Source organism: Bufo bufo, chromosome 4, assembly GCF_905171765.1.
Source record: "Bufo bufo chromosome 4, aBufBuf1.1, whole genome shotgun sequence".
In the NCBI taxonomy this organism is placed as follows: domain Eukaryota; kingdom Metazoa; phylum Chordata; class Amphibia; order Anura; family Bufonidae; genus Bufo; species Bufo bufo.
In genome coordinates, this window is record NC_053392.1 from 283,255,612 (window position 1) to 284,248,019 (window position 992,408).

General features: G+C 42.6%; 1 protein-coding gene across 2 annotated transcripts; it reads left to right on the top strand.

The window, feature by feature from the left end:
* Nucleotides 1-222,077: 222,077 nt before the first annotated feature.
* KCNQ5 (potassium voltage-gated channel subfamily Q member 5) lies at nucleotides 222,078-921,386 on the top strand. Of its 2 annotated transcripts, XM_040428645.1 has the most exons (15): nucleotides 222,078-222,781; nucleotides 668,468-668,558; nucleotides 758,736-758,862; nucleotides 760,137-760,312; nucleotides 773,279-773,404; nucleotides 788,857-788,967; nucleotides 793,989-794,084; nucleotides 808,155-808,249; nucleotides 817,341-817,367; nucleotides 829,789-829,845; nucleotides 863,839-864,059; nucleotides 892,168-892,276; nucleotides 902,567-902,698; nucleotides 906,560-906,686; nucleotides 918,741-921,386. In XM_040428645.1, exons 1-15 carry the CDS (start codon nucleotides 222,384-222,386, stop codon nucleotides 919,680-919,682), a joined length of 2,835 nt encoding a protein of 944 aa, XP_040284579.1. In that variant the 5' UTR covers nucleotides 222,078-222,383; the 3' UTR covers nucleotides 919,683-921,386. The 2 variants fall into 2 exon arrangements, with proteins under 2 accessions (XP_040284579.1, XP_040284580.1); XM_040428646.1 differs by lacking the exon at nucleotides 829,789-829,845.
* Nucleotides 921,387-992,408: the final 71,022 nt, after the last annotated feature.

Here is a 992,408-nt window from a genome sequence, read left to right on the forward strand (position 1 = left end):
CATCTGTGGCAAGGTCCACCTAACCACAGATACGTGGACCAGTAAGCACGGCCAGGGACGCTATATCTCCCTAACTGCACACTGGGTAAATGTAGTGGCGGCTGGGCCCCAGGCGGAGAGCTGTTTGGCGCACGTCCTTCCGCCGCCAAGGATCGCAGGGCAACATTCTTTGCCTCCTGTCTCCTCCTCCTCCTACTCAGCTTCCTCCTCCTCTTCTTCCACCTGCTCATCCAGTCAGCCACACACCTTCACCACCAACTTCAGCACAGCCCGGGGTAAACGTCAGCAGGCCATTCTGAAACTCATATGTTTGGGGGACAGGCCCCACACCGCACAGGAGTTGTGGCGGGGTATAGAACAACAGACCGACAAGTGGTTGCTGCCGGTGAGCCTCAAGCCCGGCCTGGTGGTGTGCGATAATGGGCGAAATCTCGTTGCAGCTCTGGGACTAGCCGGTTTGACGCACATCCCTTGCCTGGCGCATGTGCTGAATTTGGTGGTGCAGAAGTTCATTCGCAACTACCCCGACATGTCAGAGCTGCTGCATAAAGTGCGGGCCGTCTGTTCGCGCTTCCGGCGTTCACACCCTGCCGCTGCTCGCCTGTCTGCGCTACAGCGTAACTTCGGCCTTCCCGCTCACCGCCTCATATGCGACGTGCCCACCAGGTGGAACTCCACCTTGCATATGCTGGACAGACTGTGCGAGCAGCAGCAGGCCATAGTGGAGTTTCAGCTGCAGCACGCACGGGTCAGTCGCACTGTGGATCAGACACACTTCACCACCAATGACTGGGCCTCCATGCGAGACCTGTGTGCCCTGTTGCGTTGTTTCGAGTACTCCACCAACATGGCCAGGGGCGATGACGCCGTTATCAGCGTTACACTACCACTTCTATGTCTCCTTGAGAAAACACTTAGGGCGATGATGGAAGAGGAGGTGGCCCAGGAGGAAGAGGAGGAAGAGGGGTCATTTTTAGCACTTTCAGGCCAGTCTCTTCGAAGTGACTCAGAGGGAGGTTTTTTGCAACACCAGAGGCCAGGTACAAATGTGGCCAGACAGGGCCCACTACTGGAGGACGAGGAGGACGAGGATGAGGAGGAGGTGGAGGAGGATGAGGATGAAGCATGTTCACAGCGGGGTGGCACCCAAAGCAGCTCGGGCCCATCACTGGTGCGTGGCTGGGGGGAAACACAGGACGATGACGATACGCCTCCCACAGAGGACAGCTTGTCCTTACCTCTGGGCAGCCTGGCACACATGAGCGACTACATGCTGCAGTGCCTGCGCAACGACAGCAGAGTTGCCCACATTTTAACGTGTGCGGACTACTGGGTTTCCATCCTGCTGGATCCCCGGTACAAAGACAATGTGCCCACCTTACTTCCTACACTGGAGCGTGATAGGAAGATGCGCGAGTACAAGCGCACGTTGGTAGACGCGCTACTGAGAGCATTCCCAAATGTCACAGGGGAACCAGTGGAAGCCCAAGGCGAAGGCAGAGGAGGAGCAAGAGGTCGCCAACGCAGCTGTGTCACGCCCAGCTCCTCTGAGGGCAGGGTTAGCATGGCAGAGATGTGGAAAAGTTTTGTCAACACGCCACAGCTAACTGCACCACCACCTGATACGGAACGTGTTAGCAGGAGGCAACATTTCACTAACATGGTGGAACAGTACCTGTGCACACCCCTCCACGTACTGACTGATGGTTCGGCCCCATTCAACTTCTGGGTCTCCAAATTGTCCACGTGGCCAGAGCTAGCCTTTTATGCCTTGGAGGTGCTGGCCTGCCCGGCGGCCAGCGTTTTGTCTGAACGTGTATTCAGCACGCAGGGGGCGTCATTACAGACAAACGCAGCCGCCTGTCTACAGCCAATGTGGACAAGCTGACGTTCATAAAAATGAACCAGGCATGGATCCCACAGGACCTGTCCATCCCTTGTGCAGATTAGATATTAACTACCTCCCCTTAACAATATATTATTCTACTCCAGGGCACTTCCTCATTCAATACTATTTTTAATTTCATTTTACCATTATATTGCGGGGCAACCCAAAGTTGAATGAACCTCTCCTCTGTCTGGGTGCCTGGGCCTAAATGTGTGACAGTGGCCTGTTCCAGCGGTGGGTCACGTGAAGCCTGATTCTCTGCTATGACATGAAGACTTATTCTGTGCTGACATGAAGCCAGATTCTCTGTTACGCGACCTCTCTCCTCTGCCTGGGTGCCTGGGCCTAAATATGTGACAGTGGCCTGTTCCAGTGGTGGGTGACGTGAAGCCTGATTCTCTGCTATGACATGAAGACAGATTCTGTGCTGACATCAGGCCAGATTCTCTGTTACGGGACCTCTCTCCTCTGCCTGGGTGCTGGGGCCTAAATGTCTGACAGTGGCCTGTTCCAGTGGTGGGTGACGTGAAGCCTGATTCTCTGCTATGACATGAAGACAGATTCTGTGCTGACATAAGGCCAGATTCTCTGTTACGGGACCTCTCTCCTCTGCCTGGGTGCCTGGGCCTAAATGTGTGACAGTGGCCTGTTCCAGTGGTGGGTGACGTGAAGCCTGATTCTCTGCTATGACATGAAGACAGATTCTGTGCTGACATAAGGCCAGATTCTCTGTTACGGGACCTCTCTCCTCTGCCTGGGTGCCTGGGCCTAAATGTGTGACAGTGGCCTGTTCCAGTGGTGGCTGACGTGAAGCTTGATTCTCTGCTATGACATGAAGACAGATTCTGCGCTGACATAAGGCCAGATTCTCTGTTACGGGACCGCTCTCCTCTGTCTGGGTGCCGGGGCCTAAATGTGTGACAGTGGCCTGTTCCAGTGGTGGGTGACGTGAAGCCTGATTCTCTGCTATGACATGAAGACTGATTCTGCGCTGACATAAGGCCAGATTCTCTGTTACGGGACCTCTCTCTTCTGCCTGGGTGCCTGGGCCTAAATGTGTGACAGTGGCCTGTTCCAGTGGTGGGTGACGTGAAGCCTGATTCTCTGCTATGACATGAAGACTGATTCTGTGCTGACATGAAGCCAGATTCTCTGCTATGGCATGAAGAGACTGATTCTGTGCTGACATGAAGCCAGATTCTTTGCTATGGCATGAAGAGACTGATTCTCTGCTGACGTGAAGCCAGATTCTCTGCTATAGGACCTCTGTCCAATTGATATTGGGTCATTTTTATTTTTTTTATTTTTATTTTAATTCATTTCCCTATCCACATTTGTTTGCAGGGGATTTACCTACATGTTGCTGCCTTTTGCAGCCCTCTAGCTCTTTCCTGGGCTGTTTTACAGCCTTTTTAGTGCCCAAAAGTTCGGGTCCCCATTGACTTCAATGGGGTTCGGGTTCGGGACGAAGTTCGGTTCGGGTTCGGATCCCGAACCCGAACATTTCCGGGAAGTTCGGCCGAACTTCTCGAACCCGAACATCCAGGTGTTCGCTCAACTCTAATTATAACCGATTGCTTTTTGTATACAAGGCCTACTGTGTAAAGATATTAGCAAAAACACATGAAAAGGATAAGCCAGAAAGCCAAAGCTGGAGCCATTTAGCAATTTTCTCTATTAACGAACTTCATATTTTGGTATGAAGCAACAATAATTAAGTCTGGAAATAAAGTATTTATTATACTAAAATATGCCTATATTAGGCGTATTTCAGGCACAGATGGAGGCGCTATGGTTAGTTGCGCCACTATCTGCAACTTCGCTCAGCTCACGCCAGATCTAAAATTGTGTAGAAAAGAAAATTGGTCGGCACTCCTCGTTGATGAAGTGGTGCTCGGTGGTAACTGATTCAATAGGTCAAGTATGTCAAAACAACGGCACTGGTATATACCCTATCTATATGCCTTATCTACATTATTTACTGCATACAAACTAAGTCTAGCGACCATGTCTACGGTATACCCCATACCAGGATATACCCAAATACACTCAAATATATGGATTGAGGCCTCCATTTAACTCTGGATTTATTTAGGAACTTTGTTAAGTTTGTTTTTTCTACTATGGACCCCTGGGATGAACACCCATTTGGCTTTATTATATCTCCATGACATCATGTTTTTTATTATGTTTTGTATCATGAATTCTGTGTTACTTATTTCTGTGCACTATATGTCTTGAACAATAGGCCGTGAGCAAGGTCTAGGATAGACCAAAACATTGGCCAGTGCCTTTGTATGAAATTGGATGGAATACATTACTATTAATTGCATCAAAAAAAATTCAAATGCCGTGGTTTTGACATACTAGGTCTAAAATTGTGGGCGGGGAAGGGCCAGCATGCTCGTCTCATTTACCATTTTCTGCACCTGTTTCTTCATAACTTCGGAGTATCCACCGCCAGCTTAGGACTTTATTAAGACCAGCTTCTAAAACACCGGTCTTAATAAATGTGCCCCAAAGTGTTGATCAGTGCCCCTTTGCATCAGCATGTTACACAGGGGGAGGAATTATGCTACTGCTACGTCACTCTTCCCCCAATAACTTCTATTGATTAGCAGCAGATCATCCCTGATGATACGGGGAGGTGTACTGCCAATAATCGGGTATCTTTCATTCTAATAATAAATGCAAATCAACCGAGTGATTGCTCGTTTATAGTGATGAGCGGCAGGGGTCATATCCGAATTCGCGATATTTCGCGAATATTTTGTAGATATTCTATGATTTTTTTTGCTTGAAAAATCGGCAAGGTAATGATCGTGTAATATGCAAATTTTCGTCATGCGAATTTTAGTAATGCGATTTTTTTCAACTTACAACCATTAGACAAAGAAGATTATATCACTATATTAGCTAAATTGCTCTATATTAGATTTTTTCCGAATATTTGCTATATTGCTATAACTCTGTTTTTTCGAATATTCGTAATATTCTAAAACAAGAATATATAGCAGTATAGTGAATATTCGAAAAAAAAACGAATTTAGAGCAATTTAGCTAATATAGTGCTATAATCTTTTTTTTTTATAGTTGTCATTTTTTTCCAATCTGAACTTCAGATGAGAAAAAAATTACAACTATTAGAAGATTATAGCACTATATTAGCTAAATTGCTCTAAATTTGTTTTTTTTTTCGAATATTCACTATACTGCTATATATTCTTGTTTTAGAATATTACGAATATTCGAAAAAACTAAGTTATAGCAATATAGCAAATATTCAGAAAAAATCTAATATAGAGAAATTTAGCTAATATAGTGCTATAATCTAATGGTCTAATGGTTGTAAGATGAAAAAAATCGAATATTCAAAATTACGAATATATATCACTATATTCGAAATATTCACGAATTTTCGAAGTACCTATATTCGCGCTAAAAATTCGAAATTCGAATATTCGGGATCAACACTACTCATTTATTGCCAGTACGATTATACGCAGCAATTATCAGAAATAAGCATTCCTATAAACCGTAGTTTCCAGTAAGTGGCCCCAAAATCATGCAGTAAAAGCTTAAGTGGTGACATTTCCATGCATCCTACCACCTATTCATAAATGATTGCTTTTCTTCTGTGCAGAGAAAGGTGCTCACTGGTTGTGACAAACTCCTGTCCCACAGTTACAGGAGTTTAACAGGTCTTTTTAATGTTTTTAGCATTTTTAGGTTTATTTAGGGAAAACAGTGCAAAAAATTAAAAAGTAATTTTTTTTCTAACTATAGCTCATTCTTAAAATATGCAAATTTAGACCAAAATAAATTATTGAAACAGTTCCTTATATTGTGTCAGCCACTTTGATATAAATATATAGTTTCACATAAACAAGGCAATAATGGTGACTGCTGTGGCAGGAGGGAGCATTTTTATTGTATATTTACATTTTATTATATTTTTTGCACACAATGTGTCCCCCAAGAGGTCATTAAAAGACCTCTGGGGGACATTGGCATTTTTATTTTGCACTTTTTCCACTGTAACTGGGTCATACAAAGGAGCCCTGTTACAGATGGGGGAACATTGTACAAGGCAGAGCTGATCAGGGTCTGCTAAGACATTACAGCTCTGCTCTGCCCTCCAAATACCTAGCAATTACACGGATCATCAGATCAAATAGAAGAAGTGGCATAGCTGCTTCTTCTATTCACTGTATAGTGCTCATTGAGTGCTGTGCATTGAGCACAGTTGAAAAAAGAAACAGTAATAGGCCTCATGCACACGACCGTTGTGTGCATCCGTGGCCGTTGTTCAGTTTTCTGTGATTTTCTGTGGACCCATTGACTTTCAATGGGTCCGTTAAAAACTCAGAAAATGCACCGTTGTTCATCTGCGGCCGTGATCCGTGTTTCCTGTCCGTCAAAAAAATAAGACCTGTCCTATTTTTTTGATGGACAACGGTTCACGGACCCATTCAAGTCAATGGGTCCATGAAAAAACACGGATGCACACAAGATTGGCATCCACGTCGTGATCCGTGGCCGTTGGCAACTTTCACACAGACGGATCGCAGATCCGTCTGCATAAAAGCATTTTCAGATATGAGTTTTCACTTTGTGAAAACTCATATCCGACAGTATATTCTAACACAGAGGCGTTCCCATAGTGATGGGGACGCTTCAAGTTAGAATATACTGAGAACTGTGTACATGACTGCCCCCTGCTGCCTGGCAGCACCCGATCTTTTGCAGGGGGCTGTGATCCGCACAATTAACCCCTCAGGTGCAGCACCTAAAGGGTTAATTGTGCGTATCATAGACACCCCTGTAAGAGATCAGGTGCTGCCAGGCAGGAGGGGGGCAGACCCCCTCCTTCCCCAATATTATATTCATTGGTGGCCAGTGCGGCCTCCCCTCTCTCCCCCCCAGTTAAAATCACGTTCCGAATCCCCCATCATTGGTGGTCAGGGCGGCCTCACATCTCCCCCCCCTTGTTAAAATCACGTTCCGAATCCCCCATCATTGGTGGCCAGTGCGGCCTCACCTCTCCCCCCCTAGTTAAAATCATGTTCCGAATCCCCCATCATTGGTGGCCAGTGCGGCCTCACCTCTCCCCCCCCTAGTTAAAATCACGTTCCGAATCCCCCATCATTGGTGGCCAGTGTGGCCTCACATCTCCCCCCCATCATTGGTGGCAGTTGAGAGTTCCGATCGGAGTCCCAGTTTAATTGCTGGGGCTTCGATCGGTAACCATGGCAACCAGGACGCTACTGCAGTCCTGGTTGCCATGGTTACTTAGCAATTTTTAGAAGCATTATACTTACCTGCGAGCTGCGATGTCTGTGACCGGCCGGCGCTCCTCCTACTGGTAAGTGACAGGTCTGTGCTATAAGCAATGCGCCGCACAGACCTTTCACTTACCAGTAGGAGGAGCGCCCGGCCGGTCACAGACATCGCAGCTCACAGGTAAGTATAATGCTTCTAAAAATTGCTAAGTAACCATGGCAACCAGGACTGCAGTAGCGTCCTGGTTGCCATGGTTACCGATCGGAGCCCCAGCGATTAAACTGGGACTCCGATCGGAACTCTCCACTGCCACCAATGATGGGGGAACGTGATTTTAACTAGGGTGGGGAGGGAGATGTGAGGCCGCACTGGCCACCAATGATGGGGGATTCGGAACGTGATTTTAACTAGGGGGGGGAGAGGTGAGGCCGCACTGGCCACCAATGATGGGGGATTCGGAACGTGATTTTAACTAGGGGGGGGAGAGGTGAGGCCGCACTGGCCACCAATGATGGGGGATTCGGAACGTGATTTTAACTGGGGGGGGGGGAGAGGTGAGGCTGCACTGGCCACCAATGATGGGGGATTCGGAACGTGATTTTAACTAGGGGGGGGAGAGGTGAGGCCGCACTGGCCACCAATGATGGGGGATTCGGAACGTGATTTTAATTAGGGGGGGGAGAGGGGAGGCCGCACTGGCCACCAATGAATGTAATACAGGGGAGGGAGGGGTGCGGCACCTGAGGGGTTAATTGTGCGGATCACAGCCCCCTGTAAGAGATCAGGTGCTGCCAGGCAGCAGGGGGCAGTCATGTACACAGTTCGTAGGATATTCTAACTTGAAGCGTCCCCATCACTATGGGAACGCCTCTGTGTTAGAATATACTGTCGGATCTGAGTTTCACGATCTAACTCAAATCCGATGGTATATTCTAACATAGAGGCGTTCCCATGGTGATGGGGACGCTTCAAGTTAAAATATACCATCGGATTGGAGAAAACTCAGATCCGATGGTATATTAACTCCTGACTTTACATTGAAAGTCAATGGGGGACGGATCCGTTTGCAATTGCACCATATTGTGTCAACGTCAAACGGATCCGTCCACATTGACTTGCATTGTAAGTCAGGACGGATCCGTTTGGCTCCGCACGGCCAGGCGGACACCAAAACGACTTTTTTTTCATGTCTGTGGATCCTCCAAAAATCAAGGAAGACCCATGGACGAAAAAACGGTCACGGATCACGGACCAACGGAACCCTGTTTTGCGGACTAGTTGCACAGGCAGACGATCAGCTGTGTTTCTGTCCAGCAGGACAGAGGCCACGGGTTGTAACTTCCTGGTCTATACTTTCAAAGGTATCAAGGAAGTTTATTCCATCATATAACTGTGACCATTAGCAATAACTTCTTGAATCCAATAATTGAATGATACATTTACTATATGTAAATCCAGTCTAGAAGGTAAGTGGCTAGGCTTAGAAATCTGCTGTGGTTGAAGTTTTGTTTAAATTGTTTTTCTTTCAATGGTGTATGACAGTAAGGAAACCATTAGGTAAGGTCTTTGACATTTAAACCTTGGGTAGTGAAAGCATCTCCAAGTTACTGTTAAGGTTCATGTTTGCTACTATATTATGGTTTAACACGACCTAATAGAGCCAAAATATAGTGTGGCAATGTGAACATTGAGGTGTTGTTTCCCCAGGTTCCAGTCCAGGACTTAGGGCATGCTCATGTCCAGGGATCCTATTTAATCCTGCTACTGGATCTTGGGTGTGTTGTGAAGCAGAGTCCTGGTGAGGCTCTGTGTGAGTGGTCTCAGCCGGGTGGGCTGAGGGGCCACGAGGCTAGGCGATAGCCTGAACTTTGGGGGACGCGTTGACGCCTGTGAAACAAGGATCACAAGGCCAGAGTCGGGAGGACTACTGGGCCGCAATCCCCCAAAAGGTATTGAAGTGTCACAGCCTGGAGGTTGCTGGACTGAATGGCTGAGGAAAGCCGCATTTGTGTTCCATGTGTGAACAGGGCTCTCTAGGTGAGTCAGGGATACGCTTATGTGTTTAGTTAGAGCCTAGCCGGGCAAGGGTTTGTTATTTTGTGTGAATGTCACATGTGATAAGTTGAAGCTGCGACTTCTTAACCTGTGCTTTGCTAAAGTGTCTGAAATAAAGCAAGAGTTTGGACATTATAATCGTGTCTGCGAAGATATCTGTGAGTGTGACCCCCTGAAAAGAGACGATCCCTTACAATAGTAATAGAAGTCAATGGGGCCACGCTATACCTGTGAAGTTCCATCAATCGTACCATAGTCCATTTAATGATGTGTTTGAAAAATATGTCTGTAATACGATGCAGTATGGCACATTACTCATTGTCCACATGTATATTCTCCTTTTAATTTTCATTATACTTTTACAACAATATTTGCAATTCCAATGTGCAATTTGCAATTCCTTTTAGTTCCATTAAATCAAACTGTTCTTCATTTTCATACATTTTTTACCAGCACCATTGCATATTCATTGGAGCAGGTTTAGGTAGAGTGCTCAGAGACGCCTACACACCCAGTAGATAAGAAAGAACAGTTTTCAACTCTTCTGTCTTCTCTGACCTCACATATTGAACACTAAGTGAGCATTGTGAACTGAATACAGGGAGTAGCAGTGCTGAGTTTATATAGATCTAGCACAGTCCTTCAATTATCACCATAAAAAATGGAATTCCTTAGTAACTTGGGTTGTCATGCAGCACCAGTTGCAGTACCCCAGTAGGATTACTGCAAAAGGTTAAATAATACTAAATAAATATTTAATGAAATGTTCTTAAGAGTTTTTTATTTTTATTTTTTAGAGAGACAGCAAGGGAGTACTACATCTACCATCATTGTTGCCTTTTACAGCTATTTGTAATGCTGCAGATTCCTTGTTATTGTCTCCACCATTTGTATCTGCACTATTGACTTGTACCCATCCAAACATACTCGAACAAAGGTACCCCAGCTCCCACCAGACAGGAGCCCCAATACCAGGGTGCAGTGATGTGCCCAGGGGGAGGGGGGGCGTCCTCCCCGGGTGCCAGCTCTCAGGGGGTTGAACAGAAGCAATGAGCGCTTCCATCAATACAGATGGAAGCGCTCATTGCTTTTCCCTTTATAATATGCAGTAATGGAAGCGCTTACTAGTCTGCAGGAGGAGGGGGAAAGAAGTACTGTGAGCGTTGTACAGTACTTACCCCTCCTCCTGCTCGCTCTTCTCAGGGCCTGCGCTGCCATGTCCTGGCTGCCTGCAGCATCAGGACGTATAGAGCGCACTCTGACCTGACGCTGCAGGAGGTCAGGTGACTGCAGCGCGGGCCCTGAGAAGAGAAGACAGCCAGGACAGGAAGAGTGGCGACATGAGAGGTAAGTTACTTTATTATTTTAAAGTCTGATATGGAGGTCTAATAGGGGGTCTAATGGGGGTCTGGAGTGGTCTATGGGGGTGTTAGGAAGTCTGACTGGGGGGTTCAGGAGGTCTAATGGGGGTCAGATATGGGGGTCTGGAGGTCTAGTGGGAGTCTGGAGGTCTAATGAGGGTCTGGAGGGCTGATATGGGGGTCTGGTCTGAGGTCTGATATGTGGGTCTGGAGGTCTAATGGGGTCTTATCTGAGGTCTGATATTGGGTCGGGGTCTTACATTGAGGTTTAATTGGGGGCTGATCTGAGGTTTAAAACTGGGGTCTTATATGGGGTCTGACAGAGGTCTAAAGGGGGTTTGGTCTGAGATTGGGAGAACTCATTTAGGGTTTTATATGGGGGTCTGATCTGAAAGGAAGGTTTTTTTTATTTATTACTAGCGCACAATATAAAGGGGTGTTTCTGTATGTATGTATTTTTGTGTGGTACCAGTATTTTCAGGGGGACTGTTTCTGCAGGAAAGTATTGGGGAGCACAGTGGGCACAGTTTTGGGGGTGGCAGGCTGGGGTGTTGAGAAGGTGGGAGGAGGATGGAAAAGTAGGAAAGTAAGATGTCTGTTTGTTCGGGTAACGTGCGCTCCTCCCTCTCAACTGCTAACCGCCAGCCCGTACCTCGGCGGCTGTGATGTAACTGCAGCCGCAGTCGCGACCCACTGTTCCCGTCTCTGCCGCTCAATGATGCCCTGATGCCCTGTTCTCTGAGCCTGTGTCCCTGCTACTGTTTGCCGGCAGTTTCCTGGTTTGGCTGAGAAGGAGCAACGGTCTGGTTTGCCTCGGACGTGGGGAGGTGCTGGGAACCGGATCGCTGGAAATCTGAACGATGCCTGTGGGATGTCTGTGGGTTCCGGAGTTGCCCACCCCTCGTTCAGCATGTCTGTCTTCCCCTGCAGTGTGAGAGGATCGATGACGAGGTGAGAAGGGCGGGAGCCGCCATAAGGGATCCCAGTGAAAAACTCGGCCGCTGCTGTGTGAAACTCTACTCTGGGAGAATACTGTGACTGTGACTGTGCATTTAATACAGTCGATATACAGAGACACGGGAGTCAAGGGGGATAAGAAGGAAGGGGATGTTGGGTTGTAAGACAAACGACACAGTTTTATTAGCGCTCTCTCTGTCCCTAACTAAGTTAAATAGTTAAAACACACTCAGGACTGAGGTTTGTTGGCTGGGAACAGAGTACTCTGAAAAAGAACCTCTCCCCTGAATCCTTTTTTTTTATCCCTCCCCTACTTGGCGGTGGTCCCCGTGAAGGGTTGTGCCGTTACAGACGACATTGGGTAGCCCGAAACCCCATTACTGGGCTCCCTGAGGAGATGACCGAGAAATACAGCCCAAGCGTGGGGCATACAATCATAGCGGACTTTGGCTCTAATTCAACAAAGGCGCCCCTGTAAATATATGGTCTATTCAGGTTGGCAAGGGCGATAATTTATTAACTGCTGTTTGTTAATACCTGCAACGGTACTATTTGGTGACTAACCGAAAGACTCTAACTAACTGTACAGCGCTAATTCATTAACTGCTGCATGATCTGCAAATGCGTCCTTGTAAGGCATGTTCTACTCTGACTGGCAAGGGCGACAATTTATCAATTGGTATCACCTGTAATGGTACTACTTGGTGACTAACCGAAAGATTTTATTACATTAATTGCAAACTAACCGTACAGCGCTAATTTATTAACTGCTGTGTGCTATTAACAGCTAACCTGCTATATGCTGATTAATTGAAAGACTTTAACTAGACTAATGGTAAACCAACCGGGACTACAGCGAGTGGCCCAACCTGATACTAACAGACCTTTTATTAACAGGACGATATATGGTGGTGATTTATACTTAGTGGTTTATGATCGGGATGTTGAGGGATAACGTGTATGTTGCGGGCGTGAAGGGGATAGCTGTTGATCCCCTTTTGTGATGGACTGCCCACATACTGAAGAACTTAGCCACCAAGTAATTTAGTATTTATATAAATTGGTGGATGATGGGCAGCTTATCACATATGGGGTTAATTGAGGGGCTGAACAACCTGTATTGGGTATCTAAATAACCACTACTATAAGTCTTGTTGCTATTTGATTGTATTAGTTAATTTTGCATATAGTCCCAGGAAGTCCTATATAGGAAACGGTGTTGAAAATGGCTAGACAGGGAGTAGGAAAAAAGGGGAGGGGTCAGCCGGAGTTGAATAGGACAGACTAGTCCCCTCAAGAAAAAAAATGAGGATACATCACAGGACCAAGAGGGTGAATCCCTTGGCTCAGTGGAAAATATTACTCCGAATATGGCCGCGGAGGAAGTCCGGTCTGGAGAGAGGGGCAATAAACAAAAGAAAGTGGTAGATGGAAATATTCCCCAACAAGGGGAACAAGCACCCAGCTTGCAGGATATATTTCTTGAGATTAAAAACTGCAGCTTGGCAATAAAGGACCTTTCTCTCCAGACCGAAAATATTAAAGAAGTAGTCCGGCTTCTTAGAGTAGACCTACAAAAGTATAAAGATAGACTGTCAGAAGCAGAGAAAAGACTATCAGATTCGAAAGATCTCCTACAGAATACGGTTAAAGAGAAGAATATACTAAAATATGAAAATAGAGAACTAAAAAATAAGCTACTAGAATTAGATAATAAGAAGGGCCAATTTGAGATGTTTGGGGATTCTGGAGGGGGTGGAGGGACGGGACCCTTGTGGGTTTACACAAAAATGGTTGATTGATCAGCTGGGTCAGGATATCTCAGATTATAAAAACTTTGTTGAAAGGGCCTACAGGGTGCCGGCGAAACCACCCTCCCCCGGGGAACAAGACTATGCAAGAGAAACAGTGAAAGAACGAAGTCAATTTATTGAGGTAAAAAAAATATTCAATGATGTTTCCAGCTAAACTACGGATAGAATGGGACAACAGAACTTGTTTTTTTGACTCGGTGGAGTCGGTAAACGAGTGGATTAGAGAAAAATTAAAGATCTGAAGTGTAGCGGGCTGGGGTTGGGTTGGGAGGGGGATATGCCAAGTTAGAGAGCCAGGGCTGAGGTTTACCTGGGTCATGTGTGTGGGGGGTTTTCGGCAATGCTTGGCCGCTGGCGGGGAAAGAGAGAAGGGAAGAAGGCAGTGAAGGGGGAAATTTTATTTTTATTTTTTTCCTCTCTCTCACTGCTCCCTTGGGTCCCCATTCCGTCCTTCCTCTCCCCTCCCTAGGATCAATAGAGAGACAATTGTATAGGCCTATATGAGAATAATTTCTTGGAATATTAGGGGTTTTAGTCGGGGTATAAAAAGAGTTGCCGTGTTTAATGCAATGGATGACTAGATCTTGGATGCAGTATTCCTTTCACTCGGTTTTTTCATCTTATGCAAGGGGAGTGAGCATATTAATACACCGGGATATATATATTAAAATGGTAAAAACTGTTGTAGATAGGGAAGGTCGATACATCCTTATGGATTGTTTGCTAGAAGACAAAGCATGGATTATAGCAAATGTATATATACCGCCTCCCTTTAAAATAGATACTTTACTAAAAATTCATGAATTTGAGCTTAATGCAGGGGATAAATCACTGTTGGTGTTAGGGGACTTCAATAATATAATGGATGGGAAAATAGACAAATGTAGAATAGGGAGCACTGAGGGAATTCACATGGGTTCAAAATTAAAAACTACAATACAAGAATTGGGTTGGATTGATATATGGAGGGTAATGCACCCAAAATTAAGGAAATACTCATGTTTTTCTAAAACGCACAAAACTTTATCACAGATTGATTTAGTTTTTACTAATAAAGGTGCAGTAGATATTGAACGAGTAAATTATGAACAACGGGGGATTTCAGACCACAACCCTATTATAATAAACACGAAAATGGGTGTTGGGAAAAAAATAAGACATATGAATATAAACACAGGCTGGATAAATATGATGGGAGCACACGATAAAATCTTGGAAGAGATTAAGGAATACTTTTCTATAAATGAGGGCTCTGCGGAAATCAACATAGTCTGGGAGGCTGCAAAGGCCTTCATTAGAGGGATGGTCATAAAATATACGGCAATATATACAAAAAAATCTACACGGAAAATATTAGAATTAGAGCATGAAGCAGTAATATACGAAAAAATATATATTGGAAATCCCATAGAGCAAAATTATAAAGAATGGACAGAGAAAGTCACCAAATTGGAAAATGAATTATCCTTGATGGCATAATTTTTTTGAGAGATAACTACATACACGCGCATATACCCAGTAAAAATCTAGCCGCACTGGTGGCAGCGCAATTGAATAAAAGCAGGTATATACACTGCTTGGTAGACAAATCCGGACATAATATTACTGAACAAAAGGCCAAAATGGAATTGCTCAAAGAATATTTTAAGAGTATATACTGCAGTAAAATAATGAAAAATACAACAATTTTTGGAGACAATCACCATTACTACGTTAACGACAGAGCAGAGTGAAATGTTGGAAGTTCCTTTAGAGTCAGCAGAAGCGGATAACACATTACTAAAAATAACTAAAAACAAATCCCCTGGTATAGACGGTATTCCATTTGAGGTGTATCTTCAATATAAAGAAATATTACAGTAAATATGCCGGACTTCGAGTAAACTGGCCCAAATCGGCATGTATCCCGATTGATCCTCTAAATAGCTTAATACCGGGTCAATTGGAAATTAAGAAAATAGATGAACCAGTAAAATATTTAGGTATTCAAATTACCCCCAACCCCAAGTACTACATACATCTAAATGTGGTCCCTAAAATTCAGAAAATAAAGAAGAAAGTAGAAATATTGAAAAAAATTGCATCTATCAATGGCAGGGCGCATCTCACTGGTAAAAATGTGTATCTTACCCACTTTGAATTATATTATGTGGAACGCACCGGTAACAATTCCCAAGACAATTCTTAAAAGGATAGTCTCCCTTTTGACTGATCTGATATGGCGAGGTAAAAAACCTAGAATAAGAGCTCAAATGTATATCCAAGAGAGGGAGGGCGGTTTATCCGCTCCGGACTTGGAGCTCTATTTTTTTTCCGGCCATATTAGAAACATGATAAATTGGAGCAATTCACAAAGTTACAAGGCGATGTTGGAAGGGATTCGTAAAAAACTATAAAACTGCATTATTTTTCAACTGTTGGAAGCTGATATATTGACAACAGCAAACTAATAAAATACCATTATTTTTGCTATGGACTAAAATCTGGAAAGAGGTAAGAGATATGTGGTCTCATATGGGAGTGCATAATGACACTCTATTGTGGGATAATTGTTATCTCAGAGAATTAAAGCCAATCCAACAAGAAGTATTGTGGAAAAATTGAATTTTCAAACTAGAACAGATATGGAAGGAAGGAGATATAATTGGATATTCAGACCTTATAGAAATCTGTGGAGCTGAAAATAGGGATATGACCTTCTTTTACCTTCAAATGAAACAAGCCCTGCGTGCATTTTTAGGAAAGGGAACACATATACATACCCTTCCACAACCTTTAGTCAATATATCTAAACGAACTATACGTAAGAAGCTGATATCAAGGATATATCAACTTCTATTAAATCAGAGGTCTGAAAAGAAAGCACTTAATCTGATGCCGGCTCATTACTGAGTTCCTTATTGGATTACTTTTGATTACCTTTAGTTACAGATCGCTCGATTCGTTTATTTTCCATTGGATCCTCCTTTTAGTATGACGTGCCTATTCTCGCGATCTAATTCTAGGTCCCGTGCATGTCACTGCACTTAGAAGTTTTGACATGTTGTTGTGAATTCTTCAATTTGAAACTATCAGCTATTCTTTCATATCAGTATTATCTAAGATGCTTTCAAGCTGCTTCTAAAGTTATTTTTTATTATTCAAATGGATTTTCCTTTACCTCTCTAAATGTGCGGCATCTAGTTCTCGCGATGTGTCTCCTATACCCGCGCATGTCTTTGTGCTTTAGTTGAGAGGTTGCCGATCCGTTGTTCTGCGCATGTTCAAATACTTATACGAATTCTTAGCTGATGTCAGTTTCTACTTGTATATTTTTCTCCTTCTCTTCTCTTGCACATGTTCAGACACTTTAATTTTTATATCGTGTATGTTTTACTAGCTACTGTTTTGCTATGCACTTTTATCTTTACTTATTTTTTGGAATTAGTACCATTCACAAAATAATACTTTGATTATATAAAAATAATAATAATAATTACAGGTTTCTTTTATTTTATCTGATATCTAGTCATTATCTATTTCTTATTGTTATTCATTTTTTATTTTTTATTATAAATAATCTTTTATCTAGATATCTTTATTTATATTTCCAATTAAGCATTAATACAATTTTTTTATTTATATATGTATTGGTATTATATTTCAAGTAATAATTTCATTTTTTTTCTTTATTTGTGTTTTAGGTTGGACTGGATCCATTGGAAGGTGAGATACTTTTTTTAAATTTTTTTTAAAAGCAGCAACTGGAGCAAGCATGCCGCTACCAGAATCATAGCCACATATAGAAAGTAAGAAAATACAGCACACAAGGAGTCTCAGTAGATAGTTTTAAACTTGTAGGTTAGATAGGAATAAGTAATTACCGATTATAAAAGCAGTCAATAATAAAAGTTAAATTTTAATATTAAAATAAAATATGCACATGTCAAGAGTAGGCAACTAGTAGTCTAGTACTAAATGTAAAAAGTATTTAAGTGCCTCTACATGTGTAGGGTATATATATGTAACATAGATCTAAATAATAGGGGAAAACCCTCAATAAGTACCCAAAAGAGCCACAGGGAATTAAAACGGATGCCATAAATCAAGCTAAGAATGGCCGGCTTTTTAGCAAGCCATCCATCCACACAAATATCGCTAGCAGAAGCAAATCAAGTATTTTCCACAGAAAATCTACCAATAACCATTTTAGACATAAATCAAGTGTTCAGAGAACTTAATAAAACCTATAAAAGCTATGTGCGGTCAATCTGGGAAGTAAGATCGTCTACAGAGGTATACGTATAAATATTACACCCAACTCACATCAAGGAGATCCAGAATTTACTAAAGGGTGGGAGACTCTACTGACAGAGAATTCGCTGCGCATGCAAGCGTACCTGTTGGAATATGAAAAGAAACAAATGATAAAAATTTCCCAACAGTTAGAAAAAGAAGTAGCTGATATAAAAATATTTCAAACTCACTCTGAGTATACACTATTGGAAAGTAAATTACAGAAGAACATTGAAAACTTACAAAGCGAGATTAAAGAGAGAAAATATCGTAAATATAATCGAGATAGAAAAGACTTTGAATCTGGCAATATTTATATGAAAAGAAATACAGGATACAGAAGTGGAAACTTCAACTATCGCAAACCAATTCAATATACAGACATTTCAGAGTCAGAAATCTCTGAATCAGATTCAGGGTCCAATACCTCCAAACTAGGCACCAAGAGAAAAGCTAGGAATAAAGTAGGACAGTATCAAAAGAAATATAATTATAACAGAGCATCAGCATGTGTAGGAAATCAACAAAGCAGATCTGGAGGACAGCCTGCACAGAGTGCAGAGGGAGGAAGAGCACACAGTGCAGAAAGAGGAACCAAAATAGTTCCATCATTATTTTCTTCAGCCTTGTCCTTTCCATTTATATCCACACAAGCCCCAATAGGGATGCCAAATGTAGTCCCACAAGTACCTTCTCCTTCCCCAGCCTCATCGTCTTTTTTAGTGACGGGAGCACAGCTAAGGGACCGGGACAAATGGGGATATCAGCCAAAGACGTAGTACTTCCCCCTAAAACCACTGGGATGCAAATAATCAATTTATCAAACACAATTCTGGATTCGGAACATGAAAAACATATACAAAAAGGGCTCTCCTATACACCAGCACCATATTTCGATTGTTTCACATGGGTGAAAGATATAAACCTATTTGCCAGAAAAATTAGCCTTACATAAGGAATTTAAAAACAAAGAAAGACACCCAAGAAATAATGAGACGTGAACAGGAAGCAATAAGAATATTAGAAGAACTGCAGCAGGAACATCTAGGTCAAGTTCCAGTACCGACACCACCCTTCTCCACTATGACCCCCCAGTCAAAATTTACACCACCTTTTACAAAATATAACAATATAAAAACATTTGTTGATCTAGTAACTATAGAATTACAAAAAATAAAAGGAAAAAAGTCACAGATAAATAGTAATCTCACCAAAAAAGAAAAAATAGCTTTACAGGAACTAATAAAGAACAAAAATCTAGAAATAAAATCGTCAGACAAAGGGGGAAACATAGTAATAATAGAGAAAAAAGAGTACAAACAGATGGTCATGGACCTTCTACAAGACAGAAATACATATAAAAAATTACAGACCAACCCTACTACAAAATATGTGCAGGAACTCAAAACTATTCTACAACAAGCAAAAGAAAAAAATCTTATTACCAAAGATGAGTTTAAAGTCCTGTACAAATCAAATCCAGTACTAGCAACGTTTTATGCTATCCCTAAGATATTCCAGGGAGACCTATTGTATCCGGAAATGAAAGCTTATGTGAGGGGATTAGTGGCTATGTCGACGAGGTGATATCCCCATTTGTCCCTAGTCTGACATCACATCTAAAAGACACCAAAGATGTGCTGTCTAAACTACAAGATATACATGTCGAAAAAGGAACGCTTTTAGCAAGCTTAGACGTAGAAGCACTATACACTAGCATACAACATCTAAAAGGTATAGAGGCAACTAAATACTATCTAGACACAAGAGGGACCCAATACAAGGATCATAACGAATTTGTTTTGTCACTATTACACTTTTTACTCACACACAATTATTTTATTTTTGACGGTGAATATTATTTGCAGATCACTGGTACCGCAATGGGTACGAAATGTGCACCAAATTTTGCAAATTTTTTTAGGGTGGTGGGAGGATAGAATAGTTTTTACGGAAGCACACAGCCAATTCACCAAATATATTACTTATTGGGGTCGTTATATTGTCGACGTTATAATACTGTGGGAAGGCACTATGAAAGAATTCTATGAATTCGTCAAAATCCTCAATATAAACACTATTGGATTAAAATTCACAGGTGAAATTGACAAAAACAAACTAAACTTCCTTGATGTAGCCCTTAGTCTATCAGAAGACGGGACTATAACGACAGAAATATATAGAAAGCCCACGTCAAGCAACAGCCTCCTCCACTGGTCTAGTTACCATCCAACACCCCTGAAAAGAGGAATACCAGTAGGCCTGTATCTTAGAGCAAGGAGAAATTGCTCAACTGAGGAGGCTTTTGAACGTGAGAGCCTAATACTATACAAAAAATTTCTAGAACGTGGGTACCCCAAAAAAGTGTTACACAAAGCATATCAGAAGGCGAAAGCTAGAAATAGGAACGACTTACTGCAGGATCGAGAAAAACCAAACATAGAAAAGACAGTGAGATGCATTAGCACATATGACATTAAACATAATGAAGTAAGTAAAATTCTAAAAAAAATACTGGAATGTTTTAAGATTAGATGAAGACATCAAAAATGTCATTACTGAATACCCCACTATAACATACAGAAGAGGGCAAAATCTAAGAGAACAGCTTCTACATAGCCATTTTCAGTGGAATTACCAACAAGAGAAAAAAACAACATGGCTAACCACAAAAGGATCCTACCCATGTGGAAATTGCCAATTCTGCAGTAAAATGCTAGTGTGCAAGGAATTCGAAAACCCAGTTGATAACAAAAAATATAAAATCCCCCACTATATAAAAACTGCAAAACAACAGGGTTAGTATATGCCATTCAATGCGGGTGCCCCAAACTATATGTGGGAAAAACCATACAAGAACTCCGAAGGAGAGTATCTAAACATTTTAGTGATATTAATCTTAAAACTGACACAACATTATCTAGACATATACAAGCTGAACATAGTGGAAAAAGTGATAGCTTGACAATAATGGGTATAACAAAAATAAAATCTGGCCCAAGACAGGGAGACCTAGACAAAAAATTACAGCAGGAAGAAACCTGCTGGATATACAGGCAAAAAAGTCTCTCACCCCTGGGATTAAACGAAGGTTTCACCTATGCATCCTTCCTATAGAAGTGGCAATAATTATAGAAAAATGTACTTCATCAATAAAAAGACAATAAATCTAAATCTGACCTTCATGAACAAAAATAGTAGATTAATGGCGAGCTAATAACGAAAAATATTTTTAATAAAAAAAAAAAAAAGTATCTCACCTTCCAATGGTTCCAGTCCAACCTAAAACACAAATAAAGCAAAAATATGAAATTATTACTTGAAATATAATACCAATACATATATAAATAAAAAAATAGTATTAATGCTTAATTGGAAATATAAATAAAGATATCTAGATAAAAGATTATTTATACTAAAAAATTAAAAATGAATAACAATAAGAAATAGATAATGACTAGATATCAGATAAAATAAAAGAAACCTGTCATTATTATTATTATTATTTTTATATAATCAAAGTATTATTTTGTGAACGGTACTAATTCCAAAAAATAAGTAAAGATAAAAGTGCATAGCAAAACAGTAGCTAGTAAAACACGATATAAAAATTAAAGTGTCTGAACATGCGCAAGAGAAGAGAAGGAGAAAAATATACAAGTAGAAACTGACATCAGCTAAGAATTCGTATAAGTATTTGAACATGCGCAGAACAACGGATCGGCAACCTCTCAACTAAAGCACAAAGACATGCGCGGGTATAGGAGACACATCGCGAGAACTAGATGCCGCACATTTAGAGAGGTAAAGGAAAATCAATTTGAATAATAAAAAATAACTTTAGAAGCAGCTTGAAAGCATCTTAGATAATACTGATATGAAAGAATAGCTGATAGTTTCAAATTGAAGAATTCACAACAAAATGTCAAAACTTCTAAGTGCAGTGACATGCGCGGGACCTAGAATTAGATCGCGAGAATAGGCACGTCATACTAAAAGGAGGATCCAATGGAAAATAAACGAATCGAGCGATCTGTAACTAAAGGTAATCAAAAGTAATCCAATAAGGAACTCAGTAATGAGCCGGCATCAGATTGCGTCACAAAATAGGAGGTATTAAATACACCTCGCCATTTCAATCTCATTGTAGACTGCCCGATCCCCTGAAGACGCCATGTAAATGGCGAAACATGTCGGGGGGCAGTGTATAGGGTTTTAGGCTACAGAAGACTCATAATAAGTGTGATAGCAGGCAGACAGCAGAAAGCTATAAGCAGAAACTGGAGCAAGCGCGCCGCTACCAGAATCATAGCCACATATAGAAAGTAAGAAAATACAGCACACAAGGAGTCTCAGTAGATAGTTTTAAACTTGCAGGTTAGATAGGAATAAGTAATTACCGATTATCAAAGCAGTCAATAATAAAAGTTAAATTTTAATATTAAAATAAAATATGCACATGTCAAGAGTAGGCAACTAGTAGTCTAGTACTAAATGTAAAAAGTACTTCGTACACTCGGTACTATGGGTATGAAAAGGACAATATAGTGTTCAGGCAGGACAACGACCCGAAGCATACGTTGAAATTGGTGAAGAAGTTGTTCAATGACACTGAAGTAGAGATGCTGGATTGGCCCCAAGTTCCCAACCCAGTTGAACACTTGAGGGTAGAGTAGATGAGAAAACTGTATTTGTACCCAAGTGAGTCGACCAGTATGTACCAACATTGGGAACGTGTAGAAGAGACCAGGGAACAGATTTCGGTCGAGACATGCTTGAATCTGATGAAGAGCATGCTCAGAAGGATTCAGGCAGTGTTGAAAGCCAAAAGGTGGATTTACAAAATACTAACATAATAATAAAAATTTAAATTCTGAATTTTAGGAACAAAACAGTAACAATGCAGTTACATGACAAGAATCTGCATAACTAATATGCTAAATAGTTGCAAGTCCCATTTATGTATGAGATAGCCAAGATGATTGGCTATAAAATGATGATAGTCTCACGTTCGAAGCTTTAGTGGATGGTCACATGTGGAGCCTGAATTCAAAAGTTCAAAACAATGTTACCCTTTTGCTTGTCAGTGTATAAGACTGCACATAGCTAGTTAGGCACTTCCTTCCCTACCCCTTAACTATATGTTCCCTGTGTTCCTTTTTTTTTATATGCATAGTTAACCTTTTATTTATAATATCCTGTACCACTAAAGGTGTTTTTCGAGACTTTAAGATTGATGGCCTTTCCTCTGGATAGGTCACCAGTATCTGATTGGCGGTGCTCTAACACCTAGGACCCCCGCTATTAGCTGTTTAAGAAGGAACCAGCGCTCCTGTGAGCGCTGCAGCCTTTTCCTTGCTTACCAAGCACAGTGCCATACACCATACATTGTATAGTGGCTGCGCTTGGTATTGCGCTCAGCCCGATTCACTTCTATAGGGCTGAGTTGCAGCTGGGCTACGTTATCCATGAACGTGTCGTCACTGTCCTAGGTAAAGCTGTGAGCTCCTGCGAACGCTGCCGTCTTCTCAATCAACTGATTGGTGGGGGCCCTGGATGTTGAATCTCCAGTGATCAGATATTGTTTACCTATCCTGAGGATAGGTCATCAGTATTAAAGTCTTGGAAAAACCCTTTAATAAATCCAGTTTTTAAGCTGCAGTAGCTGTTAAACTGAGCAGATTCTACAGCCATTAAGGGATAAAGGCATCAAATAGTTTGTTTTTCATTTTTTTCTCAGATCTGATCCCTAACATTAATATTGTATTTTTAATCTACATTTAACAGTAGGTTATGAACAGATGTATGAACTATACTCTCAAAATAGACTTTTACAGTTTCTAATATTGAGAAACTATTCATTTTAGAATAAACTGCTCAAGTTATTTCCAGTCGTTGAATATGCTTATTTCCTTTGATACAGCCAGAGATTCATGGTTTATTAAAGGGAAAATTCACTATAAGGGTCCATTCACACATGCATATGTGTTTTGCGGATCTGCAAAACATGGACACTGGCAATGTGCGTTCCGCATTTTGCAGACCGCACATCGCCAACACTCGCCGACACTCTCTTGTCCGCAATTGCAATTTTTTGGCGGAAAGGAAGTGCGGATCCGCAAATGTGGATGCGGACAGCACATTCCGGCCCCATTGAAAATGAATGGGTCCGCATCTGTTCCGCAAAATTGCGGAAAGGATGCGGACCCATTTTGCAGACGTGTGAATGGACCCTAAAACCAGGCAAAATTCCTTGTAGGACTAGCTCCACCAAATGTAGTAATTCCTTTGACTTAGTGATCCATTCTTTAATTCTGGAAGAAAAGTAGTTGAACTCCCTATGCGTATGAGCAGTTAAGTGCACCAAGGGCAGGCTCAAGCCACAAGTCACTGTGTGCACCCTTGCTCTTCCTGCTTCCTCTGTCAGCCCATCACTCTCCTCCTTGATGGCAGGGCCAGGTTCCTACATAGCTCTCTCACCTGTCCCTGTCAATTATAAAGGAGAGGGAGAAGCTGGCAAAGGAAGCAGGAAGAGCAAGGGTACACAGGGTGGCTTGAACCGGTGACAGGCTCCTTCTTTTATATACAACAACTCTGCCCTTTTACTTTTTAATTAAAATGCAGAAAACAATTAGGCTGGGTTTCTACACCGATATTGTGGCATCGTGTGGCACATTTTCCCCCAAAAACTGGCATTGAGTCGAAAAGATGATGAGTAAATTGAAGAATATCAGTTAAGAGCATGGCAATGAAATGTCCCCAGATTTGACTACGTTTACTAGAAACACCTTCCGTTTGCAAGAGAAAAGCACCATGTTTAATTGTGGAATCAACAATATACACAGAGGTAATGCTTTATTCACACCAGTACTGGACTACGCTTCCTAAGGCGGCAAAAAAGAAGTACGAACTGATCCTTCCTCATATCATGAGGAAGGATCAGCAATAATCGATCCAAAACGCGTAGATGTGAATTCACTGTCGGTTTTTACTGCATTGTAAAGAATAAAGGCTGTCACTGTATGAAAGCTGGAGGTTCGTACTTCTTTTTTGCCATATTTGGATTTCGGCGCTTGGTTCCCAGTGCAATCCGTGCTTCCCATGTGTATAAATATATATGGTATATGTCTGGTGAGCGCCACTACTATTTTTCTTTTTTTTAAACGAGCCTACTATGAGCCGGTTTCCTCCTTCCATATATACAGAATGTCATATCCACTTTTAAATGTGTCCTTCTAGTACCTGACATTTACATCTCAATATTTTTGTTATACATTACTGAAAAAAGTAGGTGGGTACTCTTTTCAGAACTGCAAAAAAAAATATTAAAATACACTTTTTTTTAAATAGAAGTGAATGCCAAGAGGGCTGATGTTTCTCATAGTAATTCCACTAAAGTCAACTACTTACCTAATTTACATAAAAATAATGATATTTAGGCCTCATGCACATGAACATTTGCTGGCCGTTACATGCATTGGGGACCGCAATTTGTGGTCCCCAATGCATGGGCACCACTCATGCCGTTGCCACAGATGGATGCATATCTAGCAAACTTGAATGGGTCTGTGATCCATCCGCACTGCAAAAAAAATACATGTTCTATTTTTTGGGCGGCACGGAACCCCATGGAAGTACTACGGAATGGGTCCACATCCATGATACGGTGTACAGTCGTGGCCAAATGTTTTGAGAATTACATAAATATTGGAAATTGGAAAAGTTGCTACTTAAGTTTTTATAATAGCAATTTGCATATACTCCAGAATGTTATGAAGAGTGATCAGATGAATTGCATAGTCCTTCTTTGCCATGAAAATTAACTTAATCCCCAAAAAAACTTTCCACTGCATTTCATTGCTGTCATTAAAGGACCTGCTGAGATCATTTCAGTAATCGTCTTGTTAACTCAGGTGAGAATGTTGACGAGCACAAGGCTGGAGATCATTATGTCAGGCTGATTGGGTTAAAATGGCAGACTTGACATGTTAAAAGGAGGGTGATGCTTGAAATCATTGTTCTTCCATTGTTAACCATGGTGACCTGCAAAGAAACGCGTGCAGCCATCATTGCGTTATGGCAAGGATATTGTGGCTACTAAGATTGCACCTCAATCAACAATTTATAGGATCATCAAGAACTTCAAGGAAAGAGGTTCAATTATTGTTAAGAAGACTTCAGGGCATCCAAGAAAGTCCAGCAAGCGCCAGGATCGTCTCCTAAAGAGGATTCAGCTGCGGGATCTGAGTGCCACCAGTGCAGAGCTTGCTCAGGAATGGCAGCAGGCAGGTGTGAGCGCATCTGCACGCACAGTGAGGCGAAGACTTTTGGAAGATGGCCTGGTGTCAAGAAGGGCAGCAAAGAAGCCACTTCTCTCCAAAAAAAACCCATCAGGGACAGACTGATTTTCTGCAGAAATTATGGTGAATGGACTGCTGAGGACTGGGGCAAAGTCATATTCTCCGATGAAGCCTCTTTCCGATTGTTTTGGGCATCTGGAAAAAGGCTTGTCCGGAGAAGAAAAGGTGAGCGCTACCATCAGTCCGGTGTCATGCCAACAGTAAAGCATCCTGAGACCATTCATGTGTGGGGTTGCTTCTCATCCAAGGGAGTGGGCTCACTCACAATTTTGCCCAAAAACACAGCCATGAATAAAGAATGGTACCAAAACACCCTCCAACAGCAACTTCTTCCAACAATCCAACAACAGTTTGATGAAGAACAATGCATTTTCCAGCACGATGGAGCACCGTGCCATAAGGCAAAGGTGATAACTAAGTGGTTCGGGGACCAAAACGTTGATATTTAGGGTCCATGGCCTGGAAACTCCGCAGATCTTAATCCCATTGAGAACTTGTGGTCAATCCTCAAGAGGCGGGTGGACAAACAAAAACCCACTAATTCAGACAAACTCCAAGAAGTGATTATGAAAGAATGGGTTGCTATCAGTCAGGAATTGGCCCAGAAGTTGATTGAGAGCATGCCCAGTCGAATTGCAGAGGTCCTGAAAAAGAAGGGCCAACACTGCAAATACTGACTCTTTGCATAAATGTCATGTAATTGTCGATAAAAGCCTTTGAAACGTATGAAGTGCGTGTAATTATATTTCACTACATCACAGAAACAACTGAAACAAAGATCTAAAAGCAGTTTAGCAGCAAACTTTGTGAAAACTAATATTTGTGTCATTATCAAAACTTTTGGCTACGACTGTACATGAGGCCTAAGACTAAGGACCATATTTATCAAGACCTCAACAATTTTTTTTACATTTATGAATTTTCCCCAGGTTTTATAACACATACACATTGCTTTTAATTTACAGATGTATTAAAGATATAAACCACTTTTCCAGAAGTGGCAATGAACTACATCAGGTAGAACCTGACATAGCTCTGTAGCTATACCATATTCGACATTTACACACATACATCTGCTCAGTGTTCAGGTACATAATGCATGGTATAAATCAAAATAATATAATAATATAATAATATAATAAAAATCAAAACTGATTTTCTGCTCAATAAACAAAGCGCTCATACAGACGACCATATGTGTTTTGTGGTCCACAAACTGTGGATCTGCAAAAGACTGATTCTGGCCATGTGCGTTTCGCATTTTGTGGAACGCACACGGCCAGCCTTATGATAGAAATGCCTATTCTTGTCTGCAATTGTGGACAAGATAGGACATGCTCTATCTTTTTTGCGGGTCCGTTCTGCAAAAAACAGATAGGGATACATAAATACGGTCATATGAATGAGCCCTTACTGTTAAATTTGGGTTGACAAGATTGAGTCTGACGAATCGCTATTCTATTAACAACAAGGAACTTGCAAGATCCTATGATTCATAAATTAGTTTTGGTAACGTAGCTGCAATTTGAGCATACTATAGCAGTACCGAAAACTGAAATTTTATCAGTAACATTGCTTCTAACTGCACTATTATATTTCTGGTAGGGGTGTATATATGAGTCGTAAACAACAAAAGGGAACATGAATACAAATATGTATGTCAAATACACTGCCCGTCCAAAAAAAAGATGCCACCAAAAATATTTCGTTGGACCTCCTTTAGCTTTGATTATGGCATGCATTTGCTGTGGCATTGTTTCGATAAGCTTCTGCAATGTCACAAGATTTATTTTTATCCAGTGTTGCATTCATTTTTCACCAAGATCTTGCATTGATGATGCTAGAGTCTGACTGCTGCGCAAAGCCTTCTCCAGCACATCCCAAATATTCTCAATGGGGTTAAGGTCTGGACTCTGTGGTGGCCAATCCATGTGTGAAAATGATGTCTCATGCTCCCTGAACCACTCTTTCACAATTTGAGCCTGATGAATCCTGGCATTGTCATCTTGGAATATGCCTGTGCCATCAGGGAAGAAAAAATCCATTGATGGAATAACCTGGTCATTCAGTATGTTCAGGTAGTCAGCTGACCTCATTCTTGGAGCACAAACCTAGACCTGACCAACTGCAGCAACCCCAGATCATAGCACTGCCCCCACATGCTTGTACAGTAGGCATTAGGCATGATGGGTGTATCACTTCATCTGCCTCTCTTCTTACCCTGATGCGCCCATCACTCTGGAACAGGGTAAATCTGTACTCATCAGACCACATGACCTTCTTCCATTGCTCCAGAGTCCAATCTTTATGCTCCCTAGCAAATTGAAGCCTTTTTTTCTGGTTGGCTCACTGATTAGTGGTTTTCTTACGGCTACAAAGCTGTTCAACCCAATCCCTTGAGTTACCTTTGCATTGTGCATGTGGAAATGCTCTTACTTTCACTATTTAAACATAGCCCTGAGTTCTATTGTTTTTCTTCGATTTGATTTCCCGTTCAAGTGATCGTCGATCACTATCATTCAGGATTTTTTTCCCGCCACATTTCTTCCTCGACTACGATGGGTCCCCACTATCCTTCCAGTTTTTAATAATGCGTTGGACAGTTCTTAACCCAATTTAGTAGTTTCTGCCTTGTTAATGGTTCCCAGGGCTGTCATAGCAAACTGCCACTATGGTATGTCAGAAGTGCAACTTGGCAGTCAGTCCATCAGGAACCCATAGATTACAACAGTTTTCTATTACAGACCAAAATGTCCAAACCATTAAAATATCAAGCAGCTTTTCCTGTATAGTGTATGCCCTAATGAAAAAGTGATAAAAAATGGCATACATACCCCAAAATGGTACTAATAAAAACTAAAAAAAATTTAAAGTAGTGTGGTGATGTGTACAGTATAAGTGCTGGGAGGTGTGTATATCCCACCCAGATACCTCGGCTGGGTGAGATAACTGAAATCCAGAAAGCTGCAGTGGTTTCAGCAAAGTTTAGCGACGCCTACAGAAAGAGGGTTACACGGTCAGTGTCGGGAGGACTTCTGGACCATCTCCCCCAAGGGTGCCTGGAGACCACTGGCATACATACAGGGGTCGCAGTTGCGACCGGGCCTGACCCCGCCCGCCCTGCAGTAGTGCTGTATGGTAGTACCCGGGGCCCACCCTTTTAATATACTTACCCTCCACGGCCGGCGCTTTACTGTCCTGAGCGCGTACAGCATCAGGACGTAGTGCACGCACTATGACCTGATGCTGCACGCTGTCAGGTGACAGTGCAGCGTCGGCCGGGAAGACAGAGGAGCGGGACTTCTGCTGGAGACCCGGAGAGAAAGAGTAGCCGTGGTGCAGAACAGGTAAGTATGTTGGGACCTCGGGATCACTCTGTGGGCTGCTGCCGAAGATTGATCAGAGCCGATGGGGGCTTAGTGGGGGTCTGATGGTGATGGGGGTCTTTGGGATGATCCAAGGTCTGATGGGGGCTTAGCGGGCTGATTGGGGGGCTGAGTGGGCTGATCTGAGGTCTGATGGGGGCTGAGTTGGCTGATATGAGGTCTCTCTGCAGTGGCAGAGAGACTCACTGAGGCCAGCAGCAGCCATTTTAGTCAGATTACAGCCACTCTGCAGCTTTAGCTCTAATCTGACTGAAATGGCTGCTGCTGTCCTCAGTCTCTCTGCCACTGCTGCTCTTAGGGTGACCAGACGTTCGGTTTTTAGACTCCTAGTCCCACGCAAGGCCAGGGTGGACGGCCAGAAGTCCCCCTTTTTTGTTGTTATGCATGGTGGGATGGCGGGTCCGGCTCAGGCATGGTCACTTTAAGTACCAATGGCAGGGGGCAGGGCCTGGCAGCATGTCCGGATCACACTGCATACTTACGTGACATCACAAAGTTATCAGCGCTGCAGGTCCAGCAGGAAGTTTGGAACAGAGGAGCACGGGAGCCACTGCTAGTCTGCCATTGCCAACTTGCCCAGTAGTCTGACTCTATACTACAGTCACTCACCCCACCTTGCCTCGTTCTCTCTCTCTCTACCAGACATTTCTGCCAGCCTCAGCCAGGCCCAGGAGCAGCACTCATTCAGCCAGTCAGAGCCCACACTGAGCCCAGCCAGCCTCCAGCATTCAGCCTTGGCAGTTGCCACTGACTTTCAGCGGGTCGATTGAGCAGCTTTCAGCCTGAGCCAGCCCAGCAGGTAATAGTTACTATCTGGCCTTGGTATGTTCTGTATATTATTATATGTGAGCTGGCCTGGTATAAGTTATACATCTTCTGGTATATTAAGATGTATAACTTATACCAGCTGTACATATATAATAATATAAGGAGATACCAGGTTATACCAGCATGCTCCATATCACTATATACAAGATGTATAACTTATACCAGGTGTACATATTGTAGGAAGGCGCAAGGGTCCGTCATTGACGGAAGGTACGTGTCACCGAGGTTCCTGGCCTCGGTGAGATAAGAACCGGTTATTTTATGTGTCAGCCGCAGCTAGTGCTTGCTGACACTGTTTATTCTTAGTGTGGCTGAAAAGCCGATCCGGGCTGGTTCTTATTGGGAGCAGCCAAAGAGCAGGGTGGGTGGCTGTTCCCCACGTCCAGGCCAGGTTTTGGGCTGGGGTTTAAAAACCCAGCCAGCAGCTCAGCTGGGGTGGATTATCCTCCATGGCAGAGGAGCTGAGGAGTCTGTGGTTTGAGACACTGAGGCGTTTATTTGTGAGAGCCATAGGCTGGGGAAACAGGCCTCTAAAGCCTGCTGCGGACTGTGGGTGAAAATCATCTGCTGATCAGGTGAAGTCTTTTTGCACTGTGAACTTTGTGTGGTGTGAACAGGCACCAAAAAATGAACACTTACTTTTGGCTTGTTTTCTTTCTGTGTGAGAATAAACACTGAACTTTGATTTACAACCTTGTTTTTGCCTCTGTACTGCGTCCGCTTACCCTGCCTACCAGAGCGAATCCCCACAATATATAATATTATACAGGAGATACCCAGGTTATATCATCAGCGTGGTCCACTATATCACTATATATAAGAAGATGTTATACCATATATCATCCTCTTATATATAGTGATATATACAGTTGCAAGAAAAAGTATGTGAACCCTTTGGAATGATATGGATTTCTGCACAAATTGGTCATAAAATGTGATCTGATCTTCATCTAAGTCACAACAATAGACAATCACAGTCTGCTTAAACTAATAACACACAAAGAATTAAATGTTACCATGTTGTTTTTATTGAACACACCATGTAAACATTCACAGTGCAGGTGGAAAAAGTATGTGAACCCCTAGCCTAGACTAATGACCTCTCCAAGAGCTAATTGGAGTGAGGTGTCAGCCAACTGGAGTCCAATCAATGAGATGAGATTGGAGGTGTTGGTTACAGCTGCCCTGCCCTATGAAAAACACACACCAGTTCTGGGTTTGCTTTTCACAAGAAGCATTGCCTGATGAGAATGATGCCTCGCACAAAAGAGCTCTCAGAAGACCTATGATTAAGAATTGTTGACTTGCATAAAGCTGGAAAGGGTTATAAAAGTATCTCCAAAAGCCTTGCTTTTAATCAGTCCATGGTAAGACAAATTGTCTATAAATGGAGAATGTTCAGCAGTGCTGCTACTCTCCCTAGGAGTGGCCGTCCTGTAAAGATGACTGCAAGAGCACAGCACAGACTGCTCAATGAGGTGAAGAAGAATTCTAGAGTGTCAGCTAAAGACTTACAAAAGTCTCTGGCATATGCTAACATCCCTGTTAGCGAATCTACAATACGTAAAACACTAAACAAGAATGGATTTCACGGGAGGATACCACAGAGGAAGCCACTGCTGTCCAAAAAAAACATTGCTGCACGTTTACAGTTTGCACAAGAGCACCTGGATGTTCCTCTCCAGTACTGGCAAAATATTCTGTGGACAGATGAAACCAAAGTTGAGTTGTTTGGAAGAAACACACAACACAATGTGTGGAGAAAAAGAGGCACAGCACACCAACATCAAAACCTCATCCCAACTGTGAAGTATGGTGGTGGGGGCATCATGGTTTGGGGCTGCTGTGCTGCGTCAGGGCCTGGACGGATTGCTATCATCGAAGGAAAAATGAATTCCCAAGTTTATCAAGACATTTTGCAGGAGAACTTAAGGCCACCTGTCCACGAGCTGAAACTCAACAGAAGATGTGTGTTGCAACAGGACAACGACCCAAAGCATAAAAGTAAATCAACAACAGGATGGCTTAAACAGAAAAAAATACACCTTCTGGAGTGGCCCAGTCAGAGTCCTGACCTCAACCTGATTGAGATGCTGTGGCATGACCTCAAGAAAGAGATTTACACCAGACATCCCAAGAATATTGCTGAACTGAAACAGTTCTGTAAAGAGGAATGGTCAAGAATTACTCCTGAACGTTGTGCACGTCTGATCTGCAACTACAGGAAACGTTTGGTTGAAGTTATTGCTGCCAAAGGAGGTTCAACCAGTTATTAAATCCAAGGGTTCACATATTTTTTTCCACCTGCACTGTGAATGTTTACATGTTGTGTTCAATAAAAACATGGTAACATTTAATTCTTTGTTATTAGTTTAAGCAGACTGTGATTGTCTATTGTTGTATTGTAGATGAAGATCAGATCACATTTTATGACCAATTTGTGCAGAAATCCATATCATTCCAAAGGGTTCACATACTTTTTCTTGCAAATATATACAGTACAGACCAAAAGTTTGGACACACCTTCTCATTCAAAGAGTTTTCTTTATTTTCATGACTATGAAGGCATCAAAACTATGAATTAACACATGTGGAATTATATACATAACAAACAAGTGTGAAACAACTGAAAATATGTGATATTCTAGGTTCTTCAAAGTAGCCACCTTTTGCTTTGATTACTGCTTTGCACACTCTTGGCATTCTCTTGATGAGCTTCAAGAGGTAGTTGAAGTTAATTCATAGTTTTGATGCTTTCAGTGTGAATCTACAATTTTCATAGTCATGAAAATAAAGAAAACTCTTTGAATGAGAAGGTGTGTCCAAACTTTTGGTCTGTACTTTGTGTGTGTATATATATATATATATATATATATATACACACGTGCGCAGCGGAGGGTGAAGGCAGGTTGGGGGGGGTGGCGGCGGGGAGGGGGCCCCATGGATCAGTTTCGCACCGGGGCGCCATGGATTGTGTACGCCGCTGCTGGACCGTATATGGCTTAGGAATCCGGATCTAATCCTGTGTGTGAACGGCGCTCTATAGGTGTATTAGGTAGAGCCCAGATGGGCAGGTGTTTATTTTTGATGTTTATGTGTGTGATGGTGCTAAAGTGCCAAAATAAAGCACTTTTTGGACTTGAACCCCGTTGTCAGAGAAGTCTGTGATTGCGACCCGCTGAGAGAGAGTGATCCCTTACAGTAGTAAAAAACATAATAAAAGCTATACAAATTTGGTATTGTCGTAAGTGTACTGGCCTGCAGAATAAGATTGTCATGTCTAGTGCATTGTGAATGCCATATTTACAAAACCCAATAAAAACACATTGTGGAATTGTACCACAAAGAATTTATTCTCCCCATTTCCCATTCTAAGATTAGTAAATTAAATGGTTCAATTAGAAAATAAAACTGTCACCGCCGGCCCTGGGAGAGATCTTAGAAGTTCAAATAGATGGAAGACTCAGTCTATTTGACAGATCTCCTGTTTTCATTGTTGCTGACTGGTTTCCACCCCTTCGCAGATGCTGCTCATTATCAGTCAGGTGGCTATTTATATGTTCCGCCTCTCACTTGTTTCCTTGCGGCTGATAGCTCTTCTGTGGAGTGCTCTGCTTGTGTGGTGGTTCTCCTGTTCCAGTTACATCTCAAGCTAAGTCCTTTCCCTTTTCTTGGTGTGTCTGTCCTGACTAGGCCTCAGGGAGACACTAGCTCCTTCAGTTTGGAAGGAGCCGATTGCCTCTTTCCCTGTTCCCTAAGCTGAGGGTTTGGTGCAGTGTTTCAGCAGTCTCAGGTTCCTGTGCATTTCTACCATTGAGATTTGCACATGTTGTTAGCAGCTTAGGGAGAGAATCAGTGATTGCTAGGAGGTGACCTCTTTATTTCCTAGGTTTGGGGCCTAGTCTGTCATTGTTTAGTTGTGGTTCCCTTTGGTTGTCTTTCCTTCCCTGTACTTCCCGTGACAAAAACATGTCCCACAAAAAAAAAAAAGCATTCATATGTAAACAATAAAAATTAAAAATGTTGTGGCTTTTGGAAGGTAGAAAAGAAAAACTAAAAATGCAAAAACTAAAATTTTCCCAGTCCTTAAAAGGTTAAAAAAAAAAAAAAAAAAAACTCTGTTGTGCACTGCCCCAGGTTAGGCCCACATTTATACAGACCTAAAAGCAGACATGCAGTTCTGGAATATATTGGATAACACTGACATAATGCTGTCAGTGTTATACAATACATTCCATAACTGTAAGGGTTATATAGCATCATAAATCAATATAGTGCTATGTAACCCCATCAGTGCTGGGAGGACAGGATGGGAGCTGCTGCATACTAACGCTGCGCGTCCCATGCCTGGAACTCGCTTGTCTGAAAGGGGCCTTAAAATGAGTGCAGGAATGGGAGGGGGGGTAGTACAATGTGCAGATGTGGTAACAAAGAGATTTTCCTGCTCTTCTGGGAAGTCGGAATGTCTTTTTCCTGGAGTCTCACAGACATTTCATTAGAGTAGTGCAAGTATAGATAAAAGTTATTGCACAAACCAAGGCATCATCTACATTGTGTGGAATGGTATAGTCTCTTCCTTTTTGAATTTTAGCTTCCTTTGATATATGTTTAAACTTTGATCTGCATGGTTGTCATCTGTGCAAATCTGCAGTGATACAACTTTGAATGCTTGCCTATGTAATGGTCAAGTAAGGTCCATGTTAGCAGCATATTGCAACAGATAAATCATACATTAACCCCTTAACGACCCAGGACGAGAATGCTCGTCCTAAATCGCCGGCACTTAGCGCTAAAGGACGAGCGTTCTCGTCCTGCATTCGTTCCTCCCCCCCCGCATGCGGTCCCCCGATCAGCAGCGATAACGCTGATGCCGGTTGATTAACACCTCATATGCCGCGGTCAACGCTGACCGCGGCATATGGGAGGTTTGCGCTCCCTCACCTCACACATCGGGTCCCCGCGCTGCTGTGGCGGGGACTCGATAGTTGCCATGGCAGCCCCAAACCATTCCAAGGCTTGGGGCCTGGCATGTACGGAGGCTTAGGAGGCCCAGCCCCCCGGCTGGGTCTCCTAGGCAACTGTTAGCATCTTACAGTGTAAGACACTAACAGTTCAATACAGCACAATACAGATGTATCGTGCTGCATTGAAACAGGGATCAGACCCTGTAATGTTGAAGTCCCAGAGTGGGACAAATAATAAAGTGAAAAAAAAAGTTAATAAAATTTAAGTTGAAAAAAAAATTATTTAAGTTTCAAGTAAAAAAAATATATAAAAAGCGTCCTTTTACAAAAATAAAGTAAAAAAAATTGTCCAAGAAAAATAGGGAAAAGACATATAGACATATTAGGTATCGTCACGTCCGTTGCAACCAGCTCTATAAACATATCACATGACCTAACCCCTAAGATGAACACCGTAAAAAATAAAAAATAAAAACTGTGCTAAATAAACAATTTTTTTGTCACCTTACATCACAAAAAGTACAACAGCAAGCGATCAAAAAGGCGTACGCCCACCAAAATAGTACCAATATAACAGTCACTTCATTCCACAAAAAATGAGCCCCTACCTGAGACAATCGCCCAAAAAATAAAAAAAAACTATGGCTCAGAATATGGAGACACTAAAACATCATTTTTTTTGTTTTAAAAAAGCTGTTATTGTGTAAAACTTACATAAACAAAAAAAAGTATACATATTAGGTATCGCCGCATCCGTATCGACCGGCTCTATAAAAATATCACATGACCTAACCCCTCAGGTGAACACCGTAAAAAATAAAAAATAAAACTGTGCTAAATAAACCATTTTTTGTCACCTTACATCACAAAAAGTGTAATAGCAAGCGATCAAAAAGTCATATGTACCCCAAAATAGTGCCAAACAAACCGTCATCTCATCCCGCAAAAAATGAGACCTTACCTAAAATAATCGCCCAAAAACTGAAAAAACTATGGCTCTCAGAATATGGAGACACTAAAACATGATTTTTTTGGTTTCAAAAATGAAATCATTGTGTAAAACTTACATAAATAAAAAAAAAGTATACATATTGGGTATCGCCGCGTCCGTGACAACCTGCTCTATAAAAATACCACATGCTCTTGTTACCTTGCCTCACAAAAAGTGTAATATACAGGGTGGGCCATTTATATGGATACACCTTAATAAAATGGGAATGGTTGGTGATATTAACTTCCTGTTTGTGGCACATTAGTATATGTGAGGGGGGAAACTTTTCAAGATGGGTGGTGACCATGGCGGCCATTTTGAAGTTGGCCATTTTGAATCCAACTTTTGTTTTTTCAATAGGAAGAGGGTCATGTGACACATCAAACTTATTGGGAATTTCACACGAAAAACAAAGGTGTGCTTGGTTTTAACGTAACTTTATTCTTTCATGAGTTATTTACAAGTTTCTCTTTGTTTACAGCCATTGACATGTCGCCGAGGTTAACACGTGAGGAGCGGATAGAAATTGTGTTGATGTCTGGTGAACGCAGTAACCGGGTCATTGCAGCAGATTTCAATGCAAGAAACCCTACGAGACCACCCATCTCCCATGCTACAGTTAGCAAACCGCTTGCTAAGTTTCGTGAAACTAGTTCAGTGTTGGATTTGCCAAAATGTGGACGCATGAAATCTGTCTCTAATGAAGAAACATCAGTGGCTGTCCTAGCTTCATTCAGCAAGAGCCCACAGCGTAGCACTCGCCGCATGTCACTGGAGAGTGGCATTAGTCGAACATCCCTTCGGTGGATATTAGCTACTCACAAATGGCACCCTTACAAACTCCAGCTACTGCAGCATCTCAACGAGGATGACCCAGATTGGCGCACTGAATTTGCAGAATGGGCAAAACAAAAATTGGAACAGGACCCTCAGTTTACGCAGAAGATTTTGTTCAGTGATGAGGCAAACTTTTATGTGAATGGTGAAGTTAACAAACAAAACCACCTCTATTGGTCTGACACTAACCCACATTGGATAGATCCCTCCAAGACTGTTGGAACAAAAAAATTGATGGTATGGTGTGGTATATGGGGTACAAAGATAGTGGGGCCATTCTTCATCAATGGAAACCTCAAGGCCACTGGATATGCGAAATTGCTACATGATGATGTGTTTCCCTCTTTATGCACTGAAGCTGGCACGTTCCCTGAGTTTTTCCAGCAAGATGGTGCACCACCACATTATGGGTGTCAGGTCCGAGCATTCCTAGATGAACAGTTTCCTGGAAAGTGGATTGGTCATCGTGGGCCAGTTGAATGGCCCCCAAGGTCTCCCGATCTGACCCCCTTAGACTTTTATCTTTGGGGTCATCTGAAGGCAATTGTCTATGCTGTGAAGATACGAGATGTTCAGCACCTGAAACTACGGATACTGGAAGCCTGTGCTAGCATTTCTCCTGCGGTGTTGCTATCAGTGTGTGAAGAGTGGGAGAAGAGGGTTGCATTGACAATCCAACACAATGGGCAGCACATTGAACACATTTTATAAGTGGTCAGAAACTTGTAAATAACTCATGAAAGAATAAAGTTACGTTAAAACCAAGCACACCATTGTTTTTCTTGTGAAATTCCCAATAGGTTTGATGTGTCACATGACCCTCTTCCTATTGAAAAAACAAAAGTTAGATTCAAAATGGCCAACTTCAAAATGGCCGCCATGGTCACCACCCATCTTGAAAAGTTTCCCCCCTCACATATACTAATGTGCCACAAACAGGAAGTTAATATCACCAACCATTCCTATTTTATTAAGTTGTATCCATATAAATGGCCCACCCTGTAGAGCAACCAAAAATCATATGTACCCTCAACTAGTACCAACAAAACTTCCACCATATCCCATAGTTTCTAAAATGGGGTTACTTTTTTGGAGTTTCTACTCTAGGGGTGCATCAGGGGGGCAAATGGGACATGGTGTCAAAAAAAACAGTCCAGCAAAATCTGCCTTCCAAAAACCGTATGGCATTCCTTTCCTTCTGCGCCCTACCGTGTGCCCGTACAGCAGTTTATGACCACATATGGGGTGTTTCTGTAAACTACAGAATCAGGGCCATAAATATTGAGTTTTGTTTGGCTGTTAACCCTTGCTTTGTAACTGGAAAAAAAATATTAAAATGGAAAATCTGCCAAAAAATTGAAATTTTGAAATTGTATCTCTATTTTCCATTAAATCTTGTGGAACACCTAAAGGGTTAACTACGTTTGTAAAATCAGTTTTGAATACCTTGAGAGGTGTAGTTTCTAGAATGGGGTCATTTTTGGGTGGTTTCTGTTATGTAAGCTTCACAAAGTGACTTCAGACCTGAACTGGTCCTTAAAAAGTTGGTTTTTGAAAATTTCTGAGAAATTTCAAGATTTACTTCTAAACTTCTAAGCATTGTAACGTCCCCCAAAAATAAAATGTCATTCCCAAAATGATCCGAACATGAAGTAGACATATGGGAAATGTAATGTTATAACTACTTTTGTAGGTATAAATATGTATTATAGAAGTAGAGAAAGTGAAATTTTTGGCAAATTTGGTATTTTTTATAAATAAAAATGAATTATTTTTTTTACTCCATTTTACCAGTGTCATGAAGTACAATATGTGACAAAAAAAACTATCTCAGAATGGCCTGGATAAGTCAAAGCGTTTTAAAGTTGTCACCACCTAAAGTGACACTGGTCAGATTTGCAAAAAATGGCCTGGTCCTGAAGGTGAAAATGAGCCCAGTCCTTAAGGGGTTAAAGAGAACCTGTCGCCGGGATTTTGGGTATAGAGCTGAGGACATGGGTTGCTAGATGGCCGCTAGCACATCCGCAATACCCAGTCCCCATAGCTCTGTGTGCTTTTATTGTGTCAAAAAAAGATTTGATACATATGCAAATTAGCCTGAGATGATTCAGAGCTTGAAAATATGACTCTTCTCTGGTCACACAAGTAAGATATGACTCTTTTATGTTAATTTGCATAAATGGCGGGAAGTACAAAAACACATAATACTTTTTGAATTCGTCTGCAAATGAAATTAATAGTGTAACTTATATGTTTAGGGTAACACAATGAACATTTAGAAACGCTCAGTGAGGGTAGCATAGTAGAGGTGACAGGTTCCCTTTAAGCACTTGCTGTCAAATACTGTAATTTGAGAGATCAGATGAAGTTTAGTCTCAGTCTGTCCCTGCAGTCTCCAGGATGACATACTGCACCTGTCAAAAGTTTAGACACACCTAACTGTTAGCTTCTCTTGATTTGAAGACATTTTAAACTAAAGGCTTATGGTTTAAATGCTTGAAATTATTGCATTACATAAATATAAATATTGTATTGTCTGTCTATGAATATATTTTATACTCTTTTTCTTTCATAAGCAGTCATTTTATTTTGAACGTCAGTGACATTTAAAATTGGATGGAAAATTTTAGGCCCTAACTTTTCAGTCATTATTTTTTAATCTTTCCCTCCCTAAAATATATATATATATATATATATATATATATATATACACTCACCTAAAGAATTATTAGGAACACCATACTAATACAGTGTTGGACCCCCTTTTGCCTTCAGAACTGCCTTAATTCTACGTGGCATTGATTCAGCAAGGTGCTGATAGCATTCTTTAGAAATGTTGGCCCATATTGATAGGATAGCATCTTGCAGTTGATGGAGATTTGAGGGATGCACATCCAGGGCACGAAGCTCCCGTTCCACCACATCCCAAAGATGCTCTATTGGGTTGAGATCTGGTGACTGTGGGGGCCATTTTAGTACAGTGAACTCATTGTCATGTTCAAGAAACCAATTTGAAATGATTCAATCTTTGTGACATGGTGCATTATCCTGCTGGAAGTAGCCATCAAAGGATGGATACATGTTCTCATTCTGTTTACGCCAAATTCGGACTCTACCATTTGAATGTCTCAATAGAAATCGAGACTCATCAGACCAGGCAACATTTTTCCAGTCTTCAACAGTCCAATTTTGGTGAGCTCGTGCAAATTGTAGCCTCTTTTTCCTATTTGTAGTGGAGATGAGTGGTACCCGGTGGGGTCTTCTGCTGTTGTAGCCCATCCGCCTCAAGGATGTGCGTGTTGTGGCTTCACAAATGCTTTGCTGCATACCTCGGTTGTAACGAGTGGTTATTTCAGTCAACGTTGCTCTTCTATCAGCTTGAATCAGTCTGCCCATTCTCCTCTGACCTCTAGCATCCACAAGGCATTTTTTCCTTTTCACACCATTCTTTGTAAACCCTAGAAATGGTTGTGCGTAAAAATCCCAGTAACTGAGCAGATTGTGAAATACTCAGACCGGCCCGTCTGGCACCAACAACCATGCCAGGCTCAAAATTGCTTAAATCACCTTTCTTTCCCATTCTGACATTCAGTTTGGAGTTCAGGAGATTGTCTTGACCAGGACCACACCCCTAAGTGCATTGAAGCAACTGCCATGTGATTGGTTGACTAGATAATTGCATTAATGAGAAATAGAACAGGTGTTCCTAATAATTCTTTAGGTGAGTGTGTATATATATATATACATATATATATATATATATATATATATAAAAATATGGAAAATGAGGATGCAGCACACTAGCATTAGGGTGCAAAATCAGGCCAACACGAACCGGCACCAAGGTCCAATTCAATGGAGAAAAGTAAAAAAAAAGCCAGCAGCACTCTGATGTAATCAAAAAGTGAACATGGTTTATTCACCCAGTGTCAAATAGCAGCAACGTTTCAATCGCTTATTGCGGTCTTTCTCAAGCTATACAGACATGTGTTACAACAGTGATATATAAAGGTGTAGCAATTCATTACACTAAATCATCCAATGTTTACATTTTGCGATCTGGATCATGTGACTGCGATCACATGACCCTGGTTTGGGTGGTAACTAATGCTCAGACATGCACACATGTATCAGCCTTCAGTATCGGCCATCTTTGATGAGGTTCCTATAGAGTCTTTTTGCGCTTGAGATATTGTGAGATCAATCTGATCTCGCGCATGCGCATAAGCAGAGTGTGGATGCTCTCGGGACCTTAGTGCTCCATCGACACTGAGTTAATGTAACACTGGTTTTGTACGTTTTTAATCAACACATTACACATTGGTAACACATGTGAATATTTAATTATCAATTATACCTGGTAATGCACTTTTATTATGTAAAATGTATTTTGAACTAGGCACTGACACAATTTGACACAATTTTTTTCGCATATAATTGCACATTGTTGTTGGATGGTTTTGATTACTGTACATCGGAGTGCTGCTGGCTTTTTATACTTTTCTTATATATATATACACACACACACACCGGTATATTAACATATATAAACCAGAGATTTTTTTTTTCCGGCTCAAGCCACTTTTCTAAAGTGGCAAGAAAAGGGGGCATGGCATGGTGTGGAAGAGGGCGGGCCAGCAGGCATAGCTCATTTATAATTTTTGAGTGGAAGATGGCTTAAATGTACAACAGTAAGGATGCTGCTGGTATAGATTTTAATCTGTTGCACAACCTTCTGGAAGAAGCGCCAAATTTAAGTTGAGGCCCGTGCCTCTACATAACTTAGGCGCTTCCTCCAGCAGCACAGAGGGACTTAAGACCAGAGTGGAAGATGCCGGTCTTAATAAATGTAGCCCGATATATAAAGGGTTCTTAAAGTTAATTTGTGAAATTTCTTTCCACTTTAATGGCCAATGCTAGTCAGCAGCTTCAACAATGAAGAGCTCTATTTGGGTCTCTCTTTTTAAAGTAGTCCACAATATTACTAGAACAGCTCAACTACAGAAAAAAGAAAAAGACAATCTATTATTCTTCTAATAAGTGCAGGTCAGTCAATGTGAAAAAGTGAAGAGTGATAAAACAGATCCTAACAAGGACCGTCACAGGGAAGACAGGTCAATGTTTACCTCTATTGCATAGGACAAGTACATTTGAGTCACCAGATTAGAGACCAATTGAATGCTGAGAAGTGGCGGACAAATCTCAACTGTTCTACTGAGACTTTGTAAATCAGGCCTACACAGTAGAATCACTACTGAGGGTGACCAAAAAAAAAAGAAAAACACATGACACTTACTTGGGCCAAGGAAATCCAACCAGTAGAAATCTGTCCTTTGGTCTCATGAGTTCAAATTTGATATTTTTCAGTCTAACAATAGGTTAATAGATGAACTGATGATGTCAGGATGTGTGGTGTGAGGTTGTGATAGGTGTACTTTGTTGGTGATACAGTTGGCAATTAATGCAGAGCTCAAGCCACACTTTATCATCATAACTATCAGAGCATTCTAAAGTCATTCCATCATTGATTTTTAGCCGAATAATGACCCAAAGTACACCTCCAGGCTGTGTAGGTTATACCTGACAAAAAGGAGAATGATAGAGTTCTGTGTCAAATGATTTAACTTACAGTCATGTGAAAAAATTAGGACACCCTTTGAAAGCATGTGGTTTTTTGTAACATTTTTAATAAATGGTTATTTCATCTCCGTTTCAACAATACAGAGAGATTAAAGTAATCCGACTAAACAAAGAAAACTGAAGAAAAGTCTTTTCAAGATCTTCTGTAAATGTCATTCTACAAAAATGCCTATTCTAACTGAGGAAAAAGATAGGACACCCTTGCCCCTAATAGCGAGTGTTACCTCCTTTGGCTGAAATAACTGCAGTGAGACGGTTCTTGTAGCCATCTAACAGTCTTCGACATCGGTCTGAGGAAATTTTACCCCACTCCTCAATGCAGAACTTTTTCAGCTGTGAGATGTTTGAGGGGTTTCTTGCACGTACAGCCCTTTTCAAGTCACCCCACAGCATCTCAATGGGATTCAAATCTGGACTTTGACTTGGCCATTCCAGGACTCTCCATTTCTTCTTTTTCAGCCAATCTTTGGTTGATTTACTAGTATGTTTTGGGTCATTGTCATGTTGCATGGTCCAGTTCCGCTTCAGCTTTAATTTTCTAACTGATGGTCTCACATGTTCTTCAAGCACCTTCTGATACACAGTAGAATTCATCGTGGATTCTATGATGGTGAGCTGACCAGGTCCTGCTGCAGCAAAGCAGCCCCAAACCATGACACTTCCACCTCCATGCTTCACAGTTGGTATGAGGTTCTTTTCTTGGAATGCTGTGTTTGGTTTACGCCAAACATGTCCTCTGCTGTTGTGTCCAAATAATTCAATTTTGGACTCATCTGTCCAAAGAACATTATTCCAGAAGTCCTGGTCTTTGTCAACTTTATCTCTGGCAAATGTCAGTCTGGCCTCGATGTTTCTCTTGGAAAGCAAAGGTTTCCTCCTTGCACACCTCCCATGCAAGTTAAACTTGTACAGTCTCTTTCTGATTGTAGAGGCATGTACTTCTACATCAACAGTAGCCAGAGCCTGCTGTAGTTCTCGAGATGACACTTTAGGGTTTTTGGAGACCTCTTTTAGCATCTTGCGGTCTGCTCTTGGGGTGAACTTGCTGGGGCGACCAGTCCTGGGCATGTTGGCAGTTGTTTTGAAAGCCCTCCACTTGTAGACTATCTTCCGGACAGTGGAATGGCTGATTTCAAAATCTTTTGAGATCTTTTTAAATCCCTTCCCAGACTCATAGGCTGCTACAATCTTTTTTCTGAAGTCCTCTGACAGCTCTTTTGCTCTCACCATGGTGCTCACTCTCACTTCAACAGTCAGGAGCACACCAAACTAAATGTCTGAGGTTTAAATAGGGCAAGCCTCATTCAACATGCAGAGTAACGATCTACTAATTATGTGCACCTGGTGTGAGATCTGAGCCAATTTAAGAGGGAATACATGTGAGGGTGTCCTATCTTTTTCCTCAGTTAGAATAGGCATTTTTGTAGAATGACATTTACAGAAGATCTTGAAAAGACTTTTCTTCAGTTTTCTTTGTTTAGTTGGATTACTTTAATCTCTCTGTATTGTTGAAACGGAGATGAAATAACCATTTATTAAAAATGTTACAAAAAACCACATGCTTTCAAAGGGTGTCCTAATTTTTTCACATGACTGTACATAGTCCCCTGACCTAAGCCCAATAGAGATGATTTGGGAGGAGCTGCATCAGGAAGTCAAGGAAAAGCAGCTGACATGCTCAGCTTATGTTGGAACTTCTTTAAGGCTTTTGGAAAAGTATGGTTGCTAACTCCGTAAATTCGAGAGAATACCAAGCATACCAAGCTGTCAAAGCAAAGAGTGACTATTATGAAAAATCTAAAATATAAGATCATGTTGAATTGCATTTCCTTTTCTTGCTCACTGTATAGTTCCACATTTGTTATAAAATGTGCATTTCTAGTAATGCACTTGGTAGACAATGGCAATTATAATAGTAAACGAATAGGATTATAAATACTTGATTATGCTAAGAGTTAATATTCTGAATAGCAAGGTTACTTAAACTATTGTACCCACCACATTAAATTATATACACTCAGTGAGGAGCATTTATCAGGCTATTACACCCCTATTAAGGTTTTGGAAAAAAAAGTCACAAATTACGATGCATGGCATATTTGTGCCATGATTTGTAATTGAGGTTTTCATAACTATTCTGTTGAACTGCTCTGAGGACATTTTAAAATCTGAATGGGGCTATTAAATATTGAAAGCTCTTGGAGAAACTTAGAACTGACACAAAATAGTGATGAGTTTTCTCATGAGAGCAGTGAAGGAAAAATATGTTTACGCTGGTAAATATTATGCTATGTGAGTATTTCATGTTTAAACTATAGGGGTTAAAAGGTGCTCCTAGACAAACTTTTCTATCCCTTCCCACTAGTTAAATGTCATGTATTCAAGTTATCACATTATTACTCAGTAAAGGAAAAAGGCAAAGCATGACCAGTATTCATTGCTATAACTGACTTGGACCAGTTACAATCTTAATTAAATCCATGTTGGAATACCATTAAACATGCCTTTAATATACCACATTGTGCTGCTGTTAGAAGTTTTTAACCCCTGGGCGCCACTCTGCCCAATGATATAGTTAGTTTTTAGTTTGTACACTAGTGAAAGGTCCTCTTTAAGGACTTGGCCATTTTTTGCAAATATGACCAGTGTCACTTTAAGTGCTGATAACTTTAAAACGCTTTTACTTACCCAGGCCGTTCTGAGATTGTTTTTTCGTCACATATTGTACTTTATGACACTGCTAAAATTGGGTCAAAAAAGTTAATTTTTTTGCATTAAAAAATACCAAATTTACCCAAAATTTGGAAAAATTAGCAAATTTCAAAGTTTCAGTTTCTCTACTTCTGTAATACATAGTAATACCCCCCAAAAATGTGATGACTTTACATTCCCCATATGTCTACTTCATGTTTGTATCATTTTGGGAATGATATTTTTTTTTTTGGGGATGTTACATAGCTTTGAAGTTTAGAAGCAAATTTTGAAATTTTTCAGAAATTTTCCAAATCCCACTTTTTTTGGACCAGTTCAGGTTTGAAGTCACTTTGTGAGGCTTACATAATAGAAACCAACCAAAAATTACCCCATTCTAGAAACTACACCCCTCAAGGTATTCAAAAATGTTTCTACAAACTTTATTAACCCTTTAGGTCTTCCACAAGACTTCATGGCAAATAGACAAAAAATTTAAGAATTTAGATTTTTGGGAAAATTTTCCAATATAATAAATTTTTTCCAGGAACAAAACAAGGGTTAACTGCGAAACAAAACTCAATATGGGTTGCCCTGATTCTGTAGTTTGCAAAAAACACCCTATATGTGGTCCTAAACTACTGTTTGGCCAAACGGGAGTACATAGAAGGAGGGGAACGCCATATGGGTTTTGGAAAGCAGATTTTGCAGGACTGGTTTTGTTTATCCCATGTCCCATTTCAAGCCCCCCGTTGCACCCCTAGAATAGAAATTTCAAAAAAGTGACTCCATCTAAGAAAGTACACCCCTCAAGGTATTCACAACTGGGTTTACAAACTTTTTTAACCCTTTAGGTGTTCCACAAGAGTCAATGGCAGATGGAGAAACAATTTAGAAATTTCAATTTTTGGGAGAATTTTCCATTTTAACCCATTTTTTCCAGTAATAAAGTAAGGGTTAACTGCCAAACAAAACTCAATATGGGTTGCCCTGATTCTGTGGTTTGCAAAAACACCCCATATGTGGTCCTAAACTACTATTTGGCCAAACGGGAGGACATAGAAAGAGGGGAACGCCATATGGGTTTTGGAAGGCAGATTTTGCAGGACTGGTTTTGTTTATACCATGTCCCATTTCAAGCCCCCCCTTGAAATATCTTATCTGTCCTTGAACCAATACCGATATTCTCAGATATTTTTGGTGATCCTGATGTATGGGTATATAAAAATATGAGTCTTTTAGGTCTGGTTACCGTGGATTCCATTTTGAACTTTTTGTATCATATTGATTTGTTATATTTTGTTAGATTTATGATCATAAGAGTTTTTCCGTTTTGTTTGGCTACCATGGAAATGGTGAAGTAATAGCCTAGACCCAATTGATTTATCGGTACTGGCACAATGACTTCCATCTGTACTAAGTCCTGAATTCCCTGCTCCAAACAGAGCTGAAGGGGTTAGGAACTCTGAACCTGAGTGACCACAAAATTCGTGGGAGAAACATTGAGAAAGGGAATCCTGTAACCTTGAGAAAGAATATTTATCAACCAAGGGCTTGGAGAATTTTTTTTTGAGGATTCTACAAACCTTCTCATTCTTCCCCCACTGAACCGCTGGTGTCATTTTTTGGAAGAATCGGCATTCTGAGGATTGAATAGAAATACTTTCCCTTTACTCTGCTTGTTGGACCTCCATCCTTCCGTTTTCCCACATACACAGGAAAATATCCACTCCAATGGTTTACCCTGACACTGAGAGACATGATGACAATACACAATATATTAAAAACACATCTTAATAAAATTTCCACAACAAATCATAAGTCAATTCTGATGGGACCATACAGGCCTTACAGCTGAGGCAGGTAGCCAGAAGAAACCGGTCTCTTTTGTCAAAGTGTTGGTGTGGCACCATGGATGATCTAATCTGATGCATCAGGAATTGGTGGGTGGAAATCCTGGCGGATCCACTCCTGAATCATCTTGACAAAGGTCACCCTCTTCACATTTTGGGGTGGACAGATGAGTTCTTCTTGGGGTAACTCCAGGGCAAACTCACCAGTTGCGGCCACAAATCCAGTTTGGCTGCTCAGTAGTCCAGTGGACCTGCTGGTTCAGGTTCTGCTCTATGTCTAGCTGCTGGTGAGTAGTTTCTTCACTATGCGGGTGAAGAAAGCTGCTCATCAGCATCTGTAGACAAAGGCTGCTGCTGATGGAGCTGGTACTGCTCCTGCCACCCCACCCCTCCCCAGCAGCCATGGCAGTGGAACGTAAGCGCAGAGGGCCCCCCAGTCAAACCTGCGAGAGAATGGACGATGGCGCACATAGGCAGCGGCCAACTGACTACATAGGATGTCTCCTATAGCAGTTCAGTTTGTCCTCCCTCCCTATTGTTCATCACACTTTTTTAGTTTTTAGTTTTTTGCACACGTGTTTCACTTTCACTGGGCACTTCACACATGCACTTCTTTTGTACTTTTGTCTCATGTCACCTTATGTGTGTTTTCTTTGATAATCTTGATAACAATTCATTATTAAACATTATTTTTATGAATTTTTTATACATACATTTAGTCTTATGTAATACACATGCAATTATTTGCATCATTATATATTATATTAGGTTTGATGGTTACCATCATCTTATTAACACAATGTTTATGACCGTTGCCACCACAATTATTTGTCTGGGTTTTTAACATGGATTCTACTATAATTGGTTATTATATATATATATATATATATATATATATACACACACACACACAGTATAGCACTGTGTGTATATTTTTTTATCTTTATTAATTAAAGGACTCCTTATTGCTATTAGACTTCCTCTATACCCAGGGAATTACAGAGCGTTATCCATTCCCCTGGGATGAGGGGACACAAGGGTTAATGGGCGATAACATGCGTTGCCCTGAACATGTGCTCATCTGCATTCCTAAGAATGATGTGGGTGGGTTCTCCTTCTGATCATGTGGGTTGGTCACATGACCAGAATTACGGTCATGTGAGCATCCACTTGACCATGATTACACTGAAGGTCCTGCTGTTTATTTATATGTCGGTGCAGATATTTTATTTGCAGCGTGACCCAATTGGACCTAATATAGGAGTTCTCGCCCCCTAGATACCAATTGGTCCCATCTTTTGAACAATTGTTCATTTGCACCCCTGAAAATGATGTGTATGTGTCCTTCTTTCGATCATGTGCTTTGGTCACATGTGTGGAATCTCGGTCATGTGAGCATCCACGTGATTATGATGATACTTAAGGTCAGACTGTTTGTGTGCCTGGGCAGATACTTTACTTGCAGTGTGATCCAATTGGATCTAATATAAGATACCCCGCCCCCTGGACTAACCCCCCGCTTCCCCCCGGGTTAGTATGGCACATCAATTTATATCTATTTTTGTACTTTTGCATTGATTATGGCTGCACCAGTAGACTGTATTGATCACTACTTGAATTATGATACCCGTATGGGCCAACTATTGTGGGTTCAACCTTTTACTCAGTTGGTAGTCTGAGTTGTTTTCCCTACAGTAATTCCTAGTTCTTGCCATTTTGCACTGGTCACTTTATCTAATATTGGATGCACTTTACTGGCCAAGTGGGGTCTCTATCACAGTAATCATCTGCATGATTTTATATATGTGTGTATTGTCATTGTTAAATTGTGTTTCAATAAAATTATGTTTTGTTATATTACATGTGTGGTCTATGTGATTTGGTAGAGAGGCTTTTATGTGTCCACACATGAGTGATAGGGTTATGCTCCTGTTGGCGATTATGTTGGTTTTTTTACTTTCTGGGCAGGTAGGCTCCTGCGAATCAGGTGGTCTACCCCAGGCACGTTTGGCTCCCGCCCTCCCACTGCAGCCACCCTGCTGATTCCCGGCCACACTAGCCACTTGCTGGCTCCGCCGCTGCCACCCTCTTCTCCTGATCATTATGAAGCCCCTAATTCACCCGGCTCCCAAGTGCGATCAACTACATCATCATCATCATCTAGTACTGTCTGCACGTCACTGAGGTCCTCCTCAACGGTTTCTGGGAAAGGGAGCTTGCAACACCAGCTCCCACGCCACTCTCCTCATCACAACTTGAACTCCTACCGGAGCAAGCGGTGGATGTCTCCTCCACATCTTGGCTGGCCAGTAGCTGCTGACTGTCCTCTAGTAGCTCGCCCTCAGTGTATAGTGGAGCTGAGCCCACAACATATAATACTTCTTTGGCTGAGGGAACAAAAAAGGACAGAGGCAGGATGAGCACAGAAGAGGGCACAGGGCCTGCTCCTGGGCCATGCCAACTAAGGGTTGTGTCTGACAAACCCACCAACTCTTGGCTGGGGGTGTCTGATGTCACTTAGGACGAAGTGGATGACCGAGTCAACCATTCAAGAACCGCTGGGTTGCTGGTCAAGACTCGACCGCTAGATCATTCAACCAACAAACATGAAGGTCCCTCAGGAGGTTGCGACGCTATATCTAATATATTGTAAGGTTCAAAGGTCTCTAGTACCTAAGCGTAGCATTTTCATACCTCTCTGACTAGTGATATACAGTATAAAACATTATTCTTTATTGTATACTCTTAAAACCACATATAACTCTTGGGAACTGATTTAAAATTCCTCAGGAAGGATAGGAGGGAATTTATATCTTTATGTATTATTATTGTATCATGTGTTCAGATACACTGTATCTAGGTGGAACACCTGATCCTTTTTCAGGTCTCTCACCCCTGCTGTTTTATTCTATCAATCGCTATCTAGATAACTTTCCCACTAAGGGGTCCCTACCTATCTATCCTGAACTAAAATCTTTGCCTGCATCCCTACATGTTTCGCCGTATAATTCGGCGTCTTCAGGGGATGCAGGCAAAGATTTTAGTTCAGGATAGATAGGTAGGGACCCCTTAGTGGGAAAGTTATCTAGATAGCGATTGATAGAATAAAACAGCAGGGGTGTATATCACTAGTCAGAGAGGTATGCAAATGCTACGCTTAGGTCCTAGAGACCTACGACCGCTAGATGACACAGGGAGATCAGGCCTCTCGCTGCGACTCCTGCTGGAGGAGGATATTCGAGCACAAGCAATGTGTAAGGAAATTAGTGGTTTTTTCTACACAGGTGACAGGAGAGGAGGAGAAGGAGCAGCCAGAGGAGCTACAGGGCGATGGCAGTATGCAGTGGAGATGGAGGCTGGGAGTCCTTCTGAGTTAATTGCTCAAATGGTCCGATGCATGCTCACTTGCTTGCGTAGTGACAGCCGAATTGTCACAATTCACCAGAGCGATGACTACTGACTCTCCACCATGTTAGACCCTCGCTACCAGTCCAAATTGGGGGGCTCTTTTACACCCGCTGAGAGGGAGGACAAAGTGAACTACTATCGAGACATCCTATGTAGTCAGTTGGCTGCTGCCTATCTGCACCATTGCCCATCCTCACGCAGGTCTGCCTGGGGGGGCCCTCTGCACTCACGTAAGACTGCCATGGCTGCTGGGGGATATAGAACAGAGAAAAAAAGGGGAAGTTAATTCAGACCCGTAGGGATCACGACGTATCCCAAAGGAATAAAAAATTCGGGCGCCGACAGGTGTGGTAGGGATAAGGAAAAAGAGAGGGAAGGGAGGGGGAGGCAGCTCCAGAAAGTGTTTGTGGTTACAGACACTTAACAAGATAGTATATGCGTGTGCAGGGTGATATATCTACAGTGTTGGCTGCTGGGGGGCGGGTTGGGCAGCAGCAACTTAAGTCTAGAGTCGCTGATGAGCAGTTTTCTTCACCCGCCTACTGAAGAAACCAGCAGCAGCAGGTAGATATGGAGCAGAACCTGAACCAGCAGGTTGTGGCATACTTTGAGTGCACCCTGCCACCCTCCATTGAAGATCCCCTGGACTACTGAGCAGCCAAACTCGATTTGTGGCTGCAACTGTCCGAGTTTGCCCTGGACAAGCTTTCCTGCCCGGCCAGCAGTGTGGCATCAGAGGGGGTGTTTAGTACGGCAGGGGCCATAGTTACCCCAAGGAGAACTCGCCCGTCCACCCAAAATGTGGGGAAATTGACATTTGTGAAGATTAATCAGCGTGGATCAGCCAAGATTTTCAAACACCAGTGCCTGATGCATCAGACTAGATCATAGGTGCTCCTACTGCCAACCATCTTCAGCTGGTACTGGCATTGCCCCCCACCTCACCAATCTGTCACTGTGCCACTGTGTTCTCCTCGTAGCTGCTGCTACCTCAATTAACTAAAGAGGAGATATAGAGGTTTGCTTCTATCAATGTGTAAGAACTTCTTAACTTTATTATGAGAGAGCTCAAAAATAATAAAAAGAAAACAAAAAAAAATGTAATCAGTTAAAATCCAGTATGTAAATGGCTGACTGCCTATGTTAGATACAACAATGGGGAGGCTACATATATATCTAATTTCCTAACCGAGTCATAAGCAACGCATTTCCTTGCTGTACCACGCCAATAATTCATCAGGAGTAGGCACTTGTAAAGGAACAAAATAACAAATCCAATAGATGCTGCACGCCTCAGATGAGGTGCGTGCAGCTAGTGTAGCCACCGGCACTATGATGGCTGTAGCACGGCCGCCCTGTGCCGCTCCTTAGAAGCAAAAGGCAACTCCCCCCAGGCGGAGCCATCCAGCAGAGCATCCAACTGGACTAGGAGGTGTGTAACAATACTCCTCCCCCTGCTGTCTTTGTAAACGCTAGGTGCCGGAGGGTAAGAATAGATATGAAAATTCCATAGTGAAAAAGACTGCGGCTGTATAATGTCACCTTGAGGACATTTTAAAATAACACACCGGGTATTAGATCAATTTAAGTATTCATCACCTGAAAGCCTGCCGCCCGATGAACGATCAATAATACATTGTGATGACTGCATAGCTACATATGTTACCTCCCAAAGTAGTAACATTGTGTATACATATAACATAATTTGTACATGTGGTGTATACACATCTGGCATGGTCAAAACATGGCCTGCTACATAAAAGGAGTAAACATCAATGTGGGGAAAATAAATAAATCAAGAACATCATTGAGAATGACACTGTGCATGCACAAATAGCATAGTGAATGCACATTCTATGTACACATAGATCTAATAAAGATGTGGCCAAATATCGAAGCATAATAGGCACCAATATAGAAAAAATTAATAACTCAATATCGCAAATTATCACTGTATAGGCAAATAGCGTGGCCAGATAAACAATAAGCCCACATCTATAAATAGAAGCAGGAATTTGCAGGCATCAAGTAGAGAATAGAATAGAGAATAGAGGTACACAATGTAAGGAAAAGGGGGAGGAACCTCTCACAAACCCTGGATCCTACAAATTAATCAGTTTTAACCTAGGAAGGTGCATTAAGAATGGATACACCCCTTTCCTATAACCGATATCATCATAATGGTTCTCATATGAAGCAGGTGTATGATATAAACTCATTTAGTCCATTCAGTTTTACAGTATGGAGTCTAAACGTCCACTCTGTGTCACAACCAGACAGTTGAGAAGCTCTGACAGGAGCTTTCCAGATCCTCCTCCTTGAGTTTCTTTGTTTTGGTTAAGTTCCTTATCTCGTTAGTCTATCTCAGCTGTCATGCAGTTGGACTGATTGCTTCCCTTTAAGTTCCTCCCCATGATGCATTAGGTTGCGGCTTATACAACTTCCTGGAGTGTGTGTGCTTGCTGTTTCTATTTCCCAGTCCTCTGCAAGATAAGTGCTGTTCCTTTATTTGTGATTATCTGTCTGCTGGATTTTCAGGTGACCCTGACTCCCTCCGTGTCTAGTGTAGGGAGCCGGTGGTCGTGTCCCCTCACTATTGTAGGGTCTTCAGGTAATAGATAGCCGAGGTACGTGGATATGCGCCCATCCACCTTTGGGGTGTTCGCATAGGCTGAGCAATTAGGGAGAGTGGCAGGTCTCATGTAGGGGTCTCCCTTTTGTTCCTTAGTTGTGGATCCAGTGAGTCATTATTGTATTGCATTGTCTTGTTTCCTGTACACCATCCGTGACATTATAAGCCGCCAAAACCGTCTCAAGCATGGATCCGGTTTTACTTTTGGCTGAGCGCTTCCAGGGTCTTTCATTGGAGGTAGCTGATCTCCGTAAGACTTTTTCTCAGTTTCAAGTGACCGGTTCAGCTTGCGTTCATGGAGTTTGTTCTGAGCCTAAGATCTCGCTCCCGGATACGTTCTCCGGGGGTAGTGAGTATTTTGTGCGTTTTAGAGAGGCTTGCAAACTCCATTTTCGCCTTCTTCCCCATTCCTCTGGTGATGAAGAACGGAGGGTGGGGATCATTATATCGCTGCTCAGGGGTAACGCTCAATCCTGGGCCTTCTCGCTGCCGGAGGGGGCACGGCCCCTCCGTTCAGTGGATGAATTCTTTTTAGCCCTGGGTCAGATATATGATGATCCGGATCGTATTGCTCTGGCTGAGTCTAGACTACGTCTGTTATGCCAGGGTAAACAATCCGCAGAGATATACTGCTCAGAATTTCGGAGATGGGCAGCTGATACTGGTTGGAATGATGCTGCACTCCGAAGTCAATTTTGCCATGGTCTTTCAGAGGGATTGAAAGATGCATTTGCCTTTCATGAGAGACCTACCTCCTTGGATTCTGCTATGTCTCAGGCCATTCGTATTGACAGGCGTCTTAGAGAGAGAGGAGAGATCTCTCCTTCCTGTCATACTCAGTCCCGGGACAGTGCAGCGGTCTCTTTCTGTGCGCAGGGGTCTCAGTCGCTGTCAGCCCCTTCTGAGCAGGAGCCCATGCAGCTGGGGTTGATTGCCTCTGACAATAGAAGATTCAGCCCGCATGGGAGGGTTTGTTTTTGTTGTGGAGGTATAAATCATTTGGCAAATGTTTGTCCCTCTAGGAGATTCAGGCAGTCTTCTGGGAGTAATAAAGAAACAAAAAGGAAAAAATCTTTTAAAAATGTTCCGTCTGTTACTATTGGCAGGGTTGAGGCGGAAATTGAAGGTTTTCCGTTTGCTTGTAGTTCCCGTTTTGTCCTGCCTGCTAGGGTGGCGCTAGAGAGCAAGAGCATTTTTTGTGAGATTTTTGTGGATAGTGGAGCAGCTGTCAATCTCATTGATAATCAATTTGCAATAACTCATGGTTTCCAGGTATGCACTTTGGGAAAGGATATTCCTGTTTTTGCTATTGATTCCGCTCCACTTTCTCAGAAATCATTAAAGGGCATAGTTCACAATATCCGTTTAATTGTGAGTGATGCTCATGTTGAGGATGTGTCATGTTTCGTCCTTAGCGGTTTGCCTACTCCTCTAGTGTTGGGGCTACCCTGGCTCACTAAACATAACCCCACCATTGATTGGCAAGCGAGGCAAATAAATGGTTGGAGTGATTTTTGCAGAGAGAATTGCCTCATGACATCTGTTTCTGAGGTTTCTACTAAGACTGTACCACCTTTCCTCTCTGAATTTTCGGATGTCTTCTCTGAGAGTGGAGTTCATTATTTGCCCCCGCACAGGGAGTACGATTGCCCTATTAATCTCATCCCAGGCGCCAAACTGCCTAAATCTCATTTATACAATCTTTCCCAACCTGAGAGGGTCGCTATGCGTGCTTATATCTCTGAGAGTCTGAGAAAAGGACACATACGACCCTCGAAGTCACCTGTTGCCGCTGGTTTTTTCTTTGTTAAGAAAAAAGATGGTTCTTTAAGACCTTGTCTGGATTTCAGGGAGCTGAACAGTATCACTATTCGTGACCCTTATCCGCTTCCTCTGATCCCGGACCTGTTTAACCAGGTTGTTGGGGCTAAAGTCTTTTCCAAATTAGACCTAAGAGGGGCATACAACCTGGTCAGGGTCAGAGAAGGAGACGAATGGAAGACGGCTTTCAATACCCCTGAGGGCCATTTTGAGAATTTGGTTATGCCTTTTGGTTTGATGAATGCCCCAGCCGTTTTTCAGCATTTCGTGAACAGCATTTTTTATCATTTAATGGGAAAATTTGTATTAGTGTATTTGGATGACATTTTGATTTTTTCTCCTGATTTCAAGACTCATAAGGAACATTTACGTCAGGTCTTGCTCATCCTGCGGGAGAATAAATTATACGCGAAACTGGAAAAATGTGTGTTTGCGGTTCCAGAAATTCAATTTCTGGGGTTTCTTCTCTCCGCTTCTGGTTTTCGCATGGACCCCGAGAAGGTCCGTGCTGTGCTTGAGTGGGAGCTTCCTGAGAATCAGAAGGCGCTGATGCGTTTTTTGGGCTTTGCCAATTATTACAGGAAATGTATTTTGAATTATTCCTCTGTTGTTAAACCACTCACTGATATGACCAGAAAGGGGGTAGATTTTTCTTCCTGGTCGGTAGAGGCGCGTAAGGCCTTTTCTAATATCAAGGAGAGTTTTGCTTCCGCTCCCATCCTGGTACAACCTGATATTTCGTTACCCTTCATAGTTGAGGTTGATGCTTCTGAGGTAGGGGTGGGTGCGGTCTTGTCTCAGGGTTCCTCTCTTGCCAAATGGCAACCATGTGCCTTTTTCTCGAAGAAACTCTCCTCCGCAGAGAGAAATTATGATGTGGGAGATAGGGAATTGTTGGCCATCAAGTTGGCTTTTGAGGAATGGCGCCATTGGCTAGAGGGAGCCAGACACCCTATTTCCGTGTTTACTGACCATAAAAATCTGGCCTACTTGGAGTCAGCCAAGCGTCTGAACCCGAGACAGGCCAGATGGTCTTTGTTCTTTTCAAGGTTTAATTTTGTTGTCACGTTCCGCCCTGGGGTTAAGAATGTGAAGGCAGATGCCCTGTCACGTTGTTTTCCGGGAGGTGGGAATTTTGAAGACCCGGGTCCCATTTTGGCTGAAGGTGTGGTGGTCTCTGCTCTTTTTCCTGAATTGGAGGCAGAGGTGCAGGCAGCCCAGTCAGAGGCTCCTGATCTTTGTCCTCCTGGGAGGTTGTTTGCGCCTCTCGCTTTGAGACACAAGATTTTTAAGGAACACCACGATACAGTCCTTGCTGGGCACCCGGGGGCAAGAGCCACACTGGATCTCATCGCTCGGAGATTCTGGTGGCCTGTGCTTCGTAAGTCAGTTGAGGGTTTTGTGGCAGCTTGCGAGACTTGCGCTCGTGCCAAAGTCCCTCATTCACGGCCATCAGGTCCTCTCCTTCCGTTACCCATTCCTTCCCGTCCTTGGACACATCTGTCCATGGACTTCATAACGGACTTGCCTCGTTCCTCGGGGAAGACTGTGATTCTGGTGGTGGTGGACCGTTTTAGCAAAATGGTGCATTTCATCCCTTTTCCTGGTTTGCCCAATGCTAAGACGCTGGCGCAGGCATTTATTGACCACATTGTCAAATTGCATGGTATTCCTTCAGACATAGTCTCTGATAGGGGCATGCAGTTTGTTTCCAGATTCTGGAAGGCTTTCTGTTCTCGCTTGGGGGTTCGGATTTCATTCTCTTCTGCTTTCCACCCACAGTCGAATGGCCAGACAGAGCGCGTCAATCAGAATCTGGAGACATATCTGCGCTGTTTTGTGGCGGAGAATCAGGAGGATTGGTGTTCTTTTTTGTCCCTTGCTGAGTTTGCTTTAAATAACCGTCGTCAGGAGTCCTCTGATAAGTCACCATTTTTTGGTGCATATGGGTTTCATCCGCAGTTTGGGACTTTCTCGGGAGAGGGGTCTTCTGGTTTACCTGATGAGGACAGATTCTCCTCGTCTTTGTCATCTATTTGGCAAAAGATTCAGGATAATCTAAAGACCATGAGTGAGAGATATAAGCGTGTGGCAGATAAGAGACGTGTGCCTGGTCCGGACCTGAATGTTGGTGATCTGGTGTGGTTGTCTACCAAGAATATCAAATTGAAGGTTCCCTCCTGGAAGTTGGGTCCTAGGTTTATTGGGCCTTACAAGATCCTGTCTGTCATCAATCCTGTTGCCTACCGTCTTGATCTTCCTCAGACTTGGAAGATCCATAATGTTTTTCATAAGTCCTTATTGAAACCTTATGTTCAACCTATTGTACCCTCTCCTTTGCCTCCTCCTCCGATTATGGTTGATGGAAATCTTGAATTTCAGGTCTCTAGGATTGTGGATTCTCGTCTTGTCCGCGGTTCCCTCCAGTACCTCGTTCATTGGGAGGGTTATGGTCCTGAGGAGAGGATGTGGGTCCCAGTGACGGACATTAAGGCCACTCGTCTCATCAGGGCTTTCCATAGGTCCCATCCTGAGAAGGTGGGCCCTGAGTGTCCGGAGTCCACTCGTAGAGGGAGGGGTACTGTCACAACCAGACAGTTGAGAAGCTCTGACAGGAGCTTTCCAGATCCTCCTCCTTGAGTTTCTTTGTTTTGGTTAAGTTCCTTATCTCGTTAGTCTATCTCAGATGTCATGCAGTTGGACTGATTGCTTCCCTTTAAGTTCCTCCCCATGATGCATTAGGTTGCGGCTTATACAACTTCCTGGAGTGTGTGTGCTTGCTGTTTCTATTTCCCAGTCCTCTGCAAGAAAAGTGCTGTTCCTTTATTTGTGATTATCTGTCTGCTGGATTTTCAGGTGACCCTGACTCCCTCCGTGTCTAGTGTAGGGAGCCGGTGGTCGTGTCCCCTCACCATTGTAAGGTCTTCAGGTATTAGATAGCCGAGGTACGTGGATATGCGCCCATCCACCTTTGGGGTGTTCGCATAGGCTGAGCAATTAGGGAGAGTGGCAGGTCTCATGTAGGGGTCTCCCTTTTGTTCCTTAGTTGTGGATCCAGTGAGTCATTATTGTATTGCATTGTCTTGTTTCCTGTACACCATCCATGACACTCTGCTTCTTTACGTAGCAGGTGGTTGTCAATGTCCACTCCTCTTTGTGACAACTTGACATGTTCAATCCCTTGAAAACTTATGCAATCAGACCTTCCTGCATGATATTTTAGTATATGTTGTGCCACCGGGATATAATCCTGTTTGGTGATGTTTGATAGGTGTTCCCCTATGCGTCTTCTAAATTCACTCTTAGTTTTACCTACACATTGTATTTGACCAATGCAGGTGGCCACGTACACTACACCTACTGTTTTGCAGTTGATAAATGATCTAGTGCTGTAGTTATGTCCCGTCACAAAGCTGGTAACTGTATAGCCTTTTTTGATAACCTTACATGCAATACAGTTGCCACATCTAAAGGTGCCACATGTTTTTTTTAGGGAGCCAGGTGTTATTGATGGGGGTCCTGAATGTACTCTGGACTAATCTGTCCCTCAAATTGCCCCCTCTCCGGTAGGTCATATTTCAAGATACCCCATGAGTCCTGCAGTATCTCGCGTACCTCTTTATGTGCCAAATTGAATGTTCCAATAATTCTCATTTGCTAATGTCCCATTTTTTCGGATATAACAGACTCTCCCTCTTACAACCAGCCACGGGCTGGTAAGCCCTCTTAAGAGAGGACAAAGGGTAGCCTCTTTACATAAACCTTGCTGCCGTCTTAAAATCTGCCTATTCAGAGCAATTCCATCGGGCCCTTAAATATTGGCCCATGGGAATTCCCTGTTTGAGCGGGGTCTGATGTCCACTATTACAGGGAATTGTTAGCTGTGGATTTACGAAACATCTTAGTGACTATTTTCCTGGACTGATTTATACTGATTGAGAGGTCTAAAAATGTGAGGTGGGTATTAGAGATGAGTGAATCGAATCCCACGAAGTGGAATTTGATCCGAATTTCAGGAATTATTCGATTCGACTAGAAGACAAATTTCCTCGTGCTTCGTGTCAGCGAATTGATTAATCCTGAAATTAAAACTTACCGCCTCCATTTGCGTATGAAGGGCCGCCAGCCACGGCTGGCGTAATGACATAATCTCGCGCCGCACATAATTTCGGACAAGATCTTCAAGCAAGATGGCGGCGGCCGGCCCGTCGCACGCAAATGGACACGGTAAGATGTAATGTTTATTTACTGTTAATTTCACACTGTTTGTACACTCAGATGCCATAATGTATGAACGCGGCATCTGAGGGGTACAATGATGGGGCGGCGCTATCGCAGCTCCCTGTCATTGCACCAGCTACTTACAACAACAAAAAATGCGCTTTGTTGCGAAGTGATTCGCCACAAAGCGAATTTTGTGAAATTCGGCGAATCAGCTGAATCGAATTTTCAAGAAATTCGCTCATTTTACACTGATTTTGTATGTGAAATATAATCCCAACTCATTAACATTTAGCGAGGAAACAAATCCCTCAAACTCCACTTTAGCACCTCTCCACAAGATGAAAACATCATCAATGAACCTCTTCCATAATACAATGGACGAGGTCCATTGATCCATCACTTCACCAAACACAATCTCCTTCTACCACCAGCCCAGGTACAGGTTGACATAGTAGATAAGTATGAAAGGCACACTCTCATTAGTTGCTGCACGGAATAAATTTGGAGACGGTGATAGTAATAAAATGGTATATTTTTATTTTTATACAGTATATTAAAAAATTTGGTCATGAAATTTGGTAAAAACTAAAATAATTATTTTTTGGTCAAAAATTATGATAGGGGTGGGGAGTCTTCTCTTCGTGTTGGATATCTGTGTTTGGATTTATGACGTATATTCGGCTAGGATGTATGGAATTGTAATGTGTTTAGTTACAATTATATGTCATATCCACCTTTGCTGAATACATCAAATACATAAAGTGCCAAGTGCTCAATATAGTGCTGAGTACATAGATATATAAAAAAGATAAACTTATGCTGAATACATAGAGTGCCAGATTTTGGCTGGATACAAAAATGTGTATACGCTGAATAAAGTGCCAAGTGCTTAATATAGTGCTGAGTACATAGATATGCCAGGTACATGGATATATAGACTTATGCTGGATACATGAAGTGTCAAATCTTGGCTGAATATATAAATGTTGAGTATCAATTCAATGCTGAATATAAATTAAACTTTAGTAAAAATATATATAGGCTTTGGCTTTTTGGGACAGTACACTTCAAATATTTCCCGAAGGTGTTTGGCCTGTTTGAGTAGTAGTAGAAATCGTACAAAAGTCATATAAAAGTCAAATAAATCCTATAGGTAAAAAGTTATAGAGCAAAAAATAGTTCCACTTTGAATCGATTAAAATGTTGAATTTTTGGTACTTTACCACTCTGCTGTATGCCTCTCTCTTTCGTTCGATCTCTTTTTGCCCTGCAAGGACCTACGCGGCGTCCCACGTGGTCCATTGTGCGTATGTCGTGGCCTCCCACGTGACAAGACGGGGCATCACGTCTGTCACGGCCTATGGTGTGTGCTGTAACACTGTTGCTACACTTGCGGTTGCCTGCGCAACGTGTTGGTGTGTGTGCATGCGGTGGCAGTGTCTTGGCCTTCTGGGCGATTGCCGTGACATGGTTGCCTGCAGCAGCGTGTAGCTTTCTATGCTTGTGTATGCACTTCCCCTTTTAGTGGCTTCCTTCCCTTGTCTGGTGCTGGAAGGGTTAATTCCTTCCTAGTGTTTTGTTAACACTGGGTTTATGTGTGTGTGGGTGTGGCTGCTTGGGCTATTTAGCCTCTGCTCGATGCCTGAAGCTGGGGGGTACTCCAGCCATGGTGTATGCTGGAGCTATCCTCCTGGTCTTCATACTCCATCTGTCCAGTGAGGGCCACACTTGTGGTCATAGATGTTTTTATGGTGTCTCACGTTTATTGCAGCTATGGATGTCCTAGGTTCCTGTGTGATTTTTGGTGTGTGCTGTGTCCTTTACTGTTGGTGGGGAAACCAGCACTTGTGCACGGGTTCCAGTCAGTGTGTCTGTGGCAGGTAAGTGTGTTACTGGTTTCACTTACCTGCCATCTCCTTATAGCTGTATGTGTTTCCCTCTCCTTGCAGCCTGGCCTCATATAGAGACTCCTGTTCCTCCATGACTGGGATGAACAGGTTGTCTCTCCCCTGCTCCTAAGTGAGGGATTACCAGGGCGACTTAGGGTCTATAGGAATCCTGAGTATGAGTCGTTCTATCATCGGGGTCCGCTCATACGGTGAGGAGTCAGGGAGAGGATTAGGGATGTTGTAGGAGGTGACCTGCTCCCTTATTAATCCTTTTGGCCAGGCTGATCCCCTTTACCCTTTGACACCGCACGGTGGGGGGTTTTCCCCACTCCCCGTCGTGACAACATCACTCCTGGAGGTGGTTGTGATTCGTCTTTAGTTTCAGGGCGGAAGTTCACTTTTGGAGTGTCGAATTGCGATTGGCTTTTAGCTCTTTAGTCTTGAGGAAAAGAGGCAAAAACAATATTTTGAATAATTTCTAATAATTTCTGCGGTAATCTTAACTTGTATAACCCTCAAGTTCCTTTCACCAAACGCGTTTCGGAGCCTATTACTGCTCCTTCCTCAGTAGCTTATAGGGTAGGTCCTGGCAGGGCAAAAAGAGATCAAACGAACAGAGCGGCATACAGGGGAGTGGTAAAGTACCAAAAATTCTACATTTTTTGCTACTATAAATTTTTACCTATAGGATTTATTTGTGACTTTTATATGACTTTAATACGATTTCTACTACTACTCAAACAGGCCAAACACCTTCGGGAAATATTTGAAGTGTACTGTCCCAAAAAGCAAAAGCCTATATATATTTTTACTAAAGTTTATTTAGCATTGAATTGATACTCAGTATTTATATATTCAGCCAAGATTTGACACTTTATGTATCCAGCATAAGTCTATATATCCATGTACCTGGCGTATCTATGTACTCAGCACTATATTAAGCACTTGGCACTTTATTCAGCGTATACACATTTTTGTATCCAGCCAAAATCTGGCACTCTATGTATTCAGCATAAGTTTATCTTTTTTATATATCTATGTACTCAGCATATCTATGTACCCAGCACTATATTGAGCACTTGGCACTTTATGTATTTGATCTGTATTCAGCAAAGGTGGATATAACATATAATTGTAACTAAACACATTACAATTCCATACATCCTAGCCGAATATCCGTCATAATTCCAAACACAGATATCCAACACGAAGAGAAGACTCCCCACCCCTATCACAATTTTTTTAACAAAAGCTAATTTTATTTTATTTTTTTACCAAATATCATTACCAAATTTTTAATTATATAAAAATATACAATTTTATTACTATCACAGTCTCCAAATTTATTTCGTGCAGCAACTAATGAGAGTGTGCCTTTCATACTTATCTACAATTTTTTCTCCTACATCTAACGGTTTTTGGGTGTGCCGATGATAGAGCACCTCACCCCTAGAGATCACGATTGAAGGAGAAGATGTTGTGTCTCAAAATAAAATCCAGCAACTCCGCCTCAAACTCGTTGTGCATCAATAAATGTGTGCCTCTTTCTGCCAAAAAAGCGTAACTCCACTCGCTCACAACCCTGACAAGCTGAGAGAGCCTTTTCACTGCTCCAGTGAAACAGAGCTTCATCAGCCTGGTAGACTGCCACCAGTTCCTCATTCGATATAAGCTAGGTCCGCTAACGGGAATATATAGGGTGAGACCCCACCCCGCAGTAGCGTACAACAATGCCGAAACACAGATGTGGGGATTTGTGATAGAGATACAAGGACAGCACAAGATTAAATTATATATTTAATTGCCTTAAGGGCGCACTAGACAATACACAATATATGCAGAGACTATATACAGTGGTCGGATGTGCAAATACAGGTGGTATGATGCAACAGAATTAAACAGAGCAAGGGTCAGTTACCAGATGGATGAGTAGTCCTATGGGTTACGATGAGTTCTGGGGTACTGTATTGCTTGGCTGTAGTCACATGGGGGCAGTGATGTCAGCAGTTTGTCCACGATCCCTCCAAACATAGTACTAGAGGTGACCCCCTTTAGAGAAAGACGCTAGTCTCTGCCCTGCATACGCATTTTCACCTGTAGTTGGCCACTCCCCTCCCTGCCTCTGGCAGGAGTCGACTCGTCCTTCCTGGTAGGCAAATACCTACAAAACTCATTAGGGCCCATAGCTCCAGATCAGAAGGTCACAGGGAGATGATTCTGGGACCAACGGGTCCGCCTGGGTTCCGGCTACAGTTAGAGACCAAACATTGCGCCATTATTAGGCACCTGACCCCAAACTACGACCAGGGGCATGTCCGTCTTGGCCCTAGGGTCGCAGATATACAGTTGCAAGAAAAAGTATGTGAACCCTTTTGAATGATATGGATTTCTGCACAAATTGGTCATAAAATATGATCTGATCTTCATCTAAGTCACAACAATAGACAATCACAGTCTGCTTAAACTAATAACACACATAAAATTAAATGTTACCATGTTTTTATTGAACACACCATGTAAACATTCACAGTGCAGGTGGAAAAAGTATGTGAACCCCTAGACTAATGACATCTCCAAGAGCTAATTGGAGTGAGGTGTCAGCCAACTGGAGTCCAATCAATGAGATGAGATTGGAGGTGTTGGTTACAGCTGCCCTGCCCTATAAAAAAAACACACACCAGTCCTGGGTTTGCTTTTCACAAGAAGCATTGCCTGATGTGAATGATGCCTTGCACAAAAGAGCTCTCAAAAGACCTAAGATTAAGAATTGTTGACTTGCTTAAAGCTGGAAAGGGTTATAAAGTATCTCCAAAAGCCTTGCTGGTCATCAGTCCACGGTAAGACAAATTGTCTATAAATGGAGAAAGTTCAGCACTGCTGCTACTCTCCCTAGGAGTGGCCGTCCTGTAAAGATGACTGCAAGAGCACAGCGCAGACTGCTCAATGAGGTGAATAAGAATCCCACAGTGTCAGCTACAGACTTACAAAAGTCTCTGGCATATGCTAACATCCCTGTTAGCAAATCTACAATATGTAAAACACTAAACAAGAATGGATTTCATGGGAAGATACCACAGACGAAGCCACTGCTGTCTAAAAAAAACATTGCTACACGTTTACAGTTTGCACAAGAGCACCTGGATGTTCCACAGCAGTACTGGCTAAATATTCTGTGGACAGATGAAACCAAAGTTGAGTTGTTTGGAAGAAACACACAACACTATATGTGGAGAAAAAGAGGCACAGCACGCCAACATCAAAACCTCATCCCAACTGTGAAGTATGGTGGTGGGGGCATCATGGTTTGGGGCTGCTTTGCTGCGTCAGGGCCTGGACGGATTGCTATCATCAAAGGAAAAATGAATTCCCAAGTTTATCAAGACATTTTGCAGGAGAACTTAAGGCCATCTGTCCACCAGCTGAAGCTCAACAGAAGATGGGTTTTGCAACAGGACAACGACCCAAAGCATAGAAGTAAATCAACAACAGAATGGCTTAAACAGAAGAAAATACACCTTCTGGATTGGCCCAGTCAGAGTCCTGACCTCAACCTGATTGAGATGCTGTAGCATGACCTCAAGAAAGGGATTCACACCAGACATCCCAACAATATTGCTGAACTGAAACAGTTCTGTAAAGAGGAATGGTCAAGAATTACTCCTGACCGTTGTGCACGTCTGATCTGCAACTACAGGAAACGTTTGGTTGAAGTTATTTCTGCCAAAGGAGGATCAACCAGTTATTAAATCCAAGGGTTCACATACTTTTTCCACCTGCACTGTGAATGTTTACATGGTGTGTTCAATAAAAACATGGTAACATTTAATTCTTTGTGTGTTATTAGTTTAAGCAGACTGTGATTGTCTATTGTTGTGACTTAGATGAAGATCAGATCACATTTTATGACCAATTTGTGCAGAAATCCATATCATTCCAAAGGGTTCACATACTTTTTCTTGCAACTGTATAACTGGTTCATGCCTGTGATGGACGGGCAATTCATTATTCCTTCTGAATCCCCAGTTCCAGGATGGATTTGATTGATTCTGGGTAATGGCTGAGACCCCCTACAGGGGGGTTTTCCTGTAGGAGGAGTTGGCCTCCGTGCTGACTGAGTGAGGCGTGAATTTGTACACATGTGGCCTGCTTGAAGCCAAGACCCCTGCGGAGTTCACTCCCTCTGCTTCTGCCTCTTGAACTTGCACCAGGGCCTACATTAGTCTCAGGGACAGTTTTGTATTCAGAGAAAGACTGTTCTGTTTCACTTTTGTAGAGTGGTTTTCCCTCTTGTTCTGATGAAATAAAAAATCTTGCCCTCTCTAAAATCTTTAGTGTCTCTGACAAATTGAAAATGTTTTCTTTCCTTCAGGAAACTAGTAAATCTTTCTACCGTTTGTTGTAGTGCCACCCCCTTTCTATCAAAATCCGAGGCAGTGGAGAATTTTTTTGCTGCCTCCAAGCACTCATACAATTCTGTGGAGTTTCTTGCTAGTATCTCCCTTTCCTCCTCCAACAGAATTTTCATTAATCTTAGGGAGGACTTTATCAATTTTTTTCCCACTTCTTCATAAACTCATCAGATTTCACTCTCGCTGTTGGCAATATTGGACTTCTGAGCCCTCGCGGTACTATCCTATTATTTAGATAAACCTCTAGTGTCTGCACCTCCCACCATGATCGAACTTGATTTTTATACCCCCTGGTGAGATTCTTGAACACAGATGTTATACTTAGGAGGTTAGAATGCACAGGTAGATCTTTTTCTGTGAAAATAGTTCCTTTGGATTATCCAGCCATTTATCTGAACTAATGTCCCCTGACAAAAAGCCTGCCATCACTTATACGCTATCAGATACAAAACAATTAACTAAAGAGTTGATACAGAGGTTTGCTTCTATCAATGTGTAAGAACTTCTTAACTTTATTATAAGATAGAGCCCAAACATAATAAAAAGAAAACAAAAACTTTAATCAAATCTTTGATAAAAAACAGTGTGCAAATGGCTGACTGCCTATGTTAGATACATCAATGGGGAGGCTACATGTATAACTAATTTCCTAATTTCCTTGCTGTACCACGCCAATAATTCATCAGGAGTAGGCACGTGTAAAGGAACAAAATAACAAATCCAATAGCTGCTGCACTCGTCAGATGTGGTGTGTGCAGCTAGTGTAGCCACCGGCACTATGATGGCCATAGCACGGCCGCCGTGTGCTGCTCCTTAGAAGCAAACAGCCACTCCCTCCAGGTGGAGCCAACCAGCAGAGCATCCAACTGGACGAGGAGGTGTGTAACAATACTCCTCCCCCTGCTGTCTTTGTAAAAGCTAGGTGCCGGAGGGTAAGAATAGATATGAAAATTATATAGTGAAAAAGACTGCGGCTGTATAATGTCAGATTGAGAATGACACTGTGCATGCACAAATAACATAGTGAATGCACATTCTATGTACACGTAGATCTAATAAAGATGTGGCCAAATATCGAAGCATAATAGGTGCCAATATAGGAAAAATGAATAACTCAATATTGCAAATTATTACTGTATAGGCAAATAGCGTGGCCAGATAAACAATAAGTCCACATCTGTAAATAGAAGCAGGAATTTGCAGGCATCAAGTAGAGAACAGAATAGAGAATAGAGGTACACGATGTAAGGAAAAGGGGGAGGAACCTCTCACATACCCCAGAGCCTACAAATTAATCAGTTTTAACCTAGGAAGGTGCATTAAGAATGGATACACCCCTTTCCTATAACCAATATCATCATAATGGTTCTCATATGAAGCAGGTGTATGATATAAACTCATTTAGTCCATTCAGTTTTACAGTATGGAGTCTAAACGTCCACTCTGCTTCTTTACGTAGCAGAAGGTTGTCAATGTCCACTCCTCTTTGTGACGACTTGACATGTTCAATCCCTTGAAAACTTATGCAATCAGACCTTCCTGCATGATATTTTAGTACATGTTGTGCCACCGGGATATCATCCTGTTTGGTGATGTTTGATAGGTGTTCCCCTATCCGTCTTCTAAATTCCCTCTTAGTTTTACCTACATATTTTCTTTGACAGATGCAGGTGGCCACGTACACTACGCCTACTGTTTTGCAGTTGATAAATGATCTAGTGCTGTAGTTACATCCCGTCATAGAGCTTGTAACTGTATTGCCTTTTTTGATAACCTTACATGCAATACAGTTGCCATATCTAAAAGGTGCCACATGGTTTTTCAGGGAGCCAGGTGCCACTGCTGCTACATCAACACTATGTCTCTGGGCCACTCTGTGGTCTCCTCCTGCTGCCACATCACTACTCTGGTCTCCTCATGCTGTTCCCACCCTCCCCACTTCCTGACTGAGCTACTATTTAGCATTTTCTGATCTGTCAGAAGGAAGGAAAAATGAGACGCACAACGGATCCTGTCTGTATAGCAGATGTAAGTCCTGTATGACATGGTTCCATCAGAATTGGCTTATGATTTGGTAGCCAAAAGCAGGAGTGGGTACAAAACACAGAAGCCATGCAAATATTCCATTCACGTGTCATCTCTGTTTTGGATCCACTCCGGTTTTATTTTTTTTGGCTTTAGCAATACTAATGGATTACTGACTAAATGCTGACCGAGTGAAGGCGGATGCTCCACAGACATGATACGTTTTTTTGGGGGTTATTGTTCAGAAATCTATGTGGAATCTGCTGACGGTGTAAAAGGAGTGCACTTCTTCTTGACACTAACATGGACCTGTAAAGCTGAGTTCACACTTGAGTTAGTCAGTTTTGGCCCCGTGACTGCCCAGATAAGTGAAGTGTGCAGTGATTCTAAGAGCGACGCCTGTCATGTGCGTGTTATACTGACTCACAGTATTGTTTCACTACCACAGCAGACTCCCTATGCGTGTTACTACAAGGCACAGTGTTCTCCTCCACTATAAAGGCTCTCTGCAGCGAGGGAATAGGCGTTCTTTAATGCGACTCGCCACAAATACATTCGGATGGAATTGAATCTTTTCGGAAAATTCGGCGAACCGACCGAATATTTTTTTTTTTAAGTTCGCTCATCTCTAGTAGTGACTTATGACGTCACCACGCCAGCGTAATGACATAATGTCGCGCCAGATCTTCAAGCAAGATGGTGGCAGCCAGCCCGTCGCAAGCAAATGGAGCCAGCAAGTTTGACTTCATATTTCTTTTATGTAAATTTTACACCATTTTTACACTCAGATGCCGCCATGTATGAACGCGGCATCTGAGGGGTACAATGATGGGGGAAGGGGGGCGGCTCTATCGCAGCTCCCTGTGATTGCACCTGCTACAAAAAAAAAGCCTTTTTTTGTGAAATTCGGCGAAGCAGCCGAATGGAACTTTTCAATAATTTGCTCATCTCTAATCTTTATCTACTTTTCTAAAAATCTGATGTCGTTTCAGGTCAGATTTATGCGGAAAGGGTTCAAACATTTATGGCCTCTGGTTAATGTACACAATAGGGGGTATATTTACTACTGAAAATGCAGCAGAATTTTGGTGCAATTTGCTCCAAAAAAAATTGCAAATGTGCTTTGCACCACATGCTCTTAACCCCCGCCAATCTGATATTGATGACCTATCCTGAGGATAAGTCATTTATAGTAATAAGCGGACAACCCCTTTTAAGATTGTTTAAGTTTACACTTTTTACTTTTAGAAAGCATCAGTAAACCTATATGCACACACAGAATATGTTGTTCAGTAAAAAATATTCTGCATTTTTAAAAGCAACACTTGGATCTTAATACTTTTGTATTTGCATATCATTTAATATAGACTGTAAAATCTATCTGTATAGCACCACCTGCTGTATGCTCTTTTCCTTATTTCCCAATTTATTTGATCCGTACCATTCTTGAACTGCCACCAGCTGTATCTACTGTTAGAAGCTGTGACCATTACAAGGAGAAAGCTGCAGCAGAAAGGAGACACTCCCTAAGGCCTCTTTCACACGAATGTGTGTGCTCCGTGGCCGTATTGCGTATCGCTGTTCCATGGGCATCACTTGAATGGGTCCGCAAATCCGGAGATGCGGAATGGTGCAGAACAAAAGCACGGAACTGAACCCCTATGGAGCGCTTCTGTGGGTTACGTTCCGTGCCTCTGCACCGGCAAAAGATATAACTTGCTCTATTTTTGCGGAACAGACCCCATTCAAGTCAATGGGGTCACAATCAGCATGCGGCAGTCCCATGGCAATTTGCGGTCCACAGCACGGGCACGGAGGGGCAACGGTCGGGTGAACAAGCCCTAAGAAAGTAAATGTCCCCTGAGGTGGGACATGAAGAAAGCTGCAGTAGAAAGGACTCTCTCCCTGAGCTGTGATAAGGAGGGAGTTGTAAAAGATAGGACATGCCCCATGATCTGCCAGTTTGAAAGAAATCTAGTAAGTAGAGCAATTGGAGCAATGAATGGGGAGATCTTTGGATCCATCTGAGGTTCAAGGCTGGTTTTACCTTTGTTAAAAGAAAAAAAAATTCATGTACTATATGATATTTTTTACATTATTATGGTATATCCCCTTTAAACAGATAACTGATGAATACAATTCAGTGGTATCCATGACCCATGAACACACTGTAGTCCCATGAAAAATATTTAATTTTAAAAACACCTAGATCTGAATACTTAACACTGTAATTGCACGTAATTAAGAATTTAGTATAGCCAGAGTTATTCAATCATATCTATCTGCATAGGGCCACCTGCTGTTTATTATTTTCCTTACTAGACATTATGCCCGTTACAATAACGGGCGCTAGAACAGTAGTGCATAAACATTAGTAGGAACAGTCTATTAAATGGCAAGGGAACTTGACCACACTGACTGCTGGCACTGACTGAGACTGCTGGCACTGACTGGTGACTGTGACTGGTGGCCCAGATTAGTGGCTGTGGCTGAGATTGCTGGCTGTGGCTTGTGGCTGAGACTGCTGGCACTGAGTGGTGGCTGTGGCTGAGACTGCTGGCTGCGGCTTGAGGCTAAGACTGCTGGCACTGAGTGCAGGCTGTAATTGAGAATTCTGGCACTGACTGGTGGCTGAGACTGGTGACTGGTGGCTGACACTGCTGGCACTGTGACTGGTGGCTGTACGACTGGCACTGACTACTGGTGCTGAGACTGCTGGTAGCGATTGGTGGGTCAGACTGCTTGACAGGGGCTCCTCTCTATATGGCTGATAGTGCTGTGACTGACCAACAGAAATGGCGGCTGAGACTGACTAACAGAAATGGTGGCGCTCCGACCTGCGCACAGGTGTGGGCGGTGCAGGCGGCATGTGGAGTGCCGTGTCCTGATTGGTCGGTGCGGTGGTGTGAGCGGTGCGGAGGGCGTGTTATTATTAGGGTTATTCCTGCAGTATAGAAATCTTTTGCTAGAGGTAGTTGTGCATTGTGTGTGTATATAACTCATTTTATGAGGCAAGGTAACCAAAAAATGGCTGTTCTGGCACAGTTTTTATTATTAGTTTTTTTACAATGTGACAGAGTAGATAATGTGATATTTTTATAGAGCAAGTCCTAACGATGCAGCGATACCTAATAAGTCTATTTTTTTTTTTTTTTTGGATTTACACAATAAAAATGTTTCTGAAAAAAATCATGTTTGTGTTTCCATTTTCTGAAAGCCATATTTGAAAAAAATTTTGGGGTGATCGTCTTAGGTAGGGTCTCATTTTTTGCTGGAAGAGATGATGGTTTGATTGGCACCATTTTGGGGCACACATGAATTTTTGATCGCTTGGTATTACACTCTTTGTGTTGTAAGGTGATAAAAACAAAAAGGATTTTTTTGGCACATCTTAATTTTTTTATGGTGTTCACCAGATGGGTTGGATCACATGCTATTTTTATAGAGCACGTCATTAAGGACATCGCAATACCTAATATGTGCATTTTTTGTAACTATTTCACTCAATAAAATCATGTTTTTCTTTTAAAATCATGTTTTTGTGCCATATTTATTTTTTATTTTTTGGATAATTGGCTTATGTAGGGGTTCATTTTTTTGTGGGCTGAGGCATCGGTTTAATTGGTGCAAATTTTGGATACATATGACTTTTTGATTACTTTTTATACTATTTTTTGGGGAGTGCGGTGGGCAAAATTGCAATTCCATCATAGTTTTTCATTTTTTTTATAGTGTTCACTGTGCAATAAAAAGTAACATTAAACACATGTTTAGTGTTTTTCAATTTTTTCCATTTTTAACTAATTATGTGTGGATATAGAAAGTTGTTTTTTTTCCCCAATTTTTATTTTTACATTTTTTGGACCCAGACCCACTTGGTTCTTGAAGATCCAGTTAGTCTGATGGCTTACAATACACTATATAGTGTACTGCAGTGTATTGAACTCACACAAAGGAGCCAAGTGGCCGTTCTGCGGGCCGCAATGCACGAACACCGACCGTGAGGCAGCCGCAAGGGAAGTACGGGACGAAACCCCTCCGTAGTGCTTCCGTGGGTTTCCGTTTTGCAACATTTCGCATCTCCAGATTTGCGGACCCATTGAAGTGAATGGGTCCGCATCTGTGATGCGGAATGCCCACGGAACGGCGCCCGTGTATTGCGGATCCGCAAATGCGGACCGCAATATGGAAACGAGCAGCACATGTTCATGTGCAATAGGCCTAAGCCTAATCAGGCTTAGCTATACCACGGCAAGCTGGATGCCTGTGAAGGTGTCCGGTTACCATGGTAACCATCGGGATGCTGCCACAGCGCAGCGGCCCGATGGGGGAGGGAGCTCCCTCCCTCGGTTTAACCTTCAAGCATCGGCCACTGCCACAGCAGAGCAGCGGCCCGATGGTTAGCCCATCCATACAGCGGTCCCTAAGGACCACGGCATGGAAGGGGTCAAGCAGAGTGTTACCTGGACATTACAGCTAGCACTCTACCCCCACTGCCGCTCTGCCATCCTGAAAAGGGGGGGTGCTGCATGCTCTGCATCTCCTTCACGGCCGCTGTGGCAGGAGCAGGGAAACTTGTGTGTAGCGCTGTGTCCTGATTGGATGCCGCGCATGCCCAGTGCAAAACTGGTGACACACACACACTGACACAGAGCACTCACACAGGGATTTTATTATTATAGATTACTCTTTTTTTTTATCAGTTCCATTATTTAACTGCCACCAGCTGTTCCATTATTTAACTGCCACCAGCTGTACCCACTGTTACAAGTTGTGACAGTTACAGCAAGAGAGCTGCAGTAGAAAAGACACTGTCCCTCAGCTATGTTGGGGAGAGAGTTGCAGCAGAAAGGACATACATAACCCTGACAAGGACACACCCAATGATCTGCCAGCTTCAAAGAAATTTAGCAGAGCAAATGGAGCAATCAATAAGTATCTATGGAGCCATGTGAGGTTCAAAGCTGGTTCTAGCTTTGTTAGAAAGAGTCTGTCATGTACTTTAGGTCTATTTTTTACATTAATCATGGGATAACCCCTTTAAACAGATGAATGATGAATGCCATGCAGTGGCATCATGTCCCATAAGGATCCAAATGGACATCACAAACACGATGTGATTGTAACCTTCAGGGCTCATTCACATGACCATAGGCCGTCCGTGCCTGTACTACGAACCGCAAACAGCGGGTAAGCAATATATGGGCACCGTTTGTCTGAATCCCATATCATGGATGCAGACTGAATGGGTCGCAATGCGCAAGACACAACACCGCGTGGAATGGAGGTACTACGAAGCGCTTCCGTAAGTTTTCAGGTTCGTGCCTCCACAACAGCAAAAGATAGGACATGTCCTATCTTTTTCCGTTTATTACGGATCATGGACCCATTCTAGTCAATGGGTCCGCGCCGCAATACAGGATTACTAGTTTCAAATGACCCACTAACCCAGGAGATCAATTAGAATATTTCAATAGTCAGCTGACTATAATTCCTGTTTGGACCTATTAGGACATCAATCAACAGGGGGAAGCAGAATGATAGGTGAATTACAAAGTGAGACCTACCTCTCTAGAATAAAGCTTTTGAAACAGGAAGCACTCGTGTTGACAGTAGCTCCATTCCCCTGAAGACGCCGCGTAGCGGTGAAACATGTTGGGGGAGCTGTGTTTCTAACGTCTTTTAAAAATTATGGCAGGGCTGAAAAAGGTCTAGGGATAGGCGACCTGCAGGCGCCGAACCCACTGAGTGTTAGTTCGGATAGGAGAGTACTGGTAGTACAAAGACTGAGAGATTACCATTTAAGGATACATGTATACGATTTAGGGAAGTCCTTTAGGAGAATGATTAGCCAATAAAGGTGCGGCTTAGATGAATAATGCCTAGTGTCGGCTGACACTAGGGATCAAAAGTGTATAACACAGGGTAGACACAAGTGTATCAATATAGATGGATACAAATAGCCTGCACTTGGCTTTTAGTGATACATGGTTCGCTTTATCCGAAATCAGATGAACTGCCTCTAAAAGACCAGCCCTCCATATGTATTTTTAATAATACACTTTATGTTTTTGTGGTATATTGTTTATTAAAAATAGAAATAAAAGTTATATTTTAATCGCAATACAGGATTCACACAGCCGGTGCCCGGGCATTGCAGGCCGCAATTTGCAGTCTGCATGGGGCACACACGGTCGTGTGAATGAGTCCTAAAATGGAGGATGATGATTCAAAAGATTTGAGAAATAGACATATAGGAATACATTTTAGATGGTAAACTGAAGGAAACTAGAAAGCCTTGTCTAAACTAAACCATAAAAGTCTTGCTTTCTTGTAATCTGATCAGGATGTTTTACGTTTTCCCTTGAAGCAAAGGAATCTATAAATCATGCAGTGCTTGCGCACAGAAAATTGATGTTGTCTCTAAAGATTTTAAATAGTATTGCTTAACAGCACACAAAACTCCTTAGGGCTGCAACAGGGTATGAGATAAAATAGTGCTGCGATTATCATCGACACAGCATTAATAAATCAGTGTAGACATGCTTCTAATGACTTGTGATGAAAGGGAGGCAAATTGGCGGTGATTATTCTATTTACACTTCACCGATATTTGTAACAGAACCTAACGCTGGGCCTCTTAATGAAGCAAATACTTCCCATGAATCTGCCAATAGTATTGGATATAAGGATAACAATTACTTGCTCAACAAGAATAGCCAATAAAATAGTATCATAAAAAAAACAGCAGTATTATGTCACAAGTCATACACTCTGGGAAGTTGTCAAAAAAAAATTGGATTTGTAAGAAAGAGAGAAAGTGAATGGGCAAACCAACACAACATTCCCCTGGGGAAGAGATTTGCAAATCAATTTTTCTTACAAATGGAATGGAAAATGGATTGCTTCACACCATAAAGTATAATATAGCTATTGTGTGGGGGGGGGGGGGGGGGGGGTGAGGAAAACATTTGTGGGATTAAATTGAAGGGAAAAAAAGAATTTCTGCCATGGGAAGGGGGGGGGGGGGAATTGTGTTAAAATGAAATGGCACCCTAAGGCTAGGTCTACACGACGACATTTGTCGCGCGACAATTTTCGTAATGGTAGTCTAAAAACCCATTCAAGATGCAGTGCAACACCATAGACTACCATTATAAAATTTGTCGCGCGACACATGTTGCAGAGTAGTTGTGTCATGTAGACCTAGTCTTATTCCGCAGGTCAGTACGATTATGGTGATGGAAAATGTGTATAGTTTGTATTAGGTTTCAGTAGTTTAAAAAATAAAAACATTTGTCTTGTCATTTTTTGACACCCATAACTTTTTTTTTCTTTCCATGTACAGTCGTGGCCAAAAGTTTTGAGAATGACACAAATATTAGTTTTCACAAAGTTTGCTGCTAAACTGCTTTTAGATCTTTGTTTCAGTTGTTTCTGTGATGTAGTGAAATATAATTACACGCACTTCATACGTTTCAAAGGCTTTTATCGACAATTACATGACATTTATGCAAAGAGTCAGTATTTGCAGTGTTGGCCCTTCTTTTTCAGGACCTTTGCAATTCGACTGGGCATGCTCTCAATCAACTTCTGGGCCAATTCCTGACTGATAGCAACCCATTCTTTCATAATCACTTCTTGGAGTTTGTCAGAATTAGTGAATTTTTGTTTGTCCACCTGCATCTTGAGGATTGACCACAAGTTCTCAATGGGATTAAGATCTGGGGAGTTTCCAGGCCATGGACCCAAAATGTCAACGTTTTGGTCCCCGAGCCACTTAGTTATCACTTTTGCCTTATGGCACGGTGCTCCATCGTGCTGGAAAATGATTTGTTCTTCACCAAACTGTTGTTGCATTGTTGGAAGAAATTGCTGTTGGAGGGTGTTTTGGTACCATTCTTTATTCATGGCTGTGTTTTTGGGCAAAATTGTGAGTGAGCCCACTCCCTTGGATGAGAAGCAACCCCACACATGAATGGTCTCAGGATGCTTTACTGTTGGCATGACACAGGACTGATGGTAGCGCTCACCTTTTCTTCTCCGGACAAGCCTTTTTCCACATGCCCCAAACAATCGGAAAGAGGCTTCATCGGAGAATATGACTTTGCCCCAGTCCTCAGCAGTCCATTCACCAAACTTTCTGCAGAAGATCAATCTGTCCCTGATGTTTTTTTTGGAGAGAAGTGGCTTCTTTGCTGCTCTTCTTGACACCAGGCCATCTTCCAAAAGTCTTCCCCTCACTGTAACTGCAGATGCGCTCACACCTGCCTGCTGCCATTCCTGAGCAAGCTCTGCACTGGTGGCACTCCGATCCTGCAGCTGAATCCTCATTAGGAGACGATCCTGGCGCTTGCTGGACTTTCTTGGACACCGTGAAGCCTTCTTAACAAGAATTGAACCTCTTTCCTTGAAGTTCTTGATGATCCTATAAATTGTTGATTGAGGTGCAATCTTAGTAGCCACAATATCCTTGCCTGTGAAGCCATTTTTATGCAACGCAATGATCGCTGCACGCGTTTCTTTGCAGGTCACCATGGTTAACAATGGAAGAACAATGATTTCAAGCATCACCCTCCTTTTAACATGTCAAGTCTGCCATTTTAACCCAATCAGCCTAACATAATGATCTCCAGCCTTGTGCTCGTCAACATTCTCACCTGAGTTAACAAGACGATTACTGAAATGATCTCAGCAGGTCCTTTAATGACAGCAATGAAATGCAGTGGAAAGGTTTTTTTGGGATTAAGTTAATTTTCATGGCGAAGAAGGACTATGCAATTCATCTGATCACTCTTCATAACATTCTGGAGTATATGCAAATTGCTATTATAAAAACTTAAGCAGCAACTTTTCCAATTTCCAATATTTATGTAATTCTCAAAACTTTTGGCCACGACTGTACAGAGCTGGCCGAAGGCCCATTTTTTGCACTGTAGTTTTTGATGGTACTATCTTGGAGTACATTGGTACCACTGTTTAATAAAAAAAATTCTTATATTTTAATAACTTGAACATTTTCGGATGCGTAGATACCTGTGATGTTGAATTTTTCGAAAATTATTTTCACATGCAAAACTGATGCCATTGCTCCTGATGAAGGGACGTGCCTGTCCTGAAACGCGTTGATCCGTATATACAGTATACCCTAATAAAGACAAGTGAACAGAAGCACCCGTGTGATTGGCTGCCTTTATCTTGTAAGATTTTAGAAGCGATCCAGGCTGGGGGGGTGTTTGGTTTACAGGTGTATTATGCTTATCCTGGTAAACCACCCCCCTCGTGAAGTGAGTAAAGAAGTATACGATACTTTAGTATTTTTATGATACTTGTATCCTTTTAAAACAAATTTTACTTATTTGTTTTAACTTGTTCGCTGTACTAATCCACTACACATTGGCGTGTATGACATTACAGTTAACAGTCTCCCAGGCACTTGAGAACCAGTGTAGTTTGTTTATGTTCATTTTTTTCTGTATTTCTAACAAACCTACACCACACTAAAACACCTTCTCACCGACCAACCACTATTGGCGCTCACAACGGGTTTCCAGAAATAGGCGGAATTGAGGTGTTACCAACACCCACCGGTCCTCCTATTTCCCTCTACTCTATTTATCTTACACAAGCGGACACTTTAGTCTGCTTGGCAAACCCTTGAGCAGCCTATCCACCACTCTGTCTTCTCCACATTACTCCCACAAACCCCTGGCGCCTCAAGTTTTTCAGATCCGGTGGAGTCCATTCCATCAGATTTGACTAACCCTCAAACTTTCTCTCTCGTATTATACAGAAGGCACCCACCATATTTGGAGAAAGCTCAACATGTGATCTCACACCATACATCCCCTTAACACTAATGACAGGTACAGCATGTTTATAGGGGATATTTTAAATCAGTTTTATTCAGTAAGGCCTCATGCACACGACCGTTGTGCATCCATGGCCGTTGTGCCGTTTTCATTTTTTTTTCGCGGACCCATTGACTTTCAATGGGTCCGTGGAAAAATCTGAAAATTCACAGTTTTGCAGCCGAGACCGTGATCCGTGTATCCTGTCCGTCAAAAAAATATGACCTGTCCTATTTTTTTGACGGACAACGGTTCGCGGACACATTCAAGTCAATGGGTCCGTGAAAGAACACGGATGCACACAAGATTGGCATCCGTGGCCGTGATCCGTGGCCGTAGGTTAGTTTTTATACAGACGGATCCGAAGATCCGTCTGCATAAAAGCTTTTTCATAGCTGAGTTTTCACTTCGCGAAAACTCAGAACCGACAGTATATTCAAACACAGAGGCGTTCCCATGGTGATGGGGACGCTTCAGATTAGAATATACTAAAAGAACTGTGTACATGACTGCCCCCTGCTGCCTGGCAGGTGCTGCCAGGCAGCAGGGGGCAGTCCCCCCCCTGTAGTTAACACATTGGTGGCCAGTGCGGCCGCCCCCCCCCCTCCCTCCCCTGTAGTTAACTCATTGGTGGCCAGTGGGCCCCCCTCCCTCCCCTGTAGTTAACTCATTGGTGGCCAGTGGGCCCCCCTCCCTCCCCTGTAGTTAACTCGTTGGTGGCCAGTGGGCCCCCCTCCCTCCCCTGCAGTTAACTCGTTGGTGGCCAGTGCGCCCGGCCCCCTCCCGCCCCTGTAGTTAACTTGTTGGTGGCCAGTGGGCCCCCCCTCCCTCCCCTGTAGTTAACTCGTTGGTGGCCAGTGGGCCCCCCCTTCCTCCCCTGTAGTTAACTCGTTGGTGGCCAGTGGGCCTTCTCCCCTTCCTCCCCCTCCTAATTAAAATCTCCCCCCTATCATTGGTGGCAGCGGAGTGTACCGATCGGAGTCCCAGTTTAATCGCTGGGGCTCCGATCGGTAACCATGGCAACCAGGACGCTACTGCAGTCCCGGTTGCCATGGTTACTTAGCAATTTGTAGAACCATTATACTTACCTGCGAGCTGCAATGTCTGCGATGTCTGCGTCCGGCCTGGAGCTCCTCCTACTGGTAAGTGACATGACCTGTCACTTACCAGTAGGAGGAGCTCCCGGCCGGACGCAGACATCGCAGACATCGCAGCTCGCAGGTAAGTATAATGGTTCTACAAATTGCTAAGTAACCATGGCAACCGGGACTGCAGTAGCGTCCTGGTTGCCATGGTTACCGATCGGAGCCCCAGCGATTAAACTGGGACTCCGATCGGTACACTCCGCTGCCACCAATGATAGGGGGGGGATTTTAATTAGGAGGGGGAGGGAGGGGAGAAGGCCCACTGGCCACCAACGAGTTAACTACAGGGGAGGGAGGGGGCCGGCCGCACTGGCCACCGATGAGTTAACTACAGGGGAGGGGGGGGCCACTGGCCACCAATGAGTTAACTACAGGGGAGGGGGGGGCCGGCCGCACTGGCCACCAATGAGTTAACTACAGGGGAGGGAGGGGGGGGCCGGCCACACTGGCCACCAATGTGTTAACTACAGGGGGGGGCTGCCCCCTGCTGCCTGGCAGCATCTGCCAGGCAGCAGGGGGCTGTCATGTACACAGTTCTTTTAGTATATTCTAACCTGAAGCGTCCCCATCACCATGGGAACGCCTCTGTGTTAGAATATACTGTCGGATTTGAGTTTCACGATGTAACTCAAATCCGACGGTATATTCTAACATAGAGGCGTTCCCATGGTGATGGGGACGCTTCAAGTTAAAATATACCATCGGATTGGAGAAAACTCTGATCCGATGGTATATTAACTCCTGACTTTACATTGAAAGTCAATGGGGGACGGATCCGTTTGAAATTGCACCATATTGTGTCAACGTCAAACGGATCCGTCCCCATTGACTTGCATTGTAATTCAGGACGGATCCGTTTGGCTCCGCACGGCCAGGCGGACACCAAAACGACTTTTTTTTCATGTCCGTGGATCCTCCAAAAATCAAGGAAGACCCACGGACAAAAAAACGGTCACGGATCACGGAAAAACGGAACCCCGTTTTGCGGACCGCAAAAAAATACAGTCGTGTGCATGAGGCCTAAAAGGGATAGCCTGCACTTACATCAGACCATGCAGAAAGCAAATCAGATGTCTAAATTTAAACATACAATGTGAGCACAAAGGGTATAGTAATCTACTACATATTATTCTTCTATACATTGTTCAAGAACTCAAAAGATGAAAATACTAAAAAAAAAAAAAAAGAGAATAAACGTCTAACACTACAAACTGCATTCTGTTCTGCGTGTGCTCAGAGCTCCAGAGAAACGTCTTCTCAGCTTGTGATAAGCTATGCAATAAATAACTCTTTTCTTCAGAAACATTCTCTTTGGATATCAAGATTAAATGTACCGTTAATGGATAAATGTTTTGGTACAGATACAATTTACTACTATCCTGTATTGATAGAATCTTTAAATCAAAGTTCATTCAATCTGGAAGACTATCAAGATTGCTGAGAACTCAGACTCTGTATCAAACATCTCAGCAGCTACAGCAGTGAGGATGTATGATTTAGCAGACTTTAAAGTTAAAGAGGACCTGTAACCTGACATGTCCATTTTAGCAATTATTTGCATTCCCCATTTTATAATTCTGGAGAATGTACTCTTATGATTATTTGTATTTCTTTTGGAAATTATGAATGAATTATTAGTAGTTTGCAATGAAGGTCAAGATGGGTGTTACCAGTTGAGGGTGTGTCTGCCACAATCCAATCAGTGCTGTCAGTGTGATAACACCTATCTGGGCTTTAAATGGAAACTGCTAGCAAATCATTCATAAGTTCTTGAAGGAATGGTAGATCATAGAGTCATAAGAATAGATGCCCCAGAATTATTACATGTGGAATGCAAGTAGTTACTAAGCCAGATATCTCAGGAGAGGTGACAGGTTCTCTTTTAGGATGATGTCCCACATAACAGCGATTGAACAGCCATGATGTGGACAAAGATCTGTGTAGACTGCTAATGAAAAGTGTTAAGTCCTTGTTTGTTAATGAACATGTGGTTTTTAGCAGAACGGGACTTGAATGGAATTAAGCTGCAACAGCGGGAACAGTTGCTACACAATGTATTCTTCTGTGCCTTGTATACTATGAAGAATCAGGTTCCAGAAGTCAGATGCCCACCTGATATTAAAGCAAATCTCCAGTTAAAAAAAAAAAAATCACATAACCTGGGGAACAAAGAGAACACTTACTTGCTGACCTCTAGAGATGAGAAGTTCTTAAAAGTTTGATTCAGCTTTTTTGCCGAATTAAAAAATTAATAAAAAATTTGCTTTGTGTCGCTCATATGGGGTTGCTCATAAAAAAACAAAAAACGATTTAATTATACTAATCTCATCCATTTGAACAAGAGGCTGGCACGTCCATATTGCTTGAAGATCCAGCGCAAAGTTTCATTTAGGATATTCAAGCAAGATGGCCATGGCGACCTCTTCTTGTTCAAATGGAGTTAAGTATGATTTTTTATTTAATTTTTCCGCCATTTCTGGGGGAAGAAAATAAAAAATAAAAATCGATTAATTACCATGAAGCACGAGGAAATTTGGCTTTGAAGCAAATAAAATTTTTCCTGAAATTCGGATAGAAGTCCACTTCATTAACTTCGATTCGCTCAACACTAGTGACCTCCTTTTCAGCTACAGCTCTACAGATTCCTTGGTTCCTCCTCTGTCACCCAAGATGGTTGCACTGTTTCTCAGACTACGTAATGTACACTGTGCATTTGGTAATCCAAGACACTTTTTGCTTGTCCAACCCATGTTATGAGAAATCCAAGACACTTTTTGCTTGTCCAACCCTCTTATGAGAAGTGCTGGCCAATCCAAGGGCAGCAGGAAGTGTCTTGGACTACCAAACGCACAGGAAGCACCAGATAGTCTGAGAAGCAGTGCCGTCATCATCGGTTGTGGAAAAGGGACCGGAGGAATCACCAGACACGCAGCTGAAAAGATGAAAAGGAGGTCACCGTGTAAATGTTCAGTTCCTTTCCCCAGTTGATATAAATTATTTTTCTTGAGCTGCAGCCTCACTTTAAGGACCTAACTTGAAGATAGGTCAGTGTTGAACTCCCATAGTAAAACCCCTTTATACATTCAGTATTCCCTTACTCTATAGCTGATATTTTTAGAATTGTATTCATGGGTCTCATTTGTAATGTATGAGAGGCACCTGGGAACAATGTTTTATTTCTGTGCAGGACATGCATTATTATAAAGTGCTTCTAATTTGGTGTGTAATTTGCTTGTCAGCAAGTCACTATGAAAGGATAAATGAAACATGCGGCTTGTACTGTATTTATGATTACAGTATTTATAGGCATTGATTGAAGCAAAATTATTTTTGACTACATTTTCTTGAGTTACTTCATGTGAGAAATAGGCACCTAATTTTTGCCTTATGTTCCAAACTTATTTAATAATGATACAGAAGGTTTATTACTTAAGCCTTCTTCAGATGGCCATATGAATGAGTCTGCATCAGTTTCGCAATTTTGCATTCATTCATTTCAATTGGGCCACAAAAGATGTGGACAGCACATTGTGTGTTGTCCGCATCAATGGTTCAGTTTCACTGCCCCCCAAAAAAAGATAGAGAATATCCTATTCTTGTCTGCAATCGCGGACAAGAATAGGCATTTTCTATTATAGTTGCTGCCAAGTGCGGTCCACAAATTGTGGAACTTACATGAGCCAGTATCCGTGCTTTGCGGATTTGCAATTTGCAGATCCGCAAAATGCTACGGTCGTGTGAACGCGCCCTAAAGGCAGGTTTACACAGGCCAAGCTAAAGCCAATCGTCGGGAAGGAAGCATTCCTTGCCAACAGTTGGTTGCTTGTTCAGTGGGGGTGAAGCACTGCGTTTACATGCAGCAATCTCCTTCACAGTACAGATGTAAATGCATTAAGCAAACACCTTCAATTGCTTTTCAATGGCTTTTGTTTCTAGATAACGTGACGAGTTAAGAAATTTTAGTTAAGAGCTTGTGTTAACCCTGCTACATCTTTTTGGGAACTAGGGATCGCTATTGCTATCGCTCGTCCCCATACAGCTGCACTGTTTCACTTGAATGGGTCCACAATCCGAACTCCATGGTGCTTCCGTGGGGTTTCTGTCCGTGCCTCCGCACCACAAAAAAGTAGTCATGCACTATTTTTTTTGCAGTGTCGACCGTCGGATGCGGATCGCGGACCCCATTCAAGTGAATGGGTCCGTGTCTGCATGTGGCGGCCCTATGGTTGGTGCCTGTGCATTGCGGGCCGCATGCACAGGCCCTGTTGGCACACATTTGTGCACATGAGTCCTAATACAAATGATGACTAATACAAGTCTTTAGCCAATATATTGATGTGAACTAATAGCATTCGGTGGAGGACCTCAAGACCTTTATGGGATGTTTGAATAATAACATAGTAACATACCGTGTTTCCCCGAAAATAAGACATCCCCCGAAAATAAGACCTACCTCTAGTTTTGCCTATCGCTGTAATGTAAGGCATCCCCCCAAAAATAAGGCCTACCCGATAATAAAGCATCCCCCGAAAATAAGGCCTCCCCGATTATAAAGCATCCGCCGAACATAATGACTACCCGATTATAAAGCATCGGCCGGACATAATGCCTCCCCGATTATAAAGCAAGCCACCCCAGAATGTAAGGAGCTCACTGATTGGCCGCAGCCGCCGCCAGGACAAGCTGCCCCCTTCTTCCGCCCGCTGCTCGCTATGCCCTGATGGAGTCTCACAACTTGGCTGGCACGGACACACAGGGGACGGGGTGACAGGTAGGGGGGGGATATCTGATGGAAGGAGGGGGATGTCTGGTGAAGATGGGGGGGAGACTAAAAACGTTAATTAAAATGACACAGGGTGATCAGAGGGGGGAATCAAAATGACACAGGGTGATCAGGGTGGGGAGGGGGATCATTTAAAATGACACAGGTGGATCAGAGGAGGGAATCAAAATGACACAGGAGGATCAGAAGGGGGTACTAAAATGCTATAGTAATCCCCCCCCCCCTGAGTCTCCTGTACCATTTTAATTCCCCTTTCTGATCCCCCTGTGTCATTTTAAGTGATCCCCCTCCCCACCCTGATACCCCTGTGTCATTTTGATTCCCTTCTCTGATCACCCTGTGCCATTTTAAGTGATCCCCCTCCCCACACTGATTTCCTTTTTTTTTGTTCAACAATAAATGTGTACCGTATTTTTGTTCATGGAAAAATAAGACATCCCCTGAAAATAAGACCTAGCGCATCTTTTGGAGCAAAAATTTATATAAGACACTGTCTTATTTTCGGGGAAACAGGGTAGTAACATAGTACATAAGGCCGAAAAAAGACATTTGTCCATCCAGTTCGGCCTGTCATCCTGCAAGTTGATCCAGAGAAGGCAAAAAAAAAACTGTGAGGTAGAAGCCAATTTTCCCCACTTTAGGGGAATAAAAAAATTCCTTCCCGACTCCAATCAGAATAACTCCCTGGATCAACGACCCCTCTAGTAGCAATAGCCTGTAATATTATTACGCTCCAGAAATACATCCAGGCCCTTCTTGAATTCCTTTATTGTACTCACCATCACCACCACCTCAGGCAGAGAGTTCCATAGTCTCACTGCTCTTACCGTAAAGAATCCTCTTCTATGTTTGTGTACAAACCTTCTTTCCTCCAGACGCAGAGGATGTCTGTCACCGCCAGACATCTGAGAAGCTCTGACAGACGTTCTTTAGAACCTCCTGCTTGAGGTTCTTTTGTTTTGCTTTCGTTTGGTCATCTCGTTTCCCTCTCTCAGCTGTCATCTAGTTGCCCTGATTGCATCTCTTTAAATCCCCTCCCATACTGCATCACTTTGCGGTTTATACAACTTCCTGGAGTGTGCTGATGCTAGAAGCTGTTACTGCTGCATCCACAAGATAAGTCTGTTTCTTTATTTCTGTTTTCCTGTGGGCGTGATCCTAGGTGACCCTGACTCCCTCTGTGTTAAGTGTAGGGAGCCGGTGGTGGGGTCCCCTCACTATTATAGTGTGTTCAGGTGTCATACAGTCGAGGCACGAGGGTATGCAATTTTCTACCATTGAGATTTTTGCATAGGCTGAGCAGTAAGGGAGAGAGCTAGGGTTGTTACAGGGCTTACCCTTTTGTTCCTTAGTTTTGGATCAAGTCAGATGGATCTTCATTTGTGTCTTCTAGTTTTCTGTAACACCATCCGTGACAATGTCCCCTCGTCACAGTCACAGTCCTGGGGATAAATAGATGATGGGATAGATCTCTGTACTGACCCCTGATATATTTATACATAGTAATCAGATATCCCCTCAGTTGTCTTTTTTCTAAAGTGAATAAGCCTAATTTTGATAATCTTTCAGGGTACTGTAGTTGCCCCATTCCAGATATTACTTTAATTGCCCTCCTCTGGACCGTCTCCAGCTCTGCTATGTCTGCCTTGTTTACAGGAGCCCATAACTGTACACAGTACTCCATCTGTGTCTTCTAGCCTTCTGTAACACCATCCGCGACATTATAAACCGCCAAAACCATCTTAAGCATGAATCCGGTTTCAACCTTGATTGACCGCATGCAGGGTCTTTCACTGGAGGTAGCAGATCTCCGGAAAACTGTCTCTCAGTTTGAGGTGACCGTTTCTGCTTGCGTTCATGGAATTTGTTCTGAGCCTAAAATCTCGCTTCCGGATACGTTCTCCGGGGGTAGTGAGAATTTCGTTTGTTTTAGAGAGGCTTGCAAACTCCATTTTCGCCTACTTCCCCATTCCTTTGGTGATGAAGAGCGGAGGGTGGGGACCATCATGTCGCTACTATAACGCTCACGGGATAACGCTCAGTCCTGGGCCTTTTCGCTGCCGGTAGGGGCACGGCCCCTCCGTTCAGTGGATGAATTTTTTTTAGCCCTGGGTCAGATATATGATGATCCGGATCGTATTGCTCTGGCTGAGTCTAGACTATATCTCTTATATGCCAGGGTAAACAGTCCGCAGAGATATACTGTTCAGAATGGAATGATGCTGCACTCCGAAGTCAATTTTGCCATGGTCTTTCAGAGGGATTGAAAGATGCATTTGCCTTTCATGAGACCTACCTCCTTGGACTCTGCCATGTCTCGGGCCGTTCATATTGACAGGCGTCTTAGAGAGAGAGGAGAGATCACTCCTTCCTGTCATACTCACTCCAAGGACAGTGCGGCGGTCTCTTTCAGTGCGCAGGGGTCTCAGTCTCTCTCAATCCCCTCTGAGCAGGAGCCCATGCAGCTGGGTTTGCTTGCCTCTGACAATAGAAGCTTCAGCTCTCAGAGGAGGGTTTGTTTCTGTTGTGGAGGTATAAATCATTTGGCAAATGTTTGTCCCTCTAGGAGATTCAGACAGTTTTTTGAGAGTAATAAAGAAACAAAAAGAAAAAAATCCTCTAAAAACGTTCCATCTGTTACTATTGGCAAGGTTAATGTGGAAATTAAAGGTTTTCCATTTGCTTGTAGTTCCCGTTTTGTCCTACCTGCCAGGGTGGCGCTAGAGAGCAAGAACATTTTTTGTGAGATTTTTGTAGATAGTGGAGCAGCTGTCAATCTCATTGATAATCAATTTGCTATAACACATGGTTTCCAGGTATGCACTTTGGGAAAGGATATACCTGTTTTTGCTATTGATTCTGCTCCACTTTCTCAGAAATCGTTAAAGGGCATAGTTCACAATATCCGTTTGATTGTGAGTGATACTCATGTTGAGGATGTGTCATGTTTCGTCCTAAGCGGGTTGCCTACGCCTCTAGTGTTGGGGCTACCCTGGCTCACTAAACATAACCCCACCATTGATTGGCAAGCGAGGCAAATAAATGGTTGGAGTGACTTTTGCAGAGAGAATTGCATCACGACATCTGTTTCAGAGGTTTCTACTAAGACTGTACCATCTTTTCTCTCTGAATTTTCTGATGTGTTTTTTGAGAGTGGTGTTCAGGAGCTGCCCCCTCACAGGGAGTACAATTGCCCTATTAATCTCATCCCAGGCGCCAAGCTGCCTAAATCTTGTTTATACAATCCCTCCCAACCTGAAACGGTCGCTATGCGTGCTTATATCTCTGAGAGTCTGAGAAAGTCACCTGTTGCCGCTGGTTTTTTCTTTGTTAAGAAAAAAGATGGTTCTTTAAGACCATGTCTGGATTTCAGTGAGCTGAACAGTATCACAAGTCGTGACCCTTATCAGCTTCCTCTGATCCCGGACCTGTTTAACCAGATTGTTGGGGCTAAAGTTTTTTCCAAGTTGGATCTAAGAGGGGCATACAACCTGGTCAGGGTCAGAGAAGGAGACGAATGGAAGACGGCCTTCAATACCCCTGAGGGCCATTTTGAGAATTTGGTTATGCCTTTTGGTTTGATGAATGCTCTAGCCGTCTTTCAGCATTTTGTGAACAGCATTTTTTATCATTTAATGGGGAAATTTGTACTAGTGTATCTAGATGACATTTTAATTTTTTCTCCTGATTTCAAAACTCATAAGGACCATCTACGTCAGGTCTTGCTCATCCTGCGGGAGAATAAATTGCACGCTAAACTGGAAAAATGTGTGTTTGCGGTTCCAGAAATTCAATTTCTGGGGTTTCTTCGCTCCGCTTCTGGTTTTCGCATGGACCCCGAGAAGGTCCGCGCTGTGCTTGAGTGGGAGCTTCCTGAGAATCAGAAGGCGCTGATGCGTTTTTTGGGTTTTGCCAATTATTACAGGAAGTTTATTTTGAATTATTCCTCTGTTGTTAAACCACTCACTGATATGACTAGAAAGGGGGTAGATTTTTCCTCCTGGTCGGTAGAGGCACGTAAGGCCTTTTCTAGTATCAAGGAGAGTTTTGCGTCCGCTCCCATCTTGGTACAACCTGATATCTCGCTGCCCTTCATAGTTGAGGTGGACGCTTCTGAGGTGGGTGTGGGTGCGGTCTTGTCTCAGGGTCCCTCTCCTGCCAAATGGCGACCGTGTGCCTTTTTCTCGAAGAAACTTTCCTCCGTAGAGAGAAATTACGATGTGGGAGATAGGGAGTTGTTGGCCATCAAGTTAGCTTTTGAGGAATGGTGCCATTGGCTAGAGGGAGCCAGACACCCTATTACTGTGTTTACCGACCATAAGAATCTGGCCTACTTGGAGTCAGCCAAGCGTCTGAACCCGAGACAGGCCAGATGGTCTTTGTTCTTTTCAAGGTTTAATTTTGTTGTCACATTCCGCCCTGGGGTTAAGAATGTGAAGGCGGATGCCCTGTCACGTTGTTTTCTGGGAGGTGGGAATTTTGAAGACCCGGGTCCCATTTTGGCTGAAGGTGTGGTGGTCTCTGCTCTTTATCCTGAATTGGAGGCAGAGGTTCAGGCAGCCCAGGCAGAGGCTCCTGATCTTTGTCCTCCTGGGAGGTTGTTTGCGCCTCTCGCTTTAAGACACAAGGTTTTTAAGGAGCACCACGATACTGTCCTTGCTGGGCACCCGGGGGGTAGAGCCACAGTGGATCTCATCGCTCGGAGATTCTGGTCGCCGGCGCTTCGTAAGTCGGTTGAGGGTTTTGTGGCAGCCTGCGAGACCTGCGCTCATGCCAAAGTCCCTCATTCACGGCCATCAGGTCCTCTCCTCCCGTTACCCATTCCTTCCCGTCCTTGGACACATCTGTCCATGGACTTCATTACGGACCTGCCTCGTTCCTCGGGGAAGACTGTGATTTTAGCAAAATGGCGCATTTCATTCCTTTTCCTGGGTTGCCCAATGCTAAGACGCTGGTGCAGGCATTTATTGATCACATTGTCAAATTGCATGGTATTCCTTCAGTTATAGTCTCTGATAGGGGCACGCAGTTTATTTCCAGATTCTGGAAGGCTTTCTGTTCTCGCTTGGGGGTTCGGTTGTCATTCTCTTCTGCTTTCCACCCACAGTCGAATGGCCAGACGGAGCGCGTCAATCAGAATCTGTAGACATATCTGCGCTGTTTTGTGGCGGAGAATCAGGAGGATTGGTGTTCTTTTCTCTCCCTTGCTGAGTTTGCTTTAAATAACCGTCGTCAGGAGTCCTCTGATAAGTCACCATTTTTTGGTGCATATGGGTTTCATCCGGAGTTTGGGACATTCTCTGGAGAGGGGTCTTCTGGTTTACCTGATGAGGAAAGATTCTCCTCGTCTTTGTCATCTATTTGGCAAAAGATTCAGGATAATCTAAAGAGCATGAGTGAGAGATATAAGCGTGTGGCGGATAAGAGACGTGTGCCTGGTCCGGACCTGAATGTTGGTGATCTGGTGTGGTTGTCTACTAAGAAGATCAAATTGAAGGTTCCCTCCTGGAAGTTGGGTCCTAAGTTTATTGGGCCTTACAAAATCTTGTCCGTCATCAATCCTGTTGCCTACCGTCTTGATCTTCCTCAGACTTGGAAGATCCATAATGTTTTTCATAAGTCCCTATTAAAACCTTATGTCCAACCCATTGTACCCTCCTCTTTGCCTCCTCTTCCGATTGTGGTTGATGGTAATCTTGAATTTCAGGTCTCTAGGATTGTGGATTCTCGTGTTGTTCACGGTTCTCTCCAGTACCTCGTTCATTGGGAGGGTTATGGTCCTGAGGAGAGGATGTGGGTCCCAGTGACGGACATTAAGGCCACTCGTCTCATCAGGGCTTTCCATAGGTCCCATCCTGAGAAGGTGGGCTCTGAGTGTCCGGAGTCCACTCGTAGAAGGAGGGTTACTGTCACCGCCAGACATCTGAGAAGCTCTGACAGACGTTCTTCAGAACCTCCTGCTTGAGGTTCTTTTGTTTTGTCATCTCGTTTCCCTTTCTCAGCTGTCATCTAGTTGCACTGATTGCATCTCTTTAAATCCCCTCCCATACTGCATCATTTTGCAGTTTATACAACTTCCTGGAGTGTGCTGATGCTAGAAGCTGTTACTGCTGCATCCACAAGATAAGTCTGTTTCTTTATTTCTGTTTTCCTGTGGGCGTGATCCTAGGTGACCCTGACTCCCTCCGTGTTAAGTGTAGGGAGCCGGTGGTCGTGTCCCCTCACTATTATAGGGTGTTCAGGTGTCATACAGTCGAGGAACGAGGGTATGCAATTTTCTACCATTGAGATTTTTGCATAGGCTGAGCAGTAAGGGAGAGAGCTAGGGTTGTTACAGGGCTTACCCTTTTGTTCCTTAGTTTTGGATCAAGTCAGTCGGATCTTCATTTGTGTCTTCTAGTTTTCTGTAACACCATCCGTGACAATGTCCCCTCGTCACAGTCACAGTCCTGGGGATAAATAGATGATGGGATAGATCTCTGTACTGACCCCTGATATATTTATACATAGTAATCAGATATCCCCTCAGTTGTCTTTTTTCTAAAGTGAATAAGCCTAATTTTGATAATCTTTCAGGGTACTGTAGTTGCCCCATTCCAGTTATTACTTTAGTTGCCCTCCTCTGGACCGTCTCCAGCTCTGCTATGTCTGCCTTGTTTACAGGAGCCCAGAACTGTACACAGTACTCCATGTGTGGTCTGACTAGCGATTTGTAAAGTGGTAGGACTATGTTCTTATCACGGGCATCTATGCCCCTTTTGATGCAACCCATTATCTTATTGGCCTTGGCAGCAGCTGCCTGGCTCTGGTTTTTGCAGCTTAGTTTGCTGTTTATTAAAATTCCTAGATCCTTTTCTATGTCAGTGTTACCCAGTGTTTTACCATTTAGTATGTACGGGTGACTTGCATTATTTCTTCCCATATGCATAACCTTACACTTGTCAGTGTTAAACCTCATCTGCCACTTCTCTGCCCAAGCCTCCAATCTATCCAGATCCATCTGTAGTAGTATACTGTCCTCTTCAGTGTTAATTACCTTACACAGTTTAGTGTCATCTGCGAAAATTGATACTTTACTATGCAAGCCTTCTACAAGATCATTAATAAATATATTGAAGAGAATAGGGCCCAATACTGAACCCTGAGGTACCCCACTAGTGACAGTGACCCAATCTGAGTGTGTACCGTTAATAACCACCCTCTGTTTTCTATCATTGAGCCAGTTACTTACCCACATACAGACGTTTTCTCCCAGTCCAAGCATTCTCATTTTATATACTAACCTTTTATGTGGTACAGTGTCAAATGCTTTGGAGAAGTCCAGATATACAACATCCATTGATTCGCCGCTGTCAAGTCTAGAACTTACTTCCTCATATAAACTGATTAAATTAGTTTGGCATGACCGATCCCTCATGAAGCAATGCTGATATGGCGTTATTTGCTTATTTCCATTGAGATCCTCTAAGATGGCATCTCTTAGAAAACCTTCAAACAGTTTACCCACAACAGATGTTAAACTTACCGGCCTATAGTTTCCAGGCTCTGTTTTTGGACCCTTTTTGAATATTGGCACCACATTTGCCATGCGCCAATCCTGTGAGAAATTCCCTGTCAGTATAGAGTCCGCAAATAGCAGAAATAAGGGTCTGGCTATGACATTATTTAATTCCCTTAGGATACGGGGGTGTATGCCATCCGGTCCAGGTGATTTGTCCATTTTAATCTTTTTAAGTCTCTGTTGTACTTCTTCCTGGGTCAGACAGGACACTTTTGATGGGGAATTTATTTTTACATTCTGTTTGTCATCTGAAAGTTTATTTTCCTCAGTGAATACATTGGAGAGAAAAATATTTAACAGCTTTGCTTTCTCCTTGTCGCTCTCTGCGACTCCCCCCTCATTACTCTTTAAAGGGCCGACACCTTCAGATTTATACTTTTTAACATTTAGATAATTTAAGAACATTTTAGGGTTAGTTTTACTCTCTTTGGCAATTAATCTCTCGGTCTTTAGTTTGGCCGCTTTTATTTGTTTTTTACATGTTCTATTTTTTTCCTCATAGTTTTTCAGCGCTTCCGTGCTACCCTCATGGTTTCTTTTTGTTCCTTAACCTTTTATTCCCATACGGTATGTACCTTTCACAATGAGATTTTAAGATGCTTTTAAAGATATCCCATTTTTTGGCAGTATTTTTCTTTTTGAGGACTTTGTCGCAGTTAGTTAGGCCTATGGCCTCTCTTAGTTGACTAAATTTAGCTTTTTTGAAGTTTGGTATTTTTGTTCCTCCCTGTAGAAACGCTCTTTTGAATGGTAATTGGAAGGTTATTACTTTATGGTCACTATTTCCCAGGTGTCCCCCAACCTGCACGTCTGTTGTTCTGTCAGGCCTATTGGTTAATACTAAGTTCTGTATGGCCGTCCCTCTAGTCGGGTTCTGAACGAGTTGGGAGAGGTAATTGTCTTTGGTTATTGCCAAGAACCTGTTTCCTTTATGAGATATACAAGTTTCAGTTTCCCAGTCTATATCTGGGTAGTTGAAGTCCTCCATAATAACCACCTCATTATGATTTGCCGCCTCATCCATCTCGTTATGTAGTAGATTTTCTGTGGACTCTGGTATATTAGGTGGTTTATAGTAAACTCTTATTAGTAATTTATTATTGTTTTTAGCTCCATGTATCTTTACTCACAGTGACTCCACATGTTCATGTCCCTCACTTATATCTTCACAGAGTGTGGGCTTTAGACAAGACTTTACATAAAGGCAAACCCCTCCCCCTCTCCGGTTTTGACGATCCTTTCTAAACAGACTGTAACCTTGTACATTAACTGCCCAGTCATAGCTATCATCCAGCCATGTCTCAGTTATTCCCACCATGTCATAGTTTTCCTCACACATCACTAATTTCAGCTCCCCAGTTTTATTAGTCAGGCTTTTGGCATTAGTATACATACATTTGAGAGGTTTATGTATATTTTTTTTTTACCCTACACCTTTCCTTCTGAACTGTTCTAGTCCCATAACCAACTCATCAAACTTACCTACAAGAATAGTAACTAGAAAATCCATTTAAAAGGTGTCCATTCAGATGACGAGCAAGATTATGTTAACTACTGATGTATTTAAAAAATAAACCTTAATTCATTGTTGCACACTAGAGCCTTACATCCTAAGCATCTCTTTGACAACATACCCATAGGATAGCTCATGAGAATGAGGAGGATTTGTTCAACTAATGAGACTTAAGAGATCATCTGCTGATCTGTCCAACAGATCCTGACAACGTGGATCAACTATAGAAGCATAATAGCTGGATAGGAGAGCCAAATATAGTACTGATTTGAGTACTTTTAGTAGGACACCAAACCAACTGAAAAATGGTAAAGAAGTGAGATTTATCAGTACGTTTATAAACACAAGCCACCAATATGTAAGAGCTGCCATTCAAAAATATTTAGCAGCCCTATTGACCAATTACTCTGGTATGACCACTTAGAGGGCCTTTGACGATCAAGTACAAAAATTGGATTATGCTCCTTGTAGGAGTAGTGGCTTGCCCAAATACTTTGACAACTGAAATCTTTTAAAATTCTCAGGGAAAAAAAAGTGATAACAGGATTGCTCATCACCTCAAATGTAATACAGCTTGGGGAGGGGGGGGGGAAGTGGTCAGATGCTGAGTAGAGAGGACGCTTAAGTGAGGAGCTCCACACCAAGCTGTCAAGCAGCACATATATTATATATCATTGCAGACAGTACTTTCCACGGCCAAGTGTGATGCAAACCAACCTTGGCAACACCCGGGCACTCTAGCACCATGACAAGAAGGGAGGAAAAAAGGTGCAAGTCCATCTCAACTCCCCGCCTTCTTCCAGCCTGCACAGGCAAACACACAAGATGGCATTGACTCCTGCCAAACAGAATGCACCTCGTCATCTGTGGTCACCCAGAGCGTCTCTCCCTCAAAGGTGCCTCCGAAAGCGTCTGAACTCTCCACAACAGCGCTTCTTAAGCATACATGAATCGGCTCCTCAAACTGAGTAACCCTATATCCCTTCCTCACACTGTACAATGGGCTAATCAGGAATCCTCACCAAACTCACAAGTCCCCTTACAGGAAGTGAAATCCATGTTTCAAGAGTTGAAAAACTCCATACATCAAGATACAAAAGACGCCATATCTGCTACACATGTAGACCTGGTAGCAATTGGGGAGCACACTGCGCATTTGGAAGACAAAATGGAGGAGTTTGTCGTAGCCCATAACAACTTAGTTGTTACCAATAATACCATGGAAGACGACATTGCAGCTATTAAATGAAAACTAGCTGATCTGGAGGACCGCTCAAGGTGGAATAACATCCGCTTCAGAAATATTCCTGAGTCAATTCTGGACTCACAGTTAAGTGGCCTACCTACCTAAATCCTCAGACAAAGATCTCATTATAGATAGAGCACACAGGGTCCCCAAACCTACGACTTTACCATCTCATATTCCTCGCGATGTCCATTATTACCATGTAATAGAAGCACTTTTGAAGACAGTGAGTAAAAAAAAAATATATATATCAGACCGCTTTCAACCATCTCTTTATTTTCAGACCTGTCTCCTGCTACATTGTTGAGACGCAGAGAATTTGCAAGCCACACTGGAATCCTAAGACATCACAACATATACTACAATTGTGGTTTCCCTGTGAAGCTGATTGTATGCAGAAATGGATCCACATATACATTCCTTTCTCTGAAAGAAGCAGAAACAGCCATCAAATATTGGGCACTTGATAGTCCAGAAGAGGGCGATATTTCTCTATTCAAATCTCCCCCTAAGAAGAGACCTGCACCTCTTTCCCAAGAGTGGATGAAAATTGGATCATCGCCCAAAACCTGATCACATTTTCTCTTTTTATTATGCTCTTTATATTTTTCCTCTTCATCTGCTGCTAACTTGTCTGCTGATATGTATAATCTGCTCAAATGGCAACAGCTTGGTGTGAAATACTACCTCAAAATACTGCACCCAAGTGCTGAGGCTCTCTTTGTTCACATCAGAGCTCTTTATCCACTTTCTCCCGCTTCCCTTATATGAAGCTGATTCATATAAGTTACTTTTTTTGTTGTTTGGACTTTGTTGTTTCATTTGTACCTTTTTTTCTTTCTAGCATCCATGACAACAGTTGATATCCACACCTGGATTCAGATGCCTGACCTCAGGGACCCATTATGTTGAGACAACCTGGTTCCTGTTTTCTCAAGCCATAACTGGAGGACATCACTGCAGACTAATGGACTTGAGCACCATAATGTTTTTCTAATTTTAGGTTACCCTTCACACTATTTGATAAATGGTGATGGGTCTGTCACACAGCCTCCCCTCTTTTAAACAATATGGGAATCAAGATACTCTCCTTTAATGTAAAAGGGCTTAATAGCCCCTTTAAAAGATCTCTAACCTGGTTTGAGATTAAAAAAAAAAAGAAAAAGCAAAAATGTGAAATGTTTTGCCTACAGGAAACTCACCTCAATAGCACTGATACTTAACGCCTACAAAACCCAGCGTTTCCCCATGTCTACTAAGAAGAAAGGGGTGGCTATGGGACAGTGGCGTACTAAGGGGGGGGGCCCGTCCTGGGTGCCGGCTCTCAGTGAGGGGTGCCAGAAGCAATGAGCGCTTCCATCAATACAGGTGGAAGCGCTCATTGCTGGAGTGCTGGGAGCTGCGGTCCTGTCACTCACCGCTCAGCTCCCAGACCCCTCCCTCCTTTAGGCCAGCGGCGCACAAAATGGGGAAGCAGGAAGACTTCTCTCTGCTCCACTATTCAGCCTGCAGGCACAGATCGGGCTGCCGGCCTGTGTGGGCAGAGCCTGCAGCCTGGAAATCTGCATAAGCTCCGCCCACACAGTGCTGCACAGCGATCTGTGCCTGCAGGGAAGAGAGGTATGTGAGCTTCAGGAGCGGGACAAGGTGAGTACCGTAGTTACTGTGTTTTTTTGTTTTTTAATACAGAGGGGGCACAGAGAGCATTTCTACTATGGACGGGGCACAGAGCCAAAAGGCATTACTACAATGAATGGGGCAAAGAGGGCATTATTACAGTGAAAGGGCACAGTGGTCATTATTACTGTGAAGGGGCACTATGGGGATTTCTACTATGGAGGGGGCACAGAGGGCTTTACTAGCACAGTGGGCATTACTACTATTAAGGGGGCACAATGGACATTACTACTATGAAGGCAGAACAATGGGGATTTTTACTGTGAAGGGGTACAAAGAGGGCATTTCAACTGTGAGAGGGCATAACTACTGTGAGGGGGAACACATCTGTACAAAACTCACCGGATAGCCCCATCTGATCAATCTCTCTTTTAGCTCGCCTGCTTGCTTCACAAATCCCTCGTCCGTATTGTTGATACTTCTGAGCCTAATGAACTGCCCATAAGGCACTGACTCCTTTATGCTGCGTGGGTGAAAACTGTCGTGGTGTAGAATGGAATTGGTCGCAGTAGGTTTACGAAAACTTTTTGTGATAAGATCACCATTGCTAATACTGACAAGAACATCAAGAAACTCCAGGAACTCACCCCCAAAATTTAGGGTGACTCTCATGTTCATGTCGTTAGTGCAATTAAGGAAGGAGACAAACTCCTCACAGTGCGCCTGAGTTCCAGACCACACCACAAAAATGTCGTCCACGTAGCGTATAAATAACTGTATGCTCTTGAGGTAAACAAACTTATCCTCAAAGACTCGGTCACTGACCCAATCCCCGCCACAATAGGCCATCCGGGGGTTGGGTCAGTGACTTCTGGATCTTTGGCACAAAGTACCACGTGGGCTTACTCGAACATGTGGGAACCAATTTGTCAATCATATTCTGAGCCAGAAAAATCGGCCTCAATGTACTTCTGTAATAAATCATGAAGTTGCAACAATATGGTAGGGGTGGGGTCACTAGTCAGTTTTTCATAGACAGCTGTGTCACCTAGCTGTCTGTTAGCCTCCCATTGGTAATACTCACTTGTCATGAGAACCACATTGCCCCCCTTGTCCGCTGGTTTAACAATAATATCATTACGTTTACGTAACCATTGGAGTGCCACCATCTCGTTGGCACTAATATTACGGGGTGCTCGGGGATAAATCAAAGCTTTGACATCCCTCAACACCCTTTTATGGAATATATCAATACTGCTGCCAGTGGGCATAGGGGGTCAAAATGTGGATCTAATACCTCGACTGAACCTACCATAATCCTGATCCAATACTGTATCACCCAGTTAAAAACTCAAGGCATGAAATTTCCATATCACTAAACTTGTTATTAACACTGAAGCCCAAGTAATCAACATTAATGGGGATCTCGCCCTGCCTAATCAATGAGGGATGCTGGGGGGTCTCATGAAAAGCCTTACAGAGATATAGCTTGTGAATAGATTTATAAAAAGGTCTATTTCAAAGGCGGCTCTATCGAATTGCTCAACGAGACTGTAACTCAGTCCTCGATTGAGGACCGAGATACAGTCGGGAGGCAAATTGTAGCCGGTCAGGTTGATAACCAAGTTCTCTTCAGGTGGATAACCCACTAATGTCTCCATTAGACTTGCTTCTTCGTTCTCCTTCCACCTCTCCGGGTCTTTCCCTTAAAGGGACTTTACTCTGCTTTTGCAGAGTTTAAGTAATCGGGTCATCAGAAACACTTGAATCTGAGTCGGTTGTCCAAAAGTCACTTTTCATTTTCCGCTGGGGACGTCTTTTAATTTGTCTTTTTTTATTATTCCATTCAAAAACTCTTCCTGTGTCATAATTATATTTGTCCCTTAAGAATTTGTCTTTTTTCTTTTCCTTGATCTCGGTTTGTGTAAGCCTATTGCGACCAATTCCATTCTACACCACGACAGTTTTCACCCACGGAGCGTGAAGGAGTCAGTGCCTTATGGGCAGTTCATTAGGCTCAGAAGAATCAATAATATGGACGAGGGGATTTGTGAAGCAAGCAGGCGAGCTAAAATAGAGATTGATCAGAAGGGGCTATCCGGTGAGGGACTTGGATCAAGCAATGCATAGAGCGCAGTCATATATGCAGGAGGAACTTCTTCAGAGAGGTAGAAGGAAAGGATCTAGTACTAGCAGTGAAGGTAGGTTCGCGTTTACATTTAAGTTTAGTCCAGTATCTGACCTGATTAGTCAGGTCATTTGCAATAATTGGGACATACTCAGGAATGAACCTAGCTTGAAAGACTATGCAGCAAAAAGACCGTTGGTAGCCTTTAAGAGATGTCACACACTGAAAGATATACTAGTTAGTAGCCGTTTGATTGAGAACAAGGCAACTAATTGGTTAACCAGTAGAAAACCGGTAGGAAACTACAGCTATGGTGACTGATCGTTCTGTAGTCAGAATCAACAGAAAAAGTTTCTCACTCTTGGAGGGGTTAATCACAGGGTAACTCAATTCATTACCTGCAAGACCAACTATGCTGTGTATGTAGTCATGTGCCGATGTGGAGCTTTTTACATAGGCAAAACTATAAGACCTATGTTTGAGATGTTTAGCGAACATTTGAACTCGGTGAGGACGGGAAAAGAATGCCCCCGCCTAATCGATCATATACTGTATGTAAAGTACATGGGGGAAATGTTAGATATTTGAGTTTTGCAGGCATTGAGGTCGTTCCTCCAATGGTACAGGGAGGTGATAGACACCGCCTGTTGCTCCAAAAGGAAGCGAGATGGATAATTCGCTGTGATGCTGTAGGCGCATTAGGACTTAATGAGAGGAACGATCTCGGTGCATTTATTTTATAGCTTAGTAGTGCTGCGTGTAGCGTGAAATTCCTTTTGTGTTTTGGTTTTAATATGAATTGTAGAGTCATATGTTGCTATGTTAATTGCAAGTGATGACGCTTAAAAAGGGCGCAGATTCAGGGCCATGAGAGTGAGTCCTCCCCAGCCCTGTTTTTATCTCCATCTACAATGATGAATAAAGAAGGATTGATGATTTCAGTGGTGAGTGCCGCCTGTTTATTCTATGTCTACAATTAATTGCTGTACCTTCTTTGGGGTAGTGCACCACGTACACTGTGTTCGGGGCCGTTTCTTGGACCGGGCGGGCCGGGTGGCCGCCTGGGGCGCTGTCAGAAGGGGGGCGCCGGCAGGGCACAGCAGGCGATGAGCGCTGCGCTTCCATTGTGGAAGCGCTCACTCCTCTCCACAGTCATCTGTATCGCCTCAGGACTGCTATACAAATGTCTGTGCTGCGGCAGGGGAGGGAGAGGTGTGTCCCCTCCCTGTTCCTCTGATGGGCTGCCAGCACTAGGCCGGCAGCCTATCAGAGGCCGGTGCAGGCAGCGCGATGATGTCATCACGCTGCCTGAGCCAGCGAGGGACACAGGCTGGAAGAGGCCTGCATCGCATCGCTGGAGGTGGTAAGTATAAGTTGTTGTTTTTTTTTTTATATATGTTCAAATTACAATACTGGCACATAAGGGGGGCTTCTGGCACATAAGGGGGGCTACTGACACAGACATAAGGGGGACTACTGGCACATGATAGGAGGCTACTGGCACATAAGGGGGGCTATTGGCACTTGATAGGGGGACTACTTGCACTTGATAGGGGGGCACTCTGGCTACTGGCACATGATGGTGGGGGGGCTCTTATTACTGGCACATGATTGGGGGGCATCTATGGGGGCTCTTATTACTTACATGATTAGGGGGCATCTATGGGGGCGCATCTTACTGGTACATGATTGGGGGGCATCTATTTGGGGCACTTATTACTGGCACATTATTGTGTGGCACTATAGGGGCATCTACTGAGGCTAAAAAGAAGGGGTATTTTATATGGGGGGCTCTGTATAGGGGCATTTTATACTGGGACACATTATAGTGGGTACTATGGGGAAGGGGGGAGAGGAGCACTATGAGGTCATCTACGGGGGCACTGAGATGGGGTATTTTATATTGCTACATTATGGGAACATTAGCTCAACTGGGGGCATTACAAGTGGGTATGTTTTGCACATTATAAGGAGAATTATTTCTATTGGGGGGGGCATTAGGGTGGGCTTTATTACTCCCCCATGGCATGACCCCCTAGTAGAAGCACCAGCCTCTCTCTGCTCTGCTATCCCTCTGCCCTTTCTCCAAATCCTTATTATGAAATCTTTCTCAATAGGATAAAGCACAACATCAGCTCCACCGAGCCCGCGGCCAAAGTGGTGTTCGAGATCCCCAAGGGCCAAGCCAAGTAATTGTAAGTTTTCATGTGGAGTATGTTTATGTTATACACATATAGCCTACACCAGTGATGGCGAACCTATGGCATGGGTGCCAGAGGTGGCACTCAGAGCCCTCTCTGTGGGCACCCACACCCTGGAAAAAGTCTATGGTGTACCAATATGCCTTAGACTTTTCCTGCCATTCAGCAGCGCAGGGCGCACTATGAACAGCAGCGCACTGAATGTAGGCAGGATATTGTAAATAAATGATAAAGTACATGGAAGATATTCTATATTGGCCTGTAGTATTCAAGGTAAATTGCTGTGTTGGCACTTTGCGATAAATAAGTGGGTTTATGTTGCAGTTTGGGCACTCAGTCTGTAAAAGGTTCGCCATCACTGACCTACACTACCACACAATATACAGTATACCTCTACACTGTGTAGGGGTTATACTGTTTATTGTACAGCATGGCACAGAGGTTATATTGTCCGGCATGGTGTAACCTCCATACATTTTATGTACAGTATACAGTAATCCGCCTTGCCATCTATGCTTTGAATCTGGCTTTATATGTTACTTGGTTTTTGTACATTTACTTGCGTGTGCTAGTTGAGACCTGCTGTGATTGGGTTTTAATTAGTTATTAAATGCTAACATGACAGTTTTTTGGTTTTGCACATTATTGATGATTGTATTTAATGACTACTCTTCTAAGGGTATTGCCGTCCTTTATACTGCAGTTCTCCTGTGCCACTCTGCCTGCGACTTTTAGCAGTTTAAGCAGTAATTCATGATTTTCTTTTGCTCTCAATATATCTTGTGTTAAGCCTAAAAAAATAAAAAATATATATGGTGAGACGGTTGCAAGTACTCTTCTGATATGATTTCATCAAGCAGTTTTGATGGGGAAGGGGGGGGGAGTTTTTTTTGACACTTGCCCTGAGAGACATTTTACCTAGAAACTGCACGGACTGTGTTACACAAGGTATTGGAAGTCACAGTCTCAGTGTTGAAAGTACCAAGAGGTGCCGCCTGCGGCTTTTCTGTTTCTACATGTTGTAGATTTATAATTATAGTTTGCTCCCTGAATAATGTACTTTTCACTATAGTAAATATATATGCTCCCAACTCAAATCAGATACGTTTCATTAGGAAGGTTTTGAATCTAATCACAGAGATTAAACAAGGCTCCTTCTTAATTTGTGGGGATTTTAATATTCCCCTGATCCTATATTAGACAAAAACCCTTCTCACACCATTAAAGGCATTTCAAATTACAATCTCTCTTCCGTACTGAAGGCCTGTTTGACATCTGGAGGGTCTTATATGTCAACGAAAGGAACTTTACTTTCTTCTCCAACCCTCATAAATCTAGAATAGACCTATTTATATATGACAAATGGCTGTTACAAAAAGTATCTGAAGTCTCTATTTTCTCTATAACTTGGTCAGATCATGCCCCTATCACACTAAACTTACATGAACAATTTAGTTCCCCATACACCTCCCCTTGGCATTTAAGCAACTCTCCTGACCAATACCTCCTTCCAAGAATTAAATACTTCAACTTTATCGGAATACTTCCAAATGAACGATAACAGCATGGTCTCTGATACTACTCTTTGGTGTGCTCAAAAAGGCCACTTTTATAGCCTCTATTCAAAAAAGGAAGAGATTGGAGATCACTGACTCCCTAATAGCAAACATCAATGTGTTAGATAAGGAATTCCAAAACACCTTTCAGAATGATATCCTATTAAAACTTAAAAAGGAATGCTACCAACTATACCTATGGCAGAATAACAGAAGAAAATGGAGCCAAAAATGCCAGATGATAAATAGTATAAATGTAGACTTTTATTACAATGTAACAAGACACAAATAAAAATGCAATTACATGCATATGATGCCAGAGGACAGGGAACAAAAAGGAACAGGGAAGGAAAAAACGGCGCCACCCTGGGAGGGACACACTGGTCAAGAATACATAAATACAGAGGATCAATAGGGATGTGTATGGTATGATAACCTACCCTAGGATCACAAACATATACATGATAAATGGTGAGTCACTAATCAACTGCAAGGAACCAAAGAATAATGAAAATAAAGTAAGTAAAACAAGCAGCTATAGTGGATAGCCGCACTGAATGCAGACCTGGATATCGGTGAACATCCAGGAAAGAAAATTCAAGAGGGTAAACATGCAGGAGGGACTCACCAAAAATGGACCAGAAGTGCAACAACCAGGATGGCGCTACCCCAACGCGTGTTTCAGCGTGCCTTCGTCAGGGGGTAACGCCATCACTGTGAATCAAATGTTTTAAAGTCTCTCTGAGCCAATCAGGAGCCAGTACTTACTTGTCCCCAGGTGTGTATGCTGATCGGCGCGCGCGCACTCCAGCACAAACATGTCCGGCTACCCCGCAGCCGGCGTCCCGTCGGGCCACGCCCACCCCACGTGACGAGTCACATTATTGGGCGGAAATGACGCAACTTGAGGACGCACAGGCACGGGGCGCTGGAGGCGGCACCAGATGACGCGCGCACGCATCACAACGGGGGAGGAGCAGTAAACATCCACCTATCTGATTCTAAAATCGGGACATCTCCATCTGATATAGAAGTGAAATAACAAAGAAGGAGGGGACAAAGAAAACAAAACAAAAAACGGGTGTGACCGCACATATAAATATATAGCTTAATACCCATTATCTCATGCAGTGTATCAGAAAAGGAACGAACCATGAGATACATATGTGTAATATATACAATAAAGTGCAATTTAATAAATATAACAATATATCCAATACTTGATAGGCACGTATATATAATAATACAGAGTACAAGAAGTAATAAAAATAATACAATTATACAGAGGAAAGAGTGCAAAAATACAATTACACAAAAATACAAAGATACATGATTATTCATAAATACACGAATACATACACAGAAATAACAACATGATTAATGATTCTCATATACATCATAGTTGTGATATTCAATGAATACATGATTGAATAAATACATAAATACATACGGTAGCACCGGAAAAAGTAATGATGAAAAATAATGATAATAATAATTAATGATGGGAAAAGTAATACTGATATAATGAAAAGAAATGATATGAATGAACATGATGGGAATGAAGAAGCGTAGAAATAAGGAAGCGTAAAAATGAAAAAAGTGAGGGTGCATGTGTAAAGATATGCATATATGTACATGAACATATAGATCACATAAATACATGCATATTAGATAAAGTGAATATATATATACATGTGTTGAGATGACATAAAATACCATGTATGGTAAGAGGTCTATAACATTTAGAGATTTGTATAGAAGAAAGCAACACAACAGGAATTACAAAAGATATTGCTAGTTGCAAATAAAGTGCAAAGTGCAAAACCCAATACAAAGTGCTGGTGAAGAAACAAGACCGGTGCAACTATACCTACACCTTCAAAATAACTATGATTTTCACCTTCGCAGAACCAAAGCCATAATAGTCAAGGAAATAGAGCAAACAAGCAAGTCAAATCCAAGTAGGTTAAGTCTAGAATCAGCTTTATATATGACCAGATATACCTATACAAAAAAGATGAGTCTAAGAAGGCCTCAAATAAATAATGATCTTTATTAAATATATGTATAAAACATGATCAGAGTAGAGACAAAAATACATCAAGACAAAAAGTGCAGTATACTCCTGAGGGAAATTGTTCACTGGTAGAACTCTCATATATAGGGGAGGGGATATAAAAGGTAGTAAACACCCATAAGCTACAAATGCATAAATAGTCAAAGCATAGAAGATAAATGCTAGTGCATCACAGTAAATATAATTATACATAAAAAACACCCCTCATATGAAATGTAACATTAATATATCACATACCCATCAATAGGGAAGTCACCTCAGGAGAACTGCATGCTTACTTTTTATATGACCAGCACAACAATAAAGTTCTCAACCCCAAACTAATTTCTGAGGAATTTGCTAAATATTACCATGATCTATAAAATCTTAAAACATCAACCGCTGATCCACATCCAGATATCACTAACATAAATAGGTTTCTGGACTCCATTTCTCTTCCCAATGTAACTATTCAACAATTAGATTCACTCAATAGAGAAATATCCCCTAGTGAAATAATGCAGTCCATCTCATCCTTAAAACCCCCGATCCCGGTGGCCTCACCAATGAGTATTCTCAAAACTATGCCCATATACTTAACCCTTATCTACACCGAACCTTTAACCAAATAACACAACTAGGACACATTCCCCCTGATATGCTTCAAGCTCTAATTATAACACTTCCTAAACCATGCAAATCTCCTGATAAACCCCTCAAACTTCAGGCCAATTTCATTACTTAATACGGATTTAAAGATCTACTCCAAAATATTAGCCTCCCGATTGATTGACATTCTCCTAAATATTAGTAATAAAGATGAGCGAATCGAACTTGATGAAAAATTTGATTCGCACCGAATCCGAATATCCTTACACTTCATGGTAACGAATCACATTTTTTCCTAAAATGGCTGCTGCACATGTTAGGACATGGAGCAAAGAACTCTGGGAACAAGGGATCACCCACAATGCAATGCATGCAGCCAATCAGCAGCCAGCTAGCCCTGGGATGTCACAGCCCTATAAATAGCCTCAGCCATCTTGGATTCAGCCATTTCCTGTCTACCAGAATGAATCCCCACACTGAATAGAAGTACAGGAAAAGATCATTAGAAGTGTAGGGAAAGAATAGGGAGGAATTAATCCACATTATAAAAGGAGAAGAGGGTCCAATAGGGGAGTGTACAGCCTGGGTAATAGAGCAATACTATTACACCTTGCTGCACTGACTGGGGATCCAAATTGCCATTATACTGCTGCTTTCAGGTTTGCAATAGATGATATTTCTGTAATTCCAGCAAACCGTTCTTTTTATTGGGGAGCAAGTGCTGTGTGATACAGACATTTACAGGGTGCATTACTAGGAAATATTTCTATGTCTTATTAGCCCTTGTGCGGTACAGTTATGTTCTAAAGCCTATTTTGGCTTGTATAAGTGGGGGGAAAAAAAGGGTCTATTTGCCGTTCAGTTATATGTTCTAAAGCCTTTTGTGGCGTGTATTAGTGCCAAAAAAAAAAAAAGTATTATTTGCCATTGTGTAATCTAACAGTATGTCAGAGAGAAGTGACAGGCCCTGCACAGGTTTGGGGCAGAGGCCTAAATGTTTCTGGTGCAGGCACAGGTCACAGCAGAGTAAGGGGGCGAGTCAGCAGGGGTTACTTCCAGAGGCCTGAGCTCGCAGTGTCAGCTAGCGATCGTGTCTTGACCAGCAACCCAGCGGTTCTTGAATGGTTGACTCGGGCATTCATTTTGTCCCAAGTGACATCAGACACCCCCAGCCAAGAGTCGGTGGGTTAGTCAGACACAACCCTTAGTTGGCATGGCCCGGGAGCAGGCCCTGTGCCCTCACTTGTCCTTTTCTGTTCCCTCAGCCAGAGAAATATTATATGCTGTAGACTCAGCTCCACTATACAGCAAGGATAAGCTACTAGAGGACAGTCAGCAGCTACTGCCTAGCCAAGATCTGGAGGAGACAACCACCGCTTCCTCCGGTAGGGGGGCAAGTAGTAATGAGGAGAGTGGTGTGGGAGCTGGTGTTGCGAGGGGTCAGGCTCCTGGCTCAGAGACCTTTGAGGACGACATCAGTGAAGTACTGGATGATGATGTAGCTGATCACAATTGGGAGTTGGGTGACGAAGGGGCTTCATCATCATCATCAGGAGAATAGGGTGGCAGCTTGCGCGTGAGGCAGTGGCGGAGCCAGCAAGTTGGTAGCGTGGCCGGGAGTCAGCAGGGTGGCAGCAGGGGGAGGTCGGGAGCCAAACGTGCCCGCAGTAGACCACCTGCTTTGCAGGAGCCTACCTGCCCGGAAAGTAATGGTGCAGGGGTTTACAGAGGCAGCTGCGGTAGCAGTCAGTGCAAAGTGTTGGGGGTAAAATTACCTACTCGGCAGTGTGGCAGTTTTTTATTAAGCCGCCAAAGGAGGTGAACATGGCCATTTGTAGAATAGAGATGGCCTCGTGGTTTGCCCGGCGGTTGTTTCGCAATGCCATATTCTTTTGCATTGTGCCAAACATTGACCCATGACACATCCTTAAGGTGGGACAGGACAGTCAATTGAGACGTTTCAGCACATGGACACACCCCCTACCCTATAAATAAACCCAATCTGGCAGCCATTTTACATTGTTTTTTGCCAGTGTAGGGAGAGGTTGCTGTGTGGAGCAGGAACAGACTATTAAAGACACCAAACGCTAGCTAATAGGGCCACAAAAGTCCTTTTAAGGGCAGGTGTTGGTGTGCTAGCAATAGGTGTGATATACTGTGGGGTGTGATATACTTATAATATACCTTCTAACATAGAAAGTATATTATAGTGCATTTGTATTGTGCAGCAGTTGAGTGTGGTTCTGCTGAGATACCGCAGCTAGATAGAGGGACAAGCGCTATTGGAATAACTAATTTCAACTTGTGTGATATACCTGTTGCCCCACAAAAAACTGATTAACCCCTTAAGGACTCAGCCCTATTTCACCTTAAGGACTTGGCCATTTTTTGCAAATCTGACCAGTGTCACTTTAAATGCTCATAACTTTAAAACACTTTGACTTATCCAGGCCATTCTGAGATTGTTTTTTCGTCACATATTGTACTTCATGACACTGGTAAAATGAAGTTAAAAAAAAAAAAAAAAATCTTGGCACACAACATGTCGGTGCCAAGATATATCTGACCACAGACACATGGTCTAGCAAACACGGGCAGGGAAAGTACATAACTTTTACTGCCCACTGGGTGAACCTTCTGACGGCTGTCAAGCATGCAACCCGTGGCACCCGTGGGGACTTGGTGTTACTGCCACAGATTGCATGTAGGCCTGCCTCTTCTTCTCCTCCTCCTCCTCCATTCTCTGTCTCTTCCTCAGCTTACACCTCCTTTTCCACTGCACCCCCCCAGCTCCCCAGAACCTATTCGACGTGCCAGGTGAGACGTTGCCATGCTGTGCTGTGGCTGTTGTGCCTGGAAGCTAAGAGCCACACTCTTCATCAGTCATTCCATCAGCAATCAATCACCGAAGCTATTGCCAAGAGAGAACAGTATGCGTGCACTCATCCAATGGCACAGAAGCTGAATGTGCTCCTGGCCAAGTTGCTGGTGCTGCACTCCCTCCCTTTCCAAGTGCTGGACTCTGCACCTTTCAGAGAACTGATGGCTTGTGCCGAGCCGAGGTGGAGAGTCTCAAGCAGTCATTTCTTTGCCAAAAAAAAATAAAAAATCAGTACCAGTCCTCCACACGTATGTAGACCAGAAGGTGGGCCAGTCCTTGAGCCTGTCGGTGTCTGCCAAAGTGCACGGCAGCGCCGACATGTGGAGCTATAACTACGGTCAGGCACAATACATGTCCTTTATGGCCCACTGGGTGAATGTGGTTCCTGCACAGCCACACCAGCAACTTGGCCAGGTGACGCCTCTTCCGCCTCCACGTTCTCACGCCTTTGGTCCTGCGCCTTTGGTCCGCCTACTCATCCTCTACCGTGTCGTCAGCCTCCACTGCCGGGATAATTCACAGTGCCCCTCCAGCATAATACATGTGCAGGGCTCGGCAGGGGCACGCTGTTCTGCACCTCGTTTGCCTGGGCGAACGGAGTCACACAGGGGAGGAACTGCTCCGAGCGACGTCATTCCACTGCTTCATGTCCTGGAACAGATGCTGGTAAATCTGGCTGGTCAGGGGACTGGAGACGTGGCACCTAGATCTCATGGCCATATGAGCCTTGTGGGGGCTGAACTGGAGGAGGAGGACATTGGAGCACAAGCAATGTTTAGCAAAATGGGTGGTTTTTCTACACAGGTGACAGGAGAGAAGGAGCAGGAGCAGCCAGAGGAGCTACAGGGTGATGAGGAAGACTAGGCAGAGGACCCAGACACACTGGATATGTGGCCGCAACTGGCAGAGTTTGCCCTGGAAAAACTGTCCTGCCCCGCCAGTAGTGTGGCTTTAGAGCGGGTGTTTAGTGCGACGGGGGCCATAGTTACCTCAAAAAGAACTCGCCTGTCCACCCAAAATGTGGAGAGACTGATCTTTGTCACGATGAATCAGGCGTGGGTCAGCCAGGATTTCCACCCACCAATGCCTGATGCATCAGACTAGATCATCCATGGTGCCACGCCAACACTTTGACCAAAAAAAAAAAAAACGGTTTCTTTTGGCTACCTGCCTAAGCTACTATTCTGATGCTGCCACCCGTCTGATGCCACACATCTGATGCCAAGTGCTCCTTCTTTCATCCACCATCTTCAGCTGGTACTGGTGTTGCCACCCACCTCCCCACTCTGTCACCGGGTCACTCTGTGGTCTCCTGATGCTGCTGCCTCCTCCAAACTATGTAACCTTGCCACTCTGTGGCCTCCTGATGCTGCTGCCATCTCCACACTATGCCACCTTGCCACTCTGTGGTCTCCTGATGCTGCTGCCACCTCTACACCATGTCACCTTTCCACTCTATGGCCTCCTGATGCTGCTGCCACCTCCACACTGTCATTGTTCCACTCTGGCCTCCTGATGCTGCTGCCATCTCCACACTATGTCATTGTGCAATCGGTGACCTCCTCCTGATGCTGCTGCCACCTCCAGATTCTGTCATTGGGCCACTCTGTGGTCTCCTCATGCTGTTACTACCCTCCCCACTTCATGACTGGGCCACTATTTTGCCTTTCTGCCTGGCTGACATCATCATTTATTTGACCCTTCTTCTGATCTGTCAGAAAGAAGGAAAAATGAGACGCACAACAGATCCGGTCTATGTAACAGCCGTAAGGCCTGCATGACATGGTCCCTATTTTGCATCAGAATTGGCTTATGATTTTGTAGCTAAAAGCAGTAGTGAGTACAAAACACAGAAGACATGCAAATATTCCATTCACGTGTCATCTCTGTTTTGGGTCCACTCCTGTTTTTTTGGCTTTAGCAATACTGATGGATTACTGACCAAATTAAGGCGGATGCTCCACAGACAGGATCTGTTTTTTGGGGGTTATTGTTCTGATGGATCAGAGGAAGGGCAAAATAATCTGTGACGTCAACACAAACTTACTGCTGACACCCTCTCCTGTTGGGGGGGGGCTCTACTTGTATAAGCATTTAATAGAACAGATTCTGTAGACATCTATGTGGAATCAGCTGCCGATGGTGTAAAAGGAGTGCACTTCTTCTTGACGCTAACATTGACCTGTAAGGCTGAATTCATACTTGAGTTATTTGGTCAGTTTTGGCCCCGTAACTGCCCAAATAATTGAAGCATGCAGTGATTCTAAGAGTGACGCCTGTCATCTGCATGTCATACTGACTTCACTACCACAGCAGACTCCCTTTGTGTGTTACTGCAAGGCACAATGTTCTCCTCCACTATAAAGGCTCTCTGCAGCGAGGGAATAGGCGTTTTTTAACTCTATTCGCCTCAAATAAATTCAGATTGAACCAAATTTTTTCGAGAAATTCGCTCATCTGTAGTTTTAAAGTAAGAATGCTTTCAACGATAGTAGTACTAATAGTTGAAATTTATCTGCAGCAGGACAACAACACCAAACAATGACAAGTCATTAAGAGCCATCTCTAGCATAAATAAAAAGAAGAAGAAGGAGTCCTAGAAGTGTTGATATGGCCCCACAGAGCGCTGATCAACATCATTGAGTCTGTCTGGGATTTCCTGAAGAGATAGAAGGATTTCAGCAAGCCTACACTAAGATCTGTGGTCAGTTTTTCAAGATTCCCTTCAAAAACTGTGTGCAGGTGTACCTAGTAAATTACTGATTGAATTCAGATTTCTCTCTTGTTCATTAACTTATGCATTTTGTTAATGGATAAAAAATACTATTTACACTTTTATTTTTGAAAGCATTGTTACTGTGCAACATTTTCCCCACATCTGCCTAAAACCTTTGCACAGAATTGTATATTGGTTTAACATCTAGAGAACTGAGGAGATGAACAAGACTACATTTGTTGAGGATTATGGATACAAAAGAGTGTGAGGAAATTGATAAATTGAGGATTATTTCCCATAATTTCAAGAAATATCACAACTGTGACTCATCTGGCCTCAAGGTAACAGGAATTGACAGAATCTACCAAGGCATAAGGAGTGGTGATATGAAAAAGATTTTGACCTACTGCCTCTAATTACCTACACCATATTGAGCCTGTGCCCTGTGTTCGTTTTCACTCCTCCAGTGCTAGACTGAAGATGTTATTACATGGCTTTGCAGCACATTCTTACCACTTAAAGGGGTTGTCTCCCTTCAGCAAATAGCATCAATTATGTCGAGAAAGTTAATGCAAGGCACTTAGGGCTGTTTCACACAAGCGAGTCCATTGCGGGAATCACGCTCTGTGTGTGAGTGTGACCCTCCGCTTTGGACTTGCAGGAGCGCACGACATTATCATGATTTATAATGCTATGTGTTTCTGCATGGCCTTTTTTCCACAGAATCATAGTGACATAAAGGTCAAGCAGAGGCACATAGCCTTATAAATCATGATAATGCCGTGCGCTCCTGCAAGTCCACAGCGGAGGATCACACTCACACACAGAGCGTGATTCCCGCAATGGACTCGCTGGTATGAAACAGCCCTTACTAATGTATTGTGATTGTCCATATTGCTTCCTTCGCTGGCTGGATTCATTTTTGCAAAAGGACCCCCTAGAGGGGGAGGAGTATCACTGTCTAAAATATAACTTTTAATTCAATATGCAACTAAAACACAGCACATTGATGCAATATCTAAAAAACATATGGGGTCCAAGCCTGGTACCCCAGTACTGGTAGAGAAATAATAAACCTGCTCCACCTGGTGAAGGTGCGAGCAGTCTTACCAGACCAATGAAAATAGTGGGATCAGCGAGGGTGTCCAGGTAGATGATTCGAGGATGTTAGGTATATACTGGATACAGGGTCACACTGTGGGCTGGGGTCTGTAAAGTTGATGCAGAACTGTGCCCTAAAAGACCCTATGAGAGGGGAAGGGGGCTGGTTTCATTCTGCCTGTCTATACAGAGCACCCGCCCCGATAGGGGCGACCCCGTCCGGATACCTGTCCCTACTTCGGACCTGATCCCTAAATCTAAAGAGTGAGTAGCCAGTTAGTAAATTCCTAGTGATCTCCCGACATGGCACGTTTCTGTCCGTGTCGACTCTTCAGGGTAAAATTGCAACAAGGAAAAAAGGAAAACTAAAAGCCGCAGGTATTCACCCTGCGGTAGTAACTGGATCAAAAGATAAATAAATAAACTTGCATTTTCCACCCCTGCGTGCTGGGACGCAAATCTGCAAAGGAGATGGTATTCCGATGCTGGTCGGTTAAGAGGGTATGATAATCCTCTATATGGCAGATCCCCTATGGTTGGGGGGAATAAACAACTCAATGATCTACCAGCCGCCTTGGATTGATTTTTCCCATCCCATTATACACTGCTCATTTCCATGGTTACGACCGCCCTGCAATCCAGCAGCGGTGGACGTGTTTGCACACTATAGGAAAAAGCAACAGCTTATGTGCACTTCCACTGTCCCGGCCACCAGAAAGGCTGGAACATTTTCCTATAGTGTGCAAGCACGGCCACCGTGTAATTCTAATGAAATGATAAAGTCAAACTGACTGCCAGCAAATGCGGCGTACCAGACACACTTTGCGCAAGCCGTCACACTCTGAACACCCTTGAAGGCTGGGGTTCTCTTCTACCGTGACACTATGCAATGGTCAATAGGGAAACACAAGAATGGTCAGTAAACATAAGCCAGGGCACAAAAACCAGAAGATACCAAAAACCAAAGCCAGAGTCAATAACCAGAGAAACCACTCTCCAGATAGCTTCAGATCTAGAGCCAGGGAAGCAACTGAATAATCAGCAGTGAGTGAGGGAAAAGACCAGGTTTAAATATCCCTCCACATATCACCTGACACTACTGAAGTCACACCCAATATCCACCCTCAGACCAGGGAAGTACAGGTGAAGGCTGAGAGTTTGCAGAGGAAGGAACCTCCCACCACATGTCCAAGTCAGGAGACATGACAACAGAGGTTCCATGGCAACAGCTGACGCTAGGGGTTCCAGCGTTCCAGGACCCCTGACCAGCGTCAGCGCTAGGAATGACGGCGTCTCCCAGGAGCACAAAGATCCAGAGTGGATCCCACAGAGTGACGTGTGTGTTCATAAATCGTGAACCTTTACTTGCTCCGCCCTGTGGAGGCGACACACCGCTCCTCGTGGCCAGCAAAGTATGAGGGACGTCCCGCCGGAGGGCCAGAGACCCTCTGGGAAAGTGAGAGACACGTCTTCGTGTGGTGACATGCTTCCGGTGAGACTGCGTCTGTCTCCCTGGCTGCCTGACACACCGCTGATGGACTTCAGGGTAGTCTGAGGCAATATGGATAATAACAATACATTAGTAAGAGCTTTTTAAGCCTGGCTCTGTTCACATTTGCATTCCATCAGGCTTTGAGTCAGAATTTTTGAAGTTTTTGACCTCACGTACAGCATCCTTTCTTTTAGTCAAAAACATTAAACCTCTGGCCTAAATTCTGATGAATGAGCTGCGACCAATGGCCTGGGGGCACAACTCACCCACATTTTGGAATCTTCGTGAGGGCAATATAAATGCCAGTTGCGAATAGAAAATTCTAAATGGCATTGAAAAGTCATAAATGCAGTGGATTTGTGACTTTTTAATGCCCAAAACTGGCATATGGGGAATGATACATTTCCCCCTATGGCTTTACAAGAGATCCACTCACAATAATATATGTGCAATGTGTAGAAGAAATAAACTTGCGGCACTCACAAGTTTTCTTTGCAACTTGTTTATTCAAGTTTAAAACATGGTCACTGGTGCGGGCACGCTATCCGCGCTTCGTCTGGCCTCCCACGTGATGGCATCAGTGCGCACATCTCTTTTTGCTGCGTCTGACGTCATCACTATGGCAACGATACACAAACATGTATTTAAAAACAAGGCACCGTTCCATACATTATTAAATGAAAACTGCTAAGTCGTTCTTGTCATTAAAGCCTAGAGGCCCCATTGCGTTTGTCTTAATTATCCAAGAGGCTTCTTTTGAAGAAGTGCACGATGTCTATCGCCTCCATTTATTAGTACTCCCACTGTTTCTATTCCTGCACACGTGAGGACGTCACCTTACTCCCATGTGCTTCTCTGATATGTTCTATCAATCTAGGTGAGCCAATTCCTGTCTCAATGCTCTCTGAATCTTATATATAGACATCTTATGGTTTTTCCTATATAAAATCTCCCACATGGACAAAATATAACATAAACCAAAAACTGTGTTTTACATGAGATAAACTGTCTCACTGTATGTTCTACTCCTCCTATATTTAAATACCTAGATTTAATCATAAATCTGCAAGCTGTACATTGATCACATTTAAAGTTTCCCTGTGGTATACCCTTTTCCAACCAATTCTTTTATTCTCTCAAACCTACTCCTTACTATCTTGTCTTTAATGGTCTGACTTCTTCTGAAACTGATCAAGAGTGGATTCTTAGTTTTTTCTTTTAAATCTTCATCATAGGCAAGTATTTTCCAATTATTTAGGATTACTATTTTTATGGTCATAGCTATAGGTGCATATTTAAAGGTACACACTGCTCTCTTTTTTTCTTTTTTACTGAGATAGACATCGTGCACTACTTCAAAATTAAGACGAACGCAATTGGGTCTCTAGACTTTAAGGCCCCTTTCACACGGGCGAGTATTCCGCGTGGATGCGATGCGTGAGTTGAACGCATTGCACCCGCACTGAATCCTGACCCATTCATTTCTATGGGGCTGTGTACACGAGCGGTGATTTTCACGCATCACTTGTGCGTTGCGTGAAAATCACAGCATGCTCCTCTTTGTGCGTTTTTCACGTAACGCAGGCCCCATAGAATTGAATGGGGTTGCTTGAAAATCGCAAGCATCTGCAAGCAAGTGCGGATGCGGTGCATTTTTCACGCACGGTTGCTAGGTGACGATCGGGATAGGGACCCGATCATCATTATTTCCCCTTATAACATGGTTATAAGGGAAAATAATAGCATTCTGAATACAGAATGCATAGTACAATAGCACTGGAGGGGTTAAAAAAAAAAAAAAAAATTTAACTCACCTTAATCCACTTGTTCGCGCAGCCAGCATCTCTTCTGTCTTTATCTGTGCTGTGAGCAATAGGACCTTTGATGACGTCACTACGCTCATCACATGATCCATCACCATGGTGATGGATCATGTGATGGACCATGTGATGAACGCAGTGACACCATCAAAGGTCCTATTGCTCACAGATAAAGACAGAAGAGATGCCGGCTGTGCGAACAAGTGGATTAAGGTGAGTTAAATTATAATAATAATTTTTTTAACCCCTCCAGCCCTATTGTACTATGCATTCTGTATTAAGAATGCTATTATTTTCCCTTATAACCATGATATAAGGGAAAATAATACAATCTACAGAACACCGATCCCAAGCCCGAACTTCTGTGAAGAAGTTCGGGTTTGGGTACCAAACATGCGTGATTTTTCTCACGCGAGTGCAAAACGCATTACAATGTTTTGCACTCGCGCGGAAAAATCGTGCATGTTCCCGCAACGCACCCGCACCTTTTCCCGCAATGCCTGTGTGAAAGAGGCCTAACCCTTCAGAACCAAGCCATTTTCCATCTTTCTGACCAGGCCATTTTTAGCAAATCTGACATGTCACTTTATGTGGTAATACCTTAAAAACGCTTTTACTTATCCAAGCCATTCTGAGATTGTTTTCTTGTCACATATTGTACTTCATGACAGTGGTAAAATTGAGTCCAAAAATTTCATTTTTATTTATCAAAAAAATAAAATGACCCAAATTTTTTGAAAAATTTCACATTTCAATTTCTCTACTTTTATAATAGATAGTAATAACTCCAAAAATAGTTAGTACTTTACATTCCCCATATGTCTACTTCATGTTTGGATAATTTTGTGAATGCCATTTTATTTTTGGGGGATGTTAGAAGGCTTAGAAGTTTAGAAGCAAATCTTGAACTTTTTCAGAAAATTTCCAAAACCCACTTTTTACGGACCAGTTCAGGTCTGAAGTCACTTTGTGAGGCTTACATAATAGAAACCACCCAAAAAAAAAACATTTTAGAAACTACACCCTCAAGGTATTCTAAACTGATTTTACAAACTTTGTTGACCCTTTAGGTGTTCCACAAGAATTAATGGAAAATGGAGATGAAATTTCACTTTTTTGGCAGATTTTCCATTTTAATAATTTTTTTTTTCACTAGCAAAGCAAGGGTTAACAGCCAAACAAAACTCAATATTTATTGTCCTGATTATGTAGTTTACAGAAACACCCGTAAACTGCTGTACAGGCACACAGCATTGCGCAGAAGGAAAGGAACGCCATATGGTTTTTGGAAAGCAGATTTCACTGGGATAATTTTAACCCCTTCACATCTGGGCTATTTGCCCCCTTCCTGACCAGGCCTAATTTAGCAAATCTGACATATCTCACTTTATGTGGTAATAACTTTGGAATGCTTTTACTTATCCAAGCCATTCAGAGAAAATTGCCAAAACTCACTTTTAAAAGACCAGTTCTGAAGTCACTTTGTGGGGCTTACATAGTGGATACCCCCATAAATGACCCCATTGTAGAAACTAGACCCCTCAAGTTACTTAAAACTGATTTTACAAACTTTGTTAACCCTTTAGGCGCTCCACAAGAGTTAAAGGAAAATGGAGATCAAATTTAAAAATTTCACTTTTTTGGCAGATTTTCCATTTTAATCCAATTTTTTCTTTAACACATCGAGGGTTAACAGCCAAACAAAACTCAATATTTATTACTCAGATTCTGCGGTTTACAGAAACACCCCACATGTGGTCATAAACTGCTGTATGGGCACACAGCAGAGCGCAGAAGAAAAGGAGCGCCACATGGTTGTTTGATGCCATGTCCCATTTGAAGCCCCCCGATGCACCCTTACAGTAGAAACTCCCAAAAAGTTACCTAATTTTGGAAACTAGGGGATAAGGTGCCAGTTTTATTGGTACTATTTTTGGGTACATATGATTTTTTGATCATTCATTATAACACTTTATGGGGCAAGGTGACCAAAAAATTTGTTGTTTTAGCACAGTATTTATTTATTTTTAGAGCATTTACCTGAGGGGTTAGGTCATGTGACATTTTTATAGAGCAGATCATTACGGACGTGGCAATACCTAATATGTATACTTTGTCTTATTTAAGTTTTACACAATAATAGCATTTATGAAACAAAAAAATGATGTTTTAATGTGTCCATGTTCTGAAAGCTATCGTTTTCTTTTCATTTTTTAAATGATTTTCTTATGTAGGAGCTCATTTTTTGTGGGATGAGGTGACAATTTTATTTGTACCATTTTATGGGACATACGCCTTTTTGATCACTTGGTGTTTCACTTTTTGTGATGTAAGGTGCCAAAAAGGTGGCTTTTTTTTTTTACACAGTTTTAATTTCATTTTTTTACAGTGTTCACCCGAGGGGTTAGGTCATGTGATATTTTTATAGAGCTGGTTGTTACGGATGCGGCGATGCCTAATATGTATACTTTTTATTTTTATTTCACTTTAACACAATAATAGCATTTTGTAAACCAAAAAAATTATGTTTTAGTGTCTCCATGTTCTGAGAGCTATAGTTTTTTTTATTTTTTGAACGATTTTCTTATGTAGGGACTCATTTTTTTAGGAATGAGGTGACGGTTTTATTAGTACCATTTTGTGGGACATATGCCTTTTTGATCACTTGGTGTTGCACTTTTTGTGATGTAAGGTGACAAAAATTGCTTTTTTCATGGTGTTTATTGGACTGGGTGGATCATGTGATATATTTATAGAGTTGACCGTTACGGACGCGCCAATACCAAATATGTCTATTTAATTTTTTCTATTTTTAAATTTTTTTTTTATTCCTGTTTTATTTTAACACTTAATTTTTTATTTTTTTATTTTATACTTTTCATCCCCCATAAGTTCATATGTCTTGTATGACCTTATGAGGGACATTTATCTTCACTTTTTTTTTTTTTTTTCACTATTGATTTCTCCTGTAACTGGGGCTGACATAGTGGCCCCAGTAACAGTGGAAATATACCCCCAGAGAAGCTGTACAGCACTATACTGTGCTGTGCAGCCTCAGTGCAGGGCTGATCGAGGTCTGTGAAAGACCCGACAGCTCCTGCACTCTCCCGGCCCCGGCGGTCACATGACCCCCGGCCGGCCCCGGCGGTGAGCACTGTGTATACAGTGATCTAGAAGGCAGGGACACCTGGGCACTGTCCCTGCCTTCTCTAAGGGTTGTCCTGCTGTCACTGACAGCGGGCAACCTGATCTGCAGCTGCACAATTAGCGTGCAGCTGCCATCTTTGAATGGACGTTCCAGAACGTCCATTCAGAGATGGAGAACCACCTCCCGGATATTTAAAGTCAACGTGCGGACAGGAGGTGGTTAAGCTGCCATGTCACATTTGAAGACTACCTGATGCACCACTAGGGTAGAAACTCAAAAAAAATTACCCCATTTTAGAAACTACGGGATTTGGTGGCAGTTTTGTTGGTACTATTTTAGGGTACATATAATTTTTAGTTGCTCTATATTACACTTTTTGTGAGGCAAGATAAAAAATAGCTGTTTTGGCACCGTTTTTATTTTTTGTTATTTACAATGTTCATCTGACAGGTTAGATCATGTGGTATTTTATAGAGCAGGTTGTTACAGATACGAAAATACCAAATATGTTTTTGGTTGTTTGTTTCAGTTTTACATAATAAAGCATTTTTGAAAAAAATCATGTTTTAGTGTCTGCATATTCTGAGAGCCATTTTTTTTTTTGGGCGATTGTCTTAGGTAGGCTCTCATTTTTTGCAGTATAAGATGAAGTTTGATTGGTACTATTTTAGGGTACATATGACTTTTTGATCGCTTGGTATTACACTTTTTGTGATGTAAGGTGACAAAAAATTCCTTTTTTGGCACACTTTTTTTTATTTTTACGGTGTTCACATGAGGGGTTAGGTCATGTGATACTTTTATACGGCAGGTTCTTATGGACGTGGTGATACCAAATATGTATATTTTTTTTATGTAAGTTTTACACAATGATATCATTTTTTAAACCAAAAACAATCATGTTTTAGTTTCTCCATAGTCTGAGAGCCATAGTTTTTTCAGTCTTAGGTAGGGTATCATTTTTTCGGGATGAGATGACGGTTTGATTGGCACTATTTTGGGATGCATATGACTTTTTGATCGCTTGCTATTACACTTTTTGTGATGTAAGATGACAAAAAATTGCTTTTTTTACACCGTTTTAATAAAAAAATTTACACTGTTTTTATTTTTTATTGTGTTCACGTCACGGTTAGGTCATGTGTCATTTTTATAGAGCAGGTTGTTACGGACGCGGTAATACCTAATATTTCTACTTTTTTAATTTTTTCTACATTTAACACAATAAAAGCATTTATGAAACAAAAAAATCATGTTTTAGTGTCTCCATAGTCTGAGAGCCATAGTTTTTTTTTCATTTTTTGGACAATTGTCTTAGGTAGAGGCAAATTTTTTGTGGGATGAGGTGACGGTTAGATTGATACTATTTTGGGGAGCATATGCCTGTTTGATCGCTTGGTGTTGCAGTTTTAGTGATGTAAGGTGACCAAAAAAATGTTTTTTTTAGCACAGTTTTTATTTAATTTTTTTGACGGTGTTCACTTGAGGGGTTAGGTCATGTGATATTTTTATAGAACTGGTCGATACCTAATATGTCTACTTTTCTTTTATTCCCTATATTAAAAAAAAAAAATTTTACACTTAATTTTTTTTCCCACTCTGGGACTTTAACTTTTGGGGGTCTGATCCCCTTTACAATGCATCACAATACTCCTGTATTGTGATGCATTGGCTCTAAGTGTATTACCAGTGTAATACACTTACAGCCTGCTTGCCTAAGGAAGGCATCAGGCTGCCTTCCCTGCGATCGGGTCCCCGTCACGGCAGCACGGGGACCCGATGGCCACCCCGCACATGTCTGAAGTCCGCACGTGCCGCGGTCAGTGCTGACCGTGGCTGTGCAGGGGTTAATGCGCTGGCATCGGTGATTTCACCAATGCCGGTGCATGCAGCAGTGGTCCGGCTATCAGTGACTGCCGGACCCCTGCCGCGGATCGGGTGGGCGCAGCTCCTGTACCCGCCCGATCAGCGCACCGTACATGTACGGAGCTGGGCGTTAAGTCACGTCCGATTGTGGCGTACATGTACGGCGCTGGGTGTTAAGGGGTTAAAATCAAGAACGACTAATGTGTGTAATGGTGCTTTGTTTTTAAATACATGTTTGTGTATCATTGCCATAGTGATGTAGATGTAGATAGCTGATCACTAATAGGAAGACTAGTTTAAATACTCAGGTGGTGGAGACATACTGGAAATTTTAATAATAGGTATTATAGTAGTTATTATAAGCATTACCAATTAAAGGTTAAGTTTTACGAATAGGAAGTGTAGGACAATAGGTGTAAGGCAGTCCTAGGGACATTAATAGATAGGTTTATTCGATAAAAAAACACATCCTAACACTATAAGGGTAAATTTAAGCAATTGAAGTGATGACGTCAGACGCAGCATAAAGAGATGTGCACGCTGACGCCATCTCGTGGGAGGCCAGACGAAGTGTGGATAGCGCGAAACGGACGTTGCCTGTAGCTGAGTGAGTGCCCGCAGCCGCGACCATGTTTTAAACTTCAATAAACAAGATGCAAAGAAAACTGGTGAGTGACGGAAGTTTATTTCTTCTACACATTGCATGTCAATTTAGTCGATATTGCTGAGAGTGAGCACCACCCATGAATCACACGTGAAGTGCATGAACTCCAAGTGTATCCCAAAAAGAGGCAGCAGAGCCGACACCAAAACTATCCCTAATATACTATAACTTCGCAATAATATACAGTTGCAAGAAAAAGTATGTGAACCCTTTGGAATTATATGGATTTCTGCACAAATTGGTCATAAAATGTGATCTGATCTTCATCTAAGTCACAACAATAGACAATCACAGTCTGCTTAAACTAATAACACACAAAGAATTAAATGTTACCATGTTTTTATTGAACACACTATGTAAACATTCACAGTGCAGGTGGAAAAAGTATGTGAACCCTTGGACTTAATAACTGGTTGAACCTCCTTTGGCAGCAATAACTTCAACCAAACGTTTCCTGTAGTTGCAGATCAGACGTGCACAACGGTCAGGAGTAATTCTTGACCATTCCTCTTTACAGAACTGTTTCAGTTCAGCAATATTCTTGGGATGTCTGGTGTGAATCGCTTTCTTGAGGTTATGCCACAGCATCTCAATCGGGTTGAGGTCAGGACTCTGACTGGGCCACTCCAGAAGGCGTATTTTCTTCTGTTTAAGCCATTCTGTTGTTGATTTACTTCTATTGAGCTTCAGCTGGTGGACAGATAGCCTTAAGTTCTCCTGCAAAATGTCTTGATAAACTTGGGAATTCATTTTACCTTCGATGATAGCAATCCGTCCAGGCCCTGATGCAGCAAAGCAGCCCCAAACCATGATGCCCCCACCACCATACTTCACAGTTGGGATGAGGTTTTGATGTTGGTGTGATGTACCTCTTTTTCTCCACACATAGTGTTGTGTGTTTCTTCCAAACAACTCAACTTTGGTTTCATCTGTCCACAGAATATTTTGCCAATACTGCCGTGGAACACCCAGGTGCTCTTGTGCAAACTGTAAACGTGCAGCAATGTTTTTTTTGGACAGCAGTGGCTTCCTCTGTGGTGCGCTGTGCTCTTGCAGTCATCTTTATAGGACAGCCACTCCTAGGGAGAGTAGCAGCAGTGCTGAGCTTTCTACTTTTATAGACAATTTGTCTTACCGTGGACTGATGAACAGCAAGGCTTTTGGAGATACTTTATAACCCTTTCCAGCTTTATGCAAGTCAACAATTCTTAATCGTAGGTCTTCTGAGAGCTCTTTTGTGCGAGGCATTATTCACATCAGGTAATGCTTCTTGTGAAAAGCAGGGCAGGGCAGCTGTAACCAACACCTCCAATCTCATCTCATTGATTGGACTCCAGTTGGCTGACACCTCACTCCAATTAGCTCTTGGAGATGTCATTAGTCTAGTGGTTCACATACTTTTTCCACCTGCACTGTGAATGTTTACATGGTGTGTTCAATAAAAACATGGTAACATTTAATTATTTGTGTGTTATTAGTTTAAGCAGACTGTGATTGTTTATTGTGGTGACTTAAATGAAGATCAGATCACATTTTAAGACCAATTTGTGCAGAAATCCATATAATTCCAAAGGGTTCACATACTTTTTCTTGCAACTGTATGTTGTATATCTTGGAATTAAAGGGGTTGTCTCATCATAGACATACTGCTAGGATATGCCATCAATGTCAGATATATGTGATATGCCACCAATGTCTACATAATACTGAGCATATATTGTACTTGATGCAGTTTAGGCAATATTTATGTAATATTATTTCTCTTTATTAACTATATTAAAAGATGTACAGTAAATGGGAAAAAAGCTTCAGTCATTAGTGTCACGCAGCCTTTATACATAGCTCTAAAACATCTGTGGACCCTACAAAATGAGGAGTTGGGCAAAAATTAAGGGAATATACGCCTTTAACAGAAAATGTGCTAATAATCCTTCTATACTGAATTATACAATAAGAACAGTAAGGTCATTAGGTGATACTTTACCGTGTGCTCTACTGGCTCAGCTCACCTTCAGCTACTTTAGAGTGTGTTCTACTAACATTCAGTAGCATGTATACCAGCTCAGTATACTTCAACTGTAACAAAGGGGTTGTCCTTTGAAAAATACTTTTCATTTTTCAAAGTAGCACCTGGATCTAAACATTGGTCATTACATGTAATTAAAGAGTTAGTACAACCACTTAGTGAATAAAATTTATCTGTATAGCGCCACCTGCTGTTCTTTTCCTTATTTCTCTTTCCATCTCACTGGGGGTAAATGCACATGCGCAGTTCCATCTTGCAATTGCCACTAGCCGGATCTACTGCTACAAGCTGTGACAGTTAGGGCTCATGTACACGACCGTATGTATTTTGCAGTCCACAAAAACACGGATCTGCAAAAAATACAGATGATGTCCATGTGCATTCTGTATTTTGCGGAACGGAACAGCTGGCCCCTAACAGAACAGTCCTATCCTTGTACGTAATACTGACACTAATAGGACATGTGCTATCTTTTTGAGAAACGGACATACGGAAACGGAATGCACACAAAATAACTTCCCAAAAAAACTAAAAGAAAATATGTTTGTGTGCATGAGCCCTTAGAGAGAGCGGTGCAGCAGAAAGCGCACCCCCACCCCCTCTCCTGATTTTCCAGCTTGAAATAAATTTAGCAGAGGAAATAGAGCAATGAATGGGGAGATCTCTGGATCTATATGAGGTGCAAGACAACTCATGGATCCAGAAAAATTGCCATGTATTATAGTATGATTGCTTTTTTTTTTTTAATTAATCATGGGCTAACTCCTTTAAAGAAGTTGTGCAGTGTCAGCATATTGATGAGAGGTCCTCAGGTTATACAACAGATCGGCAGGGGTCATCTTCAATGTTCACCTGCATGCAGTCTACAGGGTGGGCCATTTATATGGATACACCTTAATAAAATGGGAATGGTTGGTGATATTAACTTCCTGTTTGTGGCACATTAGTATATGTGAGGGGGGAAACTTTTCAAGATGGGTGGTGACCATGGTGGCCATTTTGAAGTCGGCCATTTTGAATCCAACTTTTGTTTTTTCAATAGGAAGAGGGTCATGTGACACATCAAACTTATTGGGAATTTCACAAGAAAAACAATGGTGTGCTTGGTTTTAATGTAACTTTATTCTTTCATCCTTGTCAACACAATGTACATGCAGTCTATCTGAACATCTAGATCTCCTCACTGCAATTTAAAAAATACGATTAGTTAATTAGAAAGTAGACGACCCGATAAGTGACAAAACAAGACGAGGAAACAGCTCTCATTTTGTGAACACTGTATTTGTGTAAATGAATTTAAATGATGTGAACTGACATTCTGCTGTTTGGCCCAAAGAGGCCGCTGTTTCCTAAGCACAGCTAACAGACGGCATACTTCTATATTCATGAGAGGTAAAACTCTCAGAGCTTGAGTTACAAAGCCTGGAGAGGAAGTGATACAGCAGCCATCTTAGAGTGAGCCTGGGAGAAGCACACAGGAGCTGTGTGAGGAGAGAATCCCTCAACATCCAAGTGTGAGAGCATCCTTCACGGACCAGAACTGCAGCCAAGTGGAGCTGATCATGTCTATGACCCTGATCTTGTCCAGAGGAAGGGGAATTGCTGACAGAGATGCAGATAAGAGTTGAAGACTAAAGCCACATACAATGCTGTACCGCACACTTGTTGGAGAAACCCTTGTTCCGTCCACAGTCACCAGCTTATACAAAGAAGACCCAAGTTAGTAAGACTAATCGTGCATGTAGTTCATTACAGTTTTGGCGCCTAGGATCCTAGAGACTGAGACCAGGCCTGTAGTCAGTTACTCATAACAAGGACTGGGTGTATGTAAATTTATTCATGTGTAACCAGCATCTGTGGTCACGTTCATTACCACGTTTAAGTAAAAATACAGTTTTGGGAAAACTGGTGTTTGATTTGCTTTCCTCGTTCATAACTTCTCTGTATCCTGGGGAGCCCACCCCGGTACACGGCATACAGAAGTATAATATATCATATCTTTTGCTCGTAGGAGAACATACACACTGCAAAAGTGCTAGATAGCTACACCTTTTTATCCCCTCACAAAAGAGCATTTTTGTACCTGAGTGGGCTTCCTCGGCTTCTGATCCCCATAGCTGCTCCTGGGGTCCATGCTCCTGTTCTCTCCATATCTTCATCCACTGAAGCCTAGTTTATTATACAGCCAAGTGATTGTAATGGATCCTGCACTAAGAGGACTCTTATGACATCATACAGTATGATATATTGGTTAGCATTGCCAATTGAAGAGCAGGGGACAAAAGGAGAACTACGCTCACAGTGGTGCTGCAGCCTGCTCAACTTTTCCTGGGCCAGTGACGACACATTCATCTGTCACGTGGCCTAGGATCAGCTCAGCCCCATAGAAGTGAATGGAACTGAGCGCGATACCAAGCACAGTCGATGTACGGCGCTGTGCTTGGTGAGCTAAGAGAAGGTCGCGGTGCTCACAGGAGCACTGGTGCCTTTTCCAACAGCTGATTGTCAGGGGTCCTGGGTCTCAGATCCCCACTGATCAGATACTGATGACCCATCTTCAGGATAGGTCATCAGATATAAAGTCTTAAAAAACAGATTTGTGTCACAATAAAAAAGGTACATTTTTGGGCGCCCCATTTTTGAGCTAAATTTACATCTTTTCTTGCCTCCTGCCACATTCAAAAGTGGTGAGTAAAGTAGCAGGATTCACTGGGAGGAGGCAGGGCCAGTTAGTGTCAGACAGATTTATTGTTAGTAAAGAATGAAAAGGTGTATATTATGGTACAAATCTGCTCCCACTCATAGCATACCTGGATTATTATTTTTTTTTTTTAGGACAGCCCAAGATTTTAGAGACATGCACATTTAATTTCTGACAAATACCAGTTTAAGTTTGTTTGTGATACAAGTTTTAATAAAACAACCTCTTAGGGTATGTTCAGACAAAGCCTTGGATTTCAGCCGGGAATTTTCATTTTTACATGTTGCAGATCCTCATGTGCATTTAGCCCCAATTAACTCAATAGGACACATTTTGAGCTGCTTTTCATGCACATTTTAGAATGAAAAAATGTTCACAAATCCTCATAAAAACCCACCTTGTGAACATTGCCTCGGGGTATAATCACACAACGTCGTCAAGATGTGGTCAGGGAACCACATGCAGTTACTGCTGCTTAATCATGTGTTTAAGGCCTCATGCACACGACCGTATTTTTTTGCGGTCCGCAAAACGGGGTTCCGTTTTCCCGTGATCCGTGACCGTTTTTTCGTCCGTGGGTCTTCCTTGATTTTTGGAGGATCCACGGACATGAAAAAAAAGTCGTTTTGGTGTCCGCCTGGCCGTGCGGAGCCAAACGGATCCGTCCTGAATTACAATGCAAGTCAATGGGGACGGATCCGTTTGACGTTGACACAATATGGTGCCATTTCAAACGGATCCGTCCCCATTGACTTTCAATGTAAAGTCAGGAGTCCCTTTTATACCATCGGATCGGAGTTTTCTCCAATCCGATGGTATATTTTAACTTGAAGCGTCCCCATCACCATGGGAACGCCTCTATGTTAGAATATACTGTCGGATATGAGTTAGATCGTGAAACCTCATTTACGACAGTATATTCTAACACAGAAGCGTTCCCATGGTGATGGGGACGCTTCTAGTTAGAATACACTACAAACTGTGTACAAGACTGCCCCCTGCTGCCTGGCAGCACCCGAACTCTTACAGGGGGCCGTGATCAGCACAATTAACCCCTCAAGTGCCGCACCTGAAGGGGTTAATTGTACTATCATATCCCCCTGTAAGAGATCAAGGCTGCCAGGCAGCAGGGGGCAGACCCCCCCCTTCCCAGTTTGAATATCATTGGTGGCCAGTGCGGCCCCCCCGCCTTCCTCCCTCTATTGTAATAATTCGTTGGTGGCACAGTGTGCGCCCCCCGCCCCCCCCTTCCTCCCTCTATTGTAATAAATCGTTGGTGGCACAGTGTGCGCCCCCCCCCCCTTCCTCCATCTATTGTAATAAATCGTTGGTGGCACAGTGTGCGCCCCTCCCTCCCTCTATTGTAATAAATCGTTGGTGGCACAGTGTGCGCCCCCCCCCCCTCCCTCCCTCTATTGTAATAAATTGTTGGTGGCACAGTGTGCGCCCCCCATCGGCCCCCCCTCCCTCTATAGCATTAACAACATTGGTGGCCAGTGTGCGGCCTCCCATCCCCCCCCCCCCCCATCATTGGTGGCAGCGGGTTACTAGCAATAGTACAATAGTAAAAGATTCATACTTACCTGGGAGCTGCGATGTTCGTGTCCGGCCGGGAGCTCCTCCTACTGGTAAGTGACAGTTCATTTAGCAATGCGCCGCACAGACCTGAGGCTGTCACTTACCAGTAGGTGGAGCTCCCGGCCGGACACGAACATCGCAGCAGCAGGTAAGTATGAATCTTCTACTATTGTACTATTGCTAAGTAACCATGGCAACCAGGACTGTAGTAGCGTCCTGGTTGCCATGGTTACCGATCGGAGCCCCAGCGATTAAACTGGGACTCCGATCGGAACTCCGCTGCCACCAATGATGGGGGGGGGGGAGATGGGAGGCCGCACACTGGCCACCAATGTTGTTAATGCTATAGAGGGAGGGGGGGCCGATGGGGGGCGCACACTGTGCCACCAACGAATTATTACAATAGAGGGAGGGAGGGGGGGCGCACACTGTGCCACCAACGAATTATTACAATAGAGGGAGGAAGGGGGGGGGCGGGGGGGCACACTGTGCCACCAACGAATTATTACAATAGAGGGAGGGGGGGTCTGCCCCCTGCTGCCTGGCAGCCCTGATCTCTTACAGGCGGATATGATAGTACAATTAACCCTTTCAGGTGCCGCACCTGAAGGGGTTAATTGTGCTGATCACGGCCCCCTGTAAGAGATCGGGTGCTGCCAGGCAGCAGGGGGCAGTCTTGTACACAGTTTGTAGTGTATTCTAACTAGAAGCGTCCCCATCACCATGGGAACGCTTCTGTGTTAGAATATACTGTCGGTTCTGAGTTTTCACGAAGTGAAAACTCAGCTTTGAAAAAGCTTTATGCAGACGGATCTTCGGATCCGTCTGTATAAAAACTAACCTACGGCCACGGATCACGGACACGGATGCCAATCTTGTGTGCATCCGTGTTCTTTCATGGACCCATTGACTTGAATGGGTCCGTGAACCGTTGGCCGTGAAAAAAATAAGACAGGTCATATTTTTTTCACGGCCAGGAAACACGGATCACGGATGCGGCTGCAAAACGGTGCATTTTCCGATTTTTCCACGGACCCATTGAAAGTCAATGGGTCCGCGAAAAAAAACGGAAAATGGCACAACGGCCACGGGTGCACACAACGGTCGTGTGCATGAGGCCTTAGGTGCGTTTTTTTTTTTTTTTTTGTCTGTCACTGTTAGAATTGTGAATTTTCCAGTTTTTTTAGCTTTCTGATTAACTTCAAATAATAACACATTTGGTAAAACTTACACCACAAACGGCTACTCAACTGTATATCGCATGCAATCAGCAGCCGGACAAGTCTACTGTGCGGTCAATCAGGTGCAGTCATCACAACTTGGAAAGTGCCAGATCTATCTAAGAAACCTACTTTCCCATTGACTTCTTTTGGGAAATGAGATGCCTCGGTTCCTAACAGCATCATGACCACGCCGTGTGGTCGAACCAGATTTGATTAGATTATTTCAGTTTTGGTGCATTTTTGTGTGGTTTCTTAGCTTTTTTTTTTGCACATTTTGGTGCAGATTTTCTGTTAATGTTAAGCCCAATTCCATGGGGAAAATCACTCTACATAAGGTGTGTACTTGCACAAACAATTGACATGCTTCAGATTTTAAAATCTGCATGACAGGTCAATTTCTGCACGTAGGGAAAAAAAACTAAGTGCACATGAGATTTGTCTAATCTCATTCACTTTGCTGGTACTGTATTACGCTACACAAAAATCTGCACAGAAAAATCTCAAGTAGTCTGTAACGTGGGCAGTTTTTTATTTATTTTTGCTGTTCTTTTAATCCCTTCCTGACACATGATGTAATAGTACGTTATAGCGGGAGGTGACTTCCCGCAATTTGATGTACTATTGTGTCATGCTGATCGGGCTGGCACCGCTCCTTGTATCCGCTGGCATCACTGTAAAAGAAGCTGCCGGCAGATTAACCCCTTCTATGCCACTGTCAGCGCTGATAGGACCCAATGGGTTAGAAGACCTGCCTTCTATGAAAGCCTAGGAGATCCAGCCCCAGAGTGGGACAGAAATAAAGTAAAAAAATAAAATAAAATAAAAGTATTTGTAATAATAAAAAATAATGTTTCAAGTAAAAAAATAAAATGCTCCTTTACCCTGATTTTATAATAAAAAATAGAAAAAACACACATAATAGGTATCGCCGCGTCCGTAACGACCGGCTCTTACAAAAAGTAATAGTGCCAAACAACACTAAAGTACAACATAAATGTTTAGATGTGATAGTATAAATAACATGTGCAGATATTACATGTTCAGGTATAAAAATATAAACCACATATGCAGAAGAAACCAAGAACCGATTATAATATACAATGAAGCCTATTGCACACGACCGTAGGTGTCCCGTTGCCGTATTGCCGACCGCATATGCGGATCTGCAATACACGGGCACCGTTCCGTGTGCATTCCGCATTACGAATGCGGACCCATTGACTTGAATGGGTCTGCAAACCCGGAGATGCGGAATGGTGCGGAACGGAAGCACATAACGGAACACTATGGAAACACTACAGAGTGCTTCATTGGGGTTTCGTCCCGTACTTCCGTTCCGCAAAAAGATAAAACATGTCCTATATTTTTGCGAAACGGGCGGATCGCTGCGGCTGCCCCACGGTCAGTGCTACTGCATTGTTCCTTTTTAGCTTTTCCTGTTCCAGCTTGGCCACGGGGCGCACACGTTCGTGTGCAGGAGGCCTTAGACTGAGTTCACACTTCAGTTATTTGGTCAGTTATTTCCATTAGTTAGGTCTCATTCACACATCAGTGTTTGGTCAGTGATTTTCATCAGTGATTGTGCGCCAAAACCAGGATTGGAGCCTCCACAGACATAAGGTATAAGGGAAAGATCTGCACCTGTTTTCTGTGTTTAGAGCCGCACCTGGTTTTGGCTAAAAAAATCACTGCTGGATATCACTGATGCGTGTAAGGCATTACTGTGAGTCTAAGACCTCTTTCACACGGGCGTCACGTGTGAGAGCCGGACAAGATGCGGGTACGTTGCGGGAAAATGCAGTGCAGAGTGCAAAGCGTTTAAATGCGTTTAAATGCGTGTGAGAAAAATCGGCATGTTTGGTACCCAGACCAGAACCCGGACTTCTTCACAGAAGTTCGGGTTTAGGTTAGGTGTTCTGTAGATTTTATTATTTTCCCTTATAACATGGTTATAAGGGAAAATAATAGCATTCTTAATACAGAATGCTAAGTATAATGTCCATTGAGGGGTTAAAAATAATAAGCAAATTTAACTCATCCCATCCACTTGGTTGCGTAGATCTCCTCTTCTTTCTACTTTCTTCAGGACCTGGCTAAAGGACCTTTGATGACGTCACTGTGCTCATCACATGGTCCATCACCATGGTAATGGGCCATGTGATGGACCATGTGATGAGCGCAGTGATGTCATCAAAGGTCCTTTAGCCAGGTCCTGAAGAAATTAGAAAGAAGAGAAGATCTGCTAAGCGACCAAGTGGATGGGGTGAGTTAAATTTGTTTATTATTTTAAACCCCTCAATGGACATTTTACTAAGCATTCTGTATTAAGAATACTATTATTTTCCCTTATAACCATGTTATAAGGGAAAATAATAAAGATCGGTTCCCTATCCCGATAGTCTCCTAGCAACCAAGCGTAAAAATCGCACCGCATCCGCACTTGCTTGAGATTTTCACGCAGCCCCATTCACTTCTATTGGGCCTGCGTTGAATGAAAAACGCACAATATAGAGCTTGCTGTGATTTTGAAAATCACCGCTCATGTGCACAGCCCCATTGAAGTGAATGGGCATGGATTCAGTGCAGGTGCAATGCGTTCACCTCACGCATTGCACCCGCGCAGAATTCTCGCCCATGTGAAAGGGGCCTAAGGCCCCTTTCATACGAGCCAGTTCCAAGCATTAGACTCGCAGCATGTTTCAGCAAGAACACTCGTTCTGACAGGTCAATTAGCATTATATTGATTTATGACGCTATGTAACCCTTACAGTTCTGGAATGTACAGTATAACACTAACAGCATTACTTTAGTGTTATCCAATACATTCCAGGTAAGGCTTACATAGGATCATAAATCAATATAATGCTATGTGACCCTGGCAGTGATGGAAGTTCGGGACGGGAGCAGCGTTGCTAGTCCGGAGTGTGACACTCGCTCGTGTGAAACCAGCCTATCTCTGTGTAGGCTTTATTACTAGTTTTGGATCACAATAAGGGCTCATTCACACAACTATATGGTCGCTGTGGGTCCACAATCTACAAAATACGGCAAAAGATAGACACATCCTAACTTTTGCGGTGTGGAAGTACGGACCCGAAAGCCCACAGAAGTGCTTCTGAGTGTTTCCATGGGCGTCCGATCTGTGACTCCACTCCCCAAAAGATAGGACATGTTCACATCTGCAGCACTGAGTGCACACGGCCAGAGCCCTTATGTTTGTGTGAATAGGCCCTAACTGACCAAATAACTGAAGTGTGAACTCATCCTATGGCTACATTCACATGACCGTATGTGTTTTGCAGTCCGCAAAACACTGATCCGCAAAAAATACGGAAGATGTCCTTTTGGCATCCGTATTGCACCCTTTTTTTTGCTAAGCCATTGTAACAATGCCTATCCTTGTCTGCAAAATGGACAAGAATAGGACATGCTCTATATTTTTTGCGGGGCTACAGAACAGACATATGGATGCGGACAGAACACGGCGTGCTGTCCGCATTTTTGGTGGAACCATTAAAATGAATGGGTCCTTATCCAATCCGCAAAAAAACCAGAACGGACACGGAAACAAAATACGTTTGTATGAATGTAGCCTAAGGGCTCATGCACACAAATGTATTTTCTTTCCGTGTCCGTTCCTCACAGTAATTTGCCCAGGATTGTGCCTCCTTGCAGAAATATGCCCAGCTGTGCCCCCTCAGAAATATTCCCACTGTGCCCCATCAGAAATATGCTCAGCTGTGCCCCCTCATAGAAATATGCCTAGCTGTGCCCCCTCACAGAAGATAATAAATAAAAAAACTCCACATACTCACCTCCTTTAGCAGCAGGAAGATGCACATCGGCTTCACTGGTCTATGTAGGAGGAGGAGCAGAGGCTGACTGCTGGCTCCGCCCCCTGCACAGACTAGCAGTGTGGAGCGCCGTCAGAGGGGAGGAATGATGGAGCAGGGAGCCTATGTGTGGGGCACCGCAGCAAATTTTATCTGCACTAGGCCACACTTCTAACTCCGCCCAAAACATAGCTAAACACCTAATCCCACCCAGTCCCCTAAATTCCTCCACATAGTAATTACTCCCCCTTTATACCACCACACAGTATTTATGTTAGCATTGTGCTCCCTTCACAGATTATTTCCAGATATGTGCCCCTTCACTGTAGTTATGACAGATATGTGCCCCCTCAGAAATATGCGCAGCTGTGTCCCCTCAAAAATATGCCCAGCTGTGCCCCCTCACAGTAATATGGCCAGGATTGTGCCCCCTCACATAAATATGCCCAGCTGTGCCCCCTTACAAAAATATGCCTAGCTGTGCCCCGTTAGAAATATGACCAGCTGTGCCCTATCAGAAATATGCCCAGCTGTGCCCCCTCACAGAAATATGCCCAGCTGTGCTCCCTCACAGAAATATGTCCAGCTGTGCCCCCTCACAGAAATATGCCCAGCTGTGCCCCCTCAGAAATATGCACCGCTGTGCCCCCTCACAGTAATATGGCCAAGGATTGTGCCCCCTCACAGAAATATGCCCAGCTGTGCTGCCCCTCAGAAATATGCCCAGCTATGCCCCTCACAGAAATATGTCCAGCTGTGCCCCCTCACAAAAAATTATGCCCAGCTGTGCCCCCTCATAAATATGCCCAGCTTTGCCCCCTCATAAATATGCCCAGCTGTGCCCCTTCACAGAAATATGCCCAGTTGTGCCCCTTCAGAAATATGCCCAGCTGTGCCCCTTCAGAAATATGCTCTCTGCTTCATTATTACAGGCTGCCGTCTCTGCTGAAGCAGGGACAGCTGCCAGTGAGCAGGACATACCTCCCTGTACTGGGGCCGTGGGACAGCCACTAAAATCCGGGACGGTTGGGGGGTATGTATTCGGGGCTTGGACCCTCGATGTTTTGCCCTCTTAGGCCACTAGACCTCAAACCTATGAAGCAACAAAGCGCCGCAAGCAATTGTGAAGTTATGACCTTAAAGTAATAGTAAGGGCTTCAGGCAGTGCAATGATGTCATTGCAGCCACATGCATCAGGATGCAGGCAACACAGGCCGCTGGCTGGAAGAGGCTTGTGGCCTGCATCGCAGGTGTTGAAGCATGGATTCCCTAGTGTTTTTTTTTATATAGTTTTCTTTTGAACAGCTGAGCGCAGGTCTCCTGCTGCCCATGCTTAATTTTGCTGCTGCCTGAGTGGTTTTCTGGCTTTTTGAGTGGCGCTAGAGCAGGGATGCTCAACCTGCTGCCCTCCAGATGTTGCAAAACTACAACTTCCAGCATGCCTGGACAGTCCTCAGTCTAAAGCAGGGCATTGTGGGAGTTGTAGTTTTACAACAGCTGGAGGGCCACAGGTTGGGCATCCCTGTGCTAGAGTATTTCTGGAGGTGTTTAGTTTTTAAAGAAATTGTGTGGTCAAGCTATCATATGCAGGTGGATAGGGATGTCAACATCCAGCAGCTTGACACCTTAACTGCTCTATCAGCTATTCATTAACAACCAGTAATACAGTATGCAGAGCATAAGCAAGTGTGTCAGATGAAACTGGAAGCTTACCGCCTTTAGGCCCCCTGCACAAGTCCGTGGGGCAGCTGCAGCGGATCGCGGACCCATTCACTTGAATGGGTCCGCGATCTGGCCGTTCCGCAAAAAGATAGGACATGTTCTATCTTTTTGCGGAACGGAAGTACGGGACGAAACTTCCGTAGGGTTCCGTTCCGTTCCACACCATTCCGCATCTCCGGATTTGCGGACCCATTCAAGTAAATGGGTCCGCATCCATGATGCGGAATGCCCACGGAACGGCACACGTGTATTGCGGATCCGCAAATGCGGTCCGCAATACGGCAACGGGAAGCACACGTTCGTGTGCAGGGGGCCTTAAAAGGAGATTGCAGTCTAACGATGAATATGCACCGATTGTTCAGAACTGAATGTAACTGCTTTATGTTTCAGCTATTCGCCTTTGACTATTCGCGTCTCTCTTGGCTACCTCTGTTCAGGTTTGAATGATCTCACACTTTTGTTATTGCATTATACAATGCCAGCAGGTCTCAGGAAAATATTGCATTGTCTGCAAATGGTAAAGAATAAAGTGGCATTTTTGCTGACTAAGCATCTTGCTGAACTCATTGTAGAAAATGGTTCCATATTGGCTTGTTGACATGAGATTAAATATAAAGCTATAACCAAGGTCTGGTTTCTTAAAAGAACATGTTCTGAATTTTAGTAGAAACATATGTACAGTAGAAAATGCGTTTATGATCACTGATCTTGTCACATCTGGACGGGCAACATATTGCACTGTAATGGAATGGCCCTGACGAAGTGAGTTTTCTACATTTCCCATCTCCTAGTGACTACTGATATAACTGATCTTAATAGCCCATTAGTGGCAAATTGTTCCTTAAAAACTGTAGTCTGTAATCTTTTAAGCTACAGAGGCATTCATGTCTATCCTTGAACATTATTATTATATTTTTATTCTAAAGAGTTCCAAAATTCATTGCTGATTAATTTGTTAATATAGCTTACTTGAGGCTGGAACTGCTATCAAGCTCAAAATTCCCCACAGATATATAGATATAGCATGATGTAATAAAATGCTGTACCTTACCGCACACTGCTCACATTGGACTTAGGCCTCATGCACACAGCCGTTGGGCGGGTCAGCAATCCACGGCCACCGGCTGTGTGCACCCCGCATCACGGATGCGGACCCATTCACTTGAATGCATTCGCAATTCCAGAGATGCAGAAGAGTCATGGAACGGAACACCGAAATCACTAGGAAGTGCTTCTCTGGTCTTTCTTTCCGTGATTCCGCACTGCAAAAAAAAAATTACGTAATATTTTTTGGCGGTGCAGTGACCAGGAAACGGGTACGCTGATGCCACTTTAATGCAGTGGCTGGGACAAGTGGATAATAGTCTGTATTTTGTTTGTGACGCCAATTGCAACGTGTGTAGGGTATTATCACAGTGCCCTCCCAAGGTGTTATAACGCACGTCCCAGGTTAGGAATGCCAGAGTGGTATAATGGCCTATAATGTCTCCATAGGTGGTGGTAATTGTGTCAACGGTGTCTCCTACCTGGGTATGGCTGGACTCCTGGCTCCTGGCTCACTTGCAATAAATTTGAGTGTAGTGATAGGAGGAGTAATAGAGGAATTCTGCAGCAGAAATTATGTCCAGACCTTTAGATGAAGTTCAAACTTTTCTTTACTGAAGATAACTTGCAATCAAACAGTATGCAGCTTTGGTCTTTGGTCCCAGCAGGTTTTGCAATCATTGGCAGGAATAAATGCTTCCGCTTTGAACTGTACCTTCTGCTTTGTGGGGACAGACTAGCTGAGGAGGAATAGCTTCTCCTAGGTCTCTGGACTTGACTCACAGTTATATTCTCAGGGGATGCTTTCTTCCTGGAACTGGAGGTTGTCTGCTTTCTTTTCATCCAGTTGAGCTGCAGGGCTCTGACTGGGAATCTTATCAAGTCTCAGACCGAGACTTGGTCCTTGTTGTCTTCCCTATGCAGGGGAAACTAAAACTGGATCTAACTGTTTATTTCCTCCCTTGCTGCAGGAAGATGGAATCCTCCACTTCTCCTCAGCAGGGGGGCAGAATAGAACAGTATCGTTCCACTCTGAACAGCCATAACATTAAAACTATCTCTACCAATGATGCTGCCACCTGCTGGTGGACCTGTAAAATTACAAGGAAAAAATTACATTTAACATGGTTTAGATGCACATTTGTGGAGACATAATACAAATTATATCTGATGACAATATAAAAGCTCTTAAAGGGCAGTAGCGGGGTACAGGTGTGTAGTAACACAACTCTGGGATGTTACACATACCACGGACCCATTCAAGTTGAATGGGTCCGGCCTGCTGCACGGATGTTGCCCAACGGCCGTGTGCATGAGGCCTGAAAGGGATTCTGTCACCAGATTTAACCCTATTAAGCTAGCTGACATTAGCGATGTGCTAATGTCAGCTAAACCTAACTAGCCTATTCCTACTTTTATCTATGCCCCCGTTACGCCAGAAATCTAACTTTTATAATATGCTATTTAGCCTCTAGGAGCGGGGGAAGGGGGGGGGTAAAAAAACACCCATTTTGTGGCAAGATAATGCATTTGCGGCCTTTGCTGCATTTCTGACAGTCCAATACAAGCGTCAGATACTGCTGTTATATTCTGGTATTAAAAAAACACCCATTTCATTTTGGGCAAGATAATACATTTGTGGCCTTTGCTGCATTTCTGACAGTCAAATACAAGCTATAAATACTGCAGTTATATTCTGGGTTTAAAAAAATACCCATTTTGTGCAAGATAATACATTTTGGGCCTTTGGTGCAGATGTGACAGTCAAATACAAGCGTTAGAGACTGCTGTTATATTCTGGTATTAAAAAAACACCAATTTTGTCGCAAGATAATAAATTGCGGCCTTTGCTGCATTTCTGACAGTCCAATACAAGCTTTAAATACTGCAGTTATATTCTGGGTTTAAAAAAACACCCATTTTGTGCAAGATAATACATTTTGGGCCTTTGCTGCATTTCTGACAGTCAAATACAAGCGTTAGATACTGCTGTTATATTCTGGTATTAAAAAAACACCCATTTTGTGGCAAGATAGTACATTTGCGGCCTTTGCTGTATTGTGACAGTCAAATACAAGCTTTAAATACTGCAGTTATATTCTGGGTTTAAAAAAAACACCCATTTTGTGCAAGATAATAAATTTTGGGCCTTTGCTGCATCTCTGACAGTCAAATACAAGCGTTAGATACTGCTGTTATATTCTGGTATTAAAAAAACACCCATTTTGTGGCAAGATAGTACATTTGCGGCCTTTGCTGTATTGTGACAGTCAAATACAAGCTTTAAATACTGCAGTTATATTCTGGGTTTAAAAAAAACACCCATTTTGTGCAAGATAATAAATTTTGGGCCTTTGCTGCATCTCTGACATTCAAATACAAGCGTTAGATACTGCTGTTATTCAGGTTTAAAAAAAACACCCATTTTGTGCAAGACCCTACATTTGTGGCCTTTGCTGCATTTGTGACAGTCAAATACAAGCGTTAAATACCGCTGTTATATTCTGGTTTTAAAAACTACCCGTTTTGTGCAAAACCCCACATTTGGGGCTTTTGCTGCATTTCTGACAATCAAATACAAGCTTTAAATACTGCAGTTATATTTTGGGTTTAAATAAACACCCATTTTGTGCAAGACCCTACATTTTGTGCCTTTGCTGCATTTCTGACAGTCCAATACAAGCGTTAGATACCGCTGATATATTCTGGTATTAAAAAAACACCCATTTTGTGGCAAGATAATACATTTACTGCCTTTACTACATTTCTGACAGTCAAATACAAGCTTGAAATACTGCAGTTATATTCTGGGGAAAAAAAAAACACCCATTTTGTGCAAGACCCTACATTTTGTACCTTTGCTGCATTTCTGACAGTCCAATACAAGCGTTAGATACTGCTGTTATATTCGGGTTTAAAAAAACACCTATTTTGTGGCAAGATAATACATTTGCAGCCTTTGCTGCATTTCTGACAGTCCAATACAAGCGTTAGATACTGCTGTTATATTCTGGTATTAAAAAAAACACCCATTTTGGGCAAGATAATACATTTGCGGCCTTTGCTGCATTTCTGACAGTCAAATACAAGCTTTAAATACTGCTGTTATATTCTGGGTTTAGAAAAACACCTATTTTGTGCAAAACCCTACATTTTGGGCCTTTGCTGCATTTCTGACAGTCAAATACAAGCGTTAGATACTGCTGTTATAGTCTGGTATTAAAAAATCACCCATTTTGGGCAAGATAATACATTTGCGGCCTTTGCTGCATTTCTGACAGTCCAATACAACCAGTCAATACTGCTGTTACATTGTTGGTTGACAAATTAAAACATTTTTGTGACCGTGAAGTAATTGGATAAACGTCGCCTGTCACACTATTGTGTGACCTCAAGATATTTTTCCTCTTTTTGACACCTTCACTGCCTTACTGTCAGTGAACTTAATTGTTGACTATTGGCGGTTACATTGTCGCCTGACAGAAACAATCTGTTAGTTTGGTGGGTGAACGCAAAGAATGAGGAGAACGTCAAATAAGGGACGTGGCCCCGATCGTGGTGCTGCTGGTGGAGCTCTTGTTGCAGGTAGAGGACGTGGTCGATCTGTGCCAGCTACACGCACAAGTGAAACACCTTCCTCAGGTGCGAGTAGGCGACAGAACCTTCGGCGGTATTTGGTAGGGCCGAATGCGGCTCTATGAATGGTGAGGCCAGAACAAGTACAGGCGATAGTAGATTGGGTGGCTGACAGTGCCTACAGTTCCTTCACATTGTCTCCCACCCAGTCTCCTGCTGAAAGATCAGAGTTGGCACCTGCAGCCGATGTCCATCAGTCTTTCACCTCCCCCCCTTGCAAATCAGCCAAGCAGTCTGAGCCCCAAGTCATGCAGCAGTCTCTTCTGCTTTTTGATGACTCTGTTAGCAGGGTTTCCCAGGGCCAACCACCTAGCCCTGCCCCAGAAGTGGAAGAAATTGAGTGCACCAATGCCCAACCACTTATGTTTCAAGATGAGTACATGGGAGGACCATCGCAGCACGTCTCGGATGATGACGAAACACAGGTGCCAACTGCTGGGGCTTTCGAAAGTGTGCAGACCGACAAGGAGGTCAGGGGTGAAGGCTGGGTGGAAGATGATGTGGAGGACGATGAGGTCCTCAACCCCACATGGAATAAAAGGTAATGCGAGTGACCTGTGTAGTTCGGAGGAAGAGGCGGTGGTCGCACAGTGCCACCAGCACAGCAGAAGAGGAAGCAGGGTGCAAAAGCGGAGAGGCCGTCCACTAGACAGTATGCCTGCTACTGCCCACCGCACCAAGGGACCGAGCACACCAAAGCCAGCTCCAAGGGGTTCCCTGGCGTGGCAGCTCTTCAGACAATGTGCTGACGACAAGACATGAGTGGTTTGCATGCTGTGCAATCAGAGCCTGAAGCGAAGCATAAACGTTCTCAACCTGAGCACAACCTGCATGACCAGGCATCTAAGTGCAAAGCACGAGCTGCAGTGGAGTAGACACCTCAAAAACAAAGAAAGGTATCTGGCTCCTCCTGCTTCCTCTTCTGCTGCAGTCTCGGCCTCTTCATCCCCCTCTGGAGTGACAGTGGCACCTGCCACCCCACAAACAGAGGATCTGCCTGCAACGCCACCACCTGGGTCACCAAAAATCTCCACAATGTCCCACGGAAGCGTTCAGCTGTCTATCTCCCAAACACTGGAGCGAAACAGGAAGTACCCCCCTACCCACCCGCGATCCCTGGCCCTGAATGCCAGCATTTCAAAATTACTGGTCTTTGGAATGCTGTCATTCCGTCTGGTTGAGACAGAGATTTTTAAAAGCCTTATGGTGGTGGCTGTGCCACAGTACATTGTGCCCAGCCGCCACTACTTTTACAGGCGAGCCATCCCTTCCCTGCACAACCAAGTGGGGGACAAAATCAGGTGTGCACTGCGCAACACCCTCTGTGGCAAGGTCCACCTAACTACGGATACGTGGACCAGTAAGCACAGTCAGGGACGTTATATCTCCCTAACAGCACACTGGCTAAATGCAGTGGCGGCTGGGCCTGAGGCGGATAGCAGTTTGGCGCATGTCCTTCCACCGAGGATTGCAGGGTGCTTCTCTTTGCCTTCTGTTGCTTCCTCCTCCTACTCCGCTTCCTCATCCTCTACCGCCTCCTCATCTGGTCAGTGTAACACCTTCACCACCAACTTCAGCACAGCCAGGGGTAAACGACAGCAGGCAGTTTTAAAACGTATCTGTTTGGGGAACAAACCCCACACTGTGCAGGAGCTGTGGACGGGCATGTAACAACAGACCAATGAGTGGTTGGTGCCAGTGAGCCTCAAGCCCGGCCTGGTGGTGTGTGATAATGGGCGAAATCATGTAGCATCTCTGGGCCTAGATGTTTGACGCACATCCCTTGCCTGGCGCATGTGCTGAATTTGGTGGTGCAGAAATTCCTTAAAAATTACCCCTATATGTCAGAGCTGCTGCAGAAAGTGCGTGCCGGCTGTGCGCGCTTTTGGCATTCTCACCCTGCTGCTGCTCATCTGTCAGCGCTGCAGAGTAACTTCGGCCATCCCGCTCACCGCCTCATATGCGACGTGCCCACAAGGTGAAACTCCACCTTGCACATGCTGGCCAGACTGTGCAAGCAGCATCAGGCGATAGTGGAGGTTCAGCTGCAGCACGCACGGGTGAGTCGCTCTGTGGAACAGCACCACTTCACCACCAATGAGTGGGCCTCCATGCGAGACCTGTGTGCCTTGTTGCGCTGTTTCGAGTATTCCACCAACATGGCCAGTGCCAATGACGCCGTTCTTAGCGTTACTATCCCACTTCTATGCCTCCTTGAATAAACGCTGCTGGCGATGATGGAAGAGGATGTGGCACAGGAGGAGGAAGAGGGATCATTTCCAAGGGTTTCAGGCCAGTCATTCACAAGTGGCTCTGAGGATGGGTTCCTGCACCCACATACACCAGGTACAATATTGTCCAGCCAGGGCACAGATCTGGAGGATGACGAGGTGGAGGATGAGGAGGAGTAGATGGAGGAGGAGGAGGAGGAGGAACCATGTCCACAGCAGGGTGGCACCCAAACCATCTCATGGCCATCACTGGTGCGTGGCTGGGGGAATACAGAGGACACAGACGATACACCTCCCACAGAGGACAGCTTGTCGTTGCCTCTGGGAAGCCTGGCACACATGAGCGATTACATGCTGCAGTGTCTCTGCAACGACCGACGAGTTGGCCACATTCTAACTTGTGCTGATTACTGGGTGGCCACACTGCTGGATCCCTGTTACAAGGACAACGTACCGTCCTTAATTCCGTCACTGGAGTGTGATCGTAAGTTGCGCGAGTACAAGCGCATGCTGGTAGACGCGCTGCTGGTGGCATTCCCACCTGACAGCAGGGGCACAGTGGAAGCACAAGGCGAAGGCAGAGGAGGAGGAAGAGGTCTCCAACGCAGCTGGGGCACTGCCAGCACGTCAGAAGGCAGGGTTAGCATGGCCGAAATGTGGAAAAGCTTTGTCAGCACGCAACAACAACCAGCACCACCAGCTGATATGGAATGTCTTAGCAGGAGGCAGCATTTCAGCAACATGGTGGAGCAGTATGAGTGCACACTCCTTCACGTACTGAATGATGGGTCTGCCCCCTTCAACTTCTGGGTCTCCAAATTGGGCACATGGCCTGAGCTTGCCCTTTACGCCTTGGAGGTGATGGACTGCCCTGCAGCCAGTGTATTGTCTGAACGTGTGTTTAGCACTGCAGGGGGGCGTTATCACAGACAAGCGCAGCCACCTGTCCACAGCCAATGTGGACAAGCTCACGTTCATTAAAATGAACCAGGCATGGATCCCACAGGACTTGTCCATACCTGGTGCAGAATAGACATGTATACTGGCCTTACCCAATCATTGTTATACTTGCTCATTGTTGAATTTCTGATATTTCCCACTCTTTTGGGGTGTACCCTAATTTAAACAAAAAGAATAAAAATAATTAAAACCAAAAACCAGTGTTGGCTACCTCCTCCTCCTCCACCGCTGCTTCCACCTACACTGCTACGTCCACTGTCTCCTCAACCTCCTACTCCATATAAAACTCCACCTCATAGATCAAGATTATTATTTTTTATTTTTACGTATTTTATTTTATTATAAGAAATTTCACAAATTTGTCTGATACATTGTCGGTGAAATTCCCAAATTTTTGGCTGTGATATACCCCTGCTCTACATTGTGGACAGGGAAATACATTTCACTAATTTGTCTGGTACATTGTCGGGTGAAATTCACCAATTTGTGGCTGTGATATTCCACTGCTCTACTTAGTGGACAGGGAAATACATTTCACTAAGTTGTCTGTTACATTGTCGGTGAAATTCCCAAATTTTTGGCTGTGATATACCTCTGCTCTACATAGTGGAAAGAGAAATACATTTCACTAATTTGTCTGTTACATTATTGGGTGACATTCACCAATTTTTAAGCTGTTATATACCCCTGCTCTACCTAGTGGACAGGGAAATACATTTCACTAATTTGTCTGTTACATTGTTGGGTGACAAATGCTCATCTTTTGCGCTAGAAAGTACATTTGCGGCCTACACTGCATTTAGGACAGTACGAATGGTGAGGCCAGAACAAGTACAGACTATAGTAGATTAGGGGGCTGACAGTGCCTACAGTTCCTTTGCATTGTCTCCCACCCAGTCCCCTGCAGAAAGATCAGAGTTGGCACCTACAGCCCATGGCCATCTGTCTTTCAACTCACCCCCTTGCAAATCAGACAAGCAGTCTGAGCCCCAAGTCATGCAGCAGTCTCTTCTGCTTTTTGATGACTCTGTTAGCAGGGTTTCCGTGGGCCATCCACATAGCCCTGCACCAGAAGTGGAAGAGATTGAATGTGTAACATCCCAGAGTATGTCACTAAAACTCTTTCACCCTGCTACAATAATGTCAAGTGTTAATGTATTGTCAACTAGTGTGATATAACTGTGCATTGCCATTTCTATGACTGTTTAATATGTATTTGCTGTAATTTCCATGTACACCAGCAGGTGGCAGCAATATGTAGGCAGAACAATATGTAGGCAGCTAGTTAATAGATCTAGACTGGAATAGACCATTCCAGGCTAGCTCCCCCCTATCTGAGGAGGAGTGGAATGTTCACACATCCTACTTCAGGGGGAGGACAGAAAGTTCTAGGCAGTGTACCAGCCACCCCCTGTTGGGGTAGGCTGTGTGAATAGGAGCTCCCAGAAATAGGGACCCCAACCAAGGATCCAAGCCTCCCTGAGGCCCAAGATCAACCTTCCCAGCCTGAGTCCCTTACCTCAGCTGGATGACCAAGGAAGCAGCCAACTTCAGAACTATCAGATCTCCAGGAAGAAACATCATTCCCTGCGAGCAGTCCTGTAAGTACAGATTCAAATACAAGGAGAAGATAAGTACCTCCACAGTTAGTCAGGCCCGAATCAAGCAGACCTCAGACAGAGCAGAAGACAGATACCTGCCAGATTCTTAAAGGCGTATGTACTAGATGCAGAATATATATAGATAATTCCTGCCACATATTGCCAACACCTGCTGGGATCCTAGACTAAAGCTGTAACATTGTATGGATCAAGAGCTGCATATATAATAACATCAAGTAAAGACAAGTTGGACCCTCTTTTCTGTGTGGAATTCCATCATTCCTCAGTTACTCCTATTTACAGCACTCAATTTTGTTGCATGTGAGCCAGGATACAGGAGTCCAGCCGTACTACAGGTAGGATACACCGTTGACACAATACAGAGACAATCTCCCCCTCTGGCATTCCTTACCTAGTACGTGTGCTCATACCATCTTAAAGGGCCCTTCTACAGTACCCGCGCAAGCTGCAACTGGCGTCACAAACTTATACACACCTAAATCTGACCCACTGCATAGCAACCCCACTGACCCAGTGTCCTGCTCATTGCAAATGCACTGATGCCCAACCACTTATATGTCAGGATGAGGACATGTGAAGACCTACACAGCACGTCTCTGATGCTGACAAAACACCGGTGCCAACTGCTGGGGCTTTCTGCAGTCTGCAGACCGACAAGGAGGGCAGGGGTAAAGATTGGGTGGAAGATGATGTGGAGGATGATGAGGTACTGACCCCACATGGAATCAAGGTCATGCGAGTGACCTGTCTAGTTCTGAGGAAGAGGTGGTAGTCACACAGATGCACCAGCACAGCAAAAAAGGGAGCAGGGTGCAAAAGCATCTGTTACATTCTTGGGTGACATTTTACCATTTTTGCCATGAATAAACCCCTGCTCCGCATAGGTGACAGGGACCTAAATTTAAAAAAATCATCTGTTACATTCTCAGGTGACATTTTACCATTTTTGCCGTATACAAACCCCTGCTCTGCATAGGTGACAGGGACCTAATTTTTGTAAAATCGTCTGTTCAATTGGTGGGTGACATGAACACAGTTTTGCCATGAACAAACCCCTGCTCTGCATAGTTGACAGGGACCGAAATTTTTAAAAATCGTCTGTTCCATTGGTGGGTTACATTAACCCATTTTTGCAGATGAAAAACCACTGCTCTGCATAGGTGACAGGGACTTAAATTTCTAAAATTCGTCTTTAATTGATGTGCGCCACCTCCTTTCATTCGATTTTTCCGCTTTAATAACTTGTCCCACATTTCCGCTCAATCCCATTTCAGCCATTGACCTCCCTTGGATGTGGTATCCCTTTTTCAGGCTCCCTCTCCAGCGTGGAACCCTGATTACCCGCTACCAGTGATCTCCATGGTAGGCGCAGAAAAGAACAACAAAAGTTGATAGAGAAGATATCCAATTGTATTGTGAATGTCACGGGGACGTGCGACATGGTTGAGGAGTATGTGTGCACACGCCTACACGTACTGACTGATGGGTCTGCCCCCTTCAACTTCTGGGTCTCCAAATTGGGCACATGGCCTGAGCTTGCCCTTTACGCCTTGGAGGTGCTGGCCTGCCCTGCAGCCAGTGTAATGTCTGAACGTTTGTTTAGCACGGCTGGAGGGGGTTATCACAGTGTTATCCAATGTTTTGGGGTCTACCCAAATTTGAACAAAAAAATAAAAATAATAAAATAAAATAAAAAACAAAAACCAGTGTTGGCTACCTCCCCCACCGCCGCTTCCACCTACACCGCCACATCCATCGCCTCCTCAACCTCCTACTCCATATGGACCTCCTCCTCCTAGATCAAGATTATTATTTTTTATTTTTACGTATTTTATGTTATTTTAAGTCATTTCCCTATCCACATTTGTTTGCAGAGCACTTGCCATGTTCTTAACCACATTTTGCTGCCATTTGCAGCCCTCTAGCCCTTTCCATGACTTTTTTAGAGCCATTTTAGTGCTCCAAAGTTCGGGTCCCTATTGACTTCAATGGGGTTCGGGGTCAAGTTCGGGTCAAGTTCAGGTCCCAAAATCGAACTTTTTTGTGAAGTTCGGCTGAACCCGTCGAACCTGTACATCCAGGTGTCCGCTCAACCTTAATTCTGAGCAAAACTGATCCACTGCATTTAGTGATAAGCAGAGCTGTACAGTGATCTGAACTCTGCTTCAGTTCTGAGGTACCACTCAGAACCAAAGCGGAGTTCAGATTCAAGTTTTAAAAATCAAATATCAATGCTATTCAACAAAGTCTTGCAAATAACTAACTTCGCCTCATCGGAGACCGTACATTTTGATGCTGTGCGGAGACGGATCCCTGTACAGTATTAATCCGAAGTTTTGAACGAAGTGACTTTGACCGTATGATTCACTAATTGTATTATGCCTACTGCAAAGCTTGTGACTGGGCAGCGCCTGGCACAGAGAGTCTCTCTTTGTGTTCTGTATCTGTTCATGTCCTACAGTAGGCATAACACTATTTATTTTCCTTTAAAATCTCAATTAATAAATTAAATGCATTTAAAATGTCTTCAATTGGGGGGGGGCGTGGCTAACTGCCGACATGGCCGGACGTGTCTGAGAGCTGCTCCGGCTTCATAACTCCATCCTGAGCAATCCTGAGCTGGTAACAAAGCTATTTTCACTCTAACCTGAGCCAAAGAACCCCTAGAGACCGCACACCCTGGTCATGGGTCCTAGCAAGGCACAACAGGTGGCGGATCGCCTGAAGGAATTTGCCCGCCAAGAGTCGCAACATGGCGCCGCCGCTGCCTCCTCTCCTCGTGCACTGCTAACCAGGGGACAAGCTGGACAAGCCCCAGCGACGGAGACAGAGGAGGAACCCGAACTTACCCTGCAGACATCCCACAGTCAGCTGATGGCAGCTATCATGGGATGCCAGTCGTCACTTACAGGCAAGATAGAGGAGGTTAGAGTGGACCTGGGCCTCTTGCGCCATGACGTTCAGCAATTGAGGGAGCGGGTTCGGCTCACAGAGGAAAGGGTGTCAGAGCTGGAGGACTCGACCAGACCCTTGACAGCTAGGGTGTCTGCTGTAGAGGGAGCGGTTGAAATGTGGCGTCAGAAATGTGACGACTTAGAAAACCGCTCAAGAAGAAATAACATATGCATATTGGGAATGCCTGAGAGGTCTGAGGGATCCGATCCTGCTTAATTTTTAGAGGGATGGTTCAGATCAACGTTCCCGGACGCATCATTCTCGGCGGCCTATGCAGTGGAGAGGGCTCACCGGGTCCCGGCTCGGATGCCCCCACCTGGGGCTCCTTCAAGACCGCTCCTTGCCCGCATGCTTAATTGGCGGGATCGCGATCTCATCCTTTCCAAGGCAAGAATCAAGCAAACCATCACCCTCGGATCTGCTAATATCTCCTTATACCCGGATTTCTCAGCAAAGCTACAGAAGAAGAGGGCTACGTTTATATCTATAAAGAAACGTTTGCATGACCTTGATTTGCAATATTCAATGGCCTATCCGGCCCGTTTGAGAGTCCTAGATGGCGGGAAATCGCATTTCTTTAACAACCCTAGGGAGGCCGAGGACTGGCTCCTAGTGAGGCCCCGGAATGCGCCCCAGAGATGAGGTGACACCTCAGTAGAAGCAATAATATATGTTCTGGATCCGGGTCGGGACTTGATCATCATATGTTTCTTCTCATTATGAGCGTTGGGGGTTCTATTGGACTACCATAAGAACATTACATCTGTCAGCAAACAGGTGCGAGAGTCCCGTGGGTATGTCTGACATATGTCTCAGGTTATGTTTAAGATGCATTAAAGGGTTTCTGTCACCCCATTAAACCGTTTTTTTTTCTTTAATAATAATCCCTATAGTGCGATCTCATGATACATAATCAAATTAATAATTTTGGTTCAGTAGATTTTGCTAAAAAACGATTTTTTAAATATGCTAATTACCTTGCTACCAGCAAGTAGGGCGGCTACTTGCTGGTAGCAGCCGCCTCCTCCGATGGTAATGACGCCCCCTCGGCATGCTGATTGACAGGGCCAGGGAAGGGAATCCTTCTCTGCTGGCGCTGTTAGAATTTGAAATCTCGCGCGTGCGCCGTACCTGGCTTCAATCGGCGCAGGCGCACTGAGAGGCGGCCGCTCTGCTCGACCGCTCCATCCTCAATGCGCCTGCAGAGCGGCCGCCTCTCAGTGCGCCTGCGCCGATTGAAGCCAGGTACGGCGCACGCGCGAGATTTCAAATTCTAACAGCGCCAGCAGAGAAGGATTCCCTTCCCTGGCCCTGTCAATCAGCATGCCGAGGGGGCGTCATTACCATCGGAGGATGCGGCTGCTACCAGCAAGTAGCCGCCCTACTTGCTGGTAGCAAGGTAATTAGCATATTTAAAAAATCGTTTTTTAGCAAAATCTACTGAACCAAAATTATTAATTTGATTATGTATCATGAGATCGCACTATAGGGATTATTATTAAAGAAAAAAAAAAAACGGTTTAATGGGGTGACAGAAACCCTTTAAGCTACTGACCATGCTTATAATTAATATTGGGAGCTTGCTCTTTCACCTGCACTTGTTTATATCATCTCTACACTGTGCAGGTCCCCCACTATCATGGTCACAAATGTTCCATTCTTCAAATATGTTTACTGCCCGGTTCGCTGGGATTTAATGTTTAGTTTTCAGTTTAACTGTTTATATGTCAATTGGTGCATCATCTATTGCTATAGTATACACTGCTGTGGTAGGCTTACTGCATGTGAATATGGGTTTCCTGGCCTATTTTATTCAATGATATCTATACAGAACAAATGGCATCTGTAATATGTATGTCCTGGAATGTGCGTGGTTTGGGATGTCCCAGGAAGCGTATGGCGGTATTCGCACAAGTCCGTATATATAATCCACACATACTATGCCTCCAGGAAACCCATATCACAGCCGAAACAGAGGGCAGATTGCATAAACCATGGGTACAATGGGCAAGAAGTGCATATGGTACGTCATATTCTAGGGGCGTGTCCTTGCTGGTTCACCGATTAGTCAGGTGGGAGGTACAACAGGAGGTGATAGATCCTAAAGGCCAGTATGTCTTTGTATTTGCACATTTGAAGGGCGTGCCCTATGTTATACTAGGTGTGTATATACCTCTTCCTGCTAGCCTCTCTGTTTTACAGGCTGCAGCGGGCTTTGCAGCTCAGTTCCCATTTGCCGGGGTATTGTGCATGGGGGACCTTAATTTGGTAGGAGACGAGACATTAGATAGATTTCAGGCCAACCCCCGTGTAGACAGCATACAAACGGGTGATTCGCGACTTAAACGTTTCATATCGAAGTTGGGGTGGCTAGATGTGTGGAGGGAAAGAAACCCGTCTAATAGAGAGTTCTCTTGCTTCACGCCCTCTAAGGGGGCGCTATCCCGCATAGATTATCTGTTATGTGATGTACAAGCTTATCTCACAATCTCTGATGTGAAGTATGTGCCTCAGAGACCGTCTGACCATGCGCCCATTGTGGGGACGCTGCTCTCATCTGATGGGGGGTCACGTGGCCACAGTCTTCGCATTCACCCATTCTGGCTGTCCCTGATGAACATAAATGACTGCATACCTGACCAGTTGAGAGTGTTCTTAGATCTTAACACAGAGGGAGATAGCGATGTTCTTATACTATGGGATACCCTGAAAGCTTTTATGAGAGGCTGCGACAAATCGTCCATATCCTACATCAAGAAAACCGCGAGACTTAAGGAAGAGGAGCTGTGTGCAATGTGTAAAACAGCAGAAAATGCATATGTTTCTGACCCCTCTGAAGAGAATAGACTAGATTGGATGCAGAAAGGCAGGCAATATATGTTATGCTTGCAAGAAAAGAGCGACCACAGGATCTTCTTCCTTAGACAACAAGCTTTTGAGCAGGGTAGTAAAACAGGGAAGGTCCTAGCACAGGTTGTCAGACGCAACACTATGGCTCCTCCGATTATTCGCATTCAGAATGAGGATGGAACCGTAGTGGAGGGCCCTGGTGGAATATTAAACAGATTTAGAGAATTTTATAATGAACTATACTCCTCAAGAACTCAGTATACATTGTCTGATTTACGAACGTACTTGGAGGAGGTGGCTCATCCTCAATTATCCCCCTTGGATAGGGGGCTTCTTGACGAAGAGATTACGCTAGAGGAGGTAACTGCTGCGATTAAAGGTTTAAACTTGGGAAAGTCCCCAGGCCCAGACGTCATCCCCCTGGAGGTATAGTCTAAATATGAGGATATCTTGGGACCTCAGCTGCGAAAGATGTATGCTGCTTCTCTGGACAGGGACCAGTTACCAAATACACTACATGACGCCTCTATTGTGGTTCTCCTAAAGCCAGATAAAAATCCCTTAGAATGTGGGTCTTATCGCCCAATATCACTATTGAATCTAGATTACAAAATCTTGACTAAGCTTTTTGCAAATAGATTGAATGGAGTGATAGCCTCAATTGTTCATGAGGATCAATCTGGGTTCATACCAGGTCGTTCCACCTCTAGCAATATCAGGAGAGCCCAGGTGGTGGCGCAGGTGGGATGTATAGACGACAGAGTGGGCCTTGGCATCCCTAGATACAGCCAAGGCATTTGATTCAATTGAGTGGGCGTTTCTATTGCATGTCATGGAATGTTTCGGCTTTGGTCCCACTTTTATTAAATGGATAAGGGTACTCTATCACCGGCCTACGGCCAATATTATGGTCAATGGTTCCTTGTCCTCTACTTTTCCTCTGAACAGGGGAACCCGGCAGGGATGCCCACTATCTCCACTGCTATTTGCAGTGGCAATTGAACATTTAGCCATTAGAATACGCCAAGACAACATCTTTAAAGGGGTGTCAATGGGAGGCAGGGAGGATAGACTGGGGTTGTATGCAGACGATCTTATTCTGTTCATGGACTCATTGATTTATCCCTGCCAAGGGCAATTGATCTGATCGATAGATTTGGTAATTTTTCTGGCCTACGCATTAATTGGTCCAAATCGGCCCTCATGCCCTTATGGTCCCCGAGCTGGCCCCCTGTATATCACAATCTTATGGGGGTGGAACATTTCAAATATCTGGGCGTCATTATCACCAAGGACCCAGCAATGTCACACCAACTTAACATTGTCCCTATTGAATCTTATGCTGTAGACAAATTCAAGTCCTGGACTACATTGCCTCTATCCATAATGGGCAGATTGAACATTATCAAGATGATTCTATTACCCAAAGCATTATATTTATTAGGACATGCATGCACCCCAGTTCCGAGGAGTTTCTTTATACGGCTACACTCTGCTATAGCGAGATTTGTGTGGGGAAAGGAGAGAAGGAAGCTGGCCTTTGACAACTTGCAGAGGGGGTGGCAGCAGGGAGGAGCAGCCATGGCAGATTTCTTTATTTTCTGGCAGGACAGCTTAGATTTCTGACCACTTGGGTTTCGCAGACTCCCTTGCCAAATTCTGAATTTTAGCTGAAATGTCATTTGGGTCTGTCAACATTGTGGCCGGGTCTGGAAAACTTACAAACAATAGACGGCCGAATACTACCCATACACAGGTTAGCTCATCAGGTTTGGGGGGCTGCTAAGCTTCAGCAATACCAGGACCTTCCTGAAGATGTAGTATTATGGAACAATCCTATGTTTCCACACTTGCAGCACTGCGAAGGGAAAACTATATGGGTAAACTATGGCGTGCTCACATTGAGGAATCTGTATGAGAAGGGCGTTCTATATTCTTGCTCTCAGTTGCAGGAGAAGTTTATAGTTCTGAGGCCTCACTTCTACAGATTTCTGCAGTTACGACATGCTCTTCAGTCTCAATTCCATGGGATAACAAGATGTATCTCCAAATACCCATTAATAGGCATACTCAAGACACAGGGTCCAGGTGGGATGATCTCGAATCTTTACACACACCTTCTTGATCTCAAAGTACGATCCAAACCTTTGTTAGTGGAGGCTAGGTGGAAGGAGAAGGTGACACAAATCACTGATGAGGAATGGGATGAAGCTTTGAGTGTGCCATCAACTGTGTCGCCTTCACTCAACAACAGGCTTATCCAACTATTCATTCTTCACAGGAGCTACTTGACACCCACCAGGCTACACAAGATGGGTAGACTAGACCACACGAGATGCCACAGATGCGCTCAAAACAATGCAGATTTTTGGCATCTTATCTGGGACTGTCGATACGTACAACCCTTTTGGAAAAAGGTAGTGGATACTTTATCCACTTTAATCACAGAGGTGATCCCATGTTGTCCTAAAATCTGCCTTCTGGGGGTAGTGGATAGTGATAACGTTCCCTGTATGTTTGCATCTTTTTAAGAGAGACCCTATTCCTAGCCAGGAAAGCTATAGCTCTACGTTGGATGGCGGATAGACCACCGACCATAGGTCAATGGAAAGCACTAATAAACCAGATATTGCCCTATGAAAAAATAATGTATGGCAATAGAAAATGTCCTCAGAAATTTGAAAAGATTTGGGGTTCTTGGTGTTCTTCATCAGCTACTGCAATGCCATCCCATATGCTCTTGGTGCAAAATGCATAATAGAATCTACCTCAGTACTTCATTGTTTGTGTGGGGGAGAGGGGGAGAGGGGGAGAGAGGGGATTGTACTTCATCTATAGATACCACTTGTTGTGTTCCTTCTTTTCTCTATGTCGCTTTCAAATGTCCTAATAGAGGAAATGTACCTCATCTAGATTGTACCAGGTGACTCCATTGAGGAGTTTGTTTATTCACGTGTATGTAAAATGATATTGTCACATATGTAATTGTACCAATTTTCATCTCTTATTCTCAATAAAATGAGTTTAAAATGTCTTCAATTATGAAAAAGAGCATTTTCAGTTATTAATACATTACCAAATGGAACCCTCCCCCAGCTTCATACAGGGGCTGCAATCAGTATCATCCATTTTGTTCCATATGCTAAAGAGCCTGTGTGGCCATTATTACATCTCTTGCCAGCTTATTTTGCAAAGAAACATCGGAAGCAGGTCTGTTGTGTAGGCGTTCTTGAAAGGCACCACTTTGTCTTTTTTCAGTGAAGTAAAATAGGCGAGGATGACGGCACAAACAGAAGGCAGCCTTATACTGACCGAAACTGAGGACATACTGTACACATGAAGTGTTTGGTATAAATTAGCTGTCTCCTTTGTATTCAGCCACAATCCACTATTTGCACAAAAGGGAATCAAGAAAACCCTCCTCATTTTTACTAATTTTAATGTGCGGTATGTGTTACACTTGCTATTTTCAATCTGTTTCTGCTGACCAACAGTTCTGTCAACCTGCATAGGATGGATGTATTCTCATCATATGTTCTGTATTTATACTAAATACTGAAGAATTACTCTTATGAAATACTTTGCTCAACAAAAATTTCTTTCCTGGGATTCTGGGAACCTTGTTCTATTTATAAAAATGTTGTCCAATCGTCACCTTTAACCCCTTCCAGACACAGCCATTTTTTATCTTCCTGACACAGCTAAATTTTTTAAAATATGCTTTGTTTTACTTTATGTGGTAAAAACTTCAGAATGATTTTACTTATCCTTATGTTAGCTGTACATTTGGGTAGACATGTTTAACTTTTTTATTTATAAAAAAAATACCAAATATACAGAAAATGTGGAAAAATTAGCATTTCTCTGCTTTTAAGACAGACAGTGATATCTCAAGAATAGTTATTTAATATATAAAGCTGAGTGTATGTATGTGTGTGTGTATGTATGTATGTCCGCTAAAGGAATTCGCACCGTCGCATTTACAATCACGAAATTTGGCACACAGGTACATCAGGTGTCCTGAAAGGTTTTAGACCGGGTCTCAGCTCTCTAGCACGTACCATTCCTGAGATATTCACAAAAAAATTAAAATATGGCACATCACATGACCTACATTAGCCAATAGAAGCTCGCAGGCCCTTAGTCTCCACATACACACAGTTTTACACCAGGTTTCCATAAAAACCCAACCATTTTTCTTCACTGCTGCAGGTCAGCTTAAAAGGGGCAGGGCGCTGTGGATGACATTGTTAAGAGGGCAGAGTGCTGTGGAGGTCACAGATCAGGGACAGGTAGGGTGGCCATTTAGGCCACCCTCAAAAGACGGACTTAAAACCCCGACCCCAGGTCCTGCTAAGCCACACACCCTCCCACTCCGCAGCCAACGGGGATTGAAAAAATTAAGGCAAAAATCAACTTCTGTCAGCTGCAGGGGTGGGAGGTAGGGTGACTTTCTTCCTGCAGTTCACGCTCAGACAGCACAGTGCTGCTGTCTGAGAGTGAAATGTTCAAAAGGATATCCCTGTGTCCGTCCAGACCCTGCACCGGACCGAGGACAGGGAGTCTGAAAGCCAGATTGTCCGGCCTAAAACCGGACCTCTGGCCACCCTATAGTCAGGCTGCTGTGGAGGTCATAGTTAAGGGTACAGTCCACTATGGAGGTCAGTGTTTAGGGGCGGGGTGCTGTAAAGGTCACTGTTAAGGGGGTGGGGTGTTGTGGATGTCACATTTTAAGGAAACAGAGCTCTGTAGATGTCACTGTTAAGGGAGCGGGTTATTGTGGAAATCACTGTTAATGAGACGGGGTACTGTGGAGGTCATTAATAAAGGGGCGGCCGCTGTGGAGGTCACTGTTAAAGGGGAGGGCACTGTGGATGTTACTGTTAAGGGGCAGGCCACTGTGTAGGTCACTGGTGGTTACTGTCGATATGTTAACGACACACACAAACATTAAATGAAATAGATTAAATATACCCGTGCAAAGCCTAGTCCTTCTGATAGTTAATTAATATTCACCAAATATCTACTTTATGTTGGCATCATTTTGTAAATGTTATTTATTTATTTTTTGGGATGTTACAAGGCTTATAACTTAAGAAGCAATTTTTCAAATTTTTAAGAATTTCCACAACCCACATTCTTCAGGATCAAATTAGTTCTGAAGTGATTTTGAAGGGCTTACATAATAGAAACCATCCATCATGCACTGTAACATACTCGTACGTCACAGTGGCTCTATACAGGCTCTCAGCCCCTGTGACGTACGAGTATGCCAAACAGGGACAATAGTGCCTCCTGAGTGGGGAGGGTGGGAAACGCATGAGGAGTCAACACAGTGGCCTTGTCACAGAGTGGTAAGGGTGGCAAACGCATGAGGAGTCAACATAGTAGTCAGTCACAGAGTGGTAAAGGTGGCAAATGCATGAGGAGTCAACACAGTGGCCCAGTCACATAGTGGTGAGGGTGGCAAATGCATGAGGAGTCAACACAGTGGCCCAGTCACAGGGTGGGGGCGCACCGAAAGTGGCAGTAACAGCACAAGATGGTGGGTAGCAGTAGGAGAACATGGCAGCAGAGGCAGTAGGTGTGTGGCAGCAGGCAGGTGGCAGCATCAGAATAGTGGCTGAAGCAGGTGGCCAGAAGAAACGTGTCTCTTTTCACAAAGCTTGGGTGTGGCACCCAGAATGATCTAGTCTGATGCATCAGGCACTGATGTGTGGAAGTCCGGGCTGATCCACCCCTGATTCATCTTCACAAAGGTCAGTCGCGCCACATTTTCGGTGGAAAGCTGAGTTCTCCTTTGGGTAACTATGGCCCCCAGCCACACTAAACACCCATTCTGATGCCACACTACTGGCCAGGCAGAAAAGCTTGTCCAGGGAAAACTCGGCCAGTTGCGGCCACAAATCAAGTTTGGCTGCCCAGTAGTCAAGGGGATCTTGGATGTCGGGTAGCAGGGTGCAGTCTAAGTATGCCACCGCCTGCTAGTTCAGGTTCTGCCCCATGTCTTGCTGCTGCAGGTGGGTGGTTTCTTCAGTAGGCGGGTGAAGGAAAGTGCTCATTAGAGACTCCAGACTTAAGTTGCTGCTGATGAGCTGGTGCTGCCCCTAACCCCTCACCCCCCTCCAGCAGCAGTGGAATACGAGCACAGAGGGCATCACCGCTCAGACCTTCATGAAGATGGAGCACATAGGCAGTGGCCAACTTACTACATAGGATGTCTTGGTAGTAGTTCAGTTTATCCCTCCCTCTCAGTGGAAAAAAGGCCCCTATTTTGGAGCAGTAGCGAGGGTCTAGCATGGTGGAGAGCCAGTAGTCATCCCTCTGCTGAATGGTGATAATACGGCTGTCACTACGCAAGCAAATCAGCGTGCATCTGGCCATTTGCACAAGGAACTCGGAGGTACTCTCTGCCTCCATCTCCACTGCATACTGCCACGGTGTGTCGGGGTCATCTGCCTGGTCTTCCTCATCACCGTCTACCTTCTCCTGCTCTTCTGCTGTCACTTGTGCAGAAAAAACACCCATTTCTGTATACATTGCTTGTGTGTGAATGTCCTCCTCCTCCAGTTCAGCCCCCACAGGGCTGAGGTGGCCGTGAGATGTAGGCGCCACATCTCCTGTCCCCTGGCCAGCGATATTTAGCATCATCTGCTCCAGGACGTGAAGGAGTGGAATGACGTCATTCATCCCATAGTCCTGGCGACTGGCAAATAAAGGGTTTCACGCATGAGCTGCCACTGGCTAACGTCAAAGTTAAACAGGGGAGTGCTCCTGTCCACCTGCATCATCAAGAAATCGTTGATGGCCTTCCTTTACTCATATACTAGGTCCAACATGTGGAGGGTGGAGATCCAACGGGTGGAAACGTTGCATATCAAGCGATGTTGGGGAACACTATTCTGCCTTTGCAGCTCAAGAAGGCTTTGCAATGTAAGAGTGGCTGAAGTGCATGCATTTTTCCTAGCCATTTTCAGGATGTCTTACAGTTGGGTGGAAATCTTCAGGAAATGCTTTACAACCAAAATGCTTTACAGACGTGCGCCATGCAGGGCGCATGGGTCAGCCCTCCTTGATACAGCGCTGACACAATGTTCTTCCCGTTGTCGGTAACCATGGTTCTGATCTTAAGATGGCGAGGAGACAGCCAGGATTCGATTTCCTCTTGAAGGATGTGGAGCAGTTCCTCCCCGGTGTGACTCTGTTCACCTAGGCAAACCAAGTGCATAACATTGTGACACCGCCATACTCTGCACATGTGGTATGCTGGAGTAGCACTCGGAATTGTGCCTGCAGTGGAGGCTGAGGACAAGGTGGAGGATGAGGAAGCAGAGGAAGACACTGATGAAGGACCCACAGCTTGACAACGCGGTGGTGGCAGTGCAGTCACCTGGCCAAGTTGCTGGTGTGGCTGGGCAGGAACCACGTTTACCCAGTTGGCCGTAAAGAACATATATTGTCCTTGACAGTAGTAACAGCTCCACACATCGGTGCTGCCATGCACTTTGGCAGACACCGACAGGCTTAAGGACTGGCCCACCTTCTATTCTACATATGTGTGCAGTGCTGGTACTGCCTTTTTCGCAAAGAAAGGACGGCTTCGGACTCTCCACCTCAGCTCGGCACACGCCATCAGTTCTCTGAAAGGTGCAGAGTCCACCACATGGAAAGGGAGGGACTTTAATACCAGCAACTTGGCGGGTGACACGATGACGTAGGAGAAGCACGTCACGCTCTCTCCTCCTCCTCTCGGGGCTCGGCTTCCTCCGCTCTCCCTGAGTGTCTCTGCGGCCTGCGGTCTTTCTCCTCCTAGACCAGGGGAACTCGATATGTAGTGATCCCCGTTGCTATTCTACCCCTGCCTCCCAGCCTGTACCCTCCTCTCCCGCTTCACCTACTCCATGCAAGACCTCCAGCCTCCTCTTGAACTTTGCACCCTGTCTGGACGTTTCACCTGGGTGCCGGCTCTGCCTCGCTCTGTGCGTCCCTCTCCTGCCCGTGCGGCGCTCCTTCCGCTGGATCCATGTCCGCCCTGCGTCTGGACTGTCTGTGTGCCCTGCTGCTGCTTGGGCCGGCTCTCCCTCCTTGCGGGCTGCTCCGGCTGAGTCCAGTGTCTACGGCCCTACTCCCCTATTCTCCTGCGGTCTGCGGCTGTATACTGGGTCTCCGGCTCCGCCTTCCTGTGGTGGGATCCTTGGCTGGCGTCCCCGGAGTGGTTGGCTGGTCTGGTCTTCCTGGTGGCTTCTCTCGGCCTCTGGCTCCTCTCCTGGCATCCGTGATTTCCTGGCCCGACGTGGAAACGGGTGAGACGATTCCTTTCTCCCTATGTGTTATTTCCCAATCCACACTCTATATATGGAGTAGTATTAAGGGAGGATAAGGATCCAGAGATAAAAAAGAAAAGGAAGAAAAAAAGAAAAAAAAAAGAAAAAAAAAAAGGAGAGCAAAAGGAAAGGAGAAGAAAGGAAAAGAAAGGTTTTTTTAAAAAAAAAGGGGAGAGGAGGAAGGAAAAAAAAAGGATAAGAAAAAAAAGGAAAAAAAAAAAAGGGGGGGGAAGCAGGCAAGGAAAAGAGACACACGGAATGGCTCCAAAAACTAGCAGGCGGTCGGCAGACCTCTCTGCTCAGAAACCTGCCACTAAACCCTTTGAGGGGATAAAAATAGATCAATTTCTAAAGTCCCCAAGGGTTAATACCAGAGGCGGTCAAAAGGACACTAGTTCCAAAAGGACTGATAATATTGAGGTGATGGAAACAGAACTACAAAAATCCTCTGGGTACCCCCAAGGGGAAGGGGAAACAGAGGGAGGAGAAGATACAATTAAGGTCAACTCCACCTCGCTAAAAAAAATATTAATGGCAGTGAAACAGAACGGCGATTTAATACAAGGCATTACAACACAACTTGGGTCAATCCAAGCTGAGTTGGGACTGATTAGAGACAATCTCTCAAAAATCCGGGATAGAGTTAATAATGAGAGCTCTATGGTAATAATGCAGAATGAATCCCAAAAAATAAATACCGAGGTCTCTACCCTGAGAATAGATCTCAACCTTCTTAAAAAAACGGTAGTGGACCTTGAAGATCGGTCACGAAGATACAATGTGAGAATATTGGGGGTCTCAGAAGGGGCGGAAGACAACAACCCTACCCAATTTATACAGTCCCTGATCCTGGAGAATTTTGGAAGGGATTTTTTCTCAGCAATGTTTATGGTGGAAAGAGCCCATCGTGTCCCGGTGTCACGAGGGTATCAAGAGCCACGTCTGACTCCGTTATACCCGGGGTCAGGAAGTCGCAGCGGGTGGCTGCGCGCTCTATAGCTAAAGATCATGGTGTTTCTTAGTTATTGTTTTCTGTGTTTGCCTTGCTATCCTTTTTGTCTCTCTCAGGGATCCGTAGCTTCTCCTCCTCAGCTGTTTCGTGTCTGCCACTCCCTACCTCCTTATATTCTCCCCTCACACTTCTCTAGTTGCCAGTTATAGAGCTTCCTGCCTGGACATCTATACTGACCCACTGGAGTGGTTAATCCTGGTTGTTGTTCCTGTGTGCTACCCTCCGGATCCCTGTTGGGCTTATTGTTGTCTCCTGTTGTCACCCACCTGGGATTATATGTTGAGTCTGTGTTGTCTGTCCTTCCCTTGGTGTTTTCCCTTAGAGCTAGTGGTGCGGACTAGTGTTCCCATCGCCCTGTTCACTACCTAGGGCTCTGCTCAGGGAAAGCCAGGGCTTTAGGCACGAGATCGGCGTACGGGTGAGGAACCCGTCTAGGGACGTCAGGGCAGCCAGGTGCCAGCCGCCAGGTGAGTCAGGGGTCACCATCTTCCCTCTCACTTGGGCAGGGCCTTCCTTGTTCCCTCCCTCTGTGTCACGTATGTGATAGCCACGCCGACCGTGATATTATAACTGGCCCTTACTTTTTGAGAAAAAAAAAAATAAATTATATAATTTTTTATTTGTTGTTTTTTTTTTCTCTACTTAGAATCCAATATGGATCCTATTGATGCCTTGGCAGAACAGCTTCAAAGCCTGTCTTTGGAGGTGGCAGGATTGAAGGCGTCTGTTCTCCAACAACAGCAGCAAATGCAGCAGACCGCACCCCCAGCGGTTGCTATGGGTAACCAGGTTGTCACTGAACCCAAGGTTGCTCTTCCCGACAGATTTTCTGGGGGAAGGGACAAATTTGCAACGTTCCGTGAGGCCTGCAAATTATATTTTAAGTTGCGCCCTTACTCCTCAGGTCATGAAGAACAGCGGGTTGGGATTGTCATTTCCCTGCTTCAGGGGGATCCGCAATCCTGGGCGTTCTCGTTACCCCCTGGTTCTCAGGCTCTTCGGTCAGTGGAGGGATTTTTTGGGGCTTTGGGTCTCATATATGATGACCCTGACCGAGTCGCCCTGTCTGAGTCAAAGTTACGGAGACTCCTACAGGGAGATCGGTCAGCAGAGGAATATTGCTCAGAGTTCCGTAGGTGGGCTACGGATACTCAGTGGAACGACCCGGCTCTCAGGAGTCAGTTCTGCTCTGGGTTATCTGAAAGGGTTAAGGATGCACTGGCGCTGTATGAGACCCCCCTTTCCCTTGATGCTGTTATGTCCCTCTCTATCAGAATAGATAGACGTCTTAGGGAGAGATCGAAAATTCCGGAGCAATTGGTTACCTCTCCCAAGCAACAGTCAGTCTGTACTGACTTAGATGAGCCTATGCAGCTAGGCGGAACTTCTCGTCAGGTCCGTCCTCCCGAGGTTCGCCGTAGGGGGGGGGCTTGTTTTTTCTGTGGGGGGAGGGGTCATTTCATTAATGTCTGTCCCTCCTTTCTCAAAAACAAAAGACCGTCGGAAAACTACTAACCCCGGGCTGTGCGGAGGATGTCAGCCGGGGGGTATACGTTTCCTCCATACGAACATCTCAATTTGTGTTACCAGCGGTCATTGTTTTTGGTGTTAAGACGGAGTCTATTTCTGTTTTTCTAGACAGTGGAGCAGGGGTAAACTTGATTGATGCCCATTTTGCCCGCACTATGGGTTTGTCTCTCTGTACGCTGCAGAGACCTATTCCCGTATTCGCTATAGATTCTGCTCCTCTGTCTCAGAGAAACCTCACCCACATTGTTCGTAATTTACACCTTCGGGTAGGGGACCACCATAATGAGTGTCTTTCATGTTACGTTCTGGAGGGCCTTCCCTCTCCGGTGGTATTGGGTCTTCCCTGGTTGGTAGCGCACAATCCAGTGGTGGATTGGCAGGCCAGGGAGATATTGGAGTGGAGTGAGCATTGCAGAGAGAATTGCTTAAATAACAATTGCTTAATCGCCTCCATAGCTTCCCTACCTACATTTATTTCGGACTTTGAGGACGTTTTTTCTGAAAAGGGTTGTCAGAAACTACCACCTCATCGTCCTTATGATTGCCCGGTTAACCTGATTCCCGGGGCAAAATTACCCAAGTCCAGGTTGTATAATCTTTCGGGTCCCGAGAGACAAGCCATGAAAGATTATATCTCCGAGAGTCTGGCTAAGGGACACATCAGACCCTCTTCTTCACCCGTGGCTGCAGGGTTTTTCTTTGTTAAAAAGAAAGATGGGGGCCTGCGTCCTTGCTTAGATTTCCGTGAGTTAAACCAGATAACCATCCGTGACCCATACCCTCTTCCTCTCATTCCTGACCTTTTTAATCAGATTGCGGGTGCTAAGTGGTTCTCCAAACTTGATCTTAGGGGGGCCTACAATCTGATTCGTATCAGGGAAGGGGATGAGTGGAAGACAGCTTTTAACACCCCTGAGGGGCATTATGAAAATCTTGTTATGCCTTTCGGTCTGACCAATGCCCCTGCTGTCTTCCAACATTTCGTTAATGATATTTTTAGTCATCTCATCGGCAGGTTTGTAGTCATATACCTAGATGATATCTTAATTTATTCGGCTGATCTGAAAACACATGAGGTGCATGTCAGGCAAGTACTGCAGGTCCTACGGACGAATAAATTATATGCGAAAATTGAAAAATGTGTCTTCGCTGTTCAGGAATTACAGTTCCTGGGATATCTATTATCTGCTTCAGGTTTCCGCATGGATCCTGGGAAGGTCCAAGCAATTTTAGATTGGGATCTTCCTGAGAACCTTAAAGCCCTACAACGGTTTTTGGGTTTCGCTAATTTCTATAGAAAGTTCATTAAAAATTATTCAGTGATCGTTAAACCCCTTACCGACATGACTAGGAAGGGGACGGATTTTTCCAAATGGTCTGACGCCGCTAAAGATGCATTTTCCTCTCTAAAGGAGAGGTTTACCTCGGCACCTGTTCTAATTCAACCTGATGTCTCCCAGCCTTTTATTGTCGAGGTAGATGCGTCAGAGGTGGGAGTGGGAGCTGTATTGTCTCAGGGTCCGTCTCCTGGCAAATGGCGTCCTTGCGCTTTCTTTTCCAAAAAATTATCTTCTGCAGAGAAGAATTATGATATTGGAAATAGGGAACTGTTGGCGATTAAACTGGCGCTTGAAGAGTGGCGTCACTTCTTAGAGGGAGCAGTCCACCCCGTCACGGTGATTACGGATCACAAGAACCTTCTGTACCTAGAATCGGCTAAACGTCTCACCCCTAGACAAGCTAGGTGGTCGCTATTCTTTACCAGATTTAACTTTGTAATCACCTATCGTCCTGGGGCAAAAAATACCAAGGCAGACGCATTATCTCGTAGTTTCCCTGGAGGGGGTAATGTTTGTGATCCGGTACCTATTTTACAAAGAGGAGTGGTTGTCTCTGCTGTACACTCTGTTCTAGAGGGAAAGGTGTTAGAGGCTCAGGGGGACGCCCCGGCCTCTTGCCCCTCAGAGAAATTGTTTGTACCGTTAAACCTGCGTCTTGAATTATTAAAAGAACATCATAATTCGGCACTTGCTGGACACCCGGGTAGTAAAGCAACCTTGGAGCTTTTATCTCGTCGTTTTTGGTGGCCAAGGTTGCGTCAGGATGTAATGGATTTCGTGTCTACTTGTTCTACTTGTGCACGCGCGAAAGTCTCTCATACACGTCCAGCAGGGTCTTTATTGCCACTTTTCATTCCCAATAGGCCATGGACACATCTGTCTATGGATTTCATCACTGACTTACCGTTGTCGGTGGTAGTAGTAGACAGGTTTAGCAAAATGGTACACTTTATTGCGTTACCCGCACTTCCTAATGCTAAAACTCTTGCTCAGGTGTTTATCAGTGAAATCGTGAAGCTTCACGGGGTCCCTTCTGATGTGGTTTCGGATCGGGGAACCCAGTTTATTTCTAAGTTTTGGAAAGCTTTTTGTTCCCGTTTGGGGGTTCACTTGTCCTTTTCCTCAGCTTTCCATCCTCAGTCGAATGGACAGACTGAGCATACCAACCAAAACCTAGAAACATATTTAAGGTGTTTTGTGTCTGAAAACCAAGAGTTGTGGTCATCATACTTACCGTTAGCTGAGTTTGCCATAAATAATCATTATCAGGAGTCCACCGGCAAGTCACCATTCCTTGGTGCATACGGTTTTCATCCCCAATTTTGTACTTTCAAAGAGGGGGGGTCTTCTGGGGTTCCCGAAGAGGAAAGGTTTTCTTCATCTCTTTCATCGGTATGGCAGAAGGTGCAAGTTAACTTGAAAAAGATGAGTGGTAAATATAAATGCATGGCCGATAAGAAACGGTCGCCAGGTCCAGACCTAGGAGTGAATGACTATGTGTGGTTGTCTACTAGGAATATTAAGTTGAAGGTTCCTTCTTGGAAACTGGGTCCTAGGTTCATTGGTCCCTATAAAATAGTAACCGTCATTAACCCTGTGGCTTTTCGCCTGGAGCTACCTCAGACTTTTAAGATCCATAACGTCTTCCATAAATCGTTACTCAAGAAGTATGTTCCACCTCTAGAACCATCGCCGCTGCCACCTCCTCCTGTTATTGTGGATGGTAAACTGGAGTTTCAAATAGCCAGAATTGTTGATTCTCGTCGGGTCCGCCGCTCTCTTCAGTATCTTGTGCATTGGAGGGGTTACGGTCCCGAGGAAAGAATGTGGGTTCCAGCGTCAGAGGTAAACGCCAACAGGTTAATTCAGACTTTCCATGCCTCTCATCCGGAGAGACCTGGTCCTGAGTGTCCGGAGGCCCCTCGTGAAAGGGGGGGGTACTGTCACGAGGGTATCAAGAGCCACGTCTGACTCCGTTATACCCGGGGTCAGGAAGTCGCAGCGGGTGGCTGCGCGCTCTATAGCTAAAGATCATGGTGTTTCTTAGTTATTGTTTTCTGTGTTTGCCTTGCTATCCTTTTTGTCTCTCTCAGGGATCCGTAGCTTCTCCTCCTCAGCTGTTTCGTGTCTGCCACTCCCTACCTCCTTATATTCTCCCCTCACACTTCTCTAGTTGCCAGTTATAGAGCTTCCTGCCTGGACATCTATACTGACCCACTGGAGTGGTTAATCCTGGTTGTTGTTCCTGTGTGCTACCCTCCGGATCCCTGTTGGGCTTATTGTTGTCTCCTGTTGTCACCCACCTGGGATTATATGTTGAGTCTGTGTTGTCTGTCCTTCCCTTGGTGTTTTCCCTTAGAGCTAGTGGTGCGGACTAGTGTTCCCATCGCCCTGTTCACTACCTAGGGCTCTGCTCAGGGAAAGCCAGGGCTTTAGGCACGAGATCGGCGTACGGGTGAGGAACCCGTCTAGGGACGTCAGGGCAGCCAGGTGCCAGCCGCCAGGTGAGTCAGGGGTCACCATCTTCCCTCTCACTTGGGCAGGGCCTTCCTTGTTCCCTCCCTCTGTGTCACGTATGTGATAGCCACGCCGACCGTGATACCCGGGGGGGAGACCAATCCCAGGGTGACAACCACGAACACTCCTTGTTAAGATGCTCGTCTCAAAGGACAGAGATATGGTATTAAGAAGGGCGAGGGAATGCTCCCCTGTTTTATACGACGGGAACAGACTGGCCTTCTTCCTGGATTTTTCAAAGGATATCCAAGAAAAGAGACGCTCATTTTTGGCTGTTAAAAAGAGGCTAAGAGAAAGGGACATTAAATATTCACTCATTTTTCCAGCAAAACTTCGAATTATTTTATTTATTTTTTTTAAATAACATTTTATTAGTGTTTCATAAAAGCATGTCATTTCAATAAAATCTTTGACATCATTTTGGTATAAATGCGCTTATAAAAATACAAATCAACATACAATCTCAGTGATATTTCAAATTATTTTTAAAGATTCCACTTTGTTTTTTGACACCTCGGATAAAGCCGCGGACTGGCTTGACAACAACAATATGTGATTTAACTACAGATGGATTGGCTGGGATGCATAATAATATTAGAGCGAGCTTATAGTTTCCCTTTCCGGGCTTTCCTAGTAGGGAGGTTCCGAGCACGGGGGGGAGGATGGGAGGGATGGTCACAGGTGAGAAATCTGCTGCAATTTGTGGTGGATTACTTGTATGGGGGGGTGGGTTGGGTTGGGCTGCGATGCGTGTTTTTTTTTTTTTCTCAACCATAGGTGATAATGTCTATCAGAATCTTAACCTGGAATGTTAGGGGTCTGGGAGACAAAAGAAAAAGACATGCGGTTTTTGACATGATGCGAATACATCTTCCGGCGATTGTATGCCTGATAGAAACACATCTTACGGGGGAGACCCTGAGGGTGGTCACCAGGGAATGGGCTGCGCATACGTATCATTCGACCTTCACTAGTCCTTCTAGGGGAGTGACAGTCTTTATTCATAAAACAATAGATTTTTTTTGCGAGGTGTCTTCTGTTGACCACCAGGGAAGATTTGTCTTTTTATATTGCAAGTTGGCCGGAAGGATGTGTATTCTGGCATTTGTTTATATCCCACCTCCATTCTTGTTCTCAGTGCTTAACTCCCTGTTAACATTTATTGACAAATGGCCAGAATCCCCTACATTGATTATTGAGGATTTCAATTGTGTTATGAACCCGACAGTAGACAGGGTTGCTTTGGGTGCGGAGGGAGATGCCCCTGTTCAGGGATTCCCCCTGGCGCACTTCTGTTCCGAGGCCGGGTTTGAGGATGTCTGGGGAGGTCTGGGTCAAGGGAAAAGAGTCTTCTCATGTATTAGTAAATCAGGTAGATCTATGTCCAGAATAGACCACGCATTGATTAATAAAAAATATGTACGACATGTAACACGAATGAAGTACGAAGCTAGGTCTCTTTCGGATCATCTACCAATACTCCTTGAATTTTGCCTGACCCAGGCGAAACAAATAGGGAGGTCTCCCTTTAGACTAAATCCATATTGGCTATCATTAATAAAGAATCATGAAATAATACAAAAGGAAATAAACCAATTTTGGCTAGCTAATTATGGGTCAGCTAAAATCTAATTGGTATGGGATACTTTTAAGGCCTATATGAGGGGTATAATGGTCAGTCATATTGCAAATTTGAGAAAGGAGTACAGGAAAAATGAGAAAAACTTAAAAGAACAAGCGTCCTCAGCTACACAATCTTTTTATATAAATAGGACAGAGGAAAATAGGGAAAATATGCAGAAGACTGCACAAGCATAGTCCGACTTCCTGCTGGATAAGGCACAACAGAGCCTATTCTTTAAAGGGCAAAAATACTTTACTGAATCAGGCCGCCCAGGGAAACTCTTATCTAGGGTGATCTCTAGTCAGGAATCCAAAAAAGATATTGATAATATACGATTGCCCCATGGGAGGATGGCTAGAGGATACGACTCCATAGAGAAGGCCTTCCTTGATTACTTTTCAGACCTCTATAGAGCCGATTGTAAGATCACGGATCAATTGATGGACTCATATCTGGATGGTATAGCTTTTCCTACCATCACTCTGGCGCAGAGGGAGGTACTTGAGGCTGATCTCTCTATCCAGGAGCTGGAAGGTGCAATCAAGCTATGTGCGGGTAACTCCACCCCCGGCTCAGACGGACTCCCATATGAATTCTATGTTAGATATAAAGAGGATGTTTTCCCCAGATTGTTGGAGGTCCTTGCTGAGTCAGTGGAGGAGGGGAACCTGCCGGGTTCAATGATGGAAGCGGTAATAATACTAATTCTAAAAAAAGGCAAGGACCCCGTAGATATGGGTTCCTACAGACCGATTTCGCTGCTGAATGCGGACGTAAAGCTCCTGGCGAGGATATTGGCCACAAGACTTTCCGGGGTAATCGCCTCCGTTGTCCACCCGGAACAGAACGGGTTTATTCAAAACCAAGGTACACACCATAATCTTCACCGGCTCTTTGCCAACATACAGGCCCCTGGCGGGTCTGCTCGCTCCATCCTGTCGCTAGATGCCTCTAAGGCCTTTGACAGGGTGGAGTGGCGGTTTTTGTGGAGGGTTTTGGCGAGGATGGGCTTTAGGGAGAGATTTATAAACATGATTAAAACACTCTACAGATCCCCTACGGCCAGGCTGAGTCTCAACGGGAGCCTTACTCCTAGTATTGATTTAAATAAAGGTACCCGGCAGGGCTGCCCACTATCCCCACTCTTATTCAATATCTACATTGAGCCCCTGGCCTTGGCTGTTAGGCAGGATGCTCAAATTAAAGGTTTTGGAATACTAGGTGAGGAAGATTGTATTTCTTTATACGCGGATGATGCTCTCTTTTTTGCAGATAATACAGAGATAACTGTCCCAAGAATTATCCATACTGTTAAACTATTTGGTGAGGTATCAGGCCTAGATATAAACTGGTCAAAGACTATCCTGATGCCAATAGACCCAGTGTCTCAAGAGGGATCCTTGATAACCCAGTTAGATCTTGTTGACACCTTTCAATACTTGGGTATGACGATATCCCCCAAGGTTGAAGATTTGGTACATCTTAATCTGACCCCATTGATAACAAAAACGAGGGCAAAAATAGGGACTTGGCTGAGACTTCCCCTATCCAGAGCGGATCGAGTTTCACTGGTTAAAATGGTAATTCTACCCCAATTCCTCTATGTTCTTAGGAATTTACCTATCTGGATAGAGGATAAATATTTCAAATTAATGGAAAGAATAATCAATGATTTGATCTGGGGAAGAAAAGGAGTGAGACTTAAATTGGAATATCTTTATAAGCCTTTGGACCATGGGGGTTTAAACCTCCCATGCTTTAAAGGCTATTTCATTGCCGCCCAGTTATGGACGTGCAGCGAATGGCCAAATAGTACTTTTCTAACCAGCCTGGTAAGAAGTTCTGCACATAATAATATTTTTGCGCTTTTGGAATCTGGGTCATTGACTAATAGGGACTGGGGGTACAAAGGCACTATAAAACTGCTATTGAAAATATGGTCTGCTACTAGAGAATGGTTGGGGGTAAAGGGATCACTCACATTCACGCCTCTTTGGCATAATACTCACTTACAGATATTAGATGGTATAGCAAAGGATCAATTCTGGCAAACGAATGGGATTTTTTTTTGGCACAGGTTGTTAAAAACTGAGAAATTAAGTCATTTGTGGAATGATCACATAGTGTAGAGAATCTGTCATGGGTTCGGTATTTTCAGCTTCGTTCGGCACTTTTTAGCTTCGATAACAAATCACTTTTAGAAATAGATAATTCTTCCCAGTTAAATGAGAGGTTTGGGAAGACACCAGCAAGAATGAAGATTTTGAATATATATAAATTATTAATTAGGTCACGGTTTTCTGAGACACAATCACCAGGGCAAAAGGCCTGGGAGAGAGACTGCCCAAATATACAAAGTGTAGGGTGGGGGAGTATTTTCACTAATCCAGATGTACTTTCTCAAAACTTTAATCACGTTCTAATACAGTTTAACATTTATCATAGATTATATGTTACCCCTACTTGGTTAAACAGGTGTGGAATAAGAGCTTCCTCTAATTGTCCTCGATGTGATACTGCTGGTGCGGATTACCTACATATAATCTGGGCATGCCCAGAAATCGGGGCATATTGGAGTGGTATTAATAAGTTCCTTATTTATAAATTAAAAATACGGATTCCTCTTGAGCCACAATTGTTTTTACTGAACGATCTTCTCCTTACTTTTTCCAAGAGGGGTTGGGGGGGGAGGTTGGGGTGCACGCATCACATGCTGGGGGGGATAAAGGGGTTAAGGGGGGGAAAAGAGATAGGGGATAAGGAAAAAAAAAAAGAAAGGGGGTTGAAAAAATTTGTACTAACTTCTAATTCTATTTTGTGTAATGTTTTCTATACTAATAAAGATGTTAAATAAAAAAAAATAAAAAAAGAAAGAAAAGAAAATACCAGCAACTTGGCAAGGAGCACGTTAAGCTTCTGTGCCGTTGGATGAGTGCACGCGTACTGTTGTCTTTTGCAATCGCCTCGGTGATCGATTGCTGACAAAACAAATGATAAGGAGTAGGAGGAGCAGGAGCATCAGGAACAGTAGATGATGGGAAGGAAATACAGCTCCCTTTTGGTGGAGCCTTGACTGCAGGAGTTGTGCGGGCCATGGGGTGATGCAGCAGTTGCTGTGTCCGGCTGTACCACTACATTAGTGCCTCGGTTTTCCTAGGCCACCTTATGGTGATGTTGCATGTGTTGACACAGGGGCGTGGTGCCAATATTTGCACTCTGGCCATGCTTCATCTTCTGCTACAGATTCTACAAATGGCCACGCTGACATCTTCCTGCAGCTTGAGGAAAAATTCCCACACCGTCGAATATGGCATTTCCCCCCACCACCGATCCGTGCTGACTGCCTGCTGCTGCTGCCTCTGCAAACCCGTGCAGTGCACCACTAGTTCTTTACGGACAGGTAGGCTCCTGCATAGCAGATGGTCTACCTCGGGCGCATTTGGCTCCAGACCTCACACTGCTGCCACCCTGCTGACTCACGGCCACGCTACCACCTTGCTGGCTCAGCCACTGCCTCACGCACAAGCTTCCACCATCTTCTTCTGATGAAGATGAAGCCCCCCCTTCAACCATCTCCCATGTACGATCGTCTACTTCATTATCCGCTACTGTCTGCACGTCACTGATGTCACCCTTACCAGTCTCGGGGCCATGTGCCTGACCGCTTGCAACACCAGCTCTCACGCGACTCTCGTAGTTGCTAATTGCCCGCCTACCGGAGGAAGCAGCGATTCTCTTCTCCAGATCTTGGCTGGGCAGTAGCTGCTGACTGTCCTCTAGAAGTTTGTCCTTGCTAAAAAGTGGAGCAGAGCTGACGGCATACAATACTTCTCGAGCTGAAGGAACAGAAAATGACAGAGGCAGGTTGAGGACAGGTGGGGCATAGAGCTTGTTCCCGGGCAATGACAAATAAGCGTAATGTCAGAAGAAACCACAGACTTCTGGCTGGGGGTTTCTGATTTCACTTGCGATGAAGTAGAACCATTCAAGAACAGCTGGGTTGCTGGTCAAAAAACGACTGCTAGATGACACTGGCAGCTCTGGCCTGATGCTGCGACTGCCGCTACCACCACCCCCCCTTCTTCTGCTGCTACTCCTGCCAGCTGCAGATTTTTTTTTTCCACTGCCTGTTCCCTTAGAAGGGCCTGTCACCTGTCTATCCAACATACGTAACTTTACTGTAACTGTAAGGATAAAAGAGCAGTAGTGTCAGGCCACAATTTCTCACCAAGTTCACAACTAGGGATTAACGGATATATTTACGTGTAATATAATTTGAGCACCCTAAAATTTGTAGTATCAGACTGCAATTTTATCCCAGAATCAAGGATAAATAGATATACTTATATATAAAATAAATACACCCCAAAACTGGTTGTATCAGACCACAATTTCACACCAATAATAGAATCAAGCATTACTGAAATTACTGATGTATCAAAGAATGCAAAAAAAACTAAAATCTATAGTATTAGATCACTTTTTGTAACCCCAATTAGTGCAGCAAGGTGTAATAGAATAGCTCCTATTACCCAGGCTTTACACTGTGCAATTGGTCCCTGCTCTCTCCCTACAGTGTGGAGAATGCCTCCCTATTATATCCCTACACTATGAATAATCTTTCCCTGAACTGCTCAATAGTTATTTTTCCACAATAAAGCCTTTCCTAATCACTGTCCCTAGTGCCTGTAACATCCCTCCCTGCACTAAGTTCACTGGAAGATGGCAGAGACCGAGCAGGGTGAGGCTTTTTATAGGGCTAGCACCAAGACATTAGAAATAAAGATCACCCAGTTAGCCGATAAAGAGATACGGCTGTTTTAGTTGGTCAACTCCCTGAGATCGTATAAAGACAGTGGGAGAGTACCGCGAGGCTTGCACGTGTATAAAGAGCTGGCGCAGTATGAAGACAATGCGATTTTTCACTTAGAATGGAAAAAGTTACACATGGACTTCTCCATGCAAATATTGAATACGGTTTTACGAAGAAATGAACAAGAGTACGAAATAGTTAATGACGCTCTGCTAAAAGCGAAGGAAGAATTACGCACACGCCTAACAGAGAGCCAAGTAGCAACTTTTGAAAAAAAGCTGAACAGAAAGTTGGTGATCACACAAACAGAAATAAAGGAAAACAAAAAAGATAAATTCCTATGGGACAAGAACGATTATGAGAACGGGAAAGTGTTTGATTGGGGAAAGAGGAGACAACGCAGAAGACGACCACAAAGAAGGAACAAAACAGATTTCTGGACAACTGACTCAGACTCAAGTGCTTCGGATGACCCGAGTGTATCAACTGAGAAAACATAAAAAAACTCTGCAAGAGGAGAACAAGGAGAGGTGGACGGAGAAGGAACAAACAGAATTCGGAAGTCCGTGAGGAGCAGAAAGCAAGTGTCCTGGAAGCAATAACGGAGACTGACTTAGTAGATGAGGATGACTTAGTCATTAATTTGTCCGGAGTTAAATCGCCCCCAGACTGCACCTCAGCCCTGAACAAAGGGCTGGGGTTCAGTCTAGTTGAACAATTTCGACCGGGTCACTTTTGAGATTGATTTATATACGTCCATCAGAAAAATATATTTGCACAAAGCATTTCATGATACCCCTGCGGTTTCTGTCCCCCCGAAACAGGACGAGATCCCTGTGACGGTTGGACATGAGAGCAACATGCTTAAAACTATTTTTGATGACTCCGAAATTACCTGTCTAGAGATTCTAGTAAATAAAGAGTTTGAGGGGAGCGAAGAAGGGGAAGGTAGATGGAAAAGGTTCAATGGTGGGATCAAGTCTGCGTATTACCCCCTATGCCTGCATGTAGTGGTATAGATACCTTTTACAAAAGGATACTTCGAGATGTCAGGGCATTGATATACCCTCGATTCCCCTTTAATGTTAGTCCAGGGGAGTTCAAGGCTGTACGTTGGTTGCGTAACCACCCTGACATCATAGTTAAACCTGCCGACAAGGGGGGCAACATTGTTTTGATGTCCCTCGAGTATTACAAATCAGAGGCCCTGAGACAGCTCGATGATGTAGGAACATACCAGAAACTACACAATGACCCAGTCCCCACCCTACAACTACAACTGAGAGATTTACTGCAAAAATACATTAACATCGGCTTCCTAGCTGGCAACAGTATGGATAAGCTGGCCAAGAGGCCATCTTGGTATTTTTTGCCGAAGGTACATAAGTCACCCACCCGACCCCCCGGCCGCCCTATAGTGGCGGGGATCGGGTCGGTGACTGAGCCTTTGTCGAAGTACCTGGATTGGCTCTTGATACCAGCCCTGAAAAAGTCAGTTACCTATCTAAAAGACACCAAGGACTTTCTTCTGGCACTGGAGGGACTCCAGTGGCAGGGAGACTGGAACCTGGTGTCACTAGATGTAGAGAGCTTATATACCTGCATTCCTCAGGGAGCGGGAGTAGGGGCAGTCGTGGATATGTTGATGTCCACTGATAAAGATGAAACGTATATCCAATTTGTTGAGGAAGCGCTGATATTTGTGTTAAGCAATAATACTTTCAGATTTGGTCAACAGTGGTACCGGCAGGTACACGGCATGGCGATGGGGACGCCAGTGTCGTGTACCTTTGCCAATATATACCTTAATAGTCTGGAGAGTAGATATGTATTCAGCGCAAAAAATCCCTTCTTGGCCAATATTCAGATGTTCTTGCGCTACGTGGATGACGTCTTCATGGTGTGGAGGGGAAGTCGAGCAGTATGCAAAGATTTTGTTGCCTATTTAAATCGCGAGAATGACATGAACATGTATTTCACCCTAAATTTTGGACTTTTTGGATGTTCGTGTCATTATACGCGATGGCGAAATTATTACTGAGGGATTTCGAAAGCCCACCGCCTCGAATTCCCTTCTGCACCATGGAAGCTTTTATCCACGGAGCGTGAAGGAGGCCATACCTTATGGCCAATTTACGCGTCTAAGGCGCATCAACAGCTGTAATGATGGGTATAGGAGACAGGCTACTGAGCTAAAAAATCGCTTATTGAAAAGGGAATATCCTTTGAAAATGCTTGATGAGGCTTATAATAGGGCAGGTACAAACACACAAAGGGAATTATTACACCAGAGTAAAAAACCTGAAGAAGAGAATCGATTTGTAAGTACAGCCCAATGGCTGATGCAGTCAAAAAAAATCATTAATGATAATTGGGATTTATTAAAAAGTGAAAAATGTCTAGATTAATTCACAGATAAAAAAACCCTCATCGCCTTTCGAAAAACACATACCCTTAGAGATCAATTAGTTAGTAATCGCATAAAGTGTGAACAGCACCCTAACCAATGGCTAGGCATGACAAAACCCTCAGGAAATCATCTGTGTGGTAATTGCTCCTTCTGTGGATACTTGCTCCGGGACAAGGTCCTCTTTTTTGGGCATGTGTCACACAGAATGAAACAATTCTGCACATGCAAAACCGCATACGTTGTGTATGTGGTCAAATGCGAATGCGGAGCATTCTATATAGGCAAAACAATAAGACCTATGCTGGAGAGGTTCCGTGAACACCTCAATTCCATCAAAACAAGGAAGGGCTTCCCCCGTCTTATAGACCATGTATGGCAAAAACACAGGGGAAATAAAAAATGCCTGGGTTTCGCTGGAATTGAGGTGGTTCCACAAATGAAACAAGGAGGTGGTAGACATCGCCTCTTATTACAAAAAGAAGAACGATGGATAATTCGCACGGATGCCATGGGACCCCTAGGTCTGAATGATCGAAATGATCTCAGTGTATTTATATGAAAATGTTCTAATTGTTTTGACTGATGTTCTATTGTACACGCACACAGGTGTTGCCTAATTTGCGCTGAGAATTACATACCCCACAGGGGTTAAACTCACGCTCCTCCTTAAGTAGGCTGGCACACCTGTCTGCGTAATTCAGGTAGCCGGAAGAAGAACAAGTGTGCGAAACGGCCGTCGCTGCCACACACCGCCAAGGCGGTTTTGGTTTCAAGTAAAAGGCTTGTCCGCCCCAGCCTTGCATAAGCACGTACCTGTTATCGCAATAAAGTGATGATACGGTTGAAAGGGATTTTTCATAAATCTTACTTTTGATACATCCCAGAGTAGACATAGATTATACAAACCTCATCTCTTGTGGAATGCAGTACCTCGAATTTACATATCTCACACCCTGCCAGTGCTGGACACAATAGCAGGTTCCCTGAACAAAAGGCTATTTAACATCTCACCTCACATACAATGACAGAAAACTATTCTAACCTATTCAACTTATTAGCATGTAGAGAAAAACCTGTTCAATGTAAGATAACCCTTTTCATGTATTGTATATAGCAGATACCAGTATTGTTTAACAAAGTTTCAACTGTATCTTGACAAACATGTTCCCAAGGCCTGCTAAGAACTACCAGGATTGTTCCAATTGGATCTTGAGAGACAATATGCGCCCACCCCCAATAAGCCCTATAAATATGTGCTGGGAAATAAAGATTTCAGATATTTAACAAAACTGTTAGCGGTTTTTCTCAGGCAGGTTTATGCTGGCATATGATGAGGCATCAGACCTCCAACCCGTGAATATTTCCCTGTGCAACGAATATCCGGTTTGCTTCTGATCAGGAGATATTTAACAATCTAAGTTCAGTCTGGGTTGAAATTTATCTCCCGATCAGAAGCAAACCGGATATTCGTTGCACAGGGAAATATTCACGGGTTGGAGGTCTGATGCCTCATCACATACCAGCATAAACCTGCCTGAGAAAAACCGCTAACAACGTTGATACTCTGCAATTGGTGAGTGCCGCAGATTTTCTTACTTTCTCGATGATATACCGATTATTGTTACTCTACGAAGCAGGCACCACCGGTTTATTCGCGTGCACCCGTTGTACACAGAGGACGAAAGTTTTGTATTTGTGTGAATCAGCGATATACAGGAGAGTGGTGCCATCTGAATTCTCTGCAATCTTGGTGAACATTACAGGGGTTGCCTATCTGCTGATTGGCTGGTTGCATGCATGGCATTGTGTGTGATCCCTCGTTTCAAGGCTTCCTTCTTCCTTGTTCTAACATGTGCAGCAGCTATTTTAGAAAAAATCTGATTCGTTACCACGAAGCGCAAGCAAATTCGACTTCGGGATGAATCAAATTTTTCCTGAAATTCGGATCGAATTCCACTTTGTTAACTTCGATTCGCTAATCTCTAATCTCTGTCTTCAGGAAACCCTTTCTTTTTATCCACTGCCTTTACCAGAATTTTATCAAGAACTGGGCCAAACACATATTTCTCCAGAAAAGGGAATAGAACAAAGTTTTGCCTTAGACATTTTATCCCCCAACCAGGATTTCATCCATAGGGCCCTTGTTACTGAATTAGAAAGAGCTGCATCTTTCACAGCAAATCGCACAGATTCTGCAGAAGTGTCCGCTAAAAAGGTAGATATAGCAGATTTCAACAATAGAATGAACCATAAAATCTGATCTGTAGGCGTTTTATTTATTAAATGACTTTCAAGTTCGTTAAGCAAGAGATACTTAGATCTGGCCACGAAAGTAGCAGTAATATTTGTTTTTATTCCAAACATAGAGGTCTCCCAGGATGTTCTTAAGAGAGAATCTGCTTTCCTTTCCATGGGATCCCACAGCTGTGATGCATCCTCAAATGGTAAGGTGGTCTTTTTCACCACCTGAACATCAATTTTAAGTACATCATCAAACAATTTAGAATCAAACAGAAGCTGATTCCTAAACTCCTTGGAGACCCCCCCCCCGGTCTTTTTTCAGGATTTCACCACTCTTCTAAGATCATGTCTTTAATATTTTCGTTAATAGAGAAACCGATAGCTTTTTTAGCACATAGACCCCTAAACATTTCATCTTGTACAGAGCGTGGTTTTTGAACATCCTCAATCCTGATGGATTTTGCTGCTTTAATTAAGTTGTTCATTTCCTCTATAGAGAAATAATATTTTTTATCATCTTCAATAATTCATAACTAAATTCCTGGATGAGAAGACATCCTCTTCCAATTCCTTCAGATCCGAGGAAGAAGGAGCGGGAAGCCTGGGGCATTTTGGAGGTACAGGACTTGGGACCTGGTCTTTCAGAGCGGCAAGTGAAGATTTAACTTCTTCCTGAATTAAAGACCTTAAATCATTGAGGATAGATGGTTGCTCTTCTTTGATCACATTAGAAATAGGTTTTGCATAGTTTCTTCTTATATGATTCAGGCAATCTTTTTGCACAAGTGGCACATTTCAGGGATTTTGCTTTGACACGCAATTCTTTAACCCCCTAATGGAAAAGAGAGAGCAACCATCAGAGACCCCATAAAACACGAGGAGTACACTTATCCCCACCAGGGAATTCACAGAGGGTGCAGCTGAAGGAGGGTCAGAGACATCCATTCTAGCAGAAGGAGCTTCCATGGAGGGTGTACCAGCACCAGACATCCCCAAGATGAAGGAGAAGCAAACCTCAGATGATCCCCTATCAAGGTTGGATCTGCTTCTCATATACCCGACGGCCCTCTGAAGGCATCTGACCTCATTTCCCATACTTCTGGGTTCCCATGCAGTACTAAGACTCCCTCCGTGGTTACATTAGACGCTGAAGCATTAGATGTCACCACCCAACAGAATGCCGTGTTTTCCTTCTTAGGGAAAGAAGGTCGGCACAACATGGCAGCACACAGAGACCTGCTAAACAGGTACAAGCGCGCAACAGCTTTGGAGGGAAGAGGACATACCCCTGGTAAAAACCCCATAACGGGGATAGTGCAAGGAAGGCAGGGAGGCCCCCATGACACTACTTAGGGGAACGATCCGATCTGCAAATTGTTGAGTTCTTTTTACATCCTCTAGTGGAGGGTCTTCCATCATACTTAAAGAATACCATGGATATATTGAAGAAAGTGGAGGATATTCAACTTGAACCTGATATGATCATTGCAACTTGTGATGTCGAGTCACTGTATACCTTAATTAGACATCCAAACGGCCTGAAGGCTGCAGATTTTTTTCTACAAACTTCCAGTATGGATAGTAATAAACGTAAGTTTATCATGTCTCCACTAGAATTTGTTTTTACCCACAATTTCTTCCTCTTTGCGGGATCTTTCTTCCTACAGCTCCAAGGGACTGCAATGGGGGAGTCATGTGCGCCCTCATATGCAAATTTGTTCCTGGGACTGTGGGAAAAGGAGATCATCCAGACTGATCCCCTGCCTATGGCTAGTAGAGTCCAATACTGGGGATGCTGCATTGATGACGTTCTGGTCATTTGGCAGGGGACAGAGAAGGAATTTGGGTCTTTTATACAACAACTTAACAGAAATTACATGAATATCAAACTTACTTTCAATACAAGCCGGACCAGTCTGGACTTCCTGGATGTGTGCTTTCGAGTCGATGGAGAGGGTCGGATCATGACGGATCTTTATAGAAAACATACAGTGAATGCCCTATTACATGCGGAGTCAGCTCACCCAGGTAATCTTATTAACAGCATACCAGTTGGACAGTTCCTGCAGCTTAGGAGAGTTTGCTCAATTGAGCAGGCTTTGAATTTCAGGCTGAGGAGCTCTGTCAGAGATTCCATGAGAGAAGGTACAGTGCACGATCCATAGAGGCAGGGTATCAGAGGGCTAGTAGTTCTAGAAAATCAGACCTACTCCACAAAAAAAGGAGAATAAAAATGAGGCTGAAGAGATACAATTCATCACCGGATACAATACATGATGGAGGGACCTTCATGGAGCATTAGTTAAATACTGGGAAATATTGAGGATTGACCCACAATTAGGCAAAATAATAACACCTTACCCATCAATTACTTATCAGAGAGCCAAAAATTTGAGAGTCCATATGGTCAAAAGTCATTATTCCGTTAAGAAACCCAGGCTGATTGGCACAAAAGGTCCCTATTTTAACTAGGGAGGTCATCCAGATTTTTGGATTATTATGACAGTATTTTGGCCTGATCATTCCCCTATTATAAATTGATGTTTATGACAATGATAAGGTGTTGGGGATTGGATTATAATACTACTTCTCAGTTAATATGGCACTGGTGTTAGTGACAGGGCCGTCTTTAATATTGATAGGACCCCGGGCAAGAATTTACTTAGGCCCCGTGGATCCCGCTTTCCCACACCCTACCATGCAATGCGCTGAGGCGCGAAATGGCCATCGCCACGATCCTTGTTGCCTGCGCTATGCCAAGTCCGCTCCATGTCTGCAACAATAATGTTTGATGTCTGCAATAATGATGTCTGAATAAAGAAACTACTTTTTTGGCGAGTGACACCCACATTTGCTTTCTCCTTTGTGACATAAGTTGTTGTGATTTGGAGGCAGAGCACCATCTGTAGTGAGGAAAACCCGGCATTGGAGGTTTTTTATGTCTTGGGAGAAAGTTTTGGGCACTGCAGTGAATTGCAGTGCAGTGAATTCAGACATTAGTGCCGGCCGCACCACAGATCATCCAACGCTATATATTTATGTATTGTATGTCTTTTTGGATATGATATAATAAAGAGTAAAGAGGATTTTTGTATTATATGTGTGGTTTTTGTAATTTGGTTTTGTAGTCATGATCCCACCCATGATTTTTTTAGTTTACGGTCTGTTTTCGTTTGGCTTTCTGAAATGGAAAAAGTTGATAATTATGTTAGGCATATTCTTAGAGTATGATGGTACCTGGGGTATCTGTGTATTCAAGCAATTAGGGATTGTGGCACTCCCTTTAGATGTGTCCTGTCTGAATATATGTGTCACACACCCCTAGCTGAGCAATAGATATCCAGTTTATGTTGTAAAATAACCATAATTAGTTTATGACAAAACAGAAGCTGTCTCAAAATAATCTTGTATGGTATATCATGGAATAAATTGGCAATCGAGGTTTCCAGCAACAAAGAACAAACCATGGACATTCTTTTCGTTTACACAGTGCTGCAGGTGGTCAGTTTATCAGTGTAGACTAGTGTTGTGCAAATAAATTGACTTCAATCCGAATTTCAGAAAAAATTCAATTTGCCGCAAAGCTGAATTTTCCAGATTCCAATTTTCCATAACTTCGTTCATATCTAGTGTAGACAAAAAAATCCCCCAGGACTTATGGACAGGGTGTCAATTGATGCTGTGTTTAAATTAACTTCTCTGATACACTGTAGCTAATAATTCCATGATGCAGCTAAATCTGATCCTATAAAAAATTATGGACACTGCTGCATGCTTGGCCAAACACTTGAAAACATTGGATCGGTTAACAGATGTCCCTCCCTACTCTCCCAGACACATATCTGCTTGGCTAGGTTGAGTGCATGACTTCTGAATGGGAAGAGGGGAGAAGGCTGTGTAGACACCTAGTGGTGGCTTATTTCCTCTGAGAACAAAAGATCAGGCAAGTTGAAATCCAACATTTGTTGCTACCAGTTCAAACAGCTTATAGGTGAGAGTGCCAGAAGTTGGACCTCCACCCTTTTGATACTGGTGACCTTTCCTGAGTATAGGTCATAAACAGCATTGCACTGCACAACCCCTTTAATGAAGATCTCAAACTTAAGAGCAATAAAAGCAATGATGAAGTTGTATACTTACTTCAAAAACTGTGCTATAGCAAAGAATCAGATTGTAAAGAAGAAATAAAGTGCACGGATCTATACACCTAAAATTCCAGGGAAATCACAGGTTTAACGCTCATATATAAACCACTTGTGTGATTTAACAAGATGATGATAAATTAATGTCATACAACACTAGGGGGAGCAAGTTTATTTCTTTCCATACCAAGTGGCTTATTGCAGCATTTCAGATATGTGAGTTCAGTAGAGATCAGAGTTGATTTGCATTTCAGTCACACACAAGACATGTCTTTAGATCGCTATGTTGAGTATACAGTAAAGTAATATGCTTACTTTCTGAAATGCATTAAAAAACAACACTTCTTTGCCTTAGTCAGCATATTCTAAACTGCTGAAAAATTGGATATTAACTAGGTGAAGTTTAAAACCTAGAAAAGCTTGACTGATTGCAGGTCACTTATAAATAATTTAGCAGTCACATGGAGTGAATATCATGCTATGTACAAACCGGATTCCAAAAAAGTTGGGACACTAAACAAATTGTGAATAAAAACTGAATGCAATGATGTGGAGATGGCAAATGTCAATATTTTATTTGTAATAGAACGTAGATGACAGATCAAACGTTTAATCCGAGTAAATGTATAATTTTTAAGGAAAAATACGTTGATTCCAATTTTCACGGTGTCAACAAATCCCAAAAAAGTTGGGACAAGTAGCAATAAGAGGCTGGAAAAAGTAAATTTTGAGCATAACGAAGAGCTGGAAGACCAATTAACACTAATTAGGTCAATTGGCAACATGATTGGGTATAAAAAGAGCTTCTCAGAGTGGCAGTGTCTCTCAGAAGCCAAGATGGGTAGAGGATCACCAATTCCCACAATGTTGCGCAGAAAGATAGTGGAGCAATATCAGAAAGGTGGTACCCAGCGAAAAATTGCAAAGACTTTGCATCTATCATCATCAACTGTGCATAACATCATCCGAAGATTCAGAGAATCTGGAACAATCTCTGTGCGTAAGGGTCAAGGCCGTAAAACCATACTGGATGCCTGTGATCTCCGGGCCCTTAAACGACACTGCACCACAAACAGGAATGCTACTGTAAAGGAAATCACAGAATGGGCTCAGGAATACTTCCAGAAACCATTGTCAGTGAACACAATCCACCGTGCCACCCGCCGTTGCCAGCTGAAACTCTACAGTGCAAAGAAGAAGCCATTTCTAAGCAAGATCCACAAGCTCAGGCGTTTTCACTGGGCCAGGGATCATTTAAAATGGAGTGTGGCAAAATGGAAGACTGTTTTGTGGTCAGACGAGTCACGATTCGAAGTTCTTTTTGGAAATCTGGGACGCCATGTCATCCGGACCAAAGAGGACAAGGACAACCCAAGTTGTTATCAACGCTCAGTTCAGAAGCCTGCATCTCTGATGGTATGGGGTTGCATGAGTGCGTGTGGCATGGGCAGCTTGCATGTCTGGAAAGGCACCATCAATGCAGAAAAATATATTCAGGTTCTAGAACAACATATGCTCCCATCCAGACGTCATCTCTTTCAGGGAAGACCCTGCATTTTTCAACAAGATAATGCCAGACCACATTCTGCATCAATCACAACATCATGGCTGCGTAGGAAAAGGATACGGCTACTGAAATGGCCAGTCTGCAGTCCAGATCTTTCACCTATAGAGAACATTTGGTGCATCATAAAGAGGAAGGTGCAACAAAGAAGGTCCAAGACGATTGAACAGTTAGAGGCCTGTATTAGACAAGAATGGGAGAGCATTCCTATTTCTAAACTTGAGAAACTGGTCTCCTCGGTCCCCAGACGTCTGTTGAGTGTGAAAATGGGCTTGTCCCAACTTTTTGGGGATTTGTTGACACCATGAAATTCTGATTCAACATATTTTTCCCTTAAAATGGTACATTTTCTCAGTTTAAACTTTTGTTCCGTGATTTATGTTCTATTCTGAATAAAATATTAGAAGTTGGCACCTCCACATCAATGCATTCAGTTTTTATTCACAATTTGTATAGTGTCCCAACTTTTTTGGAATCCGGTTTGTACTAATTTATAATGGGCAGCACCTAAACAGTGCGTTTGTAAGAATGCTGTAACCTAAATTATAATAAATGTGTTGAATTATGGGAGGTGACACCTCCAACTCTAAGTCCCACCCAAAAATCTGGAGGAAACTGGTGTACAACATTTGATTAATTTCCCCATTGAATATGTCCACATTAATGTGCCATTATAAAATATTAGGTGAACACAACATGCCAAATTACCAGCATTGGCAGATTTGCAATTAGATGCACAGTAAGGGTTAATAGATTTTTAGTGTTGTTTTCACGTCGATTCGCTGTAAGTGAATTACCATTATGGCCACTGGTGGGCCAATCTTAAATCTATTCGTAGATTGATCAGCAATCAGCTGGATGAATTTGCTGCCATGTACATTACAGCAGTGGAATCTATTTTGGGGGTAAATTGAGATTATTAATATGTGTATCTGACAGTATGGCCTTTACAAGCTGAAATTGAAGAAATGGTATATCCCTTTCTCTAGGGCTTATATCTCTTCTCTAATTCAAGAAGATAAATAATAGCATGCTTGACCTTCTGTGCTCCTCATCAAAGTCAAGAGTTTTATTAATGCATTGTACCATAGTAAGCCAGGAACTAAGAAACCTTAGCGATAATGAATTATATTATAATTGGGAGCTCTACATAATGTGCATATATTTTTACTGACAAACTTCTTAATACAAATTGTACATTTGACTTGCATGTGGCATTTGTCCATAATCATTGCTAGCATCTGTCAATCATTTAAAAATGGAGAGATATCAACACAATTGGTAAATGAGAATTGTGTTTTAAAGGGGTATTCCCTTGGCCTTTCATGGCTGAGTGATGAACGAGTCATTTCTTGGTGTAGTGAATGTTTCAACTATGACCCTTTAGACGCATCAATTATTGTTCACAAAATCATAATTTTGATGGCATATTCCATTGTTTATAAAGCAGACAATTGCATATGCACAAAGCAATAACTTGAGTGGTGCGCTTAAACCCACTCACGGTGTAACTGTCTGTACCTCGTGTAAAGGTACCTTGAGGTACACCAAGTCTATCTGTAAAATATAAACTATGAATGTTGCAGCAATTGAACAAAATGCACGCGGCGATTACACTCAACCTGCGGTTTCCCTATGCTCTCTCTACAGTCTCAAAACGATCTCCCGGCACTGTTCCTGCACTCTCTCTAACCAATATTCGTCTTTTAATAGTTTTCATAGTTGCATATCATTGTGGTGCACCTTTTGCAGGGTTTTAATAGTTTTTTGTACCTAGTGCATAAGCACTTGTCACGTCTCTCCCTACGCTCAGCTCACAGTGAAATGGCAGAGACTGAGCCGCATGAGGTTTTTATAGGGCTGTGATATCACAGAGGGATGGCGATCTGTGGATAGTCTGGATGCATTGCATTATGGGTGATATCTCGTTCCCAGGCTTCTTACTTTCACTGTGTAACACGTGCAGCTACCAGTTTAGAAAAAAACTGATTCGTTACCACGCAGCACAAGGAAATTCTGATTTGTGGCTAATTTTTCTTAAGCTTTGGACCGAATTCCACTTTGGATGCTTCAATTCACTCAACACTACTTAAGATGCACCAATATGCTTCAAAATTTCACCAAAATTGTGGCACAAATAAAGGCCTCATGAACACAGCCGTTGCACTACAGAGTGCTTCCGTGGGGTTTCTGTCCGTGACTCAGCACCGTGTCCGTGCAGACGGACCACGGCCCCTTTCAAGTTGTATGGGTCTGGATCCGTCTGCGGAATCCGCAAGCATGTTTCGCATGCATTGGGGACTGCAAATTGCCGCGATCAACAGCCGTGTGCATGAGGCCTTGGCCAAACAATAGGTGGTGAAAGCTTACAGAAAGGTACTGGTGTAAGGCCTCTTGAACACGATCGTGTGTGCCCCGTGGCAGTGCTGCGGCCTGCAAATTGCGGGCTGCAATGCACGAACACCCACGTGGGGCAGCCGCAGCGGATCGCGGACCCATTCACTTTAATGGGTCCGCGATCCAGCCGTTCCGCAAAAAGATAGGACATGTTCTATCTTTTTGCGGAACGGAAGTACGGGACGAAACCTCACGGAAGTGAATGGGTCTGCATCCGTTATGCGGAATGCACATGGAACGGTGCCCATGTATTGCGGATCCGCAAATGCAGTCCACAATACGGTCACGGGGCGCACACATTCATGTGCAATAAGCCTAATTCATGACAGTTTTCTGGCATGAGTAAAGTTACATTTGCCCATATCCCACCTACTTTTTAAGTCTTTTTCAAACTTCTTGGCACCACTGGTGCAGAGATTTGGTAAATTTCCTTTTTGAAGATTTCAAGTTTTAACCATTTTTATAACTTTTTTTTACATTGAAGTAAAAGGGATGACATATTGCTAAATCAAAGCAGTAAAAAAACTTATCTTATTTGTCACATCCACAGTTTTTTATTCTAATACCATACAGTTTATGTAATTTTAAATGATCAAATAAAATGACAATGATCACAGATGACAACTGATGGGGTGAATTTTTCAATTATTTCATCAGCTTTGATTCTTTTATAAACTATAGACAGGATAGATTAAAGGGGTTGTCTCATCTCTTCATTACTTAGGCGAGATGAGACGCAGTCCCGACCCCTTCACGACCAGGAAACAGCAGAGCTCTTATTGCAGTGCATGGGAGCTACAGAAACCGTGTAGCACAACAAGCTATATTGTTCTGTTTCTCTAACTCAGAAACATCATAGCTTGTTGTGTAGCTGGCCAGCTAAGACCTGTCATAGGTTGCTAATATGCCTTATATGTGTATACAGCTAAACCTGCTAATAACCTTAATACAGTTCCTATGTTTATGTGTTAAAGACAAAAGCAGAGTTATTTACTGTGACATCATGTTTTGGATGTCATATAACTGTTATATTTTGTGTTCACAGAAGCAGAAAAAGATAATATGCCTTCAAGATTCATTTTGTAATGTAAGGTAAGCTCAGTGACACAGCAGAAACAACAGAAAGCATAGTGTTAATCTGTTGTTGCTGGGAAGAAGTCTAGACCAATTACAGCCAGATTCTCACACAGAAAGAGTTTTCAGCAATCACAGCCATCCTAACACACAGCCTGTCTGGGAATTCTCCTAGCAGGAGCTGCTAGAATTATTACTCACCAGAGAGAGGAGCTGAACAGAAACACAGTTCCAGTCAGAGTCCAGTTTTATGGGAACAAGAGGCCAAAATAGGTATTTAAAACAGTTATATAATGTTCCTACTGTTAGTATAGCGATTAGAACTGTATACTGAACCAGTTATATGTGTGTTTACTTACAGTTCCACCAAATTGCAAGCATACAAACCAGATTCCATACAAATTGCAAATTTAAATTGGAAATACAAATTGCAAGCATACAAATTCAATTGCAAACTAAAAAGTTCACAATCCAAATTAAAATTCCAAATTGAAATACAAATTGCATACAACCATACCAGATCATACTCAACCAATCTTCAAATAGTTACTGCTAGCTGCATACTGCAAATTGTGACCCAATTCAGCAAGTGAACTATTAGTTAGACCTCAGATATACCTCTCAGAGAGATCATAAAGTGTTTAAATAACTTAAAGTGAGAGTACAGATACTAAAGAGAGAAATATATCCACCATTTTAGTTAAATGACAAGATTGAACAGTTGAACCACCATCCTATGCATACCGCCATTTTGTGATATCTTTTCAACACGTTTTATGTACATGGACTATCTGCTGCGGAGGCGGCAGTGTTATATGAAGAAAAGTTGAAGTTAATAAAGAAGTTATTTCAAGCATTTGGTGTGCTCTTTAAACCTACTGTTTCCATAGAACGGTGCTAGAGGAATTAAAGAGTAATAGACAGTCTGGTTAGACTAAAAGTAGAGATATCAAAATTCTTCTAATGCCACAGCTCAAATAGCACTTCATAGTGCTGCGCCTGCCACAGTGGAACTATTATCCTCAGAGGGCGAAGCGATAGCACTCCTCAACTTGCACAGTAAAAAGCACACTGGAGCAGCGGAGCGCCAGCATATACTGCCGCACAGCAACTGTTCCCTGAGTGAGCAAGCAAAGACACCTCAGCAGAGCTACCATAAAGGCCATAGAACGTGCGAATTAGTCAAACTGCAGCCGACTCTTAAAGTGGCAGAACAGCAAAGGCAAGATAGTCAGAGAAAGAGCGCCAACCCTCCTGCGATCCCTAGAGAGAGAAAGAGACGCATAGTGGGAGGCCAAAGTCTAGAGCTAGAGTGCCTGCACTGCTATCCATGGAGAGACCATGTACTGCAGCCAGCTAGTTTCCCGCCACTAGGCCCAAAGCCTGCAGCAGCGTATCCAAGCCAGCGCATCGCAAATCAGCACAAAGCATTGCAAGCCTGCACAGAGCATCGCAAATCATCACAGAGCATCGCAATTCAGCGCAAGCATCACATCACATCAAGAAAAGACACCTCTCCCTTAAGATTGCCATTTGTTCCTGCTCTTCAGAATAAGGTCAGAGCTTTCCTTTTATTACTTATCAATGCATATAGGCTTTGGCATAAAGAGACATTTTTTGTGTTAAAAAATAAGAGACTTTAAATAAAAACAAAGGACAGTTTGTAGTACACTGACTCTAAAGCATTTAAAGTGAAAGTCATTTATTGCCTGCATTTATCGCTGTTGTATTTAAAGTGACAGTCATTTATTTCTTCATTTGTCAGTATTGCATTTAAAGTGAAAGGACTCTTAATATTCATATTGATTGTCAGTATTGCATTTAAAGTAAAATGTCTGAACCTAGTATAACCATGCCACTGATAGAGGATACAAAGATAAATAGAGTAGAGGGGGAAGAGCAAGAGAACCTGTCTGAGGTAGAAGAGTCTAATGCAGCATTAGTCCTGCCTCAATTTTTTTTTATGGAAACCATACTTAAGGAGAGGATTGTGGAACATCTAAAATCCCATAGATTGAAAGATGAAAAACAGCATGGGTTTACTTCAGGGAAATTATGTCAAACTAATCTTATTGATTTTTTTGATTGGGTGACTAAAATAATAGATGGCGGAGGTGCAGTAGACATCGCTTATCTAGACTTTAGTAAGGCTTTTGATACTGTCCCACATAGTAGGCTAATCAATATATTAGAGTATTTGGGTTTGGACTCCCATATTGTTGAATGGATTAGGCAGTGGCTGAGGGACAGACAACAGAGGGTTGTAGTCAATGGAGTATATTCAGACCATGGTCTTGTTACCAGTGGGGTACCTCAGGGATCTTTGGGGTCTTTTTGCTGATGACACAAAGATTTGTAACAGGGTTGATGTTCCTGGAGGGATACACCAAATGGAAAAGGATTTAGGAAAACTAGAGGAATGGTCAAAAATCTGGCAACTAAAATTTAATGTTGATAAGTGCAAGATAATGCACCTGGGGCGTAAAACCCCAAAAGCAGAATATAAAATCAGTGATACAGTCCTAACTTCAGTATCTGAGGAAAGGGATTTAGGGGTCATTATTTCAGAAGACTTAAAGGTAGGCAGACAATGTCATAGAGCAGCAGGAAATGCTAGCAGAATGCTTGGGTGTATAGAGAGAGGCATTACAAGTAGAAAGAGGGAGGTGCTCATGCCGCTCTACAGAGCACTAGTGAGACCTCATTTGGAGTATTGTGCGCTGTACTGGAGACCATGTCTCCAGAAGGAAATTGATACTTTGGAGAGAGTTCAGAGAAGAGCTACTAAACTAGTATATGGCTTGCAGAATAAAACTTACCAGGTAAGATTAAAGGACCTTAACATGTATAGCTTGGAAGAATGGGGAGACAGAAGGGATATGATAGAAACTTTTAAATACATAAAGGGAATCAACAAGGTAAAAGAGGAGAGAATATTTAAAAGAAGAAAAACTGCTACAAGAGGACATAGTTTTAAATTAGAGGGACAAAGGTTTAAAAGTAATATCAAGAAGTATTACTTTGCTGAGAGAGTAGTGGATGCATGGAATAGCCTTCCTGTAGAAGTGGTAGCTGCAAATACAGTGAAGGAGTTTAAGCATGCATGGGATAGGCATAAGGCCATCCTTCATATAAGATAGGGCCAAGGGCTATTCATAGTATTCAGTATATTGGGCAGACTAGATGGGCCAAATGGTTCTTATCTGCCGACACATTCTATGTTTCTATGTTTCTATGTTAAACAAATATAGCCCAAGCAGATGAATTAAGACGTTCATCATATGCCAGAAAACCAACCCCAAATATGCTGGAAAATATGGAGCAAGAAGCAGCACTGAAAGGAAGCATATGTCAACCTGCGGTCGTTTACGACACCTTCCCAGGATATTGTAAGGAACATGGACACATGTACTGTGGTCACTAAAGATTTAGTAAAGCTCATGAGAGAACTATCATCTGCAGAAAACTATGATGAAGTTAAAGCAAGAAGTAGAATGAATGAGCTTTTTATGAGAGACTATGCTAGGTCCTTAGGTGGTACCACAATCTCAAGTGTGACTTCCTTTGCTAGCAGAGTCCTCAAATACTTCTGCCAAAAAAAAGGAATTAGCTCAACAACTTGCTGTCAAGAGAGCAGAAATGAAAAATGGAAGCTGCCATTGAGGTGCAGCGCCAACTGATGGCTAAAAAGGAAACTGAAAAGAATGCACAACGCCATCAGATGGAAGCTGAAATGGAGGCACAGCGCCATGAGATGGAATCTTAAATGGAGGCACAGCACCATCAAATGGAAGCTGAATTGAAAAGTCTGGAAAGGCAAAAAGAAGTTAAAGAGGACCTTTCACTTTTAAAAACTATGTGAACTAAGTATGCTGCCATGTAGAGCGGCGCCCGGGGATCTCACTGCACTTACTATTATCCCCGGGCGCCGCTCCGTTCTCCCGTTATGCCCTCCGGTACCTTTGCTCCTTAAGTTATAGTAGGCGGGTCTTCCCTTGTCCTGTGGGCGTCTCCTTCTCCTAGGCTGTAGCGCTGGCCAATCGCAGCGCACAGCTCACAGCCTGGGAGAAAAAACCTCCCAGGCTGTGAGCTATGCGCTGCGATTGGCCAGCGCTGCAGCTTAGGAGAAGGAGACGCCCACAGGACAAGGGAAGACCCGCCTACTATAACTTAAGGAGCAAAGGTACCGGAGGGCATAATGGGAGAACAGAGCGGTGCCCGGGGATAATAGTAAGTGCAGTGAGATCCCCGGGCGCCGCTCTACATGGCAGCATACTTAGTTCACATAGTTTTTACAAGTGAAAGGTCCTCTTTAAGATCATAGAAGCCAGACTTAGAGTACACGAAGAGGATATGAATCAGAGTAGTTATAGGTTCAATTCTGTACTAAGTGAAGAAGCAGGCTCCTACTTTCCTACATACTCCCAGGAGAATGGAAGGAAATCTCTAGCACTTAGTGAGAAAATATGTCATTATCCTTCCATCCCTTCTCAGAAAGACAAAGAGAGGCCTAGTCCAGTGTTTGGAAAAGGTGTGTGGATTTACCCTCTATCTCTGCCGGAAAAGATGAAGAAAACGACTCACTTAATTCAGAAGTAAGTGAGAAAATAGACCCGGTTGATTCTATTCCTAGATGCCATGGCAATGCTCAGGAAAATGTTACAACCATTGTCCCAGCAAGACCACAGAGAACAGTTCTAGCTAGACTTCCCATTCCGGAACCTACTGTATTTTCAGGAGACGTACTGAAATTCAAAGAGTGGAAGGCGAGTTTTGAAATAATCATTGAGCATCATTGCTTTAGTCCAGTTGACAAGTTATTCTACCTTCAGAGATATGTTGGCGGAGAAGCCAAGGAAGTTCTTGAAGGTAACTTCTATAGAAAAGACGAAGAAGCCTACAAACAAGCTTGGGAAAATTGAATGCAAGATATGGTCATCCTTTCTTAGTACAAAGAGCCTTTAGAAAGAAACTGAATAACTGGCCTAAAATAGGTCCTAAAGAACACTTCAAACTCCAAAAGTATGGTGACTTCCTGCAAGCATGCAGCAATGCCATCCCACTTGTATGAGGACTAGAAGTACTAAACGATTATCTAGAAAACCACAGGATGCTAACTAAGCTACCTGAAGAAGTGGCTTCTAAATGGAAACGCTATGTGACTGAACAGTTAGATCTAGGTAAGGACTTCCCAAGTTTTAAAGAGTTCTCTGAGTTCATCAATAAGGAATCACGGATAGCATGTAATCCAGTAACAGCATCTTACGTCTTAAAATCCTTAGAAGAAAAGCCTGTGAGAGCTATAACACGCGCAAGAGGAACTAGCTTTGCAACCAACACAGCAGCTAAAGGTCCAGATACCTACGAGAGCAAGTCCAAAGTCACTACTAGGATCAGTAGAGAGACAGATCCAACAAATCTTCAGACTACCCTCATAGGTATGTTCCGTGGAGAGAACCACTCTATACACAAGTGCCAACAATTGAAGGAGAAGTCCCCAGATGAAAAGAAAAGGTTTGTACTGGATAACCAAATAAACAATAAAGGACAATATTCCTTGTCATGGGTAGGCGTCACTATAACTCAAATTCAATGGCACAAAATAGTGATAATTAGTTGTACTAAAACATAACTTTTACTAATGTAATTAAAAGATAGGCCCTAAATTCGAAAAATCATACAAAATGGTAAGATCAAAGAGCGACGGTAGTGAAAACCAATGTGCACGGTGGCACCCAAACACTTGATTGTAAAGTAAAGGTGCACAGCGGCACCTGGGGTTGATAACCGTACTCCTACCGCTCTGTCGTCAACGTCCAGGGTGCAGTCTGCGTCCTGATGACACCGGAGCTATGGGCTCCAATCGGACCATTGGCTACTCAACGCGGCGGGGTCAGGACAAACACTAATATGACCCTGTGGTATAGCCTTGAGCTTGCCCTGATAAGTAAATTCAGTAGCAACCTCACCACAAGGCACTCGTCCTTAGAAGGGCGAACCCGTCAGGAACCTCTCCCTGTGAACTGGCCCTGGTTGGTCCTAATCTAGTCCCGCTCCCTACATGCACATTTCATGTCTCAGAAATCATCAGGGGAAATTTAACTAGGACTTTTAAAACAAAGACGATCGGGTGATACCAGTTATAACACACCCGTATGATGGTCTGTAAAATCTATGGCTTAGTGGAAGAAGGAGTGCTGGATAAAGCTCCTCTACCACATGTACGGGCATCTGACTAGTCGCAATCTATTGCCCAGTACAGTATGTTTTAATACAACTAATTATCACTATTTTGTGCCATTGAATTTGTACTGGATAACCAACTGTGTTTCGGATGCCTAAAAAAAGGCCATTTTACTAAGGAGTGTAAGAAAAAGGCCACATGCAACGTTTGCAAAGGACACCATCCTACACCACTACATGAAGAACGTCCAAAGAAAGATAAATCCTCAATACCTAAAGATACTGAGGAAGGAAAGAAAGTATCAGTATTCTCTTGCAGAGTGAGGGAAGGAGAAAGCAATGGAACATCAATGGTTGTACCAGTGTGCATATTAAATCCTAAAAGGAGGAACAAGAAGGTATACGCCTATGCGCTACTGGATGCCCAGAGTGACATCACCTTCATTGATCAAGAAAACTGCAAGAAATTGCAAGTGGCTACAGAACCAGTGACGCTCAAACTCACCACAATGAAGGAGAGAGACACATTAGTGAACAGTCAAAGGGTCAAAGGACTGAGAGTTAGAGGACTTAATTCAAACTGCACATTAGATCTACCTCCAGCTTAAACAAAAGACGATATACCTCTAGATCAAGATCGCATACCTACCTGTGAAACAGTCAATGAATGGGAGCACCTATCTGTCATATCTCATGAAATATCCCCGCTGAAGGAGTTTGGTGTTGGACTGTTGATAGGCTACAATTGTCCCGAAGCCTTGGTACCACGAAAGGTAATCACAGGAGGAAAGGGTGAACCCTACTCTGTTCAAACTGATCTAGGATGGGGAGTTGTTGGAGGAAAACAGCAGATCGCAAACTAAAGACAGGTGACAGGATTGTGTCATCGAATATCTGTCCAAGAGTCACCAACTGTAAATCAAGCAAAAGTAATCAAGATCCTTGAATCCGACTTTGCAGATATAAGTTCTAAAGAAAAGAGTGTATCCCAAGAAGACATAAAGTTCGTACAAACTCTAGAAGAAAGTATTCAGCAGAATGAACAAGGTCATCTTGAAATGCCCTTACCTTTTAGAGAACGGCCTTGTCTGCCAAATAACAGAAATCTCTCCCTAGCAAGATTGAAATGTTTGAAGAAAAAGATGGGAAGATATCCCAAATTCAAGCAGGATTATTTGAAATTCATGGAAAGCATCCTTAAAGAAGAACATGCAGAGAAAGTTAATAATCAGCCTAAAATAAGGAGAAGTGTGGTACATCCCACATCAAGGTGTTTACCACTCAAAGAAACCAGATAAGATTAACCCCTTAATGACCCAGGACGAGAATGCTCGTCCTCAATTGCCAGCACTTAGCATTCGAGGACGAGCATTCTCGTCCTGCAGTCGTTCCTCCCCCCGCGTGCGGTCCCCTGGATCAGCAGCAGAGATCTGGCGGTTACTGACAGCCGGATCCCTGCTGCATCTACCACCATCGGCGATAACGCCAATGCTGGTGGATTAACCCCTCATATGCCGCGGTCAGCGCTGACCGCGGCATATGGGAGGTTTGCGCTCCCTCACCTCATACATCGGGGACTCGATGGTTGCCATGGCAGCCCCAAGCCATTCCAAGGCTTGGGGCCTGTCATGTACGGAAGCCTAAGAGGCCCAGCCCCCAGGCTGGGTCTCCTGGGCAACTGTTAGCGTCTTACAGTGTAAGACACTAACAGTTCAATACAGCACAATACAGATGTATTGTGCTGTATTGAAACAAGGATCAGACCCTGTCCCATAGTGGGACAAAAAAGAAAGTGAAAAAAAAAAAGATTGTAAAATTAAAGTTTTACCAAAAAATTAAAAGTTTCAAGTAAAAAAAAAAGGGTCCTTTTCCAAAGATAAAGTAAAAAAAAAAGTAGAAAAAAATAGGGAAAAGACATACAGACATATTAGGTATCGTCGTGTCCGTATTGACCAGCTCTATAAACATATCACATGATCTAACCCCTCAGATGAACACCGTAAAAAATAAAAAATAAAAACTGTGCTAAATAAACTATTTTTTTGTCACCTTACATCACAAAAAGTACAACAGCAAGCGATCAAAAAGGCGTACGCCCACCAAAATAGGACCAATATAACCGTCACCTCATCCCGCAAAAAATTAGCCCCTACCTGAGACAATCGCCCAAAAAATATAAAAACTATGGCTCAGAATATGGAGACACTAAAACATCATTTTATTTGTTTTAAAAAAGCTGTTATTGTGTAAAGCTTACATAAATAAAAAAAAGTATATATATTAGGTATCGCCTCGTCCGTATCGACCGTCTCTATAAAAATATCACATGACCTAACCCCTCAGGTGAACACCGTAAAAAAATAAAAAATAAAAACTGTGCAAAATAAACCATTTTTTGTCACCTTACATCACAAAAAGTGTAATAGCAAGCGATCAAAAAGTCATATGCACCACAAAATAGTACCAATCAAACCGTCATCTCATCCCGCAAAAATCATACCCTACCCAAGATAATCGCCCAAAAATTGAAAAAACTATGGCTCTTAGACTATGGAAACACAAAAAAAATATTTTTTGGGTTTCAAAAATGATATTATTGTGTAAAACTTACATAAATAAATAAAAAGTATACATATTAGGTATCGCTGCGTCCATATCGACCGGCTCTATAGAAAATATCACATGACCTAACCCCCTCAGATGAACACCGTAAAAAATAATAACTGTGCTAAATAAACAATTTTTTTACACCTTACATCACAAAAAGTGTAATAGCAAGCGATCAAAAAGTCATATGCACCCCAAAATAGCGACACTCAAACCGTCATCTCATCCCGCAAAAATCATACCCTTCCCAAGATAATTGCCCAAAAACTGAAAAAACTATGGCTCTTAGACTATGGAAACACTAAAACATGATTTTTTTTGTTTCAAAAATGAAATCATTGCGTAAAACTTACATAAATAAAACCAAAGTATACATATTAGGTATCGCCGCATCCGTATAGACCGACTCTATAAAAATATCACATTACCTAACCCCTCAGGTGAACACCGTAAAAAAATAAAAAATAAAAACGGTGTAAAAAAAGCAATTTTTGTCATCTTACATCACAAAAAGTGTAATAGCAAGCGATCAAAAAGTCATATGCACCCCAAAATAGTGCCAATCAAACCGTCATCTCATCGCACAAAAAAATTTGACCCTACCTAAGATAATCGCCTAAAAACTATAAAAACTATGTCTCTCAGACTATGGAGACACTAAAACATGATTGTTTTTGTTTAAAAAATGAAATCATTGTGTAAAACTTACATAAATAAAAAAATTGTATACATATTAGGTATCGCCGCATCCGTGACAACCTGCGCTATAAAAATACCACATGATCTAACCTGTCAGATGAATGTTGTAAATAACAAAAAAAAAAAAAACGGTGACAAAAAAGCTATTTCTTGTTACCTTGCCTCACAAAAAGTGTAATATAGAGCAACCAAAAATCATATGTACCCTAAACTAGTACCAACAAAACTTCCACCCTATCCCGTAGTTTCTAAAATGGGGTCACTTTTTTGGGGTTTCTACTCTAGGGGTGCATCGGGGGGCTTCAAATGTGACATGGTGTAAAAAAAAAAGGTATAGCAAAACCTGCCTTCAAAAAACCTTATGGCATTCCTTTCCTTCTGCGCCCTGCCGTGTGCCCGTACAGCAGTTTACGACCACATATGGGGTGTTTCTGTAAACTACAGAATCAGGGCCATAAATATTGAGTTTTGTTTGGCTGTTAACCCTTGCTTTGTTACTGGGAAAAAATTTATTAAAATGGAAAATTTTCAAAAAATTGAAATTCTGAAATTTCATCTCTATTTGCCAATTTCTCTTGTGGAACACCTAAAGGGTTAACGACATTTGTAAAAATCAGTTTTGAATACCTTGAGGGGTGTAGTTTCTTAGATGGGGTCACTTTTATGGAGTTTCTACTCTAGGGGTGCATCAGGGGGGCTTCAAATGGGACATAGTGTCCAAATAAACAGTCCAGCAAAATCTGCCTTCCAAAAACCGTATGGCATTCCTTTCCTTCTGCGCCCTGCCGTGTGCCCGTACAGCAGTTTATGACCACATATGGGGTGTTTCTGTAAACTACAGAATCAGGGCCATAAATAATGAATTTTGTTTGGCTGTTAACCCTTGCTTTGTAACTGGAAAAAAATTGAAATTTTGAAATTGTATCTCTATTTTCCATTAATTCTTGTGGAACACCTAAAGGGTTAACAACGTTTGTAAAATCAGTTTTGAATACCTTGAGGGGTGTAGTTTCTAGAATGGGGTCATTATTGGGTTGTTTCTATCATGTAAGCTTCACAAAGTGACTTCAGACCTGAACTGGTCCTTAAAAAGTTGGTTTTTGAAAATTTCTGAGAAATTTCAAGATTTACTTCTAAACTTCTAAGCCTTGTAACGTCCCCCAAAAATAAAATTTCATTCCCAAAATGATTCTAACATGTAGAAGACATATGGGAAATGTAAAGTAATAACTAGTTTTGTAGGTATTAATATGTATTATAGAAGTAGAGAAATTGAAACTTGGAAATTTGCTAATTTTTCAAAATTTTGGGCAAATTTGGTATTTTTTTATAAATAAAAAAGATTTTTTTTTTTTTTACTCCATTTTACTAGTGTCATGAAGTACAATATGTGAGGTAAAAACAATCTCAGAATGGCCTGGATAAGTCAAAGCATTTTAAAGTTATCACCACATAAAGTGACACTGGTCAGATTTGCAAAAAATGGCCTGGTCCTGAAGGTGAAAATGAGCCCGGTCCTTAAGGGGTTAAAGTAGTATTTGATTGCTCAGCAAAATACAATGGTGTTGCATTGACTGATCATCTACTAAAAGGACCAGATCTTACAAACACTCTGCCTTGAGTACTCTGTAGATTCAGAAAGTATCCCGTAGCGGTCGTGTGTGACGTTGAAAAGATATTCCACCAGTTTCATGTGAAGAATGAAGATAGAGACTTCCTAAGGTTTCTATGGTGGGAGGATGGAGATGCAGATACAGAGCCAGCAAAATACAGAATTAAAGTACACTTGTTTGGAGCAGCATCATCTCCAGGTTGCGCCAATTATGGTATGAAGTACCTGGCTAATCAGAATGAAAAGGATTGCCCATCAGCAGTAAATTTTTTGAAGAAAAACTTTTATGTAGATGATGGTCTCAGAAGTCTAGAGTCTACAGAATCTGCAATCAAACTAGTGAAAGAAAGCCAAGAGTTATGCGCAAGAGAGAACCTGCGCCTTCATAAATTCATCTTAAACAACAGAGAGGTACTGGAATCCATCAGTGACTCTGAACGTGCAGCAACAATGAAGAATGTAGATCTCAATTATGATCATCTTTCAGTTCAGAACGTACTTGGATTGGGATGGAATGTAGAGAACGACAAGTTCTTCTTTGAAGTATCTATTGAAGAGAAAGTTGCAACTAGACGAACCATTCTTTCCGCAGTGGCTTCTATATTTGACCCATTGGGATTCTTGGCCCCAGTAATCCTCAGAGCAAAATAAATACTGCAAGAATTATGCAGTCAAAAGTTGGGATGGGTTGAGCCCATACCTGAAAATTTGAGGCCAAGGTGGGAGAGTTGGATAAGAGACTTGCAAAACTTGAGAGAAGTTCGGATACCCAGATGATTTGAACCTCATGATTTCGGAAAAGAAAATAGAACTTCATAATTTTTCAGATGCCAGTAGTTATGGTTATGGTTAGTGCTCCTACATCAGAGTAATAGGAGAAGAAAAGATACACTGTGCCCTGGTTATGGGGAAGATCAGAGTTGCACCTACCAGTCAATACAAGACTTGAACTGACAACAGCCGTAGTTTCAGCATCAGTAAGCAAGTTTCTGAGAGAAGAATTGGAATTGAGAATAGATGAAGAATATTTTTGGACAGACTCGCAAGTTGCCCTAGGATACATAAACAACGAAGCTCAAAGATTCCATATCTTTGTCACCAACAGAGTTGAGAAAATTCGGGAAATAACAAATCCGGAACATTGGCATCACATTGACACAAAGCATAACCCAGCAGATCATGCTTCAAGAGGCCTGAATGTAACAGAATTGAAAAATTCTAATTGTTTCACAGGCCCAGAGTTCCTTTGGGAAAAGGAAATCACTCCCAGTAAAGGTTACACAGAATTGTCTATGGGTGATCCAGAAGTAAAAGTTGTACAAACATTGAGCACTGCTGCCAGGTGTCAAGATGACATACTTGAAAGACTAGCCAGATGTTCAAAATGGAATACAGTCAAATAAACGTAGTAGCTCGAATTCAACATTTTGCAAAGGGAATCAGAAAGAAGGAATTGTTGAATGTAGAAGAAAGAATGAAGGCTGAAGAAACAGTCATAAGACTCATTCAATAGAGATTCTACAGTGAAGAGTTGAAGACAGAGACTTAGTCAAGAACTGAAAAGGCTTCCAAAAAACCACCCATTGTACAAGCTTAATCTTGTTCTGCAGGATGGTATACTAAAGGTGGGAGGGAGACTGGAAAATGCATCGTTACCTAGCAGAGTGAAGCATCTAGCAATTCTACCCAAAAATTCAACATTCACAAGGTTATTGATCACTACCATAACATATCCTTGCATCAAGGAAGAAGCTTTACCCAAAGCTGTTTGAGAGAAGGTGGTTACTGGATTGTGAAAGGAAGCAAAGTTATAGCAAAGTATATAAGTAAATGTGTAGTCTGCAGAAAGGCATGTAGACCTACAGAAGAACAAAGAATGGCAGATCGTGTAAACCCATCACCACCATTTCTTTATAGCGGAATGGATTGTTTTGGCCTATTCATCACCAAACAGAACCGCAAGGAGTACAAGAGATATGGACTAATATTTACATGTCTGAGCTCCAGAACAATTCACCTGGAAATGTTAGAGGATATGTCAACTGACACATTCATCAATGCCTTAAGATGTTTCATAGCCATTAGAGTTACTGTCAGAGAGCTTAGATCTGACCAAGAATCTAATTTTGTCGGAGCAAAGAATGAATTGAAGAAAGCACTAAAAGAGATTGATAAAGAAAAAGTAACTGAGTATTTGTTAAAGAAACAGTGTGATTTTCACATGAATGCTCCACATGCAAGCCATACAGGAGGAGTTTGGGAAAGACAAATCAGACCTGTGAGAAATGTGTTAAGTTCAGTGTTGAAAAAGAACGCCGGAATAATAGATGATCCAAGGACCCTATTCTATGAAGTAATGTCTATTGTTAACAGTCATCCACTTACAGTTAATAACATCAACGATCCAACAAGTTTGGACCCTTTAACTCCCAACCATCTACTTCACCTTAAGTCGGATTACATACAGCCACCGCCTGGCAAGTTCACCAAAGAGAATTTATATGCTAAAAGGAGCTGGCGAAGAGTTCAATATCTATCAGAACAGTTTTGGAATAGATGGAGGAAAGAGTACTTAGCCAATCTTATGCTAAGAAGTAAATGGCAAACACCCAGAAGAAATGTCCAAGTTGGTGACATAGTGGTAGTAAAAGAAGAAGATTTACCTAGAAGTCAATGGAAATTGGCCAAAGTTCTAGAAGTTCAAAAGGATGAAGACAAACTAGTAAGAAGAGTGTTGTTACAAATAGGAGACTCAAAACTTGACAAAAAGGGAAAACGTCTCACTACTCCACTCAAGTTTGAACTCCCCAGAAGTTAGTTGTTCTACTTGAGAGTGATAAAAAACACTTGAAGTTGAGAACCTGATGGAAAATTCCTCAAATTCATGTTCAAGTCCTACCACTTAGAACATAGAATTATAGGTAATTTTTGTGGGAGTGTAGCTGGCAGATAAGACCTGTCGTATGTTGCTAATATGCCTTATATGTGTATACAGCTAAACCTGCTAATATTAATACAGAGGAATTACAAAGTAATAGACAGTCTGGTTAGACTAAAAGTCAGCGATATCAAAATTATTCTAATGCCACAGCGCAAAAGGCACTTCATAGTGCTGTGCCTGCCACATGTTGTGCTACACGGTTTCTGTAGCTCTCATGTACCGCAATAAGAGCTACTGAAACAGCAGAGAGCCGGAAAGTCTGCTGTTTCCTAGCCGGGAGGTGGTCAGGACTGTGTCTCATCTTGCCTAAGTAACAGCAAGATGAGACAGTGTAAACCGCCCTTATATATAGTATTATAATTGGTGTGGAGATCAAAGACACCAAAAAGTGGTTTTCTGAATTTTATCCTTCCAAACTACTAAAAGCATTACTGTTGGAGATGTACATGATTCATTTGACATATATACTCCCTTTTGGCAGGCTTATTTACTAACTCAGCCATTTTCCAAAACAGTTTTAAATTTTATCAAAATCTGATCAAGAATGATCCATTAACCGTCTTGTTATTCATTCTATCAAGCACATGTCTTCATCAGTATTTTGCAGCTAGGAACATAATAACCCACCATTGGGAGCACCTTCTAATTGTAAGCATTTTTTTAAAAATAGAAGGCTAAAGGTACATTCACACAACCGTTCGCAAAACACAGGGCCGGCGCTACATAAAAAAATGCCTATTCTTGTTTGCGATTGCAGACAAGAATAGGATATACTTTATCTTTTCTTGCTGGGCCGCAGAACAGAAATACGGATGCAAATAGCACACTGTGTGCTGTCCGCATCTTTTAAGGGCCCCGTTAAAATAAATGGGTCCGCACCCGTTCTGCGAAATTGCTGAATGGACCCATTCATACAGTCGTGTGAATGAGCCCAAAGAGTGGTGAGAAAGAAACAACCCCTCCATCCCTATTAACCCCATTGAGGAAAAGTCCACTCAAGTAATCACTGGCCAAGTCGATCACTTGGCTGTAGTGGTAACCCACCCCAACCAGTGACTGGGTGCGTGGGAATAAAAAATAATAATAATTAACATTTTACAGCACATAGTATTATTTAGGCCTCTTTCACACGAGCGTGACGGACTAGGTCCAGATGCGTTCAGGGTGTGTTCAGTGAAACTCGCACCATTTTGCAAGCAAGTTCAGTCAGTTTTGTCTGCAATTGTGTTCAGTTGTTCAGTTTTTTCCGCACGAGTGCAATGCGTTTTGATGAGTTTTTCACACGCGTGATTAAAAACTGATGGTTTACAAACAACATCTCCTAGCAACCATCAGTGAAAAACGCATTGCATCCGCACTTGCTTCACTTAAGCCCCATTCACTTCTATGGGGCCAGGGCTGCGTGAAAAACACAGAATATAAAACATGCTGCGTTTTTCACGCAACACAGAACTGATGCGTGAAAAAAAAACACTCATGCACACAGACCCATTGAAATTAATGGGTCAGGATTCAGTGCAGGTGCTATGCGTTCACCTCATGCATTGCACCCGCGCGGAAAACTCGCTCGTGTGAAAGGGGCCTTATATAGATGCCTCTTATAGAGAATGTTCCAAGCTCTCATGCATTTTAGGAACCACTCTGCAAATCCTTATCTTCTATTTAGTAATGTTTGTGTTGCTACTTAAACATTTTTTTTTACTCCCAGCCCTCCCAAAGCCAGTTTTTATTTTTTCATTCACATAGCTGTATGTATGAGGGCTTGCTTTTAGTGGGACAATACATACTTTCTAATGGCACCATTTGCATACAATGTGGTTGCATCACTTTTTATTCAATTGGGAGGTGAAGATTAATCAATCATTTTGACTTTTTTCCTTTTGGTTGTTTGTAGTATGGGATAAATATTTTTATACTTAAATAGTATGGGTGTTTTTGCACATGGTTATATCCATGATGTAAATATTTTTTTGTTATTTATGTATTTTAATTTTAATTTTGGGAAAGGGGTGGGGGTTATTAGAATTTTTAATTTCTTTTTAAATATTTTTTAAAAATGTCCTTCTTTTTACTTTTTAATAGTTCCCCTGGGGAATTACAACAAGCAATCATTAGCACTGGAGTTTACTAGAATTATACTATGTTCCTATGGAGCTTCCAATCCTCTCCGGGGGTGAGAGGGTACATGGGCTGGAGTGCACGCTCCTGGTCTTTAACCTCCCAGATACTGTGGTCACATATGACCATAACATCTGAGGGGTTAAATGTATACGATCAACGTTATCGTCGATCGCATAATGTCACGGATGGTGTTACAGAAAACTAGAAGACACAAAATGAAGATCCGACTGACTTGATCCAAAACTAAGGAACAAAAGGGTAAGCCCTGTAACAACCCTAACTCTCTCCCTTACTGCTCAGCCTATGCAAAAATCTCAATGGTAGAAAATTGCATACCCTCGTTCCTCGACTGTATGACACCTGCACACCCTATAATAGTGAGGGGACACGACCACCGGCTCCCTACACTTAATACGGAGGGAGTCAGGGTCACCTAGGATCAAGCCCACAGGAAAACAGAAATAAAGAAACAGACTTATCTTGTGGATGCAGCAGTAACCGCTTCTAGCATCAGCACACTCCAGGAAGTTGTATAAACCGCAAAGTGATGCAGTATGGGAGGGGATTTAAAGGGATGCAATCAGTGCAACTAGATGACAGCTGAGAGAGGGAAACGAGATGACAAAACGAAAGCAAAACAAAAGAACCTCAAGCAGGAGGTTCTGAAGAACGTCTGTCAGAGCTTCTCAGATGTCTGGCGGTGACACATACTTTAGCCCCAGGTGGCCCTTGATCAAAACAGCAGGCACCCAGTGGCTATGGTGCCCGCTCGCGAGCAGGTTCCCATTTTTTTTAAATGCCTGACCGCCGATGTAAATTTTTGGGGGGTTGGAAAGGGGTTAAAAAGGTCAGAATGTCATACTCTCCTTACCACTCCCCTCAGTCACCAGCTGAGCGGTGGCACGTATACTGTACTGGCTGTGCAATTCCTGTAACTGTTGTATCTGAAACAAATAAATAAAGTGGCCGAAATTGACATTGTAGATTTATAACTTTTCTTCTGCATATGAAACATGAGCAGTTCGGAAATAATATTATATAACTGGGGGAGAGAGAGCAGTTAGATTTACAGCCTCACGTCATTGACAGCTTGGACACTGAGGACCATAGGGCATGACTGGACAGCTACTAAGGATTTATAAAGTTACTTAACCTTTTATATTGACTGAAAGAGCAAATATCAAAATTGATCTGTTAATTTGTATAGAAAGACCCAGTCCCCAAAAATATTCTTGCACACTGTGCAACTAGTGCTACTAGTTACCAAACATGGCATGTTCATTGCATGTTCTGCATAGTTGAATGGACCTGTTTTAGTATTTGTAGTATATACAGTGCATTGTCATACATGGTACAATATTTCATGTGACTAATCAAAGACAGTGCACGTTACAAACTAATACTTGGCAATGTGCCAGTAAAACAGGTTGTATTATTCCATCCACACAATCTGTCAGACTGCATTCAAGTTGATTTTATTATTCAAATGACGCTTGTGTATTCAAATGGGATCATCTCAACTATCAAAGAAAGTCGTAAACATAGCTCTAATCCAGGGATTAGCAATCTCCACAACTCCAGCTGTTCTGAAACTACAACTCCAAGAATCCTCCTTTCACTTAAATGGGAGTTGCAAGAACTGCCTAGTAAGTCTGCATGCTGGGAATTGTAGTTTCACAGCAGCTGGAGTGCCGAAGGTTGTTGATCCCTGTTCTAGGCCATGTTTGCAAAGTCTTAACCTCTTAGGGACACAGGGCGTACCTGTACGCCCTGTGTATTTCCAATCACCGCTGTGTGGCGGGCGGTGATCGGAACAGAGTGCCTGCTGAAATCATTTAGCAGGCACCCTGTGACAATGCCGAGGGGGGTCCAGTGACCCCCCCCCCCGTATTGGCGATCGCTGCAAACCTCAGGTCAATTCAGAACTGCGGTTTGCAGCGTTTACGGGTCATTCCAGCGGCGATTGTGGAAGCCATCGGGTCCCCGTGCTGCTGTAATGGGGACCCGATGGCATGGAAGGCAGCGCGATGCCTTCCTTAGGCATCGGGGCTGCCTTACGGTGAAGAGCAGCCCCCTGGATCTCACATGCAGGAAGCTGTATGAGTAATACACACTGTATTACTCATGCAGCCAATGCATTCCAATACAGAAGTATTGGAATGCATTGTAAAGGGGATCAGACCCCCAAAAGTTGAAGTCCCAAAGTGGGACAAAAAATAAAGTGAAAAAAAAGTTGAAAAAATAAAGTTTTCCCCCCAAAAATTACAAGTTTCAAGTAAAAAAAAAAAAAAACGTCATTTCCCCCAAATAAAGTAAAAAAAATTGGTAGAAAATAGGAAAAAAAGGAAAAGTAGACATTAGGTATCGCCGCATCCGTATCGCCGTGTCCATAATAACCTGCTCTATAAACATATCACATGATGAACCCCTCAGATGAACACCTTTAAAAAAATTTAATAAAAACTGTGCTAAATAAACAATTTTTTTGTCACCGTACATCACAAAAAGTACAACAGCAAGCGATCAAAAAAGCGTATGCCTGCCAAAATAGTACCAATCTAAACGTCACCTCATCCTGCAAAAAATGAGCCCCTACCTAAGGCAATCACACAAAAAATTTAAAAACTATGGCTCAGAATATGGAGACACTAAAACATAATTTTTTTTGTTTTTTGTAAAAGTTAAATAAATTTTAAAAAATATACATATTAGGTATCGCCGCATCTGTAAGAAACTGCTCTATAAAAATATCACATGACCTAACCCCTAATTGTGTAAAACTTACATAAATAAAAAAAGTATACATATTAGGTATCGCTGTGTCCGTAATAACCTGCTCTATAAAAATATCACATGACCTAACCCCTCAAGTGAATACCGTAAAAAAATAAAAATATAAACGATGTAAAAAAAGCAATTTTTTTGTCACCTTACATCACAAAAAGTGTGAAAAAATAGCAAGCGATCAAAAAGTCATACGCACCCCAAAATAGTGCCAATCAAGCAGTCATCTCATCCCGCAAAAATCATACCCTATCTAAGATAATCGCCCAAAAACTGAAAAAACTATGGCTCTCCGACTATGGAGACACTAAAACATGATTTTATTTTGTTTCAAAAATGAAATCATTGTGTAAAACTTACATGAATATAAAAAAGCAGACATATTAGGTATCGCCACGTCCATAATAACCTGCTATATAAAAATATCACATGATCTAACCCCTCAGGTGAATACTGTAAAAAAATAAAAATTTAAACGGTCTAAAAAAAGCTCACCTTACATCACAAAAATTATAGAAATAGAGGTAATTGAAACTTGGAAATTTGAAATTTTTTTACAAATTTTTGGTAAATATAAAGAAATTTTTATATACATTTTTTTGGGGCAAATATAAATAAATAAAAAAAATTTACTTCATTTTACCAGTGTCATGAAGTACAATATGTGATGAAAAAACAATCTCAGAACGGCCTGGATAAGTCAAAGCGTTTTAAAGTTATCACCACTTAAAGTGACACTGGTCAGATTTGCAAAAATGGCCTGGTCCTTAAGGTGAAATAAGGCTGGTCCTTAAGAAGTTAAGGGGTTAAAGTCCACAGTTTAGATAAGGGATACATTTATATATATACCTGATAGATGCAGTTCACTTCCAGGACTTCCATTGGGATAATGAAGGTCCCTGCATGTATCCAGTTCTCTCTATTATAGATTATAAGGGTGGTAATACTCCCATAAAACTACAATGAAGATAGCCACATGGATGCATGGTCAGGACACCCCTATTCTTATATATGGGCATCCCAAAGATGGTCACACATGGCATCATTAGTAAACCACGCTACGTTCCACTGCTCTGCTACATGGAAAATACATGTGAGGAGACAGAAAAGTGTAACCAGGTGGTGCAGGTTGTACTGTTGATGCTATATCAATATGTTTCTTCTTATGAGGTATTAGCCATTCTACATGAACAAATAACTAGACAAGCAAAGACTACTGTGGAAAGCACTCCAGGATTCTTTTTCTTTCCATACAGCATACCTTACATAACCATTTTTTGGTTTTTATTCTTCTTTTTTATCATTATTAAACATAATTTTATCATAATCAAGGTACTCATTATTCCATTTTTTACCACATGTGAGTGTGCCATCACATCTTTATATATTGAATTATCATTACTACACGGTCTCTGGGTGTACCGGTGATAGAGCACCTCTATCCATAATACCTATTTGGTGAGCCCCTGAATAACTACATTGCAGATTCTTTTTCTTGCCTATATAATTTAAGTTATTAAAGAACTAGACATTGTGCCCGTTACAATAACAGGCGCTAGAATTGGTCGGCGCGCAGAGCTATCATCACACCGCACTCTGATCGATCAAATGCGCCCCCCACACCGCCCGCACCGCCCACCGTCCACACAGACCACACCCCATACGGCGAAGGCGGCGCTGGGTGGCACTGGACAGCGGCAGGGGAACTGTGGCAGGAGGCGACGGTGGCGGAGGAGCTGCGGCCTAGCTATAGGGTGACACCCTGCAGGGAAACTTGTGTGTAGCGCTGTGTCCGTGTGGAGTGCTGTGTCCTGACTGGATGCAGCGGCGCGCATGCCCAGAGCAAAACTGGTGACACACACATGGACATAGTGCATTAAAGAATAAGATAGAGGGTGTTGTCTAAGCCTTGTGTATACCTGTGTAATTTGCGGATTGTAAGCCATCTTGATTCCTTCTAACCCTCAGATATGGTTTTCCTACATTTCCCATAATGCCTGGCTTTGCAGAGATGGAGGGGGCAGAGTGTGAACACACTGCACTGTGTAAAGGCAATGATTACACTGACCTGTTGTCTCCTCACACTGCAGGGTCTCCATGTATTCCTATGTGATATAGCTTGAGCCTGTCTGCCTTGTCATCTTTCTCTCCCCTGTCAGCTCTTACATGTAGGAGGGTTGAGGAGTGTGAAGCTACATCCCACAGAACTACACTGGAGAGTCAGCACACACAGATGGTACAGACAGTGTAAGGCGATATTACCGCAGCTAATACACTCACCTACTATGTATCTCCATTGGGCCATTAGATAGGGAACGCATATCTTCAACAGAATACAGGAATATACAGAGGACCTGAGAGCTGCCAGGAGGAATTTGATTGGTGATCATCCCATAGTTTACAGGAAGTCAGCCAGGGGGATAGACTGAGTTCTTGTTTACACATTAGAGCAAACAGTCAGACTTGAGATCCCATGACCAGGTTCCCATAACAAAAAGATTCAAACAAAGATTCATGTATAGATACAACTGAGTTAGGCTGCAACAAATTACACCACTAGTATACTTGTGATGAGCTAGTAATGTATGTAAACTTTAAAAAAAATGGAGTCCTTCTTTAATAAATCATAGTCTCTCAATTTTCTACTTTTCTGAGGATCTCGGCAATCTATACAAGCTACTTCAAGCTTCATATTATGTTTGAATCTTACAAACAGCCCTAACTTTTGAAGTTGAAGCTTTGAACAGATTAAGTATGTTGAAGAGGATACATGATATACAGTCGTGGACAAAAGTTTTGAGAATGTCACAAATATTAGTTTTCACAAAGTTTGCTGCTAAACTGCTTTTAAATCTTTGTTTCAGTTGTTTCTGTGATGTAGTGAAATATAATTACACACACTTCATATGTTTCAAAGGCTTTTATCGACAATTACATGCCATTTATGCAAAGAGTCAGTATTTGCAGTGTTGGCCCTTCTTTTTTCAGGACCTCTGTAATTCGACTGGGCATGCTCTCAATCAACTTCTGGGCCAATTCCTGACTGATAGCAACCCATTCTTTCATAATCACTTCTTGGAGTTTGTCAGAATTAGTGGGTTTTTGTTTGTCCACCCGCCTCTTGAGGATTGACGACAAGTTCTCAATGGGATTAAGATCTGGGGAGTTTCCAGGCCATCGACCCAAAATATCAACGTTTTGGTCCCCGAGCCACTTAGTTATCACTTTTGCCTTATGGCACGGTGCTCCATCATGCTGGAAAATGCATTGTTCTTCACCAAACTGTTGTTGGATTGTTGGAAGAAGTTGCTGTTGGAGGGTGTTTTGGTACCATTCTTTATTCATGGCTGTGTTTTTGGGCAAAATTGTGAGTGAGCCCACTCCCTTGGATGAGAAGCAACCCCACACATGAATGGTCTCAGGATGCTTTACTGTTGGCATGACACAGGACTGATGGTAGCGCTCACCTTTTCTTCTCCGGACAAGCCTTTTTCCAGATGCCCCAAACAATCGGAAAGAGGCTTCATCGGAGAATATGACTTTGCCCCAGTCCTCAGCAGTCCATTCACCATACTTTCTGCAGAAGATCAATCTGTCCCTGATGTTTTTTTTGGAAAAAAGTGGCTTCTTTGCTGCCCTTCTTGACACCAGGCCATCTTCCAAAAGTCTTCGCCTCACTGTGCATGCAGATGCGCTCACACCTGCCTGCTGCCATTCCTGAGCAAGCTCTGCACTGGTGGCACTCCGATCCCGCAGCTGAATCCTCTTTAGGAGACGATCCTAGTGCTTGCTGGACTTTCTTGGACGCCCTGAAGCCTTCTTAACAAGAATTGAACCTCTTTCCTTGAAGTTCTTGATGATCCTATAAATTGTTGATTGAGGTGCAATCTTAGTAGCCACAATATCCTTGCCTGTGAAGCCATTTTTATGCAACGCAATGATGGCTGCACGCGTTTCTTTGCAGGTCGCCATGGTTAACAATGGAAGAACAATGATTTCAAGCATCAACCTGCTTTTAACATGTCAAGTCTGCCATTTTAACCCAATCAGCCTGACATAATGATCTCCATCCTTGTGCTCGTCAACATTCTCACCTGAGTTAAAAAGACGATTACTGAAATGATCTCAGCAGGTCCTTTAATGACAGCAATGAAATGCAGTGGAAAGTTTTTTTTGGGATTAAGTTAATTTTCATGGCAAAGTAGGACTATGCAATTGATCTGATCACTCTCCATAACATTCTGGAGTATATGCAAATTTCTATTATAAAAACTTAAGCAGCAACTTTTCCAATTTCCAATATTTATGTAATTCTCAAAACTTTTGGCCACGACTGTACAGTAAAGGCAGAGAGGGTGGCCCAGCCTGTGATGGCTCCATCCCCCCCTTTCCCACACAACATGAAATTAGTTGTCACATAACTCTCATATGACAGGACATACAGTTCTATCTGAATATATATGAAGTGATATTTTAAGTTGCATGGGTATAACTTCTCTAAAGCAGGTAGTAGCCATAGGTGTTGATTCCTCATGTTTAATGAGTAGTAAGGTAACCAAGATGCAGAGACAAAGCAAGTGATTTCGTTTCCACTCATGTATCAGTATTGGCAGTGAAAGATACACTTTTCAAATCTTCAACCTTAGAAGTAGAGGCCACGATCCTCCATTTTTTTGCATTCAGTGCAGACAATGTACATTCATTGGACTTAAGCAAGTTTTATTGGGAACCCTTCAAGTTAAAACAAAAAACAAAAAACAGGTTATAGAGCAGGTAGTAGGTTCAAATATGACCAAGGACAACTTCTGCATGGAGTTTGTATGTCTCCCATTTTTGTGTGGGTTTGCTTCCACACTCCAAAGACATACTGATAGGAAACTTAGATTGTGAGCTCCACTGGGCATAATAAATGATGATAATGTCTGTAAAGTGCTCCAGAATATGTGGGTGCTACATTAGCAGATAAACTAAAGAGTAGGAGGAGCTGTGCAGATTGATATACGTCTTTGTGGGGAAATATTTAGAAGTCCAGGTCAACTTCACCACTCTGAGATCATGACTCATAGTTCACTGTGTTAGTCTCTGTTCCTCTGAAGAATCCAAGGCTACCACAGCAATATTTCCTATGAAGCCCTACAAGTATACGGGGCAAGCAATCTAGTGATCACTGTTTGAGTCCGTCATGTATATATATATAAAAAAAATATATATATATATATAATCAAATAGAAAGCAGGACTGCACTCCAAAATGTGATGAAAAAATCAAAGCTGTTTATTCACCCATGTTATGGCAAAGGCTCGCAAGAGCTGAAACGTCGCATACTTTGCCATAACATGGGTGAATAAACAGCTTTGATTTTTTCATCACATTTTGGAGTGCAGTCCTGCTTTCTATTTGATTATACTATTGGGGATTGCCGTTGCCCCCTTTTGGACATTGCACCCGCTTGTCAGGTTGGTGCTCCCGTTGGACTTTCTTTTTATATATATATATATATATATATATATATATTCAAATCACCCCCTTTTCCCATAATAAAAATAGGCAATAAAAAATAAAGATAATTTGCATTGCTGCATCACAAATTGCCTGTACTAGTAAAATATGAATGCATTATCCAGTATGGTGAACGCCGTAACAGGAAAGAAAATAAAAATGGCCAATTTGCATAGTTTTTTTTTTTTTTGCAGGTGCTTTCACTCCCCCAAAAAATTTAATAAAAAGTTTTTAAAAAAGCATACACACTCCAAAATGGTATCACTGAAAACTATACATCGCCCCACAAAAATTTAGCCCTCACGCATCTCCATAGACATACGTTTTTCTTTTTTTTTTTAGCATTAAAACACAAAATAAACTATTTAAATCTGGTATTGCTATAATTGTACTGACCCAGAGAATGAAGGTAACAGGTCAGTTTTACCGTATAGGGAACGCCGTTGAAACTAAGCCAATAAAATTGTGGTGGGTTGCATGTTCCATTGCCACTTCCCACTAAATAGTATGCAATATTAAATGGTGCCATTTAGAACTTACTACATCCAACAACAAAAAATAAAATAAAAATAAAACAAGACCTCATACAGTTATGTGAATGGAAAAATAGGAAAATTATGGCTCCGGGAAGGCAGGGGGTGAAAACCGAATGAACCCCTTGACCTGAAATTTAATATATTTCATATTTTAGAGCAGGAATGCCCAACCTGCGTCCCTCCAGATGTTGCAAAACTACAACTGGGAGTTGTAGTTTTACAACAGCTGGAGGGCCGCAGGTTGAGCATCCCTGTATTAGAGCATATTAAGTCTTGACTGTTTTGTTGCACTGTACTAATGTTGAAATGTTGGGATGCCAGTGACTGTCTAGCTGGGGTATTTCTGGTAAAATCAAGAATAAAATTGGCTATAGGCATAAATATCCTGTGAGGGTCCCTAGAGCTGACACCTTGATCGCCATTCTTTGTTACAGTAGGCAATAAATATTCATCATGTAGTGCCTGCTGGGACTGTAGTATATCCTGTGGCATGCACATTCCTCATTGAAGCTTTGCAAATTTATTCAGCCCACAAGAAATCCCCATCTACAAACTGTACTACACCTGACAGATATCCAATACGGCTGTAGGGAGGAACATGGTTTGGCAGCTGATTTTCTGTAAAAGCAGTAACATGTACGGCACTGCCACATATTTCCATGTATATAAGCAGATCGTTTATATTTGCTTGACAAGTACCTGTAGACAGATTTCACATATCTTTAATGTGATTGTGGTTACTACAATGTTGGTCATAAAACACTGCCATTAGTTAGAATATCAAGCATTATTTTATTATGTTATGTTCTTAGTGATTTTCTGTGGCAGGTGTACTGGACTTATTCACCAACATATACCTCCAACTTACTGCAACGTATAGGTGTACAGTGACTTATCTTGGCCATTGACTACAGTTGTTATTGCAACATATAAATTAATTATGAACCATTTTTTGGATAGGAAAGACTACACATAAAAAAAAAAAAGTCATAGAATGATGCATACCAGCCCACTGGATGGCAAAGGGACACTTTTTGGGCATATGCTGAATGAAAAGGAGCCTATAGGTACTTTTGATTTATATGCTGGGAGTTTTCCAAAACTTATCCTTAACACACTAACATAATGAAATATGAACTAAGCTTCAAAAACATATTTTCCCTAAAAAAAAAGAGAGAATCGGAAGCCTTGATGTGATTTCCCAGGTGGGTCAACTCATCCGGCGAAGTGTGACCTCCTCAGCACCTTAGTGGAAGTATAGTCTGTAAATTATCTGTAGACCTTACAATAAAACAGTAACATCCCATTGTGATGCAATAAGATTTCATATTTCTAGAAAAAGGTAAATCCTTGGAGTAATACTGTATATCTTTGTGATTGCTCAAAACCTCTGCTTCCTCAACAAAGCCTGTGTGGGGATTTCATCATGCTGCAGTATGTATGGAAGTAGCTGAATGCTTCTGACCTCTACTTACTTACATTTTTATGCCAAATCTACTGTTTTTGCTATGAATAAAAGCAGGGGAAGGGATTGCTATCATACCCAAGAAGTTAATACATATTATTTTACTACTTATTTACTCATTTTTCTTTTACGCTTACCTTACTCCTACTGTAAACCTGTAATATGTGTTCTTCAGAGGTCTAAGTCAGGATTTAGAGAGGTCAGAGAAAAAAATTGAAAATCTAATCCTAAAGAAAACATTCTTGTCATCCCCACATATGAAGGAAGAATTTATCTTTTTCCTATGGCTAAAATAATAGAGAATTGGAAAGTCAGAATATGACTCTAAGCTAAACATTTCAAAGGAACAGCTCTTCCCAATAATGATAAGTCCTGTCATAGACAATATATGGAAAATACATTTCATTGTGCCAGTTGGCAAAATTATCTTTTGGCTATGGTTTAAGAAACAATGTTAGTCTTTTCTTTCTTTGTTTCCAGGGCTGCCTTCCTGAACTTGAAAGGACATTCATAAAGCTGTATGAATGACCTTATCAGGTACTGGTGCACATATAGATGATGAGAAAGTTAAATTATGCTGATAACGCTGCAAAGATAGCTTACTTTGCTCACTGAAGGAAGCAAAGGTCCCCAGCTCTTCTAAAGGAATGTCAAAAAATGACAGAATGACAATACCACCGTGCATATAATACTTCCACTAAATGGTTTCAGAAGATCCTTAGTAGATATTAAAACACATACAGTATCTAGATATCCCAACATACCATTTGTTAAAGGTAATTGAGAGAACCTCATGTTCCAAAGTGGGATTTGTGACTCTTCTCAAGAGGTCATTTGAAACCTGTGTCAGATGCAGTCTGTGTGTTAGATAAGGGTTCCTTCACATCTTCAGTAACCTGTTCCAGCAGGGAAATGTCTGCCGGATTTTGGCATGAAAAATTGTTCCTACCTAGTATAGATTTCAGCATCTAGAGCACGGACAGCCAGAGATGGCATTGACTATAATAGGTTTCATCTATGGACTACAGCATTTTGATGGTCAAAACACTACTGTCTGCAGTGGTATTTTGTCTTTTATTTTGCAGGGATCTGCATGAAGACTCCTACCACAAACTCTGATTCAGATGTGAACCTAGCTTTAGCTACCGGGAGTGAGACATCCATACTTCCTTTTATTATTTCAGAAAAAAATCTTAGCTGATGTCTACAGGAAAAAAAAGAATTGGAAGAGTCAAAAATAGATGTACTGGGGACATAATCTAGGTTTCCTATAATGCTGTATGGCAAAATGTACCTACCAGGTCTATAGAACAGTCATGGACAGCAAAAACTACTAGTTGTAATTTTTTTACAGACAGTCGGTGTGGACCCACTGTGCCCACTAACCAAATTGGCTTTGGGCTAAATCTATGGGCGTTGTCCTGGTGGTTTCCTGGTATTCACCCTTTAACCCCTGTGCAGAAATCTGGACTTCGACGCAAGGAACCAACCAGGCCGCTACCTCTTGGAGTAGTCCTAGTGGACTTGGCTGCGATGCACCAAGGACACAGGCAAAAGTGTAGTCTGAACACAGTTCACTAGTCAGGGCAGGCTGAGTACTTGCATATTCCAAATAGCAGTTCCAAGGTAAGGGCAGGCTGAGTACAAGCGTAATCGAGGTCACAGTTCCAAGGTTGGGGAAGGCCACAAGGAGCAGATTCGGAAGACAAACAAGGTTCGGTACATGGATATCCAGATGAGATCACTCTCACTGGTTACTAGCAAGGAATAATCTCAAAGCTCAGGTGAAGAGGTGGATCCAAAGTCCATCTTAATAGGGAGACTGATCAGCAACTTGACCAGCACCTGGACAGGGCAGGGAGAGAGCTCTAATCCCAATTCACACAGGGAGAGCAGTGCGACAATTGCGCCTGCCCAGTACAGCAAGACTGTGGCAGGCATGGACCGCGAGCATGCAGGGGAGGATTGGGAATTTAAAGTATCCCTGGTAAAAGAAACTAACAGTGGCACTATGTTGCGGGCGGGCCCAGATTGACAGAAGGTGGGGCCAATAAGTAGGTGGGGTCAGAAATACCACAGAGGGAGCTGTATATCTTGCCGCAATTTTTTATTTGGCTCAGTGCAGCACAATATACTGCCCCAGTATAACCTCCATAGAATCTGCCCCTCTGTGGTGGCCAGTGCCAACTGCCATGTTCTGTCATCCTCCTTTTCCTCCATATCTAATTAAGATATGGAGAACAGGGGTGAAGACTTAAAACACAGGCAATGTCACAGAGCAAGTCCAACCTTCAGAATTCTGACTGGTTGTCACGGGTAGAACGGGGAAGGTAAGACAACCAAAGGGAATCACAACAAAACAACAGACTAGGCCCCAGATCTAGGGAACAAAGAGGTCACCTCCTAGCAATCCCTGATTCTCTCACTAAGCTGCTAACAACATGTGCAAATCTCAAAGGCAGAAATGCACATGCACAGGAACCCAAGACTGCTGAAACACTGCACTAAACCCTCAGTTTAGAGAACAGGGAAAGAGGCCTCATTCCAAACTGAAGGAGATAGTGTCTCCCTGAGGCCTAGTCAGAACAGACACACCAAGAAAAGGGAAAAGGACTTAGCTTGAGAAGCAACAGGAACAGGAAAACCACCACACAAGCAGAGCACTCCACAGAAGAACTATCAGCCGCAGGGAAACAAGTGAGAGGCGGAACATATAAAGAGCCACCTGACTGATAATGAGCAGCATCTGCGAAGGGGTGGAAACCTGTCAGCAACAATGAAAACAAGAGAGATCTGTCAGATAGACTCCTTAATCTTCCGTCTATCTGAAGTTCTAAGATCTCTACCAGGGCCGGCGGTGACACTGGTCTTTCATCATTACCATACATACAGGAGAATACAGCGTCACATACCTCTTACATCCAGTGACTCATCCTCTGATGTAGATATTCTCTTTGCTCATCTTTTTCATTAGGACCATACCACACATAATGACATCTTCTAGCCGTGTTCCATCTTTGCAGCGTATGACACGCAAACATCGTAGTGTCCTCAAATTTCCATCATATTCCCCACCATGGTGCCCTAACATTGTCATCCTGCTGTTACCTTCAATATGTGCCCACTGAGCTCTCCAATGCCCCCAAACTAATATACTGTATAAATAATAATGCCCCCTATAGTGCCCCCAGTTACAATAATGCCTGCCCCCAGCAACAACAATGCTTCTGTTGTCCTTCCAGTATTAAAAATGCCCCCTCCAGCAATAGTAATGCCCCTACAGTGCCCCCTATAATTCCCCCAGCAATAATAATGCCCCCACAGTGCCCCCAGTATTAATCATGCCCCGGTATTAATAATGCCACCTTAGTGCCCCCAGTAATAATAATGCCCCCAATAATAGTGTCTCAAGCTATAATAATTCCCCCACAATGCCCCCTATAATTACCCCAGTAATAATAATAATGCCCACACAGTGCCCACAGTAATAATAATGTCCCCACAGTGCCCCCAGTTTTAATTATGCCCCTGTAATAAAAATGCCACCTCAAGTAATAATAATGCCAGCAGTATTAATATTATGTATAGTATTGTGCCCCCCGTAATAATGCCCCATATTGTGCCTTCAGTAATAATGATGCTCCCAGTATTGTCCTCCCCCCTTGCACTCCAGCAATGTCCTCCCTTCCCCAGTAATGTCTCTCTAATGCCCCCAGTAATGTCCCTATTGCGCCCACAGTAATGTCCTCCCTGACCCAGTAATGTCTCTATAGCGGCCAAGGTAATGAGATCTCAGCAGGGCTGACTGCAGCCTGTAATCTGTATTGTAGGGCAGGCGCCGGGCCGCAGCTCCCCTGCTGTAATCTTATCATCATAATAACACATTGTTGAAAATGAAGGTGACGCTGGCCCCGAGCATACTGTAGGCAATCGGCCTACCGAGAAGTTTCCCGGTAGAGTACATTGCCAATCCGCCTCTGCCAGCATGACATAACTATAAAGAGGGCAAAACAATTTTTTAAGTAATCTAGACTAGAGGTCTGGACCACCTCTGGGACCCGCACCTACAACAAGAATGGAGCGAGGAGAGCTGTGGCTGGAGGACCCTGGATTTCCTGGGGTCCGTCCACCACCAAGCGCTGCTCCCTGCTGCTTCCATAGAAGTGAATGGGAGTGCACCCCGCATGCGCAGCCCCTGCTCCCATTCATTTCTATGGGGCAGACAGAAATAGCCGAGCACGCTTGGCTATTTTCGGCGGCCCCATCGAAATGAATGGAGAGTGGCTGCGCATGCGCAGTGCGCCCTCCGTTCATTTCCCCGCTCCGTTCTCATTGTAGGTGCGGGTCCCAGAGGTGGAACCCGCAACTATCAGACAATGGTGGCATATCCATATCCTAGCATTATGCCCCCATTGTCTGTGATGGGAATACCCCTTTAAGAGGATCATTGTTAATGGCACAAATAGTACACTATGTGGTCAGGAAATTTGGACCACTGAGAAACCAGAACTTTGGCAAAGTACAGTCTAATAGTTAAGAATGTCATTAAAATATAAAAGGTGCACAATAATACTACATGTCGAATGATAAATGGGTCCAGAATACACATGAGTGATGCTCTTTTTTACCATCTTTGCCCTGGACACCAGAATGTCTTATTCCTTCACAGTGTATGTCTTTATCCGATTAAATAAGGTTCATTTAAACTGCTTGCAGAACAAAGGCAGCTTTTCCTATAAATAGTAGTCAACATTAAAAATGTCCAATTGATCCCCGGAAAGGCAAAGCATTTGACTGTACAGAAATTGAGCTTCTAGGATAGAGATATAGTGCTGTGTCTGCTGTGATCTGTCCCAGCAGTGATTGGGGCCAGTCTCTATGGGTATTTCCTGGAAAATGAGGGTCATTTTATGTGCACAAATTGTGCGTGGTGATCTAATGTTTTAATTATACCAAATATTTAAGAGAGTGCTTCACCATTATCTATGCTTGTACTTATTCTGCCCCATTAAATCCCATAATAAGTAAACTATGCACTGTCAGCTATCTAGTCAATAGTCTCTAGACTAAGAGCATGTCAATGTAACCTACTCTGTTTCAGGTAAATTAAATTTTTCTTTAAATTTAATGAACCATTCACAATTGTAAGGTTTCATTTATATCTCTTTTTTTGTAAATTTGGTAGTCTGCTCTGGTACTAAGAACTTGACCGGAACTCCAATCCAGAACAGCATTATGCTTATGAAAGCAGCCCCAAGAGTAGAGGACAAGACAACTTTAGAAGCACACGTAGAGAAATCTTCTCTGAGTGGGGCAAACCCACTTACAGATCCAAGGTCACAGTGACAATCTGTATGGATCAACAAATGTCTCTCCAAAGCTGCCTGCCGAACCATATTCCAGAAGGGCCAACACAGTCAACGGAGCACCACCACAGGATAATGTCACTAGAAAAGATAGTAAACCAGGGTTGTCCCTCCTACCAACCCTAGACTCTAGAGCATGGGTGTCAAACATGCGGCCCGCGGGCCGCATGCGGCCCGCAATGAATATCTTTGCGGCCCGGCAAAGATGCAGCATCGCAGACTGCTATGTATGAGCCGGGAGAGAGGAGGGGCTGGAGTCCGTAACTAGGGGCGGGGCCCGGTGCAGTCACTGTACTCTTACACCGGGCCCCGCCGCTCACCAAAGTATTTATAAACATGAATCCTTATCCTGTTATTAAGTTGAACTAACGCTGTGCTCTCCCATGTTCCCATGTTCCCCTGTATCCCCATAGCACTTACTTAAGCTTCAATAGCAGGCAGAGGGGACGGCAGCAGTAACGTCACTCACTGACGTCGAGCGCCTGCTCCGCCCACTTTATGAATGAAGCAGGCGGAGCAGACGCGCGACGTCAGTGAGTGACGTTACTGGTGCCGTCCGCTCTGCCTGCTATGGAAGCGTGTTCGTAAGTGCTGTGGGGATACAGGGGAACATGGGAACATGGGAGAGCGCAGCGTTAGTTCAACTTAATAACAGGATAAGGATTCACGTTTATAAATACTTCGGTGAGCAGAGGGCCGGTGTATTGGGGGACACTGTTATGAGGGGGATCTGTGGATGACATATAGCAGTGTCATCCACAGATCCCCCCCATAACAGTTCCATCCACAGATCCCCCCACCTCATAACAATGCCATCCACAGATATCCCACCCCATAGCAGTACCATCCACAGATATCCCACCCCATAATAGTTCCATCCACAGATCCCCCACCTCATAACAATGCCATCCACAGATCCCCCCACCCCATAACAATGCCATCCACAGATATCCCACCCCATAGCAGTACCATCCACAGATCCCCATAACAGTGCCATCCACAGATCCCCCATAACAGTGCCATCCACAGATCCCCCATAACAGTGCCATCCACAGATCCCCATAACAGTGCCATCCACGGATCCCCCATAACAGCACCATCCACAGATCCCCCATAACAGTGCCATCCACAGATCCCCCATAACAGTGCCATCCACAGATCCCCATAACAGTGCCATCCACAGATCCCCCATAACAGCACCATCCACAGATCCCCCATAACAGCGCCATCCACAGATCCCCCATAACAGTGCCATCCACAGATCCCCCATAACAGTGCCATCCACAGATCCCCCATAACAGTGCCATCCACAGGTCCCCCATAACAGTGCCATCCACAGATCCCCCGTTATTGGGCAACGGGATGTTGGGGGTCAGCAGTCATGAAACAACAATGTTGTTCTATGAAAATGTACGATTTTTATTTTATTTTTTGATGCGGCCCACATAAACTTAAATTTTGTTTTTTTGGCCCATGTTAGCCTTTGAGTTTGACATGCTTGCTCTAGAGACTTATCGCTATTTAAGGACAACTGGGGGTGAAATTACATCTCTCCATGGTATAAACACAGACTGTTTGCACGTCTGTGGTTACACTCCACTTCCATCAACCTTATTCTATCCACCTGCATAGGTTCTACAAGATAACTGGTAAGGAGTTCCTGGGATATTGGTATTTATCTGAATGGTCTAATCTCTTTTGCCACTTCCTTGGCACGCTCTTGGAACCGTGAGTCAACTTGAGTAGCTAAAATTATCTGAGCATCCAGGGAGGTTGGGATGTCCTTCCCAAAAAGCTGAAACCAAGGCCTCATTATTCCAACCCAACTCCAGGCCAAGGTTTGGAATTGGATTGCATAATGGCCAACTGTAAGTGAGCCTTGGTGTAACCATAATAATGAGGCCGCAGAGGAAGCAAATGAGTAAAAAAAAAATTGCTAGTAACTGGTCCATTCTACTCCTATTTAGGGCTTGCCTCGACAGGGCCTCTCCAGTTATATGGAAAATAATAAATGCCACTTTGGCTTGTTCAGATATTTATGTGGCAATAACTCAAAATGAAGGGTGCATTGATTTATGAAACCACTTAACATAACATGGGGGTGGAGACAGTCTGGGAGCGGTTCCTCTAGAAGAAACAAATTGCCGACTGGCTACAGTAGCGGTTAGGGAATCTAGACAGTCGGATAACCTATGAAGATAGAATAATATTTGATCCTGACTTGCACATTGATGATAGAGCTCTTGCCAAATTTCTGGCAGGTCCATTTGGGATAAGCCATGGTCTGAACTTGCTTTTATGGATCAGCGAGTGTGGACCCACTGTCCCAACTAACCGGTTTGGTGTAGGGCTAACCATGAGGGCGTTATTCCTGTGCTTCCCTGGTATTCACCCATTAACCCCTGTACAAGGATCTGGCCTTCACTGCAGGGAAGCAACCACGGACCGCTACTCACCAAAAATGCAGGATTAGTCTTAAAAGTCACTAAAGCTTAAACACAAATTAATAGATCTGGACTGCACTTAGATATTGTAGATGAATGAAGACACAGGACTAACCAGCAGCCTGGCTGGTAGAGAAGACACAGGCAGGGCAGGCAGGCTGGGTACTTGACAAGAACATAAACAAGGCAGACAAACATGGTTAACTTAAAAATGAACAGACCTGAAAATGAAACTGGAGTTGTAGGAGCACACAGGCAGGTTGAGTACAGGGCTAGAGCCCAAACAGTAACAGACACAATAAAACAGAGGAGAATCGAATAAACCCTAGACTTTAAAACACATTTACTAGTAATGAGGGAACCTTAAAGCTCAGGCACTCTCTGCATGAAGACGGCACCTTAAATACCCAGGAACCCCTAGCCATTGGCTGGGTAAGTATTTGGAAATTCACACAGTGGCCCTTTAAGAGACCAGAGGCGGGAACAGAGGGTGGAGTACTAGGCAGCAGCATAGTGAATACCATAGAAGCGGCAGCCATGGGCAGCTGTCCTAACAAATATTTGAATTACTTATGGACAAGACCTTTTTGCCTCCATCTTTATCTGCTTGTATTTTACTCTCCTCTGTAGAAACCTTTTTTTTTCTATTTTGGCTATCAAGAATATATGGCTCTGGGTAACTTTATCTTTCTGGCTTTTTGTATATTTTAATAACTCTAGAATATATCCTTTCTGATATCTATTTCTTTGGGAAGCTTAAAGAGATCCTCCAATCCTCCAGGCTCCCCTTTAATATGAATAATTTATCTTGGGGTATATGTGCCAGTTACCTTACATAATTACATAGTTGATAAGGTTAACCCCCTTCAATACCGAGCAATTTACAGTTCTTCCATTTTCGTTTTTTTACTCCCAGCCTTCCCAAAGCCATAACTTTTTTATTTTTTCATTCATAAAGCTGTATAAGGGCTTGTTTATTTGCAGAATAAAGGTGGGTTCACATCAGTGTTATGTATTCCGTTATGGCTTTCCGTTATAACATGGTTATTATGGAAAATAATGGAATCCATAAGACGGAAGTCAGAACGGAAGCCTTTAAGAGGCATTCCGTTTTAATCTGTCATAATGGAAGTCTATGGTAATCATAACTGATCTGTCTGGTTTCCGTTATGCAAGACAGAAAACAAAGTCCTGTCGTCAGGACTTCTTTGTCCGTTCTGCATAATGAGAACCAGACAGATTCGTTATGATTCCCATAGACTTCTATTATGACGGAATGCAAAACGGAATGCCTTTTGAAGGCTTACGTTTTGCGTTCAGTCATAATACAAGTCTATAGGCAGCATAACAGATCCGTCCTGGTTTCTGTTATGCAGGACTAAACTCCTGCATAATGGATCTGTTATTCTGCCCATAGACTTGTATTATGAAGGATGAAAACGGAATGCCTCTTAAAGGCTTCCGTTTTGACTTCCGTCTTATGGATTCCGTTATTTTCCGTTATAACCATTCCACAAAACACAATTCCGCCACAGTGTTATGGGTTTTGTTTTTACAGTGTGTTACTTTCATTCTCCGGGTCAGTATGATTCAAATGATGCCACATATCTATAGTTTTTCTTGCATTTTAATACTTGGAAAAAAATAAAAAAACTGTAGAAAAAACAATTTTTTTTTATTTTAATGTGTATGGAGCTTTTTTTAATACTTTATAACATAACATGCAATCATTAGATTGCTTTTTTTTTTATCATAGACCCCAATGCATTAGCGTTGGATTCAATTAGAATTGCACTAAACTCCTATGGAGCCCTGCCACAGGTAGGCTTTCCATAGGAACTAATATTGTTTAGTACATGACAATAACTTTGTAACAAAGCTACATTGTTCATTGTTCTGGTACATTTATTTCAAGCTGGCAACTCCGGGGATGAGTCCTTACTGCTACGGCTCTCTGTCCATCTCAGCTCCAGGGGGGTTGTCTTTTCTGCTGTAGCTCTTTCCCTGTAACTGCCAATCAGAGCTCAGATAAGAGCCCCAATATAAATAAGACCTAAGATCATCAGCCCCCAATACCTCAGATCATCAGCCCCTCCATGCCTCAGATCATCAGCCAACCCATGCCTCAGATCATTAGCCCTCCATGCCTCAGATCATCAGCTCTCCTTGCCTCAGATCATCAGCCCCCCATGCCTCAGATCATCAGCCCCTCCATGCCTCAGATCATCAACCCCCCTTGCCTCAGATCATCAGCCCTCCCATGCCTCAGATCATCAGCCCCCCATGCCTCAGATCATCAGCCCCTCCATGCCTCAGATCATCAACCCCCCTTGCCTCAGATCATCAGCCCCCAATTCCTCAGATCATCAGCCCCCAATACCTCAGATCATCAGCCCCTCCATACCTCAGATCATTAGCCCTCCATGCCTCAGATCATCAGCTCTCCATGCCTCAGATCATCAACCCCCCTTGCCTCAGATCAGCCCTCCCATGCCTCAGATCATCAGCCACCCCATGCCTCAGATCATTAGCCCTCCATGCCTCAGATAATCAGCTCTCCATGCCTCAGATCAGCACCCAGCCTAAAATCACATAAAATAAAAAATCCACTTACCTCTCCTGCACTGGACGCCGCCGCTCCTCACCTCCAGCACAGGTGCGCACAGGAAGTGGTGAGTACAGAGCCGGGGAGCGCTGCAGTCACCGCTTCCCATAATCGAAGCGCTCATTAGTATTTGACCCATAAGACGCAGTGACATTTTTCCCCCACTTAGGGAAAAAAAAGGGTGTCTTATGGGGCGAAAAATATGGTAGTTGTGTCTGTGGGTGACGTAAAAAGGTCTCCTCTTTTCTCAATTTTTATACTGAAATACAAGTCCATGGGGAGTTCTTCCCATGGTGTGTTTTATATGTTCTCCTATTAGGCATCCATTTTTTTGGGAAGCTTTACCTTTTTCTCTGCAAGTTGTATTTTGTATCTGCTATTAGTTCCTTTGGGGATTTTTACCATTCACTCCACTTTGAAATTAATTTGAAATGTTTGCTTATTCGAAAATGGGAAAAACCGGAATATCAACCTGCAAACCTTACTAATGTTTTTGAAATTTCCAGTAAAAGGATGTCATAAAGGTACAGAGAACCTGTCACCACAAAATGCGGTGTAATTTGTAGGCAGCATGTTACAGAACAGGAGGAGCTGAGCAGATCAGTATATAGATAAAGTAAAGCTTTAAAGAGGACCTTTCACCTGTATAAACTATGTGAACTGAGTATGTTGCCATATACAGCGGCGCCCGGGGATCTCAGTGCACTTACTATTATCCCCGGGCGCCGCTCCGTTCTCCCGTTATAGGCTCCGGTACCTTTGCTTTTTAAGTTATAGTAGGCGGGTTTTCCCTTGTCCTGTGGGCATCTCCTTCTCCTAGGCTGCAGCGCTGGCCAATTGCAGCACACAGCTCACAGCCTGAGAGAAAAAAACCTCCCAGGCTGTGAGCTGTGCGCTGCGATTGGCCAGCGCTACAGCCTAGGAGAAGGAGACGCCCACAGGACAAGGGAAGACCCGCCTACTATAACTTAAAAAGCAAAGGTACCGGGGCCTATAACGGGAGAACGGAGCGGTGCCTGGGGATAATAGTAAGTGCAGTGAGATCCCCGGGCGCCGCTCTATATGGCAGCATACTCAGTTCACATAGTTTATACAGGTGAAAGGTCCTCTTTAAACCTCTGCCCTTTTATGCATCGGAGTCGTGGGCGGCGCACTCAGTGATTGACGGCCAACGCTACATGATTAATTATACCGGGTAGACTGTCAATAACGGACTAGGACAACCCACATCACTCTGATTTATATTAAAGAGAAGATATTAGAAAGAATAAATTGCAAGTTTTACTGAATCATTTCCCATAAAACTATGTCAATCTGCTCAGCTCCTCCTGCTCTATAACAAGCTGCGCTGCATCTCATGGTGACAAGTACATTCCCTGTAATGTAAGTCTATGAAGCGTAAATGGCAGATTTTGCAGCTGTTTTCGGTCTTGACCACAGAACAGTGAATGCCTTCGTTTCGGATGGGCTTATGTAAAAGGCGTTTAGCCCACAAAGATCTCCACCCCCAACTTAGACTGGTGGTTGCACCTGTGCCTAAGGACGCCAGCACAGACATGTAGATGCACAGTGAGGCATGTGAAGGAAGGGGAAAGGAAAGTGCTGCTGCCTGGGTAAGGAGGAATGTGGCCAGCTGCTTCTCCCCCACAGCACAGTGTTAACAGCTTCTGTTCATTTCCCCACACCCCCCTCCTCCACTCCCACATCAGCCTGTATGTCAGCAGCAGCACCAGGAGAAGGACTGGAGCTGCAGGCTGCACAGGGACAAGTGACTGACTGGCAACCCCTTCCTGCTGTCACAGAGTTGCTGGATTCTCCTGGAAAAGTTGTTGAAGTGCAGCTGCCTGGAAGTGGTGGTCTCCAAGCCTCTCGCAGACCATCATGCATGGAGTTTCAGCTGCCTGGAAGTGACCTCCAGGCTTCTATGTATGAAGGCACAGTAGACTGCTGGGAGCTGCCTGTGTGGAGGCTGAGCAGCCTGCTGGATGCAGAGAGCTGTGTGATCACTGGCCCCTCCTGTACAGAGAGCAGCAAGGGAATCTCCAGGAGTGACATCAGCTTCTAGGATCTGAGCTCCAAGTGACCCTCACATGCTTCTTTATGCATCACAGCAAGGAGATTGGAGCAGTTGACAGCCGGGCTCTGGCTGGAGGCAGCACTTTGTGAAAGGGTGTCACACAGGTTGTCAGGGGCTGGCAGTGGAGAACATCTTGGTGTGTAACCTGGTGTCACTGTGCTGTACAAAGGATCCGCTGGGCATGGTGCCTCCACAGAGGGCAGGGAATCAGATTGACTGAGGAGGGCTTGTACTCTGGAGAAGAATATGTGGCTGCATGTGACAGAGCAGAGGAATCGCACAGAAGAGTGTGTGGATGAGGATACGTCGTGTCTCCAGGAGCTCTGCCCCTGACATCTCCAAGTGACAGACACTGGACCCCCCTGGCAACCTGCACACAGAGCCTTCCTGTATGTAGGGCTGGTGCCAACTTGTGATCTGATCTGACAGTCTGAAGCCAGGAAGCGCTGCCACCTTGTTGTCCCCAGGTCTGCTCTGTGCATGCACCCAGAGCACCTCGCTCTGCCCTCTGTGCCCACGCCGGTGATGCCATGCCCCGCAACCATAGTGGAGGCGATGAGGGAGGCTCTGGGCTCTGGATAAAAAGCAGCTCTGGAGGGAGAGGCAGGGGCAGGGACCGTTACTACGGCATGAAAGATGTGGAGTCGGGTCGGGGCAACAGGGTGCTGCTGAACTCCAGTAGAGGGGACGGGCTGCTTCTCCTGGGCACCAGTGACACTGGCAGGGGCAGCGGTGTGGGGCCGGGAGGGGGCTTGCAGGAGAGCCGCCGGGGGAAGCAGGGAGCTCGCATGAGCTTATTGGGGAAGCCGCTGTCGTACAACAGCAGCCAGAGCTGCCGGAGGAACGTGAAGTACCGGAGGCTGCAGAACTACCTGTACAACGTGCTGGAGAGACCCCGGGGCTGGGCATTCGTCTACCACGTCTTTGTGTGAGTACCGGACACCGTGCTGCTGTGTATAATGCACCACCACATGTGGGCACAGCCCTGGCATCCAATACATATCAGGGAGAGCTATACTGTGCATGATAAGACTGTATGTAAACTAACAGTATACACTATATAACCCTGACAGCCTGTACAGCCACATGTGGGCACAGCCCTGGCATCTAATACATATTAGTGAGAGCTATACTGTGCATGATAAGACTGTATATAAACTAATAGTATATACTAAATAAACCTGACAACCTGCACCACCACATGTGGGCACAGCCCTGGCATCTAATACATATTAGTGAGAGCTATACTGTGCATTATAAGACTGTATGTAAACTAATAGTATACACTATATAACCCTGACAGGCTTCACAGCCATATGTGGGCACAGTCCTGGCATCTAATAGGGCATTGTATATCAGTGAGAGCTATACTGTGCATTATAAGACTGTATGTAATCTAATAGTATATACTATATAACTCTGACAGCCTGCACAGCTACATGTGGGCACAGCCCTGGCATCTAATACATATCAGTGAGAGCTATACTGTGCATTATAAGACTGTATGTAAACTAATAGTATATACTACATAACTCTGACAGCCTGTACAGCCACATGTGGGCACAGCCCTGGCATCTAATACATATCAGGGAGACCTATACTGTGCATTATAAGACTGTATGTAAACTAATAGTATATACTATATAACCCTGACAGCCTGTACAGCCACATGTGGGCACAGCCCTGGCATCTAATACATATCAGGGAGACCTATACTGTGCATTATAAGACTGTATGTAAACTAATAGTATATACTATATAACCCTGACAGCCTGTACAGCCACATGTGGGCACAGCCCTGGCATCCAATAGGGCATTGCATATTAGTGAGAGCTATACTGTGCATTATAAGACTATGTAAACTAATAGTATATACTATATAACTCTGACAGCCTGCACAGTCACATGTGGGCACAGCCCTGGCATCTAATTCATATCAGGGAGAGCTATACTGTGCATGATAAGACTGTATGTAAACTAATAGTATATACTATATAACCCTGACAGCCTGTACAGTCACATGTGGGCACAGCCCTGGCATCTAATAGGGCATTGTATATCAGGGAGAGCTATACTGTGCATTATAAGACTGTATGTAATCTAATAGTATATACTATATAACTCTGACAGCCTACACAGCTACATGGGCTTTCTTATGTGGGCACAGTCCTGGCATCTAATAGGGCATTACATATGAGCGCTATGCATTATAACACTGTATGTAAACTAATAGTATACAGTACATAACAGAGCCCTGACAACCTGCACAGCCACATGGGCATTCACATGTGGGCACAGTCCTGGCATCTAATAGGGCATTATATATGAGAGCTATGCCATGCAGGATATAAACACTGTATGTAAACTAATAGTATATGCTACATAACATAGCCCTGACAACCTGCACAGCCACAAGGACTTGGTGTAGGAACAACCCTGGGATCTTATAGGATTTACATACTTTGCACTATAAATAAGAGCAATTGTGTATACTGTACACATATACAGTACTTATACTGTACACATATATACGGTACTTATACTGTACACATATACAGTACTTATACTGTACACATATATACGGTACTTATACTGTACACATATACAGTACTTATACGGTACACATATATACAGTACTTATACTGTACACACATGTGTATATATATAGTACTTATACAGTACACACATATATAGTACTTATACTGTACACATATATAGTACTTATACTGTACACATATACAGTACTTATACGGTACACATATATACAGTACTTATACTGTACACACATGTATATATATATAGTACTTATACTGTACACATATACAGTACTTATACGGTACACATATATACAGTACTTATACTGTACACACATGTATATATATAGTACTTATACAGTACACACATATATAGTACTTATACTGTACACATATATACAGTACTTATACTGTACACATATATAGTACTTATACTGTACACATATATAGTACTTATACTGTACACATATATACAGTACTTATACTGTACATATATACTGTACTTATACTGTACATATATAGTACTTATACTGTACACATATATACAGTACTTATACTGTACACATATATAGTACTTATACTGTACACATATATACTACTTATACTGTACATATATACTGTACTTATACTGTACATATATATAGTACTTATACTGTACACACATATACAGTACTTATACAGTACACACATATATACACATATATAGTACTTATACTGTACACATATATACAGTACTTATACTTTACACATATACATGGTACTTATACTGTACACATATACAGTACTTATACGGTACACATATATACAGTACCTATACTGTACACACATGTATATATATAGTACTTATACAGTACACACATATATAGTACTTATACTGTACACATATATAGTACTTATACTGTACACATATACAGTACTTATACGGTACACACATATACAGTACTTATACTGTACACACATGTATATATATAGTACTTATACAGTACACACATATATAGTACTTATACTGTACACATATATACAGTACTTATACTGTACACATATATAGTACTTATACTGTACACATATATAGTACTTATACTGTACACATATATACAGTACTTATACTGTACATATATACTGTACTTATACTGTACATATATAGTACTTATACTGTACACACATATACAGTACTTATACTGTACACATATATAGTACTTATACTGTACACATATATACTACTTATACTGTACATATATACTGTACTTATACTGTACATATATATAGTACTTATACTGTACACACATATACAGTACTTATACAGTACACACATATATACACATATATAGTACTTATACTGTACACATATATACAGTACTTATAATGACAGAGCACAGGGACAGTACTGCCATCTTATAGAACATTGCATAGTATTGCTCCATGTTTTATGAAAACTATGTAAACCTATATGTACAGTATGCTTTACATGATATGTGATATGCTGTATAAGTCTGATGGTGAAGACCCTTATACCATGTTTATTTGCATGGGCTTGCACAGGTACAAACAGGCCTGGCCTTTTATGGGGAATTGTATAGTACTGTACAATGTGATTAGCACGTACTGTATGTGAACCTATATGTGATTTTAATGCTACACTGTATAACATGCATTATAGGCCTGACGGAGAGTGCCATGATATGTAGGTATATGTAGTCATACATCTATATTTGTCATTTGTTATTATGGAGAGGAGCCTGCAGTCATATGGGCTTTCCCATGTGGGACCATTGATGTCATCTTACAGGATGCCAAGTACTAATGCAGTGTGCCCGCTCAACAAGTCATGAATTGTGCTCTGAAACTCATTAGATCGAAGATGAGTATGTGCAAGTGAAGCCTGTTACATGGCCATACATGGTGTTATTTTTCTGACAAGTCAGTGAAGATTTGATATTTTCTCACAATGTTTCTGTTGGGCTATTCTGATTGTGGAGTCTTATGGTCGCCAGTCATTTGCTTTGCATATTCAGAAAGTCTTCTAACATCACCGGTCACAATGGAAAATAACCATTTACTTTGTTTAAATCACCTTTTTATGTTATTTATTCCTTTTGTTGGAGTTTTTTTTTGGGTTTTTTTTTCATGTCGCTCTATTAAAATTGTATATAATCCTGCAATTTTCACATTGGCCACTAGGCCTCCAATATGTTAAGACTCCCTTTCTTTTGAGAGCAGCTACATGGGCTGTAGATGGAATGGATGGGGGGGACCCCATTGACTTCTATGGGAGAGTGTTCTAGGCATGATCTGTGGCCTGTGCAGAGGGCATTGTACAAGGAAAGAATAGATACTGTAAGCTCTGGCAATCACCTATTGTGATCCTGTCTTATCTACTGTATACAGAGGTGTTATTGTCAGTAATTCTGTCTGTTATGATACCGGTAATGGCTAATGAAAAGTTGCATGAGCAGGAAATCATGGCCTGTTATTAGACCTAATGGCCTGCGTGAAAATTGCAGGATTATATACAATCTTATTGAATATTGATGGTGACATGAAAAAAAACCCTCCATTTTAAAAAGATATGTTAAATATAAAAACGTAATTTAAACAATAGGTCGTTTTTTGATGACACATTCCCCTTTAGGGTTCATGCACACAACTGTATGTATTTTGCAGTCCGCAAAACACAGATCTGCAAAAAAAACTAATGACATCTGTGTGATGTCCGTGTTGCTTCCATTTTTTTGCAGATCCATTGTAACCATGCCTATCCATGTCTGCAAAACGGACAAAATTAGGACGTTCTATTTCTCTTTACGAAAAGGAAATACAGACACGGAATGCACACTGAGTCATTTCAGTTTTTTTTTTCAAGACCCAAAAAAAGTAAATGGTTCTGCATATGGTCCTGTAAAAAAAGGGAATTGCAATGGAAAAAAAATACCTTTGTGTGCATGAGCCCTTAGCAACATCTGTCTCCACTGACTGGCTACCGAGAAGCTTAAAGGGGTTTTCTAATCTCAGACAATGGGGGCATATCGCTAGGATCTATATCGAGAATGGAGCCCCGAAAGGGAAAGAGAGTGCGCTGCGCATGCGCAGCTGGCCTCCATTCATTTCTATTAGGCCACTGAAAATAGCTGAGCGCTGGCTCGGCTATTGCCGTCTGCCCCATAGAAATGAATGGGAGCATGGGCCGCGCATGCGCGGCACGCTCCCATTCTCTTCTATGGGAGAGGCGGGGATTAGCGCTTGGTGGTGGACGCACTTCGGGAGATCTGGGGTCCTCCATCCACAAAGAGCTCCCCGCTCCATTCTCGATATAGGTGCGGGTCCCAGCGGTGGGACCCGCACCTATCAGACAATGGGGGCATATCCTAGCGATATGCCCTCATTGTCTGAGATGGGAATGCCCCTTTTATAATATTGGCGGTTTTCGTGACTTAGAATGATCACCTGCACTATTTCTATTTGCTGCTATTGATTGCTGTATCTTATAAAGGTTCTCCAGCCTCTTGCCCACAGTGGGTGCTGTGTTGCTCAATCTGGTATCACATGACACCTTCATGTATCTATCTATACGTCCATCCATCCCCTCCTCCCCATCTATCTTTCTATCTACATCCATATTTGGACACAGATAGAATATATACCAAAAAAAAAAAAAAACACGCAATAATTTTACTGCTAAAAATGGCACCATTCTGGGGAGTTTCCGAGGTAGTGGTTTGGCGGTAGCTTACTGTGGACCAGAGATGAATGGAGATCACTGCAGACTTGTTTGAGACAAGTGAGATAAGTTTCTGAAATAGTAATGGGCGGGTTATTATCCAGGGCATAATTAGATTTCTGCTCATGGCTGAGAGAAGGAGGAAACCACAAACTGTTGCTGGTGGGCTCCGTCTGTGTGACTCACGCTGTACTTTTATAGGTCGAGAAAACCGAAAGCTTTCATTATCATTGCTCTCATGTTACACCAAAGCTCGCTATCGGTCTTCTATCATCCATGTTGGTCGTGGAACACAATTGTTTCTAGTGCTCTGAAGCTAAATCTGTACCATTGCATTTGTAGTGATACTGAATAAGTGTAGCCATACTGTATAGAAGTTATATATTGCATTGATTTTTTAACCTAACCCCTTCCCTCCAGCCCTACTGTCAAAGACATACAGAGCTACAAAACATACAGGATAATACAGAGCCACATACTGTGCCTGCTGTGCTTCTCAATACTATGCTGCAGAAACAGATAATCCCCCTTCCGCTGCCCCCTCTTGCCCCTACCTGGTGCTGCCTGAGGCATTCGCCTCACCTCGCCTCATTGGTGGTGCACCCCTGTACTGTATATATTTATCTTGATACCAAGGCCAGCAACTGACTTATAGTTGGAGGTTTGCGGTGAGCTTCAGTCACTTTCTACCCATGTAGAATTTTCTAAAGCATTCACTGGGGTGGTCTTTGATAGTATTGTACGCGACAAATTCAGTTCATGTATTTAGTCTCCATTATTTCTATATCTCATATTCTACTGTCTTGTGCATGGAAGGCTCTTATTCATATCGGCCGCTCTCTCTAATAATCTCGTTTTCTTATTGCGGGCCTAGAAATGAATACATACCCAACACATCACATGTTCATATTCTTCTTTCACTTTTATTCAGTCTTTCATTATCGCGTTGTAGCAGATGATTGTATCCCCTGTATTTATTGTATAGTTGCTACATTCACCTACTATGTATATGATGAAGCTTCATCTATCATGTATGTTACCAATGCCATCAGTTTCCAGTTTTGGTTCCTGTATGAACGCCACCCTCCAGTTCAAGAAAAAAAATCAAATAAGGAACGGACAGAACACTTACCTGGTGACCTCTTTTTGACCTCAACTCTTCCAATTCCAGGGCTCCCCTTGTCATCTAAGGCTACTTTCACACTCGCGTTTTGTGCGGATCCGTCATGGACGGATCTGTTCAGATAATACAACCGTCTGCATCTGTTCAGAACGGATCCGTTTGTATTATCCTTACCATAGCCAAGACGGATCCGTCTTGAACACCATTGAAACTCAATAGAGGACGGATCCGTTTTCTATTGTGCCAGATTGTGTCAGTGAAAACAGACCAGTCGCCATTGACTTACATTGTGTGCCAGGACGGATCCGTTCAGATAATACAACCGTCTGCATCCGTTCTGAACGGATCCATTTGTATTATCTTGTCGCGGTAAGTGGGCCTATGCGCTTTGATCAAACTGTATACTAATTGTCTCTTTATAGTGCACAGCAAATGATTGATAGCATCGCTGTATAGCCATGTTTTATCATAAGAAATGCTGATAATTGAAAACAGTTGTATATCAGAAGCATAGGTATGAGGATGTGCGATTTAGAGATTCTCTCTACATATCCATATTATCTATAACATAGCCAAGACGGATCCTTCTTCAACAACATTGAAAGTCAATGGAGGACGGATCTGTTTTCTATTGTGCCATATCGTCCCCATTGACTTACATTGTGTGCCAGGACGGATCCGTTTGGCTCAGTTTCATCAGACGGACAGCAAAACTCTGCAGGCAGTGTTTTGATGTCCACCTCCAAAGCGGAATGGAGACGGATCGGAGGCAAACTGATGCTTTCTGAGCGGATACTTATCCATTCAGAATGGATTAGAATGCAAACTGATCCGTTTTGGACCTCTTGTGAGAGCCCATGACGGATCTCAGAAACGGAAAGCCAAAACGCCAGTGGGAAAGTAGCCTTACATGGATGATGCATGATGTGCATTTGATAGTCCAGGACACTTCCTGCTTGCCCAGCCGTGCCCTTGGGTTTGCCAGTACATGTGCAGCAGGAAGTGGCATCGAATACCAAATGCACAGTGAGCATCAGGCAGTCTGAGGAGTGGTGCAGCCATCTTAGATGGTGGTAGAAGAGTAGCCTGGGAATTAGTGGATCTGCAGCTGAAGAGATAAGGAGATGGTTATCGTGTAAGTACTCTGTTAATTCCCCAGTTAATGTGAATTTGTCTTGAACTATAATGATTTCAACACAACCAACTTGGACATTCACTAAGAAATAACACCGCAAATCCTTTCTGTGTGACGACAGAAGGACCATTTCTAATCTCCTGGTGCTTTACAGCTTTACTCGGCCATCTTTGTATAACAATCCTACTTGGCATGTGAGTACGATCCTCGGGAGTCTGCTTCTAGTAACTGTTTGTCTGTTGAACTGCCAAAAGACGATCTCCTTAAATATATAATGTTAGAAGTTCAGAAATTCTCTGAAACATATGCAATATTCATATCCTGGAGAAATAGTTGTTATGCATGAGCGCACATTCCCCCATGACTGCTTAGACCTGACTGATTCATACACTGCATGGGAGAGACAAGGCCGGGATTAGCATGACATCTCAGGGCCAATTTCATAAGAAGCCAGTGAACTTGGAGGGTGCTTTTGTAATGTGTCTTTTGGTGGTCTTTTATGATTTACTTTTATATAGTTAAAGGAATTATCCCATGAAAAGATTTACTATGCAATGTATAGGGCATTTCAAATGAGAGAAACTGGGAGGGGGAAGCCACCTATGCGTTATAGATTCCTATTAGGGTATATGGAAAGGAGTTGTCCTCATAAGGTTTATTTCATTCATATTTAACTCAAGTTATCCCTGCTTTAGGCCTCCTGCACACGACCGTTGTGTGCCCCCATGGCCGTTGTGCCGTTTTCCGTTTTTTTTTTCGCGGACCCATTGACTTTCAATGGGTCCGTGGAAAAATCGGAAAATGCACCGTTTTGCAGCCGCATCCGTGATCCGTGTTTCCTGGCCGTGAAAAAAATAGGACCTGTCCTATTTTTTTCACGCCCAACGGTTCACGGACCCATTCAAGTCAATGGGTCCGTGAAAAATCACGGATGCACACAAGATTGTCATCCGCGTCCGTGATCCGTGTCCATGATCCATGTCCGTTTTTTTCTATAATTTCAATGGCAAACTTGACGGGCACGGATCACGGTACAACGGAACCACATTTTGCGGGACGTTAAAAAATACTGTCGTGTGCAGGAGGCCTTACTAGGCGGTTGTGACAGCCGATGCAGATAGCTGTCCGCTTATTGCCTCTGAATCCCCCATACACATGCACACTTGGTTCAGGGGGGGAATTCTCCCTTGAGAACAATAGGGACAGGTATGTTAAAATCTAAAGCCTGACCTTCTCTCCTCTGACATCTGCATTCTCCCATGCAAATTAGATGGTAGCTGATTCCTCCAATATCAGCAGGTTTGACTCTGTTCTAACGTATATGGCCATCTTAAAGATGTTATTCCATGACTGGTGTAAAAACTGAAAATCAGACAACATATAGTACACGGCAATCTTTCTAATAAAGCTAGCAACAGTCTTTTACCTCACTTGGATCCAGAACCCCCTTTGATTGTTCTGTTGGCTTCTGTTTAGGCAGGCAGCTCAGGGGTGTGTCCTTTTTGCAGGGAGTGTGGCCTTTCTGCTGCTGCTTTCCCTCTTAATATCTCGGTTTCTATGGCTGGTGGCAGCTGATGGATGGAACTGAGCATTTGCAAACACCTCACTTGGTTGACATGCACATTACTGTACAGATTAAACACCAGAGGGTGCCATTATAATGAAATAAAGAGAACATCTTAAAACTGGAGTATTTTTGTAACAGAAACTACATTTGTAAAGTAACAAATGTTTCATGCCAAATGATAATAAAATCTAATTTTAAATTAAATTTAATAGTGGCACAACCCCTTTAAAGATCTGTATGAGGGAACTGAGCATGCGGCCTAATGATGAAGAAGTATTAGGATTGAGAACATCAGATTTTTTTCTGATAGCTCCATTATCATCAGCATTCTTCATTTACAATCAGCATATGCAAATTCGTACAGCAATATGCTCAGCTGTATGTGAACTAGATGTTGCAGTAAAATACCTCTAGTAGCTAGCATAGACTAGCTTTATCAGTGCTGAGGGGCAGTAAATAGTTGCAGGCTTCTGTAAGTTGGAAATGAGAGAATTGAGGATTGGCAGACCATGTGCTTAGCGCCATACGGCAGCTGCTGAACGTCTCATCACAGGCTGCACTGAGCGAATGCTGTTTACCAAATCGGATAGATTTTCTCGGTTAAGATAAATTTTCCGTTCACAAGAAAAAACTTTTTGGGGCCGCTGCTATTTATTTTCATTGCTGTCGCCTTTGGAGCAATCCTATGCATTCACATGTCGGTGGAAGATTTAGGCCCAGTTGAATAGGTATAGATACAAGAGAGTCAGATGTAGCTGGGCTAAGTGTGTCTGTAATGGATCAGTGGCAGATGTGGAACCACTGTGCTAAGTGACTGGTTTGACTTTGGGACAAACCCTAAGCCCCCTTGCAGACAAGCATGTCAGGATTATGTCCGGATGCGTTCAGTGAAAACTGCGCGATTTCGCAAACAAAGCCATTCAGTTTTATTTGCGATCGCGTTCAGTTGTTCAGTTTTTATCGCGCGGACGCAATGCGATTTACTGCGTTTTGCGCGCGTGCGATAAAAACAGAATGTTTACAAACAACATCTCTTAGCAACCATCCGTCAAAATCTCATCCGCACTTTCTTGCAAATGTGATTTTCACGCAGCCCCATTCACTTCTATGGGGCCTGTGTTAAGTGAAAATTGCAGAATATAGAACATGCTGCGATTTTCACGCAACGCAAAAGTGATGCGTGAAAACCACCGCTCATGTACACAGACCCATTTAAATGAATGGGTCCGGATTCCAAGCGGGCGTTATGCGTTCACATCACGCATTGCACCCGCGCAGAATTCTCGCTCGTGTGAAAGGGGCCTAAGGGAGTTATTCCGGTTCTCCCCTGGTCTTCACCCTTTAACCCCTATACAGGGATCTGGTCTTCGCCGCAGGGGAGTGACCGGATCGCTACCTCCTGAGATGGTCCCAGCACACTTGGCTATTTGCCTGCAATGAAACAAACAGCTTTGTACCAGCGGTCCAGGCATATTTTTAAACATACATAAAAGGCAGTCTAGCAGAACAGGAGCTCAAACAGAAATACAATCATAGGACACTGTTCACACAGAATAACAGGAATCCTGAACATACCAAACAATGGGCAAGGCAGAACTGACAGACATAAGACCAGGCTTCAGGATCACAGACAAGGCAGAAACAGACAGACAAAAGACAAGGAAACTGAACAGGTTTCAGAAATGCAATGCACCGTTGCACAGCTAGGGTCTGGATACAAACAGAAAACAGGTTTCCAAAAATACCTAGGCTTAGACAACCCAGGAACTAAATAGGGAAACAGGTGAGGCAACAGGTGACTCAGGCAAATACAAAATCATAAAGGGGAATTTAACCCCACAGGGACCAGACAAAACGAGACACTCACCCTTCACAAACCAATCCACCGCTGCCAGTACGCATGGACCGGAGAGAATATGCGCTGCCGCGCAGAAACACTGCCCTAGACACACATTCACACGACTAGAAAACAGTGGCAGATGAGGCAGTTATAATATTTACAAGTGATCCACTGGACCCAGGAGGTCAATTATTTCGGTTCCAATAGTCAAGGACTATAATTCCTGTTTCTGGCCTTTTCACTAATTGTTAAAATATAACCTTTATTTCTCCTTTAATAAACAATATAGCCACAAAAAACATATAAATTAAAACAACATATGGAGGGCAAGGCTATTTGGGGGCTATAGGCTTTGCATCCTCTGCTTATCTGTAGGTGAGCTAAGATCTCTATTTATCTTTTGCAAATTATTATAGAGTACGTGTCTGTAATGTCAGCCGACATCAGACACCTTGCCGCTAAAACTCTTGGGATTGTTGCCCAACTACAGTGCAGTATATATTCAAATAGGGTGTCTTTTAACAGGTATTCATAGCGGCTCTTGCCGCCCGCATTGCCTAATTCCTGCCCGTATACTATATGTCTATAAGCGGCGTCTGCAGATCACCGTCCATTTATTCATTCCTTTGCCCTACCATAATCATTAAAAACTAATAGTGCGGCTCCCCCGACATGTTTCACCGCGAGATGCGGCTTCTTCAGGGGGGTAAGGAGCTACTAACAACCCTCTGAAGACCGCAGCCAGCACACACGTCACCAGTAGTGTTGAGCGAACTTGTGTTTGAAGTTCGGCGTCTAAAGTTCGGGTTCGGGTTATCGAAGTATCCCGTTATGGATTCTAAATTCCGTTATGGTCTTTGGTAGCGGAATCCATAACGGGATACTTCGATAACGCGAACTTTAAACGCCGAACTTAAAACACAAGCTCGCTCAACACTAGTCACCAGCAACCGGGACACGGAAAGAGGATGTGTGCTGCCATACTGACACGCGACTATAGACACACATCCACACAACTCCACAGCCATTATGCAGTAGCGCCAGCAGACAGCCTACATGGCAACACTGTGTCACAGTGAACGCACCGTGACAGTGTCATTTGGCTTACAAAGAAAGTTCATCTGCTCGCCTGCCATTCAGAGTAGCTTTATGCACGGACGTCAGGGCTGGCTGTGAGAAATATTTGACTGCAGCAAAGTCTGGCACAACAGTTAAAATCCAACATTTTTATTAAACGTAGGACATGAAGGACATGTTAAAACAACATTGCTTTTAACGTGCCCATTGCATCCTGTGTTAATAACAGTTTGGGATTTTAACTGTTGTGCCAGACTTTGCTGCAGTCAAATATTAGGACTCATACATACAGCCAAAAGTGATAGGATTGTGATCTTGTCTGCGCAAATTCCCAGAACCAAATTTTTGGCAAAGATCTTCCTGGGCTGTCCTAACAAAATAATTATCACTAAGGGAGGATTTTATCAAGCTCTACAGTCCAGGGCTGTGTCTTCAAAATGGGCTTTTTTGCAACTTTTTGTTATTTTACACCACTCACTACAGTTTTGAATGGTGGATGTGGGTCGCTATGTTAATGAGGTGTAAGCTAGATTTAAAGGGGTTGTCTTGTTTCAGCAAATGGCATTTATCATGTAGAGAAAGTTAATACAAGGCACTTACTAATGTACTGTGATTGTCCATATTGCCTCTTTTGCTGGCTGGATTCATTTATCACATTATACACTGCTTGTATACAGGGGTTAAGGCCATTGCTGCAACACAGATACGTGGAGTGGCTGTTCATGAGTGCCTATGTGTACTCCCACGATCCTGGCCCCCACAGTGTGCAAGCACGACCACCACTGATGGATTGCAGGATGGTCATAACTCCTTGAAACGAATAGTCCATAATGTGATGGGGAAATGAATCAAGGCAGCAAAGGAGACAATAAGGACAATCACAATCCATTAGTAAGTGGCTTGTATTCACTTTCTCTACATGATAAATGCCATTTGCTAATGTCAGACAACTCCGTTCAGGTGCTAGAAAGTCGCACGAATGTCATTCACATGTCAAAAGTTCACTTCAGAAGGGGGGGGGTGGCATACAAACTGGGTTAACATCTCTAGAAATATTTAAAGATGCATCAAATAAAAAAATACTTGCAACATTTGATAATTTTTGATTATGTTTTGCAAACAATGGCAATTCAGACTGACTTCAAAAATTCCCCTAATGATAAATCATCCCCCCCCCCTCCCAATTTTTATACTATGGCTGTTTTTATCTTGTATGCCTCTGTATGACGCTGGATGCATACAAGTCTATGGCTTAGCTGCCCATTGCAACCAATCAGATTCCACCTTTCATTTTCCAAAGAAGCTCTGAAAAATGAAAGGTGGAATCTGATTGGTTGCTATGGGCAACTAAGCCAGTTTTCCTTTACTCCAGTTTGGCTAAAACTCCCCCTATGAAGACAATATTATGGCTCCGTTCAGAGGTTGCTCATGACCTATTAGGCTGAGTTCATACATTATAGGACTTGCTGCTTCTCTTTTTTTGCATTTTGGTGGCGAACTGTGGTTTTCACATGCTGTGCCCAGTTAGCATTTTCTATAAAACGTTTCTAAGAACATTTCCTAGAACTGCTTCACCACAAAACACCAAAGCCTTAACAGACCACAAAACGTGAACTCGGCTTCTCTCGGAATTAGGGTGCATGAAACATGCCCAACTGCAAACTGTTAAATGACAGATTCAGCTCTGCTACATGTGTATGTTTCATTCCTGTTCTGATAGGTGATGCATTCTGTCCGCTGCCTCCCGGAGGCGCGATTTCTGTAGTCCGCTGTTAGTATGCACGATGACCTGTGGTTAATGTTACCTCCTGGCTGCCACAGGCCTGTCTCTCACAGCCAAGAATCTTACGGCTGAGCTGTGAGTGTAATGTTAGCATGTTGGTCCTCCTCATACAGTGGAGATTTCACGAAGAAAACGCTTGGTTGAACCTGTGTAAACGGATGCAGGTCTGAGAGTTGTCGGACTGCTGTTGGTAGAGCCAAGGACATAATGAGCGGCTGATTGAAAACAAATGTTTGCTTTGCCCCGAAGACTCAAATGTTTCCAGTGATTCCAAGGGGCTGCTACTGTTTTCCCACAGCGTTTGCTTGTCGTATTATGCAGTTTGCGGTTAGAATTAATGTCCTTTTTGACTGTGGACTGGTAATTTTGTTTTTATTGGACATGTTTCCCTTTTCTACGCAAATCACATTTCATTTATTCTTTCCTCCTTTTAGCACATCAGAGATAAATCTTTTTGTCTTTCATCAAGCGGCGCGCTCGCCCATCTTGTAAAGTCATGAAAACGGCAGCGTTTATATATTAAGATGCTCAAATCTAAATGATGGCTGGCGAAAATAGGGGGAATTTACCAATGGCTAAAATTTCTGCAACGGGTACCCTTCGAAGAAATACATTTCGATTTTCATTCTACAAAAGCAACTGGCTACTGTGTTTTGCTTAACCTTTAGGCCTTGTGCACACGAACGTTGTGTGCCCGTGGCCGTATTGCGGCCCCCCTTACGGCGGGTTCACAATACGCGGGCACCAACCCGTGTGCATTCCGCATTACGGATGCGGTGAATGGGTCCGCAATCACTGAGATGCAGAACGGAAGCATGGATCGAAACCCCATGGAAGCACTACGGAGTGCTTCCGTGGTCTTTCTGTCCGTGCCTCCGCATTGCGAAAAAAATCGAACTTTTTTGCGGTGCAGATGGATCACGGATGCACAACGTTTGGGTGCAAGAGGCCTTAGTTGCATTATACAAATACAGGGTCACATTTATCATTTAAGACAGGATTGAGACAGGTCTTATTTGAAACAGGTGAGTGAGATTTACCAAGAGTTGCACCTTATTGATAAATTTGTTGCAAATATACATGTGAGACTTTTCCACTCTGCACCTATTAAAAAGCGTCCAGGTTAGACCACATCACTTCACACTTCCACACAGACATGGCACATTATGGAGCTGATCCACAGCACATGGTCAACCTCTTAACTGAGTTTATAAAAAAAAAAATGGGAAGCCAAGAAAACTGTGCCACAAGATCAAATTCGAAGAGTACAGCCATGCCAGCTCTTTTGGAAACTGAACAGGGTTTCATGCAAGGAGGGAGATGCTTAGGTAAGGGGGGGCAGTCACATAATTTGCTGTGGAGCACATCACCGTGTCTGTTAAAATATCAAAATATTTATCCTATAAGGCGAATAAAAAATAAAAAAATTACCCCAAAAAATTGAATAAAATGTGATCAAAAAGTCGCACATGCTCCAAAATGGTATCAATAAAACTACAGATTGTCCTGCAGAAATGAGCCCCCACAGAGTTCCCCCAGGCAGCCCCCCTGATATAAGCATCGGAGCCTTTCATGCTCCTATTTTGCCCTGCTCTGAATCGCACAGGGAAAAGGCTTTTTTTTGTATATCCGGTGGCGTATTGGTCTCTCCATGTGGAAAGCTAGGCCGAGGCTTCCGTCTAGCAGTGAGCCCGGTGACGTCACTGGCACTAATGGGTGGGCTTTAGCGATGCCCCAGCCTGTAAAACGGGCAAGGGAGAGCATCGGAGCATTTCATGTCAGAGGAGCCTGAGGGGTGAAAATGGGGATATGCTTGGGTTCAGCTCAACCCCTTTAACTATTGAAAAGTAATGGGGGTCATAATATGGTGATGTAAAAAGATATTTTTGATAAGTTTAGATTTTTTTAAAAGTATTTAAAACGCAAAAAAGTATACAAACGTGGTATATTTGTAATCATACTAAACCCTGAGAATGAAGGACAAAGGTCGACTTCCCCTGACGAAGCCATCAGGCGAAACGCGTAGGGTAAGTGAAGGACACTGGGATGGGTGATGCGGCCGCCATTACGTTTTCATGACTGAGTGAGTAGCTACATGTGTTCTCCGGTTTTCCTTGGCACTATTGATATGCACTTTACATAGCTAGCAGCCATTATGTGGAAACCCTTTTCTGTGTTTTCTTTCCCCATTCTTTGTAAGTACATTTGGGGTTATTACCTTATACATACCTTTATGCTAACTATATTTATAGTATCTGCTGCTCCTCCTATGTATATTAATATCTACTGGCCCCTCCCCCCTTTTTCCCAGTAGTTCCTCTCTTATGTTCGTGTTACCCCATGGAATTTTGTATGACTCCATTATATGTGTTTTATTGAGTTGTTTCAATAAAGATTCTATTTTTGCTTACATATGGTTGCTTGCATTTTTGCGATCTGGGTTCGCACATATTGTTTGCAGGTTTAGATGGTATATTTATACGTGGCCCTATTAGGTCGTTTTTTTAGGCATTTATTAGAGTCTTTATACTAAGTTAAATGTAGAGCTTCAAATAGCAGACTTTAAGTGCAATCTTCTCTCTGGCACCAGTAAGGATATGGAGGCAGGTTGGATGGCTGCAGTTTCGCACTTACGTTATGCTGCCTTTTGGAGAATATTTTTTGTGAGAAGAAAAATATATCAACAGCACTGAAAATGTTGCCTTTTTCCTTATAAAGCTATTTGTGAATGTACTCTAGATAAAGTAATAACAGGATTAGTTTGTAATGTTTTGATGGCAAACACGCCTTGTTTATTGAGTACACTAAGAAAGTTGTACGGTGTCATTGTGGAGTGGTTTCTTAATGTTTTCATATAAACATTAGGACCTACATGTCTGTTACTTCTGGCACAATAGTACGGCTTTATATACTGCTACATTATTATTATTATTGTGTAATCCAACTACAACATTGCAGTAGCAGAAGCTCTCTCGATCCGGCATTGCCGTATGTTACTCCCATTAGAGTCAATAGAGCCAGTGGGCATTGCGGTTATATCTGGCAGTGATGGACCAAGAGAGCTCTAGCAGGCTGTTCTCTGCCAGAATAAGCACGTTAGTATAAAATAGCTTAAAGGGGTTATCCAACCCCTGAAATGCTCCACCATACGTTCGGGCCCCTCACACACAATATACTTATCTTGCTCCCCGCCACTCGCTTCGCTCCTGATCCCCGTACACGGATAAAAACATCCAGTGTCGGGGGGGCGCAGCCAATGGCAGGCGGCGACAGGGACGAGCCTCCCTACCATCGTGGGTGACGCTAGGGAGGCTTGTCCCTGTCACCTCCTGCCATTGTTTCTCCCCCCCCTCCCTTCCCCAACACCGGATGTTTTCATCCGCGCACGGGGAGAAGCAACGGCTGTGCAGGCGTCAGACGCGGGTGCTCGGAAGTGAGGTAAGTATATTGTGTGTGAGGGGCCGGGCATATGGGGGGGAATTTCAGGAATCTGATAACCCCTTTAAGGCTATATTCACTTGTGGCAGACTGTCTTTGAAGCTTAAGCTTATATTACACTGGCAGACTGTCTGCCATATAATCGCTAATAAGTGTTCATAGGAACGCTCGTTAGGGTGGGTTCACATCTGCGTTCTGGATTCCGTTATGGCGTTATAGCAGAATCCATAAGACGGAAGTCAAAATGGAAGCCTTTAAGACACATTCCGTTTTGATCCGTCTTCATAAAAGTCTATGGGAATCATAACGAATCCGTCTGGTTCCCGTTATGCAAGACAGGACTTTTTTCTCCGTTCTGCATAATGGAAACAGGAAGGATCCGTTATGATTCCCATAGACTTTTAAAGGCTTCCGTTTTGCATTCCGTCATAATACAAGTCTTCGGGCAGTATAACGGATCTGTCCTTCTGTCTTATGGATTCCGTTATTTTCAGTTATAACCATGTTATAACAGAAAGCCATAACGGAATCCAGAACGCAGAGATGTGAATCCACCCTTAGCGATTTTATGGCAGTGTAATACTGCCGCCAAATACCCGATGATCGAACAAACGTTCATTGAGCCATTGTGATTTTTTAGGATGCTTAAAAATGGCTTGCTGGCAGCAGATTGTGCTGTGTAATAATTGATTGCTGCCAGCAAACAATAAGTCAGGAGGAGATTGCTGCAGCAGATTGTCAGGAAGGAACGCTTCCCTCCCGACAATCTAGCTTAAGTTATCACAGCAAAATCAGCGGCAGAAAAACGAGTGGCAGATCAATAGCAGATTACTAGCTGAAAACAGGTCGCTTTTGGTTGCAGATTTGTAATTTGGTGGCGGTCTTAGAGGAGTATTTACAAGCTTCAGAAGTGGTTTTGGTTGAGGTTTTGGAAGTGTTTTTGGCACCATTTTGGCAGCATTGGGTGATAGAATGCAGTTTTTGGTGGCGAAAACTCTGCTAAAAAGTCTAATAAATTGTTTTTAAAACTGCCAGTTTTTTTTTTCTGTTTCCACATTGACCTCCACATTTTTATCAGGATATGTTATTCTTGGACCATAATATGGAGCTAATGTTCAGTGGGTAACCGTCACATGAGCCACGGTTGGTCTGGCAAACAGAGGCAGTTTTTATTTTGATGGGGGGTTTTTTGTACACGGTTTTTGATGTGGCTTTTGATCTGCCCATTTCAGTGGGAAGTTTGGATGTGGATTCAGCAGGGAATCTATACCAAGAAAAAAACAAAACAGTGCTGTGTAAATTAGTAAGTGGTTTTCCCATTGAAATCAATAGAGTCGATTTGCTAACGTTTTCAGCGCAGTTTTTGGATGTGGAATCTGCACCAAAACCCACTGAACAATAACTGGATGAACCTACCCTCAGTGCCCTAGTGTATCCTCAAAGCTTCTGTTTGTGATGTCTTAATTCATCTAGGAATCTGTAAGGCCCCTTGCAGACGAGTGTGTCCGGATTAGGTCCGGATGCGTTGCGAATGTGTTCAGTGAAAAATGCGCGATTTCGCAGGCAAAGTCATTCAGTTTTGCCTGCGATCGCGTTCAGTTGTTAAATTTTTATGGCCCGGATGCAATGCGTTTTGATGCGTTTTGCACGTGCGTGATAAAAAACTGAAGGTATACAAACAACATCCGTGAAAAACACATCACATCTGCGCTTGCTTGGGGAATGCGATTTTCACGCAGCCGCATTCACTTCTATGGGGCCAGCGTTGCGTGAAAATCGCTGAATATTTAACATGCTGCAATTTTCACGCAACGCACAAGTGATGCGTGAAAACCAACGCACATGTACACAGCCCTATTGAAATGAATGGGTCAGGATTCCCTGCGGGCGTAATGCGTTCGCATCACGCATTGCACCCGCGCGGAATACTCGCTCGTGTGAAAGGGGCCTAAGAAGATGTGCTCCTGGTGCTTGCTTGTAATAAAATATCAAGGTGTATTGACCACTTAACCCCTCAACGAGAACATGAACACGAATCAATTCTGAAAGCGGCGTATTATGTTTAATGTTATGATCTATGATATGCTTTTGTAGCTAATCTGCACAAGCCCACACTCAGCATCGGAAGGGGGTGAGGAAAGCAAATGTGATGCGAGTACATCCTGGTAAACAAGGGTAATCGCCAACCACGTTTAAATTGTATGGAAAGGGAGCCAATTTAAAATTGCAAATAGCATATTTGGCAAGTAGAAATGGCAAAAGAGCTGAGAAAAGCAGATTACTTTCTTAATGCATTTGCCTGAAATGTGGATGGTAGGTGTATTCTATCCTGCTGTTCTTGCTAGATGATAGGCAGTATAGTAGAAACACTTCATGTTACAACTAAAGTACAAGTAAGGATTACTTCATCCCAGTACTCATTTCGCTTAAAACTATAAATCACAGTTCTAAAAATGTTGCAGTATAAATCACCTCCTGGAGGATAGTCACAAAAGTTGAGCCAAGTAGACAACACTCTGTATATTTTAGTTGGAAGATTTCTAATCATTTGGCCATGCTAGTATAACTGGCTATTACTAATGTGCTCCTCTATCTATAATAATGAGTAATATAGATGAATGCCTTACTTTCCATTTTATTTGGCAGATTCATTAACCTCTGTTCGGTAACTAGAGAACATTTCAATATTCGATCTCAATCTTCCTTTAAGCTTTTCAGCAATATGGCTGTGCAGCTTCCAAATTCCACTTGCTCAGGGAATGTCATCTGCGGAACGGAATTGTGGACCTATTCTTTTCTATGGGGCCGCACGATGTGCTGCCCGGATCCGGAATTGCGGATCCGCACTTCCGGGTCCGCAATTCCTTTCCCGAAAAAAATAGAACATGTCCTATTCTTGTTCGCAATTGCGGAGAAGATTAGGCATTTTCTATTGTGCCGGCGATGTGCGGAACGAACATTACCGGTGTCTGTATTATTATGACGGAAGCTTTTTTGCTGATCCATGACTGATCTAGCAAAAACGCAGATGTGAAAGTAGCTTAAGGTGGATTTACAATGCCCGAATATCAGGCAGATTATCAGAAACTAACGTTCCTGTGAACGCTCATTCCCAGCAATCTGCCTGTGTAAGGCTACTTTCACAGCAGCGTTTTGAGGTCCGGCAGGGTATATCAAAACCACAGCCAAACACTTCTGTCCTAATAATACAGCTGACAGCATCTGCTCAGAACAGATCCAGTTTTATTATATCGAAAAACGGATCTGCACCAAAAATCACGTACCGTAAGTCAATGCTGCCAGATCCGGCTTGTTCTGTTTCTGATTTTGTGTCCGGCATGGGAACACAACAGTTTGTTGTGCTACTGTTTTGATAGCCTGTGCCAGATCTCAAAACTGGACAGCAGTCAGCACAACGCAGATGTGAAAGTAGCCTTAATATGTCGCCGATCACCCGATGAACGAGCAAAACGCTAGTTCATCAGTGCTCATGCTGTTCATGCAGGCACCGAAATTATCATTTCTGGGCAGCAGATTGTGGTGTCTAAACAGCGATCTGCTGCCCAGAAAAAATTATTCTGTATGGGGAACAAGCAATCACAATATCGACCCCCTGGTCCTCCTACTATGAAGGAGATCTCTGTATGTACAGTCGTGGCCAAAAGTTTTGAGAATTACATAAATATTGGAAATTGGAAAAGTTGCTGCTTAAGTTTTTATAATAGCAATTTGCATATACTCCAGAATGTTCTGAAGAGTAATCAGATGAATTGCATAGTCCTTCTTTGCCATGAAAATTAACTTAATCCCAAAAAACCTTTCCACTGCATTTCATTGCTGTCTTTAAAGGACCTGCTGAGATCATTTCAGTAATCGTCTTGTTAACTCAGGTGAGAATGTTGACGAGCACAAGGCTGGAGATCATTATGTCAGGCTGATTGGGTTAAAATGGCAGACTTTACATGTTAAAAGGAGGGTGATGCTTGAAATCATTGTTCTTCCATTGTTAACCATGGTGACCTGCAAAGAAATGCGTGCAGCCATCATTGCGTAGCATAAAAATGGCTTCACAGGCAAGAATATTGTGGCTACTAAGATTGCACCTCAATCAACAATTTATAGGATCATCAAGAACTTCAAGGAAAGAGGTTCAATTCTTGCTAAGAAGGCTTCAGGGCGTCCAAGAAAGTCCAGCAAGCGCTAGGATCGTCTCCTAAAGAGGATTCAGCTGCGGGATCGGAGTGCCACCAGTGCAGAGCTTGCTCAGGAATGGCAGCAGGCAGGTGTGAGCGCATCTGCACGCACAGTGAGGTGAAGACTTTTGGAAGATGGCCTGGTGTCAAGAAGGGCAGCAAAGAAGCCACTTCTCTCCAAAAAAAAAACATCAGGGACAGATTGATCTTCTGCAGAAAGTATGGTGAATGGATTGCTGAGGACTGGGGCAAAGTCATATTCTCTAAAGCCTCTTTCCGATTGTTTGGGGCATCTGGAAAAAGGCTTGTCCGGAGAAGAAAAGGTGAGCGCTACCATCAGTCCTGTGTGATGCCAACAGTAAAGCATCCTGAGACCATTCATGTATAGGGTTGCTTCTCATCCAAGGGAGTGGGCTCACTCACAATTTTGCCCAAAAACACAGCCATGAATAAAGAATGGTACAAAAACACCCTCCAACAGCAACTTCTTCCAACAATCCAACAACAGTTTGGTGAAGAACAATGCATTTTCCAGCACGATGGAGGACCGTGCCATAAGGCAAAAGTGATAAGCACATGGGGAGCAGTCTATATGAGAGGGCAGCAGGAAGAGAGGTTTGTGTAAGAGGAGCACATGGGGAGCAGTCTATATGAGAGGGCAGCAGGAAGAGAAGTTTGTGTAAGAGGAGCACATTGGGGGGCAGTCTAAGAGAGGCAGCAGTGGAGAGTGATCTGTAACAAAAATACTATTGTGGTAGAAGAATACTCTTAAAGGGCGGTAAAGCCAGTAACGCCTGGCCTCATCTGCTTCCACAAAATGAATAAATGAATTCTTACCACCATCATACTTTTACTTCTACTCAATGGTGGTAGCAATGTTTGCCATGCATTTTAAAAAAAAACTATACAGCTGAATTCAGCAAAAAATATTCTTAAAGGCTCTCTAACGAATGACTGCAAACTCCTTTTTTTTTTACTGGAGTTTCCCTTATTAAATATTTTACATGGTCACTTTATTATTAATGTACAATACGTATGCCAACTCGATTTTAAAGTTGTGAAAGATCTGCAGTACAGTCGTTCTGAAGATATGGCTTCAACAGGGAAGCTAATTTTCTGCATAGTGTATAGGTTTGAAATCAGCACTTTTTTTTTGCATTTAATGGAATAACACTTGCAGATGAATGGTTCCATGCTGACTTTTGTAAATGAAAATTTACATAAATCCCTTCATCCTTACATTATTCGGCACTTGAATTACAGTTGGGTAGTTGCCATGCAACTCCCAAAGTTGAGTTTTTTTTTCCCATTTGATCTTTTCGCCAAGTATGAACCACTTTCTGGCTCTATTGGACAACCTTATTTCCACTCCAAGTAACAGCAGGTAGAAAAGTGAATGTTTGAAGTAATGAGCACAGCACTGAGGGACATGCGGTGCAGTAATTTTCACCTAAGTGCGTTTCAGTCACGGAAAATTCAGTGATATTAAAGCCTGATCGTTATAAGATTCTGTATATATTTTCAAAGCTGAAATTTTACATAGACTATAACTTGTCTAAAATGTATGTAGATCCCGGATACCTTAAAGTGTTGTGCTGAGGTATAAGGCCGTTGTTGTGTTCCGTTCCACAAAATGGGGTTCCGTTGTTCCGTGATCCGTTTCCGTTTTTGTTTCCGTGTGTCTTCCTTGATTTTTGGAGGATCACCAGACATGAAGGAAAGTAAAAAAAAGTCTGTCAAGTTTGCCATGCAAATGATAGGAAAAAAACAGACGCGGACGCGGATGACAATCTTGTGTGCCTCCGCGTTTTTTCGCGGACCCATTGACTTGAATGGGTCCGCGAACCGTTATCCGCGAAAAAAATAGGACAGGTTATATTTTTTTTACGGACTGGAACCACGGATCACGGACGCGGATGACAAACGGTGCATTAGCCGAGTTTTCAACGGACCCATTGAAAGTCAATGGGTCCGCAGAAAATCACGAAAACGGAACAACGGACACGGAAGAAAACAACGGTCGTGTGCATGAGGCCTTATATTGATGACCTATTCTCTGGGGATCGCACAAGCAGCTGATTGGCACGGGTGCTGGGAGGCAGCCCACTGCCGATGTTATATTGAATATTACGTCACTGCACAACCTGATTAAAAGCGGAGTTCCTCAGTTACAAGTCAAGTATACAGGATGTTGTCATGAGGAATGACCGGTTATTTTAATAATATAATCCCTGTTTTGTTTTTTACTAGTCCATGGATTCTAATTACTTTAATGGGTTATGCCATGATTGATGAAAATAATTCCTCATTTAGTACTTGACAATCTATTTCTAATAAAACTAGAACCACCCTTCACCTCACGTTAATCCAGAGCTCTCCCCAGTCATTGCTCCAGCTAGATTTATTTCCGGCTGACTGGTGTGTCCTTCTCAGGGGAAGTGTCCATTCTGCAGCTCTTTACCTCTAAAGCCTCATTCACTCGTCAGTGTTTGGTCAGTGATCTCCATCAGTGATTGTGAGCCAAAACCAGGTGCGGCTCTAAACAGAACAGGTGCAAATCTTTCCCTTATACCTCATGTCTGTGGAGGCTCCAAGCCTGGTTTTGGCTCACAGTCACTGATGGAAATGAGTTAATTTAAGCCTCATTCACACATCAAACAGTGGATCTGGCTGGTGGCAGTTGAAGAAGGGAACTGAGCATGTGCGACCACCTCTGTAGGTGGACGTTCACATTACTATGCAGATTAAAGACCGGGGTGCGCCATTATAATGAAGCAAAGAGAATATCTCACAACTGGAGAATATTTGCAGCAGAAAGTATTTTGCAAAGATGACTAGTTTTTCATGTCAATTGCCACAAGCCCAGAAGGAGTGGAGCAGAGGATGGGTGTGTTAGTGGTTCTGGCAATCATAATTGTTTAAACAAATCACACTGGCAATCCTCACACCAATGCTCGCTAGGGCCAGGCAGTGACAGGAGGGTACACATTATTTTCCCTTGGGGAACACTGATCTGAGTTTGGGGCTTCTGCCTTATGGTAGTTGGCGTGCCCTTAGTGTTAAGAGTTTTGCAAGGTTGCAAAGCAGGAGATATAAGTAACCAGGCCAGTGTTAGAAAATAAATAAGTCTCTCTTTGCTAAAATGCAGAATGGGACTTGTAGTCCATCCAACGGTATTAAAGCACAGTTACAAACAAATCATAGTGCAATTCTTCCCTGATAGCAATGTATGAATAACAGCGATGATGGAGGTTGTACTACTCCTTCCTTCTATCCTTCCAAAGTCTCTTTTTGCAGACTCTAAGGCTGGCAATAGGGTTCTTGGAAATTTGTCTGCAATTTCCAGGCTGAGGAGTATCAGATTAAGATACGGCAGGCCAAAATCATGTCAAAGTGTAGAAGAGTTTATTGGCAATGTTTCCTTTCACAGCAGCAAAGTCTCTGTCGGCCTTAAACAAGCACAATACCTTGCTGACTGTCTGCAGTGCATGGTCTTGCAGATTCAGGACCTTCTAGTATTTCTTTTTTTTTCTCTCAGGAGTACTTTAATGTAGCAATGGCTTTCTTGCTGTAGATGTCTCGGATATGATGGTTTCCTGGGACTAAGGGCTAGTTTTCTGACAAGTGAGCACATGCAGCTCCTCTCTCTTCCTCAGCTGGTAGACAACAATCTCACTGTTCTAGGGGCAGACCTAAGTCCATTGCCTAGCATCCCAAAAGGGACTGAGTCAGGGTAGTTAACCCTGACCTATCCATACGGAACTATTGAGTGTACAATACAGTAAATCAGATAGTTACATTAAACTGATAACTATGACAACAAACCCTTTTGCAGGTACCCTGTTCTGGGGTACTGCATGATTTATATTACAATAATACGTAATTTTGTCACAGCCCCATTAAATGAACATGCTTTAATATTAACTGGTGTTCATGGAAGTATGCAGTACTATACAGTATTAGATTAGACTGGAGTGGACTGGAAATAGTGAGGATATGTATATTAAAAAGCTCAAAACCCTGTACAATGAATAAAAAAAACTAACTTCAAACAAAAGGAAACATTTCAGCTTCCGTAGTTCCATTTTTATAATATATACAATATTTAGTAGAGTATATATTCAGCTCTTTAGTTTCTCTATGTTTCTTTTTGCTAAATTTGGATACTGAGCAAAACCACTCAATTCCCAACATAACCACATGAAATGACACATACACATGCATACACTATCATGTATGTTTTCAGCCTGGCCTACATATTCCCCAGGGATATGTACCTTGCCGCTTGGGGCGGTCTTTGCATTGTTCTCATGCTGTGCTTTTAATATGTGCAGTACTATGTATAGTCAAGGCCTTGGGGTATATTTACTTTGAATTAATTTGAGTAATGGGTACTTGGCTTAGGAAGATGTTGAAACACAGCACTAACACGCACAGGTATACACTCAAAGAAATGTATTGTATGTACATTAGTGACATTATAGGGCTAACAACCTCTGCATATAACTTGATGCCAATAATAATGGCTGGCATGTTGAGCACTGTGATATACTGCAGAATAATACCAGTCCGGTGCTCAGACGGGGACTCCAGTATTACAACTCGAGTGCCTAGAGATCTGTAGACGTTGCAGAGCTCTCATTGCTTTTCATCATTTGAAAGCAGGGTTGACTCAGAAAGAGAGAGACTGAACTTCTAAAGAGGGACTTGTAACCTTTTGGTGAGCAATGAGCGGAGCACATAGAGAAGGGAGGAGTGTGGACAAGGTGCTTTTAACTGCATTTTGGTTACATCTAGTTCATAGTAACTATTCAGATCACCCTTCTACTAAAGTGGATTATAAATTAAAGGTGTAATATGATTTCAGAAAATGAATGTCAACTAAACTTAAGCATTTTCTGGTATATCTTCTTGATCAGTAACTCGTGTTTTAAAGTTCTCTTCCTGCAGTCATTAAGTAGGCTAATTAGAAGGCACAGCTCTGATAAGTGTCCTATAACAGTAGAAACCTGAGCGCCTGTGAGTCTAATAAATACTCAGGACAGATTGCTATCCAATGGAAGTAAACATTAAGGGACACGTTTATTTAGACCAGCGTTTTAGATGCCAGTCTTAATAAAGCCCTGCGCTGGCGGTGGATCCGCCGGAGTTATGTAGAGGCGCCATCTCTCCCCACTATTCTTTAGACCTTGTAATTTGCCATAAATCCTTGGGAGAAATTCAGACCTCTTTTCAGTGTGTCAATGTCATAAATTTATATTTTCAAATTCTTCTAGATTAGATTTTTTTGAGATTTGAAATTGCCTTTTAATATGACTACTTTTATTTGTTCTTCATTTTGTCCTGGGCTAAAAAATGCTTAGCCATGGGAAAATGGACCATTTTCTTCTTTAATTGTGTGACGATGAGACTTCATCCTTGCTTAAAGTTGCTTTCCTGTTTCTCCAACACACAGACCTCCAATAGGACATTTAGTGACGAGAATAAAGTACACAACATTGGATGTAGAACACGGGAATGTCCCAGGGGTCTTATAGTCCTGCTGTGTGTTGGAGATCTGGATCTTGCCTGTCATTACATAGGAACAGGTTTCGCATCTCCTTACATTACAGGGATAAGATACTTTTTTTCTACTACACGGCTGATGAACTGCTGATGAGAACATTTCTCATATTTGGAGGTTGTCCTAGCAAAGGAGGGTCTAGGAATATAGCTTTTTTCTGATCATCCTTGTGTAGGACCTGATTGTATTTGCAGGTTTCCTCAGTACTTCTAGTTGTGGGTTGTAGGTCACTACTAGAGGTACATGACGGTCTTTCTTTTTCTTGTATTCGAGAAGTTAACTTCTGGGTATTCTGATGTCTCTTGTGAATTGATCTTTAATTAAAGCAGGATGATAGCCCTGATGTAAAAATGTCCTTTTCAGATGGTATAAATGTTCAATCCTGTCTAATAGGCTGGAGCAGATGCTATTATACCTGATGCCCTGACTGTAGATGATGGACTAACGTTTTAATGTGTTTAGTGTTTTAGCTGTCCCATTTGAGGTATGTAGGCTGATTGATAGGTTTTCGAAACAGGAATGTCTGTATGAGCTGTTTTAAAGTTTTATTGTGGCGTCCAGAAAGCTAATTTCAGCATTTGAATAGTTTAAAGGGTTTTCTGAGATTTTACTTCTTGGTATCCCGTCCCATCAAACCCTTGGCGTACTTCCATTTCATTGATGATATCCTAATTATCTGGAAGAAGTTTTCCAAGATTTTACTACTAATGACCTATGGTCTGATCAGTATCTGATCAGTGGGCGTTCGACACCCAGGACTCACTCCGACTAATTGTTTGAGAAGGCACTAACACTTCTGTGAGTGCTGCGGGCTTCTAGCAGCTTACCAAGTGCAGCGCCTTACATTGTATGGTCAATAAGTTGGTGGTGTCCTACAGATAGCTTGTTGTATTCCTCGGTACTAAGTCTAAAAGTTTTGTGGATTCTGAGGGCAGACTACTGATGACCTTTCTTAACTCTCTCAAATATTTTTGAGTTGATTCTTCCTTCATTTTGATGTAGTATTGTGTGCTGTCAGTGCGCTTCTTTTTTAATGTAGTCCTGAGCCAACTTTTATCGGCAGGTTTTATGGTGCTCTCTGGCAGTTTTATCGGCAGTATTGTAGACTGTATGACATTTCTAAAAACCCACAACTAGTGGTACTAAAGAAAACTGCAAAAAAATGACATTGTGTCCTAAACAAGGGTGACCAGCTAAAAACTGACCCTCCCTTGCTATATTACAGACAATCTCCAATCTGAAAAATTTGCTGATAAGACGTTTATTGCCTTGTACTACACACAAAACAGCTGATCCCTGTAATGTAAGGAGATACAAAACCTGTTCCCATGTAATGACAACAGACAAGATCCGAATCTCCAACACACAGCAGGACTATATGGCTCCTGGGACATTCACGTGTTCTACATTTTTGTAGCTCAGAACACAATTCAGAACATTAGTCATATTAAAAAGCTATTTCAAGTCTAAAAGAGCCAGAAGAATTTGGGAATGTAAATTTATGACACTGTTTACAGGACTGAATTTGTGCCAAGGATTTATGGTATATTACAAGATCTAGAAAGTCTGCTATAGACATAGTGGGGGGCAACAGGTCTCTGAGATAACATTAATTTAGAGACCATAACATACAGCTTATATGAGAGCTAATTAAGGACACATTCTCCAACCATCTTTCTGTTATTATGTTGTTTTTCAAATGTCCATTTATTACACCATCTATGAATATAGAATCAGAAAAAAATACACGTCACAGAAGGTACACACCATAAGTATGTAAAAGGTAGAGCTTTGTTGGACAAAATTTACTTAAAACCACATAGAAAAGAGTGGGAGTCCCAATAAAATATGGGACCTGAACGTGCTGCCAAAAATATGTCCTAAAAATAATATAGATGATAGGAGATCACCCATATATCCTAGTGTATAAAAAGTGTATATACTTAATGATACACACACCAAAGAAATGTTTTCAAAAACATTCCAAATAAAATAAATAAGTCCAAGCAAAAATAAATAAATAAAAACCAAGCTAAGGCTACTTTCACACTCGCATTTTGTGCGGATCCATCATTAACGGATCCGTTCAGATAATGCAACCGTCTGCATCCGTTCACAATGGATCTGTTTGTATTATCTTTAACATAGCCAAGATGGCTTGAACACCATTGAAAGTCAATGGAGGACTGATCCGTTTTCTATTGTGCCAGATTGTGTCAGTGAAAACGGATCCATCTTGGCACACAATGAAAGTCAGTGGGGACGGATCCGTTTGGCTCAGTTTCATCAGACGGACACCAGAACGCTGCAAGCAGCGTTTTGGTGTCCGTCTCCAAAGCGGAATGGAAACTGAACTGATGCAAACTGATACATTCTAAGCGGATCCTTTTCCATTCAGAATGCATTAGAATGCAAACTGATCCGTTTTGGACCGCTTGTGAGAGCCCTGAACGGATCTCACAAACAGAAAGCCAAAACGCCAGTGTGAAAGTAGCCTAATTCCCAATATAGCAAATAGAGTCTATCAAAGGATATACACATATTTATGGTTCAATAAGATTTTATTATCTTTTATAATCTATACACATATTTATAAAGAGAAATGAAGAAATGTCCTGTGTTAGGAATGAAAAATTGCTGTTTATAAGTGAATAAAGTACTCTTATTTGCACATTATTTGAGCATCTATTCTATAAATATAAACCAAATACAAGGCTATTAGTTAACAAGAATTAAAAAACATAATTAATAATAGGAGATCACATGAACTGAGTGTACAAAGAAAATGTACAATATGCAATATATAGAGAGATAGCAGTAAGTATAAATAAATACAACCTCTCAGAATATGAAATAATCGGAGAGCTGTGGGTATTTGTAACTTTGTTTCTTTGTATGATTCATACAACAGTAACCAGTATCTAGCTCCTCTTATAATTATTGTTTCCATATTTTTACATTTGTATTTTTAGCAAATACCTACATCCTGCTGCGATGCTGCATCCCAGCTTTTTATCTGGCCTGTGTAAACAATTCAAACATTTCCTGGCTTCGCATTGACTGAGATAGTAAAAGTGCCTTCTTCTTTCAAGTTTGTATGTTCTCTCCATGTTTGTATGTGTTTCCTCTGGGTATTCCATTTTCCACATTCCACATATTCAACTCCCACACCCAAAAAATATACAAATAGGCTTCCTACAAAATTGACCCTTGCGCATGTTGGGTTTCACGCACCTATATGACAGCCACTACCTTCCCAGGGTGTCCGTTACCCCATCCACACAACTATCACTGTGCTTTGAGTCCCTATGATTAAAGTGCATTTCAAATATTTGTCATTTTCATTCTTTGTTATGGGTGGAAATGGCATTATTGTATTAAAGTATGCTAAAGCAAAGGTTTGTGGCCTTTTTGTGCCATAGACTCCTTTGCAGTAAAAGGTGAAACATACCATTATGAAATGGTACAATGCCTAAATTTCATATTACAGGAGTATTCTATTCTACAAGAGAGTATGGTGCCTCATTTAGGTACCATCATGGGGCTGTGTTGCATTCCTCTGCACAGAGAGTAGCTTTAAGCACCACTTTTAAGGAGAAAACAAGAAGAGATATCAGACCAGCACAAAAGGAGTACATGTTCTCCCTATGGAGATCCAGATGGTGTAGGGAGTCTAACAGGCAATTCTCTCTTGGACAAGTATGCAAATGAGTTCTCCTCCAAGAGGAAGAAACTTGTCTCTCTACTAGTGTCACCTCTTGGTGGGTACCCTGTATGTCAATGTCTGAGGCATTACAAAGCCTTGAAATGTGGCTATCACCCAAGCCAGAGACGGACAATGACTTAAAGGGTGCTTACCTATAGGTGGCCTAGAAGTCTATCCTCAGATACTGTTGACATTACATGCACCTATAAACAGGAGTCATGTATAACATTTGTTTTATTTATTTTTGGTATGAAGAACTATGAAATATTTGTGAAAAGGGTTATTGGCATCTTCTTAGATTGTTGCATCTTGATTTGGCTTGGAAGACTGTACGACAGGCCTGCTGTGTAAAGGTGATTTTTTTTTGTGACAAATTACTAATATGAGTACAATGTATTGGTTCATGTGTAGCAATTTAATAATAGTACGTAATGCACTTGAACATGTTAAAGATACTTGACCCCCAACATATTCACAACTCCTCTCCTATAATGCTGTAAGAATATTGGAACATTTAAAATTGTAAATCTATATGGAAATATATTATTACCGCAGCATAATAGCCAATTTCGACAATTCTTAGATTCTAACTCCCAATTCTGTTGTGCATTATAATTGCAGTGACTGATGTTATACACCTGCATGAGCTCTTTCAAACAATGGCATTATGCGTAGAAGTACCCAGGATTATAGGTTTTTATGCATTTGGCTCTAAAGAATTGGCGTTATATTTTACCTTTTGTTTTAATGTCTATAACATAGTCTCAGATAGGCAGGCATTTTAGAATTGTGTTCCAGCGTGTGTCCCACTTCCTTAGTGTGTACCTCAAAACACCCACTCACTCACGTTTAAGTGCACAGCATGATCAGTACATGTGACACCTCAATAAAACCATCATGCAAAGACAGAACACAGTACAAACAAAAGGATTGAGTGAGTCATGTGGTGTGTAAAATGCAGATTTCTCTTTTTAGTCTTTTGTAATTTCCCTAATGCAGGTTTCATACTTTTTTGAAAAGGAAAAAGAGTGGGCACCACTAAGAGACATGCAGACTAACACATAACCTCAAAGTATAAACTAAATACAGCAAACGGTAACAAATATATCCAAAATAAATACACTTCAGTAAAAAAAAATTAAATAAAAAAAAATTAAAACAGCGCATTTTTCAAATTTGTTTTTCTTAAGGCCAGGGAGTGTGTTCCAGCAGTGTAATCTATCCAACTGTATTTTGTTGTGTGTGACATGGCCTGACCATGGGGTTAACTAACCTGAACTCACATCATCATATATTCTTATGGTGCAGTGAGTTCAGGTTTACAGCAATTAACCCCTTAAGTACCGGACCCATTTTTGGCTTTGCATTTTAGGTTTTTTTTTTCCTCCCCACATTCCAATAGCCATAACTTTTTTAAAGTTTCCATTCATATAGCCATATGAGGGCTTATTTCTTGCGGGATAAGGGTACTTTCACATCTGCGCTTTTGCTGTCCGGTTTCGAGATCTGGCATCTCAAAACCACAGTAAAACGCTTCCGTTATAATAATGCAACCAGCTGCACTCATTGTGAACGGATCCGGTTGTATTATATTGAAAATAAAGAAACCAGATCTGGCACCAAAACCATTCATTGCAAGTCAATGGGCCCCGGATCTGGGTTTTTTGTGTCTGTAAAAAACGGATCAGGCACCATTGACTTACATGGGTTTTGGTGCTTTTTGATCACTGTTTTTGATAAAAAAAAATAATAATATTTTAATAGTTCAGACATTATCATACGCGGCGATACCTGATGTTTATTTTTTTATTAATATATTTTTATATGTCAAATAGGGAAAGGGGGGTGAATTAAACTTTTAATATGTTCATTTTTTTATTTTTATTTTTTTATTTAATAACCCTTGGGATCTTTTGATCCCCTGTCCTATTCACCCTAATAGTATAATCACATACTGCCTGCTGCGCTGTGCTTTGTGCGCAGAGCAGCAGGAAACTTACCATGGCAGCCTGGATGGCTTCACAAGCATCCAGGCTGCCATGCAGGGGCATAACTATAGGGGAAGCAGGGGAAGCGGCTGCTTTTGGGGCCCACCCAGGATTAGGACTAAAAGATTTTGTCAGGGCCCACTCAACAGTATTATACACTGACTTTTTATACAGTAACAGTACATACAGTTACATGACATCCAGTATATACCTGTAGGAAATGGATGGAGTGGCTGCCGGGACTGGTCTGAGAGAGCGATCTTGACTAGTAAAAGGAGAGGGGGTTGCATGGGAGTAGGGTGTGCGAAAACATTGCCGGAGTGGTGCGGGGGGAGGGGGGAATTAAAAAATTTGTTGTGAGACCCGGTCATTTCCAGCTACACCACTGCGGCCATAGTAACCGATCGGAGCACCGCTTTTACTGTGGGGGCTCCAATCGGAAGGCAGAGGTAGCTGCATCCCTCAGCCTTACCTCACAGGTGCTGCGATCAACACTGAGGGGTTAAATGACGGGGTTCAGTGGGATCGCCATTCCCAGTCATTGCAGCCAAGTGCCTGCTGTATGATACAGCTGGCACCCGCTGTGTATGGAGCGGGCTAACTGCAGCAACCCGCTCCATACATTACCTCAACCACTGTGACATACGGGGACATCACTGTGGTTGAAGGGGTTAAAATTTATATAGTTGCAAGATGAAGTATGATTGCATGTTTGTCATGATGAAGTATCTGTGACTTTTTAATTAATGAGACATAAGAGATACAGAGCCGGGGTAATAGCTTACTTTTTGGTACATTTATTAAAGGAATTTAGTTATTCACTGACCTCATCACCCACAAGGACAGCTACATGCTCTATTAAACTTTTCTGAGGTTTTATCACAGCATCTCTGGCAGGATTCAGTTAGGATTTTGATCATGTAAACTTATACTACTTTCAGGCAAGTAGTAGCTCTCCATGTGATGGCTCCATTTCTCAGACTGAATATAGCTCCTCTAACCCGAACTCACAGCATCAGAATGATTTGATACAATGAGTTTGTGTCCAACCACAGGTCTGCTGTACTGTACTCACATAAGGGTCCATTCACACGTCCGTGGTGTATTGCGGATCCGCAATACACCCGGCCGGCACCCCCATAGAACTGCCTATTCCGGACCAGAAGATCGGGGCCGCGCTACGGAAATGCGGATGCGGAGAGCACACTGTGTGCTCTCCGCATCTATTTCTGCCCCATTGAGAATGAATGGGTCCGCACCAGTTCCGGATATTGCGGAATGGATGCGGACCCATTCCACGGACGTGTGAATGGAGACTAATGCTGCGAGTACAGTGCAGGAGACCCACAGTCAGGGAGAAACTAAGCAGTGGCATGCCTAGGGTGTTTGGCACCCAGGGCGGGTCCTTTCTCTAGCCCAGGTTCCCCCTCACAGTAGTATTGCCCTCATTGTAAAACCTTCACAGTAGTTTTGTACAGATGTGTGCCCCCTCACAGTAGTTATGCCCACATTGTTAAGACCTCTGTGCCCCCTCCTCGTACAGGAGAACAAATACCTATACGTGTTTTTTTTACTTACGACAGTAAGTTTGTCATTTACATTCTTAAATGCCCTTGTGGCTTACTTTATGTCGGCGAAACGTCTACCCGTATGAGGGATAGGTTTTCTAAGCATAAATCGACCGTCAGTAAATTTAATTTGTTATTACCCCTCCCACATAATTTTCATCAGAAAAAACACACTACTGCACAGTTGCGTTTTCAGATTATAGAGTGTGTACAACAGCCTTGCCGTGGAGGCGATAGGAGCAAACTACTGGTGAAGCGTGAAGCTTATTGGACCCATCGGCTCCAAACATTGGAGCCCATGGGCCTTGATCGTCGTGACTATGGTCTGAATAGCTTTCTATGAATTATTTTGATTTTTGTATGATTATGTTGTATACATACCTGATTCATTCATATCTGTTTTACAGTGCAGTTGAAGCATTAGGAATCGCACTATAACACAGAGATTTCATTTGCACATTGAGGCATTTGAATGCGACACCTGTTTCAAATTTTTTTCTTCTCTTTTTCAGTTTTTCCCCTCTATATATTGTTTTTCATTGGGTGTGATTGCTGATTAGTCACGTCATGTGACGTCAGCTATCACGAGTTGGGCGGGTTATTTAAATGTGATTGTATTGGTGTATTTTTACTGTTTGATAAAGGCACGGTGTGGTGTCGAAACGCGTCACAGTCATGTGGCAATAAAGAAGTACTATTTGCAAGGATATCAAGATTGAGTGCCGGTCCTTCTTTTGATATATTAGTGTTTGATGCTGCATGATAAATTTGCCACTTTAGACCTTTTTGTTTAAAGGGGTTGTGCAGCGATTTATCTCTTAAGGATAAGTCATCAATATTTGATCAGCGGGGGTCCAACATCCGGCACGCCTGCCCATCCGCTGTTTGATGAGGAGGCAGCGATTGCTGTTTCCTGGAGCACAGCCTTCTCTTCGAACAGCTGATATAGATGACCTATCCTCAGGATAGGTCAGTCAATAAATTGCTACACAACCCCTTTAACTAAACCCCACATGTTGGCTGACTTTATTGATTTTGGGGCAGAAATTTGGCGCACCGTGTTGCATTTGAGCTGTGGTCCCTTTCACTGAAGCCATGCCATGCATTTTCTGGTAAGCTACACCCTCTTACTGAGCGAGGCGGAATAAAAGTATAAAACAATATATGTGGCTTACAGCTTCATTTCAGCCAGAACTCGGCCGGATTTTCATTAGTAAATATGCCTCAGTAGGTCTTGTATTGTCGATAATGTTCTCTCAAATGGACTGGAGCATTTCCATGTGTTGTATATGACATAATGATTGATGTCACTCTTGGATATTTTTTTACCTTCCTACTCTCCCATGATTACAATGTTTGGGTAGTCATCAGTATTCACTTTAAAGAGAGAGGGAGAGATAGGAGAGAGAGAAAAAAAACTTCAAGGTGTAGGCTAGCATGAGTTCTCCAATGATCTGCTGATGGCAACCCATTATTTAGGTGTCCGCACCAATGATTCTATTACCAAATAAACAAGAATTTCGCACATTCATGGGGTAATTGGCGGCACCTTTACACCGGCAGATTAGTGCTATCGAGCATAGGTACAAACAGTCATTTGCAATAATCTGTCCAACAGTAGGACAGTGTATAGAGGTCTTAAAGGGGTTTTATCACTTCAGCAAATTGCATTTATCATGTAGATAAAGTTAATACAAGGCACTTACTAATGCATTGTTATTATCCATATTGCTTCCTTTCCTGGCTGGATTCATTTTTCCATCACATTGTATACTGATTGTTTCCATGGTTACGACCACCCTGCAATCCAATGCCCGTGCTTGTACACTATAGGAAAAAGCACCGGCTTCTCTGGTGGCCAGAACTGTGGGAGCACGCATAGGCTGGTGCTTTTTTCTATAGTGTGCAAGCGTGGCCACCGCTGCTGGATTGCAGGGTGGTCGTAACCATGGAAACAAGCTGTGTATAATGTGATGGGAAGGAAAGACATTTGAATAATTACAATACATTAGTAAGTACCTAACTTTCTCTACATAATAAATGGTATTTGCTGAAATGACACAACCCCCCCTTTTAAGTATAAGATTGTGTTATCTTTTGTATTATGCTTATTTAAGGACACAGTTTTATACTCTTACAGAGGTTTTCCAGTTTTTGAAACTGGACTTGTATCCTAAGTATAAGTGACTAAACAGTGGAGCTGTAGCACTACAATTGGCATGGGATGGAGTTGTAGTTTTTGTATGAGCTGGAAAGCCACAGGTTGGAGGCCACCTATGTGCCATTGTGGTGCTGCAGATACCAAAGGATGAGAAATCTGAAGGAGTTGTGCTCGCTAAAGCTAGTTTCACACTAGCGGTAAAGAGATCCAGCAGGCTGTTTCGGCAGTGGTATTTGTCTGGTCGATTCTTGCCATACTTTCAAGATCACCGCCAGTCTCCATTAGTTAATGGGGCTGGTTGGCATTCAGGTAGAGTCTGGCAATGATGGATGGTACCTTAAACTAGCCTAAGGATTGAAGATCAATGTTATCCTGCTACACCGGAGGACAGCAGTACAACAAATGGCATGTGATATTTATGGGGATCATATTGTAGACACAGGAGTTTATTATACCGCTGGATAGTTTATAATTAGGCCGGGCAATAAGTCATCCTACTATATAACCACGGTTGGAATGGTATTTTGTGGGAGGTTTGTGTATGTACATTTAGCTAAGGCTGACTTATGTTGTAGAGATAGGTTTCAGTGATCGCGCAAACTCATGTCTTAGTCTCTCATCACATAGAGCTTTGCTGTAAGTATAGAGGAACAGTATGCTTATCAAAGTTACTAAAAAAATAAAAATCACACAATAATTCTGCTTTTGAAGACTTTATTATTTTTTCTGTTTTGCTGATCGCCTTTTAAGCTTTCGCTTACAATATGTAAATCCTAGTAAATCGGTTGGGCACAGTCATAGGCATTTGAGTCACTTTGCATATTTGTGTGTTCTCTTTGTAAATTAGATCACTCCGGTCTGCTATTACTTCCCGTGGATGCAAATACTGTTCTGAAAACCTGTGTTGTCTGTTTGTTAAAATACTTAGCTAGTTTTGCCTTGAGACTCTGTTTCCCAGCCAATAACTACAAATCATAGAATTTATTATAAGCGAGGCATGTTTAGTAGACGCTTACCTTCATTAAAGGTCATCAGTATCTGATTAGTAGGGGTAACCTTATGGGTCATGCTTATCTATTAGGCAGAGAGCACTTCTTGGGGGTAAATAAATAATATCATAGAAAATATTACCATAGAGGCAAAAGAGACACTGGTACTTTGAGCCTATGGGCAATGGGCAATTCAGCCATCTGCTAAGCAGGGGCAGGTACTATAAAGTATACCACAACACTGGTATTTATTTAGGTGGAGTCACTGAGAGTTTGCCTATTGCTAGGAACTGGAAATGATACTATGGAGTGTAAACCGGCCATCAACCATATTGATCGGCTGAACGATCATTTGGCAGAAACCTATCTCTTCTGATTCCCTCTCTCGCTCCCACATACACATACATGTTTGGTTTGAACAAACATGCATGTGTATTCCATGGAGAGAGAGGCGAAAGCTTCTGCTAGACACTTCTGGTGGCTGCTTATCTCCTAGAAGAGCAAAAGGATTGGGTGAAAACATTCACTTTGCCCAAACCTTCTCACACCCTGACAACATCCATTGGGGGTGGGGTGGGGGTGTCATCATGAGCTCGCTATACCCTTTGGATGAACACGGGTACTGTGTACTGGGGCCTTTAGTATATTATTCAATTGAATTCAAGACTCCATTACTGTTTCTATATTTGGACAATAGATCAAAAATGTGAAATGGAAATATCCAAATTTTCTTATGTATTCCTAGACAGGTTCAGGAATTGAGCCCTTTTTTTAAATAAATCAGCCATGTGAAATATATTCTTAAAGGGAATCTGTCACCTATTTTGAGCCTATAATACTGTTAACATAGCAATGTGCAATAAAGTACCTTCATTCCTGCATGTGTCTTCTTTCTTTTATTCAACTTTTCATTCAGATGAAAAAGCGATTTTTCTGATATTCAAATTAAGCTTCAAGGTGCCCAGAGGGGTGTTATTACTCTGCTCTAGTGCCCAGTAACGCCCCCCTGCAGTGCCCAGCCCGCCTTTCTTCCAAGCCCAGCACGCCTCCTAAGAAATAAATGTACTCCCACATACTTGCCGAACGGCGCCGCCCCCTCCACTACGTCATTTAATTTATTCACTGCACCGTCCTTGCTTCCTCCTCTCTTGGCCTCCGAAATCCCGCGCAGGCGCAGTATCGCTGAGTGCCTGCGCCTGTACGATACTCCTGCTCCAGAGGGCAACAGCGCTCTGATTACGTCACTGGGCTCGGCGCATGCCTAGTGACACTATTGAGGCTGTTGCGCAGGAGTATCGTACAGGCACAGGCACTCAGCCATACTGCGCCTGCGCGGGATTTCGGAGGCCAAGAGGGGAGGAAGCAAGGACGGTGCAGTGAATAAATTAAATGAGGTAGTGGGGAGGGGGCGGTGCCGTTCGGCAAGTATGTGGGAGTACATTTATTTCTTAGGAGGCGTGCTGGGCTTGGAAGAAAGGCGGGCTAGGCACTACAGGGGGGCGTTACTGGGCACTAGAGCAGAGTAATAACGCCCCTCTGGGCACCTTGAGACTTCATTTGTCAATATCAGAAAAATCGCTTTTTCATCTGAATGAAAAGTGGAATAAAAGAAAGAAGACCCATGCAGGAATGAAGGTACTTTATTGCACATTGCTATGTTAACAGTATTATAGGCTCAAAATAGGTGACAGATTCCCTTTAAATCCATTGCAACCAAGTTATTGTTAGGTCCCTAAATAAGCCTAAGCAGCCTGTAGTTGTAGATTGGTTTTTAATTAACTCTGCTGGTTAATAGAATGATTTACTTTCAAGATGGTCTGTTACACGTTATTTAGCGGAACATCTTGCTTCATTGGATTTGCCGTGTCAACGCTCTGTTTGTGTTGAAGAAGCTCGCGGCTGTTATTTTTTTATGACTTTTCATCACCTTTTGAAAATATAATTGCATGTTTCAGATAGATCAACCAGAGGACGGACTGGCCTAAATGCACTGTTTATGTATGACTGGATTTAGGATAGGTGACCTAGAACAAATCATTCAACTCTATTACAGAAGAAATGTTATTACTTAGACAGTAACTGGAATTTTACTTGTACAGATTTTATAAGTGAATGAATCCATCTCTAGTCATAGGACAATATACCCCTGAAACCACCCTGAATCATATAATGGACAAGCTGAAGTAGCTGCATCACATAAACTCACAGCTAATTTGAATTCCTCTGGTTGAAGCCCCCGACTCTAATTTCCATTGGACAACTGATGCTCTTAGGGTGAGACCACATGGTGTAGCTGACAGCATATAGCCAAGACATGTCTACCTGCATCAGGCCGTGGCCACACAGTTTCGCATTAAAATTGTTTGGCCATTGATTGCTGTGGTGGGGGGAGCTTGGCCGCATGCGGTCAGCCTCACTGTATGTCCTAACTTTAGGAATCGCAGATACTTTCCTGCAAATTCATTTAAAGCAACTGTCAAGGAAAAGGGCCTGATGGAAGAGGTGAAGGAACTGAGAGAGGGGTAGTGCATGACACAAGGATTTTCTCTGTGGGGGAATGTATCAGTCTTCCAGGTGGCAACATTACCTTTATTTGTGGAAAATGTTTTAAAACGTTGCACGAAATGAAAAAAAAATTTGTTGACTCTTTGAAGGGTAACTAAACCTGTGATGAAAAAACCAAAGCATTGGTCAAACCGCTGTGCCCCTTTGGCAGTCATTGACTCAGCTCTGCTTTTTTGGAGTTTAGATTACGGATCCATATTATTATTATTATTATTTCTATTATTTTTTATTATTATTAAAGCTCCATTCATTCCATGGCACTGTACATATGATAAGGGGTATACATACATAGTACAGACAATTGCACTAAACATGAACAAGATGAGTTACAGACTGGTACAGAAGGAAAGAGGGCCCTGCCCGTGAGGACTTACAATCTACAAATCCATAGAGAGTATATGGGATCTGTACTCCATATGGTCAAAAAGCCAAGCAGTATCTATACTATTTTCTGTTCTTTGCTGAGTGTATACGTTGCCTTCAGGATCCAGCTGGGGATAGGCCACAAATCCCTATATCAAAGTCACAATGCAAAATATTTCTGGATCTGCGCCGATTCTCTCTGCAGCGGTCTCTAAAAGGTAAGTGTATTCCCTTCTCTGTGAATCCAGCTCCTTCTCCTGAGCTTTTTTTCCACCTTCCAAAGTTGTTCTGTCACCCATTCAATGGAGCGCCATTAACAGCAGAAAAGTATCTTCATGCAAAATCCTTCAGACATATCTGCTCTGAAGGATTTTGCATGAAGATACTTTTCTGCTGTTGATGGTGCTCCATTGAATGGGTGACAGAACCACCTTGGAAGGTGGATCAGACCGGGAAAAAAAAGATCAGGAGAAGGAGCTGGATTCACAGAGAAGGGAATACACTTACCTTTTAGAGACCGCTGCCGAGAGAATCGGCGCAGATCCGGTAATATCTAGTGATGAGCGGCAGGGGCTATATTCGAATTCGCGATATTTCACGAATATTTGGGCGAATGTTCATCATATATTTGCGAATTTGAGATTATTTTCTTCATTGCAAAAATCGGCAATGTAATATTTGCGTAATGCAAGCGAATTACAGGCGTGGGTCACTTTTGCTCCATTTTCCAAGCTGCTAGAAGTTTAATGAGACTGGAGAAAATAGCTTTATATGCAGTTAGAGTGCTCCAATATATTCGCGATTGCAGAAGTCGGCACTAATGATGCGAATATTTTGGCGCAGTACGTGAAACTTCACATTTTAGCAGGTCTGCATGTATGTATGGACAGCAGAACCTATCACACTACCTAACACACTGCACTGCAACAGCTACACTATATCAGGATATAACCTACACTGACTATCTGTATTATATATATAAGTTATCTAACTATCTATCTACTGTAGTGTGGAAAGCACAGAGCACAGTAATGACACTGCTGTCTCTCTCAGAACTTAAAAAAACTGTAGAAAATGGCTGCTGGGGAGGTTCTTATATAGTAAGGGGTAGGCAACTTTCCTATTGGTTGCTAGGGATGTTGCTAAGCGCAGACAAAGACATTGCAGCCTTCTCATTGGCCCACAAGCAAGAATGGAGGTTAATAATGAGAAAAAAAATCTAGAATATTCGAAATTACGAATATATATCACTATATTCTAAATATTCCCGAATTCTCAAAGTGCCGAAATTTGTGATTAATATTCGCAATTCGAATATTCGCGCCCAACACTAGTAATATCTTGCATTGTGGAAAAGCCGAGCAGAGCTAATGAAACCCGAGGGGACTGAGCGATCTGAGCAACGCTTCTACCACTTTGCTTTTTCATCAAAGGTTTAGTTATCCGTTAAATAGGCCTGAAGGTGTGTTTTTTTTTTAAATCCTGCTGAAGTGATTATGAGATTTCAGTCAACTTTTACAAAATTACTTGCATGGTGCAAATATTGAACAAAATGATTAGTAAAAGTGTCCCACGGCAGAAAAGATCATTTTGGAGTATAATGTGCCATAAAAGAGTTAAAAGAAAAAGGAAAAAGTCTGGTACCGTGTTAGCCAATATAAAACTAGTTTAGTGCTCTCATTAAGAGAAACAAAATAAGAGTATTGCAGGTTTGATACCTTTTAATGGCTAACAAAAATAGAAGTAATGATGTTACATAGCGAGCTTTCCCCCATGTCTCTGTTCTTATTGTATATATACTGATGTTTCTTCATATATTCTTGTAGTACGCCTGATGAAGGGACTGGTGAGGTCTCGAAAGCTCGCTATGTAACATCATTACTTCTATTTTTGTTAGCCATTAAAAGGTATCAAACCTGCAATACTCTTATTTTGTTTCTCTTAATGAGAGCCCTATAAAAGAGTTATAAATGTGAATTCAATTTGGGGCATTGTGTGTTTGAATCCTTGTGTCAAGCCCCACCTCCTTTGCTCTTCACAGTGCGTTTAGTATTTGGTCATGTTGATCAAGAAATTGATGAAAAAATAAAAATCCTGTGCGCTAATTCATTTGAGTACTTATCCTTGTTTGACTAAGCTAGCGTTGCCAACGTAATTTTTTCAGAACTTATCTAAAAATCACAGCCACATTTTTAATGATCGATTGGAAAACCTTATAGGGTTTTTCTGGGCGTTCAATATTGACGGTCAGTCTTCAGATCATGAGAAATTTATGATTTGTCTATAGCTCTGAATCTAATATGGAAACATTTTCAGCACCGACTTTGATGTGATGGCTGAAAATAATTCCGATCACTATAATCTGCCGTCTTCTTCTTCTTCTTTTTTTTTTGACACCCAGTGGTGTTTTTAGGGACTGTCCAGGAATTCACAGTACGAGTGGCTGGCAACCCTGCTGTTCATTGTTTTCTCATGTAAATGATGACGCTCTAGTGTGATATTTGATACAACAGTGAAAATGATGATGCTGTAGCATACTATATCTGTGTGTAAGTACTGATAGGAACTTGCTTTTCTGCTCCATGTATATACGTAATTACTAAACATGATCCTTTGTGTGAAATGAATACATATTCTATTTATTACCGTATGCTGTATCACAATAAGAATAGGGAACAGGCACCAAAATGACATGCTGCTACGTCCCAAAGCGGACTGTTAAGAAATGAATCATTTTATGCAAATTAGACAATTTACTTCATGTTTTTTGACAGTCCACCTAACATTTGAAAGAAACTTGTCATACTGTTCACAGATCTTTACGCGCTCGCCTCTGTAATGATAATGAAGCAGGAAAGGTAATGCTTGTGATCCATAATTTCTCTCGATGCTGAGGTGATGTCTACATGAGTTTCTTCGTGATTGATGCCCATTGTTTACATAATTCAGCCACATGAAAAGGAAGAAAAATAAATTTCGACATTACTGTAACTGCCTTTACTCCATGATTATACAGAGAGAAAGGCAAATCCAGACATGTGATAATGTATTAAGGCAGGGAAGAATGGCTTAAACCACTGAGTTACTTGGTATTGTTTGAGTTGACAGGTGAAGGATCTACGAATAAACTGCATTCATATGGTGGTTGCAACCAGACTGCTTTGTGTTTTAGCTTTATTTCTGGTGTATTATAGTCTTTATGCACATAGATCCTGAATACAGAGCTAACACACTTTAACATGACAATGCATATTGATATATAGAAATATGGTGGTATAGTGAAACACTTTATGCAGTGTCTCTATAGAAAATGGCAGCATGTCTCATCCGCAGCTGTATACTGGAGTAATTTTGTTCCTAGAAGCATCGATTTCAGTACTTTTAGGGGGAAACTAGGTCTATGATACCCACTCATGAAACCATACGAGAAGACAAATGGTTTAATAAGTAAAAAAGTTATATTTAGGAGAAACTTCTTTTCAGTTAAGCCCGGTTGTGTTAGTGCCTTTTGTAAGCCAGAATATCAACTTCTAAAAGGCAACATATGTTTGTATGTCTATTTCCATCTCCGTTCATTGATATGGAAACTTTAGCCATAAACTGCAGTAGCACACCATCAAGTTGTAGCTACATGGACAATGTGCACTTATGGGCGCTTGGCTGGTTTACTGGAAACTATAGTTTCTTGCCCCATTGACCAAGCATCATCATTTATACAGATTTCTTTCCTGCTAGAGTTTGTATGAAATGAAAACTATAGTAAGTTGTCTTTTCAGTCTGACAGATCGATGGGACACATCACCTTTGTTTTGGGTCAGGTCACCGTGATTATATCTGCACAAAATTACCTAATTATCCCATTTCCTTGCTTCTGGTTGTTGACCATAGCGGCATAGCCTGAAAATAAACCGAAATGTTATGGTAAGAACTATTAATTAGTCAGGTAGTTCTTTAGTTGTTCAGTGGAATACTCTTATTTACAGTGCACTGCAAAAGTATTCACCCCCTTGACTTTTTTTGTATTTTGGTGCCTCACAACCTGGAATTCACATGGATTGTTTGAGGATTTGCATCATTTACTTTACAGAACATGCCCACAACTTTGAAGATTTTTTTTTAATTTTTTTTTTATTGTGAAGCAAACAACAAATAGGACAAAATAACAGAAAAAATCTATGTGCATAACTATTCACCCCCCTAAAGTCAATACTTTGTAGAGCCACCTTTTGCGGCCATCACAGCTCCAAGTCGTTTTGGATAAGTCTCAATGAGCTTGCCACATCTTACCACTGGGATTTTGGCCCATTCCTCCTTACAAAACTGCTCCAGCTCCTTCAGGTTGGATGGTTTGCACTTGTGAACAGCAATCTTTAAGTCTGACCACAGATTTTCTGTTGGATTGAGATCTGGGCTTTGACTAGGCCATTCCAACACATTTACATGTTTCCCCTTAAACCACTCAAGTGTTGCTTTAGCAGTGTGTTTGGGGTCATTGTCCTGCTGGAAGGGGAACCTCCGTCCTAGCCTCAAATCATGCACAGAGTGGTACAGGTTTTGCTCAAGAATATCCCTGTATTTAGCACCATCCATCTTTCCCTCAACTCTGACCAGTTTCCCAGTCCCGGCTGCTGAAAAACATCCCCACAGCATGATTCTGCCACCACCATGTTTCACTGTGGGGATGGTGTTCTTTGGGTGATGTGATGTGTTGGGTTTGCGCCAGATATAGAGTTTTCTTTGATGGTCGGAAAGTAAAATTTTTGTCTCATCAGACCAGAGCACCTTCCTCCATACATTTTCGGAGTCTCCCACATGCCTTTTCGCAAACTGACAACGTGCCTTTTTGTTTTTAGCTGAAAGTAATGGCTTTCTTCTGGCCACTCTGCCATAAAGCCCAACTCTATGGAGCGTACGGCTTATTGTCGTCCTATGAACAGATACTCCAGTCTCTGCTGTGGAACTCTACAGCTCCTCCAGGGTTACCTTAGGTCTCTGTGCTGTCTCTCTGATTAATGCCCTCCTTGCCCGATCCGTGAGTTTTGGTGGGCGGCCGTCTCTTGGCAGGTTTGCTGTTGTGCCATGTTCTTTCCATTTGGTTATGATAGATTTGATGGTGCTCCTGGGGATCATCAAAGATTTGGATATTTTTTTTTATAACCTAACTCTGACTTGTACTTCTCAACAACATTGTCCCTTACTTGTTTGGAGAGTTCCTTGGTCTTCATAGCAGTGTTTTGTTAGTGATGCCTCTTGCTTAGAGGTTGCAGCCTCTGGGGCCTTTCAAAAAAGGTGTGTATATGTAATGACAGATCATGTGACACTTAGATTGCACACATATGGACATCATTTCACTAATTATGTGACTTCTGAAGGTAATTGGTTGCACCAGAGCTTTTTATGGGCTTCCTAATAAAGGGGGTAAATACATACGCACATGCCAATTTTCTGTTTTCTATTTCTAAACAATAGTTTTAGTTATATATTTTTCTCATTTCACTTCACCAACTTAGACTATTGTGTTCTGATCCATCACCTAAAATTCAGATTAACAAAACATTGAACTTAAGGCTGTAATGTAACAAAATACGAAAAAAGTCAAGGGGGGGTGAATACCTTTGCAAGGCACTGTACACCATAAAGCTTCCAATCCCCTCACATGTAGGTTAGAGAAACATCCTGCCAACACTTGAAGCTAGCTTGCACCAGAAATTTGCTGCACTGCAGTTCACCAGCCATTGTAAATTTACACAACTGTCCTCCTACAATAACAGACCGATGGTCTAAGGCCTCATGCACATGATATATGCTTTTTGAGGTTCGCAAAGTGTGGATCTGCAAAATACAGACCCATTGACTTTATTGGGGCCGTCGTCCGCATTTTGTGGGCAAGTATAGAACATGCTTTATAATTTGCGGAACGGACATATGGATGTGGAAAGCACCTTCAAGGAAGGTTACACAAGTGTCAGCCACGAAGAAGAAGCCTGCCCACGTCCACGACTGATGACAACATTGAGCCTAAACGTGTACTGATTCTGTTGGATAGATGAGTGACAGTCGATTATGTGGCAAATCATTTGCAAATCAGCCATAGCTCTGTGATGAAGACAATGGTGCATTTCTGGCTCGTAGCTCAGCCTAAAACGTGAATGAAAGCTTGCCGACAGATAGACAAAGTGTATTGAAAAGCAGGGATTGTCAAAATATGATGTTTCTTTCTGGAAGTCGATTCAGGTAAATTCTACAGCCAGATTGAGGATAATTTTTGGACTCACCCTCGTGCATATATTTCTGCCCTCCATATCACATGAATCATGTACATATTTTATGATGGAATAAAAAACTGCCAATGAAGATCACTTCATACAAGCAACTTATTTAATAGAAAGCTGCAAGCAACAAAAAAAAAAAAAGAAGGTATTTAGCTATCGTTACAGATTTTTTCTAGGTTAAATATAAAAGGATTATCGAGCCATTTTCCATGGTTTTCATGCTGCATTGACTTCTTGTGCCAAATAATACCTTGTAAGGTCTTTGTTACAGGATTAAATGTGCTAACTGGATTTTACGTAATAGGTTTGATACTGAACACTACATGAAAGTAAATATGACATCCCTTTCTTGTAATTCATTATAGCCATCAGAATTGGAGTCCAAGCAACTTCCATACAAAATATTTTGGATGTATGATCTACTACTACAGATTTTTTTTATTTATTATTCTCAATGCAGTCTCTGATCAGAGATCACCATGGAAACACCTGCTTTTTCCTCTGGAGCTGTGTCTTCCTAATTAAGTGTAGTTAGTATTTTCCACATCATTTTGGCCATGGTGCCCTGCAACTTATGGAGCTACACATTGAGCAGTGTCTTGCTGTATATATACACATTGAATAAAAAATGCATTAAGAAGGAGTTGTTGAAATCCAGTAAAACTTTCGATGTGTGAATGTAATGATATATGTAAGTGATTACAATATTAAAGTGAAAGTTTATTGAGGAAACTGTACAACTGAAAGGAGGCTCTAGTATCTAGGAGTATAGATACAAGTGCAGATATGGTTGGGCATGAAGGCAGTTGGGTCTGTAGATCCCGCCCTCTCGTAGATTGCCAAAGCTGGCACCCCAGCAGGTCCAATAAATGCTTGATTGGTGATAAATCTGGCAACTGGGCAGGCCTAGGATGTGTTGCAATCTGCCGAAGACATTCCTATGAAACCCTGGCTGTGTGTGGGTAAGCATTATCCTGTGAAAAATGCCAGTTGGAAGCTGTAACATGAGAGGCAACACATGTGGCTTTGGGATGTCCTGCACATATCGCTGAGCTTGTTAGGGTACACCGACACGGCCAGGTTTCTGCATGCAGTTTTGGAAGCCAAAACCAGGAGTGAATTCAAAAAAGTAAAGTCATATCTGTCCTGTATTCTTTCCTTTTATAATCTGCTTCCAAAACTGCATGCAGAAACCTGACTGAGTGGTCATACCCTTAGTCTCCCTCATATCACTACTAGGAGTGACCAACTATTGTATTTGATGGCTCCTTAGATCATAACTAGAGATGAGCAAAGTTATTGAAAATTCATTTAGACGGCTTTGCTGAATTTCACAAAGAAATTAGCTTTGTGACGAATTCTGAAGCGCATTTCTGTGTATGTCACTGGCGCAATGACAGGGAACGGTTATTCAGGGGTTCATCTGGTAAAAAATACAAAATATTCGCCTTATCCATTTGATCGAGTAGAGGCCGCCATGGCTATCTTGATTGAAGACACTGCATGAAATCTTGCACAGTGATGTGATGAGGTCATCATGGCATCCAGCATGGTGCGTCATACGTCATTGAGCATGAGATTTCGCATGGTATCTTCAATCAAGATGGCCGTGGCAGCCTCTGCACGTTCAAATGGATGAGGGGAGTATGAATTTATTTTGTTTTTGCCACCCTTTCAGGGAAAACTGATTTGTTACCACGAGGTACAAGAAAATTTTAACTCTGCGGCGAATCAAATTTTTTTCAGAAATTCAGATTGAAGTCTACTTCGGGTACTTCGATTCGCTCAATTCTAATCATCATACAAGCAGTTGGGGCAGTGTGTCCCTCCTCAGTAAAGGCAGGTTTGAAGTGCTCACAACAAAAACTCCATAGTCGAAAGCAACTGTCGTGGGATCCTAAACATAACCTGAATGTTTTGCTAAAGACGATATGGTTCCAGTCTATAGCAGTCCAGTTTACTCATTCACAAGACCACAGCAAACAAAGATGACGCCTAGCTTTGAATGGCAGGACATGTAATAGGTTTCGTGATAACAAATTTCCTTCTGTTAGAGACAGGTGCATGTAATAAAAGTGCAATCTGTGTCTGGATGATGCAAATGATACTGGGAGAGCTGCTCTTTCTTGTGCATTAAACGATTCTCTCTACTGGTTGTCTATCTGGGCTGTCTGGAGGCTGTTTGCTGTGTGGGCGTGTCCTCATGTAACATCTGCCAACAGCTACTTTACAACAGCCTAGATGGTGGGCAAGTCGTTGAAACAATCATCCGCGTCTCTCAGTTCAGTGATGTACCCCTTCTCAAACTCTGTCAACTGGTTAAAATGTATTTGAGTAAAAATTGTAGAGGCATTTCTAGCAGCCAAAGTTCTCACACCAAGAGGTACACTACCCAAAAGTAGCCTCTGAGAGACCTTTTATTGTACAGCGAGGAAGCATTTTTACACCTTCTTGTGGAGAAACCCAATGTCTAATCAGGCCACACCTGTAATCATTTAGATGTCTGCCTGAGACATAACAATGTGCCAAATTTAGCAGAAATCTGATATTTCTATATTTTAAAGAAATTGTTGGTTTCTAAAGTGAATCTCTACTTATGGGCTCCACTTTTTCCGATGAGTGGAGAAATAAGAGACAATTTTGTGAGATATCAGTATTATTTAGAGTAGATGCCTTGGTCTATTATATGTGGATTGAGAGCTGGCCAAAAAATAATAATTTTTGAAATTCCCATTGACTCTAATGCTTCTTGTGTACTTATTAGTATCTTGTTTTTTATTTTTTATTTTTATGACATCAGTGTGGTTCTATATATCTGTCTCAGATAACTTTTTGTAAAATGTCTATGAACAGCTGAGCTCTCAGGAAATCTGACCTACAACCTAAATAAAATTAATTTACATCTGCTGCCTTCCAAAAACATATTTACTTACATAACCTGACCTCTGATGGTAAAGACATATGAAGCAAAGTTATAGGTTATTAGGTTATATTGTCACTGTGATCTTATGATAATTAATAGGAAACTGCTGCTATACTAAAGTGCATTTTATTGTGCAAACAGATGCAAAATCTGTTCATGTTCGTACTACCTTTCATATGAAATTTACATTGCTATCCTCTTGTGGTAAGCTTAGGGGTCACTTCAGGCACCAGTTCTATGGTGTTACTACAACCTCTGTAATTCCACTTTTAGAGCCTACAAACTGCGCCATGTCAATAGTTTATGTTCACTTCAGTATATTCTGCATTTTTTTATGCTTTGTACGTATGAAATTCTGATTCTCCATTGTAACTGTTACGAAATGTATGTAAAATTTTAGGACCGAACATAATCCATTTTAATTAAGATCAAAGAGAACCTTGCCTTCAAAGCAAAGTACCTGCCACTACTCATGGATCGGATTACTGCATTGGTGTACATGTAATAAAAGATTAATGCGTAGTGTTAATGTGTAGAGATAAGCATAGTCCTTCTGTGTAAGCTCTCTTAAGAGAAGGAAGTAATTGTGGTTTCAGGATTGGGTCCAAATTGGCATTTGAAATTTGTACAACAATTATAAGTTTGATATCAGACATGGAAAACTTGTCAAATATTGGCTAACAAGGCGTTGGCTATTAAGCTACAATTTTGCTGAAGTTAATCAGTCATGTGGCCTCACATTGCATTAGGTGAAAAATGTATTCCTGCCTCTGGTTTTGTTTCAGATATTTTAAAGATATTGAAATTTTTCTCTCCTTAATAGAAAGGTTGCACAAGGCAAGTGTGTTTGAAAGTAGCTGCATTAATGGATACTCCCCTGATTTATTTTTGCTAGCTAGCTAATATGACATCTAACATGTTTTGTATTTTATCTTTGTTACAGTGTTTTATTGTTGTCACTTTTTCATTGTTTGCGTCTAGTTTTTGAAAACTAGAGAAAAGATTATTTTTGCTACCTGGAAATAATCAGGAGAGCTCTAAGTATTCTGAAAGCAGGTGTCCAGTGTCTACAACAAAGAAAAAAAAAACACCAAACACCAGTAAATATATTTACATAGAATATAAAAAAAAAACACTGATATATATTTGGTAAAAATACTGTATAAAACCTTTAAAGGGGTAGTCCAGGATGTTGATATTAATGACCTATCCTCTACACCCTCCTGGCATCTGCACAGGTCACATAGCATTCCATGGGAGTTAGGGAAGTTTGCTCCTGTCCATTGTATCTGTGGCTCATTCGGCTGCTATCAAAGAACAGGAAGTCTTGACATAATTTAAGTCTAGTGGCCAGTGTGAAAATTGCATAAGTTTAGGAAGGACACAGAAAAAAAATCAGCTTAACATAAAAATTTGATTTGAACAATAGTTCATTCTCTGATGACCTATTTCCTTTAAAGGGAATCTGTAACAAGAGATTTCACTGTTAAAACCAGGCACTGTGCTTTTTATGCTAGCTCAGCTGGATGTAGCTGTGCCTTTTCACATAGTGATTTGGTTTATTCATTCTGGAGAAACAGTGCCTTTAATACATATGAAAATTAGCATTTAAGTGCACATTTAAGTGCACTGAGGGTGGGCTTAAGCCACTATAGAAAGTTTCTCCTTGCTTCCTTTGCCAGCCCCTTCCTCTCCTTCTAGGTTGACTGGGCCAAGTTCCTGCGTAGTTATCTCACCTGGCAATGCGAATGAAGTAGAGGGAGGGACTGGCAGAGGAAGTAGGAGGAACAAGGGTGCACAGAAGCGCTTGGGCCTGCCCTTGGTGCATTGGTAAGTGGTTCTTACAGCTGAGCTAGCTCTACAAGACATTGTGCCTGGTTTAACAGTGAATTTCCTGGTGATAGATTCCACATTAATGTCTTAAATTCTGATATTGAAAGCTTTAGTTCAGCAACATATCTAAATCCTATAAGTTAATAATTTATATGTTGCCACTGAATTTACACGGACCATAAAATATTGTTGTCTACATGTCTTACTAAATTAACTAGGTTATGAAAATGTATACTTGTAAATATTTTTTTGCTGCAGTGATAAATCTGTGGTATTGCAGAATGGCAGATATAGGTCCAGTCTCTAGAAATATCACACATTAAAGATAAAAATGAGAAAACACAATGAACACGTCTGCAGAAGAGTTACACTGTTAGACCTTACCGAGATTGTGTGAAGAGTTTGCTGCAGTTTTATTATATATTACATTTTTTACATTGACGATCCATAACATTTTAAAGGTAAATTACCTTAGAGACTTTTTTTACTTTTGATTTTATTAATAAATAATACTTTGGGGATTTTTTGAACACTATTCTAGAAAATGTAATAACAGATTTTGGATATACTTAGCTTTTCTCCATTACTCAATAGGGGAAAACATAGCAGAAATAGCAAAAAATGGAATGGATGCTTGAAAATTACTGCATTAGTAGTTGACTCCTTGACAGGCTATACTGTGGCCTTCATGGATAAGTCACTGTTTTTGAGTTTTACATGCTTAGTAAGTTATAGCAGAAATTTGCTAAAGACCAACACACGCTGTCGTACATTTAGAAACTCTAAGGTCCCAGGAAATCAAGGCCATATGGGGTGGGTCCGCTGTGAAAAATCCAGCAGAAATAGTTGAAATCCACAGCTGCAAATATATGCCCAGTTGGATGGTTTTTGTGGTACCATTGCTGCTTTCAAAGTTTGCCTTGCAAATCCTTTAAGAGAAGTGTGTAGTTCTCATGTTTTTTGCTGTTTACCTGTCCCACCCACCACCCTTGTTAATTGCTCCACAGTAGGAACATATTACACATGTCAATGCAAGTCTATGGGAGTGGGAGGAGTGAGCAGGAGCACACAGAGACAAGCAGACTGCTACAGCTACATGGGCTGATATATAAACTTCCTAAGTGCTTTATTCACAACCATACAAGTCAGTGTCTCTCTATAATGTCCTCCATGATCCTGGGGCTGCTTGTGAGTAATTAAGAGAATGTTAGGAAGCAGATTCTCCTCTAATTTCTGTTTGCAGTGGATGGCACTTAGTCTCCACCCACCATCTCTGGGAGAACTGCAAACAAGACATTCAGCATGAACTGAGGGAAAAATGCTAAAAAATGCAAGTTCCAAGTTATATAGTGGCCATAAATAGTGTTATTCCTCAAGTACAGGTACACATATTGTACTATTGATTAATGCAAAGTTTGTTGAAATGTTAATTACGCATTACATTTTTTTCTTAAAGGGATTATCCAGAAAATGATAATGATGACCAATCCTCAGGAGCTATGCAGGCTTCCTGCGGCTTTCCAAGGACAACGTCATACATCATATAGTGCAGTGGTGGCGAATCTATGGCACAGGTGACAGAGGCGGCGCTCAGAATCCTCTCTGTGGGCACCCACACCCTGGAAAAAGCCTAAGGCGTACCAATATGCCTTAGACTTTTCCTGTCATTCATCAGCGCAGGGCGCAATATGAACAGCACAGGCAGCGCATTGAGAGCAGGCAGGCTATTATAGCTATATAATAAAGTACATGGAAGATATACTATACTGTACTGTAGTATTCAGATTAAATTGCCATGTTGGTACTTTGCGATAAATATGTGGGCTTTAGGTTACAGTTTGGGCACTCTGTAAAAGGTTTGCCAACACTATTATAGTGGCATTGACTTGAATGGGGCTGAGCTGCAACTAGGCTGCATAACCAATGTACAGTGATGTCACTGGCTTGGGAAGAGGTTGCAGTGCTCAAGGGCTCTTAACAGCTAATTGGTGGAAGTCCTAAGCAGATCTGATACTGAGGACCTACCCAGAGGGTGTCCTATTATATTTTACTGGATGAGCTCTTTAAGTTGTAACCAACTAGCTCCTAGGCTTATATGGCTATAGTTACACCAAGGATAGGCTGAAACCATTCTCTGCTCCCTTGCTCCCCATGGCAGAGAAAGCAGGGGGAGAAAGAGTGCAACAAGTGCCTAGGACCCGCCCCTGGTGCCTTTTACTGCTCTTTTGCATATGGGTTACATGGATATTTTCTCCAGAATGAAGCAATGGATAGTATCATCACATTCAGCTGAGCTAGCAAGACGTTATGCTTAGTTTATGCTGGCAACAGCCTCTTATTTGTAAGCCTTATGTCTCAGCTTATTGTGAGATGTCACAACACTCGTATGTGATGGCATCTTGAAATGTTGCACATATTGTGTTACAGACCCATTAACCTTCCTAATTAGCTTCCCCCCAGACAAACCTTGATATTCCTCTCTAGGTATGACCAAATAAAGCCTTAATGTGTGCCTGCATGGGAAAAGCAGTCCTGGATATTAGTACATTTTACGGCTGTCTAGTGTTTGTAGACCCCTATGCTTCTCTAAGGCTTTTGAAAACCTAAACAATCCAACTGCCTGATAGCTTTGCCTTCTGACAGTTCTATGCGCCTTAATGTATTTTCCATGCCTAGTGAGATACAGTTCATCAGATTTGAGTAAACATGATTCATATTTCATGGCTGATTTTCCTTACTCTGAATATTCTCTGATTTTGCACAATAAAAGCTTGATATTGAAGGGAAGTGTATATTAAAGTTTAAACTGCCAATATAATCGTTTTTATTCCTTTTCCCAACAAGTGGGTGAATACTTTATAGTTAAAGAAACTCTGTCACCATGATCAACCCTTGTAAATCAGGCATACTGCCTGGATAGGTTGATCATGGTGACAAAAATTTGCCATTTCTCTCTGCAATCAGTATGATCAATGCGGAGCAATTCCGATCCTTGGTTATATGCAAATTAGGTGATTGACTCACCAAGGGGCTGTCCTAGTCCCCCAGAGCTTTTCTTCATCTCTGCCTCTCACTATTGCCACTCCCACTATTGCCTGGCATCCTCACTGCTCTGATGCCTGGGCCTGAAGTCTTGCACATGTGCCAGTGAGTGGTTTCTGCTCTTCACTGTACATGCGCTGATAGTACCACCACTAGCTAATGCACAAGATATCAGGGCCAGGCCTGATATCCGGTATCCCATATCAGTGACAATTATCAGAGCAGTGAGGATGCTTGGCCCTCTCAATCTCATTGGGAGAGGGGAATCAATGCTCCGAGGGGCCAGGCCAGCCCCCAATGCTCCATGCGCCTCATAAACTAAAAATAAGAATTTATATACATTGATAATTCCAATTGCTGAGAGAGAGAGTACATTTTAGTCACCTTGATTAGTTCTACCAGGCAGTATGCCTGAATTAATGGGGTTGATCATGGTGCCAGATGCTCTTAAAGGCTAGTTCTTGGTTTTGATTTATTACGATTAATAGTGTTGTTTCTCATAAGTCTCTCATGATAAGTTAAGACATTTGTTGAAATGTGTATGGCATGATAATAAATGAATGGCATGTTTTTGTTTTTTCTATACTTAATATGGTACTTCCTTGATAATATAATAATTGTGACAATACTCTTTTCGCATATCTATTGTACTTCATGTTTGTACACCCATATCTAATGTTACTGGAGCTTAGAGTCTTCTATTACATGGTTAGGGTTGTTGCAGGTATCAAAATTTCGATTCCCAATCGATACTTTTGTCCCGGTATCGATACGATACCGGGATTTCCATTTTTTCGATACCGGGCTGCGCTGCTGCGCAGTCTACTTTCACAAAACATGAGCGCGCTGCTGTCAGCGCGCTCATGTTCCCTCAGCAGCACAGGGGAGAAGGAAGCAGTCTCTCCCTCCCCCTGTGCCGCGCTGCCAATAAAGAGAGAGGGGGGGGAGGAGGGGCGGGCGCACTGCGCCACTAATCATTGGAGGACCTTTTATGGGTCCCGACTTTGTTAAGTAGCAGGCTACATAGAGCGGCGCCCAGGGATCTCACTGCACTTACTATTATTCCTGGGTGCCGCTCCATTCGCCCACAGTGGCCCAGTAACCGTCTCCTGCTCCGTATGCTAATTACTACTATCGGAGCAATGGGGAGGAGATATCAACTTCTCTCCTTGGCGTTCCTTCTCCATGGCTCTAGCTCTGTCCAATCGCAACGCAGAACGTGAGAGCCAGGGATAAGGAACGCCCAGGAGAGAAGCTGATGTCTCCTTCCCATTGCTCTGATAGTAGTAATTAGCATACGGAGCAGGAGACGGTAACTGGGCCACATCGGGCGAACGGAGTGGCGCCCAGGAATAATAGTAAGTGCAGTGAGATCCCTGGGTGCCGCTCTATGTAGCCTGCTAACTTAACAAAGTCCGAACCCATAAAAGGTCGTCTTTAACTTTTAATACAGGAGGCAGGTGCCGGCAGCAGAATCACATAGCCGGCACCCTGCCTCTGACAAGGAGCTGCGATCAGCGGCAGTTAACCCCTCAGGTGCGGCACCTGAGGGGTTAACTGCCGCTGATCTGCCTGCACCCGCCTCCTGTATTAAAGGTTAATTATCATTGGTGGTGCAGTGCGCCCACCCCCATCAACCCCCCCAGTATTAAAATCATTGGTGGCGCAGTGTGCCCGCCCCTCTCAACCCCCCCAGTCTTAAAATCATTGGTGGCAGTGGCTACAGGGTCCCCTCCCCTTCTTATTAGTGGCACTGGCCACAGGGTCCCCTCCCCTTCTCATTGGTGGCAGTGGCAGCTTCTGATCCGATCCCCAGCAGTGTAATCCTGGGGCTCCGATCGGTTACCATGGCAGCCAGGACGCTACTGAAGCCCTGGCTGCCATGGTAATCTCCCTGCTGCTGTGTGTACAGAGCACAGGGCAGCAGAAAGAGTGTGAAGTCCTATTCACCCTAATAGATATCTATCAGGGTGAATAGGACAAGGGATGAAAAGATCCCAGGTTCTAGCTCCTAAGGGGGGAAATAGTTATTAACTAAAAAGTAAAAAAACAAAAAAAAGTTTAAAAAACCCACCAAATTATTAAGTATAAATCACCCCCTTTCCCAATTTTATATATAAAATATATAAACAATAAATAAACACATCACATATCGCCACGTCCAAAAAGTCCAAACTATTAAAATATAAAAAAAATCTATGCGGTGAACGCCGGAACAGAAAAAAAATAAAAATATATAAAAACTGCGCGATTCGCCATTTTTTAAAATGCCGAATGCACATGGCTTTTTTGGTGTTTTATTTTTTTCACGTGGTATCGAAATTTAATAAAAAATTTGGTATCGCAACAACTCTAGTTAGGCTATTGTATTGGAAGAAATAAAGAATTACAAAAAATAAATTAATGGCATGTTAAATTATGTCATTCCAATGGAAATGAATGCTGAAATTGTTGAAATAGGGTTGAATTTCTATGTAGGAGGATTACAATGCTTATTCTATGGCCTTTTTTGTTCCACTATAAACCATTAGACCATTCAGTAAATAAATTTACATCCTATGAATTAATATATACTATAGAATATTAAATAAAATTATTATATGGGTTGGAGAATGATTACTTGAATCTAGATATTCTGTAAAACACTGATAGCGAAGGAAATTTGTCTACACTGCAAACATCTGTCCACCATCTAGATACAAATTAAGACACAGCTTGGCAAACATAAATGCCAGTGGGATATACAGCTTCAAGGGAAGAAGAAGTTCATTTCTGAGCATTATTCATTGGGTGTTCTGGTACTTAGATATTGATGACCTATTAAGATGAAAGGTCATCAATAGTAGATTGGTGGAGGTATAACACCTGGCACCACCACTGATCAGCTGAGTCAGGCAGCCATCGGAAACTGTACAGTTCTTGTAGAGGTTTGTCCACCATGTAGGTTTTTGCATCGGCGTAGGGCAGTTCATCTCCCATTTACATGAATGGGAATACAGCTGCAGTTCCCTGGCATGGGCACTTCTCATTGAACAGAACCTAGTGCTTCTGGTGCTGTCTATTGTATAATTTCCTGTGCTGATGTCTGCCCGAAACAGCTGATACGTGGGGGTGCTGGGAGTTGGACCCCCACCAGTCAAATATTGATGACCTATCCTGAGAATAGACCATAATTATCTAATATGGAGAAGAAAAAAAGACATAGTACTGATTTACAGTTTTTCTTTTCTTTTCTTAGGTCAGCAAGCTGCTTTCTGCCAGGGACTGTTGGATTTTAATAGTGTTAATTCTCATGGGATATAGCAAACTTGCGACTACAATTTGAGCAACAAAATATAAATGCTTTACTTGAGTACCGTTCTTGTCTAGTAACATGTTTACCAGTAGCATATTTAGATATGCCCATGTTGTACTGATACCAAGGGTAGAATTAACAGTTTTCTCACAAAATATGCTTGTTGTTTGTTTGTTGTTATATTGTTGTTTGTACAGTGATTCTAGTAGATGGCTTTTTTTTAGTTTTAATAGCCAATCTGTGGACAGTTACCTAAAGATCAGCATATAATTGAGACAGAATTGTATGTTACAGATTTTAAATTGTTAGGGCCATGGTATGTGACAAGTCTTACACTTTTAAGCAGATGCAAAATTGACACCACAATAAGAACCGATGAAATAGTTAAACGTCCCCTTTAACATCTGTGTGTGAAATTCATTAACTCGTAAATGCTGCAATTGCCCTTTTAACTACCTTTCAAGTCAATGGCACATAATGTGTAATCTTGGTGTAATCGCAGCAATCAAACTTTAATGAAGCGTTCCCTTCCTAGCATATAAATACTTTCCTAGCATCTTATATTGCTTTTTAACCAAAACAAAAATGGAGAATGAATGGGACATATTAACATATATTTCCAGTTCAGATGTTCCCAATCTTAAGTTTGTGATAGCAGCCTGTAGGGAGCTGCCTTCTGGTCTACGCAGGTATTAGAATTATAGTGCGGTCATCCCACTACAGTACAGAGCTGGAACTGGTGCAGAGAATAATAAGGTCAATACTACGATATACTGCCCCAGTAGAACCAAATACCTCCCTAGAAGCTGCCACTCTATGGTGCCCGGTGCCAGCTACCACGTCATGTCCTTCTCTACTCCTCCACCTGTCTCTAATTCAAATATAGAGAATGGGGATGAGAAGGTGAAACTTAAGAAACATCACAGTACTACCTTCAGCATTTTGTCTGGTCTTTCAGTGCTACCATACATACAGGAGAGTACAGCACCACATACCTCTTAAATCCATTAATGTTTTCTCTGATGAAGATGTTCTCTTTCCTCATCTTCTCTGTTAGGACCAGACAATGCATGATGACATCTTCTAGCTCTCTGCAGAGTTTGACACACCGACATCTTAGAATCCTCAAATTTCAAATCATCCTTCCCACTATGGTGCCCCAACATTGTTATCCAGCTGCTACCTTCAATACTGTGCCTGCTATGCTCCCCAATGCCCCTAAATACTATACTGTAGGAAAAAAATTCCCTCAGTAATAATAATGCCCCCTATAGTGCCCCCAGTAACAATAATGCCTGCCCCCAGCAATGACTATTCCCTATTGTGCTTCCAGTATTAATAATGCCCCCAGCTGTGCTTCCAGTAATAGCAATGCCCCTAACAGTGTCCCTATAATTCCCCCAGTAATAATAATACACATTACATGCCGCAGTCAGCCCTGCAGTGGCATGATAATGAGATCACAGCAGGACTGACTGCGGCCTGTAATGTGTATTGTAGTTAGGGCACTGGGGCACGGCTGGCCCTTCTGTGATCTAATCATATATGAAAGGAAAGTCACTGCTGGCCCAGAGCATAATGTAGGCAGTCGGCCCACTGGGAATTTTCCGTGAAGGCTACATTGCCAGTCTGCCCCTAGGTGCAGGGCAGCTTCGCACATTTGTTAGAAAGTGGTAGTCAAGTACTTGTATAATGATTGATTTAAATTTTTAACATTAACCACCTAACTGTTTTTCCTGAGCTCAGCTCCAGTTGTGGGAAAAGTACCTAGCTGTTGTGCCTGAGCTTGGCTTGGGCAGAAGTGGAAGGGGGCGGCTTCTGATTGGTAGACGTATGGGCCTGGTCTTGTTTTAAAGTGACACCATTAGCCCAAGATAAGCAGGAAATATCACTGTTAGAAATCAAGTTATAAATAATTGTGGGTAAAACCTGCTTTTACTTTCACTTTCAGCTGCATTCACTGCATATTAATTTCTAACAATGATAGCTTCACATGTAGTGAAGATAATGCTGTCCGAACAATACAAAGCCCATTCTCTAGCTGGTACCAAATCAGAGATTTGAGCAGTTAAAGCAGCTGCCCCCCCCCCCCCTTTTTACCACAATGAACGCCGTAAATACATTTTACAAAATAATGTTAAAATTCCTTTTTTTTATTTTTATCTTTCCCCCTAAAAATAAAATAGTTATTTACTACCCTATATATATACACCCCAAAATGGTTCCTAAAGAAACTATTGCCACAAAATAAAATAAGAATTTAGAAGAAAAAAATAAAAAAGTTATGACTGTTGGAACACAAAGGGGGGAAATATTATTGGTCCTTAAGGCAAAAATTAATTAAGTCACTAAGGGGTTAAAATGCAGTTGTTTCTCCTGAGTTGTGCGCCAACAAGATTTACTGCAGACACACATTAAAAATCTGCAATATTTTTGGGAGAGTTTTTCCCAATTCTAATGTTACTGTTAGGGGGTTAGAGGGTTTGTGCCAATTTTATAAGTCCATAGGTTAGAGGATAACGACTACCATCACACACAAACTGGGATAGTGCAGCCCTAAATTGCCTGGACCCACTATCCATACCTACTTGCATGATCACCCTATGCAGTGACCCCACAACTGGATTACAGTCCCTATACTGCAATACCAAAACACGCCAAAGAGTCAGAACCAGGAGATCAATATGATAACAAAACACAATAAGCCAAAACCGTAGTCACAAAATCCAAGTCCGGAAATCCAAAGCCAGGGGAGTCTTCTATTATGCAAGGAACCAGTAGGGGAAATTCACCGGCACCTGCACAATCCAGTTGCTGGCCTTTTATACTAGAAGAAAGGCAGCTCCTGCTGGGTGGAACTGCTGCCCGTGCGCACCGCCTCATTGGCCCAGGGCTCCGACGTCAACGAGGGCCTCCCTGCATTCTGGGTCTGACTGCTGAGGCCCCCACTGATCATGAAAATGGGGCCCATTCTCATCCGTTTGAATGGAGCAACAGTCACATTAATTCATCTCTGAGGCAGACGGAGATAGCCAAGGTCATGTACAGTTGTGTTTAAAATAATAGCAGTCAGACATCACTAACCTGATCAATCACTGTTTTTGGTAGAAATGATATTTCTACATGGCAAATAATTTACTAGCAGATGTAGTAGAGTAATAGAAATCCAACAGACCCAACAGTCATGACATGCATGCTGCTTATTCTGTGTAATTGAATCACTTATTGAAAGGGGCATGTTCAAAATAATAGCAATGTGGAGTTCAATGAGTGAGGTAATTCATTCTTTGAAAAACAGGTGGCAATTATTGCCCTTATTTAAGGAAGGAAGGCAGCAAATGTTGTACATGCTGGTTTCAGGTTTCTCTCTGAAATTCTGAGGAAAATGGGTCGTTCCAGACATTGTTCAGAAGAACAGCATACCTTGATTAAAAAGTTGATTGGAGAGGGGAAAACATATAAAGAAGTGCAGACAATGATAGGCTGCTCAGCTAAAATGATTGCAAATGGCAAACCAAATCTGAAAGACGTGGAAGAAAGAGAAAAAATACCATTCGAATTTATAGAAGAATAGCCAAAATGGCAAGTACTCAGCCAACAATCAGCTCCAGGAAGATCAAAGAAGGTCTAAAGTTACCTGTGAGTACTGTTAAAATTAAAAGACGCCTATGTGAAGCCAAGCTATCTGAAAGAAGCCCCCGCAAAGTCCCACTGTTGACTGTTTGGGTCTAGTGGTCGGAGACAGTTTGTCAGACGACCCCCAAACACTGAATTCAAGCCACAGTACACTGTGAAGACAGTGAAGCATGGTGGTACAAGCATCATGATATGGGGATGTTTCTCATACTATGGTGTTGGGCCTATTTATCACATACCAGGGATTATGGATCAGTTTGAATACATCTGAATACTTGAAGAGGTCATGCTGCCTTATGCTGAAGAGGAAATGCCCTTGAAATGGGTGTTCCAACAAGACAACAACCCCAAACACACCAGTAAACGTGCAACATCTTGGTTCCAGACCAACAAGATTGACGTTATAGAGTGGCCAGCCCAATCCCCGGATCTTAATCCAATAGAAAACTTGTGGTGTGACATAAAAAATGCAGTTTCTAAGGCAAAACCAAGAAATAGAGAAGAACTGTGGAATGTAGCCCAATCATCCTGGGCTGGAATACCTGTTCACAGGGGCCAGAAGTTGGTTGACTCCATGCAGCACAGATGTACAGCAGTTCTCAGAAACAGTGGTTATACAACTAAATATTAGTAAAGTGATTCAAAGGAAAGCAAAATCTTCAAACATTTTTCAGTTTATATAGTAAATGTTTGAGTTTGTAAAGAAGAATACAAACACTGCTATTTTTTTGAACAGTCTAATATTCACTTTTCTTCAATTTTTTTTACAGGAACAACACAAATTTGATAAATTTTTCTCTTTATGTTTTGATTTGGAATAGAATGTGTAGTGTTCCCAATGCATTTGTGTGTATGGAAATAAAAGCTATTAGAAGGATTTTGAGCTTTATTCACTTTTTTAAACCCACTGCTATTATTTTGAACACAACTGTATGCAGCTATCTCTGGCAGTCCCATAGAGTTGAATGGAGCAGTGGACAATCGTGTCTGCAAGTCCATGCAAATGGGGAGCACAGGCCCCCATTCTGCATTGGTCAGACCCCTGCCGATCAGCCACTTATCACCTATTCGGTGGATAGGGTAAAGGTAGTATTCATGGGACCGCTCCTGAAACTTTATATCCAGAAGTTCTTATAAAGGATCACCTAGTTCTGACCAGTTGCCAACTTACAGCAATCTATTTCCGTCCCATAATCTGAAGATGAGGAAAAACGCATACATTCTTATCACTGATATTTTAATATAAAGCAGCCTGTTCTGCTGATTAACAATGTAGGTCTTTTTTTGCTGATATCTATATCTTCTCTTTTTCATATATTTTGATTGCCTTTTATCTTATTATTGCATTTATTCCCTTGGGTGAAAATGCATAAATTTTCTTTTTGGAGGCCTTTACAAAAATATGAAAATTACAGGGACATAATCTCTGGCATTTGGTAAACAACAACTGTATTATACACACTAATTAAACTTCAGCAGCTACACTAGCCTGGAATGAACGTCTTATATTGCCTTCAGCACAGTTGGCTTGTTATGCTGGGCTGAATAGATAGCGTGCGTAGATTTACCAGCACATTGCTAAATATTGATAAATTGCACCCGGAGTTGAGAAAATGCATTTAATTTAGTTGCTTTGTGATTGCTTTGCAGATGAATGAAAACTCTCATTTCAATTAACAAAGTAGACTGTGTGTTAATCAGACAGCAAGTAAGCATTAAAAAGCATGACTTATTAGGAGTAATTTATGTTCATTTTCAGCTTTCCAGACACATAGTGACTTTTTATGCAGTATAATTTTTCTCAAATAACATTAGCCTGGTTATATTCTGAGCTGTGGGTCCTTTATGCATTCAATTAAACGTGGAGCTAGATTTAGGAGCTGGGGACCATCGTATTGTTCAGGCTACTTTCACACTCGCTTTGTGCAGATATGTCATGGACGGATCCGTTCAGATAATATAGCCGTCTGCATCCGTTCAGAACGGATCAGTTTGTATTATCTTTATGGCTACTTTCATACCTGCATTCGGTGTGGATCCGTCTTGTATCTGCACAGAGGGATCCGCACCGATAATGCAAACGCTTGTATCCGTTCAGAATGGATCCGTTTGCATTATTTAAAAAAAAAAAAAGGCTAAGTCAAAACGCATCCGGGGGACGGATCCATTTTCAATTGCACCATATTGTGTCAGTGAAAACGTATCCGTCCCCATTGACTTACATTGTAAGTCAGGACGGATCCGTTTGGCTCCGCATTGTCAGGCGGACATCAAAACGCTGCAAGGCGGAATAGAGGCGCAACTGATGCATTCTGAACGGATCCTTAGCCATTCAGAATGCATTAGAGCTGAACTGATCCGTTTTGGGATGCTTGTGAGAGCCCTGAAACGGATCTCAGAAACGGACCCAGAAATGCCAGTGTGAAAGTAGCCTAAGATATCTTTCCATTGAAAGTCAATGAAGGACGGATCCGTTTTCTATTGTGACAAATTGTGTCAGTGAAAACGGATCCGTCCCCATTGACTTACATTGTGTGCCAGGACGGATTCGTTTGGCCCTTTTTTATCAGACGGACACCAGAACGCCACAGGCAGCGTTTTGGTGTCCGTCTCCAAAGCGGAATGGAGACTGAACTGATGCAAACAGATGCATTCTAAGATGATCCTTTTCCATTCAGAATGCATTCGAATGCAAACTGATCCGTCTTGGACCTCTTGTGAGAGCCCTGAATGGATCTCTCAAATGGAAAGTCAAAACGCGAGTGTGAAACTACAGTAGATTTACTCTGTAGCTTTACAGTTGGAAAGCAGTGCCAATACTGAGGCAGGTAAGAATTAGGGCAAGGCTAAAGAGGAAGTTCAAATATATCAACATCAGAATAGGACATAATTGGGGCCCAGGAGAGTGAAACAATGCTGATGTCTTGAACCAGTGTATACTCCTTTTCAATGGAGAGGTGGTCATATACAGAGAACTCTTTATTAACATTAATGAAAACTACTATAATAATAGATACGCGGATATTCTTTTTCTGTGGAGAGGTGGTCATATACATAGAACTCTTTATTAACATTAATGAAAACTACTATAATAATAGATACATGGATATTCTTTTTCTGTTTCTGCTTCTACGTGCTTACCTGCTGTGAGGGATACCACACCTCGTACCCGGTTGACGTCAACTACGTCGAGCTCATGAGATACGGTATGGTCACTGGTTACCAAGGCGTGACGTTACTCCCTCCTGGAGGAGCGGGTAAGGTCAGTCTTGGTACAGTTTTCACAGACTCCTCCTGTCCACACGGGCGCAGAGAGGCAAGAAGCTGAGAGAGCCTTTTCACTGCCCCAGTGAAACAGCTGTTCTCAGCCCGGAAAGACTGCCACCAGTTCCTTGTTTGATATGAGCCCGGTCCGCTAAGGGGATTATATAGGGTAAGAAACCAACCCGCGGTACCGTATAACTGGGCCGAAACACGGACGTGGGGATTCGTGATCGAGATACCAGACAGCACAAGATTACATTATATATTTAATTGCCTTAAGGGCGCACTAGACATAACACAATATACACAGAGAATATATACATCGGTCTGAGGTTACAAATACAGGTGGTATGGTACAAACAGGATTAAACAGAGCCAAAAGTCAGTTAACCAGATGGATGAGTCCTTTTGGGTTGTGATGAATCCTTTGCTGTAGTCACATGGAGGGCAGTGATGTCAGCTGGTTGCAGGTCCCTCTAAACACATGGCACGATGTGACCCTCCTTCAGAGAAAGACTCGGCCGCTTGCTGGCACAAGCCTTTTAAACTGTAGCCGGACCCTTCTCTTCCCACCTCTGGGAAGGGTCCCCCCCTCCATGCTGATCCTGGCAGCTCAATGACCCACAAAACCCTTTAGGGTTCATAGCTCCAGACCAGAAGGTCACAGGGAGATGGTTCTGGGACCAACAGACTCGCCTTGTAGAGTCCAAGCATGGTACTGTTATTTTGTTTCTGTGGGGAGATATGTATATCTCCTCTCCCTGGCATCCGACCTCCAACCTATGACCATGGGCATGTTCATCTTTGCCCCAGGATCGCATATATATATTCTGTAACGGATCTCCTAGCACCCCGACCAGGTACCTCCGTTTATAGATGCTCCTAGTGCTTCCCGAGGTCCCCAAGCACTCCACTTGACACTGTCAGCGCTGCAGACCCCACGAACCGCCGAACCTTGGTTGTGGTCTCACCGTCTCCTACCCACCCTGGACCTACGACAAGGCTCCAGGCTCCAGTGGGGGAACCTCTCCTAAATCCAGAGAGCAGGAACAGCTCTTACAAGAGCTAGTAGTTATAGCCAGGGGAGTATAACAAATCTTCAGCGTATAGCAATCCCCCAGTGTTGATCAGTTACCCAAACACCAGCCTCAACATGATGAAGGGTAAAAACAGGAACTCTTTATTTTAACACACAAGCCTTGATTTATACACATTTTCCACCAAGGTTACCACCCACAGGGTTTTGTAAAAACAGCCAATACCCACGTACAATACACTCAGACACTCCCACGCAATATCCTCCCCTCTGTCTGTGACACAACTACCTCACTCTGGGTTGATGCAATGATCACAGGCAGGAGAATACACAGTGTCCTGGAGACAACCGAGACATAATTCAATTATCTCTCAGGACAAAGGACATCGCCAATACACACAGAGAGACGATGGAACAGACCTCACTACTCATATATCAGATGTTGGATATGCCTCACTACTCAACGTATACAATGTCCCACCCTTTTCAATACACAGTCATTTAACATCCCAAAATGGCACGAATTAGACCAGGGGTTCAAGTTAGTACAAGTCCTTTGTGAACAAAGGAAGCCTGGCTGATGAGAGGGCCCATAATCCTGGGGCAAGAGGCTGGTAGCCAGGCCCCTCCAAAACCCAGTGGCGAGGTTGGTTTCGCCACATATTCCTTATGAACCGCCGGTTCCATGATGTATGGGGGGAAATGATAGATCTGGGCAAGGGCTGAGACCCCCTACAGAGAGGTTTTCCTATAGGATTAGCTTGGCCTCCGTGCTGTCTGGGTTAGGTGTGATTATGCCCACAGGTGGCCTCCTTGAAGCCAGAGCCCCTGTGGAGTTCACTACGTCCGCTATCTGACAAGCAGATGGTTGGAGTGAGAACATATTTTGCATGTACACAGGTGAATCAGATGAAAATCATGGCTGCCATTAAATAATGATCCATATTCCTCACATCTGCCAAATATAAACTGGGAAAAATTAGGTGGCCAATGAAAGGCAATAAGACAACAATATCAGATTGCACAGTGTTTGCTTGTTGAGTTATCATAGATGCATATAGGCCCAGATTTATTAATGTTTGTGTGCTTAAAATGTGATGGAATCGGGTACCATATGGTTTCTATTTTTTCCAGTCGCTTAAAAAGGGGTGTAGCTTTGCGAGAAAAGGTCTGAGTGCACCATTTTATGCCAAAATTGCACCATAATTTTGGTGTAAAATTCTGTCTCAAGATAAGCAAACAGTTGGTATAGAGGTACCCAAAAGTGCACCACATTTATCATCCAGCCTAGGCCCCTAGACAGCCTGCTAAGCTTAAAGGAAATGTGCTGCCAAAAATGTTATCTGCCAAAAATTGTATGTGTTAAAATCAGATAGTAGCATATCTCCTTTTTTCTAATCTGTTTTTATTTTCTGCTTGTAGATTTTATTTTATTTCCTTCATTCCTCATTATGGAAGAGGCACAAGAGCGTTTAATGCGCATGTGCCGGCCCGTACATCCCGATCTAGCCAGCCTTGTGCCTCTGCCCATAATGGGGAAGGAAGTGCGCAGGCGCTGCGAATCTGTTGACCGGCACGGGTGCTGGATTTCTCACTAAGAGGAGGACGTAATCAGAAGAACCTAGGGCGGGTGAAAGGAGAGGGGTTTAGTATGAAAAGCGACGAGGGGCCTGGGCAACGGCCGCATGAACGCCGCCCCTGGGCACCTTCAGAAGCTAATTAACATATTGAATAAAAGTGTTTTTCTGAGAAAATCACCGATGGACAGCAATATGGAAGGTAGCATTCTAATATGGGGAATGTAATGGAGATCCTGTTGTTAGTGTTCTATAATGGTGATTTTAGGTGAAAGACTCCCTTTAACATGAAAGGTTGTGGCTTTGTTCTTTGATATAGGGGTGGACCGTAAGATGCCATATTTTCCTCCACAATTGTGCTGCAATTCTGGCCTAAAATTCTGTCTCAAAGTATGGGCTCATGTACACGAATGTCTGCGGCCAGTCCCCGTATTGCGGCCCACAAACAGCGGATCCGCAATATACGGGCATCAAGCATATGCGCTCTCTATCATGGATGTGGACCCATTCACTTGAATGGGTCCACTATCCGCAAGGTGCGGATCAGATGCTCGGAGTGGAATCCCACGGAAACACATGTTCTATTTTTTTGTGGAACGGACTGATTCTTGTGAATGGATCCACATCCTCAAATGGCGAGCACACAGACAGCTGCACGAGTTCATTCACATGAGCCCTAAGCTGCAAAATAGTTGGTAAAGAGTTAGGCCCCTTTCAGACGAGCTTATTCCATGCATTGGACTCGCAGCGTGAGTATGCAGCAGCTCCCGCCCTGACATCCCAGCATTGATGGGGTTGCATAGCATTATATTGATTTATGATGCTATGTAACCCTTTGGGCTCATTCTTGCGACCATATCTAATTTGCGGTCCAAAAAATGCGGATCCGAAAAACACGGATACTAGCCATGTGCGTTCTGCATTTTGTGGAATGGAACTGCTAGTCCTAAGATAGAAATGGATATGTGCTATATATATATTTTTTTTTTTTGTGGGACCACAGAACGGAAGTACAGATGCAGACAGCACACTTTGTGCTGCCCACATCTTATGTGGCACCATTGAAATGAATTGGTCTGCATCCATTCCGCAAATATACGGTCATGTGAATGGGCCCTAGAGTTCTGGAATGTATTGGATAACACTGACATAATGCTGTTAGTGTTATACAATACATTCTAGACCTCTAAGGGTTACATAGCGTCTTAAATCAATATAATGAGCGACCCCGTCAGTGCTGGGAGGTCAGGGTGGGAGCTGCCGCATACTCACTCTGTGAGTTTTGTGAATTTAGTGCATGTCCATTAGTAAGGCTGCCCCAGTGCTTCCATTTGATAACTGTTATCAATGGTCTGTATATGGGGACATCAGGGAACACATAGAAAATCTGTTTCCATAGTAAATGCATTTATTTATTTCTCATAAATAATTACAGTCAAATGTAAATAAAAGGTTAAAAAATAAACATAAAATGTAAAAATAAATGAGAAAATGTGAAACAAAAGGGTAAACACTGATACCACAATTGAACGCATCCTGTTAATAAACGCACACTATTGTGACTGCCAAAATAGAGAACCACATATATACACATGATTTTAAAGAATAACTGTCATATTTCTATTTTATTTGCTAGTTTATTAGAGCTAGGCATGTATACCTGAGTTAGTCTGTCATTGATTGTCAAACAATCTGTAATTACCTTATAATAACAGCTTTCATTAATGTCCTCTGTCCCTTTCCACTGCTCCCTTAAAAGACAGTTGCTATGGCTCATCCGTCTCTGGTTAGGAAGACAGGAAGACAGAGGGGCGGTCCTTCACACTGCATGCCTGCATTGGGCTTCAGAGTGAGGAGGCGTGTCTCTCAGTAATCCAATCTGATTGGCTGGTAGGGAGCTGCTAGCTACAGCAAGTGTGTATGGGAAGTGAGGGAAAGTTTTTTTGGCCTCAGAGAACTGGCAGAGGAGCCATCTTGAGAAGGTCCTCATATTGTAAATGTTTAAACAGCTGTAACTAAGGGACAAACTCAAGGAAAACAGTGGTATGTGAAGAAACTAAAGATTACTTTATGCATAAGGCTGCTGCAGCAGTGACATATGCTACAATTGATTTTCTGATGAAAACATGACAGTTAACCTTTAAAGGGGTTGTCTCACTTCAGACATTGGGGGCATATAGCTAGGATATACCCCCAGTGTCATATAGGTGCAGGTCCCAGCTCAAGGACCCACACCTATCTTTAGAACAGAGCTTGCTAAATGATGAGAGGGTACACCATGCCTGTGTGACCGCCCTCCATTCATTCCTATGAGCGCTCCAAAAATAGTGCAGGTTCGGCTATTTCCGTCAGCCCCATAAAAGTGAATGGAGCAGTGGCCGTGCGTGTATGGTGCGCCGAAAATAACTGAGCACGCCGGTCGGAGGGCAGCCGTGCATGCATTGTGCTCCCTTCTTGACTTTCCGGGCTCCGCTCTTTAGATCGGTGCGGGTGCCTGACGTGAACCTGAACCTATAAGATGTTGGATATGCCTCCAATGTCTGAGCCCTTTAGCTCATTTTTAAGAGTCACATGTTTCAGAAATTATTACAATAAAAATGCAAGCAATAAATTTACACACTGTAATGCACACATCTTATATAACATTCATACTATTATGACATGACGACAGTAGTGTACCCTGTAATTACATACATGTTACAACATCATCAAAACAGAGCGCAATGTACCAATAAGCGGACTCGCATGATTATAGTGTTTCTTAAAATGAGTATTTATAGAGTAAAAAAAAATCATCTAATCAGCAGTTAGCAGCCTAGGGTAATAAAGGTCATTAAATTCACCTTTAGGGTCCATTCACACGTCCGTAGTGTATTGCGGATCCGCAATACACCCGACCGGCACCCCCATAGAAATGCCTATTATTGTCAGCAATTGCGTACAAGAATAGGACGTGCTCTATTTTCTTGCGGAGCTGCGGACTGGAAGATTGGGGGCGCTTTCCAGAAATGCGGATGCGGAAAGGACTTAGTGTGCTCTCCGCATCTCTTCCGGCCCCATAGAGAATTAATTGCGGACGTGTGAATGGAGCCTTAAGCATTTGAGACTTCTAAGTGAAATGGGGCTTGAAGTGAATTAATTTTCATAGCAATAAGTTATTTCCTAATAGAGTAAATGCTATTCGAAGTAAGGTTACTTTCACACTAGACCAGAAAAGAACTGATCAGTTTTATCTTAATGCATTCTGAATCGAGAGCAATCCGTTCAGTATGCATCAGGATGTCTTCAGTTCAGTCAGGGTACTTTCACACTAGCGTTTTTTGTTTTCCGGTATTGAGTTCCTTCACAGGAGCTTAATACCGGAAAAAAACTGATCAGTTTTATCCTGATGCATTCTGAATGGAAAGCAATCCGTTCAGGGTGCATCAGTTCAGTCCCTCTTACGTTTTTTGGACGGAGAAAATTCCGCAGCATGCTGCAGTTTTCTCTCCGGCCAAAAATACTGAACACTTGCCGGAATGCCCGATCCGGCATTAATTTACATTGACGTGTATTGGTGCCAGATCCGGTATTAAGTGTTCCGGCAAAACGGATCTGTTTTTCTGGATGACACCGGAGAGATGGATCCGGTATGTCGATGCATTTGTCAAAGGGATCCGTCTGACAAATGCCATCTGTTTGCGTCCGTATTGACAGATCTGGCAGGCAGTTCCGGTGACGGAACTGCCTACCGGAAACATCTGCCACAAGTGTGAAAGTACCCTTACTCTTACAGTATTTGACCGGAGAAAATACCGCAGCATGCTGTGGTATTTTCTCCGTCCAAAATTCCAGAACATTTGCCGGTATGCCGGATCCGGCATTATTTTCCATTGAAATGCATTAATGCCGGATCCGGCACCAAGTGTTCCGGCAAAACTGATCCAGTTTTCCGGTCTGCGCATGACACCAGAGAGACAGATACAGTGTTTTTAATGCATTTGTTAGACAGATCCGCATCCGCTTCTTTGTCCGCTCTTTTGTCTAGGAGGATCAAATGTATTCCATTCATTAGAATTGCATCTTGATTCTGTGTAAAAAAAATACATCCTTTTATTTTCATTCTACAGTAGAATGATATAAGGTATTTTCATACTGTGAAATCCCAGTGGCAACCTGAACTGAACTGAAATTGTGCTATAATCCAATTAAATCTCTTACAGAAACGGGCTGTGTGATACAGCCTATACCTATCACTTAAGGCCCTATTACACCTGAAGATAATATTTCAAATCATCGCTAATAAGTGCTCGTTAGCAATCATCTGGCACTGTAATACTGCCGCCGTTACTTTTAGCAGACTTAAAAATCCGCATTTGTCGGCGGCAAATCGTGCCCTATAATCACAATCTGCTGCTGGCAAACAGTGCTTCAGTATGGGGACGAGTAATGGCATTAGCGATCTCTTGTCCCCATACTGAGGAGAAGATCTCTGCATGTAATAGCAGCAGTCTCCTCCGCTAGCGAGCAAGCGATTGCCAAGAAAGAAAGCTTCCCTCCCAACAATTGGCTACTGAATCTGCAGGTGTAATAGGGTCCTTATATTAATTCAGTTGCATCAATTAGCAATACTAATGTTGCTGTGGTTACTACTAAATAACTATGAGGCCAAAACAATGGTTTCCCAAATTACTCTTAGTTATTCAGTGTAACTGTAGTTTAGGTGGCATGCTGTCGTGTATATTCCTAAATAATATTACACTATATATGACCATTTCATGGCTTGTATCCTCCTTTTATGAACAGTTTCCCTCTCAGCAGACTCCGCCTGTAACTGTTAGTTTTCCACAAACTCAGCTCCAGGAGGAACACATATTGAGGACAGAATACAGCATTATTGAACAGTGTAGTTGTGAATACAGCACTGGGGTGAGATAAAACACTGACTAGAAGCACCCTCTTTTCTATGTATATCACTAAATATGTTTCCGGTAAGTATACATTACGTTTTCCATTTACATTTTATCATTTATTTTTACATTTTAGGGGACATTTATTCAGACCAATGTATTCCAAGCCTGTCTTAAAGGAGTTGTCTCACCTCATGAATCCACTGTAAATCACTTACTTGTTGTCCAGTGAAGGTATCTTCAATATACATAAATTTTCAAATATGGCTGTGACTCCGGTAATTATCATTTTTATACCCCCCCAAATTGCATGCTCGTTTCTAGGGGTTACGGCCACCACTGTAACGTTCAGAGCGGTGGCCGCACAAATATCAATGCTCCGGCTGCTGCTGTGGCCGGGTTTCAGGGGAGCAAACGTGCACTTGCGCATGTGCATTCACTCCCGGCCACGGCCACCTCGTCTGAGCTCCATCCAAAATCCGTCCAAACTGCACTGATCAATAGCACAGCTACAGGGCAGGCGCATTATGTGGACATGATTACTGGGGGATGGGGCATGTCACGATCTTCTCTGTTATCCCAGAGGCTGAATCTCCTCTGACAGCCTCAGGAGCGAGCACGCATAACGCAAGGGGAGGGGTTACTTCCTCCCTGCCAGGCCTGCTGTGCTTTGTATCTCAGAGTTCAGCTCTGCCCTGAGAGCAGCGAGGCAGCCTGCAAATAGGGAGGTGAGACAACCCCTTTAAGTCCATCTGTGCTGCCGGAGCAAGCGTTAAAGTTAAGTAGAGGTGTTAAAGGGGTTGTCCAAGTTATATTTATTGATGACCTATTCTCAAGATAGGTCATCACTATCAGATCGGCTGGGGTCCGACACCCAACACCCCCGCCGATCAGCTGTTTGAAGAGAAGGCGCGCGCCGTGTCAGCGCCGCCTCCTCTTCACTGTTTACCTTCTCGCCGTTGCATCTGCAGCGGTGAGCAGGTGTAATTACACCCAAGCAGTCCCATTCATTTCAATGGGACGGATCGTTCCCATACACTTGTATAGGAGCGATCCGTACCATTGAAATGAATGGACGGCTTGGGTGTAATTACACCTGCTCACCGCTGCAGATGCAACGGCGAGAAGATAAACAGTGAAGAGGAGGTGGCGAGCAGGGGTGCCGGGTGTCAGAGCCCAGCCGATCTGATATTGATGACCTATCTTGACGATAGGTCATCAATAAATATAACTTGGACAACCCCTTTAAGTAGAGGTGCAGGCCTCTACACAACTTTGGCGCTTCCTCTGGCAGGCCATGCAACAGACTTAACTCTGTGCCAATTCCCATGCTGGCAAAGATGTTAAGCCATTTAAGATATATATATATATATACATCTATATTGAGTGCAAAATATAAAACTATTAGAAATATAATCAAGCAAATTCTAAAAGCAAAATAAAACAATTGTTTTAATGACTAGTGCTCCTGCACACAACTGGTCGCAGAAAACAGCCGTGAGCCTGCTGGCTTTTTTTTTTTTTTACTCCTTCTCAAATGTCCTATCCTTCTCCATAAAACGGACAAGAATAGGACATGGTCTATTTTTTTGTGGGGCCGCAGACCAATCGTATCGATTCACGGATGTACTCTCTGCATCTTTTGCGACCCCATTGAGATGAATGGGTCCACATCTGATCCACAAAAAATATGGCCGTGTGCATGAGGCCTTACAGGTTACAAACTACATTATTCTTATTGTTAAAATAACAAAATCTGCAAATGAATAAGTAAAAATGTCACAATGTTGTTTCAGAAAGTTTTTTTTACAGTTTTTTTCTTCTTTATTTATTACCACTTATATAGCTCCGGGCTGTTACTCTATGGGTGGACATATTATATGGGCAAACAGTGCACCTGTTCAGGGGCCCAGTAGGCAATATGGTCCACTGCCACCTTATAAGCAGATTCTGGCTGTCTATAAGATTGCATGCATGGGGACTACCCGTAGCTAATTAATGGTGGATAGAGATGAGTAAACTGATTCTAAACGCATCATATTCATTATGAATTTCGGTTTCAAACTAAAGAGAGTTACAGTTCAGAAGACAGAAAAGAAGGCATCTTTCAACAAAAGGGATCATTTTAGACTATTTTTTAATAAAAAAATAAATACCTGACATTGCAGTGTGTTAACAAACAGGCTGCTTTTTTCCACCGGATTCCATCCATTTACCCATAGCCACATGTGTTGCTGTTGCTTGCTGTCTTTGTGTTAGCGTATGGGACTGGATACACTCCTGGAAGACCTCAGAGTGTTATGCATGACTTTTCAGGACAATTGGAACACTTCCCATTCAGGCCAAATTTATTCAGACTGAACCTAATGTGGCAGCCAGTTAGACTGAATCAAACCTGAAAAGACCTGTGGTAAATTTGCTCATCTCTACTGCTGTTAGAGAGACTTGCCAGTGCTCAAGGCAAGCGTTGGGGTGCAGGGGGCACTGGTGCCCTTTGTTTTCTTTGTCTGTCTATTACAAAGTGCCATGTAAAGATTGCACTCTCATTCTGCAGTGTAGTCACACTTGTACAGTATTTCTAGTCTCCAAAACCTATCACAGTCTCTATAGCAAACATTAAAAGAATTCAACTGACCTAAGCATATTTCTAGAATGCTGGATGAGGTACCAGGAGGGAACAAAGCAGAGAACGGATGTCATCTGAGATGCTGTCCTGGTCAGATTCTAGTGCCCCTAATGCTAAGAGGTTCAATGGCAGTCCCTTGTTTAGGCTTCCACTGTTAAGTTTCTTGTGCTGTCCATGTATATTACTGTATGTACAAGGACAGCTTATCAGAACTAATCTAAGAATGGAGGACGATTATGTGACAGAAAGTTGGCAGTCTATAAATGCCATATGGATAAAACAAAACTGGAAAATTAGATTTTTACAAAGGCTGTTTGATCGCTGGACGTGAAGACTTTTAAAGGCTTAGTTTATTTGCAAGACAACAATTCAATAGCATGAATAGAGTGAAAATACACTACGAGCATCTGCCTTTCTTTAGCAAGTCATCCGACATCAGACAAGGATTAGTCAAGTTATGTCAGTGCATTAACTGGTTTGTGACACATTCTAATTAACGAAAAATATATCAGTGACTAAGAACTGGAGCATAATGTTGCTTCAACAACATATTCTCCCTTTGGAATACATAGTCAAACAAATCTTTAATGTGTACATCATGAGTAATGAAATGTAAAGCTTTGGAAGGTAATGCTATAGTTACTTAAGCTACATTGTCATGAACCACACTTCATGATAGCTTTAATATCCAGTTCGTGGTGATTCAGTCGGCAAGCTCCTCGTGACCTAGTTGTGGGTGACTTTGTCATTTGTCTTTTCCCTTTGGTGGTCCCTTCGGCACATGTCCTGACCTTATTGAAGGTATGAAACTTATTTCATGAATGTCATGTCCGTAGACTTATGTCTAGTCTATACCCATGCGATAACATCTTCCTGTGAACTTGGCTCATAAGCAAATATTTCCTAATGCTGTCTAAAATTTAGGCCAGGAAATCCTTCCTAATGCTGTATGATACATTTTGTACATTTTTTTTTATCCATGTTTAATACTTATCCTCTATCTGCCTCCCCTTCGTTGACTTTTACACATTTTGCATCTAATTTTGGTGCACATTTTTAAGTTATGACACCTTTCATCTAATTCATGGCCCTTTTCATGGCCACTCTGTCTGACAAGAGCAGAAAATGAAGCTATAATACGCCCATCTCTGTAATCAGAAATCATTCTTCATCAGTACAAATTAAGGTGGTCATTTATCAAATTGGTGTAAAGTAGAACTGTCTTAGTTGCCCATAGCAATCAATCAGATTTCACCTTTCATTTTCCAAAGGAGCTGTTCAAAATGAAAGGTAGAATCTGATTGGTTGCTATGGGAAACTAAGCCAGTTCTACTTTACACAAGTTTGATAATTGACACCCCCCAAGTGTTTTTTGCGAGTTCTTAGGTTACTGTATATTCATGAATGTTATACCAATAAAATGCAATTTGATTAAGGGCAAATGTATAGTTTGTAAAGCTGACCAGTACTTTAAAAACATTACCAGTTCCTACTGAATGTGATTGACTATTTATTAATCTAATAAATACTTTTTCTTTATGTTGTGTGGGGAGCAGCTGTACATTAGACAATATTATTTCATTTTGTGTTCTCTATGAAGGTAAATAGTCTATGCAAAGTCAGAAGTTGAAATAAACACACCAACAAATTGTCACTTGAATGTTATTTCTAGGGCACAGAAGAACCTTAAAAATTATATATATATAACATTTTTCTTTAGTCAGAGTAAGTGTGGAGCTTGCAATAAACAGTGAGTAGGTTTGATTTCTTAGATCTACTCTGGAAAGTGTTCAATGTCCTAATTGCCCTCCATGAAACAGAATGAGTGTAGGCTTCACATTCTCCTAATCACTTAGAGGGAAACTATCCAGTACACACTGTCTTTCAAAACACAATTTGTCATGTATTTTGTTAACTTGTCCAAAGAAAAATGGTTCAGAATACTCTTAAATTTCTATGCTGAAAAGAAATAGATTGTAAGATGAAATTTTAAAGCAATACTTCAGTGTGGTTTAAAATAATTTTGTTGGGTTCTTTAGGTTCTTTAAAATAGGATCTCCAATAACTGGCTTCATTTTAGCTTAATTTAATGAGAACATTTTCCAACTGAAATATAAAAACTGTGGGGCACTTTTATTAAGACTGGCGTTTTAGACACTAGTCTTAATAAAGGCCCATAGCTGGCGGTGGATCTTCCAGAGTTATGAAGAGGCGCAGGCCTCTCCATAACATCGGAGCATCCAGCGCCATTTCCAAATGTAAGACAGCTTCCTAGGTTTCTTATATGTAGACCATTTTTCTACGCCTAAAACAGGCGTATAAAATGGTAAATGAGACGGGCCTACCGATCCCTTCCCCACCCATGCCACGCCTACAATTTTAAACCTGGCGTGAGCAGGGAAAAGTCCTAGATAGCTGCGCAACTAACCGCCATCTGCGTCTGAAATATGCCTAATTTAGGCATATTTCAGATTACTAAATGACCCCCTGTATCTTTTTAAATCAGATGTTAGAGTGGGAAAAGTGGACAAATGGCTATCCTGTACATAAATTGTCTTGTATACTACAACATACTGTCTATTTATATTGATCTGAAATCTGTAATAATAAAAACGATAAATAAAAAAAATAAAAAAATAAAAAAGAGTGGGAAAAGTGAATGACAATTATTAGTCTCCAGTATAGCTGCATATTTACATAAGGTTGAAAAAAGACATATGTCCAACAGGTTCAACCAAAGGATGCGATACCAAATGGATGAAGAGAAAGAGTACTAAATGTTAGAACTTTGTCTCTTAGTCATCAAACTGTTTTTTTCTTTATTTTTGGGTAAATTGTGACTTTTCTGATGTTTTTATTCTAAGAAAAATGTAATAATAGTCTGCAACAGGCCAAAGTGGATTAAGTTGGTTTTTGGCCTTATTCATCCTAGAGGACAAGTTTTAAAAATTGTCTCAACTAACTGCTCCTCTCCTGACCTGCCGTAACTGTGGCAGTTGAAAATAAGTCATAATGTGGACAGCGTGATGCTAATGTCTGTAAAGCCCTGCGGATTATGTCAGCGCCATATAAGTGAGCATAATAAATAAATGATATGATAGTTTACTTGTGTTAAATTGAACAAGTGCTGTCTGTCACTTTCGCAAATTTGGCTCAGACCATTACTTTTACACAAATAGATAAATAAGAAGACTTTAAACTGCCCCTGTTGGTAAATCGGGGATTTTGGAAGGTAAAAACCAATAAGGCATGAGCCAAGTTACCATAAAATAAAATTATTTCCTCCTGATCCCAAGTGGTGAGCAGACTGGCTTTAACATTTAAAAGAAGATTTCTATACCTATAAATACCAGTTAATGTTATTTTGTTCTGAGAAAGCATCGAAGCTTTTTTGAAGCTGAGGTAGACTATTGTACAGATTTACAAGAATTCTTGTCACCTCTGGAGAGTGACCTTTTCAGATGGAAGTAGTGCCCCTTGTCTTTTGAGGGGATTTTAAAAGAAACAATATAAGGGTCCATTCAGACGTCCGTAGTGTTTTGCGGTCCGACATATTGCGGACTGCAAAACACTGACGCCGCACATCGCCGGCAATTAATAGAGTATTCCTATTCTTGTCCGCAGCTGCGGACAAGTGTAGGACATGCTCTATTTTTTTCCGGAGCCACGGACCGGAAGTTCGGGGCCGCGGACAGAAAATGCGGATGCGGGCAGCACACTGTGTGCTGTCCGTATCTTTTCCGGCCCCATTGAAAATGAATAGGCTCGCACGAATCCGGACCCATTCTACGGACATCTGAATTGACCGTAACAACAAAATTATTTATCTGGGTATAGAAAGCAGGCTAGTTAAGCAGGCTCTTGGTTTCCAAAGCAGCATTACTGTAGATTCCCATTCCATGTAAATTGACCTGCGCTTTGTCTTTCTTTGTGTAATTCATGTGATTCATATTTTTATCCTACTGTATGTTAATCTGAATGTGTTAGCTCATCAATTTGTGAATTTAAGTAATTGTTTCAATAATATAATCATGTGTTGCACTGGAAATTTGGTTTCTAGAAACAGTGCCACTCATACTCATGGGCTGTGTTTGAAATTGCACCTCATCTCCCTTTAAGTGAATGGGTCTTAATTGTATTATCTAGTACAGCCAATGGACAAGAGTAACACTTAATCATAGGGAATACAATTGTCTACAGTGGTGACAAGTCCTCTTTAACTGCATTTTTATTCAATAATTGAAACAATTGAACATGCTGATGTAAAAGTACATCACTTCCAATTCAGGCCCCCTTCACATATTCATGCATCAGTTGTGCCTGGCCAATTGTTTTATGCTGGAAGCCAGACACAACTGGCATTATTTACTGCACTTCAGTGCACAGGTCAGGGTTCCATACCAGTGATGGCCAGTTCGCATTGTTCGCCCGCGAACATATGCGGGCTGCCATCTTTTTTCACAAGTCCGGCGAGGCACAGGTAAACCCTTACCTGTGCCACGAGTCAGTCTGAAAACAAATGCAGCCATCGGGAGCAGGCAGTTACGAGAACAGCCCGATGAAGGCCCCCGGTGGCTGTTCTCGTAACTGCCTGCTCCCGCTGACCGCACTTGTTTTCAGACCGGCTCGCGGCACAGGCACAGGTAAGGGCTTACCTGTGCCTCGCTGGACTTGTGAAAAAAGATGGCAGCCCGCATATGTTCGCGGGCGAACAATGCGAACTGGCCATCACTGTTCCATACACTAATGCTGGACAGAAGAACATAGCATGCAGCTCTATTTAATATCTGGCATCATAAATGATGTACTGGATGTGTGTGAACCATCCCATAGAAAACTGTGGGATCACTTCACTTCAGTTTCCATGCAGCATTTTTTGCAATATTCTGGAGAAGAACTGAGCCAGATCGCCCCATGTATGTGAAGCAGGCCTTACTTGTCAGTTAGTAGATCAAGTTCCAAAAGATTTTTATGTTCAGTATGGGTGGGCATTGGCATTTCGAGCCAATTTTAGAACTAAGTTGAGTTACCGCTGGTGTCAGGTAAAATATGCAGGTATGTTTACCCATCTTCATTCATTTGTACTACTAACAAAGTTCGAAACAGCCTTTCTCAATGTAGAAGTACCATGAGAGAATCTACATGAAGGTGATGGGAATTTCAGTAAGTGATCAGAGCTATATCCAGCTGTGACAGAGGTTTAGAGAGAGAGGAGATACATAGTTACATGGACAGATAAATGAACATATAGATTGATAGATAAAATAGTGAAACATACAAGTTTCTAGTATGCATGTTTAAAAAATACTGCTCACATAGTATTATACCAATGCAGTAGACTCTTGTCACTTTATGGTAGAATGGTATAGTCTTGTGTAATGTAACCAAGAACTTACTGAAAACATGGCATCAGTTATATGACTCTCATGCCATCCCCAAAATTCAATTAGCAGATGTTTGATAGCAGAATTTTAAAAATTTGCATTTTGATAATTGCAAGAATGAAATTGGATGTTTAGGTTAAAGATGGCTTCAGAATATGTAACTTTGGCATAGATGTCCAGCAAAGCTTTCTACAACAAATTATTAAATCAAAGAAAGTCCAGTTAAGTGAGAGGATAATGCTGAAAAAATTGAATTATCTTAATAATTATGTTAATTATGATTGCTATCCTTGTATTCCTCCTGTTAAAAATTCTCCTCTAGACAACATTAAATTATAGCATAAAGCACTGAAGTGATCATTCTATTATTGTTGCATTATTTAGATGGGAGGATAGATTGATAAGTAGATAGATGGATTAATAGATATGAAATAAGTGGATAGATTGTTGATAAATGGATGATAGATAGATAGAAAGAATCGGTAGATAGATACGGTAGATAGATAGACAGATAGATGATAGATAGATATGGTAGATAAATAGATACAGTAGGTAGGTAGGTAGATAGATAGATAGATAGATAGATAGATAGACAGATAGATAGACAGATAGATGATAGATAGATATTTGGTTGGATGGATAGATATAGATAGGAAATAGATAGATGGATAGATACATGATAGATAGACTTATATTGTGCTGTCACTTGTCTTAAAAATTGAAATACCAATGTGTAGCCAGAATAAATGAGAAGAAAACGTATCTTTCTGCTTCATTGAATTCCCCGAGGTAGTGAACTTTCTGTGGCAAAGTGTTTACAATGAGAAAGACACAGTGCATTTTGAAAAGGGCAATATAATTCCATTGTAATGTATGGTTTTCTATTTATAAGCTTGGGAAACGTAAAGTGATGGCTTTAAAGTTTGTTTGATTAGTTTAATTTCCAGAATTGTCAAAACACCACCTGGAAATCAAAAATGCACAAAAATCTAAGGTTAAATATATCTGCATTGACGGAATGCTAATTACACAAAATAAATCAGTTTATGTGTGACACAAAAACAAACCCTCTGGTTGGGAAAATCAGCAGAAGACCATTATAATATTGATATCTATTAACTATTCACAACATTCTCTAGCTACTACTAATAAGGCATACTTTTGCTGAAAATGATTTGCAAAACTTATAACATACATAACATAAATACATGTGCAGATGTAGCAGAACTGAATTTTGCGATTTAATTAACTTAACTGGGTGGTTTTATCAAGATAACCTCTTGAAACAAAACTGTTCTGAAGATAAACTAACAGGTCTGGCTTCACTAACCACTGGTGATAACTGATCTGTGTAGCCACTCAAAAATGTAGTAAGAGGCGTGCCAATTCAAATGACCATCCTTGTAATAGACTAGATACAGAGCTCTGTGCTCTGGCCCATTCCATGTTTACTACTGGCAATGCCTGCTCAATGACGTGCAGAGGTATTTTTTGACTACTGCTTTATCTAGCAACCTAATCCTAAAAAGAAAACTTGTGTACAGTACATCCCCATTCTGGTTTGTAAATGGCATTCTCTGCTGTCCACTAATGGCTTTACTGTATGCACAATGTTCCAGACTTGTACATGCCGTATCAAGTTGCATCTAAAATGATGTTGGTGAAATGATGCTTGTTTTTATGTTTGCTTGTCTTCTTTTTGGAAATTTTAATAGGGTGAAACTGGGCATTAGGAGGAAGTCCTTGATGGAAGGAGGGTACCTATGTCTAATGTAGAAGAAAACACAGCACACTCCTAATGTCTAATGCAAAAACAGGTTTACCATATTGTTAAAATTGATATTCATCTTAGGTCTCAGAGGCTAAAAATATCTTGTGAGAATAATAGATTGCATGAAATATAAAAGTCACAGTAGGTGCACCTATTTCAAAAAAGTTATGGACCCTCCAAGACCTAAGTCCTATGGAGGCTGGAGTAGACAGTGCCTCCCAGTGCTAGTTATAGACATGTGTTATGGTCACTGGGTGTGGATCCACTATGCGGACTAACCAGTTTGGCTTTGGGCTTACCGTAAGCGCATCGTCATGGCGGTTCCCTGGTATTTACCCTTTAACCCCTATACAGGGATATGGACTTTGCTGCAAGGAACTAGCCAGGCCGCTACCCCCTGGAGTAGTCCTGGTGTAGTTGGCTGTTGACACGTGGGTCAGAGACATCGGTGGAAAGCACCAAGGACTTAGGCAAAAGAGTAGTCTTCAAAAATAAAATTAATTATATCACCACACTGGATAAATCTGTGGTGATATCTGATTACACCCAAATAATTATCAGATTCGTTTTGTAACTGGGATTACTTTAAAACATAACATTTACTAAATCATTTAAAATAATGGTTTCTGCAAGGTGATGGACAACAACAATATCTCCAATATACCACTTCAAATGCATGAAAAAGGGTGGATCTTACCCCATTCTGTGGGATCCACATTCAATGGAGAAATTTCCTGGTCTTGAATAGTACCAGGAACCGGTGTGACCAGGGTGCTTGCGTCGGTATTGGCACTGCAGATAACTCCTAGTAGGCCCTATTCTGCCTTTCCTGCCTCGTTAGGGGTCAGGGGCTACAAGCAGCGTCTACCTATCACACATGGAGCACCCGCCCCGACAGGGGCGACCCCACACCGAACCTTTCCCTCAGTATGGGTCTAGTGTTCTATATGGCCCTAATTACAAAGCCCTACATGCCATGTTTCTGTCTTTCTTTTGAGACATCATCAGGGGACTTCACACATGTATTCAAGGGCAGCTGGAAATAAAATCACAAACATACACTAAATACAGGTCACATATATTACTTCCTAACCGGAAGGTGAGGTATATAAGGATGAGGATAACAACTGTTGAGTGCTCACCCAAATCATTGCTGTTTGTGGTGAGACACTGGCTGTCATGGGACACTTCTCATTGTACAGCATGGATAGGAACAACTGAATATCCTGAGTGAAGACACGAGGCCAAAACCACCTTGATCTTTAGTAAGTAACCTGAGCCTGCTGATGATTATCTCATATGCGGTACTCAGTAATATATGTGACCTGTATTTAGTGTATGTTTGTGATTTTATTTCCAGCTGCCCTTGAATACATGTGTGAAGTCCCCTGATGATGTCTCAAAAGAAAGACAGAAACATGGCATTTAGGGCTTTGTAATTAGGGCCATATAGAACACTAGACCCATACTGAGGGAAAGGTTCGGTGTGGGGTCGCCCCTGTCGGGGCGGGTGCTCCATGTGTGATAGGTAGGTGCTGCTTGTAGCCCCTGACCCCTAACGAGGCAGGAAAGGCAGAATAGGGCCTACTAGGAGTTATCTGCAGTGCCAATACCGACGCAAGCACCCTGGTCACACCGGTTCCTGGTACTATTCAAGACCAGGAAATTTCTCCATTGAATGTGGATCCCACAGAATGGGGTAAGATCCACCCTTTTTCATGCATTTGAAGTGGTATATTGGAGATATTGTTGTTGTCCATCACCTTGCAGAAACCATTATTTTAAATGATTTAGTAAATGTTATGTTTTAAAGTAATCCCAGTTACAAAACGAATCTGATAAAGAGTAGTCTTAACACAGTAGTCAGGGCAGGCGGAGTACAAGCTTAATCCAGGTCACAGTTCCAAGGCTGGGACAGGCAGCAAGAAGCAGAATCAGAAGACAAGGTTCAGTACATGGATATTCCGATGAGATCACCATCACTGGTTACTAGCAAGGAATAACCTCAAAGCTCAGGCGCAGTACTAAAGGAAAGTTCACTGACCACTCATCCCAATTCACACAGGGAGAGCAAAGCGACATCCACGCCTCCCCACGACAGCAAGAAAGCGGTGGGCGCGGACTGCCAGAATGACAAAATGTCCTGTTCTTTTTCAAGCTAGAATTCTGGAGTGCAGAACTTTATATACCCTTCTTACCTCCCCCCACCCATATTGGTGGACCTTTAATTGCTAAAGTTTTATAATGATGGAGATTCAGTGAGAGTTCAGTCCTCCCTATTCTGTTAAAACCAAAAATAAGGCAGAGGTTAAACTGTGTTAGCTGCTCGGGTGTCATTAGCTTATATTTTCTTGTAAACTCTTGTAACCTGATACTAATTTAAAGTCAAAATATTAAAATGATAACCTTGAAAAGAATGAATACTTCAAGTTGACCAAAGTGACTCCAGTTTTCATCCATTCCTGTGGATTAGTTATCAACTTCCACATGCTAAACTTTTGATAAATTTTAGTTTTTTTCTTATTAAAGTATGTAGTGCATAGTGTATGTATAATAGTATGTATGTATTAGTGTCGTAAAGTGATCTGAGAAAGTTTGAACTTGATGAATGTGTCTTTTTGGACTTTTCGTACATCCACATGCTATGCATTAATCTATATTAGCTGCTGAACACAATTAACATCACTTCTCAGTGTAATAAATAGTATACAGCCACCTGTATGTACTGTACATGAGGCATTGGTATATGTTTTGTATTCCACTCGTCATGCCAAGGTTGCCTCCTTGATTGGGACTTACTCTAATTTGGCACAGCACCATGTGGCAACCACCGACGCTGCAGCACTGAACCAGCAGGCGGCGGGACTTAGCAATCAGACAGCACCCCTTCTGTCTGACAATGCCACCCAGGCACTGGGCCCCACTAACCCACCACCACAGCAACAATGGTAACCATGCAGTGCTGCACCATGTGAACAGATGTCAAAAACTCATCTGTCCACTAAGGTTGTCACGATACCAAAATTTTGATTTGATTTCGATACAATAAAAAAGTTTTGCGATACTCGATACCATTCGATACCACGCGAAAAAAAAAAGCACCAAAAAAGCAGCGTGCATTCCGCATTTTATGTAACATCCGGACCATAATCGAACAGTCCTATCCTATTTTTGGGGGGGACAAGGTGACTAACAAATGGCGAATCGTGCAGTTTTTATTATTTTATTTATGTTACGGCGTTCACCGTATAGGAGAATTTTTAAAATATTTTAAGAGTTTGGACTTTTCGGATGTAGCGATATGTAATATGTTTATTTATTTATTGTTTATATATTTTATATGTAAAATTAGGAAAGGGAGTGAATTATACTTAATATTTTTTATTTTAATTTTTTTTACTTTTTTTAAAACTTTTTATTTAATAACTATCTCCCCCTTAGGGGCTAGAACCTTGGATCTTTTGATCCTTGTCCTACTCACCCTAATAGAGCTCTGTTAGGGTTTATAGGACTTTAAGCTTTCCCTGCTTCCCTGTGCTTTGTGCACACAGAGGCAGGGAGATTACCATGGCAGACAGGGCTTCATTAGCATCCTGGCTGCCGTGGTAACTGATCGGAGCCCCAGGATTACACTGCTGGGGCGCCGATCACAACTGCCACTGCACCACCAATGAGGAGGAGGGGAGGGGATCCTGTGGCCACTGGCACCAATGATTTAATACCGGGGGGTTGGGGGCGCACTGCACCACCAATTATTTAATACTGGGGTGGTTGGGTGGGCGCACTGCGCCACCAATGATTTAATACTGGGGTGTTGGGGGGGTGCACTGCACCACCAATAATTTAGTACTGGGGGAGTTGGGGGGTGCACTGCTCCACCAATGATTTAAAACTGGGGGGTTGGGGAGCGCACTGCACCACCAATAATTTAATATTTGGGGGGTTTGGGGGGCCCACTGTGCCACCAATGTTTTTAAGTGATTAATACAAATACAGGAGGCGGGTGCTGGTGGCAGAATCACATAGCCGGCACCCGATCTTTATGACAGGGTGGCACCTGAGGGGTTAACTGCCGTGCATCGCAGCTCCCTGTCATAGAGGTCGGGTGCCGGCTGTGTGTTCCTGCCGCCGGCACCCGCCTCCTGTATTTGCATTATGGTTTAGTTATCATCATTGGTGGCGCAGTTGCCACAGCCTCTCCCCTCCTCCACCTCTCTCTCTCCTCATTGGTGGCAGCGGCACAGGGGGGAGGGAGAGACTCTCCTTATCCCCTGTGCTGTTGAGTCGAACATGAAGCGTGCTGAGAGCATTGCACTCCATGTTCTCTGATACTAGTCTGTGCAGTAGCGCAGCGTAGTATCGGTAAATGGCAAATCCCGGTATCGTAACGATACCGGTATAAAAGTATCAATTGGATATTGATAATTCGATACCCGGTGCAACCCTACTGTTCACGTGCTCTCAGGAACTCCAACTGAGAACTGGTAGGAATTGATTAACCCTTCTGCAGTCTCCTGCTAATTAAATCACCTTGGAAGGAGTGTCGATACCATGATAGAAAGAAAGACACTAATGAAATATCCCCCCTAAAAATGGATCCACATGATAGGTGCCCACTTGTAGATGCGTCCTTGGCATGGTGAGTGGGCCTATGCATTTTGATCAAAACAAATTCCTTGTGTACGCTTATATAGATTAGGGCTTGGTACACTATTATTTATGCTGAGAAGCAGTATGAATTGTGCTGAGAAGTAATAATAGATCAATGTATAGAATGGGGATGTGCGATAATACGTTATAATGTACAGTACAGACCAAAAGTTTGGACACACCTTCTCATTCAAAGAGTTTTCTTTATTTTCATGACTATGAAGGCATCAAAACTATGAATTAACACATGTGGAATTATATACATAACAAACAAGTGTGAAAGTAGCCTCCTTTTGCTTTGATTACTGCTTTGCACACTCTTGGCATTCTTTTGATGAGCTTCAAGAGGTAGTCCCCTGAAATGGTCTTCCAACAGTCTTGAAGGAGTTCCCAGAGATGCTTAGCACTTGTTGGCCCTTTTACCTTAACTCTGCGGTCCAGCTCACCCCAAACCATCTCGATTGGGTTCAGGTCCGGTGACTGTGGAGGCCAGGTCATCTGGAGCAGCACCCCATCACTCTCCTTCATGGTCAAATAGCCCTTACTTTCAAAGTTTTCCCAATTTTTCGGCTGACTGACTGACCTTCATTTCTTAAAGTAATGATGGCCACTCGTTTTTCTTTACTTAGCTGCTTTTTTCTTGCCATAATACAAATTCTAACAGTCTATTCAGTAGGACTATCAGCTGTATATCCACCTGACTTCTCCTCAACGCAACTGATGGTCCCAACCCCATTTATAAGGCAAGAAATCCCACTTATTAAACCTGACAGGGCACACCTGTGAAGTGAAAACCATTTCAGGGGACTACCTCTTGAAGCTCATCAAGAGAATGCCAAGAGTGTGCAAAGCAGTAATCAAAGCAAAAGGTGGCTACTTTGAAAAACCTAGAATATGACATATTTTCAGTTGTTTCACACTTGTTTGTTTTGTATATAATTCCACATGTGTTAATTCATAGTTTTGATGCCTTCAGTGGGAATCTACAATTTTCATAGTCATGAAAATAAAGAAAACTCTTTGAATGAGAAGGTGTGTCCAAACTTTTGGTCTGTACTGTATATATTGGTACATTTCTTATTGATGCACATTAACGCAAAGTTCAAGATTATCTGCTGGGTGCTACTATTCCCCTATCAATGTGGAATGGGACACAGTCTAAAACTGTCCAGTCAGTGATGACAGAGCCAGCCTGTGTAGGGGGATACACATTATTGAGCAGGGAAATGGTAAAGACTTGACAATTTGGTCATGCAGTTCTAGGAGGAAAAACAGGGAAAATCCTGTCTAAACTGCAAATTTGTATATACATCTTCTATCCTCACTTGTTCTTTCTCCTTTCTCACAAATAATAAGCCCTGATTAGGGTACTTTCACACTTGCGTTGTTTGTTTCCGGCAGGCAGTTCCGTTGCCTGAACTGCCTGCCTGATCAGGCAAACTGTATGCAAACGCATGTAATTTTTTCTGACTGATCAGGCATTTTTCAGACTGATCAGGATCCTGATCAGTCTGAAAAAACCCTGATCAGTCAGAAAAATGCATTGCAATATCGGATCCGTTTTTCCAGTGTCATCAGGCAAAACGGATCCTGTATTTATTTTTTTCTCATTTTTAAAGGTCAGCACATGCGCAGACCGGAAGGACGTATTTTGAATGCCGAATCCGGCACTAATACATTTCTATGGGGAAACTGGATCTGGCATTCAGGCAAGTCTTCAGTTTTTTTCGCCGGAGATAAAACCGTAGCATGCTACGGTTTTCTCTTTTGCCTGATCAGTCAAAATGACTGAACTGAAGACATCCTGATGCATCCTGAACGGATTACTCTCCATTCAGAATGCATAGAGCCCCTGTGACAGAACTCTATGCCGGAAAAGAAAAACGCTAATGTGAAAGTAGCCTTACTAATAGACTGTCTGTTTACATGCTTTTATGCCCCTCAGTATTTCTCATGTATAATACATTGGAAGTTCATGCCAATGTATAATACTGTAATACATGCATTTACTAAAACAAGTCTAGGTAGCAAACAAGTTCTCTTATAGAAATGTATTTAGAAATTTTGACAAAAGCACATATCCAAAAGAAGTGAATGGACCTATTGAGGACCAGTGGGGATCTGCCATCCATAAAAAAGAAAGCTAAAGATTATAGTCTTCATATTATAATAACTGTAGATGAGCTGTCAATGTAGGGATGTACAATGTGCTCTGACTACCTTGTTGTGAATTGCCGTTTCTAGCAGTGGTGTGTGTATTGAGTATGGGTTGCTGCTTTTAGTTACTATTATACATTATTTATATACTGCTATTCTGCACGTAATGTATTTGCTTGTGCCAGTTGTATACCTGCTGGCAGGTACTCCTCTTGGGGACCACAGTATTTAAAACAGATTGCTCTGTTCTTGAGGAACTTCTTTTTAACCCTACTTTCAGTTGTTTAGCCAAGTGAGATTATCATTGAAAGTGACACATATTTCTGCATTCCCTGTTTTCCATCTCTTCTGACAAATGCAAAGCATTATACTGTAAATTTGATTGCCCTCATATACTACCTATGTTAACTATGATTGTGATGCATACTTGTCTTCTAACTCCTTTTAAAGAATTTATATATTCCTATATTAGTTCCTTTTTTATTCTTTTAGTTTTTTTTGGGGCAGTGAGCCATCACTAGTAATAGCCTTTTAACTATCCGCCTTTGGTATCACTTATACTCTCGCAATGATAGATACAGAATCTTAATGGTCATGTGCTTCACTGACACTATCAATTCAGGTCTATTGAAAGAAGCTAAAGCAAATGGTATTTGCCAGATCGAGCAGATTGGCTGGTATAGAAAAAGCAATTACAGATAAAACCTTCATCAGAGGATGATCCACAATAAAAGAATGGCTTTATGAACCACATTTGTTGGCACCGAAATCCAAAACTTTATCAGCTGGCGCTTTAGAATGCATATGGGTCAGGATTTCTATGTACAATGTCATATTAAATGTCCCCAACTATTGTAAAAAAAAGTGAGATATTTATATATTCGTTTGCCATGCTTCCATGAGCATTGCAAACTAGCACTTATATTTATTCCCCAGTTATGCCCTGTAATATGAATTCAAAAGATTTGAGAATAAATAAGCTTACGTAGGCTAAGTGAAGCTAAGTGAATAAATATAAGGGCTCATGCACACGACTGTAAGCCCTCCGAGACATACGGTCCATGAGTGGGCCATATGTCCCGGAGCGGCATACATCGTGCGAACGGGAACGCACATCATCATAGGTTACTATGATACTGTGCGCATCGGGCCGCCTGCGGGACTACTCTCCTGCACTCATATGATCATGGCGGCCCGATGCGCACAGTATCATAGTAACCTATTATGCTGTGCGCTCCCGTTCGCACGATGTATGCCGCTCCGGAACATATGGCCCACTCACGGACCGTTTGTCTCGGAGGGCATACGGTCGTGTGCATGAGCCCTAAGTGTGATTAAATTTAAGATAACACAGACAAATCACATATTGAATAATAAAAAGTAAATAAACATCACTAGCTAAATATGCAATAGGAGGTAGGGTTCTGGTCGGGCATACTATAACATAATGGCTGTCTAGCACGTTATAATACATGACCGACACCCCAGGGTGTACAAGAAATAGGGTAACTCAGTACTCATTACATCCAAGTGGAATCCCCCCTAATTGTCAATGCAGACCACAGTCATTCCCACCAGCCCCTCCTCCAGTGTGCATCACGCATGTCTCTGAGATCACTCAGGAATGTAGCCTTATCAGCACAATGGGAGATGGGTACTATATTACAAGGAATTGCAAGGATTATCCTTAGAATACTAAAACTAATATAAAAGAGACAAAAAGGGGACATAACCAATTAGTACTTAAAAATACACTTAAAATACCCCCCAAAGTTCAACCACTACACACTTCAATCAGAAGTGACTAGCCACAGAGGTGTGGCTAGTCACATCACTTCTTTGCTAGAGGAGGTTTCTTTCAATACACATACCCTCTTGCTGTAGGGTGATCTTGCAGCTTGTGGTGAGATCACACTGTGCCATAGCTTCTGACAGGGATAGCATCTGACTAAGATAATATATTTACATCTCTAATTTCTTGCTATATATTTATTTTACTTGCTTATATAGCGCTGACATATTCAGCAGTGCTTTGTTATCTTTGCTTGCTATCCCCAATGGAGCTCACAATCTAAGTTCCTCATCAGTATGTTGTTGGAGTGTTGGAGAAAACCGACGCAAACACGGGCTGTTCATTGTCATGGGGAAACATTTGAATCTTATTGATTGCATTTGTGGTTTGCTGTATATTTTTGTAATTAATTGACATCATAACACAATAACTGAGGATACGCAATAAAATAAATTCTAGGAAATAGGCCATATACAGTAAAATTCCAGTCATCCACTTGGTGTCCAAATAGCTGTAAAACACCACCTCTGATGTTAATAGCAAAATTCAATAAATTTACACATAGTGACCACAGTGCAGCTGAAAACTGTGCCGACGTACGGTGTTAACAAAGATCAATACATTTTTCATACTGTCTGTCATGTCTGTGCATTTTTTGGGAAGTACCGATATTATCGTCCAATATTCAGGATTTGTACATTATCAGCATCTAACCTTGCCGATATACCGATAATGCGTATGAAGCAAATACTAGTGAGAGCTTATGAAAGCGCGCACTAGTATGCATTTGGTGCCGGGAGCGGGGAAGAAGCGCAGCAAGCGCTTCCGATACTCACCCTCCCTGGTCTTCTTTGATGGGGCCCGCACTGCACTGTCCTGACCTCGTACAGCGTCAGGACGTAGAACAAAGGGGAGCGAGACGCCGGACCTGGAGATTAAGAGGAGCCGCGGCGCAGGAGAGGTGAGGAGTTTTTTATTTTATTCATCTGAGGTCTGATAAGGGTTAATAAAGGTCTGATCTGATGTTTGATAGGGGTTAATAAAGGTCTGATCTGAGGTCTGATAGGGGTTTAATAAAGGTCTGATAGGGGTTAATAAAGGGATGATCTGAGGTCTGATAGGGGTTAATAAAGTCAGTGAGGTGTGGAAATTGTCATTTGGCATTAGTATATTATAAATGTAAATTATAAATTGACTACCAACTAAGGCTACTTTCACACTGACGTTTTGAATTCCGTTTGTGAGATCCGTTTCAGGGTTCAAAACTGATCAGTTTAGCACCAATGCATTCTAAATGGATAAGGATCCGTTCAGAATGCATCAGTTTGGCTATGTTCCCCCTCCATTCCGCTCTGGATGCGGACACCAAAACGCTGCTTGCAGCGTTTTGGTGTCCGCCTGGCGATGCGGAGCCAAACGGAACCGTCCTGACTTACAATGTAAGTCAATGGGGACGGATCCGTTTTCACTGACACAATATGGTGCAATTGAAAACGGATACGTCCCCCATTGACTTTCAATGTAAGTCAGGACGGATCCGTTTTGACTTACACTTTCTTTTAAAAATAATGCAAACGGATCCGTTCTGAACGGATACAAGCGTTTGCATTATAGGTGCGGATCTGTCTGTTCAGATACTAGACGGATCCGCACCTAACGCAGGTGTGAAAGTAGCCTTAGGGCTTTATTGATTTATAATTTACATTTATAATATACTAGTGCCAAATGCAAATTTCCACCACCTTAGTGACTACCAAGTAGTATAATATATATTATGAGATATAAAATATCGGTATAAATTTTCGGCTGTCGGCCTGAAAGTTCACAGATTATCGCCATCGGCTTTAAAAAATCAATATCGGTCGATCCCTAGTTTTATCAGCGCAATCTTGTGGTCATTAACAATGAAATTCAAAACCCTGCTGTAATGCAGTAAAACTATGTCAGTTCAGCCTTTGGCTATGCTGTGGCCATTACATTTAGAGTTTGCTCATGTGCATTATTACGGTGCATGTGTCGTTGGCAACACGGCTATCATCAGCAGTGTGTGTACATGCCAGTGCTCATATCTACAAATGGAGCCCTTCTAACCCCTTGCAGCCTAGCAGGACGAGGACCTCCATGGAGAACTGACAGCAACGGAACATCATGGATGCAACATTTCAACCTCTCAGCGTCTCTGTCAAACTTGAGGGGTTGAAACTTCTATGCTGTTGATTGAATGAATAAAAAAAGCGCTTCAGTTCGAAGTGCTGCAGTATTTCTTGATTTTTGTTTCCTGGCCATAATCTGGTAAGTTTCTAACCGATTATTGTGTCCACCCTTGTGAATGTTGTATCTAATACTAGGTGCTATATGAGTTTATTGCATTTAGAATATCATGTATAAATTGTTTATGATTTCTAAGAACTGTTTACCATAATCCCTTGTGTTAACAAGATAATTTCGCTTTACAGCACAAAATATCCCTCTTTAAACGGAATATACTAATGTCTTGTCTTTGAAGTATTTTTCTAAGAGAGAAAGGGAGAGGTTCTTATGGAAAATTGCTGCTTCTGTTATTCTAGGGGACTAGAAGATGGCAACCCTTGGAGTGTTCATAGCACTGACAGTGTTACAGTTACGTGGCCCAGTGATGTGACACATCACTCTTTTGGCCAGCAGTCATTCACTTTACCTGCTTCAAGCCGGATGTTGATGTAGGACATTATGGGACCTGCGGTGCCCAATGGGGAGAGAGCATTCTACTGCTTTTAGAGTTCTTTTATTATAAAATAAATGCAACCCTTATTTTTGTTAAGGGTAGTGAATAAGCATTGATATTGAATATATTAATATTTTTAGTTGTCGTCTAATCTAAAGTTAGAAGGAAATGGCCTACCGTAAAAATTCATTTTTTGCAATGGCTCTTTTACTAGCGGGTTAGGATGGTCTGGTACTTTTTGACCAAGCAGGAAACCTTCATAATAAACATTCAGTAAAACAGATGAACATAATGAAACAGCTGGCTTTATGCCTCATTAGCTTTTTAAGACGGATTCTCCTTATCCTTCAATAGGTGATGCTTAGAGGAAATGGGTCTGATTTATAAGTACTGTACAAACAGGATTTACAGGGCATTATTTTTCCTCTTAATGATGGATTAAAACTGTCTGTAGCCTGCATTTATAGGTACAGAAATGATCATTTTCAGGTAGACAGAGAACACTGAGCCACAGTTCAGTCCTCCTTTGCTGGAAGGGAAGTTCAGGTTCTATTTTAAGACCTGTTATTCAGTTGCAGCTAAACTAATTGTGGTTGACAGATATTGAAAGTGATATTTTTTTACTTGGGTTCTCATGAAAAGTCTAACGATAAACCACATTCCCAGCTTATATGTTGATCACAGTTGTGTAATTTATTGCTAGAGAAATGTTCATATTTCTGCGTGGAATCAAGAAATTCCCAGTTATTTTTGGCTTCTTTTTTGGAAAACTGCATTTGCGAGAATGTGATAGATGCCTGTGAAACCTCAAGATCCATGTTGCCTTAGGAAAAAACAGACCAAACACAGATAAAGAATTGTACTTGTCCAATGTGATATGTTTATTTTATATTATTTTTATTTGTATCAGGTTATTGCAAATTGAATTACTTTTGGTATAACTGTTCCTTGTCTACATTGCCATACTATTGGCAGGAGGCAGGAGATCGGTGAGACTTGCAACACGTGGCTTGACCTGACATGTTTTCTGTTTGGATCAAATGACGTCTGTGTTGTTTCTGGTGCTTGCCACACCTTCTTTCCCCAGGTGTGCCTATTATGGTCATTTAACCTTCTCTATTTATTGTTGTTTCTCCCACTATGCTATGAGGTTTATAGCTTCAGTTTGAGTTGTGGAAAGCTGGTGTGTGGATCTTGGCTGAGTTCCTGGTGCTGCCATAGCCACTTGAAGTTAAGTGTTTCCTTTCCCTTTTGTATTTTGTTTGAGTTCTTTTGTGTGTTGCATCTCCCTGTCATTTGTATTAAGGCCTGAGGGAGACGCCTGTTCGTCCGTCCGTCCTTTTGGAGGAACAGGTTGTCTCAGTCCTGACATTAGTACCAGGGTCCTATAGGGTGAGTTAGGACATTGGGTATTCCTGTGTATGAACTCACCTACCTCTGGGGACTGTTCATACTTGTAGTTAGTGAGGACTTTAATTAGGTTTTTACTAGGAGGTATCCATCTCTTTTCCCTAGTTTCCAGGCCTTATTCCCTCACCCCTTTCCTTCCTATGTTTGGTGTGGTGTTTCCCTCCCACACACGAATGTGACAACTATCTCCGCTAAGGGCTTGTTCACATCTGCGCTCGCCTCCGTTCTTCTACTCTGTTATACAGTGCCTTGCAAAAGTATTCACCCCTCTTGACTTTTTTCGTGTTTTGGTGCCTGATAGCCTGGAATTAACATGGATTGTTTGAGGATTTGCATCATTTAATATACAGAACATGCCCACAACTTTGAAGATGTTTTATTAAATTTTTTTATTGTGAAGCAAATAACAAATAGGACAAAATAACAGAAAAAGTCAATGTGCATAACTATTCACCCCCCTAAAGTCAATACTTTGTAGAGCCACCTTTTGCTGCAATCACAGCTCCAAGTCGCTTTGGATAAGTCTCTATGAGCTTGCCACATCTTACCACTGGGATTTTTGCTCATTCCTCCTTGCTGCTCCAGCTCCTTCAAGTTGGATGGTTTGCGCTTGTGAACAGCAATCTTTAAAGGGTTTTTGTCATGAGAAATATCGTTATGTAGCTGACTGACATTAGCGATGTGCTAATGTCAGCAGTACATAACAGTATGCTTTATAACTCCCTGCCTGCCGCCGTTCTCTTAAAATAAAGACTTTTAAAATATGCTAATGAGCCTCTAGGTGCTATTAGGGTGTTGCTTCAGCACCTAGAGGCTCGTCTACGCACCCTTTGGTAAGCTCAGGTCCAGTTTATTAAATTTCGAGTTCTCCTTAGTAACCCGTAAATCCCGCGCCTGCACCCACCAGTTTAGTATTCTGTGCAGGCGCGGTGAGTGAAGGACGCGCTCCTGGGGATTATCAAAAATGTGGATATTTTTTTATAACCTAACCCTGACTCGTACTTCTCAACAACATTGTCCCTTACTTGTTTGGAGAGTTCCTTGGTCTTCACAGCAGTGTTTAGTTAGTGATGCCTCTTGCTTAGGTGTTGCAGCCTCTGGGGCCTTTCGAAAAAGGTGTGTATATGTAATGACAGATCATGTGACACTTAGATTACACACAGGTGGACATCATTTCACTAATTATGTGACTTCTGAGGGTAATTTGTTGCACCAGAGCTTTTTATGGGCTTCCTAACAAAGGCAGTGAATATATACGCACATGCCAATTTTCTGTTTTCTGTTTCTAAACAATAGTTTTATCTATATATTTTTCTCATTTCACTTCACCAACTTAGACTATTGTGTTCTGATCCATCACATAAAAATGAGATTAACAAAACATTGAATTTAAGGCTGTAATGTAACAAAGCACGAAAAAAGTCAAGGGGGGGTGAATACTTTTGCAAGGCACTGTAGGATCAGAAGAACATAAAGGATGGATTAGTCACATAACTGAGCCAAAGGGAGCTTATGTGCTCCATAGACTATAATGGGATCCATTAGGTTTCCGTTCAGGGGATTGATTTTGTAGCATGCAGGACTTTTGTCTCTGATACCAAATCGATCCCCGTAACTGAAACCTAACAGATCCCATTATAGTCTGTGGGGCCCATAGCCTCCGTTCAGCTTAGTTATGTGACAAATACGTCCTTTTCTATCAGAATAATGGAAAGGCAAGCGCAGGTGTGAACTTAGCCTAAGACAGAGCAGTGGCCCCTTTCTAATAAGTTATGTGTCCTGGCAAGTCTAGTGTTAGATCATATCAGTGCTGTGGAGAACTTGCTCCTAATGCCACCCCTTATGGTGTACAAAAAGAATGCAGGGACAAGACCTTATACCATGCACATAACACTGACAGACAGTTGCCTGAAGTGAATAACATTTACATGGAATGAGGTAGCATCCTATGCATCTGCCTTTCCACAGATGTGGGCGCCAAGTATGAGAATACGTGTGAAGGTAACCAGTGCCCATGATATCAGGGGTAGTGGTATTCCTTCATGGCTGAGCAATGCCCCACTTCAGAGATTAACAAATTGATTCTATACAAATGAAATTTGTTATGAGAGTCCGGTGAGTGTAAGGCCACATTCACACTGTCAGTTTTTCATGGCCATTTTCTACCATTTTACATCCGTTTTTCATGGTCATAAAAAATGGATGAATTTAATTGTTTAGTTTTTTTAATTAAAGGAGTTTTCCCGTCTCAGACAATGGGGGCATATCGATAGGAAATGCCCCCATTGTCTGATAGGTGCGGGTACCACCGCTGGGACCCGCACTTACAATGAGAACGGAGCTGGGTAAAGAACGGAGGGCGCACTGCGCATGCGCAGCCACCCTCCATTCATTTCTATGGAGCCGCCGAAAATAGTCGAGAGCTAGCTCGGCTATTGCCGTCTGCCCCATAGAAATGAATAGGAGCATGGGCCTCGCATGCGCGGTGTGCTCCCATTCACTTCTATGGGAGCAGCGCTTTGTGGTGGACGGACCCTGGGAAATGCGGGGTCCTCCAGCCACAGCGCTCCCCGCTTCGTTCTTGTTGTAGGTGTGGGTCCCAGCGGTGGTACCCGCACCTATGAGACAATGGGGGCAAATCCTAGTGATATGCCCCCATTGTCTGAGATGCAAATACCCCTTTAAGTCCCAACCCCTGCAGTACCCTATAGTGGCCCCCAGCATAAATAATGTCTCCCATAGTGGCACCTACCTGTAATAATATCCCCGATAGTGGCTCCCAGCGGTAATATCATTGTAACGAAACGCCTAGCACCCCGACCGGGTACCTCCGTCGATAGTTGCTCCTAGTGCTTCCAGAGGACTCCAAGCACTCCACTTGACACCGTCAGCACTGCAGACCCCACGAACCGCCGAAGCTTGGTGGAGGTCTCGCCGTCTCCTACCCACCCCGGACCTACGACAAGGCTCCAGGCTCCAGTGGGTGAACCTTTCCTAAATCCAGAGAGCAGGAACCATGAACAAGCTCTTACAAGAGCTTATACTCAGGGGAGTATTGTGATATAGCAATCCCCAAGAGTGTAGTTATCCCATTCCCCAAACATGAGCCAAAACTTCATGAAGGTATAAAAACAGGAACTTCCTTTATTTTAACACACAAGCATTTTATACACATCTTCCAACAAGGTTACCACCCACAGGGTTTTGTAAAAACAGCCAATAACCACGTACAATACACTCAGACACTCCCACACAAAATCCTCCCCTCTGCCCGTGATAGAATTACCTCACACTGGGTTGACGCAATCATCACAGGCAGGCGAATACACAATATCCTCTGTCCTGGAGACAACCGAGAAGTAATTCAATTATCTCTCAGGACAAAGGACATCACCAATACACACAGAGAGACAAAGGAACAGACCTCCCTACTCAACGTATACAATGTCCCACCCTTTTCAATACACATAGACATTTAACATCCCAAAATGGCACGAATTAGACCAGGGTTCAAGTTTGTCCAAGTCCTTTGTGAACAAATGAGGCCTGGCTGATGAGAGGGCCCATAATCCTGGGGCAAGAGGCTAGTAGCCAGGCCCCTCCAAAACCCAGTGGCAAGGTTGGTTTCGCCACAATCATCCCCCATAGTGGCCCGCAATGCCCCCCTAAGTGGCTCCCGATGTAATTTTGTTTGTTTTTTGTTCTTTTAGCCGAAAAGAAAATTTACTCGCCTCATCCACTTGTAAGCGCAGAGGCAGTCGCTTCTTTCTTGATTCTGAAGGACCTGCCAGAGGACCTGCGCTCAAGCGTGATGATACCCCAACGTGCTCCCAGCATGATCGCATGGTGACGTCATCACGCTTGAGCGCAGGTCCTTTGGCAGGTCCTTCAGAATTAAGAAAGGAGCAACATCCTCTGCGTGTGCAAGTGGATAAGGTGTGTAATTTTTGTTTAGAGATGCATCACCAAAACTGCCATGTGTAAACACACCCTCAGAGGAGCTCACCTTTAACCCTGAATAAATGGGGTTTAAATGTTTAGTAAATAAACATTTATTTCGATCACTGACAAACATGTAAAGCTTCTTTAATTGCTTAGGTCAGTGGTCGGCAAACCGCGGCTCTTTAGCCCCTTGAATGCAGCTCTTACAGGTGACCTGTGTGATGGCGCTGCTAAGTTTTCTAACTCCGCTACTGTCGCTACGCTAAGCGCACTAATATGGAAAGGAGGAGGCCCCCCGCCGGCGGCCGCTCTGAGCCCCGCACTGCCTGCCTCTTTAAGAGACTCGACGAGCAGTGGCTGTGAGTGAGCATGCCGTGTCTGTCTGACATTGCCACAGCTCCGCCCCCAGAGCAGAGAAGAACCAGGGGCAGCCAGCCACAGCCCACAGACTCTGCCAGGGAAGGCCCGTGGCCCGCTGCCCACACACAGAAGACTCTTCTGAGACTGTGACAGGAGGCAGCCAAGTTTCAACAGTTACTGGTAGGTAGGTTGGTTAATTATAACAACTTAGTTATTGGAACCCATTCTCACCATCTCACCCGTCCCAGTAGTGCCAGCCAGTGTACTCTAACTAGCCCGCCCTGGTTCTATTTTTTGGACTGGAGAAATGTGCATTGGATTGGGGGGGGGAGTCATGAGAGAGATGTCTGTGCATGGGCTGGCACTGCTGGAGAAATGTGCCATGGGGCCGCGGCCACCCTGGTTCTGTTTGGACTGGACTGGAGAAATGTGCATGGGGGGGCCCCTTATTGTTTTTCGCCCCAGGGCCCCATTTCACCTAGAACCAGCCCTGCCTGTGGAACGCATTTGCGTTCTGCAAAGCTGGAGAGGGCGTATACATCTCATATCACCCATATTTCCTCCCACTATTATCATCACACAGGAAGCCGCAGTAATCGAGGGTGTACACACCTCCTTCCAAATGTCGGAACGTGCTGCGTCACAACAGGAAGTGACGAGGGTAGTGAAAGGTAGTGAAAAATTGGCTCTTAAAAGAAATGTCAATTGTGGTTTTGTTGATATTTGGCTCAGTTGACTAAAAAGTTTGCCCACCACTGGCTTAGGTTGTCAAAATGGAACATTAATGTTAGCAGCCAGAGAAAAATACATTTATTTGTCTTGAAATGCTTTATTCATTCCATTTTCCAAAATTGTTTCTTTCCAGCATATCTCATATAATTGAAAATAGAAGCATATTCATTTTTATTTTTTGATTGTAGATTTTATAAATATTATTTTCTGAACCTGATTATGAGGGCAGCCATTTTGCCTGAGCGGCTATTAATTGCATTTAGAGATATGCTTTACGGCAGCCACATGGGCACAGTGCACTGGAGATGACACTGACGTCCATGAGAAAGATTTACAGACAGGCTCTGTGACCTGCGTAGAGGTCATTGTACAGGGAGGGGGAGTATAAGAGCTGTGATTATCACTTATTATGAATGGCCTGATCCTGAGAGATAGATGATGTGATTCTGTGTTAACTATTTATAGATGTTTTGATAGATGCTGAAAAATGATCTGTACAGAACAGGACGTGTCAAAGTACTTAGTGTCCAGTACAAAAACACAAGATTTGGGGATTATTTTTTCATATAGATAGTGACATGGAAATTTAAAAATAATCACAAAAAAATCTTTAAAAATGTTTAGCATAAAAACTTTATTTATTATTTATTTAGATTTAATAAGTAGGTTGTTTTCTGATTCCTTTAAAGAGGTACTTCCAGATTTTTTTTCTTCTCATTTGTAAAGGTGCAGGTATACATGATTGTTTGTTTATCAAGTTTAAATATAAATTTAGCAATATATTTTCAGCCATAAAAGATTGGTTTGTTGGCAGATCTAATACATACAAGGGCTTAGAGGTATGTCACACCTGTGCCTAGGAAGCATAAGGGGTTTTTCCAATCTTGTAAATTAATGGCTTATCACTAGGATATGTTATCACTTTGAGTGCAACCTCTAGGACCACAACCAATGAAGGATTCAGTGCTGCTTCCCTTTCATTGTTTTCCCTGCACAGTTGTGCTCACGGCCATCTGACCGAGCAGGGAACAGCCTGTTCCTCCCATATTTATCTGGGATCCCATCAGTCATAAAGTGATTGCATATCCTAGTGATATGCTATAACTTTACACATGAAACTACACCTTTAAAGAGGTGGTAAAGTTCATTTGCCACATAAGAAAGCAACAGTGTTATAAATGCCACATGGTAGAGGCCTTGTTACAGATAGCTGTATAGAAGAGCAAGCCTGCTGGACCCTATTGACTACAAGGGGATGAGACAGGGATCCAGCCACTCCCCAGGATATATGCTGTGATTTGGCCAGACACAAACCATTGTGTGCAGCAATTTCTTTCTGTCCGAATCCCAGATAATAAGCTGGGGAGCGCTCAGATCCCAGGTGCATCACATTACAGTCAATGGGGTCTGGTGGGCACATGGCACTATCTGGCTATGTTCAATTTGGAGATCTTTGGCAGGTTGTTCTGTGCCAGAACAACCTGCTGGATTTCTTTGGAGCATAAGTAAAAGTAGCCTAACTTTGAGCTGCTGTTTATGTGCAAGTGTTTGCCTTTACCACAAGGATGGATATGTTAATTTACTACATATTATAGTTGTCTTTAGCTTTTTAATAAGCTGTTACATTCAATTGCTACCATGCAGCTGGGTAATGAAGGCATATTCTATTTCCCTTTTAGTACTAGGTTACATAGAAGATAATAACTCTGCTTCTGCAGCCGTTGTAGCTTTGTTCTGTATTGGTTGGTTTATTTTATTATTATTCTTTGAAATAGGAAGAATCCACTTTGTTTGTGGCTTCCCCTAGAGAGACGCTGTGTACATTGGTGACTGCCGAAATGATCTTTTATTCCTTGTGCTAATAAGAGTCTTGCACAGTCATAAAGGTGATCTATTATGTCATTTTTTTGAAAGGTTTACTTTATTTGGTTAGCTGGAGAATTAGATCTAATGTTGTATTGTAAGTCTGGTACAAGCTAGAGACCACTTCTTACAAGTGTGCTGACCCTTCAGTCTTATATAGTGTTATTAGATTACAATAAGTTTCCCTATAGTCAGTGGTTGCTAAGAGAAACATTGTTGATGCCAACTAATGAATACGCTGCCTATTTAGAGTCATGCCTACTTTATGAGCTAAATAAAGACCTAAATTGTAGAGAATGAAGCTGAGTAAATGTGGATGTAAGAACACAAGATTATTTAGCCTTTAGAACTACTCAAACTAATTTAAGAAAATGTTTTATTGCCATATAGAACAGCAAAAGGCTTTTTAGCTGTTCTAGAGTGGCTTCCAAAAATGTAAATTTCACCTGGAATGAAAAATGGAGTGCAATAGTCCTTATAAATAATAGTACATTACAAAACAAAAATATGGACTCTATAGACAAATGGCACATCCAGTATCCAAAAACACAGCAATCGTTATTAAAGCCCCCAAAAAGATTAAATTACTGTATCCAATAAAACAAAAACCCAGAATCAGAATCCGTTCCTGCATAAAATGTACTTCCTGTTCAGCTGTAAGAACAGCTATGCAAACCAGACATGATAGATAGATAGATAGATAGATAGATAGATAGATAGATAGAGCACTAAAACACATGGAATGTGTTTCTAATTTATTTCTTAATTTTATGGGTTTGCTTCAATTTGGTCTAGATGCCTTTGATCTGTTGAAAACCAGTTCCTGAGAAAAAATGGCCAACACACTGATACCACAATTAAATCAATGTAATGCCAAGCTGATAATGTATTTGAAATGAAGACTAGAGGGGTCTGGCTACCATACATTATTCCATCCCGCACCATAAACCCTGAGAGAATAAAACACATGGAATGTGTTTCTAATGTATTTCTTAATTTTCTGAGTTTGCTTAAATTTGCACTGGATGCTTGTGCGTCTTGTTTAGTGGCCACTGCAGCCATAGATTGCTCCATAGACGACACCTTCGCCCCCAGAGAAAGCAACTTGTTTTTTATATTATTGACCCCTGCCTTATAAACCATTTCTAATCTGGAGATATATGCCTCCATGTCATCTTTAGTAGGAATAGAAGTAATGCGGGCATGAAGGTCTCTCAGTTCTGTAAGGGCGGCAGTCCCCATATCAGGCTGCGTAGCAATGTTTGTCGCAGCCAGAGAAGTGCCCGAGGGGGAGACAGGGAATATTATGGGTGTTGGAGGGTTGGAAGCCTGACTATCATATATAGGAGAGTTCTCCCATTCCCCATCTCCCTACTCACTTGATGCTGCGGTAGTTATGATGGTTTCCCGCGCAGGCAGCACTAGGCCGCATGGCGATTGCGTTTGAGTGCCACGTGTCAGGATCTGCTCCGGACCCTCAGTCACCTGTTCCGCAGTGCAGGGAACCTCTATAGGCCCGGCTACGTCAGTGGGGCTCCGGGTATCTGCCTCGATGGAGAGGAGGTCGCGGGGGCTGCAGTCTGTTCATCAAAAGGGCCTCCAAGGAAGATGGTGCACGAGGCGAGTGCTGAGATCCAGGGGTAAGAAATCTCTTGATGCATTGCGAAGATGAGTTCTCTGGCTGGCTAGTGAGTGCCTGCATGCCCTTCTTCTTTCTAACTCCCATAATTTGCATATCAGTGATGTCTGTGCTGTAAATTAGGGTCTCTGTACTCGTCCAGGGACAGGAACCAAAGTGAATTGCATCTCTACAGCTTCATAGCCAGGCCCCCCACCTTGGTCAGCATGATATATAAAAAAAAATCAGGTACACTTAATAAAATGACAATGTGTGCCAAAAGTGCTGCACAATTTTGTCTCAAAATTATTATGTTAAATAAGCCCACTTGAGCCACTTAGATAAATCTGGCACATTTTTAGACTAAGTTTAAAATTTGCCATAGTATGTTTTAAAGGTTTTCTGGTTGCAGTTATGGCATTTTGAACATTTGCCCTATTTGAATGCCACAGGATGTATACCGTATATATGACCACACAATTCGAGAAGGCGGTGACAGATTCCTCATGGCCGTAGAATCCCCTTAAAGTGCCACTAAACGTATACACATCATGAATGTGAAGCTTATAAAAAGATTGCTATCTTATTTTTATTTTTGGAGATTTATAATGGGTGATATGTTAGATACAGTGCTCATTGTTGAATTGCTTTAATGTGATTGAGGGGTAATACAAATAGCCCTCCAGCCTGACATTGATTTTATGCTTGTGTATATTCATCAACTATCCACAGATCTCTTTCTGATGAGACAAAACTGAGCTGGTTGACTAGATAATGGTCACCCTATAGAGGTGCTTTTAAACAGTAACCGGTCTAGCAATCCATTATTAAATCAAGTTATTGTTTTTTTAAATTATTATTTATGGCAATTGGATTGACTTGTTATAAAGTTGTTGCAGAAAATATTAAATTAGCCTCGTATTATTCAAGGTACAATCTAGCTGGTATTTATGTCTTATTTTTGGATGCTTGTAAAGGAACAAATCCAATATTAGCTGGTTGCTAAAATTTATAGCAAGGCTGGGTTCAACTTGACCAATTGTGTATATAACTTTATGTGCACAGTATAGCTTAGGTACTTTACACTAGTGGTCTCTGACCTCTCCAGCAAAACTACAATTCTTGACATGCTAGCCAAGGACATACCCTATAACATTTTATCTTCATTCAGTAGTCGCAGGATTATCACTACTATTATTTTCACTACTGCATATAGTATTACATTTGTTATCATTGTATATTTGAATGTGCACATTTTGCTGTATTATACAATTTTTGATGTAATAAAATCCCAATTAGCTTCTTCAACTGCTTCTTCTAATAGCTGTTCTTATTCTCCTTGAAATTGAACTTTGGCACAATCTCTCCTTTCCCATGAAGACCTTGGCACAGTTGGAAATACTGTAGTTTGCCTTGCTTTTAAATTCTTGATGATAGTAATACTGCGTGAAGCATATTCCTTGTACAGTATTTATGATGCATTTTACAAAATGCCAGTGCTTAAAAGAGAACGCCACACAATTTATATTAAAAATGCATCTGTATAAATTAATAATATGCATCAACACTGAAATTGCCACTCCAAGAAGGAAAAGTTGTGGAATTATGGAGCAGGATCAATAGACATGTGTGATATGCAAGTTATAAAAATATGGAAACAAAATTTTCAAAATATCTAAATTTATTCTGTATCGAGTATGAGCCCCTTGTGCACAAATACGTGCACTTACACTCTTTGGCGTGATATCAGTAAGGTTATTGATAATGTTCTGAGGAATCTTCTGTCAAGCTGAATGCACTTGACCACACAAATCATAAAGATCCACTGCTGGCAGGTCACTTTGCTATTGCTGACTAATGCCTCCCTCATGTGCCTTGATGGCAGACAATTCTGGAGACTGCAGGCCATGTTAGCTCTCAGGTCATGCAGGCTGCTCATAGTAGCACAAGAAACTTGCAGCCTTGCATTGCTCTGTTGAAAAACGGTTCCTGAGACACAGAAAAAATGGCCATACCACTGATAACGCAATCAAATCAATGTAACGCCAAGCTGATAATGTATATGAAATGAAGACTAGAGGGCTCGGCTACCATACACTATTCCTCCCCCACACCATAAACCCTGAGAGTAGGACTGGTGTAGCATTACCTTATATAAGCCCTTCATGGTGTGACCACGTTGTCTCCAGATCAATCTCTGGCTATCACTGTATCTGAGACAAAAGCAGGACTCATCGCTGAAGAGGATAGACCTTCTTTCCAGCCTCCATTGCCATCTTGCTGTGTACCATGATAGCCTTAGACAGCAGTACCGTGAGGTCAGTGGATCACCTGTAACTGGACATCTGCCTCATAAGACAACTTGCACAAATGCGTTCTTTGTGTAGAAACAGTTTGCCGCCATAGGCTGGGATGTGGCATCCAGTTTCACTTTCAGTACAGAATGGATAAGTACGCACCATTCTTCTAATCAGACAATGCGTCCATGCAGAGGTTCACATCTGTGCACCTTTTGCTGTTATTCCAGTACATCATTGTTCTCCAACCACTGGGACTCACAGCATTAAATAGTTCTGACATCTTGGCCTAGGTCTGTGGTGATCTGCTGGAGTGTTAAACCAAGGTCTGTCATTTTAAGTATTGTGTGCCCCTCAGTTTGCGACAAGTGGTGATAACTGACACTCTGATGAACAGGAGGCATCGCACATGACTTGATACAAATTTTGAGGTTTCTTGTGGCTAAAAAAAATATTCTTTCAATATGGCTTTTATGCCCCCTCCCATGTGCCACAGGATGGGGCTAGGTGCTTAAAAATGTAACCATCTGCAGATTTTAGTGACACCTGCTTTTTCCTCAATTTGTATAACCTTAAGGATTGTCTTTCTTAGTATTGCAATTTCAATGTTGAGATAGATAATAGATAGACAGATTTAATTTAACAACGGAAATCAGGGCAGCATAATCAATAGCAAAGAAAGTGGAGTGCCAGCAGTTCAGATGTATCCAAACATCAACATTTAAATAAAAATATAAAAGACTGCGGCACGTCCATGAGGTGAAAAATGTGTAGTCTTTTTATTCACCCTACACATCTTTTTACCTTATGCAAGTGCCACAATCTTTTTTCTTTTTCTTTTCTTTTCTAGATAGTAACATAGTAACATAGTACATAAGGCCGAAAAAAGACATTTGTCCATCCAGTTTGGCCTGTCATCCTGCAAGTTGATCCAGAGGAAGGCAAAGATGTAGATACACTTTTCCGAGGTGGCGAAAAAAGAGGATGGGCCAGGAGGCCCATCTGATTCATCATTTTCTATGCCTGTTTATGGGAGCTGGCATAGATTTAAGCAAGCCGCACAGCTGCTGGTAACGTGCCTAAGTTAGGTAGAGGCCAGACCTGTGCACTATACCAACACATACATATATCATTTGTGGGCAAAACTTATGACATTTTAAAATAAAATTTTACATTTTAGTAGCCACAATTTACAAGAAAGACATATAGAAAAGGCATAGAAAATTTTCAGACAGAAAATTTTTCTAATTTTAAAGATGGGTAATGAACACCTTTTGAAAAATTAATTTTATTAGACAAAATTTACAGTTATTGTTAAGGCTATATTCATATTGTTTGACTTATACCTTATACCTGATGGCTGTAACAGATCCCATACAGTGGAATAGGGTTCCATTGTATAACAATGTATATGTTTAATGGACTCTGCAGGATGGAAAAGCATAGTTATACTACTTGCATTCTTTTTCCCCAACATATAGGTTAACAAAAACGTTAGGTGAAGACAGCCTTGTGTTGGTGACCCCAATATTTAAATAAAAACTAAACTATAAGGAATTTTAACATAATTACCAGTGGGTATTGTGGGAGTATGGTGATAAAAACAACTGTATCAACTCTCCTTAGATTGTCCTTACCAGTATGCATGGTTTTTGCATTGAAAAGAATTACTTGGCCACACAGGAACTTTCTCTTGCTGCTGTCCCTAGTATATCTTAACATAAAAAACTGGTAGAAGGCCTTTAGTACCAATCCTAGACTGTGCAACAAGAAAGTTAGGGTGTTTGCCCTGAAAAGGGTGGCCTGGCACCCCAGCAACCTGCACCTGAGCTTTCCCTAGTACCCTACTTCACACAAACAATAAGTTACCATGCCAGAGCTAAAGTGCTGATGGCCGTCTAGTGTTATCAAACTAATAGTGCCTGCCTTGTGGAGCATCACAAGAAGATGGCTGCCTGTTCCCGCGCTAAGCAGTTTATATACTGCCTGCCATCACTCTCTGCATCAAGAGTCCGTGCCATACATAAACAACATCGCAACAATGTAGGCACAGCTTATGTCAGGCCCAAATTCCTGCCCCATGGTTCCGCATTCTTCAGTTTTTCTCAAACTACCTAGCAACACTGCTGTGCAGGCTTCCTCCCCACTCCTCTCCAAGTATAGCTATGTTTGAGAGAAGCGGGGAGGCGCCTGCACAGCAGTGGATAGGGGTGGGAGGATATAAATTTAGTGGCCGGGGGTAGCTCTGAGTTATACCTCTAGGTACTCAAAACAGCCTTGCCACTCTCCTCAATCAGCGCCCTCCAACTACGAACGACGCTGCTGTACAAGCACCTCCCTTCTTCTCCAGTCTGGCACCTGCACAGTAGCATCGCTAGGTAGGTGGATCCCGGTAATCCTAACGTGCTCTTTGTTTAGACAAGCTAAACATATTATGTACGCTGTGCTTTTTTTTTTATCAGCAAGTGCTTTGTTGTTTTCTACAAGTTTATGTTCTTAAATCTTTAATCATTATTGATGTCTTTGTGTTTGCAGCAGTGCAGAACTTTTCTGAGTTAATGGAGCATTGTGGTTTTGTGACAAAGAAAATATCCTGCTATATTTTAACCAACAATATTAAATGTAATCCTAAATAAAGCAGCAAACATCGCAATGCGTAAAGCTTATAAAAAGAAAGATCAGCAAGTAAGGAAAACAGTTCAGTTGTTAGTGGATTACTAAAATATACTGGTTAGAATGATGGGGGTTTACTATGGCTCTTGTGGTGTTATGTAATATAGTATGTACAGTGAGCATTTATGTGCTGTATTCTAATGCGTGAATGATATATTATATACAGATTATAGAGGATTGCAAAAGGCATTCTGTGGATAAAAGCAGCTTCATTACTTTACATAGAATACAATGTGAAGCTTTAACATTCTTTTTATATACATAATAACAATAGTACATTGAAGAACTAAGTACGGTTTTGATTGATTGAAAAAGCACCTGTGTAAAACTCACTGAGTCCTTCTAATAGACGAATATAAAAGAATGCATACAATAATCCCTTTGAGCCACCTTTAAAGTGGTTATGTATCGCTAGAATATGCCACCAATGTCAGATATATGCGGGTTCCACATCTATCTTTAGAGCACACCGAGCATGCGCGGAATGCTCCCTATTCACTTCTATGGGAGTTCTCACTTCTCTACAGAAGTTTCATAGAAATTAATGGAGAGCGCACTGCGCAAGGGTGGTCATCGTTTCGTTTGCCTCTGTGGGACTGCTGGAAACCCTCGGAAGCCCTTAAATATTTTTGGAGCTCCCATTCAAATGAATGGAGGACTGCCACACACATGCAGCTGTTCTCCATTCACTTCGGAGGTTCAGTTCTGGGGATAGGAGCAAGTCCCAGAGGTGACAGTCAATCTGATATGCCACCAATGACTCAGATGAAACAACCACTTTAATGGAATTGTCAGAGCTGGGTATTACTTAATCAAAGGTGAGCAAGCTTGAGACAATTGATTTGTGGGGGGAAAAAAACAAATAACATAGTAAAATAATAAACATACGGTATGTAATTTCAATATTAGTTTCATATTAGTTTCCTTTTACTTCTCTGCATTAAAAGGCATGTCTGCAAGACCTTACAATCTACAAGGGATGGGAGAAGTATTCAGTAGTTAAGGGTAAAGCTGGTCATGGTGGTATAGTGGCAGCAAAGTTACTGTAGGTTGTAGGCTTGTCTGAAGAGGTGGCTTTTTTGTTTTTTTGGAAGGTTTCCACTGTAGGTGAGCATCTGATATGTTGTATAGAATTTCAGTATAGTTCCAGAGTATGGGGGCTGCACAGGAGAAATCTTGGAGGTGATTGTGGGAAGAGGAGAGTAGAGAAAAAGGTCTTTTGACGGTCGGAGATTGCGTGTGGTACGCTATTGGGAGATCAGGTCACCAATGTATGGAGGGGACAGGTTGTAGACAGCCTTGTATGTCATAGTAAGTGTTTTGTAGTGGATTCACTGGGCAATGGGGAGCCAGTGAAGGGACTGGCAGACGAAAGAGGCAGAGGAGTAACAGGGTGAGAGGTGGATTAGTTGGGCAGCAGAGTTGAGGACAGGTTGGAGGGGAGCAAGAATGCTAGATGGGAGGCCAAAGAGTAGGATGATACAATAGTCTAGGTGGGAGATAAGGGCATGTACCAGCATTTTTACACACTCTGGATTGAGGAATGTGCGGATTTCAGAGATATTTTTGAGTTGGAGGTGGCAGGAGGTGTAAAGGGCTTGGATGTGTGGTTTGAAGGACAGAGCAGTTGACACCCAAGACAGCAGACTTGGTTGACCATAGAGAATGTGCAACTATTGACTCTGATGTTGTTAAAAGGTGTAATGATGAGGCTGAGTGAGATGGGGAAAAAAATTATAAATTCTGTTTTGTGCATGTCAAGTTTTAGAAAGCGACAGGAGAAAGAGGCTATAGAGGACAGGCATTGTGGGATTCTGGATAGTAGGGTGGTGATATCTGGACCAGAGAGGTGGCTACTTTCACACTAGCGTTTTGGATTTCCGTTTGTGAGATCCGTTCAGGGCTCTCACAAGCGGTCCAAAACGGATCAGTTTTGCCCTAATGCATTCTGAATGGAAAAGGATCCGCTCAGAATGCATCAGCTTTCCTCCATTCAGTCACCATTCCGCTCTGGAGGCGGACACCAAAACGCTGCTTGCAACGTTTTGCTGTCCACCTGATGAAGAGAAGCCAAATGGATCCGTCCTGGCACACAATGTTAGTCAATGGGGACAAATCTGTTTTCTCTGACACAATAGAAAACGGATCCGTCCCCCATTGACTTTCAATGGTGTTCAAGACGGATCCAGCATGGCTATAGAAGACATAATACATCCGGATCCGTTCATGACGGATGCATGCAGTTGTATTATTTGTATTATTGTAAAGGAAGCTTTTTTGCAGATCCATGATGGATCCACAAAAAAGTTAGTGTGAAAGTAGCCTGAATAAAATGAGTAGTTTGTTAAATACTCAGTTTTTTTATTTGAACAGAGGTTGGTTGAGATGCTGTATGCTACATTTCTGTATGTAGTCCAATCAGTGTACTGTTCCATGTGTGATTTGGCTAGGGGTTGGAGACTAGGGTCAACCTGAGGCATTACTTTGCTTCCCCGTGTACCAGTTGAAACATGAATGTCACCCCTAGTGTTTACACCCCTAGCGGTTGCACATGCTCACTTCCAGCCTTCAGCTGCCACCATCTACTGTTAGCAGCTGTGACAGTTATAGGGAGAGAGCTGCAGCAGAAAGGACATGCCCCCTGAGAAAGAACACACCTCCCGAGTTGCTAGCTTGAAATAAATCTAGCAGATCAAAGAATGAAGGGAGCTCTGGATTCGTGAGAGGTACAGGGTTGGTTCTAACTTTCTTTGAAACATATTGTCACATACTATAGTATATATTGTCTTAGCTTCATTTTTTACATTAATCGTGGGATAACTCCTTGTACTTCAATTTCTCACAAACCAAAATCAATACAATATTGCGACATGCTAGCTAAACCCTTAAGGCTGGGTTCACACGAGCGTGTCCGGATTAGTTCTGGATGCGTCCCGGTGTGTTGCGGCAAACCCGCGCGAGTAGGAATGCAATTGCAGTCAGTTTTGACTGCGATTGCGTTCCGATGTTCAGTTTTTATCGCGCGGGTGCAATGTGTTTTGCACGCGCGTGATAAAAAACCGACTGTGGTACCCAGACCCGAACTTCTTCACAGAAGTTCGGGCTTGGGTTCGGTGTTGTGTAGATGTTATTATTTTCCCTTATAACATGGTTGTATAAGTACAGCACTTCTACTTAGTTTATTTTCCATTAAATTACTTTAATTGGATTGATGCTGACACCATTTATTTAAAGGGGTTTTCTCATTTTTAGCAAATGGCATTTATCATGTAGACAAAGTGAATACAAGTCACTTGCAAATATATTGTGATTCTCCATATTGCCTCCTTTGCTGACTCGATTAATTTTTCCATCACATTATACACTGCTTGTGTCCAGGGGTTAGGACTTGTGGCCGTGCTTGTACACCAGGACCTGGTGGCCAGGACTGTGGAAGCGCACATAGGCATGTAGCAGCTCCAATACTGTCCACCTTGTAACTGTGCTGCAGCAGTGGCCATAAACCCAGTGTCACGGCTGAGGATGGGGAAAACCCTCAGCCGTGCGGTATCAGAAGATGGATGGTCAGAGCATGGCCAGGACAGGAATAAGGGAGAAGGTCACCTCCTACACATCCCTAATTCTGACCCTGTCTCCTAGCCATATGAGCCGACCCTGATGGTGGGAGGGCTCATACACTGGAACCTGAAATTCCTGCTCGCCCTCAGGGTGGCCCTGGACTAGGAGCTGGGTAGACAGCCCGTTCCTCCTGGACACGGAGGAACAGGAGTCTAAAGTGGCCAAGCTACATAGAAAGGGGAACATGAACAGACATATGGCAGTGACAGGTAAGTGAGACAAGTACCACACTTACCTGCCACAGACACACCACCTGGAACCCACGTGCAAGTGCTGCTGTCCACAAACAACACAAAGGACACCGCACACACAGACATCACACGGGAACCCAGAAAACCATATTCTGCAATAAACAAAGACCAAACAAACATCTTCTAAACACCATACATAAACCTATGACCACAAGCGTGGCCCCCACTGGCAGATGGAATAACACATATAACACCCCAGCTAACCTATAATAGACACACCTATAAAAAGAGGTTGCCAGGTGCAATCGCATGCACAACATAGCTAGCTGCCACGATACAGCTCAGGCTGCTATGCTGCCACATAAATAATGTTGCCAGCGGCAACCACAGGCGAGGCACTAAACACCACAGCCCTCACCTGCGATTGACAACCAGACCAAACCGCCGACAACCGCATGCGACCACAAGAGTCACGACCATAAGCATGGTCGTGACACCCAGGAAACGAGCAGTGTATAAAACAAAAGAAAAATGAATCAACTCAGCAAAGGAGACAATATGGACAATCACAATACATTAGTAAGTGCCTTGTATTAAAGGGGTTGTCACATCTCAGCAAATAGCATTTATCATCTAGAGGAAGTGAATACAAGGCACTTATTAATGTATTGTGATTATCCATATTGCCTCCTTTGCTGGCTTGATTCATTTTTCATCACATCACATCACTGCTCGTTTCCATGGTTATGAGCACCCTGCAATCAAGCAGCGGTGGTCATGCTTGAACACTATAGGAAAAAGCACTAGCCTATTATGAGCTCCCGTGGTCCTGTGGGAGTCTTCGTTAACTAGGGCAACATAATCTATTTAGGTATTCTGATGTATTCAAACTGATCCATGATCTTTCATATGCAATAAATAGGCCCAACACCATGGTATCAGAAATCTCCCCATCTCATGATTTTTGCAACACCGTGTTTACAGTTTACTTTGTCTTGAATTTAGTGCTCAGGGGTTGTCATACATACAATCTGTGACCACTAGACCCCAAAAGAACAATTTTGCTTTCATTAGTCCACAAACTGTTGCGTCTTTTTTCTTTGGGCCAGTCAATGTGTTCCTTGACAAATTTTAACCTATTCAGGACATGTGTTTTTTTCAACAACGGGACTTTGCAGGGAGTTCTCGCATATGACTTGGCTTCACTTAAACATCTGAGTAGCAGTACTCGCTATTAACTTCAGATCTTCTTTGATCTTTCTAGAGGTGACCATTGGCTGAGCCTTAACCATTCTGGCTATTCTTTAATACATTTGAGCAGTTCTTCCCTACTTCCTTCTGCATCTTTCTGGTTTTAGTTGCCACTTCATAGCATTTGAGATCATTTTAGCTGAGCACCCTATAATTTATTACACCTTTCTGTCTGTTTTTCCCTTTCCAATCAACTTTTTAATCAAAGTATGTTCATCATCAGAACATTGTCTGGAATTACCCATTTCCCCAGCATTTCAGAAGGAAATGAACTATAACGAACATATGTAACATTTGCCACCCTCTTACTATAAATAAGAGCCAAAGTTAACACCAGTTATTCCACAGACGGAATGAATTCACCAATTTAACTCATCACTGCTATTATTTTGAACAAGCCCCTTACATTTAATGATTGAATTACTCAGAATGAGCGGTGTGTCCTAATTGTTGGGTCTGTTTTTTTTCTATTACTTTACTATACTTGAAAATAAATTATTTGCTATGTAGAAATATCACTTCTACCAAAAACACTGATTTATCAGGTTAATGAAGTTGGACCGCTATTTTTGGACACTACTGTATTTGTTGGCTCAATGAGTATTGGACAGACATGTATTAAAGGTGTATGGGCATCCTTAGAGTTGAATGTTCTTTGGCCTATGTTCTTTAACATAGAGTCTTCTTTCAGAATGATATAGGTAGCTTTAGACTACCCTTATTGGATGCCCAGGACTGCCGCTCCATCCCCATTGACTATAATGGGGCGGGGCGGAGTTCCGGAGGAGACACGGCAGCGCACGGTGAGAGGCTGCCGGAATAAAACTACGACATGTCCGACATTTATTCCGGCAGCCTCTCACCGTGCGCTGCCGTGTCTCCTCCGGAACTCCGCCCCGCCCCATTATAGTCAATGGGGACAGAGCGGCAGACCGGGGGCAAACGTTCACTAGCGGCAGGATGGATCTGACAGGCTGTTCACCCGACGGAACAGCCTGCCGGAGGTCCGTGCCGCAAGTAGCCTAATCATTAGAATTTCAAGTTTTGCTTGAAATACTATACGCATCGCTTGGCTGCAAAAAGTAAATTATATTCAATTATTCCTGGGATAATAGTGCTTTTACTTGGTAGCTGTGATTAAAGCAAGCATAACAGTAATATTTTCAGTAGCAAGTTGTATGATTATGATTGCAGTTGGTGCTGTAGTGTATTCATAGACTAAAGAGTAATTATGGCATCATAATCACCATGAGCAGACATAGGAATTACACTTGGCTCCCTATAAATGGACTTACTTTATATAAGTGCACAGGTTTATCACTTTATATGCAGAAATGATGCACATAGTTATAATAAAAAATGACGCAAAACTCACCATCTGTCTTCTTATTAGTCATAGGTTTTTAAAGTTTTATTGTACTTATTATAGATCCTGTTAGGTCATGTTGATCAGGGTCATAGCTGGAGGGGTGCAGAGAGGCTTTTGTACCGGAAAAAACTCAGTATTATAAATGGCACATGGTAGTTGGAGGATCATATTACAGATTTGGTATTGTGGCCTTCAGCTTCAAGAAAATGCATCTCTTACTTCAGAACACACGTTTGTTGAAGACAAAAGCCAGACCATTCCTTTGATTAACGTGGCCATGAGTCAAAGGGAATATGCAATCTAAAACCAGACAAACATTTTGATTTTGCACCAGTGGCTGTAGTGAACCCAGTTTGATTGTTCATAGGACATAAAGTTTGCTGTTGTGCTGTTGTGATCACAAAAAACTGTTAATCTTATGCTTTTAACAGCCCCATCTATCAGCTTCATGTGTATTAAAGGAGTAGTCCAGGATTTTACTATTGATGACCTATCCTAAAGAAGGCCCTCAATATCTGGTTGGTGGGGGTTAGAGATGAGCGAATTTCTCAAAATTTCGGCCGGTTTTCCCAATTTACCCCAAAAATGTGGTTCGATGTGAAATTATTTGTGGCGAATCAAGTTAAAAAACTGCTATTTCCTGGCTGCAGATTGCCTTTATAGTGGTGTAGAACACTGTGCCTTGCAGTAACACACATAGGGAGTCTGCTGTGGTAGTGAAACAATACTGTGAGTCAGAATGACATGTAGATGACGGGTGTCGCTCTTAGAATTACTGCACACTTCACTAATTTGGGCAGTTACTGGGGCCAAAACTGACCAAATAACTCAAGTGTGAACTCAGCCTTACAAGTTAATGTTAGCGCCAGGTATAAAGAACCATGCAGAGGCCCAAGATCCTACTATAGCGTGAAAGAGCGCACTCGTTTTACACCAATTCACTGATTTCACATCGATTTGTATAGAACCTGTTCTATTAAATGCTTATACAAGTAGAGCCCCCCCCGACAGAGTGGAGTGGGATTCAGCTGTAAGTTTGTGTTGACGTCACAGATTATTTTGCCCTTCCTCTGATCCATCAGAACAATAACTCCAAAAAAACGGATCCTGTTTGTGGAGCATCTAACCTTCACTTGGTCAGCATTTAGTCAGTAATCCATCAGTATTGCTAAAGCCAAAAAAAACAGGAGTGGATCCAAAATGGAGATGACACGTGAATGGAATATTTGCATGTCTTCTGTGTTTTGTACCCACTCCTGCATTTGGCTACCAAATCATAAGCCAATTCTGAGGCAAAATAGGGACCATGTCATGCAGGCCTTACAGCTGTTACATAGACAGGATCCGTTGTGCATCTCTTTTTTCCTTCTTTCTGACAGATCAGAAGAAGGGTCAAACAAATGATCATGTCAGCCAGGCCAAAAGGCTAAATAATAGCCCAGTCATGAAATGGGAACGGTGGGAACAGCATGAAAAGTCCACAGAGTGGCCCTATGACATAGTGGTGAGGTGAAAGCAGCATGAGGAGACCACCGAGTGGCCCAATGACAGTGTGGAGGTGGCAGCAGCATCAGGAGGCCACAGAGTGGTACAATGACAGAGTGTGGAGGTGGCGGCAGCAGCAGCATTAGGCGGATGGCCACAGGGTGGCATAATGACAGTGTGGAGGTGGCAGCAGCATCAGAAGAAGGCCACAGAGTGGCACAATGACAGTGAGGAGGTGGCAGCAGGATGCCGCAGAGTGGCACAATGACAGTGTGGAGGTGGCGGCAGCAGCAGCATCAGGAGGAGGCCACAGGGTGGCACAATGACAGAGTGTGGAGGTGGCAGCAGCAGCATCAGGAGGCAACAGAGTGGCACAATTACAGAGTGTGGAGGTGGCAGCAGCATCAGAAGGAGGCCACAGGGTGGCACAATGACAGAGTGTGTAAGTGGAAGCAGCATCAGGAGGAGGCCACAGGGTGGCACAATGACAGTGTAGAGGTGGCAGCAGCAGCATCAGGAGAAATAAGTGGTGAGGTGGCAGCAGCATCAGTAGACCACAGAGTGACCCGTTGACAGAGTGGGGAGGTGGGTGGCAATAACAGTACCAGCTGAAGATGGTGAGTGAAAGAAGGAGCACTTGGCATCAGATGTGTGGCTGCATCAGAATAGTATTTGAAGAAACTGGTCTCTTTTGTCAAAGTGTTGATATGGCACCATATATGATATAGTCTGATGCATCAGGCATTGGTGCGTGGAAATCCTGGCTGATCCATGCCTGATTCATCTTGACAAGAGTCAGTCTCTCCACATTTTGGAGGACAGGCGAGTTCTTATTGGGGTTACTATGGCCCCCGCCGCACTAAACACCCGCTCTGATGCCACACTACTGGTGGGGCAGGACAGATTTTCCAGGGCAAACTCTGCCAGTTGCGGACACAAATACAGTTTGGCTGCCCAGTAGTCCAGATGATCTTCAATGTGGGGTGGCAGAGTGCTGTCCAAGTATGCCACCACCTGCTGGTTCAGTTTCTGCTAAGGGTCTAGCTGCTGCTGCTGGTTAGTAGTTTCTTCACTAGGCGGGTGAAGAATGCTGCTCATCAGTGACTCTAGACTCAAGTTGCTGCTGATGGAGCTGGAACTGCTTCTACCCTGCCACAGCAGCCATGGCAGAGTAATGTGAGCACAAAGGGCCCCCCCAGTCAGACCTGCGAGAGGATGGACGATGGCGCAGATAGGCAACAGCCAACTGACTACATAGGATGTCTCTATAGTAGCTCAGTTTGTCCTCCCTTTCAGTGGGTGTAAAAAAGGCCCCCATTTTGGACCTAGTAGCAAGGGTCCAACATGGTGGAGAGCCAGAAGTTATCCCTCTTCCAAATGCTGACAATTTGCCTCCCTTGCCTGCCTCCATCTCCACTGCATACTGCCACGGTGTGTCTGGGTCCTCTGCCTCGTCTTCCTCATCGCCCTGTAGCTCCTCTGGCTGCTCCTCCTCTCCTGTCACCTGTGTAAAAAAAACACCTATTTTGCTACACATTGCTTGTGCTCCAATGTCCTCCTCCTCCAGTTCAGCCCCCACAGGGCTCATGTGGCTGTGAGATCTAGGCGCCACATCTAACCAGCCAGATTTACCAGCATCTGTTCCAGGACATGAAGCAGCTGTACTTTCCCTGAACTTCTATATAGCAAAATAAAAGTTTTAAAGTCTTTTCTACCACTGCCCCTAGCGCCTGTTGACGTCTCTTCCTGCACTAAATACACTGGAAAATGGCTGAATCCAAGATGGCTGAGGCCATTTATAGGTCTTTGATATCACAGGGCTGGCTGCTGATTGGCTGCATGCATGGCATTGTGGGTGATCCCTCGTTCGCAGGTTTCCTTGCTCCATGTCCTCACACGTGCAGCAGCCATTTTAGGAAAAAATTTGATTCGTTATCACAAAGCATGAGAAAATTTGGATTCGGTGCAAATCAAATTTTTCCTGAAATTCAGATAGAATTCCACTTCGTCAACTTCAATTCGCTCATCTCTAGTAGGGGTCTAACACCCTGCAATTCTTCTGATCAGCTGTTCTGCAGTAGCACCATCGCTGGAAGTCGGCATCAGAGCTCTGTCCATTTTGTAGTCCAATGCGTAGTGGACGGAGTTGGTTACTGCAGTGCTGCCCCCATGGAAGTGAATTTGTCAATTGGAGTGAATGAGAGCAGTGCTGATCAGATATTAATGGCCAATCCTGAGGATATGCTATCAATAGTGAAATCCAGGACAAGAGTAATAGTACCATAAATTAATAGAAGACGTGCATGAGGGGTAAACACAGATGAAGCCTAAAGGGGTTCTTATAGTTACAAACTAAACAATAATGTCTTCTTATGATAAATTGTGTTATATTGTACATCTGTGCCTGTGGAAATTTAGATTTACCCACTATGTGTAGGAGACATTGGAGATCATTTACTTTAGTGGTGTGTCAAAAAGCATCAATAGCTTATAACTCCATTAACTATAATACACTGTAGATGTTTACTACAGAAGAGTGAACTGGTTGGTTTCGGCTTTTAATGTTTGTGCCTTGTGTCATAGCCATAATAATGCTGCTTGATGACTTAGAACACCATAAGGGTCTATACCGGTTTTAATGATGGCACATACAATATATTGCTTTTAAAGTGCAATATCTTTTCTGCACTTTCCTCCAGGTAAATGTGGATACAGCAGTAAGACGTTAATGGAACAGCTTCAAGAGTTGACAGTTTTCCAATGCAAAGTAATTACTGGATTAGATATTTTATATAATGGACTTTTCACAGACAGGAATCCTGCAAAATTTGGTTTCCCTTAACACTGTCATAAAACATATTTATGGAGGAAAAGAACAGATATCTAATCATTCCAAGCAGGAGATGTTTTGAGATTTTTTTTTCTTTTAAAATGTAGTAAAATGATGTTAAAAATGATCATATAGTAATGATTAAAAATAGTGATGTTTAAACAGCTTTAATCCAAAAATTAAACCTTACCATTTTCTAAGTAGCCCATTTGGAAGGGAAGCATTTCATTTCACTCAACGTGAGCTTGGTCAAAAGTCAACAAATTCTCAGGAAAAAAGATAGAAAATATCACTAAATTACCAGGTAGGTTTGGTAATAAGACAACCCCCTTTAAATACTGGAGCATAAGAACTGAACTAACCACAGTATTAGGCCCCATTCACATGATCGTTTTTGTGGTCCGCATCTGATCCACATTTTTTGCGGATTGGATGCGGACCCATTCATTTCATTGGGTCCACAAAAAATGCGGACAGCACACCGTGTGGTGTCCCAATCCGTATATCCGTTCCATAGCTGCGCAAAAAAAGATAGATCATGTCCTATTCTTGTCCATTTTGAAGACAAAGATAGATATTAACGGAAAATACAAATGTGATCGCACACTACATCCAGCACTCTGCCCTGCCTCCATGCTGGATGAGACATTGGTGTACATTTTGGCCAAAGCGTAATAAGCCACTCACCGCATCAAGGTTGCCTCCATTTGAGTGGTCCCTAACGCTAGTTCCTACCTGTTTATGGGCCATGACCGCCACACAAAGTCCAGGGAATGCAGGTCAGCATGCAAGCCAAGCACACTCTGCTTTTAACCCCGTCCGGTGCCATTACAGCTTTCATCGGATCCAGGGATGCAAGTACCAACATGCATGCTGAGCCCACCATATACTTCTCCTGGAGCCAAATGGCTACTGGTAGGTTCTATATAAGCAGACTCAGTTTTATACTGACTTTAAAACCAGCCTCCAGGACAGATTGACTGGTCAGGTGTGCATGACTCAAAGGAGATCGCCACGCCTCCAATATATGCTACAAAGAAAAAATGTGGGGATTGGATGCGGACCCATTCATTTCATTGGGTCCACAAAAAATGCGGACAGCACACCGTGTGGTGTCCCAATCCGTATATCCGTTCCATAGCTGCGCAAAAAAAGATAGATCATGTCCTATTCTTGTCCATTTTGCAGACAAAGATAGATATTATTCAAATGGATCTGCCAACAAAACAGACTCAACATGGAAGTCACACGGATTTGCATTTTGAGGTCCTCAAAATACATACGGTCACGGAATGCACCCCTATTGTGCAGAATAGCAATGCTTTTTTTCACTGTGAATTTAAAGGGGATTGTCTGACATAGACAACCCTTCGTAAAACAGAAGCCGGCCAAACTTCTCTAACTCCTGGCAATCAGTTATTATTGCTAAAGGATGCCAAGCTTGGCTATACATTTCCGCTACAGTGGCTGTAGTATTACATGTAATGGATAGACATAATTAGTCCACCATAGCAGGTCTCTATTTTGGCTCATCTTATATATAAAGTCGAGGAAAATTACAACTTTTGGTACTTGTGTCTAAAGCAGCTCATGGTTACCTCCACGAATCAGAGGACAATTTATTTTCTGATCTTTTGTTACTACAATATCTCTACAGCCAATGACCATGTGCAGTGATGTATTTTCTATTAGAAACTAGGAAGTAGGCTTGCTACCTTTCAATTTCATATATTTTCCACTGTGATAATTCCTAACTTTCCAGACAAGTTCTGTATACTTTAAATTTGATAATGTGACATATTATATCGTGATCCAGTGCCATATGAGCCTAAATTTGCAATGTCACTTGTATTTCTATTGTAATTGCAAGTGGCCAGTGCAAAGACCCTGAGCAAAGATCAATATTAAGCTTTAAAGTACAGACACAAATATTGAATTTAGAAGTTTACAAAATTCACATCAGGAGATTAATATCTGTTACCTCCAAGATTCAATTGCATGGACTAAAACAGCATGAAGTCTCCCAAAAGGTGCTTATAATATAAGTAGCATTTTCTACTGTACTTATCCTGTAACAAAAGCATAAAAAATAAAGGAAAACCTCAGGCAGTGTTTGTAGGTCATTTCAAAGCCAGTAACATAAAGAGGTTGTCTCAGGACAGACAGTGGCGTAACTATAAGGATCGCAGCAGCCCGCAAGCCAGCAATCCATATGGCCCCTCACCAACTATTTGTTTGATCTCCCTTCTTATTTTCTTTGATGCTTGGAATCCAAAATATCATAAATTTGAGACACTGGAGTGGGGGGGGGGGGGGGGTTAAGATTTATGATGCTGGAAAACAGAGAAAAGAGAAGTAAGTATTCAGATGAGCTCATAGCAAGCTCTGCCTCTAATGCCACCAGATGTAAGGCGGCTATCATATATGTCAATGTTCAACCTTTTAAACAGGCCTTGAGACATGACTTGGAAAATAATTAAGCCAGTACCTCATCTGCAGACAGCTGTTTTAGGGGGAGATTGCCCCTCATCAGTGCAGAGCAGAAAGTACTGGCTTAACTGGGTGACAGTAATCACAGGGAACGACCTGTTTAAAACGTAGCCTTTAATCTAATTATAACATAAAATAACAAAACTCCCACAGACATACATAGAACAAGAACAAAACAAAAATATATCCTTGATGACATGGAAGATGATACTTGTAATCATTCAGAGGTGCGGGTCAGGTTAGACTGAGGGGATAGAGATGGAGTCTAGTCTGTCCCTATTCCTGTCCCTGGGCTAAATAGCCCTGCCTATGAACGGAATAGCCGCCCTGATAAGGACGATCCCGTATTCTGGAACCTCCTGGTGACCCTGGTAAGGCCCTGTGACCCTAGTGGATCCCTACTTAGGGCCTGCTCTGGGTACACAAAACAAAAACAAAGTATAGATAATCATTCAAAAAGCAACAAACCAGCCACCCCCTTGGATGCTCAGTGGCGTGGGTGGAAATGCTGCCAATAATAAATATGTCATAAGGAATATATAAACAACCAGAGATATGGCTGTCTATAAATGTGCATCATCAATAGACAATATCACTGTGTAAACCCCACACACCGGATACACTGTGTGACGTCAACACACCAAGATACGCCGTTAACATTTGTACATGTCAGTGTATAAATTAAGATGTATATACACGTTCGGCACCAGAAGCACTACATCTAGTATGCAATCAGATGCCGGAGTCCCAACGCGTTTCACCCTGATTGATTGTCGGGTTCATCAGGGGACGTATATCAAAGTACAATGCTTTAGTTAGGCATCAAAAAGAGGTAACCAATCTGGTGGCAAGGTCCTCAATTATGATGACACCGTTAGACCAGATCATATACTAGTCGCATTATGTTCATTCACTTAATAGCTTGAGATAATCAAATGCAGGGACCACATTAGGGGGCCTTTTGAGTGTGCTAAAAAGACAATCATTCGCCAGTGTGGTGATATATCCACATATATACCCCGGCGATGAGCCAACATAGGAATTCCCAATAGATAGTCAGAGTCACAAACTCCTACAGACAGTCACATATGCATGATGACATGTGTGGTCACATGGCAAACAGGTAACAAGATACTACTTGCGTGTCCATATACGGCCAAGAATGGCCCAGGCTGTCTGTGGAGATAATCATATGTCCACTCTCACTCCAACCATAGCCCGCGTCTGCACTGTTTAAGACAAAATTGGTAGTCAGAATTAAAAGCCAGATAAGGCCAGAAACTAACCTTATGTTGGTAGGGGGAGACAACCCCCTGTTCTCCAAGAAACTCACAGTTAGTGGTGCCTCACTAGTCCTGTATGTGAGGTCACCGAGCAGTGAAGCCTGCTTGGTTTAAATAGCCCGCCTTTGGGAGATGGAGCTGGGGGCCGGATGTTGCCCCGCCCCTCCCCCTTCATACCTAAGGTTAGGCGTGCGCCTATTGCCTGCTAACGCCTCCTTTGGGCGTACCTACAATGCTGGATGGATTCAGCCAAACCCCCTAGCCTCTGGTGCTCGGCCTGTGCAGGGTGCCGCCCCCATCCAGTCCCGCCCTTACGGGGTGTGTCGCCATGATGGGGGCGGATCCAAAATGCAAGTCGGCCTGCATGCAAGCCTCGTGGATGACGTCACCGGGCGCGCCCGATCACATGGCCATACTGTTGTGGCCTCCTAGTGCCGGGGCGCCGTCCGATGACGTCACCCATCACCTCCGATTATGTGCCTGCTTGGGAGATGGAGCAGGGGGCCGAATGTTGCCCCGCCCCTCCCTCATCATACCTAAGGTTGGGCGTGCGCCTATGGCCTGCTAACGCCTTAACTGGGTGACAGGCCTAGGTCTGAATTCGGGGAATACAATATCACTTCATGGAGAGCACCTATGTGTGAGGAGTCCCATAGGCCAGGCAACGCTCTTCTGGAATTCTAGAAAGAGGGTATACAACTGAACTCTCAGCAATCTCTGTCTGTAATGCCACCAGATGTTAGGCAGCTATCCTTTAAGTCAATGTTCAACCTTTTACACAGGCCTTGAGGCATGACTTGGATAATAATTAAGCCAGTACCTCATCTGCAGACAGCTGTTTTGGGGTGATTGCCCCTCATCAGTACAGAGCAGAAAGTACTGGCTTAACTGGTTGACAGGCCTAGTTCTGAATTCGGGGATACAATATCACTTCATGGAGAGCACCTAAGTGTGAGGAGTCCCATAGGCCAGGCAACGCTCTTCTGGAATTCTAGGAAGACGGTATACAACTGAACTCTCAGCAATTTCTGTCTGTAATGCCACTAGATGTAAGGTAGCTATCCTATAAGTCAAAGTTCAACCTTTTAAACAGGCCTTGAGACATGACTTGGATAATAATTAAACCAGCACCTCTGCAGACAGCTGCTTTGGGATGATTGCCCCTCATCTCTGCATACCCTCTTTCTAGTATTCCAGAAGAGCGTTGCCTGGCCTATAAGACTTCTCATGCCATTTAGGCACTGTTCATAAGGCGATAAAATATCCCCCAAATCCTGAGCTAGTCTGCTCACCCAATTAAGCCAGTGCTGTCTATTCTGCACTGTTGAGGGGTAATCACCCTGAAACAGCTGTCTCTAGATGAGATGCTGGCTTAATTATCATCAAAGTCATGTCTCAAGTCCTGTTCAAAAGACTGAATATTAACTTATAGGATATCTACCTTACATCTGGTGATATAAGAGGCAGAGCTTGCTAGGAACTCATTTGCATACTCTCTTCCCAGAATGCCAGAGGAGTGTTGCCTGGCCTATAAGCCTCCTCACGCCATTTAGGCGCTTTCCATATGGAGATATAGTATCCCCCCTAAAAGAGAAAAAGAGAAATGTACAGAGCTGCTAGTGTTTAGCAAGTCAGATAAGCAGGGATACTGGTAGAAGGGGTACATATAGCGAGGAAGGAGCTCGAGTAGTAGGAAGTAAGAGGCAGGCTTATCCCTGCCTTTGGTATGTTGCCCATAGTCATCTGCAGCGTTCAGTAGATCACTGAAGATGGACTCTCCTTGAGTGAGACTGTTTATATGATTGATTTTCTAGTTAAAGGAAACACCTTTCCCTAATAAAGAATATTACAAAAATGCTTGACAATCCCTGCATTATATTAAATTGAGTGCCCTCATGTTCTATTTTGTCAGCTGCAACACACATCAGTATGTATGTAATGGATTAACAACAAATAATAAACATCCATGTAGTGCTTTTCGGGGTAGTCTGGTTTGGTTTCTCAGTGTTACTTTTTCCCTTTTGCCAATAACTGGTTACTTTTTATTTCCAATTAAATAAAATAAATTAAAGGAGAATAGACTTTGTAGTAATTTTCTAAATATGTTGACGGACTTAAAATACTACTTTATAACTTACAGTATTTCTCCTGTCTTAAATATACATCTGATACATTGCTTGTTTTTAGAGATTAAACCATGAAAAGTATTACTATGCAAGGAGTATAGCATTTCTAATAATTTATTATTGCAGTATACATGCAATAAAAATGTTCTTTTTAAGTACATTTACCACTCTGGTAGCTCCCCTGTTGTTTTTTTCTTTTGGTCCATCTCCTGCATTTAGAGGTGGACTAACATGCTCAATAGTTTCCTTCTCTCATTGCCAGTATAGTGATCGGGTAGAGGAAACTGCTGAGACAACTTTCAGTCTTGGTCCATACTCATAAAATATCTAACTATATCTCTAGACAGAGGAGAAGGAAATTTGAGTGGTGGTGGTGGGAGGGGGGCATTGCATACCATGTGTATTTCTGAGGCTATGTATGAGGGACTCTTTTCTATACAGGGGAGGAAGGGGTTAACAAGAGCTAATTGCATTGTATCCTGTGAAATGCAGGTGCATGGTGAGCTGCTGCCAACCCACAAAAAAGGAATAAAGTCCTCCACATAATGTGAGTGAAACATTTTTTTAAATTCTTGGGTTAACCCATTTAGTAGGCCATTTGATGCTATATTTATAACCATGTACAATTACAGTGATACTGCAGTAGCAAGTTATATTGCTAAGAAAAGCCCATTGGAAATATTTAAGATGTTTTTCTTTCATTTTAATGCATAGATTAAGTTTAACATTTTACCCACGGCAGCCACTTTTGCTGTTTACATCAATGGACACATTTAATGTAATCCAAAATAAATCAGTGAAATTGTTTTGGCTGTGGAAACAGCTATGTGTTTCTAAAAGCAGAATCTGCTTTGTGCTTAAAGGATGACTAAAAAGGATGCCCTGCAGTAGTAATCACCATGTAATGCTACGTAGTGGTATTATATTAAACATGTAATATTTATGTAATAATAATATTTTTATTTGTATTTCACCGTTCTGCAGATAATTGAATCTAAGTGCACAAACACTGAATTTGGTCAAACAAGATAACGTTTATTTCATTTTGAACATGTCCTGTGGTTATAATGTAGTGATAAATAATATTTATAAGTCTATATATCCGTATATATATGCTGTAGGAAGGCGCAATGGGCCATCATTGATGGAAGGTATGTGTCAACGAGATTCCTGGCCTCGGTGATGTAAGAGCCGGTAGTTTTAAGTGTAAGCGGCAGCTAGTGCTGACTGACACTGTTTTTTGTTAGTATGGCTGTAAAGCCAATCCGGGCCGGCTCTTACTGGGAGTAGCCAAAGTGCTGGGTGGGTGGCTTCTCCCCACGCTCCAGGCCGGGTCTTTTTGGCCTATATAAAACCCAGCCAGCAGTCTCAGCTGGGTATGGTTTATCCTCCATCTGACAGAGAAGCTGGGGAGTCTCTGTGTTTTGGGACCTGTGAATTTGTGCTGTGCTAAAGGGTCCCTAAACCCTTTTATGGACTGCTGATGGAAAACTGCTAACCAGGTGAAGATTTTGTTCTATGGACATTGCATGGTGTGAACAAACACCGAGACTGTGAACGGTAATTTTGTCTTTCCTTATGTGTGAATAAACACTGAACTGTTTAAGTTAAAGACTTTGTGATTGCCTCTATACTGCGTCCGTTAGTCTGTCTACCAGAGCAAAACCCCACAATGCATATGAATCATCACTGGTAATGTAACATACAAAATGCATATAAAGACACCACATTACATAGACACTATGTACAAGCAGTCTGTCAAGGATTATTTTTGCGGGAACATCCTTCTATTGTGTCAGCTTTTTTAAAGAGGTTCTTCAGCAGCTATAGTGTGTTTTCCAAGCTGCAACCACAAGACAACTGATCTTCAATGCAGAAGACTGTCCAATTGAAAAAAAATGATAGATATTAATCAATCAAATCTTAAAGTAATACAAAAGGGGTCTATTTTCTCCTTAAGGACTTGGTCTAGTTTGGACCTTAAAGGAGTTTTCTGGTTTGCATCAACATCCTTTAAAAAATTTATGAAGGTAGCTATAATTTGGTAATATATTTATTTTACATTTTGTTGCTCCTATCTAGGGTTGTTTCGATACCAAAATTTTTATTCGGTTTCGATACCATAAAAAAGTATTGCGATATGCGATACCATTCGATACCATGCGGAAAAAAAAAAACACCAGAAAAGTAGCTTTCATTCTGCATTTTATGGAACGTCCGGACCATAATTGAACAGTCCTATCCTATTTTTTGGGGGACCAAGGTGACTAAAAAAAATTGCGAATCATGCGTTTTTATTTATTCTGTTATGACGTTCACCGCATAGGAGCTTTTTTTATACTTTAGTTTGGACTTTTTAGATGTGATGATATGTAATATGTTTATTTATTGTTTATATATTTTATATGTAAAATTGGGAAAGGGGGCGATTTATACTTCATAATTATTATTTTTAACTTTTTTATTTTATTTAATAACTATTCCCCCTAGGGGCTAGATATTTTAATCCCTTTCCTATTCACCCTATTCACACAGCAGCAGGGAGCTTACCATGGCAGCCAGGGCTTCAGTAGCGTCCTGGCTGCTATGGTAACCGATCGGAGCCACAGGATTACACTACTGGGGCTCCGATCACAAGCTTCCACTGCCACCAATGAAGAGGGGACCCAGTGGCCACTGTCACCAATGTTTATAATACTGGGGGGGTTAGGGGGCACACTGCACCACCAATGACTTTAATTCTGGGTGGTGCACTGCGCAACCAATGATTTTAATACTGGGGGGGAGGGCGCACTGCACCACCAATGATAATTAACCTTTAATACCCGCACCCGCCTCCTGTATTTGTATTAAAGGTTAATTATCATTGGTGGCACAGTGGCCAGGCACCTGCTATGCTGGCTGCTTGACTCTGGGGAGGACACTCAGGAGGAGAAGGCTGCTGCAGAGCTCACTTGCTCAGACCATGCCGCAGTGTATTCCCTCCCCATCCCGCCTCCTGCTTTAATTAATAGCGGAACATTCATTGGTGGAAGTGGTGCGGGCAGCTTCAGAGCCCGGGCACTTCAATGGGCTCAGCGAGGCCACGTCATAGGAGGGAGGGACTCTCTCCTTCTCAACTGTCTGCGCGTGCGCCGAGTGCCATAAGAGGAAGGGCTAGTTAGTATCGAAAAAATTAACATTCTGATACCAAATCGATATTGGCGTGTCACGGAACCATGAACCAGACGTACAACAAGAGATAAGAGAAAATAAGAAGGCTTTATTGAAAATAAAGCTGTAAAGCAAAAGTCCAAACGGATGGTGAAACCGAGCAGAGTCTTTGCGAAGCCAGAGGTCAGGAACCAGAAGGGTAGTCAGACGAAGCCAGGATCAGGAACCAGCAGGGTAGTCAGACGAAGCCAGGATCAGGAACCAGCAGGGTAGTCAGACGAAGCCAGGATCAGGAACCAGCAGGGTAGTCAGACGAAGCCAGGATCAGGAACCAGAAGCAGCAGCAGTCTTAGAAGCATGTGTACACAAGAGGACCAAGCAAGGAACTGAAGCCACAGACCTCCTATATATATGAGCTAGGCATCCAGCTCCTCCCAGTGGGAAGGAGGAGCCGCAGGGTGGAAGGCTACAAGAAACCCAGAAACCAAGATGGCCGCCAGCACATGTCAAACGAAGGAGAACAGCAAGAAGGTAAGACCATGACAGTACCTCCCCCTCAAGGGCCCCTCCTCCGCGGAGCACAAAACGGTTTCTGAGGGAAGCGTGCGTGGAAGGCTCGGAGCAAGGCAGGAGCATGGACATCTGCGGAGGGAACCCAGGAACGCTCCTCTGGACCATAACCACGCCAATGGACCAAAAACTGCAACCGACCGCGGACCAGGCGTGAGTCCAGGATATTGCTCACCTCATATTCCTCACGATTGCCCACTTGGACCGGACGAGGCCGAGGAACCGAGGAAGTGAAACGATTACACACCAGTGGCTTCAACAGGGAGACATGAAACACGTTGGAGATCCGCATGCCAGGAGGAAGCGCAAGGGCATAGGCTACCGGGTTTACCCTGCGAAGCACTCGGAAGGGACCAACAAAGCGAGGCGCCAGTTTGGGAGTGGGCACTCGAAGGTTGAGGTTGCGGGTGGACAACCATACACGGTCTCCGACCTGGTAGGAAGGAGCAGGCACTCGTCTGCGATCAGCCTGGAGTTTCTGGCGCTGCGCAGAGGCCTCAAGGGACCTCTGGATCTGTACCCAAGAAGCACGTAGGACGGAAAGGTGATCCTCCACAGCCGGAATATCCTGGGGAGAGAATACCTCCGGTAACACGGCAGGTTGGAACCCATAATTGGCCATGAAGGGAGACGTCCCAGAGGAAGAGTTCACCGCCGTGTTCCTGGCAAACTCAGCCCAAGGCAGGAGGTCAACCCAATTGTCTTGGTGGTCGGAGACATAGCAACGAAGGAATTGCTCCAAGGCCTGATTGGATCGTTCTGCGGCCCCATTGGACTGAGGGTGGTAGGCCGAGGAGAAGGAGAGATGAATCCCCAACTGGGAGCAAAAGGCGCGCCAGAACCTGGACACAAACTGACTCCCCCGATCCGACACAATCTCCTTGGGCAAACCGTGCAACCGGAAGACCTCCCTGGCAAAAATCGTGGCCAACTCTTGTGCAGAGGGTAACTTCTTGAGAGGAACACAGTGGCACATTTTGGAAAACCGATCCACAATCATGAGAATGACCGTATGGCCTCGGGATGCAGGGAGGTCCACAATGAAATCCATCCCCAGGTGTGACCATGGGCGCTCCCCGGTGGCTATGGGTTGCAGAAGGCCCAACGGAAGGTGCCGAGGGGACTTACTCTGGGCACAAACGGAGCATGCCGCTACATATGCGGCGATGTCGGAACGTAGGGAAGGCCACCAGAACAGACGTGAAACAGCCCAGGACAGCTGATTCTTTCCAGGATGCCCTGCGGTCTTGGAGTTATGGTAGGTACGCAACAACCGAGTGCGCAACTCCTCAGGCACAAAACATCTGCCGTTGGGTCTCCCAGAGGGAGCACCAGATTGAGCCGCCAAAATCTGCTCACCCAGGGGAGAGGTCAGGCTGGTGCGAATGGCGGCCAGGATCTGATTCGGAGGTATGACCGAAGTCGGAATCGACTCCTCCCTGGACAGCTCGGAGTACTGCCGTGATAAGGCATCCGCCCTGATGTTCTTGGAACCGGGTAGGTAGGAGACCACGTAATTAAAACGTGACAAGAACAGAGCCCATCTGGCCTGACGTGGTGTCAATCTCTTGGCCTCAGAAAGGTAGGTCAGATTCTTGTGGTCCGTCAGGATGAGAACCGGAACCACCGAACCCTCGAGCAAGTGCCTCCATTCTTTAAGGGCCTGCACGATGGCCAATAACTCCCTGTCACCAATCTGATAGTTGCACTCCGCGGAAGACAGTTTCCGGGAGTAAAACCCACAAGGAAGCAGAGGACCCTCTGGTGTTCTACGCTGAGACAGAAGGGCGCCTACTCCCGTCTCAGACGCGTCCACCTCGAGGACAAAGGGCAACCCAGGGTTGGGATGCGACAGAATCGGAGCCGACACAAAGGCGGACTTTAGGGCCTCAAAAGCTCGGATGGCCTCGAGCGGCCAGACCTGGGAATTACTGCCCTTCCTGGTCAGATCCGTGAGAGGCTTGGCCAGCATGGAAAAGTCCCTGATGAACTTCCGATAATAATTGGCGAAGCCCAAAAAGCGCTGCAGGGAACGAAGACCACTGGGCTGGGGCCACTGTAAGACAGCCGAAACCTTCTCAGGATCCATGGAGAACCCCTCAGCGGAAATGATGTAACCTAAGAAGGTTACCTGGGATCGGTGAAATTCGCATTTCTCAAGCTTACCGAACAGCTTGTTCTCTCGTAACCGTTGCAACACTCGTCTGACATCCAGAATGTGGACCTCCATGGATTCAGAATATACCAAGATGTCATCCAAATAGACCACCACACACTGCTGCAACAGGTCACGGAAAACATCGTTGATGAATTCCTGAAAGACTGCGGGCGCATTGCACAACCCAAAGGGCATAACCAAGGATTCATAATGACCGGTCCTGGTGTTAAACGCGGTCTTCCACTCATCGCCCGCCTTGATCCTTACCAGGTTATATGCCGCCCTCAGGTCGAGTTTGGTAAAGACCGTGGCCCTTTTAAGGCGATCGAACAGCTCGGAAATCAAGGGTATCGGGTAAGCGTTCTTGATCGTGATGCGATTGAGACCCCTGTAATCGATGCAAGGCCTCAACTCACCGCCCTTCTTTTTCACAAAGAAAAATCCAGCCCCTGCCGGGGACGAAGATTTGCGAATGTGTCCGCGTGAAAGCGCCTCCCTCACATACTCCTCCATGGCCTCATTCTCCGCTACCGACAGTGGATAGACTTTGCCACGAGGAGGAACGGCACCAGATTGTAACTCTATGGCACAATCGTATGGGCGGTGCGGAGGTAGGGCAACCGCGCGCACCTTATCGAATACATCCCGGTACTCCTCGTATTCAGGAGGCAACAGAGAGTCCGAGGAAGTACACAGCAACTTGACAGGCCCATGGATGCAACTAGCCCCACACTGCGGTGACCACGAGAGGATCTCGACCGATCTCCAATCGAAAGTCGGATTATGCTTCTGGAGCCAGGGGTACCCCAAGACCACCGAGTAGTGTGGAGACGAAATAACCTGGAGACAGACCGACTCTCTGTGAACGGCACCAATGGCTATCCCCACTGGAAGGGTCTCATGAGTCACGTGTGGCGGCAGAAGGGGTCTGCCGTCTATCGCCTCAAGAGCCAGTGGGGAACCTCGAGCCTGCAGAGGAATGGAATTGGCGGCAGCGAACATACTATCAATGAACAAACCACCAGCACCAGAGTCCACCAACGCCTGGGTCGTCACCGAGCCCCCGACCCAGGAGAGGACAACAGTGATCAGTGGTTTGTCAACACGGGAAACCGGGGACGAGGAGACTCCACCCAAGATCTGCCCCCGACAGGATCTCAGGTACGAGCGTTTTCCCGGACGGTTCGGACATGCCAACCGAAAATGCCCACCGAGACCACAGTACATGCATTGGCCCTCGCGTCTCCGGAGTGCCCTCTCCCCCTCGGACAGGCGAGCAAACCCCAGCTGCATGGGTTCACCCCCAGACAAGTCATCCCCAGGAGGCGTGGGAGGAGAGGGAGGCACGGGTGGGACAGCAAACGTAGGCACCAATCTGTTAGAAGACCTCCGCAGGTTCTCCTTAAAGGAAGGTCTCTCCCTGAGTCTGGTGTCAATCAAAATCAGGAATGAAATAAGAGACTCGAGCTCAACTGGTAGGTCCTTAGCTGCAACCTCATCCTTCAAGGCATCCGAGAGACCAAGAGAGAAAGCAGCGACCAGAGCCTCATTATTCCAGCCCACCTCTGCTGCCAGGGTACGAAACTCAATGGCGTATTCAGCTACGGATCGTGAACCCTGTCTGATGGACATAAGGAGCTTCGCAGCAGAGGCAGCACGAGCCGGCACATCAAATACCTTCCGAAGAGAAGCAACAAAACCGGAAAACTCGGCAACCACCGGATTGTTGTTCTTCCATAAAGGGCTGGCCCAGGCCAAGGCCTTGTCCGAGAGCAGCGAGATCAAGAAGCCCACCTTTGATCTCTCAGTAGGAAAGGCATGTGGCAGCAACTCGAAATAAATGCCCACCTGGTTAAGGAAACCTCGGCACTGAGTTGGCTCTCCCCCAAAGCGCTGTGGAAGAGGGGCAGAACCGGTCATACCCCGAAACACCGCAGGCGCAACAACAGGTGTCGGGGTAGACTCTGGCGCAACAACCGGAGCGGCAGTAGGAGCGAGCCCAGGAGCGACAACCGACCCATCGGCAACGGGAGCGAAATGAGCCGTGCGTTCAAGCAGGGTTTGCAACGCCACAGCGAACCGACCCAACAGGTGATCCTGCTGATCAAGTCTGGCAACCAGCGTGGGTAGCGAGGATGGCCCTGTACCGTCAGAATTCATGGCTTGGTCCTAATGTCACGGAACCATGAACCAGACGTACAACAAGAGATAAGAGAAAATAAGAAGGCTTTATTGAAAATAAAGCTGTAAAGCAAAAGTCCAAACGGATGGTGAAACCGAGCAGAGTCTTTGCGAAGCCAGAGGTCAGGAACCAGAAGGGTAGTCAGACGAAGCCAGGATCAGGAACCAGCAGGGTAGTCAGACGAAGCCAGGATCAGGAACCAGCAGGGTAGTCAGACGAAGCCAGGATCAGGAACCAGCAGGGTAGTCAGACGAAGCCAGGATCAGGAACCAGAAGCAGCAGCAGTCTTAGAAGCATGTGTACACAAGAGGACCAAGCAAGGAACTGAAGCCACAGACCTCCTATATATATGAGCTAGGCATCCAGCTCCTCCCAGTGGGAAGGAGGAGCCGCAGGGTGGAAGGCTACAAGAAACCCAGAAACCAAGATGGCCGCCAGCACATGTCAAACGAAGGAGAACAGCAAGAAGGTAAGACCATGACATGGCGTAAAAGTATTGATTGGGTATCGAAAGTTCGATACCCGAAACAACCCTTCTCCTATGTTCCTTTTTGGGCTGTAATCACATGACCATGTCCATGCAGGTCTTTCATATTTCCTGTGAGGTTATGTCCATGGCTGTGTCTACATAACTAGCAAGTGGTAGGAGCTAGGAGTCAATGGGGAACCGAACTTTTCGGCACTAAAAAGGCTGTAGAACAGCCCAGGAAAGAGCTAGAGGGCTGCAAAAGGCAGCAACATGTAGGTAAATCCCCTGCAAACAAATGTGGATAGGGAAATGAATTAAAATAAAAATAAAAAAAATAAAAATTAACCAATATCAATTGGACAGAGGTCCCATAGCAGAGAATCTGGCTTCACGTCAGCAAAAAATCAGTCTCTTCATGCCATAGCAGAGAATCTGGCTTCATGTCAGCAGAGAATCAGTCTTCATGTCATAGCAGAGAATCAGGCTTCACGTCACCCACCACTGGAACAGGCCACTGTCACATATTTAGGCCCAGGCACCTAGGCAGAGGAGAGAGGTCCTGTAACAGAGAATCTGGCTTCATGTCAGCAGAGAATCAGTCTTCATGTCATAGCAGAGAATCAGGCTTCACGTCACCCACCACTGGAACAGGCCACTGTCACATATTTAGGCCCAGGCACCCAGGCAGAGGAGAGAGGTCCCGTAACAGAGAATCTGGCTTCATGTCAGCAGAGAATCAGTCTTCATGTCATAGCAGAGAATCAGGCTTCACGTCACCCACCACTGGAACAGGCCACTGTCACATATTTAGGCCCAGGCACCCAGGCAGAGGAGAGAGGTCCCGTAACAGATAATCTGGCTTCATGTCAGCAGAGAATCAGTCTTCATGTCATAGCAGAGAATCAGGCTTCACGTCACCCACCAATGGAACAGGCCACTGTCACATATTTAGGCCCAGGCACCCAGGCAGAGGAGAGAGGTCCCGTAACAGAGAATCTGGCTTCATGTCAGCAGAGAATCAGTCTTCATGTCATAGCAGAGAATCAGGCTTCACGTCACCCACCACTGGAACAGGCCACTGTCACATATTTAGGCCCAGGCACCCAGGCAGAGGAGAGAGGTCCCGTAACAGAGAATCTGGCTTCATGTCAGCAGATAATCAGTCTTCATGTCATAGCAGAGAATCAGGCTTCGCGTCACCCACCACTGGAACAGGCCACTGTCACATATTTAGGCCCCGGCACCCAGACAGAGGAGAGAGGTCCCGTAACAGAGAATCTGGCTTCATGTCAGCAGAGAATCAGTCTTCATGTCATAGCAGAGAATCAGGCTTCACGTCACCCACCACTGGAACAGGCCACTGTCACATATTTAGGCCCAGGCACCCAGACAGAGCAGAGAGGTCCCGTAACAGAGAATCTGGCTTCATGTCAGCAGAGAATCAGTCTTCATGTCATAGCAGAGAATCAGGCTTCACGTCACCCACCACTGGAACAGGCCACTGTCACATATTTAGGCCCAGGCACCCAGGCAGAGGAGAGAGGTCCCGTAACAGAGAATCTGGCTTCATGTCAGCAGAGAATCAGTCTTCATGTCATAGCAGAGAATCAGGCTTCACGTCACCCACCACTGGAACAGGCCACTGTCACATATTTAGGCCCAGGCAGAGGAGAGAGGTCCCGTAACAGAGAATCTGGCTTCATGTCAGCAGAGAATCAGTCTTCATGTCATAGCAGAGAATCAGGCTTCACGTCACCCACCACTGGGACAGGCCACTGTCACATATTTAGGCCCCGGCACCCAGACAGAGGAGAGAGGTCCCGTAACAGAGAATCTGGCTTCATGTCAGCAGAGAATCAGTCTTCATGTCATAGCAGAGAATCAGGCTTCACGTCACCCACCACTGGAACAGGCCACTGTCACATATTTAGGCCCAGGCACCCAGGCAGAGGAGAGAGGTCCCGTAACAGAGAATCTGGCTTCATGTCAGCAGAGAATCAGTCTTCATGTCATAGCAGAGAATCAGGCTTCACGTCATCCACCACTGGAACAGGCCACTGTCACATATTTAGGCCCAGGCACCCAGGCAGAGATGAGAGGTCCCGTAACAGAGAATCTGGCTTCATGTCAGCAGAGAATCAGTCTTCATGTCATAGCAGAGAATCAGGCTTCACGTCACCCACCACTGGAACAGGCCACTGTCACATATTTAGGCCCAGGCACCCAGGCAGAGGAGAGAGGTCCCGTAACAGAGAATCTGGCTTCATGTCAGCAGAGAATCAGTCTTCATGTCATAGCAGAGAATCACGCTTCACGTCATCCACCACTGGAACAGGCCACTGTCACATATTTAGGCCCAGGCACCCAGGCAGAGGAGAGAGGTCCCGTAACAGAGAATCTGGCTTCATGTCAGCAGAGAATCAGTCTTCATGTCATAGCAGAGAATCAGGCTTCACGTCACCCACCACTGGAACAGGCCACTGTCACATATTTAGGCCCAGGCACCCAGGCAGAGGAGAGAGGTCCCGTAACAGAGAATCTGGCTTCATGTCAGCAGAGAATCAGTCTTCATGTCATAGCAGAGAATCAGGCTTCACGTCACCCACCACTGGAACAGGCCACTGTCACATATTTAGGCCCAGGCACCCAGGCAGAGGAGAGAGGTCCCGTAACAGAGAATCTGGCTTCATGTCAGCACAGAATCAGTCTTCATGTTATAGCAGAGAATCAGGCTTCACGTCACCCACCACTGGAACAGGCCACTGTCACATATTTAGGCCCCGGCACCCAGACAGAGGAGAGAGGTCCCATAACAGAGATTCAGGCTTCATGTCAGCAGAGAATCAGTCTTCATGTCATAGCAGAGAATCAGGCTTCACGTCACCCACCACTGGAACAGGCCACTGTCACATATTTAGGCCCCGGCACCCAGACAGAGGAGAGAGGTCCCATAACAGAGATTCAGGCTTCATGTCAGCAGAGAATCAGTCTTCATGTCATAGCAGAGAATCAGGCTTCACGTCACCCACCACTGGAACAGGCCACTGTCACATATTTAGGCCCAGGCACCCAGGCAGAGGAGAGAGGTCCCGTAACAGAGAATCTGGCTTCATGTCAGCAGAGAATCAGTCTTCATGTCATAGCAGAGAATCAGGCTTCACGTCACCCACCACTGGAACAGGCCACTGTCACATATTTAGGCCCAGGCACCCAGGCAGAGGAGAGAGGTCCCGTAACAGAGAATCTGGCTTCATGTCAGCACAGAATCAGTCTTCATGTTATAGCAGAGAATCAGGCTTCACGTCACCCACCACTGGAACAGGCCACTGTCACATATTTAGGCCCAGGCACCCAGGCAGAGGAGAGAGGTCCCGTAACAGAGAATCTGGCTTCATGTCAGCAGAGAATCAGTCTTCATGTCATAGCAGAGAATCAGGCTTCCCGTCACCCACCACTGGAACAGGCCACTGTCACATATTTAGGCCCAGGCACCCAGGCAGAGGAGAGAGGTCCTGTAACAGAGAATCTGGCTTCATGTCAGCACAGAATCAGTCTTCATGTTATAGCAGAGAATCAGGCTTCACGTCACCCACCACTGGAACAGGCCACTGTCACATATTTAGGCCCCGGCACCCAGACAGAGGAGAGGTTCATTCAACTTTGGGTTGCCCCGCAATATAATGGTAAAATGAAAATAAAAATAGGATTGAATGAGGAAGTGCCCTGGAGTACAATAATATATTGTTAAGGGGAGGTAGTTAATGTCTAATCTGCACAAGGGATGGACAGGTCCTGTGGGATCCATGCCTGGTTCATTTTTCTAAACGTCAGCTTGTCCACATTGGCTGTAGACAGGCGGCTGCGTTTGTCTGTAATGACGCCCCCTTCCGTGCTGAATACACGTTCAGACAAAACGCTGGCCGCCGGGCAGGCCAGCACCTCCAAGGCATAAAAGGCTAGCTCTGGCCACGTGGACAATTTGGAGACCCAGAAGTTGAATGGGGCCGAACCATCAGTCAGTACGTGGAGGGGTGTGCACAGGTACTGTTCCACCATGTTATTGAAATGTTGCCTCCTGCTAACACATTCCTTATCAGGTGGTGGTGCAGTTAGCTGTGGCGTGGTGACAAAACTTTTCCACATCTCTGCCATGCTAATCCTGCCCTCAGAGGAGCTGGCCGTGACACAGCTGCGTTGGCGACCTCTTGCTCCTCCTCTGCCTTCGCCTTGGGCTTCCACTGGTTCCCCTGTGACATTTGGGAATGCTCTCAGTAGCGCGTCTACCAACGTGCGCTTGTAATCGCGCATCTTCCTATCACGTTCCAGTGTAGGAAGTAAGGTGGGCACATGTCTTTGTACCGGGGATCCAGCAGGGTGGCAACCCAGTAGTCCGCACACGTTAAAATGTGGGCAACTCTGCTGTCGTTGCGCAGGCACTGCAGCATGTAGTCGCTCATGTGTGCCAGGCTGCCCAGAGGTAAGGACAAGCTGTCCTCTGTGGGAGGCGTATCGTCATCGTCCTGTGTTTCCCCCCAGCCACGCACCAGTGATGGGCCCGAGATGCGTTGGGTGCCAGCCCGCTGTGAACCTGCTTCATCCTCATCCTCCTCCTCATCCTCGTCCTCCTCGTCCTCCAGTAGTGGGCCCTGTCTGGCCACATTTGTACCTGGCCTCTGCTGTTGCAAAAAACCTCCCTCTGAGTCACTTCGAAGAGACTGGCCTGAAAGTGCTAAAAATGACCCCTCTTCCTCCTCTTCCTCCTGGGCCACCTCCTCTTCCATCATCGCCCTAAGTGTTTTCTCAAGGAGACATAGAAGTGGTATTGTAACGCTGATAACGGCGTCATCGCCACTGGCCATGTTGGTGGAGTACTCGAAACAGCGCAACAGGGCACACAGGTCTCGCATGGAGGCCCAGTCATTGGTGGTGAAGTGGGGCTGATCCGCAGTGCGACTGACCCTTGCGTGCTGCAGCTGAAACTCCACTATGGCCTGCTGCTGCTCGCACAGTCTGTCCAGCATGTGCAAGGTGGAGTTCCACCTGGTGGGCACGTCGCATATGAGGCGGTGAGCGGGAAGGCCGAAGTTACGCTGTAGCGCAGACAGGCAAACAGCGGCAGGGCGTGAACGCCGGAAGCGCGAACAGATGGCCCGCACTTTATGCAGCAGCTCTGACATGTCGGGGTAGTTGCGAATGAACTTCTGCACCACCAAATTCAGCACATGCGCCAGGCAAGGGATGTGCGTCAAACCGGCTAGTCCCAGAGCTGCAACGAGATTTCGCCCATTATCGCACACCACCAGGCCAGGCTTGAGGCTCACCGGCAGCAACCACTCGTCGGTCTGTTGTTCTATACCCCGCCACAACTCCTATGCGGTGTGGGGCCTGTCCCCCAAACATATGAGTTTCAGAACGGCCTGCTGACGTTTACCCCGGGCTGTGCTGAAGTTGGTGGTGAAGGTGTGTGGCTGACTGGATGAGCAGGTGGAAGAAGAGGAGGAGGAAGCTGAGGAGGAGGAGACAGGAGGCAAAGAATGTTGCCCTGCGATCCTTGGCGGCGGAAGGACGTGCGCCAAACAGCTCTCCGCCTGGGGCCCAGCCGCCACTACATTTACCCAGTGTGCAGTTAGGGAGATATAGCGTCCCTGGCCGTGCTTACTGGTCCACGTATCTGTGGTTAGGTGGACCTTGCCACAGATGGCGTTGCGCAGTGCACACTTGATTTTATCGGATACTTGGTTGTGCAGGGAAGGCACGGCTCTCTTGGAGAAGTAGTGCTGGCTGGGAACAACATACAGTGGGACAGTAAGTGACATGAGCTGTTTGAAGCTGTCTGTGTCCACCAGCCTAAATGACAGCATTTCATAGGCCAGTAGTTTAGAAATGCTGGCATTCAGGGCCAGGGATGGAGGGTGGCTAGGTGGAAATTTACGCTTTCTCTCAAATGTTTGTGAGATGGAGAGCTGAACGCTGCCGTGTGACATGGTTGAGATGCTTGGTGACGCAGGTGGTGGTGTTGGTGGTACATCCCATGTTTGCTGGGCGGCAAGTGCCAACGTCCCTCCAGAGGCGGGGGAAGAGGCCGAGGCTGCGGCAGCAGCAGAAGAGGCCGAGGCGGCAGCAGCAGAAGAGGTAGCAGGGGGAGCCTGAGTGACTTCCTTGTTTTTAAGGTGTTTACTCCACTGCAGTTCATGCTTTGCATGCAGGTGCCTGGTCATGCAGGTTGTGCTAAGGTTCAGAACGTTAATGCCTCGCTTCAGGCTCTGATGGCACAGCGTGCAAACCACTCGGGTCTTGTCGTCAGCACATTGTTTGAAGAACTGCCATGCCAGGGAACTCCTTGAAGCTGCCTTTGGGGTGCTCGGTCCCAGATGGCGGCGGTCAGTAGCAGGCGGAGTCTCTTGGCGGCGGGAGTTCTGCCGTATATGTCCAAAAAATAACCCCCCTATTGATGGTTAAATGCACTTGATGAAAGCTTGACCCTGATGTAGGATATAGAAAAAAATAACCACACTATTGATGGTTAAATGCACTTGGGTGACACAAGCTCAGCTTGCCCCTGATGTAGTATATGGCCAAAAAATAACCACACTATTGATGGTTAAATGCACTTGATGAAAGCTTGACCCTGATGTAGGATACAGCAAAAAATAACCACACTATTGATGGTTAAATGTACTTGGTGGTAGCTTGTGCTGGCGCATCACAAGCCACAAAATGGCCGCCGATCACCCCAGAAAAAAGTGATATAAAAACGCTCTTGGCAGCCTAAAAACAGTGAGCAATTGAATATCAGCACTTCAATGATCCACAGCTGTAGATCGATCACTGAATGAAGTCTTTTGGAGGAGTTAATCTGCCTAATATCGCCCTAACGTCGCTGCTGCAACCTCTCCCTACGCTTGTATCAGCAGAGTGACGTGCAGCGCTACGTGACCCAAGCTTATATAGAGGCTGGGTCACATGCTGCACTGGCCAATCACAGCCATGCCAATAGTAGGCATGGCTGTGATGGCCTCTTGGGGCAAGTAGTATGATGCTTGTTGATTGGCTGCTTTGCAGCCTTTCAAAAAGCGCCAAGAAAGCGCCGAACACCGAACCCGAACCCAGACTTTTACGAAAATGTTCGGGTTCGGGTCCGTGTCACGGACACGCCAAAATTCGGTACGAACCCGAACTATACAGTTCGGGTTCGCTTATCCCTAGTTTTAAAGTTATCACCACATAAAGTGACACATGTCAGATTTGTAAAAAATGGCCTGGTCCTTAAAGGGTTTCTACCACTTCGTTTTCACATAATTAGCTTTCAGACACTAGCGATCCGCCAGTGTCTGCTCTACCGAACCATCCTAATATAATAGATTTTGGGGCAGCCGTTTCGCTAAAAAAAGAACTTATAATGATATGCTAATGAGCCTCTAGGTGCTATGGGGGCGTCATTAGCACCTAGAGGCTCGGTCTACCTTCACAAACTGCCGCCGCCCAGCGCGTCCCTCCAGCCCGCCCATCTCCTCAGGAATGCGATCCTCCCTGTGAGCGTATGTATTCGGCGCATGCGCAGTGAATGTCTAACCGCTTCCCTGCACAGACATCTCCACTGCGCCTGTTCCTCGGAGCACTATGACGTCATCGGCGCAGGCGCAGTGGAGATGTCTGTGCACGTAAGCGTTCAGACATTCGGGCTGGAGGGACGCGCTGGGCGGCGGCAGTTTGTGAAGGTAGACCGAGCCTCTAGGTGCTAATGACGCCCCCATAGCACCTAGAGGCTCATTAGCATATCAATATAAGTTCTTTTTTTAGCGAAACGGCTGCCCCAAAAGCTATTATATTAGGATGGTTCGGTAGAGCAGACACTAGCGGATCGCTAGTGTCTGAAAGCTAATTATGTGAAAACGATGTGGTAGAAACCCCTTTAAGGTGAAAATTGGCAGGGTCCTGAAGGTGTTAATAATGGCAAGGTAGGAATCATGTATGAGGAGAAAACAACTGTGTTTTTGTTATTTGTCTGGTGTTTATCCTGCAGTATGAATAAGAGATCAAAAAGTTGCTTGTACCCTAGTGAAAGCCACAAGTAGAAAAAATCCTCACAAAATCCATCAACAGAAAAATAAAAAAGTTATGGGTTTTGGAATGAATGACAGAAAACATGTATGTTGTAAAAAAATAATAATAATTTCAATGGAAATACTTTTTTCACTACTTTTGCTAAATAAACATATATTTTATAATACAACATACATGTTTTCTGTCATTCATTCTGAGATTCATAACAGTTTTGTGGAGGGTATTTTCCTCTTGTGGTTTTCATTGGGGTACAAGCAATTTCTTGATAAAATTTTATTCCAGTTTTTGGGAGAGGGGGTGAACATAAAACAGCTATTCGGACTTCGTTTTTTTAGGGTCCTTTTGTATTTGTTTATGACATTCACCTCGTGTTATATTTATAAATAATGAGTTCATCAAGTTTCTATAGATTGGGCAATACCAGTTACGGTACATACAATCTTTTTTTAAATTAATTTTAACAGTGCCAGGTGTAATGCCAAAGAACCCTGGCAGATTTCCCACAAAGCACTTGTTGCGTAACCATTATGTGTAACTGCGATATGTCATTTCTAGAAATATTGCGTCATGCCTTCACAAAATATCACAATGCTGCAATTAAAGCTGTTGCTCCTAGCTTTGGTTGCCTTGATACATCTCTATTTTACGTATTACTCTTTCTAAAATAATGCAATAGTATTCCATGGAAATGAAGCCTTGCAAACTCTAGTACAAATAGGCTATGTGACCTGGATTCAATAAATGACTCAAGTTAAAGCAGAAGACACATAACGAGCTTTGATATATAAATCAGTTTATGACAGCAGTCTTACTCTTTGGCTAAATATCACTATAAAAATAAAAATGATTGATAGCCTTGTGTATAGTTATTCTGCATAATAGATAATATAGTTGATTGTTAGAGACATACATCTATTAATGTTTTCATTTGACAAAATTGAGGCTTCAGAATCCTCTTGGCTAAATGTGTTCACTAAAAACAAAGGCACTCATTATTAGTCCTACTTTGAATTTATTAAATAATTTTCAATTTTTACTGCGATATTTTAAGATGTCAGTCAGAAATAGAGTATAATGATGATTGTTTAGAGTATCTGGTAAGCTCAGTTTATCACGATCGACAAGCACAGTGCAAAATACCGTATCTCCAATAGTAAAATTACCTCTTTGGCGTCATTGATCCTGATACAGTGGTTGTGGTTGGATATACTATATATAATAAAACCAATATAAAACAATTGCTGTTACTATAATAGAAAGTCTGAGAAAGTCTGGCATTTCTGTTACCTCCTCTCTCATGATAGGTTCAAATAATTTCTTATTTTTGCTGGGTGATTCGTGCAGAGGGCGAAGGAGGTATCAGGAGAAATACGCGTCTTCCTGTCTGAATTGATGTTTAAAAATGCACAGGTAAAGCAGAGATAAAATGCTATAAAAATAACAGGTTAATGCTGGTCCATTGTTGGTGAAGGGTCCATTGTTGGTCTGTGTGTCCATTTTTTTTTTGCCCTCTATGTATTAGAGCATCTCTTACCCACTGTCAATGGAATAACAAGTATATGTGAATAAAGGCGGGTTCACATTAACGTTATGAAAATGGAAAATAACAGAATTCTTAAGATGGAATTCAAAAAGGAAACCTTTAGAGGCATTCTGTTTTGATCCGTCATAATAGAGGTCTATGGGCAGCATAACGGACGGAAAAGAAAGTCATGTCGACAGGACTCTAAGGCCTCTTTCACACGAGCGAGTTTTCCCGCATGGGTGCAATGCGTGATGTGAACGCATAGCACCCGCACTGAATCCTGACCCATTTATTTTAATGGGTCTGTGTAAATGAGCGTTTTTTTTTTTCACGCATCAGTTCTGCGTTGCGTGAAAAACGCAGCATATTCTATAGGCTACATGCACACGACCGTTGTTTTTGCGGCTTGGATGCGGACCCATTCACTTCAATGGGGCCGCAAAAGATGCGGACAGCACTCTGTGTGTTGTCTGCATTCGTTGCGCCGTTCCGTGGTCCGCCAAAAAAATATAACCTGTCCTATTCTTGTCCGTTTTGCGGACAAGAATAGGCAGTTATATTAATTGCTAATAGATAATAGAATAATGGGTGAGCACTCTGGCACTTGGACTTATCTAAAATTTTATTAAATCAATTTAATTGGTACATGTACAATTGTAAAATAGGTTAAAATAGGTAAAAACATCAAGGTGCTGTTGTCAGTGGAAAAACAATATGCTAGAATCTAACACTTCACATATACACAGTCCACACAATGTCCAACCAATGCAGACTGTCCAGATAGTGGTAGTTGGACGCGAAAATCCACTAGTTAGAATGTCAAATTTCTAATATGGACGTGGGTTCTTGTCCCGTATATATCAATCAATCCGCGTCAAAAGCAGGTGGATATCCAAAGCATAGTTATGGTAATGGTTGTTATCTCTTCCACAGAGTTTACAGAGGTATAGGTCTCTGATGTAATCACCAGCTTAATAGCCGTAGGTAATGTTTATAACCTCATGGGTCGGTCAATACTTTGGGAAGGAATAGCTCTCACCTTCCTTCTCATCCAAACGAAGGTTGAGCGGTGCGGGTGGATACCAGCGTCACGCTTCCAGCTTCTCTCGCCGGCTATCCCGAACTATCGCGGGAGTTGGCGCGGGACTTGGTTTGTCCGTACCTGTCACTCTTCCGGCATGGAACGAAGAAAATGCCTCTTTGGTCTGTGCTTTCTTGTTCCGATAATGTATGCTTTGTCTTGCAACTGCAATATTCGTAGCGTGGCCACGCTAATAGTACAGAGGTACTTCTCACAGGTGTCCGATCCGGTCCAGACGCGTTTCGGGAATTGTCTTCCCTTCCTCAGTGGTATTGTGACACCTGTATGCCTCCGTCTTTTATATCCCAGATAGCACCCAAAAATATGGAAAACTGGATTTTCATTTTGGAATGTGTTTTTTTGTCAGCGGTTTTTCTGCATGCGTTTTCCATGCAGTTTATTGAACACATATGCGTTTTTTTGTGCTGCATGTTGCTTATGTTCTTATAAACTTGGGGTATAAGTAGATTTGTAGTACCTAATTGCTTTACTGAGATATAACATTTTAAAAATTCTCCCTAACAGATAATACATTCTCTAATATCTGTATGGGTAGAATTTGGCATCTCTTATTCTAGCCATCACAGAATATGCTGAAACATCTAAAACATATACAGACATAATTGAAATATACAATGTGAATATAAGATATCAGATATATGTAAGCTGGTGATTACATCAGAGACCTATACCTCTGTAAACTCTGTGGAAGAGATAACAACCATGACCATAACTATGCTTTGGATATCCACCTGCTTTTGACGCGGATTGATTGATATATACGGGACAAGAACCCACGTCCATATTAGAAATTTGACATTCTAACTAGTGGATTTTCGCGTCCAACTACCACTATCTGGACAGTCTGCATTGGTTGGACATTGTGTGGACTGTGTATATGTGAAGTGTTAGATTCTAGCATATTGTTTTTCTATTTTACCTATTTTAACCTATTTTACAATTGTACATGTACCAATTAAATTGATTTAATAAAATTTTAGATAAGTCCAAGTGCCAGAGTGCTCACCCATTATTCTATTATCTATTAGCTATACCTGACCAGAGGGTGGGTGTCCCTCTAATTTGGGTTAGTAGCACCTGACTCCATAATCCGCTTGAAGTGAGCCACCATACTGCAATTTTATATTAATTGCTGCCCGCGCAGTTTCGCAAATTGCGGAACGCACACGGACGCCATCCATATTTTGCGGATCTGCAATTTGCAGACCGTAAAACACACACAATGGTCGTGTGCATGTAGCCATATTCTGCGTTTTTCACGCAGCCCTGGCCCGATAGAAGTGAATGGGGCTTCAGTGAAAAACGCATTGCATTCGGAAGCAAGTGCGGATGCAATGCGTTTTTCACTGATGTTTGCTAGGAGATGTTGTTTGTAAACCTTCCGTTTTTTATCATGCAGGTGAAAAACGCATCAAAACGCATTGCACTCTCTTAGAAAGAACTGAACGCAATTGCAGACAAAACTGACTGAACTTGCTTGCAAAATGGTGCGATTTTCACTGAACGCACCCTGAACGCATCCGGACCTAATCCGTCACACTCGTGTGAAAGAGGCCTAAAGGTTGAAAGTGTGAAAGCAGGAGAGCCTTCAGTGGCGCTTTAAAATTTCAATCTAATATGCAGATTTTAAATTTAACTACTCCAGCCAGCAGTGCAGAAAGCAGCTTCTTTTTGGAAAAAGATTGAGGAAGTGCCCCTTTTCTCTCAGGCTGGGGCTACATGTCGATCTTGAACGTGACACAGCACAACCAAAGATTACAATGCAGCCATTGAACTTAATGTGGTTGCAGCATGGTTTGAAAGTTGCTCTGACCCCAGAATTGTAAAAAAAAATTCCAACACTGCTGGATTTTTAGCGATTTTGGGGTTGCAAAAACTTGCGAGTCTTGCTGCAACCTCATTCAGTTCAATTGCTGCATTGTTACACAGCAATCTTTGTTTGTGCGGCAAATGTCATGGCACAGATCACAGTGTAGCCCCAGCCTAAATGTTGTGGAGAAACATATCAATGTTTAAATGGTAATTAAAGGGGTTTTATGAAATTTTGATGCAAAAGACCTATCCTCAAGTTAGGTCATCTGTATCTGATCATTGGGGGTCGGACACCCAGGACCCCCACCAATCAACTGCAGCTGAGCGCCGCAGTGTACCAAGCACATCGCAGTACATTGTATAGCGGCTGTTCTTGGTATCATGCCCAGCCTCATCCTGTCATACCCCTCTCTTTATAATGTCTACTGAAGCACTATAGTAACAGTCTGGGCATGCTGGGAGTCATAGTTATCTCCTATTATATCTCTCTCCAAGTAATGTCAACTGATTCCCCATAATAGCAGTCTGAACACACTAGGAATTGTAGTTATTTCCTCATATCTTTTTTCCTGTAATGTCCACTGATGCCCTATAACGGTCTCTCTTATACCTCCTCAATGTCTGCTGATGCCTTATAATAACAGTCTGAACATGCTGGGAGTTGTAATTCTATCCTCTTAGACCTGTCTCCCAGTAATGCCCTAGCCTATAATAACGTCCTAAAAATTCTGGGAGTTACCTATGTAGCACATGACCTGTCACTGCTGTGGATAGCCATTGGCCATTGGCTGCAGCAGTCACGTCCTCTGCATCAAAATGAATGTTGAGGCAGGAAGAAGCAGGACCTGCAGAGTTGGCAAGGATCAGGCAAGTATGATCACCACCTCAGGTCTGGTCAAGAGGTGATCCTACACCATGTGCAGCTGGTGCCTGCCGAGGTTGCAAGGAAGTTGATGGAGGGGCCAATCAAAAATTTGCAATGGGCCCGTCATTTCTAGTTACACCCCTTTTAGCCAGTATTTATTGCTTACTGTAAATCTCACAATATACAAAAAAGGAAACAAAAGGCTGCAACTAATTGCAAGCACACCAAATTTCCTTCTGTGTTCATCCCAGTAATATCTTAATAAAGCTGAAGGAGTTTCTTTTAAAGTTGGAAGACAACATGAATGTAATGATTTCTGAATTTGGATTTGTAGCTCCAGGGAACGTGTAATTAAGTATTACTATATGCAGAAATTTAATTGCAAATGAGCACTAATTTTGGCTCAGCTGCTCTATATATGAGCCATTTGCCAAGCTGTGAAGGTGTCAGATTTGCAGTGAGTTCATAGAGCTTGACTAACTTTGGCTGATTCATGTTTTAGGGAATAAAGACCTATTTGTCCCTACTTTCTTGATGATTATGTAGGCAACAATTTGGAGTCCATTCCATACCTTATGGCTATGTTTTTTGTTGATGTCCAAGTTTAACATGTGGTGACTGACTTAGTTTAATTGACTTGCTCTATGAGTAAGATCTGCTGTTTTATCAAACCAGTTAAAGGGATGTTTAATACAAGTAAGATATGATTTATTATACCTAGATAGGAAGAGTTTGTTTCATCAACACAATAGCACCATATTGTATATGATCCTACATAGGAGTGATCTTGAAAGTGTGGCTTTCCAGTTATTGGCATTGTACGTAATTTCATAACACTTGAAGACCACTGCTAAATAGGATTAAAAGTGTGAAAATGTATGTATTTTGCTGTCTTCAGCATATATGTGTTAATAGGGGCTAGTTAACTAGTGTAATGTGCATTGCACGTTCAGGGTGGGTCTACAATTAGGTTTTAGTAGTGTTTTTGTGCACTTTTGCATTATAGTGGTGTTTTTTGTAGCTGGTGCATTTTTTACAGTAAACATGCTAACTCCAGATGTTACTTGAATGGCTTTGGCTAACATACAGGACACTCGTCTTATTTGCTACCTGTTATTTTTTATGTTTATTAGGTTGTTTATTATTTATTATTAAAGTGCCATTCATTCCATGGTCCTCTACATATGATACATAATACACACAATTACAATAAGCATGAACAAGACGAGTTACATACTGGTACAGAAGGAGAGAAGGCCCTGCCCATGAGCGCTTTTTAGGGTCTCCTTTTGGAGCTTTTGGAGTTTTTTGGCCTTTTGACATCTCCTCTCTATAGGGAAAATTCCAGAAAGAAAGGTGGTTCACAAAAAAAATCATAAAAACATTCTTGAAATCAAATCTCTGTTACAAATTCATGTGTGTATGGAGTAGAGGTGAGCAAATGAATCACATTTAACCTAAATTTTGTAAAAGGGAGAGGGAAAAACTCATTTTTTTTAAGTGATAAAGAAGAGAGAAAAAATAGTCCTAGGAGACCTCGTTGTGTCATCCAAAAATTTTCAATCATCATAATCTGTTTTTACCCGAAAAGAATTGGTTGACAGATTCAGCCGAATTGAACACAAATTGAACTTTGAGTAATTTGTTCATCTCTAATAGGGATTCTTGGGGTGGTTTCACATGCATATATATATATATATATATATATATATATATATATACAGGGTGGGCCATTTATATGGATACACCTTAATAAAATGGGAATGGTTGGTGATATTAACTTCCTGTTTGTGGCACCTTAGCATATGTGAGGGGGGAAACTTTTCAAGATGGGTGGTGACCATGGCGGACATTTTGAAGTCAGCCATTTTGAATCCAACTTTTGTTTTTTCAATAGGAAGAGGGTCATGTGACACATCAAACTTATTGGGAATTTCACACAAAAAACAATGGTGTGCTTGGTTTTAACGTAACTTTATTCTTTCATGAGTTATTTACAAGTTTCTCTTTGTTTACAGCCATTGACATGTCGCCGAGGTTAACACGTGAGGAGCGGATAGAAATTGTGTTGATGTCTGGTGAACGCAGTAACCGGGTCATTGCAGCAGATTTCAATGCAAGACACCCTACAAGACCACCCATCTCCCATGCTACAGTTAGCAAACTGCTTGCTAAGTTTCGTGAAACTGGTTCAGTGTTGGATTTGCCAAAATGTGGACGCATGAAATCTGTCTCTAATGAAGGAACATCAGTGGCTGTCCTAGCTTCATTCAGCAAGAGCCCACAGTGTAGCACTCGCCGCATGTCACTGGAGAGTGGCATTAGTCGAACATCCCTTTGGCGGATATTAGCTACTCACAAATGGCACCCTTACAAACTCCAGCTACTGCAGCATCTCAACGAGGATGACCCAAATCGGCGCACTGAATTTGCAGAATGGGCAAAACAAGAATTGGAACAGGACCCTCAGTTTACGCAGAAGATTTTGTTCAGTGATGAGGCAAACTTTTATGTGAATGGTGAAGTTAACAAACAATACCACCGCTATTGGTCTGACACTAACCCACATTGGATAGATCCCTCCAAGACTGTTGGAACAAAAAAATTTATGGTATGGTGTGGTATATGGGGTACAAAGATAGTGGGGCCATTCTTCATCAATGGAAACCTCAAGGCCACTGGATATGCGAAATAGCTACATGATAATGTGGCTCCCTCTTTATGCACTGAAGCTGGCACGTTCCCTAAGTTTTTCCAGCAAGATGGTGCACCACCACATTATGGGTGTCAGGTCCAAGCATTCCTAGATGAACAGTTTCCTGGAAAGTGGATTGGTTGTCGTGGGCCAGTTGAATGGCCCCCAAGGTCTCCCGATCTGACCCCCTTAGACTCATCTTTGGGATCATCTGAAGGCAATTGTCTATGCTGTGAAGATACGAGATGTGCAGCACCTGAAACTACGGATACTAGAAGCCTGTGCTAGCATTTCTCCTGCGGTGTTGCTATCAGTGTGTGAAGAGTGGGAGAAGAGGGTTGCATTGACAATCCAACACAATGGGCAGCACATTGAACACATTTTATAAGTGGTCAGAAACTTTTAAATAACTCATGAAAGAATAAAGTTACGTTAAAACCAAGCACACCATTGTTTTTCTTGTGAAATTCCCAATAAGTTTGATGTGTCATATGACCCTCTTCCTATTGAAAAAACAAAAGTTGGATTCAAAATGGCCATCTTCAAAATGGCCGCCATGGTCACCACCCATCTTGAAAAGTTTCCCCCCTCACATATACTAATGTGCCACAAACAGGAAGTTAATATCACCAACCATTCCCATTTTATTAAGGTGTATCCATATAAATGGCCCACCCTGTATATATATATATATATATATATATATATTGTGACACAGTGAGAGGTTTGGTCTGGGAAAACAGGTGAGGTCAGGTGAGGTCAAATACCGGACCGGATTTTAAATGCCGGTCCGGGTTTTGTCAGCACCTGGTTTTCCTTAAATAGGCAGCTGGGCTCAGAAGCGAGGTCTCTGTGTTGGTATCTGGGAACCTTGTGTCTGGATGAAGGCTTGCTACCTGTTTGGCATGAAAACAGGTTGGTGCTGCTATCAGCAAGGACTCTTTGAGGCAGAATTGCCACATGGTGTGAATTACCACCAACACCGCAAGGTGACTTTTTGTTTGAATATGACTGCTTGTTTTGTCACTTGCCTAAATTGTAAATAAAACACTGAACTGTTTGATCCAAAGAACTTGTTGTTGCCTCTATACTGCGTCCGCTAATCCTGCCTACCAGAGCAAGTCCCCACAATATATATATATATATATATATATATATTTAATTTATTTAGAAAGCCAACGTGTTAGATTTTGATGCATTTTTTTTGTCCTACTCTAAAGTACAGTAGATTCAAAAGATATAAGAAATATAAAAAGGACTTCTGCTTCCTGCTGTGGACACTCTCGGCTTTGGCTCAGAAAAGTGCATAAAACTGTGGCTTAAAAAAATAAATGTGCAAAGGGGATATATGATAAATGTGTGGTAAGATCCTTTAAAATACAAGCCCCACCATAGTTCCTGTTATTTATCTATGTCTTTGTCATTTATTTTATTTATACTTGTTTCCTTGACCTTAAAAGAAGAGAAATCAATGGTTTTATGTTTCAGTAACAGAACTAACTGTTCTATGTAGGCTTGAACTAATCACATGTGACATTTTACATTTACGGTTTTTGTATGGCTTCTTATATTAAAGGTATGCTATTTAACAAAAGCAGGTTATAGCATAGGTAGCTGTCATGATTGTACCTGAGGAGTGGCACAAGTTCTGACCATTATGAGTTATATTTCCTACATTTTTTCAAAAGTTTTGCCCATCTGCAGGCTTCTTCTCCAATTGTCAGTTTTACCTCCGCTCAGCTGCAGAATGTGTGGACACTAGCTGCTATAATGTCTCCCATACACAGCACACATGAGATCCTGCTTTTCTGTCTCTCTGTAGCTGTCACGGCCACGGTTTTGGCCGTGACTCCTTGGGAGCCGCATACAGTTGCCCGCGGTTTGGGTTGTTGTTTCAACCGCAGCTTGAGGCTTGATGTTGTATGCCTCAAGTGCGGTTGCCGCGGACAACTGGTATGTGTGTGGTCCCTTTGGAGTTTGTGTGCGTGTATGTATGCACTGTCGTTTGTCTGTGTACACTCTGTGTAGTGTGTGGTGTGCACGGACACCTTTCCTGCACTGTGGTTGCCCGTGGCAACGTTTGTCGTTGTGTACATGTGGTGGCAGTGTCCCGGCCTTGGGGCTGACTCCCAGGACACGGTTGCCACCCATGTCGTTGCCTGCGGCAACAACCACAGTGTGTTTGTTGTGTTGGACACTTTCCCTTTAAGTTGGTGTTTTCCCTTTCCTGTGGTGCTGGAAGGGTTAACTCCCTTCCCAGTGTGTGTGATGTCACTGGGTGTGTCTGACCGTTGGGTGTGGCCTCTTAGGCCTATAAAGCCTCTCACTTTGGCATGGCTCAGTAGGTTGCTTCAGTCATGCTTTGCTGTTGCAGCCTCCTGTGATTTCCATCTTCTTGTAAGGGCCACCCTTCCGGTCATAAGTTCTAATACCGTGATGTGTTGTTGATGTCTTGTGCCTTTGGTTTTTGTGCAGCTATGGATGTCCTGGTCCCTGTGTGTCTTCATGTGTGTGCTGTTTACCTTTGTCTGTGTGGACAGCCTTTCCTTAGCACGGGTTCCAGTCAGCAAGGCTGAGACAGGTTTGTGTGGAACTGTTTGGTTCACCTGTCTTATCCATAGCCCTGTTTATGTACCCCCTTTTTCATGCTGCTTGGCCAGTGAGACTCCTGCTCCTCCGTGCCTAGGAGGTGTGGGTTGTCTTACCCTGCTCCTTAGCCCAGGGACCGGTCGGAGGGTAAGTCAGGGATCCGAGGTTCCTGCGCATGGGTCCTCCTACCTTCAAGGTCGGCCCATGCAGGTAGGAGACAGGGTCAGCGTTAGGGACACAACAGGAGGTGACCTGCTCCCTGATTCTGTGTTCCTGGCGAGTAGCGACTGGACATCTTCCATCATCGCACGGCTGAGGATTTCCCCCATCCTCAGCCGTGACAGTAGCCTATCCGCAGAAGCAGCAGCATGAAGGACATTATACAGCAGCAATAATCACTGTGAACCCAACACTGGATGTGACAATAACAGAAAATTCACTATAGTTCTTATTAAAGGTGCTTGTTGCATAATGACAACTCATTTTTAAAGTGAAGCTGTCTCACCGTCTCACCTAATTGCAAAAAGTCTAACATCCTAAGTGGCTTCTGTAAGCCACATCTAGATATATATTTCCCACAGTGGATGCTACATGAAAGTGTAGCATTAGATGCTGACAATACAAATTAATGGCCATCCATGTAATATACCAATGTGCAGGTTCACCAGAGTGAGAGCTGCTCTTACAGAGAAAATGGTTCTGGCTTTATAGAGAAGTTTTCCAAATAAAGATGGGGATTTTCATCATGATACTCCTTAAACATCAAGAAGGAACATGAAAATGTAAAAGAAAAATCATGTCCAAAGCTGTTGCAATTATGGTAGAAGCAGTTTTTGGAGTTCCCAAGAGAGGGGTCCTCTGTGATTATCTTGTCACTGTGGAGGAATGCAATAGAAAAAATACTTTGTTCAAATATAATCTAGGTCTGTTTCATTCATCCGGCTTTCTAGTAGTTCAGGAGTAAAATAAGGAACTTAAATAAGGAACTTATTTTAGGAAAAGTAGTCATTTCCACCGTTAACAAGTAATATATTGTGAAACCCATATTCTGTTTCATGTGCTGTAATCTGGAAATGTTATGAGATAATAGTTCAGCAGCTTTTTGTAATGGCTGAATTGCACCTCTCATAGTCCACAATTATCATAAAGAATCTCTTAGAATCACTATTAATTTGTGTATTTCCGTTTTGGGAATAAAAAAAGAAAGTTAAATGCCTTTTGCATCCCACTATAAATCTCTTCCAAGTAACAGGGACCTATAATATAGACATATTTGTAACATTTGTTACATATATTTCACCTTAAATGTATGCCACTTATGATACATTACATTTAAAAATCTCTTATTTTGAAGCATATTTTTAAAGTAAGTGCACTGTACTTTCTACGTATATAAATGTTAATGGGCTTATTTAGTTGCCTGTAAATGGTGGAACAAATGAATGTGGCATAAGGAAAGCTTTTGACACATTTCTGTGCTGATTCTAACTGCCACATACAGTAAATGACAATGTACAGTATGCAATACAGTCTTAAATAAACATATGCCACTGTTATCATAGTGTTATTTTTTTTGTAGAAAGCGGTTAGCTAGAAAACATTTATCAGTATTATTAAATGAAATAGTGCTTGTTCAGTGTTTTTCCACCAAGATTTATTCTTATCTAGAAGCTGATGTTCCCACAATGATCATTGTTTGCAGCTATATGAATTAGTTACGGTGGTCACAGCTCTCAGATGTATTAGGAAACTCTGTAATATAGCCAAATACAGAAAAATGCCTCTTTCTGCACTTACTAGATGCAGTAAGTACTTCCTGTGCGAATAGCACAATTACAAGTCACTGGTGAAATCTGACTTCAGCAAAGCATTGCTAAAGATGGATTATCAGTTCACTGAGAGATTAAGCTGCATCTTCTGCCAGTGAAAGTCTACGGAGAGGAGCAGGGAGCAGCTGCAAGGAGAGAGAGAGACACACACACATACTGCTTGTAAGTGTCCTATATCTCTGTTGTACTGGATTCACAGCTGTCTGCTCAGTAATGCTGTGTAATGTTCTCCATGCTGCTGCTGCTTGTGAGTTTGCCACAGAGAGAGGGAGAGAGAGAGAGAGAGAGAAGTATAATATCCTGCATGCTGTGTATGGGAGACATGAAAGCAGCTAATCTTCCCTTTCAGTGGAGTTCAGTGAAAACTGAGATGCAGAAGTGGAAAACTGGTAAACAAGGCATATAAAGTAATGGCCTGAAATACTGTTAGGAGAACAAGGGGAACTATAACAAGCAATCATAGATTTATTTTCTCATAGACCCCAATGCATTAGCATTGGAGTCTATTAGAAATACACTTTGGGGATCATTTATTAAGACCGACATTTTCTTTGCGCTACAATCTGCCCCAGACATACGCCTAATATTTCTGAATAATAAATGACCCCCTCTGTTCCAATGGAGCCCTGCCACAGGCAGGCTCTCAATAGGAACTAATATGTGGTAACCTCGGGTCACAAAGGGGGACCAAGGCTGCTGCACAGTACATTCGGCTCCCTGATCCTCGCTAGGGGGAGCTGGTGCATGGCTGGGAGCGTACGCTCCCAGTTTTCAGACCCACAGATGCCATGGTCACATTTGACAACGGCATCTGAGGGTTTAAATGTATGCAATTGACCTTATTGCCAATTGCATACATTAGCCTGGCAGCTATGGCTCTCGCTGCACTCGTGAGAAGACACAATAGATAGTCGTATGTATATAGTCATATGTATATAGTCATATGGTGATCATGAAGGGGTTAATATAATTTAGAGGATAACAAATTTGACATAAAAAATTTCCATATAAAGCATACATTTTAGCAATATAAACATAGAATTTTGCCCGCTGATTGCACACTAAGATATCTCACAAAAATGCTTTTATTTCAGTTAAAAGCAGCACATTTTCTACCATTTTCAGACAAATGTAGCTTCCTTTTTTGTGGCATATTGTGTTTGTCATTCTGAAATGCCATTCCTTATTTCAAGCTGAGCACAAATATGTCCAGACATATAATTTCCCTGTAATGGGCTATAACATTACTATGTCTGACTGCATACTAATTATTAGATTATTAGCACAGTACTAATTGGAAATAAATAAAACAAGAAAAATTTTACTAGGAATTACTTGCTTTGCATTGCTCAACTTGAAAACACAACTCTATTTCAAACATTTTTTATGATGTTTCAGTAAACAAAAATTGAAAATGTAAGAAGATTCTTCAGTTTTTTTCTTTTTCTAAACCTAATAGTGCTTAAAAGGAATGTTCTTCTTTTACAAATTAAAACTATCATGCTGAAATATGCCTAAATTAGGCGTATTTGAGGTGCAGATTGCAGTGCACCGGTCTGCGACTTATCCCCACTCACGCCAGGTCTAAAAAAGTTGACGGGGAAGGGGACAGGATGACAGGTCAGTCTCATTTATCATTTTCTACAACTGTTTCAGGAGTAGAAAATGATCTAAATGTAAGACTGCTCAGTAGCTGGCTTAGATTTAGTAGCAACGATGGATATCCTCAGGGATCCACCGCCAGTGATGGGGCTTTATTAAGACTGTGCCCCTAAATACTGAATTTTTTTCACACATTTGTTTTATCTGTGGATTGTATAATTTTTTGTTATATTTTTGTTAGATAATTATGAGGGCAGCTATTTTGCCTGAGCTACTGCAAATGCAGATATTTGTTGGCACCTTAATTTATTGATTTCTATGGGAGGATGGTGTGGGCACGCTCTGTTACATGTGCAGAGGTTACAGTGTAACAAAGAAGGTGGAGCTGAGCTGTCTTCATCACTTTTTGTCCGTAGTGTCCTCCCATGTTATTTGCCTCTAGTTTTAAAACAGAAGTGTTAACTTTCATTTAATCACACCTGTGATGATTAGATAATCTCTGATCATGCCCACTGTGTGAGCAGCACATTAAAATGATAGTAGTCTTCTTGATGTGTATTTAAACTACAACTCCCAGCATGCTCTATTCATTTCTGTGGAGTTCTAAGAACAGCCAAGCAAGTGTGCTTCTTGGGAGTTGTAGTTTTATCACAGCTGGAGTGCCAGAAGTTAGCCATCACAGAATCCTATAATATATATCGATTTTTTTTATTATATCCAAGCCCAAAAGGCAGTGTGCTGCATGAAATATTTAAATCTTACTTAGCCAATTTGAGATAATGTGTAATTGATCTGAATCAATGTTTTATTTTATCAAACAGATCAGACATATTGTTCGAAAATAAAATGCATTCATTGTCATTATCAAAATTCAGAATCTATTAAGCCATTATACACCTTTAGAATAATAATGGTTATGCATATTTCTAGGACAGCATTAAAGTAATTAGCTTAATGATACAGTAAAGAAAATAAATGAATGTTTAATGTGTAGTTACCGATAAACTTCCACTGGAAATTGAAGGCTAAAATGCTTTTAAATACAAGCTGATCGTAAGAATATGCTTAAAACTGGTGTTTTACACCCTACTGAACTTTCCATTACCTACATAGACATATGATGCAAATAGGAATAATATTCTATATTCTGTTTGTGGGAAATATATTTTCGAAATTGTAATTTATTGTCATTATACATTGGTCCACTATTTGGTCACTTTAGAATTTTTTGAAACCCTTCATTTATCTCTTGCTTTGTGGAACATTTATGGTTGTATCTAGCAGCCCCACCATAGATGGTATACTTTTCTTCACAAACCACTTATTATTTCAAAGTATTGAGTATGCTATCTTTTGGGGTACACTGATAACCCATTTATGTAACACAATGACAGATATTTATCAAGACTGGCAACATACCAGTTTTGCTCCCCTGTGCACCAGAGTGATATCCGCTTAATTTATTAATAGCTTAAGATCTCTGGCAGTCTTTGCACCAGAATCTGAAGTCTACGCCAGCTAGAGCTGGAGGCTGGTGTAGACTTCAAATATGACTTAAAACCATTTCTGAGGTAAGTTGTAGTAAATCTGGCGGGTGGCACAAAGCCCCGCTGCCTCCACTAGCCCCCTCCCCCTTTCACACCACTTATGGTGTAAATATGGTGTGCTCCATAATTTGTAACTTTTTTTCACACCACAATAGTGGCTTTAATACTTTAGTAAATATAACTCAATGTATTATTTATTTGAATCCTTCTTTAAATCACACAACACATTGAGGTGATTGTGCCAGTGGCATTGTGAAGAATGTTTTGTAACACTTAGAGTTGAGTGCCTTACGCAAATGTTCACACTAACTGGATCTCATTTTGGGTAGAATTGATTATGTCCCTAATTAGTCAACCCATTTGGCAGAATTAAGCTATAGAATTTTGAGCGATTTGCTCATCCCTATAAACCAGTGTTTCCCAACTCTAATTTTCAGGGCCCACCTACCGGTCATGATTTGAGAATATCCCACAGAATGAATACCTGAGGTAAATCCTTATGCATTGACACTAATTATATCACTTGTTGAATACTAATGAAATCCTGAAAACATGACCAGTAGATGGGCCTTGAGGACTGGAGTTCGGGAGCACTGCCAATAAACTATGTTGATGAATACAGAATGTGCTCCCTGCAATTTACATACTGGCTTACCGCCTCACGTGTTTCACGCTTTACTATTTGGTATGTTAGAAATGGGTTTGGTTTACTTAGAGGGTAGTGTTTTGATTTTGAATGGTATTCATTTCAGTAAATACAGTAGGTTGTGGTCTGCCGTCCATTCAAGGAATGCGTTCACACAATGTAGATTTGGTCAGTATTTAGCATTTGTATTTTTATGCCAAAACCAGGAGCGCAACAAAAAAAAAACATACCAATGTTTCCTTGTTTAAATTCCAGTCTTGCTTTTGAGTTTTGACTTAAAAACTCATGCACAACACTGACCAAATCTTAATTGTATCAAAGTGACCCCATCTTTTTACAAACCTATTTAAGAAATGTATATTTTGTCCACTGTTGTGTGAAAAGTTTTCATTTTCCTTTAGACCAATGGAAAACCAGTTAGTCCAAAGTGAGCTCTGCTATCCATGTAGTAAATAATAATGGCTCCAGCTGTCAGCAGGAGTTTAGGAACAGTCATAAAGTAAAGTTTATTGGCATGAAATGCACCAGATTTTTAAGAGAATGAGAAAATTAAAACCTTTTTTTGCCATTTTACAGCTTTAAACATAATGTCGGAAAGTAGTTGCTCATGCCCATCTGGTTGAACCTCCTCTACTTTTTTCATCACTTCTAAAAAGTGGTCAGAGGAGTAAATTTTCACAAATTATAGCCAAAATATGATTATTTTGTAACACCACAGAATTGGCACAAATTGAATACTAAATCTTGCCCATGTACAGTACAAACCCATGCAGGGCCGGTTCTAGGTGAAATGGGGCCCTGGGGCGTAAAACAATAAGGCCCCCCCACACACACACGACACTTGCTGACTTTAACGTCCCCCCATACTACAGAAATACAGCGCCCCATACCTCTTACATCCAGTGACGTCTCCTTTGATATATCCATCTGCTTAGCGCTGTTAGCCGGTAGAGATGTCGCGAACATAAAATTTTCCGTTCGCGAGCGGCGAACGCGAACTTCATCGAATGTTCGCGAACTGGGCGAACCGCCATAGACTTCAATAGACAGACGAATTTTAAAACCCACAGGGACTCTTTCTGGCCACACTAGTGATGGAAAAGTTGTTTCAAGGGGACTAACACCTGGACTGTGGCATGCCGGAGGGGGATCCATGGCAAAACTCCCATGGAAAATTACGTAGTTGACGCAGAGTATGGTAAGTTGAATTTACAATGCGATTAATATAACCTACATTAATTGCATTGCAAATTCAACTTAGAGCTAAGTTCCTAATGGTTGTATTGCTAGAATCGACGAATATAACGAATATAGCACTATATTCTCAATCTTCGTTATATTCTAGCAATACAACCATTAGGAACCCAGCTCTAAGTTGAATTCGCAATGCGATTAATATAACCTGTATTAATCGCATTGCGATTACAACTTAGATCTGAGTTCCTAATGGCTAGAATTGACAAATATAACGAATATAGCACTATATTCTCAATCTTCGTTATATTCTAACAATACAACCATTAGGAACCCAGCTCTAAGTTGAATTTGCAATGCGATTAATATAACCTGTATTTGTGACACTGCAGCTTCAGAATGAATCTAAGATGGATGCTGTCCTTGCTTTTTGATAGGAGGTGGGAGGGTCTGGGAGGGAGGGTATGCTGATTGGCTGGAATGTGTCTGCTGACTGTGAGGTACAGGATCAAAGTTTGCTTAATGATGATGTATAGGGGGCGGACCGAACATCGCTATGTTCACCGGGAACTGTTCGCCGGCGAATAGTTCGGGACATCACTATTAGCCGGCCGCAGCCCGCCATGGAAATATAGTTAGTTGCGGGCCGGCACCGCCCGGGGGCCCCTAAGGACTCGGGGGCCCGGGGGCAATTGCCCCCCCTTGCCTGTATGTAAGCGCCAGCCCTGAACCCATGAAGCACTATGTAAGGTGCGTGTAACTAAAAATATCCTTGCTTAGACATGTACTGTAAGTTTAAAGGTGAGTTACTTATGTATATGGCTATAATCGGTCCATCTGTATTATCTCTGCCACATTGACTGTTCCTTGTCTTCATCAGTCATCTATCAAAGTTCACTATAATTATGTTATTAACATCTGGAATATGGCTGATCCAATCTTTGGGTTATTGAAGCAAGGAGGATGATTGACAGCGCATTTAATAAGGCATACTTTTTTAAGATGATAACCTCTAGTATTACATGCCAGATTTATAATCTGTTATTTAAGAAAATCTGTGCAATTTCATTTTAGCTAATTGGCAGTAATAACTGGCAGACAGAAAATAATGCATGAGGAGTGTCGGGGGAAAACAGCCTTTTATTACTTTTATATGTGAACAGGCATTTTCATGTCTATGTAACTGCGCTTGTGTGGAATAGCTGTTTTCTTTTTATTCTTCTATTCTTATTAGAATGTGGTCTGCAACTTCTAACATCTTGCTAGTAGAGATGATATGAGAAAAGTTAACTCCCTGCAGCCCTGATCAGGTGAATGGAAGGGCCAAGGTACTCCAGAATGTGCCCTGTCTCCTTTAATTACCATGCCATACATTTTAGTTGTGGTTCTGTTTGGTGCCATAGCTCACTACAGCTCAGTCTCATTGTACCAGGTACAGTCACATCAGTGTGTACAGATGAAGCATTGGTTAACTTGCACTTGCAGTGCATTAGACAGTTGCAGCAAATGGTATCTTGATTCTCAATGGTTTTTGTTGCGTTAAAGGGTTATTCCCATCTCAGACATTAATGGCATATCACTAGCATACGTCATCAATGTCAGATAGGCGTGGGTCCCACATCTGGGACACACTCCTTACTGTAGAATAGGCCCTCCACCAAAGGAGTGAAAGAGTTCCAAAAATAGCCAGGAGCTGGCTTTGCTATTTCTGGAATTCCCATTGCAATGAATGGAGAGGTGGCCGTGCAATGCATAACTTAACTGATCTTTATAGGTTATGTAGATTCAATGGATATTTTCTGTGATATACTAGGTAAATATAGGATCCAGAGACGCCAACAAATGTTGGGGGAACAAATGTGTTGGATTATTGGAGTTTTACTATACTTATCATAGCCAAATGATTTATTTTTTTATAAAAAAAATTCTATTCTGATGGAGAATTCTTTTTTGTGTTTGGCTTGCGGGTTAGAATGGCACATTGCCTGTAGAAGTCTATTATATAACACAAATATTTCCAGTGTTTTCAATTTTAGGATGTAAAGATTATTATTTTTTTTGCCTCTAAAAAGCTATCTAAAACTCATTTCCCTGTGTTTTGTTAACAGTGATGATAAAAAGCTGAACAATTTATCACAAGCTTACAAACAACTAAAGATCCTGTCATTACAACATCATACTGTAGATTGCAGATACTGTACATTCCTCTCAATTCAATTTTCAAACCTGTAAAGCTTTAGAAAAGATGAAGCTAAAACTGGATGAATGAAAATGCCTTTCAAGTTCATCCAAGTGCCGAGATGTTTTGTAATGTGACAGTATGAAGACACTGAGCAAACTTGGTTTTGCACTATGTATTTCTAGTTAGAGATGCTTGATATATCACAAATATTCATAAAAACTCAACGACATTTTAAACTTTAATGTAATTTTACAGCCACTTAACCATTATTTGGTTACTTTAATAACTACAATTTTTTGCACTTTGTACTTGTCAAGTCCCAGCAGGGAGGAAATGGAAATATTTAAAATGTTAAAGAGAATTATATGGTGATATATTTTAAGAATCTACTGGAATTTTTGGGCCATTTAAAATATATTCAAATTAGGAATGAGCGTATCAATTTGGGCGAATGAACGAATTTACAAATATTTGTGCATGTGCCAATACTCGCAATAACAGCAAATTGACTCGCTCATCCCTAATACTATTTTCATTATAAGCGCTTACGTTATATCAGGTTTAGGGCTCATTCAGATGGCTGTATGCTATCCGCAAAAATGCGGATCCGTTTTTTTGCGGATTAGATGCTGACCCATTCACTTCTATGGGGCCCTTTTCTATTCCACGGTTCCGCAAAACAAATGAAACATGTCCTATAGGCCTCCTGCACACGGCCGTTGTTTGGGTCCGCATCCGAGCCGCCATTCACTTCAATGGGGACGCAAAAGATGCGGACAGCACTCCGTGTGCTGTCCGCATCCGTTGCTCCGTTCCGTGGCCCCGTAAAAAAATAGAACATGTCCTATTCTTGTCCGTTTTGCTTACAAGAATAGGCATTTCTAGATTGGACCGCCCGTTCCGCAAATTGCGGAAGGCACACGGGCAGCTTCCATTTTTTGGGGACCGCAAAAAAACTGAACGGTCATGTGCACGAGGCCATACTTGTCTCTGAAAATCAGGACATGGCCCCTTTGAAATCTATGGGTCCGCAAAAAATATCGCTAGAATATGCCATTGATGTCAGATGTATGCAGGTCCGAGTGAAGGAGAGCACATGTGCGGCATTCTCCCCATTCTCCCCAAAAGTAGCTGAGTGAGCGCGCTCGGCTATTTTCGGAAGTCCCATAGCAGTAAACAGCAAGAGAGCACCACGCATGCATAGCCGCCACTCCATTCACTGCTATGGGACTGGCGTAAATATCTGAGCATATGGTATGCATTATCACATAGTTTAGTTTATTTGGTAAGTTTCCTCCTTAAGATCATTATAGTTTGAAAACAAGTATTTAATAACGTGATGTGAATCTGATCACCAGAACAGTTAACCAGGTCCCCCTTTCTACCTAGCTGTAGCATTTATCACTTATCCAGTGGATAGTAGATACATGTTTTAGGCTGTAAAATGATTCCATATTTCATAGGAAAGTAATTTGTCATTTTTATAATATGTTTTAAGTCTTATATAATTCCTTTCTTTGAAAAACTCATTTCACTTATGGCACAAAGATAATTTTGCACTTTTTACATAATGTTTTTGCCTGCTGCTGTTTTTATGTTCTGTTTTAACCCAAAGTACCTGAAACATAATGTCTCCACATTGATTTCAAAGCAGCCAAAAGCAGCAGGATAATTTAAAGCTTTTGTAACTTGACAAATGTCACATGTTTCTTTTGCTTATCATGTTTATTCCTTAGCCCTTTTTCCCACTCAAGATTCCAGCAGGCTTTCATCTGGTCCCTGAATAATAAGCCGTTCTGCTTACTTACACGCGTCACACTGTTACACTGTTTGCCTACCCACTGGTCTCCCTGCTAATGACGTCAGCAGCGGTCTTTCCGCTCTCTTGACTTTTTCCTACTTGTATAAGGTATAGTCGTACATTTAGAGTTTGCTTCCAGCTGCAGTAATGCTACTGTAAATGTTTCTCTTTTCTTCCTAATTATAAAGCAGATCAAAATGGACTGCTATATGTGCCTTGACTACTAAAACGGTAAAAGCTAAATATTCAATAGGAGCAAAATAGTCAACCGAGTACTTGGAGCTGTTCACTCCCCATAATTTACATTCATGAAAATGGAGGAAGTATCAGTAATTCTGTACATGTTCCTTCACTTTTTGCATATTGTACCAATATTTAAAGGAAATGTATTTCAATCATATAATTTCATATACGATTGTTCAGGACGTTTCAGGCTGTGTAAAAGAACTACTTTTTTTTGTGAAATGGCAAGGTGTTACATTTCTCTTTATTCCGTTATGTCTCAGACTAATCTAAAATTGTAAAAATATGGGTGGACAGCACTCCTAAGTAATGATGTGTCGGGTGCTCGTCTCCAGGAGGGGTGGTAACAGGCCCCTAGTAAAGCAACTTGTAGATATCCAGAAAAATAAAAAAATGGAGACAGCACGTCCAAAAGGTGCAGAAGGTGGAATTTATTCCGGGTGCAACGTTTCGGCTGCGTATCAGCCTTTTTCAAGCTTGAAAAAGGCTGATACGCAGCCGAAACGTTGCACCCGGAATAAATTCCACCTTCTGCACCTTTTGGACGTGCTGTCTCCATTTTTTTATTTTTTATTTTTCTGGATATCTATAATCTAAAATTGTCTCAGGATAGTAATTGCTGTCATATGGCTTATCTTGAAGTAACATGACATAGTAGTAACATACATAAGACATCCATCTAGTTCAGCCTGTTATCCTACAAAGTTGATCCAGATGAGGGCAAAAAAAAGTCTCATTTCAGGGGAAAAAAATTCCTTCCCCACTCCAAACAGGTAATCAGAATAACTCCCTGGATCAACAACCCTTCTGTGAGAATTGCGCTAGGTATACACCTTGCCACGTAAACATTTATCACTTTGGGTTATAAACGTATGATTGTCAGGGGTCCAGCAGTTGATACCCATGTGCTTATGACATGCACAACCACTCCGAACAATCATACATTTATCATCTCTGACTCTGATTCTAATTGTGTAACCCCTTAGATCCCATAGTCAATGCAGATTATGATATATAGGAAAATTAGAGATTGAGGGTTTTTCACTGTACCCCATCGCCGTGCTCCCCTGTGATGCAATTGCAGTGTGCCAAGGGATTGCTATGGCAGCCGGAGTACACAAAATCTTCTGCTATGCACAGTTTGCAGTATTGCAGTTTATTTTATGAGTGATCAGCGTTACCAATGTTCAAGTTCCCTAATGAAACTTATTTAAAAAGCAAAAAACAAGCCCTCGCGCAGCTTTGATAAAGGTAAGATGTGGCAGTCAGAATATAACATAGAAAAAAACAACTAAGTGTTTTATTGTGTAAAAGTAGTAAAAACAATAAACTTGGCATTGTCATAATCGTACTGACCTACGGTATGATAAAAGGGGGAGAAAAAATCTCATGTGGCCACATTGATAGAATAAAAAAAAGTTTTGCCTCTAAGAATGAAAAAACAAAACAAAAGAACAAATGTCAATTTATAAAGGCAAAAACTGGCTGCATTAGTAACTGTCAGCTCCACTTGGCTTTTCCCAGGCTGTCACATGTTGGCCAATGATTAAAATGGTCCAGCTGTAAAGACAAGAGCCAGATAATGCTATTTCCAGTTTTCTGCTTCATGGTAGGAGTCATAGTGGTCTAGTCTTCGGCAAACAGATATTAGTAGCGTATGCTAGTTTGTGTCCACTTTATATATGAGCCAACCCCTTTAAGTAACAGAAAAAACTTCCCTCACTGATAGCACCATCAGCAAGTTGAGTTTTTGGGCTGAGGGGGCTGCTGAATTTCAAGGTGTCCAATTCTACTCTTTTGTCAGAAGATAAGCCACAACACAATTTGTCTTCCTATCTGCTTTGTAATAAACATGCTCGATACTGAGCAAAACATGTATCTTTATGCTGCCAATCAAATGAAAGTTCAGCCAACATTCATTTCTGGGTGCATTCACATGACCATGTTCATTTTGTGGACCACAAACTATGCATCTGCAAAACACAGACACCAGCCATATGCACTCTGCATCACTGTGTGGACCCATGGACTTCAATGGATCAGTGATCTGCATTTTGCAACCAAAGATAGGGCATGTCCTATCCTTTGCAGTGTGGCTGCACAGACCCAGAATCACATGGAAGCCCAATCTTTGGCTGCAACATGCAGATTGCAGACCCATTGCCTGTGTTTTGCGGATGTGTGATTTGCGGTGCGCAAAATGGACACGGTCGTGTGAATGCACCCATATATCAATGGTCAGCTTTAGTGCTAGATACACATATACTAACAAAAAGTTAGGGATATTTGGCTTTCGGATATAATTTATGGAAAACGTAAAAAGTTCATGCAACAGCGATGATACATCATGAAAGTAGGGCATTTAAGTAGAAGCATGCAATGGTGATTTCCTCATCTCAAACTATTTATTAAAACAAAAGCCAACAACAGTGGTGGGTATACCCCACAAAAATGTCAATGTCTCAATAACTTGTCATGTGGCTTTGAGCATCAATTACAGCTTGACAATGATGTCTCATGTTGTTCACAAGAATACTTAATGTCTGCTGAGGCATGGCATCCTACTGTTCTTGAAGGGCGGCCCTCAGGTCATTGAGGTTCTAGGGTACAGAGTTACAAGCCTCTACATGGCGACTCAGCTGATCCCATAGGTTTTCAATGGGATTCAGATCTGTAGAAAGTGCAGGCCACTCCATTTGAGGTACCCCAGTCTCCAGCAGCAGTTCTTTTATTATGCAACCTTGATGAGCTGGTGCATAGTCATCTATAAAGATCAAATTAGGCCTATATTGTTCATGCAGAGGCACAATGACTGGATTAATGATGTTATTCAAGTAGAATGGGCTTGTCACTGTACCATTCACAAAGTGTAGGGCAGTTCTGTATTGACTAGACACACCTGCCCATACTGTAACACCACCACCACCAAAGGTTTGTCTGGTGACAACAGTGGCTGATGCATAGCGCTCTCCTTGACGTCTCCAACATCATTGGAGGCCATCATTTCTGCTCAGTGTGAATTGACTTTCATCACTGAACAGCACTGTGGCCCACTGGTTCCTCGTCCAGTGTAGATGCTCCCTGTCCAATGCAAGACGATGACAACTGTGGTCAGGTACCCTTGCAGGTCGCATAGCATGCAGACCACGCTGATGTAAACGGTTTCAAATGGTCTGGTGTGACAATTGGGTGCCGTTCACCTCCCTTCAATGTGCCTGGTGTGTGGCATTCATCATCTGGTTCCACTGGGCATTGTTTACAATGAAGCAGCCGTCAGTGTGGGATGTGGCCAAAAGACGTCTACTTCTATGCCTTTCAGTGACTCTTCCAGTCTCTCTGTATATGTGTTGCTACCTGCTGATGACACTCTGTGACACTCTAAGCCCAGTGGCCTCTTTTGTCTGAGAACATCCTGCTTGAAGCCTCACGGTGAGGTACTGTTGATCAATTGTTGCATGTCGTCTTGGTCTCATGATGTCAAAATGTGAACAGCATCATGAGGAGGACTGTTTAAATACTGATTCTAATTGAACCAGAAATTTTTTTGGGCGATTTAGTCACATTAAGTTCACCTGTAAAGTTTTTTTTCCCTACAAAATGAAGCCTAATTGCAGAATATCTTAGTTTCAGTTTTACACTGGGTCCCGTCATATTTTTTGGACATATAGCCCTTATCTCCGAACCCCTCACAGCTCATAAACATTAATTATAGCTACATTTTTCTAACTGATGAATATGGCTTAAATAAGTGTTTGTGCTGTCAGCAATTCAGAGATATTATACACTATACATCCAGCCATCAGAACAGCAGCATGACGGGACTCATGCTGCTGTAAAACAGAAAGTGATAGTCTGCAGATAGGCAGAAATTTAACCCTGTTGGACAAAAACGTCTGACAATGTTTAATAAAGACAAACTGAAAAAAATTGCAACCAAAGGTGTTTATAGCCTTTAAATACAGCGTTAGTCATACTAATGAATATTACAGGAGTGTTTTTATACTCTACAGTAGGGTTAGTATGATGATCTTTAGCTGTGATAACATCCTTGCCTTGTATTTGTAGATTTTTTTTTAAACCTCTACTTTTCATATTAAACATGATAACAGGAAGTAGAAGCTCAAATTAGCTACAAATAAATGATTAGAATTTGATCAGTTTTCTTAGAGAACATAATTGCTAAGAATGTATCATTGTGATCACATTGTGAATTTTGATGGATATGCTTTGAATTTCAATAAACATGCATGTAGTTAGCACAACTGAGGAATCTTTTTGTCAGCTAAGGGTTTTTGACCTGCACCACCACCTGCTAGATGCTGGCATTATGCCATGCTCAGTATAAGATGTGGCTGCTGTTTTTCTTATCATAAGGAACATGTTTCTTTTGCATCATCGCTTACAAAGTGATTGCAATTTTCTGGGGACTTTAATAAGTGGCACATTAGATTGCCTTTGGTTTTTTGAAATAGAATAAATAGAAATAATATAGAAACTTATTTAAAGGGAACCGTCACCATGAAATACAGTGAAATCTGCAGGTAGCATGTTATAAAGCTGGAGAACCTGAGCAGATTAATATATAGTTTTATGGGGGAAAATTCTGTAAAACCTGTAATTTATACATTTAATTCTCTGCTCTTTCTGAATTCAAGACGGCCCATTTAGATGTCATCAGTGATTGATATAATTCCCTGTGTAAGGCCTCATGCACACGACCGTTGTGTGCATCCGCGGCCGTTGTTCCGTTTTCCGTTTTTTTTCGCGGACCCATTGACTTTCAATTGGTCCGTGGAAAAATCGGAAAATGCACCGTTTGGCTTCCGCGTCCATGGTCCGTTTTTCCAGTCCGTGAAAAAAATATGACCTGTCCTATTTTTTTCACTGACAACGGTTCACGGACCCATTCAAGTCAATGGGTCCGTGAAAAATCACGGATGCACACAAGATAGTCATCCGTGTCCGTGATCCGTGTCCGTGATCCGTGTCCGTTTTTCCTATCATTTTCAATGCAAACTTGACTTAGTTTTTTTTTTTCACTTTTCATGTCCGTGGATCCTCCAAAAATCAAGGAAGACCCACGGAAGAAAAAACGGTCACAGATCACGGAACAACGGAAATCCGTTTTGCGGACCGCAATAAAAACCGGTCGTGTGCATGAGGCCTAAGTGTGTGTACAGAGATAACTGTGAGCCACTGATAAGATGAGTTATTATACTGAGCTCAGAGAAAGCTGAGCCTTAGGCCTCATGCACACGACAGTTGTTTTTCTCCGCCTCCGTTCCGGTTTTTTTGCGGATAGGATGTAGACCCATTAATTTCAATGGGTCAGCAAAAAAATGCTGATAGTTCATCCATTTGTGTTCCGCGTCCGTTGTCCGTGTTTCCCTTCAGCAAAAAAAATAGTGCATGTCCTATTTTTTTCACATTTGCGGACAAGGATAGGCATTTATTACAAGGGATCCGTGAAAAAAACGGATCCTCCAAAAAAAACGGATGCCATATCCGTTTTTTTTTGCGGACGCAAAAAACAACTGTCGTGTGCATGAGGCCTTAAAGTGTATCTAAACCTTCACGCAAAGCACAGAAGGTACAGCGGCACTTCACAAATAATTTTGTACCTTCTGCTTGCCTCAGCTTTGCTTTAGCTACATGTGGAGTACAGATCCTATATACTTACTATGGATTCGTACTCTGCATGACACAAAGGCAGAGACAATGAAAGCAGAAGATGCAGATTGCTCTTAGAAGAGCTGCTGCACCTTCTATGCTTTGCTCACAATGTCAGAAGTGTACCTGGCCAGAATTCAGAACATGGCTGTGCTGGGAGGATGACCATGCTGACCAGTGGAGCCATGGTTTGTCAACCTATCAGTGAGGCTGGATAGCCAATAAGGTTCATCCAATCCTAGAGCTAGGAGGGGGATTTAAGTCTACTACTCAGTCTTGGCCAGCCGCTGGTAATTGTACATTTGTCCTTGCTTCTACTGATTCTCCCAGTACTCTGACAATGGCTAGTTTCTAGATGAACCCCTTGTCTGTTGCTTGACCCCTATCTGTTCCTCCTGGTTCTGATCTTGCTCATCTACTTCTCTTCACCCTTGTTGTTCTAGGAGGTCTGATTCTAGCAAGCTTCCTCTGGGTTTCTGCTAATGTACTCCACGGATGTAACATGGATCTGTGTAGCAGCTAAGTCCATCTGGCCTTGCAGAAGACTCTGGTGAAGAGGCTGGGGTTAGCTTTATCTTCATATCAAGTGGAGTCATTTAGGAAGACTGGTAGCAGTTTCTGACTTTCTGGCTATGGTTCTGGACGATGACCGTCTAAAACGCCGGTCTTAAAAATGTTGTGCCCCAAAGTCCCTGATATTTTCTTAGTGTTCTTTGTTCCTCCAAGAGAGAGGTGACACCAAGCCGCATAGCTTTTTCCAGGTCAGAAATCGGTACAGGGGCAGTAGAAACCAGATCTGTAGGGTACCCAGGACCCTGTGAAACAACGCGTTTCCTATTTGTTTCCCTATGCCGACAAAACCAATGTAGGGATGAGCGAACTTGGACCGCACTGTTTGGGTTCGTGCTGAACATTACAGTGTACGGGTACCCGAACCCGAACATGGATATTGGCATGAAAATCCGTGTTTGGAGTTTAAATAAAGAGCTTGTCGAACGGCTGCAGCTCAGCCAATTAACAAGCGTGGGCACTTGGAATCCTTAACAGTCTAGTATTGGCATGGCTGTGATTTGCCCATGCACCATGTGACCCTGCATGCATAAATGCCGGATCACGTGGTGCGCCGCCATTCTGATCGATCTGACTATGGTAGGGACAGGACGCTGCTGCACTGAGGGACAGTGTTAGTTTCTGCAATGTACAGACCGGCAAGAAGGGCAGGGGTGAGAAGTAGGTGGAAGATGATGTGGAGGATGACGAGGTCCTAAATGTCACATAGCATCTAGGTCATCTGAGTGACGTCTGCACTTCAGAGAAAGAGGTGGGGGTCACGCAGCGCCAGCCGCACAGCAAAAGAGGGAGCAGGGTGCAAAAGCAGAGCGGCTGGCCTCCAGCCAGTACACCTGCTACTGCCCACCCTGCCGAAGGACAGAGCATACCAAACCCAGCTCAAAGGATTTCCCTGGCATGGCAGTTTTTCAGGCGATGTGCAATTTCTCAATGTTTTGGGGCCTCCACAAAAAAAAAATTGTTGGCTACCTCCTCCGACTCCTCCTCCACTCAGACCTCCGCCTCCTGGGTCAGGATTATTATGCTTTAGATTGGGAGACTAGAGAGGTATATCGGCCACACCCAGGCATTGTTATACTCCAGCATACTTTGTGTGTTCTGTTTCCCAATGTTTTAGGGCCTACACAAAAAATAAAAAAATAAAAAGCAAAATAAAAAATAAAAATGCTGGCTTCCTCCTCCGCCTCTTCCACCTACACCTCCCCCTTCTCCTCCATTCAGACCTCCACCTCCTTGCTAAAGATTATTATGTCTTATATTGCAAGAGTAGAGAAATATACCGGCCACATCCCAAAAAATGGCTAAAGGCCACACACAGAATTTACAGATGTTTAAAAAAACAAAACAGAAACAGTGTTGGCTTCCTCCTCTGCCTCTTCCACCTACACTGCCACGTCCACAGTCTCCTCAACTTCCTACTCCACTTGGACCTCCGCCTCCTGGTTCGAGACTATTATTTTTTAGTTTTATGTATTTTGTTATTTTAAGTCATTTCCCTATCCACATTTGTTTGCAGGGCAATTGTACTGCTCTTACCCCCATTTTGGATCCTTTTTCAGCCCTCTAGCCCTTTCTATGACTTTTTTACAGCCATTTTTCAGCCCCAAAGTTTGGGTCTCCACTGTCTTCAATGGGGTTCGGTGTCAAGTTTGGAACCAAACCAAACTTTGAAACAATGTTTGGCCAAACCCATTGAACCCGAACAGCCGCCGGTCCGCCCATCACTATCCGAATGTACTAAAGGCATAATTTTGTCGTCTAAATTGTTAGGGGTAGGATAGCTGACACGTAAATATTTTAAGGCCTCAGAAAGACCACTGAGAAACTGACACCTTAATACGGGGTCATTCCATCTAGAAGCAATACACCACTTTCTAAACTTGGCACAAAACTCCTCTACAGGCCAACTACACTGTTTCAAACTGACCAGTTTACTTTCAGTATATGCTGCTTTGTTCAGTTCATAATACAACAGACCCAGAGCCAAAAATAAATTGTCAACCGAGCAGGTAAATTAGAGGTAACAGAGAATGCTCACTCCTGGGGGTTTCCTTGTAGCAACTAAATGAAAATTCCTACTTGTCTCTGCTCACCACCAGAAGAAAAAGGCCTGGAAAGCGTCAGAAGTAAAGTTTACAGCCTTCCTTAAAGGCAAAAAAAATAATTCTGTCACCCTCAAACTTCTCAGGAAGTTTCATTTTAGTTTCCATAGAAGGGGAAACAGAAGTACTGTCCGGCTAATCCTGAATGGTGTCCTAATTATGGACCCTCTGAGCTATATCCTGGATCATCAAGGATGGGCTCTGCATTTGTTCCACTTAATCACAGACAGCATTCATGATGTGAAACAAAAGGCAAAGTTAGGTTAGGCCAGGGATAGTGCATCCTTAAAACTGCCTGGACCCACTATCCTTATCTACTTACATAATTACCCTAGGCAGTGATCCCACAACTGGGTGGCAGTCCCTATACAGAAATAGGACAACACACAAACAGGGAACAACAAACAGACAAACAGAGTGGTCGTATGGTAAAGGGTCAAATGCCAGTCGAACAATGAAGTACAAAGTATTACAAGCAAACAAGAAAACCAAAAAGTCAAATACCAGGAGATCAATGCAATACCAATTCATCACAAGGCAAAAATGTAATAGAAAGACCAGCACTCCGTGATTTCTATGTTGAAAGAAAATTTCTTTATTCGTCACCCATATGACGAATAAATAAATTTTCTTTCAACATAGAAATCACTGAGTGCTGGTCTTTCTATTACAAGTATATGGGGATTCGACCTGCTGACCGCGCACCTGGACCCTAAAGGAAGCACAGTGCCGTCCATTTGTTCCTAATCAAGGCAAAAATGTAGTCACATACCAGTCCAGAAATCCAAGCCAGGGGAGTCTTCAATTACAACAAGGGAACAGTAGGGGGAGCCAGAAGACAAGAAATTCACATGCAGGAGCCAGCCTTATATAGCTACGCTGCGGTGTCCCTGCACACTAAATGGAGTGGCCAGCTGAGACAGCGGCGGCCGGGGGAACCATAACATTAGGCTTATGCTAATGTTAAGATTCAATCCTCAATCCACAAAATATCACACTATCTAGAAAAAAATAGTCTTGGAAATCTGTGATTCAGCTTATGCATTTGAGGATTACCTTCTGCTGTGATAGTATTCAGGTTGCTAGACAGATTTCTCAGGAACTTGCAAGCTAAGGACTCCTGGAAAGTTCCATCAAGTTTACATATTTTATGACAAGCATAGTAGTCTGTGGCCATGTCCTTGCTGTCAAATACTGTACAACTAAGCCCTGTTGGAAACCTGATAGTCCCCTATATTAGTCAATGGAATAAGTCAGGGTTGAAAATCAATGGCTCCTTTTAAAAAGGAAGTAATAAAGCTATTGTGAACAAAGGATATGATTGCTAACGACCCCTAGAACATATCTCAGGCAAACACAACAAGGCAAGCAATAAGACATAGCAAGAACCAAAACAAATGCTTTATTCACAAAGATACATACATGGCAGAAAACTGGACCTGCAGGTAAGGGACCAGTGGCAGGTAATACCACTGGACTAAGTGCAACAGTTTGACTTGGGGCCAGACACAGAGGGCAGAAACTCAATGAGCTCCGTTCTTCAAAGAGCCCCTGATGGGAATGAACTTAGCCGAAGGCTCACTGTTCGCACCTCCAGGATGGTCCCAGTGTACTTGGCCACTTACTTGCAGAGACAGACATTAGTGTAAGCACCAGTGGTCCAGACATACACGGAATGAACTTGAACCCAGACACACAAACGGCAACCCAAACAAACTCGGGAGACTGTTTCGACAGGACAAAACGGGAACAAGAAAACAAGGCAGATGTCTGGACCCCATGCGGAACGGATACATGGCGGTCACAGACAGAGCTGCACAGACAGGCAGACAAGCAGATGCCTGGACCCCATGCGGAACAGATGCATGGCGGTCACAGGCAGAGCTGCCCTAACAGGCAGACAAGCAGGTGCCTGGACCCAAAGCGGAACAGATGCATGGCAGTCACAGGCTGAGCTGCCCAGACAGGAAGACAAGCAGTTGCCTAGTCCCTATGCAAAACTGATGCATGGTGTTCACAGGCAGAGCTGCCCTAAGAGGCAGACAAGCAGGTGCCTGGACCCAAAGTGGACCCAAAGCGGAACAGATGCATGGCAGTCACAGAGTGAGCTGCCCAGACAGGAAGACAAGCAGATGCCTGGACCCCATGTGTAAAGGATGCATGGTGTTCACAGGCAGAGCTGCCCAGACAGGCAAACAAGCAGATGCCTGGACTCCATGCAGAATGGATGCATGACGGTCACAGGCAGAGCTGCCCTAACAGCCAGACAAGCAGATGACTGGAATCTATGCAGAATGGATGCATGGCTGTCATCAGTAGAGCTGCAGAGACAGGCAGATGCCTGGACCAAATGCAGAACAGATGTATGGGAGTCACAGGCAGAGCTGCCCAAACAGGCCACAGAACCAGACAAGGTGACATTGATGTCTCACTAGGTGACCACACAGACAGGGCAAAGGAGAGAATCGAAGCATGAACTGCTCTGATGCTCAAGTCAGGGGGGCTGCCTGGGTGAAAATGGGGATATGTCCGGATTCAGTTCTGAACCCAGACAACCCCTTTAAGGCTACTTTCACACCTGCGTTCAGGTGTCCGCTCGTGAGCTCCGTTTGAAGGGGCTCACAAGCGGCACCGAACGCAGCCGTCCAGCCCTGATGCATTCTCAGTGGAGGCGGATCCGCTGAGAATGCATCCGCCTGCCAGTGTTCAGCCTCCGCTCCGCTCAGTGAGCGGACACCTGAACGCTGCTTGCAGCGTTCGGGTGTCCGCCTGGCCGTGCGGAGGCGAGCGGATCCGTTCAGACTTATAATGGAAGTCAATGGGGACGGATCCGCTTGAAGATGACACCATATGGCTCAATCTTCGAGCGGATCCGTTCCCCATTGACTTTCAATGTAAAGTCTGAACGGATCCGTTCAGGCTACTTTCACACTTAGAAATTTTTCTAAGTTATAATGCAGACGGATCCGTTCTGAACGGATGCAAACGTCTGCATTATAGGAGCGGACGTGTGAAAGTAGCCTAATAAGGAAATGTGGAAGCATTGAACTTTGAGTCAGATTTATGATAATGAGTATGAAACTGGCTCCAATGCAAGAGTTCAGGATGGTGTTAATTGAATTAAGAATTATTGGTATTTCTTACAATGAAATAACCCATACATTTGTTGTGATAACCCTTTTCTCACTCTACTAGGTGTCTCCAAAATATAATTCATTGAATGTGTTTACAAAGGGCAGTTGAGCATATGATAACTATAGGCTGTTCAGGGAGAATGTGTGGGGGTAACAATTACAGGTTAAAAAAAAATCTTCATTTTCTCTAGTCTCCCACACACATACAAACAGTTACTCATCCTTTATCATACCCAGCAACTCCAGTGAAAACAACTGAGGACCTTTATTTGTCTAATGTACTAAATGTAATTTACATATGCAACAAAAGTAGCAAACAAATATTCACAAAAAAATATAGCACACAAATATGCTACTTTGCTAAAAACTTACTATGCCTAACAGACCTTGTTAACAGTGTTCACTAGCAGCAGACGTGTAACTATTCCATTCATCTTAATGGTTTAGCAGAAGTTCTTGAACATAATGCAGACTCAAACCCTTGTATGGAACAGATTCACTGTCACAGAAATGTCACCTCTGAACCTACCTTGTTTGGAGCAGCATGAATTTAAGAGAATACTGACGATGTCATATAAAAGTTATTATGTATGGTTACATGGGGGTGCTAGCACTTTGTACTGTGTTGAAATGTTGCTTCGGAGTGTGGAAGTGCAAATGGTAGGTAGGAGCACTAATGCAGACCCGTTTTTGCAAGCAGCTGTAAGGAACCTTTGCATAGAAGAGCATATAGCATGGTTGAGTGATACTAGAGAATTCTGACATGAGAATTGAGTCTTCAGAAAAGAGCTGGTTAAGGGAAGTTACATAGTAGTTAAGGTTGGAAGAAGACAAAAGTCCATCAACTCCAAACCTGTAATCCTGCTATATTGATCAACGGAACAAATCCCTGGATCAATGACCATCTTCCTTTTAATAAGGTGTTGGGCCAAAGGGAAAGGGCGCGTACAACAAGATTTCTATACATTGTCATAAGCCTTAATGTTATTTTGAATTAAAAAGCCATCTACACCTTTTCTGAAGCCATCTACTGTATTTGCTGTGACCAGCTCCTGCGGCAGGCTATTCCAGAGATTCACAGCCCTTACTGTAAAGAATGCTTGTCACCTCTTATGACTGAATCTTTTTTTCTCCAGGCGTAGAGAGTGGCCTCTTGTTTTATGAGGGGGTTTAACACAGAATAGCTTTCCTTGATACTTTTTGTATGGTCCCTTGATATATTTTCACAGGTTAATCATGTAACAAATTGAGTTCATTTAATCTTTGCTCATAACTAAGATCTTCTGGGCCCTTTATGAGTTTTGTCGCTCTCCTCTGTACTTCTTCTAACTCCAGGGCATCCATTTTATGGACTGGTGCCCAGAACTAAACAGCGTATTCCAGGTGAGGCCGCACCAACACTTTGTATAGTGGCAATATTACATCCCTGTCCTGTGAGTCCATACCTCTTTTAATACAAGACAAAATTCAGTTGGCCTTAGAGGCAGCTAATTGGCATTGCATGCTGTTATTTAGTCTATGATCTACTCATACACCCAGATCCTTCTCAACAAGTGACTCTCCCAGTTTTACTCCCCCTAGGACATATGCTGCATGCAGATTATTAGCCCCCAAGTGCATAACTTTACATTTATCTATATTGAACCTCATTTGCAAAGTGGAGGCCCAAACAGTAAGTTTGTCCAAGTCAGCTTGTAACTTATTTACATCTCCCATAGACTGTACCATATTACAAAGTTTGGTGCAGTAGTTATACCACTCTAATATTCGAGTACAACTACCTTGACTGCTCTTTTTCTGCCACTGTCCCTTACACAGCGGTTACATCATTAAATTGTTCCTCACAGAAAAAGCATCCCCTATTGGATTTTTCATTATCACTGTTATGGGTCCTGTAGCTACTACTGTTAAGAAGTCATGTCACTTCCACAGTTATAGCAATTAGGGGCAGGTGATTCATGTTAGGATTTTATGTTCACATTTAGGCTGAATAAGCATGGGGAAAGAAAATATTAACTGATGTAAAGGCGTTGTAAAACAGTGCTGGGAGTTCTGCAGTTGACAGTATCCCAGCTTTATTGGGACAACAGCCCCCAGAAAAATTTATTTAAACTTAAAAGCACATTTTGACAAAAAGTTTCACTACCGTGGCCCATAAGCGCTTGTTACATTCCCCACACTGTTGCGGTCAGCGGTTAATTTCAAAAGGACTTATTTGATATGCCATAAGTCTAATAAGTGGAAGCCTGACTGCTTATCCCAAATACAGGTGGGCTTGGTCCTTGTTTAGCAAAGTGACAAATTGCTTGGCAGATTCCTCTAATCCCATAGACATTTAAGAGAGTCTGTCAAAAGGAAATTAACTGTTAAACCAAGCACAATGCCTTGTAGGACTAGCTCAGCTGAATGTAATGATGCCTTTCACTTAGAGATCTGTTGTATATGTTGTATATGAGCAGTTAAGTGCACTGAGGGTGGACCAAAGCCACTCTGTGCACACTTTCTCACCCACTTCCTTTTCCAGCCTGTTCCTCTCCTTGATTGACGTGGCCAGGTAGTCTGCTAGCCTTGTCAATGTATAAAGGGAGTCGCTCGCAGAGGAAGCAGGCAGAGCAAGGGTGCACATGGTGGCTTGGGCCCACCCTCACTGAATGTAACTGCTCATTTGTATATGTATTAAAAATACTTTTTTCTGCAGAATGAAGCAAAGGATCACTAAGTAAAAGGGATCATTACATTCAGCTCCTAGCAGGACCTATATGGCATTTCATCTAAGGGCTCACTCACATAAACATATTTTTTTCTGTGTCCTTTACGTCTTTGTTTTTTTTGCGGCCCCTGTGCGGAACCATTCACTTCAGTGGGTCCGCATAACACGGAAATGACTCAGTGTGCATTCCGTTTCCATATGTCCGCATGGCCGTGTTGCAAACGGATGCAATACGGATGTCACACAGACGTCATCCGTCATTTTTGCGGATCCGTATTTTGTGGACTGCATAATACATACGTTCGTGTGCATGAGCCCTTACTATGAGTTTGCTGGTGACATACTTTCTTAAAAGTGGTATTCCCATCACATACAATGGAGGCATATCGCTACAAGGAGAACGGAGTGGGGAGAGCTGTGGCTGGTGGACCCCAGGTTTCCCGGGGTCTGTCCACCACCAAGCTCTGCTCCCCACTGCTCCCATACAAGTGAATGGGAGCTCACCACGCACGCGCGGCCCCTGCTCCCATTCATTTCTATGGGGCAGACGGAAGTAGCCAGAGCTTGGCTATTTTCGCCGGTCCAATTGAAATGAATGGAGGGTGGCTGCGCATGTGCAGTGCGCCCTCCATTAATTTCCCGGCTACGTTATCATTGTAGGTGCGGGTCACAGAGGTGGGAACCGCACTTATCAGACAATGGGGGCATATCCTAGCAATATTCCCCCATTGTATGTGATGGCAAAACCCATTTGAACCCCTATTGAATAATTAGGGATGAGCAAACCAGTGGAAGTTTGGGTTCGCCGGGTTCAGCCGAACTTCAGGTCAAAGTTCGGGTTCGGGACCTGAACTCAACCCAGAACCCCATTGAAGTCGATGGGGACCCGAACTTCATTTTATTATTTTCCGTTATAACATGATTATATCGGAAAATAATACCATTCTTAAGACAGAATGCAAAAGAATATGGCCATTTAGGGGTTAAAAACAAAAAACTCACCTCATCCACTTGATTGCGCCGCAGCAGTCTCTTCTATCTTCATTTAGCAGGACCTGCCAAAGGACCTGCGATGTGCGCAATGGCGTCACCACGCTCTCCCACTTGGTGATCGTGGTGACGTCATCACACACATCGCAGGTCTTTTGGCAAGTCCTGCTGAATGACGATAGAAGAGACTGCTGCAGCACGATCAAGTGGATGAGGTGAGTTGTTTTTTTATTAACCTGTAAATGGCCATATTCCTTTACATTCGGTCTTAAGAATGCTATTATTTTCTGATATAACCATGTTATAACGGAAAATAATTAATTCACCCGAATACCGAACCCGAACCCGGACTTCAGTGAAAAAACTTTGCAGTTCGGGTTTGCTGATCCCTATTAATGAAGAGTGACTCTCGTGTACTGACACTTCCTTAGCAGGAAAGGTGATGGGGCTCCTCCAAGCTCTGTAAAGTCACAGAACCCTAAGCTGTTATGGTATACCTGGAACCTAATGCCATTCACGTGACTTCTAAACTAATTTAATGCAAAGCCTAACATATACTATAATGATAATATATATATATATAGATATATATATATAAATATATATATACTGTATATACACATACACACGTATAGTATGGAACTAAATACTGTATTGAAGAAAGGACACTTTTGTCTTCTTGTTTCTTCAAATGTTGTAGTGTATTACATTTTCATCAATTCTCTTTTCACATCCATTCTCACTCCTTTTCTGACTGAAGCATCCCTCAGCATCTCTTTTTCTATGAGCAGCATGTGGTATTGTAGCTCAATCACTGTTAAAAAATATTGTTTCTTGAACAAAAGATCAGATGATCGTATATCCATAAGTTCAAAACAAACTGAGCATTATTTGCAAATCAAAAGACCTTCATTGAACAATAACTAAATTGTTCTTTAAAGTGTAACTGCCATTTCACTACCAAAAATTTAATTCCTAACATATGTGATGCTGAAGGGAAGATATTCACAAAGCTTTATTTTTCAGGTAATTTTACCTTTCTGATGTCTGTATTCAGCCCTTAGCAACCATATTTCTCTGTGCCTCTACTTCAGCATCTTCCTAAGATGGCCTCTGTTGCACTTCCTGGGGTGATCTTTGCCCTGTCCTTGAGGCCATCCTGTATTTCCCTCACTTCCCATAATGCCTTGCCCTCCTCACATGAACTAGCAGGACCAATCAGAATCCAGATAACCTTCCCCACAACCCCAGAGCAGTGTGTATCCTCTCACATACAGCTAACCAGAGACAAGCCCTGCAATTACATGAAATCAGTAAGCATTTGTTTTAGCCTCTTAATAGTCACATTAAAATGTTTTTTTTAGTAACCATTTTAGGGTACATATTGTGTATTAAATAACTTATTATTTTATTTTTAGGGGGAAAGATTAAAAAAAACTGCAATTTTTACATTATTTAGTGGAATTTTTTTACGGTGTTTACTGTGTGGTAAAAATAATGTAATTTTATTATGTGGGTCACTACACTGATGATAATGTCACATCTTTCTCTCCTCCTGTCAGCTCTGCAGCTGCTCCCTCATTCTCCTCCACACTGATAGGTAGAGGGGGGCTGCTTTAGTTTGATTTGAAAGGTGACATTCCAAGCTTTCAGACAATACCAGAATTACAGCAATAGCTTCAGTACAGGGGAAGAGATCACTGATAGAAATCGGGATGCTGTGAATGCAGCTGAAAGTGAAAGTAAAAGCAGGTTTTACCCGCGATTGTTCCCGACTCGATTTCTAACAGTGATTTCTCCTCTGTTGCTTGGACTTTAGCTGTCATTCAGGTCTTGTATGAAAGCCTGGACTGTCAGCTTTCAAACTGTTGAATGTTTCTAGCTGCTACCATTCAGGAGAAAGCAGCATGTAAAGCAGCCGTCCCCCCTCCACTTTCTGCCCGAGCCCAGGCACTCATGGCTGTGCTCCTCCTCCCAGTGCTCTGCCCGACTCTTGTTTATATCGGAGAGGAGACGGCTGCACATGACAACGCTGTGAGAAGATGCCTTCTCAATGTGAAAGGGACACACATCTCTGGGTGTTATTATGAGGTGAAACTGAAAAAGATTAAATTATAAAGCACAAAAGCATTTATACAGCAGAGTCTACTAGGGTATAAAAAATGAAACGGCATTTACACTTTAAAGGGATTGTCAAGGGGAGGAATCTTTATAAAAGGCTCAAAGTTGACACTCACCGGATCCACGCTAGTCTTTACTTCCTGGTTCCATCTTGACATCGGAAATGCATGGAGATACTTTCTCAGTCAATCACTGGCCCCAGCTTTGACCCACCTCAGCCAGTAATTGGCTGAGCAGACATCTCCAGGCATTTCTGTGTCATGGACCTAGTAAGTGGCAGAAGAGGAACGATGCAGGATCGGAGCAGGTATTTATTTATTTTTTTAACCCCACTTTGACCCTTTTTCATAAGATTACCCTCCCCTGACATCCACTTTAAGGGTCCATTCACACGTCCGTTTTTTCTTTCCTGATCTGTTCCGTTTTTTGCGGAACAGATCTGGACCCATTCATTTTCAATGGGTCCTGGAAAAAATCGGACAGCACAATGTGTGCTGTCCGTTTCCGTTGTTCCGTTCTGCATGTCCGTTTAAATATAAAACATGTCCTATTCTTTTCCGCAAAATTTGGATCCTGGTACAATACAAAGTCAATGGATCCGCAAAAAACGGAAGACATTCGGATGTCATTACGTATGTCATCCGTTTTATGCGGATTCCGTTCCTGGAAATTACATTTTAATTTTATTTTTTATTTTATTTTTTTCAAAGAAATCCAAACAACTTTATTTGCTTATTGAAATATATACATGTTTCCGTTTTTTGCGGATCCGCAAAAAACGGATGACATACGGATGACATACGGAAACATTTTCAGGAACAACGGACCGAAAATCGGGATTTAGAAAAATACTGACGTGTGAATGTAGCCTAACTAAAATGAGGAAAGCTCTTCTTGAATAGTTTGTTTCTGTATATGATAATTACTCATGTTTTATGGGAAGGAGCATTTTATTCTGTACGTTTGATTTGCTGTGGTGCAATGTAAGATAAAAGAGTAGTTGCTAAAACCCAGTTTTGTTTGGCTAAATGTTATCAATATTTGCTAAATGATCTAAGCTTTGTGAACACAACTATAGTTATTTCACCCTACAGATATAGCAACTGAACCTTTGTTTGAAGTTTTGTCATAAAACAGTCTACAATAGAAATGCTTTGAGGGAGCATCCCAGAGGAAGCATTTGTTGGCCCATTACTTTATCAGTTCAATAGAAAAAATTGTCTGATTCTGAACCTTTGTGAGAGACACCGGCAATGTAAAATGCCATTTAAAAGTAAAACATACAGCAGACAGTGGTTTCTAAATACATTTATGAAGCGCTATGGCACGTGGTTCTGTGATTAAGCAATAAGATGTGTTTGGAGTATTTGATGGAGCTAGATCATGGAACTTCAGATAGATTCCAGACTACATTAGGCCCATAGTGTGCAGTTTATATATGCAGCTCTTCTGTTCTCTGTTAATGTGTACACTATTCACCTTATGTGTAATCATCTGTCTAATATCCATTGTATATAGAGGTCCTGATAATTCTATTCCGATCTTTGGGATATCTTAGTGCATAGCAGAGAGGTGGAATATCTTTAGACAGCCTTCAACATAACATATATTTGCATTCCCAGTTCCTGATGCCCAGTGAACAAATGAGTTAACATTTGACACCAAGTTGTCATATGATGATCACACAATCTTTCTACTCCAACAAAGAGCTTTCACCAAGGCTTTGTCCCACTTTGTGTCTGAGCATTTCAGGCTTTAGCATGAGGAAAGTTATAACACTACCATACTAAGGCTACTTTCACACTTGCGTTAGGAGCTGATCCGTCTGGTGTCTGCACAGACGGATCCGCTCCTATAATGCAAACGCTTGCATCCGTTCAGAACGGATCTGTTTGCATAACCATGAACAAAAAAAAAAAAAATTTTTTTTTTATTTTTTTTTTGTTCATGATAATGCAAACGGATCCGTTTTGACTTTACATTGAAAGTCAATGGGGGACGGATCCGTTTGAAAATTGAGCCATACTGTGTCATCTTCAAACGGATCCGTCCCCATTGACTTACATTGTAAGTCTGGACGGATCCGTTTGCCTCCGCACGGCCAGGCGGACACCCGAACGCTGCAAGCAGCATTCAGGTGTCCGCCTGCTGAGCGGAGCGGAGGCTGAACGGAGCCAGACTGATGCATTCTGAGCAGATCCGCATCCACTCAGAATGCATTAGGGCTGGACGGATCCGTTCGGGGCCGCTTGTGAGAGCCTTTAAACGGAGCTCACAAGCGGAGCCCCGAACGCTAGTGTGAAAGTAGCCTAAGCATATAACAAACTATTATCTTGCTACATTTTTGCCACAAAGGTAGAATCCAAACAATGCTTCAACTGCTTCTGATGTTGCTTGGGTTTTCCACTGCTCTTGAAGAACATAAGTTGAAGGGATTGTCTGGGCTACAGATATTGAAAACCTATCCTTAGGATAGCTCATAAATGAGACCCAGAATCACCACCAATCAGCTTTTTCAGGCAACCATTGGGGCTGGAAACTACACAGTGGATAGAGCCAGAAGCACACAGTTCTATACACTGTGTAATTTTCTGCACCAATATATTACAGCTCGGCTCCCATTCTTATGAATGGGAGCGAAGCTGAAATACCCTGGCATGGCCGCTACACTTTGTATGGAATTGTATGCTTCTGTATTCACCCACTGTGTAGATTCCAAAGCTGATGGCTGCCTGAAACAGCTGATCAGTGGGGGTCTGGGGTTTAGATTTTGGGGGTTTCTGAGTTTATCGATGACCTACCCTGAGGATAGGTCCTCAATATCTGTAGCTCAGAAAACCCCTTACATTTGGTTTTCTGTGGGTTAATTCACTTCCAGTGCTGTGATATTCAGTTTTATCCCTGTGATAGTGAAATATGAATTTTAATTCATATAGCATTGTAAGGTATATTGTATTCCATGTAAAATACAATATCTCCTTATGGAGAGCTCCTTAAACAGCGTGAGAAGTCTTATAGGACAGGTAACTCTCCTCTAGAATTCTGGGAAGAGGGCAAGCAAATGAGCTCTCAACAAGCTCTGCCTCTAATACCACCAGATGTAAGGCAGCTATCCTATAAGTCAATCTTCAACCTTTTAAAAGGCCTTGAGACATGACTTCGATAATAAATAAGCCAGCATCTCATCTGTAGACAGCTGTTTCGGGGGGATTGCCCTTCATTAGTGCAAAGCAGAGAGTATTGGCTTAACTGGGTGGGAGACCTAGGTCAGGATTTGAGGAATACTATATCTCCTTATGGGGAGCGCCTGAAACGGTATGATGGGTCTTATAGGCCTGTTAAGTTTTCATTTGCATGCCATGTAGATACATGGATAGAAAAATAGAAAGACGTGAATGTTTTCCATTACATTTCATTAGATCAGCATCACAGTAATATACACAGTTGAGTCACATTATTATGACAACTTCCTACTTTTGATGTCAGAGGCATTTAGCTCATGAAGGAAGTCACGTCTGGTGAGCTGTCTTGGTGGGTTTATAAGGTGTGTGATAGGCTCTGCACATATATATCTCGTTGCTGTCATGGATAAAAGGGACGATTTTTCAGAGTTTCAAAAAATTGCCTTTTGGGCCAATGGTGGCAGTATTTCTGAAAATGCAGTTTGTCAACTGCTTGCATGCTGCTGTGCTGAAAATGTATCATGAGTGGACAAACAGCACTATTGCAAATAAGTGACGTGGAAACTTGGGGCCACCACGTGTGACCTATGTGAGATGTGAGCATTCGTTACAATACGCTACAGTGGAGCAGCTCATCGCCAAAATAAACCAGACATGTCTGAAACAGTTCAGTGAACCCTACTGCGTATTTGGCTTTGAAGCAGACAGATGGTCACTTTACCTCTGCTAACGAAGTTGCATCCGCAGAAAAGGCTTCAATTTTTGTGGCAGCATTGGAATTGGACCTCCGCTGATTGGTAAAGGGTTGCCTTTTCCAATGAGTCATGTTTTCAAGTAATGCATGGACATTGGCATGTCAGGTGACAAACATCAGAGAACAAACACCCTGTAACTAGGCTTGAGCGAATCGAGCTTCGGATCGTAGATCCGAAGTTAATTTGTTCAAAAACTTTGTTGTTAATGCTGTCTCTGTGCAGTATCAAAATGTATTGGCTCTGTGTAGCCAAATTTCGTCTCACCCCAAGTTGTGCGAGACTTCGGTGAATTACTAAGGTATTCCTATCTGTGTATTTAAAAACATTTAAAAACAGGAATCCGAAGTGATCTTTGGTACCGAGGTACCAGCTAATGCCAAAGCCCACTTCGTATTGGTATTACAAAATGTTTTTAAATACGCAGACAGAAATATCATACTAATTCATCTAAGTCTTGAATAACTTCAGTCGACACAAAGTTTGCCTACATGGAGCCAATACAGAAACATCATTAACAATGTTTTTGAATGAATCAACTTCAAATCTATAATCTGAAGCTCAATTTGCTCAAGCCTACTTGCAAACATTACTGGAAGAACACAAGCTGGTGGTGGCAGTGTTATGGTATCGGGAATATTTTCATGGCATTCTTTGGAACCACTCATCTATGTGGAAGGCACTTTCAACCGATTTGGGTAAGAATCCTTCCTTCCAGATCACGTACACCCCCATACATACTGATTGCCTTCCCTGGGGCAGATCGGATCTTCCAACAAGACAATGCCACAAGTCCCACTGCTAGAATTTGTTTGGAAGATAAAGACCAAGACATCCAAATAGTAACTTGCCCCCTTAATTCCCCAGATTTTAACCCAATTGAGCATCTGTGGGAACACCTTGACCAATGTCTTTCCTGTGCCCCTCTCCCTGATTGTCCCCATGCACCCTCCAGTAGCTGTGGGATGCACTGCAGTCAGCATGGCTCCATATACCTGTGACAACCTACCAGGACCTTATTGAATCACTCCCAGTCCGTCTGGCTGTTCTCCATGCTGCAAATGGAGGTTACTCTAGATATTAACTAGTGGTCATAATAAATGTGACTCGACCGTGTAGTAACATATTTTTGAAGCTTGAAAAAAGACAGGCATCTTTCTAGTTTAACCTATTAATTCTGCAATGTACATCCAGGAGAAGGCAAAAAATCCCAATGAAGGAAAAGCTAATTTTCCTCATCTTAAGGAAGAGTTTCCTTCCTGGCTCCAAATATCAGAATAAGTGCCAAATACACTAAAGAGAGGCTTCCGGACCCCTTTTGAGCTCTGGACAATTTTATAGTCTTACTGCTTTTATAGTAAATTACCCCTTTTAAGTTTGCGTAGAAATCTTTCCTCTAGATGTAGTGGATTTTCTCTTTTTACAGTTAATATCATGTAAACTTCCTCGAATATTTCTACTTCCACTCAGACAAGAGCTTAGAGTCCTAAAATAGAGTCCTGTAAGGGCTCTTTCACATGAACGTGTCCCTTGCGGGAATCACCCTTCATGTCAGAGTGGGATTGTGCGTTCTGGATTTAGTAAGCATGCAGCATTATCATGATTGATAATGCTGTGTGCCTCTGCCAGACCTTTCTATAACAGAATCATACTGAAATAAAGCTGTCACTATCATTCCATTACATAAAGGTCAGACAGAGGCACACAGCATTATCAAGCATGATAATGCCGCGTGCTTCCTAAGTCCAGAACACACAATTCCTCTCTCACATGGAAAGTGAAAGAACCCTAAAGCATGCACTAGCATATTTATTTCTGGAGGAACAACAAATTGAAGAAAGGAGACTGTGAGACAGTGTGAACATGGAAAGCCCCAAAGCCTGAATCCTGGTGAGAATTTCTTGGATTACATCCCTTGAATTAGTTTAGGTTCTTTAAACATGCCAGCTCAAATATATACAGTACATAGATACAGTATATATGCATGCTAATGTATAATACATTTGCGTATTGCTGCAATGACTCACCTACCTTCTATTGATTCTATTTCTGCTATATTGACTGCAGTGCACTATTGCTTTACCCTTATGTTTCTTATTCAGCTCAATAATATTGGTGCTCTATGCATCACTTTTTTGGATTTTTGTCAGTGTTAATTTTATAAGAAAGGATTGGTGATGGATATTCGGCTAAAAATCAAGTGCTTTAGAAGATCAGGTTCATGTATTAAAGCCAAGCGATAACTAGAAATGCTTAGATGTTGCATTTGCATTTTTCCTGGAAGCTTATACCTACAATGGTGTTTGGAAGTAATAAGATAAATTTTGAGAATGAAATTCGTCACCTTAGGTTAATCTGCACTGAAAAGATCTAAAAACCTGCAACATTATAAAGACATCTGAAAACCTGCTGAGTCAGTTAAAATTGAAAATAGATATATTCTACCTTCAGTAAATAGCACAGCTATATTGTGTTATACAGGACACAATCAGATGCATTATAAGGCTGTTTATTATTATTTATAACAATTTGGAGACACAGTTCAGCACATCGCAGTGCTCTGAACAGAATTCAAATAATAGTAGTCATTTAATTATGATTGGTAGGAAATATACTATATGAATAGTGGCAATAAAACAGATATTACTGATGGCAGATCGATGATAGGTTAAAGAGGGCCTGTAACCTAGCATCTATTGTTATGACTCTATGTTGTGCCCTTCCTTTATACCTTTATTCCTGCTAGATGTTATGAATGAATTGCCACTAGTTTGCAGTAAAGGTCCAGATGGGTGCTACCAGTAGTTTCTGTGCTCCTGCACAAAATGGCATCATTCAAGCAGTGCTGCCAGTTTCAATCTGCGCAGGGACACACCCACAACTAGTAACACCCATCTGGACCTTCACTGCAAACTACTAGTATCAATTCATTCATAACATCTAGCAGGAATAATAAAGGAAGGGCACAACATAGAGTCACAACAATAGATGCTCCAGAATTGTTATTACATGGAAAAAGCAAGTAGTTACAAAAAAAAAACATGTCTGGAGAGGTGTTAGTTCCTCTTTAAAGAAGCTAAATGCAATTTTTAATTCTCAAAATATGTGACAAAAAAATGGTCTAAATGAGTCTATTGTGAAAGTAGGATGATTGTGGGTGATGTCCTGGTGCAGCATCAGTAAAACCATTGATCCTTTCACTGTCTGAATTAGGAACCAAGTTTCAAGGTGGATTTAGATGGGCTGACTGAGCAGCCGATTGTCGGGAAGGAAGGGTCTCTTCCTGACAGCCGGCTGCTTGTTTAGTGAAGGAGACGGCGTATTTACATGCAGCGATCTCCTTCACAGTATGAGGACAGGGAATCGCTATTACGATCCCTTGTCCTCATACAGAATTATGGCTTCTGAGCAGCAGATCGCCGTTTAGACCACACGATCTGCTGCTCAGAAGCCATGATCAGTGGTGCCTGCATGAACGACAGGATCACCCAATTATCAAGTGTTTCGCTTGTTCATTGAGTGATGGGTGGCACATTTAGACGGCCAGACGATCGGGAACGACTGTTCGCAATAATTTGGACGATTATTGGTGCCTCTAAATCCACCTTTAACCTCTAAATACACAGTACATTGACAGACATTCAAAAGTATAGGAATAGAAAAAAGAAACCCAATAAATTATTCATCATAAATATAATTTCCTTATCTTACTCATACACATTATATAAATAAACCAATAAACATCTCTTAATATGTCCTGTGTGAGGAAATCCATACAAAACCAAAAAAAACATATTGACCTTTGTTGCATTTGAACGCACAACACCTGCACTCAGGGACGTTTCTAGGGGCGGGCGGGACGGGCGTCCGCCCGGGGCGCTGTCAGAAGGGGGGCGCCAGCAGGGGCGCCCTCTTGTCGTTTCTCTGCCGTGCACCCTGGCTCCCTCCCTCTGACATCTCGCCCTGACCTGCGCCCGAGTGCCAACTAGTCCTCTCACTCTTCAGACAGTGCGGGCGGCACTTACTGACGTCACGCGCCTGCTCCTCCCACTAGGCGGCGCAGGCGCGTGACGTACAGTGAGTGAGTGAGTGCCGCACTGCCTGCCTGTTACCGCCCGCCCTGAGCCCCTGAGCAGTGCTGATGCCTGCTGTGAGGTGAGTGATGGTCTGGGGGGGCATTAATTACAATGGGGGGGGCATTAATTACAATGGGGGGGGCATTAATTACAATAGGGGGGCATTAATTACAATGGGGGGGGCCACTGTGGGAGACATGAAAATGGGGGCCACTGTCACTGTGGGGGACATTAAGTTTAATAGGGATCACTATGGACATTATTTAGAATGGAGGCTGCTGTGGGTGTCATTATAACTGTATAATGTCTGATAGGCCTAGTCCTGAGCTGAGTTATATTACCCTGCCCATGCCCTGTATAATAATGTACCCATCCCTGATACCCCTTAGTTATATTACCCCGCTGGAGTAATATAACTAAGGGGTATCAGGGTACATTATTATACAGGGCAGGGTAATATAACTCAGGACTAGGCCTATCAGACATTATACAGTTATAATGACACCCACAGCAGCCTCCATTCTAAATAATGTCCATAGTGATCCTTATTAAAAATAATGTCCCCCCACAGGCAGGAAGTGCGGGCGGCGGCGCTCACTCACTGTACCTCACGCGCTGCGTGACGTACAGTAGTGAGGTGAGCTCCGCCGCCCGCACTGCCTGCCTGTTACCGCCCGCCCGGAGCAGTGCTGAGAAAGAAGCCTGCTGTGAGTGAGAGCCTGAGTCTATGGGACAGTGCGTCACTGTGACCGTCCGTGCAATGTGGTTCCACATTTTTTACAATGGGGAGACAATTATTTCATCGAGCAGTTTTGACGGGGGGGGAGTTTTTTTGACACTCGCCCTGAGAGAAATTTTACCTAGAAACTGCACTGCCTGCACTAACCACTGAGCCTCAAAACTGCTCCAGAAATCCATCTTTGTTGGCTTTAAAACTGTGCAAATTAGAGATGAGTGATTTTGGGTCCTATTCGCGAAATGGGAACAGATGCTTGCCCTTGTTTATACACACACACAGTAGTATCAGAAGAAGCGGTTGCTTGTTCTGAACAAATGTCCAAAATTAGGGCTTAATAGTCACAGAAGGCTGCCCCAGTTTATTCACACACAAATGTTAGGGTTTAAAAGAATTAGAGGCTTGTTCTGAACAAGCCTGCAAAAAAATATCCCTTTAATTGGAAGCAGCAACAGTACAGTGTGGATGTGGAAAAGGAAAGGTGTGTAGGGCAGCAATGGTAACGGCAGCAGTAGTAGCACAGTTTGGAACAACTTATAGCTTAACCAAACCCCCGATAAAGCCAGCTTGAGTAGCCATACGCATGAGGTGTTTGCACCTGGCAGCTGCACACTGATGTGTGTATTTTATCTTTCCGTTTATTTTTTATAGACATTCACTTAATTATTTGTTTGTATTATATTGGTTGATTTTGTGCTTTACATAGCACTATTTGCTTTATTTCATAGTATTTGGATAACTTTATAATATAAAATAATTGCTTTGATTTGCAGACATTTGGCATATTAATTTATTGCTGTAGGGGAGCTGGTCTATAATGTTTTTTTGCCTATTATGGTATCCCTTTCGCTCTGTGTGTTCTACACTGTATCTGTTTTTAAATGTTTTAATTGTCTGCTGGTTTGAGATTTTGTTTAAGAAAACATATTACATTGTCAATTATTGATGGGTGCTTCCTTTTTTATACCTCCACCCCTGTTCTTTGCTATATATTTAGACATTTGGTCTACAAATGAAAAGTTACAGATTTGGTACACAGATTACACAAACTAGTAGCAAAATTGCAAGCACTTTTTCTGAGGCGCAATTAAATGTCCTTGCCCTTCTACAAACACACTGCACTAGTATTGACAATTTCCAATTGTATATTGACCTAATAAAATGCGTTGATTGAAACAGGTATATTAATGCAGTACAATGCGTTAACTAAAACTAAAAGGTATTTTGAAGCAATACAGTGCACGATATATTGACATAATACAATGAGAAGAATGATACTAGTATATTTATGCAAAGCAATGTGTTGAATGAAAGTTATATTGATGCACAAAAATTTTCTGAAATGCCCAATTACAGACAATAACTAAATTTAAGCATTTTTTTTTGTTTTTACCACGGCCATGAAGATATCCAAAATAAGGCACATCCTATTTTTTTCATGGCTCCTATTCCTATTTATATATTTTTTTTTTATTAAAAACTTTTTTTTTACACTTTTTTATAGTTCCCATAGGGAACTATAACAAGCAATTATTAGATTGCTATTAACATAGACTCCAATGATTTCACTAGTATCCTATGGAGCTCTATTACAGGCAAGAGCTCCATAGGACACACTGTGCTGCAGACTCCTGTCATAGACTATGACGGGATACCCCACACAAGCTCCGGCTCTTCCGATTGCAGCACGGGGGAGCCGGAGCAACACCGGAAGTGCGCGCTTTAGATTTTTAGCGCACTTAGATGACGTGGTCAGGTACTGACCACAGCTTTTGAGAGGTTAAATGTCTGTGATCGGCATTACCGCTGGTCGCAGACATTAGCTGCAGGGGCCTGCTGTATGAAACGGGCGCCATCTTTAAAGATCCGACATGTGACCCACTATTACGTCACATGTCAGGAAAGGGTTAATTACACATAGTAGCAAAATTGCAGATATTTTTGGTAATTCAAAAGGGCACAATTATATATCCTCTTCCATGAACACACTGGTATTGAAGCACTGAAATTTGCTAAGGTGCTTAGTTATAAACGCTAGCAAAATTGAAACTGGTTTTTAGAAAAAAAAAAAAGGAAGGGGGCGATTGAGTAGCGATTGCAGCAAAATGTATGCCGCTGGAACTGGGGGTGCTGAGAAAATGTCTATAAAGCATGAACTTGAAACTTGAGATTTAAAAAAAAAATAAGTCTGGCTGTTCATGTAGAAAGAAATGAAGTTGGTTCAGGATTGTGGTGATTGCAGAATTTGTAGCTCATACGTACATGAACTTTCGAGTTGCTGAAAGTACCTGCCCTCATTATGAAACAAACACAGAACACAGACCACCCTATTCTTACCCTGATAAGACCTGTTGATCTGTCTAACTAAATAGGTCCCTATACTGCCCCTACAACATTCTAAGATTGCTGGCTATGTCTATAATTGTCAGACACATCCAAGATACATTCTCTCAGATTGCAAGCTAAGCTCAGAATGTTGTCTCTGCCTTGGGATCAAGCCCAGAAACGGAAGAACCTGCCAAAATCCCGCCCCCGATTAGCTCACAAGCTGTCAGGCTTTGAGCCAATCAGGACAAGCCACCCCCTCCCAGAGTCATGTAATCATCTATCTTCATCCTCCCTGCAGTTTATCCTGCCAAGCTTTACAGTAAAATAGTGCTGGAACACGAGCACAGATCAATATATATATTTTTTTAATGGCCCCTTGAAATAGAACAATGTGACAATGTGGCCCCCCGATCAGAAAAGGTTATACTCCCCTGCACTAGCTATATATTGGTAAAAAATGTTTAACCATGCAAATCACATCACAACACACAAGGGAACTTTTGATAGTTTTCCTTTTGGCTTTACTTGGCTGTCAAATATGTTAAATGAATGGGAAAAAGTATTTAGAAAATCATGAAAAAAAAGAAAAATATGAGTTTAATATGATTGAGACAGAACAGGTCATGGAACATGAATAATATTATCTTTTATTAGAAATGGCAAAGCATTATGGTTTCTAACTGCTATTCCAGGAGGCCCTCTCAGATTACAGCTTTCAATGTAGAATTTCAATACCAGGAAGCACCCACACATCAACCATCAAATCAACATTACTATGATAATCATGTTTATTTGAAAACAACTGTATTTATTTAACTGTTGAAGTTTGTATCTGTTCTGCCACAAATATATGCCTTGGCTATTTAAGCTTCATGAACATGGTCGTATTATAGATTCGTCCAAGTTCACAGCTCTATAGAGCCATAATAAAGCCTTAATATGTCACCCATAAAAGTCTGTGGCCCAGTACTATACCTCTATAAGCTTCCGTAAAATCCATATGGAATCTGAGAAAAAAAACAAAAACATTCCATCTAATGTTTCTGCTGTGCGGGGGCCATGTCCATCAGGATCAACCAAGGGATAAGAAATGAGATGGATGAAGGAATCCAGAGGAAGGTTAAAAACCCATAAGACGTGGATTTATATTCACTAAAACAGAAAAGATTTTCCTCCTGATCCCAAATAGCGATCCGACAGGCCCAACATGCTATACATTTCCATAATTGCTAATGTTATCTTGTTCTACGAAACTCCCTTAACCTGTTTTGTAGTTGTGATTAGCTGTTGACCAGATCCTGAGGCCTTCCACAGATTCAGGGGGTATTCACACAACCGTATTTTCCGTCGGCATCCAATCCACATTTTTTGCGGATCTGATGCGGACCCATTCATTTTATTGGGACCACTTATGTCCATCCCATGGCCTGGGGGAAAAAAATATAACATGTCCTATTCTTGTCTGTTTTGTGGTCAAGAATAGGCTTTAATTAAAAAGGGCAGGATGTGCTGATCTGAAAAATGCGAAACGTACATGGCCGGTATCCATATTTTGGGTACCGCAAAACAAATACGGTTGTGTCGGTAATGAAAGCTTGTTGCCTCTGGACATTGACTTTTTTTTAGCAGTGCCCCTTTATCTTCTGAGGGTATTTTAGAAAGTAAAGCCTTAATGGAGACCATAGGACAGAATAATACAACTGAAAACCGTTACTCTAAGGATCCTATATAAGAGTGGAAAATCTCTCCTATAAAATAGTTTATTGTTGAAGGTTGGCATTCTCAATCCAAAGGACAGATAATCCTTCCTGATTACGTCAAGTGTACAGAATAGCAACAGACAGGAGACAAGAAAACACATTGATAGGAAGGAACACTGCAAATAATTAAAGGTAAGTAGTACTGTGGTAAAAAAAAATCTATATATGCTCAAGGGCATGACTACTGAGAACAGTTACAATAACCTATATACTTGTTATGTGTGAAAGAACAAATTTATGTCTATACAGTATACTGTATGTAAATCTTCTATTACACTACCAATCCAAACCAATTTGAAAGTAGTGAGAAAGAATACTTCTCACTTGGTAGCACTGGCAGGAACCTACCCAGCCACATCCCTGAGTATGATGGTTCCAGGGGTTGCCATACTGACCAGCTGGTCAACCTATTAGTGAGTCTGGATGGTGGGCTAATCAGGCTGCTGGCTTGGTGTCCAGTCCCAGGGCCAGGTGGTGGACTTAAGTCATTCGTTTGACGGGACAAAACTGGTGCTATAGAAGATTGGCTTACTTGCTCATAGCAACTAATCAGATTGATACTTTTATTTTTTCATTTCAGTTTTCTTTAGCACCATAACTCTCCCCCTTAGGCCTCTTTCACACGAGCGTCCGTGGGGCAGCTGCAGCGGATCGCGGACCTATTCACTAGAATGGGTCCGCGATCCGGCCGTTCCGCAAAAAGAAGTTCTATCTTTTTGCGAAATGGAAGTATGGGACGAAACCCCACGGAAGCACTCTGTAGTGCTTCCGTAGGGTTCCGTTTCGTGCTTCCGTTCCGCACCATTCCACATCTCCTGATTTGCGGACCCATTGAAGTGAATGGGTCCGCATCTGTGATGCGGAATGCCCACGGAATGCACCCGTGTATTGCGGATCCGCAAATGCGGTCCGCAATACGGCAACGGGGCGCACACGCCCGCGTGAAAGAGGCCTTACTGTTGCGATTTTTGTTTTCTTTGCTCCTGTTTGTTCTGTGTGCTCAGAAAAATGTTGCATTTCTGTTGAACCTTCCTGTGTATTGACTTTGGCTTGTTTCAGGATTTAACCCTTTCTCCCCCAGAGTTTTTTTTTTACTTTGCGTTTTCGTTTTTCGCTCCCCACATCGTTCACATGGTCGTATGAAGACTTATTTTTTGCGGGACAATTGGTACTTTCCAATGCCACTATTTAATATTGCATAGAATGTAGTGGGATGCGGAACAAAAATTCCAAAGGTGATGGAATTGGAAATAAAACACAACTTTGCCACAGTTTTACTTTCTTTTTTACGGTGTTCATTATACGTTAAAAATGACTTGTGATCTTATCCTTCCCAAACTGCTTTTTCTACTTCAGACATTGCCTATATATTTGCCTGACTCTTATTTCCTGGACCTGCGTAGGATCGTTTCGGGCTTCATTTGGAGGCGGGCACGTCCGAGGTTGGCGTATGCTTTGTTAACCCTCCCCAAACACAGAGGCGGCTTTGGCTTGCCAGACATCAAACTATACTACGGGGCTATTCAACTCCGTTTACTGAGTGAATTACTAAACATGAACATTAAAAAATTGGGTTGCCAAATTGCCCGCCAATTAATATCTCCGGATGTACTTGCCCGCCTCTGGACGGCTGGACGTGGTCCTGCGCATTGTCTAGATGCACCACTCCTTCTTAAAGGTCTTTTAGTCTCTTGGAACACTGCAGCTAGGAGGTTTGGTTTTTATCCTGGTCCCTCGCCCCTTCTCCCCATGCACCTGCTGCCGTACTGCTTGTCTTCAAACTACTCAGATGTCCTGGGAATCTGGCCTGCCTTTAATGCATTTGCTGTGGGGGATTTCTTGGGAGATAGGCGGGTACCATCCTTGGAGGACCTCCAGGCATCGCGGATGGCTTTGAGTTGGACCTCTTTGCACTACTCACATTTTTCATTTATATGTCAACAGTACCTTGTTAAAGCTAACAAGAATTTTATACCCTCTTGGTTCGACACTCTTGTGGCCTCGCCCAAACCAGCGAGAAAGATTATCTTGCTAATTTACAACAAGCTGCTATTAGAAGGCGCATCTAGCAGACCGGCCTTCATTGAGAGGTGGGAGCAGGATTTAGGTATAACCTTGTCGGATGAGTCTGTCTCTTCACTACTGAGGAATTCTCACGGGTTCTCCAGATGCATTAGAATCCAGGAGAATTCCTTTAAACTGCTGACGAGATGGTACCGTTCTCCGGAGGTGTTGCATAGGTTGGACCCTCTCACTTTCCCAGCCTGCTGGAGATGTCACGAAGAAGTTGGCACACTCACATATATGGTGGTCGTGCCGGGGGGTCTCCCAGTTCTGGACTTCGCTTAGTAAGATATTGCAACAAATTTGCCCTTCGGCCCCCCCTTTTCTCCGACTTTGGTACTTCTCAATGTGCCTTCAAAAGACTTCCCCTTGCACAAATACTCTCTATTAGCACACATGTTGTCGGCTGCCAAACTTTTGATCCCTCTACATTGGCTCTCGACACAAGTACCTTCAATTGAAGAATGGACCCAAAAGGTTCATGAGATCTGCAGGTTTGAAGAATTAACCAGTTGGGAGACCCTCTCGCACGACAAATTTATTAGCCTTTGGGGACCGTGGCTAAAATGGTTGGAGACCGAGTCGAGGAACACGTGTCTCCCTCCAGGGGATTCGGCAGTCACATCTCCTCTTCATTAACTACCCTCTTTGAGTTGTGCATCCTCTATTGTATGCCATGCTTATTTAATCATGTCAGTGGTTATGTCTCTTCCAACATCTGTCTGATATTTTACTGTACTAGCTTGCTCTACTCCTGTCTTGTTGACTAAAGCTGGTCATGCCCTCATAGGAACCTGACTCTTCTTATATGTCATACTTACTATTCATGTCATGTCTGCCTAACAAGCTCATCTTAACATATTGTTTGTATCTTTACGCTACTGTACCTACATTTTACATCATTGTACTGTATTTGCCCTCCTCGACTGTTGGGCTGTCGCCCGCATACTGTTCTTGTCTTTTTTACCATGCTTGTTGTGATAAATAAAGATTTGTTAAAAAAAAAAAATGACTTGTGATCTTCATTCTCCAGGTCAGTGTACATAACGGTGCATCACTACTGTGGTGTGGAGAAGAGAGTGCACATCCCCTCCACCCATCTAACAGTTCAACGTATTCATCTGATGCAGCAAACAGTTGTTTTTAAAACACTTTTTAAGGCTCACAGCCCATTTTATAGTGATCAAATAAAAGTTCTATCTTAATATTCATTGTAGATCTGGGCCAAGATTGGTATAGAGCCAAGAGTGGCTACTTTTGTTTTTGTTTGTAAATACATCTATACCCAGATCGGGTCTCTTTGGACTAAATTGATTTGTATGAGGGCTCAGCTCCTCCTGCTCTATAACATGCTGCCTGCAGCTCAAACACCTAATAACACCTGCAGCTCAAACACCATGTTCAATGTGCCAGGTTCCCTTAACCTCTTAAGGACACAGGGCGTACAGGTATGCCCTGATGTCCTGGTACTTAAGGACCGCAGCGGGCGGTGATCGGAACAAGGTGCCTGCTCAAATCATTGATCCCACCATGTGATCCCACCATGTTGGCGATCGCAGCAAACCGCAGGTCAATTCAGACCTGCAGTTTGCTGCGTTTCCGGGTTATTCGGATCTCTGGGGACCTGATAACCCGGAACAGGATGGTAATCAGTGGTGTGATAATACACCACCAATCACCATCCTGCGATCCTGAGAAGTGATGGTGACATCAAAAAAAATAAAATGTTTCAACTGTTGCATCACCCTAATCGGGTGTCTGGGGTCCACAGCACAGCTGTGTGACCCTAGACCCCCCAGGGGTGCTACAGCTTACCCCCCCCAAAGCATTTTTTTTTTCTGCTTACGCTGACTGCGGCCGGCACTCTTAGCATCCAGCCACTGTTAGCGCATTGCACACCCCACCGCTGATCAGCTTCGTACGGCTGACCAGCGAGTTTTAATTTTTTTAATTTTTTTTCCCATTTTTTGGCCTTTTTTTAATTTTGTTAGTTTTAGAGATAAGTCCGCGAACACCCGTGCCCCCACACACACGCACACTAAATAAATATTGACACACACACTCCCCTATGGCCCGCTGGATGTTCTCGGCTGAGGAGGCATTCGCCCAGCTTGCCTCCAACTCCGACAGTCCCAGTGAGGATGAGGATGACCCCACTTTCCTTTTGTCATCCGCGTCCTTTTCATCATCTAGCGATGATGATGAGCCCCCAAGGCGGCGGAGAAACCCGCCAGGCGGAGCAAGGGGGCCGCCATGCCAAGGACCCTGTGGCCCACACTAGTACGAGCAGCTCTGGGGCTCGTACTAGTTTTCTGGCCCACCAGATAAGTCCACCGGAGCCCCCTACCGGTGAACTTGCATGGTGTACCCCAGAGCATTTTGAGTATGTGATTCCTGATTTTTTTGGCCAAGCAGGAATCCAGATTCCCACAGCGGGCTTCACTGAATATGACTATTTTAGTCTTTTTTTCAGTGACCACTTTGTGAATCTGATGGTGGAGCAAACGAACCTGTACGCCCAACAGTTCATTGCTCAACACCTTTTTGGCTAGGGCTGGTGGCTGGACTCCGGTCTGTGCAGCCGAGATGAGGACCTTTTGGGGCCTCATGTTGCACAAACCCAGGGTCAGGCATTACTGGAGTGGGGACATACTCTACCAGACCCCAATTTACCTGGTTTGAGGCCATCCGGAAATGCCTGCATTATGCAGATAATGCAGCATATTCCCCCAAGGTGATCCTGCCTATGACCGCCTGTACAAAATCAGGCCGGTCATCGATCACTTTGGGGCCAAATTTTTGGAGGCCTATGTACCTGGAAGGGAGGTCGCGGTTGATGAGTCTCTCATTGCTTTCAAGGGGAGACTCATTTTCTGCCAGTATGTTCCCTCTAAGCGGGCGAGGTATGGCTTGAAGCTGTACAAACTTTGTGAGAGTACCTCAGGGTACACTTACAATTTTCGTGTGTACGAGGGGAGAGAACCCCCAGAATGTCCCCCCACTCTGGGTGTTAGCGGGAAACTTGTGTGGGACCTTATGCACCCACTGCTAGATAAGGGTTACCACCTGTACGTGGATAACTTTTATACTAGTATCTCCTTGTTCCAGTCCCTCGCCGCCAGATCCACGTCCGCTTGTGGGACCGTGCAGAAAAATCATCACAGCCTCCCTACCCACCCCCTCCAGGTACCTATCCCTAGGGGTGAGACCCGTGCCCTTACCAGTGGAAAACTGTTGCTGGTCAGATATAAGGACAAGAGGGATGTCCTTGTACTGTCCACAATTCATGGTAACGGCATCACCCCTGTCCCTGTGTTAGGTACCGCGGCAACGGTCCTCAAGCCCGATTGTACCGTTGACTACAATCAGTATATGGGAGAAGTTGATCTCTCTGATCAAGTCCTCAAGCCATATAATGCCATGCGCAAAACCCGGGCATGGTACAAAAAAGTTGCGGTCTACTTGGTGCAGGTTGCCTTGTACAACTCTTTTGTGCTGTCCCGGAGCGCTGGCAACACAGGGAAATTCCTTCAGTTCTATGAGGCAGTCCTCAAAGCCCTGATCTTTTCTGACCGGGAAAGAGCAGGCCGGAGTACCTCGGGAACTGGAGGCACCCGGATCGTCCCTGGCCAACACTTTCCAGGTGTGGTCCCCCATACTAGAAAGAAGGGACAGTCCCAAAAAAAGTGCAGAGTGTGTCACAGGAGGGGGATACGGAAGGACACCACCACTCAGTGTGACACGTGCCCCAATAATCCAGGCCTCTGCATTGACGGTTGCTTCAGGGAGTACCACAATTCCATGGAGTACTAAATGTATAATCCCCTTTCCCAGTTTTAATTCTATTTAGCCACTGACAATCAGAAAAAAATTATGGTTCTCAGACTTGAGACACTAAAACTAAAACTAAAAATTTCAAAAATATTATTTTTTGTAAAAATAAAATAAAATAAAAAGTTGACATATTAGGTATCGCCACATCCATAAACATCTGCTCTATAAAAATACCCCATGACCTAACCCCTCAGATGAACACGGTCAAAAAAATAAAATAAAAACGGTGCAAAAAAGGTATTTTTTTGTCACCTTACATCACAAAAATTGTAATAGAAAGCGATCAAAAAGTCATATGCCCCCCAAAATAGTGCCAATAAAACCGTCCTCTCATCTTGCAAAAAATGAGCCCCTACCTAAGATAATCGGCTAAAAACTTTTTAAAAATGACTCTTAAACTATGGAGATACTAAAATGTTTAGTTTTTTTTGTTTATAAAAGGATAATATAGTGTAAAACATAAATACATTTTTAAAAAAGTAGACATATTAGGTATCGCCGCGTCCGTGAGAATCTGCTCTATAAAAATAACCCATGACCAAACCCCTCAGATGAACACGGTCAAAAAAATAAAATAAAAACTATGTCAAAACAGTAACAAAGCAAGAGTTAATAGCCAAACAAAACTTAATATTTATTACCCTGATTCTGCAGTTTACAGAAACACCCCATATGTGGTCATAAATTGCTGTATGACCAAACAGCAGGGCGCAGAAGGAAAAGAGCGCCGTATGGTTTCTGGAAGGCAGATTTTGATGGCCTTTATTTTTGGCACCATGTCCCATTTGAAGACCCCTTGATGCACCCCTAGAGTAGAAACTCCATTAAAGTGACCCCATCTAAGAAACTACACCCTTCAAGGTATTTAAAACTGATTTTACAAACTTTATTAACGCTTTAGGTGTTCCTCAACAGTTTATGGCAAATGGAGATGAAATTTCAGAATTTCTATTTTTGGTAACCTTGTCTCACAAAAATGTAATATAGAGCAACCAAAAATCATATGTACCCTAAAATAGTACCAATAAAACTGCCACATTATCCCGTAGTGTCCAAAATTGGGTCACTTTTATGGAGTTTCTACTCTATGGGTGCATCAGGGGGGCTTCAAATGGGACATGGTGTAAATAAACCAGTCCAGCAAAATCTGCCTTCCCAAAACCACACGGCACACCTTTCCATCTACGCCCTTACTGTGTGCCCGTACAGTAGTTTACGGCCACATATGGGGTGTTTCTGCAAACTACAGAATCAGGGCAATAAATATAGTGTTTTGTTTGGCTGTTAACTCTTGCTTTGTAACTGGAAACAATGGATTAAAATGGAAAATTTGCCAAAAAAATATCGAAATTCTGAAATGTTATCTCTATTTGCCATTAACTCTTGTGGAACACCTAAAGGGTTAACGACGTTTGTAAAATCAGTTTTGAATACCTTGAGGGGTGTAGTTTCTAGAATTGGGTCATTTTTGGGTGGTTTCTATTATGTAAGCCTCACAAAGTGACTTCAGACCTGAACTGGTCCTTAAGTTCTAAACTTCTAAGCCTTGTAACGTCCCCAAAAAATAAAATGTCATTCCCAAAATGATCCTAACATAAAGTAGGCATATGGGGAATGTAAAGTCATAACTACTTTTGTAGGTATTACTATGTATTATAGAAGTAGAGAAATTGAAACTTGGAAATTTGCAAATTTTTCCAAATTTTTGGTAAATTTGGTATTTTTTTATAAATAAAAATGATTTTTTTTTACTCTATTTTACCAGTGTCATGAAGTACAATATGTGACGAAAAAACTATCTCAGAATAGCCTGGATAAGTAAAAGCGTTTTAAAGTTATTCACAAATAAAGTGACACTGGTCAGATTTGCAAAAAATGGCCTGGTCCTTAAGGTGAAACATGGCTGTGTCCTTAAGGGGTTAAGTACAGCATTGTATTATTCTTGTATTGCTGCATGCATGATCATGATACACCTCAACTTGTAACTCACCAGTATAGGGACTTAGTGTTTGCTTGATGCCCTCAGTTGGTATGTTATGCATACCTTAGAGACAAAGTTCCATATAGTATGATTTGGGGCCTCTTGCCTAAATTGTGCCATGCGCCACTTAGTGTCTATTTGTTAGGTAAAACTCAATAGAATACAGGGCACATTTATTAAGACCGGCATTTTAGACGCTGGTCTTAATAGACCCCTAGCTCCACCGGAATTATGTAGAGGCGCATGCACCACTGCTTCTAAATGTATGACAGCTTCCAAGCTATCTTGCATTTAGACCTTTTTCTAAGCCTGAAACAGGTGTAGAAAATGGTAAATGAGGTGGGCCTGTCGGCCCGTCCCCTTCCCCGCCCATGCCATGCCAACTTTTTTAGACCTGGCGTGAGCGGGGAGAAGTCGTAGATTGCAGCGCAACTAGCTGTTGTGCCGCCATCTACGCCTGAAATACATCTAATATAAGCGTATTTCAGTTTCATAAATGACCCCCTACATTACTCACTATAGCCGTTAACGTTCAGATATTCTCAGCATTTCTTATTTTTTCTATATTTTATGTATTCCTCCTGCTACATTAAAGCTATAGTAAATATGTTTGGCAGGAAATTTTTAGCTGAGATTAAAGTTATTCTTGTGCTAACTTTTATGGAGATATTAAATTGCATTTATTAAGAAAGTTATTATGTAAGTGTCAAAATGGGAACCGCAAGCCCACGGGCTAAACATGACATGGTGCTGAGACACCACAACATTTCCATCTTTAGAACCTACTATAAAAAGCAGAAATGTGCACAAATAAATCCTAATTTTAACTACCTCAGTTACTAGAAGAGATTTCAGTCCACTGGATGCCCTGAGCTTTCCAGAGTCAATACTACACTCAGGGGACCCTCTTTACTAACTCAAAATACCTGTGATCCCAAACTAGACTGGACTTATACTCTGATAGGAAACTGAAGTAATCTGTTCTCTTCCTGGAAAAGCCTAGAACGTAGCTCTCTTATTAAATGGATTCTGTCACCACATACCTGCATAGAAAGCCAAACAGCTTAGTAGATGTGCGCAGCTGAACCCAACGCACTTTCCCCATCTTGATTGGTGGCCCCGTTCCCAAGATATTTATGTTTTGTATTTTATGCAAATGAGCCTCTTGGTGCAACAAGGATATGATTGCACCTAAAGCTCTGCTCACGTTATCTGCTGGCTGCACCCCAACCACTTTGAATGACAGGGGCAGGCAGTGTAGAGATAATCACACCTGGCCCAGGGTGGGGACGTGTCCAGCAGGGAAAATGAGCAGAACTTCAGGTACAACCAGGTCCAACTGTGACGCAATTGCTGTACCAAGGGGCTCATTTGCCTAAAATAAAAATGCAAAAATCTCGGGAATGGAGCAACTGATCAAGACGGTGCAAAGTGTGTAGGATTCAGCTGCCAAGCGGACATCTACAAGGTCATATGGATTTATATGCAGGTATGTGGCGATTCCCTTTAAGTGTTGTATTCCCTTATGAAGACACCAGGATAACACGTCATCCTTGAGGATGTCACTGGAGAGCGTGCAGAGAAGGTATGATCAATAACTTCTATGCATGCTAATCAAAGCTTTGCGGCAATATACACAAAAAGTGAGAATACGAGAATAAACCAAACACTCCCATTTATGAAAAGGTTAATATTATAATAAAGGAATGTAATCCTAAAACAGAAATGAAAATGCAAGGTTAAGTAAGTTACTTTTCAGTACAGAAAGAGTGACTCCATGGCAGTATTTTAGGATTAAGATTCCACAACTGACGTTGGTGTCTGCTCATATAACGTTTAGCTGGTCAGTATTATCATTCCATTGAAATGACACTAGTCATGGCAACATATTAAAGACTTCTGATATCCGCTAAATATAACCAGCCTCATAAAATCTGGGCGTCCATTATTGATGCTAAATACAGTAACAACAATGATGTAAAATGATTGGATAATGAAATTATTGTATGAACAAGTAAATGTAATAGGATTAAGGTGCCAGAAGTACTAATAGTGGGTTCTATTCAGTGAGCTGTAATGAGATTGTTCTCAGCCAGATAAGCCTTTGCAACCAGACTGGATTACAAAGAGTGGATATGGAGTATTAGTGGATTCTTTCAACTCACTGCTTCCCTGTGTTTTATTGATACACACATTAATCCTAATTTGTCATTGAATAACTAATAGAAATCTGCTTGTCACATACCTTCAGTGAAGTCTTCCTGGAAGAGTGTTCATAAATGTGTGGGTGTCCTTTCTAAAGCCTTGTAGTAATTGTAGAAATGTTCTCCTATAGAACCACATTAGGAAGAAACGGTGACTAATAAGTTGGGGCTGGGGGTCATTTTAGAGCCATGGTAAAACCAACAAATTATTGGAGTTGGTGTGAAAATTCCCTTTTTAACAATAAAAAACATATGTGTTCACCATTGCATTAGCTCGAATTTTATTGAATGGGGGCAGCACTGCGGTAACCAGCTCCTTCCACAACACAATGAACGGAGCTACATAGTTCTGGCGCCAGAGCTAGTACCGAACAGCTGATCGGCAGGTGTCCTGCCAACCAGATCCTAATGGCCTATCCTAAGCATAGGCCTTCAATAATAAAATCCCCCCAAAACCCTTTAAGCTTACTGTTCCAGTGGTCATACTCACCACTGCATAGTTATAAATGGCATTTATAATCCTATACCAGTTTTGATGAAACTAAATGATTTAGGGGTTACATAGATAATTAGTAAGTACGGTTGAAAGAAGACATGAGTCCATCAAGTTCACCCAAGGGATGGGGGAAGATGTGGATGAAAAGAATAAGTATAGCTAAAAGTAAAAAAAAATATATATTTTGCTGTTATTGGTCCAGAGGAAAGTAGGAAACCATAATGCATGAACCAATCTGCCCTAAAAAGGAAAAGGTTACCTTTCTGACCCCAAGTGGCGGTCAGACTGGATCAACATTCAAAACAAGCATTCTATTTCTTTACATAAATCTTAAAGTTATTCTGTTCTAAGAAGCATTTGAGCCTCTTTTTACATTAATGACTGGTTTTATTAGTACATAGCACATTAGTACATAACTGGTGTCCAGTGGTTACTGACCCAGACCGAGCACTGAGTTTAAATCACTAACCACTAGTATGTATGTCTATAGTAGTTGTTAGGCTAGTTTCACCCTTGCATTTAACTGGTATTGAGATCTGGCAGAGTATCTAAGTGCCAGAGAAAAACGCTTCCGTTTTGTCCCCATTCATTATCCACTGAACTGAACAGAACGGAATGCTCCAAAATGCATTCCGTTCCATTTGGTTGAGTTCCCATAGCGGAGCTATAGCAAGCTGCGGTTTTCCGTCCAGCATGGTATGCGGATCAAAACGGGCCAGAATAGAAAAACATAATAGAAAACGGATCCAGCACCCATTGACTTACAATAGTTTTAATGCCGGATCCATCATGGCCGTTTTAGAGATAATACAACTGTATCTGTTCATAACAGATGCAGGTGTTTGTATTATCACAAACAGAAGCGTTTTCGCTGCTCCCTGCAGGATCAGGCAAAAATGCAAGTGGGAAAGTAGCCTTAAAAGGAATGTGCCAATTACAATTTATTTCTGCCAGTTACAACCATATCATGACACATATGCTTTTTTTCCTATGTTTTTTATTACAGTAAGTGGGTATAGAACCACTGTCCACCAACAGTTTTTACCTTGATCTTAACCTTGGGCGTTCCCTGATATTCACCCTTTAACCCAGGGGTGCACAACCTGCGGCCCGCGGGCTGCATCATGCATGCGGCTCCCAGAGCCAAGGTTTGCGGCCCCCGTCCTCCTGGACAGAAACACAGCGGGGGAGTCAATGAGAAGGCAGAAGCAGTGTATCAGCGCTTCTGCCTTCTCCTCAGATAGGTAAGCGCTATGCAGGGTGGACCCGGCTTGAGGGCAGAGGAGTGTAGAGCTGTCCCCACAGCAGGCTGGTTTCCCCTGTAACTGGGGCTTCTCTTGATGCCCCAGTTACAGTGGAAATGGTACAAAAAAAAGTCTATGTCCCCAAAGGTCTCTTGGGGACAAATTATATGGAAAAAATATATAAAAAATAAGTTAAAAAATTATTTTAAAAAAGTGTAAACAAAAAATATGAATCACAAATAAAGTTAAAAAAAATAAAATATGATGTGGCAAAAAAATAGAAAATTAAAAAAAAAAAATTAAAATTAAATACAAATAAAAGAAAAAAAGAAAATTAAAAATTGCAATATAAAAGAGTGTTCACTGTCCACCAACAGTCTTTTTATGACCTCTTGGGGGAGATATAATGTGGCAAAAATACATTTAAATAATAAGTAATAAACCAATTATAAAAAAAGAATTCAATAAAATATTATTAAAATACAAATAAAAGTAATAAATAAAAAGGAAGGAGTGAAAAATTAACAAAAAATTTTATTGTCCCCCAACAGTTTTTATGACCTCTTGGGGGAGATATTATGTTTCAAAAATATATTTAAATAATAAATATAAACAAATTATAAAAAAAGAATTCAATAAAATATTATTAAAATACTAATAAAAGTAATAAATAAAAAGGAATAAGTGAAAAATTAACAAAAAGTGTCAGTGTCTCCTAAAGGTCTTTTTATGACCTCTAAGGGATATTATTTGTAGCAGAAATACATTCAGTTAAAAAAAAATATAAAATTCATAAAAGAAAAAACACCAACCAAAATCTTCGCCATTATCACCCCATTCACGTAAAACTATGCATATTATATAACAAAACAACCGACACAAAATAGGTAACTAATTATAATGATTTATTTTGGTGTCAGTTATGCATATTTAAAAAATAAGGAGCTATAGTTTGAAAAAAAAAAACTTTTTAAAAATGTTTTGTACAGTTTCCTCCAAATAAAACTACAAAATAAATTTTAAGGCCCTATGTGTCAAGTGAAAAATTGTTGCAAAAATTATTTTGGTAGTCCCAACACAAAAAAGTTACAACTGTTCGAACCACCACGTGTGCTAAATCACAGTGTCTGTTCAGGCCCGGTTATTAAAGTGCTAACTGATAAATAAGTGCTTTCCCCACTAGTAAGCGAAAATCCTCTGCAGTGAAGGAAATCAATGATTTATGAACAAGTTCCTGCAGCATGTCCCCTGAAACAGAAGATTCATGCTTACCTGCTTCATGCCGCCCTGGCCCCCTCTGCCTCCATCTTCCGATTCCTGCACTTTCACACCTGTCAATGACTAGCTTTAGAAGTGACGTGCTGCTTGTGGCCACATCACCGCTGAAGCCAGTGATTGGCTGGAGAGGTGCATGTGACCATGCGCTGTAAAAACAGCGCAGGAAGCAGGTAAATATAACTCTTCTGTTTCAGGGGCCATGCTGCAAGAACTTGTTAAAAATACATTTTTACAGGGAAATCCCTTTAAGCCAGGGACGGATTGGCCATAGACCTCACAAGGAAATTTCCCGGTAGGCAGATGCCCAGGGGGCCACCTGGGCCCTCCTCGCGGCCAGTGAAAGTTTTTGGGGATGTATTTTGTGCTCATGGGGGCAGTATTTTGTGATGAACTGTGGTATTTTGCTCTGTTGGGGTCAAACACTGTGCCACAATATGGTATTGCTGGCCCTGACTTCCATCAGTTTGTACCCGACTACAAATTGGGGTCACTTCAAGTTTTTTTCCAGGGCCACTTCAAGTTCCCAGTCCGCCCCTGCTTTAAGCCCTTATGACACTGCGAGATGTTTCGGTCAAGTACTGGGAACAAGTCTTCATAGGGACGCTCATTCATGATAACTGACTGGTAAAATCATGCCGCACATCTCTCTGTGTAATCAAGGATGTGCTACTGATAAGCAATGTAACTAAATGAAGGAGGAATGACTGTGATAGCGATCATTCCTCCCCAGTCACTTTACATTGGCCTGTGTACTAGGCTGATGCAAATAAGCGTCAATCAACATTTTTTTTTATTTGCGGCCCCTTGAAACAGAGCGATGTGACAATGCGGCCCTCAGACCAAAAAAGGTTGTGCACCCCTGCTTTAACCTCTATACGGGGATCTGGACTTTGCTGCAGGTAGCCACCAGACTGCTGCCTCCTGGAGTAGTCCCTGTGTGGTTTACAAATATAATGCTATGCCACCCCAGCAGTGCTGGGAGGTCAGGGCAGGAGCTATCTGATATTCATGCTGCGAGTCCGGAGTGTGACACTCGCTCCTGTGAAATCAGCCTAACTCTTGCAATACTGCAGAATGAGGTGAAGTTCAATGAAGAATATCTTGAAAAGACCCAACAGACACAGGCAACCAGCGAGCTCTGGAACTGTGACAGACACAGAGTGAGTGGAGCAACACCTGTGCCCACCTCCATCGTGCTATCTTGGGCAGTATATCATTTTTTTTTTTTTATGCAGTTTTTTTTTATGAAAATGATTATGAGGGCTGCCATCTTGTCTGAGCTTTTCTTAACAGCATTTACAGAGGTCAGAAGGGAATAGATATGTTTTGATGATCAGCTTTTGTGAATGGAAGGATCCAATGTTATCTATCTATATATAAGTGATATCGGCCATTATAATCCTGTCTGTGAGGATAATGAAGAAATGTGATCTGTACAGACCAAGAAGTGGCACCTATTAGGTTTAGTGGACAGCGTGAAAACTGCAGGATTTTAGAATTTGAAAAAATATATAGATAGTGGCATGAAAATTTTTAAATATCACTAAAAAGTCTTTAAATATGTTTAAAATAAAAACTTAATTTAAACAATACAGTAGGTCACTTTCTGATGACACATTTCCTTTAGTGATCTTTTAAAATGTATATTGCCTTGGATTGAACTTCATAAGTAAAGATTTGTTGGCCCCCTAAGGGTATATTAGACGGGCGGATTATCTGCCTGAGGATCTCTAACGAGCGTTTGTAGTAACACCCTTTAGCGATCATCTTGCAGTGTAATACTGCCGCCGATTGCACGATGCATGAGCAAATGTTCGTTCATCTGGCAATCCCGGTCATTCGGCATGCTGAAAGCTCAGGCTTTGCCGGCGGCAGATCATGCTGTCTAATTACAATCTGCCACCAGCATACCACTGTATAGCATGGCGACATGCAATGGCATAGCGATCGCTCCTCCCCATGTTGCTGGGGATATCGCTGTATGTTATAGCAGCAGTCTCCTCAGCAAGCGAGCAGGCGATTGCCAGGAGGTCTAGTACACCATTTAGATTTGTTTTCTACAAAGAGAAAAAGAGAATTGCATATCTTTTTCTATGTTGTACTGTTATTTAAGCCGAATGCACACGGCCGTGTTTCACGGCCGTGAGCGGTCCGTGGTAACCCGGCCTGGATTCCTGCTGAGAGCAGGAGCGCACGGCGTCATTGGTTGCTATGACGTCTCGCGCTTCATGCCGCCGCTGCACTACAGTAATACACTATACGTTGTATTACTGTAGTGCAGCGGCGGCATGAAGCGCGCGACATCATAGCAACCAATGACGCCGTCCGCTCCTGCTGTCAGCAGGAATCCAGGCCGGGTTACCACGGACCGCTCACGGCCGTGAAAAACGGGCGTGTGCATTCGGCTTTATAGTGATACTTAGCAATTACTCTGAGTATTTTTCTTGCAATTAAAAACATATTAAATTGTTTTGGAAAACATAAATCCATGTAAATTCTCTTACAGTAGATGTATTTTTTTTACCTCTGAGGTTAGCGCTCCTGCCACATACTTTAGTGATTACAGCTATTGTATGAGTTGCAAGAATCGCCTGCCCCTACTCAAAAGTGTACAATGTGCTGTTATGTTAATAATCCATATTCATTTAAATGTTACGGAATTTCTTTTCAAGCATAAAGGAAAAAAATATTGAGAGAGTAAATGAAGTTGAGCACTCTACATAGAAGTTATTATGCTATAAATGTATAAATTAAAAAACAAAACCTGGCGTACATCTATTTATTATAAATGTGAATGAAGGTCTATGAATTTCAATTAAAACCCTGCTGCTTGTGCCCTTGATGATGCATTCAGCTGGTGCAGGCATGTGAATATTGATATTACTCTTCCATGAGCACTCAAGGATGCATTTGCATTCCTGTAAATTCCTCTTAGAACTGTTGTTGATGAGATTAGATATTATGACCCATACTTAAATGTTTAATACTTTCATTAGTTGAAGAAACACCAATAATACTTTACCTTATTTGCATCCTTTGTAAACATCCTTTCTATGTAATTAGATAGTTTATTGCCCATCATGTAAATAGAGCAAGTTCTTCATATTGCTAATCTGTCTTGAAACTTCTTCCATAATTCCGGAATTACTGCTGTTTAAGCGACATTTCACAGATTAATCTACTGGTTTTGTATAATATCCAGCCGGTCATATTTAAAGCTACAGTAACATTTTCTACAGTTTACCCTCGCTTTATAGAAGGTTTTTCCTCCCCCCAGTCTATCATCTCTTTAAAGGGACCTGTCATCAACTTTATGCTGAGCTCACTGAGGACAGCATAAAATAGTGACAGAAATGCTGATTTCATCGGTGTGTCACTAATGAGCTAAAAGTAAGTGGTTGCTGAGAACCAACATCATAATTATTGCAGCTCAGGTCTTGAAAAGAGTCCAGTCTACCTGAGAAGAGTCCTGGTTATCCATAATCTCCTGCACTCTCGCCCATCTGCTGATGATTGGCAGTTCTCTCCTAGAGAGAAAGGGAGAAAACTAGGTAGAAGTCTGTCAGTCATCAGCAGGAGAGCAGGAGATCATGAATAACCAGGACTCTTCTCAGGTGGTCGGGACTCTTTTCCAGGCCCAGTCTGCAATGATTGTGATGTTGGTTCTCAGGAACCACTTACTTTTAACTTATAAATGACAGACTGCTGAAATCAACTCCCCTGTCTCTACTTTATTCTGCTTTTAGTATGGGCAGCACAAAGTTGATTACAGGTTCCCTTTAAATACCAAGAGGCCTCAGCATTGCATCAATGGAGCTAAATGTGCTTTTTTGACACAATTATATTATTATAATAATCCTTTTTAAGACTGGGGCTACATGGCAATCTTGGCCGCAACAATGGTCTCACAACCAAAGATTGTTTAGCAGTGCAGCCATTTAACTGGGTTGGCAGCACAACCACGACCCCAGAATCGCACCAAAATCCAAAACTGCTGGATTTTTTGTAATTCGGGGTTGCAGTCGCATCAACTTTCACGTACAGCTGCAACTTTGGTGGTACGAGGGGTGTTGCAGCCAAGATCGCCATGTAGTCCCTGCCTTTAGGTTTGTCCACATGGGACAGATATGCGGCACATTTATGTAAAATTCTGAAAATCCAGAGTATTCCGCATGCTGCAAAAAAAATTAAAAATAATCAGCTGTGAAAATTGACCCTCAGTGTGGGTTTTAATGTCAGTTTGTAGTTAAGATATCCCCTGTGGATTTCACCCTTCGTAAAGTACACAATGAAATCTGTGGCAAATCCACAGCAAGAGAAATGTGAAATCCACAACCAAACTTTCTGTTATGGAATCTTGGCAAAAAGTCTGCTGTGAAAATTGCTGTGTGGCTGTACTCGCAAGGTCTATCTAGAAACCATAAAGTAGAAATTGTGAGCTAAACAGGTACATATAAATGGTATAGCTACCTCTAAGTACAATGTCACACTGTATATAAAGTGTACGTAAAATTGCATCATTTATCTTGAACAGATCCTGACTTACAGTTGACCCCCTTTATTCCTTCCTGACCATCTCTTGCTCGTCAGTGGAGGAGAATGCTGCATTTACAATGATTTAGGTGACTGCACCAACGATCTATTACCCGACCCAATGAACAAGTATTTCACTCATTCATCGGATACCTTTACACAAGTAGATTATAACTAACAAGCCTCCGTACAAATGCTCATTAGAGATAATCTGCCTGAACATCCGCCAATGTACAGAGCCCTTATGACAGAGCTGCATTCCGAATCTTATGGTGGGTTTGCACAGCCAGAGGAGCAGCAGATTGTCAAGGAGGTTGTGTCCCTTTCCTGGCAACTGGCTGCTTGTTCAGTGGGGTGAAGCGCTGCATTTACAGTACATGCAGCGATCACTTCCACAGTAGGAGAACGAGCGATCCCTCGTCATCATACAGCTGCATTGGGCAATGACCATGAGAAATATTTGTAATGTGTTTTATCTCACAGGGACTCAAAGTGCACGGATAGTTGTATGCCTGGGGCAACTCCCTAGTCAGTGGCTGGGATTTAGATGCTCAACCCCAACACACAATGCAAACTAGGATCAATTTCGTAGGAAGCCAGTATACTTTTTTTATATTTTGGGAGTGTGGGAGGAAACTGGAGTACCCGGAGGAAACCCACACAAACACAGGGAGAACTTACAAACTTCATGCAGATGTTGTCCCTGATCGGTCTCAGACTTGGGACCCCAGATCTGCAAGCCACCATTGCCAACTAGGCTTGAGCGAATCAAGCTTCGGATCATAGATCCAAAGTCGATTTGTTCAAAAACTTATTTGGTAGTGATGTTTGCATACAGCATTAAAATGTATTGGATCTGTTTAGCCAAACTTCGTCTCACCCAAAGTTGCGCAAGACTAAGGTGAATTACTACGGTATTTCTATCTGCGGATGTAAGAATATTTTAAAATAGGAATCCGAAGTGGGCTTTGGTACTGGCTGGTACCTCGGTACCTAGACCCACTTCAGATTCCTATTTTTTATTCAATTCGATATGGGGAGGAGTGATCGTCATGCCATTGCTTGTCCCCACACTGAATCATTGTTTGCCAGCAGCAGATCATGAGTACACAGTCTTCCGCTGGCGAACAATGATTTTTAAGCATGCCTAAAAATCTGGATTGGCCGATAAACGAGAAGCAGTTGCCAAATCATCGCAAACTAGTGTTCCTACGAACTCTTGTTAACATTGAACTTGCTGACAGTGGGGAAATAAATAAAAAAACGTACTATTAAATCTGTGATTTAATATCTAGATAATTTAAAAGACTGAAATTGGGCATTAACAATGGCTAAAATCACATCGGGGTGCTGGCGTTCAGTCATTGCCTCTTCAATAACAGATTTGTTGAAGAGAAGAAAGCGGTATTATTCAATCTAAGTGGACACTACTGTATGAAGAGGTGAGGATATATCTTCAGTGTTGTTTTATTTCATCTTGTAGCATTGGAAATAAGCTGGAAATGCAGTGGCACTATGGGAGCACCGAAAATAGCCAAGCACCACACTCTACTTTCGGAAGTCCCATTGAAATGAATGGGAAGGGCACAGCGCAAGCGCGGCCACTGCTCTCATTCATTTCTATGGGGCTGACGTATATAGCCAAGCCAGCATTCGGCTATTTTCAGCACTCCCATAGGAATGAATGGAGGGCGGCCGCACATGAGCGGTGCGCCCTTCAGGACTTTGCAAGCACGCGGTCAGTAGCGGCAGGACGGATCCGACAGGCTGTTCACCCGACGGAACAGCCTGCCGGAGGTCCGTGCCGCTAGTGTGAAAGTAGCCCTAGTGATTAAACTTATGTTTAGAAAAAGTGCAACATGGCTTTTAGATTCATTCAAAGAAATGTCTAGGGCAACATTCAGTTAACAGAATTCTGTATCAAAGTATAACTAAAGGGTTTTCTCATTTTCAGGTCTGCACACAACAATGGCTACTGTGGAAACTCATTGTGCTCTTGCTGCTGGTTGGCCTGATAAAAGGCAATTTTCAGCCTCTTTAAGTCCTGGGCTTGCAACAGTTTCTCTTTATCTTTCCTGATATAGAACATAAAAATCCAGCATGGTACTGACAGGAATCACAGTTGTGCGCAGAGTACAAATTGGAAAGCCTCCTGTACCCGGTATAATCTGTTGTTGGTGAAGTACAGTAAGAAAACATGTCATATTGAAAGGTTGCTCTTTTCCTGATCCTATGTGATTCTAATGATTTTTTTCAGAATCTATTGCTTACACAGTAAAAATATCTTAAAATGTTTTGTTCACAACATATCCCAAGGAGAACCTCTAATAAGACTATATTACTATAGTCTAACACAAAACGTAGTCTTCCTCATAAGCAGACTTGAAAACCCCTTTAATGTTACAATACGTTTGTCACAGTAGGGAATGGTAAAGCCTTGAACTTGCCCGCACCACTGTCCCTCCCTAATTGCATGATCCATCCTAAAGCTACAGCCCACAACTGGACGGAAGTCCATTCCTGACTAGGTGCTGAGCCCCCTAAGGTAACATACAAATGGAGAACATAATAAACAACGGCAGACAGGCAAAACCAGGACTGGATCAGAATCGAAAAGCAAATTCAAAATCACGCTAGAGGTAAAACCAGAGAGAGATGTCAGAACCAGAAGTGTTAAGATTGTATTAGACAGCCAGATCAGGCAGGCCTTCCTTCCCGGCAATCACCTGCTTGTCAGCGGAGGCGAGCGCTACTATTACATGTAACGATCTCCTCCACAGTATAGGGAGGAGGAGTCAATAATGCAATTGCATACTTTGACACCTAATAAACAATGGATATACATGTGCCGCTTTAGAATTGATCTCACAAAGTGAAGAAGAGCAGACCACACATTTGCGGGCGTCCTCCATTCATTTCTATAGACTGACGAAAATAGCAGAGTGCTGGCTCGGCTATTTCCACCAGCTCGATAGAAGTGAATGGAGTGGTAGCAGAGCTTTCATGGTTTGCTTCCCTTTCATTTCTTTGAGACTTACGAAAATAGCTGAGCATGCTGCTTGGCTATGTTTGGCACTCCCATAAAAATGAATGGAGTGTGTCTGTGAAAGTGCGCTCCACTCTACTTCACTTTAAGTTGTAGTACTTGCCAATATATTTCTAGCACCCTTACGTCTATTTTTTATCAGCTATAAACGGAGCATTTAACCGTAATTGATGAACAATGGCCCCCTGACACACCATAATGCATTACACTTCCAGACACTGGCTCATTTGCTTTGTAACTAATAATCTTGGGATATTTGACGCACCAGGAGCATATGCAACAGAATATGATTTACAGCTTCCTCTGTAGATCTCATGCTAACAGTAAGATGTAGTTGGACTTGATAATAAGCCAAAGACATTCTCACGTCTATTCTTCATTGGCTATGATTGAACATTTAACCATTTATCCTCATTGTCCGCATAAAGGCTCCAATTAATAAACAATAGCCTTCTGGCCCACCGTAATTCATTACCAGTTCACTTGCTTTGTAAGGAATAATCTCATGATATTCGAAGTATGAGGGGCATCTGCAACAGAATATGATTTACAGCTTCCTCTGTAGATCTGCGGATAACAGTAAGATGTAGTTGGACGTGATAATATGGAATGATCTGCAGTATATTGTAATTGCAATTAGGCAGCCAGCATCTCTTTTGCCCTTTCTGGATTCACGCTAATGATTAATAGTTGGAGAGATTGTGTAGAGTGGGAAGATTCAAGGAAGGCAATTAATTATTTCACAGATACAATAATACATAATTTCTCCATCTTTAGAACAGCAAAGTCATGATGACATCTTTATGTTTCTATTTATTCATATTTGTACTCCCCCAAGTGTACTTTCAGGCACTGTCATTTATTTTTTACCCTTTCCTTGAGGAATGTATTTTTTTATTAGTAATTTGACTTTTTATTTTTTTGCCCTGAAGAAGGTTCAATAGGTTTAAATCAACAATTTTTAGATGTAGATTATACTATTGAAAAATAAATGACCAATAGTGACATTATTGTAGACCTTTTGTATTGACCGAGTGATAGCTGACATTTCATTTCATTGAAATTGATTTGTGATGGAACCACATCCCCTGGGATGAAGTATTGATGAGAATACCCTTAGAGGCTTTCGGTTTTCATCAATATCCTGTAATTTTATAATGTATCTCTTTTACCTTTATTGTTCTTCTATTTTGGGCTGTCGTCACATGACCATGTCCATGCAGCTCTTTCTTAGGCTACTTTCACACTAGCGTTAGGTTTGCCCAGCAGGCTTTTCCAGTAGAGGAACAGCCTGCCAGATCCGTTCTAATGCATGTACATTACCACAATGGATTTTGAACAAAACAATTCAGATGCAGTCGAAGTTCCGACTTTCAGCTTTAATTCAGTGGGTTGAACAAAATGATTGCATAAAAATGTGAGGAACTAAAGTATTTTTTAAACGCAATCCCTTCATTTAAGGGGCTCAAAAGTAATTGGACAAATTAAATAATTGTAAATAAAATGTTAATTTCTAATACTTGGTTGAAAACCCTTTGTTGGCAATGACTGCCTGAAGTCTTGGACTCATGGACATCACCAGACGCTGTGTTTCCTCCTTTTTAATGCTCTGCCAGGCCTTTACTGCAGCGGTTGTCAGTTGCTGTTTGTTTGTGGGCCTTTCTGTCTAAAGTTTAGTCTTTAACAAGTGAAATGCATGCTCTATTGGGTTCCGATCAGGTGACTGACTTGGCCATTCAAGAATATTCCACTTATTTGCTTTAATAAACTCCTGGGTTTCTTTGGCTTTATGTTTTGAGTCATTGTCCATCTGTATTATGAAACGCCGACCAATCAGTTTGGCTGCATTTGAGAACACAGTATGTCTCTGAAAACCCCAGAATACATCCGACTGCTTCTGTCCTATGTCACATCATCAATAAACACTAGGGACCCAGTGCCACTGGCAGCCATGCATGCCCAAGCCATCACACTGCCTCCGCTGTGTTTTACAGATCATGTGGTATGCTTTGGATCATGAGCTGTACCATGCCTTCGCCAGCAAAGTCCAATCTAACCTTCTTATTCTTGAGGCTTAGAAGTGCCTTCCACCGTGCAGTGAACCCTCTGTATTTCCTTTCATGCAGTCTTCTCTTTATGGTAGATTTGGATATTGATCCGCCTATATCCTGGAGAATGTTGTTCACTTGGTTGGCTTTTGTGAAGGGGTTTCTCTTCACCATGGTAATTATTCTGCGGTCATCCACCACTGTTGTTTTCCGTGGGTGTCCAGGTCATTTTGCATTGTTGAGGTCACCAATGGTTTCTTTCTTTCTCAGGATGTACCAAACTGTAGATTTTGCCACTCCTAATAGTGTAGCAATTTTTCGGAAGGGTTTTTTCTTTTTTTCCAGATGAAGGATGGCTTGTTTCACCTGCATGGAGAGCTCCTTTGACCGCATGTTTACTTCTCAGCAAAATCTTCAAAATGCAGGCACCACACCTCAAATCAACTCCAGGCCTTTTATGTGCTTAATTGAGAATAAAATAATGAAGGAATTGCCCACACCTGTCCATGAAATAGCCTTTGAGTCAATTGTCCAATTAGATTTGGTCCTTTTAAAAACAGGGTGCCACATGTAAAGGAGCTGAAACTCCTAAACCCTTCATCCAATTTTAATGGGGATACCCTCAAATACCCTCAAAGCTAAAAGACTGGACTTTATGTCCTTGTCCATTATAGAACTACAACTTGAATATGTTTTAGTAAACAGGTAAAAAAAACAAAATTTGTGTCAGTGTCCAAATATATATGGACCTAACTGTATAAGCACAGTATATAGGTTTACAATGGAAGTAACTAGCATGTTGGATCCTATATAGATTTATCACATGATCTTTTCATTTTCATGTTTTTAAAAGGTTCAGCAGGAAGGATATATGGGAATATTTTTTTTTGTTTTCCAGAGCAGTAGTCTTATAGTTTGCTGTGTGTTGATGCTCCACATAGTGTTTAGTTGTGCTTAGGTGCATCAGTTTATAATTACCGGAGTCTTCCTAAAGCAGGGACTTTGATTACAGTTTCAAGTTAACTATTTATGTCCATAACTTTAAAGGTGAATTAAGGTTCTGGTCTTTTTCCATGAACTGAAAGTCCAAATTAAATTTAGCAACATCTTCTTGTGTGTGTAATGTCCACTCTTGCCAGCTCATATAAAGATCTTGTCCTGGTGGGAAACAGTAGTTACTATGGAAACCCAGTGATGGAGAGACTCTTCCTTCCCAGCTATGCTGCCGCTGGGACTGGATGGAACAGGTTTACAAATTAGGTGAAAAGACTGTCCCAATGCCTAAAGCTAGCAGGTGAAATCTAGGTCGTCCATGTGAACACGAATCGCCTTTAGTTCCTAAGAAAATCACCTCAGGCTCCACTGCTGACTGTATACTTGCCTAAGCAGAAACACACAAGACAATGCTTTGCATGTATGGGTATATATATATATATATATATATATATATATATATTGGGAATTAGCTTTGTAGCAGTAGGCAAAATGGGATGAACTGCAGTCAGACAGCGACACTGAAGTTCACCGTAAACTTTGCAGGCTCTGCCTGTTTTTTATTTTGTTGCACAAAGTAAAAATATAGGAGGAGATTTATCAAAACTGGTGTAAAAGAAAACTGGCTTAGTTGCCCATAGCAACCAATCAGATTGGTCCTTTTATGTTCCAAATGAACTCTGAAAAATTAAAGGTGGAATCGGATTGGTTGCTATGTGCAACTAAGCCAGTGTTACTTTACACCAGTTTGATCTATCTCCCCCATAGCCTTTACATTCAGGCCCATCAACCACTGCTCAAGTGAACAGTATGTTTTCCTGACTATACAAGTGGCTGGCTTACTACCAACCACTTAAACAGAATCGATTTAACATGTTTTACCTCACAACAAAAGCAACAGAACCTGTCTGTGGAGACTTTCTCCTCACACGGCTCTTTCTCTAAGTTCCTGGAGTCTTGTACACATATGAGAGGAATTTGGGGAAAATAATGATCCTGTCACTGTCTGTCAATATAAATTTGTGTTTTCCATATGTGTTTTCCAAATATTTGCCGACGGTTCTATTGCTGGTTGAGCAGGTGAGTAGTAGTTTGCATAAAAACAGGAGCATCGTGAGCACAAAGCTGTTGGTTTTGACAAAGATCCTTTTTACAGGAATTTTATGGTTTTAGGTAAATGAAGTTTAGATAGGGTTGTGCCAAGTATAGGAAATAATTGATAGAGCAATGTGCAACCAAACCAGTGTTACTTTACACCAGTTTGATAAATCTCCCCCATAGCCTTTACATTCAGGCCCATAACCACTGCTCAAGTGAACAATATGTTTTCCTGACTATACAAGTGGCTTACTACCAACCACTCAAACGCTGCTGGGAACAATGTTGTCCGAGAAGTACGCCACTTTTACAGACTGACAATAATACCCACAAAACCGAAGATAAAATCGATTTTAGAGGAAAAATTGTTAGGAAACATTCTTTCCTGTATATTTACTTGTATATAAAGTGCAAGTGCTGCCAAAAATTACAAGGAAGAGGCACTCCGATACAACCTGTATATCACATAAAGGAGGGCCTCATTCACATTGTGGTACAATTGTTCAGGTAGTGCGATTCCTACACTCATAAAGCCTAAGCACTAAGTGAGAGGGCTGCCAAAAATTACAAGGAACCGGCACTCCAATACACCACTTGTTACACATAAAGGAGGGCATCATACACAGCCTTGAAAAATAATGATTGATGGCCTGCTGGTGACCCTCAAACACATTTGGAGCAAGGGCCTGCTGATCTGACCATCTAAAACATCATGGGCGAGGGCCTGCTGCCGCTTTGGTGACTCTAGATAACCTGTGCCCCATCGCATGTCCCCGTGATGGCGACGATCCATTCGGATGTCTGCCCTATCAACTTTCGATGTTATTTTCAGAGCAAACCACGGTGACCATCATGGGTAACGGGGAATCAGGGTTTGATTCCGGAGAGGGAGCCTGAGAAACAGCTACGGCTACAACTTCCAAGCAAGGCAGCATGCTCTCAAATTACCTATTAGGTATAATTAGGTGAGGACCTGCAGGTGAGCTGACCCTGTAAGAGATTGTAGTTGAGGGCCTGCTGGTGAGCTTACCCTCTAAAAGATTGTAGATGAGGGTCTGGTGGTGAGCTGACCCTCTAAATAATTATATGCGAGGGCCTGCAGGTGAGCTGACCCTGTAAAACATTATATACATGGGCCTGCAGGTGAGCTGACCCTCTAAAAGATTTTAGGTACGGGCCTGCTGGTGAGCTGACCCTGTAAAAGATTTTAAGCACGGGCCTGCTGGTGAGCTGACCCTGTAAAATATTATATGCGAGGGCCTGCTGGTGAGCTGACCCTGTAAAAGATTTTAGGTGCGGGCCTGCTTGTGAGCTGACCCTGTAAAATATTATATGCAAGGGCCTGCTGGTGAGCTGACCCTGTAAAACATTGTAGTTGAGGGCCTGCTGTTGAGATGACCCTCTAAAAAATTATATGCGAGGGCCTGCAGCTGAGCTGACCCTGTAAAACATTGTAGGTGAGGGCCTGCTGGTGAGCTGACCCTCTAAAAAAGTATATGCGAGGGCCTGCAGTTGAGCTGACCCTGTAAAAACTTATATGCGAAGGGCATATATGCGAGGGCATTATATGCGACGAATAAGCATGTTGATATAATGGAAGAGGAGGTGGAGGATGAGGAAATGAAGATTCAACCATATACCCTTGTTTGTGGTGGAAGGGGTGCATGGGAATATAGTGTATTAAATACACCATAAAAGCCACATTTAAAGTGCCTTTATGTTCAGCCGCTTTCCTCTGGTGGAGTCGAGAAGTCATGGTAAATCCAGGTCTTTTTCATTTTTATGAGTCAACCTGTCAGCATTTTCAGTTGACAGGCTTATACGCTTATCTGTTATAATGCCACCAGCAGCACTAAATACCCGCTCAGACAAAACGCTGGCGGCAGGACAGGCCACCACCTCCAAGGCGTAGAGCGCCAGTTCGTGACACGTGTCCAGCTTGGACACCCAGTAGTTGTAAGGCACTGAGGGATCATTGAGGACGCTGACACGGTCTGCTATGTATTCCTTCACCATCTTCCAAAATGTTTCCCTCCTTGTGACACTAGGCCATGCATCAGGGTGAGGGTGCTGGCTGGTTGTCATTAAACTGTCCCAGGCTGTTGCCCTGCCTCTGTTGGAACTGCTATGTGTTCCCCTTGTCTCCCCTCCTCAGTTGGCCAAGGAACTACGGAATCTGCCGCCAGCGTTGTCAGATGGAAATTTTTGGAGCAATTTTTCAACAAGGATCTTCTGGTATTGCACCATTTTGCTCGTCCTCTCCACCAGAGGAATGAGAGATGAGAAGTTCTCTTTGTAGCGGGGGTTGAGAATGGTGAAAAAACAGTAATTCGTGTTGTCTAAAATGCGTATAACGCGCGGTTCGCTGGAGAGTACCAACAGGCAAGACTTCGCTGTCATCATCAGGAGGATCACTCTCAATCTCCTGATCCTCTTCCTTCTCTTCTGCCCACCCACGCTGAACAGATGGAATTAAACTTCCATGGGTACTACCCTTTGTAGCGGAGGCAACCGTCTCCTGCTCCTCTTCCTCTTCATCGTCCAATTCGCGCTGAGAAGACGAACTGAGGGTGGTCTGGCTATCACCCTGTGCAATGTCTTCCCCCATTTCCACCTTTTCCACATGCAAAGCGTCGTCCTTAATTGTGAGAAGCGAGCGTTTGAGTAAACACAGCGGTGTGCTGTTTGTCCCCTAAGCATATCAGCTTCAGCACGGCACTTCAGTGCTACACTGCTTCCAGCTACCGACTGATGACTGACTGGTGCTGCACGCAGATAATTCGGAGGTGAAAGTGGAGGAGGAGGCGGAGGAGGAGAAGTGGGGGCTGGAGCCACTAACGTAGGTGCTAGCGGAAACCCTGATAGACGTAGGGCCCGCAATCCTTGGCGTGCTATCCCAGGGTACGACTCACTCTCGGCCTCCACAACATTTACCCAGTGTGCTGTCAGGAAAATGTAGCGTCCCTGGCCGAATGCACTTGTCCATGTGTTCGTGGTTAAGTGGACCATCCCAGTAACTGCGATGGTCAGGGCACGTGTGATGTTACAGGACACATGTTAGTGTAAGGCGGGCACGGCACACCTTGACAAATAGTGGCGGCTGGGGACTGCGTAACGTGGAATGGCCGCCGAGATCAGACTGTGGAAGGCCTCAGTGTCCATAAGCCTAAATGGCAACATTTCCAGGGCCAGTAATTTGGAAAGCTGTGCATTTAGTGCTATGGGTGGCTGGGTATTTGCGCTTGCTTTCAAATGCCTGGGGTAAGGACATTTGGATGCTGCGCATGGGACACAGAAGTGGATGTGGTTGCTGATGGTGCTTGCGAAGGTCCAGGTGCAGGGCGGGGGGCATCCGGGCCTGCATCTTGGACAGGGGATTAGACAGCACGTAACCCCGAAGAAGAGGAGGCAGTGGTGTGACCCGACCCGCAGACACAGATTGTGGACCCAGGCGTTCGGCCCACCTATTACGGTGGTTTGATGCCATGTGGCGGATCATGCTGGTGTTGGTGAGGTTGCTAATGTTCACGCCCCTGCTCATTTCTGTATGGCACAAGTTGCAAATTACAATTCTTTTGTCGTCTGCACTTTCCTCAAAAAAGCGCCAGACTGCGGAACACCTACCCCTTGGCAAGGAAGATTTCCGCAAGGGGGTGCTCCGTGGAAAAGTTGCAGGCCTGTTTGGTGTGGCCCGCCTTCTCCCTTTTGCCACCCCACTGCCTCTTCCAGCCTGTTGCGGTGCTGCAGATCCCTCCCCTTCTGTACAGCTGTCCTCGCTCTGCTTTCCACCTTCCCAGGTTGGGTCAGTGACTTCATCATCCACCACCTCCTCTTCCCCTTCCTCACCCTGCTCATCCTCCTAACTTGTTGACCAAACCACAACCTTAGTGATTGACAACTGTGTCTCATCCTCCTCCTCAACCTCTTGAGACAGTAATTTATTTTGAGTTATTGGCAACTGTGTCTCATCATCATCCACCTCATTAAACAGTAATTGCCGTTCCCCACCGTCATCTTCTTGTGACTGTGGATGCTCAAGAGTTTGGGAATCAGGGCACAAGATCTGTCCCTCTTCAAGCATGCTTGGCGAGAGGGCCAAATCAAGGAATTGCGAGGAAAAGAGGTCCTCGGAATATCCGAGTGTGGGATCACTTGTTTGTATAGACTCTCCATGGTGGGAGGAAGGAGTATCAAGACTGGACTTGGTGGAAGACAGGGTGGTGCTTAACTGACTGGAAGCATTATCTGCTGCAATCCAACCGACCACCTAGTCGCACTGGTCTGATTTCAAGAGTGGTGTCCTGCGCCGCCCTGCAAACTGGGACATGAAGCTAGGTATCGTGGATGACTGTTTTTCTTGTGCTCTGGCAGCAGGCACAGCTTCAACGCACCCAGGGCCACGGCCTCTGCATGCACCATCAGCATCACGTCCACTTCCCCATCCCTTACTGCTCGCCTTCTTTATTTTAAATGTGGTATATTCTTGAAAGGATTTGGAAGTGTATGCGCCAAAAAATTTAAAAAGGTATTTGGGATGTGGAAACATCACACAGGAGATATCCAGCAGATAATGTCAATGCTGTCACCAGCGGCTAATAAAAAATTACAGGGAATGTCATAGGTATTTGGGATGAGGAAGCGTTATACAGGAGAGGTACCACCGGTAATGTCACTGTCCAAAGCATCTACGTAAAAAGTACACTGTATGTCACAGATAAAAAAATTTAGGCGCACACTTTACACTAGAGATGTGGCACTGGTAATGTCACAGTCTGCAGCGGACACCGTCTATTAAAAAAGTACACTGGATGTCACAGATATTTTAGGGATGCGCACACTTTAAACTGGAGATGTGGCACTGGTAATGTCACTGTCCGCAGCGGACACCGTCTATTAAAAAAGTACACTGGATGTCACAGAAATTTTTGGGATGCGCACACATTATACTGGAGATGAGGTGCAGCTAATGTCACTGTCTGCAGTGGACACCGTCTATTGAAAAAGTACACTGGATGTCACAGATATTTTTTGGATGCGCACACTTTATACTGGAGATGAGGTGCAGCTAATGTCACTGTCTGCAGCGGACACTGTCTATTAAAAAAGTACACAGGATGTCACAGATATTTTTTAGATGCGCACACTTTATACTGGAGATGTGGTGCAGCTAATGTCACTGTCCGCAGTGGACACCGTCTATTGAAAAAGTACACTGGATGTAACAGATTTTTTTGGGGATGCGCACACTTTACACAAGAGATGTGGCGCAGCTAATGACACTGTCCGCAGCGGACACCATCTATTGAAAAAGTACACTGGATGCCACAGATATTTTTTGGATGTGCACACTTTACACTAGAGATGTGGCGGAGCTAATGTCACTGTCCGCAGCGGACACCGTCTATTGAAAATGTACACTGGATTTCAGATATTTTTTGAATGCGCACACTTTACACAGGAGATGTGGCGCGGATAATTTAACTGTACGCAGCGGACACCGTCTACGGAAAAAGTAAACTGGATGTCACTGATATTTTAGAGATGCGCACACTTTACACAGGAGATGTGACGCGGATAATTTAACTGTACGCAGTGGACACAGTCTATGGAAAAAGTACACTGGATGTCACTGATATTTTAGGGATGCGCACACTTTACACAGGAGATGTGGCGCGGATAATTTAACTGTACGCAGCGGACACCGTCTACGTAAAAAGTACACTGGATGACACTAATATTTAAGAGATGCGCACACTTTACACAGGAGATGTGACGCGGATAATTTAACTGTCTGCAGCGGACACAGTCAACGGAAAAAGTACACTGGATGTCACTGATATTTTAGGGATGCGCACACTTTACACAGGAGATGTGGCACGGATAATTTAACTGTACGCAACGGACACCGTCTATGGAAAAAGTACACTGGATGTCACTGATATTTTAGAGATCGCACACTTTACACAGGCGATGTGACGCGGATAATTTAACTGTACGCAGCAGACACCGTCTACGGAAAAAGTACACTGGATGTCACTGATATTTTAGGGATGCGCACACTTTACACAGGAGATGTGATGCGGATAATTTAACTGTCTGCAGCGGCCTATTGGACGCTATTTAGCGCAGGATGCGCTAAAAATATATATTGCTGTTGTCACACACAGTAGTCCTTAAAAGGACTTTTGGGTCACTGTAAAGTTTTTCTAATAAAACTCTTCCAATAACACTCCCTACACTCTGTTCTTTTCTATGCACAGCTCTCCCTAAGACTGAGCAATTTAGCGCAGATTGCGCTACAAACATATATTGCTGCTGTTACACACAATAGTCCTTACAAGGACTTTTGGGTCTCTGAAACGTTTTTGTAATAAAATCTTCCAATAACACTCCCTACACTGTCTTTCCCTTCCTACGCTCAGCTCTTCCTGACTAAGACTGAGCCGAACATGTGTCATTGGGTGCTTTATAGCACCCGATGACGCGTTTCGGCCAGCCAATCACTGTAATGCAAGTAGCCAACATGGCTATGGCATTACAGTGAGTGCCAGTAAATACCTGCACGTTTATTGGCTGCGTAGCAGCCAAGAAACGTGCGTGGAGGAGACTCGAGCATTGCGCTCGAGCAAATGTGGTACTCTGCCAAGTACCTCCATGTGCCGAGCATCGTGATGCTCGAGCCGAACAGGTGTTCGGCCGAGCATGCTCGATCATCACTATCCTGTACATTTTAATGGTATTCACCAGCAATCTGGAAGTTTGCTAGATTGTTCCCCATTGTCAGAAAAATTAGAGGTCATATAGGGCACTATAGGTCATTTTAACTTTAGTGTTCTTCACGGTCAACCTAGCAAATCTTGATGAACCACGTATTTTAGGTATATTATATTGTGGTATCATATTTTATTTTTTTTATAATTGACTGCATCTGGTGACATTGTTGATAAACAATATTGTTTTTCATTATGTTTCAGTGTTTTGATTTTATTGTGTATCAAGCTTTTTAGAGATGTTTTTCAAGCAGCCACAACAAATGCTTGTTATTGTGTACATTCTAGAATAAGCAGGTTACCCTTAAAGGATACCACTATTTTATACTGAAATGTTAAAAAGTCACTGCTGTTTATGCCTTTTAATGGATCTTAAAATGTTAAGCTTTTAATCTAAATGGACGTAATAATAAATCTAGCCTGTTATCACATAAAGTGCACCCAAAGGTCACCATCAGTCTTGGCTCAGTGAAAAAATAAAAAAATAAAAAACCTCTGACCCTTTGTGAGACAGAGCCGAACACTGTTTTGTACTTTCTCCTGAAACTTTTTTTTATGTCTGCATATTATGTGAACCAATAATATAACGTTAGGGTGATTTAAAAAAAAAAAAAAAACATACCGAACTACTTTCATGTCATATGTTGAACTGACTTGAACTAAAAATGTACTATATAACCAAACAATGCTAGATTTTTATAAATATAAAGCCATAATAATAATGCTGCTTTGCAGTGTCCTACTGAAGGGTTTTGTGTACTGTACTCTTTGCATTATATGTCCCATGAGCTGTCTATCGAGTTCCTGGGTTACTGTTGCTACGGCTGGCTCCTTCCCTTCCTGTAGGAGAAGTTGCATCAGTTCAGTTTAATGTAGCTGTAAGTAAAGGAGCAGCACAGAGCCACAAGTCCAGGGTATTCAGCCCTGAGGATTGAAAAGCAGCATAGTGACGGCACAGATGCCATCCCTTGAGCAAAAGTTAGTGGATTCTATAGAACGTTGAGCGGCCATACTGGAGAAAGTGTAGAGAATCAGTCAGTGAAGAGAACACATACCTACCTGTGCTGGACTTCACTGCATGTTGGTTGAAGTAATCAGCTTCATGTTCCCCACCATACTAAAAGAACAGACTGGCCATCTGTTGATAGACTGTATTCTGCTGCGCATACCGAAGAGATACCTATTTAATGAAAGTGAGAGAGATGAGTTGCACTGCTTGGTCGATTTGCGAAGATTGTACAGACTTAAAAAGAGACTTAAAGAGATCTTCTGTTAAGCCCCCCACCCTCCATACACAGCCACTGTAGACGATAACTGTGAGGAATGTACTAAATGTATTCAGGGCCTGTGCTAACCATCTGCTGAACTGCTGCAGTAAGGTACAACCTGTTGCACTACAACCTGTCTCATCATTGTCTCCCATGACCCATTCAATGAACTCCTGCCTTGTACCCCCAAAACTCACTAACAACAAGGGCACCTCCACCACCATCAGGCAGTGGGCCCTAGAACTAGAGTGTGCCCCAAGAAGAAGAAGGATTGTGCCCCTCACTGCACAGCCCAGGGAGAATCAGAATGCGAAGTGCCACTTTAAGTATGACTACTCCTATCCTCTCCACTGGCCCTGATGTTTTTCAACTACCTTGGGGGACGAGAGGTCTGAGCCTCACTACACCCTATGCTTTGGCATATACTACACATTGGCAAGTTTTCCTGTCTGGCTTTTCAGCCATGATAGCATATTGTAGGCAGGATTGAATCATTACCATCTACTAAAGAGAAGTGTAGTGGCCGCTCCAAGCCTCCCAGCCACGGCAGCCATGATGTCACCTCCATGGCTGGAGTAATGATGTGCTTCAGCACATAGAGCACAAGACAACTGAGACCTGTGACTGAGTTCAGTGGTCAAATGGAGTATATAGCAGGCCATCTCTGTCTCCCTTGCTCTTGTGTCAACATTTGATATACAAGAGAAGTCTCTCATTTTCTAGTAATTGTGCAAGGTGATCCATGTGCTATAATATACTGTATAAAAGAGCCTTTATTTAACAATTCAGATAAATCTTTGTTAATGCACTAACAAAGCAGAACTCGCCTCAGATGAAGGTGATCACTGCTTTTACAAATGAATAAATAAGTGGTGTCCACGAGGAATCAGCACTCAGTGGAATACACAGAGCTCCATTAATTTTCTGTTGCTTTAACATGTTTCAAAGCTCTACTCAACAAAGCTTCATATGTGATATCAATAAATCATACCTGTACATACAGGGAAAATAAATTACATTTCCTTTCCAACAGAGCGTATGCAGCATATAGTTCACATTAATATATTTTATAAATGATCTGATGTTCTTTACAATAATGACAGGCTACTTTCACACTTGCGGCAGAGGATTCCAGCAGGAAGTTCCGTCGCCAGAACTGCCTGCCGGATCCGGCAATCCGGATGCAAATGGATGCACTTGTGAGACTGATCTGGATCCGGATCCGTCTGACAAATGCATTGCAATGCCGGATCCGTCTTTCCGGTTGTCATACAGAAAAATGGATCCGGTATTTTTTTTTTCTGCACAGATTTAAAGGTCTGCTCATGCGCTGACCGGAAGAACGGATCTGTCAGTGTGGCAATTTTAATGCCGGATCCGGCGCTAATACATTTCAATGGAAATTAATGCCGGATCCGGCATTCCGGCAAGTGTTCAGGATTTTTGGCCAGAGAGACAAATACAGCATGCTGCAGTATTTTCTCTGGCCAAAAAACGTAAGTGGGACTGAACTGATGCATCCTGATGCATACTGAACGGAATGTTCTCCATTCAGAATGCATTAGGATAAAACTGATCAGTTTTTTTTTGGTATTGAGCTCCTAGGACGGAACTCAATACCGGAAAAGAAAAACACTAGTGTGAAAGTACTCTGAGTAATAGCAATTAACATTTAGTTTTGGATGCATATGAGAAATGGCACACTAGAATGAGATTAGGCTCAAGGGCCTGCTCATTTTTCAGAAACAACACCTCTCTTTTCTGTTGGCTATATCTGGTATTATACCTCCGTTCCACTGAAGTGGAGTTGCAATACCTGGCACAACTGTTGGATAACAGTGGCTCTGTTTCTGAGAAGAAAGGGTAGACCATTATTCCAACTCATTTTGAAATCTTTACACACAAAAATTTCCAATTTTCCTATGAATTGGAAGCTGTTTTTGGTAAATTCAGTATTTTTATTTTTGCATGTGCAAGCCAAATAAAAGCAGGACAGGTGAGCGCTGCCTTTATATATCATTTATTTGATATTATTGACTTATTTATTCAGTCAATCTGCTTTTGATTACTCATATGATATTGCCGCACAGAAGTCATTTCAATAAATAATTGATTTTGTTTATTCCATAGTACATTTTCCTCCTCTCATTTGCCAGCAGCAGGAGGAAATGTTCTCCTTCCTGTTTATTTGTGACAGACGTAAGAGCCAACATATTAAGTTACTAAGTTAATTAGAAAATTGCTCCTTTTTTGAAGGCTGAAATGTTTAAATGAAATATAAAATGAATTAAATTACCTTGTTTTCATATCACTTTGCTGGACAACAGGATAGTTTCTAATTAACTGTATAGTATGTTTCATTTCAGAGTCTAGTTGCCAGTACAAGTCTATAATTGTCTTACACTGTTATTGTCCCTTTTAAAATAGTACAAGTGCCTCAGATCGGCAGTGTCTGTTAGTTCCTTCTACAATAGTACAAGTGCCGCAGACTGGCAGTGTGTGAATCCTTTCTACTGTGCTACAAGTGCCTTAGATCAGCAGTGTCTGTGAGTCCTTTCTACAATATTACAAGTGCCTCAGATCGGCAGTGTCTGTGAGTCCTTTCTACAATATTACAAGTGCCTCAGATCGGCCGTGTATGTGAGTCCTTTCTACAATATTACAAGTGCCTCAGATCAGCAGTGTCTGTGAGTCCTTTCTACAATATTACAAGTGCCTTAGATCGGCAGTGTCTGTGAGTCCTTTCTACAATATTACAAGTGCCTCAGATCGGCCGTGTCTGTTAGTCCTTTCTACAATATTACAAGTGCCTCAGATCGGCCGTGTATGTGAATCCTTTCTACAATATTACAATTGCCTCAGATCGGCCGTGTATGTGAATCCTTTCTACAATATTACCAGTGCCTCAGATCGCCAGTGTCTGTGAGTCCTTTCTACAATATTACAAGTGCCTCAGATCGGCAGTGTCTGTGAGTCCTTTCTACAATTTTACAAGTGCCTCAGATCGCCAGTGTCTGAGTCCTTTCTACAATATTACAAGTGCCTCAGATCGGCAGTGTCTGTGAGTCCTTTCTAAAATATTACAAGTGCCTCAGATCGGCAGTGTCTGTGAGTCCTTTCTAAAATATTACAAGTGCCTCAGATCGGCAGTGTCTGTGAGTCCTTTCTACAATATTACAAGTGCCTCAGATCGGCAGTGTCTGTGAGTCCTTTCTACAATATTACAAGTGCCTCAGATCGGCCGTGTATGTGAGTCCTTTCTACAATATTACAAGTGCCTCAGATCAGCAGTGTCTGTGAGTCCTTTCTACAATATTACAAGTGCCTTAGATCGGCAGTGTCTGTGAGTCCTTTCTACAATTTTACAAGTGCCTCAGATCGGCCGTGTCTGTGAGTCCTTTCTACAATATTACAAGTGCCTCAGATCGGCCGTGTATGTGAATCCTTTCTACAATATTACAAGTGCCTCAGATCGGCCGTGTATGTGAATCCTTTATACAATATTACAAGTGCCTCAGATCGCCAGTGTCTGTGAGTCCTTTCTACAATATTACAAGTGCCTCAGATCGGCAGTGTCTGTGAGTCCTTTCTACAATTTTACAAGTGCCTCAGATCGCCAGTGTCTGAGTCCTTTCTACAATATTACAAGTGCCTCAGATCGCCAGTGTCTGTGAGTCCTTTCTAAAATATTACAAGTGCCTCAGATCGGCAGTGTCTGTGAGTCCTTTCTAAAATATTACAATTGCCTCAGATCAGCAGTGTCTGTGAGTCCTTTCTACAATATTACAAGTGTTTTAGATCGGCAGTGTCTGTGAGTCCTTTCTACAATATTACAAGTGCCTCAGATCAGCAATTACTGTGAGTCCTTTCTACAATATTACAAGTGCCTCAGATTGGCAGTGTCTGTGAGTCCTTTCTACAATATTACAAGTGCCTCAGATCAGCAGTGTCTGTGAGTCCTTTCTACAATATTACAAGTGCCTCAGATCATCAGTGTCTGTGAGTCCTTTCTACAATATTACAAGTGCCTCATATCGGCAGTGTCTGTTAGTCCTTTCTACAATATTACAAGTGTTTTAGATCGGCAGTGTCTGTGAGTCCTTTCTACAATAGTACAAGTGCCTCAGATCGGCAGTGTCTGAGTCCTTTCTACAATATTACAAGTGCCTCAGATCAGCAGTGTCTGTGAGTTCTTTCTACAATATTATAAGTGCCTCAGATCGGTGGTGTCTGTGAGTCCTTTCTGCAATATTATAAGTGCCTCAGATCCGCAGTGTCTGTGAGTCCTTTCTACAACATTACAAGTGCCTCAGATCGGCAGTGTCTGTGAGTCCTTTCTACAATATTACAAGTGTCTCAGATTGGCAGTGTCTGTGAGTCCTTTCTACAATATTACAAGTGCCTCAGATCGGCAGTGTCTGTGAGTCCTTTCTACGATACTACAAGTGCCTCAGATCAGCAGTGTCTGTGAGTCCTTTCTACAATATTACAAGTGCCTCAGATCGGCAGTGTCTGTGAGTCCTTTCTACGATACTACAAGTGCCTCAGATCAGCAGTGTCTGTGAGTCCTTTCTACAATATTACAAGTGCCTCAGATCGGCAGTGTCTGTGAGTCCTTTCTACGATACTACAAGTGCCTCAGATCGGTAGTGTCTGTGAGTCCTTTCTACAATATTACAAGTGCCTCAGATCGGCAGTGTCTGTGAGTCCTTTCTACGATACTACAAGTGCCTCAGATCGGCAGTGTCTGTGAGTCCTTTCTACTACACCTGCAAGTATCTTGGATCAGCAGTGTCTGTGAATTCTTTCTGCAATACTACAGGTGCCTTAGATCGGCAGTGTCTGTGAGTTCTTTCTACAATATTATAAGTGCCTCAGATCGGTGGTGTCTGTGAGTCCTTTCTGCAATATTATAAGTGCCTCAGATCAGCAGTGTCTGTGAGTCCTTTCTACAACATTACAAGTGCCTCAGATCGGCAGTGTCTATGAGTCCTTTCTACAATATTACAAGTGTCTCAGATTGGCAGTGTCTGTGAGTCCTTTCTACAATATTACAAGTGCCTCAGATCGGCAGTGTCTGTGAGTCCTTTCTACGATACTACAAGTGCCTCAGATCAGCAGTGTCTGTGAGTCCTTTCTACAATATTACAAGTGCCTCAGATCGGCAGTGTCTGTGAGTCCTTTCTACGATACTACAAGTGCCTCAGATCAGCAGTGTCTGTGAGTCCTTTCTACAATATTACAAGTGCCTCAGATCGGCAGTGTCTGTGAGTCCTTTCTACGATACTACAAGTGCCTCAGATCGGCAGTGTCTGTGAGTCCTTTCTACTACACCTGCAAGTATCTCGGATCAGCAGTGTCTGTGAATTCTTTCTGCAATACTACAGGTGCCTTAGATCGGCAGTGTCTGTGAGTTCTTTCTACAATATTATAAGTGCCTCAGATCGGTGGTGTCTGTGAGTCCTTTCTGCAATATTATAAGTGCCTCAGATCAGCAGTGTCTGTGAGTCCTTTCTACAACATTACAAGTGCCTCAGATCGGCAGTGTCTGTGAGTCCTTTCTACAATATTACAAGTGTCTCAGATTGGCAGTGTCTGTGAGTCCTTTCTACAATATTACAAGTGCCTCAGATCGGCAGTGTCTGTGAGTCCTTTCTACGATACTACAAGTGCCTCAGATCAGCAGTGTCTGTGAGTCCTTTCTACAATATTACAAGTGCCTCAGATCGGCAGTGTCTGTGAGTCCTTTCTACGATACTACAAGTGCCTCAGATCAGCAGTGTCTGTGAGTCCTTTCTACAACATTACAAGTGCCTCAGATCGGCAGTGTCTGTGAGTCCTTTCTACAATATTACAAGTGTCTCAGATTGGCAGTGTCTGTGAGTCCTTTCTACAATATTACAAGTGCCTCAGATCGGCAGTGTCTGTGAGTCCTTTCTACGATACTACAAGTGCCTCAGATCGGCAGTGTCTGTGAGTCCTTTCTACTACACCTGCAAGTATCTCGGATCAGCAGTGTCTGTGAATTCTTTCTGCAATACTACAGGTGCCTTAGATCGGCAGTGTCTGTGAGTCTTTTCTACTTTTCTATAAGTGCTTTAGATCAGCAGTATCTGTGAGTCCTTTTCATTATACTAAAGTACCTCAGATCAGCAGTGCCTGTGAGTCGTTTTTACTATACTAAATTACCTCAGATCGGCAGTGCCCATGAGTCGTTTTTACTATACTAAAGTGCCTCAGATCAGCAATGTCAGTGAGTTGTTTTTACTGTACCACAAGTGCCTCAGATCAGCAGTGTCTATAAGTCCTTTCTAACATAAGTGCCTCAGATTTACATATTTTCTGTGGCATTGTATTTATAATGTGGTCTCAAGTTATGGTGGCCCAGGAAAGCACCACTGTATGTTGAAAATGTTGTATCATGAGGTCACTGTAACTTGGGGACTACTGTAATATTTACTTAAAGAGCAACTGTCACCACTCCTTACATGTCTGTTTTAGTAAGTAATTTTATTCCTCAATTTTGGCACATTTATTTTATCCTTTATTATTCCTACTGGAAGTTTATGAATAAATGTACAACTAAGTGTTACCAGTTGGGGATGTCCCTGCACAATCTGACACTGTCTAGTTAGTGCTGCTAATGGCAGACTTGTCTGGGACACCCCCCTGACTGTTAACACCCGTTGTACCTTTATTCGTAAACTTCTACCAGGAATAATGGAGGCACAGCACAACATTTAGTTACAAGAAAAGATCCTCCAGAATAGTTATTGAATGGGCAATGCAAATAGTTACTATAACAGACCTGTCAGGAGATTTGACAAGTCCTTGTTAACGAACATAGTACCCCCATGCAACTGGAACAGTGCCTGGCAGACATTAAGTACGGCACATACATGAAAATATATGGCTCTGCTATATTCTCCATTCCCTGTAACATTTAGAAAGCTATCTGCTGGTCCATTATGTAGATCTGCCTTGTCATACAAGAACATTTTCGACACTTTTCTTTTGAATGAAAGTCACCTTACTGTTTCCTTTTCTGGAATTGTATGGGGCTTCAGAAATCTTTTATTTGTATCCCGTCATTTTAATCAAGAACAGGCACAATTTTCTATGAGATTACAATTTAGACCGGTATGAAGATGCTGTTCATCTTTAATATTTAAATTCTGGCTTGGCCCCGAAGATTGGGGCAAAAGTAATATAAATCTCATTTCGCTTTTTTTTAATTTTTTTTTACTTATGAACCATATCTTCGATGTCGCAGCATAAGGCAAAGCTAAGAGATGTTTACAGACTGATGATGTGGATATGTTATGTGCTGAAGACTGGTAGATATGCTTTCCTGAATAGTAAATACAAAATCAGATTGTACTATGACTGTATTGTACAGGGGCGAATTATGTAGACCCCCGACCACCACCTTCCACACCGCCTCCCTGCCATGTCATACCAAGTCAGCACCACCTTACTGTGTTACCAGGTTTTAACTCTAGTAAGCCCGAAACCATAACCCTAAATAACCTCATATCCCAGGCCATACTTACCTTCTTTGTCCCTGTGTTATTTTCAGGTATGGGTGCCTGAACCTGAAGATATACATGGAGGCTGGGAAGGTAAGTATTGTGGTCACTAGCTATTAGATTAATGCAGCAGATAAGAATAACACAAAGAGTAAAGCTGCATTTACCTGGCCCAATTTTTGGCAGATTATCGGAATGACCGTACCTTGTTCACAACAATCTGCCTGTCTAAATGTGCCGCTGATCACCCGATGAACTAGCGAAACACTTGTTCATCAGGTGATCCTGTCGTTTGTGCAGTCATATCGATCATAGTTTCTGGGCGGCAGATTGTCATGCTGTCTAAACAGCGATCTGCTGCCCAGAAACAATGATTCTGTTCGGGGTTGAGCGATCACACTAGCAACCCCATGTCCTCATACTGTGAAGGAGATTGCTGCATGTAAATGCAGAGGTCTCCTTCACCGAGCAAGCAGCCGACTGTCAGGAACAGCTTCCTTCCAATCGGCTGTTACATTGGGACTTGTAAACCCACCCTAACACAACAAGGCAAATCAGTGATTTATTGTCCTCATACTGCCAGTTACTAGCTCTGATTGGGGAGGAGAGGACAAGGGGAACACAAAGTGGTAGGACTTTTGTGACAGGAGACAGCAGGGGGAAACAGAAGGTCAGGAAAAGGAAAGGTGGTCACAAAGGGCAGCTCCATGTACAGTAGTGAGAGGCAGTGGAGTGAGACAGGTAGTCTGGACTCTGTACAGGCAGGAAGGGTGGATAAAGTCACAGGAGAGAGGGAGGAAGGGGTTAACGCTGAAAGTAGTTGGAAGGGGCTCTGAAGGGAGTTAACACAAGAAGAAGGTGGCAGTAGAGCAACAACAAGAGGTGCAGTGACCCGGAGAGGAGGATGGGAGGAGTGGTAGTGGTGGCACAGATAGGAGTAGTAGTGGTTCATGGTAGCTGTCCTCACTCTGACCTCCCTCCCACAGAGAAGAGACAGTGCAGACTCACTTATAGACTACATCTGCTCCTGCCTCTGCAGTCTCCCTTCAACAACTTCTAACATGACACAGCACATCACACTGCTGAGGAGAAAAGGACACTTGTCTGAGATGCTCCACAGCAGGGGTGGACTTGTTTAACTTCTGAATTTACATCACCAGTGGCCAAAAATGTTTCCAAGTTATTGTTTTGGGCATTATATAGGTGATAGCCATCTTAATGAGCATCAAGCAAAGCTATAAAGTAAAAAATAAATAAATATATATATATATATATATATATATAAATATATATATATATATAAAAACTCGAATTCCTTAGGTAGCTATTGGTGTATAGTAGATGTAGTGATGTTGGTATATAGTATATGTAGCCCAACCAGAAATAATGTGCCCAACCTGCGACGTTTGGGTGTTTTAATCCCCTCTCAGATCTGTCATGTGTCACTCCATGCTGTTTCTCTAAAGCAGCAAAACTGCAGCTCCATACCCCTCCTCCTTTACTTTGGTGTCTATAGATATGTAGGGTGTATGCAGGAATTATGCAGGGGAGTCGGAAATGGAAAAAATGGGCATAAATCATGATAACTGAGCAGGGTCCACTGGCCCCTTCCCTTTCTCCACCCTTATCACGCCCCCTTAAGGAAAGTGGCGAGGGTGATGTCAAGACTCCACTTGCGACAATATTTTGTCACAGTGACATTAAAAAAAAGTTGCAAACACAGTGTTTGCAACTTTTTCTGCACGAAAACCGGCACAGGAAGCTAATAGATCTCCCCTGTAGTGTTTATAACATGTAGTAATGCTCATCCGCTGTCACACGCTGTGCACTTTGACTGGTATGAGACAGAATATTTGTTGAGTGATATCGCCAGAGTGTTTTTGCCTTTGCTATAGATTTACAGTCAACCATGTCTCCATCTGCGTAATGAATAATCCTGAAAGTGCTGCACTGTACTAATATGGGCAGAATGTGCGACAATCGTGGCAGCAGGTGCTGATTTAGAATTAGAAGGCAGATGCCTGAAGTTTCCAGTGTGAAAGTACTTTCCTCAGAAAATGTATGCTCTGCCAGAAGTTCTCAGGAAATGACTTCTTAGTCAGTGTCTAATAACATCATTTTCACTACTTTTTGATAGTAGATATACCATGCCCTTCTTCTAAATCCCACTGTGACTGTCACTATAATCTGAGAGACTGCTTACTTACAGTGTGCCTACAGATTGTATAGATCAGAAAACACAAATATAAGAAACTTACAAAGAACATGCAAAAGCCAATATTCTTGCCTAGAAGCCAGTTCTCCTTTTCACACCTTGTAATAGTCACAGAATGCAACATTTGTTCTTCAGAAAGGATCAGAGGGGCTCCTGTCCTAATGTAGAATCTCTTTAGGTTTTTCTCTGAATAGGTCATCAGTATCTGATCTGTGGGGTATTAGTATCTGACACCTGGAATTCCCCCCAATCTGCTGTTTCACAACTTTGTCTAGGCCATGTGACCTCAAGTTTTGAAGTGAATGGGGCTGAGCGGACAACCCATTTAACTGCTATATGGTGTGAGGGCGGTGTCCAACCACTGGGGGCCCTCATCTACCATTTGCTCCTAACCACAAGACTGTGGCCATGAGGTGTTGAATGGAGCATGCTCACAGTTGCTTGATTCACTGTCTATGGCACTGATGAAGATCCAGCAGTTGGACCCTCACCGATCTAGCAGTTTATCCGGTAGATGGAAGATAACTTGTAAGTACAGGAATACCCTTTAAATTCAGTGACTATTTTAAGGAGGTGTGGTCTCCTGAAAAGTTGAGAGTGATGATGATACGCTGTCTGCATGTAAAGCCTGACTGGGAGTATGTACCATTTCTGGACAATAAAAGGTGTTATACTGATGGAACAAGGACAGTGAGTAACAGGCTTGGACTGGCCCACAGTGGAACAGGTGAATCCCGCAGTAGACCACTGACAAAGGTGGGCACCCAGCACAGCATCTCAACCAGTCTATATCCATGAAAAAACTGAAAAGATTATTTAAGAATACCCAGTTTATTATTACAGATACATTAGGTGACTAAGGTGACATCTAGGTACAGAGGCAAGCCAACCAGTACTATCTTTCTGCTGGGCCCAAACTTCTAGCATCTTGAGCATCTTATTGCTGCCTGCCGCTATATGGGAAGATAGCATTTCCATGTAACTGTGCAGTAGGCCCCCAGAATTAAATTTACTGGTGGCCCCAAAGCACCCCAGTCCAACACTGGTGAGTAGTATGGGCCAGATTTATCATTAGTTCAAGTCAAAATAATGGAGTGAAAAAGTCGCAAAAATTTGCGACTTTTATTGCCTCTGCGCTATGCTCGCCAGTTTTTCTGAAAGTGGACGTGTTTTCTTATGTAAATGAATCTGGACAGATTTACTATTGCGACAATTTAAAAAATTCGCAAAAGATTGCGCAATTTTGCTCCAGTGAGGACCATGCTTATCTTATGCGACTTTTTTTTAGAACATGCGACTTTTTCATACAGACGTGTAACTTTTGTAAAGCCGCTTACTGAAGGATAAACTGCTACTGTCAAACCACATTTATCACAGTATTAAAGGACCATTAATAAATCTGACTTAGCCAAAAGTGACTTTGGACATATGTAAAAGTCTAATGATGAATCTGGCCCCATGTGTTTTGCTCGCTATCATAAGAAATGATTGGGCTCTATGTCTGCACGTGCAATGCTTGAAAGGACTATGTTATCTTTAAAATGATTTGTTGTTGCAAATGCCTTTTTGCAACACGTGCCTGAATTTATACGGTTGATTTCTTTCTCATAACCCTGTGATTTACAATATTTAGCAAAGGCATCCCTATGTTGTCATGAATTATATTCAGAAGTAGTTTAGCTTTAAATATTATACTAACAAGAGCCAAGCAGTTGCATCTAAAAGTAAATAGGCACCAAAGCTATAGTAAATCATTCGGTCTTTAGTTAAGCTGCTTGGGTGGAAAGTGTGACTAAATCTATTTTATGTGGAAGAATGTGTGGTATTTCCTCAGCCTGGATGTGATGTTGCACTGAGCAGAGAACAGCTGATTCTCCTGTTAGCAGAATATCTCCTTACTTCATAGCCTGTGTTTTAATCATATTCAACATATATTATGGAAAGTGAAGACAATTTTTCACATTATATGACATTGACATTTTTATTGACTATAATATATATTTTTTAGTTGCAGTGTTTTATTTTTCTACAAATAATGTGCTGAAAAATAAACTATACCCATAGTGCCCATTACAAAAAGCTTGTGGTCTCTGCTCTATGTGCATTATAGGACCAGATTCAAGCTCAAAGCATGCAGGCTACATGTGAGCACCATAAAACAACTGTAAATGTTATTATTAATAGCCACAAATAAATCAATCCCCCACAGGACAGAAGGGTTTCCACCTAAACCTTTTTCAATGATCCTTGGGCCATTTTTTTTCCAAATATGATACCAAATATGTCTATTTAATTTTTTTTCTTCTATTTTTTAACATTTTTTAAATAATGGATTTGGGGGGAATTTTTTTTATATGAAACTTTTTTTTTTTTTTTAAAAACACTTTATTTTTAAATTTTTACAATTTTTTATTTTACACTTTGTGTCCCCCATAAGGTCATACAAGACCTCTGGGGGACATTTAACTTCTTTTTTTTTTTTTTTTAACTATTGATTTCTCCTTTAACTGGGGTTGACATAGTAGTCCCAGTTACAGGGGAAATACACCCCCCAGAGAGTCTGTACAGCATAATACAGCACTGTACAGCCTCAGTGCAGGGCTGATCGTGGTCTATGGAAGACCCGCCAGCTCCTGCACTAACACGGCCCCTGCGATCACATGATCACTGGGCCGGGACAGGAAGCGGCACATCGCTTCCTCAGCTGTATAGTCAGCGCTCGTTGAGCGCTGTGTATACAGCGATCTAGAAGACGATTAGTGTGCAGCTGCCATCTCTGAAAGGACGTTCCAGAACGTCCATTCAGAGATAAACCCTACGCCGATGTTTATAGTCAATGGATGGTCGGGAAGTGGTTAAAGGGGTTGTCCGAGATCATTAAAAATGTCTGACATCCCCTACAATGATACTCTCACCTGTTTCTCTGGGATCATTATGTGCCGCACTGGTCTGGTTTTCCTGGCACAGTCTACAGCTGAGAGCAGTGGTGATGTGCAGAAATGTGGCACGTCATTGAGAAGGTCACTGACATGCCTGGATTTGGCATATCACCTCTGCTGCCAATGATTGTCCTCAGCTGAAGACCGTGACCGGCATCAGCAGTCACGTGCCGTATCCAGGCACTTAGAAACATAGAAACATAGAATGTGTCGGCAGATAAGAGCCATTTGGCCCATCTAGTCTGACCAATATACTGAATACTATGAATAGCCCCTGGCCCTATCTTATATGAAGGATGGCCTTATGCCTATCCCATGCATGCTTAAACTCCTTCACTGTATTTGCAGCTAACACTTCTGCAGAAAAGCTATTCCAAGCATCCACTACTCTCTCAGTAAAGTAATACTTCCTGATATTACTTTTAAACCTTTGCCCCTCTAATTTAAAACTATGTCCTCTTGTAGCAGTTTTTCTTCTTTTAAATATTCTCTCTTCTGTTGATTCCCTTTATGTATTTAAAAGTTTCTATCATATCCCCTCTGTCTCTTCTTTCTTCCAAGCTATACATTTTAAGGTCCTTTAATCTTTCCTGGTAAGTTTTATCCTGCAATCCATGTACTAGTTTAGTAGCTCTTCTCTGAACTCTCTCCAAAGTATCAATATCCTTCTAGAGATATGGTCTCCAGTACTGCGCACAATACTCCAAATGAGGTCTCACTAGTGCTCTGTAGAGCGGCATGAGCACCTCCCTCTTTCTGCTGATAATGCCTCTCCCTATACACCCAAGCATTCTGCTAGCATTTCCTGCTGCTCTATGACATTGTCTGCCTGCCTTTAAGTCTTCTGAAATAATGACCCCTAAATCCCTTTCCTCAGATACTGAGGTTAGGACTGTATCACTGATTTTATATTCTGCTCTTGGGTTTTTACGCCCCAGGTGCATTATCTTGCACTTATCAACATTAAATTTTAGTTGCCAGATTTTTGACCATTCCTCTAGTTTTCCTAAATCCTTTTCCATTTGGTGTATCCCTCCAGCAAAAAGACACACCTTACCATCGAGGTCTTCTGCAATTTCGCTGATAAAGATATTAAACAATATGGGTCCCAGAACAGATACCTGAGGTACCCCACTGGTAACAAGACCATGGTCTGAATATACTCCATTGACTACAACCCTCTGTTGTCTGTCCCTCAGCCACTGCCTAATCCATTCAACAATATGGGAGTCCAAGCACAAAGACTGCAATTTATTGATAAGCCTTCTATGTGGAACAGTATCAAAAGCCTTACTAAAGTCTAGATAAGCGATGTCTACTGCACCTCCGCCATCTATTATTTTAGTCACCCAATCAAAAAAATAAATAAGATTAGTTTGACATGATCTCCCTGAAGTAAACCCATGCTGTTTTTCATCTTTCAATTCATGGGATTTTAGATGTTCCACAATCCTCTCCTTTAGTATGGTTTCTATTGATTTCCCCACTATTGAGGTCAGGCTTACTGGCCTATAGTTGCCCGATTCCTCTCTACTACCTTTCTTGTGAATGGGCACAACATTTGCTAATTTCCAATCTTCTGGGACGACTCCTGTTAACAGTGATTGGTTCAATAAATCTGTTAATGGTTTTGCTAGTTCACCGCTAAGCTCTTTAATTTGGTTTGGGTGTATCCCATCAGGGCCCTGTTACTTATTTGTATTAATTTTAGACAGCTGACTTAGAACCTCTTGCTCTGTAAAGACACATGCATCAAAAGATGCATTAGTCTTCCTTCCTAACTGAGGTCCTTTTCCTTCATTTTCCTTTGTAAAAACTGAACAGAAGTATTCATTGAGGCAGTCAGCTAGTTCTTTATCTTCTTCCATATACCTTCCTTCTTTTGTTTTTAATTTGGTAATTCCTAGTTTTAGTTTCCTTTTTTTCATTTATGTACCTGAAGAATGTATTATCACCTTTTTTCACTGACTGAGCTAATTTCTCTTCTGCCTGTGCTTTAGAAGCTCTTATAACTTGTTTGGCCTCTCTCTGCCTAATCTTATAAATTTGCCTGTCATCCTTGTTTTTATTTTTTTTATAATTACTAAATGCTATCTTTTTGTTTTTAATGATTTTGGCCACTTCTGCTGAGTACCACAGTGGTCTCTTCCTGTTTTTGCTTTTACTGACAAGCCTAATGCAATTATCTGTTACCTTCAATAGTGCCACTTTTAAGTAGTCCCATCTCTCCTGGACTCCATTGAAACTGTTCCAATCTGATAGGGACTCATATACCACTAATCTAATTTTAGAAAAGTCCGTTTTTCTAAAATCTAAAACTTTTGTTTTTGTGTGGTGGGACTCAGTCACTGTACTTATAGTAAACCACACTGACTGGTGATCACTAGATCCCAAGCTTTCCCCTACAGTAATATCAGATACCAAATTCCCATTTGTGAATACTAAATCTAAAATGGCCTCCTTCCGGGTTGGCTCCTTAACTACTTGCTGTAGAGATAATCACTACTGATGAAGCGGGAGTTCCAGACCAACACCTCAGGGTGAGTATCTAATGTTTATTTTAATTTTAAAGCATTGTCTAATATTTTTCATTTTCTCCGGCAACCCCTTTATCATTGTATCATTACTGCATGGTACCAGTTGTAAAGGTTTTTCACGGATCAGCTCACTGTTTTTATCTGTTTTTATTATGAGATGAAAGCTGATGGATCAAGATGTGTTAAAAAAGAATAACGTAAGCACTTAATGTAAAAATACTCCAAAAACTATTAGGCGTTTGTATGAACACTTTCTGATGATCGGCCTGTGTAAAGGTGCTGACAAATGACTGCAAACAGTGATCTGCTGCCCAGATATTAATGAGTGTAATTGAGGGCTAGCAATCACAATAGTGAACATTCGTTCCCTTACAGAGGAGATGATTACTGCATGTAAATACAGCTCTCACCTCCTCTGATGAACAGGCAATTATGGGGAATGAACCATACCTGCAAAGTTAACCTGTTTAAACGATGCCTTATGCCCATCTGCTAGCACTTGTTAATAGACTAAAACTCTAAGCCTTCAAAACATGGATGTGAACTGATCTGCAAGTGATATTCTTTGGATGAATTGTACAGCCATGAACCAAATATAGTCCAGCTAATAGATTCACTAACCAAAGTGAGTGATGACTATCTCTGTGCAGAGCAGTGGAAAATGATGGCGCTATATAAGCAGCAAGAAATAGAAAAACTCAAAGAAGTTCAGGATTGAAATATTTAGTGAAAGATAAATGTATATGAAGATATTCATTATTATTATTATTCCATTTGTATAAATGGACAGTTTGCTTACCGGTATTTTAAATGGAGAATTGTGTAGAGAGGTATGAAGGATTTTTTATGACATAGTAACATAGTACATAAGGCTGAAAAAAGACATTTGTCCATCCAGTTCGGCCTGTCATCCTGCAAGTTGATCAAGAGGAAGGCAGAAAAACTCCTGTGAGGTAGAAGCCAATTTTCCCAACTTAAGGGGGAAAAAAATTCCTTCCCGACTCCAATCAGGCAATCAGAATAACTCCTTGGATCAACGACCCATCTCTAGTAGCTATAGCCTGTAATATTATTACACTCCAGAAATACATCCAGGCCCCTCTTGAATTCCTTTATTGTACTCACCATCACCACCTCCTCAGGCAGAGAGTTCCATAGTCTCACTGCTCTTACCGTAAAGAATCCTCTTCTATGTTTGTGTAGAAACCTTCTTTCCTCCAGACGCAGAGGATGTCCCCTCGTCACAGTCACAGTCCTGAGGATAAATAGATGATTGGATAGATCTCTGTACTGACCCCTAATATATTTATACATAGTAATTAGATCTCACCTCAGTCGTCTTTTTTCTAAAGTGAATAACCCTCATTTTGATAATCTTTCATGGTACTGTAGTTGCCCCATTCCAGTTATTACTTTAGTTGCCCTCCTCTGGACCCTCTCCAGCTCTGCTATGTCTGCCTTGATCACAGGAGCCCAGAACTGTGCATAACTTTACATTTGTCAGTGTTAAACCTCATCTGCCACTTATCTGCCCAAGCCTCCAATCTATCCAGATCCCTCTGTAGTAGTATACTGTCCTCTTCAGTGTAAATTACTTTACACAGTTTAGTGTCATCGGCGACAATTGATATTTTACTATGCAAGCCTTCTACAAGATCATTAATAAATATATTGAAGAGAATAGGGCCCAATACTGACCCCTGAGGTACCCCACTAGTGACAGTGACCCAATCTGAGTGTGTATCGTTAATAACCACCCTGTTTTCTATCATTGAGCCAGTTACTTACCCACATACAGACGTTTTCTTCCAGTCCGAGCATTCTCATTTTATATACTAACCTTTTATGTGGTACAGTGTCAAATGTTTGGAGAAGTCCAGATATACGACATCCATTGATTCGCCGCTGTCAAGTCTAGAACTTACCTCCTCATAGAAACTGAATAAATTAGTTTGGCAGGACCGATCCCTCATGAAGCCATGCTGATATGGCGTTATTTGCTTATTTCCGTTGAGATGCTCTAAGATAGCATCTCTTAGAAAACCTTCAAACAGTTTACCCACAACAGATGTTAAACTTACCAGCCTATAGTTTCCAGGCACTGTTTTTGGACCCTTTGAATATTTGAACCACATTTGCTATGCGCCAATCCTGTGGGACATTCCCTGTCAGTATAGAGTCTGCAAATATCAGAAATAAGGGTCTGGCTATGACATTACTTAATTCTCTTAGGATACGGGGGTGTATGCCATCTGGTCCTGGTGATTTGTCTATTTTAATCATTTTAAGTCGCTGTTGTACTTCTTCCTTCATGCCGCCGCTGCACTACAGTAATACACTAGTATGATCTATACGAGTGTATTACTGTAGTGCAGCGGAAGCATGAAGCGCACGGCGTCATAGCAACCAATGACACCGTGCGCTCCTGCTGTCCGCAGGAATCCAGGCCGGCATACCACGGACCGCTCACGGCCGCGGAACACGGCCGTGTGCATTCGGCCTAACAAGAACTAAGGTTATAGAATAACTGGGTGCAGATGAAGCCGTCACAAAGGATCTAAAGGATCCTTTACCTCATTAAAAAACACCAGAGTTATAAGGGGCACTTGTTAGATTGAGTCCTGTTACAGCAGGGACAGCAACCTTCGGCACTCCAGTTTTATGGAACTACAATTCCCAGCATGCTCCATTCACTTCTGTAGGAGTTCTGAGAACAGCAAAGCCAGGGTGTATGCTGGAAGTTGCAGTTCCAAGACACCTCAAAAGCTGGAGGTTGCTGATCCATGCGTTAGAAGAGAGTTTGTGAATGGGACCAGTAGCTTCAAGCCATGCATCTACCTATGGGAGAAAATAATTTTAATCAATAGCTTTTATGTCCCCTGCTTGCAGATTATTGGGTAAAGGAGGATCAGGCATGATCCATCCTATGTTCTGCCAAGAAATAACCTGCGGTAGAAGTGTCTGGTAGTGGTCTTGCACATTACTACTGTATGCCATGCTATCTATCAAATATAAAGAGATTTGTAGGTGATAGAACAAGTGAAAAAATGTCTTATGAGCATGACATATGGGCTTTAGGTATACCTTAGGCTTCCTTGAATGTTGGTCACTACAAGAGTAATTCTGTCACTGGAAATATGAGAAAAAAACAGGCAAGGAACTGGCCAACTGGATTCATCATGCACTTTTATACTACCGGTAATTTGCTGCTTTTCTGTGTAAAGTATTTCAAGTGTGCATAGAAAATGGATAAACAATCTTAAAACAAACGGACATTGCTTTCAACTACTGTACTAATTATGAACACATTCTAGACTAAACAAAAACGGCTGTAAGTTTGTCTGTATTCAGTATTTAACGCATTAGTATTTTGTTTTGGTCTTCTGATTGTATATGTCATGGGAATTAATGGGAAAACCCATCTCTGCTGGTTTATGTGTTCAAAGATTAGATCTTTCCTTGTGTGAGAAAAAGTTACAATATAGTTCTTTACCTGATCTGTTCCACATTAATATTCCTGCTTAATTTTTATTTAATATTTTTTCTTATTACTTTTTTACATTGCGATATACACTCACCTAAAGAATTATTAGGAACACCATACTAATACGGTGTTGGACCTCCTTTTGCCTTCAGAACCGCCTTAATTCTATGTGGCATTGATTCAACAAGGTGCTGATAGCATTCTTTAGAAATGTTGGCCCATATTGATAGGATAGCATCTTGCAGTTGATGGAGATTTGAGGGATGCACATCCAGGGCACGAAGCTCCCGTTCCACCACATCCCAAAGATGCTCTATTGGGTTGAGATCTGGTGACTGTGGGGGCCATTTTAGTACAGTGAACTCATTGTCATGTTCAAGAAACCAATTTGAAATGATTCGAGCTTTGTGACATGGTGCATTATCCTGCTGGAAGTAGCCATCAGAGGATGGATACATGTTCTCATTTTGTTTACGCCAAATTCGGACTCTAGCATTTGAATGTCTCAACAGAAATCGAGACTCATTAGACCAGGCAACATTTTTCCAGTCTTCAACAGTCCAGTTTTGGTGAGCTCGTGCAAATTGTAGCCTCTTTTTCCTATTTGTAGTGGAGATGAGTGGTACCCGATGGGGTCTTCTGCTGTTGTAGCCCATCCGCCTCAAGGTTGTGCGTGTTGTGGCTTCACAAATGCTTTGCTGCATACCTCGGTTGTAACGAGTGGTTATTTCAGTCAACGTTGCTCTTCTATCAGCTTGAATCAGTTGGCCTATTCTCCTCTGACCTCTAGCATCCACAAGGCATTTTCGCCCACAGGACTGCCGCATTCTGGATGTTTTTCCCTTTTCACACCATTCTTTGTAAACCCTAGAAATGGTTGTGCGTGAAAATCCCAGTAACTAAGCAGATTGTGAAATACTCAGACCGGCCCGTCTGGCACCAACAACCATGCCACGCTCAAAATTGCTTAAATCACCTTTCTTTCCCATTCTGACATTCAGTTTGGAGTTCAGGAGATTGTCTTGACCAGGACCACCCCCCTAAATGCATTGAAGCAACTGCCATGTGATTGGTTGACTAGATAATTGCATTAATGAGAAATAGAATAGGTGTTCCTAATAATTCTTTAGGTGAGTGTATACTGCTGTAGAGAATATGAAAAGTAATTTTGCTTTAAAAAAATAGGTATGTAAAAACTTTCAACGGATTGAGGATTTTTAGTTGGTAGAATTATCACCAAATTGTCCTTAGACACTGTTCAAAATCCCATCTTAATAGGAAAAGTAGCACAGCAGGCTGCAGAGTTCTTCTCTCCAAAATGACGGACACCAGACGGACCCGTTATAAGTCAACAGAGTCCATTAAGCGCCATTGGTGTCTATCAAAGGACAGAACCAGCACTCCATTACTTTTGTTTTTCTGCTCATACAATAGAGCAGTAAAACTGAATTTTTAGCAGAAGTGTGTACAGAGCTTTGGAGTACATGATACATAGTTGTTGGTTTTTTTCTGGAAGAGTAATCAGTCACATATCTTCATGTGCCTGGAAGGTGGTTGAGTTGCTATAAAATTAGATAATGTATTTAGGATTCAAATACTATATATTTATTATTGGCTTGTGATTGTATTATTTTGCTTATAATTTAGCAAAATGATTTAATGTAATTACTTTGCGAGGAAGACAAATGAATTAAATCAACAGCTGTTATTATACTGTGCCACCTCTACAAAGAAGACAACCAACAGGTAATTTTGAAGAGGAAGTATTGCTCACATGAGTGCCACTACCCTTTAAATTAGCTAATCGGCAGGGTACCTGGAGTCAGACTCCTACAGTTCTGATATTAATGACCTATCCTGAGGATAGGTCATCAATATTAAAGGGGTTGTCTAGGCAGTGTATATTGATTACCTATTTTCAATATAGGTCATCAAAATCTGATTGGTGGGGGTCCAACAAATGACACCACCACTGATCAGCTGTTGGATGCGAGCTCTGCATCCTCTTCATTACACTATGCGTCATCTCCCTAATGGCAGTAGCATAGTGCAATTACAAGTACTTGCTCCATTCAAGTCAATAAGTAAGTAATTACACTGCACCTCTGAGTTGACTGGCAGTGTAATGAAGAGGATGCAGCACTAACATGGAACACTGCCTCCTCTTCAAACATCTGCTCAGTGGGGCTGCTGGGTGTCGGGTCCTTGCCAATAAGATATTGATAACCTATCCTGGGAATAGGTCATCAATATAAACTGCCTGCACAACCCCTTTAGCCAGCTGCACAACACCCCTTTAAGCCACTGCACAACCTCTTCTGACTATATATATGATTAAAATCAGCAAAACCCATTTTGCCAGTATTGGCGGACAAACAAGCTTATGTACGGATGCAGCCGAGCTAAACTTGACAGTTAACGTGTTAAGCAAAGAATGGCAAGAAAAAGATAACTGACTTTTCAATGGATTCCAATAGCTTTTGTCACGAGATAACCAAAATAATACTGTGCCATGTGCTATCAAAGTCAAGTTTAGCTTGGCTACATCCGTATATGGGGTCCTTTCAACTCTCCCTCAGTGGCAGAAGTCAGGGAAAAAAAGGATTGTATATTTTGTATTTGAATGTCCTGCTGCAGAGTTTGTACAGGTAGTCGTTAACGGCACGTTGCTGCTGGAGCAGCCTATCAAGCATATACAAGGTGGAGTTCCAGCGCGCCGGGCTGTCACAAATCAGCCGTCTGACGGGCAGGTAGTGTCGCCGCTGAATGTCAGCAAGGCGAGCCATGGCCGTGTAAGATCTTCTAAAATTGCCATGCAAGGCACATGTGTCATTTTGCCCTGTTTCAGCATGCTCAGCAAATTGGCACCGTTGTCGCACACCACTTTACCAACTGTCAAATTGAGCGGGATTAGCCGGTGTGGCTCTTGGCTTTCAGGCACAACAGCCGCAGCACAGCATGGCAACGTCTCACCTGGCATGTCGAATAGGTTCTGGGGAGCTTGGTGGGTGCAGCAGAAGAGGCGGTAGCAGTGGAAAAGGAGGTGTCAGCCAAGGAGGAGACGGAGGATGGAGTAGGAGAAGAGGCAGGCCTGCATGCAATCCGTAACACCAAATCCACACGAGTGCATAGGTTACATGCTTGACGGCTGTCAGAAGGTTCACTCAGTGGGCAGTAAAAGTTATGTATCTTCCCTGCCCGTGTTTGCCAGACCATATGTCTGTGGTCAGATGATTCTTGGCACCAACACTGCGTGCCAGAGATATATTCACTTGCCCCTGAACGTGGCCATATAGCTCTGGGATGCCCTTCTGGGAGAAATATTTCCTTCTGGGATCTTCCATTGCAGTGTGCCAATGGCCACAAATTTTCTAATGGCCTCAGAGTTCACCAGCTTATATGCAGTAGTTGGCGGGCTAGCAGTTCCGACAAGCCAGAGGTCAGCCATTGGGAAAGAGGGTTTTCTGGCGTCATCAACTTTTTATGCTCGAACATTTGGGCCATGGAAGCCTGCCTTCTGCCAGATGAACGCGACGATGGCATGGTCGAGGTTGGAGTGGAGGACAAATGGGAGGAGAGAGGATAAGGAGAAGAGGCAGGACATGGAGCCCTGGGATTGTGGCTTTGTGGGTTCTGACGGCATTGCTCCCACTGGGCTCAGTGATGGGAGGCCAGGTGCCTTCTTAAGGCAGTTGTCCCTAGGTGAGGGCTTACCACGACTTATACGTTGACAGCACAGGCTGCAGATGGCAACACTATTGTCAGCAGCTGACACCCTAAAAAAATCCCACACTGCGGAGCCATGTGCCGGCATCCTGGGAGCGCCAGAAGGGACCATGTATGGTGGAAGGCTCGCTCCAGATACATTTGCAGTCTGCTTTTTGCCTCCTGTACCCTGCGAGCTCTGCCTGCTTCACCTCCCTCTCTGCTGTTCCGTCTCTCCCTCTGAACTCCCCTGCTCTTCCTCTCTTGTGGTCATCCATGTGACGTCCATCGACACATTATCATTGTCATCTTCACCACTACTGATATTTGAGATCTCAGAGTAGGCAGCAACAGCAGGGACCTCCCTCTTTGGGATGATCTGGGTACTTTCGTCAGACCGCTGGGTGGTGGTTGTTGCTACCTCCTCTTCCTCATCCGATGTCAAGAATGGCTGCGCATCGGTAAGGTCTGGGAATGGATGGTAAAATATTTCCTCTGACTCGAGTGGAGGGGCTATGGTGGTGGTGATGGTGGTGTCTTTGGGGGTGCACACAGCAGAGAGTGAGGAGGGTGCAGATACAGAGGATGAAGAGGGTTCAGAAGCGGAAGGCTTATTGAGCCACTCAACCAACTCTGGTGCGTTCGTTGAAGTAATCGCACGCGCCTTCTCCAACTTCCCACTTAGGCTCCGGCCTGGTGCACCTGCCCGACCCCTACCACCCCTGCGGAACGGCCTGTCTCTTCCTCTGCCTGTCATTTTGACCCTGTGCCTAAGTCCCTAGAGAAGAGCAGTATTTGTGGAAGCAGGTATATTGCAGGCCTCAATCAATATTTGGTGGAAACAGATATATCGAACCCCTTAATCAGTATTTTGTGGAAGCAGGTATCTCGCAGACCTCAATCAATATTTGGTTGAAACAGGTATATCAATCCCCTTAATCAATATTTGGTGGAAACAGGTATATCGCAGCCCTCAATCAATATTTGGTTGAAACAGGTATATCAAACCCATTAATAATTTTTTGGTGGAAGCAGGTATATCAATCCCCTTAATCAGTATTTTGTGGAAGCAGGTATATCGCAGCCCTCAATCAATATTTGGTGGAAACAGGTATACCAAACCCCTTAATCAGTATTTTGTGTAAGCAGGAATATCGCACGTCTCAATTTATATTTGGTAGAAGCAGGTATATCGCAGGCCTCAATCAATATTTTGTGGAAGCAGGTATATTGCAGCCCTTAATCAATATTTTGTGGAAGCAGGTATATCGCAGGCCTCAATCAATATTTGGTGGAAGCAGGTATATTGAACCTCTTAATCAGTATTTTGTGGAAGAAGGTATATCACAGCCCTCAATCAGTATTTTGTGGAAGCAGGTATATCAAACCCCTTAATCAATATTTTGTGGAAGCAGGTATATCGCAGGCCTCAATCAGTATTTGGTAGAAACAGGTATATTGAACCTCTTAATCAGTATTTCCAGGACGTCCCTCCATGACAGCACCCACTGGAGGATGTCCTATTGGACCTCTGTAGGGACAGGAAGCGAGAGAGGTTAAAAGGCCCATCCCCACCCCTCTTACCAGTGTTCTTCCTGTCCCTACAGTGATAGGAGCAGAGAGGAGTATCCCTGCTTTTTAGTGGGGAGAGAGATGGGCCGAGGCTGGTCGGGGGGCTTATGCCTCTCCTCTTCAGCCTCAGATGGGGCCTTAAGCTAGCACCTCTCGGGGAAGGGGTCCTCTAGCATTCCCGGTACCTGTTTTCTAAAGCCGCGGTATTGGGACGCTGTAGCCGCTTCTCCTGCGGGAGCTCTGGGCACAGTGTCGGCTCTGGGCGCTTCTCTGATGACGCGATCGCGTCACGTCCCACGTGACCGGAAGTGACGCGAGGAAGACCGGAAGATTATGGCGACGCGCATCCATGCTGGAGGCCTCGGGATTCTGAGGCCTCGCATGTGGGGTCGACTCTCCTAGGATGAGTCCCCCAGAAGAGGAGGCAGAGCCGAGCGGTATCGAGGGCAGGGCCAGGTTCAGTAAGTCCGTTTAAAAGAGTGATGTAATCTGCATGCAGCACACATCATGGAGGCCCAGGTATCTGCGAAGCCAGATGCTACTGCAGACCCCCTCATCCAGGGAAATGTAAGTGAGGTCCTACATAGTTAGGGTTACACTGGCAGGCCCTGTTTCTATATCTTCCTCTCCTCCTTCTGTTTAAGGTGGAAAAGGAGTCGGGTCACAAACCGCATGGTGACTCCAAAAAAAGACCAAAGAAATGCGGGACCTGCGCCAAGAAGCTGGCTGAGTCATACAAGAAGGCCCTATGCACAGATTGTCTGGCAAAAATATTAAAGGAGGAGCAACCGTCCTTTCTGGCAGAATTAAGGGCAATAGTGAGGGAGGAAATACAGGCGGCAGGAGCGAGTCAGCCCCCGTCCCTTCCAGTCCCCTCTTCTCTGCCGGTCCCCTCTTCCCCACCAGCGAAACGTTCAAGAGTACAGGTGGACTCTGACTCGGAGGAGGAACCAGCGTACTATTCTGACGAATTGGAGGAAGATCATACCGCTTCCTTAGCGGAGGAACCTAGGAGATTCCGGTTTTCGGCTGAAGATCTGGATCCGCTTCTGACAGCAGTTAGACAAACGATGGCGGTAGAGGAAGAGGAGCAGACACGCACCATACAGGACGAGATGTTTGGCGGTCTAAGAGCTAAGAAAAGAAAACTTTTTCCCGTCAATGCTAACCTGAGCGATCTAATTAAAGATGAATGGGAAGAGGGTGACAAGAAGCTTTATGTGCCTCGGGAATTCAAGAACAGGTTGATCTTTAACCCAGAGGAAACAAAACTTTGGGACGAAATACCAAAGGTGGATATTCAGGTGGCCAAGGTGGTGAAGAAAACTTCCATACCCTTTGAAGATTCCTCACAGTTAAAGGATCCTATGGATCGTAAGGTGGATGGGCTTTTAAAGAAAGCATGGGAATTATCAGCGGCCTCTATAAATACAAATATTGCGGCTACCTCGGTGTCCCGGGCCATGTGTGTATGGCTGGATCAGCTAGAAAGTCATCTTAGGATGAGGACATCCAGGGAAGAAATTCTAGATTCCTTACCGTTGTTAAAGATGGCGGCTTCTTTCATGGCGGATGCCTCTGCAGAATCGATTAGGTTCGCGGCAAGGAACGATGCGCTCACAAACACAGCAAGACGAGCCCTCTGGCTCAAATCTTGGACAGGGGACATAGCATCAAAGAATAAGCTTTGTGCAATCCCCTTTACTGGGTCCTATCTTTTTGGTCAGGTCCTTGACTCCATCCTAGAAAGTGCGGCTGACAAAAAGAAAGGCTTCCCAGAGGAGAAAGTGAAGAAGCCCCAGCCCTTTCGGAAACCCTCTAAACAGTTTCCAAGCTCACAGAGGGGAAAAGGTAAGACGGGGAGATGGAGCTACCCCAAAGGAGGTAGAGGAAGGGGTTTCTTGTTTAACCCATCTTCCAACACAGACAAGCAATGACATCAGGCCAGTCGGGGGCAGACTCCGTTTATTCTGGGAGTCCTGGACTCGAGTCACTCAGAATCAGTGGATTCTCAGTACAATCCGAGAAGGAGTGAAAATAGAGTTTCGCAGTCCACCCCCGTGGAGATTCCTGATAACAGAGTTTCAGTCCACAGATCAAAAGAATCAACTATGTCTCGACTTAAGGAAACTGCTAGATCTAAAGGCGATAATACAGGTTCCAGTGGAACAAAAAGGCCTGGGTCATTATTCAAGACTTTTCCAGATAAAAAAGCCAGACGGGTCCTTCAGGACGATTATCAACCTGAAGTCCCTGAACAAGTCTGTAGTCTACCACAGATTCAAGATGGAATCTATAAAGTCATCAATCCCACTTATATCAGTAGGAGATCTTTTATGTACTATGGACTTAAAGGATGCCTACTATCACATCCCAATACATCCACTCCACCAGCAGTACCTCAGGTTTGCAATCAACCAGGAGGGCACGATTCTCCATTATCAGTTCCAGTGCCAACCCTTCGGAATATCCTCGGCACCTCGGATTTTCACGAAGGTGATTACAGAAATAGTGGCATACTTAAGACAACAACAAATAAGGATCATCCCGTACCTAGACGATTTCCTTCTGATCGCAGAGACAAGGCAAAGTCTACTAAACAGTGTCCAACAGACCCTTGCCCTTTTCAAAGATTTGGGATGGATAATAAAATATGCCAAGTCGGACCTAGTTCCGAGTACCAGGAAACAGTTCTTGGGAGTCATCTTAGACTCAAAGAGTCAACATTCCTTTCTTCCACTACTAAAATGGGAAAGGATAAGGGAGAAGATAAGAACCTTTCAGAGAAGAAGGGACCATACCCTAAGAGAATCTATGCAGGTTCTGGGGTTAATGACATCTTGCATATCGTTCATACCATGGGCGCAGTACCATTCCAGATTCCTACAGAGCTCAATTCTGAGCGCATGGGACAAAAACCATCAGTCCTTGAACTCAAAAATAATCCTATCAAGACAAAGTCTAGATTCTCTATCCTGGTGGACCAACCCCAAGAACCTAAGGAAGGGGGTCGCCTGGAATCTTTCTTCATTCATAGTAATTACTACAGACGCAAGCCAGTGGGGCTGGGGAGCCCATCTAAAAGATCAATTCCTTCAAGGGAGATGGTCCAGTCTCGACAGTCGCAGATCCTCAAATTTCAGAGAGCTGAAAGCTGTTTGGGAGACCCTGAAGAGGGCAGAACAAACTCTCTCCGGCCACCACATCAAGATCCTATCGGACAACGTGACGACGGTATGCTATCTGAAACGTCAAGGGGGAACCAGAAACCCTCATCTTCAGGGATTATCAGACCAAATATTTTGTTGGGCAGAGGAAAAAGTGCTCTCAGTTTCAGCAGTCCATTTAAGAGGAGTAGAAAACTCCACCGCCGACTTCCTAAGCAGACACACGCTCAACCCGGGCGAATGGTCTTTAAACAAGGAAGTGTTTCGGCAGATCTGTCATCAGTGGGGACTCCCGCTAGTAGACCTCTTTGCGGCAAGAGAAAACACCAAATTAAACAAATTTTTCTCTCTGAATCCAAGGGACAACCCTCTGGGGGTAGACGCCCTGTCCCAGGATTGGGACATGGATCTGGGGTACGCTTTTCCTCCTTTCCCCCTGATTCCAGCGGTCCTAAAGAAACTGAGGACGTGCTCGATGACCCTCATTCTAATAGCTCCGGCCTGGCCAAAGAGGGCCTGGTTTCCTTTGCTGAAGGAGATGGTGATAGGAGATCCGTTACCCCTTCCGAGAAGGAGGGACCTTCTCCTACAGGGACCCCTGGAACATCCAAACCTCGACAGACTACGGTTAACAGCCTGGATCCTGAAAGGCAGATCCTGAGGGAAAGGGGTCTGTCAGAGAAGGTAATATCTACCCTACAGCAAAGCCGCAAACCTATAAACTCAGCTATATATTTAAAAATTTGGAAAAAATTTACCTCATGGCTGTCACAAACACATCCTGGGGTTTCTGACCCATCTATAGGCTGCATTCTGGAGTTCCTGCAGTTGGGGTTTGATTTGGGCTTGAAACCCAGTACCCTTAAGGTCCAGATTTCAGCCTAGAGTTGTTTTCTGGACACCTCCTTAGCAGATCACAGATGGATAAAAAGATTTATTAAATCTATTTCCAGAATGAGACCTACTATTAGGCAGACAGTACCACCTTGGGACCTAAATATAGTCTTAGAAAGTCTATGTAATCCCCCGTTTGAACCAATTGAGCAGTTATCTGACAGATTACTTTCTCTTAAGATCATCTTTCTGCTAGCGATTACCACAGCATGCAGAATAGGGGAAATTCAGGCCCTTTCTATCAGGGAGCCATATCTAAAAGTTTTGGACGATCGGATTATTTTAAAGTTGGATCTATCCTTTCTACCAAAGGTTGTCTCTTCGTTCCATAGAAATCAAGAAATAATTCTTCCTTCCTTTTGTACCTCTCCCAAAAATGTGCAGGAAGAAAAGTTTCATTGTCTGGACGTAAGGAGATCCGTGTTAGCCTACCTACAAAGAACAGATTCGTGGAGAAAATCATCAAACCTTTTTATCTTGTTTGGAGGAAAGAACAAAGCCAATAAAGCCTCAAAACAGACTTTAGCTCGTTGGATTAGAGAAGCGGTTCGACAATCTTACGTGCTGAAAGGACTACCATGTCCATTGTCCATAAAAGCCCATTCCACCAGAGCGGTGGCGACTACTTGGGCAGAAAAAGCGGAAGCCTCAATTGAACAAATTTGCAGGGCCGCTACTTGGTCCAGTTTCACTACCTTTGTCAGGCACTATAGACTGGACTCTCTTGCCAACCAGGACCTAGGCTTTGGCCGTAAAGTTCTTCAGGCAGTGGTCCCCCCCTAAGTAATAAGCTGGTAGTTCTCCAGTGGGTGCTGTCATGGAGGGACGTCCTGGAAACTAAGATTTAGTCTTACCGGTAAACGGTTTTCCAGGAGTCCGACATGACAGCACCCGTTAATACCCCCCCTTTTGTTTTTGGATATTGTTTCTTGGATCCATGCATGTATACATTATAGATATATATATATAAATATATGCAGAAATTCCAATGTGAAGTTAACATGGAAGTTCAAATAAACAGTTTGGATCCTATCTGGTGTAGTAATTTGGAAAAACACTGGTAAGAGGGGTGGGGAGGGGCCTTTTAACCTCTCTCGCTTCCTGTCCCTACAGAGGTCCAATAGGACATCCTCCAGTGGGTGCTGTCATGTCGGACTCCTGGAAAACTGTTTACAGGTAAGACTAAATCTTAGTTTTGTGGAAGCAGGTATATCGCAGCCCTCAATCAGTATTTTGTGTAAGCAGTTATATCAAACCCTTAATCAGTATTTTGTGGAAGCAGGTATATCACACCCCTCAAATTTTTTTTTTGACACAACAGTTATATTACACCACCCTTTTTATTTGGGGTATATCGCAGCTGTCAATCAATATTTTATGGAAGCAGGTATATCACACCCCTCAATCAGTTTTTTTGGGGGCAACAGGTTTATCATATCCGTTGCAAATAGTTCTTCCAATAGCTCTTGTCCCTCTATATAGCTGCTGTATCGCAGCAGAACCACACTCAACTGCTGCACAATACAAATGCACTATAATATACTTTCTATGCTAGAAAGTATCTTATAAGTATATCACACCCCTCAGTATATAACACCTATCGATAGTACACCTATACCAGTCTTTAAAAGGACTTTTGTGGCCTTATTAGCTAGTGTTTGGTGTCCGTAACAGCCTGTCCCTGCTCCACAAAGCAACCTCTCCCTACACTGGCAAAACACAGAATGCAAAATGGCTGCCAGATCACGTTCTGTTATAGGGTGGGGGTGTGTCCATTAGCTGAAACGTCTCAATTGGCTGTCCTGTCCCACCTGATGGATGTGTCATGGGTCAAAGTTCAACGCAATGCAAAAGAATATGGCGCCGGCAGAGATCACCATATGTTCGCATGTTCGACGAATCGCGAACGCGCAATGTTCACCGCAAAACGTCCGCCGGGCGAACCGCAAGGCCATCTCTAAATGACACCCAGAGAACAGTTGCACAGCGACAGAACAAGCAAAAGCGTACAGTCACTTTGGTGCAAAGCAACTCAAAAGAAACCTTGGACTGTGTAGAAATTGTTTGAAAATAAAAGTTAATAGTATAACGGCCTGTGGCATGTGCATTACCTCAGGGTAGGGGGTACTTACCAATTGTTTTCTGTTAAATGCTTATCATGCTATTTAATGTCATTTATTCTCTCTATTCCAAGTAAGGTTATGGTTATAAGTGACAGAGTTAATCAACTCTGGCACTGCCGTCCGTAGGGGAATTTAGGCATGGATCTGCCCCTAGCTCAGAGTTAATTTTGAGTCAGCAAAAGAATAGTGATAAAGCAAATCTATGCACTCTATTCTTCCCATTAATGGACTAAAGCTATGGAGACTCTCTGAATGATCTACTTAAAGGAAGAAAGAGAGAGATACAAAAAGGTTCAGAAATCTGCATGGCTGAGCATTTGAGTCAGTAAGGTAACCAGCCACTACAGCCAATCAGACCCTTCTGCAGTGAGGGGAATACAGTTAAGACACCCTTCACACATGACTTGGACCGTCGTTGGTCGGAAATCTGTAAACCTCCATTGCAAATTAAAGCCACAATTGCAAAAGTAAGATTACCAACTCTAGATTCTGCAGGAAGATACTTGAGCAAGATAGAAAGAAAAGAGTATGATAATTTCCATGCTTGCTCAAATCCATACAAAACCATCTGGGAAAATTTGCATTGTCTATTGCAGGAACTGTGTTTTTTGCAATTGTTAGATGTACTACAACTCCCATTTCGAGAGGTGTTTATTCTTCTACCTTAGGCCTGGTTTCCTGACTCCTACACCATAGCTATTGCACTCTACACGCTTTTGCATCCATACAGACACAACATCACAGGCACCCCAGCTACCATCAGACAGGATCCTCAGAACCAGGGTGTGCCCCAGGGCAAGAAAGGGTGCACCCTCCTTTCACTGCATGGCCCCAGGGAGCAATAGATGATTGATCGTGACAGCCACTACCATTCCTATCCGCCGCTGTAGCTTCTCCTGGGTTTGCCGTAGATGCAAAAAAGGGATTCACCCTTTTATAAGCACAATAATAGAGAAATTACGTTTTTATATTACTAGTTATTGCAGACACTATGGCAGTCATTTACTAAATGATATACGCCAGTTTTCTGTCTTCTGTCACTGATTGCGTCCCAAAGGTCATTTGTGCCAGAATCTGTGACATTTCCCTGCTCACGCCAGGTCTAAAAAAGGGACCATGGCATGGGTGTGGGCTGGGAAGGGGACGAGCCAGAAAATGTATTATTTATCATTTTCTACGAGTAGAAAATGTTATGCATTTAAGCCAGCAAAGAAGCTGGCTTACACTTAGACTGGCGGTGGATGTGCCGAAGTTATGTAGAGATCATGCGCAACACCCCCTAATACCGGACGCGCTCCCTTAAATAAGGGCGCGCGTTCTCAGTTATACAGGCGCTTTCCAGATAGTGCAAATGCACTTTTATCCCGACGCCCGCACCCTGTACATCTACCCTAACAAGCAGCAGAAGGTAGGACATATTTCCACTCTATAGTAATAGCTATTGATACCTGTTTATGGATTGGAGATCGCTATTAAGTCTCCCCTGCGTACCAGCTGTAAATGATCAGAAGCCAAACTGCATATCTTGTTGCCGCCACCACCCTATTTCCTCCCCCCTGTCTCCCCCCTGTCTCCCCCCCTCCCAATCCTTTCCACTTATCCATGGATCCAGCTCCAGCTATTCCATATGCCTATTCTCCATTTAGTATGGAGATATTTAACCTTAGTCCTACCTGGTGACTGAACCATATCATCATGATAATGCATGTTTTTTACTCCTGTAACGCTGCTGATACTCACGGATCATCTATGTATGCTATGGACTCCTTTTCATATGGACAATATACCCCTTAACATGATTTCAGTGGAGGCAGCCACATTATGGGACCCGACCACAGTACCTGCACCTAGGATGTCTATCTGACTATGGACGTATATACGGATATGTCCGACCATTGACTGACAGATGGGATCACAGAACCTTCTGGACTCCAATCATTGCATATAATGCTTCTCTGCTTTATACCTGTGTCTTATTTACCGTATATACTCGAGTATAAGACGAGTTTTTTGGCACATATTTTTGTGCTCAAAAAGCCCCCTCGTCTTATACTCGAGTCTAGGTCTGTCTTAGCTCTGGTAATAGCAGGCAGTGCGGGGGGCGGCGCTCACTCACTGACGTCACGCGCCTGCGCCGCCTAGTGGGAGCAGGCGCGTGACGTCAGTGAGTGAGCGCCGCCCCCCGCACTGCCTGCTATTACCGGAGCTAAGACAAAGTAAGATATCCAAATAATCCGAGTAAAGAGCTCAGCAATGAGCAATGATTAAAGTTAAAGTACCGTAGTTACTGATTCGTTTATAAATATACTGCTGTGAGCGTCGGGGAGGGGGATCTGTGGATGGCACTGTAGGGGGATCTGTGGATGGCAATGCCATCCACAGATCCCCCTACAGTGCCATCCACAGATCCCCCCTCCCCTAAACAGTGCCATCATGGCACTGTTTAGGGGAGGGGGGGATCTGTGGATGGCACTGTTTAGGGGGGATCTGTGGATGGCACTGTTTAGGGGGGATCTGTGGATGGCACTGTTTAGGGGGGATCTGTGGATGTCACTGTTTAGGGGGATCTGTGGATGGCACTGTTTAGGGGGATCTGTGGAGGGCACTGTTTAGGGGGGATCTGTGGATGGCACTGTTTAGGGGGGAGATCTGTGGATGGCACTGTTTAGGGGGGAGATCTGTGGATGGCTCCCTGTATTTAATGCAGAGTGTGTGTGTATATAATGCACACACTCTGCATTAAATACAGGGAGTCAGAGTCAGACTCCCATCAATCTGAGTCACCCTCTTGCAGATGTGTGTATATAATGTAGAGTGTGTGCATTATATACACATACACTCTGCATTATAGCTGCATTTCCCACCCTAGTCTTATACTCGAGTCAATAATTTTTCCCATTTTTTGGGGGTAAAATTAGGGGCCTCGGCTTATATTCGGGTCGGCTTATACTCGAGTATATACGGTATATTCCATGTTACTTGCCATGGTACAGTATGCAAATGTTTGATTATATAATATGTGATTACATTGTTCACTTTATTTTTATTTTTTCCTTTTTGCTGTAGTCTGAAGAAGGCCAATGTGTGGCCGAAACGTCACAAATTGTACACAGCCGCAAATATCAATTAAAGTATTTCTTTTTTTGCAACGCAATTGCTGGAGTTTCTATATTTCTACTGAAACGGGGTGGGAACCCGACTTCCAGCGGCAAACGGACGGCAGAGTGCCACGAAGTTTTGCTTATATATAGTTATGTAGAAATCGGCGCCTCTTCATAATTTTGGCAGATCCACCACCAGTGCTAGGGGTTATTAAGACTGGCGCCTAAAACATTGGTCTTAATAAATGACCCTCTATGTGCCTAGACATGATTTATAATTGTTCAACTGCACATATAAAAATGATTCACTCTCTGGGATTTTTTTATGTTGTATTTAAAACCCATTGGATTTACTACAACAGCAAAAGGCTGTTAATGTCAAAATGATTGAGCTACACTCATTACAGTAATTAAAAGGAGTGTGTCATCTTTTTATAAACTGCATCTATTAGTCTTTCTTTTTAAATCACATCAGATTGTGCGGTTGCACAAAACTCAATTTGTGCTTCATATGCAAATGAAGATGCTTTTGGCTTGGTTGTTGGGTACTGTGTGGTGGATGCCATGGCACTATATCGTCAAAAGGAATCATAGCTACAACCATGTGTAGAACTTGGCTTAGGATTCTGGGTGTTGTTCAAAAGCACTTGTTCTTTCTTAAAAAATTTATTTTAGCACAAATTAATTGAATATACGGAAGTGTTCAATTACATTATATTGACACATAGTCAGGTCCATAAATATTGGGACATCGACACAATTCTAAGATTTTCTGCTCTATACACCACCACAATGGATTTGAAATGAAACAAACAAGATGTGCTTTAACTGCAGACTGTCAGCTTTAATTTGAGGGTATTTAGATCCAAATCAGGTGAACAATGCAGGAATTACAGCAGTTTGCATATGTGCCTCCCACTTGTTAAGGGACCAAAAGTAATGGGACAATTGGCTTCTCAGCTGTTCCATGGCCAGGTGTGTGTTATTCCCTCATTATCCCAATTACAATGAGCAGAGAAAAGGTTCAGAGTTCATTTCGAGTGTGCTATTTGCATTTGGAATCTGTTGCTGTCAACTCTCAAGATGAGATCCAAAGAGCTGTCACTATCAGTGAAGCAAGCCATCATTAGGCTGAAAAAACACAACAAACCCATCAGAGAGATCGCAAAAACATTAGGCGTGGCCAAAACAACTGTTTGGAACATTCTTAAAAAGAAGGAACGAACCGGTGAGCTCAGCAACACCAAAAGGCCCGGAAGACCATGGAAAACAACTGTGGTGGATGACCGAAGAATTCTTTCCCTGGTGAAGAAAACACCTTTCACAACAGTTGGCCAGATCAAGAACACTCTCCAGGAGGTAGATGTATGTGTGTCAAAGTCAACAATCAAGAGAAAGCTTCACCAGAGTGAATATAGAGGATTCACCACAAGATGTAAACCATTGGTGAGCCTCAAAAACAGGAAGGCCAGATTACAGTTTGCCAAACGACATCTAAAAAAGCCTTCACAGTTCTGGAACAAAGACCAAGATGAACTTGTACTAGAGTGATGGGAAGAGAAGAGTATGGAGAAGGAAAGGAACTGCTCATGAACCTAAACATACCACCTCATCAGTGAAGCATGGTGGTGGTAGTGTCATGGCGTCGACATGTATGGCTGCCAATGGAACTGGTTTTCTTGTATTTATTGATGATGTGACTGCTGACAAAAGCAGCAGGAGGAATTCTGAAGTGTTTCGGGCAATATTATCTGCTCATATTCAGCCAAATGCTTTAGAACTCATTGGACGGCGCTTCACAGTGCAGATGGACCATGACCCAAAGCATACTGCAAAAGAAACCAAAGAGTTTTTAAGGGAAAGAAGTGGAATGTCATGCAAGGGCCAAGTCAATCACCTGACCTGAATCCGATTGAGCATGCATTTCACTTGCTGAAGACAAAACTGAAGGGAAAATGCCCCAAGAACAAGCATGAACTGAAGACAGTTGCAGTAGAGGCCTGGCAGAGCATCACCAGGGATGAAACCCAGTGTCTGGTGATGTCTTTGCGTTCCAGACTTCAGGCTGTAATTGACTGCAAAGGATTTGCAACCAAGTATTAAAAAGTGAAAGTTTGATTTATGATTATTATTGTATCCCATTACTTTTGGTCCCTTAAGAAGTGAAAGGCACATATGCAAACTGTTGTAATTCCTATACCGTTCACCTGATTTGGATGTAAATACCCTCAAATTAAAGCTGACAGTCTGCAGTTAAAGCACATCTTGTTCATTTCATTTTAAATCCATTGTGGTGGTGTATAGAACCGAAAATCTTAGAATTGTGTCGATGTCTCAATATTTATGAACCTGACTGTATGAACAATCTCTTCACCATCTGATTGTATTAAAATTCACATTTGTGGGGATGCTTTTCTGTAGCATTCTTGGAATGCTTGTAAGAAAAAGTAGAGGTAATACAAATGCAGCAAAATTCCTGCTGTATAGTTCCTGGAGGAAATGTGTTACAACAAAACAGTCAAACACCAATGTAGTGACCAATGTAGTGACATAACGTTAAAGAGGTTTTCCGAGAATAGAATAAATGATGCATGATTTGTTATAAAATAATAAATAAACTATAATGCTGCTAATGCTCCACTGGTTCCCACTAGTCTCTGTTTACAGTTCTTGTAGCGATGACGTGCCATACATACATATGCAGCCAATCACTGGTCTCAGTTTGATGTTGGCATGTATGGCATGCGACTGCTGAGACCAGTAATTGGCTGCAGTAGTCACGTGGATATATGTAACGTTAGTGCTCTAGGACTAGAATGTTAGATGGAGACCACCAAAGCATCTGCACTGAAGCCGTGCTGGTTTTGGTGGTCTGTTTGAGATTTTATACAATTTCTTGCAAGACCTTTCATTAATTTTCAGCCTTCAGATCAATTGAGAAATGAAGCTAGACTTAAAAAAGCAATTCACTTACAGTCCCATGCAACTTGGCGGAGCTTTAACAGTTATAAACAGGTAGTGACTGGTTTGTTTCTGCTTAGATTGTAGAAAGAAAAAGCAAAGATTTCTGTAAGCAGCCGTCTTTGAAATAAGACCCCTATTTAGTGCCTTAGAAAAGTCATCCACTTTAACTATTAGTTTCTCAATAACTTCAGCTGTCTTCCCTGTTTATTTCACCTCCAGTGAAAGTACAGTTCTTGCCATCTCATGGTAATAGTAGAAGACCCTGATACAGACAGCTGTGATACAATTGTCGAGACAGCCTGCCTCTTTTGTAGCCTATTTTCCCCACTTCGATTGAATTGACAGAGGTTAGGGTTTTCTGTCTTTTTTTGATACTGCATCCTTGGAGAGAAGGAACAAGATGTTATTGTATTAAGCCTGAAACCGGAATGGCCATAGAGTGTATGCTAACAATTATTGCTAACAAAGATCTTAAATGGAGATCGAATCCTTTTAACTATGCAGACATTTCTAAACACAATCAATATCAGTTGTCTTTTTTTTGTGCAGAGAACTTAAAGGGGTTGTCCTATGGAAAATATTCTACAGTTTGCAGACCAGCACCTGGATCTGAATACTTTTGTAATTGCATGTGATTAAACATTTAGTGTAGTTACTGAGCTATTCAATGAAATGTCACCCGCTGTTGTCACCCCGTTTTTTCTTATTTCTCTGTCCGGCTCACTGAGAAGGCCGCACATGCTCAGTTTCAACCTTCAACTGCCTCCTGAGCTGTGATAGGGAGAGCTGAGACACGCCCCCTTAGCTGCAGCAGAAAAGACACTCCCCTGAGCGCCAGCTTGATATAAATCTAGCAGAACAATAAATGTGGAGATCTCTGGATTCATGTGAGGTACAGGGCTGGTTCTAGCTTTGTTATAAAGAGATGTCATGTACTATATGATGTCTGATTTTCATTTTCTACTTTAATCATGGGATAACCCCTTTAATGGGGTGAACAGGACTCTGGTTTGGATGCATGGTGGGTATAGTTTCTTCTTTTGTTTGAAAATGAAGCCATTTTCCCTTTTTTTTAATGCTGTAAAAGCTTTTCATGTTTTAGCTACTTTGTGATCCTGCAAATGATGCTGACTTCACAGCTCAGGGGATACGAAGTGGATGCCAGGAACCTTACCTTTGCTCGTCCACCAAAATGTAATAATCTTTTGCAGTGTGTCAGTGAATCTGAATTAAAATGTAACCTGCAAACATGCCAAGCACATACAAGTGCTGTAGTGTGAAACCTACAAACATTCTACACTAATATACTACAGCATTTGCAGAGACCTATATTTTAATTGCTTTAATGAGTTACATTTTAATTCAGATTCACTGACACTGTAAAAGCAATTGATGCTGTCAGTATTATAGGTATTCCTATAATTCATCAATGCTCCACAAGTAGAGGTTTACCATATTGAGATGAAAACAAAAAGAAAGTAAAGCCCGGTGAGGAGGATTGGAGTGGCTGTACTGGAACTGCGGGGTATTTACTGAGTAAGGGGTCTTTTTTTTTCTTTGTGACTAGATTTTGTCAAATTTCTGATAACCCCTTTAATGATGGCTCTTGCAAGAAGAGTAAAGTAGAGAAAGGGTGTTGGCTGATATTGCTCTCTCCAACCCATGTTTATGTCGTAGTTTTATTTCGTCCGCCTCTCGTCATGTTTGCTGTGCTGCGGCCAGACCTCCGGACCGCCACCATTATAGTGAATGGGGCCAGAGCGGATTTCAGGCAGCACGTGTGCACTAGCAGCAGCACGGATCCGGCAGGCTGTTCACCCGTCGGAACAGCCTGCCGGAGAATTCTGCCGCTAATGTGAAAGTAGCCTTATGGACCCAGGCCACCTTAAAGTGGTTTTTACTCCTGGGGACCTTCTTTAAAGACCCCCAGTGTGCTCAGATCCGCAGTGGTAATCATATTTACCTGATTCCTACTCCTAGGTTAAAGCTCCATTGCTACCCCGCTGGCTCTGCAGGTCTTGGGTCTCTCTGTGTCAGCATCCAGGTTGATATGTCACCATGCATCATGTCACTGGGCCACATGATGCATAGGTGACATCTCGCCTCTGCAGCGGTCATGTAACCCTCATCAACCCAGGCAAACTCAGGCTCTGCAGAGCCAGTGGGGGCAATGATGGAGCCAGAACTCAGCGGCGGGGATCAGTTAAGTAGGAATACCACCGCAGATCCAGCCACACTGGAGGAGGTCTGTAGAAAAGGTCCCGGAGGTGAACAACCCTTTCAAACCCTAAATTTTGCTGCAGCTCTCCATCCTACAGTACATCTTGAGACATCTAATAATTTAACCAAGACTTCACCATAAACCAAGTAGTTAGTTCCATCTAATGAGCTGAGAATTACAATCTTAGTAAAATAAAATAAAAAATCCTGTCTTTACACAATACTTAAATGCAATGTTTTTCTTTATTCCCCTTTTTTCCTTTTATCATCGTTCATTGTGCACAGATAATATCTTTTTTTATCATGCTGTAGAATGTAATCATCTGTGTTGTAGTTGTAAGAAAATGTGTGTTTGATCTGCTTTCTTGTGCCTTTATGCCTGCATGGTGGATGAGATGATCCTGTTTGTTCTCTTCTAATTTAGTAGGAGGCTAAATGCTATGTGATGCATATTCCAACTACATCATACAGCTGTTTTTCGATTGGGTTATTTTTAGAAATTGTTAAATAGTTGAAACTGGTATAAGATAATATCCTTGTAAAACTTAGTAACCTAGAACATCCATTAATACTAGTTTTATCATTATTACTGTCCTGATGAGTCATTCATGTAATCTCCAAAGTCAACGTCCTTATCTCCTCCTATAATGTTAGTGACATTTATGCCTGTAATTAGGCAGGTACCAAAAGATCTTTGAGTGGGAAGTGCAAGGATTTTGCTAAAGGGCAACCACAGAAACTGATTAATTAGGTAGCATTTAATGTAATCTATACTGTCTTGATGATTATCGGTGGACCTGGTGGTGACCAGTCATATTATTTTAAGGAAACTTTGCTGTAACTGGAATATTAGAAGTGTGCATTTTCAAAATATGGCGTAAATTAGTACTTTTACTGTACATGTGTGATTGATTTCAATCAACTTATTTAACCACTTTATTACTAAGCAATTTTCCAATTTTCCATTTTTTACTCCATCTTCCCAGACCTAGAACTTTATTTTTCCGTTCACAGACATATGAGGGCTTGTTTTTTATTGTTTCATTTCATATTGGGCATGATGTAATGGGGAGCTGGAACAAAATTCCCAAAGTGTTGAAATTGAAAAACAAAATGCAATTCCACTACAGTTTTATAGATTTCGTTTTTCTGGTGTTCCCTATGTAGTAAAAATTATATCTTCACTCCATTCTGTGTGCCAGTACGATTACAGTGATACCACATTTGTATATAGGCTTACAAAGACATAGATAAACTAGAGTTATACTCCTATAGCTCACATGAAACAAAAAAAAACTTAACACATAACTTTTAATGAAAAATATATATAATATGAATAGCCCCCATATATATAAAATAATCTTCAGTAATTGCCCACAGAATCACTGGTGGGAGTGGATATATAAAGTACAAGGGCACAAGTAGGGCTAATTATATACAGTCAATACCGTAAAAATACACTAAGTGGGCCTCTTAATGAGGTTACTCACGGTCCCCATGATTTTTGGGATATCACCACTCGATGAATACACAGATGAATTCACGGTTCTTGCGGAGAGTTGCCCACCAGGGTAAGATGTCACCGAGAAGTGTGTTGCCGGGAGATGACCTATCCCTGGGTGTCCCTTTTGGCTATCCCTGCCTAAAAGCGGAGCACCCGCCTCGAAAGGGGCGACCCCACTTCTCGGTGGCTAAACCCTGAACAAATGCCCTAGAAGGGCCTAGATGAAGTTGTGAAGCTGAAGTCCCGACGTGTTTCCCCATTAATGATGATAATGGTTCATCAGGGGGCAGAAAAACATAGTCTAATACAGATGATGCTGGACACAATTAGATAGTGGCTACCCAGATGCTGTAGGCGCCTACAGCATCTAGGTATCCACTATCTAATTGTCTCCAGCATCATCTGGAGGAGGTGAAACTACAAAAAATGCTGATTCAGCCATTTTTTCCCCCTCGTTCACTGTACACTGGGGAAGATTGGAAACTTAAAGTGGCCCTGGAAAAAAACTTAAAAGTGGCCCAATGTTGTAGGAGTGTCTAAATGGACCAGAGGCGAGGCAACAAGTAGGAGTGGTCAGCAATACAATAACGCAAAATACCATATACCACAGTGCAACACAATATATTGCCCCAAAAGCTTTCCCTCTGTGTTGGCCATCAATAGCTGCCATTTTATGTTCTCCTCCTGATCCTCCAGTTGTCTCTGGTTAAGAAATGGAGCAGGGGGCTTAGGAAGTGAGCATTAATTACCGCTGAGAGCTCATTATGTACCCGGCCAGCGGCAGAGTGGGTCATTGGCCCACCAGAAAATTTCCCTGTAAGGTCTATGGCCTGTCCGCCCCTTACTGTATGGGATGAATAAATGTATATTTTTATATTATGGGCATTTTGGGATGCTGCAGTGCAAGTGATTGGGAATGCTTCTCCCATAGACTGCAATGAGTTACCATTGCAGTCTGAGAGATTTGCTCTATTATTATGAAGCCCTGTCACAGGCAGGACTCCATAGGAACTATTGATGTAGTAGCCTCGAATCCTTCGGAGGGACCAAAGCTAACACAGAGAATGAACGGCTCTCCTGATCACTGTGCATCTGAGGGGTTAAATGTCTCTGATCTCTGTTATGGCCAAACACAGATATTACCTCTGGGTGTCTGCTGTGTAAAACAAAAGGCACCCGGTGGCTGAGGTGCCTGCATAGCTCCTGAGTTGGTGCCATATTTAAAGACCCTACTTGCACCCTATATAGTCATACGATGGTAGGGAAGTGGTTAGTTGGTGGTCTGTCCCTGTACTTGAAACCAGTGCTATGTTAGTATCGTAACTTTTTAGAAAATTGGGGTCATTTTAAAATCGATTTGCCCAGCTCTAGAAACTACAGCAAGTACAGACTGCAGGGGTAATCTGTGAGTGGTTATTCTAGTTTGTCGCGAATGTATACTTGCACCCCTAAGATTGCCTATTTAATAGTCATTGTCTAAATACCCAATTATCGACTAACCAGATTTTTGCATATTTAACATTGAGTCTACTTGAATTTTGCATATTTAACTGTGAGTCTACTTGAATTTATGGTAATGGTTTTAAAAATTGCTGGAATGGATTTCCTACTAATGAGCAGTTATTTTATCTGATCTGCAGGTCTAATGGTTTGAAACTCCACTGATCTCCCAGTTTATAAGCAGTCACTATTGAAGTCTGTGGAGATGCAGAAACACCCAAACATGCTCAGTTGTTTTGAGATGTCCCCTTTATCAGATATTTATGGTATAACAAACTGGTTGGTAAATTTTCCAGACATATGCAGCTGAATTTAAAATTAAGAAATCTGTATTGGTCCAGTTTAGGAGCTTATCACTTAATTTCTAGACTTATCAATAAGCAAAAAGATGTACACAATTGTACAAGAATCGGATGTGGATCCACTATGCTACTCAAACAAATTTGTCCCTCTAGGTATTTATCCTTTAATTGAATTGGTATTCCATGCAGGGGAACCAACTGGCCACTACCTCTTGAAGTAGTCTCTGTTCAAGTGACTGCTGACCCATGGGCATCAAGAGACACCGGTGCAGAGCTTTGAGGGATCAGGCAAAACCATAGTCAGGGACTGACCAAGCTCAGGGCAGGCAGAGTTAGAGAAATCTAGTAAACAGTCCAAGATCAAGGCAGGCAGAGTATGGTACATGCAATCCAATGAATAATTCAAAGTCAGGCAGAGATCAGGTCAGGCAGTGAAAGGTCAAATCTTGGAAACAGGCAGAAATTGGTACACAGGCAAACGTATAACAGCACACTTTTGCAGGATGCTAGCATACTACATGTTATTGCTCAAGCACCCTCACAGAGAGGAAGGTGCCTTTGGCTGTTGTAGATTAGGATGAGCATGCTGGTTCTTTAAGAGCCGGAGAAGTATGCGCACCCTAAGGGTAGAGGGAGATAGCCCTAGCCAGCAGGCTACAGCCTGCATGGAGGGACAGACCTACTCTGACTTCCCTAGAGAAAGGGGAGAGCAGGAGGTGAGTCCATGCTGCCAGGTACCAGAGAGCTGGCGATCATGGACTGGTGCTGTAACAACAGATGAGCCACAGCATTATTGTCACTGATAGGTGAAGCGAATAGCATTGGTAATCTTGTTAAAATGCCACCTGTCAATGGGAGGGATATATTAGGCAGTCAGTGAACAGTCAGTTCTTGAAGTTGATGTGTTGGAAGCATTAAAAATGGACAAGCTTAAGGGTCTGAGCAACTTTTGCAAGGGTCAATGACTAGATGACACGACTAAGGCAACTCTAAAGTGGCAGGTCTTGAGAACTGTTCCCAGTATGTAATGATTAGTACCTACCAAAAGTGGTCATTAGAAGGGCAACTGGATTGGATAAACCTGGGACATGGTCATGGGCGCCCAAGACTCATTGATGCACATGGGAACAAAGACTAACCCAACTGCTCCAAACCTGCAGAAGAGCTCCCGTGGATCACATTGCTGAAAAGGTTAATAATGAATGCCTTCAGAGGTTATGTGAAATACATGCCTCAATAGATTAGAATAGTTAGAAGGGGGCCTATACAATATTAGGCAGGTGGTTTTAATGATTAGCCGATCGGTGTATATATCAAATGAAATGGCTTTGAATGCACACAAGAAGTGTGTTTTATTATTAGGACTGAAATACCATCTATTACTACCATTATATAAGGTGCAATTTTCCATCATTTTCCGAATTATTTTGTAATAGAATTTTGAGACTTGAGCTGAATTTAAATAAACGCAATGTACCTTTGCAGTAAAGCGAATAGCACATTTTCAATTCATTGGGTCTTGTTTATGGTTCACTTTACTAAGCAGAAACCGAAACAAAGCAGATGTCTGCATCACATCAAATGATTTTTAATTTGATTAGCTGCTAACTCTTAATGAATTATGCTTGTATCTAATTGTGTTAGAACAAACAAATGTAAATATTTTTTTGTAATTCTTTGGCAATCAAGTTGACTAAGTATTGAATGTTCCACATGATTAATATGTGTTTTAAAATGTTATCAAAATCTATCCAATTATCAGTATACAAGAAGAGGTAGACAAATACCTGGGAGAAAACATATGTTAATACAGTCTAAGAATATTATTACATTGCAAATGAATGTCTACAGAGAGAGGCAATGCATTGACGGAAACCATGTAATTAGACAAAATGAAAAATAAGTTTGATAAGTCTTTCCTTAAAATTAGAATGCCTTGATAATAAAAAAAAAAGTCTTTTCCGTAGAGAAATGGCATATCAATAATAATACAATCCGCAAATTTACTAAGCCTATAGATGGCATCAACTTGCTTTCCAGATCTGCACCAGATTTATCACAATGACTCAGGCTGGATTATAAATGTGTCGCAGGGATAGACACTTTTTTATGACCATATTGGTTAGCTTACTTACACAGAATTAAGACCCACCCTTTACTTTTAAGCCACTCTTCTTCCCGCTAAGAGCCCCTCTTCAAGTGAGTAGGAAAAATTGTAGAAACCCTAAATGCGTCAAATTGTGCAAATTTGTGCGACTCTTTAGACAGATGCTAGATGCAGACACATTAGTAATTCTAGGCCAATATTTTAGTTTTTCTAGGCCAATAGTTTTATGAGAATAGAATAATATAGAAAGATGAAATAATTTTAGATTAGAACTACAGATGAGTGAATCAATTCTTATGAATCAATTTCTCAACAAACAGAGTTATACACCTGTGACTTGGTGTCCCAGAAAATGAGGACGCTACTCCACCTGCTGCTTGATTAATAGGGCTGGACATTGTTTGCAAGCGCAGAGGCTCTCTGCGTGTGCCAGTCAACTTCAAGGCAGCAGCGCATGAACAGTCACCGGCCGGAAACAGAAGCAGAGCCTCTGCGCTTGTGCTGCTACTTGGAGCAGTGGGGCAGGGACGAGATTGTCATGGTCTGCTGAGATGTCTCGTCAATAAAGCAGCACGAGGAGTGTCCTTAGCTTTGGGATACCCCCGTCATAGGTGTAGAACCCTGCTTAATGAGACAAAACTGATTCATACAGATGGATTTGCTCATCTTTAGATGGGACTAATACATAGAATAGAACAATCGGCACATGTTGTAAAAATGCTATAAATTCCTGTCAGTCACTTTTCATTGCGAATTAAAATATCATATTCCATTATGTCATTAAATGTTGACGTATAGCCTCTAATTCTGAGTTTTCCAGATGTAGCAAGTTTTAAAGTGGTTATCTGAGAAAAATATTGATGACCTATCGTCAGGATAGGTCATCAGTAGTGTTGAGCTCGAATATTCGAATAGCGAATATTAATCGCGAATATCGTAACTTCGTAAATTTGCGAATATTACAAATATAGTGCTATATATTCGTTATATCGAATATTCGTAATTTTTTTACATCTAAAAACATGATTCCTCCCTGCTTCTTTCTTGTGGGTCAATAAGCCATTGGCCCACAAGCAACTTAAGCAGGGGGGAATCATGTTTTCATATGGAAAATAAAATGACCAATATTCTAAAAAACAAATACATAGCAATATAGTGAATATATTCGTTATTTAGAATTTTGGCATTATTTTTTTCCTATCTGTACAGTTGTTCGCATACTCCTCCCCGACAAGCGTCCCCATCACCATGGGAACACCTGTGGGTTAGAAAATACCATCGGATCTGAGTTTTCCCTGAGATCGTGAAAACTCAGATCCGATGGTATATTCTAACCTACAGGCGTTCCCATGGTTACAGGGATGCTTGTCGGGGAGCAGTATGCCAAAGTGGAATAACAGTACACATTAGAAAAAAAAAAAGACGAATATTCTAAATAACGAATTTATTTGCTCTATTGCTATAACTTCGTCTTTTAGAATATTCCGAATATTCTAAAAGACGAAGTTTTAGCAATATAACGAATATTCGTAAAATACACATATAGACTGTAATTTAGCTAATATAGTGCAATAATAATTTTTTTTAATAGTGTACATATTTTCCAAAACTGAAGTTCAGAAGAGGCAAAAAAATTAGACAAAAAAAAAAAGATTATCGCACTATATTAGCTAAATTACAATCTATATGTGTATTTTACGAATATTCGTAATATTGCTCTAACTTCGTCTTTTAGAATATTCGTAATATTCTAAAAGACGAAGTTATAGCTATATATAGAATATTCGTAAAATACACATATTAGCCTAGCCATAGTCATAGGAACGTTGCCTTATACTGTCAAAAGAAAAATCGCAATATGCGAATAATTAAATTGTTTATTATTCGCGATAAATAGAATAATGACGAATATTCGATTTCTACGAATATTCAATCGAATATTCGCGAAATATTGCGAAATCGAATAAGGCACCTCCCACTCATCACTAGTCATCAGTATCAGATCTGCAGGGGTCTGACACCCGGGACTACTACCGATCAGCTGTCAGAAGAGGCCAGGCGCTCCGTGAGTGTTTCAGCCTCTTCCTAGGCTAGTGACTTCACCGTACATTAATTACGTGGCCTAGTTGCAGTCCAGCCCCATTCAAGTCAAAGGGGCTAAGCTGCAATACCAAGCATAGCTGCTATACAATGTACGGCACTGTGCTTGGTAAGCTGCCGGGAGGCCACAACGCTCACTGAAACAGCTGATTGGCAGGGATACCAAGACTTGGACCCCAACTGATGTGATAATGATGACCTATCCTGGGGATAGGTCATCATTATCGTTACCTGGATAACCCCTTTAACTTGATATATGTGTTATATACGCTGTTTGTTGCAACTACCTTTAAAATCACACAAGGCAGCAAAAGTAATTAAAAAAATCAAGTAAAGTTTGCTGCAAATGTTTAAGCATAAAGAATAACATTTGCCACATCTGTATGCATGTAATGGGTGACAGACATTAACATAATGAAACCTACAAGTTTTACATTTATTTTAGGAGTTCTACAATTTCTATTTTACTTATTGAAAAAAGTAAGAATGTGGCCGCATGAAGCCATACACATTGTGTAATATTCTCATTGCTTTTACAGTGCTGCCCTACAGTATTTGAAAAAAAAAAAGTTCATGTTGTAGAACAGAAATGTAGAGCACCAGCACGTTTTCTTTCATTGATTCTCTCTGATGTGACTGTTAGCAGATTCACACTGTTGCCTAATAGGTAAAAGCACCCCTAAATACAGTGAAGATTATATTTTGAGTGAACGCTTTTGTTCAGAGATATTAATGTTTGAGACTTTTTAATATTAACATGTTACAGTGCCATTGATTAATGTACTTTATAATTGGCTTCTAGCACTAGGTACAGCTTTGCCAAATGTTAACTGCCTCAACATAAATCACATGCAGATATATAGCTGGAGCCACGCTGTTAAATGAATTTTTTTTTGCTTTAATATACTGTATATACAGGTGAAACTCGAAAAATTAGAATATCGTGCAAAGTTCATTTATTTCAGTAATGCAACTTAAAAGGTGAAACTAATATATGAGATAGACTTATTACATGCAAAGCGAGATATTTCAAGCCTTTATTTGTTATAATTTGGATGATTATGGCTTACAGCTTATGAAACCCCAAAGTCACAATTTTGAAGTACCTTTTGCTCAGGGTTTATGGATTAATTAGCTGACTAGAGTGTGACACTTTGAGCCTAGAATATTGAACCTTTTCACAAAATTAAAATTTTAAGCTGCATTAATGCAATTCCTTTTCATTTGCATTTATGAAATAAATGGACTTTTGCACAATATTCAAATTTTTCGAGTTTCACCTGTATATTGTATAGCAAGTCTAAGACTTTAACTTCATTGTAAATGTTACCTACAGACTGTTAAGAATGGCGAGTATTTGATAATACATAATATACTCTGTTCAGATAAGTAGCTAATTATGTCTTGGTACAAGGGCTATCATTAGTGAAAGCAGAGAGATTCTCAATAATTTGCTGTATCTTTTTGTAAACTATTACTTACCTTTAGGTTGCCCGTACACGGTTAGTTTTTGATCAGGTATTCAGGTGCAGTTTTGAATGCAAAACCAAATTATCTTAAAGAGAGAAATAGTATAAAGAATCAATTCAACTTCTCTTTTGTGAATCCATGTTTTAACCCCATTTTCACCCAGGCAGCCTCCATGATATGAGCATCGGAGCATTTCTTGCCCTATTCTGTATAGCTCAGGGCAAGGGCTGTTTGTTTATATTTTTACACTGCTAGACAGAGGCTTCCACCTAGCAGTGTTGCCGGTGATGTCACCAGCCCTGATGGGCAGGCTTTAACGCTGCCTAAGCCGTTTTACAGGCTGGGGCAGTGCTAAAGCCCGCCCATTAGTGCCAGTGACATAACCAGGCTCACTGCAGGGTGGAAGACTCCGCCTAGTTTTACCCATGTAAAGCCCAACACGTCACCGTACCTCCAAAAAAAGCCTTTGTGGCTAGCTCATTGTGTCTTGATAGCCATTAGTAATGAATGCAGATCAGAGACTTGCAGTAATTTGCTGGATATCTTTTGTAAACAACTATCTATCTTTTGTGGCATTTTTGTAAATTATTGGTGGTTAATTCTTCGAAAAGATAAAAATATAGATATGAATTATGAAAGGATAGTGCCGCATAATTATTCTATATGGTCAGTAGGCATGTTAGCCTCCACTAATGAAAATGATTCTCTGTTGGGTTAGCAGAAAGCCTAAAGTGTTGCAACATGTTCAGTTAAAAAAATAAAATAAAAAACTCAGCTTAGAAAAGTGTAAAACTGCATGAAAACTGCACTAGTTCACTTTTGTACATATAATATTTGATTAGCTGCAGGTTAGCATCTATGATAGCATAGAAAGTCTAGCAAGTATAACACACACCATGCTTCTAGTTGTTTTTTGCAATTCATTGCTTAGAGATCTCATGATGTCTACAGGGCTGTATCTTGAAGCCCTTATGAAGCAATACCTTGACCCACCACCTAAGTCATGAACTATATGTTCTGCAGTGCTGTATACAGGGAGTGCAGAATTATTAGGCAAGTTGTATTTTTGAGGATTAATTTTATTATTGAACAACAACCATGTTCTCAATGAACCCAAAAAACTCATTAATATCAAAGCTGAATATTTTTGGAAGTAGTTTTTAGTTTGTTTTTAGTTTTAGCTATTTTAGGGGGATATCTGTGTGTGCAGGTGACTATTACTGTGCATAATTATTAGGCAACTTAACAAAAAACAAATATATACCCATTTCAATTATTTATTTTTACCAGTGAAACCAATATAACATCTCAACATTCACAAATATACATTTCTGACATTCAAAAACAAATCAGTGACCAATATAGCCACCTTTCTTTGCAAGGACACTCAAAAGCCTGCCATCCATGGATTCTGTCAGTGTTTTGATCTGTTCACCATCAACATTGCGTGCAGCAGCAACCACAGCCTCCCAGACACTGTTCAGAGAGGTGTACTGTTTTCCCTCCTTGTAAATCTCACATTTGATGATGGACCACAGGTTCTCAATGGGGTTCAGATCAGGTGAACAAGGAGGCCATGTCATTAGATTTTCTTCTTTTATACCCTTTCTTGCCAGCCACGCTGTGGAGTACTTGGACGCGTGTGATGGAGCATTGTCCTGCATGAAAATCATGTTTTTCTTGAAGGATGCAGACTTCTTCCTGTACCACTGCTTGAAGAAGGTGTCTTCCAGAAACTGGCAGTAGGACTGGGAGTTGAGCTTGACTCCATCCTCAACCCGAAAAGGCCCCACAAGCTCATCTTTGATGATACCAGCCCAAACCAGTACTCCATCTCCACCTTGCTGGCGTCTGAGTCGGACTGGAGCTCTCTGCCCTTTACCAATCCAGCCACGGGCCCATCCATCTGGCCCATCAAGACTCACTCTCATTTCATCAGTCCATAAAACCTTAGAAAAATCAGTCTTGAGATATTTCTTGGCCCAGTCTTGACGTTTCAGCTTGTGTGTCTTGTTCAGTGGTGGTCGTCTTTCAGCCTTTCTTACCTTGGCCATGTCTCTGAGTATTGCACACCTTGTGCTTTTGGGCACTCCAGTGATGTTGCAGCTCTGAAATATGGCCAAACTGGTGGCAAGTGGCATCTTGGCAGCTGCACGCTTGACTTTTCTCAGTTCATGGGCAGTTATTTTGCGCCTTGGTTTTTCCACACGCTTCTTGCGACCCTGTTGACTATTTTGAATGAAACGCTTGATTGTTCGATGATCACGCTTCAGAAGCTTTGCAATTTTAAGAGTACTGCATACCTCTGCAAGATATCTCACTATTTTTGACTTTTCTGAGCCTGTCAAGTCCTTCTTTTGACCCATTTTGCCAAAGGAAAGGAAGTTGCCTAATAATTATGCACACCTAATATAGGGTGTTGATGTCATTAGACCACACCCCTTCTCATTACAGAGATGCACATCACCTAATATGCTTAATTGGTAGTAGGCTTTCGAGCCTATACAGCTTGGAGTAAGACAACATGCATAAAGAGGATGATGTGGTCAAAATACTCATTTGCCTAATAATTCTGCACGCAGTGTAGTGCAATTGTTCTCTTATGTGGTATCAGAAGTATTTGCACTATGAGGATCAGTTTTTACTGCTACTTCTACTTGCCTCATGCTTTTAAAGTCCCAAATGGCATGCAAAAGTATGGGATTCTATTTTCTTTTGGATTTAACATGTTTGTCTATGACCATTTTCATGGACATATTTTCAAGCCCATATTCTAGTTAAAGTGGTTTTCCAAGATTTTTTAACTGATAACCTATCCTCTGCTATAAAATATACGGCGCTGTGCTTGGTGCCAGCTCAGATGCCAAACAGCTGATCAGCAGGGGTCCCAGGTGTCGGCCCCCCCACCGATCAGACACTGGTGACCTATCCAGAGGATAGGTCCTCAGTATAAAAATTTCAGAAAACCCTCTTTTTTATTACTGATCCATTTGTCCTTTTCACCTTGTTGTATTTGCAAGTAGAAGTTTGCTGTAATGTTAAACTTTCGGAAGAGCAGCTTGGATCCATTAATCAAAAGTAAAAAAAAGAAAGAAAATGTACAAAAATAGCTTTGTGCTGTAGGTTCATCCATCAAATAGTACACATCACAATGCAGGTTATTATTGAGATGATTTGTGCACTCTGAGATCATATTGAGATCATTCCTTGCACTCACTGCATGCAGAATACTAGTATCACATTTGTGATGAATGTGCGGAGTGAGAACATACTTTTCATTATACCCTTGGTAAAATCAGACACTGCATGATAATGCTGGGATTTGACTGAAAGCTTATAAGAGGGTGAGTTTTTGATGTTTGGCCCTTGACCTGATACAGTACTCTTCTCAAAGATGGTGCAATAATTGAAGCAGACACAGCAGAATGTATAGGAACAGAACTTTACTTCACTTGGGGCAACAGTTGTAACAATAGCCCTTGGCTTGGTGGTTACAGTCACAACAGTACACAGGGTTTGTGGTTAAGAGATCTGGCACACAGCTTGGGAGTTACAGTTTCTAATGGGTACTCTCCTTGGCAATTACAATAATGGGCTGAAATGTTGAAACTGGGGAAATAAACGGGTCTAACACCCTTCACAGATACTGGAGTGCTGCCTTATCATTTGTTTATAGATAGATAGATAGATAGATAGATAGATAACTATCTAAGAAGTGCACTGTAAGGCCACTTTATTACAGATACCCATCTAGTAGCTGTAGCTGATCTTTGGCCCCACTTCATATTTCATCCACAGAATCCAATGGGCGTTAAGTTTTCAGTCAGGGAGGCAATAAAATTAGTTTTCCACAGTTTAAAAGACAGCAGATTGGCAGCTGCAAATGCACCTATGACACCACAGCATTCCATGACATCACATTGATGGTCCTTGTATAAGAACACCAGACACTATTGGGGCTGCTTATTTCTTTGCAGAAGTGACCGGTGTGGTCAGAGGTACAGCAGTTATGTACAAAGATTCTCCAACTGCCTCTAATTTCACAGGACAAACTGGGGGATTCATTATAGGAGATAGATAGATAGATAGATAGATAGATAGATAGATAGGTAGGTAGATAGATAGATAGATAGATAGATAGATATGAGGTGCCCTGTAAGGCCACTTTATTACGCCCATCTAGTAGCTAATAGCTAATCTTGGGCTCTTTTTACTTTGAGTCCACAGTATCCAGTGAGTGAGAAGTTTTCAGTCTCTAAGGAAATTAAAGATGTTTTCCACAGTTTAAAAGACAGCAGATTGGCAGCTGCTTATCACAACATTCCATGACATCACAATGATGGCCTTTGCATAAGAACACCATACACTCTTGGGGCTGCTCATCTTTTGCAGAAGGGTGACCTAGGTGGTCAGAGGCTGCAGCAGGTAGGTACAGCTTTCTCTATGCTGACAAGACACTGAGATAATCATGATAGATGTACAGATAAAGAGATAGACAGATTATTGAGTCCCAAACCCCATATCTTCAATAAAATCTAATAGGTTTTAATTCAAAGGAATAGATTCTAGTGGCAAGTTGTTGGCTCCAATGGCAGCGCCAAATGTTTTCTTTTTAATCCTATGGTATCAGAGCCTGGGCCCAGCAGATGTTCTACTGGTACTTTGTTATGCCAGTCCAGCCTGCAAAATAGCATTGTACTAGATTGGTTAATAATTATTAATTCTAGTGATATTGTACATCAGTAGTGTCTAAAGAGCATCTGTTAGCATAGGCAACTCTATTAAGCCGGGCATTCTGTCTGTTAGGTTTGATCATGCTGAGTGGAATGACTTCTCTGTAGTTGAAATGCATGGCCTTCTGTTAGAGAAATCTGCAGTTTATTTCATATGCTAATTATATTTTCAATGCACCGAGGGGCCGACTTAGCCCCTCAATGCTCTGTTTCACCTCCGCCGTTCCCCCTTAGCCACTCCCCTTGAGTGACAGCGCCATGCAGGAAGACAGTGAGAATTTAGCTTTATTTAGAAGAATAAAAGCAAATTCATGTCACAATGATCTGGCCCTCCAAATGCTAATGCTAGAACATTTCATTAATAATAGTATGATATGCCACATTTCCATCCCTTCTTAACGCTGCAGAAGGACCCAGCATTTTCATAAGAAGAGAATAGGAAATAATTGTGACCGGGGGGCGTGGCTTGGCTGCTGAGAGAGATGGCCGCATGAAGTAAGAGCTCCTCTGCAGCACAGCTCTGAAAGCGACTTAAAATCGACTTTTTGCCTCGAAATGGACTATTTCTTCAACACTAAAGGATCCAGGAAGTCAAGGATGAAGAGATCAAAAAATTCCGAACGTTCTAAAAGAAGGAATCGATCATTTTCCAGCCATGAGCAGGACGACCGGGAAGATGCTGGGACAGCGTCGGACGCCTCATCGGCCTCCAGCTTTAGGAGGGCCCCTGCGTCTGAAAAAAGATCAACTTATTCCACACCGGTCAACACTGCCAGAAGGATACCACAACTGCCTCCCTGCACCCCGTTTAAAAAGGGGAAATCGTCAGAAAGATCGACGGAAATATCGAGTTTGACACATGGCTTATATGTGACCCCACCCGGATCGAACAAAGGGAAAAGCATGGAGGGAGCAGCTGCGGCTGCTGCAAAACAAAATCCACAATCATCAGACTCATTAGATCATAGCGATCGTGAACAGAGAGAGCCTGACCATAGAACCAAGGATTTAATCGAAACTCCGCCGGTAGTTCATCCACAGAGAAAGGAGGACAGAGCACAGCATGACCGGAGACAAAGCACAGTGAGTACCGATCATATACCCGATCCAAGCCCTGACACTTTTGAGAGTTTTCAAGCAGCAGACAAAGAACTATCAGCGGTACTAATTAAAGATATGCTCTTGGCCCTAAGAAGCTCCATTAATACTGATTTTAAATCATCGATTTTGCCCATTCAACAAGCGATTGAAGAGATTGGAGACAGGGTCTCACATGTTGAGAATAAAATGGGAGAGTTCGCAGCTTCACAAAATGAAATCATAGACAGACATAATATGATGGAAGACACAGTGGAATCATTACAAGCTAAAGTAATAGATTTAGAAGACCGCAGCAGAAGGAACAATATCAAGTTTAGAGGTGTCCCAGAATCGGTGTCCAACAAAGACCTGATTCCTTATATCACGGATCTGATCAAAATACTGATCCCTCACGCCAAAGAGTTCGAGCTCAGCATTGACAGGGCTCATAGATTACCCAAACCATCATTTCTACACAAAGATATACCCCGGGATGTACTGGCCAGATTCACTTTCTACCATATTAAAGAACTAATGCTGAGAGAAATAAGGAACAACCCTAAACTTCCTGATCAGTTTGATGGCCTGAAACTTTTCACTGACTTATCTGCGGCTACTATTAAAGCCAGGAAAGATTTTACAGTAGTCACCAGAACTTTAGCTGCCAATGGTATAAACTATAGATGGGGTTTCCCAGTCAAAGTTCTGGTTTTCAAAGATGGCGAATTGCACGTTTTAAAATCTCCTGATACAGCACTGGCTACTTTAAAAGAATGGAACCTAAAGATTGAGCAACCACCTCACTATCAAGATAGGAATTCCAGAAGGCCACAGGAGGGCCAACGCCCTGCCAAACCACATGACCACAATAGAACAAAGACCCAGCAAAGACAAAGGGAAGACGCCTGAGGCAGCTACAAAGAGCTACATTTAATGTGGAGGAGCACTCTACATGCCTGCCGGACTAACCCGCCCTATACTGTTCTATGATGGCATTTGTCCATCCACTCATTTCTGCTCTGATTACTAAAGAGCTATTTGTTTTTCTTTTGATTTTTCTAACTAATGTTCTAGTTCTACTATGTACTTGCTTGTTCTATATTATTTTTGCAGAATCATACATTCACCGCTATACTTACGCTATACTCTATTGTCCTGGACCCACGTATTTGAATGATAGGAAAATTGATGTAACTAACAATGTCTGTGATTTAGGTGGCGATCTGAAGGCTAAAGGTAAAAAGCGAATTGAAAATGTAATAACATGGCTATAAAAATCACATCAATTAATGTCAAGGGATTAAATTCCCCATTTAAGAGAAATCAGCTATGGAAAGAGGCATTGAATCAAAAATGTTACATCTTGTTTGCACAAGAAACCCATATCTCAAAAGGTAATACCCCCACAATCCAAAATAAGAGATTCCCCAAAGTTATATATTCTGCCTATATTAAAAAGAAAAGAGGAGTACTAATTGCTTTCAAAAATTCAGTTTCCACAGAAATTCAAAATCAATATGTAGACCCGGAAGGGAGATTTATTATAATTGTGGCCTTAGTAGAAAATAAGCTTCTTACCCTAGTAAATATATATGCCCCCAATATTGGCCAAACTAAATTTATGAGAAAACTAATCAAGAAAATAAATTCAATGAAAAAAGGCCATCTGATAATAGGTGGGGACTTTAATGCAGTTCTCAATTCTACCCTAGACACTACACAAGGAGCCAGATATAGAGACTCCTACTTCCAAAAACTAATAGAGGAAAATAATTTGTTTGACATTTGGAGATTGCAGCATGCTAGTGAAAGGGATTATACGCACTTCTCATGCAAATGGAATTCCTATTCAAGAATAGACTTCTTTCTGATAGAAAGACCACTAATAGACGCCATAAGTAAAACAGAAATAGGATACATTACATGGACAGACTATGCTCCAATACATCTCAAAATACTGACATCTCAATCTCAAATCAATGACTATATGTGGAGAGTCAACCCACATATTTTATCAAATAACAAATATTAAGACTCAATTGAGAAAGATCTGAGGGAATACTTTGATATAAACGACACCCCAGACATTGACCCTTTCACTATATGGAACGCCCATAAGGCTAGGATAAGAGGCTCGTTCATGTCATTAGGCTCACACATTAAAAAACAGAGAGAGAAAGACATGAACGAGACTCTTAATAATATTAAACAGCTAGAGTCCCAGAACAAAACCAATCCATCATATCATATCACTGCAGAAATACAGAAAACCAGATTCAAATTATACAACCTACTCCTACACAAATTTGAAAAATCGTTGAGGCAATCCAAAATCAATTATTACTCTCATGATAATAAATCAGGTGCATTGTTAGCAAGAAGATTAAAAGCAAAAGCCCAAAAATCAAAAATTAACAAAATTGTTCACCCCATAACAAATCAGATTAAACTTGCGCCAAGAGAGATTGCTAATGCATTTAAAGATTATTACCAGGGACTGTATAATTTAGCCTCTAATATGGACATACATCCAACTGAAACTAAAATCTCAGATTTTCTGGAAAAACTAAACCTACCAAAACTTAAAACAGAACAACTTAACACTCTAAATTTACCTATTTCACAACTGGAAATATCCAAGGCCATTTCCACATCCCCCAATCAGAAGTCCCCTGGACCTGATGGATTTACCGCTGAATATTACAAAAAATATGCAATAATTCTTCTCCCATACCTCCATAAAATCTATAATTTGGCATTCACCACAGGAAAACTACCTAAAGACATGTTGAGAGCAACTATAGTGACAATTCCCAAACCTGGTAAAGACAACTCTGAAGTGAAAAACTATAGGCCCATATCACTACTAAATGTAGATGTAAAAATATATGCTAAAATAATTGCCAATAGATTTCAAAATATACTACCAGAATTGATCCACAAAGATCAAGTAGGCTTTCTGAAAGGCAGACAAGGATCGGACAACACCAGAAGGATTACATCATTACTTCAATACTGTGAAAAAAGCCAAATTCCTTCTATATTTCTTACTATAGACGCAGAAAAGGCGTTTTGACCGTATTAATTGGTCATATGCTTTCAAAGTATTAGAAAAATATGGAATAACAGGCCATGTACACACAGGAATTACAGCATTGTATAGTAGTCCTTCTGCTAATGTCTATGTCAACAGCTCTATATCAGAAAGCTTTAATATTACAAATGGCACCCGTCAAGGATGTCCCTTTTCCCCCCTGCTATTCATACTATCAATGGAACCTTTGGCAACAATTATTAGACAAAATTCAGACATTAAAGGAATAACAATTGACCAACAAGAATATAAATTAGCTCTATTTGCAGATGACATAATCCTAACCCTGACAAACCCACAATCCTCATTAAAAGCATTCTTTGATACAACCATAGATTTTAGCAAAATTTCATACTACAAAATCAATCAGGACAAATCTCAAGCCCTACCATTAAATATAGACCTAAAACTTCTAAACTCTCTTCAATCCTCTTACAAACTAGATTGGCAAAAATCTGACATTTCATACCTGGGTATTCAAGTGTCACATCCCTCTTCCACACTCTTTGAAGCAAACTTTCCTAAAATAGTCAAGGAAATTGACAAAGACATAGCTGATTTCTCTAAAAACCAGATTTCTTGGCTTGGCAGAATAGCGGCCTATAAAATGCTGCTTCTGCCAAAACTTTTGTACCTCTTTAGATCGCTACCAATAGATATCCCAAAAGTATTTTTTGCATCAGTAAACACTAAACTTAAGTCATTTATCTGGGGAGACAAGAAACCCAGAGTTGCATTTAATGTTATAACAAGGCATCACAAGAAGGGTGGCTTGGGAGTTCCCCATATCCAGAATTACTATCTTGCAGCATTGTTAGACCAGCTCTCACACTGGTGGTCTGACAACCCTAATAAAATATGGGTGCAAATCGAAAGGGATATTTGAAAACTCAATACAATGAGAACCAGACTCCTAGCATATAGTTGGGGATTTTCTCCTCCCTCTCCCCCAATTAATACTGTAAAAATTTCTGATGAGACATGGAAGTGGTTTCTCAAACAACAGAAAGGAAACATCTATTCCCCTATGAATGATTCAACTCTAGAGTTTATTCAAGATCAGGCTCCCACTATCCCTTTACTATATTGGAAGACATTAGGCATTAGCTCCCTACAAGATTTCTTCAAAGATGGTATATTCACATCTTTTTCAGACCTGAAAAACAAATTCGGGCTTGGGAGGGATGATTTCTACAGATATCTAAATATAAGACAATTTATCAATAAATATAAAATAGTAGAAAAGGAAAAACCACCCAATATATCTCTAATCTCTAAACTGTTTAGCAAACCCAAAGGCATAGCAACATTCTACAATCTACTAGCAGAACCTCATAACCTCTCCACTAACAATTATATACAAAAATGGGAAAAAGATCTCCAATTGAAAATAACCTTACAAGACTGGCATATTACATTTTCCAATACCCATAAGTACTTCCATAGCACCAACCATAGAGAGGCCCTGATTAAAACATACCTTAGATGGTATTACACACCTAGCAGAATACATCTCATATTCCCAGACACTCCTGACACTTGTTGGAGACAATGCGGTGAAAAAGGAACTTTAATCCACACCCTTTGGGAATGCAAGGCGATAAAACCACTATGGGAAGCTGCAAATAAACTACTTAAAACAATCCTAGGACAACATATTGTTCTATCACCACAACTTGCCTTATTGTTGATAGGACTAAATAATTTCCCTGAAGACTCCAAATCAATAATAGCACATATATCAATGGCTACCAAACTAGTCATCACCAGACACTGGAAATCCAAAGACACACCCCATATCAAAGAAGTCTGGCAGATTATTAATAACACCTGTTCATTTGAAAAAGTCATTGCTCTTATACAGAACAAAATTCCCACTTTCCACCTCAGATGGGACAAATGGATGGATAACTCACTCTATAAATCTCAGTTATGTTAATTTGATAAATGATTCTGCACTGTTAAATTTGATTTTTCTTTCTTTTTTTTTTTTTATGTTCTCTTTTTTTATGTTAACGTGTGTTTGTTTATACAGTTGTAATATTACCAATTGTTGTAACTATACTTTATTCAAAAATTAAAAAAACCCAATAAAAATAATTTTGCAAAGGAAATAATTGTGACCAGTGAAGTCATAATAACAATTTCATATATAAGAACAATTCAGTTCCCCTCGTGTTTAGGCAGCCCAAGCCCTTTTGTGAAAGAGGATAACTGCATTTTCCATTCAGTGCACAGGATCTCTACAGAACATATTTGGCTGCTAAAAATTGTTCCTCAGGGAAGAGACATTGGCATTAACTGTAGCCATCACCACGAGCAGATCTACCCTTAGAGATCATTGATTACTATAAGTAACAGTCTTTATTTTCCTCAATTTCTTTCAAGCTGTGATCAGACCTAAATACAAAAACTCACTCTTGTAGAGAATAGAAGAAAATAGTTCCAGCATTTTATTTCTTCTTGTAGCATATAGCTCACATGGACACAAACCTTCACCCCAGCATGGTTGACGCGTTTCGAACACAGGTGTGTTTATAGGTTACTTACGACTAAGAACACACCTGTGTTCGAAACGCGTCAACCATGCTGGGGTGAAGGTTTGTGTCCATCTGAATTATATGCTACAAGAAGAAATAAAGTGCAACTGAGTTTTATTTCAAGTGCTGGAACTATTTTCTTCTATTCTCTACAAAAGTGATTTGCTTGGCTTGTTCCACAGGGCTGTGGATTGTGAGGTGGGCTGGATTCTCTCTAATGGACTAAATACAGCAAGCAGCATTCAGGTCCATCTGCTGTATAACACAGACTAAAGTGGACTTAGACCATGTTATATGTTATGGATTTTTTTTTTTTAAGTAAAGGAGTTTTACACCATCACCTATTTGAATGTCAGGATCAGTACAAGTATATGTTATGACAAAAACTTAGTGCCTGACCACCATTCAATGGTTTCCACTAGTGCCTGACAGGGCCCACTGGTTTCTGAAAGATTCAGTTGACATATAATGGGGTCAGTCAGGCTCTATTGTGGAGTCCATTGTCTGATGGAATCTGAGTATTCTTCAACACTTCACTCCATTCTAATTCGTAAAATGTATGTCTCAGTGCTGAAGACTTGGCAACTTAGTTCAAAGATAAATTGACAACATCCATCATGAAATTGTCTCTCAATCTCCAATTAACATTGGTTCCTTTCCCTTCTGCACTTTCTCTTTTTCATTCTCAGCCTTTTACCTAATTGAAGTCTCAAGCTCTTTATTTCTTCCCACCCAGTAGTGACTTTAATCCTTTTCATCTCTCCCAGTCTCTCTCCCCAGTTGTCACAACTTATCTTACTAAAATATTTGACAACTTCTTCTCTTCTGATATGATTCCCTAAACATGCTAACCCTTCTACTAAAAAATAATCCCTTGACCTCCTGGAATTCCTTTTTTTTTTTTTGCTCTATTCTTGATACCTTACAATCTGGGTTTCACACTTCACACACTACAGAAACTGCCCTCACCAAAGTTTCATGATCTTCTGAGTCTAAATGCAGTGGTGACTATTCTATACTCTATACTTCTGGATCTCTCTGGAGACACTGTAGACCACCAAGTATTTCTCAGCATGCTTTAAATTTATTGGCCTTAAGGACTCCACTCCCTCTTGTTCTCTTTTTCTTATCTAACAGTCTCTTTAAGTGTGTTATTTTCCTGTTCTACTTCTTCTCCTCTTCGTCTAACCTTTGGGGTTTACTAGACTGATACTTCTCAGTCTCATTCACATCTGCATACCCCTTTCATTTCTCTCTCTACCATGCTACCCATGCTCTCTGTTCCGCTAATGATTTACTACTAACCTCCTTTCTTGAACTGCACTTTTCCTCTGGAATGTGCAACCCCAGACAATTAGATTAATTTGCAACAACCACGGGTATTGGTTAAGCATATAATGCATTTTTAGGGTAGTCTATCAGATTCCCTAATCTAACTCTTCTTTATTCACTTGCCTTTAACATTAAACCTCACCCCTTCATCTGACACTATCCTCCTCACCCCATGTACTGAATGCACTTTACACCAGTGCATACATTGATAAAGGCTGGTGAATCGCTCTTGCAGCTTTATATATACTACGCTATTTGTTTTAAAATTGGTGAACCATAGTATGAAACTCTTTACACGTTTTGTGTCGCCCCAGCAGGGCCTTCACTGCTATGGCTTGAAATGTTGATTCGTTTTGTTACTTTGTAATGTCTGATCTTGGTTTTCCATGTACCTTCTGATTGTAAAGTGATGCAGAATATTTTGGTGCTCTATCAAGAAAAAAAATATTATTATTAAGATGATTTTTAAATGCTTAAAGTGTAGCTGTTTCCGTTTAAAGAGTCTTCTTAGCAAAGCTCTGAGTGTTTCTAAAGAAGAGTCTGTTTTCAGCCTTAAGTTCTACTGATCGCTAAATATGTCTGTGTGTAACACGTCAGATAGACAGGTTGATGTGCAGTGGTAGTTAGGGCACATTAGGTAGTGACATGAGGCAGACTGGAATCCTTTCTATGTTACATCCAGGTGTCTTCAGTGCTCCATAGAACTGAAGACTGATGACAGACTCAACTGGTTACAATTTAAAGTATTTGATTCAATGATACATATTTCACAGGCATGATTTAATTTGTGCTTACATAGATAACCTTACATGGAATGTTCTGTGACAACTAGGTATTTTACCTTGTGGCTGAGTGGTCAAGTTATATTTTCTACTCAACAGTCATTTGGTTTCCTTAGATGAATGTCAAATATTTACTGGATAAGAACTTCCTAGAAGACGTATGACCTTATATGATGTCATATGTATTTTCTCCCTTTAGCCAAAAACTAAAGCTGGCCATACATTAAAGAGAATCTGTCTTTTGTTTTATGCCACTAGGTTCCAACAGCTCCAGCGCACGCCGAGTTCTGATATTTATGAGCTAATGGCTTTCTACGCTTCCCTGCCACTGATTGACAGTTTGTTCTACTGAATTAGCAGCAGAGGGTGGAGAAAGTCAGGAGCTCATGAATATTTAGGACTCTTCGGCATGCGCTGGAGCTTTAGCAAAACAACTAGATCAGTTAAAGGATCTGTCACTAGTTTATGTTGCCCTTAGTTAGGACACCATAAAACTGGTAACAGATTCAGGATTTCAGACAATGTTTTCTGAACGACTTCCCATTCATGGTTAGTCTTTGAAGGTTGTCATCTTGGTAAACAGGGCCCTAAGTTAAAATGATAGATGATTAATTGATCTCTCCTGTTATCTGTTGCCTAGTCTGGGCATATCTGTTGTTCAGCATGAACAACTATTAAAATACAGTACCCGACAACTAAAAAAATCCAGCACAGCACAGCACAGCAACTATTCAACCGATATATGCCATTAGTCAAGATTTGTCATGCTTATTTGTATCACAAAACAGGTGCCAATGTGTATCAGAAAATGATCTGAAAAGGGAGAGAGCACCTTAGTCAGTGTGAGGAGACTCATAGGCCATACATGCTCCTCTGGAATTCTAGGAAGAAAGGGATACTTGTTTAGACTGGTGAAAGAGAAAATAGCAATGCTTGACAACACAGTACAGAACATAGAATAGCGTTAACAGAAACATATTTGTTTTATATTTTTTATTTTGTTAGATAATTGTCAAAGTATCTATCGGATTAAATTGTGAACGAATAAAATTAAAAAGCTCCCCATGACAGAAACACAAATCAGTAGGTGATGTTTTTGGATAAAATTCTGACGGCAAAAATATTCTGGTTACTGTTCCCATGGCTATAAGGATTTAATAAAGAATAATTCCTAAGTACACAACCCTTCACAGTATGAAATTCATCTTAAATCTAGCTTAAAAAGTTCCTGAATAAAGTCTCTGCTTGAATTATTTTCTGTTCAGTAATTTACATTGAGGGATCTGCACTAATGGTTTATTTAGACTTCTGAATGGGAATTTTGTAGAAAGACTTATATATTCTTCTAGATGTCTTTTGTGCCTGCTTAAATTCCTATACAATATATTTTTAGACTTTATCACCGTCCAATATAATAATGATGACTAGTATAGTGATTATATTTTAGGTAAATCATTAATACAATGGTAAAAGTTACATACCGTCAGGAACTCATTATTTTCAATATCCTAAACGTCTCAGAAGCAAATGACCATTAGTAAAGTGATCTGTAGCGTCTTCATTGCATTAAATACTAGGAAGGGAGACAAATGCTTATCCGAAAACATTTTAGAGTGAGTTGACATCTGTCAAGATGCATTTTCATGTCCAAATCAGATCACTGAACATTTCAACAATAATTTATCCTTCCATCAAATGCTAACAACTTCATATAATTTTAGCTAAATAGTCCGAAGAACTAATTCACTGCCATTTATTATCTACATTATATTGACTGCATGAGTTTAGTAGAGACCAAAACTGGATTAAATATAGCTAAAATGTCATTGTGCTCGTAATTCAGTATTGGTAGTTAGTAATAAATATCCAGGAGTTTAAAGGAAATATTTCAACCATACATATGTATGGCATATTCACATGATATGTCATAAAAGAGTGTGGGTCCCCGAAGTCGGACCTACCATCTATTAGAAAACACAGGATTTCTTAAAACCTGTTTTTCCAGATGAGGTATCTGCTAGCCACTACATCCAGGCAAGGATTTTTTGTATTTTTCTTTATTTTATTCTTAGATATAGCACCAACACATTATAATGTACACAGATTGTCATCACTCACACTGAGCTGGCAAAATTGTTAGATTGCGAATATTAAATAAAGAGTTATCATATGCCAAAAATGTTTGATATGTGAAGATGGCAAATATTTTTTCCATACGGAGCTGCCTCAGTATCTTGTAGCAATACCCTGCCAACTTGAACACAACCGCCAAATCGGCAAAATAGCACTGTCAGGAAGTATAAAAACTAAATCCACATTTTGACACCTTCCCGCATATAAAATTTTACTTTTAATAAATACCTCTAAAAACTGAGAATAAATCAAAACCAGACCCTACAATCTCTCAGGCACAGGTCAAAAAAATATATACAGTTGATAAATCTGAAGCAAACGGTAAACTGTCAACACATAGATCATATGTTAGATATAAATAAGCACATGAACTCGAGGGCTCATAATTTATCTGTGTTACTCACGGTTTGTAGAACCATTGATGATTCTGCGGACATGTTAATCACCGAGGGTAGTGTATAGATCTTTGAAGATGACAAATATGGGGGTTGTATGAAGGATGAGTTTAGGAAATACTACTCTCTCCCTATTCCACCCTTACTAACACTCAGCCCAGGGACACTCCCTAATGGTAGGGGTTCCCTGTCCTCGTACCTAGTCTAGTAATCACCTGTACAGACCCTACAATGGGGTGATACATAAATAAATACAGGATCATACAGAAAAGAGCATGTACTGCTAGATAAGTGTGACAGTTAAAGAAAAAACACGTCCCAACATGTTCCGACGCAGCGTTTCCCCAGCAATCAAATACTGGTTCGTCAGGGGACAAAGCAATATCAAGCTAAAGCAGGATCCTCAGATATAGATCCTGATCCAGATGGATAGACGTCTAAAAATCAGGACATCTGTAGTCCCTGAGATGGGGACCCCTTAAGGAGACCTAGGCTTTGATGTAAGCTCTAAAATGAAAGACGCCTTTCATTTTAGAGCCTACATCAAAGCCCAGTTCTCCTTGAAAGTCCCAATCTCAGGGACTACAGATGTCCTGATATTTGGATGTCTATCCACCTGGATCAGGATCTATATCTGAGGATCCTGCTTTAGCTTGATATTGCTTTGTCCCCTGACGAACCAGTATTTGATTGCTGGGGAAACGCTGCGTCGGGACGTGTTGGGACGTGTTTTTTCTTACAGCACGCCTAATTATCTTTGCATAACTGTCACACTTATCTAGCAGTACATGCTCTTTTCTGTATAATCCTGTATTTATTTATGTATCACCTCATTGTAGGGTCTGTACAGGTGATTACTAGACTAGGTATGAGGATAGGGAACCCCTACCATTAGGGGGTGTCCCTGGGCTGAGGGTTAGTAAGGGTGGAATAGGGAGAGAGTAGTATTTCCTATACTCACCCTTCATAGCAACCCCCATATTTGTCATCTTCAAAGATCTATACACTACCTATGGTGATCAACATGTCTGCAGACTCATCAATGGTTCTACAAACCATGAGTAACACAGAGAAATTATGAGCCCTCGAGTTCATGTGCTTATTTATATCTAACATGTATTAAGGCATTTGCCTGGATTTGTGGGAGGGGCTGAGGTCCGCCTCCAGCCTATTTAGGGCACCCCCCTTACCTGGCTCCTGCACCGTCTGAGGTCTGAGCTTTGTGAGAGGAAGTCGCTTGTTGGAGTTCTGAGGAATTTACCTGCGAGCCGCTGATTTTCTGAGAGCTTTTTTCGTCGCCGTCTGGTTCTGGTTGTGGAGCATTGCTGTTCTTTTCCCAGTTTCTCTCGGTTCACTGTGGGTCGCGTTTGCCCGTCAAACTGTGAGTTATTTCGTACGGGTCTGCAGGGCCTCACGGTCGCCCCAGCACCGGTTCATCTCATTTCATCAAGGCACACCAATGTCACGGTTTCATGCAAGTCACCATCATTCATTTCTGTCACACCTGTTCATGCGTTCTCATTACGATCCGCACCACCAGTTGGTCATACACACTGGCAGCATGCGGCATGGTTCCTGGTTCAAACACCCCCCCTTTTCTGTTGTTGTCCACTCGCTGCACCCATGTCACCAGCAGCTCCTTTTTAGGCCCTCCGGCGTCTCCACAGGGCCGCCATGCCGGCCAGCAACCTGCTGATCCGAGCACATTCCCCGGTTTGGTTCACCCCAAACAAACATTCATCATGCACAGCACAGTGGGCTGCTGCCGTGCACCCCCCCCATTCATTTTCACTTTTCACTGGGCTGCCGTTCGTCCCTTCCCTGTCGCCTCCTGCCTGTTGCCGCTCCTCCTGCCGCGCGGCCGATGGCGCCCGACCGCGTCCTGGGGCCTGATCTGCGCATGCGCGGCCGGGGGGGGGGTTCTGCGCATGCGCGGCATTTTCGATGGCGCATGCGCAGTGTCCCGACGCCTCCGGACGTTGGTGTTCAACACACTGATTCTTCCCAGCCCCCACATGTCACTCCTCAGTCACAAACCCCCCCCGGTCATTCAGGTGCGCAGTCGTGGGGGCCAGCAGCAGTGCAACCGCACAATCTCCCCCCCCCCCCTTTTTCCATTCATTACCTGCACTGGGCTCACCGCGGCCGTAACGTCCCCTCACCACCTGCTGCCTGGTTGCCGCTCCCCCTGCCGCGCGGCCGGCCGCGTCCTGGGGCCTGTTCTGCGCATGCGCGGCCGGGGTTCTGCGCATGCGCGACGGCTCGTCGGCGCGTGCGCGGTGTCCCGGCGGCCGTGCGCGCGGCATCTGTGTCCGGGGGGCCGCCGTCGGGCGGCAGGGGAGGCCACAACAGGCCCCTCTTGTTACACATTCCCCAGGAGCCCCAATAAAGACAGTGAAACACATCACACCCATGAAATAAACAAACAGGGAATCATGAGCAGGCCCCTCTTGGCCAAAATCGTACATGATCTCACCATGCTGATCGCCGGAGGGGCATAGACTTCCCATCCGCATTCAGCTACAAGTGACTGTCTCTAAAGGGGTCGTCACCTTTTCACAACCATGTTCAAAAAAAAAAAAAAAAATAATATATAATATTTATATTTTGCTTCATATTCAATAAACATGTGGGAATTGCGGGGGCACGGTCCAGAAATGTTCCAAAAAAAAAAAAAAAAAAAAGGGGAAAATATTTTGCAGGCGCACACTTTCCGCCAGCCCATGGCCACGGCACGCACTGGTCTCGTTCACATCAGGCGCAAGCTATCATTTCATGTGTAACCGCCATGATCCTCCCGGTCATACATATGTACCACATGCATTTACGCTTTTCATCACGCTATGTCATGTTTACCCTCCCCCTTATTTTTTAGGCGGTCAACCTATACTGTTTTACACTACCGTGTATCCGGAGAATTTTTCTTGGTACCAGGTACGTTCACCTGCTCATTTACCAAAATCTTCCTTACATTTCGGATGGTCCCGTTAGGGTCAGCGTGCTGGCTTTAGGGGCACGATCATCCCACTAGGTAACCCCCCCCCTTTCTTGGCTTCGCCGACAGTTAGTGGTCCCGCGAGGCCGACACCCCGCCTCAAACGTACGGAGGCACCTGCCCAACGCGCCACCTCGTTAGTAAGCCGCCTCGCATGTTGCATAGAGAGGGCCTCACCTGTCACTCCCTTCCCCTAGTCCTGTCTTACAGTCACCGAGAGGCCAACGCTCCTGCCACTACCACGAGTGGCCTCATTACCCCCTCGCGCCAAATCATAGGTAGAGCCTCTCAAAGCCGCTTGGCAATTAGCAGGGCCTCATCTGTCACCATGCAAGTGTAATTTTTCGCCATTTGGCCTAGCTAGCCAGCACGATCCTGCATGGCCTCAAATTAATCAACTTTTTTATTGTAGTATGTCGCTGGATGGGTTGGGAAACTTCTCCCTACCTGGCACCCCTGCTAGATCTGTCACTGCCACTTCGGGAGACGATCTAGCCAGTCCAGCGTCCATCCGGTCCTGGACAATTCCTCGCATCACGGCGGAGTTGAGGAAACGGCATGTTCCCTTCCCCGCCACGGCTAGGAAAGCGGAGCTGTTCCGGCTGTTACGCGCTTCAACCGATACTAGCGATGCGGGGCAAGGACCCAGCCAGTCCGGCACCGGGGACATCCATGCCATGCTGGCCTCTCTGATGACATCCATGTCAACAATCAACGCCAGGCTGGAGAGGCTGGAAACGGTCACCACGACCCTCTCCTTGGCGGGTCCGCCACCGGCGGCATCACCGGCACCGGTCGGTTTGCCGGTGGTCACACCATCCACTAGCATGGAGGACCGGGAAGTCAACCCGGCGCATATGATTCCTGAGCACTTGAAACGGGATATCCTGGAAGGTAAGGATATAAACCTGGCCTCCCTTCTGATTGCCTCCCAGGACGTGGTCGAAAACACGACGTACGCCTATGACGAGGTGTCAGTTGTGGTCAAGTCCAGGGATGCCCGGCTCAATAGGAAATTGACCATTCCCGAATTCGTGTTGGCCTTCGGAATCTACAGAGAGGTCATCTGTGCGGTCTACCCCAACAGAAGGGAGGAATTCGACCTCTACTTACACAAACTGGTGGATTTGGGCAACAAATACGGAGGGTCAGCGTTTTATGACTATCACAGGTCTTTTTCGGCAAAGGTGGCAGGGGCTTTCTCCCAGTACGGAGTCCGCTCCAACTGGGCGAGGATCGACACGGTCATTTTTTGTCGCCACTTCGCAGGCCTTAGGACCCCAGCCTGTGCGCACTGCTCCTCCACGGCCCACACCACCAATTTCTGCCCGAACACGTCGGTCAGACAGGGCCCCTCCCAGGCAGCTGGTCCCTCCGGGGTCCCGGAGAGACTGGCCCGGGACAAACTGGGTCGGCCGATCAAATTTCTAGGCAAATCGATGATTTGCAATAATTTCAATGAGGGGTCCTGTAATTATAACGGATGTAAATTGTTACACATATGCACCAAATGTTTCCGGGCACATGCCAAGTCCATGTGTCCAAATAAAATGTTTACCAAACCGTATCTAACGACTATCAACATGCCAGTTTTTACCGCGCTCATGTCACAACACCCCTCCAGGCATCTATCAGATTTCCTCGTTTCAGGATTGACAGAAGGATTTCACACGGGCATCCTGTATATGCCAACAGGCACCCTGGAATGTCCCAATCTTTTATCCGCTCTACACAACCCCACCGCCATTGACGCCCTCATAGCCCAAGAGGTAACAGAGGGTTTTGTGCTAGGTCCTTTCAAAACTCCCCCATTCGCCACATGGCGCACCAACCCCATTGGCGTCGTCACTGGGAAATCTTCCCAGAAACAGAGGCTCATCATCGACCTATCGGCACCTCACGGGACGGGCAACCCCAGTCTCAACTCCCTCATTCCCTCGGAGGAATTCTCTCTGCAGTATACCACCATAGATCACGCCATCACGGCCATCAGTCAAGCAGGGGTGGGGGCATGGCTCAGCAAAACCGACATCGCCAACGCCTTCAAATTACTTCCGATTCACCCTACACTGTGGCACCTGCATGGCATCAAGTGGTCTGGGGATTATTATTTTTTCTCCCGATTGACCTTCGGGTCCAAAAGCAGCCCGGCCATCTTCGACGTGTTTGCGGAAGCATTATGCTGGTTGCTATTGAATATAGCAAGGTGCCCGCTGGTTTTACATTACCTTGATGACTTCCTATTGGTGGAAGAGAACACTTCCCCTCCTTCCAGCCTCAGAGCCACCATCAAGCTGTTCAAGGAACTGGGGGTCCCCCTCTCCACCAAGAAGACAGAGGGGCCGGACACGATCATCACCTTCCTGGGTATCCAGTTGGATTCAGCTTCAATGCAAGCCAGTTTGCCGTCCGGGAAGATCCAGGACATCCTCACCCACATAGACGGCTATCTTCAACTCGGCACCTGCAACCGCAGAGAACTACAGTCCCTGCTGGGCTCCCTGAACTTTGCCATGCGCATCATACCCCAGGGTCGCTCGTTTATTTCACGGCTTCTGCACCTCTTCCCCTTGTTCCTACACGACTCGCACAGATTGTCCCTGGATGCCCACGCTGCGGCGGATCTGGGTATGTGGAGGAGATTTCTGTCCACCTGGAATGGTAGGAGCTTGTTTCTCCCTCAGCTGTCGGACTCTTCCCCCTCTATCTGGTCAGATGCGGCATCTACCACAGGCTTTGCGGCCATATTTGGGGACGATTGGCTGTGGGGCAGCTGGCCTCCTGAGGTCCAGGGTCTGGAAGGATTCTCCACTACCTCAGCGCTTTTTGAGATCTATCCCATCGTAGCGGCTGCCGTGGCGTGGGGTCATTTATGGGCAAATCTGGCGGTCCGCTGCTACTCGGACAACCAAGCAACCTGCCAGATTATAAATAAAGGTCGTTCCAAATCCCTCACAATCATGAGGTTCATGCGAAGACTTACTTGGCTGGCCGCCTGCAACAATTTTTTCCTGCATTGTTTCCATGTCCCAGGGGTGTGCAATTCGGCTGCTGACAATTTATCTCGCTTCAAATTTCAGGCTTTTCATCAGGATCTCCCATCAGCATCACCCACTGCCTCCAGCACCCCGTCATTTCAGCAACTCATTCTGGACTAGAGGCCATCATGCGGCATAGCCAGTCTTTGTCCCATTTTTCACTATCAGTTAATACACATAGAGCATACAACAGAGCATTCACGCTATTCAACAGATTCCTGGTAGAACACAACATCACGCACCCTTTCATCATGACGTCTGTTTTGGGATTTGCTTCCTTTTGCCACCTCAAACTAAAAATGTCATACAACACCATCAAACTGTATCTTACTGGCATTCAACATCATATGCTAATCTTGCACCCTAACTACACCAGCTTCATGGCCTCCCACCAAATCAAAACAATACTCAGAGGCATTCAGAAGACGGAACCCGCACGTCCAGCCCAAAGGCTGCCCATCAACAGTCATGTTTTCAAGGCATTATCCGACCTGCTGGACGCCACGCCTTTTGATACAAATACCAACGCGGTCATCAAAGCTGCTATTTACTTGGCCTTCTACGGGTTCCTGAGGCCCGGGGAATTCACTACCACCTCCGCATCCCAAACCTCATCTTGTCTTCTTGTCTCCCACTTATCTAAACACCTGGATCACTACGTCCTGACCTTACCTCACTCCAAGAGTAGTCAGCGTTCACCTGTCAACATCTCATATTACCCCACGCACAACAAATGGTGTCCGGTGAGGGTGCTGGACACATACAGTCAGCTTCACAGGTTCCTACCCTCTCAACCGCTACTTCAACTTCATGGATCGGTGCTCACCACGACCACCTTCATGATCCATGTCAGATCATTTCTCACCCAACTGGGCCTTGACGCGGCCAACTACTCGGGGCACTCCTTTCGCATCGGAGCTGCATCCACGGCCTCCAGTGCCAACATCCCTGCCCATGTTATCAAGAAATTGGGACGCTGGAAGTCGTCCGCTTACGCACGATACATTCCCAATCCAGCGCAAGAGTTAAGGGTGGCTTTCCAAAGCATGTCGGGTTGAGCTGTTTACATGTTTTATTGGTTACAAATAAACTGGTTTATTTCCATTTTTTGCCCTCTTCTTTCTTAGGCCTACCTCGTCCTCGGTTTCGGCACACCACAACCGACTGCATTTCTTTCCCTGCTTCCCAGGGCTCTTCTCTGTACTACCGTAAGCACCTAACACAAGTATTAAGGCATTTGCCTGGATTTGTGGGAGGGGCTGAGGTCCGCCTCCAGCCTATTTAGGGCACCCCCCTTACCTGGCTCCTGCACCGTCTGAGGTCTGAGCTTTGTCCCTCCCACCACTCCACTCATTTACAACTCATTTCTTTTATGTCTTTTCCTTGGGTGGGCCCTCTTCTTTCTTAGGCCTACCTCGTCCTCGGTTTCGGCACACCACAACCGACTGCATTTCTTTCCCTGCTTCCCAGGGCTCTTCTCTGTACTACCGTAAGCACCTAACACAAATGATATATGTGTTGACAGTTTACCGTTTGCATCTTTATCAACTGTATATATTTTTTTTTGTAATATAAAAAGGATGGGCACTCTTATATCTGGACCACAAGGTTGGCAATGTGACACTGGTTTATTAATAGCAGTATATAGAGGTCGCCATACATATGTGAAATAATATATCCTAAACAGATTAAAACCCTATTAAAAATGCAGATATTAAAATATAAATATATAATAAAGTATCAATCCACTGGTATAGCTAATAAATGGGGGATGGAGACCTAATAGTCCGGCCAAGAGGTGGTATATACTATAAGAAAAGGTTTAGCCAGGCTGCATGCAGACTGAGATACTGACTGTGCTCAATTAGTTAGATCAGTGGCCAATACCGATTATATCTCCACAAAATCAGAATATTATGAAGGTGCAGGAGTGCAAATATTAAAAGATAACAGATCAATATATCAATAAAATAAATAAAAAATCTATATATTAGTGATAGAAAACAGTGGCATAAGATAGTGCAATTGTGTGTACACGCCTATGAAATAAAATAGCAGTGCTCAAATAGTTGCGATAATAGATATCCGTGTAAGATCATAAAAGTGTCTGTGGACACTTATGATCTTACACGGATATCTATTATCGCAACTATTTGAGCACTGCTATAAGCATCAAGTTATAATTATTTGTGCTTTTGTTGTGCTTGTGAAGCTGCATTTTGGATAAACGTATTTAAAAATGTAGACTAAATTTTCAGATCTCTAAGCTGCAGAACAGTGAGAACTAGATAAAAAAAATGTTACTGAAATGATTTACAATGTCTATCTTTTTGACTGGTTGAACTTCAAAATTTAAGATCCAAACATTTGCGAAGAGACCCTTTTCCCATTACTGTTACTATGACATACAAGTAACATTACTTACCTTGTGGAGGCAATGTCCACATGTGAAGAGTATGAATATGAAGAAAAACCTCAATTGTGGAGTCTAAAAGTCTTGTCATGTTGATACTGTATAGATTACAGGCTCACAAAGAAAGGCTACTTATGTTGATCAAAGGACTCAGTATTATTATTATTATTATTTATTATTAAAGCGCCATTCATTCCATAGCGCTGTACATATGAGAAGAGGTATACATACAGTACAGACCAAAAGTTTGGACACATCTTCTCATTCAAAGAGTTTTCTTTATTTTCATGACTATGAAGGCATCAAAACTATGAATTAACACATGTGGAATTATATACATAACAAACAAGTGTGAAACAACTGAAAATATGTCATATTCTAGGTTCTTCAAAGTAGCCACCTTTTGCTTTGATTACTGCTTTGCATACTCTTGGCATTCTCTTGATGAGCTTCAAGAGGTAGTCCCCTGAAATGGTCTTCCAACAGTCTTGAAGGAGTTCCCAGAGATGCTGAGCACTTGTTGGCCCTTTTGCCTTCACTCTGCGGTCCAGCTCACCCCAAACCATCTCGATTGGGTTCAGGTCCGGTGACTGTGGAGGCCAGGTCATCTGGCGCAGCACCCCATCACTCTCCTTCATGGTCAAATAGCCATTACTTTCAAAGTTTTCCCAATTTTTCGGCTGACTGACTGACCTTCATTTCTTAAAGTAATGATGGCCACTCGTTTTTCTTTACTTAGCTGCTTTTTTCTTGCCATAATACCAATTCTTACAGTCTATTCAGTAGGACTATCAGCTGTGTATCCACCTGACTTCTCCTCAACGCAACTGATGGTCCCAACCCCATTTATAAGGCAATAAATCCCACTTATTAAACCTGACAGGGCCCACCTGTGAAGTGAAAACCATTTCAGGGGACTACCTCTTGAAGCTCATCAAGAGAATGCCAAGAGTGTGCAAAGCAGTAATCAAAGCAAAATGTGGCTACTTTGAAGAACCTAGAATATGACATATTTTCAGTTGTTTAACACTTGTTTGTTATGTATATAATTCCACAGTTTTGATGCCTTCAGTGTGAATCTACAATTTTCATAGTCATGAAAATAAAGAAAACTCTTTGAATGAGAAGGTGTGTCCAAACTTTTGGTCTGTACTGTACATAATACAGACAATTGCACTAATCATAAACAAGACGAGTTACAAACTGGTACAGAAGGAGAGAGGGCCCTGCCGGGAGGGCTTACAATCTACATGGTATGGGAGAAGGACACAGTAGGTGTGGGTGAAGCTGGTCATGGCGGTATGGAGGCAGCAGGGTCACTGGTTGTAGGCTTGTCTGAAGAGGTGGGTTTTCAGGTTTCTTTTGAAGGATTCCACTCTAGGTGAGAGTCTGATATGTTGGGGTAGCGAGTTCCAGAGTATGGGGGATGCACGGGAGAAATCTTGGAGGCGATTGTGGGAAAAGGCGATAAGAGTAGAGGAGAGAAGAAGGTCTTGTGAGGATCGGAGAGTGCGTGTGGGGGTGTATCAGGAAAGTAGCTCAGAGATGTAGGGAGGGGACAGGTTATGGATGGCCTTGTATGTATTTGTTAGTACTTTGAAGTGAATTCGCTGGGCAATGGGGAGCCAGTGAAGGGATTGGCAGAGGGGAGAGGCAGAGGAGTAATAGGGTGAGAGGTGGATTAGTCGGGCAGCAGAGTTGAGGATAGATTGGAGGGGTGCGAGAGTGCTAGATGGAAGGCCACAGAGGAGAGTGTTGCAGTAGTCTAGGCGGGAGATGATGAGGGCATGTACAAGCATTTTCGCAGATTCAAAGTTAAGGAAAGCACGGATGCGGGAGATGTTTTTGAGTTGGAGGCGGCAGGTGGTGGAAAGTGCTTGGATGTGCGGTCTGAAGGAGAGGGCAGAATCCAAGGTCACTCCAAGGCAGCGGACTTGGTTGACCGGGGAGAGTGTGCAGCCATTGATCGTGATAGATAGGTCTGTTGGGGAGGTTGAGCAAGATGGGGGAAAGAGGATGAATTCTGTTTTATCCATGTTAATTTTTAGAAAGCGAGAGGAGAAGAAGGATGATATAGAAGATAGACATTGTGGGATTCTGGATAGTAAGGTGGTGATGTCTGGACCAGAGAGGTAGATTTGTGTGTCATCAGCGTAGGAGTGATACTGAAAGACATGGGACTTAGCTTGGAAGTAGCTTTGAGGCATACGGAAGCAGTGATATGGGGCGATAACTGGACAAAGAAGATGGGTCAAGTGAAGGCTTTTTGAGGATGGGTGTAATGGTAGCGTGTTTAAAAGCAGAGGGGAAGACACCAGAGGTTAGTGATAGGTTGAAGAGATTAGTTAGGGCTGGGATAAACACTGTGGTGAGGTTAGGGATGAGGTGGGATGGGATTGGGTCAAGTGCATAGGTGGTGAGATGTGATCTGGAGAGTAGAGTGGAGAGTTTTTTTTCTGTAGTGGTGGAGAAGCGGGTTTTGGGAGAAGAGGACCAAGCAGTTGTGTAGAGGGTCTGTGGGGACTGTGTAGTGAAGCTTTCTGTGATGTTGACTATCTTTTGTTTGAAATATTTGGCAATGTCCTCAGCTGAGAAGAGAGGAGAGGGAGGGGGCACTGGGGGACGCAGAAGGGAGTTAAAAGTGCTAAAAAGTTGTTTAGGGCTGTGGGCCAGGGAAGATATGAGAGATGAGAAATAGGCCTGTTTTGCATCAGCAAGATGAATGGGATTTCTTCCATCGCTGCTCAGCAGCCCTGGAAGCTTGTCTGAGTTTTTTGGTCAGGTTGGTGTGCCAGGGTTGTCTGTTAATTTTTCTGGTTTTGTTGTGTGTGAGGGGGGCAACAGTGTCCAGAGCTGTACTTATTGTGGTGTTATATAGGGTGCTAGCAGCATCTGGGTCTTGGAAGGAACAGATGGTAGAGGGTGGGAGAAGAGAGTCAGAAAGCAAGCGACAGTCAAGATGTTTAAGGTTCCTGTGGGGGTGTGCTAGTGTGTGGACCGGGGGAGCAGCAGAAGAGACCAATGAAGAGAAGGTGAGTAGGTTGTGGTTGGATAGGGGGAGAGGTGAATTAGAAAGGTTAGATAGGGAGCAGAGGCGGGTAAAGATAAGATCCAAAGTGTGACCATCTCTGTGGGTGGGAACTGAAGACCACTGTGATAGGCCGGAGGAAGAGAACGATAGGAGTTTAGAGGCGGCTGAGTGGCAGGTGTCAATAGGGATGTTGAAGTCACCCATGATGATAGTGGGGATGTCGGCAGAAAGAAAGTGTAGTAGCCAGGTGTTAAAGTGGTCAAGAAAGATGGTGGCTGGGCCTGGGGGGGCGGTAAATGACGGCTACTTGGAGGTTGGAGAGAGAGTAGATGCGAACAGAGTGTACTTCAAATGAGGTGAGCGTAATGGAGGGTGGCAGTGGAGTTGGGCTGTAGGAGCAGGTGTCTGATAGGAGAAGACCAACTCCTCCACCATGTTTGCAGCCGGGGCGGGGGGTGTGAGTGAATTGAAATCTACTATATGAGAGTGCAGCAGGGGAGGAGGTGTCAGAGGATGTCAGCCATGTTTCTGTGAGACCCAGAAAGGAAAGGTTTTAAGAGATGAAAAGTTCATGAATGTACGACAGTTTGTTACAGACAGAGCGTGCGTTCCATAATGCTCCTGCAAGAGGAACCAAAGGAGCAGGGGTCACAGGAATGGTTATTAGGTTTAAGGGGTTGCAGAAATTTGTAGAAGGAGATTTGTATTGGGACGTAGAGGTGATAGTGGGGATTTGCTGAGGGGGGCCTGGATTTGGAGAGATATTACCAGCAGTAAGGAGAAGCAGAGAAAGTGTTAATAGGTGAGAATAGGAGAGGGCAGGAGGTATCTGTGTGTGTTTGGGAAGGAAGTGTTTTATGTTGCCAAGCAGGTTTGTGCAAGCTGTCAGATGAAAAGGTAAGATGGAGGGAGAGATGAATAGTTCCTTGCTCGGTGAATGAATGTCGGGGTATTTCAGGAGGTTGTTGACAAGTGGGAACAGTAAGATGAAAAATTGAAACATTGTTTGCATTAACTATGTGGTCCCCTTCTGGTCCAATTCTGGTATAATTTAGTCTGTGCACTTAAGAGTGGCACTTGAGAGATGTTGCATTTGGAAAGACCATGGTCTGAAAAGACCTAGGACCTTAGATTTATACCACTCAGTGTTCAATCAGGTGTGACCAAGAGGGGAGGGGGTACATTTGGCCTAATCAAGGAGGACCAGATACAGGGGTGAAATAGTCAATGTAAACAAATACTCAATAAATCCAGCAGGGAAAGAGACATTAATAGTTCAGACAAGACATACCAGGATTTAGAAGGAGAGATGAGAGGGATGGACAATATCAGACTGTGGAAAAGCTGGGTGTAGCAGCAAGCTTCAGACAAGACATACCAGGATTTAGAAGGAGAGATGAGAGGGATGGACAATATCAGACTGTGGAAAAGCTGGGTGTAGCAGCAAGCTTCAGACAAGACATACCTGGAGATGAGAGAATTAGGTGATGGTCAGTAGGCAGTGATGACAAAGTGGATTTAATATCCGTAATATTACATTCTGGTATAATTCAGTCTGTGCACTTAAGAGTGGCACTTGAGAGATGTGGCATTTGGAAAGACCAAGTAGAATACTTATTAATGCATTGAACATAGTTCTTCCATAATCCTAAATGATAGAATTCATTTCACCTCATTTGACTCTTATGTGCTATGTACCGTACTTTATACAGTGTTTTAAATGGCTAAACCTTCATTAATGTGATCTTTGTAGTTATAACTGGAAATTCTATAAAGAACTATTGCCCACAAACATAACATGGTAAAACGATGCGCTCATTAGTTTCTGAACTCTGGAATTACAGACAGATGTGGATCTATTTAGTTTATACTACTATTTGCATGATTACTTTAGCTTTTTGCAAAAATTTCAGGTGGGGTTTCCTAACGGAGAGTGATATTCTACTGAGATATGTAGTGTTAAATAGTATAGGGTGTGCAATTATAGAAAAAACATGGTATTGATTACTGTAGCAAAAGGTTGATCACTGGAGGCCCTATAGCATCTGTTACAGTTTAATAGTTACAGTATCTTCTGTATTCATGGCATAATAGAGTAAAGATAGTCTAATGGTGAGGTAACCTAACATCTCTAAGGCTTGTGTCCAGTATACAGCCAAGCATTGGTCTCAGTATTTGGGTCTATTTAGTTTTTTCTTTTAATAAAATAGCATATACACTAAAAAGCTATTCTACTATGTTGGTTTTATATATGAATGACTTTATAGATTAGATAGACAAAAGATAGAGATATATGAGACACATAGATTTGATAGTAACGATCGTTGACGATGATCTGGCATTGTAATTGGATCTTTTGTGCAGCACAAAAGATCATTGTTTCCCAGTGGAAGATGGTGCTGTGTAAACATGATCTGCTGTCGGGAAACAACCAGTCTGTACTCTGGAGGAGATTGCTGCAAGTAAATGCATCGGTCTCATCCGCTAGCAATCAGCAGATTGTTGGGAAGGAACGTTTCCTTCTCGACCATCTGCTAGACCGTCATCCCATGTAAAGGAACCATTAAGAGACAGGTATTTACGAGAGACAGACAGGCATAGATCGATAGAAGATAGATAGGTAGTGTCAGAAACTTGCCCAAGCACATTCCTGTGTACCACTGTTCTAGGAGGGTTGCCATGCCAAACAGCCACGTTCTGGCTGGCCAACTTATTAGTGAATCTAGACTACTGTCAGACTGGGGTGCCTAGGGCCCACCAGTAAAACTCAGTCTGGGGGCCCACTGTAAAGCTACATTAAAATTTTATCTGCTCACACAGTGGCAGCAGCAAGAAGCTACAAGATGACTATGGTGGTCCCGGTAGTGACTTTAAGAGGAAAGAGGATACTGGCTGGCCAGCCCCTGTGCCTAGAAGTTATCTCAGCCACCTGATTCATCTATAGGGTGGGCCATTTATATGGATGCACCTTAATAAAATGGGAATGGTTGGTGATATTAACTTCCTGTTTGTGGCACATTAGTATATGTGAGGGGGGAAACATTTCAAGATGGGTGGTGACCATGGCGGCCATTCTGAAGTTGGCCATTTTGAATCCAACTTTTGTTTTTTTCAATAAGAAGAGGGTCATGTGACACATCAAACTTATTGGGAATTTCACAAGAAAAACAATGGTGTGCTTTTTTTTAACGTAACTTTATTCTTTCATGAGTTATTTACAAGTTTCTGACCACTTATAAAATGTGTTCAATGTGCTGCCCATTGTGTTGGATTGTCAATGCAACCCTCTTCTCCCACTCTTCACACACTGATAGCAACACCGCAGGAGAAATGCTAGCACAGGCTTCCAGTATCCGTAGTTTCAGGTGCTGCACATCTCGTATCTTCACAGCATAGACGATTGCCTTCAGATGATACGAGATGTGCAGCACCTGAAACTACGGATACTGGAATCCTGTGCTAGCATTTCTCCTGCAGTGTTGCTATCAGTGTGTGAAGAGTGGGAGAAAAGGGTTGCATTGACAATACAACACAATGGGCAGCACATTGAACACATTTTGTAAGTAGTCAGAAACTTGTAAATAACTCATGAAAGAATAAAGTTACGTTAAAACCAAGCACACCATTGTTTTTCTTGTGAAATTACCAATAAGTTTGATGTGTCAAATGACCCTCTTCCCATTGAAAAAACAAAAGTTGGATTCAAAATGGCCGACTTCAAAATGGCCGCCATGGTCACCACCCATCTTGAAAAGTTTCCCCCCTCACATATACTAATGTGCCACAAACAGGAAGTTAATATCACCAACCATTCCCATTTTATTAAGGTGTATCCATATAAATGGCCCACCCTGTATAATAAGAAACTGGGTACTTTGTTAAATAACCTAACTGGTTTTCAATATGAACAAGGGTTGGTTGAGATGCTGTGCGCTAGTTATCTATAGGTAGTGCAGTAAGTCATTTGTGTAAAGGGGGGGAACTAGGGGCCCACCTTGCTCAGGGTCCCAATGGGAGATTCACCTGTTCTCCTGTGGGCCAGTCAAAGCCTAGGTCTGGACACTGGGACAATCAGATCCATGTCTTGGTGTCATTCTCAGAACTAGGCGGTGGTGAAGGAACATAGGTAGCAGTTTGTTGACGGTGGTCCCGGACGGTGACCCTATGTTTCTTTCTCACCACTGTATTTTTATAGATAGATAGAGGATATACAGTACAGACCAAAAGTTTGGACACACCTTCTCATTCAAAGAGTTTTCTTTATTTTCATGACTATGAAAATTGTAGATTCACACTGAAGGCATCAAAACTATGAATTAACACATGTGGAATTATATACATAACAAACAAGTGTGAAACAACTGAAAATATGTCATATTCTAGGTTCTTAAAAGTAGCCACCTTTTGCTTTGATTACTGCTTTGCACACTCTTGGCATTCTCTTGATGAGCTTCAAGAGGTAGTCCCCTGAAATGGTTTTAACTTCACAGGTGTGCCCTGTCAGGTTTAATAAGTGGGATTTCTTGCCTTATAAATGGGGTTGGGACCATCAGTGGCGTTGAGGAGAAGTCAGGTGGATACACAGCTGATAGTCCTACTGAATAGACTGTTAGAATTTGTATTATGGCAAGAAAAAAGCAGCTAAGTAAAGAAAAACGAGTGGCCATCATTACTTTAAGAAATGAAGGTCAGTCAGTCAGCCGAAAAATTGGGAAAACTTTGAAAGTAAGGGCTATTTGACCATGAAGGAGAGTGATGGGGTGCTGCGCCAGATGACCTGGCCTCCACAGTCACCGGACCTGAACCCAATCGAGATGGTTTGGGGTGAGCTGGACCGCAGAGTGAAGGCAAAAGGGCCAACAAGTGCTAAGCATCTCTGGGAACTCCTTCAAGACTGTTGGAAGACCATTTCAGGGGACTACCTCTTGAAGCTCATCAAGAGAATGCCAAGAGTGTGCAAAGCAGTAATCAAAGCAAAAGGTGGCTACTTTGAAGAACCTAGAATATGACATATTTTCAGTTGTTTCACACTTGTTTGTTATGTATATAATTCCACATGTGTTAATTCATAGTTTTGATGCCTTCATAGTCATGAAAATAAAGAAAACTCTTTGAATGAGAAGGTGTGTCCAAACTTTTGGTCTGTACTGTATATTTTATTAGATAGATAGATATTGTGTTGGAGCTGTATTTGTTGAATAATGTTATTGTACTAGTGCTAGCAGAGCATATTGTAGTGTAGTATCTTCTAAGGGCCACAATAAAATAAAGATGATTCATCATAGAGTTAAAATAGCTGAATTGCACTTTGGAGCAGCATAGAGGCTTTCAGCGAAAGTATCCGTGTTGGCTCTGATAGGAGACTGTCTAATTCGTACCTTTGTGGAAATATGCTGAATGTATCACATTGTAATATAATATGACAGGAGGGTTTCCACAGCCAATTATTGGAAGTTTGAGTGTCCACACTTTGCACCACTGAATGAACACCTCAGGCAATGTACAGACAGATAGTAAAAACCTCAACAATTCACTACTACATATTCTTGTAAAGAGATGTTCTTACAAATATATCGCTACTCCCTCAAGGTTTTAGTCCTATTTTAGAAAGTCAGCTGCATTTCTTTTTAAAGCTAGGTGATGGACGGCAGTTCGAGATGGAAGCATTTTTTCTAAATGAGGTGCTATATATACACATTTTTCTGTACATGTACAATGTAATGAATGACTGGATTATTGTTGGTCGTCTTGTTAGGATATTAAAAGATTTATCAAATATTCTGTTTTAGGATGTGGGAATAAAAAGTCTATCTTGTGCTAGGAGTTAAGCACAAGATAGACTGAGCTTCTGATAAGGAGAAAATTCCATAAGCATTGCTGAAAAACAAGTGCATATTTTAATTCTTTAAGTACAGGTTTATCTTAAAGAGGACCTGTCACCTTCCCCGACATGCCTGTTTTAGTGACTACAGTGATCTCACAAATTACAATATTAATTGGTTCCAGGACGACCATTGTAGAAACCATTGTAACTTTAGTAATTGGTTCCAGAGCCCCAAAATGTCACCCAAGAGAGAAAATAAAGATTTAAGAAAAATAAGCAGATAAAACAAGTCCTTACATATAACAGGAATAGCTGCTAACTAGTAACTAATATTTACCAATGGCCTTGATTGACTGAATCGGAGTCTGAGGTATTGTATGTCGAGTGTAGATTCAACTTGCAATGGGTCAGAATAGACCATTGTATGTTGAAAATATTTTATCTTGAGGGAGCACTGTACCTGCATTCCTTAAGTAATAACAATCCTGGAGCATCTATTTCTTTTCCTTTATTATTCCTTCTAGAAGTTGTGAATGAATTGTTAGCAGTCTGCAATGAAGGTTCCGCTGGGTGTTAACAGTTGGTGGTATGCCCCTGCACAGTCATGACCCTATCAGTACTGCCAGAGGCAGACGGTGCAGGGACACGTCCCAAACTGGTAACACCCATCTGGACCTTCATTTTAAACTGCCAGCAATTCATTCATAACTTCTAGAAAAAATAATAAACAAATGGTACAGAATCATAAGAATAGATGCTCAAGGACTGTTATTACAAGGAGAATGCAAGTAGTTGCTAAAACCAGGCCTGGACTGAACAGAACAGAAGGCAAATGCCCAGTGGGACACGCTTCTCACGCTTAAGTGGGTCACCGAATCTGGCGGTCCCTTTAATTTATATTATGGATGATGTGTGCAGTGTCGGGCTTCAGCTGCCTCCTTGCTTTACGTCTCTCTCCCTCTACCTGCAGCATGTGGCCCTGTTGTAACGGCAGCACAGTCATGCCCCCTGCAATATCTATCCAGTTCACCATCATGTCGTCAAGGCCACACGTCACTCCGTCAGTGAGGTTTAAAAATATAAGCAAGCAGCTTTATCAGTCAAACCAATGACTTCTCTTATTTAATTTTTCGTATTAATGTTTGGTACGGAGATTGGTTTTATCTGCACTATATTGATTTGTGCGTGTTTTTTCATGAAATCATATTGGTGAAGCCTTACTGTAATGTTTTCTTTTTTTATGAGTAAATGAGAAAATGTTTTGCTTTAGAGGATTGCAATAATCCAACATAATCTGAAGATACTGAGAAATTCTATAGCAAATTAATGAAATATTTCCAACAGTTCATGGTCAGATCACTTTGAATAGTGTCTGGGAAGTAGATCATGCATATTGTAGTCATTAGGAAAGAATAAGCCTTGATATGGAGATCAGAGGCTTTCAAAAAGGACACTGTGTGACATGTATACTGTAGACACCAAGGGCTTTATGATAATGTACTTTGGGGAACACTACTGATTACCAAAAATAAGAACACTGGCAGTGGTCAGATCTGCGGGAATGATGTAAGCGTAGTTTTACAATAAAAAAAAACTAACTAAACTTCATGAAGTAAAGCAACATATTCACAAACCTGCCTCACTTTTTATATATGCACAAACTGCTATATTGTAAAGCATCATTGAAGAGTTAACTGTACCTTTAAAAGGAGTCTATCAGCAGTTTTCAGCATGCTAAGCTGCTGACAGCACTAGGTATGGACTGGGGAGAGTATTACAAACATAAATTTCTGACTAGACTTAGTGTGCATATGAAGTTTTATTCTGCCATATTCTGTTTCTGCAAATGTCCAGGAGGAAGAGCTTCACAGTAAAGTGCTGCATGCATTGAGCTGCTTCATAGCTTCTCCCCTCTATCCAGCTGACCACTACAGCTCTTACTCAGACCTGAGGGGAAGGGCTGTGGAGACTACTTCACTGTGAAGCTCTGCTCCATGCACTTACAGGAGCAGAATCTAGCAGCATAAAAGTACATATTCACACTTCTCCTGATGATAAAAGTTAACAAAAGGTATGGATGTCCTATTCTCCCCAGCCTCTACCTAGTGCTGTGTGCATTGTAGTATGGTCAAAACTGCTGACAGACTCCCTTTAAAGAGGTTCTCCAGGCTTTTAATATAGATAACTTATCCTCAGGATAGGTCATCAATATCAGATCAACGAGGGTCCGACACCAGGCACCCCCACAGATTAGCTGTACAAAGGGAAGGCGCAGGTGTCTCTCTTCTCTCTTTCTGCTCGACATAGACATAGCAGCAGCGAGCAAAAAGAGAGAAGGTAGACAGCACATGCGTGCCTTCCCTTCATACAGCTGATTGGCGGGGGTGCCGGGTGTTGGACCCCCGCTGATCTGATATTGATAACCTATCCTGAGGATAGGTCATCAATATTAAAAGCCTGGAGAACCCCTTTAATGAACAAAATTATCCAGCAGCCATTTCACCAATTTTCTCATTGGCCTCTGGGACTAATAATATGTTAAACATTCTTTTTTAAGTATATGCTTTACAGCAGCCATATGAGCCATAGACACAATAGTCTTGAACTGACCTCATTGATGTCTATGGGAGAGTTTTCTAGGCAGGCTGTGTAACCTGCGCAGAGCTCATTATGTAGGGAGGGGGAGTAAATAAGTTGTGACTATGAACATCACATATTCCGAATGGTGGATCCTGTATTATCTGTATATTGTTGCTATCTTTCATTGTGATCTTGCCTATGATGATAATCAGATGATTTCTGAAAAGTGTTCTCTACAGCGCAGGAAAAAATGTATTTATTTATATGTTTTAACATAACTCAAAGAATTTTAACTTAATCTTTCTTGCTTTAATGGGAATCCATCATCAAATCCATTCTAGTAAAACCATCTTACATGTCCAATGAGGCTTTGCCAGCTTAATCAATTGCTCTTGCTCCCATGTTGCTCTGTGGCCTTATTGCAAAGAAAACAGCTTTTTAATCATATGTTAGTCCCTGGGTGCAGCAAAGAAATTGCCATTGCAGCTCCTTGCACCTATCGCTCTCTACAGTTTTACCCCCACCTCTTTGACAGACAGGACCAGGCGTGTAGGCTTATTCACTTCTAGCCCTGAGGTCTCGAGGCAGCAGGATTGCCACTGTGTTCAGCATGTGCGCGGTAAGAGGGATGAAGCTCGCCAGGCAGTTGACAAGCTTCATCCCCTGTACTGCACATGCGCCGAACACAGTGTCGATCATGCTGCCTGGAGACTTCAGTGCCAGGCATGTATAAGTCTAGGTGCCTGGCCATATCAGTCAAAGAGATGAGCATGCGGCATATAGAGAGTGAGCAATGCAAAGAGGTGCAGCGACAACACCCTTGTTTCACCCTGGGACTCCTTTACATATGATATAAAAGCTGCAATAAGGCCACGGAGTGATATGGGAGCATGAACATTAGATTCAGCTGGCAAGGGCTCATGAGGCATGTAAGCTGCCTTTAATAGGATGGATTTGATGACAGGTCCCCTTAATCTGTGCACAGTAGTCAGGTATAAACAGGAGGTGATATATTTAGAAAAAAATGACATGGCCCTTAAACACCTCTGTCATTAATCATGATTAACAGGCTCTGGGACCATTAATGATCTGAGCTTCTGTATGGCTTCCATAATGGTGATGGGTGTAGCACTTTTAGGTAGAACTTCACATCTCTGGCACGTATGGAAATAATCTGCTTTTCTCCGTCACATGAAGAATTCCATTTAAGGCTAGGTCTACACGACGGCATTCATGTCACACCAATGTCGCACAACATTTTTTGTAATGATAGTCAATGGTGTCGCACTGTGACATGCTGCGACTGCGAAAGACGCAACAAATCCATTCAAGTGGTATTCCAATGCTATTGTCACCTTGCAGTGACTATAATTACAAAAAATGTTGCGTGACATTGATGCAACATGAATGTCGCGTGACACATGTCGCCGTGTAGCCCTAGCCTAATAGTCTTTGTACATATGGTATTATTTTGAAACTCTATACATAGGCAGACTTTCCCATGATGTCATTGTTGGAAGCTGAAACTCTTACCGGTCAGCTAGTTCTTGTGCTGCATCAAACAGCTCCCATCAGATGATGATCAGATCCTGCGATAGTGTCACTATTCTGCAGTGGAATCATGGCATGAACACAAAAACTAAGCTGCCAGCATTCCTCTAGCTTTTCCAATTGCTATAAAAATTACTGCCTGGCCTGAGAACACTAATGCTATTGGGCTTCAAATAGATTTGGGCGGAAACTATTAGTAGTACCTGTCCAAAAATAACCCTAATTGAAGTAACCTGCTGTAGACCACCAGGGACTGTACTTACATCTGACATGCTGCCGATTGAAGAGATTATATTTATTTAGAAAATGTAATTATTAAAATAGCCATTCATTGATTTACTATATTTATCAGTACTGCAATGTTCTCCGCATTCGCAGCGTGCTGTAAGAAAAGGGGACTGGTGTGCAGGACAGTACAAGAAAGGCTGGCTTCTTTGCTTTATTACTATTATTTGAATGCATATAATATACAAGTAGGAGATTACCAGCCGATAGGATCTGGAAGTAGTCCCCTCTTGCATAGTGAAGATAGAACTGGGATGTCATTTCTAGGTAATGGCTGGTTGGGATATTTGCTGTGTTCCTGCATACAATATGTGAGTTACAGATCTCTATCTCTTCAGCGAGAACATATGGAGATTAAGGGGGGCATTTACGAAACAGAAATATGCCAATATTAGTCGCAATCGGCAACTATTCCCCGCTCACGCCAGATCTAAAATTTGGGGCGTGATGTGGGCGGGGAAGGGGCCGTCTCATTTACCATTTTGTACGCCTATTTTAGGCATAGAAAACGGTCTCAATGTAAGACAGCTAGAAAGCTGTCTTACATTTACAAGCGGCGGTGGATCCGCCAAAGTTATGTAGAGATCGTCGCCTCTACATAACCTCGGCGGATCCACCGCCAGTGCAGGGTTTTATTAAGGCTGGCGTCTAAGCCAGTCTTAATAAATGTGTCCCTAAAACTTTTCAGCAGGTTAAAGCCTTGTCATATTTCCATATCCGTTATCACATTTGTGAAAAAAATCCATCCCTGTTCCTTCCATGAAGATGTCCATGAAGGCACAGTGTTCGATCTGTGTGTCCATTTTTTGCCCTCCGAGTGTCACCCGTATTCCATGGACAGAGCTCAACTGAGAATTCATTTCCAGAGCATCTCCTAGCAGTGGTCAATGAACAAATGGACCAACCATGGATGCCATCTGTGTTGTAGACTTCAATGGGTGTGTTTGGTCTGTATCATGGACTAAAGTAGTGCAAGTCTCCATGATTTTTATCACTGGCCCACGGTCAGTAAAAAATTAGTGATATGTGCATAGACACATTAAAATCCATGGCTACGCGTGCTTTCTGTAGAAAATGCGGATAGCACGTCAGTGAAAAATGGAAGTATGAACAAGGCCTCAGTGCAGAAACAGTGGAAGCCCCATTTCTCAGTATATTAGCAGATTCACACTACTGGGGAAAAATATGAATCTGTGAAAACAGAGCACATGGATGGGTGAGTGCTGTAGTTTTTATTTCCATTGAATAGCGAGTCTGATCTGCAAAAATAAACAATTATAGGACCTGCAGTGAGTTTCTCTCTTTAAAAACAGTTGTGTGAATAGTCCCATTGAATTGTATGGCTCAGTGTGTTATGCATTTTAAAACAGATTATACACTGTAGAATAAATACTGTCGTGTGAATATTCACCAAGGGCTCATGCACATGACCGTATTTTGCATCCCAGTCCGATCTGCATTTTTGCATATGGCACACAGACCCATTAATTTCTATAGGTCCGCAAAAAAAAAAAGGAACAGCTTGCAGATGTTATTCATGTGTTATTCGCATCTGTATGTCTGTTCTGCAACTTATAGAACATGGCCTATTCTTGTCCGTATTATGAACAAGATCAGTCATTTCTGGTTCTGGTGATGGAAGTGAGAAAATGTGGATTGCACTCAGAAGGAATACATATTTTGTGCGTCCATGGTTTGCGGACCATGATATGGACAAGGCTGTGTGCATGAGACCTAAATCTAACTATATGTAGAAAGGAAAACAAGGCAGGAGCAATTCAGTAATCAGACAGTAGATTTGCAGGGAAAGAAGAAGCCGGACTGAGGGCGTAGCATAGGGGGAGGCGAACATGACAGGGGGTGGTTTGAGGAGACCCCTCCCTGGTCATGGTTAGGGATTGGTGGGTTTAATTTAGTGGGAGGGGGACAAAGGGGTTAAGAGGGGATGCGAGGCAGGAGATAGGGGCCATTTTGTGTGTTCTGACCGCCATCCAGACGCACAATGGAGGTGATCATATCACAGCTTTGTGCAGCGGCGGCTGAGAAGGGCGAGGACTGGCTGCAGGGTCGGATCCAGGAGCTGCTGCAGGGGGTGGCAGAGGCTCCCGCTTTGCCTCTGCCTCAGACGTCCCGGCCGCGGCGGTCCGTACCGCCGGCGCGCCTTAGTCCGGAGATGGCGCCGCCTAGGGCTCAGCGCCGAAAAAGGAGCCCCTCAAGGGACCCTTCACGCCTGGGGCAGTCGGTACCTGTGCCTCCCCGGACGCCCAGGCGTGGGAGGAATCCTGGTCAGCGGCGGAGCTCTGCTGCAGGCTGTGCCAGGCCTGCCCGGCGTGATGGACGGCGTTTGGAGGTGGGACCCGGTTCGGCAGGCCCAGTCCATGGATCGGTGACTGGGGCCTCTCAGCGTGGGAGAGGTGGGCAGCATGGCGGAGCTGCTGCAGGCCAGGAGGCAGGAGGCAGCAGGCTCCCGGCGGTGATGTCCAGCAGAAGGGAGGGGGAGGGGCCGGCCCTCCTTGAAGAAATTGCCAGTGGCAGTGGATCCTCGGCTAGTGGAGGGGTGCGACGCTTGGAAGAAGATGCCCCTGGAGGATCAGCGCAGAGATCGGCTCTTCTGGATGCAGGACCTGCGGCTGGTGGGGTCACAGCACCCACGCAGCCAGGTGAGACACCTTGGGGACCGTTAGTACAGTTGGGGGCTAGTTTGGCTGGGGCTGGGGGTGGGGGAGCCCACCTTGATTTGAGCAGAGGTTTAGGTCAGTTGTTGGGGGGTTTGGCGGGGCTGGCTGCTAGCTGGGGGGCTGGGGGCCTGTCACCGTTGCCAGTTTGGGGGGCGTCGGGGGGTCCCTGTGGGGTACAGAGTGGTGGGGGTACGGTTTCGGAGGTGCGGGCTTCTAGCGTGTCAGTGCAGACGCAGGCCAGTGGAGTGGGGGAGGGGGGTGAGTCGCGGTTAGATGACCGGGCAAAGGGTGAGGTTTATGTTTGCTTTGAGGGGCCGCTGGGGGCCCATTTGAAGCAGGAGGTGAGGGATCGTATCTGGAAGGGGAAGTATGTGGATATTTTTTCGCTGCTCCCTCTTGAGAAGTTTAACCTGGATAGGGTGAGGAAGGATGAGGGGAAAAGAGAGGAGGAAGAGAAGCGGAGGCATAGGTTAATACCGCGCACGTTTGCAAACTGGTTGCAGGCGTTCGCGATCCTGGCTAGTGTTATAGGGGAAAAGGAGCCGGAATGTTGTTCCGCTCTTTTTTGTTATCTGGACGCGATAGGGGAGGCCTATCGGGTGTATGGGGGGCTGGCTTGGCTGCGCTACGATGAGCAGTTTCGGCAGCGGAAGGCGGTGCGGCAGGGTATCCGGTGGGACCACAAAGATATCGCGTTGTGGTTAAAGGTTACGGCGCCGGTAAGGGGGGGTCAGTCCTTTCGGGGGGAGGTGGGGGGAGGAGGCCAGTCAGGTTTTGCGTCAGCATCCGCGAAAGGGCTGTGCTTCCTGTTTAATGAGGGGGGATGCAAGTTCGGGGCAAAGTGCAAGTTCAAGCACGAGTGCTCAACTTGCGGGGGGGCACATTGAGTGGCGAGGTGCTTTAAAGGGGGGAAGCATAGGGGAGGGGATAATTCTGGAAAAGGGGGAGATGCCGGTGCGGCTAGCAAGGATGGTTCCGTACCTCGATAGGTACCCGGATAGGGGAGCGGCGGATTTGTTAAAAAATGGGTTTGCTTTGGCTTTCGGATTCCGTTTGTTCCGTCCGAAGCGGTTTTGGTTAGGAAGAACTTGCGGTCGGCTATGGAGCACCCGGAGGTAGTCACGGAAAAACTGGAAAAAGAGGTTAGGTTGGGTAGGATGGCTGGCCCCTTTTTGGAGCCTCCTTTAGCGGCGCTGCGCTTGTCGCCCTTGGGGGTGGTTCCAAAGAAGGAGGTTAATAAATTCAGGCTGATTCACCATCTGTCCTTTCCCTAAGGGAACGTCGGTCAATGATGGTATCGACCCGGCGATGTGTTCCGTGGTCTATACTTCATTTGATGCGGCAGTGGCATTGGTGAAGGGGTATGGGCAGGGAGCCTTGATGGCAAAGACCGACATTGAGGCGGCTTTTAGGCTGTTGCCAGTACATCCAGATAGCCTGCATCTGTTGGGGGTGTTTTTGGAAGGGGGGTTTTTTCGTGGACCGTTGTTTACCAATGGGGTGCTCCTTATCGTGTGCTTACTTTGAGGCGTTTAGTTCTTTTTTAGAGTGGGCAGTTCGGGACGCGTCAGGGTGCGAGTCGGTCATCCATTATCTGGATGATTTCCTGTGTGTGGGTCCGTCCCAGTCCCGGGTGTGTTCAGTTTTGTTGAACACGTTGTTTGCGGTGTTTGAGGCGTTTGGGGTTCCGTTGGCGGGGGAGAAAACGGTGGGCCCGGTTACGGAATTGAGCTTCCTAGGGATAGTAATAGACTCTGGGAGGATGGAGTGCAGGTTGCCGTTGGATAAGGTGGAGGACCTTAGACAAGAAGTGGCGAGGGCGGGGAGGTTGTCAAAGATCAAATTGAGGGATTTGCAGTCTCTTCTGGGAAAGCTCAATTTTGCATGCCGGGTAATGCCGATGGGGAGGATTTTCTGTAGGAGGCTGGCGGGGGCCACGGGGGGGGGTTCAGGCTCCTCATCATTTTGTGCGGTTGGGTCGGGAGTTGAAGGCTGATCTGAGGGTTTGGGGTATGTTTTTGGAGCAGTATAATGGGCGTTCTTTGTTCATGGAGGAGGTTAGTTTGTTTGATTTTGATTTGTTTTCGGATGCGGCGGGGTGTTGTGGTTTTGGGGTCTATTTGGGGAGCCAGTGGTGCGCGGGTAGGTGGCCGGACAGTTGGGTTAGTAGGGGATGGGTGCGCAACCTAGCGTTATTGGAGCTGTTTCCGATTGTCGTCGCGGTGTTGTTGTGGGGGGGACCTTTTTCGTAATAGGACGGTTCGGTTCCACTGCGACAATTTGGGGGTAGTACAAGCAATTAACAGTTTGTCGGCTTCTTCACCATTGGTTGTGCGGCTGCTACAGAAGTTGGTGCTGGAATGCCTGGTACTTAATGCGTGGGTCGTGGCGGTGCATGTGCCCGGTGTGGATAACTGTATTGCTGATGCCCTCTCTCGTTCGCAGTGGGACCGTTTCCGCCAGCTGGCTCCTGGAGCAGCGGACGTGGGCCTGGAGTGTCCGGCGGGGATTTGGGAAATCCTGGAACAGGGGTGATGGGTTTGATTCGGTCATCCTTGGCTCCTGAGACGTGGGATAAGTATGCTGGAGCTTGGCGGGGGTGGGAAGAGTGGAAAGTGAGGTTGGGTGTGGGGGAGCGGGAGGATTTTGTGATCCCCCTGTTGTTGTTTATTGGGCATTGTATGGAGGAAGGATGGTCCGTCACCAGGATGAATAGTTGGATCGCGGGGGTGGCTTTTGGGTTTCGCTTGCGGGGTATGGTCGACATTACTAAGGCTTTTTTGGTGAGGAGGGCATTAAAGGGGTGGCGTAGGGATGGTACGGGGAAGGATTCTCGCCGCCCGGTGTCATTTTTGATGTTGCTGCAGTTAGGTAGGACGTTGGCGGATGTGTGCACATCGCCATGGGAGGTGCGTTTGTTTCGCTTAGCGTTTTCATTGGCATTTTTTGGAGCATTGAGAGTGGGGGAGCTGGTCTGCCCGGCAACAGATAGGTTGGGGGGCCTGTGGTGTGACGATGTGGATGTTTTTCCGGACCGGATGGAGATAGTTTTGCGGCGATCCAAGACAGATGTGGAGGGAAGAGGCAGGCGGCTGGTGTTGTTTAGTGTCCCGGATTGTGAAATGTGTCCTGTTCGCTGTTGGCGGGATTACGGTTGTGAAAGGGGTAGGGTGGCTACCCCCCTGTTGGTGCATGCGGATGGGGCTTTTTTGTCCAGGTTCCAGTTCACGGCAGTTTTCAGACGGTGCTTGGTTCAGTTGGGTCTGGGGGATGCGGGATATGCTAGTCATTCTTTTCGGATAGGTGCGGCAACAGAGGCTGCCAGATGGGGTTGGGGAGAGGAGGTCATAAAGAAGATCGGGAGATGGGAGTCAGTGCGTTTTAGGTCCTATGTGCGCCTGGAGGGGCTTGGGGGGTGGTGACTTGTCGTGAAGTGAGTTTTGTTTAGGATGTGGGGAGTTGGCCAATCGATTTTGGTTCTGTTATGTTTTTTCGTTTCTTTGCAGGTTCCGGTCCGGCGTTGGTTTGGGTGCTAGGGCACTCCTACGTTTTCTGGGGAGCTCTCCGGGCGGCAGTTTGGCCTGATGGCCAGCAGCTCGGTTTGGCGCGGGATGTGGCAGTGGTAAGGCAGATAGGCAGGCGGGGCATGATGTGGAAGGGTATGTTGCCGGAATTCCACCAGTTTGTAAAGCAGGATAGGGCTCCGGATGTGCTCGTATTGCATGTGGGGGGCAATGATCTGTGTGCGCGTCCTTCACGGGAGTTGGTGAGGGATGTTAAATTTGACCTGCTCAGATTGTGGTCCCTTTACCCGGGCATGGTGACGGTCTGGTCAGACATGGTGCCACGGACGGTTTGGAGGGGAGCTCGCTCAGTGGAGGGTGTGAACAGGGCGAGGGTGAAGGCAAACAGGGCAATAGGTAGGTTTATGGCTCGGAATGGGGCATTGGCGGTCAGGCACCGAGAGCTGGAGAAGGGTGTTGGTGGCTATTGGCGCATTGATGAGGTTCACCTGAATGCGCTAGGTATAGACATGTGGTGTTTGGTTTTGCAGGAAGGCATCGAGGTTGCAGTGCGGGTGTGGAGGGACGCCAAGGCTTAAGAGGTCAAGCCTAGGCTTCTGTGGCGGTGGGAGGTCCTTGGAGTCGGTGGGTTTATCAGAGGACGAGGATGGGAGGGCCCCACGGTGGGGGCTGGACTCCCATGGTTGCTTGGCGGCTGTGGCGGGATTGTTGGGGTGTGTCAACCGTGGTGCTTCCGAGCTAAGGTGCAACGGCTGGAGGTAAGGTTGGCCACCCCGGCATGGTTTCCAAGGTTTCCGGGCTTCAAGGACCTCCCCCTGGGTTAGGTTAATGTGGGGACAATTATATATGTATGTTTGTTTAATAAAAGGCTGCTGTGGCCAATTTATCCATCCAGGTGTCAGTGTTTTTATTTGAAGGGAGGAAGGTTGGAGGAGAAGTAGAGGAGGGATGGCGTGGAGGGCAGCCTGAAGAAGGGGTCGAGTGTAAGTAACCAGTACCCTGTCAAGAAGAAGCCGGACTGAGGGCGTAGCATAGGGGGAGGTGAACATGACAGGGGGTGGTTTAAGGAGACCCCTCCCTGGTCATGGTTAGGGATTGGTGGGTTTGATGTAGTAGGAGGGGGACAAAGGGGTTAAGAGGGGATGCGAGGCAGAGATAGGGGCCATTTTGTGTGTTCTGACCCCCGCCCACCCACCCCTGTGTTTTTGGGGGGGGGAGAGAGGGGCTGGGCCCCCTTGGGAAATAGCTGTCGGTATGGGTTTGGGTTGTGTGCTGTCTGCATAATGAGGGTTCTATAAAAAATAAATTAAAAAAAAGGATAAAGAAAGGAAGAAGGAAAGGCGAAGAATGAAGAAGGAAGAAGAAGGAAGGTTATTGTCACGGCGGCTTAGATTGGCGGTGGGAGGTCCTTGGAGTCGGTGGGTTTATCAGAGAACGAGGATGGGAGGGCCCCACGGTGGGGGCTGGACTCCCATGGTTGCTTGGCGGCTGTGGCGGGATTGTTGGGGTGTGTCAACCGTGGTGCTTCCGAGCTAAGGTGCAACGGCTGGAGGTAAGGTTGGCCACCCCGGCATGGTTTCCAAGGTTTCCGGGCTTCAATGACCTCCCCCTGGGTTAGGTTAATGTGGGGACAATTATATATGTATGTTTGTTTAATAAAAGGCTGCTGTGGCCAATTTATCCATCCAGGTGTCAGTGTTTTTATTTGAAGGGAGGAAGGTTGGAGGAGAAGTAGAGGAGGGATGGAGTGGAGGGCAGCCTGAAGAAGGGGTCGAGTGTAAGTAACCAGTACCCTGTCATGCACTTTTGCTTGGCAATGCCCTAGCTCAGGGGTGGGCAACCTGCAACACTCCAGCTCTAGTGAAACTACAGCTCCTAGCATGCATAATTGCTCTGCTCTTCTCAGAACTCTCATAAAAATAAATGGAGCATGCTGGGAATTGTAGTTTCACAACAGCTGGAGTGCCGCAGTGTGCCCACCCCTGCCCCAGTGGAATGAAGGTTGCAAGTGACAGCATGCTGTATTCTGTCTTTTGGGCACCGTGCTAATACAACGTTTTCTTGCTTTCCCTCTTATTAAAGAAACAATTTCAATAGCGGATAGATATATTAAAGGGGTGGTCTTTAGTAAGTGATGGCCAGAGCTACATAGCACCATCAAAATTGTTGCATTACTGCAGTCCTGCTCCCTTTGACATCAATGGAAGGAGGACTGTATTAATAAGCTACCTCCACTACAATGTTGACTGCGCAGTTTAGCTGTGGCGCCCACTTCTGGGAGATACCAAACAGCTCATCAGCGGGGGTGCGGGTTATCAGACTCCCATCAATCAGCTAGTTATGGCCTATCCTGTGGATAGACTATTACTAAAGAGTAGACAACCTCTTTAAGGATTTACTCTTTATGCAGGTTATTTACATAGGAAGTAGAACCTACGTGACAAACGTCTCATAACATTAGGACAAGCAGTTAAAGGAGTTTTACAGGAGTTAAATATTGAGGACTAACCCTCGGGATAGGCTATCAATATCAGATCAGCGTGGGGTCTGACTACCAACAACCCCATTGATACAATCTTAGAAGAGGCTTTGGTGTTTGGGCGAGTGCTGCGGCCTCTTCCTCAGCCTGTGAAGTCACGTCCATTGATCACATGGCCTCTGTGCAAATCTTTCCCAGAAAGATTCACGTCCCCCACCTATCCCTTGGTTGAACTTGATGGACTTATGTATTTTTTCAACCGTATAAACCATGTAACTACTGTATGTAAGTGAATGTAATCGAGCTGCTATACCATGTACTGCACTGTGCTTGGTATACTATAAAGAGGCATGCCATGCTCATCTGAGTGCCGTGGCATTTTTCAAACAGCTGTTCAGGTGCCACGCGTTGGACCCCATTGATTAATGTTTAGCACCCAGAAAACCCCTTTAACTACATCAGTACCATTGAGGCAGACCATGCAGCTGTTATGAGAGTCATGGGAATAGAAAGAGAGCTCCAGGAGTTCCTCTTGTGGATAGTTAGGACTATGCTGGTGTGAAAAAGCATATGAAAAGTTCTGCATAATAATAATAATCTTTATATAGTATTAGCATATTCCTTTATAATTGCTACTGGCAGCAGTGTCAGGGTAGTAATATTGCCCGATCTGTCACCTGTAGTACCTGCTGACCACAAAAGTAAGGTTACCATGGAACGGGTCTTTTAAAGCATCACCTTTCTAAGTTAATAGTTTTTATAGATAGATATTTATATTATATATATATATACAGTATATGAGCAGCATAATGTAAGAATTGCTCTCCATTATTCATTCCCATATGTGTGTGAAAAAAACACATTACACACAAAGTGCAGCGATTTTGATATAACTAAATGTGACTTTGGGGTTATGGGATTAGCCGATAGAACATTTCACATTTGAGAAGGATAAGGCAAATCCCCCTCTCACCACAGCAGACTTATACCAAAGTGAATTATAGCAGGAGATCAAGTGATCTGAACTATTAAATGTGACACAACAGTGGTTCTCATCCAGGAGAGCAATAGATGAGCTGCCAGTTATGTGAAATGATATACCTCATGATTTTATTTTCCTTTGGAACATTTTTCTCTGAGAGCTTCTGATAAAACCATAATTAGAAGGATCTGTTGAATACACATTTGAATATGCATGCTTGAGCAACACGAGAGTTTTAAATATTTAGGTATACAGATTTCTACAAATATTCAAGATTATGAGAAATTTAATGTACTCCCTTTAATAAAAGAACTTAGAACCAAAATACACATCTGGAAAAAACTACCATTGTCAATTCAGGGCCGAGTGAATTTAATAAAAATGATTTTTCTTCCAAAAATATTACATGTTTTACAAAATTCCCCAATGTGGTTGCCGAAAAAACTCTTCAGGTTGTTAGATAGTTTAATGGGGGATTTTATTTGGAAAGGTGATACTCCCAGGCTAAGGAGAGAGGTTCTTCAGCTCCCAGTAAGAGATGGTGGTTTAGCAGTTCCAAATAGTTTTTTTTATTATTTAATAACACAATATACTCAGATAAATGGAACTTTAAAAGGAACGGTGGGGAGGGATGAGTTAATAAAAATGGGGTGGATAGGGGACACAAACTATTTAGAGGTCTTTGAGTCAGGAACACTAGGGAAAAATAGCACAGGAAATAAGATAATGAATTTAATGGGACACATATGGGTGGAACTCAAAAAAATTATGGATATTAAGGGCTATTTGCACTACACACCTATTTGGAAAAACATAAATTTAAAGGAAGTGCAAAGGATTAAATCCTATATAGATTGGGAAAAAAGGGGGTAAAATATTTAGGGCAAATATTTGAGGAGGATAAACTGAAGGACTTCTCAACCTTGGCAACGGAGTTTGGGATCCATCAAACGGATAGCTTTAAATAACTCCAGCTAAAAAACGCTGTTAGGGTACCAGCTAATCCAAATAAATATAGAAAAGAACAATCAAATAGAATATATAAATTTACCAATGGAGGGGGAAAAAAAGGTGCTACAAAAAAAAGATATGGAATTTTGATGGAGGCAAGAAAAGAAGGGATTATAATATCAGCTAGAGGAAACTGGGAAAAAGAGCTCCTATCTTTTACGGAAGAAAAATGGAATGATGCCCTTAGAAGTTATACTAGGGTCTCAGAAAGGGCTTCACATAAAATTTTGCAATTCTTTATACTCCATAGGTTACATCGATCTCCATGGGCGCTAAAGAAAATGGGGGTTAGAACCTCGGATAAGTGTTCAAAATGTAGGGGTGAGAGGGCGGATCTTATACACTGTTTTTGGAGATGCCCAAAATTGATAAGGTATTGGAAAGAGATTGTAGAGATTACATCATTATTTTTAGGTATTCAAGTTTTGGAAGACCCCGTAGTCTGTATATTGGGGGCTACTGCACACCTTAAGTTAAATAAAGAGCTACAGTTGGCGTTGAATAAAGTATTGTTTTAGGCTAGACTGTTGATACTTCGGAAATGGATAAATAAAGACCCCCTACAGTAGGACAGTGGCAGGAAGCTGTGCTTAACCTGATTAGATTGGAACAGGTTTCGGAGAGATTGAGTGATAGACAGGAAAAAACTGATAAAATTTGGAAGAAATGGTTGAACCAGGGCCGAGGTGTTTGAACAAAGAGGTTTTTTTTTTCTCTCCCCCTCTCTCTCGCTTCAAGGGGGTGGGTGGGTATTTGGGGTAAAAGGTTAATGCAAATGCTAATGTAAATGTAAAATGTTTTGTAATATGGACCTTTTGGACGGTCCGTTAATGTTGTATTGGTCTTTTTGTATTTTGGAAAATAAAAGAGATTTAAAATTCAAAAGAATATGCATGTATTCATTTAACAACTTGCCAAAGTAAAACTACAGTCAAGCTCAGAAGTTCAGCATAAAACAATGCTTTTTGTAATATATTATTAGTGCTGTAGCAGCAGGGGAGCAGAAATACATAGTTACATAGTTGATACGGTTGAAAAAAGACATAAGTCCATTAAAGTTCAACCAAGGGATAGGTGGGGAATCCCAGAAGGAAGTGAGACTCAGATTTCCACTGTCCACTATTCCTGCTGTGACCACGTCCTGAGGATGTCTATTCCACAGATTCAGAGTTCTGACAGTAAAGAAGCTTTGACGCTTCTGGAGACTGAACTTTTTCTTCTCCAGCTGGAGGCAGTGCCCTCTTGTCTTTTAAGGGCATTTTACATGGAACAGTTTTTCACCTTATTTTTTGTATGGCCCTTTTATATATTTGTATAGGTTAATCATGTTCCCCCTTAGACATCTCTTCTGAAGACTGAATAAATTCAATTCTTTTAATCTTTCTTCATAACTAAGACCCTCCATGCCCCTTATAAGTTTAGTCGCTCTCCTCTGTACTTTTTCCAGCTGCAGTGCATCCTTTCTATGGACTGGTGCCCAGAACTGAACTGCATATTCCAGATGAGGCCGCACCAACGCTTTGTAAAGTGGTAGTATTACATCCCTGCCCCGCGAGTCCATGCCTCATTTCATACATGACAATATCCTGGTGGCCTTAGAAGCAGCTGATTGACATTGTATGCTGTTATTTGATCTACCATCTACAAGGACACCCAAATCCTTCTCTATAAGTGACTCTCCCAGTGTTACATCACCTAAGACATATTAAGCACAGAGATTATTAGTACCAAAATGCATAAATTTACATTTATCCACATTGAACCTCATTTGCCAAGTTGATGCCCAATCACTCAGAGTGTTCAAGTCAGCTTGTAGTTTATGAACATCTTCCATAGACTGCACAGTACTACATAGCTTGGTGTCATCTGCAAAAATAGAAATGGTGCTATTAATCCCGTCCTCGATATCATTAATAAATAAATTAAATAATAGAGGGCCCAGCACTAATCCTTGGGGTACACCACTTATAACCCGGGACGATTCAACCAGTTTGCAATCCAATTACAAATTATACTTTCCAAGCCTATAGGTCTATAATTACCTGTGAAGGACCTAGATCCTTTTTTGAATATGGGCACCACATTTGCCTTGCACCAATCACTTGGCACCGTACCAGTACCTAGAGAATCTTTAAAAATTATAAACAGGTGCACAGCAATGACTGAACTGAGCTCTTTAACCACCTCCGGACCGCCTAACGCAGGATCGCGTTCCGGAGGTGGCAGCCCTGCGCAGAGTCACGCATATATGCGTCATCTCGCGAGACGCGAGATTTCCTGTGAACGCGCGCACACAGGCGCGCGCGTTCACAGGATCGGAAGGTAAGCGAGTGGATCTCCAGCCTGCCAGCGGCGATCGTTCGCTGGCAGGCTGGAGATGTGATTTTTTTAACCCCTAACAGGTATATTAGACGCTGTTTTGATAGCAGCGTCTAATATACCTGCTACCTGGTCCTCTGGTGGTCCCTTTTGTTTGGATCGACCACCAGAGGACACAGGTAGCTCAGCAATATGTAGCACCAAGCACCACACTACACTACACCCCCCCCTGTCACTTATTAACCCCTTATTAGCCCCTGATCACCCCATATAGACTCCCTGATCACCCCCCTGTCATTGATCACCCCCCTGTAAAGCTCCATTCAGACGTCCGTATGATTTTTACGGATCCACTGATACATGGATCAGATCCGCAAAACACATACGGACGTCTGAATGGAGCCTTACAGGGGGGTGATCACCCCATATAGACTCCCTGATCACCCCCCTGTCATTGATCACCCCCCTGTCATTGATCACCCCCCTGTAAGGCTGCATTCAGATGTCTGTATGTTTTTTACGGATCCACGGATACATGGATCGGATCCGCAAAACACATACAGACGTCTGAATGGAGCCTATTAGTGAGAAGAAAAGGAGGTAAAATTCATTTGGGTGGTAAGTTGCATGACCGAGCAATAAACGGTGAAAGTAGGGTAGGTCAGAAGTGTAAAAAGTGGCCTGGTCATTAAGGGTGTTTAAGCTAGGGGGGCTGAAGTGGTTAAGCACTCTTGGGTGTAATGCATCTGGACCCGGAGCCTTGTTCACATTTACCTTATTTAACTTATCTTGGACCATATCTACAGTTAGCCAATTGAGTATATTACTGGATGTACAGCCCCAGCACCACAGATATCAGCTCCTTTCACTTATTTTGTATATACAGAGCTAAAAAGAAACATTTACTAACTCTACTTTTTCCTTATCTTCAGTGACTATCCCCTTTATCATTATTTAGGGGTCCTACCTGCTCGGACCTTGGTTTTTTAGCATTTATATATTGAAAGAATTTTTAGGGATTCGTTTTTTTCTCTCTTTTGCCACCTACTATTCATTTTGTGTTTTGATAATTTTATCTCCTTTTTACAGATTTTATTAAGGCCTTTGTAATCTTCAAACGATACAGCTGACCCCTCAGATTTGTATTTTTTAAATGCCATGGGGGGTTTAATTTTAACTGTTTATACTTGTTACCTAAAGGAATACATTTTTTAGTGCAATTACTCAATGTGGATTTGAAGCTCTCCCATTTATCCTCAGTATTATTATGTGACAATAGCTGCTCCCAGTCTATGCCCTGAAATGCTGCCCTCAACCCAGGGAAATTAGCCTTTTTAAAATTCTGTGTCTTTGATCTGCCTGACAGAGTTTGCTTCTTATAGTTTAGGGGGAATATAATTATATTGTGGTCACTATTACCTAGTGTTTCTCAAATAGTAACATTTCCAACAAGCTCTGCATCATTAGAAATTACCAGATCCAACAGGGCATTGCCCCTAGTGGGAGCTTCTACAAACTGGCCCATATAGTGGTCCTGCAGCAAGTACTTGTATCCCTAGGCTCTGATTCCTGGGGGGCCACATAAGAAGACACATAAGAAGACACCAGTATCCTGAATTACAGAATTGGCATTGGAGCACAGGAGCTTCCAGTTGGGGAATTATAGAGATCAACTGTAGCCTGTGCTACTATAATATAGCAGTGCTGTTTTGTGGCAGTCTCCATTCTAGCGCCCCCTAGGGCCATGGGCAATGACTAGTGTGTGCACCCTTTCCTCTCTTGAGGCACACTCTGGTATTGGGCCTCCTGCTTGGTAGTAGTTGGGGAGTCCTTTATGGTGTATAGCTTGGAAGGGTGCGAGGCAGGAATACAGAAGCAGAGGGCCAGCAGATCTATGGTGGAGTCATTTAAAACATGCCAGGTTGCAATAAACAAACTCTTGCTTTACTGAATTGAATAGGGAGTAGTAGTACATACAGCAATAAAGAGCACAGTTCCAAACTATATTTCACAGTGTAATCCTTTCCCAATAGCAGCATACAGGGAGCAACAATTATGTTACTTTTAGTGTTCCATGGCTCTTTCTAAGGACCATTTGCAGACTCTCAGCAGAACCACAGGCATGCAATTAGGTTCTTGTTACCTCCTGCTGCAATTCCCAGACTAAGGGGAGCAGATCTCAGATACTGATGGTCAAGTGTGGTCTTTAACAAAGGCAATAATCTTTTCCACGGCAGTAAAGTCTCATGCCATAAATGAACAAATACCTTACTTGTCAGCATGGATTAAATAATGTTCTGGACCTTCTAAGATGTCTGAAATCCTTCTCTCAAAGGTACTCTGGTAGTAGAGTTGCTTCTGTGGCAGCTGTAGTCTCAGAAACTAAGGTTCTCTGAATGTGGGCCTAGATAGCAGGAGCTTTCAAATACATGTCTTCTCCCTTGCTTTGCTCAGATTAGACTCCATCACCCTGATAACCTAAACAGTCTGCCAACAGGTATCACAGACAAACCACAACTTTTACTTTATGGACATAGAGGTTTAATAAACAGTATATTAAGGTACTCTCTGCCAGAGGAGGATTTGATGATGAACTCGCGAAAAGAGTTCAAGAGGGAGTTGGATGAATTTAATGAGTATATTATTATAATAAGTTATAGTTGCTAGATTTCTGAAGGGTTGTTTATCCAGGAACTTATTCTGATTAATAGATTTAGAGTTAGGAAGGTCTTTTTCCCTAAGATGAGTAAAATTACTTATGCTGTCACTCATGTTTGATAAGCAGTGGCTGTCCTGTACAGGTCCTATGCTCAGTGTGCTGCTGGAATGAGGAGTAAATGTGAGATTAAGCTGCGGATTGATGTTTACCCCTTATAATGCACCCATGTGTCATGAGTTTGGGTAAAGAGTCTGAAGAGCCATTTGTGGCATTCACAAACATCAGCAAAAAATGGAGGAAGGCAGCCAGATTCCAAATATTTGAATACTATTAATACTACTGATGCTGTTATTTTTATATATGATAGTCTGGACTAAATGCCCAAACTGCATGCTGAAAAGGGGCAGCTAACTGAACCATTTAGAACCTCTACCATCCCAACGACACCTTGTATGGTCTTCCCTAAATGTTCTCCTTACTGTGCTTTCTTAGGCCTTTTTTATAGTATAAGCTATGGTATTTTTTAGGTATTGTATTTTTGGCACCATACATAGTGGTATCATTAGGGGCCTTAAGGTATTATTTGAGTGGTAATGCTACTATCATTTTCCTTTTGCACAAGATGAGGAGGGTCCCTGAGACGAGTTTTGCCTAGGAGCCTTCATAGACCTTGTTTTGGTCACAATGAATGCTGATTGCAAATTTCTTACTAGGCTTTTGACAATTACAGAGATCCCTGAGGAAATCTGTATAATATTTGGTGGTTCTAATAACCTTTTCAGGATAAGCTGTTTGGAAAGAATGAGTTTTTCATAAACCAAACTATTGTTTATCCTTAGGCACGCTCGGTCTGTTGTTCTAAACATATTTAAAGTGTGGTGCCTGAATAGATTTTTCACTTAACTGTTACTTTGTAATGTGAAAAACAAGGGATGAAAGGCTTCTAATTTTAGCTTTCTTTTGAACTTTGGTGGATGAATAGATCTGCCATTATTGTGTTTCTAGCATTTCTTGCCCTGCAGCCGGTGTAAGAGACTGGGATCTGCAAGTGGTTGGAAGGGAGTTAGAAATATGACATTGATGTGCCTTAAAACCATTCCTTCCACTAAGTAACTGATGGACCTGGGAAATGTATCTGCATTAGATAAAAAACATGCTGGGTCATGCAAGGTCAATTTGAATGTTCCTGCATCAATGATCAATTCTGTTAGAATAAACAGAGAACATGATTTATGTCAGATGGAATCAGAACATCTTTCTTGAAAAATTTGTATTTTTAACTAGACTCTATTTTTAATATATCAGTAATTTTGTTGACTAAAAGATGTCCTGACTGTGCATTGATACATACCCACTGGTAATGCTCAGTTGGACTTTTGTTGCAGAGTGTTAGCAAATCATTCATAAACATCTATCGTCAATAACAGAGAAATGGCACAACATAGTCAAATGTTGTATGGAGAATGCGAGTAGTTACTAAAACAGACAATTAAGGCCAGGTCCTCTTTGAAAGACTGGTCCAACTTTTACAAGTGATGGCCTATCCTTCAGGAGGTCATCACTATATGATAGGTGGAAATTCAACACTGCACCCCTATGATCAGCTGTTCTATAGTAGATCCATTGCCAAAAGTCAGTGCCAGAGCTACATATCTCTGGCCACTGGGTAGTGAATGAATCTGGTTACTGGAGCATTGCTCACATTAAAGGGAATGGGAGCAGCACAGTATTAACCAGCTCTGTCCACTACACAGTGGACAGAGCTGTTTAGTTCTCGGGCTGACTTTCAGAGCTACTGTAGCTTGGGTGAAGGGTGTTGGTCCCCCACCGATCAGATAGTGATGGCCTATCCTAAAGATAGTGTCACGACCATGGTCATGGTCGTGACTCCTTGGGAGCCGCATGCATTTGCCCGCGGTCTGGTATTGTTGTCAACCACAGGTGAGGGCTAGTATCTTGCCTCATGTGTGGTTGCCGCTGGCAACTTGTGGTTGTTGGGCAGTGGAGCAGCCTGAGCTGGTTGCTGGGCGGCTCGCTGTCCATGCATGCGGTTGTCTTTGGCAACGTGTAGTTTTGTGTATGCACTTTGTCTGTTTGTTGTGCACAAGGTTATTTATATGTCCCCCTTTAAGTGGCTGTCTTCCCTTCCCTGGTGTGAGAAGGGTTAAATCCCTTCCTAATATGTGAACACTGGATGTGTCTGTGTGGGTGTGGCTACTTGGGCCTATATAGCCTCTGCTGAGAGCAGTAGTCAGAGGGGTACTTCAGCCATGGTCTGCTGGAGTCATCCTCCTACTTTTATACCACCTGCCAGTGAGGGCCACCCTTGTGGTCATAAGCAAATGTTGCTATGTGATGTTAAGTTTATGTTTATGTTTATGTGGTGTCTGTTTTTATTGCAGCTATGGTTCTGGCTTCCTGTGTGTTTATGTGTGCTGTGTCCTTTTATGTCTGTGTGTGGACTTCAGCACTTGTGTCCAGGGATCCAGTCAGTGCGTCTGTGGCAGGTAGGGGTGGAAGTCTTTCACTCTCCTGCCATATCCATAGTCTGTTTATGTTTATATCCCCTTGCAGCTCAGCCAGTTTTAGACTCCTGTTTCTCCGCATCCAGGAGGAACAGGTGGTCTACCCAGCTCCTAGTTCAGGGATCGGCGGAGGGTGAGTAGGGATCCGAGGTTCCTGAGCATGAGCCCTCCTACCATCAAGGTCGGCTCATGCAGCTAGGAGTCAGGGTCAGATTAGGGATGCGATAGGAGGTGACCTGCTCCCTAATTCTGTGGTCCTGGCAGAGCAGCCACTTACATCTCCTGGCATCGCACGGCTGAGGGTTTTCCCCATCCTCAGCCTTGATAGATAGCCCTTTACTTGTGAAAAGCTGGACAATCTTTTTAATTGTGGAACTTATAAGGAACCCAATTAACATCCCCTAATTTACAAAGTAGAAAGGTGCATACTGGCTGTGTTGATTCACTAAAAGCAGATAGATGGCTTTCTGCATACTATGCCACCTATGGGAATTTATGACCCAGAGTGCAAACACTGTATAGCTACCATATATGAGCAAGGAGAATATTTGGTTGCCTCAGTGCTTCAAACTATAAAGAATATCTTATGATACTTGCATATATAAGTTGTATCCTGCACACAGAGGACCGTGTTAGATTTGTAAATACCAGTGCAAAGCAAAGGAAGAGTTGCTCATGGGAACCAATCAGGACTCTTATTTTCCAAAGGTAGAGTGACAAAATGACAGCTAGAATCTGATTGGATGTGATGCGTATCATTTTCCAATCTCTATTTTGAATTTTAGAATTAAAAGCTTAGTATATACCCTAGTATATACCCATGTCCCATTGTGTTCCTTCTGGTTTCCAGCATAATGCAAGGTTTAATGGTATATATAAATGTATCTATCTATCTATCTATCAATCTATCTTTATTGTATTTTTCACTTTATAAATTTAGATTTTAGAGGAGGAAAATCTGAATTTATTTAAATTAAACCCCCAATCTTCATCAGATCTCAGATCAGACCTCTGATGAGACCCCAGATCAGACATCAGATTCCTATATCAGACCTCAGATCAGACCTCCATATAAGATTCCCATCTCAGATCAGACCCCAAATATAATACCTCAGATCAGACAGGGTCAGGTCATACTGTAGTTTCCCAACCCAGTACACAGTCAGAACAGTGCAGTGCGGGACCTGAGAAGAACAGGGAGTGGTGTATACAGCCAGTGCTAGCAGCTCTTCACTCATATTAGTAGACACTTCCATAATGGAGGTACTCACTAGTGTTGGCTTTATAAGACACACTGCTACCCCCCCCCCCCCCCCACCCCACCCCACACACTTTTGGGGGCATAAAGTGTGTCTTATAATGCTAAAAATAGGCGTGTGGGTGTAGATAGAATCAGAAAAAAAGAACACTTGGAAAGGTTAAAGTGATTGCACTGAAATTGAAAAGTATAAACTGCTAGTGGTGCTTGGTCAATATTCACACAACCTAGGTGGTGCACCTTTTATTTGGGGTTCTGCAGCAGGCTAAACATTGAGGCAGGATCACATTAATGCTGAATGTCATCTCCCCTTGCTACGATATAGGCTGCCACTCAGGTATGGTATCGTAGCATATCCTCTTATGGTATGTCGATACAATATCTTAACATGGCCCTATCAATCAACTAAGGTGGGTGTTGGTTGCTGGGCATGACAGATCCATTGCCCCGTCCAGTCCCAGACATTCTCTATGGGGGAGAGATCTGGTGATCGAGCTGGCCAGGGTAGCTGCTGGATACCTTGAAATGCACATTGTGTAGTGTGGGTGTTATTTTGTTGGAAAACCACTTCTCTTAATGGAGTCAACAAGGCAGTGGGACTGATTCCACAATGTCCTGCACATACCGAAGACTGGTCAATGTTCCTTCTACGAATATCAGATAGGAACAGTCATGGTAGCTAATGGTGCCCCACACTATGACACCAGATATTGGTCCTGTGTTGTCTCCACACTATGCATGGTGGGGTTAGGCATTCACCAGCCATCCTGCAAACTCTGATGCAGCTATCATTAGGCTAAATCTGCTTTCATCACTGAACACTATTGTTTTCCACTGCTGACCACATCAGAGTTAATGGTGCACCATCCTGGCTGTGTGATCATTGACCAAGCACTACTAGCAGTTTATACTTTATCAATCTCAGATCAATCACATTAAGTTTTCCTGGTATTTTTATTTTCTGGTAGTTTATCTGACATTTCACCCAAATGACTCACTGTCAATGTCAGCTTTTTAACTGTACTTGAACATGACTACACTTCTAAATTACTGCCCATGTTTTACTGTGGAAAAAATCTGGAAACCAGTGATGAGCAAGGATTTCCATCTAGGATTCTAAAGCTTTTCTACAGAATTCACAGAATAAAAGGAATAATCTACCCTTTCAAGCCCCTGGTTATTAATTTAGATTCTACAGAGCCTACATTGTACTGTACTTTGTAATCTGCTCTATCAGTCTTGTACCCATGTACATACATATAAAGTGTAGAAACATTTCTCCAACAATTAACTGTTCATTCATACTAAATTGCAAGCAATTTTCAAGAAGGCAAGATCTTGAATCCACAATTAAAACTGCACAGTTGTGACAAAATGAATATATTGCAATAATTTATATGTTGCCTAAATAAATACACAGTGATTAAAGGGCATGTGTCAGCAGAGATTTCTTCATTAACAGAGCCTATAAATACCTTTTTAAATGTGCCCCTTTAGAAATCGTCAGTTTTACTAGGAAGGTCAAAATGAAGTTAAAGAACTCCCGCAAAAAATGTATTTTCTGATCTGTTAGAAAGCTACATGATGTAATCTGTAGTGAATGTAATTTTCTTACCACTGGCTGTATTTTGGAGTTATACCTCCCTTATGCTTCTCACCTGTGTCATGTGACCAGCAATCAGACTCTCCAGCTGACACAGGAAGTCTGTCTCTCTATGTATTCCTATTGGAGCCCCACTCTCAGTCTCATAGGAATGAATATCGACGTCACTGACTTCCTGTCCTGTGTCAGCGGGAGATCAGAGAGTCACCATTACAGTTGCACTTCATCCCTCTGAGTAAAAATTCTAATTTCCACAGGTGCATGTCTAAAAAAATGTATTTACAAGGATTGTCAAATCATGGCATTAGTTTATTAATGATAATACTGCTGACTGGTTCCTTTCAAGGAGTTGTCAACACAACTACAGCACCCCAAAACTATGCCTGAAATTGTTCATTCAGTGGTATCATGATCCCCTTACATGATAGATTTTGACAGCCCTCCTTCCTAATTTGTTCCAAATATGTATTGTCATTGTGCTACACTGTTTGCATAGCTCCCATGCCCATTTATTCATTACTGTATCCTGTTACATTGCCTTACAAAGATTACATAACTAGAATGTAAACCTACTTGGTAATTATGACTTATTTCATCATCTTCTATGTAAAAGTGTAATTAATATCCAGTGTTTTCCTAAAGATAGGAGCCTGCAAAATGAATAATGTTTGGAACACGTTTCCAGATCGCTTGCTAGAAGACAGATTATAGTATTGTGCTGTAAATTAGAGATGACACATTGGTCTCTTATATAAAATAAAGCCAGGAGTAGTCTTAATTACAGCATTTGTAACATACATGCACAACAGACAGATCAATTCTATGCTGACTTCTGGTACCAAAAGCAACTGATTGGCAGGGGTGCAGGGTGATGGACACCTGTCGATCGGACAGTAATGGCCTATCCTGAGGATAGCCTATCACTTGTAAAGGGTTGGACAACACCTTTAAATATTAAAAATTTTAACCTTTTGGTCAAAGAGCAATTAAGATAGGATTGTCATCTTGACCCACTGCCACCTAAAGCCAAACACATATATGAGATTCCTGCCAGCCCATCAAGCATGAATGACGGTTCTTCCTATTAACTCCGTCCTAAGCATTAATGTTCAGCTTGGCTAATAGTGCATGTTTAATTTAATGGTCAAGGAGAAAAAGGTCTGTACCAGACAACTTTGACTGTGGCTTATCTCCCATAGAATAAGGCATGTTGAAATTCAGTCCTTCTTTGCTCCTAAATCTACCATCATGGGAGAGTCATAGGCCTCCATACAGATTAGATAATTGGATGTACCTGCCTAAAGTATTGACTTCAGGCCACTTTTTATCCACACTCTCCTAGACATGGGGTTTTTGTACCTAATGGAACACATCTCTTTTAAAGGTATCTAGTAATCAGTGTCTGTCAACAGGACGGAGCTTCATGCAGCCAACAATTTTTGCTAGTTTATATAATTCCAAAGTTGTAGAAATTGAACTAAAGGTTCTCTTATTATTCAGTTTTAAAATGGTTTTTTTTTGTACAGAAAATATTGGTGGATAAGGTTTGATGACCATAGGAACGTACAGAAGATATCACCCTGTAATTTTGTCCATAATTTCACAATCAGTTCAAAGTCAATTTAGTATGCATCATTTTTTATGAAGGGGATCACATCAAGAAAATACAGAAAAGACCAATTTCAGAAGGATACAACTAGTTGGCAGACCTATATACTGAATATACTATATACTCCAGAATGTGAAAATTTCTGAGGGAAACACCCATTAATATTTTATACTGTGGGCTCCACATATGTTATATTGTGATATTGTTGAGTGCAAGTATTCCTTAGACCTTGACCTAACCTTGAATTCCACGTTGTCTACACTTTAGACTTGGCTTTGTTGTCACTTTCACATTGAAAAGCTTGTTAATAATAGGTCAAGCTTGAAGTAACCTAGTAAGAAAAGTGAGGTATACTAACTGGAAAAGAAAATATCTTAGTTATTTTGTTGTGCAGTGGGGCACACTTTAGGTTCCAGCTTCTCTGAAGGAGTATATAGAATTGCCATTCACTTAATATGCCTGTTGTAGAGATGAGTAAATATATTGTACACAAAACAAATTTGTTATGAATCTAAAAAAAATTAATCCGCCAAACAGATCCAAAGTTTTAGCGATTCACTTCAGACAAATTATGCAAAAATTGTTGAGGAAAATGACAGGAAGGATCACATGACCCTTGAGGGGAGGGGGTGCTTCCCCTGTTTGGCTCAGAGACTGACAAACAGCCTGATCAGCCAATTGGGGCAGAATTCAGGCAGCTCCTTCTACTCAGAAGGGAGAAGTGTCAATCTTTGCACACCTAGGGATGTGATAGGATGTGTTGTGGCTGTGTTTGACTAAAAACAATTGCAGAGAAAAATCCATAAATCTAGCTACTAGAGACACTATAGGGAGAGTATGAGGAGAGAATAGGGAGATATAATTGGGTAGATTTTAGGTTTTTATCAGGGAAAGCTTAGCATAGAATGAGGGATGGACTAGACTCTCTGTGTCGTGTGTTCACACAGCTTGCTGGCAACAATCCGGGGGGTCCAAGGAGCCCCTGATAACATATCACTGTCAGATAAGAGTGATGGAGAGGAGAGGACCCTGACAATGATTGTGTTTTGGACAGGATGTGGGAGCCGGATTGGGGTGCTGAGGAGGAGATGACATCAGGGGAGGAAGGTGGTGGCCAAGGAGGTGGCAATGTACAGCCAGCACCTCCCAAAAATCTGCCAGGGCCAGATTTGCTTCTATTGTGGTCATCTCAGGAACTAGTGATGCTGCTGATACTGTGGGCGCAGCAAACATCCTGCTGGCTGTCTCCCCGCCAACTCCAACTGGGCAAGGTGGTCAGTGACAATGGCAGGAACATCATGGCCATGCTGCATTTGGGAAAAATAACACATGCTCCCTGCATAGTGTACAAGATAAATATAGTTATGCAACACTTTTTGAAAAAGTACCATAGTAGGGAGTGCTGACCATATTCAAGAGACTCATTTTCGTTTCCCGATCTTAGCTTCACATTTTGTGTTACTTAATATTTACATTTCTTTATGATATATTTCTCTCTAGATCCCCTGATAAAGGTCATTAGTGACCGAAACGTCGGGACAACTGTACATAATCGCATGCTATGCCTTGAAATAAAAATGGATGTAATGTGACACAAAGTGTTCAAATAAGAATGGATAAAACTACACTGTAATATCAGTCAACTTGGTGTGCCATACAATTTCTCTCACATATTCAGGAGACTGACCTCCCATTTCAGCCGTTCTTAAGTTGCAAGGAACTTCCTCCTGAACTTGCAGCAATAGGAACGGTCTGCCATTGCAGAACTTAATCTGTGACGTTCCAATTAGTTGGAAATCCACCTTGCTTATGCTAGAGCATCTGTAGGAGTAGCGTGAAGTGGTGAATAATTTCATCATGCACCAGACCACCTCAGCAGGGAGGATGTGTTGTTTTGAGGTCAGGCAGTGGCAGCTCAACAGAGACGCATCAAGTACTCATGCCTTTCAAAGAGGCCTCCAGATTTGTCATAGAAGAACAGCTTCCGCATCTTGCTGGCTGCCTGTAGCAGTTGGGGACTCACACCCACCTATAAGTCCTATGTAGGAGGAAGTATGAGAATGAAGAGATAGCACTGAAAGAGAAGGATGAGTAGGAGGATAATTTGTTGTTTGTGCAGGAGAACGAGGCTGATGATGTCACTGGCCTTGTGTCACGACCGCTATCCCAGCAGCAGTCGTGTCGCAGCAGACGGAGGGTAAGGGGGACCCTTATCTACAGATGGGAAATAGAATGGCCACCCCTGAGTCACCCTAAGCTGGCACCTGTCTGCCCTGATACCCTAGACGGGGTGTGAACCCGTGCAGCGAGCTGGATGCCTAAACCCTTAGTCGCCCTAACACTGGACTGGGGAAAGGCCGATGGGAGCGCTAGTCACCATCACTCACGTCTAGGAGAACAACAGGGGAAGACAACAACAAACAATCTACAGCAGATAGACTTATCCAGTCACGAGCAGAGAAGGCGATCCCAAACACGACAGTCCACGCCGGACAAGAGCTCCACAGCAACACCATCAATCGATCTCCTTCCAAGGTCAGAGTAGCACTGGAAGTAAGGACTATATCTGGCAATGACTGCAAGTGAAACTGAAACTAATATAGTAGCTGGGAGTGGCAGACAGGACTCACCTGAGAAGGATGCCTACAAACTCCCAGTCAGGACAAAAAGGTTCACAAGGCAAAACCCAGATGACATACCCTGAACCACGGAGCAAACTCACAAGCTATCGCGAGTAGCAAGTCGCTGCGACCTTCTCCTCCCAGACCTGTCTGGATCAGTCACAGTCGTGACACCTTGATGGTCAATCATCTTAGTAAGGGTGGAGCAGGAAAGAACTACATCCTCGGATACTTTGGCAAGCTGTATGATATTTTGTAACCATCAATTAATCTGATATTTACTGGATAGCCATTCTTTTAGACCCTTGTTATCAAAGCAAAATGGGCTGAAAGGGAGGCCAAATTGCTTTATTGCCAGGATACATTGTTTACACAGCTTGCCATAGCTTTCAGTGAGAAGGTGCTTGCCCTGTGCATGTCTGACCAAGAGGCCCCTCATTGCACCTTGCTGAGTCACCCACCTCCCACCATCTCCACTACCACAAGCAGCAGAAGCTGCAGCAGCCAGTTTTGTCTCGTGAACATGTTGGAGCAGTTTTTGCTATGCGAGGCTGATGCAAATCAGCAAATGGAGATGTACCTCCTGAGCAACCAGGTAATGTCCTATCAGCTTTACTTTGGGCATACTGTGTTCCCTGGCCAGATTAGAACAGTGGCCAGAACTGGTGTGTATTGTCTAGCCTCCAGTGTCAACTCAGAGAGGGTTTTCAGCATGGCAGGAGTTGTTGTTGACAACATCACCTTTGTCAAAATGAACGAGGCGTGGATCTGTGATGATTTTCAGACACCTCCGGCTGAGGCCACTTAATGGATCCGTCATTGCTGATGGTGCCTGTTTATCGCCATCCCCATTATGCCTCTTCTGCTGTCTGCCTGTCTACCATCAGGTTCCTTACCATATGGCTATTGCTGATGCTTCCGCCACCATCACAGCTGCTTCTTCCCGCTAATCTTTCTACTGCCACTTCCATTACCCCTACTGCCACCCATTTCCTCTAAACAGCCACCACTATTACTACTACTACTACCCCAACATAGCTGCTCACTACTGTCTTGTCTGTCCTGTCTTGTCTTCAATGCTGTGTCGCTACTGCTGCCGCTACTTTTGCTGCCAGTTATTACCCCTACACAACTTACCCTTTTTTACATCCACACTGTAATGCTGCGTCTCTCAAATAAAACTGAGAATTTTTCTAGGTTTGTTCAACTTTAGAACAAGATACTGTTTCTTCTGACAATTAACACGTGTGTAGGAATAAGTACAGTGTATGTGCAGGCATTTTGCCCCTATTAACACATAATTGTTGGACACTTGTACAGAATAAGCTTCTGTTTCTCATGACATTAGCAGGTGTGTGTATAAACAGGGGCAGGGATCTGTCCCTCCTAAAGCATAATTTTGGGACGCTTGGTCCCAACAAGCCACTGTGTTTTTTTCTGATAACACTGTATGTGTGTTTAAACATCATCTTTCCCAATAAAGTACCATAGTAGGGAGTGCTGACCATATTCAAGAGACTCATTTTCGTTTCCCGATCTTAGCTTCACATTTTGTGTTACTTAATATTTACATTTCTTTATGATATATTTCTCTCTAGATCCCCTGATAAAGGTCATTAGTGACCGAAACGTCGGGACAACTGTACATAATCGCATGCTATGCCTTGAAATAAAAATGGATGTAATGTGACACAAAGTGTTCAAATAAGAATGGATAAAACTACACTGTAATATCAGTCAACTTGGTGTGCCATACAATTTCTCTCACATATTCAGGAGACTGACCTCCCATTTCAGCCGTTCTTAAGTTGCAAGGAACTTCCTCCTGAACTTGCAGCAATAGGAACGGTCTGCCATTGCAGAACTTAATCTGTGACGTTCCAATTAGTTGGAAATCCACCTTGCTTATGCTAGAGCATCTGTAGGAGTAGCGTGAAGTGGTGAATAATTTCATCATGCACCAGATCACCTCAGCAGGGAGGATGTGTTGTTTTGAGGTCAGGCAGTGGCAGCTCAACAGAGACGCATCAAGTACTCATGCCTTTCAAAGAGGCCACCAGATTTGTCATAGAAGAACAGCTTCCGCATCTTGCTGGCTGCCTGTAGCAGTTGGGGACCCACACCCACCTATAAGTCCTATGTAGGAGGAAGTATGAGAATGAAGAGATAGCACTGGAAGAGAAGGATGAGTAGGAGGATGATTTGTTGTTTGTGCAGGAGAACGAGGCTGATGATGTCACTGGCCTTGATGGTCAATCATCTCAGTAAGGGTGGAGCAGGAAAGAACTACATCCTCGGATACTCTGGCAAGCTGTATGATATTTTGTAACCATCAATTAATCTGATATTTACTGGATAGCCATTCTTTTAGACCCTTGTTATCAAAGCAAAATGGGCTGAAAGGGAGGCCAAATTGCTTTATTGCCAAGATACATTGTTTACACAGCTTGCCATAGCTTTCAGTGAGAAGGTGCTTGCCCTGTGCATGTCTGACCAAGAGGCCCCTCATTGCACCTTGCTGAGTCACCCACCTCCCACCATCTCCACTACCACAAGCAGCAGAAGCTGCAGCAGCCAGTTTTGTCTCGTGAACATGTTGGAGCAGTTTTTGCTATGCGAGGCTGATGCAAATCAGCAAATGGAGATGTACCTCCTGAGCAACCAGGTAATATCCTATTAGCTTTACTTTGGGCATACTGTGTTCCCTGGCCAGATTAGAACAGTGGCCAGAACTGGTGTGTATTGTCTAGCCTCCAGTGTCAACTCAGAGAGGGTTTTCAGCATGGCAGGAGTTGTTGTTGACAACATCACCTTTGTCAAAATGAACGAGGCGTGGATCTGTGATGATTTTCAGACACCTCCGGCTGAGGCCACTTAATGGATCCGTCATTGCTGATGGTGCCTGTTTATCGCCATCCCCATTATGCCTCTTCTGCTGTCTGCCTGTCTACCATCAGGTTCCTTACCATATGGCTATTGCTGATGCTTCCGCCACCATCACAGCTGCTACTTCCCGCTAATCTTTCTACTGCCACTTCCATTACCCCTACTGCCACCCATTTCCTCTAAACAGCCACCACTATTACTATTACTACTACTACTACCCCAACATAGCTGCTCACTACTGTCTTGTCTGTCCTGTCTTGTCTTCAATGCTGTGTCGCTACTGCTGCCGCTACTTTTGCTGCCAGTTATTACCCCTACACAACTTACCCTTTTTTACATCCACATTGTAATGCTGCTTCTCTCAAATTAAACTGAGAATTTTTCTAGGTTTGTTCAACTTTAGAACAAGATACTGTTTCTTCTGACAATTAACACGTGTGTAGGAATAAGTACAGTGTATGTGCAGGCATTTTGCCCCTATTAACACATAATTTTTGGACACTTGTACAGAATAAGCTTCTGTTTCTCATGACATTAGCAGGTGTGTGTATAAACAGGGGCAGGGATCTGTCCCTCCTAAAGCATAATTTTGGGACGCTTGGTCCCAACAAGCCACTGTGTTTTTTTCTGATAACACTGTATGTGTGTTTAAACATCATCTTCCCCAATAAAGTACCATAGTAGGGAGTGCTGACCATATTCAAGAGACTCATTTTCGTTTCCCGATCTTAGCTTCACATTTTGTGTTACTTAATATTTACATTTCTTTATGATATATTTCTCTCTAGATCCCCTGATAAAGGTCATTAGTGACCGAAACGTCGGGACAACTGTACATAATCGCATGCTATGCCTTGAAATAAAAATGGATGTAATGTGACACAAAGTGTTCAAATAAGAATGGATAAAACTACACTGTAATATCAGTCAACTTGGTGTGCCATACAATTTCTCTCACATATTCAGGAGACTGACCTCCCATTTCAGCTGTTCTTAAGTTGCAAGGAACTTCCTCCTGAACTTGCAGCAATAGGAACGGTCTGCCATTGCAGAACTTAATCTGTGACGTTCCAATTAGTTGGAAATCCACCTTGCTTATGCTAGAGCATCTGTAGGAGTAGCGTGAAGTGGTGAATAATTTCATCATGCACCAGATCACCTCAGCAGGGAGGATGTGTTGTTTTGAGGTCAGGCAGTGGCAGCTCAACAGAGACGCATCAAGTACTCATGCCTTTCAAAGAGGCCACCAGATTTGTCATAGAAGAACAGCTTCCGCATCTTGCTGGCTGCCTGTAGCAGTTGGGGACCCACACCCACCTATAAGTCCTATGTAGGAGGAAGTATGAGAATGAAGAGATAGCACTGGAAGAGAAGGATGAGTAGGAGGATGATTTGTTGTTTGTGCAGGAGAACGAGGCTGATGATGTCACTGGCCTTGATGGTCAATCATCTCAGTAAGGGTGGAGCAGGAAAGAACTACATCCTCGGATACTCTGGCAAGCTGTATGATATTTTGTAACCATCAATTAATCTGATATTTACTGGATAGCCATTCTTTTAGACCCTTGTTATCAAAGCAAAATGGGCTGAAAGGGAGGCCAAATTGCTTTATTGCCAAGATACATTGTTTACACAGCTTGCCATAGCTTTCAGTGAGAAGGTGCTTGCCCTGTGCATGTCTGACCAAGAGGCCCCTCATTGCACCTTGCTGAGTCACCCACCTCCCACCATCTCCACTACCACAAGCAGCAGAAGCTGCAGCAGCCAGTTTTGTCTCGTGAACATGTTGGAGCAGTTTTTGCTATGCGAGGCTGATGCAAATCAGCAAATGGAGATGTACCTCCTGAGCAACCAGGTAATGTCCTATCAGCTTTACTTTGGGCATACTGTGTTCCCTGGCCAGATTAGAACAGTGGCCAGAACTGGTGTGTATTGTCTAGCCTCCAGTGTCAACTCAGAGAGGGTTTTCAGCATGGCAGGAGTTGTTGTTGACAACATCACCTTTGTCAAAATGAACGAGGCGTGGATCTGTGATGATTTTCAGACACCTCCGGCTGAGGCCACTTAATGGATCCGTCATTGCTGATGGTGCCTGTTTATCGCCATCCCCATTATGCCTCTTCTGCTGTCTGCCTGTCTACCATCAGGTTCCTTACCATATGGCTATTGCTGATGCTTCCGCCACCATCACAGCTGCTACTTCCCGCTAATCTTTCTACTGCCACTTCCATTACCCCTACTGCCACCCATTTCCTCTAAACAGCCACCACTATTACTATTACTACTACTACTACCCCAACATAGCTGCTCACTACTGTCTTGTCTGTCCTGTCTTGTCTTCAATGCTGTGTCGCTACTGCTGCCGCTACTTTTGCTGCCAGTTATTACCCCTACACAACTTACCCTTTTTTACATCCACACTGTAATGCTGCGTCTCTCAAATTAAACTGAGAATTTTTCTAGGTTTGTTAAACTTTAGAACAAGATACTGTTTCTTCTGACAATTAACACGTGTGTAGGAATAAGTACAGTGTATGTGCAGGCATTTTGCCCCTATTAACACATAATTGTTGGACACTTGTACAGAATAAGCTTCTGTTTCTCATGACATTAGCAGGTGTGTGTATAAACAGGGGCAGGGATCTGTCCCTCCTAAAGCATAATTTTGGGACGCTTGGTCCCAACAAGCCACTGTGTTTTTTTCTGATAACACTGTATGTGTGTTTAAACATCATCTTCCCCAATAAAGTACCATAGTAGGGAGTGCTGACCATATTCAAGAGACTCATTTTCGTTTCCCGATCTTAGCTTCACATTTTGTGTTACTTAATATTTACATTTCTTTATGATATATTTCTCTCTAGATCCCCTGATAAAGGTCATTAGTGACCGAAACGTCGGGACAACTGTACATAATCGCATGCTATGCCTTGAAATAAAAATGGATGTAATGTGACACAAAGTGTTCAAATAAGAATGGATAAAACTACACTGTAATATCAGTCAACTTGGTGTGCCATACAATTTCTCTCACATATTCAGGAGACTGACCTCCCATTTCAGCTGTTCTTAAGTTGCAAGGAACTTCCTCCTGAACTTGCAGCAATAGGAACGGTCTGCCATTGCAGAACTTAATCTGTGACGTTCCAATTAGTTGGAAATCCACCTTGCTTATGCTAGAGCATCTGTAGGAGTAGCGTGAAGTGGTGAATAATTTCATCATGCACCAGACCACCTCAGCAGGGAGGATGTGTTGTTTTGAGGTCAGGCAGTGGCAGCTCAACAGAGACGCATCAAGTATTCATGCCTTTCAAAGAAGCCACCAGATTTGTCATAGAAGAACAGCTTCCGCATCTTGCTGGCTGCCTGTAGCAGTTGGGGACCCACACCCACCTATAAGTCCTATGTAGGAGGAAGTATGAGAATGAAGAGATAGCACTGGAAGAGAAGGATGAGTAGGAGGATGATTTGTTGTTTGTGCAGGAGAACGAGGCTGATGATGTCACTGGCCTTGATGGTCAATCATCTCAGTAAGGGTGGAGCAGGAAAGAACTACATCCTCGGATACTCTGGCAAGCTGTATGATATTTTGTAACCATCAATTAATCTGATATTTACTGGATAGCCATTCTTTTAGACCCTTGTTATCAAAGCAAAATGGGCTGAAAGGGAGGCCAAATTGCTTTATTGCCAAGATACATTGTTTACACAGCTTGCCATAGCTTTCAGTGAGAAGGTGCTTGCCCTGTGCATGTCTGACCAAGAGGCCCCTCATTGCACCTTGCTGAGTCACCCACCTCCCACCATCTCCACTACCACAAGCAGCAGAAGCTGCAGCAGCCAGTTTTGTCTCGTGAACATGTTGGAGCAGTTTTTGCTATGCGAGGCTGATGCAAATCAGCAAATGGAGATGTACCTCCTGAGCAACCAGGTAATATCCTATCAGCTTTACTTTGGGCATACTGTGTTCCCTGGCCAGATTAGAACAGTGGCCAGAACTGGTGTGTATTGTCTAGCCTCCAGTGTCAACTCAGAGAGGGTTTTCAGCATGGCAGGAGTTGTTGTTGACAACATCACCTTTGTCAAAATGAACGAGGCGTGGATCTGTGATGATTTTCAGACACCTCCGGCTGAGGCCACTTAATGGATCCGTCATTGCTGATGGTGCCTGTTTATCGCCATCCCCATTATGCCTCTTCTGCTGTCTGCCTGTCTACCATCAGGTTCCTTACCATATGGCTATTGCTGATGCTTCCGCCACCATCACAGCTGCTACTTCCCGCTAATCTTTCTACTGCCACTTCCATTACCCCTACTGCCACCCATTTCCTCTAAACAGCCACCACTATTACTATTACTACTACTACTACCCCAACATAGCTGCTCACTACTGTCTTGTCTGTCCTGTCTTGTCTTCAATGCTGTGTCGCTACTGCTGCCGCTACTTTTGCTGCCAGTTATTACCCCTACACAACTTACCCTTTTTTACATCCACACTGTAATGCTGCGTCTCTCAAATTAAACTGAGAATTTTTCTAGGTTTGTTCAACTTTAGAACAAGATACTGTTTCTTCTGACAATTAACACGTGTGTAGGAATAAGTACAGTGTATGTGCAGGCATTTTGCCCCTATTAACACATAATTGTTGGACACTTGTACAGAATAAGCTTCTGTTTCTCATGACATTAGCAGGTGTGTGTATAAACAGGGGCAGGGATCTGTCCCTCCTAAAGCATAATTTTGGGACGCTTGGTCCCAACAAGCCACTGTGTTTTTTTCTGATAACACTGTATGTGTGTTTAAACATCATCTTCCCCAATAAGGGACAACTTTTGGAAGATTTCTAATATGAAAAAGTAAAACAAATGCAATTCCAAAGTATCTTTTTAAACACGCCATTAACCATACATTTACCCATAGCTATATACATCAGCATCACTCTGACATTATTTCCCATTGCTGTCATTGCATCCAAGAGCTTAAAAGGGGGGAGGGACTGGAGGAAAAAAAAATATATATAAATCCTAGGAGACTTCAGTGTGATATACCAATTTTGAGGCCAATTAGAGCACATTTGATTCATATATAGTAGAATCAATTCAACCAAGAATCAACTTTTTTTTATTCAACGAATCAGACATGAAATGTTTATTGCATATTAAACTCGTATATTCTGTCAAAATATACTTATGTAACTGCTAAATGTTGTGCAGTTTGTGCTATAAATTTTATGGAAAACAACAGCTAAAATAGTATTAGTTGCAGAGCATTTACTTTAAGGGATGTTATCTTTTTCTCTTCTTGATGGAATATTTCAAATCTTATTTTTGTTTGCCAAATCATTTCAGGTGCTCTGTCCTTTACATTTGTAACATCAAAAATTTGGTCTAAACATTTATATGTTGATCATAATCACTTTTGATTAATGTTGTATTGTAAGGGTATTTTTAAGTGACTGATTGGTTCTCCCCTTTAATTCTGTTTAATACTCTGTGTAATCAAAGTGGGTTAGAAATAGTACTCATCCCCCATTGTGCTGATAAGACATTGCTGAGTGATCTCAGAGACATGCGTGATGCACACTGGAGGAGGGGCTAACAGGTTGAAACTCTGCTACCCACCTTCTCTCAGGAGATTCCACCAGGCTTTCCATTCTAGGTAGGATGTTAGTATGATTGCCCTATCTCTCTTGTACACCCTGGGGTGTTGGTCATGTGTTAGAACAGGGTAGAGAGCCATGGGTTATAGCATAATAAATGGAGTCTCCACCTCATTAAGGCTAGTGATATTTATTTACTTTTTATTATTCTGTATGTGATTTCTTTGTGTTGTCATATATTTAATCACATAGTAAATATATTTATTCACATAGCCTGCGTAAGCTTATTCATTCTCAAATCTTTAGAATTCACTTTACATTACAAATGTGCAGCCTTTCTTATGTAATCAGGCTTAGTTGTTGGATGCGTGCTGTTCAGTGCCATTTTATTTATTTTTTACAATATGTGAAATGTCTTCTCCAATACAGTACTTTAAAATCTTACACACCTTTATGTTGTATTTTAATGACTGCTTAGGGATAAATTAAAGTTTACAATATTTTTTTTTTAAATGTATTAGATAACGCAATAAAAAACCCACATGCTAATTGTTTCACAATTCATTAGCCACAGGAGTTATTGGAGAGAAACGCCAGTGGCACAACTTAATGTGGCACCACACCAAGCACCAGCAACAAATTAATGAGATGGGACTGTGCTAACACTTTGCATCACACATAATGTTTTATGGAACTGTTTTATGGCTTAGAGAACATTTGGAATATATAACTTGTCTATTACACTCAAGAGGGCAGTTTGAAAGCAATGATGTTTAAAGAAACCTCATCTCAATTCAATCCAACTAAAAGGAAGGCTAAACCTAGAACTAAATGATAAAAAGTAAACAGGAGATAGACTTGCGTGTTGTGTTTGTTAGTCTGCTGGATGTTCTGTAAGGTTCTACAACAAATACTACTTTAAAAACCTTTTAGAAAAACACAGAGGTTACGATTTTATTTTTCTATAGCTAGACTAGACTAGTGATAAACAAATTTTTTTTTTATTCGTTTCAGGTCCAATTCGCACAGATAAATTTGACCTGAATCAAAAGTGTTCAGATTGCCCTGAAAAGTTGTGTGAGTGACATTCTGAGGTCTCCTAGGACTGAATACAACCTCTTTCACGTTATTTAATGCCAAGATAACATTACTAATATCAAACTGTGGTAACAAGCAGCCTGTGTAAAGCATGTTGCATCAGATTTCTTTTTAAACTAAAAAACACTCCACAAATTATCCCTTTTTGATGTCAGATGCCTACTTCTCTGTCTTCTGACATGTAAAGTAAGGTTGTATTATTTAAACTATTACTCTGTTTCTTGAAGATGTCCGAGGTCAAGTCCATACAATTGTACCCTATCCATATTGTAAAATTGTCAAATTATTGTACCAACTGTACAACTGCAAGGGAAATTTTAATTAGCAGTGCTAGAGTATACATTATAATAAAATGCAGCATTTTTAAACAGTCTTCATATCGTGTTCAGATTTCAATAGAATTTCAGATTGCGGCTGTTTTAATATGTATTTTCAGTTCCAGACATTTGTTCTGTCGAAATAAATTAAATTCATTTAATTAATGCTGAATATTCCATCCAATCAAAACTGCACTATTATATCTTTAGACATTCAAATAAGTCTGATCCTCCACAGATAATTCAGGCCTCTCTGCAAGTACGACTCTTTTTATAGCTGATATCTTAAACTATTCATCATACAGAATGTAAAACACATTGTTTTATTTTATTTCACTGGTTCTAATGCAAAATATTATTTTTAGGCCTGACTAAAGCAGCCATTCTGCTTTCTGTCTGCAAAATGCAGACGTATGTGAACATCTCTATAGCACCCATGTGTGTCTGTCTTTTTTCCAGACCCATTTACAGATACTTGAATGAATGAGTCTTGACAATAAGTGGATAAGGATGGTCCAAAAACTGATATGTGTATTGCACTATTTACTTTATAGAAGCTACGCAAGAATGGAGTGTGAAGGGGAATTGCAGGTGACCTGTAAAGTGACTATTACTTACCTGCCTTCTTCCGCTGGCTCCCAGCTCCTTCTCCTCAAGGACTGTGATCCTCCGCTGGGCTTTCTCGATGTAAACATCCGGTTGGCTGTAGCAGTGACCAGCTCCCCCTTACGTCATTGCATAACCCTTTAAATGTCCAGTAAAGTAAGGGGTTTGACAATCCCTCCCCATTGTTGCCCAACCCTTTTAATGAGTCAGTCCAGGTAGCACATAGAAAAAACTGTTGTCTGAACTTCATAGTCTATGACTGATTTTACCTAGCCAGAGTTCTGTGGAATCTTGGGGCTCTTTGCAGCTGAATCAGGGCTTCTCTGGAATAGTTCAACAGTAAGGGTAGGGCTTTATGCAGCATTGCTGCCAGAATAACAGTGCATCATCAATGCAAAGGTGCAAGTAATACCTGCAACAGATTAAAAACCCACAGCACGAGGAAGTTTACGCTGTAGGTTGTCTTAACAGTGTGTAGATGAGATTTTAGAAATCTCATCCACTTTACTGATACTGTAGAATGCAGTGGATTTTCAGCACACAGTTCAGCTGCAGAGAATATTCAGATTTTAAGACACGTGTGGTGGTAGCCTAAGAGTTGTCCTTGTACACAATGAAGGGGGTGGGGTTTTTACAAGGTTTATTATGGTAAGAAATATTTCTATATGCTGTATGATTTCTTTGGAATGTTTTACTGTTTCCAATCTATACTTTACTATTCTTACGTTTTTAATGTACTCCCCGAAGAATAACATTGTTAATACTTTCGCTACACTAAATAAGAGCTCTGATAAAATGTGAGAACATCATACTAGAATTGCAATCACGTAAAATAAATTTTATTTAAAACTGCGTGATAAACATTCACTTATATAAAAAGTTATAATATATACACCAAACTAATCAGTGTACAAACAATATCTTCATTAATGCATATCACATACAAGAAGGCATCATAGGTTAAAAAAATTTTTTAAAACCATTAAAAGGTAAAAGAAAGATGGTGTGCAAGGCAAAAGGATATACAGTGCCAATAGGCATGAGCTCAAGTCAGATAAACTCATAATCAAGGTAGAATATATAATCATATAAAACATTTAAAGTGTACCTATACATCTCAGTGGTTACCACTGGTGCCTTTCAGTGCTGGGGTCCTAGGTTCGAATCCAACCAAGGACAACATCTTCATGAACTTTGTATGTTCTCCCTGTGTTTGCATGGGTTTTCTCCGGGTATTCTGGTGTCCTCCCACACTCCAAAGACATGCTGATAAGGAACTTAGATTGTGGGCCCCATTGAGGACAGCTTGATGTTAATGTCTGTAAAGTGCTACAAAATATAGTAGCGCTATATAAGTGCATAAAATAAATAAATACATTGAAAAAACTTTGATATGTCATAGACATATCAAATGTTTTGATTGGTGGGGGTGTCAGTGCTGAGACCCCCACTGATCACTAGAACGAGGACAGAGAAGCGCTCACACAGAGGACTCTTTCCTGACTGCAAGAGACAGAATCAAGATGGATTCATAGACTTTCCATTGAGCCTATCTCCTGCAGCATTGAGATACAATTTGCTACGTGAGTGCTTCTCTCTCTTCATTTTAAAGATCTGATTGGGGCCTCAGAACTCACACCCTCACCTATCAAAACCATTGATATGTCACTATGACATGAAAGGTTATGTCAAAGTACAGTGACACTTTAAGATGAATAAATATCGCATAAAGGAATAAAAATACAGGTATAAAGAACCCCCCTCCCCAATCGTGGAAATCCCAACATTGCAAGACCACTACTGCACCACTCCAAAATTTGGTAGGTAATGTCTAGAAGTCAAGATATATGACATCCATTGACCCACCCCAGTCAAGTCTAGAACTTACCTCCTCATAGAAACTGATTAAATTAGTTTGACATGACCAATTCCTCATGAAGCCATGATGATACGGTGTTAAACCCTTTTTTTCATTGAGTTTAAACAGTTTACAATGACAGATGTTAAACTTACCAGCCTATAGTTTCCAGGCTCTGCTTTTGACCCTTTTTTGCACCACATTTGCTAAGCACCAATCCTGTGGAACACTCCCTGTTAATATAGAGTCCTTAAACATCAGAAATAAGGGTCTGTCTATTACATTACTTAATTCTCTTTGGATAAGAGAATGTATGCCATCCTGTCCCTGCGATTTGTCAATTTAAAACTTTTTAAGATGCTGCTGCACTGCTTCCAATTTTTAATCTGGAGTTTACTTTGACACTCTGCCTTTTATCAGTTTATTTTCCTCAATGAATACAGTGGAGAAAAAAATAATAATATATTCTCTTTCTCCTCATTGCTCTCCACAACTTCTCCCTCATCACTCTGTAAATTGCCAACACTTTCAGGTTTAAACTTTTTACCATTTACATAATTGAAGAACATTTTAGGGTTACTCTCTTTGGCAATAAATCCCTCTGTCTCCAGCTTGGCTGCTTTTGTCTTTTACATATTCTATTTTTTTTTCCTTATAGGTTTTCAAGGCTTCCTCAGTACCTTCCTGTTTTAGTGATTTAAATGCTTTCTTTTTGTCATTTATTGTTTACTTTACATTTCTACTTATCCACATTAGTTTTTTTCTTGTTCCTTAACCTTTAAGGATACCTATAAGGTATGTACTGCTCACAATTAGAGTTTAGGGTATGTTTTTGAAAATATACAATTTTGTGACTGCATTTTTATTTTTGAGGACATTGTCCCAGCTAGTGAGGCTAATGGCCTCTCTTAACTAGTCAACTTTTTTTTAGAGTTGGTATTTTTGTGCCTCCCTGAAGTAACACTCTCTTGATAACAATTGAAAGGTTATTATTTTATGGTAACTATTTCCCAGGTGTCCCCCAACCTGCACATCTCTTGTTTTGCCAGGACTATTGGTTAATACTAAATCCAGTATGGTTATCCCTCTAGTCGGACCCTGAACCAGTTGGACAAGGTAATTGTTTTTGGTTATTGCCAAGAACCTGTTTCTTTTATAAGATCTACTGGTTTCTGTTTCCCACTCTATATCCGAGAAGTTGAAGTCCCCCAAAATAACAACCTCATTATGGTTTGCCGCCTCGTCTATTTCCCTTAGTAGTAGATTTTCTGTGGACTCTGGTATATTAGTTGGCTTATAGCAAACTCTTATCAGTATCAGTATTTTATTATTGTTTGTGCCTCCATTTATTTCTACCCACAGCAATTCCACATGTTAATTTCCCTCACATATATTTTGGAGTGTGGGCTTTAAACAAGACTTTACATAAAGACAAACCCCTCCCCTCTCCGGTTTTCCCAATCCTTTCTAAACAGACAGTAACCCTGTACATTAACCAGCCAGTCATAGCTATCATCCAGCCATGTCTCAGTTTTTCACACTATGTCATAGTCCTCTTCAGACGTAACTAATTCTGGTTCACCAGTTTTATTAGTCAATATTCTGGCATTATTATACATACAAGAGGTTTTTGTATGTTTTTATCCTATACCTTTGCTTATGAACTGTTCTAGTCCCTCCCTCCATTCCATCCGCAGTTCCATTACCTCACCCCAGGTTTCTGTACTTACCCTCCCCCCACGTCCCTAGTTTAAACACTCCTCCAACTTTCTAGCCATCTTCTCCCTGAAAAAAACTGCACCTTCCCCATTGAGGTGCAGCCCACCCTTACAATAAGTCGGCCCATTCCTCCAGGTCTACTTCCTACACCAGTTCTTGATCCACTTGTTAACCTCTCTAATCTCTTGCTGCCTTTCTGGTGTGGCTCGTGGTACCTGTAGTATTTCAGAAAATAATGCCTTTGAGGTCCTTAGCTTGTGAACTAAATCCCTAAAATCGTCGACAGCCCCTCCCAATAATCTATCAATCCAATCCACAATATGTCGAACTCGTGCACCAGGAACAACAGAACACACTGTTCGACGATCCCAATCTTTGTGACAGATCGCTCTATCAAACACATCAAAATTCGTTAGTTTAGATACAGACTGTGTGATTCCAAACGTGTAATTTGCTCACATTTTTAACAAAGATATGCAGCCTCATACAGCTGTTCCAGGACAAAACTATGAAAAGCAACTGATTTACTCTAGTCCCTTTCTAAATCTAAAGTCGCTTAATCTTAAGTCATACACACAATACAAACACACATTTGAAATCAAACACGCAAACGCTCCTGAGCTCACGTTTTTGTCTGCTTATATATGAGCTGCTCTTAGACAGTGTCAAACCAGACTGCTTATTCCCCCCCCCCCCCACACCCTCTGGATTCAAAAGTACCATTATTATTAGTTGAAATCTCTGCTATGCTATTTAGAAGAGTGACCCTGCAACTGCTTTGAAACTACTTCACAGGTCATGGTAGGAACTGTAGTTTAAAATAGCTAGAGAGCCACACATGTAGATCACAGACCAACTGTATGAATAAGCTAGGGAAATACATTTTTATTCATTTATGGGTGACTGTTTCCATTGAAGTCTATTAGGACACTTGACCGATAGCTAAATGTTTTCTATAGAAAGCAGTTGTAGTACATCAGCCGTCAGCCTTACAAAGCCTCACATAGAACTCATTAAATCAAATTAAGAACATGATTATTCACAACTTATGAAAGCTTATTCACAAAGTAGAAAATAGGAATAATTGAGGATCATATGGAAAATTTCATGGCTACAGCATGTAATAAAGGAGTTATAGAAAGCACTGTGTTGCTGGACATAGTACCGTATGTTATGAAAGTTGGGGCTGGTTATTCATAATCTGACGCCATTAGCTTCATTAAGTTTTTAAACCTATCTGACTCCTATATAGAAAAGTGTTTTAATATTCCTCATTTCTAAAATACAGTGTATTTAGGTGTTGTGACGACGCTCTTTGCCCGTCACCATTCTGGGGTTGGCTCGGGTACTGCATCACTCACCTAACTTCTGCCAGGAGATGGCTGACAGATTCCTGTATCCAAAACTGCAAGCTACAACCTGGCTCCTAGGTCTGTTTCTGTGTGTATTAGTTTCTATTCATTGAACCTCTCCCTGCAACACTACAAGGGCTAATTCCCCTTTTGCTCTGTGTTCATCTGTTTATCTAATCAACTCATTACCTTTCCTATTTCTAATTGTTTCATTCCTGGCCTGAGCAATCCTTTAGATGCCTTTGGTTTCACTTGCATGCTAGGCCCTGCAAAAAAAGCTATAATCTGTCTGTGTACTGACATCTGCTTATTTTATGGATACTGAGTTTCTGCCACCTGACCTGACCTATGCCTGTTCACTGTAGTGACCTTGAGTCGCCTGCCTCGATCTCTTGTCACAGATTCGCACATACTCTGCCTGTTTCCTGATAGCGTATATTACCTGAGCGCTCAGTGCTCTGTATTGGTGTCTCTGACCATAGTGGGTCAGCAGCCAACCACAACAAGACTATTCCAAGAGGTAGCAGCCTGACGGCTTCCCTGCAGCAAAAGCCAGATCCCTCTATAGGGGTTAAAAGATGAAAACAAGGGACCACAGGACAATACTCTCAGGACTAGTCCAAAGTCAAACCAATTGATTGGCACAGTGGGTCTACACTCACTTCCTCTAACAATAGGATGAAGTACCAAGTGATATTTAAAAGATCAAATGTAGAAGCTCTTCACTGAGTCACTCTCAACAGACTTACTGTAACTATGATAATTTAATTTACTTCTGTTTAAACTGCAAAAAACAAGGCTGCACATAGGTGGATGCACATATGTTATTGATTCATTATAAGTTTAGCTGAGCTTAATACTAGGCTCTCCCACTGGTATATTAAATTTCTTGCCCTATATTGTTAGATAGAGGTTGAGAAATACAACATCTATTGCTGCCCTGTCGAAAAACTTGAGCTAGCTATTTCATGAAACTGTACAGGCTTCAGGTGTCCGATCTTAATCACGGGTCATTAGATCAGTTATTATTTTGTTTTCTCTCGTAGGAAAGGCAAAGGTACATGCAAAAATAAATATAAATAGAGGTTTTTTGGAATGCAGTCTGGATACACAGACTATCCCTATGATAAGGCTAAACTGTTAGAGCACCTGACAGGCTGTGTTTTCCTAGGGACATTGGAATAGATTACCCTAAAGGTGTTCTCTAGGCTACAGACATTGATGATCTGCTGGAGGATAGGTCATCAATCGGTCTGACACACGGCCCCACAGCGCCATAAGCTATACAGTATATGGTGCTGAGAGGCAGACAGTGCCATACACTGTGTAGTGGCCATGCTGGGGTACTGCAGCTCAGCTCCCATTCAAGTAAATGACATCTGAGCTTCAGTACGCCAGTGTCAGAAACTGCACAGAGGATGGAGTCTTCTGTTCCATACACTGCTAGTTTCTGGTAACAAAACAGCTGATCATGGGGGTGCCAGGTGTCAGACCCCCACCAACATGTTATTGATAACCTATAATGAGGATAGATCATCAATATATGTAGCCTGGAGGACCCCTTTAATACATTGAGTCTTAAGAGATTAGGCCCATAACTGGAATGATGTGAAGTAAAGATCCCAATGATTTTTTCAGTTTTGGTAATTAGAGCAGCAGTCAGGCTGGGCTTAGTTGGCATATTTCTTACAGCAATAGTAGACTGGCACTACCTTGGCTTCACAATTCAGGTCATCACACAGTGTAGGTGCCAACACATTATAGGCCTGTTTAGCATTTTCTCTAGAATGCAGAATTATTAATACATGAGCATTTAGAAGTGTCTTCACTATTTTGTATTGCCTTTAGAAAGTTATGTCAGCTGTCTGTTTCTAGGGCAATGAAAAATTACTTTATTTCCACACTGAAAACACTATTAATGTGATTTATATTGCAGGAAGTTGACACCATTGGGAATAGTCCTTTTTTCTGCCTTCTACTTTCAGTCTTAGCTGAGCTTGTTGTGGGTATTAAATTCTATATTTTCTTGCATTAGTTATGTTCCGAACCTTTTCATGACCTTTGTTCTACTTGTTCATGAAATGGAAAACAAAGCAAAAAGATGTACCGTTCATATTACATGTACGGTTGAATGGGCTGCTGAGAACTGCCTTGCTTCTTTAAACTACATCCACAATAGTCACTCTATCATCTTCTTGCGTGAATGCAACAAAGTAAAATAGAAGCTTGCTGGTCTTCATTTGTACTATTGCTATTAAATTATGCAGCTACTAAGTGAAGCAATCACAGGCTTCGAAAAATATAGGCAAGTGCTCCTCAACCTACACGTTTTCCAGAGGAGCATCATTATGGCACCCTCTCAATGTTTTAGGGTTCTTAGACACACCAATTTTGCTCTGGCTTTTTTTTGCACACCCTAAGGCCTCATGCACACGACCATTGTTTTTGTCCGCATCCGAGCCGCAGTATTTGCGGCTCGGATGCAGACCCATTCACTTCAATGGGGCCGCAAAAGATGCGGACAGCACTCCGTGTGCTGTCCGCATCCTTTGCTCCGTTCCATGGCCCCGCAATCTTTTGGCCCCATTGAAGTGAATGGGTCCGTACCTGAGCCGCAAAACTGCGGCTTGGATGCAGACCCAAACAAAGGTCGTGTGCATGTAGCCTAAGGGAGATATATCAAAAGTGGTACAAAAGAAAACTGGCTTAGTTGCCTATAGCTTTCACCTTTCATTTTCCAAAGGTGCGTTGAAAAATTTAAGGTGCAATCTGATTGGTTGCTATGGGCAACTAATACAGTTTTTCTTTGCACCAGTTTTAATAAATTTCCCCCCAGTGTGTCTTACCAGTAGCATTTTATTCAAGCCAGATTTCACTTGTTTGTCCTGAATTTCATATTTTTCAAAGACCTTAAGGAAACAACTGGAGCTGACATTTTTAAAGCAAAAAATGCTGCTACAAAAACTACAAAAGTACAGTAGAACGTCCGGAAAAAAAACTATGTGTGAAAGCACTAAAACTATTTTGTTGAGTATTGGCACTGTATATTTAGAATAGGTCAAGGAGGGCTTACCTGCAAAAGGAACACTGGTACTACACACACCACCATGCCTAAAGGATGCCTTATACTGTCTTATGGTCAGTAGCAATAATCTGCTGGTGTAAAGGTGCCTCCATTGATGAGCAAAACGCTCATTCATCAAGTAATGCGATCGTTAGTGCGGTCACCTAAATTATCATTTGCTGGCACCAGATTGTGCTGCCTAAACAGCGTTCTGAGCTGGCAAATAGTGATTCTGTATGGGGGCAAGCTATGGCATTAGCTATCGCTCTTCCCCATACGACGGAGGAGATCTCTGCATGTAATAGCAGCTTTCTCCTTCACTGAAGAGCAAGCGATTGTCGGGAAGGAATGCTTCTGCTCAGTTGAGCAGGGTCCTTAAAGCGAACCTTTCACCTCATTTTCACCTTATAAACCAGCAACAGTACCTTATAGATTATCTTGAGTGTGTTGTTATCCATGTTAGTGCCGCTTTCCTGGGCTCTTTATACTTCAAAAAATCGTCTTATAAACTTCACATTCGGTGCTCCAACAGTCATGCAACCAGTCAAGGGGGTAGCCCTTCCATCTCCTCTGGCCGTACCGCCCCTGCCCTAACCCCTCCTCTATGCTCCTTAACTGACAGCCGGCTCAGTCGCCGGGACGGCGCTTCTGAAACCTGCGCATGCGCCGTCCTCCTGATTCGCCGCGCGATCCCGTCTTTCTTGCTGACAATAGTGGAGCGCGCGCACGGGAGGGAGAGCAGACAGGAGAGCAGACAGGCCGGCATCGCGTAAGGCGCATGCGCAATTCTCTTACATGATCGCGCTTTTGTCAGCAAGAAAGACGGGATCGCGCGGCGAATCAGGAGGACGGCGCATGCGCAGGTTTCAGAAGCGCCGTCCCGGCGACTGAGCCGGCTGTCAGTTAAGGAGCATAGAGGAGGGGTTAGGGCAGGGGCGGTACGGCCAGAGGAGATGGAAGGGCTACCCCCTTGACTGGTTGCATGACTGTTGGAGCACCGAATGTGAAGTTTATAAGACGATTTTTTTGAAGTATAAAGAGCCCAGGAAAGCGGCACTAACATGGATAACAACACACTCAAGATAATCTATAAGGTACTGTTGCTAGTTTATAAAGTGAAAATGAGGTGAAAGGTTCGCTTTAAGACTCTAGTTGCTTGTCCAATTATCTTTAAAGGATCTCTTCATTACAGTCTGTTATAATCATTTATGATCCATTTAGTGCATCTCAGGAGCCTGCATGCACAGATACTTTGACAGACCCCTAGAAATGAACAGTGTATAATGCGATGGAAAAATGAATCAAGCCAGCAAAGGAAGCATTATGGGCAAGTACTATACAGTAGTAAGTGCCTTATATTACCTTTGTCTACATGATAAATGGCAATTGCTGAAGTGAGACAACCCCCTTTAATTTTTTATTGCTCATCTGCTTCATAAATGTAATATTTAGCATCTTTATAAATCTTCTTCATTAAAACTTTTTCTGCTTTGCAGAGTGTGTGTAAGTCCTTCACATATCTGGTGATGATGAATCTGGCATAAATCTGTCAGAGCTCTAATCCTCTTTTTGACAGCTCTCTACTGTCTTCTCTCAGTGCTAGACCTAGCAGCAGGGAGGGAGAGGATGTTGTACACACCACATCATGGTGCATGGACACTGAGAAAAAGCATCCAAGTAGGGCACAATGGATGTATATTACGAAGAAAAACAGACATGGCAGTTTGCATTGAAGAGACAGCAGCACCCTGGGCACACAGACCTCACACACAATATGTATTACTGGAGAGACACTTCCAAAAATAAATGTCTGAAATTACGGACTGGTTGTGAACTTAATATCAGGAGGTCTGAAATAGAGGAAGGAATGTAGACTGCAGATTGAAACTTTTTTAATCAAAGAAACCACTTTTTTCAGTTAAAAGAATAATACAAGAAAATCAAGAGATAAAAAAAACCATTGGATATCAATTAAAAGCAAGTACATTCACAAAGCCTAATTTGCCATCTTTCAGCTTCTTCTGGGGCATGGCCTCACATGTCACCACTAGAAGTTTATGTAGTCACTTATATTTTATTTTTAAAAAAAGTCATACATTAGCAATAATGTATGACAGTATGTGTGCTGCCAATTAGATTTTTTGAAACTCGCAACTAATGGCAACAGAAGGCGAAGGGTCACAAGATCTATAAAATCCCTAGCATAAACTTAAATGGTTGTCAATATTAAAAAACAGCAATACTTTTATGTCTGATCTATATCTAAAGTAGACCTAAAATATTACTATGTACATATAGGGGATTGGAAAAATGTGCTATGGGAGAATACCATTATGTTTTTACACTGCCAATTTGTTAGTATACGAAATTACCATTATACAGTATACGTACATGAAAACAATCCAATGAAGGTGAAAATATGATGAATAATCTATAATGTAAATTCATGTAAATTGTAATGCTCAATTAATTAAAATTACTAGTGCTATACGTACATAAAATTATTTTTCAACCCTCTAAATTCCATGTCCCCACATTATAAACCCAATTCATTTCTTTTCTACTACTTTTTTTTTTTTTATGAGCCCTTTGCCATGAATAATTAATTCAATACACCCAATAATGAATTCCTTTGGTGTACAGCTATAAATTTATAAAAAATGTACAGAAACTCTGTGTGTTTCCAAACCAATATGAATATTTTAATAATGCCTTATTCTATTGCTATTTGGTTTCAACAAGCCTTAATGACCCCTTAAAATTTGTTCCCCCATTGACTTAGGTCCATCAGGCTTCGGTAACATCCTGTTGCAAACGAAAATGAGTAAGATACTTTTCGTTAATGAACTATAATTTCTGAAGGTTACTAAAATGTGAAAAGTGATTGGTATATGCACATATCTCATATTATTAAGATTGTAGATAAGGTTTAATATTTTGACTCCTTGAAATAAGCAGGAAACTGTTTTGTGCATATTCAATAATACTCAAAATGAATTTGACCTGTTTATGAGTGGGTGTATGGCAGAAATGTTTTCCCTTGGAGGAAGGTTTTTGTCTTTTTCATGGCCATAGCTTTACTAGGGCCTCACCTTCACCAGAGATGATATGTAAGAATACAAACAAAAGAAGAAGAAAATATTTGCAGTGTACTATCACAGGCATTATGGCTCCTGAAAAGCTTAAGCAAAATGAAATATAGCGTGACGGCTGCAGCTGGTTAGGTGCTGATAACCAGACAGAATGTGACATCTATTTTTGCAAACAAAGAAACCACACTAGTCTATAAAGCTGCTTGATGCCACAATCATTACAGTAAAAAGATAACAAATAAAAGCAAAACTGTATAATAAATATCATTCTTAGAATTATTAGGGTTGAAATAAAAAAAAAAGCTGTACACTGACATAGGTTTCATAAGTCCATCAAAATGATATGAAAGGGTCAATGAATTGCGGTAAAACATTTGATATGTCATACAGTCATATAAAAAGTTTTGATCTGCGTGCTGACACCCCCAACGATCGCTAGAACGAGGAGAGAGAAGAGTGTTCATATCACACGCTCTCTCTTCGCTGTAGTTTATGGGCCGTGTTTATTCTATCCTCTACTGACAGCTTCTTTCTCCTCATTCTAATAATCGTTGGTCTCAGCACTTAGACCCCACCAATCAAAACTTTTTGATGTCTCTATGACATATCAAAAGTTTTGCCAAAACTCAGTGACCCTTTAAAGTGTTTAAATAAAGCCGATTTTTTTTCTGTAATCTAGGGGCAAATAAATATGTGCATAAGTTAGAAACAAACAAATAATAGTAACTACTAATAATAACTTTGACATTTGTGGACTATCTACCTTAGATTTTTGGGTATAAAATATAGACCATGACTGTTTGAGGAGATCTGATCTCTGAGATCCTGATTATCATCAACCAAACAAAGGACAGCAGAGTTTGGCAAGGATAGGCCATCAATGTCTTCATTTAGAAAATACCTTATATCTTCTGCTGGATGACAAGCAATATAACTCCCAATATTTCACTACCTTGTGGGAATACTTTTGATGTTTTCATTCTACATACTTGACCCATGATTAAAACCACTACTTGACCTATTGAGTTTTTGAAAGGTTATCCAGTTGGCAGCTTCCGTGTCCTTCTTGTGCCAGTATTCATCATGCTGCTCCACGTGTTTTATATTCTAGCATGTCTAGAAGGAAGCAGGCATGAGTCAGTATGTTATAGCCTTGCCTGTCAAATCCCAGACTATATTTATACTACTGACTCCTTCTATTAAAGTCAAATGTATGAAAGGCTTGAATGAAAGTTTCTCTGTACACGAAGGTCAAGTGGGCTTGAAACTATAATTTACTCCATTATACAGTATTCTTTTTGTTATTATGGTGCTGCAGCAATGCACTAGCTTCTCAATGCTAAAATTGCCACTGAACTTGAAGAATTCCTCCATTGCTTCAGATACCTTACAGTCATATCTGCATAGTCAATCTCTATTAAAGTGTTGTAGAAAAATCAGCAGAATAAGTGGATGGGCAGACAGTCAAGACTCTTGTGTGCAATAAACTGGAGTACCTTGAGCCCACCAGAGGCAATGATTCTGGCAATTAGTATAGGACTAGGAAATGTCCACATCCACTTTTAATTGCATATTAAACTTTTTGCAATTTTATAAACTTAATTAAGTATAATAGATTATTTGTGAGAAAACACAAAAATATCCTTCAGCGTCAATAAATACAGATGTGTCCACCCTCAATTTTTCTTGAATTTCTTTAAGGACTCCAAATTCACAGAGTACAATATAGATACAATCTTGCACCATCCAGTGAAAATGATTATATTTACAACCTGATCTATTATGGGCTGTTGGGCCATTTATGTTTAACAGAGGGGCGCGCAACACATTTTTTGGAAGACAAAAGTCATAAAAATTTTTACTTTTCCCCTTTTTATACCAACAAAACATGCATTTTTTTAATGGGGGAGGGCCCTTAATGGTGTCTCAACATATTTTCTACTGGCATCAATTATAACTATAATCTAATTATAGGTGTGTGCCTCTTAGTAAAGTGGCCTACTAGCAAGCAAGCAACCAGGTTACTAAGACTGGTGTACGAAATGCCAGTCTTAATAAATCAGGGCCTAAATGCATGTAACATCTTTGCACCATATATCACAGGATAAAGGGAGTTCAAGGGGTTGTGTCATCTCAGTCACTGGTGGCATATCACTAGTATTCTATCACTAGTTTCTAACCAAACCCGGCATGCTTTGCATTCTGATGTTTCACAGAGCTTGCTCCACCTAGGTAGTATGGAGAGGGTATGTGTAGGGAACGTGACTACTTCATAGGGAACAGTTGCAGGTAGAGAAAATCCTGCGAAACATTACAGAGCAAAGCATGCTGAGCAGATGAAAACAGGAAGTTCTGCATGTAAACATCCTGCCAGGATACATTGCTGCTGAGAACAGGGGAAGGAAAGTGCTGACATGAGAAATATGCAGTGTTTGTGGTACTCTCTGGGCAAACTAAAACATTCAAATTATCCAATGTATAGAGTACAGCAGTGCTGATTATAATTACAATGCAATGTGATATACAGCTGGGCATACTTAGTAACAATATGAGACAAGAAATAGAAAACCAGTTATTAGACAGTAAATGTGTTTATCATTCATATTGAGATTCTTAAGATCCCGGCAGCTGTGTAAAGCTGCCATTAATCCTCGTAACTCAAATCCTCTTTTCTTAATATTTTCTTGCATACATACTTCACTAGTAAACAAAGAAACACCGATAAAAAAACCCCAATGGGTATAAGAGTCTTCCTGGGATATATTCCAATAGTATTGTTGGTTAATATTTAGTTACAATAAGAATATAAACTGGCAAAATATTAATGCAGAATGGAATGCAATGATGTTTTATATCAGCAACTAAGTATCAACAGTATCTGTTTTCTTCTATAAGTTTGGATGAAGAATATAGTTTTTACTAGGCTTTTTTATAATTTTTATAAACAATTTATAATCTTCCTCATCCAAAAAAAACTAAAAACATTCTGTAGACTTTAGATAACGTTTTGGTTATACATAATTAACAAGGAATACTTTGACACCTTAGCGCATAATGCTGTAGATGTATGGAATTGTTCTCCAGGAATTGTATGGAGCGAGCTACCCCTGCCGATCTGATATTAATAACCTATCTTGAGGATAGGTCATCAATATTAAAATCCCGGAAAAGCTCTTTAAGGAAGTAAAGGGGTTTTTCTGTGAGTAGAATATTGATGACCTACTGTAGTACTGTATCCTCAGGATAGATCATCAATATCTAATCAGTGGAGGTCTGACTTCAGAGCTGCTGCCTCTTCCTAGACCAGCGACGTCACATTCATCGGTCAAATGGCCTTTATGCAGCTCGGTCCCATTCAAATGCAATACCATGCACAGCCGCTATACAATGTATTGCAGCGCTCACCAAAGTACTGTGGCCTCTTCATACAGCTAATCAGTGGCAGTGCCGGGTATCAGAACCACTCTGATCAGATATTGATGATTTATCCATAGGATAGTTTATTAATATTCCACTCCCAGAAAACCCCTTTAAAAAACATATTTCTCTACAATATTTCTAAGCATTATACTGTACTGAAACTAAGCTGTAATCCAGCAATTTAATGTCTTTACTAGAATTTAACAAGCTACCTTGTAAAAAGCTGTATATACCATATATAGAAACTGAAGCTGAATTTGTGGCTACATTATGGCCCTGACTTCATTGTGAACTATGCTGGTTTTGATAGGGCCTGCACCGCCGGAGAAGGCATTTCATTTATGACTAGGCACAGACCTCATTATAAAGTAAATTCCTCCTACGGAAGGCCATGCGCCAGACTGAAATCTACTCCAGCTCATAGCTAGTATAGATTTGAATCATCATTTATGCCAATTTTTGCAGTAAAAAATGATAAACATGCTGGTACCTATGGCCCCACCTACACTCCCCCCTTGCCATGCCCCCTTTTTGAAAACTGGCAAGGGCAGTGTAAAAAAAAACTTCTGCAACTACATTTAGTCGCAATGGTTTTGTACAACCGGGTTTTGTAACTTTTTAATACCAAAAACATTTGGCAGTTGAAAAGTATACAGAAATTTACTCAGTTTAAGGCCTCATACATATTGTTTCATTATGGCTGAACACAACTACACAGTTGTATGGAGCCCTAATAGGGCACCTATTGACTGCTATGGGGCTGTAGTCCATGAAACCGTGACAATATGTATAAATCCAGCAGACAAAGTCATGGTATGCTCCATTAGATGCAGTATTTCAAAGGTATGCATGTAGGTTAGAATGTGTTTGAAATATGGTACCTTACATCTGGTGTCATTAGAGGCAGAGCTTGTTAAAAACTCATTTGCATCCCTTTCTTCCCAGAATTCTAGAGGAGCAGATATGGCCTATAAGTCTCCTCACGCCGATTAAGGCATTCTCTCCCCAAGCAGAGATAGTACCCCCAAAATATGGTGCAGCTTGGAGCATGTGGAGTGCCTAAGGCTACATGCACACATGTTTTTCATGGCCATTTTGCATCAGTGTGTACATCCATTTCCTGGCTGTGTGTCCGTTTTGCATCCGTTTTGCATCAGTTTTTCATGTCCGTTAAAAACAGACATGAAAAATGGATGAATTTGATTGGCAGTTATTTCTAGACCCACCCTTCTGAGAACACCCACAGGAGGCCCTCAGCTAAAATGTCCCCCATACTGTAGGATTTTTTTTTTTACTGCTCCCAGCTTTAATAATGCCCCCAATGTAAGGCCCCATCTTAAATAATGTCCCCCATAGAGTGTATTTTTTTTAGGGCCCCCAGCCTTATAATGTCCCCCATGGTTTATATAATGCCCCCATAGTGTCCCGCAGCCCGCCCAAAAAAACTCACCTTATCCACTTGCTTGCACTGCAGCAGTCTCTTCTCTCTTCACAGAACGGGACCTGCCAAAGGTGCACGATGACATCACTGTGTGCTCCCACATGGTTACGTCACCACGCAGATCGCAGGTCCTTTGGCAGGTCCTGCTCAATGAAGAGAGAAGAGACTGCCGCACCACGAGCAAGTGGATGAGTTGAGTTTTTTTTTAACCCCTACTCCACCATCTATTATAACCAGGGAAGCAGCAGCTCAAATGAAGCCGAACCGCGCGATTATCCTGCGCGATGCGGCTGCCATCTTCACAACCCCCCTTAGACTTGTATGTAATTCCTCTATCCTAATGGTCTGTGTACCCATTTTTAACGGCCGTTAGATGAGTGCACTCCTGTCAATCGGCCGTTAAAAACGGTCCCATTGATTTCAATGGAGTCCGTCCGGCCGTTAAAATGGCCAAAAATAGGACATGTCCTATTTTTGGACGGACGCTATTCACTGGCAGTTAAAAGAACGGCCATGTAAATAGCCCCATAGACTTTCACTGGTGCTAAAAATGGTCAAGTGCCTAAAGCTCAATAGTATGGAAATACAGGGACTCCAGGTGGAGCTATTGTCAGAATATTTATACTGCTTCTGAAAAACAGTCTTTTATTTATGTAAACAAGTCAGGATCTATAATCAAGGAGATTCCAACTTATTTTCATAAGCAAAACAAGAGCTCTTTTGTCTGCGTTTAGTTGAAGACAAAATGAAACAGGTATACAAAAAATATCTATTTATTAATAATAATTCAGTGCAAATAGAATAAAATATAAAATCAGTGATAATAAAATAGTAATAAACAATGATATGCAATTAAGAAAAACCCAATAACCTAGAGAATATAAAGATAATGAATACATGAATCGGATATCGGAATAATAACTGGAGATAAATATAAAATAAAAAAATTACACCTGATTTCTCCCAGCCGACAGATGTTTCAGATTAAAATTTAGTTAGGTTTTCACCATATTTCATTTCCATATATATTCAACCATATAAATGACTAGAACTGAAATCAGTTCTTCGGAGATGATACAGTGATATGTAAATATATATCAACAATATCTATGTATGTCCCTAGACCAGGCATGCTCAACCTACGGCCCTCTAGCTGTTGCAAAACTACAACTCCCAGCATGCCTGAACAGCCTACAGCTATCGGCCTACAGCAGGGCATTGTGGGAGTTCTAGTTTTACAACAGCTGGAGGGCCGCAGGTTGAGCATGCCTGCCCTAGACTAAAGAGGGTACCATTGATATTGCAGGTACAATCACCCCAATTCAATCTAGATCCTCCACACAGGATATGATTGATATAATACACTGCTCAAAACAATAAAGGGAACACAAAAATAACACATCCTATATCTGAATTAATTAAATATTCTTCTGAAATACTTTGTTCTTTACATAGTTGAATGTGCTGACAACAAAATCACACAAAAATTAAAAAATGGAAATCAAATTTTTTAACCCATGGAGGTCTGGATTTGGAGTCGCACTCAAAATTAAAGTGGAAAAACACACTACAGGCTGATCCAACTTTGATGTAATGTCCTTAAAACAAGTCAAAATGAAGCTCAGTAGTGTGTGTGGCCTCCACGTGCCTGTATGACCTCCCTACAATGCCTGTGCATGCTCCTGATGAGGTGGCGGACGGTCTCCTGATGGATCTCCTCCCAGACCTGGACTAAAGTATCTGCCAACTCCTGGACAGTCTGTGGTGCAACGTGACGTTGGTGGATAGAGCGAGACATGATGTCCCAGATGTGCTCAATGGGTTTCAGGTCTGGGGAACGGGCGGGCCAGTCCATAGCATCAATGCCTTCGTCTTGCAGGAACTGCTGACACACTCCAGCCACATGAGGTCTAGCATTGTCTTGCATTAGGAGGAACCCAGGGCCAACCGCACCAGCATATGGTCTCACAAGGGGTCTGAGGATCTCATCTCGGTACCTAATGGCAGTCAGGCTACCTCTGGCGAGCACATGGAGGGCTGTGCGGCCCTCCAAAGAAATGCCACCCCACACCATTACTGACCCAATGCCAAACCGGTCATGCTGGAGGATGTTGCAGGCAGCAGAACGTTCTCCGCGGCGTCTCAAGACTCTGTCACGTCTGTCACATGTGCTCACTGTGAACCTGCTTTCATCTGTGAAGAGCACAGGGCGCCAGTGGCGAATTTGCCAATCTTGGTGTTCTCTGGCAAATGCCAAACATCCTGCACGGTGTTGAGCTGTAAGCACAACCCCCACCTGTGGACGTCGGGCCCTCATATCACCCTCATGGAGTCTGTTTCTGACTGTTTGAGCAGACACATGCACATTTGTGGCCTGCTGGAGGTCATTTTTCAGGGCTCTGGCAGTGCTCCTCCTGTTCCTCCTTGCACAAAGGCGGAAGTAGCGGTCCTGCTGCTGGGTTGTTGCCCTCCTATGGCCTCCTCCTCGTCTCCTGATGTACTGGCCTGTCTCCAGGTAGCGCCTCCATGCTCTGGACACTACACTGACAGACACAGCAAACCTTCTTGCCACAGCTCGCATTGATGTGCCATCCTGGATAAGCTGCACTACCTGAGCCACTTGTATGGGTTGTAGACTCCGTCTCATGCTACCACTAGAGTGAAAGCACCGCCAGCATTCAAAAGTGACCAAAACATCAGCCAGGAAGCATAGGAACTGAGAAGTGGTCTGTGGTCACCACCTGCAGAACCACTCCTTTATTGGGGGTGTCTTGCTAATTGCCTATAATTTCCACCTGTTGTCTATCCCATTTGCACAACAGCATGTGAAATTGATTTTCACTTAGTGTTGCTTCCTAAGTGGACAGTTTGATTTCACAGAAGTGTGATTGACTTGGAGTTACATTGTGTTGTTTAAGTGTTCCCTTTATTTTTTTGAGCAGTGTATATATATGGATATAATTAACTAATTTCCTAATTAACAAAACAAATAGAACTTTATACTATGCCATTGAATCGGCCTGGAAGAAATCAGGGTCAAGGTTCAGGAATGTAGTATAGTCAGGTCCTATTCTCTCCTCACTTATTCTCCTTGCTATAGTAAGTTGTTCCTTGGATGGATTGATAAAGTGATAATGATCATGATGAGGATCAAGTGATGATGAACCCTTCTATCAGCTCATGCTGCCTTTTTATCCCATTTAGAAATGGGCTTTGCCAGGTTAATCAATAACTAGTGACATCACTTGTGTTACTCCCCCACCTATTTCACAACTCATATCTTAGGCCTCTTTCACACTTGCGTTGTCCAGATCCGTCGTGTACTCTATTTGCCGGAGGTGCCCGCCGGAACCGTAACAACGCAAGTGAACTGAAAGCATTTGAAGACGAATCCGTCTTCAAAATGCGTTAAGTGTTACTATGGCAGCCAGGACGCTATTAAAGTCCTGGTTGCCATAGTAGTAGTAGTAGTAGTGGGGAACGGGGGAGCAGTATACTTACCGTCCGTGCGGCTCCCGGGGCGCTTCAGAGTGACGTCAGAGCGCCCCCTGCGCATGGATGACGTGATCCATGCGATCACGTCATCCATGCGCGTGGGGCGCCCTGACGTCACTCTGAAGCGCCCCGGGAGCCGCACGGACGGTAAATATACTTTAGCGTCCTTGCAGCCATGGTAACCATTCAGAAAAAGCTAAACGTCGGATCCGGTAATGTGCCGAAACGACGTTTAGCTTAAGGCCGGATCCGGATTAATGCCTTGCGGCAAGTGTTCAGGATTTTTGGCCGGAGCAAAAAGCGCAGCATGCTGCAGTATTTTCTCCGGCCAAAAAACGTTCCGGTCCGGAACTGAAGACATCCTGATGCATCCTGAATGGATTTCTCTCCATTCAGAATGCATGGGGATAATCCTGATCAGGATTCTTCCGGCATAGAGCCCCGACGACGGAACTCTATGCCGGAACAAAACAACGCAAGTGTGAAAGAGCCCTTACTTCAACCCCACCAATGGATGGCATTAGAGTTCTATGTTAAAGTTTGTGTTTTTCTTTTAATTTCTCCAACAAGATAATTTTTAACCAATACCTCGAGTATAATCTTAAAAGACACCTATGCATGTACAACTTTCAGACATTTAGTTCGTTTCTAAATAAATGACTTAACCCTAAAACACACACCATAAAACTCTTACTCTATTCAGTGGGATAAAAACACATTTCTGTGACACTTTACTTATTTTCTCTGTGAAGATACCTTATTTGCTTATGACACCTATGCCCACAATCCCCCTTCAAGAGATCTTCTAAGAATGTGTACCTAATTAACTCTACACCATTCTACGACACTCTACAGTCGAAATTCACCTTATTCTAACACTAAATGAATATAATATAATTACCACACTTCTAGTTATTTAAAACATACAATTTTAGGACATATAATATAAAAAACGAAATCCATTCACATGATGATTAATATGAACATTACAAAGAATAGTAAAATTAGATCCTCTTTCTATTAACTGAGAACAAACTAAAACTCAGCACATTTCTACTTGGTTACCTATCTACAGACAGCATTGTATGATACGTCTCTGTAAAGGCATGAAGACTTTTATGATATGTGTTAAACCCCCTTCTCTCAAAAGAATACTTATGCAAAAATTTCAGCATAGATCCTTAACCTCGGAGTTAGTGATTTTTAGTCTCAAAAAGTTTGAACTCATCTTGCCCTTTTACAGACCAGACAAGATGGATCCCATACAGCACATATATCAGTCCGTATTGTAATCTGTATAAGCCTTCATAAGATGGATTCCTGTTAGATCCAATAGTTCTGACACTGTACAGCCTGTTCACTGTTAATCATGAGCGTTTTTACAAAGATGTCTTTCTTCACTGACAAAAATATATAGATAACACATTCCTTGCAATGTGCGGAAGTTCAGGCCTTAGCCACGCATAAAAAAATTACATGATATAAAACACCTTCAATCAGATCTATATATGCAAGAGCGCAATAAATCACAGGGGAACCTCTGCAATCTTCATCCCACGTTTATTTGTAAGCAAAATCGTGAACTTCCAGTTTTTTCCCATGATGATATCACTTGTGGTTTCCTGAGAGGCTTCTTATCTTATATAATGGAGCAGTGAGCTGAATGCTGAAAACAAGGCATGTTTGCTTTTGTCACTGATATAAAGCAGATAAACACTGTGCTTGAAACATCTGGCTAGCATAAGGGAAGCGTCAATAAAAATACAATCAAGCATTTAATTTCATTATTAAGTAATGAAGTGCGTGCAGTCACATGTATTAAGTAATGAAGTGCGTGCAGTCACATGTATTAATTGTATAACTGTGGGGTAGATGAATACAATGTATTCACATAACATCAGTATAATCTGCTGTGCCTTGCAAAAGTATTCACCCCTCCTTGACTTTTTTTGTGTTTAGTTACATTACAGCCTTAAGTTCAATGTTTTGTTAATCTGAATTTTATGTGATGGATCAGAACACAATAGTCTAAGTTGGTGAAGTGAAATGAGAAAAATATATAAATAAAACTATTGTTTAGAACTAGAAAACAGAAAATTGGCATGTGCGTATTTATTCACCCCCTTTGTTAGGAAGCCCATAAAAAGCTCTGGTGCAACCAATCACCTTTAGAAGTCACATAATTAGTGAAATGATGTCCACCTGTGTGCAATATAAGTGTCACATGATCTGTCATTACATATACACACCTTTTTTGAAAGGCCCCAGAGGCTACAACATCTAAGCAAGAGGCATCACTAACCAAACACTGCCATGAAGACCAAGGAACTCCCCACACAAGTAAAGGACAATGTTGTTGAGAAGTACAAATCAGGGTTAGGTTATAAAAAAATATTCAAATTTTTGATGATCCCCAGGAGCACCATCAAATCTATCATAACCAAATTGAAAGAATATGGCACAACAGCAAACCTGTCAAGAGACGGCCGCCTACCAAAACTCACGGACCGGACAAGGAGGGCATTAATCAGACAGGACAGCACAGAGAACTAAGATAACCCTGGAGGAGCTGAAGAGTTCCACAGCAGAGACTGGAGTATCTGTGCATAGGACGACAATAAGCCGTAGGCTCCATAGAGTTAGGCTTTATGGCAGAGTGGCCAGAAGAAAGCCATTACTTTCAGCAAAAAACAAAAAGGCACGTTGTGAGTTTGTGAAAAGGTGAGTAGGAGACTCCCAAAATGTATGGAGGAAGGTTCTCTTTGAATCCAGAGGAAAAAAGCAGTCTGGTTTGAGAGCTAAACTTATACAAGCAGACAAACAACGCGAGTTTGTGAGCGTTCGCGTGTTTGATTTCAAGTGTGTGTTTGTATTTGTGTGTGTGACTTGAGATTCAGTGACTTTAGGAGGGGACTACAGTAAGTTAGATTCTTATCACTGCACTATATTGTATTTTTTCTCTTTTCTTGCGTAATCCCCACTTAGTATGTGTTCCATTATTGACAGTGCAGACCAGTGCACATCTTGTCTAATGTATGCAGTCCTGAAACAGCCGTTTGAGGGTGTATATCTTTGTTCAAAATGCGAGCAAATTGCCCATTTTGAATTGCGCATCGTGTATCTAACCGGGCGAGTTTCAACACTGAGAAGCATTGACAATTTTGAAAACATTTTGCTGGTCACTGAGCAAGCACTCTATGGGATAGATGTGGGGGAGGGTGGTAGCAAGGAGGCTCAGGAAAGTTAGGTAGCTAGCTAGATAACAGTTAGAAAGCGGGGTAGAGGGAAGAGTGCCAGGAAGGCTAGCCCTGATCTGACACACCCCAACAAGTTTGCAAGGTTGGCAGATGAGGGGGATGTCAGTTCAGGGATAGCACTGCTGCAGCCGGACCCTTCCACTGCCAGTCAGGGGAATGTCAGCTCCAGTAAGCAGGGGACCAGGAGAGCAGGGCAGGCCAGACAGGTGCTGGTAGTGGGAGATTCAATTATTAGGGGTACAGATAGGGCGATCTGTCACAAAGATCGGGACCATCGAACGGTGTGTTGTCTTCCTGGTGCTCGAGTTTGACACATCGCAGACCGGGTTGACAGATTACTGGGAGGGGCTGGAGAAGATCCAGCAGTCAAGGTCCACATCGGAACCAATGACAAAGTTAGAGGTAGGTGGAGCGTCCTTAAAAATTATTTTAGGGATTTAGATCACAAGCTTAGGGCAAGGACCTCAAAGGTAGTGTTTTCCGAAATACTACCTGTACCACAAGCCACACAATAAAGGCAGCGGGAGATTAGGGAAGTTAACAAGTGGCTCAAGAACTGGTGTAGGAATGAGGGGTTTGGGTTCCTGGAGAACTAGGCCCACTTCTCTGTCGGCTACAGGCTATATCGTAGGGGTGGGCTGCACCTCAATGGGGAAGGGGCAGCTGTGTTTGGGGAGAAGATGGCTAGAAGGTTGGAGGAGTGTTTAAACTAGGGACTGGGGGAGGGTAATTACGTTATAGGATGGGAAGATAGTGCAGATAGAGACTGGGGGAGGAATGGAAGGAGGGACTGGGGGAGGAATGGAAGGAGGGAACAGTTCAGAAGGAAAGGTGTAGGGTAAAAAATATACATAAACCTCTTAATTGTATGTATACTAATGCCGGAAGCCTGACTAATAAAACTGGTGAACTGGAATTAGTGATGTGTGAGGAGGACTATGACATAGTGGGAATAACTGAGACATGGCTGGATGATAGCTATCACTGGGCAGTAAATGTACAGGGTTACAGTCTGTTTAGAAAGGATCGCCAAAACCAGAGAGGGGGAGGGGTCTACCTTTATGTAAAGTCCTGTCTAAAGCCCACAGTCCGAGAAGATATAAGTAAGGGACATGAACATGTGGAGTCACTATGGGTAGAAATACATGGAGGCAAAAACAATAATAAAATACTAATAGGAGTTTATTATAAACCACCTAATATACCAGAGTCCACAGAAAATCTGCTACTATACAAGATAGACGAGGCAGCAAATCATAATAAGGTCATTATTATGGGGGACTTCAACTACCCAGATATAGACTGGGAAACTGAAACCTGTATATCTCTTGAAGGAAACAGGTTCTTGGCAATAACCAAAGACAATTACCTTTTTTCCAACTGGTGCAGGACCCGACTAGAGTGACGGGCATACTGGACTTAGTATTAACCAATAGACCTGACAGAACAACAGATGTGCAGGTTGGGGGACACCTGGGAAATAGTGACCATAAAGTAATAACCTTCCAATTGTAATTTAAAAGAGTGTTTCTTCAGGGAGGAACAAAAATTCCAAACTTCAAAAAAGCTAAATTTAGCCAACTAAGAGAGGCCATAGGCCTAAGTAACTGGGACAAAGACCTCAAAAAAAAAAATACAGCCACAAAATGGGATATTTTTAAAAGCATCCTAAATCTAATTGTGAGAGGTACATACCTTATGGGAATAAAAGTTTAAGGAACAAGAAAAAACTAATGTGGATAAATAGAATTGTAAAAAAAGCAATAAATGACAAAAAGAAATCATTTAAATCAATAAAACAGGAGGGTAGCGAGGAAGCACTGAAAAACTATAAGGAAAAAAATAGAATGTAAAATACAAATAAAAGCAGCCAAACTAGAGCCCGAGAGAATAATTGCCAAAGAGAGCAAAACTAACCCTAAAATGTTCTTCAATTATATAAATGGTAAAAAGTATAAATCTGAAGGTGTCGGCCCCCTACAGAGTAATGAGGGGGAGTTGCAGAGCGATGAGGAGAAAGCAAAGCTATTAAATATTTTTATTTCTCCACTGTATTCACTGAGGCAAATAAACTGTCCCCATTAAAAGTACCCTGTCTGACCCAGGAAGAAGCACAGCAGCATCTTAAAGAGATAAAAATAGACAAATCACCAGGACCAGATGGCATACACCCCCGTATCCTAAAAAAATTAGGTAATGTCATAGCCAAACCCTTATTTCTGATATTTAAGAACTCTACACTGACAGGGAGTGTTCCACAGTATTGGCGCATAGCAAATGGGGTGCCAATATTCAAAGAGGGTCCAAAAACAAAGCCCGGAAACTATAGGCCGGTAAGTTTAACATCTGTTGTGGGTAAACTGTTTGAAGGTTTTCTAAGAGATTTTTTTGGAGTACCTCAGTGAAAATAAGCAAATAACGCCATATCAGCATATCTTCATGAGGGATCAGTCCTGTCAAACTAATTTAATCAGTTTCTATGAGGAGGTAAGTTCTAGACTTGACAACGGCGAATCAATATATGTCTTATATTTGGACATCGCCAAAGCATTTGACACTGTACCGCATGAAAGGTTAGTACATAAAATGAGAATGCTTGGACTGGGAGAAAATATCTGTATGTGGATAAGTAACTGGCTCAGTGATAGAAAATAGAGGGTGGTTATTAATGGTACACACTCAGATTGGGTCACTGTCACTAGTGGAATACCTCAGGGGTCAGTATTGGGCCCTATTCTCTTCAATATATTTATTAATAATCTTGTAGAAGGCTTGCACAGTAAAATATAAATTTTTGCAGATGACACTAAACTGTGTAAAGTAATTAACACGGAAGAGGACAGTATACTGCTACAGAGGGATCTGGATAAATTGGAGGCTTGGGCAGATGTGGCAGATGAGGTTAAACAATGACAAACAATGACAAATGTGAGGTTATGCACATAGGAAGGAATCATGCAAGTCACCCATAGATACTAAATGGTAAAACACTGGGTAACACTGACATGGAAAAGGAATTTTAGTGAACAGCCAACTAAGCTGTAGAAACCAGTGTCAGGCAGCTGCTGCCAAGACCAATAAGATAATGGGTTGCATCAAAAGGGGCATAGATGCCCGTGATGAGAACATAGTCCTACCACTTTACAATTTACTAATCAGACCACACATGGAGTACTGTGTACAGTTCTGGGCTCCTGTGAACAAGGCAGACATAGAGCTAGAGAGGGTTCAGAGGAGTGCAACTAAAGTAATACCTGGAATGGGTGGACTACAGAGAAAGATGATCAAAATTAGGGCTATTGGTTTAGAAAAAAGACGACTGAGGGGAGATCAAATAACTATGTATAAATAACTATGTATAAATATATCAGGGGTCAGTACAGAGATCTCTCCCATCATCTATTTATCCCCAGGACTGTGATGAGGGGACATCCTTTGCGTCTAGAGGAAAGAAGGTTTGTACACAAACATAGAAGAGACTATGGAACGCTCTGCCTGAGGAGGTGGTGATGGCGAATTCACTAAAATAGTTTAATAGGGGCCTGAATGTATTTCTGGAGTGTTATAATATTGCCCGTGATAAGAACATAGACCTACCACTTTACAAATCGCTAGTCAGACCACACATGGAGTAATGTGTACAGTTCTGGACTCCTGTGAACAAGGCAGACATAGCAGAGCTGGAGAAGGTCCAGAGGAGGGCAACTAAAGTAATAACTGGAATGGGGCAACTACAGTACCCTGAAAGATTATCAAAATTAGGGTAATTCACTTTAGAAAAAAGACGACTGAGGTGAGATCTAATTATTATGTATAAATATATTAGGGGTCAGTACAGAGATCTATCCCATCATCTATTTATCCTCAGGACTGTGACTGTGACGAGGGGACATCCTCTGCGTCTGGAGGAAAGAAGGTTTGTACACAAACATAGAAGAGGATTCTTTACAGTAAGAGCAGTGAGACTATGGAACTCTCTGCCTGAGGAGGTGGTGATGGCGAATTCACTAAAATAGTTTAAGAGGGGCCTGAATGTATTTCTGGAGTGTAATAATATTACAGGCTATAGCTTCTAGAGAGGGGTCGTTGATCGAGGGAGTTATATTGATTGCCTGATTGGAGTCGAGAAGGATTTTTTTTCCCCTTACTTGGTAAAATTGGCTTCTACCTCACAGTTTGTTTTTTTTTGCATTCCTCTGGATCAACTTTCAGGCTAACAGGCCAAACTGGATGGACAGATGTCTTTATTCGGCCTTTTAAACTATCTTACTATGTTACATCCGGAATACTGTAGAAAAAAAATCCATAAAACTGTGGTGGAATTGTATTTTGTTTTTCCATTTCACCCCATTTGGATTTTTTCCAGCTTCCCACTATATTGTATGAAATAGTAAATGGTGTCATTAGAAAGTTCAAGTTGTTCCCCCATAAACAAGCCCTCAATTGACATTGTCATTGTGAACAGAAAAATAAAAACATTTTGGCTCTGGTAGAACGGGTTAAATTACATGGCTCTTGAAGTTGATTCATGCCATTTTTGACACAAATTGTATGTCCTTTTTGACTGTAACTTTTAAAAGAAACATAAAATAAATGGTGACAAAATGTTGCAACATCTGGTACCTGGGAAATTTGGCTGCAGTGGTCACATTTTGCTGTGTTGGGACATCATTGCTGCAGCAGGAAGTGAATTATAGTGGGAGGGAACCTGGCAGCCTCCATAGGGGAGCAGTGTGGGATTGGTAAAGTTAGTTTCTGAGCTTTACGATAACCTCATCGACCCGTGTAAACGGGCCATTAGTAATGTAAAAGAAAGAGCAAATAATTCTACATTTGTCAAATTGAAAAGTAGGAAAACTTTAAAACTTTAGCTTTTCTACTGAGTCTAGCTCACTTTATGTTTGTTATTAAAATCTGTCCAAATCTCTTTCACTTATCGCCCTGCTGCCACACTACATTACTGGACATTGTCACTATAAAGGGCATAAAATGACTGTTCATCGTCTTTCTCTTTTATGCTGTGTTTTGCATTAAGAGTGACTGAGGTTGGAGAAAGGTTTGTTTCTGCCACTTTGTCTCCAGGCAACACATAGCTCATTTTTCATTTGTTTTGAAAAGGTCCTCATGTGACATGTAAAACACTAGGCTGGGAGCAAAAATAGGTGACGAGGGAAATGGTGCTTTTAACACCAATGCCCTATCTCTTTCTATTGAATACATTTGAGTCATTTCAACTAGTAGACACATAAACATAAATTGATGTTTTGCTTGGTTTGGTATTTTCTGCTATTACCTTTTTATTTTATTTGCCATTGGTTTCTTATTTAGACAATATCTAGCAACGTCGTTTAGATGCTAAAACACAATTCAGATGGATACATCTTCAGGAATTGTTTTTACATTTGTTATAAAGAAATACTATTAAACAGTGAAGAATAAATATAATGTTTATATTTTATCTTGAAGAAGTAAGGCTGTCTTCATGTCACTTCTGTGAAGTGCATCTGCATATGCAGTACCCTAGAGGACTACTGCAAAGTGTTAATTATTGCCAAAAGGGTTAATTTAATGCCAAATTAATTTCTATATGCACTGTGTGATCATAACAGCAAAGTATGGGCAATATATGGTTAATATTGGCAGACTGTTTAGGTTACCAGGGTGATAGAATTAGCCCGCCCCCTGGTTAGAGGAATCTAGTCTAAGCAGAGCTACAGGAAGGACATGTATAAGAGAGTTCCTGCAGAGCAGGCACAAATGCAGAGCACTTCTATCTCTGATATTACAGCTGCCAAAGGAGCAACTCAAGAGACCAGCTATCTTAGAAGCTCCAGAACCATCAAGGCCATGCAGGATAACATCAGTAAGGTATCACTCGTTTATGACATAAAGATTTTACTGCTGTGGAAAGGGTTCATTGCCTCTGGTTCCCACCAAACTGAACATCCAGATCTAAATTCTGCACCCCTCAAAATGGGAATTGTAGATGGAGTTAACAAGGACAGAATTGCTTCCCTGTGGTTATTTTGTAGAGATTGCAACGTGTTTAGAGACTCAGGGACTACTACTGCATCACTGCCGCTGCCTATATAAAGCCATTGGGAAAAGTAAGCTCTGTCTTATGCCTCAGAACTATGCCTGTTGCTGCTCTCTGTACTTCAACTCTCATCATCCACAGTAAAGAGACTGTTCTTTGTTATCCTTAAACTGGACCTAATTATTGACTCCACCATCCTTCCGCATCTGCCCCCCTGGCTTGCATCCTGCCAACTATTCTCCATCAAGGGCACTCCAACTACCACTAGGCAGGAGCCCCAATGTCAGGGTTTGCCCCAAGGAAAGGGAGTATTGGTGTGAGGATTGCCACTGTGAACTCTGAGTACTACTACCAAAATCATACCAATCTTCCTTGCTTCCCTCTGGATCTCTGCACATATACACTGATGCCCCCCCCCCCCCCACAAACTTCATTGCCCAAACGTACGTATGTTGAAAGTGCTTATTTGTTCTGTATATCTCAACATAACTATCTTTTTAACTTTACTGAAAAACCTAGTTGACATTCAGTAATGAGGGTATATCATGCCATTTTTATAATTTTTTTCAGTGAAGATTAATGGCAAATGTAGGGAACTGAATAGACATACTGTTTATAGGTCTGGGATAAAGGTTCAATGCCACATATATATCACAGAGGGCATATACCTAAAACTTAACTTTTAATAAATACATATTTAAAAGGCCCAAATAGAGCCATCGTTAGTGCCAAAGTGCAATACCAACAAATAGTCGGGATTAAAAAAAGGGCCAAAAACACGATAACTCACGTGCACCCACCAGCGGGGCTACAAGGACTCCATGGAGCTAGATGGCAGCATGGCATCCTTGTAGCCCCGCTGGTGGGTGCATGTGAGTTATCGATGTTGTCCATGTTTTTATTGATGAATTACATTTAACTTGGACCCATTCTACTATTTATTATATCTATACATTACAGTGGTATATTGATGAGGTGGTCCATATTGTTTAGGGCATCTATTTGAATATCCTATATTTTGTCCCCTGATGAACCTTCTTATTCTCTTATTGGGAAGGGGAAACGCGTTGGAACTAGAGATGGCCTTGCGGTTTGCCCGGCAGTCATTTTGAGGCAAACTTTGCTCATTCACTGTTCGCCGAACAGGCCGACGCCATATTCTTTGCATTGTGTAGAACTTTGACCCATGACACATCCATCAGGTGGGAAAGGACAGCCAATTGAGACATTTCAGCACATGAACACACACCCTACCCTATAAATAAACCCGCCGCCATTTTACATTCTGTTTTTTGCCAGTGTAGGGAGAGGTTGCCATGTGGAGCAGGGAAAGACTGTTAGAGAGTATAGAGACACCAAACGCTAACTAATAGGGCCACAAAAGTCGTTTTAAGGATTGGTATAAGTGTGCTATCGATAGGTGTGACATACTGAGGGGTGTAATATAGTTATACAATGCTTTCTAACATAGAAAGTATATTATAGTGCATTTGTATTGTGCAGCAGTTATGTGCGGTTCTGCTGCGATACTGCAGCTATATAGAGGGACAAACGCTATTGGAACAACTAATTGCAACTGGTGTGATATACCAGTTGCCCCCCAACAAAATCTGATTAAGGCAGGGGTGTGATATACCTATAATATAATTTCTATATAGTGCATTTGTATTGTGCAGCATTTGTGTGCGGTTCTGCTGAGATACCGCAGCTATACAGAGGGACAAACGTCATTGGAACAACTAATTGCAACTGGTGTGATATAACAGTTGCCCCCAAAAAAATCTAATTGAGGCAGGGGTGTGATATACCTATAATATAATTTCTATATAGTGCATTTGTATTGTGCAGCATTTGTGTTGCGGTTCTGCTGAGATACCGCAGCTATAAAGAGGGAAAAAAGCCATTGGAACAACTAATTACAACTGGTGTAATAAAACAGTTGCCCCCAAAAAAATCTGATTGAGGCAGGGGTGTGATATACCTATAATATAATTTCTATATAGTGCATTTGTATTGTGCAGCATTTGTGTTGCGGTTCTGCTGAGATACCGCAGCTATACAGAGGGGAAAAAGCCATTGGAACAACTAATTGCAACTGGTGTGATAAAACAGTTGCCCCCCAAAAAAATCTGATTGAGGCAGAGGTGTGATATACCTATAATATAATTTCTATATAGTGCATTTGTATTGTGCAGCATTTGTGTTGTGGTTTTGCTGAGATACCGCAGCTATACAGAGGGAAAAACACCATTGGAACAACTAATTGCAACTGGTGTGAAAAAAAAGTTGCCCCCAAAAAAATCTGATTGAGGCAGGGGTGCGATATGCCTATAATATAATTTCTATATAGTGCATTTGTTTTGTGCAGCATTTGTGTGCGGTTCTGCTGATATACCGCAGCTATACAGAGGGACAAACGCCATTGGAACAACTAATTGCAACTGGTGTGATATACCAGCTGCCCCCCAAAAAAACTGATTAAGAGTTTCTATATACCTGCTTCCACAAATACTGCTCTTCTCTAGGGACTTTGGCACCGGGTCATTTTGAAAATGACAGGCAGAGGAAGAGGCAGGCCATTCCGCAGGGGTGGTAGGTGTCGAGGAGGTGCACCAGGCCAGAGTCTAAGTTGGAGCCTTCCGCTTCTGCACCCTTCTCATCCTCTGTATCAGCACCCTCCTCACTCTCTGCTGTGTGCACCCCCAAAGACACCACCACCGCCACCACCATAGCCCCTCCACTCGAGTCAGAGGAATTATTTTCCCATCAATTTCCAGACCTTACCGATGCGCAGCCATTCTTGTCATCGGATGAGGAAGAGGAGGTAGCAACGGCCGCCACCCAGCGGTCTGACGACAGTACCCAGATCAGCCCAACGAGGGTGGTCCCCGCTGTTGCTGCCTACTCCGAGATCTCTGATGTCAGTGGTGGTGAAGGTGATGATGATGACGTGTCAATGGACCTCACGTGGGTGCCCACAAGAGACGAAGAGGAGGGGAGTTTAAAGGGAGAGACGGAGCAGCAGATAGGGAGGAGAAGGAGGAGAAGCAGGCAGAACTCGCAGTGCACAAGAGGCAAAAAGCAGACTGCAAATGTATCTGGAGTGAGCCATCCACCATGCACAGTCACATCTTGCGCTCCCAGGATGCCAGCACAAGGCATGTCAGCTGCTGATAATAGTGTTGCCATTTGCAGCCTGTGCTGTCAATGCATAAGTTGCGGTTAGCCCAACACTCACCTAGGGACGACCGCCTTAAGAAGGTACCTGGCCTCCCATCACTGAGCCCAGTGGGAGCAACAATGTCAGAACCCACAAAGCCACACTCCCGGCGCTCCACGTCCTGTTTTTCCTCCTTCTCCTCTTTCCTACCTTTTGTCCTCCACTCCACCTTCCACCGTGCTGTTGTCGCTTTCATCTGGCACAAGGCAGGCTTCCGTGGCCCAAATGTTCGAGCGTAAAAAAATGATGACGCCGGATAATCCTGTATATAACCCGTGGCAGCCTTGTGGATTTGGTGTTAGCGCCACAGATTGCATGTAGGCCTGCCTCTTCTTCTCCTCCTCCTACTCCATCCTCCGTCTCCTCCTCAGCTAGCTCCTTCTTTTCCACTGCTACCGCCTCTTCTACTGCGCCCACCAAGCTCCCCAGAACCTATTCGACGTGACAGGTGAGACGTTGCCATGCTGTGCTGCAGCTGTTGTGCCTGGAAGCCAAGAGCCACACTGGTCCTGCACTCCTTTCAGCTTCTTTGGTCATAGGTCGATCAGTGGCTATCCCCGCTCAATTTGACAGTTGGTAAAGTGGTGTGCGACAACGGTGCCAATCTGCTAAGCGCGCTGAAACAGGGCAAAATGACACACATGCTGTGCATGGCACACGTCTGGAACTTAGTCGTGCAGAGATTCGTTGCCAAATACCCCGGGGTCCAGGACATCTTGCGGTAGGCCAGGAAAATCTCTGCCCATTTTAGAAGATCTTACACGATCATGGCTCACCTTGCTGACGTTCAGCGGCGACACCACTTGCTCGTTAGACGTCTGATTTGTGACAGCCCGACGCACTGGAACTCCACCTTTTATATGCTTGATAGACTGCTCCAGCAGTAACGTGCCATTAACGACTACCTGTACGAACTCTGCGCAGTACAGGTTCTGGGGAGCTTGGTTTTTTTTCACCACGCCAGTGACTGCTCATGCGCGACGCATGCAGACTTCTGCGGCCATTTGACGAGATCACCAAACTGGTCAGTCGCAGCCAGTGCGCCATCAGTGACATAAAACCTTACGCCTTCTTTCTGGAGCGTGCATTGCGTCGTGTCATTGATCAAGCCGTCAGGGAGCAGGAGTAGGAAGGTGAGGAAGTCGCAATGCTGAATGAATTCTTAGGGGGGCTACTCCATCTGAGACAAGTCAGCAGGAGCCTGAGGAGAAGTCATAGGAGGATGGTGCATGGGGGAAGGAGGAGGAGGAGCAAGAAGAGCAGGCTTTAAACTTTTCTGGGATCCCTGGTGTTGTCCGTGGATGGGGGGATGAGACCGAGGACGACATTCTTCTGGGCGATGGGCAGGAGCCAGGCCGCTCCACCACTTCCAATTTAGTGCAAATGGAGGCCTTCATGCTCCAGTGTTTGAAGAGGGACCCCCGTATAAAAAGCATAAATGGCAAGGACCAGTACTGGGTGGCAATGTACCCCTGGTACAAACACAAAATGGTGGACATGTTACCAGCATCACAGAGGGCTTTCAGTATGCAGCATTTTCAGGCCTTAATGCGAGAGATGCTGCATTCTGCTGTTGCAGGTGCTGGCAGAGGAATTTCCACCCACAGAGAAACAGTTGCGAGTACCAATCCTACAGCGCATACAAGAATAGGGCGGTTTGATGATGTGTTGGTCACTTCATATATGAGATCATTCTTGCACCCAACCCATCAACAGCCACCCTCCGGATCCAGCCTCAGGGAACGCCTAGACCGACAGGTGTCCGACTACATCGGTTTAACGGCCGATGTGGATGCTCTGAGAAGCGATGAACCCCTTGACTACTGGGTGTGCAGGCTTGACCTGTGGCCAGAGCTGGCACAATTTGCCATGGAACTCTTGGCTTGCCCCTCGTCCAGTGTCCTGTTTGAAAGGACGTTCAGCGCAGCAGGGGGGATCGTGACCGATAAGCGCACTCGCCCAGCTCACGACAGTGTGGACTACCTCACATTTCTAAAAATTTATGCGGCATGGATCTCGGAGGAATTCAACACATGTGACGACCACGTTTAATTGAATTTCGTCATGACACAAATATCCGCCACCACCCAAAAGAAATAATGGTCCCTGTCTTAGGTAAATACAGCGGCATAAAAGGTATTTTCTGTCCAGTGAATGCCTAATGTTTGGGACCTCGGAGGAATTCAACACCTATGAGGACCACGTGCTATTATCATTTGGTTTTTTTTCAAGAGGGGGGATTTCGTTAGCCATGTTTTTCTATGTTTATATATATTTTTCTTTTAAACATATGTATTTGACATCTATTTGTACTGGCCTGCATTAAAATTGATATCCAATGACCATCTAATATACCTCCAGCCACATAATTACTTGTTCTTTTCTGTCCGGTGAATGCCTAATGTTTGGGACCTCGGAGGAATTCAACACCTGTGACGACCACGTGTTATCGAATTTCAACTGTTATTATTAGGTTTTTTTTCAAGAGGGGGGATTTCGTTAGCCATGTTTTTTATCAAATTTTATATTTTTTGTTCTTTTAAACATACAGTTGCAAGAAAAAGTATGTGAACCCTTTGGAATGATATGGATTTCTGCACAAATTGGTCATAAAATGTGATCTGATCTTCATCTAAGTCACAACAATAGACAATCACAGTCTGCTTAAACTAATAATCAAACAATTCAAGCCTGTTAAGGCTAATAACCTCACTTATCCCAGACAATAAAACTTAACTTTTAATAAGTTTAATAAGATTTCCGAATGAAATAAATGTGAGCTCTAACGGATTAAAACTTTCTGATATCCTGTCAGTTGTTCAGCGGTAATGTCCTAGCTAACATGTGAACCGGAGGTGCACACCCCATTCATTCACACACTATGTTGCTGTATTAGCAAACCAATATAGTATCATCCTGTCTATATCGCCATGGAAGATTCCATATGCAGACACTAAAGTGTTGAAAGCTTGCTCTGCTAGTGTTAATGATAGATGACACTGACAAGGATTTCAGAATCTAAAACATGAGACTGTCCCCCAACATGTTTCGCCAGCTAATCTGGCTTCATCAGGGGTGACGGACAGAGTTGAATAAATACGCTGAGACTTGAACTTTTGGGGGTCTAATCCTTTACAATGCATTCCAATACTTCTGTATTGGAATGCATTGGCTGTATGAGTAATACAGTGAGTATTACTCATACAGCTTCCGGCCTGTGAGATCCAGGGGGCTGGATCTCACAGGCTCTTCACCGTAAGGCAGCGCAGATGCCTCAGGAAGGCATCGCGCTGCCTTCCATGCCATCGGGTCCCCCCTACAGCCCCATGGGGACCCGATGGCACCACCGCCGCCGCCGCCGCACCAGGTAAAAGCCGCAAACCGCAGGTCTGAACTGACCTGCGGTTTGCGGCGATCGCCGACGCGGGGAGGTCACCGGACCCCCCCGCACATTTAGCCAAGAGGCCTGCTCAATGATTTGAGCAGGCACCGGGTTCCGATCACTGCCCGCCGGGCGGCGGTGATCGGAACTATAAATGACGTATAGGTACATCATGGGTCCTTAAGGACTCGGGAACCATGCCGTACCGGTACGTCATGGGTCCCTAAGGGGTTAAGACTCATAAAAATGGCCCATGATTAAAATACATATTTTTGGGGGGAATTTTTGCCATTGATCCTCCTATGGTATGTCACTGTCCATGTTGTGGGATGATTTGTGCACTTCTTGTAAGTATTTGCTGGCTGCAAATATGACGGGAAGGTTTTTCAGGTTCGCCTGCCATTAAAGTGAATGGGGCCCGCCGCAAACTTGCGGTTCACGAACATTTAATTGCGTTCGCGCGATCGCGTTGCAAATTGTTCCGGCCGATGTTCGTCCATCACTAGTTGGGACCTGGGACGTTTTTTTCCACTTAAATTTTATAGGGTTTTTAAAGGTCACATTAGTACGGGGACAGAGTGCACCTACCATTGAGGTGCATCTCTGGGCAGAGGCAGAATAAGGGCACACTGAGGGACAGTATCCCCTTGTCACCTTCCCATGGTCTCAGCCAACCTCTTATGTCCAATCATCACAAGGTACCTCTTTTGGGCCCTTTTTGAATCACGACTATTTGTTGGTATTGCACTTGTTGGTATGGCACTAACAATGGCTCTATTTGGGCTTTTTTAATATGTATTTATTAAAAGTTAAGTTTTAGGTATATGCCCTCTGTGATATATAAATTTATACTTGCATTACCTATCCCTACAATATTATTGCGCTCAGTGTTCAATGGCACATACCTAATGTGTTCTTAGTACCCAAACAAGCAGAGCTTAAAGGGGTTATCCAATTTCTCAAATAGCCCCCCCATGTGTCGGGCCCCTCACAGGTAATATACTTACCCCGCTCCCTGCGCCGCTCCTGGTCCTGCTCCGGTTCCCCGCCTGTCATTGGCTGCTCCCCCCAGCACCGGATGTTTTCATCCGTGTACAGGGAGAAGCAGCGGCGGCGGTGCGGGGACCAGGAGCTGCGCGGGGAGCGGGGTAAGTATATTACCTGTGAGGGGGCTGTTTGAGAAATTGGATAACCCCTTTAAGGCCTATGTCCACAACTGAATTTAGCATTCTTATTTTGTGGTAGAGGAGCAGAGTACCAAAATTGAAGTTAGGAAGTTAGGAAACAAAGACCCTTCAGTAGCAAAGAGGTTTCTTTAAAACTATGTTTGAAATTGTAGTGTCATCTGTTACAGTGCAGGGTATTTAACAACATTTCTATTTGGAAACATATGTTTGATTTGATTTGATTAAACTTTATTGTCATTACACATGTAAAGTACAGGGTAACGAAATACAGTTTGCATCTAATCAGAAGTGCAAAGGGCAGCAAGTGCAATAAAAACAAGTTATAGACAGATAAGGATAGTGTAGAAAGTAGGAATAGTTCTGTACAGATTATGTAAAAAAATATACAGATTTACTGTGGACAAATATACAGATGTACTGATGTATACATATATACAGATATACAGATGTGCTGATGTATACATACATACAGATATACATATAAACTGTTCTATATTGCTATACAGATGGCGAATATACAGATGTACTATGAACAAGTATACAGATGTACTATGACCAAGTTATACAGATGTGCTACATATATACAAATTTACAGATGTATAGTAAACAGATCTGCAAAATGCTATGAATATAACTCCCAAAGTGGAAGAGTAGCGCTATGGACAGACTATAATAGTGAACAATGTAATGTAAGTACGTACTATAGCAGAGACTTATGCTATGACAGTGTTCCAACTATAGCAGTAACCAATATGAACATACCGTGAATGTTGAGAATGAATGAATGACAGTCATGATCATGGTCATAGGAATCGATGGAGGGAGGAGGAGTGTAGAGGGTTAAGTGAGTATGGATGAAAGGGTTCAGCGGGGGACTGAGTTCAGTAGGGTGAAAGCTGTGGGGAAGAAACTCTTCCTAAACCTGCTGGTTTTAGTCTAAAGGGTCCTGTAGTGCCTTCTTGAAGGATAGGAGGAGTCCCTAAGAATGATGCTTGCCCGACGTAGACATCTCTTCTTGGGAACATCCTCAATAACAGGAAGTGGAGTCCCTGTGACGCATTGGGCAGTTTTCACCACCCTCTGCAGTGCCTTGCGGTCAGCAACAGAGCAATTCCCATACCAGATTGTAGCACAGTTGGTCAGGATGCTCTCTATCGCACAGCAATAGAAGTTACCCAGTATGTCCGCAGACAGGTGGTTTTTATTAAGTGTCCTAAAAAAAAAAGAGGCACTGATGAGCCTTCTTGACCAGGCTAGAGATGTTGGTTGACCAGGACAGATTCTCAGAAATATAGGTCCCCAGGAACTTAAAGCTGGAAACTCGTTCAACAGCAATGCCATTTATGGGGATGGGGTCATGGGTGTCTCTCTTCTCCTTCCTGAAGTCCACAATGAGCTCTTTTGGTATTCAGGAGCAGGTTATTTTCAGCGCACCACACAGCTAGGTGCTTTACCTCTTCCCTATAATCAGACTCATCGTTGTCAGTGATGAGACCAATCACTGTGGTATCATCTGCAAATTTGATGATGGAATTGGATCTATACCTCGGCCTTCAGTCATAGGTGAAAAGGGAGTAGAGGAATGGGCTCAGCACACAGCCCTGTGGAGTGCAAGTGTTGAGTGTGATGGTGGAGGAACAGTTATTTCCTGACCTAACATGCTGGGGTTTGTTGGTCAAAAAGTCTATGATCCAGTTACAGATATGGTTGCTGATTCCAAGATCCACAAGTTTAGTAGTCAACTTGGAGGGAATGACTGTATTGAATGCTGAGCTGAAATCAACAAACAGCATTCTTGCATAAATATTCTTGTTCTCCAGATGTGATAGTACACAGTGAAGTGCTGTAGATACAGCATCCTCTATACTCCTTTTACTTCGATAGGCAAATTGGTGAGGATCCAGGGTGGGGGGGCAAGCATAACTTTAGATGTGCCAGGACCACTTGCTTAAAGCACTTCCTAACTATAGGTGTGAGCAGTGCTTTAAGTGGGCCAAAAGAGGTGCCGGTACTCTATTAGGCGCCGGTGCTCCCCCCCCCTGCACATCAGACCCCCCATCACACACATATATATTAGTTCCTCTATGTACCAGTACCCCCCCCCACCACCGCACATTAGTGCCTCTCTGTACCAGTACCCCTCTGCACATCAGACCCCCCATCACACACATATATATTAGTTCCTCTATGTACCAGTACCCCCCCCCCACCACCGCACATTCGTTCCTCTCTGTACCAGTACCCCCCTGCACATCAGACCCCCCCCCCCACTCATCACACACACACACATTAATTCCTCTCTGTACCAGTACCCCCCTGCCAGGGGGGTACTGGTACAGAGAGGAATTAATGTGTGTGTGTGTGTGATGAGGGGGGGGTCTGATGTGCAGGGGGGTACTGGTACAGAGAGGAACGAATGTGCGGTGGTGGGGGGGGGGGGGGGTACTGGTACATAGAGGAACTAATATATATGTGTGTGATGGGGGGTCTGATGTGCAGAGGGGTACTGGTACAGAGAGGCACTAATGTGCGGTGGTGGGGGGGGGGGGGGTACTGGTACATAGAGGAACTAATATATATGTGTGTGATGGGGGGTCTGATGTGCAAAGGGGTACTGGTACAGAGAGGAACGAATGTGCGGTGGTGGGGGGGGGGGTCCTGGTACATAGAGGAACTAATATATATGTGTGTGATGGGGGGGTCTGATGTGCAGGGGCCCCCTACACATCAGACCCACCCATCAGACACATATATATTAGTTCCTCTATGTACCAGTCCCCCCCCCCCCCCACCACCGCACATTAGTGCCTCTCTGTACCAGTACCCCTCTGCACATCAGACCCCCCATCACACACATATATATTAGTTCCTCTATGTACCAGTACCCCCCCCCCACCACCGCACATTCGTTCCTCTCTGTACCAGTACCCCCCTGCACATCAGACCCCCCCCCCACTCATCACACACACACACATTAATTCCTCTCTGTACCAGTACCCCCCTGCCAGGGGGGTACTGGTACAGAGAGGAATTAATGTGTGTGTGTGTGTGATGAGGGGGGGGTCTGATGTGCAGGGGGGTACTGGTACAGAGAGGAACGAATGTGCGGTGGTGGGGGGGGGGGGGGTACTGGTACATAGAGGAACTAATATATATGTGTGTGATGGGGGGTCTGATGTGCAGAGGGGTACTGGTACAGAGAGGCACTAATGTGCGGTGGTGGGGGGGGGGGTACTGGTACATAGAGGAACTAATATATATGTGTGTGATGGGGGGTCTGATGTGCAAAGGGGTACTGGTACAGAGAGGAACGAATGTGCGGTGGTGGGGGGGGGGTCCTGGTACATAGAGGAACTAATATATATGTGTGTGATGGGGGGGTCTGATGTGCAGGGGCCCCCTACACATCAGACCCACCCATCAGACACATATATATTAGTTCCTCTATGTACCAGTACCCCCCCCCCCCCCACCACCGCACATTCGTTCCTCTCTGTACCAGTACCCCCCTGCACATCAGACCCCCCCCCCCCCCTCATCACACACATTAATTCCTCTCTGTACCAGTACCCCCCTGCCAGGGGGGGGGGGGTACTGGTACAGAGAGGAACTAATGTGTGTGGGGGGAGGGGGGGTGCCTGTCACTCACCAGTACTCTTCAGAAGTTGGATTCCAAAGCAAAGTCGATGTTCTTTGCTGCACCGTCCGACTCCTGACTCCAAGGAGGACCAGTCACTGGTCGCCGCACTGATCGCTCCTCAGTCACAGGCGCGCGGGAAGGAGTTGACGTCACCTAACGTGAGGTCAACTCCCTGCCTGCGCCAGCCTGAGCCGTACTCTGCAACGACCCGCCCCCCTCCACTAGCTGCCCAGCCAACGACATTAGGGAGGAGATACTGCCAGCTCTCCGCTGCGCTCCGGCAGGGCCGGCCTTAGGTGTCCAGGCGCCCTGTGCGAGCTAACCTTGTGGCGCCCCCCCCCCCCAAAAAAAAACAAAAAAACACTGCTTGTTGCTGGCATCATGGCATAGGCTGGCTGACTATCCAACCAAGTAGTTACCAGCCCGCACACCCCAAAGGCCGGTGTAATGTTATACTTCCCTACTTCGTGAGATTTCCCTACCTTCGTCACTTCCGGTCGCACCGGACATGACGTGAGGAGGTGTGCAGCGCCGCGCAGGCGCACAATGACAGGTTAGGGAAGTTTCACAGCAGAGTGTGCATGCGCCAGGAGTCTCGCCGGCGGTTAGGGTAGGGAAAAACTATGGGCCAGTGCGCAGGCGCAGTGATCGGATGGATGTTCTCAGCTGGACACCGGCCGACACTGCGCATGCACCGGGAGCCTCACCAGCGGTTAGGGAAGGGAAAAATTATGTACGGGTCAGTGCTTTTTCCCTACCCTAACCGCTGGTGAGGCTCCCAGCGCATGCGCAGTGTCGGCCGGTGTCCTGCTGAGAACATCCATCCGATCACCGCACCTGTGCACTGGCCCATAATTTTTCCCTACCCTAACCGCCGGCGAGGCTCCCAGCGCATGCGCACTCTGCTGTGAAATTTCCCTAACCCGTCATTGTGCGCAGTGCGCCCCCCCAATATAATAAACATTGGTGGCGCAGTGCGCCCCTCCCAACACTCCAGTATAATAAACATTGGTGGCGCAGTGCGCCCCCCCCAACACCCCAGTATAATAAACATTGGTGGCGCAGTGCGCCCCCCCAACACCCCAGTATAATAAACATTGGTGGCGCAGTGCGCCCCCCCCAATATAATAAACATTGGCGCAGTGCGCCCCCCCAATATAATAAACATTGGTGGCGCAGTGCGCCCCCCGAACACCCCAGTATAATAAACATTGGTGGCGCAGTGCGCCCCCCCATCACCCCAGTATAATAAACATTGGTGGCGCAGTGCGCCCCCCCATCACCCCAGTATAATAAACATTGGTGGCGCAGTGCGCCCCCCCATCACCCCAGTATAATAAACATTGGTGGCGCAGTGCGCCCCCCCATCACCCCAGTATAATAAACATTGGTGGCGCAGTGCGCCCCCCCCCAATATAATAAACATTGGCGCAGTGCGCCCCCCCCAATATAATAAACATTGGTGGCGCAGTGCGCCCCCCGAACACCCCAGTATAATAAACATTGGTGGCGCAGTGCGCCCCCCCATCACCCCAGTATAATAAACATTGGTGGCGCAGTGCGCCCCCCCATCACCCCAGTATAATAAACATTGGTGGCGCAGTGCGCCCCCCCTCAATATAATAAACATTGGTGGCGCAGTGCGCCCCCCCTCAATATAATAAACATTGGTGGCGCAGTGGGCCCCCCCTCAATATAATAATCATTGGTGGCGCAGTGGGCAGTGCCAATGAGGGTTAAAAAATAAAAATAATAATTAACTCACCTCCTCCAATTGATCGTCTTCTGTTCTTTCTTCATGACCTGTCAAAGGACCTGTGGTGACATCACTGTTAGCATCACATGATCCATCACCATGGTAATGGGTCATGTGATGAGCTCAGTGACGTCACCACAGGTCTTGAAGAAAACAGGAGAACGGCAGCTACGCGATCATCTGGAGGAGGTGAGTTAAAATTTTTTTATTATTTTTTAACCCTCACTGGCACTTCCCACTGAGCCACCAATGTTTCTTATACTGGGGTGTTTGGGGGGGAAAGCGCACTGCCTACCAACGTTTCTTATACTGGGGTGTTGGGGGGGGGGGGGGGCGCACTGTGCCACAAACGTTTCTTATACTGGGAGGGGGGGGTGGGGGCGCACTGCCTACCAACGTTTCTTATACTGGGGTGTTGGGGGGGGGGGGGGGGCGCACTGTGCCACAAACGTTTCTTATACAAAAACAGGAGGCGGGTGCTGGAATCAAATAGCCGGCACCCGACCTCTGTGACAGGGAGCTGCGATCAGCTACAATTAACCCCTCCAGTACCGCACCTGAAGGGTTAACTCAACTGCAGCTGATCGCAGCTCCCTGTCACAGAGGTCGGGTGCCGGCTATTTGATTCCAGCACCCGCCTCCTGTTTTTGTATTCAGGTCAGTTTTCTTCATTGGTGGCGCAGTGGCCACAGCCCCTCCCCTCCTCCTCCCGTCTCTCTTCTTATTGGCAGCGGCGGGGGCAGCAGGCAGGTCAGACAGGGGAGGAGGAACGAATCAGGTCAGACAGGGGAGGGCTAGATGGAGGGGGCGCCCCGAGGGAGAACACAAGTTCAGCCTCGCCTGCCGCATATTACATTGCGAGCTGTCGGCCGCCCAGCGCCCCTGTTACTATGGCGCCCTGTGCGGCCGCACAGCCCGCACACCCCAAAGGCCGGCCCTGCGCTCCGGTACCGGAAACCCACGTACTGGGCGCACGGAGAGGTGCTGGTACTCTCCAGGGCAATTTTTGGAAGTGGCGGTACTGAGTACCGCCGCGTTCCGGCCCACTTCAAGCACTGGGTGTGAGTGCTACAGGGCGATAGTCGTTCAGGCACATTGGTGATGAGTGTTTCGGCACTGGCACAATAGAGGTGGTCTTGAAGCACGCTGGTACTACTGCCTGGGCAAGCGACAGGTTAAAGATGTCAGTGAAGACCTCTGCAATCTTTTCAGCACATGCTCGAAGCACACGTCCAGGAATGCCATCAAGGCCAGCAGCCTTGCGAGCGTTGATACTGCTCAGTGCGTTATGGACATCTATGATGGTGAGAGTGAGAGTATGGCAGTCATCAGAGGGTAGGGTTTTGGCAAACTTTTCCTTATTGTCCTTATCAAAAGGAGCATAGAAGTAATTTAGCTCATTGAGGGAGGACACAGTCACGGCTGTCTGTGTGGAATTGCTGAGCTTATAGTCAGAGATGGCCTGAATGCCCAGCCACATGCATCATGGGTTAGAGTTGACAAAGTGTTCCTCCACTTTCAGCTTGTAGCTGTGCTTGGCCTTCTTGATGCCCTCTTCAGGTCTGCCCTGGACGTACTATAGGCCTGAGCATCACCTGATCTAATGGCAATGTTACATGCCTTTAGCAGAAGCCACACTTCCTTGTTCATCCATGGTTTTCGATTTATGCTATAATACAAAGGGCCTCAAGCACAGCACTGGTTCAGGAGTAATCCCTGTGCCAGCATGTCTATTGTTTATAACTTTATAACTTTTTTACATTTTTTGAAAGCCTGGGGAATGTGACTTTATTTACTCATGTGCATAAAAAAATTGGCTTGCTACACAAAAAGGGCACAAGGATGTGGTCTATCATAATTCTTCTCCATAACAGAAAGTCTCCCCATAAACCAATTCCCATCACTCTGAGCCCCTGACCCAGAAGGCCCTGCAAGGGTCAGGGACTAGTGGCCTACCTAAGATGTAGTGAAGGAAGAGCTTTTTGTTGCTCTGATTTCCACGTGCGCTGCTATCTCACGTGTCAGCCAAGAGCCTCCGATGTAATCTGACTCCCCCAAGGGGCTTGGGGGGGTTGAGGAACCTGACGGCCACACACACCCCTATACCTTAGGAGGTAGCCCTTAAAGGAAACCTGTCATCACTTTCTAAGCCTATTTATCCACTCACTTTTCTAAAAAATACTTTTTAATAATTAATAATGATATTAAAATCAATTCTGAACGAACTATCAGTACAGAAAAAAAACTAAAATAAATGTTCCCGCCATATATGTACATGAACCTTAGATGAGTCCTGTCTCCTCCATGCTTCAGAGATGAGTTCAGCGTTCTCTGACTCTGAGCCCAGCCACGGCCACTGTGAAGGAGCCCAGCACCGCCCCGCATCCTCCGAATCTCCTCCTTGCTCCCCGACGTCACAAAGCTAGAGCGCCGTAATCTCACGATGCGCGAGCTAGCGCATGCGCAGTTTGCTCCCTGAGGCTGATGCGAGCACAGGGAAGGAACACTATGCCGACACTGCGCATGCGCGAGCTCATGACATCGGGGAGCAAGGAGGAGATTCAGAGGATGCGTGGCGGTGCTGGGCTCCTTCACAGTGGGCGTGGCTGGGCTCTGAAAACGTAAGTAACAGCTCCTTGGGCTTCTTACTTGCCTCTTTAACATATATATATTGTGGGGGTTTTAACTCCGTCACTGTGCACACATACACGCGTGTCAGTTCACTCTTCACCACAGGCAGTGTTTATTTCAGCAAACAAAAGTAAACATGTCCAAACTTTAGCTTTAAGCTTTCTTCAGCCCACAAATATTGTATAACATAAAGTCCCACATTCTGTGTTCAGTCCAAATCAGGTAACAACAATATGATCTCACCACTCTCTGGGGTCTTTCAGAAACCAAATCCTCCCTCTTAGCTTGTTCAGATTTAGTTAGCCTGTGCATACTTGATCTTCTCAGCTGAGATACCCACACCCTTTTTAACCACACAGTAGGAAAACCCTGGATGGAGTACGGGAGTGACCTGTCCCACCCGAACTCTCTGGTCACTCCTAAAACCCGGACCCAAAATCCACTTTAATGAAAACCTCCCAGCAACCTAATGTTACTGGTATACTTATTTCCGGGAATTATATCACTGAGGCATACATTCTCAGTGAGACGTACTGACCATCCACGATTCTCCCCTCTAGGTTACTACATACCCTCCCCCTCTGCCTAAAGCCGAGGGGGCTGGGCACCTGTTACCATCAAACAATGTACCCTTGATAAGGCGTCGGCATTCCCATGCAACTTCCCGGGCCTGTGTTCTATATAAAAACTGAAATCCTGTAACGTCAGAAACCATCTCGTTACTCTGGCATTACTCCCCTTTTTCTCAGACATCCACTTTAGTGGTGCATGATCTGAAACTAACCTGAACCTCCTACCCAGTAGATAATATCTAAGGGAGTCCAGTGCCCGCATCCTCCACCAATTGTGGGGGTTTTAACTCCGTCACTGTGCACACATACACACGTGTCAGTTTAGTCTTCACCACAGGCAGTGTTTATTTTAGCAAACAAAAGTAAACATGTCCAAACTTTAGCTTTAAGCTTTCTTCAGCCCACAAATATTGCATAACATAAAGTCCCACATTCTGTGTTCAGTCCAAATCAGGTAACAACAATATGATCTCACCACTCTCTGGGGTCTTTCAGAAACCAAATCCTCCTTCTTAGCTTGTTCAGATTTAGTTAGCCTGTGCACACTTGATCTCCTCAGCTGAGATTCCCACACTCTTTTTAACCACACAGTAGGAAAACCCTGGATGGAGTACGGCAGTGACCTGTCCCACCCAAGCTCTCTGGTCACTCCTAAAACCCGGACCCAAAATCCACTTTAATGAAAACCTCCCAGCAACCTAATGTTACTGGTATACTTATTTCCGGGAATTATATCACTGAGGCATACATTCTCAGTGAGACGTACTGACCATCCACGATTCTCCCCTCTAGGTTACTACTATATATATATATATATATATATATATATATATATATATATGTATATATATATAAAATCATTTTTTTGACACAATAAAAGCACAGAGAGCTATAGGGAATGGATATTGCGGATGTGCTAGCGGCGATCTAGCAGCCTATGTCCTCAGCTCTATACCCAAAATCCAGATGACAGGTTCCTTTTAAGGGCATCATACCCTGTAAGGCCTTATGACAAACAAACGTGAAAAGTAATCACACAGTGAAACAACAATTAAATATGTGAATCTGTGTCATTATGGCCCAGACATTCGGCTGAAATTATAAAAAATTCCTCATCCTGCCTAGCCAGAAAGTCTGGGCAAAGAGAGGTGAGTGCACTCAAAACATAAGAAAGTGAAGTGCGTGCAAATATGCCTTCACTCAGTGGGCTCCCGGTGAGTTAAGGCACTCCAGGATCACCACTCCTGGGGTACCTTTACATAGAAACATAGAATGTGTTGGCAGATAAGAACCATTTGTCCCATCTAATCTGCCCAATATACTGAATACTATGAATAGCCCCTGGCCCTATCTTATATGAAGGATGGCCTTATGCCTATCCCATGCATGCTTAGACTCCTTCACTGTATTTGCAGCTACCACTTCTACAGGAAGGCTATTCCATGCATCCACTACTCTCTCAGTAAAGTAATACTTCCTTATATTACTTTTAAACCTTTGCTCCTCTAAATTAAAACTATGTCCTCTTGTAGCAGTTTTTCTTCTATTAAATATTCTCTCTTTACAACTTGAGCTGGGCCCATGCTGGGTAGAGATCTGTTCCATCTCAGTGGCTCTGGTCCAACCACTGATAAGAACAGATAGTAAACTTGATCCTAGCTAAAAGACTAAGAAGCGACTTCTAGCATGAGAGACCCAAAACCACCTTAGTAATCATGGTATCTTTTTGGAAATACAGCTGATTTGCATATCTTTTTCCCAGAGGAGCATTGCCTGGCCTCTGAGACTAGTCCTTACATTTGCTAGGCACTCTGAATAAGGTGAAATATTACCCCCCAAATCCTGACTGCCGATGGCGTACTGGCTTTGCTATTATCCAAGTTATGCCCCAAGGCCTGTATAAAAGGTTAAGCATTGACTAATAGCTACCTTACATCTGGTGGCATCAGAGACTAAAGGCCCCTTTACACTGCACAATTTAGCAGACGGTTGTCTGGAAGGAAGCATCCCTTCCCGGCAAGTGCCTGCTCGTCAGTGAAGGAGACCTCTGCATTTATATGCAATGATCTCCTCCACAGTATGGGAAGCAGTGGTTGCTAAAGAGATCGCTTATCCCCATACAGAATCATTGTTTGCTGGCAGCAGAGGCTGTTTAGATGGCGTGATTTGCTGCTGGAAAACAATGATTTAGGTCAGGCATGCCCAACCTGCGGCCCTCCAGCTGTTGCAAAACTACAACTCCCAGCATGCTCCAATAGCTGTATGCTGTCCAGGCATGTTGGGAGTTGCAGTTTTGCAACAGCTGGAGGGTCGCAGGTTGAGCATCCATGATTTGGGTGATCACATGAAAGATGTGATTACCAGACAAATGAGCATTTAGCTTATTCATCGGGTAATCTGCGGCACCTTTACACAGGCAGATAATCGCTAACAAGTGTTCCTACAAAAGCTTGTTAACGATTGTCTGGCCGTGCTTGCATTCTGTAGGAAAAAAGTGCTGGACTATGTGCACTCCCAGGGTCCCTGCCACTAGAGAGGCAGGGACTTTTTCCTATAGTGTGCAAGCCTGGCCACCACTCATGGATTGCAGGGTGGTCGTAACCCCTGTATACAAGCAGTGTATAAGGTGATGGAAAAATGAATCAAGCCAGCAAAGGAAGCAATATGGATAATAATAATACATATACATATGAACACCTTTGGAGTAAATTTTTTTATGATTGCATTTAACTTATTTTTGGCTAAAAATCATATTTTCAATTGGCCTTTATTAAACATATTGAGCTGTTCAGTCACAAAGGGTTAATAGTTTTTTATCAGCTTTGCGATTGGTACTTTCACTTTGTGCTGGTCATCTAATTACCCTTATCTCTAACCTACTGACAGGTCATAAACACATATTTAAGCCACATTCTTATCAGTAAAATAAGGAGTGAGCTATAATAAGTGTTTATAATGTGAGAGAACAGAGATAAGAAGGCCTTCTGCTCCTCAGATGACGGAAAAGACCAAAAATCCACAGGCAGCTAGTAGAGTATCTCAGCTCTGTACAGAAAAAAGGATTCCATATTGTTAATAAAGACCAATTGAAAAAATGATTTTTAGCTCAAATTAAGTATAATGCAATAATAAAAAAAATGCCCCAAAGGTGTACATAGCCTTAACTTTCTCTACATTATAAATGCCATTTGCTGAAGTGAGACAATCCCTTTAAATTCACCTCTGACACAGGCTTTGTTACTGCAGATTATGCAGATATAACATTTGGCAACTAAATCGGAGCCTTCTTTTTTATGTCTAGAGGATGGAAACCTTTCCTGGTTTTGTGATGATCACACAGTTGCATGACTCAAAATTTCTACAGTACTTTAACCCCTTCAAGCGACAGAAAGTTTTTTCACCAAATGCCGGAGCCCCATTTTTCAAATCTGACGTGTCCGTTTATCTGGTAATAACTATAGAACGCTTTTACTTATCCAAATATAGAAATACAAAAAAAAGGAGGATTACGGTACAATTTGAACTCTCCGGTCCTAAGGGTGGACCAGGATTCACGAGAAAGGTACCTGAAGTAGAGGTTATCAGAGGCGCCAAGGGGTGGAGGTGAGTTTTGTAGAGAACAATATATATATATATATATATATATAATTTTATACATATATATATGTGTATAGGAGTTATGCTCGTCCACAGCTATGGATCAGGATAGGCAGCTCAAGTGTTTCAGTGGGTCAAGGGATTGCCCTTGCCCACCTTTGGAGAGATAAAAGCGGTGTGGAGAGAAGGAAAGAAAGAAGAGCCGTTCGCACCCGTTAAAAAGAAAGAAGAAACACGTACTAGGCGCCAAATCCCTCGGTCATTAATCGTAATGAAGATATGTTTGGTTCTTATTTGTATATTGAAAATAAAGTAAAATGAAATAAAAAGACCTTCACCTGGGTCTAGTGAAAAAGCCAAGAGTTTGGAAAGGGGACCACAACCCTATGGTGGTGATATTGACAAATGGAGATTTAAAATGAATAAAATCAAATGCACTCACTTCACAGGGGGGGCAGTAACCAGGATAAGCTCAAGACACCTGGGACTATTTCCCCCCCCCCCCCGGCCAGGATCGCATGTAGAGATATAAATAACGCCGCCTACACACGTGGCTTCTGGTCAATCATTTTAATAATAATAAATGGCTCAACGCGTTTCGAGGGTCTGAAGTCCTCTTCTTCAGGAGAAATAAAGGAATTGGATTATAACAGGGAAGTGTTGAATACATAAATAAATAAAATATAGCATAAAACATATATATATATATATACACATACACATACACACACACACACACATACATGTACATGTAGGTATAAAATACAACGTAAAATATATATATATATATATATATATATATATATATATATATATATATGTATGTGTAAGGGCATACACACAGATACACACACATCTACATGTCCACACCCGAGTGTTTTAAATCTCCAGTTGTCAATATCACCTCCATAGGGTTGTGGTCCCCTTTCCAAACTCTTGGCTTTTTCACTAGACCCAGGTGAAGGTCTTTTTATTTCATTTTACTTTATTTTCTATATACAAATAAGAACCAAACATGTCTTCATTACGATTAATGACCGAGTGATTTGGCGCCTAGTACGTGTTTCTTCTTTCTTTTTAACGGGTGTGAAGGGCTCTTCTTTATTTCCTTCTCTCCACACCGCCTTTACTTATCCAAGCCATTCTGAGATTGTTTTCTCGTGACACATCATACTTCATGTTAGCAGTGAATTTGAGTTGATGCGTTTTACCTCTATACATAAAAAAATCCAAAATTTGCAGAAAATTCGGAAAAATTCGCTATTTTCGAAATTAGAATTTCTCTGCTTTTAAGACGGATAGTTATACTTCATAAAATAGTTATTACTTTACATTCCCCATATGTCTTATTTATGTTGGCATCATTTTGTAAATGTCATTTTATTTTTTGAGGAAGTTAGAAGGCTTAGAAGTTTCTAAGCAAATTTTAAGATAAGCAAATTTTAAGGTTTTTAAGAAAATTTCCAAAACCTACTTTTTTGAGGACCAGTTCAGTTATGGAGTCACTTTGTGGGACATACATAGTAGAAACTACGCATAAATTATCCAATTTTAGAAACTACACCCCTCAAGTTATTCAAAACTGATTTTACTAACTTTGTTAACCCTTTAAGTTTTCCACAAGAATTAAAGCAAATTGGAGGGGAAATTTTAAAATTTCATTTTTTTGTTCAGATTTTCCATTCACATCCAATTTCCCTGTAACACAGCAAGAGTTAACTGCCAAAGAAACCGCAATATTTCTTATCCTGATTCTGCAGTTTGCAGAAACTACCCATATGTAGTCGTAAACTGCTTTATGGGCACACGGCAGGGTGCAGAGGAAAAGAAGCGCCATTGTCACAGCCAGACAGCTGAGAAGCGCTCACAGGAGCTTCTCAGATCCTCCTCCTTGAATTTCTTTGTTTTGGTTTCTCATCTTGTTAGTCTATCTCAGCTGTCATGCAGTTGGACTGATTGCTACCCTTTAAGTTCCTCCCCATAATGCAGTAGTGTGCGGCTGATACAACTTCCTGGAGTGTGTGTGCATGCTGTTCCCAGTTCCCAGTTCTCAGTCGTCAGTCGTCTGCAAGATAAGTGCTGTTTATGTATTTATGATTTTGTCTTTTCTGGATCCAGGTGACCCTGACTCCCTCCGTGTCAGTGTAGGGAGCCGGTGGTCGTGTCCCTTCACTATTGTAGGGTCTTCAGGTAATAGATAGCCGAGGAACGTGGATATGCGGCCATCCACCTTTGGGGTGTTCGCATAGGCTGAGCAGTGAGGGAGAGCGGCAGGTCTATTGCAGGGGTCTCCCTTTGTTCCTTAGTTGTGGATCCAGAGAGACATTGTTTATATGGTATTGTCTTGTTTCCTGTACACCATCCGTGACAGCCATATTGTTAACGGAGGGCAGATTTTAATGGAATGGTTTCAGGTGCCATGTCACATTTGAAGAGACTCTGAGGTACCCTAGAAAGAAAACACCAAAAAATGACCCCATTTTGGAAACTACACTCCTTAAGGAATAAATCTAGGGGGGAAGTGAATGCTTTGACCCAACAAGCGTTTCATAGAAGCTAGAAACACATGGCTGTAAAAATGTACTTTTATTTCCAATATAAAGTTGCTTTAACCCCAATTTTCCATATTCACAAGGGGTAACAAGAGAAAATGCACCCCACAATTTGTCATGCATTTTTTCCTGAATATGGCAACACCATATATGTTGTCTTAAACTGCTGTTTGGAGGAACGGCAGCATTCTGAAGGGAAGGAGCATCATCAGGATTTTCTAACATGTAATTTGCTAAAATTAGTTTAGGGCCCATAACATTTTTATTTTTTCACCAATGTTGGATTGGGCTTGTTTTTTGTGGGACGGGTTGTATTTTTTTTTGGTATCCTTTTTGTTTACATATGTCTTTTTGATCACTTTTTATACCATTTTCTTTGGAGGTGAAGTGGGCAAAAATGGCAATTCTGTCAGTGTTTTTAATTTTTTATGGTGTTCCTCTTGTGGTAAATATTACATGATTATTTTATTCTGTGGGTTCATACGGTTGTGGCGATACCAAATTTATATAGTTTTTTTTTGTTGTACTACTTTTTCAGCATAAAATCCCTTTTGTCTTAAAAATAAATGATATTTTGCATCGCCATATACATCGCCATATACATTTTTATTTTTATTTTTTCACAAATATAGCTGTATGTTTTTTTTTGCGGGACGGGCTGTAGTTTTTATTGGTATCATTTTTGGGTACATATGTCTTTTTGATTACTTGTTATTTATTTTTTTGTGGTGGTGAGGTGACAAAAACAATTCCAATTGACAAATTCCATCATTGTTATTTGCATAAATTTTTTATGGCGTTCACTGCATGGGATTAGTAACATGATACTCTTATAGATCAGGTCATTACAGATGTGAAAATAGCAATCATGTGTATTTTTTTTAATGACTTGTAAATGAACGGATATGAGAAAAGACAATTTTGATTTTATTTTTATTTAAAAAAAATTTATTGTTTTTTTTTTTTTACCTTTTTTGCCTTTTTTTTTTATCAAGAGCAATTTGGATCTTGAAGATGCAGTGGGCCTGATGCATATATAGTGCATCGCAATAGTCATCTATTGCAATGCACTGTATAGTCAGTGCTACATTTACACTAAGGTTGATCAAAACCTCAGGGTCTGATCTGCCTTAGGTACATGGCAGCCCAGACACCTTACAAAGGTTACATCGGGACGCTGCCATCACTGCAACTGCGGCCCGATGGAAGAGAGAGGGCACTCCCTTCCTCTCAAACCTATGGATGCCGCGGGTGGCTACTGACCGTGGCATCTATGGGGTTAAACTGCCAAAATCGGTGCCAGCACTGATTTCAGCCGTTGCAGTAAGTTACAGCTAACACTCTGCTGATGGAAGTGGCTCAGGAACGGATTGGTCCTTTGTTGGCTTCCCTGGTGTATCTGCTCTCAGGGAGAGTGTAGACTCCGGGGCTGTGACACTTTATAGTGTCACAGCCCCGGTAAGCAGTTTGGACGTCACTGTACGTCCAAATGCAGTAAGTCACTTGCATTTTGGACGTACAGTAACGTCCAAATGCGTGAAAGAGTTAAAGAGTTTGTCCCATATGAGAAATTTATGACCAATTGATTCTGAAACCTGTGATGAACTTATGCAAAGTGAAAATTGTATTTAATATATGGTGATTAGAGATAATGGTTTAAACTTTGCTACTACTGCCCTAGTCAGCATTCCTTACTTTTTGATGTCCAGATATCTGTGCGATTATAATAGCCACATTTTATGTTTATCAATATGCCATTTTTTTACTTCCAAAATCTACAAGTTGTTACAAAGTCAAACAAAGCAGCATAGGCATCATCCTTGGCACCAAGCAAGTAATTACGGTTCCATTCTGATAAGTGTGTGTACATCACTTTGCACTACCCCGGCTGGAGGTATCAACTGTTCTCTTGAGGAACCACATAAAAATACAAACACATTGATTTTAGTTCTCTTGCCTATTTCATCTCATGTGAGAATGGCAATTAAAGTCAATTGTGCCAGTGTTTTTGTAACAGCTATAGAAGTTTACAGGAAGCTGGAGAGATGCCATACTACATAGAGGTCTAACAAAGGTTGCTAATGGGAAAGCATACCATGATTCATTATTTCCTTTCAAAACAAAGACTAATAGCTATCCATCCTTTTCATCTGATCGGGAAAAACCCTTAATGTAGCTGGACCAGATAAAAAGAGAACAACACCTGTATACAGCAAGCACTTGGCTTTGCTTTGTATACTTATGCTCGTACTTATGTATAAGTAATGGAGATGTTAGCTATCATTTAGATTTGGAATATAAAAGTTTTTCTGACTGTACTTCTGGTATGGAAATTCTTTTCCTATAATTATTTATACCATTTGCAATTTAGTATTTATTTTCTAGGGCACCTAAAGTTTTAGGAGGACAAAATCATTTGGAGTTTTAGCAAAATCATCAAACATGAGTTTCAATGAATAATATTTTAACACTGAAAATTATTCATTTGCTCGTGATCATCTGCACACCCTTCATTAATGATCACTAGAGTAGTGACAGAGACCCTTATTCCAGTGGTGTATCATAGGATATCTTGCTTTATTTTCTATAAAATCACACTTTATCTGCTGCAACCAAGCCCAGTGCTGGCTTTTCAATACGTCAGGGTCTCCCAGTCCTTCGACCACTGACAGCGCTATCTCCCTAAACTAAGGAACCAGTGAGGCGCCTAAACATATTGCTTATGGGCCAAATTGGACCGCCGGTGGCATGCCACAAATCCCAGTGACTACATGGGACTATCTATTCCTAACCTGGGCACGCAAGTAACACTATCTAACTTGCATGAGATGGCGCATACTATTGATCATATGTGACCATCCTTATTTGGCTACTTAAGTGGGATGTTATCAGCATCATCTATTTGGACATGGTGTGAAAGTCCTATAGTATCTTGACCCTGATGGGCTTCCACTCCGTGCCTATTACCCCCACTGGTGTTATATGTGTGTAGGTGGGTCCTGTAAATCTTATGCGTGACAGGACAAGCTATTCGAATTGATTATATATATAAAAGGTTATCTACCGTGAATGTCTGATGCATTGTCATCAATATTGATGGCCCTTGACCACTTTGCCATCTTTATTTAAGTGTTGATGCCTAGTACGACACTGAACTAAGTGTCCCCTGAAGAGCCCAGGTTATCGATGTGGGTGAAACGCGTTGGGTTTAAGGTGCCTAGGTCTATGCTGCTGCTCTATGGCAGCGGTCCCAGGCGTCTTCCATGATTGTGTTTGGCATCTGATTATGTGAAAATATACATAGATATCTGCATGAGTTGGTATACACATAGATAACCATACATAGCGTATCGTGCTGACGACACATTAAGAGCATTACTTATCATTTTTTAGGGTATCCACGGAGGTGGTGCTCTATTGCTCTTTGTATGACAATTTTGTTATTTTCTGTACCTAGACTAGGTCCCTATATTTGGGCATCCAATACGGCTTTGCCCTGAGATATGCAATAGGGTCAGCCTAGGGCTTATCAGGAGGTTCCAGAATACGGGATCGCCCCTATCGGGGCGGCCATTCCGTTTGTAGGCAGGGAGTATATAGTAGAGGGCCACCTCTAGGGACAGGCCCAATATCACAAGAGTTAACCTTGCCTATATCTTTATACCCTCAAACAACAATTGAGGAGTAGGAGCATTGCCACAGAGTATATACAATACATACCCCTGATGTGTCGTCCCTTTATTTTTCTTTCTTTTCATTTCTATGTTTTGTTTGTCTGTGGGAGTTTGTTATTTTATATGTGACTAACATTAAAGGCTACGTTTTATAGCAGGAGGTACCCTGTGACTTAGCGCTATCTCCCTAAACTAGCAGCAGCTGGGCAGGGTTAGCCCACAGCTCATGAACAGTAAGGACTCCATGCACGCACACATCATTGAGAGGGCTCTATCACTGGGCTCGGCTGCAGCTGATAAACAGTGATTTTATGGAAATTAACAGAACACAAATGCAATAGCACTCTGCAACCAGCACTCCGCCCTGCCTCCATGCTGGATGTTGAATGAGGCATTGGTGTACATTTTGGCCAAAGCGTAATAAGCCACTCACCACGTCAAGGTCGCCTCTATGAGTGGTCCCTAACACTAGTTCCTACCTGTTTATGGGCCATGACAGCCACACAAAGTCCAGGGAGCGCAGGTACAGCATGCACCCCAGGCACACTCTGCTTTTAACCCCGTCCGGTGCCGTTACAGCTTTCATCGGATTTTATGGAAATTGCACCAATACTGTCACGAGGGTGTCAAGAGCCACGTCTGACTCCGTCATACCCGGGGTCAGGAAGTCGCAGCGGGTGGCTGCGCGCTCTATGTATAAAGATAGTGCTGTTTCTTAATGGTAGCTTTCTGGGTTTGCCTTGCAACCCTTTTTGGCTCACTCAGGGATCCATAGCTTCTTCTCCTCAGCTGTTTCTTGTCCAGCACTCCCAACCTCCTTATATTCCCCTCTCCCACTTCTCTGGTTGCCAGATATAGAGCTTCCTGCCTGGACTTCTATACTGACCCACTGGAGCTGAGTCGCTGTGATCCCTGGTTGTTGTTCCAGGGCGTTACCCTCCGGATCCCTGTCGGGCCTTTGTTGTCTGCTGTTTTCGCCCACCTGGGATTATATGTTTTGTCTATATTGTCTGTCCTCTCCTTGGTGTTTTCCTTTAGTGTCAGTGGTGCGGACTAGTGATCCCACCACCCTGTTCACTACGTAGGGCTCATCTTAGGGAAAGCCAGGGTTTAGGCACGTGAATGGTGTACGGGTGAGGAACCCGTCCAGGGACGTCAGGGCAGTCAGGTGCCAGCCTCAAGGTGAGTCAGGGGTCACCACCTTTCCCTCTCCCTTGGACAGGGCCTTCCCATTTCCCTCCCTTTGCGTGACGCTGGTCATGACAAAGACATCCACTTAGGCCAGGTTCCCATTGCCATTTTTTTTCTGTTCTTCTGATCCATCAAAAGAACAGGAAAAAAAACTGATACTTTATTTTGAGCACAATTTGTGCTTATTTAGCATCTGTTGTGTCAGTTTTGTCTGAGATCCATTATTTTTGACAAGACAAAAAGTCCTCCATGCAGGACTTTTTCTCTCGTCAAAAATACCGGATCTCAGACAGAACGGATTCAAATCAAGCTCAAATGATGCTCAAAATAAAGGATTAGTTTTTTTTCCCCAGGGAAGCAAACCCTGGCCTAAGGAATACTTTGGGAATTAGGGTTTCTGTCTCTACTTTATGCTTCCCTCAGATGAAGGAGCATAAGATTCACATATTTAAGTACTTTTTACTACAGGATGTGTAAAACACATAAATAAATGTAATACATATAAAGTTATATGGATCTCATATGTTATCCTACCCTACTGCCACACTAAAATCTTTCATTTTTAGACACGATATATATTGAACCAAAGATTGTTCTGCTGCTTAAGGTGGTCATACATCTTCAATAGCTGTCTCTCCTGACAACCCCAAATGCTTTGTGTTTGTTTATGTGTTGTCAATGGGGAGAGAGGAGAAAGCAGTCAGTCTTTACATGGGAGCCAGCAGCAAATGTTTAGTTCCCCTGGAGTACCATATTTATACACTCCTCAACTTTGAAATTGCAACTCCAAGTTACTAATATCCAAATGATAAAAATGGTGACAAAATATTCAAAAGATCTCAATTCATTCAGTATTAAATATGAGCGCCACGTGCAGAATTACACACACTTACATGCTTTGGCATGCTATCAGGGAGGTTATTAATGGTTGTCTAAAGAATATTCTGCCACACTGAGCACTTGGGCACACAAATCATCAAGACCTGCTGCTGGCAGCTACCTTTGCAATTTCCAACCAATTACATCCCATATGTGCTCGATGGGAGACAAGTCTGGAGGCAGGTCATAGTAACAGGTTTAGGGCACACAGGCTACTCACTGTAGCATGAGCAACATGCAGCCATGTGTTGTCCTGTTGAGAAATGGCTCCTGAAACACTTTGGGGAAATGGCTGTACTGCTGCTTTCATGACCAAATCAATGTAACACCAAGTTGCTAGTGCACCTGAAATAAAGAATACAGGGGTCCGGCTACCATATATTATGCCACCCCACACCATAATCCTGCAAGTAGGACTAGTGTGTTATTCCTTTTTGAAGACCTCTTCATGGTGATGCACACATGGTCTCCAGACCAATCTATCGTCTATAGAGCTATCATTGTGTCCAAGACAGGAGCAGGACTCATCCCTGAAGAGGATAGATCTAGTTTGCAACTTCCATTGCTGTCTTGCTCGGCACCATGATGGCCTTTGAGAGTGGTGTCGTGAGGTCAGTGGAACACCGGTAGCTGGTTATTGGGCTTGTAGCCCAATATCATGCAAATGCTTTCTGATGGTCTGTGTAGACATTGTTTGCTGCCCTAGGCTTGGGATGGGATGTTTAATTTAACTTGCAGTACAGAATGGATGACTACATGCCATTCTTCTAATCAGGTGATCCATCCAAACAGTGGTTCGCCTCTGTACACCTCTTGCCATCATTCCAATTCATCATTGTTCTCCCAACCATTGGTTCATGCAATGTTGAACAGTGCTGACATCTCCGTCTAGGTGCATAGTGATCTGCTGGAGCGATAGACCAAGGTTTCTCAGTTCAAAGATTGTGTCCCTCTCAGTTGGTAACAAGTGGCCATAACTGCCACATTGACTAACAGGAGACATCACACAATCATCCCACATGACTTGATATGATTTTTGAAATTTCATGTGGCTCAAAGGCTTTGCTTTTAGTCAGAATTTTATGCCCCCTCCATGTGCCACAGATTGAAGCTAGGTGCTTGAAAATGTGATTAGCTGCAGATCTTAGCATCACCTGCCATTTCCTTGATTTGCATATAACCTTATGGCTTGTCCTCCTTGGCATTGCAATTTCAATATTGAGGAGTGTATTTTTTCCATTGAACTTACTGTTTAATTTCCATTTTAAAGACCTAGATTCTACACTGTACCATGGGAGATTAACCGTGAGGTGTCGGTAATGGCACGAGTTACTATGACACTGAGCTGAAGTGATCAGTCTGCTAAAGGCCATTACACTACTGTTATAAAATGTCTTTAAGAAGCTTAGTGGTCATGGACCTTTCATTTTTTGTATACTTCTTAAAGATGGAAAGCCAGTGTGAAAAGAAGATTTAAATATTCAAATGTGTTTAATAGCCAGTTAACAATTAAATGCAAATATTTATGACATATTCTCAGGATATGGGATGGGAATACCCTGCTAACTCTCTGTGTACTCTGATACAGAACCATAATTTGTAGGTAGTGCTTAGCACCTGCTGCGCTGGCTATATTTTTTTGGGTACAGAAATATCGTAAGGGTAATCTGTTCTAGTCATGGTTATGCTAGCTATGACTTCTCTACTTAATGGTTAGTGCTTATATTTTTATTGTGAATATCGGCACTTTGAAAATTGGCGAAGATGTAGAATATAGTGCTATCTATTCGTAATCGCGATTATTCTAGATTTTTTTTTCATCAGTAACCTCCCTTCTTGCTTGTGGGCCAATGAGAAGGCTGCAATGTCTTTGTCAGAGCCTAGCAACATCCCTAGCAACCAATAGGAAAGTTGCCTACCCCTTTACTATATAAGAAACTCCACAGCAGCCATTTTCTGCTGTTTTCTTGCAGTTCTGAGAGAGAAGGCAGTGACATTGCTGTGCTCTGTGCTTTCATCTGGATCCTATTCCTTATCTAATTACATTAGATAGTTAGCTGATATATATAATACAGATAGTTGGTGGGAGATAGTCAGTGTAGGTTAGATAGTGATATAGTGTAGCTGATAGTGTTAGGTAGTGTGATAGGAATTACTGTTTCTCCGCTGTACATACATACATACTACAGACATAGTGCTGTGATGTCAGAACAATACTTAGTGCACCAATCAGTAATATCTACTCAGACCTGATAAAATGGGAAGTTGCATGTATTGCGTAAAAAATAAGCGCATCATTAGTGGCGACTTGCGCAATCGCGGAAATAATGACTGGAGATCACGAATTCTAGAAATCGCGAATTTATTGTGAATATTATGCGAAAAAATTTGCGAAATATCGCGAAAACGAATATTGCCTATGATCATAATATCATATGCTTTGTCAGTGAGACGTGGCGCAGTGCTTGACTTATCAACAGTTATAATGAATGTGCCTATGGCATACAAACTGTTGTTGGACCACGGCAATATTCTGTTGGATTTGTAAAGATATCATGAACACTACAAAAAAATCATCCATTAAATACAGAACTAACAACACTATTTTCTGCTTTCATTGCATTTTCTATAAAACTTCATATATGTGAACAGATTTCACTGCATAATGTTTAAAGAGTAGCAGTTCTTTGGAAATCAGATCTGCCGATTGTTTCGTGGCGGATTCTCTCTTTGCCTAACATTGACACAATAGGCTCACCTGGTCTTGCTTTCCAGTTCTGTAGCAGATGGTGAGGGACAATAGGGAACCCCTTGTTTCAAGTACAATGCAGTTGTTCTCAAAGCTCTTTGATGATAATGTGTGTTTTTATAAAGAAAATCACAGTCTAACGATGTTAGGCATGTATTTGAGGCATTTAAGACTCTATATTGTTCAGTGCAGCTGACTTTACTTGCTTTAATGGAAGTCTCAGACTCTTGGCTGCCAATGTCATTATAACATAACAATTGATGTATTTTAAGTAGGGATCGACCGATATTGATTTTTTAGAGCCGATACCGATACCGATATTCTGTGAACTTTCAGGCCAATAGCCGATAACTTATATTGATATTCTGTGCATTTTCATTTTAGAAAAAAAAAATTCCTACACAAATCTGCTGTTAAATAAACATGTTTATTGTTAACATTTAGCTTTTTTTGTAAATCTTTCTTTTTCATTGGTGATATGGGTCAAATACAACAAATTCACATATACAGTGTGTTAAACCTCATACTATATCATACACTCCTTATACATACCTCATAATATTACACATATACAGTGTGTTATATATCATATACCTCGCTTATACTACATCATACACTCTTTTGAGTCCTTATATACCTGATAATAGTATACATAACATATACTGTGTGTTATATATACCTCATACTATTATACATATACAGTGTGTTATATGTATTACAGGGAGTGCAGAATTATTAGGCAAGTTGTATTTTTGAGGATTAATTTTATTATTGAACAACAACCATGTTCTCAATGAACCCAAAAAACTCATTAATATCAAAGCTGAATATTTTTGGAAGTAGTTTTTAGTTTGTTTTTAGTTTTAGCTATTTTAGGGGGATATCTGTGTGTGCAGGTGACTATTACTGTGCATAATTATTAGGCAACTTAACAAAAAACAAATATATACCCATTTCAATTATTTATTTTTACCAGTGAAACCAATATAACATCTCAACATTCACAAATATACATTTCTGACATTCAAAAACAAAACAAAAACAAATCAGTGACCAATATAGCCACCTTTCTTTGCAAGGACACTCAAAAGCCTGCCATCCATGGATTCTGTCAGTGTTTTGATCTGTTCACCATCAACATTGCGTGCAGCAGCAACCACAGCCTCCCAGACACTGTTCAGAGAGGTGTACTGTTTTCCCTCCTTGTAAATCTCACATTTGATGATGGACCACAGGTTCTCAATGGGGTTCAGATCAGGTGAACAAGGAGGCCATGTCCTTAGATTTTCTTCTTTTATACCCTTTCTTGCCAGCCACGCTGTGGAGTACTTGGACGCGTGTAATGGAGCATTGTCCTGCATGAAAATCATGTTTTTCTTGAAGGATGCAGACTTCTTCCTGTACCACTGCTTGAAGAAGGTGTCTTTCAGAAACTGGCACTAGGACTGGGAGTTGAGCTTGACTCCATCCTCAACCCGAAAAGGCCCCACAAGCTCATCTTTGATGATACCAGCCCAAACCAGTACTCCATCTCCACCTTGCTGGCGTCTGAGTCGGACTGGAGCTCTCTGCCCTTTACCAATCCAGCCACGGGCCCATCCATCTGGCCCATCAAGACTCACTCTCATTTCATCAGTCCATAAAACCTTAGAAAAATCAGTCTTGAGATATTTCTTGGCCCAGTCTTGACGTTTCAGCTTGTGTGTCTTGTTCAGTGGTGGTCGTCTTTCAGCCTTTCTTACCTTGGCCATGTCTCTGAGTATTGCACACCTTGTGCTTTTGGGAACTCCAGTGATGTTGCAGCTCTGAAATATGGCCAAACTGGTGGCAAGTGACATCTTGGCAGCTGCACGCTTGACTTTTCTCAGTTCATGGGCAGTTATTTTGCGCCTTGGTTTTTCCACACGCTTCTTGCGACCCTGTTGACTATTTTGAATGAAACGCTTGATTGTTCGATGATCACGCTTCAGAAGCTTTGCAATTTTAAGAGTGCTGCATCCCTCTGCAAGATATCTCACTATTTTTGACTTTTCTGAGCCTGTCAAGTCCTTCTTTTGACCCATTTTGCCAAAGGAAAGGAAGTTGGTTAATAATTATGCACACCTAATATAGGGTGTTGATGTCATTAGACCACACCCCTTCTCATTACAGAGATGCACATCACCTAATATGCTTAATTGGTAGTAGGCTTTCGAGCCTATACAGCTTGGAGTAAGACAACATGCATAAAGAGGATATTGTGGTCAAAATACTCATTTGCCTAATAATTCTGCACTCCCTGTATATACCTCATATTCATACATCATGCACACATTATAGTATGTAATTGTAATGTGTGTATGATGTAGTATGAGGTATATATAATACATATAACGCACTGTATATGTTTAATAGTATGAGGTATATATAACACACAGTATATGTTATGTATACTATTATCAGGTATATAAGGACTCTAAGGAGTGTATGATATAGTATGAGCGAGGTATATAATATATAACACACTGTATACAGTTGCAAGAATACTGTATACAGTCTTTAGCTGACACTCTAGGATTCTTCTTCACCTCATTGAGCAGTCTGCGCTGTGCTCTTGCAGTCAACTTTACAGGACCGCCACTCCTAGGGAGAGTAGCAGCAGTGCTGAACTTTCTCCATTTATAGACAATTTGTCTTGACCGTGGACTGATGAACAGCAAGGCTTTTGGAGATACTTTTATAACCCTTTCCAGCTTTATGCAAGTCAACAATTCTTAATCGTAGGTCTTCTGAGAGCTCTTTTGTGCGAGGCATCATTCACATCAGGCAATGCTTCTTGTGAAAAGCAAACCCAGAACTGGTGTGTGTTTTTTATAGGGCAGGGCAGCTGTAACCAACACCTCCAATCTCATCTCATTGATTGGGCTCCAGTTGTCTGACACCTCACTCCAGTTAGCTCTTGGAGATGTCATTAGTCTAGGGGTTCACATACTTTTTCCACCTGCACTGTGAATGTTTACATGGTGTGTTCAATAAAAACATGGTACCATTTAATTCTGTGTTATTAGTTTAAGCAGACTGTGATTGTCTATTGTTGTGACTTAGATGAAGATCAGATCACATTTTATGACCAATTTGTGCAGAAATCCATATCATTCCAAAGGGTTCACATACTTTTTCTTGCAACTGTATGTATAATATTATGAGGTATATAAGGACTCCTTATATACCTCATAATATTACACATATACAATGTGTTATATATCAGATACCTCGCTCATACTACATCATACACTCCTTAGAGTCCTTATATACCTAATAATAGTATACATAACATATACTGTGTGTTATATATACCTCATATCACATTAGACATTATATACCTCGTACTATTATACATATACAGTGTGTTATATGTATTATATTCCTTTAGCTCATACTACATCATACCACATCATATATAATGTGTGTATGATGTAGTATGAGGTATTTATAATACATAACACGCTGTATATGTATAATAGTGTATGAGGTATATAAGGTGTGTAATATGATGTCGTAGGTAACACTCTGTAATATGATGTCGTAGGTAACACACTGTATATCTACCAACGACGCACGTATTTATTACCATATTATTTATTATAACCATAGCACAAGTGTATAGTGACTGTAATCTCGACAGGCACTTTATGTTTCTCCACTCTGCCCTACACTGACCTCTTTCCCGGCTCCAATGACGTCAGTCACATCGACTAGCGTCGCCTACGGAGTCCCGTTCGGCACGCCCACACGCGTACTTTCTCCTGTACTCCAGTGATAGTTGGCACAGGCAGCCGAAAGACATGGCGGACTCAGAGACTTCGGACGGGTGGACGCGCATGGTGTAAGCATTATCGGTGGTATTGCAAAAACAGGAATATCGGCCGATAATATCGGCCAAACCGATGGTGATCCCTAATTTTAAGACCCTGATAATGTCATAGAATCACTTGGGGTAAGCATGTCACAATGCACATAGCTTTTTAGCTGCCTTTTACATGGGCTGATCATTGCCCCAAGTAAACCTGTCCCCGACCAACTGGCAAATAAGCAAAAGCTTATCACTATGTAACACCATACATCATTTATGTGACACCAAAAATTTGTCTTATTAAAATGATACTTAAAAAGAAACCTATCACTATGAAAAATGCTTTCCAATCTACTGGCATCATGTAATAGAGCAGAAGAAGCTAAAAAAAAGATAGAAAGTTTTGAGGGGGAAAAAAATCTTTACGATTTTTAATATGCTACCAGAAAATTAAAAAAGAGCACTTGCAAAACATAAAGAGAACCTGTCACCATAAAATTCAGTGCAGTCTTTGGACAGCAAGTTATAGAGCAGGAGGAGCTGAGCAGATTGGTAAATAGTTTTGTAGAAAAAACATCTGTAAAACCTGTAATTTATACATTTTAATTTTGTGGTGAAAGGTTGTCTTTAATGCGATTGAGCTGATAATGACAATGTATAAACTGCTTGTGGTGTTTTGTCAATGGTCGCACAACCAGAGGTGGGGCTTCACACAGCCACCACTTCCACTAAGGTTGCCCATTTTCCTAGCCACTTTAGCAAAGTGTTGAGAAGCTTAAAAAGTTGCAAATTATGGTGTGAGACATAATTTGTAACTTTTTTACATCACAAGTAGTCACGTAATAACTTTGATAACCCTCCCACCTTGTTTATCCTGACAAGTTTCCATAAATGAGCTCCAATCTCCACGCTGTATTTTCCACCAGCGTCCGTGTAAATGGAACCTTAGTCATAATACAAACTGTAGTGTGCAAGACCTCTTGACAGAATGTTTTGCCATCTAAGCTTATCCTAAAAAGATCAAGATGACGTATAATTCTGTTTCAGTTTGCTTTTATAGAGCTTGTTATATTCTAAAGATATTTTCTAATTAACCTTTGCTGACTTTTTTGTACCTACCACCAGATTGTGATGCAGTCATGTGGAAATTAGTTGTGACATGTTTTTTTGCTGCTGAATTTGAATCAAATTATTGCTGAAGTAAACAGAAAATTAAAGTCACTGATAGTATTCACTGAGTGCCAGACACTTGGCGTAAAGGTTGATAAACGCTAACAGGAAAGACTTGCTATCTTATTGAAATGGGCACATCTATTTGAAATTGCCTGTTGTCAGGATGTGTATTCATTTACAATGACTTGTCCATCATGTTCAGTTGCACAGATAAATTAGCATGACCTATTAGAGTTCATATGTTGGATGCAATATCAATAAACATAGGCTATGGAACTAAAAGAGTCTACTGATAACATACTAGTCCTTTGGAAAAACAGGTTGAAACGTTCTTGAATCTCTCTGGAGACTTCTGGGCTAACAGAGCGGTAGTTCCTACTGAGCCCTGCAGGTGACAGTGCTCCGTAGGAATATAATGAATTTTCCATACACTATACACTACTGCAAGTAGTCACAAGTAGTGTACGGTAGAAGTGATCTAAAGATCACATGTTCAGGTCCTCTTGGGGGGCTTAAAAAATTTTTTTTTTTAATTTAAAAACGTTTTTTAAAAATATAAAAATTTTAATCACTCCCTTTCCCCATAATAAAAATAAACAATAAAATAAAGATAATTTGCACTGTCACATCCCAAACCGCCCAATCTTTTCAAATATAATGGTGTTTTAGATGCCAGTCTTAATAAGCCCTATAGTTAGTGGTGGATAGCTGAAGTTATGTAGAGGCATCGGCCTCTACATAACTTAGGCGTATTCACTTCCAATTATAAATCTAAGACAGCTTCCTCGCTGTCTTACATTTAGACCATTTTCTACGCCTAAACCAGGCGTAGAAAATAACTTAGACGGGCCTACCGTCCCGTCCCCTTTTTAGACCTGGCATGAGCAGGAAAGAAGTCATATATTCTGCTGCAACATGGTGTGCGACAGAATCTGCGCCAGATATACGCCACAGAAGTGGCGTATATCTGTTCATAAATTACCTTAATTTTTCTTAGCAATGCTGGCACATATGAACATGGGACCAACACAGATGACTTCAGCTGCCAAGTGCACATGTAACAGGTCAGCCAGTTTCATAGGTACAAATCTGCTGACAGATGCCCTTTAAGTATTTAAAGCAGATATGTCAGTAGAGGATACTCTCTTAAAAAGCACAGATTTTCTTCATTCATTAGTCATTAACAGGTCACATTGAAATTTCCTTTTCACAGCTATTTTCTTGATAAGCCATAGCTTTTGGTCTTTTCAGTTGATACCAAGGGCATTGCTAGGGTCTCAAAAGATCCGGGGCCCAAGCACCAATGCATATGGCCAAATTCTCTAAGTTGAACAACCGCATCCCCCCACAAACACTAGCACTGAAGACATTTTACTGTACTTGCTATACAGCAGCACATACTTCTCACATCCAGGGCCTCCCAGGTGACGTCTCCTCTGATGTAGATCTTCTCTGTTATCATCTTCTCCATTCGGTCAGGACACTTCTCTCAGCCGCCTTGTCTCTGCAGAGTGTGACACACAGACATCTTAGCTTCCTTACCTTTCTGTACCCCCAAATACTATCCTGAAGAAAAATGAGTCCCCCCCATAGTAACAGTACTCCTCATAGTCCCACCAATAGTAATTCCCTTCTAGAATGGTCTCATTAGTAATACTGCCCCCTACTGGACCAAACAGTGATAATGCTCCACAAGAGTGCCCTCATTAGTAATACTGCCCCCTACAGTGCCCCAACCGTGATAATGCTCCCCAAGAGTGCCTCCATTAGTAGAAGAGCCTCCTCTTGTGAATTTGTAGTGAATTGAATGTATGGCAGCCAGTAGCATAGTCTGCTATTCAGGACTATTGGAAACCTATGTGTCAACAGATCTTGGGGCTATTATAGCAACATTTTCTATAAACATCCTAGAAATAATGGCTAAATATTTGGTATAATTCAGTATAATATTTTGTCTAATTTTTTTCTAAAACAAGTAATCATATGTCAATAGCTAAAAGTAGAACATTTCTGGAATGCCATCAGTCCATTATTTATTTGTAGGATTTAAGGTCTCTCGTCTAGTCTTCCATGTGTCAGAGAGTTTTACTTTTGAAAACAAATGTTTCTCCCTAACTCCGCTCATGTCAGTTTTGATTCTGCAGAAATTACTGTTTGTTCTTTTCCTGACCTGGGCTGTCAGCAGGATTCATTTGACTCTTCAGGTTTCAACAATATATTTACATATTTCTTGCTGTAATTTTTTGTATGATGTTTTGAAATAGCAATAGAGAGAATGTCTTCGACCATACCTCCCACCAATGTATAAAATAACTTTTTTTAAATTCCAGGTTTTGTATTTTCCCAGTGAATTCTAATCTTATAATTTCATTTGTTCATCTTCCTGTAATGCATATCATACCCATTTAAGGATTCTCATTGCAATCTGACATGGTAGAGATTTATCACTTAAAGTGCATCTGTCAGCAGATTTGTACCTATGAAACTGGCTGACCTGTTACATGTGCACTTGGCAGCTGAAGACATCTGTGTTGATTCCAGGTACATATGTGCCTGCATTGCTGAGAAAAATGAAGTTTTATTATATGTAAATGAGCCTCTAGGAGCAACTGGGGCGTTGCCTTTACACCTAGAGCCTCTGCTGCACTCTCTCCACTTTGATTGACAGGACTAGGTGTGATGAAGTTTTCACTGCCTGGTCTTTCAATTAATGTGTGTGCAGTTGCAGCGAAAGCAAAGGCTCTAGGTGTAACAGCAACACCCTTGTTGCACCAAGAGAGTCATTTGCATATATTAAATATATAGTGTATATTTTTTTCATAATATGGGGACCCAAACTTTTAGAGACCCTCCAGTCATTACCTAATTAACTAATTGCTATAAAATATAAACAAATTATTTACATGAAAGTTATATATTTAAAATATAACCCTTCATAGCAAGCGTCCTGCTAATAGAAGCAATTTTATTGCTGTTGTTACATACTGATTAAATGCTTAGTGACCACCAATATGCCTTTTTATGACAGACACTACTAAGGAGCCTTAGACTGGGTTGCAGCCTTTTTACGGTGTCCCAGTGTAAGCACAGCATGGGTCTCCTGTGCAACGGAAAGCAGTGGCTTGGCTCTCACATGAGAGCTGCGCATCTGCTCTAATGGTCTGGACCACTGATCTGGGCCATTTCACTCTTTAGATGCAGAAGGCAATAGTGTCTGCGACATGTAAGTGGTTACAGAAGGAGCGGACTCCCTCTGTTTCCCATCAGCACCCGACGAATGAGATCATAGGGTGCCGATGTCTGTGCATGCAGGCCTGCCTTTAGCGTGTCCTAATAGGTGGTGAACTCCATAAAAAGTCATGTTACTTATGCCAAAAAATTACTTACTACACTAAGGTTTGGTCCACATCTCAGTTTGTTAAATCTGTAGTCTGTTCCAGCAGAGGAGCAGACTATTTAAGTTTCCATATCTGGCCTAGTAGGAGACATCCAGGCCCCATCGAACCCACATTTACTATAATGGGATATGGCAGGCAGTGGCGTGCCTAGGGTGTTTCGCACCCAGGACTGGTCCTTTTTCTGCCCCCCCCATCCCCCAATACTTAAAAAAAAAATTTACCCCCTCACAGTAGTTTTGTACAGATGTGTGCCCCCTCACAGTAGTTATGCCCTCTATGTGCCCCCTTCACAGTAATAATCCCCATTGTGCCCCTTCACAGTAATAATGCCCATTGTTCCCCCTTAATAGTAGAAATGCCCACTGTGCTAGTAATGCCCTCTGTGCCCCCTCCATAGTAGAAATCTCCATTGTGCCCCCTTCACATTAATAATGCCCACTGTGCCCCCTTCACAGTAATAATGCCCACTGTGCCCCCTTCATTGTAGTAATGCCCTCGGGCTCTGTGCCCCCTCCATAGTAATAAAGTCCTCTGTGCCCCCTCCAGAGTAATAAAGTCCTTTGTGCCCCCTCCATAGTAATAAAGTCCTCTGTGCCCCCTCCATAGTAATAAAGACCTCTGTGCCCCTCCACAGTAATAAAGTCCTCTGTGCCCCCTCCATAGTAATAAAGTCCTCTGTGCCCCCTCCATAGTAATAAAGTCCTCTGTGCCCCCTCCATAGTAATAAAGACCTCTGTGCCCCTCCACAGTAATAAAGTCCTCTGTGCCCCCTCCATAGTAATAAAGTCCTCTGTGCCCCCTCCATAGTAATAAAGTCCTCTGTGCCCCCTCCATAGTAATAAAGACCTCTGTGCCCCCTCCATAGTAATAAAGTCCTCTGTGCCCCCTCCATAGTAATAAAGTTCTCTGTGTCCACTCCAAAGTAATAAAGTCCTCTGTGCCCCCTCCATAGTAATAAATTCCTCTGTGCCCCATTCATAGTAATAAAGCCCTCTTTACCTTCTATGTATAAAAATAAATTAAAAAAAACACAGTAACTACACACCTTGTCCCATTCCTGAAGCTCACATACCTCTCTACCCTGCAGGCACAGATCGCTCTGCAGCACTGTGTGGGTGGAGCTTATGCAGATTTCTGGGCTGCAGGCTCCGCCCACACAGGTCGGCAGCATGATCTGTGTTTGCAGGCTGAATGGTGGAGTGGAGCGAAGTCTTCCTGCTCCACCATTCACAGCGCCTTTGGCCTGAAGGAAGGGAGGAGCGCTGGGAGCTGAGCAGTGAGTGACAGGACCGCAGCTCCCAGCGCTCCAGCAATGAGCGTTTCCATCTGTATTGATGGAAGCGCTCATTGCTTCTGGCACCCCCCTGAGAGCCGGAAACCGGGGTGGACCGCCCCCTTAGTATGCCAAGAATAGGACATGTTCTTTTTTTTCCGGAGCTGCGGACCGGAAGAGCGGGGGTGCGCTACGGAAATGCGGATGCGAACAGCACAATGTGTGCTGTACGCATCCATTCCTGCCCTATAGAGAATGAATGGGTCAGCAACCTGTTTGGTAGAATTGCGGAACGGGTGTGGACACATTCACGGACGTGTGAATGGACTCTAAATGTCGTGCAGCAGTATTCTTTCACCAGAAGTTCTGCATTTATGCTGGAAACCTTCTGGATCCCCACCAGATCCTATTAAAGTTCATGGGGATCCAGCGGTGTCCAGTTATGGCTGTTGGAACAGACTACCAGATTTACCAAATGGAGATGTGGCCAAAGCCTTACTAATTAGTGCTCTTTTTTGCCATCAACAAAGAACGTGCGAGCAAACCGTGGGGACCCTGGTATAGACACTTGTTTGCTTGTCTGTCCTTGGACAGGGAATGTAAAGGACATGGAAGTGTTCCATATAAACAAAGACAGCAAAGCCTTTAGACATGATCTCAAATATCTGTACTTAGAGCTAGAAATAAGTGTGTTTTTCTTACCCACTTTAAATTTTATTGGCTCACAAATCAGTCTGCAAGATTTGAAATTGATTTCCTATTTTATTCTCTGGACTGGAAAATTAGCAAATCAGGTAAAACTATTACTTGTTCGTATTCCAGGGTTATGTGAGCTGTAAGGCTAGGTTCACGTGGAGTACTTTGGACCCTGCTTTTGGTGCTGATTCTGTGCTAAAACACATACAGAACCTCATTTCAATAAGGAATCCGCATGTTAAACCATACAGCGCTCTTTTTTTCCCTGCTTGTGTTTTTAAAAACCGCAGAGTACAAAAAAGAAGTGTCCTAGCCATTCTTTAGATGGAATCTAGGTCCAGAATTTCTATTGAAAATGGGCAGGAATGAAAATCCTTGCTGAAACAGAACAAACAAAAAAAAAACACATTAAAAAGTGTCAACTCCGTATCAGGTTTTTTCAGTGCTGAAAATACTCCATGTGAACCTAGGCTAAGAGTGCTGAATGCAGTAATAAAGTCCTCTGTGCCCCCTCCATAGTAATAAAGTCCTCTGTGCCCCCTCCATAGTAATAAAGTCCTCTGGCTTTATTTATTATACTAGTCTCGGGGAACCTCTTTAAGGATGCTGACACACTGTTTTGTTTTGTGCTTTTATTTTTGTGCAAAAAGCTCCTCAAATAACTGCTGGTAAATCTTTTTTTTGTCATTTCAAGGCATTTTTCCCAATGGGTGTTTTTTTTATAATGGCATTTATTTTAAGTAATTTATTTTCTGGTATTTTGTTTTTTACAAAAAGAAATCCTCTGTAAAGCACTATGGGGAAATTACATAGGTGTGCCATGCAAAAATGCCCTTAAAATGTAACACACATTGCACTTGAATTTTTGGCTGGGCAGAAAAAAGAGGGAAGAAAGCTGAAGCATGTTGCAATTTAAAAAAAACAACTATTGACCCCCAAAAACGCACTAAAGGTCAGAAAGTGCCACAATAAAAAATGTGCTGCATTTAGTATTTCCCATAGATTATCCATATATAGAGCTGACCGCAAAAAACACCAGTGAAGAAAACACCATAAATTGCAAAACCCCTCAAAAATGTCAAGAAGAAACTAATGAGGTGTGGCACCAGCCTAAAACACGGGGCTTGAATAGGGTAGTTTCTTATATATATATGAAGACACCGCAGCACATCCGTAGGTGAAAAAAATGTGGATCTTTATTCACCCTTGGGTGAATAAAGATCCACATTTTTTTCACCTACGGATGTGCTGCGGTGTCTTCATTTTTCTGTATTATACACCTTGGTAAGGTGTTTTCATCGCTGGCACCCATTCATCTGCTACTAGGTGTGCTGCCCTGAACTCTCGTTGTCTATATATATATATATATATATATATATATATATTTATTTATTTATTTTTTTTGGAATGTCGAAACCCTAGCAGCTACAGTACAAATAATTGAGTCGTATTTTACAGTGCGTTTCGTGCATGTGGTGGAATATAATTTTTTTCCTCATGTCAATTCATTGTTTCTTTAAGTCTCACTCCCACACATAGAGCTTTCAGGAAACTTGTGTTGCCATTCTTTCAAAATAATTGCTCTATAATTGTCACAGTTATTTTACATGAATAGTTCTCATGATCGACTTGCTCAAATCTGAGTAGGCGATGGTTACACAAATTGGCTTTTGTGAAATGCAGTGTAATATCTGCCTCTAAAAAAAGCATTATTACTGAAAGTTGCCTGTGAGTGTTTGGCTGCACTTGAACAGTAAAATACTGTTCGACATCTGCTTAATACAACTCTATGCAGCTTGAAAATAAGGGGCAAGCTTCAGAATTACAGCTGATGGAAACTTTCTACCAAGGCTGCATGTGTTGGCGTACGTTATTAATCTTGTCCTCCGCTATTACCTTTTTTATCTGGATCCTGTTAACTGGGGATTTGTATTTAACTTATGGAAAGATCTCCTTTTTTGTTTTCTTATTCCAGATATGAAAAGGGTTTTGGCATAATGCATCAAAGGCTTCTAAGTCAGTAGCATCATGGAAAATTGGCCAGTCTGAAAGCACGCGTGGTGCCGTAAATACTTGTTTAGATTATGTTAACTGTCTCTTGTTCCACAATTTGTCTTTTTATTCCTATCACTTAACAGCTAAATGAAGAGTGACGTCAAGATTAGTTAACCAAAAATGTGTTCAGTTTAAACAATTTACAATGTGATATTTAGCAATTATGTATTTATATGTGCTGGCTGTACAGTGTTTGCTGTCTTAGTTCATACATTGCATTCTGAGTCATTTTGGCTGCTGGGGTAGACAACTGCAAGACACAATCAGAGAAGAGGCACCAAGATTTTATATCATACTTCACCTGTGGCCAGGGCATGTCTTAGGGGTTTTAGAATTTAATATGCTGGGGAAATGGAATTATCTAGTATATTGATTAGCGTCTTTTTTTTTTTTTTACATAAGTGAATAATCGCGTAAATGAACATTCATATGAACTTTTGTTAAGCCCAATGTAAATAGACCTAGCAATCAGATGAAAAATTAGCAAAGAAGCATATCTCAGTGGCCACATCTTGTACAGTTTATGGGCATCAAAAGGATCATTCAAACCCCTCCCAATAATTGCCATATAAAAATGAGTGCCAATAGATTTCCTATATATTAGTGGAAAATCATGATGAGCAAATTATTCCTTCCCTCCGTGTATAAAGGAATTTTATTTAGGTAACTGTATTTTACCATCCAGATTGACAATGTTCAGTGGTTAGGAGGATATTTCTAATATTGTCCATTTTCAGTGCTTTTGGTCATAACTCAGCAGAAAGTTGCAATATGTGGCTCCTGAACCACTGGTTAGGCACCTTTGTTGTATACCATAAAGGAGTGTGTTAATTACTGTACAGAAAAACATCCAATCTAAAGCCAGTCCTACTTTTAGCATTTTCACGGACATCAGTGTGGAAAAACTCTGCATGTAACATCTGTAATTGTGTATTTTTCATTATCCATCCATGGCGGCAGTACTAAGAGCATTTTCTAGAACTGGTTCTCTAAAATAATAATCCATGGGAAATATCATTGATGACCTACAGTGCCTTGTAAAAATTTTCATACCCATTAAAAAATAAATTTCATGTTACACCCATAAAGTTAACTGTATTTTATTTGTATTTTATGTCATAGACCAACACGAAGTAGCAAGTATGTGTGAAGTGAAAAGATAATGATACATGATTTTCAAAATTTTTAATAAATAAAAATCTGAAAAGTGTGTCGTGCATATACAGTTGCAAGAAAAAGTATGTGATTTGGAATGATATGGATTTCTCCACAAATTGGTCATAAAATGTGATCTGATCTTCATCTAAGTCACAACAATAGACAATCACAGTTTGCAATCACAACTAATAACACACAAAGAAAGCGATTCACAGCAGACATCCCAAGAATATTGCTGAACTGAAACAGATCTGTAAAGAGGAATGGTCAAGAATTACTCCTGACCGTTGTGCACGGCTGATCTGCAACTACAGGAAACGATTGGTTGAAGTTATTGCTGCCAAAGGAGGTTCAAACAGTTATTAAATCCAAGGGTTCACATACTTTTTCCACCTGCACTGTGAATGTTTACATGGTGTGTTCAATAAAAACATGGTAACATTTAATTCTTTGTGTGTTATTAGATTAAGCAGACTGTGATTGTCTATTGTTGTGACTTAGATGAAGATCAGATCACATTTTAGGACCAATTTGTGCAGAAATCCATATCATTCCAAAGGGTTCACATACTTTTTCTTGCAACTGTACATATGATAGAATGGCCCAGTCAAAGTCCAGACCTAAATCCCATTGAGAATCTGTAGCAAGACTTGAAAATAGCTGTTCACACACACTCTCCATCCAATCCGATGGAGCTTGAGCTATTTTGCAAAGAAGAATGTGCAAAAATTTCCGCCTTAAAATATTCTTAAATTCTTAAAATAGCGCCGTGCCTGTGTACATGTTGTATTGAGATATTGCAGCTCAGCCGTACAGGTACAGCATATGGATAGCTGCTTTTGGAAGAATATACACATTCTTTTCTTATGCTTTGCAATCTTTTTGATGTCTTTTCAGCTATTTAAAATAAGACATTTGTCTCTCCTATCGCATCAAAGTGAGACATCTAGAATAACATATTTTATTAAAGAGCAGTTCATTCATCCTAGTAAATAATGTAGTTATAAGCTGTGTTTATTTTATGTTTTTCTCCTTAGCCCAACAATAGCAACTGTTCTTTTGATCCTGTAATATAGCAAATGTCATGTGGACCAAAGACAACAGTCTCATGAACTTTGAGAAATGCCTTATAACTAAATGTCTAGCCTTAGCCAAGGGACAGCAAATAATATTATAGTAGTAAAGGCAATACAGACAGAGTAATAGACGACTTCCCTGCAAACATTGCTTCATAGAAGTAAAGTCTAATAATGTATATTTGAATCATGGCGAACTGTAAACTATCCATTTGTGCTTTCTCAGCTAATTGCTGGCATCTCAACAGTGAATTTTATTACATTGTATATTTAGCTGGAGACGCGTGACTTTCTGACCTACAAAAAAGAGAAAAACGATTTCATTTTCTCAAATTGGAAATGTGTGTTCAAATAGTAGCAAAGAAAAAATATCATTAAATTTGAAAGATTGAATGCTGCTACCCTGCATATACCACTCGGTAGTCAGTGTACTAACTGCCAACTTATGAGCACAAAGCTAATGTGCACATATGAAATAAGGAATCTTTTATACAATGAACCCCACAACCACATGAAAACAGTGCATCCATGAGCAGGGGCATAACTTGAAATACCATGTGTTATTTGTTTATACTAGGGGCAGAGGGCTCATTGGTCCCCCTTAGGCACCAGGCTCTGGATGTGACTGCTAGCTCTGAACCCCTAGAGGCTATGTCCCTGTCTGTGGACCCAGGAATACAATTGTACTGGGTGTGACTGCTGGGTGTGTTGTCATAATAGATACCATGTCAACAATAAAAACCCAATCATAAACACTACTTCTCAATTGCAAGAAATAATATATTTATTAAATAGAAAAATATATTAAAAGCACTGGCCATAACAGCCCCAAAAATACAAATAGCACAAAGGACATTTAAAAACATAGCACCAATAATGAGGTGGAGGATGTAGGAGGAAAAAACTAGTGTTACATATTTAAGCCAAAGTGGACAATGCTATGATAAGCAACACATTAAAGCTAATACATGTACTCAATCTCACTAAAACAGTCTCATGCTTAGAAAAATGAATATATACATTATGTATACCGACCTAAATTGTCCATATATGTATATAGTTCTTGCAGCGGCCCCACACCACCCCTTCAAGACTTGTCTAGTTCTCTTGTTATCAGCTGTTTTGTCTTCCTCGCCCCTCTTGCTTATTGCTTTTGACTTTGAAAAATGCTTTCAACTTCATCTCAAGATGGGGCAGCTTCATATTACACATGTCAATGCAAGTCTATGGAAAGGGGAAGGGGAGGAGTGAGAAGCAGCATGAGTGTGATGGGACTTAAAGAAAGACATTATAGGGACTGCACAGCTACACAGGAAATTTATCTCAGTGCAAGTGCTAAAATCCCAACAACTAATACAGGTCCTGCAATTTCCTTCATGATTCTGTTGCATACTTCTGTGTGACTAAGAGAAGCTTAGGAAGCATATTCTCCTCTACTTTCTGTGTGCAGTGGATGGCAGCTAGTCTCCACCCACCATGTCTGAGAGATCTGCAAACTAGATATTCAGCATGTACATAACTGCTGAAAATTACAGATACAAGTGATATAAGTGGTCAGAAATATGTTATTCCTTATGTACACACACTGTATGTAGACACATTGTACTACTGATTAATGCAGAGTTTGTTTAAAAGTTAATTTACGGTTTAGAGGCTAAGTACTGTACACCTTTGGGGGCAATTTATTATTACATTGTACTCATTTTGAGCTTAAAATTAGTTTTCCAATTAGTCTTTATTAATAATGTTGATCCCCTTTCTCCATACAGGCTTGAGATTCAGTAGTAGCAGGCTCTGTATTTTTAATCTTTCTGTCTGGCAGCTCAGCTGATGGGCTACTTATCTCAGATTTCTGACCTCCTAAACACTCATTATAGCTCAATTCTTACTTTACTCATAATAATGTAGCTTAAATAAGTGCTTATCCTTTTAGTAATTTAGAGATAAGGTGTATTACAGGGGTGGCCAACCTGCGGCTCTTTGCTTCTTCAAGTTCAAGCTGTGGAGCCGGGAAGCAGTCAGGGCGGCTCACTCTCCACCCCATGCTCAGATCTCTTTTCCTAATCGGGCACTGGTGCTACTTTGCAGGTCCAGCTCACTCTCCACTATGTCCTGATGCACACAGTTTGAAAACGTAGTACGTGGAGACACGCACTACGACCTGACGTGCTCATCAGGTCACAGTGGAGAGCATTTCAAACCTGCAGAGTAGCAGGTGCACGAGCAGTAGCCCAGTGTCTGATCAGGAGAGGGAAGAGATTTTTTTAAATTATAGAACTGAGCATGGGGGTCTGATCTAAGCATGGGAGGTTCTGATCTGAGCATGGGGGTCCTGATCTGAGCATGGGGGGGGCCTGATCTGAGAAATGGGGGTCTGATCTGAGCATGGGGGTCTGATTTGAGCATGGGGGTCAGATCTGAGCATGGGGGGATCTGAGCATGGAGGGCAGATCTGAGCATGGGGGGTCTTGTTTGAGCATGGGTTGGTCAGGTCTGAGCATGGGGGGTCAGATCTGAGAAGGGGGAGATCTGTGCATTGGGGGGAGATCTGAGCACTGAGGGTCTGACACTGGGAGTCTGATTTGTGTTGTCTGATCCGAGCATTGAGGTTCTTATTTTGGGGGTCTGATCTGAGGTCTGATGAAAAAAAATATTTTTCTTTGGTAATGAAAAATAAGAAAAAAATATTTTTTAGAAGACTTCAGATCAGATGAAAAATCTTTTTTTCTCTTATTTTTCTTTGTTTAAACCTAGGTGCATCTTGTAGGGAAAAAAATATGGTGACTCGTGTTTAAATGTATAGCTTGTGGCTTCTGGTAATCATAAATTATTATTTTTTTGGGCTCTTTGTGTGTAAGGTTGGCCACCCTTGGTGTATTACATGATCAGCACAAAGTGAAAGTATGATGCACACAGCTGGACAAACAGTTAGCCCTAATGGTCCCTTTACACGGGACAATGATCTAGCAGATTGTAGGGAAGGGCTGCACAAAAGATCCAATTACCCGATGAATAAACGTTTTGCTTGTTCATCGGGCAATCAGTGGTACATTTACACTGCAAGATTATTGCTAATGAGTGTTACTAGTAACGCTGGTTAGCAATGATCGTTTCAATTTTCAGCTTGTGTAAAGGGTCCAGTACTGAAAAAATGGTAAAGACCAATTGAAAAAATGATTTTTAGCCCAAAATGAGTAAAATGCAATCATATCATATGCCTGCATTATTTCAGCATCTTCAACTAATATGAAAGGTGTTAGCCAACAATAAAAAATTATTACCTATCCAGGTTATAATTTGGTATAGTTCAATATATATATATAAAGAGGGGGAAATAAAGAGGGTCGTTTTTTCACCGTACTTTGGAGTGCTGCCTCTTCTTTGAAAAATCTATACAACTTGACCTGACAGCCTAAGGCCAGAGGATTTTGTGCACCCAGCTTCATCAACTAAGGAGTGCTGCTGCTATTTCTTTGTGTTTTATATATATATATATATATATATATATATATTGTGGGGATTTGCTCTGGTAGACAGGTTAGCGGATGCAGTATAGAGGCAAGGAACCAGGTTGTAAATCAAACTTGAGTGTTTTATTCACAAAACAAAACATAACAGTCTTTGTGCTTGTTCACACACAGCAAAAATCAAACAATGTTCACCTGGAATCCTAGGTGTCGGTTCACACCTGGGTAAATGCTCAGCCACAGAATAGTTCACTGGCAGGCTTCCAGGCGACCTGCACGCCTGTTTGCAGTCTCCAGCCTAGAGGACTCCACTGCTTCACTGTCAGATGGAGGAAAATCACTGCTTTTATAAGCCTGCCAAGACCCGGCCTGGAACGTGGGGAGTAGCCACCCACACAGCACTTTGGCTACTCCCAGTAAGAGCTGTCCCGGATCAGTTTTACAGCCATACTAAACAGCTTGAAATTTGCAATGACACTTCAGGGAAAAAAAAACAGCTCTTACCTCACCGAGGCCAGGAACCTCGGTGACACTTATCAACCATCAATGATGGCCCCTTGTTCCTTCCTACATACCTCCCCCCTTTGTTCAACCCTGAGGGGGAGGACACATTAAACAGTGTACCCGGGACAGGGCATCCGCGTTTCCTAGTTTTGCAAAGACAGAAACCACCTGGTGACCCGGTCATTTCTGTTCTTGACCTGGCTCATCTATTTGAGAGGGGAGTGGTCAGTCACAAGATGAAACTTTCTCCCCAACAAATAATAGCGGAGAGACTCGAATGCCCACTTGATAGCCAGGCACTCTCTGTCCACTATACTATACCTGGTCTCGGCTGGGGTAAGCTTACGGCTGAGGAAGACAACGGGATGCTCCTCCCCGTTGACCTCCTGAGACATTACAGCACCAAGACTCAGCTTGGTGCATCGGTCTGTACTATAAACTCCATTTTGAAGTCGGGAGTCACCAAAACCGGGGACCCACACAGGGCCAACTTCAAAGGGGAGAAAGCGTTTTCTGCCTGCTCATTCTTGTGGACCGTCACTGACTTGCATCCCTTCAAAAGGCCTGTCAATGGTGCGGCCATTGTTGCAAAGTGGGGGACAAACCTCATATAGTATCCCACCATTCCCAGGAATGACTTTACTTGCCGAGTAGTGACAGGTCGGGGCCAATTCCAAATTGCCTCAATTTTGTTCACCTGAGGTTTCATAATTCCGTGCCTAATTACATACCCTAGGTACTTGGTCTGTTCTTACCCTATCGCACACTTTTTTGGGTTAGCGGTTAAGCCAGCCTCCCTAAGGGAGTCCACTACAGCCTGTACTTTAGGTAGGTGACTTTCCTAGTCGGTACTGTGGATAACGATATCATCCAGGTACGCCGAAGCGTACCGATGATGTGTACCGATAATGTCCATTAGCCTTAGAAACTTGGCGGGAGCGCCATGTAGACCAAAGGGTAATACCTTGTACTGATACAGCCCTTCTGGTGTAATTAAAGCCGTTTTCTCCTTGGCAGCCTCCGTCAAGGGTACCTGCCAGTACCCTTTGGTGAGGTCCAAAACAGAAAAATACCGGGCTTGGCCTAACTTCTCAATAAGCTCGTCCACTCGAGGCATGGGATATGCGTCAAACTTGGAAACCTCATTAAGTTTGCGGAAGTCATTACAGAATCGTAATGTCCTGTCCGGCTTGGGTATTAAGACTATCGGACTGGCCCATTCACTTTTTGACTCCTCAATGACACTCAGCTGTAACATCAGCTGCACTTCTTCCGAGATGGCTTGTCGCCGTGACTCAGGTACCCGGTATGGTTTCAACCGGATTCTGGCCTGAGGCTCAGTGACAATGTATTGTTGGATGACAGAAGTGCATCCAGGGAGGTCGAAAAACACATCCGTGTTCCTGCTGACGAACTCCCTGTCCTCCTGAATCTGTTTAGAGGAAAGGTTGTCAGTGATCTTTACTGTGGCAGCTGCAAACTCTACCCTCAGAAAACCCAGCCGGGGGCTGTTGTCCGTACTTGTCTCCCTGTCCACGGTTTTAGTAAGTTTACATAGTACACCTGCTCCGGCTTTTTCCACCCGGGCTGGAGTACCTTGTAGGTTACCTACTTTTTCGAGCACTTTGTAGGGACCCTGCCACCTAGCCAGGAACTTACTGTCCACCATCGGCACCAGAACCAAAACCTGATCTCCCGGGTTAAAATTCCGAACCCTAGCCTGGCGATTATAGACCCTACTCTGGGCTCGTTGGGCTGCCACCATATGTTCCTTAACCAGCGGCTATACTGTCTCCATCCGCTCTTGCATCCGAATGACATACTCAATCACACTTTTATGCAGTGTGGGTTGATGTTCCCATGCCTCTTTGGCTATGTCCAACAAACCACGTGGATGTCGGCCATACAGCAGTTCGAAGGGCGAGAACCAAGTAGAGGCCTGGGGTACCACTGCGAACATGAGATAGGGTAGCAGAAGATCCCAATCACTCCCATCCTTAGACACCACCCGCTTTAACATGTTTTTCAAGGTTTGATTAAACCTTTCTACCAGGTCGTCCGTTTGCAGGTGATAGACGGATGTCCGTAACTGTTTGATCTGTAGTAGTTTACTGAGTTCCCTCATGACTTTTGACATAAAAAGGGTCCCCTGGTCGGTCAGAATCTCTCTCGGTAGGCCCACTTGGGAAAACATCTCAACTAACTCTTTGGCTATGAGTTTGGCCAAGGTAGGTCGCAGCGGCACCGCCTCCGTGTACCGAGTGGCATAGTCCAGGACTACCAAGATGTGTTGGTGCCCTCTAGCGGACTTCGGTACTGGGCCTATGAGATCCATAGCGATCTGCACGAATGGAACCTCAATAATCGGGAGAGGGATCAGGGGACTATGGAAATGTGGCTGGGGGCTGGTTATCTGGCAGGTTGGGCAAGACTTGCAATACTCTTCCACCTCTCTGAACACACTGGGCCAGTAAAACCGCTGTAGAATCCGGTCCTGCGTTTTCTACTGGCCCAGGTGTCCCCCAAGAACATGTTGGTGGGAAAACTCCAACACGAGCTTGTGATATGCCTTGGGCACCACCAACTGTTCAATATGCTCACCCAGTAGTTGATTTAGCCGGTACAGCATCTCTTGTTGAACCACAAAATGGGGGAACATAGACTCGGCCCCCGGTTGTTGCGGCTCACCCTCAACTACCACCACATTTTCCCAGGCCCGAGATAGAGTCAGATCCTGGTGCTGTGCAGTACTAAAATTGTCTCCAGAGACGTTGAGGTCTGACAATTCCGGACCCGGCGGCAAATCCTCCATATCTCCCACCATTACTTTCTGTGGGGTTGGCTCCCTCCCTTTCACCCGCAGTGGCGGCCATCCCTACTGCCGGCCCTTCAGTCTCAGGTTCCCAGGGTTCCGGTTTCCCCCCTGAGCAAGGCCATTCTATTGTGGTTGCTCCTTCCCCATGGGTATCGGTGGCTCTCACCTCAGGCCACAGTGATGGGAAACCTGGGAAGTCTCTCCCAATTATTAGTTAATGTAACTTTGTGGTGACGGCCACCTCATGAGTCCAACTACCGACCACCGTGGCTAGAGACACCAGGGCGGTGGAATAGTCCTTTAAGTCTCCATGGATGCACATGATGCCGACTTTTTGGCCAGTATACTCGGCGGGCCACACTAGGGCAGCTCTTACCAGGGACACCAGGCTCCCTGACTCCAGCAGCACCACCTCCAGGGTATCTCCCACTTGCACACTTGCACCTGGCACGGGTGACTATTGTCTATTGTCTCGGGGGTACCGGTTGCACACAGCCTCCTGGCATACATCGAGGGCCGGTAGCCATAGTTAGCATCGACAGTCGGCCCTTATGTGGCCAGGCTCTTGACAACGCCAACAGACCACCGGAGCTGGATCTGCAGGGAGTACATCCCAAGCGGGCCTTGCTGGCACCAGCCGCCTGGTCGAGGGTGGAGATTTCCGGGGTTTAACTGGCCCCCTTCCAACAGAACCCCCTTGTAGATTTCTGGTGGCTTCATAGCGCTCCACCAGGTCGACCATCTCTAGGGCATTAACAGGAGACACCTGGCCGATCCTGTGCTTGAGAGGGTATAGCAAAGCCTTCCAGAACACATCAGCCAACAGAGGGTGCAGCATAGCAGTGGGACTCAGTACATCAGGCTGCAGCCATTTTTGCAACCAATGTAGCAGATCATAATACTGTGGTCTGGCGGGTTCAGCCGGGTTAAATTCCCACTGATGCACCTGCTGGGCCTGGACCAATTCATTCACCCCCAGTCTGGCCAGAATCTCACCCTTTATGGTCAGGTAGTAGACTATCTGGTAGTCGAAAAACTACTGCTAGGGTTCAGACGCCAGGAACGTAGCGACAACCTCAGCCCATTGGTCTCGAGATAACTTCTCCCTCACAGCCACCTTTTCAAATACCACCACATAAGTCTTGACGTCGCCCGAGGGGGTCATCCTAGGGATCGCCGCACGGACAGCTTTCCGGGCATCGGGGACATTCTGGAAAGCTCCTGCCGCTTGTAACGCCATCACATGCTGTAATAGCAGCTGGTTGGTTTCCTGCTGCTGCTTGTTAGCCTCCTTGAGGGCATTCACGACCGCCTTTATTTTGTCAGGGGACACAGGTCGTAACCTTGCCGGCTTGATATAGGACATACACCCGTGCCCGGAAAAAAAAAAACTTTTCGGCATCAGGCCAGCCTCATTGCGTGTGCCCGCATCCTTCACCAATTGTGGGCATTTGCTCTGGTAGACAGGTTAGCGGACGCAGTATAGAGGCAAGGGACCAGGTTGTAAATCAAACTTCAGTGTTTTATTCACACTCAGCAAAACATAACAGTCTTGGTGCTTGTTCACATACAGCAAAAAAAAAAAACAATGTTCACCTGGAATTCTAGGGGTCGGTTCACACCTGGCTTAATGCTCAGCCACAGAATAGTTCACTAGCAGGCTTCCAGGCGGCCTGCACGCCTGTTTGCATTCTTCAGCCAAGAGGACTCCACAGCTTCACTGTCAGATGGAGGAAAATCCACACCACCTGATAGTGCTGACTGCTTTTATAAGCCTGCCAAGACCCGGCCTGGAACGTGGGGAGTAGGCACCCACCCAGCACTTTGGCTACTCCCAGTAAGAGCCGTCCCAGATCAGCTTTACAGCCATACTAAACAGCTGAAGTGTCAGACTGCAATCTGCAATAATGACACTTCAGGAAAAAAAACAGCTCTTACCTCAGGAACCTCGGTTACACGTACCGACCATCAATGATGGCCCCTTGTTCTTTCCTACTATATATATATATATATGTTTTTTCTCTCAGATAAGTAGCTACTACAATACCTGTAGCTTGAGCAATATCATATTTAGAAATGATGCATACATTTATTAGGAATCACATTAGGCACACAGCAGCTCTCACCTTCCCTTTCACCAGTCGAGCACGGATGACGCACCCGGATGCGTAATGTTAAATTCGAAAATATAGGAAAATGCAGCTCAAGAAGTGGTGGAAAAAATTTGTAGCTTTATTGCGGCATAAAATCTTCGATAGAAACAGGAATGTTCGGTTACACGTTTCAGACCACTAACAAATATCGGTCCTTCCTCATGACTTATCGAACTGGTAATGGGATCGCATCATATGAGCAGCTCACACAGCTGGCCATGCAATCAATCGATCACATGATCGTGAAGAGCTGCACACACGGTTCAATCACATATGTCCAATCACTTTAAACATACATAGAGAAAATTAAAATCACATGTGCTGACCAAAACATCTACATAAATACGTAGTTGGTGCATATATAAAAGACAATGGCAAAGCAGAAAAATACAATGATAATGAAACATCTGAACACAAAAGGGAGAAAAGGAAATCTCCCCTAATAGTGTAGAATTAAATCATGTCTTTTGTTAAGACCTTGAGGCTGTCTTGAGCCCAGCTGAAAAATCCAATATGCCTCTCGATTTAAAAGTTTCCTCCTATGGTCGCCCCCTCTGGTGGGAGGGAAAACTCTCTTGATTCCTTGAACCACCGGATTGGAGGTGTCACCTGCATGCAAAATCGCAAAGTGTGTGCTGACAGCAGACACGTTGCGGTTTTCGTAGTGTGGGATGTCTGAAATATGCTTGCGTATGCAAGTTTTTATTTCATTCGTGGTACACCCAACATATTGCAACTGACAAAGTTCGCATGTTATCAAATAGACTGCGAACTTTGTGTTGCAATTAAGATAGGACTGTATGGTAAATTCCTTATTATTAGCAGTAGATTTAAACTTTTTTGTGGCTCTAGTATGATTGCAACAAATGCATTTGGCATGACCACATTTATAGCTGCCCTTGTTATTAAGCCAGGTTGGTCCCTGCAAAACCTTTTCAGAGAACAAGCTGGGACTTAAGGAATTGCCCAAGGTTGGAGCCCTTCTTGCTGTACACTTCACTCCCTCTGCGACAATGTCCATCCACTGACTATCGCATGACAATAAAGGAAGATATTTCTTAATGATTTTGCATATGCGATCATATTCCAGGCTATATTGTGTCACAAAGGGAGTGAAATTGCGTTTGCATTTTGGTATGGTATTTACCTGGGGCAGTGATTTTACTTTCGGAAACACCAGGGGAGCTTTATCCATGGCTGAAACTTCAATGACAGAGGAGGCAACAGATTTTTGAGAATAAGCCCTACCAGTTAGCCTATCTGTGATGTTCCTAGCTTCTTGTGTGAATAAATGGATATTCGAACAGTTGCGTCGAGCTCGAATGAGTTCACCTTTGGGGATACTCCGAATTGTATGGGGTGGATGACACGAATTGGCATGCCGTATTGTGTTACCTGCTAGTTCCTTTCTGTATGTAGTGGTGATAACTTCAGATGTGGTGCAGTCCCCCTCCAGGCACAAATCCAGAAAGCATATGCATCTGCTATGATGTGGGAGACTAAAGGAAATAGATTCCACACATGAGTTCATATAGGTGGGTGGGTGTCGATGAGGAGAAAACACCCCTCCCACCGTGCCATAAAGATATTGGCTATGGAGGGAGAGAAATTGGCCCCCATTGACACACCCGAAACTTGAGGATAGAATATAGAATCGAACATGAAAAAATTGTGCTGGAGGAGGAACTCCACCACTATCCCCATATATTCTTGGAGCCCATCCAAATAATCACTATATTTATTGAGGAACCAGCGAAGAGAAACCAAAGCTAGGTCGTGTGGGATGCTGGTGTATAAAGCAGTGACATCTGCTGTAATCCAGGTAAACTCAGGCTTCCATTTGAAGTCTGAGAATGCCTGCAACACAGACCTAGTGTCCCTAAGGAAACTTGGAATATGCGAAATAAGCGGTTGCAGCAGGGAATCGATCCACTCCGAAAGTCTCTCAGAGAATGAACCGATTTGTGCTACAAAAGGGCGTAAGGGAGGAGGAAACATTCCCTTGTGCACTTTCGGGAGTGCATGGAAAATCGACACAATGGGATGTTGGACATACAGTACAGACCAAAAGTTTGGACACACCTTCTCATTCAAAGAGTTTTCTTTATTTTCATGACTATGAAGGCATCAAAACTATGAATTAACACATGTGGAATTATATACATAACAAACAAGTGTGAAACAACTGAAAATATGTCCTATTCTAGGTTCTTCAAAGTAGCCACCTTTTGCTTTGATTACTGCTTTGCACACTCTTGGCATTCTCTTGATGAGCTTCAAGAGGTAGTCCCCTGAAATGGTCTTCCAACAGTCTTGAAGGAGTTCCCAGAGATGCTTAGCACTTGTTGGCCCTTTTGCCTTCACTCTGCGGTCCAGCTCACCCTAAACCATCTCAATTGGGTTCAGGTCCGGTGACTGTGGAGGCCAGGTCATCTGGCGCAGCACCCCATCACTCTCCTTCATAGTCAAATAGCCCTTACTTTCAAAGTTTTCCCAATTTTTTGGCTGACTGACTGACCTTCATTTCTTAAAGTAATGATGGCCACTCGTTTTTCTTTACTTAGCTGCTTTTTTCTTGCCATAATACAAATTCTAAGAGTCTATTCAGTAGGACTATCAGATGTGTATCCACCTGACTTCTCCTCAACGCAACTGATGGTCCCAACCCCATTTATAAGGCAAGAAATCCCACTTTTAAACCTGACAGGGCACACCTGTGAAGTGAAAACCATTTCAGGGGACTACCTCTTGAAGCTCATCAAGAGAATGCCAAGAGTGTGCAAAGCAGTAATCAAAGCAAAAGGTGGCTACTTTGAAGAACCTAGAATATGACATATTTTCAGTTGTTTCACACTTGTTTGTTATGTATATAATTCCACATGTGTTAATTCATAGTTTAGAAAACTCTTTGAATGAGAAGGTGTGTCCAAACTTTTGGTCTGTACTGTATATGTAGTCATATTCTTTCTGGGTGAAAAAAACCTTTCTCCAACCCTAAAGTTAAAATAGTAACCATTTTAGACTGAAAAGGGAAGAGAGGGTTGCCAGACAGAGGTTTATAGCTGTCAGGATCATTTAACATGGATAATACCTGGGATTTATAGACACCAATATCTAAAATGACAACCGCTCCTCCCTTGTCAGCCTCCTTGATTACTATATTATGCATCTCTTTGAGACTTTTGAGAGCCCCCCTTTCTTTATGAGACAAATTCTCATGTTTGCGATGGGGAGTATCATATATCACATGTTTAGTGGAATCATACAATGTACAAAGATCATTTTCTACTAATTCTTGATATCGATCTAGAGCAAGGGACCTCGACTGTACCGGATAAAAGTCCTTATTGGAGACTTTAAATGATGGATTATTGTTGGTACTGGTGGGGTCAGCTTGCCTAGTTCGAGACTCCTGTAAAAAATTTGCATGAATCAATACCTGGAAGCTCATGCCAGATAACATCTGGACATGACCCTGGGAATCGGCATTAGTACAGAGTGCATAGTTGTCAATAACAACAGTAGATTCGGATACAATATCGTGAAAATGTCTTTTGAGTGTAAGACTACGTGCAAACCTGTTGACGTCGAGAATGGTAGCATAGAGATCAAAATGGCGTGTGGGGGAAAAAGACAGCCCTTTGCGTAACACACCAATCTGATCCTCAGTAATAATCGATGCCGACAGGTTTAACACCTGAATGTCCCTTGCGAGATGGATATCGACGAACTCTTCCTGTGTCGCCCCCCGGACCTCCATTTTTTGCCAATTTCTTGTGAGAACTTTCCAAGTGCACATTGGAGGCAGCTGTGATGTTACCGGTGTCAGGACAAACATCTTTATTATCAGGTGCTGAGTCCGTTGAATCAGGGTCAGTGGAGCTGAACGAAACTCTAATACATTTATTAGCAATGATACATGGATCCTACTTTATTTCCCTGTCAATCATTGCTGTATAGTATATATTTGGATAATGCATAGTCACCTTACAGCATATGTCTGATTCCCAGGCCACGTCTTGTAAAATGCATGTTCTTTGTTCATTTCCGCCTTTCTGCATTAAAATAGCACTGTGGTGCTGTCAACCTAGCAATAAGGCGAGATTTCAATTTAGTTGTCATCACTTTAAAGAGATGCAAAGTACCATCTCTGGAGTATAAATGCAGATCTGTTTCAATTACATTTTATGTGTGCTTGAGAACAGAAACAACAAAATAGATCAGTAGATGGAAAAAATCTGCAGACTTTCAAGTCAGTAACGTTAACTAATTTAGAGCAGTAAAAGTACAAAGGATCCATAATTCATGATGTGCTTCCATATTTAAAAGCTGCAGCCTACATTTTATCAATCTTTTAAATCAACAGCATACTGAAACATAGACATTAATCAGTCCAAGTTTTGCCTGTATTTCTGCTCCTCTTCCGGGTCGCTTCCAAAATAACATACATTTATTCCTCCTGAAATTATAAATTTATTTTAAAGTCATTTTTTTTGAGTTTTGGATATTGATATATTGATGACTCATTTGACCTTCAGCAGGCCCTCAAGATTATACCTCTATAGTCTGTGTCTCCATTTTTCAATTTTTTTTTACCAGTGCTTAACATTTCATAACTTAAAATTAGTCAGGATAGGTTTTCAATTTTTTATAAGTGAGAGCTTGACCTCTTGTGGGACATTTGACAAACAGCACAGTGGAGGTGCCGCACAAAGGCTGTGGCTACATAGTGATCTTGGCCATGACCAAAGATCGCTGTGTAGCACTGCAGCCATTGAATGGAATAGGGCTGCAGCATGACTTGCAAGTTGTCATAACCGCAACCCCAGAATAGCATAAAATCCAGCAGTGTTGAATTTCTTGGAATTCTGGGGTGGCAGCAACATGCAAGTCATACTGCCACCTTATTTGATTTAAAGATTGAACTGCTACACAGCAATCTTTGGTTGTGTTTTGTGGCCAAGATCACCATTTAGCCTCCACCAACCTGGTGGGGCTTGACCTCCACTAATCAAACATTAACAAGACAGTGGTAGTTGTCGCTAAGATAGCCTTATTCCCCTTACCATTTGGGAGTATGAACCAGCACAGGGCTACCATTCTCCACAGGCATTGACATTTCAACAAGCAAGTAGGGGGGCCAGAAAGTTGGGGGCATAGGTGAATGTCAGACCTTAAATGGGTTATCTCACTTCAGCAAGTGACATTTAGGGTCCATTCACACGTCCGTAGTGTATTGCGGATCCGCAAATTGCGGATCAGCAATACACCTGTCCGGCACCCCAATAGAACTGCCTATTCTTGGACAAGAATAGGACATGTTTTTTTTTTCCGGAGCCGCGGACCGGAAGATCGGGGGCGTGCTCCGGAAATGCGGATGCGGACAGCACACTGTGTGCTGTCCGCATCCATTCCTGCCCCATAGAGAATGAATGGGTACGCACCCGTTAAACAGAATGATAACTGGGGATGTAGCTGTGTTCAGAATTAAGCAATCACATTCAAGATCATATTAAATAGGAGTCAGCATACACCTGCCATCATTTAAAGCGCCTCTGATTAACCCCAAATAAAGTTCAGCTGCTCTAATTGGTCTTTCCTGAAATTTTCTTAGTCGCATCCCACAGCAAAACCCATGGTCCACATAGAGCTTCCAAACCATCAGAGGGATCTCATTGTTAAAAGGTATCAGTCAGGAGAAGGGTACAAAACAATTTCCAAGGCGTTAGATATACCATGGAACACAGTGAAGACAGTCATCATCAAGTGGAGAAAATATGGCACAACAGTGACATTACCAAGAACTGGACGTCCCTCCAAAATTGATGAAAAGACGAGAAGAAAACTGGTCTGGGAGGCTACCAAGAGGCCTACAGCAACATTAAAGGAGCTGCAGCAATATCTGGCAAGTACTGGCTGTGTGGTACATGTGACAACAATCTCCCGTATTCTTCATATGTCTGGGCTATGGGGTAGAGTGGCAAGATGAAAGCCTTTTCTTACGAAGAAAAACATCCAAGCCAGGCTACATTTTGCAAAAACACATCTGAAGTCTCCCAAAAACATGTGGGAAAAGGTGTTATGGTCTGATGAAACCAAGGTTGATCTTTTTGACCATAATTCCAAAAGATATGTTTGACGCAAAAACAACACTGCACATCACCAAAAGAACACTATACCCACAGTGAAGCATGGTGGTGGCAGCATCATGCTTTGGGGATGTTTTTTTTTCAGCTGGAACTGGGGCCTTAGGGTACTTTCACACTAGCGTTTTTCTTTTCCCGCGCTGAGTTCCGTCCTAGGGGCTCAATACCGGAAAATAACTGATCAGTTTTATCCCCATGCATTCTGAATGGACAGTAATCCGTTCAGGATGCATCAGGATGTCTTCAGTTCAGTCTTTTTGACTGATCAGGCTTTTCAGAAAACCGTAGCATGTTGTATTTTTACCTCCGGCCAAAAATCCGGAACACTTTGACTGAACGCTGGATCCGGCCTATTTCCCATTGACTTGCATTAACGCCGAATCCGGCGCCGTGTGTTCCGACAAACCGGATCCGGCTTTTGCATGTTCAACCCGAAAAATTTGAAAAAAAAGTTAAAGTCCATAAATGGCGGATCCGTTTTTTCCAATGATTTTTTCATTGTGATCAAATGCAATCCGTTTTCACACATTTTTCCGGATCCGGCAGGCAGTTCCGGTGACGGAATTGAACGCTGGATTCAAACAACGCTAGTGTGAAAGTAGCCTTAGTTAAGCTAGAGGGAATTATGAACAGTTCCAAATACCAGTCAATATTGGCACAAAACGTTCAGGCATCTGCTAGAAAGCTGAACATGAAGAGGAACTTCATCTTTCAGCATGACAACGACCCAAAGCATACATCCAAATCAACAAAGGAATGGCTTCACCAGAAGAAGATTAAAGTTTTGGAATGGCCCAGCCAGAGCCCAGACCTGAATCCGATTGAAAATCTGTGGGGTGATCTGAAGAGGGCTGTGCACAGGAGATGCCCCCGCAATCTGAGTGATTTGGAGTGTTTTTGCAAAGAAGAGTGGGCAAATCTTGCCAAGTCAAAATGTGCCATGTTGATAGACTCATACCCAAAAAGACTGAGTGCTGTAATAAAATCATTTAATCAAAACTAGTTCACAATAGTGGTGTAAGTAAAAAAAGTTACACATATTTGCACCCATTTATTGAGAACTGACGTATTTGTGGGGTTTAGCTTGTGATACAGTATATGGAAATAGGGAATCATTTTCCATCTAGGGAGCAACTTTTTCAAAGTAAGCGCCCTTCGAACACCATATTCTTTTGTTTTATCTAAATAGATCCTGTTAAAGTGTTCCAACTCCACTGCTTTCACAGCTGTAGAGGTGTAATATGTTGTCTTCCTCCAGACACCCCTATATTAGGCGTATTTCAGGCGCATATTGTGGCACGAAGGTCCTTTGTGCCACAAACTGCGACTTTTCCCCACTCATGCCAGGACTAAAAAATTGGGTGTGGCACAAAAAGGGATGGGCCGACAATTAGAATCGGCAGTGGATCCACCGAAGTTATGTACAGGCTGGCGCCTCTACATAACTGCGGCGGATCCACCGTCAGTGCAGGGCTTTACTAAGACCGGTGTCTGAAACGCCCGTCTTAATAAATGTGCCCCATACTTTTAATCTTTCTGTAATAATTACTTATGGCTACTTTAATACACCATAACCATAGTGATTAAACGTATGTCTTTATTTCATAGCCTTTCCATTTTTGTTATTGCCTTCCAAGCCAGGGCTCTGTATTATGCTTTTAGACTGGTGAAAGCTAGAGAACATGTCATTCCACATGAAGACCTGTACTATAAATTTCCTAGACTTCATCTATGGAAGAAATCTTGCCTTCCATACTGCGCTTGTCAAACACTTCTAACGAATGGTAATAACCTCTGCCATATCTCATTTTCCTACATAAACAGCTCTAGTTAAAACTATAAATGGTGGAAATTTTAAGCTGTATGGTTTGCATTATCAAAACTGTTAAACAATTATTTTCCATGCTGTCTGGAAACCGCTATCTGCTTTGTGAGAAATGTTGTAAAGATGACTTTTTTAGGGGGGATTTACACAGAAGCAGCTAATTGAGACTTGCTATTGCAGGTGATGTTTTATTTTGTCACTGTTTGCACTTTTATGTGCAGTGGAAAATGTGTTATGTAATGTGAGTGCATTGGGGTACATGACGTTTTATTGGAGTATGTTGCCATTATATGCAAAATACAGGGTGGGCCATTTATATGGATACACCTTAATAAAATGGGAATGGTTGTTGATATTAACATCCTGTTTGAGGCACATTAGTATATGTGAGGGGGGAAACTTTTCAAGATGGGTGGTGACCATGGCGGCCATTTTGAAGTTGGCCATTTTGAATCCAACTTTTGTTTTTTCAATAGGAAGAGGGTCATGTGACACATCAAACTTATTGGGAATGGTGTGCTTGGTTTTAACGTAACTTTATTCTTTCATGAGTTATTTACAAGTTTCTGACCACTTATAAAATGTGTTCAATGTGCTGCCCATTGTGTTGGATTGTCAATGCAACCCTCTTCTCCCACTCTTCACACACTGATAGCAACACCGCAGGAGAAATGCTAGCACAGGCTTTCAGTATCCCTAGTTTCAGGTGCTGCACATCTCATTCACAGCATAGACAATTGCCTTCAGATGACCCCAAAGATAAAAGTCTAAGGGGGTCAGATCGGGAGACCTTGGGGGCCATTCAACTGGCCCACGACGACCAATCCACTTTCCAGGAAACTGTTCATCTAGGAATGCTCGGACCTGACACCCATAATGTGGTGGTGCACCATCTTGCTGGAAAAACTATCTTTGTACCCCATATACCACACCATACCATAATTTTTTTTGTTCCAACAGTCTTGGAGGGATCTATCCAATGTGGGTTAGTGTCAGACCAATAGCGGTGGTTTTGTTTGTTAACTTCACCATTCACATAAAAGTTTGCCTCATCACTGAACAAAATCTTCTGCTTAAACTGAGGGTCCTGTTCCAATTTTTGTTTTGCCCATTCTGCAAATTCAGTGCGCCGATCTGGGTCATCCTCGTTGAGATGCTGCAGTAGCTGGAGTTTGTAAGTGTGCCATTTGTGAGTAGCTAATATCCGCCGAAGGGATGTTCGACTAATGGCACTCTCCAGTGGCGAGTGCTACGCTGCGGGCTCTTGCTGAATGAAGCTAGGACAGCCACTGATGTTTCTTCATTAGAGACAGATTTCATGCGTCCACATTTTGGTAAATCCAACACTGAACCAGTTTCACGAAACTTAGCAAGCAGTTTGCTAACTGTAGCATGGGAGATGGGTGGTCTCGTAGGGTGTCTTGCATTGAAATCTGCTGCAATGACCCGGTTACTGCGTTCACCAGACATCAACACAATTTCTATCCGCTCCTCACGTGTTAACCTCGGCGACATGTCAATGGCTGTAAACAAAGAGAAACTTATAAATAACTCATGAAAGAATAAAGTTACGTTAAAACCAAGCACACCAATGTTTTTCGTGTGAAATTCCCAATAAGTTTGATGTGTCACATGACCCACTTCCTATTGAAAAAACAAAAGTTGGATTCAAAATGTCCGACTTCAAAATGGCCGCCATGGTCATCACCCATCTTGAAAAGTTTCCCCCCTCACATATACTTATGTGCCACAAACAGGAAGTTAATATCACCAACCATTCCCATTTTATTAAGGTGTATCCATATAAATTGCCCACTCTGTAGTTTCCAGTTTAGTCTTAGTCTGTAACATTTAAAGGTTGTAAAGCCTAGGTGTCTACTTAACCCCTGTCCGTAATGTGCCAAATAAAGACTATGCACTCACCTGCCCACATTCCTGCCAGTCCAGCACGACAGCTCCCTTCCTGGTTGGTTTGGGTCTCTGCCGGACCAGAAGTGGCTTGATCCTATGAATTCTGTAGCCAATCACAGTCCTCAGTTACATATGCTACAATAGCACGTCACTAACAGTGATGTGCCGTTCTAGGACATGTGACGGCTGAGACCAGTGATTGGCTGCAGAGCTCATGGGATAAAGCCACTTACCATGATGATTTTTCTCCACCCTAATCACCCTGGTTGACAAGTCTTTTCCTCACACAGCCGGCTCATCTCCCCATTTCTGGATCACTTTTATACTGTGTTTTATATTGAGTAAATTAGTTCTAAGTCATAATGAACTTATTGAGATTTCATGATGCCAGTGGTTTCAGCAACATGAACTTCATGACAGTTACCCTTTAAGCATCTTATCATCTGCTGTGGTAGTTTTCTGATACAAGGGAACTTGCTTGAATTGTCAGATCACTGTAGTTCAGTTATGGGACTAGGGTGCCAGGCATTGCAATATTGCAGTACTGGGCAGGGGCAGCCTGAGAACTTAAACTGTCCCTGAAAAAAAATAAGTTGCCCAAAGGCTGGTCCAAATTGACAGAAGGCAGGGTAACGCAAGTGGGCAGGGCAGCAATATCATATTACAGCACAAAATACTTCCCCAGCAGAACCAAATACCACAATGGATCATTAAAAAAATGACCCAATAGCACAAAAGACCTCCAGAGAAGCTGTACCTCTGTGATAAACAGCCGTCATATGCTGTCCTCCTACTCCAGTTGCCTCAGAATGGCAATACTGTTGAATTCTAGAGTCAGGAGACCGCCTGTGGCCGCCAGCCAGTGCTTGAAGCTGAGGAAGGCTCTGGGAAGTTTCCCTGTATGGTCTATGGCCCTGGTACAGGAGCTGGCACTGCTTAGATAATAATACTGTGTCATATGCAGGAAGCTGAGCAATAGCATTCAACATTGTTCTAGGATTATAAGTGGAAATTTATTTTTTTAATACAGATACTGTATTTTGAGAAACACTGCCCATGTGGCAGTATTATAGCCTAGAGCCTTATATATTTGGCTATTGCTCAGCGTTCTGTGCACATACAGCTCACTGAAACCCACTTATGGGCCACAGTGCATGTAAAGAAGTATTCTATAAATAATAGTTTGAAATTTTGATTGCATTACAATGTAGAGAGCATCATCTGTTTGAAGTACCGAAGAGAAAAAAATCTAATGTAACAAAACGCTTCATTTCAAATGACTTCTATTAAGTGCGTTCTAAAAGCAGTCAACCAGCCATTTATTGTGTACACAAGGTGATATCAGGTTAATTGTTATTTAGACTATTTTAATTTTCTTAATATGTTAAATATCAAATTAAATAAAATTAAAAAACATATTAAATTGTTATTATTACTATTTGCAATGTAGAGATTGACTACAGCATTTTTACAGGTGCAACATGTACAAACCGGATTCCAAAAAAGTTGGGACACTAAACAAATTGTGAATAAAAACTGAATGCAATGATGTGGAGATGGCAAATGTCAATATTTTATTTGTAATAGAACGTAGATGACAGATCAAACGTTTAATCCGAGTAAATGTATCATTTTAAAGGAAAAATACGTTGATTCCAATTTTCACGGTGTCAACAAATCCCCAAAAAGTTGGGACAAGTAGCAATACGAGGCTGGAAAAAGTAAATTTGAGCATAACGAAGAGCTGGAAGACCAATTAACACTAATTAGGTCAATTGGCAACATGATTGGGTATAAAAAGAGCTTCTCAGAGTGGCAGTGTCTCTCAGAAGCCAAGATGGGTAGAGGATCACCAATTCCCACAATGTTGCGCAGAAAGATAGTGGAGCAATATCAGAAAGGTGTTACCCAGCGAAAAATTGCAAAGACTTTGCATCTATCATCATCAACTGTGCATAACATCATTCGAAGATTCAGAGAATCTCAAACAATCTCTGTGCGTAAAACCATACTGGATGTCCGGGCCCTTAAACGACACTGCACCACAAACAGGAATGCTACTGTAAAGGAAATCACAGAATGGGCTCAGGAATACTTCCAGAAACCATTGTTAGTGAACACAATCCACCGTGCCATCCGCCGTTGTCAGCTGAAACTCTACAGTGCAAAGAAGAAGCCATTTCTAAGAAAGATCCACAAGCTCAGGCGTTTTCACTGGGCCAGGGATCATTTAAAATGGAGTGTGGCAAAATGGAAGACTGTTCTGTGGTCAGACGAGTCACAATTCGAAGTTCTTTTTGGAAATCTGGGACGCCATGTCATCCGGACCAAAGAGGACAAGGACAACCCAAGTTGTTATTAACGCTCAGTTCAGAAGCCTGCATCTCTGATGGTATGGGGTTACATGAGTGCGTGTGGCATGGGCAGCTTGCATGTCTGGAAAGGCACCATCAATGCAGAAAAATATATTCAGGTTCTAGAACAACATATGCTCCCATCCAGACGTCATCTCTTTCAGGGAAGACCCTGCATTTTTCAACAAGATAATTCCAGACCACATTCTGCATCAATCACAACATCATGGCTGCGTAGGAGAAGGATCTGGGTACTGAAATGGCCAGTCTGCAGTCCAGATCTTTCACCTATAGAGAACATTTGGCGCATCATAAAGAGGAAGGTGCAACAAAGAAGGCCCAAGACGATTGAACAGTTAGAGGCCTGTATTAGACAAGAATGGGAGAGCATTCCTATTTCTAAACTTGAGAAACTGGTCTCCTCGGTCCCCAGACGTCTGCTGAGTGTTGTAAGAAGAAGGGGAGATGCCACACAGTGGTGAAAATGGCCTTGTCCCAACTCTTTGGGGATTTGTTGACACCATGAAATTCTGATTCAACATATTTTTCCCTTAAAATGGTACATTTTCTCAGTTTAAACTTTTGTTCCGTGATTTATGTTCTATTCTGAATAAAATATTAGAAGTTGGCACCTCCACATCATTGCATTCAGTTTTTATTCACAATTTGTATAGTGTTTCAACTTTTTTGGAATCCGGTTTGTAAAATAAATGTAAAATATATATAAATGAAATATATAAATTCATAAATCCATACATAAATAAATAAAAACCACATGACCAATTACTGCATTGTAAAAACACATGCTTCTATGTGCTGTATGTTTTTCTTACTGCCTAATGGATATTTCTGCAATCCTGAGATTGGCTACAAGGGGCACCCAAAATGTAATCAAGCCACTTGGCACCACCATCTGTCCAGAATAGTACGCCTTAGCAGATACAAAGTACTAATTAAAAATACATAATACAAATAATAAGATCGATCAACAGGAACTGGCTATCTTCAAATAAGAAGATACATAAGAAGATACACTGCAAATACCAAATATCACCTGAAGAATTAGGGTAGGTTCACACCAAGTTTTTTGGAGGAGGTCTTGAGGTCGATTTTTTAGTCAAAGCCAGAAGTGCATGCTAAAGGAATCTATAAATATAAATGAAGAACTTATACTTCTCCTTCCTGCTGGATCACTTCTGCCTTTGGCTGAAAAATCTGAAGAGAAATCTGCCTCAAAACCTCCTCCAAAAAACTCTGTTTGAACTTACCCTAAGTGAAAACAGCAGAAAGTTAATGAAGATCTGTTTCAAAGACTCTACATTTTATGACTATGAAGCTAGTGGTTATTGATAGTGAAGCTTTGCCATGTATGTTCAGCTTAAGCTTTATCGAAACTATGCTCAGTCCTGAACTTTGGTGTACAGACATTGTAAATAACAAATTGCAAGTAGACCCTCCCCCCCCCCTATAGTAATCATCAGGCTGGCCCAGTTGGTGTGTCCACTGGCAAATATGTATGTATACCCACATGTTAGCAACCTTTGTCTTTTCAACCTGCCAGTTCTTTCTAGAGTCACACTTGAAACTTTTCTTCCGTAAATGTTTCTTTCCTATGTTGTGTCCTCCTTATTTTTCCTTGTACTCACTACTTTTGCTTTCTGCTCATGTTCTGCCTTTTAACATTCTATAGCATAAGGGATGCATAACATTGACAACGAACAGGTCAAACAATGAACACTGAGTCATAAAGCAAAGATCTACAGACACTAATGTATTACATTAAAATGTTTTAAGTGATCTGAATCCATTGCAGTGTTTATGTCCCTGTGCTTTATCAGATAGGGAGGAATAATGATAGTTACTTTTGGAAAATGTGAAATAGGAAGAATGTGTACTGCTGGGTGTAAAAATGGACACCAGCCCTGAGCCTCTACCATCAGACATGTCTGCAGTTTTTCCGGTACATGTTCCATAGTGTAAAGTGACAATAATCTGGTTGAAATTTGCCATCAAGACAACCCATTCTAAACTGAAGCCAGCCTGATAATCTGCTGATTTCTGCTTCGGAAACCTCAGCTATCAGCATCACCAGGAGTAGCAGTGGCTGGCCATACATCACTCCCAAGGGAAATGTAGTATTACATGCAGAGCATAGCCAACCATGGGATACATGAATGGACTGAAACCTTCAGAGTGAGAGCTGACGTTTCATAGCAGTTCTCCACCATTGCTAAAAGATGGCCAGTGTATCTGGATCTGGATGAAATAATAAAATCGTAAAAATCAGATTAGTATTATTTGCAAAAACTGAAGCACCACATATTATTTGGCTTGTATGTTCCTGATGACATGTCTGACAATGCCTGAAACCATTCCATACTAATGAATAGACTGACCCTGCTAAATGTTAAGAGGTCTGCTCAGCTACTGGTAGACACACACTCATCAAGGTTTCAGTTGAAGAGTTGTGGTCTGGAGCCTCTACTTTCTTGACTCCCCCCCCCCCTTCCCCCACACACACACACAAAAAAAAAACTAACAAAAACAAAACAAAACTATGGGACAGGAGCATTTTGTGAAATTATTAGGTTGCACGCTGCTATTTTTACTTATACAACTATTTTTTCAGTTATTTCTTTGAACTAATCAACTAGGTATAAGCTTAATTCCAATACAGACTGACTCACTTTACCAAGTAAAAGAAATTGAAACTGAAATATTAAACTTATATGCAGTAATAATAGCGACACAAACTTTACACTATTACACTCTTGTAATGGATACTGATCCCTTCTAATGGGTCTGTCAGGTTTCTGTATTTTTTACTTGCTAAAATAGCCCAGCATGCTACTCTATAGCCATCAAAGAGCAATGAAATAGCAAAAAATAGTTGTTTCATTCCTAATGGAAAAATGTGGAGGACCAATTTGTGATTTTGCTAGGTGACTTCATGAATTCTAGTTACATCTCTGTGCTTTTGTATTGATTAATGAGTACATTGTATATCAATTTGCTTTCATTACATGACATCTCATATGAAAAGATCACACAAAGATCTAAAGCATATTTTTTTCTATCTTTTTCAGATTTCTACTTGTCTTCAGTTGCCTAATTTTGTCAGTGTTTTCCACTATACCTGAACACCAAGAGCAAGCTTCATATTGCCTCTTTGTCCTGGTAAGTGACAGAAGAATATTATCCATGTTGACATTGTGTACAGCAGAAATTCCTAAATATAGTTAAATATGATTTTTTAACGACAACTTTCCAAGGAGTACAGTAATAGCTTCATTTAAGAACAAGGGTGCCTCTAAGTTTCTCAGTCTTAAAGATTCCCTGTGGTCAGGGAATATGGCTGGAGTATTGGGTCAGACTGGACCACCAGAGTACCAAAAGATTCTCTGGTGGGCCCAGGCTCTGACACAGTGTCCAGCAGAAGGCAACCCCATTTGGAAGTAACTTTGAAACTGACCATTTTCCATTATTGTCTATTCCTACTACAATTTTCGATGTTTCCTGTGTGCAGTGATAAACAGTGATGGTCAGTTCACAGTGTTCGCCAGCGAACACATGCGGGCTGCGATCTTGACTCACCCGTCCGGCTATGCACAGATAAGCCCTTACCTGTGCCTGTGCTGGAGCCGGTCTGAAACCATATGCGATCAACCGGGAGCAGGCAGTTCCGAGAACAGCCCGATGAAGGCCCCCGGCGGCTGTTCTCAGAACTGCCTGCTCCCGGTGACCACATTTGATTTCAGACCGGCTCCCGGCACAGGCATAGGTAAGAGCTTACCTGTGCATCGCCGGATGGGTGAGTCAAGATGGCAGCCCGCATGTGTTCGCTGGCGAACACTGCGAACTGACCATTACTGGTGATAAATACATTTTGTAGTTCAACTAAAAGTGAACATGCTCTGTATAGTTAGGAGTGACAAATAATTTCTTCTGGTGTTCACAGGGAACTTCAGTCCGAGGCTGTTGCATAGTTATGGTTAATTCACTGTTGTGTCTCTGTCACTTCCAAAATTAGTTTCAAAATAAGCATGTCACTATGTAGGGTATAGGCCCTAAAATATAGCCACCTTTCTTATAAAAACTCAGCCCTCTAATCCTAAGAAATTCATCTTTTTGTTTTTATGGAAATGCCATGGACATACTACCCCATATAGTGTACCTGTCATTGCTATTAACAAGCACCCAAAAATGTATTTACATAAAAATAAAAAAGTAAATATCTCAGGTTTAGAGGACCAGATTTTTGCTGCAAAGGTATGGTTATGTTTCAGGGCACCTACCCTACATGGTGATACACATACTGTGAGGGCACATGCACACGGCCTTTGCCCGGAAATGCCCGTATTGCAGCCCGCATGGGTCTGGAACCGCCTGTGGAATCCGCACAGGGACAGTCTCCTTTTAAATGTATCTACTTCCACCTGGTCATAGTAACATAGTTTGTAAGGCTGAAAAAGACACATGTCTATCCAGTTCATAGTCAATGAATATGAAATCCATACTTGTTGCAAATTCTCCACAATTTGCCAGGTTATGTATTAGAACATCTGTGCGTTGTGATTATCAATTTGGTTGCTTTGTTTTGTTTTTTGTTTTTTTTGCTATGTCTAGTAAGCTTGTAGAACTTGGTAAGAAAAAAAGTGAAATGGGTTGATTGGTCACCCAGAAAGCAAAGTGAAATAGTAATTTTGTGTGAACTAGGCTATACTTATATTGAAATTAGCAGACAAAATGGAGGAACCTCATCAAAGGAGGTACTTTGAAGATTTTGAGGTGATATACAGGGTGGGCCATTTATATGGATACACCTTAATAAAATGTGAATGGTTGGTGATATTAACTTCCTGTTTGTGTCACATTAGTATATGTGAGGGGGGAAACTTTTCAAGATGGGTGGTGACCATGGAGGCTATTTTGAAGTCGGCCATTTTGAATCCAACTTTAGTTTTTTCAATAGGAAGAGGGTCATGTGACACATCAAACTTATTGGGAATTTCACAAGAAAAACAATGGTGTGCTTGGTTTTAACGTAACTTTATTCTTTCATGAGTTATTTACAAGTTTCTGACCACTTATAAAATGTGTTCAATGTGCTGCCTATTGTGTTAGATTGTCAATGCAACCCTCTTCTCCCACTCTTCACACACTGATAGCAACACCGCAGGAGAAATGCTAGCACAGGCTTCCAGTATCCGTAGTTTCAGGTGCTGCACATCTCGTATCATCTGAAGGCAATCGTCTATGCTATAAAGATACGAGATGTGCAGCACCTGAAACTATGGATACTGGAAGCCTGTGCTAGCATATCTCCTGCTGTGTTGCTATCAGTGTGTGAAGAGTGGGAGAAGAGGGTTGCATTGACAATCCAACACAATGGGCAGCACATTGAACACATTTTATAAGTGGTCAGAAACTTGTAAATAACTCATGAAAGAATAAAGTTACGTTAAAACCAAGCACACAATTGTTTTTCTTGTGAAATTCCCAATAAGTTTGATGTGTCACATGACCCTTTTCCTATTGAAAAAACAAAAGTTAGATTCAAAATGGCCGACTTCAAAATGGCCGCCATGGTCACCACCCATCTTGAAAAGTTTCCCCCCTCACATATACTAATGTGCCACAAACAGGAAGTTAATATCACCAACCATTCCCATTTTATTAAGGTGTCTCCATATAAATGGCCCACCCTGTAGAAGACTCCATCACTACAAAACCAGAATGGTAAAAGCAGGATAAGGTGCACAGCAGCAGGTGATGAAGAATAAATAAAAAAAACTGTATAGACACAGGTGATTTTTTTACTGTTACCTAGACACACCAATGTGGTTTGAAGTTAAGTGCAAGGACTGTTTGGATGTATCGCCAAAACAAAGATTGAAACAATTACAGTGGACTAAAACCCATCTTACCCAGATAGAGGCACAATGGGAAAGAATCATCTGGAGTGATGAGACCATAATTTACTATTTGGTAGTGATGACATTAAAGAGTTTTTCTGAGATTTATATACTTATAATAGGTCATCAGTATCTGACCAGTGGAGGTCTGACCCCCGCCAATCAGTTCTTTGAGAAGGCAGCTTTGCTCCTGTAAATGCCGCTGCCTTCTATCTGCTGTTCCTAGGCCAAGTGATGACACGTTCATGTGTCATGTGGACCAGGAGCAGCTTAGCCCCATTCAGGTGATGGGGCTGAGCTCCATACCAACCCGGGATCAGCTGTTTTGCATACCTTTCTTCGCACAATTCCAGAGGAGCATGTATGGCCTATCAGCCAACTCATGACAACTAAGGCGTTTTCCCCAAGTTGAGATAGTACCCCCCAAATCCTGATTGTAGAAACACGTGTACCTACAGTAGACTGTAATTTGGATACACAACAGGGTTTAAAGGTGAAAGTGCACCATGCACATTTGAGGCCTAATATGATGATTTTACACAGCACTTGCTGATAATTGCTGAGGCGCTGATGTAAAATTAAAAAAAGAGCCCCCCCTCCCCAAATAAATGACCCTATTTTGGAACTTAAACCCTTGAAGGTATTTTTTGAGGGGTGTTTTCAAGAAATGAATGTATAGAGGATGATGAAAATAATTTTTTTCCAAGGATATGCCATTTCTGTGCCCAATTTGTGCCACTGTTAAAAATCTGCTGTCTAATTATTATAGTGTGTTCATTGATTGTAAAAACTCCCCAAATGTGCACCATGTACATTGGAGGACGATTATGGTGATTTACACAGCATTAGCTGACAACTGCTGAGTCTCTGGTGTGAGATAAAAAAAAGAGACCCCCTTTCCCCAAAAATGACCCCATTTTGGAAACCACACCCTTCAAGGAATTTTTCAAGAAGTATAGTCAGCACAAGTGACCCTACAGATGTTTCATAGAATTTAGAAATGTAGAAACTTGGCTGTGAAAATAATTTTTTTTACATTTTTTTACAATACAATGCTGCTTTAGCCCCACATTTTTTCATTTTCACAAGGGGTAAAAGAGCAAAACTGCTATATGGGAACACCGCAGGACTCAGAAGGGAAGAAGCCCCATATGGATTTACTGTAGGAGGCCATATTTAGCTGAAATGGTTTTCAAGTGCCATGTCGCACTTAAAGAGATCCTGAAGTACCCCTACAGTAGAATCCCCTACAAGTGACCCCATTTTGGAAAATATAACTTTCAAGGGATTTTTTAAAGGGTGGAGTCAGCACAAAAACCAAACAGGCATTTCATAGAATTTAGAAACACTTGTCATAGAATTTAGAAATTTTTGACTGTGAACATAAAAATAAATAAATTACGTTTTACAATAGAATATTGCTTTACCCCAAAAGTTTTTATTTTCACAAGGGGTAAAAGGAGAAAATGCACAAACCAATATGTGTTTGTTAACAGCTGTATGGGCACACAGCAGGACTTAGAGGGGAAGACATGCCGTATGGTTTTAGGAGGCCAGATTTCTCTAATATGGTTTTCAGGTGCCATGTTGCATTTGAAAAGATCCAGATGTATACCTCCAGTAGAAACTCCCAAGAAGTGACCCCATTTTGGAAACTATATCAATCAAGGAGTTTTTCAAGGGGTATAGTGAACACAAAGGTACGTGTTTTTCCGAATTAAATGTGTAGTGGTTGGTTAAAAGTAAATATGTAAATAGAACACCTAAATTCCTACATAAAATAGGGGTACGTGACACATCTAATTGCCCGAAATGTGATGTGTCGGAGGCACATATAATGCACATGTTTTGGGAGTGCACTGCCATAGGTCCCTTTTGGAATTTAGTGCTAGATATTATTTTTCAGGTGTTCAGGATCAGACTTCCAGTAAAACCTTTGATATGTGTATTGGGCTTGTTACAAGATGAATTCACAACAGATCTTAATATAGGCATTAGTAGAACATTGTATCAAGCTAGGAAATTGATAGCCAAACACTGGATAAGCACTACAGTACCAACTAAGGAGGAATTTATTGCTCGTATGAATGTGATAATTGGGCATGAAAGGGGGGTGTACTTTAAAAGAGGTGTGAGTAAGAAGTTTGAATCTATATGGGGACCGTGGTTGAGTACGCCAGGACTACCCACTGGACGTCTTCTATCCTTGCAATTAGGATGGATGCCTAGAATAAGATGAAGTGAAACATGATAATGGGACGGTACGGATGAACGGGTTATGGTAGAAACAGAGGTAGATGTTTCTCAGGATTTGTGAAGGAGAAAACTGAACTGACATTGTGGTGTGGTGTGGGTTAAAGGGGGGGTGGGGGGGGTTTACTCTTCAGGGTTTATACTTTGTGTATTATTGTGCCCAAGTTGGGCATACATTTGTTTATATCAATGTGTATTTGATGTACGCTTATCTATACAAAAGGGAAAAATGTTTTAATAAAAATTACTTGATTTAAAAAAAGTAAATATGTAAGCTGTGTGGAATGTATCAGAGTGTAATAAGGTGGTATAATTACAGGGTACATGAAGGATAAAATGATTACTGCATGAGTGGTACTCTTGAAGCAATCCTTTATGCACAGGCAAGGTTTTTCAGGGCAGGTTTCACAGGGATAAGTAGTGTCCTTTCGTATTCCCCTTTTACAACACACTCTGCATCTTTTTTAGGTCCTTCCTTTCCTTGCTGTTTGGGTGACTTCACCAGGGAAATGTTGTCCTAGTACAACACAGGCACCATAATTTCCAGATGTACTGGGGCCCTCCACTTCCTGGTTATGAAATATTAGGGCCTTGATCACCACCTCTTGAAAAGGAAGAAATGTTTCTGTCTGGCCTTCAAATCTCAATAACGCATAAGCATTATACAGTGCCGTATGTACAATGTGCACGGCCAGCTTTTTGTACCACACCTTCATTTTCCACATGGCTTCAGAAGTTGATCTGAAAGATTAAACCCTCCCATGTTAGTATTGTAGTCCAGAATGCAGTCTGGCTTGTGGATGGTGGTAGTGCGACCTACCATGCATACAAGTGCATTGTGTGCAAAAACTGTAGTTTAAAAATGTATGCAGAAAACCCCTACTATTATTTTTTATTCTTACAAAAATAAAACCATGCAAAAATTTGTACGGATTACAGAACAAGAGCTCCTGCATAAAATATGAGCACAGGTGCTGATCATTGACCTACACACTGATCAGCGCTTGCCGGTCACAGCTCGCACACAGAAAAACTGGTGCAGGGCTGGAAAAATATGACAAAAAAGAACATGACAAAAAAAAAGGGACTGATAGTCTGCTGTCTGCCGAAAGCGGACACGGTGATGGGGGAGAGGGGATACAGGGACGGGGATTAGGATCAGGGATGTGGAACTGCTGCAATAAGAGCAATGAACACTTCAGCAGTTCCAGAAAAATAGTTATTTTTTAGCTGTAGGTCACTGTGGAGCTCAGGTGCACCAGAAGTCCCAGCCATCCAACATAGCACAGAGGGGCACAGAACCCCTCTACACGCAGTCACCAACTAGAATGGCTGCCTGCAAGAGATTCTTCCTGTTCTCTCTGCCTTTGTAGTGCTGCGATTGGCTGCCATAGTATACCAGCCAATCGCAGTACCTACAGGGGACGCCAAACACCACTGTCTAATCTTTGGAGTGATTGTGCTGTCCATATCAGCATCAATCACCCCCATTGGAGCCCACATACAGCTCCCTCACTGTTCCGGTATCCTATTCCTACGCTGGAACAGAATACCGAAACTGTGATTGCAAATGTGGATGCAGCCTATGTAATTCATACTTATCAGAATTAAAAGACGTTGATTTCATGCCTACCTATCTAATTGTGAAAGCCATGCAATCCTTTTGCAGCAGCTTTTAGTTTTAGTTAATATAGGGGGTGCTTCCAATAGAGAGAGCCCCTTATTTTATTCCATATGCCCTAATATAGTTCATGGGAAGAGCTTATTATACCTGAAGCATTATTGTATTAGTATATTAAGAAATGACAAAAACAACCATGGGTGTCAATTGCCGGATAAATGTACACTGAAGTAGTGCGGCTATATAAACAGACTTCCCAAAATAATGTGTGACTGGAAGAGCTTTTTTGTACAAAAACATCACAGCAAAAAATGCCGAAGAGTACAGCTACTCAATAGCAGGTAGTATTCTCAGAAAGTACTATATAGTATGACGCAGCAAGGGGCTGCTGTGTACACCCGCTGAACCGTATCCTGACTATAAGTAACAAGCCATGAGCATAAATGGAGATAGCAGGGACTGACCAAAAGTGATGGAGACCTGAATGCCTGGGATGGCGTTACCCATGTACACAGCAGCCCCTTGCTGCGTCATACTATATAGTACTTTCTGAGGATACTACCTGCTATTGAGTAGCTGTACTGTTCGGCTTTTTTGCTGTGATGTTTTTGTACTAGGACTCACTTTTTATCAAATCATTGTGCATGTCAATTTGACACATTTATTTAGAATCTGTATTGCTGGGATGGTGTTCTTGCTCCTTATTTCCCCTTTTTAATGGTATCTATTATTCATTGATTTTGTAACTAATAAAGTATACTATTTTTCATAACTGGACGTCTATGAGCTTCAGTTCTCTTGTTTGTTTGTTTTTCTTATATTAAGAAATGGCATAACTGTTGTACTGTAATAGCATTGTAATGACTCACTTGACAAGCAGTAAATGGGTACCTGCACACAATGCAGAATGTGCTTTTTTTCCCGTGTGGATTCTCATGTAGAAAAAAACGCTGTGTAATACAGTACCAGCAAGGTGAATGAGATTTGACAAATTTTATGTATAATTAGTTTTTTCTGTCCTTGTGGAAATTAACCTGTTGTGCAGATTTTAAAATCCACAGTATGTCATTTGTTTGTGCACCTTCTGTAGAGTGGTTTTCCATATAATTCAAAAGGGTTCTTAACATAAATAGAAAAAAAAAGTACGGAAATCTGCAACAAAAACTGCATTCAAAATGCCCAAAAACACACCTACCCCACAATAAGTAGCGCAGATTTATGTGTGCTTTTTCTACAGGTTTTATGTGGATTTGATGTAGCTTTTCTGCATACAAATCTGTATCATGTCCAGGTACCCTTAATCCACGAGTCTCTCAATGAGCTGTCATGATGTTCATTGGGATGATCAGTGACGGCATGGCATAGAGAAATGTAGGCTACTGCAAGCAGCAACAATTCTAAGACTAACATTATGTTAGGACAATACTAGTTATCTGAAATATCCCTTAACAATTGTTACCACTGTGTATAGTCTTTTTTTTTAAAGAATTTCAAAAAATTCGCCCAAATAGAATCTCAAGAAATTCTAATTCTGACGAATCTGTAGTCTTTTCCAAAGCATATTCTTGTAAAAAAAACAGCATATTTTAGGAAAAAACTAATAAATAGACCTTAAGATGGGGCAAGCACTATGTATATGCAATTTGTTAACACCCTGGTTATGTCGTGTTCTCCTCTGGTTGAGTTACTGCTAAGTGGCTTCAGTTTTTAAAATGGTATTTGAAGCTTGAAGGAAGGGATCAGGCAGGCATGTTATGTTCTCTTAGATGCTGAATGATACTTTACCACTTGTAAGACAAGATGTGTACTTTCTTTCAGTCTTGACCGAAATGCAGAGGGGATTTCTGCAGTCACCAGACTTGGCTTATGGCATCTCCGCTCTGCATTTTCTTATAACACAGGTGCACAGAGATTTTCCTCTAAATTCCATCTCTCCTTACAGTATGCTAACACAGAGTCTTGTGGGATCAATTAACCTTTTTCACTCTGACATGTTACGGTTCTTGTTTTCTTCCTGTCATATCAACACTTCAGTGAACATGCGATAGCCCCAAGGCACATAATGCAGGGATAAATATATACCCTTTTAGTCTACTTTGCACTAGAGATCATGGTAGCTATGTCATTGTTATGTTATCTAAAAGTTTTAACATTCTATACACAGTTTTGTTAACAGGTTTGCTTGTATCGTATATGGATTTGTCCTAGAAGTACTATCTTGTACGAGAGTCTCTTGGGTGTTGGTAGTGTATGGAAGAACATGTACCCTGCCCTTTAAAACACATTACATTTTGTTTTTAAGAACTGGTTGCAGTTTTTACTTATTTATACAGAACTTCTATTCATGACTGCTAGAGTTACCACATTTTTTGCTCCATTAGACACACTTTTTGCCCCCAAAAGTGGGGGGAAATGGCATTGCGTCCTATGAAGCAAATATTAATGAGTGCTTCCATTATATAGTAATGCTCATTAGTACACAGTAGGGCTGGGGAGTGGTGAATAGAGTACTTCTGGTGCTAGCTTTACTCACGGCAATGTAGTCTTATGGCTCTGTGCTGTTTCCTGACTGCATACAATGTCAGCACATAGTGCACGTAAGTGCACACTATGACCTGACACTGTGCAACATCAGGTTACAGTGTAGCACTGCAAGAAGAGCTGGCTTGAGAGGTAAGTTCCTTTATTTTATTTTATGTCTAATCCGAGGTCTGATGAAGATTGAGGGTCTGATTTGAGGTCTGAAGAAAATTGGGGGTCTGATTTGAGGTCTGATGGAAATTGGGGGTTTGACTTGGGGTAGTAATCTGAGGTCTGATGAGGATTAGGGGTCTGATTTGGGGGTATGATGAAGAATAGGGGTCTGATCTGAAGTCTGAAGTTTGGGCATCTGAAAGTCTAATGAAGACTGGGCTCTGATTTGAGGTCTGATGAGGATTGAGGGGGCTGCCTTGGGGGTCTGATGAAGATTGGGGAAATAATCTGAGGTCTGATTAAAAAAAAAATTCTTATATTCTTCTCCTATATCCTAGGTGCATCAAATAGTCAGCTCCGTCTTACAGAGTGAAAAATATGGTATTTCAAATCCATGGATGATAATCTACCCAAAATTAAATTTAACATAAACCTAAACGAGATATTAGAAAGCATAAAAAATTATTGGCTATTCAGTGAAGACTAAAAGGATCATTACCAGAATACCTAGGGACTGTTTGCAGCTGCTTCAAATCCAGTATCCAGACTTCTACTCCTGACATTATCTTTGATAGGCTAACCTTCTAAGGGAATAATCTCTCATATTTGGTACCTGTATTTCATTTGTCTGTACAGTCTGCACATGAAACATGTATCCTCTATATTGACAGGATCTCAACTAGACCCATGAAATGACTAGTGCAGTTTGTACATCGTTGTTTATAAGACCCATGTACTAAGGGTATAATGTAAGATATTTATAGATTTCTGTAAACATTACCCAAAAGGGATTTCTTAAAACATTTGCTACCTAATATAATTCGAATCTGCTTTTCTTCATCTAGCAACTCATGGTAGCTGCAGGCAGGCAATTCTTCAACCTGTCCATTATCCAATTAAAATCAGGAGGAAATGGTAGCCAATTGGTAAGAAATTACAGAAACCAGAAGGAATAGATGAAATTAGAGACGAGTGAGTCAATTCTAAATGAATCACTTTTGACACAAATTTTGAACAAATCCGAGATGGATCTGAATCCAAATTTTTGGTGATGCTATTTAGGCAAATTTTGAAGAGAGGAGAGAAAGGAGACAAGAGAGAAAGGGAAAAAGAGAGAAAATTAATTATTAAAAATTAAAAATAAAACCCAGAGACAAGAGAGAAAAAATCTAGAAGACCTTGGTGTGTCAAACACAAACTTTTACGCCAGTTGAATCAAGTAGAATTGATTTGGACCCAACTCAAATCGGTCGTCCAATTCAGCCAAGTCAAACACGAATCAAATCTTGAGCAATTCTAGATGCAATACATCAGGTAATAACATGAAGGTCTTTCATTTTGTTAGTTTCAATTTAAATTTGACATTCGAAACCGAAGTATTTGTGGACAGATTGACTCTTCTTTTCTCATTAAGATATGATAATGCAAGATTTGGGACAATATTGATCATATGTCCTCTTTACCAACCCTTTCAAAAACTATCTTATATGTGTTGTAATCAACTCATTTTAATAAAATTAACAGTTATAATAAAAAGTTGTTCCATCTCATCATCGCAAATTGATCTCCATATGTGCATTGCCCTTATACGCACTCCAGCCTTACATGACTTGCCTTTTCTACCAGCATCAAATTCATCCTTGGCAGGGTTGCCAGCCTTGCCATCAGTTATTTCTGGACAACTGAGGCAAAATTCACAAATAGCCAAAATTGTTATGGACACATTCCCCACCTCCTTATTTAGCACACACCCACAAAATGCCTCAATCCAAATCACGAGTAGTACTTAGGATGCTCCCAGAGCCCTAAATCAGAACCAAAAATTCACTGCAATCTATTTACTACTCCTACGTCGGCATACGTATATAGGCTGCGCCTACATGTATATATCATACATGTTTATACTGCTGCTCCATCTGTATTCAGACAGGGGGCAGTATATTAAGGTAGGAGAAGTATTTAAGTGTACACATAGGAGCAACATACATACAGTATACACTATGCAGAGCTAGAAACATTACAGGCTGCAGTATATAGACATATACATATACAAATATTAGCATATTATCATAGATCAGTCTCCAACCTGTCTGTGGCTCTCCAGCTGTCCCATTGAGAAAGGGCAGAAACTGACCAGTATTATAGGGTGGACAGTGTTAGACAGGGTGGACAGTGACCTGTAAGACAGGGCATGGGCAGTTGGTGACCTGTAAGACAGGGTGCAGGAAGTCATGACCTGTAAGACAGGGCGCGGGCAGTCAGTGACCTGTGAGACAGGGCGCGGGCAGTCAGTGACCTGTGAGACAGGCTGCGGGCAGTCGGTGGTGACCTGTGAGACAGAGTGCAGGCAGTCTGTGACCTGTGAGACAGAGCGCAAGCAGTGAACAGATCAACCAACAATGTTTCTTTATGCCAGATACAGAACTGTACAGAAGAGCAGCACAGCTCCAGATTAAGACTCAGCAGTAACTCTGGGTACTGTCTGTTTTGGAGAAGTGGAGACTAGAGAGCTTTCAGCTGAGAAAGAGTTGGCTTTGTTGTTTGCAAACTAGCAATATTGTGGGACTCAGTGAGTGTCAGTGTTCTTGTCAGTTTGCAACCAACAAGGCAAGCTCTTTCTCAGCTGAGAGCTCTCCAGTCTTCACTTTTTCAACATAGAGCTGTGAAGTCACTTGGCTAGCACAAGTAGTGCTGTAATTGGCTATTTCCACTGTTTGTAGGTTTCTATGACCTCCTCTTTGCATCCTCAAGTGTTCCCTCTGGTGCTCAGCTTCGGGTCTGATCCCCTCTTTCTTCCACCTTATTTTCACTGCGCATGTTAGTTTCGGTGCATGCACAGTGCAAACTTCAGAGAGAAGTCATGGATGATGTTTTTTCTGCTAAACCCTAGGGAAGGCAGAAAAAAAACACATTTTGTGGACTGTCTGTAAATTTACAGACTGTTGGCAACCCTGATTCTTGATAGTACATCTGATTTATTTATTTATTTTTGCCAGATTTGGAACTATTTGTCTAGGTGTCTGATTCCTGTCTATCCTTTATTTCCTACGCACTAAGTTTTGCATTTCCATCCTGAATGCACCAGGATTATCTATCGTTCCACCATTACTTCAATGCTCCCAACCTGTGCCAGTCATTGCACTGGTTGCCCACACATTATAGAATTCAATTAACACATCACTCTCCCCCACAAAGCTGTTTACAGTGCTGCACAACCTTATATGTCCTACCTAATCTCTGTCTACCGCCCTATCCATATTTTCCTTTTCTGTCCATAATCTAAAGAAGGCCAGACACACTAGACACAAGTAAGTATGTTCAACCATCAACCATCACTGAGCATTTCCAAGACACAGCCATACACAATTTAGTCCAAATTGACCGCTACAGTTCTTTACACTGCCATACACATTTAATGAAACTGGGCGATTGACAAATTCTTTCTTTCACAGAAAAAACCTCCACAAATGATCTTTGGAGGAAAGATATTTTGTCTGGCTGTCAAAGTTTCAGACACTGCCAACGATTATGGTCTGTCATCAGTTGGCTAGAACAATCTGTTGTTAAATTTCAAACAGCAAATTATCAATTGGGTTGAAATTGTCCATTCTGATAAATGTTAGACTAATGTGTGTGGATGCCTTAAGACTAACATCCTCCATTATCTAAACTGTCCTCTTCCATCTATTAGTTCTCTGGAATACACTACTCCAGGCAATCAAGTTAAAGTAAATGTGTCAACAAATGTCCTATTATGCTATATATATATATATATATATATATATAGAGAGAGAGAGAGAGAGAGACAGAGATCCATTTTTGTGATTACCAAATAAATTAGACGTATAGATACCAGCACATTGTACAGGAATACTAGTAGATGTTTTTAGTTAATTCCACTCTCCCAAAGCTGTCAAGCCAATGGCTCAGCTAGTAAAGCTTTTTTCAACTGATACAGAAGGACCCTGTTTTAAGACCTGCCAGTGACAATTTGGATAAAAGGGGAATAAAAGTTTTTAAATACACAGGGATGTGTCATGGATGAGGTATATAAGGAAACACCACACTGGCAACCAGGAGGGAAAGGTAAAGCTAATAGGCCTCAACGCTAGGGAAAGGAAAAGGTCACCTCATAGAGAACCCTACTCCTGGCCCTGACTCCTAACCGTATAGGCACCCCTTGAAGGTAGGAATGCCCATAGCCTGTAACCTGGGACCCTGGAGACCCTAAAGATCCCTATAGATATTGGCAGGGCTGAGACAACCCATTACTTCTCAGATGAAGAAACAAGCGTCTCCCTGGGGCCTAGTAACAACCAACAAGGAAGGGAAAACAAAACACAAACAAATGCGACACTTAACTTCTGTAGTGAGATGTACGAGCAGGAACTCCAGCCTTGTTCACACTGTGCAGTTTTGGCCCATTGCTTCTGCTTCCGTTCTTTCTGCAGTGGCTGCTATACAATGCACCATGGTCAAAGGTACACCATAATTGCTATAGACACTTGATAGGTTGAACTTTTGTCTCTTTCCAAATTCAGTTTATAACTATGTGCACCTAAACTCACTATTAAAATACCATCAAATATTTTATTAGGATATATTCTGTTATTAAAATCTAGGTCTTTACAAGTAAAGAAAGTTTAAGTATTTCCTTAATCATTTAAAACCCTCCAAGGAAATGGAGATATAAAACATATTGCCATTTTCTTTTTATTCCCTATAGAAATGAAAGAAGAGTCAAAAGCCGATTCACTGAAAAGCTTTACATTGTGGAAATACTACTTTAATAATGTTTTATTGTATCCTGGGCTAACTCCACATTCGTTAAGGGAAATGTATTCTGAAATAACCCAAAGAAAGCAGGTCATTAGACGACAGTTAATAAATTTGTGTGGAAATGCAAATCACATTAGCTGGGAACTGTTCCGCAAGGACCTAGGTTACATGTTTTTCTCCATGGGTTTATATATTTAAAATCATTACTGCATATATTTTTGGCAGCTATTTTCACTGTTCGGTCACATTGTAGCTAGAGTATAGCTGATTTTATTTGTCTATTATTTTGCCTAATTTATTACCAGTAACATTGTAGCTTATAAACAAGTCCCTCAATAATTCCATCAATGATTAATATCCCAGTATTGACACACAGAAGCATTCACAAATCACAGCAACCATACAATGATCATAAACTGATTCAGCTGTATACTTTTTCTAAGAAAGGATGGATTTGTATCCTACCTACAGACAGTGTTATTCCAAATATATTTTCTCTAATTATATCCTCTACCCGCAGAATCTCTCTCTAATGTCAGCACAGATGACCGCACCAGGTCACCACTAAAGAACAGGAGTGTTTTCGGCTGAGCTGTTCTTAATAATTCATCTTAAAATCTGTATTGTTGGACCTTTTACAAAAGCTAGTGGATAATATGTTTTATTGCTTTCTATGCGCTGTATGTTTTTTATTTCTTTTGGAGTCTATATTTCCTTGACGAGATTGTAGGTCAAGGTAGGTGTTAAATATTCGAAATGCTCATAAAACCAGTGTCATTCCCCAGTACTACATATGGGTCTAGTGTGTTCACATTTAATTTTAAATGGACAGTTTCCAGCAGCAGCATGGCAGCGCACGCCAAGAGGCTGCTGGAATAAAAGTACGACATGTAGTACTTTTATTCCGGCAGCCTCTCGGCATGCGCTGCCGTGCTGCCGCCGGAACTCTGCTCCGCCCCCATTATAGTCAATAGGGCGTTCACTAGCGGCAGGACGGATCCGACAGGCTGTTCACAGCCTGCCGGAGGTTCGTGCCGCTAGTGTGAAACTAGCCTTAAGAAAACATAAAAAACTGCAGCAGAAACTACATCGTGTGAACATAGCATAAGGTTAAAAACATCAGAGAGCTTGAAGACTGTGATATTTAAGCTATGCATGCATGTTTGCCCTGCCAAAGGTATTAAACTTATTAGACCTTCACTTATCTTTGGAATAAGGCCCCCAAAGAGAAAGAGAGTGCACCGTGCATGTGCAGCCGCATTCCATTCTGAGCACGCCACTCCGCTATTTTCGGCACTCCCATAGAAATTAATGGAGGGTGGCTGTTATGGGGGAATATTAGTCACCAATATTTATGCAAATATCGGTAATTAACATTCATAAATAGGAGAAGCCGTCTATTGATGACTCCGCCTATTTATACCTTTATATAATACAATACCTTCACTATACCTTACGTTACTCACTAAACTAACTGCATGCGCCTTACTGAACTAACTATCGCCAATGACTACACGTTACACAGATAGTTACTAGTAAGCAAGATATTTATTAACACCTAGTACATTAAGCACTCAATACACTAATACAGCACTAAATATACAGTACTAAACTACCCTACACGTTCCCGGATTCCACCCACAAACTAGCTATACCATACACACACAAATATTAACAGCCCACCCACCTGGTTCTATTTACTATCCCTACGGGGTACGACGAGGGTTAACGGTGGTCTTACAGGGGTGTAAGCAGACCACAGACACAGATACGGTAATAGGGGTGAGGTACCGTGGGGGGTGAACAGGGTTAATCAGGGATATCAATGGAAGGGTAATCAGGGGCACAACCAGGGACACTAATCAGGGGAAACAAGGGAGTAGGGGTATGGATGTATCAGGGGTTACAGGGTTAACAAGGGGAGAAATCATTGGTGGGATAGTGGTAGGGGATCAGGGGATTTAAGGGTTACTTAAGGTAAATCGTTAGTGGGATAGTGGTAGGGTTCAGGGGTATAATGGTTAATATCATTGGTGGGATAGGGGATAATAAAGGGGGTGATACTTAAGATATAGTTGCTCGTTCGTCCAGGGGTTTGCTCGTTCGTCCAGGGGTGGTCCCCTTATGGGGGGCGGCACGGCTCTTCTGCCTTAGTGCAGGGACCGCCGGATATTTAAGTCAGGCGGCCCGCACTGCCGCACCGCCCACATTGGAGACACGTGGGCTGGCGCAGTGAGATGACGTCACTGCGCCAGCCCGCGCGTCCCCGAACTTGCACGTCGGGGCCGCGCTGTATGCTAACAGGAAGGAGAAGCCTTTGATCTCCCGCCTGTAGCAGTCTGCATTCCGGCCAGCGTGATGTTAATTTCGCTGCCGGAATGCGCATAATAGAAGGAGGGGAGGCTTCTCCCTTCCTTCTATCATGCATAATTATCTCCAGCAGCGCTGGAGAGAATTACAACAAAGGGCCCAGATTCAGTTGTCCGGTCATTCTGAGGCAATCAACCAGAGTGCATCTGTGTGAATGCTTGGGGCCCATTCACACCGATGCACCTGGTTTCAGGCATATGGGGGGTTATTTTATACATATATATATATATATATATATATATATCTATCATAGAAGGGGACACTAATATATATTCTAAGGGGACACAGATGTAAGGGGCCATAGCTATATATATATTCTAAGGGGGACTATAGATATACACTCACCTAAAGAATTAGTCCTGTGGGCACATCATCCCAGGATATGGTGGTCAATGTATGCATATATACCATACATGCATGCACGTGTTTGCATGCATGCATGGATATATATGCATACGTCTCAACCCTTCCTCAACAGTGGCTGGGCATGTGCATTGCGCTCTCCCAAATTTTGGGTGCTCTTGCCACCTATCTGACATTGGTGGCATATGCTAGTGATATGCCACTAATGTTTAAAGTGAGACAACCCCTTTAACAAACTGAATAAGATCAACACAGTGCAGTATAATAAATGCCGTTTATAATTATCTCTTGACCAAGTCATGGCTAAAGAACAGGAGTCTTTTCCAATGTTCTTCCTAATAGCTTATCTGAAAATCTTTTTCTTTTTTTTGTGCTTTTTACAAAATATAACACTTCTAATACTGTACATCTTTTTATATTATAATTATAATTTTTTTTTTTTAAGCATGAGCTTACTTGGTGAGAGTCTAGGTCATTGCAAATATGGGATAATGGTCCTTGAACACCTGTGAGTGCTGCTTTTGTAGATAATGCCCATCATTAATCAATTCAGAATTGTGGCACCCATTGCATATTTGTAATAGCCATGTAGTATACAACATAGTGAGCACATGTCTTCTGGGACAAACAATAATCTAATATAGAAAAATAGTGATAAATTTGTGGTTGGCTCACACTCAGGTGGTTATGGGCAGGTGCTACTAACTCACAACTTGGGTGCCCGAACCCAAAATAAGTAAGTAAATTGCAGAAAAGAAAGGAGTGAGCACTCACACCCTCTGGACCATAGGATATAATATTTAATATATGGTATGCAATAAATCACAACAACATTCAAATATAGTAAAATTTCATAAAATAATGGTTGGTACCAACATAAAATACCACTGACGGATGAAAATTGAACAATCTTTGCGTGCTTGGTAAAAGCACTTGGACTGCAAACCGCAGTTTTAATGTCCCACAGAAGTAAATGTGACTCCAAGTTGATAATCGAGTGTCCTCATGTGTATTAATATGTCTTCTGATATAAAAGTCTCTCCACAGTTAGTCCGGTATAGCCGCACAGGGCTATGGATAGCACACCACTCAATATAAAGTTCAGGTTCCTACCTTATCCCAAGATGTTCAAAATCGCCACGCTGAGCCGTCCTGCCACGAGAAGCGAGTGATGCCGGCCGCTTCGGCGTCTCACGTAGCAAATCTCGGGCTGCTGACGTCACAATATCGCGGGATCACAAGATTCGGCTGATAGGAATAGTAAGTCACTGGTGGAACCTGTAATTGTCTCCTGTACCTTAGAGCGGTATTGGTGCAGTTAATTATCGCATGGCCATGCAATGTCTTTTGTCCGGATCCAGTGGATTAGGTGGGCGCTTCTCTTCCAGTCACCAGACGCGTTTCGGGGCGTCTACACCCCTTCCGCAGTGGTAAAAGCGCAGGTCCTCCTTCTCCACCTTTTATAGTCCTTCCGGTATTCCGGAAAAACCGGATTTTGGATGTATATACTCCGTTGCGGTTTTCATGCGGTAGCGATGCGGTTTTTTTCACCTAGTTGCGTTTTTCCATAAATTAGGTAAAGGCCGCAATGAGATTGACAAATACCCCGATCATAAGTTAAAAAAACATTTTAATATATGTAAAAACACATTAATAGACCTAAAAATATAAATTAACATTCCAATCATACAAATTTTGCAATTCACCCATATTATATCGGCTGAAAGATAAATAAATCGAGAGCATATCCATATTCATAACAGAGAGTCTGGAAACCACATAAGATGATCTAAAAACGGATGCCCACGGGTGGCGGTCCCCGCTCCGAGGAGGGGCCCCAGAACCAAAAGTGGTAAACTCTGGGACCCCCTATCGGAGACGGGGCCGCCATCCTATAAAAAGCCGAAAATCTCCAAATCCGAATTCAGGCCTGCCGATAATAGGCAGCCAAATTCATAGATGTGTTTAGACTCGGCTCTGGACATCCTCTTAATGTAGTCCCCACCTCTCCAATGTTTATTAATTTTCTCTAATGCTGTAAAGAATAATTTAGACGGGTCCCTGTTATGTGCCTCATCATAATGTTTCGAAAGGGAGTGTTTAGCATATCCCTTTTTGATATTTGTAATGTGTTCACTGATTCTAGTCTTCAGTAACCTTTTCGTTCTTCCAATGTATTGGCGTTTACACGGGCACTGTAGTAGATAAATGACCCCAGATGTATTACATGTGAGGCAGTCCTTTATCTCCCAAGTGAAAGAATTGTGTGCTGAGTGTACTATGTCTATCTTTCTTTCTTGGAGACTCATTTTACATCCTATACACCTCCCACATTTGAAAACCACATTAGAAAATTTAACTGCACAAATACCGCTCTAAGGTACAGGAGACAATTACAGGTTCCACCAGTGACTTACTATTCCTATCAGCCGAATCTTGTGATCCCGCGATATTGTGACGTCAGCAGCCCGAGATTTGCTACGTGAGACGCCGAAGCAGCCGACATTACTCGCTTCTCGTGGCAGGACGGCTCAGCGTGGCGATTTTGAACATCTTGGGATAAGGTAGGAACCTGAACTTTATATTGAGTGGTGTGCTATCCATAGCCCTGTGCGGCTATACCGGACTAACTGTGGAGAGACTTTTATATCAGAAGACATATTAATACACATGAGGACACTCGATTATCAACTTGGAGTCACATTTACTTCTGTGGGACATTAAAACTGCGGTTTGCGGTCCAAGTGCTTTTACCAAGCACGCAAAGATTGTTCAATTTTCATCCGTCAGTGGTATTTTATGTTGGTACCAACCATTATTTTATGAAATTTTACTATATTTGAATGTTGTTGTGATTTATTGCATACCATATATTAAATATTATATCCTATGGTCCAGATGGTGTGAGTGCTCACTCCTTTCTTTTCTGCAATAATCTAATATAGACCTGATAGATTTTACCGGCAGATTTAAAAAAATATAAAATCTTATCAAATCTAACCGACATGCGGCAGACACTGAGAGGGTCATTTACCATTTAAGGTTGTTTTTATGTCAGTTTTAGGTACCTTAATAATATATCTCACAAAATTTTTTGTAAATATTTTACTATATCTTTTCATGGGACACCGCTGGCAGCAAAGTGAAAATGGCCAAATTGTGCTCAAAGTGTCGATATTTTTTGTGGCCACCAGTATTTTCCAGCACTGCCTTAACTCTCTTGGGCATGGAGTTCACTAGAGCTTCACAAGTTACCACTGGAATCCTCTTCTACTCCTCCATGACGGAATCTTGGAGCTGGTGGATAATAGAGACCTTGCGCTTCTCCATCTTCTGTTTGAAGATGCCCCACAGATGCTCAATAGGGTTTAGGTCTGGAGACATGCTTGTCCTGCATCTTTAACCTCAGTTTATTTATCAAGGCAGTGGTAATCTTGGAGGTGTGCTTGGGGGTCGTTATCATGTTGGAATACTGCCCTGCGGCCCAGGGATCATGCTCTGCTTCAGTATGTCACAGTACATGTTGGCATTCATGGTTCCCTCAATGAACTGTAGCTCCCCACAGCCGGCAGCACTCATGCATCCCCAAACCATGGCACTCCAACCTCCATGCTTGAGTGTAGGCAAGGCACACTTGTCTTTGTACTCCTCACCTGTTTGCCACCACAGACGCTTGACACCTTCTGAACCAAATAAGTTTATCTCATCAGACCACAGACGATAATGCATGTCCTTAGGCTGCATGTCTTCAGCAAACTGTTTGTGGGCTTTCTTGTGCATCATCTTCTGAGACGGCAGCCATGCAGACCAATTTGATGTAGTGTGCGGTGTATGGTCTGAGCACTAAAAGGCTGACCCCCCACCCCTTTAACCTCTGCAGCAATGCTGGCAGCCCTCATACAACCTCTGGATATGACTCTGAGCACATGCACTCACCTTCTTTAGTCGACCATGGTGAGGCCTATCTGAGTGGAACTGTCTTGTTTAACCGCTGTATGGTCATGACCACCATGCTGCAGCTCAGTTGAAGGGTGTTGGCAATCTTCTTGTAGCCCAGGCCATCTTGTAGTAGTGAAACAATTCCTTTTTTCAGATCCTCAGAGAGTTCTTTGCCATGAGGTGCCATGTTGAACTTCCAGTGACCAGTATGAGAGAGTGTGAGAGTGATAATACCAAATTTAACACACCTGCTCCCCATTCAAATCTGAGGCTGAGTCACATAACACCGGGGAGGGGAATGTCTAATTGGGCGCAATTTGGCCATTTTCACTTAGGGGTTTAGTTGCCATCGGTTTAGACATTAATAGCTGTGTGTTGAGTTATTTTGAGGGCATACCAAATTTACACTGTTATACAGACTGTACACTTACTACTTTACATTTTATCAAAGTCTCATATCTTCAGAGTTGTCCTATTAAAATATATAATAAAATATTTACAAAAATGTGAGGGATGTACTCATTTTGTGAGGTACTTTATGTGACGTGGGAGTAATGTAGCAAAAATTTCTAAGTTGCCATAGAAATGTCACAGTTGCCATGGCCTGTGACTTTTTTACTTCACAAAACTAACATATCTGATTTCATAAATGACATAAATGATTTCTGCCTAGAAAAAGTATGCTGCAGATTTTTAAATGAACACATTCTTATGTGATCCTCAAAGTACAGGGTGGGCCATTTATATGGATACACCTTAATAAAATGGGAATGGTTGGTGATATTAACATCCTGTTTGTGGCACATTAGTATATGTGAGGGGGGAAACTTTTCAAGATGGGTGGTGACCATGGCGGCCATTTTGAAGTCGGACATTTTGAATCCAACTTTTGTTTTTTCAATAGGAAGAGAGTCATGTGACACATCAAACTTATTGGGAATTTCACACGAAAAACAATGGTGTGCTTGGTTTTAACGTAACTTTATTCGTTCATGAGTTATTTACAAGTTTCTCTTTGTTTACAGCCATTGACATGTCGCCGAGGTTAACACGTGAGGAGCGGATAGAAATTGTGTTGATGTCTGGTGAACGCAGTAACTGGGTCATTTCAGCAGATTTCAATGCAAGACACCCTACGAGACCACCCATCTCCCATGCTACAGTTAGCAAACTGTAGTAAGAGGTTACAGCCAGCTCACCTTCCGATCCTGTGTGATGGTGCACGGGGCGGACACAAGCCAGTCCAATAGTAGATGCACGTTAAAAGAAATGCTCCAGCACCAGAAGGACGTAATGAAAAAATTCCCAGTCTTTATTCAAATCACCAGCATATCGGTGCATACAGCGACAGTGACATAATGACCCACTTGTCCCCACGATCTACGCGTTTCGGACGATGTTGTCCTTAGTCATGATCTATGGCGTCTGGCGTGTGCCGGGCTGAAATAGGGCTCACCTCTGGAGTGTCCGCCCACAGGGAGGGACATTGAAATCCAGGGCAGGTAAAATAATCAGTCCGGATCACGCAAGACCCCTGTGCAAACATATTCACCTGTGACATACAAAGAGTTTTGACACCCCACAATACTTTAGAAAAACTAATACGAAATGTAAAATTGTGTCATTATTTCCTCAAAGAAAAGACATAGGATGATGACAACAGTATCCAAATGTGTCATGTCAGTAGATCAATAAATCTTTTAAATATTAATCTAGACCAAAACCATAGGTAACAGAAATAAAATGTATGGCATCTGTCTATTCCTTATTTTTTTTGAGTATGTGAGAGATATAATACATCCACAAATTCTGTTTTAGACCGATGCTATACACATTTCTTTCATAGTACTAAGTTATCATCATATTGAATCACTAAGTTGCCTTTATATGAAACGGTCTGTATCTTGGAGTGTAGGGCACTGTTCACATGAAGCAGAATTTCCTTTCCCTCTTTTCAGCAAGATAGATGTGAACACAAACTGATGATATGTCTCAGTTGAACTGGCAGTGTGATTAGTGATTTTCGAACACACCACAATTATATCAATGTGCTTAAATTTGCCATGAATCTAAGTGTTTGTTCACACTCTGCGTTATTTTTGCTCAGAATGACTGGATGAATCTGGACTTGCTTAATTACAAAAGATCAGGATATACGTGGGATTCATGGACACAGGACTACAGCAAACCACCAGCCCTAACCCATGGGAACTTGACTGACATTTTGCACATTTGGATCCATTTTTTCAGTCTGCTAAATTTACTTTTAGCATGCGTCTCTTTTTTATACATCCAGTGGACAATATTATGTTACCCATACCATGCCAGGTTAGCAAACTGCTTGCTAAGTTTCGTGAAACTGGTTCAGTGTTGGATTTGCCAAAATGTGGACGCATCAAATCTGTCTCTAATGAAGAAACATCAGTGGCTGTCCTAGCTTCATTCAGCAAGAGCCCACAGCGTAGCACTCGCCGCATGTCACTGGAGAGTGCCATTAGTCGAACATCCCTTCGGCGGATATTAGCTTCTCACAAATGGCACCCTTACAAACTCCAGCTACTGCAGCATCTCAACGAGGATGATCCAGATCGGCGCACTGAATTTGCAGAATGGGCAAAACAAAAATTGGAACAGGACCCTCAGTTTACGCAGAAGATTTTGTTCAGTGATGAGGCAAACTTTTATGTGAATGGTGAAGTTAACAAACAAAACCACCGCTATTGGTCTGACACTAACCCACATTGGATAGATCCCTCCAAGACTGTTGGAACAAAAAAATTGATGGTATGGTGTGGTATATGGGGTACAAAGATAGTGGGGCCATTCTTCATCAATGGAAACCTCAAGGCCACTGGATATGCAAAATTGCTACATGATGATGTGTTTCCCTCTTTATGCACTGAAGCTGGCACGTTCCCTGAGATTTTCCAGCAAGATGGTGCACCACCACATTATGGGTGTCAGGTCCGAGCATTCCTAGATGAACAGTTTCCTGGAAAGTGGATTGGTCGTCGTGGGCCAGTTGAATGGCCCCCAAGGTCTCCCGCTCTGACCCCCTTAGACTTTTATCTTTGGGGTCATCTGAAGGCAATTGTCTATGCTGTGAAGATACGAGATGTGCAGCACCTGAAACTAGGGATACTGAAAGCCTGTGCTAGCATTTCTCCTGCGGTGTTGCTATCAGTGTGTGAAGAGTGGGAGAAGAGGGTTGCATTGACGATCCAACACAATGGGCAGCACATTGAACACATTTTATAAGTGGTCAGAAACTTGTAAATAACTCATGAAAGAATAAAGTTACGTTAAAACCAAGCACACCATTGTTTTTCTTGTGAAATTCCCAATAAGTTTGATGTGTCACATGACCCTCTTCCTATTGAAAAAACAAAAGTTGGATTCAAAATGGCCGCCATGGTCACCACCCATCTTGAAAAGTTTCCCCCCTCACATATACTAATATGCCACAAACAGGAAGTTAATATCACCAACCATTCCCATTTTATTAAGGTGTATCCATATAAATGACCCACCCTGTATTTTGATTTTGATGGCCTGTCCTAACAAAGCAGGCCCAATATTCTAATTTCAGATTACCAATAGCATACATTTGTGGTAGTTTGAAGGAATGATATACGGTAATACAGTTACTAAAGTGTGATATAATTCAGTTACTAAGGTGCTAGATTAGCCATACACATGAGATAGCTGTCAATTGGTCATTCCAAAACTCCCCCATACACATGCATGCTGGAGTCAGCTGAGCATGCATCTGTCCTGAACAGTGATATGGGAGAAAACTGCTGCCAGACATCTCTGATGACAGCTTGCTTCCTCAGAGCAAAAGGTTCATACAGTTGAAATCCAACAGCCCCATCCTTATCTTCTCCAACAGGGGTTTTCTCATGAACAATAATGTTGAGCAAAGCATTCAAAGTTCCTGCGCTTTGTGGTAATGAATTAGGTTTTCCTAAAATGCCGGCTGCCAAAAGAGAAGTGTAGAGGAGAAGTGTCCTAAAGAGAAGTGTAGAGGAGACAAGCTCAGGAACGCAAGATCACCTGTAATGCCGTGCAGCCAGCCAATCCGCAGATAGTCATCCCCTGTGATGTCACAGCCATATAAAAACCCTCATCCCGTGAGGTCTCCGCCATCCTGTTAGCTGAGCATAGGGAGAGACGTGGTAATCGCTCTTGCTCTAGGGACAGTGTTACTGAAAACAATTACTAGAAGAATATTGGAGAGGGAGAGTGCAGGGAGACTGCAGGGACAGTGCCGAAAGACTTATTCTGCTTCAGATTTATTTATTTATTCCTACATTTACTTATTCCTACATCAGCCGTAAACTAAGATATGTCATTTAATACCAATAATGTGGAATCCTTTATTATTCGGTGCCAGCGTGCCAACCAATGCCATCCAGTCTGCACCCCTTAGGGGGGGCAGGTCTTAATGATGACCATCCTCATTTTTTGCTGGCTTAACTTTTTCCAAAAATCTTCCTTCAAAGTCTCCATGTCTTAGAAAATTCACAAGATGCAGAGAGAAGGAGCTGGATGTTCCTTGTGACATATTCTCATCGATATTAGATGATGTGGAAAAGGAGGAAAAGCAGATGGCAGAAGAAGGGCTCCCACCTGTAGAGCAGGGGAGCGCTGGGGTTGGAGAAGTGGGTATGTCAGAGCTGATTAATATTTTGTTTACTGTTAAATAACCTGCAGGAGATTGCAGGCAAGAACAGCAATATTATGCATATTGTCCCCCACCCCCCACCTAACCACCAAACCCCATACCAGCAACAGCCCCTGTTTAAAGGCGATGGGCGACCATTAACAAACAAGACGGATGATACAGTGCGGTCTTCATTATTAAATGAAAGGCAGCTGCGGGCTAATTGGCTGCACGGTTCTTCACTGTAGCATGGACACAACCCGCCCCCAAAACACAGCCACTCCGTGTGGCCATACCCTAAGGCAGAGTGGCCTGGTTATACGGGATTTATAGTGATTCGTGACAAATTAATTTGTAAAAAATAAAAATTTTGGGTGAATTTTGTCAAAGGTGCCGAATCGAATTATTCAAAACTTTGCTAATCTCTAATGATCAATGTAAAAAATGAAAATCAAACACCATAAAGTGCATGACAATCTCTAACAAAGCTAGAAACAGCCCTGTCCCTCACATAGATTCAGAGTTCTCCATGTTCATTTCTCCAGTTGTTCTTCTAAATTTATTTAATGCTGGCAGTTCAGAGGGTGTGTTCTTTCTGCTGTAGTTCTATCCCTATTGCATCCTAGGGGTGTGTCCTTTCTCAGAGGGAGTGTCCTTTTGGCTGCAGCTCTCTCCACAAAATTGTCACTGCTCCTAAAAAAAAAATCGGGCGGGTGGCAGTTGAAGGATGGAACTGAACTTGACTGTCTACCTCAACAATGTTGCTGATGTGGACAGAGGAATAAGGAAAAGAACAAACAGCAGGTGACACTATATTTAGTCAGTATCAATACTAATTTTTAATTTCATAAAATTACACAAGTATTCAGATCCAGGTGCTGGATTAAAAAATGTAGAATATCTTTAAATGGTTGGCAGTCCAGCTGAAGTTGGTGGATTTGGCCTACATACATCTAATGGATATGGCTAGCTTTAGTTTCTGGCCTTATTTTTAAATTATACTAATCAATAGTCAATGAATATTGTGCTATCTGCACCTCTTAACTGCAGTCATGTCAGTTATATTATTAATACGGTATATATTAAAGACGTTAATTCTCTTTCTTTATCATTGTATAAGCTCTGGTTTTTCATGAAAAAAAATTTTTTTTAGTGACATGTGAGTGACATTTTTTCCAACATCTACATAACACTGTTCAGTCATGCATATGATCAGGTATTTGCTACTAAGAAGCCTATAATTCAGAGTATAAATTATCACACTTAATACAAAAACCATAGCCACAGTTTTCTATCGTTTAAAAAGACTGCTCCTGAACTGACAGATCACCATAATACAATGGAAATTACATAATAACATGTCAAAAATTGGCATATGTATTGGCTTGTTCCAATATCTGACAACTTCTGAACAGGATCCAAGACAGTTGCCAGTGATAAGCATTCACCTCTAAACGCCAATCTGTGAAATGTTGCATAAATATGAGTTTCCTGTTGTCAGACTTTCCAATATGAACAGTGGAGACACAGAGCTGGAAAACGGTGATTAAATCTGATATCTGTCAAAGGGAGGGGAGAATGGCATTCTTCAGTACATCAGGTTGCTGGAAGTGTTCGTATTCATCCTACTCATTTTCATATAGTCTGTTTACGACCTCCAGAACACTATCTGGTCTAATAAACAAATGTGAATATTTTACATTATGGTCAATTTATTCCCCTTTTTATTTCTTAAAAGGTAGAATAACAAAAATGTGATATTGATCCCTTCTCACTGCAATTATACCCTGTGCTGCAGAGACTGAAATGTATTTCATGTACAGCATCAGTCTGCAACTCCTTGTGACCAGGAGGGAAATTCTCCAGTGACCTGAAGTCCAGGGGGCTCCCGGAGCCCACCATATGGCTGGTGGCCAGGTACATAACAATCTGATGCTGTCAGTATTAATCACTGGTTGGAGTACCTTGTCAGCAGCCGCAGGTGCCCTCCTCAAAGCAACTGTATCAACATTCTCAATATGGTGATAGGGCAGTATTTTATTCTGCACTGTGGTGTTTGGTTCTGCTGGAACGGTATTTTGTGCTGCACTACATTTGCTGGCCCCACCTAGTCCTGTTGTCCCTGCCTAATTGTGTTTTGTGTTTGCTCTGCCTACTTGCGTTGTCTCACCTTCTGTCAATTTGGACTCTCCTACAACATGGGGCCACTTGTAGGTTTTTTCCACGGCCACTTTAAGTTCTCAGTCTGCTCCAGCCGGTAAACTCCAGAGGACTCTGAAGACCCAAACTTTATTATTTTACACACCCTCAGTAACGTATAATACGTTTTTGTGAATCAACCTTTAAAAATAGACCCTTGCTGCAAATAGGCTTGTCTTCGGCTGGACCTTTGAGGCCCATTATTTTATACTTATAGGTACATTGACAGTACAATGAACAGCCTGCCAGCATGACAGCCAAGCCCTACTAACCTGAAATAATCAGTAAACCGTAAAGGTGGAAGACATCTTGTTTTGTTAATGCGAAACTGGAGATGCTTTGGAGACAGACCCTTGATTATTGAGAAATAATGGACATTTAAAGCCTTCATATACATTATGGGGGGCTTTAAATGAGTATTGGCAAACATTCACGTTGGAGCCGACCAACAATCTAATGTGTATGGGGATCTATAACCTGCGCTAAAATAATCAACAGGAGTGTCCCATGTTGAATACTCTGCTCACCTTACACCAACTTTACAGACTTAAGTTGAGTTCATGGATCTGTAATATGGCCACATTTTACATTTTCAATTTTGGGTACAATAGCTCAATAGTGAATTAAAATGGTCATCTGGGAATATGATATTGATGGCCCTTCCTCAGGACAGGTCATAAATACCAGATCAGCGGGACTTCTACTCCCGGCACCCCCACCAATTATTTGTTCAAAAAGGCCATGGCACACCGTGAGCACCAAGACCTCTTCCTAGACCTATGACATTGCCGTACATCAGTCACGTGACTTAGGCGCAGCTCCGTCCCATTCAAGTGAATGGGGCTGAGTTGCAATACAAAGCACAACCGATATATAATGTATGGTTCTGTGCTTGGTAATCTGTGAAGAGACCACAATGCTCACCAGAGCTCTTCAAACAGCTGATCAGCGAGTGTGGCGGGAGTCAGACCTCCAGCCTGAGGATAGGCCATCAATATCAAATTCTCTTTAAATTTTGTAGAGCTAATGGGAATCCAAAAGTTGCAGCCATATCTGTTACTTCTACTCCTATCCTTGTCAGAAAAACATGATTTGTACTGCTATATAGTTTTATTTTCTTTGCCAACCCAACATGATAGCAGATAAAGAAACCTGCATTTTCTTGCCATCAAAAAACTTGAAACCCCAAAGCACTGTCAATAATTTCAGTGTAAACAGAGCCTAAATTAAGAAGAAAAAATGGACACGTGAAGTAACTGAGCACACCCTAAATTGTATATTTTACTGATATTAATAAAAAATATAAAAAATAATTTCAACAAGCACACACCAGGAATAACAAAAATAATGTAATTCCATTGCAGCATTAAGCCCTGAATGAGGCTGTAAAAATGATAAAAATATCAGCAAATAAACAGTGGCACTTAGTATAGTAGATACTACAGCCACAAAAGGGTATAACAGGGTGTGCAGTAAATAGCACAAAATTGTACATGCAAAAGTACAAGAAGTTCATAAAGTGCAGAATAAAATGCTAAATGCAAGAAACCGGATAAAAAAAAAAAAAACACTCAGAGAGTGCACAAATAGGGCAACATCCAAATGTATTCGATGTGATACAAAAGGAATCCAAACATATCCAGGATGAATATGCTGTATCCAAAGGGTCTGATAGATAGCGGCAAAGAGATCCACAAGGAAATGGCCCAAAGTGCAGGGATACATGTGGGCAAGGCTGCATTAACATTGGTGGATGGCCCTGGGTGAAAAAATATTGTAACCATGGGTCCGGGATAGTAGCAAGAGTATCATCCCTATTAAACTAGGCATAACCAGGTAGGGTTTATCCTGCTAATTAAAATGATACCCATCTTGTGAAAATCAGGTGCAGTGTTTCCAAGAAAAAAATACTTTTAGGCCTCTTTCACACTTACGTTGTCCGGATCCGTCGTGCACTCCATTTGCCAGAGGTGCCCGCCGGATCCGTAACACCGCAAGTGAACTGAAAGCATTTGAAGACGGATCCGTCTTCAAAATGCGTTCAGTGTTACTATGGCAGCCAGGACGCTATTAAAGTCCTGATTGCCGTAGTAGTAGTGGGGAGCGGGGGAGCAGTATATTTACCGTCCGTGCGGCTCCCGGGGCGCTCTAGAATGACGTCAGAGCACCCCATGCGCATGGATGACATGATCCATGCGATCACGTCATCCATGCGCGTGGGGCGCCCTGACGTCACTCTGAAGCGCGCCGGGAGCCGCACGGACGGTAAGTATACTGCTCCCCCGCTCCCCACTACACTTTACCATGGCAAACAGGACTTTAGCGTCCTGGCAGCCATGGTAACCATTCAGAAAAAGCTAAACGTCGGATCCGGTAATGCGCCGAAACGACATTTAGCTTAAGGCCGGATCCGGATTAATGCCTTTCAATGGGCATTAATTCCGGATCCGGCCTTGCGGATAGTGTTCAGGATTTTTGGCTGGAGCAAAAAGCGCAGCATGCTGCGGTATTTTCTCCGGCCAAAAAACGTTCCGGTCCGGAACTGAAGACATCCTGATGCATCCTGAACGGATTTCTCTCCATTCAGAATGCATGGGGATAATCCTGATCAGGATTCTTCCGGCATAGAGCCCCGACGACGGAACTCTATGCCGGAACAAAACAACGCAAGTGTGAAAGAGCCCTTATTCTATAAGTGAACAGCGAACTGATGTTTTGCCTGCACTAGAAAGTTAAAGAGCTTAGGTGCACTGAGGGGCTAGGGCCCTGGGGATTAGGGTATGGTAGAAAATATACCCCAAGCTCCTGCCAAGAAGTAGAGCAGAGAGAGCTGGGTACACAGTAGTTCAGAGGCACTGGTGCTGCAGAATATACAGAGGCTCTATCCAGGGGCGGATTGGCCTTAGACCCCACAGAGAAATGCTGCTGGCTGTGAGAATCAGGTTCTCATGTACCTGGACAGCGACCACACATGCCCTCCTGAATTCAACTGCTGTGGCCCACATCTCATCTCCTAAGCCCACCTGCTCCATATCTTAGAGACAACTGGAGGAGGAAGACAATAAATGGCACAAATGTATGGCCACCACAAGGTTTTTGGGGCAATATATTGTTATGCATTTTGTTATATGTTTCTAACAAGAAAGTATTTTGCCTTATGGTGTTCCTGACCTCGCCTACTTGTATTGCCCCACCTTCTGTCAGTTTGAACCCGCATCAACATGGGGCCACTTTTAGTTTTTCCAGGGCCACTTTAATTTCCCAGTCCGCCCCTGGCTCTATCAGATATTGGAAGTAAGTGCAGCAGTGACCAGAGGCACTTAAGAGCAGGCCAGCTGAGCCAGCAGCTGGTTCTAAGAAAAATAGGGTGCAGATTAGATGCCAAGTCACCCCTTTTGAGTAGGCTGATCCACCTCTCCTGCAACAAGTTTGGGAGTTTGAGTACCCGCAAGTTGACAGGCTGATGCCACCAAGTAAAAGTTAAATATAACTTTGATTGTTGTACTGGGTAGTCACTCCAACCATTCTAACACCCAGACAAAACAGTCTGGTCTTCTATTTCATTTCTGCCGAACAAATTGTAAGTAATTATGTGGGCAGCCCTGTCCTACATCATGTCTAGGAGGTAAGGCGTCATACAAGAGTGCAAGATTAAATTGCAAGGGAGCTTAAAGGGAATTTGTCCTTAGCGACCACCCTGTCAAGCTGTTTGCATAGACATATAGCTGTGGTTCATCTGGTGCAAATTAGGCCTTTGGTGCAATGAGGGTGTCAACATTGCTATTGTTGCACCTAAGCTCCACTCCTGTCTATGACCATCCTTTCCCTTACTGTTTTTTCACTTCTTGGCCCTGTCAATCAAAGCAGCTATGGAGGGGCTGGCCACAGAAATGAGTAGAGCTTGGGTGCAACAAGAGCAATGGTGATGCCCTAATTGAACCAAAGGTCTAATTTGGATCTTAAGGTCCCATGCACACGGCTGTATTTTTGGCCCACATCCAACCCGCTTTTTTTTCAGATGCAGACCCATTTATTTCAATGGGGTTGCAAAAAATGTGTACAGCACACCAGCACAGCCTTACAGGTCAATATTAGCATGAGGTCTAATTTATCAGCGTGGACTGAACCGTGTAGTGGCCCAAAATTCAAGTATTGACCCTGTATTTTGAGCATCCTCCTTCACATAGTCATTATTTAGTCAGCATTGGATCAGTATTTGTAAGGCAAAAACAGGAGTGGGTCCAAAACAGAGCTAAAATGCGATGGAAATATTTCCATCTGTTCTGGTTTTTGGACCCACTCCTGCTTTTGGTTTTCAAATCATGTTCAAATCCTGATACAAAATACTGACCGTATAATAGAGGCCTCATGCTCAATTTTTATGCATTTTGTCCATTTGCATTTTTATTCAGATGGAAAATACGTCCTGCATGAAGGGCTTTAATGCCCTCTATCACATAGTCAGTATTTGGTCAGTTTTTTGTATCAGTATTTGATCAGTATTGGTAAGGCAAAACAGGAGTGGGTCCAAAACAAAGATAAAATGTGATGGAAATATTTGCATGTCTTCTGTGCTGTTTTGGACCCACTCCTGCTTTTGATCAAATCCTGATACCAAATACTGACCATGTGATAGAGGCCTTATGGACACTCAAATGATAGGGTCCATGGCCAAACAGGGAGACTAGTGGCCCCTTAACAGACTGGTGACGGTGGAAACAGCATGAAGAGTCCCAATAGTGGCTCTCGAACAGACTGCTGAGGGTGGCAACAGCATGAAGAGTTACAATTGTGGCCCGGAAAACAGAGTGAGGAGGAAGGGGGCAACAGTGGTGGCAGATCACAGTAGGAGCAGATGGAAGTAGAGGCAGCAGACGTATGGTATCAGACAGGTGCCAGCATCAGAATAGTGGCAGCAGCATGTGGCCAGAATTAATGGGCCATTAGTCACAATATTCTGATGTGGCAGCACACCTATGCCGTGCTTTGCATAGGTGTTATGCTGGAGAACCACTCCGAACTGTGCCTACAGTGAAGGCTGAGGACAAAGTGGAGGATGAGGAGGCAGAAGAGCACATTGGCACAGAAATTCCACAATTACAATGCAGAGGCGAAATTGCCATCACCTGGCCAAGTTGCTGGTGTTCCTGAGTCGGAACCACATTTGCACAGTGGGCTGTAAATATAATTGACAGCTCTGCATGTCAGTGCTGGCATGAACTGTACCAGATGCTGACAGGCTTTTGCTCAAAATACATGTGCAGGTCTGGTACAGCTTTTTTAGAGAAGTAATGATAGTTTGGGACTCTCCACCTTGGCTGGGAACAAGCCATCAGCTCTCTGAAAGGTGCAGAGTCCAAAAAATTAATCAAGCCAGCAAAGGAGGCAATATGGATAATCACAATATTAAGTGCTTTGTATTATCTTTATTTACATAATAAATGCCATTTGCTGAAGTGAGACAACCCCTTTAAATGACAGAGGAAGGTGAGTTATTTTAAACTGGACATTGAAATTTACTACTAGTGTTGAGCGAATCAAAGCATCCAAAGTGAAATTCAATCCAAAGTTTGGGAAAAAATCTAATTGCAACAAATCCAAATTTCCTCGCGCTTCGTGGTAACGAATGTTTTTTTTCCCACCTAAAATTGGCGGTTACATGTGTTACAACATTAAAGTAAGATGCCCGGGAACTCAAGATCACCAATAACAACTTGCAGGCAGCCAGTCAGCAGCTAGCCTGCCCCTGTGAAGTCTCAACCCTTTAAAAGCCTCATCCAGCGCATTCTCCACCATTTCACTGTGAGATGAGCATAGGGAGAGACATGACAAGCGCAATGGACAGTGCTTCTAAAATCTTTTAATTGTGGAATATTGGATAGAGAGAGAGCAGGGACAGTGTAGGGAGATCATAGGGAGAGTTTTGAAACACTGTAGAGAGAACATAGGGGACTGCAGGGACTGTAATCTGACAGCACAGTTTGCATCAATCCCTGTGTAGGGCACAGAGCTATCTATTTAAACTGTGTTCTCGTTGTTTAATAGATAAGCAATTCTATTAGGACTTGATTCCCAAATTGGTGTGAATAAGCTGCCTAGTTCTACTGTTATTGGGGTGTCTACCTTGTTTTATAGATAAGCAATTCTACTAGGCCTTGATTTTCAAATTGGGGTGAAGAAGCTAATTCTACTGGGAATGCTCTTTACTGGCCCTGTTGCAAATTTCAGTATAAAATACATTTGTTCTGGTTGCTTTAAGAAAATATATATAAAAAAATGTGGATTCCTACTTGCCTATTCTTTTATATCCCTTTTGGATGTAGTATTCACAATGCTGAATGTCCACTATCATATCTATTAAATCTACTGTACATGGAGAAGCACTAAAACAGATTGTGCCTTACACTATGTATAGTGTACCACTCGGCAGATATGAATAAGTATTCTGTATTAATCATCCATATCAAAACACATTATGTAAACAAAGAGCAATATTGTATAGAAGAACAAGTTGTCCTAATGTATTATACTGTACATAATGGGGCATTATGTTTTTTATAGAAAATATGGTCCATTAGAAACCCAATGTTAACATAATTTACTACATTAAATTATCAAACATTTCAGATTAGTATGTGGAGGACTTTTATTATTCTTTAGAGAATGCTCCTGCATGGAAGTGCAATGCTTACAATGAAGTCATTAAAACCTAAATTATGTCATTGCAACTCCTTGATTCTTTTCTTTTTCAGCCACTGTGTTGTAGATTTGATACTGTGCTTGGGATCATTCTCCTGTTGCATGACCCAGTTTCAGGCAAGCTTTAGCTGTTGGATAGATGGCCTTAAATTTGACTCTAGAATACTTTTGAATACAGAGGAGTTCATGATCGACTCATGAATGCCTGCAAGGTGCCCAGGTCCTGTGGCTGAAAAACAAGCCAAAATCATCACCCCTCCACCTCCGTACTTGACAACTGATAGGAGGTGTTTGTGCTGATAGGCTGTGTTTTGTTTTCACCAGATGTGGCATTATGGCTAAACATCAAGAACATGGGGGGAGATTTATCAGACAGCTGTAAAGTAGACCTGGCTTATAGCCTATAGCAACCAATCAGATTCCACCTTTAATTTTTCACAGCTCCTTTGGAAAATGAAAGTTGAAATCTAATTGGTTGCTATGGGCAACTAAGCCAATTCTACTTTACACCGGTTTGATAAATGCCCCCTATTGTTTCTGAAGCTTTGTGATTTCAGATGCAACATGGCAAACTTAAGCTGTGCTACCATGTTCTTTTAGAAGAAAAGAAGCTTTCTACTGACAACCCTTCCAAACAAGCCATATTTGTTCAGTCTTTCTCTAATTGTACTGTCATGAACTGGAACATTTAACATGCTGAGGCCTGAAGAATCTTAGATGTAGTGTTTGGTTTTTTTGCTATTTCCTTGAGCTTTGCGCCGTCTCACCTTCAGGTTAATTTGCTGGGATGACCACTCCTGGGAATTGTCAACTGTCTTGAATGTTTTCCACTTGCGAATAATCTTTCTTACTTTAGAATAATGGACTCCACATTGGTGGAAATGACCTTATTACCCTTCCCAGATTGATGAGCAGCAGCATTTCCTTGTCAAAGATCATTGCTAATGTCTTCCCTCCTTTGTAGTGTTAATCGAGCACCAAAGTGCTTGGGTGCTCGGGTGCTCGGGTGCTCTACAGAGCACCAGAGCACGATGGAAGTCAATGGGAGAACCAGAGCATTAAACCAGGCACCCCCTGCTCTGAAGAGGGAAGGGTGTCTGGTTCACAGGAAAAGGTCAGAAATTGACGGAAACACCACTGAAATCTTTCGGTAACAGCATGGGGAGGATGTCTGGACGCATTTTGGACTTTCAGGTCGCTGCTGAGAACGACGTTGTCCAAATAGTACGCCACTTTTACAGACTGACAATAATACGCACAAAACCGAAGATAAAATCGATTTTAGAGGAAAAATTGTTAGGAAACATTCTTTCCTGTATATTTACTTGTATATAAAGTGCAAGTGCTGCCAAAAATTACAAGGAAGAGGCACAACCTGTATATCACGTAAAGGAGGGCCTCATTCACATTGTGGTACAGTTGTTCAGTAGTGTTGATCACGAATATTCGAATTTCGAATTTTTATCGCGAATAAAGGTAATTCTAAAATTCGCAAATGTTTAGAATATAGTGATATATATTAGTAATTTCGAATATTCAAGATTTTTTTTTTATTGCATATTTTTATCGCGAATTTTTCAATTGCCGAGTAAAAACATGATTCCTCCCGGCTTCTTGCTTGTGGGCTAATGACTCATTGGCCCACAAGCAAGAAGCAGGGAGGAATCATGACTTTAAATGGGAAAAATTATGAATATTCTAAAAAACAAATATATAGCACTATATCGAATATATTAGTTTTTTCGAATATTCGTAATATTCTAAAACAAGATTATATAGCAATTTAGCGAATATTCGAAAAAAAACAAATGTAGAGCAATTTAGCTAATATAGTGCTATAATCTTCTTTGTCTCATCTGAAGTTCAGATTGGAAAAAAATTTCAACTATTAAAAAAAGATTATAGCACTATATCAGCTAAATTGCTCTATATTAATTTTTTTTGAATATTCGCTATATTGCTATATATTCTTGTTTTAGAATATTACGAATATTTGAAAAAATGAATATATTAGTTTTTTTGAATATTCGTAATATTCTAAAACAAGAATATATAGCAATATAGCAAATATTTGAAAAAAAAAACTAATATAGAGCAATTTAGCTAAGATAGTGCTATAATCTTCTTTGTCTAATAGTTGTAATTTTTTTCTCATCTGAAGTTCAGATTGGAAAAAAATTCCAACTATTAAAAACAACTGATTATAGCACTATATTAGCTAAATTGCTCTACATTCGTTTTTTTTTCTAATATTGGCTGTATTGCTATATATTCTTGTTTTAGAATATTACGAATATTAGAAAAAACTAATATATTCGATATAGTGCTATGACTCATTGGCCCACAAGGAAGAAGCAGGGAGGAATCATGTTTTTGCTCGGCAATTGAAAAATTTGCGATAAAAATTAGCATTACGAAAATTCGCATATTACGCGATCATTACCTTGTCGATTTTTCGAGTATAAAAAATCATAGAATATAACGAATATTCGAATTTGCAAATATTCACCGAATATTCTACAAAATATTCGCAAAATATTGCGAATTCGAATATGACGACTGCCGCTCATCACTATTGTTCAGGTAGCGGGACTCCTACACTCATAAAGCCTATACACTAAGTGAAAGGGCTGCCAAAAATGACAAGGAACCGTCACTCCAATACACCCTTTATTACACATAAAGGAGGGCATCATACACACCCTTGAAAAAATATGATTGATGGCTTGCTGGTGACCCTCAAAAACTTTATGGGCGAGGGCCTGCTGCTGATCTGACCCTCTAAAACATTAGGGACAAGGGCCTGCTGCTGATCTGACCATCTAAAACATTAGGGGCGAGGGCCTGCTGCTGATCTGACCATCTAAAACATTAGGGGTGAGGGTATGCTGCTGAGCTGACCCTCTAAAACATTAGGGGCGAGGGCCTGCTGCTCATCTGACCCTCTAAAACATTAGGGCAGCCTAATAAGCATGTTGATATGATGGAGGAGGAGGAGTAGAAAAAGAAGACTGAACCATATACCCTTTTTTTATGGAAGGGTGTATGGGAATACAGTGTATTCAATACACCATAGAAGCCACATTTAAAGTGCCTTCAGCCGCTTTCCTCTGGTTGAGTAGAGAAGTCAGGGGCAATCCAGGCCTTGTTCATTTTGATAAGAGTCACTCTGGCAGCATTTTCAGTTGACAGATGGATGCGCTTATCAGTTATTATGCCCCCAGCAGCACTAAATACCCTCTCTGACAAAACGCTGGCGGCAGGGCAGTCCAGCACCTCCAAGGCGTAGAGCGCCATCTCATGCCATGTGTCTAGCTTGGACACCCAATAGTTGTAAGGCACAGAGGGATTACTGAGAACGCTGAGATGGTCTGCTACGTACTCCTTCATCATCTTCCAAAACTTTTCCCTCCTTGTGACACTAGGCCGTGCATCAGGGTGAGGGTGCTGGCGGGGTGTCATGAAATTGTCCCAGGCCTTGAAGAGTGTTGCCCTGCCTCTGTTGGAACTGCTGTGTGTTCCCCTCGTCTCCCCTACTTGGTTGCCCAAGGAACTACGTACTCTGCTGCCAGCGTTGTCAGCTGGAAATTTTTGGAGCAATTTTTCCACAAGGACTGTAACGGTCACGTCCACACACACACAGGGGGAAGGATAGTGACCACTGCACTCCACCCTCACCCCTGGCCCTGCCTACTTGCCTCACGAGTCCTGATGACAGGGGACAACTGGACGACAGTCCCTTACTTAGGATATGTACAAGGAAGACAGATAAGACAAAATACGGAATGTGAACAGACCGGGTCAGAACCAAGAGAGCTACGCAGTACAAAGGGTTAAGCAAAGAATGGTCAGGAGAAGCCGGGGTCAAATACCAGGAGAGTAGAGAAGTACCAGAGGAGTCCGCAAAGAGTAGTCAGGTGGGAGCCGAGGTCACAATACCAGGAGGGATGCGCAGTACAGGAGGAGCAAGCAAAGGATCGTCAGGGAACAGGATCAGGTGAGTATTCAGTAGTCCAACAAATAGCCAGGAACCTAGAATTAACAGGCAACCTGTGGCCAGCAGGCTGCCTGTATTTATAGTGGGGTCTGAGGGTCATGTGACGTGGCCAGCGTCACATGACCAACAGACAGACAAGTCGAGCACCGAGTGATCAGCTCGGCGCTCAAGGCAGACCTAGGAGCAGGGAGCCTCCCAGCTAGCAAAGCCGCCCTGGGAACGAGGCCAAACACAGATCCTCGCTCCCGAAGCTAAGCAGCAGGTCTGTGGCTGATGGGAGACCGAGTGCGCCTTTGGCGACCCGTGACAAGGACCTTCTGGTATTGCAATGTTTTGCTATTCCTTTCCACCACAGGAATGAGAGATGAGAAGTTCTCTTTGTAGCAGGGGTCGAGAAGGGTGAACAACCAGTAATCAGTGTTGGCCTGTCACCGCCAGTTCTGTGAGAAGGTCTGACAGATGTTCTTCTCTACCTCTTGTATGACGTTCTTTGTTTTGGTTTCACTTTGTCATCTCCTTTCCCTCTGCCAGGTGTCACTTATTTAGACTAATCGTCTTCCTTTATATTCCCTCCCATACTGCCTCACTTTGCGGTTTATACTAGTTCCTGCATGAAGTGTTCACTGCTGGAGGCTGCTGCTGCTGTTTGCTCAGATAAGTCTTTTCCTTTATTGTGTTTCCTTGCTGGCTTGATTCTAGGTGACCTTGACTCCATCCGTATTAAGTGCAGGGAGCCGGTGGTCGTGTCCCCTCACTATTATAGGGTTTTCAGGTGTCACACAGTCTTAGGTACGTGGGCATGCAATCGTCTACCATTGAGACCCTTGCATGTGCATAGCAGTCAGGGAGAGCTCTTAGGGTTTTAAAGGGCTCACCTATATGCTCCTTAGTTTGGGATCAAACCAGTCAGTCGTTTATTTATAAGTTCCAGCTATCTGCAACTTCACCCGTGACATGGCCAAAATGCATATAACGCGAAGGTCACGGGAAAGGCAGCATAACATAAAGTCATGTGTGCCAGAGTCCCACCAGACAAGACTTCGCTGTCCTCATCAGGAGGATGACTATCAATCTCCTCATCCTTTTCCTCCTCTTTGGCCCATCCACGCTGAACAGATGGAATAAACCTGCTACGGGTACTGCCCTCTGTAGCGGAGGCAACAGTCTCCTGCTCCTCCTCCTCATCATCCAATTTGCGCTGAGAATACGAACTGAGGGTGGTCTGGCTATCACCCTGTGTACTGTCTTCCCCCATTTCCACCTTTTCCACATGCAAAGCGTCTGTCTTCATTGTGAGCAGCGAAGGTTTCAGTAGACACCGAAGTGGGATGGTTACGCTGATAACAGCGGCATCGCCGCTCACCATCTGTGTTGATTCCTCAAAGTTGCATAAAACCTCACAGAGGTCAGACATCCATGCCCACTCGTCACTTGTGAAGAGCAGAAGCTGACTGGAAAGGTGATGACCATGTTGCACCTGGTATTTCACTACTGCCCTCTGCTGCTCACAAAGCCTGGCCAACATGTGGAACGTGGCGTTCCAGCGCGTGCTCACAGAGCACAACAGTCAGTGAGCTTGCAATTGCGAGCGCTGCTGCAGCGTTGCCAGACCAGCTGCAGCTGTAGATAACTTTTGGAAATAGGCACACACGCAGCACACCTTCACCAGTAGCTCAGTCAAATTGGGGTAGATTTTGAGAAACTGCTGAACCACTAAGTTGAACACGTGGGCTAGGCATGGTATGTGTGTGAGCTTGCAGAGCTCGAAAGCCACCATCAAGTTACGGCCATTATCCGATACTACCATGCCTGGTTGTAGGTTGAGTGGCGAGAGCCACAGCTCAGTCTGGTCCCTTATACCCTGCCACAGCTCTGCGGTGGTGTGCTGTTTGTCACCTAAGCAAATTAGTTTCAGCAGGGCCTGTTGCCGCTTCTCCACTGCAGTACGACACTGCTTCCAGCTACTGACTGATGACTGACTGGTGCTGCATGATGAGAATTCAATAATAGATAAAATGTGGAGGGGCACTCGCTAGATGGGAATATGGAAATAAAACAATTGCATAAAATAATTTATTAATACTCTATATATAGTAGTACATAAATGCTAAAATGCCATAAAACCAGCAATAATACAACTTCACTCAAATGCTAAAATAACGTATAGTGGTGTAGCTAAATGAAATGAACATCTTGCAGACCCCCGTAGATCTCACAGGTTTGCAATCACCACATAAACAATCACCACAAAAACTGAAAAAAGCGGCTGCAGAGTCACGTGGGACGCTACGTTTGACTCAGAAACCACGCGGGACGCCTGGCTGGGTAAGCCAAACCAAGGAGCAACAAACTTCCACAACAGATAACCGGAGATCTCAGGAGCAGTAATGTACCAATATAGTACTGTATAATAGACACCGTGTACCTGAATAGAAGAGAAGAGGATTATAAAATGGGTTTAAATACACCATTTAGGATTACGATCCGGTTGTTGTTAACCTGCTTTCATTAATCCGGATTCTGTCTACCATACCACTTATGGGACATAGCAGGGTTGTATACTCAACCACACTAAGTGCAATATTTACGGTAATATACCGCAATATCCTACCATCAAGCAGCGTTTTTGTGGTGATTGTATATGTGGTGATTGCAGACCTGTGAGATCTACGGGGGTCTGCAAGATGTTCATTTCATTTAGCTACACCACTATACGTTAGTTTAGCATTTGAGTGAAGTTGTATTATTGCTGGTTTTATGTCATTTTAGCATTTATGTACTACTATATATAGAGTATTAATAAATTATTTTATACAATTGTTTTATTACCATATTCCCATCTAGCGAGTGCCCCTCCACATTTTCTATTATTGCTTTCTTTGGGACGGGCGAGTCCAGTGAGGTGTGCACCCATTTTCATTGTGCCCATTAGGTGAGCCACCGAACCCATTTTTTACGTCAAGATGAGAATTCAGGGGTGGAACTGGAGGAGAAGGTGGAGAAGGAGTAATGTAGATGGTGGCGGAAATCCTGATGGAAGTAGGCCCTTGTCGTCGGATCCTTGTCGTCGGTAGCACCTGTGCCATCCCAGGGTACGACTCGCTCCCGACCTCCACAATGTTCACCCAGTGTGCTGTCAGGGAAATGTAGTGTCCCTGGCCAAAAGCACTTGTCCAAGTGTCAGTCTTTAAGTGGACCTTCCCAAAAACTGTGTTGGTCAGGGCACAGGTAATGTTATGGGACACATACTGGTGTAAGGCGGGGACTGCACTCCGGGAAAAATAGTGGCGGCTGGGGACTGAGTAATGAGGGACGGCCACCGCCATGAGGCTGCAGAAAGCCTTAGTGTCCACAAAGCCTAAATGGCAACATTTCCAGGGCCAGCAATTTGGAAAGGTGCACATTTAGTGCTATGGCCTGTGGGTGGGTGGCTGGGTATTTGCGCTTTCGTTCAAAGGCCTGGGGTATGGACATCTGTACACTGCACTGGGACACAGAAGTGGATGTGCTTGCGAAGGTCCAGGTGCAGGGCAGGAGGCATCCAGGCCTGCGTCTTGGACAGGGTATTGGCCAGCACGTAACACAGAGGAAGAGGAGGCAGTGGTGTGACCCGCAGACACTGATTGTGGACCCAGGCGTTCGGCCCACCTATTAGGGTGCTTTGATTTTATGTGGCGGATCATGCTGGTGAGGTTGTTAGTGTTCAATTCTTTTATCATCCGCACTTTCCTCAAAAAGCGCCAGACTGCGGAACACCTACCCCTTGGCAAGGGAGATTGCCGCAAATCCCTCCCCCACTGTACTGCTGTCACGGATGTAGTAGGGGAGAACACCAAAAGACAATCAAGAAGGAAGGAAGGGGAAAGACACTAGGCCTCCTCGCTAGGGAAGGAAAAGGGTCACCACCTATAAAACCCTGCTCCTGGCCCTAACTCCTATCTGTATGGGCACCTCTTGATGGTAGTGATACCCATACACGGGAACCTAGAAAACCCTTGTGACCCTCAGATGCCCTAAAGATAATGACAGGGCAGAGACCACCTGTTCCTTCCCTGGTGAAGGAAATAGCGTCTCACTGAGGCCTAGTAAACAACCGGGGGGGGGGGGGGATACAAAACACGACAAGCGGAACACTTAACTTCAGATCAGAGGATGAAGGATGAACAGGACTTCAACACGAACCACACTCCAGCTCTTCCAAGACTAAATGAAGCTATCCCAAGCAAGGAATAATGGGAAAAATCAGACTAAATAGGGTGAGGTAGAGGTCACATGATCCACACCTGAACAGGAGGTGTGGACATACCAGCAACACACAGACAAAGTGAAGCCAAAAGAGGCTGTCAGATCACTAATGCATAGATAATCTTTCAGACCTTCTGGGACCTGTCACAGATGTGACAAGTGCTGTCCTCGCTCGGCTTGCCACCTTCCCAGGTTGGGTCAGTGATTTCATCGTCCACCACCTCCTCTTCCACTTCCTCACTCTGTTAATCCTCCTGACTTGTTGACCTAACAAGAACCTCACTTATTGACAACTGTGTCTCATCCTCATCATCAACCTTTTGAGACACTAATTGCGGTTGACTTAATGGCAACTGTGTCTCATCATCATCATCCACCTCATGAAACACTAATTTCCGTCCCCCACCGTCATCTTCTTCTGACTGTGGATGCTCAAGAATTTGGGAATCAGTGCACAAGATCTCCTCACGTCCCTCTTCAGGTGGGCTTGGCGAAAGGCCCAAATGAAGGAATGGCGATGAAAAGAGCTCCTCAGAAGATCCGAGTGTGGGATCACTTGTTTGCCAAGACTCTCCATGGTGGGAGGAAGGAGGATCAGGGTGGGGATTCTGTTGACCAGACTCTTGGCTACTGAGACTGGACTTTGTGGAAGACAGGGTAGTGCTTAACCTACTGGAAGCATTATCTGCTGATTTCCAACCCACCATCTGGTCGCACTGATGTGACTTCGAGAATGGTGTCCTGCGCCGCCCTGCAAACTGGGACATGAAGCTAGGTATCGTGGATGAGTGTGTTTCTTGTGTTCTGGCAGCAGGCACAGTTTCACTGCGCCCAGAGCCACCATCAGCAGCACGGCCACTTCCCCGTCCTTTACTGCTCGCCTTGAGCGTTTTAAATGGTATATATGCTTGCAAGTATGTCACACGTACAGTAGCGCCGGTCTTGTAAGTGTATGCGCAAATAAATTACACTGAATATCACAGATATTTAGGATATGCAAACGTTATACAGGAGATGTAGTGCAGGTAATATCGCTGTCACCAGCAGCGAACAAATAGACGCACCACATAAAGTGGGCGGAGCAGGGGCATGACGTAGTGAGTTACGCTACTAGTGCCCGCCCGCCCAGCCTCCTGCCTGATATGGACGTTAGTAAGTGAAGATTAATGGATGTATTGAAGATTATTGTTAAACAATGCCTACAGTTATAGATAGGATTACTACAGTGAGCGGGGCCCGGTATAATAGAATACAGTGACTGCACCAGGCCCCGCTGCCATTCAAAACTAGACGCCAGCCCGCAGCCCCTCCTCCCTCCCCACTGATACACCCGCTGGCCGTGCTGTGCAGCATGCCGTCGGCTGTGTATCATTGTAAACTGCAGCATTCGCCCTATAAGACGGGCGGGAAAAAAGTGCATCTTATAGGGCGTTAAATACAGTACACTGAATGTCAGATATTAAGGATGCTCAAACGTTATACAGGAGATGTAGCGCAGGTAATATCGCTGTCACCAGCGGCGAAAAAATTACACTGAATGTCACAAATATTTAGGATGCGCAAGTGGTTTTCTGTATTAATTATTAAATTGTATTAAACATTATATGCTGTGCACCATCAGATGTAGATTTTGGTAATATGGCAGCTGTTTGCAATGGGCAGTATATATTTTTAATTTTGTTTCAGTATTCACATGCTCTTGCTGATGTATACACTTGTAATAGATATGAGCTTTGCACACCGAGATATATTATGTTTACTCTGTTATTGTGGGTAAACTTCTTTGAAATATGCTTTAGGAGTAAATGTTTGTTTTGTTGCATTTTTAAAAAAAATATTGTTTGCCACAATTAGAGATGAGCGAATCGAAGTTGACGAAGTGGAATTCAATCCGAATTTCAGGAAAAATTTGATTCGCACCGAATCCGAATTTCCTCATGCTTCGTGGTAATGAATCACATTTTTTATTAAAATGGCTGCTGCACATGTGAGTACATGGAGCAAGGAACTCTGGGAAGGCGGGATCACCCATAATGCCATGCATGCAGCCAGCCAGCCCTGTGATGTCACAGCCCTATAAATGGCCTCAGCCATCTTGTATTCTGCCATTTTCCAGTGTACTTAGTGCAGGGAGAGACGTCAGCAGGCGCTAGGGACAGTTCTAGAAAAAACTTCATTGTGCTAGAAAAACTATTTACAAGTGCAGACGAAGATTATTCAAGTTGTAGGGAAAGGATAGTGAAGAATCATTCCACAGCATTTATGTTAATTAGGGTTTAGTAGGGGAGGTTACAGGCTGGATAATAGGAACAATTCTATTACACCTTGCTGCACTGACTGGGGACCCAAATTGCCATTATACAGTTATGTAATTCCAGCAAACCGTTCTTCTTATTGGGGTGCAAGTGCTGTTTGATACAGCCATTAACAGGGTTTATTATAAGGAAATATTTATACGTCTTATTTGCCCTTGTGCGGTGCAGTTTTATGCTCTAAAGCATTTTTTGGCTTGTATTAGTTGGGAAAAAAGAGCTTATTAGCCGTTGTGTGTTGAAGTGCAAAAATTACAGCCCTTTTTGATGTGTATTAGTGGCACAAAAAAAAATGTATTTGCCGTTCAGCAGTGCAGTTATATGTAGTAAAGCCTTTTTTGTCATGTATTAGTGACAAAAGTAAAATATATTTGCCGTTCAGTGGTGCAGTTATATGTTCTAAAGCCCTTTTTGTCATGTATTAGTGGCAAAATAAAAATATATTTGCCGTTTAGCTGTGCAATTATATATTCAAAAGGCGGATGCTCAACAGACAGGATCCGTTTTTTGGGGGTTATTGTTCTGACGGATCAGAGGAAGGGCAAAATAATCATTGACGTCAACACAAACTTACTGCTGACACCCTCTCCACTCTGTCGGGGGGGCTCTACTTGTATAAGCGTTTAATAGAACAGGTTCTGTAGACATCTATGTGGAATCAGCTGACGACAGTGTAAAAGGAGTGCGATTCTTTTTGGTACTAACATCGACCTGTAAGGCTGAGTTCATACTTGAGTTATTTGGTCAGTTTTGGCCCCGTGACTGCCCAAATAACTGAAGTATGCTGTGATTCTAAGAGCGACGCCTGTCATCTGCATGTCATACTGACTCACAGTATTGTTTCACTACCACAGCAGACTCCCTATGCGTGTTACTGCAAGGCACAGTGTTTTTTACACTACTATAAAGCCTCTCTGCAGCCAGGAAATACAGTTTTTTTATGTGATTCTCCGCGAATAAATTCGGATTGAACCAAATTTCTTCTAAAAATTTGGCGAACCGGCCAAATCAAATTTTTTAAAAACTTGCTCATCTCTAGCCATAATGTTAAAACAAGGTGGATATGGTTGTCAACAGCCCATCAATGCAACTGCAATCATCAGGTTGTCTGCTTTGTGGACATATATAGGTCTTGTGGTGCACTTACTTTTCAAGGAGTGTAGTTAAATTCAATTTGAATCCAGATTTTTGTTCTTTTCAGTTTTGGGGACGGATATATGTAAACTTAGGCCTAAGTGGTGTGTATTAACTCTGCACTGAACTTTTATTTTTAGGAGGTGTGATGTATACAGTATACTGATAACTTTCTGATTCAGACACTTTTACCCACTAATATCAACTTTTATGCAATTTTATGTAAAATTACATTTTCAGGCAAAGTTGCATGAAGGTGTCTGTGTGCATAAAGTGCTGAGTGGTATTTTGCATGTGTGCCAGGTGTTTACTTAGTAATAGTAATAGTAATTATTGCAATCTTTGGTCTCCATTTTAGTGCAAGTTTATGGACAGTTTCAGACAGAGACATGTTTATCTTCTCTCAAAATAGCTGATCTTTTATAGTTTATGAATGCAGCTTAATTACAAAACAACCTTATAAACATTATAAATATTCAAAGAAATGTCATAGAATGTTACCCCGAAGGACAACAAATTAATGTTAAAAATGCAGCTATAGACAATGCAAAGCTATAGCAAGGAAATGTTAATTCATTTTGTGCTTTGGTCCTTAACATTTTTGGAAAAATGGTCAACTTACGCCACCATGTGTCACCCAGCCTGACATTTCACATTTTTTGGAACTAATTAAAATAGTAACAAATGCATTGTTACAATTTGCCTAATTCTCCAAGACAGAGTATAATAATAGATTCCCTGGTGGTGAAGTGGTGTCCTGATATCTTCATTCTGAATTAACACTTACCTACAACCAACAGCTTATGTATTTCTCAGAAGTTAATGCTGCATAAACTTGGAGGAATGTGCCATCAGCTCTCCTTTGGGATTCTTGTTTATGTTGCATTCAATACTATCCATAGTTCTTGTACAGTTTTTTTCATTTTTTGGTGGACTTTAATAAAGTTATTTCTACCTCATTAAGAACTACAAGGTTGGGTTCACATGAGGCATTTTTGGTGCATTCATACTTCTGATCCGTGGGTGAACATTAAACACTAAATGTTAGGAAAACCCAAACAATCCTTAAAATAGACTATGGCTCAGATTGATTCATCCTGTGCAATATGTATACAGTTTAAACTTCTTCAAAGGCGCCAAAGTTATCACACTGATGATGAATGATAAATTTTGTCTATATTTACACTATCTGTTGTCTGGTTTATACCACCTATAAATTTGCTTAGTTTATGTCTAAGTGCGGCACAAATTTGTACACATACCCCCAAAATTTGTCCACATTCCCAGAAAATATCAGAAAATATGTTCACATGGCCTGAAAATGTGTCCAAAAATCTATCCAAAAGCTGGCCACAATATAGTTTAAAAAGTGGGAAATGTTGAGGATCTTGAAAAAGTTAAAGGGGTTATCCCATCTTAGACAATGGGCATATCGCTAGGATATGCCCCTATTGTCTGATAGGTGCGGGTCCCACCTCTGGGACCCACACCTACAAGGAGAATGGAGCCGAGGAGAGTTGTGGCTGGAGGACCCCGGATTTCCCGGGGTCCGTCCACCACCAGGCGCAGCTCCCCGCCTCTCCCATTAAAGTGAATGGGAGTGCACCGCGCATGCGCAGCCACCATTCCCATTCATTTCTATGGGGCCGACGTAAATAGCTGAGACAGCACTTGACAATTTTTGGCGGCTCCATAGAAATGAATGGAGGGTGGCTGCGCATGCGCAGTGCACCCTCCTCAAGTTTCTCCGCTCCGTTCTCCTTGTAGATGCGGGTCCCATGCACCTATGAGACAATGGGGGCATATCCTAGCGATATGCCCCCATTGTCTCAGATGGGATAACCCCTTTTGGTGCATCTGAATAATAAATGTGTCTACAATGAATTGCACCAAAATGTTGATGCAAACAATGCCATGAAAGTGGCATGCTATGGCATTGCTAAGGTTGCCGTAGAAATCAATGACACTGAAAAATTGCCTTTTGCAAGTTGCTTGGTTACCATGTTGCTACCAAAGCCTAAGCAGTTTAAAGGGGTTCTCCAGGAATTAAGAAAATGAAAATACTTAAATATTACTTTGTTACAAATATATTTCCAAATACCTTTTAATTGGTTATAATGGCTCGTTTTCTCATTAGGATGGAAGCCATCCTATTAGTACACACAAAACCTGTCCTAATCACACAGGAGGTCAAGTTACTTCATAACACCGAGGTAAAGAGCTGCCTCATCCTCCTCTCCTACTTGTCAGGGATTATGATCCTGAATACAGATGATAAGATCTTTAGCTGAATCTCTGTAGGAATGGAGTTCATGAGGAGACATGAAGTACAGAGACAACGGACAGGACAGACTGGGGTGATGTGGGGCTGTGGTAATGGAGACTGCATACAAGTGCTGCAGCTCATTAGCCACATTCCCACCCTCCTCTCATATTATACTGTATTCAGGATCATAATCCCTGACAAGCAGAGAGGGTGAGGCAGCTCCTGTGAAGTGACTTGTCTTGTGTGATCACCAATCGCCCCCCCTTTCCCCAAAATGAAAATAAAAATACATAAAATGAGCCCTCACACAGCTCCATACACATAACTACCAAAAAGTTATAGGAGTCAGAATATGGCGACCAAAAAAAAAATTTTTTTACGTTTTTTTTTCAGTATTGAAATGCAAAAAAAATATACATATGTACATACATATATACATACATACATCTTAATCATACTGACCTGGAGAATTAAAGTAACAGGTCAGTTTTACCGCCTAGGGAACACTATAAAAACAAAATCCATAAAAAGAGCACCTTTCGGATTTCACAAGTCATTTTTTACAGAATTTGATTTCAAACTCCTTACCACACATTTGGGCCTCTAGAATTCCAGGGCAGTATAACTACCCCACAAGTGACCCCATTTTGGAAAGAAGACACCCCAAGGTATTCCGTGAGGGGCATGGCAAGTTCCTAGAATTTTTTATTTTTTGGCACAAGTTAGTGGAAAATGATGATTTTTAAAAAAAAAAATTTTTTCATACAAAGTCTCATATTCCACTAACTTGTGACAAAAAATAAAAACTTCCATGAACTCACTATGCCCATCAGCGAATACCTTGGGGTCTCTTCTTTCCAAAATGGGGTCACTTGTGGGGTAGTTATACTGCCCTGGCATTCTAGGGGCCCAAATGTGTGGTAAGGAGTTTGAAATCAAATTCTGTAAAAAATGACCTGTGAAATCCGAAAGGTGCTCTTTGGAATATGGGCCCCTTTGCCCACCTAGGCTGCAAAAAAGTGTCACACATCTGGTATCTCTGTATTCAGGAGAAGTTGAGGAATGTGTTTTGGGGTGTCTTTTTACATATACCCATGCTGGGTGAGATAAATATCTTGGTCAAATGCCAACTTTGTATAAAAAATGGGAAAAGTTGTCTTTTGCCAAGATATTTCTCTCACCCAGCATGGGTATATGTAAAATGACACCCCAAAACACATTCCCCAACTTCTCCTGAGTACGGAGATACCAGATGTGTGACACTTTTTTGCAGCCTAGGTGGGCAAAGGGGCCCATATTCCAAAGAGCACCTTTCGGATTTCACAAGTCATTTTTTACAGAATTTGATTTCAAACTCCTTACCACACATTTGGGCCCCTAGAATGCCAGGGCAGTATAACTACCCCACAAGTGACCCCATTTTGGAAAGAAGAGACCCCAAGGTATTCGCTGATGGGCATAGTGAGTTCATGGAAGTTTTTATTTTTTGTCACAAGTTAGTGGAAAATGATGATTTTTTTTTTTTTTTTTTTTTTCATACAAAGTCTCATATTCTACTAACTTGTGACAAAAAATAAAAACTTCCATGAACTCACTATGCCCATCAGCGAATACCTTGGGGTCTCTTCTTTCCAAAATGGGGTCACTTGTGGGGTAGTTATACTGCCCTGGCATTCTAGGGGCCCAAATGTGTGGTAAGGAGTTTGAAATCAAATTCTGTAAAAAATGACCTGTGAAATCCGAAAGGTGCTCTTTGGAATATGGGCCCCTTTGCCCACCTAGGCTGCAAAAAAGTGTCACACATCTGGTATCTCTGTATTCAGGAGAAGTTGAGGAATGTGTTTTGGGGTGTCTTTTTACATATACCCATGCTGGGTGAGATAAATATCTTGGTCAAATGCCAACTTTGTATAAAAAAATGGGAAAAGTTGTCTTTTGCCAAGATATTTCTCTCACCCAGCATGGGTATATGTAAAATGACACCCCAAAACACATTCCCCAACTTCTCCTGAGTACGGAGATACCAGATGTGTGACACTTTTTTGCAGCCTAGGTGGGCAAAGGGGCCCATATTCCAAAGAGCACCTTTCGGATTTCACAAGTCATTTTTTACAGAATTTGATTTCAAACTCCTTACCACACATTTGGGCCCCTAGAATGCCAGGGCAGTATAACTACCCCACAAGTGACCCCATTTTGGAAAGAAGAGACCCCAAGGTATTCGCTGATGGGCATAGTGAGTTCATGGAAGTTTTTATTTTTTGTCACAAGTTAGTGGAATATGAGACTTTGTATGAAAAAAAAAAAAAAAATCTGCATTTTCCACTAACTTGTGACAAAAAATAAAAAATTCTAGGAACTCGCCATGCCCCTCACGGAATACCTTGGGGTGTCTTCTTTCCAAAATGGGGTCACTTGTGGGGTAGTTATACTGCCCTGGCATTTTCCAGGGGCCCAAATGTGTGGTAAGTAGGTAAATGACCTGTGAAATCCTAAAGGTGCTCTTTGGAATATGGGCCCCTTTGCCCACCTAGGCTGCAAAAAAGTGTCACACATGTGGTATCGCCGTATTCAGGAGAAGATGGGGAATGTGTTTTGGGGTGTCATTTTACATATACCCTTGCTGGGTGAGAGAAATATCTTGGCAAAAGACAACTTTTTCCATTTTTTTATACAAAGTTGGCATTTGACCAAGATATTTCTCTCACCCAGCATGGGTATATGTAAAATGACACCCCAAAACACATTCCCCAACTTCTCCTATACCGATACCAGATGTGTGACACTTTTTTGCAGCCTAGATGCGCAAAGGTGCCCAAATTCCTTTTAGGAGGGCATTTTTAGACATTTGGATACCAGACTTCTTCTCACGCTTTGGGGCCCCTAGAATGCCAGGGCAGTATAAATACCCCACATGTGACCCCATTTTGGAAAGAAGACACCCCAAGGTATTCAATGAGGGGCATGGCGAGTTCATAGAATTTTATTTTTTTTGGCACAAGTTAGCGGAAATTGATATTTTTTATTTTTTTCTCACAAAGTCTCCCGTTCCGCTAACTTGGGACAAAAATTTCAATCTTTCATGGACTCAATATGCCCCTCACGGAATACCTGGGGGTGTCTTCTTTCCGAAATGGGGTCACATGTGGGGTATTTATACTGCCCTGGCATTCTAGGGGCCCTAAAGCGTGAGAAGAAGTCTGGAATATAAATGTCTAAAAAATTTTACGCATTTGGATTCCGTGAGGGGTATGGTGAGTTCATGTGAGATTTTATTTTTTGACACAAGTTAGTGGAATATGAGACTTTGTAAGAAAAAAAAAAAAAAAATTCCGCTAACTTGGGCCAAAAAAATGTCTGAATGGAGCCTTACAGAGGGTGATCAATGACAGGGGGGGTGATCAATGACAGGGGGGTGATCAATGACAGGGGGGTGATCAATGACAGGGGGGGTGATCAATGACAGGGGGTTGATCAATGACAGGGGGGTGATCAATGACAGGGGGGTGATCAGGGAGTCTATATGGGGTGATAACCACAGTCATTGATCACGCCCGTGTAAGGCTTCATTCAGACGTCCGTATGCGTTTTGCAGATCCGATCCATCTATCAGTGCATCCGTAAAAATCATGCGGACATCTGAATGGAGCTTTACAGGGGGGTAATCAATGACAGGGGGGTAATCAATGACAGGGGGGTGATCAGGGAGTCTATATGGGGTGATCACCACAGTCATTGATCACGCCCCTGTAAGGCTTCATTCAGACGTCCGGATGCATTTTGCGGATCCGATCCATCTATCAGTGCATCCGTAAAAATCATGCGGACGTCTGAATGGAGCTTTACAGGGGGGTAATCAATGACAGGGGGGTGATCAGGGAGTCTATATGGGGTGATCACCACAGTCATTGATCACGCCCCTGTAAGGCTTCATTCAGACGTCCGTATGCGTTTTGCGGATCCGATCCATCTATCAGTGCATCCGTAAAAATCATGCGGACATCTGAATGGAGCTTTACAGGGGGGTAATCAATGACAGGGGGGTGATCAGGGAGTCTATATGGGGTGATCACCACAGTCATTGATCACGCCCCTGTAAGGCTTCATTCAGACGTTCGGATGCGTTTTGCGGATCCGATCCATCTATCAGTGCATCCGTAAAAATCATGCGGACGTCTGAATGGAGCTTTACAGGGGGGTAATCAATGACAGGGGGGTGATCAGGGAGTCTATATGGGGTGATCACCACAGTCATTGATCACGCCCCTGTAAGGCTTCATTCAGACGTCCGGATGCGTTTTGCGGATCCGATCCATCTATCAGTGCATCCGTAAAAATCATGCGGACGTCTGAATGGAGCTTTACAGGGGGGTAATCAATGACAGGGGGGTAATCAATGACAGGGGGGTGATCAGGGAGTCTATATGGGGTGATCACCACAGTCATTGATCATGCCCCTGTAAGGCTTCATTCAGACGTCCGGATGCGTTTTACGGATCCGATCCATCTATCAGTGCATCCGTAAAAATCATGCGGACATCTGAATGGAGCTTTACAGGGGGGTAATCAATGACAGGGGGGTGATCACCACAGTCATTGATCACGCCCCTGTAAGGCTTCATTCAGACGTCCGGATGCGTTTTGCGGATCCGATCCATCTATCAGTGCATCCGTAAAAATCATGCGGACATCTGAATGGAGCTTTACAGGGGGGTGATCAGGGAGTCTATATGGGGTGATCACCACAGTCATTGATCATGCCCCTGTAAGGCTTCATTCAGACGTCCGGATGCGTTTTGCGGATCCGATCCATCTATCAGTGGATCCGTAAAAATCATGCGGACGTCTGAATGGAGCTTTACAGGGGGGTAATCAATGACAGGGGGGTAATCAATGACAGGGGGGTGATCAGGGAGTCTATATGGGGTGATCACCACAGTCATTGATCACGCCCCTGTAAGGCTTCATTCAGACGTCCGGATGCGTTTTGCGGATCCGATCAATCTATCAGTGGATCCGTAAAAATCATGCGGACGTCTGAATGGAGCTTTACAGGGGGTTGATCAATGACAGGGGGGTAATCAATGACAGGGGGGTGATCAGGGAGTCTATATGGGGTGATCAGGGGTGATCAGGGGCTAATAAGGGGTTAATAAGTGACGGGGGGGGGGGGTGTAGTGTAGTGTAGTGGTGCTTGGTGCTACTTTACTGAGCTACCTGTGTCCTCTGGTGGTCGATCCAAACAAAGGGGACCACCAGAGGACCAGGTAGCAGGTATATTAGACGCTGTTATCAAAACAGCGTCTGATATACCTTTCAGGGGTTAAAAAAAACACATCTCCAGCCTGCCAGCGAACGATCGCCGCTGGCAGGCTGGAGATCAACTCTCTTACCTTCCGTTCCTGTGAGCGCGCGCGCCTGTGTGCGCGCGTTCACAGGAAGTCTCGCGTCTCGCGAGATGACGCGTATATGCGTGACTGTGCGCAGCGCTGCCACCTCCGGAACGCGATCCTGCGTTAGGCGGTCCGGAGGTGGTTAAATAGACCACATACGCTGAAGTGCAATTGAGAAAAGATTTTATTGGAAACTCATCTTGCTTTATGTTTCGTATTAAATGCTTTTTGCCATGAGTGATATTCAGACAACATATACATTGTCTATAGCTACATTTTATCCCCCCAACCTTTTTTGGGGGGGAAGGGGAGGGGAAGAGGGAGGGGGGGCTGTCCTGATTTCCATTTACCAGCCATTTTATTCTTCAATCTGCTGTGTGTGATAAGGTTTTAATTGTATTTGCTGATGTGAATGTAATGTTTGGTTTCTTATGGATAATTTCTTTTCAAACTGGATATAATTTGAAACATTTCTAGTATTTTTGTAGGCAGTTCTCATACCTTGGTGCCCTGCATTACAAACTGTGATAAAGTTACTCTCTAAAACGGTTGTGCTCAGTTCAGTTTTCCTCTTTTCCTGGAAAACACTCCTCTAGTAATTTTAAAATTCTATTATAAGGCCCTTTTTAGGAGTTGCCTTGAACAACCCTTTTAACAAAAATCTCTGTGCCATAAGTTTTGACTACTTATCTATGTATTTCCATATCAGATTACTTGATTCCTGATCATGGAAGATTTTTTGGTTTATAAGGACTCCAAACCACATATAAATAGATCAGCATAGCTAGGTGCGACCCGAGTTCCCATTACAGTCCTCCACATCTCATGGTACATCACAACATTATGTGAAAAACATTGTGAAAGAGGAAGAACTTGGAATTCTTCACTAAAATGTTGAATGGTCCACATGCTTGATTTCCCTTATTCTTCAAATAAGTGCTCACTTCTCTGTGTCAGAATAGAGCAAAATAAGATCTGGAAACTTGAAATTTTCTTCCCATGTTTTATTTTTCAAGTCAATAATTATAATTTATGAATCCTACCACTATCATTTGCAAATAAAGTTCAATAAATTATAATTGCTTGCTTGTGAGTGATCCAGTCCTTGAGATTATGGGTTTGCCTGTGGGATCACTGGACCTTTGGCAAATAATAACTGATTGAAATCTGCAGATCCCAAACTAAGAAGTTGTTTTTATCATACTTATCTAGAATACCTTGTTGATAAGCTGAGCTTTTAAGACCAGCATACCCTAAGCAAATGGTGCAACTGTGTTGCAACTGGATCTTTTTCCAGTAAGACTACTTTCACACTAGTGTTAATATTTTCCGGTATTGAGATCCGTCTTAGGGTCTCAATACCGGAAACAAAACCTTCAGTTTTGCCCCTATTCATTGTCAATGAGGACAAAACGGAACTAAACAGAACGGAATGCTCCCAAATGCATTCGATTCCGTTCTCATACTGGAGAGCAAACCGCAGCATGACCCACAATGCAAGTTAATGGGGACGGATCAGTTTTCTCTGACACAATAGAAAACAAATCCATCCCACATTGACTTTCAATGGAGTTCATGACGGATCCATCTTGGCTATGTTAAAGATAATACAACCGGATCTGTTCAGCCTTTCAGCCAATGGCAGGCGGGGACGGGGACAAGCCTCCCTAGCATCTCGGGTGATGCTAGGTATGCTCGACCCCGTCCCCGTCTGCCATTTGTTCCCCCCCCCCCCTTCAACACCGGATGTTTTCATCCGTGCATGGGGAGAAGCAGCAGTGGCGATGCGGGGACCAGGAGCGGAGCAGAGAGTGGGGACCCGGGTAAGTATATTTGCCGTGTGGGGCCTGGGATATGGGGGGGGGATTTTTTTAGGATTGGATAACTCCTTTAACTAGTTAAGTCATTTATTGTAAAAAATGCAGTAAATTTCTGTACTGAAATAGAGAACCCCTGTGTTTTCTTCTCTATTTTACATGATTATAGGTTATCTGGCAGCAGTGAATGAGAATGCTATTCGCATAATGCATGTGACTGTGACTGCAGCCTACTCTAGCTGTAATTGTTTGTCTTTACACTTCAGACTAAGTAGTTTTTATAAATGGCACTGCATATTTAAAAAAAAAAAAACTGTAGTGAGAAATTTTTCAGACGGTTCTTATAATTAACCCAAAAATATTAGGAAACCTACAAGTATTCTGCTGTGGATTTTATGTAAGATTTTATGTGGACCTTTATTGGCTGGGGTGGACCCAGCTAAGATTGAAGGTGCACCAATATTTTTCTGCTTATGGTTTTCCTTGATTTGTTGGCATCAATACTATTAAGTCGAATGCTGTTAATTACTTTGCAGAAATAAATAGGTGGTAATTAAAATGTCACATTTCTCGTACTTTTTTTCATTGGGGGACACAGACCATGGGTATAGCTTAGAGGTATTAGTAGGAGGGACACTATGCAAATATAAAAGAGCTCCTCCTCCTCGGGCTATACCCCCAAGCTCCACCAGGAGGAACCCAGTCTTTTCTTAGTGTCTGGTGAAGGAGGTTGACACTTACTGATTCTACTCCTTTTTGTTATTTTCATTCTAGATGGGGACACAGGTCGGCATGGCGCCTTCCTGGTCCCCCGTGGAGTGCCCGCCACCGTCTTTTGGACGCTGCCTGGCTGCCTCCATTTTTCCCCCCAAGAAGATAAGTGGATGCGGGCTCGACCTGTTAGCTCTGGCATCCCACCAGCCTCTGGATCACCTGCTGCTGCCCTCCATCCAGAGCACTGTACTCTGGGAGTCAGATGTCTGAAGAGGTGAGCCCTGCTGGTACAGAACAGAGGGAGAAGACTTCAGGAGCAGATAAGTATACTGCAATCGCTCTCTGCTCCCTCTCCCCCCCGCCTTATATCTAGGGCCGCCTGGGTGAACTAGGGAGTGGGTGTTATCTCTGTCCGGCGGTTCTAGGGTATGGAGGCACTATACTGGGTATTATCTCCCTGCTGGGACTCTCAGGCTCCCATTGAGTTTTTTCTATGCGGCATGACTTTTCTCTGCGCGGCGCCAGCTGGCGCCGCTTCTGCTATCCCACAACAGCACCCACCAGGGGTGGGTCAGATGGGACCGCACGCTTCATCGGAGGCCTCAGACAGCAACTGCAGGGGATGTCGTACCTTTATTAACCCCCGCTACGCCGCGTTCGGCACCGGGGGACATTTTTTTCATGTAGCACAGGTGGAACGCACGATTTTTTTTGCGCTTCTATGACGCGTCCGGGGGGAGGAGCCTAGCGCTTCGCTCCGGCATCTTCCTCCGCCTGCTAAAAAGATTCTCACGCTCTTGACTGCTCCCCTGCTTCTCTCTGATACAGCTGTCATAGCTGTGTGGGTAAATGCCTTGCTTCTGATGTGAACGATCGTGAGTTCGAATCCCAGGAGTCACTTTTAAGGTTTTCTTTCTCTAACTGCAACTGTAGATTTTTGTAAAGTTGTTATCATGCCTAAGCTTAAGTCTGCCAAGACACCTTCTCAGGCCCCAATGGGGCCCTGTATGGAGTGTTTCCTACCTTTTTAGACCACTGGTGTTTGTGCCTCCTACCCTGCCCCTGGACAGGATCTCCTTCTTGCCCAACCCAGTTCCTTCTGTCCCTGCGGAGCCTGCGGTACCCGCTTGGGCATCTGCCATGTCCAGCGCGGCCGCTGAGTCGCCAAGGCAGCCATGTCCTTTATGGACCGTATGGCAGTTGCCAACCCAGTGGCCCCAACCACTCCGTCTCCTCGCAGTGGTTCCCGCAAGAGGTCACCTGACTAATAAGAGGCAGCGTGAGCGGTAGCATCCATCCTTGGATGACTCAGTTTTTCCCCCCTCGTCTAGAGGTGCGTTCAGACGACTCTCCCCCCCTAGGGAGCGCAGGTCTGAAGGGGGATTGTTCGACTCGGACGAGGTCATGGAGCGGGACCCTCCGCCTAAGCTCTCCACATGTGGCGGACTTAGTAGCGGCTGTCCGTGACACCTGTAATCTCCAAGGGGATTCTCCCCCTTCCTAATAGGCGGGAGTTCCCCCTTTTTTCCATCCACGAAGCCGTAGGTTGCCGCGTTTCCTATCCATGGGGAATTTTCCGCGGTCATACCCAGAGCCTGGGACAGGATCATCCTTACGGCTGACAGTGTGGAGGGGTGGTCTTCTCCCCTAGGGTGGATCCCCCGGTGGACAGGTTATCTGAGATCATGGCCCTCCCTGTCCTTGACGGCTCCTCTCTGCAGGATGCTGTGGACAGTCGCCTAGATTCTCTCTCCAAAGCCATTTTATCGCCGGCGGGCACGTCACTCGACTTGCCTTTGCCTCGGCATTGGCGGCCAGTGCTCTCGGTGTGGTTGCAGCGCCACAACCAGAACCTGGCGGAACATGATGCGTCTACTAACACACTGGACTTGGTTCTCCAGATGTCTCAGACTTCCAAATTCCTTTGCAAGGCTTCCATGGACATTGGTTCCCTCTTTGCCCGCATTGCAGCCCTCTCGGTCATTCAGCACAGAGAGGTCTGGTTGAAGGTGTGGGACGCCGACGCTTCTTCCCTTACTAACCTCCCCGTGAGGGTTTCAGGTTTTTTGGGGCTCAGCTGGACGAGTTCTTCTCTGCCGCTACAGGGGGCAAGAACACTCATATTCCACACCTCGGTCCAAGTGTCTTTTTCGGACCAGGTCTTCCGTTTCCGGTACCAGTCCTTTCGCCCCTCCTCCACTGGGGGGCTACAGGACTCCCGCAAGAAGCCCCCCTTCAAGCTCCAGCCTTCATGGTGCCCAAGGACGCAGTCAGCCTCCCTGCTGCTTCCAAGCAGTCTTCCGCATGATTGGTCGTCCCTACCCCTCGTGGTGGGGGGCCTTATGCTCTCATATCAGCAGGTTTGGAGGGCTCATGTTCGGGACGCCTGGGCTCTAAAAATTGTAACGGCGAGTTACAAGAGAGAATTTACATCCAGCGTTCCGGGGGATCCGTTCCGCGCCTCGGATCTCTTGATGGCAGTTTCTTCCCTTCTGGACCGGGGGGTTATTACCCTAGTTACCCCAGAGGAACAGGGCACAGGTTTCTATTCAGACCTGTTCATCGTTCCAAAGAAGGAGGGGTCGGTGCGTCCGATCCTGGATCCGAAGCTGTTCAACATTTTTCTGCGGGTACGGAGGTCTCGAATGGCATCCCTCCGCTCCGTTATTGTTTCTCTTCTTCAGGGGAGTTCCTCGCATCCGTAGACATCCAGGACGCCTATCCGCATGTCCCGATCGCAGAATCTCACCAACGATTCCTGCGCTTTGCCTTTGGTGGCCAACGCTATCAGTTTGTCGCCCTTCCTTTCGGGTTAGCGACCGCCCCTCGGGTCTTTACCAAGATCCTAGCGCCTTTCTTGGCTCTTCTTCACACCAAGGGCATTTCTTTGTGGCCTTACCTGGAACAGCGTCCGGATCACTGTTCAAACTCTGGAACAGCTCGGATGGCTGATCAACTTCCACAATCCTTCTCCTCCTGTCCCAGAAGCTCTCCTTCTGGGGATGGTTTTGGATGCCTCGACCGCCAGAGTGTTTTCTTTCAGACTCCAAGTCCTCCTAGATCCAAGGGGCGGTGTCGCACCTGCTGCGCTCCCCGTGTCTCTCCATTCGGGAGTACATGCGGGTCCTGGGTCTTATGGTAGCCTCTTTCGAGGCTGTACCATATGCCCAGTTTTTTCACACTTGTTCGCTGCAACAGGAGATCTTTCCCTCTGGGACAAGACCTCTCGTGGTCTGGACGCTTACATCCGCATGTTTTTTCTGCGGGTTCAGACAGCTCTTTTTTTGTGGCTGTCCCCTATGAATCTGACGGCGGGAAGATCTTTACTCCCGTTTTTTCCTGGACGATCGTCTCTGCCGATGCCTGCCTCTGGGCTGGGGCGGCGTTCTCCGGTCCCACACGGTTCTGGGGTCCCACACGGTTCTGAGAGCGATTTTCCACTCTCTCTCCATTGGACTCCTCTCCTTGCCAACCGCCCGGTGAGGATTCAGCTGGGCATTGCCACGGCGGTGACTTACATTAGCCATCAAGGTGGGCCGCAGCCGGACAGTGTTGCAGGACGTGAGGAAAATTCTGCTGTGGGCAGAGTCGCACGTTCTGGTGTTGTCAGTGGAATTCCTTCCAGGAATAGACATCTGGACTGCGGACTTTATAGGTTGTAACAAGATGGATCCAGGCGAGGTTCTCTGTGTCCGGATGTATGCGAAGACGTGAGCTGCAGGTGGGGCCTTCCGGATGTTGACCTGATGGCGTCATGGGTTCAACAACAAGCTTCCAGTGTTCCTGGCTCGCGCCTGGGGTCCGAAGGCGTATGGGTTGGATGCACTGGTGTCTCCGTGGCAAGATTTCAGCCTCCTCTATGTCTTCTCTCCACTTTCTCTGCTGTCTCATCGCCCCACATTGGCCTCGCCGCACATGTTTCTCGGACATGGCTCGGATGCTGGCGGACGCCGCATGGCCTCTTCCCGACAGAGAGGATCTCCTGTCTCAGGGTCTGCTCTTCCACCGGAATTTACAGTCTCTTCGTTTAACGGCGTGGCTGTTGAAACTGCCATCCAGAAGAAGAAAGGGTTCTCGGTTTCGGTGGTTAGGACCATGATCAGAGCGAGGAAGCTGGCTTCCTCCCGGATTTACTATCGTACCTGGAAGGCCTTCCTGACTTTTTGTGAGAACTCTGGGTTCCCTCCCCTTCGTTTTTCCATCCCTATGGTGCTCTCGTTTCTTCAGTCCGGGCTTGAGATGGGACTGTCGCTGAGCTCCCTGAAAGGTCAGGTTTCGGCTCTGGCCATCTTTTTCAGAAGTCCCTTGCTTTTATGTGTCCTGTGAGGACTTTTCTTCAGGGGGTGGCACATTCGGTTCCCCCGTATGTTCCCCCTTTGCCTCCTTGGGATCTCAATTTGGTCCTGCGCGCTCTGCAGACGGCCCCCTTCGAGCCTCTGAGAGAGGTCTCCCTGACTTTTCTCACCTTGAAAGTGGTCTTCCTTGTGGCCATAACTTCCATCGGGCGGGTGTCGGAGCTGGCCGCACTTTCCTGCCAGGAGCCTTTTCTGTTTTTTCACCAGGATAAGGTGGTGCTCCGTCTGGTTCCCTCTTTTTTGCCCAAGGTGGTCTCTCCCTTCCACCTTAACGGGGATCTTGTTCTGCCTTCCTTTTGTCCTTCTCCGGCAAACCCCAAGGAACGGGCTCTCCATTCCCTGGATGTCGTCTGGGCCCTGAGGGTGTATCTGACGGCTACCGCCTCTGTCCGCCGTTCAGACTCGCTCTTTGTGATTCCTGAGGGACCTCGTAAGGGTCTGGTGGCCTCCAAGGTCACTGTGGCGCGATGGATCCGCTCGGCTATCTCCGCGGCTTATTGCGCTCGTGGTAAGGTTCCCCTGGCTCGGATTACCGCTCACTCCACTAGGGCGGTGGGAGCTTCCTGGGCAAGGCGCAATCGTGCCTCTGCGTCTCAGCTGTGTAAGGCGGCCACCTGGTCATCCTTACATACCTTTACGAGGTTTTATCAGTTGCATTCGCTGGCTTCGGCTGATGCTGGCTTTGGCCGCAGGGTTTTGCAGGCTGCGGTTCCTGTTTGACAGTTTGACGTTTCTCCTGGCGGTGCTGATATTTTTTCCCACCCCATGGACTGCTTTAGGACGTCCCATGGTCTGTGTCCCCCAATGGAGAAAAGGAGATTTTTTGTGAAACTCATCTGTAAAATCTTTTTCTCGTCTTTTCCATTGGGGGACACAGCTCCCACCCATTCTGCCTGTTGCAGGAGGGGTTTTCAGTTCTGTTATGGTTGGCCCTCATAGGCTTGGTCTGATGGCTTCCATTATTTTTTCTTGTCTCCTTCTCCTACTGCTTTTGCAACGCCTGAGTTCCTCCTGGTGGAACCTGGGGGTATAGCCTGAGGAGGAGGAGCTCTTTTATATTTGCATAGTGTCCCTCCTACTAATACCTCTAAGCTATACCCATGGTCTGTGTCCCCAATGGAAAAGACGAGAAAAAGATTTTATAGGTGAGTTTCACAAAAAATCTCCTTATCGACACTAGGTCTTTTTTGACACATTGCAGCACAAACCTATATCTGTGAAAGGACATAGTAGATCAATATTTCAGTATCTTGCCATTATTTTTGATCGATGTATAATATGCCACTTTTATGATGCATGTCCTCAGGGTTTATCATATATAATCAAATGTATGTTAAGGATTGTGGTAGGTTTATAGTGGTTACAGTTCTGTGTAAAATTATTGGTAAACTTAGTACAAGAAATATTGAGACAGCATGTTGTTATTGTATAATGATGTATGAATAATGTCCAACTCAAAATACCAATCCCATTGACTGTAACAATGTTGATTCTCACATCTGGAACCCAAGATGAGGCAACAATACAGTTCTGTTTAATAGTCATCAGAAATGCAGAATACGTAGCAAGGAGAGAAGTTAGCAGTAGTCAGATGTATAGGAGCAACTGATCAGCAGGATGGTCTAATGTATCCAGGGTTCATCACACAGGAACAAGAGATCATCCATGGGCAGTTGTGTGCAGGGTTTGGTACACAGGAGAAAATAGTAGTAGTAGTGATGTTCAGGAAAGCAGGATTACAGACAAGCAGAATAATTACGCTGTGGGTTCATATACCATAGGTCGGCAATTACTGTGACTGGCCACAGAACAACTACAGTCTATTAGATAATTACTGAATGCAGAAAAACATGGCTGAGCAAAGCTAGGACATACATGACTCTGAATAATGTATAGGGTCAGACTGCAAAGCATGAAGTCCAGGTAGGTTCACTTGGTGATTTTAACTAAAATATATTGAGATTTTAACCTCTGAATTATTGACTAAAGGAAACTGTGGCTGGTCCAGGTTTCCCATTAATGGTGTTGTCAAACAGTATTTTCTATGGCTCACAGTGAGTACAACATTTTTAAAAAGCATACAGTCAAGCTTTGACCAGAAGTGGAGGGCAGCAGGGTCCAGAGCAGGGGGAGAATGAGGGTAAGTATGGCCTCTTTCTTTTTTTAACCCACTGTAAGCCATATATAAAAAAAAGTTGCTTGGTAAGCCCTTTAAGCTCAGTCAGTAGGTGGTGCTTATTTGGTTATATGACACTTGTTAAAAAAAAAATCTTGATTAATGTGTGCTTGTTGCATGGCTTTGCTGTAGCTTAATGGGAGGGTTGTTAGTTGATAAGAAGTTAGTTCAACATTGGGAGGATATAAAATGGAAGTGAAAGAGGAAAAGGTACAAGGTTGAAAAACCATGAGGACTAAAATAGTAAAGGGGTTGAATGTTTTAAACTATTTTACTATTTGTGTATATGGTGATTGGTACAAAATGGCACTCTTCCATGGTCAACTTTGTCCCCAGTTAAGATGTTGCTTTGTGCATTTTGTTAATGAGGCAAGATATGAACAGAGTTGCAATGTCTTCAACTGAAGATCTAAGAAAGTAGAGATTATTCACATCCATCATGACAATAACAATGACAAATCAATTTTAGTAACATAGTAACATAATTTATAAGGCTGAAAAAGACATCTGTCCATCTAGTTCAACCTGTTATCCTGCAAGTTGATCCAGAGGAAGGCAAAAAAATTCAACGACCCCTCTCTAGTAGCTATAACCTGTAATATTACACTACAGAAATACATCCAGTTCCCTCTTTAACTCTTTTGGTGAATTCACCATCACCACCTCCTCAGGCAGAGAGTTCCATAGTCTCACTGCTCTTATAGTAAAGAATCCTCTTCTATGTTTGTGTAGAAACCTTCTTTCCTCCAGACGCAGAGGATGTCCCCTCATGACAGTCACAGTCACAGTCCTGGGGATAAATAGATGATGGGAGAGATCTCTGTACTGACCCCTGATATATTTATACATAGCTATTAGATCTCCTTTCAGTTGTCTTTTTTCTAAAGTGCATAACCTTAATTTTGATAATCTTTCAGGGTACTGTAGTCCACCCATTCCAGTTATTACTTTAGTTGCCCTCCTCTGAACCCTTTCCAGCCTTGTTTATAGGAGCCCAGAACTGTACACAGTACTCCATGTGTGGTCTGACTAGTGATTTGTAAAGTGGCAGGGCTATGTTCTCATCAAAGGCATCTATGCCCCTTTTGATGCAACCCATTATCTTTCTACAGTTTGCTGTTTACTAAAATTCCTACAGTAGGTCCTTTTCCATGTCAGTGTTACCCAGTGTTTTACCATTTAGTATGTACTGGTGACTTGCATTATTCGTTCCTGTGTTCATAACCTTACATTTGTCAGTGTTAAACCTCATCTGCCGCTTCTCTGCCCAAGCCTCCAATCTATCCAGATCAATCTGTAGCAGTATACTGTCCTCTTCCTTGTTAATTACTTTACACAGTTTAGTGTCATCTGCAAAAATTTATATTTTACTGTGCAAGCCTTCTACAAGATGATTAATAAATATATTGAAGAGAGTAGGGCCCAATACTGACCCCTGTGGTACCCCACTAGTGACAGTGACTAGTGTTGAGCGAGCATCAAAGTGCTCGTGTAGAAAATTTCGCGATGTTCGGGTGTTCTACCGAGCACAATGGAAGTCAATGGGAGAACCCCAGGCACCCCCTGCTCTGAGGGTGTCGGGACTCTAGTTTGGTTTAGGAGTCCATGCTCTTACTCCATATATAGCTATGTCCATATATGGAGTCAGTGCTTGGGGACACCCTAGTGTATTTAAATCTAATTTAGCCTGTATTTCAGAAAAGTTTCTGCTGGGATTTGAACTCACAACCTTCTGTATTAGAGGCAAGGCACTTAACAACTCAGCTATAATAGCTGCATAGCCAATTACTTAAAAAAAAAATATATATATATATATATAATAGAAGTCTCATATTTTTTATTATTTTTTGTGACTGGCTATGCAGCTTTGTAGTGTAGAGGTTAAAGTCCTGTGCTGTGATGCAGAAGCAGAGTTCAAATCCTATCACAAACTTTCTCAGAAATAGAGGCTAAACTTAATTTAAATATATATACAGTATATATACATTTTTAGCCATAATATATTTACACATATTATTATATATTTAGAATATATAATATATTATAATATATGAAAATATAATAATATAATATATGTTAATATATGTAAATATATAATATATTATAATATATGTATATATATATAATATATAAAATATATTATGGCTAAAAGATCAGTAGTAGTTTCCCACATATTATGCATTCATATACAGTACAGACCAAAAGTTTGGACACACCTTCTCATTCAAAGAGTTTTCTTTATTTTCATGACTATGAAGGCATCAAAACTATGAATTAACACATGTGGAATTATATACATAACAAACAAGTGTGAAACAACTGAAAATATGTCATATTCTAGGTTCTTCAAAGTAGCCACCTTTTGCTTTGATTACTGCTTTGCACACTCTTGGCATTCTCTTGATGAGCTTCAAGAGGTAGCAGTAATCAAAGCAAAAGGTGGCTACTTTGAAGAACCTAGAATATGACATATTTTCAGTTGTTTCACACTTGTTTGTTATGTATATAATTCCACATGTGTTAATTCATAGTTTTGATGCCTTCAGTGTGAATCTACAATTTTCATAGTCATGAAAATAAAGAAAACTCTTTGAATGAGAAGGTGTGTCCAAACTTTTGGTCTGTACTGTATATCAGAAGTATGATTATATATAAATAACCACTACACTATATAGCTGCATAGCCAATCACAAAAAAAAAAAAAAAAAAAATGAGACTTCTACTGTATAGGTCTCAGTAGAAGTACAGTACAGTAGAAGTCTCATTTCTTTAATTTTTTTTAAACGAGTGGCTATGCAGCTATTATAGCTGAGTGGTTAAGTGTCGTGCCTCTAATGCAAACAGTTGTGAGTTTGAATCCCAGCAGAAGCTTTTCTGAAATACTGGCTAAATTAGATTTAAATACACTGGGGTGTCCACAAGCACTGACTCCATATATGTACATAGCTATATATGGAGTCAAAACAGCAGGGACTCCTAAGCCGCGGACTCACACTGAGGGATTTGCTCACTGTACAGTGATCTTCTGCATAGAAATAGAGGCTAAATTAGATTTAAATTCACAGACTCCAGCATCCCTATGCTCGGCACATCGCAGAGTTTAGCCGAACATCACGTGTGCTCAATTCAGTGTATTTAAATCAAATTTAGCCTCTATTTCTATGCATGATCGCTCAACACTAACAGTGACCCAATCTAAGTGTGTACCATTAGTAAGCAACCTCTGTTTTCTATCACTGAGGTAGTTACTTACCCACATACCGACATTTTCCCCCAGTCCATGCATTCTCATTTTATATACTAACCTTTTATGTGGTACAGTGTCAAATGCTTTAGAGAAGTCCAGATATACGACATCCATTGATTTGTTGCAGTCAAGTCTAGAACTTACCTCCTCATAGAAACTGATTAAATTAGTTTTACATGACCGATCCCTCATAAAGCCATGCTGATATGGCGTTATTTGCTTCTCTTAGAAAACCTTCAAACAGTTTACCCACAACAGATGTTAAACTTTCCAGCCTATAGTTTCCAGGCTCTGTTTTTGGACTCTTTTTTAATATTGGCACCACATTTGTTATGCGCCAATCTTCTGGAACACTCCCTGTCAGTGTAGAGTTCTTAAAATAAGGGTACAGAAATAAGGGTCTGGCTATGACATTACTTAATTCTCTTAGGATACGGGGTGTAAGCCATCTGGTCCCGGCGATTTGTCTATTTTAATCTTTTTAAGATGCTGTTGTACTTCCTGGGTCAGACAGGGCACTTTTAAAGGAGAATTACTTTTACATTCTGCATTTCATCTGACAGTTTATTTTCTTCAGTGAATACAGTGGAGAAAAAAATTATTAATAGCTTTGCTTTCTCCTTATTGCTCTCTTCAACCCCCCCCCCCCCCCCCCCCTCATTACTCTTTAAAGAGCCGACACCTTCAGATTTATACTTTTTACCAGTTATATAATTGAAGAACATTTTAGGGTTAGTTTTACTCTCTTTGGCAATTAATCTCTCGGTGTCTAGTTTGGCTGCTTTTATTTGTCTTTTACATATTCTATTTGTTTCCTTATAGTTTTTCAATGCTTCCTAGCCCCCCTCCTGTTTTAGTCCTTTAAATACTTTCTTTCTGTCATTTATTGCTTTCTTTACATTTCTGTTTATCCACATTGTTTTTTTCTTGTTCCTTAACCCTTTATTCCCATAAGTTATGTACCTCTCACAATTAGATTTTAGGATGCTTTTAAAAATATTCCATTTTGTTTCTGTATTTTTATTTTTGAGGACTTTGTCCCAGTTAGTTAGGCTTATGGCCTCTCTTAGTTGGCTAAATTTAGCTTTTTTGAAGTTTGGTATTTTTGTTCCTCCCTGAAGAAACACTCTTTTAAATGACAATTGGAAGGTTATTACTTTATGGTCACTATTTCCCAGGTGTCCCCCAACCTGCACATCTGTTGTTCTGTCAGGTCTATTGGTTAATAGTATGCCCGTCACTCTAGTCGGGTCCTGAACCAGTTGGAAAAAGGGTAATTGTGTTTGGTTATTGCCAAGAACCTGTTTCCTTCATGAGATATACAGGTTTCAGTTTCCCAGTCTATATCTGGGTAGTTGAAGTCCCCCATAATAATGACCTTATTATGATTTGCTGCCTCGTCTATCTTGTATAGTAGCAGATTTTCTGTGGACTCTGGTATATTAGGTGGTTTATAATAAACTCCTATTAGTATTTTATTATTGTTTTTGCCTCCATGTATTTCTACCCATAGTGACTCCACATGTTCATGTCCCTTACTTATATCTTCTCGGACTGTGGGCTTTAGACAGGACTTTACATAAAGGTAGACCCCTCCCCCTCTCCGGTTTTGGCGATCCTTTCTAAACAGACTGTAACCCTGTACAATTACTGCCCAGTGATAGCTATCATCCAGCCATGTCTCAGTTATTCCCACTATGTCATAGTCCTCCTCACACATCACTAATTCCAGTTCACCAGTTTTATTTAGGTCTATTGGTTAATATTAAGTCCAGTATGCCCCCAACCTGCACATCTATTGTCCCTCTAGCCGGGTCCTGAACCAGTTGGGAAAAGTAATTGTCTTTGGTTATTGACAAGAACATGTTATCTTTATGAGATGTACAGGTTTCAGTTTCCCAGTCTATATCTGGATAGTTGAAGTCCCCCATAATAACGACCTCATTATGATTTGCCGCCTCGTCTATTTAGTTTAGAAGTAGGTTTTCTGTGGACTCTGGTATATTAGGTGGTTTATAATAAACTCCTATTAGTATTTAATTTTTTAGTGACTTCACTTGTTCATGTCCCTCAATTATATCTTCCCGGAGTGTGGGCTTTAGGGTACTTTCACACTTGCAGCAGAGTGATCCGGCAAGCATTTTGGATCCGTCAAAACGTATGCCAACTGATTAAGACTGAATAGGATCCTGATCCGTCTCACAAATGCATTAAAATGCCGGATCCATCTTTCCGGTGTCATCCGGAAAAACGCATCCGGCATTTATTTTTTCACCTTTTTTTCCGTCTGTGCATGCGCAGACCGGAAGAATGGATCTGGCATTCCGGTATTTTGAATGCCGGATCCGGCACTAATACATTCCTATGGAAACAAATGCTGCATTCAGCATTCAGGCAAGTGTTCAGTTTTTTGGGCCGGAGATAAAACTGTAGCATGATGCGCTTTTATCTCTGTCCTGATCAGTCAAAAAGACTGAACTGAAGACATCCTGATGCATCCTGAACAGATTGCTCTCCATTCAGAATGCATGGGGATAAAACTGATCAGTTCTTTTCTGGTATAGAGCCCCTAGGACGGAACTCTATGCCGGAAAAGAAAAACGCTAGTGTGAAAGTACCCTTAGACAGGACTTTACATAAAAGCAAACCCCTCCCCGTCTCCAGTTTTGACGATCCTTTCTAAACAGACTGTAACCCTGTATATTAACCTCCCAGTCATAGCTATCATCCAGCCATGTTTCAGTTATTCCCACTATTGTCCTCCTCACACATCACTAATTCCAGTTCCCTAGTTTTATTAGTCAGGCTTCTGGCATTAGTATACATACAATTAAGAGGTTTAAATATATTTTTTACCCTACACCTGTCCTTATGAACTGTTCTAGTCCCTCCTTCCATTCCTCCCCCAGTTCCATTACCTCGCCCCAGGTCTCTATCTTCCCCTCCTATAACGTAATTACCCTCCCCCCCAGTCCCTAGTTTAAACACTACTCTAATCTTCCAGCCATGTTCTCCCCCAAAACAGCTGCCCTTTCCCCATTGAGGTGCAGCCCATCCCTACAATAATTTTGAAAAGCAAAATGTGTTGCAGCACATTCACAAGCACATGAAATGACATTCTGGTATTGAGTATGATCACTGGCATACTGTACTAGTAGATCTTTGTTTATGGCATATAGATGTGTTTGGAAGCTGACCATGGCCAAATGAAGTACTATAATCATTTTCACAAGAACTGTTTGCAATATTGAAAGTTGTTTTCTACTGAACATTTATGAGGTCCATGAGTAGACCTTAATTGACCTGATAATATCGCCAAACATTTCATGCTCTGAGGTTTGAGGAGTAATGGCAGCTTCTATCTAGAGTTATTTGTCCACATAAGATCAAAGGTTACCTGTAATGGGAAAAGTAGCCTAAACTCCCATTGCTTTCACATGAATATTAAACATATTACTTTCATCATTATTTCCAGCGTTAATATATTCTAAATAGAAAGAGTAATTTGTCTTAGAGTAAGGCATAAAAGGTCAGCTGTTATTTGTGATGTTGTACAATTAATTACAACTATTACAATGAGCAGAGAACACCAAAAACAAGTAATACAGTCATGAAGTAACCTCTACAATGATTAGAAACCTAATATTGACCGTTTTCTGTAAATATCATTTCAGAGATTGACCTTCTATTACATCAGTAGCATCAAAGCAATGATACTTTTCTCAAAAAGGCCTATTCATATAGACTTCTTCAGTTAAAAGAAAAATGTTGGAGTTTCCTATTAAAATGATCCTTTATACAGCCTAGTGCTTAGTTAGCCAGGCAGCTCCAGGATGGAGTCAAGTACTTTCCTATCAACAGCAACTCCAAAGGTGATAACATTTATTCACCATGGTTTTGTGAAGACTTCATTGAATACTACTGAAGCACAGGTGGAATGAGTATGAAATAGTGCAGTTTTATTAGAAAGGGCTCTGATAATAAGCTGACCAGAGTGTCATGCTACTGAGACCCCAGCAATCAGCTGTAATCTTCCAGAAACCTAGATGACAGTGTTGAGTTTTCTTGCAACACCACCACAGGAGGACTAAAGCTTTAGACAATTCTCACTGAAATAAATGAGTTGCATATGAAATTTGCACTCATCTTTGGGTAATAGAAGAGGGTCCTGAACTAAGAATCCTTTAAAGGGGTTGTCCAATATTTTATTTTACACCAACACCCTTGGACCTGTGAAGGGAACTATACTTACCTGCTCCCTTGCGTTTGATTCTGGCTGTGATTCTGTCTTCACTGCACCTCCAGTCTCTACAGGTTAATTTCCTGCATGGATACAGTCAAATGCGCTGCTGCATCCAATGACTTGCCTCAGTGATGACATGTACCCAAGTGACATGTGACCCAACAGTGTCTTGCTGCTTGTAGAAACGTCACTGTCAAGGCCAGTTATTGGCTGTAGTAGTGCATGTGACTCCATCTGTGCAGTAATTTTACCTGCTGGGAGTAGAAGTGCAGTGAAGACAGGCCATGACTCACAGAACCAGAACTAAGTAAGGGGTAAGGGGGAGCATGTCCTGAGAGGTGTGAAGAATTTTAAAATAAAAGGGAATTGTTTGAAAACCCCTTTAATAATGTTTTTAAATGGGTTTTCTAAACCATTATAACATGGTTATAAGGGAAAATAATAGCATTCTTAATACAGAATGCTTAGTAAAATAGGGATGGAGGGGTTAAAAAAATAAATAAAAAATAATTAAACTCGCCTCATCCCCTTGTTCGCGCAGCCTGGCTTCACCATGGTGATGGATCATGTGATGGACCATGTGATGAGCGCAGTGACATCACCACAGGTCCTTTTCCTCCTGGTCATCAAAGAAGAAGACAGAAGAGAAGTCGGGCTGCGCAAACAAGTGGATGAGGTGAGTTAAATTTTTTATTTTATTTTTTTAACCCCTCCATCCCTATTTTACTAAGCATTCTGTATTAGGAATGCTATTTTTTTCCCTTATAACCATGTTATAAGGGAAAATAATAATGATCGGGTCCCCATCCCGATCATCTCCTAGCAACCATGCGTGAAAATCGCACCGCATCCGCACTGTCACGGAACCATGAACCAGACGTACAACAAGAGATAGTGAAAATAAGAAGGCTTTATTGAAAATAAAGCTGTAAAGCAAAAGTCCAAACGGATGGTAAAACCAAACAGAGTCTTTGCGAAGCCAGAGGTCAGGAACCAGAAGGGTAGTCAGACGAAGCCAGGATCAGGAACCGGCAGGGTAGTCAGACGAAGCCAGGATCAGGAACCAGCAGGGTAGTCAGACGAAGCCAGGATCAGGAACCAGAAGCAGCAGCAGTCTTAGAAGCATGTGAACACAAGAGGACCAAGCAAGGAACTGAAGCCACAGACCTCCTATATATATGAGCTAGGCATCCAGCTCCTCCCAGTGGGAAGGAGGAGCCGCAGGGTGGAAGGCTACAAGAAACCCAGAAACCAAGATGGCCGCCAGCACATGTCAAACGAAGGAGAACAGCAAGAAGGTAAGACCATGACAGTACCTCCCCCTCAAGGGCCCCTCCTCCGCGGAGCACAAAACGGTTTCTGAGGGAAGCGTGCGTGGAAGGTTCGGAGCAAGGCAGGAGCATGGACATCTGCGGAGGGAACCCAGGAACGCTCCTCTGGACCATAACCACGCCAATGGACCAAAAACTGCAACCGACCGCGGACCAGGCGTGAGTCCAGGATATTGCTCACCTCATATTCCTCACGATTGCCCACTTGGACCGGACGAGGCCGAGGAACCGAGGAAGTGAAACGATTACACACCAGTGGCTTCAACAGGGAGACATGAAACACGTTGGAGATCCGCATGCCAGGAGGAAGCGCAAGGGCATAGGCTACCGGGTTTACCCTGCGAAGCACTCGGAAGGGACCAACAAAGCGAGGCGCCAGCTTGGGAGTGGGCACTCGAAGGTTGAGGTTGCGGGTGGACAACCATACACGGTCTCCGACCTGGTAGGAAGGAGCAGGCGCTCGTCTGCGATCAGCCTGGAGTCTCTGGCGCTGCGCAGAGACCTCAAGGGACCTCTGGATCTGTACCCAAGAAGCACGTAGGACGGAAAGGTGATCCTCCACAGCCGGAATATCCTGGGGAGAGAATACCTCCGGTAACACGGCAGGTTGGAACCCATAATTGGCCATGAAGGGAGACGTCCCAGAGGAAGAGTTCACCGCCGTGTTCCTGGCAAACTCAGCCCAAGGCAGGAGGTCAACCCAATTGTCTTGGTGATCGGAGACATAGCAACGAAGGAATTGCTCCAAGGCCTGATTGGATCGTTCTGCGGCCCCATTGGACTGAGGGTGGTAGGCCGAGGAGAAGGAGAGATGAATCCCCAACTGGGAGCAAAAGGCGCGCCAGAACCTGGACACAAACTGACTCCCCCGATCCGACACAATCTCCTTGGGCAAACCGTGCAACCGGAAGACCTCCCTGGCAAAAATCGTGGCCAACTCTTGTGCAGAGGGTAACTTCTTGAGAGGAACACAGTGGCACATTTTGGAAAACCGATCCACAATCATGAGAATGACCGTATGGCCTCGGGATGCAGGGAGGTCCACAATGAAATCCATCCCCAGGTGTGACCATGGGCGCTCCCCGGTGGCTATGGGTTGCAGAAGGCCCAACGGAAGGTGCCGAGGGGACTTACTCTGGGCACAAACGGAGCATGTGAACACAAGAGGACCAAGCAAGGAACTGAAGCCACAGACCTCCTATATATATGAGCTAGGCATCCAGCTCCTCCCAGTGGGAAGGAGGAGCCGCAGGGTGGAAGGCTACAAGAAACCCAGAAACCAAGATGACCGCCAGCACATGTCAAACGAAGGAGAACAGCAAGAAGGTAAGACCATGACACGCACTTGCTTGCGGATGCTTGCGATTTTTACGCAGCCCCATTCACTTCTATGGGGCCTGCGTTACGTGAAAATGCAAAATATAGAGCATGCTCCGATTTTCATGCAACGCACAAGTGATGCGTGAAAATCACCACTCACGTGCACAGCCCCATAGAAATGAATGGGTCTGGATTTAGTGCAGGTGCACGCATTGCACCCGCGAGGAAATCTCGCCCATGTGAAAGAGGCCTTACAGTGCCAGCGTGTCAACCAATACCATCCAGTCTGCCCCCCTTAGGGGGGCCAGGTCTTAATGATGACCATTCTCATCGTTTTCTGGCTTTATTTCTTCAAAATCATACTTCAAAGTCTCCATGTCCTAGAAAAGTCAGCAAGATGCAGAGAGGAAAGAACTGTATGTTCCTGATTACATGTTCTCATCGATATTAGATGATGTGGAAAAGGAGGAAAAGCAGATGGCAGAAGAAGGGCTCCCATCTGTAGGGAAGGAGAGCACTGGGGTTGCAGAAGTGGGTATGCCAGAGCTGTGTTTACTGTCAAATAACCAGCAGGAGATTACAGGCAAGAACAGCAATTATATGCAAATTATCCCCCACCTAACCAGCCAAACCCTATACCAGCAACAGCCCCTGTTTAAGGGTCCATTCACACGTCCGTATGTATTTAGCGAATCCGCAAAACACGGACACCGTCAATGTGCGTTCCGAATTTTGAGGACCACACATCGCCGGCACTCTCAAAGAAAATGCCTTTTCTTGTCTGCAATTGCGGACAAGAATAGGACATGTTCTATTTTTTTACGGAATGGAGGTGCGGATCCGGAAGTGCGGATCCGCAAATATGGATGCGGACAGCACATTCCGGCCTCATTAAAAATGAATGGGTCCGCACCTGTTGCGGACCCATTTTGCAGATGTGTGAATGGACCCTAAAAGTGCTATGCGATTACTAACAATGAAGAGCGACTATACAGTGCAGTCTACATTGTTAAATGAAAGACAGTTTTAAGCTATTTGGCCGCGTGGTTCTTTAACTCAGCATGTCCGCAACCCGCCCTCAGCACAACCACTTTATGTGGCCTGGGTATACTTCATTTAGGCTGGGTTCACACCTGAGCGTTTTACAGCGCGTTCCTACGCGCTGTAAAATGCTCAACACGCGCTGTAAAACCAATGTTTCCCTATGGGCATGGTTCTCACCTGAGCGTTTTACAGCGCGTACGAATGCGCTGTAAAACACCCTATGCCCTAAGAAGTACAGGAGCTTCTTTGGGGCGTATTGTCGCGCGTATTGTGGCAGTTTTTCATTGGATTAATCACACAAACGCGCGTACTACGCACGTTTCCAAAATACAAAAATGCCCCAAAATACGCCTCAAAAACTCCCGATAAAAACGCCTGTAAAAAGAGCTTATCGAATACGCTCAGGTGTGAACCCAGCCTTATAGTGATTTGTGACAGATCAAATTTCTTGGTGAACTTCGGCGAAGTTGCTGAATGAAATTTTTCAAAATTTCACTCAAGATTCTGAAGTTAATAGTGGTAATCTTGGCCAGGAGTATGCGGCCTACCATTTATTTGAATCTAAAACGGCTCAGAATTCTTTATCTGGTTAGGAACTCTAAAGAAAAAAAAAGTTTTAAAAAATACTGCACAAGTTAGTTTTTTGGTCAAATAAAACAGGCAGCATTTGACCTCTGTTTAGATAGATATATAGATATATAGATATGAGATAGATAGATAGATGATAGATACACTGAACAAAAATTTAAACGCAACACTTTCCGTTTTGCTCCCATTTGCATGAGCTGAACTCAAAGATCTGAAACATTTTTTACATACACAAAAGACCCTAAATCTGTATTAGTGAGCACTTCTCCTTTGCCTAGATAATCCATCCCACCTCACAGGTGTGGCATATCAAGGTGCTGATTCGACAGCATGAATATTGCACAGGTGTGCCTTAGACTGCCCACAATAAAAGCCCACTCTGAAATGTGCAAAGTTTTGCATTATTGGGGGTTGGGCGGGGGGAGGTCAGAAAACCAGTCAGTATCTGGTGTGGCCACCATTTTCTTCACGCAGTGCAACACATCTCTGTCGCATAGAGTTGATCAGGTTGTTGATTGTGGCCTGTGGAATGCTGGTCCACTCCTCTTCAATAACTGTGCGAAGTTGCAGAATATTGGCAGGTACTGGAATACGCTGTCGTATACGCCAATCCAGAGCATCCCAAACATGCTTAATGGGTGACATGTCCGGTGAGTATGCTGGCCATGCAAGAACTGGGATGTTTTCAGCTTCCAGGAATTGTGTACAGATCCTTGCAATATGGGGCCGTGCATTATCATGCTGCAACACTAATACAGATAGTTTATGGGAGATAGTCAGTGTAGGTTAGATAGTAATATAGTGTAGCTGATAGGTTCCAGTGCAGGGTGTTAGGTAGTGTGATAGGAATAACTGTTTCTCTGCTGCCCATACATACATGCTACAGACATAGTGCTGCGATGTCACGACAATACTTTGTACACCAATCAGTAATATCTACTCAGACCTGATCAAATGTGAAGTTGCATGTATTGCGCAAAAAATATGCACATCATTAGTGACGATTTGCGCAATCGCAAAAATAATGACTGGAGATCACGAATTCTAAAATTCGCGAGTTTATTATGCGAAAAATTCACAAAATATCGTGAAAACGAATATAGCCTATGCCGCTCATCACTAGTCAGCATGCCATTTACACATTGCAACATCTGTGGCATTGTGCTGTGTGATCAAATTGCACATTTCACATTTAAATGTGGGCAGTCTAAAGCACACCTGTGCAATATTCATCCTGTCTAATCACCTTGATATGCCACACCTGTGAGGTGGGATGGATTATCTCGGCAAAGGAGAAGTGCTCACTAACACAGATTTATACAGATTTGTGAACAATATTTGAGAATAATGGGTCTTTTGTGTATGTAGAAAATGTTTCAGATCTTTGAGTTCAGCTCATGCAAAATGGGAGCAAAACTGAATGTATTGTGCTTATATTTTTGCTCAGTGTAGATATGTGATTAGATAGATAGATAGATAGATAGATAGATAGATAGATAGATATGAAGTAGATAGATAGATAGATAGATAGATATCATGTAGGTAGGTATATAGATAGATAGATATGAGGTAGGTAGATAGATAGATAGATAGATAGATAGATATGAAGTAGATAGATAGGTAGGTAGATAGATATGAAATGATAAAGAGATAGATAAGAGCTAGATAGATAGGAGATACAGATGTGGCCAAGCTAAAATTGACTCTGGTAACTCTGATAACACATCTCACCGTGTTATTTCATGCCATCTTGTGACAAAAGTAATTGAAATACATTGAAAGAGTGTCAGTATTGGGCCCGAGGTTGTGGTGTCACTACAGTGTGGCAAACCGCCGTTGCACACTGCAGCGCCATGAGTCCTTGCTCTGGCCTACAATGCGAGCAGGGCGGGCGCCCGCCGGCGTACCGCAGCATCTACCCTCACTGCCAGGTCTCGTCTTGTGCACTATAGCGCACGTGCGTGCACCTCTCCCTTAGTTATTGGAGAGGAGAGCATGCTTCCTGATTACTGTCCCCGCCCAGAGGCGGTGTTACTGGTATTTAGGGTGGCTTCACTGACCATATACCTGTTAACCTCTGCTGAAGCTTCCTGCTGCTCTACCCTGCTGTGTCCTGGACTTTTGCCAATTAACCCTGACCTTCCCTGCCTGTCTGCCTCCAGCCATGACCTTGCACTGCCTGACTATGAGTCCGCCTGACCCAGTATACCGTATTATTCTGAATTTTGTTTTGTATTTGTGTCAAGTGACTTTTGTCTACCTTCTGCCAGTAAAGATCATCTGTTCTGTTACTCTGCCTCTGTTAGACTCAATACATACTCCAGCAGTTAGCTGCTTACAATACGTAAGTGAAAAGATGAGTATATCAGCATCTGGAGGAACAACATAAGCATCACAGAAGCTGACGATATACCAGAGCTTGCAGAGTGAGTACAAACTGGCTCCATATCTGGAGAAACTCCAAAACACCAGAGGCCGACAGATCTTGAGCCGCTACAGACTATGAGCCCACAGCCTGCTCATTGAATCCTGGCGGCCCCGACAGAACTGCAAGCCCAGGGAGAGCAGATTGCTCCAGCAGTGCAACCAGGAGGCCATGAAGGATGAGGTCCACTTCCTGCTGCGGTGCTCCGCATAGATAGATAGATAGATAGATAGATAGATAGATAGATAGATAGATAGATAGATAGATAGAAGTCTCCCCCACATATAACAGTCGACATGGACAACATAATCAAGATAATACATAAATAATAAAATCAGAATCACAAATCAAAAAATGTTTAATATGGAATTGCTTTCCATATCTGGATGCTTGAATAAGCCTCCCTTTACCATCAGGTGCCAGTTTACACAATTCAGGAAGGGGAAACAGCCCATTCTGGGTCTAGATAAGAACATTTGGCACAGCCTGCTATTGCCCTTAACATCGGCAGAAACCAATTGGTCCCTCGAATTTCTGGGTCTGCGAAAAAAGAGACTAAAGGTTGTGATGCATACTCGGATATGATACCTAAACTTTGTATACGTGGACTGTAGTCGTTGTACGTAGATACAAAGGGAATCCTATGTGTGACACTTTCTCTAACTTGTCCTTTTAGTGTGAGTTCCCTATCAAACTCCTTAGCTTTAATCCTATGTTGTTGTAATAAATGTTTTGGGTACTCCCTTTGTCAGAATTTTACTGTCATATCATCAAGTGTCCTTTCCAAAGAAGATTAATCAGACACTAAATGCTTAACATGTAAAAACTGGCTAAAAGGGAGGTTTCTCACCATATTCCTTGGATGTCAACCGTTGAATCTCAGAAAAGAATTTCGATCCATGGGTTTCACAAATAACGAAGTTTGCAATGTATCACCACATACTCGTATTGTGTCCAAAAACTTGATTTTCACAGTCAATTACACCAGCATAAATTTGACCTCAGGACCAATCTGATTAATGAAATTATGAAAGCTCTGTAAATCATCAACTGAACCTGTCCAGATGAAGAAGATGTCATCAATGTATCGCAGCCACTTGGGAAAAGTGGTAGGAGACAAAGATGACATCCTCCTCAATATTTGCATACTCAGGGGCCAAATGTGACCCCATCGCCACATCCTTCTGCTGTAGATAAAAATTATCCTGTAACCAAATATAACTGTATTGTAGAACACTGCCCAATAAATCAAGGATAAAGCTGCGGGTCTCTTCAGAAGAACTAGAGTCAGTCAATTTGGAACATACAGCCTTGGTACCCCTTTCATGGTCTATAGAAGTATACAACCTTGTGACATCAAAAGATGCCAAAACCACATTGTCATATTCAGTAAGTTTAATTTTAATTTAGATAGATGTCAATATGAGAGATATGTTGAATGTAGATATATACATATACTGTATATTAGAAATAAGTGAATAAATTTCAACAAATTCATTCAAAATCAGGCTCCTGGTGCACCAATTGGCTTTGATGCTCATTAGAGAGTCTACTTCTTGATTTACAGAGCCAGACATCTCACCTGGCCCTGTCAATCTCGCTCCTGCGCCACAGCTCTGAGTATCAGCGCAAGAGAAGAGGATGTTCTGTTGCTAACTGAGCAGTGCAGATACTGACTGTGCATGCGCTGCTGACATCTGTGGACACCTGGAAGTGGATGCAGCACTCCTCCGTCCAAAGCCGGGCTGCTATCAATTGCATGGGGATACATTTATGCTATCTGTATGATATAAATTTTGATATTTACTAATATTATGATGACTTAATATTTTTACATATTTCTGATGCCTTTTTTCCAACTACTTTCGCCATTTTCTATTTTATACCTTTTAATAGGCTTCATAAAGGGCACAATAAAAACATTTAAAAATATTTACTAAAACCCTAAACTGTTTGTTGTGCCACATGACCACTGCAGCCTTTTTTGTGCAGACGCTGAACAGTAACTTAACGCAATCAGCGCATGCTCATTAGATGCCATCAGCCACTGTTCAGCAGCACCTGAGCAGAAGACACTGCAGCCAGCCACAGCCACTAATGTGGGTAGATATCACTACCTCCACAAGCTTGCTTTCTCTAGACAGGGTGACCACAGCTCTACACTGTTTGCATAGTCTGTTGAATGGCAGTCTGGGGTCTTCTGATGAGCAGCTGGCCTAAAATGTGTGGAGCTTTACTTTATTGCGCCACAATAAACATGTAGAGACTACGCCAGCACACCACACCAGGGATCCCTCTGCATAACTGAAGGAGCAAGGCTGAGCATGTGCATCCACCTCAGCTCATCAACTGAGGTGGTCATAGAAAAGTTGCTGAATAGAAAAAGCAGGCGGCGCTATTCTAATGTTATTTTTGGAATATGAGGGGAAATAAGCATTCTTTTAAGAGGTGTAAATACAAAAACTATACAGACATACAATGAATACTTTCTATGTGGTCCTAAAGTTTATAGGAAGTAAATCCTTCTCTGAGGTCTTGAATTTACTTTTTAATCAACAATTTGCGGAACATTGATTTTGTACATTTTTTGTCTCCATAGGACAACAAAGCCTATTCAAAATTTATAAGCACTGTAGGCGCATAGCTCTAAACAGCAATGAGGGATATACAATTAGTTTACTAGAAAATCTACTGTAAGCCTTTTAATTAAAGGAGAATAAACAATTGTGCTAATTGCTCCCCTGATGTTATTTTATACACCAGTGATGAAAATTTTATGTACTTGATTTTAAGCATTCAAGCTAAGGCTTTATACTGTAGTTCCATACCATTGGTAGTGCCAAAAAAATTGACTAGTTGTGGACTTTTCATTAAAGTGTAACCGTCATTTTGGTTTATATTTAATATTGCCTAGGGACAGTGGTTTTAAGCATTTTTGTAATGTACCCTATTAGAGAAAGTTGTCTATTTTTACCAGAAAATAATATGAAAAGAGCAACCTTAGGCCTCATGCACAAGACCACCAGAATTTTGTAGTCCGCAAACTGTGTATCTGCAAAATACGGAAGCAGTCCGTGTGCCATCCACATTTTGTTTCTGGATCTATTGGAACTCATAATACAATGTATGTTTCCCTCACGCATTAAATGAGTTTTCTGGGATTTTAATATGGACATACTCAAGACAAATCATCAATATCTGATCGGCGGGGATCCAACACCCGACACCCCCGCCGATCAGCTGTTTGAAGAGAAGGCTGCTCTCGTTTATCAAAGACAAATTAAATGCGTGGTGGGTAGTTGTATATAGAATAGTGTATCACAGGAGCCAACTACTACGGTCTTGTCACCTCTACGTTTAGGAAGGCCACTGCTACCAACAGCCTATTACATTGGGACAGTCATCACCCAGTGAATCTCAAGAAGGGTATCCCCCGCGGACAGTATTTGCGGATGAGAAGGAACTGTTCAGACCGTGAGAGCTTTCACTATGAATCAAGAAAACTACAAAAGAGATTCTCCACTAGGGGCTACCCACAACACATTCTTAGGACGGCCTTCCAGAGTGCATCCCTCTGTGAACGCAATACCCTTCTGATACCTAGACAGTCAAAAGGGAATGATGAGGTCATAAGAATTATTTCTACTTTTGACACCATGAGTCAGGAGGTGAGGAATATCATTACTAAGTACTGGCCTATTCTTCTAATGGATCCTGATGTATCGGATAGACTTCCCCCCCACCCCAGCATCATGTTCAGGAGAGGCAGATGCCTCTGCGATAGACTGGTGCATAGCCACTATTTGGGGCCTGTCCCCAAGGGAACGTGGCTGGATCGGAAACCACTTGGTACCTTCCGCTGTGGATCCTGTCTGGCATGTAAAAATATCAACAACACTAAAATGAACGTATGCTCGGTTACGGGGAAAACATATGATATCTGCGATTTTATTAACTGCCGTAGCGAGGGGGTTGTCTACCTGGCTCAATGCGCATGCCCTAAGGATTATGTGGGCAAAACTTTTAGAGAATTTCGGAAGCGCATACTTGAACATCTTAATGATATTAAAAACAAAAAAGACACCCCACTTGCGAATCATATGTGGGAAGTTCATCGCGGGGATCCGAGATCTCTTCGTTTTTCCGCATTGGAATTGGTCAGACCCTCACCCAGGAGGGGCGACTGGGACCGCAGGATCCTCCAAAAGGAGTCGGAGTGGATCTTCCGGTTCCAGTCGCAATCTCCAGCGGGTTTGAATGAACAGCTCACCTTCACTTGTTTTCTATAATGTTTGGCTCCTGGTACTCCTGCTTCTGGTCTACCCGTCACCTCATCCTCCTCTGACAAATGACTAAAAGCCTATCGACACGTGAAGTGTTAATATTCTGAATTTAGGACTTATATACATCAGTATGGTCCATGTATCATCTATTTTACTGTATCTATTTATTAAAAATATACCTTTAAATATACTTCATTTGCAAATTGCATGCGATTCGACACATGACTTGAGTAGACAGGAATTTGTCTAGAAGTCCCTCTCTGCCTAAGTGTGGCCCTATACACTTGCCCCTCATTCCTCTACCTGGACCTGTCATTTTGATATACTCCATTAATTTAGTCCACTCACAGGTTCTCACCTATTTCCATAGTAGTTCTCCTTTTTGGATTGTGTATCCTAATATTATGGTCCAGTACTCCTGTCTGATCCACCTGACAAGAGTAAAACATATTTTGCTGGCAAATTGGGGCTGTGGTGGCGTTGTTCTGACGGTGGAACGCATAACCACGCCCCTTTGGAGCCGCTATGGAACGCATGAGCCTGGGCCTGCAGCGCACGGATGACGCAAGCGGGCGGTGATTGCGTGCCGGAGGTGGAACGCACGGCCATCCTGGAAATCTCGGCGTGCGTTCCAACCACGATCCGGGATAAACAGTCACTATGTAAGCAATTAGGAGTGCCCTAGTAAGATATCGTTATCGATGTAGGCCTGACAATTAGTGTTTCTGTGAGTATACATTCACCATCATAGTAGGATTTCCTGAACCTTGTTTAGTCTATCTGGATGTGAGGTCACATGATGTAATAGGGGTAAGGTGATTGGTGCAGGACAATGGGGGACCGCCCCTACCTGGTGGGTATAAGTAGTCAATGTGTCGACCTGCAAATTGGAGCATCATTTTTCAGCCCCCTGGAGTACCCCTGACTGCGGACCACTGTATGGAGAGACCCTCAGGACCGGATAAGTACATTATATATATGATTATACATCTTTATTATCCTGTTCGTTCCTGTACTATCCTATTGGTCTACAACAGTGGAACACCGCCTAGGGGTGCTCCAGCAACCTTGGTTCTTTTCTTTCATCGTTTTGAAAAGTTGCCATGTAGCCGCTTTATTATAGCAGCAACCCATATTTCTATATATCTTTTCTATACTTCTTGATATAGTCTCCTGATGAACCTTTTATGAAGGGGAAACGCGTTGAGACTGAGACTTTAAACTGAGTGTAATACTTCATGATTTTGGTAGAGTGCTATCTATCCTGATATATTGAATGCATCATTTCATCATCTATGGAAGATGGAGATTTTTTCCATGGTGTTGTAAACATTGTTGTTATACTGTGGGATTCAGATATTGTGCTGGACCATCCTCCCTTGACTTGATTTAGCACTCACTAACATGGTTGGTAATTGAATTACACTGCTGTGATTATCTTTTTTGTTGACTGCTGTGGAGTAACATTTACTCCTGTTCGTTTTTCAAATATCGTTGATGCATGACCCGGACATCCATATGGGTCTACTTGCTACAAGGGCCTTTTAAGGACAGACAGGCTAGGAACGGGGACGGAATGTTCCCACCATCAGGGTGCATCTCTGGGCTGAGACAAGGTCAGGGACACCACAGGGACACAATAGGGACCCGGATGGTTTGTCTTTTGGGTGTACCATCACGATCAGCCACCCTGTCTGTCACTTTCAACTGGCTCCCAGTGTCTGTTTGTAAGTGTTGTATGTCTATTAGTCCCCATGCGAGGGACCTCTGTGTAATTTTTTAAGCATTTATATTAAAAGTTATATTTTAGGTAGTTGGCTCCTGTGATACACAAGGCTGCTCTCGTGTCAGCGTAGCCTTCCCTTCGTTGTTTATGTGCTCACCGTCCACATTGCAGAGGCCAGCACGTGTAATTACAAGAAGCCGTCCCATTCACTTCTATGGGACGGCTCCTTCCTATTCAATTGTATACCAATGAGCCTTCCCATAGAAGTGAATGGGACGGCTTCTTGTAATTACACCTCCTCATCACTGAACAAAGAAAGGAAGGCAGCGCTGGCATGAGTGCAGCCTTCTCTTCAAACAGCTGAGCGGCGGCGGTGCCGGGTGTCAGACCCCCGCCGATCTTATATTGATGACCTATCCTGAGGATAGCTCATCAATAGTAAAAATTGGGGAAAACCCATTTAATAGTGAACAGATAATTGACAAGATTGGTCAGCTATTTGAAAACCCTACTTGGGTGTTTAACACTATTGTGCCTCTGTTTCGTAAGACAAGTTGATATTATATAGTCATTTGTGTTTGCTTGTCCATATACTGCAGCGACTAACTACTATTGTGTAAATCAATTGAGCCGTCTCTATCTGAACATCTGCAGAAAAATAGAGTTAAATTAAGCCCCATTCTTTGGCCATGTTTTCCCTTTCCATCATCTAGGTCATGTCCACTATCATACAAATTACCAATAATTACTTTAATGGATTTAATTAAGATAAACTTCTGTTATGTATTCCACTTCTGACCAGTATTGCCAAGTCTTAAAAATACACTCTACTGAGGATTTCACAACAAAACATGTACTGTTGGCCAATTATGTAAAAAAAAAAAGCAGCAATACCATATACTAGAGCAAAACGTTCATACACTGAATATAATAACTTAATAGTAAGATTTGCTGAATATTATACATCCTAAAGGATTAGGCAGTGGCACAGTCCTCTTTATGGGTTTGATGGGCACTCCACAGCAGGCACATAAGAAGAAAGTTTACAGTCTACAAAGGATTTTCTATGGTGCACCTGGCCTTAGCCACTTTTGTTGTCATCCACACTAAAAAACTGTGTTTTAGACGCCGTTCTTAATAAAGGCCCTGCACTGGCGGAGGATCCGCCGAAGTTATGAAGAGGCGCCAGTCTCTCCATAACTTTGGCACACCCATCTCCAGTTCTAAATGTAAGACAGCTTCCGAGCTATCTTATATTTAGACCATTTTCTATGCCTAAAACAGGCGTAGAAAATTATGAATGATACGGGCCTGCCGGCCTGTCTCCTGCCACGCCCACAATTTTAGACCTGGCATGAGCGGAGCGAAGTTGCAGATAACGGTGCAACTAACCACTGCGCCGGCGTGTTTCCGATTCATAAATGATCCCCATAATGTACAATTTCACAGCAATTCGCAAAACACAAAGGAATTTTGTTTTGAACATGCATACAGATTTACTGCACAGTTTACTCCATGGTTGCCAATGCCTCACTTTTAGTGACATTTTAGTGGCATAACCATGCCCTCCAGCAGCTTTGCTGCCACACATCTGCCACTCTGGCAGCCCTGCTGCCATAGTATGTACTAAGTGTAGGGGAATTATTTAAAGTTTTAATATATTGGTGGATAGGATAGTTTTTATTTTTGTAGACTTCATCAGCACAATCATGTTCTAAGGTTCATTCTGGAGTTAGGAGAATATGTTTTCCAGCGAGGCTGTGTCCAGTCTGTATAGCTGAAGCTGTGGCCTGTGCTCACAAGGTCTCATTATTACAACAGATCTGTTAACATATGGGTGGCTCTGGCTGAAGTGAGACACAAACTTGCAGGGTAGTTGTCATGTTGGTGCTCCCTGCCTGCTGCCATCCCGCTATCAGCAGTGGGCATATGTGCCACAGCACTTATCCTTCTGATGCTGCCCAGCAGCCAGTCCCTGCCAGCCCTCCTCTAACAGGGTTGGCTGCCAGAGTCCTCAGTACTCCTCTGGAAGCCACAGCCTATGCTTGGCTGTTAGGCCTATTTTCTTGTCCCGTAGGGCATGTGGCGCTTAAAGGGCCAGCGCACTATTGTCCATTTTGTGGACAAGGACAGGCATTATTACAATGGAGCCTCCAAAAAAAAACTGATCCAACACGGATGTAACACGGATGTCATCCGTTTTTTTTGTTCTGATTTGTGTTTTGCGGACTGCAAAATACATACAGTCCTGTGCATGAGCCCCAATACTGTGACAAATCACTAGGATACTGAGAATGAAGAGACAGAAGTCCTTCAGTTTTTTCCATTTCTCTTCTTGTCCAACCGTGGGGTGGGAACTTCAAATGATTCCCTTCAAAAACAGTAAAGTGCTTAAAGAGGTTGTCCCATCTGGGACATTTATGGCATATTCACAGAATATGCCATAAATGTCCAATAGGTGCAAGACAGCAAAGGAGAGGTGGCCTTGCATGTTGAACTCTCTGTGATATCGCAAATACAGCAAATTGCACCAAAATATGTTAAATTTTGCCAGAATTCATGTGCAGCCACAATAGTAAATTTTGGCAACTGTATTGTAAAAGCTGTAGAATTAAATCATTGGTAGTATATATATGTATTTAACCCCTTAGTGACCACCAATATGCCTTTTTACGGTGGTCACAAAGGGGCCTTAGGCTGGGCCATCTCCTATTCACGGCGGCCTTGTCTAAGCGCTGAGATGAGAGCTGCCCTCATAATTTAACAGCCTGGACAGGCAGGAGTGCCAATCCGGGCTGTTTAAACCCTTACATGCCACATCCAATGGCACCTGCTGCATGTAAGCAGTTATAGAGGGAGTGGATGCCCACAGTATCCCATCAGCAACCCACAAATGGATTGCGCGGTGATGATGTCAGTAAAGGCAGACTGAGACCTAGTGTAGAGCTCAGGCCTGCCTCGCATGTTCTCCAGCAGCTGTGTACAGGGGAGCACCCAGGAATTTTGTCTGGGGGGGTCCGAAAGGCAAAAAAATGTGGCATGTGTAGTGCGAGGGGGTGGCTGTAGTGTGTTGCGCTGATTCTTTTACTTGGCCATTTCTAAAAGCTCTGCAGGAATGGAACAATGCGGCGCGCGCAGAGCGGCCGCCATTTATTAGCCCCACCCATTATTAAAAGCCCCTCCTACATATAATAGGCCACGCCCAGCAAACACTGTACAGCTGAAATTCTATAGTTGAGGCCTGTCTCTACATATCATACGGAGAGGGGAGGGTCTATCCTGGCTGCACTACCTGCTTATACAACAAGCTACAGCCAGGAAGCTCCTCCGCTCTCCTCCCTCCCCAGATCCTGCTCAAGGCCTGTGGTTCCCCCCACCATCTGTCACCCGCCCGTGGCCTGCTGCCCCCTTTGGCCGTCCTCACCCAGCTCTGAATCCTCCTTCTGCAAATGGCAGGGGGAGGAGCCGGAGCATCTCCTCTCCTACATAGCGCCCCATACCTCTTACATCCAGTGATGTCACCTTTGTTGTAGACGTTCTCTTTCTTTATCTTCTCCATTCAGACCAGACCGCCATGATGATTTTTCAGCCATCTCCCATCTCTGCAGAGATTAACAAACAGACATTAGTTTCCCACATTTCCATCATCTTCTGAACACCCTTTCCTGCCACCCCCAATACTATACTGCAGAGAAAGTCCCCCTGGAAATACTACTACCACACAAATAGTGCCCCCTTCAACAATTATTGGCACACAGTGCTCTAAAAAATAACTGCGCCCAGACACTAATAGTATAAAGATAATGTCCCCCAAAAATTATTGTGCTAAGCTGATACTGTGCCAGGGTGCCCCCCAAAGTAACAGTGCTCCCCAAAATCCCACCAATAGAAATAATTCTCTGCCAGAGCACACTTAGTAGTAATAATGCCCCTATAGTGCCATACTAGTAATCATGTTCCTCATAGACCCCCAGTAGTAGTAAAGCTAATACCCCCTAGTAGTAATAATTCTCCCTATAATATGACAGTACATGAAATACCCCCGCTTAGTGCCCGCAGTTGAGCTAATGTCCCCATAATTTATGCCAGTATAAAATACCCCTATATAGTGCCCCAGTAAATGCCCTCATAGTGCTCCTCTCGCCCTTTCCCATAGTGTCCCCCATAATTTGCCAGTAAAAAATGCCCCTTATAAGTGCCGCCATATGCCCCAATAGTGCTCCACTCCCCCATAGTGCCACCAAATAATGCCCCATAATGCCGCTCTCCCCTATAGTGCCAGTAAAAAATGCCCCCTTAGTGCCACCAGATGCCATAATGCCCCCCATAATGTGCCAATAAGAAAAAAGGCCCCTTTAGAGCCCCCACTTCCCCATAGTGCCCCCAAATAATGCCCCTATAGTGCCACCAGATGCCCCATAGTGCCGTTCTCCCCTATAGTGCCGCCCATAATGTGTCAATAAAAAAAGCCCCTTTAGACCCCCCAGATGCCCCCATAGTGCTCCTCTCCCCCATGGTGCCCCCCCCCATAATGTGCCAGTAAAAAATGCCCCCTTAGTGCCACCAGATGCCATAATGCCCCCCATAATGTGCCAATGAGAAAAAAAAGTCCCCTTTAGAACCCCCACTTCCCCCATAGTGCCCCCAAATAATGCCCCTATAGTGCCACCAGATGCCCCATAGTGCCGTTTTCTCCTATAGTGCCTCCCATAATGTGTCAATAAAAAAAAAGCCCCTTTAGAGCCCCCAGATGCCCCCCATAGTGCCCCTCTCCCCCATGGTGCCCCCCCATAATGTGCCAGTAAGAAATGCCCCCAGAGTGCCACCCCCAAAAAAAATTAGGCTGTAAGAATTGTCAGATGCCCCCATAGTGCCAGCAGCTCGCCCCCCCCTCCAAAAAAAAAAATATAGAAAACACTGATACTTACCTCCATCAGCAGCGATGTGATGCAGGCTCTTCCGGCCTGTGTCCCTGCTGTGTGCTGCCTGGCTCAGGCGGCACGATGATGACATCATCGCGCCGCATGAGCCGGCCTCTGAAAGGCTGCAGGCATTAGTGCCTGCGGCCTATCAGAAGAACACGGGAGGGACACGCCTCTCCCTCCCCTGCCGCAGCACAGGCATCTGTATCGCGTGTAGCGATACAGATGGATATGGAGATGAACGCTTCCACAATGGAAGCGCTCATCTCCTACTGCCCGCCGCCACCACCGCCGCTGCCGCAATTACATCCAGGGCCGTGCCGCCTGTGGTGATCGGCGGTGCGGCCCTGAGGGATAAAAAAAATCTGGTTGTTCTAGGGGAGGTCCAGACCCGCCTGTTATAGTCCCCTTTTGGTACTATTAAATGGTTAAAAAAATTCCAATAATAAAGCTTTTTATTCCATTGAAAAAATGCTTTTCAATGGAGAAATTGCAAAAATAAAATCTCCCTCTCATTTTTGGTATTACCTCATCTGTAACGACTGCACTACGCAAATATCATGTAAATAATCCCTTACGGTGAATACCATAAAAAAATAAAAATAAAAAGCATTGTCGCTTTTTTGCTTGCCACCAAAAAAAAGTACTAAAAAGTGATCAAATAGTGTCATGTACCCCAAAATGATACCATTTTTTTGAAAAAGTTTTATTGAGCAAATGTAGTAAAAAGAAAAACTGTATGTATTTGGTATTGTTGTAATCGTACTGACCTAGAGAATAAAGCTATCATATTATTGATGCCAGAAAATGAACGCCAGAAAATTTACAACATAGTGGCAGTATTGCTATTTTTTTTTCTTTAGCCCCTCCCAGAAAGAGTTAATAAAAGTTAATCAGTAATTTATGTGTACCCCCCAAAAAAACTACAACTTGTCCCGCAAAAAACAAGCTCTCAGACAGCCCCACTTCTGGGACTCTTATCTTCAGAACAGGGCTCCCAAAGTGAATGGAGAGAAGCTGTGCGTGTTCATAAAATAGTCAAGACTCGCTTGGCCATTTTTAGAGGTCTAATAGCGGTGAACGGAGACGTGCCTGCGCAGCTCGCTCTCCAATCACTGCTATGGGACTTTTAAAGATGGCAAAATGCTCTCGCTCGGCTATTTGCAGAAGTCCCATAACAGTGAATTGAGAGGACAGTGCATTCCACAGCTGCTGGAGGATGCGTGGGGGAGGATCCATATGGCGAACACGATCCCACAGATGCTCAAATGTGTCCAAGTCTAGGGAAATAGGGGGCCAGGGTAGTTCTTGGAAGTCTTGGTCATGCTCCTCCAACCTATGCCTAGCCATACATGTTACACTGTCTTGCTGGAAGATCCCATCCACCCAGGGAATACAAGCAGCATATATGGGTGAACGTGATGTGCAAGGATGGATGGATTCATATCTAAATTGGTTGAGAGTGCCTTCAACAGGGATGACTGAGCCAAGAGAATGCCATAAAAACACTCCCCAGACGATAACCCTGCCCCCACCCCTTTGTTCTTCCAGCAATGGTTGCAGGGTGTTTGTTCTCTGATATTTCTCGCCTGACACAACAAAGTCCATCTATTCAATGAAGCAAAAAATATGGAAAAGGCAACACTGCCATTCAGCGGAGGTCCAATTCCAATACTGTTGCGAGAATTGAAGCCTTTTCTCCGATGCAACTTCATTAGCAGAGGTGCGGTGACCATACGTCTCCTTTGGAGCCCCATATGCAGTAGGGTTCACTGAACTGTTGTTCTAGACCCACGTCTGGTAGCAACCTGGTTCATTTTGGCAGTGAGCTGCTCCACTGTAGCGGGTCAGCCCCCGCCTTCATATCTGACGTTCAACTCTCACATCAGTGGTACTCCTCAGTCTCCATGTCACTTATGCACAACAGTGCCATTTGTCCGCTCACCATACACTTTCATCACAGCAGTACAGGAGCAGTTCACAAACTGCACAGCTTCAGAACTACTGGCACCCTTGGCCGGAAAGCTAATTATCATCATTTTTTGCTACTCTGTTAAATCGCCTTTTTTACCCATCACAGCAAAGAGGGATATGTGTACAGACAGCCTATCGCACATCTTATGTACACACCAAGCCAGCTCACCACATGTGATTTCCTTCATGAGCTACACACTGCCAACGTCAAAAGTAGGAGGTGGTCATAATAACTCGACCGTGACTCGAAGTTTAGTGAATTATATGTACTAACATTTTCTATTTTTATGCCTTATTTTCTATGTTTGTATCTGTAGTTTTAACCATTCTCATTTCCATTTCAGGAATTCGTAATGATTGTTGTGTTTGGTTTGGAGTATATTATTCGTATATGGTCTGCTGGTTGCTGCTGTCGCTATCGAGGATGGCAGGGAAGGTTACGATATGCCCGGAAACCATTTTGTGTAATAGGTAAGCATGTTCTTTACAGAGATTCAGCAGTGATGGTGGAAGGCTGCTAGCTATTGGGTTATGGGTATGGAAATGGTTATTTTATCATGTTAATAGTAACTGATAAAGAGTAGAAAACATTACAGAGAAGAATGAAAAATAGAGGTTTCTCTGTATCTCTCGGTAACTGACACAGCTTCTAATGGAATATATTGTTGGTGACAATTGAAGATTTAAACTGAGCACGTTCAACCAGCTTGGTGAGATGGAGAAAAAATAAGGAAAAGAACAAACAGCAGGTGGCGCTATACAGATACATTTCAGAAATTTTTCACTGGCTATACTAAAGGTTTAATTACACGCAATTACAAAGTATTCAGATCCAGATGCTGGTGAAAAATGTAGAATATGCTATGTGACACAAACCCTTTAAAGGGAGATGTAAGGTCATTGTTCCAGTTGTTCTGCAAGATTTATTTCAAGCTGTTCTTTCTCAGGTGTGTGTCCTTTCTGCTGCATCTTGTACCAGTTGAAGGATGGAACTGAGCATGTGCTCAGAAATTAGGAAAAGAGCAAACTGAAGGTGGCGCTATACAGATAGATTTCATTGAATAACACATTTTCAATTACATTCAGTTACAAAAGTATTCATATCCAGGTGCTGGTTTAAAAAATTGAAGATATTTTTGTGGGGCAACCCCTTTAATGCAAAAAATGCACTCTTTTGAATTGATTTTGTGAATCAAACATTGATAAAAGTTAAAGTGATAGACTTGTTTTTTGAATTTCCACTTAGGATCTATGAGCTCACCTGGTATGTCAGAAGTATTAAATACTTGAATTCCCTATGAAACAGCAATTCTGGAGCATGTTTTCTTAGATCTCTCTGCTGCGCCTGTGTCATTTCTCCCTAGAACTGGGAGTGCCCATTTCCCAGGTCAACGTAGTGGCCCAGATTTACTAATGTGTTTGTACCTAGAACCTGTCTAAAAAAAAAAAGTGCAAAAAAGTAAAAAACAAACAAAAACAAATGCCACCTCAAAAATGTTACTTTTGAATAGAGTCACCAGGATTAAAACATAATTGTGCCTCCTAATTGTGTCCCTGAAGTGCCATCATGAGGAGAGCAGTGAACAACCCATGTCAAGATCTGTAAATAGTCTGTTCTACTGACTGTTTCCCAGAGGGCATAAAGTGCATGTAGAAGTGTTCGAGTATTTATATTTTATAATCCAATGTACCGCGCCTGTAAACCAACTAATTAATAATATTGTGTTGAATGGATTATTTTCTAGATATCATAGTTCTTATTGCTTCTGTGGCAGTTGTGTCTGCTGGATCTCAGGGAAATATTTTTGCTACATCAGCACTCCGAAGTCTTCGATTTCTACAGATCCTACGTATGGTGCGCATGGATCGGAGAGGGGGGACTTGGAAATTACTAGGTTCTGTTGTTTATGCACATAGCAAGGTAAAGCACAATCATATACTCAGAAAGCTGTACATAGATTTAGAAATAGAATTAGAAATGATGATGTGTTAGTTTCTGAAATATCTTTTATATTACATCTTTGCTATTTATGTGATGTTAAATACTTTTGCTTCATTATTTATACTTAATCTACTGAACATACATTTCTTGGAGATTATCATATGGTTATCCATTTATTTGAAAGGCTGGTAGTCAATAATACATCTCTCCTGCAGTGGCAGCTGCGAGGATATGTATGACTGGCCACAGTCACTGGGGATTTCTGTAACCAGACCTGCAGCTGTCCACTGATTGTACGATTGGTTTCAATGGGTTACAGAAAACCTCTTTCATTGCCAGGGTTTTGGACATTTTTCACCTCTGGTAGCCAGGACAATACACTTTTCACAAGTACAAATAAAACTTAAATTACAAAATGAAAAAAATCATACTAACTCCCCCCCCCCCCCCCCATACCCAAAATGCCACTTCATACTTTATTTGTATAGACACCTTCTTTTAACATAAATTGCATAAAAATGTATATTGGTGGTATAGTTGTGATGCTCCAAACAATTATTTACACCACACCTCCTAAATATAAAATTTCAACATGTGCTAAATTCATACATACCACTTAAGCCTAAATTTACATGCCTATATCTTCATAAAATCATCAGAACTAGAAAGACCAAAAAACTGTAAGATGTCAGGAGTTATAACACATCTACATTACATGTTTTCTGTGCTTAAGAAATGCAAACAAAAGCAGGAATGCACTAACAATCTTTGCATGAAATTATTAGGAATTATATCAAATCAAATTTTCTATCCCTTTATGCAAACTGTAATCCTAATAAAAAATTATTAATCCCTAAACCGTAACTAGATGGACATGATTCAAGATTTATTTCTCCTGTATTATAGGCACAACACCTGGACCTCCTGCCAGGTCTCATTTTATAGCTGACAATCTAAGTTTTAAAACAAGACCATGATCATGGTGTTAGCTGCTATACATCCAGGTCAGAATTGAGAACTGCAGGTATATGCAGCTTTCACTTTACCCAGCTCTATTTCTGGCTTATATCTCTGATGTGTCTCAGGCTGATATACATCAGTGGCTACTGAAGTTCCACTCTGTATGAGATACAGCAGGGAAATGGTTAATTTTATGCTGACAAATGGAAATGAAAAGATAAACCAAATTAGTCATTTGGTGAACAGTTACTTTACCTAATGTGGGGATTCGCTCTAGTAGACAGGACAAGTGTACACAGTATAGATGCAAAGACCTGTTTGTAACTCAAAAACTTTAGTTTTTTATTCACACTTATGCAACAAAACAGTACGACAGTCCATTTGCAGTTTTGGTGTGCGTTCACACCTAGACAGTTCATACAGCAAAACAGTCACCTGTTATCCTAGGTGTTAGTTCACACCGATTGGCATTGCTCAGGACAGAGCAGACTTCCCAAACTCAGGCCTCCAGCCTAGCACACGGCTCAGATCCTAATCCAGCGATTGTCAGAGCTCCTCTGTCAGAGAGAGAGGTAATTACCACCAGCTGACACTGCTGGCTGGGTTTTTTATATAGGCCAGTCAAGACCTGACCTGGAACGTGGGGAGTAGTCCCCCACCCAGCACTTTTACTACTCCCAGTAAGAGCCGTCCCGGATCAGCTATTACAGCTATACTAAATAGCAAGGTGTCAAACAGCAACTGCGGCTGACACATGAAAACTGGCTCTTACTCCACCGAGGCCAGGAACCTCGTGACACATACCTTCAGTGAACGACTGTCCCTTGCACCTTCCTACATACCTCCCCCCTTTATTCAACCCTGAGGGGGTGAACACTTGCCAAACAGTGTACCCGGGACAGGACATCCGCGTTTCCCTGCAAGAGGCCTGCCCTGTGTTCCACTGAGAACTTGAAGTTCTGTAATGACAAGAACCATCTGGTGACCCGAGTATTCCTCTCTTTGGCCTGACTCATCCACTTGAGAGGGGAGTGGTCAGTCACCAGACTGAACTTTCTCCCAAAAAGATAATAGCGGAGAGACTCGAGTGCCCACTTGATGGCCAGGCACTCTCTCTCCGCTATACTGTACCTGGTCTCGGCTGGGGTGAGTTTGCGGCTCAGGAAAACCACGGGATGTTCCTCCCCATTGATTTCCTGAGAGAGTACAGCTCCGAGGCCTACTTCAGAGGCATCGGTCTGTACCACAAACTCCCTCTTGAAGTCAGGCCTCGCTAAAACCGGGGACCCACACAGGACCGCCTGGTCATTCCAGCGGACCATCACGGACTTCCATCCCTTCAAGAGCCCTGTCAACAGAAAGTGGCAAAATGGGGAACGAACCTCATATAATAGTCCACCATTCCCAGGAACGACTTTACTTGCCTCGCGGTGACAGGGCCAAATTCCGAATCGCCTCTATTTTATTCACTTGGGGTTTGATAACTCCACGTCAAATGACGTAGCCCAGGTACTTATTCTATTCTAACCGTATCGCGCATTTCTTTGGGTTAGCAGTCAGTTCAGCCTTCCTAAGGGAGTCCACTACAGCCTTCACTTTGGGTAGATGACTTTCCCAGTCGGTACTGTGGATGGCAATATCATCCAGGTAAGCCAAAGCGTACTGACAATGTGAACGCAGCACAATGCCCATGAGCTTTTGAAAAGTGGCAGGGGCGCCATGCAGACCAAAGGGTAACACCTTATATTGGTACAGCCCCTCTGGTGTGATGAAGGCAGTTTTCTCTTTGTCAGCCTCCATCAAGGGTACCTGGCAGTACCCTTTGGTGAGGTCCAAAACCAAATAATACCGGGCTTGGCCTAACCTCTCAATAAGCTCATCCACCCGAGGCTTGGGATATGCATCAAACTTAGAGATCTCGTTTAGTTTTTGGAAACCGTTACAAAACTGGAATGTCCCGTCCGGCTTGGGTATTAGCACTATAGGACTATCCCACTCACTTTTATACTCCTCAATGACATCTAGCCTCAGCATCATCTGCACTTTCTCTGAGATGGCTTGTCGCCGAGCCTCGGGTACCCGGTATGGTTTTAGCCGAACTTTCGCCTCAGGCTACGTGACTATGTGCCAAATTGTGGAAGTGTGTCCAGGGAGATCCGAAAACACATCCGTGTTACGGCTAATAAACTCCCTGGCCTCCTGAGGCTGCTTAGAGGAGAGGCTGTCAGCAATTCTTACTGTTCCCATGCATCTTTGGCTACGTCCAACAAACCAAGAGGATGTCTGCCATATAGCAATTCCCAAGGGCGAGAACCCAGTAGTGTTCTGGGGTACCTCTTACACAGTGAACATGAAATAGGGCAGAAGAAGGTCCCAGTCCTCACCATCTTTAGGCACAACCCATTTTAACATGGTTTTTAGTGTTTTGTTAAACCTTTTAACCAGACCGTCCGTTTGCGGATGTTACACGGACGTCCATAACTATTTGATATGCAGCAACTTACAGAGTTCCCTCAGAACCTCTTTAGGTAGCCCCATTCGGGAGAACATCTCCATTAGCTCCTTAACTATAAGTTTAGCCGATGTATGTCGCAGTGGCACCGCCTCCGGGTACCGAGTGGCATAGTCTAGGACGACCAAGATGTGTTGGTGTCCTCTAGTGTACTTCGGTACTGGGCCTATGAGGTCCATAGCGATTCACTCAAATGGTACCTTGATGATCGGGAGAGGTACGAAGGGACTGCGGACAAGGTGCTGGGGGCTAGTTGCCTGGCAGGTCGGGGAAGACTTACAGAATTCGTCCAACTCCATAAACACACTGGGCCAGTAAAACCATTGTAGTATCCGGTCCTGTGTTTTCTGCATTCCCAGATGAACCCCAAGAACATGTTGGTGGGCTAACTCTAACACGAGTTTGCGATAAGCCTGGGGCACCACCAACTGTTCAATGGGTTCACCCCGCAGCTGATTTACCTGATACAACATATCCTGATGAACCACAAAACGGGGGAACACCGACTCTGCCCCAGATTGTTGTGGTTAACTATCTACTATTAATACATTTTCCCAGGCTCAGGACAGGGTTGGGTCCCGGTGTTGTTCAGTACCAAAATTATTCCCGGAGACATTGAGGTCTGCCAGCTCAGGCCCCAGCATCAAGTCCTCCACGTCTCCCACCATTACACTCAGTGGGGTTGTCTCCCCCCTCTTCCACCAAAGTGGCGGTCACCCCTACCGCTGGCCCTTCTGCCTCGGGTTCCCAGGGTTCTGGCCTCCCCCCGTAGCAAGGCCACTCTGTTGGGGTTACCCCTGTCTCAAGCCACAGTGTCGGGAAACCCGGGAAGTCTCTCCCGATTATAAGTTCGTAGTGTAAGTTTGTGGCAACTGTTACTTCGTAAGTCCACCTGCCGGCCCCCGTGGTTAGAGACACCAGGGCAGTGGGATAGTCTTTTAAGTCCCCCATGAATGCACATGACCCCGACTTTCCGGCCAGTATACACAGCAGACTGTACCAGGGGAGCCCTTACTAGGGACACTAGACTCCCTGAGACCAGCAGGGCCTCCGCTGGAGTGTTTCCCACTTCCACCTGGCACAAGTGATTTAGAGTTTCTGGGGTACCCGCTGCAAACAGCTTCCTGGCATATATGACCACCAGCAGACTATCGGAGCTGGGTCCACAGGGGGTACATCCCGGGTGGGTTTGGTTGGTGTAAGTCATAATATTGGGATCTCACGGGCTCAGCAGGCTTAAACCCTCACTGATGTACCCGCTAGGCCAGGACCAACACATTCACCCCCAGTCTTGCCAAAATCTCACCCTTTACTTTGTGGTAGTCGGCCGCTTGATCGTCCGGCAAGTCGAAATACACATGCTGGGAATCGGATGCCAGAAACGGAGTGACGACCTCAGCCCACTGGTCTCAAGGTAGCTTCTCCCTTATGACCACTTTCTCGTACATCGCAAGGTAGGTTTCGATGTGGTCTGCGGGTGTCACCTTAGGAATTGCCACGCGGATTGCCTTCCGGGCATCGTGGACGCTCGGGGTTGCTCCTACTGTCTGCAAAGCCATCACATGTTGTAGCAGCAACTGGTTGGTCTCTTGCTGCTGCTTGTTAGCCTCCCGTTCTTGCAGGTTTGTCTCTTGCTGCTGTAGATTAGCCTCCATGAGGGCCTTTACAACAGCCTCCATTTTGTCGTGGGACACGGGTTGTAATGCCGTTGGTTTAATGTATGACATACCACCGTGCCCAAAAATGCAAACCGAAAAATATTTTGGCGTTCACGCCAGCCTCACTGCTCTTGCCCGCATCTTCCACCAATTGTGGGGATTCACTCTGGTAGACATGACAAGCGGACGCAGTATATAGGCAAAGACCAGTTTGTAACTCAAAAACTTTTGTCTTTTATTCACACTTATGGCAACAGTACGACAGTCCATTTGCAGTTTTGGTATTCGTTCACACCTAGACAGTTCATACAGCAAAACATTCACCTGTTATCCTAGTTGTTAGTTCACACCCGATCGGCATTGCTCAGGACAGAGCAGACCTCCCAAACTCAGGCCTCCAGCCTAGCACACGGCTCAGATCCCAATCCAGCGATTGCCAGAGCTCCTCTGTCAGAGAGAGAGAGGTAATTACCACCAGCTGACACTGCTGCCTGGGTTTTTTATATAGGCGAGTCAAGACCCAGCCTGGAACATGGGGAGTAGTCACCCACCCAGCACTTTGACTACTCCCAGTAAGAGCCGCCCCGGATCAGCTATTACAGCTATACTAAATAGCAAGGTGCAACTGCTGCTGACACATGAAAACTGGCTCTTACTCCACCGAGGCCAGAAACTTCAGTGACACATACCTTCCGTCAACGACGGTCCCTTGCGCCTTCCTACACTAACTTTTATGTAACATAAAAATTGTCTTACTCATTGTGCTTCTAAACCTACATTTGCATGCATAAAGATAAAAGAGTTATTAACCTTTTAGACAAATGTATTTAAAAAATATTCTTAATGTTCTCTAGTAATTTTGTAGTATACTTTATACATTTAAATATTTGAAATATTTTACTGAAAAATAGGCACCCAAAGTTCAGTGTGTCTATAGGCTAAATCCTGGCATACCAGCATCCTGGAAACCCTGCAGTGATGTGCTATGTCAAGATTTAGCGGCGAGAGGGGGCACAGGCAGGAGCAGCGATGTGTGCTCCTTCCAGTACAGAGCTCACTGCGATCCCTATGCCTGTAGTACAGTGAAATCTGTACACTAATACACCACACACATCAGCAGTGTACGAGTATATGGATTATAAAACACTATAGACACCCTGGACTTCAGGTGCCTATTTTTTAAGTAAAACAGTAAAATTAATCATTTAAATATAGTACAAAAATGACTGTAAGGCACACATGACCTTAGGATTCCTCTCAGGTTTAGACAACAGAGAATTCAAAAATAGTTTTCTACTAAATAAAACTTCACTGGTAGTTTAATGAAGTGGAGGGGTCAAGGTCACAAACTTTAATAGTCTACGGAAGAGGGGGTAAATAATTTACAGTCAGCTCCCTGTTAATGCTAGGGTGTCCACTTCTGACCATTGAAACAAACAGCAATGGTGCATGTGGTCACACGATAGTCACAGGATAATTTGAGGGTATTTACATCCAAATCAGGTGAACGGTGCAGGAATTACAATTGTTTGCATATGTGCCTCCCACCAAAAGTAATGGGAAAATTGGCTTCTCAGCTGTTCCATTGCCAGGTGTGGGTTATTCCCTCATTATCCCAATTACAATGAGCAGATAAAAGGTCCAGAGTTCATTTCAAGTGTGCTATTTGCATTTGGAATCTGTTGCTGTCAACTCTCAAGATGAGATCCAAAGAGCTGTCACTATCAGTGAAGCAAGCCATTATTAGGCTGAAAAAACAAAACAAACCCATCAGAGAGATAGCAAACATTAGGCATGGCCAAAACAACTGTTTGGAACATTCTTAAAAAGAAGGAACGCACCGGTGAGCTCGGCAACGCCAAAAGACCCGGAAGACCACGGAAAACAACTGTCGTGGATGACCGAAGAATTCTTTCCCTGGTGAAGAAAACACTCTTCACAACAGTTGGCCAGATCAAGAACATTCTCCAGGAGGTAGGTGTATGTGTGTCAAAGTCAACAATCAAGAGAAAACTTCACCAGAGTGAATACAGAGGGTTCACCACAAGATTTAAACCATTGGTGAGCCTCAAAAACAGTAAGGCCAGATTAGAGTTTGCCAAACAACATCTACAAAAGCCTTCACAGTTCTGGAACAACATCCTATGGACAGATGAGACCAAGATCAACTTGTACCAGAGTGATGGGAAGAGAAGAGTATGGAGAAGGAAAGGAACTGCTCATGATCCTAAGCATACCACCTCATCAGTGAAGCATGGTGGTGGTAGTGTCATGGCGTGGGCATGTATGGCTGCCAATGGAACTCGTTCTCTTGTATTTATTGATGATGTGACTGCTGACAAAAGCAGCAGGATGAATTCTATAGTGTTTTGGGCAATATTATCTGCTAATATTCAGCCAAATGCTTCAGAAATCACTGGACGGCGCTTCACAGTGCAGATGGACAATGACCCAAAGCATACTGCAAAAGCAACCAAATAGTTTTTAAGGGAAAGAAGTGGAATGTTATTCAATCGCCAAGTCAATCACCTGACCTGAATCCGATTGAGCATGCATTTCATGTCTTGATGAAGACAAAACTGAAGGGAAAATGCCCCAAGAACAAGCAGGAACTGAAGACAGTTGCAGCAGAGGCCTGGCAGAGCATCACCAGGGATGAAACCCAGCGTCTGGTGATGTCTATGCGTTCCAGACTTCAGGCTGTAATTGACTGCAAAGGATTTGCAACCAAGTATTAAAAAGTGAAAGTTTGATTTATGATTATTATTCTGTCCCATTACTTTTGGGCACTTAACAAGTCAGAGGCACATATTCAAACTGTTGTAATTCCTACACCGTTCACCTGATTTGGATGTAAATACCCTTAAATTAAAGCTGACAGTCTGCAGTTAAAGCACATCCTGTTCGTTTCATTTCAAATCCATTGTGGTGGTGTACAGAGCCAAAATTTTTAGAATTGTGTCGATGTCCCAATATTTATGGACCTGACTGTACGTGCATAAAAACCACAGCATAATACAGCACCAGCAAAGTGTACTGTATGAGATAAGACAAATCTCATATACACATTGCCTCTTCTGTGTGGAAATTAACGTGATATGTGGATTTAGAAAGTCATAGCATTTAAATTGTTTGTGCGATTTTTGGTGCAGATCTGGGACACAAGTGCTCAGTAATCTATGCGAAAAAATGCACAGGTTTTCGGTTTTGAAATCTACACTTATGTGCAGGTTCCCTAAACAACAATTTTGTGATGCACAAGGGGCAGCAGAGGATACTTTATTAAAGGGTAACTAACCTTATAGACAAGTTTATTTTAAAAAAATGTTCTACATGCCCTGAAACTAAAGTATTTTTCTTACTATAAGGCCTCTTTCACACGAGCGTCCCGGATTTCCTCCGGATGCGTCGCGCGTGCATTGCAGGAAACCCGCGCGAGTGCGCACTTAATTTCAGTCAGTTTTGACTGCGATTGCGTTGCGTGGATTAGTTTTTTCCGCGCGACTGCAATACATTTTGAAAAACTGATTGTGGTACCCAGACCCGAACCAGGACTTCTTCACTGAAGTTTGGGTTTGGGTTAGGTGTTCTGTATATTTTATTATTTTCCCTTATAACATGGTTCTAAAGGAAAATAATAGCATTCTTAATACAGAAGAATGCAATCAGTTCTGAAGCATTTGGCTGAATATGAGCAGATAATATTGACCGAAACATATATATGGACCAATATGGACCTGACTGTAACTCTGCATGGAAAAACCTCACATAATCCGCATCATATGTAGGTACCCTTTAGGCCCCTTTTACACGAGCGTGACGGATTAGGTCCGGATGCGTTCAGGGTGCGTTCAGTGAAACTCGCACTATTTTGCAAGCAAGTTCAGTCAGTTTTGTCTGCGACTGCTTTCAGTTGTTCAGTTTTTTCTGCACGGGTGCGATGCGTTTTGATGCATTTTTCACGCGCGTGATAAAAAACTGAAAGTTTACAAACAACATCTCTTAGCAACCATCAGTGAAAAACGCATTGCACCCGCACTTGCTTGCGGATGCAATGCGTTTTTCACACAGCCCCATTCACTTCTATGGGGCCAGGGCTGCGTGAAAAACGCAGAATATAGAACATGCTGCGATTTTCACGCAATGCAGAACTGATGCGTGAAAAACAACGCTCATGTACACAGACCCATTGAAATGAATGGGTCAGGATTCAGTGCGGGTGCTATGCGTTCACGTCACGCATTGCACCCGCGCAGAAAAATTGCTCGTGTGAAAGGGGCCTAAGTGTTAATCAAAAATAATGAGCAGAATTGGATGTTGATTAATAATAATAATAATAATAATAATAACCTTGCTTTTCATTCTAGTGCAGGGGTGGCCAAACCGTGGCTCTTGAGCCGGGAAGCAGTCAGGCGGCTCACTCTCCACCCCATGCTCAGATCTCTTTACTTGATCGGGCACTGTAGCTCCAGCTCACTCTCTACTATGTCCTGATGCACACAGTGTGAGAACATAGTACCTGGAGACATAGACTATGACCTGACGTTGTGCTCATCAGGTCGTAGTGGAGAGGGTGTCAGACCGGCAGAGAAGCAGGTGCCCGAGCAGGAGCTCAGTGCTTGATCAGGAGAGGGAAGAGATTTTTTTAAACTATAGAACTGAGCATGGGGCTCTGATCTAAGCATGGGATGTTCTGATCTGAGCATGATGGGGGGTCCTGTTCTGAGCAATGGGGGTCTGATCTGAGCATGGGGGCACTGATCTAAGCAATTGGGGTCTGATCTGAGCATGGGGGTCAGATATGAGCATGGGGGGAAGATCTGAGCATGGGGGTTCAGATTTGAGTATAGGGGCAGATATGAGCATGGGGGGTCTTGTTTGAGCATGGGTTGGTCAGATCTACGAAGGGGAGATCTGAGCATGGGGGTCAGATCTGAGCATGGGGGGAGATCTGAGCATGGGGGGGAAGATTTAAGCATGGAGGCAGATCTGAGCATTGGGGGTCTTGTTTGAACATGGGTTGGTCAGGTCTGAACATGGGGGGTCAGATCTGAGAAGGTAGGGGAGATCTGAGCATGGGGGGAGATCTGAGCATGGGGGGGAGATCTGAGTACTGAGGGTCTGACACTGGGAGTCTGATTTGTGTTGTCTGATCTGAGCATTGGGGGTCTAATTTGGAGGGCTGGTGAGGTTTGGGGATCTTATTTTAGGTCAGATGAGGATTGGGGATCTGATTTAAGGTCTGATGAAAAATATATATTTTATTTTTTTCCCTGCTAATGAAAAATAAGAAAAAAATATTTTTATCAGACCTCAGATCATATGAAAAATATTTATTTTTGTTATTTTTCTTTGTTAAAACCTAGGTGCATCTTGTAGGTGACTCGTGTGTAAATGTTTAGCTTGTGGCTCCTGGTAGTCATACTTTTTTTTTGGGCTCTTTGTATCTGTTCTAGTGCCTTAAAAGCTATATACATCGTCAGGGGCATTTTTTTAATGACTGCATTTTACTCGTTTTGGGCTAAAAATCTTTTTTTCAATTGGTCTATTAAAAATTTTGAGTCATTCTTTCAAAAAGAATTAACTGTTTTTCTAGCTGTGTGGATCATACTTTCACTTTCACATTGTGCCATCATTTAAATACCCTTATCTCTAAGGGTGCATTTATACCAACAGATTATCCGACAGATTTTCCGACCAATAATTTGTCAGATGGCCGGTTACACACACAGATCTTTTGTTATACACACCAACTATTGGTCTGATTGGACAGAAATTGATCAGATAATCTGGTGGTGTGAATGCACCTTTAGAGGTCATAAACACTTATTTTAGCTACATTCTTATCAGTAAGATAAGGATTGAGTTTTAATGAGGGTTTATATCTCAGAGATCAGAGATAAGGAGCCTATCAGCTCCCTGTCAGACAGAACAGAGAAAATTCAGATTCTGCTAGTAGAGCATCTCAGCTCTGTACAGAGAAAAGGACTCCATATTTTTAATAAAGACCAATTGAAAAAAATATTTTTACCACATAATGAGTACAATGTACTAATAAACAAATTGTGTACATAGCCTTTAAAGTATATCAAATCTGATTCAATCACGACTGGATTTAAAATAAAACTTAAAATTAAACAAAGGTTCTGAGAACTAAGTAAATCAAATGACAAACAAGATGAAACTGCCATTTTTCACACTATAGCTTCAGCATCAACTGTCACATCATCGCTTTGATATATAAAAAAAAAAAAGAAAAGAAGCTATACACATATGACTGTGTGCACATGTATTTCAGCAGACTGCAATTTTGACAAAGCACAGTATAGCCTATATGTGCAACTTTAAAAGAGGTTGTCTCACTTCAGCAAATGGCATTTATCATGTAGAGAAAGTTAATACAAGGCACTAATGTATTGTGATTGTTATTGCTTCCTTTGCTGGCTGGATTCATCTTTCCATCACATTAATCACTGCTCGTTGCCATGGTTACAGACCACCTTGTAATCCATCAGTGGTGGTCGTGCTTGCACACTATAGGAAAAAGCATCAGCCTCTCTGGTGGACGGGGCCATGGGAGTGCACATAGGCTAGTCCTTTTTCCTATATTGTGCAAGCACGAACACCACTGATGGATTGCAGGGTGGTCTGTAACCATGGAAACGAGCAGTGTATAATGTAATGGAAAAATGAATCCAGCCAGCAAAGGAAGCAATATGGAAAATAACTATATATTAATAAGTGGCTTGTAATAACTTCCTCTACATGATAAATGCCACTTACTGAAGTGAGACAACCCCTTTAATGAAATTTTTATCTGTAAGCAGTACAACAAATATATACTGTATACAAAGGCTAAAAATTGTTTTACAAGTTATGCTAAAAGGTACAGTATAAGACACAAGCTGTGTATTATTTGCTGTTGAAATTGTAGCCCCAGCCTTAAAGGGGTGATACCACGAAAAGTATTTACTGGCTATCCTGAGAATAGACGATAAATACTGGACTGATGTGGGTCTGACTGCTGAGACCCTCAACGATCCCAAGACGTTAGGTCCCTGAGATCCCTCTATGAATGGAGTGGTAGTGCACTTCTCGGCCCACCACTGGATTCACTTACATAGCATAGGTGGTCTACTTCAGCCAGGATTAGCAAGGGTCCCAGCAGTAAGACTGTCTGTGATCTGACATTTAGCGCCTATATTTTGGAAAGGTGATAAATGCTTTTTGGGGGATCACCCTTTTAAAGGAGTATCTGTGATTAGAAACTAGTGTCTGCTTTTTCCAGAAGCAACTCCACCACAGTCCATCGGCTGTGTCCATAAATGCAGCTAATCTCACTCAAGGTAACAGGATGGGGAGTGATACGGTTTTATAGAAAATAGCAGACCCTTTTTTCTAATGCTGGACAACCCATTTTAATGAAGCAAGTCAGTGATATTCCATCAGTTTTAATGCATGGTTATTATCCTCTATAAGCGAACCAGGTTATTATTTTACATACCGTATCTGTGTAGGGAAACTTCTTTATTTCTGCAACCTACATGGTAGACCCCATGTTCTTTCCCACTTTCCTATAATTATTACTATAGATAGAAATAAACATTTAACATACTGTAAGTAAAGTGCGCAAATTTTGCTGAAAATGACAGTATTTTTTTTTCCATGTATGAAGTGTAAAATGATAACATTTGTCACATATTCTCACAATCTGCAACCAATTACTAGACAGTCCGATAGTCTATTGGAAATAGATATGAAATACTAAAAGTAATGTCCATGCTATTGTTCTTAAACATTATGTTTATCGTGCAGGAACTCATCACAGCTTGGTATATAGGATTTTTAGTGCTTATCTTTTCATCATTCCTTGTGTATCTGGTGGAGAAAGAAGCTAACACTCAATTTCAAACATATGCAGATGCTTTATGGTGGGGTACGGTAAGTATAATCATTCTTGGAAGGATGTGGCAATATTAATATTGTACTTGGAGGAAGGTTAAACAAGTTGCAAAGAAAACAATTCAGCATTGATTTCAATAAGGAATGGAAGTCATCCGTTTTTAAGCTATTGCATTGATGGCAAGTGTAAATCTAATATATAAAGCTGAGTGTATGTGTGTATGTATGTATGTCCGCTAAAGGAATCCACACCATCGCATTTACAATTACGAAATTTGGCACTCAGGTACATCAGGTGTCCGGGAAGGTTTTAGACTCAGCTCTCTAGGACGTACCGTTTCTGAGATATTCCCCAAAAAATGCATCAGCCAATAGAAGCTTGGTCACATGACCCTTATCAGCCAATAGAAGCTTGCAAGCCGTTAACCTCCGCATACACACAGTTTTACTCCAGGTTTCCATAACCCAGCCATTTTTCTTCACTGCTGTAGGTAAGCTTTAAAGGAAATCTGTCACCAGGATAATCGCTATTGAAGTAAAGCCGTGGCCTAATAGCACTTGGTACCTTATTTCCAGATGTGCCTTTGTTTCAGCAATAGATGTTTTTATCTTCTGAAAATCCTGTTTATTTGGTATGCAAATGAGCCAGTAAGGTGCCCAGAGGGGCATCACTTTTGCAGGAAGGAGCCCAGACAGGCCCCCTGCCACAGTGTGTCCACCCTCAAAAGATTAACTTAAAACACCGCCCCCAGGTCCCGCTAAGCCACGCCCTTGATTCGGTTAGGCCATGCCCCCTCCCACTCAGCCAACGGGGATTGATAAAATGAAGGTAAAAATCAACTTCTGTCAGCTGCAGGGGTGGGACGGAGGGTGACTTTCTCCCTGCAGCTCACACTCAGACAGCACAGTGCTGCTGTATTAGAGTGAGCTGTTCAAAAGGACACGCCCCTGATCTGGTTAGGCCACGCCCCCTCCCACTCCTCAGCTGACAGGGATTGAAAAAATGAAGTTAAAAATCTATTTCTGTCAGCTGCAGAGGTGCGAGGGAGGGTGACTTTCTTCCTGCAGCTCACACTCAGACAACACAGGCCCTGCACCAGACGGAGGACAGGGAGTCTGAAAGTCGGACTGTCCGGCCTAAAACTGGACCTCTGGCCACCCTAGTGGCAGGCTGCTGTGGAGGTCACAATTAAGGGGATGGTTCACTATAGAGGTCAGTGTTAAGGGGCAAATTGCTGTAAAGGCCACTGTTAAGGGGCGGGCCCCTATGGAGGTCACTGTCAAGGGGGTGGTGTGCTCTAAAACTCACTGTTAAAGGGAAAGGCTGCTGTAAAGGTCAAAGTTAAGGGGGTGGGCTGCTGTGGAGGTCCAATTTGAAGGGACGGGCCACTGTGGGGGGCTCTGGAGGTCACTGTTAAGGGGGTGGGGTGATGTAGATGTCACTGTTATAGTGGATAGTGTTAATATCTTTTAACGACACACACAAACATTAAATGAAATAGATTAAATATACTCGAGCGAAGCCGGGTCCTTCAGCTAGTAAATAGATTAAATGGGAATGATTATTTCTATGGTTTTCCTGTCATACCTTAGATATGGTAATGGTAAAAAAAAGCACATTGAAGTGATTGAAATGTCCCCTGTAATAAGATTTATGTCTTCATCTCTCTATGTAAAATTCAACCGCTCAATAAAACATGTACCTTGTAACAAGCTATGTGATCAATATTCTCTGGCTAGTTATGGCTATGTTTTTAAATAGTAATATTAATAATTATTAGAATTATTACTAGAAATATTATATAGCAATGTTTTATAATTATGTAATAATACAGTAAAATAAAAGCCACCACAGCCATAACTATATATATTATAAATATATGTAATTATTATAGGGGTTTTCCAGTTTGCATCAAAATAATCATTTATGAAGGTAATCATTTTTGTAATATATTTATTTTTTCTTTATTGCTCCTATCTTCTGTTCTGAATGTGGTCCCATGACCATGTCCATACAGCTCTTTCTTATTTCCTGTGATGTTATGTCCATGGATATGTCAGAGTAGGAACAGGGGCGGTGATAGGGGAGTGTCTACATAACTAGCTGGGTGGGAGGAGCTATAAACTAGCAGGGCATTGTTAGGGGTGGTGTTGGAGCTGTGGCAGAGACTGGAAAAGTGCATCATGGGTTTGGTTGGGTACAGCAACAGGCTGTACACAGACCTGAATGATTTGTTTACATAAAAAAAAAAAAACGGGTTAGGAAGGCATACCTTCCAACTGTCCCAAATCCAGAAGGGTAGTCCCAGCTGTCCCATGATTCCGAGAGGACTGTGGTATGTTCCGATTGCAACTGTATCTGTGTCCTGAGGATGCAGACACAGTTGAATGCAATGGAGAAGCAGGGAGCTATCAGCTTCCTGCTCCACCATTCCCCAGCCAGTGCTTTCCCCAGCAGGTGGACACAATGCAATGACATCATCATGCCTACGTGGCTGAGCTGGAAACTAGAGAGCACACAGGCTGGGATTATTGCATCCCTGCTCACTGCATCTTGTCTGCTGCTGGGGACAGAAAGATGTGTTATGCTCCATTCATCAGGGGATCAGGGCTAGGTGGGGATATGTTTATTTTATAACAGTATGGGGGCAGCACTACTGGAGGCATAAGGGGGCTATACTATTGTAAAAGGTTTGCTAAGCGGGTAGCTACCAACAACTTGCATTTAAAGCACAGGGCCAGGGACATGTTAAAATTAAGCTTAATCTTCAGGAAATGTAACTTCTAGTCCACTCGTAATACAGTATATCTAAATTACATTTTTGCTGTTTTTTTCTGAAAATTTTTGCAATGTTTTGCAAAAAAAGAATATATCCCATTATTACAAGGAAACCATTAAGATGTTTCTGTGGATGGGTCTGGCTTTCTAAATACTCTATGTCTCTATTTAGTACCTTGAGTGTATAGAGGATATACCGTACATAGCTTGACAAAAGCCTTCAGTGGCCAAAACTTTGTTTCTACTGTGTGCAGTAGAGAAAGTATTATGATGCTACTACATGCTGTGGATGCTGGACAGTAGTGTGTTGCATAGCCATGAAACTGTGGTGAAATGGCACATGGTTTTATCATAAATTGTAGTGGTTTTGAATTGCAGTTTGCAGTGGTTTTAATGTGCTTAACCTGTACAAGTCACAAGTAAAAGTCACATCACAAAACTGCGACAAGTCACAGAAAAACAACATCTTGTTTTCTACATGGTTTTCAACTGAGCATCACACAATTAGGCTCATGCACACTAACATATTTTCTTTCCGTGTCCGTTCCGTTTTTTTGCGGACCGTATTCGGAACCACCGTATTCAGTCCACAAAAAAACCTGAAGTTATTCCGTGTGCATTCTGTTTCCGTATGTCCGTATTGCCATTTTGCCAAAAAATAGAACATGTCCTATAATTGTCCCTATTACGGACAAGGATAGTACTGTTCTACCAGGGGCCAGCTGTTCTGTTCCCCAAAATATGGAATGCACACAGACGTCATCCGTATTTCTTGCGGATCCATTTTTTGCGGACCGCAAAATACATACGGTCGTGTGCATGAGCCCTTAGGTAGCTTTATACTGAATGAATCATTTGAATAGTAAAGGGGTTATCCCACAAAAAAATTACTGTGCAATGAAGAGGGCATTTTAAAATAAAGTATACATCCACTAAAAGTATTTTTTATTTTTTTTATGTACGTACAGTATTAGTGTTGAGGCAATCGAAGAATCCAAAGTTGACTTCGATCCAAAGTTCAGGAAAAATTCTAATTGCCGCAAAGCTGAATTTCCTTGCAATTCATGGAAACAAATCGATTTTCCCTGAAATGGCAGTAAAAAAAAAAACACTCACCACAGACATCTTGATTAAAGATACCATGCAAGATTTTACGCGGTGTCTTCAATCAAGATGGCCGCGGCAGGCTCTTCGTGATCAAATGGATAAGGTGAGTATTTTTTTTTTTACTGATTAACCCCTGAAAGCCCTCGTTTTTACTCTCAGATGCCATGATCGGCGATGAACATGGCATCTGAAGGCAATGGCAATAATGGGGGCGACGCAATCGCTGTTCCTTGTGATTGCACCTGGTACATACAAGGAAAGTAATTCATCACAAAACAAATTTCTTTGTGAAATTTGATGAAGCAGCTGAATCTAATTTTCCATAACTTTACTCATCTCTAGTACGTATCTTCCTGTCTGGTAGTGCCCCTGCCGTTTCTCCTGTGGCTGAAACTCTGGCCCTATTTCCCCGCATTTAGTGGTAAACTGATGTGATCAATAGCTTTCCTGCTGCCTCCCATCAGTGCAATTCTAAACAATAATGGGACTTACAACAAAGGTCATTGTAAAAAATGCCCAAGTTTATTGAAATTACATATTTGCCCTTAAATGTATACAACAATAAAGAAGAAAGAGATCATCTAGATGGAAAAGTTTGATTATATAGGAAGATGTCACTAAATCTTAAAGAAAAGACACTAAGATATCAGTTTTACATAACCTGTGAAATGGCTGGTATAGAAAATACAGCTCCAAGCGCTAGAACCTCGACACGTACATCACCTCAACAGGCCTCGTCACTCATGTGGGCGCGAATGCGCCATGATAGTGCTCCCATCCTACCCAGCCCCACCACGTGACCTCCCATCAGTGCTGGCATAGTGATCTTATAGTGAGGCAGATAAAGTACCCCAGACACCTTTAATTCATCTCTTTCTACTTCTAAATTGATAGGAATATAGAAGTGGAGAAAGAAATGGGGGTGGGGAGACATTACATACCTTACTGCTACTATACTGCTATTAATTTGAGGAATCACTGGAGCTGTGTATTAAGGACTGTTTTGTATGCAAATGAGAAGAACAAAGCTTTGGCAACTGATGGGGGCAGTTTTACAAAGCACTAACTGCAATGCACTCCTGGCAGACGCAGATGCAAGATCGCCATGTCATGAGCTGCTGCCTGCCCAGAGAAAATGAGGGGACCAAAACTGCAGAGAGGGGAGTAAAGAAGCTAAAATTGTAAATGGCGCTGGAACACAACATTTTTTGCATTGATATCGTTTTAAAAAAAATGGTGTACTGTACTCCTGATTTTTTTTCAAATTGTGGGATAACTACTTTAAGTTTTTATTTTGTATTAGGCATTTAAGTATTAATGAACAACAATAAATAATCAGGGCAATCAGAAACAACTAGGTTGTTTGTTAGGCTGAGTTCCCAGATTGTAACCATACCACCACAAAAAGTGTGCCCATTGTTTTCTCTGTAATGTTAGTGGCATGCTGATCCTTGTGGTTTTCAAATTTACTGAAACTAAACACAATTTGATTGTTATGACCTCAAGGTAACCTGCCATTTCCCTGCGTAACCACACTGCTATTAACAATCACACTGCTGCAGTCAGTTTGAAAACTGGGCTAATCAGCATGTCCACAAAGCCAGCATACTTCAGCCGCTGTGCAGCAACACAGAACCGTGAAGACAGAAGAATATCTCAGATCTAGCTGAAATCCACCACCGCATAAAACACCACAGATGGGCTGTTTTTTGTGTCCGCATTGCTGCTAGCATCACATTGGGTCTTTGACTGCTTTAGACTTTGCTAAGGTTAAAAGCCACTGGTAAAACCACAGAGAAAGTCAGTTTACACCTTGCGGGAGATTTATCAAAACTGGTATAAAGGAAAACTGGGTTAGTTGCCCATAGCGACCAATCAGATTTCACCTTTCATTTCTCGGAGCTCCCTTGGAAAATGAAAGGTGGAATCTGATGGGTTGCTTTGGGCAACTAAGCCAGTTTTCCTTTACACCAGTTTGATAGATCTCCCCCAAATTTGTGCTTCTGCACATCGTGTGGATGAGATTTCTGAAATTGCTTGTGCTATAAATGCTGTAGCATTTTAGAAAATGATCACATATTAAAGTCCGCTAGGGGAATTATAAATAAGTGTAAAGAAAAAAAGTGAAAAGAAAAAACGTTTTTAAACATATTTAAAAATTCAATTAACGGATATAAAATTCAAATCAACCCCTTTTCTCATTTTAAGAGAATTCTGTAACGGACAAAAAAAAAATCAAAACAGCAAAATTGCTTCACCTTCCCCCCAAAAATTGCATAAAAGATCAAACACACTCACAGAATGGTATCAGTATAAACTGCAGATCCCCCACAAAAAAAAGCCAACACATTCGTCCATAGACTTATATATAATAAAGTTATGGGGTCAGAATATGGCAAAACTAAACTAAAATCAAAACCCATAAAACGTTGTCGAAATTACGTTAAAATGTCATTTTATACTTCTTGGCAAACCCCGTAAAAGCGAATCAGTGGAAGAATTGCATTTTTTCCCAAAAAGTTATGTCTCCCAGAAGGCAGTGAGTAAAAAAAATATATATATATTAAAATCACTTGCTAAGTAAGTGGTTAATAGATGGGCATCTCTTTTAACCATGCACATTTGTCTCCATAGTTGTGACCATAATTATCATTCCATTGCTGCCAGGTACAGTATATGGGCCCTAAAGCAGGCAACGTTTGTTTGACAGTTCCCAAAACACATTAAAGGTACTCTATATCCTGCCACAAATGATAGTATCTGCTAAGAACCCAATCTTATGTGTCTGTCACTATTCAAACCATTGCCAAACCATTGTACAACGGGTCTTTATTCAATAGTCAGATTTATGAAAGTGTCTAAAACAAAATAAACTGTCTTTGTTGCCCACAGCAACCAATTTCAATTGAATTTTCATTTTTCAAGAGCACTATAAGAATTGAAAGCTGTGCTGTGATTGGTTGCTAAGGGCAATGACAACAGTTTATGTGTATAATAATTTGATATGTTAATGTAGAAACACTGGCCCGTGTGTAACCATAAAACCAAATGGCTACTTTTAGATATGCATGAACTATAGTAATGGCAGTGTCTGCTAGTATATTTGCAGAATGGACGTTCATGAAGATACTTGGAATGAGTAAGCTATTCTTAAAAAAGACCAGACTGCCGAGAAAAAATAGTTTGAAGGGAATAAACACTCGTGCTTTCCATATGAAGTAATCAGATAAAACTGTAGTGTTCACAATTATACACTTTAGTACATCTTAAGACAACTGGCTGAATGCTCATTATTGAAAATCAATGTCTGACAAGTAGAGCTGTGTTAAGCTTTCAACCTTACACCATTGTTGTTGTTTCCTACTTACTAATAGGAATAATTGTAAAGGCGTTTTTCAGGATTTTTTTTAACCCGAGGATAGGTCATCAGTATCTCATCGGGGCAATCCGACTGCCAATCAGCTGTTTTGAGAAGTGATCGTCGCTCCTGTGATTGCTGCTGCCTTCTTGCAGCTTACCTAGCACAGCACCGTACACTGTACACTGCTCCTAAGCCACGAACACATGAACGTGTTGTCACTCGGTCTAGGAAAAGTAGAGAGCGCTGCTGCCTTCTCAAACAGCTGATCAGCGGCGGACCACCACTAATCAGATACTGATGAGCTATCTAGAGTATAGATCATCAGTCTAAAAATCTCAGAAAACCCCTTTAAGTGTGAAGGTTTTTTTTTAATAGAATTACCAGTCATACTGATTGTACTACAACTGTGATGTACTACAACTAACTGTAATATTGTGCTTGTGTGTGTATATATATATATATATATATATATATGAATCTGTACATGTGGTTGGATTGGCAATGACAGACTAAAAGTCAAAATCAGGTTTCTTTTTGTCCAAAACATATACTTGTCGGTAATAGTTATACCTTCCAAACACTGACACTGAATGAGCCTCTCAATCCTGTATAGTAATGAGCCTAGCAGTTACACCAGGGTTGCCCCGGGCTAGGGGGAAGTGTAGTACTGGAGTAGAGATGGAATGACAAGTCCCCCTATCAATCTGCCATTCCATAAAAAATCCAGCCCATATCAGCCCATATTCAATACATATCAGATGTTGAAATTGAGACATGAAATATATTAACTCATTTAGAACTTGATGGCAGCAACGCATCTCAAATAAATTGGGATGGGGCAACAAAAGACTGGAAAAGTAAGTGGTACTAATAAAAAAAAAAAACAGCTGGGGGAACAATTTTATACTACAGTTACATAACTGAGAAGAAAAAGAGCATGTTTGTGTCACGGTGGGGAGTGGGGAAAACCCCCCACTGTACGATGACTGAGGGATAAGGAACGCAACTAGGCCTGAACACAAGGATAAGGGAACAGGTCACCTCCTAATGCATAGCCCTATACCTTGCCCTAACTCCTCACCATATGAGCGGACCTGGATGGTAGGAGGGCTCATACCCTGGATACCTAAGGCCCTGAGTCGCCCTGAGAATCCCTCACAAAGGAGCTGAGGAGAGGCGCCCTGTTCTTCCAGGACAGGGAAGAACAGGAGTCTCAAAAGGCCTAGAAGCAGGGAAAGGAAAAGACAATATGCAGCAAGAGAATCGGCGGGTAAGAAAACAAGACAACATGCTTACCTGCCGCTGCCACCACGACTGGAACCCGTGAATACGTACCGGAGCCCTAACACCAAACAGGACACCGTACCAGCAACTCACACAGGTATCCAGCACAGCAGACTCCGCCAGGACCCCCATGCCTAAAGGTGCATGGCAGCCCCAGGTGGCACTGCATACAGGCTAGGAGGTCTAGCAACCATGCTGGAAGAAATCACCAAACATACCAGACAAGGAACACCAAGGTAAACACTACAACACACCAAATCATAACCCCACACCAAACATACAACACATGTAAGGGAGGGAAGACATCGCTGGAGACCTCGATGTCCCTCTAGGAGGCTCTCCCTCTGGGAGATGGAACATGCAGACCAGGAGCATAACCTTTTTAACAAATTGTGGCTCTTCCCTCCCTGCTGGAACTGTGGAGGGAACCTTACTTAACTGCTCCCCTCCATTTGGTTCCAGATTCTTTGGTCTACTGCTGTATTTACAGCACTTGTGGAAGTTTGGCACAGACAGGTGTTACGTGTGCAACTGCAGCCAATGACTGACAGCAGCGGTGGTGTGTTCCCCAAACAGTATGCGACCTAGTGACTCCCATGTATACAGGAAGTTTATAAGCACAGCGAGTGCAGTGATAGACCAAAAGAGCTGGAACGCCTTTAAGGCTGCCTGTACATGATGCCCAGCGGCAGGATCCACATGTGGATCACTGCAAAATTACAGGCCGAATCTGTGTCTGAGTATGCTTTGTGTTTCAAACAGCATATCCAGGCATGGCAAATACAAGTGCGTCCCAGCAATTAGCAGTGATCCACATGCATCACATATGGGCAACCAAAAATGTATTTGTTTTTATGGGCTGATTAAAGGGGTTATTCTAAGAGATATTGGTGTCTGATCAGTGGGATTCTGACCACTGTTATCCAGATGATAACTACAAAAATAGGAAGTGCCATGCAGGGTTTCCTCTGGGTACTCCGGTTTCCTGCCACACTCCTAAAAATATACAAATAGGCAGATTGGCTTCCTACGAAATTAACCCTAGTGTATTCTCTGTATATCATCAGTATCTGATCGGTGGGGGTCCGACACCCAGGACTCCTGCTGTTCAAGAAGGCATTGGCACTAACAGTAGCACCACTGTCTTCTCTCAGCTTTTCCTAATCCAGTGATTTCACGTTCGTCGATCACATGGCCTAGGCGCAGCTCATCCCCACTGAAGTGAATGGGGCTGAGCTGCGATACCATGCACAGCCGATATATAATGTATGGGGCTGTGCTTGGTAAGCACGGAGAAGACCATAACGCTCACAGGAGCACCAGTGCCTTCTCAAACTTCTCATCAGCAGGGATCTCTGGTGTTGGACCCCCACCGATTAGATACTAATGACCTATTAAGGGCCCTTTTAAGGGCTCTTTATGTGGGCCAACCCAGCAGGCAAGAGTTGAGAATTGAATAAGAAAATTAAAGTGGCTCTCCCGTTTTGGGTCTGGATATAGGTGTACTGTTATCAGACTGCCCCACAGTCTGTAGGTGTAAAGTATTATTTCAAAAATATTAAAAGGCACTCAAACATCAGGAATTGTAAGGAAAACAGATATTTATTGTATCAGAATATAAATAAATAAGTCAATATAAGCAAAAATATCCACACATTAAAATATTATATAAAATAAGAAATAAAAAAAATATACACAAAGTTAGTTATGTGTTTTCCTGTCTAAGGTCTCATGCACACGACCATTCCGTTTTTTGCTGTCCGCGAACCGCGCCTGTGTGCCTTCCGCAATTTGCGGAACGGGCGGCCCATTGTAGAAATGCCTATTCTTGTCCGCAAAACGGACAAGAATAGGACATGTTATATTTTTTTTGCAGGGCTATGGAACGGAGCAACGGATGCAGACAGCACACGGAGTGCTGTCTGCATCTTTTGCGTCCCCATTGAAGTGAATGGGTCCGCATCCGAGCCGCTAAAACTGCGGCTCGGATGCGGACAAAAACAACGATCATGTGCATGAGGCCTAACTCAGTGAAAGCAGCAGGCTGCTGATGGCACATAGAACTATAACTGGGGAAGACAGGGACACATCCTGATCAGTATATATAAAGTAGTTGAATCCAAAGAAAAGGAGCTAAATATGATCTTAATACGTCTAATTCATCCAAAAATCATAAGAATCTTGTTAAAAAAACTCCTTTTTATATCGAAGAAGAAAATCAATGCACATTGTAAATGTGATTGTAAACACCGTGAAAAAAACATGTTAATTCATCATGCTTCCATTTCATTTTCTAATTAATGTCCATGATTATATCCAATCAGTAATAACTTCATCCAAATTTGTATGCAATTTGATTTATGAATAAATACTCATAGTGGATAGCTGTATTATTCATAATACAGATGGTAATATGACTAGTCCGATTTCATTTATAAATCAATGCACATTATTATCAACATAAAAAGTCTAATTTCATTCATAAATCGATATACATGATTATCAGCATAAAAAGATAACTTGATCCGGAGGTTATTGATCAGTAGTCATAATTCATGGTGTATATATATTCCTTAATAGATATGGGTGCTGGTATAGTTAATAACTTGAACATTTGTTATCGCTATTCTTTAGATATTTATACAGATTATGCGCCCTTCTTTGTTGCAAAGGGTTAAATTTTACCACATTGTTGGCATCTCTGGAGTTGGTCTTCTGTTCGAGCAGTGTTCCACTCCTAGACCGAACCTCCTACTTCCCCGTGTCACGGCCGGTGCATACCCTGTATTTGGCGTCCCACGTGATCAGACTTTTTACTTGATCTCCGATGCTGCGTGCTATTACTTGGTATGCTTCGGATCTTTGTATCAAGGATTCAGATGTTGCACTGCTGTATCCAGTTGTGACTGTACCGGGGGTCTCTCTGGATTACTGTAGTCATACTGTACGCGTTTTGGAGCAACAAGCTCCTTCTTCAGTGGCTGTCACAGTCAATGCAATCTAATCAACTGTATTTTCCATCAATGGTTCATGGTGAGAAATTAATAGTACTTACTCATTAGAAGAGCGATCTGCACTTTATTATTTCTTTATTCATTCTTGTAATTCTTGGCTCACAAGCCTTCTTTTGCATGAGAACGCTGAGCTGGATTCTATGCCATACCCTACAACATTTCAGTTCCCGTGCAAAAGCAGGCTTGTGAGCCAAGAATTTCAAGAATTAATAAAGAAATTGAAAGTGCAGATTGCGCTTCTAATGAGTGAGTACTATTCATTTCTCACCATGAACCATTCATGTGACCACAGCCCAGAACAGCAATAAAGGTAAAATAAATACATTACAAAATTATGGCTAACAAAACAAAATTATTCCCTTAGGTCGAGCCCTAGGGATACTAATACTCAAAAAATAAATGGTCACATGACCAAACAAATCCCACGGAGCCCACTCCTTATATTTAATATATTAAAACTTAACTTTTAATTTAGACTCACTTAAATCACAAAAATAAGAAATACCAAAACAGAAAAGAAAACTGTTAAAATTATCAGCCTGTCATTGGGGGAACCGCTATTCATTGTCCAACTTTGTGTAAGGCAGAGCAGTGTTTATATTGTGGGGCTGTGTGTGTGATGACAGGAGCTTTCTTCATAAATGATTATTTTAAAGGATGTTAAGGCAAACTGGAAAACCCCTTTAAACAAGCAGGCTTCCTTTCCTATTGATCCCGTGATCTAATAGGCTGTGTAGTCGGCAGTGTATGCGCGCGAGACTGGGCGTCCCACGTGGTTCTATGTTGATGTGCTCAGATGCTCAATAGCGTATATAGGCCGGTATGGATAGGTAGCTGATGAAGAAGTCAGAGTGAGACTTCGAAACGCATTTGGTGAAACTTATTGTTGTACCCGCATACTTCTACACCAGGATGAACTTTGATTGATCTAGTATTGGGAAGCGTTTCTCTCAATTCGAGCTACCTATCCATACCGGCCCAGGTATGCTATTGAGCATCTGAGCACATCAACATAGAACCACGTGGGACGCCCAGCCTCACGCGCATACACTGCCGACTACACACCAACGGGTTAGTATACCTACCCGCATCGGCTTGCGCTTCAGCAGCATCCGAACATCTCACTACAGAGCCACGTGGGACGCCATCACACACGGTGCCAGCTATACAGCAGCGGATAAAATGCGTGAAGACTTCAGGAGAGTTAACAGTGGCCAGTATACCAGTGCGTGGTGGGACGCCACCGGAAGCATAGATTAATACCGGTCCACTCCTACATATACCATAACTCCCTGAGAACGGAGTATCGATATGAAAATGTACTGTCCCATATAACCACACTTATTAAATTGCGCAAATTGGAACTTCCAAGGAATTGCTGAAGTACCGATACTTTATTAGACTGCCATGACTCATTACAGGGAGTGCAGAATTATTAGGCAAGTTGTATTTTTGAGGATTAATTTTATTATTGAACAACAACCATGTTCTCAATGAACCCAAAAAACTCATTAATATCAAAGCTGAATATTTTTGGAAGTAGTTTTTAGTTTGTTTTTAGTTTTAGCTATTTTAGGGGGATATCTGTGTGTGCAGGTGACTATTACTGTGCATAATTATTAGGCAACTTAACAAAAAACAAATATATACCCATTTCAATGATTTATTTTTACCAGTGAAACCAATATAACATCTCAACATTCACAAATATACATTTCTGACATTCAAAAACAAAACAAAAACAAATCAGTGACCAATATAGCCACCTTTTTTTGTAAGGACACTCAAAAGCCTGCCATCCATGGATTCTGTCAGTGTTTTGATCTGTTCACCATCAACATTGCGTGCAGCAGCAACCACAGCCTCCCAGACACTGTTCAGAGAGGTGTACTGTTTTCCCTCCTTGTAAATCTCACATTTGATGATGGACCACAGGTTCTCAATGGGGTTCAGATCAGGGGAACAAGGAGGCCATGTCATTAGATTTTCTTCTTTTATACCCTTTCTTGCCAGCCACGCTGTGGAGTGCTTGGACGCGTGTGATGGAGCATTGTCCTGCATGAAAATCATGTTTTTCTTGAAGGATGCAGACTTCTTCCTGTACCACTGCATGAAGAAGGTGTCTTCCAGAAACTGGCAGTAGGACTGGGAGTTGAGCTTGTCTCCATCCTCAACCCGAAAAGGCCCCACAAGCTCATCTTTGATGATACCAGCCCAAACCAGTACTCCACCTCCACCTTGCTGGCATCTGAGTCGGACTGGAGCTCTCTGCCCTTTACCAATCCAGCCACGGGCCCATCCATCTGGCCCATCAAGACTCACTCTCATTTCATCAGTCCATAAAACCTTAGAAAAATCAGTCTTGAGATATTTCTTGGCCCAGTCTTGACGTTTCAGCTTGTGTGTCTTGTTCAGTGGTGGTCGTCTTTCAGCCTTTCTTACCTTGGCCATGTCTCTGAGTATTGCACACCTTGTGCTTTTGGGCACTCCAGTGATGTTGCAGCTCTGAAATATGGCCAAACTGGTGGCAAGTGGCATCTTGGCAGCTGCACGCTTGACTTTTCTCAGTTCATGGGCAGTTATTTTGCGCCTTGGTTTTTCCACACGCTTCTTGCGACCCTGTTGACTATTTTGAATGAAACGCTTGATTGTTCGATGATCACGCTTCAGAAGCTTTGCAATTTTAAGAGTGCTGCATCCCTCTGCAAGATATCTCACTATTTTTGACTTTTCTGAGCCTGTCAAGTCCTTCTTTTGACCCATTTTGCCAAAGGAAAGGAAGTTGCCTAATAATTATGCACACCTAATATAGGGTGTTGATGTCATTAGACCACACCCCTTCTCATTACAGAGATGCACATCACCTAATATGCTTAATTGGTAGTAGGCTTTCGAGCCTATACAGCTTGGAGTAAGACAACATGCATAAAGAGGATGATGTGGTCAAAATACTCATTTGCCTAATAATTCTGCACGCAGTGTATATAAAATGAAATTATATTGGTACTGCGCAATATAATACAGTGGATTAAACTAATAGACAGTTTTATGATATTGTGGCCTATTAGATCACGGGAGTATACAATTATCACTAATTGATGTATTTTTGAAAGATACAAGTTTACCAACCTGGCTTAATTCTGGGAGAGGGACTTCATACTGGATTATCAATTATGATGAATATCATCATCATCTTGGACATTTGAGTACCGTATATATTTGTTTTTACCCTTTTCTTCTTTTTTATATTCACTTCTTTTTTATATTTACTTCATCTATTTTTTTTATCTTATTGTTACATGTATTTAGCATATTTTTAGGCATGATCATGAGCGCAATCACCTTTCAGGGGTAATATCTCTACTATTTATGCTTTTCTATGTTTCATTAATCATTGTTTACTAATTAATAAACCGACTACCATATTCAACTACTTCTGCGTGACCCCAGATACAGAGTGTCGGTCTATACCTCTATCTTTATTAACAAATAACTAAAAACAGCAAAAAAGGCATTACAATAATGTATATATTACAAAGTGCCAGACTTTACATTTTCCATCTATATTATTGTCACCTGTATGAATGTAGCAGTGGATGTGTTCAAGGACAAAAAGCACCCCATCTATCAGAATCTACCATTACAGGAAAATCAAGCATCTGTAGGAAGAAACGTTGTTCTTTTTGCACACAAATAATCGGTTAAACTTATAGTAATATGATTCATACATCTATTCTATTCCGAGTATTCAAAGGGAACCACAATTATGTCTGAATTAGGATTAAAGATTAACATTTCAGGGTTTTTTCAAAACCACATTTCACAATAAATTACATCACACTGCAAAATCAAAGCTTTGTAAATGCATATAATTTTTGATATTATGCTAGATTATGTTTGGATGCTCCAGATACTCTTAATCTATACTTGTTCATGTCTATTGCAGATCACATTGACCACCATTGGCTATGGTGACAAAACTCCTCATACATGGCTTGGAAGACTACTTTCAGCTGGTTTTGCTCTGCTTGGTATTTCTTTCTTTGCATTACCTGCAGTAAGTATTAAACACAAAACTGACATTACTGATACACAGTGCTAGTGATCATATGTGTCATAAAAATAGAGAGCCTAATTTATATAATTTTTTGAAATTCACGAACACTGTGCTTGCGACTTTTTTTTTTTCACCGACTTCACCCATTTCCTGAAAATGGGGCGTGACCAGGGCCAGCGGGCCCACCACATTTACAGTATCTTCTTCTACTGACGTACAAGAAGAAAGATGTCTATAACAGCCAGAGACTAGCGTAGATACCAGTTTAGGTGCACAGGACTAATGGTGTTGTGCAGCATCTGGCCGCGCACAGGATTATCATAGGCTGGCGTATGTTGCCAGTTTACTATAAATCAGGCCCACAGTGTTTACTATACCATCACAAGATACCAAAGTAAGGATCCTCAAGATGTTTGACCTTGAATAGTCAATAATCTGGTCTCGGAGAGTACAAACCGGATTCCCAAAAAGTTGGGACACTAAACAAATTGTGAATAAAAACTGAATGCAATGATGTGGAGATGGCAAATGTCAATATTTTATTTGTAATAGAACGTAGATGACAGATCAAACGTTTAATCCGAGTAAATGTATCATTTTAAAGGAAAAATACGTTGATTCCAATTTTCACGGTGTCAACAAATCCACAAAAAGTTGGGACAAGTAGCAATAAGAGGCTGGAAAAAGTAAATTTGAGCATAACGAAGAGCTGGAAGACCAATTAAGACTAATTAGGTCAATTGGCAACATGATTGGGTATAAAAAGAGCTTCTCAGAGTGGCAGTGTCTCTCAGAAGCCAAGATGGGTAGAGGATCACCAATTCCTACAATGTTGCACAGAAAGATAGTGGAGCAATATCAGAAAGGTGTTACCCAGCGAAAAATTGCAAAGACTTTGCATCTATCATCATCAACTGTGCATAACATCATCCGAAGATTCAGAGAATCTGGAACAATCTCTGTGCGTAAGGGTCAAGGCCGTAAAACCATACTGGATGCCCGTGATCTCCGGGCCCTTAAACAACACTGCACCACAAACAGGAATGCTACTGTAAAGGAAATCACAGAATGGGCTCAGGAATACTTCCAGAAACCATTGTCAGTGAACACAATCCACCGTGCCATCCGCCGTTGCCAGCTGAAACTCTACAGTGCAAAGAAGAAGCCATTTCTAAGCAAGATCCACAAGCTCAGGCGTTTTCACTGGGCCAGGGATCATTTAAAATGGAGTGTGGCAAAATGGAAGACTGTTCTGTAGTCAGACGAGTCACGATTCGAAGTTCTTTTTGGAAATCTGGGACGCCATGTCATCCGGACCAAAGAGGACAAGGACAACCCAAGTTGTTATCAACGCTCAGTTCAGAAGCCTGCATCTCTGATGGTATGGGGTTGCATGAGTGCGTGTGGCATGGGCAGCTTGCATGTCTGGAAAGGCACCATCAATGCAGAAAAATATATTCAGGTTCTAGAACAACATATGCTCCCATCCAGACGTCATCTCTTTCAGGGAGCATTTTTCAACAAGATAATGCCAGACCACATTCTGCATCAATCACAACATCATGGCTACGTAGGAGAAGGATCCGGGTACTGAAATGGCCAGTCTGCAGTCCAGATCTTTCACCTATAGAGAACATTTGGCGCATCATAAAGAGGAAGGTGCAACAAAGAAGGCCCAAGACGATTGAACAGTTAGAGGCCTGTATTAGACAAGAATGGGAGAGCATTCCTATTTCTAAACTTGAGAAACTGGTCTCCTCGGTCCCCAGACATCTGTTGAGTGTTGTAAGAAGAAGGGGAGATGCCACACAGTGGTGAAAATGGCCTTGTCCCAACTTTTTGGGGATTTGTTGACACCATGAAATTCTGATTCAACAAATTTTTCCCTTAAAATGGTACATTTTCTCAGTTTAAACTTGTTCCATGATTTATGTTCTATTCTGAATAAAATATTAGAAGTTGGCACCTCCACATCATTGCATTCAGTTTTTATTCATGATTTGTATAGTGCCCCAACTTTTTTGGAATCCGGTTTGTACTATTTCTCCTTGTGGAAAGCACCAGAGCTGGCATAGGATCTTATAGGCCACACGATTCTCCCTGGGAAAAGGATATGCAAAATAGCTGACTTAGAAGAAAAAGAAAGCTGTCTCTGTAGTGCCACCTAGTGGAATTAACTACCTTACAGTCAAGTACCAACCCTTTAAACAGGTCTTGCAACAAGTGAAAGCACCTTAACAGTACAGAGCAAGGTACTTAGTTGGCTAGTTGAGATGCCTTTCATGTAGGTCTCAAGATATTACTGTGTCTCCTTGTGGAGAGCACCAGAGATGGTCTAGAGCAGGGATGCACAACCTTTTCTAGTTGGGGGCCACACTGTCAGACTGAAAGAATCCCAGGGGCCAAAAATACAATTAAAAGGGTATTACCAACTGAAATACTGTATTTATGGCATACTGTACATATAGTATATACTATAAATATCTGTTTATACCTCCAGGATTCCCATCTAATGGTAGAATATATGAAAAATGCATGGTGAACAGCAACAAGACATAGACATACATGTCGGCCACCAGATGGTTCGGGGCCACACAGAATGATATTGAGGGCTGCATGTGACCCCGGGCCGCAGGTTGTGCACCCCTGGTCTAGACAGACTTATAGGCCAGGCAATGCTCCCTGGGAAAAAGAATATGCAGATTAGATGACACTACAGAAATCTGCATATCCATAATAATATGGAAATAAGTAACTCCTTGGTCATTTCTTCTTTATTACAACACTTCATGAATTCTAACGGACCTGTCACCATTCCTGACATGTCTGTTTTAGTAAATGATTATTTTCCCTTTGGAATGACCATTCTGGGATATTTATTTGTATATCTCTATGTTACCTCCATATTATTCCTACTAGACGTTTCTGAGTAAATGTACAACTAGATGTTACCAGTTGGGGATATGTCCCAACACAGTCTGAGACTGTTGAGTCAGTACTACCATTGTCAGACTGTGGAGGGACACACTCCCAACTGGTAACACTCAATTGTATCTTTGTTCATAAACTATCTATCAATAATAGAGTGATTGCACAATATAGTGTTATGTGAAGAGATATTTCAGAATAGTTATTACATGTAACAGGTCCTCTTTAAGTAAATAAGACCAAGGTATTCAGAATATGATAGAATAGTATAATAATCCTTTACAGGTTATAAAAACAATTTTCTTAGTTTTTTACTCTCTTCACAAAAATACTATGTATGTTTTCAAAAAATAACAATTGTTTTCTAATCAAAGAAGTAAATACATATCTTTGAGCTAGCCTGTGAGTTCTTGCTTACGTAAGTCTTTGTCCACCAGAGACCTGCAATATTGAATATATTTTCTTTCTACAGTAAATCAATGTTTTTATTTAATGGGGTGCCCAGATAGAACTTAAAAGCACAACTTTACAGTTTATTTAGCTTAGTTGAGACCAATTAGATAGAGATTTTAAGTTAGAGCTTGTACAGCAGTTAAACTGGGAATAGTCAGCCAGTGAATTAGGATGATGCTAAATGTAATTTTACATGGCAATGGATTTTTTGGACTTCCCACAGAATGAGTGGGTGGTTTCTGGCATTTAACTTCTTAATATAAATATTTTTTTACGCATAGTCTCTAATGGTAAGTTCCTTTATATGTTTGGCATACAATACTTCAGATTTATAATATGCCAGACTCAATATCAAATGGGCATCTCACTGTAGTCTCATTCAAGGTACTCTTTCTTATTTAGCATAGTTGAATTATTTTAGTGAGAGAGAGAATCACAGCTTACCTCTGAACAAGATGGACAGCACAGATGTGCAGAGGCTAAACCAAGTATATAACCAACATAAAATGTCCAGCTCACCCAGTCCATAAAATTAGGACCCATATTGGACCTTCTGGGTAAGAAAAATACAGTACATAGAAATAACCAACGCGTTTTAGATCTGTCATCCTTCTTTATGGCATTAAAGGGGTTGTGCAGGGGTTTTATATTAGTGTTCTATCCTCAAGCCAGATCATTAGTACCTGATTGGTGGGAGTATGACACCTAGCACCCCTGCCAATCAACTATTTGAAGAGGAGGCAGCACTCCATGCAAGCACTGCTTCCTGTTGATTGCACTGCCCATTATCTTGCAGCAGCAGCAGCATAGTGTAATTTAAAGTACTCACTTCATTCAAGTGACTGGAGCGAGTGTTTGTAATTAAACTGCCTTCCGAGATGATGGGAATTGTAATGAATAGGAAGCAGCGCTTTGGACCTCCACGATCAGATATTGATGACCTACTGAGGGCACAAGGTACACAAGATCAAGTTCCAGCACTGGGTCGATTCTTGGTTGCGTCGTCTTTATTTTTCAAATCACATGTTTACATGTTACAGACATCACCTCCCACCACCACCGGTTAGCATGTTTCGAAATGAAGCGTTCTTAAGAACGGCTCAGTTCGAAACATGTTAACGGGTAGTGGTGGGAGGTGATGTTTGTAACATGTAAACATGTGATTTGAAAAATAAAGACGACGCAACCAAGAATCGACCCAGTGCTGGAACTTGTTCTTGTGTACCTATACATGGAGAACTTGCCTCGGTTTGTCCCGTGCATGGAGGGTATTGGGTGAGCTGGAATTTCTTTTATGTATTTGGACTACTGAGGGCACAACTCAATTCTTGACCTGTCAATTTTGTGAGGATTAAAGAGGTTGCACCACGATAATACATTCAATTATTGTTTTCAGAACATCCACCTGAGATGTTCAGTGCCGATGGTCACACATGCCCAGTAGCACAGCCCTGTCACCTGGATCTTGTATATGGGTTACAGAGTGATTCCTGCTATTGTGCAATCCAGACAATAAGAAGTGGCTTCTTCTCTGCTTGTCAAAGAAGTCATTCTTGAACAATATAATGGCAATCCCCTGACAAGCAGAGAAGAAACCATTCTATTTTGCTGATTCTAAATGATCATTTTGAACCTTCCAGGGAATTCTCGGTTCAGGATTTGCCTTAAAAGTTCAGGAACAGCATCGACAGAAGCACTTTGAAAAAAGGAGAAATCCTGCAGCTAGTTTAATTCAGGTGAGAGATCAGAATTCTCTTAAATAATCAATACGTGTGTGTGTATAGATATAAATATAGATATGTAAATTCTTTCAGAACTCCATTTTACATGTTCTTCTTTCATATTGTAGAGATCTATGATGATAAATAAATGAAAGAATGAACTTAAAACATAATTTACATATGTAACAACATACAAATGAAATGAAGCATTGCAAAAATATTAAAGGAAATGTGTCACCAAAAGTTTTATCTGCTAGTTACAATCAGATAGCGGCACATAACCTTTTTTCTAATCAGTTTTTATTTTCTGATTGTAGATTTTTTAAATTCTATTTCCTTAACCTGATTATGACGCGGTTCTTAACAGTATTTACAAAGCATTAAAAAAATTGCTTTACGGCAGCCCCATGGGCCATAGACACAATGTTCAGGAGGAGATCATATTGACTTACATGGGAAAGTTTTCTAGGCATGCTGTGTGATCTGTGAAGAGGTCATTGTACAAGGAAAAAAGTCTTATCTCTACACAGAGGTGATATCTCCTTATCATTACAGGCAGGATTAGATTGAGTTAACTGCAGTAAGGTGATCTGCATAAACCAAGAAATTGCACCAATTATTAGACATAATGGCCAGTGGGAAAACTGCAGGATGTTATCTTTTTTTGTTTAAATATATGGAATACATGGAAAATTAAAAACATCATAAAAAATTCTTTAAATATATGTTAAACTTAAAAAAAGTGATTTATACAGCAGGTCATTTTTCTGATGACACATTCCCTTTAAGGTCATATAACATATAGTATACCCCAAACAGTATATTTTTTTAAAATTAATTTTCACTGGCCTTGAAACGTTTGCTAGTGCTTTGATACATCCATTTCAATCTGCCAATCTACATAGTTGGAATATACAGCAAAAAATGTAGGTTTAAAAACTTACCACAATGTTGATGGATGTCGATGTCCTTCAATCTATCTAACGATGACTACATGCAAATTACCTTTACATATTTTTCTCAAGGGTCTGGCATAAAGAGTTTATCCCACAGATTTAAAAACCCTTTTATTTTTTTACTTATCTGCTTATATGGAGGATTTCCTTCCCTTTTTGTGGGTGGGCAAGAAATCACATTAGAGAATCAAGCACCTGCATCTCCCAGGATGCATTGCAATTAGTTCTGGTCAACCCATTCCTGACCTACATATAAAATAGTCCCTCACATATAGCTCAGCGATATATATGGTATATAATGCCACCATAATTCCCTTCTTCACTCTTATATAGCTAAATACTATGTATTCTATGAATTTAGAAGTAGGGATGAAGGAATAAAAGGCATCTGGACCACTTTACCTGCTTCTCTATGATATCACTGCACTAGCACTGAGGGGTAGGTAGCAAGGAAGCTACTGAGCATGTTTGTCCACCACTGAATGAAGGAGAAGGTAGACTAGGATAAACAGCAGTGGGCGCCACCAGAAAAGAATATGTAATGTACTTACCGTAACTTAATACAAGATTTGTATCTTTCAATAATACTTCATTTGAATTGCCCTATTCATTGCATAGTATTACTGTTACTGGGTTAGCGCCTTTAAGGGGGAACACGGGCTTTGGTAAGTGAGTGTACTCCAGTAATGGTGGATATAATGGCTGTAATTTGGACCACACTGACACTTACACTGTATTTACGTAGCATTTTATCCACTTATTTATTAAATACTAAAATACAGAAAGGATAAAGGGTAAAAAATCCGTAGTTCACTGTGTCACTTTCTCTGTAAGATAGTTTTGCTGAAGCACCAGAATCTCTAAGATTCATTGACATCTTTAAAGTTTATTGAGTTGATTGAGTTGAAATAATAAAAAGCTTTTAAGGATTTCAAATGTAATGTTCATTAAATGTGTAAAAGATTATGTCAACTGATTTTATTCTTCTTTACTAATGTGTCCAAAAGAGAAGTCATAATTTACAAGAAGCCTGGTCCTATATTAGTTTCATGGGTTGTGGAAAAAATGCACACAGTCAGCTCATTTACATAAGAAAAAGTCATTTTAGTTCAAATCAGTATTTTGCTTATCTGGGAACATACGGTGTGAAAATCATGGGAGTTCTTTAGCCTGATAACTGAGAAGCCTGTGATCATCAGACCAATCTTTCTTACAGGCTTAATGCATGAGGTTTTTGGTGCAGTACTTGTTATTTTTCTTGTACCTAAAGATAAAATGAAGACATAAACATAGAGTGGAGACATATATGTTTTTCCTTTAAGGTATATTCACATGTGGCAGATTTGTTGCAAACATTTCTGCAACTTTCCCATTCATTTGAATAGGGCATGCAGAAATCCATGCACATGCTGCAGCATCAAACCCATTCACATGTATGGACCTGATTTTCAGTTGCACAGATTTTTGAAGAAAACCATTATGTGAAAATATTAATTTATACTTCTGGTTTAATTGGGTCCTCACTTGGCTTTGGTTAAAAAAAAATAGGCATCAAAAACGCCAGGTGTGAAACCAGCCTTAAAGGGGTTGTCCATGGTTTATCTTTTATTGTTAAATCCCCTCCCTTCTCCCTTTTTGCGGGACCTTTGAAGGGAACAATGCTTACATGCTCCCCACCAATTGACTCTGGCTCTGTTGGACCCGGGCTATCTTCACTGCGCTTCTGGTCCGACATGTAAACTTCCTGCACCACAGCAGCCAAAGACCTCAGCAGTGACATGTCCCCAAGTGCCATGTGACCCAGAACACCAAACAGAAAATTACTTTCATTGCTTAATCTCTAGAAGGTTGTAAGGCATGAGCAGAGAATATTTACCAGATCTCAGATTTGCTATGCATTAAAGTATATTTACTATAATTGGCTTTCAGATGATTTGACATAGTAAATCCAAAGTTCTTTATTATTCAAACAGCTGTTGTTAGATTCTGCAGATATACAGAGCTCACCAGCAGCTTTATTTGATCTATTAACCTTTTATACATTTTTTTCATTTTTTTATGTAGTCAGTGAATTTATAACCATGTTACACTAAATAAGAAAATATTACATATACAGTTAATTCCAGAGTTAAAAAATCTAGCAGTATCCAGTCGTATTCTTGATATCTTCTACCTGGTCACAGTTTCAGTTTGCTGCCCAAGTATTGTATCTAAATAGTGTCCCCAAGGTAGATTGGCTTGTTGACACTTTCCCTGGCACCCAGGGACATGCCTCCCGCCCGCCCTTCATTATGCCCTGGTAATTCCTTAATGAATAGTAGATAGTAGAATCTGACCTATGTAGTTGTGTAGCAGTAATGACTTTGTACCTTTGTGTGGACTTTTACATTTGATAGGCTTGCCTTACTGTGCTGTCAGCAGACTACAGACTGCCATTGTGTCTGTTGCAGGAACCATAAGGAATTTTACATAAAACTGAAGTTCCACATTTTATTACCGAACACTTTGACATCTTAAAGTAGAATTCCCAATAATAAAATTACTGCCTAAGTTTAAGTGTGGAGGACAGCACTGTTGGATTAACTGTATTACAGTGGAGGAAATAATTATTTGACCCCTCACTGATTTTGTAAGTTTGTCCAATGACAAAGAAATGAAAAGTCTCAGAACAGTATCATTTCAATGGTAGGTTTATTGTAACAGTGGCAGATAGCACATCAAAAGGAAAATCGAAAAAATAACTTTAAATAAAAGATAGCAACTGATTTGCATTTCATTGAGTGAAATAAGTATTTGAACCCCTACCAACCATTAAGAGTTCTGGCTCCCACAGAGTGGTTAGACACTTCTACTCAATTAGTCACCCTCATTAAGGACACCTGTCTTAACTAGTCACCTGTATAAAAGACACCTGTCCACAGAATCAATCAATCAAGCAGACTCCAAACTCTCCAACATGGGAAAGACCAAAGAGCTGTCCAAGGATGTCAGAGACAAAATTGTAGACCTGCACAAGGCTGGAATGGGCTACAAAACCATTAGCAAGAAGCTGGGAGAGAAGGTGCCAACTGTTGGTGCGATTGTTCGAAAATGGAAGGAGCACAAAATGACCATCAATCGACCTCGCTCTGGGGCTCCACGCAAGATCTCACCTCGTGGGGTGTCAATGGTTCTGAGAAAGGTGAAAAAGCATCCTAGAACTACACGGGAGGAGTTAGTTAATGACCTCAAATTAGCAGGGACCCCAGTCACCAAGAAAACCATTGGAAACACATTACACCGCAATGGATTAAAATCCTGCAGGGCTCGCAAGGTCCCCCTGCTCAGGAAGGCACATGTGCAGGCCCGTCTGAAGTTTGCCAATGAACACCTGAATGATTCAGAGAGTGACTGGGAGAAGGTGCTGTGGTCTGATGAGACCAAAATAGAGCTCTTTGGCATTAACTCAACTCGCTGTGTTTGGAGGAAGAAAAATGCTGCCTATGACCCCCAAAACACCGTCCCCACCGTCAAGCATGGGGGTGGAAACATTTTGCTTTAGGGGTGTTTTTCTGCTAAGGGCACAGGACAACTTATTCGCATAAACGGGAAAATGGACGGAGCCATGTATCGTGAAATCCTGAGCGACAACCTCCTTCCCTCTGCCAGGAAACTGAAAATGGGTCGTGGATGGGTGTTCCAGCACGACAATGACCCAAAACATACAGCAAAGGCAACAAAGGAGTGGCTCAAGAAGAAGCACATTAAGGTCATGGAGTGGCCTAGTCAGTCTCCGGACCTTAATCCAATCGAAAACCTATGGAGGGAGCTCAAGCTCAGAGTTGCACAGAGACAGCCTCGAAACCTTAGGGATTTAGAGATGATCTGCAAAGAGGAGTGGACCAACATTCCTCCTAAAATGTGCGCAAACTTGGTCATCAATTACAAGAAACGTTTGACCTCTGTGCTTGCAAACAAGGGTTTTTCCACCAAGTATTAAGTCTTTTTTTGTTAGAGGGTTCAAATACTTATTTCACTCAATGAAATGCAAATCAGTTGCTATCTTTTATTTAAAGTTATTTTTTCGATTTTCCTTTTGATGTGCTATCTGCCACTGTTACAATAAACCTACCATTGAAATGATACTGTTCTGAGACTTTTCATTTCTTTGTCATTGGACAAACTTACAAAATCAGTGAGGGGTCAAATAATTATTTCCGCCACTGTATATGCCGTGGTCAGTGGTGACCATGGCATCTAGGGGGTTAAAGAGGTTGTCTGTTTTTAACTAATAATGACCTATCCTCAGGATAGGTTATCAATATCAGATCGGTGGGGGTCAGACTCCTGGCATCCCTGCCGATCAGCTGTTTAAGATTAGGCAGAACTCATACGATCGCTGCCTTCTCTGCTCTGTTTATCTGCTCGCCGCGGCAACTGCAGTGGTGAGCAGTGTAATTACAAGTATGGTGTCCCTATTCACTTCTATGGGATGGCTCTGTCTGTTCAAGTGAATACTACAGAGCCGTCCCATAGAAGTGAATGGGGACGCCATCGTTTCAATTGCTGTGGCGAGCAGGTTAACAGAGCAGAGAAGGCAGCGTTAATACCAGCGCTGCCTCCTCATCAAACAGCTGATCGTCGGGGCTTCTGGGAGTCGGACCACTGCCAATCTGATATTGATGACCTTTCCTGAAGATACGTCATTGATAGTAAAAAGTGGACAACATCTTTAAAATGCATACACCACCACACCTTCCCAAAAAGGAAAATAGTAAAAGTTAAAGGGGTTTTCCAAGACTTTTCTATCCTCTATTGAAGTGAGTGGGGCTGAGCTGTGATACCAAGCACAGCTGCTATCAAATGGACATCGCTTTGATTGTTGAGCTGAGAGAAGACCATGGCACTCACTGGAGTGACAGTGCCTTCTCAAGGAGCTGATCATAGGGATCCCAGGTGTCAGACCCCCACCGATCAGGTATCCTGAGGATAGGTCATCAATAGAAAAGTCTTGGAAAACCCTTTTAATGAATAATTTACATCTATCCCCAAATGGCTTTATTAGTAAATATGTCTCATCATGCCCACATATGCAAGAAGTACCATAGATGGAAATATTATAAAAGGTTATGTCTCGTGAATGAAATGTTTTTCTATGAAATAAATGTGCAAAAGTGGAAAAAAAAAGGGACTGTCACCTCATTTCAGGTTATAGAGATGCGGACATGCACGGCTAGATCGCGCGAGCATGTCTGCAATATACCTGTCCCATAGGGCTGTGTGCTTTTATTGTGCTTAAAAAATGATTTTAGAGATATGTAAATGAGCTGGTAAGGTGCCTAAGGGGCTGTACTAACCTTCTTGGTGCCCAGCCACGCCCCCTGTGAAGGAGCCCTTTCGTCACAGTTGGATTGCCATAATCTTGCGATGCGCGAGCTCGCGCATGCGCAGTGCCGGTATAGTGTTCCTTCCATGTGCTGGCATCAGCCTCAGGGAACGAACTGCACATGCACGAGCTCGCGCATCGCGAGATTACGGCAATTTAACTGTGACGAAAGGAGGAGATTTGGAGGACGCAGGCAGTGCTGGGCTCCTTCACAGGGGGACGTGGCTGGGCACCAAGAAGGTTAGTACAGCCCCTTGGGCACCTTACATGGCTCATTTACATATCTCTAAAATCATTTTTTAAACACAATGAAAGCACACAGCCCTATGGGACAGGTATATTGCGGACATGCTAGCGGCGATCTAGCCGTGCATGTCCGCAGCTCTATAACCTAAAATGAGGTGACAGAATCCCTTTAAGCATATGTAGCCTGGTGCTTCACAGCATAGTTGGTTTGGCTTCTAAATTTTCCCACTTTACAATAACAGCAGATATTGTTGACCAGGGCCACTGTAGCAGGGTAGAAATTTGATGACCTGGTTGGACATGTAGCTTAATGGGACAGTATCACATTGCATGTCATTGTGCTTTTCTATTCAACACATTCTGCTACTAATATTTTACCTATGGAGATTTTATGGTCATATGTTTGACTTGATGCACCTAGCATTGGTTGTGGTTGCAGTGATCCATCAAAAAGAATTGCCCACATACATTTGGTCATTAAGTAGTTTTAGTTATCAGATATATTTCAACCAATCTCATTTATTTGTTAAATCGATAGCAACATATACAGTAGTTAGACTGGACACTGACATATGTAAATCTTACACTCTCAACTTTTATTAAAAAACTATCTCTTTAAACAACTATAGTGAAGTGACCATTTTAAGAGCTAATCCTGCCAATGCCCAGATAACATATGGTGAGAAGACGCTTGCCATGACATTCTCATTTATCAGTCTCGTGCATATATTTAGTATGTCCTTATTTTTTCCAAATAGCTTATAACTATGTTCAATTCAGTGTTGCATTGGTCCCCACAGGACACAAATGATGAAAGCTTAAACTTTTTTGAATGGAAAGTAATTATTTGTAGGGTAGTTAGGTCAGGTTAGAGTTGTTTTATGAACATACAGATCTGCCAAGTAACATTTATGTAGGGGAATAGAAATGAAATAAATTGGACATGATCCATTTGCTGAAGTGAGAAAATAGGTCTCATCAAGAATTATTCAATAGCATACTTTAAGTTCCTGAAATAATAATAACTAAGAATAATTTATTTCACTAGTCTGCCAGAGCGAAGGACTGAGTTCTAGTTAAAGGGATTATCCCATGATTAATTATTACCAAAATAGATCCCAAATATTTTAGTCCAAATCACACCGGAACACTCAACATATCAATATCTCCACCAATAAATACGAGTAAAATACGTTCCTGAATTATCTATAAATATTTATTAATGTATCATGATTAAAATATGTTAATAAATACAAAATAGTAGGGAATACAATAGATTAATGCCACCTAAAAATGATTCTATATACAGAAATGACTAATTAGAGCCTAAAATCCACACCACCTTAACACAATGGATATAATAATAACATCAGGCTCCAGGGAATTAAGGGTGTCAGAACGCAACTGACAGGAGGTAATCATATAAGCCTTCTAGATAGCGGTGGACACATCAAATGCCTAAGCCTAGCTGCCTGTAACTGGGTAACCCCTTTTCCAACAGTGTCAGAGATGAAAGCGCAGGGATAAGGCTACTGAAATGTATTTAAAAATATACCTAAAGTGCTGTAGTGCTTTTTCACGGAGGCCCAGTCTAAGCGGTGCACGGGTCCCCCGTGCAGCGGGGAGCAGGGACCCAGCTCTCACATGAGAGCTGCGGCCCTGCTCTAACAGCCCGAACCGGCAGGTGTGACGATCCGGGCTGTTTAATGCTTTACATGCCACGGGCAATGGCACCTTCCACATGTAAACCACTGACAGAGGGAGCGGACTCCCTCTGTCTCCCATCGGCATCCCGCAAATGCTATCGCAGGGTGCCGATGCGTGTAATGGCTGGTTGGGGTCTGATGTAGGCCCCAAGCCTACCTTGAGTAGTTTCCATCAGGCTGCTGGTCAATATCAGTATAGCACAGACTGGTCAGTAAGGGGTTAAATCAATTAGCATTACACTTTATATACATTACATTGCTTTCTTATATTTAAAGTGTTTTCCCGGGCCTAAGACTAAAATTAGTCTTTCTGCTTGTCTGTGGACAGAATACACTTTATGCAGTGATTACTCTTCCATCGCTCCACTATTTCTGTAATCCCAGCTGAGGTGACATGACCTCCCGACTCTCTGTGGGCCCTTCCTCTGGCTTCCTGACTGGAAGTGTTGCTCTTTTTTCCTGTTCAGCTGCATAATGTACATACCTCTGAAATGGATGAAAGAGAAGCACATCCGTTCATGGTGTCAGAGGAAGAGCCCACAGCCTGACGACGGTCATGTCACCCCAACTGTTATCGGCTCAAAAAAATTGAGCACTGCTGAAAGTGTATTCTTTCCACAGACGAACAGAAAAATCCATTTTAGGTACAGGTCCACTTAATAAATATATAACATGAAATATTTAGAATTATTTCTATGGAGGCAGGGCAGGAGCACATGGCTTTATAAGGAAGTTTCTTCTCAAGCAACATAACTACGGTAAATCAAATCGAAATAACAAAGATCAATTGCTAGTGTGCACAAACCATTACTTGTATAATTACAATTGTTTACTTTTATTACTACTGCATAAACTTCATTTATTTCTCTCTCAATGGTTCAAATGCTGTTATATTGTAGAAAAGACATGGTTTGCATGGGCCATTAATAACATCTTTAGAAAACAAACAACTGTGTATTAATGAGAAAGAGCATTTCTAGAAAAAACATTTCATACTTATGTACTGGATTAACTTCCACGTTTAAACAATAAAATAACAACCCGAACAATAAAATAACAAGATTATAATCTACGCATGTTATTGTCTGACAAAAACCTATTGTAGCTATATTTTCAGCACCACTGTGCAGATTCAACGCACAGATCTTTAGATACGGAAAATACAGCATCCTTTATGCCCACAAAATTGAATATTCAAGCCCATAGGAGCAAAGATTTAAAAAATTCTAATATCTATAAAATATTTACCATTGGTACTGTCAAATTCAGTTCAAACATTTACACTAAATTGAACCTGCTCTGGAGGAATGCAGTTGAAACCAGAAGTTTACATACACTATATAAAAAGAGACATATGATTGTTTTTCTCAATATCTGACATGAAACCAGAATGAACCTTTCCTGTTTTTGGTCAATTAGGATTAACATAATTATTATTATTTGCCAAATGCCAGAATGATGAGAGAGAGAATTTTTTAAGGCATTTTTATTACTTTTTGCAATGTCAAAAGTTTACACTAAGATTACTATGCCTTTAAACAATTCTGGACTGCCTATATGATGGTGTCATGTGTTTGGAAGCTTCTGTTAGGTTTGTTGGCAACATCTGAGTTAATTAGAGACACATCTGTGGATGTATTTAAATGCACACCTGAAATACACTGCTTCTTTGTGTAGCATCATGGGAAAGAAATCAGCCAAGATATCAGGAAGATAATTGTGGACTTGCACAAGTCTGGCTAAACCTTGGGGGAAATTTCAAGATACCTGAAGGTGCTTCGTTCATCTGTACAAACAATTATACGCGAGTACAAACAAGATGGGAATGTCCAGCCATCATACCGCTCAGGAAGGAGACGGGTTCTGTGTCCCAGAGATGAACGTGCTTTGGACGTACATGTGGATATCAACACAAGAACAAAAGCAAAAGACCTTGTGAAGATGATGGTGGAAGCTGGTATAGTATAGTATAGTATAGTATAGTATAGAGGCAAAGACCAGTTTGTAACTCAAAAACTTCAGTGTTCTATCCACACTTATGGCAACAAAACAGTACGACAGTCCATTTGCAGTTTTGGTGTTCGTTCACACCTAGACAGTTCATACACCAAGAGTCACCTGTTATCCTAAGTGTTAGTTCACACCCGATCGGCATTGCTCAGGACAGAGCAGACCTCCCAAACTCAGGCCTCCAGCCTAGCACACGGCTCAGATCCCAATCCAGCGATTGCCAGAGTTCCTCTGTCAGAGAGAGGGGTAATTACAACCAGCTGACACTGCTGGCTGGGTTTTTTATATAGGCCATTCAAGACCTGGCCTGGAACGTGGGGAGTAGTCACCCACCCAGCACTTTGACGACTCCCAGTAAGAGCCGTCCTGGATCAGCTATTACAGCTATACTAAATAGCAAGGTGTTAAACAGCAACTGCTGCTGACACATGAAAACTGGCTCTTACTCCACCAAGGCCAGGAACCTCGGTGACACATACCTTCCGTCAACGCTGGTCCTTTGTGCCTTCCTACACTGGTACAATTGTGTCAATATCCATAGTAAAACGAGTACTGTATCAACATGGGCTGAAAGGCCACTCTGCCAGGAAGAAGCCATTACTCCAAAAGAAACATAAAAAAGATTAATGTTTGTAAATGCACACAGGAACAAAGACCTACATTTTTGGAGACATGTCCAGTGGTCTGACGAAACTAAAATTGAACTTTTTGGCCATAATGACCATCGTTACGTTTGGAGGCAAAAGGGAGAAGCTTGGAAGCCTAAGAACACCATCCCAACTGTGAAACACAGGGGTGGCAGCATCATGTTGTGGGGTTGCTTTTCTGCAGGAGGTGCACTTCACAAAATAGATGGCATTATGAGGAAAGAAGATTGTGTGGAAATACTGAACCAACATCTCAAGACATCAGCCAGGAAGTTAAAGCTTGGGCGGAAATGGGTCTTCCAAATGGACAATGACCCGAAGCATACTGCCAAATTGGTTACAAAGTGGCTTAAGGATAACAAAGTCAATGTTTTGGAGTGGTCATCGCAAAGCCTTGAGCTCAATCCTTTTGAAAATTTATAGGCAAAGCAGGTGCGAACAAGGCAACCATCAAACATGGCTCAGTTACACCAGTTTTGTCAGAAGTAATGGGCCCAAATTGCAACCAACTATTGTGAGAAGCTTGTGGAAGGATATCCAAAACGTTTGACCGAAGTCATACAGTTTAAGGGCAATGGTACCAAATATTAATGAAATGTATGTAAACTTTTAACTTTGCAGAAATTAATAAAAATGCCTTAAAACATTCTCTCTCATTATTCTGCCATTTGGCAAATAATAATAATTATGGTAATCCTAATTGACCAAAAACAGTAAAGGTTTATTCTGATTTCATGTCAGATATTGAGAAAAACATGCATATGTGTCATTTTCTATAGTGTATGTAAACTTCTGGTTTCAACTGTATATCACATTGAATCTTGTGCACTTAAATCATGTAGTAGTTTGATTCATGGCTGAGATTGGTATACCCATTTTATGCAGTGGACAGGGTGGCTGGAGTCTCGGAAACAGGCGCGAGAGGCATGCTACTCTGTTTCCGTAGTTCTTATTCACTTCTATGGCAGTTTCAGATACAGTGTGGCACAGCTCACTCTGCTGTTTCCATAACTCCAGCCACCTTGGTCAGTGCAAAGAACAAGAATGTCTGAGGTGGGAATACCCCTATAACAAGTCATTTGCAGGAACATGATAGGTTCCCAGTCTCTGAAAGTAAACAAAAAGTTCCCATTTACTGACAAAAAGCAAAGGTCTCGAAAATTTGAAGCACAAAGTAGATTAGCAAGTTGTATGACTTTTTGTTGATACCACACAGAGAACTTCATTTACGAAAAAGAAAGTTGAACACTTTACTAAGCAGTATGTATTCTGTAAAATTTGAGGATACACTTTAGTCCAATATCCCCAGATTTAAAAAAAATTCCATACTGTGATGAATTTATAGTAGTGGTTCCCAACCCATGGCTTGCAAATCCATTCTGTCTAACTCTGTAGGTGTTTTGTGCTACAGCTACAGAAAAAGATTTTGTTTCCACAATTACAGGGGTGTTTAATATTGATGACCTATCTTCAGGATAGGTCATCAATACTTGATTGATGATGGTCTCATGGCCAGGACCTCCGCCAATCAGCTGTTTGAAGAGATTGTGGCACTTCGGCACTTGTGGCACCTAGACCAGTGACATCACTTTTATCTGTGTCATAGCATAGAAGCAGCTCAGTCCCATTCAAGTAAAAGGGTCTGAGCTGCAATACCAAGCACATCCATTTATATAGTGGATGGCACTGTGCTTGGTTTGGTGCAAGAAGGCCATGGCTCACCGAAACACTTTAACCTCTTCAAATCGCTGATCAGAGGGAGTGCTCGGTGTCTAACATCCACTGGTCAGGTATTATTTACCTACTCGAAGACAGGTCATCAATATTAAACACCCAGAAAATCCCTTTAAGGGCATCAGTATTAAAAAGTTACAACATAAGCTGTGAACAAACAACATGATCCTGTAATTTTTAGTATTTTGATGTTTGGAAGGGTTTTCAGAATTTGAGAGTTTTTTAAATCTACAATTAAGATCGCACTTTTCTATACAGAGGGCCACTGCAAAAAAAACAACAAACAGTATATATTTTTCACTGGGTGACTCTATGAGTGATGTATGCCACTGTATGGTGGGAGTTTACTGTCAGGAGCATACATTGCGGAATCTATGCAACATATACGATTGACAAAGGAATCAGACTGCACAGAGCCTAAAACAAGAACCACTTTTTAATAAAGGAAATAATTAACAAAAAACACATCAAATTTAATCGCCTAGACGTAGATAAAATTAATTTAAAGGGGTTATCTCACTACAGCAAATGGCATTTATCATGTAGAGAAAGTTAATATAAGGCACTTACTAATGTATTGTGGTTGTCCATATGGCTTCCTTTGCTGGCTGGATTCATTTTTCCATTAAATTTTACACTGCTCGTTTCCAGATGTTACGGCCGGGACAAAACCTGCTGCCTATGCATGCTCCCACTCCTGACCACCAGAAAGGCTGGTGCTTTTTCCTATAGTGTGCAGATATGGCCACTGCTGCTGGATTGCAGGGTGATCATTACCCCTGAATATGAACAGTGTATAATGTGATGGAAAAATGAATCAAACCAGCAAAGGAGGCAATATGGATAATCACAATACATTAGTAAGTGCCTTGTATTAACTTTCTGTACATGATAATTGCCATTTGTTGCAGTGAGAAAATCTCTTTAATATATTGATAACCTATTAAGGCTGTAAAATGTGTGCCCATCACTTTTTCTTATCATACGCTATGCTAATGAATACAGTAACATAGTAAATAATACTAATAAAATTCCTTAGATATTAATAAGAATCTACTTGAGAATGTCCCTAAAAAATCTACTAGCGAAGCAATTCTCCTAGTGAACGAATTATTAATATTCCTTACCGGAGTTGGTTCTTCCTTTATTTCATGTTTTGTTGGTTCCCTTGTGCTTCTTATTTTTTCCTCATACCAGGCTACATGGCGGTTTTATTCTACTGATTCCAGTCGAACATACCTGACAGCCACCTGGCGATATTATGAAAGTATTCTACCACCTCTCAGGCATGTATCAATGCTATGAATGATGAATAAAGCCATGACTTGTACTGGTTTACTAATCTGCTTTTCAATTTTGTTTTATCCCCGCTCCCCTCTGCCTTGTTTTCCTTTTGTTTTTATTATATATCCTGCACGTAGTGTGTATGGCGTAGTTATGCGGCTGATGAGAAATCGGTTTCCATTGCTACCTGGAAGCCTCATTTGAAGGCCTTGCATACCTGCAGCCCTACAAAGTAGGTACAAATATGGCAGCTGGTGTTGTTCATGATGTCTGTTTAACCTATAGAACACTAGTATTCATGTTGGTTTGTCTCTTGAATTTTTTCTACATTTAGTCCTAAATTATAACTTATGCTAATAAATCAGACCATAATCTCCAGGCTCCAAATTAAAATCCCATTTAAGATATACAGATATGGCATTCTTTAGTTTGACCACAGGAGCAGGAGACATCGTTAATAGAGCATGTCTACACTATCTGTGTACAATTAGCATAGCGCGTCCTGCAGAGCTTCATTATTAGAGAAGCGCTCCCAAGGTCAAGTGAATGAATGTGACATCTGTATTATGAAAAGAATGTATACTTATTATAAATTACATGAAATTATTATATTTTACTATTATTACACATCAGAACATGTTCGTTGCGGTGCTAATTTAAAGGGGTATTCTGTTTTCATGAAATTGATAACCTATCCTCAGGATAGGTCATCATCTTGAGATTGGTGGAGGTCTGACTCTCTGCACCCCTGTTGATAAGCTGTTTGGAGGGGTTACGGTACTAGTGTGAGAGCTGTTCAGTGTTTGCCCTGTATTGGTGGTGCAGGGTAATTACAACTGCCTGTTTCATTCAGGTAAATGGGAGAGGAAGCTGTAATTACACTGCACCACCACTGCAATGTAGGTGGAGTGCAGGTAAACATTAAAGAGAGCGCAGTGCTCGCATGAGTGCTGTGGCTCCTTCGAGCAGATGATCAGAGAGTGTCAGGAGTCAGACCCCCACCGATATGATATTGATGACCTATCCTTTAAGTGTTAAAATAAGGTGAAAATATATTAAAATATTATATTCTATGGATATTAATTAGTGAAAATGGTGAGTCCTAGTGTAAACTCTGGGTTAAATATTTAAATGAAAGCTGTGATATAAGGTATAACACATGCCTAGAGGAAGGTATAAGAGATATTCCATATAATTGTGAATGCAAAAAAACCCCATACTTTCTGCTTTTAATGCTTGATGGGTGACCTCAATATAGTTAGAATAGGCTTTTGCTTTAAAGGGAACCTGTCACCGGGATTTTGGGTATAGAGCTGAGGACATGGGTTGCTAGATCGCCGCTAGCAAACCCGCAATACCCAGTCCCCATAGCTCTGTGTGCTTTTATTGTGTAAAAAAAACGATTTGATACATATGTAAATTAACATAAAAGAGTCATATCTTACTTGTGTGACGAGAGAAGAGTCATATTTTCAAGCTCTGACTCATCTCAGGTTAATTTGCATATGTATCAAATCGTTTTTTTTTACACAATAAAAGCACACAGAGCTATGGGGACTGGGTATTGTGGATGTGCTAGCAGCCATCTAGAAACCCATGTCCTCAGCTCTATACACAAAATCCCGGCGACAGGTTCCCTTTAAGAGGCAGTCAAATGACAGCTTCTATCCATTTGCAGTATAAGAAGGGTTCCCACTCTGGCCATGTATTACATGGAGAGCAATTTATTGGAATGGCCACAAATTAATCTTATATATTTTGTCAAGTGATAACATATGATAAGCCAGGGGTTAAATAAACTGGACCCATAGCAATCAGCTGATCAATGCACTGACTTCCATTTAAAACATGGTTGTCATCATGAGACTAGCCCTTCAACTGCACCTTTCACACTGAATACTGTCTAATGTTCTTGTTTTTATTTTATATGCTTACAATACCAGAGCCATAATAATATCAAAAGAATTCTATAATAAATGCATCCATGTCAACCCTATCCCATTCAATACCCCCCCCCCCCCCCCCTACACACACACACAAACTCCACACACTTTACCTATGAAACTGGCTGAACTGTTGTATGTGCGCTTGGCAGCTGAAAGCACCTGTGTTGGTCCCATGTTCAAGTAACCAGTAGCTTATATTTCAGTTGTCACCCATTTATATAGCACCAACTTATTCCACAGCACTTTACAATTACAAGGTACATGTACAGACAAAACCATACAGAGTAACAAACTAATGAACAAGGAACCTATTCTACACGGCATCTGTGTATGTGCAGATATGAAGTGCATATAGAATAAACGAGAAGGATACATTGATGCCACCCACATCTTCTATCAGTCTCATCAAAAATAGTTCTCCAGATTCTACAAATTGCTACACAGTTCTAGATAATATGCACTAGTTCTAGATAATAAATTGTGGACTTTTAAATGTTGGTCATATGGAATTGTCTCTATTTTTCCAGTATTTTGATAATTTTGGTCATTTTACATCCCTATGGTGACTAAAAAAATGATATAAAAAAAGTTCAACAAAAGTTAAGAAAATAAAAGAAATATTAAATTCCCCCTTCCCTCATTTTATAAACAGAAATAGACATAAAAATAAACATCATTTGAATCACTGCATTCTAAAATAGGCAAATTATCAAAATATAAATGTATTTATCATGTACAGTGAACACTGTAACTTGAAATAAAAATGGCCAAATCACCCTTTTTGGCCATTTCACTTCCCAAAATAAAATGAATAAAAGGTGAAAAAAAAATCATACCTCAAAGATATCCATAAAACTACAGCTCACCACACAAAAAAGAGTCCTCACACAGCTCTGTACATGGCAATATAAAAAAGTCATGGGTGTCAGACTATGGCATGAAAAGTTTCTTTTTTTTTGTTAATTTTTTGAAAGCATTAAAACTTAACAAAAACTAAATAAATATGATCACTGTAATCATAATAAATGTTCAATAAAGGTAATGTCAAATTTTTACTGCTTAGTGAACACTGTAAAAAAGAAACTAGTAAATCAATGGCAGAATTCCATTTTTATTCCAGTTCCACCCCATTATTCATTTTTTCCTGCTTCCCAGTGCATTATATGAAATGTTGAATGGTGCCATTAGAAAGCAATACTTGTCCTACATAAAACAAGCCCTCATAGAGCCATTGGCCAATCTGGCATTTCAGGGTGCCCAAGCAAAATAATACCCAAGGAGTCCCCATCGAACCGCTAAGCTCTGCCCTGTCATAATGTAAGTGCTGCATCGTCAACCTGCTAGGCTCCACTCTCAGCTTTGCAGTGTTTTTTTTGTTTTGTTTTTATCCAGCCGCTTGGATAAAAAAAAAATCTCATCCAACTCCCCTGATCTCTGGAGCCCCAATAATTTGTTTGTTTTGTATGATGATAAAGTCTGTCCCTGCATATGACTAAAGTACGGTAAAAAAGTTCTTGCTTTAGAAAACATGGAGGTAATAATGAAAACAAAAAATAATTGTTTACAGCACTGAGAGGTTAATTATGTCTATCACTAGAAACCGCAGGCTATAGCAAAGTAACATTTCACCAGGCAAATCTATTTTCATTATTTTTTAATAATTATTCTATGTATTTTTTAGAGAAAGTTCTGTCTGCTTAAGCATATCAGAAAAATGCTGTAGAGCATTTATTATCTCTTTGTTATGTATGTACGTTTCATCATTCTGTGTATTATTTTTCTAAATTAGTATGCACTGACTTTTGAATAACAGGAAAAACAGCATCCTATTTTTGTCACAGCGTTCTCTGCCAGACACAGATCCAAGACTTTTATGTCTGTAATTCAAACTGATTTGATTAACCATTTGGCAGAATTTGCATAGATGCTATACATTACATATACAGGACCAATTTGTTAACCCATGTAAAGTCTGAATGTGGCTGTGTAGAAATATTCTGTAGGCTTGGTTGTGCTTTTGATGTCATGGATTAGAGTAATGCATGTACATATAGTAATTACTCCCATAAACAATCAAAATGGGACTCTAGCCTGAACTGAAGAATTGCAAACATCCAGACCAACCAAGGTAATGACCTCTTTGCCACACTAGACCACCAGGTAAATTAAATGGAATCAGTCAACAGTATTATACTGAGTTGATTTCCTAAAATGATTGAGAATCTCCAGTGCTGAAGTCCTGATATTCATGATTCCAATTGTAGGAAGAGGGTATGTAAATGAGCTCTTAGCAAGCTTTGCCTCTAATACCAACAGATTTAAGGTAGCTAACCTATAAGTTAATGTTTAACCTTTTAAACAGGCCTTGAGATATGACTCGTCTGCAGGCAGCTGTTTTGGGGAGATTGCCTCTAATCGGTGAAGAGCACTGGCTTAACTGGGTGAGAGGCCTAGGTCAGGATTCAGGGGATACCATATCTCCTTAACAACTCTCTGAAGATGAGGTCCTGGCTTAGTTGTTATCCAAGTCATGTCTCACTCAAGGCCTATTTAAATTGTCGAACATTGACTTACAGGATAGCCAACTTACATCTGGTGGCATTAGAGGCAAAACTTGCAAAGAACTGATTTGCATTCCCTCTTCATAGAATTCCAGAGGAGCAAATAAAACTCCTCACACCAATTAAGCGCTCTCCATAAGGAGATAGAGTATCCTCCGAATCCTCACCCAGGCCTCTCACCCAGTTAAGCCATTACTCTCTGCTCTGCATTGATGAGGGGCAATCCCCCTGAAACAGCTGTCTGCAGATGAGGTGCTGGCCTATTTATTATCCAAATCATGTCTCAAGGCTTATTTAAAAGGTCATAAATTGACTTGTAGGATAGCTACCTTACATCTGGTGACATTAGAGGCATAGCTTGCTAAGAGTTGATTTGCATACTGTGTATAATAAAGTTACCAATCAGCAGTGGCAGGGAGAGCCATGTCCTTTTGAGCAAATACATATCAATTCCTTTGTTTTTATTTTTTATATTGGACATTTTTATCAAAATCAAAAAGAATTGAAGTTTTCAGGAGAGAACTCAATGAGCATTACACTGCTCATGCTCTGTGCATAAACTGCAATTAGTTTTTAATATGGAGTCCAGTCAACATTTAGCTCAGATTTAGGGCATTTTTTCAGGGATTTTTAAAAGTAAAATTAGTGACCAGATTTGTACTGTTAGGCCCCTTTCACACGGGCGAGTATTCGGCGCGGGTGCAATGCGTGAGTTGTGAGTTGAACGCATTGCACCCGCACTGAATCCGGACCCATTCATTTCAATGGGGCTGTGCACAAGAGCGGTGATTTTCACGAATCACGTGAAAATCGCAGCATGCTCCTCTTTGTGCGTTTTTCACGTAACGCAGGCCCCATAGAAATGAATGGGGTTGCGTGAAAATCGCAAGCATCCGCAAGCAAGTGCGGATGCGGTGCGATTTTCACGCACGGTTTCTAGGTGACGATCGGGATGGGGACCCGATCATTATTATTTCCCCTTATAACTTAGTTATATGGGAAAATAATAGCATTCTGAATAGAGAATGCATAGTACAATAGGGCTGGAGGGGTTAAAAAAATAATAATAATAATTTAACTCACCTTAATCCACTTGTTCGCGCAGCCGGCATCTCTTCTGTCTTCATCTGTGAGCAATAGGACCTTTGATGACGTCACTACGCTTATCATATGATCCATTACCATGGTGATGGATCATGTGATGGACCATGTGATGAACGCAGTGACGTCATCAAAGGTCCTATTGCTCACAGATGAAGACAGAAGAGATGCGGGCTGCGCGAACAAGTGGAGTAAGGTGAGTTAAATTTTTATTTTTATTTTTTTAACCCCTCCATCCCTATTCTTCTATGCATTATGTATTCAGAATGCTATTATTTTCCCTTATAACCATGTTATAAGGGGAAATAATACAATCTACACTACAACTAACCCAAACCTGAACTTCTGTGAAGACGTTCGGGTCTGGGTACCACAGTCGATTTTTTATCACGCACGTGCAAAACACATTGCACCCGCACGATAAAAACTGAACATCGGAATGCAATCGCAGTCAAAACTAACTGCAATTGCGTTCCTACTCGCACAGGTTTGCCGCAATGCACCAGGACGCATCCGGACCTAATCCAGACACGCCCGTGTGAAAGAGGCCTTAGTCCATAGAATAATATTAAGTTATCAGAAACAATAAGGGGAATTTATTAGAGACCAGCTGGTCTATAATATCCTCTGCACTGCCAGAGGATGCGCCTAATTTATGATGAGGTGCACTCCTTAGATAGGTTAGGCACATCCTCTGGCAGTCCCTGCACCTAAAGTGATAACTATGCCTGCTTGAAGCTGACATAAAAGAAGATAAATATGCCCATCCCTGCCCTCACCACACCCCCTTCTCAGGAAAATGGCTAGGGTGTTTAAAAGGTCGCAAACACGGGGTTTGCAACAATTCATGCCCGAAAATTTTTATTTTTGGCTTAATTAATTAATGATTAATGGTATTTTTTACCTCTATGGCAGTTTTACAGAATTGCAATGTGAGATAAAAGTAGTTGCCATTTATTTTTATGTTTAATGTGTAGGGACAGGGATGTGTTATTGTAATATACTGTACTTTATTAGAGAATTATGTTAACTTTTATTAGAAAACTATTTGTAAAATTTTCCCTTGGCCACAGTCTAACTGACTAAAGATGGCTAACTATATGATGCAGAGGCAAGCTTCTCAGCCTACCCCTTCTCTCCACTGCCAGCCACTGCCTCACTTTATATGTAATATATCTTGCTAAGAAACTATAATTTGAAAAGTTTATCTGCATATTTGATCTGCTGCCAGCGCTGATTAGCATCCCTGGTTAGTGCTGGTAAGGTAGAAAAGAGTGCTGCTACCAGCAATCAGCTCTGGCAATAAGAGTACTGTGTTGCTCTATACCTACTGGCAGCACTAATCGCTGGCAGCAGCACCTCCCTATCTTCGAAATTCTAAGCAGGAACACACTGGAAGTGGAGCCTGCTGCCAGGAATTAGTGCTCACAGCAGATAAAATATACTGTACATGTCACTGACCAAATTAAGAATAGCTAAAGAAAAACGTTTGCATGCAGTTTTTTAATAAAAAAAAACATGACTCCCTCCTTAAGTGTGTTACATAAGTACTGATTATTTCTGTCCTCTTTAATTATTATACCACCTTCTATATTCTTTGTAGTGATATTCCTTGTAATGTATTGAGTCAGGGATAGTTAGATAACATATACAAAGAACCCCATCGTGCTGAGAAGGCTGCAGTGATTATCTAAGAGACATGCGTATTGCACTCTGGACATCCTTAGAAGGAGGGACTGAAAGGTATTTTTCTTTGTACAAAAAGGTTTATCACTGGAACTCCAACTTAGCCTGTTTGAGCCTATTTAAAACATTAAAGGGGTTGTCTGGGTTCAGAGATGAACCCGGACATACCTCAATTTTCACCCAGGAAGACCCCTGACTTGAGCATCGGAGCAGTTCATAGTCCGATGCTCTCCTTTGCCCTGCGCTAAATCGCGCAGGGCAAAGGCATTTTCAGGAGTTCCGGTGACGAACCGGGCTCTCCATGGGGCTGCCAGGAAGCCCGGTGACATCACCGGCACTGATGGGTGGGTTTAGCGTTGCCCTAGCCAGTAAAACGGCTAGGGCAGCGCTAAAGCACGCCCATCAGATCCGGTGACGTCACCGAACACACTGCCGGGCGGAAGCTTCCACCCGGCAGTGTGTTTTTGTAAAAAAAAAAGAGCCCTTGCCCTGCGCGGTCTAGCGCAGGGCAAGGGAGGGCATCGGAGCATGAGATGCTCCAATGCTAACATCAGGGTGGCTGCCTTGGTGAAATTATGGGTATGTCCGGGTTCAGCTCTGAACCCGGACAACCCCTTTCAGTATATGACAAAAGTAAACACTCACTGTCCCTACACATTTAAAAAAATGGAATTATAGGTTAACTTCAAAAGGAATCTGTTACCAGCAACCACAGCTATGTATCTATGCAAACAGTTGGATAGGGAAGTCGATGATGACAGATTCCCTTTAACAACAACTACATCTGTATAACATATTTCTACAGCAATGCTAATTGCATCCAGTTGTAATTGTTTTGAGTGTAAGGCCTCATGCACCTAAACATATTACTGATCTTTGTAGTATAAATGCGCAATATAATACACATTGCAGTGTATGGGCCTGTTATGTATGAAAACTGTATCAGCCTTATTCCAAAAACACATATCACAGTAGCAAAAAAATGTAACTTTTACTCCAGGATTCATAAAAATACAAATTCTCCAGCTAGCATCATGTGTTTCAATAGAAATCACAAGTATCATACACTAAAGTAACAATAGCAAAAAAACTGGGGCTGCTTATCGGGGTGATATAGCAAAATATTAAGCGAGCCAAGCTAACGTGCAGATTCTCTTCTGTGATGGCACATCTCTGGATCAAGAGGTCAATATCCCAGATATTTTCCAAGGGGTATGTCACTATCCAGTGCTACAAGGAGGCGGTCACTATCCAGTGCCTTAAGAAAGCTGGTAAAGCAGTGGAGGTTTCTTTCATCCATATTACACTGCTTATATGTCATTTTTCATCCTACAAAATTCCATGATAAACCATCAGTAGGAGACTCTAATGGGAAAATGCAAATCACTCTGTGGTGGAGAATCTGGTTATAATGAATCCTGGAGTAAACTCTCCAAAGCATTAATAAATGTAGCCATTCAATACAAGTATATTCTAATATGACATTTTGAGATGTTAATTTGGAGCCTAGGGATATTAGGTCTTTGGAAGGTGTTTTTAAGCTCTGTAAAGAGTAATTGTTGGACAGACGTAATTATACGATTACATAACTTGGTTAAAAAAGACTATATTTGCAATACAATCAAAATAGATAAACAATTGACATTTGTTTTCTAAATTGTTCCATGAGAGACAACTACTATTAATTGACTTTAATCTACTTCATCACCACAGATACTTTTTATTCTTATTAAAAGTCTACAGCTTTTTGTAAAGTTTGTGTCAGTAATGCATTTGCCTCACTGAGTGCTTTGCCAGTCTGCTGTGATATGTACTGAGCATGTTGCATGAGGACTGTGGGGAAAACATTTGTGATGTGTTTGCTTTGCTATGGCTGTATAAACTATAGCACATTGTATGTTGCGTGTCCCAAAATCAATAATGATTGGATTTTTCCTATTGTCTTATGCATTGTTTAAATAACAATATTAATACAGTTTGCTTAATTACATTGTTTTTCATTCTTTTTTTTATTAACTAATACCTGAAGGAAAGAACAAGGAGAGACATCTGGAAGGTTTGTAGACAATGATTTATTCTCCATTGGCTGTGTGTGTCTATATGCAGTGTGTGTGTGTGTATGTATGTATATACATATATATATATATATATATATATATCATATGAACCATAATGTTTAACACTTAACAGAGGTTTGAATTCCAAATCTGAAAACCCGAGGTTACACAGTGAAGTCACATACAAGCTTAAAGGGAACCTGTCATCATGTAGGAGGACTGGCCGAGCAGACTGATAAATATAAAAGCTGTAATTTATACATATATCTTAGCTTTTTTCGGCACAGGAGGAAGGTGTTATCATGATTGATAGTATTGTTGATAGTATTGTGTGTACTAGGCCTGCACAATATATCGCCAGAGCAATTGCATAAGCAATGAATCGCCATATCGCAATCGCCAATTGGCCGACCCAAAAATGCTGCAATTGTATTACCATATTTTTCGCTTTATAAGACAAACTTTTTTCCCCCCAAAGGTGGGGGGGAAATGGCAGTGCATCTTATAAAGCGATGGTTGACTTTTTACGTGGCTGACACGGATGTATCGCCGGCGGCTATGTTGCACAGCGCGGCCGGCGATACATCAGTTACAGTGCGGGGAGGAAGGAGGGGCTGGAGGCAAGTCGTTATTTTAATGAACAAATGTTCTTCTATTTATTCTATTTTATCTGTTCTGTGCAGTGCTATTAAGAAAATGGCAAGTTTTGTAATTTGTACTTTTGCAGTAATGCAAATATGTTATTTGATTTAGTAAAAGATGTTTTATTTTGAAAAACACTGTGCATTTCAGTTCTTGAGTTAAGCATAACTACATTTCAGCATTATCAGTCATTTCTGTGTGCATTTGCCTTGAAAATCCAAGCAAATAGCACAATTCCCTTAAAATATTGCATCGCATATCGTTATCGCAATTTTTAGGGCCCTAATCGCAATCGCACAAAATTCCCATATCGTGCAGCCCTAGTGTGTACTGTATAAGAGTACATAGAGAGATAGCTGTCAGTCACTGATAACACCTCCCTTCTCTACCGATATAAATGAATAAAATCCAAGGCTTACTGAATTTTTTCCCACAAAAAAATATATATCAATCTACTCGGCTTCTTCTGCTCTATAACAAGGTACTTTCAGATTACATTGCATTTTGGGGTGACAGGTTCCTTTTAAAAATTGCAATATTCCCAGCCTATGCATAAAAAGTTGCATGTTAACTTGCAAAATGTCCAATATGGTTGCATACGCCTTAGAAGTTGCATTGGAATTGTAATTTTTTATTTGGCTCATATGTGACTTATAATTACCTTGTAACTCTAACCTAAAAAATCATTAAATAACTGGGTCTATTACTGGATATGATACAAGCATTCAGGACAAATTAATTAATAGTCACTGCAATAGAGTTAGAAATATGAGACACAGGCGCAAAGGGCTTTTATACCAGGTGCAAATCATATAGACTACCAACACATTACTTTCTATTAAAGACTTCAAAAATTTTATTTTTGTACACTAAAAATGTATATATGCTTGTCCTGCCAAAAAGCAGTGTTCATTTCAGAAAATAACCTAGGGAATTGTAGAAGCAGGACATTCTTAAAATATAGTGCAATTATTAATATTATACCCTTTAAAATCTGATGACATAAATGCTCTGATGCAGCGTGCTGTTAACTGCAGCCTATAGTCTGTGAATAGATTTTGTGAAAGAGTCTGTGAGTAATGTGCTTTAAAGGGGTTCTCTGGGAATAGAAAAAAATAAAAACGTCAGCATAATCAGTCATAACTGCTTTCACTTAGCAACAAATACACATACTGTCTGGGGGAGGGGGGGTAAAAACTGTTGTAATTTTAAACCAGCACCGTATTGTGCCAGAAACCTACCCTAGAATGTATATAGGATGGGTTGTGTGTTGCTTGAGACCTACATGAGGGAGGGGGGTTGTAATACTCTATATTGTTTCTTTTTTCCTGGCTAGGATTTTGAACGTGTGGATCGCAACTACAGCATCAGAGCTGGTGGTTGTTCAGCTGAGGAGACATCTTGTGCTTTTCCACATCAGCTGCAGCACCCGCAGTTCGTGCCTCCAAAATTCTGTCAGGCTTCTAGTTAGCCTGAACAGGAAAATGTACAGTATTATGGCCATCTTCTTTACATTCTAGGATAGGTTTCTATAATAGGACAGCGGCCGTTAATATTTATAAGATTACACTCCCCCCCCCCCCCCCAAAAAAAAGAGCACCTGTTGCAAATTGAAGGTAATTATGACTGTATTTTTACTGACTTTTTTATACCTTTTTTTTTTTCAATTCCCGAAGAACCCCTTGAAAGGCAAGTCCAATAATAATCTATCATTACGAAACCCCAGTTCTCTAATACATTAGTGTATGAAATGTGATGATAATACATCCAAAATTGGTGTAGTATTATTTTTAATAAGATTTTGTGATTATATAGATAGCCATATTTTATCAGTTATCAGGGCTGAAGGGGCTGACTCACAAGGACCACACATGTTCATAGAGAACATTTCTGAAATTTATTTTCATTTTTTTCTCTTGTTTCTATTCTCTGGTTCAGTGCAAATGTAGTGTTTCATAATATATATATATATATATATATATATATATATATATATATATATATAGTTTTTTCTTAAGGTTTACTACTTTTCCACAATAAAAACTCCTCGCTGCAAGGCCTACAACATTTTTTTAGCTTTATTGCGACAGAGCTGCATGAGGGCTTTATTTTTTCGACAGAGCTGCGTGAGGGCTTTATTTTTGTGGAACGACTGTAGTTTTCATTGGTATCATTTTGGGGGACATAAGACACCTTAAAGTTCTAATATTCTCTGACCTGTTAGAAAGATACATTATGTAAACTGTGGGGGATTGGGTCAGCACAACCCGTATGTAGGTGCATATCACTATGGCGAAATACATATACAAATGGAAAATGCAAATGTGATCGCACACTACATCCAGCACTCTGCCCTGCCTCCATGCTGGATGAGACATTGGTGTACATTTTGGCCAAAGCGTAATAAGCCACTCACCGCGTCAAGGTCATCTCATTTGAGTGGTCCCTAACGTGTGGCTGTCATGGCCCATGAACAGGTAGGAACTAGCGTTAGGGACCACTCAAATGAGACGACCTTGACGCGGTGAGTGGCTTATTACGCTTTGGCCAAAATGTACACCAGTGTCTCATCCAGCATGGAGGCAGGGCAGAGTGCTGGATGTAGTGTGCGATCACATTTGCATTTTCCATTTGTACATTATGTAAACTGTAGTTTGTAGTGAAGGTAATCCTCTTACCAGTGTCTGTATTTGTAAGTAATAACCTCCCACCTCCCTTCTGATCCTCAGCTGTGTAATGTGACCAACACTCTGATCTCCAGCTGACACAGGACAGGAAGTCAGTTACTCCTCTATTCATTCCTAGACTGACATTGAGGCTCCCATAGGAATATGTAGTCAAACTGACTTCCTGTCCACACATAAGATGCTTTGTTATTTGGAGAGTCTGATTGCTGGTCACATGACACAGCTGAGAAACAGAAGGGACGGAATAACTCATAAATACAGACTCTGGTGAGAAGATTACATTCACTATATTATTGTAATATATTTCCTTCTTACATCATACATTGGCATTCCAGTGTGGATTTTCCACAATCATATCTTATTTTCAGAACTAGTTAAAGAGGCTCTTTCAGCATGATAAAAACTATTAACCTAGACATACTGACTGGTAGGCTTGATTATGCTGATTAAAATTTCTGTATGTTGAACAGCTTCAGAGAGATCACAATTTTATTCACATGCAAAGGAGCATATTGGAGCACCAGGGGGTGAGGTTGAGTCCTTGGTGCACTGCTTTTTTAACACCCCTGTGTTCTGCACATTCCCCCACCCCTTAAATGACAGGGCTAGACATCAGCATGCTGAGGGCAGAGCTGTGTCCTAGAGCTGTGTCATGGAATGTACATATCATATACACTACTTACCATAGCTTACCATGTTGAGAATAATGGTTTTCTAGCCTTAGAAAGCTAATACATATTAGTGGTTTATTCACAGGCATAATATATGATTAAAAAGACATTGGTAATGTCACAGACATTCCTGCGACAGGTGGCAGGAGACGGTGAGACTGGCAACACGTGGTTTGATCTGACATGTTTTCTGTTTGGATCAAATGACGTCTGTGTTGTTTCTGTTGCTTGCTACACTTTCTTCTTTGCCCATGTGTGGCTATTATGGTCATTTTACCTTCTCCATTTATTGTTGTGTCTCCCACTATACTATGCAGTTTATAGCTTCAGTTTGAGTTGTGGATAGCTAGTGTGTGGATTTCAGTTGAGTTTCTGGTGCTGCCATAGCCATTTGAAGTTGTGTGTTGCATTTCCCTGTCATTTGTATTAAGGCCTGAGTGAGACTCCTGTTTGTCCTTCCTTTTGGAGGAACAGGTTGACTCCATCCTGACATTAGTACCAGGATCCTATAGGGTGAGTTAGGACATTAGGTATTCCTGTGTATGAACTCACCTACCTCTGTGGTCTGTTCATACTGGTAGTAAGTCAGGGCTTTGATTAGGGTTTTACTAAGAGGTGTCCATCTCCTTTTCCTAATTTCCAGGCCTTATTCCTTCACCCCTTTTCCTCCTATGTTCGGTGTGGTGTTTCCCTCCCACACCCGAACGTGACAGGGAATATGTATTAGCTTTCTAACTATAGAAAACCACTCTTCTGGATATGATAAGGCTATAGCCTGGAGTTAAGTGGTCAGCCTTGCATGTAGGTGTCCAAGGTTCAAATCCCAGGATAGACTTCCAGATTATTTTCTTTAGTTATTTTTTTCTCCCTCATTTAACCTATAATATAATAAATATAGCCTTACTATATAGAGGCTTTCTATGCTTAGAAAGCTAATACATGGTTTATTCACAGGCACAATATATGATTATAAATACACCATTAATATGTGTTAGCTTTCTAAGTACAATTTTGAGAGGTGTAGTTTTCTATATTTAGAAAGCAAATGCATGTTACTAGTTTGTTTATAATTATATATTGTGACTATGAATAAACCAAAACAGTGCTCCAAGGATTCAGCCCACTCTATGGTGCTCTGCAGCTGTTTAACATACAGACAAAAGAAAGGTATAATTTTAATCAGCATGATCAACCCTACCAGGTAGTATCCTTGGTTTAATAGAGTTGATCATGCTGACAGAGGCTCTTTAATTTTAATCTTAACATGCCAATCTTCATCACCTGTGCAAGACATTTGTGTATATAGCTATAAAACTGTCATGGTCAGTGGCTGTGCTTGAAACAAATTTGGCAATTGTGGCCATTCACAACACTATCCCCAACAGGCTACATCTAATATTCTAATTGAGTCTCAAGGTTATTCCATATTTCTTGGTTGTTTATGGCATCAACATTGAGATACAGTGTATTCTGATGTTTGAAAAAGAACATACTGTACTATGGTTAATTTGCTAGATGTTGATGTAAAAGTAAACATTGTCGGTAATTCTAGGTTAGATAGATTTACAAAATTATGATAACAAAGAACAACTGATGTATTAAACAATGCATATATAGTTGTGCAGTCTGTTTACTCCTCAAACCAAGAATGGCAATTCTGACATTTAGCAAATTGGTACAGCCTGCATTTAACTAGGAAGAGGAAAAGAGAAAAAAGAAGAAAAAAAGAAATGAGTGAAGATAGAAAAAAAGATAGAAGAAATTATCTTAACAATAGCCCTTAGTTTAGAAATGTAAGAAAAGAAAAACAAAAATTCAAATACTGCGGAATAAGAAGACTCGCAGACTAGTGTAAAATGTGTTACTTCAGCATAAATTATTGTGTCGTTATTTTGCTATTTATATAAGCCAGGGATATGATTTGGATTACTGAGTCTCTAAGTTCTAATGATGTCTGGTGGCGGTAGTTATTGTTTGTTAACTAATTTAAAATCTTGATCATTAGCAAATAGCACAAAATAAACAACCAGAGGATATTTATAGTTATTCTTACTCTGGCGTCTTGTTATATCTTTTTATTTGGCTGTATATAATCAGAACAATGTAGTCGACAGAAAAATAAGTTCACAAAAAATCATATTCTCATAAGCATAGCTCATAATAACCAATATTTTTATCCCTCCAACCACACATACAAATACATACACCTTATATTTGGATATTTTTTAGCTGCAGAATTGTCCCTTTTCATTGTGTGATTGTGGCATAAGTTTGACATAGGTTTGCTACAGTTTTTGTGAAAAAATACAAAGAAATAATAAAAAAAAATACATATATTTTGTTTTTAATAAATGTGTATTTTCTCTTTTACATAATCATTTATCAAAAACTACAAAAAGTATTTCACAGTCACAAAATAAATTCTTAACCTCTGAGGCCTTCATATCTGGATCTACTGGTAAATCTATGAGAGGTGCTGTGTTGATCATGATACCTTAAGCAGGCCATACACTACCCATTTCAGTCATCAGTTTGACTTGCTTTGTCTGTGAAGGTTGTCGTTCTGGTTAACAAGATCATATATTAACATAACGGACTGATGACTTGGCCTTCTGTCTTGATCTGTTGTCTGAGCCTTTATTGACAGGGTGCAAATCTGTTGTGTGACACAAACAATTTTCCAAGTATTATTTACAACTGCATGTGACAATAAAAATAAAATAAAATCAAAGGTTACATCAGAGTTTTTACAGATCTCTTTTGTGGCTAGTCTCTAGCACAGTCTTTTGTGTCACATAAAAATAGCAAATGACAGCAATAAGTGGTCAGAATCAATAATTATGAATGCCAGATATCACTAGTGTATGGCCAGCTTAAGTTTCCTTACTGTATGATGAGTCACAGGTAGCCTCTCTGTTTCTGTGATCAAATTGGCTAACAGATCCAATCTTCCTCTGATTCAAAGAATAATTTGTTATTTTTGTGCCATTTTTATATTTTGCAAATAAGCAATGTTTTTGCTCCTTTTTGGAATATACATGTATGTGTACAAAAATCAATTGGCATGTAGAAACTTTTATCAGATCTAAACTGAGATTCAAACTGAGTGCCTTGTACAAGTACATTCTATGACCTAAATATGATTACCTCTCTTTTGTGTGAAAACAGAATGGTTTTTTTTTCATGCACTGTATATGTTGTTACATTAGATCTGAACCTCAAGGCTGACTACCTCTGAAACTGGAGTTACTGTATGTTTTAGTTATGTTAACTTAGTGTGGGAGTCTAAGTTTGTTAGATAGAGAGCATTAAAAATGTATTTACCAATATCAGGTAAATATAAAAAATGAATACACATAAACTGTTTCAAGAATTCAGTATCATAAGACAGTAATTTTTTTTTACATAGTTTAAGTTATACTTCAGTTCCGTTATTAATACTTGTTCTGTTGTGCTCAGTTCAGACTAAGTTTATGTGTTTTTGTTAGTACATACTGGGATCAAATCAGAAAGTGGAAACTAAATTTAAAGGAGGTATTTTAGCACATTTGAGCAAGTTACATTTTTTACAACAATAGGAATGGGCTGGGAAGAGCATGACATACATGTCTTCTAGAGATGAGCGAAAAAATTTGTTTCGATACGAATTTATTTATGGCGAATCGCGTTAGAAAATGGCTATTTCCTGGCTGCAGAGAGCCTTTATAGTGGTGTAGAACACTGTGCCTTGCAGTAACACGCATAGGGAGTCTGCTGTGGTAGAGAAACCATACTGTGAGTCAGTATGACATGCAGATGAGAGGCGTCTCTCTTAGAATCACTGCACACTTAATTTAGGGTACTTTCACACTAGCGGCAGGATGGATCCGACAGGCTGTTCACCCTGTTGGATCCGTCCTGCCGCTATTTCGCCGTGCCGCCGGACTGCCGCTCTGTACCGATTGACTATAATGGGGACAGGGGCGGAGCTGCAGTGCGACACTGCCATGCCCTGCACATGTGGTATGCTGGAGGGACACTGTGAATTGTCCCTGCAGTGGAGGCTGAGGACATGGTGGACGATAAGGGAGGCAGAGGCGGACATTGTCGCATGACCAACAGCTTGAGAATGTCAAGGCAGAAGCGCCGTCACCTGGCTAAGTTACTGGTGTGGCTGCGCAGGAACCACATTCACCCAGTGGGCGTAAAGGACATGTATTGTCCCTGACCATAGTTACAGCTCCACACGTCGGCGCTGCTGTGCACTTTGACAGACACCGACAGGCTCAAGGACTGACCCACCTTCTGTTCTACATACTTGTACAGGGCTGGTACTGCCTTTTTGGCAAAGAAATAACGGCTTGGGACTCTCCACCTCGGCTCGGCACAAGCCATCAGTTCTCTGAAAGGTGCAGAGTCCACCAAATGGAAAGGGAGGGACTGCAGCACCAGCAACTTGGCCAGGAACACATTCAGCTTCGGCGCCATTGGATGAGTTCATGCATACTGTTGTCTCTTGGCAGTCGATTTGGTGATCGATTGCTGACGGAATGACTGACGAGGAGTCGGTGGTGGAGCTTTGACTGCCTGAAATTGGGTGCGTGCCACCGGGTGATGCAGCGGTTGCTGCAGCAGGCTGGACCACCACATGGGAGCCACGGTTCTCCCAGGCCACTTTATGGTGACACTGCATATGTTGACGCAAGGCTATGGTGCCAACATTGACACCCTGGCCATATTTCACCTTCTGCCGACAGAGTCTACAAATGACCATGTTCACCTCCTTCAGCAGCTTAACAAAAATCTGCCACACCACCGAGTAGGTAATTTTACCCCCAACACTCTGCACTGACTGACTGCTACCGCCGCTGCTTCCGTGAACCCCTGCACCACTACTTTCCGTGCAGGTAGGCTCCTGCGAAGCGGTTGGTCTACCCTGGGCATGTTTGGCTCCCGACCTCCCACTGCTGCCACCTTGCTGACTCCCAGCCACGCTAGCGACTTGCTGGCTCCGCCGCTGCCTCACGGGCAAGCTGCCACCCTCTTCTCACGATGATGATGAAGCCCCTAATTCACCCGGCTCCCAAATGCGATCAGCTACATCATCATCATCGAGTACTGTCTGCACGGCACTGCTGTCCTCCTCAACGGTCTCTGGGTCAGGAGCCTGACCGCTCACAACACCAGCTCCCATGCCACTCTCCTCATCACTACTTGCCCGCCTACCGGAGGAAGCGGTGGATATCTCCTCCACATCTTGTCTGGCCAATAGCTGCTGACTGTCCTCTAGTAGCTTGTCCTCTCTATACAGGTGAAACTTGGAAATATCGTGCAAAAGTTCATTTATTTCAGTAATGCAACTTAAAAGGAGTTGTATTAATGCAACTTAAAATTTGAATATTTTGAAAAGGTTCAATATTCTAGGCTCAAAGTGTCACACTCTAGTCAGCTAATTAATCCATACCCCCTTAACAAAGGGTACCAGAGATTGTGACTTTGGGGTTTTCATAAGCTGTAAGCCATAATCATCCAAATTATAATAAATAAAGGCTTGAAATATCTCGCTTTGCATGTAATGAGTCTATCTCATATATTAGTTTCACCTTTTAAGTTGCATTGCTGAAGTAAATGAACTTTGCACGATATTCAAATTTTTCGAGTTTCACCTGTATATAGTGGAGCTGAGCCCACTGCACATAATACTTCTCTGGCTGAGGGAACAGAAAAGGACAAAGGCAGTCTGACAAACCCACCGACTTTTGGCTGGGGTGTCTGATGTCACTTGGGACGAAGTGGATGACCGAGTCAACCATTCAAGAACCGTTGGGTTGCTGGTCAAGACATGACCGCTAGATGACATCGGGAGCTCAGGCCTCTTGCTGCAACTCCTGCTGCCACGCCCCCTTACTCTACTGCAACCTGTGCCTGCATAAAAATAATATAACAAAAACAAAGACAGGTGCACTCTGCGGTCTTACTAAACCCTCATACTGGTGTAAAATTGAGAGATTAGCCAACATATCCTGCTTGGAGGACATGTCTGAGCCCGAGCACTGCGCCAAGGTTTCTCAAGTAGCTTGGGACCTAACGCTAAACATACCTGGGTGGGTATGGGCAATACCAGGAGCCAGTGGGCGAATTACAGGAGCACAAGGTCCAACTCACAGCAATCTCCCAGTAACCTCCATGCATACAATGGGAGGAGGCAGAGAGCTCTGACCCCCACCCAAGACTGGCTGATATAGCCGAGGACTCATATGTGCACCAGAATGCTGCCTGTGGATGGAAATAAAGGCACATTCAGACTAGGAGTTTCTACACCTCCAAAAAATTAAATATACAAACTACACATTGGTGCGGTATTAAAAAGCAGGAAGTGCTCAACCCCATATGCAGTGGTGCATCTATACAGGGGGGCAGATCCTGCACTTGTGGCCCGCTGCTAATGGCAATCCCCAGCAAAAATGCATACAATGGAGGATGCCTGCATCGGACCACAAGTACCACAATGGACATCCTACACAGGATAGCAACTGTGTGGATGTTATAAACAGTAAAAATAATATAACAAAAACAAAGACAGGTGCACTCTGCGGTCTTACTTACCCTCATACTGGTGTAAAATTGAGAGATTAGCCAACATATTCTGCTTGGAGGACATGTCTGAGCCCGAGCACTGCGCCAAGGTTTCTCAAGTAGCTTGGGACCTAACGTTAAACCTACCTGGGCCGTATGGGCAATACCAGGAGCCAGTGGGCGAATTACAGGAGCGCAAGGTTCGACTCACAGCAATCTCCCAGTAACCTCCAGCATGTGACCATCCATACAATGGGAGGAGGCAGAGAGCTCTGAGCCCCACCCAAGACTGGCTGATATAGCCCGGGCCTCACATGTGCACCAGACGGGCCTCACATGTGCACCAGAATGGAAGATTGCTGTGTCGGACCTTGTGCTCCTGTAATTCACTCACTGGCTCCTAATTCAAGGCAAATAAGACGTATAAAAATGCGATTCGTTACCACGAAGCGTGAGGAAATTCGGATTCGGTGCAAATCGAGTTTTTTCTGAAATTCGAATCGAATTCCACTTTGTCAACTGCGATTCACTCATCTCTAATGCCTTCATATGGAGCTTTTCTTATCAGGAGTAGTCAGAATATCAGGGTGAGGCTTCACTGAAGTGCTCTCTGCATTGAGCTGCTTCACAGCCCCCACCCTCTGAGTGCCAGCTGTAGCATCCAACCAGGAGACCACTACAGTTGTCACACAGAGCAGGGGAGGGACTATGAAGCAGCTCAATGTAGAGAACACTTCATAGTGATGTTCCACCTCCAGTGCACTTAAGTAGCAGAATCTGTCAAAATAAATCTTTATATTCTCACTACTCCTGACAAGAAAACTTGTACTGCTCTGCTCAGTCCCTACCTACTGCTAAAAATAGTTTATCATTGTCAAAACCGCTGGTAGACTCCATTTAAGGATGTGGTCACTTTTACAATGGATAGCATTTGGACTGAACATTGACCCAGGTTTTATCCCATGATGAATGTAAGTAATGAAAATCAGACTTCATATAGAACATGACTATTTCTCTCTAGCAAAGCTAGGCCTACCCCCTCAACATCATCATTCTTTAAGAACAGTCATTTTGTTATAAAATATTTTTCTCATTAGATATAACACACTTTAGAGCTTTTTCTATGACATGTATCCACTTCAACCCCAGGTTGTGGGGAAAAAAATTGCATGTGACGATCGCACCAGACCATTGTGTGAATGTAACTTGTGAGTGTGCTTTTTTGTGCACAAAATTCCATTCTCTGAATGGCATAGGGACATATTAGAAGATGTCTAGTATTAGTGGGTGTCAGAGTACAACCACTATTAGAGGCAACATCTTCATACTGTCTTGTCCCATTAGTTTCCATGGGCCTCTGCTCAACCATGGACTGTGATGGTTTCATCTTTGTGAAGATAGAGCCAAGAGTGGATGATGGGATCACTTCTAGTAATTAGTGGAGGCCTCGGCTCCCAGACCCCACTAATACTATCTTTTACAATGGTTGTATATAATAAGGTGCCCATTCACTTTTGGGTCATAGTAGGATAACAGGCTGAACTGGATGAACAAATGTCTTTTTTTTCGGCCTTATATACTATGTTACTATTCATTATGTAATTTCAGCCATTTACTGGCTCAACATCTAATCTTATAGAAATGGAAAAAAGTTGACACAGTTTGTTGATAACACATAGGACATGCCAATCTCATAATCTGCCGGCTGTCGTAATTGTTTTGTTTTTTGCAAATACTGTGTGAAGTTTCTCTGCATGGATGGTGCATCTTTAATAAACTGTAATAATAGTACGTAATGAGCTCTAACCCATTTCCTGAGAGTGCCATGCTTAGTAATCTGATCCTCTATTTCCCCTCACTCCTAGTAAGCTTTGTAGTAATAAGCAGAAGCTCTTCAGGATGTACAGCTATCGGAACCTTAGGTATTCAGCATCCTGTCTCCTCATATGACATCTGAGAATGCCAGCTGATAGAAGGTGCATGATGGGCGACTTCTTCCTGTGCTTTGTCCTCTCTAATCTGTCTTTGCCTAATCTTTCTCCTTTCCTTGGCCTTAATTTTGGATTTTGTGGAACTCTCAATCTGCTTGCAACGTTCTCTGCTGCTTGCTGCCTGTGATGCTGTATTGTATGCTGGCAGTTTGTTCTTGCCACTTCCCAGACATGATGTTGTCTTAAAAATAGAATTTGATATGAGAATGAATAACTGAACATGCAGGCTTGTCTAAATGAAATCGCCCTTGTGTTCCTCATAATGAAACACAACACCCCTTCATATTAGTAGCTAAAACAGATACTGAACAGATGGGATAATTAAAATGACTGGTGTCATTAAAAAAGGGATTAAAACCAGGATAGACCTGTTACATTATGCTAAAAGGCAGTCAGTGATATGCCGCTAGGCTTCTGCTTCATTAGATTGTGTGGATTGTATATGCAATATGCACATTTTGTTTTGTGACAGACCACATAAAATGTCTACAATTTGGAGGATAATATTAAACAGGGAATGTAATTTGTAAGATTTTGTTCCTGGATGCAGGAAAGCCCATAGGTATTGTGGAGGAGATTTATCTTCTGCCTGTGCCTTATTTCTGGCTTAAAAAAAAGTGTTGTTTTTACTTTACTTTAACTTTTCTGAAAGTGGGAGTGGAGGGGCATAGCCAGCGGCCACAACTAATTTATCTTCATTTTCACCAGTTTTTTTGGGACAAATGAAGACAGAAATCTATGACCACTTAGACATATATTAGGCGCATCATCCAGCAGCAAACGGGATATCAAGACAAGTGCAAAATGCTTCTAAATCTCCCTCTTTGTGTCTGAAGTAAAGGCCCCCCAACCATTCAATCTTGTGAGACACTTTCAAAAATGCCAGGTGGTGTTGAGCGAGACTGAATATTAAAGGAAAAAGTCTGGATCTTACCCTAGTGGTAAAGGGATCCTCCTATGAACAACACTTATCTCTTGTCCATAGGATTGCGAATAAGTTTTTAGTTGATCACTGGGACCCCCAATCACCTGAATGGGGTTCCCATGTCCCCCATTTGAATGGAGTGTCAGTTCACTGATGCTCCATTCCATTAAATTTTATGGGACTTCCAAAGATAGCCGAGTACAGTGCTCAGCTACCCCCAGCAGTCCTATATAGTCAAATGGAGTGGCAACAGGCATGTGTGACCACTGATCCATTCAAGCGGGAAAACACAACCACCCAGTTTTTTTAATTGATGGGGATCCCAGTGATCAAACCCCCACCAATCAGACACTTATGCAAACTGTGAACACATACAGTCATGTGAAAAAATTAGGACACCCTTTGAAAGCATGTGGTTTTTTGTAACATTTTTAATAAAAGGTTATTTCATCTCCGTTTCAACAATACAGAGAGATTAAAGTAATCCAACTAAACAAAGAAAACTGAAGAAAAGTCTTTTCAAGATCTTCTGTAAATGTCATTCTACAAAAATGCCTATTCTAACTGAGGAAAAAGATAGGACACCCTCACATGTATTCCCTCTTAAATTGGCTCAGATCTCACACAGGTATATCACACCAGGTGCACATAATTAGTAGATCGTTACTCTGCATGTTGAATGAGGCTTGCCCTATTTAAACCTCAGACATTTAGTTTGGTGTGCTCCTGACTGTTGAAGTGAGAGTGAGCACCATGGTGAGAGCAAAAGAGCTGTCAGAGGACTTCAGAAAAAAGATTGTAGCAGCCTATGAGTCTGGGAAGGGATTTAAAAAGATCTCAAAAGATTTTGAAATCAGCCATTCCACTGTCCGGAAGATAGTCTACAAGTGGAGGGCTTTCAAAACAACTGCCAACATGCCCAGGACTGGTCGCCCCAGCAAGTTCACCCCAAGAGCAGACCGCAAGATGCTAAAAGAGGTCTCCAAAAACCCTAAAGTGTCATCTCGAGAACTACAGCAGGCTCTGGCTACTGTTGATGTAGAAGTACATGCCTCTACAATCAGAAAGAGACTGTACAAGTTTAACTTGCATGGGAGGTGTGCAAGGAGGAAACCTTTGCTTTCCAAGAGAAACATCGAGGCCAGACTGACATTTGCCAGAGATAAAGTTGACAAAGACCAGGACTTCTGGAATAATGTTCTTTGGACAGATGAGTCCAAAATTGAATTATTTGGACACAACAGCAGAGGACATGTTTGGCGTAAACCAAACACAGCATTCCAAGAAAAGAACCTCATACCAACTGTGAAGCATGGAGGTGGAAGTGTCATGGTTTGGGGCTGCTTTGCTGCAGCAGGACCTGGTCAGCTCACCATCATAGAATCCACGATGAATTCTACTGTGTATCAGAAGGTGCTTGAAGAACATGTGAGACCATCAGTTAGAAAATTAAAGCTGAAGCGGAACTGGACCATGCAACATGACAATGACCCAAAACATACTAGTAAATCAACCAAAGATTGGCTGAAAAAGAAGAAATGGAGAGTCCTGGAATGGCCAAGTCAAAGTCCAGATTTGAATCCCATTGAGATGCTGTGGGGTGACTTGAAAAGGGCTGTACGTGCAAGAAACCCCTCAAACATCTCACAGCTGAAAAAGTTCTGCATTGAGGAGTGGGGTAAAATTTCCTCAGACCGATGTCGAAGACTGGTAGATGGCTACAAGAACCGTCTCACTGCAGTTATTTCAGCCAAAGGAGGTAACACTCGCTATTAGGGGCAAGGGTGTCCTATCTTTTTCCTCAGTTAGAATAGGCATTTTTGTAGAATGACATTTACAGAAGATCTTGAAAAGACTTTTCTTCAGTTTTCTTTGTTTAGTTGGATTACTTTAATCTCTCTGTATTGTTGAAACGGAGATGAAATAACCTTTTATTAAAAATGTTACAAAAAACCACATGCTTTCAAAGGGTGTCCTAATTTTTTCACATGACTGTAAATGTTTAATAAATTATTGATTGGCAATTATATTATTTTGACTTTAGTGGCAAGCTTCAGTATTTTAAAGGGTTTCCCAAGATTCTTATATTGATGACCTATCCTCAATATCAGATCGTTTGGGGTCCAACACCATCAGCTGTTTGAAGAGGCCACGGTGCTCTGGTGATTGCCGCTGACTCTTCCTAAAAGCATTCCCCCCCCCCCCCCCCCCCCCCCCCCCCATATAAGCTGCTTGAAAAGGCCACTGTGAGTACCACACAGTTTACCAAGCATGGTGCCTTCCATTGGATAGAGGCTGTGCTTAGTATTGCAGCTCATCCCCATTCACTTGAATGGGACTGAGCTGAGCCTGGGCAAAGTGACTAAAGAACATAAATTCATTGGCCTAGTAAGAGAACACCGGAGTGCTGTCTTGGCACTGGCATAGAAAACCCCAAGCTCACTTAGTTCTTATCACATCACACCAGTTCAGTGTCCCTCACTGCTCATGGATTCCATCTGAGTGCTGGCGGCTGCCACATCTATGGCAATTAAGATGGTGGCAGTCACATGATTTACTCACATGACCAATGCCCTGGACGTATGGATAGCATTCAGCACGTGTGCAGATGCAGGAGATTCTGCTGCATGTACAGTTGAAACCAGAAGTTTACATACACTATATAAAAAGACACATGTGCATGTTTTTCTCAATATCTGACATGAAATCAGAATAAACCTTTACTGTTTTTGGTCAATTAGGATTACCATAATTATTATTATTTGCCAAATGCCAGAATAATGAGAGAGAGAATGTTTTAAGGCATTTTTATTACTTTCTACAAAGTCAAAAGTTTACATACATTTCATTAATATTTGGTACTATTGCCCCTAAACTGTATGACTTGGGTCAAACATTTTGGATATCCTTCCACAAGCTTCTCACAATAGTTGGCTTGAATTTGGGCCCATTCCTCCTGACAAAACTGGTGTAACTGAGCCATGTTTGTTAGTTGCCTTGCTCGCACCTACCTTTTCAGCTTTGTCCCTAAATTTTCAATAGGATTGAGATCAAGGCTTTGTGATGGCCACTCCAAAACTTTGACTTTGTTATCCTTAACACATTAAGGACCCAGGACGAGAATGCTCGTCCTAAAGGGCTAGTACTTAGTGCCCCAGGACAAGCATTCTCGTCCTGCGGTCCCTCCTCCCCCCATGTGCTGGAGGATTAACCCCTCATATGCCGCGGTCAGGCAACTGTTAGCATCTTACAGTGTATTGTGCTGTATTGAAACAGGGATCAGACCCTGTAATGTTGAAGTCCCAGAGTGGGACAAATAATAAAGTAAAAAAAAAAAAGTTTTACATAAAAAATTTAAAGTTTCAAGTAAAAAAATAATAATAAGCGTCCTTTTCCCAAAATAAAGTAAAAAAATTTGTAAAAAATAGGGAAAAAACTTAAGTAGACATATTAGGTATCACCGCATCCGTATCAACCAGCTCTATAAAAATATAACATGACCTAACCCCTCAGATGAACACCATCGAAAAAATAAAATAAAAACTGTGCTAAAAAGCCATTTTTTGTTACCTTACATCACTAAAAGTGCAACACCAAGCGATCAAAAAGGCGTTAATAGTACTAATCTAACCGTCACCTCATCCCGCAAAAAATGAGCCCCGACCTAAGACAATCGCCTAAAAAATAAAAATATATATAGCTCTCAGACTATGGAGACACTAAAACATGATTTTTTTTGTTTTCAAAATGCTTTTATTGTGTTAAATGTAAAAAAATTTAAAAAGTTGACATATTAGGTATCACCACGTCCGTAACAACCTGATCTATAAAAATACCACATGACCTAACCCCTCAGATGAACACTGTAAAAAAAAAAAAAAAACGGTGTCAAAGGCCATTCTTTGTCACCTTACATCACAAGAAGTGTAATAGCAAGCGATCAAAAAGACATATACACCCCAAAATAGTGCCAATCAAACCGTCATCTCATCCTGCAAAAAATGAGCCCCTACCTAAGACAATCGCCCAAAAAATAAAAAGAATATGGCTCTCAGACTATGGAGACACTAAAACATGATTTTTTGGGTTTCAAAAATGATATTATTGTGTAAAACTTTAATAAATAAAAACAATGATACATATTAGGTATTGCCACGTCCGTAACAACCTGCTCTATGAAAATATCACATGACCTAACCCCTCAGGTGAACACCGTAAATTAATTTTTAATAAAGACGGTGTCAAAAGCCATTTTTTCTCACCTTACATCACAAAAAGTTTAATAGCAAGCGATCAAAAAGTCATATGCACCACAAAATAGTGTCAATAAAACAGTCATTTCATCCTGCAAAAAATGATACCCTACTTAAGACAATCGGCCAAAAAAAAAATATAACTATGACTCTAAGATTATGAAGACACTAAAACATGATTTTCTTTTGTTTCAAAAATGATATTATTGTGTGAAACTTAAATAAATAAAAAAAATTATACATATTAGGTATTGCCTCGTCCATAACAACCTGCTCTATAAAAATAGCACATGACCTAACCCCTCAGGTGAACACCATCAAATATGGCGTTCCTTTCCTTCTGCGCCCTGCCGCGTGGCCGTACACCAGTTTACGACCACATATATGGTGTTTCTGTAAACTACGGAATCAGGGTAATAAATATTGAGTTGTGTTTGGCTGTTAACCCTTGCTTTGTTACTTTAAAAAATGGATTAAAATGGAAAATCTGCCAAAAAAGTGAAATTCTGAAATTTCATCTCCATTTTCCATTAATTCTTGTGGATCACCTAAAGGGTTAACAAAGTTTGTAAAATCAGTTTTGAATACCTTGAGATGTGTAGTTTCTAAAATGGGGTCACTTTTTTGGAGTTTCTACTCTAGGGGTGCATCAGGGGGTCTTCAAATGTGACATGGCAGCTTAAAATTATTCCAGTGAAATCTGCCTTCCAAAAACCATATGGCGTCCTTTTCGTTCTGCGCCCTGCCGCGTGGCCGTACAGCAGTTTACGACCACATATGGGGTGTTTATGTAAACTACAGAATCAGGGTAATAAATATTAAGTAGTGTTTGGCTGTTAACCCTTGCTTTGTTACTGGGGGAAAAAATTGATTAAAATGGAAAATCTGCCAAAAAAGTAAAATTCTGAAATTTCATCTCCATATTCCATTAATTCTTGTGGATCACCAAAAGGGTTAACAAAGTTTGTAAACTCAGTTTTGAATACCTTGAGGGGTGTAGTTTCAAAAATGGGGTAATTTTTGGGTGATTTCTATTATGTAAGCCTCACAAAGTGACTTCAGACCTGAACTGGTCCTTAAAAACTGGGTTTTGGAAATTTTCTTAAACATTTCAAGATTTTCTTCTAAACTTCTAAGCCTTCTAACTTCCCCAAAAATAAAATGGCATTCACAAAATGATGAAATAGACATATGGGGAATGCAAAGTAATGACTATTTTTGGAGGTATTACTATGTATTATAGAAGTAGAGAAATCGAAACTTGGAAATTTGCAATCTTTTACAAATTTTTGGTAAATTTGGTATTTTTTTTTTATAAATAAAAATGAATTTTTTTTACTTCATTTTACCAGTGTCATGAAGTACAATATGTGACGAAAAAACAATCTCAGAATGGCCTGGATAAGTCAAAGCATTTTAAAGTTATCACCACTTAAAGTGACACTGGTCAGATTTGCAAAAAATGGCCGTGTCCTTAAGGGGTTAAGCAACTTTGTAACCAGTTTGGCAGTATGCTTCGGGTCATTGTCCTTTTAGAAGACCCATTTCCGCCCCAGCTTTAACTTCCTGGCTGATGTCTTGAGATGTTGCTTCAGTATTTACACATAATCTTCCTTCCTCATGATGCCATCTATTTTGTGAAGGGCACCAGTCCCTCCTGCAGCAAAACAACCCCACAAAATGATGCTGCCACGACCATTTTTCACAGTTGGGATGGTGTTTTTAGGCTTCCAAGCTTCTCCCTTTTTCCTCCAAACGTAACGATGGTCATTATGGCCAAAAAGTTCAATTTTAGTTTCGTGAGACAACAGGACATGTCTCCAAAAATGTAGGTCTTTGTTCCTGTGTGCATTTGCAAACATTAATCTGGCTTTTTTATGTTTCTTTTGGAGTAATGGCTTCTTCCTGGCAGAGTGGCCTTTCAGCCCATGTTGACACAGTACTCATTTCAATGTGGATATTGACACAATCTTAGCAGCTTCCGCCATCATCTTCACAAGGTCTTTTGCTTTTGTTCTTGGGTTGACATGTACATGTCGGAATAAACCACGTTCATCTCTGGGACACAGAACCCGTCTCCTTCCTGAGCGGTATGATGGCTGGACATTCCCATATTGTTTTTACTTGCGTATGATTGTTTGTACAGATGAACGAGGCACCTTCAGGTATCGAAATGGCACACCAGGTTGAGCCAGACTTGTGCAAGTTGACAATTCTCTTCCTGATATCTTGGCTGATTTCTTTAGATTTTCCCATGATACTGCTCAAAGAAAAAGTTTGTTTCAGGTGTGCATTTAAATACGTCCCCAGGTGTGTCTCTAATTAACTCAGATGTTGCCAACAGACCTAACAGAAGCTTCCAAACACATGACATCATCATATGGGTTGTCCAGAATTGTTTAAAGGCATAGTAATCTTAGTGTATGTAAACTCTTGACATTGCAGAAAGTAATAAAAATGCCTTAAAACATTCTCTCTCTCATTATTCTGGCATTTGGCAAATAATAATAATTTTGGTAATCCTAATTGATTAAAAACAGGAAAGGTTTATTCTGATTTCATGTCAGATATTGAGAAAAACATGCATATGTATCTTGTTATATAGTGTATGTAAACTTCTGGTTTCAACTGTATCTGCACATGTGCTGAATGCTATCAGCACAAGCGCAGAAGAGGCTGCGTCTGGGCCAGTGGTCACATAGGTAAATTATGTGACTGCCACCAGCTTGATTGCCATGGATACAGCAGCCACAGTTTACAGATGGAATCCATAGGCAGCAGGGGGCACAGAAATGGGGAACTGTGGTAGGAAATGAGAAGACTTTGGGTTTCCTATGCTAGTGCCCAAATGTTTATGGCATTTAAAGATTCTTTAATAAAGTGGTCAACTCATTTAACTTTCAGATATACTTTCCAAAGAATACATAGTAAGAATTCTCCTGTTCAACTAGGCACATCCAGCCTAGTAAATTGATTCAGACCAATTCTATATTTCTCTCCTAGCTTCTCTTCTTGTTTGTTCTGTTTCCCACTTTTATGGTCTTTCTTCTTTAGATTTCTTTCTTGTCTTTGCTGGTCTTCTGCTTTCTGTTCCTTAGATTATAGTAAAATACTAAATAAAGTATAGAATGCTGAAAGAGCTGCCAAACCTACAGTTGAGAGTATACAAAGTAAGATTATTAGGAGAATTGATAATATTACACCAAACAACAGACATTCCCATATCTAATGCATAAATTAATGCAACTTGAAATGGCACATAGACTACATATCAGTCTGCAGAAAAGGATGCCTTCTACATCTGCTTAACATTTTGACAATAATTTTCAAATAGTTTCCATTATTGCATTATTTTTGCTGAATAACTAATACCAAGGCCAGTAATAGCTTCAGTTTTTACTAGCACTATTTCCATGGAATGTTGTATTAATGATTTACTATAATCAGACTGATACTTAAAGGGCTTCTGTCACCCCACTAAAGTGATTATTTTTTTTGGGCTAGTTAAATTAGTTATATTGCGATATATGAAAATATAATGGTGTTACTTACTTTGATCCAGCAGTTTCTTCCAAAAACGAAGTTTTATAATATGTAAATTCGGTCTCTACCAGCAAGTAGGGCGGCTACTTGCTGGTAGCTGCTGCAGAAAACCGCCCCCTCGTCGTGTTGATTGACAGGGCCAGCCGGGATCTCCTCCTCCGGCCAGCCCTGTCGGCATTTCAAAAATCGCGCTCCTGTGTTCATTCGGCGCAGGCGCTCTGAGATGAAGAGGCTCGTCTCCTCAGCACTCCCTCAGTGCGCCTGCGCCGATGACGTCTTCTATTTCGGTGATGTCATCGGCGCTGGCGCACTGAGGGAGTTCTGAGGAGACGAGCCTGCGCCGAATGAACACAGGCGCGCGATTTTTGAAATGCCGACAGGGCTGGCCGGAGGAGGAGATCCCGGCTGGCCCTGTCAATCAACACGACGAGGGGGCGGATTTCTGCAGCAGCTACCAGCAAGTAGCCGCCCTACTTGCTGGTAGAGACCGAATTTACATATTATAAAACTTCGTTTTTGGAAGAAACTGCTGGATCAAAGTAAGTAACACCATTATATTTTCATATATCGCAATATAACTAATTTAACTAGCCCAAAAAAAAAAAATCACTTTAGTGGGGTGACAGAAGCCCTTTAATACAGAATAGCATGCATTTTACCGAGTATTTTACTTTTATTACTCAAGTTGCAAACAAAATGTGAATAGCTTTTACATCTATATATAAAGAAAAGAGTTTTCACTCTGAGTTTTCTCAACACAAAAATGCAAAAAATAAACAGGTTGTGAAAAAAATATATATATATTGTAAATGGCAAGGAAGATAACAAAAAACAAAGAAGCTCCACTTTCATTTCAACACAGAAATGGAATTTCCTCTAATCCTCTGTGCCTGTAATGTGTTTGAAGGGGCTGTCTGTCTGGATCAGTTTATTAGTCAGCCCACTGTTACTTTATCTTTCATATAGAGACCGAGGAGAGGGCTTGCTCAGCTAATAAACTGAGATAGACAGCCCCTTCAAGCATATAACCAACACATGGAGAGAGGTTCTAAAATCAGGACAGCGATTCACATTTGAAAAAGTATAATAGTACGTTTTTATTAATTTCATGTTTAAAAGCATCTTTCTTGCCAGACAACCTCTTTAATGACCGTTACAGAAATGATGAGGACTTACTGCATGAATTAAAGTGTCACTGAACTGTAAAAAGGCTTTTGATATGTCATAGCAACTTATCAAAGGTGTTGATTGGTGAGGGTCTGAGTGCTGAAACCTCCACTGATCGCTAGAATGAGGGAAGGTAAGTGCTCACATAGAGTCCTCTCTCTCCTTAGGCCCCTCTCACACAAGCGAGTTTGCCGTGCGGGTGCAATTCGTGATGTGAACGCATAGCACCCGCATTGAATCCTGACCCATTCATTTCAATGGGTCTGTGTACATGTGTACATCAGTTCTGCATTGCGTGAAAAACACAGCAAGTGCGGATGCAATGCGTTTTTCACTGATGGTTGCTAGGAGATGTTTGTAATTCTTCAGTTTTTATCACGAGCGTGAAAAACGCACAAAAACACATTGCACTCGTGTGGAAAAAACTGAACAACTAAACGCAATTGCAGACAAAACTGACTGAACTTGTTTGCAAAATGGTGCGAGTTTCACTGAACCTAATCTGTCACGCTCGTGTGAAAGGGGCCTTAATGTCAGAGAAGGAATCGAGATGGACCCATATACTTTCTACTGAGCCCATTTCTTGCAGCGACAAGAGAGAGAGCACCTGCTTCTTTCTCCTCATTCTAGTAATCTGTGGTCTCAGCACTCAGACCCCCAATTTTTAAAACATATGATATGTCCTATGACATAGCAAAAGTTTTTTCAAAGTTCAGTGGTACTTTAATGATTACATCAGGAAGGTGATTGATAAAAAGTACTGTGAATATTTTACATTTGTGTTGCAAAAGAAGGGATCATTTTGGATAGGAGTTTTAGATTTTCTAAACTTTAAGTTATATTTTTTAATTGTTAGTACTTCTGTTTGACTTCTCTGCATTACAAATCATTGTGGTGTTAGTACAGTAAAATAACCACTAGATTAACTATTGTATGTTTAACTCCTTTGTTAATAACTGCAGCATGCAGCCTATTTTTTGTAATCGTTTTTTGTAACAGCTTGCATGTTGATTATTTATATGTGCATGCATAAAGCATGTAGTTAGTATTAGTTATTTTTAACTAGAAAAGCTTTGTGAATTGGGAGGCATGTTTAATATAAAAGTAAAAGCTATAACATGTGAGAAAAATGGCTTTACTAATTAAAAAAATATTGACTTAAGGGGTTGTGTCACTTCAGCAAATAGCATTTATTACATAGAAGAAGTTAATACAAGGCACTTACTAATATATTGTTATTATTATTTCTTTTAAAGCGCAATTAATTCCATGGTGCTGTACATTCAGCCGGGGTTACACAAATATAAAATAAAATAAACTTTTAACAGACTGGTACAAAGGAGTAGATGACCCTGCCCGCAAGAGCTTACAATCTATGTATTGTTATTATCCATATTGGCTCTTTTGCTGTTTGGATTTATTTTTTCATCACATTATACATGGCTTGTTTCCATGGTTATGACCAACCTGCAATCCAGCAGCAGTGGCTGTGCTCGCACATATGAGCACATATGAGCAATATAGACAATCACAGTACATTGGTAAGTGCCTTGTATTAACTTTCTCTACATGATAGACGCCACTCGCTGAGGCGACACAACCATTTTAAAGTGATTCAGTAAGCAATGACTACAAATCCAGATTTTGACTGGAGTGGAAGCAGCCACTACCAAACCGAAAGACTTAGCCTATTTAGTCCTTGCCGCTCAAGAGATCCACAGGTGTCTTTTACCAGACCATTCTGCAATCTGCCTGCAAGCTCAGGTCAGCAGTTGTCATGACCCACCCTGTGACTTACTATAAGGTATAACTCACTGCGCACGCATGCGCAGAGATAATTGTAGCTTATTTCCTATGCAGGTTCTATGACAACAATTGCCAGGACCTGAGCATGCAAGCACACTGCAGGAGAGGCCTGTGAGAAAACATCTGTGTATATCCTGATCAGTGGGAACCATTTAGATGAAGCTATGGATTTAAGGTGAGCACTTCTGCTCCAAGAAAAGCTGAAACTAAACTTCTAAAAATGACAAGGTACTTATACTTAAAGGGGTTGTTCAGAATTTAAAATCATGTCTCCCAGAAACAGCACCATGCTTATACAACGGCCATTTCTGGTATTGCAGTTTATCTCCATTGACAGGAGTGGGGCTGAGCTGCAATACTGCACACAACCTGGTGACAAGTAGTGATGAGCGGGAGGTGCTATATTCGATTTCGATGAAATTCACGAATATTCGCTTGAATATTCGTCTCATATTCGTCGAAATCGAATATTCGTCATTATTCTAGTTATCCCGATTAATATGCGATTTAAATAATCGCGTATTGCGATTTTAACTTAAGGTAACTTTCCTATTGGTTTGAAATCTAGAATTAGCGAAGATGACGAATATGACGAATGTATTCGTCATATTCCTCAAAACGAAGATAACAAAGTATTCTCCATCTTTGTTTTAGCTACCTATTCGTCAACTTCGCTAATTCTAGCAATCAAATAGGAAAGTTGACTATAGAGACAGCTGTGTTTAATTCGCTATGCGATTATATTACTTTGCTTTTTTTTAAATAAATAGAATAATTATAATAATTATCAAGTATTATAATTATTTTATTTATTTAAAAAAAAAGCAAAGTAATATTATCGCATAGCGAATTAAAAACTTTCTCTGTCTCTAGTCAACTTTCCTATTTGATTGCTAGAATTAACGAAGTTGACAAATATGGAGCTAAAACGAAGATGGAGAATACTTCGTTATCTTCGTTATGAGGAATATGACGAATACATTCATCATATTCGTCATCTTCGCTAATTCTACCAAGCCAACCATAGTAAACCAGGTCTAAGTTGAAATCGCAATGCGATTACTTCGTTATATTAATCGAATTGCGATTTCAACTTAGCGCTGCTATATTCCATATTCGTTAACTTCGTTAATTCTAGCAAGCTGACCCATTAGAAACACAGCTCTAAGTTAAAATCGCAATGCAATTACTTCAAGTTATATTAATCGCATTGCGATTGCAACTTAGAGCTGTGTTTCTAATGGGTCAGCTTGCTAGAATTAACGAAGTTAACGAATATGGAATATAGCAGTACTAAGTTGAAATCGCAATTCGATTAATATAACAAAGTAATCGCATTGCGATTTCAACTTAGACCTGGTTTACTATGGTTGGCTTGGTAGAATTAGCGAAGATGAAGAATATGACGAATGTATTCGTCATATTCCTCATAACGAAGATAACAAAGTATTCTCCATCTTCGTTTTAGCTCCATATTCGTCAACTTCGATAATTCTAGCAATCAAATAGGAAAGTTGACTAGAGACAGCTAAGTTTTTAATTTGCTATGCGATAATATTACTTTGCTTTTTTTTTATAAATAAAATAATTATAATACTTGATAATTATTATAATTATTCTATTTATTTAAAAAAAGCAAAGTAATATAATCGCATAGCGAATTAAAAACTTAGCTGTCTCTAGTCAACTTTCCTATTTGATTGCTAGAATTAGCGAAGTTGACGAATATGGAGCTAAAACGAAGATGGAGAATACTTCATTATCTTCGTTTTGAGGAATATGACGAATACATTTGTCATATTCGTCATCTTTGCTAATTCTACCAAGCCAACCATAATAAACCAGGTCTAAGTTGAAATCGCAATGCGATTACTTCAAGTTATATTAATCGCATTGCGATTTTAACTTAATTCTCACATCCGAAAGTACATTCTAGTATGGAGGCGTTCCCATGGTGATGGGGACGCTCCATGAGCACGGAAGTCGGCAGAAGCGGCAACGGGCACTGACTGGAGCAGCCAGGAAGCCAGGAATCCTCAGGACAGGTAAGAACCACTTTTGGGAAGTGGGAAAGAAAAAAATCTAACAATAAAAATAAAAAATAAACGAATATTCGAAATAGCGAATTTATAGTGCTATATTCCAAATCTTCGCGAATTAGCGAAGTGCCGATATTCGATAAAAATATTCGCTATTCGAATATTCACGCTCAATACTAGTGACAAGTATGTCACTGTTTTTAGTAGAAAGCAGCCATGTTTTTCAATTCCTTGACAACCCCTTTAGTGGCCAATTCATTGACCCATGGATCTGCTGTGTGTTCTCTACACTACTCTTAAAGGGAACCTGTCACCTGCAAAACGCATATTAAACCGACCACAGTACCTTACAGTATCCCCCAGTGTGTTGCTAATCATATTTTTCTTTGCTCTTTGCGTTTCTTCATACTTGTTAAAAATGTTGTTTTAATGTCGGTTGGCGCTGTCTCCGAGTCAGGCTTGAAGTCAAGGGGGCAGCGGCCTCCTTGTTTTAAGTAAAGCTAAGCCCGCCTCTTACCCCTCCTCTACAATTAGATGGACATGCTGCCGGGATCTCGCTCTTCTAGCGCATGCGCGGTACGCTGCCTGTTACAGCGTGACGGCCGGGCGCGCGCGCAATCAAACTGTCCGGAGCATCCGCAGTCAGCAAAATGTAGGTGGGTGAGTAAGGATCGCGCTGTAACAGGTAGCGTACCGCGCATGCGCTAGAAGAGCGCGATCCCGGCAGCATGTCCATCTAATTGTAGAGGAGGGGTAAGGGGTGGGCTTAGCTTTACTTGAAGCAAGGAGGCCACTGCCCCCTTGACTTCAAGCCTGACTCGGAGACAGCGCCAACCGACATTAAAACAATGTTTTTAACAAGTATGAAGAAACGCAAAGAGCAAAGAAAAATATGATTAGCAACACACTGGGGGATACTGTAAGGTACTGTGGTCGGTTTAATATGCGTTTTGCAGGTGACAGGTTCCCTTTAACTTGATATGGCATTCCATTTACTGGCATATAAACAAGCTGAGCAAATTTCCAAGGCTCCAGTATAGCGGCAATATTGCCTTTTTATGCCTTTACGCCAGGGGTGCACAACCTGCGGCCATTGATACCATTCTGTGCAGCCCCCAACCATCTGGTGACAAACATGTATGTCTATGTCTTGTGGCTGCTCACATGTATTTTTCATGTATTCTCCCATTAGATGGGAGTCCTGAAAGTGTAACCAGACATTACAGTATGTTCAATATGCCATAAATTCCTTGTTTTAGTTGGTAATACCCCTTTAAATTTTATTTTCGGCACTTTTCATTGGTTCAGTCTGGCAATGTGGCCCCCAACCAGAAAACTTTGTGCACCCCTGTTTTACGCTATGGCTGATAAAACAGTAAGTTTTATTGGATTTCTGGTGCTTTGGAAATATGTCTACTTTGATTGACCTATAGAAATGTGTGGCCTAGTGGCTGTACCGGCCATGCTTGTAGTAAGCGCTGAGGATTTTCCAAAGTGGAACTGCACCAGGTAAATCCGCAACATTTTTCAGAAGCTGCAAAGTGGATGAGATTTAAACAAATCTCATCCACATGCAGTGTAAAAGCTCCATTTCCAAGAATGACTTGTGTTGCAAATCTTAAATCCGCAAAAAGAAATCCACAGTGGAACTTCTACCCCGTGTGGCAATACTTAAAGTGTTTGGCCGATGTGGGACATTGATGGTATATCACTAGGACCTCTGGGACCCGTTCCTTTCTAGATAGCACAAGATCAGCCACCTCTCCTTTCACTACTATGGAACTGCCGGAAATAGCTGAGCCACTGGTCTTCAATTTTCGGAACTACCATAGCAGTGAATAGAGTGTGGCCGCACACGTGCAATTGCTCTCTGTTCACTTCGAAGTCCCAATCTGGAGATAGGAGCGGGTCCTAGACAGGTGACCTACACTTGACATTGATGGCCTATCCTAATGATAGGCCAACAATGTCCAAGATGGAAATGTCCCTTTAAAGTATGTTTTGTACAGAATCAGCATTTCCCATATCCATCATCTTTTGGACTGTTCTGTTGTCTCCACAAAGGTAAGGTGAGATTCTACTACCACACACAACTTTGCTGCCTATAGGAACCAATCACAGCACAGCTTTTAGTTCTTATAGTGCTATTAAAAAATGAAAGCTGTGCTGTGATTGGTTGCTATGGGCAACAAAGACAGTTTTTTTCTTTTCGACAGCATCATAAATTTGACCTGTTGTAGGTTTATTTTTTGCCAAAACTTTAATTAAAACAGTTGTTTGCATGTCACGACACTGTAATAATCTGTTTGTCATCCGTTAAAATTTTACCTAATCATAACCCTTTAGTATAGTAGTAAATTGTAATTGACTTTGAAACACCATGTCACAATGTTCCCATAAAAACATAGGAATTCCACCGTAATGCATACCTTTAGAGGGATTGTCCCGGCTCTGAAAAAAATAAAATAAAAAATTGGGGATAGCTGGACATGGTATGTGAGTAAAAAAATAAAAACTTGCTCACCTGCTCTGGTCATCCCTGTCCCTGCTACTTCAAGTTCATGCTTGGTTGGAAGCATGACATAGCAACTTCATGCATGTCACTGCTGCCAGCCAATTAGTGGCCACAGTGGTGACGTTTGCAGGCATGACACATGACCAATGAGGCCAATGGGAGCCGGCATCATGTAACACTTCTGGCCATGCGGAGACCAGAACCAGAGGAGATGGAATCGTACCAGCAGAAAAGGGGACTGTGAGGCAGTGACAGGCCTCATAGCTGCTAGGGGAGATTCATGGCAGGAGTTTCTGTGTCTTCCCCATCAGTCATCAGGTCTGAGGCAGCAACAGGTGACACAATCAGTCTGGGTTAAGAGCACAGCCCAGACTGTCAGTCAAAGGCCTCATGCACATGATCGTTGTGTGCTTTGCGGTCCACAAATCACAGATCCGCAAAACATGGATGGCGTCCGTGTGCATTCCGCAATTTGCGGAACGGCACGGACAGCCTTTAATATAACTGCCTATTCTTGTCCGCAAAGCGCAGACAAGAATAGGACAGGTTATATTTTTTTGCGGGGCCACGGAACGGAGCAACGGATTGAAGTGAATGGGTCCGCATCCGATCAACCAAAACTGCTGCTCGGATGCGGACCAAAACAACGGGCGTGTTCATGAGGCCAAAGAGAGAGCTTCTATGTGCAACAGAGGCCTGCTGGAGGCTCTGGAAGAGTGGTGTCAGCCGGGCTGACTGACGGGCCACGCGGCTAGGTGTTAGCCTGAACTTTCGCTAGGCCAGAGTCAGGCGGACTTCTGGGCCACAATCCCCCAAAGGTACTGGACTTTGTTACAGCCTGGAAGTGCTGTTGTACTGGCTAAGAAAGCCGCATGTTGGTACCGTGTGTGAACGGTGCTATAAGTAAGGTAGGGTTATGTTATGTTTAGCTAGTGCCCAGACGGGCAGGTTTTTATTTTGTAATGTTTTGTTGTTGCTGTGAAAATAAATCTCACGTTTTGGACCTGCAATCCGGCTGTGGCGAAGCTAATTGTGAGAATGACCCCCGAAAAGGAGTTGATCCCTTACATTTGGTGGAGCATGCATGCAATAACAACAACAGGTTGCTAGGGGCAACGACCTGATGGAAAAGAGCAGGTGCTGCTGAATGTTGCCAAGGAATTGCTGTGTTGCTGTGCAGTGATTTAAAGGGCCGGAAGCCTGCTAGTTCGCTGGAGCAGGTGCTGCAGGAAAACTGTTGGTGTTAATCTGGACTTCTTTTTTCTGAGGTGCAAGCTGTGCAGGGATTTAAAGGGCCAGAAGCACAGTAAAGGAAATTGTCAAAATGGCGGCTTGGGGGAGCCCATGGGAGAGATCCTGCGAGATGGTGATTGGGGGACTCCCGGGGCTGGGTTACGCTAGACTCCCGCCAACAAGTGTCTCGGGTCAGGCCCGAAGTTTTGGAATTTCTGGAGAGGGGGCCAAAAACAGATACCAAGGTGGCCCTGGCCTTTGTAACAGACTGTGGTTCTGTACAATGGAAGCTCTTGATATGTGAGACCCTGAGGGAGGAATTCATACTAGGCAAAGACTTTCCATTATTTTGGCAGCTATGGAGCGGAGAGAATGCTTCAAGTTTTGAGGTTGGTGTTCCAGAGACAAAAATGTATGCCGTTGCCAAGGGCAACCTTCAGGAAGACAAGATGGAGAACAGTGTGGTTTTCCGGAGTTCCTATATTACTTGCGACTGTGCACAGAGTCCAAAAGGATGCAGCTGGAGTGACCGTCCAGGAAAAGTCGGGACTCCAGGCCATGCTGTTTCCGGTGGCAACGGTTGCTGGTGTTTGGGATAACAGGAACCAAGAGAAGGCTGGTGATCTTGGTAGAGATGTCCTGGGAATATCCTCGTCTCCCGAATCCATGACGTCAGGCGGTAAGACTGTTCCTGTTAATAGTTTTTGGCAGTCCCAGTGACCGTGAGCAGGCCGCAGTGGAAATTGGCTGGGTCAAGGACAAAAAAATCACTGAGGTGAGAAACCGTCCCGGAAGTGTATGACATTGGGAAAAACGCAGTGTCTGAACAGGCGGGTAAGCCTGTTGCGGTTACTCCCTCGCAGGAACCTCCAGGAGAGAAGGTTTCTGGGTCGCCCAAAGAATGAAAGTCAGAGATCCCATGCTAGCCCAAGTAAGAGGGACAATTATATGGATAATACGGACTATCAGGTGGTTCTCAATGAGGGGGAGTCTCCAGTGAGAACTGGGACTTGTGAACCTGATGTTACAAATATGCTCATACATCAGGGAATGGTGGTCCGTAATTTTTCCTTATGCTTGGAGGTTTTGAGTAATGAAGACACTTCTGCAGAGAGTTGACAAAACTCCTGCAGAACATATACCTGTCCCTTTAAATGATAATGTGAAGGAGCTGCACATTGAGAACAAGGGTGAAGATAAGATGCAAAGTGAAAGTGTCAAGTTACTTGAACAGCATAATGACAATGTGGATTTTTGCAAAAGATGTGAACTTGATGTTAAGGTGCTCATACATGAGGTGAAGTGGGGCCATGGTTTCCTTTTGGTATGGGGACTGTGGGGAAACACTCCTGCAGCTAGGGGTGAAACTCCTGCTGAAGTGGTTTCTGGCCCTTTAAATGAAGTGACCATTAGAAACAATGGTGCTGATAAAATGCAAAATGAAAATGTGACGTCTTGTGAAATAGGTGATGATGATGATGACATGCCTTTTCCGTTGCAGGATGTGGTTGGGAAAATAGCGCCCCCTGGAGGAGAAATTATAAAAAAGGCAGAAAGGTTGATAAATATTGTGAGCACAGAGTGGAGCAATCCTACTCTGGTGAACGTGCAAGAAAGGGTGGCAGTCCTAGAGGGTGTACCACACATACCAGAGGTGGATGTGCAGTCTCCACAGTGTTCTATGATCAATAAAGTAATGTCCCAGGTAGGGATTAACTTGTCAGTGCCCCTAGAGGTCAGCATTAACAATGACACGAGCGGCATAGGTGACGTATGTGCTGTGACCATTAGCAACTCCGAGAGGGAAGCTACCAAGTCGAAGTCTTGCGAAGTTGAGGTGGTTACTAGTAGCAACCAGATGACAGTTGTATCTGACATGACGAGAGTTAAGTGGGGAGACTTCAGTCTAATGTCTGAGACCCATACCCAGGCCGTGGTAAATGACCTGACATGTCGGTACAGCTGCAAGCAGGAAGATGATTCCTTCCTCTCTATACAGTCCCTAGATCTGATAAAGGAAAGACTAGCTGTCTCCACAGAGTCACCGAAGAAGGCTGCAGAGGGGTCAAAGGAGGAGACCCCGAAAGAAATGAGTGAGCTGAAGGGTCTACAGTCTGATATCCCGGTGAAAAGCAAAGGCGCCAAAGAAATACAGAAAACTGCGGTAGACACCGATAAAGTGCTTGAAGGCACTCTGGGTCTCCAAAAAAGAATGGTGATACTCCTATATCTGCTGCCGCAGAACCCAGCAAGGAGCAGTTGGACCAGGAGGCCCAAGAGCGGGGCACTTCCAACAAACGGGCGCGAAAAACTAAGAAAAAACAGAAGCAGTTTGACCGGGCCCGGGCTGAGGAGAAATACATCTTGGCCCGATATGCCGAAAAACATGACCAAGCAAAGGCAGGTGCTCGGGGAAAAGAGACCAAGGCCCTCTCCTTGGCTAGAACCCTTGAAGAAGCGCAAGAGGAGCAAGATGAGTTTGAAAGGCTGAGCAAGCAACTCAGAGCAGAGATGGAGGATCTTATGAGCTCAAAGGATGATGTCGGGAAGAACGTCTATGAGTTGGAGAAGTCTAAGCCAGAGCCTGTTAAGAACGGATCTGGAGATGGTGGCGCTGTGGTGCCGACAAAGGCAGAGAAGACGGAAGATCTTTCTGCTGAACCCAAGGATGGGGCTGATGTGGATGCGGAGGCCAAGAGACTTACGGCAGTGGGTAGCCAGGACCTGGTCCCAAAAGATGTCCCCTCCGCCTGCAAAGTCGTCCAAGTAGCCAGCAGCCTGCTGGGGAAGGAATACGAGGAGTTGGATGACCAGTATGCGGATCCTGTCTACTACTGTGGGTTGGCTCTCCTGAATTCTTTCCGAAAGGAGAACCGTTTTCTAAGTGAGCCTCTGGAGAAAATGCCAGAAGTCTACGAGTCTAGTGAAGTCCCTGTTGTCCCCTGTACCTCCTACCTCGATGAGGAAGAGGAAAAGGATTTAAGAGGGCAAGTATATGATGCTGAGTCCAAGAAAACCAAGGCTGACGAAGTTAAGGTAGAGGTGTTGGAAGACTTGAAGTCCTCAGGTGCCGCAGTGAACGAAGGAGCGGCTACCGAAGTGGAAAAACCCACTAAATGTCGGGAAGTAATAATTCAATTAAGAATTATTAATTATGGTCATAAAAATAATTAACCATAAAAATAAAAAAAATATTAAATTTGTCATAAATTCTTAAAATCATGACCTGGTGAATTGTAGACAACCTAATTGATACAATTCACATCTGAGTCCGACTATTTCCTCAGATAAATAAGTTCTTTTTGACGTGAGATGACATTAATGATGAACATGTAGTACTGCATTTTACAATAATACACAGGTTTATTGGTTACAAGGTTATAAACATATATAAGTAAATAAACACAATGATACATGCAAATGATTATATATGGCGTTAATATAAAGCATTACAAGCTTAACAATACATGTGAGTGGAAATAACTTGTCACATTATAACCAAGCTATTATTAGGTTAGGATATCAAAGTAGGAACATAAGTTATATATATTACTTCTGTTCAGAGAAAACCTCATGATATCAAGATGGGCATGTCTAATCCTAGACATCAATATGGAATGCTAAATATATTCCGCCCCCCTCTAACCAACTACACATCACATGACTTCAAGATGGGCAAATCCATTCAAGGATATAACTTAGAAGAGATAACTGTATCCTTCCGCCCCATCCTGGACTATTTTCACACATATGACTTTGGTAAGGCTATTAAGACAAATAACAGGGATCTAGGATCTTTGCTAGACCATATCGTAAATTGGAAGGACTTGAAACAAGTCTTTCCTGTGGGAATCCATCACTTAGCTTGGCGAAGAATGTTCTATCAATATATATATATATATATATATATATATATATATATACAGTACAGACCAAAAGTTTGGACACACCTTCTCATTCAAAGAGTTTTCTTTATTTTCATGACTATGAAAATTGTAGATTCACACTGAAGGCATCAAAACTATGAATTAACACATGTGGAATTATATACATAACAAACAAGTGTGAAACAACTGAAAATATGTCATATTCTAGGTTCTTCAAAGTAGCCACCTTTTGCTTTGATTACTGCTTTGCACACTCTTGGCATTCTCTTGATGAGCTTCAAGAGGTAGTCCCCTGAAATGGTTTTCACTTCACAGGTGTGCCCTGTCAGGTTTAATAAGTGGGATTTCTTGCCTTATAAATGGGGTTGGGACCATCAGTTGTGTTGAGGAGAAGTCAGGTGGATACACAGCTGATAGTCCTACTGAATAGACTGTTAGAATTTGTATTATGGCAAGAAAAAAGCAGCTAAGTAAAGAAAAACGAGTGGCCATCATTACTTTAAGAAATGAAGGTCAGTCAGTCAGCCGAAAAATTGGGAAAACTTTGAAAGTAAGGGCTATTTGACCATGAAGGAGAGTGATGGGGTGCTGTGCCAGATGACCTGGCCTCCACAGTCACCGGACCTGAACCCAATCGAGATGGTTTGGGGTGAGCTGGACCGCAGAGTGAAGGCAAAAGGGCCAACAAGTGCTAAGCATCTCTGGGAACTCCTTCAAGACTGTTGGAAGACCATTTCAGGGGACTACCTCTTGAAGCTCATCAAGAGAATGCCAAGAGTGTGCAAAGCAGTAATCAAAGCAAAAGGTGGCTACTTTGAAGAATCTAGAATATGACATATTTTCAGTTGTTTCACACTTGTTTGTTATGTATATAATTCCACATGTGTTAATTCATAGTTTTGATGCCTTCATAGTCATGAAAATAAAGAAAACTCTTTGAATGAGAAGGTGTGTCCAAACTTTTGGTCTGTACTATATATATATATATTTATATAAGCAATCATTTAATGCTTTGCTAGATTATGAGTCTTGATTCTTCTGCAGGTAGAATGAAGTCTCATAATCTCCTAAGACTACATCTCAATATGGAGATGATCATTTAATTAATTTAATTATTTAGATACTCGGTGATACCAAACGATAAACATGGGACGAGTCAACCAACACTTCTTAAAAGAATATCACAAGAACTGCTGTTAATAGATGTATGGAGGTATTTGTATGAGGACAAGCGAGCGTTCTCCTGGTTTGGCCATGGGAGCAAAATCATGTCAAGAATAGATATGGCATTAGCTAGCCCAGAACTGGTAGAGCAGATATCGAAAATGAGGTACGAGGTCAATAGTATCTCAGACCACTCCCCAATCTGCCTGACATTTAAAACAACGGTTAAACCAAAATGTAGAGTGTTCCGGCTAAATCCACACTGGTTAAATCTGATAAATAAAGACGAAAGTATTAGCGCTGATATAGCGGAGTACTGGAAAATTAATCTTGGATCTGCACAAATAGGGTATGTATGGGATGCATTTAAAGCATATTTACGGGGCATCCTCGTTGGTAGAATTCAGGGCTTAAAAACTGAATTCGCCAAAAAGGAGAGGGAGCTATGCGATAAAATAAAGAAACTAGAGGAGGATCTCCTGGTTAACAATTCCCCTGAGACGATGGCTCAGTTAGAAGAGTCTAAAATCGCTTTAAATAATTATCTGGAGAATAAGGCACAACAAAGAGTGTTTTTCGAGGGGGCCCGATATTTCGGGGAATCTGGGAAACCAGGTAGATTGCTTTCCACCATTGTGCAGAATCAAAGGGGGGACGGCAGAATTAAGCGCGTTGAGAGGAGAGATGGGGTGATAACATCCAGCCCGGGAGAAATTGAGCAGGAATTTGTTAAATATTACAGGGACCTTTACTCCTCGGAGGGAGTGGGGGATGATGGAGACATAAAACTCTTTTTAGAGGGGGTCTCGCTCCCTACTCTCTCCGAGGAGGACAGGGAGTATTTGAATGGACCAATAGAATTGGAGGAATTATGTGACACTCTGAAATCGATAAAGGGTAACTCTAGCCCCGGGCTGGATGGTCTCCCCTTCGAGATATATAGAAGATATGGGGAGGTCATCCTTCCAGTATTTCTGCGGGTACTTAATGAATCTATGGACAGGGGTGAACTCCCTGCCTCCCTCTCAGAGGCTGTAATAACCCTGATAGGGAAAAAGGGGAAGGACGAGAGTAAGGTGGACTCGTATCGCCCCATCTCTCTTCTCAACACGGACTTTAAAATATGTGCCAAATTGTTGGCAAATCGCCTAAAAAAAGTGATAGGTGGAATAGTACACCCAGATCAATCGGGGTTTATACCGAAACGTCAGGCTCAAATGAATATCCGCCGGGCCCTTCTCAATATACAGATGAGTGGAGAGGGCGCCCACTCCATCCTGTCACTGGACGCAGAAAAAGCGTTTGACAGGGTGGAGTGGGCATATCTCTGGAATATAATGCGTGAGCTAAACCTGGGGGAAAAATTTATTGGCTGGGTGCAACTACTTTACCAACATCCGAAAGTAAGGATCAAAATCAATGGAGAGACATCTGAATCGATAACATTGCAAAGGGGAACTAGGCAGGGGTGCCCCCTTTCCCCATTATTGTTTGCCATATTCGTCGAACCGTTAGCATGTAAGGTGCGATCAGATGATAATATCAGGGGGTTTGGGAGTAGAGGCGCTTCAGATAAAATGTGTTTATACGCGGACGATGTCTTGTTCTTCTTGAAAGGGGGGGAGACGACGGTTCCATATTTGATGCGAACTGTGAACCAATTTGGCCAAATTTCTGGCTTTAGGGTGAATTGGATGAAATCAGTGCTACTCCCAATTGGCTATGAAACCAGGAGAACGGATATTAATGTTAAAATACTGAAACCCACAGATGCACTGGAATATCTCGGAATAAAAATTAGTGCGAGGATTCAGGAATATATAGAATTGAACTTTGTCCCTCTGCTTAAAAGGGTCAAAAATAAAATAAGTATCTGGCAAAAAATACTGATAAGACAGGCAGATCGCATCGCTATTATTAAGATGATTTTGCTGCCTCAGATCCTTTATGTTATATCCTCATGTCCTGTCTGGATAGGGGACCACCTTTTTAACGTACTGGAAGGATTGATAAATGATCTTATATGGGGGAAAAAAAGGGTCAGGCTCAAACAAAAATACTTATGGCTTGATGAAGAAGACGGTGGTTTGTCGGTGCCCTGCTTCAGAGGCTACTATTACGCATCCCAGCTACAATGGTTAATGACAGAGGATGAAAGATTACGTCAGTATCTAGTGGGTGAGTTTGTAGGTCTCCAATACAATATTTTTAGTGTCCTGGAAGCCGGGATATTGAAATTAAAGGGTAAGAAGTGCCCTATTAGCAATATGATGCACTTGATATGGGTGAATGTCAAAAAATTGTTGAGGATAAATTATTCATTAAAGATTACACCTCTATGGGGGAATATAAACTTAGGCGAGTTTCAGAAGCTAGATGATTATGTATTTTGGGAAAAAAATGGTATTAAGTTTATTTCACAGATTGAGATAAAAGGAAAGCTTAGGACACTAGAAGAATTAGGGCTTAGCATAAAACTAGATACCCTCACACGTTTTAGATATTTTCGGTTAAAACACGCATTCGACACCACTGAGAATAAAGAGTATTTAATCACTAAACATTCTGAATTTGTAGAATTTTGTTGTCTCAATAAGGGGACCAAAATATCAATATCACAGATATATAAAAAAATTAAAAGGGGTTTAGGGGGTGTGATAAAGTTTAACAGTGAACAAAAATGGGCACTAGAAGTGGAACCTAACTCTTTAGACTGGAGATGTATATATAAAAGTATAAAAATAAGTACAGTATCGAGTAATTTTCGATTGATACAGTTCTTTATTGTCCATCGTACCTACATTACCCCACGGGTTCTGAGCAGGATGTATAAAACAAGGGACGCTAGATGCTGGAAGTGCAGGATGGATAACGCGGATTTCACCCACTTGATCTGGTATTGCCCCCTAATGCATGCTTATTGGAGTCAGGTTTTTCGGGAGCTGACCAGATCGACTGGGTGTTCCGCTCCACTGGAGATCTCTATAGCGGTGCTTGGATATATCAGGAAAATAGGCCTCGATAGAGAAATAGAAATGAAATGGGCCAAAGGATTAATGCTGGCGCGGGTCGTAGTGGCTAGAGAGTGGGGGGCGGACACACCACCAAACATCGTAGAATGGAAGAATTTATGTGGGAGGGTACGCAGATACGAATATGCCGGTACCCATAAATAAATAGTGGAAAAAGGAAAAAATCCCTGATATGAGATCATGAAATCAACTTCTTCTTTTATGGTTTTGTTTTCTCTATTTGCGGTAACCATCAAGACAACCATGGGGGGGGGGAAGGGGGGGGGGGGGGTTATATGTTTTTTGTTTTTTTTTCTGCATATGTATGATATGAGAAAAGAAACAGGACAGGGATACATCCCTAATGTCTAAGGATAAGCGAGTAACAACTGTATGTGTATATCCAGGATGTATCTTCGTGCATGTCCTGTTGTATTATTGCTTATTGTTATGTCTTGTTTCTGAATTTTTTATATGATAAAAGAGAAAAATAAAAAGGCAATTAAAAAAAAAAATTATTTATTCGCCAATCTAGATGGTATAATTTCACCCACACTATCAAATTAGTCTTAATAATGAAATATCAATCTCTGTGTCTCTTACCAAGTCCTAGTAGGAATCTCACTTCTGCTCCTAGGAAAGCTGGGTGGTCCATCATAGCGCATCTCACCATGGCTTTCATCTTGATAGACCCCTCTAGAGAGCTCAACCACAAACTTATCAGTTAGACACACCTTCCTAGTTTGGAACTTTCCAATCATTGTCGGATAATAAAATGTGACATCATAACCTTACCCAGAATGCACTTTTGCTACTGTTGTAATGTCACCTACTCATACCTAGGTGGCACTGCTGTATAAGCTATTTGCATCATAGTATAAAGGGTTAACTTATGTAAGTCTGAATAAAGCGTATTCTATACATTTGACCTTAGAAGCTTTAATTCAAAGCTATAGGGATTAATTCTGACACTTGTAGCAATTAAACACAGACCTCTAGGCGTCTCTCTGAATGTTTCTCACACTGTTGATTTATGGACCGTAATGGTATGAATGGGCCTTGTTTTCTCACAGAGATATCAGTACCTCCTGTCATACCAAAGATGTGATTAAACACACATCTTTAAAGACACTCTTTTAGAGACAAATATTCTCTTAATGAGAAATATATATATAATATACTGGATGCATTTTTTTCTTCATAACATACAACCATATAATATAAAGTAATATATATATATATATATATATATATATATATATGTCCTACTGATTGTTTTATGCTAAGGACTAACTAAGGCTCGTTAAATGAATACATACATATTATATATTTTGCTTCATTAATAAATACCTAATTGTATAGGTAATTACCACCAGCTGCATAGAGCTTATCTTTATCTCCCGTCATAAATTTATAAGTAGACAAGGAGGCCTCTTCTCAGACTGGTACATTCATGAGAAGAATAACATTAAAGAGTAGAAACCTTTGTGCGACCTTACTTTGGCCTACTCAAGACATACAAAATTGTAACTATAGTCGAGCATGGCTCTTAAAGGCAATGAACATCCATCTTGACTAGAATAATTGGATATCAATGCATATATCTATGAAAAGGCACAACATAAAGAAGCCGAGGTCTCTGAAACTGCCAATAAAGTGGTAGAAACCACTGTTGGAAAGAAGGAAGAAGTGAACCGGAGGCACGTAAAAGAAGCGAGCGGGGATAAGCCTGACTCTGCTGAAGGCAAACGAGAAAGGGTCGGGAAACGCCCATGACTGGGAAAAGTTCAGTCAAGATCTGCAGCAGTCCAAGAAAGGACATGAGAAGCGTGTGCAGAAGCCAGAAAATATAAAGAGAGAGCCTGCAGGTCATATAAAAACATCTTCTGAGAGAAGTTCCAGAAACCGAATGCCAAATGTGGAGAGGAACATCAAAAAAAAAAGAGAAAGACCACGGGTGCGAAAGCGCATCACTCTCGCTCGGGAAAGAGAGTACCTGCTCATGAGATTGGCAAGAAAATCCCATAGGTCTTATCAGCTTTGTAATAAACTCAGGAGGGTGACAAACCAAGCACTGTTGTCCTGGGTCTGGCAGAATAAGGGGAAGACTGTAGGCCAGGTCGATGCCCATTCACGAGCATCTGGATTTGATGCTAGTGTTCACCCCTACGGGCTTGAACAAAAGGGGGGTATGTGAGGCAGTGACATAGCTGCATGGCATAGCTGCTAGGGGAGATTCATGGCAGGAGTATTTGTGTCTTCCCCGTCAGTCATCAGGTCTGAGGCAGGACCAGGTCACACAATTAGTATGGGATAAGAGCCCAGCCCAGATTGTCAGTCAAAGAGAGAGGTTCTTTGAGTCCTGCTGGAGGCTCTGGAAGAGTGGTCTCAGCCGGGCTGGCTGAGGGGCCACGGGGCTAGGTGTTAGCCTGAACTTTAGAGGACTCCACAAGGTCTGGGAATCGACGGTCACTACGCCAGAGTCAGGCGGACTTCTGGGCCACAATCCCCCAAAGGTTCTGGACTTTGTTACAGCCTGGTAGTGCTGGAGTACTGGCTAAGAAAGCTGCATGTTGGTACCGTGTGTGAACGGTGCTATAAGTAAGGTAGGGTTATGTTATGTTTAGGTAGACCCAGACGGGCAGGCTTTTATTTTGTACTGTTTTGTTGTTGCTGTGAAAATAAATCTCACTTTTTGGACCTGCAATCAGGCTGTGGCGAAGCTAATTGTGAGAATGACCCCCGAAAAAGAGTTGATCGCTTACGGGACGTACAGTTTTTTTTGTTTTTTCTTATTCACCGAACATGACCAGGCAATTTTTTTTAGGACCCGGACAACAACTTTAAGGTTAAATTCACTCCACTGATGCACAATCATTATATATATACCACATGAATATCTTCCAACAAATATGATAATGTGCCTATAGATAAGGAACCTCAACTGTGTAGAAAATTTTTATCAACTAGGCTTTTCAATACAACTGTATGCAGTAGCCAGTAAATGTCAACTAGTATAGCATTATGTAGTTTTTGTGTAGAAATGAGGGAAGTATGCAAAGAGGAACTATTTCAAGGTGTTCTCCCATAGTAAAAAGGCTGGAAATCACTACTATAGCTTGATGATGTGATGTGATGGTGTCAACCTAAGTGAGTGCAAAACAACTGCAACATGTTAGTTTTAGAAGTTTGTAGTTTCTTACAATATTCCTTGTTTGTTGCAGGTTGGGTAATTTAATGCCACAGCATCTCAAAGTAAAACATACAAGTAAACAGAGATAACATGTCATATGTGTCAAGCATTTCTAGACCTTTTTCTTTGAAGGATTGCATGACAATTTGTATTCATTTGCATTGACTTAGAGAAAAACTCTACTAAATACACCACACCCAGGTCATACTACAAAACAGGCATGGCCAACGTGCGGCTCTCCAGCTGTTGTAAAACTACAACTTCCACCATGCTCTGCTGTAGGCTGATAGCTGTAGGCTGTCCGGGCATGATGGGAGTTGTAGTTTTGCAACAGCTGGAGAGCCTCAGGTTGGCCATCCCTGCTACAAAACAACAATGGAAATAAACTGCAGTATATGAATAAGAATTTCATGAAATATTATGTATTCCTATTAAACATATACCCACATATACAGTAGCACAGTACAAAAATAAGCTGTGTGAAAGTGTGTTAAGCAAACTAACCTTAGAGGAGTTGTCTTAGTGAAGTTTTTTTTTTTTTTTTTGGGGGGGGGGGGCCGAGGCAAACTACAGAGAGGCCGTTAAAAATAAATAAATAAATAAACTTAAACTCACCTTCATAAGCCCCTTGTGATGCAGGGGTGCCACACCATCTTCTCCTCATCAGTGTAGACCACTCAGATCAGTACTTTATTGCAGTGATCACATGTGGTATATGGCCATGTCACTGCTGCAGCCAAAATATTATGTCATAGCTGCAACCTAACAGAGAGGATGGAGTGGTGGTGCTGGATCGTAGAGGGTTTATTTTTTAATAGCCACCCTGAAGCTTGCATCCAAAAATTGCTCTGAAAACCCCTTTAATGCTTTAAGGTTACTGATGTGGTCTGTGCAGTTTGATAAAAGATAATGACCACATTTTATCTAAAATGTCTTTAATGATGGTATGGAATAATGATAGCCACAAATAGCTTAAAACTCCATGAAGTAATTAAGTTGCTCTATTCAATCATTACCACTTGTCTAGAGTCATTTTCCTAGAGTCCTGGTTGGTATAATAACAGACATATTTAATGAGTCCTAAATTTTTTCTCAAAACACAGTAAACTTTCCAACTCATTGGCAATCTACTAATTACTCTTTTACAAACAACAAAAAGAAATTATGGAAACATTAGTCCACTGCCTGTATGAAGGAAACAATTTGCAAATGATTACCAACTAAGCATAGGACCTGACAAGACAAAGAGTCCAATTTTGTTAACTTATGAGAAGCAGCCAGTGTGGAACATGGAAAATATGTACTGCAATAACATGAGAGCGAAACTATTTTTATTTCTTATTTTAATGGAGACATACTTAAGTGCAGAATAGAGCGCATTGAGAAGTTTCTCCTGCACGAATTCCAAATTGAAAGGATCAGTGGCTTAGAAATTCTAAGGTAATGAGGAAAGTACATTGTTTTCTCCTAAATTTGATTTCTTTTCGGTTGTATATTAAATACAGGTCTCATTTTCATCAATAGTGACGTCAAAAGTTTTGATTGGTGGAGGTCCAGGTGCTGAGAACCCCTTCCCCCCCCCCCACACACACACACACGCCGATCACTAAACAAAGGTTTAAGCACTCAGCTCAGTGCTGAGCCCCTTCAGCTGTGACTGTCCGTCTTCGGCAGCTGAAGGCAGGCTCAAAGACTTCCATGAGCCATCTTCAGCTGCTGAGATCAGACATTTACAGCTGAAGGGGAACAGCACTTGGCTGAGTACTTCTGCCCCTTCATTTCAGTGACTAGTGGGGGTCTCATCACCTGGACCCCTACAGGTCAAAATGTCTTACTAGTCGCTGTGGCATGTCAGAATTTTTTTTAAATGACAGTTATCCTTTAACAAGCTGCATCACACACTGAACCATAACAGGATGCAAGACTTTATTATTATTATTATTATTATGATTTATTATTAAATCCATGGCACTGTACATGTGAAATGGGGTACACATACATAATACTAAACAAATGCAATAATCATGAAGAAGACAAATTGCAAACTGGTACAGAATGAGAGAGGACCCTGCCTGCGATGGCTTACAATTTACAGGGTATGGGAGAAGGACACAGTAGGTGAGGGTAAAGCTGGTCTTGGGGGTATTGTAGCAACAGGGTCACTGTAGGTTGTAGGCTTGTCTGAAGAGGTGGGTTTTCAGGTTTCTTTTGAAGGTTTTCACTGTAGGTGAGAATCTGATATGTTGGGGTACAGAGTTCAAGAGTATAGGGGATGCACAGGAGAAATCTTGGAGGTGATTGTGGGAAGCGTGGATAATAGGAGAGTAGAGAAGAAGGTCATGTGAGGATTGGAGATTACGTGTGGGGATGTGTTGGTAAAGTATCTCAGAGATGTACAAAGGGGACAGGTTGTGGATGTCCTAATATGTTATTATTTTAAACTTAATTTGCTTTGAGTTGAGGATAAATTAGAGGGGGTGCAAGGGTGCTAGATGGAAGACCACGTAGGAGGATGTTACAGTAGTCTAGGTCGGAGATCATGAGAGCATGTACAAGCATTTGCTTCTGACTGAGAAATGCACAGATGCAAGAGATTTTTTTTAATTGGAGGCGGCAGGTGGTGGAAAGGGCTTGCATGTGCAGTTTGAAGGACAGGTCAGAATCAAAGGTTACTCTAAAGCAGCTGAATTGGTTGACCTGGGAGAGTGAGCAGCCATTAATTGTGATAGGTCTGTTGGGGGAAGTTGAGTGAGATGAGGGAAAGATGATACATTCTGTTTTATCCATGTTGAGAAAACGAGAGGAGAAGGAGGATATAGGAGATAGTCATTGTGGGATTCTGAATAGTACGGTGGTGATATCTGGACCAGAGAGGTAAATTTGCGTGTCATCAGCATAAAAGTAATGGGACTCTATGTGCTGTCCCTGGCCAAAGCTGTAGATTAAGAAGAGCACGGCAACAAGGACAGAGCCTTGAGGGACAGCAAAAGAGAGGGGATGTGATGAGGAGGTGGTATGAGAGACACTAAATGTTCTGTCTGTGATGTATGATGTGATTCAGGAGAGGGCCAAGTCTGGGATGCCAAAGATGAGAGAGTTTGTAACAGAAGGGTGTGGTTGACGGTGTCAAAGGCAGAGGACAGATCAAGAAGAAGGACAGAGTAATGTTGTTTGGCTTTGGCAGTGAGCAGGTCGTTGGTGATTTTAGTAAGGGCAGTTTAAGTTGAGTGGTGGGGTCGGAAGCCAGATCTTAGCCAGTCAAAGAGGAAGCAGGAAGAGAGGTGAGAGAACAATTCAAGGTGAATATGTTCAAGTAGCTGTGAGGCATATGGGAGAAGTGATATGGGGTGATAACTAGAGAAAGAAGATAGGTCAAAGGAAGGCTTTTTGAGGATAGTTGCAATGGTAGCATGTTTAAAACCAAAGGGGAAGACACCTGTGGTTATTGATAGGTTGAAGAGTGAGTTAGGGCTGGGATATACACTGTGGTGAGATTGGGGATGAGGTGGGATGGGATCAGGTCAAGTGCACAGGTGATGAGATGTGATCTGGAGAGTAGGGTGGAAATGTTTTCCTCTGTAATGATAGAGAAGCATGTTTTGGAGGAACAGGATTTAGTAGTTGTGTAGAGGGGCTGTGGGGACTATAGACTGAAGCTTTCCCTGACGTTGTCAATCTTTTATTTAAGGTATGTGGTAAAGTCCTCAGCTGAGATGAGAGGTGATAGTGGGGACACTGGAGGAGAAGAGAGTTAAAATATTAAAAAGTTGTTTAGGGTTGTGAGACAGGGAAGGTGAGAGATGTGAATTAGGATTGTTTTGCAGCATTGAGTGAGGACTTGAAAATGAGAAGGGATTGTTTGTATGTGGTAAAGTGCTCCTTAGAATGGGATTTTTTCAATCGCCGCTCAGCAGCCCTGCAAGCTTGTCTCAGTTCTTTGGTCAGGCAAGTGTGCCAGGGTTGCCTATTGATTTTTCGGATTTTGTTATGTGTGAGTCGAGAGCTGTAGTTATTGTGGTGTTATACAGAGGTGCGGCAGCATCTGCATCCTGGAGGGGACATATGGTAGAGAGTGGCAGAAGAGAGTCAGAAAGCAAGTGAAAGGCTATGATCAATGAAAGATACCATGTACAACTAACTTTAAAATGTCTTAGTTTGTACAGTATGAATGGTACCAGTGGCCAGCTCAAACTTGATGAAGTGTTAAACTTCACTGTATGTACCGTAAGCTGCAGTTTTCGCGAAACTTGAAACTGCATTTAGGAGTAATTGCTTAGAAAAAAAAAGACCATTTATACATATATACATACTAACGTTCTTCCAAGTAGTATGGATTATTTAAGTTGTACTGTTCTTTAAAGAGTCATCAACATATAATTGTTTTCAGCCTTGGATCCCCCACTGGTCTCTAGAAGGTAGCAGTACTTTCTGGAACACTTCTCTGCAGTGCATGAAACATAAAAGTCTTGAGTACCGCAGTGACTTCTCTGCAGTACCTGACATAGCGAAGTCTATATGCAAATGGTTTAGTTCAGTACTGTAGTTTAGCCCATTGAAATAAAGGGTAGAGCAGGACCAAGATGGAGTACCAGTTCCAGCCACATGTATATGGACGTCTGTATACAATCCTGGAAACCTCCTTTAATTGAAATTGTTTCAGTATTTAGAAATATAATTAATTTCTGCTGAAATCCATAGAAAAATGGGAAATATATAAGCTAAAGTTACTGACCTAGTTATATATTTATAGGAACAGATATAAAATTTAGGGGGCATACACAGGACCGTATCAGTTTTGTGGTCCGCAAAACACAGATGCCAGCCTTGTGCATTCCGCATTTTCTCCTTTCGCTTGTATTCATTGTCAGCATAGGAAAGATGTGCACATGCATGAGGATGTTTTTCAGTAAACAGACAATTTGCCTGCAGTGAACTAACTTGCATGTTTATATGCTGATATTACTTGTAATATTTAGCATACCTTTTTCTGCATTGAGTCATAACCAAATCTGTTTTTAAATTGCTAGAATTATATGCTGTCTGTTCTTGCATTTTCTTTGTACTGAAGCTATTCTCATTACTTTGTACTTGTACTTTGTACTAAGCGAGCTCGAGCATTCATTGTACACATAAGAGAGTCTTAGATGGATGGGGCTACAAATGTAAATGACTGTAATCTCCTTTTCAGTCAGAAGTTGAGCTTCAAAGAGAGAGTACGCATGGCAAGCCCAAGAGGTCAAAGTATAAAAGGCAGACAAACATCGGTTGGAGATCGACGTTCCCCTAGCACTGATGTGACCTCAGAAGCAAGTCCTACAAAAGTCCAAAAGAGCTGGAGCTTCAATGACAGAACACGATTTAGGCCTTCCCTTAGACTGAAGAGTTCACAACCCAAACCAGTGACTGACAGTAAGAGTATTTGCTTTTCTAAAACTATGATTGCAGTGTGAATTTTATACAATACAAAAATATCATATAAATGGCAGAAGCAGTTAATTTCTTGTGAAAAAATACTTCTAGGCAAAAGGTTTGCAACAACATGTGACCATGCACAAAGACTGTCAAATGAGACCTGTCACTTAATGTTCTTTCATGATGTCCATTTGCCTGCATAACAATTCGCAACATAAATTGTGTAGTGCAATGGTCTGAATATGTGTTAAGAAAATCTCATGACAGAAAGGCTTATAGTATGTTACTATATAACTGTATGAAACTTTATAGGTAGCATGCGTCCGGGTAAATGTCATCCAGAATCAAAGTGAATAAGGAAGAATGTGACCAATTAGTGGCTGACAATAAGGAAAACAATTTGAATTGTGGGCCATTAATTATTTCATGTCATTCATCAGCTTTAAAACGTAAATCATGACTTTAATAATTATACTTCATAACTGAATATGGCAGAGAAGAGTGAATGCATTTGTAAACAAATCTTGGTTCACACGATCTTCACGACTTCAGTTGTTAATGGAGCGATGACAATATATTGCATCTAGTGTGCTTCAAACCTAATAGATCCTACTGAGTTAAGTCTCATTCACATGTCAGTGTTCCATGTACGTGTGCCATACGTGTTCTCCATCGACAGCACATCTGTGTTTTAGCACAGCCTGTGGGTCCGTGGTTTTAGCATGGATGCATGCTATATTTTGTCTGTGTTCACGGACCCATCAAGCCCATTATAGTCTATGGGTCCGTAAAAACACAAATGCAACACGAACACCATCTGTGTTTCACGGATCATTAGGAGGAGATGCTTTGAAAATAATTTTTCAGCTGCACAGTGTTTATGAAACACAGATGACACATGGACAGCAAAAAACGGACACACAGACCACACACGGATCCTTCACGGAGGAATCACTGGCCACTTTTTCACAGATTTGAGCACTGATATATGAATGAGCCTTTATGCTGGGTCCTTCAGGTGGTCTCATTACTGAAAATAGTACAGCAGACTGCTTTCTGACCATCAAAAACAAAGGAAACTTGACTAAGAGGACCCTGGCGAGAGTGTGAAAAGAGCCTTATAGCTTCACCTTTACTAGCTGATGTGTATACTGTATGTGTCCTGCTTCTTCAGCTGCCAAATGTTCTTGTAAGTTAAAGATCATTTGCCACTTCATCAAATGTCCAGAAGTCTTCTGTTAGGCCGACAAGGAATAACAGCCAAAGTTACTATTTATAAGACGATCTAGAGCTAGGGTAAAGGATTTGTAAACTCAAGGAGAGTGCCGCCTCAGGCAGAATGGAGGTCATGGGATCGCTTTTCTTAGGATAAGCTTCATATTTTGGTCCACAAAATGTGGACCGTGGGCATTCCATATTTTTCTCACTCAATATGGACAAAATGGGACATGTTCTGTAATCTATAGAACAGCCACATACAGATCCACCAATAAACTGGATGTGTGCATGGGCCCATAGAAATGAAAGGGTCTGTGTGCTATCTGCAAAAAATGCTGATAGCACATGGAATTAAAAATGGTTGTGTGCATTAAGTCTAAGTGTGAGCTCCATAAGTTGTTGCTTCACCTATCAGATACTTTCCCTCACTGGTGAGTGATGGCTGGCTGTTGTAGTGCTTCTCTCATTGAAGGAGTTGACTCACTTCAGAAAATGACATTTATCATGTAGGGAACGTTAATACAAGACACTTACTAATGTATTGTGATTGTCCATATTGCCTCCTTTACTGGCTTAATTCATTTTTCCATCACATTATACACTGCTTGTTTCCAGGGGTTACGACCTCCCTGCAATCCACCAGAAGTGGTCAGGCTTGGGAGCACGCATAGGACCATGGGAGCACGCATAGGCCACCTCGTATCTGCGCTGGATCGTTGGCCGTAGCAGTGTATAATGCAACTGATAAAGGCCATGTGCTCAAGTGAGACAACCCCTTGACTATGAGTGTGCAGTTTGCTCCAATAGCTAATATTTTGTGTCATGTTTTGGCTAATAGGAGAATAGACCTCTCCCTAAGAATGCCCTATTAAGGTGACAGACCTGCTGTAAAAGATACAGGCTTCTGTCATTAGAGCAAAGGTATGGATTATTTTAGTTTGAGGTTATATTTAGATCTTGAACTTCTCCTTCTTTCTGGGCATACTCCCTTGCATCTTTTGATCTTCCTGACTGTTGTCTCACAGCTCATACTTTCTTTTAATGACTATACAAGATACATATGTTTCTGCAAAAAAAAAAGAAAAAACCTCACAGTTCTTCTAAGTGAATAGATTTGTTCTGTAAGCCATATTTAAAGTTTTTTCTAATCAAGATATAATCTTGGCCTCTTTTTTCTAGCAGTCAGAGCGTGATTTAGCAAAAAAGGAATGAGGAATAACATGTAATGGGTAGTATTTCGTACTGATTGACGAAAAGCTTGGAGAAAAATCAACCTTTTTTTTATACTTCAATAACTTTTGGTAGAGGTCACACCACAAATTCAGGACTAGGTATACAGTACAGTGGATATAAAAAGTCTACACACCCCTGTTAAAATGTCAGGTTACTGTGATGTAAAAAAATGAGACAAAGATAAATCATTTCAGAACTTTTTCCACCTTTAATGTGACCTATAAACTGTACCACATTATTTTTATTTTTTTTGTTTTCTTCCCTCCATCTAAAAGATTTCAGTTTGTTTTTCAATTGAGTTGTACAGTTTATAGGTCACATTAAAGGTGGAAAAAGTTCTGAACTGATTTATCTTTGTCTCATTTTTTTTACAGCACAGAAACCTGACATTTTAACAGGGGTGTGTAGACTTTTTTATATCTACTGTATATAAGTGTCTGGCAGCAGCATAGTCTATAATGCTCTTGTTAGATAGACCCCTTATCTAAGGCTTTTGTGGGACATCATTCCTCTTTATTGTGTACTGATAGGCTACCTGTGCTTTGTAACTGTTGGCCATGCTAGTGGCCATGATAGCTTTGTTTTGCCTTGCCTAGCAACAATGGTCATTTAAAGGGCTTCTGTCATCAGTTTCATAGCATTAGAACAGGCAGACCTTAGACTGGCACACAGTCAGCAGAATTGATCTGTCTTGGTCCCATCCCTATATGTCGCTGCATTTCGTTGAAAAATGAAGTTTTATCCATTGGGATACCAACTCTGTACATGTACGATACTGGGAGGGTCTTTACATTTCGTGACTAATCACAGTCCTGGGGTTAATGGTGCCAATCACAGGCAAGCATGACCAAGGCATCTAAATGGCAAACAACCCGGAAGGGAGTGCAGGTTAGGACCAGCTTCCCCGTGTGGTGATTTGGAAAGCTGTTCCTTCGTTCTAATGCGCTGAGTCTCTCTGAAGAGACCCAGCGTATCAGAGCTGCAGTTCTTATGGAGGCCTCCTACCTGTAAGCTTCCATAGGATAACCCCAAATAGAGCTTAGACTGTAGTTCCATGGAAATACAGTCTAAGCAAAAATCTGAATACTGCATATTGTAGCCACCAAGAGAGGCTAAAAAAGTTTTCCAAGTTTTAAAAAATATTTAAGAGCATAAAAAATCTAAAAATTTTAATCACCCCCCCTTTCCCTAGAATAAAAAAATAATACATAAACAATAACATTGCTGCGTCCAAAAACATCAGTACTATTAAAATAGAAAAATATTTATCCCATACAGTGAATGGCTTAACGGAAAAAAAATATCTAAATGTTTGTCATATTTTCATTGTTTCACTTTTCGCTTTCATTGTTTCACCCAAATAAAACTGAACAAAATGGGATCAAAAAGTCACACACTCCAAAATGGTATCAATAAAAACAGATTGTCCTGCAAGAAATGAGCCCCCACACAGCTCGGTAGTCAGAACATGGCGATATATATTTTTTCTGTATTAAAACACAGGAAAACCTATACAAATGTGGTAAATTTGCAATCATACTGACCAAGAGAATGAAGGGCACAGGTCAATTTTACCGCATAGGGAAAGCTGTAGGGACAAAACCAGTAAAATTGTGGCGGAATTGAGTCTTTTTTTCCCCACTTCCTACTACATTGTATGCCATATTAAATGGTGGCATTAGAAAGTACAACTTGTGCCACAAAAAACAAGCCCCCATACAGCTATGTGAATGGAAAAAATAAAGTTAGGGCTCCGTGAAGACAGCAAAGAAAACTAACAACGTAAAAACTTCCTGTACTCAAGAGGTTAATATATGCAAATGAGCCTCTAAGAGCATCGGCTAGGGCAGTGATGGCTAACCTCCAGCACTCCAGCTGTGGTGAAACTATGACTTCCAGCATGCTCCATTCATTTCTATGGAATTCCAAAAACAGCCAAGCAAGAGTGCATGTTGGGAGTCGTAGTTTTACCACATCTGGAGTGCTGGAGGTTAGACATCACGGGGCTAGAGGCTTCGTCCTCCCTGATGCTGCAGCACCCTCTGCACTTTGATCGACAGGGTGGGCATTGTGAATATCATCGCCCTTGGCCCTGACATCTCATAAAGTCTTGCATCTGCTACATGTGGTTCAGTAACTGGCGCAGATGTAGTACAGAAGAGAATAAATTTAATTAAATTAAAAGAAAAATAATAACGTTCCCTTTCTCTCTGTTGTATCTCTATTATTATTGGTGATCACTGTGTTTTAAAATTTTACAATAATATTCTCCTTAAAGTAGATCTGTTATAATGCTATCATACTATACTGCATAGAAACAGCATACTCGTTGAAGGCCACCTGTATACATGCAGATATATGGCAGGCATTCATTCACTGGTAAGCATTACTATTAAGCGTACCTAACCTTTCAACAAACTTAGTGTTATTCCTCATGTACACACAGTGTAGTAATGATTAATACAATTTCTGGCCATTGTATGACTTGTGTGGCATTTTTAGCAGTTTCCCCCTGTGCATGATGAATGTGTAGTTTGCAGTTCTTCTAGCTGCCATCAACTGCAAACAGAAAGTAGAGGTGAATCTGCTTCTCAACTTTCTCCTATTCACTCAGAAGCAACCCCAGGATCATGGAGGACAATATAAAGAAGTACTGACCTGTACTGATATTAATAAAGCACTTGGGCTGGGACATAAACTGTCTATTTAGTTGGAGCAGTCACCCTGGCTATTGATTTATGCAAGGTTGTGTGAAAAGTTGTTGAGCATTAAAAGGATCTCGTCCAGCCAAGTATCCGACTCTGCACGGATGATGGGTGGAAACGCCAAAACAGTGCTGTCAACAGATCGTTGGCTGGTATTAGTTAATTTTCATATTTCCCCATGATGATTCATTTGGAAAATAAATCTCCCCATTACCATTTGGTGAGTGTCCCGGCACAGAATTGTTATTACATGGGGAATGCAAGTAGTTACTTAGACATGACAGGTCCAGTTTAAGCAGCAGATATGGGCAGTAGAGTGCTTCTTTATGAATATGTAAATCCCTTGATCTTCATCTCCCTTACGGTTGTCTTAAAGAACTCATCACTGGTATAGCAGCCCATCAATCATTATAAATCATGGGAAAATTACAACGGCAGTGGACCCACCTCCCTACAGGGCCTCAGTGAAGCTGCACAAGTTGCATATATGGTATCTCTGCCCCCGTTTTCATTACAGGAAAAGAATTTCATGTGAGTTTTCATATACTCAAATCCCAGTATAAATCGCTGTTCTAATAAATGTAGGAATGGTATGCATACAGTTATGATATGGTTAATTTAAATTCTAGTTTATAATCTTCTTCAATTACTAAACTGCTGTTCCCATTCAGTGTGTGTTTATTTTTCTTTTCAAGCTTGTTGCTCTGAGCCATTTCTCATCTGTACTGCCAGATGCTTTCTACTGTAATGCTTTATGTTTAGATCAGCCACTGAAGTATACAGTAGTTAAAACGTAGAAGATTTTGAATAATTAGCATTTTGATTTGTTTCACGGCTGTCATATCTATTTTGTGGATTTTCTTTTTTCATAGAACTTGATAGCACAGCTGACGGCAAGAATGATCTCAAGGTGCCATTTTTTATGAGACTCTTCATTTATACTGTATACATATAATATTACATTTGGATATATTGCCAAGTCGAGGAAATCTGGAAGGAAAAAACAGCTATTTTCAACTAGTAAACAGATGGTATCCTAAATACTCTTAAAACGACACCACTACACACAAGATTAGATTGGTGTGATAGTCCCACTGCCTGCAAAGACTGTTGTCAAGAAACACTCAAAAACATTACTGAATAAGGCAGTGCTGGTAAAACGCAGATGCCAAAGGCATACATAAATCATCTATGCCACATAAAATATAGTTCCAGTAATATTTTAAACTCTTATATAACTAATTAACTACATAGATACTCGCTAAATAAACTCATTCATAGACAAAAAAAGCTCCTTTTATGGAAAAATTATATATATATATATATATATATATATATACATACATACTCTATTTCAGCTGGCTTGCAGTTTCCAGACTGATTTAGCAGTTCTGTTTAAATGTTAATTGGAGAAGAGATATTGATACTTTACTCCTTTTAAAGGCTACAGACACCTTTGGGTGAGTTTTTTAAAAAAATTATTATTGCATTTTACTCATTTTGGGCTAAAAATATATATTTTTTATTTGGTCTGTGTTAAAAATATTCAACCATTACTGAGATATAAGGGTTAAAAATCAGTCTGCAAGCTGTCACAGTTTTCTTTAAATCTTATCATCTGACAGCTTATCTGTAGCTGTTATCTCTGTTCTCATAAACACTCATTTATATAAGAATATTGCTGAAAAAAAGTGTTTATGAGGTCAGGAGATCAGAGATAAGAGTTAAACATGAGCAGTCAGGATTTTAAAAAAAACAGACACCGACAGCTTGCAAAGTGACTGATTTGTAAACCCTTGTACATACATATCTCAGAAATGGCTACACATTTTTATTAAGGACCAAATGAAATTATTTTTGCCCCAAAATGAGTAAAATGTAATCATTAAAAAGAATGTCCCCAAAGTATACATAGCCTTTAAGTGTCAACCACATGCAGCAATGGTCACTCTCAATCTTTATATTTCCTTATTATGGAGATCTTATTTTATGGCAGTAGTACTGTAAAGGGGTTTTCAGGGAGTGAAATATTGTTGACCTTTTCTCAAGATAGGTCATCAATATCTGATCGTGGAGGTTTGACTCCCAGCACCTCCGTTGATCAGCTGTTTGAAGGGGTGCAGTTGAGACAACCATTGAGGACACTTCATAAGATACCAAGTACAGTGCCATACTAGCTCTGCTTGGTAATGCAGCTCAATCACATTCACTTCAATGGGACAGAGCTGCACAAAGATCTTGCGACAAATCAACGTGATATGACAGGACTATGACCAGCTGATTGGTGTGGAAGTTTAATCTGTATGCCTTCATAAAGAGTCCATGTGTAAAGCTATAGGGATGCACCTAAGTTGGTTGTAGAACCCTATTGAAAAATGGATTTGATGTATACATAATTTAGGCTACCTTCACACTAGCGTTGTTTAAATCCGGCGTTCAATTCCGACACCGGAATTGCCCGCCGGATCCGGAAAAACGGATTACATTTGAATCCTGATCAGGATTTTGATCACAATGAAAAATTGCATTGGAAAAAACGGATCCGCCATTTATGGACTTTAACTTTTTTTTAAAATTTTTCGGGTTTAACATGCAAAAGCCGGATCCGGTTTGACTGAACACACGGCGCAGTAAAAATACAACACGCTACAGTTTTCTGAAAAGCCTGATCAGTAAAAAAGACTGAACTGAAGACATCCTGATGCATCCTGAACGGATTGCTCTCCATTCAGAATGCATTAGGATAAAACTCATCAGTTCTTTTCCGGATTTGAGCCCCTAGGACGGAAAAACGCTAGTGTGAAAGTACCCTAATTGTGTGAGATTATATGCTGTGAGGGTAGGGGGTGGAGAGGTACCAGTCTGGTTTGGTCCTAGGTGTGGCTGACATAAACAGAAAGGAAGGGGAAGAGGTAGCTAATGTGATGGTGTGACGTAGGGATGAGCGAATCGATTTCAGATGAAACATCCGAAGTCGATTCGCATAACACTTCGTTTCAATACTGTACGGAGCGAGCGCTCCATACAGTATTCATATGTATTGGCTCCGATGAGCCGAAGTTACTACTTTGCGACATTGTATTGGCTCAGATGAGCCGAAGTTATTACTTCGCAAAGTCTCGCGACACTTCGCATAATAACTTTAGAAATTGATTTATACTGTAAAAAAACATTTCCCGAACTCGGGTTCGGTTCCAAGTGGTACCTTGGAACTGAGCCCGAGTTCGGGAAATGGTGTTTTACAGTAGAAATCTATTTCTGAAGTTATTATGCGAAGTGTCTTTGCGAAGTAATAACTTCGGCTCATCTGAGCCAATACATTCGAATACTGTACGGAGCGCTCGCTCCGTACAGTATTGAAACGAAGTGTTATGCGAATCGACTTCAGATGTTTCATCCGAAGTCGATTCGCTCATCCCTAGTGTGACCCAACTGGGATTGGTCTGTGTGGTGCCCAAGATAGATCTCCTGTTTTCCTGTCAGAATGTGGAAGCAATTGGCATGTGACCCAGTAGAGAGATACCAGAGCTCTGCTGGATGATGGAGCCATTGCAAGTTAGCATAGCAGAGTGGACACTGAGTTGTACTGGTATCCTGAGGCTCACCTCCAATGTTCTGGAAACTGTTCTAAGTAACTGCACCTCTCCATTGTTAGTTGATTGCTTCGCAGTAAGCAAGAACTGTGTTACAACCTTAGCCTTAGGCCTCATGCACACGAGCCGCAGTTTTTGCAGCTTTGATGCAGACTCATTCACTTCAATGGGGCTGAAAAAGATGCTGACAGCACTCTGTGTTGCTCCGTTCTGTGGTCCGCAAAAAAAATATAACCTGTCCTATTCTTGTCCGTTTTGCGGACAAGAATAGGCAGTTATATCAATGGCTGTCCGTGCCTTTCTGCATATTGCGGAACGCACACGGACGCCATTCGTGTTTTGTGGATCCACAATTTGCAGACCGCAAAACACACAATGGTCATGTGCATGCGGTCTTATGGAGCCCTCCAATCACCACTGAATCCATGGATAATACAGCAATCCATGGACTGCTGCATGCATGGGACTCAACTGATATTTTTCAAGCAATTTTGGATATGGATGTGACTTATAAACTGGTCAGCTATTAACATCAAGGATGTATGTAATACATTGGGGGGGGGGATTTTAATTGTTACGTCTTTTGTTATGCTGATGAAAATTATTAAGACATTGATTTACCAATACATGGACTGGTTTTCTGGCACATGTATTGATAAATGTGTCTGGGAACAGAGGTCCAGCTCATGGCTAACCCACTTTTTAGAAAAGTGGCAAGCTTGACGGAAAAGGCAAAAAGGTTACACATTTTTGTACAGAGTAGGACTTGTGGCAAAATGTTGTAAATCCCCCATTCCCCCATGAACTTAAGTGATTTCTGTGAATGAAGTATAAGGGCTCATGTACACGAACGTATTTTCTTTCCGTGTCCGTTTCGGGGTTTTTTGCGGATCGTATACAGAACAATTAATTTCAATGGGTCCGCAAAAAAAACTGACGTTATTCTGTGTGCATTCAGTTTCCGTATGTCCTTATTTCCGTTCCGCAAAAAAATAGAACATGTCCTACTATTGTCCGCATTACGGACAAAGATAGGACTGTTCTATTAGGGACCAGCTGTTCCGTTCCGCAAAATACAGAATGCACAGATCATCCATAAATACAGAATGGACGTCATCCATATTTTTTGTGGATCCTTTTTTGCGGACCGCAAAATACATACGGTCGTGTGCATGAGCCCTTAGTAGGATAAAGTATTAGTAGGACTAAGTTACTCTGTGTGCATTCCGTTTCTGTATGTCCGTTCCGCAAAAAAAATAGAACATGTCCCATTATTGTCCGCATCACGCAGAAGGATAGTACTGTTCTATTAGAGGCCAGCTGTTCAGTTCCGCAAAATACGGAATGCACGCGGATGTCATCCGTATTTTTTGCGGGTGTGTTTTTTGCGGACCGCAAAATACATACTGTTGTGTGCGTGAGCCCTTAGTAGGACTAGAGATTAGATCCCTGATATCATGTTAATGCCAGAATCATAGGGATGGAGCTCAAATCTTGGTATCATATTAAAGCCCCAAATTTTTCAAATTATATTAGGCTCAATTTTTGGAGTGCAGCAATTGTTTGAAGTCAGTGAGCAGCAGTGGCGTGCCTTTCTCTGCCCCCCACCCCCCAATACTTTAAAAAAATTGTACCCCCTCACAGTAGTATTGCCTTCATTGTGCAACCTTCACAGTAGTTTTGTACAGATGTGTGCCGCCTTCACAGTAATAATCCCCATTGTGCCCCCTTCACAGTAATAATCCCCATTGTGTTCCCTTCATAGTAATAATGCCCATTTTTCCCCCTTTATAGTAATAATGCCCACTGTGCCCCTTCATAGTAATAATGCCCATTGTGCCCCCTTCATAATAATAATGCCCATTGTGCCCTCTCTATAGTAATAATGCCCATTGTGCCCCCTTCATAGTAATAATGCCCATTGTGCCCCCTTAGTAGTAGTAATGCCCACTGTGCTAGTAATGCCCTCTGTGCCCCCTCCATAGTAGAAATCCCTACTGTGCCCCCTTCACAGTAATAATGCCCTCTGGCTCTGTGCCCCCTCCATAGTAGAAATGCCCATTGTGCCCCTTCACAGTAATAATGCCCTCTGGCTCTGTGCTCCCTCCATAGTAGAAATGCCCATTGTGACCCCTTCACATTAGTAATGCCCTCTGTGCCCCCTCCATAGTAGTAATGCCCTCTTTGCCCCCAGCTGTTTGAAGAGAGGGCAGCGCTCATATGAGAGCTGATTTCTCTGTTCTGTTCACCTGCTTGCCATAGCATTTGCAGTGATGAGCAGGTAAACACAGCAGAGAGAGAAGGCAGCACTCATATAAAAAAAAAAAAAGATGACATCCCCTTTAAAGACATACTTGGAAAACATTACATACACCGCTACAGAACATACAGGGTCATACAGCGCCAGATACCTCTTACATCCAGTGACTTCTCTTCTCTGATGTAGATATTCTCTTTAATCTTCTTCTCCTATTAGACCAGACCATCATGGTGACTTCTTTCAGCCGCGCCTCGTCTCTGCAGAGTTTAACAAACAGACGTCTTATTTTCCTACTTTTCCATCCTCCTCCCACCTTCTCAACACCCCATCCTGCCACCCCCAAAACTGTGCCCATTGTGCTCCCCAATACTTTCCTGTAGAAACAGTCCCCCTGAAAATACTGGTACCACACAATACAAAAACAACCCTTTATTTTGTGCACTAGTACAAAAAAGTCCCCCCTTCCTTTCAGATCAGACCCCATATAAAACCCTAAGTGAGATCCCCCCATCTCAGACCAAACCCCCTTTAGACCTCAATGTCAGACCCCATATAAGACCCCATATATGACCTCAGTTAAACCTCAGATCAGACCCCCATTAGACCTCCATGTAAGACCCCTACCCAATATCAGACATCATATAAGACCCCCATTAGACCTCCAGACCTCCATTAGACCTCCAGACTCCATTAGACCTCCAGACCCCCATATCTGACCCTCAGACTTTCTGATCCCCTTAATCAGACCTCCAGACCCCCCATTAGACCACTCCAGACCCTCCAGCCAGACCTCCAGACCCCCCCAGTCAGACCTTCAGACCCCCCATAGACTATGCCAGACCCATATTAGACCTCCATATCAGATCTCAGATCAGACTGTAAATAATACTTACCTCTCCGGCCGCCACTCTCCCTGTCCTGGCTGTCTTCTCTTCTCAGGGCCGGCACTGCAGTCACCTGACCTCCTGCAGCGTCAGGTCAGAGTGCTCTCTGTACGTCCTGATGCTGTAGGCAGCCAGGACACAGCAGTGCGGGCCCTGAGAAGAGCAAGCAGGAGGAGGGGTAAGTACTGTACAATGCTCACAGCGCTTCTCTCCCCCTCCTCCTGCAGACTAGTGAGCGCATCCATTATGGAAGTGCTCACTACTCTGTATTGATGGAAGCGCTCATTGCTGCTGGCACCGCCCTGAGAGCCGGCACCCCCACCCTAGGCACGCCACTGGTGAGCAGCATGAAAAGTTTCACTTTTTTATTTTTATGTGTTCATTAACAGTGGGACAATTTTTCTAACAGTCAAAGTCTTATAACTCATTTAAAGTCATTTGATATATTTCAACATATATTTAACGAGGTAAACAAAGTAAAAATGTGTGGCCAAAAACTACCTAAAAGATTGTAGATTATATCACTGAACCCTGAACTGCTTTGGTTCTCTCATTCCATCTAGTAGTCTCTTCACAGAGGTATCTTATTTTCACTACATATCACAAGCTTCTTGCTGCCTCTGACTGCCAACCAGCAATATTCTTTTATTAATGCATTCTTGGATCAGAGACATTTTCTTCCAGACTACTCTTTCTATGGTTTCCTCACCATCTCTACTGAGACTTTTTGTCTTACCACACACAAGCTATTTCATGAGTGCTAGAAGCACTACGAGACCAGGGCAGGTAGTTATTTTGAAAAGCATTGCAATTAAAATACTTAAAGAGAACCTTTCACCGCTCCTGAGATGACTATTTTAATAGCTTCATGCATTACCCATGTAATGACAATTCTGGAACATCTATTCTTTTGGCTCTATGATGTGCCATTCCTGTGTTATTTCTCCTAGAAGTTATGAATGAATTGCTAGCAGTCTGCAGTAAGGGTACAGGGGGGAGGTAACCAGTTGGGGGTGTGTACCTGCAAAGACTCACTTTATCCAATCAGTGCAGCCATTGTCAGTCTGTGCAGGTACCCCCCCCCCCCCCCCGGACTGGTTTCCTCCCCTCTGTACCGTTACTGAAGGCTAATAGCAATTCATTCATAACTTTCGTAACTTCTAATAGAAATAATAACGGAATGGCAAAACATACAGACATAAGAATAGATGTTTCAAAATTGTTATTACATGGGGAAGGCAGGAAGCTATTAAAACAGGCATGTCAGGAATGGTGAAAGGTTCTCTTTAAGGTTAGCACAGGTTTTACATGCACATTGCATTGTCCTCTCTGGTAGAACCAACTGATGTTTCTCCTATTGCCAAAATTTTGTTACACATTTTTCTGCATTCAAAAAAAGGGTAAAAATTACACTAGGGAGCTGAATTTTTGCATTGATATAGTTAAAATAAGTGTGTGCATTACTCCAGATATTTTTTTTTATTTTGTGGCATAACCCATTTAAAAAGCACAATACACTGCGTGCAGAATTATTAGGCAAATGAGTATTTTGACCACATCATCCTCTTTATGCATGTTGTCTTACTCCAAGCTGTATAGGCTCGAAAGCCTACTACCAATTAAGCATATTAGGTGATGTGCATCTCTGTAATGAGAAGGGGTATGGTCTAATGACATCAACACACTATATTAGGTGTGCATAATTATTAGGCAACTTCCTTTCCTTTGGCAAAATGGGTCAAAAGAAGGACTTGACAGGCTCAGAAAAGTCAAAAATAGTGAGATATCTTGCAGAGGAATGCAGCACTCTTAAAATTGCAAAGCTTCTGAAGCGTGATCATCGAAGAATCAAGCGCTTCATTCAAAATAGTCAACAGGGTCGCAAGAAGCGTGTGGAAAAACCAAGGCGCAAAATAACTGCCCATGAACTGAGAAAAGTCAAGCGTGCAGCTGCCAAGATGCCACTTGCCACCAGTTTGGCCATATTTCAGAGCTGCAACATCACTGGAGTGCCCAAAAGCACAAGGTGTGCAATACTCAGAGACATGGCCAAGGTAAGAAAGGCTGAAAGACGACCACCACTGAACAAGACACACAAGCTGAAACGTCAAGACTGGGCCAAGAAATATCTCAAGACTGATTTTTCTAAGGTTTTATGGACTGATGAAATGAGAGTGAGTCTTGATGGGCCAGATGGATGGGCCCGTGGCTGGATTGGTAAAGGGCAGAGAGCTCCAGTCCGACTCAGACGCCAGCAAGGTGGAGGTGGAGTACTGGTTTGGGCTGGTATCATCAAAGATGAGCTTGTGGGGCCTTTTCGGGTTGAGGATGGAGTCAAGCTCAACTCCCAGTCCTACTGCCAGTTTCTGGAAGACACCTTCTTCAAGCAGTGGTACAGGAAGAAGTCTGCATCCTTCAAGAAAAACATGATTTTCATGCAGGACAATGCTCCATCACACGCGTCCAAGTACTCCACAGCGTGGCTGGCAAGAAAGGGTATAAAAAAAGAAAATCTAATGACATGGCCTCCTTGTTCACCTGATCTGAACCCCATTGAGAACCTGTGGTCCATCATCAAATGTGAGATTTACAAGGAGGGAAAACAGTACACCTCTCTGAACAGTGTCTGGGAGGCTGTGGTTGCTGCTGCACGCAATGTTGATGGTGAACAGATCAAAACACTGACAGAATCCATGGATGGCATGCTTTTGAGTGTCCTTGCAAAGAAAGGTGGCTATATTGGTCACTGATTTGTTTTTGTTTTGTTTTTGAATGTCAGAAATGTATATTTGTGAATGTTGAGATGTTATATTGGTTTCACTGGTAAAAATAAATAATTGAAATGGGTATATATTTGTTTTTTGTTAAGTTGCCTAATAATTATGCACAGTAATAGTCACCTGCACACACAGAAATCCCCCTAAAATAGCTAAAACTAAAAACAAACTAAAAACTACTTCCAAAAATATTCAGCTTTGATATTAATGAGTTTTTTGGGTTCATTGAGAACATGGTTGTTGTTCAATAATAAAATTAATCCTCAAAAATACAACTTGCCTAATAATTCTGCACTCCCTGTATACTACTACTGGGACAAGATAGTTGTGAATAACTGCTTCTTGTCCTCCCAACAGGTGCTGCCATGGATGCAATTTTAGTTTAGGTTTCTATGTGCTTCCACCTAGCATTCAGCTGTTATAGTTTTATTTCTACAGACAGTTTTGGCTAGATATATTTTATTTTAATGATAAAGATTATAATAAAATACCAAAAGTAATGTGATAAGATCATTATAATAAAGATTCCAGTTGTATAAGGACTGGCACACAATTCTCATAATAGATGGAATTTAAAGAGGGCATTTAAAGAAGTTATCTGGGACTACAATATTGATGCCTTATCCAATATAAGATTGGGAGTACCCAGACCGCCACAATCTAATTCTGATGACCCGTCCTAAGCATGGGCCATTTTTTTGTAGTTCCAAAATAACTTCAAAAGCACATTAAATTAAACATCTGAGAATTGTATGACAGAATGATTGGAACTAGTCAAATTGTAATATGTCTAACTAGAATATACACTGTGAAGAAAAGTAGTGACATTTTGAAGAATTAGAAAAACAAATAGCAAAGGGAAATAAGATTTTCTCATAGACTGTAGATGGCTGTAACTTCAGTATATAAGGATCTATTCAAAACAAGGACTGCATTGAGACAAAATAATAAGCAGGAATTGCTTCTAATACAGAAAGAAGAAGAAAACATGAAGTATGCCACACAGACTTTGTTTTTTGTATTTTTGTTACAAAATTCTTGGACAGCAGCTTTATTTTGGAACCATGACTTCTTAGGAGTTGTAAGCTTATTTAGGTCTATTCATGGATGCATTTGTGGATTAAAGCCAAAGCATAAAGTAAACCAATATTCCTACCCCTCCGTTTTCTGCAACACTTGGTGCCCATTATAATGATGCAGATAATATATGGGATAATGTACCCTACTGTAAATGATCCAATTAATAAGTCAGTAGGGATTTCCATGACCATATAAAAGCACCACATTGTAGGCCAAGTTCATTTATCTAGGGCACAAAACTCCTAATACACTTAATCATTTATAGTAGAGGTGATAATAATTCTTTTAACAAGCACCTGAATAGTTGCAGAACCTCTTTGTGAAGAATAAAGGAATTCATGCACCGTTGTAACACATAGGGAGTTCTTCCTCTTTTAAAGGGGTTGTTCTATGATAAATATTCCACAGTTTTCAAACCTGGATCTGAATAACTTTATAATTGCGTGTAATTTAAAATGTACTACAGCCACAGAATTATTCAATAAATGTAACTGTATAGCGCCACCTGCTGTTTGCTCTTTTCTTCATCTCTCTGTCCACCTCACCCATTCTTTACCTGCCATTACTTCTGTTAGATCCTGTAACAGTTGCAGGACAAACCATCTAAACAAAAACAAACCCCCTTGAGCTTGAAATGAAGATGGCACATCAGTTAGAGCAATGAATGAGGAGAGCTCTGGACACGTGAGGTTCTAGCTTTGTTAGAAAGAGTTTGTCATGTACTATATGATACCGTATCTTAGTTTTTTTTTACACATTAACCACCTCAGCCCCCCTAGCTTAAACCCCCTTAATGACCAGACCACTTTTTACAATTCTGCACTACACTAGTTTCACGGTTTCTTGCTCGGTCCTACAACTTACCACCCAAATGAATTTTACCTCCTTTTCTTCTCACTAATAGAGCTTTCATTTGGTGGTATTTCATTGCTGCTGACATTTTTACTTTTTTTGTTATCAATCGAAATTGACCGAAATTTTTCAATTTCTGTTGTAAAATATTTCAAACAAAACTACATTTATATATAAAATTTTCTCAAAATTTATTGTTCTACATGTCTTTGATAAAAAAAATGCAATAAGTGTATATTTATTGGTTTGCGCAAAAGTTATAGCGTTTACAAACTATGGTACAAAAATGTGAATTTCAGCATTTTGAAGCAGCTCTGACTTTCTGAGCACCTGTCATGTTTCCTGAGGTTCTACAATGCCCAGATAATAGAAACACCCCACAAATGACCCCATTTCGGAAAGTAGACACCCTAAGGTATTCGCTGATGGGCATAGTGAGTTCATGGAAGTTTTTATTTTTTGTCACAAGTTAGCGGAAAATGATATTTTTTTTTTTTTTTCTTACAAAGTCTCATATTCCACTAACTTGTGACAAAAAATAAAATTTTACATGAACTCACCATACCCCTCACGGAATACCTTGGCGTGTCTTCTTTCCAAAATGGGGTCACTTGTGGGGTATTTATACTGCCCTGTCATTTTAGGGGACCTAAAGCGTGAGAAGTAGTTTGGAATCCAAATAATTTTTTTTTAGACATTTAGATTCCAGACTTCTTCTCACGCTTTAGGACCCCTAAAATGTCAGGGCAGTATAAATACCCCACATGTGACCCCATTTTGGAAAGAAGACACCGAAAGGTATTTCGTGAGGGGCATGGCGAGTTCATGTGAAATTTTATTTTTTTGTCACAAGTTAGTGGAATATGAGACTTTGTAAGAGAAAAAAGAAAATAAATCATTTTCTGCTAACGTGTGCCAAGAAAAAAATATTCTAGGAACTCGCCATGCCCCTCATGGAATACCTTGGGGTGTCTTCTTTCCAAAATGGGGTCACTTGTGGGGTATTTATACTGCCCTGGCATTTTAGGGACCCTAAAGCGTGAGAAGTAGTTTGGAATCCAAATGCGTAAAAAATGCCCTGTGAAATCGTAAAGATTCTCATTGGAATTTGGGCCCCTTTGCGCACCTAGGCTGCAAAAAAGTGTCACACATGTGGTATCGCCGTACTCAGGAGAAGTAGGGCAATGTGTTTTGGGGTGTATTTTTACATATACCCATGCTGGGTGAGATAAATATCCCTGGACACCGCGGATCCGCAAAACACGGACACTGGCAATGTGCTTTCCGCATTTTGCGGATCCGCACATTGCCAGAACTATATAGAAAATGCCTTTTCTTGTCCGCAATTGCGGACAAGAATAGGACATGTTCTATAGGCTCTACAAAAAACGCAGTGTTCGCCCGATCAGGCCTGATCTTGTGCGCACACTTGCGTTCAGTCCGCCCCACCGCAGTGACAGAATTTATTTTTTCTGATCACTGCAAAAACACCGTAAAAAGATCACTTTTGAGGGGCATGGCGAGTTCATAGCTGTCAGTCACTGACTGAAGACAAGGAGACGGTCCTATCAGTGACTGACAGCCTTCCCTCTATGACTGTGTATACAGAGATAGCTGTCAGTCACTGACTGAAGACAAGGAGTCGGTCCTATCAGTGATTGGAAGCCTTCCCTCTATGACTGTGTATACAGAGATAGCTGTCAGTCACTGACTGAAGACAAGGAGTCGGTCCTATCAGTGACTGACAGCCTTCCCTCTATGACTGTGTATACAGAGATAGCTGTCAGTCACTGACTGAAGACAAGGAGTCGGTCCTATCAGTGATTGACAGGCTTCCCTCTATGACTGTGTATACAGAGATAGATGTCAGTCACTGACTGAAGACAAGGAGTCGGTCCTATCAGTGACTGACAGCCTTCCCTCTATGACTGTGTATACAGAGATAGCTGTCAGTCACTGACTGAAGACAAGGAGACGGTCCTATCAGTGACTGACAGCCTTCTCTCTATGACTGTGTATACAGAGATAGCTGTCAGTCACTGACTGAAGACAAGGAGTCGGTCCTATCAGTGACTGACAGCCTTCCCTCTATGACTGTGTATACAGAGATAGCTGTCAGTCACTGACTGAAGACAAGGAGTCGGTCCTATCAGTGATTGACAGCCTTCTCTCTATGACTGTGTGTACAGAGATAGATGTCAGTCACTGACTGAAGACAAGGAGTCGGTCCTATCAGTGACTGACAGCCTTCCCTCTATGACTGTGTATACAGAGATAGATGTCAGTCACTGACTGAAGACAAGGAGTCGGTCCTATCAGTGATTGGAAGCCTTCCCTCTATGACTGTGTATACAGAGATAGCTGTCAGTCACTGACTGAAGACAAGGAGGAGGTCCTATCAGTGACTGACAGCCTTCCCTCTATGACTGTGTATACAGAGATAGCTGTCAGTCACTGACTGAAGACAAGGATACGGTCCTATCAGTGACTGACAGCCTTCCCTCTATGACTGTGTATACAGAGATAGCTGTCAGTCACTGACTGAAGACAAGAAGTCGGTCCTATCAGTGACTGACAGCCTTCCCGCTATGACTGTGTACAGAGATAACTATCAATCACTGATAGGACCACCTCCTTGACTGCAAAACCCAGAATTATTAAATTTTACAGAATAATTTCCCAGGAGTGCTGCCGCCTCTTGAAACAGCTGATAGGCGGGGTTTTTGGGTGTTGGACCCCCGCTACTCAGCTATTGATGACCTATCCTGAGGATAGGTCATCAATATATAATGCCTGCACAAACCCTTTAACCCCTTAATGACCAATGACGTAAAGTGTACGTCATGATTTGGTGTTAGTTACCGCATCTTGAAGTACACAGTACGTCATGAGATCAAAGTGTCACCGCAAGTACACTTTGCATGTAAACGTGTGTAAACGTAAACGTGTGTCACGGACAGCAGAGCTGTCCGGGCACTCGGCAGGGGACTAATCAGCCTTGTCCCTGCCTTTGAATCAATGTGAATCAAATTGACTGACAAATCGCAGTGTTCAGCAGCGCAGCTCCGATCTCCTCAGTGAGTGTTTAGGATATAGGGTCTGCGCTGCTGTGTTGATCACCCCACCCACACACACATTCAGGATGACTGAGCGGAACCCAGCACCCCTCCCCGCCCCCACAATCTTTAAGAATTGAGAAGCGGGACCCCCCACCCCCACAATGTTCTAGGATGGCCAAGCAGTAGTAGATTGTCAGCTGTAACATACAGCTGACAATCTACTGTAACGGCCGACATCGGTGCTGGCACTGATGTCGGGTGTTTAACCCTTTCCATGCTACGATCCGCAGGGACCGCTGTATGGAAGGTGTTAACAGGGAGGAAGCTCCCTCCTTCCCCCATCGGGCGCTGCGCTGCTGTGGCAGCGTCCCGATTGAGCATAACAGAGGGAGGGAGCTCCCTCCTTCCCCCCTCCCATCAGGCCACTGCTCTACTCTGGCAGCGTCCCGGTGGTTAACATGGCAACTGTACGCCTTACACAGGCATCCAGGCTTGCCATGGTATGTAAGACTGACAGGGCTCTGCCAGGGGCAGGAGCCTGATCAGGCTTACTGTGAATGAAAATACACTGCAGTACACTATATAGTGTACTGCAGTGTATTGTAGAGCCATCAGACCCACTGGATCTTCAAGAACCAAGTGGGTCTGAGTCAAAAAAAGTTTAAAAAAAAGTTAAAAAAACACACGTTTGGTATTGCCGTGTCCATAACAACAAGCTCTTTAAATATATCACATGACCTAACCTCTCAGGTGAACACTGTAAAAAATATAAAATAAAAACAGTGCCAAAAAAGAAATTTTTTTTGTCACCAACCATTACAAAAAGTGCAAAACCAAGCGATAAAAGGGCATATGCCCCCCCCCCCAAATAGTACCAATTAAACCGTCACTTCATCCCGCAAAAAATGAGACTCTACCTAAGACAATCGGCCACAAAATTAAAAAGCTATGGCTCTCAGGCTATGAAGACACTAAAACTTTTTTTTTGTTTCAAAAATGCTATTATTGTGTAATAAGAAAAAGTATACATATTAGGTATTGCCACGTTCGTAACAATTTGCTCTATAAAAATGTCTCATGACCTAACCCCACAGGTGAACGCTGTAAAAAGAAATAAATAAAAACTGTGCCAAAATTACCAATTTTTTGGTCACCTTGCCCCAAAAAGTGTAATAATAAATGATCAAAAAATTATATGTACCCAAAAATTGTACCAATAAAAACATCAACTCTTCCTACAAAAAAAGAGTCCCTGCACAAGATGATCGGCAGATTTTTTTTTTTAAAAATGGCGTCAGAAAATGGAGACACAAAAACATTTTTTTTTTTTCAAAAATGCTTTATTATGTAAAACTGAAACAAACAAAGAAAGTAGACATATTTGATATCATCGCATCCGTAACAACCTGCTCTATAAAAATAGCACATGATCTAACCTGTCAGATGAACGTTGTAAAAAAAAAAAACAGTGCCAAAACATCCATTCTTTGGTTACCTTGCCTCACAAAAAACATAATATAGAGCGATAAATCATATGTACCACAAAATAGTACCAATAAAACTGTCACCTTATCATTGTCATGAAGTACAATGTATCACGAGAAAACAATCTCAGAATGGCTTGGATAAGTAAAAGTGTTCCAAAGTTATTACCACATAAAGTGATACATGTCAGATTTTCAATAATAAGCCTGGTCACGAAGGTGCAAAATGCACTTACTAATGTATTGTGATTGTCCATATTCCCTCCTTTCCTGGCTTGATTAATTTTTCCATCGTATTATACACTGCTAATTTCCAGGGGTTACGGCCACCAGTGCAATCTAGCAGCGTTGTCATGCTGTCATGCTTGCACACTAAGGCCTCTTTCACATGGGCGAGATTTCCGCCCAGGTGCAATGCGTGAGGTGAACGCATTGCACCCGCACTGAATCCGGACCCATTCATTTCTATGGGGCTGTTCACATGAGCGGTGATTTTCACGCCTCACTTTTGCGTTACGTGAAAATCGCAGCATGTTCTATATTGTGTTTTTTTCACGCAACGCAGTCCCCATAGAAGTGAATGGGGCTGAGTGAAAATCGCAAGCAAGTGCGGATGAGGTGCGATTTTCACGCACGGTTGCTAAGAGACGATCGGTTGGTTATAAGGGAAAATAATAGCATTCTGAATACAGAATGCATAGTACAATAGGGCTGGAGGGGTTAAAAAATAAATAAATAATAATTTAACTCACCTTAATCCACTTGTTCGCGCAGCCAGCATCTCTTCTGTCTTCATCTTTGAGGAATAGGACCTTTGATGACGTCCTTCACATGATCCATCACCATGGTAAAAGATCGGGATGGGGACCCAATCTTTATTATTTTCCCTTATAACATGGTTATAAGGGGAAGTGGATTAAGGTAAGTTAAAAAAAATAATAATTTTAACCCCTCCAGCCCTATTGTACTATGCATTCTGTATTCAGAATGCTATTATTTTCCCTTATAACCATGTTATAAGGGGAAATAATACAATCTACACAACACCGAACCCAAACCTGAACTTCTGTTAAGAAGTTCGGGTCTGGGTACCACATTCATTTTTTTATCACGTGCGTGCAAAACACATTGCACCCGCTCGATAAAAACTGAACGCAATCGCCGTCAAAACTGACTGCAATTGGGTACCTACTCGCACGGGTTTGCCGCAACGCATCCGGACCTTATCCGGACATGCTCGTGTGAAAGAGGCCTAAAGGAAAAAGAGCTGGCCTCTCTGGTGGCTCGGACCATGAGAGTGGGCATAGGTCGGCATGTGCAGCAGTTTCCATCCCGGCCACCTTGTTTCTGTGCTGCAGCAGTGGCAACATCCCCTGGAAACTAGCAGTGTATAATGCGATGGAAAAATGAATGAAGCCAGTGAAGGAGGCAATAAATGGAAAATCACAATAAAATAAATGCCTTGTATTAACTTTCTCTACATGATAAAGGCCATTTGCTTAAGTGAGACAACCCCTTTAATATTTATCTCTGGGATCAATAAAAACATAGAAACTATCTGGTCTGTACTTTTGAGGTTGAAGTAGTTGCAGCTGTTGAACAAAAATAAGTTTTCATTGGATAAAAAAAAAACTTGACCACTATCTGGTAATAACAGCTGACACTGCTTTTTCACCAAATCTGTTTACATCCATGTGTCATGTAAGTGGGCAAGACAGTCTTGGCATGGTGTAGTGATGTCTCTAGTAGGTCGTAATTGGGTATCCCACTCAGGTGATACATACATCAGGTGGCACAAAAAGTGGCATGATGATGAATGAATAAAGTTTATTTTACCATATTAGGCACTCATGTTCTCTTGGTAAATTGCTGATGATATCAACATTAGTGATGAGCGGCAGGGGTCATATTCGAATTCGCGATATTTCGCGAATATTTTGTAGAATATTCGTAGAATATTCGCAAATTCTACGATTTTTTTTACTCGAAAAATCGGCAAGGTAATGATCGTGTAATATGCGAATTTTCGTTGATTTTTTTCAACTTACAACTATTAGACATAGAAGATTATAGCACTATATTAGCTAAATTGCTCTAAATTCTTTTATTTTTTTTGAATATTCACTATATTGCTATATATTCTTGTTTTAGAATATTACGAATATTCGAAAAAAACAAAGTTATAGCAATATAGCAAATATTCAAAAAAAAAATGAATATAGAGCAATTTAGCTAATATAGTGCTATAATCTTCTTTGTCTAATAGTTGTAAGTTGAAAAAAATCGCAATAAAAATTCGGAAATTCGCAAACAACACTACTCCTAAAGTCAAATATACTGCAGCCTTCTCATTGGCCCACAAGCTAGAAGCAGGGAGGGATCATGTGTACTGATAAAAAAAAAATCGAATATTCGAAATTACAAATATATATCACTATATTTGAAATATTCGCTAATTTTTGAAGTACCTATATTCGCGATAAAAATTTGAAATTCGAATATTCGTGATCAACACTAATCAACATAATACAATGACATTAAAATGAAGTGATCCTAAAAAAGTGAGGTAACACGGGTAGGAAAAGCTTGCCAGTGAGAAGTGCTGGCTCCACCAAGAAGCCAGACTTATCAGACTAGAGAGATGCCGAGTTTTACAGATCAGCAATAATCATAATAGTGATTTTTTGGTGGGCAGCAATAATTTACTATATGCAGTTAGGCTTATATTAGACCTGCAGATCAGCATTTCAATTGTCAGAAAGGAAGCATTCCATCCCTGCCATCATCTGCTCGTCAGTGGAGGAGACCGCCGCATTTACATGCAGCGATCTCCTCCGCAGTATGGGGCGGAGCAATCACTAATGGCATCACTCGTCCCCATACAGAATTATTATTTGCTAGCAGCAGAGAGCGTTTAGACCGTATGATCTGCCGCTGGTAAACAATTTTTTTGTCTGATTAAAAATTTGCTTGTTCATCGGGTAATCAACTGCACTTTTGCTGCACTTTTATGGCACATTGTCGCTAACGAGAATTCCTACAAACGCTTGTTATCAATGGTCTGGCTGACTATCTCCAGGTCTAATACAGCCCATAGATTATATGCCGAATGTCTGTTTCAGCCTTAAAGGGGTTGACTCACTTCAGCAAATGGCATTTATCATGTAGAGGAAGTCAATACAAGACCCCTACTAATGTAATGTGATTGTCCATATTGCCTCCTGTGTTGACTTTATCTACAATTTCCTGAAGTGAGAAAACCCTTTTAACCCCTTAGGGACTTAGGACGTACCGGTACGCTACGTTTGCCGAGTCCTTAAGGACTCAGGACGTACCGCTACGTCCTAAGTTTAAAAGTAGATTGTGGCGCGGCGGGGGTTAATTGTGACAGGATGCCCGCTGAAATCATTCAGCAGGAATCCTGTCACAACGCCGGGGGGTCATGTGACCCCCCCGTATCGGCGATCGCCGCAAACCACAGGTGAATTCAGACCTGCGGTTTGCGGCTTTTACCCTGTGCGGCGGCGGTGGTCGCGGTGCCATCGGGTCCCCATGCGGCTGTGGGGGGGACCCGATGGCATGGAAGGCAGCGCGATGTCTAAGGAAGGCTGCCTTCCAGTGACAAGCCTGTGAGATCCAGCCCCCTGGATCTCACAGGCCGGAAGCTGTATGAGTAATACACACAGTATTACTCATACAGCCAATGCATTCCAATACAGAAGTATTGGAATGCATTGTAAAGGATTAGACGCCCAAAAGTTCAAGTCCCAAAGTGGGACAAAAAATAAAGTGAAAAAAAAAGTTTAAAAATAAAGTTTTCCCCCCAAAGAATTAAAAGTTTTAAGTAAAAATAAACAAAAACGTCATTTTCCCCAAATAAAGTTATAAAAAAATTGGTAAAATATAGGGGCAAAAAAAAAGTATGCATATTAGGTATCGCCGCGTCCATATCGACCGGCTCTATAAACATATCACATGACCTAACCCCTCAGATGAACACCGTAAAAAATAAAAACTGTGCTAAATAAACCATTTTTTGGTCACCTTACATCACAAAAAGTACAACAGCAAGCGATCAAAAAGGCGTTTGCCCACCAAAATAGTACCAATCTAACTGTCACCTCATCCCGCAGAAAATGAGCCCCTACCTGAGACAATCACCCAAAAAATAAAAAAAACTATAGCTCAGAATATGGAGACACTAAAACATCTTTTTTTTTGTTTTAAAAAAGCTGTTATTGTGTAAAACTTACATAAATAAAAAAAGTATACATATTTGGTATCGCCGCGTTCGTTTGGACCGGCTCTATAAAAATATCACATGACCTAACCCCTCAGATGAATACTGTAAAAAATAAAAAATAAAAACTGTGCTAAATAAACCATTTTTTGTCACCTTACATCACAAAAAGTGTAATAGCAAGCGATCAAAAAGTCATATGCACCCCAAAATAGTGCCAATAAAACCGTCATCTCATCCCGCAAAAATCATACCCTATCCAAGGTAACCGCCCAAAAACGGAAAAAATTATGGCTCTCAGACTATGGAAACACTAAAACATTATTTTTTTTGCTTCAAAATTGAAATCATTGTGTAAAACTTACATAAATAAAAAAAAGTATACATATTAGTTATCGCCGCATCCGTGACAACCTGGTCTATAAAAATATCACATGATCTAACCTGTCAGATGAATGTTGTAAATAATAAAAAATAAAAACTGTGCCAAAACAGCTATTTCTTGTTATCTTGCCTTACAAAAAGTGTAATATAGAGCAACCAAAAATCATATGTACCCTAAACTAGTACCAACAATACTGCCACCCTATCCCGTAGTTTCTAAAATGGGGCCACTTTTTTGGAGTTTCTACTCTAGGGGTGCATCAGGGGGGCTTCAAATGGGACATGGTGTCAAAAAAAACAGTCCAGCAAAATCTGCCTTCCAAAAACCGTATGGCATTCCTTTCCTTCTGCGCCCTGCCGTGTGCCGGTACAGCTATTTCCGACCACATATGGGGTGTTTCTGTAAACTACAGAATCAGGGCCATAAATATTGAGTTTGGTTTGGCTGTTAACCCTTGCTTTGTAACTGGAAAAAAATTATAAAAATGGAAAATCTGCCCAAAAAGTTAAATTTTTAAATTGTATCTCTATTTTCCATTAATTCTTGTGGAACACCTAAAGGGTTAACGACGTTTGTAAAATCAGTTTTGAATACCTTGAGGGGTGTAGTTTCTTAGATGGGGTCACTTTTATGGAGTTTCTACTCTAGGGGTGCATCAGGGGGGCTTCAAATGGGACATGGTGTCAAAAAAAACAGTCCAGCAAAATCTGCCTTCCAAAAACCATATGGCATTCCTTTCCTTCTGCGCCCTGCCGTGTGCCCGTACAGCTGTTTACCACCACATATGGGGTTTTTCTGTAAACTACAGAATCAGGGCCATAAATATTGTTTGGTTTGGCTGTTAACCCTTGCTTTGTTACTGGGAAAAATAGATAAAAATGGAAAATTTGCCCAAAAATTGAAATTCGGAAATTTCATCTCCATTTGCCAATAACTCTTGTGGAACACCTAAAGGGTTAGCAACGTTTGTAAAATCCTTTTTTGAATACCTTGAGGGGTGTAGTTTCATAGATGGGATCACATTTATGGAGTTTCTACTCTAGGGTTGCATCAGGGGGGCTTCAAATGGGACATGGTGTCAAAAAAAACAGTCCAGCAAAATCTGCCTTCCAAAAACCGTATGGCATTCCTTTCCTTCTGCGCCCTGCCATGTGCCCGTACAGTAGTTTACGACCACATATGGGGTGTTTCTGTAAACTACAGAATCAGGGCCATAAATATTGAGTTTGGTTTGGCTGTTAACCCTTGCTTTGTAACTGGAAAAAAATTATTAAAATGGAAAATCTGCCAAAAAAGTTAAATTTTGAAATTGTATCTCTATTTTCCATTCATTCTTGTGGAACACCTAAAGGGTTAACGACATTTGTAAAATCAGTTTTGAATACCTTGAGGGGTGTAGTTTCTTAGATGGGGTCAATTTTATGGAGTTTCTACTCTAGGGGTGCATCAGGGGGGCTTCAAATGGGACATGGTGTCAAAAAAAACAGTCCAGCAAAATCTGCCTTCCAAAAACCGTATGGCATTCCTTTCCTTCTGCGCCCTGCCGTGTGCCCGTACAGTAGTTTACGACCACATATGGGGTGTTTAAGTAAACTACAGAATCAGGGCCATAAATAATGAGTTTGATTTGGCTGTTAACCCTTGCTTTGTAACTGGAAAAAAAATTATTAAAATGGAAAATCTGCCAAAAAAGTAAAATTTTGAAATTGTATCTCTATTTTCCATTAATTCTTGTGGAACACCTAAAGGGTTAACAAAGTTTGTAAAATCAGTTTTGAATACCTTGAGGGGGGCAGTTTATAGAATGGGGTCATTTTTGGGTGGTTTCTATTATGTAAGCCTCGCAAAGTGACTTCAGACCTGAACTGGTCCCTAAAAATTGGGTTTTTGAAAATTTATGAAAAATTTCAAGATTTTCTTCTAAACTTCTAAGCCTTGTAACATCCCCAAAAAATAAAATATCATTCCCAAAATGATCCAAACATAAAGTAGATATATGGGGAATGTAAAGTAATAACTATTTTTGGAGGTATTACTATGTATTATAGAAGTAGAGAAATTGAAACTTGGAAATTTGCAATAAAAATGATATTTTTTTACTTCATTTTACCAGTGTCATGAAGTACAATGTGTGACGAAAAAAAATCTCAGAATGGCCTGGATAAGTCAAAGCGTTTTAAAGTTATCAGCACTTAAAGTGACACTGGTCAGATTTTCAAAAAATGGCCAAGTCCGTAAGGTGAAATAGGGCCGAGTCCTTAAGGGGTTAACTATAAATGGCTGGAGTTTTGAAATTCCCATGAATATCATGATGAGTTTGATTTTATCGTTTTAGCTGATGCCAACCTTGGAACAGAGGAAGTACATGATGACAAAGGGTGTCACTGCGATGTATCAGTAGAAGATCTAACCCCACCTCTTAAAACTGTTATCCGAGCAATCAGGTTAGTAAAAATGTAAAGACAAGATCAAAATGTCATAGTATTCTATTATACATGTACTGTATATGCCATCTGCCTTCCTAAATATTAGCAATTGATATGTGCTTAGACACGTCCCAAAAATATTAATAAATTAAATACAAACTAAACACTAATGCTGATATATATTTTTAGGCAACTTTAACCCTTTCCTGCACGACAATGAGAAAAATAAAACAAAAACAAAATTGGTATCATCTTGTCTGTAACTATCCTTCCTAGAAAAGTTATTGTCAGGATAATAACTACCGTCACACACAAACAGGGATAGTGCAGCCCTAACACCTCCTGGACCCACTTTCCCTACCTACTTGCACAATCACCGTAGGCAGTGACCCCCAGAACTAGATAAAAGTCCCTATACTGCAATATGTGAAGAGGCGACAAACGGACAAACACTAGGAGAGACGTCGTACTGAAAAAGTGTCAAATGCCAGTCAGACAATGCAGTACAAGATATGCCTGAGGCAAACGAGAAAACCAAACATGCCAAAAATTCAGAACCATTAGGTCAATACAGTATCAAAACGTCAGAAGCCAAAAACGTAGTCACAATACCAAATCCCAAAATTCAAGCCAAAGGAGTCTTCAATAAATGCAAGGGACCAGTAGAGTGAGCCAGAGGGCAAGAAATTGCATATGCAGGTGCCAGCCTTTATACTGAAGGAAGACAGCTCACGCCTGTATGCCAGGTGCCAGGTGGAGCTGCCGACTGCATGCCCTGGTGCAGCTCCTCATTGCCCTGGGCTTCCAACGTCAGCAGAGGCCACCCGCAGCCCTGGTTCCCCCGGCAACCGGACACTGCTGTTGCACCTGCTGCCTATAAGATAAACCTGTCCACAAGACGCACCTAGGTTTTGGAGGAGGAGAATCAGACCCTCAATCAGACCTCACCTCAGAGCCCCAATCAGACCCCCAATGTTCATTAGACCTCAGGTCAGATCTCTAATTCTGTTGAACCACAATTCTAAAGCAATGTCTGATTTTCATTAGTTGATTTTCTGTACATTTTTATTACTTTTGTCGGTTTTAAGTTATTTCAGTGACCATTGCAGGGCTTTTTTTCTATAACTGAAAGGTACCAACAATTTTGTCCACTTGTGTAACTGTTTTTCTAAATCGGTGTCATTTTGAGGTTAACCTGCAGCACAGGCCCGCCAATGTCTGTGGTGCAGGCTGCGTACTGTTCTGGCTGCTGGGCCTCCGCCTTCAGTGTGGGAGCCAGCGCAATAGACAGTAGCCCGGGAAGCAGAGCAGAGCCGACTGTGACTGATAGTTCTGATAATAGGATGCTAAGAAGCATTCATCATCTAACACCAAAAGTAAAGCATTGCCACCATAAGTATTATAATGACAGTCTTACTGCTGTGAGTATAGATTTCTGTAGCAAACTCTTAAAAGCGTGTTCTTGTGAAGGGTAATATGAGTGGAATCCTGTGAAATCCTGGAGGAAAACCAGTGTTAAAAGCCCAGTGAAATCCATTGTGATTTAATGTTGTTAAAAGCATGAGAAATTCGAGGTGGTACAGCGAATACGTTTTAAAGAAACTATATATTCCTCAAATTTGAAAGTGTAAAGAGTGCTATTTTTGAAGGTTAGTGTCTGCTCTTCAAACCACTTCTGAGAACACAGTGTTAAAACTAGCATGTTAAATGCCAGCTAGATAGAAATCCTCATTAATGTATGGGATGATCTTAAAGGGCTATTCCTCAGCCAGAATACCCCTCTTATGCAGCAGCCAGAGTGGCTGGAGTTATGGAAACAGCTGAGGCTTCTTTTCACACTAGCGTTTTGGCTTTCCATTTGTGAGATCCGTTCAGGGCTCTCACAAGCGGTCCAAAATGGGTCAGTTTTGCCCTAATGCATTCTAAATGGAAAAGGATCTCCTCAGAATGCATCAGTTTGCCTCCGATCAGTCTCCATTCCGCTCTGGAGGCGGACATCTGCTTGCAGCATTATGGTGTCCGCCTGACGAAGCGGAGCCAAACGGATCCGTCCTGACACACAATGTAAATCAATGGGGACGGATCCGTTTTCTCTGACACAATCTGGCACAATAGAAAACGGATCCGTCCCCCATTGACTTTCAATGGTGTTCATGACGGATCCGTCTTGGCTATAGAAGACATAATACAAATGGATCCATTCATGACGGATGCATGCGGTTGTATTATTGTAACGGAAGCATTTTGGCAGATCCATGATCTATTTATGCCAAAAAAGAATGGCAGTATGCGCCACTCTTGGCCTTTTTTCCACTCAAAAGTGGGAACGATAGTGTAAATCATAACTTGCACCAAAGTTAATATTGTTGTACTCCAGTTTTCTTGTGCAGAGTTAAGCCTCATTCACACTTCCATGTCCGTGCTTAAATCCGTGAAAAGGTGTTCAGTGATGCCTCTGTGAAGATGTTCGTGATGGACCAGTGTTGAGTCCGTGTGTCCGTTTTTTAATTTCCGTGTGTAATCTGTGTTTCACTGACACTGCACAGCAGAAAAATTATTTTTGTGGCATTTCTTCCTAATGATCAGTGAAACAGATGAAACACGGATGGCATCCGAGGTTTTCACGGACCTATAGACTATAATGGGCGTGATGGATCTATGAACACATATAAAATAGAGCATGCATCTGTGCTAAAAATATGGACCCACAGACCGTGGTAAAAAACGGATGTGTGAATACACACATTAAGGGTCCATTCACACGTCCGCAAAATGGGTCCGCATCCGTTCCGCAATTTTGCGGAACGGGTGCAAACCCATTAATTTTCAATGGGGCCGGAATGTGCTGTCCGCATTTGTGGATCCGCACTTCCGCATCCGTGCTTCCGTTTCTGCTAAAAAATAGAACATGTCCTATTCTTGTCTGCAATTGCGAACAAGATTAGGCATTTTCTATTATAGTGCTGGCGATGTGCGGTCCGCAAATTGCGGAATGCACATTGCCAGTGTCCGTGTTTTGCGGATCCGCAGAACACTTACGGATGTGTGAATGGACCCAAAAATGAATGGGGACATGTGCTGTCCGTGGAGAACATGTACAGCACACGTCCGTGGAGGACTGACATGTGAATGAGGCTTTATGCTCTAAAGTTGGCTTAAAATGAGGAAAGTGTGTGTTTTCTAGCCTGAAGTGCCATATCTATCACACAGCTTTCACCAGTGTGGTAAATCTGGCGCATCTTGTGGCTGGCTGGTCTAAATTTATGCTATAGACCAGTGTTTCCCAACCAATGTGCCTCCAGCTGTTGCAAAACTACAACTCCCAGCATGCCTGGACAGCCTTTATCTGTGCGGGCATGCTGGGAGTTGGAGTTTTGCAACAGCTGGAGGCACACTGGTTGGGAAACACTGCTATAGACAAAAAACTCACAACAGCTTCTACAGTAGTATGAAGGGTTAAAAGATATTTCCAGCTTTATTAAAAATACATATTAAAAACATTCCAGGGCATATCAACTGTTACACAGTCTTACTCATGACTAACATGCATAGAAAACAGCAAGGTATATATAGGGGCTATACCCCACCCATCATCAGGTGCAGAGTCATTAATACATAGATGCGAGTGATGATATTGTATTCCACAAAAAACACCTGACAAGGACTTAAATAATCCATATAAAAAGAGATAAATTAAAACCAATATGATGAAAATAAAAACATATATAGGGCATAATGTCAATAATATTACATATCACATCATAACAATTAAAATGAAATGGTAATTGTTTTGCATAAAATAATAATAACATTATTATATCACCACGTTTTATGCACCCCAGATATAATGTAGCATCATTTCTGGTTTTAAATTGAGACCATGGACTATGTGGCAGTGAAATATCCAGTAAGCCTCACGATTATGAAACAACTGCTGTCTGTTACCACCTCGGGGGGGGGTTGAAAACCTTCTTTATGCCCAGGACTCTGAATGCTTTCGTTGATCTGTCATGTGCTTTAACAAAATGGCCCAATGCATCAGATATGTCCCTGCTTGAATTATTTTGGTTGTAAATATAATTTAAATGTCCCTGGATGCAGGTTTTAATTTTCTGGAGATGGACCCTACGTAGCATTTCTGATAGTACACACACATGTATATACAGTACACTGCCTGTCCAAAAAAAAAGTTGCCACCTGGATTTAACTAAGCAAATAGTTATGAGCCTCCTATTGGATAATTACTGCATGGGCGATTATCTTTCAGCTGGCAACAAGTTATTTAACCCCAACTGGTGCAATAAGTTGCTTCTCACTTATTTCTTAAACAACCATGTCGAAAGACACATCTCATGGTTGTGGAAAAGATGTTAGTCTGTTTGCGAAGGGTCAAATCATGGGCATGCATCAAGCAGAGAAAACATCTAAGGAGATTGCAGAAACTACTAAAATTGGGTTAAGAACTGTCCAACGCATTATTAAAAAGTGGAAGGATAGTGGGGACCCATCGTATTCGAGGAAGAAATGTGGCGGGAAAAAAATCCTGAATGGCTATGTTTAATAGTGAAAGTAAGAGCATTTCCACACACACAATGTGAAGGGAACTCAAGGGATTGGGACTGAACAGCTGTGTAACCGTAAGAAAACCACTAATCAGTTAGGAAAACCAGAAAAAAAGGCTTCAATTTGCTAGGGAGCATAAAGATTGGACTCTGGAGCAATGGAAGAAGGTCATGTGGTCTGATGAGTCCAGATTTACCCTGTTCCAGAGTGATGGGCGCATCAGGGTAAGAAGAGAGGCAGATGAAGTGATGCACCTATCATGCCTAGTGCCTACTGTACAAGCCTGTGGGGGCAGTGCTATGATCTGGGGTTGCTGCAGTTGGTCAGGTCTAGGTTCAGCAACAGTATGTGGTCCAAGAATGAGTTCAGCTGACTACCTGAACATATTGAATGACCAGGTTATTCCATCAATGGATTTTTTCTTCCCTGATGGCACGGACATATTCCAAGATGACAATGCCAGGATTCATCGGGCTCAAATTGTGAAAGAGTGGTTCAGGGAGTGGTTATCTTTGGGATGTGCTGAAGAAGGCTTTGCGCAGCAGTCAGACTCTGCCATCATCAATGCAAGATCTTGGTGAAAAATTACTGCAGCACTGGATGGAAATAAATCTTGTGACATTGCAGAAGCTTATCGAAACAATGCCACAGCGAATGTGTGCCGTAATCAAAGCTAAAGGCGGTCCAACGAAATATTAGAGTGTGTGACCTTTTTTTTTTGGTGGCGACTTTTTTTTTGGACAGGCAGTGTATATTACACATCATATACATCATATACACTCACCTAAAGAATTATTAGGAACACCATACTAATACGGTGTTGGACCCCCTTTTGCCTTCAGAACTGCCTTAATTCTACGTGGCATTGATTCAACAAGGTGCTGATAGCATTCTTTAGAAATGTTGGCCCATATTGATAGGATAGCATCTTGCAGTTGATGGAGATTTGAGGGATGCACATCCAGGGCACGAAGCTCCCGTTCCACCACATCCCAAAGATGCTCTATTGGGTTGAGATCTGGTGACTGTGGGGGCCATTTTAGTACAGTGAACTCATTGTCATGTTCAAGAAACCAATTTGAAATGATTCGAGCTTTGTGAGATGGTGCATTATCCTGCTGGAAGTAGCCATCAGAGGATGGATACATGTTCTCATTCTGTTTACGCCAAATTTGGACTCTACCATTTGAATGTCTCAACAGAAATCGAGACTCATCAGACCAGGCAACATTTTTGCAGTCTTCAACAGTCCAATTTTGGTGAGCTCGTGCAAATTGTAGCCTCTTTTTCCTATTTGTAGTGGAGATGAGTGGTACCCGGTGGGGTCTTCTGCTGTTGTAGCCCATCCGCCTCAAGGTTGTGCGTGTTGTGGCTTCACAAATGCTTTGCTGCATACCTCGGTTGTAACGAGTGGTTATTTCAGTCAACGTTGCTCTTCTATCAGCTTGAATCAGTCGGCCCATTCTCCTCTGACCTCTAGCATCCACAAGGCATTTTTGCCCACAGGACTGCCGCATACTGGATGTTTTTCCCTTTTCACACCATTCTTTGTAAACCATAGAAATGGTTGTGCGTGAAAATCCCAGTAACTGAGCAGATTGTGAAATACTCAGACCGGCCCGTCTGGCACCAACAACCATGCCACGCTCAAAATTGTTTAAATCACCTTTCTTTCCCATTCTGACATTCAGTTTGGAGTTCAGGAGATTGTCTTGACCAGGACCACACCCCTAAATGCATTGAAGCAACTGCCATGTGATTGGTTGACTAGATAATTGTATTAATGAGAAATAGAACAGGTGTTCCTAATAATTCTTTAGGTGAGTGTATATTACACATACGGTATATTACAGCATTAGTAAATGCAGGCTAGTATTCTCTATTCAGCTAGACAGAAATAATCTTATAGCACATGGCTGAGAAATTACCCATGTAAATCTAGATTATTTGTATATATGACAAAGCACCTAGATCTGCTGGAAGGTACTGGCAGAGGTATAGTCTCAACAAAGCAGGATCCTTGGTGGCTCTATTCACTGGGTCAAAGGCACAGGAGAGGAGAAGGCACGGGAGTTTGGATACACATGCTCAGGATTGCCAACCATCTGTAAATTCTTGGTCAGTCATTCCGTCATAATAAGAAGTCTATGCTGGGCATAGACTTCTATTCTGATGGAATGCAATACGGAATGCCTCTCATAGGATTCCGTGGTGCATGCCATCATAGCATTCTGTTATGGTCCGTGGTAACGGAATCCATTACAGAATTCTTAGATAACCCGAACGCCGAACTTGCAAATCGCAGGTTTGCCCAACACTATTCATTATCCATTCACTTTGTATGGGGCCCACTAATGGAGCTCCGGTTGACTTGTGTATCATTGATTGGCACTTATAATTGGCCCAGTGATGGCCCACAATGGTTGTGAAGCCACTGTGCCAACTAACTAGTTTGACGTTGGGCTATTCCTGAGGGAGTTGTCCTGGCGGTCCCCTGGTTGTCACCCTTTAACCCCTACACAGGGATCTGGCCTTCGCTGCAGAGGAGCCATCAGGCTGCTACTTCTTGGAATAGTGCTGGTGTAGTTGGCAATTGTATTCATCCTGTATGGTGAACATTGCAATAGAAGAAAAAATCAAAATGGATGATTCACAATTTTTTTAAACTTTACCTCCCCCAAAAAATTGATATAAAATAAATAAAAAGTCATCAAAAAGTCACACACCCCAAAATGGAATCACTAAAATCTACAGTTTGCTCTGCAAAAAAGTCCTCACACAGCCTCATAGACATAAATATAAAAAAAAATTATGTGGGTCAGAATATGGCGATGAGAAGAATTTTTTTTTCCAAAATTTAAAACACAAGAAACACAAGAAAAACTATACAAATGTGGTATCGTTGTAATCATTCTGAGAGAATGAAGGGTACATGTCAGTTTTACAGCATAGGGAACTCCATAAAAATGAAACCCATAAAACTATGGCGGAATTGCTTGTCTTTTTCCAATTCTACCCCATTTGGATTTTTTTCCCCCAACTTTCCACTACATTGTATGTAATATTAAATAGTGCTATTAGTAGCACAACTTGTCCCCCAAAAAAACAAGCCGTAATTTGGCTATGTGAAGAAAAAAAGAAAAAACTTATGGCTCTGGAAAGGCAGAGAGTGAAAAATGAAAATGGAAAATCGCAAGGTCCTGAAGTTTAAGCCTTAAGAAGAACAATTCGACCTCAAAGCTACCAGTGGCAGACATGTCCAGTGTGACTAGGACAACAAAGAGGATAAAGAATTCTTGTAGAGAGCGCAGAGTGATACTTCATTAATTTCTAACAGGTTAAGCCATGCAAGCTACATACATGTATCCTCATATTGTGTATTGGTATACGTGATAGTGGCAGGGGCATCCATTAAACAGACCATTGTTCCCCCCTTTCATCGACAAATGCTGAAAGAGTGTTCTGTTGGTCTGCGTTCTGCGGTATCTAGACAGGTTTCCGTTTTTAGTCGCATGGAATAGATTGTGCCTGAGCAGCTCTTGCTCTGGTGGACTTGGCACATACATGTATTACATGCTAGACCATTCCTTTAAATGGCTGTTACCTAATACTTAAAGGGTGACTAAACCCCTGTTCAGAAAATGAAGGAACAGTAGTACAGCTCAGAATGCTGTTCCCCTTCTGCTTTCAAAGCTCTGAGCAGTGCTTCTGCACCATTATTTAAAACATTTTTTAAAGAAAGGTTTAGGTACTCTATAAGTTACCCCGCAGCAGTTTCTGAAGCTGGACCTTCAATCAGGTAATTGCTGAGCTGACTGCAATTTTCAAAAGGGTAGATTTATCAAAACTGGTGTAAAGAAAAACTGGCATTGCCCAAAGCAGCAATCAGATTCCACCTTTCATTTTTCAGAGCTACTTTCAAGAATGAAAGGTGGGTTGTGATTGGTTGCTATAAGCTACTAAACTAGTTTTTTTTACACCGGTTTATAAATGTCACCCATTTTCTTTTTCTACTTTTCTACCAATTCTACCAGCCACAAATGTTGCAGCTTTGGGTGGGTTCACATCACGTTTTATGCCTCTTTTCGACATATACGTTAGAAAAAAATGATACAAAACACAGCACACACAGTGTCCGGTAAAATGGTATACAATGCAATGGTAAAAAAAAAATACTTTTTTTTTACAATGGTAAAAACAAAGGACACTTTTTTTTTTTTAATCTAAGGGCTCATTCACACGACCGTGTGAAGCCCGTGCCCGTTGCGGTCCGCAATGCACGAGCACCAACCGTGGCCCAGCCGCATGGGGATTGTGGACCCATTCAACTTGAATGGGTCCGCGATCCCTCTGTTCCGCAAAAAGATAGAGCATGTTCTATCTTTTTGCGGTGCGGAGGCACGGAACGGAACCCCGTAGTGTTCCATTCCGTGCTTCCATTCCGCATCTCCGGATTTGCGGACCCGTTGAAGTGAATGGGTCCGCATCAGTGATGCGGAATGCACACGGAACGGTGCCCATGTATTGCGGATCCGCAAATGCGGTCCGCAATACGGCAACGGGCAGCACACATTCGTGTGAATGAGCCCTAACGTATACAAAAAACGTATACATTAAACGGATGGGAATAAGAAATGTGAACCCAGCCTTACCCAGGCACTGACACCCTGCTATTCTGCTGCTTCCTAGATAAACGAATCACGATCTGAACACACATTGCATGTGCCACAAATCCCAATCCCCGATCTCTACTATAAACGTAGTCATGTCTGTGTTTCTTGCTCTTAGGACACTGCACCATAAGGGCCTATTAGGCCTCATGCACACGAGCATATGTATTTTGCTGTCCACAAACCGCAGATCTACAAAATACACATACCAGCAGTGTGCATCTTGCTATTTCCATGGGCCCCATTGTCAAAATGCCTATCGAGCAATTATCGTTAGAATCTTTTTTTTTTCTTTTATATATATAATCGTTCGGATTTGACAAATTATTGTCACGTCATAATGTGCAGCACTTGAATGATGAGTGACAAATCATTTCTTTCTGTGGAACGGACAAAGGGTAAATAGTCGAGGAGTGAACAAGCAGCAATGGCAGTCACGAGCAAACAGTGAAAAATATTTAGCGATAATTTGTGTAACTTTTGATTCACTAAATCTTCATTTGCATCTTGTTAATAAAAAACACATACCCGTCTAATAGGGCCCTTACAAATATACCATCATTTATTTAGTTAGCAATCATTCACTGTTTACATGCCATACTTGCCCGTGTAAGAGATGCTAGCCATTGGTTTGCACCTGCTGCCCTCTTGTGGTAATTTAGTAAAGACCACTTGCTTGATAGAAACATTATTGATGACTGGAGTTTTCTATAGTTTAACAATTAAAGTAAAAATGTTAACAAAGATCAATACTCAGTGAGACCAGCGGATAGGTGCAGGCATTAATGACGTACCTTAAATGCTCTGCAGATCCAGCCAAAATCTGCAGAGCATTTACTGATGGAATAAAAGGGAGAAGTGATTGAGAGGAGCACTTCTGCAAGCCCATCGATAATGTCTGTGAGCCATATAATAATAAGGTACGCAAAAGGCAATGCTCGAATATCTTAAAGGACAAGGTATGTTAGATACCACTACATGGGGTGGATATTTTTTTATATAGTTACCAGCGAACCATCCAGGCTACAAGTAAAGTTAGTGAACATAGTGAATAACATTTTCATTTTTCTTACAGAATAATGAAGTTTCATGTAGCAAAGAGGAAGTTTAAAGAAACTTTGCGCCCATATGATGTGAAAGATGTGATTGAGCAATATTCTGCTGGCCACTTGGATATGTTATGCAGGATAAAGAGCCTCCAAACTCGGTTAGTACTACGCATGTTTTCTTTTTAACAATGTCTTCAGATCATAACATTAAGAAGATTTGAAGGGTTGTCTCAATGCTTCTTCCCATAGTCTCTTATATAATCAAAATATGTATTTTTTATATTTATTTTAGATTATATGTGGAATTTATCATGCTCTGCACTCAGGGACATACACAGATCTCATAAAGCCCCATACCAAAACTTAGTATGGGCCCGTCTGCAAAGCACAATGCCCCAGATTTCAAATGAATTTACGTCTATTTTATTAAGCGCCAAAAAATTGTCCCTCTCCTCATCACCCACGTTGTCTGACTTCAACCTTATTTTTTTGTGCAATTACACCAGACAGCTGGAATAACTACATTCATTAATCTCCGCCATACAGCTCTAAATCACTGCTTCTCTTCAGATAATACTTTACAAAACTTGCCGCCTGCCCTGCAGCCACCACTAGGGGAAGCTCAGTGCACATGACCAGGGTATTGTCGATTCGCTGCCCTCAATTTTTTCCCAATCCCCAAAAAGACAAAAAAGCGCCGAACAATTTTACGGCGCCTTCTCCTCAATGACACTGGCCAGGATTGCAAATGCCTGCAACCAATTGGAAAAAGTCTGCGGAATCAGCCGATGCCGCCGCTTATCCTCATCTTCCTTCTTTTTATCCTCCTTCCGTTCCCTATATAAATTAAATCTTTCAAGTGGGAGTAACGAGAATATATCAACGTACTCCCCCCTCCAGATCCTTTCCTTAACCTCGGGCTTCAAATGGGCCCCCAGCGGCCCCTCAAAGCACACGTAAACCTCGCCCCTTGCCGCATCGTCCAGACGAGGTTCCCCTTTTTCCATAGCCCCCTCCCTCACAACCAAGCCTTGCGAAACCGATGACCCCCCGGGCCATTTCCCACTAGCCCTTTAACTAGCTCCCGCAAACCCAACAACAACTCCCCCAGACCGCCCGTGACGGACGCGCCTGGGCCCCCCGCAACCACAGGAGCCCCTCCCCCAAAACAAGAAACCGTTAACGGAAAAACCCCTTGTGTCTCAACTAGCTGCGTGGACGCTGTGACTCCACCAGCCGCAACGTGAGGGAGCTTGACCGGCGCAGACTACTCCTCTGGACGTCCCCGTGACTCCACCAGCTGCAACGTGAGGGAGCTTGACCGGCGCAGACTACTCCTCTGGACGTCCCCGTCTCCTCACCAACCAAAGAACTCTCTCCTGAAATCGCAGTCCTCCAAGCCTGCAGTACTGCAGCTTCGCCACTAGGGGCCGCCACCGCTTCTAGGTCAGCCTCCTGCTGCCCGATTCTCTTCTCTAGCACAAGGCCGCCATTTTGACCTTGACCTCACAAGGCCGCTCGCCTGGATGCGATTACTTCGTTCTCCCACGCCGGGCACACTCACCCCGCCTGGGGCAGCTGCCGATCCCGCTCCAGCTCCCCCGCCGCTTGCTGCTGAGGAGGAGGCGTCCGGGCTCCCCCCACCCAGGTCCCGCCTGAAACATGGATTCCTCCAGCACGCGACCGCCGGGCACTTGTGCTCCTGCCCGCGGAGCGTGCCTGAGGGTCCCTGGAGGGGCTCCTGATCCGGCGCCGGACCCGCGGGGTCTCATCAGGACTGAGGCGCGTCGGAGGCCTGGTCCTCCGCGGCCGGCTACTGGGGGACACCACGGCACCTGCATCCCCCGACCCCGGCAGCAATCCCCGGATGGAATCCTGCAGCCACTCCGTCTCTCTGCTTGTCGCTGTGGCCCGCAGCTGCGCCAACAGCGTCTCCACCTCAGACAACGGGGCAGACATCGTTCATACAGGTGACCGCAGCACTCTATGCTGGGCTGCTACACCATATCTGGCCCCCCGCACTGACCCTTTTCCCGCTCCTGCTACCCCCTTATAAAACCTAGCCCCCTCCCCTGCACGCCTCCTCCTCTTCTCATACATTAACCCCTCCCTGACCTTCCTTCACCTAACACTCCCTCCCAACCCGGTCAAGCCAGGCTTCCCCCCAGGCTTTTAGCCCTAGGTCCGGCCTGAACTGGAATTTATATAGTTATCATTAACTGCAATAGAAGCTTCAGTAATCTCTTTGCACTGAGCTCCCTGTAGTGTCAGCTGCACGTCAGGAAGAGAAGAAGGAGTTCACTGCTGAGTCCCCCTCCCACCAAGTCCCATAGCAGTTGTATGGTCTGCCTCTGCTTAAGCCAAGCCACTGTCTGCGCTCTAAAATTCTAGTTTCAAAAAGTCACAGAATAGAGCTTTTCACCTTTGTTGGATTAAATTTTGTGACTTTTTGCTTTTTACACAACTCACTCTAGTTTGGAAAAGTAGGTGTGAAGGCTGTGTGACTCCAACTTCCAGCATCACAGCTACAAGGTAACAGTTGATTGGGGAGTGTGCGGGGTGTTGGACCCCCACCAGTCTGATGTTGATAGCCTATCTTGAGGATAGGTCATCAATCTCAAAATCATGGACAACCCCTTTAAAATGTTTTATAGCAATGTCTTTCTGTGGGTACCACCGTGAAATGTGGAATAAACTGTATACTCAAGAGCTGACAGGATTATATTGTGAAAACAAATAGCCTTTTGCCTGGTTTTAATTCTTATTAGAAAAAAAGGTTAATTTTTTATATAGAGACAGTGCCACTCTAGTTCATGGGGTATGGTTGGGTTTGCAGCTCAGCCACATTTAGCACATGGTTAAAGGGGTTGTCCTACGAAAAAAATATTCTACAGTTTTAAAACCACCATCTGAATCTAAATACTTTTGTAATTGCATGTAATTAAAACTTTAGTATAGCTACTGAGTTATTCACGGACATCTCTCTATATAGCTCCAACTGCTGTTTGCCCTTTTCTAATTTCTCTGCACTGAGATGGAAGCACATCCTTAGTTCCATCCTTCAACTGCCACCAGCTGCAGTAGAAAGGACACATCCCCTGGAATGGTCCACGCCACCTAAGATGCCAGCTTGAAATTAATCAAGCAGAGCAATTGGAGCAATGAATGGAGAGATCTCTGGATCCACGTGAGGTACAGGGCTGGTTCTAGCTTTGTTAGAAAGAGATTGTCATGAACTATATGATAACTGCTTTTCATTTTTTACATTAATCATGGGACAACCCCTTTAAGAGTAAGGTCACTTTCACAAATTTGTATTCTGGTCAGTATTTTGCATCAGTGTTTCTAAGCCAAAACCAGGAGTGCATCCAGAACATGGAAGATGTGCAATTGTCTCCATGATTCTTTTTTCTCTTTATGTTCCATTCCTGGTGTTAGCTCACAAATACTGACCACAATATTGCTGTGTGCAAGGGATCCAGCTCTGTTTTTGGAACAAAAAGTACATTTTTATTAGGCCTCCTGCAAACGACTGCATCAATTTTGCGATCCGCAAACCGGGGATACCTACCAAGTAAATCACGCAATTTTCTCGGGCCCCCATTGTAGAAATGCCTATTCTTGTCAGCAAAATGGACAGGAATAGGACATGTTTTGTAATTTGCAAAACAGCCGCATTGATGTGGACAGCACACGGATGATGTCCTTGTGCTGTCCGCATTTTTGTGGCCCCATACAAATGAATGGGTCCACATGCGATCTGCAAAAGATGCGGATCGGACTCAGACCAAAGTACGGTCGTGTGCATGAGGTCTTAATCTAATATTATTACGTTGAAGTGGATAGAAAGCAAGATGTAAACAGGTGGAAACAATATCATTGATAGAGATTTGTGAAATTTTGTACATTTACACAAAATGTCAGGTGAACATAGTGCTGTTGGCTTTTGCATTCTTTAAATGATGTCTTTCTGCTGTATTTTTGCAGTATGAATTACATGAAAAAATTTTCATTTACAGAGTTGATCAGATTCTTGGAAAAGGTCAAATAGCAACAGATAAAAAGAGTCGGGAAAAAACTGTACATGAAATTGAGGCAGGAGATGACCTCAGCATGTTGGGCCGAGTAGTTAAAGTGGAGAAGCAGGTAAAATATATATAATATTTTGTATTATTATTAATAATAAGGCTAGCCTAGTCCTCCATAGGGACAGCTTCTCTCTGCAGCAGGTCAATGTGCAAATCCATATGCCCTGATAGGTCGTATGAAAAGGGGTTGTCTACTAAGTCATTTGAAAGGGGATGGCTAAGGCTACTTTCACACTAGCGTTTTTTGCGGATCCGTAATGGATTTGCAAAAACGCTTCTGTTACAATAATACAACCGGATGCATCCGTCATGAACGGATCCAGTTGTATTATGTCTTATATAGCCAAGACGGATCCGTCATGAACTCCATTGAAAGTCAATTGGGGACGGATCTGTTTTCTATTGTGTCAGAAAAAACGGATCCGTCCCCAATGACTTACATTGTGTGTCAGGACGGCCACATCGCGGACAGAAAAACGCTGCTTGCAATGTAATTCTGTCCACGATGGGGACGCAACCAAACGGAACGGAATGCATTTTGGTGCATTCCATTTCGTTCAGTTCAATTTTGTGCCCATTGAGAATGAATGCGGACAAAACTGAAGCGTTTTCATCTGCTATTGAGATCCTATGATGGATCTCAATAGCGGAATTGAAACCGCAAGTGTGAAAGTAGCCTTAAGCAGATGATCCCATAAACACTTTATGGGGAATGTATCATTGTTTGTATATTCGAGGTTTGTTTTTAGAGTTGCTATGTGCACCTGCGCCAGATTTATGAAAATGGCACACAGTAATAATAAGTGCAATGTGGTTGCTGTTATTTCAGTAAGGCCTCATGCACACGACCGTTGTGTGCATTCGTGGCCGTTGTTCCGTTTTCCGTGATTTTCTGCGGACCCATTGACTTTTCAAAATGCACCGTTGTTCATCCGCGGCCGTGATCCGTGTTTCCTGTCCGTCAAAAAAATATGACCTGTCCTATTTTTTTGACGGACAACGGTTCACGGACCCATTCAAGTCAATGGGTCCGTGAAAAAACATGGATGCACACAAGATTGGCATCCGCGTCCGTGATCCGTGGCCGTTGGCAACTTTCACACAGACGGATCGCGGATCCGTCTGCATAAAAGCTTTTTCAGATATGAGTTTTCACTTCGTGAAAACTCATATCCGACAGTATATTCTAACACAGAGGCGTTCCCATAGTGATGGAGACGCTTAAAGTTAGAATATACTGAGAACTGTATACATGACTGCCCCCTGCTGCCTGGCAGCACCCGATCTTTTACAGGGGGCTGTGATCCGCACAATTAACCCCTCAGGTGCCGCACCTAAAGGGTTAATTGTGCGTATCATAGCCCTCTGTAAGAGATCAGGTGCTGCCCCCTCCCTCCCCAATATTATATTCATTGGTGGCCAGTGTGGCCTCCCCTCTCCCCCTCCCAGTTAAAATCACGTTCCGAATCCCCCATCATTGGTGGCCAGTGCGGCCTCACCTCTCCCCCCCCCCCTAGTTGGGGGAACGTGATTTTAACTAGGGGGGGGAGATGTGAGGCCGCACTGGTCACCAATGATGGGGGATTCAGAACGTGATTTTAACTAAGGGGGGGGGGGGAGAGGGGAGGCCGCACTGGCCACCAATGATGGGGGATTCGGAAAGTGATTTTAACAAGGGGGGGGGAGATGTGAGGCCGCACTGGCCACCAACCAATGATGAGGGATTCGGAACGTGATTTTAACAAGGGGGGGGAGATGTGAGGCCGCACTGGCCACCAATGAATATAATATTGGGGAGGGAGGGGGTCTGCCCCCTCCTGCCTGGCAGCACCTGATCTCTTACAGGGGGCTATGATACGCACAATTAACCCTTTAGGTGCGGCACCTGAGGGGTTAATTGTGCAGATCACAGCCCCCTGTAAAAGATCGGGTGCTGCCAGGCAGCAGGGGGCAGTCATGTACACAGTTCATAGGATATTCTAACTTGAAGCGTCCCCATCACTATGGGAACGCCTCTGTGTTAGAATATACTGTCGGATATGAGTTTCACGATCTAACTCAAATCCGATGGTATATTCTAACATAGAGGCGTTCCCATGGTGATGGGGACGCTTCAAGTTAAAATATACCATCGGATTGGAGAAAACTCCGATCCTATGGTATATTAACTCCTGACTTTACATTGAAAGTCAATGGGGGACGGATCCGTTTGCAATTGCACCATATTGTGTCAACGTCAAACGGATCCGTCCACATTGACTTGCATTGTAAGTCAGGATGGATCCGTTTGGCTCCGCACAGCCAGGCGGACACCAAAACGACTTTTTTTTTCATGTCTGTGGATCCTCCAAAAATCAAGGAAGACCCACGGACGAAAAAACGGTCACGGATCACGGACCAACGGAACCCCGTTTTGCGGACCGTGAAAAAATACTGTCATGTGCATGAGGCCTAAGAGTACACCTGGTGATTCCTGGCATGGCACAGAATGGCACAGCCAGCCAATTGGTGTGGATCACAGCACACAACCCCTCACCAGTCAGACTCTTATATCCTATCTTATGAATAGGATATACGTTTACGACTTATCACAAACTAAACAGGTTTTCTCATCTCATACTTTTATGGCATAGCCACAGGACCCACTTCTGGGACTTGCATCTATGTCGAGAACAGAGCAGCATTTGACAGGTGAAAGGTACAGAGAATTGTCCGCACGTATGCAGCTTTCTCTGTTCACTTCTGTGAGAGTTCTGAGGACAGTTGAGCAATGGCGCTTGAGACTCTTATAGAAGTTAATGGAGAAAACTGCACATGCACAGCCATCTTTCCATAGCCAGCTAATAGGGCCCTCATCTGTTGGACTTTTATAGCGTATCTTGTTGATATTCCAAATCAGTTGGGTGAGAATACCCCTTTAAGCTATGCTCACATAAGATTATCATCTATGGTACACTTTATAGTAATTTATACAGTGGATATAAAAAGTCTACACACCCCTGTTAAAATGTCAGGTTTCTGTGCTGTAAAAAAAAAATGAGGCAAAGATAAATCATTTCAGAACTTTTCCACCTTTAATGTGACCTATAAACTGTACAACTCAATTGGAAAACAAACTGAAATCTTTTAGGTGGAGGGAAGAAAACAAAAAAAAACTAATATAATGTGGTTGCATAAGTGTGCACACCCTCTTATAACTGGGGCTGTAGCTGTGTTCAGAATTAAGCAATCACATTCAAAATCATGTTAAATACGAGTCAGCATACACCTGCCATCATTTAAAGTGCCTCTGATTAACCCCAAATAAAGTTTAGCTGCTCTAGTTGGTCTTTCCTGAAATTTTCTTAGTCGCATCCCACAGCAAAAGCCATGGTCCACAGAGCTTCCAAAGCATCAGAGGGATCTCATTGTTAAAAGGTATCAGTTAGGAGAAGGGTACAAAAGAATTTCCAAGGCATTAGATATACCATGGAACACAGTGAAGACAGTCCTCGTCAAGTGGAGAAAATATGGCACAATAGTGACATTACCAAGAACTGGATGTCCCTTCAAAATTGATGAAAATACGAGAAGAAAACTGGTCTGGGAGGCTACCAAGAGGCCTACAGCAACATTAAAGGAGCTGCAGGAATATCTGGCAAGTACTGGCTGTGTGGTACATGTGACAACAATCTCCCGTATTCTTCATATGTCTGGGCTATGGGGTAGAGTGGCAAGACGAAAGCCTTTTCTTACGAAGAAAAACATCCAAGCCAGGCTACATTTTGCAAAAACACATCTGAAGTCTCCCAAAAGCATGTGGGAAAAAGTGTTATGGTCTGATGAAACCAAGGTTGAACTTTTTGGCCATAATTCCAAAAGATATGTTTGGCGCAAAAACAACACTACACATCACCAAAAGAACACCATACCCACAGTGAAGCATGGTGGTGGCAGCATCATGCTTTGGGGCTGTTTTTCTTCAGATGGAACTGGGGCCTTAGTTAAGCTAGAGGGAATTTTGAACAGTTCCAAATACCAGTCAATATTGGCACAAAACCTTCAGGCATCTGCTAGAAAGCTGAACATGAAGAGGAACTTCATCTTTCAGCATGACAACGACCCAAAGCATACATCCAAATCAACAAAGGAATGGCTTCACCAGAAGAAGATTAAAGTTTTGGAATGGCCCAGCCAGAGCCCGGACCTGAAACCGATTGAAAATCTGTGGGGTGATCTGAAGAGGGCTGAAGAGGGCTGTGCACAGGAGATGCCCTCTCAATCTGACAGATTTGGAGTGTTTTTGCCAAGAAGAGTGAGCAAATCTTGCCAAGTCAAAATGTGCCATGCTGATAGACTCATACCCAAAAAGACTGAGTGCTGTAATAAAATCAAAAGGTGCTTCAACAAAGTATTACCGTAGTTTAAGGGTGTGCACACTTATGCAACCATATTATTTTATATTTTTTCTTCCCTCTACTTAAAAGATTTCAGTTTGTTTTTCAATTGAGTTGTACAGTTTATAGGTCACATTAAAGGTGGAAAAAGTTCTGAAATGATTTATCTTTGTCTAATTTTTTTACATCACAGAAACCTGACATTTTAACAGGGGTGTGTAGACTTTTTATATCCACTATATGTAAATTTGTATGTGAAAAAACAGAAGAGAAAGAGGGCAACGTTCATTTGGTATACCTTTCAGATGTCTAGAGTCTTAAAGTGACCAACTAGTCAGGAGCTCAAAAATTATATTTGTTAGTACCTACAGGGAAGTACTGGTAATTCATCATTTTCAGATCATGCTCCTGGGCTGCCTTCTAGCTCAGCTCCAATCCAGATAAACATCACTATAATAACTATGCACATAAAATGTGGCAGTCAGAGAACTGCCCATATAAATGTGCGATCCATATAAATGTGATAGTAAGAAATGTGGATACAAATCTGTCAGCCACAAACCTCAATGATCCTGCACTGCACTCTGCTTTTATAACAGATACTTACATGTGATCAATCATTAGGAAGCAACTTAAATTTAGGTTTCACACTCAAGGCTAGGTTAATAATTGCCTAAGGATATAACGTATTCACATTTTCCTTTTGTTGTTCTATTGCTTTTTAAATACCTACAATAACATGAATTTGTCCAGTAAAAAATAAGCCAGTTACAGTATCAATCCATCAAGATCTAATAGATCCATCAAAATCTATTAGAATCCATAACAAAATAGATCATGATAGACCGGCCATAATTTCTATAAACAGAGTCTAAGGGACCTTATATATATATGAATTTTGTCTGGTGTTTTTTTTTTTTACTAATAAAAACCACCAGAATAACTGCAGGCTTATTTTTAATTTTTTTTGGCCACCTACAGTTTTTGCAGCATCTTTTCTTTTTCTGTCATGCATTCTAATCAGTCTTAGCCTTTAAATACCCAGGGAAAGCTAGCTATGTACACCTTTAGGGACAATTTTTTTAATTATTGCATTGTTCGCACTTTGAGTAAAAAATTTCAATTGGTCAATTTTCAAAAAAGTTTAACCACTGTCTTTGTGCAGCCTTATGTTTATCTAGTATCTGGACTTGAATTTTCACTCTGTTCCGTCATGCAGCTCAGCTGATTGGCTTCTTATCTCTAATCTCTGACCTTATAAAAACTCATTATAGCTTAGTTCTTATCTTATTGCTAAGAATTTGACTTAAATACATGTTTATGACCTTTTAGTAATTTAGAGATGAGGTTTATTAGATGAGTGGAACAAAGTGAAAGTATGAAGTAGAAGAACAGTTAACCCGACTCCAATTTTTTTTTAATAAAGACCAATTGAAAAAATTATGGTATTTTAAGCCCAAAAATGAGTAAAATGCAATCATATAACAAAATGCCTCTGAAGGTGTACATAACCTTTAAAAGGGTTGCTTGGAAATACATTATTTCTAACGGTTGCTGGCAACCTGCCTATTGTACTGAAAGGATCATACTTACCTCCTCCCCGTCCCTCCAGTCCACTGCGCTAGAACTCGCATATCCATCTTCCAGTGCATGGTTTGTTTTCTTCCTCCTTGACATGGGCATATTCATCTGATATTCTTTAGCCAACCACTGGCTTTAGCCGTGAAATGTCCACTGGAGACACGTCACTGCTGAAGCCAGTGGTTGCATGAAGATTAGGTGATCATGCCAATGCCAAGGAAGAAGAAAACAAAACCAGACAGGAAGATGGAAACACCAGCTCAGAGGACCGGAGCAGTGGGGAGCAGGCAAGTATGATCCTTTTAGTATGGCAGGCAGGCTGGCAGCAACTGTTAGAAATTATGTATTGATGTATTCCCAGACAACCCCTTTAAGACAGCTTCCCCTATGGCAGTGTGCCCGAGCAAAAAGGTTCCTAGCTTGCCTAGTCCATGTGTATGTGTGCTTAGTGTCGTCTGATCTTCTGTGCCTGACCTGTGCTTGTTGAATGTGTTGAACCTGTTCTGCCTTCCCTGACCTTTTCCTGTTTATTGTACTGACCTGGTGTCACCTGCCCTGATCTATTTGCTGGATTGAACAAAATCTCCCTGTCCTGATCTCGGCTTGACTACGATTGCAGCTGTCACCTTTGGTGCTACACCATGGTGTCTCTTGATCTACGTGAGTCAGCTGTCACTGAACAGAGACTAGTCCAAAAAGTAGCAAACGTATGGTTCCCCTCCAGCAAAAACCAGATCCTTGTATAGGGGTTGAAAGGTTGAAAAACTGTGGGAAGGGGCATTTAGATAATGTCATTAGGTATATCCTAAGTCAAATCTGTTCATTGACAGTGGATTAAAGCCTGCTGCATTACAGTTTGCTCAAGTCATGACTCCGCTGGCCTTCCAAAGTTGGGGTTACAGGACAACCTGTTCAATACCTGAATACCATCTTCACTTACCTGGAGTCCTCAAGCTGCAGCATCTGCACCGTAGCACAGCCTGTTCCTCCTTCTGGTATTGGTGAATTGCATCAACAACTACCACCATACAATGAGGGAGATACCAAGATTACCTTCCTGCTGTCACTCCTATCTTGTAAAATTTTGTCTTGGGCCACACTCTTCTGGGGACAAAGAGATCCCCTAACATCTGAGCTATAATAATTTTTGTCGACCTTCTGTAAGGTCTTTGAGGAACCTGGTCAGACTGCCTCTGCAGCACCTTCTTTGCTATGCCTTCTCCAGATCAACATAAGTGTCAGGCAGTATGCCACTGTCCTCTGAGTTGTCCTGGAAAGAGACACTGGTGGCCACCTTTTGAGAGGGTCTGGCAGGCCAAATCATTGACAAGTCGGCAGGTTAGGATTTACTAGCTGCTCTGGATGACATGATCATTCTGGCCAATCACATAGACTTCGGGGGAGTGTCTCAGAGAGCTGGTTTGGGAAAGGATAACTCCACAACTGGTATCTTCCTTCTATAGGCCCTTGCTCTCAAACCCCCCTGCCCCCATTGTCCATTATGTGAAAAACTGCCCTATTTAGTTGGGAAACTCAAATGTGTAGGGTCAATAGGAGTGGTGACCCTAGGTGAAGATGACCTCCTTCCAAAGCTAATATCCAGTTCTCTAAAAAGGACTTTCTGGACTCCCGGCAACTTCTTTCATCAGGCCTTAGTGACCTGGTACCTCGTACCCACAGTACCCCTGGAGAAGAATTTGACTGTGGCCTTAATCAATGGAGTACTTCTTTCAGAACCTATCCTTTACTCTAATGTGCCCAGAGATCTCTAGATAGGGGTTGTGCAGAAAACATCCCCTTTTGTGTTCTACCTGAATCCATCAGTCCATTGTTGTTGGGGTTACCTTGGCTACAACTCCTTGCTCCTGTTATTGAGTGAGACACCTGGCAAGTTCTTCATTGGGGGTCTTGATGTCACTAATGTTGTCTGTCTGTCCCAAGGCCTGAAATCCCACAAAACCTTTCTCCCCTGCACCAGCCTGTTTCTTGTCAAAAAGAAGGGTAGTTCATTGTGGCCCATCAATGACTATCATGATCTGAACAAGATCACTTTAAAAAACAAATACCTGACCTTTTTCACAGTACTGGTAAGGCTAGGATCCTCACCAAATTGGATTTCCAGGGAGCCTATGACCTGATACGCATCTGTGAGGGGGACAAGTGGAATATAGCGTTTAACTCCTGTGACTGTTATTATGAATATCTCATCATGTTGTTTGGCCTCAGCACATCCCAGCTATCTTCCAAAGATTTGTAAACGACATATTGCGAGATATGCTCTACGTTTCTGTAGTGGATGTCTGGACATCTTGATTTACTTGCCTGAACTGATATGCATGTACATGCCATCCTACAGTGTCTGGTGTCTGGGGAAGAACAGGCTCTATGCCAAGTTGGAGAGTTACCTAATTAAAAAAATGTCCCATCCTTTTATGGGTTATGTGACCTCTGACCACAATCTACAGATGGACACTGAAAAGCTTCAAAGAAAAAACGATAGTTAGCACATTCCAATGCACAGGCGCATGTCGCCTTGGCTGGAAATACAAAAACAAACACAATGCAACAGCACTCTGAAAACACAAAAAACAAAATATATAAAATAGTGCCATACTTACTATATACTAGTGCTAATGCTCTACTCATTATATAAAATGTGAGATTGTTGGCAAATACATTTTGTATAAAATCATTTGTACCTGTCCACTACGGCAAGGTGACAAGCCAAATATATGCTGAGCTCACTCTGTATTTTACCTCTCCTGATGCCAAATGGCCTTTATACTTGCATTAATTAAAATCGGCCTGTGGGAGAGACAAGTTAGTCAGGAGTGCACAACCAAAATAGAAACAGCCACATCTCCAAAAGCAAACTGCAAAGAAAAAATAACTAATGCACCTTCACATTGGGTTGTGCTTTCTTTTTTTTCTTTGTCCTCTGCACTTGTAGATGTGGCTATCTCCGTTTGGGATGTGCATTCCTAACTAACCTGTCTCTCCCACAAGCTCCTTTTAATTAATGCAAGTAGAAAGGTAAATAATGCTCTCCCTGTATTCATTAGAGGCCATTTAGCAGCAGGAGAGTGAGCTCAGCATATATTTGTAACCTGCCTTCCCTGAATTTTTTGGAGGCCAGTTAGCACCAAAAGAGGTAGCATTTAGCGTAGGTTCCTGTCCAAAAGAGATCACCTTGCTGTGGTAGACAGGCACAAGTGATTTTGTACAAATTGTATTTGCCAAGAATCTCACATTTATATAATGAGTATAACATTAGCACTAGTATGTTTTCTATAGTGAATATGGCACTATTTTATATGTTTTGGTTTTTTGTTTGCAGACAGCTGTTGCATTGTGGACATGAACAGTTGTCTGTGGTCCTTGACTGGCTCCATCCACAGGGCCAGCCAGAAGTTCATCCCACATTTATCCACACTCACTATGTCTATCTCTGCTCTCAGCAGGAAGGGGGTGAATTTCAAATAATGGACACCTAAAGTCAAAGCTTAATCCTAGTCTCACAGGGGCCTTCTCCTCACCATCCATCTTGTATCATCCTGATGTCACAGGACAATTCTTCTTGGAGGTGACATCTCTTCCGTAGGTGCTGGAGCGGTGCTGACTAAGTAGAATTTCTGTGCTAAAACTGTTGCATATAGCTTTATCTCCAAGTCTTTCATCTCAGCTGAGCGTAATTATTCAATCTGAGACCACAAGCTGCTCACCATCAGGTTGGCTTTGGGGAAGTAGAGACATCTTCTGGAGAGTGTTGGTCAACCTGTGGTTGACAACTACCACTAGAATCTGACCTATCTCCTGACTGCTTAGTTTCTCAATCCTCTTCAAGCCAGATGGACACTGTTCTTTGCCCTCTTCAACTTTGTTCTGCATGTTCTTCCTGTGGAGAACATCAAGGTGGATGTTCTCTCACAGTCCAGACCATATAACGGAGCTATGACACATTATCAGTCCAGCCCAAATTATGCCTATAGCTCCTACCTTAGTTAAAGGGGTTATCCCACTTCGCATTTTCATACTTACCTGCTGCCAGCGCGCCTTTCACTTCCTGGATTCTTGCTGGGGGCGGGCTTCATCTTGATTGAAGTCTTCTCCCGGCTGGGCCGCGCGCTGGACTGAATGTGCACGCCGCCGCGCATGCGACCTGGTGACTTATTCCTGGCCAGTATAGTACAGAGCCGGCATGTACGTTCGCGGCTCTGTACCATTCTGGCCAGGAAGAAGTCACCATCGCGCATGCGCGGCGGCGTGCGCGTTCAGGACAGCGAGCGGCCCGGCCGGGAGAAAAGAAGGAGTCTTCTGCGCAAGCACGGCCACCTGGATTCCGGAGAAGAGCGGTGGCCGTAACCAGGGGAGACCGAATGACAACAATGAGGTAAGTGGGGATGAATTTTCTCCAAAACGGTGGGAATTGGTTGATCAAATATATTTACAAAAATGATCACTGTCAAATCATTAACAGATTTAACAGTGATCATTATGATGGGATAACCCCTTTAAGGGCATTCTCTCAGGTAAAATGTTTGTTCTTATGGTCAACAGTAGGTTCAGGGAATGTAACTGGCTGGGTGCCCAGGTCTACACCAGACATTAAACTTTATTTACCAATACTAAACTAAACTTTCCCAGGACATGTGTCACTATGTTATCGCCTATGCCACATGTGCACCAAACAAGTCCTCTTGGCAGAAGCCTGCTGGTCTGATCCTCCTTTTGCTTGTGTCAAATGCTCCATGGCAACATATTGTGATGGACTTTATAACAAATCTGCCTCCGTCCTCTGGTTGTACCATGATCTGGGGGGTTGTGCACTGCTTTTCCAAAATGTCTAATTTTGTCCCTCTGAGTGGCTTTCTCAGGCTAAATCTTCCAACCTGTTCATCAAGCACATTGTCTGTACTCCTGGTCTGCCCAAAAACAACCTTTCTGATCAGGAAGTTTAGTTTTTGTCTATGTTCTCGAAGTCCCTTTGTGGATTGCTGGTTGTCAAGCTGGACTTCTCACCATACCATCCTGCGTCCAATGGACAGGTGCTGGTGAATAAATTAGGATCTTGACAATTAACTGTATCATTTACTTTCTTCTCCCAATGACTATTGGGTGTCTTTCCGTCCCTTTGTTGTTCTTATATAAAAGCCGCTCAGGCAATGCAATTTGCAAGTCTCCATTTTTCATTGTATATGCCCTCCATCTATGAATTACACTTCCTGCTCCAGTTTTCTCTGAAGTTGTCAATTCTAGCCTCAAAGAATTTCTTCTTCCTGACTGCAGTTCTCTCTGCCCACATGGCATGTGCACATCCTAATCAGTCCTTAGTCTATGAAAAGTCTCCCCTAAGTATTTAAGGCTTCTTCCAATATCAAAAGGTGCCTGGGCAAAAAGTTTCCCGCTGTAGCTTACCTAGTCCCTGCAAATGTGTGTTTAGTGTTGTCTTATCTTCCATGCTTAACCTCTGCCTGTTGACCATGCTGAACCTGTTCTGCCTCCCTTGACCTTTGGCTTATTTAACGGGTTGAAAGAACTCTTCCCTGGCTTCAGCATGTCAACTGGCTATGATTCTGCCTGTCCCCTTTGCTTCTACACACCAATGTCTTTTAACTTGCTTAGGTTAGCTGTCACTACATGAGGATTACTCAAAAAGGTAGCGGCCTGTTTTGGTTCCCTTGCAGCAAAGACCAAATCCCTGAATAGGGGGGAAAGGGTGAAAACTGGGGAGGGGGTGTGTGTGCACATAATACCCTTATGAGCAGCCATAAGTCAGTGACACAGTGGGCCCACACTTGCTGTGTTACATTTCCATTCAAGAATCCTCAACTGAGTCAAGCAGGTATATGTATGGGGGTGGGGGGGGGGATTTAAGAGGAATAGCTGTTGGTTAAAGTTTATGGACAGCCTTTTATGTTCTCTGTAGAGATTAGCATTGATAAGACAAGTCTAGCTGAAAGAATCAAGAATGTATTGCATTTTGGAGAGTGCCAGACCTATCTCACTGAATCTAGGACACTGTTGTATGTGGCTCATTGTTGTCACTTTAGGTATAGGCATTTTATAAAAAAAAAAAAATTGGCCTAAGAACCACAATCAGTGTAAATGGTAATGATATGATATATGTTTATATAACGTATACTTTTTTTTTGTAGGTACAGTCGATTGAATCAAAATTAGACAGCCTACTTGATATCTACCAACAGGTCTTAAAGAAAGGATCTGCCTCAGCACTGACTTTGGCATCATTTCAGATGCCCCTATTTGAATGTGAACAAACTTCAGATTATCAAAGTCCAATAGACAGCAAAGACTTGTCCAATTCTGCACAGAACAGTGGATTTATAACCAGATCAGCTAGTGCCAATATCCCTCGAGGGTTACAGTTTGTACTCACACCAAATGAATATAATGCACCTACGTATTTTGGATTTAGTCCAACAATGGATAGCCAAGCAACACAGGTGTCGGCAAATATAAATGATGGACCTGTAACTGTAGTAACAAACAATATATCAAACCAAATAAGCCAAGCCTCTAAGCCAACAGCACCAACAACACTACAGATACCAGCTGTATCTCCATTGAAACATATCAACAAACCAGAACCAATTCATATAATTCCTATGACCACAAAAGAGGATGTCTGTGATGTCACCGCATGCCTTGTTGCCTCAAAAGAAAGTGTACAGCCTGCACAGCCCAATCTAACAAAAAATTTTGTAAGGCGGAAAAGCCTCGATACAAATAGTGCGGTATTGTCTTCAGTTCCCTTTACACACAAGGATTTTGGCAAATCAATTTCTGTACAAAATTTGATTCAATCTACAGAAGAACTAAATGAACGGTTGTCATGCAGTGACTCAAGTGTCTCAAGAGGCAGCCAAGAAACATACCCACAGTGGAGGGAGTCTAAACTTTTTATTGCAGATGAAGAGCTGGAGACAGAAACATATGATGCTGCCTCTGAGCCTACAGTGGAAACTACGTTGTTATCTGACTCTTTGAGGACTGGAATAACAAGATCATCTCAAAGCATTAGCAAAACTAGGGATGGTACAGAAACTCTTAGCCCTCCACATGTCAAACATAAATAACATTTTTATAGGGTTTACAGTTTCTTTAGTCATTCATATCATTGCATGAACTTATAATTAGCAGTGCAAGAACTGAAAGAACTTGAAATGAAGGTATACAGTATGAGCCAAACTCTTCTGGTTGCATGAAAACGCATGTTTTAAGTGAAGGCTACAAATGTAATAAAGATATGTGTATATCTTGAACCCTATAAACTATAGAATACTATACACAATGGCTGGTTTAAATGCCCACTGACCTATAAAGTCAATGACACCAAATGTGTTAATGTGCTTTAGTATCACCCAACATTTTTTAGGTACTGTTCACACATTGTACATTCTAAAGCACTTTGAATCTAGATACAAAACAATATCTGTCCACACTAGAACTACAAGGTTGTGTTTACAAGAAAAGGATATTACAGCTGCTAGCAATTTTACCAAGGAAAATCGTAACATTGGACTTTATCCGCTGCTAGTTGTGACAAGATGATACCTACACATTCATACATTTTAGTCATTTAATGCACATATAATAAGAATGTTTATATCTGTATATTTTTGGTGAAATAGTGTTGTGACAAGCATAAAGTTGGCACATCACATTCAGGTTGTTCTTGTCATATAGAAACATTCTTTTGCTACGAAGATTTATAATATATGAAACAAGTCACTGCAGTCTTAACCGTACTAAATGCTGTAAAAACTCTTTCATGAAGGACTTGACCTGTTTACTATAAAGAAAAAAAAAGTTCTGCCTCCACATTTCTGTTAAAAAGTATTTTTGGACGTTAAATGATAGGCTTGTTACGTGAACGTTGTTACATACTGTATATTGTATGTTTGGTGTCCATGTCTATGAAACCTGCTTTAAGGGACATCATTACAGGAAGAAGAAAAAAAGAACTACAGCCATTTTGATTATGTTTTATTTTCTTACATCTTTGATTGGCTTAGTTCTGATAAAGCCATTCTTAGTAGATATTGAAATACATGCTCCTTTGATGGGGGAGATGATAGAAACTCATCGTCCTGAGATGATGTCCTTGCAAATGAGTTATTGTGTTCTACTGTTTATCTGACATGAACAGCGAAAAAGATTGAATGATAAATTTTGAAAGATGTCTGAAGCACAAAAAGCAAATTATTGTTTGCCATTTCATATGCCATTTTGGGTTTCTACTTAATTAGTAAAATTCTGCTCTTGCTAAAGCTTGCTTACTAATAATAATTTTGTGACATTATCTAGGTTATCTCGACATCTCAGCTCGTATTAGAAATAACTTATTTTGAATGTCTACATCTGTTTAGCCAAATAACTATTCTGTACATTGAAAAGTATTGTACAATGTATACAGTTACACAATTTTTTATTTTATTTTAATCAATGTTTCACGTGCCTTTTTTCATTGTACATTGCCATGTCTCATGCGTCTGCATTTTTGATTAATAGATGACTGCAAAATATAAAAAAGGTTTTTAGTTAAAAAGAAAAACAAAAATGTTTGTTACTTTTTCTCCATCATTAGACAATGCAGGTACCCTTAACTGATTTTATTGGTAACTTATCACAGATAACTTGGTATACTGTATTTGCCTTAAATGAAATGCTTAAGAGCTTGAAATTTACTAGTTTTAATTTAATTTATTTAATAAAATGTTGTGCACATAATGGAGCAATTCTATGGATCATATATAAGAGAATATATGAAATATTTTTTTCCTGAAAGACATAATAAAACACAAATGTTTTAGTTTGGTTATTTTATTTTATAATTCTGATATTTTTGTGTTACAGTTTGCTGTAGAGTCATACAATACTGAAATACTGACACCTATTGTACATACAGTAGATCTATTTTTTTTGCCTTTGAGGACTGAAGGGCTGCCTAGTTTAAAGAGGACCTTTCATGAGTCCAGACATTATAAAATAAGTAGCACGTTATGTAAGGCATAAAGCAGGGATCTAATAGCCCTTACTATTTTTCCTGGGCCCTGCTCCTTTCGCCCACTGTACCCCTGTTGAATTCTCCCGCCTTGTATGCTAATGAATAGCATCGGTACAGGGAGGAGGAGACTGCCATGTTTCTCAACGGGCATCTCCATCTCCCCGGCTGTAGAGCGGTCCAATCACAGCGGAGAGCGTCACAGCCAGGGACCAAAAAAAATCACCTTCTCCCTGGCTGTGACGCTCTCCGCTGTGATTGGAGCGCGCTACAGCCAGGGAGAACGAGACGCCCATTGAGAAACAGGGCAGTCTCTTCCTCCCTGTACCGATGCTACCAGGCGGGAAAATTTAACAGGGGCACAGCGGGCGAACGGAGCGGCACCCAGGAAAAATAGTAAGTGCTATTAGATCCCTGCTTTATGCCTTACATCACGTGCTACTTATTTTATAATGTCTGGACCCATGAAAGGTCCTCTTTAAAGGGATATGTCTATCAGAAAGGGGTATTTTTTTTTTGCATTTTTGCCTATTTTTCAGTCATTTTAGCAGTACTATGCCTTTGAAAATGAAATACTAAATATTGTCTTTCTGTAGCAGTCAACCAAATGATAAGACCTCCTATATACAGATGTAGTCAAACTAAAAGGGCTGAGATGCTCTAGTAGCAGGATCTGATTTTTTTCTCTGCTCCTTCAGCCAGCTCACCTGATGGGCTCCTCTCTGACCTTATAAAAATGCATTATAGCTCAAACTTTATCTTACTGATAAGAATTAGTGATGAGGGGAAATATTCGAACTCGAGATATTTTGCGAATATTTGGTAGAATATTCGACATATATTCGCAAATTCGAGATTATTTTCTTGATTGCAAAAAAACGGAAATGTAATATTCGCGTAATGTGCGCGAAATACAGGCGTGAGTCACTATAGCTAAATTTTTCAAGCTGCTAGAAGTTTCCTGAGACTGGAGAAAATGGTTGGCATGGCAGAACATTACAATAGCTTTGTATGCAGATAGAGTGCATCAATATATATCGGCACTAATGATGCGAATATTTTGGCACAATACGTTCAACTTCACATTTTAACAGGTCTGACTACTTATTAGTGATTGGTGCAATAAGTATTGTTGTGAACTTGTGACATCACAGCACTATGTATGTATGTAGCATACATAGATACAGCACTATGTATGTAGCATGTATGTATGGACAGCAGAATAGCTGCACTATATCACTATCTAACCTACACTGACTATCTCCCACTAACTAACTGTATTATATATATGAGCTAACTAACTAACTAATGTAATGACACAGGAAAGTAGAGCACAGCAATAACACTGCTGTCTCTCTCAGATCTGCAAAATACTGCATACAAGGGCTGCTTGGGAGGTTCTTATATAGTAAGGGGTAGGCAACGTTCCTATTGGTTTCTAGGGATGTTGCTAAGCTCAGACAAAGACATTGCAGCCTTCTCATTGGCCCACAAGCAAGAAGGGAGGTTACTGATGAAAAAAAAATCTAGAATATTTGAAATTACGAATATATATCACTATATTCTAAATATTCGTGAATTCTCGAAGTGTCGATATTCGCGATTAATATTCGCTATTCGAATATTCGCACCCAACACTAATAAGAATGTGACTTAAATAAGTGCTGATGACCTCTTAATAAATTAGAGATAAGGGTAATTAATAGTGTTGATCGAGCATGCTCGGCCAAACACCAGTTCAGCTCGAGCATCGCGATGCTCGCCACAGCGCGGTGTTTGGCCGAATACAGCGTGTGCTCGAGCGCAATGCTCGAGTCTCCTCCCCGCACATTTGTTGGATGCTACACAGCCAATAAAAGTTCAGGTAAGTACTGCCACTCACTGTAATGCCGTAGCCATGTTGGTTACTGGAATTACAGTGATTGCGTCATCGGGTGCTATAAAGCACCCGATGACACGTGGTTCAGCTCAGTTTTAGTCAGGGACAGTTGTGCTGTAGAAGGGACAGATAGTGTAGGGAACTGAATTAAATTTTTTTATTAGGCAACCTACGCTAAATTGCATGCAATTGTAGAGACCCAAAAGTCCTTTTAAGGACTATTGTTGTATCTGGCAGCAATATATATTTTTAGCGCAACCTGCGCTAAATAGCTTGCAATTGTTTGACATTATCTGCGCTACATCTCCTGTGTAACGTGTGCGCAGCCTAAAAATATCTGTGACATCCAGTGTACTTTTTCCGTAGACGGTGTCCGCTGCGGACAGTTACATTACCTGCGCTACATCTCCTGTATAACGTTTGCGCATCCTAAAAATATCTGTGACATCCAGTGTACTTTTTCCGTAGATGCTGCGGACAGCGACATTATCTGCGCTACATTTCCTGTTTAACGTGTGCACGTACTAAAAATATTTGTGACATCCAGTGTACTTTTTCCGTACACGGCACACCACTGCCTCCTCTTCCCCTTTGTTACGTGCTGGCCAATCCCCTGTCCAAGACAAAGCCTGGATGCCTCTCGCCCTGCACATGGACCTTCGCAAGCACCATCAGCTAGCACATCCAATTCTGTGTCCCAGCGCAGCGTACAGATGTCTGTACACCAGGCCTTTGAACGAAAGTGCAAAAACCCAGCCACCCACCCACAGGCCATAGCACTAAATGCGCACCTTTCCAAATTGCTGGCCCTGGAAATTTTGCCATTTAGGCTTGTGGACACTGAGGCTTTCCGCTGATGGTGGTGGCCGTCCTTCGTTACTCAGTCCCCGCCTTACACCAGCATGTGTCCTGTAACATCACCCGTGCCCTGACCAACGCAGTTTTTGGGAAGGTCCACTTAACGACTGACACATGGACAAGTGCTTTTGGCCAGGGACGCTACATTTACCTGACGGCACACTGGGTTAACATTGTGGAGGCGGGGAGCGAGTCATACCCTGGAATGACACAGGTGCTACCGACGCCAAGGATTTCGGGCCCTACTTCCATCAGGATTTCCGCCACCACTTACATTAGTGGCTGCAACCCCTCCTTCTTCTCCTCCACCTCCCTTATCTTGCAGCACTAGTCAGCCATCAGTCAGTAGCTGGAAGCAGTGTAGCACTGCAGTGGGGAAGCGGCAACAGGCCGTGCTGAAACAAATTTGCTTAGGTGACAAACAGCACACTGCCGCAGAGCTGTGGCAGGGTATAAGGGACCAAACTGAGCTGTGGCTCTCGCCACTCAACCTACAACCAGGCAAGGTTGTGTCTGATAATGGCCGCAACTTGGTGGCGGCTTTGGAGCTCGGCAAGCTCACACACATACCATGCCTAGCCCACGTGTTCAACTTAGTGGTTCAGCGGTTTCACAAAACCTACCCCAATTTGCCTGAGCTACTGGTGAAGGTGCGCCGCTTGTGTGCCCATTTTCGAAAGTCATCTACAGTTGCCGCCGGTCTAGCAACGCTGCAGCAGCACTTGCATTTGCCAGCTCACCGACTGTTGTGTGACGTGAGCACATGCTGGAACTCCACGTTCCACATGTTGGCCATGCTTTGTGAGCAGCAGAGGGCAGTAGTGGAATACCAACTGCAACATGGTCATCGCCTTTCCAGTCAGCTTCCGCTCTTCACAAGCGACGAGTGGGCATGGATGTCTGACCTCTGTGAGGTTTTACGCAACTTTGAGGAATCAACACAGATGGTGACCGGCAATGCCGCTATTATCAGTGTAACCATCCCACTTCTGTGTTTACTGAAAATGAGGGAACACAGTACACAGGGTGATAGCCAGACCACCCTCCGTTCATCTTCTCAGCGCAAATTGGATGATGATGATGATGAGGAGCAGGAGTCGGTTGCCTTCGCTACAGAGGGTAGTACCCACAGCAGGTTTATTCCATCTGTTCAGCGTGGATGGGCCGAAGAGGAGGAAGAGGATGAGGAGATTGAGAGTCATCCTCCTGATGAGGACAGCGAAGTCTTGTCTGTTGGGACTCTGGCACACATGGCTGACTTTATGTTATGCTGCCTTTCGCCATGACCCTCGCGTTATACGCATTTTTGGCCAACACCAATTACTAGTTGTTCACGCTTCTCAACCCCTGCTACAAAGAGAACTTCTCATCTCTCATTCCTGTGGTGGAGAGGACTAGCAAAATGGTGCAATACCAGAAGGTCCCTTTGGAAAAATTACCTAAAAAATTTCCAGCTGACAACGCTGGCAGCAGAGTACGTAGTTCCTTGGGCAACTGAGGAGGGGAGACGAGGGGAACACACAGCAGTTCCAACAGAGGCAAGGCAACACTCTTTAAGGCCTGGAACAGTTTATGACACCCTGCCAGCAACCTCACCCTGATGCGCGGCCTAGTGTCACAAGGAGAGAAAGGTTTTGGAAGATGGTGAAGGAGTACGTAGCAGACCATGTCAGCGTCCTCAATGATCCCTCTGTAGCTTACAACTATTGGGTGTCCAAGCTGGACACGTGGCACGAACTGGCGATCTACGCCTTGGAGGTCCTGGCCTGCCCTACTGCCAGCGTTTTGTCAGAGCGGGTATTTAGTGCTGCTGGGGTCATAATAACTGATAAGCGCATCCGCCTGTCAACTGAAAATTCTGACAGGTTGACTCTTATTAAAATGAACAAGGCCTGGATTGCCCCTGACTTCTCTACACCACCAAAGGAAAGGCACTTTAAATGTGGCTTTCATAGTGTATTAAATACACTGTATTCCCATGCACCCCTTCCACCACAAAAAAGGGTATATGGTTCAATCTTCCTTTTCTCGTCCTCCTCCATCATATCAACATGCTTATTAGGCTGCCCTCGCTCCTAATGTTTTAGATGGTCAGCTCGGCAGCAGGCCCTTGCCCATAATGTTTTAGATGTCAGCTCAGCAGCAGGCCCTCTCCCATAATGTTTTAGATGGTTAGTTCGGCAGCAGGCCCTCACCCATAATTGTTTCCATGGTCAGTTCAGCAGCAGGCACTCGCCCCTAATGTTTTAGAGATTCAGCTCAGCAGCAGACCCTCAACCATAATTTTTTCAATGGTCAGCTTAGCAGCAGGCCCTGCCCATAATTTTTTCCATGGTCAGATCAGCAGCAGGCCCTCGCCCCTAATGTTTTAGATGGTCAGCTCAGCAGCAGGCCCTCACCCATAATGTTTTAGATGGTCAGCTCGGCAGCAGGCCCTCGCCCCTAATGTTTTAGATGGTCAGCTCAGCAGCAGGCCCTCGCCCATAATGTTTTAAATGGTCAGGTCGGCAGCAGGCCCTCGCCCCAAATATTTTAGCTGGTCAGCTCGGCAGCAGGCCCTCGCCCATAATGCTTTAAATGGTCAGCTCGGCCGCAGGCCCTCACCCATAATGTTTTAGATGGTCATATCGGCAACAGGCCCTCACCCATAATGTTTTAGATGGTCAGCTTGGCAGCAGGCCCTCGCCCATAATGCTTTAGATGGTCAGCTCGGCAGCAGGCCTTCATCCATAATTTTTCCATGGTCAGATCAGCAGCAGGCCCTCACCCCTAATGTTTTAGAGAGTTAGCTCAGCAGCACGCCCTCGCTTATAATTTTTTCCATGGTCAGATCAGCAGCAGGCACTCGCCCCTAATGTTTTAGAGAGTCAGCTCGGCAGCAGACCCTCACCCCTAATGTTTTAGATGGTCAGCTCAGCAGCAGGCCCTCACCCATAATGTTTTAGATGGTCAGCTCGGCAGCAGGCCCTTGCCCATAATGTTTTAGATGGTCAGCTCGGCAGCAGGCCCTCACCCATAATTGTTTCAATGGTCAGATCAGCAGCAGGCCCTCGCCCCTAATGTTTTAGATGGTCAGCTCGGCAGCAGGCCCTCGCCCATAATGTTTTAAATGGTCAGCTCGGCAGCAGGCCCTCACCCATAATGTTTTAGATGGTCAGATTGGCAACAGGCCCTCGCCCATAATGTTTTAGATCGTCAGCTCAGCAGCAGGCTCTCTCCCATAATGTTTTAGATGGTCAGCTTGGCAGCAGGCCCTCGCCCATAATGTTTTAGATGGTCAGCTCGGTCGCAGGCGCTTGCCCATAATGTTTTATATGGTCAGCTCATCAGCAGGCCTTCAACCATAATTTTTTCGATGGTCAGCTCAGCAGCAGGCCCTCAACCATAATTTTTTTGATGGTCAGCTCAGCAGCAGGCCCTCAACCTTAATTTTTTCCCTGGTCAGATCAGCAGCAGGCACTCAACCATAATTTTTTCGATGGTCAGCTCAGTAGCAGGCCCTAACCATAATTTTTTCGATGGTTAGCTCAGCAGCAGGCCCTCAACCATAATTTTTTTGATGGTCAGCTCAGCAGCAGGCCCTCAACCTTAATTTTTCCCCTGGTCAGATCAGCAGCAGGCACTCAACCATAATTTTTTCGATAGTCAGCTCAGCAGCAGGCCCTCAACCATAATTTTTCTGATGATCAGCTCAGCAGCAGGCCCTCAACCATAATTTTTTCGATGGTCAGCTCAGCAGCAGGCCCTCAACCATAATTTTTTCGATGGTCAGCTCAGCAGCAGGCCCTCACCCATAATGTTTTAGATGGTCAGCTCGGCAGCAGGCCCTTGCCCATAATGTTTTAGATGTTAGCTCGGCAGCAGGCCCTCACCCATAATTATTTCCATGGTCAGATCAGCAGCAGGCCCTCGCCCCTAATGTTTTAGATGGTCAGCTCAACAGCAGGCCCTCACCCATATTGTTTTAGATGGTCAGCTCGGCAGCAGGCCCTTGCCCCTAATGTTTTAGATGGTCAGCTCGGCAGCAGGCCCTCGCTCATAATGTTTTAAATGGTCAGCTCGGCAGCAGGCCCTCACCCATAATGTTTTAGATGGTCAGATTGGCAACATGCCCTTGCCCATAATGGTTTAGATGGTCAGCTCAGCAGCAGGCTTTCTCCCATAATGTTTTAGATGGTCAGCTTGGCAGCAGGCCCTCGCCCATAATGTTTTAGATGGTCAGCTCGGTAGCAGGTGCTTGCCCATAATGTTTTATATGGTCAGCTCAGCAGCAGGCCCTCAAACATAATTTTTTCGATGGTCAGCTCAGCAGCAGGCCCTCAACCATAATTTTTTCGATGGTCAGCTCAGCAGCAGGCCCTCAACCTTAATTTTTTACCTGGTCAGATCAGCAGCAGGCACTCGCCCCTAATGTTTTAGATGGTCAGCTCAGCAGCAGGCCCTCACCCATAATGTTTGAGATGCTCAGCTCGGCAGCAGGCCCTCGCCCATAATGTCTTAGATGGTCAGCTCAACAGCAGGCTCTCTCCCAATATTTTTTAGATGGTCAGCTTGGCAGCAGGCCCTCGCCCATAATGTTTTAGATGGTCAGCTCGGCAGCAGGCCCTTGCCCATAATGTTTTAGATGGTCAGCTCAACAGCAGGCCCTCGCCCATAATTTTTTATATGGTCAGATCAGCAGCAGGCACTCGCCCCTAATGTTTTAGAGAGTCAGCTCAGGAGCAGACCCTCAACCCTAATGTTTTTGAGGGTCACCAGCAGGCCATCAATCATAATTTTTCAAGGGTGTGTATGATGCCCTCCTTTATGTGCAATAAAGGGTGTATTGGAGTGCCGGTTCCTTGAAATTTTTGGCAGCCCTTTCACTTAGTGCATAGGCTTTATGAGTGTAGGAGTCCCACTACCTGAACAATTGTACCACAATGTGAATGAGGCCCTTCTTTATGTGATAAACAGGTTGTATCGGAGTGCCTCTTCCTTGTAATTTGTGGCAGCATTTGCACTTTATATACAAGTAAATATACAGGAAAGAATGTTTCCTAACAATTTTTTGTCTAAAATCGATTTTATCTTCGGTTTGATGCGTATTATTGTCAGTCTGTAAAAGTGGCGTACTACTCGGACAACATCGTTCCCAGCAGCGACCTGGGAGTCCAAGATGCATCCAGACATCCTCCCCATGCCGTTCCCGAACTATTTCAGTGGTGTTTCCGACAATTTCTGACCTTTTCATGTGAACCAGACACCCTCCCCTCTTCAGAGCAGGGGATGCCTGGTTTAATGCTCTGGTTCTCCTATTGACCTCCATTGTGCTCGGGTGCTCAGTAGAGCACCCGAGCATCCCGAGGTGTTCTACTCGAGCACTTTGGTGCTCGATCAACACCAGTTATTAGATGACCAGCACAAAGTGAAAGTACAAAGTAGGATTCACACAGCTAGACAATTAACCCTTTGTGACAGAACAGCTCAAATATTTTTTATAAAGACCAATAAAAATATATATTTTTAGCTCAAAATGAGTAAAATGCAGTCATAAAAAAATTGCCTCCGAAGATGTACATAGTCTTTAACATGTTAACCACTCCTTTGAGCTTACCTACTTCTGTAGGTAGGCACTCTACTGTCAGTTTATGGCTGCTGTGAGGGGAAGATCTTATCTGAAGGCTAATTCCATAATAATAGTAGGTATTAGATAAAGATGCCCACAGAAGACTATTGCAATCATCAGTCTAATATATGATGCTCTAAGGCCGGACAGAAAACTCTGAACGCTGTGGTTTGTGTCTGGCCGATTCCCAGCATACTCTGCCGTAACTGGCTGCAGGTCACAATGCTGGAGATGTGAAATGTGAAGCTAATCTAGTCACTGCAGAGGGCTGTCTCTGTTTGCAGTGATGGCCTAACTGAAAAAGTTAAAGGGGTTTTGCAGTCATGTAAAACTACACAGACATAATTATGTTATCATAAAAAAATTCACTTACTAATAATAAAGTATTTCCACTTTGGGCTTCAACTCCCCTTTCTGACCTCCAGTCACATGACCACAATAATTCAGAGTAAACATATGCATATTGTATCTCTTTAGATGGAGCATGCCTATCCTTTGAAGTCAACTAAGCACCTGCTAGTTTGAGTGCAGGTGCAATGCACAGTCAATAGCATGCCACATCCCAGAAACCTCACCCCCTTACTAGGAGCAAGTGCTTGCTAGTTCCAGCAGATAAGGCACTGAGTTCACTGAATGCTGCTGCCCTACTATCTCAGCATGTCTCAAGTGATTGAGACAGAGCCACTTGAGACACATTGCGGAAGTGACCTTTTTACGCCTGCACTGCTGAAACTAGTAGGCACTTGTCCAAGCGACGATATGCTCCATAAAAGGGGGTGGGGCTTCTAGGATGTGGTATGCTATTGACTGTGTAATGCACCTGGACAGTGGACATGCTGGCGGACACAAAGCACCGGCTTTAGAGTACACCCTCCCATACACTTCCTCTTTTGGTCCAAACCAAATTGGAATTTTCTGAGAAGAGCTGGTGCATTGATGGTGTTGGCAGGGTACCAAGATCTTTCCTAAAGACCAAATCCCTTCCAATTCAAAAATAAAATTTTCCTCCTAATGTTTTTGACATCAAGGATTATCTGTCACGGCCGCTACCCCAGCAGCAGTCGTGTCGCACCAGACGGAGGGGAAGGGGGACCCTTATCTACGGATGGGAAATAGAATGGCCACCTCTGACTAACCCTAAGCTGGCACCTGTCTGCCCTGATACCTCACAGACGGGGTGTGAACCCGTGTGGCGAGCAGGATGCCTAAACCCTCAGTCACCCTAACAAGACTAGACTGGGGAAAGGCCGATGGGAGCACTAGTCACCATCACTCACGTCTAGGAGAACAACAGGGGAAGACAGCAAGACAGCAACAAACAAACAATCAACAGCAGAGATAGACTTATCCAGTCACGAGCAGAGAAGGCGATCCCAAACACGACAGTCCACGCCGGACAAGAGCTCCACAGCAACACCGTCAAACGATCTCCTTCAAAGGTCAGAATAGCACTGGAAGTAAGGACTATATCTGGCAATGACTGCAAGTGAAACTGAAACTAATATAGTATCTGGGAGTGGCAGACAGGACTCACCTGAGAAGGATGCCTACAAACTCCCAGTCAGGACAAAAAGGTTCACAAGGCAAAACCCGGATGACATACCCTGAACCACGGAGCAAACTCACAAGCTATCGCGAGTAGCAAGTCGCTGCGACCTTCTCCTCCCAAACCTGTCTGGATCAGTCACAGTCGTGACAGTACCCCCCTTTCTACGAGGGGCCCCCGGACCCTCAAGACCAGGCCTCTCCGGATGGGAGCTATGAAAAGCCCGAATGAGTCTGTCCGCTTTTATCTGATGCTGGAACCCATATTCTCTCTTCGGAACCATAACCTTTCCAGTGCACCAGGTACTGAAGAGAGCGGCGACCATATCGTGAATCAACAATCTTTTCTACCTGAAACTCAAGACTGCCATCAACAACCACCGGTGGAGGCGGTAGTGGCAATGGTTCAGGAGGTTCTACATATCTCTTAAGCAGGGACCTGTGGAAGACATTATGGATCCTTAGAGTCTGAGGTAGCTCCAGACGAAAAGCCACCGGGTTAATGATCTTAATTACCCTATAAGGACCAATAAATCTCGGACCTAATTTCCACGAGGGAACCTTCAACTTGCCATTTTTGGTAGACAACCACACCAAGTCATTCACCCCAAGGTCCGGACCTTCAGAGCGCTTCCTATCAGCCACACGTTTGTATCTACCACCAATTCTCTTCAAACTTTCTTGCACACTCTGCCACACTGAAGAAAGTGAAGACGCAAATCGTTCCTCCTTGGGAATCCCAGACGGCCCCCCTCACTAAACGTACAAAACTGAGGATGGAAACCATACGCACCAAAAAATGGTGACTTATCGGTAGATTCTTGACGACGATTATTAATGGCAAACTCGGCTAACGGTAAATAAGATGACCATTCCTCCTGATTTTCAGAAACAAAGCGTCTCAAATATGTCTCTAGGTTTTGATTGGTACGTTCAGTCTGACCGTTGGACTGTGGATGGAAAGATGAAGAAAACTACAGATGAACCCCTAAACGAGAACAAAAAGCTTTCCAAAATTTAGAAACAAATTGGGTACCACGATCTGAAACAATATCGGAAGGGACCCCGTGAAGCTTCACGATGTGGTCAATAAAAACCTGAGCCAGTGTGTTAGCATTAGGCAATGCGGCAAGAGCAATAAAGTGCACCATTTTACTGAATCTGTCAACAACTACAAGAATAACAGTCTTCCCCGCTGATACTGGTAGATCCGTAATGAAATCCATTGATAGGTGCGTCCAAGGCCTGTTGGGGATGGCCAGAGGTAAAATACGCCCTGCCGGACGAGTATGATCTACCTTAGAACGAGCACAGGTAGCACATGCAGACACAAAATTCAACACTTCCTGGCGCCACTTAGGCCACCAGAAACGACGAGACACTAACTCAGAGGTTGCCCTACTACCTGGGTGTCCTGCCAGTGTGGAGTTATGGTGTTCTTTTAGTATCTCCAGGCGTAAATTTTCTGGCACAAACAGTTTACCCGAGGGGCAGGAGGCCGGGGCGTCCCCCTGAGCTTCCAACACCCTCCCCTCCAAACCTGAGTGTAATGCAGAGACCACCACCCCCTTTTGCAAAATGGGCTCTGGTACATCAACATCACCCCCTCCAGGGAAACTTCGGGACAATGCATCCGCCTTAGTATTTTTTGCCCCTGGGCGATAGGTTATTACAAAATTAAACCTAGTAAAAAATAACGACCACCGAACCTGTCTAGGGGTGAGACGTTTAGCAGACTCCAGATATAATAAGTTTTTGTGATCAGTAATCACCGTGACGGGATGAACCGCCCCCTCCAAAAAATGACGCCACTCCTCAAAGGCCAAATTAATAGCCAAAAGTTCCCTGTTGCCAATATCATAGTTCCTTTCTACAGTAGAGATAGACTTATCCAGTCACGAGCAGAGAAGGCGATCCCAAACACGACAGTCCACGCCGGACAAGAGCTCCACAGCAACACCGTCAAACGATCTCCTTCAAAGGTCAGAATAACACTGGAAGTAAGGACTATATCTGGCAATGACTGCAAGTGAAACTGAAACTAATATAGTATCTGGGAGTGGCAGACAGGACTCACCTGAGAAGGATGCCTACAAACTCCCAGTCAGGACAAAAAGGTTCACAAGGCAAAACCCGGATGACATACCCTGAACCACGGAGCAAACTCACAAGCTATCACGAGTAGCAAGTCGCTGCGAGTCGCTGCGACCTTCTCCTCCTCAGCGCCGCGCTCTGCGGCAAACACCCCGATCCTCCTCTCGCCGGCATCCCAAATCCCGCGCAAGCGCAGTGCCGACAGTCATCTTATCATAGCGCAGGCAATCGCCGGCACTTCGCCTGCGCGGGATTTGGGATGTCGGCGAGAGGAGGATCGGGGTGTTTGCCGCAGAGCGCGGCGCTGAGGAGGGGGGGGTGTTGAGCACTTAGCCGCGCCTCTGGGAGGCGATTTAGATTAACTTGGAGGCGTTATTAGTTTTCAAATTTAGCCGGGCACGGCACTTCAGAGGGGCATTCCTGGGCACCGTGGAGAAAGAAGAACGCCCATCTGGGCTCCATACAGCGTCATTTACATATCATAAGAATCGATTTTTTGAAGAAATGACAAGACTGACAATGAAAAGAATAAGACAGATGGAAAAAAGGTACTCTGTTAAACATGGATTCATGAAAAAAAAATTGGGGTAAATTGCTAGTGACAGATTCCCTTTAATGACCAGGCCACTTTTTACACTTCTGACCTACCCTACTTTCACCGTTTATTGCTCGGTCATGCAACTTACCACCCAAATGAATTTTACCTCCTTTTCTTCTCACTAATAGAGCTTTCATTTGGTGGTATTTCATTGCTGCTGACATTTTTTGTTATTAATCGAAATTTAAAGATTTTTTTGCAAAAAAATGACATTTTTCACTTTCAGTTGTAAAATTTTGCAAAAAAAACGAGATCCATATATAAATTTTTCTCTAAATTTATTGTTCTACATGTCTTTGATAAAAAAAAAATGTTTGGGTAAAAAAAAAAATGGTTTGGGTAAAGGTTATAGCGTTTACAAACTATGGTACAAAAATGTGAATTTCCGCTTTTTGAAGCAGCTCTGACTTTCTGAGCACCTGTCATGTTTTCCTGAGGTTCTACAATGCCCAGACAGTACAAACACCCCACAAATGACCCCATTTCGGAAAGTAGACACCCTAAGGTATTCGCTGATGGGCATAGTGAGTTCATAGAACTTTTTATTTTTTGTCACAAGTTAGTGGAAAATGATGATTTTTTTTTTTTCTTACAAAGTCTCGTATTCCACTAACTTTCCAAAATGGGGTCACTTGTGGGGTAGTTATACTGCCCTGGCATTCTAGGGGCCCAAATGTGTGGTAAGTAGTTTGAAATCAAAATCTGTAAAAAATGGCCGGTGAAATCCGAAAGGTGCTCTTTGGAATATGGGCCCCTTTGCCCACCTAGGCTGCAAAAAAGTGTCACACGTCTGGTATCTCCGTACTCAGGAGAAGTTGGGCAATGTGTTTTGGGGTGTCATTTTACATATACCCATGCTGGGTGAGATAAATATCTTGGTCAAATGCCAACTTTGTATAAAAAAAATGGGAAAAGTTGTCTTTTGCCAAGATATTTCTCTCACCCAGCATGGGTATATGTAAAATGACACCCCAAAACACATTGCCCAACTTCTCCTGAGTACGGAGATACCACATGTGTGACACTTTTTTGCAGCCTAGATGGGCAAAGGGGCCCACATTCCAAAGAGCACCTTTTGGATTTCACCGGTCATTTTTTACACATTTTGATTTCAAACTTCTTACCACAAATTTGGGCCCCTAGAATGCCAGGGCAGTATAACTACCCCACAAGTGACCCCATTTTGGAAAGAAGACACCCCAAGGTATTCGCTGATGGGCATAGTGAGTTCATGGAAGTTTTTATTTTTTGTCACAAGTTAGTGGAATATGAGACTTTGTAAGAAAAAAAAAAAAATCATAATTTTCCACTAACTTGTGACAAAAAATAAAAAATTCTAGGAACTCGCCATGCCCCTCACGGAATACCTTGGGGTGTCTTCTTTCCAAAATGGGGTCACTTGTGGGGTAGTTATACTGCCCTGGCATTCTAGGGGCCCAAATGTGTGATAAGTAGTTTGAAATCAAAATGTGTAAAAAATGGCCGGTGAAATCCGAAAGGTGCTCTTTGGAATGTGGCCCCCTTTGCCCACCTAGGCTGCAAAAAAGTGTCACACATGTGGTATCTCCGTACTCAGGAGAAGTTGGGCAATGTGTTTTGGGGTGTCATTTTACATATACCCATGCTGGGTGAGAGAAATATCTCGGCAAAAGACAACTTTTCCCATTTTTTTATACAAAGTTGGCATTTGACCAAGATATTTCTCTCGCCCAGCATGGGTATATGTAAAATGACACCCCAAAACACATTCCCCAACTTCTCCTGAGTACGGCGATACCACATGTGTGACACTTTTTTGCAGCCTAGATGCGCAAAGGTGCCCAAATTCCTTTTAGGAGGGCATTTTTAGACATTTGGATACCAGACTTCTTCTCACGCTTTGGGGCCCCTAAAATGCCAGGGCAGTATAAATACCCCACATGTGACCCCATTTTGGAAAGAAGACACCCCAAGGTATTCAATGAGGGGCATGGCGAGTTCATAGAAAAAAATAAATTTTGGCACAAGTTAGCGGAAATTGATTTTTTTGTTTTTTTTCTCACAAAGTCTCCCTTTCCGCTAACTTGGGACAAAAATTTCAATCTTTCATGGACTCAATATGCCCCTCAGCGAATACCTTGGGGTGTCTTCTTTCCAAAATGGTGTTATTTGTGGGGTGTTTGTACTGCCCTGGCATTTGAGGGTCTCCGCAATCATTACATGTATGGCCAGCATTAGGAGTTTCTGCTATTCTCCTTATATTGAGCATACGGGTAATGAGATTTTTTTTTTTCGTTCAGCCTCTGGGCTGAAAGAAAAAAATGAACGCCACAGATTTCTTCATTCGCATCGATCATGTGGATGAAAAAATCTCTGCCAAAAAAAGAAAAAGGAGGGGAAAGGCGTCTGCCAGGACATAGGAGCTCCGCCCAACATCCATACCCACTTAGCTCGTATGCCCTGGCAAACCAGATTTATCCATTCACATCAATCGATGTGGATGAATAAATCATTGCCGGGATTTTTTTTTTTTTTTATATATATATACAAAGTGTTTGCCAAAGCATATGAACACCGCCACCTCCTCAGCTCATATGCCTCGGCAAACGTATCTTTTACTGCAGAGGAGAAATCTCGTCTTGCAGCGCCGCATACACCGACTTGTGTGTAATCTGACAGTAGCGCAATGCTTCTGTCAGAATGCACATCAGTGCTGCAGCTGGTTCATCGGTTGGTCCACCTGGAAGGTAAAAAAAACAAAACAAAAAAGAAAAAACCAGGCCGCAACGCAATAAATTTTATTAACTTTATAATAACTTTTGAACAGAACATATAAACTTTTTTTTAACTTTTTGAACTGAAGTTAACTTTTTTGCTTACCTTTTTTTTATTTTATTTTTATTTTTTTTACCTTTTATAGGACAAACCTCTCCTTCCCCATGGGACAATGTGCAAAGCGCAAATCGCCCAAAGATGTGGCGAAGTACATTATGCACTTTATCCCAGGTGAAAGGAGAGGTTTGCAGTAGCTGTGAGTGTAAGGGCCCTAATAACCCTGTGTGCCTGTCCTGTGAGATGCAATCCCTATGTTAAGTGTACCTGTGTGTGGTACTTCCGGAAACACTCTCCAAAGCATAGGGCAGGGTGGTCAGGACAGTCAGGACAGAAATAGCGGGTGTCACGCCTTATTCCACTCCTGCTACAGACACGACATATTTTTCGGGGTGACGGTTGGGTTGAGGTACCAGGAACGACACTGGGGAAATGTCGCTCGTGTAGACGGCTAACTACACTGGTGGATGGGGCCACGGAACCTTCTGGATACAGGAGGTTCTCGATGATCTCTTCCTGAAATTTGAGGAAGGATCATGTTCTCCCAGCCTTACTGTAGAGAACAAAACTATTGTACAGAGCCAATTGAATTAAATATACAGACACCTTCTTATACCAGCGTCTGGTGCGTCGGGAAACTAAATACAGAGACAACATCTGGTCATTGAAGTCCACCCCTCCCATGAGCAAATTATAGTCGTGGACACAGAGGGGCTTTTCAATGACACGGGTTGCTCGCTCAATTTGGATTGTCGTGTCTGCGTGAATGGAGGAGAGCATGTAAACGTCACGCTTGTCTCTCCATTTCACCGCGAGCAGTTCTTCGTTACACAAGGCAGCCCTCTCCCCCCTTGCAAGACGGGTGGTAACGAGCCGTTGGGGGAAGCCCACGGGACTAGTTCGCGCGGTGCCACAGACGCAAATCTGTTCTAGAAACAAATGCCTAAAGAGGGCCACACTTGTGTAGAAACTGTCCACATAAAGATGGTACCCCTTGCCAAATAAGGGTGACACCAAGTCCCAGACTGTCTTCCCACTGCTCCCCAGGTAGTCAGGGCAACCGACCGGCTCCAGGGTCTGATCTTTTCCCTCATAGATCCGAAATTTGTGGGTATAGCCTGTGGCCCTTTCACAGAGCTTATACAATTTGACCCCCTAACGGGCACGCTTGCTTGGGATGTATTATTTGAAGCCAAGGCGCCCGGTAAAATGTATTAGGGACTCGTCTACACAGATGTTTTGCTCGGGGGTATACAAATCTGCAAATTTCTGGTTGAAGTGGTCTATGAGGGGCCGAATTTTGTGGAGCCGGTCAAAAGCTGGGTGGCCTCTGGGACGGGAGGTGGTGTTGTCGCTAAAATGCAGGAAACGCAGGATGGCCTCAAATCGTGCCCTGGACATAGGAGCAGAGAAAATGGGCATGTGATGAATCGGGTTCGTGGACCAATATGACCGCAATTCATGCTTTTTAGTTAGACCCATGTTGAGGAGAAGGCCCAGAAAAATTTTAATTTCGGAAACTTCGGAAAATTAGTTCCCCCTTTCCAGACTGGGCGGTGAAAGGGGGAACTAATGGTGCGGCTGAAGTTGGTGACTGCCAATCAGGGTTTGCCAGCACCTCAGGGATTCTAGGGGCCTGTCTGTGCGGTGGCTGCGACGGGGTAACTACTGCACGTGCCACCGTACCAGCTTCAACTGCCCTTCTGGTGCTCGCCACTTCACCATGTTGTACGGCAGTGCTGGTACTAGGTCCAGGGAGGGCTGCGCTGCTGGTGTATGCCTCACCACGTGATCCGACAGCGCCAGCCCCACTCTGCTGCTCTTGAAGCGGATCCTGCGTAACCTGTGGTCTAGCGACACGGGGCCGGGTACGCCTGGTGCTATCAGGGACCTCCACCTCCTCGTCCGAACTTTGGGTCAGAGTGCCACTGCTTTCTACAGGTTCATATTCTGACCCGCTAGATTCGTCAGATGAGGGTTCCCCTTCCTCATCCGACTGGGTCAGAATCCTGTAGGCCTCTTCAGAAGAATACCCCCTGTTTGACATTTGGACTACTAAATTTAGGGGTATTCACTGAGACTACTCAAGAAAAAAAGGAAGCCTGTCTTACAAAGGGGAGGCTAGCGAACTACCGGAGGCCGCTGCGGTTGATAAAAAATATCAAAACTGATTTTTTTTTATCGCCGCAGCGCTTGGAAAGTGATTGTGCAGTGATCAAAAAAATATATATTTTTTGTCACTGCAGCGGGGCGGGCGTGGGTGAACGCATGTGTGGGCGACCGATCAGGCCTGATCGGGCAAACACTGCGTTTTGGATGGAGGGCGAACTAAGGTGACACTAATACAATTATAGATCTGACTGTGATCAGTTTTGATCACTTACAGATACTATAAATGTACAAATGCTGATTAGCGATACGCTAAACAGCGAATAAGTGACTGCGGTGCGGTGGGCTGGGCGCTAAACAATCGCTAAACTACCTAACCAAGGGGCCTAAACTATCCCTAAAACCTAACAGTCAATACCAGTGGGAAAAAAAAATGACAGTTTACACTGATCACTTTTTTCCTTTCACTAGTGATTGACAGGGGTGATCAAAGGGGTGATCAAAGGGTTAATTGGGGTGCAGGGGGTGATCTGGGGCTAAAGTGTAGTGTTGGTGCTACTCACTGTGAAGCTTGCTCCTCTGCTGGATCCAACCGACGAAAAGGACCAGCAGAGGAGCAGACAAGCCATATAACAGATCATATTTACTAATATGATCTGTTATATGGCTTGTGATTCGTTTTTTTCGAAAATCGCCAACCTGCCAGCCAATGATCGTGGCTGGCAGGCTGGTAAAGAACTTGTCCTCTAACTTTTGCCGGCCCGCGATGCGCATGCGCTGGCCGGCTTTGAGCGAAATCTCGCGTCTCGCGAGATGACGCGTATATGCGTGACTCTGCGCAGCGCTGCCGCCTCCGGAACGCGATCCTGCGTTAGGCGGTCTGGAGGCGGTTAAAAGGCCAAATCTGTGCAAAGATGTGGATTCATTGTCATTTTCTGTCAGGTAGTCACACGTTGTGATGGTAAAGGCCAAAAAACTCTCCCTTTTTGAACGTAGTCGGGTTGTTGAACTGCATAAGCAGGGTCTCTCACAGCGCGCCATTGCTGCTGAGGTGGGACGCAGTAAGACAGTCATTTGGAATTTCTTAAATGATCCTGAGGGTTATGGAATAAAAAAGTGGAAGACCCCAAAAAATGTCATCAGCACTGAGCCAGGGGATCCAATTGGCTGTCCGTCAAGACACTGGACGATCCTCGACCCAAATTAAGGCTCTTACTGGTGCTGACTGCAGCCCTATAACCATCAGACGGCATTTGAGACTGAAGGGCTTCAAAAACAAAAAACATCGTCTCCTTGAACGCCACAGAACTGCTCATTTGGACTTTGCAAGAGAGCACCAAACATGGGACATTCAAAGGTGGAAGAAAGTTTTATTCTCTGATGAGATTTTTTTTTACCTTGATGGTCCTGATGGTTTCCAACGTTACTGGCATGACAAGCAGATCCCACCTGAGATGTTTTCTACGCGCCATAGTGGAGGGGGCACCATAATGGTCTGGGGTGCTTTTTCCTTCAGTGGAACAATGGAGCTTCAGGAAGTGCACGGGCGTCAAACGGCCGCTGGCTATGTCCAGATGTTGCAGAGAGCATTCCTCATGACTGAGAGCCCTCGTCTGTGTGGTAACGACTGGTTTTTTCAACAGGACAACGCTACAGTACAAAATGCCCGCAGGACAAGGGACTTCTTCCAGGAGAATAACATCACTCTTTTGGCCCATCCTGCGTGTTCCCCTGATCTAAATCCAATTGAGAACCTTTAGGGATCGATGGCAAGGGAAGTGTACAAAAATGGACAACAGTTCCAGACAGTAGTTTGTGTGGCCGTCTTCACCACTTGGAGAAATGTTCCCACTCACCTCATGGAAACGCTTGCATCAAGCATGCCGAAACGAATTTTTGAAGTGATAAACAATAACAGCGGAGCTACTCATTACTGAGTTCATGTTTGGAAGTTGGATTTCTGTTTTTGGGGGGGTTTCGTTTTTTTTTTGGAGGTGTGGTCCTAAACTTTTGATCAGCTGAAAAACAGCCTGTTTCAGTTTATTCGTTGTTTTCATTAAATTGAATGCTCAAAATATGTTTTGTCTCACTCCCATTTGTTCTTGTTGCATGTTGAAGCTCTACTTGGAACCTTGTTAAGATCCAGCCATGCTAAATATGATTTTTTGCCATTTTTCAAGTGGTCTTAAACCTTTGATCAGGACTGTATAAAAGTAGAGAAATTGAAATTTGGAAATTTGAAAATGTTTCCAAATTTTTGGTAAATTTGGTATTTTTTTCTAAATAAAAATGATTTTTTTTTTACTCAATTTTACCACTGTCATGAAGTACAATATATGACGAGAAAACAATCTCAGAATGGCCTGGATAAGTAAAAGCGTTTTAAAGTTATCACCACATAAAGTGACACATGTCAGATTTGCTAAAAATGGCCTGGGCAGAAAGGTGAAAAATGGGTTGGTCATGAAAGGGTTAAAAACACACTGTCCCTTTAACATTTCCAAATTTCAATTTCTCTACTTTTATAATAGATAGTAATAACTCCAAAAATAGTTATTACTTTACATTCCCTATATGTCTACTTCATGTTTGGATCATTTTGTAAATTACATTTAATTTTTTTGGGACTTTAGAATGCTTAGAAGTTTAGAAGCAAAACCCCCCTATTCTAGAAACTACACCCCTCAAGGTATTGAAAACTGAATTTACAAAGTTTGTTAACCCTTTAGGTGCCCCACGAGAATAAAAGGAAAATGGGAATGAAAATTCTAAATTTCATTTTCTTTTATAGCAGATTTTATATTTTAATCAATTTTTTCTGCAACACATCAAGGGTTAGCAGCCAAACAAAACTCAAAATCTATCACCCTGAATCTGGAGTTTACAGAAATACCCCATATGTGCTCAAAAACTGATGGGCGCACAACAGGCTTCAGAGTGGAAGGAGCACCATATGGCTTTAGGAGAGTGGATTTAGCTGGAATGGTAATTGGGAGCTACAGTATGTCGCATATGAAGACACCCTGAGGTGGCCCTACAGTGGAAACCCCCAAAAAGTGACCCCATTTTGGAAACAACACCCCTCAAGGAATCTTCCAAGGTGTGTAGTGAGCACTTTGACCTCAAAGGTGTTTCCTAGAATTAGGAAACACTTGGCAGTGAAAATGAAAAATTGAATTTTTTTTCACAAAAAACGTACGAACATTTTAAGAGGTGGCAAGGTTACTTTTCAGCAAACAGGTGTCTCACAGAAGGCAGAAACACTTGTTAAAGGATTTGAAAGCACACATTTGCGAAAATGAAAATTTACTAGCAGACCCCAATTTTTCACTTTCACAAAGGGTTGTGAAAGAAGAAGAATGGACCCCGGTATGTGTTCCCCATTTTCTCCCAATTCAGGAAACACCCCATATGTGCTTGTAGCCTGCTGTATGGGCGCACAGCAGTGCTCTAGAGGCAAAGTGCAAAATATGGTTTTTGCAGGCTTGAATAAAGAGACATGGTGTCACGGCTGAGAATGGGGGAAACCCTCAGCCGTGCGATGTTAGCGGATGGATGGTTGCTGCTAGGCCAGGACCACAGGATCAGGGATCAGGTCACCTCCTATCGCGTCCCTAATGCTGACCCTGACTCCTTTCCGTATGAGCCAACCCAGAAGGTAGGAGGGCTCATACTCCGTAACCTAGGGTCCCTATTAGCCCTAAGGAATCCCTGGACTTAGGAGCAGGGTAAGACGACCTGTTCCTCCAGGACACGGACGAACAGGAGTCTCACTGGCCAAGCTGCAAGGAAGGGGAAACAAATACAGACATATGGATATGGCAAGTGAACAACACTAGTTCCAAACCTACCTGCCACAGCCTTGCTGACTGGAACCGATGCAACAGTACTGCTGTCCACACAAACACTAAGGAGACAGCACACCACAAAACACACAGGTAACCAGGACATCCATAGCTGTAATAAACATAGAAAGGGTAACACATCAACTTAACATCATACATTGGTTTTATGACCACAAGGGTGGCCCTCACTGGAAGATGGTATAATACCAGGAGGATGACTCCAGCATATGGCTGAAGTACCCCTCAGCTACAGGCCTCCAGCAGAGGCTAAATAGCCCAAGTAGCCACACCCACACAGACATACACTGGAAAGGGAATTAACCCTTTCAACACAAGACAGGGTAGTGAAGCCACTTAAAGGGGAATACACACACAATAAACCCCGTGCACACCAGACAGGGAAAGTGCACACATATAAACACACGTTGCCAGGTGCAACCGCATGCACTTGACAGCAAGCTGCCTAGTAACAGCTCAGGCCGCTATACTGCCAATACTATAATGTTGCCAGCAGCAACCACACGTGAAGCAACATAGTAACAGCACTCACCAGTGGTTGAACAAAGAGCAGACCGCGGGCAACTGCATGCGGGTAAAGGAGTCACGACCATAACCATGGTCGTGACACTCCCACCCCTCAAAGCCCCCCAACCAAAAAAAAGGGAAAACTAGTGAGGGACCCAAAAACAGGGATAGGAGAAGGGAAAAATTGGGAAATCAGCGCCAGTATATGCGAGTCTCCCCAGGACTGCTGCCGGACCCTGGAGCAACACACAGGAACCAGGGATCCGACTGCTAGGCTCTGGAGCAACACACAGGAACCAGAGACCAGCAAAGAAACAGCCCGGGGAGACCGCACTGACACTGCGTCCACTCTCTACACACGTTCCCACTCCAGTCGCTGCCAACAGACACTCCTAACCAGCAACAAGCCGGAACACAAACGGAATGCTGCCAGCAGACGACCAGAGATAGGAACATAGAGAGGGACAAGGGATCACCAACACGGACACGGAAGGCAAGGTGGCAGGGAATAAGCCAACCGCTCCATAAACGGTGAACCCCATAACGCTCTCCCTCCGGAGAACGCGCATGCACCCCATCAGCAGATGGCGATGCATGCTGCACCCTCTTTCGAAGGTTAGTCCACGCAAGGAGCCATTGTGGTCATACTGTCAGGGCTGAGAATGGGGGAAACCCTCAGCCGTGCGATGTTAGCGGATGGATGGTTGCTGCTAGGCAAGGACCACAGGATCAGGGAGCAGGTCACCTCCTATCGCGTCCCTAATGCTGACCCTGACTCCTATCCATATGAGCCAACCCAGAAGGTAGGAGGGCTCATACTCCGGAACCTAGGGTCCCTATTAGCCCTAAGGAATCCCTGGACTTAGGAGCAGGGTAAGACGACCTGTTCCTCCAGGACACGGACGAACAGGAGTCTCACTGGCCAAGCTGCAAGGAAGGGGAAACAAATACAGACATATGGATATGGCAGGTGAACAACACTAGTTCCAAACCTTTCTGCCACAGCCTTGCTGACTGGAACCGATGCAACAGTACTGCTGTCCACACAAACACTAAGGAGACAGCACACCACAAAAAACACAGGTAACCAGGACATCCATAGCTGTAATAAACATAGAAAGGGTAACACATCAACTTAACATCATACATTGGTTTTATGACCACAAGGGTGGCCCTCACTGGAAGATGGTATAATACCAGGAGGATGACTCCAGCATATGGCTGAAGTACCCCTCAGCTACAGGCCTCCAGCAGAGGCTAAATAGCCCAAGTAGCCACACCCACACAGAAATACACTGGAAAGGGAATTAACCCTTTCAACACAAGACAGGGTAGTGAAGCCACTTAAAGGGGAATACACACAATAAACCCCATGCACACCAGACAGGGAAAGTGCACACATATAAACACACGTTGCCAGGTGCAACCGCATGCACTTGACAGCAAGCTGCCTAGCAACAGCTCAGGCCGCTATACTGCCAATACTATAATGTTGCCAGCGGCAACCACACGTGAGGCAACATAGTAACAGCACTCACCAGTGGTTAAACAAAGAGCAGACCGCGGGCAACTGCATGCGGGTAAAGGAGTCACGACCATAACCATGGTCGTGACACATGGATTTTAGGTGCCATGTCACATTTAAAAAATTCCTGAGGTCCCCAGAAATTAAAAACCCCAAGAAGTGACCCCATTTTGGAAAGAGCACTCCAATACAAACATTTTAAGTGATGGAAAGGGTACTTTTCAGCAAACAGGTGTCTCACAGAAGGCAGAAACACTTGTTAAAGGATTTCAAAGCACTAGCAGACCCCAATTTTCTATTTTCACAAGGGGTTAAAGGAGAAAATGCACCCCAGTATGTGTTCCCCATTTTATCCCCATTCAGGAAACACCCCATATGTTCTTGTAGCCTGCTGTATGGGTGCACAGCAGGCAAACTGCAAAATATGGATTTTGCTGGCGTGCCTGAATTGGCAGACATGGATTTTAGGTGCCATGTTGCATTAAAAAAATTCCTGAGGTCCCCAAAAATTAAAAACCCCAAGAAGTGACCCATTTTGGAAAGAGCACCCTTGTATGAACTTTTTAAGGTGTGGAAAGGCAACTTTTCACCTAACAGGTGTTTCACAGAAATGAATATGTAGTGGTTGGTGAAAAGTGGATCTGTAAGCTATGCGGACTGAATCAGAGATACTGTATAAGGTGGTAAAGCTACAGGGTTCATCATGGATGAAATTACACTGAACAGAAAAATTTAAAAAAACGCAACACTTTCGGTTTTGCTCCCATTTTGCATGAGCTGAACTCAAAGATCTGAAACATTTTCTACATACACAAAAGATCCATTACTCTCAAATATTGTTCACAAATCTGCATAAATCTTCTGTGTTAGTGAGCACTTCTCCTTTGCCGAGATAATCCATCCCACCTCACAGGTGTGGCATATCAAGGTGCTGATTAGACAGCATGAATATTGCACAGGTGTGCCTTAGACTTCCCACAATAAAAGGTCACTGTGAAATGTGCAGTTTGATCAAACAGCACAATGCCACAGATGTCGCAACGTTTGAGGGAGCGTGCAATTGGCATGCTGACTGCAGGAATGTCTACCAGAGCTGCTGCCTGTGCAATGAATGTTCATTTCTCTACCATAAGCTGTCTCCAAAGGCGTTTCTGAGAATTTGGCAGTACGTCCAACCGGCCTCACAACCGCAGACCACGTGTAACCACACCAGCCCAGGACCTCCACATCCAGCATGTTCACCTCCATGATCATCTGAGACCAGCCACCTGGACAGCTGCAGCAACAATCGGTTTGCACAACCAAAGAATTTCTGCACAAACTGTCAGAAACCGTATCAGAGAAGCTCATCTGCATGCTCGTCGTCCTCATCGGGGTCTGGACCTGACTGTAGTTTGTCTTCGTAACCGACTTGAGTGGGCAAATGCTCACATTCGATGGCGTCTGGAATGTTGGAGAGGTGTTCTGTTTACAAAGGAGTCCCGGTTTTCACTGTTCAGGGCAGATGACAGACAGCGTGTGTGGCGTCGTGTGGGTGAGCGGTTTGCTGACGTCAACGTTGTGGATCGAGTGGCCCATGGTGGCGGTGGGGTTATGGTATGGGCAGGCATATGTTATGGACAACAAACACAGGTGCATTTTATTGATGGCATTTTGAATGCACAGAGATACCGTGACGAGATCCTGAGGCCCATTATTGTGCCATTCATCCACGACCTTCACCTCATGTTGCAGCATGATAATGTACGGCCCCATATTGCAAGGATCTGTACATAATTCCTGGAAGCTGAAAACATCTCAGTTCTTGCATGGCCAGCATACTCACTGGACATGTCACCCATTGAGCATGTTTGGGATGCTCTTGATTGGTGTATACGACAGCGTGTTCCAGTTCCTGCCAATATTCTGCAACTTCGCACAGCTATTGAAGAGGAGTGGACCAACATTCCACAGGCCACAATCAACAACCTGATCAACTCTATTCGACGGAGAGGTGTTGCACTGCATGAAGCAAATGGTGACCACACCAGATACTGACTCCCCCCCCCCCCCTCCAGTAAGGCAAAACTGTGCACTTTTTAGAGTGGCCTTTTATTGTGGGCAGTCTAAGGCACACCTTTGCAATATTCATGCTGTCTAATCAGCACCTTGATATGCCACACCTGTGTGGTGGGATGGATTATCTTGGCAAAGGAGAAGTGCTCACTAATACAGATTTAGACAGATTTGTGAACAATATTTGAGAGTAATGGGTCTTTTGTGTATGTAGAAAATGTTTCAGCTCATGCAAAATGGGAGCAAAACCGAAAGTGTTGCGTTTATATTTTTGTTCAGCGTAAATTAATACTCCATGGATGAGTGATAGATTTTAAAACACTCCTGCATGCACAGGCCAGGTTTTTCAGGGCAGGTTTCGCAGTGGTAAATGGTGTTGTTCTTTATCCCTCTTTTGTAACACATCTTGCATCTTTTTTGGGTCCTTCCCTTCCTTGCTGTCTGGGGGACTTGACCTGGAAAATGTTGCCCTGGCACAACATGGGCACCATGACTTCCAAAAGTACTGCGACCTTCCTGGCTTTGAAAAATTAGGGCCTTGATAACCCCCTTTTGGAACTGAGGGAAAGTTCCTCTGTGGCCTGAAGATTGAAATAGCACATACGCATTGCACATTGCCATCTGTACAATGTGTACGGTCTGCTTTTTGTACCACACTTTCATTTTTTGTGTGGCACTGTAGGGCTTCAGAAGTTGATATGAAAGATCCACCCCTTCCATGTGCCTGTTGTAGTCCAGGATACAAACTCGTTTGGGTTTAGTGGTTGTGGTACCTCGAACAGGAGCAGGGGAGCTGGTGTTAGTGTGAATGGTGGTCAGTACAAGGACGTCCCTCTTGTCCTTGTACTTAACCACCAGCATGTTCTCATGGAGGAGAGCCCTACTTTCACCCATTCTCAGTGGTTGCCCTACCAGGGATCTAGGGAGGCCTCTCTGATTTTTGCGCAATGTTTCACAAGCCACAGTACCTCTGGCAGTTAGAGACATGAATATGGGTATAAATTGGAATAAAGAGGATTTGGCGTCACTCAGTATCCGGCATCAATACAGGCAAAGTAGAAGACAATGTTCAAATAATTATTTAATAACTTACAACATGTTGTATAAAATAACAGATAAAATGGCAGATAAAATACTTGAAATAGATAAAAAACCTCTAAACATACACATATAGCCTAATGGAACCACTATATTAAATTCTATGTTCAGTCTCTAATGTCCATATTATTTCAAAGTTCGTAATAGGTCATATGGTAATCACCAGGTAGAGCCAAAAACAGTTCGTGTTGGTTTAAAGTACTTTGCATTAATTGTAGGTGTACTTTACCACTCCTGTTGGCCGTGCGGCTGCTTTGCTGTGAGCTGCAAGGACCTTTGGAGGCGAACTCGCCTATCGACAATTTCCCGTGTTACTGGATGTTGCTTTACAATCTGCTCTGACCTTCCAGGACCTGGCCGTGGCGTCCCACGTGGTTTGGCCGGATAGGTCAGGTGACTTCCTGTTCCAGGTGGGATTTTCAAATAAGTACAGCGTTCACTTGGAATTATAAGTGTCTTCCTTATGTCGTCCCACACTGTCTGTCGACCATACGCGTTTCGGGATAAAGCCCCTTCCTCAGTGGTACAGACAGTGGGATTAAGATGTCCTTTTTATATCATCTTTAATTGATGGAATGCATGCTGGGACAGTGGGGGACTTGGAAGACCAGGATGTGGATTTTTAGTTGATAATGGTTCATTCGTGATCATTTAGATATATATTCTTTCATACAAGGAACAGTGATTTCAATATATATAATTTCAGTTCATCCTTTCAAAATATAGTGCTATATGGATAATATTACAATTGCATAAAACATTTAGAATACATAAATGTATTAAATATAACATATATAGAAAACGCATATGCGCACCTGCGATTTTGGTGCGTCTTCAATGGGTTTTCACCAAATTGTTAAATCGACAGTGTGGGACGACATAAGGAAGACACTTATAATTCCAAGTGAACTCTGTACTTATTTGAAAATCCCGCCTGGAACAGGAAGTCACCTGACCTATCCGACCAAACCACGTGGGACGCCACGGCCAGGTCCTGGAAGGTCAGAGCAGATTGTAAAGCAACATCCAGTAACACGGGAAATTGTCGATAGGCGAGTTCGCCTCCAAAGGTCCTTGCAGCTCACAGCAAAGCAGCCGCACGGCCAACAGGAGTGGTAAAGTACACCTACAATTAATGCAAAGTACTTTAAACCAACACAAACTGTTTTTGGCTCTACCTGGTGATTACCATATGACCTATTACGAACTTTGAAATAATATGGACATTAGAGACTGAACATAGAATTTAATATAGTGGTTCCATTAGGCTATATGTGTATGTTTAGAGGTTTTTTATCTATTTCAAGTATTTTATCTGCCATTTTATCTGTTATTTTATACAACATGTTGTAAGTTATTAAATAATTATTTGAACATTGTCTTCTACTTTGCCTGTATTGATGCCGGATACTGAGTGACGCCAAATCCTCTTTATTCCAATTTGTACTCTTAACAGCAACAGGGAGTGCTGTGTGGCGTTGCACCTATTTCATCGTATTATCAGTGAGTGAGCCACCAAACCTTGACCTACTTCTGACCCCCTCCCCTTGGTTGTGCTCCCACTGATATACTATGGATATCTGGCAACATATAGACACCAAGTATAAGACATTAGATGCGTATAATTTTGAAAATTCAAAGGAGAATTGTGACCAACCTGGAAGAGATATTGATGAGAGCTTTTACAACCTAGAGAAACTGCTACAAAAGCAGCTACGCAACAAATGGGAAGTGAAAGCTCTCAATCAATATATACAAAGTGGCAATATCCCCAAGGGATTAACACTGAATAAAACACCTGCACTAGACCTAGTGAATGACACATTTAAAAAAGAATGGGATTCTTTTCTTAAAACACAATCCACTAATTTAATCCACATTATTATAAAAAGACGGACACAAATTTTAAGTGAGACCTCAGACCAGATTATTGATGTAAGAAAAATAGTGGACCATTTCCCAAATACAGAGCAAGTCCAGAAATGGCAACAGAGAATCTGTAGAAACTTAGACACATTAGAGAAAGACATTATCTATAAAAAATGCAAAAAATTAAAACAGCTCAATACTGGTGATATTCCCGACACGGCTGTGGGGGAATTTATCAGTAATGAGCATGATACTGAGTTTCCTAGATTACAAAGAAATGGTGATATGAATAAAAAGGGAGACATAAATCACTATAATGTCCCAACAACAAATCGGTATGAGTCACTTTCATCACCTCTTTTTTTAGATTACACACCCCCCCATCACAAAACAAGAACAAGAAAACCCTGATCACCTACCCCAATAAGAGACAACACGAGGGAACAGAGGCAACATCACCAGTACAATCTAAGACACCGACACACACCCAAGAGAGACACGTCACAGAGGTACAATCACAACCATCATTATCCCAGACAGAATTATCACCTATCACGGAATCACTATCCCTCACAGAATCAGGAGGTGAGAACACACATGAGAACACAATCCCACAGGGGAGAAGAAGGATTAGAAGAGGTAGACACTGTAAGAAGAAACAGGTACAACAAATAGAGAATACGCCCCCACAACTAAATTGGATAAATTTTCCACATACATAGGCGTGGAAAAATTTATTAGAAGACTCTGTCTAAAAAAGTATTTTATTAAGGATCCGATAATGGAGACTCAAGGTAATTCAGAAAATAATCAATATGTACATACAGGTTTGAGAATAAATTCAAAAAATTACCCGAAACAAGAAATAAGCCAGCATATGGCAACTTTTAAAAAATGCGTTGAGGATGACCTGAGGAAACTGAAGGGAAACAACCTGAGATATAATTTATCCAGGAAGGAAATAGAGGCAATCAAACAGCTACAATCCAGTAACGATATAACAATAAGACCAGCTGATAAAAGGGGGGGCGATTGTAGTTCTTAATACAAATGATTATATAGAGGAATGCCTGCGACAACTAAATGAAGAGTCTACATATACTAAATTAAAACGAGACCCCACAGAGGACTACTTCAAACGGTTAACACAATACTGCAAAAAAGGTACCACCTCAGGAATTCTGTTAGAACAAGAGGCAAAGTACATTATGAATACAGAAAATAGAATGCCAGTAATGTACTGTATTCCTAAGATACATAAGACCCTAACGAAACCCCCAGGAAGGCCCATAATATCAGGGATAAATTCCATTTCCTCCAATCTGTCAAGATATATCGATCAATTGTTACAACCGATCGTAAAGAATATACCATCATATATCAAAGACCCCACTGAAGTAATTAAGATTTTAGAAGGGATGCAATACAAGGAAGGATATATATTGGGTACATTAGATGTTAATTCCCTATATACTATAATAGACCATGAACAGGGCCTAGAGGCACTCCGACAACAACTGATCCTGAGTGGAACCATGAATGAAGAACAAATTCACTACATAATAGAAGGGGTCAGATACATATTGACGCACAATTATTTGTCTTCAATGGTGACTTTTATGTTCAATGCAAGGGCACCGCCATGGGTACCAGATTCGCCCCCAGATATGCTAACCTATTTATGGCAGAGTGGGAGTCCACTGTCATCACACCTAGACTGGGGGTGGATCTGGTACTATGGCGTCGCTATATAGATGACATCGTGTTCATATGGCAGAACACAATGTCATCTCTTATCGCCTTTTTGGAAGAAATAAATACGAATAATTTAAATCTAAAATTCACTTCCACTATAGACATGAAGAATATTCAATTTTTGGATCTTGACATTAAAGTTGAGGGGGATAAATTAATGTGTAGCACATACCACAAATTGGTGAGTAAAAACAGCTTTATATTATATACGAGCTGCCACCTACCAAGGTGGCTCATCAATGTCCCCAAGGGTCAATTCAGAAGATTAAAACGAAATTGCACACAAGATCAACAGTTCGCAATAGAGGCAGAAACTTTGAAACAACAATTTATTGATAGACAGTATCCAGTCCATTATTTGGAAAAGTCACTGGAAGAGGTCAAAATGATGGATAGAACAGATTTTTTTGCCCCTAAACAAAAACAGGTGAATTATGAGAAAATAAGAATGATTTTACCATTTCATGCCCAATATAGGAGTATGGAGAGAATTATTGCGAAGTATTGGCACCATTTACTTGGAGATAAGATAGTTGGGCCCATACTTACCAATACACCTCAGATCACATATACTAGGGCCTCGAACATGGGATTGAAGGTAGCGCCATCTATAAAGAATAAAGAACACAATACACAGAAACAAAACTGGCTATCCTTTAAAGGATTCCATAGATGCGGGCGCTGCTCTAATTGTAGAATCACTACATTCCCTAAAAAGATCTTGAAAGCAATTTCAACTCAAAATTCATTTTTCTTGGATATCAAAGAGGGTTTAACATGTGATTCCACTAACGTGATTTACCTGATAGAATGCCCATGCCATAAACAGTACATAGGACGAACAAAACGTACCCTAAAAAAGAGGATATCAGAACACGTAAATAACATAAAAAAGGGATATGAATTGCATTCTCTATCCAAACATTACAGGGATTACCATAGGAGTGACCCATCTAGTTTGATATATATGGCTATAGAGAAAGTTGAAAAACCATGGAGAGGTGGGAACCACATCCTCCGTATGTCTAGAAATGAATCGAAGAGGATCTTTGAGTTCGACTCCCTTATCCCAAGGGGTCTGAACGCAGATCTAGAACTCTTCGCATTCCTATAGAGGGACGTTGGTCTGCCCTGAATGGGACATCTGGTGTCAGGCTGTGTTATCAGCACCCAGATCTCTCCTTCTAGGCAGGCCCGTGTCCCTATAACAACATACAGCATACTTAAGGTTAACTACAAATATGGACACTATGTTTGGACTTTATCATGATGTGCAATATAGGGAATGCTTCCCTACAGCCTTACCACCACCCTCAACTTATATTGAGAGTTTTTAGCAAAAAACGCATCAAAATCGCAGGTGCGTTTTTTGAAAATTTCTTGTATTTTCTGAGTATCGGGAGCTTTTATCATATATAGACATGTTTTTAATGCAATACTATTAATATTTATGATTTTAATTGAATGAATGTATCAATATTGAATATCCTTTCTATATATTAAATACTGTATGTACAAATTTAATGTTTCTGATGAGAAAAGCTTGACAAACATATGAAATCAATAATTATTAATTTAAAAATAATACCATTGGTCTACCATCATTTTTACAAACGTTTTTTAACAATTTGGTGAAAACCCATTGAAGACGCATCAAAATCGCAGGTGCGCATATGCGTTTTCTATATATGTTATATTTAATAAATTTATGTATTCTAAATGTTTTATGCAATTGTAATATTATCCATATAGCACTATATTTTGAAAGGATGAACTGAAATTATATATATTGAAATCGCTGTTCCTTGTATGAAAGAATATATATCTAAATGATCACGAATGAACCATTATCAACTAAAAATCCACATCCTGGTCTTCCAAGTCCCCCACTGTCCCAGCATGCATTCCATCAATTAAAGATGATATAAAAAGGACATCTTAATCCCACTGTCTGTACCACTGAGGAAGGGGCTTTATCCCGAAACGCGTATGGTCGACAGACAGTGTGGGACGACATAAGGAAGACACTTATAATTCCAAGTGAACGCTGTACTTATTTGAAAATCCCGCCTGGAACAGGAAGTCACCTGACCTATCCGGCCAAACCAGGTGAGACGCCACGGCCAGGTCCTGGAAGGTCAGGGCAGATTGTAAAGCAACATCCAGTAACACGGGAAATTGTCGATAGGCGAGTTCGCCTCCAAAGGTCCTTGCAGCTCACAGCAAAGCAGCCGCACGGCCAACAGGAGTGGTAAAGTACACCTACAATTAATGCAAAGTACTTTAAACCAACACAAACTGTTTTTGGCTCTACCTGGTGATTACCATATGACCTATTACGAACTTTGAAATAATATGGACATTAGAGACTGAACATAGAATTTAATATAGTGGTTCCATTAGGCTATATGTGTATGTTTAGAGGTTTTTTATCTATTTCAAGTATTTTATCTGCCATTTTATCTGTTATTTTATACAACATGTTGTAAGTTATTAAATAATTATTTGAACATTGTCTTCTACTTTGCCTGTATTGATGCCGGATACTGAGTGACGCCAAATCCTCTTTATTCCAATTTGTACTCTTAACAGCAACAGGGAGTGCTGTGTGGCAGTGCACCTATTCCATCGTATTATCAGTGAGTGAGCCACCAAACCTTGACCTACTTATGAATATGGGTATGCTGGTATAATAGTTATCCACATTGAGGTGGTAACCCTTATCCAGCAGTGGGTGCAGTAAGTCCCACATGATCTACCCACTAACTCCTAGGATGGGGGAGCATTCTGGGGGTTCTATCCGGGAATCTTTCCCTTCGTAAATGCGGAACTTGTGGGTGTACTTGGAGCTACTCTCACAAAGTTTGTATATCTTTATGCCATACCTTGCCCGTTTGCACATGGCTCAGATCCCAATCCAGCGATTGCCAGAGCTCCTCTGTCAGAGAGAGGTAATTACCACCAGCTGACACTGCTGGCTGGGTTTTTTATATAGGCCAGTCAAGACCCGGCCTGGAATGTGGGGAGTGGTCACACACCCAGCACTTTGACTACTCCCAGTATAAGCCATCCCGGATCAGCTATACAGCTATACTAAATAGCTAGGTGTCAAACAGCAACTGCTGCTGACACATGAAAATTGGCTCTTACTCCACCGAGGCCAGGAACCTCAGTGACACATACCTTCAGTCAACGACGGAACCTTGCGCCTTCCTACATACCTCCCACCTTTGTTCAACCTTGAGGGGGTGAACACTTGCCAGACAGTGTACCCAGGACAGGGCATCCGCGTTTCCCTGCAAGCGGCCTGGCCTGTGTTCCCCTGAGAACTTGAAGTTCTGTAATGACAAGAACCATCTGGTGACCCGAGCATTCCTCTATTTGGTCTGGCTCATCCACTTGAGAGGGGAGTGGTCAGTCACCAGATGGAACTTTCTCCCTAACAGATAATAGTGGAGAGACTCGAGTGCCAGGCACTCTATCTCCAATATACTGTACCTAGTCTTGGCTGGGGTTCACAGCTCAGGAAAACAACGGGATGTTCCTCCCCATTCATTTCCTGACAGAGTACAGCTTCGAGGCCTACTTCAGAGGCATCTGTCTGTACCACAAACTCCCTCTTGAAGTCGGGCGTCACCAAAAAGGTGACCCGCACAGGACTGACTGCAACGCGGAAAAAGCCTCTTCCGCCTGGTCATTCCAGCGGACGATCACGGACTTCCATCCCTTCAAGAGCCCTGTCAAAGGAGCTGCTAAAGTGGCAAAATGGGGAACGAACCTCATATAATAGCCCACTATTTCCAGGAACGACTTCACTTGCCTAGTGGTGACAAGTCGCGACCAATTCCGAATCACCTCTATTTTATTCACTTGGGATTTGATTACTCCACGTCCAATAACGTACCCTAGGTACTTAGTCTCCTCTAACCCTATTGCGCATTTCTTTGAGTTAGTGGTCAGTCCAGCCTTCCTAAGGGAGTCCACTACAGCCTGCACTTTGGGTAGATGACTTTCCCAGTCGGTACTGTGGACGATGATATCGTCCAGGTAAGCCGACAGGTACCGACGATGTGGGCGAAGTACAATGTCCATGAGTCATTGAAACGTGGTGGGGGCACCATGCAGACCAAAGGGTAACACTTCATACTGATACAGCCCCTCAGGGGTGACAAAGCCATTTTTATCTTTGGCAGTCTCCGTTAAGGGCAACTGCCAGTAGCCCTACGTGAGGTTCAAAACAGAAAAATAAGCTCATCTACCCGGGGCATGGGATACACATCGAACTTGGAGATTTAGTTTAGTTTGAAAAAATCGTTACAGAACCGTAACGTCCTGTCTGGCTTGGGTATTAATACTATCGGACTGGCCCATTCACTTTTGGACTCTTCAATGACGTCTAGTTGCAGCATTAACTGCACTTCCTCTAAGATTCTCGCCGAGCCTCGGGTACCTGGTATGGTTTTAACCGGACATTTGCCTGAGGCTCCGCGACAATGTCATGCTGGATTACTGAAGTGCGTCCACGGAGGTCCAAGAACACATCCGTGTTCCGACTAATAAACTCGATAGCTTCCTGAGCCTGTTTAGAGGAGAGGCTATCAGCAATTTTTACTTTGGCAACTGCTTTTCTTGCATCAGACCGAGGGGCCTGAACCTCTTCTCCTAGAAAACCTGGCCGCGGGCTGTCTTCAATAGAGGACTCCCTATTTTTCCATGGTTTTAGTAAATTTACATGGTACACCTACTCCGGCTTTCGCCGCCCCGGCTGGTGTACCTTGTAATTTACCTCTACAACTTTCTCGAGTACCTCGTAGGGACCCTGCCACATAGCTAGGAACTTACTGTCTATGGTTGGTAACTGAACCAAAACTCGATCCCCCGGGTTAAAGTTCCGGACCCGAGCCTGACGATTATAGACCCTACTCTGGGCTCGCTGTGCTGCCTCCATATGCTCCCTGACCAGAGGAAACACTGTCTCCATCCGTCCTTGCATCTGGGTGACGTACTCAATAACACTTTTGTGCGGTGTGGGTTGTTGTTACCATGCTTCTTTGATTATGTGCAACAGACCGCGAGGGTGTCTGTCATATAGCAGTTCGAAGGGCAAGAACCCAGTAGAGGCCTGGGGCACCTCTCGCACTGCAAACATGAGATAGGGCAAAAGAAGGTCCCAGTCCCTCCCATACTTAGACACCACTCTTTTTAACATGTTTTTTAATGTTTGATTAAATCTTTCTACCAGGCCATCCGTTTGCGGATGAAACTCAGACATCCGTAGCTGTTTTATGTGGAGCAACTTACAGAGTTCCCTCATGACCTTGGACATAAAAGGGGTCCCTTGGTCAGTCAGAACCTCTTTAGGTAGTCCCACTTGGGAAATCATCTTTATTAACTCCTTAGCTACAAGTTTGGCTGATGTATGTCGCAATGGCACCGCATCCGGGTACCGAGTGGCGTAGTCAAAGACGACCAAGATGTGTTGGTGCCCTCTAGCGGACTTCGGTACTGGGCCTATGAGATCCATAGCGATTCGCTCGAATAGGACCTCGATAATCGGGAGAGGTACCATGGGACTCCGGAAATGTGGTTGAGGGCTATTTATCTGGCAGGTTTGGCAAGATTTACAAAACTCTTCTACCTCTCTGAACACACTGGGCCAGTAAAACCGCTAGATCCCAAGTGACCCCCAAGAACATGTTGGTGGGCAAGCTCCAATATGAGCTTGCGATACGCCTTGAGCACCACCAGCTGTTCAACATGCTCACCCCGTAGTTGGTTTACCCGATACAGCATTTCCTGGTGAACGACAAAACGGGGAAACATACTCTCGGCCCCAGGTTTTTGTGCTTCACCATCAATTATTACAACATTCTCCCAGGCCCGGGATAAGGTTGGGTCCCGGTGTTGTGCGGTTCAGAAATTTTCACTGGAGACATTAAGGTCTGCCTATTCAGGACCTGACGGCAAGTCGTCAATGTCTCCTACCAACACACTCAGCGGGGTTGTCTCCCCCTCTTCCACCGAAGTGGCGATCACCCCTACCGCTGGCCCTTCAGCCTCGGGTTCCCAAGGTTCTGGCCTCCCGCCCGAGCCAGGCCACTCTGCTGGAGTTACCCTTGACTCAGGGGCATCAACAAGGTGGATAAGCGCATGATGTAGGAATCAGACCAACAAATGTGGAGGTGTCAATAGGACCTGACCTTCTTGCTGAAGTGCTGCCTCTCCATTGCCACGAAAAACATTGACCCAGTGAGCATGAAAAAGATGTACAGTCCCTGCCTATAACAGATGCTCCAGGTGGGGTGCACCTACCAGCTGCTCTACATGACCGTATATGCCAGAGATTACTTTTTTGAAAAATAACGCTAAGAATCTTCCAGCAAGTCTGTGCATGTGCCATCAGTTCCCAAAAGGCAGCAGAATCCACTAAGTGATATGGCAGTGACTGTACCACCACCAACTTGGCCAGGTGGGAGATAAGGTTGCGCACTAGCAGACTGCTGGGAATGTAGAGTTGTTTTTTGGTCATACATTTCATTATTGACGGCTGGCGACAGAGTGGAGGAGAAGGTTGGGCAGGAGAAGCAGTAACTGATGATGACATGGACACTGTACTGCACGTGGATGGGGCCTGGCTGCCACAAAGGAGAACAGAAGAAGGAGGACACTTGTTGCAATAGCTGGCAGCCACTTCTGTTTTCCCACAATAACTGGTGATGCAGCATCATGCGCTGAAAAATGAAATTATTTTCAGCCTGCAGATATTACACAGGACAGTCCTTTAATCTTCAAGCACTGTGGAGAAATTTTTCGTAGTGAAATGGACTGATGCTGTATTGCAATTAACAAAAGGTATTATAACAATATTTGCAGGAAAATGTCTTTGAACTATGCGTTTAATAACATGGGTATAAAAATTGTGATATTGCAGTATTGCTTTTGCTGTAACTAACTATTATCTTACAGGAATATGCAATGCATTTAATAACAGGTATAAAAATTTAGTTATTGCAGTACTTTTTTTGCTGTAACTATCTATTATCTTGCAGTAGTATCAGCAATGCATTTAGTAACACGGATATAATGCACTGATATGCCCAGTTACAAATGGTAAATTTAAACAGTTTTTTAGAAGAAAGAAAAATGTGCAATTGCTCAGCGTTTGGAACAGAATATATGCTATTGGGGTGCTGGTAATAAGCCTATTAACTGTAGAAATGTATTTAAAATAAAAAAAAGCTGTCTGTCTATTCATATGCAGGAAAAAAAGAAGTTATTTTTCCTGAAGGTTTTTTTTTTTTAATGCAGAACTAGCTGCCACCAGCTGCATTAAACACACAATTGGATTAGTCAGTCCCTCCCTCTCTTAACTCTTTCCCTGCAGCTTTCCCTGATCAAATTCCCTAAAATCTACGCAATAATATCTCCTTATAGTGTCCCTGATACAGCTAGATTACTGTCTTGTGTCTGCAATTGCTTTTTGCCAGACACTGCCACAACACATCCTTCCAGGTCACAAGCTGAAGACAGAATGGAGTTCTATGATGTTGTTAGTAAAGGACCTTCATGAATCCTGAATCCTCTTATTGGCTGATTCCAGCTGTCTGTCAGCCTCTGAGTCAATCAGGGCAAGCCCTCCCCCCACTTAGTCCTAGTGTCATGCAATTCTCCATCTTCTTCTTCCTTCATGGTTTTCCTTTTTAATATCCATCATAAAGTGGCGCTGGACACCATTTTATGTGATTTATCTGAAATGAATCACACAAACTTTAGACTTGTTTGGAGGAAGAATTTTTGTGAAATTCCTAACAAATCCAATTAGTTAAGAATCGATTCACTCATCTCTAATCTGTTTCAAAACCTCAAAAAACTAAAGAATCGAGGAGTAAACTTGTAGGAGAAGTGTGGTGAATTTCTCCTGGGGAGAAGTGTGGTGGTGACCTGCATCTCCAGTCAGCAGATCTCTTTATGTGAGCAGTCACTAGGACCTAGGGGAGGATTTAGTCTTTAGGAAGTCCTTAAAGAGGACCTTTCATGGGTCCAGACATTATAAACTAAGTTTCAGGATATGTAGGGCATAGTGCAGGGATCTAACTGCACTTACTATTTTTTCTGGGCGCCGCTCTGTTTGCCCGCTGTGGCCCCCGTTGTATTCTCCCGACTGGTATACTAATTTTAGCATCGGAGCAATGAGGAGGAGACTGAGCTTTTCTCCGTGGGCGTCTCCTTCTCATTGGCTGTAGCGCTGTCCAATCGCAGCAGAGAGCATCACAGGGAGAAAAAAAACTCACCTCCTCCCTGGCCTTCGGCAAACACCTCAGGAGGACTGCAGAGGCAGGCACAATAGTCTGTAGTCCAAACGGCACACCTGGTAACATATACATCAAAGAAAGACTGATGCCAGGTTCCCGAAAAGAATGAGCCTGCCCGTCAACGAAACATGCACAGGTGAGGCTTGACGTTCATGTAAAGCATAAACCTGTGAACCCTGATTATGAGAATGAAAGATGCTGGCCCAATTGGTGACTCAAAATCTGGAAAACTCAGAGACTTTATAATAATCTTGTAATCTCGCAGGATGGGAAATATCAAGGCTCGGACCTGGACATCGTGGGTCAGTCTGAAGCAAGAGAGAAAAACTTTGCCATTAGGGGTTTCAAAAAACCATGTAAAGCCTAGGACCCAGGTGACAAAAGGGAAGACACACCAATCAGGGAGATTCTATCACAGAGAGCAGATAAAAAAAAATCTCTGGGCCATGGTGGGGAAACTCCCAGACTGCTAAATAAGGCCATCAATAAAAATGGCCAGAAGAGAAGGTAAATGACAAATGTTGTGCCACAATTCATTTCATGTCGCAAGGAGATGGTCTCGTCGAGGTTAATGAGGGATACCTCCCTGACATCATGTGCGATCATGGCACAACATTTGCAACGTGTCTTTCCACATTTAAATGCCCCTCACTGGGAAATTTCCCTGTAGAATCTATGGCCAGTCTGTCCATGGTGATAATATGGTATAAACCTCACAAATTCTACTGAGTGCAGGCACGTGATGCCCATCCAGGTTGGAACCCAGCTCAAGTCTGAGTAGTTTCCTGCATTAGAGAAAGAAAACAGTCTCCTTGGCTAGCCATAGACATGGCAGATACATGGAGAAACGACTAGTATGTAAGGTAACTGTGGCATATATAGGGCTAAAGTGTTGGTCTGGTGGCTCCAAAGGCAGCCCATTGATGTCAGATACCATGAAACTTACAAGGATGATCTACAGCACAATTACTACACCTAAGGAAGGGGGGAAAGTGCCTGACAGGTGCACACAAATAACGGTTTTGTAATGCCATATATTGTGTCCTGATTAATCATAGAGCGCATTTTACACCGGCCTATAATAACCCCATGCGCTACCGGAGACTGAGTTTAATTTATGAAGAGGTATATGCCTCATCATAAATTAGGTACAAACAATAATGATAAATCAGGCCCAAAGACTCTACCTACATAATGGAGTAGTGTGGCTGCCTAGAGCATGTAATAATTGCAGAGCTACATCAGAGACAGTGGCTAGTGATAGTACCATTACTCTACCTATGTAAAGGAGAATGTGCATCGCTACAGGGTGGATTACAAAAAAGTAGCCCGACTCCAATATCTCCAAATCAAACTGCCTAATAGTAAATCTGTCTTAGGCTCCATTCAGACGTCCGCAAATGGGTCCGCATCCATTCCGCAATATCGGGAACGGGTGCGGACCCTTTCATTCTCAATGGGGCAGAACGTTATGTGGAGAGCACACTATGTGCTCTCCGCATCCGCATTTCCGGAGCGCGGCACCGAACTTCCGGGCTTCACCTCTGCAATTGCGGACAAGAATAGGCAGTTCTATGGGGAATGCCGGCCGGGTGCATTGCGGATCAGCAATTTGCGGATCTGTAATACACCACGGACGTGTGAATGGACCCTTAGTTGTCCATAGCAACCAATCAGAGCTCAGCTTTCACTTCCTACATGGCTCTGAAAAAATTAAAGCTTAGCTCTGATCGGTTGCTATGGACAAGTGTTAAGGCTCGCCGCAGGCTAGCCTGGATTTGTGGGAGGGGCCGTTACCTGTCTTAAGCAGTCCGGCTCTCCCAGGCAGCACGTCGGCATTCGGACGTCTGCTACTTCCGGGTGTGACGTCATCAGCAAGCGTCCTGCACGAGTAAATCTCAGAGAAGCCAGGTGTACCTTTCCCTTCAGTCTGCAAGCTGTTCAGATCGTTTTCCAAGATAACTGGTTTGTTTGGGGAGTGTGGCAACGTGGAGGAGGGTAGGAGGGTGTGTAGAGAGGGGGAAGTGTGCCGGAGGATCGCTTCTCCTCACTGCGTTCAGGCACATGCAATTCAAGTTTTGGCACCAGGGGGCAGCATTGTCACATAGTTGGAGCTCATTGCCTGTTCAGCACTCTCAGCATAACCTGTATCTAAGTTCATACAGGGGCTGCGAGTCATCTGGGCTCAGCAGGTTAAACTCTGGCAGCTGGGTCCTGGTGCCATTACTGAGTTGATTACTTACAAGGTTGCTGCTTGTGCACATGTTTGACACTCATCACATACACTACATACATACTTTAGACACATAGTTCGCACATCAGGCAGTTTGACGAATAAAAAAATAAATAAAAAAAGAGTGGGTTTTATCCACCAAGCTCCATCCATACACCTCTAGCATAGGTACATCCGCCAATACAGCTACACGCTCGCACGACATACACACCCCGTTTCATCTCGTAGACTAGTGTCATACGTCATACGGTCTGTTTTCCACAAATCCTATACTTACATACATCACCTACCACGTCTGTAGGTTCGTTAGCCCGCAGTATTCGTTTTTAATTAATCTGCCACGTCACAGATTCACACAAACTCGGGCTCGCTTCATACGTCAGTGGAAACGACTATCATACTCCCTGTCAGCCTCGAAGGCTTTTCGTTCAATCGTTTCACGCTGCTGGGGAGGGGAAAGGGGAGGGGCTTAGATTCCATCATCTTGTCTGTCAGCTTACGGGCAGCAGGTCGTAGGGTTAACAGGTTGTTTTTTCTTCTCTCTTCTCTTTTTCTTTCTTCGTTTTTTTTTTTTGTTGTTGCTTTGTGGTGTTTGTTGTGTTGTTTGCAGTGGTCATGTCTCAGCCTTCAGACATTGAGGAATTTGTGTCCTTGCCTCCGTCTCCAAGAGGGTCCGAACACGGCAGTACTCCATCCCTTAGGTCTTGGACAGTGCCTAAACTGACGGACGAACTGTTCAGGAGAGGAATTCCGTTCGCGGCTACAGCCAGAAAGGCGGAACTCTTCAGGCTTCTGTTCCCCGCTACTCCACAGGCCAGGCCTGCTGCTACCAGCGACAATACCACCATCACTAATTCGCTGGTGCAGATTCACACGGTGCTGAACACACTCACGAGTTCCATCCAGGATTTACAAGCCCGGATGGAGGTGATGGAACAGCGTCGCGACCCCCCCCCTAGTAGTTGGGCCAGCCAGTGGCGCGGCACCTCCGGCTGTTGTAGCAGGTACTGGGCCTACTCTACTGTCTACAGCTAACCTGTCACAGGGCGTGGGAGTACCTTCAGTGGCATCAGTGTATTTTGTAAGGCCTAGCATAAAGAAGGACATCCTGGAGGGCAAGGATGTCAACTTGGCATCCTTGTTAATTATGTCCCACGACGTTACAGAGAATAAGTCCTTTGGCTGTAGCGAGTTGTCGGTGGTACTTAAGTCCAAGGACCCCAGGCTCAGTCGCAAACTGTCTCTGGCCGAGTTCGTCCTGGCCTTCAGCCTGTTCAGAGACGTTTTGTGTTCTGCCAGCCCTAACAGGAGAGAAGAGTTGGACATTTATCTCTACAGGGTGGTAGATTTGGCGCACAAGTACGGGGGTTCGGCGTTCTATGATTATCATAGGTCCTTCTCGGCCAAAGCGGCAGCCATTTGGGCCCAGTTCCAGGTAGTCACAGACTGGAGCAATATAGACATGGAACTATTCTGCAGGCACTTCGCCAGTTTGAAGTCCCCGGTGTGCGCTACATGTCAGTCTCCTGCTCATACTACCGCTTGGTGCCCATTGGCTGACCTCTCAGCCGCCCCCAGTACCTCCAGAGGTGGGATCAACCCGGGTCCTAGCCAGCAGTCAACCCAGTTTGACAAGCTAGGGAGACCCATTCATTATCTAGGCAAAGCCCAGCTCTGCAATAACTTTAATTACGCCATCTGCAACTTCAGCCAGTGCAGGCTCCTGCATGTCTGTGCCACATGTTTTAGGGCACATCCGGTCACGGTCTGCACATTGAAGCCGGCGTGACTGAGCCGGGTGAATGTGGAGGCACTAGACCAGCTGCTGCGGCTTCATCCGGTTCAGCCGTTCCGTACATTCCTGGTGGAAGGGTTTTCACGGGGGTTTCACACTGGGCTCATCACCTTGCCCCAGCAGACTCATGAATGCCCCAACTTGCAGTCGGCTTCTAAACATGCTGGTCTGGTGGATTCACTCTTGGCAGTTGAGCTGGACAAGGGTTTCATCATTGGTCCTTTCCAGTCCCCTCCTTTCTGCACTTGGAGGGTGAGCCCGGTGGGGGTGGTGCAGGGAAAATATTCCAATAAATTTTGTTTGATTTATGATTTGTCTGCTCCACATTCTTCCCACGTTCCAAGTCTCAACTCGTTGATTCCGTCCGAGGAATTTTCCTTGAAGTATACTTCCGTAGACCAGTCTATCCAGGTCATTCTTCAGACAGGCATGGGGGCTTGGCTGTCCAAAGCAGATGTCTCTGATGCGTTCAAACTGCTGCCCATTAGCCCATCTCTCTGGCAGTGGCATGGCATCAAATGGAGAGATGCGTACTATTTTGCCACCAAGTTGACGTTTGGTTCCAAGAGCAGCCCCAGTCTGTTTGACAAGTTAGCGCAGGCACTGGAATGGATTTTGTTGGAACAGGGTTGCCAGAATGTCATTCACTACCTGGATGATTTTCTGTTGATCGAAGAACCCTCACAGGCGCCTGTTGACTTGCAGGTTCTCTTGCAGGTCTTCAAGGAGTTAAACATTCCAGTGGTCGAACACAAAACAGAAGGGCCTGCGCAGGTTGTCACGTTCTTGGGGATCTCTCTGGATTCACGCGCCATGTCAGCCAGTCTGCCACAAGACAAACTCGACAGAATCAAATCAGGTGTCCGTTCCTTGCTCATGTCTCAGGTTTGCACCAAGAGAGAATTGCAGTCTCTGTTGGGCATGTTGAACTTTGCCATGAGGATCATTCCTCAGGGTAGATCATTCATTTCAAGATTGCTAGTCTTATTACAACAGACCAGTGATTTGGACGCATCAGTGCATCTTAATGCGAACGCCCGAGCAGATCTGTTCATGTGGGACAGATTTCTCAGCGGGTGGAACGGCATTTCCATGTTTATTCTGAGGGCCACTTCTGATTCTCCACACGTATTTTCAGACGCGGCTGCCTCGGTAGGTTTCGCGGCCATATTTGGCTCACATTGGTTCGCCGGCTCATGGCCCACACACGTGCTACAGTTGCCGGGGTTTTCTCAGACGTCGGCATTGTTCGAGATCTATCCTATCGTAGCAGCTGCTATAGTCTGGGGGCATAGGTGGTCGGGTCACACGGTGGTTTTCCACACTGACAACATGGCGACCGCAGAGATCATTAACAAGGGCAGATCTAAATCGTTACTCATCATGTCTTTCATGCGTAGATTGACCTGGATAGCTCTGGAACAGGGGTTTCATTTTCATGCCCTGTTTTTGGACGGGGTCAGCAACGTTGCAGCTGATGCTTTATCTCGTTTTAATTTTTCTCACTTTTTCTTACAGAACCCAGAAGCAGACTCAGTGGGCACCCCGGTACCGGACTGGCGGCTGCTGGTCTTGGATTAGACTCTCTGATGGTGGTCGCCAGTTCACTCATTACCAAGTCTTTGTCGGCCAGTACGTTGCGGTCGTACCGCCGAGTGTGGGTGGTTTTTTCGAACTTTCAGTTGGCATATCCTAGAGGTGACACAGGTCAGGTCAAGTATATGGTGGCTTTCGTGTCTTATTGTCATTCGGCATTGGCTTTATCCTACAACACCATTAGGCTATATTTGGCTGGGGTGCAGCATTTTTTGGCACTTCAAGAGCCAGACAGACCCTCTATATTTTCAGCTCACCCGATCAAGGCCATCCTCAGAGGCATTCAGAAAAGCCAGGTCTCGGTCAAGTCGGTCCGTCGACCTATTACGGGGGACACGTTTCGTAGCCTGTCAAGGCGGCGATGTACTTGGCGTTTTACGGGTTTTTAAGACCAGGTGAAGTGACACAGGCCAGACAAGGGGCAGTGGCTCTCCGCAAGGGAGATTTAGTCAGGATGGGCAGCAACTTTCATTTGCAGTTGCCTCACAACAAAACAAGGGAGGTAGGTCCCGGCCATGTAGTTAAGTTCTTCCAGACCACAAACGCATGGTGTCCAGTGACAGTCTTGGACAACCTCTTGCTGGCCCTTAGTCTTCACAGCCCCACCGACCCATTACTTCCATTCCCTGTTGATCCACTGACGTCCAGCCAGTTCATCAAACATATTCGCATCCTGTTGACAAGTGTAGGATTGAATCCGGCTCAATTCTCGGGGCATTCTTTCCGCATCGGTGCGGCATCCGCAGCGTCCAAGCATGGAGTCCCTGTGCATATCATCAAACACTTGGGGCGCTGGCGCTCGGGGTGCTTTGTACGGTATATCCCGGAGCCACAAGTGGAGCTGGTCCAAGCATTCAGTACATTGGCAGAGTAGCACCTCAGGCCAATCCTTCCCTCACTGGTGGGTTTTGCCCCCTTTTTCAGGCATACCGACCTAGTGAGGCCAAGGCACACCTCAGGCCAATTAGGTAGGGGGGTGGTGGTTGGGCATCTTCCACTCGTTTAGGTCCTGACCACAAGTGTTAAGGCTGGCCGCAGGCTAGCCTGGATTTGTGGGAGGGGCCGTTACCTGTCTTAAGCAGTCCGGCTCTCCCAGGCAGCACGTCGGCATTCGGACGTCCCCTGCCCACCCATTCCCATTCTTCATTCAGTCATTCAACCATCACATTCAGGGTATGCCCCCTTTTTCAGGCATACCGACCTAGTGAGGCCAAGGCACACCTCAGGCCAATTAGGTAGGGGGGTGGTGGTTGGGCATCTTCCACTCGTTTAGGTCCTGACCCCAACTAAGACAGATTTACTAATAGGCAGTATTGGAGGCGGGCTACTTTTTTCTGGGCCACCCTGTATATCAGATAGAGCAGGGATCAGCAACCTCTGGAATTCCAGGTGTTCTGAAATTACAACTCCCAGAATGCTCCATTCACATTTATAGGAGTTAGAAGAACAGCCGAGCATGTTTGCATGCTGGGAGTTGTAGTTTTACAGCAGCTGGAGTGCCTTAGGTTGCTGATCCCTGAGATATAGCATCTATCAATGATCCAATTACTGCACCGTGACCGTGTTCACAAGGCTGTGGGAACAAAACAGAGAGAGTAGCAAAGCTATGACTCCGCCTAATGACATGATAATAACCGCTGCCTGGTACACATTAGCAACTGTATATACTTGGCTATGGCATCTGGGAAAAGCACAGTGATTCTGCATATTGAACGGGGCAATGCTGCTGTCTGGTCCAAGTCAGAACTGTGTATGCTCGATAGATACAGCATCCATCAACAGCATTGCAGCTATCCGGTGCACATCAGAGCTGTGTAGGCTTGTCATATACAGCATTAAATAATAGTATCATTAGGGTATGGCCACACGGTCAGGTTTCATGATGCAGTTTGCTGCGTTTCCGGGTTATTCGGGTCTCTGAGGACCCGATAACCCGGAACAGGATGGTGATCGGTGGTGTGATTTTACCCCACCAATCACCATCCTTAGATCCTGAGTGGTGATGGTGACATCACCTCTCAGGATCGCCTCTGATTGGTAGGAGGGCGGGCTGGCGGGAGATTCAAATCATAGCAACGCTCCTCTCCTCCTCCTTTTGTGTCCGGAGCCCGAGGAGAGAGGAGTGCTGCCTGCACGTGTGGAGCATCACCCCATCTGTGCCCCAGCACCCATCCTTGCCCCCAGGACCCGATCTGTGCCCCAGCACCCCCCATCTTATCTGCAGGTAATTAGGGAAAGTCTAGGGAAAGGTTGGGCTAGGCAGGGAAAATAAAGGGAAAGTTAGTGGTAAAAAAAAGTTTTCTTGCACCACCCTAAGTAGGGTGTCTGGGGTCCACAGCACAGCTGTATGACCCTAGACCCCCCCAGGGGTGCTGCCGCTTGCCCCCTGCCCCCTCCCCCCACAACTTTTTTGGGGCGCAGGCATTTTCTTTAATTTTTATTTTTTTGTGCGTACGCTGACTGTGGCCGGCACTCTTAGCGTCCGGCCACTGTTAGCGCATCGCACACCCCCCCCGCTGATCAACTTCGGACGGTTGATCAGTGGTTTATAATTTTTAATTATAATTTTTTTCACATTTTTCCCCTTTTTTTTAGTTAGTCTTTTTTTTTTTTTTCTGTGAGTGTTAGGGATAAGTACGTGAACACCCGTGCCCCCACACACATGCACACTGAATAAAGATTTACACGCACGCACACAAACACGCATACACACACTCCCCTATGGCCCGCCAGATGTTCTCGGCCGATGAGGCATACGCCCAGCTTGCCTCTGAGTCCGAGAGTCCTAGTGAGGACGAGGGTGACCCCACTTTCCTGTTGTCATCCGCGTCCACCTCATCATCTAGCGATGATGATGAGCCCCCAAGGCGGCGGAGACGCCGCCAGGCGGAGAAAGGGGACCGCCATGCTAGGGACCCTGTGGCCCACCCTAGTACGAGCAGCTCTGGGGCTCGTACTAGTTTTCCGGCCCACCAGTTAAATCCACCGGAGCCCCCTGCCGGTGAACTTGTCTGGTGTACCCCAGAGCGATTTGAGCCCGTGATTCCTGAGTTTGTAGGCCAATCAGGAATCCAGATTTCCACAGTGGGCTTCACTGAATATGACTTTTTTAGTCTTTTTTTCAGTGACCAACTAGTAAATCTAATGGGGGAGCAGACGAACCTGTACGCCCAACAGTTCGTTGCTCAACACCCGGGCTCCTTTTTGGCTAGGCCCGGTGGCTGGACCCCGGTCAGTGCAGACGAGATGAGGACATTTTGGGGCCTTGTGCTGCACATGGGCCTAGTCAAGAAACCTAGTGTCAGGCATTACTGGAGTGGGGACGTCCTCTACCAGACCCCACTTTACAGTACGGCCATGACACGTACCCGGTTTGAGGCCATCTGGAAATACCTGCATTATTCAGATAATGCAGCATGTCCCCCCCAAGGTGATCCTGCCTATGACCGTCTGTATAAGATACGGACGGTCATCAATCACTTTGGGGCCAAATTTGTACAGGCATATGTACCTGGAAGGGAGGTCGCGGTTGATGAGTCTCTCATTGCGTTCAAGGGGAGACTCATTTTCCGCCAGTATGTTCCCTCAAAGCGGGCGAGGTATGGCGTGAAGCTGTACAAACTTTGTGAGAGTACCTCAGGGTACACTTACAAGTGTTGTGTGTACGAGGGGCGAGATTCCCGTATTCAACCCCTAGAATTGGTCCCCACTCTGGGTTTTAGTGGGAAACTTGTGTGGGACCTTATGCACCCACTGCTAGATAAAGGTTATCACCTGTACGTGGATAACTTTTATACTAGTATCCCCTTGTTCCAGTCCCTCACCGCCAGATCCACGTCCGCTTGTGGGACCGTGCAGAAAAAACAACGCGGCCTCCCTGCCCACCCCTTCCAGGTACCTATCCCCAGGGGTGAGATCCGTGCCCTTACCAGTGAAAACCTGTTGCTGGTCAGATATAAGGACAAGAGGGATGTCCTTGTACTGTCCACAATACATGGTAACAGCATCACCCCTGTCCCTGTGCGAGGTACCACGGCAACTGTCCTCAAGCCCAATTGTATCGTCGACTACAATCGGTATATGGGAGGAGTTGATCTCTCTGATCAAGTCCTCAAGCCATATAACGCCATGCGCAAAACCCGGGCATGGTACAAAAAAGTTGCGGTCTACTTGGTGCATGTTGCCTTGTACAACTCTTTTGTGCTGTCCCGGAGCGCTGGCAACACAGGGATATTCCTTCAGTTCTATGAGGCAGTCCTCAAGGACCTGATCTTTTCGGACCAGGAAAGAGCAGGCCGGAGTACCTCGGGAACTGTGAGCGCCCGGATCGTCCCTGGCCAACACTTTCCAGGTGTGGTCCCCCATACTGGAAAGAAGGGATGAACCCCAAAAAAGTGCAGAGTGTGTCGCAGGAGGGGGATACGAAAGAACACCACTACTCAGTGCGACATGTGCCCCGATCATCCGGGCCTCTGCATTGACGGTTGTTTCAGGGAGTACCACACTTCCATGGAGTACTAAATGTATATCCCAATTTAGCACTGACTATCGGATAAAAAAACTGGTTCTCAGACTTGAGACACCAAAAAAAATTGTAAAAACTAAAATAATAAAAAAAAAGTATACAAATTAGGTATCGCCGCGTCGGTAATGACCTAACCCCCAAGATTAACACGGTCCAAAAAAAAACAGTGCAAAAAAAGAACTTTTTTTGTCACCTTACATAACAAAAAGTTTAATAGCAAGCGATCAAAAAGTCCTATAGCCCCTAAAATAGTACCAATAAAACCGTCCTCTCATCCCGCAAAAAATGAGCCCCGACATAAAATAATCGGCAAAAAAAAAAAAAAAGATTTTTTGTATCAAAAAGGATAATATAGTCTAAAACCTAAATAATTGTAAAAAAGTAGACTTATTAGGTATCGCCGCGTCCATAAGAATCTCCTCTATAAAAATACCCCATGACCTAACCCCCCAGATTAACACGGTCAAAAAAAAACAACGGTGCAAAAACAGCTATTTTTGGCACTTTTCCATTTCAATCCGTTTTTTCCGGTAACAAAGCAAGGGTTAACAACCAACAAAAATTTATATTTATTACCCTGATACTGCAGTTTACAGAAACGCCACATTTGTGGTCGTAAACTGCAGTATCACTAAAAGGCAGGACGCAAAAGGAAAGGACCGACATGGTTTCTGGAAGGCCGATTTTGATGGCCGTTTTTATTGACACCATGTCCCTTTTGAAGCCCCCCTGATGCATTCCTAGAGTAGAAACTCCCTAAAAGTAACCCCATCTAAGAAACTACACCCCTCAAGGTATTCAAAACTGATTTTACAAATTTTATTAACCCTTTAGGTGTTCCTCAACAGTTAATGGCAAATGGAGATGAAATTTCAGAATTAAAATTTTTGGTAACCTTACCTCACAAAAATGTAATATAGAGCAACCAAAAATCGTATGTACCCTAAAAATAGTCCCAACAAAACCGCCACCTTATCCCGTAGTTTCCAAAATGGGGTCACTTTTAGGGAGTTTCTACTCCAGGGGTGGATCAGGGGGGTTGAAACAGGACACGGTGTAAATAAACCGGTCCATAGAAATCAGCCCTCCAAAAACCAAACGGCGCTCCTTTCCCTCTACGCATCGCCGTGTGGCCGTACAGTGGTGTACGACCACATATGGGGTGTTTCTGTAAAGGCAGAGTCAGGGCAATAAAGATACAGTCTTGTTTGGCTGTTAACCCTTGCTTTGCTAGTGGAAAAAATAGGTTAAAATGTAAAATTTGGCAAAAAAATAAAATTTTCTAATTTCATCCCTTTTACCAATAACTCTTGTGCAACACCTGAAGGGTTAACAAAGTTTGTAAAATCAGTTTTGAATACCTTGACGGGTGTAGTTTCTTAGATGGGGTCATTTTTAGGGAGTTTCTACTCCAGGGGTGCATCAGGGGGGTTGAAACAGGACACGGTGTAAATAAACCGGTCCATAAAAATCAGCCCTCCAAAAACCAAATGGCGCTCCTTTCCCTCTACGCCCCGCCATGTGGCCGTACAGTAGTGTACGGCCACATATGGGGTATTTCTGTAAACAGCAGAGTCAGGGCAATAAAGATACAGTCTTGTTTGGCTGTTAACCCTTGTTTTGTTAGTGGAAAAAATAGGTTAAAATTGAAAATTTGGCAAAAAAATTAAATTCTCAACTTTCATCCCCATTTGCCAATAACTCTTGTGCAACACCTGAAGGGTTAACAAAGTTTGTAAAAAAAAGTTTTGAATACCTTGAGGGGTGTAGTTTCTTAGATGCGGTCACTTTTATGGAGTTTCTACTCTAGGGGTGCATCAGGGGGGCTTCAAATGGGACATGGTGTAAAAAAAACAATCCAGCAAAATCTGCCTTTCAAAAACCATATGCCGCACCTTTCCCTCTACGCTCTACTGTGTGCCCGTACAGTAGTTTACGGCCACAGATGGGGTGTTTCTGTAAATGGCAGAGTCAGGATAATAAAGATACAGTCTTGTTTGGCTGTTAACCCTTGCTTTGTTAGTGGAAAAAATGGGTTAAAATTGAAAATTTGGCAAAAAAAGGAAATTCTCAAATTTCATCCCCACTTGCCAATAACTCTTGTGCAACACCTGAAGGGTTAACAAAGTTTGTAAAAATCAGTTTTGAATACCTTGAGGGGTGTAGTTTCTTAGATGGGGTCACTTTTATGGAGTTTCTACACTAGGGGTGCATCAGGGGGGCTTCAAATGGGACATGGTGTAAATAAACTAGTCCAGCAAAATCTGCCTTCCAAAAACCATATGGCGCACCTTTCCCTCTATGCCCTACTGTGTGCCCGTACAGTAGTTTACGGCCACATATGGGGTGTTTCTGCAAACTACAGAATCGGGGCAATAAATATTGAGTTTTGTTTGGCTGTTAACCCTTGCTTTGTTACTGGAAAAAGTAGATTAAAATGGAAAATTTGCAAAAAAATCTAAATTCTGAAATTTTATCACCATTTGCCATTAACTCTTGTGGAACACCTAAAGGGTTAACGACGTTTGTAAATTCATTTTTTAATAGCTTGAGGGGTGTAGTTTCTAGAATGGGGTCATTTTTGGGTGATTTCTATTATATAAGCCTCACAAAGTGACTTCAGACCTGAACTGGTCCCTAAAAATTGGGTTTTTGAAAATTTCAGAAAAATTTCAAGATTTGCTTCCAAACATCTAAGCCTTGTAACATCTCCAAAATATAAAATATCATTCCCAAAATGATCCAAACATGAAGTAGACATATGGGGAATGTAAAGTAATAACTATTTTTGTAGGTATTACTATGTATTATAGAAGTAGAGAAATTGAAACTTGGAAATTAGCATTTTTTTACACATTTTTGGTAAATTTGGTATTTTTTTATTAATAAAAATAAATTTTTTGGACTTCATTTTACCAGTGTCATGAAGTACAATATGTGACGAAAAAACTGTCTCAGAATGGCCTGGATAAGTCAAAGCGTTTTAAAGTTATCAGCACTTAAAGTGACACTGGTCAGATTTGCAAAAAATGGCCTGGTCATTAACGTGAAATAAGGCTGTGTCCTTAAGGAGTTAAAATTCCAAAGTTTGCACTGGGGCCCATAACACTCTAGTTACGCCACTGAGCTCATGTATGAGTGCGTCCATGTATGTGGAGAGTGCCTGTATGAGTGCGTCCATGTATGTGGTGAGTGTGTGCATGAGTGCGTCCATTAAGTTGGGAAGGGGTCCTGTACAAAAATTTGCTGTGGGGCCCAGTCAGTTCTAGTTACGCCCCTGGACACGCCCACCCTCTCTCCCTTCTGTTCGGGTTTGGCTTTAAAGGGTTTCTATCACTTCGTATGACATAATTAGCTCTCAGACACTAGCGATCCGCTAGTGTCTGCTCTGGCCAACCATCCTAATATAACAGCTTTTGGGGCAGCCGTTTTGCTAAAAAAATAACTTTTATATTATATATTATAAATATGCTAATGAGCCTCTAGGTGCTATGTGGGCGTCATTAGCACCTAGAGGCTCCGTCTACCTTCATACACAGCCACCACCCAGCGCGTCCCTCCAGCCCGCCCATCTCCTGCTGAATGCGATACTCCGTGTGACGCAGCGGACAAATTCTCGCGCATGCGCCGTGCGCGGCTGTATTCGGCGCATGCGCAGTGAATGTCTGACCGCTTCCCTCCTCAGACATCTCCACTGCGCCTGTTCCTTGGAGCACTATGACGTCGTCGGCGCAGGCGCAGTGGAGATGTCTGAGCAGGGAAGCGGTCAGACATTCACTGCGCATGCGCCGAATACAGCCGCGCACGGCGCATGCGCGAGAACTCGTCCGCTGCGTCACACGGAGGATCGCATTCAGCAGGAGATGGGCGGGCTGGAGGGACGCGCTGGGCGGTGGCTGTGTACGAAGGTAGACAGAGCCTCTAGGTGCTAATGACGCCCACATAGCACCTAGAGGCTCATTAGCATATTTATAAAAGTTATTTTTTAGCAAAACGGCTGCCCCAAAAGCTGTTATATTAGGATGGTTGGCCAGAGCAGACACTAGCGGATCGCTAGTGTCTGAGAGCTAATTATGTCATACGAAGTGATAGAAACCCTTTAAGAAAAGGTGGCAACCCTAGCCTAGGGGTCAAGTCCTCACTACACTGCTCTACAATAGATGGTAATGATGTGATCCTTCCTATGATATGCCATCATGTCTGAGCAGCCTGACAGGAAAACTCACCAATGCATTGTATATGCAAGTGCCAGAGCGTAGTTTGCATTGAGCTCTGCAAGTTACACTTTAACCACCTCCCATCCGCCCATAGACTAAAAACATCCGGGAGGTGGTTCTATATTTCTGAATGGACGTTCCTGAACGTCTATTCAGAACCTGCAGCTGCAAGCTAATCGTGCACCTGCTGATCGGGTTGCCCGCTGTCAGTGACAGCAGGGCAACCCTTAGAGAAGGCAGGGACAGTGCCCAGGTGTCCCTGCCTTCTAGATCGCTGTATACACAGCGCTCACCGAGCGCTGTGCATGCAGAGCAGGAAGAGCTATGCGCTTCCTGTTCCGGCCCGGCGGTCATGTGATCGCCGGGACCGGAGAGTGCAGGAGCTGTGAGGTCTTTCAGAGACCTCAATCAGCCCTGCTCTGAGGCTGTACAGCGCTGTATTGCGCTGTACAGACTCTCTGGGGGGTGCATTTCTCCTGTAACTGGGGCTATGTCAGCCCCAGTTACAGGAGAAATCAATAGTAAAAAAAAAAAGTGAAGTAAATGTCCCCCAGAGGTCTTGTATGACCTTATGGGGGACGAAAAGTGTAAAATAAAAAAAAAATAAAGTGTTAAAAAACAAAAAAATAATAAAAGGTTTCACATGTGAAAAAAAAATTCCCCATGTAAGGAATAAAAAAAAATAGAAAAAATAAAACAAAATAGACATATTTGGTATTGCCGCGTCCGTGAAGGTCGGCTCTATAAATATATCACATGATCGACCCAGTCCGATAAACACCATAAAAATATATTTTTTTTAAAGTCAAAAAAAGCCATTTTTCTCACCTTACATCACAAAAAGTGCAACACCAAGGGATCAAAAAGGCGTATGTCCCACAAAATGGTACCAATAAAACCGTCACCTCATCCCGCAAATGAGCCCCTACATAAGAAAATCTCTCAAAAAATAAAAAAACTATAGCTCTCAGAACATGGAGACACTAAAACATCATTTTTTTGGTTTCAAAAATGCTATTATTGTGTTAAAGTGAAATAAAAATAAAAAAGTATACATATTAGGTATTGCTGCATCCGTAACAACCAGCTCTATTAAAATATCACATGACCTAACCCCTCGGGTGAACACCGAAAAAAACCTGAAAAACAGTGTCAAAACAAGCAGTTTTTGTCACCTTACATCACAAAAAGTGCAACACCAAGTGATCAAAAAGGCGTATGTCCCACAAAATGGTACCAATAAAACCGTCACCTCATCCTGCAAAAAATGAGCCCCTACATAAGAAAATCTCTGAAAAAATAAAAAAAATTATAGCTCTCAGAACATGGAGACACTAAAACATCATTTTTTTGGTTTCAAAAATGCAATTATTGTGTTAAAGTGAAATAAATAAAAAAAAGTATACATATTAGGTATTGCTGCGTCCGTAACAACCAGCTCTATTAAAATATCACATGACCTAACCCCTCGGGTGAACACCGTAAAAAAAAAAAAAAACAGTGTCAAAACAAGCAATTTTTCTCACCTTACATCACAAAAAGTGCAACACCAAGTGATCAAAAAGGCGTATGTCCCACAAAATGGTATCAATAAAACTGTCACCTCATCCCGCAAAAAATGAGCCCCTACATAAGAAAATCTCTCAAAAAATTTTAAAAAAATATAGCTCTCAGAACATGGAGAAAATAAAACATCATTTGTTTTTGTTTCAAAAATGCTATTATTGTGTTAAAGTGAAATAAATAAAAAAACTTATACATATTAGGTATTGCCGCATCCGTAACAACCAGCTCTATAAAAATATCACATGACATAACCCCTCGGGTGAACACCGTAAAAAATAAATAAATTATAAACTGTGTCAAAAAAAGCTATTTTTGTCACCTTACATCACAAAAAGTGCAACATCAAGTGATCAAAAAGGCGTATGTCCCACAAAATGGTACCAGTAAAACCGTCACCTCATCCCGCAAAAAATGAGCCCCTACATAAGAAAATCTCTCAAAAAAAAATAAAAAATATATCTCTCAGAACATGGACACATTAAAACATAATGTTTTTGTTTAAAAAATGCTATTATTGTGTAAAACTTAAATAAATAAGAAAAAGTATACATATTAGGTATCGCCACATCCGTAACAATCTGCTCTATAAAAATGTCACTTGACCGAACCCCTCAGGTAAACGCTGTAAAAATAAATAAATAAAAACTGTGCTAAAACAACCGCTTGAATAGGATATGCGAAATCATATCATAAAGATCTTCGGGTAAGATTTTGAATATCCTATTCAAGCGATCGCTTTCTAAAAAAATACAGTGGGACGCCACTGTGCGTATGAGCAGCTGAACTATTGTCCGAACAAACTACTCAAAGCTGCATACGCTTGGAACTCTGGTTATTACAACCAATGTTTGTTAAAGGACTGGTCACAAGCCGATTTTTTTTTCGGCAGCAAGGGACTATTTACATTACTGAAAATTTCGTATGAAATAATGTACTAAATCATTACCAGTGAACAATATTCTTAACACCATCCTCTTGAGAATTATCGAATATCCGAATTTTTTATCTTCAAATATCCGAATTTTTTGCCTTTTATTCGTATATTGGGATCTACATTTATATTGACTCACATTGTCTGATTTTATTGTCTTATATTTTAGCTTACCATTGAATTATTCCACCACCAATATTAACATCTTATTCTCTGCTGATTTTCTATTATATTGTTAATATTTTATTGTGACTTTTATTGCCAATTTTATTGTTAAATATTGTTATGTTTAATAAAAGATCCCTTTACTTGTAGAGAGTGCCCCACTTCTATTCTTTAAAATATTGAGTTTTGTTTGGCTGTTAACCATCGATGTGTTAAAGAAAAAAATTGGATTTTAATGGAAAATCTGCCAAAAAAGTGAAATTTTAAATTTGATCTCCATTTTCCTTTAATTCTTGTGGAACGCTTAAAGGGTTAACAAAGTTTGTAAAATCGGTTTTAAGTAACTTGAGGGGTGTAGTTTCTACAATGGGGTCAATTATGGGGATATCCACTATGTAGGCCCCACTATGTAGGCCCCACAGAGAAATTGAAATTTAGAAAATTGCGAATTTTTCAAGATTTTTGGCAAATTTGGGATTTTTTCATAAATAAAGGTGAAATATATTGACTCAAATTTATGACTGAAGAACAATGTGTCACGAGAAAATAATCTCTGAATGATTTGGATAAGTAAAGGCGTTCCAAAGTTATTACCACATAAAGTGAGATATGTCAGATTTGCCAAATTAGGCCTGGTCAGGAAGGGGGCAAATGGCCCAGACGGGAAGTGGTTAAAGTGTAAACTGTGATTTTTTTTTTCTAATGTATAGGGACAGTGATAGGAACATTTTCCTAATACACTTTATTTAGGGAAGTTGTACATTTACAGAAGAAAACGTGCCCTGAAATGTTAGGGATAAGCTCTTCTACAGTATATAGCGACAGTTCTATAATATATATTATATACAATTACTGTCCCTATGTACTGTAGGCTAGCTTCTCCCTGCATTCAGAATAGTGAGAACCTACCGCTCACTGTCATGTATCTCCTGGCAGCTGGTTAGTTACACAGCGGGCTGGGGATACAGCAGAATCACTCACAGCCGGTTCAGACCTGAGCGTTTTACAGCGCGTTCCTACGCGCTGTAAAACGCTCAAGGAGAAACCAATGCTTCCCTATCGGCATGGTTCTCACCTGGGCGTTATACAGCGCGTACGATCGCGCTGTAAAATGCCCGACGCCCCAAGAAGTTCAGGAGCTTCTTTGGGGCGTAGTGTCACGCGTTCCCGTACATAGACTTCCGGGAACGCGCAACAATGGGCGTTCGCTTGTCTCCGCAGCGCGATTGTAAACGCCCGTACAATCGCGCATACAGAGCGTACGTTCAGTACGCTCTGGTGTGAACCCAGCTTTACTGTCAGCGCTGGCCATGCTGAGAGTGAGACCTAGCCTTTTTGCTGCCTGAGGCAAAACCCTGAAACTGTGGGTATATACACTCACCTAAAGAATCATTAGGAACACCTGTTCTATTTCTCATTAATGCAATTATCTAGTCAACCAATCACATGGCAGTTGCTTCAATGCATTTAGGGGGGTGCTCCTGGTCAAGACAATCTCCTGAACTCCAAACTGAATGTCAGAATGGGAAAGAAAGGTGATTTAAAGGGCTTCTGTCACCCCATTAAACCGTTTTTTTTTTTTTCTTTACTAATAATCCCTATAATGCGATCTCAGCATACATAAGCTAATTAATGATTTTCGTTCAGTAGAATTTGCTAAAAATCGATTTTTGAAATATGCTAATTACCTTGCTACCAGCAAGTAGGGCGGCTACTTGCTGGTAGCAGCCGCATCCTCCGATCGTAATGACGCCCCCTCTGCATTCTGATTGACAGGGCCAGGGAAGGGAATCGTTCTCTGCTGGCGCTGTTAGAATTTGAAATCTCGCGCCTGCGCCGTACCTGTCTTCAATCGGCGCAGGCGCACTGAGAGGCGGCCGCTCGCTCGACCGCTCCATCCTCAATGCGCCTGCGTCGATGACGTCATCGCATACACCCGGAAGAGAAGACGCCGGCATCGCTGGAAGGAGGCGGAGAGTCTGGATGACGTCGCTGGATGCTCGAATCAGGTAAGTATGTATGTAATAAGCATGCTGCCACAAAAACCACCAACGAAATGGGAATAAAAAACAATAAATGATTTTTATCAAAAGTACAATTATTAACACTATACCACCAACGAATATGAATAATAAGCCCTACTCAATAAATATACAGATGCTTATATATGACACATATATAAATATCTGTATATATCTGTCAAATATTGTATATATATATATACACATATATATATATATAGATATAAATATATATATATACACATATATTTTAGTGTAAGTGATATATATCATTATATATGTTTCTTTGTGTATATATTACTATATATATATATATAAATATATGTTCACGGACTGGCATATATATACACATAGAAACAGATATAGAGATACACATAAATATATTTATATATATATATATATATATATACAGTACAGACCAAAAGTATGGACACACCTTCTCATTCAAAGAGTTTTCTTTTATTTTCAGGACTATGAAAATTGTAGATTCACACTGAAGGCATCAAAACTATGAATTAACACATGTGGAATTATATACATAACAAACAAGTGTGAAACAACTGAAAATATGTCATATTCTAGGTTCTTCAAAGTAGCCACCTTTTGCTTTGATTACTGCTTTGCACACTCTTCGCATTCTCTTGATGAGCTTCAAGAGGTAGTCCCCTGAAATGGTTTTCACTTCACAGGTGTGCCCTGTCAGGTTTAATAAGTGGGATTTCTTGCCTTATAAATGGGGTTGGGACCATCAGTGGCGTTGAGGAGAAGTCAGGTGGATACACAGCTGATAGTCCTACTGAAAAGACTGTTAGAATTTGTATTATGGCAAGAAAAAAGCAGCTAAGAAAAGAAAAACGAGTGGCCATCATTACTTTAAGAAATGAAGGTCAGTCAGTCAGCCGAAAAATTGGGAAAACTTTGAAAGTAAGGGCTATTTGACCATGAAGGAGAGTGATGGGGTGCTGCGCCAGATGAACTGGCCTCCACAGTCACCGGATCTGAACCCAATTGAGATGGTTTGGGGTGAGCTGGACCGCAGAGTGAAGGCAAAAGGGCCAACAAGTGCTAAGCATCTCTGGGAACTCCTTTAAGACTGTTGGAAGACCATTTCAGGGGACTACCTCTTGAAGCTCATCAAGAGAATGCCAAGAGTGTGCAAAGCAGTAATCAAAGCAAAAGGTGGCTACTTTGAAGAACCTAGAATATGACATATTTTCAGTTGTTTCACACTTGTTTGTTATGTATATAATTCCACATGTGTTAATTCATAGTTTTGATGCCTTCATAGTCATGAAAATAAAGAAAACTCTTTAAATGAGAAGGTGTGTCCAAACTTTTGGTCTGTACTGTATATATATATATAAATAGACATAGAGTAATTCCGATATATTATCATAAAGATATATATAGAAAGAGTCGTGATAGACAGGCACAGATGGACAGGCACAGATGGACAGGCAGACATGGACAGGCAGAGATGGACAGGCAGAGATGGACAGGCAGAGATGGACAGGCAGAGATGGACAGGCAGAGATGGACAGGCAGAGAGGGACAGGCAGACATGGACAGGCAGAGATGGACAGGCAGAGATGGACAGGCAGCAAAGGAACAGGCAGATATGGACAGGCAGACATGGACAGGCAGAGATGGAGACGCAGAGATGGACAGGCAGACATGGACACGGGGAGATGGAGACGCAGACATTGACACGCAGACATGGACAGGCAGACATGGACAGGCAGACATGGACAGGCAGAGATGGACAGGCAGACATGGACACGCAGAGATGGAGACGCAGAGACGGACAGGCAGACATGGACACGGGGAGATGGATACGCAGACATGGACACGCATACATGGACACGCAGACATGGACAGGCAGAGATGGACACGCAGACATGGACAGGCAGAGATGGACAGGCAGAGATGGACAGGCAGAGAAGGACAGGCAGACATGGACAGGCAGAGATGGAGACGCAGAGACGGACAGGCAGACATGGACACGGGGAGATGGATACGCAGACATGGATACGCAGAGATGGACACGCAGACATGGACAGGCAGAGATGGAGACGCAGAGATGGACAGGCAGACATGGACACGGGGAGATGGATACGCAGACATTGACACGCAGACATGGACAGGCAGACATGGACAGGCAGAGATTGACACGCAGACATGGACAGGCAGAGATGGACAGGCAGAGATGGACAGGCAGACATGGACAGGCAGACATGGACAGGCAGAGATGGAGACGCAGAGACGGACAGGCAGACATGGACACGGGGAGATGGATACGCAGACATGGATACGCAGAGATGGACACGCAGACATGGACAGGCAGAGATAGAGACGCAGAGATGGACAGGCAGACATGGACACGGGGAGATGGATACGCAGACATTGACACGCAGACATGGACAGGCAGACATGGACAGGCAGACATGGACACGCAGACATGGACAGGCAGAGATGGACAGGCAGACATGAACACGCAGAGATGGAGACGCAGAGATGGACAGGCAGACATGGACACGGGGAGATGGATACTCAGACATGGACACGCATACATGGACACGCAGACATGGACAGGCAGAGATGGACACGCAGACATGGACAGGCAGAGATGGACAGGCAGAGATGGACAGGCAGAGATGGACAGGCAGAGAGGGACAGGCAGACATGGACAGGCAGAGATGGAGACGCAGAGATGGACAGGCAGAGATGGAGACACAGAGATGGACAGGCAGACATGGACACGCAGACATGGACAGGCAGAGATGGACACGCAGACATGGACACGCAGACATGGACAGGGAGACATGGACAGGCAGAGATGGACAGGCAGAGATGGACACGCAGACATGGACAGGCAGAGATGGACAGGCAGACATGGACACGCAGAGATAGAGACGCCGAGATGGACAGGCAGACATGGACACGGGGAGATGGAGACGCAGACATTGACACGCAGACATGGACAGGCAGACATGGACAGGCAGAGATGGACAGGCAGAGATGGACAGGCAGACATGGACACGCAGAGATGGACAGGCAGACATGGACACGGGGAGATGGATACGCAGACATGGACACGCATACATGGACACGCAGAGATGGACAGGCAGAGATGGACACGCAGACATGGACAGGCAGAGATGGACACGCAGACATGGACAGGCAGAGAGGGACAGGCAGACATGGACAGGCAGAGATGGAGACGCAGAGATGGACAGGCAGAGATGGAGACGCAGAGATGGAGACGCAGAGATGGACAGGCAGACATGGACACGCAGACATGGACAGGCAGAGATGGACACGCAGACATGGACAGGCAGACATGGACAGGCAGAGATGGACAGGCAGAGAGGGACAGGCAGAGATGGACATGCAGACATGGACAGGCAGACATGGACACGCAGAGATGGAGACGCCGAGATGGACAGGCAGACATGAACACGGGGAGATGGATACGCAGACATTGACACGCAGACATGGACAGGCAGACATGGACAGGCAGACATGGACACGCAGAGATGGACACGGAGAGATGGACACGCAGGCATGGACGCGGAGAGATAGATACGCAGACATGGATACGCAGAGATGGACACGCAGACATGGACACGCAGAGAGGGACAGGCAGAGATGGAGACGCAGAGATGGACAGGCAGACATGGACACGGAGAGATGGACACGCAGAGATGGACAGGCAGACATTGACACGGAGAGATGGACACGCAGACATGGACAGGCAGAGATGGACAGGCAGAAATGGACAGGCAGCGATACATAGGCAGAGATACATAGGCAGAGAATGTCTGCCTGTCCATGTCTGCCTGTCCCTCTCTGCGTGTCCATGTCTGCCTGTCCATGTCTGCGTGTCCATCGCTGCGTGTCCATGTCTGCGTCTCCATCTCTGCGTGTCCATGTCTGCCTGTCCATGTCTGCCTGTCCATGTCTGCCTGTCCATGTCTGCCTGTCCCTCTCTGCGTGTCCATGTCTGCCTGTCCATGTCTGCGTGTTTATCTCTGCGTATCCATGTCTGCGTATCCATGTCTGCGTGTCCGTGTCTGCGTGTCCATCTCTGCGTATCCATGTCTGCGTATCCATCTCTCCGTGTCCATGTCTGCCTGTCCATCTCTGCGTGTCCATGTCTGCCTGTCCATGTCTGCCTGTCCCTCTCTGCCTGTCCCTCTCTGCGTGTCCATGTCTGCCTGTCCATGTCTGCGTGTCCATCTCTGCGTATCCATGTCTGCGTATCCATCTCTCCGTGTCCATGGCTGCCTGTCCATCTCTGCGTCTCCATCTCTGCGTATCCATGTCTGCGTGTCCATGTCTGCGTGTCCATCTCTGCGTATCCATGTCTGCGTATCCATCTCTCCGTGTCCATGTCTGCCTGTCCATCTCTGCGTCTCCATCTCTCCGTGTCCATGTCTGCCTGTCCATGTCTGCCTGTCCCTCTCTGCGTGTCCATGTCTGCCTGTCCATGTCTGCGTGTCCATCTCTGCGTATCCATGTCTGCGTATCCATCTCTCCGTGTCCATGTCTGCCTGTCCATCTCTGCGTGTCCATCTCTGCGTGTCCATGTCTGCCTGTCCATGTCTGCGTGTCCATGTCTGCGTGTCAATGTCTGCGTCTCCATCTCCCCGTGTCCATGTCTGCCTGTCCATCTCTGCCTGTCCATCTCTGCGTGTCCATGTCTGCCTGTCCATCTCTGCCTGTCCATGTCTGCCTGTCCATCTCTGCCTGTCCATGTCTGCCTGTCCATGTCTGCCTGTCCATGTCTGCGTCTCCATCTCTGCGTCTCCATCTCTGCGTCTCCATCTCTGCCTGTCCATCTCTGCGTCTCCATCTCTGCCTGTCCATGTCTGCCTGTCCCTCTCTGCCTGTCCATCTCTGCCTGTCCATGTCTGCGTGTCCATCTCTGCCTGTCCATGTCTGCGTGTCCATGTATGCGTGTCCATGTCTGCGTATCTATCTCCCCGTGTCCATGTCTGCCTGTCCATCTCTGCGTGTCCATGTCTGCCTGTCCATCTCTGCCTGTCGATCTCTGCCTGTCCATGTCTGCGTGTCAATGTCTGCGTCTCCATCTCCCCGTGTCCATGTCTGCCTGTCCATCTCGGGGTCTCCATCTCTGCGTGTCCATGTCTGCCTGTCCATCTCTGCCTGTCCATGTCTGCGTGTCCATGTCTGCCTGTCCCTCTGTGCCTGTCCATCTCTGCCTGTCCATGTCTGCCTGTCCATGTCTGCGTGTCCATGTCTGCGTGTCCATCTCTGCCTGTCCATGTCTGCGTGTCCATGTCTGCCTGTCCATCTCTGCGTCTCCATCTCTGCGTCTCTATCTCTGCCTGTCCATGTCTGCCTGTCCCTCTCTGCCTGTCCATCTCTGCCTGTCCATGTCTGCGTGTCCATCTCTGCCTGTCCATGTCTGCGTGTCCATGTATGCGTGTCCATGTCTGCGTATCCATCTCCCCGTGTCCATGTCTGCCTGTCCATCTCTGCGTGTCCATGTCTGCCTGTCCATGTCTGCGTGTCCATCTCTGCCTGTCCATGTCTGCCTGTCCATGTCTGCGTGTCAATGTCTGCGTATCCATCTCCCCGTGTCCATGTCTGCCTGTCCATCTCTGCGTCTCCATCTCTGCCTGTCCATGTCTGCGTGTCCATCTCTGCGTATCCATGTCTGCGTATCCATCTCCGCGTGTCCATGTCTGCCTATCCGTCTCTGCGTCTCCATCTCTGCCTGTCCATGTCTGCCTGTCCCTCTCTGCCTGTCCATGTCTGCGTGTCCATGTGTGCGTGTCCATGTCTGCGTATCCATCTCCCCGTGTCCATGTCTGCCTGTCCATCTCTGCGTCTCCATCTCTGCGTCTCCATGTCTGCCTGTCCATCTCTGCCTGTCCATGTCTGCCTGTCCATGTCTGCCTGTCCATGTCTGCGTGTCCATGTCTGCGTGTCAATGTCTGCGTCTCCATCTCCCGTGTCCATGTCTGCCTGTCCATCTCTGCGTGTCCATCTCTGCCTGTCCATGTCTGCCTGTCCCTCTCTGCCTGTCCATCTCTGCCTGTCCATCTCTGCCTGTCCATGTCTGCCTGTCCATGTCTGCCTGTCCCTCTCTGCCTGTCCATCTGTGCCTGTCTATCACGACTCTTTCTATATATATCTTTATGATAATATATCGGAATTACTCTATGTCTATTTATATATATATATATATATATAAAAATATATTTATGTGTATCTCTATATCTGTTTCTATGTGTATATATATGCCAGTCCGTGAACATATATTTATATATATGGTAATATATACACAAAGAAACATATATAATGATATATATCACTTACACTAAAATATATGTGTATATATATATATATATATATATATGTATATATATATATATTTGTGCTCGGATCGGCTCATGCTGAGAGGGTACCCTACCTAAGCCTATACTCCACCCCCCCAACCTAGAAGCAGCAGAGTTATGCCGGAACTGCTTATCGAAGGGTAGCCTAAAGGGGGCTACCCCAATGATGAGACCTGAAAGAAGGGAGGGCTCCTGGGTGGGTTGAAATCGTTCGAACCGACAAGTGGGGGGAGGAGGGCCAGGTTTAAATAGTGAACGCCCCGCCTCCCCTCACACAAATGCGGCACTCTTAATTGCCTACCACTTGTGCTCGGATCGGCTCATGCTGAGAGGGTACCCTACCTAAGCCTATACTCCACCCCCCCAACCTAGAAGCAGCAGAGTTATGCCGGAACTGCTTATCGAAGGGTAGCCTAAAGGGGCCAAAAGAACCATGCATAGGAGTTAGAAAACTTGATAACAGAAACTACAGACCAAAACTCGAAAGCCAATGATATTTCGTATAAGGATCCGGGATATTACGCATGGAACACGCGGAACTGCGACGACCCAACCGTTTGATGACATGTACTGGCACCTAATGCATGGACGCCGTTGCTGCCGCGCCCATGCGGAAGGAATGTCCTGTGATCCAGCGAGGACCGACCCCTGAACCTGTCAACAAACCTGAATGTACGTAAGAAAGGCCGCGGTGGTTAGCCGGGCATTGCCTAGTTCGAGTACGGGAGAACATGCCGCTTGGACTAAATACTACGCAGCCAAGCCTCCAAGGCCTGCACCGGACACCATCTGCTGTCCGTGGGAAAGTATCTGACCGCCACTGGTTGCCCCGGCCGTGACGTCTTGGACGAGGCCAAGGTGAGGACATAGATGGACCCGCGCCGGATGAGCGGACCTTTCCGCAGGCACCCAGCCAGCGTATTGGTGCCCATGAGCTCGCCTGACCTGAGGAATCCATGGAAGGCCAGGTACAAGGCTGTTTCTACCAGAGCGCTAACCTGTGGCCCGAACGGTTTGCCCCTGCAGTTTGCCTGTCACGGCCTGAACAAGCTACCGGTAAATGGCTGACGCCCATGTCGTTTCACAACAGACATCTTGCGCAAACCCTTCAACGCCGCTTTGATCGGGTGGGCGGAGAAGAGTGACGGTAGGTCCGGATGTAGCCTGTACCAATGGTGCTGAATACCTGCCATGTATAGTTAACAATGCTATAGGACAAGTTTAATTGAGAGTGGCAAAAACCCTGACAAAGCCCAATAGGTGAGTGATAGGCCCCTTTTCTTTTTTTTTTTTTTAAATCTCCATGCGTGAGAGACTCTAATGGCGGAGTCCTGTGTGTAAACCTAAAGCGGAGAAGCCATGCGTGAGAGACTAATGGCGGAGCCATGCGTGAGAGACTAATGGCGGAGTCATATGTGTAAAACTAAAACGGAGAAGCTCTGCGTGAGGGACTCTAATGGCGGAGTCATATGTGTAAAACTAAAACGGAGAAGCTCTGCGTGAGGGACTCTAATGGCGGAGTCATATGTGTAAAACTAAAACGGAGAAGCTCTGCGTGAGGGACTCTAATGGCGGAGTCATATGTGTAAAACTAAAACGGAGAAGCCATGCGTGAGAGACTCAGATGGCGGAGTCATTTGTGTAACCTAAAACGGAGAAGCCATGCATGAGAGACTCTAATGGCGGAGTCATATGTGTAAACCTAAAACGGAGCAGCCATGCGTGAGAGATTCTAATGACTGAGTCACATGTGCGAACCTAAAACGGAGAAGCCAGGCGTGAGAGACTAATGGCGGACTCGTATGTGTAAAACTCACATTGAGAAGCCATGCGTGAGAGACTCTAATGGCGGAGTCATATGTGTAACCTGAAACGGAGAAGCCATGTGTGAGAGACTCTAATGGCGGAGTCATATGTGTAACCTAAAACGGGGAAGCCATGCGTGAGAGACTCTAATGGCGGAGTCATATGTGTAACCTAAAACGGGGAAGCCATGCGTGAGACTCTAATGGCGGAGACATATGTGTGAACCTAAACGGAGAAGCCATGCGTGAGAGACTCTAATGGCGGAGTCATATGTGTGAACCTAAACGGAGCAGCCATGCGTGAGACTCAGATGGCGGAGTCATATGTGTAACCTAAAACGGGGAAGCCATGCGTGAGAGACTCTAATGGCGGAGTCATATGTGTAACCTAAAACGGGGAAGCCATGCGTGAGACTCTAATGGCGGAGACATATGTGTAACCTAAAACGGAGAAGCCATGCGTGAGAGACTCTAATGGCGGAGTCATATGTGTAAACCTAAAACGGAGCAGCCATGCGTGAGAGATTCTAATGGCGGAGTCATATGTGCCAACCTAAAACTGAGAAGCCAGGCGTGAGAGACTAATGGCGGAGTCGTATGTGTAAAACTCACATGGAGAAGCCATGCGTGAGAGATTCTAATGGCGGAGTCATATGTGTAACCTAAAACGGGGAAGCCATGCGTGAGAGACTCTAATGGCGGAGTCATATGTGTATCCTAAAACGGAGAAGCCATGCGTGAGACTCTAATGGCGGAGACATATGTGTGAACCTAAACGGAGAAGCCATGCGTGAGAGACTCTAATGGCGGAGTCATATGTGTAAACCTAAAACGGAGCAGCCATGCGTGAGAGATTCTAATGGCGGAGTCATATGTGCCAACCTAAAACGGAGAAGCCAGGCGTGAGAGACTAATGGCGGAGTCGTATGTGTAAAACTCACATGGAGAAGCCATGCGTGAGAGACTCTAATGGCGGAGTCATATGTGTAACCTAAAACGGGGAAGCCATGCGTGAGAGACTCTAATGGCGGAGTCATATGTGTAACCTAAAACGGAGAAGCCATGCGTGAGAGACTCTAATGGCGGAGTCATAAGTGTAAACCTAAAACGGAGAAGCCATGCGTGAGAGACTCTAATGGCAGATCCGTATGTGTAAACCTAAAACGGAGAAGCCATGCGTGAGAGACTCAAAAAAGTATTATTTTTTTATATTTTTATTATATATATATATATATATATATATATATATAATTTTTTTTTTCCACTATCAACCACTTAAGCAGCTCTCGTATAAGCACAGCTCTGAGTACGAGCATGAAGAGCATGGTATAACGCAGATCACCTGCACGGACTAACTAACATCCTGTGCCTAAATAACCCCCTTGGAACCTAATGTACGGCCGGCAGCAGGTAGCCAGCCACCGCCTATGATCTGCTCCCCCTGACCGAGCCTAGTACTCCTTCCCCTGATCCCTGCCTACCTAACGGCACGGCGGCCCGTGCCAGACTTTATTGAAGATGAGGAGCCTTACCCCCCAGCCGCGTGGGGAGCTCACGCTGCTCCCTGGCAGAATGCACCAGTGCGGGGGAGCCCCCCTCCTCAGCTAGGGCCGACCCACCGCCGGCTGGACACACTAGTACCGCGTGGGGAGCAGCGCCACTCCCTGGCAATGTGCACCGGATCAGAGGGAGCCCTTCCTTTACCGTGGGCCCCGGCCCCCGCTGGTTTGAACCGTGTGCCGCGTGAGGAGCCGCACAGCTCCCTGGCATTGTGCGCCGGTGCGGGAGTGCCCCCCCTCACCTAGGGGCTGGTTATTGTGACTGGAACCCGCTGGGAGACTGAAGCCTAACTGGACCTACCTGTGACCGTGAAGGCTGACCTCCCAGGCCGTGGCTGACCCACGTGCGTAGTCGTGACGCAACTACCCGTAGATGCCCACCCAGTGCCTGTAGTTAACGGGAGTGCGACCGAGTCTGTGGATGTGACCGACTAGCCCCTGTAGTCGTGAGGGGACCCTACATCGAGAGTAGCGGTAACGGACCATCGCCTGTAGACGTGGTAGTATTACCTCATGAGTCTGACATGAGACTAATGCCTGCAGTCGTGGCCGGTCTTAATAATGAGTCTGTAGTCGTAACGGATTTGTGCCTGCAGTCGTGGCAGGGCTTTAGAGCGGGTCTGTAGTCGTGACAGACTGATGCCTGCAGTCGTGGCAGGACTTTATAACGAGTCTGTAGTCATGACAGACTGATGCCTGCAGTCGTGGCAGGGCTTTATAACGGGTCTGTAGTCGTGACAGACTGATGCCTGCAGTCGTGGCAGGACTTTATAACGAGTCTGTAGTCGTGACAGACTGATGCCTGCAGTCGTGGCAGGGCTTTATAACGGGTCTGTAGTCGTGACAGACTGTTGCCTGCAGTCGTGGCAGGGCTTTAGAGCGGGTCTGTAGTCGTGACAGACTGATGCCTGCAGTCGTGGCAGGGCTTTATAAGGAGTCTGTAGTCGTGACAGACCTGGCAAAGCAACATTCCTATCTATACCATTATTATTATTTATTTTTTTTTTTTTTTTTTCTTTTCCCCCCCACCAAAGGCCACGACTGTAGGCGCCACCCTGTAAGAGATGCGCCAGAGGCCTGGACATAATAGTCCACCATCCCCCGTCCCCCAAGCCTATGCAGGAGAAAAGAGGGGGTTGGCCCCCGCATGCACCACCCCTGACTCACCTGGCGGCCATGACAGCCACGAACCCCACAGTATCGTAAGTTAGCCCACCACCTGTGGACCTGAACAACCAAGAACAGACGTGTGAGTGAGCGCACGCCAGCTGGGCGACACTTCACTCATGCCACCGCTCCCTAGCTAACCACCGCATTATTGTGACTGCGCCCGAACCAACCCCCTGACTGACCGTATGGGCTTAAGGGCGGCCCGGCTGCGTGCGCAAAGTGACGTGGCCAGCCCCCCTCCTTGAAGCCCTCTCTATATTTGATCCTTGAACATATTCCAAATTTTATTTAAATATTTTTTGCAGAGGAGCCCTGCACCTGGACTGCAGTACCAGTATGGGCCTGTAGGTGTCGACCATCCCCCGCCCTCTCTCAAGCCAGGACCTGCTGGAGCGCAGCAAGCCAGTGATTTCCTTCTAGGTTAGAATTAACCATTGAAATCCTAACTTGTTATACAGTGCACATGTCTGAGTATCTGCTTATCTTGTCTTGCCTGAGTTTGCGCAGTAAAGAAGACGAGTTTATTCTGCAGCGGATTCCTAGACATGACTGAAAGTCACATAAGCATGTCCACCTTCACTGCCTCGCTAATTGTAATTACCAGGAGAACGTGCATCAGGATCGGCTGTGAGGGATTTGCGCTCCGCCATATGGAACATTGCATCCCGTGCCCACCGCTATCGACTATTTGTACAGGGAAAGCCGCGGCGTATTAATCGCCTATAGGTTTCGGCTTCCGTCCCCTGATCCTGCAGCTGGACCTCCGCTTACTGATTGCAGCTAATGAATAGTTCCCTGTGTGAGCGGACGGCGTTTTCCTCTACGGCGGAACGTTCTGATACGGGAGTGAGTGATATATAACGCTGCGTCGTGGAGCCGACGGCCGGCGTGACCGATGCTCAGGGTATGCGAGCGGACGTCGTGACCCGTCGCTGCTGAGCCACAGGTGAGGGGTGCCTGCCTGGGGGACGCTGCATGTGGGAGCGGGGGTGCTTAGCGCAGGGCCTGGAGCGGATCGGGGTGCCTGTCTCGGGGTGCCGGAAGCGATCGGGAGTGCGGGCAGTCTCCAGCGCAGCTGGGGACCGGCGGCACGCTCGGCAGCCCCACATGTTATACATATCGAGACGGGTGTGCAAGCCACCCTGCCTACCTAATCACCGTAGCGACGAGCTCGACGCAGCCGATTCCCCGATCCTCCAGTGACGCATGCCCTTCTCTGGCACCAACCCACAAGCCGATTCGAAATCGTTCGAACCGACAAGTGGGGGGAGGAGGGCCAGGTTTAAATAGTGAACGCCCCGCCTCCCCTCACACAAATGCGGCACTCTTAATTGCCTACCACATATATACAATATTTGACAGATATATACAGATATTTATATATGTGTCATATATAAGCATCTGTATATTTATTGAGTAGGGCTTATTATTCATATTCGTTGGTGGTATAGTGTTAAAAATTGTACTTTTGATAAAAATCATTTATTGTTTTTTATTCCCATTTCGTTGGTGGTTTTTGTGGCAGCATGCTTATTACATACATACTTACCTGATTCGAGCATCCAGCGACGTCATCCAGACTCTCCGCCTCCTTCCAGCGATGCCGGCGTCTTCTCTTCCGGGTGTATGCGATGGCGTCATCGACGCAGGCGCATTGAGGATGGAGCGGTCGAGCGAGCGGCCGCCTCTCAGTGCGCCTGCGCCGATTGAAGACAGGTACGGCGCAGGCGCGAGATTTCAAATTCTAACAGCGAGAGCAGAGAACTATTCCCTTCCCTGGCCCTGTCAATCAGAATGCAGAGGGGGCGTCATTACGATCGGAGGATGCGGCTGCCACCAGCAAGTAGCCGCCCTACTTGCTGGTAGCAAGGTAATTAGCATATTTCAAAAATCGATTTTTAGCAAATTCTACTGAACGAAAATCATTAATTAGCTTATGTATGCTGAGATCGCACTATGGGGATTATTAGTAAGGAAAAAAAAAAAAACGGTTTAATGGGGTGACAGAAGCCCTTTAAGCAATTTTGAGCGTGGCATGGTTGTTGGTGCCAGACGGGCCGGTCTGAGTATTTCACAGTCTGCTCAGTTACTGGGATTTTCACGCACAACCATTTCTAGGGTTTACAAAGAATGGTGTGAAAAGGGAAAAACATCCAGTATGCGGCAGTCCTGTGGGCAAAAATGCCTTGTGGATGCTAGAGGAGAATGGGCCGACTGATTCAAGCTGATAGAAGAGCAACGTTGACTGAAATAACCACCCGTTACAACCGAGGTATGCAGCAAAGCATTTGTGAAGCCACAACACGCACAACCTTGAGGCAGATGGGCTACAACAGCAGAAGACCCCACTGGGTACCACTC

Bases quoted from the DNA above. Each gene is read 5' to 3' on its own strand.
- KCNQ5 (XM_040428645.1), top strand. From the start codon at position 222,384: ATGCCCCGCAACCATAGTGGAGGCGATGAGGGAGGCTCTGGGCTCTGG. The intron at 808,250-817,340 runs GTAGGTACAAAT...TAATACCTGAAG, and splicing joins CATACCTGCAGCCCTACAAA to GAAAGAACAAGGAGAGACAT. The intron at 829,846-863,838 runs GTATTCAGCATC...TCTCCTTTTCAG, and splicing joins TACAGCTATCGGAACCTTAG to TCAGAAGTTGAGCTTCAAAG.